The sequence below is a fragment of the Phacochoerus africanus genome, chromosome 1 (genome assembly GCF_016906955.1).
Source record: "Phacochoerus africanus isolate WHEZ1 chromosome 1, ROS_Pafr_v1, whole genome shotgun sequence".
In the NCBI taxonomy this organism is placed as follows: domain Eukaryota; kingdom Metazoa; phylum Chordata; class Mammalia; order Artiodactyla; family Suidae; genus Phacochoerus; species Phacochoerus africanus.
The window spans coordinates 113352277-114505709 of record NC_062544.1 but is presented as its reverse complement, the minus strand read 5'-3'; the positions used below and the strand labels follow the sequence as shown (position 1 = coordinate 114505709).

Genomic DNA, 1153433 nt, shown 5'->3' with positions numbered 1-1153433 from the left:
CTACGTTGTTCATTTTCCTTTTATATTTATTTATTTATTTTTGTCTTTTTAGGGCCATACCTGCAGCATATGGAAGTTCCTGGGCTAGGGGTCAAATCAGTGCTACAGTTGCCACACTACGCCACAGCCACCGCAATGTGGGATCCTAGGTACATCTGCCACCTACACCACAGCTCACAGCAATGCTGGATCCTTAACCCACTGAGCAAGGCCAGGGATCGAACCCGCATCCTCATGGATCCTAGTCAGATTCATTTCTGCTGCTCCACAATGGGAACTCCTGTTTTTTTATTTTGAATTTGTTATTGTTGGGCTTTTTTCTTCCCTTCCTCTTTTGCTCTCCTGTGCTTTGATGCCTGTCTTTAGTGTTGTATTTGAATTGTGAATTGCTTTTTCTTTTATATAAGTGTGTCTATTGTAGTTCTTGGGTTTATTTCCATGAGGTTTGGACATCTGCTCAGCTCTCATAGTGGGGAATAGACCCCTTCTGGAAAGTTGCCCTCCTGGAAGCAAACAGGAGCTGACCCTAAATTTGTGCTAGCCTCCTTAGGATAGGAGGGCAGGGAACTGCCCCTCCTTCCCTCCAGCATATGCTGTTCAAAACATGGCCCAATTCTAAGAAGTCCACAGGCACCAGTGGGAAAAGGAAAGTCTGCTTCCAAGATGCTTAAACTACTCTTGGTGCCACAGCTCCTGGGTCACTACACCACGTGCGTGTGGTGAGGGGAGGGTAAGTCTAGACACCAGTTCATATCTGTTCAGTTCACATCAAACATCCCAACATCATGGTTGAAGCTTGCCCTTCTGGGAAGTCCCCTTCACTTTGTGGTTCTGGGGCTGGACATGTGCACACAGGGAAGACAGCTCGAAACAGGCCTCATGGGTTCAGGCCTGGCACCTGGGGGCCCAGGGATGAGACAGAGACAGCAGGAGGAGAAATGGGCTTGACGAGGGGCAGACGTGCCATTGGGTGTCCACAGGGAGAAAGTCTGGTGGGGGGTGTTAAACTCTGGCCTGACTGACAGAGTCCAAAGCAAAGTTGGGGGTGGGGGCAGAGGTCCCAGGATCACAGATTAGGGGAGCTAATATAGCCTGGATGATCAGAAGAGGCCTTCTTGAGTGTGACACCTGAGCTGGGATATTCCAGAAGGCAGGCAAAGGGTGAGGGCAGAAAATGTCCAGGCTGAGGGAACAGTGTATGCAAAGGCCTGGAGGGATGTGAAAGAGGGGTACAGCCCACAGAGCTCAAACACACCCCACCCACAGCTCCCCTCCTGAGACCCGCTCACCCCCAGGAACCTACACCTGTTCTGGGGCCTTCACCCAGCACCTCAGGGAGACCCTGGTGAGTGGGGCACCTCTCCAAGGGGCTGCAGGTATGGAAGGGTCTGATCCTTGAAGGGCAGGAAAGGACACATTCCTGAGGAGGAGGAATGTCTTTGATCCCAAGGTCTCACCCGAGGCACCAGGTCCCCTCTCCCAGTATCCTTGAGGGAGGCTCACAGTTGCAGAGCCAGAGCAAGGCAAGTTCTTGTTATGCTCTGGGCCTTGTTAGTCAGAGGGTTGTGTGTCTATCCACAGCCCCCTCCCCCAACACCCAAGGGCAGCTCTGCTGTGATCCACTTTATGCATGTGTCCAGCTGTTCAAGACTGGAGGCAGGGCTCCCACTCGGGAACCAAGGCTTTGGGGCTCTCCTTCACCCAGGGTGATGGGAGCCCAGGACTATGCTGGGGTCTCATACAGCCAGGTTAATTTTCTTCCACCCCTTTGCTTCCACTGTCACCCCCCACCCCATATGCTCTCCCTTCTCCTGTACACAGCCAAATCCTGCCACTTTTTGTGTCCCTGCAGGAGGATGCCCCCCCACCTCCAAGGGAGTTTTCTCAATTCCACACATCCTCACAAGTCTTCTCCAGGGTGGATGCACACCTAGAGGAGTTGACTTGGAGGCGGAGAGAGACTAAGGAGATACCATGAGCTAATGTGAGGGGTGGTGGGCCTCCTTCTCTCTGCCAGGGAGGTGCTTCCTTACGCAGAGGATGGAGACTGGGGGCACAGTGGAGGGTCCCAGCTCAGTTGAGCCCCCACTAGTGAGAGCAGTGCCCAGCTCAATCTCTGTGAAGGAATGACTCACTGGCCAGCAGCTTCCCTCCCCTGTGGGTCTGCTCAGGTCTCTCTCCATCCCTGACAACCAGCACCTGGACTGCCACCAAGGGCCTGGCTTCAGAGAAGCACCCGCCCAGCTGAGAAATTTGTGGTGGGCTGGCTGGGCCCTGTCCAGACCAGCACACTCCCACATGGGAAAAACAGAGGCCCGGAGAGGGCCGTAAAACGCGGCAGCAAGTGGCAGGGCAGCATCCTCATCTGGGCCCCTCACTTTCCATGTTTCCTAGAATCCCTGGGAAGTAAGTGTTGCCCAGCAACCCTAGGACACGGCCAGAGACCTGATTCTCCTATCACCTTTCTAGGCATCGAATCTCGGGAGGTCTTGCTGTAGTGCTGCGGTCTTGTGGGAAGAGAACCCCGCTCCTTTGCGACACAGTCCTGAAGCCCGGGATGAAACCCTTCAGGTAGACTATCCTTCGCATGGACAGTGAGAGCGGGGGGAGATGGGCGCGAGGACTGCCCAAGGGCCCCTCTTCGAGCCTTCCAGTCAGCGGAAAGCTCAAATCCCGCCGGTTCCAGAAGTCCCCCCTTCGGCAGATCTCAAGCACCACCATCCCTCACCTCTGACCCTGGCTCCCTTCCGCACGGTGTAGAGACAGGGTGGCTGTGAGCTGATCAGCCTCGGGCTGAGTGGGAGAGGTAAGCTCCAAGGAGGTGGGGGCACTCCGTCGGGCAGGGAACGGACCCGATGGATCCAAGGACCCAGCCGCGAGCTCCTTCCCGCGGTAGGCAACGCTGGCTCCTTAGGGAAAGTGCGGCAGGCCCTGCGCACGCGCGCCGCTCGAGTAGAGCCGCTTTGTTCCAGCGCTACCTGCAGCTCCATTCACCTCCTTAACCACATCAGCCTGCGAGCCAAGACACAGCGCTCGCTGAGATCCCGCCCACTTCCCGCGCTGGGTGGAACTTTCCACTGGCCCCACCTCCCTCCTTCACCCTCCGCCGCCGTCTTCTTCGGCTGCAATTGGCCATCTGCATGGCGCACTCCCGCCTACCACGAAAGTTGATTGGTACGTTGGGGAGGAGGGGGAGGAGAGTGCGCCCCCTCCCTCCAGCGCCTGAGGAAAAGTCACGTGATGCTTCACTCGGAGCCTGTCACCACCCGCTTGTAAAGCTTCTCTTAAAGAGCCCAATCTCTTCCCAGAGCTAGTCCTTTCTAGGATTTCTCCATCCCTACCCTCGGAGGGCGGCAAGGCCTTGGGACGTCCTACTCCGCCAGTCGCCCATGTGCTGATTCCTCATCAGTCCTGCTGGGGTGAGACACAGGTTTCTGAGCCTGGGGCCCTCCTTAGGACCCGAAACGGTGACCGCCTAAGCACAAAAGGCCTGGCACATAGTAGGAGTTCAGTTTCCATCTGTTGAATGAACTCTCTGAGAGAATCAGTGAAGGAGGTGGACAGGAGGAGGGGACTTTGGCTCAGTTTGGTCGTCCCTTCCTTCTGCCCCATCCGCGGGGAAATTCTGCTTCAGTGAACATAGGGAGGGGATGCCACGCGCAGAACCCCCGCAGGGTAGCCCTTCAGGTTAGGGCACGGAAGAGCTGGTAGCGCGGGCACTGGGGACCTGGGAGACGTCTTGGCCGAGTCTCCAGGCGAGTCATAGCTAGTTCGGGGCAAGGCGGCGCTGAGGTGTGGTGCAGGTCTCCGGGCGCACGGGACAGCTCCCGAGCCCGCGTACCCCTTGGGGAGGGGCGATGGAGGTGCGGCGCCTTTAAGCCCGGGCTCTGGCCCCGCGGCCCCGCCCTCCGGAGGACGCCACGGCGCGCGGCCGCCGGAGCCGCCGTTTAATTGGGGCTGTCAGGCCGCGGCGCGCGCGGAGGGCCGGGCGGGACGGAGGCCGGGAGGCCGGGGCGGCAGGCGTGCAGCTCGGAGGGAGGCGGGCGCCCGGAGACGCGGCTGGAGCCCGCGCGGCCGGGCCGCTGTCCCAGGGCAGGGCTGCCCGGCCCCGGCCCCGGGCCGCCCGCGCTCCCCATGAAAAACCAGCTCCGCGGCCCCCCAGCGCGGGCGCACATGTCGGCCTCGGGGGCGTCGGCGGCTGGGGGCACCGGGGCAGGGTCGGAGCCCGGTGCGGGGTCCGGGTCTAGCGCGGGCACGGGGGTAGGCGCGGCGACGGGCGCGGGGGCCATGCCCTGCAAGAGCGCCGAGTGGCTGCAGGAGGAGCTGGAGGCGCGCGGCGGCGCGTCCCTGCTGCTGCTCGACTGCCGGCCGCACGAGCTCTTCGAGTCGTCGCACATAGAGACGGCCATCAACCTGGCCATCCCGGGCCTCATGCTGCGCCGCCTGCGCAAGGGCAACCTGCCCATCCGCTCCATCATTCCCAACCACGCAGACAAGGAGCGCTTCGCTACGCGCTGCAAGGCGGCCACCGTGCTGCTCTACGACGAGGCCACGGCAGAGTGGCAGCCAGAGCCCGGCGCTCCCGCTTCGGTGCTTGGCCTTCTCTTGCAAAAGCTGCGCGACGACGGCTGCCAGGCCTACTACCTCCAAGGTAAGGGCAGCATCGAGACCTTGTCCGGGATTGAGGCTTTCCCGCGGCTCCCGGGTGCCCTGGCGAAAAACTGCTTTCTTGCCCTGCGCCTCGCCTGCCTGGCCGGCGCCACGTCGCCCACCGCCCGCATCCTACCCTCACGAGCCCCGCGGGTTTAGGCTGGCGCAGGGGCCTCCTCTCCACCCTTTTCTGGGCACGTTTCGGGTGGGCTTAACAGACCCTTCCCTGCCTGGGCTTTCCTTTTTTTCTGTTGTTAAGGCCGTGGGCGCTCCCAGATTCCCCTTGAGCCCCTCAAAGGAGGGAGGACCCCGCCAGGACACCCAAGTCTAGCTCTTCTGGTATAAAATGCGTGTCCCTGGAAGGCCAGCGTTAAGACCGGAGCCTTTCACAACTATGCCCACCCCCGCCAGGGCTTGGGGATCGTTCTGGTTGGGGGGACCTCGCGCATCCCCGCATTGGTCTCACCACTTGGAGAGCACCGCTTCTTGGAGGTGCTTGGGGCAGGGCTGTGAGCAGTGTCCCTTGCCCTAGCTCTAGTCTTCCGGGACCCCTAAGTCCTTAGCCTGCCGCCCCAGAGATTGTGGAAGGGGGAGGCAGCACTGAGAGGCGAGTGGCTGCAGCCGGTGTTTCCAATTAACATTCCAAAATGGCCTCTTGCTGGCAGCGGGGAGGGCAGGCAGGAGGGGAGAAGAGGCCTGCGGCACCCTCGGGCGCAGGGCCCATGCTTAGCTGCAAGGCGCTCCCCATTTCTTGTCCCTGTAAAGCCCCCAGCAGCCTCCCCCTCTGTGGGTCCAAGGCTTTGGGGTAGGAGCTTGTGTTCTAAGGGGGGGTTCTAGAGAGGTGAGGCTGGGACCCCTTTTATGAGCCTGTCCCTGCTGGGGGACAGAGCTAGCCTAAACCTTCATTCTACTCTCTCCGACTGGTTGAGAGTCTGGGGCAAGTACTGGATTCCCAGTCTGGGGGGCCCAGGCGCTCTCTGCCTCTGGCTGACCCAGATGCAGTTCTGGCCCCTGCGATCTCATCAGTAAGAGTGGTTTGCAGACCCACAGGTGCTGGTCTGAGATAGTCTGCTTTCCTTTACCACTTAGCAGTTACTGAGCACTCATGGGGGCCAGGTATGCAGGGGAGCTATGGAAGAGGAATGAACTGGAGTCTGTCCTCAGGTGCCCTAAAGCTGGTGGTATAGATGGGGCCCTGAAGCCTTATGGATAAGGGTAGGGAGCTTGGGCATGTTGCTTCACTGCCTGGGGCCTCAGTTTTCCCATCTGTGAAGTGGGTCAGAGGACAGATGTGGGAAAAAAACAGGAGAAGGTACACGTGTAAATACTTAGCACCATCCTCGTCATCCACTGTTGGTATTCTGGTGCTTGCCATGGGGAGCCCTGGCCATTGTTTGGTCTGGGGGCACTAGGCAGTGGCATCATCAGTCTCACCCAGGGCCTGTCTCACCTTGGCAACAGGTGGTTTCAACAAGTTCCAAACAGAGTACTCAGAGCACTGCGAGACCAATGTGGACAGCTCATCCTCGCCAAGCGGCTCGCCACCCACCTCAGTGCTGGGCCTGGGGGGCCTACGCATCAGCTCTGACTGCTCGGATGGTGAGTCGGACCGAGAGCTGCCCAGTAGTGCCACCGAGTCAGATGGCAGCCCTGTGCCATCCAGCCAACCGGCCTTCCCCGTCCAAATCCTGCCCTACCTCTACCTCGGCTGCGCCAAGGACTCCACCAATCTGGATGTGCTCGGCAAGTACGGCATCAAGTATATCCTCAACGTCACGCCCAACCTGCCCAATGCTTTTGAGCACGGGGGCGAGTTCACCTACAAGCAGATCCCCATCTCTGACCACTGGAGCCAGAACCTCTCCCAGTTCTTCCCCGAGGCCATCAGCTTCATCGGTAAGTGCTGCTGTGCTGTGGGCTGGCTGGGTGGGCATGCGCACTGAGGTGTGTATGAGACTGGCTGTCGCTTGCCCCTGGTTAGGTACCTCTGGGCCTGTTGAGGCCTGTGTGTGTCCTGCATGTGCCAGCATGTACCCATGGGTGTACCTATGCCCGCTGTGAGTCACCAGGGCCTGAGCAGTCCTGAGCCCCGCTCCCTGTGGTTTCAGCACCTTGTGGGCTCTGCTGTCCAGCTTGGGTTTTTCTGGCTGTGCTGTTTGGGGCTCAGCAAGCTGAAACATTCCAGCTCTCGGTTCTCCCATGGGTCTCGCTTGCTCTGCGTCACGCCTGAGCACACGTGTCTTTAAGATGGGGCTGTCATGGTGCTTCTTTGGGCTTTACTGTGTACCTGAGGGGGCTAACCAGTGGCCTGGGACCAAAGGCCTATCCAGAGTTGGCAGCTGTTAGAATGTGGTGACCCAAAGGGCCTCAGCAGTGCCTCAGATGCTCCCGGCAGTCTGTGGGGCTTGCTTGGCACATAGGGGTATCCAAATAGTGCTGGGGGAGGCTGCGGAAGGCAGTGTGTTCCTGCTGCCTGGCTTAGCTCCCTCCGCGCCCCCTGCATCCGCAACCTCCGCTGACTCGGCTGTACAAGGCGCCATATCTCTGACCCCCCATCCTGCTTCCTCCTTGGCCAGCCGGAGGCTGTTAGGCTGCAGGTCCTCTTTCCTGGACTCAGCTCTCACCCAGGTCTCAGGGAAGGGACACAAGATCAGGGGGACTGTAAACCTTGGGCTCTTGGAACCTGGTGACCCAGTGTTCTGCCCAGCCTCCAGTGGCAGGGAAGGGGTGGCCCGGGCAGTCCTCTCCCGCCAGCGGCTGTGTCCAGTGGAGGGCGTTTTTGTGTCAGCTGGGCTGGTCTAGCTTTAATAACAGGAAGTGGGAGGCTTCCCCGCCTCATCCGCTTACTGGGAACCAAAACTAGGTGCCTGGCTGGGAGGAAGGAAGGAAGCTGAGGGCTGGGGGAGGGGCTGTGACGGGGGCTATCCAGAGCTCCCTAATTCTGCTCAAGAGGACATGGCCAAGAGCACTCTGGGTGCTGCCTCAGCATTCGTGCTCTTCCCAGAGAGGGAGTGGAGAGGGGGCCTCAGATTCCCCTGGGCTGAGGCTGGTTCGTAGGTGACTTTTATCTTCCTTGAAGGCCACTGTACCCCTGGGGAGGAGGACAGAACAGGGTGTAGAGGTGGGGGAAATAGTATTCCCCACTTGACAAGTGAAGGAATTGAGGCCTGAGCATCCCAAAGGACTCAGTGGGGCAGGATCAAGTACAGCCTCCCAGGCTCAGCCACACCCTTAAAGGGATAAAAACAAAACCAGCAGACATCTTCCACTACAGCCACCCAGGTTCTGCCAACCCGCCCTCCCCTCCACCCTTCCCATGTTCCCCAAGTGCCGCCTCTGCCTGACACAGTAGGAGCTTAATAAATACTGACTGACCAAATGACCAGCGGTTTTACTTGGGATCACCCGGGAATGGGTTAGGGGGCCAGGTCTTCCCCATATCTTGATGTGTCATTACTAGAGGGTTGTCTCTACCACTCCCTTCTCCTGCCCCAAACCTCAAGGTCAGGCAACATGGTTCCGCATGAACCCGCAACATCTGCCTCTTCCCGTGCTAGTTTTGCTCCTAGTGGGTCCCCAAGTCTAGATTAAGCACTACTACATGCATAGCCCTGGTAACCTTCATGTGGGGTGAGGAAGGGAAGCCCTGCCAGGCCAGAGGCAGTGAGGGCCAGACAAACAATTTGTGAACCTGTGCATCATCTTGTAGGGGTGCAGTGATTAAGTGCCAGCTGTGTGCTTAGCTATCAGGGGTCAGGGCCTAGCTATCAGTGGGCAGGGACCTTGAGGGCCCCAGGGCTACCTCTTGTTAATCTGTGACCCTGGCACAGCTTCAGCACCGGAGGAGTGATTACAGAACTGAGTTGGTCATTTGGTCAGTCAGTATTTATTAAGCTCCTACTGTGTCAGGCAGAGGAGTTGGCGGCACTTGGGGAACATGGGAAGGGTGGAGGGGAGGGCGGGTTGGCAGAACCTGGGTGGCTGTAGTGGAAGATGTCACTGGCACATGGGTTGGGTATAGTCTAGTAAGTGGGCTGGTTTGGTCCCAGTCCCTGGCTATTCAGGAGCAAAGGTTAAGGCCCGGGGACTGTCTGGGCACAGGGTTGAACTGAGTGCAGGGCCAGGCCCCTTGTGGAGGAGCCTTCGTGTGGCCTTAGGCTCATTGCTTTGTGTCTGTTTCCTCGCTTATAAAACCAGCTTGGTAGCCATGGTGCAGGTGACCTGCGAAGATGCAGGTGCCACCCGCAGCACAACGTAGCACAGTTACAGCAGTAAGACTAGCAGTGGCCAGTGTTTGTGGAACCCTCACCTGGCTCAGGTCTTCCTAAGAGCACTGTGAATAAGCAGGGCCAGCTGATAGATGAGAAACTGAGGTACGGGGATGTCCAGTGACTTGGAGCTAATGCGTGCTGGAGCCACAGTCCCCATCTTGACCTCTGCCCCAAGTTGCTGTCCCACCTGCCTGGGACTTCACTAGATCCCATCAGAGTGAGGCGTCCCCAGCCAGTCACCATGCCACCTTTGGTGCCGCAGCCTCACCTGTGGTGGCTCCTCGGAGGAGCTGCCTCCCTGACCCCTGCCTGTGTGTTTCAGATGAGGCCCGCTCCAAGAAGTGTGGTGTCCTGGTTCACTGCCTGGCAGGCATCAGCCGCTCAGTGACCGTCACGGTGGCCTACCTGATGCAGAAGATGAACCTGTCACTCAATGACGCCTATGACTTCGTCAAGAGGAAAAAGTCCAACATCTCACCCAACTTCAACTTTATGGGACAGCTGCTGGACTTTGAGCGGACGCTGGGGCTGAGCAGCCCGTGTGACAACCACACCCCCAGCGAGCAGCTCTACTTCTCCACGCCCACCAACCACAACTTGTTCCCACTCAACACGCTTGAGTCCACGTGAGGCTGGGGGCACAGGGGCAGGGAGCCAGGCCCTCCACAGGGCCTGCCAGGAGGGCCCACACCTGTTGCCTCTGGCCTGGGGAACCCGGACATCTCCTGTGCCCAGAGGCCCGAGCTGATGGGTGGCTGAGCTTCCCTCATGATCCGGGGAGGGGGCAGCCCACAGCAAGGCCTCCCCTGGCAGGACTTTCTGGACGGGCCCTCGGCTCTCAGGCACAGGGCTTTGGGAGTCCAGCTGGGGCTCGTTCCTGTCCCAGGACACTCCTTTCTGCTGACAGCCCAGACAGTTTGGCTCTGTTTTTAAAGACGCATCCATGGACTTGAGATTACCTTTTACTTTTGGCAGGTAAATCCGAGCTCCCTGGAGCACAGAGAGTGTTCAAGCTCTTCTTGATTTTTCTTTTTTTAATGAAAAGTGTTATTTTCAGGCTCCATGCAACAGTGGATTGTATAAACCAGTATTTCATCCCTTTCTTGATCCTACTGAGAGAGAGAAGTGTTCTCAGTTTTGTTTTTCTATTTCCAAAAGCAATTCTTGGGTTTTTGTTTTTAATGGAAAAGACAAACCCCGTGTTGATCTTGACCAAATGCGTTTTGCACACGTGTGAAGCCTCCGTTTCTGCAGTGGCCCTTCTTAAAGAGGTGGCTCTGCTCTCCCTGCGTCGGACTCCCAGTCGTGCCCTCACCTCCCACCTTGGCCCAGCCCGACTTGGCACTGCACTTACCTGCAATGACTGCCGCAAGTTGTGAGTGGCGGGCTGGACGGGTGGCCTTTGCATTCTCTGCCCTCTCGTGGTCCCTGCAGATGGCCTGAGGCAGGAGATGGGGGCCAGCATGGTCCTGCTGGAGGTGGGGCCACGGGAGACTGCCAAGCAGTAGCATTAGCCCTCTGGGTTCAGCCTCGAAGCAGGCCTGGGCCCTGGGCCCTTTTCTATACGTACCCACTACTTCTGTCTCTTTCTCTGTTTGTAGCTGAGAGTGGAGGCCCCGCGGCTGGGGCAGTGTAGGTGGTGGGGCCCAGCCCTGCCTCCCAAGTCTCCTCCTTACCCTGGCCGTTGCATTGGTTCAGCTGCCACTCCCAGCCCCCTTGTCCCTTGGAAGCCTGCCCTGTGCTCATCTTGTCCACACCTCCTACTGAGAAACTTGCAGCCATTTCAATCCCAGGGCAGGGGGATGGCGAGGATGGACAAGGAAAGGGTTGTGAGGCTCTGTCCACCCCCTACCCTTTGTCCACAGAACAAAGCCACGGATTCCGTTAGCCGCCTCCAGTTCTGTTCCTTCTCCAGCCTCTGTTCTCCCAGGTGTCAGGACTGCATGGGGGCCCGGGAGGGGTGAGGGGGTTGGCTGGGGTCCCTGAGCGAGCCAGCACTCAGCGTGTGAGCGAGGCCACGGAAACTCCGCCCCCACCGCATCTTACCTCACAGGGGTGGCTTTCAGGGATTCTTTAAGGCAGCAGATGAAAATCTTGCCACAGCCGAGAAATTGACAAAAAGCTTCCATGCTGTACATGGTTCTCTTTCTCTCTCTTTTTTATCTTTGAAAAGAAAAACCCAGAAAGATGCATCAGATTTGTGTAAATGAGGGTATGCCAAAAGGGTGGCCAGTTTTGCTTTATGATCTTATGAAGGAAAATTTGTGACCCTACATATATATACACATACATACATATATATATATCCCGAACCAGCAACGGGACTTTGTTTATATTGCAAATAAATATTATTTTTTCTTTAAAATGAGCTGTGTTTGATAAGGGCCTGGGGTGGGGTTGGGGGTGGCGAGGGGGGACACCTTGGCCAGTATCCCAGCACCTGCTTTGTGAGAGGCAATGGCCTTGTCCTGCCTGGAGCCTGCTGGGCGCTTGCTTTGACTGTCAGAGGTGCCCACAGCTGGGTCTCTGAGGAAGGAGGGTGCAGACATTTCCCCAGCCCTTCAGGCACAGGCAGGGGCACCAGGGCTTTCTCTGGGTTTTGGCTCTCTGGTTGACAGATTGAGGCTTGGAGACGGCTTTTTTTTTTCTTTTTTCTTTTTTTTGGCTGCTCCACAGCAAATGGATTTCCCAAGCCAGGTATCAGATCCAAGCCCCAGTTGCCCCCTAAGCCGCAATTGTGGCAACACCGGATCTTTAACCCACTGTGGCGGGCCGGGGATTGAACAAGTGTCCCAGTGCTCCCAAAATGCCTCTGATCCCACTGTGCCACAGTGGGAACTCCAAGCCTTGGAGAGGTTTTTGTGGACTAAGGTCCACAACTGAGCCACTGCTCACCCAGAATCGCTCAGGGCTGTCCAACTTGGACGCTGCCCAGACTGTCCAAGCGCTCCAGGTTCCTAAGCCAGGCCCCCCCGCAGCCCCTGGGTCCTGACCCTTTCTCTTGCTACTCTTGTGAGTAGGATGGGGGTTTATCCATCTCACTCCCTCCCCACTGTCCCTGGATGCCTGTAAAAACTGAAACGTGGTCAGGGAGCATGTTGAACCTGCTTTGCTGCTCAGGAGCCAGGGGGCCTCAGGTCCCTCAGCCTCCCTCAGCCTCAGTATTTATTTCTGTAAAGTGGGGCCAATCATACCCAGATACACAGTGATTTTCATGTTCAGGCATGATGAGCGCCTTATGTTCATTTCCTGGCCTGGGCCTACAGAAAAGAATTGGCCATGTCCGGCTTCTCCAGACAGGTAAGCATCAGCCCTCCATGCAGGCCCCTCTGGAGGCCTGAGACCAGGCCCTGGGTGGGAGCAGGGAGCAGGGAAAGGGCCTTGAGAAGACCTTGGCCTGGGGAGGGAGGTCCCCTGTGGGCTGCAGCAGTCCCACGTTCCAGATGAGGGAAAGGGAGTTCCGCTGGGGCTCGGGTCTGCCTCACCTCTGGCTGCACTGAGGGAGCCCCAGTCAGGAACTTAGGGCTGACTCATTTCCCCATTTCTGCCTCTCCGCCGGCTTTAACGCTTCTGCTGGGACCAGCACTGGGCTGGCCCTGGGTGGCAGGTAGGCAGGCAAGGGCTGGAAGAATGAGAGCAACTCAGCCCCTTCCCCAGGACTCTTCCCTTTTGGGCTGTCCAGGCTGTACCATCTCTGTCCCTGCCCCATCACTCCCCGTGAGCTACGTCTGACCACAATAGTCACACCTTCACACACATGATGAGTGCTACAGGGCAGCTTCTGTGGGCAAAGAGACATAGGTTTGTATCCCAGCTGTGTGGCTGCCAGCTCCTCAGCCCTCTCACTCAGCCTTCCCATCTTTAGAATGGGGGAACACTGCAGTGCAGCCAGTAGGCTTGTGGGAGGGGGAGGAGGGGGGTTCTCGCAGCGTCGGCAAAGGAGTGGGAGCTGCTTTTGCTATTGGGCTCCCTCAGGGCCCTGGTCCTTCTGTGCCAGGGGCGGGCAAGGGGGTGGGGGCCTGAGCAGAGACTGGACCTTTGTTCCCTCTCTATGCCAGGGCTGGGGAAACCCGCGGGTGCTGGGCTGGGGGCTGGGCCCTTGACAGGCCAAGTAAGTGCCTGGCAGTGCCAGCGTGCCCAAGCACAGGATGGGGGGTGGGAGAAGCAGTTTTGCCTCCTGAGCCAGCTCCTCCAACTTAGACTGAGGGGCTTTACCTCCTCTGCAACCTTAGGCCAGGTGGCCTCTCTGACCCTCAATATGTAGAAACTCTCACCTCAGTACCATGCCCAGCTGAAGTTCCCTTCAGCTTCCTTCTAGTGGGGCACAGAGGGACAGGTCATGGCTGAGTGTCTGGGGCCTCAGGTCTTTGCTCTGACCTTGGCCTAGGCCATGCTTACTCTAGACTACGGTCACCATCCTGGGTCCCAGGCTCCTGTCCCATGGTACCTTACTCTGAGCTCCTGTTATTCCACTGTTTAGGCCATGCCATCCACCTATGGGCCCTGTCCATCCCAGGCCATCTCTGGCTGAGGCCTTAGATGCCAGTGTCCCTGGTGCTTGAGAACACCAGGCTCTCGGGGCTGCATCTGCTTCATCTCTATGCCCTCAGTCCCATCTCTCTCCTCCAGATCCCCTTTTGCCTCCCTTTGGGTCCCTGTTTCTGTTGCCATCTCAGCCTAGGCCTCGGGAACCTCCTCACCCACTTCTTAGCATTCTCATGGGAGGAGGATCTGAGCCACTCCCTCCCTCACACTTTCATCCAGCAGCCACTTCCTGTGCGGACTGGGCCATCCCAGGAGTGGGAACATGCCTGAGGGAAGTTCAGTGATGTCAGGCTGAGTGGCAGGGTAATGGGGCCCTTGACTTGTCCTCTGATAAATGAATCAGGTACAACAGTGGGAGTGACTAAGGCTGGACACGAGAATGAACATGTAGCTCTGTGGAAGAGCCACCTTGAAGGGGGTCTGACAAGGAGACCACAAAAGAAATGAACATTTCCCTAGGGTGGTCCCGCCCTGGGCCTCAGGGAGGGGGAGCAGCCCTCAGGAGAAAGGCCACCCCCACCCCCCTTCCCAGTCTGCAAACAAACATAGTCATCTCTCATGAATGGGACAGGGTGGGGGCAGGCAGCAAGCCTGTGCTGGAACCTGCCCCCTCCCTGCTGCCGCCATTGCCTGGCACACACAGGCCTGCTTCCGGACACTATGTCTGCAGTGGGCAGGCCCTCTGCATGAGAATGGAGGAGGCCGGGAACCCTGGTACCCACACCCAAACCCTTAACAGAAGCCAGAGAGCCTGATACAGGAGCCGGGTGTCTCTAGAGGAAGCACGCTCACACATTAACCTCTGGGACCCCCAGAGGCCTGACTAGCATTGGGCCTGTCTGGGTTCTGATTTCTGATCCTTTTCTGATACTTGTTCTGGGTCCTACCCAGACACAGTCCTCTTGCCTCCTCACAGAGAGCTTCTGGGATTGGTCCCATCTGACTTTTGATAGCCAGCAGAACCTGAGAGCCCAGGGAGGGCTCAGAATTGTCCTGATGCCCCCAACCCCACACAGACAGCGAAAGCAAGGCTCACCCAGAGCAGAGGCAAGGCCTCCCCACTCTGCTGCCCTGAGTCTTTTCACCTAGGTCCTGCCTCCTGCATCGGGCTAAGAGCCTTCTCCCCCTGGCCCTGTGAAGGATCTGATACAGACACATGTGCACACACCCTGCCCCCTCATTTCTCAGACAGGACAAGCCCAAGCAGGTCTCACAGTGACGGAGGAGCCGCCTGCCTCTGACTACAGCCTCCTCTCATCAGGGCGCGGCCCAGTGAGGTCATCTCTTCCTAGGCAAGGCCATTAAAGACCATCATTAGCAACTCTCCGGAGGTAAGATGAGGCCTTAGCCCATTGTCTCTGCCTGGGCCAGATGAGCCCTGACAGGTGACAGGGGATTCCAGTCCAGGCCAAACCCTCTTTGCTCAGGCAGCCAGCCCCCTTCCCAGGGCTGCTCCACTGCACACCTCCAGCGTGCATCGTCTACTCCCTGCCCCATGCCCACACCTCCTCTTCTGGCCCCAGGGCCCTTCCACTTCTGCTGCAGGCAAAGGAGAAGCAGTAGCCCCTTCTGCAGGGGTGGGCAGGGGGAAGCGGGGTGCAGAGAAGCCCCTAAAGTGCTTTAAGGCCAGGGCTGGAAGGGTCTGGTTGCCACTGGAAAGATCCCCTAGTTTCTGAGTAGAGAACAAGTGGAGGGGCAAGTGTTTAGGACACCGAGGAGGCTGAGATGGTCAGGGGGGGGGCTGGGGCCTGGACCATTGTGGCAGGGAGGAGAGGCAGGGACAAGGTCACATCTTCAGGACCAGCAGGACTTGACCCTCAAGGGAGGCAGGACCAAGGAGGGTCCTGGCTTATCTGACCATGTCCATGGCCTGAATGCCAGTCACCATGCTATGTAGAAGGCTGGATCTTAGCCGGACTATGCATGGGTCCAGGATGGAAAACTGGCCACTAGAATCTGAGTCTCTCCTCACCTGCCCCCACCTCTCACTGTGAACCCACATGCTGATCACCCAGAGAGAAGGAGCAGTCACCAGGATCCTCCCTCATACTGGAGACTTTCCCAGCAGAGCACACCCCTGGCCCCTCTTGAACCCTCAGTTTTCTTATCTATACAATGGGAATAAGAATTTTGGATCTCTCTCTTTTTTGGCTATGCCCGTAGCATATAAAAATTCTCTGGCCAGGGATCAAACCTGAGCCACAGCAGCAACCCAAGCTGCTGCAGTGCTAGATCATTAACCTGCTGCGCCACAATACCCAAGACACGGAAACAGCCTAAATGTCCCTCAACAGAGGAATGGATAAAGATGATGGGGTACATATATACAATGGAATACTACTCAGCCATAAAAAAGAATGAAATAATGCCATTTGCAGCAACATGGATGGACCTAGAGACTATCATACTAAATGAAATCAAAGACAAGTATCATAAGATCACTAATATGTGGAATCTAATAAAAATGATACAACTTGTTCACAAAACAGAAACAGACTCAAAGATTTTGAAATCAAACTTACGGTAACCAAAGTGGAAATGCTGAGCGGAGAGATGAATTAGGAGATTGGGATTAACATATATGCACTATTGTATATAAGATAGATCAGTAACAAGGATCTACTGCATAGCACAGAGAATGCAACACTGTGTAATAACCTATATGGGAAAAAATCTGAATGGAATAGACATATATGTACATACAACTGGTTTACTTTTTACACCTGAAACTAACACAAGATACTCCAATTAAAAAAAATATGGCTCTAAGAGGAGAAAGCAGGCTGAAGGGTCTTCCTCTCCAAAGGGCCCTGGGAGTATGAACCAGGGGTAACATTAACTGTGACCACCCCCACCGTGGGGCACCTCCCAGAGCCAGCCACTGCCAATTTCTGTGTAATTCATGGACAAGCCTCCTCCCTGATCCAGTCTTCAGGTTCTCTGTTTACACAGGTGATGGATGAGAATAATGAACTAGGTAGGGGACCTGGCCCCCAGACTCAGAACTCAGGGATTATGGCCCAGTCCCTAGGTTCCACCCCAAGGGCTGGACAGCCTGGCATCAGGAGCAGCCTAGGAGTCAGTGCCCAGAGCTGAGGGGCCTTGGCTGGGGTGGGATGCTTGGGCAGCGTGCCTGGTTGGGGCGGGGTGGTCCATGCCTAGCCCCACTCTGCCCCAGCAAAACGCTTTGCTGCAGCCCCTTGAGGACATTTGCTCTTTCTATCTACCTGCTCAGGGGACTCCCTGCAGTGTCCTCTGTCCCAAGGCTCAGAGAAATTTAGAGTGCTGCCAGGTAAGAGGGCCCCTGGGTGAGCACTGGCTCTTGGTCACAGTTCCATGGTCCACAGCTCCCTGCTCCTTGCCTGCGTATGGGGATGGCTGATGATTGATCTGAGGTGTCTTCCAAGGGTCATCAGGAAGGGCCTTGCTCTCTGGCTGCTCCCCCTGCCCCATTCTCCTTTGCTGTTTCCTGCATTGCCCAAAGACACTCCTCACTAGCCCCCCCCACCCCAATTCCCAAGTCCTGTCTGTCCTCAGCACCATACCTCCGTGAGCTGTCTCTGTCCTCCACTCGCATGGCTACAAACCTGGGCTTGCCAGTAGCTGCTTCTCTTCCCCCCAATGGAGCCCAGCCTAGGGGCTTGGGCTGGTGCTCCTGGTGGAGGAGGAGCAGGAACAAAGGCTGGGCTCAGCTTTTCCTCATACCCCCTGGAGCCAGGCCCCTGCAGCCCTCTCCTCTACCTCCCCCTGGTTGCAAGGTTATCCCACTTCATTGTCCCATTGGCACCTCTGGGCCAGGACCGTGGGTGCAGTGTTTTCTGCATCTCAGATTCTTTCCCTGGGCTTCATGCCCAGAAGTGGCATTTCCAGGGCAAACACCTGTGCTCTATTTTTTCCAATTGGTTTCCAAAGGAAAGCAGGATCGTTTGTCTGTAAGTTCGACTATTATTGTGGCTGATTTACAGAAGCCATGTATCCGCAGTGCCAGGCACCCAGCAAAGTGGTGAGGGCAGAATCATTCCTCAGCTGCAGCCCCTGCTTGGGGTCCCGCTGCTCCAGCTGCCCTCATGACAGTTCTGCCTGGGAGTTGTGCTGGTATCTGATCTGGTGGCAGCTCTAATTGCAGTAACATTAATAATAATAACACATAAGCATGACCTTTGCTTGGGGCCAATGTGTCCCTCTGGTTTTACATGATAAACTCATTCAATCCTCCCTGTAGTCCTTGGAGGGAGGTGCTGATTATCCCCAATGGGCAGATGAGGAAGCCAAGCTGGGAAGGGTCCATACTGGGGTCTGCTTGCACATCTGGCTGCTAAGGAATCCCTGCTTTTGTAAAAAGGGAAGAACAAATCTGACTCCATGGTGAATCTGTTTCTTTTCCCTTAACCTTTGATTCTATGGTTTTTGCTACAAGTTAAGAATGTTGCCTGTAGCCTGAAAAAACACAGGATAGCCCCTTCTCAAGGCTCCGGCTTTAAAGGTATAACACTTTTCTACATACAGAGATAAAAAGTTGCAGAACAGAGAAAAACATTGGTCTTGCTGGAAGTTTAAAGGAACACAGTGACCTGACCTACCTGGACAGCTGCAAGAACAAAAGATTGTGATACCAAGAAGTTTGCAAATGCCAAACACAACCCCTGTCCTCTAAGTATAAAAGAAGTCTGAATTCTAGCTCTGGCAAGGTGCTTCCCTGAGACACTAGTCCACCATCTTCTCTGTCCACTGGCTTTCAGAATAAAGTCGCTATTGCTTGCCCCAACAATTCATCTCAATTTATTGGACTGTCACGCAGTGTAGCAGTATAGGCTTGGACTCAGTAACACTCTCAACTATTGCAGGTGCGAGAGGTCCACAGGGGCTTTGACTGCTCCTAATCCCAACACCACCTGAGCTTCCACCGATACCAACCCCAGGAAAGCAGCATCTTGGGGATGGGGGCCTGTAGCTCCCTTTCTGAAGGGATTGCAAGGCATCTGTGGGCTCCCCGGGAGGGCGGGGCAGGAGAGGCAAAGGAAGAGAGCTGGCATCACCTCGAGCAGCTTGGGACGGAGTGCTGAGTCAGGACTGTGCCAGAGTGCACAGGTTGGAGGGGGCAGAGACTCAGGGGCAGCCAATTCTAACAGGTAAGGTGGGCTGGGAGGGTTCCCAGAGAAGGGGCCATCTTGTAAAGATGAAGTTTCCACTGCTCCTGACTCCAGGCCTTTGTACCCGTGATTTCCTTCCTTTAACTATCTGTATTGCCCATGGCTCCCTTCAACGGGCTATCTCTGTCTACTCTTTCTCTGAGCTTGGCTCAAATGCCTCTTCCTCCAGGAAGCCTTCCCAACCTCCTCCCCCAGCTGAGGTTCTGGTGCCTCCTCTGGTTCCCATGGCCTGTTGTGCAGCCCCACCCCCTGGGGGCCTGGCTGGCCAAGGTGCTACGTCCAGCTGGGCATCATCGGCCCTCTGACCACTATCTGGGACACCTCTGGGAACTTGCCCTGCTCTGGATGTCAGGCCTGTGTGGCCTGCACACACACAAATGTTGCATGTGCCCAGTGCACATGCCTCCCTGTGTGTCCTCACGCGTTCAGGCATTGCTGATTCTGCGCCTGCCTTTGGAGATGCTGAGGAGGGGGACTGGGCACCCTGGCACCACTGAAAGGACCTCTTGCCTCTGCGGCCCCTGTTCTCACTGCTTCTGTGCCCACCATGGTTGCCTGCCCTCCCCTCTGGTTCCAGGCAGAGCTCCTGTTTATAAATATCTGCCACTGCGACAGCTAAGTGGAGGGGTCTGGAGGCCACGCTAATTGATTAATTAAACCCTCTCGGTTAATTAGCTCCATCCCTCCAGGGAAAAAAGTCTAGAGCTGGAGCCAGAGCCTCCTCTGGGCTGGGGGAGGGTTTAATTAGCCTAGGTCAGGCTGAGCCTGATGCCAGCTGCTGGGGGCAGCGGAGAGCCTGGGAGGAAAGCAATTCAGGGCACCGGAGCCAGCCGGGCCACCTGGGGTGGGGAGAGGGGGGCTCCAGCTTCAGCCTGAACCAGCCATTCCTGATCACCCTGCCCAGCCTGCAGGCTTTTCACCTGAGCCCCAGAGGCTGGGGCAGTTGGACCAGGAGGAGGAGGGGAGAGGTGAACCCAGAGGGGCAGGATCTGTGGGAGCAAAGAAGTGGAGGCTGGCCTCGGGACGATAAAAGCGACTTTACTTGGTTAACGCTCCCATACAGGGGCTGAGGAAGGCTCCAGTCTCTAGAAAGGGCCTCTCACCTGTGCTGCTCCAGCACAGTGAAGGTCTTGAATGCCAGCACAAGAGATGGAACTTTCTCTGGATGGTGAGGACATGACAGGTTTGAGGCCCAAGAGGGACCTGATCAGGTTTGGGTTTTGGAAAGATCTTGGGGAGGGGGAACTGCTCAGGGAGGAATGGATTAGAGGGACAGGAAGGGGGTGGGAGCTGGCAAAGTCGGAGGGGCCTTTAGGGGCCCAGAGAGGGTGGGGTCCATCAGGTGTGGGGACAAATGCGGAGTTCTAGCCAGGGTGTAGCAGACCAACTAGTGCCGTGTGGCCCACCCAGTGCCCTTTTCTGGGCCACTTTCCCCTCACCTGCAAGGCTGGGGGAGGGGTTCCCTGAGGGCACAGCCATGTGATGTGAAGTCACCACTGTTTCCGTGTCCCAGGACAAAGCACCTGCTCTACCTCCAAGCTCTCCTGGCACTTAGGCATCCTTACGTATGCAAAGAGCAGAACCCAGCCCCAACAGTGATCTGTAACATCATGACTACAGACCTGAGGAGGGAGGGGGACACCTTCGGGAAGACGCCTGTATACCCTGTGCTCGGCTGGCCCCAGGGAGGGAGCTGACCACGGGTAGGAGGCCGGGAGCCCAGGACACTCTGACTGCCACAGCAGTAGGCCGGGCTGCAGCCTTGGCAGGAAGCCGACCCTGGGCCGGTCCTCCAGCTCCCTGAGTGGCTGCCCAAGTGGGAACAATGACCCTTTCACGTCACGCCTCCTCCAGTCACAGCAACTTTGGCGCCGCAGGACAAAGGGGCCGTTTCATCATTGTTGGCCTGGATCAACAGCCTGCCCGCCCTCCGCCTGAGCCCTGCTGCCCCCACCTAGCCCAGGCCTGGGGCAGGGAGGCCGACTGCCCAGCCTGGCCAGAACCTGGCACCTTCTCCCCATCTGGCTCAGCCACATCCTTCCTGGAGACTCTCCTTGCCTTCCTTACCTTTCCCCTTTGGGCTCAGTCAGAGCTGGGGCAGAACCATGCTATTGGGACCTATGAGGACACAAGGCTCTTCCCCAAGCCGTCCCCTCCTGAGTCTGGGTCTCCCTCTCTCTGTGAGAGGTCTCCGAGGCTCCATCCCCATCTGTCACCCTGACTCTGAGGGCTGAAACTTTCTGCTTGTGCCCCTGCCCTCAACCAGTGCTGGCCCTCACTGAGTGCACAGAGGGGCAAGAAGCCCCTGGCCCACAGGGTGGGAAAGCAGAGGAGGTCTCTTGGTCTGAGTGCTCACTAAGGCCCTGCTTAACCTCTGCTCCCTGTGACCTTTTGTGGTGTGAGCTAATTCCAAGGCCACCTTGCTCATTCTTGGGCTGGTCTCACGTCCATGAGCACCTGGCTATATATGTACCTATATAAACACTTGGGCCAGGGCTCTCTCCAGGGCAGGTTCTCCCCACTCACAGCCCTGCCTCCTGCCTCCTTTGGTTAGGGACTGGGAATTGGAGCCCTGAGACTCCAGGCTTCCTCTTTATCCATTTGGCCAAGGTTGGCTTCCTAAGAGGGAGAGAGGTGGGGCCTCGGGGAAGAGGTTCCTGTCTGAGAAATCAAGACAGAACCCACACTTCCTACCCCCTGGGTCAGAGCTGTGTCAGGGAGCAGCCCGACAATCCAGACATAAGGGGCCCAAGGCAGGGCTGTGGGACAGGGTGGGGGCCTTGTGGCGGGTGCCCGCAGCCTTGGGCCTGTGGGCAGCCCTGATGTTGGTAACTCACCCCCAGTGGGGTGCAGGGAGATTCCAGCTGCTGGGTGCCAGCAGAGGGTGAGGATGCAGACAGTTCATCCAGGGGGCTTGGGGTCACCCCTGGGCACATCTGCATGACATAAACCATTTAAGCAGCCAGCTCTTGAGAAGGCCCCACACTCTGGGCCTGGATCACCCCTTCTGCTCAAGGAGGACACAGGCTCTTTCTCCAGAACCCCCAGTGGGCCAAATTGGGAGGGTCCTGATGCTGGGGTGGGGCAAAGCCAGGGGCATATGTGTACTACAGATTTCCCCATTTCACAGATGAAAAACCCTAAGGCTCAGAGGGTGAAGTGGTCAGTCTAAGCCACAGAGCAGATGAGCAGGAAAACACAGCCTCAACAACTGGGGAGGAGGGAGCCAGAATTTGGGGCTAGTCGCTGCTGGCGCCTGGTCTCCGGGTGACCTGCCTGGGTGCTGGGCAACAGGCTGGCTGTTGAGGGCAGACATAGTGTGTATGGCTGCAGGGAACGTGCAGGGCCAGGCCTGCACCCTGGTTCCTACAGCTGCCCTGCCCTGCCTGGCCTGGCGGCACTGCACACACACTGCCCATTTGCCCTGCCTCACTTCCTCTGACTAAGACTAAAGAATCACCCCTTCAGGGGACTGGAGCCTGGCACCCGTCAGCAGGAAATGCCTGGCCCAGCCCTCTCCAGAGCCTGCCTGCCCTGCACCACCACCCCTCCTCAGCCCCAGTCTGGAGTCCTAGGAATATGTGGGGGTGGGGCCACTGCCTTGGGTAGAAGGTGTCAGGCTCAGCCTGGGAGTGGAGGCAGGTGCTGTCCCACCCAAACCTAGTCAAGGGCCCTTTCCGCCCCAGCAGCCCATCTTGTTGACCTCCAGCCTCAGACCCCCTGGCGCCTTAGGCCTCTCCCAACCCCCTCAAGCCCAGGACTCTGGGTGGGGATGGGGTGGGGATTAAGGGCTGAGCTCCTGCTATAACTCTAGCTGCAGAAGACCAAGACCTGGGCTCTGAGCACAGTTTGAGCCTCCTTCCATTCTAGAAAGCCTCTGAACCATTTCCCTCCAGGGACCAGAGAGGCTGAGGCTGTCTCAAGATGCCTGAGGACAGAAGTGGAAGCCTGGCCTGAGGATGCGGGGAGCTTCCCCCTCTAGGATCCCCACCCAGATAATTTGCTACAGACACCATCAGGGTGAGGTGGGGGTCTGCAGATGGGGCTTTAAGCAACTTATGGCTACAGGTGGGGTCACAGCTCTAACACAGCCCTCAGTCTCCAGGCTGTTCCCCAGGCTGGGGACCCAGCCGCAGTCAGCACCTGCCCAAGCTAGGTCTGGACTAAGCAGAACAGACAACTGAGACCTGAGGGAGAAGCACAGCTGCCCAAGAGGTCCTCAGCAAGGCCTGGAGGCTGAGGCTCTGGATTCTGGCTGCAGCTCTGGCCCCTAAGGGCTGTGGACCTGTAGCTATGTCCCTAAGCTCTCTAGACCTCTCCTCTCCTGCATACTGGCTGGACTTCACTGAGGGCTGCTCCCACTTCAGACACCCAAAGTTCTTGTATAATACCTGCCAGACCAGACACGGCATGGTCTATTTGCCAACAAGCCCCCAAATGGCCACCTCATCTGTCTCAGTGGTTCTGGGAGGGGACCCACTCTGTTCCCAGCCTCTCACCTCCCACACAGGGTCACTCTGAGAGTATTTTCCCTCAGCCCCAAGACTTCCAAGATCCTCTTACTGCATAGGTGTGTGCCCCAATGCTGCCCTGGGCTTGGTGAGCGGCTCCCAGCCTTGGGATCCAGGGCCAGCTCTGCTTGGAGCTGGGCCTCAGCTGCTACCTCTACACAGTGCATCTGTGCTCTTCTCGGGGGCTGCGGCCAGGCTCAGAGATGTCTTGTGAAAAATAGCTCTGGAAACAGCTAAGTCAGATGGGGATCACATATGGCCATGTCCCAGCGGCAGGAGCTCTGTAGCCAAGCTGAGAGTCTGGCTTTGCAGACTGGCTTGTAGTTCTACCTCGGAAGTGACCCTTCACTTCTCTGAGCCTCACTCAGTGGGGATAATAAACTCCCCAGGTGTGGGAGTGACTTGTCTGAGCCACCAGGCTCTGGAGAGAAGAGAAGCAGCTGTTATTGGGTTTGGCTGATGGTGGCAGGGGAGGGGGCGAGGGCAAGAGCTGGCCCTGGGCTGCGGCTGGATTCCCAGGGCCTCGCCTCACTGGGGAAAGGTCCCCAGGGATGCACCTTTAGGTTCTGCCCACGTAGCCACACTGCGGGGTATGCGCCAGCCAGAGGACCAAGGGGATAGACATGATTAAAAGTGGTGGACACAGTCTGGTGACCCTACAGGTGGGTGGGAGGGGCAGAGTACTGGGTCACTCTGCCCTGGGCCTGGTCTCAGGAAACAGAAGGCAGAGAGAGGGGAGGTGTCAAGGCCTCAGGAGGGTGGTCGTAGGCCCCTCTCCTCTGACAGCAGGACTGAACTCTGCTACCTGAGCCTGAACTCTAGGCTGGGAGAAGTCCTAGGGCTTCAGCTGGCAGCCAGCAGTCTCAGCCATGCTCTGCCTCCCAGGAGAATTCTGCCTCCTGAGTATCTGGGGTCAGCAGTGACCCCTGACCAAAGATGAAAACTTGACACAAGCTCTCCAAACTCCTCTATCAGGTTCTCATTTTACTGGGAGCACGGAAACTGAGGCCCAGAGATGTTCGGTAACTTGGGGTTGGGGGTGGGGCTGCCCCACACCCCATCCCATGCCTGGGAAGGAAGGATGGAATCAGGGTGCTTCATTCTGGGGTCAGGCCCAGTCCCAGGGAGGCTTCGGGCAAGGCTACCCAAGGCCTGGCTACACTGGCTCTCCTTTCTGTCTCCAGCCAGCTGCCTCCCACCTGGGCTGGCATTGCCTCTTCCCGGAAGCTACCTCTGCCCACACTGACTTAAGTGTCTTTGCTGTGCCCACCAGCCCCTAGCCACTGCCGTGAGGGCTTGTCTACCTACAGGGGCCCCTGTGAGACTGCAGGAGGGCAGGGCTGGCTTGCCTACACCTGAGTCCCCTCAGAAGGAAGGTTGAGGCTCGACATGCAAGTGAGGCTTATGCTAGTGAGTCCTTCAATCATGGGGGTCGGGGAGGATGAGGGGGCTTTGTCCCAAGTCACAGGTATAACAGCTTCCAGGTCACAGGTATAACTGTCTCACAACTTGCCAAGGGTGTGGACCTGGTGACACTTTCAGAAGGCCATTTGCCAGCTTGTGTCAAAGGGCCTAAAAATATAACCTTTAACCCAACAGTCCTGTTTCTGAGAATTTGCCCTAAGAAAATCACCTCTTGAAGGAAAGTGGAAGCAGTTGGCTTCCAACTTGCCCTATGGTCTTAGTTTTCCCAACTGTACAACAAAGGGCTGCAAAAACATGGCCATCATACCTCATCTGTCCCATGTTCCACCCATGGCAGACACGGCCAGCTGATCACAGAATACTTCAGGGGGCCTAAATCCTGTGTTTTCTAATGTGCTCCAGATGACCCCTACCCATTGGGCAGAACCCCCCTCTTATTTGCAGGATAGTCCCTCTAGTACCCTTTAGCTGGGATGCCCTGTGAGGTCTGGAAGCAACTGGGGGACTCAGTAAACCAAGCCCTCTCTGGGGCTAGCTCTGAAAGCCACTGAGAAGAAAAAACTGTCCTTCCAGAAGCTGCTTCTCTCATGTCTGGGGTCAGGGGTGTCAGGGCACAATGTATAGAAGACAACCTTGTTCTCTGACCCTAAAGTCACCCACCCTTGGCTCATATAGTCCCAAAAACTGGTGTCCAACCTCCTCCAGTGAGATTGTCCTCCTTGCACATGAAGCACAAAGGGTGCTTCCCATTGTGCTCAGGCCACTGTGTGGGCCTCTGTCCCCAGTCCATGCCCCTTTCCTGTCCTCCCTCCCTTCTGTCTGGGACTCAGGCCTTCTCTCTCCCCGACCACGGGGCTCTCAGAACACCTCCTTCAGGGAGTTGATTCAGGTTTCACCCCTGAGATTCCTACACCCTGTTATAGTTCCAAGTGAAGGTCATTATGCGACAAGAGGCAAAGGGGCAGGACACAAACTAAATAAATGAAGACAGGGCTCAGCTGTTGGGATGAGATAAAGACTGGCTGCAAGCAGCAAAAACCAAGATGGCTTTGAGAATAGACCAGTTATTAACCTTTAGCTCATTATACCTTCACTGTTATACTCAAGAGTCAGTCCCCCTTACACCACGACATTTCCAAGATGGATCATAAAAGGACCAAAAGTCTTTTTGAAATATTCTTGCTATTTCACCTTTCCTTGAAATAGCAAGAATATTCCTCCCACTCATGAGTATGAACTTACTTAGCCCATAAAAATCTACCACCCATGCCCCAGGGCTGCTATCACTTTCTGAAATTGTCCACATTCTGCCTTTGGAGTGTGTATCCCTCTAAGTAAACTCACCTTCACTTTTTTTCTGGCTCACTCTTGAATTCTTTCCTGCCCAAAGCCAAGGACCCTCACTTGACAATCTGTCCTAAGGATTCTTTCAGGTACCCTGAAGTGACATTTCCCTCTTCTGCAACATCTTTTGTGGTGACCATGAAGGGACCTCAAATGGCATAATCTCAATACACTTACTGGGCTTTGGCTCCCCTTCTCTACGGAGGGTGGCCAGGATGGAGGGTCCTGGGCCATCAAGACCAAGTAGCCCCTTAGATGAGAGCTGATACTGTTCATGGGATCTGGCAGAGACCAGCTCTCTGGCCATGAAGGAGCTTGCCAAGCCTGAGGCTTTTCTCCACTAGCTCGCTCTGCTTCTCCTTTCCCACCTTTTGTTCTATCACTCAGAACAAAGAAGATCCATGAGACAACCAGCCAGACTTCCAAAATAAGACCACAGCTAATAATTGGTGATTTGATTGGGTGAGTTTCCCCTTCGTGTCTCCTCAAGCCTGATTCCTTTTTCCTACTTGTTCCCCTTCTCAGTCCAATTCCACAACCCAGAACTATGTCAGAGGGCCCAAATACAGGAGTCCTCTGCTAAATCTGTGGCTCAGCCTTCCATAAGTGCTTCCTGTGGCTAACAGACTTATGAGCAGAAGTCCCGGGCTGGCACTTACCTCTTAGGGGTTATGGTCTGCTATTTATTTAATAATTCCATCACCCTGGATTTCCCCCTCTACCTCCTCTCAATCCCTAACTTCTTAGACTGGCTTACTGGTCCTTGGGTCCCCATTCCAACTTTACCAACAGCCTCTGTTTCACAGCTGAACAGAGGTATCCCTCTTTAGCCTCTCCCTCAGGTAAAGACCTACTATTACCCTGAGTTCCAAGCTAATTTTCATCCCACTGGATGTTTGATTTAACACTGTTATGCTAAATATCATAAGGGTCACATCCTGAAGGGAACTTTTTCCTGGCATTATTGTCATCATGTCACCTTGTGGTGCTCCAGCCCTATCCTTCAGCTCTATTGCCTTCTTTTCTTCTTTTGCAAGGTGATAAAGATCATTCACCAAGACAATTCAGGGCTAAGGTCTCTTCCCTCCCTCTCTGAAGGATTTGGGCCTTGGCACTCTGGAGGCTTTTTCCCCTCCTGGTTCTTATTCCTCTCATTAACCCAGGGGACCTCCTCAGACTCCCTGAGCAGGCAGACTTTGGGTGTTCACTGCTGCCTTTGCCAAACAAACCCTTTAAGGCAAGACAGCCACAGCCCCAGTTTTCCCTGATTAATTAAATACTTCTGCTGAATCCTTACGCTGGAGCCAAAGGCCATCAAAGATCAGACCAATTATACTATCTCTTTAACTGCCATCAGAACTTAAATCTGGGGAGAAGGAGAAAAGATGGCAGAGTAGAAGGACTCAAGGTCACCTCCTCTCACGAAAATGCCAAAATCATAACTAACCCATGAACAACCATTGACCAAAAAAAAAAAAAAAAAAAAGACAGGAAACTCTCAAAAAATATATTCTATGTCTAAAGACAAAATGCCACAACAAAACGGTAGGAAGGGTGCTTTTGTGATATACGCAAATCCCATCCCTGCTGGGTGGGCAGCTCACAAACTGGAAAATAACTATATTGCAGAGGTTCTCCCATAGGAGTGAGAGTTTCAAACCCCACATCAGTTTCCCCAGTCTGGTGGTGGTGGGGTATCTGGTATCAGGAGGAGAAGACCCAGAGCATTTGGCTTTGAAGGCCAGTGGGGCTTGAGTGCAAGAGCTTCGCAGGGCTGGAAGAAACAGACTCCATTCCTGAAGGGCACAAACAAATTTTCACGTGCACTGGGTCCTAGGGCAAAGCTGTGACTCCACAAGAATCTGGGCGAGACCTACCTGTATGTCTTGGAGAGCCTCCTGGGGAGGCAGGGGTTAGCTATGGCTCATTGCAGGGGCAGAAACTGGAGGCAGAGGGCCCAGGGAATAATCACTGGTGTGAGCTCCCCCAGAGGTCACCATTTTGGAAACAAGACCTGGGCCCACCCAAGAGCCTGCAGTCCCAGTGCTGCAGGCCAAACAACCAACACAGTGGGAACACCAGATAGGCCACCTAAAGTCATCCTGGGCACACAGCCCCACCCATCAGCAAATAAGCTACCTAACGTCAACCTGGGCACACAGCTGCCTCTAAACACACCCCCTGACAACCGCCCCACCCAGCAGAGGATCAAGACCCAGCTGCATCCTGGATCAACTTCGCCCACCAGGAGGCAGACACCTGAAGCAAGAGGGGCTACAACTTTGCAGCCTGGGAAAAGGAGACCACAAACACAGAAAGTTAGACAAAATGAGATGGCAGAGAAATATGTTCCAGACCAAGGAACAAGACAATACTCCAGAAGAACAACTAAGTGATGTGGAGAGAGGCAAACTACCTGGAAAAGAATTCAGAGTAATGAAAGTAAAGGTGATCCAAGATCTCTGGGGAAAAAATTGAGGCACAGAATGAGAAATAGCAAGAAATTTTACCAAAGAGCTTGGAGATTTGAAGAACAAAGATTAAGAATACAATAACTGAAATGAAAAAATATATTACAAGGAATAAATAGCAGAATACATGAGGCATGAGAATGAATAAATGAGCTGGAAGACAGATTGGTAGAAATCACTGCCACAGAACAGAATTTTTTTAAAAAAAGAAAAAATAAATAAGGACAGTCTAAGAAACCTCAGGGACAACATCAAATGCACTAACATTTGCATTATAGGGGCCCAAGAAGGAGAAGAGAGAGAAAAGGGGTCAGAGAAAATATTTGAACAGATAAGAGCCTAAAACTTACCTAACATGGGAAAAGAAACATTCAAGTACAGGAAGTGCAGAGAGTCCCATACAAGATAAACTAAAGGAAGAAAATGCTGAGACACATCTTATTCAAACTGACCAAAATTAAAGACAAAGAAAATATTAAAAGCAACAGGGAAAAGCAACAAATAACATAAACGGGAATCCCCATAAGGTTACCAGCTTATATTTCAGCAGAAACTTTGCAGGAAAGGAGGGAGCGGCATGATTGATTTTCAGTGATAAATGGGAAAAACCAAAACCAAGAATACTCTACCCAGCAAGGCTCTTGTTCAGGTTTGATGGAGAAATCAAAAAATTATCAGACAAACAAAATCTAAGAAAATTCAGCATCACCAAACCAGACTTACAACCTAATGCTAAAAGAAATTCTCTAGGCAGAAAAGAAAAAGCCACAAATAGAAACAAGAAAGTTTTAAACAGGAAAGCTCACTGGTAAAGGCAAACATACAGCAAATGTAGGAAATCATCCACACACAAACATGATATCAAAGACAGCAGTCGTGAGAAGAGCAGAGTACAAATGCAGGATATTGGAAAGGCATTTGAAATTAAGAGATCAGCAACTTAAAACAATCATACACACACCATACACACACACACGAACACACACACACACACTGCTATATGAAAACCTCATGGTAAACACAAACCAAAAAATCTACAACAGATATGTTACATACACAAAAAAGAAAAAGCAATCCAAACACAGCACTAAAGATAGTCACCAAACCATAAGAGAAGAGAACATAAGAGAAAGGAAGAAAAAAGACCTCCAAAAACAAATCCAAAATAATTAACAAAATAGCAATAAATATACATATTGAATCATTAAAAAGGTTAGAAATAACAAATGCTGGAAAGTGTGCAGAGAAAAGGGAAACCTCTTACACTGTTGGTGTGAATGTAAGTTGGAACTTTTTACACACACACACACACATATGTATGTTCCATATATATATATTGTTATGGAAAACAATATGGGGGTTCCTCAGAAAACTAAAAATAGATTTACCATGTGATCCAGCAATCCCAATTCTGGGAATATATACAGACAAAACTATGATTCAAAAAGATACATGCACCCCCTATGTTCATAGCAACACTATTCACAATAGCCAAGATGTGGAAGCAACCTATATGTTCACTCTCAGAGAAATGGATAAACAAGATGGAGTACATATATACAATGGAATATCACTTAGCCATAAAAAAGAAAGAAATAATGCCATTTGCAGCAACATGGATAGACCTAAAAATTATCATGGTAAGTAAATTAAGTCAGAGAAAGACAAATATCATATGATATCACTAATATGTGGAATCTAATTAAAAAATGATACCAAAGAACATATTTACAAAACCAAAAAAGACAAATATTTTGAAACAAAACTTATGGTTTGTAATCCATTTCATTTTGGTAACTAATGATTACCAAAGGAGAAATGCTGGGTGGAGGGATAAATTAAGAAATTAGGACTAATATACACACACTACTATATATAAAATAGGTAAGCATCAAGGACCTACTGGATAGCACAGGCAAATCTACTCAATAATCTGTAATAACGTTTCTAGGAAAAGAATGTGAAAAAGAATGCATATATGTATGTGTATAAATAATTTACTTTGTTGTACACTGGAAACTACACAATATTGTAAGTCAACGATACAATAAAATTAAAAAAAACTCAATTGAAAATAAGGCAGTAGATCTAAATAGGCATTTCTCTAAAGAAGACATACAGATGTCTGAAAAACACATGAAAAGATGCTCAACATCACTAATTATTAGAGAAATGCAAATCAAAAGTACAGTGAGGTATCATCAGACATCAGTTAGAATGGCCATCACCAAAAAGTCTACAAACAATAAATGCTGGAAAGGGTGCAGAGAAAAGGGAACCCTCCTACACTGCTGGTGGGAATGTGAATTGCTACAACCACTTAGGAGAAAAGTATTGAAGTTCCCTCAAAAAACTAAATTTAGAACTACCATATGATCCAGCAATCCTACTCTTGGGCATTTTTCAGGAGAAAACTGTAACTCAAAAGATACATGCACCCCAATGTTCACTGCAGCACTATTTACAATAGCCAAGACATGGAAGAAACCTAAATGTCCACTGACAGATGAATGAACTAAGAAGATGTGGTATATATATACAACAGAATACTTACTCAGCCATAAAAAAGAAGGAAATGATGCCATTGTCAGTAACAAAGATGAAACTAAAGATTATCATACTAAGTGAAATAAGTCAGAAAGAGAAAGACAAATACCATATGATGTCACTTATATGTGGAATCTAAAATATGGCACAAATGAACCTATCTACAGAAAAGAAACAAACTCATGGGCATAGAGAACACACTTGTGGTTGCCAAGGGGGAGAGGAAGGGAGTGGGATGGACTGGGAGTTTGGGGTTAGTAGATGTAGACTATTACATTTCGAATGGATAGGCAATCAAGTCCTAATGCATAGCAGAGGGAACTATGTCCAATCCCTTGTGACAGAACATAACAGAAGATAATATGAGAAAACGAATGTATATATACATGTAACCAAGTCACTTTGCTATATAGCAGAAATTGACAGAACATTGTAAATCAGCTATCATTTAAAAAACATTTTTAAGAGAAAAAAATTTAAAAGAATGAAATAGTGTCATTTTCAGCAACATGGATGGACCTAGAAACTATCATACTAAGTGAAGTTAGACAGTGAAAGATAAACATCGTGTGATGTCATCTTTATGTGGAATCTAAAAAAAAAAAAAGGATATAAATGAACTTTTATGCAGATCAGAAACAGACCCACAGACTTTGAAAAACTTATGGTTACCAAAGGGACAGGTTGGGGGGTGGGAGGGATGTACTAATGGTCTGGGATTGGCATATGCACACTGTGGTGTATGCAATGATTGCCCAATGGGGACCTGTTGTATAGCACAGAGAACTCTACCCAGTATTCTGTGATAATCCATGTAGGAAGAGATTCTGAGAGAGAATGGATATGTGTATAGTATGACTGGGTCAATTTGTTGTATAGCAGAAATTATCACAACCTTGTAAATTATCTACACTTCAATAAAACTTAAAAAGGGGAAAATGAATATTACTCACCCATAAAAAAGAAAGAAAGAATGCCATGTGCAGCAACATAGATGAACCTAGAGATTATCATGGTATGTGATGTAAGGGAAAGACAAATATATGATATCACTAATATATGGAATCCAAAAAAATTAAACAAAAGAACCAACTAAAAGATTATGAAATTAAACTTACAGTTACCATAAGGGAAATATTGAGGAAAGGTATAAATTAGGAGGTTACAATGAATATATATGCACTACTATATATAAAATAGATAAGTATCAAGCACCTACTGTATAGCACAGGAAAATCTACTCATTATTCTGTAACAACCTTTATGGAAAAAGAGTCTGAAAAAGAATGTGTATATACATATTCACAAATGATTCATGTTGCTGTACCCCTGAAACTAACACAACATTGTAAGTCAACTCTACTCCAACAAAATTATTTAAAAAGAAAAAAAAGCAACCCAATCAAAAAATGGGCAGAAAATCTAAACAGACATTTCATCAAAGAAGACATGCAGATGGACAAAGAGCATGTGAAAAGATGCTCAACATCACTAATTACTAAAGAAATCCAAATTAAAACTGCAACGAAGTACCACATTAAACCAGTCAGAATGACCATCATCAAAAAGTCTACAAAAAAATAATTGCTGGAGTTCCCATCGTGGCTCAGTGGTTAGCAAAACTGACTAGGAACCATCAGGTTGCAGGTTCAATCCCTGGCCTTGCTCAGTGGGTTAAGGATCCGGCGTTGCTGTGAGCTGTGGTATAGGTTGCAGATGTGGCTCGGATCCTGCTTGCTGTGGCTCTGGCGTAGGCCCCGTGGCTACAGCTCTGATTTGACCCCTAGCCTGGGAACCTTCACATGCCGCTGGAGCAGCCCAAGAAATGGCAAAAAGATAAAAATATATAAAATAATTGCTGGAGAAGATGCAGAGAAAAAGGAACTACCCTACACTGTAAATTGCTACAATTACTATGGAGAACAGTATGGAGGTTCCTCAAAAAACTAAATTTAGAACTACCATATGATCCAAAAATCCCACTCCTGGGTATTTATCTGGAACAAAACATAATTCAAAAAAAATGCATGCACCCCAATATCCACAGCAGCACTATTTGCAATAGCAAACATATGGAACTAATCTAAATGTCCATTGACAGAGGAATGGACTAAGAAGATGTGGTACATATATACAACAGAATACTACTCAGACATAAAAAAGAATGAAGTAATGCCATTTGCAGCAACATTGATGGAACTAGATATTATTATATGGTAAGTAAATTAAGTCATGGAAATACATGATATGACTAATATGTGGAATTCAATAAAAAATGATACAAACAAACATATTTATAAAGCAGAAACAGAATCAAAGATTTCAAAACCAAACTTATGGTTACCAAAGTGAAACACTGGGTGAAGAGATAAATTAGGAGGTTGGGATTAACATATACACACTATTATATATAAATAAAAATAAATAAATAAATAAACAAATAAATAAAATAAAAGTAACAGGACATATTGTATAGCACAGTGAAATCTATTCAATATTCTGTAATAACCTATGTGGGGAAAGAATCTGAAAAAGAATGAATATATATGTAGAACAATCTTTATTTTATAAAAATTTATCACAATATTGAAAATCAACTACACACTGAGAAAATTTTTAAAGTTGAAGAAAAAAAAGAAAAGATACATGCACCCACAATGTTCATTGCAGCACTATGTATGATAGCCCAAACATGGAAGCAACCTAAATGTCCTGTCCATCAACAGGAATGGATAGAGAAAATATGGTACCTGTATGCAATGGAATATTACTCAGTCATAATAAAGAAAGAAATAATGCTCTTTGCAGCAACATAGATGGATCAAGAGATTAGCATGGTAAGTGAAGCAAGCCAGAGAAAGACAAGTATCACATGATATCACTTATATGTGAAATCCTAAATTTGGCACAAGTGAACCTATCTACAAAACAGAAACAGACTCACAAACCTAGAGAAGAGACTTGTGGTTGTCAAGGGGGAGTGGGGTAGACTGGTAATTTGGAGTTAGTAGATGCAAACTATTACACTTAGAATGGATAAGCAACAAGGTCCTGCTATAGAGCACAGAGAACTATATACAATCATTTGGGAAACGAATATACAAAAGGAACATATATATATATATATATGTATATATATATATATATGTATGATTTGAGTCATTTTGCTGTACAGTAGAAATTGGCACAACATTGTAAATCAACTATACATTAATTTAAATATTGATACTAGAGAACATATTTACCAATAAGAAACAGACTCAAAGATTTTGCAACCAACTTGTGATTATGAAAGCAGAAATGTTGGGGGAAGGGATAAATTAGGAGGCTGGGATTAACATATACCCACTACTATATATAAAATAGTAACAAGGACCTATTGTATAGCACAGGGAAATCTACTCAATATTCTGTAGTAACCTATGGGAAAAGAATCTGAATAAGAAGGGCTATGTGTACCTGTATAAATTATCCAGTTTGCTATACACCTGAAAGTAACACAATATTGTTAGCCAATTATAGTCCAATAAAAATTTTAAAAAAAAGGATCTGGTATTGCCACAGCAATGGCATAGATGGCAACTGTGGCTCAAATCTGATCCCTGGCCCAGGAATTCCACATGTGCTCCAAAGCAGCTGCAAAAAAACCAATAATAATAAGATAAATAAATAAATCAAAACAATAAAAAAATGGTCAGTAGGGCATTCCCATTGTGGCTCAGCAGAAACAAATCTGACTAGTATCCATGAGGACACAGGTTCGATCCTTGGACTTGCTCAGTGTGTTAAGGATCTGGTATTGCCATGAGCTGTGGTATAGGTCAAAGACGTGCCTTGGATCCTGCATTGCTGTGGCTGTGGTGTAGGCCAGTGGCTGGCCACAGCTCTGATTCAACCCCTAGTCCAAGAACCTCCACATGCCATGGGCATGGCCCTAAAAAGAAAAAAAAAAAAAAGAAGAAGAAGAAAAATAGAAAAAAATGGGCAGTAGATCTAAACAGACTTTTTTCCAAAGAAGACATACAGATGGCTAAAGAGCTATGAAAAGATGTTGATCATCACTAATTGTGAGAAAATGGAAAATCAAAACTACCATGAGGTCACAACAGTCAGAATTGCCATCACCAAATAGTCTAAAAATAACAAATGCTGGAGAAGGTGTGGAGAAAAGGGAACCCTCTTATACTGTTGCTGGGAATGTAAACTGGTGCAGCCACTAAGGAAAACAGTATGGAGGTTCCTCAGAAAACTAAATACAGAACTACCATTTGATCCAGCAATCCAATCCTTGGCATGTATTGAGAAACCTTATATTCAAAAAGGTTTATTTGGAGTTCCCGTCATGGCTCAGTGGTTAACAAATCCGACTAGAAACCATGAGGTTGTGGGTTTGATCCCTGGCCTCACTCAGTGGGTTAAGGATCCGGCGTTGCCATGAGCTGTGGTGTAAGTTGCAGACACGTCCCAGATCCTGCATTACTGTGGCTCTAGCATAGGCCAGCGGCTACAGCTCCAATTAGACCCCTAGCTGGGAACCTCCACATGCTGTAGAAGCGGCCCTAGAAATGGCAAAAAGACCAAAAAAAAAAAAAAAGGTTAATTCAAAAAGATAGATGCAGATTAAGATGGCAGAGTAGAAGGACTGGAGGTCACCTTCTCTCATAAAAGCAACAAAATCACAACCAACTGCTGAGCAACTTTCAACAAAATAGACTGCAAACTATCAAAAAAAAATATCGTACTCCAGAAGACAATGAGGAGGCCACAGTGAGATGGCAGGAGGGGTGATTATGCAATATAAGCAATCCCATACCCACTGGGTGGGTGGCCCATAGACTAGAAAATAATTGTACCACAGAGGCTCATCCCTGGGAGTGAGAGTTCTAAAACCACATCAGGTATCCACACCTGGGGATCTGGCATTGGCAAAAGGAGCCCCTGGAGCATTTGGCGTTGAGGACCAACAGAGCTTGTGCACAGGAGTTCCAAAGGGCTGGGGTAAATGGAGACTCCACTCTTTAAAGATGCATGTGCACTGGGTCCCAGGGCAAAGCAGAGATTCCATAGGAATCTGGGTCTGAACTGATTGTGGTTCTTGGAGGATCTCCTGGGAAAAACAGGGGGTGACTGTGGCTTATTGTGGGAGAAGGACATTGGAGGCAAAGGTCTTGGGAATAATCATCAGGGTGAACTCCTCTAGAGGTGGCCATTTTGGTAACTGAAAACCAAACATCTACAATAGATATACACACAAATAAGAAAAAAAATCCAAATACAACACTAAAGATAGTCATCAAACCACAAGAGAATAGAACAAGAGAGAAGAAGGGAAGAAAAAAGATCAACAAAACAAAGCCAAAACAGTTAATAAAGTGTCAATTGGAACATATGTATCAATAATTACCTTAAAGGTAAATAGACACAACAATCCAAAACCTACGGGATGCAGCAAAAGCAGTTTGAAGAGGAAGTTTATAGCAATAGAAGCCTACTGCAGGAAAAAGAAAAAGCTCAAATAAACAACCTAACTTTACAATTAAAGCAACTAGCGAGAGAACAGACAAAACCCAAAGTTAGCAGAAGGAAAGAAATCATAAAGATCAGAGCAGAAATAAATGAAAGAGAAATAAAGAAAACCATCAAAAAGATCAATGAGGCGTTCTCGTCGTGGCACAGCAGAAACAAATCTGACTAGGAACCATGAGGTTGTGGGTTCGATCTCTGGCCTCACTTAGTGGGTTAAGAATCTGGCATTGCTGTGAGCTGTGGTGTAGGTCACAGATGTGGCTTGGATCTGGCATTGCTGTGGCTGTGGTGTAGGCTGGCAGCTACAGCTCTGATTGGACCCCTAGCCTGGGAACCTCCATATGCTGTGGGTGCAGCCCTCAAAAGACAAAAAGACAAAAAGACAAAAAAAAAAAAGATCAATGAAAGTAAAATTGGGTCTTTGAAAAAAGATCAATGAAAATAAAGGCTGGGTCTTTGAAAAGATCAACAAAATTGATAAGCCCTTAGCCAGACTCGTCAAGAGAAAAAGACAGGAATGAGGGTCATAAGAGACTACCACAGACTACTACAAGCAACTATATGCCAATAAAATGGACAACCTAGAGGAAATGGACAAATTCTTAGAAAAGTACAATCTTCCAAGACTGAACGAAGATGAAATAGAAAAGATGAATGGACTAATCGCAAGTAGTGAAATTGAAACTGTGATTGAGAAACTTCCAACAAACAAAAGTCCAGGACCAGATGGCTTCACAGGTGAATTCTACCAAACATAGAAAGAAGAACTTATACTCATAGTTCTTAATCTTTTCCAAAAGGTTGAAGAAGGAACACTCCCAAAGAATTCGATGAAGTCACCATCACCCTAATATCATAACCAAAGATACTACCAAAACAGAAAATTACAGGCCAGTATCTTGAAGAATATAGAAAAAAATTTTACCCAAGTGAATCCAACAACATATTAAAAAAAGATCATACAGGAGTTCCCATCGTGGCGCAGTGGTTAATGAATCTGACTAAGAACCATGAGGTTGTGGGTTCAATCCCTGGCCTTGCTCAGTGGGTTAAGGATCCAGCGTTGCCGTGAGCTGTGGTGTAGGTTGCAGACGGCTCGGATCCCACATTGATGTGGCTCTGGTGTAGGCTGGTGGCTACAGCTCCGATTCGACCCCTAGTCTGGGAACCTCCATATGCCGTGGGAGTGGCCCAAGAAATGGCAAAAAAAAAAAAAAAAAAAAAAAAGATCACACACCATGGCCAAGTGGGATTCTTCCCAAGTTCACAAGGATGGTTCAACATACACAAATCAATCAATGTCATACACCACGTTAATAAAAGAAAAGTTGAAAACCACATGATCATCTCAATAGATGCACAACAAGCATCTGACAAAATCCAACTTCCATTCATGATAAAAACTCTCACCGAAGTGGGTATAAAGGAATATACCATACTTTTATTCAACATAGTATTGGAAGTCCTAGCCACAGCAATCAGCCAAACAAAAGAAACAAAAGGTATCCAAATTGGAAGAGAAGAGGTAAAATTGTCATGACATTTTAAAAGGTATTTGTTTCCACTGTGCCATGATGGGAACTCCTATATTCCTTTTCTAATATTTCCCTGTTAATATACAGAAATGCAACCAATTTCTGAATGTTAATCTTGTAACTGATACTTTGCTGAATTCGTTGATGAGTTCAAGTAGTTTTTGTGTGTAGTCCTTAGGGTTTTCTAAATAGAGTATCATGTCATCAGCATAGAGCTGTGGTGTAGGTTGCAGATGTGGCTTGGATCTGGCATTGCTGTGGCTGTTGCATAGGCCAGCAGCTAATTTGACTCTTATTTGACTCCTATCCAGCTCCAATTTGACTCCTAGCCTGGGAACCTCCATATCCTGTGGGTGTGGCCCTAAAAAAAAATAAAAAGAAAAAAAATTGTGCCCCCCCCAAAATTAAATACCTAGGAACAAACCTGACCAAGAAGGTGAAAGACTTACATGCTGAGAATTATAAAACATTAATCAAGGAAATTAAAGAGGATTCAAAGATATGGAAGAATTAATATTGTTAAAATGGCCATACTACCCAAAGCAATTTACAGATTCAATGTGATCCCTATCAAATTACCCAAGATATTTTTCACAGAACTAGAACAAAAAACCTAAAATTTTATAAGGAACCATAAAAAGACCTAGAATTGCCAAAACAATCCTGAGGAACAAAAACCAAGCAGGAGGCATAACTCCCAGACTTCAGACAATACTACAAAGTTGCAGTCATCAAGATAGTGTGGTACTGGTACGAAAACAGACATACAGACCAATGGAACAAAAGAGAGAACATAGAAATAAACCCAGACACCTATAGTCAATTAATCTTCAACAGAAGGCAAGAATATGCAATGTGAAAAAAGTCTCTTCAGTAAGTGGTGCTGGAAAAATTGCACAGCTTCATATAAATCAATGAATCTAGAACAAACCCACACCATGCACAAAAATAAACTCTAAATGGCTTAAAGACTTAAATGTAAAAGACACCATAAAACTCCTAGAAGAGAATGTAGGCAAAACATTCTCTGACATCAACCACACAAATGTTTTCCTAGGTCAGTCTCACCAAGCAATAGAAATAAGAACAAAAATAAACCAATGGGACCTAATCAAACTTACAAGCTTTTGCACAGCAAAGGAAACCATTAAAAAAAAAAAAAGACAACCTACAGAATGGGAGAAAATAGTTTCAAATGATGCAACTGACAAGGGCTTAATCTCCAAAATACACAAACAACTCATACAACTCAAAAGCAAAACAAACAAAACAAAAAAACAAAAACACAGGAGTTCCCATTGTGATGCAGTGGAAATGAATCCAGCCAGTAGTATCCATGAGGATGTGCGTTCGATCCTTCACCTCGCTCAGTGGGTCAGGGATCAATCGTTGCCTTGAGCTATTATATAGGTCACAGACATGGCTTGGATCCCACATTACTGTGGTGTAGGCTGGCAGTTGTAGAACCAATTAGACCCCTAGCCTGGGAACTTTCATATGCCATAGTGTGTCCCCAAAAAGCAAGCAAGCAAGCAAGCAAACAAACCCAATTGAAAAATGGGCAGCAGACCTAAACAGACATTTCTCCAAAGAAGACATACAGATAGCCAACAGGCACATGAAAAAATATGCAACAGTGCTAATTGCTAGAGAAATGCAAATCAAAAATACAATGAGGTACCACTTCACACAGGTTAGAATGGCCATCATTAGAAAGTCTACAAATAACAAATGCTGGAGAGGGTGTAGAGAAAAGGGAACCCTCTTACACTGTTGGTGGGAAAGTAAATTGGTACAACCACTATGGAAAACAGTACGGATGTGACTCAGAAAACTAAGTAGAAAACTACCATATGACCCAGCAATCCCATTCCTGGGCATATACCTGGACAAAACTTTCATTGAAAGAGATACATGCACCCCTATGTTCATTGCAGCACTATTCACAATAGCCAAGGCATGGCAACGACCTATGTCTAATCCATTGACAGAGGAGTAGGTAAAGAAAATGTGGTACATATATACAATGGAATACTACTCAGCCATAAAAAAGAACAACATAATGCCATTTGCAGCAACATGAATGGAACTAGAGACTCTCATACAAAGTGAAATAAGTTAGAAAAAGAAAGACAAATACCATATGATGTCACTTATACATGGAATCTAATATATGGGACAAATGAACCTATCTACAGAAAATAAACAAACTCATGGACATGAAGAACAGACTTATGGTTGCCAAGGGGGAGAGGGAGGGAGTGGGATGGACTGGGAGTTTGGGGGTAGTAGATGCAAACTATTACATTTGAAGTGGATAAGCAATGAGGCCCTGCTTTATGGAACTGTATCTAATCACTTGTGATGGAATATGATAGAGGATAAAGTGAGAAAAAGAATGTATATATATATGTGTGTGTGTGTGTGTGTGTGTGTGTGTGTGAATAAAAGGGTCACTTTATTGTACAGCAGAAATTTACAAAACATTGTAAATCAACTATAACAAAAAATTTAAAAAATAAAAAATGAAAGGAATCCAAATTGCAAAGGAAGAAGTAAAACTATCACTGTTTGCAGATTATGTGACACTATACCTAGAAAATCCTAAAGACACTACCACAAAACTGTTAGAGCTTATCAATGAATTTGGCAAAGTCACAGGATATAAAATTAATACACAGAAATCAACTGCATCTCTATATACTAACAATGAAAGGTCAAAAAGAGAAATTAGGGAAACAATTCCATTTACCATCACATAAAAAGAATAAAATACTTAGGAACGAACTTACCTAAAGAGACAAAAGACCTGTATTTTGAAAACTATAAGACACTCATGAAAGAAATCAAAGATGAGGAGTTCCCATCATGGCTCAGTGGTTAGCAAACCTGACTAACATCCATGAGGACATGGGTTCAATCCCTGGTGTTGCTCAGTGGGTTAAGGATCCTGTGTTGCTGTGGCTGTGGTATAGGCCGGTGGCTACAGCTCCAATTGGACCTTTAGCCTGGGAGCCTCCATACGCCATGGGTGCGGCCCTAAAAAGACAGAAAAACAAAATAAATAAATAAATAAATAAAAGATGACACAAACAGATGAAAAGACATACGATGCTCTTGGATTGGAAGAAACAATATTATCAAAATGACTATACTACCCAAGGCAATCCACAGATTCAATGTAATCCCGGTCAAATTACCAAGGACATTTTTCACAGAACTTGAACAAAATACCTTAAAGTTTGTTTGGAAGCACAAAAGACCCAGAATAGCCAAAGCCATCCTGAGAAAGAAAAATGGAGCTGGAGGAATCAGGGTCCCTGACTTAAGACTATACTACAAAGCTACAGTCATCAAATCTGTATGATACTGGCACAAAGACAGAAATATAGATCAGTGTATCAGGATAGAAAGCCCAGAATTAAACCTACGCACCTACAGTCTACTAATCTAGGACAAAAGAGGCAAGAATATACAGATACAGTGGACAGAAGACAGTCCCTTCAATAAGTGGTGCTGGGAATATTGGACAGCTACACGTAAAAGAATGAAATTAGAACACTCCCTAACACCATATACAAAAATAAACTCAAAATGAATTAAAGGGCTAAATATAAGACTAGTTACTGGAGTTCCCATCATGGCACAGCAGAAACAAATCTGACTAGGAACCATGAGGTTGTGGGTTTGATCCCTGACCTTGCTCAGTGGGTTAAGGATCCGGCGTTGCCATGAGCTGTGGTGTAGGTCACAGATGCGGCTTGGATCTGGCATGGCTGTGGCTCTGGTGTAGGCCGGCAGCAACAGCTCTGATTCGACCCCTAGCCTTGGAACCTCCATATGCCACAGATGCTGCCCTAAAGAGACAAAAGACAAAAGACAAAAAAAAAAAAAAAAAAAGACTGGTTACTATAAAACTCTTAGAGGAAAACATAGGCCAAACACTCTTCAACATAAACCACAGCAATATCTTCTCAGTTCCACCTCCTAGAGTAATGACAATAAAAACAAAAATCAAGAAATGGGACCTAACTAAACTTAGAAGTTGCTGCACAGCAAAGGAAACCCTCAACAAAACAAAAAGACAACCCACAGAATGGGAGAAAATCTTTGCAAATGAAGCAACTGACAAGGGATTAACCTCCAAAATTCATAAACACCTCCTGCAGCTCAATACCAAAAAAACAAACAACCCCATCAAAAAATGGGCAGAAGATCTAAATAGAAAATCCTCCAAAGAAGACATACAGATGGTCAAAAAACACATGAAAACATGTTCAACATCACTAATTATTAGACAAATGCAAATCAAAACTACTATGAGGAGTTCCCGTCGTGGCACAGTGGTTAACGAATCCAACTAGGAACCATGAGGTTGCGGGTTTGGTCCCTGCCCTTGCTCAGTGGGTTAAGGGTCCAGTGTTGCTGTGAGCTGTGGTGTAGGCCGGTGGCTACAGCTCCGATTCGACCCCTAGCCTGGGAACCTCCATATGCCGCGGGAGAGGCCCAAGAAATAGCAAAAAGACAAAAAAAAAAAAAAAACCTACTATGAGATACCACTTTATACCAGCCAGTATGGCCATCATCAAAAAAATCTACAAACAACAGGGAGTTCCTGTCGTGGCGCAGTGGTTAACGAATCTGACTAGGAACCATGAGGTTGCAGGTTCGATCCCTGCCCTTGCTCAGTGGGTTAACGATCCGGTGTTGCTGTGAGCTGTGGTGTAGGTCGCAGATGTGGCTCGGATCCTGTGTTGCTGTGGCTCTGGCGTAGGCTGGCAGCTACAGCTCCGATTTGACCCCTAGCCTGGGAACCTCCACATGCCACTGGAGCAGCCCAAGAAATGGCAAAAAGACAAAAAACAAATCTACAAACAACAAATGCTGGAGAGGGTGTAGAGAAAAGGGAACGCTATTACATTGTTGGTGGGAATGCAAATTGGTAAAACCACTATGGAAAACAGTATGGAGGTTCCTCAAAAAACTAAATAGAGAATTACCATTTGACCCAGCAGTCCTACTCCTGGGCATCTATCCAGAGAAAACTTGAAAAGATATATGTACCCCGTGTTCATTGCAGCACTATATACAATAGCCAAGACATGGAAGCAACCTAAATGTCCATTGACAGAGAAGTGGATAAAGAAGAGATGGTACATGTATACAATGGAATATTACTCAGCCATAAAAAGGAACGAAATAATGGTATTTGTAGCAGTATAGATAGACCCAGAAATTATCATGCTAAGTGAAATCAGTGAGACACAAATGTCATATGCTATCACCTATATGTGGGATCTAAAAAAAGGATACAATGAATTTCTTTGCAGAGCAGATACTGACTCACAGACTTTGAAAGACTTAGGGTTACCGAACGAGACAGGGTTGTGGGGAGTGATGGGCTGGGGGTTTGGGATGGAAATGTAAAATCAGGTTGTGAGGATGGTTGTACAACTATAAATGTAATAAAATTCATTGAGTTAAAAAAAAAAAGATAGATGCACACCAAATTTCACCACAGCACTGTTTACAATACCAAGACATGGAAGCAACCTAAAAGTACATCAATAGAGGAATGGGTAGATAACAATGGAATATTACTCAGCCATAAAAAAGAATGAAATAAAGCCATTTGCAGCAACATGGATGCAACTAGAGATTATCATTCAAAGTAAGTCACAAGACAAATATCATATGATAACACTAATATGTAAAATCTAATAGAAATGATTCAGAAGAATATATTTACAGGAGTTCCCATCACGGTGCAGTGGAAACAAATCCGACTAGGAACCACGAGGTTGTGGGTTTGATCCCTGGCCTCGCTCAGTGGGTTAAGGATCTAGCATTGCTGTGAGCTGTGGTGAAGGCTGGAGGCGTGGCTTGGGTCCTGTGTTGCTGTAGCTGTGGCCTGGACCAGCAGCTGTAGCTCCAATTCGACCCCCTAGCATGGGAACCTCTATATGCTGTGGGTATAGTCCTAAAAAGCAAAAAACAAAAAAAAAAAGATAATATATTTACAAAACAGACACAGACACAAAGCTTTCAAAACTAAACTTACAGTTACCAATGGGGAAACATTTGGAGGGTGGGATAAATTAGTAGGTTAATATACATACAAACTATAGTATATAAAAATATATATAAAACAGTAACAAGGACCAGTAAGGCACAGGGAAATATTCTCAATACTCTGTAATAACCTTTATGGGAAAATTATCTGAAAAAGAATGGCTATGTCTATGTATAGAATTGAATCACTTCGTTGCACAACTGAAATGATAACAATATTGTAAATCAACTACACTTCAAGAAAACTTTTGGAGTTCCCATTGTGGCTCAGCAGGTTAAGTACCCCGATGTCTCTGTGAGGATTCAGGTTTGATCCCTGGACTGGTTCAGCCAGTTAAGGATCCAGCATGGCCGTAAGCTGTGGCATAGGTCACAGATGCGGCTCAGATCTGGTGTTGCCGTGGCTGTGGCATGGGCCACAGCTGCAGTTCTGATTCAACAGCTGGTCTGGGAACTTCCATATACAGCAAGCAAAACTGTAAAAAGAAAAAAATTAAAAAGAGAGAAAAGATACATGCACCCCAATGTTCACTGCAGCACTATTTACAATAGCCACAACATGGAAGCAACCTAAATGTCCACCCACAGAGAAATGGGTTGTGGTACATGTATATAATGGAATATTACTCAGCCATAAAAAATAGATAATGCCATTGCTAGCAACAGGGTTGGACCTAGAAATGATCACAGTAAGTGAAGTCAGAGAAAGACAAATATATGATATCACTCATATGTGGAATCTAATAAGAAATTATACAAGAGAACATATTCGTACCAGAGAAACAGACTCAAAGTTTTTGAAACCAAACTTATGGTTACCAAAGGGAAAATGTTGGAGGGAGGAATAAATTAAAAGGGCAGGATGAACATATACACACTATTATATATAAAATAGATAAGTATGAAATATCTACTATATAGCACAGGGAAATTTACTCAATACTCTGTATTAACTTTTATGGGAAAAGAATCTGAAAAAGAATGGATATGTGTGTTTATGTATAAATGATTCACATTGCTGCATGCCTGAAACTAACACAACATGGTAAGTCAAGTCTACTCCAATTAAATTGTCAAAAATAAAGAAAAAACCAAAAAAAAAAAAAAAAGGGAGTTCCCGTCGTGGCACAGTGGTTAACGAATCCGACTAGGAACCATGAGGTTGCGGGTTCGATCCCTGCCCTTGCTCAGTGCGTTAACGATCCGGCGTTGCCGTGAGCTGTGGTGTAGGTTGCAGACGCGGCTCGGATCCTGCGTTGCTGTGGCTCTGGCGTAGGCTGGCGGCTACAGCTCCGATTCAACCCCTAGCCTGGGAACCTCCATATGCCTTGGGAGCGGCCCAAAGAAATAGCAAAAAAAAAAAAGAAAAAGAAAAAAAAACCAACTTAATCAAAAAATGGGCAGTAGATATAAACAGACATTTCTCCAAAGAAGATGTACAGATGGCCAATAAGCCCATGAAAAGATGCTCAAAATCGCTAGTTATAAGAGAAATCCAAAACAAAACTGCAATGAGTTGTCCCCTCACACCAGTCAGAATGGCCATCACACCTAAGTCAGCCAAAAATAACTTCTGGAGAGAGTGTAGAGAAAAGGGAGCCCTCCTACACTTTTCGGGGAATATAAACTGCCATAACTACTTTGGAGAACAGTATGAAGTTTCCTCAAAAAACTAAATATAAAAGTTTACATGTGGCTCAATGGGTTAAGTATCCAGCATTGTCACTGCAGTGGCTTGGGTTGCTGCTGTGGTGTAGGTTCGACCCCTGGCCCAGGAAATTCTGCATGCCATGGGTGTGGCCAAAAAAATATTTAAAAAAAGAACAGAAAAAGAAAAACTAGTAGTTCCTGTTGTGCTGTAGTGGGTTAAGGACCTGGTGTTATATCCACAGTGGCACGGGTTCGATCCCCAGCCTGGCTCACTAAGTTAAGGATCTGGTGTTGTCACTGCTGTGCGTGAGTTTGATCCCTTGCCCAGGAACTTTCACCTTCCATGGGCACATCCAAAAAAAAAAAAATGTTATCAAGGACCTACTGGATAGCACAGAGAAATCTACTCAATAGTCTGTAATAACCTATATAGGAATAGTCTGGAAAAAATGGATATGTTTATGTGTATAACTGCATCACTTTGTTGTACAGCAGAAATTATCATGTTGTAAATCAACTATACTTTAAGAAAACCTTAAAAATAAAAAAGAAAGAAGGAGTTCCTGTAGTGGCTCAGCAGAAACAAATCTGACTAGGAACCATAAGGTTGCAGGTTCAATCCCTGGCCATATTCAGTGGGTTAAAGATCTGGCATTGCCATGAGCTGTGGTGTAGGTCTCAGACGTGGCTTGAATCTGGCGTTGCTATGGCTGTGGCTTGGGCTGGCAGCTACAGCTCTAATTGGACCCCTAGCCTGGGAACTTCCATATGCCACAGGTAAGGCCCTAAAAAGCAAAAACAAAACCAAACCAGAACAACAACAACAAAAGAATGCAAAAAAATTAAAAAGTAAAAAAGAAAGAAAAGATACATGCACCCCAATGTTCTTTGCAGTACTATTTAAAATAGCCAAGATATGGAAGCAGTCTAAATATCCATCATCAGAGGAATGGATAAAGAAGATGTGGTGTATATATACAATTTATTATTACTCAGCCATAAAAAAGAAAGAAAAAATGCCATTTGCAACAACATGGATAGACCTAGAGATTATCACATGGAGTGAAATAAGTCAAAGACAAATATAATATGAGATCACTTATATGTGAATCTTATTTACAAAACAGAAACAAACTCAGACTTTGAAAACAAACTTACAGGTACCAAAGTGAAAAGGTGGGGGAAGAAGGGATGGATTGGGAGTTTAGGACTTGCGTATATACACTATTGTATATAGAATGGATGATCAATAGGGATCTGCTGCTGGAGTTCTCATTGTGGCTTAGCAGGTTAAGAACCCAACATAGCACCTGAGAGGATGTGGATTCAATCCCTAGCCTCACTCATGGGTTAAGGATCTGGCATTGCCACAAGCTGCAGCACAGGTCATAGATATGGTGACCAGTGTTGCTGTGGCTATGGCATAGGCTGGCAGCTGCAGCTTTGATTCGATCCCTAGCCTGGGAACTTCCATATGCTGCAGCTGTGGCCATGAAATAAAACAAGATAAAATAACAAAAAACAAAACCAGGGACCTGCTGTATAGCAGAGGAAACTCTACTCAAATATCCTGTGATTATCTATACAGGACATATGTCTGGTTTTCCATGGAATGGTATGTATATACGTATAACCAAATGACTTTGCTGTACAGCAGAAATTAACACATTTTAAAATCAACTATACCTCAATTTAAAATTTTAAAAATGAAAACAGAAAGAACTTAATTCTACAACACCTCCTTGAGAGGGTCCATCCACTGAAGTCCCTAGCTGTGCACTCCCTTCTTACATTTTGGGGCTATCAGGGATACTTGGAAAGCCCCAGAAGAGATAACTACCATTTGGCCAGGGTCCACTGTTCCCCTGTCTCATCATAACATCTTAACCTAAAAATGGGACAACTGCAAGCACCCTTAAGGACGCCCTGTTAGGACACATATTAGTTAACTGGGGTATATTTAGACAGAATGACTTAAAAAAAATAATTTTCTTTTGTAATACTGCACGGCCCCAATACAATCTAAGGGACCAAGAGATCTGGCCAGAAAACAGGTCAATGAATTATAACACCATTTGCAGCTGGAACTATTTTGTAAAAGGGAAGGTAAATAGGGGAAGTCCCATACATCCAAATGTTCATGACCCTATTCCAAGATCCAGATCTAATAAACTCCTGGCTCACACCCTTCAAAGTGCCTTCTTCTCCCACAGGAGCCTGACATTTTAGATGATACCCTAGAAGTCCACCTCCTTGAGGTCCACAACCAACAAATCCTAGCCACCCCACCACACAATTCTGAGGGGGGACAGTCTTCCAGACCATCAACCCCTAGTTCCCTTCCTGGCTGCTAGAAATCCTGCCACCTTATCCGTCCACCTTGTCCTGTATCCTCCATCACTGGAGGTGAGTCCTGCCAATACTACATGAACGGGGGTCTCTACCAACCTCCCAATACCAAACTCTGTCCTTAAGGGAAGTGCTAGATGGTGACGCAGGAACAATCAGAGTCCTTTTCCTAGGGCTGACCTAGGTACTTGCAAAGAGAAATCTGGTTTTTCTGAGGACCCCAGTTGGTTTGTAGAGGAGTTCACCAAGCTGACAATGTCCTATAAACTTCCTTGGAGGGACTTAGAGGTCCTACTTTCTACTTTCTCACTTTTGAAGAGAAAAGCAAGAGCCTTGGTGCAGCCTGGGCATGTGACAATGAACTGGCAACCCAAAATTGAGGACATATAATATGCCTTATGGGAGGGGATGCAATCTTCAACCAAACCCCACTGGGACTACCAATAGGGAGTCACAGGGCTCCAACACGGGAACCACATGATAACTTGCCTCACAGAAGGCAAGAAAAGGTTGTTAAGCCTGTTAATTATGATGAAGCCACAGAGCTCCCATTGTGGCTCAGCAGTAATGAATTCGACTATTATCTATGAGGACATGGACAAGGATGTCCGCTCTCGCCACTACTCTTCAACATAGTTTTGGAAGTCCTAGCCACAGCAATCAGAGAAGTAAAAGAGAAAAAAGGAATCCAAATTGGAAAGGAAGAAGTAAAACTATCACTATTTGCAGATGACAAGATACTATACCTAGAGAACCCTAAAGACTTGACCAGAAAACTGTTAGAGCTCATCCATGAATTTGGCAAAGTCGCAGAATACAAAAATAATACACAGAAATCGACAGCATTTCTATATACTAACAATGAAAGATAAGAAAGAGAAATTAGAGAAGCATTCCCATTTACCATAGCATCCAAAAGAATAAAATACCTAGGAGTAAACCTACCTAAAGAGACAAAAGACCTGTACTCTGAAAACTATAAGACACTGATGAGAGAAATCAAAGATGACACAAATAGATGGAAAGACATACCATGCTCTTGGATTGGAAGGATCAACATTATCAAAATGACTATACTACCCAAGGCAATCTACAGATTCAATGCAATCCCTATCAAATTACCAAGGACATTTTTCACAGAACTTGAACAAAATATTTTAAAATATGTTTGGAAGCACAAAAGACCCCAAATAGCCAAAGATATCCTGAAAAAGAAAAATGGAGCTGGAGGAATCAGGGTCCCTGACTTCAGACTTTACTACAAAGCAACAATCATCAAAACCATATGGTAGTGGCACAAAGAAATATAGATCAGTGGAGTACCCATTGTGGCATAGTGGTTAACGAATCTGACTAGGAACCATGATGTTGTGGGTTCGATCCCTGGCCTTGCTCAGTGGGTTAAGGATCTGGTGTTGCCATGGGCTGTGGTGTAGGCCACAGATGTGGCTCAGATCCTGCATTGCCGTGGCTCTGGTGAAGGCCGGCGGCTGCAGCTCCAATTCGACCCCTAGCCTGGGAACCTCCATATGCCACGGGAGTGGCCCAAGAAATGGCAAAAAGACAAAAAAAAAAAAAAAAGAAAAGAAAAGAAAAAGAAAAAGAAATATAGATCAGTGGAATAGGATAGAAAGCCCAGAATTAAACCCATGCACCTATAGCCAACTAATCTATGGCAAAGGAGGCAAGAATATGCAATGGAGAAAGGATAGCTTGTTCAATAAGTGGTGCTGGGAAAACTGGACAGCCACATGGAAAAGAATGAAATTAGAACACTCCCTAACACCATACACAAAAATAAACTCAAAATGAATTAAAGACCTAAATATAAGACCAGACACTATAAAACTCTTAGAGGAAAACATAGGCCAAACACTCTCTGACATAAATGACAGCAACATCTTCTCAGATCCACCTCTTAGAGTAATGACAGTAAAAACAATAATAAACAAATGGAACCTAATCAAACTTAAAAGTTTCTGCACAGCAAAGGAAACCCTCAACAAAATGAAAAGACAACCCACAGAATGGGAGAAAATCTTTGCAAATGAATCGACTGACAAGGGATTAATCTCCAAAATTTATAAACACCTCCTACTGCTCAATACCAAAAAAACAAACAACCCCATCAAAAAATGGGCAGAAGCTCTAAACAGACAGTTCTCCAAAGAAGACATACATATGGCTGAGACACACATGAAAAGATGTTCAACATCACTCATTATTAGAGAAATGCAAATCAAAACCACTATGAGGTACCATAGAATGGCCACCATCAAGACGTCTATAAACAATAAGTGCTGGAGAGGGTGTGGAGGAAAAGGAACCCTATTACACTGTTGGTGGGATTGTAAATTGGTGCAACCACTGTGGAAACAGTATGGAAATTCCTCAGAAAACTAAAAATAGAACTCCTATTTGATCCAGCAATCCCACTCCTGGGCATCTATCCAGAGAAAACCATGACTCAAAAAGACACATGTACTTCGATGTTCATTGCAGCACTATTTTCAATAGCCAAGACATGGAAACAACCTAAATGTCCATCGACAGAGGACTGGATCAAGAAGAGGTGGTACATATACACAATGGAATATTACTCAGCCATTAAAAGGAACGAAATACCGGCATTTTTAGCAACATGGATGGACCTAGAAATTATCATGCTAAGTGAAGTCAGCCATACAATGAGACACCGACATCAAATGCTTTCACTGACATGTGGAATCTGAAAAAAGACAGACTGAACTTCTTTGCAGAACAGATGCTGACTCACACACATTGAAAAACTTTTTGTCTCTGGAGGAGACAGTTTGGGGGATGGGAGGATATGCTTGGGTTGTGGGATGGAAATCCTGTGAAATTGGATTGTGATGATCATTATACAACTACAGATGTGATAAATTCATTGAATAAAAAAAATGGTTGTTAAGCCTGTTAATTATGATGAAGTCACAGAGCTCCCATTGTGGCTCAGCAGTACTGAATCTGACCAGTATCTATGAGGACATGGGTTTGATCCCTGGCCTCACTCAGTGGGTTAAGAATCTGGTGTTGCCATGAGCTGTGGTGTAGGTCGCAGATGCGTCTTGGAACTGGCATTGCTGTGGCTGTGGTGTAGTCCAGCAGCTACAGCTCCAATTCAACCCCTAGTCTGGGAATTTCTATATGCCATGAGTGAGACCCTAAAGAGACAAAAAAGAAAAAAAATTGTGATGAAGTCAGAGAAGTAACAAAGGGAAACAATGAGAATCCAGCCCTCTTTCAGGGCTGCTTGGTAATGGCTTTTAGAAAATATACCAGTATTAACTCAATACCCACAAAGGGCAAGTCCTAGTAAATACCTTTTTTTTTTTTTTTTTGGCTATTTTATGGAGGGTCCCAGGCTAGGGGTCTAATCGGAGCTGTATCTGCCAGCCTATGCCACAGCCACAGCAACGCGGGATCCAAGCTGTGCCTGCCACCTACACCACAGCTCATGGCAACGCCGGATCCTTAATCCACTGAGCAAGGCCAGGGATCAAACCCACATCCTCATGGATCCTAGTCAGGTTCATTAACTGCTAAGCCACGAAGGGAACTCCAGTAAGTACCCATTTTATCACTTAATCTGCCCCAGACATTAGAAGAAGTTACAGAAGGCAATTATGGGCTCCCAAAGCCCCATGGATCAGCTCATGGACTTGGCCTTTGGAGGGTTTAACAACAGAGATAGGGCTGAGGAAGCAAAAAGTCTTCAGGGACAAAAAAAAAAAAAGGCGCAATTATTGGCAGCAGCCTGAGTCCCAGCACCACCTCAAGGTTACCCCACCCTTGTGAAAGCCCACGGTGGGGGCAGGATCTAGAAAATATGTTATCTTGCCTCAACGAGAATGGACCTGTTTTAAATGCAACCAGGAGGGCCACAGGATGGATGAAACTTCCCACATGGGAAAAGTCCACTGAGACTCTGCCTGACAAGCAAATAAGAGTGCCACTGGAAGCAGGACTGTCCACAGTCCTGAATAGGACTTGGGGCTCCCAAACCAAGAGTGGCCCAGAGGACCATAGACTGGTAGGGCCTGGGACACTCCATGGCTCCCAAAGGACACTTGGTCATTTCCCTGAAGGAGCTTTGGGTAACCCCGGAGGTGGCAGGTAGGAAAATTATTTTTTTATTAGATCCCCTATACTGCTAATTTCCCAGACCTTGTTCTCCCAGTCCTGTATATAACAGACTGATGGATGGCCCAAAGCCAAGAGGTTTACAAACGCCCACGCTTGCCAACTTCAACTGCTTACCAGGAAGTTTCACCTTTGCACACCAGTTCCATGCCTTAGTGCCCTCAGTGTCCCCTTGTTGGGAAGGAATTTACTCACTAAATTTCAGACAATAGTTCAATTTGGAGGCCCCCCCACCAAGAGAAGGCACCCACCAGGAGAAACGACTGCCCTTGGGCCATGGGAACCTGCCCGAGTCACAAATCAGAGGAGTTCTCCTTCCACCCCATCTTGTTTCTCAAGTAAACCCCTCTGTCTGGGACACAGGTTCCTAGCAGAGCAACTGATGTGCCCCCAGTTCAGATTTCACTGAAACCCAATGCTGATTACCTGTGGAGAAAATAGTATCACTTGAGGCCCAAGGCCCCAAGAGGTAGCCAGCCTTTAACAACCTCTTTCTTAAAATATGGGCTGTTACAACCCTGCCAATCTCCAGGTAATACCCCCATTCTGCTCATAAAACAGCAAACTGGAGAATAGAAATTTTTCAGGACCTGAGGAAAGCCAATGAGGCAGTGGTCCTCCTGAGCCATATACCATACTGACCCAAATTCTGGAAAATGCAAACTGGTTCACGGTGCTAGACCTAAAGGATGCCTTCTTTTGCATTCTCCTGCACCCAGACTTCCAATAGCTCTTTGCCTCTGAGTGGACAGATCCACACACTTGTAAAACTTCCCAGCTAACCTGGATGGTGCTCCCTCAAGGCTTCAGGGATGGCCCCCACTCATCTGGAAAAGCATTAGCAAAGGAATTAAGAGAATTATAGTTGGTTGGTGGGTCTCTCCTACAGTGTCTGGATGAGCTCCTAACTTCCAGTCCCACTAGGGAAGCCTCAGAATAAAAACACCATTCAGGTCTTTAACTTCCTAGGGCTCCTCACACACCCCAGATTTCCACCCAAATAGGTTAAGTACCTGGGATATGCGCTAACTTCTGGGATGAGGACTCAAGCCCAGGACTGAAAGGAAGCCACTGTAACCCTCCAACTCCCCCGCTCCAGACTAAGGAGGCAACTGAAGGCCTTTCTATGATAGCAGGATTTTGTACACTCTGGATACCTGGAATCAGGCTCATAGCAAAGCCTCTCTTGAGGTCCTAAAAGGAGGCCCACAACTGGGATGAAAACTGCCAAGAGGCACTCCAAATTCTAGGACAAAAATTAGGAACCGCTCTTGTGTTAAGTCTCCCAAACTTAGGAAAACCCTCTACTCTATAGAATTGAGAGACAAGGGGTAGCCCTGGGTGTCCTCACCCTGAACACATCAACCCTTAGTGACCCCAGTGGTGAGGGCTGCAGGGCTGCACAAGTGTCCACCATGGGGCAATAATGAGTCTGGCTCCCAGGCCAGGAAAGGGATCTCCTTGCTCTTTCCTCTTCCTCCTCCTCCTCTTGCTCTGCCCTGTCTCTATAGTTCTATAGTCTTATAGAACGCAGGCCTGAGTTCTCCTCTCAGCTCCCAAAGGTGGCACTGTCTTTTCTGATAGAATCACTGTGAGGACTCAGTAGGTGGTGGACAGATGTATTCCGGGCAAGGAAATACCCAGACCAGTGGGTACAGCCCCAAGAGAGCCTGACCAACTCCAGGGGTTAATGGACAGGAAACATCATTTTTTATACTCATGTGTTTGCTCATTTTTTACTTATTCATTTGTTCAGAAATATTTCTCAAGCCCCACCCAGTGCCAAGGTAGGGTGGTGGGTCAGCAGAGCAGCCTGGGGGGTTCTGACAATTTGGGGTGTCAGCCTTTAGCTGGGCAGAGGGATCCCAGGGCTGTCCTCTGCCCAGAGGGTTTGTTCTGGCCTCTGCCGGGTACCCAAGACCTCTCTGGGCAGAAAATGCTCTGGACATGTTTCTGAGAGCCCTGCCTTCAAACCCTACTTGAGCCATTTCCTGGAGGTTCAGCCTTGGGCTGGTGCCCTCACCTCTCTAGGCATTGCCTTTCTCTGGAAAAAGAGGACAAGGCAATGCCTGGTCCCCATGGGACAGGGGACAAGACAGAGGCCATGCAGGCAGCACCTGGGACATAGCAAGTGCTGCGTGACACAGCACCAGGTGGATTTCCCCTCCTACCCTGCATAGGAAGGAGGCTGAGGGCACGGTCAGGACCTGGGCTGGCTCCCTCTGACAAGGGAAGCCCAAAGCCCACTCCCCCGGGACTCTGTTTTCCCATCTGTGAATAGGCAAGGCAGAATCACAGGGGGCTGTCCATGACACAGAAATGTACTCCACGCCCCACTAAAGCTCAGCTGTCCCCAGAGGACATCTGGTTTTTCCATGAGGTAAGACAGCTAGATGTCCTGGCCAGCAGGCATGGGGTGGCTGGGGTTGGGGGAGGCATGGGCCCTTCCATGCCCTCTGATTGACCCTAGGTTATCTCCTCCAGACAGCTACTTCCGCCAACTCTGCCCTCTGGCTACTGCTTATCTCCCTGATAAATGGCCCCACTGTCCTGACAGCGGAAGACCTGTCTGTGTCCTTCAGAGCCCTCCCTGCTCTGGCAGGGCACGGCTGAATGAGGACTTGGGCCTCAGCACGTCAGCATGGCAGCCAATGATCCCAGGCCACTGACCCAAGAGTCTTAGGTGGGACTCAGGTGGGATGGGGATTCTGGTCCCAGGGAGGCTGGCTGTCTCACTGCCAGTTGTCTTTCTAGTTAAGGCTCTTGGGACTCTTGTCTAAAATGGGAGAAAGGCTGTGCCTTGGGGAGTTTGAGAGGATGACAAGGCCCTGTTCTCATAGGATGCTCACCATTTTCTCCCAGAGCCCCCCAGCTCCTGCATATTCCCCACCTGACTTGAACAAACACAGCAAAACATCCTAACCACCACCTGGTAGCAGAGAGGGGCTGCTTTGAGTCATGACCTGAACTTGACCCTAAAGTGATCCTTGGCGGAAGCTGGGTGGGGGCTGGATCCCATGTACAGGCCATGGAGTGGGTCCAGTGGAAGGGATGGGAGAAAGCAGGGAAGGCAGTAAGCCTATCTCTGTGGGGTCCTTTGGTCCATTCCAGCTCTAACAGCTGATTGAACACTGGCCCCAGGGAGCAGGGGTGATTGGCCCAGGCCACCAGCAGAATGACTAGAGTCTAAAGGGCTCTATGGATTTGGTCGGTCTGTGGCTCTATGCAGACAGAGCTGGGCTCAGAGATCTCACATCCCTCAGAAGGAAAAAAAAAAATCTTCCCTTCCCTTTGGTCCAGGGCTGAGGGTCAGGTCCATTGATCCTGCTTTTCCTCCTGGCTTCAGCCTGATGCCAGTGTGGGCAAAGGCAGACCGTCTGTCCACTGCCAGATCCTCAGTGCTCAGCCAAGCCCTGGCACATAGTTGCCACTGAAGAAATGTCTGTTGATGAGTGAATCTTGGCTCCACATGAATCTTTGATATCCTAGGTTCTTGCATCCAAATATAATGTTTCATTGAAAAAAAAAATTCTGCACTCATTTGGTGCTGAGGTGGCTCCTAACACATGGCCAGTGATATTGCTGTTACTGTTAACTTCAGGGCTGCCCCAAACCAGCCACTGCCTGGAGACTTTTGGGTGGGCTCAGGTGGTTGCATTTTAGGGGCCAATGTAACCATTTTTGCAACATCCTCAGTATGTGAGTATGAGCATGAATTTAAATCTTACTAGCTGATGTTTGTGCCTGAACTTAAATGTCTATTAATGGAAACACTGTGGTTTTTACATTATTGGTACAATCACTATGGTAAGTAGTATGGAGGTAACTCAGAAAACTAAACATATAACTACCATATGACCCAGCAATCCTACTCTTGGGATCCAGACAAAACTTTCCTTGAAAAAGACACATGCACCTTTATGTTCATTGCAGCACTATTCACAACAGCAAAGGCATGGAAACAACTGGAAACCATGTAAATGTCCATTGACAGATGAATGGATTAAGAAGATGTGGTATAGATACACAACGGAAGGCTACTCAGCCATAAAAAAAAAAAAAAACAAAATGATGCCATTTGCAGCAACATGGATGGAACCAGAGACTCTCATACTAAGTAAAGTAAGTCAGAAAGAGAAAGACAAATACCATATGATATCACTTATATCTGGAATCTAATATACAGCACACACACACACAAAAAAACCTTTTCACAGAAAAGAAACGCATGGACTTGGAAAACAGACTTGTGGTTGCCAAGGCGGAGGGAGTGGGGTGGACTGCGAATCTGAGGTTAATAGATGCAAACTATTGCCTTTGGAACGGATGAGCAACGAGATGCTGGTGTACAGCATCGGGAACTATATCTAGTCACTTATAATGGAGCATGATGGAGGATAATGTGAGAAAAAGAATGTATGTATGTATGTGTGACTGGGTAACTTTGCTGTAGAGTAGAAAATTGACAGAACACTGTAAACCAGCTATAATGGAAAAAATAAAAATAATTTTAAAAAAGAAACACTATTTTTTACATTAATTCACTCATCATTCAACATATATTGACTAAGCTCATGCTCTCAGCTCATCTGGGATAAGATGATGGGATCCAGTAGTGGCCAAGACAAACCTGGCCTGCTGTGTGTATTGGGGACAGACATCAGTGGAATAGCACACAATTAAAGACTAGATTAAGGTTCTGTGAGTGCTGAGGAGCAGTGTAGGGGTCTATGGGGACAGGTACCAGGGGCCTGTCATGATCTAGAGGCTGGGAAAGCTGCCCAGGGAGCAGGCCAGGAAGCTGACTCTCAAGAGTAAGTAGGCGTTAGCAAGTAAAAAGGAAGAGGACATTTTCCAGACAGGGAGAACAACCTGGGCAAAAGCCAGTTGGCCAAAAAGACCATTAAACCCTGATTATCTATTGCGGTTGAGTGGAGAAGGGAGCTGAGTTCCAGGGAGGAGCTGGACCAGAGTATACATGGCCTCTAGGGGACCAGGAATGTGGAGCCATGGCAGGTTAAGCAGAAGGAGCAGGGAGCCAGAAGTGACTTTGAGATGTCCCTCTCTAGCTGCTGAGTAGAAATAGGTTACATAGGATTTCACTCCCCAAAGTCTGGAGTTGATCTTGATGAGATGGCCAGGGATGCAGATTTTTTATTGCTCTCTGTCATCTCCTCCATGCCTGTCCAGATCATAGGCTCTCAGAGGCAGGGCCAGGTCTGTGTCTAACTCATTTCTGAGGGCCCAGCAGCCATCACAGGGCCAGACATACAGCAAGAGTTCAACAGAAGCCTGCCAAGCAAGGGCACACACTGACCTGGGCTCCACCCATCTCTGCCCAGGGAACTGTCCACCAGGCCCTACTTCTACCCACTGACTCGTGTCCTCAGCCGAGCAGGGCTGGGCCCTGCAGGACATGCTGGACAACAGGCTGGGCATCCAGGAAGCAGACTCTGTGCCTTTCCACATGCTCCCACGCTGGCTGCCAGCCGGGGAAGCTACAGCCCGGAAGCCCTCCCAGCCATCAGGCTCAGAATTGCAGGCACCACCTAGAGGGGCCATATCAGATCCAGTGCCAAGCAGCCTGCAGAAGCCCAGGGTTCCACCCTCGGAGTCCACCCTGGCCCCAGACTCACCTCAGGCAGCTAAGGTAAAGGCAAGAGGTCCAGGGCGGGCTAGAGATTAGGATGCAGAGAACCTTGGGCATAGGGGGAGGAGCACCTCCTACTCAGGGAGAACTGCCCACCAGCTACAACTGGGCCAATTCACCACAGGCAGCCAGCCAGGAAGCAGTGAGCTGTCGGTCTCAGGAGGTGTGCAAGCAAGACAGAAGCTGGAGAATTAAAAAAAAAACAGAAGCCGGAGAACTCCAAGGCTCTCTCCACCACCCTGCTGTAAGAATCCCCCACCAAGAATTCTCTCTGCACCAAGCCCCCAAAGCCACCACTTTCTGCTTGTGGGGGACAATCACTGCGGCTGTGTGGCCTCACTGTCCCTCCCTCCCCACCTTACCTGCCTCTTCTGTGACACAAGAGTGGGCAAACTTGGGAGGTGCTTTTCTTTCATTCTCTGCTGTTGGCACCACACAATAATTGCATTTATTCTCAACATCCATAATAATTTTCTCTTAAAACAAAAACATGAGAAGTCCCAAACCCATTGGCAAAAACATGGGAAGGCACCTTAATTTCAGCACAGAGGACTACCATCAGGCTGTCACATTTTCCTGAGGTAAACTGGATGTTTCTCCAAAGGTCTAAGGCTGTCTGGAAGGGCTCTGAGGGAGGCCAATGAGGGAGGCCCCTGCCTCTGCCTCCACACCCTTTTATACCTACCAGGAACCCTCAGAGTGGGGCCATGGGTCCTGCTCTGCTTCTGTTTCTACACACGTGCACTCACACACATACACAAACACACGCAATCCTCCTCCACTCCCCAGATCACAGGCCTCCTCTTCAGTTGTAAACACTCCTCATGAAATCCAGTCCCCCAGCATGGCTGACAAGGTCCCTGGATCTGAACAACCAGGGCCTCCACCCACTTCTTGATGCCCCTCTCTCACTCCGAGTTCCCAGCCTTTGCACTTGATGTTCTTTCCTCCCTGAACTCTTTGCCCCTCTCTTCCCCTGGCTAAGGGCAAAGGCATCCTCTGGGACTCAGCTTATACACCCCTTCCTCCAGGAAGCTCTCCCTGAGCTCATCAGGGGTTCCCATGGCCACTTGTACACCCCCTGACACATGCTTGCTTATTCTGACATGCACCTTCCTGGTTACATGTCTTTCACTTCCATCACTACCCAGTATCTCAGGGCCCAGTACAATGCCTGGCACAGAAAACTTGCCCAGCAAGAGTGTGATGGAAGAATGAAGGACCCCCAAAATGCCCTCAGAACTCTTAGCTGGCCTTGACTAGATGTTCTGGTTCCAAGCTCATCATCAAACCCCAGGAGGACACAGCCTTGCCCTGAGCCTGGTCACAGTTCCGGGATCTGGTGATCCCCGCACCCTAGGGTGGGAGGGTGTGTGTGCCCAGAATTCTTCCCTAACGTGGTCCTGTTATTTAGGGGTGGACTCGCCGAGAACTCTCCATGAGCAGGAAGCAGGAAGGAGAGCTGGGTCTCTGTTCTCCCACCCAGTCCCCAAATTGGAGGCCATGCAGCCTGTAATTTGGAAGGCTAATTTGGTCTGGGGTTGGAAGGGAGCTCTGTGTGTGCTGAATGATGCCATACTCTTCCAGGGGAGGAAGTGCCCTCTCCCTTTGCTCTCAGGCACAGGCCCTGCTGCTCCAGTGCACCCCCTGAGACCTGGGCTGAGACCCCTAGAGCATTCGGTGGCCAGCCCTCACCCGGAGGAGAGGGAGAGAGGGGGAAAACCCTGGGGTCTGGTCTCCTTGGCCCCTGACTTCCCAGACAGTGGTTACCTTGGGCCAGACATGACAAAGACCCAGTGAAGGGTCCCCAAGGACCAGGGTCCCAAGAGCCCCAGCTAAGTGTTCAGGAGAAACACTGTAGAAATGAGCACTGTGAGGACCTGGCCCAGAAACCCAGCAACTCCCCAGCAACCCCTCACTCCTTCTTCTCCCTGAACCCAGCCACGGAGTTACTTACCGTCCCTCCAATGTGATGGTCCATCATGCCATTTCCAGCCTTTGAACCCCTTTCACCTCCTCCCTCATGAAGCTCTCTGTGACTACCAGGGTGGATCAAGAGCCACTTCCAGGTTCCCGCAGCACTGTACTTCCCACTTCATGGCACTGGGTGGTCTGCCCCATAGGTGCCTAGTTGCCTCCCCACCAGAATATGAGCCTGAAGCTCACGCCATGGTGCAGTGGGTTAAGGATCTGACTGCAGTGTCTTGGGTTATTGGCAGAAGTATGGGTTTAATCCCCTCCGGCCTGGTGCAGAGAGTTAAAGGATCTGGATTTGCTGCAGCTGAAGTATAGGTCACAGCTGTGGCTCGGATTCATTCTCTGGCCCAGGAATTTCTATGTGCTGCAGGTGTGGCCATAAAATTAAAAAAAAAAAAGAATATGGGTTCAGTTAAGAGTGGGGCCTGGTGATTGGTGATGGTGACCTTGGTGGCCCGGAGCTCTGCCCAGGATCTGGCTCAGCAGAGTTGGTACAACAGGACAGGCTGAGAGGCTGTTCCACTCACAGCTGTGTGGCCTTAGGCCGGGAGTGCCACCTCTCTAGGCATCTGTTTGCTTGTCTATGGAATGGGCACACAGCAAAATTTCAGTATTTGATGAACACATGAATGAATAAGAAGCTGGTCTAGAGGGTCTGCAATCCCTGTGAATCAAACCCTCTAGAGTTTCTCTCCTCATTCAAGCCACAAGGCTCTCTGCCCAGGTATGTGCCAGCAGGGATGGCCACTGGCCTTGGGATGAGGTAGACAGAAGCTCTGGGAATGGTCAGGGCAGGCAGGAGCTACAGCGGAGCTGAGAAGCTGGGACCTTGATGGGGTGATGGGTGACAGAGCCTTGGAGGGAGGGCATAAAGACCTCAGGATGACAGGTGGAGTGTCCATCCCTGAACATTCCTGGTGTGCGAGAACCCCAGCCTGCCTGGGGGCAGCACGCCGTCCCCAACTTCCCCACACCCCAGCAGCTTCTCCTGAAACCTGCTCGGCTCTAACCGTCTGTCACCGGGGCTGGTGATTCACACGCTCCGTTCCTCTTTCCTCTTCCTGACTAATTATAGCTCCTGCGTGTTTTTCCCCCTGGAAAAAATGTCTTCTTAAAAAAATATATCCCCAAGCCAGCAGTGGTTAACTTGGTGAGCAGTGTGCAATTCAGATGTACTCTGAGGACGGGAGGGTTCCTGGTGTGGGGAGATGTCTTCTGTCCGAAAGAGGAAGGGACAGGCGTGGGACTCAGGGTGGCTATGGGACACTTCACGTAGCAGAAGCTCTGCCCACCCCCCACTCCACCTGTTATGACTCTGGGGACCCTGAGGAATTGCAGTCACAGTAACAGTAATGGGGACTCTATGGAGCACTGTGTGCTGGGCACAGTGCCAACTGTTCACTACGTGCATTGACATCTCTCCTCCGACACCTGCTGAAGTAGGCCCTGCTGGCCCCACTCTGGACAAGAGGATGTGAGCTCAGAACCCTCCTGGGGTCACACAACCATCTGTGGTGGGGTCAAATGTGAAGCCTGGGGCACCAGGAGTTGTGGCAGGTAGGGACCAGGGCCAGTGGCCTGAGAAGAGGGAGGCCCAGGGCCATTAGCCCCTCCAGGCACATGGCCCTCTGGCCTGTCTCTCCCTCCCCCAGCTTCTGGGAATCCAGCAGTTCCTCTGGAACTGGGCCAGAGTTGAGACCACAAGTGTTGTCTGAGCTCTTCGTGGGGCCCAGTGAGTACACGTCAGAGCAGATGTCTGAGCAGGCGCCCTGGCCAGGTGGGGAGGGGAGGCACTGCTGGGACCTGGTTCTAGAGCAACAGAGACAGAGAGGCCGAGATATGGGAGACCAGGTCAGGGAGCCAGACAGAGATAGAGAGAGGGGCAGAGATGGAAACAAACAGAGAGACAGGGTCAGGTCTGAGTCAGAACCCAAACGACCAAGATAACCCCAGAGAGAAGAGACAGAGACACAGGGCAGGGGACTGAGGCCCAGACTGAGCAGCAGGGACAGCTGCAAAGGGAGAGGACCCCAGACCTGGCATGGCCAAGGGGCTAGATCAGCCAGAGAACCAGAGGCCTGGGGACTAGGAAAGAGTTGGGAGGGAGGGAGTGTTGAAAAAATGGTGAGGAAAGAGATGGAGGCCCAAGACCGCATGAGGTCAGGCTCTGCTGGCAGGGAAGGGTGGCTGTGGACACTCCAGGCCTGGTGTAGGAGTTGGGAGCATGAGGCCTCCTCATTTCTGTCAATCCAGGAAGACTGCCTGGGAGGTGGCTCCAGAGGGGGTGAGCACATGGGCATTAGGAGAGCTGAGGTGCATGGATCAAATGAGCAGGGTGGAGGTGGGAGGGGGGCATCCCAAGAGGGCTCCCCTGGAACCACCTCTCTGAAGCTAGCCTGTGCTCCCCTCTCCACCAATGCCAAGGCCAAGACCCGCTCCAAGGGCTGAGGAAAATCCAGGCAGAGCTAGGCCTCTACTTTTCTCCTGGGGAGGAGTTTGTGTGGTCAGCCTGAGGCCAGAGGCCTCCTGCCTTGTCCAGCAGAGCCACCAGCCTCCCAGCAGGGAACAAGGAGGGAGGCAGGTTCAGTGCTTCCCCCTGAGTCCAGCATATGGGCAGCCTTCCCTGGTGTCAGGCTGGGACAACACCCCACACCCCATTCCCCACCAGCCATTAGGAAATACACCCCCTCTACAGCCCCCAAGGCTAGGGGTCTGTCCCACTGACTTCTCAGGCAGGGCCAGGAATCTCTCAACTTAGGACAGGACTGTGCTTCCTTCCCCTGACCTTCAAGGCAGGGCCTGTGCTCCCCTCAGACCCTCCAGGCTAAGGGAGGACCCCTTCCCCAGGCCCCTCATCCCACTTTGCCTTGGCAGCCCAAGAGGTGTCGACAGCCTTGCTAACCACAGGCAGGCTGGCCCTGGCTCCAGCCATCACCTCCCCCCAAGTCCTCTGGACACCTGACACGGCTGCTGCCTGCCCTGGATCAGGGCCCAGTACCCAGGGCCTGTAAGCCAGGCAGCTGTCGCGATTTCCGGCTCAGGGGGCCTCCAGGGCTAACACCTCTTAGCCACTTTCTCATTTGGACTCTCCCGGCCAAGTCTGGGCTTATCTGGGGTCGGTGTCTGGATCCTGGCGCATCTGTCATGGGAGGGGAGGGAGTCACAGCAGGGAGCAGGTGGCCTTGAGTGGCCTTGAGCCCAGAAGACCAGCACAGGCTCCCAGGATATGCCCTTGAGCCTTAGGGATGAGGGAGGAAGTGGCTGCCAACCCCTGGGAGGGGGTGTTCACCAAGGCAGGAGGAAGGTGTCCCTGTAGGCCTCTCATTATTGGTCCAGCCACCCACGAGGGCTGGGGACACTATGGCGATCAGGGCATTTTGATGGAGACACCTGGTTTATGGATCCCTGAGATAAACCAAGAAACCTCCTTTTATAATGACATAACAGGGTAGGGTTTAGAGTCTGACAAACCAGGTCTCTTCAGCTCAGGCTCTGGAGACATGACCAAGCCTCAGTTTCTTCATCCATAAAATGGTGCTTCCAGTAACTCCTTTCTCAAAGAATGCTGTGAACAATTGAGATTTCACACATGAAACTGAAACATGAACGGCTCTGCTTTAGCAGCTCAGGTCCCACCAGAGGCTCCAAATTCCTCCCCAGAACCCCCTCAGGGCCCCTCCCCATAGGGGGAGATAGGCAGCTCTCAGACCCTAGCCCCAGTGCAGCCTGGGCAGACCAAGCTGAGGTCTGAGGGGAAAGACAAGGCCTGGGTGGGGATAAGGAGCTAGGAGAGCCGGGTGGTGGTCCCCTCCTGGGTGGGACTGCTGGCCAGCCCACAGTCCCTTACCTCAGGCCTCTGAACCACAGGGATTGGACTGGCTGAGCACCTCAGTCACCCTCTGCACCCCCACCCTGGCTCCAGCCTCCTTCCAGGCCAGCTTGGCCTTTGGCCCCAGCTCCTCTGACAAGAAGAGAGGGAGGACACTGGGCCACCCTCATCTCAGACCATTTTTAGCCCCCAAGGAACTCGGCGTCCTCCCAGCAAGGGTGCGTGGGTCGTAGCTGGGTATTAATAGCTCAGTTGGAGGAGGTGACTGGGACTTTCGCAGCCAAACCCTGGAGGCCTTGCATCCTGGGCGGGCTGGGCAACCCTCTCCTCGTCCACACATCCTCCACTGGCTCTCGTGCATTCCTGTCCCCCAGGTCTTCTCTCACCTCCCTGCAGCCCTCACCCTCTTACACCTGCTGGTTCCCCTCCTGGCTGAATCTCCCTGTGCTCCCCTTGGGGAGGAGGAGACCTCCTGGGTCAGGGCCCCAGCGGTGGGTGAATGGCTGAGACTGGTCCATGACCAGGCCCCGTGGGAGATGAAAACAGAGAGGCCTGTGATAAGGCTTCCTCCTTGGCACCCTTCTCTGCCTGCTGGCCTCTCATTCCTGCTTGCCTCCTCCACCCCAACTCCCCCACCAGCTGCTGTGTGGGCTCATCCCCAAATCTCTGGTCATGCTGGGCCCAGAACAGAGAAGAGGCAGGAAAACTCAGCTGGCAGAATGGAGGCCTGGAAAATGTGCCCAGGACGATGCTGCCTGCACATGGCTCAGGTGGGACAGCAGATGCCTGAAGAGGCTGCAGGACCGCCTCTCGGGGCAGTCTGGGAAGTGAGAGGACCCTGGGCAGTGACTGGGGACCTAGGGCCTCGCCACAATTCTTCTTCTGAGACCCCCTCCAGAAAGATCAGCACACAGCTGATGTTAACCTCTGACCTCTGACCCTACCTCAGCCTGAGTCCTGACCTTGATCCCAGAGAGCCTGGCTCATCAGGTTCTGAGTCATGGCCCCTGCCCTCTGAACCCTGACTCTAAGCCAAGACTGGACCTCTGACCATTGGACAAGACTGAAGCTCAACCCTCTGATCTCTGACCTCAGCTCCAGTTTAAGTCTAAGCCCTTAAGCTCAAGTTGAATGTGGGCCACCACCCTCTGGTTCCCACTCCAGACTGAGTATTCAAGCCAGTTCCAGGCTTAGCAAGGACTGGTCCCTTCTTGCCTTTCTGAGCCTCAGTCCTGAGCTTATCCAGTCTCCTAGCTCTCTACTCAGCCTGGAAGAGGCCCTGAGTGCTCCTCACAATCACTCAGCCACCCCCACCCCAAGTTTTGAAGCAAGCTGACACAAGGAGCACATCACACTAGGCGATTTATGACTTGGACGAGCAGAGGCCTGAAACATATGCTATTTCTGGGCTGGATCTTGTTGTTTGGACCAGGGGGAAGCACAGCCCACAGCAGAGGGAAGGGAAACACAGATGGGCAGACGGGCCCTCGTGTTCCCAGACATCACATGGTGGGGCACAGGGGCCTCAGGTGACCTGGGGCTGGGGCCATGCTCTTCTGGGGAAGATAAGCAGATGTGCCCATTCTGACCTGGAGGAAACAAATCATGAAAAATGGGACACTCTCCCCAACTCCTGCACATCGTTTTCTTTCTAGCTGCAGATCCCATACTCCCAGCAGCTCAGAGTGGAAACTGGGTCCAAGTCCCATCTCTTCTCTCCACAGACTGTGAGCCCTGGGGCAGGTCGCTTAGCCCTGGCCTCCAACAACGTCAGCAGCCTCATCTGTAAAATGGGGATGTGACGCTACTTCCTCGTGGGGTTCTATGAGGACAACCAGAATCTCGGCGGCAAAGGCCCTGTGCATGCCTGGCACATGTCAAGAGCTCACTATAGAGGAGCTCCTAAGATTTTATCAAATATCAAAGCCTAGCTGTTCCATTTGGAGGGTCAGTAGCCTCCCCCTTCCATTCCCACCGCAGGATTCCTGGGGGACACAGTTTGGAAACCCTTGACCTAGATTCTGGGCTGGCAGTAGGACCAAAAGTAGCATTAGCTGACGATTACAGGAGCCGGAACAGCATGGAATTTGTCAGCGTGGAATTAGGTCACAGAATTCTTAAAACAGAGGAGCCACAGAAGCCAAAAAAACTCAACATCTGAAGGCACAGTGATCTCCTGGGCCAAGAGTGGTGCAGGCCAACCAAGAAAGGATGGATTCCTGGCCTTGGACAGCAGACTAGGGCACCATCACATGCCCGTGGGCTTTTCCTACATGTCCTGGAGCATCCAGAGAGGTGGAGGGCTTCCAGCTCCACCACCATCTCCAAAGCCCCACATTTCCTGGAGATTTCCTGCTTTCCCACTATCACTCTGCTCAGGTGACTGGAAGGCCAGCTGCTCCTGGGCCTCCCTTCCCAGCCAGATTACCTCTCTGACCCCTCCCAGGAGCCCTTGGGGGCAAATCCCAGGGGCCATCCCTGCTGCCACCAGAGGCCCTGCAGAGGCTTCGGACACACTGGTGACCTTAGGCCTAACCTTTTCTCAAGAGCAAAGTGAAGGAGCTGGCCCTGTGGGAAGAAGGTGAGCACCGCACAGTGGGGACCCACTGCACCAGGCGTTTCATGTCCATCACCTCTGATTCAGGAAACAGAGCTGGACGGGGGAGTGACATGCCCAAGGCCATGCAGCTGGGAAATGGCAGGGGGAGGATTTGGCCTAAAGCTGCTGCCCTGAGAGGAGAGGCAAGAAGTGAAGTCCCAGGAGTGGACAGGCTATCCCTCTGTGCACAGCAGCAGAGACCTACAGCCAGTACAGTCTGCTCCCTGATCTCTGGGGGCTCCCAGCCTCCACCATGACCAGCTGAGCCCCCACCCCTGGTGCCATTCCCACTCGACCTTTCCAGGTGGCTAATGAGGGCCCCGGCACCACTCAGTAATTGGCTTCATTAGGCGGCTGGGGCTGCCCAGGGGATGGGGTGGCGGATGCTGGGCCCCATGGGGACAGGCCAGACAGCCTCCCGTTAATTACCTGAAAAATCAGACAATTAGGCCTCCTGCCACCCGCCTGCCCATGTCCTGCTGGCCCCTAATTACTGACGGCTGCTAAGCAGACCGGGAGTGACCTGGATTTGGACCGAGGACCAGCCACTGCCATCTCTCCCATCCCCCACTCTGCATCTATCACAGGCTACAGACACAGAGAGCTGGGAAGAGAGTTCTCTCAGGGATCTTCCTCTGGTCCCCCTTCCCCACCCATTATGTCTCCTGCTGAGGGCAGCTCTGGAAGAGAAGAGATGGATGCCGGGAGCCCCAGTGGTACTCAGGGAAGACGGGTGGGCTGCTAGGGAAAGGGTAGACCCAGAAAGGGGGGTCCAAGAGGTGTGGGGGCTGATGAAGTGGCTGACCTCCCCCTGGGCCTGGCTCCTCAGGGGAAAAAAATGCTGAACTGTGTTCAGGAGTAGGTTGGAGCAGAGACGATGAAGCTGAGAGCTTTCCTGTGAGCCTGGCCCTGTGAGCCTGCAGGGAGACCTGGGCCTGCCCTTGGGGAGACCCCTTCACTCAGAAAGAGAGATGGACCTAGATGAAGCATGACCAGGGTACAGCTTGTGCTGTTGGGAGAGGTGTGAGGGAGGGGCTTGGCCTGGCTGAGGTGGTCCTGGAAGGCCTCCCAGAGGTGATGACCTTTAGGCTGAGCTGCATGAGGGGTGCACTACTCCTGGCAGAGCACATTTGAGGGCTTAGAGGTGTGTCCTTTTCTATTGGAAGCAGTGATAGACAAAGAGGCAGGGAACCTCCTCAGCAAGTATCTACCATGCACCAGGCCACTGGGTGAAGGCGGCTAGACTGGCCCTGCCCCAGGAGGGCTGAGCAAGGGAGCTGGGACGGAGGGGTGGGGATGCAGGCACAAGGAAGACAGATATGACCCCAGGACTCACACAACTTACAGTCTTGCAAGGCATGTTTTGTTCCTGTTCTTTTTGCTATTGTTTTGCTTTTTAGGGCCACACCCAAGGCATATAGAAGTTCCCAGGCTAGGAGTTCAATCGGAGCTACAGCTGCCAGCCTACGCCACAGCCACAGCAATGCCAGATCCGAGCCGCATCTTTGACCTATATACCACAGCTCATGACAATGCCGGGTCCTTAACCCACTGAGTGAGGCCAGGGATCAAACTCATGTCCTTGTGGATCCTAGTCGAGTTCGTTACTGCTGAGCCACGATGGGAGATCCTTGCTCCTGTTCTTATGTCATGTGGTAGGTTACCAGTGTCCATTACATGATATGTGGCTGGCTGGCTGGATGGAGGGAAGGATGGACAGACAGAGGGACGGATGGCAGACTGAGTCCCCCAGGTGAAGATGAAGAGCCTGAGACAAAGCAGACCTGTTACTTCCCATCTTCTGCACCTTCCTCTTCTATTAATGTAGCAAAAGAGCCCTGGGCCAGAAAGAGGAGGGATCTTTCCAAGCACTCTGCACTTCTCTCCATTGCATTTTATCTCCCCAGCTGGCTCTGGCTCTCCTAGACGAAGGGTACCCTGTCCCATCTACCAACCTGGCACTCCAAGCTAATTTGACCTTTGCCTGCTGATAAATGAGAGAATAACCTTGTGACATTCAGCTTGGGGAGATTGAGGGAGGACAGTGGCCCAGGGGTTGGGATTCCTTCTGGATGAATGTGATGGAGTATCAGTGAGAGGAGGCAGGGAGGGGAGCTCAGCCTCCAGAGCTCACCCACTTGGGTGGTCAAGTAATGGTGTTTATTCCTCATTTATCTCTTTAAATATAATGTAAAGGAATATCTGTGACAGTGCAGAGTAATATAATGGACACTGGTAACCTACTGTACAACACAAGAAAGGACGGAAGTGTGCCTCACGAGACTGTAAGTACCATGAGGCTTGGGGTTCACACCTGTCTAGTGCCTGCATCCCTGCCCCCCAGCACTACGAATAGCGCCTGGCACCCCATGGCAATAGTCATTCATCCATAGAATCTCCTTGTGCGTGCCATTCCTATCCGACTCCTGCCTCCCCCAGTGTCAAGAATCTCATTGTGGAGCAGCAGAAGTGAATCCAACTAGGAACCATGAGGTGTTGGGTTTGATCCCTGGCCTTGCTCAGTGGGTTAAGGATCCGACCTTGCCATGAGCTGTGGTGTAGGTCACGACGTGGCTAGGATCTAGCATGACTGTGGCTGTGGTAGGCCAGCCGCTACAGCTCCGATTCGACCCCTAGCCTGGAAACCTCCGTAACTTATGGGTGCAGTCCTTAAAAAGACCAATAAATAAATAAATAAATAAATAAAAAGAATCTCGGTTTATCACTTTTGGCTTTTTGCAAATAATTCTATCATCTACATGCAAACACCTAAAACAATACTGCTTAGTTTTACTTTCAGGGGGGCTTTAGAAAAATGGCTTTGAACTGAATGTAGTTCCCCGCAATCTGTGTTCTTCACTCATCGTTATGGTTTAGGACTCACCCATGTTGCCGTGGGAGTTGATTTCTTGATTCTCCTGTTACTGGATATATGTGTTGCTCTTAGCTTCTCCTTAGGAAGAGTGCTGCTAAAAACAACCCCAGGGTGGGGGAGATTCTGTTATCTTTATTGTTATCACTTGTCTGGTTCCCATGCCAACAGAGTTCACGCTCCTTCTTCTCCCCTACCTGCGTGCACACACAGGCACGTCCCTGGCACACTGGTGCCTCAGAACAAGGCTCCCTGTGACCTGAGCCAACCCTGGAAGGGCAGGGGTGGGTAGGTCTGGGTGGGGGCAGCTGCAGCAACTCCATAAGTCTTATATCTGGATCTATACCCATGCATCCCACCTTGAGGCAACCTCATAAGTGCATGTGATTCTATGTTTAGAACAGGATGAAAAAGAAAAACAGACTCTGTAGTCAGACAGTCCTGGGTTCAAAGGTCCAGTTCATCACGCACAAGCTCAATGGCTTCTTCCTTCTGAGCCTCCATGTTTCCTCATGTGTAAAGTGGGAGTAACCTTAAGACTGCCCTCACAAAACATTATAGAGAGCCTGTGAGTGCTCAGCAGCAGGCAGGGGTAGCTGACATTGTCGCCACTGCTGTTTTCCCTACTCCTGTTTCAGCTTCTTTTACTTTTAATTTAAGGGCCTTTCAAGGGCATCTAACCACAACCCCTAAGGATGAGGAAGCTGAGGCACAGAGAAGGAAGGGCTCCCACCCAGGGCCCTGTTGTTCCCAGCCCATTCCCTGCTGCAGAGCTGATTGTTCCCCCACCAATCAGTGTGTGCAAGGGGCAGCTTTGTCGTCCCCTCTCACCAGGGTACCCTGGACCTCCCCTTGAGCCTCTTGTGTTCCCTCTCCCACTCTGTCCTGGCTCTGGGGTATGAAGGTGGGGATGGCAGAGAGTGCAGCACCAGGAGGCCACCAGGGCCAGCAGCTTACTTGCCTGGGTCCCACAGTTATCTCCCTTGTCCCATGGACACCCAGAGCCCCCACCCTCCCTTCCTTTGTGCAGAGAAATGGAGATCCTGCCTGGCTTAAGTCCTCCTAGGCCCTGACACAGCCTCCATCCTGCTCTCAGGGGTAATCACCACATGGTCTCTCAGCCCTGTAAAAAGGGGGTGACAGGGACCCTTATCCTGCCTCTCCAGATAGAGCAGGTGGGGTTGGGAGAGGAGCCATTGGTGTGCCCAGGAGTCAAATGCTTAATTTTGCCATTGCACCCAGTTTTCTGATGAGGAGCTGGGGCCCCTGTGTCACACTGCAGGGAAGGAGAGCCGGGACAAGGAGCCCAGATCTGCGCCCCCTGCTGTCACTGCTTGCACTTAACACCACTGAGCTGTGCGTGGGGGTCTCCTTCAAACACAAACACAGACTTCCTGCTGGAAGGAGCCCATGATTACCACCCAGCCAGGCTGGTCTCTGCCACCGTGAAAGGCCAGGGATCAGGACGAGCCGTCACCCCCAGCTCTGCTCCAGAAGCACTGACCTCTGGGAGAAGGCCTGGAGAGAAATGGGTGAGAAAGGGCCGGTTCCCTTTAACATCCCACACCCCCTCCCACCTTGCCAACACCCGCTTTCCTCCATCTCCTCCCAGGGAACCCCCTGTGGCTGCCGCTGCAACATTCCCTACAGGCCCCGCCCCCGCAGCCCCCAGGCCCCGCCTCCGCGCCAGTAATTCGAGCTATTTTTAGCCAAGCCGCATCCTCCAAGAGATTCAAGTCAAGGGGAAGCCACCCCCGCGCCTCCAGGAGCTGCTTGCAGAAAAAAGATCGATTAAAACCAGTGCTTCCAGGGCTCTTGCCAGAAAGGCAGCCAGCGCTGAGACAGGCGGAGCCAGGACGCTGGGCCTCTCACTCCCGGTGTCAGGGACGGGATGTTAGGAGTGGCCAGGGTCCCCCACATGCCCCTCACTGCCCCCACTTAGCAGCTGTTCTGAGCGCGCCTTCTCAGGGCACAGTCCCCGTCATCGCTGCCGGCAGTGAGGAGGCCTTCCCTGGAGCCATCTGCACTCTCCCATCCCCCACTCTGGGCACCGGGCCTTACCGGTGGACAGCTCTGGTGTTTCCAGAGGAGATACGGTGGCAGGGACGGAGGGACCCAGGTTTCACGTGCCTGGCCTTCTGGCTGGTTCAGTCCTTGTCCAGGGGGCTATCAGATGGGACAGAGACTGTGGGCCAGGTCCAGTAAGCACTTGGCATGGAAGGGTCCCTGGAGCCACACCACAACCTCTAGCGTAGTAGGTGGTACCCTCATCTCCATCTCACAGGCCAGGTCACAGAGCCACAGGAGGACAGTCTGCTCAAGGTCACACAGCTGCTGAGTGTTAAGGCAGCATCTGGGTCACACCCTACAGCCTTCACCAGTGGACAATGACTGCCTGAGAATGTGACGACCAACTACTGAACAAGTGTTGGGGGGGACACAGGAAAGAAAGGCTGACAATGTTGTACTGGGGGGGTTGCCGTATTAGGACCCACCTGCTGTGGGTGCCACAGCACTCTCTCCCAGAGGCTTGCTCCTCAGGTGGCCCTCTTTTTCCCAAGGTGTCATCAGTGTGAGTCTCAGGCAGCATCCAAGTCCAGAAGAACTTCCAGGAGTGGCCTGGAAGGAGTGGGTGGAGAAAGACCTGGGTGATCCTGGCCTAGTCACTTTACCTTCCTGAGCCTCAATTTCCTCATCTGCAACATGGGATTAACAAAAGAAGCCACTCTACAACGGTAGTGAGGACCAGTGACAGCTGACTCAGAGCTCCTAGCTCTGGGCTCTAGCAGGATGCTCCCTCCCCCCACACACACCCCCACCCCCTGCCCTGGATTTAGGACCGCCCTCACTGCTGGGAGGTGAGGATGCTCACTGTGAACCAGGCATCTGAGGCTTTGGGGCACAGTGACAGCTTGGGGAGGCCCTGATCAGCCTCCAGAACCTGAGAGCCATAGGGAGCAAATGCCAGCTTGTGCCCATTCGGCCCACTGTATCCTCCCACCTCTGCCTGACTTCCCATGGCCTGCCTTCAATCCCCAGCAGCATCCCTCCTCTCCCAGGAAGGCTTCATAGTTCCTCCTCCAAACTCCAGAGGCTCCTGCCTAGATGGACACCTCTCTGTTCTGCCTCTTGGGATGCTGTACCTGCAGCTTCCTCCTGCCCCAGGCCCTCAGGCTCTGCACATAGTAGATGCTCAGTAGCCCTCACCCAGCAGACAGAAGGGATCCAAGCTTAGGGCCTCATAGGGCCCATCCTCCAATGTCCAGTGTGTGCCAATGTCCAATGTCTGTTTGTTCCATCACAGAGACTCTCCCCCAGCCTATGTGGCTGATCCCATTTTATATGGGACAAGGGTGGCAGGAGGGCAAAGGGCAGCCCTTGAGGAGTTGAGTGATTTGCCCAGGGACCCATGTGGAAAGTGTGACACTTGGGCCAAAGCCTGTTGTCTAGGGCCACAAGCCCATCATGCTCACTCAGTAAGACCTTTAGGTCCCTAGCTCTCCTAACTGTGCCCTTCTTCAGATCCCCAGCTCCTCTCTGCTCTTTCTGGTGTCCCTTGTTCTATGAGGGCAAGGGCAGGCCCAGAGCCTTACCCAAACCCCACCTGCATGGGGTGCAGCTCTGCTGTGCCTCATTGCCCAGTTGTTAGGATGCCCCCAACTCCCTGGTTCTGACCACTCTGGCTCCCTGCCCGACTTTGCCACATACTCTTTGTGTGTCCTTGACAAGTCCCTTTTCCTCTCCAGACCTCAGTTTCCCCACCCACAGGCTTGGAGAGGGGAACCAGGTGATCTTCAAGACCCCTGCCCCAGTGCTGTTTTTCTCAGTTCTGCCAGGGGCTCTTGGGTCGCTGCCTGTGTCTTCTGGGAGAGGGTAGGGACTCAGAGTTGGGAGCTTGAAATCTTAGGGAGGCGACAGTCCCCTTGTTCATTCAGAAGAATTCTTACAAAGGTGACTTCACCTTGCTTTCTCCTTGCTTCAAGAATCCTGAGGCGAGGGTAGTCCTGGGATCCAGCCCCTGGGGCCATAATCGGGCCAAGAAAGGAGACCTCGCCTACCCCAGCATCTCTTTAGCCCAGGCTAGGAAGGCAGATAGGTGAGAGGGGAACCCAGGCAAGATGGGGCTAAAGGAGAAAGGGGAGCTGAAGGCGCCACAGCTGCCACGGCAATGACATTGCTGGCTCTACTGGAGGCTGCTTAAGGGGAGGAAAGGGGTCCCTCCCATTCCTCTGCTTCATTCTTCCTTTTCAGATGCTCTTTTTTTTCACCTCAGAGACAGAGGTGAGAGTTGGAGGAGCCCTTTAGAGGTGTAGTCCTGCCCTGTCTAGCCCCCTCACACACCCACCTACACCATTCCTCCCTTCCTGGTGGGTCAGTCATCGGTGCTGCCCAGCGTCTCCTCCTTCACACCCCGCCAGTCCTTGCTGCCTGAGGCCCAGGCCCGCAGACCCCAGCTCCACCCCCAGCTGGCAGAAGTCTGCCCTCCTCCCAGGGACACTGCCACCACCACCACACCCATTTCTAGGAGGGGCCAGTGGGTCTGAATGGAGGCAGGGCCAGCACAGAGGATGCCCCCACTCTGGGCATCTGTTAGCCATAGAAGCCAGGAGCTTCTCCCAGGTCACAGGACTCCTTCCATGACCTCCTTGGGCACACACCATCACATGCTCCTCTGGTCCTGGGGGGGCATCTGGACCACAGTAGCTCTTCATTTGGCTGTGGGACTTTGAGCAGGTCATGCCCAAGGACTTCCTCTCCCCAACTGCAAAACAGGGTGATGAGAACCCCAGCACCTCCCAAAGCTGCTGTGCAGTCTCAGGATGCCCAGCAAGGCCCAGGAGGCTTCCTGCCTGCTCAGCACTCCCTCTACTGCCTGTCCCTCCACTGTCCCAAGTGAGGAGACCGAGGCTCAGGAGGCGAAGTCACTCTACTGGGTGAGCAGCAGTTAGAACTTCAATCGAAGCCTGTCTAATGTCAAAACCCGTTCCTTTAACCTCAACAGACATAGTCTCCAGTAACTCTGACGCGAACCAGCAGGGGCTGTGCCCAGGGACACCTGCAGGTTCCACTTTCTCTGCCCTGATCCTCCTCCAGGGGAAGACACCCTACAGCACCATTACAAGGAGCCTGAAGCCAGGGGAGACTCAGCCCACCCAGAGAACCTGCCAAGGATGGGCAGACAGGGGCTTGGTCCATAGGTAGGGGGAGGGGTGAAGTGGGGGCCAGAAGCAGGGCTGTGAGAGGTCTGGGAGTCTCAAAAGGCTTCTTCCCAAAGGAGAGGAGCTCCAGCCAGACTGCAGCAGCACCACCCCATCCATAGTCCCATGCTGCCCCCATGTGGATGATGGGCTCATATTCCTGGTGGGGACACTGCATCACTTCTGGACCAGAAGCCCCCAGAGGGAAAAATCAGTGGCCTGGGCCTGTGAAAGCGTCCCCAAGGGTGAGAGCAATGCACTGCACCTCCAAGCCTCTGTAGGACCTGTCTCCCTTCCCGAGAGATCCTGGGCCCCAACCTGGCATTGCACACTGGCTATCGCCTTTCTTTCTCCCAGGAGTTTCTAATTCTAGACTCTCAGAGAGAACTTTGGAGTTGTATTTTCCAGCTCTCCATCCCATATTTCAACTTCTACCTCCAGTAATTCCTCACATCTGAGAGCTTGCTACCTCTGGGTGCAGTCCATAGTTTGGAGGATATTTTGATTGCACAAATGACCCTCATCCGTGGAGCTGGTTTTTGCCTCCCTCAGTCATAGCTCTATCTTCTGGGGCCACAAGACCCAGATGGCTTCTCACTTGCAGATTTCTAAGCAGAGCCAAAACTAAACCTCCTGCTCAGGTGCCTCTTCTTTGTCCCTCTCCCTCCCCATCTTCTCTCCCACAGATAAAATAACCTATTATTGTGTTTTGTTTTGTTTTTGTTTTTGCTTTATGGGCTGCACATGTGGCATATGGAAGTTCCCAGGCTAGGGGTCAAATCAGAGCTATAGCTGCCGGCCTACACCACAGCCACAGCAATGAAGGATCCGAGCTTCATCTGCAACCTACACCACAGCTCACAGCAACGCCAGATCCTTAACCCAGTGAGGCCAGGGCTCAAACCTGCAACCTCATGGATACTAGCTGGGTTTGTTACTGCTAAGCCAAGTCAGGAATTCTTCACAGCCCCTTTTATCTGGGCACACTGGTAGTCCCTGTCCCTCTGAAATTTCAGGACAGAGGGGACCCAGCACCCCTGAGACTGTCACTTCCCTCCATCCTGGACCTTCCTTGGAGCCTGTCCTCATTTTCAGCATTCACTTGACACTAACCTTCTTTCTCTAAGCCATGTCTGCCTCCCCAGAGGTCTTGTGGGGAGAAAAGAATGACTGGGATGAACAATGAATTTGCACCTAATGTATACTCAGCACAGTGTAATTATCCAGTTTAACTGATAAAGGAAATTGAAGATGATTCAAAGAAATGGAAAACTAAACCATGCTCTTAGGAAGAATTAATGTGGTTAAAATGGCCATACCACCCAAAGCAACCTGCAGATTTAATGTGATCCCTATCAAATTAGCCATGACATTTTTCACAGAACCAGAAAAAATAATCCTAAAATTTATATGAAACCATAAAAGAATTGCCAAAGCAATTCTGAAGAAAAAGAATAATGCATGAGCATAACCCTCCCAGGTTTCAGATAATACCACAAAACTACAGTAATCAACACAGCATGGTGTTGGCACAAAAACAGACATATGAATCAATGGAACAGAATAGGAAGCCCAGAAATAAACCCACACACCTGTGGTCAATTAATCTTCAACAAAGGAGGTAAGAATATACAATGGAGAAAACAGTCTCTTCAGCAAGTGGTCTGGGAAAGCTGGACAGTCTCATGTAAATCAATGAAGTTAGAACACTCCTTCACAGCATACACAAAAACAAACTCAAAATGGCTTAAAGACTTAAATATAAGACAAGATACCATAAAATCCCTAGGAGAGATCATAGGCAGAACATTTTTTGACATAAATCGTAGCAATGTTTTCTTAGGTCAGTTTCCCAAGACAATAGAAATAAAATTAAAAATAAACAAATGGGACCTAATCAAACTTATGAGCTTTTGCACAGCAAAGAAAACCTCAGAGAAAGTAAAAGACAAGCTATGGGTTGGGAGAAAATGTGTGCAAATGATGCAACTGACAAGGGCACGGTTTCCAAAATACACAAACAGCTCATACAACTCAGTAACAACACCAAAAACAAAACAACCCAATCAAAAAATGGACAGAAAGGGAGTTCCTTTTGTGGCTCAGAGGGTTATGAACCATACTAGTATCCATGAGGATGCGGGTTTGATCCCTGGCCTTGCTCTGTGGGTTAAAGGATCCAGTGTTGCCAAAAGCTGTGGTATAGATTGCAGATGCAGCTGAGATCTGGTGTTGCTGTGGCTGTGGCTGAGGCCAATAGCTGCAGCTCTGAATTAACCCCTGGCCTGGGAACTTCCAAATGCCACAGGTGTGGCCCTAAAAAGAAAAGAAAAATTATCAAAAAGTTCTCACTGAAGCTCAGCGGGTTAAGAATCTGACCAGTATCCATGAGGATGAGAGTTTGATCCCTGGCCCCACTCAGTGAGTTAAGGATCCAGCATTGCTGTAAGCTGTGGTGTAGGTCGCAGACGTGGCTCGGATCCAGTGTTGCTGTGGCTGCGGTGTAGGCCGGAAGCTGCAGCTCCAACTCAACCCCTAGCCTGGGAACTTCCATATGCTGTGGGTGGGGCCCCAAAAACAAAAACAAAAAATCCAGTTTAAGCCCATTAGAAAATTACTATTTTTATCTTCAGATTATACTTAGCACTGAGGCTTAGAGAGCAGAGGTCTGGACCAAGCAGAAGAGCTGACTTTTATCTCTGTGACAACACCTGATCCTTAACCCACTGCACCACAAGGGAATTCCCTTTATTTTTTTAATGTTAGAAACTTCTTTGACATCTGGTGGTATTTACTGACCTCTTCTCAGAATAAGAATTTTAAATGAATAAAATAAAATAGAATTACAAAGAATTTTTTTCCTTTTTATGGCCACATCTGCAGCATATATAAGTTCCTTGGCCAGGGATTTAACACACGCCTCCATAGCAACCCAAGCTGCTACAGTTGGATCCTTAACGCACTGCACCACAGTGGAAACTCCTTTGTGAAAGGGAAAGATATCTACGAATTATGACTGAATGAATAAAATCAGGTTACAGAAGACCCTGTAAAAGCTCTTTATACGTTTTTGAAAAAAAAGAGAGAGAGAGGTGGGAGAAGAAAGGAAGGAAGGAAGGGAGGAGGGAAGAAGAGGGACGGAGAGAAAGACAGAGGGAAGGAGGAGGGAAGGAAAGAGAAGAAAGAGAAAGAAAGGTGGTGGGAAAACTATCTCTCTTTATACAGAGGCCTGGCCCTACCATATTCCTCACTTTGAAAAGCATGGCAGGCCAAGGGCTGCAGACCATGGTCCCCTTTAGCCCCCCGAATGGTCCCCTCAAATAATGACCAAAGTTCCTCATTCTTGTCAGTGCCTCTTCCCTTGCTTGACAGCCAGGATTGCACCCTGGGCCTGTCCCCACAGCAGCTGCAATGGTACCGCACGGCCACATCCATCTCTGAATCTGCCTCCCTGTCAGACTATGGCTGTCTGCTCACTGCTTACTCTGTCACTGTTAAAACAACCTGACAACATCAAGTCCTCAGCAGGTGTCACTGCTCACTTTTTAGGAGCTGTGAGAGCTACTGCCTAGTTGGAAGGCCATACAATGGGGCAGCCTAGTTCTTGAAAGCTGGGGCAGCTGTTATGTTTTTCTGGGGTCCCTTACTCTGCTTGCTTCCCTTTCTCTAGGTGCATCAGTCAAAACTTCTCCTCCTTGTCCCAACTTCTGGCTCCACTCCCTGGAGCCTCATGCCACTTCCACCTCCTACAGTCCTCCCCCTGTTCCCAGCACCCCTCAGACACTTTGCTCCTGCAGAGACAACTTTCTTTTTGCCCTCAATTACTTCTTTGTTGACACTAGGTCACCCTGGGAGCATCTGAGCCTGCTTTTCATTCTCAGCACTCACACCTGCCTAATTTCTTTCCTTCATCTCAGCAATGTTTAATTAAGGAGCACCTGTGTGTCCTGCCTCTGCATCCTCCTTTTCCCTTCACTCTCCAACTCTGCAAAATGCTTCTGGCCCTCCAAGAACTTGCTGCCAAGGAATGTCCATTCAGTAAATGTTTATTAAGCTACTGTTTTACATCAAATGCAGCGTCCAGGCAATGGGAAAATGAAGGTAACCAAACCAGTCCTGAACTCATGGTGCTTGAGCCAATGAACACATACACAAGTAAATTTAAAAAACCCAAAAAACAGGAGTTCCCATTGTGGCTCAGGGGAAACGAATCTGAGTAGCATCCATGAGGATGCAGGTTCGGTCTCTGGCCTTGTTCAGTGGGTTAAGGATCCAGCTATAGGCTGCAGTACAGGTCACAGACATAGCTCGAATACGGCATTGCTATGGCTGTGGTATAGGCAGGCAGCTACAGCTCCGATTCAACCCCTAGCCTGGGAACCACCATATACCGAAGGTGTGCCCCTAAAAAAGAGGAAAAACAAACAAACAAAAACCCATGAGTAGGATCAAAATGGCAGAGTAAGATGGAGCATTCACCCCCTCCTACAAACACATTGAAAAAAAAAATCTACATGTAGAATGACTGACACAGAATATCTACTGAATGCTGGCAGAAGACCTTGAACCTCCAAAAATGGCAAGAAACCCTCTATATAACTGGGTAGAACAAAGAAACAGAGAGAGAGAGAGAGAAGGAATCAGACAGGACTAGCACTCCTGAGAGGGAGCTATCAAAGAGGAAAGGAACCCACACCCCTGGGAAGCCACCTAACTGACAGGGAGATCAGATAAGACAGAGGGACCTGAAGGCCTCAGAGAAAAGTGCAGCAGTTGGACTGAGGAGGGCAAAGCAGAGAAAGGGCCACACAGACCTTCAGTACCAGCTCCTAAGACACCACAGCCTGAGATGTTCAGAAGGGGGCTGGGCACTGAGACTCAGGCTCTGGAGGTCAGTTCCGGGAAGAGAACTAGGGTTGGCTGTGTGGAGTCAGCTTGAGGGGTTAGGAAGCGGTGCACCAAGGGCTGAGGGTGGAGCGCCACAGCCAAAGAAACCCATGAGGAGGTCTGGGCCTGCAGGAGAAGCAAGCTGCCATTGTTTGGGAGTATAAGAGGAAGAGGGGTGGACTGTCATAGGAATATCTTTTTCTGTGAATGCATGGACTCTTGGAGGGCAGAGCTACAGGCAGCAAGGTGCCTCTTGCACCAGCTGCAGGGGCAGTACCTCCTGCATGGTCTAAGCATGACAGCGTGCCTCTTGTGTGGTTTACAGGCGGTCAGAGCAAACTCAGACTCCAGAGGTGGACATGGCCTGTCACCACTAGGGTTCCATGAACAACAACCACCTATGGCCCCAATCACCTCAGAGTTTGGCACAGAGGAGGGCACTGCAACCAAGCACCACCTGTTAATGCTCTCACTTCTATGGGAACACACATTCCCTGCCACTGCCACTACCAAATGCTCTGGGTGCTGCCAACACCTGCCTGAGGATCACTGCAACTTCCCAGGGCCCTGCAACTAGAAGCAGCCTGTGCCATCTTTCCATGGGTCCTTGCCACTGTCAAGGGTCCAGCAACCAGGCACTGGCTACTATCCCTGCCCATTGCCCCCATCTCCCTAGAAGCATGTACATCACCCTATCAAGGGGATGACAGCCTGCACACAAGAGGAATGAGACAGCAAGCATTCAAAAAAGCAGCCCTGGAGTTGCTGTCATGGTTCAGTGGTAATGAACCCAACTAGTATTCATGAGGAGGCAGGTTCTCTCCCTGGCCTCGCTCAGTGGGTTAAGGATTCAGCATTGCCATGAGCTGTGGTGTAAGTCACAGATGAGGCTTGGGTCTGCACTGCTGTGGCTGTGGCTGGCAGCTGTAACTCTGATTTGATCTCTAGCCTTGGAACTTCCATATGCCATGGGTGTAGCCCTAAAAAGATAAAAAAAAATAAATAAAAATAAGCACAGCCCTCATGCCCAAAATAAATAGTAAGCCCTCACAAAATACCCAGGGGCGTGCTTGCATATAAACAGCCCCCCAAGACTACAGTAGTAGTTTTCCCTAAACTTACAAAATAAGAAAAATATAAGCAAAATGAAGAATCTCAGGAACCATTCCCAGTTAAAAAATAGGAGAATTCACCTGAAGGAGCAAACAATGAAACAGGCATCTTCAGTCTAACAGACACTGCTTTCAAAATGGAGATAGTGAAATATTAAAGGAATTGAGTGAATATGAAAGAATTAAGAGCGGATATGAACAGTAATGAAGATTCCTTTAGAAAGGAACCAAAAAATATGAGGAGTCAAGAAGAATTAGAAAATTCATTTGCAGAGATGCAAGCTGAGTTAAAGGCACTGAAGAGCAGAATGAATAATGCAGAGGAATGCATTAGTGACTTGGAAGACAGAATAATGGAAATCACTCAATTAGGACAGCAGACAGAAAACCAAATGAAAAATCATGAAAGCGGAGTTCCGGTCGTGGCGCAGTGGTTAACGAATAGGACTAAGAACCATGAGGTTGCGGGTTCAGTCCCTGCCCTTGCTCAGTGGGTTAACGATCCGGCGTTGCCGTGAGCTGTGGTGTAGGTTGCAGACGCGGCTTGGATCCCGCGTTGCTGTGGCTCTGGCGTAGGCCAGTGGCTACAGCTCCGATTCGACCCCTAGCCTGGGAACCTCCATATGCCTCGGGAGCCCAAGAAATAGCAACAACAACAACAACAAAAGACAAAAAAAAAAGAAAAAAGAGAAATCATGAAAGCAATATAAGAGATTTATGGGATAATATGAAGTGGGCCTATCTATACACAATAGGGATTCATGAAGGAGAAGAAAAAGAAAAGGAGATTGAAAGTATATTTGAAGAAATTATAGCTGAAAACGTTCCAAATCTAAAGGAAACAGGTATCAAGACCCAGGAGGCACAGAGGGCCCCAAACAAGTTGAACCCAAAAAGGCCCACACCAAGACACATTATAATAAAAATGGCAAAACGTAAGATAAAGAGAGGATTCTAAAGGCAGCAAGAGAAAAACAAAATGTTAATTATAAAGGAACTCCCATAAAGCTATCAGCTGATTTCTCTACAGAAACTATAGGCCAGAAGAGAGTGGCAAGATATATTCAAAGCTCTAAAAGGGAAAAATGTGCAGCCTAGAATACTCTACCCAGCAAGAATATCGTTTAAAATACAAGGAGAAATAAAGATTTTCTCCAACAAACAAATACTGAAAGAGTACAGCAATACTAAACCCATTCTAAAAGAAATACTGAAAGGGCTCCTCTATTTTTTTCTTTTTCTTTTTTTTCTTTTTAGGGCTGCACTCTAGGCATGTGGAAGTTCCCAGGCTAGGGGTTGAATCAGAGCTACAGATGCGGGCCTACGCCACAGCCACAGCAAGGCAGGATCCAAGCCACACCTGTGACCTACACCATAGCTCACAGCAATGCTGGATCCCCAATCCACTAAGCAAGGCCAAGGATCAAACCTGCATCCTCATGGATACTAGTTGGATTAATTTCCACTGAATCACAATGGGGACTCCCAGAAAGGGCTCCTCTAAGTAAAAAAGAAGTAAGAAGAAATAGGATGGCGGAAATCACAATTGGAAAGTAATCACGTAAATAAGCCAGAATATAGATCTAAAAGAGAGAAAAAAAAAAAAAAAGCTACTGTAAAAGCGACAATAAACAGAAGTAACAGCAAAAGGATAAACATGAAGATGTTAAAAAAGGACATTAATATCATGAAATGTGGGGACGGAAAATAAGAAAATCTAGACTTTTTTTTTTTTTAGAATGGGTTTGAGCCTATATGACTATCAGGATAAAGCAAGAAGATATAGGAAGGGGTTAACATACTTGAAAAACAGGGAAACCACAAATCAAAACCAGATAATACATTCACAAAAACTAAAAAGAAGAGGACACAAGCATAAAATAAAAGGAAAACATCCAACAACAAAAAAAGAAAGGAATAAAGGAAAAACACAGAATCAACTGGAAAACAAAGTTTAAAATGGCATAAATACATATTTATCAATAATTACTTTAAACGTCAATGGATTGAATGCTCCAATCAAAAGACAGAGGAGAGAGTTCCCATTGTGGCGCAGCAGAAACCAATCCGACTAGGAACCATGAGGTTGCGGGTTCAATCCCTGGCCTTGCTCAGTGGGTTAAGGATCCGGTGTTGCCATGAGCTGTGGTGTAGGTCACAGATGCGGCTCAGATCTGGCACTGCTGTGGCTCCGATTAGACTTCGCCCGGGAACCTCCATGTGCCGCAGGTGTGTCTCTAAAAAGCAAAAAAAAAAAAAAAGGAAAAAAAAAGAAAAAAGAAAGACAGAGTAGCAGACTGGATAAAAAAACAAGAGCCTACAATATGCTGCCTATAAGAGATGCACCTTAGGGCAAAAGACACATACAAATTGAAAGTGAGTGGGTGGAAAAAGATATTTCATGCAAATGGAAAAGACAGGAAAGCAGGAGTTGCAATACTCACATTAGAAAAAATAGACTTTAAAATGAAGGCCATAAAAAAAGACAAAGGACACTATTTAGTGATAAAAGGATCAATTCAAAGAACAGATGTTACACTCATCAATATAGAAGCACCCTATACATACAACAAATACCAACAAACATAAAAGGAGAAATTGATGGGAATACAATAATAGTAAGAGACTTCAACACCCACTCACATTAGTAGACAGATCCTGTGGACAGAAAGGCGGAGTTCCTGTCATGGCTCAGTGATAATGAGCACCTAGTATCCATGAGGATGAAGGTTCAATCCCTGGCCTCTCTCAGTGGGTTAAGGATCTGGCATTGCCATGAGCTGTGGTATAGGTCACAGATGTGGCTCAGATCCCGTGTTGCTGTGGCTGTGGCTGTGGCTGGCAGCTGCAGCTCCAATTCAACCCCTAGCCTAGGAACTTCCATATGCTGTGGGTGCGGCTCTAAAAAGACAAACAAACAAAAAAAGAAAAAAGAAAAGAAAAGAAAGAAAAGAAAATCAATAGGCAACATAGATCCCAAATGACACAATAGAAAAGTTAGACCTAAATGATATTTTCAGGACATTATATCCAAAAAGATCAGAATACACATTCTTTTCAAGTGCAAATGAAACATTCCCAAGGATTAACACACATAATGGGGCACAAAACTAACCTGAAGAAATTTAAGAGCATAGAATTTATTTCAAGTATCTTCTCTGTCCACAACAGCATGAAACTAGAAATCAACCACAGGAAAAGATATGATAAAAAAAAAAAGTCTATATGGAGACTAAACAACATGCTAATAAAAAACCAATGGGGTGCTCACTTTGGCAGCACATATACTAAAACTGGAATGATACAGAGAAAATTAGCATGGCCCCTGCACAAGGATGACATGCAAATTTGTGAAATGTTCCATATTTTTAAACAGTATGGAAATACCTCAGAAAACTAAATATAGAACTACCTTATGACCCAGCAATCCCACTCCTGGGTATATATCCAGACAAAACTTTCAGTGAAAAAGATACATATACCTGTATGTTCATCACAGCACTATTCACAATAGCCAATACATAGAAACAAACTAAATACCCACTGAGAGATGAATGGATTAGGAAGATGTGGTACACATACAATGGAATACTACTCAGCCATTAAAAAGGGCAAAATAATGCCATTTGCAGCAACATGGATGAAACTAGTGACTCTCATACTGAGTGAAGTAAGTCAGAAAGAGAAAGACAGCCCCCATATGATATCACTTATATAAGGAGCTTAAAATATGACACAAATGATCTATCTACAAAACAAAAATGATCATGGACATGTAGGACAGGCTCATGCTTGCCAGGGAGGAGGGGGAGAGGGTGGGATGGATTGGGAGTCTGGTGTTAGTAGATGAAAACTGTTGCATTTGGAGTGGACTGGCAATGAGATCCTGTTGTAGAGCAAAGGGAACTATATATCTAATCACATGATGGAACATGATGGCGGATAATGTGAGAAAAAGAATGTATATATATTTATATTTGGGTCACTTTGCTGTACAGTGACAGAAGACTAAATCAATCATAATAAAAAAAATTTTTATTTATTATTTTGTCTTTTGAGGGCCGCACCCGTGGCATATGGAGGTTCCCAGACTAGGGATCTAATCAGAGCTGTAGGCACTGGCCTATGCCAGAGCCACAGCAACACCACATCCGAGCTGCGTCTATGACCTACACCACAGCTCAAGGCAATGACGGACCCTTTAACCCACTGGGCGAGGCCAGGGATTGAACCTGCAACCTCATGGTTCCTAGTTGGATTCATTAACCACTGAGCCACGACAGGAATTCCCCCTAAAATTTTTTTAAGTAAAAAAAAAAACAAAAAAAAACAATGGGTCAATGAGGAAATCAAAAGGGAAATTCAAAAATACCTTGAGACAAATGATAATGAAAACACAACCATTCAAAATCTATGGGATGCTAGCCAAGACATGGAAACAACCTAAATGTCCATCAACATGGAGGAGTGGATAGAGAAGATGTGGTACATACACACAGCGGAATGTTACTCAGCCATTAAAAGGAAAGAAATAACGGCATTTGCAGCAACATGGATGGACCTAGAAATTATCATGCTAAGTGAAGTCAGTCATGCTAAGTGAAGTCCAATGTCAAATGCTATCACTTATATGTGGAATCTAGGAAAAGGACGCAACGAACTTTGCAGAACAGATACTGACTCACAGACTGAAAAACGTATGGTTTCCAAATGACATGTTGTGGGGTAGGGGGATGCACTGAGGGTTTGCTATGGAAATGCTGTAAAATTTGGTTGTGATAATTGTTGTATACCTATAAATGTAATAAAATTCATTAAGTAATTTAAAAAAACCCAAAATCTATGGCATGCAGCAAAAGCAGTTCTTAGAGGGAAGTTCACAGAGATACAGGCTTTCCTCAAAAAAGAAGAAAAATCTCAAGTCAACAATTTAAACTACCACCTAAAGGAGTTCCTGTAGTGGCTCAGTGGGTAATGAATCCGACTAGGAACCATGAAGTTCGATCCTCAAGCTCAGTGGGTTAAGGATCCAGCATTGCCGTGAGCTGTAGTGTAAGTCACAGACGAAGCTCAGATCCTGCCTTGCTGTGGCTGTGGCGTAGGCCAGTGGCTACAGCTCCAATTAGACCCCTAGCCTGGGAACCTCCATGTGCCGCAGGTGCGGCCCTAGAAAAGACAAAAAGACTAAATAAATAAATAAATAAACTACCACCTAAAAAAATTAGAAAAAGAACAAACAAACCTAAAGTCAGCAGAAGGAAGGAAATCATAAAGATCAGAGAGGAAATCAATAAAATAGAGATTTCAAAAAATAATAGAAAAAAATCAGGAGTTCCCATCAGTGGCGCAACAGAAATGAATCCAACTGTAAACCATGAGGTTGCAGGTTCGATCCCTGGCCTCACTCAGTGGGTTAAGGATCTGGCATTGCTGTGACCTGTGGTGTAGGTCGCAGAGGCAGCTTGGATCTGGTGTTGCTGTGGCTGTGGTGTAGGCTGGCAGGTGTAGCTCCAATTTGACCCCTAGCCTGGGAACTTCCATATGTCACAGTTGTGGCCCTAAAAAGAAAAAAAGAATTACCCAGAAGTTCCCATTGAGGTTCAGCAGGTTAAGAATCTGACCAGTATCCATGAGGATGAGGGTTTGATCCCTGGCCTCACTCAGTGGGTTAAGGATCCAGCGTTGCTGTGAGTTGTGGCATAGGTCACAAATGTGCCTCAGATCTGATGTTGCTGTGGCTGTGGTATAGGCCAGCAGCTGTACCCCTGATTTGACCCCTAGCCTGGGAACCTGCACATACCACTTGTGTGGCCCTAAAAAGACAAAATAAAAAATAAAAAACAAAAACAAAAGACAACCTACAAATGGGAGAAAATAGTTTCCAAAGATGCAACCAACAAGGACCTAATCTCCAAAATATACAAACAACTCATACAACTCAGCAGCAGAAAAACAACCCAACTGAATAATGGGCAGCAGACCTAAACAGACATTTCTCCAAAGAAGACATACAGATAGCCAACAGGCACATGCAAATATATGCAACATTGCTAATTATTAGAGAAATGCAAATCAAAACTACAATGAGGTACCACTTCACACAGGTTAGAACGGCCATCATTAGTAAGTCTACAAATAACAAATGCTGGAAAGGGTGTGGAGAAAAGGGAATCCTCCTACACAGTGTGGGAATGTAAATTGGTACAACCACTATGCAAAACAGTATGGGGGTATCTCAATAAACTAAACAGAAAACTACCACATGACCCAGCAATCCCATTCCTGGGCATATATCCGGCCAAAACCTTCATTGAAAGAGATACATGCACCATTATGTTCATTGCAGCACTATTCACAATAGCCAAGACATGGCAACAACCTACATAAATGTCCATCGAGGAATCCCCTTCCTGGCTCAGCGAACCCGACTAGGATCCATGAGGATGTGGGTTTGATCCCTGGCCTCACTCAGTGGGTTAAGGATCCAGTGTTGCTGTGGTGTAGGTCGCAGACTCAGCTTGGATCCAGTGTTGCTGCGGCTGTGGTGCAGGCCAGCAACTGCAGCTCCAATTCGACCCCTAGCCTGGGAACTTCCATGTGCTCTAGGTGCAGCTCTAAAACGCAAAAATAAATAAATACATAAATGTCCATTAACAGATGAATGGATTAAGAAGATATGGTACATACACACAATGGAATACTACTCAGCCACAAAAAAGAATAAAATAATGCCACTTGTAGCAACATGGATGGAACTAGAGACTCATACTAAATGAAGTAAGTCAGAAAGAGGAATACAAATTCCATATGATATCATTTATATCTGGAATCTAATAAATCACACAAATGAACTGTCTACAGAAAAGAAACAAACTTATGGACATGGAGAACAGACTTGTGGTTGTCAAGTATGGGGAGGGAGTGGGATGGACTGGGCGTTTGGGGTTAGTAGATGCAAACCATTGCCTTTGGAATGGATAAGCAATGAGATCCTCCTGTATAGCACAAGAAACTATATCTAATCACTTGTGATGGAATGTGATGCAGAAAAAGAATGTATATATATATGTATAACTTTGCTGTACAGTAGAAATTGACAGAACAGTGTAAATCAACTCTAATTTAAAAAATTCAGGGCGTTCCTGTCGTGGCGCAGTGGTTAACGAATCCGACTAGGAACCATGAGGTTGCGGGTTCAGTCCCTGCCCTTGCTCAGTGGGTTAACGATCCGGCGTTGCCGTGAGCTGTGGTGTAGGTTGCAGACGCGGCTCGGATCCCGCGTTGCTGTGGCTCTGGCGTAGGCCGGTGGCTACAGTTCCGATTCAACCCCTAGCCTGGGAACCTCCATATGCCGCGGGAGCGGCCCAAGAAATAGCAACAATAACAACAACAACAAAAAGACAAAAAAAAAATTCAAAAAAACCCACAAACATAACTAGAGTCTAGGAAAGTTCTATGAAGGAAGCAAACAGAATGAGAGGACAAAGAGTAACTGGAGAGATGCAGCAGAGGGTCTCTACTTTATTTTTTAATTTTTATTTTTGTCTTTTTTGCCATTTCTTGGGCTTCTCCCGTGGCATATGGAGGTTCCCAGGTTAGAGGTCTAATCGGAGCTGTAGCCACCTGCCTATGCCAGAGCCACAGCGGAATCCGAACTGCATCTGTGACCTACACCACAGTTCACCGCAACGCCAGATCCTTAACCCACTGAGCAAGGCAAGGGATCGAACCTGAAACCTCATGGTTCCCAGTTGGATCTGTTAACCACTCAGCCACGATGGGAACTCTGAGGGTCTCTACTTTAGATAGGGCAGCCTAGAGAGGCCTCTCCAAGCAAGCACACCATCCAAAGAGCAAGGAGAAGGTGGTTCAGGAGGAACAGAAAGCAAGTACAAAGGCCCTGAAGTAGGAACAGGTATTTGTGCTTGGCAGCAAAGAAAGAGGTCCATGGGTTTGCAGAGAAGTAAATGATAAGGAGAACACTGCCAAGGTTAGAGGCAGTAAAGAATTTATTTGCAGTGCAAAGGGAAGCCTTTGCAGACTTTAAGTGACCAGATCTGATTTGTATCTTAAAAAGTACCCTCAGGGCCCCACTGCTCTGTGGAAAATGTATGGGTAAGAGGTGAAGAGGGCAATAGAGTTATTAGGAGGCAACGTTTACTCATCTTGGATGTCAACAGGCATATCACATTTAATGCATCTTAAAAGAAACATCTAGGAGGGGGTGGGAATGAAAAAATTAAAAAGAAAATAAACAGAAATATCTCCATCATTGGCGCCCTCAAAACAAAGCAACAAGACACCTGCCCCTTCCCCACTCTCCCCTATTTCTGTAAACAGCACTATCATTCATCTACTTATTCAAGCCCAAAACTTAGAGCTACACTGGCCTTCTTCCTCTTCCTCATCTTTTGCATCCCAAGCCCAGTCTAATCTCTTTCCTTATCCACTGCTAAATCCCCACTGCCTCCGCACCCGCCTCGACTCCAGGGGCCATTACTGCCCTGTGATGTGTTGCACCAGACTCCCCACAACTCTCCCTCCTCTCCTCTGCTCCCTACAGTCCATTCTCCACACAGTACCCTGAGTTGCTTTTTTCTTTTTTTGGCTGCACCCACGGCATGCGGAAGTTCCCAGGCCAGGGCTCGAACCCACGCCACAGCAGGGACCTGGACCACAGCAGTGACAACGCCGGACCTTTACACCCTGAGCCACCAGAGAATTCCGCCAGAGGTGCTTTCTAAGAATACAAATCTCCTAGCACTCCCCTCCTAACATGTATTCCTCAGCGACTTTCTTTGCGTTCAGGACATTTAATGAGACCTGGGACCCAAGTCCAGGAAGAAAAGAAGGAAAAAGGAGAGGGGCGGGTAAAACCTGAAGGAGCGAGGCCAACGCCGAAGCACCGCCTTCGCATCAGACTTGTACCCTGCCGAGTTTAGGAACCTATTTTCACGGCGCCGGGGGAAGCTTTTTCAGTAGTACCTTCCTGCCGCGACGACCCTATTTCCCGTGCTGCATCGCGGCCTTTCTTTCTCTTCCGGCCCCAGGCGCTTCGGGATCGGCCGAGCCGGGTGAGCACTAGGCGCACGGTATCCAAAGCCATCCTTGATTCCCGGTTGGCGGCGGGGCGCGAGGCCTAGGGGAGGGCAGGGAGACTCTCTGCATGGCTGTGGGGAGCAGAGGCCGCGGGGCAGGGGTGGTGCTCGTGGATTCTTAAGGGGAGAATGAGAGGGAGAGAACTCGGATTTGGGAAAGCGCCACCTTTGGCGGCGCGGGGAGCGGGGGGCAGCGTTGGTTTCAGTCGGGGTGGCTCCTGGCGTTGGGTCGTGGAGAATGAATCGAGGCGGGTGGAGGCCGCAAATGCAAGGCATCTGTGCTGCAGCCGGATTCTAGCTTCTGGCCACACGTTCTAGATCAGGGCGGCAGAGGTAGGCCCGGCCTAGCGACCCCCTGCTCTGATCTCGGCTCTCCTCCTTTAGGTGCAGACATGGCGAAGTCCAAGAACCACACCACGCATAATCAGTGTAAGTTCTCCTGGCCCAGCCTTCATCCAATGCTCCATATCCTGGCAAGGATTAGGGAGATCGGGCAGGGAAAGTGGGTACATTTCTACTGTGGCTTGGGGTTGTAGGTTTGAAAGCCAGGGATCTACTTGAGATGACTACAGTGCTTTGCATTCATTCATAAGGGTTTTTTTAAATAGATCTAAAGTAATAGGGAGTGAGAGTCTCCCAGGCTTGCCAGCTGGGGTAGTGGTCTTATTGGGGGAAATCTATTTTGTTGACCTAATGCTTTACTTCTCCACAGCCCGAAAATGGCACAGAAACGGCATCAAGAAACCCCGATCACAACGATATGAATCTCTTAAGGGGGTGAGTTTGTGCTCGGAATCACACAGAAGTGTGTCTGTCTGGCTCCATTTGCACAGTCAGGATCTTTCATGTAGGCTTTGCTGGCTTCAGCCCCTGCCTGAGTGCTATTATTATTAAGTGTCCTTTATCTTACTTGGCCTACCAAAGCCCACAATTTTTCTCTGCCTAGCCAGCTTTTGCCTGGACTTCATGCTCTGCCAGGCCCATAGTAAAGCTTTGCCTGACCTTTACTGGGCCAGGGTATAACCCCCTAGGCAAGTGTAACCTGCCTTCTGAGGGCAGGTTGTCTTATCTCCCTGGCTTAAGAGCTTTTCAAGGGAAGGGATGCCCTTGCCTGTGTGTACCCAGTACCTTGTAAGTTTTACATTGCTCATTGACCAGCCATATGACCTTGATCTGATCCAGTGTAGGTCAGTGCAGTGGTTTGCAGTGTCCCTTCCCATGCTAGGGATTTCTCAGGATTAGCATAGAAGACTGAGGCTGTAGGGTGGGAGCAGAAAGATTGAGCCCTGGTCCTGGTTTGTTGTCTCCCCTGTACCCTTGGTCTCTGGTTCTGCCTTGTTTTGCTGTGAATCTCTTCTATTAACTTTGGTGCTTAATAGTTTTCGGGGGGGGGGGGTTGGTCCTGAGGGGGTTTCCGAAAAAACTCAGCAAAAATCCTGCTGTAGGAATTTGTTTTTTGCTTCTGTATGTGCATTTGAGCTCTGCTGGGCTCTGGGCATGTAGCTCTGAAAAATGTGCTCTGTGTATGGCTTTTGGGTTGGTGGTACATGTTTCTCTGCAGGTAGTTTCTAAGGCACAGTATTGCTGCATTTAAGGTTAACTTGATGCTGTCTAAGCTCCCAGTAGACTTTGGCAGTAGGCCTCAGTCGGAGCCTGAATGATTTGGAGGCCCCTACATGCTGTACTTAACCCACCTGTACCTTTCCCATCTTCCAGGTGGACCCCAAGTTCCTGCGGAATATGCGCTTTGCTAAGAAGCACAACAAGAAGGGCCTAAAGAAGATGCAGGCCAACAACGCCAAGGCCATGAGTGCACGTGCTGAAGCTATCAAGGCTCTTGTAAAACCCAAGGAGGTCAAGCCTAACATCCCAAAGGGTGGTAGCCGCAAGCTCAGTCGACTTGCGTACATTGCTCACCCCAAACTTGGGAAACGTGCTCGTGCTCGCATCGCCAAGGGCCTCAGGTTCTGCCGGCCAAAGTCCCAGGCCAAGGCTCAGTCCAAGGCCAAGGCCACAGCTGGAGGTACAGCTGCAGCTCCAGTTCCTCCAGCCTCGGCTCCCAAAGGTGCCCAGGCCCCCACAAAAGCTCCACAATAGAGGTGTTTATCTGCCAATGTGAGGACAGAAGGACTGGTGTGATCCCTGGGCTGCTGTCTATATGGGGCTGGTGTCCTGTGTTTGTACAAATAAACCTCCCTCAGGATCTGTCAGTCAGCCTCTGCCTGTGATCTCAGGGCTAGAACTTGGGTTCAGGTGGGGTTGGTCCCTTCGTTTTGTGTGGGAATAGATTTTAGCCTTCCCTGGATGATGGTGTGTGGCAAATAGGGCCCTGGAGTGCAAGGGGACCTAGTAGATGAGAAGAGTCACGGAGGCAAAGCTTGTTAGACAGGGCAGGCTGATGAGTACAGGGAGGAACCCCATACATCCTTGTCAGGTCCTGAAGCTGACCTGGTGTGCCTGGCCAGCATCACTGCTCTAGATTGTATAGTCCCCCAATTATAGGGGGCCTGGGGAGATGCAGTGGTGGCACTGCTTTACTTGCATGACTGCTTGATTCTTCTGTGCTCCACAGATGAGCTGCTTCACCTTCACTGTCTTAATCTTCAGAGCAGCAAGTGAAGTACTGTTGCTCATCACACTAAATCCTCAAAACCAGTCTTGAGCATGGTATAATCCACCCTTGGGTCCTGGGGAGGCTCAAAAAGTTGCTCTTAATTATGCTGGGGCAGCAGGTATAACCCATGGTGTATGTATGGTCCTCATCTCTGAAGTATGAGTCAAGTCTACCTTTGAACTCCTATTCCATAAACATCTTGCTGTTAGTACTTCAGAAGTGGGCCCTGTCCACACAGACTTTATTGTTGGGCAGGAGGGAAGAGGGGTCCTTAGCACTGGAAAGCGCTGGAGCTCAGCTTTCACTGGGCAGTGCGGGCACGCTGGCCAAGGCAGACAGCAGCTGAGTGTATATGTCAACTCCACGAAGAAACACGGCCTCATGCAGCCGCTCATCATGGTCATGGAGCAGCACTGGTGTGTGGTTCATGGGTGAGAAGCCCAGAGCCGGAACCCCCGCCTGCGGGGGTAAGGGGGAGCTGTTGGGGAAGGCCAGCACCCAGGACCACCCCAGCGCCCACCCTAGTGCAAATAGCTCACCGCACGAATATAGCGGCCATCAGTGGAAGCAGGGCAGATCTCTAGCTCTAGGGCAAGTTTCCTGCAGAGGGAATACCGACCATGGTGTGTGTGGAGGCAGGGAGGGGAGAGGCAAAGGAAAGGTAGAAGGGGGGAGAGGAGGGCTGGCCAGTATGCTCACATATCCTTGAAGACCCCACTAAATGCTGCCCACCAGGGGTCTGAGTCATCAGTAGATGTCACTTGTGTCTCCGTCCACTTCTGCAGGGAGAAGGATGACAGGGTCAGGACAGGGCCTGGGTGTCTTGCCCTAGTTTTCATAGGTGGTCTCTTACTAACACCATGCACATGTGCATGCGCGCACAAACACACACACACACACATACCTACCCAGACCTCCAGCTGCCCAGCCCAGTGACAGACCCTCAAAAGCCACACATCTGGGATCTTCTGCCCTCCATTAACTTCCCATCCCTTCCTTAGAGCCTAGCCCAAGTGGCCCTTCCGCAGGATGGTGCTCCCAGATCTCTCAAAAGTGGTCAAATACCCAAATTACAAGCTCTCACAGTAGAAGGTCAACCCTTTCCTGGACCACATGCATTCATATTACATAAAAGTAATATATACCCTTGATTCATGTCTATTCCTTCCTTCATGCTATAAGGACTATGAGGGCAAGAACTCATCTAATTTCACTCCCTAGTATTCCCCAGCACCAACAGCAGCCTCTACAACTAATGCTTGTTGGTGAATAAAACATGTCTCTCACAGCCAAAGAAATGCCTGGACGCACGTAGGCACAGCAAGCGTACACTCCTACAGTGCCACACTCAGCAAGCCCAGGCTCCCCAGCTTTCACAGCTTTCCCAACATAAATCCCCAGTCCATACCTGAACAAACTCAAAGGTGACCCCCTCGCCAGCTGCCTGGCACCAACTCTGCAGCTGCTCCTCGAAAGCCTGCAAGAAGGGAGATAAGCTCACCTTTCAGGCTCTCCCTGAGCCTCTAGGACAGAGCTGGGGACCCAGGCCCCCTCCTCCAAACCCAGGTGGAGGTGGCACCTTCAGGTCCACATCTGGTGCTATGCGGAAGTCAAAGCAGGCACTCATAGTGGCAGGAACCACGTTATAGGCCACGCCACCCTCTAGCATAGTCAGGTTCACGGAGGTCACAGCCCCCGGCTTCAGCTGGTTTGACTGCAGCCTGGGGGCAGCAGCATCAAGGGGAAAGAGCAAAAAAGAAGGTGGCTGAGCCTCCCTCCTCTTTTACATTGCCTCCCAGAGCCCCACACCCTTTCCCAGGCTGCCTCACCTCTGCTTCTCCTTCTCCCGAAAAGCCAGGATAGAGTTGATGACCTTGTGCTAGGAGTGTGACACTGCATGTGAGAATGGCCCCAGGACAGAGAACTCCGCAACTTCCTCCCCATGAACCACATACCAGCTTCTCTGCTGCTGTGTCCTCAATGAAGCGCGAGCCATGCCCTGGCTTCCCAGTGCTCGTGACCCTTAGCCCTGGGAAATGCAGAGGGAAGGGGGAGTCTTCAGCATTTGGAGGATTGGAAAAGCGACCAGTCCTGGGGTGAACCTAGGTCTTCCCTTCATTCCTCTGGCAGGCTCTGCCCACCACCACCCCCAGAACACATGATGTACAGCTGGTATCTGCCCATGGTTAGGGCCTCCCTTAGAAGCTCAGGAAAGAGGTGTCTATGTAGGAAGGGGCTGGGAGGCAGAGGCCCTGGGTTCAAGGCCTACTCAGGCCCCTATCTGCTGGAACCCTTGGCAGGCCCTCTCTCCCTTCTGGCCTAGTTTCTCATCTGCACAATGACCACTCTACCAAGGGCATACTCACACCAGGGGCTCCGCTCACTGTAAAAGACAGTGAAGGCATCAGTGGGGCTGGCTAGGCCTGAGGAGGGAAAGCGGGTTCAGAGGGTGGAGCGGCCCAGCCACTACTGGCTACCTCCTTATCCCCTGCTGCCACTCAGTGGCCTGCCAACCTGCTCACCTTCATCCAGGGCAAAGCCAGCCCTTAGGGCCTGGAACTCGGGCCGCTTCACAAAGAGCTCCATGCCTTGGTGACCTCCAACCTCCTCATCTATAAAAGCAGCAGGGATGTGAGATGAGGCGGGTACCCCTAACACACTCTCCCCATCTGTGAAGGTGCCCCTCCTCAAGCTACTCCTACCTGGCACAAAGGTCATGTGGATGGTTCTGGGGAAATGGTGGCCCTCAACCTTCAGCCTCCTCACAGCCTCCAGGTACCTGAGGGGCAGTGAGAGGGTATAGGCTAGGTGCTGGGGGAGCCATCAGTGCTTGAGCAAGTAGGCTGGAGCCTTGGGTCCTGCTCTGCCACAGCCTAGCAGGTGACTCCAGAAAGTCTCTGTCCTTGTGTCCTGGCAATGGTCATGCTAAGAATTCCCACTCAAGGTAAGAGGTCAAGATGTTCCTCGGCCTTGAGGTTCTCCAATCGTACCTGGGTCCTGGGTCAATCCAACAGGCCAGTGGGGAAACTGGGAATGAAGGAAACTCACTGGATGCTGACACACTTCATGTCCTGGGCGCCCCTGCCATAGATGTAGCCATCTGCATCCTTGAAGCCCTCAAAGGGGTCATGACTCCAATGCTCCTGGGGGCAGGGGCAGGGCCAGGAAGAGGGACCCAAGCCCCAAATGTAGTCATTAATCCACTCTGCTCAACTGTGGCCCTGCTTGGGAGCAGGTGCCTTAGGAGCCCACCACAGGCTGAAGAGGACAATCGATAGCCACCCCTCTCTCTGCCTTCCAACCTCCACCACCCCCTCTCCCCCATGCCACCCCTGGCGTGGAATGGCTAATGGACAGAGGCTACTTGAGTGGAGTAAAATCCTATGAGGTTGAAAGTCCAGCACCATGGGCTCCCTGGAGTCAAATGAGAGGGGTCTGCATCACCTTTGTCCCCAAGGGCTGTTCCATCCCTGCCACACACACACCTTGAAGACAGGCACCACATCTGTGTGGGAGTTGAGCAAGATGGAGGAGAGTGTGGGGTTGGTGCCCGGCCAGGTCAGCACGGTCACCACATGGCCAGGTACCACCTGGAGAGGGCCAGGAGGAGAGGTGGTCAGTGCAGGGTGAGGAGCTGCCCAGGGCCCGACTCCGCTCTCCACGCAGGGCCGCAGGCTCACCTCCACTTTCTGACAGCCCAGGCCCAGCTGGCGGGCTCTCTCCTCAAGGAAGGCCACAGCAGCCCCTGGGGACACAGAGAGCCTCACTGCTTCTTCTGTCTCCCCACACCTCCCAGGCATAACTGGTGGAACATCCAGAGAGAGGAGCAGACCCCTGCCTCAACACAATTCCACATCCCTCAGAGACATTTGCATTCTGTCCCCAAGGAAGAAGACATTTTTGGCCAGTGACCCTTTGTGGAAGGCCAGATGGGAAGTCCAGGGTGAAAAGCAGGTGTCATCGTCACCTTCCTTAAAGATGGGGAAATTAGCTCAGAGACATGAGGCTCACACTGCCTCCCAGCTGGTAAATCACAGACCAGGGGATAGGGATCGGGCCCAGGTACACAGTTCCCAGCCATCAAGCTTGATTCCTTAAGGGCCATGGCCTCTGTTCAGCCCCAGTAGGCCTCATGGAGCCTCTTCTTCCCTCGCTGCCCCAGTCTCCCCTCCTCCACCCCAAGTCCTGGAGATTGAGGTGAAGCTGTTCCTTATTTAACCATCAGGAGTAACTTTTGGAGCAGCACAGCCTCCAGGGAAACTCCCTCCACAGCCAGGAGGGGCTGCTGAGCAGTCTGTTGACCTAGGGAATGGCTAGAGAGGTGGGGAGACGCCATTCGAGGCTGCAGATCTAGCTCAGGTGGGTGATAGAGGTTGACTCCTGGTTTAGAGCACAGTCCCCGCCCCTGAGGCCCCACCACAGGCCGCGTTCTCACCGTAGTCGGGCTCAGGCTGGACGGTGCGGATGCGCAGGTACTGACGGAAGAGCGTCACGGATGGGTGCTCGCCCTCGCGACCCTTGCTGGCCATGGCGCTGCCCTGCCGTGGTGAGGTGGGGGCAAAGCGAGCGGCTACTTACCCTGCTCCGCCGCTGAGGCCAATGGACTCCATCTGCACGCAGCCCCTCCCCAGAGAGGTACCCCGATCGTCCCACAGGGAGAGGACACCCTGTCTCGAAGCCCCACCCGCCGTCATAGAGCTCCCATTCTTTTTCTGGAGCTGTGCTGGCCACTTTCAAAACACATTTCCTTATTTAATCCCCTAAAGAGCTCCATGAAGTTCGTGTCTCTGCCCACGATACAGGGGTAAAAGCTAAGAGGTTCAGAGACAGCTAGAGAGTAGCTGAGCCAGGTTTGGACCCAGATATTGACTCCCCCCCCCGCCCCCCTCAAAAAAAATTATCCGGGTAGCCTGGATTTCAATCTAGGGAACCCCTCTACCGCTGTCCAGGGCGCCGCACCTCGCTCTCTTCCGATCTCGAACCCGCGCTTGCCTCTCAGCACCCGCCTGGGGACTCTCGGTGGAATTCGGGGTCTTTTAAGGTCTTAGGCTCAGAATTGCCCAGGTCCGCCCACCACGTGGCCGGACTCGAATAGCGGGGCGGGACCGAAGACTGCGAATCAGGGCCGCTCTAGTAGCTAAGGCCCACTCAGCGCGGGCGTCTCTGCCCGCCCCAGTTTCCAGCCTGGGCCAGTTACCCGAGGATCAGACTCAGGAGCCCGCCCCTGTGGCAGTTGCCACCCCCGCCAGCTCCGCCTCGCCCTCCCCCCGCAGGCTCATTCCGGCCCAACAGGCCCCGCCCTTGGCCCTAGGCAGCTGGTTTCGTCCCCTGCTACTTCCCGATAGTGCCCGAAGGGAGGAGGGCCGGCACTGACCCGAAACTTTGCAGCTGCCCTCTTGCTCTAGGGGTGCAGCCCTGCAAAGTCGTGCTGGGGCTGGCCAAAAACTCCTTTCCGCGAGTTTCTACCTCGCCCCTCTTCACGCCTCAGCAACTCAGGGGCCGCCTCCCTGACTGCCTCTGCCCCCCTGTGTGGAGAGGCGGTGGATTATTGGTTAATATCTGTGAGCTTTATGGGGCTGGCCCGTGTACCCGCAGGATTCTGTCCCTGGCAGGGCACAGAGCAGACAGCAAGCCAGGAATGAAGGATAAATGGGCATGTATATGATTGTGCTACTGTGTGGGCAAATCTAAGTGTGTATCAGTGGGGGACTGTATATGACAATGTGAGATGGTGATTGGCTGTGACAGAGGATGGCACCGTGAGAGGATGTAATCGTGACATTGTGTGACAGAATGGGAGGTGGGAAACTGCACAAAAGCAAACATGTGGCACATTCTTGGTTGACCCTGGGCCAGGCTCTCTGGCACTTCTGCAGCCACCAGAGAGGGAAGATAAGAGGCACAGGTGTCCCACTGGCCACTCACAGTTATAATGTGTCCAGCTGCCCTTTGTACATTTCCAGAGGCTGAATCAGCTTGGGGAGGGGTGCGTTGAAGACTTCAACCTCTGGGCACAGAGGAGGCAGGCTGGGAGGGGAGGGTAAGGGCTCATCCAGCCCTCCTGGGGTTTAAGTCTAGGCTGCTGACCTATACATTCCTAGGCGCAAGCAAGCTTGGTGGTTCAAAAACAATCTATTTTGGGGGCCCAGGGCAGGCTACCCCAAAATGTGTCTCAATGGCATTTTTTTATGGCTGCACCCACAGCATATGGAAGTTAGTTCCTGGGCCAGGGACTGAACCTGTGCCGCCACAGAGACAACAGCAGATCCTTAACCCACTGTGCCACAGTGTGAACTCCCTCAAGAGCACGTTGATTATTTTGAATTAAAGTTACTTAGGAAATGTCCAATGCAAGAGGCACATTCTGACCCTCCTTTCTGTCTCCCTGAAAGCAGGGAATAAATCTCTCATGCAAAAGTTATACTTCTTTCATGTGGAGTGTACCTTATTAATCCAGAGATAGGGAATTCAGGCTAAGCCTGTTTGCACAAATCTTTTTTATTCACCCTTTTTTTGGCCGCACCTGTGGCAGGCCAAGGATCTAAGCCTAGGCCAGGGATTGAATCTGAGCTGGAGCTGTGACCTATGCCACAGCTGCAGCAACGGTGGTTCTTTAACCCACTGCACAGGGCAGGGGATAAAACCAGCGCCTCCCTGGAGGCAAGCTGGATCATTAACCCACTGCACCACACTGCAAACTCCAAACCCCTTGTTACTTTACCACCTTCAAGCCCAAACTGTTTATATTCTTTACTAATCGAGCATCCAAAATACAAGTTTTCAGGAGTTCCTGCTGTGGCACAGTGGGTTAAGAATATGCAGTGGCTTGGGTTGCTGTGGCGGTGTGGGTTCGATCCCAGGCTCAGGGCAGTGGGTTAAAGGATCCAGAGTTGTTGCAGCTGGGGGTAGGTCACAGCTTTGGCTTGGAGTCAATCGCTAGTCCCAGGAACTTCCACTTGCTACAAGTGCAACCAAACCAAACCAAACCAAAACAGGAGTTCCTGTTGTGGCACAGCGGAAACAAATCCGACTAGGAACCATGAGGTTGTGGGTTTGATCCCTGGCCTCGTTGAGGGGGTTAAAGATGTGGTGTTGCTGTGAGCTGTGGTGTAGGTTGCCAACACGGCTCGGATCCTGCGTTGCTGTGGCTGTGGTGTAGGCCAGCAGCTGTAGCTCTTATTGAACCCCCAGCCTGGGATCCTCCATATGCTGCGAGTACGGCCCTAAAAAGCAAAACAGAAGTTTCTTTGTTCTGTCGAGCCCTCACAAATTTATTGTTTCTTTGTCTAACAAGTATAAAAGCTGGCTGCTCTGTCCACTTCGTAGGTCTCATCTCTATAAGACCTTGCACTAGGTTAAAATTTGCTTCTCTTCCTCCTGTTAATCTGTTTTGTGTAATTTTTTTTTTTTTTTGGCCACCATATGGAGTTCCTGGGCCAGGGGCCAGGGATCAGATCCAAGCCGCAGTTGTGACCTATACCACAGGTGTAGCACTGCTTGATCCCTTAACCCATTGTGCCGGGCTGGGGATTGAACCCGCCTTCTGGTGCTGCAGAGGTGCCACTGATCCCCTTGTACCATGGCAGGAACTCCTGTTTTGTGTTAATTTTATCGCTAGTCTAGCGGAAAGAATTCAGGAGGGGTACCGGAAGAAACACCACCCCCACCCCTACACTATGTTACTTTTTAAACCACATTCCCCACACTATGCTACTTTTTAAACCACATTCCCTGTCCCCACCTTTACACATCATGCTCACTGGCCATAGGTTCTGCATTCCTGGCTCACTCAGCTCAGCTGCCAAACCCTGGATTTTCCACCAGTCCCAGTGGTCAGTCACCACTCCTGTGTGATCAAGTGCTCTGCTTATCCAGACTTATTTCATTCCATCCTAAAACCACTTTCCTGAGCTAGGTGTTACCATCATGCCCATTTTACAGATGAGGAAACTCAGTTACAGAGTGGTAACGGTGGCCGTCTATGAGCAGCAGCCCATGTCCTTAGCCTTCCCAAGCTGCTGAAAAGCACTCCCTCCAGCTCTCAGCCCCAAGGCAGTCCCAGACTTGCCCTTAGCTCCCACCCCACCTGCAACAACATCAGGAAATAGGATCTATCATTCCCAAGGCATAACAAAAATTTTTGTTTTCTTTTTTATTGTGCCTCTGAGATGAAATGAGAGGTCCTGACTGGGCCTGGTCCTCTGGCTGCTGCCCTCCAATTCTAGGGACTGCCTCCCTGGTGAGGACTGGTTCAGACCCTCCAAGCTTAGGCCAAGCCTGGGCCTGGGCAGTGGGTAAGCTCAAGGCAGATGGTCAAGAAAGGCAAGGAGGACGAGGTGGAAGTCTTGTGGCTTGTGGAGGTAGCAGGCATGGCCTGCGTTGCGCAGCTTCACCACAGAGTGGTTAGGCAGGTGGCGGAGCTGCTGCAGTGACTCCTGAGCCAGGATGCGGTCCAGCTCCCCGTACAAGATGAGAGTCGGGGTCTGCAGGGCAAGGCAAGGGGCTGTGATCCTAGGGCCTGATGCAGACTGACCCTCAAGCCCCTCCTTAGGACATCTTCCCCAAACTCCCCATCTCTTCCATCTACATCAAGGATGGGACCATGCATCCTCCAGGTAAGACCCGAGTCCCTTTCCCTCTGTGCCTCAACCAGGGACAGGAAGCCAGGACGTTGGAGACCCTCCTCCCAGTACCTTCACAGCCCAGAACTGTTCCTGGGTGTAATTCTGGGTGGAGGCAGGTGCAATGGGCACGAATCCATGCAGCTGGTGGTGGCCTCGCATCAGGAAGGGCAGAGCATAGCGCCCACTCAGGGAAGGGCTCACCAGCACGGCATTCTGCACCTCCAGGTTCCGTAACACTCGCTCCAGCAGCTCTGCCCGCCCCGCCTCTGTGCTTGCCTCCTTTGAAGGTGCCGAATTCCCAAAACCTGGGAACAGCAGAAAGCACCCACTGAAAGAGGCTGGGAAAGAGGTCATGATTTCCTGCCCACCACAGTGGGGGAAAAGAGATGGGGAACAGTGGCATATAGCATCTGCTACCCCAAACTTCCCAGGTATTTTTTTTGTAATGTTTTGTGATAGAGCTGCTAGAAGAACATCTTTCATTCATTATGTTGTCAAAACTAAAAAGACTGATAATACAAAGAAAGAAAAAAGAAAAGAAAAAATAAAAAGACTGATAATGCACAATGTTAGGGAAGATGTGGAGAAACAGACACTTTCATACAGGACCGATTGGAGGATAAGTCCATACAGCATTTTTGAAGGGTAACATAATATTTGTTGCAAAATGTGAGGCGTTCCCACTGTGATGCAACAGGATCAATGGTGTCTCTGCAGTGCCAGGACGCAGGTTTGATCCCTGGTCCAGCAAAGTGGGCTAAAGGATACAGCACTGCTACAGTTGTGGCACAGGTCGCAACCACAGCTTGGCTGGGGAATTCCATATGCTGAGGGGCGGCCAAAAAAGACAAAAAAAATTTTTTTGATATGTGTCCAATTGTCCTTGATGTCTACCCTACAGAAATTATTGCCTACAAGGCCAAAGATGCTTCAGCTTCCTAACTTGAGGATTTCAGCTGATACCGAAAACTCTAAATCAGCCTACACAGCCCCAGTAGAGGAATGACCAGATAAAACCTGTCCATCCTTCTGATGGCACACACTATGGCGAGGGAGGGTCCTAGTGCCTGTCGTGATCCATGAGATATGGTAGAGGAGAAGAAAACTGGGTTGTAAATAGATGTGCTGAGAAGGCAGGACACCAGTTATGTTTAAAACCTCCACCACACAACCCCGTATATAATGTTTGTCTAGGTATGTAAACACCCAAGGAGGGACTGGCACCCCAAAACAGCTTAGACTCATGAGAAAAAGAGAAACACAGCTTGGGTCTCTGAGGGCTGCACTCTTGGGTTTTTGTTTGTTTTTCTTTTTGGGTTCCCCCAAGGCATATGGAGTTCCCGGGCCAGGGATCAGAACCAAGCCACGGTTGTGACTTACACTACAACCACAGCAACGTCAGATCCACTGTGCCAGGCTGGGGATAGACCTTGAGTCCTGGTGCTACAGAGACACGGCTGATCCTGCTGCACCACAGTGGGAACTCCTGTTTGATTTTTTTTTTAATGACAAGAATAATAGCATAAATCATTTCTAAGGTTGAAAAAAACAAAAACTACTTAGTTTGACATCCAAGGTACAGTGAGACCTCCTCATGCAATTGCTTGTGAAGCAGGTCACACTTCTAACTGCTCTGGGACATGCAACAATCCACACTGTAGTTTTTGAGGTAGAAAATAAAAACAGATCTTTTTTGTGTTGTGACTTTCCACTGCCAGTCCACACATTGGGGTCTGGATGTTCCCCAGCCACACCTTAGGGCCTTCCGACCCCTCCAGCTCCCCTCTTTGGGATGCTGCCCCCTTGTCCCTGCTACATATTACCTTCCTAGACCCAGAGGTGGTGGGTCTCACCTGGGAGGTCAAGGGCCACGGCCCGGTAGCCCCTCTGCGCCAGCAGTTGCAGCGTGCCCAGCTGCTCCCACGTGTGGGAGTTAAAGGCCTTTCCATGGAGCAGCACCACATCCACCCTGTAGGCACACAGGGGAGTGTGTGTCCTGAGGGTCTGGGAGTGGCCCACCATTCTTTCTTCCTAGGCTTCTCTCACTGCCCTCCCAGGTCCTGAGCACCCTGAGATAAGCTGGCGGGGTCCCACACAGGGGCTCTCCTTGGGCCTAGTCTTTTCACTACACCCTGGGGTCAGCACCCACCTGCGGGCCCGGTGGAGGGGGAGCACCTCGCGGTAAAAAAGGGGGGAGTCGCCAGGGGTGAGACCAGCCAGGATCGTGATATTGGGTTCTCCCCAGAGCCAGGAGGTCTGCTCAGATGGTCCTGGAAGCCCCACATACAGTAGCAGCATAAGCAGCAGGCCCAGGCCCAGCAGGGCTACCTGGGAGCGGCTCATGGAGGACTGTACCACAGTCTGGAGGAGGAGAGGAAAAGGAGAAGAGGGTAGGACTGAGCCCCCAGAAGGCCACCTGGATCTCTTCCTCAAATCCCACCCCGGAGCTCCCAGCAGAGGAACAACTCAGCCCTTGTCCTTTCCCCCGCTCTGGGCAAGGGTCTGAGGGTTCACACTCAACCATTCCAGGGCAAGGGCTCAGATACTCCACAGTGTGAGGAGCATCTGAGATGTCCTCCCAGCATCATTGACCACCATCATCCTCATGCCAGCTAAAACCACTTCCATCCACCAGGTGCTTCTGACAGCCAGGCTCTGTGCTTGGCCTGTCACATGTAATGACTCTTGAATCCATAAAGGAATGCTAGGGAGCAGATATGATTATAGGTCTCTTAGAGATAAGGAAACTGAAGCTCAGAGAGGTAAATTCTCTTGCCCAAAGTGTAGAGTAGCAGGTAGGGGAACTGGGACTTGAGCCCAGAGCAGGGATCCTAACCACCAGGCCACACTCAGTTTGCTAAGGAGGAAACCAGGGCTGAGAGGTGACAAATGAACTGGTGGACAGAGTGGTGAGGGTCATCAAAGATGAAAGATGTCAAAGGGTAAAGTGATGTCTCACTGACAGCCTGTTTGGAAAAATGGTTCTTTTTATCACATTGCACATACTAATGCTAAAATCAGAATCTGTTTTACCATTGATAGCAATATTTAATGCTCTACCCCAGCTGATATCAAGTGGGAGGAGAACTCATGGAGAATATCCTTGATGGAGGAAATGCCTAGGCATAAGGGAGGATGGGGCTAGGGAAGGGCATGGCACACCTAGAAATGAAAAGGGTGGCATGGAGGCTGGAGAGACAACTGCCCCCTACTCCCAACTTCACACCAAATGGCCTCTTTCATGGACTCTTCAAGTCTGGTTCCTTTGCCAGCCCAGGAGACAGCCCTCAGGAACCAGAACCCAGACAGAGCAGTTAGCCCTGCCTTTGAGACTCTCCTCTGCCAACTCCTCTATTTTTTTTGGGGGGGGGTGAACCTGTGGCACATGGAAGTTCCCAGGCTAGGGGTTGAATCAGAGATGCAAGCCTATGCCACACCACAGCAACATGGGATTCGAGCCATATCTGTGGCCTATACACAGCTTGCAGCAATGCCAGATCCTTAACCCACTGAGCAAGGCCAGGGATCGAACCCCCATCCTCATGGATACTAGTCGGGTTCTTAACCGGCTGGGCCACAATGGGAACTCTCTGCTCTGCCAATCCCTGGCTGTATGCCTGCCTTGTCAATAAAATGGGAGAGATAACTTCAAGGGTACCCTCACAAACTTCCTGTAAGATTTCAAAAATAGAGTGGACTTCACCAGGAGCTGTCCTGTCATCATTTCTTGAATCTAGAATGAATAGGCTTGCCTTGTTCCCAGAAGCTTTGGGGATGTCTCCCACGCCGATCCCCCTTCCAGGGTCAGGTGGTGACTGGGCAGTGGCAGCCCCTCTGGGGCTGATGGAGAACCAGAGCTGAAAGGAGGAAGAGCTGGGTCCTCTCTTCCTTCTGATCCACAACCAGCCTCCGTTGCACACCTCCAACGCAGCACCCTAGGTTCCTATCAGGCAAAGCATTCTTGTTGCACCTCTCCTTTGATGGGCCTGGGACACAGGGCACCTTGCTGGGTAAGAACAAATGGGTAGGACTTTGGCCATTGTTATGGCAAACCAGGCAGCTGTGCTTCAAACAACTGTACATTACAGAAATGAGGGAGAGGAGAGAGGAGTTGTACCCGAGCTAGGTCCTTGGCATACAGGTCAACGACACACAGGTGTACACAGGTGCACACAGAGTCTCATCCCCAGAGTCTTTTCCTTTGTACAAGCTATTCTCTGCACATACACACAGCCTCCTTGCGTACGCATGGGCCTGTGCACAACTGATACCTTGAAATACACACCTTTAAAACCATGCACACAGGCAGATATCGAAACGCTGACAGACACACTGATGTTTTCAAAATCACATACAGACTCTCATATTTCAAGCACACAGCCACACACACAACCCTAAAACTACACACACACACACACACACGAAGCACACATGCACAAGCAGACGGACACCTAAACACAGCCCTCAGAAATACATACACCCTTAAAATCACACACACACATAAACACACACAGTAGACATACACAGACAGAAGCAGGCAAACAGACCGACACTCCCTTCCGCCTCTCAACCAACACAGGCACACAGGAACAATGACACACACCACACCGACACACATGTACACTCAGACCCTCAAGTACCGATGATGACAAACAAGCATACTCGTCGCCTCAGCACGGACCCTCCCGCAGGACTCTGCCCCGGCGCCCTGGGGCGGAGCAAGGATGGCCGGCTCTCGGACAACCTGCTGACCTCACGCACAACCCCTCCTTCGGCGGGAGGACACTCACCGGGCCGACCGGGTTGACCCGGCCAGCCACCGCGGGGCGGGCTCCGCCCAGGAGCAACCAGCAGCCAAAGAGGGCCGCGACCAACGCGCTGCCTCCGCCGTTCTGCGGGCTGCTTCGGGCTCTAGGAGGCGGAGAGCCTCGGCGCGCTTGCGCAGTCCGCAGTCTCAGCTCCCGCGCCTGCTAACTGCGCTGGAGAGGACCCCGGGAGCGGCGTTCCAAAGCACGCAGGCCTGCTCTCCCTCCCCCGCCCGGATTTCCCGTATTGTTTCAGGCCTAATTGAGAGCCTGGGGAGAGCCCCCCGCCCCCGGCTTCTTCCCACCAGCGTATCTCCACCCTTGCTCAGTTTTTGGTTTGGGTTGTCTTAAGGACTTTAATGGCAGGTCAAGCCTTAGAACAGTGTGTGTCTGGCGCGGAGGCCTCACTGTTTAACTGCAAGATATTAGTATTGTAATGCAGCAGCCCCAGGTCTCGGCCCAACCTCACTTCCCTGACCCCTACTCGCCCTTGGTCGGTGGCCTCTTGGCTCCTTCACGAATCTATATGTCACCTCTCTTGGTTGGTGACGTGTGACCAACATTTGACCTGTCCCTTGCCTGTGCGGGAACAGGGAGGCTGCAACAAGCAGGATTCACTTCTTATTAGCACTCTGTGAGGTAGGCAACATCACAGCCATTCTACAGGCAAGGAAACACGCTTGAAGGCGTTGGGCAAACAATCAGGGCTGGACATTGGCAAAGCTTTGCATTCAAACCTGCTGGGCCTCAACTGTGTGCCAGACAGATAACTCGGCCTGGGCGGCCAAGGCTGGGGATGAGGGGTCGGGGAAGAAGGGGTGTGGGAGCAGCAGGCATGAGACCTCAAAGTAATCCTCCTTCCCAAGTCACACCGTATGAATGTGGGGCAGGTCGCTGCTTGGGGTACATGGGGCCAAGGGGCTTGGGGAAACTGAGAGCCCCTTGAGAAGACAGATGAGTCCAGCAGCACCCACCAGCCCTGCGACGTCTCGCAACACCAGCGGGCGCCCGGGAGCACCGCCCCGCCTCCGCCCTCGGGCGAGCCACATCCCCGCTGCTTTACGCCAGCCCCTTTCCCGCTCCCCCGCCCTGGGCCCCAGTCGCCGCCTGCACTCGCCGGCCTCATATCTGCGCGAGCCCACGCATTTCCCCAGGTACCTGACCTACACCCCGACCCTCTCCTCCTCCCTCCTTAGAGCCCATCCCCACCTACCCGAAGTTCCTCCCCTCTCCAGGTCTGCCCCCACCCCTTATTGCCTGCGCCCTACCAGATCCTGCGAGCCCGAATCGAGGGGACAGAGCAAACCGTGGTGGCGCCGGTGACCGCGCCCCTGGCCGCGGCGTCAGTGCGTTGGACCCAGCAGGCCGCGCTCTGAGCACCCCGCGTCCTTCGCAGGCCGGAACTCCAAAGTCTTTCCCAGCTCAGCGCCCCGGTTTCCGCCCCCGGAAAATAGCTTTTTTTTTTTTTTTTAACTCCAATCCCGATCCTATTCAGCCTTCGGGGCTTACTCAAGACCTCTAACAGTGCCTGGAAGAGGAAGAGAGTGATATGCAAAATAGTCAGCTACTTACTGCTGATACACTTACTATGCTTACCGTGTGCTAAGCAGGCGCTGGAGGAGTGTTTTACATGCCTGACCTCATTTAATTAGGTAGTGGCAGTGGCAGAAATAACACCTATGTCTTCCTTCCCCCAAAGCATGTTCTAGAGTTCTGGGAGCCTCCTGGAGGCCTCCTTGCTGCTACAGGAGGGACCCCTGCCTTCTCTGTGGCAGCCTCCTTACTTCACCTGGGTAGAGTGTTCTGTGGCTTCTCATCAGCCTGGCCTTGAACCACAGGCACTTCACCAGCTGCAGGTATGGCGGGCGTGGAGCAGCACGAGGGCACCATCCAGGTGCAGGGCCAAAGCCTCTTCTTCCGAGAGGCTCGGCCTGGCAGTGGGCAGGCCGCCCGCTTCTCTGTGCTGCTGTTGCATGGCATACGCTTCTCCTCTGAGACCTGGCAAAACCTGGGCACGCTGCACAGGCTGGCCGAGGCTGGCTACCGGGCTGTGGCCATTGACCTGCCAGGTACCTCCAGTCAGGGACAGGCTTGTGGAAAGGGGTTGTGGGGGGCCTCACTGGGGACTGAGGGCTGGGGGCTGGGGGACTGGGAGGACCTAGCCAGGCTGACCTCTTAGCTTGATAGGGCACAGTGCACACTACAAGGGCCTTTGAGCTTCTCTAGTCTTCATCTGGATATGGTATGGACCCTGCCCAGCTGCTTTTAACAGTTGCCTAGGGCAGGGTCTCAGTGTCTCTGAGCCTCTGTTTCCTCATCTGTAAAGGGAGATAGTCACACTCATTCTGGGGATTGGCTCTAGTGAGAATGAAATGAGATTATCCATGTGAGTATGTGGCCAGTACCTGACACATAATCATTGGTGCTCAGCCAATTGAAAGTAAAATATTTTGAAAGAGTCATAACCTTAGGCTCTGTGTGAAAGGGGCAGCATGACCAACCTGCTCTCCTCACTGGCCATGGCTGGTATGGTGTCAGTGCCCAAGGGCCGACCAGCAGGCCGGACAGGATTGGTTCTGACAGTGGGTTGGGCTGAACTTCAAGGCCTTAGCAGAAGGCAGGGACCGAGTAATTGGAGGGGAGGTTTGTGTGCAGAGCCAGCCCCTCATCCACTGCCCTGGAGGCATCTACCCTGCCAGCCCTGGGACAGGTGCCTCTGAAGTTAACTCACTTAACTTTCCTAACAATCTCAAATGGCAGATATTTTTGTTATCTCCTTTTAACAGATGGGGAAACTGAACAGTGGAGAAAGGGCTGAGGGGACTTTCCCAAAGTCACATAGATATTAAGTGGAGAATTGGGATGGGGATCAAGCCATGTTGGGCTTTAGAGCCTGACTCTTTGAGGACACTGGACTGCTGGGGGAAATGGGCACAAACATGGAGGTAAATACCTTATGCCTGCCACAGATATGACATATCGAAGCTGCTGCAGGAATAACTACAGCATGCAAAATTTTATGTTGCAGGCACCTGGCACAGAGATTGACCTAGGAGGACTTCCTGGAGGAAGGGACCCTCTCTCCCTTGTTCTCCCACTCACCACCTCTGTCTCTCCCACACTTCAATCCCTGCAGGTCTGGGGCGCTCCAAGGAAGCAACCCCTGCCCCTATTGGGGAGCTGGTCCCCAGCAGTTTCCTGGCAGCTGTGGTGGATGTCTTGGACCTGGGCCCCCCAGTTGTGGTCAGCCCATCGTTGAGTGGCATGTACTCCCTGCTCTTCCTCACTGCCCCAGACTCCCAGCTCCGAGGCTATGTGCCAGTGGCCCCCATCTGCACTGACAAAATCAATGCTGTCGACTATGCCAGAGTGAAGGTACCTCTGTGAGGGAGTCAGAGATGCTCCTGCCAGGAGCAAAGGAGGGTCCCTTCCAGGGCCCTGGGGACTGGGTAGCCAAGGGATAGCTTCTGGGAGGAGCTGAACCACCAATCTTTGCCCTTTGGGTGTACTTGGCAGCAGATTACTGGGCCAAGCCCCGTGCTAGACTGTGTGCTGGGCTAGATGCAACTTCATGCCTCCCCACCACCCCTGGGTCAACCTGTCTCTCTCCCTCACTTGTGGTGACCCCAGGGAGAGACAAATGATGCGGAGGGCTGGAGCAGATCTCTAGGAAGCTGGGCTGGTGTGGCAGCTCCCCTGTTGATTCTGCCTCCCTTTCCTTTCTCTAGACCTCGGTTCTTATTGTATATGGAGACCAGGACCCCATGGGTCAGACCAGCTTTGAGCACCTGAAGCAGCTGCCCAATCACCGGGTGTTGGTCATGGAGGGGGCAGGGCACCCCTGTTACCTTGACAAACCTGAGCAGTGGCACACAGGGCTGCTGGATTTTCTGAAAGAGCTGGCATGAGGCTCAGCCCTGCGGATGGGGGTGGGCCACTTGCCTGCCTTGGGCTCTCTCTTGCTCATTCTCTCTCCTTCCCTCCGTGGGCTCCTGCTCTTCATGCACATACAACAGGTGTGTCTATCTGGGTTCTTGTCTTCTAGGGTCTGTCTTATCCTCTTCTTTCTCTTTCAGTGACAGACTGAAAAAGTGAAGTCAAGCAAAAAAAAAAAGTCAGTAATCAAGGGACATAATCTGGTGGAGGGTAATTAATTCATTAGATGACCTCCTATAGGCTTCTCCCAGCCTCCCCCCACCTCCCACCTCCTCCTTTGGCTTCCCTGCTGGGCACACACACACCCCTATCTCCACCCCTTAGACCATAGATACATACATGCCCACATTCATGCTTACACATTAGAACCGTCTATGTTCCCAAATATGATCCATCACTTGAGGCAACCACACAGGTACATGCAGCTCTGAGCTGACACTAACACACACACAGCCACTTTGCACTGCATACACAAACACACGCATGCTCTGCCCCCGCACAAAGACTTGCACAGGCACATGCTGCTCTCCCCAACCATGCAGCACCCCATGTCTAGGAAGATGGGGACCCCATGGTCCAGCCCTTTCAGGAGACTCTCTGCCAGGTTTAGGGTGCCACCAGCTCTGAACTTCATTCACCCACAGGTTGCAGGAATGACCCCAAAAGGGAAGGACCACCCCTTCGACCCTCAGATTTCCAGCCTCCTTCTGGGTATTCCACAGCTTCCCAGGTTATTAGGCCTGGGTTTTTCTCAGCCAAGCTAGATTCCTGCTCTGAGGTTTGGGGGATGGGGAGACAGAGTGGAGGTCTGCGAAATAAAGTGATGCAATTAGACCCCGAAGGCTCCCGCTGTCTCCAGAGCGTCGCCCCTCCCCCGCCCCTTGGGACCGCCACCGTGTGCCCCTCCCCCATCCTGGCGGGACCAGATGGTCCCCCTGCCCTTTGTCCACCGGGCCAGATGGAGGGGAAGGGAGATTGGATTCCCCTCCCCACCCACACACACACACCCACTTGCCAAGAGACTCAACTGTAGGGGGAGGTGGAGGTCAGTGGGACTTGGCTGAGCCGATTACGGAGAAGAGGGGGAGGTAGATTTGCACCCCTGGGAACGCGGTGGCCAAGGGTGCGTTGCGGGAAGGAGAGAGCCTGGGAACCGCCCAGCTCCTCCCCCTACTCTTACCGCTTCCCTAGTCGAGTAGTCAACCGGGCCGTGTCCCTTGCGACCCTAGCCCCAAAAGATATTCTGAGGGTAGCTTTGGGGAAACCACGGGGCGGGTGCACAGGGTCACACCGTTCTCAGGGCCCTCCTCCAGCTGGTTCGGTAACCTGTCCTGAACGGACGAGGGCCGGGCCTCGAGGAAGCTGTGGGGTGCGGGGCTTCGTGGGCGAGAGACCCGCGCGGGGATGGATGGTGTAGAAGCAAGGAGCGCCAGGAACCGGGCCCCGCGGAGGGTCGAAACCCGAGCTCCGAGGGACCCGAGCCGGAGAGGGGCAGCGCGGGGGTTGGCTGCAGGGCCGAGGCCGAGATGGGGGTGCCGAGGGTTCGGCCCAGGCGCCGGGCGGGCAGCCCAGGCCGGAAGGAGAGTCCGGCGGAGAGCGGAGGGACTGGGAACTGGGCGCAGCGCGCAGGAGCAGGGAGGATCGCGGCTGGAACCGCGCTTCAGGCCAGATCCCCCCCTCGCCCCCCACTCCTCGAGGCTGGAGGAGCCGCCGGGGGAGGGTCGCCTCAGCCCTCCCGGAAGCGGCCGCCGCTCCGAGCGCACGGCGGCGCGCGGGGCGGGGCGGGCGGCTGCGGCACTGGGGCGGCTGGGGCGGGCCCGCCGCGCTGTAATCGGATCCGGGGAGGGGGCGGGGAGGGGCCGGGCCGGGCGGGCCGGGGGTGGGGGGGGGCGCGGAGCCGGGCTCCGGGCCGGCCGGGCTCCGCGCCTGTCAAACCCCTCATTGTTCGCAGCTGATGTCACTCGCAGTTGTGAGCGGCCGCCTCTCCCGGGGACAATGTGGGACTGAGCGGCCCAGCCGCCGCGCCGCCGCCGCCGCAGGACAGCCCCAGCGAGGTAGGGCGCGGGCCGGGCGGGGCACTGAGGTCCGCGAAGTTTGGGGGTTCGGTCGGGGGCGGGGAGCCCGCGCCCAAGTCTACAGGCCGGGGTCCCGGGTTTGGGAGGTTGGGAGACTGAGAGGAACACGTTCCCTGTCCCACATGCGTCCAGGCTTGCACAGGTGGGGGGCGCTGGTCTGCCAGAGGAGCCCCCAGTACCAGGGAGGGGCTTCCTGGACTTGAGACCCCAGATTTGAGGCCCTCATCCCACCTGCTGTTTCTGTCCTTTGGACCTGCTCTTCTCTCGACCAACTGCCCTGGGTTCTGGTTCTTCTCCATCTCTGTCCCCATCTGCCATTCCCCTGCAGTTGCTGGCTCTGCACACACCCCTTCCCATTCTCTGCAGTCCTTGGGGAAGCCAGATACAGACCTCCAAGCCAGGGGTGTGTGGAGATGACAGCTGGGGGCTCAGAGTGTTCCCTCGTGTCCCATGGCTCTTCAGCCCCTCAGCTCTGACCTAGCTTCTTAGCTGGAGTCTTGGGAGCTTGGGGGGTGGGGGGGGCTCTTGCTACTCACTTCAGCCTGGCCCTGGAGCCTGCCTGGCCAGGAGAGGGAGGTGCCTGCCTCCTCACTCCCCTATCCCAGGCCCGCCATCTTGGGACCTGTGGCACCCAGTGCCCCGCCCGGCTCCAGCACCCTGGGGAGTGGTCTTCAAGGGGATGTGCCCAGGGCCAGGTGCATTCTCTCCTCCTAGAAGGTGGGCTTAGTCCCGACCAAGCCCAGGATGATGGTCTTCATGCTGGACCAACAAAGCATGTATCCTCAGGGGCCCTTCTTCCCCTACAAAGAGCTTTTAGATCCCAGGGGCTCCCAAGGACCTTAAAACCAGCCTTCACTCTTTGCTGGGGTTACCCTCACTGCTTCAGAGCCAGTACCTGGGACCCTATCCTTTTCCCATCTGAAGGTCCCCTGGCCCCTCCGGGCCCTAGAACCCCCTCAACCTCCAAGGCGCCCCCATCCCTGCCCCCACCCCCCAGCCTTCATCAGCATGCAGGCTCAGGCTGCCCAAACACAAGGGGATTGTTCTTCTTGCATGCTCAGGGTGGGGGGCTGGGAGCAGGCGGCCCACACACCCTGGCAGGCCCAGGCCACAGGGAGGCTGGCTCTGCCCCACCCTGTGTCCCCAGACAGGCTCTGTCCACCCTCCCTACTCCCATCACTACCCTCTTCTAGTCTCTCATCACCATTGCCTAGTGGTGCTGACCTCTTGAGGAAAGAGCTGAGCCCACACAGGTGGACTCCAGGGTTCCTGCCTCTCCTGTAGCCTTACAAACAAGTCCCTTCTTTTCTGGACCTCAGGTTCCCCTCTGGTGAGGCCCTTCCAGCTGAAACAGCCTGAGCCTGACTATGCCACACCACAGCTCTTCCTCCAGCCTGCCCCTCATGGGGAAACCCACTCTGGGCTCCAAGAAGTCTCAAAGCACAAAGCAAATGCCCCACCTCAGTGATATGCCCTGGGAGCCCTGAGACCCAGAGAAGCAGCAGGAACAGGAGCTGGGGGTATCGAAGAATAAGAACCGGGAATTTTGTCCACGCAGATCCTGACTCTTCCATGTGGCTGATTCCCCGTGCTCTGGGTCTTCTGACCCCACCCTTACTGCTTCTCTAGGATCCTTAGCCCCATCTCTGGTCTCTAATGCCTCTAGGCCCTGTGAGCCCCTTCTTCTCCCTGCACACTGAGCCTGGTTGGGGCTTCTGCCCTCCTTGAATTCTGTGAGGTGGAAAGACAGGCTCAGAAATGCCAAGTTGGGGCTCCTCTGAGTTGTAGGCATCTTCCTGGGGCAGAAAGACCTGAGTGATTACATCTGATTTGGAAGGTTGGGGAGGGCTTCACAGAGAAGGTGGATTTGGATAGAGTGAGGAGGATGGGCATTTCAGCCTGGGCAAAGGCCCAGAGGCCTGGAGGTGCTAGGCGTGTTTTGCAGTCTGGTGTGTATGTGGTGGTGGGGGGGAATGGGGTGGAGATGAGACAAGAGAAGTTGGTAGCAGTCAGATCACAAAAGGTCTTGGGTGTCTGTCTATGGAGATGAGGCTTTATTCCTTGGCCACTAAGGAGCCAAGGATGGCTGTTGAGTGGCAGAGTGACCCAATATCCAGCAGAGAATGGAAATTAGAGACCCTTCTCAATTTGGGTGAGACACTGAGGGGATGGGTACCAGTAGGTGGGGCTGTACCATGAAGTTGTACCTTTCTCCTGGAGTCCAGTCTGGGCCTGGGCCTGCCTTGGTTTCCCTTGGCTGTGAGCACTCATGGGGGGTTGCCTAATGATGCTCTAAGGAGATTGTAGCATTTCTGGTACCAGCCAGCTTGTCAAAGCTTCCCTTCTCTGCCTTGCACTGAGTCTACAGGACAGTTCTAGGTCAAGAAACCAGGAGCTGGAGCTCGAGGACCCCAGGCTGCTCCCCTGCAGGCCCCTCCTCCTCCAACTCTCCCATGAAGTAGATATCAATGGCCATCCCAGGAGGCTGTAAGGCTGAGAGGCTGGGCGCATGGATCTGAAGATGCTGGGGCAGTTCTTATGGAGGCCTTGCTAATCAGGAAGGGTGAGCATGCCCAGAGAAGAGGATGGGCAAGGGAGTCAGGATCCCTCAGTGCTGATCTCCAGGCCCAGTTGTCCACCCCCACCCCTGCCACACCCTGCTTCGCCTCGCCTGATGCCCCAAGTCATTCCCCAGCATCACTGGGTGTGGCCAGCATGGCTGCTTTTGGAGTAAGAGAAGGAGACTGTTAGGTTAGGGGCTAGAGAGGAATGTTGGGGGATATGAGGTGGGGGATGAACTTGGAGACTGGAACCTCCTCTCTTTTCCCAGCCCAGGTTGGTCTACAAGCCCTAGTTGGTCTAGACACTCTGGCTAGCAGAGCAGAGGGAATCCCCCGAGGGGCGGGTCAGTCCACTGAGTTGCCTGGCCCCAGGAGCCCTCCCCTCCCCCGGATTGTTCTTGCTCCAGAACAAAGCCAGGGTGGACACTTGATCCCTGCATGTGGGGGGGAGCTGGCTAAGCCCCCGGCCCTTTGATTGGGCAGCTGTCATGAGAGAGAGACAGCTGAGGGGGAGGGGCAGGAAGGGGCAGCCGCCATCGCTTACACAGCTGTCACCCCCACCTCCGCCCCCTCCAGCCGGAGTGGCAGGAAGCCAGGGACAGAAGGAGTGGGCGCTGAATGTGGTAGGGGGTCTAGAGAGCAGGAGGGAACGCCTGAGGTCAGAGGCTTGGTCTAAGCTTGGTATGTTCTGCCAGGGAGCCCTGCTGACCAGAGGGGGCTGGGCACCCCCAGAGGTGAGCTGGAGGTCAGTGAGGCTTGATGCGTGGCTGCCATGTGGGTGGCCCAGCAGGGACCCAGGCAGCACCCACCCCCCAGGCTGGAGCAGCAAATAACTCCCTAGAGCCCCCATGAAGGCAGAAGGGGGGCCAGTATGCCTAGTAGGGCTGCTTGTTTTTAGGAGTCCTAGGAGAATAATTAGGGAGACCTGTATTGTTCTCCCCTGAAAGCAGGAAAGAACTTGAGGGTCCCTCAGAACAAGGACACAGAGAGACCAGCCACTCTTCGACCCCTCACCCTCCTGCAAACACACACATATAGCACAGCTGGGCAAACTGAGGTCCAGGTCAGGTGCAGGCCTGGCCAAGGTCACCCACTGAATTCGGGGCAGTGGGGTTCTGCTGTAGACCTGTGTATCTTTTTCAGGGCAGGAGCCCTAGTTCTGGCCACATCCCAACCATTCTGACCTATTTTCCTAGGAGCCTTTGCCAGAAGAGGTCATGTGGAAATGATATGGGGACAAAGTTAGGTCTCCCACTGGTTATCACCCGAAAGGGGTCCCAGAGTCCCAGAAAATTTTAGAGCTTAAGACGTGGCTCAGGACAAAGTTGTCAGTCCTCTCCAAACACAACCCATGTCTACTGTCTACTGGTCTTCTGGCCAGATGCGGGTCTCAGAGACTACTAAAGCCTGTTCCTCATCTGTGAAGAGCCTCCCCACTGCCTGGGAAGAGACAGACAGACCCAGACAGGACAGCAGAAAGGGAAGGTAGACAGGGCTTTGCACTAGCAGGAAGGACCCTGCTCATCCCACCAGGCCCCACCTTTCTGGATAGTTACAGACCTTCTCTAGGCACAGGCTCCCCTTCAGTTTGGTAAATTCAACTGTTCAGATAACCAATGTGTCCCCAGCACCTTCTCCAGCCTGGCTCTGGCCTGAGCTCTGGGAACACAAGGAGAAGGCGGCAGCCTTGGCTCCTGCTCTAAGGGGCTCCCAGGCTGGCCAGGGCAATAGAAACCAAGCACGTCATCACAAATGTTTTGCTGGGGGAAGTGGTGGCAGCCAGGGGAATGTTAGCAAGGGCAGCCAGCATGAGGCTGGCCAGGATGCCCACAGAGCACCGTCCCTGCATCCACTGCTGACCTCTGACCTCTGGAAAGCCTATGCGCAGAACTGGAGCCGGAGGGAGGAGCAGGTGTGGGGGAGGCAACAGTTACTGCATATTTGGGGGGTCAGGGATGTCGCCTCCGTAGTACAGATGAAGAAATAGAGGTCTCAGGCCATACAGTGGCTTGCTCAGGCTTCCTGAGAAAGCCAGGCTAGGAGCCCCACCCCTCCTACTTACTCTTTACCCAAGCTCAGCTAGCAAGGGGTGGGGGTGGGGGGCTTCAGCGGAGGGCATTGGACAGAGCTCCATATCCTGACCCTTGGGCGTGCTCTTGGCTCATATTTGGCACCAGTTGGTTCTCTCCCTGTTTTCCTGCTCGGGTTCTGTCCCCCAGTGAGCTCCCCATCAAGGCTGAGCTTTGGCAGAAGACAGCCTCTGGGGGAGGGGGATTTCCAAGCAGGATTAAGGTTCAGGATTAAGTCGGGGCATGAAAAGGGGTCGGGTGGGGAGGGCTGGCGGCTGGGCTAATCCCAGAAGCTAATCTCTGGCTCCTCCTGCCTCCACTGGTTAAGGGCCTCGACATTCCCCAGCCCCCCAATCCATTTCTTACCCATCACCCAGTCCCAAGGAGAAGCAGTCCCTCCATCTTCTGGGTGAGGACCTTGAGACCCAGAGTCCAAGTGACTTGTTTCTGGTACAGTAGAAAGTGCTCCAGGCTGGGAACTCGCTCAGCCTGGACACCTCCAACCTCCTCAGCACACAGGAGAGGGCTCGGAAAACCACTCGCTGAGCAGGCTTCTGGTCCCCCGACACCCCACCCCCAGTGCTGAATGAACCTGCTCACAGCTGTCTGCAGCAACCTCTGCTTTAGTGACCTCTAGTGGACAGGCACAGCCCACCCTCCTGGAGCCTCACTGCCTTCATTCCACCCACCTTTCAAGACCTCCCTTGGCTCCCTCTCCAGTTGCTCCTCCAGGCTCTAGCCAGCGGGGACTCTGGCTCCCGGACTTGAGTGTCTCTTGTTTGAAGTAACCTTTCAACCTTAACCCAACTTCCAGGCCCAATTCACAAGGGTCCCTTCTTTCCAAGAGGTAGGGAGGAGGTGCCCTCTCTCTGGACTCCCATAGGTCTGGTTAATTCTTTCTTCTGACGCCCAAGGGGAAGGGAAGGCTACTTACAGAGACTGGGTGCCTATCACATACGTGCCCATCTTACTTTCATTCTCATAACTATGGGGGTGGGAGTTGGTATCCCCTTCTTACACATAGGGAAGCTGAGGCGCAGATGGGTTAAATATGCTGGCAAGACTTACACAGCTAGTGAGTGGCACACAGCACACTGTCAGCATGACACTTGAGACTTGGGGTCCATGCTGTCTCCCTGCCCTGGGAGTTTGGCTAGTTTGGCTCCGGGGCCCTGATGTAAGGACAGGGCACCCGAAAGAGAGCTAGGCTCTTCTGTAACCCCTCTTCCTCCTCCCCTGCAGAGCCAGCCAGGCTACAGCGTGGACGCATTCCCAGGCCTTGGCCCCAGCCCCGCCTGACAGAATGAGTGGCTCAGATGCGGGGCTGGAGGAGGAGCCAGAGCTCAGCATCACCCTGACGCTGCGGATGCTGATGCACGGGAAGGTGAGGGGGGGCTTCGCGGTGGCTCAGGAGGGGGCGGAGGACGGGTGAGGCAGCAGCTCGCCAGGCCAGAGGGAGTTTGACCTTGCATGTCCTGTCCGCTGTGGAGTCCCTTCCCTGAGTCATGGAAAGGGCAGGGCCTGGGGTGCTGACACCCTGCTGACTCCGCTCTTGTTTTGTTTGCAGGAGGTGGGCAGCATAATTGGGAAGGTAGGTGCCTTGTTCTGTTCTGTGTGACCCCTTCAATCTGAGACCTCAGTCCAGGAAAGAAGGCATCGACAGCCTGGCCTAAGCCATTCTCTATTTTGTCCCGTGCAGAAAGGAGAGACTGTAAAGCGAATCCGAGAACAGGTGAGCATGGGGCTTGGAAGAGGAGCCCAGGGCACCTGGTTTGGAGGGGAGGGGAGATCCCTGCCCCACCTTGTCCCTGAATCCACCATCTGGGATGACCAGTGAGTGCCCCTAGAAGGTAGCCATTTCTAGCCTTGCCTGGGGCCTGGTGAAGGGTGGGGATAGGCAGGTTTCTGGCTAGGAAGAGAAGGAGGCCCTCTGCCCAGCACTCATCCTGTACCTGCAGAGCAGTGCCCGGATCACCATCTCTGAGGGCTCCTGTCCGGAGCGCATCACCACCATCACCGGGTCTACAGCAGCAGTCTTCCATGCAGTCTCCATGATCGCCTTCAAGCTGGATGAGGTCTGTGGTTGGCTGGGGTGGGAGACCAGGGTGGTTCCCCCAGAGGAACAGGACTCCAACTTCACAAAGTGGCTATGATGGGAGGGAAGGCCAAGCTCAGGACAGGATTCACTCATTGGAGTGGGACAGGAGAGGGCTTCCCTGCTTCATCCCCCAGCAGGAAGGTGCTCCAGGGCTTGGGAAACAGTGGAGGTGGGCACGGCCAACCCACAGTCTTCCTGCGCAGGACCTCTGTGCTGCTCCTGCAAATGGGGGCAATGTCTCCAGGCCTCCAGTGACCCTGCGCCTTGTCATCCCTGCAAGCCAGTGTGGCTCACTGATTGGGAAGGCTGGCACTAAGATCAAGGAGATCCGAGAGGTGAGGGAGAGGGGACACCACTCCCGGGGTGTCTTACCCTCTGTATCAACGGGGGACCTGGGCTTATGGCTTCCTATCCCCCCTGGGTACCTCTGAGCCTGGGCACTCTACTCGGGGTTATGGGAGAAGACAGAAGTGGCCCCCATTCTCTGCTTACAGACAACGGGTGCCCAGGTGCAGGTGGCAGGAGACCTGCTCCCCAACTCCACAGAGCGTGCAGTCACTGTGTCTGGGGTGCCTGATGCCATCATCCTGTGTGTGCGCCAGATCTGTGCTGTTATCCTGGAGGTGCTGCCCTCGGGCAGGGAGGGAGGGAAGAGGAGGGGCCCTGGGTATGTGACACCAGGAGGGTGTAGGGCGGGCCTGCAGGGTTGGATGAGGAGCTCCAGGATGTCAGACTACTGGGATGGCCTCGAGGACGTAGGGCCCTTAGGGAGGTCAGGGGGGCCCGAGAGGGTCCTGACAGAGTCTCCTCATTTGTGCTTTACAGTCCCCGCCCAAAGGAGCCACTATCCCATATCATCCAAGCCTCTCCTTAGGTACTGTCCTTCTCTCCACCAACCAGGTAAGGGGGAGCAGCAGGAGGAGTGAGACCTGTTACTCAAGAAGGGGAGGGGGATGAAAGAAGGAATTGGGGGGGGTCCAGGGTTAGGTGGGTGGAGAGGGTTGACTCCCCCCAAAACTGCCCTGACCTGTCATAATAAGCCCCCTTTACCCACTTTGTCTCCATAGGGCTTCTCCGTCCAGGGTCAGTATGGGGCTGTGACCCCAGCCGAGGTGAGTGACTGAAGCCCAAGGCACCTCTCTCCACACTGAGCCTGCTTTGACTCCTAACCCCTCTTCTTGGCACAGGTTACCAAGCTCCAGCAGCTCTCGGGCCACGCAGTCCCCTTCGCCTCACCCAGCATGGTGCCAGGTGAGCAGCCTTTTCTGAAGGAAGCAGGGATAGATCCCAATCGGCCAGGCAGCCCCTCTGGGAAGGTCATGGGGAGGCAGGAAAGGCCTGGACTCATAGCCAATTCCTCTTCTCCACCCAGCAGGACTGGATCCTGGTACACAGACCAGCTCACAGGAGTTCTTGGTTCCCAATGACGTGAGAAGAGGATGGGGTGGTTTCATGGTGGGTAGGAGGGCCCAGGGGTCTGGACTTCACCTAAGGTTGAATTATGCCCTCTCCCCAGCTGATTGGCTGCGTGATCGGACGCCAGGGCAGCAAGATCAGTGAGATCCGGCAGATGTCAGGGGCACACATCAAGATCGGGAACCAAGCAGAGGGCGCTGGTGAGCGGCACGTGACCATCACTGGTTCGCCAGTCTCCATCGCCCTGGCCCAGTACCTCATCACTGCCTGGTGAGTGGGGTGGGGGTATCACAGGTCACGGGGCTTATGTGCCTGAGAAAGGCACTGGTTGGGTGGGGAGAGCTGACCTGCCTTCTCCTGGGCCTGTCCTCTGCCTCCCCTGACCCTGCCACACTCCCTTCCCCTTATATCTGTCCCTCTTGTCCTCTTTCTCCATCCCTGTCTCTTTTCCCTGGCTCTTCGGCCTCCCCATTTCTCCCCTCACTCTGTGCTATTTCTGCCTGTCCTTTCTTCCCATCCCCATACTTCCAACCTTTCCCATCTTCTCCCCAAACACATTCACACCATGTCATTGTTCTCAATTCCTATTCTCCATCTAATCTCACCTCTGAAATTTGTCCTCATTGTCATTTCTCACACCCCCCCTTCTCCTTCATCTCCCCCCTCTATCCCTCTTTCCAGTCTAGAAACGGCCAAGTCTACCTCTGGGGGGACACCCAGCTCGGCCCCCACAGACCTGCCTGCCCCCTTCTCGCCACCCCTGACGGCCCTGCCCACAGCTCCCCCAGGCCTGCTGGGCACGCCCTATGCCATCTCCCTCTCCAACTTCATCGGCCTCAAGCCTGTACCCTTCTTGGCTCTACCACCTGCCTCCCCAGGGCCGCCGCCGGGCTTGGCGGCCTACACTGCCAAGATGGCAGCGGCCAATGGGAGCAAGAAAGCTGAGCGGCAGAAATTCTCCCCCTACTGAGGCCAACTGAGGCACAGGCATGGGGGCAGGCAGGACCGCCAGCAGGGGGCTGCCTCTGCGCCCTACCTGCCCAAGGAGACTCCACCCCAGGGGGTCCCAAATGCCGCTAAGGCCCAGACGCATGGATACACCCCCCACCCTGCCCCGGTCTGTGGGAGTTCCTACTCTCAGAACGGGGATGGTTTCTGGCCCAGGGTTCTGGCAGCTGCGGCAGCCCCAGAGTAGGGGGCTCCACCCCCTCCAGCTGTGCTTGGATGCAGGGAGCATCCTTAGTGCCCCCACTTTGGGGGGGGGGTCACTCACGTACTCCCCATCCCTTAGGGCTTCCCTGCCTGCTGCCCCCCTGTGGGGATCAGCGAGGAGGCCAGGGGGTGGCGGGGGCTGTGCTTCTCTCCCCAGCTCCCTGCAGATTCCTGCTGCTTCCACTGATACCCTTTTGACTGGAATGGACTGGCTGGGCTTGGCAGAGGGTGACCCAAAGAGGCACTGCCGGGCAGCTGGGGGTGTGGCATGGGGGCAGGGGCTGAGTTTTCAGCAGCAGACACTCTGTACAGTTTTTTCAATCCCTGTTTTTGAATAAATATTCTCAGAGACCAGAAAGCTGTGAAACACTGTGGGTGTTGGCAAAACCTCCAGAAAATGGGCGCAGCCAAGGCCCCAGAGGAACCCCGTCTGTGACTCCGTCAGTCCCAGCTGGGCCTCAGCCCCTTCCACATGCCAGTTCTAGGGCTTCAGAGCCCTTTGGAGGTCACGTTGTCCAGTCTTCTGCCTCTGCCACCAAACTGATCCAGTTGTTTTCTGGGCATTTTAGAAGCTGAGAGAGGAGTTCCAGTAGTTTTGTCCAGACGCTCCTCAGTGCAGATGTCAGGGAGGTCTTTCTGAAGCTCTCTCCACTGGTTCCTCATGCTGTGGCTGTAACTTAGACCCTGCCCTGCTTGGCCCATCCCTTTGGCTGTGAGCCCTTGGAACCCTCTTCTCTGTGATCCTGCCACCTCCGCTCCTTCCTTGGCCCCAGGGACCCTTCTTGAGTGTCCAGATCGCCCAAGCTGGGGGAGTCCTTAGAGATGGTTCAGGGTACAGATGGGAACACTGAGGCCTGGGAAAGGATAGGTCTGTGCACAAGACCATGCAGAGTTGGGCCTAGAACTCAGGATTCCTAGCTCCCAGTAGCCTCTGGGCCTCACTAGGCTGCAGGGGCCCTTTCTCTCATTGCAGAGCCAGAAGTTCAGACAGGGCACCTGCCACAAGCTGTGCAGGAGGTAGGATCGGCCCATTCTGGTACCACCCTGCTTTGTCTAGGCCCCACTCACCTTGGGAGACATTTCTCAGGTGGCCTCTGGCATGCTCAGGCTCTCTTCTCCTGCCAAATCCCGGGCTTGTTCCCGCGCCTCAGAAGGGCCCAGGGCAGGGCCCTCGGGAGGTCCCTGGAGATGCTGCAGGAGGGCCCGCGGGTGCCAGGCCCGCGACGTGCAAGCCCGCGGGGGCCGAGGCAGCGCCCGACGGGCGAGGCGGCCCAGCGTCCGGCGCACAGGGCGCTGCAGCAGGCCGTACAGGAAGGGGTGAGCCGCGAAGGCCGAGTAGGCAACCCAGGTGACGGCCGCCTCAGCTGCTGCGGCTCGTGCAGCGGGCGCCAGGCACGCACAGCCGTAAGGCAGCCAGCAGGCTGCGAACTGGCCCACAGCCAGCGTCGGGGCCAGGGCTGCTTTGCCCCAGGGCAGGCGAGGCCGGAGGGGCGGCAAAATGGAGAGGCGGCTGTCCAGAGAGTCGGAGCGCGGCCGGGACCCGCGCGCGGGCCTCGGGGGCCGTAGGGCAGCGCGGCGCGCCACGAGGAAGATGCCGCCATAGGCGCCGAGCAACAGGAGGGCGGGTAGTGCGAAGGCCAGCACCGCCCAGAGCGGCCGGAAAGGCCCGAGGCCCCCGGCCAGGACCGAGCAGCGAGCTGGGGCAGGGGGCGGTGCGGGCGGCGGCCCCAGCAGGGAAAGCGCGCCCAGCAGTCCCGCAGCTGCCCACACAGCGGTGAGCACGAGGGTGGGCGGAGGCCGCGCGCCAGGCCGCAGCGGGTGCACTATGAGGCGGTAGCGCGCCAGGCCGAGCGCGGCCACGCCGAGCGTGCAGGCGGGTAGTAGCGCCGCCGAGAGGAAGCGCGCGGCGCGGCAGGGCGCGGGGCCCAGGCGTACGCGGCCCAGCCCCGGCGGTGGAGCGGCCAGCAGGCCCAGCGGCATGATGGAGGCGGCAGCCAGCAGGTCCACGATGCACAGGTGCACCAGGTAGAGTGCGTCGCGCAGTCCCGGTGTGCGCAGCACCACGACCAGCAACGCTCCGTTGCCCAGCAGCGCTGCTGCCTCCACAACACTCGCCAGGATCAACGCTATCGAGGCTGCGACTTCGGGGGCGTTCAGCCCTGTGGCGTTGGCCATTCGTGCACTCTGGCTTCACCCTGTGCTGGGATGCAGAGAGCAAATGGAGCCCGCCCCCCCATTCCCATCACCCATCCCTTGCTCCTCTGGCCTCTCACCTCACAGGCTGCCCAGGGGCTGGCTCGGACGCCCAGGCTGCCATCCTCTTTGGGGCTTGGCAGGCCCCATGTAAGGGTGCAGGGCTGGGACAGCGGCTCTCTCCTCTGCCCCAGCAACTCAGCCCCTGCTGGAGATGGTACTGGCTGTCACTCTGATGTTGCCCTTTGGAGACACACAGAGCTGGCAAGGAAGGGGCAGGGCCTGGCACCGGCCCCCTGGGTCCTAGCAGCTGCCAGCTGGAGGCTGTGCTGTGGAAGTGCTGGGGGTGCCTCTGGAGGGGGTCCAGAGCAGGCACAGGCTGGGGTCTAAACTGAGGACGTTGGAGTGTGGGCTTTGGCATCAGCCAGACCGTGTTCTGCCCATCCCAGATGTGGGAAGTAGCCTCCCCTGTGCTCTCTTCTGCCATCCCCATTAGTGGAGGTAATCAGATCATTCAGCCTTTATATGGAATGGAAACTGAGGTACCAGTGAGACAAGCACTGGAGCAGGGAGACTCCTAGGTACACACTGGTCCCCAGGAAGGCTAGTTCTCTCAGAAAGAGGAGGCTAGATCAAGTGAGGAGAAAAGCACAGGACCTGGCACATAGCAGGTGCTCAGCTGGTGTTAGCTTAGCACAGAACAGGTGCTTCATGACCATGCGTGAAATTAATGAGAGGAGGCCTTAAGGGGCAACTGCTCTTTGGTTTTGTTTTTGCTGTTAACAAGTCTCATTCTGCTAAGAACACCTAGAGTTCTCATTAGGAAGAAGAGAAACTCTCGGGATGTGTGGTTTGGGTGAGCAAGACCCCCACCTTCCATATTCCTGATTAGGCATAAAACCCAGTCCTAGCCAGGCAGTGTATGGCCTCCTCCCTCAAGGTACTGGCTCAGGGAAAGCCATGGGACTCCAGTGGGGCATATGCTCCCCAGGTGGTCACTCAGTCCCATGCCATAACCCCAACTTCCATTTGTGAAGTTCTCCCTTTCCCCTCAACTCCAGACTTGGGTATTCAGATCACTTCTTCAGCATCTCCCCCATACTTTAACTACTGGGCATCTCAAAAGTCCTTTGCCCAACAAGAACCTGACTCTTGACCCCTCCCCAATCTGCCCCTCTCAGAGTCTTCCCCATCATAGTAAATGTCATCTCAGAAATTTTCATTAACACCTCCATTTCCCCCATGTCCCACATCCAGTCCATCAACATACCTGAATCCGGCCATTTCTCACCACCAACCGTGCTCCAGCCATCACCATCTCTTACCTGGACCACTTCTGAGTCCTCCTAACTGGTCTCCTGGCCTCCACTCCTGCACCTCATGCCAATCATTTGTTCGTTTGCCCTTAGGTCCATTCCTCAGTCTTCCCCAGCATTGCTCTGCCTTCTAGGAAAATGTATTTCCCAGGTTCCTCTGACAGTTGATTTGTGGGTATATTCAGCCAATGGAAGTTACCAGTAGAAAAGTGGAGGGTGGCAGGAGGGAAGAAGCTAGAGTATTTTCCCTCTCATGTTCAGCCTGGATCTGCCTCTGTGGAAGACATCCTCTCTCTCCACAGCCCTGGCTCCCTTCAGGCAGCCCCCTCTGAGGTTCTGGTGCCTGCAGGGTGACCCTGACCTCTGGGCACTGGGATTCCACTTCCTTCTGTGATCCTTCCAGCCTAGGGGTGGTAGAAGCTTCCTGCTGTTGCTAATCCTGAGATTGCCTTTGGTAGTTCAATTCTTTTCCTGTATCAAATGCCCCCTGTCTGAAAAATCCTAAAGTGGTTTCTGTTTTGCTGATTGGATGTTGACTGACACCATAGATCCACTCTACATGCGGCTCAAGTGGATCCCTCTAAACACAAATCAGATCAGGTCACACCCCTGCACTCATCCCTTCAAAAGCTTCTCATCATCAGAATGGAATCTCACCTCTTCCGGGCTGAGGTGGTCTTCCCCCCACTTTTTTGACCTTGCCCGCCTCCTCCTTGCCTCTCATACTTCCAGCCATACAGTCATCTTGCTGGTCCTCCCCCATGTCAAACTGGTTTCCACCTCAGTTTCCTTGCATGTGCTGCTTCTTCTGTCAGAATACCCTTCCCTCAGATCTCTCCATTGCTTGCTCCCTAACCTAACTCAGGTCTCTGCCTGAGAGAGGCCTTCAGTGACCATCTTTTCTAAAATTGTCCCACCTCCCATCACTAATCCTTCTCGCCTGCTTTATTTTTCTTCCTGGCACTTTTCTTACCTGATATTACATTTCATATCTAGGCACGTGCTTGTTTAGAGCCTGGTTTACTAGAATATAAGCCCCTTGTCTGTCTTGCTTGTGCCTGTGCCCCCAGAACCCATCACAGGCACACAGTCCAGCATCAGCACGGATTTAGGTGGCAGATGACAGGGCACAGAGCTCCAGGTTTGCTGCTGAAATTCAAAGGACCCCAGTCCAATTCTTTATTATTAAGATGAGCAGAGTGGTGCTCAGAGAGGGAAGGAACGAACATGTTCTAGATCACACAGCCGAGTTGTACCTGCTTCCTATGTCTGTCCACACAGGCCCTACTTCTTGTACTTGACCACAACTTGAATGTGGGCATTTGCCTCCAGGTGAAGTTGAACTCTTGAGGTCTTGGTTCAGAGGAAAGAGAGAGATGGCATTAGCTTTCTCACTGCTCAGTTAGGCCTGCGGGCCTCTGACAGCCCCCAAGTCACCAGGGCCTAGGGGATGGGCTCAGATGGGCCAGTGGGACTAGCAATTGAAAACAGGGACTGGGGAAGCAACAGGGAGGGATGGGGACTATGGTGGGTTGGGGAGTGCATGCTCCCCGCCAAATCTAACAATTGGAATGATTAAAGTAACAAACACTTATTGTTAAATTAACAATTAAAACACTTTAAAAAAGATAAAAAACTTAATATGTTTTTTTTTTTAATTTGCAAAAATAAATGCAGGAGGGATAAACCAGAAATGGTCATGGAGGGAGAGGGCTAGGAGAAAGACACTCTTCTGAGCACACATTTTTGCAAAGACTGGACTTTCTGGAACCAAGTTAATGTTCTACGTTTTGGAAAAAAAAATCAACAAAGATTGAGGAAAAATCCCCCTAAAAGTGAATATAAACAGAAACAAATAAACCTACCTGCATTCTCAATGAATAACAACCACACCAAAGGGAAATAAATAAGTAATCACAGTAACATTTGAACCTGTGTTCAAATTGTTACTTTGACCACTGACCCTCAATTTGAAGGCAAAAAGATACTCTTGGCGCTCCAGTTGTGGCCCAGCGGTAATGAAACTGGCTAGTATCCATAGGACTTGGGTTCAATCCCTGGCCTCGCTCAGTGAGTTAAGGATCTGGCATTGCCGTGAGCTGTGGTGTAGGTTGCAGATGTGGCTCAGATCCTGCGTTGCTGTGGGTGTGGTGCAGGCTAGCAGCTGCAGCTCTGATTTGACCCCTAGCCTGGAACCTCCATATGCCACCGGTGCAGCCCTAAAAAGACAAAAAAAAAAAGATACTCTTGAATTAGATTCAATAAATCTTGAGCTCTGCTTTGTTTTTCACAAGGGTATGGGTGTAGCTATTCTGAAACTTTTTGTGTGAGATTGAGCAAATAAGTAAAAACACTGGTGCTGATGGGAACCAAGGTTCTGACTGTTAGAGAAGGGAGTACAAATATGGATTTGGGAAAGAATGGAAGGACCTTGTGGTGTTGGACTGAAATTGGAGAAACAGATAAAAATAGATGTGTTTATTTACATACACAGATTTCCTAGCCCTCTTTGCTACCAGGACTTAAAAGCCATGACAACTCCAGTACCAAAGAGCATACCTACTGCTCAGATCTTGGATTCTAAATACCATTTCCTGTTGTAGGGAACCAGGGCTCCTTGGATAAATAGTTGATTCTAGGTTTGTGCAAGATGAGCTTGGTACATCATGGGATGCTAGAAAATAAGTGCTTACAAAATGATGTAGACACAGGAGTCAGCCTGAAGGATCTTCTACTGGCCAAGGCTGTGACAATTAGAGGATCAAAATAATAACAGTACTGTATTATAACCCACTGCATTAAATAAGAACTCACAAATCCATACTGCTAATAAGGAAAGAAAGGGGACTATTAATTTGTTTGTTTTTTAAAGGACCACTCTGCAGTATATGGAAGTTCTCAGGCTAGGGTTCAAATAAGAACTATAGCTGCTGGTCTACACCACAGCCACAGCAACACAGGATCCAAGCCGCTTCTGCAACCTACACCACAGCTCACAGCAATGCCAGATCCTTAACCCACTGAGCGAGGCCAGGGATCGAATCTGAATCCTCATGGATCCTAGTTGGGTTCATTACCTCTGAGCCACACCAGGAACTCTGGGACTATTAATAAATCTAGAAGAAATGATGGAATTTGATTACCATCATTTGCAACCATCTTAGCAAAAATTGATTTGAGTACTTGATTTGCTAAAAATCATCATTGGATGTTAAAGCTAGTGGGTGAAAGTTGATAAGGAAGGGGACATTTACTACTCAAAATAGCCCCACACAGATGACGGATTAATTACGAATGGGAGAAATGGTAACTTTCCAGAGGAGAAACCCGGGGGGAGGGGACACACCACCTTAAAACATCAAAGTTAACATCACCAAGAATGGGACATGTTCCTCCTGCCACAGTGCGCTGAGGACACAGCCTTCATGTAATGTTCCTGCCCAAACTGTGATGCCTGAATCTAATAATGGCAAAGCATCAGACAAACCCAAATTGAGAGCTCTTCCATAAAACAACTGGCCTGGGAGTTCCCGTTGTGGCTCAATGGAAATGAACCTGACTAGTATCCATGAAGATGTGGGTTTGATCCCTGGCCTCACTCAGTGGGTTAAGGATCCGGCGTTGCCGTGAGCTGTGGTGTATAGGAAACAGAGGCAGCTCCATTTTGACCCCTAGCCTGTAAATGTCCTTATGCTGCAGATGCAGCCCTAAAAAGCACACACATGCACAAAACAAATAAATAAGATAAAACAACTGGCCTGTACCCTTCAGGAGTGGTGGGCAAAGGCTGAGGAATGCCTTCAGCTTAAAAGAGACAAAAGAGACTTGACAACAAAATGGAGGGTGTGACCCTGCACTGGATCCTGATCTGCTTTCTAGCATCTGCATCCCTCATGAGTGGACAGGGTTACTTGGAGTGATAACGATCATTACTTTCACCACAGCAGAGCTGCACTCCTCACATATATTCTCAGCTCATTTATAATATTCAGCCATAAGACATATATGGTATTTGGAGCCCAGACATGAGGAATGCTTGATTTGCTTTGTCAAGTCTGGGCTTAAGAACAGAATCACCAAGTGGGTCCCCACATGACTAAAAGTCCTGAGTTGATGGGGAGGGTCCCCTTTGAAATTCAATGTTGCAGTGATGGACGTAGATTGACCTGGGGGGGGGTGCATACATGACCCATATCAACCCGTTGTGAGTGGCCGCCCCCTGTAATGGGGCTGCGGTGGGTTGCTGTGGAGAGCTAGGAGACCCAGATCTGATGTAGCTGTGGCACAGACAATCAGAGTCCGGGGTGGGGGTGTGTGAATACAAAGTTTAATGAACTTGCCTGTGCATGCTTGAAGGTTGACCCACCTCAGTGATCATACCTCTTTAGGATGGACAGTCTGGGCCAGGGTGGTCAGCCCAGGTGAATGTGGGACATGCCCACTTTCAGCCTGTACCCCTCTAACTATACAGCCTTGAATAGTAAATAACATTAGTTCACACCATTTACTAGTGTCCCAGTAAATAACATTAGTTCACACCAGTCCCCCTAGGAGGTAAGACGGAGACCCCAGCCATGCTAGGACTAACAAGGATAAGAGGGGGAGGAGTCACTATCTAGAACATAGGAGGGAGATTTGGGGGCAAGAAGGGGTGATGTGGGGGCACCAGGGATGGGAGGAAGATTGAGGATGGTGGTCTAGTTCCCAGCCGGGCCCTGGCCTGGCCTGGCCTGGCAGGGAGTGGGGATGGGGATGGGACACCTCAGAGGCGAATCTCCAGCAGGTAGCGTAGGCGGCACTGGCTCTCCTGGTAGATGAGGTACTCGCTCTGGAAGAAGTTGGAGCTGCTGAACTCCGGGCAGGGCATGGGCCGGCCCTGGGGCACCACGACTCGCTGGCCATCCAGTTCCAGCTCAGTGTCCTGGGATGGATCTGCAGGGCACGGCAAGTGCCACGGATGACCCAAGGGTCACTGGTCCTTGGCTTTACCAGCTAGTCCTATCCTCTATGTTCTCCACTTCTGCCACAGGGAGTGCCTGCTCATTCCCACCTTGCCAGCCTCCAAACCACTGCATCAGCTGGGCCTTCTTCTTCTTCTTCTTCTTTTTTTTTTTTTTTTTTGCTTTTTAGGGCCATACCAATGGCACATGGAAATTCCCAGGCTAGGGACTGAATTGGACCTGCAGCTCCCAGCCTATGCCACAGCCTTAGCAAAGCAGGATCCAAGCTGCATCTGTGACCTACACCACAGCTCATGGCAATGCCAGATCCTTAGCCCCCTGAGTGAGGCTAGGGATTGAACCCGTGTCCTCATGGATACTAGTCAGATCCATAACTGCCGAGCCACAGTGAGAACTCCCCCGCTGGGACTTCTGCCTGGAATCTCCTCCCTCAATTCTCTGCCTGGGAAATTCCCACTCATCTTCCAATGCTCAGTCAATGATACCTCTTCTTTGAAGCTCTCCCGGATGCCCAGGAATGATTTGTTGAATCAGCAAATGTTTGTTGATTGACAAAGGGACAACTGCAGTGAGGAAGCCTGCTACTTTTTGTCCCTCTTCACAACCCCTTCCCTGCTCACCTCCTTCCCGAAAGCATCCTGCTCCATCTCAGCTCCACCTCTATTCTTAGGCCTGTCCAGATTCTTGGGACTCACCAGGCTCTGTGCGGCCTCGGGCAATGACACTGTCAAAGCCAGGGGGTGGATGCTTCAATCCTGGCTCGTCAATGGTGATGTGGTGCTCTTTGCCCAGTGCCACCTCACTCAGGAACATGTAGCCAATGTGATGGTTCCCGCAGGACATGCCAGTAACTGGGGGACACAGGGAGGCTCAGGGTAGGCAGATCTCCCCCCCGCCCCTCGCCTGACTCCCTGGGGCCCTCTCTGCAGCATTGTTATTTCCTGTGGATTTGATGCCCCATCCCAGACAAGTGTCCATTCTTCTTCCATCTTTCCTCCAACCATTTCCCCAGGCTCTTTTCCTGGCAGTGCTCCCTCCCACCTCTCTCCTCCACTCCTTGGCTCCCTGAGGCCAGTCCTCTGCTACCCTCACCAAGGTCAGTAATGACCTCCCAGTGACCACATCTGGGGTAAGGGCTTTTCTTCCTGGCCTGCTCTGCTGATTTTGCCTTTTGAAGGGCATCCTTCACCCCCTACCCTGGGACCCCCTTGCAATGGCTCTCCTGAGACTACCCACCCCTCCTTCTTAGGCTCCTCTGTCCTCCTAGTGGACCCCTTCATCTTGCGTAACCTTTAGCCCCAACTGTTTTTTTTCTCCCCACAACTGCAGCATATGGAAGTTCCTGGGCCAGGAATTGAACCCATGCTGCAGTTGCAGCAATGCTGGATCCTTAACCTGCTGTGCTGCAAGGGAGTCCAGCCCCATCTGCTCTTAGATGAATCCTCCAACCTTGCTTTCCTGGGTGGATGATGGTGGTGGCCTCCAATAATGGGGTCAACCTGGGCTGAGGATCCAGTATGGGGAAGTCATCCCTGGACAGAAACTTGGGGTCATTAGAGACACCCTCAACTCTTTCTTTTTCTTTTCTTCTTCTTTTTTTTTTTTTTTGTCACCCGCAGCGTATGGAATTCTGGGTCAGAGATCAGATCTGAGCCACAGTTGCAACCTAAGCTGCATTTTCGGCAACTCCAGATCCTTAACCCACTGCGCTGGGCCAGGGATCAAATCTGTGTCCTAGTGCTCCCAAGAGCCATCGATCATGTTGTGCCACAGAGGGAACTCCTCAACCCTTTCTCACAAGCTGCTCATCCCACTTCCCACAGTCCTTCTCAAGGGCGCCTGCATGAGAACACACACTTCTGCAGCCTCTGGCCTCTGCTCCCTCATCTTCCAAAGCTGCAGCCAGAGATCCTACTATACACATGTTCAACTATGCTTCCCATCATCTCTGAATAAGGCTCCCTGGATCTTCTGAGACCCCCAGCCTCCGCCCACACCAGGCATTTGCTCTAAGCTTTATTATCAGGAGGTGCTGTCCTGCTGCAGCCTTCTAGTCTTCGTACCAGCCCCCAGCTGTTTTACCTCAAAGGCTCCTCTTTTACCCCCTCCCGGGTCAGGCTGGCACACTTATCCTATCTGTGTCACCTTCTCCAGGAGCTGTCCTCGACCACTAGGGCCTCTTCTGAGTGCCCCCAATCCCCAGCATGACCTGGTAAGCACTCTCGTCAGTGACCCTTCAGAGGTTCCTCTCCTGGATCCACTGCAAGTTGGACATGCACCGGGCCCCATCCTCCTTAGTGCTCCTGTATCCACTCAGGGCGAGGCCCCAAGGGATGCCTTACCATAGCCAGCTGACTTGCTGTTCTCTGAGGCGAAGTAGATGCCCTTTCCAACACGGCCACCAGAATGTGGCATGATGCGGAGCCCGCTGGTGAGGATGGCGGCCACCACAGCCACGTTGGTGCCATGCCACAGTAGCTTCCGATTACTCAGCTTGGAGTGGGCCTGGAACCGATCTTCCTGGAGGGAAGGAGGTGGGAACTGGGAGAGTCATGCCCTGTAAACTCAGGTGCTTCTGTCTGCCATTAGAGGGTACAACCAAGGCCAAGGGCCCTCTGGCCACTGACACTCATGCATACATGCACAAGACGTAGGCCTGGTGGAAACTGGTCAGAGTTGTTCAGCCAACTCACTAAGGAGCTGATAAGCCTACGGGACAAGGTCATGATGGGGCAGGGGGAGGGGGGGGACTCTCCCTCACCTCCCCTCCTCGGTTCACTTTCCAAACATGTTGGAGAGCAGGGCACCTGTAGTTGTTGCCAGTCTGTTCTAAGTAGGTGTATATCACCTGCAGGGAGAGCAGAAGGTGGGTGCCAAGGGCAAGAGCCCTGTGGAAGAACTCCCACTGGTTCCCCCGCACCCCTGAGTCCCAGAGCACTCCTCAGGCCCTGGAAATAAAGGGACAGAAGGCCCAAGCCCACCTTGTACTCAGGCGCCTCTGGATCCAACAGTTGGAGCTGACACTTGAGAAGCTGATAATCTCGGTCCAGTGGGTGTGGCACCTCCTCCACTTTCTTTGTCTCCTCGGGGGCTGCCTGCAGGGTCTGGGCCAGCTCTATGTCCGCGAGCACCTAAGGTGACAGGCACTGGCAGTTGTCTGTCCCCCTGACCTGGGGCCTTCCCCACTCCCTCCCATGTTACTAGGACCATGGCCACCCCACCTGTCTGTCCATCTGCTCAGCCCCACCCCATCTATCTGTTTAGCCTTCTCCTCCCCTGTCCTTCAGCCTGCCCAATGCAGTCCATCTATCTGTCCCCCATCTCCCTTGCTCAGTCTGTCTATCTGGTACCCCCACTGCCTGCCCACCTGCCCACCCTCACCAGCAGCATGTCCTTCTTGGCCTGCAGAAGCTCAGGGGAATTGATGGGCAGAGGCCGGTTGCGGCCAAAGTTGTGGGGAATGACGGTGTAAAAGTGGGAGGACAGCTCCTCCAGGCTGAGGCCACTGTGTGCAGGGGCTTTCAGGGCCACCTCCAGCGCCTCCAAGGCCTCAAAGCCCCGGGCAATCTGCTGCTTGCTCAACTTTCCCAAGGGCATCTTCTTCACATCTAGAGGGATGTAGAGATTCAAAACACAGCCCTGCCACCCCTGGGCCCCTGCTACCCTGCCTGGCCCCTCCCCCCTCACCGAGGTTCATGAGGGTCATGGCATTCTTGAACATGTCCTTGCTGAAGATGTTGGTGATGAGCTTCTGTGTGGCTGCATCCAGGGAGCAGGGCTGCACCTGCTGAACCACAGTCCTCACTGGGCCTCCGTCTACCTAGGGGTAGAGGGCACGTGTGGGCAGGAGCGGCTGGGCAGGGCACCCGCACCTGAAGCGTGGCCTGGCATTTGACAGAGACTAGCCAGACTGAGGCCAGAGCTGGGAGGCTTGTGCCTGAGGCTGCATGGCTGGGCAGTGGCAGAGCCCAATCAGCTGGGTCTTGCTGTTTAGCCCCACCCTTGGCCCAGGCCCTCCCTCTCTCCCTGGCCACTTCACCTTCACCACGGCTTCCTGGACCTTGTCCTCTCTCTGTACATCAATAAGTGTGTACTTGCCCGGGTGGGCCACAAAGTATTCCCTCTCTGCCCAGCTGTTCTTAGTCTTGTCCCGAAATTTCTTCTCAAAGTCTTTCTTTGCATCCTCCAGTGACACGAAGTGGCTGAGCTTCGACTGGCCCACCTCTCCCTGCAAGTAACAGCTTTCAGGGGTGTGCCCACCCCAGTGCCCACCGTCAGTATTTGCTGGCCTCTGTTGTGCAGGCCCTGTGGACAACAGAGGTAGGGAGGGGGCAGCTGTGGCCTTTGGGCCTGAGTAAGCTGTAGAGACCCCAGGGGGCAAGGGGTGTGCACTGAGCATGGAGAGGTGTGGAGGAGGCAGGCACAGGTTGGGCGGGTGGCACTCACCACACGGCCCCAGCGGTTCCAGCAGATGAAGCGGTCACCCTCTTCCAGCAGCTGGATGATGTAGAACTTGTTGTTGTTACTCCCGATGTTGGTCTGGTTCAGGGTGCAGTCGTAGTCTTCATGCACCTGTGGCCCAAGAGGGTGTTGTGTGTGGGGGTGTCAAGCTGGCTTAGGTCACCTTCGAGTGGGATGGGGTACCTGGCTGCATGCTGACAGGAGTCAGACTACACTGGGGTGTCAGAAGACGTCTTATCTAAGAACATTGCCTTAGTGTGGTAGCGGAAGGCTTGAGAAGCTCAAGGGCCTGCCCTGGGGTCTGAAGAGTAGACATGACCCATCTAGATCTGATGGGATATAGCCTTTCAGAGCCTTGAGTTACATGGCCAGAACCAAGCAGGAGGGGAGAGGTCTGAATATATTTGTACGCAGGAGAGAGGAGGTGCCGGGACTGGCCAGGAACCACAGCTTACCTTGGTCCCGGGGTTGTGGCTGAGTGGGCACAGGGGGTCCACTTGGATGATGAGCTTCTCTGTGGGTGCAGCTCTGAGGGCCTCAGCAGTGGAGCGGAAACTGTCCTCCTCTTCTGCCCCCTGCCTCCCCTTCTTCTTCTCAGGGCCCTCACGTTGCACCCCAGGCTTGCGCTTTGGAGCCATGGCTATTCCGGGACACAGAGAGGGCCCTCAGTCCTCTGCGGCCTTTGCACCCCACCTAGCTGGAATAGCACCAGCTTGCCCCACCCTGAGTTTGCCCTTTGGTGACCTCCCACTGCTTGCCCCCGCCCCCTGTGCCTCAATTTCCCCACTCCCAGATCCAACCAAAACCAGCTCTCTGCACCCTAGAAACGCCCCTTTTTCCAGTCACAGAGACCAGGGCAGTCCTGTGACCAGACTGGGCAGTCTGGTCAAGGAAGAGGAGCTCTCCATCCTCTCTAGCTCTCCCGTGTGTCCTGAGGTGAAAGGAAAGTGAAACAAGAATCTCCCCACTCCAACCTTTGGGCTCCTCCCCCCCTCCTCCCCCAGCACTCTGTTCCTCCCCCCTCTCAGCTAACTTGGGCCTGGCAGGGTTGCTGGGCTGAGTCATCCAGCTATGGAGGAGAGTGGGCAGTGGCTCCTGGGGGCAGCACTCCTGAGGCCAGATCTGTCCCTCCAGAGCTTGGAACGTAGTGGTGCAGAAACCCTCCCCAGCAGGCTCAAGAGTTCTGAGGTACCAGTCAGTGCTGGACCATGGGTTCGAACTGCCAGAGAGCAAGAGCCAGTCACATTTAACCTGCCCTGCCCTGCCCTGGGGAAGGCTGTGGGCAGGGCCATAGGGCACTCACCTAAGAGAAGCAGGGACCTGGGAAAGGTGGCTGCCACTGGGTGGGTACCTCCCAGACAGTGCTGGTCCTAGCAACCCTCTGTAAGCTTTAGTGAAGCAGAGAAAGAACTTGGGATGAGTAGGATTCCAGCTATTTGGCCCCCGGTCGGGTGAGTCAGAGGCTGGGCAGGACGAGGGCAGCCTGTCCCATGGATGGGTGGACACTTGATCAGACACAGCCAAGGCCCAGGGGTCTGGTGCGCCCTTAGCGCTGCTCATCTGGCCTGAGGCAGGCAATATGTCTCCACCGGTTGTCTACGGGCCTTGGGCCCAGGTGCAGTCACTGCTTCTCTCACCCCGGAGCTACCTGTATCCCTCCCCCCCCCGCCCGGTTATTTAGTGCCAGACTGGTTCACCCTGGTACCCGCCCCTGACAGGGAGGAGTCACACTCCAGGGAAAGGAACCCCGTATCTCTGGCGCCTCCTACTGTCCAAGAGGTGCAAACACTGAGAAGGCGTCTGGGTCCGACCACTCCTTAGACGTCAGCCAGCAGCAGGGCGCACGCGCCATAGCCTTGGGCCGGAAACGCCAAGGAGAGGTTTGCTTCCTACAGGAGCCTGGAGTGGGAGCCTATAGGAGCCCTAGGAGGCGTGGCCATAGGAGTTCATCCAATGGGAGCTTGGAGGCGTGACAGAACCAATCGAAGGACCCAGCGGAGCCGTGGGAGGCGGGGCCCACCGAGCGGTGGTAGCCTATCCGCGTGTGGAGTCTTGCGGACGCCCGGGTTTAGCCGCCACGTGAGTTCCTCGGTGTTAGCTGCAAGGCACAGTGGGCGGCATGTCGGCGACCGTGGCGGCTCGAAAGCGGAGAAAGTCAGCCTCAGGAGCCGGGGCTGGTGCGGGGGCCGGCAAGCGGCGGCGAAAGGTGGGCGTGGCGCTTTGGCGGGCCGAGGTCAATCCCGCTACAGGGACCATCATCCCATCCTGGGGACCCGGTGGGACCCCACCTGGAGTCAGCTTCGTTCCTCATTCCGTGCGCCAGATACTGAAAAGCCTTTCCCAGTGGCTCTTGAGGGACCGTAAGGGCCCTTGGTCAGTGCCAGGGTGGTCGGGACCCCTGACCAAAGAAAGTATTAAATAATTCCTAGGGCGACTCTTCTGGGGACAAGGGCAAGTTCAAGAGTGGCGGCAAGATGAATGAGGAAATATCCAGTGACTCGGAAAATGAAAGGTGAGTTTTTTCCCACCTAGTGGAAAGAAACACTGGCGTCCATGGTGTATGGAAGGAGTACTCAGAAAGTAATGGCAGAGCTGAGTCTAGAACCCAAGACTCTGGCTCTTGTTTCTCTGATCTTGGCTCTTTGCTCCAGTTTCTGACCCTGAGAACTCTCATCTTCCCTGCAGGGTCTCTGTGTGGGGAGGATTTTCAGTCCCAATGAGAGACCAATGAGATATTCCTGGCTCATGGCAGGGAGCTGAATTCCAGGCAAAGAAAGAGTGATGCAAGAAATGCTTGCTAACTCTTCATTCTGCTCTCCCACAACTTCACAATTACTGAGAGTTTCCCCCTAACTCTCAACATATGCCATGTGCTGGCTTCACTGTTGAGGGAACAGAGATGAGAAGGCAGGTGAAGACAGAATCTGTTGTGAGGGATGTGTATCTTAGAGCTGTGTGTTCTGGGAACAGAGGAGGGGATGTTTAAGATCTGGAGAGATGAGGAGTCGTCCCTCATGGAGAGGTAGGGAAGGCATTCAGGGATCAGAGAAAAGTCTGGGGTTAAGCGGGCCAAATGGGAGCTGAAGAAGATAGAAGGGCAGGTGGTGGCTGAACCCAGAGTGTGGAGAGCTTTGAGTCGCTCCTTTATTCTGCAGGTGACTGGAATGGAGCATGTTGTAGAGTTCAAAGGGAGCTTGCAAAGTGTCAGGCCTGACTCTGTGGAATGGAAACTGTCATACCAGGTAATCTTGGTGCCTTCCTTAAGAGTCAGCTTTAGAAATTCTCCTTCTAAAATTGGGTACATGGGAGTTCCTGTCATGGCTCAGCAGGTTAAGAGCCCAACATAGTCTCCGTGAGGATGCAAGTTTGATCCCTGGCCTCAATCAGTGGGTTAAACATCTGGTATTGCTGCAAGCTGTGGCGTAGGTCCCAGATTCAGCTTGGTTTAGTGGCTATGGAGTAGGCCAGCGGCTGCAGCTACAATTTGAACCCTAGCCCAGGAACTTCCATATGCTGCAGCCAGGTGTGGCCCTAAAAAGACAAAAAAATTGGGTACATGTTGGCCTTAACTTGCTTACAGAAGAATTTAGTATACTTTTTGTAGTCCTAATGTTACTGGGATGAGTGTGTGCCCAGCCCTGTGCTAAGCACTTTTAAATATTTTAAAAATGTGTTGTGAAATGTATTAGCTACAGAAGAGTTAATGAAATGTAATTGTACCATAGAGAGTAATGATGAAATGATGAACCTCTGTGCACCCACCAGAGCTATACCTTTTTTTTTGTCTTTTTGCCATTTTCTTGGGCCGCTCCCGTGACATATGGAGGTTCCCAGGCTAGGGGCCTAATTGGAGCTGTAGCCGCTGGCCTACACCACAGCCACGTCAACATGGGATCCGAGCCGTGTCTTCGACCTACACCAGAGCTCATGGCAACGCTGGATCCTTAACCCACTGAGCAAGGCCAGGGATCGAACCCGCAACCTCATGGTTCCTAGTCAGATTCGTTAACCACTGTGCCACAACAGGAACTCCCAGAGCTATACTTTTTGCAGAAACTTAGAAGCCCTAGCTGCCAATCCAGACTAGAATTAATCATCTCTTTGGTTTCCTTTCTTTTTCTTTTTTTTTCATTTTCTCATTCAGGTATAATTTATATACGGTAATCTTCACCTTTTTTAGTGTACAGTTCTGTGAGTTGTGACAGACGCATATAGTCAAGTGACTGCCACCACTATGAAGAGTTTACCACCCTCCAAAAATTCTCCTCTGCTCCTGTGTAGTCAGTTTCTCCCCATCTCCCAGCCCCTGGTAACTGCTCTCCTTAGAGTTTTGCCTTTTTTAGAATGTCATATAAGTGAAATCATAACAGTGTATATATTTCCCTTGGTTTTCTTTCTTTCTTTCTTTCTTTTTTGTCTTTTTGCCATTTCTTTGGCCGCTCCCGTGGCATATGGAGGTTCCCAGGCTAGGGGTCTAATCGGAGCTGTAGCCACTGCGCTACGCCAAAACCACAGCAACGCGGGATCCGAGCCACGTCTCAACCTACACCACAGCTCACAGCAACGTCGGATCCTTAACCCACTGAGCAAGGCCAGAGATCGAACCTGCAACCTCATGGTTCCTAGTCGGATTCGTTAACCACTGAGCCACGACGGGAACTCCTCCCTTGGTTTTCTTTAGAGTTCTGTCTCCCATGTGTGAACCCCTAAACAATGATTGATTAATTTGGGTAAACTGAGTAGAAGTTCTGACCTTGGCGTATAAGGGAAAGGCAGCACCACTTCTGTTGGCTGATGACTTGCTAGGTGCTAGGTGCTAAATCTGTTTCAGTGGCATGGTCAGGACCTGGCTTCCTTGTGAGTTTCCAAGGTTCCTTCTGGGGAAGTTGTGGCAAGGTCATGAATAAGTCTGGAGAACAGCACAAAGTCAAGCCAAGACCACTTAAGCTTCACCAGGCATCCCATCCTCAGGGCAGAGGGGAGCCATGGCAGTGAGGATGGGGTGATGATAGTCCAAACATGTCTTCCTCCTGGTTCCTTGCATTGGATCTGGGCTGGCTACTCCCCTGTGTTTTGGGGTGGTTGTTCTGAGATGTACTTTTTGTGTTTTCCAGGTTGGATCTTCTCTTTCCTATCTCCTATGCCTTCCTTATTCTTAGTGTACTTTGTTATTTAGGGATCAGATCTGCCATTCTTAAAAGGAGGAGAAAGGACCAATTCTATGGCACTTTGTACATCTGAAAATATCACCACTCATCATAGATAGTTTAACTGGCATGCCCCTCCAAGATTTAGCATTTTGGGATGAATTTTATGTATGTGGCTCTTCTGTTTCCTGCTGTCTGAAGTCATTTTGATTCCTGGCCCTTTGTACATGACCTGATTTTTCTTGCAAGCCCATAGAACATCTTTTCCCCTCCAGAGTTGAGAGATTTCACAGTGACCTCTTTGGGCTTGGGGTCTGTTTTCACCATTATCTTGGGCCTTGGGTGGGCCCTTTCAGTTTGGTAAATCACATCTTTCAATTTTCTGCATGGGCAACCATTGGCCGGAGGCTGTCAGGGATGGGGACAGGTGAGTGGCCAGAGGAGCTGGCTGAGCCCCTTCAAACCCAGCCCCCTCCTGCCCACAGCATAGCTCCCAGGAAGACTGAGGAGGAGGAGGAGGAGGAAGAGTTGGAAGAGACTGCGCAGGAGAAGAAGTTGCGCTTGGCCAAGCTTTATCTTGAGCAGCTCAAGCAGCAAGGTGAGCTTGTGGCCTTGGGCAGGTGAGGAGTAGAGCCTGTGCCTGAGTCTGCCTGCTGTGGCCCTAGACACCTGGTGGGTGACTGATGCAGGTGCCCAGTGGGTTGCTGGGGCTGCTAGTGCTGGCTGCCCTGTGGGAATGTGGGCAAGAGCTCTGATGGGCCTCCTGGGATGGGCCAGGCCTTTAGGGGGTTTTAGACTGATCTGATAAGGGCAGGGGATGGGCAGAAGGAGACCAACCAGCCCTCCTTTCCCTTTGCCTGAGGGGGCTGAACTTTCATGGTACACAGCCCAAGTGTTGAGGGGCCAGGACTGAGGTAGTGGGTGGGGATGGGAAGGGAAAAGTGGGGTCTTGGTCTAGGTTTACTTGGCCTGATTTGTCATACACAGAGGAGGAGAAGGCTGAGGCCCGTGAATTTGAGGAGGACCAGGTGGCGGGAAAACTGAAGGAGGACGTGGTGAGTGTGGAGGTGGGTGGTGGGAGGAAAGGGATGGGGCGGGTTCTGCTCCTGGGATCTCATCCATCTCCTCTCCGTGCAGCTCGAGCAGAGGGGCAGGCTGCAGAAGTCGGTGGCAAAGGAGGTGAGTGGCAGGGCACTTTGGCTTCAGATTAGAGAATCACCTGGGTTGTTGGGCAGATGGCCTGACTGGGAGTCAGGCTGAGGGGTTTTTGCTGTGGAATGTGGCTGTACTTGGGCATACAGGGTTAAGTAAGGGTTTGGTTCTTGCAACCCTGGGTCCCCTTCTTCTTCTCTGGGTAAGGTGGTGGGAAAGGATGGCATGGGAAAGGATGGCGTGTGTGGAGGGGGCCTTCCTGCCCCCAGTTGCAATGACCCCGCTCCTGCTTGCCTAGATCCAGGCCCCAGCCCCAGCTGACATCCGAATCTTACGGGGCCACCAGCTTTCCATCACATGTTTGGTTATCACCCCTGACGACCTGGCCATCTTTTCTGCCGCCAAAGACTGCACCATTATTAAGTGTGAGTGCCTGGGTGGGGTGCAGCCCCCAGGGGTCATTGTAGAGAGCTGGTCTGGAGAGGAGAGAATAATCAGGGCAGAGTTAGATCTGATAGGGGAAGTTTCTGGAGGCAGGCTTGCTCCCTAAGGGGTGTCTTCTGGGTGACAGTGAAAGCTGCCCAGGAATGGAGCTTCTGAGCTCCCTGTCACTGTCATCAGAGATGATGAAGGAGAAGCAATGTGATTTAATGGGAATTGATGTTGCAGGTGGCCACCTGGGCTGGAGGACACTTGAGGCTCTGCACAGTCCTCTTGGGTTCCCTGGCTTGGCCTGCTGAGTGCTGTCCTTATCCACCCACAGTAGTAGAAGCCAGAACTCGCACCATCAGTCCCAAAGCCTTTTCGCGTTCCTTCTCTTCTGGTTTCATGGCTGCCCTTTGGAAGTATTGTCACCACTGAACAGATGAGGAAACTGAGATGACTTGTCCAGGGGCTCAACAGTAGCTGAGCCAGATCTTCTGACCTGAGGCCAGGACTTTTTCCATAGCCCCATGCTGCCCTTGAGGGGGCTTGCCATTGCAGTCCTACCCCCTAGTCCAGTAGTGTCTCTCCTCCCCCTTGGTGTCAGGGAGCGTGGAGAGTGGACGGAAGCTTCATGTCATCCCTCGAGCCAAGAAGGGTGCTGAGGGGCAGCCCCCCGGCCACAGCAGCCACATCCTTTGCATGGCCATCTCTTCTGATGGCAAGTACCTGGTAAGGCAGGGTTGGCCCCGAGGGTGGGTGAGAAGTCAGGGCACCCAGTGAGTGCCTGTGGCCATTGTCTTCATCCCCAAAGGCCTCAGGTGACCGCAGCAAGCTCATTCTCATCTGGGAGGCGCAGAGCTGCCAGCACCTGTACACCTTCACGGGACACCGGGACGCCGTGTCGGTGAGGAGCTGGGCCTCCTTCGTGGACATTTCTTGAGCACCTGAGTGGGCCAGGCATGGTGCTGGGCTCTGGGGGCTGGGGTGAATGAGGCAGAGGGTCCCAGGCGTCAGGGAACCTGCCCTTTGGTATAAAGGACAGAAACAAGATGAAGTGATAGGGGAGAGCTGGCGGAGACCGAGTGGGCTGGCTTAGGGAGAGGGAGGCTTCTGAGAAGTCTGCAACTGCTCGGGGGCAGGCAAGTGTGCCCTGGCTCTACGTAGAACCCCCACAGAGCACTGGCAAGGGGGGCTGGCGCCCTGTGCCATGTGACTTGTTTTTCAGGACATCCTCCCTGGGCCTGACCTGTCTCGCCCGCGCGCCAGGTCTGCTCTTGTCCTCTTTCCATGCACCCTTAGGGGCTGGCGTTCCGTAGAGGCACCCACCAGCTCTACAGCACGTCCCATGACCGCTCCGTGAAGGTGTGGAATGTGGCAGAGAACTCCTACGTGGAGACACTGTGAGTGTGCGTGGGGAGAGGGCACGCAACGTACCTGTGCTCGTACATGGGTAAGTCCATTCTCCCTCTGTCTCCTGCTCCAGCTTCGGGCACCAGGATGCTGTGGCTGCACTGGATGCCCTGAGCAGGGAGTGCTGCGTGACAGCGGGGGGCCGGGACGGGACTGTGCGTGTGTGGAAGATCCCTGAGGAGTCTCAGCTTGTCTTCTACGGCCACCAGTAAGGCAGCCTGTTGCACCAGGTGGGGGCTGCCAGGGCTGAGGGTGAGGCTAGGTCATGTCCCTCATGGCTCCTTTCTCTAGGGGCTCCATCGACAGCATCCAGCTCATCAACGAGGAGCACATGGTGTCAGGTGCCGATGATGGGTAAGAGCTGCCTTTGGGATGTCTCCCGCTGCTGCCTTGGACCTGCCTCAGAGGATCCCCTCTGCTCAGAAGCTGTTGTAACTCCTCTCCATAGATGACACTGAGGCAGAGAGCTCAGGTGACCTTATCTGCCCTGCTTCCTGTCCACAGCTCTGTGGCCTTGTGGGGCCTCTCCAAGAAGCGGCCGCTTGCCCTGCAGCGTGAGGCCCATGGGCTGCGGGGGGAGCAGGGCTTGGAGCAGCCCTTCTGGGTGTTGTCAGTGGCGGCCCTGCTCAATACAGACCTCATAGCCACAGGTGGGTGCCCGGTGCGGCAGAGAGGAGGGGGATCACATGGGGGGGCTGGTGAGGGGTTGCTCACTATTTCCCTGCATCCCAGGCTCCCACAACAACTCTGTGCGGCTCTGGCAGTGCGGGGAGGGCTTCCGGCAGCTTGACCTTCTCTGTGACATCCCCTTGGTGAGTGAGGTTTGGATACCCAGCCTGTCTTTACTACACTCCCCAAGGCCCCTTGCAGTCTTCCTGCCAGAAGGGCAACTCCTCAGAGCAGGGCCAACTATGACTTCTTTTTGTAGCCTCAGCTCCTAGCATAGGGCCTGCAGGACCCCTCCCTTCCTCCTCTTCCTTCTGCTCCTCCTCCACTCCCCTTCCTGCCCTAGGCCTTGCCCTGGGTACTGGGGTACAAGGCAGGAAACAGTGTGGGCAAAGGCATGAAGGGCTGGCGCTGAGATCACTTCTACATGGCTGCTGCCAGATTGAATGCCAGGCTAGAGTGTGTGGCCTTGGGGCAACCTAGGGCAGAGTGGCAGGATCTGTCATTGACATTTAGTGACAGTGCAGGGCTTGAGTCAGCAGTGCTGGTCAGGGGGTCTCCAGGGCCAGGAGCCAGGCCACACTTGGCATACTGTCTCCTTAATTCCCACAGCCTCACCACAAGGCTCACACTCTACCTCCTTCAGCTCATAGATGTGGAGGCTGAGACCCTGATGGGTAGAGGGCTGGCCCAGGTGGCAGGAGGCAGGGCAGGGATTTAACCCAGGCTGGGCCTTTGTGTTCCTGGAGCTGTGGTTTTGGTGTGGGGTGTCTGTTCCCACATATTACTGCATTGTCCTTCTCTTCTCAGGTGGGCTTTATCAATAGTCTCAAGTTCTCCAGTGCTGGGGACTTCCTGGTGGCCGGGGTGGGGCAGGAGCACAGGTATGAGGCACCCCTGGAGGGTGGGCAGGTGACACTGGCTGGGTGGGAATGGAGGTGGATACAGGGTGGGGCTGGGCCTGAACTCAGCTGCTTCTCTCACCCCTGCAGGCTTGGCCGGTGGTGGCGGATCAAAGAGGCCCGGAACTCTGTCTGCATCATCCCTCTCCACAGGGCCCCCAGGCCCCCGGCTGCTGGCTCCTGACACTCTCATCCTCTTTATTTAACTTCTTCCCAGGCCATCCCCTGCCTTTGTATTAAAAGCCTCCTCTTTTGGGCCCTGTCTCCTCCAACTTTTTGGGTGGGGAGGGCAGGGGATGGTTTGGTAAAGGCCCGGGGGCTTTATATCCTGTCCTGGGAACTTGAGCCTGGAGTCCTCAACCAGCTTCTGGCTCCTGGACCCTGAGCATCCTCTGTGACCAGCCTCCCACTTGCTGCTCTGGGCTGGTGGGGGTCAGAAGTTGTGGCTGTCCAGTTGAGTGTGAGGGCTGACTGTGGGGTCTGAGAACTGAAATGAATTAGGCAGCTAGGCCTACAAGGCAGGCTGACCTGTTGTACCCAGGCCAGAGCAGGAAGCTTTAGGAGTCAGACTGCCTTGAGGTGGAGGCTGGGGTGGAGGTGGGATCCAACTTTGCTCACTGTTTGGCGACTAGGGTCAGAGTTGGGAATAGCTCTGCCCTTTGGTCCAGGTGGCAGCCAGGCTGCAGGACTCCTCCCAAGTAAACATGTCAAAGGAATGTTCATTCTGATTTCACCACTTGGATGATTTGCTCCTGCCATGGGGTGAAGTAAAAAGGGCGGAAAGACGGACTGGAGGGCAGAAGTGCAGTGCAGTCTCCTCTCCTCAGTGGAAAGTGAGCAGAGGATGTTAAGGGCTCAGCTCTAACTTTTCCCTTCATGCCTTGTGTCCAACAGCTGAGCCTGTGGTTCTGAGGGGCAGTGAGCATGGTCCCCTCCGGGGAGGAAGCTACAGGTGTCCCCTGCTCTTTAGGCCTCTTCCTTAGACATGCTTGCTCCTGCCTTCATTCTCTTGGGCCAGAAAGGTCAGGTTCAGATTGAACCCCTGAAAATCCTATTATGGATCAGAGGGTGTTGCTAGAATTCACTCCTACATGTCCTGCCTTAAACTGAACTCAGTGACAGCATAAGCATACTTCCTGCATAGCGCTGCAAGTAACAAGGAAATGCCTCTTAACACACGAACCCCTTTTCTATGAGCACATTCCCAGGAAGAAATGAAAGTTTGAAAATAAATGTGCTTGGCATAAAAATATAGATACGTGGAATAGGATAGAAAGCCCAAAATTAGTTGACCATAGGTGCCTGGGTTTAATCTATGAGAAAGGATGCAAGGATATATAATGGGGAAAAGATAGAGAGTCTCTTCAATAACTGGTGTGGGGAGTTCCCATTGTGGTGCAGCAGAAATGAATCTGACTAGTATCCATGAAGATGTGGGTTCAGATTCCCTGGCCTTGCTCAGTGGGTTAAGGATCTGGCATTGCTGTGAGCTGTGGTATAGGTCACAGATGTGGCTCTTATCCTGCATTGCTTTGGCTGTGGTGTAGGCTGGCAGCTGTAGCTCTGATTCGACCCCTAGCTTGGGAACTTCCATATGCTATGGGTGTGGCCCTAAAAAGCAAACACACACACACACAAACCAAACTGCTCTTAGGAAAACTGGACAGCTACCTATAAAATAATGAAATTAGAACACTAACACCATACACAAAAATAAAATGGATTAAAGACCTAAACATAAGTCCAGATACTATAAAACTTTTAGAGGAAAACATAAGCAGAACACTCTTTGGTATAAATTGCAGCAGTATCTTTTTGGACCCACCTCCCAGAGTAATGAAAATTAAAAAAAAAAAAAAAAAAAGGGACCTAATTAAAAGCTTTTGCACAGTAAAGGAAACCATTGAAAAAAAAAATTGAAAAGACAACCCATGGAATGGGAGAACATTTCTGCAGAGGAAGTGACCAATAAGAGATTAATCTCCAAAATATGCAAATATCTCATACAGCTTTATGTATATATAAAAGCCCAATCAAAAGATGGTCACAAGATCTAGGGAGTTCCTGCTGTGGTGCAGCAGGTTAAGGAACTGGCATTATCTCTGTGGTGGTGTGGGTTCAGTTCCTGGCCCAGTGCCCTAGGTGAAGGATCCGGCGCTGCAGCTGTGTTGTAGGTCACAGCTGTGGTTTGGATTTGATCCATGGCTGGGAAACTCCCACATGCTGCAGATGTGGCCAAAAAAGAAAGACAAAAAACGATCTAAATAGACATTTCTCCAAAGAAGACAGATGGCCAAAAATGCACATGAAAGGATGCTCAACATTATTATTTTTTGGCCGCACCCATGGTATGCAGAAGTTCCCAGGCCAGGGATTGAACCTGTGTCATAGCAGCCATGTGAGCCACTGCAGCAATAAGTGCCACTTTCTTAACCCACTGAGCCACCGGGAATTCCTCAATATCACTAATTATTAGAGAGATGCAAATCAGAACTAGAATGAGGTGTCACTTTACACCAGTCAGAATCTGTCCCCCCAACTCTGATGTCTTCATCAGAGTTGATCACTGCTGATTTTTGTGGATATCTTCCTAATTTCAACCACCTTTTAAAATAATGCCTTTACAAGACAATGTATATAAATATATGCTTATATTGAGTTCACATTGATTTTATGAACTTGCTGATCTTGCTAAATGCTTTTTTTTTTCTTTTTGCCTTTTCTAGGGCATATGGAGATTCCCAGGCTAGGGGTCTAATCAGAGCTGTAGCCACTGGCCTATGCCAGAACCACAGCAACGTGGGATCCGAGCCATGTCTGCAACCTACACCACAGCTCACAGCAACACCAGATCCTTAACCCACTGAGAAAGGTCAGGGATCGAACCTGCAACCTCATGGTTCCTAGTCGGATTCATTAACCACTGAGCCATGACGGGAACTCCCAGATCTTGCTAAATTTTGTATACTCTTCTATATCGGTACATAGCACACTAATTCCTTCTAATTGTATTTAGCTTACCATTATTTAAATGAATTGAAATCCATCACACTAAGTGAAGTAAGCCAGAAAGAGAAAAATAAATACTATATGATATCAATTATATTTGGAATCTAAAATATGACATATGTAAATGGATATTTCTCCAAGACACAAAGATGCTCCCCCAAACACATGAAAAAAGGCTAAGCATCACTAATTATTAGAGAAATGCAAATCAAAACCACAATGAGGTATCACCTTACACCAGTCAGAATGGCCATCATCAAAAAGTCTACAAACAACAAATACTGGAGAAGGCATGGAAAAACAGGAATACTCCTACACTGTTGGTGGGAATGTAAATTGGTACAACCACTATAGGAAACAGACTACCATAAAAACTAAAAAACTATATACAGAACTACAATATGGTCCAGAAATATCACTTCTGGGCATCTGTCCTTAGAAAATCATAATTCAAAAAGATACATGCCCTGCAATGTTCATTGCAGCACTATATACAATAGCCAAGACATGGAAGCAACCTAAGTGTCCACTGACAGAAGAATAAATAAAGAAGACGTGGTACATATATATAATGGGATATTAGCCATAAAAAGAAATAATACCATTTGCAGGAACATGGATATACCTAGAGATTATCATACTAAGTGAAGTAAGTCAGGTGGAGAGAGACAAATACTAAATGAGATCACTAATATGTGGACTCTAATTAAAAAAGATAGGAAGGAGTTTATTCATAAAACAGAAATAGACTCAGATGTTGAAATCAAACTTATGGTTACCAAAGGGGAAATGTTGGGGGTAGGGATAAATTAGGTTGGGATTAACATATACACACTACTATATAAAAAATATATATATAAAATAGTAACAAGGACCTACTCTAATAGCACACGGAAATCTACTCAATACTTTGTAATAATCTATATGAGACAAGAATCTGAAAAAGAATGGATATATGTATATGTATAACTGATTCATTTTGCTGGAAACCTGAAACTAACACAACATTGTAAGTCAACCATATGCTAATAAATTTTTTTAAAAAAGAAAAAAGAAAAGAAATGCTCTTGGAATTGAGATTTAAAATAATTCCTCTTATGGTTTCTATTCTCAGTCTTGGTCAGTTGAGACCTGCTGTAGGTGGGTTCTTCCTTCCTTCCTCCCTCCTTCCCTTCCATGCAATCTGAAGCCATGAGAGTTGAAAGCAGAGAAGTAGTGTGATTTGGTTCAAAATATAAAGGAAAAACAACCCTCTGACTGCGATGTGGATAGGTAATTAGATGTAGAGGTTTGGGGGAAGAAGGGAGGCCAGTTAGAAAGCTATAGTAAGAGTGGGTAAGAGGTCATGGTAGTGTGAGAGGGGCAGCAGCAAGAAGTGGGGAGACAGCTGTGCTGGGGATGTGTTTGGAGGTGAAGCCAATGGATCTGGCTGATGGGTTGATTGTGGGATGAGATAAAGGTGGCAGCATAGCGGACAGTGGTGACATTTACCAAGATGAGGAAGACCAGGCAGAGAAGGAGCATGATGAAGAGGATCAGGAGTTTAGTTTGCAGTATCTAGTAGACATAGGGAAGGTGAGTAGCCAATGAGCTCACTGCTCTATGTTTTATAACATGAAGCCATGTGATTATGGGGTGCAGAATTATACCTCCCACCCCGGGGTGGGTTTGGGACACTTACCCAGCCAATTGGAGTATCAAATAGCTGGTATGCAGAGAGACTGGCTGCTAGCTGTTCTCAGCTTGCTCCCCCACCCCTTCTCTTCTAATCCACCATTTCTCTGGCTTATTTTTCTCTGCCTCAGGCTTTCCCCTTTTCCTCCCCTTTCCTATATTTTCCTGGTTTGTTCATCTGGTCGCAGTCCAGTTCTAAATGCTGAACCCCACCTTCCTCACAGCAGAGCTTCCTCAATCCCACCCCAGTCACTTCCTGTCCATCTACCCCCTCTACTGGGGGCACTGGGCACAGGGAAAGAGCACCGATAGGACCTGTCATAGGAATGGAGGGAAGGGTCTCAGGACCTGAGGACTTTGTGGGGTCTCCTTAGAGAAGCAGTCTGGCCCTGTTTTGCTCTATCTCATTCATTCATTCAATAAGTACTTATTTAGTATGTGCTATGTGCTGGCACTGTTTAGTATCTGGGGAAACAAATAAGGAAAATGCTGACCCTGTTCATTAGAGCTGGAGGAGGAAAGAGATAGGCTGGCCCAAAGGTGACTGCATAGGATCAGGTAAAAATCAAAATGGAGAGCTATAAGAGGGGCCATGGGCTTTTCCAGAGTATAGATCCACCAAGTCAATGCCTGGAGTCATGCTGGGAGGGCAGCTGTGCCAGAGTCTGCATGCAGGGCTCATGTTCCTGGGGGTGAGGGTGCAGCTTTTGTAGAAGAAATGGCCCAGGGAGGGACTGATAGGGAAGGCCTGTCTTCCCATAGGCCACTCCCAACAGACCTGCTTTTCTTCCCCTGCAGGCTGTGGGGCTGGGAACACATTTAGAGGGCTGACCCCATTGAGACCCTCACTGGCTCCTCCTTTCTTCTCTCCTTCCCACTCCTCCCTGAAGGGATCTACTGAGAGCCTCTGCAGTGAAAGTCTAGTAGAGGTGGCAGAGAATAGTAGGAAAGGAAGGGAGAAGGAAGCTCATCCCCACTGTGCTTGCCCCAGGCCCCTTGCCCTCAAAGACTTCCTTTGGTTGGTGTCACCTCTCTGCTCCTTGGCACCTGGGACAGCTTCTCCCTGCCCACCAGGTTGAATCTGAGCAGGTCCCGGCGGGGTTACCACATTCAGTGACATCCCTATCCCTGGACTCTTTCCTGCCTGAGTCTCCCTGCACCATGGGACCCAGCGCTTTGTTTACTTGGGCTCCATATGTGGGATCGTTCCTGTGCCCTTAGAATGCAGGTACCTTAATTTTTCCCATCACTCCTCAAATGCACATGGATCCAAGTACGAGGAGCACGTGTTTAGTGGCCATTTGTATATCTTCTTTTATGAAGTATTGGTTTAAGCCTTTTGTCCACTTTTAGTGCATTGTTTGTCTTTATTACTGAGTTGTAGAAGTTCTGATATTCTGGATAAGTGTTCTTTGTCAGATATATGTACTGTAAATGTTATTTTCCCCAGCCTGTGACTTTTAAAAATGCAGTCTTTTGATTAAGAGATGGTTTTAATTTGGATGAAGTCCAGTCTATCAATATTTTATATTTAGTGCTCTCTCTGTTCTAAGAAATCTTTGTCAATTCCAAGGTCACAAAATAATTCTCATGGGTTTTCTCCTAGAAGCTTTATAGGTTTAGCTTCAGTTTTTGTTTAGGTCTATGATCCCCCTTGGATTAATTTTATTTGGTCTATGATATTATTTAGGGATCAAGATTCTTTTTTTTCCATTGAAAAATATATTTCTTTTCTGCATTGAATTATCTTGGTACATTAAAAAAACTCAATAGACTGTGTAAATGTGTCTATTGCTGGCTTCTCTATTCTGTTTCATTGATTTGTTTGTCTCTTCTTACACTAACACCACCTGTCCTGGTTACTGTAACTTCATAGCTTTTGAGACAGTAAGTCTTTTTTTTTTTTTTGCTTTTCCTGGCTGCACCCATGGCATATGGAAGTTCCTGGGCTAGGGGTCGAACTAGAGCTGCAGCTGCTGACCTGTACCACGGCCACGGTAACACCAGATCTGAGCTGCATCTGTGACCTACACCACAGCTCATGGCAACACCGGATCCTTAACCCACTGAGGGAGGCCAGGGATTGAACCCACATCCTAATGTATACTATTTGGGTTCATTACGACTGAACTGCAATGGGAACTCCTGAGATAGTAAGTCCTGAAATCAGGTAATGTAAATCCTTCAATTTGCACTTTTATATCAAGAATTTCCCAACTGTTCATACAGCTGATTCTTGTATATTGACCTTGAATCTTTCAGTTTTAGGGGTGCTTTTAATTTTTATCTTTAAATAGATTTTTTGGAATGTAACTCACATGCCATATAATTCGCCCCCTTAAAGCACAAAATTCAATAGTTGTTAGGACATTCATAGATATATGCACACAATACCATGGGTATCTTGTAGGCTTGCTCAATTTTCTTATTGGTTCTACTAGTTTTGGGGTAGATTGGGGGTGCTTGTATGCAGTTGCAGGATCTGGAGGTGAGCAATCCTCAGTGGCTTGTAGCTGGGCTTCCCAGTGGAGTTGGCAAGGTGGTAAGTAGGCTCTGTATCCCTTTGATGTGTTTAGGGCCCTACCGACTTTTCCCCCAGCCCTTCCCCACCTCTTAGTCATGCTGCTAACCTCAGTGTTTTGGGAGGAGTGAGAAGTGCACACCTCAGTGACCCCTGAGGCTGTGGCTCAGGGGGTCAGATGACCCAGTAGGGCTTCAGAGGACAGGAACAAGCAGAGGTGGGGAGGGCCTCACCTAGAGTCTTCTGCCTGATTCAGAGCTACGAATAGAGCTAAGAACTTCCATAGTGACTGCCCTTTCCTTACATGTCTAATTGTGCCCTTGAGCCCAGCAGAGGCAGAAGACAGGGGAGCATGTGAACCCATTGGAGCCTGAGATGGGGGCTCTAGCTGGTCCTGGGGGCCTCACAGAGTTCCCTAGGTATTATAGGGATGGGTCAGCAATTCAATTCTTCTTTCCTAAGGTAATCATTGGTAATAGTTTGGCATATACACCTTTCTCTGCCTTTATACATATAATTATATATATATGTATATAAATATATATATTTTTTGGCTGCATTTGCAGCATGGGGAAGTTCCTGGGCAAGGGACTGAACCTGTGCCACAGCAGCAACCCAAGCCACGGCAGTGACAACACCAGATCCTTAACCCACTGAATCATAAGAGAACTTCTTATAATTATGTACCTTGATGGTTTTATTTACATCAATGTGATCATAATGATATTCAACTTTTCTACCTACGTATGTCTTGGATACACTTTCTCATCAGTACATATACATCAAATTAATTATTTTCAACAGTTATGTTGTATTCTATAGTATGAATGGACTGTAAACCATAGAACACCCAATTTCACCACTGGGAATATTGCCCATGACTGAATATCTTTATATACCTTTGTACCACTGGAGCCACTATTTCTGGTGTCTTGTTTTGGAGCCAGGGATTTGGCCATTTCCAGCAGAAAAGAATGGATAGCGCTTTTCCTTGGAGGGGGCTCAACTATTGGGAGCCATCCTGGTGCTTGAGTCATAACTGCCCTTATGACATCACAGGTCTCCCTCCTCTACTCTTTCTTCCCATGCCATGGCTAGAGGAAAACAGACCTGAGGGGATTTGCACCATCTACACCCAATCCATGTGGGACCAATGGTGAGTAAGAGAGAGACTGGCATACTAAGATTTTTAGGGATGTCCCCATAGTTCTTTTGGAATGAGGGGATCTTCTGACACATCTGAATACTCTGGGAAGCCCTGGAAGCTGGGGATGTGTGGATACTGAATGGAGAGGGAGGGAGAGCAGCCTCATGCTTGCCTTTCCTCTAATTGCTGATTGCAGGAGGAGGGCCAGCCTACAACAATTAAAGAACACACTAAAAAAGAGCCTCAGCAGAATGAGGGGCTAACTGCTTTATCGTCGGCATCATCACCAACCGTAAAAAAGGAGGAGGTAGGAAGAACCCTGACTTGGATGTCTCTGGTCCTTTTGTCCTAATGCTTGTGGTTACTGACTTCTGTACATTCCAGAGCTAAGAAGAAGACTAAACTCATTCTTGTCTGTCCTCTTTCCCTATTTCTTTTTTAGGCTAAACAAGAGAATATAGTTGCGACCAAGAGAGTAGATGATGCTCATAAGAAACCCAGACTGGTATGGTCCCCTACTCAGATGACACAGGGCTGGGGCTGGGAATACGGGAGCTGTGTCTGTGGGATGGATTGGCCAACATATCGGAAGCTGGGCTTAATGCTGTGTATTTGAGCATGTATACATTTGCTTGCTAATTAAGACTTAATGTTTGGAAGTCAAGAGAAGTGATGATGGGGAAGAGATAAGAGAGGAAGAACTTTATGGGGTGGGGAAACTTAATACCATGATATAGAGGAAGAGAGCAGGTTGTGGATTGGAGGTGGAGTCAAGGATGAAAGGGCAGGATTAGCAAAGGATTTTTCAGTGGGTTGGGGTCTGAAGGGAAGGGTCATGGTCTTGGTCAAGGGGGCAGACTCAGATGGAAAATGGTAACCCTTTGATTATGGTATTCTTGCCCTAGGCTGACCAAGTTGACCCATGTAAAAGTGGGTAGCCAGGACAGATACACTTCCATCTTACAGATGGGAACTCTTGAGATTTAAAGGTCAATGTGATGTATCCATTGTCCATTAACAAGAAGAGGGGCAGAGACAGGACACCTACCTGGTCTTATGGTTCCAGTCAGTGCTTGCCCAGTGCTCCTGAGGTCCAGAAGAAGGGGTGATTGTTGATAGGGCATCAGGGTCCTTTCCTGGCTCACCCGGGGCTGCAGTGGGTAGGAAATGTTCTCTAAATGTCTCCTCTTTTTTTCTTGCTAGATGCCAAGAATCCAAAATAGGTTTCCCATCACTAATCCAGAAGTGGTAAAGATCCAGGCCTGGTGGCGGGGCACCCTGGTGCGCAGGACACTGCTGCATGCAGCACTCAGAGTGTGGATCATTCAGGGCTGGTGGAGGGAGAAGCTGATGAAGCTGGAAGAGAACAGGCGGCGGGCTGTCCTGGAGACCTTCACACGGAAGGAATGGGCAGCAGTCAGGCTGCAGTCCTGGGTCCGCATGTGGCGCATCCGTCGGCGCTACTGTCGCTTGCTCAATGCAGCCCGCATCATCCAGGCCTACTGGAGGTGCCACTCCTGCGTTTCCCGGGGTTTCATTAAGGGCCACTACAGAGTCACAGCCAACCAGCTGCATCTTGAACTTGAGATCTTGCTGGGCTCAGGGCCTTGCATTGTGACTGAGTGTATTCCCCTTCCAATAAAGCAGTGAAGTGGTCTTTCCCCAGCTTCTCTCTGCCATCAGCTCCAGGAGGTTGGGGCCGATGATAGCAAATACTTAGCATCTCATATGCTAACTCTGAGGAATTTGCAGGTGTTGTCTGAGCCCCTGAGGAGGAGAAGGATTCTGAGTCCTCATCCAGACTCTGATTGATCAGCAATATCTGACATAGGCACGAAAGCTGAGGGTACAAATCTGCCACGTCACTAACTCAGGGAGCATAGTTCACATCTGGTCTATAGAGATGGTGCTTCTCCCCAGGGTTGTGTACAATGGAAGCGAGGGCGCAGGTGAGGTTGTGGTGATGCGATGGCAGCACATTTGCCAGGAATTCACTTACCTGGGTCTAGCTGCTCAGGGCCTATTCTCCCGCCTCCATAATTGAGAGGAGCCCATCCACTTCACACTCTTGATACTGGCTCCTGGTGGTTCATAAACTGACCTCTGAACACGGAGGGCAAGAAAAGACAGAAGAGGGCAGACTACAGTAGATTTAGTAAATAAGGGAACTTACAAGCCTTGTCTTGGGTGCCTCTGTTGAGTAGATCTCAGTACTTGATCTCCAGAATCTGGAAAGTTTATATAAGTGCCTTAATGGGGTTCAGCCACGTATACCATCCAGATGATCTCAAAAACACATCCTTGAAAATGCCTCCCAGTGTGGGAATGGTAGGAAGACCGTACCTTCCAAGGACAGGGGAGGGGGTGAGGGGCCTCCAATTGCCTGGGTCCAGCTTGTGGGTCAACTGGTGGTCACGATCTTTCAGTGACCTTGTCCTCTAACAGCTCCCTGAATACCTGGAGGCTGTATCTTCATACTTGTCCTTCAAGCCAGAATCTGAGCCTCAAACTGAAAATGGTTAGAGTGCACAGGCCCTGTCCTTCTGCTTCAAACTCTGTCCCTCACTCTCTGGCCCCAAATGGAGACTAGGCTTATTCTCCCTCAGATCTCGTGAGTGTGGGGTTGGGGAAAGAAGGCATTGTGCTGCTAGCCGAACCCTTTAGTGAGCTTTAGGCCCTAGGTTATCACAGACCCAGAGCTGAGAAGGTATCAGCTGTGTCTCCTTCACCCTCTCCTCAGGCCCAGTCTCTTTAAGAACAGGTTCAGGTGGAGCTGAGACCTCTGACAATCCCTTCCTATGAAGAGCTGCCATGTGGGTGAGACTGGGGCCTAGGTGATAGCAAAGGCCAATTAAGAGGTCAAGTTGGGCTGTTCTTATGCCCATCTCAGCACTGCTGTTCCATGGTCTCCTGCAAAGAGAGGAGGCTGAGGTTCTGAGTTATTCCTTCTGCAAGCTTAGAAGCCCTATGCCCAGCCCAGCTCCATCTGCTCTGTCCTGGAAAGCTGGTTCTTCAGCTCTCATTGCCCAGAGGTCTCATGGTCCACCTCTCTGCTCTGCACTGTGGCTTGAGCTCAGTGGGGCTTGAGCTGTCTTTCCTGCTTTGTCCCTCTGTGTCCTGTCCATTCGGTCCCACTCAGGTCCTGGTCTCTCACTCTTTCTCTGAAGGATTTCTGTCTCTTCCTTGCCTCCCTTTCTCTCATGATCAGTGTCTCCCGTAAAAAGCAAGGACTTTGGGGTGAGACAAAGCTAGGTCACATCGACCCTGGCTCCCCCACTCACAGCTGTGTGGCCGAGGACACATCATTTTCCCTCTCTGAGCCCCAGTTTCCTGAGCTGTGAAGTGGGGCTGATGATCCTCACCTTTCAGTATAAATGTCAGGTATAAAAATTCAGCCTCAGCAACATAAGGAAAGAAGGGTCACACCCACTAACCTTAAAAACTGGCAGCTAGGGTAAAACAGCAAATTCTGAGGTGGAGTGGAGCAGCCCAGTACAACACTGAGGTGTGCTCACCATTATTGCGGTGCTGCTGGTCCCAGGCCCTCTCAGTGGACAGAGCTAGGAAATGTTTGTGCATATATACAAGCACACTGTATCTTTCTTTTCTTTCTTTCTCTCTTTCTCTTTCTTTCTTTCTTTCCTTTCTCTCTCTCTCTCTCTCTCTCTTTCTTTCTTTCTATCATCTATCTATCTTGCTAAGTCAGAGTCTATGATGTTGGGTCCATCATAAACTACCTCTACTCTCTACCTTCATGACCACTCAGGAACCATTGTGCAAGTACCAGAGTGGGTGACAGAGAATGGCTGGCATCAACAAGCCAAGTCTGGGCTAGAAGCAGGTAGATGGACATATGGGAGTTGTGCACAAAGAGTGAAATTCTTTGTATCACATGTTAACACCCATCACTAGGGAACACTCACTACAGAACAGGCACTAAACAGTGAAGTAGACAAAATGACTTGGCTAGGTGATGAAACAGCTTGAAATCTATACACAAAAGGATGAATCTCAATCTAATCCTCAAATTACTTTATACAGAAATTAATTCAAAATGGATCACAGATATAAATGTAAATTAAACAACTATAAAATTTTAGGAGATACCATAGGAGAAAATCTTTATTACCTGGTATTGGGCACTTTGCCCAATAAAACTATAATTCATAGAAGAAAAAACTGATGAATTGGATTTCATCAAAAGTCATTAATCTTATTTAATATTTTTTGCTCCGTGGAAGATAATGCTAAGAGACTGAAAAAACATAATGGGAGAAAAGAGTTGCAAATCACATATCTGACAAAGACTTTGTATTCATAATATATAAAGAACTCTCAAAACTCATCAGTAATGAAATACAAAGACGTGGGTTTCCCACTGTGGTCTAGTGGGTTAAGAACATAAATGCATGGCTTGGGTTGCTCTGGAGATGCAGGTTCAATCCTTGGCTCAGTGCAGTGGGGTAAAAGGATCTGGTGTTGCTGCAGCTGTGGCATAGATGTGGCTCAGATACAATCCCTGGCCTCAGGAACTTTCATAGGTGCAGGTGTGGCTGTAAAATTAAAAAAAAAGACCAATTAAAAAATGACCAGACACTTGGACTGAAACCTAATTGAAGAGGATATACAGATGCTATAAAGCATATGAAAATACATTGGACATCATCATCCATGAGAGAAGTAAGGTTGGCAAACTTTTTCTCTAAAGGGCCAGATAGTAAATAGTTTAGGCTTTATGGGCTAAGAGGCAAAACTGATGATACTATATGTAGGTAGCTACATGACAAGAGAGAAAATTTTTCACAACGTTCGTATTAATGAAATTCAGAATATAATAATAATTGAATACATTTTTTTGTAATACAGATCTAATTACAAATAAGAATACAGATCTAAATACTAATAAGAATAATGTGACTTGGAGTTTCCTGGTGGCCTGGCAGTTAAGGATTCAGTGTTGTCACTGCTATGGCAAGGGTTCAGTCTCTGGCCTGGAAACTTCCACATGCCAGTGTGGGCAAAAATAATGCTTCTTTTTTAGTGAGAGGGGAATAAAGTTTAGCCCAATCAAGAAGAAGAAAGTTAGTATTTTCTACCATCAAAATTAATTGCAAATGTTGATCTGTTAATGCTTGTCTGTAATGAAAATTTACATATCTCATCTCTGAAAATGTCTTTTCGTTCATACACGTACTGTGTGAAATACCTGATGCTGCCAAATACTGATATAAATTCCTGAGCACAGGATTATAATTGAGACACTAGTCTCATCACTTGGAAGGTATCTGTAGACTTCTACAAGATTATTTTCTTGATATTTACCTTTGAGCATGTCATTACATTACAGATTAATTACCTCTAATTGAAATTCAGGTAGTTGCTCCTTAATTGCTTAAATAAAAACATTTAGAAATATGGAAACTCCTCTTGCATGAAAGTCTGAAAATTGCTCACTGCTGTAACTAGTTTGAACTCAGAGAGTATATCCACTGCAAATCTGTGTGAGAATGGTGATCTTGCTTCTTGTTTTAACTTTCGACAGCTGAGGAAGCATGTAAGGTAGCTTGACATTACTTTTGATTTATAATTACTTGTCAAAATGACTTTATTTCAGTATTAGTTTCCCATAAAAGCATTGTTCTGCTCTTAATTTCAGTTTTAATTAATTAAAAAAACGAAACCTGTTGCAAAAGCTTATTTCCAATGCTATTCAGTGTTTGATAATAATATATATTCTTACTTTGTAGGGCCGCATCTGCAGCATATGGAAGTTCCCAGGCTAGGGGTTGAATCACAGCTATAGCTGCCAGCCTATGCCATAGTCACAGCAACGTGGGGTCTGAGCCACGTCTGTGACCTATACCATAGCTCATGGCAAAGCCGGATCCCCGGCCCACTGAGTGAGGCCAGGGATCGAACTCACATCCTCATGGACATGACTTGGATTCATTTCTGCTGCACTGCAATGGAAACTCCCTGATAATAATAGTTTTTAAGGCAGTTTTCCTCATTCAGAAAAATTTCAATCTTGACCCTGAGCTTAAAATTCCTCAATAAAGTTTTATCATTGCTAAGCTATGGAACTGCTCTGCAGTTGGTAAGTCAGAGTATTTGGCTTCTATTTCTGACCACACTTCATGGAACTGATGATGGTTAAGTCAATAATGGCAAGTGAAATTTATCATTAACATTACTGGTTCAGTAACAAGATAAACTCAGATATTTTCCACAAAGTACCTACTGATGCATAATACCATGAGTAACCAAAGGCTTTAAGCACTTTTTATTTTCACAAACTTTGTAAGTTTGTTCAACTAAACTCCTTTTGTCCCATACCACACATATTTTCACCACTATCATTTTTATCACATCTTAGTAGATTCCACTTCAGTTTGTACTGAATTAATTTTTTCTCAATTTCTTCAACAAATATTCTCAACTGTATTTGTTTCATGCAGACTTCATAGGACTTAATTCTTCAGTCATTTCAAATTCAGCATGCACCCTCTGGTGAACAAAGCTGAACGGTATTAGTAACATCTGCTAGCTCATTAAGAGCCAAGGAAAGCCACTTGAAAATGGATTTCAAATGGTTGCCCTGCCTTTAATCGACTTTTGATTCTTTTCCACATGTCTTCAACTCTTCGAGCAGCCCTTCTCATTGAAAGGCTAATAGTTAAGTTTATTTTCTCTGGACACTTTTTTTTTTCAGCAGCTGCAATTAAACATGATTTCATTAACTTATCATTGGTAAACATCTTTTCTTGTTTACCTAACACATAAGCAATTTGGGAAATTACTTTGCTTGCAGAATTATTTTCATTTTTTGGAAGAAATTCTGCTGTGATAGTTCATTTAAAATTTCTAAATTTTGTGATCATTACTTTCTTGTGAGTTAGGAATATTGTGCATTGGTTGTATGATAATAAAGTTGTATAATATTGTATTCTTTTAGCACAGCTATAGTGTCATAGCATAATGAACACAATGCTTTGCCAGTTTCTTAAAAGTATTATAAAGTCCACTTTCCTCCTTTTTAAAAATTGTTTTGACATGACGGATATGCACTGGTAATAAAAAATAAGTCACAGTACAGCAACACATGTGGCACCCAAAACACCGTTTAGTTATAACTCTGCCACCATGATTTGTGGTGTGTTGTGCAGCAGTGGGAAGTGATGAATGCCACATATGGTCTTTGTCACAACTACTCTGCTCTGTCATTGTAGTGCATTGTGGCTACAGCCAACATATCAACCAATAAATATAGCTGTGTTACAATAAAACTATATTTATCAACATTGAAATGTGAATTTTATATAATTTTCATGTGTTGTATTATTCTTTCAAGTTTTTGTGAACCACTGAAAAATGTAAAAAACATTCTTTGCAGGAAGTACAAAAACAAACAGTGGGCTGGATTTGGCCCACAGGCCATAGTTTGCCAACTCAAGTCCTAAATCGATGAGCATTACATGGTGCTGAGTCCCTAAGAGGTAGAAGGTATGTGTCTCAGAACCAATATGTGGAAATGGTAGTGCACCTGTGACTACTCCTTCTCCTTATGTGTTTGGATATTTGTGCTTTCTGACCCTGCAACTTCAGGCTCCATCTCACTGGAGGTTCTAGTTTCTAGAGAGGGAGGGCAGTCATCAGGGGTCATGGTAAAACTTAAAGCTACAGCTGTGACCTGGTCACTTCAGACTCCCTTCGCCACGAGACAAGCAGTTGATAGAGTCACCACCTTGGCAGGGATAATTAATCCTGATCATGAGGAGAAGGTTCAGGGACTGCTGCTACACTATGGGGGCAGGGAAGACTATGAATGCTGCTTGGGTGATTCCCTGGAAGATCTCTTGGTGCTTTGCTGCCCAGGTGTAATGGTAAGTGAACACAATCATGACCTGAGAAGTACATGATAACCAGAGGACCAGATTCCTCAGGGATGAGGGTCTGAATCACTGCTCCACTTCAGGAAAACTTCCTTGGCCAGGATAGATGCTAGTCAAAAGTGAAGGGAGGAGTTCCCATCATGGCTCAGTGGAAATGAGTCTGAATAGAATCCATGAGGACGCAGGTTCAATCCCTGGCCTTGCTCAGTGGGTTAAGGAGCCAGCATTGCTGTGAGCTATGGTGCAAGTCGAAGATGTGGCTCAGATCTAGCATTGCTGTGGCTGTGGGGTAGGCCGGCAGCTGTAGCTCTGATTCGACCCCTAGCCTGGGAACCTCCTTATACCTTGGGTGCAGTCCTAAAAGACAAAACAAAACAAAACGAAAAAAACAGTGAGGGGAACCTAGAAAGAATGGTAGAGGAAGGGGAGAGGAGTGTGAGTAATGGCTTCAAAATGAACTATAGCATGAGGGACTGAAGTTTGTCCCTCTGACCCTTCTAAGTTTTCCCAGGAGATAAGACCAACCAGAATCTCAAAGAAGTTTTTTGTTTGTTTGTTTGTTTGTTTGTTTGTTTTAGGGCTGCATCTGAGGCATAAACAAGTTCCCAGGCTAGGGGTTGAATCAGAGCTGCAGCTGCCAGCCTACCCCACAGCCACAGCAATGCCAGATCCGAGCCACATATGCAAATTAGACCACGGCTCATGGCAGCGCCGGATCCTTAACCCACTGAGAGAGGCCAGGGACTGAACCTGCCTCCTCATGGATACTAGTCAGGTTTGTTTCTGCTGAGCCACGATGGGAATTCCTCAAAGAAGCTATTTTTAAATGGTAGAAACTTGCTATGGGAAGAAAGTATATGAATGACAGGAAGGCGTGGGCTGTAGTGAATCTGTGAATGTAGAGAATCCTCCCTTCTTACCTAATGACTCATCCCCCAGTGTTGCCACAGCTATAGTGTAGGTTGAAGCTGAGCATCAGATTCACTCCCTGGCCCGAGAATTTCCATATGCCATGGGTTTGGCCCTAAAAAAAAAAAAACAAAAAAAACCCCAACAAAACTCCAAAAGTAGAACTACCATATGATCTAGCAATCCTACTCCTGGGCATCTATCCAGAGAAAACTATAATTCAGAAAGATACATTCACTGTAATATTTATTGCAGCACTATTTACCATAGCCAAGACATGGAAGCAACCTAAATGTCCATCAATAGAAGAGATATATATATCAAATATACATACACACAATGGAATATTACTCAGCCATAAAAAGAATGAAATAATGCCATTTGCCAAAATATGGGTGGACCTAGAGATTATCATATTAAGTGAAGTAAATCAAACGTTGTATGATATCACTCATATGTGGAATCTAAAAAAAGGATACAAGTGACCTTATCTGCAGAACAGAAACAGAATCATAGACTTTGAAAATAAACCTATGGTTACAGGATGTGGGGGGGGCTGTAGACTGGGGTTTGGGACTGGCATATGCACACTGAGGTATATGGAATGACTGGCCAATGGGGATCTGCTATATTGCACAGGGAATTCTACCCAGTATTCTGTGATAATATATATGGGAAAACAATTTGAAGAAGAAAGGATGTGTGGATGTGCATAACTGAATCACTTTGTTGTACAGCAGAAATTATCACAAGCTTCTAAATCAACTATACTTCAATAAAGCTTTAAAAAATGGAAAAAAATGGAGTTCCCGTCATGGCTCAGTGGAAACAAATCTGACTAGCATCCATGAGGATGTAGGTTCGATCCCTGGCCTCGCTCAGTGGGTTAAGGATCCGGCATTGCCATGAGCTGTGGTGTACCTTGAAGACTCGGCTCAGATCCCACGTTGCTGTGGCTGTGGTGTAGGCCAGAGGCTACAGCTCCAATTCAACCCCTATCCTGGGAACCTCCATATGTCTTGGATGCAGTCCTAAAAAGACAAAATACAAAAAAAATTAAAAATGGAAAAAAATAACACAAATGAACTTATCTATGAAACAGAAACAGACTCATAGACAGAGAGAACAGACTGGTGGTTGCCAAGAGGGGATAGGTAGATGGGGGAGAGATGGACTGGGAGTTTGGGATTGGCAAATGCCAACTATTGTATATGGAATGAATAAACAACAAGGTCTTACTGTGTAGCACAGAGAACTATACTCTAAATCCTGTGATAAACCATAATGGAAAAAGAATATTAAAAAAGAATGTACATATATGTATAACTGAATCATTTTGCTATGCAGAAATTAGCAAACATTGTAAATCAACTATACTTCAAAAAACTAAATTAAAAAAATCAGTTGAAATCCCTTTAATGAATACCAGCCAGGATATAATGAGTATCAGCATACACCTTTGTGTCAATGGATTAGTATTTGGGATATTCCTCTTTGTAGCCAGAATCCTGGCCATTTAGGAAGGAAAGAAAGGATAGGTCCTCTAGGTTTTCCTTAGAAGGGGCTCAGCTGTTGGGAGCTATCCTGGTGCCTGAGTCATAGGTGCCCTTATGACATCATGGCTCTCTCCTGACTCTTCTCTTCTTGATAGAGGAGGGGCTACAAGAGAACAGACCTGAGAGCGATGGAAACATCTAGCCCCTAACCATGGGTAATTTAGTAGAGTGTGTACTGAGGAGATTTGACTATCCACCCCAGGTCCTGGGCATTTAATATTTTGTAAGAGACAGATTTACCCAAGCTTTCTGGAAGGTAGTACTTTCCCACAGTTACTTCAGGATGGGATCCCTTCTCTGTGTTTCAGATCCTAGGAAAGTCCAGGAAGCCTAGTGTGTGGATGACTTGGTACTCAGTAGTGGGGAGAGTGCCCTTACTTTCATGTTTTTCTCTCTAAACTCTGATAAGGACAGAAAATCTTCCAAACTATCATCTAAGATAACCATGAAGTTGCATTGATAGAACAGAGCTTGAAGGAGCAAAGGAGAGAAGAGGGACTCCACCCCCAACACCCTGCCCACACCACTATCACTGCCCTCCTACCCTTCCATGGGTAGGAGGATCCAGGCTGCACTGTGTTGGGGTGAGCCTTGACTTGTGACATCTCTGACTTTTGTGGTCCAGTGGAGTGATGCAAAGGTCTGTGACTGTGTAATTTATTGTCCAAAGGGAGATGCTTCAGTGAGTGAAAGGGCCACTAATCAGCATTACACCAGGACAACAGGCGTAAACCCAGGGTATGCCAGGCAAACTGGGATGAATGGCCACCAAACACAGAGCAGAAAATGAACAGGGACTGACTCCTCTTTAGTTGTCCTTTCACTATTACCTTTTTAGGCTGAGAGAGGTGAATCTAGCTAAAGTGTGTGCATTGTGCCAAGGAGGAGGGCAAAGGGTGTGAACCCAGAAAACACAGAGTTGAGAGCTACAAAGTGGGGATTGTAACGCAATCCTCTTTGTGATGCAAAGCAAAGGTAGAGGAAGACTGGGTCATGTGTGTGTGTGTGTGTGTGTACACATGCATGTATTGGTATATGTGTTAAATGGTGTTAAGTTCTTCATAAAGTGTGTGAGGTGGAGGACTCAATATTTTGATGAGGCAGAGGGGAGATGGCAGGTAGGTTTAACCTGATGTCAAAGTGAGAGGGCAGGGGTAACAAAAGATATCATTTCTCTACCAGATGAGAGGGTTCTGAAGGGAAGAGACATGGATCTCAGGTAAGTGGTCAGGTCCGGGTGAAACATGTATCCCTTTTACCTCTAGACAGAGTGTCCTTGCTCTGATGGTCACCTAGGTCCATTAAAACTGGGTGAGCTTCCAAGTACAAGTGTACCTCCTTTCTACAGAAGGAGATTCTAAAGACCCAGAAGGCAAGACGATGTTCATCAGAGAGTGGCAGAAGCAGGACACTTACTTGGTCTTTGAGGTCCTGCTGCTGTCCACACTGCTCTCCTAAATGTCAGAGAAAGGGGCCACTTCCTGCCACACCTTAGGGCCGAGATGTATGCATTTCTTAAGTGTCTCCTGTTTTCTCTTGCAAGGCCCCAAAGCGAGAGTTGCAATATCAGCAGAACAAAAGGCAGCTGTGTTCATCCAAGCTTGGTGGCGGGGCACCCTGGTGCGCCGGACGCTGCTGCATGCAGCTCTCAGAGCATGTATCATTCAGTGCTGGTGGAAACAGAAACTGGCAAAGCTGCTGGAGAAGAGGCGGCGGATGTCCCTAGAGTCCTACGCGCGACAAGAATGGGCAGTTGTTAAGCTACAATCCTGGGTCCGTATGTGGTGCATCCGCCTCCGTTACTGCCGTTTGCTCCATGCTGTCCGCATTATCCAGGTTTACTGGCGCTGGCATAGTTGCCATACCCGTGGCTTTATACAGGGCCATTACGACCTCAAAGAAAACCAACTGAATCTTCAACTTGAAATCTCTTTGGGCTCACAAGCTTGCAGAGTACAACAATGCATACCCCTTCCAATAAAGGAATGACCAGGTCTGCTATATCTGTGTCCCCTGATCTCTTTATCAGACATACTTCAAGGTCACTGAGCTAATGATGGTAAATACCTGGCATCTCATAAATCTGCCCTAAAGAAGTGGCAGGGGTTGCCTGGGGCACAGAGTGGAGGGTTCTGAGTCTAGTGCCGGATGAGCAGGGCCTCTGATCGAATAGCGATGTCTGCTATGGGCAGGAAAGTTGAGGTTGTAGGATTGCCAAGACTGCCAACTTCAGGGAGACTCCTTCACAGTGGAGTCTGTGTAAATTATGCCCCCGGATAGTTGTGCAACATGGAGGCCTATGTCATCTTTTGCTTTTTCCCCGAGTCTTTAAAAAATACTATTAAAAACTGTGGTAAATATACATAACACAAAATGTACCCTTTTAACCATTTTTGAGTAAACAGCTTTAGTAACAATGATATTCACATTGCTGTGCAACTATCACCACCATCCATCTCCAGAATTTTATCTTGGAAAACTGAAACTCTGTACTCATTGAACAATACTTCTTCATTCTCCCCTTCCCCAGCCTCTGGCAACCACTATTCTACTTTATGTCTCTCTGAATTCTATTACTCCAAATGCTTTTTATGAATTGAATCATACAATATTTGTCCTTTTGTGACCGGCTTATTTCACTTGGCATAAAGTCTTCAAGATTCAGTTGTTTTAGTGTCTCTCTCTCTCTTTCTCTTTTTTTTTTAAGGCTGCACCTGCAGCATATGGAAGTTCCCAGGGTAGGGGTCAAATCGGAGCTGCAGTTCCTGGCCTATACCACAGCCATAGCAACTTAGGATCTGAGCTGTGTCTGTGGCAGCTCATGGCATCGCCAGATCCTTAACCCACTGAAGTCAGGGATTGAATCTGCACACTCATGGAGACTAGTCGGGTTCATTTCTGCTGAGTCACAATGGGAACTCATAGAGTCTTTTTATACTAAGTCTTGTCTTTCACAGGTACAGCTTCTATTGATTTACTCTTTTCCTTTGAATGGGCCATATCTTCCCCTTTCTTTGTATGCCTTGTAATTTTGTTGTTGTTGAAAACAGGATATTTGAATCTTATAATGTGGTTATTTTAGAGAACAGGTTTTCACCCTTTCCCTAATTTTATTGTTTTTGTTGTTGGTGATGGTTTGTTGTAGAGTATCTTTGTGCTGGGGATCAGTATAAGACATAAACTTAAGGTCTTCTCTAGTCTTTCCTGAGCCTGTTCCCCAGGATGTACACATGACTTTTTTTTTTTTTTTTTGCTTTTTAGGGCCACATTTGCTGCACAGCCACACCCTACACCACAGCTACAGCAACATAGGATCCAAACTGCATCTGCGACCTATGCTACAGCTCACGCCAATACCAGACTCCTAACCCACTGAGTGAGGCCAGGATTGAACATGCTTCCTCATGGATCCTTGTCGGGTTCATTGCTCCTGAGCCATGATGGGAACTCCCACGATGACTTTTTTTAATTCCCCTAAATATGTGGTTGCTTTGCAGCATGCAGAAATTCCTTGTGGAAGTGGCCAGGGATTGAATCCATGCCACAGCAGTGACCCGAGGCATAGCACAGATGATGCCAGATCCTTAATCTGCTGAGTCACTAGGGAACGCCTATAAGTGGTTGCTTTTGAGTGTCCTGGTCCTTAAGTGTCTGGCTCCCAAAAAGTGAAAAAGAGAAAAGGGGAGGAGGAAGAAAAGGTTTCATCTCTTTAAATCCCCTAGAAGTCACAGCTGGAGCAGAAAGGTATTGCAACAATTGTGGTTGGGAATGCAACAATGGCCCCTGCCTCTGTTTCTGCACCTCCATGGTCACAAGCAGCCATCAGCAATCCAAGCACAGATCCCTGATATTTGAAGGACAAATTATTTATTGCTAACCTTGGATTCTGTAAGCTGTGCATAAATTTCTCCAGAATGCATTTATAGCTGCCTGCTATAGTGCTGGAGGCTAAGGTATCAGAGATGGATAGCCAGTACTGTGCTAAGAGCTGAAATTGACCAAAATTAACCACAATTTACTGCCTAAGCTCCTGGAAGTTATGCCTTCAAATAGACCCTAAATACTCTGCAAATAAATTGTTTGAACTAATAAACCAATTCAGTAAATTTGCAGGATACCCAACACTAAAAAAAATCAGTTGCATTTCTATATACTAAAAATAACCTGGGAGTTCCCTTCATGACTCAGCAGTTAATGAACCTGACTAGTATTCATGAGGATGAGGGTTTGATCCCTGGCCTCGCTTGGTGGGTTAAGGATCTGGTGTTGCTGCAAGCTTCAGTGTAGGTCACAGACACAGACACAGCTCAAGTCCCGTGTTGCTGTGGCTATGGCGTAGGCCAGTAGCTGCAGCTCCGATTTGACTCCTAGCCTGGGGACTTCCATATGCAGCAGGTGTGGCCTTGAAAAAATAAACAATAAAATACTTAGGAATAAATTTAACCAAGGAGGTGAAAGATCTATACATTGAAAAGTAAAGAAATGGAAGAAAATACAAATAAATGAAAAGATATTCCATGTTCAGGATTCATAAGAGTTAATATTGTTAAAATATCCTTACCACCCAAAGCAATCTATAGATTCAGTGCAATCCTTATCATAATTCCAATGGCATTTTTCACAGAAATAGATTAAAAAATCCTAAAATTTATATCTAGCCATAAAAGACCCTGAGTAGCTAAAGTATTCTTGAGGAAAAAGAACAAAGCTGGAGGCATCACATCTTATGATTTCAAATTATATTACAAAACTATAATAGTCATAACATTATGGTACTGGCATAAAAACACATAGACCATTGGGACAGAATGGAGAGCCCAGTAATAAACACATACACCTATGTATGGTGAAGTAACATTTGAAAAGGGAGCCAAGAACATTCAATTAGTAAAGGATGATCTTCAATAAATGGTGGGAAAACTGGATATCCACATGCAAAAGAATGAAACTGGATTCTTTTCTTTTTTTCTTTTTATAGGCAAGAAATAGATTTACTAAGATAGGATGCTTGTGAGAGATGCAAGCAGGAAGGCAAGGAGGCTCTGCTGGATTCTTTTCTTACACTGTATATAAAAATCAACTCAGAGTGGATCAAAGACTTAAGTGTAAGATGAAACCAAAAAACTCCTAGGAGAAACCAGGGAAAAACTGCTTGACATTGGTCTTGGCAGTGATTTTTTTTTTTTTTTCTGTATATGACATCAAAAGCACAGGCAATGAAGGCAAAAGGGGAGGAGAAGGGGAAAGTAAGTTGACACCATCTTGTGCCAGAATTGGAAGCTTCCACTCTTAGGTTTTTAACCAAGTAAAGGGCAAAACTTAGGTTCACACAAAAAACTACATAAATATACATAACAAATTAATTTGTAACCACTCCAAACTAGAAACAACTCCAAGATGCTTCAATTGGTAAAAACTCCTGGTAATATCCATACAATGGAATACCACTCAGCAATGAAAACAAATGGATACCCACAACACCACAGAGAAGTCTCAGATACATTATGCTAAATGAAAGAATCCACCCAGACTTAAAAGGCTACCATTATTCCTTTTATATGGTGTTCTGGAAAAGGGAAAATAGGCATAGAGTACAGATCAGTGATTTCTGGGATCTGGTGGTAGAGTAGTGGGTGACCACAAACGAGCATAGGGGAATTCTGCTTTAGGTATCTTGAAGCTCAGTTATTAGGCACATATATACTCCATAGTATTAAAGAATTATTGTCAATGTTTAAGTATATAATATTGAGGTTATATTTTTACAAAGGTCCCATCTATTAAAGATGTAAAAGTATTTATAGATTAAGTAGTATGATTTTTGTTATTTGTCTTTAAAAATATGTATTTCTATAAGAAAGGAGTAGCTAATTATGTAATCTGATGTACAGAGGCTGCTTAAGGTAAGAACAGAGAAACAACCATTGGATTTGGCCAGTTGGAATACTGATGATGTTGATCAGGGCAGTCCTTTTTTTTTTTTTTTTTTTGTCTTTTTGCTATTTCTTTGGGCCGCTCCCGCGGCATATGGAGGTTCCCAGGCTAGGGGTCAAATCGGAGCTGTAGCCACCGGCCTACACCAGAGCCACAGCAACGCAGGATCCGAGCCGCGTCTGCAACCTACACCACAGCTCACAGCAACGCTGGATCGTTAACCCACTGAGCAAGGGCAGGGATAGAACCTGCAACCTCTTGGTTCCTAGTCGGATTCGTTAACCACTGCGCCACGACGGGAACTCCAGGGCAGTCTTAAGTGGAGTGAGAAGAATAGTGGGCTAATGGGAATGAGTTAAAGAGAAAATAATACGAACAGAAGTGGAAACAGTGACAGCATGTTTTACTATGAGGAGAAACAGAGAGCTGGAAAAGAAATTAAGATTGCGGAGTTCCCGTCGTGGCGCAGTGGTTAACGAATCTGACTAGGAACCATGAGGTTTCGGGTTTGGTCCCTGCCCTTGCTCAGTGGGTTAACGATCCGGCGTTGCCGTGAGCTGTGGTGTAGGTTGCAGACACGGCTCAGATCCTGCGTTGCTGTGGCTCTGGCGTAGGCCGGTGGCTACAGCTCCAATTCAACCCCTAGCCTGGGAACCTCCATATGCCACGGGAGCGGCCCAAGAAATAGCAATAACAACAACAAAAAGACAAAAAAAAAAAAAAGATTGCGTTTTTTGGAGTTTTGGCTGTGGCACAATGGGATTGTCTCTGGAATGCGGGGACACAGATTCGATCTCTGGCCCAGCACAGTAGGTGAAGGGTCTGGTTGCATGATTAGAGTATGCTCCAAGTATGTTGCAACTGTGGATTGGATCTGATCCCTAGCCTGGGAACTCCATATGCATTCTAAACAAGTTTATCCAACCAAATCCAACAACATATAAAAAAGATCATATAAGACAACCAAGTGAGATTCATTCCAAGTTCACAGGGATGGTTCAACATAAGCAAATCAATCAATGTAATGCACCACATTAACAAAAGAAAAGTTAAAAAAAATCATCTCAATAAATGCAGAAAAAGCATTTGACAAATCCAACATCCATTCATGATAAAACTCTTACCAAGGTGGGTATGTATGGAACATATCTCAACATAATAAAAGCCACTTACGACAAACTCACAGGCAATATAGTACTCAACAAAGAAAAGCTGAAAGCCTTCCTACTAAAAAATCTGGAATAGGACAAGGCTGCCCACTCTCACCACTTTTATTCAACGTAGTATTGGAAGTCCTAGCCACAGCAATCAGACAAACAAAAGAATTATCCAAATTGGAAGAGAAGAGGTAAAATTGTTACTCTATGCATATGACATGATACTATATATAGAAAACCCTAAGGACTCCACACAAAAACTACTTGAACTGATCAACAAATTCAGCCAAGTAGCAGGATACAAGATTAACATTCAAAAATCACTTGCATTTCTGTATACTAGCAGGGAATTATTAGAAAGGGAATATAAAAATAATACCTTTTAAAGGATTTGGCATTGCTGTGAGCTGTGGTGTGGGTTGCAAATGCAGCTTGGATCCTGTTTTGCTGTGGCTATGGCATAGGCCAGCAGCTGCAGCTCCAATTCGACCCCTAACCTGGGAACTTTCATATGATACGGGTATGGCCCTAAAAAGCAAATAAATAGTAAGAATAATATCTTTTAAAATCACACCCCCCAAAATTAAAAACCTAGGGACAAACCTGACCAAGGAGGTGAATGACTTACCTGCTGAGAACTATAAAACATCAATCAAGGAAATTAAAGAGGATTCAAAGAAATGGAAAGATATCCCATGCTCCTGGATTGGAAGAATTAATATTGTTAAAATGGTCATACAACCCAAAGCAATCTACAGATTTAATTCAATCCCTATTAAATTACCTATTTTGACATTTTTCACAGAACTAGAACAAATAATACAAAAATTTATATGGAACCATAAAAGACCCAGACTTGCCAAGGAATTCTGAGGGAAAAAACAAAGCAGGAAGCATAACCCTCCCAGACTTTAGACAATATTACAAAGCTACAATAATCAAGACAGTGTGGTACAGTGTCAAAACAGACATACAGACCAATGGAACAGAATAGAGTGCCCAGAAATAAACTGAGACACCATGGTTAATCAATCTTTGACAAAGGAGGCAAAAATACAAAATGGGAAAAAGAGTCTCTTCAGCAAGTGGTGCTGGAAAAACTGCACAGCTGCATGTAAAGCAATGAAATTAGAACATACCCCCATGCTATGCACAAAAATAAGCTCAAAATGGCTTAAAGACTTAAACATAATACATGATACCATAAAACTCCTAGAAGAGAACATAGGCAAAACATTCTCTGACATCAACCACACAATTTTTTTTTTAGATCAGTCTCTCAAAGCAATAGCAGTAAAAACAAAAATAAACTAATGGGACCTAATCAAACTTACAAGCTTTTGCACAGTAAAGAAAACCATAAAAAAAAGAAAATAAAACCTATGGAATGGGAGAAAATAGTTTCAAATGATGCAACTGAAAAGGGCTTAATCTCCAAAATATACAAACTCATACAATTCAACAACAAAAAAGCCAAACAACCCAAGTGAAAGATGGGCGGAAGACCTAAATGAACGTATATGAAAATATAGGGATGTCCAGCAGGCACATTGAAAAAATATTCAACATCACTAATTACTAGAGAAATGCAAAATCAAAACTACAATGAGGTACTACTGAACATCAGTCACAATTGTTATGATTAGTAAGTCTACAAATAACAAATGCTGGAGAGGACGTGGACAAAAGTGAACCCTTCTACACTGGTGGTGCGAATGTAAATTGGTACAACCACTATGGAAAACAGTATGGAGGTATCTCAGAAAACTGAATATAGAACTACCGTATGATCTAGCAATCCCACTCCTGGGCACATATCTGGACAAAATTGCAATTTAAAAAGATACATGCGGAGTTCCTGTCATGGCTCAGTGGTTGACAAATCCGACTAGGAACCATGAGGTTGCGGGTTCGATCCCTGGCCTTGCTCAGTGGGTTAAGGATCCGGTGTTGCCGTGAGCTGTGGTGTAGGTCACAGACGCGGCTCAGATCCTGTGTTGCTGTGGCTCTGGCATAGGCTGGTGGCTACAGCTCCGGTTCGACCCCTAGCCTGGGAACCTCCATATGCCGCAGGAGTGGCCCTCAAAAGGCAAAATGACCAAAAAAAAAAAAAAAGATACATGCACTTGTATGCACTATTCACAATAGCCAAGACGTGGAAACAATTGAAATGTCCATTGATAGATGACTAGATTAGGAAGGTGTGGTACATATATACAATGGAATACTACCCAGCCATAAAAAAATGCCATTTGCAGCAACATGGATGCAACTAGAGATTCTCATACTGAGTGAAGTGAGTCAGAAAGAGAAAGTCAAATACAATATGATATCATTTATATGTGGAATCTATAATATGGAATAAAGAACCTATCTACAGAACAGAAACAGACTCAGACATAGAGAACAGACTTGTGGTTGCCAAGGGGGAGTGGGGAGGGAATGGGAGGGACTGGGAGTTTGGGGTTAGTAGACGGAAACTATTACATTTAGAGTGGATGGGCAATGAGGTCCTACTGTACAGCAGAGGTAACTGTGTCCAGTCTCTTGGGACTGAACATGATGTGGGATGATACGAAGAAAAAATGTCTATGTATGTATGACTGGGTCACTTTGATGTATAGAAATTGGCCCAACATTGTAAATCAACTATAATTTAAAAAACAAAAAAATTTTAAAAGCCTAAAAAAGTTACATTTACACTGAAAAAAAATTGATAATTTGGATAGTGGGGTTAAAGATGCAGGATCAAATACCTTGAGATGGCAGCAGGATAGTGGAGGGGGCATTATCCTTTGATCAGATCAAAGACTTCATTAATTTCAGCTGAGGGAAGGTAACAAGTGTGGTCCAGGTGGAGCTGGGATGGAGAATAGGGTGGTAGGGAGACAGAGATCCAGTCGGCTCCCATTTCTTCAGTTAATGGTGATATACATCAACATTATGTAGGTCAAAAGAAGTGTTATTGGACATTTGAAGAAGGGATGGTATGAATTATTCAACTCAGGAAAAAGAAATGCAGGAGTTCCTGCTATGGTGCAACAGGATTAGCGGCATCTCTGTAGTACCAGGATGCAGGTTCAGTCGCTGGCCCGGGAACACCATATGCCACGGGGAACCAAAAAAGAAAAAAGAAATGCAAACACACTAGAGAAATTTATTGGAAAACTTGACCAGTGGAGTCACGTCTGCAGTCATGAATAGGAACTGAGACCATGCATTGTGGTTGTTTTTCTCTAGCTATGCTCACTCTTCTGCAGGCACAGAGCAGCAGATGATAGAGTTCATCCCAAACACATTTGCAGAGAGAGAGCCAAGGGAAGTCCAGTTATGCAGGGGAGAGATTACAATAATTAAGTATAGAATCTGAACCAGGTAAGGAAAGATATAGGGGCTTGTCATGGATGATGGCTGTAAAAAGTTGGTAGGGTCAAAAGATTGGAAGACCTTATCACATTAAAGAAATATTCTATTAGGGATATTTGAAAGGTGAACTGGAAGGCGAGAGTAAAGTAAAAAGAGAATGGAACTCTAGAAAAAGCAAATTGGGCAATAGTACAATTACTGGTAATGGTGAGGTCTAGAGCCACACTATTCAATGGAATAGCCACTAGCTATATGTGGCTATTTAAACCTAAATTAATTTAAATTAAATAAATTTAAAAATTCAAAAAAAATTTAATAGCTGCACCTACAGCATATGAAAGTTTCCAGCCCAGGCGCTGAATCTGAGCCACAATAGGGATCTACAGCAGGAACTCCTAAAATTCAATTCTTTAGTTGCAGCAGGCACATTTCAAGTGCTCTACAACCATGTGCGGCTAGTGGCTATCACACTGGATGGCACTGATGCAGAACATTTCCATCATCACAGAAATTTCCGTAAAGCAGCACTGCTTTAGTACAACCATGGGTGTGAGAATGGAGACAAGAGTAGGGGTGGGGTAATGTTGGAGGGAGCCTGTTTGCTGCACAGCCCTCAGGGAGAGGAGTTCTAGTAAAAGACTTGTGGAGATGGAGTTGAAGTGCCATGTCCCCAGAGTCATCACCTGCTCATCAACATCTCAGTCACACTATCACTAAGGCCAGCCCCTGTCTTTCACCTGGGGCTGCACTGCACTGCTCCCAGGAGAGTCAGCCACATGTTGGCCTTTACATGAGGTAATTGCCAAAGATACCTTGTCTGAGGCATCTGAGGCCCCAGTCAATCCCTAGCCACAGGCAGACAGAGAAGCGCCTGAGCTCGTTCTCATGTGCAGAGGTACCCAGAGTCTTCAGGAAGATGCAGCTCACCTGTCTCTCAGATCCCCAGTGAGGAGAAAGGAATGGGGTTGGGGATGGGAACTGGGACTTCTGGCTCTGTTATATATCAGGGTAGACTAGGATCTCAATTTCTGTTTTGACAACTTAATAGCATGTGGCATTGTCAGTCCAGAACGGGGAACATAGACACAAGGGGAAAAACCTCACTGAAGTTCTTTCCCAGGGAGAAGATGAAGCAGGATGACTTCAGTCCCAAAATTTCCATTCACTGAGGGGAGATCATGAGACATACCTGATCCGGTTAGACCTTTACTGGGGACAGGAAACATAGTGCCCCTCCATGCCATCCCTTAGGGGTTAATGATCTCAATGTGAAACTGCAGGTGAGTGGCTGTGACTACACAGTGGCCTCGGAGGAGGGCACAGGTCTGGCAGTTGTGGCATTGCCAGTGGCACTGGATGATGTAGATGGCGTTGAGCACCTGGCAGTATCGCCAGTGGACTCGCCACATACGGACCAATGACTGGAGCTTGACCAGTGCCCTCTCTGTGTGTGCGTAGGAGATCAGGGCTTCCCTCCGCTTCTTCTGCAGCAGCCTTTGGAGGGTCAGTCTCCACCAGCACTGAATGATCCAGGCCCTGAGGGCTGCATGCAACAAAGTCCGGCGTACCAGGGTGCCACGCCACCAGGCCTGGATCTTCTTGGCTGCTTTTATTCTTTTTTCTAAATTTTCCTAGGCAGAGATAAGAGAGACCACTCAGGAAACTTCCTGCCACCAACTTCTCAGATATTCCTGGAAATGGCCTGGATTCTCCTAACAGTCAGCCCTTTTTTGAAGACTTTGGGGGAGTTAGGACACTGACTAAGAGGCAGAAGTCCTGGGTGGTGAGTCCGTCCCTGCCAACATGGACACATCACCTGATACTCAGAGTCACAGCACCCTCCTCTTGACTATCTCATAGGTGCATGGATCAGGGGGAAAGCCACTAGTAATTAACAGGGTGTCTGAGGAATGAGAGGGACTTTGCGAGTCACACTCTACCTCTTCAGCACTTACTGTATTTGGGAGGTTTGGCTTCATAACTCTTTTGCTTGGTATTCTCTGCTAATTCAAGTCCCATTGGCTGATTTCTTCCTGCCCCTACAGGGTATTTCAATGTGGCCGTGGGTTTTTAACATCCTCATCACATATTCTACTTCCAAGCTTTCCATACTAAACTAGATTCTATTTTCTTTTTCTTTTTCTTTTTTTTTTGTCTTTTTGCTATTTCTTGGGCCGCTTCGGCAGCATATGGAGGTTCCCAGGCTAGGGGTCTAATCGGAGCTGTAGCCACCGGCCTACGCCAGAGCCACAGCAACTCGGGATCCAAGCCGTGTCTGCAACCTACACCACAGCTCACGGCAATGCTGGATCGGTAACCCACTGAGCAAGGCCAGGGATAGAACCTGCAACCTCATGGTTCCTAGTCAGATTCGTTAACCACTGCGCCACAACGGGAACACCTAGATTCTATTTTCTAACTTCAGTCCTCACATTCTCATCCCCCAGCTCATGTATTTCTTGAGGGTTTTCATTCTCTCTATTCATTCTTCATGTCACAGTCAATAAACCCAGACCCAGGGGGCCCGTGCTGAGAAGGTACTGGAGGAAAAATGAGCCAATATTGAGTTGATTCCTGATCATTTAAACTCTGGATCCATAAGAGGCACCGTCCCACACCCTCACGACACAGACATAGGTGTTCTGGATATCTGTTAACTATATGGAGATTTAACCTACCTTTTTTTCCCGCTTCTGCTTCTCCTTCTTCTTCTTCTTCAAGGCAGTTATTTCTTCGGTGTCCTCAATTACAATTAAAATTACATTGCCTTCTGTCTGTCATCAGAATAAGACCGGAAATGAATGGATGAGCTAAGACTGCTGTTTCTCTCTATAGCTTTGCACAAAGAAACCCACTGCCTCAGCTGGCTTCCCCTCTTTTCCCCAAACCTGTGGAATCCAGGGTGATTCACCCCACCCTGAGCCTGCCTAGTAGAACTGGTCACATCTCTTACACAAAATCGAATCCCCATGGCTTGTCTCTAGATGGTTTTTTAGCCTTGATTTCTCTACTTCCCAAGGTCTGGCATGAGTAATATGAGGGGGGAACTATGAGTTAACAATTGCTTTATGACATGAGGATTGGATATCTGCCACATAAGTTGAGTCTTCCTCAGAAACAAGCTTCATGGGAACGTGTACCACCTGCTTCCTCCCCTTCTCTCAGAGAGGTACCAGAGCTCAGAGTGGGAAGACAGAGCACTTGAGTGCCATTCCGTACCAAGGCTCTCCTCCGGCGAGGCCCATCCCCATTCTTTCTCACTATCAGTCACACGGGAGGGTGGGAGGTGACCACAGCAGTGTATCTCTGTACAGCTCTCTATGGTCTCGGTGGACTAAACACTTCCTGTCTTCCTTTAACTCAGGTTTCAGAACCTCAGTGCCCTGCAGGAATCTAGAAAGCAGTAAAATAAAGATAAAAATAAAAATTTAACATTAATTAAGTAGAAAACAAAAATGAGGGGTGGAAGGTAAATTTAAAACGCAATATTTTCCGAGTTACCTTCAAATTATTGCCTCTGTGCTGGGTCTCAGAGCATGTGAGGTTTTTGTGAACCTTTGAAGAACAGTCACTGTTTCCTATGGCCCTCCAGCTTTCCCCTCCCCCACATAAGCCCCACTGGCCTTCAAAGCCAGAAATTCTGGGGGCTCGCCATCCCAGTGCAGGATCCCCAGGCTGAGGAGCCCAATGTCGAGCTCAGACCCCTCACTCCTTGGGGAGAACCTCTCAATTCTTATCATCCTTTTGTCTGTGAGTCATCACCCTGGGGTGTGGGTCTTGACTGTGCTGTGTCTCCACTCCTCCCACCTATCTCATTGTGGTTCTTTCTTTAGGTTATCTTTTTTGCTAGTCTTTAGGTCATCCTCATAGATGGTTGCTTTGAAAATAGTTGTGATTTTAGTGTGACTGTTGGGAGGAGTTAAGCTCAGGGTCTTCCTGCTCTACCAGCTTGTCCACACCTTCAGATTAGCATTTCTTGATGTTTCTTGCCTGAGTTATTCATTACTATGATTGTTTCTAACCACTGAATTTCTAATACCATTATTTTTTCTACATGTATTAGTTGCTTTCTATTGTAAGGAAGACATTTCTCTTCTCATTAATTTTTCATTTACTAATTTATGTCAGTGTGAACTGATGGGTTCCTATTTAATTCAAAGGTTATAATCTGCTGTCATCAGAATAATTTTGGTGCTCAAACTGACCTCAATTTGGCCACTGGGAGACCTTCAGGCAGGCTTCTGTGTTCTTTGACATATCCCCTTCACCTTTGATTATTTCTTTCACCAAGATACTATTGACTTGTGAGAGAATAGGGGATATATATTGGTCTTTGCCCCCAGACCCTGGCACAGAACTCCTGAAACCCTTGTAATTCTTTTTTGGGGGGTGGGGTTGTGAATAATATTTAGTCATTTTTGTTTACAACTGAAACTCTGGGAATTCAAAATTAACATCCTTGCCTGTGAGCTTCTTATAGACTCCAGAAAATATTTCAACCTTGTGTTCCACATTGTTCTGATGCTTTATCCACATGAACCTCTAGGAGACAGCTGCCATCTAGTTGAACACGAATTCTCGTGCTCAGTCTCACTTGGGGAAACCAAATTCTCTGGGATCATATCATGCATGGCAGTCAGAGTGAGGCTCCTGGGAGGCTTTTGCTTGTTATTATTATTTCTTTTGTATGACTTTTCCAAGTTGGCTTAGGCAGAATTCTCTTCTGAGTGATAAAGACAGCGTGCTTCCCACTGAACTTCTTCTCCAACTCACGCACTAGCCAGACCTTGATTTTCTAGAAAGATTTCAGTTGAGGCATGGGAACAAAGATTATAATAGCTTTCTGACTACCATCAACTTCAGTTTTCTTGGTGGCTGTATTGTTCAGCTCCTGTAGCTGGGCCTTGAGGTCTAAGTTCCTCTCCAGCTCCAGGAGGGCCTGGGAGATGCTGGACTCAAACGCAGGAGGGAAGATTCGAACCATAGTAAAGCCACAAATACAGGGCCTGGATAGAATTGCGTATTAATTCATTACCTAAATATTTATAGAAATATCAAAAAGACAACCACAATCCAATTGACATTTTTTTCAAAACTTGAGTAGACTTTTCTCCAGAGAGATATACAAATGACCAAAAGGCACATAAAGTTGCCCAATACCCTTCATCATTAGAGAAATGCAAAACAAACCATGAGATACCACTTCACACCCACTATGACGGCTAGAATTTTCACAAATGGAATATAACAGTATTAGCAAGGACACAGAAATGTTTGAACTCTGTACATTGCTAGTGGAAATGTAAAAGCGTGTAGCTGCTACTCATATTGGCATTATTCTCAATTGCCAAAAGGTGCAAACAATTTAAATGTCTATCAGTTGATGAGCAGATAAATAAAGTGTGAATTATTTGGACAAAGGAAATACACTATAAAAAGTAATGAAGTACTGAGGCATGCTACAATGTGGATGAGACTTGAAAACATCATGTTAAGTGAAAGAAACCAGACACAAAATATTGCATGATTCCATTTACATAAAAACCCAAACTAGATAAATCTATTGAGACAATGCAGCCAGTGGCTGGAGAAGCAGATACTGGGAAGTGATTGCTTTATGGGTATGAAGTTTTTGTTTGGGACGATAAAAATATTTTATAACTCAATCTTGGAGTTTCCATCATGGCTCAGTGAAAACGAATCTTGACTAGCATCCGTGACAATGCAGGTTCGATCCCTGGCCTTGCTCAGTGGGTTAAGGATACGGTTTTGCTATGAGCTGTGGTGTAGGTCGCAGACACAGCTCAGATCTGGCATTGCTGTGGCTGTAGCATAGGCCAGTGGCTGTAGCTCTGATTTGACCCCTAGCCTGAGAACCTCCATATGCCACGGGTACAGCCTTGAAAAAAACAAAAAACAAAACAAAAAAACTACATAATTGTGAATGCACTAAATGACACTGAATTATTACTCATGTTAATAGTTAATATTACATGATGAGGAGTTCTGTGGTGACTCAGTAGGTTAGGGATCTGGCTCAGGTTGCTGCTATGGGGCAGGTTCGATCCCAGGACTGGGAACTTCTGTATGTTGTGGGCACAACCCAAAAATATTACGTGATTAATCTAAAATGGTTATGTGAATTTAACTTCTATTATAAGCCCTGTATATACATATTTTATGTCACTTTATGTGATGTCCAGGGACAGCCACAAGAGAATAGGAGAGGGCACAGTAAACAAGGTTTATCATACTTACAGATCCTAGAGAAGAGGTCGCGTCATTCCCCCCAACCCGCCCCGCCCCCTGACCACCCCGTGGCACATGGAGCTCCCAGGCCAGGGATCAGATCCAAGCCATAGCTGCGAACTAAGCCACAGCTGTGGAATGCCAGATCCCTAACCTACTGTGCCAGTATGGGGATTGAACCCATGTCCCAGCACTCCAAGATGCTGCTGATACCGTGTGGCAGAGTGTGATCTCCAGATCTCCTCATGTCACACAGGGTCACAAGGGAAGCATCAGATTTGGGCAAGTGGCAGAAGACAGGGGTGAGAAAAGAAGTTTTGCCATGGTCTTTCTTGGAATGGGAAAGGCAAGGCAGTTTAGCATTGGCTAGTTTGAGTAACTTGGGCGGGCTCTAAATTATAGGGCTGTCCCCCAGATGCCCAGTTCTGGGATGAGTGAGGCCCAGGAATACTGCCCTCTGGGGTGTACAGGCCTGAGAGAGCAGGTAAGGCTCTGGATTGGTTAGTTTGCACATCAAAGGCCGGCTCCAGGCTGAGTGCTTTGCCATCTCAAAGACTTGGCCAGCACCGGGAGGGGGAGTCTACCCGAGCCAGCAAGGGGTTTTTAAAAATGATGTCAAAATGTCACAACATACAGACAATAAAAATGTACAGACAAAAGCATACCGAGAGGGAGCGAGAACCCGCTGTTCTAGGTCCTGGGAACACAGCACTGAACCCAGAGTCCCTCCTCTCCTGAAGCTCACCTCTCCTGGGGGAACAGAAAACAGAAAAGGGGGTAAGATAACCACTACGGGGATGAGGACTGAAGCTGGAAAGCAGAGCCAGGAGCCAGAGCACACAGAAGGGGGCGGCGGGAAAAGCTGTTTCATTTGGGTGGTCAAACCAAAGAAGGCCTCCTTGGAAGGAACAGAGAGCAGAGACAAACCTGAATGGAGCGAGAGCTCTACTTGCAAGAAGACAATCCAAGGAGAGGAGGCAGCAAGGGCAGAGAGCTGAGATGGGAGGCTGCTGGTCTATTTGATATTAGCAGAGCTGCCAGGGAGGACCCTGACAGGGTGAGATGGCCAAGGCCAGACCGTGCAGGCTTATGTAGACCCCGGAGGGAGGGCTTGGGAATGGTTCTAAATTGAATGAGAAGCCACTGAACGACTAAGAGCACCAGATGGCACAGGGCTCCACGCTGTGCGGCTATAAGGGGCGGGGGGCACCATAAACACAGACCTCGCTATAAAGCAGTTTCCCTGGTGCTGGCTGACTCGGTGGCCCTGCAATGCCATCTCGCCTCCCCACGGCAGACATTACTAATCAAGCACAGACTCTGCTGATCTAGCACCTGGCTCCTAAAATCCTCCTCCACATGGGACTGCAGACAACTCCTGCCGCTCCCACAGAGCTGACCTGTGAGAAGCCCAATATCTGCCACCATATACCTTGACCTTTTGCCGAGACAAGGACCTCGTGGAGCTTGTCTGACAGAGTGTTGGAGTGCCTGTCATGACTCAGTGTTGGAGTCGACCTGGTCAATTCTTTATTGGGAAGGGGATGCAGTCTGTAATCCGACAGACCTGTGACCCCAGAAAGATCTCAAGCTCAAGTCTTAGCTGGCTTGCTGTGATTTCATAGCTGCCCCTGAAAAAGCCACGGGTATGGCAATTATGCCAGCGCCAGTAGACCTGGATGATGCGGGCAGCATTAAGCAAACGGCAGTAACGAAGGTGGACACGCCACATGCGGACCCAAGACTGGAGTCTGACTGCTGCCCAGTTTTGCCGGGCATAACACTCCAGTGCAGCCCGCCGTCTCTTCTCCAGCAGCTCTGCCAGCTTCTGCTTCCACCAGTACTGAATGATACTCGCTCTTAGTGCAGCATGCAGCAGCGTCCTACGAACCAAGGTGCCCCGCCACCAGGCCTGGATCTTTACTGCTTTCAAGTGATTGTCAGGGGGTGGCTTTTTCACTGGGGGTGGGGGCTGCAAGGAAAAAGAAGGGTCACTCAGGAAACATTCGCAACCCTTCTCAGCCCTGGCGTGAGTCAGGAAAGGGGTCCTGACCCTTTGTCAACAATGGCCCCTTTCTCAGAACTTCCTCAGCACTGGGCAGGCCACAGGCTAGAGCAAAAAGACCAGACGAGGGGTCTCTACCACTCTTCATGAGCAGACACATCACGTTGACCTCCGAGTCTCAGGATCCTCATCTGTGACATGAGGTGCACCTGCCCTAGCTGTCACCTGGTTACTTGGACCTGGGTGGCCAGTCTAGAACAAGAACATCACGATCTGTGGGTCAGAGGATTACAATGTTCCACTTGGGCCTGACCACCTACCTGGGATGCACAGCCCTCCCTGCAGACCTCGCCCGCAGGCTGAAGAAGGCTCAGGCTTTGCCCTCTTTTCATGCTTGACTCCAGCTCCAATGCACCACCTGCTGGCTCCCTCCAGCACGTCATAGTGTTAGAAGTGTGCCTTCTCTACACAGTTTGGAGTCTTTCTCCGGTATTCCTCACTCTCACCTGTTTGGCTCCTCACACCTTGAACTTCAGTTAACACCCACACACATGCACTCACGGAAACACACACACACACACACACTTCGCACACAATTCCAGACTTGGGTTTCCCTGTACTTGACTATGCATCCCCAAAACAGCCCTCACCACCCACTCCTCAAACCAGTGGCATGCTTTGATTCCCACTTGTCAGAGTTCCTTCTCCCTACAACCACGTCTCCATGTCTCACTCACACCCACCTTTTCAGACCACGAAGGAACTAGGACAACAGGACAACCAAAGATGAGTCCATTCCTATTCGTTCCAGCTGTGGATAGGACAACCACTCATCCTGGTTGGCCTGGGACATTCTTAGTTTATGATTGTTGTTCCTAAGCATTAATTTTCATAGCACTACCTTTCACTCACAGATGTATCCCGCTTTGGATGACAAAAATCCCTGACCATCCCATGCCATGGGCCACAGAGAAGACAAGCCATCACTCCCATGTGACTGTGATTGGACATGTTGCAGGTTAGGGTCCCCTCAACTCTTAGGGTCTCCATTGACCTACCTTTGGCCGAAGATGTAACATATATTTCCATCTTTCTCTGGCAGTGCGTCAATAAACTTCTGTAATCAGAGTTTAGAGGGGAAAGTTGGGTAGGTTTATCTCTGTAAACTCTGTGCCAAGTCTAACACATGTTCTACCTCCTGCTGTGCCCAGAGAACCAAGATATAGGACTAGCGTCTTATTTATTTATTTATTTATTTTTGTCTTTTGTCCTTTTAGGGCTGCACCCATGGCATATGGAGGTTCCCAGGCTAGGGGTCTAATCAGAGCTGTTGCTGCTGCCCTATGCCACAGCCACAGTAATGCCAGATCCGAGCCACATCTGTGACCTACACCACAGCTCACGGCAATGCCAGATCCTTAACCCACTGAGCAAGGCCAGGGATCAAGCCTGCAACCTTATGGTTCTTAATCAGATTCATTTCCACTGCACCACAACAGGAACTCCACTAGCATCTTTAAATAACTATGGAAACCCACCTTCCCTACCTGCAACTTTGGGCAGACTGGTTCTTTCTTATACAACATCGAATGCCCATGACTTGGAAATAGCTTGTTCAAATCCCCTAAGGTCTGTGATCCCTTAAATTTCCCATACTTGGGAGGTAGTGGTTCCATCACTCTCAGGTCTGTACTCTTTCTTAAGATCTGTACGAGTTGTATACATCAGTAGTTCATATCTTTTTATTGCTGAGCAGTATACCATGGTATGTATGTACTACAATTCACTTAGCCAATTCATTTAGCCATTCATCTATTTGGGTTGTTTCCAAATTTTTGGCTACTATCCAACTATGAAATTTTTTATAAAGTTTTTGTTTGAACGTATGTTCTCAATTCTCTTGGGTATATATCTAGAAGTACTCCTGTAGTTCTATAGTTAACTTTCTGAGACCACCAAATTCTTCCACAGTAGTTACCCCATTTTACATTTCCATGCAGTCTTCATACTCTGCTACATTGTAGATATTGCTGTGTTGCACAGATGAAGCCAAAGGCAACTTCCTGATGGACTGATGTGGGAGGGAAGGAATGGAGGTAAGTAAAAGGGAATATTCAGGGAGGAATTTGAATTAAATAGATTGGGTCAATGGTCAAGGGAAGTAATTTTGGTCATTTTTGCCAACAATCTCTCTCATTGAATCCCCTTGATGAGTATCATTTCTGCAGAGTTGGGGGTAAGGGAAGCTCAGCTGGAGTTGCGTTTAGGACAGAATGAGAGATCTGGAAGGGGAGACAGTGACAACGTATTTGCTATGAGGAGATTTGTAAAAACTGGAATAGGAGATAGTCAAGGATGGACTATTTAATTTTGGGGACACTTTGTATGTCAATGGGAATGATTTGATGAAAAGGTAGATACTGATTTAGAGAAAGAAATGAAATTACAGGATGATGCTATTGCAAAGGCAAGAAGTGAGAGTGAGTAAAAGAAAAAGCTCCAGAAGAGCAAAGTGGAGGGTGTGGCCTCAGATGGGGCAAAGACAATTCATTTCAACCAAGGAAGGCCAAAGGTATGCAAATGATGCTGAGATGAAGGCCAAGATGATAGGGAGACGGGGGTCCAGTCTGCTGCCATTTCCTCAGTTAACTGCGTGGTAACATCATCATTTGAAGTTAAGAGGAAATGAGAAGGAACTGCCCATTTGAAAAGAGAGGAAGGAATGTGAAATCTTCAGGTCAAGAAGCAAAATAACAGAGAAATATCTTGAGAAGTTTATCCACCTGTTGTCCTGAATATACACCTAAACCATGCAATATGGTGATTTGTTTTTCTTCAGGGAAGTTCAGCTCCTCTGGTCCAAGATGTGAAGTGTTGTGTTCATCCAAAGGTGGAGAGAGAGAGGGCAAATGGTGGTAAAACTGTAAGAGAATGCTCAACAGACAGTGGAATCTAAGCTGGGGACAAGGGGTGACAGCACGATGGGTAATAAGATATTGGTAAGATCAAGAAATTCCCATTGTGGCACAATGGGATTGGTGATGTTGGGGAGCACTGGGACATAGGTTTGATCCCTGGCCTGACACAATGGGTTAAGGATCTGGCGTTCCTGCAGCTGCAGCTTAGGTTGCAGCTACAGCTTAGGTTGCAGCTGCAGCTTAGGTAGCAACTGCAGCTCGGATCTGATCTCTGGCCTAGGAACTCCATATGCTATAAGGTCGCCAAAAAAGAAAAAATATATATATTGGTAAGGTCAATTTCCCTGAAGTCCTTAGGACCGAAGCAATATTTTTTTAATAGTAATTTTTATTTTTTCCATTGTAGCTGATTTACAGTGTTCTGTCAATTTTCTGCTGCACAGCAAGGTGACCCAATCACACATGCATGTATACATTCTTTTTTCTCACATTATCATGCTCCATCACAAGTGACCAGACATAGTTCCCGGTGCTACACAGCAGGATCCCATTGCTTATCCATTCCAAAGGCAATAGTTTGCATCTACTAACCCCAAACTCCCAGTCCATCCCACTCCCTCCCCCTCCCCCTTGACAACCACAAGTCTGTTCTCCAAGTCCATAAGTTTGTTTCTTTTCTGTGGACAGGTTCATTTGTGCGATTTATTAGATTCCAGATATAAGTGATATCATATGGTATTTGTCTTTCTCTACCTGACTTACTTCACTTAGTATGAGAGTTTCTAGTTCCATCCATGTTGCTGCAAATGGCATTATTTTGTTCTTTTTTATGGCTGAATGGTATTCCATTGTGTATATATACTACATCTTCTTAATCCAATCATCTGTCGATGGACATTTAGGTTGTTTCCATGTCTTGGCTGTTGTGAATAATGTGAAGCAACATTTAGATTAATGCCTAAGAAGCAATGGCTCTAAGACAGGGGTTGACAAACTTTTTCCGTAAAGGGCCAGATAGTATCTTAGGTTTGATGTCTGTACAGTCTCTGTAACAATCACTAAACTGCAGGCCATAGTTTTCTGACCTCTGCTCTAAAGGATAGAAGGCAGAAGACAGAGATTGGGGTGATTGACATTAATATCATTGCTGTGATCAGTTTTGAGTGATGACAGATGTCAACGAATAGGACCTATGGGGCCTTCCTGGGACAGACCTCTCGCCTCCATGCCCTCTGCCTGCCTCTTGTAAAAAAAAAAAAAAACATTAGCTGGAGAATAAATTTAATCAGAAAATGCGGGGATAAAAAATGCAAAAACAAATGCAAACAAGACAAAATAACAATGGTTTAGCCATTAAACAAAGTCAGGGACATTTACTTCCTCCTCAAGGGCTATAGATAATATTCTGAGCCATATCCTTTGAGATGTTTTACTGAAACACCCACCAGGTGGAAGAAATTAACTGTATTCTGCCCATAAGCATATAGACCCCAGACTGGTAGGAACCAAAGTGTTGATGATGTTGACTCCCAGCTTCTCACCACCAACCAATCAAAAGACTGTAAATGATCACATACCCTATAACGTTCTTCTCAGCACATAGCCCCTTCCTCTTTCCCCTATTTTGTCTTCAAACAGAACCCAAAGAATGGCGTTTGGGTTTGGGGACATAAGACCACCTTCTCCCCAGGACTGCAAACTTCCTCAATAAAGCTATCTTTCCTTTTACCCAGCATCTGTCTCTCAGTATTGGATTCTTCTTTTTTTTTTTTTTGGCTACGCCCCCCCACAAAATGTCCTGAGCCACTGAAGTGAAAACACTGGCTCCTTAATCCCCTGTGCCACAAGGGAACTCCTCAGTATTGGATTTTTAAATGATGAGCAGATGAACTTAAGTTTATTATTTTTTATTTTATTTTATTTTTATTTTTATTTTTTTGCTATTTCTTGGGCCGCTCTCACGGCATATGGAGGTTCCCAGGCTAGGGGTTGAATCAGAGCTGCAGCCAGCCACTGGCCTACACCAGAGCCACAGCAACGCTGGATCCGAGCCGGGTCTGCAACTTACACCAGAGCTCACGGCAACGCTGGATTGTTAACCCACTGAGCAAGGGCAGGGACCGAACCCACAACCTCATGGTTCCTAGTCGGATTCATTAACCACCACGCCATGACGGGAACTCCAGAACTTAAGTTTAATAACACAAGTGCTAGGGCAATGCCACCACATGTGGTGAGCATTTGGTACCACTAAGATAAGTACAGATATTTAGAGCAAGCATTTACAAATGTTTAAAGCAAATTGAAATAGTAATTTTATGTATGTTCTAATAATTAAAAACAAGCCTTATATTTTGCATGCTTTTTCCATTTATTTTGTTTTATAAAATAATTGGTCTGTGATGGATTGGACATTAAAAAAAAAAATGGTCCCTCCCCACAGACAGCTTCAGAAGCAGTGGTCTACAGTGCAATCATGGGAGTGGATGACTAAGCTAGGATGGAAGTCAAAATCACTGGAGATGAGAGACTAGCAGCTTGGGGCCATCATCCAGTCAATGTTGAAGTCATTAAGAATCACATCATACATAGGGTAGAGGATGTAACTGGGAGCCCTATTTGTGTTCACCACCCTGGAGAAGCTGGCCCTGAGGAGGGAGGATGGAAGCAGACCTGAGGTTCCTTAAGATTATGTTATCTACTATTTCCCAAAGAAAATAGCATCCAAGTTAGCATGAAGCTTGCAAAACCTTGTATCCAGTCATCACTAAGGCCAGCCTTCTGTGCTTTCTCTGGGATGCTCTGCTCCCTGGAGAGCCAGCCAAGTGCCTGACTTCTGTTTGAGGCTTGCCAAATAGAAAGCCAATGGGCACAACTCCAGCTGGTTCCTGATGGCAGGCTGAGAGAGGTGTAGCATGGCCTCACTTTCCTAAGAGGAGGTACTCAGAGTCTTCAGGAATATAAAGCCCAGCACCTCCCAGTTGCAAGTTTAGAAGACCGGTGCCAGGGCTGTAGAATGGGACAACTGGCTCTGCATATATGGGGACAGCCTCAGGCAGCAGCTTCTGATTTGGACAGAGTCACTGGCATATGGCCTCTGTGGGTCCAGAATGGGAGCCATAGGCACTGAGAGGTAGGAATGGGGGTAGGAGGGAGAGGTACCTATATGTACTTTTTTTTCTTTTTTGGCCACCCCATGGCATAAGGAGTTCCTGAGCCAGGGGTCAGATCTGAGCCGCAGTTGCAACCTAAGCCACAGCTGCAGAAATCTTTAAACCACATTGCCGGGCTGAGGATCAAACCTGTGTCTCAGCACTACCGAGATGCTGCTGATTCCATTGTGCCACAGTGGAAAATCTAGAGGTACCTATATTGAAATGTTTCCCCCAGTAGAAGAGAAGGGGGAGACCTGAATCCTTGGTTCCCATCGCGTGGAAGTCACTGAAACGCACAAAACCTGGTCAGACATTTATTGGGGTGGTGGAGCCAGTTCTCCACCCTATAGCACTCTTAGACTGATAGGATTTCAATATGGAACTCTGGCTGGTTGTAAGTGCCTCCATATTGGGCCGGTGAAACATCACTGGTCTGGAAGGTGAAGCAGCTCTTTGGAGCTTGAAGTATGCAGATAGCATTGCATACTTGGCAGTAACGTTGAAGGCACTGCCACATGCGAACCCACGACTGGAGCTTGACTGCTGCCTGCTCCTGGATTACATAGATCTTCAATGAGTTCTGCCGTCGCTTATCCAACTGCCTCCATGTGACTGTTCTCCACCAGTATTGAATCATCCAGGCCCTGAGGGCAGCAGCCAACAGGGTCCTACGCACCAAGGTGCCACGCCACCAGGCCTGGATCTTCCCAGCTGCCTTCATTCTTGCTCTTTGGCGTTGTTTTGCAAGAAGCAACTAACCAAGCAAAGCAGAGGACTCCCAGTGAATCTGTCACCATAAACCACAGCTCTGATGTCTGCCACAAAGGACCTCTGATCTTCTCTCTTAAAGGTCAGCCTTTCCCTTGGTGGTTCTGAGGACCTAGGAGACCTGTTTGGGGTTTTGGCTCTACTTCTGTCTTGCTGTGGCCATGAACACATCTGCTCACCCTGAGTCACAGTGTTTTTGTCTATAAAACGGGGATACTCTTGCCCTGTGGTCTTCACAGGTTCATGGAATCACTGGAAACACTTTCTGATCCACAAGACCTGACAGGGGTGTGAGCCACCAGAGGGTCCTCAGGATGAACCTCTGTGTATATAGTTTGCATCTCAGTCCAAATTCCAGTCTGTGATGCTGCCTCTGGATGCCTAGGACCATGTCACAGCCCCTGGGGGACTCCCCACCTCACTGCTTTTGACTTCTACACTACTACCCTTCTGGACCTTCTCTGGCTCCCCAGTTCCCACTGTGCTGGGTCCCACTTTCCACCTGGCCTGTCGGCATCCTGATTTCTTGATTATCTACTGTCGCTCTCCATCCTTATCATAGTTCACCCAGAACAGGGAGGGAATTTACAAGGACAGGAGGCAACATGAACTGACTCCTGTGAGACCAGAGATGGAGTCTTAACTTCCAGGGATTATGGGGTCGGAGGGCCAGTGATGTGTTCCTCTCATGCTCCCACGTACCTTCTGCCTCTCTCTCTCTGGAGCATCATCATCTGGTTGAGACTTCTGCAATAAGAATGCAGGGAGAAATCACGAGTGAGGACCAGCCTCTGTGCAAAGTCTCCATAACCCCTGGTCTTTCCCTGGGTCCCTTAAAGTCACCTGGTGCTTCCCTCTGCCATGAGGCAACTTCCCACCCCCGGGGGAGGGAGTGCCTAAGTCTTACACAGCATTTACTGCCCATGGTTTTGGGGACAGTGGTCAGGTGTTCACATCCCCCTCTGGTCGCTGCTCCATTGGCCCTGGCAGAGGCAGGAAGGATGGTAGATGAGGAGATAGCCATGATGTCACAAGGGCAACTATGACCCAGGAATCATGTTGCCTTCTCCAGGCTCAGAGTTGTTGGATAAAGTGGAAACATCTGCCCACTTCCCTCCTGCCAGGGATGGACCAGGGTCTTTGGTAGAACCATAGGCCCCGAGAGTCTGTCTTTTCCCAAAGATGATCTCTGATCTGGTTCTCCTACAAGACCCTCCTGTTCTCAGCCACTGTGTGCAGCAGCTCACAGGGTGCAGAGGGAGGTGTGTGGGCCCAGCTGTTCCCCATGTCCTTCTGCTTTTTCTGCCATAGGCCCTTCTTCAGTGGGTGAGAAAGTTTCCTTTAATAGAGATCAGTAGGTGAGGGTGAGCAGAAGGTGCCAAGGAAGGGTCGAGATGGATGTACCTCAGCCAACTTCTGCTCCCTCCTTCCAGCTGCTGAAACCCTGTCCTTCTGTAGCTGTTTGGTTGCACTTAGCAAGCCAATATATACTCCTTATAACAAAATAAGCCCTTTCATCCTATGTATGAAAGAGTTGGCTGGAGGAATTTACCAAACATGAGTCAATATCTGGGAGATAGCGTCCTCTTTCCCCCCACTGTAGACTCCTCTGGTAGTGGCAATGGTCATCTAGTTCTCCAGGCTCACTTCAAAATCCAGCTGTCACCTGGCTGTCCCCACTGCTATTTTCCAGTGATGTTCATTTTCTCTTTATAGACTCTCCATGGAGCTCCCTCCAGATCTCAAGAATATGCTGACACTGACATGGCTTTTTTTTTTTTTTTTTTTTGGTTACACCCACAGCATATGGAAGTTCTTGGGCCAGGGATTGAATCCAAGCTGCAGCTGTGACCTACGCCACAATTGTGGCAATGCCAGCTTTACAATTCACTGCACCACAGTGGGAACGCGGACGTGGCCTCCTCATTATCTATCAACTTCCCACCAAATATGAGGATATTTTCAATTTAGGTCTGATCATGAGCGTTTATGTTATGCTAACTACTACTGAAAACCATGACATGTGAACACTTCGATTCCCTTCCTTTCCCCACACAGCTTCACAGAAGCTCTTATTATTAAACTATTTAAAAATACCTGTAATTTGGGAATTCCCTTGTGGTGCAGCAGGTTAAGTATCTAGCATTGTCACCACAGTGGCACAGGTTGGATCCCTGGCCTAGGAACTTCTGTAAGTTGCAGGAGCAGCTCCCTCCCCTTCAAAAAAAATCTCTAATTTGATAACGGTGACTCTGTATGTACTCATGACCCAGCACAACCTGTCTTTCTCCTCTGAATTCATTTCTAAATGACCTCCAATTATTCCTGGCAGCAGTCAATTGCTTTGAGGAGCAGCTGTGGGAGGTCTTCTCCAGGGATGCATAGGGGATGGCTGGCTGAGTCATAGCAGGTGGCTCCTCTATACCACCAAATCCTGACAAACTGCCTCCACTGTAGCAGCCCCAGTCTAACCTCTGAAAATCACATACTAATTTTTCTCAAACTGAAAGATGTAAAGTGTTATCCCCTTGTGGTTTTTACTTTGCATTTCTCTCACTAGAGACTTGAGCAGAGTAGGCTTAAGGGTGCTCCAATCTTGACATAGACCCTGTGTGAACTTGGCCTTTCACCTTCTTTCTGTTTCCTTCAGGGTAAAGTGAAGAGAAGGCACTGCTCTTCCATCATGGAGCTTCTGTGAGGACTCATGCAGGGAAAGTCCTTGGAACACCATGGAGTCGTAGTATTGCTCTACCTCTTTTACCTTGCATGATTATTGCATCTTGGCTATTTGGCATCTCTGTGTAACTGCCTGGTCCTGTCCTTGGCCTATTTTTCTATTGGATTTCCAGCACTCTCTTGTATGACTTCCTTAGATAATCCTCTGCTGGACAGAAATGTTCCAAATATCCTTTTCTAGGCATCATCTGCCTGTTAACTTTTCCCATGGTGTCTTACATTGCACAGATATCTGTTCATTCATTTTCCCCTTTATAACTGTGCTTCCCCATCTAATCTGATAGATTTTTATTTATGTTTTACGCTGAGGTCTTTGACAAGTAATAGGAACATGATCCTGCACACCGTTTCTCCCTCTTTCTGGGACTAAGTTCCTCATTTTGATAGTGCACATCCTCCCTTAGTTTCCTAAAAAAAGAAGTATGTACCTAAGTTGTAATCTGAAAGTGACTTTATTCTTTTTTTTTTTTTTTGGTCTTTTTGCCATTTCTTGGGCCACTCCCGTGGCATATGGAGGTTCCCAGGCTAGGGGTCGAATTGGAGCTGTAGCCGCTGGCCTACACCAGAGCCACAGCAACACAGGATCCAAGCCAAGTCTGCAACCTACACCACAGCTCCCGGCAATGCCGGATCCTTAACCCACTGAGCAAGGCCAGGAATCATGGTTCCTAGTCGGATTCGTTAACCACTGAGCCACGACGGGAACTCCAGAAAGTGACTTTATTCTACACTCAAGGTGCTTCTGTTGTGGTTCAGCAGGTTAAGAACCCAAGGATGCAGGTTAAGGGTGGGCTCCAATCTTGACACAGACTTTGTCTTTCATCCTCCTTGAGGATGCAGGTTCGATCCCTGGCTTCACTCAGTGGGTTAAGGATCCGGTGTTGCTGCAGGCTGCAGTATAAGTGGCAGTTGTAGGTCAGATACAGCATTGCTGTGGCTGTGGTGTAGGCCTGCAGCTCTGATTCGACCCCTAGCCTGGGAGTTTCCATATGTCGCAGGTTCGGCTGTAAAAAGGAAAAAAACAAAACAAACCTTTTTACATTCAAATGTGATGGATGGTTTTGCGTAGTACAGAATCCTAGATTGAAAATAATTTTACTCAGAATTTTGGGGGCTTTGTTATACTGTCTTCTAGAAGTCATGCTGCTATGATTCTTTTGCCCATGGGATATGACTTATTTTTCCTTTTTTTTTTTTTTTTTTTTGTGTGTGTGTGTGTGTGTCTTTTTGCCTTTTCTAGGAACACTCCCATGGCATATGGAGGTTCCCAGGCTAGAAGGTCTAATTGGAGCTGTAGCCAGATCCTTAACCCACTGAGTGAGGCCAGGGATCAAATGCGTAACCTCATGGTTCCTAGTTGGATTTGTTAACCACTGAGCCACGACGGTAACTCCTATTTTTCCTTTTTGGAAGCTTTAAGATCTTCTCTTTATCCTAGATGTTATGTTATTGTTTCAGTAAATACTTATGTAATGAGTAGTTACAATTCATAATTAAGTATTACTTATGAGTTCATGATTCTATCCAGGTCTTAGGTTTGTGGCTTCATCATGATTCAAATCCTGCTCCTTAGAAACAACTGTCTTCCCATCTCTGATGATGCTCTCAGCTAACCTTCCCAGGTAACAGACATGCTGTTCTCAACTTCTCCAAGATTTTTTTTTCTTGTTCATTGTGTTGGATGCTTGATTAGCCTTTTAGTTTAGAAATTCATGTTATCCAACCCTGGAAAACTTTATTGTATTAGATTTTTAAGAAAATAATTTCTATCCTTCAATTTTCTAAATTTAATACTTAAAGAAATCCTACTAGATCATAGATTAGTCCTCTAATTTTTAAATATTTTCTACATTATTTTCAAATTCTACCTTATTTGTTCTATTTTGGAAGTTTTCTACTTTTTAAAGAGTCTTAACTTTCAAGAGCTCTTTCCTCCAAATATTTTTTTATTACTCAATGAATTTATTACATTTATAGTTGTACAATGATCATCACAATCCAATGTCATAGGATTTCCATCCCACAACCCCAGCCCATCCCCCCCCAACAGTTTCTTTGGAAACCATAAGTTTTTCAAAATCTGTGAATCAGCATCTGTTCTGCAAAGGAGTTCATTCTGTCTTTTTTTCAGATTCCACATGTCAGTGAAAACATTTGATGTTGGTATCTCATTGTCTGACTGACTTCACTTAGCATGATAATTTCTAGGTCCATCCGTGTTGCTAAAAATGCCAGTATTTCGTTCCTTTTAATGGCTGTGTAATATTCCATTGTGAATAAAATTCCAATGCAATACATCTTCTTGACCACTCCTCTGTCAATGGACATTTAGGTTGTTTCCGTGTCTTGGCTATTGAAAATAGTGCTACAATGAACACTGGAGTGCATGTGTCTTTGCGCGTCATGGTTTTCTCTAGAGATGCGCCCAGGAGTGGGATTGCTGGATCAAATGGGAGTTCTATTTTTAGTTTTCTGAGGAATCTCCATACTGTTTTCCACAGTGGTTGCACCAATTTACAATCCCACCAACAGTGTCATAGGGTTCCTTTTCCTCCACACCCTCTCCAGCACTTATTGTTTATAGACGTCTTGATGGTGGCCATTCTGGCTGGTGTAAGGTGGTATCTCATAGTGGTTTTGATTTGCATTTCTCTAATGATGAGTGATGTTGAACATCTTTTCATGTGTGTCTCAGCAATCCGTATGTCTTCTTTGGAGAACTGTTTAGAGCTTCTGCCCATTTTTTGATGGGGTTGTTTGTTTTTTTGGTATCAAGCGGTAAGAGGCGTTTATAAATTTTGGAAATTAATCCCTTGTCAGTCGATTCATTTGCAAAGATTTTCTCCCATTCTGTGGGTTGTCTTTTCATTTTGTTGAGGGTTTCCTTTTGAGCTTGATTAGGTCCCATTTGTTTATTATTGTTTTTACTGTCATTACTCTAAGAGGTGGGTCTGAGAAGATGTTGCTGTCATTTATGTTGGAGAGTGTTTGGCCTATGTTTTCCTCTAAGAGTTTTATAGTGTCTGGTCTTATATTTAGGTCTTTAATTCATTTTGAGTTTATTTTTGTGTATGGTGTTAGGGAGTGTTCTAATTTCATTCTTTTCCATGTGGCTGTCCAGTTTTGCCAGCACCACTTATTGAACAGGCTGTCTTTTCTCCATTGTATATTCTTGCCTCCTTTGTCATAAATTAGTTGGCTGTAGGTGCGTGGGTTTAATTCTGGGCTTTCTATCCTATTCCACTGATCTATATTTCTGTCTTTGTGCCAGTATCATATGGTTTTCAGGATTGTTGGTTTGTAGTATAGTCTGAAGTCTGGGAGCCTGATTCCTCCAGCTCCATTTTTCTTTTTCAGGATATCTTTGGCTATTCTGGGTCTTCTGTGCTTCCAAACAAACTTTAAAATATATTGTTCCGGAGACCATAGACAGTTTGGGGGTTGGGGGATGTGCTTTGGTTGTGGGATGGAAATCCTGTGAAGCTGGATTGTGATGATCATTATACAACTACAGATGTGATAAATTCATTTGAGTAATAAAAAAAAAAGAACATAGCTTGAGAAAAAAAAATATATTGTTCGAGTTCTGTGAAAAATGTCCTTGGTAATTTGATAGGGATTGCATTGAATCTGTAGATTGTCTTGGGTAGTATAGTCATTTTGATAATGTTGATTCTTCCAATCCAAGAGCATGGTATGTCTTTCCATCTATTTGTGTCATCTTTGATTTCTTTTATCAGTGTCTTATAGTTTTCAGAGTACAGGTCTTTTGTCTCTTTAGGTAGGTTTACTTCTATGGATTTTATTCTTTTGGATGCGATGATAAACGGAATTGCTCTCCTAATTTCTCTTTCTGATCTTTCATTGTTAGTATATGGAAATGCCATCAATTTCTGTGTATTAATTTTGTATCCTGCAACTTTGCCAAATTCATGGATGAGCTCTAACAGTTTTCTGGTCAAGTCTTTAGGATTCTCTAGGTATAGTATCATGTCATCTGCAAATAGTGATAGTTTTACTTCTTCCTTTCTAATTTGGATTCCTTTTTTCTCTTTTACTTCTCTGACGACCATGGCTAGGACTTCCAAAACTATGTTGAAGAGTAGTGGTGTCTTGTTTCTGATCTCAGCGGGAATTCTTTCAGCTTTTCACCATTGAGAATGATGTTAGCTGTGGGTTTGTCATATATGGCCTTTATTATGTTGAGGTAGGTTCCCTCTATGCCCACTTTCTGAAGGGTTTTTATCAGAAATGGGTGTTGGATTTTGTCAATGGCTTTTTCTGTGTCTATTGAGAGGATCATGTGGTTTTTATTCTTCAGTTGGTTAATGTGGTGTATCACACTGATGGATTTGTGGCTATTGAAGAACACTTGCATCCCTGGGATAGATCCCACTTGATCATGATGTACAATCCTTTTAATGTATCGTTGGATGTGGTTTGCTAGAATTTGGTTGAGGATTTTTGCATTGATGTTCATCAGTGAAACTGGCCTGTAGTTTTCTTTTCTTGTGGTATCTGTGTCTGGTTTTGGTATCAAGGTGATGGTGGCCTCACAGAATGAGTTTGGGAGTTTCCCTTCCTCTGCAATTTTTTGAAATGGTTTCAGAAGGATAGATGTTAGCTCTCTCTAAATGTTTGACTGAATTCGCCTGTGAAGCCATCTGGTCCTGGACTTTTGTTTGTTGGAGGTTTTTTAATCACAGTTTCAATTTTGATTCTTGTGATTGGTCCATTCATCTTATCTATTTCATCTTGGTTTAGTCTTGGAAGATTGTACCTTTCTAAGAATTTGTCCATTTCTTCTAGGTTTTCTGTTTTATTGGCGTATAGTTGCATATTGTAGTCTCTCATGATCCTTTGTATTTTTGTGATGTCTGTTGTTACTCCTTTTTCATTTCTAGTTTTATTGATTTGAGTCCTCTTTCTTTTTTTCTTGAAACGTCTGGCTAAGGGTTTATCAATTTTCTTGATCTTTTCAAAGAACCAGCTTTTCGTTTCACTGATCTCTTCTATGGTTTTCTTCATTTCTATTTCATTGATTTCTGCTCTGATCTTTACGATTTCTTTCCTTCTACTAACTTTAGGTCTTGTCTGTTCTCTCTCTAGCTGCTTTAGATGTACAGTTAGCTTGTTTATTTGAGCTTTTTCTTGTTTCCCGAGGTGGGCTTGTATTGCTATAAACTTTCCTCTTAGAACGGCTTTTGCTGCATCCCATAGGTTTTGGAGTGTCATATCTTTGTTGTCATTTGCTTCTAGGTATTTTTATTTTTTATTTTTTTGCTTCTTCTTTTTTTTTTTTTTTTTTTTTTTGCTTCTAGGTATTTTTAAATTTCCTCTTTGATTTCTTCAGTGGTCCATTGGTTGTTTAGTAGCATGTTGTTTAGTCTCCACGTGTTTGTGTTTTTTGCAGTTTTTTTCTTGTTGTTGATTTCTAGTGGTATAGCGTTGTGGTTGGAAAAGATGCTTGATATGACTTCAGGTTTCCTAAAGTTACCGAGGTTTGGTTTGTAGCCCAGGTTGTGATCAATCTTAGGGAATGCTGCATGTGCACTTGAGGAGAAAGTGTATTCTGTTGCTTTTGGATGGAATGTCCTATAAGTCTCTATTAAGTCCATCTGGTCTAATGCTTCATTCAGGGCCTGTGTTTCCTTATTGATTTCCTGTCTGGATGATCTGTCCTTTGCTGTAAGTGGGGTGTTAAAGCCCCCCACTATGATTGTGTTATTGTTGATTTGTCCTTTTAAGGTTGTTAGCAGTTGCCTTATATATTGTGGTGAACCCATGTTGGGTGCGTAGATATTTAAAATTGTTATATGTTCTTCTTGGATTGATCCTTTGATCATTATGTAGTGACCTTCCTTGTCCCTTAAAATATTCTTTTTTTTTTTTTTTTTGACTTTTTGCTATTTCTTGGGCCACTCTCGCGGCATATGGAGGTTCCCAGGCTAGGGGTTGAATCGGAGCTGTAGCCACCGGCCTACGCCAGAGCCACAGCAACTCGGGATCCGAGCCGCATCTGCAACCTACACCACAGCTCATGGCAACGCCGGATCGTTAACCCACTGAGCAAGGGCAGAGACCGAACCCGCAACCTCATGGTTCCTAGTCGGATTCGTTAACCACTGCGCCACAACGGGAACTCCCCCTTAAAATATTCTTCATTTTAAAGTCCATCTTGTCTGATATGAGTATTGCTACTCCAGCTTTCTTTTGATTCCCGTTCACATGGAATATTTTCTTCCATCCTCTCACTTTCAATTTGTATGTGTCCCTCGAAGTGAAGTGGGTCTCTTGAAGACAGCATATATGTGGATCTTGTTTTTGTATCCATTCAGCCAGTCTATGTCTTTTGGTTGGGGTGTTTAGTCCATTAACACTTAAGGTAATTATTGATATGTATGTTCTTATTGCCGTTTTATTAATTGCTTTGGATTTGTTTTTGTTGCTCTTTTTTCTTCCCTTCTTCTCTTGTTCTCTCCTCTTCTAGCTTGTTGACTATCTTTAGTGTTGTACTTGCACTGATTTTTCTTATTTGTTTGTGTATCAACTGTAGATTTTTGGTTTGCAGTTATTCTGAAGTTTTGATATGAGTCTCTATATATATATGAGAGATCATTTTAAGTTGTTGATCTCCTAATTGCAAGTCAACCTCCAGTGTCCTGCATTTGTACCCACGTCTTCTCATGATTTCTGATTTTGGTGGTATAATTGTGTGTGGATGATTTTGTATCTTTACTGTATATATACCTTTATTGGTGAGCCTTGTCATTTGTGGTATTTTTGTTTCCTGTTGCTGCTTTTTCTTTTCTGCCTAGAGAAGTTCCTTTAGTATTTGTTGTAAGGCTGGTTTAGTATTGCTGAATTCTCTTAGCTTTTGCTTATCTGTGAAGCTTTTGATTTCTCCTTCACCTTGCTGGGTAGAGTAATCTTGGTTGGAGGTTTTTTCCTTTCATCACTTAAGTGTATCATGCCACTCCCTTCTGGCCTGCAGTGTTTCTGCTGAAAAATCTGCTGATAGCTTTATCGGGGTTCCCTCGTATGTTATTTGTTCCTTTTCCTTAGCTGCTTTCAAGATTTTCTCTTTGTCTTTAATTTTGGTCAGTTTGATTAATATGTGTCTTGGGGTGTTCCTCCTTGGGTTTATTTTATATGGTACTTGTTGCACTTCCCAGATTTGAGTGAGTGGTTCCTTTCCCATGTTAGGGAAGTTTTCGGCTATTAGCTCTTCTGAGTATCTTTTCTGTCCCTTTCTCTCTCTCTTCTCCTTCTGGCACCCCTATAATACGGATGTTGGTGTGTTTAACATTGTCCCAGAGTTCTCTGAGACTCTCTTCATTTGTTTCCAAACTTTTTTCTCTTTTCTGTTCCACATCCATAATTTCTACTAATCTGTCCTCCACCTCACTTATTCGTTCTTCTGCCTCCTGTATTCAGCTATTGGCTGCTTCTTGTGAATTTTTTAGTTGTTACTGTATTTTGCATCTCTTCTTAAGTTTTACATCTTGTATCTCCTTGGTCAGTGTTTCCTGTGTTATCCATCTTTGCCTCCAGTTTATTTCCAATGTCTTGCATCATCTTCAGCATCAACAGTCTAAAGTCTTTTTCCTGGAGGCTGAGAATCTCCTGATCACTTAGCTGATTTTCTGGGGATTTTTCTTTGTCCCTCATCTGAGTTATAGTTCTCTGCCTTTTCCTTTGTATAGGTTTTTGGTGTGGTGACCTTTTTACAGATACTAGAGTTGTAGCCTCTCTTACTTCTGATGTCTGCCCCCCTGTGGCTGAAGTCGGTATGGGGGCTTGCTGCAGGCTTCCTGATGAGAGGGACTGATGCCTGCCCACTGGTGGGTGGAGCTGATCCTGATCCCTCTGGTGGGCGGGGCTTTGTCTCTGGATCGGTTTAGAGGTGGGGCTGTGTGCCTGGGGGGTCTTTAGGCAGCCTGTTTACTAATGGGCGGGGCTTTGATCCCACCTGGATTGTTGTTTGCCCTGGGGCTTCTCAGCACTGACTGATGGGTGGGGCCAGATTTTCCCAAAATGGCCACCTCCAGAGAAAGGCACACTGCTGAATATTCCCCAGAGCTTTGCCCCCAGTGTCCTTCCCCCACAACAAGCCACATTCACCCCTGTTTTCCCAGGAGGTCCTCCAAGAACTGCAGTTAGGTTTGACCCAGATTCCTATGGCGACTTTGCTTTGCCCTGGGACTTAGTGCACGTGAAAGTCTGTGTGTACCTTTTAAGAATGGGGTCTCCGTTTCCCCCAGTCCCATGGAGCTCCTGTGCACAAGCCCCACTGGCCCTCAATGCCAGATGCTCTGGGGGATCTTTCTCCCAGTGCCAGATCCCCACATGTGGGAGTCTGATGTGGGGTTCAGAACTCTCACTCCTGTAGGTGAGTCTCCATGAACCAGTTAGTTTCCAGTCTGTGGGGCCTCCCACCCAGGAGGTATGGGGTTGCTTATATCATGAAATTGCCCCTCCTACCTCTGGATGTGGCCTCCTCTTTGTCTTCTGGAGTAGGATATCTTTTTGAAGGTTTCTGGTCCATTTGGTTGAAGGATGCTCAGCCTTTAGTTGTGAATTTTGTTGTTTTTAGGAGAGAAGTTGAGCTCCAGTCCTTCTATTCTGCCATCTTACTCCCATCTCCCAAATATTCTTTTCTCTAATGGCACGCTATTCTTGTTTCATTTATTTATCATCTCTTATCAGTCTAGAATATTAGTTATAGTTGTTAGCTTTTTTTCTTTTAACTTTTCCCATCTGTTCCCAGTATTGCCTCTATTTCTTTAAGCCTTTTATTGTTTTTGCTTTTGGCTCAAACTTTCACGTTAGAAGCTTTATGTAAATGTTAAGAATTTATGTTAATATTGCCTATTTATGTGTAAGAGGAGAACTATAATGTCAAAAGGAAGCTCAGCATGCATAATTTACTTTACAGATGCCATTTTAGTATAGGCTAATAAGGCAGAGTTGAATTTTGCTTCAAACATCAGTATTGACTTGTTTTATTCTTTGGATCTTGTGGTATATTGCTTTAGTAGCCTTGTATTCACAACTTTTGCCACAGGATTTTGAAGTTTCTTTCCATAAGGGAACAAAATCTATCTTCCTATGCCTTGGGTTTGGCTGTGTGACTTGCTTTGGCCAGTAGAATAGGTGGAATGAGGACATACAAGTTTGGCTTTGGCTTTGAAAGGCTTCACCCATTTATGTTTGCCCTCTTGTTCTTCTGCCATTGCCATGAGACAAGAAAATGCCCAGGAAGACTGTTGGTATGAGGAAGAAGATGAGAAATGTTAGAGAACCACTGACTGAAACCACCCACTTTGGCCAGGCACAATAATAACTGCTTAAATGAGTTATCTCACAAAAGGAGATCCCAATAAGGAACACAGTGCTGCTGCCAAAAATAAACTGGGAGATGATGTTTCTACTGGTTCAGTGGGTTAAGAATCCCACTGCAGCTACTTGGGTCACTGTGCAGGTGTGGGTTCAATTCTTGGCCTGGAGCAGTGGATTAAAGGATCCAGCATTGCCACAGCTGGGGTGTAGGTGACAGCTGTGGCTCAGATTCAATCCTTGGTCAGAGAACTTACATATGCTGCAGGTGTGGCCATAAAATTAAAACCACCTCCAAAAACAGACTAACTGGGAAAATTCAGGAGGGTCCAAAAGTAAGAAGGAGATGCCAGCCAATATGTTCTAACAACTTCCCCCAAACCCTCACACTGGAATCCATCTTGGCTGAGAGATATGCATGCCTCTAGGAAGGACCCTGAGTCAGATCAAAATGTGAGCACAGGGAACCCTATTACACTGTTGGTGGGAATGTAAATTGGTGCAACCACTGTGGAAAACAGTATGAAGATTCCTCAGAAAACTAAAAACAGAATTACCATTTGATCTGGCATTCCCACTCCTGGACATCTATCCAGAGAAAACCATGACTCAAAAAGACACATGTACTCCAATGTTCATTGCAGCACTATATACAAGAGCCAAGACATGGAAACAACCTAAATGTCCATTGACAGAGGAGTGGATCAAGAAGATGTGGTGTGTATACACAATGGAATATCACTCAGCCAGTAAAAGGAAATAAGTAACGGCATTTTTAGCAACATGGATGGACCTAGAAATTATCATGCTAAGTGAAGTCAGTCAGAGAGACACTAACATCAAATGCTATCGCTTACATGTGGAATATATAAAAAAAAAAAGGACACAATGAATTTTGTAGAACAGATACTGACTCACAGACTTTGAAAAACTTAGTTTCCAAATGAGACAGGTTGGGGGGTGGGAGGATATGCTGAGGGTTTGGGATGGAAATGCTATAAAATTTGGTTGTGATGACTGTTGTACAACTATAAATGTAATAAAATTCATTGAGTAATAAAAAATAAAAATGCTAAAAGAAAAAAAATTTAAAAATAAAGTGACTATTTAAAAAATAATATTGTACTGGCATAGTACCAAAATAATAATAGTAATAATAATAATAATAATAATAATAATAAATATGGGCACAAGCAAGGTGATTGGCTAGAGGAAATTAACCTCATTACCACAAAACCTGAGACTGCAAGCCATGTGGTAGAGTAGTTCTCCTGGGTTTCCTTACCCTGCTGTTCTCCACCTGCATGTTCCTTCACAATAGTCTTTTGCTTTGTCAGTGTGCATGTCTCCTTGGGCAATTCATTTCTGACTGTTAGATAAGAGCCCATTTTTGGGCCCTGGGCCCTGGAAGGGCTCCTCCTTCAGGTAACAGAAACAGAGCTTTCCTAGTCAGGCCACCCCCACTGAACACAGCTGAAGTCACCATGCTTATTGTTGCATGCATTGAGGCTTGTGGCAGATTGTTATTCAGCATTTGTGTAGAAATAATGGGCTGATTCCCCAGAGAAGAATCCCACAACCTTGAATGAGAGTAGAAAAATGAAACTTGGAGTTCCCTTCGCACAGCAGAAACGAATCTGACTAGCATCCATGAGGATGCAGGTTCAATCCCGGGTCTCACTCAGTGGGTTAAGGATCTGGTGTTGCTATGAGCTGTGGTGTAGGTCACAGACATGGCTCAGATCTGGCATTGCTATGACTGTGGCATAGGCCAATGGCTACAGCTTCAATTTGACCCCTAAACTGGGAACTTCCGTATGCCACGAGTGTGGCCCTAAAAACAAGACAAAATGAAAAACAAAACTTGAGGCCATTTCAGAAGATGAGAGCAGATGTGAAATATGGGGTAGTTAGTTTTTATGAACTGGGTGATTTCGTAGGCTAACAAGAGGATTGTTCCAACTATTTTAGAGGAGTGGGAATTCCCAGGAATTGAGCTATCACCCACTTTTTGGTCTTTTATGGTCAGCCTGAGAACTGTCACGGCACCTGTCATTTAGCATGCTACTACGTTACAGTGAGCATATGAGTCTCAAGGTCCACTAGAAGTCAAATCTTGCCGTCATTTTGGGCATAACTAGTTCTAACCAGTTTGTGTCCTATCTTCAAAAGCTATATTACTTTTGAAGGTTGTGCCCTGCCCTTTTCCCTCCTATCTCAGGATAACCTCTGAGCTCTGCCCCCTAACAAAAATGAGCAATCTTCCCATGAAGAGATCCTATTGTGGGCATTGGACCTAAGAGAGAGAAATAGGGCAGTGTTTTTCAGACTTCAGCATACATCCCAGTCATGTGGGGGGTCCCATTAAAGCAGATTGCTGGGCCTCAGCCAACATTTCTAATTCAGTATTATGTTCTCAAGAAAGAATATTTCGCTACAGTTTTATGAAATTCCACTATGCAAATCAGTGGGGTAGAGTTTTACTATGTGGTGGAGCTGAGCTGGCACAGAGGGCTGGAGGTCTCACTGTCCAGACTACACACTTCTAATAAATCCCTCCATTTTAGCATGGCACTCACCTCTGCCTTCAGCCATGCCTGAAATCCCTGAGTCCAGATGCTCTTTGCTTTAAATTATCCAGAAAATAAACCTCTCTCTCATTAGGGTGAATGAGGGGCTACTGCATGTTATACATGAAGGAGGGGAATGGAGTGAAGATGGAATTCCAACAAATCCTTAAATGTTTAATCCTCACCTTAGTTTCTTTCTTTTTTTTTTTTTTTGTCTCTTTGTCTTTATAGGGCCGCACTTATGGCATATGGAGGTTCCCAAGCTAGGGGTCTAATCAGAGCTACAGCTGCCAGCCTATGCCAGAGCTACAGCAACGCTAGATCCAAGCTGCATCTGCGACCTACACCACAGCTCACGGCAACACCGGATCCTCAACCCACTGAGCAAGGCCAGGGATCGAACCCACAACCTCATGGTTCCTAGTGAGATTTGTTAACCACTGAGCCATGGCAGGAACTCCCTCACCTTAGATTCTTAATAGCTAGTGCGTTAATTCCACACTAGTTTGTAATGTATTTTAATGTGACTGATCACTTCCCAGCCTTTTTCAAAATTGTATTAATTGTGGATATTTATTCTTCAATATGATTTTTTTTTGTCTGTTTGCTAATTTCCCAAAAACTCCTGATGAGGTTTTTAATGGGAATTAAATTTAATTTACAGATTAACTGAGTGATAACGGATGACTTTACAATGTTAAGCCATTTTATCAGTGACTTTATAGTATTTTTCCTATTTATTTGGGTCTTCTTTTATGTCCTTTTGAGCTATGGACAAAAGCCGCATATTTAACTTCAAAGATGTGCCCATAAAGAGAAAAGTAGCATGCCTTTCATGTTCTCTTTTGTCCTTGCAAGTGAGACTGCGGATATAATTACTGATCTTGAGCTGCCATTTTAGATCATGAAGTGACTTTGGGAAGAGAGGCCACAGGTATCAGAGTAACAAGAAGGATGGGGCCAGAATTTCTTACTCTGCAGGACCATACCAGGCCCAGAACACCTGTTTCTGAACTTCTGTGGGAAAGAGAAATAAACCTCCATTTGTTCATACCACCGTTACTTTGGTTCTGCTTTCACTTACAGCCACCACATAGTAAAACTCTACCCCACTGATTTGCATAGTGGAATTTCATAAAACTGTAGCGAAATATTATTTCTTGAGAACATAATACTGAATTAGAAATGTTGGCTGAGGCCCAGCAATCTGCTTTAATGGGACCCCCCACATGACTGGGATGTATGCTGAAGTCTGAAAAACACTGCCCTATTTCTCTCTCTTAGGTCCAATGCCCACAATAGGATCTCTTCATGGGAAGATTGCTCATTTTTGTTAGGGGGCAGAGCTCAGAGGTTATCCTGAGATAGGAGGGAAAAGGGCAGGGCACAACCTTCAAAAGTAATATAGCTTTTGAAGATAGGACACAAACTGGTTAGAACTAGTTATGCCCAAAATGACGGCAAGATTTGACTTCTAGTGGACCTTGAGACTCATATGCTCACTGTAACGTAGTAGCATGCTAAATGACAGGTGCCGTGACAGTTCTCAGGCTGACCATAAAAGACCAAAAAGTGGGTGATAGCTCAATTCCTGGGAATTCCCACTCCTCTAAAATAGTTGGAACAATCCTCTTGTTAGCCTACGAAATCACCCAGTTCATAAAAACTAACTACCCCATATTTCACATCTGCTCTCATCTTCTGAAATGGCCTGCATTCTGCCTGTGGAGTGTTTTTTCCAGGGATGCTTTTACCTTTTGAAATGCACCACATTCTCTCTATGGAATGTGTATCTCTGCTTTTACTTTACTTCAGCTTGCTCTTGAATTCTTTCCTACATTCAGAAAGCCAAGGATCCTCACTTGGAACCCTCCTGAGACTGGGACATGACCACCCTCTTGTACCCCATTGTCCTGCAACATCTTTACAAAGGATACTAATAAATCTAATTCTCACCTATCACTTTGGCTCTCGCCGAATTCCTTCTGTGCTGAGACTTGAAGAACTTGAACTTCATTAAATCCTGAGACATGTTGTGCAGCTTCAGTTGGAAGACTGAGGGTTCAGGTCCCATTTGAGAGTGGTGGTTTCAATCCTGGAGTGAAGGCTGCCACACACATGCTTTGCATAAGTGGAGTAGAGGGCAAGAGAAGGGCCTGGCAGGTTCATCTATTCCTCAGCAGTTGTTTTATAAATGGCTGATGATTAACCATGGCTTCCTCCTGCTAACTTAAACTGGGCAAATATAAAACTCCACATTTGGCTTACAGGTGACCAATTCATGGTCAGATTCACACTCAGATCAGTCTAATTCTATATGATTAGCTGATTGATGCATTAATCCAGAGCACTTTCCTTTTTCACCTCACAACACAGTCTTATAAGAATGTTGTGGTTTTGGGAGTTCCTGCTGTGGCGCAGCAGAAATGAATTAGACTAGTATCCATGAGGATGCTGGTTCGACCCCTGGCCTCGCTCAGTGGGTGGGGGATCCGGTGCTGCTGTGGCTGTGGCTGTGGCATAGGCCTGAAGCTGTAGCTCTGATTCAACCCCTAGCCTGGGAATCTCCATATGCCCCAGGTGAGGCTCTAAAAAGCAAAAAACAAAACAAAACAAAAAAAAGCAAAAAGCATGTTTCGGTCTTCTGGGTGTATTAAATGAGGGAAAATTCCATGTTTATTGTCGAGAATGTCCTAGGCATACCTTCTGCCAAGTTTCTCATTCAAAAACCAATTTTTGAAAACTTCTTCCTGAAAAGCAACTTATATATAATTCAATCTCCTTTAAGGGTTTATTATCTGCTGAGTTCTCCTGCTCTTTTGTTGTCTGTCATAGCAAAACGACTTTAGAGAAAATGGAGGTTTACTGATTCACAACAACAAGAATTTCCATAGTATAGTGGGAGGTAGCTTCAGACACTTCTGGATCCAGAAGCCCAAAGGAATCTCTAGGACTTAGGCCCTCTCTTTCCATCTTTTGGCCCTACTTCCCTCTGTGCTGGCTCCATTCTCAGCAAGTTATTTCCATGAGGTGTCCCCCAAAAGCTCTGGTTTCATAATTCTTTTTTTTGTTGTTGTCTTTTTTTTAGGGCCACACTAGGGGCTCCCAGGTTAGGAGTCAAATCAGAGCTGTAGCTGCTGGCCTAGGCTACAGGCAGAGCAACGCCAGATCCAAAATGTGTCTGCAACCTACACCACAGCTCACAGCAATGCCAGATCCTTAACCCACTGAGTGAGGCCAGGGAATGAACCTGCATCCTCATGGATACTAGGTAGATTTGCTTCCATTGAGCCATGATGGGAACTCCTGAATCATTACTCTTTTATTTTTTCTTTTAGGGCCATACCTGTGGCATATGGAAGCTTCTGGGCCAGGGTGGAATCAGAGCCACAGCTGCTGGCCTATGCCACAGGCACAGCACCACCAGATCCAAGGCCACATCTGCAGCCTACGACACAGCTTGCGGCAATGCTGGAACCTCAACCCACTGAGAGATCAAATCCACATCTCGATGGAGACTATGTCAGGTTCTTAACCCGCTGAACCACGATGGGAACTCCTGAATTGTTACTCTTATGTTAATGGTTAATATTACATGATTATGGGATTAGTTCCCTGGAGGCTCAGTGAGTTAAGGATCTGGCATTGTCACTGCTGAGGCTCAGGTTGCTTCATGGCAAGGGTTTGATGCCAGGAACTGGGAATTTCTGCATAGTGTGAGCACAGCCCCCAAAATATTATGTGATTAATCTAAAATGGTTATGTGAATTTCACATCAATTATACCCCATCTCTCTATATATTTTATGTCCTTTGATGTGCTGTTCAGGGGGAGCCACAAGAGAACAGGAGAGGCACAGGAGACAAGCATCATACTTACAAGATCTTAGAGAAGAGGTCACCTCATACCACACAGGGTCACAAGGGAAGCATCAGATTTGGGCAAGTGGCAGAAGACAGGGGTGAGAAAAGAAGTTTTGCCATGGTCTTTCTTGGAATGGGAAAGGCAAGGCAGTTTAGCATTGGCTAGTTTGAGTAACTTGGGCGGGCTCTAAATTATAGGGCTGTCCCCCAGATGCCCAGTTCTGGGATGAGTGAGGCCCAGGAATACTGCCCTCTGGGGTGTACAGGCCTGAGAGAGCAGGTAAGGCTCTGGATTGGTTAGTTTGCACATCAAAGGCCGGCTCCAGGCTGAGTGCTTTGCCATCTCAAAGACTTGGCCAGCACCGGGAGGGGGAGTCTACCCGAGCCAGCAAGGGGTTTTTAAAAATGATGTCAAAATGTCACAACATACAGACAATAAAAATGTACAGACAAAAGCATACCGAGAGGGAGCGAGAACCCGCTGTTCTAGGTCCTGGGAACACAGCACTGAACCCAGAGTCCCTCCTCTCCTGAAGCTCACCTCTCCTGGGGGAACAGAAAACAGAAAAGGGGGTAAGATAACCACTACGGGGATGAGGACTGAAGCTGGAAAGCAGAGCCAGGAGCCAGAGCACACAGAAGGGGGCGGCGGGAAAAGCTGTTTCATTTGGGTGGTCAAACCAAAGAAGGCCTCCTTGGAAGGAACAGAGAGCAGAGACAAACCTGAATGGAGCGAGAGCTCTACTTGCAAGAAGACAATCCAAGGAGAGGAGGCAGCAAGGGCAGAGAGCTGAGATGGGAGGCTGCTGGTCTATTTGATATTAGCAGAGCTGCCAGGGAGGACCCTGACAGGGTGAGATGGCCAAGGCCAGACCGTGCAGGCTTATGTAGACCCCGGAGGGAGGGCTTGGGAATGGTTCTAAATTGAATGAGAAGCCACTGAACGACTAAGAGCACCAGATGGCACAGGGCTCCACGCTGTGCGGCTATAAGGGGCGGGGGGCACCATAAACACAGACCTCGCTATAAAGCAGTTTCCCTGGTGCTGGCTGACTCGGTGGCCCTGCAATGCCATCTCGCCTCCCCACGGCAGACATTACTAATCAAGCACAGACTCTGCTGATCTAGCACCTGGCTCCTAAAATCCTCCTCCACATGGGACTGCAGACAACTCCTGCCGCTCCCACAGAGCTGACCTGTGAGAAGCCCAATATCTGCCACCATATACCTTGACCTTTTGCCGAGACAAGGACCTCGTGGAGCTTGTCTGACAGAGTGTTGGAGTGCCTGTCATGACTCAGTGTTGGAGTCGACCTGGTCAATTCTTTATTGGGAAGGGGATGCAGTCTGTAATCCGACAGACCTGTGACCCCAGAAAGATCTCAAGCTCAAGTCTTAGCTGGCTTGCTGTGATTTCATAGCTGCCCCTGAAAAAGCCACGGGTATGGCAATTATGCCAGCGCCAGTAGACCTGGATGATGCGGGCAGCATTAAGCAAACGGCAGTAACGAAGGTGGACACGCCACATGCGGACCCAAGACTGGAGTCTGACTGCTGCCCAGTTTTGCCGGGCATAATACTCCAGTGCAGCCCGCCGTCTCTTCTCCAGCAGCTCTGCCAGCTTCTGCTTCCACCAGTACTGAATGATACTCGCTCTTAGTGCAGCATGCAGCAGCGTCCTACGAACCAAGGTGCCCCGCCACCAGGCCTGGATCTTTACTGCTTTCAAGTGATTGTCAGGGGGTGGCTTTTTCACTGGGGGTGGGGGCTGCAAGGAAAAAGAAGGGTCACTCAGGAAACATTCGCAACCCTTCTCAGCCCTGGCGTGAGTCAGGAAAGGGGTCCTGACCCTTTGTCAACAATGGCCCCTTTCTCAGAACTTCCTCAGCACTGGGCAGGCCACAGGCTAGAGCAAAAAGACCAGACGAGGGGTCTCTACCACTCTTCATGAGCAGACACATCACGTTGACCTCCGAGTCTCAGGATCCTCATCTGTGACATGAGGTGCACCTGCCCTAGCTGTCACCTGGTTACTTGGACCTGGGTGGCCAGTCTAGAACAAGAACATCACGATCTGTGGGTCAGAGGATTACAATGTTCCACTTGGGCCTGACCACCTACCTGGGATGCACAGCCCTCCCTGCAGACCTCGCCCGCAGGCTGAAGAAGGCTCAGGCTTTGCCCTCTTTTCATGCTTGACTCCAGCTCCAATGCACCACCTGCTGGCTCCCTCCAGCACGTCATAGTGTTAGAAGTGTGCCTTCTCTACACAGTTTGGAGTCTTTCTCCGGTATTCCTCACTCTCACCTGTTTGGCTCCTCACACCTTGAACTTCAGTTAACACCCACACACATGCACTCACGGAAACACACACACACACACACACTTCGCACACAATTCCAGACTTGGGTTTCCCTGTACTTGACTATGCATCCCCAAAACAGCCCTCACCACCCACTCCTCAAACCAGTGGCATGTTTTGATTCCCACTTGTCAGAGTTCCTTCTCCCTACAACCACGTCTCCATGTCTCACTCACACCCACCTTTTCAGACCACGAAGGAACTAGGACAACAGGACAACCAAAGATGAGTCCATTTCTATTCGTTCCAGCTGTGGATAGGACAACCACTCATCCTGGTTGGCCTGGGACATTCTTAGTTTATGATTGTTGTTCCTAAGCATTAATTTTCATAGCACTACCTTTCACTCACAGATGTATCCCGCTTTGGATGACAAAAATCCCTGACCATCCCATGCCATGGGCCACAGAGAAGAAAAGCCATCACTCCCAGGTGACTGTGATTGGACATGTTGCAGGTTGGGTTCCCCCCAATGGACCTACCTTTGGTGGCTTTGGTGGAGGTGGTGGAGGTGTTGGAGGTGGTGTTGGTGGCCTTTGTTTCTTCTCTTTCTTCTCCTTTTCTTTCTCTCTTATTAGTGTGGTTTCATCTTCATCTTCTATTACGATTTGACATACGTGGCCATCTTTCTGTAATCAGAGTTTAGAGGGGAAAAGTATGGGTAGGTTGTTCTCTCTAAACTCTGTGCTGAGTCTACCACATGCTTAACTCCCTGCCTTGCCTGCAGACCCTAAATATGGGACTGGCATCCTTAATTAACTGTGGAATCCCACCTTCCCTGCCTGAATGTTTGGGTAGATTGGTTCTTTCTTACACAGCATCGAATGCCCATGACTTGGAAATAGCTTGTTCAAATCCCCTCAGGTCTGTGATCCCCTATATTTCCCATAGTTAAGAGGTAGATGTCCCCATTGCTCTCAGGTCTGTCCTCTTCCAGCCACAGCTCTGGCAGGAGGACGGGAGGAGGGAAGAGAGAAATGATGTCATAAGGGCACCTATGACACCAGGATGGTTCCCAACCATGGAGTCCTTTTTGGAGAAAATGTGGAAGTCCTGTCCATTCTTTCTGTTATAATTGACCAAAATTTTGTTAAAATGGCAGGATACTGAAATGACTGGTTCACTGGCACAATATTGTATAAAGTTTGTCATTTCAGGCTGGTGGTTAAAAAGCATAAATTTTAGATAATTTATTTTAAAAATTTGTATTAAAGTATAGTTGATTTATAATGTTCTATTGATTTCTGCTGTACAGCAAAGTGACCCAGTCATACACACATTTACATTATTTTTCTCATATTATCTTCCATCATTTTAATTTGAGATAATATAAATAAACTCATCAATAGGGAATTCAATTTCATGGATTTAAGTTTGATCAAACAATGGAAACAAGAATTAGAAAGAATGAGTTTGGAGCTAAATCTCAAACAAGTGCTTCACAAAAGAACTACAAATGGCTAAGAAGCTCATGAAATGATGCCCAGCATCATTAGTCATGACAGAAATAAAATTAGAATCACCATGAGATATTTTCTAGACATCCTAAAGAATGGCTAAAAAAAAGTACTGACAACATTAGGGAGTTCCTGCTGTGCTGCAGCGGGTTACAAATCTGAATGCAGTGGCTTGGTTCATTGCGGAGACATGGGTTTGAACCTCAGTCTCATGCAGTGGGTTAAAGCATCCTGTGTTGCTGCAGCTTCAACTGCAGCTCAGATTCGATGCCTGGCCCAGGGACTCCCAAATGCTGCAAGTGTGGACTTAACAAGAAATAATGACAACATTATACACTGCTGTTGTGAACATATCAAATTGTAGAAATACTTTGAAAAATGGTTTGGCAGTTTCTAATAAAGTTAAGCATATCTCTACCCTATAACTCAGCAATTCTACTCCTAATATTTACATAAGAGAAACAGAAACATCTCTCTTCAAAAGATTTGTGCATGAATGTCCACAGTAAATTTATTCAAATTGGTCAAAATTGGAAACAACCGAAATGTTCAACAAAGTTGACTAGACAATGCAATTGTAGTATACTCATATAATGAAATAATACACAGTAAAAAAAATGAACAAATTACTGAAACAAAATAACATAAGTGAATCTTGAAAACATGCTATATCAAAGAAGTCACAGAGGCACAACACTGTAAAGCAACTATATTTAAAAGTTTTTTTAAATATAAAAGGTTGACAAATAACAAATGCTAGAGCTGGTGTGGACAAAAGGGAACCCTCCCACACTGTTGGTGGGAATGTAAATTGGTACACTCACTATGGAAAGCAGTATGGAGTTTCCTCAGAAAACTGAATATAGAACTACCATATGATCCAGCAACCCCACTCCTGGGCATATATCCAAACAAAACTTCCACTCAAAAGATACACACCCTATATTCATTGCAGCACTATTCACAATAGCCAAGACATGGCAACAACCTAAATGTCCATCGACAGATGAATGGATTAGGAAGATGTGGTAATATATACAATGGAATACTACTCAGCCATAAAAAGGACAAAATAATGCCTTTTGCAGCAACATGGATGCAACTAGAGATTCTCATACTAGGCGAAGTAAGTCAGAAAGAGAAAAACAAATACCATATGATATTACTTATATGTGGGATCTAAAATATGGCAAAAACAATCCTATCTACAAAACAGAGACAGATCATGATCATGGAGAGCAGACTTGTATTTGCCAAGGGGAAGGGGCGAGGGAGAGGGATAGATGGGGAGTTTGGGGTTGGTGGATGCAAACTGTTACTATGGGAATGGATGGGGAATGGAGTTCTACTGTACAGCACAGGGAACAGTGTATGACTGCGTCACTTTGCTGTACAAGAGAAATTAAAGAAACATTATAAATCAATTGTACTTTAATTAAGAAATACAACCCCCCAAACAACAAAGAAGCCAGACATAAAAGACTACTTATAGGATGATTCCATTTATACAAAATTTTGAAACAAGCAAAATTAAACTATAGGTTAAATGGTTCAGAACAGAGGTTGTATCTAGAGTAGAGGTATAAGATATATTGCTTGCAAACAACACGAAGATATTAAAGAGAAATAGGCTGTATCTTGTTTTGGGTGGTGCTTACTGGGGAATGTAGAATTGTGAAAACTCACCTAGATCATCTATTAAGAAGTACGTAATAAGACCACAAAGAATGAGTTCGTTCTCTATGTACTGACATGGAAGGTGTAAATAATACAAACTGAAGAACAATATGGTCCTTATCTACATAGTATCTATATGTATGTGTCATAAAGGCAGTATTTTAAAAAGGAGAGGCTTAGGGAGTTACACACTATAAAAATATAACAACAATCATCTTTGGCGATAGTGTACTAGGGGATACAGAGTAAACTCCTTCACTGTGGCTGGGTCCCCTGTGTCTAGTCCATCTGCCAGATACCTCAGTTATTAACTTCCTGGGAGAGTCAAACCTACAGAGGTCAGAAAATCTACGAAGCCCCCAGGACCATCCTGGGCACTCATCTCAGACTCTAGTGGCCTCAAGCACTCCCCTGTGGTCATCATCACCTGAGAGTTTCAAGGTCACAGTTAGTAGATGCAGGAGGGTTAGCTGAGCAAGCAGAGCCCACCTCTGCCCACTTCTGGCTTCAGAAGACCCATGTGGAGCCACGAGGTCAATGCTGAGCAGAGAGACCCCTGACCAAGGTTTGGGGGTTATTAAGGGGCCCTGATTCACTCTTAGAATCACAGTTCCAAGGGCCACTGAGGAGCATATTCAGAGTGTGGAGGGTGAGTATGGGAGAGGCCAGTATGGGCTATGGGGAGCATGCAGAGAAGTGGAGGCTGCCATTTGAGGCTTAGGGTGTCAGTGGTAGGTTAATGGAATGAAAGTAGTGAAGATTTAAGTTGGAGGATGGGGGAAGTGGTGGGTACATTGCATGGGACAGGGAAGGCATGGGAACCATCTGAAAATAAAGATGTTGAGCTTCCATTTCTGGATTTCTGAGTTTAGATCATGGCCCAACAATTTTGACTATAGCATTACATTTCAATTCCTTCAAGTAGAAATCTAAAATGTATTTTGGTCAGCTTTTCCAGTTATTCCTAGTTAAAGGATTAATCCTAATTACTTAGCACACCATTATCAGAGGTGGGGGTTCTCTCCCCACTATATTTTTTTCTACCACTTCATATTTAATTTCTCATCTCCTTTTGTGAAAAAAAATTCAGGTGTGTCTGCTGTTGCGGATTGTTTGGCCATACCATGGCATGCAGAAATTCCCAGGCCAAGGATCCAACCCAGGCTTAAGCAGTGACAGCATCAGATCTTTAACCCGCTATACCACAAGGGATCTCCATGTGCTCAAATATTTTAATCCATTTTCCCATGGACGTTTTCTGAGTTTTCTTTGTGTTCATGTCTCCTTGAGGTTTGGGGTGAAAACACTGAAGCAGATTTTAGCCAGTGACTAAGAATTTCCTCTGCACATAGTATGTCTCTATTTTGTTAAATAAAAAATGTAAACTTAGTTTCTTCTTAATCTTCCCTTCTATTCTCTCCCTTTCTTTTCTGAACATTTCAGTCTGAAAGGCATCAGGCCGGGCAATGCAACACAGGTGTAGCTGGGGGACTTGAGAAGAGAGCTCCCATAGCACAGAGGAGGGCATGGATCCCAAGAGGATGAGGAAGGTGTTGGCAGAAAAGGTCTACCAAGCATGGGACACAGACAGGGTTAGGAAGAGTCCATATAGGGATCCAAAGTCAGCCCTGTAGTGTGCATCATACCCAGCAGATAAGGAGGGCATCCACACACAGGATGGCCTGACATTCTGCACATTTATTAATGGTATTATTTTCTCTTTTTTTGCACTAAGACTTTGAAATCTGGTGTATATACTACATTTATAGCACTTCTCAATTAGGACTAGTCACATTTCTAAGTGTCAATAGTTGCATGTGGTTACTGGCTACCACATTAAACAGAGCAACCTTAGGGAAAACAATATGTACCCTTAACTTATCAAAGTATAATATAAATTTAGTACTTTTATCTCTTCTAAGACAAGGACTTAAGAACATTTTAACTTGGGTTAATTCTCTTCCCAGGTTAAATAATTACTGTTTTGCACAGTCCACATTTAGATTTCCCTAGTATTTTCTATTTTCAGTGGTCTTGCGTCTCTGCTGGCCATCTAGGCTCATTTTCCTTCTGCCTAAAGAATACTTTTAAGTATTTATTTTAGTGTTGGTTTTCTGGCAATCAATTTTCTGTTTTTTCCTTAAAAGCTCTGTATTTTCCTCATATTGAATGATGGTTTCAACAGGTAGATCAGCAGTTATTATTTATTTTCTTTCAATACTTTAATAACATAATTTTACTGTCTTTATTCCAATCTTCTGTTAAGGACTCAGCTAAGAAGTCAAATTTTTTTTTTTTTTTCTTTTTAGGGACGCATCTGCAGCACATGGAAGTGCCTGGAGTCTGGGGTCAAATCAAAGCTGCAGCTGCCAGCCTATGCTACAGCCACAGCAACGCTGAATCCCTGAATTCGAGCTGCATCTGCACTCTAGGCCACAGCTTGCAGCAATGTCAGATCCTTCACCCACTGTTCGAGGCCAGGGATTGAACCCGAATCCTCACAGATAAAATGTTAGGTTCTTAATCTGCTGAGCCACAATGGGAAGGAACTTCTGTTACTTTTTTTTGTTTGTTTTGGTTTGGGGTTTTTTTTTTTTTTTTTTTTTTTGGCTTCACTGGTGGCATGCAGAAGTTCCCAGATCAGGGATCAAACCCACACCACAGCAGTGACAATGCAGGATCCTTAACTCACTGAGCAGTGAGAAAATTCCTAATTGCTGCTTTTTTGAAGTAATCTTGTTCTCTCATTTTTTTCTTTTTAGGGCCACACCCTTAGCATACGGAAGTTCCTAGGCTAGGGGTCAAATCAGAGCTGTGTGGCAGGTCTGATTTGCAGCAATGTCAGATCCTTCACCCACTGCAATGCCAGATCCAAGCCACAACTGTGATCTATGCCATAGCTTGTGGCAACTCCTGATCCTTAACCCATTGAGAGAGGCCAGGGATTGAACCCACATCCTCATGGATACTAGTCAGGTCTTAGCTCACTGAATCACAATGGGAACTCCTTGTTCTCTATCTTTTTGAGAGTTTCTCTTGGTCTTTGGCTTTCACCAGCCTTACAAGTATGTGCCTATGTATGGCTCTCTTTTTAATTTTTCATACCCGAGCTTCTTGAAAATCATGATTCTCTATCTTTTCTCAGTTTTGGAAAGTTCTCAGCTGCTATCTCGACATATGCGGCTTTTGCCTCATTCTCTATCCTCTTCTTCTGGGATGAGAATCTAATTATATAGCTGACCTTTTCACTGTATTCCCAGTGTCTCCAATACTCTCTTTTGTATTTCTTTATGTCCTCTGTGCTTTATTGTATATATTTTCTCTTGATCTATTTTTTTTAGTTTATTAATTCTTTCTTCCTTCTTGTATTATCTTTTGTTAAACTCACCCACTGAATTTCTAATTAGTTGTTGTGTTTTTCTGTTCTAAAATTCTTTCCATAGCCAATGTAATACTCAGTGGTGAAAAGCTAAAAGCTTTCCTACTAAATCTGAAATAAGACAAGGATGCCCATTCTCACTATTTCTCTTCAACATAGTATTAGAAGTCCTAGCCACAGCAGTCAGACAAAAGAAATAAAATGTATTCAAATTGGTAGGGAAGATGGAGTTCCCACTGTGGCACAATGGGATCAATGGTATCTCTGCAGCACAAGGTTGCAGGGTTGATCTCTGGGTTAAAGGATCTGGCATTGCCACAGCTGCAGTGTAGGTTGCAACTGTGGCTCAGATCTGATCCCTGGCCTGGGAATTCCACATGCCAAGAGGCAGCCAAAAAAAAAAAAAAAAAGGCAGAGAAGAGTGTAAAATTGTCATTATATGCAGATGGCATGATATTACATATAGAAAACCTAGACTCCATACAAAAACTACTAGAACTGATTAACAAATTCAGCCAAGTAGCAGGATACAAAGACAACATATGAAAATCTGTTCTATTTCTTTTTGCAAACAATGAAATATCAGAAAGGGAATGTAAACAAATAATCCCTTTTACAATTTCACAAAAAATAAAATAAAATACCTTAGGGATAAACCTTACCAAGGAGGTGATACTTATATGCTGAGAATTACAAAACACTAATAAAGGAAATTGCAGATTATTCAAAGAAATGGAAAAATATCCCATGCTCTTGGATTGAAGAATTGATACTGCTAAAATGGCCGTACTACTCAAAGAAAACTACAGATTTAATGTGATCTCTATCAAATTAATCATGACATTTTTCATAGAACTAGAAGAAATAATCCTAAAATTTGTATGGAACCATGAAAGACCCAGAATTGCCAAAGGAATCCTGAGGAAAAAAAACAAAGCAGGAAGTTCTGGGAGGAACCCTCCCAAACTTTAAACAATACTACAAAGCTGTAGTAATCAAAATAGTGTGTTACTAGAACAGAAATAGACATACAGATCAGTGAAACAGAATAGAAAGTCCAGAAATAAACCCACACACCTATGGACAATTAATCTTAGATTCTTTTCTGCTGCACCACAACTGGAACTCTGAAATGCAACTGATTCTTGTCTTCAATTTTGAGTCCCACTACCTTGCTGAATTCATTTATTAAAACAGTATTTTAGTGGAACAAAAAGAAACTCGACTACTGATATTTTTCCTGCCTCTAGAGGGAGCTCCTGATCAGCCAAAATACAATACCAAGGAAAATGCTTTTAGAAAAAGTTTTACACACTTTCTTCTTTTTTTGTCTTTTTAGGGCTGCACCCACGGTATATGGGGGTTTCCAAGCTAGGGGTCGAATAGGAGCTGTAGCCGATGGCCTATACCACAGCCACAGCAATGCCAGATCTTTAACTCTTTGAGTAAGGCCAGGGATCGAACCTGAGTCCTTATGGACACCAGTCAGATTCGTTTCTGCTGAGCCACAATAGGAACTCCTTGGAATATGTTTTGAAACTTTTTTTCTTCATGTGCTTTTGCTATGAAAAGGAAAGTGGTTTACCCATAAAAAACTCTCATAGATTAACACTTAAAACTTTGGAAATATAATTTATTCATCTATTTGTCAGTTACTTATTCCCCAGTACTGTATTGATTTTGGATCCATTTGTTAAAAATATTCAAATGTAATACCTTCTGATTTGTCTGTAGAATAGCTGACTGTCATTAGCAAATACTAGGAGTTTTTATTTTACTTTTTAAATAAATGTGATTTTCTCCCCATGTTTTTTGTGCAACATTTTACTTTTTTAAATTTATTTTTGGAGTTCCCATCGTGGCTCAGTAGAAAGGAATCTTACTAGCATCCATGAGGATGCAGTTTCAATCCCTGGCCTCTCTCAGTGGGTTAAGGATACAGCGTTGCCGTGAGCTGTGTCGAAGACGTGGCTCAGATCCTGTGTTGCTGTGGCTGTGGTGTAGGCTGGCAGCTGTAGCTCTGATTCAACTCCTAGTCTGAGAACTTTCATATGATTCGAGTGCGGCAAAAAAAAAAGACAAAAAGTAATTTTTATTTTTTAATTAATTTTTTTGGTTATTTTAGGGCTGCACCTGCAGCATATGAAAGTTCCCAGGCTAGGGATCAAATCAGAGCTTTAGCTGCCAGCCTATGCCACAGCCACAGCAATGCTAGATCCGAGCCACATCTGCATCTACACCACAGCTCACGACAACACCGGATCCTTAACCCACAGAATGAGGCCAGGGATCAAACATGCATCCTCATGGATCGTAGTTGGGTTTGTTACCACTGAGCCACAATGGGAATTCCAAAATATAGACTTTTTAGACTTAAATATAAGACATCTGACACCATAAAACTCTTAGAATAGAACATAGGCAAAACATTCACTGACATAAACCATACCAATGTTTTCTTAAGTCAATCTCCCAATGCAATAGAAACAAAAACACAAATAAACAAATGGGACCTAATCAAATTTACAAGTTTTGCACAGCAAAGGAAACCATAAACAAAATAAGAAGACTGGGAGAAAATATTTGCAAATAATGTGACTGACAAGGGATTAATTTCCAAAATGTATGAACTGCTCATACAACTCACTAACAAAAAAAGACAACCTAATCAAAAATGGGCAGAAGACCGAAAGGGACATTTCTCCAAAGACAACATAGAGATGTCCAGAGGTACGTGATAAGGTGCTCAACATCACTATTAGATAAATGCTAATGAAAACTATGATGAGGTACCACCTCACATTGGTCAGAATGGCCATAATTAAAAAGTACAAATAACAAATGCTGGAGAGGATGTGGAGAAAAGAGAACCCTCTTAGACTGTTGGTGGGAATGTAAATTGGTACAACCACTATGGAAAATACTATGAAGGTTCCTCAGAAAACTAAAAATAGAGTTGCCATATGATTCTGCAATCCCACTCCTGGACATATATACAGGCAAAACTATAATTCAGAAAGATACATGCACCCCTGTGTTCACAGCAGCAAGACATGGAAGCAAACTAAATGTCCATCAACAGATGAATGGGATAAAGAAGATGGGGTAAATGCATATACAATGGGATACCACCAAACCATAAAAAAGACTGAAATAATGCCATTGCAGCAACATGGATGGACCTAGAGATGATCACATTAAGTGAAATAAATCAGAAAGAGAAAGACAAATACCATATGATATCACGTATATGTGCAATTTGAAATATGACAGATGAACTTATCTATGAAACAGAAACAGACTCACTGACATAAAGAACAGACAAAGGGGGTAAGGGAAAGGATTAGGAATTTGGGATTAGCAGAGGCAAACTATTACATATAGGATGGATAAACAACAAGGTCCTACTGTGTAGAACAGAGAACTAAATTCAACATCCTCTGATAAACCAAAATGGAAAAGAATATGAACAAGAATGTGAATCACTGAATCACTTCCTGTACAGTAGAAGTGAACACAATATTGTAAATCAACTACCCAAAAATTTTTTAAAATTAAAGGAAATACAGACTTTTAAAAGCTAGATTTCAATAAAATCTTTGCATAATTGTTGGATACAATTGGAAAGTATGTGGAATTAGGAGGCAGAACCAAAAATGCTAACTTCTCTCCAAGCTGTAGGTCTTTGTGAGAGCCTTTTCCAGTTTTAGCAACCATTACAATCAACATCAGAGGGAACTGAGCTTAAACTCCAGACCAGCAGATCACTGTAGTACAAAAGGTTAAACCAGGAATCACCCCAAATTAAAAAAAAAAAAAAAGAAAAACAATCACCCAAGGAAAGGGTGGGAACAGACAGTTCATAGAAAAACAAACAGTGGGAAAAGAATTCTGAACATATGCAAAGATGGTCAACTCACATGTTAAAAAAAAAAAGATGATAACAGGTCCTTTGACTAGTAAGTGTGAATAGAAATAGGCAGTATCTTATGTTGTTGGTTAGAACGTAAATTGGCAAAATGTCTATGAATAACAATTTGACAAAATCCATCAAAACTAAAAATGCACAGACCCCATGATTCAGCAATTCTACTCTGGGAATTTTTTTCTACAGCAATACTCCCAAAAGTTAGCATCCACTTGACATTAAAATCAGATTGGGTCTGCAGGAGAAAATTATAGACATTCTGGGCTTGTGAACCCAGGTGCAAATATTAACAAGCTGAATCCAATCATGAGTTCAAATAGGATTTAAATGAGTAGAATTTATCCCATGAATTCAAGTGTACTGATCATTGTCCTTAACTACAAACAACACAAGCTGATTCATATTTGTTTGAGCAGAAAATAAAAGTTCTAAAACAATATTTATTAGCTCACCAGATTTTCAGGAAGCCTGAAGATTAGGGTCAGAAATAGAACAAAGCAAAACTACATATCCAGAACCATAGAAAACATCAAACCCTAGAACCAGCCTGATGAAGACTCCACCATAGGCACAAAAGATACTCTCCCGGTTCTCTGGATCCCAAGCTGCAAGTTGAAAATTCCTAGTGGGGAGTTCCCATCGTGTCACAGCAGAAACGAATCTGACTAGGAACCATGAGGTTGAGGGTTTGATCCCAGGCCTTGCTCAGTGGGTTAAAGATCTGGTGTTGCCATGAGCTGTGGTGTAGGTCAGATCCTGGTTGTTGTGGCTGTGGCATAGGCCAGCAGCTGTAGCTCCAATTTGACCCCTAGCCTGGGAACCTTCATATGCCGTGAGTGAGGCCCTAAAGAGCTGAAAAAAAAAAAAAAGAAAATCCCTAGTGGGATTGGCTAAACCTGTCACTTGTTTGCCCAGCAGCCAGGGAAGCTGGGAAAGCAAGAAATTGGCAGTTACAGCTCTGTAATTAGAGGCAAGCTGTCTCCCACCAAGACAGATAAGAAGGGTAGTCCTTAAACACAGGGAAGGGGCCTAGGTGCCAGGTAGTCTTAAATATGGCCAAGGCCCACCATTGTGAGGAAATTTCCACAGTAAAAAAATTTACTGGTGTAATTCACAATATTAACAGATCAAAGAGGAAAACAGGTAATCCTCTCTACATCTGAAAACGAAAAGCATTTTTTTTTGTCTTTTTGCTATTTCTTGGGCCGCTCCCACGGCATGTGGAGATTCCTAGGCAGAAAAGCATTTTTTTTTAGGGCTGTACTTGCAGTATATGTAACTCCCCAGGCTAGGGGTCGAACCAGAGCTACAGCTGCCAGCCTATACCACAGCCAAAGGGCACAGCAACTCGGGATCTGAGCTGGGTCTGTGACCTACATGACAGCTTAGGGCAAAGCCAGATCCTTAATCCATTGAGCGAGGCCAGGGATTGAAACCACATCCTCGAGTATCCTAGTTGGGTTCGGTAACTGCTGAGCCACAAAGGGAACTCCAAGAAAAGCATTTAATAAAATTCCTGATTAAAAAAAATAGCAAACAGGAGTTCCTGTCGTGGCTCAGTGGTTAATGCATCCGACTAGGAACCACGAGGTTGCAGGTTCGATCCCTGGCTTCCATCAGTGGGTTAAGGATCTGGTGCTGCCGTGAGCTGTGGTGTAGGTTGCAGACGTGGCTCGGATCTGGTGTTGCTGTGGCTGTGGTGTAGGCCAGCAGCTACAGCTCCGATTAGACCCCTAGCCTGGGAACCTCCATGTGCCATAGGTGCAGCCCTCAAAAGACAAAAAGACTAAAAAAAAAGAAAAAAATAAATAAACTAAGCAAAGTTGCAACATACAAGACAAATGTTTTTATTTCTATACAAAATCATTTGTATTTCTATACAATAGCAATGGAAAATTTAATAATGAAATTAAGAAAATAATTCTGGGAGTTCCCGTCGTGGCGCAGTGGTTAACGAATCCGACTAGGAACCATGAGGTTGCAGGTTCGGTCCCTGCCTTTGCTCAGTGGGTTAATGATCCGGCGTTGCCGTGAGCTGTGGTGTAGGTTGCAGACGCGGCTCGGATCCCGCGTTGCTGTGGCTCTGGCATAGGCCAGTGGCTACAGCTCCGATTCAACCCCTAGCCTGGGAACCTCCATATGCTGTGGGAGTGGCCCAAGAAATAGCGACAACAACAACAACAACAACAAAAGACAAAAGACAAATAATAATAATAATAATAATTCTATTTATAGTAGTATCAAAAAGAATAAATTACTTAGGAAAATAATTAACCAAGCAGGTTGGACGCTTAAAACTATAAAAAATTAATGGAATAAATTAAAGGAGACCTAAATATAAGGAAAGATACTCTGTGTTTATGGGTCATAAGACTTAATACTCCCAAACTGATTTACAGATTCAATGGAATCCTATCAAAATTCCCTCCACTTTGTTGTTGTTGTTGCAGAAATGGATAAGCTAATCTTGACATAGATATGGAATTGCAAGGGTCCCAGGATAGCCAAAACGATCTTTAAAAAATTAAAGTTGGAGGACTCAAACATCTTGATTTCAAAACTTACTACAAAACTACAGTTATTAAGACAGTGTACTGGCATAAGGATAAACATATAAATCAGTGGATTAAAACTGAGAGGCTGGAAATAAATCTATATATCTATGTTCAACTGATTTTCAACAAGAGTACTAAGACTTGGGGAAAAGAATAATTTCTTCAATAAATGGTGCTGGGAAGCTAGATAGGCCTATGCAAAAGAATGAAGGTAGACTCTTAACCTCACAATATATACAAATACTAACTCATAACCGACTAAAGTCCTAAATGTAAGAGATAAAACTACAAAACTCTTAGAATAAAAAACACAAGTGTAAATCCTTATAACCTTGGGCTTGGCAATGGATTCTTAGCTATGATGCCAAAGCACAAGGAACAGAAGAAAAATAAATAAATTGGACTTCATCAAAATATAAAACTTTTGTGCAAAGAATATTACAAAAAAAAGTGAAGACAACTTGCAGAATGGGAGAAAATATTTTCAGATCATATATCTGATAAGGATCTATTATCCAGAATGTATAAAAGACTCTTTTAACAGCAAAAAAGACAAATGAGCCAATTAAAAAGTAGGAAATGGGGAGTCCCTGCCATGAGGCAAAGTGTTAATGATCCAGCTTGTCTTTGTGGAGGCACTGGTTTTCTCCCCGCCCTGGCAGTAGGTTAAGAATCCAGCGTTGCTGTGGCTGTGGTGTACACTGCAGCTCCAACTCAGATTTGATCTCTGGCCTGGGAATTTCCATATGTGGGTGCAGCCAAAAAAGGAAAAAGGAAAAAAAGTAGAAAATGCACTTGAATAGACATTTCTCCAAAGAAAGATATACAAATGCCCAAAAAGCACATGAAAAGATGCTCAACATCATTACTCTTAGGGATATGCAAATCATAACCACAATAAGATACCACTTCACACTAGGATGGCTATAATAAAAAATAAGTGGAAAATAACAGAATGGAGAAGATTGGTAGGAATGTAAAATGGTATAGCTGCTATGGAAAATAGTTTAGTAGTTCCTCAAAAAATGAAACGCATAATTACCAGGTAACCCAGCAATTCCACTCCTAGGTATATACCTAAAAGAATTAAAAACAGGTGTTCAAACAAATACCTGTACAAAAATGCTCATAACAGTACTATTCACAATAACCAAAGCGTGAAAACAATTCAACTATTTGTCAACTTATAAACAAATAGATAGTGGTATATATCTATACAATGGAGTATTATTTAGCCATGAAAAGGAATAAAGTATTGATACATTCCACAATATGGATGAACCCTGAAAACATGCTAAGTGAAAGAAGATAGACACAAAAGGCCATATAGTATATGATTCTATTTCCATGAAATGTTCCAAGTAGACAAGTCCATAGAGACTAAAAGCAGATTCACAGTTGCCAGGGTGCGGGATGAAGGAAAGATAATGGGAAGTGACAACTTAATGGGTACAAGGTTTCTAATTTTGGGATGATGAAACTATAATTAAAATTAGATGAAATTAGAAACTGGGATGAATAGCAATGGTTGTACAACATTGTGAATGTACTAAAAGCAAGTGAATTGTATGCTTTAAAATGGTTCAAATGGTCAATTTTATGTTATATGATTTTACCTCAATTAACTTAAAAAGATACACAGAAACACAAAGTTTTATATTTCTTTAGGTAGATGATGGTATTGTGTCTATAAATGCATAGCTAAATGTCCAGGATACCCTCCAAGCTGGGAACAGTAATAATGGATGGCAGGAAATACTGATAATCAAGGGAAACTTTAAAAAAGTATATGAATTAAAAATAAATTATTTACGGGTTCCCATGGTGGCTCAGTGGTGGCAAACCTGACTGGTATCCACAAGGTCATGGGTTCAATCCCTGGCCTCACTCAGTTGGTTGAGGATCTGGCATTGCCAGGAGCTGTGGTGTAGGACACAGACACAGCTCGGATCTGGTGCTGCTGTGGCTGTGGTGTAGGCTGGCAGCTGCAGCTCTGAGTTAACCCCTAGCCTGTGAACTTCCATGTACCATGGGTAGGGTCCTAAAAATAAATAAATTAATTAATTAAACAATAATAGAAAATAATCTGACAAAGAATATAAATAGACACATAGACAGATAACTGAATCACTCTGCTATACACCAGAAATGAACATTGTAAATCGACTATACTTCAATTAAAAAATAAATAATTTTTAATAAAAAATTTAAAAGTCTGTGCACAGTATAAGGTCTAAAGAATAGCCCTGGGGTGAGTTTCAAGGAAAATTTATTTTCTATCTTATACGTCTCTGCTTTATCTGAAATTTTAGAAACAGACAAACTATATTTATAAATGGAGAGAAAAGATTAAGCAAGAAGAGAAGCAGAAGCTGGAGATGGGGGGCAGTGAGGAAATAGAGACCAAGGTGCATGGTCTGTGAACACTTTGTAGGACCTGGAAAGTGCATCTTTCCCTTTGGCCTCATCTGCTGCCACTTTGTGAATAACTGCAAAAGTGTGAACATAAAAGAGGCTGGTAGGTTTTTCCAGGGACTTTTAAGAAGGATACAAAGCCAGGATAGTCTAGCCACAAACAGCCAGTCCAAAGTAGGGTAGGGGAAGGATCCACAAGTTACAGTGGGATCTAGTGTTTTGACCATGGCAATCCAGCCTGGATGGATCGAGCCTCAGAGTGCTGGCCACAACCACAGCCCCCTTCTAAGTGATCCCTTCTGCAGAATTGAGCAGATTGGGTTGGAGGTAGATGCCTGTCGCCAGGATCAATAATTTAATGCAGTGATAGAGGCCTTTTCAGATAGCTAATACTAGCTTTCTGCTCACCCAGACTGACAGACATTAAAAGAAGCAATAGCATCTATTCTTGGGGACCTTTTAACGTGATGCAAAGAGGCTGCTTGCTTGACCATAGGGTCAGACCCTAGAAGACACGCCAAAGGACAGTGCCATGGCAATTAGTACAAGTGATGGTATGAGGCCTGGAACACACGTAAAAGAGAGCCACAGTGCCTGGCCCCACAAACAGTGGGCACCCAACAAGCCCTCATGCAGAAAAATAAGCAATAACATGCCTGCTAAAGCCAGAGCCAGAACGGCCTTCCAAATCCCAAAGGACTCACAGAATCTCTGCATCATCTGCCTCTGCAGTTCCAGTCCTAACTCTGAATCCTAGAAACTCTCTGTGAGTTCCCAGGAGCCCAGGCCACACAGTTGCATTCTTACAGTACAGGAGGACAGATTCAGGTTTTGGGAGATCTGAAGCTTATATAATTTAGAAGGCCTACTTTAAGAAAAAGAATACAAAATTACAGACTTAAAATTGGGTTTGGGAATATTTCAGACAAGAAATTGCAACAAATTACACATTTTTAAAAGTTGGCAAATACCACAAACATAACAATGTATAAATTAGTTAGCTGACCTATCTCTATATTTCCTACATTTTTTTTGCTGTATAACCTTTGATTACTTCAATTTTACAATATTATTTTCTATAGAAACCTGTTTATTATTGAAACTCGAGATGCATAAAAGATGATTTTTCACGCCAACATACACACTGTTCGTAGCAGTTCTGATTGGTTCCCTACGATCACAGGAATTCTGATAAATTCTATTTCACAAAATTTATACCAAAAAATGAAAAAAGTTTGGAATGTTTATAACTGTCCCACTGCATTATCAAATATATTTCTGACAAGACAGACCTTCAGTTTTAATCAGGCATCAATAAGAACAGAATCTTCCACTTATGGTTTTACATGCCTGATAACAGTATGAATTTTCTAGACAGCTTTTGTCTCCATACCTTTCAAACCTAACTTTCCCTCCCCTACCCATATACTTCTGGTGCCAGGCACTGTAGGGCATGCTGATATCACCAGAGCAGCACTTCTGTCCCCACATCTTTATACTTCGACACAGGTGAATTGATGTGGTAAGTGGTAGGAGAACACCTGGAAACCATTTCTAGCAGAATGTCTATGGAGAATTTAACCACGTCAATCCATCCCATTAACTGACGCTAAGTATATCCCAACACAACTTCTCCTTAGTCACAGTCCAAAAGAAACTGCAGCCTTTCCACAGCACCCAACAACAAAAGAGTCACCAGGGTGGGGGTGGTCAAAGAGGGGGAGACAGAGGTCCTCTCCAATTTCAGCCCAAATATCTTGCTTTAATAAATTTTACAAAAAACATGCTAGCCCATGAACATACTGCTCAGGTCTCTCTCAAAGGCTCTGACACTTAAACCTGCAGGAATCCACACTGGTGATGAGCATTCCTAAGCTAAATTCCTTACTTGAAGGAAAGCCGCGTGAATCTTGCTCTTCACTGCCACCAGCAGGAACAGAAATAAGTGACTGGAAGGTGTAGAAAGAGCAAGACTTAATGATACCAGTCAGAGAAATAAACTGAAAGCAAGAGATAACAGCAGGGCCCCCAAAACAATGAGAATCAATAAATAAGGTAGTCACTGGTCAAACCATAAGGAGATACAGGCAAAATAAGAGGAAAAAGAGATGTGGCTGAAAAATGTAGAGGGACAGGGCCTGATGAAGGGAGACTTGGGTGCAGGTGGGCGGAGTCTAATGATGGGGGTGCCTAACAGTTGAGGGCGGGGCTAAAGACCAGGGTGGCCTAACTGATAGATGACTGGACTCTAAAGACCAGGGTCATGGACACACAAAATGTGAGTGAGGCCCACACAGGGGAGATCTGCCCAGCGGACAATGAGGAGTGTCTAAAGGTGAGTAGGGGTTTGGAAATAAGATGGACGGGGACCAGAAATGAGAGGCCAGGGCTACCTGGGCCAGGCCCCTTTTCCTCCCAGCACCAGAGGTGGGGTTAGGAATGGGAGGGTACCCCACTGAGCATCTCCATGTTCTTCCTTCCCCGATCAGTTAGAGAAGGCAGCCATAAAGATTCAGTCATGGTGGCGTGGCAACATGGTACGCCGGACGTTACTGCATGCAGCACTCAGGGCCTGGGTCATCCAGTGCTGGTGGAGGTCGATGCAGGCCAAGATGCTGGAGCAAAGACGGCGCCTGGCACTAAGACTCTACACCTGCCAGGAGTGGGCAGTGGTGAAGGTGCAGGCACAGGTTCGAATGTGGCAGGCCCGCAGACGGTTTCTCCAGGCACGCCAAGCAGCCTGCATCATCCAGTCTCACTGGCGCTGGCATGCCAGCCAAACCCGAGGCCTGATCCGGGGCCGCTATGAGGTCAGAGCCAGCCGGCTGGAGCTGGACATCGAAATCCTCATGACATAGGGTGCTGGCAGAGCCAAGGAGACTGGATCTCTCTTCCAATAAAGACATTTACTGACCTTGGTCTTGCCCTTTGGAAACTAGACCCAGAGAAAAGAGATCAGCCTGTTATCTTCCTGCCTTCCATCCAAAAAAAAAAAAAAAAAGACTTCCTGGCGTAGTCTAAAACCTGTCCCGGAACAACCCACACTAGGCCCTTGCTCCTAATGCATACCTGACCAATCCTGTACCCCAAAGAAACTCCAGGGCCCAGGTCAGGCTCTGACACCTCAGCCAGCCTGACCCTAGCTCTCTGCACAAGCAGAGATAGGCATTGGGCTTTATTTTTCTATAGCCCCTGTCCAGGCATCTCTGTTCAGGGTAGGACACCAGAGAGTCTGGCTACAGTCAGAGCCAGCTGGGAAGGCCAGGCTTCCACAGGCCTAGGATTGGCAGGGCCCTCAGGGTGAATGCAGACCTTGGCACAGAGCCAGGAGGAACAGGGTGCCTCAGCTGAGCAACAGCAGGACAGGAGCTGTGCCTCAATGGGGGACAGCCAGACAGAGCCAGTCCCTGGGGAAGGCCAGGGCAGGAGCTGAGATGCTGCAGCTGTGCCTTCTGCCTTCCTCCCTGGGGGCTGAGAGACAAGGCTTCCTTCCCCTCTGCTGGCCACTTCCTGGAAGAAACAAGCATGGGATTGGGGAGGGGAGAGAGAGCCTAGGGATTGGTGTGGGTAAATAAGCGGAGAAGGACTAGGAGTGGGCAGGGGGGAGGGCTGTCCCTCTGCTATGGCAGGTCATTGGCTTGGGGATGCAGCCCTAAATCCAACCACATCCTCAGAAGCAGCTGTGCCAGCCTTCCCTCAAGATCCCCTCTCTCCCTCAGCCCTTCCACAAGCTTCCACACCCTCTGCTGGGCCTGCCTCAAGTGAGTGCTGATGGGTCTCTGCTTTGCTGAGTCTTAGTATTTATGGCTTGGCCATCTCTGTACATGATCTCTCATAGTCTCTGCTTTGTCATCCATGCCCAAGGTCCCCTACTGTCTTTGAATCTGCATCCCAGAAGTCTGAGGTCCATGATCCTCCCCAGGATTTTGTGATGGGTAGCCTTGCACAAGGGATGGGAGGCCCAGCTGGGAAGGTATAAAGAAGTCAGTGTATATGTATGTGTAACTGGGTCAACATGCTGTACAGTAGAAAAAAATGTATTGGGGAAATAACTATTAAAAAATAATAATACAGAAAAAAATTATCAATGTCTATTTGATGCAGATTAAAAAAAAAAGTCAGAGGTCTTCATGGGCCTCGCACCCTCACCCCAGGCCCCCTTGTGTGTGTGTGTGGTGTGTGTGTGTGTGTGTGTGTGTGTGTGTGTGGTGTGTGTGTTTGGGATTCTGGGCAAGGTGTTTCCGGAACAGCTGTGACAGATGTGAGGATTCAGGGTTTAGTTGGACAGCTATCACCTCCAGTAGCTGAAGGTGATAAGGATGCAGCTGGGGACCTCACTCTTCCAAGATACCCCTTTTAGGAGCTTTGGGCACAGCTATCTCCTCTCTGGCAGCAATAAGCGGTAGGAAACTCATTAGGTTGGCAAGATGAACACAATGTGAATTCTACATGACTAGCATGGTAGTCACCCAGCCCTGCAGTGAGAGGTGTTTAAGACCTATGCTGCCAAGAGCTTAACTCTCTGATTCACAACCTACACTGAGCATTGGAATCCCCTAAAACATACACAAAATGCTGATACCTGACCTCCCCGCCACCCCTGCCATATTCCCTTTAATTGGGTTGGGGAGAGGCCTGGGCATTGAAATTCAGTGTGCAGCCAGAATTTGGAAACCAGTGAGTTAAGCCCTTTCCAGCCTAGGTTATACACCCCCTCACTCAGCCTGTGTGGTCCCAGCTAGAGATGGTTATGAAGAATTCCAAGCTGAATACTCAGTGTGTTCAAGGTTGTCAAGGCTTTCTGCTCTCTGATGAGCTAAGAATGTGAGGTAAAACAGAGTTCTAGAGGCAGAGCTACTGTGGGTCAAAAACTTTTGAAATCAGGAAGACACAGCCCCTCCTGAGAGCTGGGGCCTGAGATGGGGAGAGGCCATTAAAGGAAAGTAGGCTGGGACCCCTGTCTCAGGTAGATAGGATCCCAAGAAGATGGCACCACACAGGTGTGAGTAATGGAAACTCTGGGGCTAGCCCAAGAAGGCCAAGTTTCATCCAAAGTCTTCACCACCTCCTGCAAGAGTCCCTTCAAAGGTCAGGGGTCTTGAGAAGCTATGGATGGTCTATCTCTGTAGGAGTTGGGCAGCAGAGAACCCCAGGAAAAGGAAGTAAATGAGGCATAGGATGGAAGTCAAGAGAGAAGCTCCTTTTAGTAGTAAGGTCTGTGGTTAGTGTTTCCTAGACTGGTGGAGCCATCCTTCCCTCCTCAGCAGGGAAGAGGCCACAGGTGGGACTACTGAGAGACAGACCTCTCAGAACCTCACAGACCCTCCCTTCTCTTTCCCACCATCACTGAGAATTGAGCTGCTTAAGGAACCCTCCCTGAGAACTCAATGAAACACTAGATGTGAGGATGGGAGGAGTACGCTTGCAGCTTTGGGGCAGGCGTGGGCCTAAGAGCACTCTGGAGGACTTGGGATCCCTGCTCTGGCTCTTCTCCCAGGTGACAAGGTGGCCCCAAAAGCTAAGTGGCCCAGCCTGATCAACCAAGAAATATCCACCAAAGCAAGCAAACAACAAAAACCCAAAAGAAATATACTGAACTTCACACTGGCCCAGCCTCCTAAGCCCCTAAGAAGGTAGCTCGATAAGTTAAGGCCTATCTCCTATAGGTACCCTCCAGCTCTGGAAAATGATTCTCAGGTGACGTCTAGCCTCCAGGATGCCCACCCCTTGCTCTAAAGCCCCTCACCTGATGTATCACCAACCTCTCTGATCCCACTGCTCCTGGGTCTCCATCCTGCCTTATTTTCTGCCTTTCTCTGTCCCACATGTCAAACTCAAAATAAGATGCCCCTCAGCCACTCCTATGCTTGCCTGGAAGCTTTAGTGAGCTGACCAACATCCCATTGATCATTCACACACATCCATACACATTACTGGAGTGCATTGGTTCTAACCCTGCTGCCCTCCGCCCCCCGCCCCCACTCCCATCTTGCCAGGTGGATGTGGATGTTGCTGGGTGTAAAGAGGTCTTTGTTCAGCTTTTTTTCTAAAAATCAAGTTTGTTCAAATCCACCACAAGTAAGTAGTCTGGAAGCAGGCACCTATTATGTAAAAGAATTAGAATGAGATGAAAAATTATTTTCTGAGTACTTCCAAGCTGGGCTTTCATATCAAATGCACAAAGAACTTAGAGTATGATCCTAAAGAGAGTGACCACAGATTCTGACAGTGAGAAGGGGTGGGGCACAGGACAGGTAGAGAAAGTTCCAGCCTCACAGGAAGAGATAAAAGCCCATTCGTGGCCCTTAGACAGAAGAACATGAGGGGGCTTAGGTACTGCTGCAGGTTGCTGCCAGATCCTGCCCTCAGCCCCTCCCTTCATGTCATGCCAGTAGGCATAGGGGAATCTGAGAACATAACCCAGGGAGGCCACATGATTCAGAGGTAAAAACTAGTAAAAGCCAGGGAAGGTACCAAAGCAGTGGGTCTGAGGGCTGCCCCCACTGAACCCCATATATTCCCTATGGGGCTGGGAAAGTAGCCAAGAGTTCCTAGACCCCAAGATGGGGGAGGCAAGATGTGCAAAAGGACTAGTGGTCCCAAAGAGGCCCAGGACAGAGATAAGAAGCCACAGACTGTGGGGACCTCCCCTGCCAAGGCCAAGGCAGGGGCCATGGGCATCACAGAAGGTAGAATTAAGTCTGTGGGTGGGGGACACAGTAGGGTCATCTACTGGGGGTGGGCTGAAGACAACATGGTTTCCAAGACAGCAGGCAAGACCAAGCCAGGATGGGAAAGTGGCAGGTATCAATGAAAGATGACTGGCTATGAGTTGATAATTGCTGAAGCTGTATGACAACAATGCTAATTTTGGATATGTTTGAACATGTCCACAATAAGAACAGAAAAAATAATTTTAGTATAAATAAGAGAAGAATAGAAATTATTTATATAGCTTCCATAACCATTAGGAATTGTACTGGGCTCTTAGGAACAGAAATCTGAAAACCAGTGGCGTAAACAAAAGCCATAGAAAGGGAATGAGAAGCCCAGCATTGGGAAGGCCAAGGTAAGGTTTGATTTCAAGAGGTCTCACCTTCTCTGTTTCCATACTGCATCCCTGGGATGGGACTGGTTCTCTTACTCTAGGCTGACTCCTAGAGTTCTGGCCATTATTCTACATTTCAGGAGAGAAGAGGGAGAACAAAAAGAGAAACCCTTATGCCAGCTGACTTTATTTCTTTTAAAGGCCTTTTCTAGAAGGCCCATTCACCCAGCCCCCTCCATTTATACCTCATTGGCTAGAATTGCCACCAGACCCTCCCTGCTACAAGGACACCTATTGTCACCAAGTGTGTCCAGAGACTAGATTCTATTGTGATACAAACTTTCATATCTCAATGGCTTAACTGAAATGTATTTCTCACTCACACAAATCTGCTGGGCTCCAGGCAACACTCCTTGCTGTGTCCTTCCATGGCTTTGCTCAGCCTTCCACCTTGGTCCACTCTTACACCACTTCCACGTGGATGTGAGCTCCTGGGATTGCATTCCTCAGAGGAGGGGAAAGAAGGGCTGGAGAGGAGAGCAACAGTGTTGCAGTCTTCCACTTAGAAAGTGTCATACTTCACTTCTGCTCTTATTTTATTGTCCCAACAACCATGCAGCTGGTTTACCTTCAAGAAGGAAAACACAATCTTGCAACATGCCTGAAAGGAGAGGGGAATGAGAATATTGGTGAACAAATCAATGTGCCCCACCTTAGCGTTCTGTTTACAAGACAGAAGAGAGGGTGCAACCAGCAGCCTCAGCCAGGACTCCTAAAACATTAGAGGAAAAACATGAAGAAGAAATCTCAATCAATTCAAAAGCAACATGAGATAGAAAAAATTAATAAGAAATCACGGTAGAGGAATTCCCATCGTGGCACAGTGGAAATGAATCCGACTATGAACCATGGGGTTGCGGGTTTGATCCTTGGCCTTGCTCAGTGGGTTAAGGATCTGGGGTTGCTGTGAGCTGTTGGTGTAGGTCGCAGATGCGGCTTGGATCTGGCGTTGCTGTGGCTATGGCATAGGCTGGCAGCTATAGCTCCGATTAGACCCCTAGCCTGGGAACCTCATATGCTGCTGGTGTGGCCTTAAAAGGACAAAAGACACACACACACACACACACACACACACACACACACAAATCATGGTAGAAAACCCAAAGATGGCAATAAGTATGTATTAAACAGAAATGGGTAAAATTGATCCATTAATAGAATCTCACATTAGGTTTTTTAAAAATATCCAACAGTATGTTGTTTATAATGGACACATCTACAATAAAAGAAAGCTGGAGCCTGAAACTAAAACAAGAGAAAAAGATAAAGCAGGAGAGAACTTCCAGCTGTTTAAAAACACATTTACTCTCCTCTCTCCTAAGATCTAAGAAAAATGAAAAGAAAGCAATGAACTTTACCAAAAAAGCTTGCAATTGTGAACAGGATGAAATAAGGGCCATCAGAGGATAAGGGAGGACCACAGTTCTGGAAAAGGGAGAGTAGGAGGAGAGTGGTAGCAGATAAAGCCGGAAGGAGGAAGCTGAAGAATAAATGCTCAGAGGGGCAAAAGGATGAAGGACCAGAACTCAGATGTAGGCATCTGACTCCAGGGCCCAGGCTCTTAACCATTCTCCTAACTGCCTCTTCAGGTGACTTGTGGCTGTAAGAAAGTCCTGGTAGAATGACAGAATGGAGTGCTTAAAGAAAACACACACACACATTCCTACATTTAAAGGGTAAAATGAGTACTGAGGGCAATGGGCAGTCTTTGCCACCAGGAAGTTCTGCAAAATGTAAAAGAGCAGATCATTCCAAGTAATATAAACTATTTCAAGGTACAGAAAGAACAGAAAGTTACCCAGCTTCTTTATAGTGCTGGCATAGCGTTGATAACAAAACCAGACAAGTATTCTGAGAATCTAATGTATAACATGGTGACTATAGCTGATAACTGTATTATATAAACTGAAATCTGCTGGGAGTATAACTTAAATGTTCTCATCATATGCAGACATAGATATATAAATATGTTCATTAACTAGATGGCAAGGATCTTTCATAATGTATTTACATGTCAAATTATCAACATGTACAACTTTGCCAATTGCACTTTAATAAAGTAAAAAAAAAAAAAACACCTCTTAAAAAAAATCTAGACAGGAGTTTCTTAGCAGCATAGTGGTTAAGGACCCAGCATTGTCACTGTGGTGGCGTGGTTCATTCCCTTTCCTGGGAACTTCCACATGCCATGGGCATGGCCAAAAAAACAAAAAAAAAAACAAGCAAACCCAAACTAGACACGTGTATTATAAGAGAGGTAAATTAAGACCAGTGCCTAAATAAATACAGATATTAAAACCCTACATAGAATATTAGCAAATTATAAGCATCAGTATTTAAATATATATACATAATGACAAAATAGGGGTTTCCCCAAGAAAGCAATGATGATTCAACACTAAAAGATCCATCGTTGTAACTGATTAATTCAATGAAGAAAAATTCATGATTAAAATTAAGCACTTCTTCTCATTAAAAAAAATTACTAGTAAAAGGTACAGAAAAGAACCCATACCAAGAATCCAAAGAATAAAAAAAATAAGGATCTCAAACAACTCAACAGCATAAAAACCAAATAACTCGATTTAAAAATGGACGAAGGACTTGATAGACATTTTTTAAAAAAAAACATACAAATGGTCAACAAGGACAAGAAAAAGTACTCAGCAGTGCCAGTCATCAGGGAAATGCAAATCAAAACCACAATGAGGTATCATCTCAAACCTATCAGAATGCCTACTATCAAAAACACAAGAAATTATAAGGTGAGGATGTGGAAAAGAGGGAGCCCTTGCACACTGTTGGTGGGAAGGTAAACTGGTATAGCCACAATGGAAAACAATATGCAGTTTCTGCAAAATATTAAAAATAGAACTACCATGTGATCCAGAAATCCCACTTGTGGATATATTTGGGAAAGAAATAAAATCATCATCTCAAAGAGATATCGGCACCCCCATATTCATTGCGGCATTGTTCACACTAGCCTAGACATGGAGGCAACCAAAGTGTTCACTGACAGATGAATAGACAAAGATAATATTGTGTTGGCTATTCTGAGTGTTTTGACTCTCTATGCAAACTTATAATAAATTTGTAGATATTAACAAAACAACTTCCTGGGATTTTTCTTGGAATTGGGTTGAATCTCTAGACCAAATTGGGAAGAGGTAACCTCTTGACAATATTGTGTTTTTCTATTCATACACAAGGAATATCTCTCCATTTATTCAGTTCTGATTTTATATCTTCATTAGAGTTTTATAGTTTTCCTCATATAGATCTTTGGTAAGATTTACATTGCTTTTCATCTGGGTGGATGCTGTGTAAATGGTAATGTTCCTTTAATGTCAAATGCCCCTTTTAAAATTGCTTTTATGGGAGTTCCTGTCATGGCTCAGTGGTTAATGAACCCTACTGGCATCCATGAGGACACAGGTTTGATCCCTGGCCTCGCTCAATGGGTTAAGGATCTGGCGTGGCTGTGGCTGTGGCATAGGCTGATGGAAGCTCCGTATGCTGCAGGTGCGGCCCTAAAAAGACACACACAAAAAATAGCTTTTAAGTAGGAAAGCAATTACTTTTGCATTTTAACTTTGTATCTTCAACCTTCCTATAATTGTTTAGTTCTAAGAGCTTTTGCATTCACTCTTTCAGATTTTCTACATAGATGATGTCATCTGAGAACAAAACAGTTTTATTTTTTCCTTCCCAGTTTGTATACCTTTTCTTGTCTCATTGTATCAGCTAAATATGTTGAAAAGCAGTGATCTCGGTCCTGATATTAGCAGAAAAGCTTTGAGTTTGATTAAGTATGTTGTTAGATGTGGGTTCTTTTGTAGCTGTTCTTTGTCTAGCCGAAGAAGTTCCCCTCCATTCTTACCTTGCTGAGGGTTTTTAATCATGAATACTGGGTTTCGTCAAACTATTTTCCACATCTTGATATGATCATGTGTTTTTTTCCTTATCCTGTTGAACTATACAAATGGATTTTAAAATTTGAACCAGGCTTGCATAGCTGAAATACATCGCACTTAATTGTGATGTATAATTACTTTTATACTTTGTAAGATTTGATTTACTAATGTTTTGTTGAGGATTTTTATATCTACATTTGGGAGAAATGTTGATCTATAATTTTCCTTTCTTGTAATGTCTTTATATGGCTTTGGCATTAGGATAATGCTGGCCTCATAGAATGAGTTATGAAGTATTTAATCCATTTCCATCTTCTAGAAGAAACTGTAGAGAACTGATATAATTTCTTTAAGTGTTTGGTAGACTTCTCCAGTGAACCCATTTGAGCCTAATGCTTTATATTTTGGAAAGTTATTAATCATTGATTCAGTTTGGTTAATAGATATGGACCTACTCAGATTGTCCATTTCTTCCTCTTTGTATTTTGGCAGATTGGGTCTTTTAAGGAGTTCGTTTGTTTCATCCAAGTTCAAATTTGCCAGCTTAGAGTTGTTCAATGTATTCTTTTACTGTGTTTTTAATGACCAAGGTATCTATAATGATGACATTAGTTAATGTGCTATGTGACATTAGTTTGGGGCAATTATTAGACATTATTGCTTCAAATATGCTTCTGTTCCTTCTCCTTCTGGCATTCCCATTAGGCATATCTTACATCTTTTGTAGTTGTCCACCATTTTTGAATTTTTTTTCAGACTCTTCCTCTTTGCTTTTTAGTTTGAGAAGTCTTTTGTCATTTCCTAAGCTCTGAAACTTTCCTCAGCCATGTCCAGTCTACTAATGAATCCATCACAGGTATTCTTCATTTCTGTTAAAACTTTAAAAATCTCTAGCATTTCTTTTTTCATTCTTTTTTAGAATTTTCATCTGTTTTCATTACCCATCTGTTTTTGGATGTCGCCTACTTTTTCCATTAAAACTAATATCATATTAATAATATATTTTTAAAAATTCTTGGCCTGATAATTCCAACATTCCTGCCATATCTGACTCTGGTTCTGATACTCATTTAGTCTCTTCAAGCTGTTTTTTGTTGTTGTTTTTGAGTGGCTCGTTTTATGTTTTTGCCTTCTCATATGCATTGTAATTTTTTGCTGAAAGATGGATATGATGTATTAGGTAAAAGGAGTTGTAGTGAACAGAACTTTAGTAATGTAGTAGAAAGGTGTGGAGGGAGGTAAAGCATTCTATAGTTCTGTGACTATATCCCAGTCTTTTGGTGATGCTCTGCCACTAGAAAGTAAATTTCACGAGTGCTTCTCGGTTTTCTTCCTCCTTGCTTAGAACAGATTGGGTGGGGGGACTGGGGTTGTGAATTTTTCTTCAAAGCATTAGTATGTAGTGGTAAAAAAAAAAAAAAAAAGCATAGATAGTAATATAAAGCATGTAGTAGGCAGAGCCAACCAGAATTAAATATTTCTCTTTCCCCTTGTGATGTAATGCTAGCAGCTTAGGGTCTGGTAAAACAGTTTCTCCTGAGGGCAGGCCTTGTTAAGGGGAAGAGAATGTTCTTGCATACCTCAGAATGATTTATTTCCCCTCCCCCTGTCAGAGCACAAGGGTATATTCCTCCGATAGTCACTGTGAGGACCTGGTGGGGCTTATGGAGATTAAACTCACAAAATGTGAGGGCCCCTCTATGGCTAGGACTTTCTGGTATTTTTATCTCTCATGCTTGTCCACACTGAACTGCCAGCAATCCCTCAATTATACTTCAGGTTTTCCTACCCTCACACTAATTCCCATGGAGGTTTCTTCTCTGGTAATTTGTGATTCTCTGTATCCACCTATCTGTATCTCCAATTTGAGGGGCAATGGTTTGCCCTGTGACCTCATTTCTCTGACAGAGTAAGAAGAGTTGCTGATTTTTTAGTTTGTTCAGTTTTTGCTTGTTGCTGGATGGAGTGAAGACTTTTAAAATCCTTACATGATGAACTGGAAACCATAAATCCTATTATTCATTTTTATTCCAGTTACTGTATTTTTTCATTTCTATAAGTTTTATTTGGTTTGTTTCTAAATTTGCCTGATTATTATGTATAATTTCTTGTTTTCCGATGAATTTTTTTTGGTCTTTCACTTATTTCAAAATATTGCATATAGGAAGTTCCTGTTGTGGCTCAGAGGGCTACAAACCCAGCTAGTATCCATGAGGATGTGGGTTCAATCCCTGGCCTCACTCAGTGGGTTAAGGATCCAGCATTGCCATGAATTGTGGTATAGGTCACAGACGTGGCTCAGATCTCATATTGCTGTGGCTGTGGTATAGGCCAACAGCTGTAGCTCTGATTTGACCCTTAGCCTGGGAACTTCTATATGCTGCAGGCATGGCCCTAAAATAACAACAACAGCAAAAAATTGCATATAGTTACTTTTATTTCTGGGCTTGGCAGTATCAGCATCTTAAGCCCTTGTAGATCTATTCCTGCTAGTTCTCACTCTCATGGTGCCTTCTTTCCTTGCATGTTTAGTAGGGTTTAAAAAATGTGATCTGCTCATTTTATTTGTGAGAATTACTTGATTCCTGGGATTAATATAATGAATAATCCTCCAGAGAGGACTTTGTGTCTTTTCTCAGATGCTTGGGCACACAATTAGTCCAGAAGGACTGCAAACTAAAATCTAGCTTGCGTGTTTTTGGATAATCTATGTAGTGTGAATTTTGGCTGAAAACCTGTAAGAGAAATGCCTTTGGTTATAAATCCCCAGGAACTATTTTTCCTCCTCTATACAGTACCAAAAAAAAATCTGTTTTCTGCCATGTTCAAGGGTTGCAGGGGGGGGACACTATTTGGGGGTCCCAGATATAAGGGAGAGGACTTTATACCTTGGGTATGTCTTCTTGTCTCTTGACCCCTGTGCTGTTATGGCAACCAGAGCTCAAAAATCACCTGGTTTGGCAAATGACCTCAAGACAAAAAGGCAACTGTACAACCCCAGTTACCTCTCTGAATTTCCGTCTTGATTTGGTTTTGAGTCTCAGTGTTCTTTTCCATCTTTCTATAACATTAACGCTTTTAAAATAAAGTTTTTATCTGGGGACAGCAGCTGCAGTGAAACTAATCAACCCATAATAAGTGCTCAGTAAATAAAACTTTGCTGAGAAGCAATGTGACAACACACGAAAAATAAATAAAGTTTTAAAATTTTTATTCAACATTTTAACTTGTTTTCAGCATGGAGATTGATCAGGATTCCTAGGTCACTAGATTGCTGGAAACCTAATAGCCTAACATAATTTTCAAACCAAATTTGGCCAGGTCCATAACCCTTTTTAATAGACATATCTTAGTCCACAGACCCTATGGATAGAAATATCCCACAGTATCTATACTCTGTGCTATATATTTCTCATGTTGATCAGAGCCCATAAAATCTGACCCATTATGAGATAGTATAGCACAAAAAAAAAACCCCTCTGCTTAATAAGGAAGATCTGGACCTGTGTGATACCCATGAGTTAGAATTTCACTGTAAATATAGAGCAAATAATTGAACAACATTTGCTGCAGCTTCACATGTCTTAGATTCCATCAGATAGAGGGCAAAACATGAACATTCTGAGAAAATCAAAGCTAAGAAATAGAGAAGGTCCATAAAGAGAAGATGAGGATACTACTGAGTTGATAGGAGGAGAAGGTAACAGAGGAAGAAAAACCTGCAGGAGCCCAAGAGGTCAGGTCCACAAAGTTCCAAGTTCTAGAGAAGTGCCCCATCCAGTTCAAGTCTCTGGAATGCTGATCTTTCTATGATTCCACTACTTTGATCTCCAGAACATATCCACTTTCTCCTTGATACTGAAATGATTCCCTGTCATGCATACTAGCTTTTGAGACACTCCTCGAAACTGATGGAAATAGTAAAAATCTCCTACGACTATTTCATCAAAACCATGATGTAATATCATGGTAGATCCATAGTTGAGCACATAAAAGTCCAGGAGAACTTGGTCAGCAAAGAAGTCCTTACAGGACTGTCCCTCTACCTGAACTAGCTGAGTTGCATATGCTCTTGCACAGTCTCCCTCCCTCTGGAAGGCAATGGAAACACTATCCATAAGGTGATTAGTTAAGCAAGTAGAAGTCTTGGGTCCTGCTACCATACCAAAGGGACTAATAACCCAGGTCTTGAGGTATATGCTATATGAACACTGTAAGTCTGACATATCCCCTATGTCGCTATTTTTTATTCCAAGTTATGCAAAAGAGAGTTAATAGGAGGCCTAAAAATACTATCAGATTTTTAGAGTGTTCCCTCAATTCCCCAATTGCTAAGGTCATTTACTACATCTAAACTGTACAAGCAATGTAGTTTATGCTGAATATTTGCTTTCCTTATGGGACTATGAAATTTTGGTACATGCGATCCAGAAGGTACCTATGTGACTGAACCTCAATAAAAGCCCTAGGCTCCTCCAGTTTTCCTCCCTGACATATGTGTTGTCACAAGTCATAGGTGAAGGAATTAAGCACTTCCTGTGTAACTTTAATAGGAGAGTACTTAGAAGCCTGCATCTGGTTTCCTCTAGACTTCACCTACTTTATCTCTTTCCTTTGCTGATTTTGTCTGTATCATTTTATGGGAATAAATCTTAGCCACAGGTACCTCTATATGTGGAATCCTATGAGTCCTAGGGAATCACTAAATCTGAGAATGCCCTTGGGGACCCCTGATGTAGCAAACAAAAAGTCATGAATTTACTGTACAGAAATAAGGACTCAGAGATACTGGTAGCAAAAGAAGAAGAAAGGAACAGATGTAAGTTGTGAAACCTAGAGCAAGAGAGGAGAGGAAAGTCTTGAGCCTGAGAGAGGAAATGTGGCACCAATATCTCTGCTCTCCTAAGTAGGTGATATCAGGGGGGATTATAGATGGACTACGAGAGGAGAGGCCGTTGCTGTGGATGGGATTCAAAAACCCTGTATTTTTTTGGGGGGGGGGGCACTCCTGCAGCATGTGAAGGTTCCCAGGCTAGGGGTCCAATCGGAGCTGTAGCCACCAGCCTACGCCAGAGACACAGCAACATGGGATCCGAGCCACATCGGCAACCTATACCACAGCTCATGGCAACGCCAGATCCTTAACCCACTGAGCAAGGGCAGGGATCGAACCCGCAACCTCATGGTTCCTAGTCAGATTCTTTAACCACTGAGCCATGATGGGAACTCCAAAGACCCTGTATTTTTATCCTGAGTTCTGCTCTGTCTCTGATGGAAATGAAGTGGACAGATGTTACACCCTGCTCCTTGGCCCTTGCTATAGAAGATACGTCTGTGTGGTATGTATGTCACAGTTATGATTATGATCTTGTAACTCACCTCTCCCTCCCTTCCCACCAGTGCCAGGACTTTCAGCAACCACACGAGTGTTGGCTGTCATCCAGAGGCCAGATCCACTCTGGTGGTTTCCACAAGACTTGGGGTATCATGTGCTTTCTTAAGTCCTGAGATAGGATAGGAAGCCACAAGGACTAAAAAGCCATATCTTCTACTCATCTATGTAATAATAACAGAAAAGTGGCCAATGTATTAGAATAGAAAACACTGAAGACATAGTCCTACGACAGCAGAAGTAGGTAAGTGTATTTATTGAAATAGAAGCAAAAGATACATGGAAGCTCCACAGAGATAAATAGGACCTTAGCCATTTTTCTTTTTAGGGCTGCACCTGTGGCATATGAAAGTTCCCAGGTTAGGGGTCGAATTGGAGCTATAGCTACCAGCCTACGCCACAGCCACAGCAACATGGGATCTGAGCCATGTCTGCGACCTACAGCACAGCTCACAGCAATGTTGGATCCTCAACCCACTGAGCAAGGCCAGGGATCGAACCTGCATCCTCATGGATCCTAGTTAGGTTCTTTACCACTCAGCTATAATGGAAACTCCAGATCTTAGCTATTTAAATATGAATGCTTGATATCCCAGGGCAGAGAATTTGGTCTTTTTGTTGGATCCAGAGTCTTCCATATCTAGAGCTCAATACTGTTCTCTTGCTCCCTCTCATCCTTCCCTTTCCAGACTAGGGGGAAGGTTGTTTCTGGATGAGAGATGGAGAATGAATGGTAGGAAGAAGAATCAGCAAAGTGTGAACAAGGAATGGGAGAGAAGGATAAGACCAGGGATTAGAAGGAGCTGTATATGGAAGATCTGGTAAGAGAATAAGAGCTAAAGGGTAAGAATCAAGAAAAGAGAAGTTGGGGAAAAAAATAACAAAGGCCCAAAGTCTCCTGGGTGAATAGGTAGCAGCACATAGGAAGCCACAGGGCTTGGGCTAGGACCAGCAGGGTTAGCCTTAAAAGAGAAGGAGGGTCACTACATGGATAGAATCCAGAGGGAAGGGATTTGACCTAAAATCATGAAGGTGGGCAGAAGGAAATTCCTTTAACTCATATGGTGTCCTCCAGCTCTATCATGCAAAAGGTAGAAAGAACAGGAAGCCAAAACTCAAAGAAAAAGGTGATATGCCCTTGAGGGAGAAAGGTTACCATTTGGGTATCCTGGTTCAAAGTCAGTTTCCTGTTAACACCCCTATACTCTGAGGAGGGGCTGACTGTTAAAGAATCTAGGCTGCTCCAGAGAGACCCTGGAGCTAAGACGGATGGCAAGAAATTCTCTCTCTGATAGAAAAGGGCACAAAGAGAGCAAGAATATCCAGGAAGGTACGGGCCCAGTGAGGAAGTACCCTGATGTGCTGGATATTGCTGCATATGGCCCCTAGAGAAATACAAATCAAAATCATGATGAGACATCACCCCACATCTGTTAGAATAGCTATTATCAAAAACACAAGATGACAAATTATGGCAAATATTTAAAGAAAAGGGAACCCTCGTGTGCTATTGGTGGAAATATAAATTGGTGCAGCCACTATGGAAAACACTATGAAGTTTCCTCAAAAAATTAAAAGTAGAATTACCATTTGATCTACAAATCCCACTTCTAGGTATATAATCTAAATTGAAGCCAGGATCTCAAAAAGCTATCTGCACTCTCATATTCATTGGAGCTTTATTCACAACACTGAGATATGGACAAAGCCTAAATATTCATCAACAAATGAATGGATAAAGAAAATGTGATATATATTAGGAAGATGTGTGTAGTTCTCACTCTGTCACAGTGGGTTAAGAATCTGGCATTTTCTATGTGGTGGTATGGGTTTGATCCCCGGCCCCGTGAAGTGGGTTAAGGATCTGGTGTTGCTGCAGCTGTGGCTCAAATTTGATCCCTAGCCAGGGAAATTCTATATGCTGCCAGTGAGGCCAAAAAGAAAAAAAAAGAAAATATGTGCACACATATATGCATTCTTTGTAACATTATTATTCAGGCATAAAAAAGAGTGAAATCCTGCCAGTTTGCAACAACATGGATGGACCTGGAACACATTATGCCAGGTTAAATATGCAAGGCACAGAAGGATACTGAATGACCCCACCTTTATGGGGAATCTAAAATAGTCAAATTCAGAGTTCCCATCATGGCACAGAGGAAACGAATCAGACTAGGAATCATGAGGTTGCGGGTTCAATCCCTGGCCTCGCTCAGTGGGTTAAGGGTCTGGCATTGCCATGAGCTGTTGTACAGGTCGCAGACTTGGTTTGGATCTGGTGTTGCTATGTCTGTGGTGTAGGCCAGGAGCTGTGTCTCCTATTCAGCCCTAGCCTGGGAACCTCCATATGCCACTAGTGCAGCCCTAAAAAGAAAAAAGAAAAAAAAGAAGAAGAAGAAAAAAATAGTCAAACTCATGGAGAGTAGAATAATGATTCCCAAGGCTGGGAGGAGGGGGAAATGGATAAGTGTCTGAGTAAACTCCAGAGGTATACTGTACAGCATAGAGCCTATAATTAACAATAGTGTATTGTATACTTAAAACTTGCTAGGAAAGTAATTCTTATGTTAAGGGCTCTTACCACAGAAGAAAAAATTATTTAATAAATAAAGGGATGGGAGGAATCTTTTGGATCTGATGGACATGTTTATGACCTTGATTTTGGTGATCTTATGGGAGTATACTTATCTCCAAATTCATCAAGTTGTATATATTAAATATGTACAGCTTTCTGTATATCAATCATGCCTCAATATGGTGGTTTTTAAAAGAATTTTAAGAGAATACTAGGAACAATTGTATCCCAATGAAATGTATAACATGCATGAAATGGGCAAATTCCCTAAGACATACAAATTATGAAAAGTGACCCAAGAAGAAATAGAAAATCTGAATAGACCTATAAGAGGTTGAATCACTAATCAAAAATTTCTCAACAAGAAAAGTTTAGGATCAAGTGGCTTTGCTATTGAATTCTAAACAAACAGTTAAAGAAGAATTAATATCAATCCTATTCAAACTCTTTCAGAAAAGAGGAGAGAGAACATTTCTTTAATCTTCTATGAGGCCAGTACTATCCTCATATCAAAGCCAGAAAGGTATACTACAAGAAAAGAAAACTGCATATCAATATCTCTTATGAATACAGAGGTAAAATCCTCACCAAAATAATAAAATTTAAATATTAATATAGTATATTAGAAGGACTACACACCATGACCAAGTGGGATTTATTCTGAGAATTTAAGGTTCAACATACAAAACCCACACAAAGTAATACAGCACATTAATAGAACAAAGGGGAAAATCACATGATCCTCTCAAATGATGTGATGAAAGCTTCTGACAAAATCCAACAACATTTCAGGATAAAAACACTCAGAAAACAAAAAATGAAAGATCCTCAACACAATAAAGAGCACTTATGAGAAAAACCCAGCTAACGTTTTCACTCAAAGATAAAAGACTAATAGTGTTCCCCTCCAAGATTAGGAATAAGACAGGAATACCCACTTTCACTGTTTTTCAACACTGTACTGAAGTTCTAACCAACAATTAGGTAAGAAAAAAAGAAATTAAGACCATCTAAATTGGGGGAGTTCCCATTGCAGCTCAGCAGGTTACAAACCCAACTAGTATCCATGAGGATGCAGGTTTGATACTGGCCTCCTTCAGTGGGTTAAGGATCTGGTGTTGCTCTGCCCTGTGGTGTATGTACGTCACAGATGTGGCTCAGATTCCATGTTGCTGTGGCTGTGGCATAGGATGTCAGTTGTAGCTCCAATTTGACCCCTAGCCTGGGAACTTCCATATGTCACAGGTGCGGCTCTAAAAAAAAAGCGGAAAAAGAAAAAAAAAAAAAAGAGCACCTAAATTGGAAAGAGTAGAGTTATCTCTGTTCACAGATGACATGATCCTACCTCTCTCTGTTCACAGATGACATGCTTCTCTGAGTATCCCAAATCATCTTTAAAAAACTATCAGAGCTAGGAGTTCCCATCGTGGCGCAGTAGTTAACGAATCCGACTAGGAACCATGAGGTTGCGGGTTCAGTCCCTGCCCTTGCTCAGTGGGTTAACGATCCGGAGTTGCCGTGAGCTGTGGTGTAGGTTGCAGACGCGGCTCGGATCCTGCGTTGCTGTGGCTCTGGTGTAGGCCAGTGGCTGCAGCTCCAATTCGACCCCTAGCCTGGGAACCTCCATGTGCCGCGGGAGCGGCCCAAGAAATAGCAACAACAACAACAACAATAACAACAACAACAACAACAAAGACAAAAAAAAACCTATCAGAGCTAATAAATGAATTCAGCAAAGCTGCAGATACAAGATCAACACACAAAAACCAGCCATGGTATTATACATAAGCGATGGACAATCTGAAAAGAAAATAAAGACAACAATTCCACAATTCACAATAGTATCAAAAAGAATAACAATAAATTCACTCAGGGAAGGGAAAGGCTTGTACATGGAAACTACAAAATGTTGCTGAAAGAAATTATAGAAGGCTCAAATAAATGGTTAAATACCTTGTGTTCACGAGTTTGAGGACTTAATAATTTTTGCTAAGATGGCAATACAGTTAGCTCAACCTATCCACAGAATACAAATCCACAGATATGGAGGTGGACTATACTTTGCCATTTTATATAAAAGACTTGAGCATCTCTGGATTTTAGTATCCACAGGAGGTCTTGGAACCAATCCCCTGCAAATACCAAGGGACAACTGTACTCCACAAAGTGGTCTACAAACCCATTGCAATTCCTACCAAAACTCCAATGGTCTTATTCACAGAAATGAAAACACAGATTTTCAAATTCTTTTGGAATTGCAATGAACCCTGAATAGCCAAAACAGTCTTGAAAAAATAAGAACAAATGTGGAGGGCTCACATATTCCAATTTCAAAATTTACTACAAAACTACTGTAATAAAAACAGTAGTACTGACATAAGGATAGACATGGTGCAGGGACACCTGGATATCCATATGCAAAAAATTAAGTTGGATTCCTACCACCAAATATAAAAATTAAAATGGATCAATGACCTAAAGAAATAACAACAACAACAAAAAAAACAGTTGTCCCCGCCCTGGGTGGGCCAGCAAGCGAGGGAGTACGAGTGCATTCTCCCTCCTGCCATGCCCCACCCAGCCACTGTTGCCTCAAGCTGGACTGTGCACCTGAGAAGATGCGCCTCAAGAACCAGGGTTGCATTAGAGATAGGATTAAGATGGCTGAATAGAAGGACTGGAGCTCAACTTCTCTCCTAAAAACAAAATTCACAACTAAAGGCTGAGCATCCTTCAACCAAATGGACCAGAAACCTTCAAAAAGATATCCTACCCCAGAAGACAAAGAGGAGGCCACATCCAGAGGTAGGAGGGGCAATTTCATGATATAAGCAACCCCATACCTCCTGGGTGGGAGGCCCCACAGACTGGAAACTAACTGGTTCATGGAGACTCACCTACAGGAGTGAGAGTTCTGAACCCCACATCAGACTCCCACATGTGGGGATCTGGCACTGGGAGAAAGATCCCCCAGAGCATCTGGCATTGAGGGCCAGTGGGGCTTGTGCACAGGAGCTCCATGGGACTGGGGGAAACGGAGACCCCATTCTTAAAAGGTACACACAGACTTTCACGTGCACTAAGTCCCAGGGCAAAGCAAAGTCGCCATAGGAATCTGGGTCAAACCTAACTGCAGTTCTTGGAGGACCTCCTGGGAAAACAGGGGTGAATGTGGCTTGTTGTGGGGGAAGGACACTGGGGGCAAAGCTCTGGGGAATATTCAGCAGTGTGCCTTTCTCTGGAGGTGGCCATTTTGGGAAAATCTGGCCCCACCCATCAGTCAGTGCTGAGAAGCCCCAGGGCAAACAACAATCCAGGTGGGATCAAAGCCCCGCCCATTAGTAAACAGGCTGCCTAAAGACCCCCCAGGCACACAGCCCCACCTCTAAACCGATCCAGAGACAAAGCCCCGCCCACCAGAGGGATCAGGATCAGCTCCACCCACCAGTGGGCAGGCATCAGTCCCTCTCATCAGGAAGCCTGCAGCAAGCCCCCATACCGACTTCAGCCACAGGGGGGCAGACATCAGAAGTAAGAGAGGCTACAACTCTAGTATCTGTAAAAAGGTCACCACACCAAAAACCTATACAAAGGAAAAGGCAGAGAACTATAACTCAGATGAGGGACAAAGAAAAATCCCCAGAAAATCAGCTAAGTGATCAGGAGATTCTCAGCCTCCAGGAAAAAGACTTTAGACTGTTGATGCTGAAGATGATGCAAGACATTGGAAATAAACTGGAGGCAAAGATGGATAACACAGGAAACACTGACCAAGGAGATACAAGATGTAAAACTTAAGAAGAGATGCAAAATACAGTAACAACTAAAAAATTCACAAGAAGCAGCCAATAGCTGAATACAGGAGGCAGAAGAACGAATAAGTGAGGTGGAGGACAGATTAGTAGAAATTATGGATGTGGAACAGAAAAGAGAAAAAAGTTTGGAAACAAATGAAGAGAGTCTCAGAGAACTCTGGGACAATGTTAAACACACCAACATCCGTATTATAGGGGTGCCAGAAGGAGAAGAGAGAGAGAAAGGGACAGAAAAGATACTCAGAAGAGCTAATAGCCGAAAACTTCCCTAACATGGGAAAGGAACCACTCACTCAAATCTGGGAAGTGCAACAAGTACCATATAAAATAAACCCAAGGAGGAACACCCCAAGACACATATTAATCAAACTGACCAAAATTAAAGACAAAGAGAAAATCTTGAAAGCAGCTAAGGAAAAGGAACAAATAACATACGAGGGAACCCCGATAAAGCTATCAGCAGATTTTTCAGCAGAAACACTGCAGGCCAGAAGGGAGTGGCATGATACACTTAAGTGATGAAAGGAAAAAACCTCCAACCAAGATTACTCTACCCAGCAAGGTGAAGGAGAAATCAAAAGCTTCACAGATAAGCAAAAGCTAAGAGAATTCAGCAATACTAAACCAGCCTTACAACAAATACTAAAGGAACTTCTCTAGGCAGAAAAGAAAAAGCAGCAACAGGAAACAAAAATACCACAAATGACAAGGCTCACCAATAAAGGTATATATACAGTAAAGATACAAAATCATCCACACACAATTATACCACCAAAATCAGAAATCATGAGAAGACGTGGGTACAAATGCAGGACACTGGAGGTTGACTTGCAATTAGGAGATCAACAACTTAAAATGATCTCTCATATATATATAGAGACTCATATCAAAACTTCAGAATAACTGCAAACCAAAAATCTACAGTTGATACACAAACAAATAAGAAAAATCAGTGCAAGTACAACACTAAAGATAGTCAACAAGCTAGAAGAGGAGAGAACAAGAGAAGAAGGGAAGAAAAAAGAGCAACAAAAACAAATCCAAAGCAATTAATAAAACGGCAATAAGAACATACATATCAATAATTACCTTAAGTGTTAATGGACTAAACACCCCAACCAAAAGACATAGACTGGCTGAATGGATACAAAAACAAGATCCACATATATGCTGTCTTCAAGAGACCCACTTCACTTCGAGGGACACATACAAATTGAAAGTGAGAGGATGGAAGAAAATATTCCATGTGAACGGGAATCAAAAGAAAGCTGGAGTAGCAATACTCATATCAGACAAGATGGACTTTAAAATGAAGAATATTTTAAGGGGGAGTTCCCGTTGTGGCGCAGTGGTTAACGAATCCGACTAGGAACCATGAGGTTGCGGGTTCGGTCTCTGCCCTTGCTCAGTGGGTTAACGATCCGGCGTTGCCATGAGCTGTGGTGTAGGTTGCAGATGCGGCTCGGATCCCGAGTTGCTGTGGCTCTGGCGTAGGCCAGTGGCTACAGCTCCGATTCAACCCCTAGCCTGGGAACCTCCATATGCCGCGAGAGTGGCCCAAGAAATAGCAAAAAGTCAAAAAAAAAAAAAAAAGAATATTTTAAGGGACAAGGAAGGTCACTACATAATGATCAAAGGATCAATCCAAGAAGAACATATAACAATTTTAAATATCTACGCACCCAACATGGGTTCACCACAATATATAAGGCAACTGCTAACAACCTTAAAAGGACAAATCAACAATAACACAATCATAGTGGGGGGCTTTAACACCCCACTTACAGCAAAGGACAGATCATCCAGACAGGAAATCAATAAGGAAACACAGGCCCTGAATGAAGCATTAGACCAGATGGACTTAATAGAGACTTATAGGACATTCCATCCAAAAGCAACAGAATACACTTTCTCCTCAAGTGCACATGCAGCATTCCCTAAGATTGATCACATCCTGGGCTACAAACCAAACCTCGGTAACTTTAGGAAACCTGAAGTCATATCAAGCATCTTTTCCAACCACAACGCTATACCACTAGAAATCAACAACAAGAAAAAAACTGCAAAAAACACAAACACGTGGAGACTAAACAACATGCTACTAAACAACCAATGGACCACTGAAGAAATCAAAGAGGAAATTTAAAAATACCTAGAAGCAAAAAAAAAAAAAAAAAGAAGAAGAAGCAAAAAAATAAAAAATAAAAATACCTAGAAGCAAATGACAACAAAGATATGACACTCCAAAACCTATGGGATGCAGCAAAAGCCGTTCTAAGAGGAAAGTTTATAGCAATACAAGCCCACCTCGGGAAACAAGAAAAAGCTCAAATAAACAAGCTAACTGTACATCTAAAGCAGCTAGAGAGAGAACAGACAAGACCTAAAGTTAGTAGAAGGAAAGAAATCGTAAAGATCAGAGCAGAAATCAATGAAATAGAAATGAAGAAAACCATAGAAGAGATCAGTGAAACGAAAAGCTGGTTCTTTGAAAAGATCAAGAAAATTGATAAACCCTTAGCCAGACGTTTCAAGAAAAAAAGAAAGAGGACTCAAATCAATAAAACTAGAAATGAAAAAGGAGTAACAACAGACATCACAAAAATACAAAGGATCATGAGAGACTACAATATGCAACTATACGCCAATAAAACAGAAAACCTAGAAGAAATGGACAAATTCTTAGAAAGGTACAATCTTCCAAGACTAAACCAAGATGAAATAGATAAGATGAACGGACCAATCACAAGAATCAAAATTGAAACTGTGATTAAAAAACCTCCAACAGGAGTTCCCGTCATGGCGCAGTGGTTAACGAATCCGACTAGGAACCATGAGGTTGCGGGTTCGGTCCCTGCCCTTGCTCAGTGGGTTAACGATCCAGCGTTGCCGTGAGCTGTGGTGTAGGTTGCAGACGCGGCTCGGATCCCGCGTTGCTGTGGCTCTGGCATAGGCCAGTGGCTACAGCTCCGATTCAACCCCTAGCCTGGGAACCTCCATATGCTGCGGGAGCGGCCCAAGAAATAGCAACAACAACAACAACAAAAGACAAAAGACAAAAAAAAAAAAAAACCTCCAACAAACAAAAGTCCAGGACCAGATGGCTTCACAGGCGAATTCCGTCAAACATTTAGAGAGAGCTAACATCTATCCTTCTGAAACCATTTCAAAAAATTGCAGAGGAAGGGAAACTCCCAAACTCATTCTGTGAGGCCACCATCACCTTGATACCAAAACCAGACACAGATACCACAAGAAAAGAAAACTACAGGCCAGTTTCACTGATGAACATCAATGCAAAAATCCTCAACCAAATTCTAGCAAACCACATCCAACGATACATTAAAAGGATTGTACATCATGATCAAGTGGGATCTATCCCAGGGATGCAAGTGTTCTTCAATAGCCACAAATCCATCAGTGTGATACACCACATTAACCAACTGAAGAATAAAAACCACATGATCCTCTCAATAGACACAGAAAAAGCCGTTGACAAAATCCAACACCCATTTCTGATAAAAACCCTTCAGAAAGTGGGCATAGAGGGAACCTACCTCAACATAATAAAGGCCATACATGACAAACCCACAGCTAACATCATTCTCAATGGTGAAAAGCTGAAAGAATTCCCGCTGAGATCAGGAACAAGACACCACTAGTCTTTTTTTTTTTTTTTTTTTTACGCCAGAGCCACAGCAACGTGGGATCCGAGCCGCGTCTGTGACCTACACCACAGCTCACGGCAACGCCAGATCGTTAACCCACTGAGCAAGGGCAGGGACCGAACCCGCAACCTCATGGTTCCTAGTCGGATTCGTTAACCACTGCGTCACGACGGGAACTCCAACACCACTACTCTTCAACATAGTTTTGGAAGTCCTAGCCACAGCAATCAGAGAAGTAAAAGAGAAAAAAGGAATCCAAATTGGAAAGGAAGAAGTAAAACTATCACTATTTGCAGATGACATGATACTATACCTAGAGAATCCTAAAGACTTGACCAGAAAACTGTTAGAGCTCATCCATGAATTTGGCAACGTTGCAGGATAGAAAATTAATACACAGAAATTGATGGCATTTCCATATACTAACAATGAAAGATCAGAAAGAGAAATTAGGGAAGCATTCCCATTTACCATGGCATCTGAGAGAATAAAATCCGTAGAAGTAAACCTACCTAAGAGACAAAAGACCTGTACTCTGAAAACTATAAGACACTGATAAAAGAAATCAAAGATGACACAAATAGATGGAAAGATATACCATGCTCGTGGATTGGAAGAGTTAATATTACCAAAATGACTATGCTACCTAAGGCAATATACAGATTCAATGCAATCCCTATCAAAGTACCAAGGACATTTTTCATAGAACTTGAACAAAATATTTTAAAGTTTGTTTGGAAGCACAGAAGACCCAGAATAGCCAAAGACATCCTGAAAAAGAAAAATGGAGCTGGAGGAATCAGGCTCCTGGACTTCAGACTATACTACAAAGCAACATTCCTGGAAACCATATGGTACTGGCACAAAGACAGAAATATAGATCAGTGGAACAGGATAGAAAGCCCAGAATTAAACCCACGCACTTACAGGCAACTAATCTATGACAAAGGAGGCAAGAATATACAATGGAGAAAGGACAGCTTTTTCAATAAGTGGTGCTGGCAAAACTGGATGGCCACATGGAACACTCCCTAACACCATACACAAAAATAAACTCCAATGGATTAAAGACCTAAATATAAGACCAGACACTATAAAACTCTTAGAGGAAAACATAGGCCAAATACTCTCCAAGATAAATGACAGCAACATCTTCTCAGATCCACCTGTTAGAGTATTTATGGTAAAAATAAAAATAAACAAATGGGACCTAATTGAGCTTAAAAGTTTCTGCACAGCAAAGGAAACCCTCAACAGAACAAAAAGACAACCCACAGAATGGGAGAAAATCTTTGCAAATGAATCGACTGACAAGGGATTAATTTCCAAAATTTATAAACGCCTCTTACTGCTTGATACCAAAAAAAAAAAAACCAAACAACTCCATCAAAAAATGTGCAGAAGATCTAAACAGACAGTTCTCCAAAGAAGACATATGGGTGGCCAAAAAAACACATGAAAAGATGTTCAACATCACTCATCATTAGAGAAATGCAAATCAAAACCACTATGAGGTACCACCTTACACCAGCCAGAATGGCCATCATCAAAAAGTCTACAAACAATAAGTGCTGGAGAGGGTGTAGAGAAAAAGGAACTCTATGACACTGTTGGTGGGATTGTAAATTGGTGCAACCACTGTGGAAAACAGTATCCTCAGAAAACTAAAAAGAGAACTCCCATTTGATCCAGCAATCCCACTCCTGGGCATCTATCCAGAGAAAACCATGACGCGCAAAGACACATGCACTCCAATGTTCATTACAGCACTATTTTCACTAGCCAAAACATGGAAACAACCTAAATGTCCATCGACAGAGGACTGGATCAAGAAGAGGTGGTACACATACACCATGGAATATTACTCAGCCATTAAAAGGAATGAAATGCCGGCATTTTTAGCAACACAGATGGACCTAGAAATTATCATGCTAAGTGAAGTCAGTCAGACAATGAGATACCAACATCAAATGCTTTCACTGACATGTGGAATCTGAAAAAAGGACAGACTGAACTTCTTTGCAGAAGAGATGCTGACTCACACACATTGAAAAACTTTTGGTCTCCAGAGGAGGCAGTTTGGGGGGTGGGGGATGGGCTTGGGTTATGGGATGGAAATCCTGTGAAATTGGATTGTTATGATCATTATACAACTACAGATGTGATAAATTCATTTGAGTATAATAAAAATATAAAATAAAATAAAAAATAGAAAAAAATAACAATAAAAAATTTTTAAAAATTTAAAAAATAAAAACTAAAACCATAAAACTCTTGTAAGAAGACAAAGGGGTAAATCTTTATGAGCTTGGATTTGGTGATGGATTCTTAGATATGATACCAAAAACATGAGCAAAAAAGAATAAACAGATAAATTACTTCATTAAAATTAAAAACCTTTGGAGGAGTTCCCATTGTAGCTTAGTAGGTTAAGAACCTGACTAGTATTCATGAGGATGCGGGTTTGATCCCTGGCCTTGCTCAGTAGGTTAAGGATCTGGCATTGCCACAAGTTGCAGCATAGGTCACAGATGCAGCTTGGATCCTGCATTGCCATACCTGTGGTATACGCTGGCAGCTGCAGCTCCAATTTGACCCTTAGTCCAGAAGCTTCCATATACTGTAGGTGCAGCCCTAAAAAGAAAAAAAAAAGAAAAAAACCTTTGGAGTTCCCACCGTGTGTCACAGTGGGTTAAGAATCCAGTTGTAGTGGCTCAGGTTGCTTTGGAGGCATGGGTTCAATCCCTGGCCTGGGAACTTCTATATGTTACAGGTGCACCCATAAAAAAATTTTTAAAATTTTGTGTAGCGAAGGTCATTGTCAGGAAGGCAAAAATAAAACTTGCAAATACAAAATATTTGCAGAACATATATCTGATAAGGATCTAGTATCCAGAATATATAAAGGACTCTTATAACTCAACAACAGAAATGCAAACAAGCCAATTTTAAAAAGGGCAAATGACTTGAATAGACATTTCTCCTAAGAAGTTATGCAAATGGCCAACAGGCATATGAAAAGATGCTCAATACCATTACTCATTAGAGAAATGCAAATCAAAACTACAATGACATACCACTTCACACCCATTAGGAAGACAATTAAAAACAGAACAAGTGGAGTTTCCATGGTGGAAACAAATCCGACTAGGACCCATGAGGTTGGGGTTCAATCCCTGGCCTTGCTCGGTGGGTTAAGGATCCCACGTTGCCGTGAGCTGTGGTGTAGATTGCAGATGAGGCTCGGATCTGGTATTGCTGTGGCTGTGGTGTAGGCCAGCGGCTACAGCTCCAATTAGACCCCTAGCCTGGGAACTTCCATGTGCCACAGGTGTGGCCCTAGAAGAACAAAAAGATAAAAAAACAAAAAACAAAAAAAAACAGAATAAGTATTGGAGAGAATGTGAAGAATTTCAAAATCTCATATGTTGCTAGTGGGAATGTAAAAATGATTCAGCTGTGGTTCCTCAAAATATTAAACATAGAATTTCATATGATTCAGCATTTTCAATCCTAGGCACAAAATCCACAGGAATTGAGAGCAGGTATTCAAATAAATACTTGTAATGAATATTTACATAAGCACTATTTGTGATAAACAAAAGTAGAAAAAAAGCCAGATGTTCATCAGTGGATGAACAGATAAGCAAAATGTGGTATATACATATAATGGAATATCATTCAGCCACGAAAAGGAATTTTTTGGAGGTGATGAACATTTTTTTAAAATTTTTTTTATTTTTTGTCTTTTTGTCTTTTAGGGCTGCACCCATGGCATATGAAGGTTCCCAGGCTAGGGGTCCAATCAGAGCTGTAGCCGCTAGCCGACACCACAGCCACAGCAATACCAGATCCAAGCTGTGTCAGTGACCTTACACCACAGCTCACAGCAATGCCGGATCTTAACCCACTGAGCAAGGCCAGGGATCAAACCCATGTCCTCATGCATGTTAGTTGGGTTTGTTAACTGCTGAGCCATGACGGGAACTCCCCCGCATGATTCCATTTATATGCATTATCCAGGATAGGTAAATCAATAGAGATATAAAGCAGATTGACAAGTGGTTTTGCCAGGGGCTGGAGGCGGGAGAAATGGGTAGTAACTGCTTAATGGGTACAGAGATTTTTTTGGAGGTGATGAAAATGTTTTAGAACTACATAGAAGTGCTGGTTGTGCAACATTATGAATTTACTAAATGTCATTGAGTTGTTCACTTTAAAATGAGTTTATGTTATATTAATTTTGCTTTTTTTCAATAAACTCTTATATTTCCAATACAATTTATCATCCAAAAGAAAATATAACCCTCCCTTCCCCACCACCTCCACCCAAGGTTTGACATAAAAAAGTAGACCAAAATAATAGGAGAAAACTTTCACAAACCTTGAGTAAGCATAGAATTTCTGGACAGGACACAAAAAGCACTAACCACTAAAAAAAAACTAATAAATCGTACTTCACCCAAATTTAAGTCTTTATTCATTTATAGAGCAAGATAATTAAAAGAAAAGCTACAAAGTAGGGAAAAGATTCACAATACATTTACCTGATAAAGGACTCACCATAAATATATAAAAAATTTTAACAAATCAATATTAAAAAATAACCCAATAAAAAGTGGGCAAAAATCTTGAACAAATAACTTCAAAAAAGGAGATACATGAATGCCAAAAAAGTACCTGAGGAGATGTTTAGTATACTAAGTTGCTAGAGAAATACAAATTAAAACCACAATAAGATACCATTAGACACCCAGTAAGAGTTAAAGGACTGACAGGTGTCAAGGAGGTGGAGTATCTGGAACTCTCTTTTTTTTTTTGTCTTTTGTCTTTTTGTTGTTGTTGTTGTTGTCATTGCTATTTCTTGGGCCGCTCCCGCAGCATATGGAGGTTCCCAGGCTAGGGGTTGAATCAGAGCTGTAGCCACCGGCCTATGCCAGAGCCACAGCAACGCGGGATCCGAGCCGCATCTGCAACCTACACCACAGCTCACGGCAACGCCGGATCGTTAACCCACTGAGCAAGGGCAGGGACTGAACCCGCAACCTCATGGTTCCTAGTCGGATTCGTTAACCACTGCGCCACAATGGGAACTCCTGGAACTCTCATTTATCACTGTAAAATGATACAATTACCATTTGGAATTTCTAATAAAGACTTAAAAAAAAAAAACCCAAAACTGACCATATGACTCAACCATTCTACTCTTAGGAATTCTCTAGAGTGGAATGAAGTGTTCATAGTGTATAGAATACATATGAATGCATCTCTATATATAGACACACACATACATACAAACACACATATATACATACACACATATATGTTTTTAAAAACTGTACTCAATCCAAAATATACAACAACAGGAGAATGGATTACCAAATTATGATGTATTTGTACAATGGAATATTACTCAGCAATAAAAAAGTACAAAGATCTTAGAGTTCCCACTGTGGTGCAGTGGGTTAAGAATATGACTCTAGCAGCTCAGATTGCTGCAGAGGAGCAGGTTCCATCCCCAGCCCTGCACAGGGGGTTAAAGGATCCAGCATTGCTGCAGCTGTGGCATAGGTTGCACCTGTGGCTTGGATTCAATTCCTGGATGGGGAACTTCCATATGCTGTAGGTGCAGCCATAAAAAAAATCTAGTTCTCACAGCAAAATGAACATGATGGTAAACAGACTGAAAGAAAAAAATTCAGACACAAGAGTGTATATGGTATGATTCCATTTATATAAAGTTCCAGAACAGGGAAAACTAGTCTAGGATGATCAAAATTAGAACAATAGTTGTCTCTGGGAGAAGGTGGTAGTTACTGGAAAGGGGCTTGAGGGAACTTTCAGGAGTAATGGGAAATCTAGATTTGGGTGATGTTTACATTGGTGTACACAGTCATCAAAATCCATAGACTTGTACCCTTAAAAATCCATGTATTTTATATATGTAAAACACTTATCAATATTTGTTTCAAAATCAGACAGGTGTCAGACTTCTCTACAGCAACGCTCAAAGCAGGAAGACAATAGAGAATTGTCCACCAAATTCTGAAGGAAAGAGTGTGGACCATGAGGAAGGTGGTCAAAAGGTACAAACTTCCAGTTATAAGATAATTAAGAACTAGGGATATAACATACACATGATGACTAGAGTTGACATTGCTGTATGATATATATGACAGTTGTTAAGACAGTAAATCCTAAGAGTTCTCATCACAAGGAAACATTTTTTTCTTTTTATTGTGTCTATATGAGATGACGGATGTTAACTAAACCTACTGCAGTAATCATTTCACAATATATGTAAGTCAAACCATTATGCTGTACACCTCAAACTTATACAGTGATGTATATCAAGTATATCTCAATAAAGCTGGAGAAGAAAGATAAAATTTTATTTTATTTTTAATTTTTTTAAATTTTTTTAAATTTTTATTTTTTTGTCTTTTTAGGGCCGCACCTGCAGCAAATGGAGGTTCCCAGGCTAGGGGTCCAATCAGAGCTATAGCCACTGGCCTACACCACAGCCATAGCATTGCCAGATCTGAGCCGTGTCTGCAACCTACACCACAGCTCACAGCAATGCCAGATCCTTAACCCACTAAGCGAGATCACGGACAGAACCTGATTCCTCATGGATACTAGTCAGATTCGTTTCTGCTGAGCCATGACAGGAACTCCATTTTTTTTTTTTTTTTTTTTTAAAGAGGAGCCCATGGAGTTCCCATCATGGCTCAGCAGTAACGAACCCAACTAGAATCCATGAGGACGTGGGTTCGAGCCCCGGCCTTGCTTAGTGGGTTAAGGATCCAGTGTTGCCATGATCTCTGGTGTAGGTCAAAGATGCGGCTTGGATCCTGCATTGCCGTGGCTGTGGTATAGTCAGGCAGCTGCAGCTCTGATTTGACCCCCAGCCTGGGAACTTCCATATGCTGCAGGTGCAGCCCTAAAAAGACAAAAAGACCAAAAAAAAAAAGGAGTCTGTTGGTTCACAAATCGGCCCTAAACACAGAGGGTAAGGATAGACCTAAGAAAGACACGGATCATTCCATTTTAGGAGGTGGCAGGTTTAATAAGCAAGGGACCTTACTTGCAAGGTGGGCAGCTGCAGACAAGGAGACCTTTGCACCCACTGGCCAGAATCTGAAAAGTATATACAGAGGCCTTAACAGGGTTTAGTCACTTATACCATGCAGAGGTAGTCAACAAACTCTGTCAAGGCTGCATCCTTGAAATGGCTCCCACTGTGGAAATAACAGGCAGAACATGCATTCCAAAGACAGGGAGGGGGTGAGGAGCCTCCAGTTACCCAGGTCCAGCTCAAGGGTCAAATAGCATCACGCCTTCTGGATGACCTCCTCCAATAGAGCTCAAGGAGACTCGACAACTAAATATAATGCAGTGTCCTGGATGTGATCCTGGAACAAGAAAGGGATACCTGGAAATCTGATTAAACTATGGATTTTAGTTAATAATAATAATATATATGAGTATTTGTCCATTAGTTGTAAAAATTGTACTATTTGTTACTAATTTACTAATGTAAATTGTTAGTAGTAGAGAAATCTGAATGTGGAGCATGTGGGAATCTCTGTACTATCATGACAATTTTCCCATACATTCAAAAACTTATTAAAATAATAATAAAGACAAAATAATATAAAATTTAAAAAATTTTGTGTGGGTCTCAAAATATTAAAACTAATCTTTATACAAGTGAAAAGTCAGGAGGCAAACACTCCGATCACTAACCTGGGTGATGGTTATAAGGTCTGTTCACTTTATGAGAAAGTTTATGAGATTTACCTCTGAACTGGGTGCATTTTTTAATAAAAATGTACTTCACATCTGTATAATGGGTATATTAATAAAATGTACCTAATATATCTATAGGGCAGAATGAAATAACCTATGCACAACATGCTCAATAACATATATATAATAATAAATTCTAGAACACAATAAATGCTCAGTAAATGTTGTATATTTTTATAATTAAAAGGATTAAGAATATCCTTAATTTACATTTTAAAAATCCTGCAGGAGGAGAGAGGAAAAAAATGAGGAGCATATACGAAAAATACAACCAAATTATTTACATTCTTTTAGTGGTCATTCTTAATTTTTTAAAAACGTATATAAGCTCATCTACCAATATAAAATCTAAACCTAAAATGTAATGCTTTTCTTTCATTTCACACTTAAGGTTCTCATTGAACATTTCTCCTTATTTTGTTATGTTTATCCATTTTGACCTCTTTTTACAAGTTTATTTTTGTGAATTATGAAAGCATTGTTTCATAATCAATTTTTTTTTGTCTTTTTAGGGCCGTACCCGTGGCACATGGAGGTTCCCAGGCTAGGGGGTCTAATCAGAGCTGCGGCTGCTGGCCCATACCACAGCCACAGCAACGCCACGTCCAAGGTGCATCTGCAACCTACACCACAGATCATGGCAACGCTGGATCCTTAACCCACTGAGCAGGGCCAGGATACCAACCCATGTCCTCATGGATACTAATTGGGTTCATTTTCACTGAGCCACAAAGGGAAATCCCAGTATTTAAATATAAGAATACATCTTTTTTAAAAAGGTAGAAGTTGATAATTCTAAAAGGTAGCTAATGGATTCATTCATTCACACTTTTTTATATATAAAATTTTTAATAATAAAAAGGGGAAAGTAATCATTGGAACCCTGGGGATCTTTTTATTAAGAATAAAGTATATTAAAATTTAGTAAAAATAGAGTTCCCATTGTGACTCATCAGATTAAGAACCCAATATAGTGTCCATGAGGACACAGGTGTGATCCTTGGCCTCATGCAGTGGGCTAAGGATCTGGTGTTGCTGCAAGTTGCAGCATAGGGCACAGATGCTGCTCAGATCCAGTGTTGCTGTTGCTGTAGCTGTGGCATAGCCTTTGGCTGCAGCTCCAATTTGACCCTCAGCCCAGGAACTTTCATATGCCACAGGTGTGGCCATAAAAAAAAAATGGTAAAAATATTTGGTGATAATCTATATGGAAAAAGAATCTGAAAAAGAATGGATGTATATATATGTACAACTTAATCAATTTGTTGTACAGCAGAAATTATCACACCATTGCAAACCAACTATACTTTGATAAAACGTTGAAAATGAAAAATAAAATAAAATTTGGTAAAAATAAACTAGGGAGTTCCCTGGTGGTCTAATGGTTAGGATTCAGTGCTTTCACTGTTGAGGCCTAAGTTCACTCCCAGTCTGGGAACTGAGATCCCACATGAAATCTCTGCATACCACAGCCAAAAAAACCCCACCACCAACAACAAAAAACAAGAAAAATTAGTAAAATAAACAAATAAAACCTAGTCTTTGAAATCTTTCATTGGGGGGAGTAGCCAAGATGGCAAAGTAGGAAGACCCTGAGCTCATGGGCATACCGAAATTACAACTATTTACAGAGAAACTACTGATGAGAAAAACCAGAAGACTAGAAGAAAAGATATACAGCCAAAGATATAAAGAAGGAACCACAATGAGATAGGTAGGAGGGACAGAGATGTGGAATGGTCAAGACCCATATCCCTAGAAGGGCAATCCATAAACAGGAGGACAACTATAATTTTAGAGGTTCTGCCCAAGAAGAGAGTTATATAAGCCTCTCATTGGACTCTCTGACCCAGGAGTCAATTGCATCTCTACACACTTACAACGAATTATCAGAAAGGGAAATTTAAAAAATCAAGAAAACAGTCCCATTTACAATTACATCAAAAAGAATAAAATACTTAGGAATAAATCTTAACTAAGGAGGTAAAAGATCTGTGCTTGGAAAACTAAAAGAGGCTATTAAATGAACTGAGGTTGATCCAAACAGATGGAAAGATGTATCGTGTTCATCAATTGGAAGAATTAACACTGTTAACATGACCCAAAGCAATATACAGATTCAATATAATCCCTATCAATATGCTAATGGAATTCTTCATAGAAATAGAACAAATAATTTTAAAATTTGTATGGATCTGGGCATATATCTGGAGAAAACCATAAATCAAAAAGATAATGCATTCCAATGTTCACTGCAGCACTATTTACAATAGCTAAGACATAGAAGCAACCTAAATGTCCATCAGAAGAGAAAAAGATAAAGAAGATGTGATACATATATACAATGGAAAGTTACCCAGCCTTAAAAAAGAATGAAATACTGCCATTTGCAACAACATGGATGGACTTGGAGATTACCATACTGAATGAAGTAAGTCAGACAGAGAGAGACAAATATTATATGGTATTACTTATATGTGGAATCTAATAAAAATGACACAGAAAGAACTTAATTATAAAACAAACTCATTTCAGAACCAATCTTATGGAGTTCCCATCGTGGCTCAGCAGAAATGAATCTGACTAGCATCCATGAGGATGCAGGTTCAATCCCTGGCCTTGCTCAGTGGATTAAGGATCTGGCATTGCCATGAGCTGTGGTGTAGGTCGCAGATGCAGCTGGGATCTGGCATTGCAGTGGCTGTGGTGTAGGCCAGTGGCTACAGCTCCGATTGGACCCCTAGCCTGGGAACCTCCATATGCCACAGGTGCGACCCTAAAAAGAAAAAAAAATCTTCTGGTTACCAAAGGGGAAATCCTAGCAGGGAGGGAGGAATGGGGCAGATGAAAATAACATATACACACTACTGTAAAAAAAATAATTAACAAGAACCTACTGCATAGCACAGGGAAATCTACTCAATAATTTATAACAACCTATATGGGGAAAAGAATATATTTTATGTGGAAACACAAAAGTCCCTAAATGTCCAAAACAATCCTGAGAAAGAACAGAGCTGGAGGTATCACGGTCTCTGATTTGAAACTATACTACAAAACTACAGTCATCAAAACAATATGGTACTGGCACAAAAACATACACATAGATCAAAGGAACAGAACAGACAGTGAGCCCAGAAATGAACTCACACTTACATGGGTTCATTATGAATAATTATATGGGTAATTAATCTATGACAAAGATGGTAATGGGGAAAAGACATCCTCTTCAATAAATAGTGCTGGGAAAACTGGATAGCTACTTGAAGAGAATCAAACTGGACTACTCCCTCATACCATGCAAAAAAAAAAATTCAAAATGGATTAAAGATGTAAATTTAAGACATGAAACCATAAACTTGTAAAAGAAAACATAGGCTGTAAGCTCTTTGACATTGGTCTTAATATTTTTTTGGATGTGTCTCCTCAGGCAAGGGAAATAACAACCACAAAATAAGCAAATGGGACTACACAAATGAAAAAGCTTTTGCACAGCAAAGAAAACTATTAACAAAATGAAAAGGCCACCTACTGAATGAGAGAAGATAATTGCAAACAATATATCTGAAAAGGGTTAATATTCAAAATATACAAAGAATTCATATAACTTAACATTAAAAAAACCCAATTAAAAAATGGGCAGAGGATCTAAATAGACATTTTTCCAAAGAAGACATACAGATGGCCAATAGGCACCCGAAGATGCTCAACATCGTTCATATATATATATATATATATATATATATATATATATATATCACTCAGCCATAAAAAAGAACAAAATCTTGCCATCTGCAACAGCATGGATGAACCTAGCCTGTATTATACTAAGTGAAATAAATCAGACAGAAAAAGATGAATACTGTACAATTCCACAAATAGGCGAAATCCAAAAAACAAATGAACAAACACAACAAAATTGAAACATAGCTACAGATACAGAGAACAACAGATAGTTCCCAGAGGAGAGGAAATAGGAGAGGAAAGAAATAGGTGAGGGAAATTAACACAAATAAACTCTGGTTGCAAAATAAATGAGTCACCTGTAGGAAATGTACAGTATGGGGAATATGGTCAATAACTATGTAATATCTTTGTATGGTGATATACTGTAACTAGACTTATCATGGTGATCATTTTGAGATATATAGAAATACAAAATCCCTGTTGTATAGCAGAAACTAACACAGTGTTGTAGGTCAATTATATTTCTAAAACAAACAAACTCAAAGAAAAAGAGATGATTTGTGGTAATAAGAAGTAGAAGATAAAGGGGGACAGGGTACTTAATTTCCCAGTTTTAAGGTATTAAATAAGCACTAGAGATGTAATATACAACACAGGATGTAATATACTACACAAGATATAATTAATATTGCCATATGTTATATGTGAAAGTTAAAAGAATAAGTCTTAAAGAGGTCTCATCATAAGAAAAATCTTTTCTATTTAATTTTATATTTGTATGAGATGACGGATGGTCACTAAACTTATTGATAATCATTTCATGATGTATATAAGTCAAATCATTGTGCTGTACACCTTAAACTTTTACAGTGCTGTATGTCAATTATACCTCAATAAAACTGGAATAAAAAACCTAATCTTTGTAATCACAAACATGGAAAGAGGGGGAAGGGGCATTGTCATATATAAAAGAACTCAAAGGGACCATGAGCTTTTCAGGGAAAATAAAAACTAGTTAAGAAAACTAGTCTCTTCAATAAGTGGTGCTTGGAAAACTGGACAGCTACATGCAAAAGAATGAAATTAGAACAAATGATGAAACTGACAAGTGCCTAATCTCTAAAATACACAAACAACTTATACAACTCAACAGCAAAAAAGCCAACAACCCAATGGAAAAATGGGCAAAAGACCTGAAGAGACACTTCTCCAAGGAAGATATACAGATGGCCAACAAGCACTTGAAACAATGCTCAACATCACCAATTATTAGAGAAATGCAAATCAAAACTACCATGAGATACCACCTCACACCAGTCGGAATGGCCATCATTAATAAGTCCACAAATGACAAATGCTGGAGGGGGTGTGGAGAAAAGGGAACCCTCCTGCACTGTTGGTGGGAATGTAAGCTGGTACAACCACTATGGAGAACAGTATGGAGGTACCTTAGAAATCTATACATAGAACTACCATATGACCCAGCAATCCCACTCTTGGGCATATATCTAGATAAAACTTTCCTTAAAAAAGACACATGCACCCGCATGTTCATTGCAGCTCTATTCACAATAGCCAAGACATGGAATCAACACAAATGTCCATCACAGATGATTGGATTAGGAAGATGTGGTATATTTACAGAATGGAATACTACTCAGCCATAAAAAAGAACAAAATAATGTCATTTGCAACAACATGGATGGAACTAGAGACTCTCATACTAAGTGAAGTAAGTCAGAAAGAGAAAGACAAATACCATATGATATCACTTATGTCTGGAATCTAATATATGGCACAAAGGAACCTTTCTACAAAAAAGTAAATCATGGACTTGGAGAAAAGACTTGTGGTTGCCAAGGGGGAGGGGGAGGGAGTGGGATGGACTGGGAGCTTGGGGTTAATAGATAGAGACTATTGCCTTCAGAATGGATTAGCAATGAGATCCTGCTGTGTAGCGCTGGGAATTATGTCCAGTCACTTATGATGGAGCATGATAATGTGAGAAAAAAGAATGTATACATGTATGTGTAACTGGGTAACCATCCTCTACAGTAGAAATAAATAAATAAATAAAAGCTTAAAAAAAAAAGAACATTCTCTAACACCATACCCAAAAATAAACTCAAAATGGATTGAAGACCTAAATGTAAGACCAGATACTACAAACCTCTTAAACACAGGCTGAACACTCTCTGACATAAGCCACAGCAATATCTTCTCAGATCCACCTCCTAGAGTAATGACAATAAAAGCAAAAGTAAATAAATGGGACCTAATTAAACTTAAAAGTTTTTGCACAGCACAGGAAACCATAAACAAAACAAAAAGACAACACACAGAATGGGAGAAAATATTTGCAAATGAAGCAACTGACAAGGGATTAATTTCTAAAATATACAAACATCTCCTATAGCTCAATATCAACAAAACAAACAACCCAATCAAAAAATGGGCGGGAGATCTTAATAAACATTTCTCCAAAGATATATGTATGGCAAAAAAATTCATGAAAAGATGTTCAATATCACTATTAGAGAAATGCAAATCAAAATTACTGTGAGGTACCACCTTATACCAGCCAGAATGGCCATCATCAAAAAGTCTACAAATATGGAGTTCCCATCGTGGCTCAGCGGTTAGCGAATCCAACTAGCATCCATGAGGACACTGGTTCAATCCCTGGCCTTGCTCAGTGGGTTAAGGATCCGGTGTTGCCATGAGCTGTGGTGTAGAACACAGACACGGCATGGATTCCCCAGTGCTGTTGCTGTGGTGTAGGTCAGCAGCTGTAGCTCTGACTGGACCCCTAGGCTGGGAACCATATGCCGCAGGTGTGGCCCTAAAAAAGACCAAAAAAAAAAAAAAGTCTACAAATAATAAATGCTGGAGAGGGTGTGGGGAAAAGGGAACTCTCTTGTGGTAGGGGCCCTCCCAGAACAAAGGGAAGACAATGTGCACAATCAGTGTCTGTGCATGCATGAGCAACTTTGTGGCACTATGACATAATCTGTATCCATGCGCAACTTTGTAGCATAGACCATCCAATCAGAATTTACAGAATGTATGTTACCTTATAAGGGGGACAAAGGAAAAAAAATAATGGAGAGTATATTAGACAGCGCCCTGCTGTATTTGGGGCTCAGCCTTTGGATATGAATCCGCTGAGCCAGTGCTGACATGAATAAACACTGCTTTCTGGTAAAAAGCCTCAGTGTCTTGTCTCCCTGTATGAGAATCCCGTGCAATTTCTTGGGGGTTCATCTGGGATACAGTGATGGTGATTTCACTTCCCTTGTCACTGGGGTTTGAGCCCTGGGATGCTGGAAGAGGTGACCTTGCCTGGTGCCCAATGGACTGATTGATCTTTAGGGGACTAGACCTCCTGACATGCCTGGGCAAGGACCCCAGGAGCACAACAGAACCCAGTAAGGCCCAAGAACCAGCCAAGGGAGCCCCGTCCATCAGACTGGTAAGAACTCGGGTTCAATTTGGTAAGCCTACCCCTAAGAGGCAGAAGGGGAGCGTGATCACCTCCCTGAGTCACCTGAGTAGTCTCATGGGAGACAAAACCCCAACAATAAGATGCTGGGTGGTGGGTTGGAAACATTGTATGAATGTGAGTGAATGAAAGGGATGATGGGAGAGTTCCGACTCAACCAGACAGGCTGAAGCAAGTGTTGAGTCCTGATCTGTGGTTCTGTGGCGATCCTCATATGGCTTACAGTGGCCCTCTTCAGAGAGGTCCTGATGTTGGGGTTTATATAGTTCTACCAATGCTAAGAGGTGCCTGAAATACCTCCCCTGCAAGAGCGGCCAGAGACAGATGAAGTGATTGTTTACTGCTTCCCTTTCCCTTCTTGTATGACTGTCATCTTTTGGGGGGAGGAAATGGGTGGAAAACAGAACAAACACACTCCCTCAGAGTGTATGATAAAAATTTTCAAGAGGGGATATTCAGGAGATTATGGTATTAAGTTGACTCCCAGAAAACTCTGAACGATTTGTGAGCTATATTGGCCTTCATTTGGGGTGGGTTGGCACTCTGAGGGGTCACTAGATAAAGAACTAGTTAGTAAGGTGTTTAGAGTCATCATGGGGAACCCAGGGCACCCTAACCAATTCCCTTGGATTGACTGCTGGCAGGACATAGTCCTCTATCGGCCACCTTGGCTAAAAGCCTATCTAAGAAAAACCCATAAAATTATGTTGGCTCAAATGATGGCTTCCTCAAAATGCCGACCAGAACCCAAGAAACCCATTTTATCTGGGGAACCAGAGGAAGTACCCTCCACTGCCTCCTGCACTTCCAATAGCCACGGCCATGCTGGAGACTGCTGCATCCACTGAGAGCACCCCCTCCCTGATTCACCCATGATGCCACCAGTCACTGCTTCTCCCAAGCCTCCAGTGATAACCCCATATACTCTGGCCCCAAGGTAACTGGAAAATCAGGCCAGCCGGGGTAGCCCCTCTCCACCACAGTACCACGGGGCCCTGCAGATGCCACTGAGAAAGACCAGAGAGCCTGTTTATTTTGATCAAGAAGGCCAAATTCAAGGAGGCCAGTGTGTTTTTGTATACCAACCCTTCACCACCACTGGCCTAAATTGGAAAAATCATACCCCCTCCTACATAGAGAAGCCTCAGGTGATGATTAATCAAATGCAATCCATCATCCAGACCCACAAGCCCACCTGGACTGACTGCCATCAGCTTCTTCGGACTCTGTTTAACACTGACAAATGGCACTCAGGCATCTCTAAAATGGCTAGAGGAAAATGCCCCGGTGCAAACATTAGATGCCCAGGCTTACACCCCAGACCATTTCCCTGGGGAGGACCCCCAATGGGACCCTAATGTTGATGGGGGACTTCCACAACCTACATGCTACCATGAGGCTCTCCTAAGTGACATGAAACAAAGTGGGAAAAGGGCCATGAACATGAGCAAAACCTCAGAGGTATTCCAGGGGCCCAATGAGAGCCCAAGCTAATGCTATGAGAGGCTATGTGAGGCATTCTGCCTTTATACCCCCTTTGACCCAGGAGCAGCTGAAAACCAGTGGATGGTCAATGCAGCCTTCATGAGCGAGGCACAAGGGGACATCTAATGCAAGCTCCAGAAGTTGGAGGGCTTTGCAGGCATGAATGCTAGTTAGTTTCTAGAGATAGCAACCAAAATGTTTGTCAGCTGTGACCAGGAGGCACTAAATGCTGAAAACAAAAAAATGCAAAAAAAAAGGAGAGCCTACGGGTCACTGCCTTGGTGAAGCAAATGGAAGGTGCCCCACAGGGCCAGAGCTGGGGCCGAGGCTGAGGCCAGAAAGGGGGGCAAAGAGGAGGACGATCTCACCCAGGGCCAAAACTGGGACAGAACCAATGTCGCCAGAAAGGCCATTGGAAAAATGAGTGCCCCTCAATTGTCAGATGATTCCCAATCAGGCCCCAAGCAGAGGGAAAGAGGCCAAGTGGTCTGGGGTGATGTCAGCCAGCCCAGCAGCCATGTGGGGCTCCTGAAAGTGACTTTATAGGGCTGGCCACTATGGGAGACTATGAGGAGGACTAGGACCAACCAAGCTCTATTTTGCTAGGTCCCCAAGAGCCTATGGTCCGAATGAATATGGGGGCTATTCCATTGACTTCATGGTAGATACTGGGGCAGAACACTCAGTGATAACTCAACCTGTGTGCCCACTCTCGCAGAGGCAAGCCACCATCGTAGGGGCCATAGGCAACCAAACATGGCACCTCTTCCTGCTGCCTAGATGATGTGCTTTGGGGGGACATGAAGTCATTCACAAATTTCCATACCTCCCTGACTGTCCTGTGACTTTGATGGGTCAGGACTTATTGGGAAAGCTACAGGCCCAGATAACATTCAACTCCCATGGCCAAACAGCCATGACCCTATAGGGGCAGGATTCATTCCACAAAAGCAATATTTCATCCCTCGTAAAGCCCAGATGGGAATTCAAAGGCACCTAGAAAGGCTCCAAAGTATGGAATTCTCTGGCCTTGCTGCAAAGTTTCAAGGAAGAAAGCCCAAATCTGTCAAGAAAAAGTCAAATATCTTGGTTTTCACCTATCTGAGGGGCAACATCAACTCAACCCAGAAAGAAAACAGGCTGTCTGCTCAATCCTAGTTCCATCCACCTGATGCCAGGTTCAAGAATTCCTTGGGGCCACAGGTTTCTGTAGAATCTGGATACCCAACTTCTCCATTTTGGCAAATCCCCTTTATGAGGCCACAAAGGGGGGAGAGAATGAGAACCTCTGTTGTGGGGATGAGTGCAACAAAAGGCCTTTGAAGAAATTAAGTGGGCCCACACCAATGCACCTGGCCTAAGGCTCCTGGATGTGGCCAAGCCCTTCTTGTATGTGCATGAACACACTGGTGTCACAGTAGTGGTCTTAACTCAAGTGTTGGGGTCATGGCATAGCCCAGTGGCATACCTTTCCAAGTAACTTGACTCTGTTGCCCAAGGATGGCCACCCTGCCTGCGAGTGCTTGCAGTCACAGCTCTCTTAGTGTCAGAAGCTGATAAACTGACTAAGGGACAAGAATTAACAGTCTGAGTGCCACACTTGATACTAACATTAATGGAGTATAAGGGACAATACTGGCTAATTCCTGGATGGTCAAATATCAGGGGATGCTATGCAAAAACCTGCACATATGCCTAAAGGTAGTGAGGAACCTAAATCCTGCAACCCTACTACCTGTCGGGCCAGGCCAGGCCAGCCAGATCATGATTGTGTTAAAGTCATGGATGAGGTATTTTCCAGCCGACCAGATTTAAGAGACTAGCCCCTCAAAGACCCAGATGCTGAATACTTCACCAACGGTAACAATTTTGTAAAAGAGGGAGAATGCCTTGCTGTGTATTCCGTGGTGAACTTACATTCCACCACTGAAGCAAAAACTCTACCAAAAGGGACTTCGCGCAAAAGGCAGAGTTCATCGTGCTAAGGTGAGCCCTCCAACTGGCAGCAGGAATACATGTCAATATATATTCTGACTCCAAATATGCCTTCACCACCTTCCATGTACATGGGGCTTTATATAAAGAAAAGGGCCTAATCAACTCAGGAGGAAAGGACATGAAATATGGCAAAGAAATTCTTGAAATCTTGGACACTGTGTGGGCCCCTGGAAAGGTGGCAGTCATACACTGTTGGGGACTTCAAGGGGGAAACACCACAGTCACTCAGGGAAACCATAAAGCAGGCCAAGAAGCAACACCTGCAGCCTCCAAGGGGACAATAGAACCAGCGGCTCTGACTGCCACAGTGTTCCCTAGTCCATTGGCAGAATGGGACCCTAACTACTCATGACATGAAAATACCTGGTTTAAAACTGAAAATGGAATCTACCTCCCAAGGAGATGAGGGAAATCTGAAGACAGCGGAATAGCAATTCCTGAGGTGCTAGTCCCAGCCTTTGTCAAACAATTTCACCAGGAGACTCACATTGGCTGAATGGCTCTCAAGACCACATTGGGCTGATACTCCTACATCCCTCAGCTTTCCAGCATAGCCCAGGTAGTATGGGAACAATGTGAAATGCATGCCCAAAATAACCTGCATCAGGGACCTAGAGCCACCCCTGGAATATAGAGTGTTGGAGGGGCCCTGATTGAAAATATGGTTGTGGACTTCACTGAGCTTCCCAGAGTCTGAGGCTACAAATATCTGCTAGACTTTGTATGTACATTCTCAGGCTGAGTAGAGGCCTTCCATACTCATACAGAAAAGGCACATGAAGTTGCCTGATTTCTCCTAAAGGAAAACATTCCCTGATTTGGGATACCAATCACCATTGGATTGGAGAATGGACCAGCATCTGTGGCTGAGATGGTGCAATTGGTGGCAAAGGGGTTAAAGATCACCTGGAAGTTACACATGGCCTATCTGTCCCAAAGCTCCGGGGAGGTGGAACAGATGAATTGGACTCTGAAACTGCAATTAAGCAAACTGTGCCAGGAGATTCACTTACACTGGGACCAGCTCTTGCCAATAGCCTTGCTAAGAATTAGGTCCAGTCCCAGTAAGTGAACAGAGTTTTCCCCTTATGAAATCCTCTATGGGCAGCCCCCTCCTCTCATTAAGGGTATAAGGGGGGGTGGTACCTAAAGGAATTAGGAAATCTCACCCTAAGGCAACAGAAGAAGCAGGTGCTATGTTCCACCCTGGCCACCATCCTTCAGTGGGTTAGGGAATGGTTACCTGTAAGCCTAACCACAGACACCAACCCCTTCAAACCAGGGGATGCTGTATGGGTAAAAGAATGGAATATCCAGCCATTAAAACATCTTTGGAGGGGCCCATTTAATGTAATTTTATCCACCCCTACTGCAGTAAAGGTGGCAGAAGTGGCTCCTTGGATTCACCGCAGCAGAGTAAAACCGGCTTCCCAAGGCTGGGAATACACTTCTGAACCATCAACACCATGTAAGCTGACCATCCAGAGGATACAGACTGCAACCCCAGAGACCCTTGAGGACTGCAGCACTGCTTTAGTCACTTCAGAAGCTGACTAATCTGCGCATGGCAGAAGCTTGAGGGATCCGCTACCTGACGGGATAAATAGACTGTTTTTGTTTCCCATTTCGGTTCTCTTACTGTGATGCAATGCCACTACTTACACCTGTTATTGTGATCCCTGCCCTGATCTTTGCCACAGGGTTGTCAAAGACTGCTCCAGCCAGATGGAAATGTGACAAAAGGCCTGGGATGAGGTCGACGTGGACATTGAATGGCGGGCCCTAGGTGGACTATACTGGATGTGTGAGAGAGCAGCCTATACTGTACTTTCCCCAAACTGGTCAGGATCTTATGTGTTGGGGTTGATCCGCTCATCTTTCTTCTTGCTCTCACTCACCAAAGGGGAACATTTGGGAGTCCAAGTGTATGAAGACTGGGAGACCCAGAGAAAACAGTATGCCCTACAAACTGGCAACTGAAAAGATGACAAATGGCCCCCTTAATGTATATCCATTACTATGGTCCAGCCACCTAGGCAAAGGACGGGTCTTATGGATACTGTACTCCACTCTACATGTTAAACTGCATCTACAGGCTGTTGTTAAAAAATTTGTTTGGGGATGGTTTTCAACTTTCAGGGGATTTGAAGCCCTCATAGGTGTTGTGTTTTTAATTTGGGGGGCTTGCTTGATCCTACCCTGTCTAGCCCCCCAGTTATGAGGTCTCTCTCCAGCCTCATTGAGGCCATGGTCAAAGAAAAACAGCACACATGTGATGATGCTATGGAAATACAAATCCCTAAACTAAGATGATGCTCTTTGAACCCAAAGCAGGGGGTCTGAGCATCAAAGAGGGGTATGTGGTAGGGGCCCTCCCAGAACAAAGGGAAGACAATGTGCACAATCAGCCATTGCACGTGCATGAGCAACTTTGTGGCAGTATGACATAATCTGTATCCATGTGCAACTTTGTAGCATAGACCATCCAATTAGAATTTACAGAATGTATGTTACCTTATAAGGGGGACAAAGGGACCAAAGTGAAAAAGAAAAAAAATAACAGCGAGTATATAAGACAGCACCCTGCTGCATTTGGGGCTCAGCCTTTGGATATGAATCTGCTGAGCCAGTGCTGACATGAATAAACACTGCTTCCTGGCAAAAAGCCCCGGTGTCCTGTCTCCCTGTATGAGAATCCTGCAACACTCTTACACTGTTGGTGGGAACGTACATTGGTGCAACCACTATGGAAAACAATATGGAGATTCCTCAAAGAACTAAAAATAGAACTACCATACAACCCAGCAATCTCATTCCTGGGCACCTATTCAGAGAAAACCATAATTTGAAAGGATACATGCACCCCAATGTTCATTGTAGCACTATTTCTGATAATCAAGACAAGGAAGCAACCTAAATGTCCATCAAAAGAGGAATGGATAAAGATAAGGTACAATGACACAAAGGAATATTACTCAGTCATAAAAAATGAAATAATGCCATTTGCAGCAACATGGACGGACCTAGAAACTATCATACTAAATTAAGTTAGTCAGACAAACAAACATCATATGATATCACCTATATGTGGAATCTGAAAAAAAGGATACAAATGAACTTATTTGCAGAACAGAAATAGAGTCACAGACTTTGCAAAACTTATGGTTACCAAAGGGGACAGGTGGGGAGTGGGAGGGATGGACTGGGGCTTTGGGATTGGCATATGTACACTGAGGTATATGCAATGATTGGCCACTAGGGACCTGCTGTATAGCACAGAGAACTTTACCCAGTATTCTGTGATAATCTATGTGGGAAAATAATCAGAGAGAATGGATGTGTGTATATCTATGACTGGGTCACTTTGCTGAACAGCAGAAATTATCACAGCCTTGCAAATTAATTATACTTCAATAAAACTTTTTTAAAAAAGAAAATTCCAACAGCTAAAAGTAAATCAAAACTTAAAATTGAGTAATGAAAAACCTGATATAAAAGGACTGGTGGTGACTCGTGTACATATTAGATATAGGATGAATGTTAAATAAGTAAATTAATGCTACAAAACAGGAATTTAAACACAATGAAAATCGACAGTGTAAACTAACTAATTCTCTAATTAGAAGTTTAATGCAGTATAAAACCACTAATTAATTAATGTGCAATGTTCTCCAGATACTGACTCACAGACTTTGAAAAACTTATGGTTTCCAAATGAGGTTGGGAGGTACGAGGGGTTGCACTGAGGGTTTCGGATGAAAATGCTATAAAATTTGGTTGTGATGATTATTGTAGAACTATAAATGTAATAAAATTCATTGAGCAATAAAAAAATAAAGTAAAAAAATAAAGGTATAGAGAGATGGTTCACAAAAAAGAGAAAACTTTTGAAAAGATAAAAGTCTCATTTACAATAAAAGAAATGTAAACTAAAAAAAAATGAGCAACATTCTCAATTTATCTACAAGGAATTAATGTGGGAGTTCCCTGGTAGCTCAGCAAGTAAAGGATCTGGTGTTGTGGTTGCTGTGGTACAGGTTCAATTCCTGGCCCAAGAACTTCCACATGCTGCTGGCTAAGCCAAAAATCAAAACCATCAAGGAATCAATCGTTAGCCAATATGGTTTATAATAAAAATGTGGTTAATAAAAAAAAATCACAATGCTTCAAGACCACCAGGGTGAGTTTCAAATTGAGACAAAGAAGCTATCCAAGTGCCAAGTTTATTTCACTTGAGGAAAGGATCCAGAATAGGGACCCCAATGTCCCAGGGCTCTGTGAGACTCAGACACAGCCTCTCAGGCCATGAAGCTTGAGGGGTGGGAACCAATAATGTGTGTGAGGACCACCGCAGCACAGAGAAGCTGCAGCACCTGGGCTCCCTCTGCTGAAATGCCTTGCCAGCCACCTAGCATCAGTGGGTGTCAGCCTCACTCCCATCTTTGGGTTGGCAGTGCATCAGTGGCAGATTAGAGGGTCAGCAACCCCTGCACCAGGTGCAGTGTGTTTCAGGAAGGGCTAGCCCACCCTCCTCCTCTTCATGTAGCAAGTAGGCTGACCACGGGTCAAACTCTCCTCCAATTCTGAGACTAAAGGAATGTTTACCTCTAAATGTCACTGTTTCTTTTCTTAAATGTACAGAGATCTTTCAGGGGGGAAATATTCAGGCATCTTGCAGTGGTGAAGAAATATGCGAAATTCAAGAGTCACTTCAGATTCATCTTCTTCAATTAGAATCAAGTAAAATTAAATCTTCACTAAAAAAATAAACATATGGCATGATCCCATTTTTATGAAAGTATTTCTATCTCTCATTCTATCTGTAAAAAATGCATAGAAATATGTCTAGGATGCTGTACCAGAAATGTTAATGATGGTTATATTTGAATGATGAAACAAAGTAATACTTTTATTTTCTTTCTGTACTTTTCTGCTTATGGGGAGCATATACCATTTTCAGAGAAAGAATAACGTCAATTTTCTTTAAAAAACAAAAAACAAACAAACCAAAAAATGACATATTGCCAAGAGTCCTCAGGTTTTACTTTGAAGCTTCCATGTTCTACTTTCTTCCTCTTGCTCCCTCCACACCAAGTCTCTACCTTTCCCCCCAAACCCACCCTTTTCACTTGAACTCCCCACCTCTGTCCTTCCCCTGCTTCCCCCAGTTCTACCCCCTCTCCCCCAGACTGAGAACACCTCATGTTTCCTGCTGATAGCCCACAGAGGTGGGAATGGTAAGCACCCTTCCTTTTTTAGCAGGAGGCTGAAGTGGATACATGTTTTCAGAGCTGTTGAGACATTCAGTGACCCCTTTTCCCTTCCACCTCCCATAACACCCCACACCAGGAGAGGAGGTGAGAACAGCCAGGGTGTGGGGTGGGAGGAATGGAGAGAGAGCTCTGGCCTGACTAGTCCTGGGGTAAGGTTCCCCCATACCTTCTGCCACGTGGAAGAACTTGAATCTTCTTCCTGGCTCTGTGTCATCCCCTCAGGTAAATTTTTTGTCCCCCACACCTTTACTCAATACATCGCCAACCTCTTGGGTTGCGACATCCTCTCAAGGGTGTGCTTCTGCAGAGGGCCCCCTGCCCTCCACTCCACGCCAGGCGGCGCAGTGAGCCGAGCGGCCTGAACCATCCTGACTCACACTTCGTGGGGCCCATCCAGGCAGGCGGAGGGCTACCTGCAATTTGCCACAGAAATCTGCAGCCAGAGGATGAGTGGGTCAGGGAACGGACTAGAAAGAGGACGGGTCTGCCCACTCACCTCGAGGCAACTTCCACGCTGCGTTTTTAGGCCACAGTTAAAAGCATAACCCGGTGCCCTTCCCGCCCACCCTTATAGGTTTAGTATTGGTCCACCTACGCCCGACTATCCTTGTCCCGCCTCTGCATCCCTATGTCATTCTTACTTTCCACTCTTACTTTGTTGCCTTTCTTCACTGGAAATGGGGGAGAAGAAACCTGCCAGGCATTTTCCAACCGCCCGGCTAGGTCCTCCACCCCTCACTGCACAGGGCACATCAGGAACTTTCCAGCTATCCTCACAGGCAGCTAGGGACCCCCAACCATAGGAACCCTGCCCTCTAGGTTTGCCTAGGAAATAAAAAACGCAGCCTTACTTCGACAGTAAGAGTTGCCGCCGCCGCCGTGCTGCAGTCTCTTCGTGAGCTCCCTTGCACCACAAGCGGCCTGAGTGTTGAAGGACCGGTCCCGCGCCGCGCGGTGGGGGCCCACGGTGGTGGGACCTCGACCCCACCGCCATCATTCACCGCCGGGTCGCCATGTCTGGCCGCCAGTCCACAGGGAGCCCCGCGTCTGCCCCGCCCCCACGGCCGCTTTGCCCTTTGGGGCGGGGCCACTCACGCGCGTTGGGATGCGCACGCACGTGGCCAACCTCCGGGGTATAAGCTCCCCACTCTCCTCTGACCCTTCTGTAAAGTTGTGTTCACCGCACCGCTTGCCTCCCTGGAGTTCCACGATTGGGAGTGTCCTCGCAGGGCCGTCTGTATGAAAAGCCCTCTCTAGTGGCACCCCTACAGGAACACAAGCCCCGGAGAGCAGACCCAAGCCCCAACGTCCTTTCACCTTCTTCGCCCTTCACCTGCCTATAAATCTCTTTACCTTGGATTGGATACCAGATATGCAAGCAGAGTTTCTTTACCCCCTTCAGAAAGTAGTAGGCAGGCCTCAAGGAATTATCAGGGTCCATGTCCCCCCTTTTTTTTAAAGACCCCAGGTGCAGCATATGGATTTTCCCAGGCTAGGGGTCAATCAGAGCTGTAGCCGATGGGCTACACCACAGCTACAGCAATGCCAGATCCCAGCTGCCATCTGTGACCTACACCACAGCTCGAGCAATGTGGGATCCTTAACCCACTGAGCAGGGCGAGGGTTTGAAACCGCATCCTCATGGATACTAGTTGGGTTCCTTTCCCCTGAGCCACAAGGGAAACTCCCACATCCCTTTTTCTTTGACCTCAACTTGCTTGGGGCAGAGTCTGCGAGGACCCTAGCCAGTTCACTGAAGAATTCCAGGAACTGGAGTTCCCATCGTGGCACATCAGAAACAAATCCCACTAGGAACCCTGAGGTTGCCGGTAGGATTTCTGGCCTTGCTCAGTGGGTTAAGGATCCTGCATTGCCCTGAGCTTCGGTGTAGGTCGCAGATGCAGCTCCAATCTAGAGTTGCTGTGGTTCTGGCGAAGGCCGGCAACAACAGTTCCAATTAGACCCCTAGTCTGGGAACCTCTCTAAGCCCTGGGTATGGCCCTGACCTTACCTGGCAGAAACTAAATATTATCCTTTCTCACAACTGCGCCACTGAGGAAAAGACCTGTATTTGGGCAGACTCAAATATATGCTGATGGATTACACATTCCCCAACCTCATCAATACCCTGTGGGCATAACGGTAGTGCCTCTAATGGATCCCAATTGGGGCTATCAGCCATGTGAGCCTGGTTTCACTAGAAGGGAATACATCATCCTTTGCCTCATTGAAGGGATGAAATGATGCATAATTAAAGCTGTTAATTATAATAAGGTTAAAGAGATCACCCAAGGCCAAGATGAAAATCCAGGCCTATTTCAGATTGGTAGATGACCTCAGAAAGTATTCAAATTTAGATGCAAACAACTTTCAAGGGACACACAGTATTTGTAACCCACTTCATTAGTCAATCAATCCTTGACATCTGTCAGAAGCGTCAATGCTTGCCTTGGGGCCCCAAGCCCCTCTCAATCTTCTTATTGATATGGCCCTCAATGTCTTTAGAAACCAGGATGAGGAAGAAAGGAACAGCTTGACTTAAGAAAGGAAGAGTGGCAAGTCAGGCTTTTATCAGCCATCATGATCATCTCCTGGTCACCTCCAAAGGACTCCCAGAAGACTCCCACTGGGAAAGGGGGCCTGTTTTAGCTGTAGGAGTCCCAAACACTGAAGCAAGTAATGCCTACGAAACAGATCCCAGCTTCCACCCAAGATACCATGTCCATTTTGTAAGAAGATGGGCCACTGGAGGATGGAATGCCCCCAACTCCTAAGGGAGCAAGGAAATTCCCCTACACCAGTCATGGCAATGGTTGATTGACTGGACCCAGAACCTTTCAAGGCTCCTGAGAAGACATTCATCATCACATGGGAGGAACCTCAGGTGACCACTGATGTGGAAGAAGAACTGCTTTTCAGTTGCAAGGGGATCAGAGCCATGTCTTGGTCTGACCAGTGGCTGGGAGGGTGGGCAAATGTTCCTTGGATCCAATTCGGCAGAAAGACCCAGAAAGGGTCACTCTGGAAGCAGGGACCAGCACTACAGTTCCCATGGGGCATAGCGCCTGGACACTGGGCGGGGGGCATCCAGGTCTGGGTCATTCAAGGCCGGGGATCCAGAGCAGAGACACACCAGTAGAGGTGCAAAAATTAGCAAATGAAAATAAGATGTCCAGGGAGTTCCTATCGTGGCTCAGCGGAACAGGAACAGGAACTCCCAGTTCTCTGTCTTCATTTTTTAAATTATTAACTCAAATTTGCACAGCCTTACCAGCCTATAGATGCAAATGAATCCACTTAAAAATAGCAAATGTTGGAGTTCCCGTCATAGCGCAGTGGTTAATGAATCCGACTAGGAACCATGAGGTTGCAGGTTCTATCCCTGGCCTTGCTCAGTGGGTTAAGGATACAGCATTGCCGTGAGCTGTGGTATAGATAGGTTGCAGATGCGGCTCAGATCCTGTGTTGCTGTGGCTCTGGCGTAGGCTGGCGGCTCCAGCTCTGATTCGCCCCCCTGGGAACCTCCATATGCCACAGCAGCGGCCCAAGAAATGGCAAAAGACAAAAATAAAAAATAAAAAGCAGGACCTTGTCCCTCTGAGATATCACATCTGAGACCTCCTCAGCCCCAGTCAGGTTCTTGTGCTTCTGTTGTGGTTGGTGCCCACTGCCCCCTAAGTTGCCTGGCTCAGCCCTGTAGCCAAGCCTGTGCCTCAGCGCCCTCTGCTGGTGAGCCAAAGACTGCAAACACAGGTGCTGCCCTAGGGTGCTGAGGCACCACAATCCCATGGCTGGCAGAGCTCCTCCAGGGATGGGAGAAAGGCCTTCCTCTCCCACTTCTCACCAGAGCTGACAGCAGACAGCCTCTCCAACTGCCCAGCCTCTTCTCACCTCCTCTTTCTTCATGCATTTTCTGGCTTTGTTCACCCATGCGTGCAGGCAATGCTCTAGCTGGTGCCTCCTCTTGGTCCCTTCTACCCCTAATGTTCAGCTGGGTTCAGCTGATCAACAGCTCTTCCTAGTGCCAGGCAAGCCAGCCTGTGGAAAGCCCACAGTTCCCAAGGATCACAGTCAGCTGCCCCTCCTGCCCCATCACCCACATCATCCAGGTCCTCCCCTAGACTGCCAGATGATCTTGTGTCCATTTAAACTTCCACCCATCACCCAAGTAGTGCCTTGGCCAATCTGAAGTAGCTCCTTTCAAGGAAGGATGGCTTATTAATTTTCTGTCCCTCCTCCAGTCGTGACTGGGTCTATTTTGTGGCCACAGGGTCCTAGCATAGACACAGAGCAGAGTGAATAAAACTGGCAAAATGAAGGTTGAAAGACTGTGGCAGGGGTGAGTGACCTCCCTGGATTAGAGACAAAGAGTAATTTTTTTTAAAATAAAGACACTTTATTTACAGATAATACAAAATAAACCACAGGACAAACTACTCTGCAGGGGGATGGATGGCCCCCATGATTACCCCCTCCCCATCCCAGAATAACTTATATAAAAAATTTTAAAGGCCCTAGAAGGAGGGAGGGGCACGGCTGGAAGCACCTTTACTGATTGGGGATGGGGGCCTGCAGTCCTCAGCCACACTGTTCCAGGGCAGAGTAGACCCTGGCTTGCTCCCTTCTGAGTCCCAGGCCTGGCAAGGTGGGAACACAGCTGCAAGGGCAGTTGGTGGTCATTAGAGGATCCCAGGCCAAGGACCCTGACCTCTGATCCTGAAGGGCTGGAGTAAGTAGGTTGGTAAGTGGCAATGGGGACAGGCATAGGGATGGCGTTATTGCAGTGCTCCAGCCATCTTCCTCCTGGCCCTGGACATGGGTCTGCACCAGGTTCTGGGGAGCAGCCATGTCAGGGCAGGACTGTGGGGATCCTCAAAGCGACGATGTTGTTGAGTCCACCACCTCTCGGCCATTGCAAACAGTGGGGACAAACTGGGAGCCAGACCCTAGGGAAAGGAAGTTGGAGGTTGGGGCCAGCCCCAAGTTCCCTTATACTGGGGGTGCAGCTCACCACCACCAGCCCATCTACTCCTTTCACCTCATCCAGGGCACTCCATCCCCAGCCAAGGAATCTCAGCAATACCTCAGGAACCCAGGGAGCAGACCCCATACTGAGGAGCTGAGATGGGGAGAAGGGGGCACAGATGGAGAGGGGTGCTTAGGGCAGAGAGATTCTGACCTTGGCCAAGGCTGGAGCTGGCTCTGGCAGCTGCACTGCCAAAGCGACTGGTGGGTGCACGGTGGCTAACCACGTTCTTCTGTGGCTGGAAGAGGATGATGTGCAGCTTGGGTGCGAAGAGACAACCAAGCACCACGGAGCCACTGAGGCTGACTGACACACACATGGTGGTGGTCTGTACCTGTGATGGGAGAGGTCAAGATGAGTCCATCCCAAAGGCCTGGGCCTGGCCCTAGGAACCCTGCCCGGGCAGTGGGGTAGGGAGTAGGGGAGGCCAAAAGCATCCAACATTGGACCTTGGTCTGTTTGCCAAGCCCCAAAGGATTTTTAGGAAGGTTGGTCACAGTCCCAGCATCAGCCCCAGTGCAGCATCTTCCCAGGAAGAACTCAGTTCTAGCTGTGGGGGTGAGCATGCAGGGGGGCATGGATGCATAGGAGTGCATGTGCAGGTGTGTGTGTATGTGTGAGGGGTACAGGTGTAGAGTACATGTGTGTGAGCGCACATGTATCTGTGTGGCACTATGTATGCAGGGGGTGGAGAGAGTGTGCAAATGTGCGTGCAAGTATAGGATACATGTACAGGGATGTGTGTAGCTGGGAAGGTGTGGATATATACCAAGCATGCCAGCATGTGCATGTGTGTGAGTGGATGGATACGCATTTGTGCGTCTGCATGCATGTGTGCAGGTATGTGTGAATGTGTGCCTGCATGTGTGGGAACTGTGTGTGTACCTCCAGAGTGAGTCCTGAGCAACTTATGATTGGCATGCAAATGCAAATCATATGCAAGTGCAGGCTGAGTCAGTGCAGATTCCCTCCCCAGCTCTGGCCTCCACCACCCAGGCAGGTGGTCCAGCAGGTGCAAGAGCAGCCAAGCCCAGCCGTCCCTGGCCCCCAGCACTGCCCACCATACCTCCATCCTGAGGGAAAGGGCCTTTGCAGGGGCTCTTGCCTCGATTTTCCTGCTCCTTTAATTGTTAAGATTGTCAGTTCAGACCCTGCTCTATATTCCCAAGCTGAGTGAACTTAGGCAAGGGATTGAACCTCCCTGAGTCTCCGATTCTTCATCTGTAAAACGGGGAGAGCCATGGAGTTTACTCCTGAGTCATGAGGATTAACAAAGATTATCTTCTTAGTATTCAGAGCTCAGCTAACCTGTTACCTTCTCAGAGAGGCCTTCTCCAACCACCCCATCTAAAGCAGCCATTGCCCCTAGAAGCTGAGGAGACCCATTGAGCACTCAGTGCCAGTTGGGATTTTGCTTAGAAGTCACCAACTAGGGTAGTTTTCACCTGCTTTGACCTTTCTGAACCCTAACCCCAGATTCTCCCCCTTCTCTGCTTCACCTTTCCTGCTCACTCTAGTTTCATTTCTCAACCCTAGGGTTGCAAAGCTCTGAGGGCACCATGCCATACTGCACAGCTCCAAAGGGCATCAGAGCATGGTACCCTCTGGGGCCGCTGGCTCGATAGCCCTGCGATTCTCATTCCTGCTTCCCTCTCACTTCTGCCTACCTTTCCACTGTGTATGCCTCCCCACCTCAACTCAGGGATAGGGGTACAATGCAGACCCTCCACTCCAATCAGCATGTTTTGGCTGTCCTCTGCTACCTCCTCCACCCTATCTATTCCAACCTTCCTATGTTGTAGAGTCCAGTTCAAGGACTCCTCTTCCAAGAAGCCCTCCCCGACTCCCTACACACACACACACACACACACACACACACACACACACACACACACACACACGCACCGTTACCACCACCACCACCACCACCTACACACTTTCCTCTTCTGTATTCTCACTGGGACCTTTGTCAACCTAAACCAGTCAGCAGCTCTTTGGTCAATCACCCTGCTGGTGCAGGAATTCCACAAGAGCAGAGACTAGGTCACCTCTTCTGCAACCAGCTCCTCAGTGGAGCAGGGTAGAGCCTCTGCTCATTTGGACTTATTTCCACACCTCCACCTCCTCCAGGGTTAGGAGATGATCTCTGAGCCCTAAAATCTCTTCTCAGCTCTAATTCTTCCACCTCCATAGCCATTTCCCCAGGCCCCACTCAGTTTTTCCACCTTCCTCTGGGATCCAGTCCCAACTGGGCCACCACAAGCTGTGTGCCTTGGGTGAGCACTAAACCTGTTGAAGCCTCAAAGTTATAAGAAGATTAAATGATACCAGGAAACAGAGGGTCCTGTGTCTGGCTCTGCCCTCCTTCCCCGCCTCCTTGCTGGTAGCTCACCCGGTAGTCACTGGAGGTGACATAGAAGATGGGCAGAAAGGCCAGCCAGATGATGCAGGTGGTGTACATGGTGAAGCCAATGAACTTGGCCTCATTGAAGTTCTCTGGGCACTTGCGAGTCTTGAAGGCGTAGAGCGTGCAGAGCGCAATGAGGAGTACATTATAGGCCAGTGAGCCCAACATGCTAGCATCTCGGTGGTTACAGCGCAATGTCACCACCTCCCGCCGCTCAGGGGCTGTCTCCTTGCCTGTGCCTGGTGCCTCCACTACTAGCCAGGTGGCCACGATGAGCAGCTGGCCTGAGATAAGGGCTAGGCAGATGGCCACCTGAGAGGCAGGGCTGATGAAGCGTGGCCTCTGGGCTCCCTCTCGGGCCCCACCAAAGATACGTGCAATGCGGTTGGTCTTGGTGAGCAGGGCTGAGTAGCAGACTGAGAATGCAGTGCCCAAACCTAGGCGGCGTAGGGTGCACACTGCTGTGGATGGCTTGGCAATGAAGACGAAGGTCATGCAGTAGCAGAGGAAGACGCCACCCAGCAGGATGTAGCAGAGCTCCCGGCCGGAGGCTTTGACCACTGGGGTGGCATTGTGCCGCACGAAGACACCCAGCACAAAGAGGGTGGCCAGGGCACCCAGGCAGGCAATGGTGACAGGTCCCAAGGCCCAGGCATCACCCCAGTGGATATACTCCTGCGGCAGCTCGAAGCAGCCGGTCAGGCTGGCATTGGGCCAGTAGCCCAGGCCACAGTCAGCACAGGTGAACTCATCCAGCCTGTACTCGTAGGGCTGGCAGGGGATGCAGAGCCAGCAGCAGACCTCCCCAGGCTGCACGCTCTTCACCTCATTCTGGAGGCAGGGCTCACTGCAGCGAGAGGCAGGCAGGGGCCCAGCTGAGGGTGAGGCCCATGGGATGAGGCTGGTATCCAAGGTTAGGCCTTCTGCCCAGTAGCCCACCTTCTGGTAGCGATAGCGCCCACTGCCGGCCCGCAGGTAGGTGAAGATGTTGTAGCGACCAATGCCATCACCAAAGCGGTCGAAGCGGACCTCACTGTGTGTGTCAGCTGGGCGGAATGGGGCTGCGGTAGGGGAGGAAAGGAAGAGAGGGTTATTGATGGGTCATCCTAAAGTGACCTCAACCCCCACCTAACATGGAACCCAAACCCCAGAGCTGAGGCCAGTCTTCATTCTTCTGATCCTCACCCTAGCACTAAAGCCAGCCTAACCCCAGCTGTTTTACTTCATGAGAGGCTACAACAAACCTCAACCCAAAGCTCCAACTAGAATCCCAATCTTAAAATCCAGGCCCACAAACCTAAGGCCCACAACAGCCCCCAACTAGGACTCCCCAAACCCAGCTTTAGATGCTCCAACCCAGTTCCCAGACACACCACAGCCCTTTCCCCAAACTTAACATTGAGACACCCCCAAAACTGAACTTGACTTCAGGTCTAGTCCTGGTCCCACTTAATCCTATCAATGACAACTCCAGCTCCAGCCCTTCATCAATCCTAACACTGATCCCAGTACGAGCTGAATCCTAATCTCAGCAGTCACCTGGAACCACTGATGTTTAGAATGTGCTTGGCAGGCAGCTCACAGATTACTGCCCACTTCTATGCACCTGTGAACCTCACTTCTCCCAGCCAGACTCAGGAGGCAGGACCCCCATCCTCTCATTTCCCACTGAGAAATGGAGTTCAAGTTAGTGGATGATGTGCTTAAGGCCCCATGGTGAATGCTACAGCGCCTGCTCTTTCTACCCAGCCTCAAAATCCTCAAGAACATGAACCCTACCATAAATTTCACCTAGCCCAGTGGGCTAATTTTATCCTTGCTCTAATGTCAACTCAACCAGATCCAAATGCAACACTAACCCCACCCTGATTCTCCCAAAACACTGAATGTCAATCTTATTGGAATTACTATTGGTCTTATTCCTGGGCCAGTGCTCTAAGCTTTGTCAGCCCTGGCTCCCTCTCCCACTGTTCCCACAGCGATTCTTCCCGAAACACGGCGATGATTCTGAGGCCTTTATTTTCCTTGAAGCTGGAACTTTTATTAAAATAACTTTTGAGAGTTCCCATTCTGGCTCAGCACATTATGAACACAACTAGTATAGGATAGTTTCGATACCTGGCTTCACTCAGTGGGTTAAGGATATAGCATTGCCATGAGCTGTGGTATAAGTCACAGATGTGGCTCGGATCCCGCGTTGCTGTGGCTGAGGTGTAGGCTGGCAGCTGCAGCTCTGATTCAATCCCTAGCCTGGGAACTTCCATATGCCATACATGCAGCCCTAAAAATACAAAAAAAAAAAAAAACCCACAAAAAAAAGAAAAAAAACCTTTTGGTTTGAAGAGACTGTGGCCACCTTGAGTGGAAAATCAAGATTTGGAATAGAAATTTTCCTAGGAAATAGTGTCATCCTGATGTACCTTTATTCTGACTCTCACTGATATTTTGCTGCCTGACAATGGATTTGAGGTCTCCCAATCCCTATTCCCTGTGAGATAAAGAGACAAGAGATTGAGGGTAAAGTCCAAACAGGAACCAAAGACCCTCACAGCACAGGATCAGGTCAAAAATCTACTCTCTGGAAGGATCTCAGAAGGTGGACCCTCAGTCCTGGCTCCTTTTGGTCCTCTCTACCTAGCTGTTCTTGTCATGGGTAAGTTCCTTACTTGCTGTTGGCTATGCTTTGTTAGCCACATACTAGAACCTGAGGGCCTGCTCCTTCTCACCCCCTGAGAGCCAGCAGCCTGATGGACATTGGCTAGCACTTACCATCGAATTTGACGTTGAGCACGAAGTCTTTGTAGAGGCGGCGCCCATTGACAGGCCGCATTGCATCACAGAGGTGGGTGGTATTGGGGCAGAGGGCACGATGCATATTGTGCAGTGCATGGGCCATGGCATACACTGCATTGACCACAAACATGATCTTTGACTCTTGCTCAAAGGGCACAGCTTTCAGGGAGTGGGCTGCACAGTCTCGCTGCCGGAAGCTGCAGCGGAACCTCTGCTCCCAGAACTCGCGGAACCAGGGGTTCCGACTGTTGTTCCAGGGGTCCAGACTCCGGAAGTAGGAGGCAAAGTCACTAATGGGGTAGGAAGCCAGCTCTATGGTGATGGCGCCTTCAGCAGCACCCTCGCTGCCTGCCACCACACTCTCCAGGGCCCCCCAGCCATCACTGGCTACCCAGGTGAAGCTGGCATTGAGGCGTCGGGTGGCAGCAAGGAGCTCACGGGCATCCTCAGAACGGGTGAACAAGACAGCCACTCGGGCACTGGGCTTCTGCAGCAGAGATCGTACCACTCCCTCAAAGGCCGCACGGCTCATGGCTCGGCCCACCTTCTCCGAGGTGGCCACACAGATGTTGCGGGCACGGGCCTCTAGCTCAAAGGCTTCGATGCCTGTTTCACCATAGTCACCCTCAGATGCCACAGTGGACACATAGGTCCAGTTGAAGAAGCGGAGAATCTCAGCCATGGCTTTGGCTTGGAAGAAGTCAGGGGGCACTGTACGGGCGAAGTAGTCATAGCGGGACTTGTCACTCAGCTTGGCACTGGTGGAGGCATAGCTGATCTGGGGGATCTGAAATAGGCGCAGGAGGTTGGCCACCTGGGGAAGGGGTAGAGAGGGCAAAGATAGAGACCAAGTCAAATGCCAGAGACAGATATGTTCCCCACAGCTATCAGACCTCAGGATCAAGTGCCTGTATAGCTCTGAGGCATCTGTCTCCCAAAAGGCCTATATCCTGCCTTGCTGTGTCTTCCTCCAGGGGACAGGAATTTTTCTATCCCTTCCCAAGGGCTGAGAAAGAGAAGACCCAGGGCAGAGGCAACAGGGTCCAGTGCCATACTTGAACCTCTCTACTGTCTCACTTCAGACACATGGCAGTAGCAAAAGGAGAGAACTAAGGGAAGGCCCTAGTCCTGGGTTGAGAGAGGTTGGCAACTGGCTGCTCAGGCAGGAGGCACTAGATGGCATCTTGGATGCTCAGGACTCTTAAGTTCTCCACTTGTTTCTGACAGGTAACCCTTCCCGAGTCAATCCCAATGGGACGATGGAGAAAGAAGGAAAAGTCTCCCCCAGGAAGGAAGACCCAGATTTGAGGGCTCCATAGCCCTGAAGCCCAAGAATTGGATTCCTGAGCCTGAAATAAATGAGGCTTCCTGCCTGGCAGCCCATCTCCCACCCACACCCCTGGGACCTGCCCTTAAGAGTGGGGTCCAGCCAAGGATGCAGTGGGATGGTGAGTTAGGTGACAGAGAAGACCCAGGTTCCATAAGAGGGAGTTAGATCCCGTATTTGCCACTGGGACATGAGCTCTCCCTCTGACAATGCCAATGCTGTCTCTGTACTTCCCGTGCCCCTGGGCAAGTTAGCAAACCTCCCTGAGCCTTAGGTTCTCATTCCTGCCTAACAAGGTTGCTGAGCAAATAAAAATAATGATGCATGTGAAACCACAGTGCCTGGCATCTGGAAGATGATAGGGATTTGGGCAAAAGAAAAGGGGCAGGAATGTGGAGGAATCATTAACAGGTATGTACAGCCTAAGGATAAAGGGCTGAGCCTTGTTTTGACCCAGACAAGCAAAAAGAAGATTGATGCTGAGGTGTGGGCCCTGGTGCGGGAGACGGCAGCTTGGGGTCAGAGGAAGATAACTGGGTTCCTGGAGATGAATGCATGGGGCCCTGAAGAGAATAGTGGAGGTGGTGTGCTGGGAAAGCAACCCAGATGCCTCTGAAGACATCAGTAGGTGGAAGGCTGCCTACCCATCCCTGCTCCCAATCCAGGGCTGTGAATGTAGGTGCTGCCACAGTCACACCTGTCCAAGCTACTACTGACCACCTCCAGTAGCTGGGACAACAGGATTGGTAATGAAGTCCCTGAAATAGGGGGATGAGCAGGACTCCCCCACCCTAGGCCAGAAGCTGCCTCCATGGTTCAGACTCCTGCTTCCTTTCTCCTAAACAAGCATTCCTGGTCGGGGGTCCTCGCCCTGCTTCTGATGACAATGCCCTCTGCTGACCTCCAAAAAGAAGCTGAGGCCCCAGACAAGGCCCTCCTTGCAACCCCTAACCCTGATCCCAGTTCTGGCAATACCTTCCAGCAGCCTATGCTGGGCACCAGGCAGGTTAAGTGTCCGGGCAAGAGGAGGGACCCAGTCAGGAGCAGAGAAGATCCCACCTGGGTTAAAGCAGCCAGGCATGCCAAGAGACATTAGCTGATACCTTCTCTGCTGCCCCCTTGTGAGAGAGCAGGAAGGAGAGCCTGGTCCCCTCCCCTTCTCACCTCTTTAGATCTTGCACCCCTTTAAGACCTTTGGGTATCTTCCCTCTCATCTCCACACACATCTTGCTTTTCTTCCTTCTGGGCCCCCCACCCATTTCTCTTCTCTGTGCTGCTTTTGGCTTCCATCTTCCACTCCTTTCCAATCCATGGAGAAATGAACTGACAGTCCCAGAGGCCCTTGGCAGAGAGCCCTAGGGTCATGTCTCTACTTTATGAGCACCTTAACTTGTGGTTTGCCTCTCTCCAAGCCTCAGTTTCCTCATCTATAAAAAGGCTTAACAACAGTAATAGCTAATACTGATTACGTCCTTATGACTGGTCAGGCCACCTGATACATGCTTTGCGTATATTACCTCATTAAATTTCTACCACGCCCCAAGAGTGATAAATACCATGAGACCCATTTTATAAGGATGAAACTGAGACACAGAAGCAACAAATAGTGCCCAGAGTCACACAGTAAGTGAGGGAGCCAGGATTCAAACCTGGAGTTCTGACTCAAAAGGCGTATTAAGCTTCTTAGGGCTGTTTAACATCAGGTGTGTGGGGGTTGGGGTTGGGGGTGGTAGGAGTGGTGGTGATGTTTGTGTGTGTGTTGGAAGTGAGATGTTTTCCTTCCACAAAAATCTCTATAAATTGACCTCAAATATGTCATAGGAGCACTTTCTTAGTCTCTATAAAAAGCTACTCAAAGGAAATTTCCAGTCCTTCTTCCAATCCATCATAGTTCAGAGTCCCTAATCAGCAGGAATTCCAGGCCCCCACCTCTGGCCTCCCTCCCCAACCCCCAATTAAACAGCCCCCACATACCTGGATGGAGACATCACTGTAGGAGCCGCCAATGACACCAGTGATGGCAGTGGGAGCATCACCATGGGTGGCATAAGAGCCGTCGGGGCAAATGTGGCGTGAGCCATCGGCACCACGGCTGAGTGAGGCACGCACGAAGTCAAGTGCCTGCTCCAGAGCATGTGTGTCCTTGGAGCAACTGTCGAGTATGTGTGCCCCCAGGCGCACACCTGGCAGTAGGCTCGGGTCTCGGTTGATACGATCTAGTGCAAAAAGCATGGCCTCTAGGCGCTGGATGCCACGATGTTCATTGACAGGACCACACTCCTCTGCCAGGCTGCCCTTCTGATGTACAGGAAACAGCCCACCCAGAACCAGGTCCCCCTCCAGGGTCAGCACCTTCTTGGCTGGGCCCTCAGCCACAGCACCCCACAGCAGCAGGAGAGCCAGGAGCCCAAGCAGTGATCCCATGGCCCCAAAGGGGATGGATGGGTCCAGCAGACCTGGGTCTCCAGGAGATGAAGGTAGAAGCAGCAAAGGCAAAGAGTATTGGAAAAGGACCAGGAAAGGACAGACAGGAAGAGGATGAGGAGAGACCCAGCTCCTGCAGAGAAAGAAAGACAAACAGGTAGGGGAGAAGTGGAACCCGAGGGTGGCTACCCCTTCTGACTCTGCCTCCCCTAAACTCCTTTCCCTGGAGCTAAGGAGCCATGGAGAGGTGGTTTTCCTAATTAGACTAAACTCCTGGGACATAGCCTTGGGCCTGTCTCACAGGCCTGCTCTGATCTGGGACTGGAGATGGGCTCTGTGCCCATCCCAAATTTAGCAGAGGAGTTCCCATCATGGCGCAGTGGTTAACGAATCCGACTAGGAACCATGAGGTTGCGGGTTCGATCCCTGCCCTTGCTCAGTGGGTTAACGATCCGGCGTTGCCGTGAGCTGTGGTGTAGGTTGCAGACGCAGCTCGGATCCCGCGTTGCTGTGGCTCTGGCGTAGGCCGGTGGCTACAGCTCTGATTGGACCCCTAGCCTGGGAACCTCCATATGCCATGGGAGCAGCCCAAGAAATAGCAAAAAAAAAAGACAAAAACAAAACAAAACAAAACAAAAACCAAATTTAGCAGAGATGCAGGGCTGCAGAGAGTAGAGGCCCAAAGAGAAAACAGGAGACTTAGAAGAATGTCCAACACCCTGCACAAACCTCCTGGGACCCCAAAGTCAACAGCTTTGCAGCAGGTCACAGTGACAAACTTAGGGGTCCAGTTCCCACCCTGAGCCTTAGGTTTCCAAAGAGGAGCTATTGCTGGTGGAGAACCCACCAGGGAAGAGGGAAGGAAGACCCTCTAAAGGGTAGTTAGTCTCCGACCACTAGGGAAACTGGAGCCCTGGTGAGCACCCAAGGGGGGGGGGTCTTGGCCTCTGGTTCTTAAAAAGCCATCCCCAGAGCTCCATGACTGAGGAAGTTAGGCCTTGGAAGTTAAGCAAGGTAGAGAGGCTGGACCCAGGGAGGGACAGTGAAGTGGCCACAGATCCTAAAATCAATAGGGAAAGTAGATGTGACTGTATGTGTGTATCATGGGTTGGGGGCAGTTCGTCTGGTCAAGATTACAAAACAGCTCAAGGTGAGACTTTTTGGACATTTTAGCTCTATGTTGAATGACGTTTGAGACTTTTTGCTTTTGTTTTCTCCTCAGCTCAGAATCAAGCAGAGAAAAATCACCATCTCTAGTCTCCCCATCCTCAACCTCAGGGCCCTGTTTACCCTGGTCCTGGCCCTCAGAGACCCTGTCTCCCTTTCCCACTCTGCACCTCATCATTTGTGCTCCAGCTGCCCTCCCAGGCACCCATCTCACATAGGATCTCAAAATCACACAGGCTTGGGAAGGCTAGGAGAGGGAAACTGAGCCTGAAGAAGGGCAGAACTAGTTCAAGGACCCCAGGTCCTGTCCACAGAGACTGGGCTCTTCATTTTGCCCCCTCAACTCCCCAGGGTTAATCTCCCACTGGGACCAGGCCAGGCCAGGGGGACTGTGATCCTGTGGATACCCAGAAAGAAGCAGCTCAAGCAGACAAACAGGAGAGAGGCAAGCATGAAGACCAACACAGGGACCCAGATGGGGGCTGAGGCCCAAACAGGTCAAGACCATGAGCTTCCCACGGGGGCACCTAGGACCAGAGCTCTAACAGGGATGGAACCCTAAAGGGGGAGAGCATCCTGAAAGAGGGCAGCTGGGGGCCTGGACCACAAAATTCCGGGAGGGAGCGATGGAGCCTGAGAGGCTGAGACAAAGACAGAGGCACAGATAGAAACACTGACCAAAGGACGGAGGGGCAGAAGGAATGAGGGAGCTAGATGCAGGGTGTGCGTTCTTTGGGGAAGAAAAGCGGAACACGGGGGGCTCTCTTCCCGCTTTTCGCAGCTCCTGGTGAGCACCGTCTGGACGCTCTAGCTAGCCCCTGAGCTCGAGGGCCCCAGGGACTCCCGGACGTGGGGTCAGGATCGATAAGGTCTGCAGCGGCTGCGGCACCACCCGGCTTATCCTACCTTGCGCACCTGGCTCTGGCACGGCGAGAAACGGAGAGGAGCCGGGGGCGCGGGTTTCCAGCTCCCGATAGCTCCCTCGCTCGCTTGCTGGCTCCGCGGCTCTGTGCTCTATGCCGCCCGCTCAACTGGCGCTTTCAATCGCAGCCCGCCCCGCCCCCGGCCCCGGCCCGCCCCCAGCCCCTCCTCCATTCCTCCTCCAGATCTCCCGCGCCCAACCTGGCCTCCGCCTCCTTTCGGACTCCTTCAGCGTCCCCTCTACTTCAGGACCACCAGCCCGGAGCTGTCCACCGCGTGGTGCTGAATCTCTGAGTGCTTGCGCTCTGGGCTGGAGCAGGTGCCTTTTGGCCCCCTCTGCCCAAGTCAGACTGCGTCCCAGAGAGCAGCGGGCATAGGGCAAGGGGCTGGGAAGGTCATTGAGCCCCGGAGATGCACACAGTGCTATGGGCTCCCATCTCTGAGAGCAGCTGAGTTGGTTCTAGAGTTGTGGGCTGTGACTGGAGGTAAGTAAAGGGGCACGTGGGAGACAGGTGGATGGCCTGTCCTCACATCCATTCTGCAAACCCATGCACTGCAGTCAGTCCACATGCCAGGCCTGGCGTGAGGGCATGTGTCTTCAGCACCAAGTGAAAGCTAGGGCCTGAGTCACTAGGAGGAAAAAATGGGGTGGGGAGGGTGAGGTCCGAGGAGGGTGGGACCTTTTCTTCCTTCCTGCAGATGACCTTTAAAGATATTACTCCCCCACCCCCCACAAACAAAGCAGTGACTTTCCCCCACACCTCCACTAACCTCCAGTCTCATGTGCAAAGGAAAAGAGACAGCAACATGGGGAGGGGGGGCCTATAGGACCAGGGGTAACGGTCAACCCTGAGGGACAAGCTGGGCTGGCAGGGGGATCTGGGAGGGAAGGGGGCTGGGGAAGAGGCTCCTGAAACTGGCTGCTGCGTAGGAGGGAATGAGAGCTGGAGCCTAAGCAGAGGGAGGACAGCTCTGAGGAGATGTTCTTGACTCTTTTTCCCTTCTGTTGCAGGGTGGGGAAGGATGCCCCTGGGGAGGTAGTGGTGGGTAATCTGCAATACCAGACTGTGCTGAAGGATTTGGGGAAGGAGCCTGCACCCAGAATTAGTCCCAGAGCCATAGCACACAAACACGAAGTGCTAAGGGGCACAGCATCTCTACACATGTTCCCCTGGTGCAGGCCTTTCTTCCACAGGTGTCAGTAGAGGCAAGGCTAGCTCAGACACATGAGCAAGTGAGCACACACTAAGCCCAGGTCCCTCTGGTACACACACCTACATGTGAGTTTGGTCACTGGGGAAGGGGAGCACGGAGGGTTGTCACCAAGGAAGGTCAGACTTTTCCTCTGGACACAGAAGCCTAATGCCCTACTGCTTTGGAAAGAGCACAGCTGTGAAACAGACCAACACATCGAACCCCAACAAACTCAAACTCCATCACTAATAGGAGGCAAGGTGGCAGCAGGATGAGGGTTCAGAGCTGTCAGACAGGGCTGGTGAGACAGACATGCCGTCTTCAGGCTCCTGGTGCTCTCACCCACTCTGGCAGCTACAGAGCAACTTCTCCCTGGGGTAAGCGAGTGATGGGCTGGGTCCCTGGAGCAGAGGGGTTGAGAGCAGTAAGGTGCTGAGGTGAGGGGAGCTGCACAACAATCCCAGTCCACTCACCAAGGCAGCCTCACAAGAGACATGGGGCTTTCAATGCAGCGCAAGCCTGAGTGGCCCATTACTTGGCCTGCAGCAAATGAGTTGCAGTCCAGAGGCGGCACACAGATGTGTAGTTACATACCCAGCTATGCAGCCAGCACTTCTAGCTGTGCACACAAAGACAGACACCCAGTCTTACATGCAGAGCTATACATGTGAACAAGGCCATACAAACAGCAGAATGCAAAACCACACACACAGCTGTACACATGGACACATATGTAGCTGTACATATAGACATGTCCACAGACTTAAAGCTTTACACATGGACACAGAAAAACAGCTTTACACATGAACCACAACCACACACATAAAGCTGTACACAAATACATAGCTACACACAGATAGCTATATTTGGACAAAGCCCCCAGAGCGACCCTTCCAGGTAGCCAGCCTCACATCCCTATAATACAACCATATACAGTTAGACACTAGGCACAGCAACACGTGCACACAGCCACAAAGCTGTCTACACGAGTAGTCATGCCCAGCCACCATCACACCCTGATGCCCACTTGGGCACAGCCTCACTGAGGATCACCATCACCTGACCCATCCGTGGTTACATACAAATTATCGAAGGCATGTGCACATGCACATGCACACATGCAGGCACTGGCAGGCAGAGCGGAGACATCCTCACCAGCTGAGCAGATACCAGTGTGAGCTCATGCACACTCTAGCCACAGACACAAAAGCATCCCTTGGAAGCAAAGGCAGGCCATGAGCTCCCCACTCCTGAGCCTGGGAGGGCACCCCATGCTAGTTTTCAGACCCCTTGTCCTGATCTGCCTGCTCTCCAGCCCGGAGGAAGCCTCTGTGGCTGTTGCAATGAGGAGCAGCTGTCAATCCGGGTCTCAGAGCAGGGAGTGAATGGCCTCCAATTCCCCCTACCTCATCACACCCCAGGGTACCTGGCCAAGTTCCCTCCTCTCCTCAGGTTGAGGATGCTCCTGCCTACTCCTGGCCTAGCTGCACAGGGCTCCCCAAGTTGGAACAACTGTGTAGTACAAATCCAGTGAAACAAAGAAAATCATTTGCTTTATTCTGGGTCCTGGAAGCTTCAACATGAATCTGAAAAAGAGATGTAACAAGGGTAGCACCCTGTGTTCAGGGGCTGAGTGCAGACAACAGTCCCGGCTCCTTTGGCTCTGGTAGCCGAGAGGGCAGTGAGGAGAAGGCTTAGCTAAAGGCCCAGGGTGGCAGAATTCAGGCCTCCCTGAGACCCCTGGCCCCAGCCTGAGCCCAGGATGTGGAGGAGGAAGAGGGCTCAAGAGTCTGCTCAGTTCCTTAGCAATGCACCATAGGAAGGCGCAGGCTGCAGGTTACTCCTCGCCCTTCTCAGGAGTACTGGGCTCCCGGGGCCACTTGGAAGCCCCCAGGGGCTCGGCATCAGGACTCAGCTTTGGCTCCCCTAAGGGTCCCTCACCCTCCAAGTCCAGCTCCTCGAAGGATGAGCCACTGGCGCCTGACTCGCTGTAACTATGCTCACTGTGGGTGTCACCGTCGTCCCAGCCACGGCTGCTCACCCCAGGGGACAGTGTGGCCGCTGAAGTCTCCCGGCTGCCAGGACCCACTTCCAGGCTTACAGAACTTGAGTCACTCATGGTATCAGCTCCTGGATCAGGAAGAGGAAGCACAGGTTAGTTAGGACCCCCACCTTCTCCTCCAGGGAGAGGATTGAGGCTCTACCACCAGCCCAGCAAGTCAGCATACACAGTGCGCTCATGAATAATAAAGCTACTCATGGCTCAAGAGGCTCATTTTGGCTGCTCTCTGCCCTCTGCCCTGACTGGGGCTGCACTGACAGGGCAGAGGGAGAGAACAGGGAGGGAGGGCAGCCTGCAATGCACTCCTCTCCCTACCCTCAGCTTCCTGCACTTCCACAAAGCCTGCTGCCCGCTGGTCCCCAACAGTCCATTAAGGACCACTCAGCCCCAAGATAAGGAGCTGAGGGAAGAACAAGGAGACCCAAATAGAGTCCCCTCCTCCACTCCCCATTCCAGGCTTGGAGAGAGGTTTTTCCTAGGCCAGATGTAGAACACTCCCCATAAGGCTCAAAGATAGAAGGGACCGGGAGGCCCACTCTCCTGTCCCTCTCACCCTATGTAGGGCTCCCCAAGGAGTGCCCACATCCAGGGAATTGGCTGGCCCCTGCCTCTGGCCCACACCAAACCGCAATCTGAGGAGGAAACCGGGGGAGGAGTAGGATGGAGAAGTCCTGAGAAATCCTCAACCAGTTGAGTGGGAGGAGGGTGCTGGGACTTTAAATACTTTAAGGGCTTTCTTCCTCTATGCCTGGATCACCCCAGAGGAGCCCTTACCCACCCCCAACCATCAGCAGCTGGAGAGCCCTGAGACCCCTCCCAACCTACTCCTCCTACCCCTAATGTCTTTCAGGCAGGTTCATCTGCCTTGTTCGGAAGCAGCCCCTCAATTCATCCCCCAACCCTGCAGATCAGAGGCACTGACAGCAGTTGGGGGTGGCAAGGAGGGACAAAGAGCTCAGGCCCAATGTGTGCAGGAATCCAGATTGAGAGAAGGGGATGTGCCTCCCTTCCTGTGTGAGGGGGATGGGGGCAGCCATCAAACATCACATAAGGTGAGGGGTGGGCCAGCTTCCTCAGATCCTGTCTCCATGGTGATGAAGCCCTGAGCTCGGCACAGCTGGGGACTGCTTGGCATTTGGACTTGGCCTGGAACTTTCATTGAGCCTCAGCTGGGGCCCAGAGTGAGGGTGGGGGGGTTTGGGGTCTGCTCCCCCAACCCCTATGGACCCAAGAAGATGAACTCTGGGCCCTTCTGGCAGAGGTGAGATGAGCCCTGCAAGTGCCAGGCTGCTGGCCTGGGGCCCTCTTCTTGCTGGAGCCTCAGTCTTGGCTTCTAGGCTGGAGGTATTCAACAGTGAACCAGGACTACTGCCTGAGTTATGGGTGGTTCCCTGTAATCCAGGGACAGGACTCCAGCCCTACTTTCTCTCCTTAAATGATGACTGGTGCTCCAGAGGCTGCAGGCTTGAAAGGAGCAAAGGAAAGGGGTAATTGCTCCCTGGCCCCATTAAGTTCTATCCACCCTCCCACCCAAGAGCTCTCTTGGGACCCAGGTATGGGAACCTGCCTACTTGCCAGCTGGCTTCCTCCTCCCTCTCCCAGTTCCCAGCTAGGAGTGATAAAAGGAAGGAGCCCAAGGGTGTCCCTTCAGGCGAGGGCCTAGCGTGCTGGAATGAAGATAGTCCCTGGACACATGCAGACACTTCTGGCAAAGGCAGGGAAGTGGCAAACCTCCAGCCCCACCAAGGTCTGCATAGGAGGAAGTCTCAGAGTCCTGGGCCTGTGTTCCAGGGCAGAAGAGGCCAGGCAAGGCAGGGTGGCACCTAAGTCCCCAAGGCTGCTGGGGTAGAGAATGATGCTGCCACCTTCATTCAGTGGCAGTCCATCCCTCCTCCACTGCTCACAGCCAGTGCAAGGAGATCAAATATTCATCACCTCTCTGGAGCTAAATAATACATCAATGTAATAACAGGCACAAGGCAGCTAATCACCCCCTTTCACCTCCCTGCCCAAGCGGGGGCCACAGCAGGGAGGCAGGCAGGACAGGACAAGCCTTGGGCAGCCAGGCGCTCACCACACACTTCTGTGCAAGCAGCATGCACCTGGCAGGCAGACACCCACAGTCCACCCCAGGTGTCAAGGGGGCAGAGGTGGGCCCTGTCAGAGGTGGGCAGACCCCTCGGCCCACACTCCAGGGAGTGGGCGGGCAGGCTGGTGGGGAGGACAGGCCGAGAAGCTGATGGCGTGGGAGCTAGGCTGCAGCCAGCTGTATCTGGTGCCAAGCAGTCCTTCAACACCCCTGGCAGGTGGTGTTTTGAAGGGGAACTGGGTGGGTGGGCCAAGGAGGGGGAAGCAGGCAGCAGAAAGAGGTTGAAAGAAGGTCAAGGCACTCCCCTTCCTGCCCTGGGGACTGCCTGGCCTGCTGACCTTGTGCCATGTGCTGTGTCCACAGTAGGGGCACTGAAGAGTGTCTGCCAGGCACTGTCAGGCGGGTGGGAGCAGTGCCCCATGGAGGTAATTAAGTGGCAGATGAAGTTAACTGTGTTGGACATGGCCCCTAGGGAGTGAAGACTGCCTTTCAGTACCCGCCCCCCGCCCTTGCCAACACATGTCTCTCAGGGTGACCTTGGCTGTTGAAGATTGGATGCACAAAGGGAGTCTCCTAAAACAGGAGGTGAAGAGTTACTCTCCTCCCAGCCCTGTACCACTCCCACAAGTCATGGACCTCCAGAGTCACAAGCTCTGGCTAAGCCTTGAACCCTCTAGGACCAGCTGGAATGTTACCAGCAGGTCCCCTTGTCCCTGGGGACAGCCCAGGGTCACAAAAGGTCATGGTAGGTGGGTGGGCTGAGAGCAAGCCAGCAACCTGCTGGCCTGGACCTGGGCTATGAAGGCCGGCTCTGACGGAAGGGCAGGGCACTGACCTCCTGGCTCCCTGGCTCCCCTCTGCATGCTCTCTGGTTCCTCACTGGCAGGAAGAAAGCAGCTGGCTCTGGGCTCGGCCTCATATTAAGGAACACCTTGTTCCCCTTCTTACCGTCTAGATCCAGTGCCAATCTCACTTCCTGATGAGCCCCACCCAAGTGACACCTTTCCTAAGCAGCCTCAGCCCCCTCCCACAAGCATCCAGCTGTCTGTGATCTATTTCCAAGGGTACTCCTGCTGCATCTAAACAGCATCTGAGGAGGGTCTTTGTGCTGCCAGGGGAAACATGTGTGAATCCACACCCACATGGATCAGATCGGCGTGTCTAGAAACAGGCAACTCTGCCTACAGGTAGGTGGGTCCCTTCCATATCTGCCGAGTTTTGCTTGGATGCCCACAGTAAAACTGAGCCAGATCCCCACCCTCATTCCCCAACCCTCCATACCTGTGCTATCCACCTGGGTGTCGCTGGCCTCCACAGGCCCCCGGCTTCTCCGCTCTGTCTCCTTCACCTCAGGCACATAGAAGTCTCCCTGCCGTGCCAGCGGGCATATGAAGTAGATCTGGTCTTGCTGGTAGATCTCTAGCCGGGGGTGGGCACACAGCTTCCGCTCCTTGTCAGAATGTGAAGAAAGGTGGAATGAACCCTGGGCAGCCTCTGACCCATCTGTCCCTGAGTGGCTCCAGAAACTGTCCATTCTTATTCCCTGCCAGGGAACTGGCCGGCTCAGCCTCCTGCCCCAATCTCCCCCAAGCTCCAAATCCCTGCTGAGGGAGGGATACATTCAGCATCCTAAAGGCAGGGACCCACACTCCAAGGGGCAGTGGTCTGAGGACCTGGGAGTCCTAGGACAGGTGTTAAAAGAACCCAGGAGTCTAGGACTTCTAATTTTGAGAACAAAAAGCTAGTCCAGAAAGCAGTGGTCTCATAGAACCCACAATCCATGGCCCCAAGCACCCAAGCCAAGTCAAGGTCTGACCTGCCAGACTTTTCATCTCAGGATCCCCAGGACCTGACCTCCTCTCTGCACTGGACAATGCTGACTGAGCCACCAATATCAGTAGAGACCAGTGCTTCTTGATCTCTATTCCCTGCCCTTGCAGACATGTTACTGACAAATCTTGGACAGGAGCTCCAGGCTAGCTAGACCCCTCTCCTACTCCCATCCCCCTACTGGTTCAGGTCTATGCCAACCTCCGAGACAATCAGATGTGGTTGGTTCTCACATCTTCTCACACCCGGAGCCAGAGTTTCAGTGAAAGGGGAGGAGGCAGACCCTAGGCTGGAGAAGCAGACAGGACAAATAGGTCTAACAGTGAAGATTGCCCGACTTCCTGGTGGGCTGAATTGTCAGCTCACAGGGTCCAAAGCAGAGACAGGCATACTTCTCCCCTCTGCCTGGACATAGAACACAGAGCTCCACACCCCCTAGCATGTGTGGAAAGGGCACAGATACACACCAGAGCTGCCCTGAGACAGTGAAAACAACCAGAAGAGGGGTCAAATGCATCTTGCTCCTGAGCCTGCCCCCCCTCCTGCAATGGAGCACAGTTATCCACTAAGATGACTACAAGGCCTCTGCTCTGTCACTGCTCACCCGCCAACCTTCACAACACGGCTATTTATAGCACCCGCCTGGCTCTCACCATGAGCTCTGAAATGAGCCTTCCACTTAGCAGTAATGAGAGACTTATTGCCTGGTGGGGAGAAGCCACTCCAGGACTCCACTTGTCCGCCTGCCTGGCCAAGCATAGAGTTGAGGAACCCCCCTCCAACTGAAGCAAATGAAGAGAGGTAAAAATGAGCTCCTGGGAGAGAGAGGGAGGGAAGGTTTATCCAGCCAAGGCCCTCAGCCAGCTGCATGGGGGGTGGATGTCCTGGCCCAAGGTCTAGCCTCTGACTCCACAGGTGACCCAGGGAAGGCCTTTTGTCCTAAGTCTTTGTGTGCTCAAACACAGAGTGGGACACCCTAGCCCTGATACCTCCAGGGGCAGTAAAGGAAAATCATTAAAAATTTTTTTTTATTGTGGTATAGTTGATTTACAACATTGTTGTAGTTGGAAAGTCATTTTTTTCCCCTTTTTTTTGGCCACCCTGAGGCATATGGAGTTTCCAGGCCAGGGGTCAGAGCCGAGTCTCAGTCATGACTCAAGCTGCAGCTGCAGCAACACCAGATCCTCAGCCCACTGTGCTGGGCCAGGAATTGAACCCACGTCTCAGTGCTCCCGAGATGCCACCGATCCTGTTACGCCACGGCTGTTAACTCCAGAAAGTCATTATTTTTAATAGTTTGAGTCTGACCTTTTTCACCAACCTGGATGCTCTTCAGGCCATCTCATGAGTTCATGCATCCAGCTCCTCCCATCTCTGAACACACCAATGGCTGCCTCTATGTTTCTACCTGCCCACACGCTCACCCCCAATCTGGTCTTTAGGAGGTGGGTAAACAAGAACACGACTCCAGGAATGAGGAACCACTAGGCTCTGGGGCCCCTCTAATGTCAGCACTTGAGGGTAAGCATATGCCAAACCTGAGCCCCACTCAGTGAATTGTGTCACATCACTAAGGCTGGGGTCAGAGAGGATCCCTAAAGAAGGTCTAGGTCCTTCCCTGACTGTGAGAGGAAAGAAAAGGCCCTCTGAAACCAATCAGGGCATGGCCTTCACCAGCATACCATGCTCTTGGCATTCAAAGGATACAAAAGGAAGCCGATGAGTGGCCATCAGCTACCTGGAGGCCCATCTCTCAAAGGCTAGCTGGTTTTTGAGAATGCCTCCAGGAACCAGAGACTATGCCTACCCCCAAATTCCAGGTACAATGGGGCCATACCCCAACCCTCACCAACACTCAAGCCACCTGCCTAGCTTTCCTTCTGGAAGTAACAGGGATGATAAGAGGGTGCAGTGCCCTTTCCACTCTCTCCTCTAGGCCAGGCATCAGGGTGGGTAGGACCAGGCAGTCACCCTTGCCACCTGCTTTGCCAGCCCCCTCATTGGCAGGCGGGAGGCTGTACTGTGGCTGCTCTGCGCATCTGCCTCCTCCAGAGAGCCCAGCTCTGAAGTTGCCTGGCTGTGGACAGCCCCGTTGCCATGGAAACTACATCCTCTATCCTTGCCATCGCCTTCATCTCAAAGCCATCCGGGAGAACAGAGGAACAGGAGAGAGAGAGGAGGGATAGAAAACTGTGGCCTGGGGCTACCCAGCCCTTCCTTCCTTGCTCGGCCCTCCCTCCTCACAGCACCCCACTCAAGGAGTGCCAGCTGCCCAAGCCTGTCCCCAGGCCCCTGGAGGGGCAGCCTCATACCCAAGGCCAGCCCAGTCCTATCCCCGTCATCTGGAGAAGCCCTGGCCCTCCCTGCTGGAGAGAGGAATAGAGCTAATTAAAATCTCATTGACAGCTCAGCCCCAAATCATTTTAACACATGACGGATCCTGTCAAAATTCAGACTCAGGGGCAGAGATGGGGCAGGAAGAAGGCAAAAGCAGAAACTTACAACCCAGGCCCATTATGTAGGGTAAGGGCTCATAACTGTCCCTGTAGCCTTTCCTTGAGCCCTCTCCCCATGCTCTTACCACTTACCAAAGATAAGTCCAGTGGGGGCTTGGATGGAGGGTAGGGGCAGGACTAGCCACATGCCCTGTCCCTAAGTAATGAGGCAGAGAGGACAAATGCTTTCCCTCCCGGCCAGGTGTAGCCTCTGAGGGAAGAGAGCATAGCCATGGGCCAGCTCTCAGATCCTTGCTGCATAGCAGGAGCTGTGGACCAAGCAGCATGTTGATGAGCTACTAAATATTGGAAAATCATCAGAGGAAGGCAAGGCCAGCTGCCTCTCCCTCAGCAAGCTCCAGGGAGCCCTTGGAGAACAGACTGCCAAGGACACCAGGGTAAAGCCACAATGGGCTGGTACTTCTGGGGAAAGGGGCCTCAAGTCCTCCCAGCCCTGGGCATATCCCCTCCTATAGCCCAGAGAGCCAGAGGCTTGAAGAAGCATCACCAGGACAGGGCAATCTGCTCTGGCCACTGAAGCCACTGGCTAACTGATAAAGCCACAAGCCAGGGCAGCTCACTCCCACATACGGAATCAAGGGAATCACAAAGCCCTGCTCCAAGATGGGACAGATGCAGATGTCTATAATTCTCCCTACCTGACAGGAAGATGTCAGCTAATCATGCCAATCATCCCTACCTGACAGGAAGATGTCAGCTAATCATGCCAGACACTGGATTCTGTTGTTCCAGTCCCTCAGACACACCCCCAAGGCTTCCCTTGCACTCAGATGGTCCACAGTCAGAAACAAGAGGGACATGGGAAACTACCCATAATGCAGGGTTTCCAGGAGACCTCAGTCACCAGCACATCCCCCACCACCCCTGCACCAACAGCAGCCCATTCCCCTCTCCTCCAGAGGTGCTGGCAAACAGGAAAGGAGCAGCACACACACCTTTCCCACCTCAAGTTGAGCTCCTGTCCTGGAGCAAACATGTGGCCCATGCAACTCAGGGCTCCTGCAAAGGGGCTGGATTAGCAGCTGGGCCAAGGTTTCCCCAGAGGACCCACAATGCCCCACTGGGGGGTTCTTACTGAATTGGGGAGCAGGGGGAGGAGGGAAGAAAGAAAGAGGACCTGAACTATCCTCATTTGCAGTTCTGCCCTCAGAGCATCAACCTGTGCCCTGGCCTGGGCTAGGGGTGGAGAAGGTGTGGTGTGCTAAAGAGGTCAGGCACAGGGATATTCTGAAGGTGGATCCCTATTCCCAGGCTGCTGAGAGCCTGGGTTTGCTTGGAGCTAGGTGGCTCAAATCCCTCAAAGCACAAAGCAATGGGTGCAGGCCAAAGACTGGGTCACATATCTTCTACACAAGCTCTAGGCCCAAAAAGGGATAAGAGGAGTTCCCGTTGTGGCACAGTGGAAATGAATCTGACTAGTATCCAGGAGGATGCGGGTTTGAACCCTGGCCTTGATCAGTGGGTTAAGGATCCAGCGATGCTGTGAGCTGTGGTGTAGGTCGCAGACACAGTTCAGATTCCAAGTTGCTGTGGCTGTGCCGTAGGTTGGCAGCTACAGCTCCAATTTGACCCCTAGCCTGGGAACCTCCATATGCCCCCAGTAGGGCCCTAAAAAAGCAAAAGGGATGAGGTCTGCTCCATCGATCTCCACCCCATCCTGGCCCTTTACTTCCAATTCACTCAGGGCCCTGGGCCTTTCTGTTCACTCAGAGTGGCCCACTCCTATCTATCCCTCCATGCCATGCTGGACAGTCACACAGCCAGCAAACAGCTGTTGTATCCCACCCGAGGTGGTGGCATCTCTTCACTGGGTGAAGTGAGGCATGCTCATTTTTAATTACATAGACACTGAAGTGTACCCGCCTGCAAACAGCAGTCCCTGCGAGTGGGGGCTCAGACCCTGGAAGCCCCTTAGGCAGTCAGTCTGCGCTGCATGTGCAAAGTGATGGGGGAGGCACAGCAGGGGCTATGGCTGGAATGTAGCACATTATTATTATTCTGCCCAGGAACTTCCATCAACTTCCCTCTCTCTAGCCCCTTTTTATCCCCAATGGGCCTCCCAACAACCTCTGTCCCAGAAGCCACACCTGTCTGTGGGGTGGGAAGAGACAGCTCTGGAGACCTTGCAGTGCCAGCAAGGACAGCCTGCAGAAGGGTTGGTGAACACCCTCCCCCCTTGGAACAAGAGGGCCCAGAGCTCTGAAAATTAGAGGCAAAGAAGACAAGGAATGAGATGGGGCTGCCAGGGACAGGACAGAGGGGGCAGGAAGTGGCACAGAGAGCTCCAGGCAGGAGCCTAGAGCTTTGGCCTAGCTATTGACAAATGGGTGGCTTCTCCCTGTATCTCAATCTCTCCAACTATAAAATAAAGAGATTGGAATAGATGAAAGTAACAACTGGGAAAGATAAATGCAAACCCCATTACTTAAAGACAAGACAATTGTACGCTTGAAAAACCCAAAAAGAATCAATGGAGAAACTACCATGAACATTAAGCTCACAAAATTAACAAAAGTACAGCTGATTTTTCTGTGCACTAGTCAGCTAGTTAGAAGAAATAATAAAAGCAAGAGAGGAAGGCCCTCTTGAGGTGGAGTCTAGCCCAAGATGGTATCGGGAGTTCCCTTCTAAATGGCAGAGGAGTCAGGCCTAGGCGGGAGCCTGGGGAAGACTGCATAAAGGGGAAGGTGTGAGAGTGAGGCAGGGAGGCGGGGTGCTGTGCCTGGCACCCCAGCCTGCTGTGCCTGCTGCTGCCACTGCCTGAAGACTTTTCATTTTCACCTCAGAGCCGGCAGCTTGCAACACAATTTACACCTCTGCTCATATTCCTGCACACCAAGGCCCTGGCTTCCTGGGCAGCCCATGAGGAGGGCCTCTGCAGCAATGAGACTAGGGTAGGTTAGGGCACTGAAAAGCAAGGGAGGGCGGTTCTCTCTAAGCAGGCACAGGGGACCCAGGCCTTTATTTTTATTTATTTTTATTTTTTTTTGTCTTTTTGCTATTTCTTTGGGCCGCTTCCGCGGCATATGGAGGTTCCCAGGCTAGGGGTCTAATCGGAGCTGTAGCCACTGGCCTACGCCAGAGGCACAGCAACGCGGGATCCGAGCTGCGTCTGCAACCTACACCACAGCTCACGGCAACACCGGATCGTTAACCCACTGAGCAAGGGCAGGGACCGAACCCGCAACCTCATGGTTCCTAGTCGGATTCGTTAACCACTGCGCCACGACGGGAACTCCGACCCAGGCCTTTAAACACCCCGGTACTTGGGTAGACCAGGAAGCCCCTCACCCACAGCCATACCCGGGCTTTCCCCAGGGCCCAAGTGGCCAATACTCAAACCCAGCTCAGCTCTGCTCTGGCCTTTTGGGCCATCATGAAGCAGCACCAGAAGGTTGGTGAGTGTGGGGGTGAGTACCCCTCTTGGGAGTTCTGGGGTTCACACCTTGGATCGTACCACTCTCATTTCCAAATATGGAAGAGGAGCCACAGCTTCCCAGATGCTGCTGCTGCCATGGCAGGCTCCACAGCCTACCCCTCTCCAGGATCCTGCCGCTGTCTGCAGCATCTGTACAGTCAAGGACCTTGACTCCAGTACGGCTCACAAACCGACAAAAATGTTGCTGATTGATTATGCAGCAGCAGGAAGGCTGCTTGGTGCAGATGGAGCCATGAAGCCAAACACTTGGCAGCCAGAGGAATCAGAAAGTGCCAGAGGGAAGGACAGGTGGGCAAGTGGGGACAGAGAGGTAGAGGAAAGAGAGACGGTAGGGGAGGAGAAGAACACTCTGAATTTCTCATCTCTGACTGGCACCTCCACTCGCCCTTCAGGGAAGACCTTCCCTCTGGAGCCTTAGGTTTCCCATCTGCCTAAGAGGACAGGCGGCCTCTGCTTAACTGAGGGCTCTAAGCTGTTCTGCTCTGGAGGGATCTCTCTCCTTAGAATCTCTCCTTCTTCCTTGTTCCTGGAATCCCAAGCTCTCTGGAGAAGAGCAAAAGAATTATTCCTTGGTAAGGCCCATCTGCCTGGAGAAGAAGGCTCTCGGGATTGGTGACAGCCCAAGCCCACAGCACCATCCAGACAAGCCTCAGCCTCCAGGGTCCTGCAGGGCTGCCAAGCTACCATATCTGAGCTGGTATTTCAAGAGTGGTGGCTCCCACGCCCGCCCCAGCAAAGGCTGGCTTTGTGTTTCATTCTGGGGGTAGGGGAGCGGGAAGGGGTGAAACCAGAGAGGCTGAGGAATGGGCTCCAGGGCCCAGGCCAGCAGAAAGGAGAGGCTTAGCCTCCTGTGTGGGTCCCCTCACACCTCAACATCCAGTGGCAACTTCCTAGGGGGAGTCAGGGTATGCGTGCATTTCTGTTAGCTTGAAGTTTGACTGTGGCCTCAGGCTCTCCCTCTCCATGTCCCAGTACTCAAGTCTCCATGTCCCAGCATCCAAAGCCAGCCTGGATGCTGTTACTCATCTGTTCCCACACATCAGTGGGTCCTGAGAGCCTGCAGGACCCAGCCTCATCTCTTGGGCCCAAATTCTTGCTCTTCCCCTATACTCCAGCCACAATGGACACACAAGCTATGCCCAAGTCAATGCTTCTGTCTGACTTGCTTCCTACCTGGAAAACACTACCCATCCTTCAAGGGTCAGCCCAAACTCCACCCCCTGCAAAGGTTGCTTTGCCTTTCCCAGTGAATCCATCTCTCCCCTCCTCGCCTCACTCACTCTAGGCATGGCTAAGCCCTGTGGCTGGGAGAGATGATGGGAGCAAACAGCTCTGGGAAGAAAGACTTCAGGTCCTGGTGCTGCTGAGAGCACCCTCCTTCCTGGGCTGGGGCAGGCCAGTTATCAGGTAGCAACACTGGCAGGTGGGCTGGCCCTGGAGCCCCAGTGAATGAAACCTGGGAATGGAGCTGCCTGCATCTCACTGAGGATGAGGGCATGAAGCCCAATAAGCACATGCAGCAGCTGCTTCCTATGCCTGGAACAGCTGCCAAGGTCTTCCTTAATGAGTGCCTGCTGGGCAAATGGTCAGCCAGGATCTTTCTGCCCTTTGCTTCTTGTTCCCCCAGTAGCCTCTCAGATTGACAGCCTTAGCCCTTGACTCTGCCTACCAAGGCTAGAAACAGAGGGTCAGGCGGGTGTTGGGTCCCAGTGCTATAGTCCCAGGCCGACTCTGCGCACTATCCTCAGGGCACTCCAAGTTCATGACAAGTCTTCAGCCTCTTGGGCCCAGCCCCACTCATGGACAGGCTGGAGTAGAAACAGGCATGTAGCCACCAATGATCCTCAGCCCAGGGGACCTAGTCTGGAATCAGCCACTGCTTCATGCCTTGACCTTGGGTAACCTTCCCTCCCCAGGCCTCCATGTCCCTGTTGGTAAAACAATGGGGATGTTGGCTTTAATTAGGACCCCATGCCTGCCTCCTGGATGGTTCCCCCAGGACCCAAACAATGCCACACAAAAGAGGCCCCAGAAAATAACTGCTAAGCGACTGAGTTGAGATACCAGGAGGGCCACCCTTATTAAAAATAATCCTCACGAACTCTCCCACATAGCTCAGTAAAGGTGATGGGCAGGGAGAGAGATGACCCCAAATTTCATATCCCACTGGGGCTTCCTTACCTGGATTCCCACTGCCAGGGCCATGCTGCTCCCTACTGGTGTTCTGGCCTCAGTGTGGACTCAACCCACCCCACCACTGATTCCCTCAAAGTCACGGGGACAGGTTAAGGGGAAATAAACATGGGAGATTCTGAGTCATTAGATGGGACCCACACTCTGACCACATTACTGGGAGCCTCCTCCCTGCCCACAACTCAACAAGCTGACCCACTTTTCAGGCACCCCACTGAGGCCCCTGCTCCTTAGTTTCCAGCTGGCTGTTTCCCCCCAGTCAGCCTATCACCCCCCCCCCCCCACTTGGAAGTTCATTCCAGAGATGTTCACCCTAACCCTCCCCAGGGCTTCCTCCAGGTCCAGCTTCCAGCTCCCCAAGAAACAACTGCCTCTTCTGGGAATCCCCAGCCCCTGCCTACACAAGGGATGAGTCCTGGCGCCTTCCTGATCCACTCACACTGCAACTGCCACAGTATCCTTGGGATCTGGAACACACATGCAGCTGGCTGGGATGGAGGAGGCATCTGCCCAATTGTGGACCGCTCTTGGGACAGAGCTTTTCAAACCCGTGAAGTCTCAAATATTCTCCTCCAAACAAAAGCTCACAAGGTCCTCTGATCTGAAAACCCCAAGGCAGAGCTATTCCATTCCAAGCAGGTAAAGGTCTGAGTGCAGGCCCCTACGTCTGGCTGCCAGCCAGGAGGGCACCACAGCACAGCTCCTAGGCTCCTGCTCCAGATCAGTCTGAGAACTAAGATCTGGGCTCCCTGCCCATGACTGTCTCTGGTAGGACTATCCCATCAACCCAGTTGTTCCAAAACTCTCCCACTGGCTCACTATAACCTGCCCTGCCTACCACTCCTCTCCAGTTCTATGAAGAAAGAGCCATTACCCGACTTCCAGGGCCTGCCTGGATTTCCCAGCCAACCAGCCTCCGCACAGGCAATGCTGTCTCCCTAAACTCAGGAGAAGCCCAAACATCACAAGGATCCTCCCATGAAAGTGGGAGGAAAGCACAGGCCCTGAGGAAAGGGGTTTCTGGAAAAGATCACAGATCTTACTGGGAAGAAGTCAGGCACCAAGGGCTTGGCTAGCCTGTCTAACACTTAGTGACCTTGCCAATTGCACAGACATGAGCCAAGTACAGACCTCAGGGACTTCACATACAATCCTACTCATGGGGCCCCAGACCTCACACTCACCTCTGGTCTGTTCCATGTGCCTCAAGCCTTCCCTGGAGATCATTAAGACTGGTCCTGCTCTGTGGTGAATTGAGAGGCCTTTGCCTGTTGCCCTGGGTTGACATCTGAGCTCTACCTCCTCTGCAGCCTTGCAATTTCAAAGAAGCTCATTTCCTTCTTGTGGCTGCCAGAAGAAACTCCTTCCTGGGGCTCAGGGTGGGTCTCCTCCTGCCCTGGAGTCTAACTCCTTAGACTCTGGTGGAGTGGCCTGGCAAAACTGGGGTACTTCCACATAGACTAATAGTCACATAGAACCCAGGAACTCCTCACACACATGCTGGCCCAGAGTGCTCAGCCTAGGGGCCCCAGTGGTTTATGTGGAGGAGTAAAGTCAGAGTACCAGCCCCTACAGCTTAGTGTGCCTGGCTACCAAGCTGGGGAAGCCTGGCCAGAGAGCCAGGAGCTGCCACACAGACGACAAACCCAGGATCCAGCCATCCTTCCAGAACCCCCACAGAGGCCTGACAAATGCTTCTCTTCGGTTCCTCAGAGAGACCACTCCCTCCCCTAGGACTCTTGCTGTCCCATCAGACCAATCCTGTCCCAGGCTCAGACACATGTGCAACTGTCAGAACAGTAGCTGCTATCCATCTCCCTCATCCAAAGCTCTGAGATCACTCCCCTCCACCCCTTGCTGAAGCCTCTGGGGAGGCAGGTGAGCCTGCCAAGCCCTCCCTCCCCTCCCCTCGGCTGCTGGCCTCTCTCATCCCTCCTGAAATAGAAAGTCCATGGGCTGCTAATCACTGTGTCTGAAGCAACTCCACAGCAGACCCACCTTCAGATCTAGAGGTGAGCGAGTAAGGTGGAGAAAAAGCCCTTGCGCACATGTACGTAACGTGTGTTTCCCCCCACACACACACGATTAAAGGCAGTCAGAAGCACCCAGAGTCTCATTAGCAGCTGCTTTTCTCTAGGCCCAGGGCAATGGGGAAGAGAGCAGGTGTGAGAGTGAGCCTCATATTCTCTTCTCTCTGTTTCCTATGCTGAGACAGGCACAGGGCCACCCCACGTCCACTGCAGGCTAAGACCAACAACAGAACCAACACATTCCTCGTCTTTCACCTGGTTCTGTTTCCTAGGATGAAAGATCAGGCTAAGCATAGAGGCAGAGGTAACCTCCACCCACGGAAACCAGCAGAGCATCTCGGCTATGCCTCCTCTGTGGGCAGCCTGGCACCTCTCTCATTCTCCCAGCTGCTGGTCAAGCCCACACAGCATGCCTCACAGGCATCCTTGAGAAGCCCCTTGCTCTGCCCTCACCCATGGCTTCCTCATCTCAGGCAGGAGAGAGGATGGTACACCCCCTGCTCTAGCCCCAACCCCAGGAAAATCAAGCCCAGAGCACAGCTGACAGGCTCCCACAGGAGGAGGAGGTAGGAGGAAGAGCTTTCATCAAAGAGGTGACGTCAAACCAGGCAACTTGTGAAGCTGTCAGGGGCCGGGAAATTTGGACAAAGGTATCTAAAAATAAATCCCTGAAGCCAAGAAAAGGCTTTGGTGGCTGGGTTGCTCGCCACCACACCACATGCCACGTGTCCCGTTCTGAGGTCTGGAACCCAGAAAGTCTCTTTCTGGGGTGCTCCTCCAGACTGGCCCTTGAAGCTGAGGATAGCACAGACAGGACTGGAGACACCACACACCAGCCCTTCCTTGGATGACATGCTCAGCAGACTGAGGGCACTGATGTCTCCCTTCCTGCCCTCACTATCAACTAGCTCTCCTGCTTCCTGCCTCACCCTGCCCTTAGTCTCCAGACCAACACCACCCTCAGCACCCTTCTGGATCCACCCTCCAGCTCACAAAGAAAATCCTCTGCCATTCCCCCCATGCCCCTGCCCTACCACGACAGCCCTCCTGTTTCTTCCCTTCTTCTTCCTGCCCATGCAGGCCATAGCTGGTGACTCAGAGCTCCATTTATTCATTCCCCAGCCCTGACACCAGACTCTTATACCTCCTTAACCAGGACATCTCTGGGCTCCCATTTCCATCACCAAGGCCCTGTCCCTTTTCCCAAGATGCTTTGGAGAGTAAGCTGCAGGTTCTTCCAAAACTGCTAAGTTCATATTCCTGCCAACTTTTTTCTCCCATCCCCTGACCCCAGCCACACCTGGCCTTTCAGGAAAAATACTGTCAATAGGCTTACTGTCATCCTCCAGCCCAATCCTCTCTCAACTCTAGACCACACACACCACTGCCAACTCAGTTGTCGCTCATCAAGCAGATCCTCTAACACAGCCCACAGAGCTTGTTGCCCCCACCACCCCGCCCCAAACCAGTACCCCCCTTCAGCCCTCCACACCTCAGTGGAAAGCACCACTACACACTCTCACACCTGCCCCGGCCAGAGGGGACCTAAACCTGTGACTCCTCCTACTCTTTTCCCTTCCCACCATCCAACACATCCACAAATCCATCAGTTCTACCTCCAAAACAAATTGTTAACTCTCTGCCCTTGCCTGCATCTCTACCACCACTGCCCCCGCTCAAGATGCTGCCATGCACAGCAGGATTCATGACAGCCTCTAAGCACTTGCACCCCGCCCCCATGAGCCATGATCCAGTCCCATCTGCCCAGGGACGGCATAACCCATCTTGCACAGGCATGGCTTGGATCCTGGCACTCTCCTGGCTGGAACTCTGCAGTAACTTCCCATTGTCTTTACATCAAACCCATGCTCCTCACTCCGGCTCTGCCTAGAACATTCTTACCCCCCTCCAAGGACTCTTTTAGGATTCCGAGAGGTTACCTCCTCCAAGAGGCTGTTTCTGACCACTCTGTCCAACCGGTTCCCTACCTTTTCTCACCCTCTTCTTTTCTAGCACGCATTGGATTTTTTGTCTGAGATTATAAACTATCTCCACCACCTCACTAGAAATGCCTATTTCATGCACCAATATCTCAAATCATGTCCAGCATAGCACTTGGCACAGGCGTTCAATAAATCTAAGCTGATATTAGATTATATGTTTAAATTTTCTATTGTTCTAATACTTATCTGCCTTTCTATAGTTGAAAAAGCTGTGTTAAAATCTGCCATCATGATAACTTTGTCAATTTCTCTTTATAGTTTTACCAATCTGATATATGTATTACTTATACACTTACATTCTCTATTTTCTTAGATGTATCAAAACTTAGAGTGGTTATATCTTCCTGGTGAATTAGAATGTTTATGTTATGTAGTGAAAATAAATAAATAAATACAAGCTGAATAAATGAATAAACATCTGCTTCCAATCCCAAATTGAGGTCATTTCCCTAGCACCCAAGTGTACAAAATGTTTTAGAGGAGGAGGAATTTACAACAGGGAAAGTCTGTCTCAGGGCCCTTGTTCTGCAGGCCTGTAGCAGGATGGGGACAGGGTGGCCTGGAGTCGGGGCTGAGCATTAACGGTGTCTCTGGTCTGAGTCAGAGCTGAACTGACAAGGCTAGGTTGCTGAACAAATTCCCCATGCTCCTGGGAGATGCTTGGGGGCCATGAGGTCTTGGGTGTATGGAAGAAATACGGACAGCCTCTGCCCATCTTCCTAGCTCCATAGGTACCTGCTATACTAGGTGCTGCCCTCCCCAAACCACTCCCCCACTTCCGGGCTAGGCAGTCTGCCCCAGCTCCCACCCAAAGGACTAGCTGCTCCTGATACACAAACCAGACTTGTGTCTCACCTTGATGTAGGCATCCAGGGCAGGATGGACACGGCGGGTAGCCAGCCAGATGGACAGGGTGGTGGTGTAGGGGAAAGTGGCTGTCACCACATGGCTGGGTGTCGGGAAGGAGAATATCTTGAAGCCAAATTTCTGATACAGTCGGATGAGCTCTGGGGAGGGTGACTCCTCACCTTCACTCAGAATGCTGCCCACCGCACAGCGGCATTTCTCAGGGGGCACCTGGGGAGGCAGAGCAGGAGTGTCAGGGTTGGGCATAGACCTCTTGCTTCCTGGCTTCTGTGCCAGCTTGGGCCTCAAGAGAACCACCAGCTGCACAGAGCCACACAGCCCCAGGCGCTATTATGGAGATGATCATTTTCCTGCTGAAATCCATCCATGGCCTCAGCCTGTGGCATCCCTGCTGCAGGACTCATCCATCCCTTCATGAATTCCTCCATGGCACAGGCCAGGCCTCTGCTGGCTTGTGGAACAGCCACAGGAAGTGCTAGTCAGGAATCAGAATCACAGTGAACACTGGACTGCTGAAGAAACACTGTAAGATCCTCTCCCCCAGGCTCTTAGGCAGGGCCAGCCACCATCACTTGGGCCTCCAGACCTCCTCTCCAACCCACACCCCATCCAAACCTTGCCCCACTTCCCAAGCCCCTTCTTGGCTGAGACTACCAGTTCCCCTCCAAGGCCCTCTGGGCTCCTAGTACCTACACTTCACTGCACTCTGCTTTCCTCCCTAGCTTCCCTCCCTCCCCTGACTCCCACAAACCCCAGCCAGGTAGAGGCTCCTATGTGAGTCTCCAACACTTAATAGGCCTGACTCCAGGCCTGCAAGGTCCAGCACTTTCTTCTCCTCTGGGCACCAAGGGGCTCCAGTTTATCTTACCTCTGAATCTGTACCACGCCCTGGGGTATCCGATTCTAAATCCAAGAGACTTACCACAGACCTTATTTTCTTCATCCCAGGTTTTTCTTGATCTAAAGGCCCTACTCAGGCCCCACTGACCCCTCAATTTAAATTCTTTCCACCTCCACTTGCTTCTCTCCTCAGCCTACCTCCCCAGCACTATAAAGTTATTTTTACCTATCTTGGCCCTCCCAGTGGCCCTTTCCAAACCCTGTCAACAACCCCCTAGAGGATTCTCAGCTCTGCTCTGCCTCTCTACTTTGGCCAATTCAGCCTTGTTCTTGGAGTCTCACTTTGCCTGAAACTTGGGCAAATGGCCACTTCTGCCTAGTCCATGGAGGTCACCCCCTGATCTCTGCTGCTCTGGTGCTTTTCCTAGTCCTTTGAACCCTATGTCATTAAGCACAGTTCAGGCAATATGGTATAGTGGTCAGATCACAACTTCCGGAGAGAGGCAGGCCTGGATGTGAATCTTGAGTCTTGTGTTCTAGATGAGCCCCTTGGTTTCCCGAAGCCCCAGTTCCTTTACAGCAATTTACAGAATTGTATTAAATGAGATGCTGCACATGAGGGCTTAGCATGATCCAGCAAGCGCTCCATAATTGTTGTCAGTTATTAGTAGCTATGACACAGTCCAAACAAGTAACCACTGGCCCAGAATGCCCATCTACCCAAACCTCTAACATGCAGCTCCTCCCAGGCCATCCTTCAGGTCCAAACACCCTCTAGGAGAGCTATCAGGGTGGCTCAGTAGCACCCTCCACATACCCCAACACTGTAAACTTTTGCTCACAGAAAGTCTAGCTGGCAGCCTCACTTCTCTCAGCCAGACACTTCCCACCCTACCCAGAGGCATTGGAAGAGATTGCTGCAATACCAAATCTTGTCTCTAGATGGTGCAACTATCCCATTCACACCCAAGTTTTGAGAAAGGCCAGAAAGGCAGGAGGCCCCCTGCTGACAGACCAAGAGACAGTGCCTTAGAGCAAAGTCCATCTTCTGGTTCCTAATTCTAGTGACCTATGTTATATATAAGAAACATCCAATACAGGTTAAATAGAGAAACGGGTGGGCCACTTGATAAGCTCCTCCCCAACCCCTGGCTTGCTGGGGTATGAGTTGCAGGGTTTCATCACTTCAGCAGCCCTCATGGAACTCCCAGCTTCACATCCTCAGTCCCCTAAAGGCACCAGAACACCTGTGATCATCCTGCTTGGAACCTCTCAATGGATCCCAACTGACCTCTAAGATGAAACTCCCGAGTCCAGCATGCAAAACTGTCTGCCCACACAACACTGCCTGGATTTGTCCATACACTCACCTGGCATTTCTTTTCTGCATCCCCAGGCCTAAGTAGGGGTCAGGACCCAGGTAGGCAAGCACCGACTAAAGCATCCACATCACAGAGGAAGAGACAAATCCAGGCACTGGCCAAGAGGCCTTGCCAGCCTTCTCTCCCCTCACACCTCCTAAACATGCCCACACGGAACTATTTGCAGCTCCCCAAACATGCCATATCCTCTCATGCTTCCTCCCTTTGCATAGGCGACTTCCTCTGCCTGGAATGTCCTCCTAACCCTACTCCAGAGTCTCTTCTGCCTGGGAAACCATCCTTCAATAGCCCCTCCTTTCTAATTTCAAAATGCCCATCAAAGGGAGCAGGTCTTACACTACACTGTAAATGGTGATCTCTCCACCACTCCAGGCCTCCAGGCAGAAAGGGCCAGGATCCTGTGCACACGAAAGGTTCTTCAGCGATAGTATATGCAAGCATGCATACACATGCACACATGGGTCTGCACCATGAGCAAACCTCCTCTCCCTCCATCTTGAAAAAGGAAGAATTCCTGTCACGGGGGAGGAAAGCAGCTAATAAGAAGACAGAGCTCCTGAGATCCTAGAGGGGTAGGGGGTGGGGGCACAGGTACTTCCTGCCTGCCTGAATAAGTTTTCAGTTTTACAAGTGAGGATACTTCCTGCCCCCTCCCCTGTCCAAATGGCTAAGGGGTAGCCTAGGAGGTCACCTAGTAAGCCCACCTCCTGCTAAGCAGCCCCATACCAAGCAGAAGCAGGGAGGCAGTTAAACCAGGCACCAGCAACAAAGAGATGAGAGAGGCTCTAAGAAAAACTGGTAAGTGGCAAGGTGGGTCTCAGAGCAGGGGAAGGCTTTCCTGGGCTCCTATGAGGAGGAACAGCCTACCTCCAGTGGAACAGCCCACTGAGGCTGTCAAGGGCCCAGAAGGTAGGAGTGTCCTGATGGTTAGAAACTCCACCCATGCATGCCTCTTGGCTCATTAAATGTCTTTATTTGGGTCTGACCATAGGAGATCAGCAAGGGCCTCCAGTTCTAACTGCCTTCTCCCCTTCCTCTCTATATCAGTCCTTTCTCTGGGCATCTAAGCCCAGAACAAGAGCTGGACGAGAACTAGCCCCAGAAAGGAACCACACCAGGGAGACAAACCAGTGGCCAGACCTAGCACCAATTTGGGTAAGGCAGGCCCATTCAGAATCCACCCTCAGAGTAAAAGTGCTAGGAAAGAATACCAGAGCATCTCCTTCAGGCTGTGGTGCCTCTTGAGTCTGAGCATTGTGAGAAGACAGTAGTTCTGCTTAGAACCTACAATCCCTGGCTAGCCTACCCAGTCCAAAGCTGCCCAAGGTAATGAAAGAAGTGGGAGCAAGGCCCTTCACTTGCACTGGTGCCCCCCAGCAGGACAAAGCAGCCACAGCTCATTCACCCATCTGTGTGCTACAGGTCAACACAAGCCCCACAGGTCCAACTTCCTTGAGCAGCTGGGACCCAGACACACAGCGGGGCTGGCACTAGTCAGGACATGGGTGAGGGTGACTGAGACAGCTGGGCTAGAGGACAGGACTCGCACTTCAGGCTTGAGGGGAGGGGAGTCAGTAGGATGTCAGCCTCCAAAGAGGGTCCAGGGGCTTTCTGAGAGCTACCACCCAGAAGTCTTTCAGGGCCTTCCTCTTTTCATGCCCAAGATAATCCTAACAACAACATCTGGAATCTGACAAGGTGCTCTACCACTGGCCTCAGGTGTTGCCTTCCATGCACCAGCTCATTAACTCCAAAAGGCACTGTTCCTGAGACCCAGAAAGCAAAGCTCTTCAGCCAAGGTCACCCAGCAAAGCAGTGTTGGAATCAGGATTCAAACCTAGGCAGACCAGCTTCAGAGCTGCACCACACAACCCACAGCCAACCCAGGAGCCCAAGAAATAGGCCTTGACTAGGAAATGCCTGCACAATGGCTTATCTCCACACTGCACCTCTTCACATGGCCCAGGCAACATGGAGGAGGCTAGAAGGGGGAAGGCCGAGAGTGCTAAGCACCTATTAGGAGTTAAGTACTTGACCTTATCATTATTATCTAGTTCCCTGAAAAACAAAAACCCTGAATCAGGGGTTCTCAGGCCAAGTGACTTTCTCAGTGTCACACACTAGTCAGCAGCAGAGCCTTTATTCAAACCCAGGACAAATCAAAAGCCCCTTTTCCTCCCACATCTTACCCTTTCTCCTTTCCAAAGGCAGCTCTGTTGGGCAGAGAAGGCCTCACCTTTCCACAGCTACCTTGTAGTTAACCTGCTACAAGCAAAAGCCTGGACTCCATCTGGCAGAAAATCATCATGGGGTACCTGGGGTTTGGGACAGCCTGGGCCTTCAGGAATTAGCCACTCAGCCCATATTCCCATCACCCTTGTTGAGGGCTCAATCCTGGGAAATCCTACTCCCTCACCCTACCCCTTCCCTGGATCCACACGACCCCACTGCCTCCAGGGAGAGTATGGGGTGCCAACCTCACACACTGAAGGAGAAGTATGGCACAGGCCAAAGACAGAAAACTCTTCCTGGGTTCAACCTCTGCTGACTTGGTGACCCCAGGCCAACTCTCAGTGGACTAGGGGAAAAAACAAAGCTTCTATGTGGTCTAGCTTACTAAAGGCAGATTCTAAGCACCACCAGTTGCCTGCTGCCCCCCCCCCCCCACTCCTAAGCCTCAGTCAGGTAAACTGAACAGGCTGCCACACCACATGCCTCAGCCAAGCAGGCAGATGGGTGTTACTTAAGCTCCAAACACAGCAGAGGAGGCAGTGGCAGCAGAGGGGGTAGCAGGAGGCAGAGGGCCAGGCTGGCAGACAGGTCAGGCCCATGGGCACAGTGACGGCAGCCCAGCTACAAGGGCCTGTTCACAGGCCAGAACTGGTCAGGGTCAAATGAGGCACTCAGGGTCCTCTCCAGCTCCTTCCTAAGACCCTAGGCTCCCAGAGAGACCAGGCCCCAACCCCCCCAGATATACGTTAAGTGTGAGTGTGTGTGCGTGTGCACGTGCACACACAGGAAGGCACCCACTGAGGGAGGCAGGTGGAGAGGTGGGGACAGATCCTTGACTGACTCTGGAACTCACCCCCCTCCTTGGTACTTAGAAGAGGAAATGGTCATACTCCATGAATGCTGCACCCTGGAGAGGAGAGGGACACCTCTGGCAAAGTCTGTCAACTTCCTGCCACATGGTCCTTCCTTTCCACCAAGGCCTTGAGGGAGAGAGAAAGAAATCTTCCTTCCTGCCCCACAAGAACCACTTGCCCAGATCTTACAGGATCCTCCCATACAGAACTCCGGAATATAGGGCTGGCTGGCTAACTGACCTACATAACATATATATGTATCTTTAAGATACATGTGCTCAAGCAGCATCTCATAGGAAAGGGAGGGTCCACAGCAACCACTACAACCTTGCCCCAGTAGTGCCTTTTCCTGTGTCACTTCCTGGGCCCAGAGCCAGACCAGGTGAGCCTCATCAGGCTTTTCTCAAGAGCCAGCCTCTCTCTGTCCAGCTGAGGCCTGAAAGGGGCATGGCTTGGGACCTGTCAGTCCATACTTTATACGGGTAGGCAGCACCCACAGCAGGTGGCCACCTCTCACTTGGTCACCCACTGCCCGACTCACAGAGCCTGAAATAGCCTCACTTCCTCCAACACTCAGAGAAGCAGGTTCTGGCTCCTGTTGTGCTGTGTTGAGGAGAGTGGAGTAGGGATGGGACGCTCGACAGCTTAGCCTATATCTTGTCCCGTCCTTCTGTGAACCACAATATGCAAGGCCCCATGCTGGGCACTGCTATGGGAGATGGCTAGCAAGTAGAAGGCTTGGCTTCTTGGCTATGCTCAGGACCAGATGAGGCCTGTCCCTCAGGCTTCCCTGACAGCTCCCTGGGCCCCACTGAGAGGTCCTGAGGGCTGGGCCCCTTGGTCTCCACAGTGCACCAGTGCTCAGGGCAGAATTGCACAGACCAGGTGCTCAAATATTTGTTACATGAAAATAAAAAAGCAGGAGTAAATCGTGTGAGATAGTACCGCAACTCCTGCTAACTGTTCCTTGGTCTTCTCCAAGGAACAGTGTGAACCCAGAGTCTGTGATAGCCATAAGCAGCTGAAGCCTGGGGGTCCAGGGTTCCCTAAACTTTTTAGGATCTCTGCCCAGCTCCCAGAGTAGGTGGGGAGTAAACATTCCTGAGCCATACCAGGTGTCAGGGTGTGACCCAGCTCTGAAAAAGGACACAGGTTTCTTCCAAAGTGATCCATGACTGGAATGGACAAAATCAGAATGGCATCTCTGACCTATCTGTTCATCCCCTTTGTCACCCAGATAGTCACAGCCAGGCCAAAGGTCTAGGCCTGGGTTACGAGTGCCCGGCTTAACAACCCCTTATCACACTCAATTATTAGCATGAGGGTTTTTTCCCAACTATTTTTTTGTAGTTACACTTCTGTTGAGGGCCAGGTACTGGTAAATGCCTCACCTATGTCACTTAACTCCTGCCAGTTTACTTATGAGCAAGTATTTTAACATTACTCTGCAGATGAGGAAATGGAGGCTCAGAGAGGGTTTGTGATATGCCCAAGATCACATAGCAGACAGTGGTGAGACAATCAGAACCCAGGATTGTTGACCTGAAGGCTGTACTCTCAGGCCATGGGCCCCCAGACTAGTACCCAAGTCAAGCTATTCCCAGCCAACCCTGGACACCCAAGACCCACCTGAGAGGGCCTACCACACCTCCAGGAGAGCTATACAGTGGGCTGCTTGGAGGTGGCTGGGCCAGGTCATGGAGAGAATTCCCCATGCTAAGATTCTTCTGTCTCACTCTTCCCTGGGCTAGCCTCCAGCATATACCCCAAGACACCCCACTGTCTTGGTCTTTTCCCATCCTGGAATTAGCACCTCCAATCCAAGAAGCAACATACTGCTTCTAGAACAGGAAAGGCAACTGAGAGCCAACTGTCAGGACCCTCATCCCTCTTGCAGAGAGTTCCAATTGGGTTGGGTATAGGAGAAGAGGCAGGGGTCGAGGAGCATATAGGAGGGGCAGGACTTACACAATAGACCCTTGCAAGGGTGGGGGTCTAGCATCTGGGCTAGGATCTTCCCACAGTGCTCTTGATTCTCACTTAGTGACTGCCATCTCCCAGCCATGTGACTTTGAAACCGCAATGTCTACTCTTCCCTCAACCAGGCTGGGTCACTTCTCACCCAGGCCCAGTCCAATCTCCCCAAAGACCCCCTGCCTCATCTCTTTCCCTCCTCCAGGTGCCATCCAGTTAGCTTCCTAAATTATGGATGGCAAATGATGCAGTACCTTTTCTCCCAACCTGCTATAGCTCCCACCAGCTGACCCAGCAAACCCTTCTAAACCTTTCTCCACTGGCCATACTTCCCCTGCAATCCCATGTCTGCAGGGCCGTGCCATTGTGGTTCCCTAAGCCAGGAGGCCCTTCCCAGCAGAGCAAAATTCTACTCATGACAGAAGATTTCCTCTCTGAGCCTCCCCATTAGACTTGAGGCACACTCCCAAAACCCACAGCTCAAAGCTCTGTGTGCACTGAGCATAGTGCCTTGTTGGCGACTCATTTGTATAGGACTGACTTGCCAAACACAGTAAGCTTCCTGAGGGCAGGGCCAGGTCTGTTCATCTCCAGAGTGCAGGCGCCAAACAGAACCTGGCACAAGAGAGGGAGTTTGCACATCTTTGTTCCAACTGAGTACTCCAGTGAGGCCTGGGCAGCAGACAGTGTGCAAGCTACAGGCCTTGCCCATTTGAGCTCTCCAGGCAAGGAAACCAGAGATGGGGATTTCCAATGCCTAGTTTGCCAAGGCTCAGAACTGAGGCTGAAGAACCCTTGGCAGGGCTGCCAACCCATGCAGCTGTGGGCAGCATGGCCACATTGGTGAGTCTTGACTCACCATAGGCTGTAAGTACAGTCATACGCCCACAGAGTGCCAGTGATGCCGGGTTAGTCTCTGACCCCAGCATCTTGGACATTCTGGACAGCTCACCTGGCTCCACTTGCCCTCCAGGCCCTCTCCCAACCAGGCACTTGATGTCCAAAGAAATGCCACATCACTGGGCTGGGGGCCACCAAAATGGACGGTGAGATGGGATTCCACCTTCTTTCAGCAAGAGAAGTAAAAGAGAAAAGGCACAGAAATATGACCCCACAGAGAGGGCAGCATCTGAATGGCCTGGTCTTAGAGTGCTGGCCTCAAACGAGGCTGGAAGAGGGAGGGACAGCAAGAAGAGAAAGCAACAAACTAAAGCCCCAACAGAGGCAAGGGACTCTGAGTGGTGTGGCCCCCCCGCACTCAAAAATCCACAGATAGCCATCAGCCAAGGGCACCAGACCTGGGCAAGTAGAAAGCCAGCAAGCCTATGGATGCCTGGATCAGAAGTCCAGACTAAATCTGTAAGGAGTTTTAAGCTCAGAGTGGAGGTGGTCTGCATAGCCAGCTCAAAGATTTTCCCATCTCTTCCTCAGAAACCAAAACACCCCTTGCACAACAAGCCCTGGCCCACATCTGCCCATGGGACAGAACCCCAACCAGGGTACAGGAGGCTCCTTACCATGTGGGGGTTGTCATAGTAGACAGCAATGGAGCGGAGCTTGGGGGAGACACTGCAGCTCTCCGTGAAAAGCCGCCCAGTCTCACTGTAGGGGCCCATGTGGAACTTGTAGGCCATGGTGACGTTGCGGATGGGAGGTGAGCCAGCACTCACTGCCACCCCAGCCAGCAGCCCTGAGTACCCGGCAAAGGCCAGCAGTGTCAGCAGCAGCAGCAGAGTCAGGGCACCAATCAGGCCCAGGAGAAGGAGGTCCGACATGGCTCTGTGCCCCGCACGCCGTACCACAAGGCAGCTGCAAAGGAGACAGAAGAGAGGAAAGGCTGGTAGCCTGCTCTGACCAACGTGCCCACCTGCTCGCCAGCCAGTTCTGGCCCAACCTTGGCCCTGCCTTGGGTGCTCTGACCCAGGTAAGGGAGGAGCCAAGGGTGTTTACACATAGACTGACCTAGAAGGGAGCTACAAAAGATGATTGAAGTCACAAGCTTCTTTATTTCTTAATCACAATTGTTGAGGCTCTCAGAGTAGCTCCATCGGCTGGCAACTTTAGTCACACCTGGGGAAACTGAGTCAGAGAGAGGCACAGGAGTGAGTCAGCCAAGGACATACTCCTAGCCCTGACCAGCCTCTCCTGATGGGCCAAATGTCAGCCAGCCTGCATTTTCTCCACATTGCCTCTCCCTTACCGCCAAGTGAGCCACACTGCCTGCCCAGCACCCCCAACCCTCATGGGCCACTGAGAGTAAGGACAGGCAAGTACAGGGTCCAAACACTTAACACTTATTTATTTATTTGTCTTTTTAGGGCCGCACCCGTGGCATATGGAGGTTCCCAGGCTAGGGGTCTGATCGGAGCTGTAGCTGCCGGCCTACGCCACAGCCATAGCAACACCAGATACGAGCCATGTCTGTGAACTACACCACAGATCATGGCAACGCCAGATCCTTAACCCACTGAGTGAGGCCAGGGATCGAACGCATAACCTCATGGTTCCTAGTCAGATTAGTTTCCACTGTGCCATGACAGGAACTCCAGAACACTTATTTAAAAACAGGGAAACTATGAGGAACAAGACTTTAGGGGGGAAACACGCCACAGGAAGAAACACTCATAGGAAACTCTCCTTTGTTAACCATATCTGGCCCTTGGTATATTGCTATCCAACAAGCTCACCCATTCAGAATGCAAGGAGAGACCAGAACAAAATATCCTAATTAGGCAGAACAAGTCCAGCACTACACTTTCCAGACTTGCAATGAGCTATCAGTGCTAACAAGCTTTATCCCACTTTTCAAGCACATAGATTAGAAACTACATGGAGGGGAGTTCCCATTGTGGCTCAGTGGAAACAAATCTGACTGGTATCCATGAGGATGCGGGTCCAATCCCTGGCCTCGCTCAATGGGTTAAGGATCTGGTGTTGCCATGATTTGTGGTGTAGGCCACAGATGCCGCTTGGATCCCGCATTGCTGTGGCTGTGGCTGTGGCATAGGCTGGCAGCCACAGCTCCAATTCAACCCCTAGCCTGGGAACCTCCATGTGCCCCAAGTGTGGTCCGGAAAAAGAAAAAGGAAAAAAACCCAAAAAACAGCATTGAGGAGGAGGAAAAGACTGCTAGAAGTGGAGACACAACAGGGAGGAATGAGAGCATTTCATCCCATGGGGGCGGGGGGGCCACATATGGGGTTCACTTGCTGCCTGATCCCTCCTCCCCAATATCTCTGGGTGTTTTTTGTTTTTGTTTTTTGTTTTTTCTAGGGCCACACCTGTGGCACATGGAGGTTCCCAGGCTAGGGGTCTAATCGGAGCTGTAGCTTCCAGCCTATGCCACAGCCACAGCAATGAGGGATCCAAGCTGCATCTGTGACCTACACCACAACTCACTGCACCGCCGGATCCTTGACCCACTGAGCGAGGCCAGGGATCAAACCTGTGTCCTCATGGATGCTAGTCAGATTGTTTCCACTAAGCCACGACGGGAACTTCCATTTCTGGGTGTTTGGAATTTAGTTTTGCCGGTTTGAATCTTTCCATCTGACCTCTTGTACTAGGTAGTTCAAGAAAGGCAATCTGGGGTGGGGGGGAGTGGGGTGTCTTTTTTCCTTGTGTATGTCACTTATCTGCCAACTCTCCTTCTTCCTCACTGGCCTTTCCCCATTCCTTTTGTTAAGCAATAGAGACACTTGCTTCAGAGTGTGTGTGTGGGGCGGGGGGCGGCGGGGGGGGGAATAGAAGCAGAGAAGCTATCCAAGAGCAGGTTTAGGGACACAACACATAGGTTGGTGTGTGAGCTACTCAAGGTAGACCCCTCAGCCCTCCATGAAACTTGGGGGCAGAAGGCTCACCCTCTTATACAGAGGGCTTAACATGAGTTGCCCAAGTCACACCACAGAGAAGACTATTTAAAGAGGAATGGAAGCACTTGACCCACTGGAGAAACATTCCTACCCCAAGTATTTAAAATTTAAAAGGTTTAGGAGCTGAAAGTCTACATTTAGCCTATGGAATAATTTGTTCCCTGTGGGTTCTGAGTATCAACATTTTTTTGCTGAAAAATTGTCTTTGAAGCCAATGTGCCCACAAGTGTTTGTCTCACAAAAAGGCAAATTCTAAATCTCTGGCATCATGATGTTAAGGTGCCTCACATTGGTTTTCTCACTCTTCTGTTTTCCTGTCCCACAGTTGTGCTTTTGTTGGACACATCCTCTGTCTACTCATCTTGCCTCCAGTTAGTTTTACTCCTGTTTCCTTTGATAATAAATCTTTCACTGAGTACTTACTATATGCCAAGCCCTGTCTAAATCTTAAAACACAGCTACTTCATTAAGCCTCAGAACCAAGTAGGTATTGGAGTTCCCGTTGTGGCTCAGGGGTAACGAACCCAACTAGTATCCATGAGGAAGAGGGTTCAATCCCTGGCCTTGCTCAATGAGTTAAGGATCTTGCATTGCCATGAGCTGTGGCGTAGGTTGCAGATGCAGCTCGGATCCAGCGCTGCTGTGGCTGTGGTGTAGGCCAGCAGCTACAGCTCCAATTTGACCCGTGCCTGGGAACTTCCATATGCCCTGAGTGCAGCCCTAAAAAGACAAACAAAAAAATCCCAAGTAGGAATGGATCAGAAGACAAGTGATTAGAGATTTGCCCAAGGTCACAAAGGTACTAAAGAGAACCACTTGGATAAAATGATAAAATGCAGGCAATAGGGATCCAGGTAGTCTGATTCCAGGTCCCCATGTCCACTTTCTCTCTCCTCCCTGGTAAGAGGGCTTCCAGAGAAGCCCAAGCATTTCATCCATGCTGGACATCTCTGAATCCAAGGCTCTCAGATGGAAGCTCTCAGCATCTAAGTCTTCCACTTGTCTTGGGAGTGAGTGACCAGCTCTCACTCTGACCTAACCCCTACCCTCTCAGATGCACACTCCTTGTTTCCTCAAAAAAGCTTATTTCCCACCTTTTTCTTCCTTTCACCTAAACCGCTCAGAAAAGAAGAGAAATGTACTTGGGGGCCCAAAGAGCTTCAGTTAGGGGGAGCCAGGGCAATGGAAATTTCCCCATACTCAAGAGAAAGGGCAGAAAGGCTGGGTAAGCTCACCTCTAAAGCCAGGCTCAATTTTAGCAACTCATGGCATCCAGCGCAGCAGGGACCAAATGCTTCGAGTGCTCCAGGGCTGGGGGCAGAAAGAAAATAACCACTGAGCCAAAACCCTGCCCTGACTGGTATCTTCTCAGGGAAGACTCACAGGAGCCTCTACAAGAACTCTCTCCTCACCACAAGGTTGAACCTCCATCAAGTCCTCGGATCCCTCTGGGAAATCAAAAGCCAAACTCCGCCTCACAAATGGTCAGCTCTTCACTAGAGCCCTGCTCATGCCCCTATTCTTGGAGAGCCCTCTTCCTGGAAGGCTCCAGCCACCGATCCTGGCCTGATACAGCCCCTACCGCTGCCCCTAGGCAGGCCTTGACCCTTCTCGGGCCTCAGTTTCTCCTAGGGTCAGAGGCACTAGATAAGCGTCTGGGAGGGCTGCCAGCGTTGGCTTCCTGAGGTCGCTCACGAGCGCCGTGGCTGTCGGCCCGGTCCTTAAAGGGCCCGCCGCAGGCAAAACTTCGGTGTCTGCCCGGAGCAGGAATACTTGGGGTCCGAGAGGCCTCGCGGGGTGGAAGGGTCGCCGCGTCCACTCTTTACTCTGGGCTTCCAGACCCCGCTCACCCTCGCCTCACCTATTTACCCAGCCCTCTTCTTTTCAGCCACAACTTCTGGAGGCCCCAGGCACCTCCGCAACTTATAGGAAGCTAAAGTTTACAACACCGCGGTGAGCCACAGCCTAGGGAGAAGGGGGCGGAGTTAAAGCGCGGTTCTGGCCTTCGTCATCGAGCCCCCTACCCCCTCGCCCGCCCCCAGCTCCCCAGCCTCTGGGCCTGCCCTGCACCCGAAGCTAAGATGGAGAGCAGCCGGGGATAGTAGGCTGGTCCAAGGTCGCGTTTGGGCCCTTGGACCCGACCAGGGCCAGCTGTGGGAGAGACGAGATGCAAAGAAATGCTGGGCCGCAAGGATCACGGTGGGGACACGGAAGGCCCTGAGCTCGCGCCCAGGCGGAGGTGCCAGGCCCTGGGCGCGCGTGGAGCCGCCCGGGCGGGGATACCTCCCCCGCCCGGCCCTCACCTCAGCGGCCCTCAGCCTCGGAAGCCGATTCGCGCACGCGGCTCGGGGCTGCGTCGCGGAGCCTGCGCGCCCGCCGCGCACGCTCGCTCCGCCCCTTCTCGAGGCAGAACGTGGCCGTGGGCGCGTGCGCGCGGGACCCAAAGGGCGGAGGCCTGCCGCGCCCCGTATCCGTGGCGACAAACACGCGCCTTGGCCTGGGGCCGTCAGGAGCCGAGCTCACCGGGTACCTTCCTGCTTCCCACAAACTACTGGGTTGCAGAGGATGAAGTCAACAGCCCCTTAGCTTCTGGGTTGTGGAGAGCACCACGACTGTCCGACCCTAAGCAGTGAAAGGGGGTAAGTCGGCCTGGAGGCCCGTGGTAGAGAGCCAGTCTGGTCCCGAAAAGTGGCACCTCAGAGGACCGTTTGAATTAGTTTGGGAAGCGCAGCATAGCAGTAGAAGTCTGGCATTCGTACCACCCTAATTACTGCCATTTTCTCTCACTGAGGCTTCGCAACAGACCTGGGAACCGAGCAAGGCAGGTCCACTTGCTCCCGTCTTACATCTGAGGCTTAGGGAATCTCCAGACAACGCAAATATCAGCTTCCTGCCTCCAGCGGTCCATCCCTGTGCTCTGGGATTTTTAGGGGGGTGAGGAGGAGGCGGGGAAGAGGGAGTTGGGGGTGATCATTCACCCATCCAGCATTAATCGAGCACAGCTCCTTGCTAAGAAGGTCTGAGGACGCCAAGTGAACAAAACCAAGGCCCAGCCTTCCTGGAACCAACTGGGGGACGCCCGCCTTCCACGCTCCTCCCTCAGTGCCCTAGACGCGGCTGGGCTAGGCTAGTCTGCTGTTCCAGTTTAACACATTCTAGGTAACCCCCAAGTCAATTGTTTGTTCCTTGAAGACAGGTTCAATCTTCAGCTTGTATTACTGAGGATCAACAAACAACAAAGCACTCTCTTAGGGCCCCAAACATAAAATCTCGCCCTCCTGAGAGGCCGATCTTACAGTAGAAAGAGTGGGGGAGGGGACAACTACGCTCATAAGTTTCGCCACAAGATGGTATGGGCCAAAAGCTACCTTGGTGCTCCTCACACGGAGGATTGATGTTTGGGAGGTGAATCTTCTTTTTATGGATCCCCCTACTGTACTAGCAAAGGACAGACTGGCCACAAAGCGGCAGTTGTAGCTGGTTGCCTTTCCTTCTGCTTCGCATTATTCTCTCCATAGGCAGGGAAAATTGAACTTCATCCATAGGGTTCTAGACCAACCAGAAGAATGGGTAGCTGACCCCTCAGAGGCACTCAGAGCTGGGCTGGAGGTTTGGCAGCTGTTTTGCTGATGAATATCAGGAACATGACCAAATCCTTTAGGTGCTTCAGGCAAGTGAACTATGCACTTGTGTCATTCCCTGAGACAAGGAAGGGCCAGTGCTTTCAGAGACAGACAGCCTCTGCTTCTCAGAAGCTGAAGATGATCAGCTTCATCCAGGAAACTGTTGTCTGGAGCTACCCTTTCCAAATTTTTTTTTCCTTCTTTTTTTAGGGCCCCACCCATGGCATATGGAGGTTCCCAGGCTAGGGGTCAAATCAAAACTACAGCTGCCAGCCTACACCACAGCCACAGCAACGCCGGATCCTTAACCCACTGAGGGAGGCCAGGGATTGAACTCACGTCCTCATGGATACTAGTCAGGTTCGTTAACGCTGAGCCACGACAGGACCTCCCATACCCTTTCCTCATCTGGTTCTCTGCTTACTTCCTTTAGCTTGGTTAGGGAACTCCATAGCCTCAATCTGAGTTCTAAATGTGCCTTAGGAGCTTTAGCACCTCTGTAGTGTTAAAATAGCTGGCCTGGGAGTTCCCGTCATGGCGCAGTGGTCAACGAATCCGACTAGGAACCATGAGGTTGCGGGTTCGGTCCCTGCCCTTGCTCAGTGGGTTAACGATCCGGCGTTGCCGTGAGCTGTGGTGTAGGTTGCAGACGCGGCTCGGATCCCGCGTTGCTGTGGCTCTGGCGTAGGCCGGTGGCTACAGCTCCGATTCGACCCCTAGCCTGGGAACCTCCATATGCCGAGGGAGCGGCCCAAGAAATAGCAACAACAACAACAAAGACAAAAGCCAAAAAAAAAAAAAAAAAAAAAAAATAGCTGGCCTGTGACTGGGGCTGTAGGCCAGTGGCTTCCCAGGCTTTATTTCAGGCAGCTGCCAACAAGCACTGCCACCTCCTGCCCGCTTGGGAGGACCCCTGCATGGCCTCTGCTAGCCACCAGGCAATAGCCCAGGCACTTTGCTCTCCCCCTTGTATCAAGTCTGAGCAGAGCTGACCACCTAGCCATCTGCATCACTCATGCAGTCTTCAGTCCTATATCCAAATAGCACATATTCTCCTCTCATGAGCCTAGACTTGGTCTTTGCCTCCTCCTGACTTCCCCTGACAAAAGAACTCCCACAGAAGCTCTTTAGTTCTCCCTTAGTACATTTCCAGAGAATGTTTCCCCCAGGCTCCTCCCCTTAAAAGGACCAAACTTGGGTAACTAAAGCATAGACCATCCCCTCCTTCCTCTACCTCTTCATGTTCCAAAGCCCTCATTAGTTCTCTTTGAGGCACTGGTTAGATCTTCTAACTCAGGTGACAAATGGAGAAAGCACAGGTAGTGTAAGATGCTCTGCAAACCCTGCCACCAGCCATCTCCCACCCTCTGAAGGCACTGATGCTGTGCCCAATCCCTGGGTACTCACAGCCTAGTTAGGGCTGCCCCTGCAGAACCTGCCATGACTGAGGGATGAGCTAGCTTCAGGCTACTCTGAGTCAGCCTCACTGTTCCCTCTAAAGCCAGGAAATGTAGTCCTCTTCAGGCAGGCAAAGGCAAAAAAGTGAACCCCACTGCATAAAAAGCCTGCCAGCAATCTGCCTTCTGTTCCCACCCCCTACCCCCACAGGTACCATCCCAGCACCCACTATGCTCTAAATTATATTCCTTTTACCACCACCCAGCCAAACAGCTGTTCAGACAGTTCCTTGATCAAACAACACTGCCTTCTTCAGTTTAAATTTTATTTTACAAAAAGAGAAATAAAGAAAACTGATAGGCAGTTATACTGACTTACAATTGTTCTGTTTGCTTTTTTAAAAAAGTGACATGAAACACAAGTAAAAATAAATACGTCATAGAAACAGCCAGTTGCCCAGTCTCTGGGGCAGGAGCACCTGCCCTGCTGAGAGAGGAGGGAAGCCCATGATCACACCAGCAGCTGGAGCACCCAGCTACAGATGCTCCTCAAAGCCAGGCGCAGGTCCCAAGCCTCAGGGGGCGTCCTGAGGAAAGAAGACGGAAAACCAAAGCCAGGTGCCAGGTCCCTGGGGCCACCTCATCTCCCCCCACTCCTCCTGGCAACAGCGTGGCCTTAGTGGTTATCCATTGCAACCCCCTCAACCCACCTGGACCCCCTTCCCCTGACCCCTCTGGAGAGGGTACAGGAAAAAAAACAGTCTTGGGCAGGCTGAGGGGATTCTTCCCATGAGTCCCCAGCCCACCCTGAGTAACACAACCAGATAAGTCAGTTTACACCACGTGCACATAAGAATACCTGTGCACACATACACTGCCACACACATACACTGCCGCACACACACACACACACACACACACATACCCACACACACACAAAACCTGGGCTGAGCTCTCTTCCAGGGGAGGACGGTCCTGGGTCAGGTCACAGTATGAGGTCCCCTCTCTTCTGAATATTATCCCAGTAGTGGTAACAGAGAGTACCTAAATCTCCCCCAGCCCCAGGCACTAGACTCTGCAGCCTTCCTAGCCACCTCTTCCCAGTGCACTAGATTACTGTATCAAATAGACCCTCAAGAGAGAAAAGGAGTAGACTCAGGTCCCTGAAGAGCAAAGAAGTTGGATACTGCCTGCTCAGGAAGTTCATCGTAAGTCAGGTATTCATTAAAGGCCTAGGACCAAGCCAGTGGCACAGAACAGACATTAAGGGTTACGGCAGAATACATAGGGCAAAGAGTCAGTAGGAGGGGAGTCTGAAGGTGAGTGAAGAGCACAGTATTCTCAGACAGACCTCAAGGTGTGGATTTCTTGGGAACAGTCAGCAGAGGGCCAGAAAGTCTCCTGGGGGTCCACTGGGGGAAGGAGCTCTTCTCTCAGGAATTTTGGTGGGTGAAGAGCTACTGAGTTGGGTGCAGAGGAGGCAATGGCTCAGAAAGGAGAAGCTGGTCTTCTGTGGAATCATAGGGAACCGGGAAGCTTGAGGGGGTCATGGCCAGGAACAATGGGGACAAGGAATGTAAAGCCCCAGAAGAACTTCCCCATGGGTTGAGAACTTAGTTCCAGAGCAATGCCAGGCATTAACAGACTGAAGCAGAGAGCCTTGCTCTGCTAACAGCTTTGGGAGTGACAGTCCCACCCAGACTGCTGAAATTTGGTTGACTGTTTCAACCTATCAGCAAACTGTTACCCCAACTATTTGCTTCATTCCCTGGAGTGGGAAATTTTCATATTGTGAATCACAAGTATATAGAGATTCCATGCACTAGTTCCTAGGGAAGAGAGTTCCAAAGACCAGAGTTATCCTTAAATCAGAAGATGCTTAAGATTCTATCTTAAGAAGCAGAACTCAAGGGAGGGGGAGAGAATTTTGCAGATATTTAATCTGAAGAAACAGCTCTGAATCCAACATGGTCACTTACCTTCTCACATAAATGGCTAATTTATCTCTGTCGAATTTTTATCTACAAAGATACTGAGAAAAGGAAATCAAGCATTACTACAAATGATAATCCTGAATCATTAAATACTTTCCTAGGCTGAGAATTTAGGCTAATCCAGCTCTTGAAAACATTCTGTGTAAGACAACAGTGAAGGAAAATACCTAGGCCTAATCTTTTGCCCTCTTTCATATCACCATCCTTTCCTTACTCAGGCCTGTGTGTTTGGTGGAAGGCAGCACCAAGTGTTTCTGATGAAAAAAACTATAGAACATGGTTCTTAGGTTCTCAGACATTTTCTGCTTTCCTCACATATATGCTCATGTTCGGTGTGCATGCACGCTTACCTACCAGCACACAAAAACAGAGAGCAGAAAGGTCAGAGAAATGTTTCCAGGTTCATTAAAACAAACAACCCCCAAACAAACCATGGAACCAGTAGAATCTAATTTTCCATGATCCAACCCTTACCCCCTTACATAAGCTGTACATATTGTCTAGCCAGATCAGACTCACAAAACTATGGCCTCTCCTGAATTGAAGCAAGACCAGCCCAAGGAACCAGTGGGTAGAGAACAAGCACAAGTTGCCTCTCAGAACACCCATTCATTTCCTGATACCTTCAGAAGGCCACCCCTCCAGTGACTGGTTTCAGTTCCTTGCTGGGATAGTTTTTGGATTCTCAGAGCCTGCTACTGTGAATTCCTAGAGGTGAACACAGAAATACCTCTCCTTCCCTAAACACACACACACACACACACTCTCTCTCTCTCTCTCTCTCTCTCGGATCCCAGTGCTCTGGGGCCTTAGAAGCATCAGTGGTAGCCCAGGTTGTGAGTGGGCTCTGCAAATTGGAGATCCAGGCTAGCTTACTCCTATTGCACCAGCCTCAACCTGAAAGCCCACTCCAACTTAATCCATTTACCATTCATTCTTGGGATGCATCTGAAAGAGAAAGCACTGGTTGGAACTGCTTTTTTAAATTATTAAAATAATTTGCATAGCTAAATTGTAGATCTAAGGCTTCTATGAGTAGGAGAGTTAAGTGTTTGACAGGGTGCTTATGAAAACAGAAAGCAAGCTCCTTAAGTTCCACTTTTGGTGTAAGTGAATAGCACGCACACACACGCACACACACAGACACAGACACACACACACACACCAGCCATATCCTTGTCTCTTCTTTGGGGATAATACCCCAGATTGCTCTAAGGCCCTCCAACCATGGAAATGGCTGGTCAGAAGAGTTGAAGAAGCAGCTACTACAAGGGGTGAGCTGGCTAACCTGTCTCCAAGGGCTGGAAAGAGGCAGGTGTAACAGCTGCCCAGTGAAGAGGGACCCATGGGTAGGTGGTAAAGCTCTAAAGTCAGACAGAGTTTGTTCATCATAAAGAACTGCCCAGCAAGGTCTCAGTAGTGGGGGAACCAATAGGAAGACAGCCATTGTTTATGCTTAAAGACTAGATGCCCCTCTGTGCCCAGCACTGGCAACAAGAAAGGGGAGACCCAGAATGATTGATATATTCTTTTTAGATGATTTAAGGCCTACAGAGGAATGCCTCCTCCACATTCCTTCAAAAAGAAGAATGGAGGGAGGAGACACCAGACCCACATTGATTATCTGACAGGCTGAGGAGGCCAAGACATTTCCCAGCAGGAAATCAAAAGTCTGTTTCCTCAACCCAGCGCCACCTATACATAGCTTCACTATTCAGCATACAGAGACTGCCTCCAAGTTTATCCCAGGAGGACACAGCTCCAAATTTGGGGTTGCTTACCTCCCAATTGCAAATCCATGATCCTAAGTTCTGATAACTGTGGAATGCGTCTCACCCCTACTAACTATCCAGTCACAGGATTTCCTGATCATCCTGAGAGGCCATTTCCTGAAAACATAGTTGTTTAGTGTAAACCTTTGTCAAGACTAACTCTCATTCCTTGGTCAATTCATCATCTACCCAGGATTTATTCACCAGCAGCTATGGGGTGTGAGATATCTTAACATTTCTCTTCCCATCTCCTACCCTCCTTACCCTAACCTCCCCTCCCACCCACCCCCCAAAAAGAACTAAAACACATGAAGAGTCCAAATAATAAATAATTGCCCATAAGAAATAAATTAACATGGAGCTCTCTAATGGGGAAGGAAAGGAAAGAAAAGCCACCAGAACAGGCAGCTTGAACTCAGTTCCATCCTTGTGAAGAATGTCTTTTCTGGCCACAACTCCATGACCTTTCATTCACACACCACAGTGCTTCTCCCAGCTTCTGCACACAGATAATCTCATGCCCTGGAAAGGGAGATCTGCTTAGAGACAGCCACTGAGGAAAGAGACAGAGCTTGGTAATGCCCATTTTCTCTCATAATTTCCCCCAATTCTAAAACAAATGTGGCTCTGAAAACCAGGGACTTGGGTTAGCTGGGCCTTTTCTTCACCCAACTAGAAGGAAACTTGTGGTTTCCATGGCTCTTCTCCTGGGCTCACCCTGGTGTTTATGCTAATAGTTGCCATGAACCACCACACTCTGATTTCCATTTTACAAAAGATAAATTCATTTCTTAGTTTCCCCCTTAGTCCCTCCCTCCCTCCCTTCCCACCCACCTTCACCCCTGATCTGTTACATACACATACATACATACATAAACACACACACGCACAAACACACATACCTGGTCTGCTTCTTTCCCACCCCCTAAAAAGATTCCACTTCACATGGAATCTCAGTCTGCCCACCCTTCTTCTCTTCCCCACCCCTCCCTCCCTTCCCCTCTCCAGGCCAAGCTAAGTCACCCAGTAAGGCAGTTCTCTTGGGAGAGAATGTTCCCACAGACAGAAATGGGATGTGAGCTTCTACACTCAGATGGGCAAGCAAGCAAGCAGACAGTATTAGCAAGGCAGGCAGGAAGAGAGGCAGGCTGCCCTGCCCCTCCATTCCTGTTTTAGGTCCCTGATTTCCCACTATTGCTGCTCTGTTGGATTTTTTTTTTTTTCCTCTTTCATTAAACAGCAACAGAGCCCTGCTACCTATGGTCAACCACCCCTCTTTGTTCTCCTCCTTTTCCCTCCTGCCAAGTGCGCCATTCTCAGAAAGCCCAGATTGCTGCCTTCCATCTTGGTGGGCAACCTGCTGGGGGCCCTGAGTGAGGTGGAGAGGGGCTCCCCAGCTATTTCCCAGTGACCTCTATCACATCATCGTCCTTATCCTCATCTTCATTGGAGCTAAACCCCACCTCAGCAACCTCATGAGAGTCAAAAGGAGGCACCTGGGACCGGAGAAGGCCGCCAGCTGGGTAGCCTGCATGTGGGGACATGTAGCCTGGGTAGACAGACATGCCCCGTGAAAGGTTGCTGGACAAGACAGGGGAAGGAAAAGGCGCAAACATCCTCGGCTCGGACAGGAGTGGCTGTGAGAATGGGAGTGAGTAGCTGGGTAGTATCCCTGGTACAGAGGGGTTGAGCATGAAGGAGGGGTTGCTGGCAGTGACTGAGGTAGCCGTGGAAGAGGAACTGACGGGGCCTGCTGGCACCAGAGGGTCAGTAGTCACTGGAAATACCAGGCGGGCATCTGCCAGCAAATTGGACAGCTGGTAGTAGGAGGGGGTAGTGCCCATAAACAGGGTGTTCTCCCCAGCCTGGGAGGTGAAGGGTGGGGTGAGGTTATGGTTTAAGGAGACGGGTGGCATGGCAAACCCGCCAGAAACTGGATACCCGTGTTCATACGGCTGCACGGGGGCTGGCAGATGGCCCTTCCTGGACCGCCGGCGGGTTGACTCCTGGGCAGCAGGTGGTGTGGCCAACTTTCGTTTGTGGCCCCTTAAGTCCAACACTGGGTGCCTGTCACCACAGGGCTGGCCAGTCCCCAAGAGGGAACTATTGAGGCAATGACCCCCATGTCGAGGCTCAGTCCCAAGAGCTGTCCCAGGAACAGTACTGCTGTCCACAAGTTGAGCCGGGGGGCCAGGCAGGGTGGCATTGGAGCTTGGGGAGCTCTGACGGGATTCCCGGGCAGCAGCCACATCTGCATACTGCTGGAGCTCACTGATGATTTCCGGGCTGTCTGGAGAGACGGGCCTGGCCAGCCCCTCAGGGTCGGGGGCTTTGGGTGATGAGGCACTGTGTCTGCCGTTGCTTGTGGACTCGAGAGAAGGCCCCTGGGAACCTGAAACAAAATGTAGGTAACTGAGAACCAGAATGGCCAGGGAGAAAAGGAGGGTATAAGAAAAGATTTCATTTAGAAAAATCGTATTCTATGGTCCCCTCAAATTTAAATAGTTTGATGTGCAAACATCACCAATCAACTTTTTTCAGTCAAAGAAAGAAGTCCTCTGATCTAGGAAGCAAATCTATCCATGGAAAGACACGTAACTTCTCTGTAGCTCAGTTCCCTATGAAACTCCACCAAAGTGAATCCTATAAAATGGATATGAAATGCTAAAAGATCATTCTTTTTCTTTGTTTTATTTCTATTTAGGCATGTACCTGTGGCATATGGAAGTTCCCAGGCTAGAGGTCGAATCGGAGCTGCAGCTGTCGGCACATGCCACAGTTACAGCAACGCTGGATCTGAGCCGCAAGCGATCCACGGCACAGCTTGCAGCAACACCAGATCCTTAACCCACTGAGTAAGGCCAGGGATCAAACCTGCATCCTCATAGATACTAGTCGGGTTCCTAACCCACTGAGCCAGAATGGGAACTCCATAAAAGATCATTCTTTTGGTCAAACTCTTTCTGGGGGCAAAGATAGCCAGTGACCATGATGGGAAAAAAAGAGGAAAATGAAGTTTAAAAAGCAGTCCATCCCTGGTTAAAAACAAAATAAAATCTATGGCTATGAAAGATGATTAGGAATTGGGAAATCTGAATATGGCCTGGATAGCAGGAAATATTATAGAATTGTTACTTTTTTTAGTATGATAATGATGTTGTGACTGGGAGGAGGAGAATGTCCTTAATGTTAGCAAATGTGTGCTAAAATATTTAGGAAATAGGAAGGGAAAGAAAAAGTTCATAAGAATGATGAGCATCACTGGATCTAGGTGCAGGGTATGTGACTGCTCACAGTGATGTTCTTTCAGTTTGTCTGCATGTCTGATAATTTCCATCATAAAAGCTGAGAATAGGAGTTCCCGTTGTGGCTCAGTGGTTAATGAATCCAACTAAGAATCATGAGGTTGCGTGTTCAATCCCTGGCCTTGCTCAGTGGGTTGAGGATCCAGTGTTGCCGTGGGCTGTGGTGTAGGTTGCAGACGTGGCTCGGATCCCACGTTGCTGTGGCTGTGGCGTAGGACAGCAGCTGTAGCTCCGATTCGACTCCTAGCCTGGGAACCTCCATATGCCACGGGTGTGGCCCTAGAAAAGGCAAAAAGACAAAAAAAAAAAAAAGCTGAGAATAAGAGCAGTCCAGCTCTCATACCTCAAGGTGGGAAGATAAATGAGAACAACTCTCATAGAGGGGAATTTTGTAAGAGTTCCTAACACTGTTAATGTTCCACACCTATTCTCTTTGACCTGGCAATCCAACTTTCTAGGAATTTATCCCATAGATACACATGTATGACTGTGAACCAGTCCTATAATGGTAGAGTAAAACAATCTAAATGTCCAGAGATAAGAGACTCAGTAATGCACTGTGTTAAACATATCCAACAGCATCTCGTACAAACCTTCTCTGGAATATTTAAAGAAAGGATAAGCAACAAGCACTGAGATATACTAGTGAATAAAGAAAAGAGCAAACTATATTAAAATTAGCACTTGTTTTAAAAGTACAAATATATATATACACACACACACAATTTAAAAAAATATATATAAAATATACAGGCACACACATGCACATACATGATCTTGTACCATATATATGTATAGGATATCTATTAAAAACAAACAAAAAAAACCCCAAGAGTAGCACCTCCAGGAAGGAACAATGGATAGCTGGAAGTATGAGGGAGGAAAAATTTAAGTTTTCACTTTACCCTCTTTTGTACCCTTTGATTGTGAACCACGTACACATTATCTACTCAACAAATAATTACAAGCCAAACCAAATTAAAAAAAAAAAAAAAAGTGGAGTTCCTGTCCTGGTGCAGGTCACAGACAAGGCTTGGATCTGGCATTACTGTGGCTGTGGTGTAGGATGGCAGCTGTAGCTCCCATTCCACCCCTAGCCTGGGAACTCCCACATGCCGCAAGTGTGCAGCCCTAAAAAGAAAAAAAAAAGTAAAAGTAGAAGCCACTATACCTGAGGCAGCCATCCGACCATCCTCAGGGGCTTTTGGTTTGCCAGTTGCCCGGACAGCAAAGATTCTTCCATCACTCGTGCGGATATATGTTCCTAAGAGGAAACATGAGGAAGGCTCTTAGGAGCAGACATGCAATACACCTAACTCTGGGAAACACCAGGTCTAGGCCCTGTGGGCTCAGAAACAGCTATAAAATTAAATCTCATATCTTCTCTCAATACCCCTGAAATGAGCAGTGGGGCGGCTGAGTTGTGAACCCAATATTACTCATTTATTTCACAAATACCGACTGCATTACTACCATCTAACCAGACACTGTTCTAGATACTGAAGTACACAAGAAAGAAAAGGGACCTGTCTCGTGGAGCTTAACTCTGGAAGGGAAGACAGACAATTATACTAGAAAATATCAGAAAAGGTTAAATGCAATGGAAGAAACAAACAGGGTGCTCTGTGAAAGAGAGTAAGTGCCAACTCTCTGTGAAAGAGAAATGCCAATAAGGCCTTTTCTTCTGGCCTCGGTCCTCCTCTTGATCTGGGAGGAAGGAGCCTTACTTACTGCCTCAATACCCTCCCTCGGTAGGAATGATTCAAGATGGGCTTCTTCTTCTTTTTTTTTTTTTTTTTTTTAAAGCTTTTTGGGGCAGCACTTGTGGCATATGTGAATTCCCAAGCTAGGCATCAAAGCTGCTGGCCTACGCCACAACCCCGCAGCAATGATAGATCCGAGCCAAGTCTGCATCCTACATCACAGCTCACAGCAACAATTAAGCGAGGCCAGGGATCGAACCCGCATCCTCACAGATCCTAGTCTGGTTCATTAACCACTGAGCCACGATGGGAACTCCCAAGATGGGCACTCTATTCCCACACAACACTAGTCAAACTTCTCTTGGTCTTGGGCATGTCTTTTGATCTATTTCTTGGTGTCATGGCTACCTCTAGGTCAGAGGTCGACAAACTTTTTCTTCAAGGGTCAGTTAGTAAATATTTTTGGCTTTGTGAGCCATAAAGTCTCTGTTGCAACTACTCAACTCTGTTGCTATAGCCTGACAGCTGGGTGTGGCTGTACTCCAAAGATATTTATTATGGACACTGAAATGTAAATTTCATGTAGTTTTCACAGGTCACAAAATACTATTCTTTTTTTTTTTTTTTTCAACCAATTGAAAATGGTTGAAAATATGGGAGTTCCCTTTGTGGCTTGGGGGTGAAGAGCCCTGCTTTTCTCTTCCTACCCCCTAACTCTCACTCTGTTTTAAATTTACCATTAAAGAGTGAGCCTGTGAAACTCTAGCCACCCTACTTTTGGTCCCTAATAAAGACAGAGATCCAGCTTCGCACACCCTCTCTCTACCCACAACCTTCCTGTGTGCCCCCACTATAGGACCTGTGGGTAATCAACCTTGTTTTTCAAAAGTTCTCTGATGGTTGTTGCTGGGGTGCGTCTTGCAGTCATAATAAAAACCATGAGGACTGGTCCAGCTACAACACTGGCTCTGGGGAAATGTCTCTGGGAAATGTACAAGCAGTAAAGGACCCGATGAATGTCCCAGGCATTCTTGGCCAGTATTATCGATAGGCTGAGACCAACAGAAAACCATTTGTCTATCCAAATCCACCCCAAGATTCTCCATAAAAACAATGGCAAAATATAGAAATGCAGGGACCCTAATGCCTTTCTTTTAAGTCACTGACAATATCCTTTGGGCCCATTTCAACTCGGCTAAGCTCCTAGAAATGTCATTTTTCTCATTTCTTCTGCATGTGACACTCTTATAGCATGATTCCTATCCCCTCTCTATCGCAAGTCATATGTATTTGTTCTGTTTGCTAGTCCACCACTCTCAACCCAAGTTAGGGGATGAGCCCCTTGGTCAGGCTCTCACCTTTTGTTCCACGGATGATGTGGATGCTTTCACCAGCATTAATTCTTGCCTGTACATCTGTGGAGCTGTTGAGTCCAGGAATAACAATATCTAGTGAAGACACAGACCTCAGATTTAGATTACATGGGGCCTGACTGAAGAAGGAAAAGAAGACGCAAAGTCCACATTCCTAAAGTGTCTCCCTAAGTGGTTTTCCTAAAGGGTCTCAGTGGAGTAGAGGTCACAACCAAGGAAGGTGAAGCAAGCAGGATCTCTCACAACTGTCTAAACAAAAAACACTGTGAACACAAGAAACTTTTTAGAAATGTGATCATCTTTCTGATCAATTTTTCCTGATTTAATTTAAAAAATAAAGAGTTTTTTGTTTAGAAAGTTTTAATTCAAATAGTTTTTTTTCCTCCTTTTTTCTTCTGTAAACTATTTGCATGTATCTGCTCCATTTCACTTTAGGCTCCAAAAGAGACCTCATTTTCTTCCTTGCTGACATTACTCCACACCTAAGTAAAGAATGAAGAGTATTTTCCTTTTTTTTTTTTTTTAGGGCCGCACCCACGGCATATGGAGGTTCCCAGGCTAGGGGTCAAATCAGAGCTACAGGTGCCGGCCACAGCCACAGCCACAGCCACGTCAGATCCGAGCCATGTCTGTGACCTACACCACAGCTAACGGCAACACCGGATCTCCAACCCACTGAGTGAGGCCAGGGATTGAACCCTCATCCTCATGGATACAAGTTGGATTCGTTTCCTCTGCACCGCAATGGGAAATCCAGGAACTTCTGTGTTGTTAAGACATTTCATTAGAATGAAAATCCTTTAAGACTGCTGCCTTCTCTGTTTTTACCTGGAGTGCCAATGTTATATGGCCTAGAATGCAAACATTGTTTAATAAATACTTCCTGAATGAGCAAATAAATTTTTATTTATTTATTTAGTTTAGTTTATTTTTGGTCTTTTTAGGGCCACACCTGTGGCACATGGAGGTTCCCAGGCTAGGGGTCTAATCAGACCTGCTGCTGCTGGCCTGCGCCAAAGCCACAGCAACACCAGATCTGAGCCGCGTCTGCAACCCACACCATAGTTCACGGCAATGTCAGATCCTTAACCCACTGATCGAGGCCAGGGATCGAACCCACCACCTCATGGTTCCTAGTTGGATTCGTTTCCGCTGCACTGCGATGGGAACTCCTGCAAAGTAATTTTTAAACGGACCAGCAGCCCTGGAAGAGAACCCAGGAGCTCCCAACCTGTTGTGGTGACCACCTTCTGCACAAGGACTCCCGCGCGTTGCAGGTAGTTGATTGGGAAGTTCATAGCTGGATTTGTGCTGGAGGCAGCGCTTACACTGCCTCCCAGTGGGACATGCCGGGGCATCATGGGGATGGGGGTGGACTGTACAGGACGAACACTGGCCACAGGCTTCTCGTCACTCTTCAGTGTCGGCTGCCTAGGAGAGAAAGACAAGCACTCTGAGAGAGTTTGCCAGAACAGCCCAACTTACCTTTCTGCAAAGACTGCTGAGCCCTTCCAGACTTCCCCATCCTATAGCCTCATGCTGCTAAAAGAAGGATCAGAAGAACCTGCACTGTATGGTAAATTCAAAAGGAGACTAGGAGTTCCCATCGTGGCTCAGTGGAAACGAATCTGACTAGCATCCATGAGGACTCAGGTTCGATCCCTGGCTTCGCCAGAGGGTTAAGGATCTGGCATTGCTGTGAGTTATGGTATAGGTCGCAAATGCAGCTTGGATCTGGCGTTGCTGTGGCTGTGGTGTAGACTGGCAGCTACAGCTCCGATTTGACCCCTAGTCTGGGAATCTCCATATGCCACGGTGCAGCCCTAAAAAACAAACAAACAAAAACAGAAACAAAACCCCCCTGAAAACAAAAGGAGACTAGAGGCAGGGCTGAGGCAGAGAGGAGACAGACAGTGAGGCATAAAGCCTCTCAGAGTCTAAGAAGAATCAGATGCCAGTGGAACAGTATCTTTTTGGAAATGTGAGGTGACATTTGCTCCTCTAGAATTTGGACTGTACGTCTATATACATTAGGAATTCATCCTTGGAAGCTAGGAGGCAAAGATGCAATAAGGGGGGAAAATTCTTCAGAATATGCTGCATACCAATTTGAAGACGAATGGATGAAATTTTCCCACTTACTCAAGGAAAAAGGGCCATGTGATGCCACATGTTCTGGTGATCTTAAGGCCATCTGCCCAACTTTAACCATCATTACTCTCTGAAATCTCAAGTTTCAAAAAGTAATGCATACGCCTCTCTCTCCTCTACATTACTTTTCATTGGGCTTCTCCTCAGGCCAGTCCCCAAAGTGCCCCTCTAGTCACAGCCACCACAAAAGCACCAGCAGGCAAAATGCTGTGCACAGAAGTTGGTCTTCTAAATGGTACATGGCCATGGCCAGACTGAGTACCAGTCATGCAAATCTTACTACCCAATATGCATGCCAAAATGTTATCCCATGGTCAAACGACAAATTCTGCACTCTTTACCTTCCTTTCAACTGAATGTTGGCACCTTGAGAAAGCCACTCCTGATTTAAGGTTTCTGAAATTAAGTCCCTGTCTGTAAGCTTTCTGATGTCTGCATCTTTGGTCTTTAGTCCTAGGAAACAGACCCTCCTGGATTGGTATGTTCTTTCTCATCTGACTGAAGAATGGCACATAAAAGACACACTTGTACACCACTCTGCTGTCAGAGTAGGTCTGCATGACTCCTCAATCACACTGTTCTCAGGTTGCTGTAAGGTCCCTTTTGGGAAACCCCTGGGGCCCTGTGAATGCCCACATTCCTAGTCAGGCCAGACTGCACAGTAAGCTCACCAGGGTCTGGGGAGGCATTTCTTTAATATCTGCTCATGGTAGCTTTGCAGAAGATGGGGGCCCTGCTTAGATGTCAACAGGACTCTTCTTTGTTTTGTTTGTTTGCCGCACCCACAACATGTAGAACTTCCCGGGCCAGGGATCAAACCCACACCACAGCAGTGACCTGAGCCACTGCAGTGATGACATCGGATCCTTAACCCGATATGCCAAGAGGGGCCAGGGATCAAACCCACACCACAGCAGTGACCTGAGCCACTGCAGTGATGACATCGGATCCTTAACCCGATATGCCAAGAGGGAGATAAGGCGTTAGAAGGGTAACAGGAATCTAGCTGAAGCCCTATACTCCAAAGGTGCTAAGGCTAGGAATTTGGGTGGGAAGCCCCCCTCCATGTACCCAGACAGGATAAGAAATCAGCAGGATCACGGGATGGCTCATCAAATGCTGTGAGAGGCTGATGCCTCCCACAGGGCCTGAAAAGGAGCTCACATCTCCTCACAGCCCAGCCCATTTGTCGCATCTTCCCCCTATAAGGCTTTTCTCCCACTGGGTTCATAATTAGTTCATTCTTGTGTTATAAGGAAAAGCCCAGAAAAGAGAAAAAAGGGGTGGAGGACAAGAGAGGAAAACATTCTCAGGCAACAATATCTTGAAAAATGACACAGAAATAAAGTCTGAAGTCTTTGAAAGATAGTAATTTTCTACTTGAAAGCATCTTATAAAAAGTAGCAAATTTACTCAGCAAAAATTAGTCTTATACAAAATCGTACATGGCTTCAGTTCCTTTAGAAGCTCATTTGGCAAGTTTTTTTTTTTTTTTGAAAACATGAAATCTTCAAAAGAAAAAAATCTTAAATCTGCCCCTCTCAAATAAAATAATTTTCCTTCATTCAAGATAATCAAACAATGTAAAAATGCAAACTAGGCAATCAGGAAGCTGATCTGATAACGGCTATGAAGTAATTTGTCTTGTCATGAAAAAAAAAAAAAGAAGCATAGACAATTATTTTGTAATTTCCTACAAAGAGCCTCTCTCCCTGCTTAGCAATTGGCTTTCATCTTGAAAGTTGTACTCAAGAAAAAGATTTCTTGCTCAGGAATATGGCACAGACACGGAATGAAATCCCCTGAGGAACAGCAGCATTCCCTGAGTACAATTTAAATTCCCTGAGTACAATTTAAGACCCATGGAAGAGCTGGCCTTCCCTCGTGAACTTCCATAAGCAAAGTCTAGGACTAAGGGGCTACAGATAGGAGAGAGCTGAGTGGGAGAGCTGTGCATCTGTGTTATGAGAAGTTGCACCTCCTTGGAAGTCCTGAAGGACTCTCCCGAGTCACAAGACCAACAGCTCACTCTTCTAACCAGAGCCCCTTACAGCACCCAGGGCTGCTGAACTGCTTCAGCATGTCATCCAAGAGCAGAACCTGTCAGTTCACAGCAGCCAAAGAACAAGCTGCAGGCTCTCCCTTTGTTTAAAAAAGGAACCAGTTGAAAGGTTTAGGCCTGGCCCAGCAGCAGACCTTTCTCTCCTTCTCCCTTTTCAGTGACTCACCAGTTCCTCTGACTGAAGGCGGGGATGCTGGTCAGGCTCTGGTCACTGGCAGGGTAATACTGTGCATATGATGGGCGGGTGTAGGGGACTGATGTACGTTTGTCTTCCTCGTAGCTTTTCTTTGCTGCTTTTTTCTCAGCCTTGGTCAGCTTGTGATCCTTTCGGTTAAGGAGCAATGACTCATGCTCAAAAGGCTCCTGGGGACACAGGAGGACATTGATTTAATTACCAGTCTTTATGGCAATGTGACTGATACACAGTATGCCTTACTTTAAAACCAAGAAAGGGCTGGCTTTCTCCAGCATTTAGTAAAGAGCCTCCTCACAGACACAGAGGCAAGTTTATTGTCTTTCGGTCAAGAGTATAAATTTACAACTCTAATCTACCACCAGCTTTAGACAGCCTAAGTCTGCATGCCATATCAAAAGAATGGGAGAGGAATTCCTGTTGTGGCTCAGGGAGTTAAGAATTCCTGTTGTGGAGTTCCTGTCGTGGTGCAGTGGTTAACGAATCCGACTAGGAACCATGAGGTTGCGGGTTCGATCCCTGCCCTTGCTCAGTGGGTTAACAATCCGGTGTTGCCGTGAGCTGTGGTGTAGGTCACAGACGCAGCTCGGATCCTGCGTTGCTGTGGCTCTGGCGTAGGCTGGCAGCTACAGCTCCGATTAGACCCCTAGCCTGGGAAACTCCATATGCCAAGGGAGCGGCCCAAGAAATGGCAAAAAGACATAAAAAAAAAAAGAATTCCTGTTGTGTCTCTGTGAGGATGTGGGTTCGACCCCTGGCCTCACTCAGTGGGTTAAGGATCCAACATTGCCACTAGCTGTAGCGTAGGTCACAGATTCGGCTGGGATCCAGCATTGCTGTGGCTGTGGTGTAGGCCAGCAGCTGCAGCTCTGATTCGACCCCTAGCCCAGGAACTTCCATATGCCACAAGCACGGCCGTTTAAAAAAAAAAAAAAAAGGATGGGAGAGTTCAGAGAATTAACAAACTACATTTTTAGAACTTCTCCCCTCTCTTTCTGCTAGGAAAACTCACAATGGCCAAATTATTCTCGTGGCTGAGCTCAGCACTCCTATGGACAAGACTATGATAGGGATGGGTGGTTGGGAGAGGGGAGGGGGACTGTATGGGGCACGGAAAAGAAATCGTTGAATTCAAATCACCTGCATGAAACAAAATTTTGGATAAAGGAAACAAGCTTGCCCAGCAACCCTTCCTCAGTAGAGAGTGCAGTCCTGGATGCATGCATAGGAGGGTCTTACCTTGGTGATGAGGTGAGGGTACTTCAGACAGGCAAGTTGCAGGACTGGTTCCTTGATCCCCTTTATGTTCAAGGACGCTTGGGGAGCTGGCTCCTTCTCAACAAAGTGCAGTAGGTTCTCCACCTCTTTCCGAGTAAAGTTCAGCATCGGATTGAGATCATCCACCACCCGATCTAGAAGGGAGAAGACATGGATGAAGTCAGTTCATGGCAAAGAAGACTATAAAAGCACAGCTACAAAGATTGGCAGAGAGGAGAGAGGTTGTGGGTGGCATACTTGTCACTAATAAACCACCTCAGGCTACCCTATATTTAAAAGTCCAAGACCAGGTCTGAGGCCCTCATGAAACAAAAATATCTTAAGAGAAAGCTGCATAACCAGCTAAGCTCTTATCAGTAAACCCATCTTCAACAATTTGAGGTAAATTCACTCTTAAGCAATTGTTTGAATCAGAATGAAATGGAAGGAACTGCTGGCTTTCTATGAGTGAAGGCCTGCCTGTGTTCCCATTTCCTGTCCCTCTCCTCCACCCTTGAAACAATAAGAATGGTAGCCTGTATAAATGTGCCTCTTCTGAGCCTGGAAAATGGCCTACCTGACATGCCCTGCTTGGAAATCTGACGGTCATAGATCTTCTTTTCAAGGGTGAAATCAGCCACAAGGCGATAGATGTGACAGGGCTTTTTCTGGCCATAACGGTATACCCGACATACTGCCTGAGCATCATGGCAAGGGTTCCAGGAAGCATCAAACACCACCACTCGGTTGGCACCAATCAGATTTACACCCAAGCATCCAGCTCTTTAAAACACAAGCCAATAATTACACAACTTTTAATTTTAAAGATGGTTCTCAAAATCGGTTTTACCCTCTGACTCCTACCACAATATTATTCTCTTTATCCTAAGCAAAACATACTGGAAGATTCTGCTGATGAACAACACATTGCTCAAGCACTAAAAAGTATGCCCTGAAAGTTCAACATGGAAATGCCTACCACCTCAGAAAGAAAATCCACTCTCCACCCCTCTGCAATGAATGATGTCACTTGGTGAGGGGACATGCATACTGATGTTTCTGATGTGTTTAGTCAAACATCTTAGGAGAATGGCTGGTTCATACCCTATTCAAGGGCATTTTGCTGGCAGGAGAAAGCACAGCCTTCAAGGTGCTTGGCACAAGACAAATAATGCCATCAGCCTTTTATAGCGGGGGGAAAAAAAGGTAGCACTTTCTACTTTTGTTTCTTTTTTTTGGCCATGTCCATGGCATGCAGAAGTTCCCAGTCCAGGGACTGAATTGCACCACAGCAGTGACAATGCCAGATCCTTAACCCACATGGCCACCAGGGAACTCCCACACTTGCTACTTTTTAAAGCACTTTCACATTCATCACATAGTCTAAGCCTCAAAACAGTCCTGAGAGAAAAGCTAATTATGACCATTGCGAATGAAATTCTCACAGAAATTCATGACACTATCATAACTGCCCTTCTAATACAACTTCCTTTTGGGGTCCCCTCTCTGACCTCAAAGACACAAACCTAAGGAGATCTCTTCTGATAGAATTTGGATGAGCCTTTGTAGCACCTTCCCAGGTAGCCATATGCCCTGAACACAGCCCTCTGATCTCCCTCCCCTCTCAGGATCCACTCACCTTGTGGAGAGAAGGAACAGCCAGGTGGTGAGGTTGCTGGGATCATTGAACTGATTAATGAGGCGTTCCCTCTCAAAAGCAGGGGTGCTACCATCTAGTCCTAGGACAAAAAGAAAAACACAAGAAATGAACAGATAAGGGCAGGGGTACACAGCAAAATCGCTGGGAAAATGTGTTTTAAAAACAAAACAAACACAAAACAGCGCTCAGATTCCACACCCTGAACATTCCGTGGGTACCTACCATGAGACCCAGGCATCTATAATTTTAAAATACCCCCAGGTGATTCATTTGTGCAACAAAGACTATAAACTGTGTTCTTCTCTTTAGTATCTTGGGTCAATTCTAAGGCCAGGGTTCCTAGACCTCAGAGTGCATAAGAATCACCCTTGTTAAGGAAGCTTGGTAAACACTTGCTCAAGAAGATTCTTCTCAGTCCTATGAATACTAGTGAGTACTAAAGGACCAAAAGTTTCATGTTTTGATGTGGATGATGTTCCTCCACCAGGAATCTGCATTGTTAACAAGCTCCTAAGGCTAAGAAGTTGCTAGAAGGAGACATAAAAGAAATAGATCTGGAGCAGTGAGATGGGGCATATGAGTGAAAAGAGGGAAGCTCAAAAGAGAAAAAATAAGCTTCAGCTGAGAAGCATGTATAAAGGAGAAGGGACTACATTTGTTACCTGGAGTAAAGCAGAGAAAAGGGTAAAGCTAAGGGTATGAAATACCCCATGGAGAAATGAACTACCATGGTAGGAAGCATTAGTTTAATTGTCTGGTATTAGAGGCCCAATCAATCAGTACCCCAACCTACCTTTCCAACCTGAGTTCCCACAATTTCTGAGCACAGCTCAGCATTGACTCACTGGGCAAGCCTATAGCCAACAAAGGGCTCCAGGCTACATCCTGTACTGGGATCTCGTCAGCACCCTCTCAATCTCTATTTCTCTAAATCCTTCCCTTAGACCAGGGCTTCTCAACAAGGGTGATTTCCCTACCCCTCTACCCCACAAGGAACACTTGGCAATATCTGGAGACATTTTGGGTTATTCTAACTGTGTGGATGCTACTGCCATCTAGTGTGTAGAACTCAGGGATCCCGCAATGCATAGGATAGCCCCCTACAACAAGCAATTATCTGGCCCAAATATCTATATCTAGTCAATATCAATATTTGAGAAGTAATGTAAGTACCTAATATCAACATTTCTTTTTTTCTCACTGCCACCACTGTAAGGAGACTTTTTATACATTTTTTCCCCCATTTATCATGCCTCCCATAAAATTTTAATACCACAGATATACTATGTATTTATTTACTGTATGCACATTTGTGCTTTAATCCTTTTAAAAAGTTAAGTTTTTTTCATATCCTCAAGAACTGATTTTGACCCCTTAAGGACACTTACCTCCCCCACTGAGAATACATGATCTAGGCTTGTGTTCACTTTGCTCCTTCTGCCTAGAATAATCTTCAAACCACACTAGCTCTGTATATTAAAATTCTCCCCATCTCTGCAAGACTAGTGCACGTTCCACCTCATTTAGGAAGTCTTCTCCAATTGTCCTCACCATGGAGAATCAGTGCTACTTTGAATCTGTCCTTGAGTTGCTGCATTTCAGATGATGACAAGGCATATGACTTCTACATCTCTGTACTCCCCCATCTGGTCTAAGCTCCCCAGCCCCAGTATAATGCTTCACACACAGCAGCTTGATCTCAGAATCTCTGCTCCTTAGCTAATCACATATTCTTATGGATTTGATAGAGAAAGGAGTAGAAAAGAGAAAGAGAGCAAGGGAAAGGAAACCCATAGGCAGACCTTGCTAAGGTTTCAGGAATAAAGACGCAATGAACTCACGGAAGTAGCTGACGTTTCGAACCCACTTCTGTACTCCTTGACCCTCAGCACCAGGTAGACAGGGCACTTCTCGTTTCCCTAGGAACTCCTCGATTAGAGCCAAGGTGGAAAGGCTCTGGCTGAAAGGGACACATTTCGTTCAGAAGGCTCCCAGACCCCAGGGAATTCTGTCCCCCAATAGGCCCACCCCAATAGGCTCCATTCTGACAGCAGGAGCTCCAATACCCTAATCCTCAAATGGTAACCCCACGAAGAACCACTAAGGGTATTCTCCCTAGCTCATGAGAGAGTAGAATCATCCACATCCACACACTTATCACCACCACCCCACCAAAAAATTCTCTAACCTACTACTTTTTTTTTTTGTCTTTTGTCTTTTATCTTTTTAGGGCCACACCTGGCACTTGGAGGTTCCTAGGCTAGGAGTCTAATCAGAGCTGTAGCTGCCAGCCCATGCCACAGCCACAGCAATGCCAGATCCGAGCCGAGTCTGCGACCCACACCACAGCTCACAGCAATGCCGGATCCTCAACCCACTGAGTGAGGCCAGGGATCAAGCCAGCCACCTCATGGCTCCTAGTCGGATTTGTTTCCTCTGCACCATGATGGGAACTCCCTCCTACTACTTCTTCAATTGAAAAATTCTGGGATTTAGCTCAGTGTATAGTAACAAATAGCATCTGCATTAAAAGCCAACACTGCATGAGTACATATCAGAGCTAATTATAGGCTGTAGGCAATATTATGGATCTTACTAAGGAGAAAGGTCACTCAGCTGCTTCCAGGTTATGCGGAGAGCCAGTCCATAAACCAATGGAACACTAGACTCTCCCAAGTTAGAATCACTGCTTTCCTCTCCAAGTATGTCACACATGGAAACCCTCACTCTGAGACTCCCAAGCCAGCCTCCTGTCACTTAGCTCTCACTGGCACGTAATCTAGTCAGAACAAAGGAGAAGCGAACTATTTTATGTCTGTTTCGCTGAAGAGTGAGGCCTTGATGGGACTTAAAGCTCTGACGAGACTGAGAATGTGACTCTGAAACAAATCACATCACTTACTTGGCCTTCTATAAAAAGCTTTAAAAAAAAAAAATTGCTGGGGAGGCACAGCAGCAGATTAGACCAGGAGTCAGCAAATGCTTTCTATAAAGGGTCAGATAGATAGTAAATATTTTAAGCTTTGCAGACCACACACAGTCTCTGCCACATGTGCTTCTTTTAAGAAACCAAAAATCAACTAAACGAACAAACAAATAAACAAAAAAACTCTTTTAAAATGTAAAAACTACCTCTCAGGCTGTACAAAAAGAGGCCACAGGCTGTTCAAAATTTGGCCTGGGTCACAATTAGAAGAATTAGACTATGATTTCCGATGTTAGCCTAGGTTTTCAAACTGTTCCCTGAGAGAAACTGCATTGGACAAAGAAAGAAACTCTGAGAAAGATGAAACACAAGAAGGTCCTCATAAGAAGCACTGGTTGCAGAAGCATGGAGAGAGAAAAGGGGGCTGGGGTGACCCAGATGGTCTCACTCCGTGGGGACTGTGTCACCCTTTACCAAAGACACACACTCGGGAATTTCTCTTCCTACCTGAACACGAGGATCTTGTCACCAAGCTTCACACTTTCCTCAATCAGGTGGAAAAGCAGTACCATCTTGGGAGAGTTCTCCAAGACACCTGTCTGATAATTAGTCAAAAGGTCCTTGGCCTGTAGGGGAGAAATGAAGCGGCTTGGAACAGGTCCATGGTCAGATCACTAGAAATACAATTCTCTCCCTCCAAGGCAGCAGTTCACAGGCAACCTTTATAGTTCCCTCCAAAGACCTTGGCAGGATACTGCACTGAGCACACGCCACCCACTCCCCACTAAGGCTTTTGCACCATCCTCTCTTAGCAGTGATTTATGGCCACAGAAGGACCAGCTTGACTCACCCACTCGTATGTGACAATGTTGTTGCCTCGCTCCTGGAAAGGGTTAAAGCCGACCCCCTGTAGGAACTTGGTATTTGTCGCCTCTCCCACTGCAGAGGCCAAGGTACTATCCTCTCCCTTGCTTTTTGTTCCCTGTGATGGGCAGCGGGCACTTGTTCCTGCTGAACCAAGCTCTTCCACGTCTAAGTCCTGCTCATTAGCCAAACTCTCCTTCTGAAGGGCTTCATACAGCACATCGGGGTGATTCCAGATCTGAAGTTCAAGTTAAAGGAGAAGTAGCACAGGGCAGAGAACAATCTAAGGGTGTCTTAGGGAGTTTGGAACCATGCATTTGTTCAAACACTCATCTTCCACAACACACACTGTCATATCAAAAATTAAAATCTCCCCAAAACCCTCATAGCCAAAGAGCCTATATACATCACTTTTCAATAACCAACTCTGACTGCCACAATACATGAATGGGAGAATTCACACCATGCCAGTATATTTGGTACACAACCAGAAAGGCTGTGTTGCAACCCTAGCATTCTTATTTATTGATTTATTTTTTTAAAAGATTTATTCATTTTACTTTTTGGCCTCTGACTCAGAAGACTTTTTTTTTTTTTTTTTTTTTAAATCTCTTTAGTGCAGTATATGGAGGTTCCCAGGCTAGGGTCCAATCGGAGCTTCAGCTCGCTGCAGCACAGGATCCTTAACTCTGAGTGAGGCCAGGGATTGAACCTACATCCTCATTGATCCTAGTCAGGTTTGCTACCACTGAGTCACAACAGGAACTCTGCATTCTTATTTAAAGAGGAACCAGAACATTACTATTTCTCCCTATGGCTACAGCCAACTACTGTATGAAACTATGAAACAGACCAACCTCCCTATGGACAAATATATCTAATTTATAGATGATCAGTTATAAGTCATTTCATGGACTATTCCTGGCAGGAGTTGAGAATTGCAGGGGAAAGGGGTAAGGGGTGGAGGGAGGTATACGCTGGCACTACAGCATCTTCACAGATTATGTCTGCTTTAGCTCCCTGGACCTCATCTAGGACTGTGGCTATAAAAGAAATATTTTGAAACCCCATCTATGCCCAGATTTATTAAAGCAGTAATCAGTCAGGAATAATATCCAACAGGTTGGCTGAGAGCTGTCAAAGAAACAGGTCCCTTGAGAGGCAACAAACAGCATCTGGCCAAGGACACATGAGGGTTCATTAACTTGCTCATGAGGCTTAGTGTTAAAGATACTCCAGCCTTCCTATCCCCTAACCAGTTCAAGCACTATCAGAATGAAAGAGATCTTGATCTGATTAAATATAGAATCAAATGTAAGGTACCCCTAATAACTTTTCTAAGCTATATATTTCTTGAATTCTAATTACACTGTCAAAAACTCTGCCCCACAATGTTCTTCCATCACTCCATTTATCAAATAAAAAAAATTAGCAAAGAATTCTCTTATGGCTCAGTGAGTTAAGGATCCGATGCTGTCACTGCAGCAGCTTGGGTCACTGCTGTGACACAGGTTTGATCCCTGGCCTGGGAATTTCCATATGCCATGGGCTCAGCCAAAAACAAACAAAAATCAGTGTAAAGGGAAGTGATTTCTCAAGTTTCCTATAATGAGTTGTGCAGCTGAGTTGCACAATTGCAAGGGGCACCATTCATATTATAATCTATGAGTGGCACTCTCAGGAATGACCTCAAGAGTCCCCAGTGCAGTGAACTGAGGGGGCCCCTCTCACTTTATTTTCTTTTATCAGGTACTCCCAACAGAAATAACTCCCTCGGGATCACGTGCATCCTTGGTCTGTATCTCAGTATTCCCCAAGGCTTCAACACACCTTGCAGCACACACAGAAGGCCTTGAGGGGGTTCAACCCCAGCCAGCCACTGCTACCACAGTCGCGGAAGCGGTCCATGAACTGCGTATATAAATCGCGCTGGATCTTGGAGAGTCGCACCAGGATCACATTTTCTTCCTTGGCAGGGAGATGAATCTTCAGCACAGTGTGGCCTCTCCTACAAAGATACAAATCAGAATTGACAAGGCAGTGTGGCCAGGAGGGGTCAGTGCAGGATAAAAACAGAACCCTGCATTTCTGCTATACCTCCTTCTTTAGGATCTCGACATTCACAGCAGCCTTGCAATAATGAAGATTGGTTCAGCAACAACCAAGAAACTCATTCAAGATAAAAATTAAGGCAAAGAGCCAGTGATCCGCCCCAAATCACTAAATGGGAGATGAGGACCAGGGGAACTCCAGATGCTTACCCTGATCCAGGACTGCTTCTCTGAGCTTTCTGCACACGTGCCCCATTAACAAAGAAAAACAAGGGGATGCTTTAGACTAGCCTAATCTTCTAAGATGCTGAAGCTGGCGAGGCCATACCCCATAGAACTACCACTTTATTCTTTCACTCAAGTCATTAGAATGGTAGCTGTCTCCTGCTTCTCTTAACAAGTGAGGCAGGTATCCCTAGTAACTTCAAAGATTAACTTCTGGGAGAAGCAATTCTGGGCCAAACTTTCAGAGAGTGAAGTACTGCATATCCACCATTTGCAAGCTATCCAGAAAAAGGGAAGTTTTACTATAGCCCTACTAGAAAGCCCCCTACCCCAACTCATTGTAACAACTATTCCCCTTCAAGAAAAGCCTTTGTATGCCAGTTTCATCAGGGAGCTCCAAGGATTCAGAAAACCGAGCTTGGAGGCTGGCTCACCTCTGCACAAAGCCCTCCAGGAGGCTGTGCAGGACGTGACTCCGGTACCGCATGAGGCGGACATCCTGAGGTGTGCTGTCGATACATTGTCCATTCAGGATGGGGCGCTCAAACATGTTGCTGAACTCTTGCCGGGTCCCAAGGAAGTCTGGGCGCACAAAGTCCACCATGCACCAGTACTCGATGAGGTTGTTCTGCAGGGGGTACCCGGTCAGCACCACCCGGCGGCGAGAGCGAATGTTCTTCAGGGCCTGTGAGGTGCTGGCCTGGCAGTTTTTGATGCGGTGTCCCTCGTCACAGATCACCACATCAGGACCAGGACGGCATAAGGCCTTCTCAAACTCTAGGGAGGGAAGAGGATCCGGAGTAAGAGGGTGAGAGGGCCTGCTCTTAGTCAACAATATGAGAAGTAGGGGTGCACCCTGGAGGAGACAGAAGAAATGAAGGAAGCAGGAAAGCAAGAGTCAGCCCCCATTGGTGAAAGGGAGCCAGCCATCCAAGCACCTGCGCATCTGTGTGACATGTTAACCTGGCCTGTTGACTCTTGTGGTAAATATCCCTTTTCCCTCTTTCCTTTCTTTCTTTTTTCTCCCTTTAGGCTAAGAGTAAAACTGGATTCCTAGGGCTTACACTAACTAGGCAGCAGGGAGTGTGAGTTTACGGAGAACCAGCCTAAGACTAAAAATTAGTTTGGGAGTTCCCATCATGGCGCAGCGGAAACGAGTCCGACTGGGAACCATGAGGTTGTGGGTTGAATCCCTGGCCTCGCTCAGTGCGTTAAGGATCTGGCATTGCAATGAGCTGTGGTATAGGCTGCTGTGGCTGTGGCTGTGGTGTAGGCTGGCAGCTGCAGCTCTGATTCAATCCCTAGCCCAGGAACCTTCACATGCCGCAGGTGCAGACCTTAAAAAAAAAAAACCCACATGAGTTTGGATGATATGGATGGGAATAATCCACACACTTCTATCTGCTCTTACCATTGTCTTGGCACCCTCTGAGGGCTGGCTGGAGGGAACTAGCTAAAGGACAAGGTCTTCCTGGAGTTACTCATTGCTAAAAGACAAATTCATCTCAGCTCTAACACAGAAGCAAATCTAGAATAAACATAATATCATAGGAGAAGAGACCTATAAAATGAAAAAGTCTCTGAGCCCTAAAAAAACTTTCTTCTCCAGATAGACAAAAGCCCCTTAGAAAAGGGAAAGAATAAGAACTATGAGAAGAATGGCTTTCACGAAAAAAAAAAGAAAAAAGAAAACAAAAGAAAACTGGGATAAATTCTTCTTTTATAAATTCACAAACAATATTATTACTACTCTGTATATTAGTGATTTAAAAACTTCATAAATATTTCTTAATGCTATTTCAGAATATCTCCGGGAACTGGTAAATGGAGAAATTACTCTGTTCTGTGAAAGGCACAGGGGAGTCTTTCCCAAGCTGGTCTGAGATCTGGCCTCACCAGAATTCCACTGCCTACAGAGAAAGCAGTACCTTCTGAGAGTCAGTGTAGGTCATCCCATCCATCTCAGGGACCAGGATTTCTGGTTCCTGACAATACAACTCACATTAATAATGCTTCTTGGAGTTCCCGTCATAGGTCAGCGGTTAGAGAACCCGACCAGCATACTTGAGGACGCAGGTTCAATCTCTGGCCTCTCTTAGTGGGTTAAGGATCTGGCATTGCCGTGAGTTGTGGTGTAGGTTGCAGACGAAGCTTGGATCCTGTGTTGCTGTGGCTGTGGTGTAGGCTGGTGGCTACAGTTCTAATTGGACTCCTAGCCTGGAAACCTCCATATGCCGTGGGAGCAGCCCTAAAAAGACAATAATAATAATAATAATAATAATGCTTCCCATTTGACTAGGTGCTACAGCAGACACTATTTCTTTACCCCTGAATCACCCCTGGGAGGACCCAGAGAGGCTGCCTACCTCTCCGAAACTCCTGCTGCCGATCTTCCTCATCCAAATCAATGATAACTGGGTGAGAACGTTTCTTGGTTTTCTTCGGTCTACTTGTGGTAAAGGATTTCTTCAGGGTGAGGAGTCTGTACATTTCATACCCCATCAGCAGCACCCCGCCCTCTGACACCCAATCAGCCATCACTTTAGCACGAGCTGCCATTGTCCTGCAAGAGTGAACAGAAAGAAAATATTATTTCCCCTGCTTCTCGGAAATGATCTCTACAATCACAGCTATGTTGATGTACATTCGGAAGTCCTGATTGCTAAAGACTTCAGGTCGCAGCATCACATGCCTGGCCAGCTGCCCGAGGACTTTTCGACTATCCTAGAAATACAAATTGCACTGGGGATGAACTAGGTCACTGATGATGGTTAAAGAGCAAAAAACAGAAATTCAATGGCACAAGGCAAGCAAAAGTGACAACTCCCTTGGATATACATGTATGACTACAACATTACATTTGAGGGAGGATTTCGTTATTCCCATAATAAATACAAAGTAGTAAAAGCAAGGGCAGTATTTTGCACTCCACCAGCCCAGGCCCTGGTGAGTAAAGAAACAAGGATACATGGTAAAGGAAAAAGAACAATAGAGACCAGATGACACTGAGCACAGTCCTTCTACTCCTAAGCAACTTGTGGCCTTGCTGTATTTCATTAACTGCATATGGAATAACAGGCCTGAAATCTAGGAAAGAAGAGCAGGTGATCAGCTACCTGTGGGGCCACTCAGCCACCTGTGGGGCCTTTTCCTTTTCTAAGGGGATTTTGTCTATATGGAGTCTCCTCATTTTGATGTGTGTGACCAAACATCAAACAAAGACAGGCTCTTCAAAAAAGAAAACCTACCTTCTCAATTACACATATCAGTGAGAGGAAAGGGTAACATGGCTAACTGGCCTGGATCAAGAAAAAGCTTTAGATTTTTGGAAATCAGGTGGAATTTAGAGAATGGAAATATAAATAATTTTATTTAAATCTGAAATGAAAAAAAGGTTTGCACCTTTCAATGCTTGGAAGTTGTACTGTTTAAAGTCAACTATAGGTTGGTACTTAAGAGACTGATGACTAGGTTTCTAAGAAAAGATAAACATAAAACGTGACAAGTTAGAAGATGGAAAGTTTCATTTTTATTATATTACTATATACATGGGAAAATGTGACCATGCACAAAGATTTTTCAGGATATGAAAGCATTTTCAAGCAGAACACAAGAAATTTCCCAGGCTACCTAATTCTGACTTTACCGAAAAACAAGGTAGAGAAAAAATGACTAGCAAGAAGAAAGAGAAGGACACATCAAGAAACCAAAAGGAATCTGGGAAGACAAGGCACATACCCAGACAGACTGCCCTGACATCTAGATCTTGGAAAGAAGTCTAAAAAGAAAGGGACATAGAAGAGAGGGCAGGCCACCTACTTGTGCTCATCATTCAAGATGTGAACTTTAAAGAACCGAGGCTGGATTTCTTCAGGCTTGTTGTCAGCTGGAAGGGCTTCAGGAGCTGGGAGCCACATGTTGAACTCTGCCAGCCAATTCTGAAGAGTATTAACCTGTCAGAAAGTCAAGTCCAAAAAGAGAGTCTTAGAGGACAAGCTCAGAGCTGAGTTCATCAAGCTTTTTAGCACCCAGTAAGGCATTACTCCGAGAGCTTTGCAGAGGGATGACTAAGCAGTGCCTTCCCAAATTCTTACCGGCACAATGGCAAGGACAGTTTTGGCTGGCGTGTGGCGGAAGAGGACGTCGATGAAAGAGATCACTTGTAAAGTTTTCCCCAAACCCATGCTGTGGGCCAGGATACAGCCAAAGCCACTACTGGTCTTAAACCTCTCCAGGGACTCAACCAGGTTATCATATAGGAACCGGATCCCACCAATCTGACAGGGAACAAAGAGACAGTTATCTTTGGCTGGGAAAGACCAGAAGTCTAGTTTTACTTACTCTGGAATTAGCCAAAATTAAATAATTGAGCAGATACTATACCAGAGAGCTGGTGTAGATGGCTACAGAAGTTTCCCTGTCCCCTGACTAGTTTACTGGCCAGTGACATGCTTCTTGGAGAAAACACAGAAAAGCATTCACCTAGTACAGCTGCCCATCTGAGGTGAGAATCTTCAGTACGAAATTCCTGACAGGATCTTTCACTCAGCCTTGGCCTGAGGCTTACCTCAAGGCAGCCCATTCCACAGGGAGCAGTTCTTATTGGTAGAGTTCTTATGCTGAGTCAGCCTTAGCCTTCATGGCTCTTTCACTCACTGGTCCTGGTTCTAGGTTCTGGGTCAACACAAAGTACTCTGATCCCTTCTATCAGAAAGTCCCCTCTCTCCTGGAGCCACGACTTCTTAAAGTGCTGCTCTCCAGGGAACATCTCAATCAATCTTGCAGATCTCATAGGAGGCTCAAGATTATAAACCAAGAGATCAGCACGTTCTACATGATAGGGCAAACTGGAGGCTTGTCCCTTCCCATCCATCAGGAATCCTGAAGCATCAACTGCTAGGAGGAAGAATCAGGCCTTTCCAATAGCTATTGCCAGTACCAAACAAGTACTTTACAAGCTGTGATGCTAACAACCACCAGCAGGTAATGTCCACAGCAAGAAAGCTGAAAGAAGACAAAGAGGAGAGTCTAGGTTTACTGTACCTGATGAGGTTTCACTGCCCGTGCCAACTGTGGGGCCAGGAAGACGTTCTCCTCCTCCGGAGGGTGGTTCAGGTTGACGAGGACCCGTCCCAGAGCATCGCGCTGATTTAAGACATCATTCACATGGGTGCCACCCTTCTCCTCTTCCTCATCCTCCTCACTGACAGACTCACTGCTGTCCACGATGTGTAGAGTGTCCTCCTCTCCAGAGCTCAGTTCAATCACCTCTGAGACAGCCAACAAAACAACACAAAAACCAAAACTCAGGGAGAAGACATAATTTACTGCCAGTTTTTGAAGCAAGAGGGCATGGAAACAAATTTAGAACTTGTTATCACTTACTAAAAAAATTTTTTTTTCTTTCTAGGGCTACATGTGTGGCATTCAGAAGCTCCCAGGCTAGGGGTCGAATCCGAGCTACAGCTGCCTGCCTACACTACAGCCACAGCAACTCAGGATCCAAGCTGCATCTGCGACCTACACTGCACCCATTGAGCAAGGCCAAGGATCGAACTCACATCCCCTGGATACTAATCAGGTTCTTAACCCACTGAGCCACAATGGGAACTCCAAAATTTTGATTTTTATTATTTTTCACTTCCAACATCAAGTTAAGATAAAGGGAAAACATATTTACCAAAAGTCAAAGAAATTTTCCAGAGTCAGACCATGACCACAAAGTGAATGAAGATGGACTGAGCTCTTTTCTTTTCAAAGGTATAGCCAATCTCTCATGGTGAACACTGGGAAAGGAAGAAGGAGGGGAACCTCTGGCTTGATCTTACCATCTCGACTGCTTTTTTCATCCTCACTGCCACTGCTACTGTCCAAACAAATGACCTCTTGGGTCAAGACCCGGGGAGGCAATTGGGGACCATCACTTGCTCTTAGGACAATTTCCTCTAGGGAGAAAAAAGATAGAAGGGAATGTCAAAACCACATTTAGCTCAAACATATTTTCCAAAATGATGTGCCATCCTTCTTTGTGGTTCTCAGGGGAACTATCCCCTGAGGAGAGAAGTAGAAAACATCTCAAAAACCCCAGACCTCTTTCCAAATTCCCTTTTCTCTACTGGCTCTTACATCCTACTAAAAAAGGAACCCGTGGACTAGAAAAGGTCCTAATCCCTTGATATTTTAAGATCCAAAGTTATGGGGGGGAAATCTAAATAAGAGCAATTTGAGGAGGTACTTCTTTACCTATCTTAACATTTTATTTATTTATTTATTTATTTAATTTTGTTTCTTTGCCTTTTCCAGGGCAGCTCCCGCTGCATATGGAGGTTCGCAGGCTAGGGGTCTAATTGGAGCTGTAGCCATCAGCCTACACCAGAGCCACAGCAACACAGGATCCGAGCTGCATCTGCGACCCACACCACAGCTCATGGCAATGCTGGATCCTTAACCCACTGGGAAAGGCCATGGATTGAACCCGCAACCTCATGGTTCCTGGTCGGATTCGTTAACCACTGTGCCACGACAGGAACTCCCCATCTTAACGTTTTAAATGAGATCCTTCTAAAAACTGAACGACTTGAAAGGATTCTTGAGAGGCCATGGTCTTATTCCAGATCTGTCCTTGACCACTGTGGGTACTGAGGGCCTCAGCTCCCTGTAGCACAGGGTTATTCCTGCCATGTCCACTGCTTACCGGGAAGAAACTCCAGGGGAACGGTGGGAATGGGGGCTGCGTAATCCTTCCTCTGCTGCTCCAGGCGTTTCCTCCTTTCCAATTCTTCCTGTTGTGCCGCTTTGGTAACTGGCTCCAATTGATCCTCCCGGAGCAGCTTTCTAAACATTAAAATAAGACAGAACACTTGGGTTCACTTGAGATTTGGGCGATATAATGTCAAGCAGAAGACAGAAACCATCATTGCTGAGCTCAGAGAGCTGAAGTTGGAGGAGAAACCACATCACTCCCACTACATCCATGCAATGGGCAAGGTAAAGTTCCACAGTGGGAACTCCTTCATCTTTACCATTAATTGGGGCACCCAGCTTACACTTTTCTTCTAAAGAAACAGGACTCTCCTCCTCAAACCAGTCCTTCTGCTACTGACAACCCGCATTGAAGATAATGCTTCTAATTCCTCCCTTCTCCTCTTCCCCAGAGCACAGCTCACCGTATGTTTCTCCGCATGTGGGAGGGCTTCTGAGCTCTCTTCTTTTTGGGGTCCTCGGAGGCTAGGCTCTTGCCTTGGTGGCGCCTAAGCTGCTCTGAAGGCTCAGACTGAGATGAGGTAGTTGAAGTGCACCGCGGTGGCCGCTGCCCATCTTCCCCCAGCTGGGCACACTCAGTGCCACACATGTCTTCCAGGGATGGGTCTGAAAAGACAAGGGGAAAGAGGTGTCAGGGACCAAACTTTACTAGAGGAAATGTGGGTTTTGATGCCAGACTTGAAAGGGTTCAAATCTCAACACAGTAACTTACTAGCTGGAGATCTAATAAGGCAAGTTACATCTCTCTGAACCTCAATGGATGTATCTATAAAATGAGGACAGCAATGCCCGCACTTCAGAGCTGTTGTGAGGACTAAATAGTGTGCATGCTTAGAACCAAGCCTGGTTCTAAGTAGGCTCACAAGAAAGGAAAGCCATCACTCCTGATATAATTTAGTGCTATAATCAGAGTGAGGAAGTGTCATGGCCTCAGACTACTCAGAAAGGGACAACTTGGTTCCAAATGCAGCTCACACTCACTTGCGTAACTCTAAGCAAGTCTCTTCTGCCAACAGGGAGAACACTCCTCCCTTTAGTGTTTAACATGCTCACTCACTCAACTTACCATTTAAGGAGAGCTTACAACATGCATCCTTGATGCTTCAAGGAATATTTATAAGACTCTTTCCTTCGAGGAGTTTGTTTTCTAGATATAAAAGACAAGATGGGCTAAATACTACAGGAGGGGCAGGCCAACTGACCAAAAGAACTTAAAAGTTTAAAATATCATTTTTTAGCCAGAGGTAATTAGCTAAACCAAGAATAATTACGTTAGGGCCACAGGAATATGAAATGTACTGCTTCGTGGGATGATCACACAAGGAATTACATGGGAGGTAAACTGTGAGAACTTAAAAGATGAACAAAATGTCTAAAGGTTTTTCTTTTGGGACAGGAGGAAAAAGGGAAAAGATTCCTGGCAGAGGGAGTGCCATCATGATATCAACCACCAGCAAGGACTGGGGTTGGGGTAGGAAAGTCCATATACACATGCTTCAACTTCATGTGCTGAGTAGCATTCTGTTTGCTGTTTGGGCAGGCTTTGAAAGCACACAGACCTGTCCCCAAGTTCACTAGAGCCTCCCAGATACAAGTACTACACAACCAAAAGGTCTTTCCCAAAGGTAAGAGAAAAACTAGAACAGAAATGGCGAAATTGAGGTGCTCTGGTCAGTGTCACTTGATCCTCAGGAAGGAAGGACTCAGGAAGATTGGTGTTTTTGTGGAATTATTTTTGTGTGTTATTTTGGATTTATCAGTTTTCCACTAAAGTCTTTTTTCTCTTATAGGATCCTATCCAGGATATCATATTGCATTTAGCTTTCATGTTTTTTCTGTCTTCCCTAGATCGTGGCAATTCCAGTGTCTTTTGTGACATTGATACATTTTTGAAGAGTACTGGCCAGGTGTTTTGAAGACCGTCCCCCAATCTTGATAACTGGATTAGGGTATGGTTTTTAGGAAAAAAATACCACAGAGGTGAGGCACCTTTCTCATCACATCTTATCAGGGTACACGGTATCAACATGATTTGTTACTGGTGACATTAACCTTGAAATGATGTCTGCAATATCTCTCCACTATAAAATTACTATCTTCCCTTTCTGTATTTTATTCACAAGAGGCCGACCACTAAGCCTGGCGCACATTCAGGGAGAAGAGAATTAAGTTCCATTTCCTAGAAGGAGAGACACCGAAGAATTTCTGGATATATGTTAAAACCACATACAAAAAAATGTTTGGGGGAGAGGGTACTTTGATGCTTGGAGAATGCTTAAAAGTTTCATCTACTAATTTCAACATTCATCAGTGGGTTTTACCTAGAGTAATTATTACTGTGGTGTTCTAATGGTGGTTTTCTATTTCTTTCTTTTGCTTCCACATTTAATTATCTGAAATTTTTCTGTAAGGGAGAGTTGTCCCTTCTTTCTCATTTATATAGTCAACATTTTAAAAAAATACCAGTATAGAGTCAGGAAGAAACATTCAACCCTGTAGACTTTGGTAAAGGGAGACCAGGGCTACCACAGACCTCAGTGAATGAACCAGTAAGCTGATACTACCAAGCTGAAAGAAAAACGTATCACAGATCATCATCCTATGCACTCAACCACCAAAAAAAATACCAAAGGGTCATCTCATCACTGAGAACATGACTGTCGCAGATATTCTGTTATTGCTCACCTTCCATGGCTTGGTGTAGCCCCTCCCGCCCCTATTACCATTCTGGGTTCCTTGTGGTCTCTTTCATATTGATGCTAGATTCTAGAACAGCATGGAGTTGGAAACTAGTGTCTCAAGAGGTAACAGAGCTTAGGGGTTCAGTACAGACACGGAAGTCAGATTGTGCGGTGTGAAAGTCAGTTCTGCCCTTATAACCTTTCTGTTCCTCAATTATAAAATAACATTTGTAGTGTTATTCCTCAACCTGAGAGGGTTGTGGTAGTGATTACATGAGATAGGCTAAATAAAGCATAGGATGATGCCTGACACATAGTAAATGATATGAAAAACAGCTGCTACTTTTACTGTGACTACCACTATTCCAGTTACAAAGAATGGGTTTGGTTTCTTCTTTCTTACAATAACTACAAGGTGAGTTTTTTCTCCCCTCATTCTAAATATGATAAACTGAAACCTTAAAAGGTTAAAAACGTTTACCTATGGGTATATAGGAAATAAGCAGGAAAACAGGAGCAGACAGTTAAAAAGCTTTGTAGTCAGGCAATCTTGGTGTTGAATCCCGGCTCTGTCACTTACTAGTTCTATGTTCATGGGTTCCACTTCTCTGAGCCATAGTTTCCACATTTGTAAAATGAGGATGTAAACAGCTCTCTCATGGAAAATGTTATTCTTTAAACCCTGGTTGGCCGAACTCCATACTCCCAACCACATTCAACAGTCCAGGAGCACACAAAGCTGTGGGGCTTGGTCAGCCATATTGGGTAGCAGTATTGATTTGTGTGGAGAACCTGAACTTCAATTATATATCAGAATCAAAGATCAGAATTAAGATTTCAGGAGTTCCTGCTGTTGCACAGTGGGTTAAGAACCCTACTTCAGTGGCTCAGGTTCAATCACCGGCCCAGCGCAGTGGATTGAGAACCCTACCTCAGTAGCTCAGATTCAATCACTGGCCTGGGAACTTCCATATACCATGGGTGTAGCCACGAGAAGAGAAAAGAAAAGAAAAGAAAAGGAGAGAAGAGAGAAGAGAAAAAAAGAGAAGAAAAGGGAGAAGCAGAAATGACCAATGTGAACTGCATTTTATTTTTACAAAATGAATGTTCCTTATACACACACACTCCACATTCTAAACCTTTTCACTTGAGACTGCCACAAATTAACCACTTTTTCTTCTCCTGTCCTCCGCTTTTAGTTTAGCCTAACATACATTCAGGTATTCACTATGTACCAGGTCCTGTGCCAAGGCACAATGGAATGGTCCATATGGGAAAACACGTATACAATGGAGTGCCTAATAGCTATAACACTTGGGGAAAGGACATCTAATCCAGCCTTCCCTATTGCTGGTTTTGGGGAAAGGTGAAACTAACACCTTAGGCATTCTGCTAGGTGCCTAACAGAATGAGTAGACAGCAGATACTAAAGGAAGAAAAGAACGTTCCTATCATGGCACAGCAGAAACGAATCTGACTAGGGACTATGAGGTTGAGGGTTCCATCCCTGGCCTCACTCAGTGGGTTACTGATCCAGTGTTGCTGTGGCTGTGGTGTAGGCTGGCCACTGTAGCTCTGATTCGACCCCTAGCCTGGGAACCTCCATATGCTGCAGGTGCGGCCCTAAAAGCAAAAAAAAAAAAAAAAAAAGAAAGAAAGAAAAAGAAAAGAAAGAACATTCTAAACAGAGGAACATAAGCAAAAGTATCTGTTAGACTCTAAACAAGGTGGAATGATTAGGAAAGCACATGTAGTTCAATACTGACTAAAACAAATTAAGCAAACAGCAGCAGGAGTGCCCTTCCAACCCAACAACCACTGCCCAGTCTCTTTCCAGGAGACTGTTGTCCAAGGAAAAGTTAAGTGCAGACTCAAGATTCTGGCACAGACGTCAACCCCTGTTCTAAGAAGGACTACTTCCAAAGGCCTTTTCTTCCTAGCATTCTATGTCCCATTGCCTAGAGTTTAGTGGAGGGGGGAAGCTAAGCTGTCCATTGTACAAGCTGGGGGTCCAATGTAAAAGAGTGGGAACGCATGCACACACACTCAAAAATGAATGTCCAGGTTGATTTGCTTTCCTGCAGCAGCACTGGAAGCATCTTCCTGGCCCTTACATTAGAACCCAGTAAAAGTTTTAGGTATAACCTTTACTTTTTGAAGAGCAAAGGGGATAAGGCCAAGGAAGGCACCAAAGAAAGTTCCTGATAGGACGCTGTAATATCATTAACACGAACAAGAGACTGAAACATCACAATCCTCTCACAATTATAAAAGATCCCCTAAAGGCAACAGAGTCCAGGGCGGCAAGTGGGCACTGAGAATGCAATATGAGCCTTAGCTCGTGGACGTATTTCACCTGCTGAGAAAGCAAGGTGCCACTGCTCCTGTGTCCAGCCAAACATGAGGAACAGAATGGAAGCTCCAAAGTGGAACTGCAAGTCTTACTAGCTATCCTCCCACATTCACTACCCGCCTTAAACAATACTCTTCCATTTCCATTTGAAGCACTACAGGAAGAAAAGCTTAGGAGTTCCCGTTGGGTGAAGTGGAAACAATCCAACTAGGTACCCTGAGGTTGGGTGTTTGATCCCTGACCTCGCTCAGTGGGTTAAGGATCCGGTGTTGCCATGAGCTATGGTGTAGGTCACAGATGCAGCTCGGGCCTGGCGTTGCTGTGGCTGTGGCATAGGCTGGCAGCTACAGCTCTGATTCCACCCTAGCTTGGGAACTTCCATATGCCGCGGGTGCAGCCCTAAAAAGACAAAAAGACCAAAAAAAGAGAAAAGCTCGGCAACTCTTAGTTTTCTTAAAGACCATCATTCCTTCAGGTCTCCCATCCCTCCAAAGAGCTAATACTCCCATGCCATTGTCACAGAGTATTACTGACACCTTCCTCCTAACTCAGAGCCATGACTTCTTCCCTCCTAAAAAGGGAGGCCATCAAACTACTCCTCCCAAAGGAACAGGTGGTTAGACAGCAGACTCCATAAGAGGGGAGGTATGATCCACTGCTAATTTGGCCACTTCCACCAACAACTGCAGCTGACCTACACAGCAACTTGGGGCTGGATGGGCACACTTCAATCTGGTATTTTGCTAGGTCTTCTGACCTGGTTCTGATAATGACCTCTGATGTTCTCCTGGCCTTAAGGCCTTCTATTGTCTTTCTATTTCACAAGCATGCATGCATTTATTGATTGATTGATTGATTGACTGATTGTCTTTTGTCCTTTTAGGGCCGAAAGTGCAGCATATAGAGGTTCCCAGGCTAGGAGTTGAATCGGAGCTGTAGCTGCCAGCCTACATCAGAGCCACAGCAACACCAGATTTGGCTGCATCTGCGACCTACACCACAGCTCACAGCAACACCGGATCCTTAACCCAGTGAGCGAGGCCAGGGATCAAACCAGAAACCTCATGGTTCCTAGTCAGATTCGTTTCCACTGCACCACGACAAGAACTCCTCACAAGCAAATTTTTTTGGTAACCACTTGGAGGAACAGCTGGAGGCAAGGTTAGAAAGTAGGCAGACAGGACCGAAAAGTATAGAGGGCAGGCTATGAATGTCAAGTCAAAGGCTTTGAACTCGATCTGTTGGACAGTAAGAACTTGTTGACAACTATTTATTTCTTCCAGTTTCTACCTTGCAGAGTGGGCTGTTCCTGGGAAGAGGAAGAACAGAACCTGACAGTCTTTCAATGTCACAAATTCAATATCAAATATTCCAGCTTGTGAAGTCTGGATGTGAACTTCTGTCTGGCATGGGTTGAATATAGCCAAGCACAGCAGCAATTTTTAAAGGATCAGACATAGCAAATACAATTCTCATGAAAAGTGAGTTCAGACACAGGTTTCCCCTTTCCTATATACAGGACACAAGTCTAAACTAGCTCCTTACAACTTAGCATTCTTTGAATGAATCCTTAGTTTCTGTGTTCAACAACTACTTTGCTTATTAAAGGGGCTATGGATGTGCTAATATTTAAAGTATGTTGTCATGTAAGTTAGTGTTTTACAAGTGCTTCCTTACTGTTTCTTGTTGCTTATGGTGAAGTTTCTGGTTTTTACATAATGTTGTATGATACATACCACATCTTAAACTATTCTTAATAAAATTATTTCAAAATTAATAGACAATTTTCCCTAAATCAAAATATAACTTTTCACTGTGCTTTTTTTTTGTGTGTGTGTGTGTGTCTTTTTGCCATTTCTTGGGCCGCTCCTGAGGCATATGGAGGTTCCCAGACTAGGGGTCGGATCGGAGCTGCAGCTGCAGGCCTACGCCAGAGCCACAGAAACTTGGGATCCGAGCCACGTCTGCAACCCACACCACAGCTCACGGCAACACCAGATCCTCAACCAACTGAGCAGGGCCAGGGATCGGACCCACAATCTCATGGTTCCCAGTCGGATTCACTAACTGCTGCTCCACGATGGGAACTCCTCACTGTGCTCTTTTGTACCTTCTGAATATTGAACCATGTGAATTTACAACCTAACCGAAACAATTAATTTAACTTCAAAAAATAGCCCATCCCCAAATTTTAGAATATAAAACAACTGAGGAAAAAATATAAAAGATTCAAGAAGGAGGTAGAGACATGTGCTTTGACAAAGGAAAAGTGTTATCCGCATGTTTTAATTCAGTGACCATTACCACCCAAGCTCAGGATCATGGAGTCAGATCTGGTGACAAATACTTCTGAACTTTCTCCTTCATGGAAACCAGCTGTGAGCAGTAATCACCAGAGTTATATAAACACCAACAAACACTGACATAAGCTTCGAGGAATGAGTTACAAACACAACAAATATGATAGGCAGATGAGGAGCTTTGAAAAAAAAAACCCTACATTTCATTCATTAGACAGTGTAAAGTACAAAGGGTCCAGGGTCCTTTCCTCCAGCTATTCCATCTTTTCCTGCTCAATCACATCTGAATAAACAAAGATCGATGGACTTCAAGTCTTACCAGGTATCTCCTGATATCACGTGATAGGATATATACACCACAACCTATGATGTGTGTGTGTCAAAACACTGAACATGAATCTGAGCACACCTTGATATCTCACTCACAGTTTGCAAAAATACAGGGACAAAGGACCTCATTAAACTTGATAAATAAGACCACGGTGATGCAAGTAGCAAAATCTAGAAATGTGCAAAACCCAGAACAAGTGAGTATTTTTCTTCTATGAATGAGTTGCAAAGAAAAAAGAAAACAAAAGAGAGGTAGGTTAAGAGTTCCCACTATGGGAGTTCCTGTCGTGGTGTGGCGGAAATGAATCTGGACTAGGAACCATGAGGTTGCAGGTTTGATCCTAGGCCTTGCTCAGTGGGTTAACAATCCAGCATTGCTTGCTATGAGGTGTTGCTATGAGCTGTTTGTTGTATAGGTCTCAGAAAAGAGTTCCCACCGTGGTGCAATGGGATCAGTGGCATCTTGGGAGCACAGGGACGAAGGTTCGATCCGTGGCCTGGCACAGTGGATTAAAGATCCAGCATTTCTGCATCTGTAGCTTAGGTCACAATTGTGACTGGGATCTGATCCCTGGCCGAGGAACTCCAAATGCCTTGGGGTGGCCAAAAATGAAAAAAAAAAAAAAAAAAAGGAAATAGGTTCTACCATAGCTTATATTTTTAAAATTATTTATTTATAATTATTACTTCTTCTTATTTAAAAGCTTATATATTAGAAAGATTTAAAAGACAAATCAACTAAAGGTGGACATAGTAGGTATTTTAATAAATTAACATAAAAATAATTTAAGATAATCAGGGATTATCTGCATATTTATAATATCAGGAATTACTGTTTTTAAAAATTTAGGTGTGTGGAGTTCTTGTCATGGCTCAGCGGAAATGCATCTGACTAGTATCCATGAGGACGCAGGTTTGATCCCTGGCCTCGCTCAGCGGGTTAAGGATCTGGTGTTGCTGTGAGCTGTGGATGTAGGTAACAGACATGGGCTCGAATTCTGCGTTGCTATGGCTGTGGCGTAGGCCAGGGGCTACAGCTGATTCAATCCCTAGCCTGGGAACCTCCATGATGTCACGGGGTGCGGCCCCAAAAATACAAAAGACAAAAATAAATAAATAAATGAATAAAATAAAAATTTAGGTGTGATAATAGCATGGTGTTTATTTTGCTTTGTTGTTTTTTAGGTACTTTACATGTTAGGCAATACAGTAGATACACTCTGAAGTTTTTACAGATAAATTTGTACAATGTTAAGGAACTAGCACATCCAAATAACCTAAGGCCGGAAAAACAGATGAAACAAGACTAGCCCTGTATTCATAGCAATCGAAAAGAGCACTGGGACACAGTTCATTTTACCATTTTTAAACACTATGGCTCTAATTTTTTTTATTATGTTTGATATTTCTTTTTTTTTTTTGTCCTTTTTTTTAGGGCCATACCTGAGGCATTATGGAGGTTCCCAGGCTAGGGGTCAAATCGGAGCTATAGCCACTGGCCTACGCCATAGCCAAAGCCACAGCCACACCAGATCTGAGCCTTGTCCTACATCACGGTTTGTGGCAACACTGGATCCTTAACTCACTGAGCAGGGCCAGGGATCAAACCCACATCCTCATGGACACTAGTCAGGTTCATTTCCACTGAGCCACAAGGGGAATTCCATATATATATTTTTAGGTTGGCTTGGTGCTTCTGCTTCCAGCTGAAATGGAATAGCTTGCAGCAAACCAAAGCTTGCACCAAGAACACCTAGAAATGTTTTAGTAAATTTAAACAAACTACCAACAACAATAAAACCTTTTGAAGGAATTGAAAAGATGCTGAGACAACCAGGAATTGAAGGACTAAGATTCCAGACAAGGTGAATAAACTATAGTGGCTAAAATTAATAGACTGGCAATACCAAGTGATGACAAGGATATGGGGCACCTGGAACTCTCATGCACTATTGACAGGAGTGTGAAGTGGTACAATCATGTTGAAAAACACTTTGGCAGTTTCTTATAAAGTTAAACATATACCTACCACATGACCCAATAATTCACTTACTGGTATTGTATCTAAAAGAAATGAAAACATATCTCTAATTAAAAAAAAATTGGAAGTTTCCATTGTGGCTCAGTGGTAACAAGCCCCACTAGTATCTATGAGGATGTGGGTTTAATCTCTGGCCTCACTCAGTGGGTTAAGGATCCCTCATTGCTGTGGCTGTGGTGTAGGCTGGCAACTGTTCCAATTCAACCCCTAGCCAGGGAATTTTCACATGCCACAGGTGTGGCCCTAAGAAGCAAATAAAAAATCAACTTTATAGGAATGTTCAAAGAAGCCTTCTTCATAAGGTTAAATGTCCATTAACATATGATGGACATATAAATAAGGGGTAATATATTCATGCAACTGGAATACTACTCAGTAATATAAAAGGAACAAACTATGGACACATGCAACAACAAATGAATCTCATAGACATTATGCCAAGCAAGAGGCCAAATCAAAACAATATGTTATGCATAATTTTATTTATATAAAATTCTGTAACAGGCCAAGTTAACCTATAATGACAGAAATCAGTTTAGTGGTTGCCTGGAAAATTGACTACAAAGTGGTATGAGAGATATTTTTGCTGTCTTGATCAGGATGGTGATAACAGGGTATATAGATAGGTCAAGAGTCATTGATCTGTACAGGTAGCATATTTTAATTTCACTGTACATAAATTATATAATAAATAAATCCTTTTTTGCTAAGGGCCACATGTGTGGCCTATACAAGTTCCCAGGTTAGAGGTAGAATTGGAGCTGCAGCTGCCAGTCTACACCAAAGCCACAGCAATACCAAATCTGAGCCTTGTCTTTGACCTACACCAGAGCTCCTAGCAATGCTGGATCCTTAACCCACTGAGCAAGGCCAGGACTCGAACCTGCATCCTCATGGATACTAGGCAGATTGTTTCTGCTAAGCCGCAATGGGAACTCCCATAAAACTGATTTTTAAAATTGTGTGATATTGCTAAAGTTATTCTTAAAGAAAAATTCATAGTCTTAAATTAATATGTCAAAAAATAACTGAGAGTGAAAATCATAAAACTTCTCAAAAAATTAAGAACAGGAGGAGTTCCCAATGTGGCTCAGTGGTAACAAACCCAACTAGTATCCTTAAGGACATAGGTTCAATCCCTGGCCATGCTCAGTGGGTTAAGGATCTGGCGTGGCAGGGAGCTGTGACGTAGGTTGAAGATGCAGCTTGGATCCCGTGATGCTATGGCTGTGGTGTAGGCCACCAGCTGCGGCTTGATTAGACCCCTAGCCTGGGAATCTATATGCTGCACATGCAGCCCTAAAAAGATGAAAAAAAAAAAAAAAAACCAGAAAACTAAACCCAAAGAAAGGAGTAAGACAAAGAGATACCACCTCACACCATTAAAAATGACCATCATTAAAAAGTCTACAAATAACAAACACTGGCAAAGGCGAGGCGAAAAGGGAGTTCACATACACTGTTGGTAGGCATGTAAACTGGTGCAGCTACTATGGAAAATAGTATGGAGGTTCCTCAAAAAAAATAAAAATAGAGTTGCCATATGATCTAGCAATGTAGCTCCTGGATATGTATCTGGACAAACCTATAATTTGAAAAGCTACATGCATCCCTATGCTCATAGAAGCTCTATTTTACAATAGCAAAGACATGGAAACAACCTAAAGGTCCACTGACAGATAAATGGATAAAGAAGACATGGTGTGAATCTTCTCAGAATATTACTCAGACATGAAAAAGAATGAAATAATGCCATTTGCAGCAACATGGATGAACTAGAGATTATCATACTAAGTCAAGTCAGACAAAAATAAATACCATGTGATATCACTTATGTGTGGAATCTAAAGCATGACATAATTGAACTTTTCTGGGAAACAGAAACAGACTCACAGACATACAGAACAGATTTGTGGTTGACAAGGGAGATAAGTGAACATGGGAGGTTTGGATTAGGAATTTGGGTGCAGATGCAAACTATTATACATGGATAAACAAGGTCCTACTGTAAGCACAGGAACTATATTTAATAACCTGTAATAAACCATGATGAAAAAGAGCTGCAGAAAGAGCTGTAGCTCCAATTTGACCCCTAGCCTGGGAACTGCCATATGCCACGGGTGTGGCTCTAAAAAGCTGAAAAAAACAAAAACAAAAAAAACTCATGCAAACCAAAATGTGATTCACCTCCAAAATAATCGTGGAAGCCAGTTTGAGGGGGAAAAAAATTCTCATCATAGTTGCTCCTTGGGAAGAAATAAATCTTCATAGCACTAATACTAAAAGGTACCAGTGGATTCTAAATTAAACATATCTTTTAAAATGAGATCTGAGAGCAAGGGGACCAATATCACTCTAGCTCGTGAAATAACCTAAGACATGAAAAAAAGAAATGGCCAGCCTTTCCACTTAGCTCTCGAGGGGGAGGGGAACAAGGGCAAATTGTAAAAGATACCAAGACTGCATAGGAGTTCTCAATCTCAGCAACGCTGGCATTGGGCCTGGAAAATCCTTTATTATAGGATGTTTAGCAGCATTTCCCACCCTGTAGCTACTAGATTCTAGTAGCGTCTTCCCAATTGTGACAACCAAAAATGTCTCTATAAACATTGCCAAATGTCTCCTTGGGGGCAAAATCACTCCCTGTAGAGAACCAGTGCTTTTAGCACAATTAAGGCCGAAAAACAAACAAATGAAAAAAAAAAAGTCATTTGTAAGCCCATCTGAAATTCTAGCCCTGTGCTGCAGAGAGATTTAATTTTAACTCTGCTCAGCATGATGGTAAAGATTTTTGGCCAACCACAGGCAAGAATTACCAAGTTCTCAGCAAATCAGCCACACAAGCAGGAACTTCTGAGCAAAGGTAGAAAGACAAAAGTTGATACCTTGAAGGATTCTAGTTTAATTTCTGAATAAGATTGAAAGACTTATGAAAAAATGTAAAGCAAGTGCTTGGCTCTACTAAAACCTTAAAGACAAAGTAATGTCTAGAATAATTTCACAAAATCAAAATTTTAAAAATCCAAGCATTCCCTTGTGGCTCAGTAGGATTGGGCGTTGTCACTGCAGCAGTTCAAGCTGTTGTTGTGGCTCAGGTTTGATCCCTGGGCCAGAAACTTCTACATGTCACAGGCGCTGCCAAAAAAAAAAAAAAAATTATTTAGAAGTTCCCATGTGGCACAGCAGGCTAAGGATAAGTGCTGCAGCTATGGGGCAGGCCACAACTGCAGCATGGGTCTGATCTCTGACCCAGGAACTGTCACATGGCAGGTTTGCAGCCAAAAAAATTTTTTTAATTTAAATTAAACCCAAAGATGCTGATGAAAACCGTATTCCAATCTTTAAAATACGCCTCTCCTATATCCTGTTGCTTTTTCACTTATGAAAAAGACTATCAAACAATTGGAAAGACTGCTTAAACTGACTACAATGAAATTACAGATTTTTTTTAAAAAAAGAACAATGTGGGGAGTTCCCGTCGTGGCGCAGTGGTTAACGAATCCGACTAGGAACCATGAGGTTGCGGGTTCGGTCCCTGCCCTTGCTCAGTGGGTTAAGGATCCGGCGTTGCCGTAAGCTGTGGGGTAGGTTGCAGACGTGGCTCGGATCCTGCATTCTTGTGGCTCTGGTGTAGGCCAGTGGCTACAGCTCCGATTCGACCCCTAGCCTGGGAACCTCCATATGCCGCGGGAGCGGCCCAAAGAAATAGCAAAAAGACAAAAAAAAAAAAAAGAACAATGTGAATAATGTTAAGAGATAAACTGCAGCCTAGATACTATTAACAATATAGATAACAAAGGATTAGTATATCTAGAATATAATGCTGACAAATATGAATAACTAAATATGAAAAACAACATGACCACAAATAGCAAAACTGACATTATTACTTCAGAAATTTGAGCTGGTTTTTGAAGTATTTCCCCATTTTTTCCAATCACTTGACTTTATTATTCCATCAGCCATGAGAAAAAACCCACTGATGTCCTTAACCCATGTATTTATGTCAAACATTAAGGCTGAATCACCTACTCAGCTTGATTTTCCCCATTCCTTCCATCCCCCAGAATTTCATAAGCAACTCCAAAGCTAGTCAGCACCACACATTAAGGAAGAGAAACTCTACTGCTGCCCAGGGAACAGAAGGTGGAGAGAGACAACTCCTCTCTGGAGATGGCTGCAGTCCTTCGAGGAGCAACACACCACTAAGGCACCTGGTGACCACGGCATCTAGCAATCTGTAGCCACTTTCCAGCAGGGACATCCCTTTCTTCCAAACTCCACCCAAGGCCTCAAGCAACAATAGGCTGGTCACTCTTTCCTCAAGAATTCTCCAAGACTCTCTCCATTCTCTAGGAACTTTTTTTTTTTTTTTTAAAGAAATGGGCTAGGCATAAAAAAGAATGAAAATTTGCCATTTGCAAAAACATATATGGACCTGGAGGGTATGATGCTTGGTGAAATAAGATAGAAAAAAGACAACTATCACGTTTTATCACTTATATGTGGAATCTAAAAAATATGCTAGTGAATATAACAAAAAAGAAGCGGACCCACAGATACAGAGAACAAAATTGTGGCTACTAGTGAGGAGAAGGAAGGGGGGAGGGGAAGATAGGGGGAGGGATTAAGAGGTACAAACTGTTATGGATTAAATAAGCTACAAGGATATATTATACAGCACAGTGAATAAAAACAATATTTTATAGTAACTATAACCAATGACATTTTTAAATCACTATGCTGTACACGTGAAACTAATATAATATTGTAAATCAAGAAAGTCTCCTTAAAAAAAAAAGGAGTTCCCTCTGTGGCGCAATGGGATCAGTAGTGTCTTGGGAGCACTGGGATGTGGGTTCGATCCCTGGCCTGGCACAGTGGGTTAAGGATCCAGCATTGCCACAGCTGTGGCTTAGGTTGCAACTGCAGCTCAGATCTGATCCCTGGCCCGGGAAATCCATATGCCGTGGGACGGCCAAAAAGAAATAGGCTAGGTGCTGTACAGCAGAAATTGGCACAACATTGTAAATCCAATATACAAGGAAGGAAGGGAGGGAGGAAGGAAGTGGCTAGGGATATGAATGGGAAAACAAAGGTAACAAAATGGTTTCTTGCTTGTTTCCCAAAGCATGAGTGATCCAAATATGGGAAAAATAAAAATAGAATTAAAGACGCAATCAAATTATTCCTGGAAACTTCAGAATCACTAAAGGGCCAGTGCTTCCTCCACCTGCCATTTAGCACTGCAGGGAATAAAGTGATTCTGGATGCTGCAGCTGCTTGATGTTATATAACATCAGAGAGAGGTTCTAGGGCTCGAGCTGGTTTAAGGGCCATGTCAATCCACGCTGGGTTTCCTTCTTGAGGGCTCCAACTGGCAGCCTCTCTCAAGGAGGCTAGAAGGCATCTCCAGTGAACCTAAGGGCTTAGAATTAACAGGATCCCTGTACCAGAAAACTCAAAATTTTAAAAAAGGAATGATGAGACCAAACCTGCTTGCAGCTTCTAGGGAAGCTTTCTTCCCTCTGGAGCTCAGGCAGGTAAAGCCCCACTCCCCCTCTGGAAATCCATTTTAAATGGTTGCAGAAGCACAGAATAATACACGGATCTTCCCATTAACATGTAAACTCCACTGAGGTCTCATACAAGGGTGTCCACAACAAACAAGAGGAACCAAGGAGGGCACAAGTACTGTTCCTTTTAAGAGGGAATGGTCAAAGAGAACACCCAACAGCTCATTCTACCGCTTTTCTTTGAGAGAGGGCCCGGGTACACCCGTTAAGGTGATAATCCTCCAAAATGTATTATTATTGTTGAATCTATTAACCTAAGAAAGCAGAAAACAGTAAAACTATGAATAAATAGTACGAATAAGCAAAAGGTTATGCTAGTAAGCTCTGTGGAGGAGGGAATAGAGACTCAATATAACTCAGTTTATTTTTCCATTCTACTGATGAACACTTTGAAGCGCTGAGGCTATTAATCACAACACACACACACACACACACTTTCTAGAAGGATTCAGTAAGTTGAGAAAAGGGGTACGGCACAAGTAGTTGTGAACAAAGGGGTTTCACAAGCATAGCATCAGACCTCATAGCAGACATCATGCTGTGAAAGCACAGGAGGCAAGAGGGAAGATATCTTTACAAAGTCCCCCGATTTTTTTTTTTGTCTTTTGTCTTTTTTAGGGCTGCACCACAGCTCACCACAGCTCACAGCAATGTTGGATCCTCAACCCACTGATCGAGGCCAGGAATTGAACCTGCAACCTCATGGTTCCTAGTAGGATTAGTTTCCACTGCACCACGATGGGAACACCTAAAATCCCCAAATTAGACAATACTACTCGGGCAAAAAATTTCTTTCACTAAAAGCGTTCAAATAGGAGTTCCCGTCATGGCTCAGTGGTTAACGAATCCAACTAGGAACCATGAGGTTTTGGGTTCGATCCCTGGCCTTGCTCAGTGGGTTAGGGATCCGGTGTTGCCGTGAGCTGTGGTGTAGGTTGCAGATGTGGCTGGATCCTGTGTTGCTGTAGCTGTGGCATAGGCCAGTGGCTACAGCTCCGATTGGACCCCTAGCCTGGGAACCTCCACATGCCGCTGGAGCAGCCCACCCAAGAAATGGCAGAAAGACCAAAAAAAAAAAAAAAAAAAGGCATTCAAATATAACTGAAACATTTAAATGATACCTTCAGATTGTTGATGATAAGAATTTCTGATTTGAGAACAGATAACAGGTAGGTTGAGAAGCAGATGCTGTGGCGGGCAGGGCTCAATTATCAGTTCCCATACCCCAGAAAGCATCATTTAAAGTCATGCCCTGGCAAAATAATAAACTATGGCATGTCACTGACTTCCTGAACTGTTTCATTAACTTAAAATTTAAATGTTAACTCTAGGAACGCAAAAGGCTGGAGAGTCAACTGTGGCCAGACAAAAGCAATGTAAAGCCCTCTTTAACTGACCATATTAGAAATAAAACAACGAGTCTTTTCCTTAGGGCCACAGAAAACACAAAGAAAATATGCATCTATCTGGGAGCACATGGCAGCTTTGGTTCCCGATTTTTTTTTTTTTTTTTTGCTTTTTAGGGGTGCACTTGCGGAGTATGAAGTTCTCAGGCTACGGGTTGAATCAGAGCTACAGCTGTGGGTCTACGCCACAGCCACAGAAACTCGGGATCCAAGCTGCATCTACGACCTACACCACAGCTCACAGCAACAACGGATCCTTAACCCACTGAGGCCAGGGATCAAATCTGCGTCTTCATGAATCCTAGTCCATAGATCTCAGGTTTGTTAACCATTGAGCATGAAGGGAACTCCTGTCTCCTGTTTAAAAGATTGGTTGATAGTTCAAGGGGATACATGCACCCCAATGTTCACTGAAGCACTGTTTACAGTAGCCATGACATGGAGGCAACCTCAATGTCCACTGACAGAGGATTGGATAAAGAAGATGTGGTGCGGAGTTCCGGTCGTGGCTCAGTGGTTAAGAACCCGACGAGGATCCATGAGGATGTAGGTTCAATCCCTGGCCTCGCTCAGGGGGTTAAGGATCTGGTGTTGCCTCGAGCTGTGGTGTAGGTCATAGATCCCCTCGGATCCCGTGTTGCTCAGAGTGCAGCGTAGGCCAGCATCTACAGCTCCAACTTGACCCCTAGCCTGGGAACCTCCATATGCTGCTAAGGGTAGACAAAAGACAAAAAAAAAAAAAAAGAGAGAGAAAGAGAGAGAAGAAGAGGTGGTGCATATATACAATAGAATATACTTGGCCATAAAGGGGAATGAAATGATGCCATTTGCAACTTGGATGGACCTAGAGATTGTCATGCTGGGTAGCATGGGTCAGATGGAGAGAGATGGATATCATGTGAGATCACTAGTATGTAGAGTCTAATAAAAAGTGATGCAGAAGAACTTGTTCACAGGGCAAAGGTAGACTCAAAGATTTCAAGGCCAGACTTGTGTTTACCATAGGGGAAACACTGGGGGAAGGGGTGGATTGATAGGTTGGGACTGGCATATGCACAATACTAAATACAAAAATCAATTGTGACAGAGACCTGCTGTGTAGCTCATAGAGGTCTGTTCAGTGCTCTGTGAATCTGAATCTGAAAAAGAATGGAATATATTATGTATGGGTACGGCTGATTAACTTTGCTGTGCACGTGAAACTAACAAAACAAAATTTAAGTCACCTAAAGTTCAACAAAATTATAAAAAAGGAATGGCTAGAGGAAGTTCCTTGGTGGTCTAGCGGTTAGGATTTTGTGCTTTCACTGCTGTGGCCCAGGTTAAATCCCTGGTCTGGGAACTGAGATTCCACATCAAGCCACTGCAAGCTGCTGCCAAAAACACACACACACACACACACACACACACACACACACACACACAACTGAATGACTTTGCTATATACCTGAAACAGTGTAAATCAACTATACTTCAATTAAAAAACAAAACAAACAAAAGAGTGGCTAGAACATAAGCATAAAATCTCTAAACTGTAAGAGCATTCAGCAGTGGCTCTCCCAGGACCTTACACCCCACAGGGTAGCAACTCCATAGACCTCTACCATATATGGTCACCATTAAGGAAAAAAAACCTGTCAACCTTGCCTTCTCTCCTCTCCTCACGTTCAATCACAAATTCTGTGCTTGAAGAAGATACCTAAATATCCCACTCTCCTTCTCTACGCTACTGTACTACCTGGCCTGGCTTCCAGCATGAGCCTCCACAGGTCTCCCTGCCTTCTGATTACTCCTCCTCAAATCCATGGTGCAGAGGAGTTAAGTTTTCTGAATCTTGATCACGCCACAGTCTCCACCACCCATAATCTTCTAAAATACTTTAAAACTGTCCATTCTGCCCTTAGGATAAAATCTAAAATGCTTAAGGCCTTTTCTGATTGCTAGTGTGCAGTCTTCCCTCTGACCACCAAGTACTTCCCTCCAACCACCTTCATCCACACACCCTCTACCCCTTGCTTTCTAGCCTCAAAGGCACTGTGCCCTCAGGGTCTCTGGGCCTTGGCTGAATTGCTGTGTTTTGATTTTAACGATTTAATTCTAACCCATACTCTCTCTCCTTGTTTAAATTTTATTAAAGAATAGTTGACATACAATGTTGTGTTAGCTTCAGGTGTACAGCAAAGTGAATCAGTTATATATAAACATATCCATTCTTTTTCAGATTCTTTTTTTTTTTTTGTCTTTTTGCGATTTCTTGGGCCGCTCCCACGGCACATGGAGGTTCCCAGGCTAGGGGTCTAATCAGAGCTGTAGCCACCGGCCTACACCAGAGCCACAGCAACGTGGGATATGAGCCACGTCTGCAACCTACACCACAGCTCACAGCAATGCCGAATCCTTAACCCACTGAGCAAGGTCAGGGACCAAACCCACAACCTCATGGTTCCTAGTCGGATTCGTTAACGACTGAGCCACGACGGGAACTCCTCTTTTTCAGATTCTTTTCCCACATAACTCATACTCTCTTTGGGGGGGGGGGGGAGTCTCCGCTTAAAGATTAGCCTCCAGAAAGCCTTCTCTAGGTTTCTGCCTTTTTATTTCAGCATATGCCCAACTGCTCAGCTGCAGTGCCTGTCAATATAGCTGTGGACAGAAAGTTAATAGCTGCTGCTCTCTCTCTTGGTATGCTGTTTATGGAGCTTCATTCAAACCTGGCACATCCTGCTTCTGTATTCTAAATTGGACCAAAGATTATTTGGACTTCAGAAGATGACTCAAAAAATACTGAAAGAACTTCCCTTCAGGGGAGTTCCCGTCGTGGCGCAGTGGTTCACGAATCCAACTAGGAACCATGAGGTTGCGGGTTCGGTCCCTGCCCTTGCTCAGTGGGTTAACGATCCGGCGTTGCCATGAGCTGTGGTGTAGGTTGCAGACGCAGCTCGGATCCTGCGTTGCTCTGGCTCTGGCGTAGGCTGGTGGCTACAGCTCTGATTAGACCCCTAGCCTGGGAACCTCCATATGCCGAGGGAGCGGCCCAAAGAAATAGCAAAAAGACAAAAAAAAAAAAAAAAAAGAACTTCCCTTCAGGATGGGTTCCTGGGTAACTCTGAAGTCAAGGCAGGCACAGCAACTGGGGAATAGCTACAGTCCCAGCATAGATCAGTGGTGAGCCCTGCAAGATATGGACCCTTCTCCATCAGCAGTCATGCCAAAGTCTACCTAAAATTGCTCCAGTCACTCACTAGCTCTGCTCCCAGAAGCACTGGGGCTCAGCCCACCAGCAATGCGTGTTATCCTTCAGCTAGATTTATTTGTGTTACAAATATTACTTATTCAGTACTTGAAACAGCCCTATTAAGTAGCAATACTACAAATATTCCCAATGGTGAGAAAAACTGCCTCACAAAGTTATAAACAGTAAAGACAGGATTTGAACCCAGGAAGTTGATCTGGTTCCAGAGTTCACGCTCTTAGTCACCATACTACACAATCTCCCATCCATCCACATTTCCCTGAAAGTTATAAGGGAAGAAGACAGAGTTTACAGACAGAACCACATATGTACTGTGCTTTGGTTTACAACAAAGGGTAAAACAAAAATGTAATGCAAAAAGAAAAAAAAAACATAATGCAGAATACTAAATCAATTAGGTAATCGTACTGGGAGAGGTGGGGGATGAAACTTGACCCCTCACCAAACAGAAATCAATTCCAGATGGATCCTAAACCTAAATGTGAAGGTAAAACATTAAAGCTTCTAAAAGATAACAGGAGGTTATCTTCATGACCTTGGAGTAAACAATTATTTCTTAAAGCACAAAAAGCACTAAACATAAAAGAGAAAAAGTTTTAATTTTGGACTTCATTAAAATCTAAACATCGATGGACCATCAAAAATATAATTTTATGTAATTGTAATGTATACATGTAAGGATAACCTGACCCCCTTGCTGTACAGTGGGAAAATAAAATTAAAAAAATAAAATTAAAAAAAATAAATAAATAAAAGTAACATGTCTGGCAAGGGAAAAATAAATAAATAAATAAATAAAATGATTTGACATATTAAAAAAAGTATATATATATAATTTTAAAAAGACTATAAAATTGCCAAAAATACACAATTAAGGAGTGACAAATCAAGCAATATACATGAGAAAGATGTGTGTGTCCAAAAGACTTATGTCCAGATGTAAAAAACTTCTATAAATCAATAAGAAATTTGTGGAAGAAAGAAAAATGGTCAAAAACATGCGTTCAGGCACTCCGCAAAGTGAAAATGATCATAAGCCTGGAAAAGAGCTCAACATCTGAAGTAATCAGGGAAATGCAAATTAAAACCACAATCAGATGCTCCCACCCATTGGACTCGTGGGAAGGAATATTAAAGATCCTACAAAGTCACTCTGAACAACTGGGTCAATATCTGACATGCTTTCTTCTTTTTTTTTTTTTTTTTCATAGCAATTACTCCTTCCCCATAAACCTTTTGTCTCTACTTAGTAGAGGTTTTGCTACATATGAGATACTTTTTTTTTTTTTGTCTTTTTAGGGCCTCACACAGGGCATGTGGAGGTTCCCAGGCTAGGGGTTGAATTGGAGCTGTAGCTGTCAGCTTACATCACAGCCATTGCAATGCAGGATCCAAGCTGCATCTGCGACCTACACCACAGCTCACGACAACGCTGGATCCTTAACCTACTGAGTGAGGCCAGGGATCAAATAGGCATCCTCATGGATACTAGTTGGGTTCATTAACCCCTGAGCCACGACGGGAACCCCCTGACATGCTTTCTTGATGCAGGTTTACAAAACAATCTTCTTCTTCCAGCACACCCAAACTCTCTGCCCCTTTGGTCTCTAAGCCTAGCACACAAAAAACAAGGATAGGAATGAGTACCAAAATCAGCACTACTTCATTTCTAGCAAGGAGGTCACCCATAAACTCTGACACAGGCTATTCTGGAAAATCAGCCCAACAACAGATATTCAAGTTGTCTCAGGAAAAGGTGATACAAATTTATGGGGACAAGGAAAAGGAAAATAGAAATACAGAATAAAAAGGTCTGGAGTTCCCGTCGTGGCTCAGTGGTTAACAAATCCAACTAGGAACCATGAGGTTGTGGGTTCGATCCCTGGCCTTGCTCAGTGGGTTAACGATCCAGCGTTGCTGTGAGCTGTGGTGTAGGTCGAAGATGCGGCTCAGATCTGGCATTGCTGTGGCTGTGGTGTAGGCCAGCAGTTACAGCTCCGATTAGACCCCTAGCCTGGGAACCTCCATATGCCACAGGAGTGGCCCCAGAAAAGGCAAAACGACAAAAAAAAAAAAAAAAAGAATAAAAAGATCTGGCTTGAACCTATAATTGAAGGAATGCTGCTGGTCATCTAAGTTGAGAACAACAAAACAGTGAAAGGCAGTAGAATGCTATTAACACTGTCTTAGTGCATTCAGTCACATGGTCACAAGGCTGATTCATAACCCTTTTCTTTGTGTTGGCAATTCCTTTTTAATCCTAAAAACATGCCCATTCTTCCCTGTCTCCATCTAGAACAAGAGAACAACAGATCTAGAATTCAGGTTGCAGACTTTTCATTTTGTGGAAGAGAATCCAAAGGCTCAGTAAGGACTTGCCCAAGACCACAAAAGTTTAGATGAGGATAGTTGCCTTGCTTGAGGGGTGTTTCTCTCTCTATCATACACTGAAGTGCTGAGTCAAAGGCTTTGCCAGGTCACAGTTACAGCTTGGCTTTAGCTAGTATGGCCTGTCCCCAACCTCTCCTGCATCATCAATTTCTCCCTATCAGTCCCACTAGCAAGAAGTTAAATAGATAAAACCTGTTCTCCACCCATTCCTGTCTGATCCTCTATCACTGCACTAGAACTGATCATCAAAGGCATCACAGACCCCCACAATGCTAAATTCAACGATTGATTCTTAGTTTTCATACTATCAGGACTACTGGTAACCTTCAACTAACACAGTTGATCACTTCCTCCTTGAAACAATTTTTTTTTTTTTCTATCTGGCTTCCATAGCACTTTTCTCTATGGAAGTAGTCATTTCTTCTCAGTCTGTTTCTCAGTGGTCATTTCTGCTCAGTTCTCTTCCCTAGATCATCCTTATTCCCTCCCTAATTCTGATTCCCAGTGCTTAGTTGCTCAAACCACTTTTCTTTTACTTCTCTTATTCCTGGAATAATTTCATCCTGTCCTTTGATTTAAGTATCATTCACACACAGACATAGCCTTCTTTTCAATCTCCAAAGCAAAGGTTCTCCTCTGAACTTCAAATCAATAGATCAACTGCCCTCTGGACATCTCAATTTGGAGATATAAGACATGTCAAATTTAACACGTTTCAAAAACTTAACTCCTGTCTATCCCCAGTCTGTACCTATCCCCTAACCTAATCTCCCCAAAATTAGAAAATGGCATCTTCAATGCTCAATAAAAACCTTGGAATCTGGGAGTCCCTAGGTGGCATAGCAGGTTAAGGATCCAGCATTGTCACTGTTGTTCCCTGGCCCAAAACTTCCACATGCCCCCCGCCCCCCACTCCCCAAAAGCAAACCTTGAAATCCATCCTTACTGGCCCTCTTACTCAGACACAGTCTATATCCACTTCATCAAAAAATTCTATTGGCTCTGTCTTCAAAACATATCCAGAAGCCAACTACTTCTTTTTTTTTTTTTTTTTTTTTTTTGCTATTTCTTTGGGCTGCTCCCGCGGCATATGGAGGTTCCCAGGCTAGGGGTCGAATCGGAGCTGTAGCCACCAGCCTACGCCAGAGCCACAGCAACGCGGGATCCGAGCCGCGTCTGCAACCTACACCACAGCTCACGGCAACGCCGGATCGTTAACCCACTGAGCAAGGCCAGGGACCAAACCTGCAACCTCATGGTTCCTGGTCGGATTCGTGAACCACTGCGCCACGACGGGAACTCCGGAAGCCAACTACTTCTACCACTTCTTTCAATCCACCAACCCTCCTGCCTAGAATTTTTCAATATCCTCCTAATTGTTCTGTCTGCTTTTGCCCTTATCTCCCTCACCGCCTATTCCTTACGTATCAGGCAGAGTGATCTTTTAAAACCTAAAGCAGATTGTGCCATTCCTCTGTTCAAACCCTCCAGTGGCTCCCATGTCACAGAAAAGGCCCCACACAGTCAGACCCCATGGCCTCTCTTCTACTACCCTCATCCTGGTACACTCTGCTTTAGCTACCCTGGCTCCTTGCTGTTCTCGCCACACACCAAGAAAGCTCCTGCCTTTGGCTCTTTGCTCTTGCTATCCTATCTGCCTGAGACACTCTTTCCCTGGACAACCACCAGGCTAGCTCCCTTATTTCCTCCACGATTCAACTCAAAAGTCACCTAATCAGGAGTTCCCGTGGTGGCGCAGTGGTTAACGAATCCAACTAGGAACAATGAGGTTGCGGGTTCGATCCCTGCCCTTGCTCAGTGAGTTAATGATCTGGCGTTGCTGTGATCTGTGGTGTAGGTTGCAGACGCGGCTCGGATCCCGTGTTGCTGTGCCTCTGGAGTAGGCCGGCAGCTACAGCTCTGATTCGACCCCTAGCCTGGGAACCTCCATATGCCGCAGGAGTGGCCCAAGAAATAGCAAAAAGACAAAAAACAAAACAAAACAAACAAACAAAAAAAGTCACCTAATCAAAGTGAAGTCTTTCTTGACCATTCCACATAAAAAGTATCATCCCACACTCATACTTTACCCAGTTCCCCTTTCTTCATAGCACTTAACAATTTCTTACATACTGTTTATGTACTTATTTATCATCTGTCTCTACCCACTGAAATGAAAATCCCATGAGGAGAGGCATTTTTACTCTTTGCTATATTCCTAATGCCGTGACAATGTCTAGCAAAAGAGTAGATTCTTAGTAAATATTATTGAATGATTGAATGCATCCCTTTCCCTTACCACTCTCAAACACTGGTATTGCTTCCCTGATGCTCTATGCTCTCTTTGAGACCTGCCATTCTGTTAGGCACTAATACTCACTGGGCTACAGAGCTTTTTAAGCAACTTTGACTCAGAATAGATTCTATTAGGTACCTTTCTAATAAGACCTTGATTTGAACAATGCATGAGACAAAGTATACTTCTGATAGTCTTCAGAAGTAAATAAACACTGGTCTGTGGACTTGATAATAGTCACTTGGATTCATAGACAGATGAATAATCTAATTTACTGGATGTTAATGGTCATATAAAGGGAGGTCTCTGGCAAAACATAACCATGTTCTATTCTTAGTTCTATCTGATTCCATCATCCCTCATGATTTGAATAGCCAATAGAGATGACAGAACCATAATCCAAGCAAAATAAAAGCACATATCAATACAAAGGTTTATACATAAATGTTCATAGTGGCTTTATTTGTAATAACAACAACAATGATATAGTACTCAGTAGTTGTGAACACATATACAGCCCAGATCTTGCTTTCTAAATACCATTCCCCTCTAAAAGAAACAAGGACTCCTTGGAGAAAAGGTCAGTTCCAAGGCTGAAACAGAGAAAATACAAACTAAGTCTGAAACATATGTTGTGCCAGGAAAAAAAAAGGAAGTCCCACCCTACAAATTGTAGGGGTCATGTCAAAGGAATACAAAGTCAGCTGGAAAGGGCTCTCAATAGCCAAATCTGGGACAATTTTTAAATGTTTTTTTGTTTGTTTTTTGTCTTTTTGTCTTTTTAGGGCTGCACCACAGCATATAGATGTTCCCAGCTAGGGGTGGAATCAGAGCTATAGCCACCAACCTACACCACAGCCACAGCAACTCCAGATCTGAGCCGCATCTGCAACCTACAACACAGCTCACAGCAACGCTGGATCCTTAACCCACTGAGCAAGGCCAGGGATTGAACCTGCATCTGCATGGATACTAGTCTGATTTGTTTCCACCGAGCCATGATAGGAACTCCAAGAATTTCTTTTTTATGTTTTAAATTTTCATAAGATTTTTAAAGGTTGCTTTCCATTTATAGTTATTAAAAAATATTGGCCACATCCCCCATGTTGTACAATACATCCTTGAGCCTATCTCACAACCAATAGTTTGTACCTCCCACTTTCCCACCCCATATTGCCCCTCCCTCCACTGGTAACCACTAATTTGTTCTTTATACTGAGTCTGCTTCTTTTTTGTTATATTCATTAGTTTGTTGTATATTTTGGACTTCACATATAAGTGACATCATACAGTATTTGCATTTCTCTGACTTATTCACTTAGCCTAATGCCCTCCAAGTCCATCCATGTTGCTGCAATAGCAAAATTTCATTCTTTTTTTTTTTTTTTTTTTCCCCCTGCTTTTGAGGGTCACACCCACAGCATATGGAGGTTTCCAGGCTAGGGGTCAAATTGGAGTTACAGCCAACTGTCACATCTTCGACCTACACCACAGCTCACAGCACCACTGGATCCTTAACCCACTGAGCAAGGCCAGGGATCGAACCTGTGTCCTCGTGGATACTAGTCGGGTTTGTTAACCGCTGAGCCACGACGGGAACTCCCATTTCATTCTTTTTTATACCTGAGTAGCATTCAACTCTGTGTGTGTGTGTGTGTGTGTGTGTGTGTGTACACACCATTCTTCTTTATCCACTCATCAGTTGCTGGATGCTTAGGTTATTTCTGTGTCTTGGCAATTGTAAATAATGCTGCTATGAACATTGGGGTGCATGTATCTTTTCTAATCATTGTTTTTGTTTTCTTTTTGGATATTCTAGGGGTGGAATTGTTGAGTCATGGCAGTTCTAGTTTTAGAAAAGTCCATACTGTTTTCCTATTTATTTATTTATTCTTTTTCAGCCACACCCCTGGCATATGCAAGCTCCTGGGCCAGATGCCAAATCTGAGCTACAGCAACAACCTATGAGGCAGTTGCAGCAACACCAGATCCTTAATCCTGCACTGCGCTGGGGATCACACCTGAACCTCTGCAGTAACCCAAGCCACTACATTCAGATCCTTAACCCACTGTGCCACAGCAGGAGCTCCTGCTGCACCAATTTACATTCCCACCAATCCCACATCCTCTTCAATATTTGTTATTTGTATACTTAAAAAAAAAAAAAAAAAAAAAAACTTAGGAGTTCCTGCTTTGGCTTAGCAGGTTAAGAAATCGATTAGTATCCATGAGGATGTGGGTTCAATCCCTAGCCTTGCTCAGTAAGTAAAGGGTTCAGTGCTGCCACAAACTGCAGCATAGGTTGCAGATGTGGTTCAGATCTAGTGTTGTCATGGCTGTGGTGTGGGCCTGCAGCTGCAGCTCTGATTTGATCCCTAGCCTGGGAACTTCCATATATCTCAAGTGCAGGCCTAAAAAGAAAAAAAATTAATTTTTTTATAAATGTTATTTGTGTACTTTTTGATGATAGCCATTCCGACAGGTATGAGGTGATATTTCACTGTGGTTTTAATTTGCTTTCCCTAATGATTAGCAATATTGAGCATATTTTCATGTGCCTCTTGGTCATCTGCATTTCCTCTCTGGAAAAATGTCTATTCAGTTCTTTTTTCTTTCTTTCTTTCTTATTAAATGGCCACACTCATGGCATATGGAAGTTCCAGGTCACGGACTAAATCTGAGCCACCGCTGCGACCTACACCACAGCTGCAGCAACACCAGATCCTTTAAATCACTGTGCCAGGCCAGGATTCGAACCTGCACTTCTGCAGCACCCTGAGGTGCTGCAGTTGGATTCTTAATCCACTGTGCCACAGTGGGAACTCCTCTTCTAGCTTTTAATCTTTTTTTATGTTACCTTATATGAGCTGTTTATATATGTTGGATATCAATCCCTTATTGGTCATATTATTTGCAAATATTTTCTATTCAGCAGGTTGTCTTTTCATTTTGTCAGTGGTTTCCTTTGTTGTACAGAAACTTTTAAGTTTAATTAGTCCCATTTGTTTATTTTTTGCTTTTATTTCCTTTACTTTAGGAGATGGATCCAAAAAAATATTACTTCCCAAATCTGGGACATTTTGAGCATCAAAACAAATAATAGGAATGGATTCTATCACAAGAATTTTTTAAGAGAATCTAAGACCCTACTGATTAAAAAAAGAAGAAGTAAGGGGGGGAGGGAAAGCTCATTTTTACCCCCCAAATGTAAATAAACATAGAAGAAATACAAAATTGGGGGGGGGGGAGATCATCGTTTTGCAGCCACCTTTTTAATAACTGAGTCAGGCAAGAATGATAAATGGAAGCTGAAAACAGTGTGAAAGACTGGAAGCAATGGATATTCCCATAGTTTTAGGTTCACAGCAAAATTAAGAGAAAGGTGCAAAGATTTCCCATATACCCCTTGCCTCTACACATGCACAGCCTCTTCCATTATCAACCTTCCCCACCGGAGTGGTACCTTTGTTATAATGAATGAACCTACACTGACACATTATTATCATCCAGAGTCCACAGTTTACATCAGGGCTCACTCTTGGTATTGTACATTCTATGGGTTTGGACAAAGGTATAATGACATGTATTCATAATTATAGTACCATCCAGAGAAGTTTCACTACCCTAAAATCCTCTGTGCTCTACCAATTCACCTCTCCTTCCCTCTCTGGTAATAACTTATCTTTTTACTTTTATTTTTTAAAAATAAAAACAGAGGCGTTCCTGTCCTGGTGCAGCGGAAATGAATCTGACTAGGAACCATGAGGTTGAGAGTTTGATACCTGGGTTAAGGATCCGGTGTTGCCATGAGCTGTGGTGTAGGTCGAAGACGTGGCTTGGATGTGGCCTTGCTGTGGCTGTGGTGTAGGCTGGCAGCTGTAGCTCCGATTAGACCCCTTGCCTGGGAACCTCCATATGCCACAGGCGCGGCCCTAAAATGCAAAAAATAAAAATACAAAATACAAAAATAAATAATAAATAAAAATTTAAAAAAAAAGAAACTTAGAAAAGTAAAAATAAATGAAACACCATTGAATTACAAAACAATTCTGATTTTGAAAATTTTTAAATGACATCTGCAAAAAAGATACAGCATGAGATTCCAGTTTCATAAAAATATACATTTCAATAGCAAGATAACTAGAAAAACAAAATATCAACACTCTTGCTATTTTTGGCTGATAGAATCAGGGGTAATTTTTACATTCTTTATAATGTTTTGTATTTCCAAAATTTATTTAATAAGCACATAAGGAATTCTTTCATGGGCTAATGGTTAGGATTTGGCACTTTCACTGCTGTAGCCCAGGCTCAATTGCTGGCCTGGGAATTGAGACCCCATTCAAGCTGCTGCACACCATGACCAAAAAACAAACAAACAAAAATGCATACTATTCATAATCAGAAAGTTATTTTAAATGGTAAAGTAAACAAGCAGTTCGGCATTACAGATTTTGAAATACTATCCAAACTCCAGACATACTCTCAAATGAAGGATCTAGGACATTAGGCAATCACAGTGTTCATAACATATATTTAAAACTATTCTTAGACGAGGAAGACATCTAGGCTCAAAATACAGATGTCTAATGTGACCAAAAAACCATAATAAATGGTGACAACTACAATCTCCATAACCTATGCTGTCTTGTGAAGGTCCTTGGGGGCTTTCACAGGAGGGAGGGCACACTGGCTAAGATTCCCATTAGACTGCTGATTCTACTCCTCCCAGATGCAATTCTTCATAAAACAAAAGCCACCCATTCTGCCTCTGGAGGCTCCCCTACACTTATTCCACTTCCAATGGCTTAGAGAGCATATCTTCTCCTGCAGACTGCTGCTACTTACTGGTATGTTAGAATTCACAGAGAAAGTCTGAAATAGCAGCTGTCAGAACTCAGGCAAATAAACCCAGGGTTCCAGATATACCTCAAACTGCCACCACTGGCCTCATATTACATGTTCAAGCCCCTGTCTGTCTTATCCCAGACTACTCTGCCCTTTGCTCTCTGAGCTCCAGCCACCACGGAAGGGCTCAACCTTCTTGATTCCAAACAAGCAAAGCTGTTCCCACCCCAGGGCCCTGCCTAGAACACTTTACCCCTAATTCTTTATACTGCAAGCTAATGAAAGGGGGTCAGAGAAATAACAAAAGCCAAACTCCCTACAGGAAAATAAGAGATCCAGGGATTAGGAAGGAGACCAGCTTTCCTTACCCAGTAGTCCAAGGGAAGACGCTGCCTAGAGCCAAAATTGACATCTAGGAAGCTAGCTTTCTGTCAACAGGATGGCTATAAAGCAGGATCCAAAAGGGAAAAAGCATGCCATATATCTAGCTGCAATTCTAGGATCCTAGTATCCTGATAATCCATGTAAAATAGACAAGAAAAAAATGAAAAAAAAAAAGGAGGTCTATTTGTTCTAAAGAGATGTGCCCATCAGGTCAGTGTCCAAATCTTAATTAACTTAAACCAGGGTTTCTTATACTTTTCCACTGAGGAGTCCTTAATTCCCTCAGAAAATGTTCTTATCACTTCAGGGCTCATAGGGCACCATCCAAAGCATTCAAACTCTACTCTGAAATTTATTTAAAGAAAATCTTATTTTGTCTTAAAAATTCATGTGAGCTCTGATTTCTTATGTCTTAATTTTCATTACAAAAAAAAATTTTTTTAATCCTTACTAAAGTATGGAACCCCCAAAGCCCTGATACTACTCCACCAATTTTCCAATAAAGCTGACACTCTAACAAGTGTCATGTTTGTCTTGAAGCTTCATAAACTCCCAGTACCCCTACGACAAGCTAAGGAACTAAGTTTGGAAATAAAACCCTTTGGTAAACAATTATTCTCAGAATAACCAGTAAGTTGTTTAAGTCTGTAGTTTCTGACTGGGGCTTCAGTTTGTTTTACAGTAAAATTTCTTTAGAAAAACTCTATTCCTTTTTTTAAAAAAAAAAAAAAAAACAACTCTATTCTTGTCTTAGCTGAACAAGGCTGTCTACAATGGCCAAACAGCTTGGATGAACAGAGAACTCTCAGAAGAAAAGTGCGGTGGGCCCAGTACCCCTGCTGGAGAACCAGGAAAATATCAGTGAAACCAACACAGGTAATGAAGTAAAAAATACCAGAGGAAAAGAAGTGGGGCATCTGGTTTTTCCTTGCAAATACTCCCTAAGAAAAACGGTAGCCTAAAAGAAGCAGTGGAGGTGAGGGGGTGGGGGAAATCTCATTATTAACTAAGATTATTATTGTACACCTAGAGAACAACTGAAATTTTTGGAGTGAAACCAGGAATTGAATTCATTAATCCAGATTAATGTTAATAAGAAGCACATGAAGTTCTGGTGTTCCCATTGTGGCTCGGCGGAAACGAATCTGACTAGTATCCAAGAGGCCTTGATCAGTGGGTTAAGGATCTGGCATTGCTGTGAGCTATGGTGTAGGTTGAAGATGCAGCTCGGATCTGGTGTGCTGTGGCTGTGGCATAGGTCTGCAGCTGTAGCTCCGATTCGACCCCTAGCCTGAGAACTTCCATATGACATGGGTATGGCCTTAAAAAAACAAAAACAAAAAACAAAAAAAAAGGAAAAAAAGAAACACATGGAATTCTTGTTTAACAAACATATTAAATTCTAAGAATTTCCCTCACCCCCAACCTTTAGTGTTTATTTAGGCCCAGGTTTCCATTTTTCTCCCATGTCTCCTTGCTGCAAGGGGATAAGAAAAAAACCTTGGGGAAATGATGTTAGAATTTTTGCCATTTTTAGAGACAGACAGACCAACCCTTGGAAACATCCCTTGGTCTAGACACTCTAGCACCTACAGTTGCCAAGAACATGAAAGAAAGAATCTACTGTAGGCTTAAAGAGTGAATGACACTAAGAAAAACAAATATATCAATGAACAAGCAAGATACAAGAAAATCTTTCTGCAAACATGAAAACATAAGACGCTGTGACATGCTGCAGCCAGGCCATACTTTCACATTCATTGGAACATACATTTAAAAGTAACTGAAAACAACATTTAAAAGTAACTGAAAACAACCTTTTTTTTTGTAAAGGCTAGATTATTCTACAAGTTCTCTTCATCTAAATGTTCTCTTTGAAGCAAAAATTAAGACCTGATGCTGAGCTAAAAGAAAATAATAAGCCAATTTAAAAAAAAAGAAAAAAAAACGAAAAGAAACATTAGGAGTTCCCACCATGACTCAGCAGAAACAAATCTGACTAGGAACCATGAGGTTGCGGGTTCGATCCCTGGCCTCACACAATGGGTTAAGGATCTGGCGTTGCCATGAGCTGTGGTGTAGGTCGCAGACGAGGCTCAGATCTGGCGTTGCTGTGGCTGTGGTGTAGGCTGGTGGCTATACCTCCGATTAGACCTCTAGCCTGGGAATCTCCATGTGCCATAGGTGCAGCCCTAAAAAGACAAAAAAAAAAAAAATGCATAGGGAAAGCCAATTTCCAGAGATACAAAGTTTTGCTTTGTTTTGCCGCACTAGAGGCATATGAAAGTTCCTGGGCCAGGGATTGAATCTGAGCCACAGCTGTGACCTACACCACAGCTGTGGCAATGCCAGACCCTTAATCCACTGCACTAGACCAGGATTTGAACCCACATCTCAGCAGCAGCCTAAGCCATTGCAGAGACTATGCCAGATCCTTAACGTACTGTGCCACAGTGGAATCTCCCAGAGACGCCATGTTTTGAACCTCTGCCTCGAATAATAACAGACCGCAAAGGGGCTGATATCCAACTTTCCCCACCATTCCAAAAGAATACAGAAAAGAAAAGCAGGGGAATGAAACACCAATCCAAAATGTTTCACAGCGGAGTTGCCATTGTGGCTCAGCAGTAATGAACCCGAGTGGTATCCATGAGAACATGTGTTGGATCCTTGGCCTCACTCAGTGGGTTAAGGATCCAGCACTGCCATGAGCTGTGGCATAGGTCTCAGATGTGGCTCAGAACTGACACTGCTGTGTCTGTGGCTCAGGCCAGCGGCTGCAGCTCTAATTTGACCCAAAGCCCGGGAATTTCCATATGTGGCCCTTAAAAAAAAAAAAGACAAAATGTTTGACAACATGCCAGGGATCCCCTAACATGGTATAAACAAAAAGCACTATTTTCTTCCTAATTTTTTGAAAACAAAGTCATGGTCCCCAAAGCCAAAGCCTCCATGTCCTATCACAGACAATTCTCAGACTCGTATCTCACAAGTCAATCAGTATCAAAAGGAAACAATAACCCAACTTAATGCAGCAAAGCTAAAAACATCTTAAACTCCCCATCCACTCCCTATTCTGTTTTTTCCACCTTTGCAAAGGTTTCATCACCTTCCCAGGCTTTACCAATTATACCTTCAACCTACCCCACATATCCAATAAGTCATCAAGTCCTATAAATTCTACTGCAACAAATCTATTTATTCCTCCTGTTCAGATCAACTGACTCAAACAGTTCAAATCTTAATTAACCCTTCCCATTATGCTCTACCACAGACCTAACTGGTCTCCCCTAGCTACAGGCCATCTCTGCTGTACACTGCTAGAATAACATTCCTAAAATACAAGGCCTAATGAATGCTAAGTAAAAACCTCCATCAATTTCATGTTGCCTATAAAACAAATTCTAAACTCCTTTATGATCTGACCACAGGCTACTAGTCTAGCTCACTCTGGTCACCCTCCCAATGTGTTCACTTCTACATCAAGCAAGAGAGCGCATCATTCTCTAGCATATGCCATACTTCCATTCTACTTTGTCTTTATTCATGCAATTAGTTCTACCTGTCCTCTCATCCCTGCTCAATATCACCAAACAACTTCTTCCCTCAAAAAACAAATTAAGAAGGAAAGCAAACAAGAGTTCCCATCGGGCGCAGCAGAAACGAATCCGACTGGGAACCATGAGGTTGAGGGTTCGATCCCTGGCCTCGCTCAGTGGGTTAAGGATCCGGCATTGCTGTGAGCTGTGGTGTAGGTCACAGAAGTGGCTCAGATCTGGCATTGCTGTGGCTCTGGCACAGGCCGGGGGCAACAGCTCTGATTAGACCCCCAGCCTGGGAACCTCCATATGCCATGGGTGTGGCCCTCAAAAGACAAAAGACAAAAAAGAAAGCAAACAGATCACAAGCAAGGGAACAATATGAATCTATGGTCTCAGAAGCAGCATGGATTTGAAAAAGGAGCACCACCTTGGAAACCAAAGGCCAAGCTTTGCCACTTTCTTATTAAATTACATTGAGTAAGGCATTTTGCTTTCTGAGCCTTAGTTTTCTCATCTGTAAAATGCATCTGCCCTACCTAACACATAGGATTACTAACATAATCAAGTAAGGCAAAGCATTTCAAAATGCTTGTAATGGGGGAGTTCTCTTGTGGCACAGCGGGTTAAGGATCCAGTATTGTCACTGCAGTGGTTTGGGTTGCTACTATGGTGCAAATTTGATGCCTGACCTGGGAACTTCCACATGCCGCAGGTGTGGCCACAAAAAAACATGCTTGTGAGGGGACAGAGATAAAGAAGTACTTAAAGGAAAATGTATGGCTTTAAATGCTATAGGGAAAAAAGGCTAAAATAGGCTAAGCATATTCTTAAGAAGTTTGAAAGTAATACAAAAGAGATCAAAAAGTAGAATATTATAAAGTAGAAATTACAAAGAAAACAAACATGGCAGTCCGCTCGTGGCATAGCAGGTTAAGGATCTGGCACTGTCACGGCAGCAGCTCAGGTCACTGCTGTGGTGTGGGTTTGATCCCTGGCCCAGGAGCTTCCATATGCCAGGGGCGTGGCCCAAAAAAGAGTTCCCACTGTGACAAAGTGGGTTAAGAACCTGACCGCAGCAGCATGGGTCACTGCAGAGGTACAAGTTCGATACCTGGCCCAGCGCAGGGTTAAAGGATCTGGTGTTGAGGCAGCTGTGGCTCAGATTCAATTCCTGGCCCAGGAACTTCTGTATTTTTATGTGTGGCCATAAAAAAAAATTTTTTTAAAGAAAACAAACACAAAATAGGGAATCACCAAGGCCAAAAGACATTTATTTGAAAAGTTTAATAAGATTGTTCAGATGGGAGTTCCCGCTCTGGCTCAGTGGTAAACAAATCTGACTAGGAACCATGAAGTTTCGGGTTCGATCCCTGGCCTCACTCAGTAGGTTAAGTATCTGGCATTGCCTTGAGCTGTGGTGTAGGTTGCAGATGCAGCTCGGATCTGGCATTGCTGTGGCTCTGGCGTAGGCGGGTAGCTACGGCTCCGACTGGACCCCTAGCCTGGGTACCTCCATATGCCGCAAATGCAGCCCTAAAAAGCAAAAAAAAAAAAGATTGTTCAGATGTTTGTGTAAACTATAAGGAAGCACTATACAAGTGAAGTAATGTTATCCAATAGAGATAAAACTTCAAATAGAAAGTTTCCTTTTTGAAAAGGTATGTCAACCTCAGCACTACTAATAACATTTTGGGCCAGATAAATGTGTATAGGAGGAAGTTGTCCTATGCAAAGTAAGATGTTTGGCAGGATCGTTGGTTTCTACCCACAGGATGCCAGAAGCAATTGTCCCCACTCCACTTCCCAGGAGTCATGACAACCAAAAATGTCTTCAGACGTTGTAAATTATCCGCTGGGAAGCAAAATCATCCCAGGTTGAGAACCACTATTCTAAGAAAACAAAAGGGGCACATCACACTGTATCAGCTAAGACTAGACTATTCATAGCTATTCCTAATTTTAGAATAGCTGGCTCCTCTACCATCACAACTGTGAGAAAACCAGCAGGCCAAGGCAGCAAAGGCAAGACTGAAGACATAGGCAGGACTTGGACGTTTGAGCAAAACTGCAGAGAGTGTTCAAGATAAGAGGACCAAGAAAGCTGTAAGAACTGAATCAGTGGCAGAGTTGCCATAAGTAACAGAAGTATCACCTTTATTTCAGGGGGGCAAAGGTGGGGAGGTAGTGTAGAATCTAACACTAGAGTGAAATATAATAATGGTATTTAAATCAAATTCTAAGAGGTTGGACACCCTAAGAGAGCAAGAGAAGGAGGCAGTACCTATGGGAAACTTTTTTTTAGCACTCTGAAATTCACAAGCAATAAAAATAAATCATTTCAAATTTTTAAAAAGTTATTTCATCAAGGACTGTATAAATATCTTTTTAAAAAACTCCAATTGTGGAGTTCCCGTGGTGGTGCAGTGGTTAACGAATCCGACTAGGAACCATGAGGTTGCGGATTCAATCCCTGGCCTTGCTCAACGGGTTAAGGATCCGGCGTTGCCGTGAGCTGTGGTGTAGGTTGCAGACACAGCTCGGATCCCAAGTTGCTATGGCTCTGGCGTAGGCTGGTGGCTACAGCTCCAATTAGACCCCTGGCCTGGGAACCTCCATATGCCGCGGGAAGCGGCCATAGAAAAGGCAAAAAGACAAAAAAAAAAAAAAACCCTCCAATTGTATATAGCTATACTATTCTGAGACCAATCACAATTAAATTCTTGCCACCCACTTCTAAAAACCTGACAAGGAGGAGTTCTATTGTGGCTCAGTTCTAACGAACCTGACTAGTATCCATGAGGATGCAGGATGGATCCCTGGCCTTGCTCAGTGGGTGAAGGATCTAGTGTTGCTGTGAGCTGTGGTGTAGGCTGCAGACACAGCTTGGATCCTGTGTTGCTGTGGCTATGGCATAGGCCAGCAACTCTGATTCGACCCCTAGCCTGGGAATGTCCATATGCTGCATGTGTGGCCCTAAAAAGTAAATAAATAAACAAATAAAAAATAAAAATGTAACAAGGAGCAAAGGATTATAAGAAGCCAAGAGGGAAGACAGTGTGTATATATCCATCATACTCACCAGCAGCATCTAAAACTCAATCTAAACTTGATGAGAGTTCTAGGGGAGTCTGAAAACCTAGGGACTCTAATGCCATCTTAAGAACCATGAGAGGCAAACAAGACAGTCTGATGGTATACCCTTACATCATTATTTCCACTCATTCTACTTTATCGACAGGAACTACAGAACTAGCTGTGGGGAGATTCCAAGTGAACAGGGTAGCAGTGGATAATAAAAGATAATGTCAGAGGGGAAAAAGTGTCAGCGGTGAACTGGAAATGCAGTAGAGACTTCTAGACAGTATAAATGACAGAAAATTTATTATTGAACCATATGGCGGCTGTTACGATGAATAAGAACTGAAGATAGTAACATCAGCAAGAAAGAAGACAGATGTTCATTCTCTTACGATCTGGAGAATGGTAGGAGCACGTCTTCCTAGGTTACCAGCAGATCCAAGCAAGTATGATCTACTACAATGTTCAGGTATAAAATTTTTATAAAAAGACAAAAATTAGAGTTCCCTGGTAGCTTAGCAGTTTAAGAATTTGGCTTTGTCACCCCTATTGGCTCAGGTTCAATCAAACTTCTGTCTGCTATTGGTACAGCCAAACAACAACAACAAAAGACAAAAATTTTATTCCTAAGTCAACAGAAAGCTTACAAACAACTAAATCCTATCCTGTGAAAGGCTAGAATTAAGTGAGAAGCTCTGTGGCTGGCCAGATGACATAACACTGGACAAAAGATGAAAAAAAAAAGTCCAATGACACGTCAACAAGTAGGAGTAAAGGAAGAGTGAGCCAAGCAAACCAAATAGGAGTCCAGAAGAGGTCTAACAGCTATAGAAGGGCAGTTCTCTTCCAGTAGGAGCAATTTATAGTCACTGGAACTGGCTGGAAGGCAGAGCAGCACTGCAGAAGAGGCAATAAGATTTCTGGAGTTGTGAACCTATCTAAGAATCTCTACCTAGATAATTTCCTCATGTCCACCGAAGCAGAATTATGAATGTAATTTAGGAAACTCACAGACCACTCACAGTTACCCCCAGACCTACCTCTGGCCACCTGATGGGTCCATAACCACACATAAAGACTCACCACAGGGGCTCTGCCACTAACTGCCTCCACAACTTAAACAAGTATATGCTCCACTCTCAAATCTGTGGACCTAACTCTGCACATCATCAAAGACGAGCTGAATGCTAAAGACAGGCTTATGTAGAGGAACAGCAATCCACTTCCTGGAGAAGAGTATATGAGTTCACTGTTGCTATGTTCCCAGTATTTGCCTTCTCACGATGGATCACGTAAGAAATCCAACTGCAAACACCAAGCCCTCTCACCAAAAATTCTATTAGAAGAAAGATAAGGCAACCTCTGTCACTCACTGGAGTTACTCACCATCCAGCAGGTCTTCCTCATCATCCCTGCCATGCTCCTCCACTGCCACCTCCTCCTCCTCCTCCTCCTCCTCTTCCGCATCCTCCAGCTCCACGTCTGGGTCCAGGTCTGGATCGCTCCCTGAGGCGGATTCGTCTGACATGGCTCCCAGAGGTCCTCAGTGGACATTACCGTCTCATGGTCCACAGCAGAGGTCCTAGGAAGAGGACAAAAGACATTAGAATCATTCAAAGATTCACTTAGAAGCATGAAGTTTTCAAAGAGAAAATATCAAGGATGAATTTTATGAAGCTTTTCTAAGCAGGTCAGCTAACCAAACCCAAATTCAATCTTTTCCACAAGTGTGCTGGTCCTAGACATATTTTGGTGACTCTGCCCAGCTCAAGTTTCTCTTAGCTACTTGTATGGTCACTTTAAGAAATTTTCTTGACCAAACACACTATACACCTCAGAATTACCATTTGTTCATTCCTTCATGCATGTTTCCTGAGTACCAACTAACACTCCCCCTCTCTACATAAATCCTGCCCTAGAGGCTTGCTGTTGGGTCAATAAACCAAAGAAGGCAAATTACTTTGCCTAGTAGGTCATATGACTATTATACAAATACAATAATATTTATATTTCTATAATTATATATATACATATACATATATATATATATATATAATCACAGGCTTTGGGGGCACAGTAGGAAGCAGAAAAAAGCATGCTAGAGGGTGCTAGGAGACTGGTGTGTGCCACAAGGAGCTACTCTTTTATATGGGGGCAGGGGGAGCAGAGACCAAAAGCAAGAGGGAGCCAAACAGACATCATTTGGAAGGACTGTGTCAATGCAGAGTAAGTAGCAAAGGTGGCCCTGGAGTGGAAGTAATTGGGAGTGCTCAGGGAAAAAGGAGTGGACCCTGACGTGGAGCACTACAAGGAAAATGGTCTATTCTCCAATCAACTAAATAAAGGGCTTCTAGGCAACTGACTGCTCATCACACTGTCATACCTCCCAAGCATGTAGGAAGAAGTCTCAGGCCTCAGGTTCCTTGTGGCTCAGAATCTGCCCTGCCCTTTGCCAACATCTCTGCTCTCAGGCTCTGCCCTACCTCTTGGCCCACTTTCAGCTCCATTTCTTCCAAGGAGCCTTTGTCAACTGCCCTAGTCTTCTGGGATCCTATTCCCTCTTCTGAATGCCAGTAGCCATGCTGACCAAGCTGATCTTCACTGAAGGCTTCCTATGACCGACTAGGCAAAGTGGTTTGCCTACTTTGGTTTCTCACCTCCTGACCCAACAGAGGGCCCTAGGCAGGGATTTAGCTGGGAATTGTTTCTTTGTATCCTGGAGCTAGAAGCATGTCCTATTCAAATCATTAATTCAATCACATTTACTCCCTCTCTTGCTAACCTGCTCTATTATGTCTACTCTGTGTCAGGCACTACACACATCTGTCTCTCTTCCTCTCCACTTTACTATCAGCAAGATCATTTCTTCTTGAGAGGAAAGAAAAAATAAGATAAAGCTAGATGGACTGCTCTATAATAAAGCAAATATAACAAAATATTAACATTTAGATTCACCAATTCTTTCAATTTTTTGGTATATTTCATATTTTTTTTTACAATAAAATGTAGAGGAAGGGGGCAAAGATAAATAATCTTTAAGACAAGTTGCTATCAATAACCACATCAAGAATCAGGTCATGGAATGGATAAGCAATGAGATCCTGCTGTGTAGCACTGGGAACTATATCTAGTCACTTATGATGGAGTATGATAATGTGAGAAAAAAGAATGTATGTATGTATGTGTGGCTGGATCACTTTTCTGTACAGTAGAAAATTGACAGAACACTGTAAACCAGCTATAATGGGAAAAAAATCATTAAAAAAAAAAAAAAAAAGAAGAACCAGGTCATCCTAAAATTCCTCCCATTTCTCCCCCACCCAAAAAAAAAACCAGGGAAACCCAAGTCTCTAATTATTCAACACAAATACTATTCCAGAATTGAAATATCTTATTAAGGTCTAAACACAATTTGAAACAGAACTTCTATGTTCTCTCAAACAGAAACAGAAACAAAACAAAGCACTCTGGATCCTTTAGAGTTTTGGAAAACTAGAATTTAAGACTGCTTGGTTAAAAACCCACAACGATTATGAATGTGTCCTGATGGGTCATATACTCAGCCTCTCAAGGCAACTAAATCAAAGAACAACTGTGAAATGATTTAGTAACAAAATTTAAATCTGTGCATTAATAATACACTTCCAAAAACATTTACAAAGGTCATTAAGGTACAGGGAAGAAAAGTGATCCTCAAATACACATTCATATACCTAAAGCTGAGCAACCATTCACTGACAAAGCAGATTGCAAATCTCTGAGGGAATCCTACTGATGGGGATCAAGTAGGATAGTTAAGCAGGTAGTTGTCCAAGTCCTAATAGAGGATCATAGATAGAGAGGGAAACCTAGGAAATTTTGGGAGACCACTATAAGTTAATAATCCCTCAAGAAAGCCATCAGAATGAAGCAGGCTTGCTTAACTATAAAACCATAAATAAAAGCATGAGATATGCCTCAAGTCATTAAGTGATAGATAAAAAAAGGCCTGCAATCAAGTTCAGCAAGATAATGATCCTTAGGACTACGGACTGGAATTTAAAGGAAAGATAACATTCCAAAGTAGGAGACCCTCATTATACAGAAACCTGAGGGGATTCAACATATTTTGGCATATGCTACCATCCTTCTGCTGATCTGAATAAGCATCATGACAATTCTAGTTTGACCTCAAAGGGTCAAATACTCTCTTACTGGATGTGAAGGAGGAGCTAATGATATGAGTCTGAACGTCTACTCCATACAAAGGAAGAGGAAGAAGGAATCCACTTTCCTTGAATTTATAAAAATGTAGCCAACCTACTCCCCAGGGCAGAGTTTCTTTGCTTGCCATCTGTATCTCTCACAAGCATCCTAACTTAATAAATCTATTTCTTGCCTAACACTGTGTCTCTCGCTGGATTCCTTCTGCACTGAGACACAAAGAACCTGAACCTCAGTAAGTCCAGACACCAGGTGAATGATTCTAATTAAAAAACCATGGGGGAGTTCCCGTCGTGGCACAGTGGTTAACATATCCGACTAGGAACCATGAGGTTGCGGGTTCGGTCCCTGCCCTTGCTCAGTGGGTTAAGGATCCAGCGTTGCTGTGAGCTGTGGTATAGGTTGCAGACATGGCTTGGATCCCGCCTTGCTGTGGCTCTGGCGTAGGCCAGTGACTACAGCTCCCATTCGACCCCTAGCCTGGGAACCTCCATATGCCGCAGGAGTGGCGCTGGAAAAGGCAAAAAGACAAAAACAAAACAAAAAACAACAACAACAAAAAAACCATGGGAGTTCCCATTGTGGCACAGCGGAAATGGATCTGACTAGGAACCATGAGGTTGTGGGTTTGATCCCTGGCCTCACTCAGTGGGTTAAGGATCTGGTGTTGCCATGAGCTGTGGTGTAGGTCTCTGACACAGCTCAGATCCTGTGTTGCTGTGGCTGTGGTGTAAGCTGGCAGCTGTAATTCTGATTCAATCCCTAGCCTGGGAACCTCCATATGCTGCCGGTATGACCCTGAAAAGCAAAAAAAAAAAAAAAAAACCCACCACAGGTTCAAGTTCCAATCTGGCTTTTGGCTGGGTTGAGTCAGAGGTGTTTTTGGTTTCATTATGCTTTTAGTTCATTAGGTTTTAGAAAGAAAGTAGTAACACAATTAAATATTAGCAGGTTTAGAAGTGAAATTTATTTCTAAACATTAGTATAATGATCATTAATCAGCAACTACTCTGTATTTGGAAGTCAGTGTTCACAATCAGCAAAATCCCAGTTTATCCTAGACTGCTTGAAACAACTATTTTATTTACAGTGTGCTTGGCAGACTATGAAGTGGCTTTTTTTTTTCTTTTTGGTCTTTTTAGAGCTGTACCTGCGGTATATGGAAGTTCCCAGGCTAGGGGTCGAATCAAAGCTGTAGCTGCTGGCCTACACCACAGACACAGCAACACCAGATCCGAGCCACGTCTACACCACAGCCCACGGCAACACTGGATCCTTAACCCACTGAGTGAGGCCATTGGACTAGAACCCAAGTCCTCATGGATACTAGTCGAGTTCGTAACTGCTGAGCCAAATGGGAACTCCCTGAAGTGGCTTTTAGGAACAATTTTTAATTAGCAAGTACATTTACATAAATGAATGCCAATCATTTTAGAGAAGAAATTGTGTGGTGGTGGAAGAATAGCAATCACTTAGATGTAAGCAATTAACAACAAAAGTCCTCCTGTCAATTCCCAGTTAACAGACATCTTCAAAACAAATTCAGACAGGCAGAAGCAAATATAACTTATACATTTAAGAATCATACATATTATTAGAATATGAAAGACAGTGGTCCAGGGAGCTCCCATTGTGGTGCAGCAGAAACAAATTTGACTAGTATCCATGAGAACGTGGGTTCGATCCCTGGCCTCGATCAGTGGGTAGGGGATCCAGCACTGCCATGAGCTGTCATGTAGGCTGCAGGCACGGCTAGGATCCTGCATTGCTATGGCTCTGGTGTAGCCCAGCGGATAAAGCTCTGATTTGACACCTTGCCTGAGAACTTCCATATGCTGTGAGTGCGGCCCTAAAAAAAAAAAAAAGATAAAAAACAAACAAAAACAGAGTACAGGAGTTCCCGTCGTCGTGGCGCAGTGGTTAACAAATCCGACTAGGAACCATAACGTTGTGGATTCGGTCCCTGCCCTTGCTCAGTGGGTTAACGATCCGGCGTTGCCGTGAGCTGTGGTGTAGGTCGCAGACGCGGCTCGGATCCCGCGTTGCTATGGCTCTGGTGTAGGCTGGTGGCTACAGCTCCGACTGGACCCCTGGCCTGGGAATCTCCATATGCCACAGGAGCGGCCCAAGAAATAGCAAAAAGACAAAAAAAAAAAAAAAAAAAACAGAGTACACTTTAAAATAGTACATAGACCAGATGCCCATAATAGAGAAGAAACTGGAAAGTGGTTGATTTCTTAAGTCCCATCAAATATTGTTTTTCTCTTTTCCTCTCTTCTAGGAGCCACTAAATTTCTTTACAGAGATAACAAAATGAAATTTTTTCTCAGCTCTTTAGAACCATATTAACTACATAAAGGGCAGGTTTTGCTGCTACTGATCACCTTCGAAAAAGCCACAAGTGGAAAAATGGCAGGGGAAAAGCTGATCTTGGGGGGCAGCAGCACAGTCAATTATACTTGGTCTTTGAGGGGCTCCACCCCACCCCCATAGACACTTCCATATGGGCACAGCCTCCCAGAAGGGAAGGCAACCCTGCTTCAAGAAATCAGCTCTTAGTAGAACTGTTAGACGGACATGAGAAAAACATGGATAAGGAAAAAAAATGCACCTCCTCATTTGTTCTTCATCCCATGTGAAACACTGCTTCAACCTCCAGTTAAGAGAAGCCCTGCCTCTAAGACACAGAGAAATGAGGAGAGTGACTATGGATGTGCTGCACCTTAAGAGGGAACTCTATTTCTACAAAGCAAATTCTGGGAATCAAATTCTATTTTAATGAAACTGGAGAACTAGCTATTTAAAGGAATTCCAAAGAGAACCACTCTGAAAGGCAAATATTCAATCCGTAAGTAAGGTGTTAATGTCTATATTTTAATATATTGGTTTTGCTAAAAAGAGGTTGTAATTATGAAGAAACACACAGCCAATCCCAAGCTGATCCCCTCACGGCAATCTTAAGAGTAAAGGAAAAGATTCTTCTGCCCTGCTGAATTCAAAGACAATGACACCTGTCTGTAGTGTGTTGTCTGGCCAAGAATCAACAGAACTAATCATGCTGGACATACCCTGGTGGGGATATACAGGGGGAAATAAACACACAGAGACACATACAAACATACACACATACAAAGCCTTTGTTCACAAAGCAGACCATGTGTGGAGAGTTCACCCTGAAATCAAAAAAAAGCAAGCACATACTGCTCACCAATGCAGGGCATGTGGTACAATTTCAGAGATGCCCTTGTGCACCTTAGCAGCATCCTGATCCCATCTTTGAAATAAAATAATTCATCCCAAATTGCCATGTTCTCATTAATTTTGGCGACCTTGAATAATATTAAATTTACTCAAATGATCTCAAAGAAATCCAACAGTGAGTGGCATGCACACCTTTTGTCCATTAAGAACATAACAGGTTGTTCCCATTGCAGTACAGCAGAAACGAATTTGACTAGTATCCATGAGGATGCAGGTTTGATACCTGGCCTTGATCAGGGGGTCAAGGATCTGGCATTGCTGTGAGCTGTGGTGTAGGTCACAGACGTGGCTGGGATCCTGAGTTTCTGTGGCTGTGGTGTAGGCCAGCAGCTGCAGCTCCTATTCGACCCCTAGCCTGGGAACTTCCATATGCCAAGGGTGTGGCCCTAAAAAGAAAAAAAAGAATATTAAAAAACCACTGAAGTTCTTTTGTGAAGCAGCAGGTTAAGGATACAGCATTGTCATTGCAGTGGCTTGGGTTGCTGCTGTGCCATGGGTTTGATTCCTAGCTGGAAAATTTCCACATGCCTTTGGTGTGGCCAAAAAAAAAAAGTTTTATAAATAAAATTGTGCATTTATGCTAATTTACAAGGGGAGGAATGTTTTAAGAGCAAGAAAACATTCAGCCCAAAACTAAGCAACACCTCTTCAAAGAAACCCATTAGTCAAATAATTTACATAATTCAAAGAGGAAAAAAAAGTTCAGTTCATATGTACTACTCACTGGGTACCCACAAGATTCTTCGAGTCTGCTGTGAGAGATTGACTGTGGATCTCTAAAGTAATTTCATCTTCCCAATGCAAGATAAAGACCTGACTGTGTACTTCAAACTTCCATGTAGCCCAAATGCCTTTTGATTGTCTTTCAGTTACTTAATACATTTAATACACATGAAGCAGCCACATAGCTAAACTGACAGAGCTCAAAATATTTTATCTGGAAATCTAATGAGAATTTTGGGAATTAGGAACTTGAGAAAAGGAAGGAAGGGTGAACCAACACATTCAAGACTCCAAGGAGCAGGGCTACAAGAGATAACTCTCCCAAAAGGCAATGCAGTGAGGCCAGGCCCAGAAACCCAGTACCGCAGAGGCACTGGAGCCACATTTAAAGAAATCAGTCAAGAAACCTAAATTCTAGTTACAGCTCTATGGGAAGCTAGCTACATCGCCTTCAGCATATCAGGTCTCCCTCAGCTTCCTCCGGATTTCATCTTCACAATCCCTTCCAAATTCTTTTTTTTTTCTTATTACTTTTTTGCTTTTAGAAGCTGAATCTACAGCATGGAAGTTCCCAGGCTAGGGGTCAAATTGGAGCTGCAGCTGCAGCTATGCCACAGCCACAGTAACTCAGGATCCAAGCCACATCTGTGACCTACATCACAGCTCACGGCAATGCTGGATCCTTAACCCACTAAACAAGGCCAGGGATCGAACACTCATCCTCATGGTTACTAGTTGGATTCATTTCCACTGTGCCACAATGGGAACTCCCCTCTTCCAGATTCTAGACAGCAGTTCTTAAAAGGTGATCAGGAATACCTGGGGGTCCTCAAGACCCTTTTCTTTATCCTTTTTCAGCTGCACCACGGCATATGAGAGTTCCAGGCCAGAGATCAAATCTGAGCTGATCAAATCTGAGCTGCAGCAGCAGCCCAGCTCCCAATGCAGAGAAAATGCCTGATCCTTAACCCACTGCACAATAGCAGGGACTCAAGACCCTTCTGAGGGAGCAAAAAGTCAAAATCACGCATGGGTTAAGAGCCATTCAAAGTGCAAGATAGACCAATGGATTTTAATGTAAGAGAAACAAAAAGTTCCTGGATATTCTATCAAAATCTATATAACAATTAACCTTGAAGAAACTATCACTAGAGTTTTGGTATAGTACCAAAGAATACCCACACTTATCTGAAAAGGATGTTAAAACACTCCTCCCTTTTCTAATTATATTCTTCATGTACTTCAACAATATGTCAATAACAAAACAATGTCACAAGAGACTAAATGCAGAACCAGATCTGAGAATCCAGCTGTCTCTACTTAACTCATTTTCAAATTTTCAAATGTATAAAGCAATTCTACTCTTCCAATTTTTTTGTTTTGGAAAATATATTTATTTTTCATTTAAAAAGTTATTTATGTTAACATAATTATTTTATTATTTTTAATGAATTAATATCTTTATTTCTCAGTTTTAATTTCTTTTTTTTTTTGTCTTTTGTCTTTGTCGCTATTTCTTGGGCCGCTCCCGCGGCATATGGAGGTTCCCAGGCTAGGGGTTGAATCGGAGCTGTAGCCACTGGCCTACGCCAGAGCCACAGCAACACGGGATCCGAGCCGCGTCTGCAACCTACACCACAGCTCACGGCAACGCCGGATCGTTAACCCACTGAGCAAGGCCAGGGACCAAACCTGCAACCTCATGGTTCCTAGTCGGATTCGTTAACCACTGCGCCACGACGGGAACTCCTTTTTTTTTTTTTTTTGTCTTTTGTCTTTGTTGTTGTTGTTGTTGTTTCAGTTTTAATTTCTAATGCAGCAAATATTGACCAATATATCCCATACACGCAAAGCTCTTTGGAGTCTTCAATAATTTTTAATAGTATAAAAGGATCCTAAGACCAAAAAGTTTGAGAATTGCTATCCTAAGATAACAAGACTCTAAGATCTGTGGCCCTTCCCCCCAGATTTTCAGATATCACAAAGAAAGAAAACTTGGCATTTTAAAAATGTAGCAAGCAGAGGACTGCATTACATGGTCATCATAAAACATTTGAACAGTTCCATACTACATTCAAATTTTAAAAACTACAAATTTAAGCTGATACATAAATGATATACACACAGGTTATTTTATAAATGTAAATAACCATCAAGGGCAAACTTTCTCAATGACTGAAGTTAAAACTACATTTGCAAAGTCAAATTTTCACTTTTACCACTGAATTTCTGCTATCCACATTGCCTTTAAAATGGCCAAGGGCTGAAGTTCCTTCTGTACCCCACCTCCCTCACCCTCAAAAAATTCCTCTGGCTTAGGCCCTTCATCCAAGAGGTCACTGAGTAGTAGTACATCCCTGCAGAGTCAGTCCCAGGAGTTTTGAATAAGTAGGAGTAAAGCTCTAGAAGGCCACTGCTGAGGGGAACAAATGAAAGATTCATTTCATTCCCATGGAGTCAGCTGAAAAAAAAAAAAAAAAAGGAGGGAGTGAGGGAGTAAAGGAGAGGATGGGAGGGGAAAGGGGAGAGACAGGGAGGAGAGAGAGAGAGAACAAACAATTGAGCTAGGAAGACTTGAGCTTAAGCAGGGATGACAGCTTTGGCTATAAGAAGCCTGTGTGACATAGCCACTGCTCCCCAGAGATCTGGGCTCTGAAAAAAATCGCCCCCCACCACTCGCCCCACACCTCACATAATGTTAAAACAAATCTATGTAATCTGAAGATGGTTTAAAAAAAAAAAAAAAAGAAGCATCCTTGAATCTCTAAATACAGAAGATAAGGCAAGAATAAAAGCAAATCTGGCTAAAAAAAAATGTTACCATTCAAACTGTGAACCCTGTATCTCTTTCCACACAGCTCTAAATTCTTAAAATGGGGATTACAGAGATAAGGGCCCACTTTACATGGATGGACCACTTTCCCTAAGCTTCCTAGAGGCTAAGCCAGCTCTGAGTCCAGATCAGCCTAAAGGCAGGTCAGGCTTATCACTAGATGGTGAGAGTGAAGAGGCTTGGAGAGAAGCCAAATCGGGCTCAGCTTGCCATCCCTCTTACTCCCCCACCATGATCATCTTCATTCCTCTTACCAATCTCTTCTTCAAATCCTCTAAGCTCCTCCCTCCACTAGGAGTTCTATCTACCATGAAGCCATGGAGCTCAGTCTGGGTGCCTGCAAACCCAGAAGGGATGATTTATCCTTCATAGCCCTGGAAATATTCAGCATGAACTTTTGTAAAGACTTTTCTGTATCTAGTTAACCTACCCACCAGACACAATCCTGAAAAGCTCTATGTAAGTAACATTTCAACAAATCAAAGCTTTTAAAAATAAAACTATAGCAGGGTCCCCTTACATAAATCCTTCTATAATACAAATAGCCACGGATATTCTGAGATGATGCTGATCACTTTAGATTTTCAATAATCATTTCTTCTAAAATAGCTATACCTACATAGTATAAAGGTTATATACTATGATTTTTCCTGAATTGTTATTTACTATAAATAAAAGTTCTAATGGATACTATTTTACAATATATACTCATATATACTTGTACTTCTATGGTTACTCAAGTTCTTCTTTTGGCTTTGTCAGTCACTCAGGCACTCTGTGCCCCTTAGCTCCTTAACAACATAGGTAAGCTCTTCTGGCTCTGCTTCTCACAATTCTAAAATGAATGGTAATGCTAGTTGGGGTAGAGCCCTTATGGTACCTGTGGTACAATACAAAAATATATTTGGTCTTTGCCCCTGGTCCCTGGCACAGAGCTCCCCAAACCCTTGGAATTGTCTAAGTAATAGGACTGTCTTTTAGTTATTCAAATCAAGCCCCTATTGACCAGACCTGAATTCATGTTAATGAAGTGAATTAGGGTGGAGTCCCCAGAAAGCCTCAAAATGGGACTGGTCACCAGTAAGACCAAATGACTAGAAGCTTGGAACTTTCAGGCCTACCCACCAAGCTCCAAGATACAGGCAGGAAGCTGGAGATTAAACTCTATAAATAAAAAGTCCTGAACCTTGAATTTCAGAGGGCTTTGGGGTCAATGAACACATCAAGGTGCAGGGAGGGTGGCACCTGGAAAGGGCTTTGAAGCTCCACAACAACCCCCCACCCCATACTTTGCTCTATGCATCTCTTCCATTTGGCTGCTCTTGAGTTGTATCCTTTAAAATATACCAGTAAAGTAGATCTTGCTGTGGAGCAGTGGGTAAAGAATCCAACTGCAGTGGCTTGGGTCACTGTGGAGGCACAAGTTACATCCCCAGCCCAGTGAAATGAGTTAAGGATCCAGCATTGCTACAGCTATGGCATAGGCTGAGGCTGCAGCTGGGATTTAATCCCTGGCCCAGGAACTTCCATCCAACAGGTGCGGCCAAAAATAAATAAATACAATAAATAAAATAAGCCAATAAATATAAGTATGTTCCTAAGTTCTTTAAGTCATTCTTACAAATATTTGAGCCTCAAGAGAGGCTCATGTGAATCTCTGATTTATAGTCAGTTAGTCAGAAGTATAGGTAGTCAAGGATTCAAGATGGGCATCTGAAGGAGGGACAGTCTTGTGACATTCAGTCCTTTTTTTGTTGTTGTTGTTGTTGTTAGGGCTGTACTTGTGGCATATGGAAGTTGCCAGGCTAGTGGTCAATTCAGAGCCGCAGCTGCCAGCCTACGCCACAGCCATAACAACACCATATCCGAGATGCATCTGAGACCTATGCAACAGCTGGAGGCAACACAGGATCCTCAACCTACTGAGCGAGGCCAGGGATCGAACCTGCATCCTCATGTATACTAGTTGAATTCTTAACCCCCTGAGCCACAATGGGAACTCCGGGACTGTGGCCTTATCCTGTAGAGTCTGCACTAACTCTGAGTAATCAGTATCAGAAATGAGTTGCTGGGAGTTCCCGTTGTGGTGCAGTGGTTAACGAATCCGACTAGGAACCATGAGGTTGCGGGTTCGGTCCCTGCCCTTGCTCAGTGGGTTAACGATCCGGCGTTGCCGTGAGCTGTGGTGTAGGTTGCAGACGCGGCTTGGATCCTGCGTTGCTGTGGCTCTGGTGTAGGCTGGCGGCTACAGTTCCGACTCAACCCCTAGCCTGGGAACCTCCATATGCCACCGGAGCGGCCAAAGAAATAGCAAAAAGACAAAAAAAAAAAAAAGAGAAAGAAAGAAATGAGTTGCTGGACACCCAGTTAATATCTACAGAATCAGATAATTGGTTATTGAAGCTGGAAAACATCCCAGTGCCCACAAGGATTTAAATGACAAATCGGAGTTCCCATCGTGGCACAGTGGTTAACGAATCAGACTAGGAACCATGAGGTTGCAGGTTCAATCCCTGGAGTTGCTCAATGGGTTAAGGATCTGGCGTTGCCGTAAGCTGTGGTGTAAGTTGCAGATGCGGCTCAGATCCCAAGTTGCTGTGGCTCTGGAGTAGGCCGGTGGCTGCAGCTCAAATTAGACCCCTAGCCCAGGAACCTCCATATGCCATGGGAGTGGCCCTAGAAAAGGCAAAAAGAAAAAAAAAGAAAAAAAAAGAATTAAAAAAAATGATAAATCACAGGAAAAACTTACATCTGCAAAGTACAAAGGAAAGTATAAAGCTCAATTATTTCTTGACTTCTTATATAGAAAAATAAATTGTGGCATTTATTTCAATGCAGCTGGTACCTGTACCTTTTTTTTTTTTTGGTTGCTCCTATGGCATGTGGAAGTTCCCAGGCCAGGGACTGAAACTATGACACAGCTACGACCTGAGCAACTGCTGTGACAATACCGGATCTTTAATCTGCTGCGTCACAAGGGAACTCTGTACCTGTACCTTTAAACTACCAAATGTCACATTTCCAGCTGACTTATATTAGTAATTAAATGACATATGGATTTGTTAAGTGGGAATCCATAGTGGGTTCACCCCCTTAAATCACAAAAGAAGAAAACAACCACAAATAAACCAAATCTGTTTCCAACACTGCTTTCCATATTTTCAGTGGATAATAAAAAATGATTATGGAATTAGACAAAAAAAAAACAACAACAGCAGAACCAAGAAGTATCATTCAGTGATCTAAGCAATTCAAAATACATATAGAGTCTAACCATCATCTATTAGATACTGCCCCTCCCTTAGCTAACACACCCCCTTAGATGACCAAACCTATTAATAGCTGCTAAAATGTGGAAGAAGTGAATTACATTAAGGAGTTCCGTTCAAACACAATCCCCAAAATCTTTTTTTTTTTTACACCATAAATGTAAGATAATTCTCTAAGAACTATTTTAGATTAGAGGAGACTGAATTCAATGTGGTTTGAGGTTAGTAGGTGCAAACTATAGCATCTGGAGTGGATAACCAATAAGATCCTGCTGTATAGCACAGGGAACTATATCTAATCATTTGTGATGGAAGATAATATGAGAAAAAGAATGTACATACATATATAACTGGGTCACTGTGCTATACAGCAGAAATTGACAAAACATTGTAAATCAACTATAATAAAAAAATAATAAAAATAAATAAACTCAATGCGGGATCCTGATTAGATCCTGGACCTGGGGAAGATAACAGCTATAAAAGCCAGTGCTGAGGACAATAGCTGATACACCTGAATATGGACTATGGATTGGCTAATAGTATTGTACCAATTATTATTTTCTGATTTTGAGAACTGTTCTGTGGTTATATAAGAAAATGTCTTTAGGAAAAATATAATCAAGTATTTAGAAGTTAAAAATAAATAACCTTCTGAAAGACAGTTAACAAAGAGAATAGGAGTTCCCGTCGTGGCGCAGTGGTTAACGAATCCGACTAGGAACCATGAGGTTGCGGGTTCGGTCTCTGCCCTTGCTCAGTGGGTTAACGATCCGGCATTGCCATGAGCTGTGGTGTAGGTTGCAGACGTGGCTCGGATCCTGCATTGCTGTGGCTCTGGCGTAGGCCGGTGGCTACAGCTCCGATTTGACCCCTAGCCTGGGAACCTCCATATGCCGCGGAAGCGGCCCAAAGAAATAGCAAAAAGACAAAAAAAAAAAAAAGAGAATAAAATCATCTATTCCTGGTTCTCCAAAGGTTTAAACACTTGAGTACAAAAATATCTTATGTCATCCAGCATTGCTGTGAGCTGTGGTGTAGGTTGCAGACGCGGCTCGGATCCCATGTTGCTGTGGCTGTGGTGTAGGCTGGCAGCTACAGCTCTGATTAGAACCCTAGCCTGCGAACCTCCATATGACGTGGGAGTGGCCCTAGAAAAGGCAAATAAATAAATAATAAAGAAAAAAAAATCTTACGTCAAAGTACAAATTTGAAAAATTATCTAGCTTACTTTTCTCTTTAGGTAATTAATAACATTAGTAATAAACTTCCTTTCCTTTAAGACACAATAACTTAGGGTTAAAAGGCTAATTAAGCCTCCCAGCATCCCCATGCACAGCTTGTCCTCTTGCCAGGGATAGGCTTCCCTCTCTCTTCCCCTGAGCCCAGCAGGAATTGGAACAATCTCTGAAACAAATCTCCCTTGGGTTCCCTCTGGAAGGCTCTAGGTCTGATCAATGTCATAAACAAACAGCACCTCACAGGCAGGTACAAATTGGACTCACTAGCTTGCCCTCCCTGTTTGTGTAGATGTGGCCCAGTTCTGAGCAGAATTCTAAGAAGACTTAAGTACTCTATCTAGGTTATGTATTTCACTGTTACTTTATGGCCAAGGTTATTCAACCTGTGCCCAGATGTTAGTTTTTTTTTGTTTTGTTTTGTTTTGTTTTTTCTTTCAGTGCCATACCTGTAGCATATTCCTAGGCTAGGGGTCAAATCAGAGCTGCAGCTGCCAGCCTACACCACGGCCACAGCAATGCCAGATCTATGTAGTGTCTGTGACCTACACCACAGTTCATGGCAATGGGGGATCCTTAACCCACTAAGTAGGGCCAGGGATCGAACCCACATCCTCATGGACTGGTCGGCTTCATTACCACAGACCACAAGAGGAACTTTCCTTAGGATCTTATACACATACACACAGACACACACACACTCTCTCTCTCTCAAACTGTAGAAATAAGGAGTTTAAGATTCATATCACTGAGCCAATCAGAGTTAACTTGAGTAAACTTGTGCTATACTTCCCCCTAGTCTAACACTGAACATAAATACTGCAGAAAACAGTGACATAAGAACATTAGCAAAGATAAGTAGGAAAGCAAGTGTGTGCATGACCTAAAGCCAATATAGTAAAGTAGAAAAAAGTTTCTTCTTTCAAATGAATACTCCTATAATGTCTCTTGGGGAAAGCATATGGAGTCTGGATGTTACTAAGGCTACAGATTTTACAAGTAAAAAGAGGACCTGCAGGAGAACCTCCTTTTCATAAGCAGAAAATAATAGATGCAAACCCTTGGGAAGAAGGGCCATCTGTCAAAGACTGGAACATGGCCTGTGGTGTATATGCATACACAGCCGTGTACCTCCCATTACTCTTCAGATAAAAGTTGCTATTCCATGAAGACAAGGTCAAACTTCAGTATATCAAAGGAGACGTGATATAATGAAGAGACCAAAATAGTATACACAGGGACATTATGGGCAGGAGATATTGTCATGATAGTGGGGATGAAGGGAGAAGGCTGAGATGAACTAAAAGCTCGAGGAAATATTTTAAAGAAAAAAGTGGCTAACAGTTATCTGAAGAAAGAATGGTCAAAGGGAAAGGCAGAAAGGCTAGAAACTTTTTCGGTCCCAAACTTAGGTACCTTCTATGATAAAGACACTGTGCCAGGCACTGTGGGGGTGATATAATAAATTTATGCCCCAATGAAAAAAACTCAGATGTAGAGCAAGAAGCCATAAGACTATCTGACTCCAAAATGAAAACAACAAAAATTCATTTTTGGACACCAAAGAAGCCTGTACCACTTGAATAAATAACAAATACCTAACCAAATCTAATCATAAGTTAAAATTATATCCCAAAAACGAAAATGAAAAATGACATTACTATCCCACCAGGAAATGTACAATGAATCTTCCTCCTCTAATTATACTAAACATTTGCCCTAAACACATCTACACTCTCTCACATGGCCCCTTGGTACCCAGAGATACTCATTCACCCTAATTCAACTAATGGTACAGTTTGGGGCTGCATGGTTTCTCTCTAACCAGGCTAAGGCTGTACCCTAGATTTAAATCCCAAACCTCTACCTCATCAGCACTCACATGCCAACAGCTGGCAACCAACCATCCAAGAATAATCTAGTAGATTAAGAGTGAAGAATAAAAGTGGAACACCTAGAGACAGCTGTCAAGTCTCAAGGACAAAGACTCCAGGCCTGCATTTAGGAAAGAGGGCTAATAAAGTTCCAATCTTCTGGCCATTCAGTCAACAAGAAGACATTAAATATTCATGTGACCTAGTCTCAAGTGGACATTGCCCCAGCACTGTAGCCAAAACAAAAATGTCCCCAAAAGGGAAGGGGAGTGAGTGGCAGAAAAAGGACAGGATGAGGAGCTAATCCTTCCCCGCCTCCTCACCACAGCATACAAGAATGAGGATGCAACTCACTATTATGTAACAGTGAAGCTGAACAAAAGGCCCAGCTGAGTCAATGGTGGCATCTGCAGAGCATTATAAACCCAGGGTTAGAGGCCATGCTAATAGATAAACTACTGAACACCCACATCACAGCTATTTCCAGAATCTCCTCATCATCCCTCCTATTAACTAAAAACAGAAAATACTGGCTTCCATAACCAAAAACATTCTGACAGGTGGGCCTCTTCACATTCAAATGTCTCTGTTTTACGACAGTTCTGCTCTTGATGAAGTTCATATCACTGTTATTTTATTTGTAAATCTGTTTTAACCACATCTGTGGCACATGGAAGTTCCCAGGCCAGGGGTGGAATCTGAGCCACAACTACCATCTACACCACAGCTGTGGCAACAATGGATCCTTAACCCACTGCACTGGCAGGGGATCAAACCCCATGCCGCCACAGAGATAATGCCAGATCATTAACACAACCACACCACAGTGGGAACTTCTCATTAAGTTATTTTTGCACCAGCTTGGATATGACATAGTAGGCAGGCCTCTACTTAAGATTTTTGACTTGGAGTTCCCATTGTGGCTCCGTGGTAAAACGAATCCAACTAGAAACCATGAGGTTGCGGGTTCAATCCCTGGCCTCGCTCAGTGGGTTAAGGATCCAGCGTTGCCATGAGCTGTAGTGTAGGTCATAGACACAGCTTGGATCTGGCAGTGCTATGGCTGTGGTGTAGGTCGACAGCAACAGCTCTGATTAGACCCCTAGCCTGGGAACCTCCATATGCCATTGGTGTGGCCCTAAAAAGACAAAAGACAAAAAGAAAAAAGAAAGAAAGAAAGAAACCAACAAGATAGAACCACAGTGCACAAAGTACATCTAATGAGTTGCACAAGGACTTCTTGCTTGGCCTCTTGGCAAGGGGGGAGACCCTGAAAATCACCTAAAAATATGCGTAAAATTATAATAAGCATCCATTTAAAATGTAGTTATTTTCCCTCTCTAGCTCTCTCGCTCCCTCTCTCTCTCTCTCTCTCTCTCTCTCTCTCTCTCTCTCTCTCTCACACACACACACACACACACACACACACAAAGTAATAGGAATCCCCAAGGATCAAGAATGAAAGGTAAACTGAAAACACAGATATTCTCGAGGGCTGACACTACAGCAGTCCTGGGAAAGAGGAAGGTGCCAATCTTACATGAAGGGATAGTGGCGGTGGGAATAAAAGACAATGCTTTGTGCTCAAGGAAGCTAAAAAGAAGGGGCTACGACCTCTACATAAAGCCTGGACCCTGAAGAATTATACTCTCATTAAAGAGTGATCTAGAAAAAGATCTAACTACCAACACAGAAGAGAACATAAAATCTGTGTCAATCTAGATCAAAGGAAAAAAGAAAGGTCTGTAATCAGGAGTCTGCCCTCAAACCAATTTGAGGTTCCAATATACACTTACCTACATGGCCCAAGAAACTAACCCAAACTAAAGCGGTCCCAAGCAAGTTATACATCTTAGTTGCCTAGAAGCAAATATAAAACATGTCTGAGAAGTTCCCACTGTGGCACAATTGGATTTGGCAGAGTCTCTGCAGTGCCAGGTTGCAGGCTCAATCCCTGGCCCGGCAGCACAGTGGCTTAAAAGGATCCTGCATGGCTGCAACCACAGTATAGGTCAAAACTGCAGCTTGGATCTGATCCCTGGCCCAGGAACTCCATATGCTGTGAGGTGGCCAAAAAAGAAAAAAAAAATCTCTTAAGATATAATTCAACCTTAACCACATAAGATTCCAACAGATAAAGCCTTACTGAAGACTAGCTCACAATTCAAAAGTACAAACACGGGAGTTCCCGTCGTGGCGCAGTGGTTAACGAATCCGACTAGGAACCATGAGGTTGCGGGTTTGGTCCCTGCCCTTGCTCAGTGGGTTAACGATCGGTGTTGCCGTGAGCTGTGGTGTAGGTTGCAGACGCGGCTCGGATCCTGCGTTGCTGTGGCTCTGGCGTAGGCCGGTGGCTACAGCTCCGATTCGACCCCTAGCCTGGGAACCTCCATATGCCGTGGGAGCGGCCCAAAAAATAGCAAAAAAAAAAAGTACAAACACAAAAAAGATTAATCATACAAAAAGTGCAAGAGCCAAGGTCAGACTCCTAAAAATCTACCTATACTGTGAAGGAAGAATATCCTTACAGGATGCAACATCAAGGCTCTCCTCTGCTTGTTAGCCTGTGCTAGACAAGGGGACTACTCTTGGGGAGGCTGGTCACCTCAGTAGTGCTGTTGCCTCAAGGCCTCCTTTCCTAAAAACAAGAGAAGTGGGGCCCATGGGCACTCGTGTTAAGCAACCCTATAAACACAAGGTCTGAATCTCAACAGAAAATAATCTGAGAAAATGAGGAGGTTCAATCTTTATATATGTTCATGAAGCTAAATTCTGGCAACCTGTAGGCTTCCCAAAGCATTTGAGACTGGCAACTAGACTGAATAGTGTACTGGAGTGAAAAGCACTTTTTGTTCTCATCTCTAGATACTGCCCACAGTGTCTCTGTTATCATCAACAAAATGGGAAGAAAAAAGCTTTCCTCATTTGGATTTGGATGTGTAAAAAAGGAATCAAACACATGATCTTCAAATGAAAGATGTTTCTTGGAGTTCCTGCCATGGCTCAGCAGAAACAAATCTGACTAGCATCCATGAGGACGCAGGTTCTATCCCTGGCCTCGCTCAGTGGGTTAAGGATCTGCATTGCCCTAAACTGTGGTGTAGGTCGCAGACGAGGCTCAGATCCTGAGTTGCTGTGGCTGTGGTATAGGCCAGTGGCTACAGCTCCAATTTGATCCCTAGCCTGGGAACCTCCATATGCCGCAGGCAAAGCCCTAAAAATACCAAAAAAAAAAAAAGAAAGAAAAGAAAAGAAAGCTTATATCTATACAATGCATTAACAACTGGGATAAAGATGCTAAAGCCAGCTGACTTAAAACCCTGAAAAACCCGAAGTTCCCGTCGTGGCGCAGTGGTTAACGAATCTGACTAAGAACCATGAGGTTGAAGGTTTGATCCCTGCCCTTGCTCAGTGGGTTAACGATCCGACGTTGCCGTGAGCTGTGGTGTAGGTCGCAGACGTGGCTCGGATCCTGCGTTGCTGTGGCTGTGGTGTAGGCCAGTCGCTACAGCTCCGATTGGACCCCTAACCTGGGAACCTCCATATGCCGCAGGAGCGGCCCAAGAAATGGCAAAAAGACAAAAAATAAAATAAAATAAAAACCCTGAAAAACCCATTAGTAGCTGAATTAAATAATTAATTTTGCTTTCCAAAGGTTTTCTCTTGGGCTGCCTCTAAATAACAAGAAGTAGGAAGTTCCCACTGTGGCGCAGTGGAAACGAATCCTACTAGTATCCATGAGGATGCAGGTTCAATTCCTAACCTTGTTCAGTGGGTCAGGGATCTGGCGTTGCCATGAACTGTGGTGTAGGTTTGCAGACGTGGCTCAGATCCGGCATTGCTATGGCTGTGGCTGGCAGCTATAGCTCCGATTTGACCCTAGCCTGGGAATTTCCATATGCAGCGGGTGCAGCCTTAAAAAGCAAAAATAAATGAACAAATGATAGGAAGTAACCAATTTTTAAGGAAGATTTGAAAATAACCACAGCATGTTTAGAGAATTATATGAGAGGAACTTCAGTGAAAGAAAAAGGACTATGATTTGCAAAGGACAAACTGATACTCTCCCATCTAGTAACTAATCCTCCCACCTGGGCCTTTTCCAATGTCAGAGAAAGTCAATACTTACATTTATCTGTAGACTTAAAATCAGTTAAAACTTACTAAAGGTACTAGTGAATGCTTGCACACAGAAAAAAAGTTAAAAAGCAATAAAACCTTCTCAGCAAAATGATGAAGCAAATGCTAAGGTATTCTACATTCAAACTGCTGATTCTGGGGGTTTTCAATAAACACATGGGGTGTGGGTGGGGGGTCTAATGTGTGAAAACAACTTACAAACCAAGAGGTTTTTTACTAAAATGCACATTCTCTGTATTCACCTTAACATAAAGAGGCTCTGAGATCTTGAATCAGGCTGTTCTATTCAACAGCACAAGTGACAATGACTGAGAACCAACACTTAGAAAGCTCATTCACTATATGAAACCAAAGCCATTATCTAAGGATTCAGTCTCCTAGGATAGTCTCACTATCCTTCAAAGATAATGAATAGCAATACAGGTCCAATTTTTAAAGGGATGGAAAAGATGGTTTCATAAAGATATTTCTAATACACCCAAGTGCCAAAATTGGAAAAACACCATGCTGTATTTTTTTTTAACAATTTCCTCATGTCAGAAATCAACACCTACCTACTCCAAGTTATTAAATTTGACAAAACAGCTCGCCACTCTCGAAGCTTTGGTCTTCTCTAGAATGCCTCTTTTTAGAGTCACACCTTCAAAAATTCTCCTCAGCTAAACAAAATTTATTAAACAACTACCAACTACCAGGGACAAATATAGGTCAGGTCAGATCAAGCATTAAGAGGAATAAGCCCCAAAGTGAGTTTTGAAGAAAAAGTTGGACAGAGTTAGATAATGGCAGGGGTGGGAGATCTGGAGATGACTAGAGAAGAGGAAGGAAGAATTCAAAGATAGAGAACTCTGTCAACAATAATTGAGAGCTAAGAAAGAGCAGAATGTGTTTCAAGAAATCCAAGAAGATTATTATTAGTGCATACAGTAGGAAGTATGGAGGAAGAGCAGAAAATGAGCCTGGAAAGGCATCAGGACCAAGATCATGAAACACCCTGAATATGCTAAGGAGATTGGATTTTATCCTACAAGGAAGATCAAAATGACAAGATCAAATCTGTCTTTTATAAGGATCACTCTGCACCACAGAATATTGGATAAAAGCATAGGTACATGCCATTTCAAACTGAAATCCCAACTCATTTTTCACTGTGACCTTGATTTGAGCAAGTATATCTCTCTGGGCCAGAGTTTACTCACTCATAAAACAGAAGTACCCCTACTTTCAAGAATTATTAAGACAATGAGGTAGTGAATGAATATAAATGTAAAGTGTACTACAAAGTTACACGACTCAGTATTCAGCACATTTTAAATATTCAAAACATAGTCTGGAAGAAATATTTGCTAGAAGAAATGTGTAGGGTGGAATAAGAAGAGGCAGGAAATAGCCAGTTAAAAAGCCAAAGGAAAGACCAGATTTGAGAACTATTTAGGAGGTAAAATAAACAGGGCTAATGGAGTACTGTTTTTCAAGCTTCGGTGAAAGAGTAAAAGACACACAAGGCTTCTCTTCCAGATTTCCCTAACCAGGATCTATGATGATGCTGTCACCTCCTCCTCAGACACCAGCCCAGACTACAGACAGATGTCATGACACATTCCGGCTTTTATTATCAACACTGCTGAAGAGGCAGCAGGTATATCATAGAGTGGGTACTCTTAGGTATCAAAGAGACCCCAGTTAATGGGCACCACTTAACTGAAGAAATTACTTACCTTCTCCTCATTTTGGGTAATGATACCTACACTTCAGGTACTGTGAGCATTCTTGCAGTATATGACCTGGCAACATATAAAGACTCAATAACTTAACACAAAGAAATCCTACATAGATGTGAAGCTTATTTTACAGTGTCTCTCATTAAATCACAGCTCCAGCCAACTTGGAAGCCCTGGTAGCTGAGACCATCCAGTGCAAGTCAGTGTTAGTTCTCATATATGCAACCCATGCCCTTAAGGGAGAGCTTGTTTTTATTTCCAAAAAATGTGTATTATCTTCCACCATAATATGTAATATCTGGTTTCTAAACAAATAAAACTGGTTTCAGAGAGCTCATCTCTGGAAACAGCAGCTGGGATACTGTAGTTTTACCCAAAAGTTAAGTAAAAATTGGCCCCAAGCCCAAAAAACAGGCATTCTTTCCAGACAAAACTGGATAAACTAAGTCTACAAACTATGAGTGGATAAAACAGTATCCACTCCATGTCACAGTGTCAAAATAACCCACTCTAAAAGGCCAACCCATAGTAAAGAAAGGAAGGAAGGCTCTGGAATTTATCAGTAAGATCTGAGGCAGTCAAGTGAGGCAAAAGTTACCAAATGTAAGACACCAAAGTTACTAATGAAAAGCATCTATTCACGTTAAGATTCAAGATTCCGGAGTTTCCATCGTGGCGCAGGGGTTAACGAATCCGACTAGGAACCATGAGGTTGCGGGTTCGGTCCCTGGCCTTGTTCAGTGGGTTAAGGATCTGGCATTGCCATGAGCTGTGGTGTAGGTTGCAGACGCAGCTGGGATCCCACGTTGTTGTGGCTCTGGTATAGGCCAGTGGCTACAGCTCCGATTAGACTCCTAGCCTGGGAACCTTACATGCCGTGGGAGCGGCCCTAGAAAAGGCAAAAATAGATTTAACTTTATAATTGTAAAATCAGTATTTTATATACATATTCTCTCTCTAGAGTCAAACCATCAGTGAATAAATCCTGTTTAGCCTCATCCCCTATTAGCAGCATCATACTTTTCAGGCTATGACTACGCCATCTGTAGCCACAACCAGACAACAGCAGGGCAAACTCTCATACTGCCAACAAAAGTTCTCTGGGTATCTACTACAAGGACCCTATCTTAGAAGTTCCCATCGTGATACAGCAGAAACAAATCTGACTAGGAACCATGAGGTTTCGGTTTCGATCCCTGGCCTCTCTCGGTGGGTTAAGGATCCGGTGTTACCATGACCTACCTGTGTAGGTCGCAGACATGGCTCAGATTCAGCATTGATGTAGCTGTGATGCAGGACTGTGGCTGTAGCTCTGATTGGACCCCTAGCCTGGGAACCTCCATATGCCACAGGTGCTGCCATAAAAAGCAAAAAAAAAAAAAAAAAAAAAAAGGACCCCATCTTAGCCAGGGCTCACATGAGGGCCAAATGCAGCATATGAAAAAAGACCATCCACAATTAAAGTCACCCTTGTTTTCAATTATCCACAAGTACAGCATCATTTTATGCATGTATTCCTATAGATATACACAACAAAAATTCCAAAGCAGTATAGTTCTCAGAAATTAAACCCCTCAGAGTTTCCGTTGTGGCTCAGCGGTTAATGAACCTGACTAGCATCCATGAGAATGCTGGTTCGATCCTTGGCCTCACTCAGTAAGTTAAGGATCCGGCATTGCCATGAGCTGTGGTGTAGGTCGAAGACATGGCTTGGATCCCAAGTTGCTGTAGGTGTGGTGTACACCGGTTCGATCCCTGACCTCACTCAGTGGGTTAAGGGTCCGGTGTCACTATGAGCTATGGTATAGGTAGCAGACATGGCTCAGATCCAGCAATGATATGGCTGTGATGCAGGACTGTGGCTGTAGCTCTGATTCGACCCCTAGCCTGGGAACCTCCATATGTTGCAGGTGTGGCCCTAAAAAGACAGAAAAAAGAAAGAAAAAGAAATTAAACCCCTCATGTGTCTTTCTGCTTGGATCAGTCCAGCAATTCCTCACTGGCCCTCAAATTTTGGCCCCCACCACCCTTTCCCTGTCCCCAGGTGAATACTTAACAACTCATTGCTACACCACCCAAACAATCTCTCTTCTGCCAATGGTCAAGAATTCTTTAAACGTATTGGTTTTGTCAATCATATTAACCATATCAACACTGACTGCACCCAATGACTGGGTATTCACTCGATGAGTAAAATGGTGAAGTAAAAATTACTTCACTATTTAAATAATTATTTCTGTCTTTTTCTTACTTTTGCAAAATGTTTGACTGAATTTAAGCAAGGTAATATGTTTGATATAATTCCATTACATAATTAGAGCACCTTTGTACTGGGAGTACAAAAAGGGAATCCTGTGTTGTTGGGCTTAGTTACCAATCTAGTTAAGGACACAGGTAAGACTACATTTATTAAATGCCAAATGAATGACAGACCCCCCAAATACACTGGAGTTCAGAGAAAAAAGCAATAGAGTCCTAGGATTATATTCTATTGGAAGGCCTCCTGGAGGAGACAGACCTTTAGACAATCCCTGAAGCAAGGCAGAATTAATTAGACAAGTGAGGAGGCAAGGAGAAGACATTCCACACAGTAAACATGGCCTGGATCTGAGGAACACTGAAAAGGCAGAAAGTATCAGGTTTTCTGGAAAGGGACGTAAAATGATTCACCAATAAATACTGATTAACTTTGGAGTGGATAAGCAATGAGATCCAGCTGTATAGCACTGGGAACTATATCTGGTCACTTATGATGGAGCATGATAACGTGGGGAAAAAAGAATGTACACATGTATGTGTAACTGGGTCACCTTGCTGTACAGTAGAAAACTGACAGAATACTGTAAGCCAGCTATAGTGGAAAAAATAAAAATCACCATTAAAAAAAATACTGATTAAGCATCTACTATTGACAAGTACTGGTAGATACTGAAGATACACAGATGAGGGAACCCTGGTCACAGAGTAATGATTGGAGCCCTCTAGGAATCAACCAGTCAAATGACACAGATATGTAAACATATATACCTTGAGCAACTTGATAAGTGCAATTTATGACTAAAGGTCTTCTTTTATCAACTGATAACTTGATAAACAAAATGCAGCATATCCAAATGTTATCCAACAAAAGGGAATAAAATACTGACACATGCTACAACATGAGTAAACCTTGAAAACATGCTAAGTGCAACAGCCAGTCACAGAAGGCCACATATTGTTTGATTCCATTTATCGGAAATGCCCAGAACAGGCAAATCCATAGAAATAGAAAGCAGATTAGTAGGAAGTAGGAGAAAGGGAGAATGGGGAGTAACTGTTTAATGAGAACAAGTTGGGGTTTTTTTGTATTAAAGAAACATGGGATTTCCTGTGGTGGTTTAGCAGGTTAAGAATCTAACAAAGTGTCCATGAGGACGGGGGTTAGGATCTGAGGTTGCCTCTCTCAGTGGGTTAAGGATCTGAGGTTGCCATGAGGTGTGGTGTATGTAGCTCATAGACTCAGCTTGGATCCTGCATTGCTGTGGCTGTGGTGTAGGCCAGCAGCTGCAGCTCCAATTCGACCCCTAGGGTGGGAATTTCCATATGCTGCAGGTCAGATGTAAAAAGAAAAATAAAAAAAGAAAGAAAAAAATGTTTTGGAATTATATAGTGGTGATGGTTGCATAATCTTGTGAATATACTAAAAAGCACTGACTAGAACACTTAAAAATTGTGAAAATTTATAGTATGTGAATTATATTTTGAAAGAAAGACAGACAGCAAAGGATCTAGAGGACAGAGAAGAAAATAAATTTGCCTGGGAAGGCTTGTGAAGGCTTTCCAGAGGAGGCAACAGATCTGAATGTCAAAAGACAAACAAAGCTTTCCTTAAGAAGAGACAGATAAAGTCATTCAGGGAGAGGGAATGACATATGCAGAAGTACAGTTCCAAAGGATTAGACTTTTGGGAGAGTAAATGTGGAGATTGCAAGAGGTGAGAAGTAGACAGGCCAGATCTTGATACAGCAGGGTCCTGAGGAACTTGCTAAGGTGTCTCCCTTTGTCCTACACAAGGATTGGCAAATATGTGGCACTTGGTACCTTCGTGTCTGCACCTCTGGCGGACACAACTATTATGCCATTGAGCCCTTCACTACTGAGCTCAGAAGTGGACTCAGTATCTAACTCCATGCAATCCTCCCCAGAGTCCATTTGCCTCAGTGGTAGCCACTAAAGGATTTCAGGCAGGGAAGTGGCATCATCTGAATTCCTCAAATTTTTGTTTTTTTTCTGGATCCACCTGCAGCATGAGGAAATTCCCAGGCTAGGGAGCAAAACTGTGCCACATTGCTGCAGCAATGCCAGATCCTTAATCCACTGTGCTATAAAGAAACTTCCTGAATTCCCAATTTTAAAAGAACACTCCATAGCTCTGTGGAAGCAAGGAGATTAGGAGATTAGGTAGGAAGCTTTTTTAACAGTTTGAACAAAAGGTGAGGAGACCCTGAACTATGGAGAAAGGAGAAAAAAGGAAACATTAGAGACTAAGGAGGTAAAAAGAAACAGTAAAAAAGGAGTTCCCAATTTAGCAAAGTAGGATACAAGATTAATATTCAGAAATTGATTGCCTTTCTGTACACTAACAATGAAATATTAGAAAAGAAATATTTTTTAAATGTCTTTTAAAATTGCACACTAAAAAATTAAATACTTAGGAATAAACCTAACCAAGGAGGTGAAAGACTTACACATTGAGAACTATAAAACTTAAGGAAACTAAAGAGGATTCAAGAAATGGAAAGATATCCCATGCTCCTGGACTTGAAGAATTAATATTATTAAAATGGCCATACTACCCAAAGCAATCTACAGATTTTATGCAATCCCTATGAAATTATCCATGACATGTTTCATAGAATTAGAACAAATAATCCAAAAATTTATATGGAATCATAAAATACCTAGAATTGCCAAAGCAATCCAGTGGGGGGGAAATAATCAAAGCAGGAGGTATAACTCTCCCACACTTCAGACAATATTACAAAGCTACAGTAATTAAGACAGTGTGGTACTGGTACAAAAACAGACATACAGACCAATGGAACAGAATAGAGAGCCCAGAAATAAAGCCAGATACCTACAGTCAATTGATTTTTGACAAAGGAGGTAAGCATATAAAATAAGGAAAAGAGTCTCTTCAGCAAGTGGTGCTGGGAAAACTGGACAGCTGCATGTAAATCAATGAAACTAGAACACACCCTCACACCATACACAAAAATAAACTCTAAAATGGCTTAAAGACTTTTTTTTTTTTTTTGCGTTTTAGGGCCACACCTGTGGCATATACAAGTTCCCAGGCTAGGGGTCAAGTCAGAGCTACAGCTGATGGCCTATGCCACAGCAATGAAGGATCCAGGCCAAGTCTACATCCTACACCACAGCTCATGGCAAAGCCAGATCCCTGACCCACTGAGTGAGGCCAGGGATCGAACCTGCATCCTCATGTATACTAGTCAGATTTGTTTCCTCTGGCCCACAGTGGGAACTCCCTAAACTGCCTAAAGACTTAAACACAAGATATGACACCATAAAATTGCTAGAAGAGAACATAGTGCAAAACATTTTCTGAAATAAACCATCAGATGTTTTCTTAGCTCAGTCTCTGAAGGAAATAGAAATAAAAACAAAATTAAACAAATGGGATCTAAAGAAACTTATAAGCTTTTGCACAGCAAAGGAAACCATAAAAAATTAAAAAAGAAAAAAGACAACCTACAGAATGGGAGAAAATAATTGCAAATGATGCAACCAATAAGAGCTTAATCTCCATAATATACAAATAACCCATACAACTCAACAAACAAATGAACGAACAACCCAATCAAAAAATGAGCAGAAGACCTAGATATTTCTCCAAAGAAGACATATAGATGGCCAGCAGGCACATGAAAAAATATTCAACATCACTAATTATTAGAGAACTGCAAATCAAAACTACAATGAGGAACAACTTCACACCAGTAAGGATGGCTATCATTAATAAGTCTACAAATAACAAATGCTGGAGAGGTTATGGAAAAAAGGGAACCATCCTACACTGTTAGGAATGTAAATTGGTACAGCCACCATGGAAAACAGTATGGAGGTTCCTCAGAAAAATGAATATAAAACTACCATATGGGTAGATTTTTGACTTGGAGTTCCCATTGTGGCTCCATGGTGAAACGAATCCGACTAGGAACCATGAGTTGCGGGTTCAATCCCTGGTCTTGCTCAGTGGGTTAGGGATCCAGCATTGCCGTGAGCTGTGGTGTAGGTTGCAGACGTGGCTCGGATCCCCGAGTTGCTGTGGCTCTGGCATAGGCCAGTGGCTACAGCTCTGATTAGACCCCTAGCCTGGGAACCTCCATATGCCACAGGAGCAGCTCAAGAAAAGGCAAAAGGACAAAAAAAAAAAATCAGTGAAATAGTAACAAAGAAAACCATAGAAAGATCAATGAAATGAAAAGCTGGTTCTTTGAAAAGATCAACAAAATTGATAAACCCTTAGCCAGAATTAACAAGAAAAAAAAGAGGACTCAAATTAATAAAATTAGAAATGAAAAAGGAGAAGTTACAATGGACATCACAGAAATACCAAGGATCACAAGAGACTACTACCTGCAACTATATGTCAATAAAACGGAAAACCTAGAAGAAATGGACAAATTCTTAGAAAAGTACAATCTTCCAAGACTAAACCAAGATGAAATAGAAAAGATGAATGGCCCAATTATAAGCACTGAAATTGAAACTGTGATTAAAAAACTTCCAACACCTAGAAATTATCATGCTAAATGAAGTCAGTCAGACAATGAGACACCAACATCATATGCTATCATTTGCATGTGGAATCTAAAAAAAGGACACAATGAACTTCTTTGTAGAACAGATACTGACTCACAGACTTTGAAAAACTTACGTTTTCCAAATGAGACAGGTTGGAGGGTGGGGGGGATGCACAGGGGGTTGGGAATGGAAATTCTATAAAATTTGGTTGTGATGATCATTGTACAACTACAAATGTAATAAAATTCATTAAAAAAAAAAAAAAAAACTTCCAACAAACAAAAGTCCAGAACCAGATGGCTTCACAGGCGAATTCTATCAAACATTTAAAGAAGAGTTAACACCTATCCTTCTGAAACTCTTTCAAAAAATTGCAGAGGAAGGAACACTCCCAAACTCATTCTATGAGGCTACCATCACCCTGATACCAAAACCAGACAAAGATACTACAAAAAAAGAAAATTACAGGCCAATATCACTGATGAACATAGATGCAAAAGTCCTCAACAGGGTCCCGGAATTTTTGCATGCCTGTTCTGTCATCTCTTTCTCAGCATAGCCCAGCCCCACCATGGCAGACGCCTTCATGGGCACCTGGAAGCTACTAGACAGCAAGAATTTCCATGACTACATGAAGTCAATTGTTGTGGGCTTTGCCACCAGGCAGGTGGCCAACATGACCAAGCCTACCACAATTATCAAAGTGAATGGGGACACAATTACCATAAAAACACAAAGCACCTTCAAGAGCACAGAGATCAGCTCAAGCCTAGAGTGGAGTTTGATGAGACAACAGCAGATGACAGGAAGGTCAAGTCTATTGTGACAATGGATGGAGGCAAACTTGTCCATGTGTAGAAGTGGAATGGGTAAGAGACAACACTTGTTTGGGAACTAGCTGATGGGAAACTCATCCTGACACTCACCCAAGGCAGTGCAGTTTGCACTCACACTTATGAGAAAGGGGCATGACCTGCCCATCCCTTCTTCAACTGCTCCTGCCAACTGGCTACCCCTGGACTAAGCACCAGATTGCCTCATTTTTTCCTCTGGCATTTTGTAAAAATCCACTTTGGGGATATTCTCCTGGAGTCAGGTGGCACCAGTCCGCCTATAGTTCTGGTTCTTGTTGTATATGTTTGTTTTTTTTAACTGCATCCAAAGGGTGCTCTGAGGTCAATAAAATAGCCAAGGCCAAAAACAAACAAACAAACAAACAAACTCCAACAAAATACTAGCAAACCTAATCCAACAATACATTAAAAGGATTGTACATCATGGTCAAGTGGGATTTATCCCAGGGATGCAAGGATTCTTCAATATCCACAAATCAATCAGTATGATACACTACATTAACAAACTGAAGAATAAAAACCATGCAATCCTCTCAACAGATGCAGAAAAAACTTTTGAAAAAATCGAACTCCCATTTCTAATAAAAACCCTCAAAGAAAGAAAGTGGGCATAGAGGGAACCTACCTCAACATAATAAAGTACAGATACGACAGACCTACAGCTAACATCATTCTCTCTTTTTTTTTTTATTTCTCTAATACATTATTTTTTTTTTCTACTTACAGCATGGTGACCCAGTTACACAGGCATGTATACACTCTTTTTTCTCACATTATCATGCTCCATCATAAGTGACCAGACATAGTTCCCAGTGCTACACAGCAGGATCTCATTGCTAATCTATTCCAAAGGAAATAGCCTGCATCTATTAACCTCAAGCTCCCAATCCATCCCAGTCCCTCCCCACCCCTTGGCAACCACAAGTCTACTCTCCAAGTCCATGACTTTCTTTTCTGTGGAAACATTCATTTGTGCCATACATTAGATTTCAGATATAAGTGATATCATGTGGTATCTGTCTTTCTCTTGCTGACTTACTTCACTCAGTATGAGAGCCTCTAGTTCCATCCATGTTGCTGCAAAAGGCATTATTTTGTTCTTTTTTATGGCTGAGTAGAATTCCATTGTGTATATACACTAATATCATTCTCAATGGTGAAAAGCTGAAGGTATTCCTGCTGAGATCAGGAACAAGACAAGGATGTCCCCTCTCGCCACTACTATTCAACATAGTTTTGGAAGTCCTAGCCACGGCAATCAGAGGGAAAAAAAAAGAAATAAAAGGAATCCAAATTGGAAAGGAAGAAGTAAAACTATCATTATTTGCAGATGACTTGATACTATATCTAGAAAATCCTAAAGACACTACCAGAGAACTGTAAGAGCTCGTCAATGAATCTGGCAAAGTCACAGGATACAAAATTAATACAGAGATATCAACTGCATTTCTATATACTAACAATGAAAGCTCAGAAAGAGAAATTAGGGAAACAATCCCATTTACCATCAAATTAAAAAGAATAAATACTTAGGAAAAAACCTACCTAAACAGACAAAAGACCTGTACTCTGAAAACTATAAGACACTGATGAAATCAAAGATGACAAAAACAGATAGAAAGACATACCATGCTCTTGGATTATAAGAATCAATATTATCAAAATGACTATACTACCCAAGGCAATATACAGATTCAATGCAATCCCTATCAAATTACCAAGGACATTTTTCACAGAACTAGAACAAACTATCTTAAAGTTTGTTTGGAAGCACAAAAGACCCAGAATAGCCAGAGCCATCTGAAGAAAGAAAAACAGAGCTGGAGGAATCAGGTTCCCTGGCTTCAGACTATACTACAAAGCTACAGTCATCAAATTGTATGGTACTGACACAAAGAGGGAAACATGGATCAGTGGAACAGGATAGAAAGCCCAGAACTAAACCCACGCACCTACAGTCAACTAATCTATGACAAAGGAGGCAAGAATATACAATAGAGAAAAGACAGACCCTTCAACAAGTGGTGATGGGAAAACCGAACAGCTTCATGTAAAAGAACAAAATTAGAACACTTGCTAACACCTTACACAAAAATAAACTCAAAATGGATTAAAGACCTAAATATAAGACCAGATACTATAAAACTCTTAGAGGAAAACATAGGCGAAATACTCTCTGACATAAACAGCAGCAATATCTTCTCAGATCTACCTCCTAGAGTAATGACAATAAAAACAAAAATTAAAAAATGAGACTTAAAAGTTTCTGCACAGCAAAGGAAACCCTAAACAAAACAAAAAGACAACCCACAGAATGGGAGGAAATATTTGCAAATGAAGCAACTGACAAGGGATTAATCTCCAAAATTTATAAACAACTTCTGCAGCTCAATACCAAAAAAAGCAAACAACCCTATCAAAAAAAGGGCAGAAGATCTAAACAGACAATTCTCCAAAGAAGAAATAGATGGCCAAAAAACACATGAAAAGATGTTCAACATCCTACGTTAAACAGTAGGTATGAGAACCAGGATTTTTACATTAAAAATCAAGTCGTGGAGTTCCCGTTGTGGCTCAGTGGTTAACGACTCCGACTAGGAACCATGAGGTTGCGGGTTCGATCCCTGGCCTTGCTCAGTGGGTTAAGGATCCAGTGTTGCAGTGAGCTGTGGTGTAGGTCGAAGGTGTGGCTTGGATCTGGCATTGCTGTGGCTCTGGCATTGTCTGGCAGCTGTAGCTCCAATTCAGCCCCTAGCCTGAGAACTTCCGTATGCTGCTGGTGTGGCCCTAGAAAAGACAAAAAAAAAAAAATCAAGTCTTGGAGTTCCCTTCATGGCTCAAATGGTAACGAACCCATGAGGACACAGGTTTGATCCCTGGCCTCACTCAGTGGGTTAAGAATCTGGTGTTGCTGCAGCTGTGCTGTAGGCCAGCGGCTACAGCTCTGATTTGACCCCTAGCCTGGGACCTTCCGTAGACCAGGAGTGCAAGCCAAAAAAGCAAATAAATAAATAAATAAATAAGAAAAGAAAAAACTGGGGAAATATTAGTCATTATTGAAACTGAGTGATGAGTGTATGGGGTTCATATACTATACTCCCTGCTGTTGTATTATATTTGAAATTTTCCATAATAAAAAGTCCACTCAAAGAGTTCCCTGGGTGGTGCAGCAGGTTAAGGATCCAGCATTGTTACTGCTGTGACTTAAGTTGCAGCTATGGCACAGGTTCAATCCCTAGCCCCAGAACCGGATGCCACAAATGTGGCAAAAAAAAAAAAAAAAAAAAATTCCACTCATGCAGCTTCCCTCCCTGCACAGATGATGGGGAATGGGGAATTAGTCAATACAAGGGAGAACAAACATCAAGAAAAAAAAAATCTTTGTTCAGGCAACAAAGAATTCACCTCAGATGTAGAGTTCAGGAGAAAAACAGGACCAGAAGCCAGATCGAAAAGGATTAAGAGATACAGATTTTTTTTTTTTTTTTTCTTTTTAGAGCTACATCCACAGCATGTGGAGGTTCCCAGCCAGGCCAGGGGTCTAATCGGAGTTACACCTGCTGGCCTGCACCATAGCCACAGCAAGCCAGATCTGAGCTGTGTCTGTGACCTACACCACAGCTCACGACAACACCAGATCCTTGACCCACTGAGCGAGGCCAGGGATGGAACCCACAACCTCATGGTTCCTAGTCGGATTCGTTAACCACTGAGCCAGGAACTCCAAGACTTGATTTTTAATGTAAAAATGTGGAGAAAAGAGAGGGCTAGGGTAGCAGGAGAGGCCAAGAGCTAAGCAAAGTTACTATAGTTCTACATTGTATATAGGTAAAAACAAAAAGGGGAAGGATGGAGGACAGAAGGTGCTAGAAAGAGATAACTGAGTAATCAATTAACTGGTCAATCTATATATGAAGCAAAAACATGAAAAGATGCCGATCCCCCTCAATAAGGAAATGTAAATAAAAATTAGTTAACTAGGAATTTCCATTGTGACTCAATGGGTTAAGGAACCACTGCTGTCTCTGTAAGGATGCAGGTTCAATTGCTGGCCTCACTCAGTGGTTAAGGATCCAGTGCTGCTGCAACCTGCAGCATAGGTCACAGATGTGCCTTGGATCTGGTGTTGCCATGGCTGTAGCACAGGCCGCAGCTACAGCTCCGATTCAACCCCTGGCTCAAGAACTTCCATATGCTAGAGATGTGGCCATTAAAAAAAAAAAAAAATTAGTTAACTAGGTTTCAATTGTCAAAGATTAAAGTTATTGATAATGTTCAGTGTTAGAGGAGAAATATAAATTGAAATAATCTCTTGAAAGTTATGTGGTAAATGCTAGTAAAATTTTAAATATGCATAACCTTTGATGCATAAATTCCACTTCTAAGAATATATCCTAAGACATATACAAAGAACAGAAAGATGTATACAATGTATATAAAGAGGTACACAAAGATATATACACAAGGATGCTTGTAATTGCAAAGAAACAGAAACAAATGTCTCTCACCAGGGGACTAGGAAAATTGATACAAATATATCTTACCTGTAACTACTTAAAAAGATACAATAGGAGTTCCCACTGTGGTGCAACAGGATGGACAGCATCTCTGCAGCCCCGAGATGCAGGTTCAATCGCCAGCACAGTGCAGTGAGTTTAAGGATCCATCACTGCCAGAACTGTGGTGTGGGGTGCAGCTGTGGCTTGGATTCAATCAATCCCTGGCCTGGGAACTTCCATGTGCCATGGCTGCAACCATAATATAAATAAATAAATAAAAAGATATGTGTCCTAAACATGGGGAAATGCCCAAGGTAAAAGCATTAATTGAAGAAAAAAAGCAAATTATAGAAAAGTAGATATACTGTGATTCTATTTCCATAAAAAAAGAGGAATTACTTTATCTCACAGACACACGGAAACACAAATACATACCTATTAGCATACACTGTGCAAAAAAGTGTGGCTAAATATAAACCAGATTCATAATGGTGGTTAACATTGAGACAGGGGATTATGGATTCCTCTCCTTATTTAAAAATGCCTAAATTTTACCTCATATGTTAACTGCATAATCAGAAGGGAAAAAAAAAAAGTCAAGGACTTTCCAAAAACAAGAATGATGAAAGTGTCATGACAGGAAAGGGGAAAAAATCAGGAGCACAAGTCCTAAACTGAGGTCACAGGTCAAGGATAAGGGAGATGGACAGCAGGTCTAAGGCCTGAGGGAAAAGTGAGCCTTGGTAAACATACAAGCAGCTGCTGTGGGAACTGGGACCCTGAGAATGCAACCCAAGAGCACCTGGAGAGGCAGAGAGAGCAGAACACAAGTGAGGCAGTGGGAAGTGCTAACAACAAAAGCAGTCCATTTTCCTGACTCCCCAGCAACACTGGGCAATCTAGAGGCAGCAAAAGAAGCAAGGAAAGAGAATTGTGTTGGCAACTCGCAGAGCAGATAAAATGCAAAGTCAAGCAGGTTGTCAGACCTGAGGAGGGCAGCACTGAAACTGTGAACCATGGCAAACCAGATCCAAATTAAGGTAGGAGGTGGATCAAACAGTGAAAAAGAGAAAGATGGAGAGATGGGATGGAGGAGACAGACTGGAAAGCACAATGAGAACAAAGAGCCAAAACTCAATCCAGAAATGCACCTAGAGGATTCTTTCCCAAACTCCCCTTTTGTTCCCAATTTCTATACATTATCATACTAGGAGGAAGACCACAATTTGCATCACTGGCCTCAAGTGCAAAAAGATCTCCCACCTAGTTCTGGGTGTTTTTCATGACCACTAGGGATCTGTGAGGAAAGTGAGGGCTCCATTTGGTTCCCCTCACATCCAGCCCTTCCAGTGTTACTAGGCTGCTCTACTACTACCTTCTTTATGGGTATGGATATCCTCTACTGGCCAGAGGCCTGTAGTAGGGATGACTGTCACCCCAAACTGAAGCCCTAACACTATTCCCTGGGAACATTAAAAAGGGTCCTAGGAGTTCCCGTCATGGCACAGTGGTTAACAAATCTGACTAGGAACCATGAGGTTGTGGGTTCGGTCCCTGGCCTCGCTCAGTGGGTTAAGGATCTGGCGTTGCCATGAGCTGTGGTGTAGGTGGCAGACACGGCTCGGATCCCACGTTGCTGTGGCTCTGGCGTAGGCTGGTGGCTACAGCTCCGATTCGCCCCCTAGCCTGGGAACCTCCATATGCCTCGGGAGCGACCCAAAGAAATAGCAAAAAGACCAAAAAAATAAAAAATAAAAAATAATTTAAATAAAATAAAAAAAATAAAAATAAAATAAATAAATAAAAAGGGTCCTAAACTTAGAAAACCTAGCATCAAGTCCCAGCTTTTCTTACTGGCTTTGTGCACTTGAAAGCAAGTCACTTCACCTCTTGGCCTCTGCTTCTTCATCTATAAAATGGGGATATCTGCCACATAGGGCTGTTGGGAGGATGCAGTAAATGCATACGAAAGTGTTTTATAAACTATAATATCATAATATGTGAAGTATACTATAGTAAAGCAAACATTTTTCAATTCTACCTATATATGACTTTCATCAATGGTACTATCAAACCATGAATGGATGCTAGAACATTCAATGAGCCTATGCTGGCTGAAACTGTCCCTGTTTTTACTGCTTTTAACCTATAGCATAACAGCTTCTTTTCAAGATTTCAACACTGCGAAGTTCCTGTCATGGCTCAGTGATTAACGAATCTGACTAGGATCCATGAGGATGCCAGTTTGATCCCTGGCCTCGCTCAGTGGGTTAAAGATCCAGCATTGCTTCGAGCTGTGGTGTAGGTCACAGATTTGGCTCAGATTCCTCATTGCTGTGGGTGTGGCGTAGGCCCGCAGATACAGCTCTGATTCGACCCCTAGCCTGGGAACCTTCATATGCTGCGGGTGAGGCCCTAAAAAGCAAAAAAAAAAAAAAAAAAAAAAAAAATTTAACACTGCTCACAAAGTCTTCAATTTAACAGTTGGTTGCCACATTTAAAGTGCTTTACACTTTGTCTCAGTTTTCTGTCTTATTTCACATCAATTTTTATCTTTAATCTAACTACAGTTAACTTTTCATGCTTTCCTTTTCTGTAGTCATCTGCATGAAAGAATAACTGCATTATGTAGGTTTCAATAAAGTTCCTCACACCTGGCCAGTGGGATTGCTATGTGATCTGAACAACCATGAAAATTAAATCAAAGTAATTTAGACAGTATATTCTCAAGTTATTTTACCGCTAAGAAGAACCAAGAGGGTAACTAAATGAATTGGCACAATTCCATTACTTCTAGGGTGATAATTCAGAACACACAGCTTCCCAACAAAGAATATATCAGTTTCAGTGTTAGTGCAGAATTAGGCTGAACAAAGAACTAATATACATAATTTCATAATCACTGAGTTCAAATTCCTAAATTAAGTTTGGGCAAATGATCTTAATATCCTGAATATGGTGACAATGAGCTCAGCTGGGTCTTCAAAAGGTCCATCAGCTGACAAAAGTCACAACATTCTAGTATTAAATCCATTACCCATTCCCAGGAGTTCCTATTGTGGCTCAGTAGTAACAGATCCGACTAGTATCCATGAGCACACGGGTTGTATCCACCGCCTCGATCAATGGGTTAAGGATATGGAGTTGCCATGAGCTGTGATGTAGGGTGCAGATGTGGCTTGAATCCTGTGTTGCTGTGGCTGTGATTCAACTCCTAGAGCTACAGCTCTGATTCAACTCCTAGACTGGGAACTTCCATATGCCATGGGTGCAGCCCTAAAGAGACAAAAAATAAAAAATAAAAAAGCCGTTACCAGAGTTCCCATCATGGCTCAATGGTTAACGAATCTGACTAGGAGCCATGAGGTTGCAGGTTCGATCCTTGGCCTTGCTCAGTGGGTTAAGGATCCGGCATTGCTGTGAGCTGTGGTGTAGGTCACAGACATGGCTCGGATCTGGCATTGCTGTGGCTGTGGTGTTGGCTGGCAGCTACAGCTCCAATTAGACCCCTAGCCTGGGAACCTCCATATGCCACGGGAGCAGCCCTAAAAAGGCAAAAAGACAAAAAAAAAATTTTTTTAATTAAAAAATAAAAAGCCATTACTCACTCCTAGCCTGGAGAGTGATTGTCCGGGGACTTTATAGCCCAAATTGACTGCTCACTGGTTTTCATACATGAGGACAAAGTGCTCAGAGCAGTAAATGGCCAATGGAAGGTCTAGATAATACCCACAAAGAATGGTCACATTCTCTTTCAAAGAAAACGTTTTCCAGACCCAAAGAAACCAAGTAATAGCTCCCCAGCATTGGGGAGTTCCCATCGTGGTGCAGCAGAAACGAATCCAACTAGGAACCACGAGATTGTGGGTTCGATCCCTGGCCTTGCTCAGTGGGTTAAGGATCTGGTGTTGTGGATGTGGCTGTGGCATAGGCCAGGGCTACAGCTCCAATTCAACCCCTAACCTGGGAACCTCCATATGCCATGGGTGCAGCCCTAAAAAGCAAATTGTAAGAAAAAAAACAGCTCCCCAGCATTAAAACCATGAATCGTATGGAATAAGCAACACGTTTTCACAGCAAAACTGAATGCCATTTTTAGTAACCTGGAATTACAAAGGCAGAGGCACTCCAGCTAGGATCGGTTGCAGTCATGAAGTCAGAACACTCATCACACCACCAGCTCCACAAGGAATGATTTCATGTCACTTCATATGCAAAGATCATTCACTTGTTCACTCAATATTTACTGAATAGCTACTCCTATGTCAGAAATGATTAGGTAATGGGATATAAAGTTAAACAACCCAAGGTCCTGCCCTCAAGTAGGTCACAATGTAGGCACTGAAAACACAAAAAAATAATCCAAAGAGTACAGTGAATATGAAAGAAGCTTTCACAGATTGCAACGGACATACAAAGGAAAGGCAATCAGCTAAAACTGGAAAGAATTCAGGAAGACTTTTAAGTGATGGTGGTGCCTGAATTCCTAGTAAATTCAAGCCTAAGAGTCAAACGAGCACTAGAATGGGGAAGAAAATTAGCAGAAGGAATAGCTAGAGCATGCTAGGATCTTCAAAGAACTCACTATACAGCCTCAAGTGACAGGAATAGTGGCAGAAGGGAGATTAGAAAAGAAGATACCAGAGTTCCCATAGCTCAGCGGAAACTAATCTTACTAGTATCCATAAGGACACAGGTTTGATCCCTGGCCTCACTCAGTTGGTTAAGGATCCAGCATTGCCATGACCTGTAGTGTAGGTAGCAGCTATAGCTCCGATTCAACCCCTAGCCCGGGAACTTCCATATGCTGTGGGTGTGGCCCTAAAAAGACAAAAAGAAAAGAAAAGATACCAAAGAGGCCAAGTCATAAAGGTCCTTGTGAGATGCTGAAGTAGAGATATACCAGGATCTAGATGTTCATGTATTTTGAGGCCAGAGGAATATTACTTTTTTTTTTTTTTTTTTTGCCATGCCCAGAACATGAGGAAGTTCCCAGGTCAGGCAGGGACTGAACCCATGCCACAGCAGGGACCTGAGGCACAGCAGCAACAATGCTGGATCTTTAACCCACTAGGCCACCAGGGAACTCTTTTTTTTTTTTTTTTTTTTAAATGGCCACAACTGCAGCATATGGAAGTTCTCAGACCAGGGATTGAATCCGAGCAGCTGCTGTGACCTATGCCAGAAGTGCAGCAACAATGGATTCTTTAACCTACTATGCTGGACCAGGGATCAAATCTGCCCACACCTCTGTATCAACCTGAGACACTGCAGTCAGATTCTTCATCTGCTACACCACAGCAAGAACTCCAATATTATACTTTTACCTGGAGTTAATAACCACCCAGAATGAAGGGGGGATTTGACTAAGACTAGAAGAGATTTAGGGCCAGTTATTTTGAATCATTTCTGTCTGGCTCATACTTATTTTCTCTTGACTTTTTTTTTTCCCCTCTCACAGGGAAAAAATAAAACTGAACAATTCTATAACAAAGCCTGTGAACCTTCTGTTCATCAGAAACATTTCTGAACAGAGTGCTAGATTCTATCAAACTAGCCCAAATTAGAGAAAGATGACAAATCTCTCCAGCATCTGGAGCCTTGCAGGCAAAAAGACTAAAGTCAGGTATCTGATGCCAACAGAAAAAAAACTAGAGAAATATCCTCATCAGGGGCCACACAATACATGATGCTGCCTAGCATACTCTAGCAGTGTCACTGGGAATGCCCACTGTTCCCAAAACAAAGACATACCAAACAGTTACCTCCTGGCTTCCCCATAGAAACTGCCAGGAAAAAAAAAACCTACCAGTGCCAGGAGTCACCTTGGACTTTATAATGTGGACTCCTGCCCACCAGTCCTGGGTAGACTACCTCAACAATACTCTCACCTGTCCATTGTGCCAAAAGGTACACACAGAAGGCTGCCTTCTTTACAAGTCAAGGAAACTGAACCTCTCATCCATGAATAGCAGCCAGCCACACTCCTATTACTGATACTACTGAGAAAAGTACACTCTAGGAGTTCCCGTCGTGGCACAGTGGTTAACGAATCCGACTAGGAACCACGAGGTTGCAGGTTCAATCCCTGGCCTTGCTCAGTGGGTTAACCGTGAGCTGTGGTGTAGGTTGCAGATGCAGCTCAGATCCCACATTGCTGTGGCTCTGGCGTAGGCCGGTGGCTACAGCTCCGATTCAACCCCAGCCTGGGAAATTCCATATGCCACAGAAGCGGCCCTAGAAATTGCAAAAAGAAAAAAAAAAAAAAAAAGAAAGAAAAGAAAAGTACACTCTACATAATGATATACACTACTACTAACAGCAAGCACTAACCACCCATGAAGCACTAGGTCTTCATCACCAGTCCCCACTACAACCTGTAAAAGTTGTATTAGCTCCATTTTACACACACAAAAAAAATTGAAAAACAAGGTGCAGAGAGGTTAACAGCTTATGCAGGTCAAAAAGCAAGCAAGACGTAGCAATGGGATGACTCCAAAGAAATCAAACACTCTAAGACTTCTTTCCAGGAGTTTCTGAGGTGGCTCCATCTGGCTAAAAGGTGGTCGAAAACATTTTTCAGCAATCACCTTGCCTTCAAAGCAACAATTAAAGCTGTTTTTATTTTATTTGATCAAGTGACTTTCCAGATGGATACTAAGAGATACTTCAAATAATTTATTTATTAGCTAAATGCCTTGATTTTAAATTTCTTCCTTTATTTCTGGCCAAAATAGAGAGAGAGAGAGCAAAGGCAAGAATTTCATTTAACTAGATCAGAATGGAGTTTAACAATTAAAGAAAAAAAAGCATTCAAATATAATCTATGCAGTAAAAATTAAGAGGCAAGGAATTTCAAATAGACTGAGTCTTACCTTAATTTTATTCTTCCTATTCTAGCAGACAGCACTCCAAGCCATCAGCAGACACTCCCATCTTACACACAGTGAACCAGACAAAAGGAGTAAGCAACACCTTCATGCTCCCAAAACCACAGTGGAAAGGAAAGGCTTCCTGGGGAACCTAAGCACATATATAGTATTTGTGAAACACAGCTTACCAAGACACACACAGAAACAAAGTGTTTACCTTGGGGTGTGTCTACAGGCATAAACAGATGTGTTTAAATAAACTAATGCAAAAGCAAGCACATACCATTATGAATTTTACCCATGGAAATATATATGAAGATAATCAATTGTCACTAGTCAAAATCAATACTTTATAAAAACTTTATTGAACGGTTTTACAGATTAAAAGTTTGATATGCCTGAATCACTTCTTCCTTCATAGACCTATAGCCATTTCTAAAATATGAACCACTACTATTAAAACGTGAAAAGTATCACCACTGTGGCGGTGCCCAATACAGTGCCTGGCATAAGTCAATAGATATTGGTTTATGAAAGAATAAAGTATTTAAGATAAAAAAATTAAAAGAAAGAGACAGAGAGACATACAGAGAGAAAGAATACAGTTTAAGGGAAATGTGTAATTTCTTAATGATTAAGGGAAAAACCAATCCCCAGAACTATCAGTACAACAGAGAGAAATGGCCAGTATTACCCTCATATCTAATCTAAAAACTTATACTCTATACTTCAATGAAGCAACACACTTCCTAATGCTCTAAACAAACTCGAAATGTGCAATGATTCGGACACTTTTTTTTTTCATATAGGGTTTGATATCTCATCTACAGAGACCACACCAACTTTTGCCTGAATACTGAACACAGATCTCTGGTGCATAGCTCAGGTGTTTGGAGTTTGCACACTGCGTTTTAATGATACAGACGCATCCAGTGTACATATCAAATTCAGTGAAGATAGACAACACTTCCAGTGAAGATAATGTCCTGGGAGATTTGAAATAAAAGTCACTAAGATTTAACAGATTCAATGTAATGACTTCATGGTAGTAGGAGAAAATGAAGCTTCATGGATATAGGGATATAATTAGTTTTTAACAACATAAACTGTTAGAGTTTTCACATTAAACAATGACACAGAAATTAGTGAAAAGAGGCTTAAAGTAATTTAATTTATGAGAAATGGATTGAAAATCCCTAGAATCTACATATATTATGGTGTCTAGGTTTATCTAACATCATAAACAATAGCCATAATGCTGAAAAGAAAGTATAAGTCACAATTCAGAAACAAAGGAGAAAAAAAAAATGAACAGAGAAAGGCTTTGGATCCAAATACCACAAAGAAATTCTTTACTTAAAATACTGTCAATTGCAGCTATCATTCTGACTTGGAGTGAGAAGAAATGGTCCACACTGTCTTCCTCTCAGGAACAAATTCATTTCAGCCCCAAACACCCCTTCCAGCTCCATCTACCTTAGTGCCCAGCCACCAACACAGTCAGCCACATCCACTAGCAAGCGACAGGAATTCTAGCAGATCTGAGTCACCCCTCCCCCGCAGTAAGAGGTCATTTTCTATCAGGAAGCCCACTCTGCAAAGGTCCCTTGTTCGACTCACAGGCTGCCATCGCCATGGCCCTTAAAAAACTAATTCTCCAACCTCAGTAGCCTACCAACCCTTCTCTATACTCTCCAATTCACAATTCTGGCTTCACCCTAAGTGACACCCTGTAACAAGTTCCCTGCCGGAGAACCACTCAAAGCCAGGAGCATCAGGACCCTAGAGAATCCAGCTCTTTGCTCAACTCCCCTGTGCCCAACTGAGCTCCTGCCTTTCCAGGAAATAATCACCGGTTACCTCAGAGAAGCTAAACATTCAATACCCTACCCTTCTCCCCAGCCAGACCCCGGTCTGCCAAGTTCACAGACCTGCGCGGGGCGGGGGAGGGCGGACAGACGCATCTCCATTCGCCTTAGGGACCAGGCACACTGAAGCCCCTAGAATTCCAAACGCAACCCCCGCCCCCCCGCATCCACCAGCTACGGTCAGCCTCCAGGGCGTCTGCATCAGGCGCCAAGAGCGCACGCCACTAAAGTTAAGTCTTCGTGCCCCAGTGACTCCCTTTCCCGGCTACAAAAACCCTGAATACCAAAGCCAACAAGGCCCCGGGTAGAGGCCAAGACCCCTGCCAAGCCTCAGGCCACTGTTGCTTCCCAGGTCGGATCCAGTGCCCCAAGGCCCGGGCCACCGGGACCAGCTTGCTACCCCAGGCCGCTGAGCGCCAGGAGCCCGGGCCGCTTCCCCACTCGGCCCCCATTGTTGCGGGTCCCGGCGGCCCAAGCAGGGAGCCAGGGGCAGGCAGCAGCACTCACCTCCCGCGCCGCTGCTCCGGGCCGCGCCGGGCCGGGCAGGGCCGACTGGCCTAGCGTTCCGCTGTGCCCGCCTTTGCAGTGCCTGCAGCAGCGGCGGCGGGGTTGGAGGAAAGCAGCTGGCCAGGCCCGGGCGCCACGGGCTGGCTCTAGCTGAGCGTCGGTCTTCTCCGGCGGCGGCGCTCGCAGCCTCCGCTGGCGGTCCGCGCCAGAAAGCGTCCCCTTCCCGGCCCGCGCGCCCGGCCGCCCGGACGGGAACACGCGCCGCCGACAGGAAAGTTCCGCTGAGAGGCTAGCGGAGGCCGCTGTTCCCGGTACCGGATGGACCGCAATTCCTCCCTCAACAGAGCTGTCTATGCTAGAGATAACTTTTTCAGGAGTGAATGAGGCGCGGAAATTCCAGGCCAGAAACCTGAGAATGATTTTAGTGGTGGATCCGACAGGATAAGTTTGCACCCCCCTATCCACCAGAGAGGCACGCTAGCTGATCAGTGCTTCAGTTGAGCCTCGGTTCCTCTTCATTCCTTACTTGGGGATAACTTCAGAGGCTTGTTAGGATCGAATAGATGATCAAAGTACCTGGCGGGGAGATAAGGGGCTCAACATTAGGGGTCGGGCACTGCTGATGCTGCCAATGATGACTGCTACTACTGGTATCGCCTCCTACAGAGGTTGGACACAGCCCTCAGTGACGGCTGAAATTGATGCGCACTTTGTAACTCTAAGTTTTCCCCCCTCCACCCCCACCTCCCTTCAGGTTTCCTGTTGACTGAAGCTGGAAAAGAAGCAAGGACAAGAAACGGATTTCTTGATCACTGACACTCAGAGGGAGGTTAATGATGCAAGTTCTCCTCCCTCAAGGTTGGAATTACTGCCTTGTGGGCTCCAGTTTAGAAGATTGAATTGTGTCAGCTCTCTCTACTACAGTCCTGGGTTCCTCCTCATCCCCCTCCTCTCTCCCTCCTGCTAGAACATCGATGAAACGAAAAAATTCTGAAAGCAGGTTTCGTTTTCCTCACAAAATCAACAGGATAAAAATTCTTTCTCCTTCCCACTCCCTTTTTCTTCTGGTCCTTCACACCTCTAGATATATGACAGTTATTTTCGGAGCAAATTAGGTTATAAAAATAAAAGTGTCTCTTCCAAACTATCGATGAGAATTTAGATGTGCATAAGGTGCTCTAAAAGTATAAGCTTTCACATGTCCTCAAATTATCCATTTTTACTTAGCCCCTTGGCTTCTGAGATGCAAGAAATTTTACTTTGATACACTTCTCCCTTGTCTGAAGAGACTTTCTAGAAAGCTTCTGATATCAGTCATTTGGACTTAAACCTCGTCACTGTGTCACACGTATAAATGCCTGGATTTCCATTTAGACTATCCTGTGGAAGTAAGGAAAGAGCTCCTTACTGGCTGATGGCATTTTGGTAACCATCTGGAAACAGCAGACTCATAGTTAGAAAGCAGCATGCTGAAAACCTCTGGAGGCTCTCTGTTCCCTCAAATAGGGGGACTTCATCCTATGATCTTGAAGGACCTGGTGCTTCAAAAACTGATTCACTTTTCTCAAAATCCTGAGGTCAGGTGTTCCCATCATGACTCAGCGGTTAGTGAATCCCATTAGCATCCATGAGGATGTGAGTTCAATCCCTGGCCTCACTCAGTGAGTTAAGGATCCAGCATTGCCATGAGCTGTGGTGTAGATTGCAGACACAGCTCAGATCCCAAGTTGCTGTGGCTGTGGCATAGGCTGGCGGCTATAGCTCCAATTGGACCCCTAGCCTGGAAACCTCCATATGCCTCAAGTGCGGCCCTAAAAAGACAAAAAGACCAAAAAATAAAAAATAAAATAAGTAAAAATCATTGCAATTCTCACTTAAAATAAAAATAAATAAATAAATAAATAATCCTGAAGTCACATCAGCACTCCCACCCCTCCCTGCTCCAAGCCTTGCATTTTCCCCAATTGGCCTCTTGGCTCGGACTACCCCTGTGACACATAGAGCAGATTTGGTCTCAAGTGTTGAAGCAGGTTCAGGCGAAAGCCCTGAAGATGACCAAAGAGAGGAAAAAGAGACAAGTTAAGATGGGCAAAAACTTGAGAGTTTTATTTATCTCCCACTCCTCTCCTAAAAGACACAATGTACAACCATTGAAGACACTCACATTTACCATTGTCCCCTGTCACTGACATTGGAGCAACAAGGGCTAAGGCTGGCTCCCCTGGTGATGAAAGCCCCTTCCACTCCCTCCTCTCAAGATGCCGTTGCCCTTCTGTGACATCACTGCTTCCTTGCCCTCTGGGAGCTTCCCTAACAACTTAGATGATGTTACTTTCTCACAGCCACCTTTGGGGATGATGCTACCCCTAACTCACCTGCCGGAAAATGCATTATGTTAGGGAGGAATCCTTAGGGTGAGTAACATGCATAGCTTCCTTCAAGCGAAGTTTAAAAATATGGGGTCTTCCTGCTGGATTACGTAAGACTCAGTGACTTGTTAATCAGAAACTAGAACTAGAGTTCCCATTGTGACTCAGTGGTAATGAACCTGACTAGTATCCATGAGGATTCAGGTTTGATCCCTGGCCTTGTTCATTGGGTTAAGGATATGGCATTGCCATGAGCTGTCGTGTAGGTCGCAGACCCGGCTTGGATCCTGCATTGCTGTGGCTGTGGTGTAGGCCGTCAGCTGCAGCTCTGATTCAAGCCCTAACTGGGAACTTCCATATGCTGCACATGTGGCCCCAAAAAGCAAAACAAACAAACAAACAAAACAAACAACAATAATAAAAAATCCCTGGAACTAGGCCTTCTTCGTCATTATGAACTTATACCAGGGAAAACACCCTCGTCCTTTCACCTGTTTCACCTCATTCCATGAAAGCCAGCTCAGTCTTTTTTCCACCATCCACACTCCCAACCCACCCCCACTTCCAGATGCCAAAGCCATGATACTCTGAACCAGATTCCAAGGTGACAGTTGTTTTCTTTAATAACCATCCTATTCTTAAGATAGTTTATAACTTTCTGCTTGTATATAACTGGTCTTATACTAGATTGTAATCTCTTGAAGGTTTAAAAAAAAATCCACCCCAATGTCTAATGAGGTCCTGGCAAAATTGCTGCACCATAAAATTCTTTGTTCAGGAGTGTCTGCTGTGACCCGACACAGCAGGATCAGCTGTGTCTCTGCAGCACAAGGATGCAGGTTCAATCCCCAGCCCAGAACGATGGGTTAAAGGATCTGGTGTTGCCACAGCTTTGTCATAGGTTGCAACTGTGGCTCATATCTGATCCCTGGCCCAGGAACGTCACATGCCATGGTGCAGCCAAAAAAGAAAAAATAATTCCTCATTCAGCAATTTCACTGTACCAGGCACTGTGCTAGATGCTTGGGAATATGAACAAGACATGCCAAGCATAAATATAAACATTTTACAGCTATTAACATATTCGACCCTCACATCGACATTGTGAAATATGTACAAGTATCATCTCATTTCAAAGATGGAAAAACTTGAATTCCCATCACGGCTCAGCAGAAATGAATCTGACTAGTATCCATGAGGATTTGGGTTCAATCCCTAGCCTTGCTCAGTGGGTTAAGGATCTGGCGTTGCCCTAAGCTGTGGTGTAGGTTGCCATTGAGGCTTGGATCTAGCATTGCTGAGGCTGTAGTGCAGGCCAGCAGCTACAGCTCCAATTAGACCCCTAGCCTGGGAACTTCCACATGCCGTGGATACAGCCCTAAAAAGCAAGAAAAAAAAAAAGATTGAAAAACTGGAGTTCCTCGATGGCTCAGTGGGTTAAGGATCTGGCATTGTCACTTCTTTGACTCAGATCACTGCTGTGGCTCAGTTCACTGCCATAGTGAGAGTTTGATCCCTGGCCCAGGAACATCTGGGACATAAGAAGGTGGTGGTGTTTGAGTATAGGAAACTCATAACCATGTACTGAAGTGAATGAAAATTTATACTCCAAGTTAAGCTTGGAGGATTCTAGTAAAGTGTAACTAATAAAAATCTGTCCCATGTGGATCTTCATTCAGACATTTGTGGCCCCAAACTATATTTCAGATGCTAATCTGGCACTAAGAGAATACAGGTCTCTACCTTAAAGCAGCTTTTCTTCTAAAAGAGAAGACAAACAGTATGAAATAATTTCAAATTCTAATAAGTGCTGAAAAGAACATAAAACCAGAGACCTGCATAGGAGAGAGGCTATTGGGAGAGGGAAGCATTGGGTAAGACCACCTTGATGAGGTGACCTCTGAGCTGAAATCCTAATGCTAGGAATGCTAGAGAGAAGCATGAGATGGCTCAAGGAAGAGAATCCTAGGCAGAAGAACCAAAGCTCAGGAAAGAATGGGTGGGGTGAGACCCTCCAGAAGACTGCCCTGGAGGGTGGAGACATACCTGGTAGCTCTGCTCCTGATTTCATGGTCATAAAGGAATCACTTTCAGGGCTTGTTCTGGGAGAGTATGAAAGATATTACTGGTCAACTCTTAGGGACACAGCATAGATTACTTGGTACCTGATAAATGACCATGTACATTTGCCAAGTCAATAGATGTCATAGAAAAAGTGGCCTTTAAAATGTCCCACAGGGAGTTCCCGTAGTGGCACAGTGGTTGACGAATCCAACTAGGAACCATGAGGTGGGTTCGATCCCTGCCCTTGCTCAGTGGGTTGATGATCCAGCGTTGCCATGAGCTGTGGTGTAGGTCGCAGACGCGGCTCGGATCCCGCATTGCTGTGGCTCTGGCGTAGGCCGGTGGCTACAGCTCTGATTTGACCCCTAGCCTGGGAACCTCCATATGCCGCAGGAGCGGCCCAAGAAATAGCAAAAAAGGAAAAAAAGATAAAAAAATAATAATAAATAAAATAAAATGTCCCAGAGAGGAGTTCCCTGGTGGCCTAGTGGTAAAGGATTTGACATTGTCACTGCTGTGGCTGGTATTGGATCCCAGGCCCAGGAATTTCTGCATGCCATGGGCGCAGCCAAAAAAAAAAAAAAATTTAAGAAGAGGAAACACTTGCTAGCTCACTCTATGAGGCCAGCATTACCCTGATACCAAAGGCAGATAAAATCCTATAAGAAAACATAGCACTACCACTTATGAACATTGATGTAGGAGTTCCCATCGTGGCGCAGTGGTTAACGAATCCGACTAGGAACCATGAGGTTGGGGGTTCGGTAACTGGCCTTGCTCAGTAGGTTAAAGGATCCGGCATTGCCATGAGCTGTGGTGTAGGTTGCAGATGCGGCTCAGATCCCGAGTTGCTGTGGCTCTGGCGTAGGCCGGTGGCTATAGCTCCAATTCGACCCCTAGCCTGGGAGGTGGCTATAGCTCCAATTCGACCCCTAGCCTGGGAACCTCCATATGCCGCGGGAGCGGCCTTAGAAAAGGCAAAAAGACAAAAAAAGAAAAAAATTGATGTAAAAATCCTCAACAAGATACCAGCAAACTAAATTTAGCATCATATTAAAAAGATTATACACTACAACAAAGTACAATTTATTTCTGGAATGTAAGGATGTTTCATCATACTAAAGTCAATCAAAGAGTTCCCATTGTGGCTCAGCAGATTAAGAACCTGATTAGTATCCATGAGGAGGCAGGTTTGATCCCTGCCCTTGCTCAGTGGGTTAAGGATCTGGTGTTGCCACAAGGTGCAGCATAGGTCACAGATGATGCAGCTCAGATCTGGCGTTGCTGTGGCTGTGGTGTAGGCCCACAGATGCAGCTCCAATTCGACCCCTAGCCTGGGAACTTCCATGTGCGGCGGGTATAGCCCTGGAAAAAGGCAGAAAGATTAAAAAAAAAGAAAATGATATGCCATATTAACAGAATAAAGGGAGAAAACACAGAACCATCTAAAGTGATGCAGAAAAGGTATTTGACAAAATTCAATACATTTTCATGATAAAAACGCTCAACAGGGAGTTCCCATCGTGGCTCAGTGGTTAACGAATCCAACTAGGAACCATGAGTTGCGGGTTTGATCCCTGGCCTCATTGAGTGGGTTAGGGATCCGGTGCTGCTGTGAGCTGTGGTGTAGGTCACAGACATGGCTCAGATCTGGTGTTGGTATGGCTGTGGCTGTGGCCGGTGGCACAGCTCTGATTAGACCCCTAGCCTGGGAACCTCCATATGCCACAGGTTCAGCCCTAGAAAAAGGCAAAAAAAGACACAAAAAATGCTCAACAAACTATGATCAGAAGGAAGGAGTTCCCGTCGTGGCGCAGTGGTTAACGAATCCGACTAGGAACCATGAGGTCAAGGGTTCGAGAAATAGCAAGAAAGACAAAAAAAAAAAAAGAAGGAAAATACTTCAACATAATAAAAGCCATAAACGAAAAACCTATAGTAAGAATCATTATATTTAATGGTGAAAATCTGAAAGCTTTTCCTATAACATCAAGAATAAGTCAGTGATGCCTGATTTTGCCACTTCAGTACAGAATTTATAACCAGATCAATTAGGCAGGAAAAAGAGACTAAGTTACCCAAATTGGCAAGGAAGAGTAAAATAATCTCTGTTTGCATATGGTAGGAACTTATATGTAGAAAACACTAAAGATTCCACACAAAAAATTCTTGGAATCGATAAATGAATTCAGCAAACTAGACAGATACAAACTCAATACACAATTGCGTATTTTTCTAGATTACCAGTGAAATAAACAGAACAACAAATGCTGGCAAGGATGTGGAAAAATTGGAATCCTTGTCCTTTGTTGGTGGGAATGTAAAATGATACTGTTGCCATGGATAACAGTGTGTCAGTTGCTAAATAAAAAATAAAAATTGAGTTATCATATGATCCAGCAACTCTACTGCTGAGTCTATACACAAAAGAACTGAAAGCAGATATTTACACACCCATGTTCATAGTGGCATTATTAACATAGCTAATATGTGGAAGCTACCCAAGTGTCCATCAACAGATAAATGGATAGGGAGTTCCTGTCATGGCTCAGTGGTTAACGAATCCTACTAGGAACCATGAGGTTGTGGGTTCGATCCCTGGCCTTGCAGTGGATTAAGGATCTGTCTGGCATTGCTGCAAGCTGTGGTGTAGGTTGCAGACTTGGCTCGGATCCCATGTTGCTGTGGCTCTGGTGTAGGCCTGCAGCTACAGCTCCCTAGCCTGGGAATCTCCATATGCCGTAGGAGCAGCCCTAGAAAAGGCGAAAAGACAAAAACAAAAAACAAAACAAAAACAGCAGATAAATGGATAAACAAAGTATGGTATATACATGTAATGGAAAACTACTCAATTTTACAAAGTAAGGAAATTCTGACATATGCTACTATATGAATGAACCTTGAGAACATTATGCTATGTGAAATAAGCCAGTCACAGATAGACAAATACTGTATGATTACACTTAAATGGGGTATCTAAAGTAGTCAAATTCATAGAACAGAAAGTAGAATTGTGGTTGCCAGGGGCTGGGGGGAGGGGAGAATGGGCAGTTATTGTTTAATGGGTACAGAGTTCTAGTTTTACAATATGAAAAGACTTATGGTTATGGAGATGGATGTAGTGATAGTTACACATTACAAATGTATTTAATACCACTGAACTATACACTTAAAATGGATGGTAAATTTTATGTTGTTTATACTTTATCACAATTTTAAAATGGAAAAAAAGATTTAAGAACCACTAGGATTCAGAAAAAAATGTTTCATAGTTGGATGTGGGGCTTATAAACACATTGGGGAACTCAATATTGTTTAAGAGCAAAGTAATACCTTTTTCTCATCTTTTTCTTTCTTTCTTTCTTTTTAGTGCTGCTTCTGCAGAATATGGAAGTTCCCAGGCTAGGGGTGCAATCAGAGCTGTAGCTGCCAGCCTACGCCCCAGCCACAGCAACACCAGATCCAAGCTGTGTCTGTGACCTACCCACAACTCACAGCAATGCCAGATCCTTAACCCACTGACTGAGGCCAGGGATAGAACCTGCATCCTCATTGTTACTAGTTGGGTTCATACTCCGTTGAACCACGAGGGGAACTCCAACATCTTTTTCTTATAAAAAGCATTCGTTTCCTTTGTAAGCATATCTGGGAGTTAAGAAACATAAATTTATCCTTTAAAGAGCTACGTATCAGCTGTCCTGGATTCTCTGATTCTCTGATCCCTTAAGCAGAATTTGGGGGGCCCAGAACATGTTCATTGTAGACTTTGTGGCTTTGTATGACTGTGTGTCTCTCCTAAGAGCCTATGAAAATGAGGAAGGACTCTGTTTTCTACCCACACATGATGCTCAATGGATGAAGGAAGCAATGAGCGAGCAGCAGGAGAGAGATGACCTGCAGTTCTAAGGAGGCTGGGAGAAATCACAGTTCAGGTTCTTCCAGTGGTTTCCTTCATCTATTTCTCCTCCCTCCTTTGCAGCCTATTCCCCAGACTACCTGCAGGAGGCCTTCCCAGATTGGGCCAGCTACCACACTGAAGGATTGCTCTGTCTCCTTATCTCCCTCTCACCTGGAGGAAGAGGCCAAGGGGGTTCACAAAGGGATACTTGAGCTGCCAAAAAAGGGTATAGTAGGCCAGGGGAGGGAGGAGGGGAAATCAGGCTTCCTGCTCCAGCACCTCCAAACCAGGTCCTCAAAAGAGAGGTGCATCCTTCCTTATCCCTCCCCAGGGCAGGTGTCCCAACACCTGGTGGAGGCCACTGGGCTGTTCTAGCCCTTCTGGGAAGAAGATGTGGTCCTCCAAGGTGGTTGCTGGTGGGGAGGGTGGAATGCCACAGGCCAAGCAGTCCCTGGTGTGTTGGCTGAGTGCTCACCTCCTACACCTCCATTCCCAATGGAGGAGAGAATGGGGGCTCTGGACTTAGTCAATAAGCAATAAGCTGAGCACCCTTGCACAAGTTAGTCAACTTCTCTGAGCCATAGCTTTCTCATCTGTCAAAGTGGAACATGATACCTACCTCATAGGACTGACGTGGGAAGACTGTGTAGGGCTGAGCACAGGACCTCGCAAAAAGTAGGCCCTCAGGAATCTAGATGGAATGAAGAGCTTCAGCCCTAACAGAGGTAGTAACTGTCCCCAAAGGCCTGGCTGTAGCATCACCAATTAAACCATGTGGCTGAGCTAGCAACAAAGTCTCTGGTGCCTCAGCATCCTGAGATAAAGGGCTAGTTCTCACAATCTTCCTCTCATGAGGAAGCACCTGAGGGGGAACTATGGGACACAGGTGGCTTTAGAATAAAACACAAAAGCCAACTCATATTGAGCAATCATTGAAGTCAAGCTAAGCCCTTTATATCCATTAGATCATATAATCTTTGCAAATACTATCGAGAGGGTACTATTCTTTGCATTCGTCAGTTTGTTTGTTTGTTTTTGCCACACTCATGGCATATGGAACTTCCCAGGCTAGGGGTTGAATTGGGACTGCAGCTGCCAGCCTATGCCACAGCCATGGCAACATCAGATCTGAGCCACGTCTGCCACCTACACTGCAGCTCATGGCAATGCCAGATCCTTAACCCACTGAGCTAGGTCTGGGATTGAGCCACATCCTCATGGATACTGGTCGGGTTTGCTATCCCAGAGTCGTAACAGGAACTCCAGGCATTTATCAGTTTTATTTTTTTTAATGTATTTGTTTGCTTATAAGTAGGCTATTTTTTTTGTCTTTTGTCTTTTTTTGTTGTTGCTATTTCTTGGGCTGCTCCCGCGGCATATGGAGGTTCCCAGGCTAGGGGTCAAATCGGAGCTGTAGCTGCCGGCCTACGCCAGAGCCACAGCAACGCGGGATCTGAGCCGCGTCTGCAACCTACACCACAGCTCATGGCAACGCCGGATCGTTAACCCACTGAGCAAGGGCAGGGACCGAACCTGCAACCTCATGGTTCTTAGTCGGATTCGTTAACCACTGCGCCACGATGGGAACTCCTAAGTAGGCTATTTTTAGAGCAGTTTTAGGTTCATAGCAAAACTGAGCAGACAGCAGAGTTCCCCCAAATGCCTTTCCCCTGCATGGACAGCCTCCCCCAGTATTGAATCCCTCACCACAGAGTTACTTTTTTCACAATCAATGAAACTACTTGACACATTGGTGCCACCTGGAGTCTATAGGTAACCCTGGTGGTTTACATTAGGGTTTGCTCTTGCTGATTGTCCATTCTACAGGTTTTGACAAATGTATAATAACATGCATAGTTTTACTTTTTGATACCAATTTTATTTTTTATTTTTTCATTTTTTGTCTTTTTAGGGCCGCACCCGCAGCATATGGAAATTCCCAGGCTAGGGGTCAAATCAGAGCTACAACTGCCAGCCTACTCCACAGCCACAGAAACACCGGGTCGCTGACCCACTGAGCAAGGCCAGGAATCCAACCTGCATCCTAATGGATACTAGGCAGGTTCGTTTCTGCTGTGCCATGATGGGAACTCCCCTATTTTTTCATTTTTTAAAGTTTTATTGTGTGTAGCTGATTTACAATGTTTTGTACCAATTTTATTTTTATCAAAGTAGTACATGCTCAGTGGCTTCAAAGTAAGAGTTCAAAAAAGGCTTAAATGGAAAACTGACTATGCCTCTTTCCTGCCCTCTACCTCAGGCCCAGGCCCCATGGGCTGGGGTGAATCCTTTCTATACACCCAGTGGGGGTCACACAGTTGGCACCAAGGTAATGAACCTACTTCTCTGGATTAGGAAAGTGAGAAGGGACTGGAGACAAGGAACACACTAGGGCCAAGTGGCCAGACAGGCTGAGCACACCCAAGGGTCAACCAGGAATCTTAAATAAAACATTCTAACAGATATTTTAAAAATCCGTGCTTGCTTCATTAGAAGACCCGGAGTATTCATTTTCAGAGTTGGATGAGGGGAGCTAAAACCCTATGCAAAGTGGCCTAATGGAAGGAGATTCTGGTTCTGGCTGGCTGCATGGGCTTCAAAAATTTCCCCCCTCTGGACTTTGAAGTTTTTGTGCAAAAAACCAAGCGGTTGAACAGGTGATCACTTGGGCTGCCTGTGCTGACAGACTGAGTTAGAGCTGTTGCTGCTGCTAACAGCCCCATCTCTGGAGCTCTTCCTGTGAGCTGGCTGTTTTCTTGCAACACCGTCAAAATAAGTAATATTTTGTTCATGCTCTCCTTCCCTGGTGGCTTGTTCCCCGAGGCTTCTGTCCTGCTTTTCCTGCAATAAGCGTTCTAGTGTGTGTGTGTGGCATGTGGGTGGGTTTGTAGGTAGGTGGGTAAGAGGGGGGCCCATGGCTTCCAGTAACAGTAGGGCCCCCAGCATTTCAAGCCTCTAGGCCCCACCTCAGAGTGAAGACCATTACCACCCCCATCCTGTTTAATGCTAATCTCTCCTCCTAGGCTGCTGGTTTTCTTTCTCTGCCTTGGCTGTGAATTAGTCACCTAGGGAGATTTAGAAAGAAAGGTTGGCTGTGCCCCACCTGCAGAGATACTGCTTGAATTTTTCTGGAAGAGGGTCCTAGCACTGGTTGGGCATAAGAGCGCCACAGGTGATTCAGATGCGCAGCCGTATCTGGGCTGGGAACCTCACCTTAGGCTGTCAGCTTAGTGAGGATCCTTACTTGTTCCCTCACCACACCTGGCCCCAGGGAGTGTCTGCTCTTTGCCCTGCTTCCCTAGCCAAAAAGGCCGAGCAGCCTTTGTTCTCAGACGCAATGTAGCTGCCTTTCTCTGTGATAAATGCCACAGCATCATTACTCTGCTTTCCTGAATTTATTGTCCTCCTTGGAGTAGCCAAGGCCACAACGCTTCTCACGGATTCTTTGGAAGAAAACCCCTGAAATCCAGACTTGCCCTAGCTTGTGTGGTCGGAAGCCCACCTTGCCTCTGTCCTCTCTGCTCTGCATCTTCAGGGAAAAAAAATAGGGAAGACTGGGTTTGTCCTCCACCTAGGCTGCACTGGCCATTTTTCAGCTCCTAGGTGAGGCTATCAGCCCCACCAAATCAAATATGTCCTGTATTCAAAAAAGGACACGGACAGTACTTATGAAAGTCTTAGAAGAGAGTCGAGCAAAGCTGAATGTTATCTGAAAGAAGAGAGTCTCCTGTTTCCTACCTAATGAACTTAGGTACAGAAAGGTGCCTGATATTCTCCTGACTTAGGACCCATATGTAGACTTCAGGCCACAGAGCCTTGGGTACTGATTTTAGAGACTGCAAAAGAGAAGAATGACTAGGGGCAGAGGGCCAGGTAAGAGGTGGGCTGGGGACACCCTGGCAGTTGTAAATAAGCTGAGTTGGAACCAGGAACTGGAAGTGATAGTGGGGAAGGCACTCAGGGCAGGGCTCTGAAATGGCAGCTAAATTTGGCATTCCTTGGCTTCTTTTCATCCTCCATAAAGCCTGGAGTTTGAAGTCATATATATTGATGGCAGGGCAAACCTAGTAGCCATTGTGGCCTTGGCTACTCAAAGGAAGACAACCTGCAAGGTCTGGAAGCCATTTGGCATGTGGTTTTCAAACTGAGTTTCTTGGAACCCTAGGAGGTTCCTTAGACTTGGTAGGGACTTTGCCACACTATGTCTCAGAGCTCTCAACATCGTCCCTTTTTCTACTTAAAGAACAAGTGTATATAATTTCACAAAGGGGAAAAAAAAAAGAGGTAAAATAAGGCTATCAAAATGTGAAAACCATACATCTAGTAAATTTAAGAGCTGATGGATAGGGAAACTTGCCCAGTCACGGTTTAGTCCCTAACCCCTCAGACCAGGTCTTACCCCCACAGCACCCCACTGGCTTCACAGATCAGACAGGAGGTTCTCTCTGGAGGCATGGCTCGAATGCAACAACAAAAATGGCTAAGAGAGGGGCTGTGTGGGGAAGAGGCACTCTCAAAAGAATGAGTGACCCCAAAACCCAGGCTTGTAGACACTAAGAGGCAGCGTGAAGCTGCCTTGGCTCAACTGTCAAAAGCCCTCAAGGTTCTAGTCTGTTTTTACCTTCAGGGAAATGTAGGCCTTGGACCGGGAGGTGGGACTCCTAGATCCCAGGCTGCTCCATCATTTCCCAGGACACTAGCCATCTCTTTAAGGGAGGCGGCTGGGCACGGTCACTCAGTCCCTAGATGATGGGCCCTTTGAGGACAGGACATGTCATCACTATGTATGCTGCAACCTCTTAAGTCCAAGGGACTCAGGTATAGGGCTCAGCACAGGAATCCCTAACTTTATTGAAAACAATTGTGTTCATTTGTTTTTAGAACAGGGCTTCCATTAAGTGGCTCTCCTTGTCCTCTACATACAAACTGTGATCTCGGACAACAGTGGCTGACTTTCCACACTTCATGGAGTGAAGGTTTCTCCTCCCTCCCGTTTTCTCCCCTGGACTGGCTCCTCTGGCAGTGGGAATCTCTATACTCTGGAGAGAGTGAATGCTGGGCACTTCCATTTCTTCTCCTGATATTCTTCTTCCTCCGAGCAGTCCAACAGCTGAAGGTACCCCAAGGCCATCAGGGCTGTTTATCAATGGCAACTGAATCTGGCCACATGCATTTGTCCAAGAAGCAGGTGGAATGTTCAATAAATAGATGATTATGGATGGATTTCTTGGAGAGAAAGATCTGGTTCCCAGCTCAGAGGTCTTAACCTTTCTTTGCTGTGGAACAACAAGGACATCAGGGATTCAGATCTTTATATATACTCAGTTGGGGCAAGGCCCCCCTTTCCCCCTCTGCCTGGTCTGGAGGGACAGAGCCATAGCCAAAGACCACAGCCCAGGCCCTAGCTGTTCTCAACTGGCAATGACCAGGGCCTGAGAAACTGTCTTCTTCCCCAGGTCTCCAACAGCTCCCCTCTTCCCTACAACATCAATCCCTCCAGAGCCCTCTCCAGAGTCCAAAGGCCACTTTTTTTTTTGTCTTTTTGCTATTTCTTTGGGCCGCTCCCGAGCCATATGGAGGTTCCCAGGCTAGGGGTTGAATTGGAGCTGTAGCCGCCAGCCTACGCCAGAGCCATAGCAACACGGGATCCGAGCCGCATCTGCAACCTACACCACAACTCACGGCAACGCCGGACCCTTAACCTACTGAGCAAGGGCAGGGACCGAACCCGCAACCTCATGGTTCCTAGTTGGATTCGTTAACCACTGCGCCACGACGGGAACTCCCAAAGGCCACTTCTGAAGTCTTCCATTTCCCCCAAGTCGTGCTCACAAGTCCCTTAGTTGTCCTGGTCCCTGGTCTAGTAGGGGTGTGGGGGGTGTGGTCAGCCAGCTTTGTGACTTCACAAAAGGCTATCTGACAAGTTTGAGCCTGGTGAAGCAGGAGCTGGGCAGAGCCCCACCCCGCACTCAGGAACATCATGTGACTTTTCATGGAGAGACACCCCTACCTCTGAGGGAATGAAGAGGAATTGCCTCATGGTAAGAGCCCAGGACACCCTCTGCCTTTAGAAACACCTCCCCTTGATGACTCTGCTTCCCAGGCCTGAGTACTTCTGGCTATATTTCTTCAGGGCCCAGGCCCATCTCAGTCAGGTTTGGGGGTGGGGAAGGAAGTGATGTCTTCAAGTGATGGTGGTGGGTCTTTGACCTCTGAATTGGGGGGTCAGATAAGCCTCCTCCCATTAAACGAGTTCATTCTTCTCCAGGTCTTTCAAAGTGAAAGAACTGATAGGCTGGGAAGCTTTATCTGACCTGACCATTTTTTTGCGGGGCGGGGCACACCTGAGGCATATGGACGTTTCCAGGCTGGGGGTCTAATCAGACCTACAGCTGCTGGCCTACACCACAGCCACAGCAACGCAGGACCCCAGCCACCTCTGTGACCTACACCACAGCTCACGGCAAATGCCAGGTCTTTAACCCACTGAGCAAGGCCAGGGATCGAACCTGAGTCCTCATGGTTCCTAGTCAGATTTGATTCCGCTGCACCATGGTGGGAACTCCCTGACCTGATTCTTCATCAGGGTCTGTCCCAGCAGCATCCAGAGTATCTTCAGGTGGGTTAGGACAGAAAGCCCTGAATCCTGGGGAAAATATTTTGACTACAAACAGGCATTGTCAAAATCCAAGGGCTTCTCTCTCCAGTGCTAAACCCACTGTTGTTTCCTCCTGGAAGGATTTATGATTTTAGAAATCTGATGCAAAAGAGGCTGAAGATGCTTTCTTATTATCTTTCCTGCACCTGTTCCCCAACCTCTAACTCTTGGCTGGTGCATAGCTTCTGGGAAGGGCAGGGCCCAAGGAGCCAGCAAGGATGATAACTGGCAGTCAGACTCTAGGATCTGATAGGTCCTGGGTATAGCTGGAGAGAAGAGTTTGGCCCTTTTCATGTTCCAGCTCCTGTTTTTGCTGGGCAGGTCCATTGTGAGGGTGGCCCATCTCTGCCATCCCCACTGGCCTCTACTTTCATTGTGATATCCCCATCCTGTCAGAGGACCCCAGGGAAGAAGTGAGGGTGCTTTGGGCAAGAGTTCCAGATGTAGCCCTCATCTCAACTAGGAGGCAGGGTTGACAGGCTGGTTTAGGGTAGGTGACATGTTTGGCTTCCCATCCAAGGGGCTCCTCAGCCTTGACTGCTCTCACCCTTGATGGATGATAGCTTTTGCAAGCATTATGTGGCCTAGGAGCAGATCCTCTTTTCTTTTTTTTTTTTTTGAGTTTGAGGAGGATGTCAAGACCTTTTAATGAAGGAAAGAATAGTTTTTCAACAAATGATACTAGAACAATTGAGTAGACACATACAAAGCAATGAATTTGGATCTCTACCTCACACCATGTATAAAATTTAATTCAAAGCGAATTAAAGAGCTAAATGTAAGAGCTAGAACTATAAAACTCTTAAAAGAAAAAAATGCATGTATTTTTTCTTCTTTGCCTCAGCAGTTATATCCCAGGAATTTATTCTAAGTATATAAATAAATATCTGTGAAAATATTTGTCTGCATGCATGAGATTACAATGAGGTGCAAAATCGAAAGCAACAAATATTTAAAAACATTTGATAATTTGAAGTAATTCAAATAACTTAAATACATAAATATTTAACAATAAATAGAATGTTATATTTTATATATCATCAATATGTATATTATATAAATTAAATATGATATAAAATATGAAAAATAATTATCTCTAAAAGATGTGATATGCTGTAATTCTTTTTTTTTTGTCTTTTTTTAAGGCTGCATCTGCAGCATATGGATGTTCCCAGGTTAGGGGTCCAATTGAAGCTGCAGCTGCCAGCCTATACCACAGCCACAGCAACCCTGGATCCAAGCCACGTCTGCGATGTACACCACGGCTTAAGGCAAGGCCAGATCCTTAATCCACTGAGCGAGGCTGGGGATCAAACCCGCAGCCTCACGGTTCCTAGTCAGATTCGTTTCTGCTGTGCCACAATAGGAGCTCCTATAGTTCATTTTTAAATTACGTTATAGAAGATTGTTTAGTGACATGAAAAATAACACTGTATTAACTGAATAAATAGATCATAAATAATATACAAGATACAGTCTTAAATATATCTTCAGAGTCTCTTTTTTAAATATATGTTCACATATCCAGGTATATAGGTAGGTAGGTAGATAGAATCATCAAAATATTTAGAAGTGATTTTCTCTAGATAGTGAGATTACCTATGATTTTTGTACAAAATTGACTTCCATCCTGGGAACCTCCATATGCCACAGGTGTGGCCCTCTCAATGTGGCCTCCTCTTTGTCTTCTGGAGTAGGATATCTTTTTGAAGGTTTCTGGTCCATTTGGTTGAAGATTGCTCAGCCTTTAGTTGTGTGAATTTTGTTGTTTCTAGGAGAGAAGTTGAGCTCCAGTCTCCCCCTTTTTTTAAGATTTTTATTTTTTTCTATTATAGTTGGTTTACAATGTTCTGTAATTTCTGCTGTACAGCAAAGTGACCTGGTCATATATGTGTGTGTGTATATATATATTCTTTTTCTCACATTATCCTCTATCATGTTCCATCACAAGTAACTAGACATAGTTCCCTGTGCTACCCAGCAGGATCTCATCACTTAGCCACTGGGAGCAGATCCTCTTAAATCTACTCATTTTTCAGTTCTGTGCTGGGACAGAGAGTGGATAGATGATCCCTAAGAGTAGTTACTTCCCAGTGTATCTGAAAATGTGCCCTAGGGGTTTTCTGTTTAAGGAGCTTGTTTTTCATTTTGATGAGGAAAGCTTGAGCTCTTTCAGCTGGCAGTAGAACTGGGGGCAAATAGAAATCAACCAGGGCTGAGGTCATCCTGAAGAAAGGCAACAGGGACAGTCAGGGACCAAGAATGATCGCAATAGGAACAGCTATCACCTAGCTAGCACCTCCCGCCTGCCAGGCCCCAAGCTAAGCACTTGAGATGCATGATCATGCTTAGTCTTCACAACTGCTAGAGAGGAGGTGTTATTTATCCCATTTTCCAGCTGGAGAAACTGAAGCTTGAAAAATAAATTAGGCCACCCCAGTTGGTAAATGGGAGCACCAGTGTTAGGATGCAGGTCTGTTTACCTCCAAAGCTAGACTCAACTGTGGCCAATCTCCTTCTGCAAACACTTGCCAATAAAGAGGAAAATGTTTTCTCAGCCCTGCCCATCAGCGACAGGGTTAAAGAGAGAAGGGGGGAAGGGGGGAATTTGAGCCTGATATTACCCAGATCAGCTCTTGGAAAAGGGATCCTTGATTGCTTGGCTTCTCTAATCTTTAATGAGACCCACTGGGAGGCAGCTGTTCTGATTTACTTCTATTATTCAGATGATTTAAGTGAGGCCCTGGGAACCACAAAGGGGAGTCCTTGAAGTCTGGCTGAGCAGTGGTTCTGAGGTGGATCTGCTAGATAAAATATAGACTGTCCAGTGCAGTTTTTTAAAAAAGCATTTTTATTAGTATCTTCTGCACACACTTTATTTTATTTATTTATTTTTGGCTGCACTTGCAGCATGTGGAAGTTCCTGGCCCAGGGATCAAATCTGAGCCACAGCAGTAACAGTGACAATGCCAGGTCCTTAGCCACTAGGCCACCGGGGAATTCCTCCAGTTCAGTTTTAATTTCAGATAATAATTTTGAAAAGTCTAGGTATGTCACATATATTGCCTGGGGCTCCTCATGGATGGGATCCTGGTGTGTGGGAGTGGGGGTGAGATTAGGGGGGTTGCTGTTTCACTTCCCACTTGAGTCTCAGGCCCCTCTATGAAGCTGGGCCACAGGAATAGGAAGGGGACTGATTCCTGGGGACTGCAGTGTCTATGGCTACAGGACAAGGTGGAGCCTCCATTTCTCCCTCTGTGAAACATAGAATAGTGGACATGGATGTAATTACACAGGGGTAGTTGCTTTGCACATCACTTGAGCAAGTGCTCCAGCTTTCTAGGGGGCTAGAGGGGCTCCTAGGAAGGGGGAGGGTACCAAGTGAATGATTAGAATTCCATCTTTTTTTTTTGAGAATTCCTCTTTGTCCAGGTTGGGGGTCCCCAGAATCTGGAAGCCCCGAGCCTCTTTGGTGGCTCCTGTGACCCTGGACACTTGCGGTAGCAGTCTTGTTCAGCCAACAGTAGAGTGATAGTGGGTGTGGGACAGAAGGAGACACAGGAGTTATGGCACCACCAGAGTGGGGATGGGCTGATGGTAGCACCTGGGTAAGATGAGCCTGGAAGTAAGTGATCAGAGAGAAGTGGCAGAAAAGTGATGAGAGGAGTTGATGCAGAGGGGAAGAGCATCCTGAAGCCTGGGGACTTGGTGCCCCAGAGTATGGGCAGGAGTGGGGAATGAGGGCAGGATGGAACATTCCTAAACCTGTAGACCTTGGTGCTTGGGCCAGGACCGGGCCACTCCTGCCCTTCCTCTGTGACTGGGCAGCCCTCAGGCAAGACTTCTTGCCCATTTGGATATTGGATGCTTCTTTTTGAGGCATACCACAGGGAAAGATGGACACAGGCAGAACAGAGAGAGAGAGAGTCCAGAAATGGTCTTCCAAAGAGGCCAAGGAATATTTTTCCAATGACTCAGGCATGATGTGCCAGACCAAGCTGGGTGTGTGGGCCTGATTTATCTGGAGCTTTGTGTTTGCACATACTTAGATGTCAAAGTGTTGGCTGTGAGGAGTGGTGCCAATGTACAGGAGTGCATGCTTGTATCTCTGACACATATGCCTGGCCTGTGAAATGTATCAATGAGCATGCTTAAAATGTATGTACATCTCCGATAACCTGAGTGCAGTCTCTTCCTCTTCCTGGGGCAGGAGCCTGGGAGTACCTGCAGGTATGTGGCTCTGTGAGTGCCTGTGTGTGTGTGTGTGTGTGTGTGTGTTGGGAGAGGTAGGAGGGCTACAGGCATTATAGAACAGAGATTCTGGAAGGAGAGGTTGCTGGACAGGGCCTGTGTAGCTAGCTCCTGTTCTACTTCCCCAGCCTCCTGGGCCCTGGCTCCTCCATAGGCCCTCTGGGATACCCTTTATTCCCATCATTTACCCAGGGTCCCAGGCTGATTTTCTGAAGGGGAACAGTGCCATCAGGTGGCAGGTTGGGGATGTGCCAGGAACAGGAGAGCTGGACGCTGGGTTCCCACGAGGGCTCTCTTCCTTTCAGGATTTCAGTCAGTGGGGAAGTCACAACCACACTGGCTACATCAAGGACAGAGGGAAAGTTTCTAAGTCCTAAATGCTCCATCCTCATGCATTTTGGGTTCAGAGCCCAGGGAGGCATGGCAGGAAAGTCAGCTGAAGGAGTGCTAGAGGATTGATGTAGGAAGTTATTGTCCAAGCTCTCTGCACCCATGAACCTGGGCCCCATTCCTTGGGCCACAGTCTGGGCTCAGATTTCTCATTTGTATAGGCGGCTAACTGTACTACCCTGTGGGGTCCTAGCGGCCATTACTGAGATCAGCAAAGTTCCAGAACCACAGAGACAGAGAGTTACGAGGCATGAAAGAGGTGCAGAGAGACAGAGGTGCAGAGAGAAGACACACTTCTATAGCACTGCCACCCGTCATTGTAGAATTTTGTGCCTGAGTAGCTGCTTCAAGTTACACACTGAAGTGAAGGAGGGAAGTCTCTTTCTGGAAAGAGGGCAATGGGCTCTGGTGGGAAACAGAATCAAGAGACCCACCATCTAGGCTCTGGCTAGTTTCTTACTAGCTATAGAACATGAGCATGGCAGCAGGCTCGCTATGTTCCATGTTCCTCATGTGAGAGTGCTGACTGTGAGAATTCTGTAAAAATGCACAGAAACTTGTTCAGGAACTCCCAGAAATAAAGCCTTGGTAGGATCTTGTCCAGGAGAGATTCTGCTTACCCATGGAGCTACATTTATCTTTCATGCCTCCAAAAAAGAAATCCAGTGTCAGAGTTAGGGGTCGCTCTGGTTCTGCGGCTAACTGGTTGTGTGATGTTAGTCATGTCACTCAGTATGACCTGGTCTCTCTTCTCCCACCTGTAAAATAAAGGAATTAAATTAGATGGCTTCTGAGGTCAGCCCTGTCTTAATCTATGTCTTTGGTTTTTTTTCCTTTTCTCTGCCTCACATATAATACCTAGGATGAATATTTATTGATCCTACAGGCAAGGTCTTGAACAGAAAGACAAAGAAAAAAACAGAGCCTTCTGTTAAATGAGTGCTGGCATTTCACATATACTTTGGGAAATACTCTTAGATCCTGGTATATTCTAGGTATAATGGGGCAAATGAGAGAATAAAGCAAAGGCCCTTGTCACACAGGACCGAATAAGATACTGAGAGGCTATTTAGCAATTAGAGCCTAAGTTTGGGAGGATCGGTTCTTTCACTTCACGCTTCCGGTTTCCTGAGTAACCAATGAGTATGTAGCAGTTCGCGTTTACGCTAAAAACTACACTTCCCAGAAGCCAATGCGCGGGGGCAAAGTGCTCGAACGCCAATCAAGATTAGCGGGCCCCTCCCATAGAGGCGGAACTCCATTTCCCAGGCGGCTCTGGGGCTCGTCGATATTCCTCCGCTCACCCTGGCCTTCTCCTCCCGCCTTCTGCCAGGGAGCCTCGCGCCAAGTCGGGAGAGGCGCGCGCGGGCGCGCGCGTGCGCGGGGTACGTAGCACGCGAGTGACGCATAATATGTGGGCCGCTCTGGAGCCGTGGTCGCACTGTGTGTGAGTGAGGGAGAGTGAGTGCGGGACCTGAGGCTGTGTGTGTGTGAACTGTGGCCACTGGCGGGGTCAGGGGGGTGCGGCGGAGCCGCCTGGGAAGGTGAGTAGGGAAAGGAGGGAGACGGCTCTTTGGGAGCGGCGCGAGGAGACAGGGCGCCGGGCCAGGAGGGCGGGAGAGTGGGCGCCGGACTGGGGGAGGGGCGGCACCTGCCTGGGCCGCCGGCGGAGAGGGGGCGGGCCAAGCCTCGGGGGAGGCTTGGTCTTCGGCCTGACAGGACTTTCTCTCCTCCCGATTCTTGGCTCAGGGGCGGGGCTTTCACGTTCTTGCTCCAGCCCGCAGAAGAAACTTCCCTAGAGTAACTCTTCAGCCCAGAGTAGGGGGCAAGGCTGTGCCCGCCCCTACCTGGAGGAGGGGCGCCTCTTATTTCCCTCATCACCTTTCACCTTCCAGTCCCCCCAGTCTTCCTCCGTACGGACTGGGGGCCTCCATCTTCCTGCTGTACGGCCCCCCCCCTTTCCTATACTGTCTCCGCCTCCAGCCACCTGGGAGGGCTTTCCCCTTCCTCGGCCTCTTGCCGCCTCCCCCGGCACTAGCTGGGCACCCTAATGGGTCGAGGGGGGCGGAGCTCTCCTGGCACTCCTCCCACTCCCATGGTGGAAGGGAGGGGTGGAATGAGATGTGTGTGGGTCCTGCAGCTTGGAGCCAAACCTTGGAGTACCCGCCAAGTTTCTCAGGAGCCTGTTTCTGGGGGTTATAGTCGTTTTTAACTGGGTGTCAGGCGTTTGGCTTAACTCTCTCTTGCTAGACGGTTTTGGTCTCACTTCCTCTTATTGCATGTTAGTACTCTGGTTTTGCTTGTGTTGAAGTAGTTTTGGAGTGTTTGTAGTAGTTCTTTTTGAGTCCCAGCTGACTTGTCCTTGTCTATGTCACGTTGGCCTCAATTTTTCTTACGCTGTCTTTTCAATGAAGGATTTTAATTAGCCTACGTGTTTTAATGATTATTAGCAGCATCTTCGTGTTCTAAAAGCTTTTTAATGTACAGAGTGAGAGGTTCATTGGCATTGTTGTTCTGTAATTTTCTTGTCCAAGTTTACTGGAGTTTACTTTTAAGGATTATGTGAACTTGTATAGTTACACTCTTTAGAAATCAATTTGTATTTTTTCTACTTGATGCTGTCAAGATTTGGCCTTTGTGTGTAACAGTTATTGTCCATTTTCCAGTGATAGTGTATTTTTGGATGTGAGATATTAGATACAGAATTTGGGAGCTAGAATGGAAATCCTTTTATGTTCAAAATCTCTTGAGTAATTGCTGAGCACAGTGTTTTACTATTCTGTCTGTTGTCCAGTAGTATGAAACACATGTTTGAAGTGATCGAAGTTGGTTTGTTACCAGTTTTCTTAAATTTCTGTTATGGTCATAAAAAGTAATAGAGTATTGTTATACATGTTCTTATATGTTATAGACGTAATTAGGTAAATTTTACTCGAAGCTCCAAACTTGGGGTTTTTTTTCCCAGTTTTTTTTTTTTTCCTCAAATAAGGAAGAAGGTGTACAGACATTTTAACCTTATGGGATTTTACCCTTATGGGATCTATCCTTAATGAGTACTTTTTTTTAGGCTCTGGGATAGTTTCTGCAGAACAGTCCATTCAGTATTGTGTATTAGAGGTTCACACATTTTTTGGTTTAATTTAAAAGTTACAGAAGATAACAAAATAGTGGAAAAATGGTGAATCTAGAGTAATAACAGTGAAAAAAATCTTTCTCCTACCCTTATCCCTTAGAAAGTCGGTTACCTGCCACAAAAATAATAGTTATTATCTGTTTTTTTAAAAAAATTTTTAATTTAAAAAATTTTTGACTGATCGTGTGGAAGTTCCTGGGCCAGGGATCAAACCTGTGCCACACAGTGATCTGAGCTGCTGCAGTGAGAGTGATAATGCTCCACTGCGCCACAAGGGAATGCCTATTATCTGTTTCTTATGAATTTTTCCAGGACACACACACAGACTTTTCTCACTTGACAACATTTTGAGAGTTGGTCCAAATTAGGAAAGAAGTTCCTGTTGTGGCACAGCAGAAATCAACCCAACTGGCCTCACTTGGTGGGTTAAGGATCTGGCATTCTCATGAGCTGTGGTGTAGGTCACAGACACTGCTCACATAACGCCTAGCCAGCATATGCCCAGGTGAGCCCTGAAAAGCAGACAAAACAAAACACAAATCAGGAAAGGAAATCCGTCTTAGTTTTTTTTCTTCTTTTTAATTAAAAAAAATTCGGAGTTCCTGTCGTGGCGCAGTGGTTCACGAATCCGACTAGGAACCATGAGGTTGCGGGTTCTATCCCTGCCCTTGCTCAGTGGGTTAACGATCCGGCGTTGCCGTGAGCTGTGGTGTAGGTTGCAGACGCAGCTCGGATCCCGCGTTGCTGTGGCTCTGGTGTAGGCCGGTGGCTACAGCTCTGATTGGACCCCTAGCCTGGGAATCTCCATATGCCGTGGGAGCGGCCCAAGAAATAGCAAAAAGACCCCCCCCCAAAAAAAAATTCGGGCATATTAAAAAGTTGAAAGAATAGTAAAATGAATACTTGTTTATCCATCTAGATTCAACAGTTATTATTAATATTTTGCCATATTTTCTCTTATAGGTGGATATGACGTACATTTATTTTTGTGGAACCATTTGAAATAAATTTGCAGACACAGCACTCGTAAATACTTTGGCAGACATCCTTTAGGATAAGGACTTTCTACATATTTTTTGTGGAAATTTATGCTATTCCATTTTATGGACAGTCTTATTTAATCCTCATGACAACCATTTCCATTTTACAGATAAGGAAATTGAGATTTGGAGAAGTTAAATAACTTGACCAAGATCTCACAGGTATGTTGGCAGAGCTGGGATTTGAATGCTTGAAACCCCTTTCTACCAAGTACCAATCGATTGGTCTTGGGGACCTCTCTGAGCCCCTTTCCTTGTCTGTAAAAACAGGGGCATATTGGTTATGGAAATTCAGAATAATGTCAGTAAATTACCTAAACAAGTGTTTATCTTATACTAATTTTCACAATTCGATAACTATTGTGTCACTGTTGGATAGGCCATAAATTCTGCATACCACTAAAACAACTCACTTTGAAACATGGTGAGTTGAGCAATGTATCTTCACTATCTTGTCCATAACAAGATGACTGCACCTTTTGCCTTTTGTTAGTAGTCTGTCATAGATAGTAAAATGAATTATTGGTATTATTATTTTTGTCTGTTTATATTTCCCTGGGCACGTGATTATTCTCAAAGTTATAATTATTCTTAGGCATAGTTAATTGGAAATTTTGAAAATAATACCAAAATCACATGTGTGTGTCTAAATTGAACTGTAAAATATTACTATTTTAATGCCCTTGAATTGATCTTTTTTAGACATAGTATTTTCTTTAAACTTTGCCTTTATGTGTTCTACTAGGCTGATTGCTTAAGTTAACCAAGAGGCATTCTCTCCTGGACCATTTTTCCCATATTAAAAAAAATGTGTGAGTTCCTTTGTGGCACAGCAGGTGAAGGATCTGGCATCGTCACTGCTGTGGCTCTGGTTGCCACTGTGACTTGTGTTGGATCCCTGGCCCAGGAATTTCTGCATGCCGCAGGAGTGGCCAAAATTTTTTTTAAAATTTCCATATGATAAATTAACCCCTTTAAGGTGCATAATTCAGCTGGATTTATTAGATTAACAGTGTTGTACAACCATCACCTCTTTTAGTTCCAAGACATTTTCATCACTCCAAAAGGAAACCCTATGGCTATTAATCACTCACTTCTTATTTCCCCCTCACACATACCTCTTGGCAATCACTAGGCAGCTTTCTGTATATGGATTTATCTATTCTGGGTGTTTTGTGTAAGACTAAATAGAATCATATGATATGTGACCTTTTGTATCTTTTTTTAAAGCCTAGCATATTCTTTTAAAAGTTCATCCATGGGAAGTTCCTATCGTGGCTCAGTGGAAACAAATCTGACTGGTATCTGTGAGGACGCAGGTTTGATCCCTGGCCTCGCTCAGTGGGTGAAGGATCTGGCGTTGCCATGAGCTGTGGTGTAGGTTGCAGACACAGCTTGGATCCTGCATTACTGTGGCTGTGGTGTAGGCCAGCGATTACTGCTCCAATTCTACCCCTGGCCTGGGAGCCTCCATATGCCAGGGGTACAGCCCTAAAAAGACAAAAAAAAAAAAAAAAAAAGGTTTATCCATGGTTGTAATGTACCTTCTTCCTTTTTTTTTTTTTTTTTTTGGTCTTTTTGCCATTTCATGGGCCGCTTCCGTGGCATATGGAGGTTCCCAGGCTAGGGGTCGAATTGGAGCTTTAGACGCTGGCCTACGCCAGAGCCACAGCAATGCAGAATCCAAGCTGCACCTGTGACCTACACCACAACTCACCGTGTCGCCAGATCCTTGACCCACTGAGCGAGGCCAGGGATCAAACCTGTGTCCTCATGGATGCTAGTCAGATTTGTTAACAACTGAGCCACGATGGGAACTCCCTGTACCGCCTTTCTTTATATGACTGAATACTATTGCATTGTATGAATATAACCACATTTTGTTTATCCATTCATCTCTTGGTGAACCTTTGGGGTTGTTTCTACATTTTGGCTCTTGTGAATATGCTTTGAATATGTGTGTACAAGTGTTTGACTATCTCTTTTCCGTTTTTTGGGGCATATACCTTCGAGTAGAAGTGCTGGGTCATATGATAAATTTTTTTTTAACTTTTTGAGGAGCCATAAAATATTTTTATATACTGCTATACCATTTTACATTCCTATCAAAAGTGTGCCTTCCAGTTTTTTCCACATCCTTGCCAATGCTTGTTATTTTCTGATTTTTTTGGTTTTGGTCATCCTAGTAGGTATGATTGTGGTTTTGATTTTCATTTCCCTAATGGTTAATGATGTTGAATACCTTTTATTTACTTATTTTTCCTTTGCCTGTGGCATGTAAAAGTTCCAGGCCAGGGATCTAACCTGTGTCACAGCAGTGACCCGAGCAGATCTTTAATCTTCTGTACCACAGGGGAACTCCTGATGTTTGAATATGTTTTCATGTACTTGTTGGCAATTTGTATATTTTCTTTGGAGAAATGTTTATTCAAGTTCCTTGCAAATTTTTTTTTTCTTTTTTGGCTACCCCAGGCATATGGTGTTCCCACACCATGGATCAGATCCAAGCTGCAGTTGCAATCTAAGCTGCAGCTGCAGCGGTGCTGGATCCTTAACCCACTGTGTTGAGGATTGAACCTGCATTCCAGCATTGCCAAAATGCCACCAATCCCATTGTGCCACAGTGGGAGCTCCACTTTGCCCGTTTTTGAATCAGTTTTTTTTTTTGTTGAGTTGTGTGAGTTCTTCATATATTATGGATACTAAATCCTTACCAGATACATGATTTGCAAATATTTTCTCCTATTCTTTGGGTTTGTGTTTTCACTTTCTTGTTAATGTACTTTCATGCACAAAAGTTTAAATGATAAAGTCCAGTTTATTCTTTTGTTGCTTTTGCTGTTGATGTTAAATGAAAATCCCTTGCCAATTTCAAGGTCATGAAGATTTACCCTATGTTTGCCTCTAAAAGTTTTACAGTTTTGAGCTCTTACGTTTAAGTCTTTGACCCATTTTGATTTAATTTTTGTATGTGATGTGAGGCAAGGATCCAACTTCATTCTTTTGTATGAGAATATACAGTTGTCTCAGCACAACTAATTGAAAGACCATTAGTCTTTCTAGTAATGGTCTAATGGTCTTTCAACAAATCCTTTCCCTATTGACTGGTCTTGGCCCACTTGTTGAATATCAGTTGACCATAAATATGAGATTTAATTTCTGGACTCAATTCTGTTGGATTGGTATGTATGTCTTCTCATGCTAGTACCACAGTGTTTTGATTATTGTACTTTGTAGTCTTGAAATCGTAAGTATTCTCTAACTTTCTTCTTTTTCAAGATTGTTTAGGTTATTTCTTTTTCAAGATTGTTTTTGTCGGAGTTCCCGTCATGGCTCAGTGGTTAACGAATCCGACTAGGAACCATGATCCCTAGCCTTGCTCAGTGGGTTAAGGATCTGGCATTGCCATGAGCTGTGGTGTAGGTTGCAGACTCGGCTCGGATCCTGCGTTGCTGTGGCTATAGCTCTGATTTGACCCCTAGCCTGGGAACCTCCATATGTCTCAGGAGTGGCCCAAGAAATGGCAAAAAGACAAAAAAGTAAAAAGATTGTTTTTATCATTTGTTTACAGTTACATTTAAATTTTAGGATTGATGTTTCCATTAATTCAAAAAAAGTCACTAGGATTTTGGTAGGGATTGTATTGATGGTTGACCACTTTGGAAAGTTTTGCCTTTTTTTTTTCCACACCCGTAGCATCTTGAAGTTCCAGGGCCAGGGATTGAATCTGAGCTGCAGCTGAGACCTATGCCACAGCTGCAGCAATGCTTGATTCTTTTTTTTTTTTAATTAATGAATTTTATTACATTTATAGGTGTACAACAATCACAACCAAATAGCAATGCTGGATTCTTAACCCACTGTTCCAGGCCAGGGGTAGAACCAGTGCTGCAACAGAGACAAGCCAGATCATTAACCCATTGTGCCACAGTGGGAACTCCGAGTATTGCCATCTTTACAAAACGGAGCAGAAGAGAACTTCCTCAGTGTGGTAAAAGGCATTAAAAAAAAAACACCACACACACACACACACACACACACACACACACCCAAAGCTAATGATATACTCAGTGGTGAAGGACTGAAAGCTTTCTCCCTAAAATCAGAAACAAGATAAGGAAGCTTGCTTGTTTTCTTAAGACTTAAGTCTTCCAATCCATGAACACATAATGTCTTTTCATTTATTTTAGGGCCTCTAATTTATTGTCAGTGTTTTGTAGTTTTCAAAACTTGTGCCTTTTTTGGGATAAATTGATTCCTTAATATTTTATTCTTTTTAGTGCTATTTTAAGTGAAATTGTTTTCTTCATTTCTTGTTGGATTATTCATTGCTAGTGTATAGCAATACAACTAATTTTTGTGCGTTAATCTTGTGTCCCGTAACTTTGCTAATTTATTAACTCCAATAGTTTTTTTTTTTTTAATAGTTTTTTTAGGAGTTAGGATAGGGTCATATCTTTTTTTTTTTTTTTTTTGTCTTTTTGCTATTTCTTGGGCTGCTCCTGCGGCATATGGAAGTTCCCAGGCTAGGGGTCAAATCGGAGCTGTAGCCACCGGCCTACGCCAGAGCCATAGCATCACGAGATCCGAGCCACATCTGCAACCTACACCACAGCTCACGGCAACGCCGGATCGTTAACCCACTGAGCAAGGGCAGGGACCGAACCTGCAACCTCATGGTTCCTAGTCGGATTCGTTAACCACTGCACCATGATGGGAACTCTGGGTCATATCATTTTTGAGTAATGATAATTTTACTTCTTCCTTTCCAACTTGGGTGCTTTTTATTTTTCTTGTCTAATTGCTTCGGCTAGAACTCTAGTACAGTGTTTAAGTGGTGAAACTATGGATCCTTTTCTCGTTTCTGATTTTAGGGGGAAGCTTTCAGTGTCTTACCACTGAGGGTAATGTTGGCTGTGGGTTTTTTAAAATGCCCTTTACCATATTGAGGAAGTTCTCTTTTGTTTCCATTTTATTGAATGTTTTTATTCCAAAAGGATGTTGGATTTTGTCAGATGCTTTTATGTCAAATGATCATTTTTTTCTTTCATTCTATTAGTGTGTTATGATACTTTAATTGATTTTCATATGTCTTACTGACCTTGTATTCCTGGGATAAATCCCACCTGGTCATGGTATATAATCCTCTTAATATGCTGCTGTATTCATCTTGCTAGTATTTTTTTGAGGATTTTTGCATCTATTTTCATAAGAGATATTGGTCTGTAGTTTTCTTGGGATGTCTTTATCTGTCTTTGGTTATCAAGGTGATGTGGGCTTCATGGAGTAAATTAGGAAGTGTCCCTCTGCTTCAGTTTTTTGGAAAAATTTGAGGATTGGTGTTAATTCTTTAAATGTTTGGTAGTATTCACTAGTAAAGCCACCATCTCTCTCTTGCACTTCTAGGATGTGTCTTAAGAAATTAGTTCTGGTGTTAACATATGTTACTGCTTTGCCCAGTTTCTACATCTTTTACTTTAGCATAAAAGTTTACTGTGGAGAAAAGTTGGTTAAAGTATTGCCCCATTCTATCCCCTGGCTAATACTCTTCAAGATTGTCAAGGTCATGAAAGGTAAGGAAAGACTCAAAAACTTTCACAGACCAGATAATGCGAGGGAGACATGACAACTAAATGTAATGTAGTATCCTGGATGAGATCTTGGGACAGAAAAAGGACATGAATGGGAAAACTGCTGAAGTACGAATCAAGTCTGGGGTTCAGTTAATGATAATGTACCACTTTTCATTTTCTTAATTTTGACGCTATGTAAAATAAGATGATCACATTGGGGAACCTAAACTGACTGAGGGATATATGGGATTCTCTCTACCGTCTTTGAAACTATAAATCTGTAATTACTCCAAATAAACTTATTTGTTGAAATACGTATATAGTTAGTAGATTGCAGTGAAAAATACATCCTGGATTTTCTCAAGTTAAGGTCAGAAGTCCATATTAGTTGGTCACAGTATTTCCTTTTTGTGATGTTGGCTGAAAAGACTGAAAATGGGTGTTCTTTGTAGAAAAGAAGCTTTTTTTGAGGGGGGGCATGCTTGTGGCATGTAGAAATTCCTGGGCCAGGGATTGAACCTGAGCCACAGCAGTGAGTCAAGCTGCTGCAGTGACAGTGCTGGATCCTTAACCCACTGTGCCATGAGGAAAATTTGAAAAAAGCCTTTTAATTTCATATTTGTTTTGGAAATACTTGTTCTCCTTTGGATTTAGGAGTAGCCTTGGTGACATGAATCACTGTCTCCTATTACAGTTAACGTCAACTTGGGAGTTCCCATCATGGCATAGTAGAAACGAATCCAACTAGGAACCAGGAGATTGTGGGTTTGATCCCTGGCCTTGCTCAGTGGGTTAAGGATCTGGCGTTGCTGTGAGCTATGGTGTAGGTCGCAGACGCAGCTCAGATCCTGTGTTGCTGTGGCTGTGGCATAGGCTGGCAGCTGTAGCTCCGATTAGACTCCTAGCCTGGGAACCTCCATGTGCTGAGGGTGTGGCCCTAAAAAACAAACAAAATAAAGCAAAAAGCAAAAAAAACCCCCAAAAAACAAACAAACCCCCCCAAAACTCAACTGTGTTAAAACAAAAATATTTAAAATTTAGAGAGTAGATGGCAATATCTTTTATAGATATATTTCCTTTTGGTCTTTTTTTTTTGGCCACACCCAGGGCACATGGAAGTTGTCGGGCCAGGAATTGAATTAGAGCTGCAGCTGTGACCTATAGATCCTTAATCTACTGCACCAGGCCGCGGAGGGAACCTCTGCTGAGAGACAATGCTGGGTCCTTAACCCACTGTGCCACAGCGAGGAGAACTCTTTTGGTATTATGGTAGTATCTTTAGAGGAGTGAACAATGATGCTAGATCAGCTAGTATTGCTTTTCTGGAGTAAAACTTTTTTTTTCTTTTTTGGCAATCCCAAGGCATATGGAGTTCCCAGCTCAGGGATCAGATCCAAACCGCAGCTGTGACCTGAGCCATAGCTGCAGCAATGCTATATCCTTAACCCATCATGCCAGGGATTGAACCTGTGTCCTAGTGCTCCAGAGATACCTCCAATCCTGTTGTGCCACAGTGGGCACTCTTGAAGTGAAACTTTTTATAGAACCGTTGCTATTTCTATGAAAATGCACATTTTGCATGACAAGATCTGATGTTTTGATCCTAAGACTCTGGCAAAGAAGTTGATCTATAAACCATCTAAACATTTGGGTTTCAATTAACCCTTTTGGAGTCCCTTATCAACCTCTCTTCCCCATGTGGTGCCTCATGTGGCTCCTTCAGAGCCTGTCTCAGCTACCTGTCCTAGTATACTCCTGGGCTGATCATTCAACCCAGTAACTTTTTCTGCCTTTCTCCGACCTCTAATCCTCATTCCAGGAGATCAGGTCTGAGATTAGAAAGCCTGAAGGAAAAATGGGTTTATAATATTTCTTCTGAACTTTTATGTTGGTAATGATATCCACTTCATTTCTTGATCGTTTGTTAAGGATTAACAGGAATATGGAGTTCCTGCTATGGTGCACTGGAAACGAATGACTAGGAACCATGAGGTTGCGGGTTTGATCCCAGGGCTTACTCGGTGGATTAAGGATATGGTGTTGCCGTGAGTTGTGGTGTAGGTCACAGACCAGCTCGGATCCCATGTTGCTGTGGCTGTGGTGTAGGCAGGCTCAGATCCTGTGTTGCATAGGCCGGCAGCTGTAGCTCCGATTAGACCCCTCGCCTGGAAATCTCCATGTGCTGTGGGTGTGGCCCTAAAAAGCGGGGGGAGAAAATTAACAGGAATATGTTGCTTATCTTTATATAATTTTTCTGCAAAGACTTACAAGAGCAAAATATTTCTGGGAGTAGTTTTTGCTACATCCTGTATTAAAAAAATATTCTCAGAGATCTAGACTTGGAATTATTGTAGTATGGTGTGTAGGTACAGGTTGCTGAGCGTTTCTGTGAAACCTTTCTTTTTTTGTTGTTGTCTTTTTGCCATTTCTGGGCCACTCCTGCGGCATATGGAAGTTCCCAGGCTAGGGGTTGAATTGGAGCTGTAGCTGCCGGCCTACGCCAGAGCCACAGCCACGTGGAATCCGAGCCTCGTCTGCAACCTACACCACAGCTCATGGCAATGCCGGATCCTTAACCCACTGAGCAAGGCCAGGGATGGAACCTGCAACCTCATGGTTCCTAGTCAGATTCGTTAACCACTGAGCCACGACGGGAACTCCCTGTGAAACCTTTCTTAAGCACTGAAGTGACATAAGTGAAGAAGCAATTTCCTTAGGACACAGCTTGCTAATGGATGCACAAAAATTGAGATAAAGCATAGATGCTCACAGACACAGTTCAGAGCTTTGGTAGCTTGATGCTGAATGTAGTTCTGGTGAAAGGATCTTGGTGGTGACCCTGTCACTTCTTGGGTGCACACTGCCTTTTTTTTTTTTTTTTTTTTTTGGCTTCAGTGGGCAGCAGCTTGATGTGGGGTCTCAATTCCCAGGCCAGGGATCAAACTCAGGCCGCAGCAGTGCAAGTGCCAAATCCTAACCACTAGACCACCAGGGAACGCCCCCCACTGCCTTTATAATAGCTCACTGCAAAACAAACATTGAATGCTTTTTTTTTTTTTTGGCCTCCCTGTGGCATATGCAGTTCCTGGGCCCGGGATTGAATCTGAGCTGGAGCTGTGAACTACACCACAGCTATGGCAATACTGTATCCTTAACTCACTGCACTGGGCTGGGGATCGAACCTGTGTCTCTTCAGCTGCAGAGACACTGTTCATCCTGTTGTGCCACAGTGGAAATTCCTGAGTGCTATTTTTTACTTTTCATAAGAGTGAAAACCCTCTGGATTTCTTTGGGTTAGCAAAAACAGGTAGTAATATAGGTCTTTCATAAAAATCAAGTGGCATAAGGTGAATTTCTGAAAACCAGGGGTACCTGATCCTAGGAAGGTTAAGAGTTATGATTTTGATCCAGTTCCAGTCTCATTTGATAGTTGAACAAACTGAGGTTGAGAGAGGTGAAAAGACTTGTTGGTCATAACTTGATGAGTATCCAGGATCCCAATCCCAGATTTCCTACTGTACCATAAATTACCTACAGGGTCCAAAGATTAAATTTCGCTTGCTTTAATTATTTCCCTTGCTTGCTCATCCTTTTTTCCTCCCTCCTCACTTTTCCTTTTCTAGGAAGTACATCACATTTATTTGCCTGAGTTGATTTGTTTTGTTTTTTTCCTTAGGCCAAGCCATGTCTACAGTAGCGGTACATGTGGACTCCAAAGCTGAGCTCACTACCCTGCTGGAGCAGTGGGAAAAGGAACATGGCAGTGGGCAGGACATGGTACCTATCCTTACCAGGTATGAACAGTTAAGTTTGTTTTTGTTTTTTTTTTTTAGCAAAAATTGGAGAATGATAGAGAACAGTCTTATTTTGTGAATTCTAAATCCATTTTTTCCCCCCTTGTTACAACCAGTCTTTACCTCTGTACTTCTTGAATTCTTTTAAAATTTCTTCCCTTCTCACGCCCTTTTGTCTTCCTTCTCCTTCCTGGGTTCTTCTCCCTGCCAGTGTTTTAGCCCTGAGGTTTTGTTTGTGGTTCTCGTCTCTCTTCACCCTAAATACTCTACCTAGATAGTTTTTTCTCTGTCCATGATTTTAAAAATTATTCTCATATTTTCTTTTTTTTTTTTTTTGCTTTTTAGGGCTGCACCCTTGGCATATGGTTGGCATATGGAGGTTCCCAGGCTGGGGGTCTAATTGGAGCTACAGCTGCCAGCCTACACCACAGCCACAGCAGGGCGGGATCCAAGCTGCGTCTGTGACCTAAACCACAGTTCAAGGCAATGCTGGATCCTTAACCCACTGAGCAAGGCCAGAGATTGAACCTGCAACCTCATGGTTCCTAGCTGGATTTGTTTCCACTGTGCCATGATAGGAACTCCTCAAATTTCTATTTCTAATTTAGATCACTCTTTTTAAAAAATTTCAGACCTGTTTCTTAGCTGCTTGCTATACTCATTTTTCCCTGGTTAGTTTACTGACACCTAAACATACTGTGTCTAAAATAGAGCTTATCTTCATCCTACCTTCTTCTTCTTCACTCACCGCTTGTGCTTTAGTATTCCCTACCTTGGTGTAAATGGTTTTAAATTAAAAACTGAAAACCAGTCTCCCTAGTGTATTCCTCTACTAGGAGGATTTCTGCTTCCTCTTCCCTATTCTCATTCTCACTTCCTTCATTAGGTATTGATTATGTCTTGACTGGCTCATTAGGCAGTGTGCATTATCCCTCTCTCTCCATTTACCATCTTCTAATACATCATCCTCTTTGCTGAAAGATTCATTTGTCTCATACACAAATCTGATTGTTATATCTCAGCTAATAATTCTTCCCTGGCTCTCTTTTCCTACAGAATGAAATGTAAACTTTTTAGAGTGGCCTATGAGGCCGTTTATGATTTGACCTCTGCTTCCTTTTTTTGCCTTGTAGTGTCATTCTCCTTAATGAGGAATGGAACCTTATTTTCCAATGCCTCTGTGCCTATATACTTGCTCTTTCTTTGGCCTAAAATGCCTTTCCTTGGTATATCTGCCTGGCAAACTCTAGTCCTTTCAAGAAGCAGTTCAAGAATCATGTCTATAAAACCTTCTCTGTCTTTGACATCCCAGTAGGTTTGGGCTCTCCTTTCCCCCCTTTAAAAAATATTCCTTTTATTCATATGTAAATATTAAATATTTGCCCTTCATTTTAATGACCATATTGTACTATAGTTTTTTTTATATATTTGCCTCCTCACTAAATTGTAAGTTAGGTGGTTTTTTTTTTTTTTTTTGTCTTTTTGCTATTTCTTTGGGCCGCTCCCGCGGCATATGGAGGTTCCCAGGCTAGGGGTCGAATCGGAGCTGTAGCCACCGGGCTACGCCAGAGCCACAGCAACGCAGGATCCGAGCTGTGTCTGCGACCTACACCATAGCTCACGGCAACGCTGGATCGTTAACCCACTGAGCAAGGGCAGGGACCGAACCCGCAACCTCATGGTTCCTAGTTGGATTCATTAACCACTGCGCCACGATGGGAACTCCGAGGTGGTTTCTTTTTTATCTTTTTTTAAGGGCCGCACTTGTGGCATGTGGAAGTTCCCAGCCCAGTGGTTGAGTCAGTGCTGGAGCTGCTGGCCTATGCCACAGCCACAACAATGCCAGATCTGAGCCATATCTGTGACCCACACCACAGCTCGCTGCAACGCCGGATCCTTAACCCACTGAGTTGGGCCAGAGATCAAACCCAGGTCCTCATGGATGCTAGTTGGGTTTATTACCACTGAGCCACAACAGGAACTCCAGTTGTAATCTTTTTGAAAGCAGGTACCTCTCCTTTTTATTGGTGTCATCTCAGACATTGACTAGCCCAGTGACGTAATTTTATTGAACTTGCTGAATGTGTTGAGGAGAGAATGTGATAAAGGCTGGAGAGCAATGCCCATGGTTTTTCTTTTCCTTTTTTTAAAAGTTTTTCTAAGGTTTTTTAAAATTCCCACATGGTTTTTCTAAGCAAGAAGCACTGGAACGTGGGGCTCTTAACATCTAATCTTTGATATCGTAGCAGTGAAAAAAACCTTGTTTATGGAGTGATCTATTCTTTAGGGATAGAAAGAATTATGATCAAGGAGTTCTATTGTGGCTCAGTGATAATGAACCCGACTAGGACTCAAGGTTTGATCCCTGGCCTTGCTCAGTGGGTTAAGGATCTGGTGTTGCTGTGAGCTATGGTGTGGGTTGCAGACACGGCACAGATCTCATGTGCCCCCCTTTCCCCCCCTTTAAAAAATATGATGAGAGCTGTGATGTAGGCGGGCAACTACAGCTCTGATTTGACCCCTAGTCTGAGAACTTCTGTGTGCTAAGGGTGCAGCCCTAAAAAAAAAAGAACTATGATCTTATGAAAGGAGGGATAAATGCTTTGTTTATAACTGTTCTTGATACATGGGGGACATGTGAAAGTACAGTTTTTTTAGGGAAAGGTTTATTGCTGACTAGTGGAAAGTAGATTTTCATTTGTAGAGGTATTAGAGATTAAGAACTACTAATCACAAGCTGCTTGAAATGTAGCCACAGTGAATTAAAGAATCATAAGTGTTCAGTTAACACGTGGATTATTGATTCATGTGGATTATTGATTGATGTAACTTTGAAAGAGGAGAGTCATAAGTGGGTTGATAATGTTAGTTGTAGATTCCCTTAATCACTCAAAAAATATTGAGCTTGTACACTAAAAATACTTAATTTTTAGGATTATTTCACATCCATTATCGTATTTGACCCTGAACTTTGTTATTATGCTATGATATTCAGCAGTGCAAAGCCTAAAATAGAGGGGCCCTGTCTTCAAGGAGATAACTTTCTGGAAGGCAACTAACAGATACAAAACACTGTGTAGTAGTGTAAAATAGTGTATAGTGAAGTGCTAGATAGTGCAGTATGGTTTGTAAATGTTATAGGGGTTAGGAGAATGTAAGTGATTTGAATAATTGAGTTTCTTCTGTTCACTCAACAAATGTTTGAGGACTTTTTGTGGACCAGAACTGTAGGAGACACTTCTCTGAACTTCAGCTTCTGCTTTTGTCACTGAAAATATCACAGAGCTGTTGTTAAAAGCTAGCCATCCTTAGAGCTGCTTGCAAAAGATGGAACAGCCAGGTAGTGGAAAGCCAAGGCTAGAACACTAGGTTTTAACTCCGGTTCCAATGGGCTTGTTCCTTGGAACAGGGATTTGAAATTTGGTAGAATATGACTTGATGAAAAGTGAAGAAACAGAGTTTTTAGGAATAGTGAAAATGGGACTGAAAAAGACATCCACGGGAGAATGAACTGGGGCCTGTTTTTGTGGCAGTGAGGAAATGAGCCCTGCCAGAGTGATAGCCTTATATTTGATTGTCATTATAATAGATTAAATCAGTCTTGCTTATTAGGGTACTCAAAAAATGATTTTTCTCTTTCTTTCTTTTTTTTTTCATTTTTTTTGTCTTTTGTCTTTTTTGTTGTTGTTGTTGTTGTTGCTATTTCTTGGGCCGCTCCAGCGGCCTATGGAGGTTCCCAGGCTAGGGGTTGAATTGGAGCTGTAGCCACCGGCCTACGCCAGAGCCACAGCAACTCGGGATCCGAGCCGCGTCTGCGACCTACACCACAGCTCACGGCAACGCCGGATCATTAACCCACTGAGCAAGGGCAGGGACTGAACCCACAACCTCATGGTTCCTAGTCAGATTCATTAACCACTGCGCCACGACGGGAACTCCTTTCTTTTTTTCATTTTTGACCGGTCTCCGTATGCTGGGCATACGGAGTTCCCAGGCCAGGGGTGAGAGCCAAGCTATAGTTGCCACCTAAGCTGCACTTGCAGCAATGCTAGATCCTTAACCCACTGTGCCAGGCCAGGGACTGAACCTGTGTAACATTCCCAAGACATGGCCAGTCCCGTTGTGCCACAATAGGAACTCCAAAAAATGATTTTTCTTATCTCACAAAATATGTGAATAAAAAACAATTATCACAAAAAAGAATGATATAATGCCATTTGCAGCAATATGGGTGGACCTGGAGATTTTCATAAGTGATGTAAGCCAGAGAAAGACAGATATCATATAATATTGCTTATATGTGGAACCTAATAAAAAATGATGCAAATGAACTTATTTACACAATAGAAATAGAGCTACAGACATAGAAAACAAACTTATGGTTACTAAGGGAGAGGAGGGTTAAATTAAGAGTTTGGGATTAACACGTACACACTACTATATATAAAGTAGATAACCAACAAGGATCTACTGTATAGCACAGGGAACCATGTTCAATATTTTGTAATAACTGGTAAGGGAAAAGAGTCTTACACATACATACCCTTTATATATGTATGACTAAATCACTTTACTGTATGGTTGACACCAACATAACATTATAAATCAACTATACTTAAAAAAAACCAAAACAACAGGAGTTCCCATTGTGGCTTAGTAGGTCAAGGACCTAATGTTGCCTCTGTGAGGATGTGGATTCGAGCCCTAGCCTCTCTGGGTTAAAGGATCTGGTGTTGCTGCAGCATAGGTTGCAGAAGTGGCTCAGATCTGGTGTTGCCATGGCTGTGGTATAGGCTGGCAGCTGCAGCTTCAATTTGACCCCTAGCCTGGGAAATTCCATATGCTGCAGGTGTGGCCTGAAAAAAAAAAAGTTGGAGATGAATTGTGTCAGGTCAAGCATGGGAAAAGGCCGTTGCAAGTAGACCAGGAAGGTGGTGTGGACAAGGGTAGAAATGGTTGAGATTTAAAGAAATGATTGAAGTCAGGAGATATTTTGTAGGTAGAGCTAATAGGAATTACCGTGGGAGATGAAGAGAAAAGGAATATTTTAACGATGACTCCTAGATTTTTTTGCCTTCTGAGGGGATGAAAGTGCTATTTTTTAAGACAGTTGGAGAGAAGAGTGAATTTGGAAGTGGAAATTGTTTTATGAAATCTTTATGTTTGTCAGGAAAATGAGCTTATTCTGATATTTTGCTTTCATTTTGTACCTTGACCATTGAATTGACTGTTGTAAGTGGTGATACTCTTTTTTGCTAAACTTGTCTGGAATTGACTCTATCTTCCATTTGTGCTAGGATGTCTGAATTGATTGAAAAAGAAACTGAAGAATATCGTAAGGGGGATCCAGACCCATTTGATGATCGACATCCTGGTGAGACCTGTGTTAAGTCTGGTTCTAACTTTCTCAAAAAAGAAAACTGCTTTATATAAGGAGTATTTTTCAATTAGAATAGCATCTTTTATGCTGAGACCTTTTGTTTGTTAAAACATTGCCCATGGTGGGGGCAAGTGAGAAAAAAATAAATTCCTGGAAAAATGGAAGTATTTTAAATATTTACCAATCAAATAGAAGATAACTAACTAAAAGGAACTAAATTATTATAAACATGCCTTCTTGACTCAGTTCCTATGATTACAAAGATTTAATGAGAGAAAAATGTGTTCTTCCTTTCTGACTTTTAAACTAAAAGATGTGCCGTTATCTTTCTAACAACAATACTTATCTTTTTACTAATGGGGAAATGTGGTTGAGAATGCATTCAGAGCCTTGCTTTTAGTTACGAGATTGATACTTGGAACCTTGAATAATAAACAGACTTTTTGTGCAGGTTTGGTCTCTGGCCCCACCCATTGGGTTGGGGGATTTGGCACTGGCGTACCTGCAGTGTAGGTCAGCAGCTGCTGCTCAGATTCAGTCCCTAGCCTGGAAACTTCCATATGTTTCTAGTGCAACCATAAGAGTAAAACAAAAACAAAACTTCTTGATGTCTGCTTTAGTATCGCAACAGCTGAATTATGCCATCTCATATTAATGTTTTTATTTTGGCATGGAATTACCTATAATATAGAACTATGTGGGACTTGAGACTGCCATTTATGTTCTTTCTAGGAGAAATTACCAGTGGGCCAAGCTTAGGTCATATGGGCTCACACTACATATAAACTTTTTTCTCTCTTTTTCTTTCTTTTTTGCCTCGTCCATGGCTTGTAGAAGTTCCTGGGCAAGGGATCGAATCCACGCCACAGTAGTGACCCGAGCCACTGCAGTGACAATGCCAGATCCTTAACCTACTGTACCACAAGGGAACTCTCATAAAAACTTTCTCTTTATAAAGCCAGAAGCAGTGCTTTGTGGAGGGAAAAGTCTGAGATATTGTATGTGGAAAGATGGAATGGTGGGACTTATAAAAATGAGACTATTATATATCTACCAGAATGTTCCAAGGTTTATTTCTATTTCTTAATCTTTTATTCCCAAATGCAAGTAAGCTAGGCATTTCAGATTCAGTGTCCAATTGTTTATGTGACATTACCTGCTGCTCTTGTCCTAAATATCCCTACTTGTTTTTTTTGCTTTTTAGGGCTGCACCCACAGCTTATGGAGATTCCCAGGCTAGGGATCCAGTCGGAGCTACAGCTTCTGGACTATGCCAAAGCCATAGCAACGCAGGATCCAAGCCACGTCTGTGACCTACACCACAGGTCACGGCAATGCCGGATCCCTAACCCACTGAGCAATGCCAGGGATCAAACCTGCAACCTCATGGTTTTTAGTCAGATTCATTTCCATTGCACCACGATGGGAACTCCATAGATATCCCTTCTTGTGACTTCGAGAATTATTCACCTGTTTAACTCATGTCATCAGTGAGGCAATCAGAGCATGAGGAAGTACGAAAGTGAAAAGAAATTAAGTTAATTCATGAGATTATGGAAAGAATTAAAAAGAGGTGATCATGCTTAGTGACATTGCCTTGGAAAGGATGAAATGATAACCAGAAAGAAAGAGAATGCTATGTCTTTTTTTTTTTTTGGCTTTTTAGGGCCACACCTGTGGCATATGGAGGTTCCCTGGCTAGGGGTCTAATCGGAGCTACATCTGCCGGCCACCACCACAGCAATGCCAGATCCAAGCCGCTTCTGTGACCTACACCGCAGCTCACAGCAATGCTGGATCCTTAACCCACTGAGCAAGGCCAGGGATCAAACCTGCAACCTCATGGTTTCTGGTCAGATTCATTTCTGCTGGGCCATGACGGAAACTCCTGATATTTCTTTTTTTAGTAGAAATTTAAAGCCAATTTTTTCCTCCCTACCTCTTATTTTAAGCAATGTTTGTCATTGGGCCTAATTTTTATTAATAAAAATAAGGATCTGCATGTCATCTTTTATAAACAGAGAAAAGTAATTAGAGTCTTTTTTTAAGGGCTGCAACTATGGCACATGGCAGTTTTCCAGGTTAGGGGTTGAATTGGAGCTACAACTGCCGGCCTATGCCATAGCCACAGTAACACAGGATCCAAGCTGCATCTGCAACCTACGCTACAGCTTACGGCAATGCCGGACCCCACAACCCACTGAGTGAGGCCAGAGGTTGAACCTCTGTCCTCATGGATACTAGCAGATTCGTTTCTGATGGGCCACAATGGGGACTCCTCTACATTTGTTTTTAAGATGCCATTCTCTAATTTCTGTTTTTGTGAATTTGGCATATTAATTACAGCTTGGAAAAAACTTTATATTAGCAGCTTAAATCTTTTCTTTATCCTAAATTGTATCTTTTGACTAAATTTGCCACTCCAAAGGGAAAATTAAATAAAATAATGATGTCTGTTTTAAAAGCAAACTAATAGTTTTTCCAACAATTACCTAAATCTTTTAGGCTCTGTGTTGACTAGATTCCTGGCCTCCTTTCTTTCTGGGAGCTCCAGAAGTTAAGATGGCCAAGGATATGTTATCTTTAGACTTGGTGATTGCTTGGTAGGATGCCCTCCTCCCCTAAACCTGGTGTGTCATTACAGGTTTGAAGACACATTTCTGCTGCTGTTGGCGTTATAGTTGAGAGATTGGGCTTGGAGCCTGTCTTCTCCAGGCCACCCAACAAAAGAAGCCGTGCTTCCTTCCTTTATCTGGAAAGTCAGGGGTTTTCCTTCTTTTAGGCTCCTTTATGATTCTTTTGTAGACCTTATATACTCTCTTAGTGATGCTCGTCTGGGTCTAGTGCCCATTTATTTAGTTCAGCATTAACATAGGCAATATACTGGGAGATGGGAAGGTTAGAGAGCAGTGTCTCAAATTTTTTATTGTCACTTAATTTTAAAAAATATTTCTTGGGAAATCTAAAGGGTCATCAAAAAGGGTCTTTTCTTTGTTTCTTTTAATTTCTGCTGGCCTTTTAGTGGTACTTAGAACAACCCAGGTGCCTTTCCAGAGATCTAAGTTGCTTGACTGGGATAACGAACTCATTCCTTTGTTCCTCCCCTCTTTTGGTAGGTCGAGCTGATCCAGAGTGTATGCTGGGCCACTTGCTGAGAATACTCTTCAAGAATGATGATTTCATGAATGCAGTAGGTTTACTTCTTTCTTTCCTCTAGAGATTACCATCAGCAGATACTGTACCATTATTGTTTTTTTATAAATAGTTTGCTTTCTTCTGAGGTCTTGACAAAGTTGGGAATATACTGGGTAGATTTTTTAATTTAGTATTGGTTTGATGAAATAAGAGTAATCATAGACTTCTTTATTACCAAAGTCTTGGTGAGGCCAAGTTGTTTTCTCTTTGTTGTGTGTTTTGTTGAGTATTGCTGAGGGTTCCCAAGGCATTTGTGGACATTTCGAGTTTGGAAATATAGGCGTCCTCTAGGGTTCTGAATAGAAAAATAAGAGTGATGTGTGCAGCATGATTCTGCAGTGACACTATGGGTGTGTGTACTGGGCATGTGGAGGGAGAGGAAGGTGCCTTATTTAATGTAGGTCTGTTGAGGAGTAAATGAGGGGCGAAGAAAAGGTATGTATTACTCACAGCTCCTGAACATAGTAATTGTTCAATAACTTGTCGCTTTTAGGCTTGTTTTTGGAGGCAGAATAGCATGATGCGTGAGAGCATGGGCTTTGGGATCGATGTTTTGAGTTTAAGTGCAAATGTCCACTGTTCATTGACATTTTGATCTTTAGGCAACTTAAGCCTCTCCAAACTTTATATTCTCTAAGCCTTATTATTTTTCTAATCAATAAAATAGGAATGATAGTTCTTACCTTAAAATGTTTTAAAAATGTTTTTATAATCCCTGAATAAAATTAAGCATGAAAAAAATCTGCTTACTTTAGAACCTGGCACATGGGGGCTCAGTAATTATTAACTATTATTATCTGTATTATATTAACACCCAGTTTTATTTCTCTATCTCTGATATCTCTTCTCTGATTCAGATCACTTCCAATTGCCTTCTAGACATTACCACATGGATATTTCCCACAGGCACCTTGAATTCTCTGTATCCAGTTTGCCCCACAATCTCTTTCTCTTATTCTTTAGCTCAGTAATAGTGTCCTTTCCTAGGCAGCTAGATATTATCCTCTATTCCTCCAAGCACTCTTATTCTGTGAACTTATTGTTCTCTCCCCCTTAACCATCACAAATCCCTCCACTTCTTCCTGTCCTTGTTGCCAGACCTTAGTTTAGCCACTACTGCAGTACTCTCTTAATTGGTTTCTCTTTTGTGTTTTTCTCCAGCCCATTCTTTACTTTATAGCTAAGAAATCTTCATAAAATGCAAAAAGTGATCATGGCACTCTCTTGCTTAAAATCCGTTGGTAGTTTCCCACTGCCATGAAGATAAGTGTTAAATTTCTTACTTGGTTTATAAACTCAGTCTGTTATGGCCTTTGTTGTCTCAATTTTCAGTTCTTTGCCTTTAATCCTCCTCTCCGGCCCTCTGCTCCTCAGCTATTTATTCCTACTTGTCCTTTATGTTCTCATTGGAATCCCTTCCTCTCTAAAGCTTTCTGTGATTCCTTTGCAGGGTTGTAGGGCCTTCTGCAGGCTTCTTTTGCATCCTGTACTTATGGTATTTGTTTTCCCAGCTGTCACCTATGTTGCATTATGAACCCTTTGATGGTGGGACTGTGTCTTATTCCCTGTTGTATACTTAGCAATAACACAGTGCCACTTAGAGATCTAGTAAATATTTGATGAGTGCTAGAAGGAAAGTTTTATTAATACATTTATATATATAAAATATAAAATTCAAGTTTTTCAGTAGCCGTTGTCAAGAATGAGGTGGAAAGAGGTGAGAGGAGGCTTATCTTGGTCTACTTTATCCTTCTGAAATGTGTATATGAGAATGGGGAGTAAATTCTTTGTGATGCCTCTTGAGCTTTAATTTCTGTCATTGCTAAATTGTTTTGGGGGATTTGACTTTGAAATTGTGGAAGAAATTATATGTGGTGTTATCATGGCTCAGCAGGATCAGATCATACCTATAATAAAGGTTTAATAAGTAATGTTAGGTATAGCCTTCTTTAATCCCTTCATGCAAGTGATAGGACTGTATTAAGGATTTATTAGACTTCATTAATTTAATTGGGTTGAATTTCAGATGAAAAGTATTCCTTCTTTACAGCTGGTGAATGCATATGTGATGACAAGCCGAGAGCCCCCTTTAAACACTGCAGCTTGCAGACTCCTACTGGACATCATGCCAGGCCTGGAAACTGCTGTTGTCTTTCAAGAAAAGGTACTTACTAATAAGAAAAGTCATTATTTTATTTTTTAATTGAATGGTGATCTGTTTGATTTTTGTTAAAATAATTGTTACAGTTTTTCTTTTTCTTTTTTTGCCTCTCCTAGAGCCGCTCCCGTGGCATATGGAGGTTCCCAGGCTAGGGGTCTAACCGGAGCTGTAGCCACCAGCCTACGCCACAGCCAGAGCCATGCGGGATCCAAGTCGTGTCTGCAAACTAGACCACAGCTCATGGCAACACCAGATCCTTAACTCACTGAGCGAGGCCTGGGATGGAACCCGAAACCTCATGGTTCCTAGTCGGATTTATTAACCACTGTGCCATGATGGGAACTCCTGTAGTTTTTTCTTAGTGCATTAGTAATCAATATTATAGAAATTTAAGAAATTAAGGAGTTCCAGTTGTGGCTCAGTGGTAAATGAACCCGACTAGCATCCATGAGTATGTGGGTTTGATCCGTAGCCTCTCTTAGTGAGTTAAGGATCTGGCGTTGCCGTGAGCTGTGGTATAGATCACAGACGCGGCTCGGATCCTGTGTTGCTGTGGCTCTGGCCTAGGCTGGCGGCTATAGCTCTGATTAGATCCCTAGCCTGGGAACCTCCATGCTGTGGGTGCAACCCTAAAAAGACAAAAAAAAGAAAGAAATCGAGACAAAGTATAAGGAAAATACTTGACAGTTTTAATGAATACTTGCTGCTAGTGTGCTTTAGTATTTTTTAAAGACTTAAGATCATAGGTTTTTTGAATGGATTTATGATCTTATCCAAATTCTTGTTCTTAATGGTGAGTAGTTTTCCCCAGTGATAACGGATTTTCGACTCTGAGGAAGCCTGTCGTGTTCTTAACGGTACTTACTATTAATTTAGTTAATATTTGAAGACCTATTCAGTGTTGTGTTTTATGCTATGTGCTGGGAAATACTTTGTTAGCAAGATAGGACTTTGCATTTATATATATGTTTGGAAGGGCAGACACAAATAAACTGATAATTTCAAGTAAGGATAAGTGCTGTGCAGACCAGATAATCGTAATTTGATAGTGACTGTGTGTATACTTCAACTGTCAGAAACTGGTTGCTCTTTTTTTAGAAGTAATATAGATATTTTGCTTTCTAGCAATAAGAATTTGCAATGTGAATTGGGTATGCCACAAAGCTTTCTTTGTTTTTAAAGATACTAAAAATTTAATCTTCCGAAACAATATGGAAGTCTCAGTATAGGTAAATGTACAAACCAAATGAAAGATCTGGAAACAGGTTTTCTTAACTTTTAAGACAACTTTATTAGAGAATTTTACCACAGTGTATTTTAGAGGATAACATGGTAATTATTGCTCTAGTTTGAAGTACTATTTTAAAACTAGATTTAAAAATCTCCAACTAGTTACAACTGTGGGAGACCAAAAAAAAAAAAAAATCTTCTTGTCAAAAATGTTTTAATAGGGGGAGTTCCCGTCATGGTGCAGTGGTTAACGAATCCGACTAGGAACTCTGAGGTTGCAGGTTCGGTCCCTGCCCTTGCTCAGTGGGTTAACGATCCGGCATTGCTGTGAGCTGTGGTGTAGGTTGCAGACGCGGCTCAGAACCCACGTTGCTGTGGCTCTGGCGTAGGCTGGCAGCTACAGCTCCGATTCGACCCTTAGCCTGGGAACCTCCATATGCCCCGGGAGCGGCCCAAGAAATGGCAAAAAGACAAAAAACAAAAAAAAGTTTTAATAGGGGAGTTCCTGTTGTGCCACAGTGGGTTAAGAATCTGACTGCAACAGCTTGGGTTGCTGTGGAGGCACAGGTTTGACCTCTACCCCCGGCACAATGGGTTAAGGGTCCGTTGTTGGTGCAGCTGTGGCTGCCTGAAGGGTAAAGACCTTCAGATTCAGTTCCATATGCTGGGGGTACAGCCATTAAAAAAAAAAAAAAAGAAAGTTTTAATATGAATTCTTTTGAAAATCAGGATGAAAATTAAGCATTTATAGTAGTATAGTTTGTATATGTAAGACTTATAGAAGATTATAGATGACTTTACTGTGCTTTGTGAAAGTTCCCTGCTTGTAATTGTAGGAAAATCATCTCTGGTTCTTCATAGTTTCATTTTTCTTTTTTTCTTTTTTGCCTGCACTCGCAGCATATGGAAATTCCTGTGCTAGGGACCGAATCTGAGCCACAGCTGCCACCTACACCTCAGCTGTGGCAGTGCCAGATTCTTAACCCACTGCACTGATTTGGGGATCGAATCTTTGCCTCTGCAGTGACCCAAGACACTATAGTTGGATTAACCCACTGCACCACAGCAGCAACTCTCATATGGTTTCATTGGATTATAGAATAAAGTGACTACGCTTTGGATGTTGGAAACATGAAAGGATGTTTCGAATAATCTTTCTTCAAGAACAGTTTGTTTTGTAATAACTGATTTTTGTTAAGTTGGGAGAAGTGAATCATTCACAGATAATTTAAAGAAATGAATTATTCTGTATTAGGTTGGAAATAACATTGCCTTGAATCTGGTGTCCTGTAGTGCAGCTTACAAACCTCTTTGACTTTATGAGACTTTACCATTGGATTGCATGATGGTCTTTACCTTTCAGAAATATCCCATGCACATTTTTTGGTATGAATCAGTGTTTTACTTCTTTAAGAAACATTTAATTAGAACATGTACATTAACGAATCAGAAATCATTTTTTGGAGTTCCCTTCATGGCTCAGCAGTGAACAAATCTGACTAGGGAGTTCCCGTCGTGGCGCAGTGGTTAATGAATCCGACTAGGAACCATGAGGTTGCGGGTTTGATCCCTGCCCTTGCTCAGTGGGTTAACGATCCGGCGTTGCCATGAGCTGTGGTGTAGGTCTCAGACGCGGCTCGGATCCTCCGTTGCTGTGGCTCTGGCGTAGGCCGGTGGCTATAGCTCCAATTCGACCCCTAGCCTGGGAACCTCCATATGCCGCCGGAGCGGCCCAAGGAATAGCAAAACAAACAAACAAACAAAAAAACCCAAATCTGACTAGCATCCATGAGGCTGCAGGTTTGACCCTGGCCTTGCTTAGTAGGTTAAGGATCCAGTGTTGCCTTGAGCTGTGGTGTAGGTCACAGACGCGACTTGGATCCTGCATGGCTATGGCTGTGGCATAGGCTAACATCTATAGCTCCATTTTGACCTCTAGGCTGGGAACCTCCACATGCTGAGGCTGTGGCCCTAAAAAAAAAAAAAGAAAAAAGAAAGAAATTTTTTTTTTTTTTTTTGGACCACCATGCAGCATATGGAGTTCCCAGGCCAGGGATTAGATCCAAGCCACAGTTGTGACCTATGCTGCAGCTGTGGCAATGCCGGATCCTTAACTCTGAACTGGGCTGGGGCTCAAACCTGTGTGCCAGCACTTGTAAGACACTGCTGATCCTGTTGCACCACAGCAGGAACTCCAGAAATAATTTTTTTTTTTTTGTCGTTTTTGTCTTTCGAGGGCCACACCTGTGGCATGTGGATGTTCCCAGGCTAGGGGTCAAAATGGAGCTATAGATGCTAGCCTGTGCCATAGCAACACCAGATCCGAACCGCAACCAACCTCATGGTTCCTAGTTGGATTCGTTTCCGCTGCGCCACAACGGGAATTCCCAGAAGTAATTTTTTTAAGACATATTGGTGTTTCACAAAACTACAATTAAGACTTATTACTTTAGAAGTTCCCACTGTGGTGCAGTGGTTTTAAGGATCTGTTGTTAACACAGCTGTGGCATATACTGCAGCTGCGGCTCAGATTCAATCCCTGGCCCAGGAACTACTTCTCTATGCTGCAGGTGCAGCCAAAAAGGAAGAAAAATAAGTGTCTACTTTAGAGCAGTGTTTCTTAAACTTTGTGAACCATAGTTACACATTTTAATTTTATTTTTACATTGCAGCCTGGTCCATACATTGTATGTGTGAAAGAAAGTTTTGTTTCTTTCTTTCTTTTTTAATGGCCACACCTGTGGCATATGGAAGTTCCCAGGCTAGGGGTTGAATTGGAACTGCTGTAGCTGCCTGCCTATGCCACAGCCACGCCAGATCCTTAACCCACTGAGTGAGGCCAGGGATGGAACCCACATCCTCCTGGATACTAGCTGGGTTCTTATCCCGCTGAGTCACATTGTTTACCCTTTGTGCAAAACGTTCTTTTTTTTTTTTTAGGGCCGCACCTGTGGCATATGGAGGTTCCCAGGAGACAAGGGGTCTAACTGGAGCTGTAGCTGCTGGCCTTCACTGCAGCCACCGCGACGATGGATCCCTAACCCATTGATCAAGGCCAGGAATCGAATTCGCGATTTCCTCATGGTCACTAGTTGGATTCATTTCCACTGTGCCACAATGGGGACTCCTGTGCGATACATTCTTATATTTCCTATAAAATTGCACTTTTATTTCAGCACTAGTTGTAAGTTACTAGACTCTGTTCTAGCTGCTGTTTTAAAAAATACCTGGCTTGTACTTTCAGAGTTGTTGAAATAGCTTTAAAATTTTATTTATTTAGTCTTTCTTTCTTTTTTTTTTTTTAGGGCTGTACCCACAGCATACCGAAGTTCCCAGGCTAGCGGTCTAATTGGAGCTTTAGCTGCTGACCTACACCACAGCCACAGCAATATCAGATCCGAGCCGAACCTATACTGCAGTTCACAGTAATGCTGGAACCCTAACCCACTGCGTGAGGCCAGGGATCAAACTCACATCTTCATGGATACTAGTTGGGGTTCATTACTGCTGAGCCAAAACAGGAACTTCCTAAAGTTTATTTATTTCTTTTTTTTCTTTCTTTTTTTTTGCTTTTTTAGGGCCACATCTGAGGCATATGAAATTCCCAGGCTAGGGGTCGAATTGGAGCTACACCTGCCGGCCACAGCTACAGTAACCCAGGATCTAAGCCTCATCTGAGACCTTCACCACAGCTCACAGTGCCGGATCCTTAACTCCCACTGAGTGAGGCCAGGGGTTGAACCTGCATCCTCATGGATACTAGTCAGGTTTGTTAACCAGCTCCGATTTGACGTCTAGCCTGGGAACCTCCATATGCCACGGGTGAGGCCCTATTAAGACAAAAAAAAAATTATTTGGCTGTATTGTTTCTTCATTATATTAAGTGTGTTATAGAACTGGGTACTTTCATATTGTTTATGTACCAGACTTTTCATACTGTTTAGTTTGTCAGTATTTGCTCTTAATCCAGTTAGATCACGACCTTTAGGGACTTAATGCTTTTTTTTTTTAAACTCAATGAATTTTATTATATTTATAGTTGTACAGCCATCATCACAACCCAATTTTACATTTCCATCCCACACCCCCAGCCCATCATTTCCCACCAACCTGTCTCCTTTGGTAACCATAATTTTTCTTTTCTTTTCCTTTTTTTAAAATTACTCAATGAATTTATTACATTTATAGTTGTACAATGATCATCACAATCCAGTTTTATAGGATTTCCATCCCACAACCCCAGCGCATTCCCCCACCCCCCAAACTGTCTCCTTTGGAGACCATAAGTTTTTCAAAGTCCGTGAGTCAGTTTCTGTTCTGCAAATAAGTTCATAAGTTCAGTGTATCCTTCTTTTAGATTCCACATATAAGTGATAACATGTGATGTCCGTGTTTCGTTGTCTTAATTTCATTTAGCACGATGATTTCTAGGTCCATCCATTATTTCATCCTTTTTATGGCTGAGTAATAATGTTCCACTGTGTATATGTACCACATCTTCTTTATTCACTCCTCTGTTGATGGACATTTAGGTTGTTTCCATGTTTGGCTATTGTATATAGTGCTGCAGTGAACATTGGGGCACATGTAACTTTTTGAGTCGTGGTTTTCTCTGTATAGATTCCCAGGGTTGGGATTTCTGGATCAAATGGTAATTCTGTCTTTAGTTTTTCTGAGGAATCGTCATACTGTATTTCATAGTTGTTGCACCAGTTTACATTCCCACCAACAGTGTAAGAGGATTCCTTTTTCTCCATACCCCGTCCAGCATTTATTGTTTATAGACTTTTTGGTGATAGCTGTTCTGGCTGCTGTAAGGTGGTTCTTCATAGTAGGTTTTTTCTTTTTGCTTTTTAGGGCAGCACCCTCGGCATATGGAAGTTCCCAGGCGAGGGGTTGAATCGGAACTACAGCTGCTGGTCTACACCATAGCCACAGCAATGTGGGATCCGAGCCATGTGTGCGACCTACACTACAGCTCACAGCAACTCTGGATCCTTAACCCACTGAGGAAGGCCAGGGATTGAACCCACCACCTCATGGTTCCTAGTCGGATTCATTTCTGCTGTGCCACAACGGGAACGCCCCTAATAGTTTTGATTTGCATTTCTCTGATACTTAGTGATGTTGAACATCTTTTCACATGTTTTTTGGCCATTTGTATGTCTTCTTTGGAGAATTGTGTTTAGATCTTCTGCCCATTTTTTGATAGGTTTGTTCGTTTTTTTGGTATTGAGCTGCAGGAAGTGTCGATAAATTTTGGAAATTCCTTGTCAGTTGCTTCATTTGCAAATATTTTCTCCCATTCTGTGGGTTGTCTTTTCGTGTTGTTTAGGGTTTCCTTTGCGTGCAAAACCTTTTAAGTTTAGTTAGGTCCTATTTTTTTTGTTTGTTTTTTTTTTTGTTTTTATTGTCATTACTCTAGGAGGTAGATCTGAGAAGATAATTGCTGTGGTTTATGTCGGGGAGTGTTTGGCCTTTGTTTTCCTCTAAGAGTTTTATGGTATCTGGTCTTATATTTAGGTCTTTAATCCATTTTGAGTTTATTTTTGTATATGGTTTAGGGAATGTTCTAATTTCATTCTTTTACATGTAGCTGTCCAGTTTTCCAAGCATCACTTACTGACGAGACTGTCTTTTTTACATTGTATATTCATGCTTTCTTTATCATAGATTAGTTGACCATAGGTATGTGGGTTTAATTCTGGGCTTTCTATCCTGTTTCACTGATCTATATTTCTTTTTTTGGTACCAGTACCATACTGTTTTGATAACTGTAGCTTTGTAGTATAGTCTGAAGCCAGGGAGCCCGATTCCTCTGGTTCCATTTCTCTTTCTCAGGATGACTTTGACTATTCTGGGTCTTTTGCACTTCCAAACAAACTTTAAAATATTTTTTTCAAGTTCTGTGAAAAATGCCATTGTTAATTTGATAGGGATTGCATTGAAACTGTGGATTGCCTTTGGTAGTTAGTATAGTCATTTTGACAATAGCAAGTCTTCAATCCAAGAGCATGGTATATCTTTCCATTGGTTTGTGTCATCTTTGATTTCTTTGATCAGCATCTTACAGTTTTCAGAGTACAGGTCTTTTGTCTCTAGGTAGGTTTATTCCTAGGTATTTTATTTATTCTTTTTTTTTTGAGGTGGGGGTTTTATGGCCACACCTGCTATATGTGGAAGTTCTCAGGCCAGGGGTCGGATTGGAGCTGTAGCTGCTGGTCTGTGCCACAGCCACAGCAACATCAGATTCCAGCCAAGTCTGCAACCTATACCACAGCTCATGGCAACGCTGGATTCTTAACCCACTGGGCGAGGCCAGGGATCAAACCCGCAACCTCATGGTTCCTAGTCAGATTTGTTTCCGCTGTGCCACAATGGGAATTCCCCAGAAAATGCCTTTTAAATGATTGGGTGTGTTCCTTTTCAGGTTTTTCTTTACGCGTTTATAGAAATGCAACTGATTTGTGTGTATTGATTTTGTATCCTACAATGTTGGTGAATTCATTTATTCTAATTTTTTGGGGGGGGGTATGTGTGGCATCTTTGTGTATTAGATCATGTCGTCTGTGAACAGATAATTTCATTTCTTCATTCCAATATAGATAACTTTACTTCTTTTTCTTTTTTTCTTTCTTTTTCTTTTTCTTTCTTTTTTTTTTTTTTTTTTTCTTTACGGCCACACCTGTGCCATTTGGAAGATCCTGGGCTAGGGGTCAAATCAGAGCTGCGGCTGAGGCCTTTGCCCCAGCCACAGCAGCAATGGATCCATCTGTGACCTATGCCACAATTTGTGGCAACGCCAGATTCTTAACCCACTGAGAAAGGCCAGGAGTTGAACCTGAATACTCACAGAATATGTGTCAGTCCCTTAACTTGCTGAGCTGCAACGGGAAATCCTGGGAAATCCTAGTTTGTTTGTTTGTTCCTCCCTCCCTCCCCTCCTCCCATTCTTCCTTCCTTTACCGGTAGTCTGTTGAATAGAAGTGGTAAAAGCAGGCATCTTTGTCTTGTTCTTATTCTTAGAGGAAAGCCTCTCAATCTTTCACTGTTGAGTATAATGTTAGCTGCACGTTTTTCATAACCATCTTTTGTTATGTTGAGGAAGTTTCCTTCTATTCCTAGATTATTAAGTGTTTTTTAATTAAAGGATAAAAACCCAAAAGTAAAATTCTTTTTGCATCAGTTGATACAGTCGTGTGGCTTTCTACTAATTCACGGAAGTTAATTTCACACTAATTCTATTAATTTTGTGTGTTACATAGATTGATTTTTTGTTTTTTCTCTTTTTAGGGCCGCACCCATGGCATATGGAAGTTCCCAGGCTAGGGGTCTAATTGGAGCTACAGCTGCCAGCCTACACCACAGCCACAGCAACATAGGATCCGAGCTGCACCCGTGACTTACACCACAGCTCATGGCAATGCCAGATTCTTAACCCACTGAGTGAGGCCGGGGATAGAACCCACAACCTCATGGTTCCTAGTCGGATTAGTTTCTACTATGCCACAATGGAACTCCTATAGATTGATTTTTGTATTTTGGACCATATTTGCATTCCTGGGTAAATCCACCTGATTGTGGTGTATAATTCTTTTACTGTGCTTCTGAATTCAGTTTGCTAATATTTGGTTGAGAATTTTTGCATCAGTATTCATAAGGAATATGTAGTTTTCTGGTACTGTCTTTATATGGCTTGGTATCAGGGTAATGCTGGCTTCATAGAATTAGTGAGGAAGTGTTCCTTTCACATTAATTTTTTTGGAAGAGTTTGAGAAGGATTGGCATTTATTTTTTTTTTCTTTCATTTTTAAAAGTTTTATTGAAGTGTAAGTGATTCACAGTGTTGTGGTAATTTCTGCTGTACAATAAAGTGGTTGTTACACACATAAACACATCCATTCTTTTTCAGATTATTTTCTCATACATATTATCATAGAATATTAGATTATCACAGAGTATTGGGTAGAGTTCTGTGTGCTATACAGCAAGTCCCTATTGGCCAGTCCCTTCACATACCACAGTGTTCATATGCTAGTCCCAAACCCTCAGTCCACCCCCACCCCCCACCTGTCCAAAGGTTGGTGACTGTAAAGTTGCTTTCAAAGTCTGTGAGTCTGTTTCTGTTCTGCAAATAAGTTCATTTGTATCTTTTTTTTTTTAAGATTGGATTGGCATTAATTCTTTAAATGTTTTGTAGAATTCACCAGTGAAATAGTCTGGTCCTAGGTTTTTCTTTGATTTTTTTTTTTTTTGTCTTTTTGGTATTTCTTTGGGCCGCTCCCGCCGCATATGGAGGTTCCCAGGCTAGGGGTCAAATCGGAGCTGTAGCCACCGGCCTACGCCAGAGCCACAGCAATGCAGGATCCGAGCCGCGTCTGCAACCTACACCACAGCTCACGGCAATGCCGGATCGCTAACCCACTGAGCAAGGGCAGGGACCGAACCCGCAACCTCATGGTTCCTAGTTGGATTCGTTAACCACTGCGCCACGACAGGAACTCCTGATTTTTTTTTTTTTTTTGCAGCATATGGAAGTTCCCAGGCTAGGAGTTGAATTGGAGCTAGAGCTGCTGGCCTGTGCCACAGCCATAGCAATGTGGGATCTGAGCTGAGTCTGCGACCTATCCCACAGCTCACAGCTACGTGGGATCCTTAACCCACTGAGCAGGGCCAGGGATCGAACCCGTATCCTCATAGATACCAGTCGGATTCATTTCTGCTGTGCCGTGATGGGAACTGCAGTTTTCTGTTTTGGGAGGTCCCCTGTGCCCCATATTAAATAGATTGTATTTATTTATTTATGGTTTGTTTGTTTATTTTTTTCTTTGGCTGCCCCACGGCGTATGGGATTCTTGGGACAGAGATAAGATCCGAGCCACATTTGTAACCTACGCTGCAGCTGCAGCAATGTGGGATCCTTAATCCACTGTGCTGGCCAAGTATTAAACCTGTGCCTCCGTGCTCCAGAGGTGCTGCTGATCCCATTCTGCCATAGCAGGAACTCATATTTATTTATTTTTATTTTTAAAAATTTTTTTTAATTTTGTTGTTGTTGTTGCTATTTCTTGGGCCGCTCCCGCGGCAAATGGAGGTTCCCAGGCTAAGGGTCGAATCGGAGCTGTAGCCACCGGCCTACGCTAGAGCCATAGCAACGGAGGATCCGAGCTGCGTCTGCGACCTACACCACAGCTCATGGCAACGCCGGATCGTTAACCCACTGAGCAAGGGCAGGGACCGAACCCGCAACCCCATGGTTCCTAGTCGGATTCGTTAACCACTGCACCACGACGGGAACTCCATATTTATTTATTTTTAAATTGAAGCATATTTGATTTATAATGTGTTAATTTCTGCTCTATAGCAGAGTGATTCAGTTATATATATAAATGTATATGTGTTCTTTATATTCTTTTCCATTATGGTGCATCACTGGATATTGAATATAGTTCCTTGTGCTATATGGTAGGACCTTGTTATTTTTCCGTTCTATTTATAATTGTTTGCATCTGTGAATCTCAAACTATCATTCCCTTCCTCTCCCATTACCTCTTCCTCTTGGCAACCACGTCTCTTCTCTACATCTGTGAGTCTGATTCTGTATCATAGAAAAGTTCATTTGTGTCGTATTTTAAATTTCACATTTTTAATCTTTTTTTATTTTATTTTTTTTATTTTTGTCTTTTTAGAGCTGCACCTGCGGCATATGGGGGTTCCCAGGTTAGGCGTTGAATTGAAGCTCTAGCTGCCAGCCTGCACAGCAACTTGGGGTCTGAGCTGCACCTTCGACCTACACTATAGCTAACACAATGCCGGATCCTTTACCCACTGAGCGAGGCCAGGGATTGAACTCGCAACCTCATGTTCCTAGTCGGATTCGTTAACCACTGTGCCATGACGGGAACACCTTTTTTTTTTCTTTTTAGAATGGCACCCATGGTTCCCAGGCTAGAGGGTTGTAGCAGAGCTGCAGCTGCTGGCCTACACCATGGCCATAGGAATGCAGGATCTGAGCCTTGTCTGCAACTTACACTGCAGCTCACTGCAATGTTGGATCCCTGACCCACTAAGCAAGAGCAGGGATTGAACCTGCAATCCTCATGGATATTAGTCAGATTTGTTTAAGCTTCACCACAATGGGAACTCCTAGGAGGTTTTTGATAACTGATTCAGTCTCCTTATTCGTTATTTGTCTACTCACTTTTTCTCTTTATGAGTCACTTTTGGTAGATTGTGTTTCTAGGGATTTGTCCTTTTAATCTGAGGATCGCAGTTTGTTGGTGTATGGTTGTTTATAGTGTTCTCTTTTTTGGTCTTTTTAGGGCCGCACCCGCAGCATATGGAAGTTCCCAGGCTAGGGGTTGAGTCGGAGCTGCAGCTGCCAGCCTACACCACATCTCATGGCAACACCAGGTCCTTAACCCACTGAGTGGGGCCAGAGATCCTGTGTCCTCATGGATACTAGTCGGATTCGTTACCTGTGTCCTCATGGATACTAGTTGGATTCGTTACCGCTGAGCTACAACAGGGACTCCTATGGTGTTCTCTTGAAATTCTTTTTTTTTCTTTGCCTGTCACATTAAAGTTTATTATGAAAACAGGTTGGTGTGGGGACAAGGGGACAGACAAGGACGTTTAAACTGGTGAAGTAGTGCGGCTTCTTCACATTGATGCCATACTCGCTGAGGGCAAGGGTCAAGTCCTCCATGGTTAGAGTGTACTTGTGGTCCTTGCTCTTGCTTCGGGAGTTGCCAGAGGCTGTGCCCTTCATTTTGCAGTGCTGTAGGGCATCGTTGGCAATATCTGAGATGAATTTCTGGGCAGCTAGGGAGACGAGCCGAATTATGCGTGGGTCCGAGGCCTCAAAACCACCGAGGTTCAAGTAGTTACCAGTAAGTGCATCAGGGATGGTAGGCCTGTAATCCCTCAGCTGCATCATGAAGTCAAGCAAAGGCGTGCTGGACACCACTGGCTTCACGTCTTCATTGGCCACGCTTGGCAGCATGAATACCCTGTTAGACATGGCCCCCTCCAGGGGTGCCACGCAGCCCACTGACTCCAGAGCCCGCCCACGCTACCACGGGTTCCATGCCCTCTGCTGCAGCTCTGGCCCCAGGCCCTTCAGCTGTCCCATTGGGGCTGGCCTTATTCTCTAAAGCAGTGCCAACGGGCAGCGTGGTGGGGGCTGAGACTGCGGCCTCTGGGCCTGGAGCTGAGGTGGTGGAGGCCGGTGCTGCCTTGGGGGAGCTGCTGCAGCTCATCCAGCTGGTGGGAGAGGCGGCAGATCTTGAAATTCTTTTTATTTCTGTACAATTGGTTGTAATATTCCCCCTTTCATTTATTTTTTGGTGTTTTTTTTAGGACTGTACCTGAGGCATATGAAGGTTCCCAGGCTAGATGTTGAATTGGAGCTGGAGCTGCAGGCATACAACACAGCACCACTGCATCCAAGCCACATCTCTGACCTACACTGCACCTGTGGCAATACTGGATCTTTAACCCATTGAGCGAGGCCAGGGATTGAACCCACATCCTCACGGACATTATGTCGGGTTCTTAACCTACTGAAGCACAATGGGAACTCCCAAAGCATGTAACATTTAACAGAAGGTTTACAAGAAAATTATTAAAATTTAGTAATGTAGGTACCCTTTGGGGAAGGAGGAGGCAAGTGGTACAGGTAGGGATACATAGGATGTTTCTGTTTCTTTTTTCTTTTTGGCCACACCCACAGCATGCAGAAATTTCTCGGCCAGGGGTTGAACCTGCAGCCACAGCTGTGACCTGAGTCACAGCAGTGACAACACGAGATGCTTAACCCACCATGCCACCAGAAACTCTTCTGTTTCTTAAACTCAGTGGTAAATCACATGGGTGATTTTTGTTTTCTTTGCACCGTACCTGTGTATTTTACTTCATTAAAAATAAAAGTGGAATATGTGAAGTTAAATACTTGTTTTTTTATGATATTAAAATTTATTGGGGCACTATTTAAAAAAAAAAGTTTAAAACATTCCGAGGGTCAGGTTGATGAGAAAAGATCTAATAAACACTGAATTAGAAGTAAATCTCTCAGTCACATGCATTTCTTCTCCCCACCATTAAAATACTTGTTTGGTAGAAGACTTCTCAGAGCCCTGATAATGTTAATTGTGCATTTTAACTTCAAAGAGGGATGTATAAGTTTTAGTGCTCCTCACTTGCTTATGGGCCCTTTGAGGGTCTTAGTAGCTAAAGTAGGACTATATTATGTGATTGTTGATCTTTAGCTTGAGTTTTAATGGATAAGTAGAAGTTTGTTTCACAGATGCACAGGTATTTTATTTAACTAAACCACCTATGTTGCACATTTAGTTTACTTTGATTTTTTAGTCTTATGAGCATTGTTGAAATATTAAAAATTTTTTTTTACAAGGTTGAAGTCTTTGCTTTTATCTTTAATTATGAATTTTTTTCTGAATTGTACTATTTCATTTCCTTTACTATAGGAAGGAATTGTTGAGAATCTTTTCAAATGGGCCCGAGAGGCTGATCAGCCATTGAGGACGTATTCTACTGGTCTGTTAGGAGGTGCTATGGAAAATCAAGACATTGCCGCTAACTATAGGGATGAAAATTCACAGCTGGTAAGGACCATATTAGATTTTTTTTTTTGCCTAAGATATTCACATGTTCTTTCTTGCTACCTGAACTTAGTGCTGTACCTGTAGCACATGGAATTTCCTAGGCTAGGGTTTGATTGGATCTACAGCTGCTGGCCTATGCCACAGCCAGAGCAGCACCAGATCTGAGCTGCATATGCAACTTACACTACAGCTCATGGCAATGCTGGATCCTTAACCCACTGAGCAAGGCCAGAGATTGAACCCGCATCCTCATGGATACTAGTCAGATTTGTTTCCGCTGAGCCTCAGTGGGAACTCCAAGATTACTTTTAGTAAGAGTTTTGATTTTACTTCTTTCTTAACTTGGAAATAGCTGTATTTCATCTTGTCAAGAGTCATGATAGTTTGTATTAGATAAATAGTAACCATTCCCTTGTCCTTCTCAACATTTGGACTATGAAAAATTTCAAACATATATCAAAATAGAATTTTATGTTGACCACCTGTATACACACCACTTAAATTGATGTGACCATTTTATCATACTTATATTTTGTGATATATCCATCCATCTATTCGCCCCTTTCTATCCATCCACCATTTTTTTTTTTTTTTTAATGCAGGTTAAAGTAGACTTAATCATTCTCTCTCTCTCTCTTTTTTTTTTTTGTCTTTGTTGTTGTTGTTGCTATTTCTTGGGCCGCTCCCGCGGCATATGGAGGTTCCCAGGCTAGGGGTCAAATCGGAGCTGTAGCCCCTAGCCTACGCCAGAGCCACAGCAATGCGGGATCCGAGCTGCGTCTGCAACCTACACCACAGCTCATGGCAATGCCGGATCGTTAACCCACTGAGCAAGGGCAGGGACCAAACCCGCAACCTCATGGTTCCTAGTCGGATTCGTTAACCACTGCGCCACGACGGGAACTCCCATTCTCTCTTTTTAAAACTAAGCATGATATGAAGTTCCCAGTGTGGCACAGTGGGTTAAGGATATGGCATTGCCTCAGCTATTGTCTCATTGATGGCTCCCTGGCATTGGTGGCTTTGCTCTCTGGCCTGGGAACTTCCATATTCTATGGTTGCAGTCAAAAAACAAACGAACAACCAAAAAACTAAGTATGTAGTACAGTTTAAGGTGGGCCCAAAAAATGAGTGCTTAAAGGAAAAAGTAAAGCATAAGTGGTCAACTTGAAAAATAGTTTATGTAATAATGTGTAATGTAGCTGACAATATCTAACAAAATACAACTTGTCACAGATAAAAGGTTGAGAAACCTTCATGTTTGATTTTCAAAGACACCTTAAAAATTGTGATGGAGTTCCTGTTGTGGCTCAGCTAGTTAAGAAACCTGACTAGTATCCATGAGAATGCAGGTTCGATCACTGGCCTCTCTCAGCGTGTTAAGGGACTAATGTTTCCGCAGGCTGTGGCATAGCCCATCAGCTGCTGCACCAATTCAACTCCTAGCCTGGGAATTTCCATATGCCACAGGTGCAGCCCTAAAAAGAAAAATTGTGAATATTTAGTATCTGCCTCTTCAGGTATAATGATCCAGCCCAGCTTGATTCAGACAGATGTGTTGTGAATTATGTGTTTTATATGTAAATCAGTTTGGGTTCTCTGGGAAACGTTATGGGGAATGAGACTTTTAGCATTGCTTATTTCATCAAGCTGTAGGAATCAAGTTGACTTGTTTATCAAATCTTTGCTATTACCAGCCATTGAAATAACTGTATGAGTATCCAGTTCTCCTTAAGTAGAAGTATGAGTTGTTTATTAAGACTCACTTAAATTAAAATGTAGGAGTTCCTGTTGTGGCTCAGTGGAAATGAACCTAGCTGGTAACCATGAGGACGAGTGTCTGATCCCTGGCCTTGCTCAGAGGGCTAAGGATCCAGTGTTGCTGGAGCTGTGTAGGTTGCAGCTGCAGCTTGGATCCTGAGTTGCTCTGGCTGTGGTGTAGGCCAGCAGCTGCGGCTCTCATTTGACCTCTAGCATGGAAACTTCCATATGCTGCAGTGTGGTCCTAAAAAAAGCAAAAAAAAAAAAAAAACCTCAAAAAACAAACAAACAAAAAATACAGAGGAGACAACCACTTTTATTCCAATATCTGTTGATAGGTGGCAATAGTGCTTCGAAGACTGAGGGAGCTGCAGCTTCAGGAAGTGGCTTTGAGGCAAGAAAGCAAGCGTCCTAGCCCACGCAAGCTCTCCTCTGAACCCCTTTTGCCTCTGGATGAAGAAGCTGTGGATATGGACTATGGTGACATGGCTGTAGATGTAGTGGATGGTGAACAAGAGGAAGCCTCTGGAGATATGGAGATCTCCTTTCATCTTGATTCAGGCCACAAGACCAGTAGCAGAGTGAACTCAGCAACCAAACCTGAGGAAGGAGGATTGAGGAAAAACAAGTCAGCAAAACAGGGTGACAGAGAGAGTTTTAGGAAAGCCAAGCAAAAGTTAGGTTTCTCATCATCTGATCCAGATCGCATGTTTATTGAGCTGTCTAATAGCAGCTGGTCAGAAATGTCCCCTTGGGTGATTGGCACCAATTATACCCTTTATCCTATGACTCCTGCTATCGAGCAGCGACTTATTCTCCAGTATTTGACCCCCTTAGGAGAATATCAGGAGGTAAGCTTACTGGGAAGAATATTGTTCAAACTTTGGGACTACTTTGTTTATTTTGGGGGTGTTTTATGGTAGCGTTTTATAAATTGGTGTGTTTTTATTCTAATACAGAAAAGTCTTTGCCTCAAACTAGTAAAGCTTTTTGCAGGTCATTTCTAATAAGGCCTTTTTGACCGAAGAGTGTTTGTACATTTATCTTCATAAAGGAGAGGGGAAGAGGCATCTCATTTCTTTGATTTTCTGTTCTCATAATGGAATAGGAAATATGTGAAAATAAATCCAAATGTTAAGACTTGTTTTTGGTATTGATTTCAGTTACTTCCCATATTTATGCAACTTGGATCACGAGAGTTGATGATGTTCTATATCGATTTGAAACAGACTAATGATGTCCTGCTTACATTTGAAGCACTCAAGGTAAAGTTCTTAAAAATATTAGGTCACTGAACCTTTTACTGACATGGACATACCTATGCATTTTGGTATATAGCATCTCTGGTTTTTATTGTTCAGGGCGTTTCTATTGCTGGATGTATCAAAATAGTAACAAACGAGAATTTCTTATTTAGAAGAGATGAGGGTTACCAAGAGCCTCATCACATCCAGGGGTCGGATTAAATGTTAAGGGAGAAAGGTGGATCTAGATCTGGGAGTGGCCTCAGTTATTACTGGATAGGCATGGAAAACTAAGTGTATAGTACCTTGTGTCATACTGTCTTTTAAATATTCTTTTTGTCTCAACATTTTAAAAAAGTTCTTAACTGTATACATATTTTATGATGTCAGATTATCTAGGATGAACAAAATATAAACCAGAAAATGAGTAGGAAACAAAGGTATACCCACATTCAGTAAAAGTAGATGATTTTCTAGGTTGCAGAGGTGCTAAGTATGGGAGGGCAGGTAAGTCTAGTCCACCATGTCCATTACTATTCATAGTAATTAAGGTAATCTGAAGGGAGAAAAATTGAATGAATAACATTGTGGCTATTATAGTTTTACCCAACAGGTAGCTAAATAAACACAGTAGCATTTTATGGTGTTTGCAGTATTAGACAAATTAAAGCCTCTGCTCTTTATCATTTGGTTGAGACAGACATGTGAGCTTGTGATTTTAGATATTATAGATGTTGTCAAAAAAGTATAGGACACAAAGAAAGAAATGATATGTCCTGCCTGAGAAATAGTAGCTTCTGGACAAGACCTCTGAAAAAAGAGATGATCTCTCTGGCTCTTTAAAGTTAGAGTTTCATTCCTGACATTCCAGAGCTATGCTGTGCAGTAGAACTTTCTGTGATTATGGAAAATATTCTTTGTGCTATTCAATACAGTGGCTACTAGCCATATGTAATCACTTAAAATATAGCTAATATCACTGAGGCACTGAATTTGTGACTAATTTTAATTAAATTAGCCACATGTGGCTAGTGACTACTGCACTGGATAGTGTAGTTCCAGAGAATATTGAAATTAAATAGAAATAGACCCCAGAAATTTTATTTTTTTAAATTTTTTATTTTTTTTGTCTTTTTGCCTTTTCTAGGGCTACTCCTGTGGCATATGGAGGTTCCCAGGCTAGGGGTCTAATCGGAGCTGTAGCCGCTGACCTACGCCACAGCCACAGAAACTCAGGATCCGAACCGCGTCTGTGACCTACACCACAGCTCATGGCAGTGCCAGATCCTTAACCCACTGAGCAAGGCCAGGGATCGAACCCGCAACCTCATAGTTCCTAGTCGGATTCGTTAACCACTGAGCCACAGCAGAAACTCCTGGACCCCAGGAATTTATTGGGGTAGCGTGTGTCTTTGTATGTGGGATGCAGAATGTGTGTGAGTATAAAATGTGTAAACTGATGATTGAACAGTGGGATGAAACTGGAAGTTTTTTGGTTTGTTGTGTTTTTGTTTTGTTTTCCTTAAGCAAGTATTGTTTTTACTTCTGTTGTAGGACAATGGTTGTCTATTTCAGAAGAGTCCTTGTATTTAGCAACTTGATATTTTGTGAAGAAATATTTGTTCTAGACTGTTCCACTGTGACATGTGTTTTCTTTGTTTAGCATCTAGCATCTCTCCTGCTCCATAACAAGTTTGCTACAGAATTTGTTGCGCATGGTGGAGTACAGAAATTACTGGAAATTCCTCGTCCTTCTATGGCTGCAACTGGTGTGTCCATGTGCTTGTACTACCTGTCCTACAACCAGGATGCCATGGAAAGAGTAAGTCCAGTCCCTTCAAATGTATGGAAATAGGATAGCATGAGGAACACTCTTACACAGTCACGGGACAGCCTTTGGATAAGAAAAAATGAATAGTTGGATTAAGTTTTAAAGAAGCAAGGAGCATGAATGTCTGATTTTTACAAAGCATTCTAAAAATGTAAAATTTTTTAGGAGAAGTCCAAAATGTAAAAATTTTTAAAAAAGGTCCTTTTTGTTTTTTTGAGTCTCTGAAAAAGAAAAATTCAAGATGGATTGGGGTCAGGGAACTTTTTTAGTTTTTGCCATTTCTTTTGCATTAGAATTATTTTCAGGTTCCTTTCAGATATCCCTCAGTGGAGTTATATTTTGCATTTTTGTGTCAGTCTGTTATAAAAACAACAGATGATAACGAGATGATGGGTTGTATATGTTAACAAATAGCTTGGTGGAGATAGTAAAATCATTCCAGTTGTTCTCAGAGCTCCAGAGGTTCCCCATCTGGTTCTTCTGTTTTTCTAGTTGAGACTTAGTGACTAAAAAAAAAATGTAAGTGGGTTGTACATTTGAAAAGACATGGGTCCCTAGATACCACTAGCAAAGTTCTTGTCATTTCTGTGCCTGTAATATTTTTCTAAAGTTCTGTGTGGTGGAGTAAAGTTGGTAATTTCTTTTTTTCTTTTTTTTTTGTTTGCTTTTTAGGGCCACACCCATGGCACATGGAGGTTCCCAAGCTAGGGGTCGAATCAGAGCTACAGCTGCCAGCCTACACCACAGCTACAGCAACGTCAGATCCGAGCCATGTCTGTGACCTACACCACAGCTCGTGACAATGCCAGATCGAGGTCAGGGATGGAACCCCCAACCTCATGGCTCCTAGTCAGATTTATTTCCACTGTGCCATGATGGGAACTCCTGAAGTTGGTAAATTCTTCTTGAGCCATGTCTGTATTTATCTTTACATGTTTATTAATAAGGTAATATTTTGATTTTAATTTTTTTTTTACCCCTTGAGATCAGTATTATGCAAGGATGTGTAGTCTTTTGAGAATAGTAACCTAACTTGTGTATGTATATACAAAAATAATTGTGGTTAAGATGAAAAAACCTGGGCAGTGCTTCATAATTCATAGTCTGACCTACAGGAGACAAAAAAATGTGTGTGACAGTGCGTGAATGGATACTTAGTAGACTTTAGTATCAGAAGGTTCAATCACATTTATCCTCCTGGGGAAGTCCCTTAATTTTCTGAGCCACTTCCTCATCAGTTAAGTGGAAATCCTAATACTTACTTAACAAAACGTTGTGAGCATTAAAGGATGTAAATATTTGCAAAATTTCATTCAGTATAGGTTTAATGTAAATATTTCTCTAAATTTAGGTTATTTTTAGGCTTGGAATAGATTGTTAGAAAATTTTATTTGTAACTTAAGCTTTAAACTCAGAATCAGTTGTCCAGGGGTGATTATTGTATTCTGCAAAGACATCTAACTACACTGGTGAACTTTTCATCCCCTTTGAAGGTTCCTTTCCCCGAAATTTTAAAAAATTATTTTTATTTTTTTCAGGTTTGCATGCATCCCCACAATGTTCTGTCTGATGTGGTGAACTATACCTTGTGGTTAATGGAATGTTCTCATGCCTCAGGATGCTGCCATGCTACCATGTTTTTCTCAATCTGCTTCTCCTTTCGGGCTGTGTTGGAACTCTTTGACCGCTATGATGGTCTCCGTCGTCTCGTGAACTTGGTGAGATCCTTCAGTGGCTTCTCTTTGTGCGAAGTAGGGATATTCCTTCAGACCCACCGACTGGAGGAATTTTGCTGTCATTTTTATGGATGAAGTATTTTTTTCCTCCTTCATTCACAAGTTTCTCTTCTTCTTAAGTGGTTAGAAGACTGTGCCTTTGTACTTTCTTTTTATTTTCTTTTTATTGAAGTATAGTTGATATATAATGTTCTGACATTTTCTGCTGTACAACATAGTGACCCTGTTGTACATATATATGTACATTCTTTTTCTCATATTAGGACTGTGCCATTGTAGACTTGCCTTGGATATAGTTATCTAAAGTGGAACAGGAGTTCCCCTCGTGGCGCAGTGGTTAACGAATCCGACTAAGAACCATGAGGTTGCGGGTTCGGTCCCTGCCCTTGCTCAGTGGGTTAGCGATCCGGCGTTGCCGTGAGCTGTGGTGTAGGTTGCAGACGCGGCTTGGATCCCACGTTGCTGTGGCTCTGGCGTAGGCCGGTGGCTACAGCTCCGATTCAACCCCTAGCCTGGGAACCTCCATATGCCGTGGGAGCGGCCCAAGAGATAGCAACAACAGCAACAACAACAACAAAAAAAAGACAACAAAAAAAAGACAAAAATAAAGTGGAACAGCTTAATCTTTCTAAAAGCTATAGTTTGTGCCTCTGTGTATTTCAACATGATTGAAAGCTATGCAGCTTTTCAATAGATTTAATGTTTTAGTTTCATATGGCTGCTCTCAGCATGTATAGACCGATGTACTTTAATTTTTATCATACTTTAATTTTTATCAGTATTCTTGGGCATAAAAGTTTACTGAGATCTTTCTTCTTTTCCTTTTCCTTTTTGTTGTTCCTCCTTTTTTGGCCCGTTCTTTTGCCTCTTTCCCTATAGATCAGTACTTTGGAGATTCTAAATTTGGAAGATCAGGGTGCACTTCTGAGTGATGATGAAATATTTGCTAGCCGCCAAACTGGGAAACATACCTGCATGGCCTTGCGCAAGTACTTTGAGGCTCACCTGGCCATTAAATTAGAACAAGTGAAGCAGTCACTTCAGAGGACTGAGGGTGGCATTCTTGTTCATCCTCAACCCCCATACAAGGTGAGAGAAGCTTATTTTAAAAGGGAATGTTGTTAACACTCTGTAATATCTAGGGCCTGAAATGCACATTCATTATCAGTGGAGTCTAAACATGTGAGATGTACATTGTTGAATTATATTTGCACTGTTTGGAGGCAGAATACTTGAAAATGAATGTACCAAGAAATTACTTTCTCTCAGTTTTAAGTTGCTACTTCTCTGGGATACCGGAACTAAAAGATGAACTGAGATGTGTGTAAAAGGGCTTGCTTTTTTGGAAAAGTGCTAGCTATCCTACCTTCTATGTGAAAATCTTTTCTGAAAGAATCCATCTTTAATTCCACTTTACTGTCATTTCTGAACTTAATTGGTATGTTTTGGAACAAAGATTAGTATCTGCACAGTTCCTGCTGTGGTGCAATGGCTGTAGCTTATAGCTCTGGCTCAGATTTGATTCTTAGCCCGGGAACTCCATGTGCCATGGGGCAGCCAAAAATGAAGAAAACTCAAATTGAATAGAAACCATTTTGTGTGATGCATCTTAAGCTGTGAAATATATGCACCAATTATTTGAACATTGTGTTATTTTTTAAGCAAAAAGTATTACAAGTCTAGTTTTTAAATAAAAGATTAAACATTATTTTTATATATTCATTTTTTCATATGTGGGCTATGGACTGAAGAATTGTAGGATTTGAAAACAGTTATTGGAGTTCCCATCGTGGCTCAACAGTTATGAACCTGAGTAGTATCCATGAGGACATGTGTTTGATCCCTGGCCTCGCTAATTTGGGTTAAGAATCCTGCATTGCCGTGAGCTGTGGTATAGGTCACAGATGTGGCTTGTATCCCTCCTTGCTCTGGCTGTGGTGAGGCTGGCAGCTACAGCTCTGATTTGACCCCTAGCCTGGCAACTTCCATATGCCTCAGGTGTAGCCCTAAACAAAACAAAAGAAAGAAAATTCTTAAAATTATTTAGCTTTATTATTAAAACCTGTTGGGGAGTTGCTGTCATGGCACAGCGGAAACTAATCTGACTAGGAACCATGAGGTTGTGGGTTTGATCCCTGGCCTCGCTCAGTGGGTTTAGGATCTGGCGTTGTCGTGAGCTGTGGTGTAGGTCACAGATGTGGCTTGGATCCTGCATTGCTGTGGCTGTGGTGTAGGCTGGTGGCTACAGTTCCAACTGAACCCCTAGCCTGGGAACCTGCATATGCCATGGGTGTGGCCCTTAAAAAAAAAAGTAAAAGTTGGCCATTGAGCTGTGCTGGGGAAGATAAGGCAGATTGATAAAATTCTTTAATAATAATATACTTTAATAATATATATCTCTCCTTTTAGGCATGTTCGTATACTCATGAACAGATTGTGGAAATGATGGAGTTTTTGATAGAATATGGCCCAGCACAGCTGTATTGGGAACCAGCTGAAGTCTTCCTCAAACTTTCTTGTGTCCAACTCTTACTGCAGCTTATTTCTATTGCCTGCAATTGGAAGACCTATTATGCAAGGTGGGACCTGAGAAAGGTTTCAAATGAAGTTAGATTCTGCTTTTTGCTAAAGTTAATGTTGGTTTTCACATAGTGTAACAAATCTTTGTTGAATGAAATTTTGGGCTTGAATCTGAGAAACTAGATTAAGCGTCTTCATATCATTTGTAATTTAGAGAGTAGTTGGTCTTGGCTTTAATAAATACTGCACAATAGGCAGAGATCAACATCTGTACTCTTAGAAAATGTTATGTAAGATTATATATTTTAGCTGCAGAGGTGGGGTTGAAGTCCTATCTTGAGACTGGCGTCCAGTATTCTTTGGTGTTTAGACTTTAAATGTCTCTAGTGCTTGACAGCTATATGTAATATTTATCTTATCTACATGTAAAACTGTATTTTTTGCTCTTATGATTTTCACCATTCTGTTAAAAACAGAGCAAAGCAGGACAAGGCTCAGAAGAAACAGTTAATGCAGTCAGGAGATTGAGGACGATGTAAAAAGGATTAAAACTGTATTTTGGAAAAGATGGAGTCTGAAGGGAAGATAGTAATGAAGTTTAAAACCAGTGGTTCTTGACCTCCGTTCCTTATCCATCCGTTCCTTTATCCACTACCATAAAAACAAGAGGGTCTTGTTTAGGGTACATATAACTTATTTGCTAAGTCCCAGGTTATCAAATCTATGAGAATACTTTGGAGTGGCCATTTTCAAACTTTCTGGTCTCAGGATCCCTTTACTGTATTAAAAATTATTAGAACCCCCAAAAGCTTTTGTTTTTATATTAGATCCATTAATATTTAATGTATTAGAAATTAAAACAAAATGTAAAAATATTTATGAATTATTTAAAAATCTGAACTCATTGCTTATTAGCATTTTTTTTTTTTTGGTCTTTTAGGGCCATACTTGCGGCATTTGGAGGTTCCCAGGCTAGGGGTTGAATTGGAGCTGTAGCCACTGGCCTGCGCCACAGCCACAGCAACGTCACAGATCTGAGCCGTGTCTGAGACCTACACCATAGGTCACGGCAATGCTGATCCTTAATCCACTGAGTGAGGCCAGGGATTGAACCCGAATTTTCATGGATCCTAGTCGGGTTTGTTAACCACTGAGCCACAACGGGCACTCCCTTATTAACATTTTTTAATGAAAAGTTTCTCTAAATAACCAGATGATTTCAGCAAGTTTTTAAAATATCTGGCTTAAAATCTCATATCTCTTTCTGTATTCAATCTTTTGTAACATCACACATGATACAGGCTCTGGAAGGGTCTCCTATACACTCATGAGAGAATGAGAGTGAGAAAGAAAAATAACATCTTAGTGTTATTATGAAAATAGACTTTAGGAGTTCCCCTTGTGGTACAATGGGATTGTCAGCATCTCTGAATTGCCAGGACACAAGTTCGATCCCCAGCCTGTCACAGTGGGTTAAAGGATCCGGTGTTGCTACAGCTGTGGTTCAGATCTGGGAACTCCATATGTTGCAGGACTGTCAAAAATGAAAAAAGTGTCCTTTTTTTTTTTTTTTTTTGGGCCACACACACCCATGCATGCAGAAGTTCTTGGGGCAGGGATTGAATCTGAGCTACAGCTGTGACAGTGCCAAATACCAACTGTTAGGCCACCAGGGAACTCCTACAAGCTTATTTTTAAAAATAAAATTAGGAGTTCCTGTCATGGCGCAGTGGTTAACGAATCCAACTAGGAACCATGAGGTTGCGGGTTCGGTCCCTGCCCTTGCTCAGTGGGTTGACGATCCGGCATTGCTGTGAGCTGTGGTGTAGGTTGCAGATGCGGCTCGGATCCAGCGTTGCTGTGGCTCTGGCGTAGGCTGGCAGCTACAGCTCCGATTCGACCCTTAGCCTGGGAACCTCCATGTGCCGCGGGAGCGGCCCAAGAAATAGCAAAAAGACAAAAAAAAAAAAAATTAAGGAGTTTTCCTGTGGCACAGCAGGTTAAGGATCCAGGGTTGTCATTGCAGCAGTTGGGGTCGCTGCTGTGTGTCAGGTTCGATCGCTGGCCTGGGAATTTCCACATGCCTTGAGTGTGACTCCCCCCCGCCCCCGCAAATCAAATACTTGTTTTCCTTAGAATATATAGAACCTTAGAAATGAAAAATATTTTTAGCCACTGTTAATTTCAGTTGTCTTTTTTTCATAATGTATATAAATATACATAATTGAGATTATAGTATTTAATCAGATTCATCTTTTAAATGAAATAGCTCAAAATACATCAAGGTACAGAGAATGATACAACAACTGCTCCATACCCAGGGTTGGCATATTTCTGTATTTGCTTCTTTTTCAGTTCCTTTCCTTTTTCTGCCTCCCTAGAGTGACTGGTCTTCTGAATTTGGTGTATGTTCTCTCCATTGATGTTATGCTATACATACATGTAGGTGTGTAAATAATAATATAGTATTTCATATGTTTTAAAGTTATATAAATATTATCCTATATGTGTCTTTTGCAACTTGCTTTTTTCACCCTTATTTTTATTTATTTTAAAATATAAATTTTAGGCATACAGTCACTTTTTTTTTGGCTGCTCCACGGCATATGGAGTTCTCCGGTCAGGGATCAGATCTAAGCTGCAGTTTTAACCTATGCCACAGCTGCAGCAATGCCAGATCCTTAAACTCCTCTTTCAGGCTGGGGATTGAACCTGCGTTCCAGTGCTCCTAAGCTGCTGCCCATTCCGTTACACCATAGCCATTGTTATATGTTTATTTGTGTTGATATTTACCTGAACTTTTGTGTTTCTGTACTATAGTTTATTCTCCCATTGATGGATATTTGGTGTCTATTTTTTTTTTCCCCATCAAATGAATGGTATCAGGAACCTCTTTTTGGAATCTCTTGAATATATAATGTGTATGGTCTGGGTTATAGTGTGTCCATGTTTCGTATTCGGTAGATGCTGCCAGATTGCTTGGAAAATGCTCATACTATTTTCTTCCTCCAGCAGCAGTCTATGAGTGTTTTCATTTTTATACCTTTTTGCCAATACTTGGTGTTGTTGGATTTAAAATTTTATATCTTATTTTTTTATTTCATTAATGTATTTTGAATCTTTTTTTTTGTTTTTTTGAGTTCTTTGAAAATAATTGTCATTAGCTGCAAAGTAGTTCATCATATGAGTGTACCATAATTTAACACATGTGATCCTATTGTTTTGTGTTAAGTTTTCTTAATTCTTTTGCTATTTTACATGATATAGTAATGGATATCTTAATATATAAATATTTGTTTGTACTTCTGATTATTTCCTTAATAGGAAAGATTCCTAGAGGTGAAATTCTGGGCCAAAGGCTATAAGCATTTTAAGAACTTTGTTTCATATTTCTAGATAATATTCTAAAAAGAATATGCTAGGGATCAGATCTGAGCTGCACCTGTGGCAGTGCTGGATCCTTAAACCCACTGTGCCGGGCTGGGGATTGAACCTGCATCCCAGCACACCCAAGATGCTGCTGATCCCGTTGCGCCACAGTGGGAGTTCCTATCTTTTGTTATCTTAGCAGTTTGATAAGTTAAAATTTCATCCCTATGTTTTTTGAATAATGTCATGGTGATTTACAGATCCTCTCTTGATGCCATGGCTAGGGACAGGGCCATATAGGTAGTAGTTCTGATCCATTTTCTGTCTCTCTGTCTCTGTTTTGACTGTTGCTGTTTCTTGTGGCTGTATCCTAGCTTCCCTTAGATTAATTCTTCTCTCTATCCAGGAATGACACTGTGCGCTTTGCTTTGGATGTCCTGGCTATTCTCACTGTTGTGCCAAAAATTCAGCTCCAGTTGGCAGAATCAGTGGATGTACTGGATGAGGCTGGTTCCACTGTCTCCACTGTAGGTAGGTTGTACCTGCCATTTTTATTATTGCGTGGTCTGGATTTGTTTCTTTTGCCATTCTGGTTGTAGTTACTCGACCTAATTTTGCAGTCTTAGAAGGTATTGTAGAGGAGGGTACCTCATAAGTCATGTCATCAGTTGCTTATAAGGCAGTCATGTTATTAGTGAACTCAGGTTTTCTGGGTGGTTAGGCATTTCTACTGTAATGGTACATGTGCATTCCTGAAAACCTTGTACTCTGTAGTGTTGTGCTAAAAATAGGATTTATGAGAAAAATGGGTTGGGTAGACAGTAAAAAAAAAACTTAAGCAGCTCTGTAACCTGAGCCCTAACAAAATTAGTAATTGGCAAACAGTTCGAAATGGATAGAAGCTATTATATACAAAAACAAAAGGTAAATACACTTTGTTTGAAAATGGCTTTTATTAAGAGCAGGGCTGATGAGAGCTGCTGCCAAGATGAGCATGGAAAGAAGTGTGACTGGCTGTGGGTCCTAGTGTGCACCACACTGGGGAGAAAGTCCAAGGCATAGCTACTTGTTTTTAACTTTCTTCATATATAGAAGAAAGGATTCCTGCTGCCACTACAGCAGCCAGGCTGAAGGCTTTTTGGTTTTCTTTGAAGGTTTTTATTTATTCCCACTAATTTTGCTCTCCTTACCTAGGAAAAATTATACATGAACCTTGGTAACTTCCACATATTACTGACATCATTCTGTTATTTAACAACAGCATATGAGATACTGCATCATAAAGATAAATTGTAGTAGAACTTAACTGCATTTTATACAAACTATTGCTTGTACTTAAAAAAAAAAAGTGCGGTAGTTTTAAGTGGAACAAAATGAATAGAACTCCAAATTTTGACACTTGAATAACCATTCAAGTTGGCCATTTTTTTATGAGGAATAATGTAATATGTTTCGAATTTTTTTTCCTTGATAGGTATCAGCATTATTTTGGGAGTGGCAGAGGGTGAGTTCTTTATTCATGATGCTGAAATTCAGAAGTCAGCACTTCAAATTATCATCAATTGTGTATGTGGTCCGGATAACAGAATTTCTAGTATTGGCAAATTTATATCTGGAACTCCTCGGAGAAAGTTGCCTCAGACTCCCAAAAGCAGCGAGCACACTCTGGCCAAGATGTGGAATGTGGTCCAGTCCAACAATGGCATCAAGGTGCTTCTGTCCTTATTGTCCATCAAGATGCCCATCACAGATGCAGACCAGATCCGGGCCTTGGCCTGCAAGGCCCTAGTGGGCCTGTCTCGCAGTAGCACCGTCCGGCAGATCATCAGCAAACTGCCCCTGTTCAGCAGCTGCCAAATCCAGCAACTGATGAAAGAGCCTGTGCTGCAGGACAAGCGCAGTGACCATGTCAAGTTTTGCAAGTATGCTGCTGAGCTCATTGAACGGGTGTCAGGAAAGCCACTTCTCATTGGCACCGATGTGTCCCTGGCACGACTGCAGAAAGCAGATGTTGTTGCCCAGTCAAGGATCTCCTTTCCTGAGAAAGAGCTGCTTCTGCTGATACGCAACCATCTCATTTCTAAAGGGCTTGGGGAGACAGCAACCGTGCTGACTAAAGAGGCTGACCTGCCCATGACTGCTGCCTCCCATTCTTCTGCCTTTACCCCCGTCACTGCTGCTGCTTCTCCTGTTTCCCTTCCCCGTACACCTCGCATCGCCAATGGCATTGCAACTCGACTGGGCAGCCATGCTGCTGTGGGTGCCTCTGCCCCTTCTGCCCCCCCTGCTCATCCTCAACCACGGGCCCCCCAGGGCTCGCTAGCTCTGCCTGGCCCATCTTATGTAGGCAACTCCCCTTTGATTGGTAGGATCAGTTTTATCAGAGAGAGGCCATCACCCTGTAATGGCAGGAAAATCAGAGTGTTGCGGCAGAAATCGGACCATGGCGCCTACAGCCAAAGCCCAGCCATAAAAAAACAGTTGGACAGACATCTTCCTTCCCCACCTACGCTGGACAGTATCATCACAGAATATCTTAGAGAGCAGCATGCTCGATGCAAGAACCCAGTTGCCACCTGCCCACCTTTCTCTCTCTTTACTCCTCACCAGTGTCCTGAGCCAAAACAGAGGCGGCAAGCGCCAATAAACTTTACCTCAAGGCTAAACCGCAGGGCATCATTTCCAAAGTATGGAGGGGTGGATGGCGGATGCTTTGATAGGCACCTTATCTTTAGCAGGTAAGGAGAGGTTATCTCACTCCTTGGAAACTGGAATGATTTTTCTATTTATTTATTTCATTTTTTCAGGGCCACTTCATATGGAAGTTCCCAGGCTAGGGGTTGAATTGGAGCTCTAGCAGCCAGCCTACACCATAGCCATAGCAACGCAGGATCTGAACTGCGTCTGGGACCTACCCCACAACTCACAGCAATGCTGAATTCCCTACCCACTGAGTGAGGCCAGGGGTCGAACCTCCATCCCCGTGGGTACTAGTCAGGTTCATTTCTGCTCTGCCATAATGGGAACTCCTGATTTCTCTATTTAAATCAAAGTATGTGGGCAATATCAGCATAGAGTAATTAGTCCAGAAAACCATTTGTTGGCCTGAAATACTAGGAATTAACACTTTGTGTGAATACATGAGCAAAGTGACTGTTCCCTTTATCAACAATAGGTTCCTTTTGTTACTATTGGCAATATATTTATAAGACACTCAGTGTTCTTGTTCTAACTAGTATGTCTTCTAGAGCTCATGTAACACTCTGTCCCTAACTAGGCTCCCAAATTTGTTTTTGTCTTCATCCAAGTTGTCTCCTATTTTGATTCTTTACAAATATTACACAAAGGTTACAGGATCTCAGATTTTGGTGTTTTTTTTTTGCTTTTTAGGGACACACCTGAGGCATATGGAAGTTCCCAGGCTAGGGGTCAAATCAGAGCTACAGCTGCCTATCTACGCCACAGCCAGAGAAACATCCACACCTGAGCCTTGTTTGTGATCTACACCACAGCTCACAGCAATGTCAGATCCTTTAACTCACTCACTGGGGCCAGGGATCAAACCTGTGTCCTCATAGATACTAGTTGGGTTCATTTCCACTGAGCCACAGTAGGAACTCTGGAATCTCCGATTTTAAACATGGGAATTTTTGTTATTATTAAAATTTTTAAGTAGGTACTTTTCTCTCATTTAAAATGAAGATGAACCACTGAAGGTCACTATGATATTTTGGAAGAACATTTGAAACATAAATGCTGTTTTTCCTCTGTCCTTCTAACAAAGTTTTATTTTTCTGAGTCCTTGCATGCTTTTTGTCTCTGATTCTCTCTCGTTTTTTTTTTGTTGTTGTTGTTGTTGTTGTTTTTTGCTTAGGTTCCGTCCTATTTCAGTGTTCCGGGAAGCCAATGAGGATGAGAGTGGCTTCACCTGCTGTGCATTCTCAGCACGGGAGCGGTTCCTAATGCTTGGCACCTGCACTGGGCAGTTGAAGCTGTATAATGTGTTTAGTGGACAGGAGGAGGCCAGCTATAACTGTCACAACTCAGCTATCACACACCTTGAACCTTCCAGGGTAAATGTCCCTTCCTAGATTTTTCTCCATCATTCTTCTAGGATAGGTTGGTGAACTATAGGCATGTGAGCTGGCTCATTGTCTGTATTTGTACATGAAGTTTTATTGGAACACAGCCATGCTCATATATTTATGTATTGTCAAGGCTGCTTCTGTGCTGTAGTGGCAAAGTTGAGTCCTATAGTTGCATACAGCACAGATGATATGGGCTGCAAAACCTGAAGTATTTACTATGTGCCCCTTATGTTTGCCAACCCTTGTTCGAAGATCTGAAGATATATAAAGTACTGTGATTTTTATGAAAACAATTGTGACATGATTCCAGTGGTGAGTCATTGCATATTAGTACTAGTCCGTGGGTGAAATTGATGCCTTTGCTGTTTCTAAAATTCAGGACTGTTAAAATGACAAGGATAGGATTTCCCATCATGGTACAATGGTACAAATTTGACTAGGAACCACGAGGTTGTGGGTTTGATCCCTCGCCTCGCTCAGTGGGTTAAGGATCTGGCATTGCCATGAGCTGTGGTGTAGGTCGCAGACTTGGCTCGGATCTGGCATTGCTGGGGCTCTGGCATAGGCTGGCAGCTACAGCCCCGATTAGACGCCTTGCCTGGGAACCTCCATGTGCCACGAGTGCAGCCCTAAAAGGACAAAGACAAAAGCCAAAAAAAAAAAAAAAAAGATGACTAGAATGGTTTTTTCTCTTTGAAAAAGAGAAACCTTTAAGAATCCTTAGCTAAAAAATATAAGTTGTTTTCAGTTGACTGATGTTTCAAGTGAGGGAGATGGAGAAGTATGGCCAAATATTAGGAAAGGAGGAATCATCTTTGACATTTTTCCAAGTTTTTCCCCCTACCCTTGTAACTGTTATATTTTATGTTGCTAGTTCAGGAGCATTTAATATTCTCTTAAATTTAGTTATTCTTTAGGACATAAGAGGTGCATGTTAACCTAAATCCTAGCAGCTTCTGACCATTTCTTTGTTCCTAAGAGTTTTCCTATTTTTTAAATAATCCAACAATGTATTTTATGCCTGTATTTTAGAATGCTAATGGCAGATGGCATTTATATAAATATGTGATTACTCACCTTGGGCCTCCATCTCCTTTTAGGACGGGTCCTTGCTGCTGACATCTGCTACTTGGAGCCAGCCTCTTTCTGCACTTTGGGGAATGAAATCAGTATTTGATATGAAGTATGTATCTACTTTTATAACCTAGTCTGTTTTACAGTTTACCCCCTTCATCTGATTCTTTGACTCAGAGTCTTTTGGGAGAAAGAGGAATGCTATAAGTTATATTGCTGACCTCTCTCTTCATCATTTTCTGTGGCACATGTTTAATAAGATTTTCCTCTTTTCTTTTTTTTCTTTTTTTCTTTCTTTTTTTTTTTTTTTTTTTTTTTTTGCTTTTTAGAGCTACTTTTCTTAATTCCTGGATATTCTTACCAGGTATATACATCCCATCACACAACAGACTCTTCACTAGTCCCAAATGATAACTGTATTTTCTCATGTTTACATTTTTAAGTTGCAATCTTTGCCGAAGCATATTTCAAAGGCACATCTACACAGCCATTTCTTTAAGTAGTGCTCATTAATTATTTTGGATCTGCTTGGACAAACTGATGGAGGGAACTTTATTTTGAAATTTAAGCATACAATGTTTTTCTCTTTGAGAGGTGAGAATCTTTAGGATAATATAGTCATGCAGGAGGCTGAGGGTCATTTGATTTTCTGTCAGTTGAGTATGTCTTGAAGGTCAGTTACATCAGTACTTCTGTTGTTTGTAGGCATTCCTTTACAGAAGATCACTATGTTGAGTTCAGTAAGCACTCTCAGGATCGGGTCATAGGCACAAAAGGAGACATTGCCCATGTAAGTACTTAAGAATCTATTGCTTTCAAACTGATTTGCCTTTTTGTTCATACTGAAATTTTCTGGACTGAATGTGAGAACTTAAGTCCCATGGGTGATGAGAAATTACTCGGTGATACTCTTTCCAGATAGAATCTAGAAGTGTAATGAAGCTATATGGGAAAAATGTGAAGAGATTGAACATGAACTTAATCTGGCAATTTGAGAACAATTTCATTAGCACAGCAGATATTTTCAAACACTAAGTTTTTGATGGAAAAAATCTTTGCCTTTAAGGAATCTCATTGGGGAGATAGTAAATGAAGCAGATAATATGGTACATCAGGCGGTAAGTCGTGCTAGAGAAAAGAAATCAGGGTAAGATGTAGGAAGTGCTTGGTGGGGTTTGGGGGACTTCTTTCTTATCTAGGATAAGTCAGTGTCACTGGGTAATGTTTAAGCAGCATCTTGAAGGACATACGGGCATCATGCAGATATCTGGGGAAAATGATGTAAGACAGGGAATGGCAAGGGAAAATCCCTTACTTGGGAGGTGGGAGGGAAAAGAGGGAGGGGTAAGAGTTGAAGTCAGCTGTGGGGAGTGGGGAGGACATATTATGTAGTATTGTTTAAGATCTTTGGCTTTTCCTCTGAGATGAAGACACTGGAAGGTAAGCAAGGAGGCATATGACTGGATGTCAAATTCTTAAAGTGTGAGTCTGGTTTCTGTGAGAGAAGCTAGAGCAGGCTTTCCAGTTAGGAGGGTGCTGTGCCAGCTAACATGTGAGAGCTGCATTGGGGCTGGGTGCATGTGTGCATGACGAAGGCAATGGGTTGTGATGTGGCTGGGCCCTGGGGTTTTGGATACATGAAGTTTGTGATTCTGTTAGATGTTCAAGTAGGGAATGGGCATTTGAATATACAGATTGGGGGTTCAGGAGAAAAGTCTGGGATGGGACATAATAAATATAGGAGTTATTCACTTGTCTATAATATGAACCATTAAGGAGGCTAGAGAAGAGAAGTGTGAGGACAGAGTTCCTGGCATGTGCCAGTATTTAAAAATTTCCATGTAAAGAGGAACTTGGGAAGGAGAACAGAGAGAGTGGCTAGTTAGGTAGCAGGAGACCCCAGGAAGAAGAAGGCAAAGGAAGACTTTGAGGAAGGATTGATCTCCTGGGTCAGAAACTGCTGCCGGGTTACATAAGATTCAACAGTTGAGAGATGACCTTTGACTTAACTATTTGGAGGTTATTGTTAACCATGTTAGGAGCTAATTCTGTGCACTGGGATGAAAATCCAATTAGAGTAGGTTCATGAGAGAACAGGAGAAGTGGAGAGACCCTGAGTCTAAATGTCTTTTGAAGTGTTTTGCTGAAAAACAAAGCAGAGAAGTAGGGGTAGTAGCTTGAGGTGGGGGAATATGGTTTGGTAAAGGGAGAGTTTCTCCCAAACTAAACGTTCAAATAGTAGTACATATAACTACCACCTAGATTCATCAGTTTAGTATTTTACCATATTTTCTTTCAGTATAAATGTGTGTTTCTGAATCATTGAAAGTGAGTTGGAGACATTGTGACATTTGGTCCCTCAGTCTTATAGCATGTATATCCTACAAATAATGACATTTTATTACATAATCGCACTCTTATCAAATATAAGAAAATTTATAGTAATTCCCAAATATCATTTTTCCCAATTGTTCCTGATGTGTTTGGTTTCAAATGTTTTGGGTATTTTTTTAACCAGGATCCAGCCAAGATTCACATAATTGCATTTGGTTGTTATGTCTTAGTAATGTTTTAAAGCCAAGAACCATTTCTCCAGTTTTCATGACATTGACTTTTGAAGCGACCAGGCTAGTTGTCTTGTCCCGTGATCTGGATTTGTTTGATTGTTTCCTTCTGGTGTCCCCTCATTTGTTCCTCTATTAAAGGAGGATTTTTTAAAAAAAGATTGGAAATATTGTAGCATGTCTTCTAAGCTGATGAGAAAGATCTGGTCTTTAACATGGCTTGGATATTGTAGACTTTGGGACTCTTAGTGTTGTAGAGCTAAAATAGTGTACTGGGAGATTTAAAGGAGAAAAAGATATTCCAAAAAGTAAACCTGTAAGAGTATTCAATGGGTAATGTGGATTAATCCATATGGAGAATTCTATTTCAGTCTTAGAAAACATTTTCTATTTCTTGAAAGGGGGATGGGGAAGAAAGGATTTTCTTATCCCTATTGCATTCTTACTTTTCATTTTCTTAACTTGCGGGAAAGAGACTTTTCAAACCTTGAATGGGAACCAGAGCACATAAACTTTGCTAGGATGGCTGTGGTCTTCCTATTTTCCAGTTAATTTACAATGTTAGGGCTTTTATAATTTCAATGGGCTTTGGAAAATATGGGATAGATATTTTACACAGTTTCTGTTTGAATTTGTCAGAGGCTGGATTGGTCTGATTTTTCTCTTCCCACCCCTTCTTCTCTAAAGATTTATGATATTCAGACTGGCAACAAGCTGTTGACTCTGTTTAACCCAGATCTCGCCAACAACTACAAGAGGAACTGTGCCACCTTTAACCCTACAGATGATCTTGTCTTAAATGATGGCGTCCTCTGGGATGTCCGCTCTGCACAGGCCATCCACAAGTTTGACAAATTCAACATGAACATCAGTGGTGTTTTCCATCCGAATGGTCTGGAAGTCATCATTAATACTGAGATTGTATCCTTTATATCCATGTCTTACTTGCCATTTGTTAGCTAGTTTGTAATGCAGAAATAGTTTATCTTTCTACCAATACCTGGCTGAAATACCCACATAGCTAATAACCTGTTGCCTTTCCTTTGGTTGGAAGTGCTAGTGAATCTCCAGTGGATTCTTATCAGTATTGGTAATTATGACTTTTACTAGTGTATTTTCTTTGTATTAGGAAGATTGACCAGATTACTGCTTCCTACTTCCCCAAGTGTCAAATTGAATTTTATATATCTTTAGAAAGATTTTTTTTTTTTTTTTTTTGCTTAGAGCTGCACCTGTGGCTTATCGAGGTTCCCAGGCTGGGGTGCATTTGGAGCTACAGCTGCCGGTCTATACCACAGCCACAGCAATGCAGGATCCTTAACACACTGAGCAAGGTCAGAAATGGAACCTGCGTCCTCATGGATACTATTTGGGTTTGTTAATCATGAGCCATGATGGGAACTCCACTTAGTAAGTTTTGGGTAAAAGTTTTCCTTGACCACCCTCCTCCTAGTGGGACCTTCGTACTTTTCATCTTTTACACACAGTTCCTGCTCTGGATCAGTGTCGGGTGGTATTTAACCACACGGGGACAGTGATGTATGGAGGTAATCAACTTTTTCCTTTTCATTATTCTTTCTATTCTTTCTCTCTTCTCTCCCTACTCACTTAATTTGATACTTCCTGTTTAGAAATATCTCTCAAATGTGAATTGGAAAACATTTCAAAGTTGTAACATGAAAGATAAAATAATGGTTAAAAATAGTGACAAAATTTGTTGATAAGAATAATGTTGATTGAGAGTAAAAGATCACTGGCTTTTAAAGTAATGGGTAAATCTTGTATAGAAATAAATTTCCTGCAGTATTTTCCATGTGTAGCATTATGAACTTAAAAATCTTTGCATTTTTTTGTCTTGTGATTTTCTAAGCCTTTGTCTATGACAGTCGTTGGGAGCTAGATGAGAAGTTGAGGATATTGTTTGGATATGCAGGGAGGATGCTTTGAGAGGAACTAACTAGATGCACAGTGAATTTACTACAGGGAAGCTCACTAGAGTCTTGATTGTCCATTAATATTTTCTGCAGTTGTGAATAAAAGATGTTTCTGATTCTTTTTTTTTAAAATTTTATTTTATATTTTGCTTTTTAGGGCCACACTGCGGCATATGGAAATTCCCAGGCTAGGAGTCAAATTGGATCCACAGCTGCCGGCCTATGCCACAGCCACAGCAACGCCAGATCTGAGCCACGTCTGCAATCTACACTGCAGCTCACAGCAATGCCAGATCCTTAACCCACTGAGTGGGGCCAGAGATTGAACCCCTGTCCTCATGGATACTGGTGGGGTTTGTTTCCACTCAGCCACGATGGGAACTCCGGATGTTTCTGATTCTAATAGTGTTTTGCTCCCCTGCCCCATTTCCCCTCTCTCTCCCAACCAGCTATGTTGCAGGCAGATGATGAAGATGACTTAATGGAAGAGAGAATGAAAAGCCCTTTTGGATCATCTTTCAGAACATTTAATGCAACTGACTACAAACCTATAGGTAAGTGTGAAGGGGCAGGCATTGATTTTGTCATGTATTGGTGTTTCTTATTTAAGATCCTCCATTTTTCTGAGAGAGTTACAATTTTTTATTGAAAAGCAGAGGAATTATAGAAATATTAATGAACAGTCACCTCGAATTCCCTTAACAGAAAGGCTGGTCTTAAGATCACAGAAGTAGGAATTCTTGCTGTGGCACAGTGGGTTAAGGATCCCTTGTCTCTGCAGCAGTGCAGGTTCAATCCCTGGCCTGGCACAGTGGGTTAAGGATGCAGCTCAGATTTGATTCATGGCCTGGGAACTGTGGGTGTGGCCGAAAAAGAAAAGAAAACAAAACACAGCAGTAGCCCAGTGCTGAATCTCATCACATTCTGTTTTACAGCAACCATTGATGTGAAACGGAACATCTTTGACCTGTGTACAGACACCAAAGACTGCTATCTTGCTGTCATTGAGGTAAAGGGAGCTAGCAGAAACTCTACTGCTTTATTCTGATATTTAAGATCACTTTCAACTTACACTCATTTATAATCAAGCATTTCCTCTGAAATAACATAAGTTCTAAAGATTATGCATTCCCGGTAGTAGATTATGATAACATACTCATTTGTCGGGATGATGTACAGTATAGAGAAGTAGTAGGAAAATCCTTACACAGAACAATTTGGAGAGTCCCATCCCCTATTATCCTGGGCTCACACTGTCATCCCTTTCTTAGAAGAGTCTGGATCTCGCACCACAGGATCCTTGGAACAGATTTGTTTAGAGATGGTGGTCTCCTCCTTAATGCCCAGCCCTTCTCACCCTGTTTTTCTTTTTCTCTGTGTCTTAGGCATAATATTTTTATAGTTCTAGAATTTTGGGTATCACAAGCTTTGATAGTTACAGGGTCAAGATTGCATGAGTGCCAGTCATAGCTGAGGTGTGGGTGTGAGCCTTCTGAAAACTAACTGCTCCTTGTGGACTGACTGGGTTTTCTATTTCAGAACCAAGGCAGCATGGATTCTCTGAACATGGACACGGTATGCAGGCTTTATGAAGTGGGCAGGCAGCGTCTGGCAGAGGATGAGGATGAAGAGGAAGACCAGGTCAGTGGTCTTTGAAATTTATTTCTGCTGAAAAATGTTTTATAGATTATGCTCTTCTGGTTTTTGCTGTAGGTAGTGTTTTTTGCGTTTTTCGTGGGTTTTTTTTTTTTTTTTTAAATATTTTTGCTATAGGAGTGTTTGCTATCTATTGGCATATTCTGAAGGCCTGTCATGTGTCTTTGATCACTGAAAGTCAGAAGAAAGCAGATTTTTGTTATTGCAAGATTTTTATCAGTACCTGATGGTCCAGTGAGTTCCATTTATAAATGAATTTGCAGGTCAGCAACCTCTGATTTTGTTTTAGAGATTTCCTCGAACTTACCCTCAGAGCCAGTGCTCTTGCTTCAGGATAAGCAAGCCGCCATTTACCCAATGGGGAATCAATGAAAAATAGTGTCAATGAAAAATAGAAAAGTCACTCTGCTGAGATGGATCATAGAAATGGCTTAATCTTTATAAAGTTCTGGTTTGCATTTTCTCAGTTTTATGGCAGTCTATTTTCAGAGTAATAGAATGGAGTTTATAGATGAAGAGAAGATACTGATGCTTTTGAGAAATTAAATATTTCTAAACTGTAGGTAGATGATGTATTCCACAGAGTTTTGCCTTTTCCTTTTTCATAGGGGATTTTAATTTATGGTCATGTTATGCTAGGTGCTTATCTGTGTGGTGTGTCAGTTGGTGTCAGTTGATGTCACGTTATGAAGAGTTTCAGCAGATCTTTCCTGTCTACTAGGCTCATATCACATTCTCTTTGCAAGCATACACTCTCTAGGCCTGATTATGTAGACAAATCTGAGAAATACTTATTGCTGAGTAGTACAGAGTTGAAAATGAATGACTAGGTTTTTACTTTCTTGTTGTAGATAATGAAACAGTTAAAGTTTCTTTTTTCTAGATCTTGGGTTCATTTCTACTTTTTCTTCCACGATGGTATTGCTTGGTCTTGGTGCTTTGTCTCCTCTTTAAGGGCACAAATACGCTCTGGGTGAGGGCAGAGGCCACCATAGGATAAGAGGAAGCATAGTTTCTTCTGTTTGTGCTGCCATTGCTCTGTCATCTTCACCCCTCCCTTGTTGGTAAGTCATGCCCATTGGTTAGGGCTAATGGAATAGCATCCTTCTCCAGCAGCTTGTACCTAAGATTTAAAATAATTTTTACGAGCAATCTTTTTTTTTTTTTTTTTTTAGGGCTGCACCCGAAGCATATGGAGGTTCTCAGGCTAAGGGTCCAGTGGGAACTGCAGCTGCTGGCCTATGCCACAGCCACAGCAACGCAGGATCCAAGCCACATCTGCCACCTACACCACAGCTCATGGCAGTGCTGGATCCTTAACTCACTGAGCAAGGCCAGGGATCAAACCTGCATCCTCATGGATGCTAGTCAGATTTGTTTCCACTAAGCCATAATAGGAACTCCCTTTTTTTGTTTTTTAATTGAGGTATAGGTGTGTTAGTTGGAGGTATACAGTTGAGTGATTGAGTGATATACATACTCTTTTTCAGATTCTTTCCATTATGGTTTATTATAAGATATTGAATATAGTTCCCTGTGCTCTACAGTAGGTCTTTGTTGTTGATCTGTTTTACATATAGTAGTGTGTTTCTTTTAATCCCAGACTCCTAATTTATCTCTTCCTCTTCCTTCCCCTTTGGTAACCATAATTTTTTTTTTCTGTTTTGTGGATAAGTTCATTTGTATCATTTTTTTAGATTCCATATATAAGTGAAATGATATGATATAGGATATTTGTCTTTCTCTGACTTCACTTAGTATGATAATCTAAGTCCATTTATGTTGCTGCAGTTGGCATTATTTCATTTTTCTGGCTGAGTAATATTCCATTTTTGTGTACACATACATACACACCCCACATCTTCTTTCTCCATTTATCTGTTGATGGACAGTTAGGTTGCTTCTATTCTTGACTATTGTAAATAGTGCAGCTTTGAATGAACACTGGGGTGCATTTATCTTTTTGAATTAGAGTTTTTATCTTTTCTAGATAATATGCCCAAGAATGGGATTGCTGGTTCATATGGTAACTCTGTTTTTACTTTTTAAAGGAACTGCCATACTCTTCTCCATACTCGCTGCATCAATTTACATTACCACCAACAGTTTAGGAGAGAGTTCCTTTTCTCCACACCCTCTCCAACATGTATTTGTAGACTTTTTGATGATAGCATTCTGACTGGTATGAAGTATCATCATTGCAGTTGCAATTTGCATTTCTCTAATAATTAGTGATGTTGAGTATCTTTTCATGAGCCTGTTGGCCACCTGTATGTATTCTTTGGAGAAATGTCTATGTAGGTCTTCTACCTGTTTTTCGATTGGGTTTGTGTTTTTTTTGATAACTGAGCTGTATGAGGTATTCGTGTATTTTGGAAATTAAGCTCTCGTTGGTTGCATCATTTGCAAATATTTTCTCCCATTCTGTAGTTTGTCTTTTAATTTTGTTTATCGTTTCCTTTGCTGTGTAAAAGCTTATAAGTTTGATTAGGTCTTGTATAATGCCTTTCTTTATCTGTGAAGGTCTGAAGGTGCTTTGTCTACAATTAATACAGCTACCCCTGGCTTTTTTTTTTTTTTTTTTTTTGGTCTGTATCTGAAGCATGTGAAAGTTCTTGGGCCTGGGATGGAACCTGTGCCACAGCAGTACCCCAAGCCGCTGCAGTGACAATGCTGGATCCTTAACCCACTGCACCACAAGAAAACTCCTTGCCCTGGCTTTCTTTTGAGTCATGTTAACATAATATAGATTTCTGTGTCCGTTTATTTTTAAATTATATGTGTCTTTGTAGTGAGTTTCTTGTAGACAACATAGAGTTGGGTCCTTAACCCATTTTACTACAAGGGAACTCCTGCTTTTTGTAGTTTTAATTGAGTATTTTTACTTGTTTATTAGCATATTAGTTACACTTTTTTTTTAACTTTCTTGTGTGGTTGCACCAGAGGTTGCAATATACATTTGCAAGTAATCCAAATTCACTTTCAAACAGCACTTACTTCTTCATGAGTGGTGCAAGTACCTTATAACAAAATAAGTAGTCCTAAATTCTTTCCTTTTGCTCCTTGTTATATTGCTATCATTCATTCTACTTACATATAAAAGTGTACATAATTGACTACATTGGTATTATTATTTTGAACAAAGATCAGTTAAGAATAAGATGTTTATTCTGTCTTCACTTATTCCTTCTCCAGTGATTTTCCTGAATATAGATTAGAGTGGTTTTTTATTTTTCTTTTTATGGTTGTACCTGTGGCATATGGAAATTCCCAGGCTAGGGTTTGAATCAGAGGTGCAGCTGTGGGCTATACCACAGCCACGGAAACACTGGATCCAAGCTGCATCTTGACCAAGGCTGTAGCTTGTGGCAACACCAGATCCTTAACCCACTGATCAAGGCCGGAGATTGAACCTGCATCCTCACAGAGTTAGACTCCAGAGTTTCTAGCTAACCTTGATTATTTTCTTTCTCTCTGAAGAATTCCTTTTAACATTTCTTGCAAAAAAAGTTTACTGGCAACAAATTCAGTTTCTATTTGTTTGAAAAAGTACTTCTCCTTCACTTTTGAAGGATATTTTCACAGGTATGGAATTATGTAGGTTGGTGGTTTTGGTCTCTAAACATTTCAAATGTTCTACTACATGTCCTCTTGCTTTCATGGTTTTTGAGGAGATGAGGGATGTAATTTTTTTCTTTGTTCCTCTATACGTAAGGTGTTTTTTTCCCCTCCTGCTTCTTTCAGGATTTTTCCTTTATTTTTGATTTTCTGTAGTTTGAAAATGATTAGATTCAGGAGTTTGCAGGGCATTTACCTGCTCATTGTTCTCAGAGCTTCCTGGATCTATGGTTTGGTATATGACATTAATTTGGAGGGCAATTTTCAGTCATATTATTTCAAATACTTCTTCTGTTCCTTATTTTCTTTTAGAATTCCCATTATGTGTATGTTATGCCTTTTGTAGTTACCCCACTGTTATTGGATATTCTACTGTGTTTTTTAGTCTTTGTTCTCTTTGTTTTTAGTTTTGATGGTATCTATTGAGATACCTTCATGCTCAGAGATTCTTTCCTTAGCAGTATGCATCCATGAATAAAGCTCATCAAAGGCATTCTTCTTTTCTGGCCATAGTATTTTTGATTGCTGGCATTTCGTTTTGGTTCTTTGTTAGAATTTCCATCTCTCTGCTTCTCTTGTCCATCTTTTCTTGCATGCTGTCTACTTTATCCTTTAGAAAGCCCTTTGCATCTTTTGTTTTGTTTTGTTTTGTTTTTTTGCTATTTCTTGGGCCACTCCCGTGGCATATGGAGGTTCCCAGGCTAGGGGTCGAATCGGAGCTGTAGCCCCCAGCCTACGCCAGAGCCACAGCAATGCGGGATCTGAGCCGCGTCTGCAACCTACACCACAGCTCACAGCAACGCCAGATCGTTAACCCACTGAGCAAGGGCAGGGACCGAACCCGCAACCTCATGGTTCCTAGTTGGATTCGTTAACCACTGCGCCACGACGGGAACTTCCCTTCGCATCTTAATCGTAGATATTTTAAATTCTCGGTCTCTTAATCCAGTCTATCTGATTCTGGTTCTGATGCTTGCTTTTGTCTCTGCATATTGTATTTTTCCCTCTTAGTATGTCTTGTGATTTTTCTTGATAACCAGACATGATGTGCTGGATAAAAGGAACTATTGTAGGTCTTTAGTAATGTGGTAAGATGTGGGGAAAGGGGAAGCATTTTATAGTCCTATAACCAGGTCTCAGTCTTGTAATGAGTCTGTACCTCTGTACTGTGAACTTCACACATGGTTTTCCAATTTTTCCACTCCCTTTTGGTGGTACTGGATGGTTAGAGTGGGCCTGAGTTGGATATTTCCCTTCCCACAGGTCAGTTAGGCTCTGATAAAATCCCAGCAGATCAGGCTCTGGTCAGATAGTTTCTCCTAAGGGCAGTCCTTGTTAAGAAAAACAGTGTGTTTTGCTGTATTTCACAGTGTTACCTTTCCCCTGCCAGAAGCACAAGGGGGTTTTTCTCCATTATTCATCATGAGAACCAGGGAAAACAAAAGTGTGGGGACCCTGATGACTGGGTCCCCCAGAAGTTTTTTCTCTTAAACTTTCCTCAGAATTGTCTCCAGCCAGTGGTCAGTGAGAGTTCAAGTTTTCCTACCTTGGCACTGATTTCTATGGAGTTTTGTGTTTCAGGGTTTATGCTCTGGCAGGGTTCAGTCCTCTGCATTTGCATGTTGGTCTCTCCAATTTTGGGGGTAGTGGTTTGCTGTCACCTCACCTCTTTGTCAAATCTAAGAGGAGTTAACTGATTTTTTTTGGTTTGTTCAGTGAGTTCTAACTTCTTACATGCCTGGAAACCAGCGGTACCATAAGTTTTTAAACTCTATATGTATGATAAAGGACAGTTAGGCTCCTGAGTTTAAGCCACTTTACCAGATGTAGCCAGGAAATCCCTGTTATAGAAAGGATTTCCTTTAATGATTTCCAGCTGCATGGCCTGTAGGGGCCTCAGTGATTTCCTTAGTTTCATGGATGAGAGGAATCCACAGTGTATAAACCTCATGTGAGTTAGGAGGTATGGGTAAAAGAGAGAGGTCTTCATATGGATACTTGAGATCTTTGACTTATTTGCGACATGGATCTTCATGTTTTCTCTTTTTCTTTCTTTTTTCCTTGTCTTTTTTAGGGCTGCACCAGTGGCATATGGAGGTTCCCAGGCTGGGGGTCTAATTGGAGCTACAGCTGCCAGCCTACACCACAGCCACAGCAGGGCGGGATCCAAGCTGCGTCTGTGACCTAAACCACAGTTCAAGGCAATGCTGGATCCTTAACCCACTGAGCAAGGCCAGGGATTGAACCTGCATCCTCATGGATGCTAGTCAGATTCATTTCCACTGAGCCACGATAGGAACTCCTCTTCATGTTTTCTTGAGTGCTGTGCTATTTAATTTGTACATGTTGCTAGTATTTCTTGATACCAGAGTTTGCAAGTGGTATTAGATCCTCCAGACATCGTGTGGTTGCTTTGAGTCAGTTTCTTTCTTTCTTTTTTTTTTTTTTGCTATTTCTTGGGCCGCTCACGTGGCATATGGAGGTTCCCAGGCTAGGGGTCGAATCGGAGCTGTAGCCACCGGCCTACGCCAGAGCCACAGCAACTCGGGATCCGAGCCGCGTCTGCAACCTACACCACAGCTCGCGGCAACGCTGGATCGTTAACCCACTGAGCAAGGGCAGGGAGACTGAACCCGCAACCTCATGGTTCCTAGTTGGATTCATTAACCACTGCGCCACGACGGGAACTCCCAGTTTCTTAATAAGGTCTGTTCTTTTATTCTTGTGGCCTTTTGTTTCCTTAGACACCACCTTCCCTTCATGCATACTCTTTGCCACTTTAGCTGTCATGATTCAAGATGTAATTTATCTGTGAGTAGATATAGAAGGTGATGTCATACTGTTTATTGGTATATCATAGGGTGGTTGTAGACTGTCCTGTCCTCCATGGGTTTATGCATCACTACCCCTCTTATATTGATCCCTACAAGATGTCAGTTTTGTCTCAAGCTTCAAGTTCAAGCATGTTGAAGCAAAAAGTGGGTTTATTTAAACTTACTTATCAACTCCATTATACTTACTCTCCCATATCCTTCCAATTTATAGCACAGTGGGCAACAGTCTTCTCTGGGAACTGTAGCCAGGTCTATTTGATACCAGTGTCTATCTTTAAGGAGGAAGTCAAGAAAAGAAAAGCTAGATATTTTGGATCCTGGAGGGCTATTCTTGGGGTTGGCTTCATTCTTCTTGCTGGTGTGGAATGATGGATGAGAACTGAATCTTGGGTGACTGGCTGTGGAAGCAAGAGACCACCATAAAGGAACACCTTAAGTGTTCCTTTCTTCTGAGCCTACCCACTCCAGGCAGGCTTGGGTCAGGGAAGAGACTGATTTATTCATCTTCTGGGTTTTGTTTAACTTTAGTTTTGAGAGGTTAAGGGATAAAGATACTAGAGAGAGGGGTATGGTGGTTTTTAGGACTTCTGATTGGTGCAGGAAGGAAAAATAGAGGTTGAGCATAGACAGCCAAGGTCAAGAGGGGCAGATTCAGGAGGGCCCTAATGAGTGGCCTGAGGGCTCAGTCTGTGGAAGAACCTGAAAGCTTTCTAGCTGGGAGACGACTGGGTGTCTGTGTAAGTGTGCAATGTGGGTGACTTATCGTTGTTTCTGGATTTCTTAGGATAAAGGCACATTGTACTACGTACTGATATCGTTGTCCTTAAGCATCAGCTGGTACATTTCATGTTTGAAGGACATCCATTAAAGAACTGTTTTTACCCTTAAGCCCTAGACATTTTGATTTTTGAGTTAGGGATGTTTCAGTGGGATAATACTATATCTGTTTAAACTGACTTCATTCGTAACCTTAATTCTGTTGATTTGCATGTCCTCCTAGTATCTTGCAGTAGTGTTTTCCTATATTTACTGGCTCTATCAGATTTCTTCCCTCTATCTCTTCCTGGTAGCCACTTGATTTTTTTGTTTGTTTCACCTGACTTTAAAACTGGATACTTCATTTTCATGTGAATTGTTTGCTATTCAAAGTTTTGTCCTAGTCCAGATATCTGCTCTCAGGTCTTCTCAGATGTCCCAGGTATGACATGGCTCAGGGATGCAGGCACCTGGGGCTAACACCTTTGAATTTGCCTGTTCATCTTAGCAATATAAACTTAGAGGCCTAAATAGTCAGCTGTGATCTGATAAGGTAGTCCAACATAAAATGCCTGTATAAATGGTTTTCATTGGTTGCTTAAAAAAACTTTGTTGAGATATAATTTACATACCATAAAAATGGTTGTCTTTTACCATTATATTTAAATAAGCTTGGAGATTAACAAGAAGGGGTAAACTGTACCACTGCATTGTTGAATGAAAACATATACAATGTATTTGACAGCTATAAATATTTGATTTCTGAGGCTACTAATCTGCTAGCCTTCAGGCATTTGATGAAAGCAGAGATAAGCCACTCACTTATCAAAGCTCATACTATCCATTGGAATTTGGTATCTGTGTTGTTTTTAAAAATCCAGTCAACTTTAAGGAAAATATAAAACTAAAGATTAGCAAGTGATTATTGTTCCTATTTTGAAGATCCATTATATTTCAACTAATTATAGTTAATCTTAAATTTCTTTAAAAAAACAAAAACAAAAAAACCAAGGGAATAATGCTTTCTTTTCTCCACTCCGTTTTGGAATCTGGGACACACTGTGTGCTGTGCTTCCTGTGTGTTCTCCACTGCCTAGAAGCGGATGGTAAGAGTCTTTACTGATTACACACCTGCTGTAAGCTTGGTCATGATTCCTGAAAAGCCTTTTCTCCCTTCTAAAAATTTAAAATATATGTGAGTTAGATTGTGCTGGTGAGAAGAAAAAAACACAAGCATTTATGATCCTGAAATGAATCTATAGCTTTTGAGGATAGTTAGCACCAGGAACAAGTTTTCAGGAGGAGAAGCAGGAGTTTAAATTTTGCACATATAACATGTTGAAGTGTTAAGACAGTTGGCTTAGGTATTGCATTTTTAAAAAAGCTATCGTAGTTTTTAGAGTAACTGTTTTTAAAGTATGACCAGAGGTTTGGCTTTCTAAGAGACTTATATTTTTGAAGGCAGTACAGGCTGAAAGCTATTTCTCTTGAAAAACAGACATGTATTCAGGAAGAATTTTGAATGGCCTAGAAACTAATTTTAAAAACTCAATTTAAGTCTCAGAGAGGAAGACAGTTTGATGTTGGGGGGGAATGTCAGTAATACCTGTGCAGGAATACCTTGGAGATATTGCAGATTCAGTTCCAGACTCTATCGAATTTTCTTTTTCTTTCTTTTTAGGGCTGCACCTGCAGTATATGGAGGTTCCCAGGCAAGGGATCCAATTGGCTGTACAGCTGCTGGCCTACACCACAGCCACAGCAACACAGGATCTGAGCCGCAGCTCATGGCAACGTCAGAGCCTTAACCCACTGAGCAAAGCCAGGGATCGAACCCACAACCTCATGATTCCTAGTTGGATTCGTTTCTGCTGCGACATGATGGGAACTCCAGACTCTACTGCATTAAAGCGAGTATTACAGTATAGTGAGTGAGTCACATGAATTTTTTTGGTTTCCCAGGGCTTTTTATATAAAAGTTATATTTACACTGTACTGTAGTCCACTAGGTGTGCATTATGGCTGAAAAACAGTATACATACCTTAATTAAAATATACATTATTGCTGAAAATACTAACCATCATCTCTGCCTTCAGTGACTTACAGTAGTAATATCCAAGATCACCAATTATAGATCATCATAACAAATAATAATGGAAAAGTTTGAAATTTGGAGAGTTACAAAATGTGATGTGAGATATGAAGTGAGCAAATGCTGTTTGAAAAATGCTGATAGACTTGCTCAATGCAAGGTTGCCTCAGACCTTCAATTTGTAAAAAATGCAATATCTGCAAAGTGTAATTGCAATAAAACAAGGTATGCCTGCATTCACCTTTTTGGCTCTGTCATTAGGAGTCTTTGCATAGGGTACATTATTACAGAAAAGTAGAACTTTAGAACCAGAAGGTACTTTACAGGTCATCTTGTGCAGTGGTTTTTCATTATGGTGCACTCCACAATTTCTGGGGAACCTTTCTAAAAATCCTCCTGTGGAAGCTTCATTTGTGAAGACTGGTTCTGTCAGCCTGGGGCTTTGGCCTGTGTATTTTGGAAAACATTCCCAGATGATTCTGATGGTCATACCTGAGTAGGAACCACTGATGAAAATCACCTTATTTAATGAGAAATTGGGATTTAGAGAAGTTGGCATTAATTGGATGTTCAGTAAATAGTCAGTGCTTCTGTTGTAGTTCCGTGATACGGGCAGCATTATGGAGCTCCTGGGTTTTTTGGTCTGTGCAGGGATAAGACCACAGAGAGTTGGAGAGACAGGAGGGAGAATGTAGTACATGAGTGCAAGGAGAAGGGAGTACGGGGCACCCCAGAACTGTGGGAGGTGGTAGTTAACTGGGTGTGAGGCTGTAAAAGTGGCAGAAATGGAATGTGCTTGAGATTTCACTTGGTAACTTGGGGAGGTGTAGGAAACGTGTTCGGTCTAGGGGTGCTTGGAGTTCAGTTTTTGTTAATTTTTTGGCTGTGTCCCCTACATGAGAAAGTTTCCCGGCCAGGGATTGAACCTGTGCCACAGCTGTAACCAGAGTCACAGCAGTGACAACACTGAATTCTTAACCTGCTGAGCCATGAGGGAACTCTGGAGTTCAGTTTAGAATTAAGGGATTTTAAGTTTCTGTGGTACAGATGAGTAGAGCAATCTAATGAGAGTTCAGGATTTACGAATTGGAGGAAATATGAAGACATTTTTTTTTTAGCTGCATCTGTGGCATGTGGAACTTGGGGGCCAAGGATCAAACCCACGCCACGGCATCGATCTGAGTTGCTGCAGTGACAACACCAGATCCTTAATCTGCTGCACCATGAGGGAAATCCTAGAAATAAATTTGAAGTTGTAAGAACATCTGTGCCTAGGAGATCTTGCAGGTTATTATTAGATAAAGGTTAGCAGCCCTGGAGTTCCTTTTGTGGCTCAACGGTGACAAACTTGACTAGTATCTGTTAGGACAAGGGTTTGATCCCTGGCCTCGCTCAGTGGGTTGGGGATCCAGCATTGCTGTGGCTGTGCTGTAGGCCAGCAGCTGTAGCTCTGATTCAGCCGCTAGCCTGGAAACTTCTGTATGCCACCAGTACAGCCCTAAAAAACAAAAGATCAGCCTGGTGTGGAGGCCAGGATTGGTTAGTGTCAGTCACTATAGAGAAGCCCTGTGGTTGGCCATTCAGGACTTCATGTTCCTTTAGAAAGATTACAGTTATTGTAATAGGAAGAACAGACTAATTGACCACTTAGTATATGCTGGGCACTTTCCAAAGAGCTCGTATGCATACTTGCATATACATTTTTTCCCCCTTTAAAGCCTAACAACAACCTTATGAGGCTAAGTAAGTCCCTCCATAGCCAGTCATAGTGTCAGTAGAGTTTGGATATTGTGGAGGCATCCTGGCTCCAGAGCACATACCATTAACTGCTACACTGTAGAGTGCTATAGGCAGAAGCCAGACTGTCAGGTATTAGAGGAAGAGAAGATAGAGTGAGTGGATGAATGAGCAAGTGGCAGCTGAGGACCCAGAGGCCAGGAAGAGAGTTCATGTCACCTTTTCCTTTTTTTTAATAAAAAAAAAAAAATTATGGCCACACCCATGGCATAAGGAAGTTCCTGGGCCAGGAATTGTATCTGAGCCACAGCTGCCACAGCTCTGGTTACGTCTTATCATTTAACCCACTCCATTGGGCCAGGGATCAAACCTGCACGTCTGCAGCGACCTGAGCCACTGCAGTCGGGTTCCTAACCCATTGTGTCATGGCAGGAACCTTTTTCAGAAGTCTACTGATAGAAGGAGTTGGAAGCCTGTGTAGATTGAGAAGTTGTTAGGTTTGGGAAAGCTGAATCTCTTCAGAGAAGGTGAGAAGCCTAGTGGAGACTATAAACTATAGCAGTACTTCTGCTACAAGATTAAGTAAAGACAGGGTTTGTAAGCTCCTGGAAGAATTTGGAATGGTATCTGTAGTTGAAAGCTTAGACCCTGATTGACCTATTTTCTATGATTGTTCTTGACTTGGGACCTTTTTCTTAGTTCTCCCTGATCAGCTAAGCTTTGATGTTTTTAGAAATGAAGAGTGATCTTCCTTAAATTTGCTTGCCAACAGATGCCTGTTTTGACTCTTAAACCTTTTATATACCCCCTCAAGCATGGGCCTTTAAAATTATACTATCCTGAAATACTAAAAATGTATGTGCATTGTCCAAGTTCACACAGCATGAGGTTGGCAGAGCCAGGATTACAACCCAGGCTTGTTAGCTCCCAAAGCCTAGGCATTTTATCCTATTCTTTACTCTGAAAACAATGAGTGTGCATATCAATAACTATGTCTTAAATTAACTTCAGAATCAAAAATAAAAAGTTAACACTATCTTCAATTTTAAATGTACTTATTCTGTCTCCTAGAGGCATAAGAAACAAAGTGCTCACTTTCTAATGTACTTGTTTTTAACTGTGGTAATTTATTATGACTCCCTTCTCCTTTCCCAGTTACTTATATGAGCTGATGTGCTTGTAGGGGCCAGAAACTTGTCTGTGTCTCAGTGTGTTGTTATTACCTCCAAGTTTTCTCAGTTCCTTTCCAGTGGCAGTTGCTTAGTAGCCATCCGTGTGGAGGTGGTATGTGGCAAGGCTGTGGAACAGTGGTCTCAGGTCGTATGGGTGTGTATTCACACATTTGTGCAAACTCTAGGAGGGACCGTACACGTTCTTGTACAGGCATTAGGATTACTAGGTATTTAAAGGGGTCAAGTTTTTCCCGTATAGCTGCCAGAAATTTTTGAAAAGTATTAATCGGTGGGTTGAACAACATATCAAAGTCTAAATGGCGGTCACAAAATTATCAAAAGTTTGTAAAGCAGAGTTGTTCTGTTGATTGTGAACCTGATTTACATTACAGCTGATGAGCTAGTAGCTGAATAAGCACAGAGTATCTGGTTTTTAAGTGATTGGAATGCATCAGCTTTCAAAAATGTTTTTAAAATATTTTTCCTGCTTATGTAGGGCTTAGTCTGTGTTGACTTTTATTAGGCTGATGTGTTAAATGGATTTTATATTTTATTATTGCAGGAATTAGAATCCTTTTGCTACTCGCAATGCTGACAGTTGATGTTTGAGCAAGAGGATTAGTGACTGAATGTTGGTCACATTTGGGACCACCTGTCATCCTTATCAAAGCAAAGAGGTGTCTTTGTGTCCATTCTTGCTTAAAGGGAAACAATTTGGATCTTACTGCAAAATTGAAGTCTGGCAGATGCCAAAATGTATAATTTGCAAAGCCCAGGGCACCTTGAACCAAGTATTAGTTTTCTGGTAGTCTTCCTGCCTTTGGGAAGTTTTCTTAAGAATGGAAGAATGGACAATTTCTCTAGCATACTGTGTGTGTGCATGACTTGTAACAGGAAATGTGAGCATCTCTTAGTATTCTATATGGTAAAAGTATTTTGTTGGACATTCAGACCATTGGATGCTGTGGTAACACTGTTAGAGGTTTACACACATCTGTGGTTACAAGAGCAAGGTCAAAAATTTGAAGGGCTTAGGACTTAGCAGCTGTGTTCTTCCTGTTTTCCTAAGCATTGCTTTATTAGAATCCAGGTAGAAGCTTGTTGTTCGAGTGCCTCAACTGACTTCATTAGTTTGGTTGATGCAGGAGGGAAAGAGAGAAGAGCCCCTTTTTAGTTACGAACATTGAGTATTGATGGCAGAGACCACTGTGAATCAAGTTGTCCATTTCCTTGGATAAGGGCTGCATGGCCAGTAATGACTTCACAGAGTGACTAGTGATACTTGTCTGAGGGGTGCTCAAGTGTCTTGGGGACATGTATGTGCCCATCTTAGCCTTCATTGGCACATCTAGCTGACCCATGAAGTTGGCTAACCTAGTTAGTAGCCTTTACCTACTGACTGTCTCCTCCTTTGTCCTTTGGGAAGGAGGGAGAGACTTCGTATGTGGCCCTCATGGGCTGGGTCTCTATGTTAGTTCTAATGGACCTCATGCTCTCTTACTAGGAAGAGGAAGAACAGGAAGAAGAAGATGATGATGAAGATGACGACGACACTGATGACCTAGATGAGCTTGACACTGACCAGTTGCTGGAGGCGGAGTTGGAGGAGGATGACAACAACGAAAACGCAGGGGAGGATGGGGACAATGACTTTTCTCCCTCTGATGAGGAGCTAGCAAACCTGCTAGAGGAGGGAGAGGACGGGGAGGATGAAGACTCCGATGCAGATGAGGAAGTGGAACTGATCCTGGGGGACAGTAAGTCTAGGGCTGACCATGGGGCTAAACCTTGGTACCCAGGGAAAGGTTCCTTCCCTGTGCTAGCCTAGCCCAGAGGACAAGCCACACCAGGGTTCTGACTCCTCGAGGAAAAGCAGTTTCATATTTCTGATCCTGTGCACACTTTCATGACGACTAGATAACCAAGTGGCTGTTATCTCTTTAAAGGAGGTTGGCAGACTTCCATAAGGGCTGGACTATAAGTAATTTTGGCTTTGTGGGCCATATGGTCTCTCTTGCATCTACTCAGCTCTGCTGTTGTAGTGTGTGAGCAGCCAGAGACAAGATATAAATGAATGATGTGGCTGTGTTCAAATACAACTTTATTTACAAAGATAGGTAGTGGGGCTTGGTTTGGCCCATGGGCTGTATGTAGTTTGTTGACCCCTGCTTCAGAGGATTAACCTTGGAATGGAAGGCCAAAGTGTAGCTCTCCTGAGGGGCAGGCTGGGTATCGTTGGATGCAGCTGCTCATGGAGGTGCTGTACCTGCTCCTTTCTAAGTTATAAAGAAATAAAAGCCCTTTTGTGGGTTGGAGCCCTTTTGCATTTGCTTTTGCCTAGTCCTTAAAGACCCGGGGACAAATCTTTCTCCTGTTGTGTAAACTCCCCCTCCCCCTTTTTTTTTCCTTTTTCTTTTCCTTATTTCAAGTTATAAAGAACAAGTTCGAGTTTTTCTGGTACTTTCCCAGTAGGACAGTTTTTGAAGTCCATCGTCCCCTGCTTATACTGAGATCCTTAGTAAATCAGATAATGGTTCTAAGAGACAGTGAGCTCTGCAGCTGTACTCTGCATGTTTTAAGAGGACATACTGGGCAGCATCACTGTCACACCTGTCACTGTTGACAGACTCATGCTTACTCTGGCCCTGGTTCTTCCTAGTGCTGCCCTGCCTGACTGGGGAGCAATCCCTGTGATATCCAGCCATTTTTCATGTATTTAATAACCTGGCCAGCATTCTCACAGCCGTGGTAGGTATTATGCCTAATAGTGTAGCCAGTGTGGCCATTAAAATTTTAATTAAAAATTCACTTCATTTTCATGTCCACACTTCAAGTGCACTACTACCACATTGAATAGCACAGATATAGAGCATTTACATTGTTACAGAAATGTCTATTGTGCCTAGGCCCAACAAATGCCAAGCCTCTTCAGAGTAGATGCCTGGTTTTCATAACCACTGGTGTTGGTGGTAGGGAACAGCAGTGGGGTGGGGAGAGGGAGTGTGTTGTGTGGTAGGAGAGGGGAGGGGAGGTGGCGGCAGGTATTAAAGCATATGGGGTGAAAGATTCTCCTGTTCCAGTGACATGAAACCATTTTCTTTGGGATAAATCTCATACATGCTTCTAGCCCTCAAGATTGAAGGCAGTTTGGCTTAGGGGAGACTGTCCTTCTTTTGTAAGTCCTCTTGCCACTGTTGTATTTTGAGGAAGCTCTGTGGGGCTGGGAGGGAGTGCCTCATGTCTGCCCATCTGCTGTTTGCCAACTTCCATTTTTTTGTACTTGGAGGTTGAGGTGATTCAGTGAAGGAGGACTGGCCTTGTCCCTGGCCATGGTCAGAGAGCCAGGTAAGAGGGACTGAGGGGCAAGGGACACATGACAATATTGATGGGAACAGAAGGGAAAGTTTTGGAACTCCCGCTGTGGTGCAGTGGGATCGGCAGTGTCTTGAGAGCACCGGGATGCGGGTTCAATCTCCAGCGCAGCACAGTGGGTTAAGGATCTGGCGTTAGCACAGCCGTGCCCTGGTCTGTGGCTGCAGCTTGGATCTGATCCCTGACCTGGGAGCTCCATATGCCTCAGAGTGTCCCCCTTCCCCACCAAAAGGGAAAGTTTTACTGAACTTTTTTGTCATCTGTAACATGTGGTGCACAAGTTCTGTTTTCCTCCAATTATAGTAAGGTAGGTTGGGGGGCAGCTGGTACCTCTGACCTAAAAGGATTGCTGATTTTTCCATTTTCAGTTTGAATATAAATTAAATTTGTATTTGGCCTGTAAAATTCCTGCTTCTTTTATTAGTCTTTGACTCTTTAAGAAATTTCTTCAAGCTTAAGGGGTAATCTAGAAAACCCTCATTCTGTCAGCAATGAGGATGTGCCTTTAACTTAGTTGGGAATATTTATAAAAATTTGTGAAAAATGCCCTTGTAGATGACAATTTGAGGACATGTCAGTTTGGGCTCTAGAATTGAGGAGGCGATGTAGAAGTGGCATGTGCAGTGTGTACCCCATTGCTCCGTTTTAGAGAGACTGATGGTATAGCCTGCAACAGAGCAGAGGGAGCACTCTCTATACCCTTGGTTTGCTGATACTTTGCTTCACACTCATCATCGAGAGCATTAGCTCCTAACCTTTTGAGGCTTAAGAAGCTCTTTTAAGATATGATGAAAGCCATTGTGATGGATAGAAAACCACACCCCCATACCCCCCACATAACCTTGCCATAGAGACCCAGTGACTGATTTCAGATGCAGAAGCCCAGCCCTAGGAAGAGAAACACCTTCATTCTGAGGTCTTCATGTTTCTCTTTTCTGGTCAGTTCTGCTTCCCACCCGCCACCCTCCAAGCCTGTATGTTGTGGAGCAACAGGTTAAACGTGGCAGGGATTGACTGTAACTTCAACCGCCTTTGCCCTCAGGGCTTTCCAGAGGGAAAGGTGCCAGCCAGGGTCTGGGGTTGGGTATCTTCAACACTTGGAGGATGAGAAAAGGCTAAAGAAGGTAGAGAAAGGAGTCCTGCCACCTGACCACCAGGAGGGGAGTCAGTGCCTGACCCCTGAAGGTTCTCCCCCAAACTCTGTGCCTGACAGTTACTTGCTTAGATTGTGATATCCTCCTCTTACTGCATTTACAGTCCTCTTTAGATGTGATGCCAAGTTGTTAAGCCTTTTAATTCTTAGTAGCTCTACAGCTGATGGCTAGACAGATCTCAGGCAGGTGGGTCTGGCATTGTTGGTTCATAGATCACATGAGCACCAGGGGGATTCTGATTCCCCATCCCCTTCCCTGCAGACACTTCCGCCTGGGATTTTCAGCAAGATAGTGATGAGGCTTAGTTTGTGGTTTGGCTGTGTCAGGTATTAGTTTGATCTCCATCCTGCTTTCCTCCCTTCACTCCTCATCAGTTGTCTGGCCGTACTTGTGCCCTCTTAGACCCAGGAATACTGATTTTTTCAACCTTCTCTTTTGCTTACTTTCAGGACTTTGTTTAATCACAGCCACGCTTTTCTTGGTTTTACGTTATCCACTTCAGTTCTCCTCCTAAAAGAGATTGTAGTGAATGAAGGTTTGGAAACTTGCAGTTCTTCCTCAGCTTTCCCCCAGAGTTGAGTCTCTCCGATATTTGGGAAAGGGCAGATGAGGGATTCTTTGGAACCTGTCAATCCCTTTCCACATGGGGACCCCAGAGCCTGTTGGCATTTGCAGGGCTCCAGCTAAGGATCTGTTGTCCTACTGCCCTGGGGACCTTGTTAAAATTGTTTCACAGCTTCCTGAGCTGTGAATGGTCAAAATGGGCACTAAGACCTGACTTATATCCTCCCTCGGCAAAGACTAGGTACTGTTTCTCCAGTTTTGATCAGCCAGGCATGGTTTATCCACCTCATTTTGAGGGTTCTGTTATCCACTCTTGAGGGATCATTCCAGAGTTGTTCATGTGGTCTTTTCATTGCCTGGAGGGCACATGGTTGAGCAAAGGGCTCCTCGTGCCAGAGGCACCATGCCTGCCACCTTCTGGAGTTGTCAGAGCCACTTCCTCCTAGCTGGGAGTTCTCAGGTACTCCTTCTCTGGTTTTGCTGCAAGCTGGCTTGTACCTTTTGGGGACTTTGTTGCCTGTAGATTATATTCAGAAATTGCAGAGGAATGAATCCTAGGCTATCTCTGCTTTTCTGAGAACAAAATGGCTGAGGAGTTTAAGAGAAATCTCATCCTCGCTTGGGTTCAGCCTGCCTTTTTAGCGGTCCTGGGGGTCACATAGGCCTTTGCCCACCCCGAAGGACTCCAGAGGCCATAGGACTATGTAGGCTCACTCATTGCTCCCAGCAACCCTGCCCTTTTGCAGCCACTCAAAGCGCCATGGGCAAAAGCTTCAGAGAGGGCTTGCCTGGTTCCTTTTGGGCCATTCAGGTAGGAGGAAGACCCTCTAGGAAGCAGACAGCCCCGCTTCCAGGCCCTTTAAGAGGTAAGCCAGCAAGAGGTCCCAGAGGTAACCACCACTGCCAAAACAGTATATTCTCCAGAGCCAGCTCCAAGAAGTTAATTGATGTGTTTTCTTATTTCTGGAAACTGCTAATTACCCTTGCTCACACATAAATGTATGTGCATGCAGGTGCTTTCTTCCTGAAAGCTTCTTCTAAGCCTAGTGCATAACCTAGTCTCTCCCTTTTCTTACCTTTCAGCTGACACCTCTGACAACTCTGATCTGGAAGATGACATCATCTTATCTCTAAACGAGTGAGGAGCCACATGGAAGAGATTCTTAGCAGGCGAGAAAATAAGTCAAATGAATTCAGAACATCTTCCCTTCCCTTTCTCCCAGGGCTCTTATAAGGAACTGCATGCCCTGCTTTCAGAGGATTATGGCTTAGAGAGTCTCACTGGAATCTGAAGGTCCTTCTAAAAACAATAACAACCACAAAAAAAAAGACAACAGGGGTTAGGCCCTATTCTGCTTTCCCTTTCTCCTAGGATGGACGTATCTTTCCTCAAGGGAAAAAAACAAAACAAAACATGTCTCTGGGGTTATTTCACAATATATTTTCTTTGTATAATGTTCTTTACTTAAAGAACAAGAAATAGTTTTTTATAAAACTTAAAAAGAAAAAAAAAAGGCATTTATAACTGAGGGTATGAACTTATATCCACCAGGTCTCTTGTCCCGGCACTTCATTTTCTATGGAAGAAAATGATGTCTAAAGAACAATATAGAGGCATTTTTACATACGTATTTAAATGAAAAGGAAAATCGTGGTTTCTTAAATTGATAAGGATTAAGAATATTTTATTATAAATATAATATATGATTTTTTAACCCATTTTGTTGCCTCATATGCTGTCGAGTTAATTTGTTTTCCTTCATGCCAGAGGTGGGGGGAGGAAGACACTGCTTGTTTGCTGAGTAAATGCCTAGGTTCACCCACCTTCATGGTTTGGGGGCAGCAAGGTCATTGTGGATATTGGTTTTGTGGAGTTGAGGGAACTTAGGATATAAGTTCACTCCCTCTATTTTTCTTTGTGATTCAGTTTTTCAAAAATCTGTTCTTCTTCCCTTTCTCCCCAATGTGGAAATTACAAATCAAAGGCCTTTTTCTTTAATGTAAAGTGTATTTATTTAAAAAAAATACAAAATAAACTACAAGTCTGTCTTCGTTTGTTTATGGCCTTTCCCTCTTCTTTTTTTTTTTTTTTTTTTACCAAAGTAGGGTCTGTCCCTTTCCTTTCAGCTCTAGCCAGGCAACAAAGAAGACGCCTTCCAAGAGAGGCAGTCCAGGATGGGAGGAGAACACCGTCTGCCCAAATAAAGCACTCTGAGGAGAAAAGCAGCTTAGGCACAGTGTCCAGCCCTGGACTGCCTCCTGCCCCCAGAGGACTGGGCGGGGGGCGTAGGGGTCACTCAGGGCACTGTCCACTGGCCACACCTCTCTTTCCTAGGTTCTGAAGCAAGAAGGCAGCTCCAGAGTAGAGATTTGGTGGAGCTGGAGAGTTAGGGGTCCTGGGATGTTTTGGAGTAGTGAGCTGGCAAAGCTAAGGAGTGAAAGCATTTTGGCCATCCCCATAGTTGGGTGACTCTCGTGACCTTTTTTAAGGGAGTACAACAGTAGACCCAGGCAGTTCTTCAGTTTTGGTGGTTTAGGGGCATCTGGGGCTTGGTCAGGCTGGGTTTGCAGGTCTTTCACAGGCCTCTAAAACTGGCCTGTGATTAAACTGTGCTACCAACAGGAAAAGTACCGGGTGCTCTTACCTTTTCACTCACCCTGCCCCACTCCACCCCCTTCTAGGAGACCCTAGTCTCTCTCTTCCTTTGGGTTCACAGGGTTTCTATCCTAGAGTTATTTATAGCTTAAGAGACTTTTCCCCCTTTACTGAGAAAAGTGGACAAATGTGAAGTAAACAAGCAAGACAAGACAGCTAAAACTCACCAGGGGCCGGTAAAGCCCTGCTGGGCTTCGGAGCACCATACAGGTCATCACACACATGAAGTAGGCCCGTGTCACACAGGCACCTCTTGGTCCTCTACAGAGCAGAGGTCTCAGCTCTTACATTGCTTCATGCCTCAGCTTAAACACGTTGCTAACACCTAACCCGTGGAATATCTGACTGCTGATACACTAGAAGAAAACAGGTTAAAGTCAAGCAGTACTAAAAGCATTGTATTCTAATTATTAACTCAAGCAAGCCACTGTCTCCCTGAACTCTGCCAGCTGCTCCTGGGAGCACTGCAGGTCTCTCAGGTGGAGATGGGGACCTCTAATAGGAAGCAGAATCCTGGTTGACTTGACAACACACCCTTAGGGAAGTGCCCGAAGAGGTTACGGAAACATCAGCCCTTTCTTACTCTGCCAGGGCTCAGAATCTGAGTCACTGAGGAAGAAACATGTAGAACAGTAGCAAACCACCAGTGGGACAAATTTTGCCTTTAAGCCACATCTCAGCTAGGACCTGAACCCCCGGAGGCGGCACTGGATGCCTGCAGCCACATCATTCTCTCTCAGGGGCAGCAGCACCATCACCCAACCAGGGCCTTGACCACGTGACCTACCCTTGCTAGTGCTGGCCAAGGCTGTTCTGAGAGACGGTTACAGAATCTGCTGTGTCTTAAGAGCAGAAGGAAAGAGTTGAGAAGAGGGTCCAGGGAAGAGGAGGACAGTCAGACAGCGGGGTGTGGTTCTTCACCAAAACAGTCATTCATTCTGGGGCTTGAGAGCACCTGTCCCTGAAGAACGGTGAATAAAGCAAGGGTGTAAGTGTCTTCTCCAACCAGGTTACCCAGCAGGTTTCTGTCTAGACAGGCTGGGAGGCATAGTACTCTGGGGCCCAAGCACACACTCTATAAAGGAAGAGCCCAGAAAAGTTTGGGGCTTAAACAGAGCTTGGCAGCTCTGGCCGGTGACCCAGACATTTGGTAGTGTGCCTTCACCTCTGCCTCATCTGCTCTATACAAGATGAGGCCCACTCCTGCTTCTGGTGGTGCCAATGCCTGGAATGGTGCAGCTGTGGCTTGTGCCTTGCACTGCTTTGCTCAGATACCTGGCAGTGGTGACCAAAGCTCAAGTACAAACAGGCAAGCACATCTAACACTTCCCTGTGTTAAATGTTCTGTTAGGAACATGCTTGTTCTCTCATGAGCACCAGCTGAAGCCCAAGGAGTACTTCCCAGGCCCCTTCCTTTAACTGCTACAATTATTAAGGTCTGGAAAAGTCACCTCTTTCATTGTCCTGTGGAAAGGCACATATTCTCCATGAATGCACACTGAGGCCCTGCCTCTACCTTACAAACTCTCAAAACATCCCAGCTGTCACCCGTGCTGCCTCGTGCCAGCCAGGGTAGTGGACCAGACCCAGAGAGAGGACGGCAGGACCAACAGAACCCAGAGCTCCTGGTCACTTGGGACTCATTTCCTTTACTGGAGCTCCTGTTCTCCTTCAACCTTGACTGTGAACAAGTTGGAACATCTTTTGGAACATCTCAACTGCCACAAACATTCTGGAAAATGGTGTTTGAGCTATGTTCTCTTGTGACGATTGTTGTGTGACTGATTTCCCTCTCTGGTCCCTGACACTGCTGGCTTCATTGGCCAATGCTGGTCATACCCTCAGCAGAGACAAGTGGCCAAAGAACGTAAGACTTCTCTGAAACCATTTCTCCCTCCCAGCTTGAGGATGCCTCCACATTCCTCCCCAGCTCAGCCTGAATGGCTTTGAGCTCTGGCACTGCCCAACACCTCGGCAACTGTGACACTTCCCCACAGAAGCACCTATCTTCCAGGGGTCCCCACCTCCTCAGTATCAGGGCAAGAGGCCAAGGCATACGTTCCCATCTTGAACCTGGCAAAGTTATGACAGTTAACAAGAGTATTTTCCTATAGCCCACAGGACTCCCTCAAAAACTCTTCAGGCCAGCGATTCAGTGTTCCTCACAAAGCTCCAGTGACTGGGCAGAAGCCCAGTCCATTGACACATCAGCCCCAAACAGCTGAAGGAAAAACCAGAATTCACAAACACCAGGAAAAGTTCAAGAATTAACCCATGAAAGCTGCTGCCTACTCTCCATTCCAGCAAGTGGCTTCCAATGTGCCTGGGAGTCCGAGGCAGCTGTCTCCAATTGGGTATCCCCGGGCTGCTGCATTAAGGCTAGAAGGGAGGCTGAACAAGAGAAAGAGGTGGCACAGATCCATGGCACCCAAGACCCCTTGGCATTAATATTGCACTGCTCCTCCCATGACAAGACCATGCAACTGCTTAAAGACTACCTGCTTTCAAAAAAGCCTAAAGATGGGTGCTTTGTAGCTACAGCTCAAACTGATGGATACACACACATTGTTTAGGACAGGAAAACAAAAGCTAAAAACTACCACAGCTGCAGGCTACCCTTCAGACTCAAACCCTTCCCGTGCATGAGCTCTGCGCTGGTTGGCATGGCCTGGGTACAAAATGAAACCCATCTGCTCTCGGCCAAGATAAAAAACAAATGCAGATGTAGTCCAGCGCCCAAAGAGCTGAGGGGCTGAGAGCCACCAGTGCAGCAGGACTGAGATATACACCAGTGGTGGAAAGATGATGAAGGGCCTTTGTGTGCATGGAGCAGGGAAGTTTTCCATTCTTTGGGGGGAAAAACAAAACAAAACAAAACCAAACCCTGTGATTAAACCAGGATTCTGAGCAGAATTAAAAATCCATCCTCTGACAAAGTATTTACTGACAACTTTCCATACAGTTAGTCAAAAAATAATACAGAACACAGCAGACAGTATTTCATACACTAGAAACCAACATGACAGGAGTCCCTTCTCATCACTGTAAAAAAAGGAAAAAACCCCCAAACCTAAGAACTTAGTTCTGGCGGAGGACAGGACTTTGGTCCCCTACCAAACCAACTGAAATAACCCAGCAGAGAATTCAAACCAAGGGGTAAGATGGGAAAGAGGGAGGGGGATCAGATTTTAAAATAACTGCTTTTGTGACACAAATGAGTGGAAAAGACAGGTTTGGGCTAGGCTGTGTCTCTTACTATAACTATCACCATGTGTTCTTCTTCTAGCTTGCCCAATGTCCTCAGTGCTGACTGGAGGTACTGCTGTGAAAAGTCGCAAGGCGGGAAGGCATAGAGCATGCCTGTGCTGTCTCTGCCTTTGGACCCACCTACTGGCAGGCTGATCACCCCTGCAGCCTGCTTCTGTTTCAAGTAGGAGACCAGGTTCCTGAGAAGCCGCCTCTGTAGGCCTGGCTCCACTGTGGGCATCCCCTCAGTGCCAGGCCCACTGGGGGTCGCCTGGGTGGCTAGGAGCACTGCGTAGCCATTGGGGCTCCCCTGCTTGATGCGTCGTGTGACCTCATCGAGCTTGGGCTGGTCCAGTCGAAGGCGCTGGGCAATCTTCAGCTGGGTCAGCTTACTCCCAGAAGTGTGGTCTTTGAGGAGACCGCTGATAACCCCCTGGTCCCCCTCTAGGATGTGCATAGATGTTGGGAAGCAGCTGTTTTTCAACACTAGAAGCCCATTCCAACCCAGCTGCAGTGTCTGGGCGTACTCTGAAAGATTCTTGAGCTTTTTGGTCTCATGTTTTGGCTCTTCCAGAGGCTTGGTTTCAGCCTCAGTGGTCCGATGATTGCGCTCGCTCTCTCGTGTCTTCTTCCCGTGGGAAGAGTCTGGAGCCTCATGGTGGTGGTGGTGGCTCCGCTCCTCAGCCCCATGTCTGCTGTTGCTGAGGGAGTTGCCGCTCAATTCCTTGGTCCCTTCACTGGAGTGATTTTCCTTGCGGCTGCGCTCAGGGGTACGGTCAGAGCCTCGGTCAGCCTGCTGCCCACCACCCTTGGTCCTGCTCCGTTCCTCATAAGGGGAGTGGGTGGTCCTCCCTCGATCACTGGAAAGGCTTCTCCGTTTCCGCCTCTCCTCCCAGGGCTTGGGCAGGCCCCGGTCACCATCTCCTCCCCAGCGTTCGCCACTCCGGCTGCGCACTGAGCGGCTGTACCCTTCGAGGCTGTTCCGGCGGTCAGAACTTTTACTGGGGCTGGTCCAGTCCCCTTCCAAGAAGGTCCGGTCTCGGTCCGAGTACAGGAGGTGTGGGGGGGTCCTATCCCGCACCCGCAGGTCGGCATCCAGGTTTCGGTGACGGGTATATCCATCAGGGAGAAGTTCGTAATGCACAGGGAGGGGTGAGGGCTGGTACTGCTGGGGATACCGAGTCTCCTCTGCTTTGGCAAAATCCACCCGCAGCCTGCGGTCTGGACCACCCAAGGGAAAGCCCCTCATTTTAGCACAGGCGGCCTGCGCTGCGTCCAAGCTCTCGTACTGGATGTAAGCAAAGCTATCTCCTTTGACGTGATCGATGGTCCGTATGCTCCCAAAGCGGTCAAACTCCCGGGCCAGAGCCGCCAGTGAGGTGTTGGGTCCCAGGCCACCCACCCAGAGGCGAGTAGTGGGGTTCGCCTTGCCGTAGCCTATCTTAATGGGGTTGCGGCCGATCACCCGACCTGACATGGCCACCTTAGCCCTATGGGCCATATCCAGGTTCTGGAACTTGAGAAAGGCATACGCACCGCCCTGACCACGGGCGGGTCTCTTGATGACCACCTCCTCAATGATGCCATACTTCTCAAAAGCCCGTCTCAGCTCCACCTCTGACACGCTGTGGTCCAGGTTACCGATGAAGAGGTTTCGCGTGGCCCGCTGGTCGTCCTCAGGCATCAGGTCCTCCTCGCACACGGCCGGGTAGCCGTAGGGGCGTCCGCGGTCGTCGTACAACCCGTAGTAGTCCAGGGCCCGCTCCCGGGATAGTCCTACGGCGGCGGCGGCGGCAGCATCCAGGGCAAAGGCTGCGGCGGCGTGGCGGGCGCGGGGCTCTCGCAGTGGTGGGGCAGCAACCGGTGACAGCGAACGCTGCTTGTACTGGTAGCCGCCGTGCAGCGGGAGGTAGCCGAGTGGATCGGCCGGCGCGGGCGGCCCCGGGGGCGGTGTGGAGGCGGCGGCGCTACTGCTGCTGCTTCGCCGGCTGCTCCCGCCGCCGCCGCCGCCGCCGCGCAGGTACACGGGTTCCACCTTGAGCGGACGGTCGTAGAGCAGCAGCTGGCGGGCCAGGGCGTGCTGTCGGGCCTCGCGTGCGTCCTGTGGGTGCCGGAAGTTCACGTAGGCCACGCGGCCCAGCTCAGGCGTGTGCGACAAGCGCAGGCTGATCTCGCCGAAGCGCTTGAACTGGTGGAAGAGCCGGTCCTCGAGATGCTCGGCGGGCAGCGCGGGACTCAAGCTGCTGATGAGCAGCGTCTTATACTCGGGTGCGGCCGCGGATGAGCCGGGACCCGCGGGCTCGGACCCGGGCGGCGGGGGAGGTGGCGGCAGCGGAGACGCGCGGGGCGAAGCGCCTGAAGCGCCCGGATCCCCCGAGGCCTTGCCGCCGCGTCCCCCGCCGCCGGCGCCCGAGCCCGAAGCGCGGCCGCTGCTCGCACGATGATTCGCGTCCCCGGCGCCGCGGCCGTCGCGATGCCCCCCGCCGCCCCCGCTACCGCGGGGTTTCTCGCGGGCCCGCGTTGGAACGGGGTGCTTGGTGCCGCCCGAGGCCTTGTGCGCCGCCCGCCGCCCGCCCGCCTCTGCCTCCCGTTCGCGCTCCCGCGGTCGCTTGGCCGATGATGACGAGCCGCGCCCGCCTGGGCTCGAGTCTCGCTCGCTCTGCCTCTTCATGGCGCCGGCGCGGCGGGCGGGCGGGCGGCCCGCGGGCCTCTCACAGCGGCGGCGGCGGCGGCGGCGGCCGAGGAGGCAGCGCCCCCGGCGCCGCCATCTTGGACAAAAGGACTCGGCGCGGCGGTGGCGGCGGGGCGGGGCGGGAGCGGCGCTCAGGGGCCGGGCGTCGCGTTATCTGGCTGCGCCGCTCGCACCACGTGACTCTGAGGCGGGCGGGGCAAGAGCTGCGCCGGGTGTGCGTCATTGGGATGCGCCGCCCCGTGCCACGTGATCCTCGTTGCAAGCCAGCGAGCTTGTCTAGGCAGTGAGCTCTGGCGCCACCGCGTGCCCGGAGTTCTATAGAAATCATAGTCGTGTCGAGAGCACTGCTGCACCTAGGCCTCTGGCTCCGGGCTGGGCGGCCAGGGTAGCCGGATGGAAGCGGGAGTAGCGGCCTCTTTACGTGATAGTCCCAATTCCAAGACTAGGTTTGCGTGACTCCCATACCTCGCCCGGGTCTCCTGACCGTCGTCCGGGATGGGCAACCCTGAGGACCAAAGCATGCCGCCCCCTAGGACCCACGCCCCGTATCTTGAGCATCCCCTGCGTTCAGGCACACCTACAGCAGGCCTCTGAAAGGCCATATGAGGAGAATGGCCACGCATGCAGAAGCCCTAGGCACGGAAAGCTGAGACATGCCGGCGGTTTCCCGAGTGGCACCAGGCTCCTTGGTGCCATGGGGCCCCACCCTCTGCCCTGGGCGTTCGAGCAGAAAGAGAGCTGTAAGGGCAGGGCCACGGAAACAATGGCGGAGAATAAACCCAGGGTTTACCCAGCTTGCCATGCTTACCTTTCACTGGCCAGCGTCCTCCTATCCACTTCCAAGATGGCGAGATGACTGGGAATATTTTCCCGAGGAGAGGGGAGGGAGAATCCTGCTCAGCATCCATGCCCCTTGGGGAAGCGTTCATTCTGCAGGGTTGCTGGAGGGTTCGCAGAACCTGACCCAACTTCAGCCACAGAAACTATGGAGTGAGCAAAACGCACCATGGTTCTTCCCTCCTCCCACAGAGAAAGCAACTCCCGGAGCAACTGAGGCAGGTCCAAGAGTTAATGTTTCCGAAGAAACACCTGTAACATTTCTGAAACGCCTCCTGAAATCTGCTTCCAGGAGTTAACCCCTTCCTAGACAGAGACACTTGTAGCTCAGCCCGAGGGTAGCAGTTAATTGGCCTGTTTTCCGTTTGGTGTGGTCTGGAGGATATGGAACACAGACCTAGGGTGCTAAGCTGAGACAGCTCCACCTCGTAGGAGTTCTGGCTCCAGCCATGGACCTTCCTTGGCACCTTTCAGGGCCTCAGGATGCTCTATGCTTGTTAGATTTAACATCTCATCTACTTCATCTAAATCTGGAAGACCTGGCCTGAGAAATGGCTCAAACTTTTTGCTTTCCTCAGACATGTTGCTGCAAGGGCGGAAAATGCGGTCCTGCTGTTGACAAGCAGCAATGGATGCCACAGCAGGCTGAGAGGCACTTTATGTAGGCAAACTGAATTTAGAAATTGCACAATTGTGACCCCAGGCCAGGGCAATTCCTTGGAAAGCACTGCTTCTTAGGCCTTTCCTCCAGGTGGTCCTGAGGTGCGAGAACAGGGGTCTCAGAGGTGAATCATGGCTCACATTGACAACTGGGTTTCCTAAGCACCATCCTCAAAGGAAGCAACTAAAAAGCCCGTCTTGGGGACACTCTGGAACAAACTCTCAGGACCCCTGAGTGTTATGCTTATCTTGGGTAAACAAAGGTAAAAAGCAGCCTCTCATTGGCTCTTTGTACAGTCCAACTCTGCCAGACTTGCAAAATCCCAAATGGGGCTGACACCAGACCAAACTCAGATGAACAAGTAGATGGCCACATCTGGCCAGTGACTGGTAGAGGTAGCCAGGCGATGAGCATCTTTAGAAATGCGATGGTGCTGAACATACAGTTTTTGAAATCATCATCACAGAAAACCACACTCAACATCCCTCAGCTGAGCCCATATATCAGCTCCTCTCAAGAGGATGACAGTCCCTGCTGGGTGGGGTATCAAGCTGAACCTCTTCCCCAGCACTCCCTCCAGTCCTGCACAACCCCACATGCCTCAATCCCCTGTCCCACCCTCGTATCTAACTGATGGTTGAGGGACTAATGTGAATGCATCTGAAAACTCTTTGTACACTGGAAAGCACAAACCGGTGAAATCTTCACTATGGGTAAAACCCTATTTCAGTATTCTCTTTAATTCTTCAAGGACAGCTATAAATTTTCTTCCTTTAATAAAAAAATTCCAGACACACTTGGAAGTCCTAGAGTAAACCCGCAACAGAACAAAGTGAATCCCCTCCAAGGGGGCGCTGTAGACTCAGCATCATCAGGAAAGCTCCTCCAGGCTTCACACCTGACTTTGTCAGAAGCCCACCTAAAAAATAAATTACAAAAAGGCTGTTTGGGGAAGACACAGATGAACTGTTTTTCCCCTCAGGTGCAGCAGGGATTGGGCAGACTACAAATCAGTCCGTGAACTGGCTGCCTTGGGGGCATATTTTGGCATCAGTTCATTAATCTTCCGGATGTAGTCAGACTTTTCTGCACAGCCTTTGCACGTCTCCCCCCAGTCGTCTAGGATCTTCTTTAGCTCTTTAACTCGGAGCTTCTTCAGGTCCACTGTGCTCAGGTCGATCTGCTTGTCTAGAGGAGAGAGCAAGGAGAATAACCAGCTGGGTGGGAGCAACTATGGACTCTAATAGTCCTCTGCAGTGAAAACATCCCATCAAACAAGTGGCCCTACTTGTCCCATGGGGAGAGACACTTGCCAACACATCCAGGTGTGTGTGTCAGTGCCCACTGCCCCCACTTCACTAGGAAAGTGGGTCTCACGGTGGCAATGTCTACCACAAACATGCAGTGTTGACCAGGGACCGAGGCCACATGGTCCTGACAAGAGGAACTTTACAAGAGGAATGGGACTTCCACTTGAAGTGCCTTTTAAATAGTAGAGCTCACATCACTATAGAATGAAAGCTCCAGGGTGACAGCACAGATAGATCCCCTAGCCCCAATGTCCCAGCACAGACCCTGGTCAGGCCCTTGAGTTAGCTTACTCCCCATGGGATGTGGTGGGCCATCAGCACTGAACCAGGATCTCTCTCAGAAGACCAGTAATCCTTGACCCAAGGGGGCAAGGGGAAAACACAGCCCTTGGACAATGAGTTCACAATCAGTATGCAGGTGCTGTTTAGTCAATTTTTATTTTGGCAATGCCTGCACTCGGAGAACTTTCCAGGCCAGTGATAAACCTGTGCCACAGCAGCGACCCAAGCCACAAAAGTGACAATGCCAGATCCTTAACCTACTGATCCACCAGAGAATTCTTGTTGGCGCTGTTTAAATTTTACGAAAATGACAACTATTCTTGGCCCTGACTCCTTTCTGAAGTCCAAGAGTGTTTTTCCCACAAGAGACTTATTCAGCAAAAGAGATGCCTTGCACCCATAATCTTGCGCTTGCCTGTTGAGAAACAGCCTTTTTTTTTTCTTTTGTCCTCTTTGGTCTTTTTGCCTTTAATAGGTGCTCCCACGGCATATGGAGGTTCCCAGGCTAGGGGTCTAATCGGAGCTGTAGCTGCTGGCCTACGCCAGAGCCACAGCAACAAGGGATCCAAGCCGCGTCTGCAACCTACACCACAGCTCACGGCAACGCCGGATCCTTAACCCACTGAGCAAGGGCAGGGATCGAACCTGCAACCTCATGGTTCCTAGTCGGATTTGTTAACCACTGAGCCACCGCGAGAACTCCATAGAAACAGCCTTTCTTTTCAAAGCAATAAAGATCACTGGCCTGCAGAGCTTGCACCCTGTTAAAGCCAAGCCAGACCACATCCCTTCTCTGCTCAAAAATGAACATTCCCATCTTTCCTCAAACTAAAAGCCAAATTCTGGCAATCTGCAAGGCCCCCTGTGACTTGCCCACCCATGAGTCATGCCACTGGCTGCCTTTACATTGCCTGTTTACTCTGCCTGAAGTGCTCTTCCATTAATTGTGTCCTTAGTAAATTCCTCACCTCCTTCAAAGTTTGCTGAAATGTCACCTCCTCAATGAGGCCTATTCTGACCTCCACCCACCATGATGAATGATCAAATACATGCAACTCCTCACCCCCATTAAGCACAACCCACCATGCCATATATCTCACTCAAAAAGGCTCTAGTTTATCATGTGCCTCCCCAAACTAGAAAGTAAACTTCATTAATTTTACTGCAGAGTGGGGTGCAGTGTTAGTTAAATAAGGCCACACTCACCATACTTTAGCTCACAGATCTGGCTGTCCTTCTTTTTGAGCTTCTCACAGATCTTCTCCACAGGGATGTGGTGGGCCAGGGGCTTCGACACCTCATTGATGATCTTGGTGGCTGCATCATCTGTGGCCCCAATGTAGTAGCACTGCAGCAAGAAAGGACAATGGCCTTCAGGAGGTGCCGCTCCAGAGCTGTCTCCTCCAACATACTGACATCCTAAAAAATCTTTCTCTGCCAGGGCCTCATTTTCCCATGCCCCGCCTGGACTGGCAGTCAGATTCAGCCAGGCTCTTAACACATGCTTAGTCCCAGAGCTGACAAGACACTAGAGGAATTGAAAAGTCACCGGGATTCAAACCTTTAAATAGAAAAGACAAACCAGAGACTGCCAGGGGAGTCAAAGCTACAAAGGCCATCTCTTCGTTAGGGCTTCTGTCCTCGATTCAGCTGTGGCCTACCCTGTGCACACTTTGTTATCTTCTGTCCTCATGCATGCTCAATATAGCTCTGGCCTCTGGGCACTCATACTGGTTGTTCCCTCTGCCTGGGATGCTCTTCCTTTACCTCAATGGTGACCCTTTCTCAGAAGAATTCTTGATTATTGCCTAAATCAGCACCTACCCTCTCTACTGTACCATCCTGGCCCATTTTCTTCATGACACTCATCCCACCACATCATCTGCCTGTCATTTCTCTCCCCGGATACTCCCAGTGCCCACCACACAGTAGGTGTTTAACCAATACTAAGAGGATAACATCACAACTGCAGAATACAGAAAGCACTTCAGTCCTATCTTAGTTCCCTGACAGAACAGGTGACCTGAACAGGCAGGTGGGCAGGGCCTTTTACTGAAAGGCTTGTGAAAGGAAAGGTTCAACACTGGCCAGGGCCAGCTACTCACCAACCGATTCTCTTTGCCTCTGGCTTCACGGCAGAACTTTGTAAGTTCTTTTTCAATAGAGGCTGGTGAGAATGTGACATCTCTGTCTTTGAGGTCCTGGTAAAATCTTCCCAGGTAAGAAATACAAACTGGAAAAGAGAAGGAAGGAAGATGATCAGCAATCATGGAGTTGCACCCCAATCCACCAGGAAGGAACTCCATCCGCAATTTTAATAGGTGACACGGAGAGAGGAGTTTTTCCATCACCGGATTTTCTCAGGTGCCCACAGGTAGAAAAAACCGCGCTCCAGTTGCTGAGTCCCCTGGCACACCTGGAGCATGCAAGGAAAGAGCATCACCCAAAGACCCACAAAAGGGCTCCTCCTCGCTCTTTCCATAAAGTTTATGCAGAGACTGAACACGTGTCCTTGAGATGGACCCTCTGTGACCTCGCAATTGGACAATTCGAGGCCCAAGAGAAAAAAAGATCCGAATGCTGCTCATTTCCAAATACAACGCCGAATCCCGAGGTGCGGCTTCGTAACCAGACCAGGCGCGGTGCCCACTGCCCGGCCTCAGGACTCCCGACCCGGGCCAGGGCCGCTCCTGGGCGCCTCTGCCCAGTGATGGGAAAGGACCACAACTCCGGCATTATTTAAATTTCTAGCCAAGTTTTCTGTATGATTTAGTCCCAACTTTTTTCTCATCGAACCAATGTTTTTTAGGCCCAGGAAATGTTTTCTAGGCCCGGCATCGGCCCTCCCGGGGCACCCCCGCCCGTTTCTGCCCCAGCATCCTGGCCGCTCGGTGGTTTGGTTGGAGTCAGCGCCGCCGCCAGGCCGGCCACGGCGCGCGGATCCCGACCCCGCCGCACCTTCACAGTCGCCCGGCCGCAGGGCCCGGCTTGCTGGCAGCACGCTCAGAGCCAGCGCCACTGCCAGCCCGTGCGTGGCCCACATTCTCCACCACCCGCCGCCGCCTCCACCGCCGCCGCGCGACTGAACCGCGCCCGCTGCGCGGCGCTGTCTCCAAGTCCCGGCCGCGCGCCGTAGCTCCCTATTGGCGGGCGGCCCCCGCACCCTCCCACACACCGCGCCCCCATTGGTCCACGCGCCTCGGAGCCCAGACGGGCCGCTCCACGCTGCCCTTCTCCATTGGCTGGTGGCGTCGCCCGCCCTCGGCCCTAGACAGTTGTCGGCCGCTGATTGAACCAGGGAGGCCCGCCGGAAGCGGCTGCGTCAGCGGCGGAAGCGGTTCGGACCGCCATCTTGGTTAGGGGCAGCGGCTGTGGCGGAGGGGCGGGGGGCGGAGGGCGGAGGGCGGAGGGCTAGGGTGGCGTTTGGTTGTTGCCCCGCGCCTGTTGAACTGCCCTACAGACTCGCTGTTCTAGGCCCGGCGCCCGCCCAAAAAACCCTACGGACCTCCCTCCCGGGCCTCAACTCGTGACGCTGGTCAGGGGTTCTGGGGTCAGACGCAACCCAGCCGGGCGGGGAGGGCGGTCGGCTCGGAAGAGGTTTCTTTTTTCGTAGACGATCACGTGGGCAGGGGAACCAGTCTTCGGGGAGCGCCTGCGAGGCCCGCTGACCGCATCCAAGTTGTCCTAGCCGCTCAGGCTCCTATCTCCTGGTCCAGGGGTGGCCGTAGCCCGCCTCGGACGGCCGACAGGAGGACCCCGGCCGGGGTAGACGGACTCTGGGCCGTCCTGGAACTGAGAGAGGCGCCCTGGTCAGGGCTTGTTGCTTGCCTTTGGTCAGGTGCGTCCAGTCTCACAGTGGGGAGGCCTGGGGCTTCGGAGGTTTGTCCCCGACTCTGGAGAGTCTCCCCCTTTCCTCACTAGCTCCGGAGCCTTGCCCGAGGAGGCTGGCTCGCCTCCTCCAGCTTCCCAGCCGACCGCTCAGGAGGGGCCCTGGCTGCCGAGGGCGCTTCCTTAGGAGGGGTCTGTGGGTCGGCGGACAAGCAGTGGAGGTGGTTTTCTCTTTGCTTCCCCTATATTTTGGTGCAGGGATGGGCCACCTGTCCTTGAAGGCACGACGTGGGAAAGGTTGTTTCTGTGCTCAGGGCAGAAAAGAGATTTCTATGGGACTAAGTGGGGCTTGGAGCCCAGCGACAAGGGTTGGTGGGGGGCACTTGCGCTGCTCCCATTCAGTGAATTCAGTGGGTCAGTATCAGGTATTCATCTTTAATTCACATCACAGCAGTCAAGGGAGTAGGGGAAGGGGGGAAATCAAGTGGCAGATATTTACATCTAAAATTCACATTACTTGTTAGATTTAGAACATGCTACCACAATATATACAGTAAAATACCTTTTGGGACACTAGCACAAAAAATTTTTTTTTTCTTTTAACTTTGCTTTCTGGTACAGGTTAAGACCATTTTAAAGTCACTTCTTTTAAACATAAATACACAAAAGAAATGGTTAGAAGTTTTCTTATTTTAAATAAGCACAGAATGCCAGAGGTTAAAAACACATTTATAGGGCTGAATACCAATAGGACATCACACTCTATACATTTTTTGCTCAAATTCCTGTACAAATACACAGCATTCAAATAGATATTTACAAATAAGCTTGAAAGAATGAAAGTCAGTATTTCACGATCTTCAAAGGATTCTCATATCTGGCTTCCACTTCCCCTCAGACTGGCTGATTTGGATATGTCCTTTCTATCCAATTAAGGAAAATAGGGAAAACACAAACCTGGATTTGGATATGTCCTTTCTATCCAATTAAGGAAAACAGGGAAAACACAAACCTGGCTCAACCTACATAAGCCAAGGCCAAACAAAGCCACGCTCTGCTCTCTACCCTCCTATGCCACCAGGTGAAGAAGTGGCTGTTCCTATGTGATGACTGTCTTGTCCAGGGATTGAGGTTCAGAAGTGCCCTAAAATCTAGAGATGCCATCCTACCTAAGAAATTCACAGCTAATCCCAACTGTCACACTTTTGTGAACACTAGATGGTCCAGGCCTGCCAGGACTAACCCACTCTGCCTGGAGTCTCCCTTAAAGTATAAGAAAGGATCTACACTGGTGATAGATATCTCCAGACATCCTGAAGGTAATGTGGTCCTCCCCCAGCCCCATCTTTCCTCCTTACTTGCTGGCAAGCTACATTTGTTTACATGTGAAAAACACCCTAACCATAGAGGTCAGATGGGCCAACAAAAGAGGAGCTAGGGGAGAACACACGTGCTCAACTAGGAGAAGGCAGTCTTGCGACCGTCAAAGTCATGAACTCAAGCAAATGAAAGAAATGTTTTGTAGACTTTTTGTTTTTTAAGTAACTTAGAAGCACCCTGGTAAAACACTATTACCACCTTACCCTATCCCCCTAAATAATAAACCAAGAGGAAAATCAGTGTTCTGACCTGAGTTTCCTATAAAGATACCACTGCCTTCTGCCCAAAAGACTGGGGAGGCTTAAGCAACTGCCTTCCTGCCCACCCTGACCCTGAGTGGCAGTCCCCATGGGCCTGGAACTGGAGTCCAGCACTTGGCCACTGGGAGAGGATAATTCAATCTGTGTGGCTCTCCTAAAAGAAGAAGCTCCCTCCCACTCTTTTCACCCTGGAGCTTGCTGAACCTGACCAGGAGTCCTCAGGCCTTCCTTAGAAGCCTGGCTGGGCAGACAACCCCACTGCTTGGAGGTAGTGCTGAAAATCCCTGATGCAGGAGCTGGGTGACAGGCACTCTGGCCACTTCTGAAAACCCCGAGGATTTCCGGCTCCTGCTATACCTCAGCCTCATCCTTATGCCAGCTTGTCTCAACCCATGGCTGCCCAGGCCCGGGGGAGAAAGGTAGCTACGGTAGTCCCTCTGTCTCCACGCTCCCATTCAAGCCCGAGAAGGCAGGAGATAACCACTGCGGATCCTTTCACCAAGGGCACGGGGTGCTGCTGCAGGGCATGGGGTATATTCAGGAGGGGAGCAAATGGTCAGAAATAAAAACGATGGAGGGGAAAGTCCAAGGTAGAGTAGGAGGCAGGGCTGGCCAATGGAAGCCTGGCGGTATGCCCTGGGCATGCAGTTAAGCCAGGTCACATGACTGAGCCGGTAGGTTGGCCCAGCCAGCCCCCCAGTCGCATACTCCTGGATGGAAGAGTGGGCAGGTGGGCAGGCATTTGTGCAAAATGGCTTGTAGCCCCCTTGTCCACCCGTGACGTAGTCCACGTGGTCCTTGCAATCCCTGAATATAATAGCCATGAGCTCTTCTGTCCACGCACCAAAAGAAGAGGTTGCTAGTGCAATTCCCATCCTTCTGTGCATCTCTACCCTGGAAGGAGGGCCTGGGCTCCTACCCCCGGGGCCCTGCAAAGCTGCAAAGCAATTCTGTCTGTGCACTATCTCCATATAGCTCCACGTGGTCTGGAACTGCAGGAGAAAGAAAGCATCTACTGCACAAAGGAAAAAGGGGAACCCATAGAAATGGAAATGTATAAAATGAAATAAAAAGAGAAGCCACAACCCTTCATGCTGCTGTGGCCTCTGCACATGGCAACACACGAGTTCACGGCAGTAGAATGTAGACTTGGGATGGTTCTCTCCTGAGTGCCAGGCCTCTCTGGCTCCCTGCAGGGGGACTTGCTTTTCAGACCTGGAGTGTTTGGACAAGCTGCTCATGGAGGGTGGTGTCCCAGTTGCTTCCCTGCACCTCACTGTTCCCCTCGGCCGTGCTCCCAGGCCATTCGAGCCTGCTCTTCCTTGGTGCTCCCGGGAGGCAGCGAGGCCTTGCGGTGCAGGCCCCGAGGCCTCTCAGCCTCCTCACGCAGCAGCACCCCCTCGTCGTGCTCCACGGCCGGCAGGCGGGGGTGGTAGGGCTTGGGTGGCAGCGCAGGAGGGTCCATGGGGTCCTGAGGGATGACACATCCTGGTGCTGAGTGACTTCGGCATGGCTGAGCCTTGACAGAGTCCAGGACGGCGGACTCAGAGAGGCTGTAGTGGACAGGGAGGTAGGGCGGCTCAAGGTCTTCGTCAGCATTCCAGGCCTGGCTTGGCATGGAGTCCATGGTGTCGGTACGAGGAGGAGCTTCCGAGGAGTGCCCAAAGTTACTCTCACTTAAGGAAGACACACCGCTGCTGGCACTGCCAGACAGCGTAGAGTTGCTGCCATCCAGGCCCGACTGGGGGCTTGTGGGGGAGGCTGGGATAGGGTGGAGAGGAGACTGCAAAAAAAAAAAAAGGTAGAAATGTTAGCATCCCGCTTTCCAGACAGGCTAACTGGCCCAGCATGTGAAGAGAAGACCAATTAAGTCTGCTTATTAATGAATTTTAAAGTAACCCTCATCAACAGCATGTTTCTTATTTTGTCATCAGCAGCCTCTGGCTCCTCCCTGCCCCCAGCAAGCCAATGGAGCTCCAGAATCACCTGCATTTCTGTGGACCAACAAAGGCCCCATCTTGGCTGCTGGGCATTTGTGCTCCCTGAAGGCATGTCCCGGTGAGGCACTGACAGAAGGGCTGGGTCATCAGGCCAGCTCGGGAGGGTAGGAAGAACCCTAATGGGCCATGGACCAAATGAGTGCATTGTGCTGCTAAAAATCTGTAGCAGTCTTTTCCAATTTGCAGAAAAATTAATGGGCTTTTCATAAAGGTTTGGTACCTGATGCTTCTTGCTTTGACTGGACTCCAGTTTAAAGTGGTCTATGATCTACCAGAGGAATGTTTCTTTAGCTTTTGAACTGTGGTGTGTTGCTGTCTTGTGGTGCCACAGAGAAGCCCTGGCTTCTTACTGCTCACTGGGCACATACTCCCCATACCGTGTGTTGCTGTCTCCAGGACCCTCTGACCCCCTGCCCCCATCACATCTGTTGCAGGACACACTGGTCATGTGCATCCCTAGTGTGGCTCTGCCTGGCTAGGTTCTCCGGGACAGGAGCAGGGGAAGCAGACCTCAGGGGTGATTCCAGCAGTTGAGAGGACTCACCTCCCAGGCTGGTGGGGATGCGGTACATTACCTTGCGCAGGGTCCGGGCTGGGAGGGCTGGGGGTGTGTCACCCAGGGGGTGGTGGAAGGCGTCAAAGTGTAGGGAGTAATGACCTGCAAGGGAAAAGAACCAGAGCCTCAGCTGGGGCCCCTCCTGGGTTGCATGTCAGCATATCTTGCCAGGCCAACTGGACAGATGTGAGTCTCCTGCGACCCCTCAGCATTGAAGGCCACAGGCCAACCTCTCTTTTCACCAAAGTTCTCCAAAACACAGGCTGTTGAAATCAAGGCACCCACGCCACACAGGAGGTCAAGAAGGTCAAGTGCATCAGAACCTGTGGAACAACAAGCTGCAGATGGTGGCAGGTCTCTGCCTGCTGCTAGGCGATGGCAGGCTGGTGACTTCCAGCCTACTGGTGGGCTTGGCATAGTTCCATTGTCTTCAGCCTCCTTGGTTGGAAAGGCCTTACTGAGCTCACCTGCTCCACTTGGAAACCTCACTGACCCCAAAGCCCAGTGGGATCTTTCTACAGGTGGGATGTTTTTCCTTGCCAAAATCAGCCCATCTTCTCAGCCTTGAGGGCTGCTGCCCTTGCCCCTGAACAGAATTTGAGACCAAGGACTATCTGGGGGACCCGCTGGAGGTCTTCTTACCATGCAGCAGGCTTCGGGGAGGCACTGGGGGGGCCATGATGCACCCCGTGTGGGCAGACAGGAAGGGCTGGGCCTCTCGGGCTCCGCTATCCAGGCTCCAGCTGCTGGGGGCTGCTGGCACCGCTGAAGGGTGAAAACAGATGGCATGCAGGGAGGTTACTTCTTGAGCCACCCTCTGGGAGAAGCCCATCCTACAGCCTATGGCTTCTCCAGGTGAGGAATGCTCAGGTGCTCAGATGTGTGGGAGTGGCGCGCCAGCTCCTGGACAAAAAACACTGGCCAAGCAAGACACTGTGGCCCACAAGGGAGAGTGGCCAGGGACAGAAACCACTGGAGAGGATGGCAACAGAGTGAACTGATGTCTGATGAGTTCTCAGGATGAGGAAACCTGAGAAAGAACGTCAAGCAAGGAGAATGTCTCCAGCCTCCAGGACTTGCCAGGAGGGGAAGAGGGAAGTCAAACAGGCCGATGAGACTGAGAGGGGAGAGGGGAAGAGAGAAGGAGGAAGGGGAGAGAGAGACACACACAGGGAGGGAGAGAGGGAGACCAAGGCACCATGGAGCTTCTTACCAAAGTCAAGAGTCAGGGCTCTCCCTCAGCCCTGGCCCAATGGGAAAAGCTGGGAGCAGGACGGGTGGGCAGCAGAGACTGCCTCCTTCCACAGTTGGTGCATGGCAGGGAGTGGACAGAAATCTCCCCTAAATTAGCTCCACAAAGGGCCACCGGTAAAGTACAAGCTTTGCCCATCTCTGTTGCTTCTGTGCCCACTGGCTAGGTTTGGGATGGGTTTTCTAGGCAAGGACTAGAATTCACTGTGCTTGCTGGAGGGAAAGAGTCATGGCCCAGGTCCAGCAGGACCCAATGTTTCAGAGAGGAGGGAGGCCTTGTGGAGGCCATGGGTGCCCTCGCACATGTAGAGAGGCCCGGTTCCTGGCACCCACATGCTACGAATGCGGGGTAAGGTAGGCCCTGGACAAAGGGAAACATAGGGTGTCCATCCACCTATGGTAAGAAGGGGGTCCAGTGCCAGAATACTGCTCTCTCAGCAGCGACAGCTGGGGTAAGTGATTTTGTAGGAGGGGAGAGGAGAGGAGGAATGGCTAGACTTTGGGGTCCGAGGGTGCCACTCTGTAGGAGCATCAGGGAGCGTGTGTATGCTGTTGGTCGATTCCTCCTCAAGAACAAATACCACCGATAAGAAGGCAGGCACAATTTCCTTTTTGGGTTCTCAGCATCAAGAGAGAAATGCCCTACCCACTGGCTTGGCTCTGAGGCAATCAGAGCTAAAGAGAGCCTGAGGAGGGTGGGGTTCAGGTTCTTCCCTCTCCAGGAACTGAGTGGGCAATGCAGGGCCTAATGGAAGGCCCTGAAAGGGAAGGAGCTGGAGCGTAGCCTTTGAGGAGAATGTGGCCAGGAGGGGTTCGGACCCCCAAGGTCCAGGGATAACATGGTGATGTCCACCCTTGTCCTCCTTGCTGGGCAAGAAATGCCTTGGGCTTGTAGCAGAACACCGGGTAGAACTCGACCACCTCAACGATTTCGGTTCTGAGGAGGATGGCTCAGTCTCAGGGGATGGCTGATAGCTGGTGGTAGGAGGGAGGGCTTGATAGTTATTGGGCAGATAGGCACTTAGCAATGGACTGAAGGGAGGAAAGAATTCTGACTCTGGTGAGTACCAGGTAGATTCCACCAGAAGGCCTCCTCAGAGGCCTGAGCCACTCTAAGAACAGGATAGGCCTTTATATCATGTAGGCTCTCCCTATGATGCAGCATGAGCTTCCTGGTCCACAGCACTGAGGCTCCGTCTTCCCAAAGAGAAAAAATTCCATCTCCATAAAAAGCTCCTGAATCCCAGGGAATAAGAAGCTTGAAGCTTCCCCAAAGGGGTTCTGACAAGATCTTACATGCACATCTAGGCCTTGGAAGAACTATAGGGCTACAAATGTTTACTCATAAGGGCCCAAAAGAACTTGTGGGCAGGAACACTATGGGGGAAGGAAGCTGGCAAGGCTGAAATCGCTTACAAAGGGTGCCTGCCTGAGTCCCTCCATGTGAACCAGAAACCACCAAGCTCACCCTGTGGCCTGCGGTGGTGACCAGCGAGACCAGTGGACCTTTGCCATGCAGCACAAGGGCAGCAGGGCTGGTAGAAAACCCAAGATGCAGTGTCCTGCACTAGGAGAAGAGGGGGAAATCCCCACTGTGTCCTGGCCATTTTCTCTCTCTGCTACAGGCCACCACTGACCTGAGGTCCTCAGTGCAGAGCCCACAGCCTCGAGGGCAGGCTTGCCTGGTCTGGGAGTCACTGCCCAGCAAAGAGAGATAGGAGTGAGGAGTGAGTCTTTGTGGGACTAATGACCCTGAAGAGTAATAAATGATGCACAGTTCCTGCCCTGGAGGATCCAGGTAGAGGCTTAGGGAGTTATTACTTGGGCCTATGTGTTCCCTCTAGGCGAATGTCTAGTTTGCTACCCACTAAGTGCTGGCTTTATGGCTTGAATGTTCTTGCTTTGGGCTCAGCTTTTGTTCTGAGAGGAGACAACCCTCTTTCCTTCCCACACTTAGAGGATGGGCATATCCAGCTTCTTGCTGCAGCTTGTTCTGAGGCCTGAAGCTCTTCTGGGTCCAGTTGGTGTAAGGTGCTGGTCTGGCCACCAGCACCCATTTGAGCTCTGAGCCCATCTGTGTCTTGGCTAGATCTGAGATGACTCCACAATTCAGAGAAAGAAAAGCCACTGTGGATTCTGGCCCTTGAGGCTAAAAGGGCACTCTGTTTTGGGGCACAGGTGCAGATGGCCAGAAAGCTGCATGTTTTGGGGATGTGCAGCCCTGAGGCTAGGAAGGCACCTTCAGCCAGAATCTCCATGCCCTTTGTGCTTGAGCACCCAGTGCAGACGCCTACCAGACACCAAGGTCATGGACCCAGTGTCTGGTCTCCTTAAAGAGGACATAAAGGCACATCCTCCATGATGAGCAAGGGAGGAACAATGATAGTGGGGACAGCAGGCACACTTGGTGAGGAGGTGCAATGACAACATGACAACAGCTTTGAAAGGACATGTTCTGATGGGACAGCAGGTTGTATTGTTGGGGACTAAGTATTCCCTAAACTCTAACAGATGGGGAGAGGCGAGGCGCTGATATGGGGCCACATTCTGTGTAGCAGGGAGACCTAGCATAGTCCTGGCACAGGAGAGTTACAATTAACTCAGGTCTCCATGTCCGGGGCCTTGGACTGGGGTCACATGGGCCAAGCCTGGTTCTTCCATCAGTTTGCAGGAGCAGAACACAGGGTAAAACTCCACTCTCTAAACAGTCTCATCTTAAGGACTGCCCAGACTCACAGTATAGCTGATGGGCTTGCATGTAGAAAATGGACTCGCAGTAGCTGTGGGCAGGAGCGACTACAGGAGGACTCAGCTTTCTCAGGGTACCCAGGGCTTCCCTTGGACAGGACTGTCTCTGGGAAATTCACTTTGCCATGGCCTGTCCTTCCCATTATTCTTGGGGGCTTGCTTGGTCATAGGCCTGTTCTGAGCAACTAGGAAAGGTCCATGTGGGCCCAAGTTGAGAGGGACCAAAGGGGCCACAGGGCCTGCTGAATTTATGGGGCTGGTTGGGAGTGGTTGCCCACCATTTGCACACAGCAGCCTGAGTTTCCATAAAGGTGGGCTCAGGGCAGGTGGTAGCTGGGGCTTCTCTGAGGGTGGGTCCTGGGGACAGAAAGATACAAACAAACAGGATCCAAACCTTAGCATCAAGCCAGACATGGGTTAAACAGTGAACACAGGAACTGGTCAGGACTCTGAACTGATAGACTGGCCTGGGTGTTAAGAGTGTGGCTCAGCCTTATCCAGCTGGTGCTCAGGGACAAGAGTCAGACATTCAGGATGGGGATAAACATGGGAGGAGGCCATCTGGGAGGGAGAATAATACCTTTTTCAGCCACTGACAGATTGGGATCACTGCAGGGTTTGCAGGCTCCGACCACTTGCTGGAACAGGGCCCGCTGGAAGTTTGGCAGCTGAGGGAAGGAGAAAAACATCAAAGAGTGAAAACGACCAGTTATACTTTGTGGGGGGCAGTGTGGTGGGCCACAGGAGCCAGGACATTCCAGGATCAGATGGGAAAATCAAAGCAGTGGTACAGCTCACGCTTGAGATGTGTTGAGAACTTCAGGCCAGCTGGAAAGCTGTCCATGCTATCTGGCTCTGAGTCCTGCCATGTGCATCCACCCTCCAGTGTCTGGCTGGGCTCCAGGCTGTCTTGTCATGGCCAAGAAAAAGGCCACAGGCACCTGAGGATATGTAACTGCATCCTTCTGTCCTACCCAGGAGACCCACTGATTGAAAGGATTTAGGGACCCCTTTCACCCCTGAGCACAGGAAGGTTTGGCCTCCCACTGAGAATAGGGGAAGGGGCAGTACTCAGGCCTGAAGTCACAGATGGGAGCCACTGTTGTGATGGGCAGCTGCCAAGTTGACCTGCTCCTTCCACCTGGCAGGGCTGACCAGGCCCAGGGAGGTACTGCTGAGAACGTCCTGGCATTCTGGGACTAGTAACAATTGTTTGGAGGTAGCTTTCATGGACTCTGCTAAAAAGGCAGGGCAAAGTGGACAGGGGAAGGGGTTAATCCCTGCAGCTTCCTGTTCAAGGGCCCCATACAGGATATTTGGAGAGCTATGTAAATGGCGTGGGGAGCAGTCCCAGTGGGTAGATGGGGGCTTCAGGTGGATGGATGGATGAAAGAGGCAGAGTCTGCCCCAATGAGGATGTCCCTCACACATACAGGAAGGCTATTTTCCAGGTCCACATCCACAACTGCCTTTTGGAGACAGGAAAGAACCAATGTGCTCAGACTGTTTACAGATGAGGAGTCCAGGAGGCTTATCCAGAAGGACAAACAGCCACACAAACAATGGTCGTTCTAACCCGGCCACCACTCTACCCAAGGCTTGTACTCCTTCTGGACTCTGGTCCTCAGATTCACTGCAGTTCTCATTAGGGAGCCCAGCAGCCTCCTGAGGGTCTCATGGCAGAATGAGGGAGGCATGAAGGAAACGCAGAGAGCCTAGCAAGTGCAATGATGGAAGCCCAGACCAACACACTTGCAGCAGAGAACAGTCAGTGGGCTGGGTCTATTACCTGTCCGTTCTCCAGGATGGCTGCTGGATACATGGCACTGCTTGGGCGATCCCGGTGTGTGGGCAGCAGCAACATCATTTCCCGAGCATGGCGGTACTTATCTGGCAGAGAGGGAGAGCCTGTAACCAAGTGAGAACAATCACGCACAGATGACAAGCCACAGATGGAGGGTCCAGAGGGCAAGCATCCTTACGGCTAGGGAACCAGGATAGATGCTCCCTTGCAGTTGGGGTGAGGATGAGCTCAGCAAGCACAGGAGGAATGAAGCAGAGCCTGGTGCTTAGATGGTGGTGGGGGCTGCGCCTGGCATCCCAGCCAAGGCAGACCTACTACAGATGAGGTCGCAGACCCACTGACAGCTCCCTTACCATGCTCAGAGGCGAGGAGAGTTGGGGTTTGGAGCTGGGGCCCTAGGGGCCCTCTGCATCCAGCACTCTTGGGATATGGGTGTGGCCTGGATGCTGGACTCTCTCAGGAGGCCCAGGCAGGGGCCTAGGCCAGCTTGCAATGGAGCCATTACACAGAAACAAGACACACTCAGATAACAGCAGCACAGTTCTTACTTGACACTCTGTGTCTCCCCACACTTACCTTCTCCAGACACCATTGGCCCTATTCCCAGCTGGCCCCTACCGCCTTTTCCCAGATTCCAGCCCTCAGTGCCTGGCCTCTGCCTTTGGGCTGTCCGGCTGCAGACCCAGCCAGCTTGGCTGGGGGCCCAAGACCCTGCACAGAGGGGGCTCTCCAGGGCTTTTCACTCTAAGACTTGCCCATCAGTGAACTTGGAGGTCATGGAGCTGGTCTGGGAGTTGTGGAGCTTTAACCCAGGCTCTTTAGTTGACTTGCTCTATGTTCTTCTCTTGTGAGGCCTCTGTGGTGACCTCCTCTGGTCTGAGGGGGCTGTTATAGAGGCCAGACCATGCCCGATGTGGTGTGGCTCAGTGCCCATCAATGCAGGCCATAGCTGCAGACCCAGGAACCTGTTAACCAATGGACCTCAAGGGGGCTTTCCACACAAGTACTGAGAATAAACTTGTAGGCCTTCCTTGGGAATATGTAATTTAGAAGGCCCTCCAAATGGGCATCATTCATTGTGTCAGATACCAGCTTGTTCATGACAAACTAGTGGGGTCTTCTGGACTCCTCATGGGAGGGTCACCCTGATGCCCCCTACTTGTCCACTGGCAACCTGGAAGCCTCTGGCTGGTTCAGGTGGTTGAAACCCCTCTCTGTGGTATTCTCTTAGTGATGTTGGGGAGCTGAGACTAGGTCATGGGCTCCATCTGAGAGGTGAACCTGCAGCTCTTGAGGCTCTGTGTCCATATAACCAGGGTCTCTGAGCATTCCTGGGAGTGTGCTGTCCAGGCACTGTCAGGGTACAACTAAAAAAAGGTCTTTTGCAGCCAGCTTGCCTCAGGAGTTCTTGAGAAATTCCTCTTGTATCCATTTTAGTCCAAAAAGATGAGGCTTAAATATGCTGAAGAAGGCATATGTTAAAAACTAGTAATGCAATTAATATTTAGGCAAACTTCTTCCACAGCTGGTCTGCTTGTAGAAACTCAGGGCTAGCCTTAAGACCTAGTGTAAAAACTGTCCTTCATTCACAGGGAATGAGTAGAGTGTGCTTTTTTGAGAAATCAGGCCTGAATTGCTACTATTTTGGGATATTTACTGATTTTAGTATTTTATTTTAGAACGTGTGCTCTGAGGCAACCTCAAAAAGATGGCTTTGTACAGAAAAAAGGAAAAATGCTTCTAACACCACTGCTTTCTATAGTGCTTTCCCAGTGAGAAACTGAATGCTCCCTGAGTCTTGCTGGCCCCAGCTCTGGACAGGGCTACTCCCCACTGAGTGTGCACAGAGACACAGCCCCCTTACACCAACTTAGTTACATCTAACTGCTATCTAATACACGTCCCGCACCAGGCATGCCGCTGGAACATGGTGTACTGCCTTGCTCAGCTTGGCCATGGTCCTTGACCTCATGGAGCTCACAGTCTGGCTCATGAGGCCAACCCCAGATCTGTGCACTCAAAATCCTGATAAACGTTGCAGGGGCTAGGATGGAAGGAGAGCAGCCTGTAGGCCCCAGAGGCTGTGCTGAGGATTTGTATCCATGTTATGGAGGCCCCTCTGGTGCCAAAATAAAAGGATACTCTGTGCTACCACTAGATTTTCTAATTGTACCATCTTACTTGCTTCCCACTGCTGTCTTCCCTGGACAGGAAAGAGTGGTGGCTACTCCTCAAGAAATCATTTAAACACCACAAGAGCTTTTGTATCACGAGACTTTTGAACTATTTGAGTTGTAGTCCGGTAAACCCCATGGAGGCTAAGTCCCAGCATAACTGAGTTCAAGGAGGATCAATCAAAACCTCCAGGTTTCCTAGTACAACTCAGCCTTTTGACCACCAGGGGGCGCTGCTGACTAAACGAGCGTTTAGGCGGTGCTTTGCAGGCCTCTAACGTTGGTTTCCAAAGCAAGAACCACAGCAGTGTCAATGGGTACAGCAAGGAAGGCTATTGGTGTCATGACCACTCTTAGGAGTGGGGGAAGTGACTCCAATGCTAAGGACTCTCCAGAATGCTTTCTCCATGAAAACCTTCCCCTTCCCTATAACATCAGGCATAAACCTCAGAGTGGGCCATTCTGGTCCTTCTGTGCATAGGCCATCTACCACTGCTTCTACCACATTTACCTAAAAACATGTCTTCTTCTATGACACTAGGTCACAGTCTTTATCACCTCTCACATGTAGGACTGAGCCATGTTGGGCCCAAGGTTTTCTCCAGATAGGCCTGCACATGGATTGTATGGGTGCTGTAGCCTACAAGTGACTTCCTGCTCTTTCTTTATATATATAAAAAATAGGTTCCCAGGAGGACGGAGACAGAACCTCCACCCCCCAAATGTGACTGATCACCTTGGAGATCTGCTGTGGACATGGGTATAGCCTAGCACAAGATCTACAACCTTTCCTGGATTGTGGAGGCTCAAGATGGACAGCAAGAAACGATGGCCTGCAGAAAACAACTGCCTGCATAGATTAACCACCTACAAGGATTAACTGCCCTCTGTCATAGGACTCCACTTCCTACTCCTCCCTTGACCTTCCCTTCTTCCTTCTTCATCGGTCCTGCCATGAACTCCAACCACAGATTCCTGCCACAGATCCTTTATAAGCCTAGCACCTCCTCACAGTCAGAGCTGGGGACATCTTGAGCTCACCCCGGCCCCCTCTGAGGCCTCAACAAATCTCTCTTGCTTTACCAACTTGGCCTTGTGCGTTCCTCCCTCGGCAAACCTAACAATATATATTCTTTTTCTCCTGCTCTTTCTTAATAGCCTCTGCCCTTATTGCCATTCCCTGCTTGGGACCAGTTTTATTTAACCATTTTGTTTACTTCTGTACTTAGAGGAAGGGGACTTCTATCAGCCTTTCACTAAATGACATTCTGGAGTTTGGCCATTATGATAGCTTATCTCCAGAGATAGCAACCATCAGTGCTTTCCTTCCCACCACACATGTCACTCCTCACATCATGAGGTGGAGGCTTATTTCCCACTCTGGTATCTGGGTTGGGGTTAGTGACTCAATTAATCACCAGAATGTGGCAAAAGGGATATTCTGGAACTTCCAAGGCTGGGTAATAAGAAGCCTTGTAGCTTGTGCCTGGTGTCTTGGAATGCTTGTTCTGGGGAAAATCAGCTGCATGTTGTGAGAGCCTCAAAGTATAGAGAGAGGTCATATGTAGGGACTCAGGTTGACAGCCCCAGCTGAGCTCCTGGCTGAGGGGCACTATCAACTGCCAGTCGTGTTTGGGTGAGCAATCTTTTGGATGTCCAACCTAGTTGAGTTTTTAGATGATGACAGCTCCTGGTGACATCTGACTTCAAGCTCATGAGATACTGCAAGTGAAAATTGCTCAGTGAGCTCTGTTAACTACAGAACCAGGTAAGATGATAAATTGTTGTTTTACGCCACTAAATTTTGGTGGCTGGGTTATTATGCAGCAGTTGATAACCAAGCCACGTGAAAAAATGAGGGATTACTTCCAAACAAGGAGAACATAATTTCTCTCTATTCAACTGTGATAATGCAAGAGCCATTCAGACTTCACTGAGTACTTGTAAAAGCTTGATGATTGAATAGATCAGTGAGTGGTTAGCTGGAAGGACAAAGGTGGTACCAGCCAGCCTGTGAGGTTCCCGATGGTGTCTTTGCTCTCTCCAGTGCACTGAGTACTAGGCACAGCCTAGAGGAAGTGTCTGAGCAATATCAAAGTGGAAGTGAGTTAAAAAGTCTGTCCTTTGCGGCCTCTGTTTTTAATCAACAATCATGGTTCAGAGATCTGACTTCAGCAGGAATACCCAGATAAAGACTTAGATACGGCTGAGTATCTTAAGAGAGTGTTCACATTAGGGAAAAAGAACCACATAAGAGATGAGATTACAAAATCTGTTTCTGCAACTCTATTCAGGAGCATTTAACTTAAGACACTGCAAATGCTCACCTCCAATATAGCATTCATGGCTGCCTTCTCAGGGTTTCCTTCCTTTTTATTCCCAAAGCCATCTTTCAATGTGCCTTCTTTATAACACAAATCAATGTTCCTTCTCTGTTTGCAGCCCTCAGACATCAACAAATCTTCAACATGTACCCATCAGTTGGTTCATTTTTCTTCTCTAACACTAGACACTCCTGCTTCCAAATGCTGGATCCCCTTTTCTGAGTGCCTTAGTCCATGTTAGGAAGGCAGTCACGGAAATGTAATAGGCATCAGACTCAGGGCTGGTGAGTGTAAAGACTTGTACTCCACATTCAACTTGGCCACAAACTGGCTGGATGGCCTTAAGTCCCTTTCACTTAACCCATTTCCTCCACAGGAAAGGAGGGGTTGGGCTGGATGCTTCACGTTGAAGTCTCTAACTGTGCCTTATCCCCCTTCTGTTGTCTGCTGAGGTTTTTCCCAGTTGGCCACTGCATCTCTCTCTCTACCACTCCTACTATGGGGGTCTTTCAGGTCTGTGTGCTTTGTTTCTTTCTTTTTTCTTTTCTCTCTTTTTTTTTTTTTTTTTTTGCTATTTCTTTGGGCCGCTCCCATGGCATATGGAGGTTCCCAGGTTAGGGGTCGAATCGGAGCTGTAGCCCCCGGCCTACGCCAGAGCCACAGCAACGCGGGATCCGAGCCGTGTCTGCAACCTACACCACAGCTCACGGCAACACTGGATCGTTAACCCACTGAGCAAGGGCAGGGACCGAACCCGCAACCTCATGGTTCCTAGTTGGATTTGTTAACCACTGCGCCACAACGGGAACTCCATGTTTCTTTTTTCTTTTTATGGCCACACTTGTGGCATATGGAAGTTCCCGGCCTAGGGTCGAACTGGAGCTCTAACTGCCGGCCTACACCACAGCTGCAACAATACTGGATCCCACCACATCTGTGACCTATGATGCAGCTTGCAGCAATGCCGGATCCTTAAGCCACTGAGCAAGGCCAGGAATCGAACCCGAATCCTCAGGGACACTATGTTGGGTTCTTAACCTGCTGAGCCACAATGGGAACTCCAGGTTTGCATGCTTTGGAGAAAGAGATTTTTCCCCTTAGTCACCCTCCATGTCATACATTTGTGCTATTTCTCTTTATCTTCATAATAATGGGAAGAACAAAGAGAATCCATCCCTCTGAAGCCTGCAAGCAACAGCCAGTGACTAGCTGGTAAACTCACCACCCTTTTCTGCTACTATCCTGCACAGCCAAGCCTGGGAGACACTAGATCTTTGCCACCATAGCTAATTTCCACTCTAATGCAAATGTTTTTTATCTAAAAGGACAGAGAATCAAATTACACTGCAGGAACTAGAATCAGAATGTGAATAAGATGCTGGCTCTCAGAGAACAATATTTATCTAACTGAATAAGAAATCAAGCAATAATTGGCAAAGTAAATAGCTTTTTACAGAGCCATCTCTCCTGATTAAGCCTTTCCCAACTGAACAAGTTTTTTTTTTTGGTTGTTGTTCTTTTAGAATAATATCTTCCAGGGTTCATTTTAGTCTTCAAATTTAATTTTCATACTTTTGCATCATGTTTGGTTACTTAAGACAAAACTCACTTGTGCTTTAATTTTGAGCTTTATTCTTACAATACTTCAATGGAGAAAAACCTGAGCTTTCTACTAGGCTGTGTGTCCTCTTACTGAAGTGGAGATGCAATGGCTAGCTACCTCAGTGGCAGCATAAGTGCAACCACTGCTCAGAGCAGGATGTGAAGTCAGTCAGAGGGAAAAAGATGTAGAGGGAGGAACCCTCGAGTCCTTAGTGCTGAAAGTACAGGTGATCATTCTCTAAGTCACAGGGCCACTCACTTTCAAAGATATAACCACAGGTGAGAGGAGGACAAGCAGGGCTCATGAGGCCCTCTCCTCTCCCTTCTGCAAGCAGCGCCCTGCCGTCCTTACCTCGGGCACTGGAAGGGGCAGAGGTAATCATCTGGGATGGTGCTGAGTGAGTGGAACTCAGGCTGGAGGAAGAAGGGCTTGCCTGGGACGAGGATAGAACAGAGACGTTGGTGACTGAGCCCTGGTACCTGGGGTTGGGATACGCGAGCTGCAAAGGGAGAAAAATCAGCAGGATAGAGGTCTGAATGGCCAGGACTGTAGGACTGGCCCAGAGTTGGCTTCTTCATGCTGTGAAGTGCCCAGACCCAGTATCTGATGCTGTACCCTGGCTCTGATGGAGGCCAGGCTGATGGCCAGCACTAAGGATCACCCATACCCCCCCAAGGAGCAGGGCTGCTAGGTAGGTTCTAGTGATGGTGCCCATGAAGGAAGCAGGACTCAGCCATCAGGAATGCCAAGCAGGAGCGCAACTTGGCAGAGGAGCTTTCCCACGGGATCTCTAAGAACAGAGGACTTAAGCTTAGATTTCCTGGAAATAAGGCCTGGAAAGTGCAACATAGGATGGCTGGAGGGAAGGGAAGGCAGTTTTGCCAGATCTTGGTATTCTGAATTCAGGATCTAGAGAGCTAGGTAGGGGTGCCAGCCCTCAGATGAGATCAGCCAGCAGAGAGGTGAGTCCTCCAGGTCCAGTGCCTGGCCCATTCGCTTGGACAGCTCTGGTACCTGCATATGGTGGTATAGGTCCTCAGTAGCCTCGCCCATGGAACTGTCACCCAGCATCACCACATTTCCCGCTTCACTAGATGCGTGCGAGGAGAGAGAGGATGATGAATGGCGACCGGTACCCATCAAATTCATGGGGCTGCAAACAAGAGTGGGATATGGGGAGGAGTCAGTTTCTGGAGTGGAGAAACCTTGCTAGGTGGTGGGGGGAGAGTCGTCATGGGGTAGGGGGTGAAACAGTCATCCCCGGGCCTCAGCCATCACTGGTTTTGAAAGTTCAATAGCCAATGCTCATACCCATCTGAGACCTGGAGCAGTCCTGAACCCCCACCCTGCTGCTCAGGGGCCCCTGGTCTGGGAGGGCCAACAACAGCCTGGCACAGACTCTATCTAGAGTTAAATGGTTTAAGGCTTCTCACTCTGATGACATCAGAAGTTTTTCAGGAGGAATGAAAGAGACAGGCTGAATCAGGTCAAGGATCCCTGGTCCCCCTTGCTATGGGTTATTAATCTGAGCCAGTGTCCACCTCCTGCTAGGATCTGCATCCAGGTCAGGGTGTCCTCCTGGTTTTGGGGAGCTATCAAAACAGCTGATTCTGAGCCCTCTGTTGGCCTCCTTCCATTCCTGCGGCCCCAGGCTTGCCAACAGTTCTCTTCTTTCAATTCTAGGCAGCCCCCCATTCATTTGTCCTTCTCCTTTGCTGAGTGCACACTCTGTGCTGACTTGCTATTTATTCTGGAAAATAAACTCAAGTGAGGGCTACTCCCCTAGCCTGGCCTTCCTGCCCTTGAGACTCAGAGGCTCCCCATGGAAGCCCTGGCCATCAGGACTCGAGTGCAGAGCAGGCACTCCATGACGTCCACATCACCATGCTGTTCTCTTCCTTAAAAATCAACTGGTGATCCTCATTCCCCTTGGGATCAAGTCCAAAGGCCTGAATGAGCAGAGCCCATCCAGAGCTGGTCCTGGCCCCTCCCATGCCCTGGGATCCTGCACTCCAGTCACTTGGCTCTACCTGTAGTGCCCATCAGACTGGCTTGTTCATATCTTGAGGCATCTGTACATGTTAGTCACTCTGCCTGGATCTTGCTCTGTCACCTTCCTAACCCCAATTCTCTTCTGCCTAGCAAACTGCTACTCATCCTTCAAGACTTACCCCAAATGCCCCCTGCTCCATGCTCCCACTATACCATGTATCCTCTGTTACCCAGGATGACTGGAGGCAGAGTGTGGATCCTATGGCAGGAGTTGTGTGTTTGCTGTGCACATGGGTAAGAGGGTATGTGAGTATACATAAGCACTATTTTGGATTTCCTTGCTTTGATCCTTGACTTACCTCTGTGGAGGGGACCCCCCTCAGCCCTAGGGCCATACCTGTGCCGGTGGGTCATCTTGATGTTCTCAGGGCTCATGGGGCTATGGGATGCTAGGACATTTCCCCGTGGGGTGCTGGTGCCTGAACATGCAGGGCTTAGCTTGTCCAAACCTGGAAACTCCTGTTGAGAAATGAATGCCACTTTATCAGAGTAAAGAATAAACAAGCAATGAAGGGTTGAGAGGGAAGAGCAGGCTGATGGTAGGAGTGTAAAAGGAAAAAAAAAAGAATCAGATACTGTTGGCTGTACCTAAACTACTGGCTTCTTTGGCGCAGTGACCCTTTCACGACTAAAGCACCCACCTAATCACACTGCAGCCTAGACCGGAGGCTGTGAGGCCTAGGTCGACCCCCTAAGACAACGTATCTGGAGTAGGCTGAGCCTGGTCTGAGTTCATAAGAGTATGTTAACAGGCTTTCTCACTATAGAAAAAGTAGAACAAGAGCTGGAAAACAGGAGAGGAAGAGCTGATTATCAGCTAGCAGTCAGTGTGCACCTCTTACATAAGGAGTGGAGTTGGGTTTTACTGAATTGCTAAATGGCCCAGCTCTTAAGTGACCTGGGTTGTCTGTGACACAGTCTGTGGAGAGACCAGACATAAAATACTGATGCAAGAAATTGAAAAACAGCACAGTTCTATTTTAGCATAATTAAATTAAGTATGCAGACATCTTGGTAGAAACTCTGGATGCCAAATTCTCCTGGGTGATGGCACAATGGTTTGTGTCCCTATTTGTGACTCTGAGGAAACAAAGCACAAGTATCCAGGTTTCTTAAAGTCTCTGGGCCCTAAGCCCACGGGGGATGTTTCTGAGCTTGGCCTGAAGAAGCAGGAGGTTTTCCACCCCCTTTTCCAAAGCATGCAGAAGGCTGAAACGTGCTTCTGCAGCTGGAGAGAATACCTCCATGTGTACCCTGGAGACTATGACGTATGTGGGCGAGCATTTTGTGCTTTTTTCCTGCAGTGACCTGAAAGTCTGCAGGGTAGAGAGCTCCCCATCCCCTACAATGGCCAGGCTCTCGCTGGTCACCTGCTGTGCCCAGGAAGTTTGTGCATGGAGAAACCAGCCAAGCTGGCAGGAGACACAGTGGAGTGAGAGGTAATGGAATGCTCATCAGATTCAGATGCAAGTTTATTTATTTTTTTTTTGATCTTTTTAGGGCCACACCCTCGGCATATGGAGGTTCCCAGACTAGGGGTCGAATCAGAACTATATCCACTTGCCTATACCACAGCCACAGCAACACGGGATCCGAGCGTGTCTGTGACCTACACCACAGCTAAGGACCAGGGATCAAAACCGCATCCTCATGGATGCTAGTCAGATTGGTTTCCCCTGAGCCATGTCAGGAACTCCCCCAGATGCAAGTTTTTACTAAACGGACAGCCTAATTTTAAGGGGGAAAATATAAAAAACTATCTATGCATATTTCACTTTGAATTATTATGGGAGAATTATTACAGCAAGGAGAAACTTTAGGCTTTATGGGCTTTCCTTTGGAAAAATGTGCCTACTTCTCAAACTACAGACAATCTTCTTTTTATCTTTTTACATCTCATGCTGTCAATACCTGTGCAAAAACAGGCTGAGACCTGCACTGGCTGGGGCCTGGAGGGACTGAGATCATCAGAATATCCAGCATCTAAGAACAAGGTAAGTCAGCCTAAACAGGTCAGGCCCACTGAGTCTGAGTGGTCCAGCCTCCCCAGGGCCTCTGTGGCCTGTGGTCATCCCTGAAGGGGCCTCCTTATCCATGATGGCCTTGCCCAACATCAAACTCAGCTCTACTTCCCTTGCCGCCCTGTCACTTCTACCTAGTAGGCCTGGGTAATGAGAAGAGGGTGGCAGGTAATTGAGCCCACACCCCTTGAGATCTAGCAGCCAGCCTATTTTTAGCAGGTAGGTGTCTCTAGAAAACAGGTGGAGTCAGCCCTCCAAGTGAAATGTGATAAGGTTGAAAATGGGGTAAGTGTGTGTAAATAGGGGCTTAGGACCACCCGAACTCTACTCTCAGCCAGTCAGCATTCCCTGTAAGACCTCTGGAGAGAAATTAGTCCTCGAATATGGTCCTTGCTTCTGCTTGTGAGCAGCAGTCCTTGGGTCAAACTCTGCCATGGAGATCTAGGAGTCAGGTCAGAGTCAGGGAGACCTTCTGCGGCCTGGGCCAGCCCCAGAAGCTGCCTGACCCCTCTAAGAGAAGCCAATACAAAAGTACTGCCCACCCTTGGCTTTCTCAGATGTGAGCCTGGATCACCAGACATGATGGAAGACAAGGGAGGGAGAGAAGGCAGGGAGTTACAGGGGAAGGGTAAAGAGAGGGAGAGAGAGAGAGAAAGAGGGAGGAGAGGGAAGGAAGACTGGGAGGGAGTGAGCAGGAGGAGGGAGATGGGGAGAGAAGGCTGGCTCAGGCTGTGCCTTACCTCTGCAGGTTATTGGGATGAAAATTGTCTCCAAAGAGATGCCTGCATGTGGGCCATATATCTTAGCTCTTTTCCTCCTCACATGAAAACCTTTCTTTACCAGCGCAGTGCATTGAAAAAAATATTTTCTGTCCTTGAATCTGACTCCTCCTCAGGAAGGGAGTGAATAAGGGGACCCTGGGCATCCTTCTCCTTGGATAGAGCACCTGCCCCTGCCCCTTGCTCCTCTGTAGTGGGAACAGCTTTTCCTTCACACTCACCTCCCCACTTTACACCCCTTTTTTTTGCTTGCTGCTAGGTCTGGAGGAAGTAACGCCAGGTTATACTGTAGCAGGGCCAGGACAGGGATCAGCTTACATGATAGAGACTGGCCCGCATCATCTGGAACTGATCAATCAGCTTCTTATGCAGAGGGCGCATTTCTGGGTGCACGAACTTCTCATGAACTGCCAGCCCGACTCCAAGGACATGGACCTATTAGGGTGACAGACAAGGCCACTCTATTTGCCAGGGAACCGGCTTTGGCAACTGCAGCCATCCTGTAGTTCCTCACCTTTCCCTCCTAGACACTGGCCTCCAACCTCTGCAAGACATACCTGCTCTTGCATGAGCTCTTTGAGCTGGGTGATCTTCTCAGCATCTGCTGGGTGCTTGGTGATGTAATCTTTATCAAAGAAGGCCTGTGAAAGGAAAGGCCAAGTCAGGGGCTTCTCCTGACTCTTCTACTTAGAGTCTGAAGGTGCCACTGGGCTGCCTCCTTACAGGTAAACATAACAATGTACCTCTAGCTCAGCCTGCTTGGACCTCCCTGCCATCACACATGTGTTTTTTGTGAATAAGAAGGACTGAAGGTGGTCAAGTCATCTAAACCTGAATGCTGGTCCCAGTCCCTCATGGAGCCAGGATGGTCTAGGGAGGGCAGATAGGGCCAGTGGCCAGGGTGAGGGGGCTACTCTCTTAGGCCACGACTCACTTCTTGTGAAGGCCTGGGCTCTAGGGCTCCTCTTAGAGGGCCCTTAACATCTGTTCATAATCAGATGGATTAGTGATCTGTCAGAGTTCAGAGAAAAGAAAGGAAGAAAAGGCCTCACCCGAGAGCTGGGCCATGGAAACAGGGAGTGGTGGGTAACTTAAAACCTCATTGCAGGACCATTCTCATTCAGCTGAAGCACAGCCAGGAGAGGGCTTGTTGGGAAGGTTGCCCTCAGAGGCTGGAGTCTCAGGAAGGGGCACCTGAGAACCACCTTCCCAGCCAGAGCATGCTCTAGGGCCCCAGCTCACCTCTTGGTAGCGTGCAATGCCTCCATTGACAGCTGCGTCAATGACGCCATTCAGGCACATGCTGAGAAGGTTGATGTTGCCATGGACTTGCTTGTGTTGATACTGGCTGATCAGGGCCCGCAGCTCCTGGTTCTTATTCTCAACCACTTGGATGGCATTCTCCAGAGGGCTCACCTCCACCTGGGGGCACACAGCACATGGTGTCATCCCAGGCACATGACAATTCCCCCTGTCACAGTCGTGAAAGTGGGGATCAGTGACCTGAGATGCTGATTTCCTGCCCTGTTCCTCTGGACTTAAGACTCCCTGAGCCCCTTCTAATTTCCTCTTCTGATTCGTAGGCACTTAGAATTACAGTAAATAGAGAAGGGCACCAGTTCTGAAGTCAGACATCTCTGGCTTCTTGAATTTCAGAGAATAAATTTCTGCATTCATACATTGGGAGAACAAAAATACCTGCTACCTAGGGGGTGCTGTGAAGATTAAAGGAGAGAAGGAAAGGTGCATAAAGCCTCCAGCACAGGCTGGCCAGTGGCAGCCTAGGACATGCAGGCAGCAGAAGCGTGCTGTCTCTCTCTCTCTCCAGTCCTTAGAGAAAGGTCCCCAAAGCAAAGGCTGAGGCAGCAGCTGGGAAGATCAGCCTCATCTGAAACGTGTCTCACCAGTTCCCTTCTCTCCACTTCAAACCAGCGAGAGATGCCAGGCAAGCTGTGGGTCAGGGTCAGTGTGGTCCGCTCGATCCACAGGCTCTGCAGGGAGAGGGTACAGGCAAGTTCAGATCATTAGGCAATGTTTCCCATGCCCCGCCTGCCTGAAGGAGACACTCATGAGTTCCCAAGAAAGGGGAACTTGCCCCAGCCTCACTATAAGCACTGCCCCCTTGCTCCCCTAGATTTGTTCACCTTGAATTCATTCTCTTTGTCCTTGGGGCCTTTGTGAAAAGGCCTGTCGTACCGGAACTTCCTCACATTGTTGACACGGTAGAAGCTCTTGACGCGATCCGGGACCCTGTCCATCTGCAGGACATCCACGTAATCTGGAATGGGCGTCACTGCATAGATCTGCAAGTCTGGGCAGGAAGTGAAGGGGAAACCCAGACTTGAAAGAAAGATGGACCTGGGTGGCTGAGCCTTGTCATCCTCCCAAAGGAGAGAAGAACACCACAGCCCCTGTTCTACAGGGGCAGCAGCAGCACTTCAAGAGGCATATCAGACCAAAATAGACCAAAGCTCCCTGTCTGCCCATCCCTGCTCCAGCAGTGAGTCTCCCGAGTGCTCAGCCAAGTGAGCTGTCAACAGCTTGGCATTCTCCAGGGTCCCTTTAAGAAATAAGGGCAAGGGGTCAGGAGACTGCAGGAGTCCACCCCACAGGAATGAAAAAGTTGTAAGGGCCTGGGCCTGTCCACTGTAAGTAAGCTGTATTTACTGAAAAATGACCTTTTAATAAAATTCTCTTTAGGGTCTTTGTGGAGATAGAACACATGGGGGTCCACCTGCCCTCCCCACTCTGGAACAAGCTTGCCACAGTCGTGGTAACTGTCAAGAGGTCTCCAAGGAAGCTGGGTGTGGGGATGGAGGGGCAGGCCAGTGTTTGCATTCAGACTTCCAAGTACCACCAGGACCAAGGGCACTCCCCATCTTCTTCCCTCCTCCCTCCACCCCCATCCCAATTCTGTGCCTCAGTTCTCCTGACAAAGGCTTGGGGTAACAACAGATGCATGCGGGAGTGGAGAAGGGCACAGAAGTGGAGTAACTCTGTGGCAAGAGTCCATAGTGATTGCTGCTGGCTGCCATGGCAGACCCTTCACAGGGCAGGGGAGGGACTGAGGTGCTGGAAGCAGCCAACTGGAGGGATAAAGGTCCCCCTGGATCCCTGCTGATGACACGGCTAGGGGCATGCCAGGGCTTCTTCTGTGAGGCACAAGTGCCCTGCGAAGTGTGGGCCAGTGAGGAGGACACATTCAGGTTTAGGACTTCAGGATAACCTAGCCCGTACGTCCAACAACATAACAGAGTGGCAGGTGACTGGGTGGGCCACACTCTCCAGGGACCCAGCTCTCCTTCCCCTACCAAGTGTCAAAAGATACACTGGGCATCACACTGCAGGATAGCATCGTCAGGGTGGTTGGGGTGCTGCATGGCGACGGCCTGTGGGAACTCGCTGAGCATCCTCTGCTGGAAGGCCTCTAGCCTCTCGTAGTCATGGCCACGGCACACGTATTCTTTGTTCTGCCACAAACAGGAGAGCATATTCTATGCCTTGCATGCAGCCCCCACCCCCATGCCTCCTCATCTCAGACCCATCCTAGGAGCCCCTGGGCAGGCATGGGGCATAGCATTCAGTCTCTGCCCTAAGGGAAATGATGGGCAAGAAGGGTGAGGGGCAGAAGGAGGGAGAGCTGCACTGTGGGACGGCCCAGGGCAGGAGGCAGGGCACGAGCTGCAGGAAGCTCATGGGAGGGAGGGCTCCTTACTCACAGAGGCAAGATGCCAGGGCAGGTGGGATTTTGGAAACAGCCATACCCGAAAAGAGTCCTGAAAGGTCTCCCTGGGTTACTGTAGTAGAGAAGACTCGTAGGCAATCTATGTGGGTACAGTGACAACCAGGGCAACCAGCCAAGGCAGGAAAAGGCACAGCTGGAAAGAAGGTGCTCGTGGAGAACTGGTGAGAGCCTGTAGGTGTGTGCCAAGGACTAGTGCTATGGGTGCCACTCAATAATTTTAAAAAGGGGGTGATCAGGTGTGTGCTTTTGTATAATCACGTCCATCAGCTGGGAGAATCAGTCTAAACATTGTCCAGTGTCCAGGGGCTATTAATTGACCCCTCTGGCAGCAATTCCTTTGCAACTGTGTCAGCAGAAGATCATTCTGACTGCACTTTTTTTTTTGTCTTTTTGCCATTTCTTGGGCCGCTCCCGTGGCATATGGAGGTTCCCAGGCTAGGGGTCTGATCAGAGTTGTAGCCACCGGCCTATGCCAGAGCCACAGCAACGCCAGATCTGAGCCACATCTGCGACCTGCACCACAGCTCACGGCAATGCCGGATCCCTAACCCACTAAGCAAGGCCAGGGATCGAACCCACAACCTCATGGTTCCTAGTCAGATTTGTTAACCACTGAGCCACAGCGGGAACTCCCCTGACTGCACATTTCTTAAAACCTCATGTTCTGTTTGGTACAGGCTAGGTCTCAGGTGGAAGGTATGAAAGGCACCCTCAACCCTCCTGCTCTGCCTACCTCACAGCTGGTCAAGAGTGAGTGGCTGGAGGAGGCTCTTCTGAAACCCTCTGGTTACATCTGTCTGCCTGCCTACCTGCCTCACCAGATTCACTTTGACAAATGGTGTCAGGCACTGGCAGCCCCTCTTGGCATGTGTTCAGAGGAACAGAGAGAGAGGTCCCACAGGGCCAGCCCTACCTTTCCCAGTATAGGGAACATCACAGGCCAGGCTGTAGATGACCTCAGCCTTTATAGAACAGTATTTCTGCCCATTTTTCACTTCTCCTACTATAGGTGAACACATGTTCAGATGGATGAGAACGAAAGGGCAACACTGGAAGGGAAGTCAAGGTCAGGAGGAGCAAGGAAAGAGACATTTCTAAGTCCCTTGCTTGAAAAGCAGAAATGACAAAGAAGGTAATTGTGACAAATTGGCCTTTTCATATCCACTCACAATGTACAATTGTCACTAGTGTCTGTTCATGGATCAAATGAAGAGAAACAGAAATTCTCTCAAGAAGAGAGGGCTGGATGTTTTCCTGTTTCCATGCAGATTAGTAGATAATCACATTTGTGAAGCAAGGCAGGCAGATGGTCCAGAGAAATCAAGCTGACAGAGCTAAAGTAATAGATGGCCTATGTGTTCAGGGAAGGTGAAAGAGTAGCCTAGCCTTCTGGGGAAGGCCCAGCAGGAGGGAGGCACATAATGTTGACCTTGAGGCTTGCTGTTGGTTTCAAGTTTGCTCAGGAGAGAGCGCCAGCATCCCCACATAAGACAGATCTGGCTGCCACTGCTTTACACTTCGTTCTTGCCATTTCCAAGGTAAACGGCTACCTCCGCTGAACTTATTCCAGTTGCCAGAGATGAACTCTGCAGCTGAGGGAAGGGAAGGCCAGACCAGGCAGATTTTGTCCTCATGAAACATAGCTCCTCGTGTGGGGATGAGAATGGACTGACTGAAGGCTGACATATCCTAACACCTCTTGTTATTTTTCTTGTTACTGGCATCCTTAAAACCACATTTGAACATTTAAACTGTCACCTGTGAACATTTCATGAATGGCTCAAGGTCAAGTTCTATGCTAGGTCCTACTTTTCAAAAAGCTCTGAAAGCCCCAAGACAATAATGTCCCCTGTGACATGGGCATAAGGGTGGGAAGCAGGTGGAACCACGATGGAGACTTCTTGTTTGGCAGGGAGAGAAATGGGGGACATGAGAGCCAGATTTTATAATACCCAAAATGATGATGTTTTGGAATAAAATCTGGTTGATGATGTTCAAATTGTGGGACTAGGAGTTCCCACTGTGGCACAGTGGAAATGAATCCAACTAGGAACCACGAGGTTGCGGGTTCAATCCCTGGCCTCACTCAGTGGCTTAAGGATCCGGTGTTGCCGTGAGCTGTGGTGTTGGTTGCAGACATGGCTCAGATCCCGAGTTGCTGCGGCTGTGGTGTAGGCCAGCAGCTGTAGCTCCAATTAGACCTCTAGCCTGGGAACCTCCATATGCTGCAGGTACAGCCCCAAAAAGACAAAAAAAAATTTTTTTTTAAAAAGAGAATTGTGGGACTAAGCAAGGAGAGTAAAACAGCAATAAAGCATAATTTGCAAAGATAAAATGAAAAGGAAATAAGTTACAGGGCCAGACTCATTAGCTCATCAAAGGACTTTCTAGAGATGCTTTTGGCTTCTATTTCTTATACTATTCCTTCTTCCTCTTCTGTTGACCTCTACCACTACTGCTGTTGTAGGATCTGTGCTAGGCGGGTAACAAATATACCACTTCTGAAATGCCTGGGCTGAAGGGTCCCTAGAGAGTGAAGGAGGTCCAGTCTCCTGAGGAGATCCTCTGCTCATTCACATTCTGCTACCAGAAACACTCTCATGGAATGGAATTGAAGCCTTCTGGGGATCAACATTAGGCAGAGTGTGCTTGCTGTCCCTGTCACTATTACTAATTCCTACAGAAATCATTTTTCTTTTTGGCCTAGAATGATTACTGCCCAGGAAATGTGCAAGTTGACCTGTGTTACATCTGAAATGGGGTCAGCCTGGACTCTGTTGCTTAGCAGACTGGCTTTTTTTTAAGGAGCCATTAGTCCAACTGACCTTCAATAAGATAGCAAGCTTATTTTTCCTCACTGGCTAAAGCAATTTCTCCAATAACTCAGGATCCCAGATACATCAAAGGAATCCTATGAACTTTCCCAGCTGCTTCTTGAGACTCATGGACACTGAACCTTAGAAAGATACTGGAACTGGGGACAATCAGAGCTAGTCTCAGGTCTCAAATGCAGTCCTAGGACACTTCCATCAGCACAGTTTCATTCAGGTCATCTAAGAACACTGAATACCTATGGGCTACAGACTACAAGCCCAGGGTGAGTCCTCCTGAGCCTGTGGGTAGTGCTGAATAAAGGCAAAAAAAATCGCAAATGTTCAACTGGTGTCAGCATATCTGTGCTCAGTCATTCCTTCCACTCTGTTTATATCCCAGCTCAACCTTTCCAGCAATGGAGAAAAATGGCTATCATGATCAGAGAACTGGCCGCCTAGGAAAGGCTTTCCACAGCCAAATCCAATGTTTGGCAGCTCCTACAAACCCTGGGAGCACAGGGGACTATCCTCTGAGTTCTCTCATATCCCCTGTTCTCCATGCTGGCTGCAAAGCCTACAGTTCAGCCAGGGGGAAGAACGATCCTCTTAAATGCCAAACACCAAGAGGTCAGCATACTGTTGAAGTCAGGGCTGTACTGATATCCAGTCTGGCTGAAAATAATCACAACGGAGGATTCCAGGCACTGGAAACAGAAGTGGAAATGTTCCTAAACATAGCTATGGGACATTCTCAGAGCCTGGTCATTTTCTGCAGGAACTTGGGTTGATTTGGTAAGAAAACCACCCTCATGTATTCTAGGTAGCAAAAAAACAGTATAACTGAAAAAAACAGAGTCTAAAGTTGGTAGCTGGTCCAGTGCCAAATGCCCTTTCGGTCCTCCAAAAAGTACTATTCAGTAGAACAGGGAAGAATTAAAAAAAAAAAAAAGGTTTATACATAAATTCTGTATAAAACATGATAGAAGTTTTTATGACTACCTGAGTGGACTCACCCGAAGGAAGAAAGGAAACTTCCTGCCATAGAAGCCAACACGAAAGAACTCAGGCTCCAGGCGCTGTTGCTCCATGATGTTGTCATAGTAGCTGGCCTCCATTTTCTGTGAACGAAAAAGGCAGTTGCCTTCAGGTTGGCTTGACTGCTAGTGGTGTCCAAAGCAAGTTCTCCCAGGCCTAAGTACTGTCTTTTAGAAAGAGAACATGGTGACTCAGTCTAGATAGAAAGAGAGCTCCTGGCCGTGATCAACCTCTCCCCATGGAGCTGCCTGTTGGAGAGGAAGCCCTCCCTCTCCATTGCCATTTGATGGTGCAGCAGGGATAGGCTTGCTCTCTGCAGCTCTAAGAGGCTGCTCAGTGTGTCCTTCCCTGGAAGTGGACCCCACCCCACAGAGATTTATGCTTCCTGGACTTTCATAGGCACACATTTAACATGGACTTATTTTTCTGTCCAGGGATTTCTGGTTTTGACTAACACACACTATACCAGTTGACCCCTGACTACTGTTACTTATAGGTGGCTAACAGCAATTCTCAGCACCATTTTCCACCAGTCCAACTGCATTGCTTTTGTCCATTTTATCATCTGACAGAAGATGCTAACAGAGTGAGAGTGAGGAAGGCTTAGTTACCAGCATCACTAGTACTGGTCCCAATTTGGGAGATTTTAAAATTTATTTTTTTGGCCACGCTCACAGCATGCAGAACCTGCCAGTGACTGAAGCTGAGCCACAGCAGTAACAATGCTGAATCCTTTTTTTATGTTCTGGCTGCCCTGTGGCATATGGAGTTCCTGGGCCAGGGATCAGATCTGCGCCACAGTTGCAACCTACGCTCCAGCTGTGGCAGTGCTGGATCCTTTAACCCACTGTGCTGGCTCATGGACTGAACCTGTGTCCTGGTGCTGCAGAGATACCAGTGATCTTGTGCCATAGCAGGATTTCCACAATGCTCCTTAAACCCTAGGCCACCAGGGAACTCCAGATTATAAACTTTAAAAGTTGAACTATGCCATGATGTCTGGCACTACTAAGGTCAATAAGTTTTTTAGTCCTGGCAGACCTGGTTTCACATTCAGAAAAACTCACTGAAATTTGACTGGGAAGACAGCTCTAACACACTCAGTCAAGCCAGACTGGCAGGGAGCTGAAGCCTTCAAAGGCCAGCTAAAAAGCTATCACTGGAGAGCAATATCTAGTAGACAGGCCCAAACCCTGATCAGGATCAGGGAATCCAGCAGAGCTAGCCATGCTGACAAGGGCACATAAGGAGGAGGAACTGAGATGCCTGGCTTCTCTTTGCCAATAACCTAAGCAGCTGTTATGATTCAAAATCCAGCACCAGCAAATGGAAAAATTTTAGGTGGAGACCTTCAAAGTCCATTTACTTAATTTTGCATCCAAAAGGGGAATAAGAACTTCCCTTTCTTGGGTATTTGGAAGTGACCACAAGCCAAAGCAGAGAAAGATCTTATCATGTTTACCAATGAAGCATCCCTGAACAAAATCATTTCAGGAAAAGCTTCTTCATAAAGTCAAGATGCCACCTCCTCCCTGAAACCCTCATCCTATCCTGTGTATGCTGCTTCTCCCTTCCTTGAGCACCAGTGGCTCTAGGGGTGTGAATCATAATTTGTCAGGTGTGTGTTGTGGTTCCCCAGCCAGAATGCAAGCATCTCCAGGGCAGGAACCCTGGCCTCTGCTTCTTCTATACTGTCCACAGCACTAAGCCAAAGGCTGTACCCACAGTAAATGTTCCCTTAGAAGCTCGTGCCAGGAAAGTGCTAGCACCTCCAGTCAGGTTTAGGCAAGGGGAAGGGGAAAAGCTTACCCGAATCCAGCTGAGGCTCTGATAATCGTAGAGGCTCTCATACTGACAGGCCAGCTCCCTGCACAGTGGGATCCCAAACTCCCAACTCTGCGTCAGAAATAGAACATGGCTTTAGCACTTTATGCATCCTAGGGACAGCCCAAGCCCATATCAAACACATCAGAGGGCATAATCAAAGGCCTCCTACAACTCATATGTCACAAAGAACATATGTTCAAATCCAATTTGTGGAGAACACACAGCACTGTGGCTTTCTGGCTCAAGGCATGGCTTTCAGGTTTCTACTCAAATGTTTGCACCTGCAAGAGGCCTTTCCCTGACTACCTTATCAGGGACAGGCACTACCTCATCCATTCTTCTTCATTACTCTGAAGTTATCTTATTTTGAAAAAGTATTTACTTAAAAAAATTGAAGTATAGTTGATTTACAATGTTGTGTCAGTTTCAAGTGTAAAGTGATTGTTACATATATGTGAATCTTTCTCAGGTTGTAGGTTATTATTATTTTTTTTTGTCTTTTTGCTATTTCTTTGGGCCACTCCCACGGCATATGGAGGTTCCCAGGCTAGGGGTCGAATTGGAGTTGTAGCCACCAGCCTATACCACAGCCACAGCAACGCGGGATCCGAGCCGCGTCTGCAACCTACACCACAGCTCACGGCAACACCGGATCGTTAACCCACTGAGCAAGGGCAGGGACCAAACCTACAACCTCATGGTTTTTAGTCGGATTCGTTCACCACTGCGCCACGACGGGAACTCCAGGTTGTAGGTTATTACAAGCTATTGAATACAGTTCCCTGTGCTATATAGTAAGTCCTTGTTATCTGTTTTATGTAAAGTTCTGTGTACCTGTTAATCCCAGGCTCCTAATTTATTTCTCCTCCTCCTTTTCCCCTTTGTTAACCATAAATTTGTTTTCTATGTTTGTGAGTCTTTTTCTATTTGGTAAATAAGTTCATTTGTATCATTTTTTAAAGATTCCACATATAAGTGATATCATATTTGTCTTTCTGTGTCTGACTTACTTCACTTAGTATGATAATCTCTAGGTCCATCCATGTTGCTATAAATGACAATATTTCATTCTTTTTTTATTTTTATGGCTGAGTAATATTCCATTGTGGGGTGTGTGTGTGCGCGCGTGCGTGTCTATCTCACATATTCTTTGTCCATTTATCTGTTGATGGACAATTAAGTTGTTTCTATGTCTTCTTGGCTATTGTAAATAGCACTTCTACAAACATAGGGGTACATGTATCTTTTTGAATTATAGTTTTGTCCAGATAGATGTCCATATGATCCAGGAGAGGGACTGGATTTAGTTCTGAGGAAACTCCATACTGCTTTCCATAATGGTTGTACCAATTTACATTCCCACCAATAATGCAGGAGGATTTCTTTTTCTCCACACCATCTCCAGCATTTATTATTTGTAGACTTTTTGATGATGGCCATTCTGTGAGGTGACTGTATTTTTGATTTGTATTTCTCTAATGCTGGGCACTGACGTTGAGCATCTTTTCATGTGCCTATTGGCCACCTGTATGTCTTCTTGGGAGAAATGTCTATTTAGGTCCTTTGATCATTTTTTGATTGTTTGCTTTTTTGATATTGAATTGTTTGAGATATTAGTATGTTTTGGAGATTAAGCCCTTGTTGGTCTCATTGTTTGCAAATATTTTCTTCCATTTCATAGGTTGTCTTTTTATTTTGTTAATGGTTTCCTTTGCTGTGCAAAAGCTTGTAAGTTTGTTTAGGTCCCATTTGTTTATTTTTGCTTTTATTTCTTTCACATTGGGAGACTGATCCAAGAAAATATTGCTGTAATTTATGTCAGAGAATGTTCTGTCTATATTCTCTTCTAGGAGTTTTATGGTGTCGTGTCTTACATTTAGGCCTTTAATCAATTTTGAGTATATTTTTGCATATGGTGTGAAGGAGTATTCTAACTTCATTGACTCACATGCAACTGTTCAGCTTTCTCAATACCACTTGCGGAAGAAACTGTGTTTCTGCCTTTGTATATTCTTACCTTCTTTGTCAAAGATTAGTTGACCGTAGCTGTGGGTTTATTTCTGGGCTAAAAGTATTTACTTTTATGTTGTATTAGTTTCAATTAGATGATAAGCTGCATGAGGGCAGGGACCCTGTTTATATCCTGTACTTCAGAGCCTAGAACAGAGCCAGGGATGAGCAGGTACTCAAAAAGGTTTATTTAATGATTTAATAAAGGAACAATGGCTTTTAAATTAAGATCATTTAGGCTTAGGAACAAACATGGAAACTAAGCAGGAAGTGGCTACCCAAGGACTTGGTAATAGGCCTGGCAATTTCTTTTACAGAAATATTCAAATCTGAGAGTAGGTTTCAGATAATCCTTGACTTATCAGGTCTTAGGTTGGTTCTTTGGTGTGGCTACTATTATGGTGACAGGCCCATCTAACAGGTGCCTGAGGAGGGCTGCAGCGGTTTTCACTAAGGGGCAATATTGTCTATTTCCTCCTTTTTAATATAGTGCTTTTTCTCTTGGTGAGATTGGGAACCATATGTGTACTTGATATTTCAGTCAGGCTTTTCTCAACTTTTAAGTATTAATTAAAATTTTTTACTAGAGAACAATTTTAAGCATATATAAACATAGAAGTCTAAACCTCTAGGTACTCATCACCAGCCTCAACAATGATTACCTCATGACCAGTCCTGTATTAGTCACATCTCATCCACTTATTCCTCCTCATATTTCTGGAAGCAAATCTCAGACATCATAAAATTTTACCCATAGATATTTCAATACGAATGTTTAATAAGCACTATATTTTTTTAAAAAAGGTTTGAAATAGGATCAGGGAGGACAACATTTCATTTGGGACTGTGTTTCTTAAAAAGAGCATGGTATTTTTATCCTTTTAAGAAAGTAATGCCAGCTTTCATTCTTCTTCAAAGTCGGTGTTTAATGTCCCAGGACTGGTTCTGGTGGTCCTCCTTTCTGGTTTTCATTTGTTGGGGGTTTTAGTTCTGCAGGAGAGCTCAAAGATACTGTTATGCATATTCCCTGAAGAGGAACCAGGACTCTACACAAAGGCTACACACTATTGTTTCTTGACTGTTCCTCCCTGGTCTCTGCCTCCCCTCCCATCCCTGAAAGCTTGCATCTACCCTCATCCTTATCTGTGGCCCTATTTTCTACTCCCAAACTATAAAACCACTTCCTAATCTGTCAAGAGAAGGTACAATTTTTAGGGCATTAGCCTGCTGTGGCCTCCTTTGCCTGGTAAAGCAATAAAGCTATTTTCCCCTCCTTCACCCAAAAAAGAAAGAGAAAGAAAGAAAGAAAAGAAAGATAGAGAAAAAATAATGCCATATGGGCTGAACTATAGGATCAATTAAAAATACCAAGACAAACCAAAGAGAATTTTAAATAGACCCTGACTCCTTGCTCCAATACAATGCCTCTGCCTCAGTGAGCTAGAGAGTCTCTTGTACCCCCATATCACAGCTTCTAAGTACACAACATGCCTGTCCTCTCTCTAGCTCTAAGTGCTGTTTGGGCAGGTTTCAGTGAAGGGCCCACAATAGGGTCTGCCTGGCAGGCAGTTCTGGGGGTGCTGGCGCAGCAATGCTCTATGTGCAGACTGCTGGCCAGTCTTCCAGGAGTGCCCCCTGGGGAAATGCTCATCGAGGTAACGAGGGCCCCATGTGGAGCTAAAGGCGCTATGCCTGCAGACGGCAGTTCCCACTTTCCTATTAGGAGAGTAAAGCAGTTCCACTCTCCTATTAGGACCAATGCTTATCTGCCTTGCTGGCATCTCTGCCCTACTTTTGTAGCTCTGCTGCTCCAAGCCCACCCCCAGTCCCCAAGAGCAAGGACCAAGAGATTTAAAATACTCTGTCAGCTTTGAGGGTTGTGCTGGATTACTGGTGGGTCTGGGTGCTTTGAGAGCTACCTCTGAACACAGATAGGGAATGTGCTACAGGTGCAATGCATCCCCATCCACATTTCTTCTCTTGGTTTCCTTCCTTGTGGCAGGAGGCAAAACTAGCTCTAAAATGCTTTACCAGTGTCTGAAATCCAATCACTTCTACCAGCTTGGGCAGATGTGTGTTTATCCATCCTTGTTGCCCCCTCGACAGGGATGGCACAAAATCTGAAATGACTTGGCTCACTCTAATCAAACTGGAAAGGAAGGCAAAAGCTAGGGACTCCAGACTGGCAGTCTTTGTACTTTTGTTTACACACAACATATCAGAAGCAACAGACTTACCATTCCTTTAAAGGAGTGTGAGCAATAGTAACCATCAGGCAGTGGAGCCTGAGCCCACCCTCACAGACAAGTTAGTTCAGTTCTGATGGTTTGTATGCCAGATAAATAGGAGTCAGAGGCCTCTGTCCAGCTTCCCTTCCTGTCTACGCCGTATGCTCCCGTCTTCACACCTTCCCTTATTTTTTCAATCCCCACTATGCCACACCCTTCGGAGAGTCCCTCTCTCTTTGTCTGGCCTGGGAGAGCTGACCCTCTGTGACCCACAGTCCAATTTATCATGGAGCAGATTCCTAGGTTAACCACTTCACCACTGGAGAGAATGACTCAGGGTTTGGCTATGACCATGAGTTGAACTTCTGATTCAGTCCTTCTGGATACTCAGGAAAGAAACATGGGAAAAAGGAGATTGGGCTGTCTGTATAAGGCAGGTAACAGAGAGGCTAGGAGTATGTGGAAGAAAAGTGGCTGGTGAGGCAGGGTATGCTGGAAGTGCTGAGGTCTAGGACTCACTATCTGCCCCTCCCTTGCACTCTTCTTCTTTTCTGCCCTCCTCTTGCTGCCAAGGTAGCTTTCTTCCTGGCCCCAAGAACCCTACAGGAGCACTTTCCCTGCATCGGTCAGGTTTTGTTTTTCTTGTGCCATTAAAAACAAAAAAACCAAAAAAAAAAAAAACAAAACCCAAAAAACAACCCCCCCCCCACCAAAACCCTGAATGCTTTCAAGAAAACTGTTTAGCCCAATCCATTCCTTCTATCAGGTATGGAGGAACAGAAACGGAAAAGCTGGACTTTTTGTATGAGGCCAAGAGAATGAATCTGATAAATACCCCTCTGAGGATGAGCTCGGAGCCTCCCAGTCCTTCCTTTCCTGCTCATCTATAATAATCAGGCAGGTTTTACATTACAATCTCTTGTCCATACTAAGCTTTAAACCTGCTTTTCTTAACAGTACTGTAGTGTGGGAAGAAAAAGCAGACCATTAATGCTCACATGTCCCACTGGTAGGCTCAGTCAGATTAGCATAACTCTGCTCTGTACTCTGTGCTCATGAAAAGAAAAGATAGCTAGTACAATAAAAACACTCATACACACTCACACCATGCTTATCTCATTCCCTTGGCGCTGGGAGGGCTTGCTGGGTATATGGGTAAGTGGCAGTTCTAGGTGGGCTGGGTGCCAGACAGTTAGGCCCAAAAGCATAATGCCATGGGCCCTAAGCCCACCCATGGACCAGCAGGGAGAGGAGCTTTGGGCTGGCACTGTGGATCAGTCAAGTGTGCTGGCTGAGAAGCATGGGTCTTCTTTCTGGGCTAGGTTACAAAGGGATCCTGAGGTTCTGGACAAATTCTTCTTTACAAGTGCTATCTCTACATGGGTGAATGGTTTTGACAAACAGTGAAGTCACCTATGTTGTATAAAACTGATGAATATTTTCTGATTTATGGGCAAAAGTTATTAATGTTTAAATCTTTATTTTTTTATGATGAAAAAACTCATTAAAACCTCAATTTCCACGTGCCAGCCTGACCTTCTTCTAGATTGTGGTTTGTTGGAACTGGGTGTGGCCCCTTGTGGCAGCTGAGCCACAGGTCTCAGTCATCTGAGGTCGCCACCACGGCGACCTGCTCTGTATAGGTACCCTAGGAATTCCCAAACATGCTGTGACCTCTGGGGGCAGTGGGGCATGGGTTTAGCTGTTAGCTGGGCTTGGATGCCCAGAGCTGTTGCTAGTGGCAGAAGCCTAGGTTCAGGGTTTTGACCTAATTCCTGCTCTGGGCACTCAGCCCTGTGGCCTGAGGGCTGAGTCCAACTGACCTGGACTCCAGGGCCCAGGCTCAGCCTGGTTCCATGTTCCTTTGTTGAAGCATTGACCGAGCGTCTATTTCCACACTGTGTGATATCAGTGGACCTGTCCACCTTTCAAAATTATTTGGGGCCACCAGCAAGGTCTGGAGGCTTCATGGAAAAGGACTGCAAACAGATGGCATAAGGAAGGACAAAAAGGTGGTGAGGGTATAGAGCATGGACATGGGAAGACAACCAGCAAGTGTAGAATCAAAGGGGATCTGTGTGTTTCCAAAGGCTGCTGGGCAACTGCAGTCACTCAGGAAGTGGGACAGTGGCCACCCATGGCTCTGGAAGAATCTCTTGCCAGGGCTGTGATGGAGGCCAGTGGTGCCCAAAGTTGCTGGTACTTATATCCAGGAGGTGCCTAAATCACAAAGTTGAGAATGTTCAAAAAGACCCCACAGCATGTCTATTTTTATTTAACTCTTCAAATAATTGTCATAATGTAAATAAAAACATATATATATATATATATATATATATATATATATATATATATATAAATTTCCATTCAAGTCCCAGGTACAGCCACTGCTGTTCCTGAATGATCCTATTTCAGCTTTTTAAGACACGCTCAAGGCTGAGTGATGAGAGAACAGCTTCAACAAATTATACAACCTCAGCCTTTCCAGTGTATGGGCCACACCCAAGAATAGGTAGTCAAAGAGTCCTACAAGGAGCTCTCCCAGAGACGGGAGTAGAAGGCTGGGAAGCCCCTAAGTAAGTCTGAACCAGTGCTGACAACACCTGCTAATCCCACAGAATCAAGTTTGATAAAGAATAACTGCAATGAGAGGAGCCCAGACTACATTGTGAGGAAGGGAAGCCCACAACAAGAACATGTACCCATAAGAGGCCATCTAGGCCTCCTTTGGCTGTGGTTAAAATCCATTCATTTTTAAAGCTCACATTTTCTATGACAGATTAGAAAGCTACAATAATGTAAGTAAATCTAATAAGTACAAGCAGGGGGCCCAGAAGCCCTTGCTGTAGGAGCTTTAGCATTTATAGATGTACAAAGCTGGTATGTGGGGTTGTCTCTTAACACCCCCAATCTGGAATAGGCTTCCAAGCTAAAGAATTAACTTGTCATTTTTTTCCCCTGAGAAAATCATGCTGCCCCCAGATCTAATGCACACACATGGGCATCCACCCCCTTACCACCCTCTGCAGCAGTTGCTATCCCTACAGTGTTAAGATGCCACATATTACAGCAGAAGATGAAGGGCTCAAAGCCTTGCCTAATAGCACCTACCTTGCCTTTGTTGAAGTAGTGGATGATCTTGCGGCACAGTCCCTCTTTCCGCTGCCACTCTGTTTGGGATGGGTAGTGAAGGAATTCCCGTAGCGGCCGTTCCTCCCACTGCAGCAGCTCACAGTAGAGAAGCAGAGTGAATGCAGCCTCTGTGGGGACAGGCAATGTGGAGGTCCGGGGCTTTCCTTCGGGGTCCAGGGGAAGCCAGGTACCAGGGAGCAGGCTAAGCAGCATGCCAGGGCAAGGTATGTGCAGCCCAGGTCAGGGATGCTGGATACCAAAGCTGAGCTATCTGCTGATAGATAGAGGGGCTATCCATCCAGCCAAGAGCCCTTGGCCACAGCATGAAGGAACCAAAGATACTAGTAGATACCTCTGTCTCTCAGCCTGGTCACTCGCTCTGGGCTCTCGATAAAGTATGGTCCAACTACCTGAGAGTCTGTGCACAGGCTACTCTGCTCTGGGACACACTGACATGTCAGAGAGAGTTCTTGGGTTCTTTTTTGCTCAGTTGACTTTTTTTGTCCAACTGTCTCAGAACTGGCTGTGAGGGGTGAGCACTGACCAAGGCTTTTCTCAGCCCTCCCAAAGGCAGACTCAATGCCTTCGGCTCCATTTTCTGACTTCAGCATGGCCTTTCTCCTCATCTCAAGCATTTCTAAAAGGGCTAGAGAGGAGGAAAGTGCATGGGGATAACTGTGTGATGAGCTTCATTTCTGGAAGAACTTATAGTTGATGTTGGGCCCAGGGCAGAGGCCTGGTGACACCTCCCATACTTGTTAGAGAGGGCTTATAAATCAACCGCAGCTAAATGCTGGGGCTTCCTGAATCCCAGGGAGTGAATCACACTGAATTATGCTGCTGCTAGGGTCCTCATCACACGGTCTGCTCTTTGATGTTCTATCTGCTTATTTTTAGTGGACAGCTCCTACTGGCAAGCTAATTAGTTCTAGCTTCTGCCTGGCCTTCAAGGCCCTATTCAAATCTGTTCCCCATGACTATGAAGAATCTCTTTGCTAATTATTTTGTGACCTACTTCCAATTTTAGCCAGGCTTATTTGCCTGCAGCCACTTCCCAAGCTCCTCCTTATCTCTGCCTCTCTGACTATGCCCTGGCCACCAGACCCTCCTGCCCAGGGATACACATGCCTCTGCACTGGAGCTGGGAAGCCCCTGCTCTCTAGGGACAAGCCCATGAGGCCCTCAAGGCCTCCCTTTGAAACTTAGAAATCATGTGAAATCTTTTTCCCTCCCAATATTCTTTTTCTGATGTTAATCTGAGGCTACCAGAGGGAAGGCTCTTCCTCTTCCTCTGTCCAAATTCCTGACCTAGCTTCTTGATCATGGCTCACTTCTCTAGGAGTTTAGTAAAATCCTTTACTAATATATGGAATTTTTCAAAGTCTATCACTTCACTGCCCTCTCAAAGGCTTGTTGGAATCATTTCAGATTTAATTCTTGCCAAGCTCTGTGGTCAGGAAAGGTGGCATCTCACAGAGTGTGATCGATATGCTGAAATGCTATTAAATTTGTTCTTTTGGAGTTCCTGTTGTGGCACAGCGAAAATGAATCCTACTAGTAATCATGAGGTTGTGGGTTCGATTCCTGGCCTTGCTCAGTGGGCTGAGGATCCAGCATTGCCGTCAGATAGCTGTGGTGTAGGCAGGCAGCTGTAGCTCCCATTCGACCCCTGGCCTTGGAACATCCATATGCCATGGGTGTGGTCCTAAAAAGCAAAAAAAAAAAAAAAAAAATTAAAAGATTGCTCTTTTATAAAAGGTCTTAGTAGTGGATTAAATTGTAGGTATAATGAAAAGGCCCCTGTCTGGCCTTTCAGGAAGTCAGAGCATTCATACTCTCCCTTGAGGCCTCAGAAGGGGTGCAAGGAGAGTGGAACAGCCTCAGGCAGCAGAGGATCTGGCAGGAAGGCACAAGTGCAAGTTCCGCCTGCTCTGTCTCCACCATGTGTTACAAAGTACCAGAAGGAAAGGATGAGGTGAGGGGGCATTATGGGTCTAACCCTCTGCTAAGATCTGGCAGGCCCAGCCTATGAGTGTCCACCCAGTCTGTCCTCATGGGGAGGTGTGGCTCTACCTTTCCACTTACCTGTGTAGTTTTCAGCCTGCAAATGCATGTCACAAAGCTTATGGATGTAGCGGATATACATCTCTTCTTTGTTAATCTCGGATTTGTAAAAGTTCTGTAAGAGGGAAGGAAATATATATATGAAGATGAGAGAGGTTGTACCTGTGGAGGCCATATCTGAACTCCAGGCTAATGGCCAAAACCCTGGGTGTGCTGGACATGAGGGAGAGAACAGGTTGTGGAGGCAGCCAGCACCAAAACAGAGGAAGGACCAGCTAGAAGGCACATTTGCTGGCAGATCAGCAGGAGCCTTGAGTGGTGAGAAAGAGGAAGAGTACCAGGCCAGACCGGAAGTTAGAGAATGTCAGGGTTGGTAGGACCTTGCCAAGAGGCCAGGCTATAACTTTCAAAGAGAAGCTCACTTATTCCTTTCCCAAGTGGGAATGTAAGTGATGAGGTGCAGGTCTCCAAGATACCAGTAACAGGGCTGATGTCCTGACTCAAACCCTTGGACTGTAGCCATGTACTGTAGAAAGGACAAGCCAATCACAGTGCAGGACAGAAGCCATTCTACGAAGAGGACAGGAGGAAGAGCTCATGTTCTCTCACCATCAGGTTAACAGTGCAGCCAATCTTCTTATTCTCCGTCTCCTCTCCTTTCATGCAATCCCTGAAAGGGAGAGCACAGATGAATGTCCCGTGGCATAAAGTGGTGCCTCTGGGACAACACAAAGACCTCCAGTGTCACTGACGCATTAGTATGTCCAAACTCCAGGCCAGTATGCTCTCCAACAGAAACCTCTTCTACAGATAAGACTGTGATCCTCTAGGTTCACAGATGAGACCCTCTAGGCTTTGGCCCACTCCTAAGGTTCAAAGGTTTCTGTTAACTGGACTCTTTGTTCTGGTAGCAGAGTGTAGAGCCCAGCTGCTATATCAGGGCATTAAGTAGCACCTACCAATGTCTTCAGCTCAAAAGATTAAAATTTTTGAGTATTAAAAGATTAAATCCTCAAGTCCCCAAAAGGAGAGTTACAGAGCTTTCCTTAAAGGGCAGGTTTCATTTTTGCAGGACAATGTTTAATAGAGGCCAAGACACTCCATTCCAGAAACCTACCTTCAGGACCCTATGACCACAGCAACCATGCCAGGGCTGCCATATTCATCATCTCATTGGCTTTTCTCTCTATGGACTCCTTCCTGTGCAATAGATTTTGGAATCCCCTCTAATTAGGAGCAGAGGGTTTGGAGGGTTTTTTTTTTTTTTTTTTGTCTTTTTGCCTTTTCTACGGCCGCTCCCACGGCATATGGAGGTTCGCAGGCTAGGGGTCTAATCAGAGCTATAGCCGCCGGCCTATGCCAGAGCTACAGCAACGCTAGATCCGAGCTGCATCTGCGACCTACACCTACAGCTCACGGCAACGCTGGATCCTTAACCCACTAAGCGAGGTCAGGAATCAAACTCGCAACCTCATGGTTCTTAGTTAACTACTCGCCACAACGGGAACTCCTGGAGCTTATTTTTTGATTTAGAGCTTGCTTCAGCCAGGGCTGAGCTGCATTCACACTGAGCAGGACTGGGTATAGGAGGGGTAATGGCAGGCCTGTCAGACACAGAACAATGAGAACACTGAGAACAGATCCTTGCCAATGGAGGGAGGGGACTGGTCAAAACCAAGCCCCTGTGGGAAAGAGCAGAGGCCTAGCCTAAGGAGATGAAAGAGAATGGGAAGCAGGATTTCCTGTCATGGCTCAGCAGTAACGAACGCAACTAGTATCCATGAGGATGCAGGTTCGATCCCTGGCCTCGCTCAGTGAATTAAGGATGTGGTGTTGCTGTGAGCTGTGATGTAGGCTGGCAATTTGACCCCAGCCTGGGAACTTCAGTATGCCGAATATGTGTCACTAAACAAAAATTAAAGAAAGAGGGAGAGAGAGAAAAAGAGAAAGAGAACCAGACTGGTGAATCCAGCAAGAAGTCTCCTGTATACACAGCCAGCCAGAGTCCCAGATGGTCCCCTTTGGTGTCTGCATGACTTATAGCACAGAGAAGACTACTACTGCTTGGGGCTGGGTTTCCTCTCTCACTCTTCCTCATTCCTTAGCACTTTCCTCTAAACTCTCAAAAGGCACTGTAAGCTACCACCTGAACTCTTCTGAGAGAATAACTAAGGCTACAACGGTAGTAGCATCATTGTTACTTCTAGGCTAATTCAAAAGCCATGATATGACTGAGAAAGCAGGCTTTCATGAAAAAACTGATTTCACATGAACTCTCAGACTGAACACATCATAAAGATCTCTGAGCTCAAAGGCTGCCTCCTCTAATCTGCTCATGGCTAGGACCAAGGGGCAGAAATAAACAGACTTTACACAAAGAATGGAGTCATAGAAAAGCAGGGTCTTTATTTCCCGGAAAAACAACTGAAAGTCCTCCTGGGTCACATTTCTGTACCAGATGGTATTTCCTTGCCCATCTGCCATATGGCTCTTAGGAAGTTCTGCACTAAAGACAGTTGTTCCCTGCGTCACTCGGAGATAGGCTTTTTCTTCGCCTCTGCGATGCCCATTCCTCTGAGCCTTGACCATTCTGGATAAAAAGCCAGATGGCTACATGTCCCTGGGATGTCTCCTGGGTACATGTGCCCACGTATCAGGGGGTAAGCCTAAGGAAGTCCTGGCCTGCCTCTGGGAGAAAGTTTCTCCCTCTCTCTCCTTGACCTTCAGGAGATTCCTAATAACTGGTGACAGCACACAGCACTAGAACAGAACTACCTCTCATGGCCACATGGTCTCAGTTTCAAGGTCAGGGGATCCTCTTACTGTGGAGAGCATTCTGACCAGAGAAGAGGTCAGTTAGGTTCCTGAGAAGATACCTGTAGTCAAGAAGGCGTTCCATGAGGCGGGTAACTGAGGTTACAAAGGAAATGCCGGTTTCACGCCATGTTTCCTGTTCAACCTTCTCCAGCAGGCTATTGGTGGAAGCAAAGATAATACACATTTCATGAGCCTTTCTTGGGCACCAGAGTGAGATCCCAGAGTTTGTGGGGCCTGTGATGGATCTGGAGACGGCAGACTTACCACACTGCAGTCTTACCTGGGGTAGGGCCCAAACAGCTGGGTTCTACTCCATGCAGCAGAAAGCAAAGACAAAGCAATTACTGAACTGGCAGCAACAAATGAACAGTTTTCCATTCGCCTGTACAAGTTCCTAAGGATGCCATTGAACTAAGGGAGGGGTTTCAAAGCACCAGACCCTTTAGGTGTATACACTGTGAGATCTGTCCTGAAGAAGCAGCTGAGTAAGAGTCCATTGAGGGATAGACCTGGCTTTGCCAATTGGCTGGCTACCTCTATCACTGCTTAGAACCATCCTCAGAAAACATACTAACCAAGCTTTTCATGTTAACCAAGGAAAGATTCCAACCAGTCTTTAGGGCCCAGCATGAGGGACAGTGAATGACTCTAGGAGCTACATCTAGTCATCTCCACTGCATGGGATACTCCTATGCAAAATGTGCCAGAGCCAAGAGCTAAATGCCCAGATCCTTTTCTCACTTGCCAGCTCATGCTTCTGTTACCTCAGAGCAGCCTCTGACTTCTCCAAAGAGCCTGGCTTCTGAGATCTTCTGCCCTCCCACAGATCTCTCCTAGGGGATGATGACCTGGACTCTTTCTGTTTGTTATAGTGATGAACTCAAGTCTGGGTCTCACTCTTGATTCCTTTGCATAATGTCCCTAGCTCCCTAAGGTCATAAAAGTCACCTGGAATGGAAGGGCCAGTGAGGGGTCCAGCACTGGGACTCACTACAGCCTGACTACTGTTAATACTGCTATGATGACAACTGTCTTCCTTACATAGCACATCTCATTTGAGCTGAGCCTTCTGGGAAAGTGAGGGTTTCCCATGTGACCCATGTGACTAGAGAGGAAAGGCAGGATCATTGGCTCTCACCTCTGAGTTGTGTGGATAGAGCCACTGTGTTAGCATTTCCCAAACTGTGTTCTACAGAGCTCTGCTGTCCTGGAGGACAGAGAGGTACTCTGCGAGCAAGCATGGAAACGCTGATCACTACACCCTCCTTTTGGAGATTTTTCACATCTTTTTGCATATGAAAGGCTTTGAGAAATCCTGTAATACAGAGGCCTATTCAATTTTGCTTAACTGAGGGCTTTTAGGGCTGCATCTGTGACATATGTTCCCAGACTAGGGGTCAAATTGGAGCTGTAGTTGCTGACCTATGCCACAGTCACAGCAACTTGGGATCCGAGCCACTCATGGCAATGCCAGATCCTTAACCCACTGAGCGAGGCCAGGGATCAAACCCACGTCATCATATATACTAGTCAGGTTTGTTACTGCTGAGCCATGATGGGAACTGCTTAACTGAGTGTTTTCTAAACTGGTAAGCCCAAGATGAACTCCCCCCACCTCAGCTCCCTGCATATACCTACAAACATCTTCCTCAAAGTACAAACTGGAAAATGCTGCTCCATGGTTATCAGTGCTTTTCAGTTTCTTAGACAAGATTTAGAAGAGTTTATGAAACACTATTTGGTCAGGTAATTACTAATAGCAAGTAATTATTATTGTTCTTGGCTACACCTGTGGCATGCAGGAGTTCCTGGACCAGGGACTGAACCTGTGCCACAGCAGTGACAACACCAGATCCTTAACCATTTAGCCACCAGAGAACTCCTGCAAGTTATTTTTGTGCTTTTTCTTCCATAGTGAAATCATCTGTTAGTGGCTTAGGAAGATATTTCTCTGCCTTATTTCCACAATTAGAAACATATTCAGTTAAAAGAGAAATACTAAAGGATGGATTCATTTTCACAAATTACAATTATTTAAATTTCAAGTAAATTCATATTTTATTGAACAAAGTAGGCAGGGTATAGCAGAAAGATATCCCCTTTTGGAAACTGGAACATCTGGGCTGTACTCCTAGAGCTGCTTCTTACTGGCTATGCAACTGAGGGCATGCTACCACTTCTCTGAGCTCAGTTTCATCACTTCTATTCATCCAGATACTATCCGCCTTCCCCACCTCACAGGTGATTTTGAGGATTAAATAAGAAATATCAACACATTTTGTACATCCTAAAGTTCTAGGCAAATATACAGTATTATTCTTAGAAAATATGTTATAAGCTTATTTTCAAAATGGCACTAAAAGAAAATCTCAAAGCTAGAAATAATGAGTGAGATGGGAAAGGGCTCTAACGTTGTAAATGTCTTAAAATTTTATCTTTTTAGGAAGATAAAATACACAGCTTTACTCTCTATCTGGGAAGACCATGGTTCTCCTGAGTCCCTACTTTGGATTTAGCCCTGTGACAAGTCCTGTAAGGTCTCTTGGCCCCCATCAACTCAAGACACAAGCCACAACTGGTTGACCTGGGACTGTTGATGTCAGTCAGTACAACCCTGCTTTACAAAAGGTGAAAATCTAACTGTACAAAGCTAACTGTTTCAAGATAACTGTACAATCTTACAAGGCAGAGATTTATTTTTTTCCTTCAGAAATGCCAGCAATGAACCCTCATTAAGTCCTCACCAGCTATTTGCCCAACTGGATACAGTGTATCCTATGAAGACATATGATGATCCTTTCCTATCAGCAAACCTAGGGGCTCAGAGTTATCACCCGTCTCTATACCTTCAGTCAACTATGGCAATCCCTGAGAGAGCCTGCTGTCAGGATGCCACTTTCTTGTTGACAGAAGGCAAGCACGGCTACCACTAGGAAAAACCCAGGTCTCTCCTGATGCCCACCCTCTGAGGCCTGCCTGGCATAGGTTACTCCCCTAACCTTCATTAGCCCACTTCACCCTCTCCCCCAACGTAGGGTGCCTGGGGCTGAAGCAGCTTACAGCAGTCCGAAGAGCTCCCTGTAACTCTCGTCGCCCTTCCCTTCAGACACCATGCTGTCCAGCTTGTCAATCAGCTCGGCCTCCACCTAGAGGGAAGCAGATATTCTGTAAATCACAGGAAGGGTGGGAAATTCAGCCTCCGTGATAGGTGGGGATGGTAATAGGTGATATTTTGTCCTTGCACCAAATAAATCCTAGAGAAGGTAGGGTCTCATCTGTAGCATCAAGAAAGCACCTTGCCTCCCCAAATCAGGAAGGGCTCCCACTCTAGCGGCTGAAATAAGGGCTGGAGCTTACAAATCTCAGATACTCTTTTCCCAATCTAAGGGGAAAAGGCAAGGATTCCCTGGAGAGAAAAGTGTTTTGGATCCAAAAGAGAGCTTCGTCAGGTGTTTTTTTTTTTTCTTTCTTAAAAAAAAAAAGTTCATTCAAAAGAATATGTATGTATAAAATACATTTGGTTAGAACTTTACCCTCTAGTCAGCCAGTCACAAAAGAAGCTTGCTGGGGGGTTGGTCCTTACTGTAATGTCTGACATTAGTCTGGGCTAAGGGAGATGCGTTTCCTTTAGGACAAAAGCCTCCATTCTTTGTCCTCATAGGACTGAAAGCCCTTGGAACTGTTGCCCCTGTTGCTGCCTCATTATTGGGGCCTCCTGCACTTGTTATTGGATTCCTAAACCATGAGGAGCAATACTGCATTCATTCCCACCCCACTAATCTGCAAGGCGTTCAACAGTGCTTAGCTACTTTTCTAATAGGCCTCATTGCATTTACTCTGAGGTGGGAAACTAGTTGTAAGTGATGTGAGATAAAATCTTTTAAACCCTTCATTAGTCTTTAAAATATGGTATTGTGGTATTATTTGTATAGATATTTTATGTAAATAAAAAAATGGCATGGCTACAGTTACTAATATGCTATAACAAAAGCACTTTCTCACTCCACATAGGACCAGAGTAATAAAGTAATAAAAGAATATATATTTTTTGTCTTTTCTCTTTTTAGGGCCACACCCATGGCATATGGAGGTTTCCAGGCTAGGGGTCAAATCAGAGTTAAAGCTGCTGCCTACGCCACAGCCACAGCAACGCCGGATCCGAGCCACGTCTGCGACCTACACCACAGCTCACGGCAACGCCGGATCCTTAACCCATTTGGTGGGGCCAACGATTGAACCCACAACCTCATGGTTCCTAGTCGATTTGTTTCCACTGTGCCATGACGGGAACTCCAATAAAAGAATAATTTAATTAGGAAATTCATCGAAGGCAATTATAGTTTCTGAAATCCTGTCAGCAGAAAATGAGAATGGATGAATAAATATGGCCCTTTTATAGTGGTATGCTGTGGTCAGGATGGAGACTGCTGTGCTTTTATGTTTGGCCTGATGAGTCAGCTACTTGAATATACATTTCAGAATAAATACAAAGTCTGATCTCAGGGGTTCTTAGGGATCAAGGCCATCTGGTTTTCTCTATGTGCAGAAAAGGCACCGGCAGGGACTTGCCTGGGGTCATGTAAAGTCAGGTAGGGAATCTCTCTTCACACATACAGGTATAGGTTGTGCTTTCTAGAACAAGGCAAAGCTGGGAAGGGGACCTGGAGCAGCAGAAGAGTAAAACTGCAAATACGGGTGCAGCAGTTTCCTGAAGTTCTCAAAATGGGTCCCTGGGCCAGTGGCACCAGTCGCTAGAGATCTTGTTAGAAATGAAAATTCTTGGGCTCCATAGATCAAAAACTCAGGGGTTAACCTGTGGTTTAAGAAGATTCCAGTTCTTTTTTATTTAAATTACAATGAATTTATTGATAACTGAATTGAAAAATATGGCCTAATCATTAATAGACCTAGTCTTAATATCCTAACTTAGTATTTGTTAATATTTTTTCAAAATTTGTTTTTGGTTTTTAATTTTTTTGTATTTTCATTTAAAAAAAAATTTTAAATTTTAGTTGATTTACAATGTTGTGTCAATTTCTGCTGTACAACATGGTGGTTCACTTATACATACATACATATACATTATTTTTCAGATTCTTTTCCCATATCAGGTTGTTCTGATGCCTATTCAAGTATTAAATTTCTGTATTAGGCAAAGGTACTGTTGATGGAAGGATTTAGGGACGTTATTTCCTCACCCCCGTGCAGTGCTGATAAAAGAAGATACTGGAGTTCCTGTCGTGGCGCAGTGGTTAATGAATCCGACTAGGAACCATGAGATTGCAGATTTGATCCCTGGCCTTGCTCAGTGGATTAAGAATCCGTTACTGCCGTGAGCTCATAGTTCCTAGTTGGATTCGTTAACTACTGATCCATGACAGGAACTCTGGTCCACTGATTTTTGACAAAGAATATAGTCTTTTCAACAAACGATGCTGGACATCCACATGTAAAAAGGAAAATTAAAAAGCCTTGACCCATACTTCACATCTTATACAAACATTACCTCAAAATAGATCATTGATCTAAATGTAAAATTTTAAAACTTCTAGAAGAAACATAGGAGAAAAAATTTTATGGTCCTGAGTTAGGTAAAGAGTTCTCAGATATGATCCCCAAAGCATGATCCCATAAGAAAAGTAATGATCAATTAGACCGCATGAAAATTAAAAACTTCCGGAGTTCCCGTTGTGGCAGAGTGGAAACAAATCTGACTAGGAACCATGAGGTTGCGGGTTTGATCCCTGGCCTTGCTCAGTGGGTTAAGGATCCAGCGTTGCCATGCGCTGTGGTGTAGGTTGCAGATGTGTCTCAGATCCCATGTTGCTGTGCTGCTGGCATAGGCTGGCAGCTATAGCTCTGATTAGACTCCTAGCCTGGGAACATTCATACACCATGGGTGCAGCCATAGAAAAGACAAAAAGACAAAAAGACAAAAAAAAAAGAATCTGGCATTGCTGTGAGCTGTGGTGTAGGTCTCACATGTGGCTCAGATGTGGCGTTGCTGTGGCTGTGGCGCAGTCTGGCAACTGTAGCTCTGATTCAACCCCTAGCCTGGGATCCTCCATATGCCACAGGTCTGGGCCTAAAAAGACAAAAGATTAAAAAAAAAAGAAAGAAAATTAAAAACTTCTGTTCTATGAAAGATAACTGTTTAGTAAATAAAAAGACAAGCTAAAGACTGGGAGAAAATATGAGTAAATCATATATAAAGGACTTATATCCAGAATATACAAAGAACCCTAAAAACTTAATAAGAAGATAAAAATGAACACAAATCCTGAATAAATTTATTTTACCAAAGGTATAAAGATGGTAAATAAGCACATTAAAAGATATTCAGCATCATTAGTCATTAGGGAAGTGGAAATTAAAACCCCAGTGATATACAACTATATACCTGTTAGAATGGCTAAAATAAACAGAGAGATAATATCAAATTCTGATGAGTATATGGATCAAATGGAACTTTCATACGCTGTATGGACTTCAAAATGGCATAGTTGCTTTGGAAAACAGTTTTAGATAGTTTCTTATTTATTTATTTATTGTGCTTTTTAGGGCCACACCTGCAGCAGACAGAGGTTCCCAGGCTAGGGGTCTAATCAGAGTTACAGCTGCCAGCCTACACCATAGCCACAGCAACTCGGGATCTGAGCCACATCTGAGACCTACATCACAGCTCACGGCAACACCAGATCCTTAACCCACTGAGTGAGGCAGGGATCGAACCTGCAACTTCATGGTTCCTAGTCGGATTAATTTCCGCAGCACCACAACAGGAACTCTAAGATAGCTTCCTATAAAGTTAAATATACATTTATTACATATTCAACAATCCTATCCCTAGGTATTTATCTAAGAAAAGTGAAAGTTTATATGTTTTTTACTGTATAAACTTTACCATTTGAAGAACATTTGGATTATTCATAATCACCAAGAGGTGTATATAATCCAAATATTCTTCAAATGGTGAATGAATAAATCGCAATGGAATACTACTCAGCAATATAAAAACTAATATATTTAACAACATGGATGAAGTTCTCAATAGCATTATGCTAACTGAAAGTTTTCAGTCTCAAAAGGCTATGGTCTACATGATTCCATTTACACGACATTCTGGAAAAGGTACACCTACAGTGTAGTGATGGAGAATAGATCAATGGTTGCCATAGGTTAAATGTAGGGGAAGGGTTAGACTACAAAGGAGCAGCAAGATGGAATTTTTGGGAATTAAAAAAAAAATCTTGACTATGGTAGTGGTTATATGACTTTATATGTTTGCCAAAATTTATACAACTGTAAATCCCAAAAAGTGAATTTTACTCTTTGTAAATTTAAAAATAAATAAATAAAAATTAAAAAATTATTGTTTGCCTTGTCCCTTCCTCACTCTTATAGTCATTCACTCTAAGAGCACTGGTTCATCCCAGAATCACAGGACTGAAAAGCTTAGTGGAAAACTGGTACAGTCTCCAAGCCAATATAGAAATTTTCCCTAGAGGCCTCTAGGGAGCTTCTGTTTGAGAAGCACTAGGAAAGAGGAACTCCCCATCTCCCAAAGCAGGCCAGCTTACAGAGGACAGTTTTTGTTGTTAGCAAGTTATTTCTTTTATTAGCTAAAATTGGCTTTTTTACCACTGACACCTACTGTTCCTAGTTCTATTCCCTGGAGCTATAGATGAAATGATGGGATCCATCTTCTCCATCGTAGGGTGACAGAAGAACTGCACAGAAGGACAGCCTGAAGCCACTCAGTCAGAAGCCAAGGGCTTACATCTTATGGACCCACCCATCCGTGCAGGGGTCCATGAAATTTTAGGTTGTGAAAAGTCATATGGTCTGGGGTCTAGCCCTAGAAATGCCTAGACACCTTAGGAGTCCTCCAGAGAGGAAAGATAAAACGTTCGCACAACTTCCTCCTGAATAAAGCTGGGAGGTTACAGTCTCGGTCATTCTTTCCTTGCTTAGAAAGTTCCTTTCACATGATGTCCAATGCCTTTCCTCTGTTTCTTTTCTGGCCTCTAACTTCAGGAAGAAAATTCAAAATTAATTCTGGCCAGGAAGTTAGCGGAACCCTTGAACAGGACTCAAGATGGCCAAGGTACAGTCCATTCTCACTGGAACTATAGCCTGAGCATCTGGATCACATGCCTGGGCAAAAGGGGGTTCATTCCAGGGGAAAGCACCCTTAATGTTGCCCAGTGTTGTCTTACCTGTTTGAAGTTGCCATTTTTCCTTTGCTCCCAGTCCATCATGTCATGAAAGATGGGAATCATGATATTTCGCACTTCTGGCTGTGGGACCAGTGTCACACCCAGAAAAGGACCAATCATTCCCGGAATAAAGTGGATCTTATGTTCACCTGAACAACAAAACGCAACAGATATTAGTTTATACTTGCTTTGCTCATTCCACAGAAGCTTCCCAAGTAGGGCCACAGCACATGATTTGACCTTCACTGGAAGCATCTGAGAACATAGCAAGCCCTCCTTATGGATTTCTGAGATATATCCTTCTCTTGGCCTTTTAGGGTTTAGGGATTAAACTGGCCCAGTCCAGTTAAAACAAATGTTCAACAGGTACAAATTTTCCAAAGAATTTACTGGGAATTTCCACAAACTATCTGAAAATAATTCTAAGGTCAAGGAACAAAGTTCACTCCTCTAGACAGAGTAAGATTTCTGAGTACCCTGTAATAGATGCAGATAGTCTGTTCACAGCATTTATTTAGCAAGAAAAATTCACCTAGTTCTACTTAAACACAATGTACTATCCTTTGGGTTTCTTCCCCGTAGCCCAGAGGCATTTAAATGATGAAGATGTTCAGTCCTGGGCCCAGCCACCAGAGGTCTGAAGCCATGGGCCTCTTCACTGCCTATACTCAAGTAAGCCCAAGAGGTCCCCTCCTGAATTAGCAGGAACCTTGATAGACTGGCTAAGAGACTCTGTGTGTGTACAACCCACCTCTACCCTTTCTCTTCACATTGCATTTTTGATGGTAGCACTACATTTACTCAGACAAGCTTGGCTCATCCTTCAGTTTTCTTAATGAGATCTTTCTGTGGGTAGTGAGTGGTGTGACTACCCTGCCATCTGAGGCATGTTCCCGAAGCCAGGATCAGTTTTGAGGACAATAGGCAGGACTTTTCTCTTCCTTGTAATGATAAAACAGAGTGAACCACCTTCCAGAGCTCTGCTTTCAGTGCTTCAGAGACTAAAGAGACAAACTGTGGGCCTGTGTAATGATTGTTACAGCCAAATAAAATCAGTTCTTGAGAACAGGAAACATCATTTCCATCAAAAACAATAATCAGGAATGGCTTTATCAGGGGAATTTGACATCTTTTTTGATTTCTTCCATGTGGAAAGCCTATCTAAAGAACAAATGTTAGCCCTGAGGCAGTTTCTGCATATTCCAATCTTGGTATTTGGTACACTTGCCAGTCGCAAACTAGAAAGTTCCTGGGAATTTCAGAGTCATCTTCAATGTTAAAGTCTATACTTGAACTGTTTTGGATGCAGGGAGTAAGGGTACTGAAGCTAGAAAACCTTTTGGGGGAAATGAATCCCCACTCCTGGATCCCTGCCCTAGTGCTGCCAGGAATGCCTTGCACTTTGCTTGCTGCCTCTAGGGTCGGTGAATAATGGGATGTTAATGGGGAACTATAAGATTTTATGGCCATCATTCCTAAGATTTCAGATTCTTAGCTTAGTTGAAAGCAGACTTCCCTGGGAAGAACTACAGTGGCTTCTCTAGCATCCTGACAGTCTACTAAGAAGCCTACAGGACCAAAGAATGGCCCACCTAGTCACTAGGGCAATCCAAGGATTTTACCAAAAATTCTGACAATTTAAGATCCAAAGCAGTAGATATTAGAGAAGCTGTAAAGAGAAGCTGTTGAAAGACAGGAGACTCAAATTGATCTCACCTAGGGGCTGTAATTTCCTTCTTACACACAACTGGCAGCAGGAACCTGGTCTGGAAGCCTGCATACTAGAGACTCAAAAAGTGTTTTAATCTTTATTAAAATGAATAGCTGCCCTTGCTCATGTGCTGAGTATCTCCAAGATCGATGCTTTTCGGCCTGTAACATCTGGGACATGATGAGCACAGAGGATCTTATAAGTTCTCGAAGTAGTAAAAACTACTGGAGCCTCATCTTTTTCTCCTGTTGACTTTAGTTTTAAAAAATGAGATTGTGGGAGTTCCCGTTGTGGCGCAGTGGTTAACGAATCCGACTAGGAACCATGAGGTTGCGGGTTCGGTCCCTGCCCTTGCTCAGTGGGTTAATGATCCGGCGTTGCTGTGAGCTGCGGTGTAGGTTGCAGACGCAGCTCGGATCCCGCATTGCTGTGGCTCTGGCGTAGGCCGGTGGCTACAGCTCTGATTCGACCCCTAGCCTGGGAACCTCCATATGCCGCAGGAGCGGCCCAAGAAATAGCAAAAAAGACAAAAAAAAAAAAGAGATTGTGCATATGTATTCCTGGGGTCTCTTTCTCAGCTTAACTCTCACTGCCAAGGGCTTTGTGTACTTGTGCTACACTATACCATCCATCTGAGGTGTTATGTTAAAGATATGTAAAAATCTCTTGGGTCTGAATTAATACTCATAAAACCTGGGGGAAGTTATTAGTCTTGCCACTTTTTTTTTTCATTTGCCTATGCAGTATGTGTAGGGGAAAAATATGGAGAAAAGACCTACCCAAATTCTGCCACATGCTGAACAGTTCATAAGCCATCATAACACGCATGTCCCCATACCTGGGAACAGAGCACAGGAAGCAGCTATTAGTGGGAGAAGGTTCAGGAAGACAAAGCTACAAATCTAAGGAGGCCAGTATTTCAGCAATGTTCCTAACGCTTCCCCAAGCATTAAGTCATCTGGCTCTCAGCTGAACTCTTACACTTGGCTCCTTGGGAAGCTACCCCAGTGAGAACTTTGTGGACTTCTGAAGGAGCCTCTCATGGAATCATAACCCCATCTGGGCACATCTTGGGAAGATGAATAAGAGACATATGTCTTACTTATCTAGAATCTTCTTCCTCTTGGCTGAAGTGATGATTTCTAGCTGAAGGCTTGGCTGGTTTATGAACAGAACTGCCAGGCTAAAATAAGAATTCCACACCTAGAGAGACAGAGAAAGAAGAAACATATGACAGCCTGATTCCTTAACCTTGCAAGGAGAGACTCTAAATATATGCATGGAGCACAGAATTCATTTCACAACATTAAGATCTTGATTTTTAAAAATGTCTTTGCAAATAGGACTTTCCCCTCCTTTCTTGACTTCTCTGAAACCAAGAGTGTTGATTCTGGACTAGAAAACATACTCATGGATGTCTGGTTCCCAATACCTCCAACGGGGGTCTCCTAGGTCATACTCTAATCACTATCAAGCTTGGAAACTATTTGATACTACGAACATATTAAGAAAAAGCCCCTACGCGTTCCCCTTGTGGCTTAGCGGGTTAAGGACCTGACGTAGTCTCTGTGAAGATGTGGGTTTGATCCCTGGCCTCACTCAGTGGGTTAAGCAGCCTACTGTAGGTCGCAGATGCAGCTTGGATCCAGTGTTGCTGTGGCTGTGGTGTAGTTGGCAGCTGCAGCTGCCAATTCAACCCCTAGCCTGAGAACTTCCATATGCTGCAGATGTGGCCATAAAAAAAACAAAAACAAAAGAAAGCCCCTAGCCACCTAGCAGAAACCTAGCTGAATCCTTCTCAAATTCCTGACCTGCAAAATGGTAAGCAAAATAAAGTAGTTGTTTTAAATAAAACAAAAATAGTGAGCTTGGACCTACTGTATAGCACAGGGTAATCTACTCAATATCCTGTAATAACCTATATGGGAAACAAATCTGAAAAAGAATGGATTTATGCATAGTGACTCATTTTGTTATACACCTGAAACTGAAACAGCCTTGTAAATCAACTATATGTCAGTAAAAAATTTTTTAAAAAAGAATGAAAAGATATATAATAAAAATGAACAGTGAGATTGGTTTTGGCTTTCTAGGGTTATTACAAAGATAGTGATGGATTTCAGGAGCTCCTACCTTAAAGTCGAAGTCTGTCTCTGTGAAATTCTTGTGTAGTGCAGAAGATAGGTACTGGACAGTAGTGACTATAATACTGCAGTAAGGGAACAAGGCGTTGGCAGAGTTAAAAGACTAACAGTGGCATCCGATAGCTTAGCATCAGTGGTTTATGGCTCCTGTACAAACTTCTTAAGCACAACTAGCTCTCATGTAAGAAACAACTTTAAAGGAAAGAGATAGATGGCACCAACCCCATAAAAAAACACCCATCCTGGAGAAACGCCCCATAGTTGGCAGAGAAGTACAGAATATCAGTATGTTCTAGACTTAGCTCTGCCATCACCTGGCCTTGGTACCACTTCTCTCTGGGCCCTAGTTTCCCTGCCTATAAAAGGAGGAGAGTGGGGTTTGATGAATCTTCAAGGTTTCTTCCAGTTCAAAGAGTGATTCTAGCATTTTGGGGATCCTGGATAATGAACATATATCGTGACCACCAGAGGACTTAGAGTATCATTCTATTATTTTACTTGATAATAGAAGTTTATAGTTATTAAATCTCTACTTTTGTCACATGCTATTGTTTTCATCTATAAGTCATTTGATTTCACCTTTGATCTAGAATATCACTTTAGATTTTAGCCTGGGCATATTTAAGGGGCTGACTTGCTAGAACTGAGGGCACAAGATAAGGGAGAGAGGAAGTGACGTGGGATAGGCAGGTAATGGTTTGACTAGAGAGGGTATTGGATGCCTGGCAAAGGAGCTAATGTCCAACAACGGCACCTAACCTCTGGTGAAGAAGAAGGCCAAGGCAAAATTGGTGCATTAGAGAGACTAGTCACCAGCAAACAAATTTGAAAAGTAAAAGCCTTGAAAGAAGAAGCTGCTCCTATAGAATGGGCTGGAAAGCCTGAAGTGGTCTGAGTAGAGCAAAGAGATAGAGACAAGAGGGGATCAAATGGCAAATCCACTGTTTGAGGAAATACCTGTGCAACTCCGTTTATAACCATTTTTCTATTCTGTATAAAATGTGTGCAGTTTTGAAAAAAGAAAAAAAGAGTGCTACGAAAAGTATAAAGTGAAAAGACCATGCTGATACCTTGCTAATACATTTAACATAAATAATTCCACTACATTCTGTATAATTCCAACATAAAAGGCAGATGAGTGGGTGGAGGCAGTAGGCTAGCGAGTGGAGGGAGACCAGACAAGCAAGCCCCTTACCACCCAAATTACTTGTCTGGTTTGCCAGTCAGAAGCACAGGGTAGAAATACGAATGGGGCAGACAATTTGAGGTCAGCCCTAGAGTGAATTATGGGGCCAGAGTCAGAAGTGGTCAGAGTCCCACAGCCAGGTCTCCAGTAGGTAATTACCACTAGCTACGGGAGGTAAGCAATGTCTGGCAGACAACACAAAACAAATCAAGAGGAGAAATCAGGATACTGCATGAAACTACAGAGCAACAGAGGCCAATGAACAGGCCCTCCTCAAGGAGGAACCCTTTTCTAGGTATTCTATTTCACATTCTTTACATATCCTTTTCTATCCTTATCATGACATCATTTGCCAGGCACTCAGACTCCATTTTTGAACTATCTTTGACTCTTTCTTCTCCTTGAACTTTGGTAAATGGCCAAGTCCTACTGATTGTACCTCCAAACATTTTCACATTTACCCTCTGCTCTCTGTCCCGATGGCCTTGACCTTGATTTCTGTCTTGCTTCTTCTCTTACATATACATACACTCTCTCTAAGAACAGCTCTGTGGATGCTGGTGAAGTACCCTTCCACACTTACTTGCTTGTAAGAAGTCTCATCACCATCCAGTCCCGAGGAAAGACACTCATCTTCATCAGGTTCCGGAACACACAGAAAATCTTCAGCAGGAATTCCTGATCCAAGAGGAAAATCTGATGTGAGATGCCACCTCTACCACTGTGGCATACATTTCCTCAACAGGGCTCTCCTGACCTCTAGATCATGAGGATGGGTGAGACCAGTGGGTAAGACACTGGTTACCCTCATGATTTGCTTTTCTTTTAAGAGGGTTATCTGAGAGTGAGTTGTGGGAACTCTCACAGGCCACATGGGAACAGTACCAAACTGGACAGAAGAGATGCAGCTATATAATCCACTCAGCCCAGAGCCTAAAGACCAAAGCACAGGAGGTCCAGCAGAAATGGTATCCAACTGAGTCCATGGGTCTTAATCTTTGGGGCATGTACCTTGAACACTTGATCATTAAGGACTTGCTTTATTGGATGTTAAGCACACACTGACAGGTGAGGCACTTTAGGGAATGGCAGAGTAAGTACCTTCAAAAAATGTGCTCTTCTATGATAGCAATGAGAACAGCGGCAAAGACCGGTAATCAAAGGCTTGCAATGATCCAAGGAGTGTTATTCAAGAAAAATGGTTGAATTTCAGTACCTTCAAACTATCCTTGAAAACAAGCAGCTCTAGAACCACAATAGTGGTGAAAGCCAACAGCCTAGCAGTCACCAGAAAAGACAAGACGGTTTTGGAGTGCCCCCAAAGTGCCATCCCAAGAGAACTGTTACTGTTTGATTTATTTGGCAGTGACCTGGGAAAGCCCCATTCAGAGGGCTTAGCTGACCTGACTCAGAGTTCACTGAGAGAGAAGAGCCTTATCCCTAGAGCATTTGTTGAAAAAAAAATCAGCTATAACAATTCAACATTCCATTTGTGTGAAGCAAACATAACAACTGGGGCAAACAAGAGAATGGCCAAAACATTTAAAAGAAAAATCTGAGTGATGAGATATCCACATGGGGATTTGAAAAGCTCTGACATATTCCTAGGGATTTATAAGGCCACATATGTGTGCAGGGCTGTACGCATTCCCAGGAAAGACCTAGGAAGCCTAATCTCTCACTTCTGGCTGACTTTGAGGCTCTATGCAAGCAAGAAGTAAAGGTTAAGGCAGCAATGTAAACTGCCTGAAGCACTGAAGGCAAGCCCCAACACCACAGAGACACTTAGCAAAGTGTGGAAGACTTGTTGATTTAAGGCATTTAAGGAAATCTCTGTCTAGTTATTAGCTAATCATGAATGAAGACTTCAGTGGCTGCACAAAACAAAAATATGCAGACATGAAAGAATCAGTCCAGGAAAGACACTAAAGCAAACAAACATGTATCAACAACAAGAGCAAAATAGTAACAAACCCTAGAGATGTGGTAAGGGGAAGGGAATCTGATTTCCAGAGTTGCCACATTGTTTAAATTGTCCAATTTCAAGAAAAGGAATTATAAGATGTGAAATAAAACAGGAAAGTATGGCCCATATGTAAGAAAAAAGAAGTAAACAGAAACACCTGGGATAGCTCAAATAGGGGACTTACTAGGGGACTTTAAATCAGCAGTTATAAATATGTTCAAAGAATTAAAGGAAGCCAAGCCTAAAGAATTAGGTATAAGAATAATATACTACCAAATGGAGAATAAGATAGATATTATTTAAAAATCATCAAATAGAAATTGTAGAGTTGTACCATAACTGAAATGAAAATTTCACTAGAGGGGCTCAACAGCAGATTTGAACTGGGAAAAGAAAGAATTAGTGAATTTAAAGATAGATCAATTGAGATTATACTGAGGAACAGGAAGAAAAAATGAAGGAAAATGAACATAGCATCAGAGACCCATGGGACACCATCATGTGTGCAAATATACAAATAATAGAAATGTCAGAGAGGAAATATCGTCCAAAAAATAATTAGGAAATATTTGAAGAAATATTATCCAAAACAAAATCCCAAATTCGATGGAAAAACTCTTCAATCTACACATCCAAGCAGCTCAATAAATTCCAAATAAGATAAAATCACAGAGACCTACATATAGACACATCATAGTTAAACTGTCAAATGCTAAAAACAAGGAGAGAATCTTAAAAACGACAAGAGGAAACATGTCCAAACAATTCTCAATAAGACAGGCGACTTATCAGTAGACACAATGGAGGCCAGAGGCAGTGAGGTGAGATGATATAATCAAGGTACTGAAAAAATGTCAACCAACCATCTTAAGTCTAGGAAAACTATCATTCAAAAATTAAGAAGAAATTAAGACATTCTAAGATTTAAAAAGCAAGAGAATTTGTTACTAGTAGACTTGCCCTACAAGAAATAGTAAAGCAAATCTCCCAGAGTTAAATAAAAGAAAGGGAATAACAAAAATTAGGGCGGAAATAAATTAAATAGAAAAGAGGAAAATGGAGAAAAACACGAAACCAAAAGTTGGTTCTTTGAAAAGAGCAACACAATCGACAAACCTTTAGCTAGTCTGACCAAGAAAAAAAGAAAGAAGACTCAAATTACTAAAATTAGGGATGAAGGAGGGGATATCATTACCAATGTTATAGAAATAGAAAGTACTATAAGAGACTACTATGAACAAATGCGTGCCAACAAATTACATAATATATAAATTATATATTATATACCTAGATTAAATGGACAAATTATTAAAGAATTTGTAAAAACTTATAAAAATCTAGATGAAATGGACAAATTCTTAAAAAGATACAAACTACCAAAATTCATCCATTCCTTTCATAAATGAACAGATCAAATTAATAATTTAAAAACTTCAAAGAAAAGCACAGGACCAGATGGCTTCACTGATGAATTTTACCAAATGTTTAAGTTAGAATTAATAACAATACTTGTATTTTTTGTTTAATAGCTATACCCACGGCATATGGAAGTTCCTGGGCCAGAGATTGAAACCGAGCAGCAGTTATGATCTAAGCCACAGGTGCAGCAATACTAGATCCTTTAACTCACTGTGCCAGGCTGGGGATCAAACCCACACACCTCCACAGGGATCTGAGCTGCTACAGTCGGATTCTTAACTGTATTAACTGTTTACAAATCTCCTTTGGGGAAATGTCTATTAAAATCCTTTGCCCAGGAGTTCCCTTGTGGTGCAACAGGTTAAGGATCTGGTGTTGCACTGTGGTGGCTTGGGTCAGGGCTGTGACACGGGTTTGATCCCTGACCTAACAACTTCCACATGCAGCAGGTGCAGCACCCCCAGAAAATCCTTTGCCCATTATAAAATTGGGTTCTTTGACTTTTTATTGTTGATTTTTAAGAGTTCTTTATATTTTTGAGGTAAAAGTCCTTTATTAGATACATGATTTACCAATATTTTCTTTCATTTTGTGGTTTGTCTTCAGCTTTTCTGATAGTGTGCTTTGGATTACAGAAGTTTGCAATTTTTTTTTTTTTGTCTTTTTAGGGCCACACCTTCAGCATTTGGAAGTTCCCAGGCTGTGGGTCGATTCTAAGAGGTAGCTTCCGTCCTATGCCACAGCCACAGCAATGCGAGATCCAAGCTGTATCTGCAACCTACACCACAGCTCTTGGCAACGCCAGATCTCCAACCAACTGAGCGAGGCCAGAGATCAAACTCATGTCCTCATGGATACTAGTCAGGTTCGTTAACCACTGAGCCACAATGGGAACTCCCAGAAGTTTTTAATTTTGATAGAGTGTAACTTCCTTATTTTTTCTTTTGTTGTCTGTACTTCTGGTGTCTTACTTCTTAAATCACTGCTAAACCCAAGGATATAAAGATAGATTCCTATGTTCCCTTCTAAGAGTTTTATGGTTTAGCTCTACATAGGTCTATGATCCCTTCAGAGTTGATTTTTTTATATGGTTTGAGGAAAGATACAATTTCATTCTTTTGCATGAAGATATCAAGTTATCCCAGAACAATTCGTTGAAAAGACTCTTCTTTCCTCATTGAACTGTCTTGGCACCTTTACAGAGTATCAATTGACTGTAAATATAAAGGTTTATTTCTGGATGCTCAATTCAATTCCATTAGTTTTTATGTCTATCTTTATGCCAGTACCAATCTTGACTACTGTTATTTTAAGTTTTGAAACTGGAAGGTGCCAATCCTCCAATTGTATTTCATTTTTTCAAGGCCATTTGGCTATTCCAAATTCCTTATATTTCCATATGAACTATGGATCAGATTACCACTTTTTGTAAAAAAACTGCTAGAACTTTGATAGGTTGTTTCAAACCTGTAGATCATTTTGGGAAGTTATCACCATCTTAATATTAGGTATTCCAATCCATGAACATGGAGTGTCTTTCCTTTAATTTAGGCCTTCTTTATTTCTTTCCCTAATTATTATTACTATTTTTTGCTTTTTAGGGCCTCACCCATGGCATATGGAAGTTCCCAGGCTAGGTGTCTAATCAGAGCAATGCCAGATCCTTAATCCACTGAGCAGGGGCCAGGGATCGAACCCACATCTTCATGGATCCTAGTTGGGTTCATTAACTGCTAAGCCACAAAGGGAATTCCCTCTATTTTATTTATTTGATACTATTGAAAATGTAACTATTTCCTTAATTTCATTTTTGGGCATTCACTGCTAGTGTAAAGAAATTTAATGGATTTTTGTATATTGACTGTATATCCTCCAACTCTGCTCAATTTGTTTATTACTTACTTTCTTTTTTTGTCTTTTTGCCATTTCTTGGGCCACTCCCACAGCATATGGAGATTTCCAGGCTAGCGGTCGAATTGGAGCTGTTGCTGCAGGCCTACACCAGAGCCACAGCAACAAGGGATCTGAGCTGCATCTGCAACCTACACCACAGCTCACAGCAACGCCAGATCCTTAACCCACTGAGCAAGGCCAGGGATGGAACCTGCAACCTCATGGTTCCTAGTCGGATTCGTTAACCACTGAGCCATGATGGGAACTCCATTTATTAATTCTTATAGTGTTTTTTGTGACCGCCTTAGGATTTTCTGCATACAAAATCATATCCTTTGAGGACAGAGTTTTATTTCTTTCTTTCCAATCTGGATGCCTTTTATTTCACTTTTGTGCCTAACTGCCCTAGCTAGGTCCTCTAATACAATGAATATAATTGGCTAGAATAGACATGTTTCTCTTGTTCTTGATCTTAAGAAGAAAACATTCAGTCTTTTTTTTTTTTTTAGGGCTGCACCTGTGGTATATGGAGGTTCCCAGACTAGGGGTCCAATAAGAGATGTAGCCACCAGCCTACACCAGAGCCACAGCAATGCCAGATCCGAGCTGCGTCTGTGACCTACACCACAGATCACAGAAATGCTGGATCCTTAACCAATTGAGTGAGGCCAGGGATTGAACCCGCAACCTCAGGGTTCCTAGTCAGATTCGTTTCCGCTGTGCCTCGAAGGGAACTCTCAGTCTTTTGTTATTACGTATAATGTTAGCTGTGGGTTTTTCAAAGATGTCCTTTATTGGTTTAAAGAAGTGTCCTCCTATTTTTAGTTTGTTGTATGATTTTATCATGAAAGCTTGGTGGATTTCTTTTTGTATTTTTTTTAATTTAAGTATAGTTGATTTACAATTTTGTGCCAATTTCTGCTGCACAGCAAAGTAACTCAGTTATACATAGATATACATTCTTTTTAAAAAAATATTATTTTCCATCATGATCTAGCACAGGAGATTGAATATAATTCCCTGTGCTATACAGTAGAACCTTATTGTTTATCCATTCTAATTTAAGAGTTTGCATCAATTAATCCCAAACTCCCAGTCTATCTCATTCTCTCCCTACTTCCACTTGGCAACCACAAGTCTATTCTCCATGTCTGTAAGTCTGTTTCCTGTTTTGTAGATAGGTTCATTTGTGCCATATTTTAGATTCCACATACAAGTGATATTGCATGGTATTTGCTCTTCTCTTTCCTGCTTCACTTAGTATGATAATTTCTAGTTGCATCCATGTTGTTGCAAACGGCATAATTTCATTTTTTACAGCTAAATAGTATTCCACTGTATATGCACCAAATCTTCTTAATCCATTCATATGTTGATAGACATTTAAGTTGTTTCCATGTCTTGGTTACTGTGAATAGCTGCTGCAATAAACATGGCGGGTGCATGTATCTTTTTGAACTATAATTTTGTCTAAATATAGATAATGGCATATAAATTTTTTAATATGTTTCTGGATTCAGCATGCTAGTATTCTGCTGAAGATTTTTCCATTTCTATTCATAGGAACATTGGTTTTTCTTGTGATGTATTTGTCTGGTTTTTGTATCAGGATAATAGTGACGTCATAAACCTAGCTGGAAAGCTGCTCTTCTATTTTTGTGGAGGAGTTTGTGAAGAGCTGGTATTAAGTCTTTAAGTTTGGTATAATTCACCGATTTAGCCATCTGGTCTTGGCTTTTCTTCCCAAAAGGGAAGTCTTAAATTATTAACTTGATCTTGTTACTTGTGAAAGCATTTTAAGGTGGATAATCAATGAGATAATGAATTATATAATTTAAAAGTGTGAATTCTGGGGAGTTCCTGTTGTGGCTCAGCAGCAACAAACCTAACTAGTATCCACAAGGATGTGGGTTCAATCCCTGGCCTTGCTCAGTGGGTTAAGAATCTGGCATTGCTGTGAGCTGTGGTTTTAAGCTACAGACAAGGCTTGGGTCTGGCATGGCTGTGGCTGTGGCTTTGGTGGGCAGCTATAGGTCTGATTTGACCCCTAGCCTGGGAACTTCCACATGCTGAGGTACAGCCCTAAAAAGACACACACACACAAAAAGTGACTTCTGGAGCTCCCTGGTGGCTCAGTGGGTTAAGTAAGGGTCTGGTGTCACCACTGCAGCTTGGCTCATTGCTGTGGCGCAGGTTTTATCCCTGGCCCCAGAACTGCTACATGATGTGGTCAAGGCCAAAAAAAGAATTTTTTTAATGTGAATTTTATGGTGTGCAAATTATATCTCAATAAATGTTGTCATAAAAAAGAACATATGTACAGAATTCTATATTTAGTACAATGGATTGAACATGTCCCTTCATTTATGTTTTTCCTCAAATCCCCTAAAAATGACAGTCAAGCAACAGAAATACATATGCCTGCAGAGACAAAGAAAACAGGGGAAGAGAATACAGTAATCAAGAGGTTAATAAATTTTGAAAGCTTTCATGGTAAGTCACATAGTATATTTGAGAAAGCTATATCCTAGATCCTTTGGTGGTGACAGCAATAAAAATTTCAGAAACTGTAGGCGTTGCCAGGCACCTCTGTGGGAATGGGGATGAGAGCTAAAACCAGGAAAATTGGCTTATTGTCTCCCCAGTATCCCCTCTGCCATGTCACATCACTAGGTGACCAGCCTTTCCCCACCCTGTTGGAAGTCTAATGCCTGTTCTCTGGAGTAGCTGATGACTGAGGATGTCTTTAAGAATACAGCAACAGGGAATTCCCGTTGTAGCACAGTGGAAATGAATCTGACTAGTACACATGAGGATTTGGGTTCAATCCCTGGCCTCGCTCAGTGGGTGGGTGATCTGGCGTTGCTGTGAGCTGTGGTGTAAGGTCACAGATGTGGCTTGGATCCCGTGTTGCTGTGGCTGTGGTGTAGGCCGGCAGCTGTAGCTCCGATTTGACACCTAGCCTGAAACTTCCATATGCTGTGAGTGTGGCCCTAAAAAGAAGGGAAAGAAAAAAAAAGCAAAAAAAAAAAAAGAATACAGCAAGAGTTGAGGGCTGAGGTGCCAAAATGACAACAGGCATTGAGAGAAAGTTTACCTCCTGAATTCCCAGCCCTTTTTTGCTATCTGCTTCCTCGAATATTGACTGGCTACTCCATCCCTAGATGGGGTAAAGCATTCTACTCCAAGGAAATAGACAAATCCAAGAGAACAGGCCAACAAATACAGAAATTAGAGGACACACTTACCAAATGGCCAGACCCTCTTCAGTCATCTACAGGAAAGCCTGCTAGAGACAAGCCCTGTACACACACCTTTAGCACCAAAGGACATAGATGGCATGTCCTTAGACTGGCATCTAGGAGTCTCTACGTATAAGAGGAAAGTCTCTAACATGAGAGAGAGGGCAAGTCTCTAGGGAAAAGAAGTGACCTGACAGTATCTGACAAATCTGATGATGAAGAAAGTTGAAAAAGGCATATTATAGAAATGATAGAAGGAATAGGAAATCCTAGACAGGTTTGAAAACCAAAAGAAAACAAAAAACAAGCAAGAACAAGAGGCAATTAATTCCAGGAAAACCAAAAGCTTTATAAGAAAAGAAGTGTAATAGTTTCTGCTGTGGTGCAGTGGGTTAAGAATCTGACTGCAGCAGCCTGGGTTGCTGTGGAGGTGTGGGTTAAGGATCGGCATTGCCACAGCTGTGGCACAGGCTGCAGCTTTGGCTTGGATTCAATCCCTGGCCTGGGAACTTTCATATGCCATGGGTGTGGCTAAATAAATAAATAAATAAGTGTAATAGTACAGATCTTGGCTAACCAAATGAAGAGTTGATGACCAATTTAAACAAAAATTATGCAAACTCTATTTGAAGAATGAGAAGAACATGTATGTCTAAGAGAAATGATTCAGGAAAATCCGCCACATTTTCTGTAAGAATAAAATAGATAATAACTAAAAATTTAAAAAAAATTATATGGCAGTAGAAGCTACTGAAGAAGAATAGCAAGAATAGCACTTGAAAAATAGCAAGAGTTCAAAGTGGCTGCCTTTAGGGAGAAGTGATTAGACATGGGTCAGGTTAAGCCAAGGAGCCAATTTTATGTTACACACTTTGTAAAGTGCTGTGGCTTTTAAAATTATTTATACACATTTCTGTGAAAAAACAAACACTTAATTAAAAAGTAAGAGAACAATGCTAGCCTGATTCTGGTTGAGGATCAGCACAAGAGCTCCGGGCTCTGGCTAACTTTCAGGTTACTTCAAGGACTGTTAAGTTCATCCCTTCAAGAAGACAAGCTGACCTCACTGCAATGAGTTAATGATAACAATCTGCAGAGACTCATGTTTGTGGAAAGGCAGGCAGGATCGGATGCCAGAAAGTGACATGTGACACATTAACTGATACAATATGATTAATAAAATGAAAAACAGTATAGTGCACTACTATGAAATGCAAGTGACTTGACTCTGGATAGAGGCAGAACATAGATCTTTTATCTGGGGAGGAACTGAATAGCATGTTCTAATGCAAAGCTCTAGCAGTCTGTCAGTAGTTGATAACATTTAAAGCTTGGGAACATTTTTTGGTTATCTGGATCACAGTCCCATTTCTCTACACTATCTGCCCCTCAGTGCTCTGGATCCAGAGTCTGGCAGCCAGTGCCCATTTTTGCTCTCTATAGGTATCTTCCAGAAATACATTTCACTGAAGAAAAGCTGTCATCATTATCATTACTATAGTTTTTAAACAGTGAAGCTTGTTTCATGGGAAATTTATAATAGACTATAGAGTTCATAAGAAAGGGAGGAATCCTGGTTTGCTGACAACCAGTATGGCCCAGAGTAGCCTCTCACAGAGGTACGTGGTCATGAGGCAGCTATCAGTCAGAGAAAACTTGCCAATGTTACTGGGGTCTGGCTATATGGGAATATTACCAACTTTCATCTTCTGGAAGCTGTCCAGTCAGCTCTAAAGCGGGGCTGGTAAGTCTTACATCCTTGGCAGCACTGGCCACTTGTACTCACTCCCTGGCAGGCGGAAAACTCCTGGGAAGTCTTAGCTGCATGCTTCCTTTCCTAGAGGAAAGTTCAGTGCTTTTATGCCTACCTTGAGTTCATCTTTGCTCTGGAAGTTGTCCAGGAGGTGCTGGTAGTGAGTGTCACACATCTGGCGGAGCAGTGAGAGAAGGCAGGACACATACTCGCCCTGGGAACCAACCCCAAAAAACACTTAGTAAAGCCAATCACAAGAGCTGTGTTCCCCCAATCCACAGAGGGTAAGGAGAGAAGGAAGGGTCTGAGATGGCCCCAATGATCATGAAAGGGAAGGTGACAGAGCTGGCTCTGAAAATGCATTTTCTCTTCTGCTAAGGGGGGGCCTGGAGGGCTTGGGAGTTTTAGTAAGACCTTTGCAGCATGAGGTTAGTTGAAAAACCTTAACCCGTAACAAAGTAGTAAAGCCAAGGAAGACAGATATTCTAGTTTTTTTTCCTCCAAAAGCTTTGGCTACATAGTCCTTGGACACTATATGTTGCCAGGGTACCACACTGAAGTCTGGAGCGGCTCTTGGGAACAAGATGCTCAGTCTTCTCTGAACAGAATTTGGACTCTGCCTAACCTGCTGGGCTGGAATAGCCCTTCTACAAGGATCTCCTTGGGTAACTCCCAGAGCTTACATGTGATTACTGGACCTGGCAGATGGAACACATGATGAATATAACTCTCTGGAAAGCAGAGGAGTCAAAACTGACCTTTAAGAGCAGATGAGCTATGGGCTTTAAGACAAGTAAAATTTAAAGATAAAAAAATCAGTCTTTAAAATTTATTCAAGTTCCAACTAGGGTACATGGGCAAAAACTCCACCTTAAGGACTCCGAAGACTTTCATCATCTCATGGAAATTTTTGGCATGGGGCAGCTGCACATGGCTTCCTCTCTGAAGGTTGCCTTCTCAGAAGGGATGGAGGAAAATTACTTCATTTGGACAATTTTCAATTTTTTTTTTGTCTTTTTGCCTTTTCTAGGGCCACTCCTGGGGCATATGGAAGTTCGCAGGCTAGGGGTCCAGTCAGAGCTGTAGCCACCAGCCTACGCCAGAGCCATAGCAACGTGGGATCCAAGCCGCGTCCGCGACCTGCGCCACAGCTCATGGCAATGCCAGATCCTTAATCCACTGAGCGAGGCCAGGGATCGAACCCTCAACCTCATGGTTCCCAGTTGGATTCGTTAAGCACTGTGCCACGATGGGAACTCCCAAATGTTTTTAAACTCATGGGAATTTGACAACAGTTTTTAAGTCTCTCAAGTCCTTTTTAGACCCATGAAATTATTGTTTATGTAAAATATGTTCATATAAATGAACCTCATGTACATTTTCGTTTTACCTGAAAATATGGGCATAAGCCATAATTTACAGATTTGTTGTATCACATGAATTAATGCACATAAAACATTTAAATAAAAAGCTCAGAGGAGTTCCCATTGTGGCTCAGCAGTTAACAAACCTGATTACTATCCATGAGGATGTGGGTTCGGTCTCTGGCTTTGTTCAGTGGGTTAAGGATCTGGTGTTGCCATGAGCTGCGGTGTAGGTCACAGACGTGACTTGGATCCCACATTGCTGTGGCTGTGGCACAAGCCAGCAGCTGTAGCTCTGATTTGACCCCTAGCCTGAAAACCTCCATATGCTGCAGGTGCATCCCTAAAAAGACCAAAAAAACCAAACAAACAAACAAAAAAACTTCGGGAGTTCCAGCCGTGGCTCAGCAGTTAGTGAACCCGACTAACATCCATAAGGACGCAGGTTTGATCCCTGGCCTCGCTCAGTGGGTTAAGGATCTGGTGTTGCCGTGAGCTGTGGTGTAGGACACAGACGCAACTCGGATCCCGTGTTGCTGTGGCTGTGGTGTAGGCCGTCAGCTGTAGCTCCGATTGGACCCCCAGCCTGGGAACCTCCATATGCCGTGGGTATGGCCCTAAAAGACAAAAAGACCAAATATAAATAAACAGATAAATAGTTCAGTACATAAAGAAGTGCTCATTAAAACGTTATCATCTTCATTAAATCCATATAAAATTAATCATTTCTTTAGTGCTGCTAATGAGTTAATATTTGTAAAGTACATAACATAGAGTTACCCACAGCCGGCACTGTGTCATTGTTGGTTAGAAGAATGTGTTACCAAAACATGCCAGGGTGCATATGTTTTTATCTACAGTGATAGTGCCCTCAATAGGAGTTCCTAATGAAGAAGACATTCTTTCCAAGCCCAACGCCCCAGAACACTTAGTGCTTTCTGTTCTCCCTAACATTCTTGGCTTGCTCCCATAAAAGATTTTCTACAAAAGTATTTCGGTAATCTTCCACCTGCCAACTGGAACAGTTCACGCAATCTGTTTATCATGTTCAACATTAGGGCTAAGAAGTCCACTCTGTATAGAAGTGGGGGTCCTGGGGGTGTTTCTCTGTTCCTCCTGAGAGGCTTTCTCTTCTAATTAGATCATGGGAGATCACTCTCCAGTAATGTCAGTGCAATTCTACCTCATCACATTTTCCCTGATGCTAGACGTTTAGATATAGACACTACAGACAAAAACAACTAATTTGTAGATACAAGCAAACTCTGAGAAAATAACTGTTGTGTTCATTTATGAGAGCCTGCTCCTAGAAGGAACAGTTTATATTTTTCACTTTAAACCTCTGCTTTATTTCACATTATAAAAAAATGACTTGGTGCAAAGGCAAAGCCGGTGGAGACAATGTGCAGGAAAATAGGACAGGCAGCATCCCTGGATCTGCCCTTAAGTAGATTTCTGTGAATATGAACCTAAAGCTTTCAGAGTGGAGATGGAGTTCAATTTGAGAAGGAAAAAGGGCAGCATGCTGACAACCATGCAGGAAGGGAAGCTGAGATGAAGGTAGTGTGATGGTGAGATGAGGGTTGGTGTGAAGGAGCCCCAGGTTAGAAAAGAAAGCAAGAAAACCTGAATGTTAGTTACTAACAGTGATCTCCGCTGTGCACTGCGGGCACCGCTGCCCTCTTACCGCCTCCTGAGCGTGCGATTTGCTCATGATGGTGAGCAGAGTCTGTAAGAGCACGTCCAAGAGGCTCTCCACCATCATTTCTACCTCCTCCATGACATCTGCCTCCTGGAGTGGGCAGTGAGAGAGCACACCGTTAGCACCAGGTCGGCTGACGTACAGCTGGCAGTACTCACTAAGTCAGCCATGTCAGGAGTGGTCTTCAGACTTAATTCTCAATACTGAGCTCCAAGCTTCCCTGGCATGCAGTGTTAAGGAACCTGAAACAATGGCTCTTAGAGGAGGTGGGGTACACCTGCTCCTGTTTCTCTGGTTTGGTAGCTGGGGCCTTACCCTAACCCAGCACCACCCTGACACCCATGGCTCTGAACCTTAGGCAGATATATTAATTTCAATATACAAGGCAAAGTGAAGGTCCTAAGTTAAACATTTTCTTTGATTTTCCTAGAAAGTCAGGAGCAGGTACAAGGCTAACACTTTGAGAAAATGGTCAAGTATTCACATCACATGGTGTGGTGGCAGTTATCTTCACCATTGTTAATGCACACAGAGGTATCTCAGTTTTTTGAGGACCTTTTCTCCTTGAGTGATTTCAATCTTTGCCAGCTGTGCTTGCTGCCCAGATATGCCACTTCTAGCTCCTTGGCATTTGTGCTCATGTTCCCTGGTCTACCAGGACTCTGGTTTCAGTGTTTCTCTTGCAGGTAGCCTCACAAAAAACAACAGAGCACTCCTCCTCACTAAAGGCTGCTTCCCAGCCACAAGGTTCTGAATTTAGAAAGGGCCTCTGCTATCCTTTTATAGACCTTTCACATGCAGTCTCAAACCCTATAGCCTGATTTTCATTACCTCACAAAGAGATTCCCATTGCCCCTTCTCCTGTCTCTTTATATTATTACGGGCCCAAATGTCCATCCCTCTATCAACCCACCATTTACTAAGCATTTACCATGTGCCAGTCACTGTCTGAGAAGCTGAATATACAAAGGTGAACAAGAAAGGTAATATCTCTGCTCTCATGGAGCTTACCTTTCATCTACCTCCCTACTCATCCATTCAATATAGTTATACTGAGTTTTTTTCCACATGAAAAAATCTGAGAAGCTCTTGAGACTAAAGTCTTCTTTCTTATCTGTTGAACCGATCATAACTTACCTGTGATGCCTCTTTGAGTATCTATAAGCAACTAATTGTACCTGACTCTCTAGTCCCTAACAAATACAACCAGATCATTTCTTTCAGATTTTTACCTGTTACTATTCCTCTTCCATTCCTCCCCTTCACTTTCTTTTCCCCTTCAATTTCTCTCCTTCCTTTAGCAATAAGCCTCCCATCCCCTCCAGTCTGACCCTCTGCTACTTGTACACCTTATGTGCCTGATGTTGCTTCACTAAGGCCTGGTGGGAAGGAGAGCTGCCAGGCCTTGCCTGGAGTCAAAAGCAAACAATAGAGCCACTACAACTATCACAGTCACCCTGCCAAGCTGGGTCCCCATCACCAGATGGTACTTTAAGTCTAAATACCAGAGCACCCTATTGAGTCCTCATATTCAGCTCAAGCAAAGGACACACTTTCTTTTCAGCACTTTTGCTCTATCTTCATGGATAACCTAAATTCGTATGTTCTTATCATTTGGCGACTGGCCTTCATTTTAAACGCACTTGAAATTTTATTCTCCAAAAATCCTATTTTAACTTCATAAGATGATGTAATAAAAAACTCATTCTTGCTTTTAATTTCTTTATATTTTCTCATAGTTTCCAAATTGTAAGAAATAAGCATTTCTTCTATTATCATAAATGTATAAAATAAATCTAATTAAAATACATCCATACTCTTATCCATGCCTGATGCATGTCCTTCCTTCTTCCCTACCGCCCTTCCCTCCTACCACGGATCGCTTCCAAAAAATAAAAATAAAGAGGAAAGAAAATAGGCAAAAGCATTCCTGGTTGAAACCTGACCCCTGAAGTACAATTCCACCATCCCATGAAGCTCAGAACTCATGCGGGCAATATTCATCTCTCGTATCTGATCTCATCTGGCATGGTACAAAAATGCCATATGGGTGGAATCAAGCTGCCAGGAAGCTGACAGAAAAGTCTGAATGAGCAAGCTGCCTCTCAGCCTGGGCCTGCCTCCCTGTACTTGTGCCTGAGTATCCTCAGAACACTCCCAGGGACACAGAATTAATATCTTTTGATAGGAACAGAGCATGCTCAAGATTGGGCTTGCTGGTACTACAGATAACTATATTCCTGGGTGTATTTATGGTAGTACAATTTTTTAAAATAACAGGACTGTGTTGTGCTGAGAAGCTTGCTGAGCACAAGCAGGCAGGCCTCCATTCACTTGAGCACCTTCCTGTCACTGATACAAGCTTCTCTGACTGCAAAGTGTACAAAGGGATCTTTGTTGGTCTGACTCTGGCTAAAGTAACACAAGACCGGCACAGAGCTGGGAGTGGTGGGTGGAGTGGGTCAAGGACCACTACCAGAGAGCTGGTCTTGACGATGGAGAAGATGCTGCCAAGAATCCCTGAGCAGATCAGCAGCTCTTTCTGCTGCCTCAGGTGAAGGTGAATATGATGGAGAACCACAGGAAGCAGGATGCGGCGGGATTCTGGGAGAGAAAACACAAAGGTGAAGAAGCCCTTGAGAGAAGAACTAGCTATCTTTGGATGCCAGTGGCATTGTGGGATGCAGCTGGTCTCAGAGAAGGTGGGGTCGTGAATGCAGCCAAGCTGGCAGTTAACCCCTTCCCTTATGTAGGCCTAAGAGCCCAATTCCTGGACACTGTAAGACATTCCACAGCATTATCCTTCCACCTCTCTTTTCTTCTTTTGCATTTCAGGCATAAAAAATTTATAGTATTTTGTGCAAGAAGAATGTTAAGAGACTGCTTCCAGGGAGTTCCCGTCGTGGCGCAGTGGTTAACAAATCCAACTAGGAACCATGAGGTTGCGGGTTCGGTCCCTGCCCTTGCTCAGTGGGTTAATGATCCGGCGTTGCCGTGAGCTATGGTGTAGGTCGCAGACACAGCTCGGATCCCGCGTTGCTGTGGCTCTGGTGTAGGTCTGTGGCTACAGCTCCGATTCGACCCCTAGCCTGGGAACCTCCATATGCCGTGGGAGCGGCCCAAGAAATAGCAACAACAACAACAACAACAACAAAAAAAAAAGACAAAAAAAAAGAGAGACTGCTTCCAAAAGAAATCTCTTTATTGACTAGACTCCAAATTAAAAGTACAGATTAAAGTGAAAATTCCATTTAAATGACACACTTAGTTTTATGAACTACACTGACTGAACTTGAAGACTTGACCTGGATTATAAATGGTCCCTCTTCACGATGCCCCGGATGGTGGCCTGGCACTTTCACTCCCATAAACATTTACTTTGCATCAGCCCTCAGGTCTGCCTCCTTTTCCCCCTCAGGCTTGTTGAGATCCATAGCAATGACAGGAACAGAAACAGGATTTTTGTCTTGTCATAAGCTTTTGATAATTAGCTAAATCTCACTGCCATACTTTCAAATATTTTTCTTTTCTTTTCTCCTCAGTAGTACCCGAATAGCATTTTCATCAGGAGGGGACTATATTTAGAACCTTGAATTCAGAAAGGCTAACTCTTACTTCAAGTTCCTTTATTAACTCACTCTAAGACCTCAGGCAGGATGCTGCTTCCTGTGGGCTTGATTTCCCCCATTTGTAGAATGAGGTGCTAATGGCCTTTTCTGCATTTACTTCATAGGTGTGGTGAGAAGACAAAGTAAAATACAAGTGTTTCTGGTGTCCCGCACTCCTATGTGGTCAATGACCATGTGATACAAATATTTCATACTTGGCCAGCATAATTTAGTCAGACTACCTGTAACACAAAGAAGCCATGACATTTTGGATTAATTGTTCATATTTGACCATATTTAAGTATTCCATATGAAATTCAGAATGAAAATCTTTTTCAGCAGAAGAAAAATTACATGACATACAAGAGATTTTGGGACTGCCTTACTCAGAATATGTTCAAATAAAATGAAATGACATCTCTTCTATGTTTAAAAGGATGCTTGGATAAAAGAAGTTTATACTGTATTTTGTAGATCAACAGAAAAGGATTTGTAACAACCAATAGCTGCCTGCAGACAAAAGAGTAGTTTGTTACTGGAACCTGCCGAAGAAGAGACCAAACTAATATGTTCTGAGAATATAAGTGCTGGTTATATGACACCACTGGTAAAAATCCTCCTGCTTCAGGGAAGATACTGCAATTCAGGCATTTAGTGAAAGTGAGATGCAAAGGAACATTTGGTGGTTGTTTATTATCTGAAAATCCAATTACTTAGTTTCAGCCACATAAAGTTTAGGCATAATTTTTCTAAAGTGATTATGGGAAGCAGCAAATACATATAAAAATATTAGAAATAGGAGTTCCCGTCGTGGCTCAGTGGTTAACGAATCTGACTAGGAACCACGAGGTTGCGGGTTTGATCCCTGGTCTTGCTCAGTGGGTTAAGGACACAGCGTTGCTGTGAGCTGTGGTGTAGGTTGCAGACTTGGCTCAGATCTGGCATTGCTGTGGCTCTGGTGTAGGCTGGCAGCTACAGCTCTGATTAGACCCCTAGCCTGGGAACCTCCATATGCTGCGGGAGCAGCCTAGAAAAGTTAAAAAAGACCAAAAAAAAAAAAAAGAAATAAAATATGTCAATGAGGGCAATCTGCTGATGGCCTTCCTATACATTCAGAAAGCATCTGCTTTAAGCAGTGCTCAAAGCTTGAGTGTGTGCAGTGTCCTTAGTGACAGTGTGTCCAAACCATTGGTTTTATTTTCAACCCAGGAAGTAACAAAGAGAGAAGTGTTTACCATAAACAGTTACTAGTGGAGAAGAGCTGAATTTCTTGGTGGTAGCTTTACTACCAGCAATACCTTACACAGGCAAAGTAAAGTTAAAAGGACTGTTTATTTAGTATTGGCAAATGTGTGTAGCCCTGGGCTGAGAAACCATTGTTCTTATACTTCGAAAGCCAAACTTGAAAAATTTTACTACCAAAAAATTCCCAGTTATAAAAATTGTAATAATAATTGTTTTGCTAGTATTTCAGATTTATTCCTATGCTCTAGAAATTTATTCCTTGATCATGATACTCCACTAAAAGGATCAGGCTCGAGTTGATCTTAACATTTTGACCATGTTCAATGTGATTTCAGGTATGAACCCAAAGGTGCTTTCTGAAAAACAGTCTGGGCTGCTAATGGTATTTGTTAGGCCATCCTGACCTCTTCTGGAGTGTAAAGGGTTTCCTCTCCATGTCTTTGTCTAATCTTTATAGACTACTTCAAAGAGAGCAAAAGAAATCTGACTGGTGAGGCAAGGAATCAAGACAGCACAATGGCTTCTCAGGGCCCCCTTTCAGGGTCTTTTTTATTTCCTTGGCTTATTTTATCCCTTTGGGCTAGACCTTTCTCTGTTGTGCCCCCTCCTTTCCCTCTGCTTTCTCATCCTGCTGGGCCTATGGCAGGCCCCATTCTTGGCAGCTGGCTAGACTTGTGGGCCTGAAGGTTGCTCTGCAGGCCATCCCACGTGGGTCCGTGGGAGAAAACTGAGTGAGGCAGTAGACTATGTTTTGGCTGCATTTCCTAACAGAGTTTATAAAAAAATTCTGCATTTTTTAAGGGCCATTGGCTTCTTACAGGATGGTTGATAAAACTGATCTTTTGATTATAACTTGGTCAACATCCTAGTAAGTAGGAAGGTGAGTCTGACTCTCATTCCAATTTGATTTACCTGAGAAAGAAAACAGGCGGCTGTCTACAGTTCTGGCAATGGACTGCAGCTTCACCACATCCATGGACTGCCCAATGTGCACAGTGCTGGGCATGCTTCCAAGAGTCCCTCTCACAAACTCCGCTACCTCCTGCACGGTGAACATTTGCAGCAGCTCATCAAAGATGGTTGGGAAAGAATTAAGGAGTGCAGCCTGCAGAAGTAAGTGAAACTCTAGTTAGCTCATGGTTAGGTATGTGTCTATTTTACAAGCTTAGACAATGACACATGGTGGTAAGAGGCTGAGAAGTCATTGCAGCACCCCCACCTCAAGGGGGCTCTTTTCTGGCCTTTGACTTGACCCATCCCTGCAGCACTCTTAGGGCATGGAGCAGGAAGAAGCAAAAGGAAACCAAAACAAGAAAATTTACTGGGCCCCAGGCCACTTGAAGCTTTCAGAACTTGCCAAGGTATTTGCTGGCAAGAGAAGGGGACATATAAAGAAATTAACTCTATGGCTTAATATCCACAGCTGTTTTTGCTCATCAAATGGATTTACATTTTTTGTTTGTCTCTATGATCAAGCTCCTGATTTCTAATTTTGGACCGAAGTTCAAGCCAGGAACCTCTCAGGTAAAGTATGGCAGAGAAAACTGAGCACCATCAAGCAGCACTTGCTGAACTCCATGCACAGTCCCGCAGCCAGCAAACCAGCTCTGAGAACTAGACCATTTCCCCAGAGTAGTGACATTTATCTGAAACCATGAAATCTGAAGACTGTAAATTATTTCTTTCACATGTGATGCATGGCAGTCTCAGGTATGAATCCAAAAAGATGGAGAATATGTGGATTTAGTTAGTCAGGAACTCTTAAGGACTGCTGATAATGTTGGTATAGAGTTCAGTGATCTAAATGGCCTGGACAAGGGGAGAGTCTGTGTGTTTGGAGACTTCTCTCCTAGGACTTTGTCTCTGGTAGACCCATGAAGCGGCCTCTTAAGGAAAAGCTGAGCCTTTTGGAGGCAGAGTAGTTGAGGAAAAAGAGAATGGATTTGGAACTGGACAGACCTGAGTTTAAATCTCAGCTTTACCACTTACCTGCTTCATAGCCTTGAATGAGTTACTGCCTAATCCTCATTTTTCTCATCTATAAAACGGGGATGATGCTATTACTTATCTCCTGGTATTGGTATGAGGAAAGTTTAGGTATGTAAAGTTAGTTCCCAGTGGAGTGCCTGGCACATGATAGGGCTTCAAGAAATGCTGGTTTTTGATTGTCTTTCTTATCCAAATGAAGCAGTCTGAAGGAGGCTTTCCCTATTTCTCAGTCCTCTTACACCATTAACCCAAGATTTATAAAGGGAAATGGAGTGTCACCTTGAGACTGGAAAGTGAGAGTATGCTCTTAAGTGGTGGGTAGGAGAGCAGGGAGGCTGTTTCTCCTGATTGCTTCATCAGGCAATAAGACACTGGCCTCAAGTAAGTGAAAATTTATGCCATGGGAAAACAGGTCTGTCGTACATGTTCTATGTTTAGGCCAGGCCCAAGTACAGAATTTTTATAAATTCTACCTACAGATAACTCCCTGGAATATCAAGGAGACTGTTTTCTAGTAATTAGAATCGGCACAAAAACATATCATAAGCAGCTAGATACAAAAGACAAAAGGGGGAAAATCAGGTATTTCATAATCAACAACAAAGCGTAACTGATTCGCTCTTTTAAATGGTGACATTTCCTATACATATGCACCAGGACAGAAGGACACTTGCACCCTAACATCTCCTAAAGGTCAGAATCGAAGCCATAAAGTCTGACTGAAGAGCATACTTGCTGAGACTTCTGAAACTCATGAAACATGAGCCTGGCACCAAAGAAGCAGGTCTGATTCTGACTCAGGTCTAAGTTGAGACTAGATCTGAACTTTTTATCCTCATGTGTAGGAACATTCCATTGAGTACAGGGCATTGCTGAGTTCTCAGAAAGCATATATGTCTTGCTCTGCTAGCTCCCTCTGAGCTCCATGTATCTCCACAGGCTGAGGGAGGAGTAGGTGTCCTGGGCCCTTTTTGGCAGAACAGATAGGGTGAGGGAGAGGAAGGGAGGACAAGACGAGTTGCTTGGGGTATATAGGTGGGGAGACCATGCATGGAAGGAGCCTTTCTTATAAAGATACCTGGTAACCATGATGTATTCTATTCTTTCATAGAGGCTACCTCTCAGTTGAGCACTTGTTCTCTGAGCCAACTGTCCCGGTGCCTGGGCAACTGGCATGAAGGGGCAACATAGCAGCAAGTGGAAAACAAAAAAAGAAGACTATTCTAGTCTTAAAGAAGATATTTAAACATATATTTGCACTAAAGACAGACTTGGCAGTGACTGAATGAATGGACATGAGAGAGGCTGTCTGGTCTTTACTGACAGGTTTTGATGTAGTAACTGGCTTCAAAAAATCAAAGAAGTACAATTTATTATAAAATTCTGACATTTATATACATGAGAAAATAACCCCCTTGTGACTGGGGTAATAAACACTCTCCCTGATCCTTTCTAGGGTAAGGTTATATGGAAAAAGTAACTGATTAGCTGATCAGACTTGTTTTCTGTTTTTTCTTTTTCTTTTTAGGGCTGCACCTGCATCATACGGAAGTTTCCAGGCTAGGGGTAGAACTGGAGGTGCAGCTGCCAGCCCACGCCACAGCCACAGCAATGCCAGATGAAAGCTGCATCTGCAACCTGCACTGCAACTTGCGGCAACTCTGGATCCTTAACCCACTGAGCAAGGCCAGAGATCAAACCTGCCTCCTCAAGGACACTATGATGGGTTCTTAACCCACTTAGCCACAATGGGAACTCCTAACCAAACTTTTGTTTGTTTGTTTGTTTCTTTAGGACTACACCTGCAGCATATGGAAGTTCCCTGGCTGGGGGTCGAATTGGAGCTATAGCCTCTGGCCTACACCACAGCCACGGCAACACCAGATCTAAGCTGAATCTGCAGCCAATACCACAGCTCACAGCAATGCCCAATCCTTTAACCCACCGAGCAAGGCCTCAGATCAAACCCATGTCTTCATGGATACTAGTCAGGTTCATTACTACTGAGCCACAAGGGGAGCTCTTAACCAGACATTTTTAATATATGGAAACAAATTTCCTTCCCACATTGTTATTTCTAATAGAATCTAATCCTAATTCTTACCCAAAGTTTTCCAGTTATTTCTGCTGTTTTTCAGCCTATTTCAGTCTTAGCTGCTAGAATGGACCAATATTAATCTAAGGCTTTTAAAATTAATACAATTAGCAGAAAATAAAAATTCTCTATACATTCTGAATATGCTCTATAAAAAAAGATGTTTAGGAACAACTAATAGTATGATAGCTAAATATATTTGATCAAAAGAGGGCAAAGTTGTGCTTCTTCTCCACCACAAAGCCACTGGGGTGTTTTATATTTGGAAGCTGGGGCATAGATGGCTTTGAAGTAAAAGAAGTGTTTTATTCAATTAGGAATTTCCTTATAAATCACCCCTTACCCAACACATAGGAGCCTGGCAGGGCTTCTTTGACTCTGGGAGCCAGAGGACAAAGAAACCACTTGTTAAGACAGATAAGAATCCAGCAGCCAAACTTCCATGCAACTCACAGACCTGAGTGAAAAGGAGTGTTTCTGAGTTTCTGCTGTCCAGGCTGAGCACAAACCGGATGGACTGGAAAAGTTCTTGGATGCTGGAACGGAACTGCTCCTCTTCCATCCCACAGGTGGCACGTGAGTACAGGATCCTTGACTGCACAATGAACTTGAAAAGGTACTCCAAGGCCTGGAGGTGTGGGAGAAAAAGGGATAGAGAGGTGTTAAGATACCAAGGAACTAATGAAAGAGGGAATGGAGAGTAGGGTACCACCAAAATCAGAAGATGGATAATTCCAACTATTGGAGACAAGCAGTTTAATTTTTTAAAATCTTTTCTCCAAAGTCCAAATGGTCACTAAGCAACAACAGTCCCTAATGAGAAAAATCAAATTATTTTGTGAGCTTCTGAAAGTGTATAAACAGACTATTATGGAAGTAGTTGAATTCAAGAAGAAACAAAAGAAAATAAATTTATCTCATTTTTCTCAGGTCTAGAAATAAAAGGTTACAAAGGCAATGATGTAAGAACATTTCTTAAATTTATTCCAAGAAACAAGAGCCTTTAAGGAGTCTTCTGCATCTTTGAGAAAGAGCTGGTGACTGACACAGGGCCAGCTTTCTCACGAGGGTTCAAGTCTGGAGAAAACTTGCCCCTAGTTGCATAGCAGCTAGTAGACCTGACATACCCACTCTCCATCCTCTTCCAGACCAGGACACTTGCCATAAACGGTTCATGAACAACACAGAAGACAAAGCTCCGGCAATGTGTTCTGGGAGCAGAATCTAATTCTGAGGAGTCTCTGCAGCTTGGCTCATGCTTATGAACAGAGTAATTCTCTTTTAAAAAGAATTTAAGATCCAGGACTATATTTTCTAATCAAAGAAAGGCTAAAGATTTCCCAGACACTGGAAAGGGAGAGACATTGAACATTTGAGGAGAAACTTATATCCAAGGATGAAAAAAGTGGAACTCAGTTACTTGAAATATGTAACAGGAAACAATTCCTGAGCCACTCTGCATAATCTAGCCATCTGTCAGATTTAGCAAAGCAAAATGTATGCATGTACATGTGTGTCTATGTGTGCATACGTGTACACAAATGCATCCCACATTAAACTCAGCACTGGAAAGTGGCTAGTTCAGAAAAATGTATGTTACAAGGCTTGTACCAGAGGATTCTACAGAATAAGTTACAGTGTATGGCCTCATCTCCATAAATGATACAGTCTCTGTTGCAGTAGCCTTTAATGCTTGGTCTGTAGAGAACCTGGAAAGTCTCTGCTATATAGTCTAATTTTTAAAAGGAAAATATTTTCTTCAGCATCAGTTTTTTTTTTTTTTCCTTCAGTTTGAAACAAGAGATGTAATGAATGGCTTGAAACATCCATTAGTTTCAGAGTGAGAGGCAGAACTGGACAGCAAAGTTGCTTGTACTTCCTGGGAATGAAGGATCAGTTCCTCCAGTAAGTCCTAAAATATAAAATTTTACAGAGGAAAGCACAAGGCTGTTGTCAAAGATGGCCCTGTGAAAACCTGGATGATGGTAAGGAAAAAAGCCAACTTCCAGTCATCCATCACCATCTGACTTCCCCTTTCTCGACTGCCTTTGGTTTTCACCATCAGCAACAGCGTGGCTGGACCAGGTGATGCCGGCCACCTGTGACAGATGCAACTAGGGATGAAGTGGAGGACAGAAGAATGGGGTAAAAGGTCAGGGTGGATCCTGTGGAAGTTGTTCAAAGTTTACAGGTGTTCCAACCCTGAGTGGAGATGATGGAACACTCAACTGTGGCTGAAAGAGTTGCTCTGTCTTTTCCTACTTGGATTAATAAACCTGAAAGGAAAAGAGAGCCTAAAAGTTGTAACAACCTTTCTATCACCAAGGAGATAATTGTACTTTCTCTCTCCCTGCTAAGGATCTGATACAGCTCGGCAGTGAAAAGTGTGCTGTGTTTCTGGAACACCTTGTCAAAAGCCATCCTCAAACCCACCAAAGAGGGTCATTCACATAGGAATAAATAATATAACCAAGTACGAAAATAAAAACACTCCTTATTTTCATCTTCTTTAGTGGCAGAACTTTGGAAAAATCATGACTGTTTTTATTTTTTTCTTTTTATGGCCGCATTTGCACTGCAGCTGCGGCACTCCTGGATGCTTTAACCCGCTGTGCCGGGCTGGGGATCGAAACTCAAACCTCTGCAGCCACCTGAGCTGCTGCAGTCGAATTCTTAGCCCAATGTGCCACAGCAAGAACTCCAAAGGTCATGACTCTGACAGTGAAAGGAAGAGATGGTATATTAGTGGCTAGCTATACTGAATTAAGAGCAATAAAGAAGAGGAGGTTTCCTGGTCTATAGATTATATCAGAACTAGAGGTCCCATGCCAGAAGCATATGCATCTTGTAAAGAAGGATGAAACAGGATCAGATAGAGACAAGTTTGGTCGAGAGGTCTTATAAACTGAAATTTGATGAAGAAGGGGACATTTCCTAAAAAACCTTTGGTCTAGATTCATTAGTATTAGATGTCATTCAGATAACTTTGAAATGATAAGAACAAGTATAAAAGTACCCCCAGAAAAGTGCTCCTCCCAGTAGAACTCTTCCTTTTCCCCACCCAAACCTGATCTTCTCCAGAATTTTGTACCTCTGCAAGTAACCTTGCCATCAACCCAGCTCATCTAGCCAGAACCTTGAAACCAGCTTCAGGTCTTCCTTTCTGTCACCTCCCACATCCAACCTAACATTTAAAAGGCCCAGCTTTGGTCACATCAGCCATTTTACAGTTGCTTAAAAACCCCAGCTCTTTCCCATCCAGGCTTTTTTTTTTGTCTTTTTTTTTTTGGCATTTCTTGGGCTGCTCACGCGGTATATGGGGGTTCCCAGGCAAGGGGTCTAATTGGAGCTGTAGCCACCAGCCTATGCCAGAGGCACAGCAACGCAGGATCCGAGCTGTGTCTGCAACCTACACCACAGCTCACGGCAACGCTGGATCGTTAACCTGCTGAGCAAGGGCAGGGATAGAACCCGCAACCTCATGGTTCCTAGTCGGATTCGTTAACCACTGCGCCACGACGGGAACTCCCCATCCAGGCTTTTAAACATGCTGTTTCCTCAGTCTAGTATGCATGTCCCCCAGGTCTTAACACTATTTCAGCTCAGATGTCATTCCTCAGAGAAGTGTTCCCTGCACTTTTGGGCTCCCCTCCCCCCAGTCTATTCCAAGATCTTGTTTATTTCCTTCATAGCACACATCAATTTTCTTCTCACTGACTTTGTGTAAATGCCTGTTTGGCATGTTTATTGTCTGTCTTTTCCCCACTTGAGTGGAAGTTCTACGAAGACCTAGGCTTTTCTGCTTCGGCCCCTGCTGAATCCCGTGGTTAACACAGTATCTGACACAGGGCAGGTATCAAGCAATATTGACTGAATGACTGAATGAACAATTCTTAGAAGAAAACTTCTGAGATGCCTTCTTCAGTAACCTTAAGCAATTAATTTATGGACTCAAGGAATCTTTTGCATTTAATTTGACTCATATCTCCTAAAATAATGGGCAGGGCACCTCACGGGTGCTGGTGTTCAGAGAAGAACAGAACCCAGGCCCTGCCTTCACATCATACTCAGAACCCTGCTCTACATTTCTGTTTGGGTCTGATTCCACTCAGGACACAGGGGATATGCTCTTCAAGGGGAGAGGTCAATCTTACTCCTCTTTGCATCTTAGCACCCACGATGTGCTGAATGCTCAGCAGACATGTATTGCGTGAAGGAGGACAAAAATGAGACTTGTGGTCTTAGATTTTTCACACAGTGTGCAGAGAAGAGGCAGCGGAAATAGGACTTATGATCTGATTTTGCCTCTTTAATATGATAGTTGGGGGAACATATGTTTCACATGTGACCATGTGGACAAGAATAACAAGATCATAGGCCCAGTAATACTTAGAGTAGATGATGGGATATTAAAAGAGGACAGAGAAAAAGCACAACTACTTTGCTTCCATTCTACTTATAGAAGAACTAGAAAGGATAAGAAACACATGGTTGGAGTTTCTGTCATGTCTCAGTGGTTAAAGAACCCAACTAGTATCCTTTAGGATGTGGGTTCGATCTCTTGCCTTGCTCAGTAGGTTAAGGATCCGGTGCTGCTGTGAGCTGTGGTATAGGTCACAGACATGGCTCAGATCCCGTGTCGCTGTGGCTGTGGTGTAGGCCAACCCCTGTAGCTCTGATTTGACCCCTAGCCTGGGAACCTCCATATGCCATGGGTGTGGCCTTAAAAAGACAAAAGACAAAAGACAAAAAAAAAAAGAAAGAAAGAAAAAGAAAAGAAACACATGGTTAAAAAGCAACTGAAAAAAAAAAAACCTAAAAAAAAAAAAAGTAACCCAAGAACAAGAAAAGATGGGGACAAAAGAAAAGAAAGCATGAATTTGCTTTAATTGAGTTTCCAGCAGATACAACTGTTTTTTCTCTCTCTTTTTTTTTGTCTTTTTTTTTGTTGTTGTTGTTGTTGTTGTTGTTGCTATTTCTTGGGCCGCTCCCACGGCATATGGAGGTTCCCAGGCTAGGGGTTGAATTGGAGCTGTAGCCACCGGCCTACGCCAGAGCCACAGCAATGCGGGATCCGAGCCACGTCTGCAACCTACACCACAGCTCACAGCAACGCCGGATCGTTAACCCACTGAGAAAGGGCAGGGACCGAACCCGCAACCTCATGGTTCCTAGTCAGATTCATTAACCACTGCGCCACGACGGGAACTCCCACAACTGTTTTCTTAAAACAGCTATCTGTGGAACTGTTGAGCAAAAAAGAGATCAACATTCTCACAGGTGGTTCTCTACAGCAGAAGCAGTAGCCATGAAAAGAAGTTACCAGAAAATGTAGTTAGCATACACGAGGCAGGTCTCTGTAAACTGGAGCTGTCCAGCAATGCAAAGAGCCCCATGTCATGGTTTTAAGATCATCTTCTCAACATACATACATACAGTGCATTCACTAAAAGTATTGGAAGATCTTATTTCTAGTCAATGTTGCCACCAACATTGGCTTAGAAGGAGATATGACACTTTAGCCAGTGGAAGCAAAGACTGACACTGTTGGTAAAAACCAGGCAGGGAGGATGGCTATGAATCAGATGCGTATCATGCCTCCCTCCTACTTTAAGATAAAATTACCAGGAATAAGGACCTTTCAGGGCAAAATCAAAGTGAGGAAAGGGGAGGTATGTGGATCAAGGTGGTCATTTCCTGAATGCAGAGCAGTGTACACCATGAGGTTACTTGCACTCACAGAGTTCTACAGGGGTGGGCCCTTTCTGTACAAGTAAGCTCAGTACGTTACCCGCATGGCTTCCTGAATGTGGTCTTGCCGAATCAGTTCTGCTGAGCAGTCCATGTACCACTTCAGACATCGGATTAGCTCCCTGGAAAAGAAAACAATTCCAGAAACCTCGCTTTAATCCAAAAGCAATGCAGCCTGAAATATTGTCTTGAATTAGCCACACAGGAAATAGTATCCTGCTGAGGAACCAGAATGGAGTGAGGATTCCTTTCAGCTGTGGAATCTTAAGATCAGTGAGACCAGACAATACTCCCTGTCCAGAAAGAGTTGCACATTTCAATTAGCAATTACAATCACTCTTTCCTATTCTCCCAGACACACATTTCTTCTGATTACAAGAAAGTTTTCCCAAAGTCTTAGGCTGGGTGTATGTTTTTGTTTTGTTTAAAACTGCTAAGTCTCAGAGTTCCCTCGTGGCTCAGTGGATTATGCATTTGGCATCGTCACTGCTGTGGCTCTGATCACTGCTGTGGTGTGGGCTCAGTCCCTGACCTAGGAACTCCCATATGCCATGAGTGTGGAAAAAAAAAAATCTGCTGAGTTTCCAGTACATAAAATAGTGACTAGTAAATAGTAGACTCTGAATAAAGGTGTATTGTCCCGTGTGCCCCTCTTTGCTATCCCAACTGATCCTGTTTCCTCAGGACCAAGTCATCTGAGTGGAATGGGATTACAGAGTCAGAAGGCCTGCATGTTTATAGCGCAAAACAGGACAGAAGTCAAGAGTGCAGGCCCTTGTCAGAGGACTAGTTTCACATCTGGGTCCTATCAGTTTCTATCACTGTATCCTTTGGCAAGTTGTTTGAGTCCTCTATCTCCATCCTCTTCATTTAGAACATACAGGAAACAATAATACATATCAAAATTATTGTGAATTATACTTAGATGACACATTTAAAATACATAGCACAGTGCCTGCTATCCAAAGTGACATCAAAGTATCAGAGTTCCAGTGATTCCACAGTCTTGCCGCATTCTGGTTTTACGTTTTCAAACCAAACATAGCTTGGGCTCATTCCATAGAAAACATGGTGATTTTTAGAACTGCTTTAATGGTTTAGATGACTTGTGTTTCTCATGTTTCTATTCATATCATCTCTTTTATTGACTGTCTTTTTATTTTTTTTAAACATTTATTTATGGGTGCTGTATTTAGCTATCTACATGTTTCTCTTTGAAAAAGCATGACCTATTTTTAGCAGCTCTTTTCTTCATTTCTTAGAAGAAAAAGTAAGACAACTACATAATAAACTATAGTTTGAAATGTCCACAGAAAGCCCACAGGTAACATCATACTCAATGGTAAAAGACTAAAAGCTTTTCCTCTAAGATCAGAAACAAGGTAAGGATGTCTGCTTTTGCTACTTCTATTTAGTACATTAGTACTAAAAGAGCAATTGGTCAAGAAAAAGCAATATATATATAGAAAAGCCAAGTGTCCACAAAAACCCTGTTAGAACTAATAAATGAATTCAGCAACACTGCAGAATATAAAATCAACATATATAAATCATTTGCTTTTCTATATACTAATAATTGAGCAATCAAAAAAGGAAATGAAGAGAACAATCCATATATGGTAGCATCAAAAAAGAATAAAATACTTAGGAATAAACTTAACCAAGGGGGTTAAAGACTTATACTTTGAAAACTAACAAATATTGCTGAAATTAAAGCAGATACTAGTAAATGGGAAGACATGGATTAGAAGACTTAATATGGTTGTCAATACCACCCAAAGTGATCTACAAATTCAATGCAATTTCTATCAAAATCCCAATGACATTTTTGCAGAAATAGAAAAATTCATCCTAAAGTTCATATGGAATCTGCAGGGATCCCAAATAGCCAAAACAATCTTGAAAAAGAAGAACAAAGTTAAAAGCACTTGCACTTCCTGAAAACTTAACCACAAAGTTACAAAGAGAAACTTAGATTATAAAGAGTAATCAAAACAGTGTGATACTAGCAAAAAGACAGATATATATATACATATACATATATATACATATACATATATATATATATACACACACATATATATATATATACACACATATATACACATCAATAGAATAAAATAGCCCCAAAATAAACCCTTGCAAATATGGTTAAATGATTTTTAACAGAGATGCCAAGACCATTAAATGGGGAAGAACAGTCTTTTTCCAGAAACTGCATGGGAAAACTAAATATCTACATATAAAAAAATAAAATTGGATTTTTATGTTATACAATAAACAAAGATTAATTCAAAACGGATCAAAGACCTAAATGTAAGAGTTAAAACTATAAAACTCTTATATGAAAACATAAGAGAAAAGCTTCATGACACTGAATTAAGCAATCATTTCTTGGACATGATATCGAAACACAGGCTACAAAAGAAAAATTGGAATAAGTTCAATTATATAAAAACTGAAGACTTCTTTGCATCAAAGGACACAATCAAAAGACTAAAATGGCAATGGGAGAAAATATATGCAAATCATATCCCTAATAAGGGGGTAGTAGTCAGAATACATAAAGAACTCCTATAGCTAAAGAACAACAACGAAAAAAACAACCTGATTGAAAAATGGGCAAAGGACCTGAATAGATTTTTCTCCAAAGAAGATATATAAATGGTCAATAAGCACATGAAGAGGTACTCAACATCACTAATCATTAGGGAAATCCTAATCAAAACCACAAGATACCACTACATGCCCATTAGAAAGGCTAGGATAAAAAAGGTCCCAGGAAGTCTTGTTGTGGCTCAGCAGGTTAAGAACTCGACATAGTGTCTGGAAATATTCAGGTTTGATCTGGTCTCTCTCAGTGGGTTAAGGATCCAGTGTTGCCACAAGCTGTGGTGTATGTTGCAGATGCAGCTCGGATCCCATGTTGCTGTGGCTGTGGCATAGGCCTGCAGCTGCAGCTCTGATTCAACCCCTAGCCTGGGAACTTCCATATGCTGCAGGTGCAGCCATGAAAAGAAAAAATAAAATGAAAAAAATAAATAAAAAGGTCCCAAATACAAAAAAAAACCCCAGAAAGTAACAAGTATTGGTGAGAGTGTAGAGATACTGGAACCCTTGTGCAGTGCTGGCGGGAATGTTAAATGGTGTGGCCACTATGGAAAACAGCATAGTGGTTTCTCAAAAAATTAAAAATAAAATTACCATATACCAAAAATAGAATGATCTGGCCATTTCATTTCTGGGTATATAACCCAAAGAACTGAAAGCAGGATCTTAAAAAGATATTTGTACTCTCATGTTCATAGCAGATTCACAATAGCTAAAAGGTAGATAAATGTAGAAAAGTATTCATTGACAGATGACTAGATAAACAAAATGTGGTACCTATTACTGGTAATATTGGTAAATAATGGAACATTATTAAACCTTTAAAAGGAAGGAAATTCTGACACATGCTATCATATGGCTAAACTCTAAGGACATTGTGGTAAGTGAAATAAACCAGTCACAAAGAGACAAATATTGTATGATTCAATTTACATGAAGTGCCTAGATGAGCAAATTCATACGCAAGAGGTATAACTGTGATTGCACAATGGCTAGGTGTGGGAGTGGAGTGAGAAGTTATTGGTTAATGGGTACAGAGTTTCAGTTTTACAAAACGAAGAGTTCTGGAGATGAATGGTGGTATTATACAAAAATGTGGATATATGTAATGTCACTGCACTGTACACTTAAAAATGGTTAAGATTGGGAGTTTCCATTGTGGATCAGTGGGTTACAAACCCAACTAGTATCCATGAGGATGTGGGTTCGATCCCTGGCCTTGCTTAGTGGGTTAAGGACCCAGCATTGCCGTGAGCTGTAGGTAGGCTGCAGATGCAGCTCAAATCCCATGTTGCTGCAGCTGTGATGTAGGCTGGTGGCTGCAGCTCCAATTGGATCCCTAACCTGGGAACTTCCATATGCTGCAAGTGTGGCCCTAAAAAGCAAAAAAAAAAAAAAAAAAAAAAATTAAGATCATACATTTCATACTGTGTATTTTATGTATTTTACAATGTTTAGTTTTTAAAAAGTTGGCTAAATGAATGGTGGTTGTGGTTGCCACTGAACTTTTAAAAGCCTGTCTTTCTAGTCAAACGCAAGTCCTAATGATGATGCCAAATGCAACTTACTTGTATGCCAGGGCTCCAGCAAAGTGCTTCTGGATGTACGTGTCCATCACAGGCCGGAAGTGGAAATATTTGATGTCTCGGAGCAGGTTGATGATGAATACCTGGGACAGATGGAGGACAGTAGAATTCTTTGGGGTCCTCAAACCTACCCCCAGCAGGAATCAGAATTCTTGATTCTTCAAGGAATGGCAAACCGTCAGTGTTTTCTCTACTGTTCCCACTAAATGAAAGATTTCCATTCTGTATCTGTTTTTTCTGTTATGTTTGTTCTCTTTCTAACATCCCTGGTCTGCCACTGCAAACTTTGGACTGATTTGTCTATACCAGTGTTACTCTGAGCTTCTCTCTTTACGATAACACCAGGTGGTACACTATGGATCAGGGGAAGGCAAAACAACAACAACAAAAAAAACAACTTGTGTAGGTTGCATAAATATGAAAGTGTCTCAAAAACTTGGAAAAGAGAGAGGAAAAAAAGATTATCCTTTGAGCCAAATCAGCCTATGAAAGGCTGTGCCCTTCAGAAATGGGGCTGGCTGGCCAGGGAAACAAGGAAGAGGGAAAGTCAGAGAAACAAACTTTATAAGTGCCATTCTAACTCTTGCCTCTGCTTCTCATCTATCAGGTAGATTTGGAGTATCTGGTTCTCTCTGAATACATAGCCCTCCTCTGGCACTGGCTATATTAAACAAAATGCACTAAACATTCAAATGACAACAAATAACACATGCTGGAGAGGGAGTGGAGAAAAGGGTATCCTCCTACACTGTTGGTGGGAATGTAAATTGATATGACCATTATAGAAAACAGTATGGAGGTACCTAAGAAAACTAAATATAGAACTACCATCCGACCCAGCAATCCCACTCTTAGGCATATATCCAGAAAAAGCTTTCCTTGAAAAAGATACATGAACCCGTATGTTCATTGTAGGACTATTCACAATAGCCAAGAAGATGGAAACAACCTAAATGTCAATTGACAGATGAATGGATTAAGAAGAAGTGGTATATAATCACAATGGAATACTACTGAGCCATGAAAAAGAACAAAACAATGCCTTTTGCAGCAACATGGATGGAACTAGAGACTCTCATACTAAGTGAAATAAGTCAGAAAGAGAAAGACAAAGACCATATGATATCATTTATACCTGGAATCTAATATATGGCACATATGAACCTTCCCACAGAAAAGAAACACATGGACTTGGAGAATAGACTTGTGGTTGCCAAGGGGGAGGGGGAGGGAGTGGGGTGGACTGAGAGTCTGGGGTTAATAGATGCAAACTAATGTATTTGGAGTGGATAAGCAATGAGATCCTGCTGTATATGTATAGCACAGGGAACTATATCTAGTCGCTTATAATGGAGCATGATGGAGGATGACGTGAGAAAAAAGAATTTTTTTCTAAATATTTGGGTCACTTTGCTGTACAGTGGAAACTGACAGAACTGGGTCACTTTGCTGTACAGTAGAAACTGACAGAACACTGTAAACCAAGTATAATGCAAAAAATAAAAATCATTAAAGAAAATATTCAAATCACTGTCCATTCTCATTAAGCAACTGTCTGAGACTCTGATTCTAAGACAACCTCAGAGAGAGCAAAAGTGTGATGCTCAGATAAGCACAAGAAGGTCTCTGCTTTTCATGGTGGTTGAATCCTACTTTGTAAGTGGAAAAATGGGTCATCTTGTTTCCTATATCAGTCTCTGTGCTTTTTGTTGGTGTACGTCCCTATTTCAGGAGCTAGGCTAGGCAACTGTGGTAAGACTGAGTATCAGAACTTCAAAGTTGAGGTCCAGACCTCACCATAATGAATTCTTCAAATATCATCTTATAGGGATCTGCCTCACTCTAATAAGTTGTTTTCCTTAGATTTTAAAAAATGTTATAGGAATAATCAATAATAATTAAATAATAATTAAAATAATCATAATAATAGGAATAATGATAATTAAAATAATTTAAAATCAGGAAGGGTGAGACTTACCAAAGACTGAAAGACCAACAGGCCATATTTCTCTGTATTATCATCCAAAATCACGAAGAGTGTATCTAAGATATCCTGCAGAAACTGCAACAGCAAAAAATCAAACTTAAATACACCAATGAATTTATCTCCTACTAACAAAGTCAAAGATCTCCTAACATTTCAAATTACCACTGAATAGTAGCCTAGTACCTCACCTCCACCTAGCCAAGAGACAACCAGGTGAACTTGGGGAGTCTGCTTATAGCCCAAAGGGTCCTGAAAGAGACCTAGAGAGGCTAAGTGCTAAACTTCTAAGGAAAGATCAATTACCTAAAAAAAGTAGGACATCCATGCAGAACAGTAATCTTGAAATAAAGACAATCTAAGTGATTCTGATGCCAAATCCATTTGGAGAAAAAGAGATTAATTTCCTGGGACTTTGTCCTCCTCCCCGATTCAGCAGTCCTTTATTCTTTACCATGGCCTAACTCTAGAGGACATCTGCCTGAGGGTGTGCAAGCAAGGCCTTACCCACAGAAACTATTTTTTGGTCTAAAAATTATTGTCCCAGGAGAAGGGAGAAATGCAGTTGATAAGGGCTGTCAAAAAGGGTCAAAGATCTACAAGCACCATTTTTTTTTTTTAGCATGTATTTTTTTCTAAGATGTAAAAACCAAGGGAGAGAATAATACTTATGGATGCTCCCAGTCTTTAAAAATCAAACCTAATATTCTGCTGGTCAAAATGCAATTTACTGATACAATGTTTACAACGTATTTCAAAACAATACAAAGTGAGAGGCATGGATGGGGGGTGATGGGCAGGACTGTCCATGGGTTGATGATAATCAGAGATGATTGATAAGTATATGTAAGGTTATTTATACTATTCTGTCTACTTTTTTGGTATGTTTGAAATCTTCCAACAAAAAGTAAAAAAAACCAAACAAACCCCAAAACAAAATGCTACTAGCATTTTCTTTTTACATTCTCTTCTGGCTGGCTTGAGACAAGTATTGCTGCTAAAATGAGAAATGCTGGTAGGATGTTCTCTTGTCAGGAATGCAGCACCTCAGCCTTAAAACAATCAGACCTCCTTTTCTTTTCACTGGGTGGGGGATGGGTTGGGGCCTGCATTCAGATTCAGAACAAGGGCAGGAATTTACGGACGGCCCTTCTGCTGATTTGAATACACACCTTACCAGATAGTAAGGAGGAGCTATTACTCCCAGAAAGGAAGAAGCAGGCTTTTCCAACCCCACCTCCCCTTGGATGATAAAACTGTAGCCCACTGGATCCCTGGAGCCGAGCTTCCTTGCCTGCCTGCTGCATCTCTCACAAGCATCCTATTCTAATAAATCTATTTCTTGCCTATCACTTTGTCTTTTTGCTGAATTCCTCCTGTGCGGAGGCATGAAGAACCTAAACCTCGTTGAGTCCAGACACTGGGTGAGTGATTTTAATTTAAAACCATGGGTTCAAAGTCCCAAACTGGGTTTAGGCTGGGTTCGAGTCCCAGCACATGGGTTCAAGTCCCCACCTATGTTCTGGCTAGGTACAGGCCATTAGTACTGTCGGTTTCAAATGGAGCTGTAGAATGAAAGTTTAGGCAGTGCATCTGTGCTGATAGATTTGATACTCGGAATGACAGAGCTAAGAATGCTCACTGATAGATAGGTTGCCTTCTGGGGATTAGACTGAATCTATTTTACATTCCATTGCTCTTGCTGATCACCAAAAGCACCTCCATTTTCCTCAACTAAGTTCAGTCCATTGGGCTTTCACCACCAGGAAGTGCCTGGGGTTTTTCTCGAGGTAAAGTTAGATGAGCAAACATCTGATTTCTACATAGTGCAGAGAAGCTCTGTGGAAAACAACTGGGGTTGTCTAATGGGTTCCTGCCATTAGACAGGAAATGTCACCAAAAGTACTTATTAAAAACCAACTGAGTAGGGAAGGGTCCCTTAGTATGAGATACTGGGCAAAATCAGCAGTTATAGTTAATGGAGAATACTCAGAGTTCCTCCAGATAGTCAAGAGAGTAGAACCAGAAAGAATCAGGCTGGGTCTGTAGTAAAGGGTTACAAAATAAGGGAAATGAGAAAGAGACCAGAGTAAGGGAGAGGACCTAAAGGCTTGCAGGTGGCACCAAGCACTGAGATTGTTTCTGAGAGGGTGCTTTTGCCATGGTCTTTTAATTACCATTTTGCTTAAATATAGTTAAATTTAAATACAGTTTCTAAAAGGTAATAAACCTACTTTTAAAAAGAAGCTAACTAAAAAAAAGAAAAAAAAAGACCTTTATTTCTACTCACCTAATTACATACTTCGAAAAAATTGTCTTAGAGGCTTATCAAGGCAGAAATCAAGGGGAAGTAAGGCCTTCTGCCCAGATTCTTGCTCAGATAGCATGTGTGAATTACTTGAAGCCATACCTTAACAATTTCCTCCCCGCTGACATGCCGCAACCGCCCTAGGATATCCATGATCCGGTCTGGAAAGGCCTTCCATTTCAGCAGAGCAAGGAGGTCCACTAGAAGGCAAGCCCAGAAGATGGTAAACCCTAGCTATGTCATGGACAAGCCAGACTCTCCCTGCCAAGGACAGATGGCATCTAGAGGGACAGAAATAGTCACGAGCAGTATAACACCCTCTTGAGTGCTGAGATCAAGGCTAACGACACAACTGTAAAATCTGAATGTGTACTTAGGAGCTGCTAAAACCATGGAAAACCTCCAAGGCTGCTACAACCAAGTAATTCCTTCAACTTTGAATGAAAAGAATCCCTTCACTGTGGCATGAAAAAGAAATAGTATCTGTCTCTCCTAACATATATTAGCAACATGAATCAGCAACTGAGGACAAGGGAGGGCAGCACCCTGCAGGCACCATCACCTACCGTTCTGGGTGAGTTTGGTGGAGGAGAGCTGTGTGGAAATGAAGAAAGACTCTTTGGTGCTGCGCTGGAAGATGAGGCTGGAGGGAATGTTAGGGCAACCATTGTAGTCCTCTTTGCAGCAGGGCAGGCCCAGGTACAGAGCATGGTTGTTAAATGTGCTATTCTCATCACACTGTAGGCAAAAGTAGAGAACATAGACTGTTTCTTGAACCATGCCATGTGTAAAAGTCAGGTTCCAGGGGATTCTGAGTTGATGTTGGCTCTCATCTTCCTGAGGCTGGACCTTGGGCTTCAGGTCCTCTTAGAAGAGTGCTTTCTAAGTACTTTAAAAGAACTTTTCATTTCTCTCTCAGAGAGTGGCTCACATCCTTTTAAGGAGAACATGGCAGGGCACATGGCCCCTGGGGTGCAGGCAATCTTGAGTGCCAGCTATGCCATGAGAGCTGACAGAACCACAATCGCAAATAGCAGCTATCCTAATGTACCAGCTAAGGCCACAATGACACAGAGGGTCTGGTAATAGATTTCCATTGCTAGTGGAGTAGGAGATGGGAAACAAAGGCCCTGCAAGCATGACTTGTGCGAAGAAGCCTACCTCATTTGGAAGGCAAAAGCCTGCCCACAGCTGTCCTACGGTTTCTACAAGCACACCACCCTGGATCCTCTAGCTCGCTCAGTGAAAACCACCTAACTGAGAACAATGTGTTGAAGTGGCCTCAGCGGGGTGAGAGACAGGTGGGCTCCCTACCTTGTAGACATAGAGCTCATGGATATCATCTGAGAGGGTGGTACCATCATCCCGCATCAGTGGTGAGAATGCAAAGCCAAAGAGTTTCTTCTCTCCTTTGTCCTTTGCTGCAATAAGAGCCAAGCATTAGTTATTTCGCCCTGCACTTTCCTTTTTAACAAAAATTCCCTTTTTGCTTACCACCTACTACAATCTTTACTTCTTTGTCCCTTACTTTGTTCATTAATTAGGTAGCAACCTGATGGCAAGAATGATGAGAAATGTATTAGACTGGGTTTCCATTTATATCCCAAGGTACTTAGGCTATGACCCAAATAGAAATGAAAATTATTAGTCTTGGCAAACTGGGGCTCTTTAAGAAGCAGTTTAATACACACAAAGGAACACCCTCAAAGAGGAGTGACACTGGCAATTATCCAGTGTCCAGGTCAGACACTAGGAAAGGCTAATACCAGATCCCATGTTTCTGAATCATGAAAACAAAGAACAGCCTTTGATGACATTCCTGCTCTGAGTACACAACTCCTTATTTTCTTGACCCAGTAGTAAGAACCCTCTTAATTCTGTTGCATAGAGGAAAGAGTTATATTCATATCCTCAAAGAAATGTGGAGAAAAATCTCACTCACTGGAACAGTGTCTGAACTCGAAGCGCAGGTGGGAGCCCCGGAACCGGTCAATGGGGATGGGCAATTTGATAATTTCTCCCCAGCGAGGACTATTACTATGGTAGAGGACAAAGGAGTGGTAGGAACTCCTATTAGGCTCTCCTGAGCCCAAGCTGATGCAATCCTGGAAGAGAGAAGCAAAATGAGATGCCATCTTCCTGGAAGGATCCCTTGGATTTCTGTCACTAGGACACTTCATTTTCTCCTTGGTGCAGGTCTCAGTTTCCCACCATGCCAAATCTATAAGATGAGAAAATTCACTTGACTTCAGTTCAATACTTTTGGAAACAACTGTGTAGATGGTATAAGGAATCAGTAATCACAATGCTCCCTGTTTTCCTTGGGGCAGAAGTACCACGTATATTGCTCAATAAACTTGAAGGGAAGCTCAGTGAATCAAGTTGACTCAGGAAGCTACCTGAATCACTAAGGGAGGTTCTGCATCTTCATTGGGAAAGGAAAAAATGAGCTTATAGGAGAAGTCAATCAGACTGGCAATTTCCAGATGAGAAAAACTATTCAATGATAAAGTGGAGTGAGCTTGTTTTCTAATCTTCAGCCCTACGTTGCAATGGCATTTTAAGTTGGCTGACTGTCCTTGGATATAAACAAGGTATACCAAACCTAACTAGATCCTAGTTTGCAAATATTGCTCTGAAGATGTAGTCCCATGCCCCTTTTCTGGAGGACAGGAATCTGTGAGCCATACAATCAGGAGCAGCTCCCTGTCCACCCAGGGTGGTATGAACAGCTGACAGCTCTTCTGACCTCAGCATTATTCATGCAAACAACACACATGCCTTAGTCCTTGAGCTGGATTTGTTTTTCGTTTTTCCTTTGTCTTTTTAGGGCCGCACATGAGACATATGGAAGTTCCCAGGCTAGGAGTCGAAATGGAACTGCAGCTGCCAGCCTACATGCCCAAACGCCAGAACTGAGCCATGTCTGCAACCCACACCACGGCTCATGGCAACACCGGATCCTCAACCCGCTGAATGACGCCAGGGATCAAACTTACATCCTTATGGATACTAGTAGGGAATGTTACTGCTGTGCCACAACAGGAACTCACACAAATCTTTGTTTATACCACCATTTCAACATTACCCTCCATTTATTTCTAGCTTTGGGAGATGGTTTTGACTCATTTTACCTTTTTCCTTCTGCAAAATGTGGATGATCATTCTTGTTCTACCTACCTCAGAAAGCTGTTGACAACACAGAGAAGCAAGGTTTGTAAAAGACTGATTTGCCTTCTACCAACTGACATGCAAATGATGCCGTTTTATGTGCCAAAGACTTTACCATGACATAATTCAGGGAATAACTGACATAATGACATTAGAAAAACAGCACTCTGGGTCTTCTTTTTTCTTTTAGGTCTGCACCCATGGCATATGGAGGTTCCCAGGCTAGAGGTTGAATCGGAGCTACAGCTGCTGGCCTACACTACAGCCACTGGCCTACACTACAGCCACAGCAACGCAAGATCCGAGCTGTGCTTGTGACCTATACCGCAGCTCATAGCAACACCAGGTCCCCGACCCACTGAAAGAGACCAGGGATTGAACCCGCATCCTCATGGATTCTAGTTGGACAATACAAAGGGAACTCTCCTGGGTCTTCTTTTTACTTTTTATTTATGTATTTATTTATTTATTTATTTTAGGGCCACACCTGAGGCATGTGGAAGTTTCCAGGCTAGGAGTCGAACTGAAGCTGCGGCTGGGACCCATGCCACAGCTTGTGGCAACACCAGTTCCTTAACCCACTAAGTGAGGCCAGGGATCAAATCTGCATCCTTGAGACTATGTAAGATTTTAACCTGCTGAGCCACAAAAGGAACTCCCAGGTTTTTTTTTTTTTAATGAAGAGGGACAGAAGATCCTTGTCCTGCATTGGCTGGAAATCATCTTTTAGGACCCCAGTGTGCTGCTCCTTGTCACATAACTTGGTATTAGCAGATGAGTACCTAAGTCCTACCCTTTACTCATGAGCAAATATCATTTTCTGTATTAGCTCAAGGAACAAAAAGAGTGGGATCTAGTAACATTTATCAAAAGTAGGCAGCTTAACAGTAGATAGCTGGCTGAAAAAGTAACATGTAGGACAGAACTAGAGGGAGTATATCTAAATTGGAGCAGGAAGGATTCAGGTCAGACACTAGGAAGAATTTCGAAAAAGGCTACATGAAACTGGAAGTCATTATCAGAGCACACTGTAAGGCTTCCTTGAAGAAAGGCTAAGGCAGAGAAGAATGCATATGGGGTGATTTGAGTTTAGTTCTTCCTGAGAAGAATGGGTCTCTGGACAAAGTCTATGGAAGCGCTAAAATTAGTACAGGATTAGCCTCCATTTCAAATTGACTGGCATGTCTTACCTTTAAGATTTCTCCATCTGCGTAAAGCACATACATGGTCACTTCAATATTCTTCTGTACACTCTTTCCTCCTCTCTCGAAATCCCCCTTCTCCAGGGTTAGGTACAGGTCATTGCGGATATCACCTGTGTGGAAAGAAATGTCACATCCTCATGACTGCAGAGGCCACTCTGCCCCATTTGCATGGAGGACAAGGGTAGCATTTGAATCTTCCAGGGTTCAGCTGGGTGCTCAGGGCATTCCAAGCTTGGTTAATAACAATGGACATTCCACCAGTATAAGTATAAGCACTTAGGTTGGTTAGTCAGGTGCTCTCTAATTCTAAATACTAAAGCTGTTTACCACAGCTTGTCTAGGGTGGGAAAAGGCAGACTCCAGGTGACTGCTCAGTCTCTCTCCCCTCCAGAGGAATAGCTGTAATCTAAGCCTTCCAAAGAGGAAAGATTTTAGAATCAACAGGAATAACAATTACTTCAATCATGTCTACATCTTAAATACTAATCCTTCCTCCTTTCTCTAAAAAAAAAAACCTAGTCATTTTTTTTTCTTTTCTAGATTTTTTTTTCTTTTTTTTTTGTAACCCTCAACCTTCCTGAGTCTGACTAGAGGATATACTACCTCTTCCTTCTGGAGGCTTACCTCCAAATCCCAGTCCCTGCTGGAGAGCCAGGCAGAGGTCACTGGACTGTCAGGTTTTCTTTTTGTTGTAAGTGCTCTGGGAACAGATGATCCTCCAGAAGCACAGGTGCTAAAGCACTGGAGCAACAATCTATTGTGCTCCTGCTGCTTCCCTGGGCTTTGACTCCAGCCCACATAGCCCATATCTGCTGCTTGAGACTAGGCAGGAGTAGCTCAAACTGCAATGACCCAAGTCTTAACTGCCCTTTTTAGGGGGGATGGAATGGTCTATTCAGGTATAAAAAGAGTCTATTTAGGCTGCTCTAAGCTTCTAAATCTATAAAAAGACCAATTTTATTTACACGTTCTAAAGAAGGGCTTTTGAATTTCAAGAAAAAAATAGTGAAGCCTGTGGGAAAGAAAATCTTCAAAGGAAGAAAAGGACAATGAAAACAGGTAAGGCCAAAGTGAAGATGTGTTAGCAGCCTGAAGAAATCAATTGAAAGTTAGTGGAACAATTAAATTGCAAAGCAAGCCAATCCAGAAGCCAGAAATTCTTTCTGCTTCAGTTTTTAGAAAAACTGGTGCATCTAAATCTGTTCATCACTTAGGCTCACAATGACACCAAGAGGTTTTGTTCTTGGTTAGCAAGGCAGCTTTCTGGTTTGGTTAGACACATGATGATGGCCTCTTATCTGCACTGTTTACCTCTCTAATTGTGGAAGTGTCTAAGCGTCTCTTACACATGAAAGAGAGAAAAATCAAGACTGGCTTTTCAGGTCTTCATGACCAGACCTTCCATTTTTCAGGTTGCCTTCCTACCCTAGGAGTGCAATCATGTTTATTTGGTCACATAATAGTCTCAAAATACTTTGGCCCAACTGAGAAAGAGCAGTCCATGAGAAGCAATTAATTATTCTCTGACAGTGCAGAGAACTTTCTCTAAGGTGTGAAAGCAATTTCCCCAAATAGACCTGAGGCTACCATGACGGGAAGAGGAAAATGTGTTCTGAAAATCACACACAAATGCAATTGCAGGGTGGGAGGGACAGACTTCAAGGTATCCATCCTTGCAGTCCACACAGACTTTCCTCCTGGGTTGAGTAGAATCTAGAGTCTCTATTTTGAATTTTGATGAGCTTGGAACTTTAATCTGCCTCTTCCTGACATCCCTGTTTGGGCCCTCCTAACATGTCATTAAAATAGCACTCAGGCATGCAGGTAGGGTGGGGAAGGCTGGCAGAAGGAGAAGGAAAACTCAAATCCATCAGTTTGCTACTGTCAGGACAGAGGCTGAATGAAATCAACCCTGACAATAAAATACAAAAATAACTGGGAACTTTACTGTGGGTCATTTGTCATTATACTGGAATACAGAGTTGGTTATATCTTGAATTTTTAACCACTGAAACAGACATATCAGAGCTTTCTTCTGATAAAAGCCTTTTAGTTACACATTAGTTTTTCTAGGGAATTTATTCAATTTCTAGGATGATTTGGCATAAGATGAATAGTCTAGAGATTCTCTGATTTTACCGTCTAAAGAACTGATGTTTAGTTTAAAATTTCTGTAGTTGAGGGGAGTTCCCGTCGTGGCGCAGTGGTTAACGAACCCGACTAGGAACCATGAGGTTGCGGGTTCGGTCCCTGCCCTTGTTCAGTGGGTTAGCGATCCGGCGTTGCCGTGAGCTGTGGTGTAGGTTGCAGACGTGGCTCGGATCCCGCGATGCTGTGGCTCTGGCGTAGGCCGGTGGCTACAGCTCTGATTCGACCCCTAGCCTGGGAACCTCCATATGCCGCGGGAGCGGCCCAAAGAAATAGCAAAAAGACAAAAAATAAATAAATAAATAAAATTTCTGTAGTTGAAACCAGCTTTTTGGAGTTTCCGTTGTGGCTCAGTGGTTAACGAATCTGATAGGAGCCATGAGGTTGTGGGTTCGATCCCTGGCCTTGCTCAGTGGGTTAAGGATCCAGCGTTGCTGTGAGCTGTGGTGTAGGTCGCAGACGCAGCTTGGATCTGGCATTGCTGTGGCTGTGGTATAGGCCGGCAGCTACAGCTCCAATTGGACCCCTAGTCTGGGAATTTCCATATATCGAGGGTATGGCCCTAGGAAAAAAAAAAGACAAAAGACAACCCCCCCCCCAAAAAAAACCAGCATTCTCTGAAAGTTATTCTCAAGATAACCCACATTACTTTTAAAAGTAGCTATTGGCTACCAGCAATAGTATTCTAGCTTGTACAAACATTTTTGAAGTTTCTGTGACTCTATACAAAAGTTAACCATATTAGGAGTTCCTGCTGTGGCGCAATGGGTTAAGAACCTAGCTGTATGGCTCAGGTCACTGTGGAGGTTTAGGTTTGATCCCTGGCTAGGCGCAGTGGGTTAAAGGATCTTGTGTTGCTGCAGCTGCAGAGTAGGTCACAGTTGTGAGTTAGATTCAGTCCTTGGCCCGGGAACTTCCATATGCTGTAGGTGCAGCCCCCCCACCCCCACCCCCCACACACAGAGTTAACCATATTAAGTATGTCCTTAAACGAAACATTTCAAACTTTTTCTAGCAATATATGATATAAAACACTAACAAGATGGGGCATTGTCTTGGAGATTGATAATGAAAGAATTTGGTCTGTTTTGGTTTTATAGAAAGAAGTCATAGTTTCTGGGCAGCTCCTTCAGGGCATTTTAAACCAAAATGCCAGTTTCAAGCAGAAGGACCGATGTAGATATTCCTACAGCTTTCACTCTTTAAATTTTTTTCTATTTAAACAGAATGCCTTTGGTGATCAACTAGCTGAGAAAATTTATTAATACAAACAATTGTATCCTTTAAGTTAAAGACTGAGCAGCTTCTTTTTCGTTTGTTTGTTTTGGTTTTGTTCATTTTTTTCTTGTTCAGCTGCTCTTTATTTAGAGAAAAGACCTGCCTAGACCAGGGCTGTTCTCAGTCAGAAGCAGTATTAGGCTGCCTTATGGGTTGCAATTTTACAAATTATGTCTTCAATTTTGAGAACAGCACTTTGCAATAGTTAATATTGCTGGGCCTTCTTGTCAGTAATTCTCTGGGGGATCATTTAAACTGAGTCCTCCGCTAATTCTCATGGAACCAGAAGAAAGAAATGTGAAAAGCTCTAGGACCCAGTGATCCAGGCCTGCCTTACAGAGAGCCTGCCGGGGTCCCTGCTCTTTAGCTATCCTTATTTTATGTTACACGTTCACAGAGTCTACAAGTGGAATCATGCCTTTGGGTTAAGGTACTGTCTCCAGGAGACTCATGTAAACTTTAGCACCAACTGCCAGGAAATACTACTAGGACAGGGATGAGCATAGGCACGTTACAGTAGGATAGAAAAGGGAAGGCCTGAACAGTGATTGTTGTGGTTAATTTTTAGACCACTGCCTGGCTGCCTGTATATATATATAATTATATATCTATTATATGTAATAGATAATATGTAATACTGTATATATGTAAATACACACACACACACACACACATATATATAGGCTCTATTTAAATCACATAGGAAGCTTATTAAAACTGGATTTCTAACATTCATCCCTTGAGGTCCCAGTGGGTCTTGGGTGAGGTATGTGTACTTGGTTAAGTATCCTCTGCTTCCTAAGGTTGGTAGAGCCTTACATCTCTGAATGTTTGGTGCTTGGCTGATGTGCAACAGAGGTTCCTGAATGGAAAGATGAATGAATGAGGTTGTTCTTACAAGAGAACTTCAGAGTAAATAATCTTTGTCCTTTTTACAATTTAACACAGCAGCCAGTGATAGCTGTAGGTATGGCTGCATGTCAGAGAACTAGGGACTTAAGAGTAGGCAAAGGTTGGCAAATTTTTTTCTGTAAGAGGCCAGATAGTAAGTATTTTAGGCTCTGTGAGACACATAGGTTTCTGTCACATGTTCTTTGTTTTCACAACTTTTTTTTTTTTTTTTTTTATTTTACAGCCACACCCATGGCATACAAAAATTCCTGGGCCAGAATTGAATTTGAGCCACAGTTGTAACCTCCTTTGCAGTTGTGTCAATGCTGGATCCTTTTAACCCACTGTGCTGGGCTAGGGATCAAACCTGTGCTTCTGCAGCAACCCTGAGCTGTTGCAGTCTGATTCTTCTTTTTTTTTTTTTTCTGTCTTTTTGTCTTTTCTAGGGCTGCACCCACGACACACAGAGGTTCCCAGGCTAGGGGTCTAATCGGAGCTGTAGCCGCTGGCCTACGCCAGAGCCACAGCAATGCCAGATCCAAGCCGCAACTGCAACCTACACCACAGCTCATGGCAACGCCAGATCCTTAACCCACTGAGTGAGGCCAGGTATCAAACTCACAACCTCATGGTTCCTAGTTGGATTTGTTAACCACTGAGCCACAAAGGGAACTCCTGCAGTCAGATTCTTAACCTACTGTGCCATGGTGAGAACTCCTCACAACCCTTTTAAAATGTAAAAACTATTCTTAGCTGGCAGGCAGTAAAAAAAAAAGAAACAGGCTGCTGGTTGGATTTGGTCTGTGGGCTCTAGTTTGCTTATACATGGATTGGAATGTCCAAAGGTCAAGAACGGGATCACTGCAATGCTACTACACATCAAAAATCAAGATTTCTATGTGTCTACAACAAATGGCTACTGGGAAAGAACAAGGCAATGAACCTGAGGCCATCTTATTATATCAGGAATTGGCCTGAAACATTTCAGGGTCCTAAGGGAGTGAAAGGTCTTAGAAGGAAACAGTGCTTTTCAGCTACCAGTCATTTTAGGGGCTGGGGAGCACCATGACATAGCTGCATCCAGTGGTGTGAGATGTGCATGCCTCAGTAGCCAGGTCTGGTCCTTGGAAGACCTGCATTCTAGTATGACTTTGGAGAAACAGCTCACATGTTTGCAGGTCTCTTCTGAGAGCAGTGTCAGAATCTCTTAGGTCCAGCTCAGGCACCTATAAGTAAGAGAATCTCTTACCAGACACTCCATTTTTACCTGGAGTTTTGGGGCCACATAGCTCCAGTCTGTGTGGAATGCTATCCCAGAAGAAATGGACTAGGACAGCCTACATAGATTTGGGCACTAAGTCTTATTTGGATTCTTTATTATATTCATGTTCCTTCTTATAAATTACGCCACATACGAGGAGGTTCTGGGTTCAAGGATAATAGTATTAAATACTATATTATTTAGATCTTTTCTAATTCTAGATAGGATTAGGAAGAGCTTCTGTGGATAGTGCTTTCTTTCCCTTAAGACCACATAAAACTAGACCTAACTTTCTCCCAGCAGACACAGCAGCCTGCTTGGGATGGTGCCAATTCTATCTCTTGGCAGAATGGGAGTCTCCTGACAGCATTCCTGGAGATAAGGAGCTATTAACTGCCACTCAATATAGGCAGTTTCAGACACATGACCAATGTTTTATGTTGTGGTAGTTCTTATTCTGAAGAAGAGACTGAGAAAAGGCTCTTGGGAGGATTTCTTTAGAGTACCCAGGAAAGACAGGTTCTTTATTTTTCTAACCATGTCTTCAGTGTCACACTTCTACTGGTTTCTAGTGCTACAAAGTCAGTGATCTCTGCTCCAACAGGATGACAGGAATGGACATAGTGTGAGATCACTGTATATGGTTATTCCTTTTTTGGATCATGGATGTGATGATCTTCCAACTCACTGTGGGGACTAGATGTGATTATTCCTAGACCATCCTTTAGAGATACCGCCATGGCTTCATCTGACACTCAGATTGACCACACTCCTATGAATTGTGGTAAATACTTTTATCACTCTCTTGAGGAGAGCTCTCTTTTAAAGGTCATATCTCTGTGTTTGCCCTTTGTAGGGCAAAGAGATGTGTCCAGAGAACTGCAAAGAGAAGCTTTCTGCCTTTCTGATTCTTTGTAGCTTGGGATAAACACTACTCATTTTCTTTTTTTTTTTTTTTGGCTTTTTGCTATTTCTTGAGCTGCTCCCGCTGCATATGGAGGTTCCCAGGCTAGGGGTCTAATTGGAGCCGTAGCCACCAGCCTACGCCAGAGCCACAGCAACGCAGGATCTGAGCCACGTCTGCAACCTACACCACAGCTCACGGCAATGCCAGATCGTTAACCCACTGAGCAAGGGCAGGGACCGAACCTGCAACCTCATGGTTCCTAGTCAGATTCGTTAACCACTGCACCACGACGGGAACTCCTCATTTTCTTTTGAATGGGAGTAGCTGATCTGTCTCATAAAAATCCTTTCCTGTATGTATTCACATAGGGCTTTTAAAGGTTTTCTAAACATTCTGACATGTCCTTAGTTTTCTCTGATGTTAATGAATACCCAAAGTAATACACCGTCTCAAGGCTGGGCTGGTAGATTCTCTAATGTCTTGTCAGTTATTCCAAAAGGTGAGGCTGATGAAGGATTAATAATGTACATGACACCCCAACCCAGTATTGCAACATTCCATGAAACAAATGAGGATGGAAATAAAGCAGGCAAAAGCAAACAGGATACACAAAAGCAAGAACTTACACCCAACTATCTTCATCTCTGCACCAGAAAGAAAGGGGCGAGAATGAGGGGACAGCACAGAGAAAAACAAGAACAATTAAGACAAACAGGAAAAGAGAAAAAAACATCACTTGCAGGTCAGTGATGAAGCATGCACTTTTTATCAGGGGTCAAAGCAAAGGACAGAGTGTATTTTTGAGCACAAGGACAAGACTCAGGGGCCCCCTAGAGAAATGCCATGCCTGCATAGCTGCCTTCTAAGGGTCAAGTCAAGGCAACCTAGAGAGGAACCTAAGAGGAGCTTGTGTCAGGTATGACTCAGGGAAGGACAAAGCATCCCTAAAGCAGAGTACTCTCTAGGACTTAGTTCTCAAAGGGGATCCTAAACCAAAAGTATCATCATCACTTAAGAGCCTGTGAGGAATACAAATTCTTGGGTCCTACCCCCAACCTACTGCATCGTCTTGGGGTGGGTTAACAATCTTTTTTTCTAAGCCCTGCAGGTGATTCTGATACATACTAAAGTTAGAGAACTACTGCTTTAGGAAAAACTTAGCCATCATTTAGAAGCTACTAAATCAAAGGGCAGATTTCTTGTAATAGGACAGAAGCTCATTTAACTAATATGAAACTTGGCTCATGTTGCCCACAGTAAATTATAATCTTAAAAATTCAAGTCTTAGAAAACAAGTTAAAATGTTTATTTCTGACAGGGCCATGACAGAGCTCTGTATTTCTACTGACTTCAGGGAACAGACTTTCCAGGAAAGCTAAGAATTAGGTACCTACACAGAAGTGGTAGCATTATCTTTGCTGGCTAAGGTGTGGTCTGGAGAAAAGTACAGCCTGTGCTTGAGCAAGAGGTTTTAGATCATTTCTTTCAGTTTACAGGCTTTTGGCTGAGTTTTCTTTAAATTTTTATTTTGGCTAATGCTGACAAAGTGAGTTACAGAAAATAATGTTAACTTCAACTTGTTCACCTGAAACACCTGTCTTGCTCCAGGCTTTCTGTCCATTTTCTTAAAAAAAAAAAATCTAAGAAATGAGTAAAAGTATGCTAAGGGTTATTAGCTTCTGCACTGAACTAAAATGAGTTTGGAGGGAAGAAGGACGTACCCAGAGAGATATGGTGCTAAAACAATAGAAAGCTTTAAAGTGCTCAGTTTCAAAATTAAGCTTAAATTCCCATATTTGCTTATTCTATAATTTCTGATGGCATTTCCTGGACTGATGTGCCTTCTCTGGGACCTCCCAGAACACCAGCAATGGCAGTCTTGCCTCTTGCTCACTACCACAGGTCATAAGCACAGCTGGATGGTTGTGTAGGTAGGGCCTCAGCTGTGGCAAAGAGTTGGACATCTCCTGTTCCATGGCAGCACATGGTGTATATGTGCACACTCATGGAAAGCAATGACTTTAAAAAAGGCTATGTCAGGTACTGGTGTGGTTAGAACCTGTCTGAACTCTGTAACTCTGAGCTGTATGCTTTTTCAATATGCATTGACAAACACTTTTCTGGGCCATCTGACAAAAAGGACCTCTCCAAATGAATGTCTAGTGGTTACTGCCAAAGAGTGGTAATTTAAAAATAAGAATCACTCTAATTTTTCCATTTACTCTAATTTCTCGGACTTAAAGACTGGAAATGGTCACAGTTACTGACATAATTTATTTCCTTGCTCATTTCCAATATGTTCATGTGTCAAGAAGCTGCAACTTGTTGTAACTTGGTCACACCAGGACCATGTGGCCTGAGGGACTGCTGCAGCCCAGGCACAATATTCCCACAGCTGAAGAGTGGACCAGCTGCAGGTGGAGGGGTGACCTCACTGAAGGACTTCTTTCAACAGACATGGATAAGTTGACCACAATTTAAAACACTGTTGCACACTTTTCCTGATGCTCTAGCAGGAATTGTAGGGCCAGCCCTATCACCTTGCCAAAGGATGACAAACCTACTCTGATAATATCTTGGGGAGGGTTAAGGAGGCTGTCAGTTGTTAGCACATAGTCCTGAGAGTGGCAAAAACCTGTGCTCCCTATTTTTTTCTGTGCCAAGAAATTCTTTCCTCAGCAGGAGGAAGGGTAAACAAGGGGACAGATGCATAAAGGACTGCTTCCTGCCCATGAATCAATCTTTACTTTCAGCTCTAGCACTCAGTACTTCAAGTACTGCAACCCACCGAGCAGCACACTTACAGCACCAGCCTGGACATGCCAGGAGTGTCCATCTTTCTGCCTTGTGGGGCAAATCACATGACAACCCTTACCTGTCTAAGGGAGGGAAACCCTCCTTGACCTCAGCTTGCCTTATCAATGCCTGATACTACTTATTTCCGCAGTCATATCTAACATACCCAGAAAGAAGTCCTTTATAAACCTGTGTGCCAACGATACTAAGAGATGTAGAGTATGCCACAAAAAGATCTCTTTCCATAGATGAAGTCTGGACACTATAACTCTTGAAATTAAAGTTTACTTAAAACTTTTTGGAGTTCCCCTTGTGGCTCAGCGGAAATGAATCCGACTAGTATCCATGAGGATACTGGCCTCACTCAGTGGATTAATGATCCAGCATTGCCATGAACTGTGGTGTAGGTCACAGATGTGGCTTGGATCTGGTGTTGCTATGGCTGTGTTATAGGCTAGCAGCTGTAGCTCCGATTCTACCCCTAGCCCAGGAACTTCCATATGCTGTGGGTGTGGCCCTAAAAAGCAAAACAAACAAACAAACAAATAAAAAGCCAAAAAACCCCCAACAATTCTTTTTGACTTAAGTTTGCTCATTTCTAGTCTCTGCTCACTTTTTTTTTTTTTTTTGATTCTCTGTGTGAAGGCTAATAGGAAGGAAGTGTCCAAATCTTAGACAAAACAAATTCTTAAAAGGAAGGATTTTAAGTACATCTTTTAGAATACATAACTCCACATCATGAGCCTGGATATCTAAATTTTAAAAGATCAACATATCCATTTTAGTAAACACCAATTCTTTCTTCAAAGATATACTGCCAAGAGGTCAGGGACTACGCCTGGGCTCTTCTTTTCATGATTACCAGGGTCACAGAGGGCTGAGGAACATTGTCGGGATGGGATGGGAAAAATCTCCCGTGGAGGACATCACCTTCACAACAGCCAAGGTGGGGACCCTTCATAAGCATGAAGTCTCTGCATTTACAGATAAATATGGAATCGACTGAATTGCCTATGATTCCCATCCAAAAGACCCTCCTGTGCACATGAGCAAGAGACAAAGGCTGTTCATAATGGCTTACTCTGCATTCACAAAGTCTATGGGGAGAGAATGAAGGTGACAGAAAACAAGTCTGGCCATAATGTGGGAAAAGCTGGAAGCCAGCTGGAATCCATCACACGGTCCTTCTCTATGATCAGGCCACACTCTCCACTGGGTATGTGCTGGAAAATAATTCCAACAAGACAATTTTTAGAGTCCCCCCAAAATAGGTGATATTTAGAGTGGTTCAATCTAGCCTATCTTGTCTCTTTTAAACAAAGGTAAACTCACTTCTCCTATAATTCATCCAGACAACCAGCTATTTGCTTGCTTTACTTTCCCTTTTCTTGTTCTCATCTCTTGTTATCAGACCACCTCCATCCATAAGAGCCATGCCTCTACCCTTCCCTCACTTCCTACAGTATCCTTGGCTTTGATGGTCTGCTTCTCCAGCTCTGCCTGTATCCACCTTACTAGGAAGCATGAACTTGAGACTGAGCTGCTGGAACCACACTTGAGGGTCAATGGATTCCCACTTTCTTCCCTGGCTCTTCATCAGGCCAGGGGACATAGATGAAGGGGGTTAGACAATTCCTGAGAAAATGGCCAAGTAGTACCATTCATAGTGCCTAATTTATACCATTTTCCTGACCCATTATGTTATTTACATTATGACTCATTTTTTCTGATACAAATATATCTGCTATTTCTATGTTAATTGGGATTCATTGATACTACTGCCACTATTTTCCTTAAAGAGGACATTCTTATGATGGGATTCTCTTCTAAGAAACATAATGGAAGAGAAGAGCGTAAAAAGGCAACCCTATCATGAGTTCTATGGTGACTCCCGCCCTCCAGTCAGGAATCAGACCACAAAAGCTCATCAGCTAGATTGTTGCACTGCACTGGAGAATGTATGTGGGAGCATCTGGAAAAAAACAAATGCCAGTTAAGAACCAAAGGAGCCACTGGCTGCAGACTGAAGTCAGCAACGTGACTTTGGCTGCAGAGTCTTTTAAGGGCTTCAGGGCTCCTCCACAGCATAGTCCACCAACTGCTCACAAGAACACAGGACTCCATTCTCCTAATCCTTCTCTCACCCCAGCCCCTGAAATTTTGCCTACCTGGCATGATGACATCAGGAAATCCCAATTTTCTTGTAATTGCCAATCCCCTACTAAATATCATGGGATTTTCTCTCCTAATATGTTCCATGTCTCCACGAAGAAGCTGCAGAGAAATGATAAGACCTGCAAACACAAAAGCATTTATTTAGAAAGGCTAAAAAGATTATACGCTAATTTGAATAGTTAGGTTGTATAAGAAAATTCCATTTTTGATGTCCTCCAAGAGTTGGATGCCTACTATTATGTTAAGTATATGTTCTTTCTTCAGAACTGGGGAAAAAAAAACACACACGAATTTTTCAACAAGTAATTTATTTCTCCTTTTTCCAAGTTTAGAAATTCTTATGATTCCCTCAGACAGTTCCTTCTTGAACAAGCCTTTCTCTTCTCCCCCAGCCAGCTCCAGTGGGTTCACCTTTACAGGCTCTGGGACTAGGACACAAAAGCAAGTGTCAGCAAGATGCACTCTCGTCAACCTGGAAACATGGGAGCTGAGCAGAAGACGAATATCTAGAAATGAGGAAAGGTGTTTTGATAATTATGGTGATTAAAGAGTGGAGGCAAGAATGGAGACAGTAACAAGTAGAGGTGTAGAATAAGAATGGTCTGGGAGGACTTCCTTTGTGGTTCAGTGGGTTAAGGATTCAGTGTTGTCACTGCTGTGGCTTGGGTGCAATCCCTGGGCCTGGAAACTTCTCCATGCCATGAGTGTGGCAAAAAAAAAAAAAAAAAAAAAAAAAGGTCTGGGAATGGAGAAGGGAGAGGGGAAGGAGAAGTAACAGAGAACTCAGAAGAGTCACACATACTGTATCTAGCAAAGTATTCTTGTAACTAGGAATATGTACCCTCACTGCTGGGTCAGGGGAGGAAATAGAGTTCTACTGCAGCCTAGGCAGAACATCAAGATGATCTCATTGCTTCAGATAAGCTCATCCCCCCAAGAAACTCTGGGATTATGCATATGAAGTCCCAGGTGTCATTAATACCAGGATCAAGGGGCCCTGACACACAGACATACGGTATTTCAGTTGATGTTCTGGTTAGATAATCAGTGTTTGGGATTTGGCCACCCTAAGGTAATTTTTTATAGCCTATTTACTTGATGGACTCAATTACTAGTTTATGACACTGAAAAGCTGGGACCCAGAACCCAGACCACAATGATTTCTGCAGAAGAAAGCAGTTTGGGAGGTACTCACCCCTCTCCTACAACCTCAGCTCATTTATCCACAGTATCTTTACACAGCTATCATTAAAACTCATCCTCTGGATAAGTAGAAATTCACTGAATTAGGAGGTGGTTTAGCTTGGAGCAGATAGCTAAGGATGAGACAGTTTCCAGAATTTGAGATGATGGTGGAGGGCAAAGGAAACAAACAAACAAACAAACAAACAAAAAAAAACAAAAAAAACCCCAGTGGGTATACTCTTATCATTCTGCATTGGCAAGGATTTATTCAAATACCCAGTGATTGCATTTCATCTTATTTTCTGAGTAACCAAATTAGCTTAGATATGCAGAGGACAACCTGTGAGGATGTAGACCCAAGGTACTGGGAGAGTCACATCTAGCTTTTGAGCCACTCAAGCAGATTCTGAGTAGCTGCTCTCCACCTCTAAACATGACAAATAAGATGGCTTTGGTTTATGCAAGAGAGCAAATGAAAAGGCACATGAAGAATCTAATATACGGCACAAATGAACCTTTCCACAAAAAGAAACTCATGGACATGGAGAACAGACTTGTGGTTGCCAAGGTGGAAGGGGAGGGAGTGGGATGGACTGGGAATTTGGGGTTAATTAATGCAAACAAATGCATTTGGAGTAGATTAGCAATGAGATCCTGCTGTATAGCACAGGGAATTCTATCTATCTAGTCACTTGTGATGGAACATGATGGAGAATAATGTCAGAAAAAATATATATAGATATACATATGAATGACTGGGTCACTTTGCCGTACAGTAGAAATTAACAGAACACTGTAAATCAACTAAATGAAATAAAAATCATAAAATAAAAAAGAAATCAAAGAAAAAAAAAAGAATGAAAGAAAACTACCAATGGCATTATTTCACTCTTTCTATGGCTTAGTAGTATTCCATTGCATATATGTACCACATCTTAATCCATTCATCTGTCAGTGGACATTTAGGGTGTTTCCATGTCTTGGATATTGTGAATAGTGCTGCAATGAACATGGGGTGCATCTTTTTCAGTGAAAGCTTTGTCCAGATATATGCCTAGGAGGGGGATTGCTGGATCATATAGTAGTTCTATATTTAGTTTCCTGAGGAATCTCCATACTGTTTTCCACAGTGGTTGTACCAATTTACATTCCCACCAATGGTGCCGGAGGGTTCCCTTTTCTCCAAGCCCTCTCCAGCATTTGTTATTTGTTGACTTGTTAATGATGGCCATTTTGCCCAGTGTGAAGTGACACCTCACTGCAGTTTTGATTTGCATTTCTCTAGTAATTAGTAATGTTGAGCATTTTTTCACATGTCTACTGGCTACCTGTATGTCTTCTTTGGAGAAATTTCTATTTAGGTCTTGTGCCCATTTTTTAATTGAGTTGTTTTTTTTATTGTTGAGTTGTATGAGTTGTTTATATATTTTGGAGATGACACCTTGTTGGTTGCATAATTTGCAACTACTTTTTCCTATTCCATAGGTTGTCTTTCATTATTTTTAATGGATTCTTTGCTCAGTAAAAGCTTGTGAGTTTAAGTCCCACTTGTTTGTTTTCGTTTTTATTTCTACTGCCTCGGGAGGCTGAACTAAGAAAATATTTGTAAGGTTTATGTCAGAGAATGTTTTGCCTATGTTCTCTTCTAGAAGTTTTATGGTGTCATGTCTTATGTTTAAGTCTTTAAGCCTTTTTTTAAAATTATTGATTTTATTATATTTTTTGTCTTTTCTAGGGCTGCACCCGCGGCATATGGAGGTTCCCAGACTAGGGGTCGAATCGGAGCTGTAGCTGCCAGCCTAACACCACAGCCACAGCAACGAGGGATCCGAGCTGTGTCTGCGACCTACACCACAGCTCACTGCAACACTGGATCCTTAACCCACTAAGCAAGGCCAGGGATTGAACCCACAACCTCATGGTTCCCAGTCAGATTTGTTAACCACTGCACCACGACGGGAACTCTGTCTTTAAGCCTTTTTGAGTTTATTTTTGTGCATGGTGTAAGATGTCTTCTTGTTTCATTGATAGTAAATTAATTTTTAAAATAAAGATCTATCTTTGTTTTTGTTTTTTGTTTTTTGTTTGGCTGTGTCCACTGCATGTGGAAGTTTCCAGGAATGAACCTGTGCCACAGCAGTAGTGCTGCAGTGACAATGCCAGATCTTTAATCTGCTGCACCACAAGGGAACAATATACTTTTAATTAAGGAGACTAATAAAGACTTGAACTACTCCTTGAGCAATCTATGAAATTCTCTGATGCGAAGACCCTGGAGTCCAGCAGTGAAAAACCCATGCTCAGAAGCTTGATAACAGAGTGGAAAGGCCAGTGGCCTGGAGTATGGAAACCTGGGCTCCCTTGTTCAGCCACTAAATCATTTCATTGAGTTTCAGTTTCTTCTTTTATTTAATGAGGGAGCTGAAAGACACAATTTCCGAGATCCCAACCAGCTTCCAAGTTAAGCCTTGCCAAGAAGCAGTCAGACACACACTTCAAAGAAAAGCAGTCTATTTCTCCTCCTGGCTTTCCCAAAAGTGCATGAAGACTTCCTCTCACTAGGGCCATCCTAACTGAGGCTCTGTGAAGTCTATGGTGCCCCTCGCACAGAGGGAGAGTTGCTTTTATAACACTGTTTAAATGGCTAGTGTCTGTGAGTTCTCAACAAAAATCACAGACACTGAAGACAGCATGGTCCCTTGCTCACTCTGTGAAGTGAAACAAAATTCAGCATTTTAACCTGGTGAGGTGATGCTAGAAACTGCTCTTCAGTTGTTTCTTTTAATGTATTATTACCACCACCTCTCTTTAAAAATGTTCTCCATATTTTAATCATATCATGTCCCAATAACTTGTAGACAAGGGGAGCTCTTAATAAATCATATAAGTAAATAAAGCAAAGAATAGTATAAAAATTGGTATAAGCAGTTTTCCAAATTGTTAGTAACTTCTAAATATTTTAAAAGCAAGATTTGTCTCTTGGTTTAGTCTAGCTTTAGTGAGGAATATAGACTCCCTTCCCCTTCTAGCACACTGCATGTAGCTCCTTGGCACTCAGGCATATACCTAAGGGAAAACAATTTTTAAATTGACTATAATTTAAAAAATTTTATTATAGTTGATTTACAATGTTCTGTCAGTTTCTGCCGTAGAGCAAAGTGGCCCAGTTTAAATCAACTATAATTTTTAAAAAAAGAAAAACAAAACAAAAACCCATGAGAGAGGCCCCAAGGAATCCCATGCTAAACCACAGTGAATTTTAGAGAATTCAAGTATTGACCCAGCTGAGGGTCTCAAACTTTGTAGTCTCTGGTTTGGAGCTGACTCTCTTAGTTAAATATCTGCTAACCTTGATAGAGGAAAAAAAAGTTCTTAACAACTTTGGGAACTCCATGCCATGCAGTGGCTTTATACTGTCATTTAAGGCCAACTTTTTTTTTTTTTTTTTTTTTAGCCGCACCCATGGCATATGGAAGTTTCTGGGCCAGGGGTTGAATTTCAGCCCCAGCTGAGACCTATACCACAGCTGTGGCAATGCTGGATCATTAACCCACCATGCCAGGTTGGAGATTAAACCTGTGCCACTGCAGAGCCAATGCTGGATCCTTAGCCTGCTGCACCACAGCAGACGGACACTCCCTAAGGCAAACTTTTAATTCACAAACAGTTCTATGAAAGTTAAAACAAAGAAGGCTATATAAAAGGTGTTATGAAATAATTTAGAGGTAAACATTATCTAGAGAAACATAAATTTGATAGCTATCTTCAAGGGTATACAAATGCTTTCACTTTTATTTATTATATATGTATATATATGTAATATATAAATGTTTACATATTTATATATGTAATATATGTTAATATTTATTGAGGTATAGTTGATGTACAATATAAGTCTCAGGTTACAACATAATGGTTCACAATTTTAAAGGTTATATTCCATTTATAGTTATTATAAAATATTGGCTATATTCTCTGTGGGGTACAATATATTCTGTAGCTCACAATAATTTGTACCTCTTAATTCCCTACCCCTATCTTCCCCCTCCCTGCTTCTTTCCCTCCACTGGCAACCAAAGTTTGTTCTCTCTATATGTGAATCTTCCTTTTTTGTTATATTCACTAGCTTTACTTTTTAGATTCCACATATAAGTGATATACAGAATCTGTCTTTCTTTAACATAGCATAATACCCTTCAAGTTCATCTATGTTGTTGCAAATGGTAAAATTTCATTCTTTTTTATGGCTGAGTAGTATTCCATTGTGTGTTGTATATACATATACATCTTCTTCCTTCATTCATCTGTTGAGGGATGCTTCTAAATCTTGACAATATAAACACGGGGGTGCATGCATCTTTTCTTTCTTTTTTGGCCACACCTGCAGCATATGGAAGTTCTTAGGTCAGGGATCAAATACAAGCTGGAGCTGTGACATACACCACAGCTGCAGCAATGTTGGATCCTTAACCCAACTGCAGGGGATTAAACAGAGACATGCTGGATCATTAACCTACTACGCCACAGCAGGCGCTCCACCTTGCTTCTTTTCAAATTAGTGTTTTCATTTTTTGGGAGTAGAACTGCTGATAGTTCTATATGCAGTTTTTTGAGAAACCTCCATACTGCTATCCACAGTGGTTGCACAATTTACATTCTCACCAATAGTGTATGAAGGTTCCATTTTTTGCCACATCCTTGACAACATTTACTATTTGTGTCCTTTTTTTTTTTTTTTTTTGTCTTTTTAGTGCCACACCCGAGGCATACAGAGGTTCCCAGGCTAGGGATCAAATTGGAGCTGTAGCCGCTGGCCTATGTCACAGCCACAGCAATACAAGATCCAAGCTGTGTCTGCAACCTACACCACAGCTCATGGTAATGCTGAATCCTCAACCCACTGAGTGAGGCCAGGGATTGAACCTTTAGTCTTCATGGATCCTAGTCAGATTTGTTTTCCACTGCGCCACGATGGGAACTCCTATTTGTGTCCTTTTTGATGACAGCCATTCTGACAGATGTGAGGTGATATCACACTGTGGTTTTAATTTGCATTTGTCTGATGATGAATGGCACTGAGAATCTTTTCATGTGGCTGTTGGCTATCTGTACATCTTTGGAAAAATGTCTATTCAGGTCTCATAGACTTTTAAATAGTGCTTCAAATTTAACCGAGCAATCAATATTCAGTTTAGAATTAATAGTAGACTGACACCAAGATTTAGACAGAAATTAAAGAGAGTTTCAAAAGAAAAAGAGGGGAAAAGCAAAGAAGTTGAGCTAAGACAAAAGCTGCTTTGAAATAAAGATTTTCTATTTTAATTCTAGAATGATTGATCCTGGCAGACCAATCATTGATTCTCATTAGTGTCAGGCTTTCTTGGTAATGCTAACACTGAACAGGATTAGAAAATGTGTCTTTTTGGGGGGGGTCTGGGTGTATACTCATATTATTATTTTTTTGGCTGTGCCTGTGGCATGTGGAAGTTCCCAGGTCAGGGATCTAACCCACATGACAGCTGTGAAGATGTGGGATCCTTAACCTGCTGTGCCATAAGAGAACTCCTGGGTGTGTAATCTTTGTTCAGGAAAACATAGATTTTACAATGTGGCAAACCATTTAACACTTTTGTTTACCCTGGATTCAAACTGGAACTCAAGTTACCTATCAAAGCATATGGAATCACCATGGAAAAAGCACAAAGTACATTTTGGTAAGAAGTAATTAAGGAAGGTCTCAAATAATCACAAAAAGAAACAGAAACTGCCTGGGCATCTCTGCATCTCTGCAGAAGAGATGTCTACAGGGAACTGAACTTTACATTGATCAGCATGAATCAAGTGAGGCATGTATGATCAGCAACTGAAAATGCAACATAAAGTTTTCTAGCCAGAGAAATGAGTTACCGTGACTGGCACTGGGGGCAGAGTACTTGGCGCTGGACTTGCGGATGATATTCTCATGAATCTGGGACCACTCACTCTCGTTGTTGCACCTGCAACAGAAGGACAGGTATTATGATTTTCAAGAATTTTAAGCATCTAGTCTAATGCTCAATGTATTAACACTAAGTTTGAAGGGAAACTTCGAATTCACTTTCCTAAAGAAATGTGATTTATATTTTAAAAATTAAAATATAAATTATAAAATTTATATTTTACTAAATCAGACAAGGCTCACTTTCTGGTAAGGCATACAGAAGATTCATGTTGGGGGAAAGAGTAGAAACTCTAAAATGAATCTCTGCAAATATTTTAAGTGGCAAAATATACTATTCTCTTAAATAGCACTTTCCCACGTGCCAAGTTTTTTTTTTTTTTAAGTCCCTTACACATTTATAAATAGGTGCTAAAGGAAAGTTACTGATAGAGGAACTCTTTGATAAGCTCTGGTGTTTGGAAATGTCTTTGCCTTGCACTGACTTTATACTGTCATTTAACTGTCACTATAATGGCCCCAGAGGAAAACTGTGCCAAGCTCAGGGCAATGTGGATATTTACCTGTGGCTATATTTCAGCCAGACCAAGAGAAGAAGAAAAACTGGGGAGAATAGTGGGCTTGGTTCACTGTGAAATCCTATGTAGTCAAGGGGAAGGATAGCTTAGTAAAGAAGGCTGGCTTCTAAATATGTAAGAATAAATTTCTTTCCTAGGGATATCAGGACTGAGAGATAAGAGAGAATGGAGGAACAACACTGCACCTCTGTTAATTTCTGATATTTTAGAATCTTCCCCTCTAAAAGACAATTTCAAGAAAGCTGCAGCTATGTAAATACTCGGTTTGGCTTAGGAACAGAGACTAGGAAGGAATTCCTCATCCTAATGTAGACACCTTGATGAAACAATTAAATTAGATTAAGGTCATCTCTTGAAAATTCCATATGATACCTGGAGTCTCCACAGCCTTGGCCCCTGCCTTCCCTTGTGGGATAGGGAGGACCACTGACCTCAGAAAACAGCCCATGCATAAAGGAAAACCCACAGGATCTTTCCATGGTTACTCAAAAGTGTGCAGTTTGGCAAAGCCACTTTCAAAGGAGACTCCAGCAAGAATTACACCATGTACCATCTAGCAGTGTGAATCACAACAGGTTTCTATTCAGAGGTAAAGGATGTTGGTCACTAGATTAATATCCTTAATCAGTGGCTCTTTGGATTCCTTAGTCAGTATAAATAGCTTAACTTACTCAGAGATGGTACAAAGAATTGTCAAAGACAAGGTTCTCACAGTTCAGAGCTGTAAGGATAACTTCTGCTCAGAGAATTCCTTCCAAGGAAAGGAAGGGGGAAAGAGCTCTTTAAAATGATCACTTGTGATTAGCAACTCGGTTGGAAATCAAAAGTGAGAAATCCTGGCAGCAGCACATCCAGCTCCTTCCGTCTGACATGCACATTGTCTCATCTCCTCCAACCAGTCAGTGTAACAGAGAAGTACCCAGCTGGTGAGGATTCAAAGACTTATCTTGCTGTCAGACCACTGTCACTTTCTAGGTTTACAAAATCAGTAGTTATTTTCTTTAACAGAAATCTGACTAGAGGTTGTCATAAACAGCAAACTCTCCCCACTTCAAAAAAGAGTCTTGACTAATGCACAAGTATAATGAATACAGACAATAGTATTATACTATAATGATGCAATGCTTAATTGGCAATCTTATATAAATGTATCAAAGTAATATGATGATTATCTCAAATATATATAAAATACACACACAGACACAGAAACCCTATGCATAAATTAAAAAAAAAAAAGACAAAAAAGACGAGTCTTGACAATTAACTCCCTCCCTCCAATAGGTGGTATAATTTCAGTATTTCTTCAATAAAACACTCACTTGTTCTTTGGCAGTGGAGCTGGTTTTTATCAACCTTATCAATAGTGACAATGTGTATTATTTCACTGACATGTACCCTTCCACCCAACACATACAGTTCAGGTGCCAGACACCTGATGGCTTGTCCCTCATCTGCTCCCTTTGCACAAGCCTTAAATAATAGTGGCCTTCACGGATCTGCCCTCAGCCCACTTCCCTCTTACTGTATAAGCTTTCTCAGCACTTTCACCTGCTCCCATGCTTCCAACCACCTCCAAAAGCTGCCAAGCCCCAAAGCAGTGTCTCCAGCCCAGACTCACTCCTAAGCTCCTAACCTGCATGGCCATAAGAAAGCTGATCATTTCCTATCCACCTGACTGCTCTCAGAGACTCTGAGTGGAACCCACTATTTCACTAAACCAGAACTCTTCGAGCTGTTATCAAATCCTGCAGATTTTGCTATCTCAAAATCTGTCACATCTGACCTCTCCTCTTCATGGCCTTGGTTCAGCCATTATCATTTTTCTTCTGGACCAATGTAATGGTGATTACACCAATGGCAACTGGCCTTTCAATTATCTCCCTTTCCAGAATACTAAGGGAGCTACTCAAATCAGCTGAACCTAAGTAGATATGGTATCATTAGCATATTTTAACCAATCACTAGGATATTTTATAAGGAAAAATTATAAATGTAAGCATTTATTAACCAAATGAGCTGTGATTATAATGAAGCATGATTATGTTATATCCAATCAAATTAATATTTAGAGCATGATTACTGATGTTGATAGTTTGTTCCCAATCATAAAATGCATGAGGGATTATAATCTAAAAGAAGCCTATGTATGTCTGTGGTACATTTTCCCCACAGATGAGATAACCAGCATATGCAATGAAGTAGTACTTCAACTACATGTTCAAAAATTTTTATTCAATGGAGTTCCTGTCATGGCTCAGTGGAAATGAATCTGACTAGGATACATGAGGATGCAAGTTTGATCCTTGGCCTAGCTCGGTGGGTTAAGGATCTGGTGTAGCCATGAGCTATGGTGTAGGCTGCAGACAGGGCTGGGACCTGGCATTACTATGGCTGTGGTGTAGGCCGGCAGTTATGGCTCTGATTCGACCCCTAGCCTGGAAGCCTCCATATGGCTCGGGTGCGGCCCTGAAAAGAAAAAAAAAAAAAAAAGGAAAAGAAACAAAATTTTTAGTCAAGGTTTAACACAGAGGGATAAGAGGTTTTTGGTTTTCTATATGATCCAAAAGAGTTTTTTGGTTTTCTATATGATGCATGACAAAGTATCAGAGCAGATGTGCAGGTTCTGCTCAACAAAGAGTATTTGGAATACTGTTCTTATTCACTCATGTACCAGAGCACAATTTATCATTTGCCTCTTCCCTACTACTTCCTTATCTTCTTGATCTTGTGTTTCTCATGGGTATTCATCCAATTTTATTCTCATCTTTCCCCAAGGTGGGCAACTCAAGAAAGTATTCGAGAAGTTTTAAAGGGCTGTTTGTAAGACCTTTAAGTTGGCATTTTTAGAAGGATGCCTATTATAGGTAGGTAATGATTGGGGGTATTCTCCCATATTTTATTTCACTTAATTCTCATAATCCTGTAAGGCAGGTATTATCATGTTCATTTTACAGATGAGGGGAGTGAGGTGAATCTGTAGTTTAAACAGGTCTGTTTTGTTCCAAAAGCAGGGCCAGGTTGGGAGAGCAGATAGAAAGAAGCTGCTGAGTACTGTGATGCTGCAAACCTTACTCCTGCACCAGGCTTCAGGGTACTTGTCTCCCTGACCTTAGTCAAAATTCCCATTCTGTCCACCGTCTTCTAATTGCCACTGAAACAGGAGGGAAGGAGGTAGGACACAACTTTTAAAGAATGACATAACCATTGACAATATGCCAAAAACTGGTTAGAACCAACTAGGTCCAAGGTAACAGAAGATTTGACTTCCAGTAGACCTTGAACTTCATTATATACTCATTATAACACATTAGCATACTAAATGACATGCCCTCAGGCACCATGACAGTTCCAAGGCCAAGCATAAGAAGCCAAAAAGTGGGCAGTGGCCCAATTCTCAGAAATCTCTGCCGCTCCACCAAAACAGTCAAAATAATCCTTCCACTCTAGCCTATGAAATTACCAGTCCATAAAAACCAACTACCCCATATTTAAGGGCCACTCTCTCACCTTTTGAGGTGGACCATATTCTTTCTATGGAATGTGTATCTTACAGGCAGCTCCCATCTTCTGAGATGGCCCATACTCTATCTCTCTTCTCTCAATAAATCTACGTCTTACCTATCACTTTGCCTCCTGCTGAATTCCTTCTACATTAAGACATAAAGTACCAGACCTTGAGTAAGTCCTGAGACCAGGTGTGTGATTTTAATAAAATGACCATGGGTTCAAGTCTCAATATGGGTTTTTCTGGGTTTAAGTCCCTTTCCAATATTCAGAGCATCACTAGTTATAACAGCCAAGACATGGAAGCAACCTTAATGTCCACTGACGGAGGAATGGATAAAGCAGATGTGGTACAAAAATAATGGAATATTACTCAGCCATAAAAAAAGAACGAAATAATATCATTTGTAGTAATATGGATGAACCTAGAGATTATCATACTAAGTGAAGTAAATCAGACAAAGACAAATAGCATATGATATCATTTATATGTGGAATCTTAAAAAAATGATATGAAAGAACTTACAAAACAGAAATAGGCTCAAAGATTTTGAAACCAAATGTATTGTTATCAAATGGGAAGGAGGGAGAGGGATAAATTTGGAGTTTGGGATTAACAGAAATAGACTATCATAATAAAAAATAGATAAAAAACAAGGACATATTATATAGCACAGGGAAGTATATTTGATACCTTGTAATAACCTATGATGAAAGAATCTGAAAAAGAATAGATATATATATATATATATATATACATAACTGAATTGCTTTGCTAGATACACAAAACACTGTAAATCAACTATACTTTAATAAAATAACAAAAATTTAAAACAAAAAATATTTTGATATTAAAATTATTCTTTCTCTTTGGGTGTGACTTGCTTTTTTTTTGACTTTTATTTGGTTGAAAGTCCTAATAAGCTAGAATGTAGGTAACAATCTGCAGATATAGGAAAAGTATGCATGCTGACAATTCGTTCACGCAGTAAAAGAAGAGAGAGGCATGGAGAAGGACACATTTCTAAAAATGGCCCAGCTGAACAGTCTCTAAGACCAACCTGACACAAATCAACCAATCTGATTCATTCTGGATGTTTCCTCATGTACCATAAGAAAATGCCTTTTCATTTACAACAAATTTAAACTATTTCTTATAACTTACATGTTTATTTTAATAAGTCAATTAAAAAGGAAGACAAACATACCTATTTTTATTCTGCTTCCCAGGTGATGAAAAGGCTTCTATGAGTAACACTTCTACCCCTTCAATACTTTCCTGGGAAAAAGAGTAACTTCTTTGGCCAGTGCTTCTAGAAGAAGGATGGGGTATGACTATCTCAGATAGGCCTCCTCTCTCTTTTGGGAGCAACCTGTTTGCAGAAAGCATACTATCTCTGCACTGAAAGGCTTCATGTTGACTGCTACTTTTAAATATTAAAAGCCACAAGTGAAAAGCAACAAATAATATACAAGGGAATCTTCATAAGGGTAATAGCTGATTTTTTAGCAGAAACTCTGCCAGCTAGAAGGGAGTGGCAAGATATATTTAAGGTGATGAAGGGGAGGAAACTAAAACCAAGAATACTCTACCCATCAAGCTTCTCATTCAGATTTGACAGAGAGATCAAAAGCTTTTCAGAGAAGCAAAAGCTAACAGAATTTAGCACCTCCAAACAGGCTTTATGACAACCACTAAAGGATCTTGTCTAGGCAGAAAAGAAAAGGCCACAATCAGAAACAAGAAAAGTACAAATGAGAAAGCTCATTGGTAAAGGCAAACATAATATATATATATAAAAGTAGGAAATCACCCATTGGCAAATATGTCAAAACTAGCAAGCATGAGAAGAGGAGAAGGCAAATGCAGAATACTGAAAATGCATTTGAAATTAAGAAACAAGCAACCAAAACCAATTCTTCTTGATATATGAAAATCTAATAGAGGAGTTCCCATCATGGCTCAATGGTAATGAACTTGACTAGGATTCATGAGGATGTGGCTTCGACCCCTGGCCTTGCTCAGTGGGTTAAGGATCTGGCATTGCCGTGAGTTGTGGTGTAGGTTGCAGGTGTGGCTCAGATCCAGTATTGCTGTGGCTGTAGTACAGGCTGGCAGCTGCAGCTCTGATGTGATCCCTAGCCTAGGAGCTTCCATATGCCATGGGTATGGCCCTAAAAAGCAGAAAAAAAAAAAAATCTAATGGGAACCTCAAACCAAAAAACTGCAATAGACACAAACATAAAAAAGAAAAGCAAATCAAATACAACACTAAAGACAGTCAGAAAATCACAAGAAGGAAATAAAAGAGAGAGTGAAGAAAAAAAGACCTAAAATAACAAATCCAAAAAAATTTAAAAATGGCAATAAGTTAATACATATCCATAATTACAGTGAATGTAAGTGAACTACATGTTCCAACCAAAAGACACAGACTGGCTAAATGGATACAAAAACAAGATCTATATATATGGTGTGTACAATGACACATACAGACTGAAAAGTGAGGGCATGGAAGAAGGTATTATATGTAAATGGAAATCAAAGGAAAGCTGGAGTAGTAATACTCATATCAGACAAAATAGACCTTAAAATAAAGACTGTTACAAGAGTCATAGAAGGACACTACATAATGATCAAAGGATCAATCCAAGAAGAAGATATAACAACTGTAAATATATATGCACCTAACATAGGAGCACTGCAGTATATAAGGCAACTGCTAACAGCCATGAAAGGAAAAATCGATAATAGTGGGGGGCTTTAACACCCTACTTACATCAATGGACAGATCAACAAGAGAGAAAATCAACAAGGAAACAAAGGCTTTAAATGACACCATAGACCAGATAGATTTAACTGATACTTATAGAACATTCTATCCCAAAGCAGCAGAATATAATTCTTCTTAAGGGCATGGGAAACATTCTCCAGGATAGATCATACCTTGGGCCACAGACCAAACCTTGGCAAAATTTAAAAAACTGAAACCATACAAAGCATTTTCTCTGACCACAATGCTATGAGACGAGAAATCAACTACCAGAGGGGGGAAAAAAAATATCAAAGAACACAAACTCCTGGAAGCTAAACAATATGCTACTAAATGACCAACGGATCACTGAAGAAATCAAAGAGAAAATTAAGAGATACTTACAGACAAATGACAACAAATACAATAATCCAAAATCTATGGGACACAGCAAAAGTAGTTCTGAGAAGGAAGTCTATAGAAATACAATATTAAGGAGTTCCTGTTGTGGCTTAGCAGTAATGAACCTGACTAATATCAATGAGGACATGAGTTCAATCCCGGGCCTTGCTCAGTGGGCTAAGGATCCGGTGTTGCCATGATCTGTGGTATAGGTTACAGATACAGCTTGGATCCAGCATCACTATGGCTGTGGTATAGGCTGGCAGCTGCAACTCTGATTTGACCTCTAGCCTGGAAACTTCCGTATGCCACGGGTGTAGCCCTAAAAAAGCAAAACAAAACAAAACAAAACCAACCAACCAACCAAATGACAACAACAACAACAAAATACTACCTTACAAAACAAGAAAAAAATCTCAAATAAATGACCTAAACTTAACCAGAAACATCTAGAAAAGGAAGAAAAAACAAAGCCCAAAATTAGTAGAAGGAAAGAAATCATAAAGACCAGAGCAGAAATCAATAAAATTGAAACAAAGAAAACAACAGAGAAGAGCAAAGAAACCAAAAGTTGGTTCTTTGAAAAGATCAACAAAATTGATAAACCTTTAGCCAGACTCATCAAGAAAAAAAAGGGAAGTGGGGGGGCTCAAATCAGTAAAATTAGAAATGGAAAAGAAGTTACAACTAATAGCACATAAATACAAAGGACCATGAGAGTCTACTATGAGCAACTATATGCCAATATAACTGACAACCTGGAAGAAATGGACTGATTCTTACAAAGGTACAACCTGACAAGACTGAACTAAGAAGAGATAGAAAATATGAAAGACCAATCACAAGTACTGAAATTGAAACTGTGATTAAAAAACTTCCAAAAAAACAGGTATTCCCACTGGGTCCCAAGAGGAATGGTGGTGTCTCTGCAGCCCCAGGGCACAGATTTGATCCCTGGCCCAGCACAGTGGGTTAAAGGAGCTGGCGTTACCACAGCTGTGGTGTAGGTTGAAATTGTAGCTTGTATGTAATCCCTGGCTTATGAACTCCATATGCATGCCATGGGATGGCCAAAAAGGAAAAAAGAAAAGAAACACTTCCAAAAAACAAAAGTTCAGGAACTGATGGCTTCACAGGCAAATCCTATCAAACATTCAGAGAAAAGTTAAAACCTACTCTTCTGAAACTCTTCCAAAAAACTTCAGAGGAAGGATCACTCCCAAGCTCAGTCTATCACCTTGATACCAAAATCAGAAAAAGATACCACAAAAAAAGAAAATTATAGGCCAATATCACTGATGAACATAGATACAAAAATCCTCAACAAAATATTAGCAAACCAAATCCAACCACATATTAAAAGGATCACTATGATTAAGTGGGATTTATCCCAGGGATCCAAGGATTCTTCAATATCCATACATCATTCAGTGTGACACACCACATCAACAACTAAAGAATACAAACTGGAGGAGTTCTCGTCATGGCTCAGCAGTTAATGAAACTAACTAGCATCCATGAGTACACAGGTTCGATCCCTGGCCTTGCTTAGTGGGTTAAGGATCTGGTGTTGCTGTGAGCTGTAGTGTAGGTCACAGACACGACTCTGATCTTGTGTGGCTGTGGCTGTGGTGTGGGCTGGTAGCTGCAGCTCTGATTTGATCCTTAGCTTGGGAATCTCCATATGCCAAGGGTGCAGTCCTGAAAGAAAAAAAAAAAAAAAAAGAAAAAAAAAAGAACACAAACCATATGATCACCTCAATAGATGAAGAAGCTTCTGACACAATTCAATGCCAACTTCTGATAAAAACTCTTCAGAAAGCAGGCATAGAGGGAACCTTTCTCGACATCATAAAGGCCTATAATGACAAACCCACAGCTAACATAATTCTCAATGGCGAAAAATGGAAAGCATTTCTGCTAAGATCAAGAACAGGGATGTCTACTTTCACCACTATTACTCAATATAGTTTTGGAAGTGCCAGTCACAGCAATAAGAGAAGAAAAATAAATAAAAGGAATCCAAATTGGAAAGGAAGAAGTAAAACTATCTCTGTTTGCAGATGATATACTTTATACAGAAAACCCTACAAGATGCTACCAGAAAAATGCTACAGCTCATCAACAAATTTGGTAAAGTTTCAGGATACAAAATTAATACACAGAATTCTACTGCATTTCCATATCATAACAATAAAAGATCAGAAAGAGAAATTAGGGAAACTATCCCATTTACCAGTGCATCAAAAAGAATAAAATACCTAGGAATAAACATAGCTAAAGAGACAAAAGACCTGTACTCTGATAATTATAAGGTATCGATGAAAGAAATCAAAGATGACACAAACAGATGGAAAGATATAACATGCTCTTGGACTGAAAGAATCAATACTGTCAAAATGATACTACCCAAGGCAATCTACAGATTTGATGCAATCTCTATCATATTACTGACATTCTTCACAGTGCTAGAACAAGACATTTAAAAATTTGTATGGAAACACAAAAGACCCTGAATAGCCAAAGCAATATTGAAAAAGAAAAACAGAACTGCAAAATTCAGGCTCCCTGACTTCAGAATATACTACAAAGCTACAGTCATCAAAACAGTAGGGTACTGGGACTAAAAACAAAAGCATAGATTAGTCGAGCAGGATAGAAAGCCCAGAAATAAATCTAAGTGCCTTTGGCCAACTAATCTACAACAAAGGAAGCATGAACACACAGTGGAGGAAAGACAGTCTCTTCAATAAGTGGTGCCAGGAAAACCAGACAGTTACATGTAAAAGAATGAAAAGAGAACATTCTCTAACACCATACACAGAAATAAACTCGAAATGGATTAAAGACTTAAATACAAGGCCAGATACTGAAAACCCCCTAGAGGGAAAGATAGGCAGAACACTCTTTGATATAAATCATAGCAATATCTAGTTATATCCACCTTCTAGAATAGATATAATAGAAACAAAAATAAACAAACAGACCTAATTAAAGTAAAATGCTTTTGCACAGCAAAGGAAACCATAAAAAAAAAACCCACAAAAAACAAAAAGACAACCTATAGAATGGGAGAAGTTCCTTGCAAATGATGCAACCGACTTTTGGGCTTCATCTCCAAAATATACAAACAACCCATACAACTCAACAACAACAACAAAAAAACAATTAACCCAATTGAAAAACAGGCAGAAGCCCTAAATAGACATTTCTCCAAAGAAGACATATGGATGTCCAAAAGGCACATGAAAAGATGCTTAACATTACTAATTACTAGAGAAATGCAAATCAAAACTACAATGAGGTACCACCTCACACTGGTCAGAATGGCCATCATTAATCAGTCTATAAATAACAAATGATGGAGAGTGTGTGAAGACAAGGAAACCCTCCTACACTGTTAGTGGGGATGTAAATTGGTACAACCACTATGGAAAACAGTATGGAGGTTCCTCAGAAAACTAAATATGGAACTACCATATGAGCCAGCAAATCCTACTCCTGGGCATATACTGGACAAAACTACAACTCAAAAAGATACATGCACCCCAATGTTCATAGCAGCACTATTCATGATAGCCAAGACATGGAAAAAACCTAAATGTCCATCGACACATGAATGGATTAAGAAGATGTGTATATATAAAGCGGAATACTACTCAGCCACAAAAAGAACAAATTAATGCCATTTGCAGCAACATGGATGCAACCGGACATTCTCATATTAAGTGAAGTATGTCAGAAAGAGAAAAACAAATACCATATGATATCACTTATATCTGGAATCTAAAATATGGCACAAATGAACCTATCCACAGAACAGAAACAGACTCTCAGACAAAGAGAACAGACTTGTGGATGCCAAGGGGGAGAGGGAAGGGAGTGAGATGGGTTGGGAATTTGGGGTTGGTAGATGCAAACTATTACATGTGGAATGGATAAGCAATGAGGTCCTACTGTATAGCACAGGGAACTATATATATCTCATCTCTTAGGATAGAACATGATGGATGATAATAGGAGAAAAACAATGTATATATATGTACGCCTGGGCCACTTTACTGTACAGCAAAAATTGATGTAACACTGTAAATCAACTACACTTTAATAAAAAACAAAATAGAAAAAAAGTATCTTCAAGGCAGCATATTTTAGCAGAATTGGTTCAGCTTCATGGAATCCTCAGCCAACCTAGGAAAGCAAGGACAAGCTTCCCCAGTCTGCAATACATTCTTTCACCACACAGATGGTTATGAAGCCATCACTCCGCATGTTCCACTAATGAAGGACACATAAACCTCATCTCACTCCTGCCGTTCCAGTCCATGTGGGGGCACATGGATCAGTATCTCCTACTAGCCCCTGCTGCCTCTCATGCCTGTGGATGGGTGGGCCTGTGCAGCCTGGTTCCTCCTCTTCCCAGTTTCTTGGGAGCCACACATTTACAGGGGACACAAGACCCCTTCATAGGGAGCCCTGTCTACAGAGGGATGTGGGGAGGGGGATGACACCTGCTGTGAGCTGTCAGATTCCTTCTCCAGGATCTAATCCATACTCTACATTCTAATCCATCTTTAATAAAGACGCTATCTCACCCCTCCCAGCCAAAAAAAGAGGAACTTTGCAATAACCAGGAGTCACTGCCCCTCCCCCAAAAGACAAAAAAACTCCTTTGAGATGGCAATGCATTATGTCATTATTTGGGTATAACTAATTTTCTGAATCACCAGTTGTCTCATTTACTTTTCTACCTCTCTCTCGTTTGATTCACTAGTTCAAATGAGTTCTTTTTTTCTGTCTCTCTTACATTACCTTCTTCCTTATCCCGCTCTCCAATTTTGTAGATAAAGAAACTAAAGTTCAGGGAATTAGGGTGGTTTTTCCAAATTTCACAGCTTCTATCATCTCATGCCTTTTTTTTTTTTTGCCTTTTTGCCATTTTCTTGGGCCGCTCCCGCGGCACATGGAGGTTCCCAGGCTAGGGGTCAAATCAGAGCCGTAGCCGCCGGCCTACACCACAGCCACAGCCACGCCGGATCCGAGCTGCATCTGCAACCTACACCATAGCTCATGGCAATGCCGGATCCTTAACCCACTGAGCAAGGCCAGGGATCGAACCCACAACCTTGTGGTTCCTAGTCAGATTCGTTAACCACTGAGCCACAACGAGAACTCCGTATCATCTCATATATTGAATCTATCTAATAGATGAAAGTATTACCTATTTGTTTTTTAAAAAACAGGGTGGAATCATACATACTACTGATATACTTTTAAGTCAGCTAATATAGTTGTTATATAAAGGCAACTTTATGTTGGTCTATGTGTAGAGCCACTGAACTCTCATGTAACTCTCCCTAGAGCAGCAGAAGAGAAAAGGAAAGAAAGAGACCCTGTGGTAGAGAATAAGTGGGACCTTATGTGCCAATACTAGGTCCATGTTATAGACCCCTGTTGTGAGCCTCTCACCTCTGCATGAACAAGGAGTCATCCTAAGCTGACTTTCTTTATTCTGGCTCATTATTTAATGTGTTCTGCTTTGCAGCAGCACCAACAACACATAAAACTCAGTTAGGCACTGAGGTTAGAGATAGTGGGCACTAGAAGTCACAATAGAACAGTGTCATGGGCATAGACCTACTGGATTTGAGTCTCCCTTGTACAGACTGAGAAGACATTTGGTGCAGATGCCAAAACAACATGGGTCTGAATGGTGATAATGGACCCAGCAGATAATAATCTTGGGTAGATGATGATCCACTGAAAATTGTGAAAGCCTAGGCTAGGAGAGAGAGAAATATGAGCTATTTCCTAACCTGACTTACTAGCGAGAACCAGAAATGTTTGTTTAGAGTTACTACATATAAAGACTTCAGCCTTCTTTAATCTATACCAAAAGAAGAGAAGCCCAATGGCCCTTTACTCGCTTACCCTTTAAGAATGAGTTTCCACTTAGGGATGGCTCCTAAACAGGTACCCTCAACTTCCCATAGATAAGGTGGTGACAAAACAAAGAACCCAAAGGCAGTGTTCTGAGGAAATGCCTGTGTCTATTCCAAATATAAGGAGAGATACCCTTCTAATCACCACTCACAGAAGAGGTTGCCATTTTATATTTCCATCCTCACAAAGCCTTTAGTGTTACAGGGCATTCTCTGAATCCCTTTATTTTGAACATCACAGCACTGTTTGGATAAGTTACTTTATCCTGAAATATCCTCAATCAATGTAAGTTTTAGATGCTTATAAAGTTTATCTGGCAAAATTGGTTAAACATTCTTTCAAAGAGCAAAACTACACAGGTTTAGTAATTATCCTTGGAGATGACCTCCAAATTGAAGTGTTGGATATTACCGTAAAACTCACCTTAAAAGCAGCATAGTAAGTAGTTGTATCCTTAAGGTCACATACATAGGGCTTACAGTACAAGTGAAAATAACAACAACAACAAAAAAATCAAGTATCCAAGTGTTCAGCAAATATGTAATTGGGCCCCAAGATGAATTTCCATTGAAAGCATCATCAAGGTTTCCAAGAGTGATATATCAAAACCAACCTGATGGGAGGGAAAATAATGTACCTTGGAAAACCATATCAGATGACTCAGAAAATGGCTTTAGTGATGCAAAGACCATTTGCCATGGTCACACATAAAGAAATTGAATAAAATCATCGCATTAAATTGGAGAGTGGGAACTCTATTCAATATTCTGTGATAACCTATATGGGAAAAGAATCTTAAAAAGAATGGATATGTATATATGTCTAACTGAATCACCTATGGTATAAAAGAAATTAACACATTTTAAATCAATTATACTTCAATAAAAATTTTTTATTTATTTTTTAGTCTTTTTGCCTTTTCCAGGGCCACTCCCATGGCATATGGAGGTTGCCAGGCTAGGGGTCGAATCGGAGGTGAGGCCGCCGGCCTATGCCAGAGCCACAACAACTCGGGATCCAAGCTGCGTCTGCAACCTAGACCACAGCTCACAGCAATGCTGGATCCTTAACCCACTGAGCAAAGCCAGGGATCAAACCTACAACCTCGTGGTTCCTAGTCGGATTCATTAACCACTGAGCCACGATGGGAACTCCTAAAATTTTTTTAAATGAAAAAAATTTTTAAAAATTGAGAGTGGGGTAGTTCCCATCATGGCTCATCATGCTGTGAGCTGTGGTGTAGGTCGCAGACACGGCTCGGATTCCACACTGCTGTGGCTGTGATGTAAGCCAGTGGCTACAGCTCCGATTCGACCCCTGGCCTGGAAACCTCCATATGCCCCGGATGAGGCCCTAAAAAGACAAAAGACAAAAAAAAAATTGTGAATAGGGAAGAAGCAATATTTCTTAATTTTACATAATATGTGATTGAGTATATAATGTGTAATATATATTTTATATAATATGATTTAACATAACTAAAACAATACATGTATTTAAGTAGTTATCTATCTATTTCATTTAGGTCAGCCTAAAAATGTTTGGACTTTCTTCATTGTGAAGTTGGAGAGCTGTCATCACATATTCAGAGACATCCTGTATGGTCACATGCACTATTTATGGACACCCGCCACCCTACCCTAATACTAGCTTTAGCTCCTTGACATTCCTCTCCTTTTATATCCTAGGCTTCAGATTCAGCCAAGCTTTGTGTCTGCTTATGACCTTTGACCCTCTGGCCAAGAGGAAACATCCGATATTTATATCAGAATGAACTTCACGTAGTGGTTATTCATTTATTATTTTTAGGGCTTCTGGATCATTAAAAAGCAGCCTAGTTTTGGGAATTCCCGTTGCAGCGCAGCAGTAATGAGCCTGACTAGTATGAGGACACGGGTTTGATCCCTGGCCTTAATCAGTGGGTTAAGGATCCAGCATTGCTGTGAGCTGTGGTGTAGGTCACAGACACAGCTCAGATCTGGCTTTGTTGAGGCTGAGGCGTAGGCCAGCAGCTGCAACTCTGATTTAACCTTCTCTATGCTGTGGGTGAGGCCCTACAAAAGACAAAAAAAAAAAAAAAAAGCAACGTAGTTTTTACACCTCAACTACTTGTTGAGATTTTTCTTAAAAGGATGTGATACCTTCCCAACAAACATGATATTAAACATCTATAAAGCTGGAGCAGTAATCATGGCAAGTAACAAAGAAGGACTTGAGGCTGACTCTGAATAATAAAAAAAAGGATGAGAATGTCAACAACTAATGAGATATCTTGCCAATTCAGTGATTAAAACTATACAAGAGGTGTTTTGTTTCTGTTTCTTTTTTTTTTTTTTTGTCTTTTGTCTTTTTAGGGCTGCACCTGTGGCATATGGAAGTTCCTAAGCTAGGGGTCAAATCAGAGCTATAGCTGCCGGCCTACGCCACAGCCACAGCAAGCTGTGTTTGTTGGGAAGGTATCACATCCTTTTAAGAAAAATCTCCAAGCTGTGTCTGCAACCTACACCACAGCTCATGGCAATGCCAGATCCTTAACCCACTCAGTGAGGCCAGGGATCAAACCCTCAACCTCATGGTCACTAGTCGGGTTCGTTAACCACTGAGCCATGACGGGAACTCCAAGAGGTTTTTAAATTCTTGCAAAATTCTATCCTAGCAAGGGTGAAACCACTATCAATAGCTATTAGTCAAACCTTTAAGCTTCCAATTCAATCAACAAATATGTCTTCTAAAACTTATTGGAAAATATTACTTCTCCTGAGGGCTGAATTCACTGTGTTGATGTAGATTTAAAACACTAACCCTAGAGGAATTCCATTACCATGCACAAAATCAATTTTATCAAGATGCAGCTGGAAGTGTCTTTGAGAGTCTGTTAATATTGTCAAGTGGAAAAAATTATCCTACATTTAAACTGTATAAGTCCTTCAAAAAATTGTTTTAAACTATCTTCTCTGTAAAAAAATCTTTCTTGGGAATTTCTGAACTGATATATTAAGCACGGCTCAGAGGAAAGAGCTAAGAAAAAGCTATACACAGATCCCACTTGCAAAGTGACATGTTGGTAACTGAAAGCTGTTGTTTCAGAAGCAATTAGGCCAATTAAGCTTGACAGCATGATTTCAAGAGATGCTGTGCAAGCCCCTATCCAAAACGAGAATTTGTAATGGAACAAGGAACAGCTGATAAATGCACAGATGCAACTTTGGAGTGCTATCTATAAACCCCTTGCCCTTGGAAAAGACAGTGGAGTGAGATGATAATGATGGTGATTCTAAATTTCTGTTTAATCCTTTTCAGAGGGAGGAAGTTGTATCAAGAAGCAGGTCCCAGCACCCACCAATGAAGAGATGTGGTATATGGAGAAAGACTACGCCTGATGCATGCAAGGAAGAGAAAACCTGCCAAAATTTTCTTTGTAAGTTATTATTTCAAAGGAAGATCTCCACACAAGTCTAAACGAAACAGAACTTAAGGCAAAATAGGTAATAAGGAGATATGGGCTTTTATTTTGAAATTAATAAAATGTGGTTGATTATACAAAGGCCCAAATTAAGCAAAACTGTGAATTAAGTTCACTTCGTGCCTGAATGAGATAGAAAAGATAATATAGAAAAATACCCACAAATACTATGGTGAAGACATATAAACTTGGTGATTGACAGTATTAGATTTAATTTGCAAAACAGTATTGGGTTAAAACTAAAAGATTTATAAAAATATTTTTCATAGTTAAAAATACACTTGCTTTAAAAACTCACTAAATTCACCACTGATCATGATTTCAGCTCTGTGATTCATGCCAAAATCTTTATAAACAAAGACAGACAACATTCCTGCATTTGGTGTTATTTTTTTCTCTCTCTTTCTTTCTTCTATTGCTTAACAAGAGTCAGGAGGAGATGCACTGCTTCTCAAAGGCAGAGCCCTTGGCTGATGAACACAAAAAAATAACGCCATGCTTGGGTGGGTAGTTACAGATCTGTGGTGGCAGAAATGAAGAGTAAATCTCAGCTCCTCAGAAAAAGTGAGGGCAACCTTTTTTCCAAGAGGGCAACCTGACTCATGATCATTTTCTGAAGCAATTTACACCAGTAGCCAGCTCGGTTACAACAGCTGGTGGGCAAGTATTAGACAGAGATGACTCTTTTATAGCCAAAACACAAAAAATTAGATTATGAGTTTTCCTGTAAATACATAATAAAGTTGGTTGGTCCTGGATAGAAAAGGAAATGTGTACTTTCAGAATTTTACTTCAGGATAGAAAGTTCCAAGTTCAGCTGCTTTAGAATTGACTGGAAAGCTTATTAAAAATACAGTTGCTTGGGTCCACCCCAAACCTTAGATGGAAAAATCTTAGCATTTTAAAAAAACTCCCTATCCTACGTATTCTGATGATTTTGTGTCTTGCAAAGCTTGAGGACTGCTGCTCTCAAGGGCAGTGCTGGTATGTTTTATGTTGCAAATCATTAATATTTCTGATGTCAGTTACTCACGTGTAAACCTTAAGAACAAAATCCTTTTCTTCCTTCAATTCTGTGAGTGACTGCAGGACATCCAGGACACTTAGGACAGCACATCCATATGGTCTTCGGTAGTGCAGGTGAGCAGGGCCCTTCTTTGAGTCATTTAGAAGCATTCGGCCTGGGGCACAGCAGAAAACACCCGTCAGACAGAACTCTTTGTCCCTCTACAGGATCACTGAATTGTCATCCAAGGATGCCAGAACTACAGGCATTTTAGAGACTGTTTAAATTGGAAGATGAAGGGAGCCATCTAAGGATGCAAGGATACTTATGTGGAGGAATGCCAAACAAGACTTTGGCCAGGGCTCTTCCCCTGTACCACATTCAATTAATCATTTATGCTACCCACCTCAACACCAACAGTACATTTATTAATCATATGATATAAAACAGTGGTTTCATGAATTTCTTAGAAAAACCAGCACGCTAATAGATTTAAACTTCTTTGGTATATTTAGGATGCATCATTTAGTATCTTAGTTGCCAGATAAAAACTATGTATGCACAGATAAGGAGGACAATGTACAATTCTTCTAACCAAATTCTGCTGCCAAAGCTGCTCATGAACCACTGTGGGAGTGAGAATAGTCTCAGAAAGTAAATGGGAGCTTACTTGCCCTGCTTATCAAGGCTATGCCTACAGTGGCAACAGGACTTGAAATGTAAAACTGGAACCTCAACAAATGTTTTATCAAGTACAGCTAAATAGTTACTTTGTTGGCAAAGGATTAAATATATTCTTTGATAAAAATGTCCAAGAGATGCCAGAAAACCAAACCTATGAAGAAAGACTTGATTAGTCAAAGGCCCCCAAATTATTTCATAAACTTGAAATAAGACTGGGGAAAACCAGGAAGCAAAAAATCACTATTTTCATTTTGGGTGGGGTAGACATGAGATACCACCTATCTTCTGCAGTAATGATAGTAACTCTGACTTTGTGGAAAATAGCACAGTTACACACTTTTGGATACAAAACACAGCAAAAGCCATTCACTACTTGTTAAGCTGGCAACCCTAGCAACCTGTTATAAGTTCTCTGAGGCAGAGGGCTGGTTCAGAGGCTGAGAAATAGGTGGAGAGAATGTAAAAAAAATAACGACTTGAAATAAAGAATATTGGTCCAAAAACAAATCAGGAGCAGGAAATTTTCAGTGGGAAAAAAAAATCCTTTCATTTACACCAAATTCAGCTATTACATAAGCTGAGCTTAGGGCAGAGCTCTAATATAAGCCAGATTCTTATCTCGAGACCTGAAGTAACAGGGAAGAGCTAGGGAGAAGACAAGGGTCATACATAATGGATGCTTATCCCAAGTTGGGCTGGTCTTAGTTGTGTAAATGGATAAAATTGATCATACCTATTCGTATCACATGGGCAACTATATATAAGTCTCTCTTCATATCTTTGCTGCTCAGATCCTAAGAGAAGAGAACAAGTAAGTAAATTAAGGCAAAAAATAATTATAATTTTTTCATTTCAAACCTCATAATGTTTTGCTTTTGTTTCAGTATTATAAGTGGGGGAAGGGTAATATTAAAGCACATATAAATTTAGTGTTATAAGATTCCTGCACTGAAAGTGTGGATATCTTATATGCCTTCGGAAGTTTATTTTATTGACAATTTTTTTCTAGCCCTTATTTAGACCACCAAACAAATACCTACAAATGTTCTCATATTAGAAATCTTCATGACATTGCCTTATCCATGTTTATTCTAAAATCATATAAAACATCTTATAACAAAAGAATTTTTTTTTTTTTTTTGCTTTTTAGGGCCACACCAGTGGCATATGGAAGTTCCCAGGCTAGGGGTTGAATCGGAGCTGTAGCCTCCGACCTACGCCACAGCCACAGCCATGTGGGATCTGAGCCGCACCTGCAACCTACACCACAGCTCATGGCGATGCCGGATCCTTAACCCACTGAGCAAGGCCAGGGATCGAACCCGCAACCTCATGGTTCCTAGTCAGATTCGTTAACCACTGAGCCACAATGGGAACTCCAACAAAAGAAATTTTTAATGCACAAAAAAATGGTAAAACACCAAAAGGCTCACTAATGACTGAAATTCTGAAAGTTTATTCTCTACTAATTTTACATTTACTCTATTGTCCAAAAATGATTATTACACATTAGATATGTTCTCTAGAAAAGAGATTAATATAGTTTTAGTGAAACCTCAATAATTAGATCACCCATTTCTAAATTTAAATACGTATCATTGTGCTGAAGCTATAAAGCTGAAAATTGTTTTACCTAGAAAATTTTAATGGATTCCTTTAAGTAAACAAATCTGATCCAGAATCAGAAACTTTAAAAACTAGAGTTATAAAAATAATTTCATACACTAAATTATTTGTTTAGAACATATTTTGAAATGTTTATGGGTATATATTTACACTTTATTTAACACATTATACTTTAATAAAACTCCCTTTAATATGTATTCTGTTTCAGACTTTTTGTCAGGTCATCAACTTGCTGTTCACTCCACTGTTCTGAATGATGACTATTGGAGTAATCACCATCTTTAATGAGACAGGTTCCTGTGATTTCTCTTTTGTTTCCAGGAAAAGGTCCCTCAGTTCCATTTCCCTCCCATCTTTCATCTTTTTATTAGTCCCCCTTTTCAATAAAGCAGGAAAAGGGACAATCAAAGTGTACTCATGATTAGGAATGAGCTTTGGATCCAGAATCCCCATGTTTGCTTTATGTTTATATCCTGTAGCAGGATTAGGGCTAGGGTGAAGCAAGCAAGGCACTTAAAGTACAAAATCCAAGGAGTTCTCATTCTCAGGATCCTGTGCTTTGCTTGCTTTACCATAATCCCAGCTTTGCCTTCTAGAGCGGTCCTGAACATGTGAAAGAAAAGGAGACATCAAAAAGTAATGTGTAATGGTGAAATTGAAGCTTTTAGATTCTAGGTGGTTATAATATTTTGTCAAATCTTTAATGGAATAATAAAATGTATTGACAATGAAATGCTTTACAAAACAATTTCACATAGGAGTTCCCGTTGTGGCACAGTGTAAATGAATCTGACTAGAAACCATGAGATTGTAGGTTCAATCCTTGGCCTTGCTCGGTGGGCTAAGGATCCGGCACTGCTGTCAGCTGTGGTGTAGGTCACAGACATAGCTCAGATCTGGTATTGCTATGGCTGTGGTGTAGGCTGGCAGCTGTAGCTCTGAATCAACCCCTAGCCTAGGAACCTCCCTATGCTGCAGGTGTGGCCCTAAAATGCAAAAAAAAAAAAAAAAAGCAATTTCACATAAATAGTTTTTCTTTTATTTTTTGGCCGCATCTGCAACATATGGAAGTTTCCAGGCCAGGGATTAAATCCAAGCTGCAGCTGTGACCTATTCCATAGCTGTAACAATGCCAGATCCTTAATCCAATGTGCCACCATGGGAATTCCCACATAAATTGTTATCTGTGTAATCATAAAGATATATTTTTGCATGAAAGTTGTCTTTTGATATTGAAAAAGGATGTTTCAGACTCCATTTCAACAAATCCTTCAGTTTAAAATGATATACTCAAATAGCAATGTATTTTGACACATATTAAGATGGCCACTAAATAACAAACAAATTAAAAAACAGATTACCATTTTTATGTAATTTGGGGGACTGAAACAGGTTTATTACTGAAGGATATAAAAATGTTTGACACACTTCAAAGTGAAATGGTTCCTTCTATATAGCTTGGATTGTGTTAATCCAAACTATCAAATAACGAGTATAATTATAAATCCCAATATACCTATAGAATTCAAACCAGTTACCAAAGCTGACCAAACACTAGCCAAATGGGTTGTGCGCAAGAGCATGGGACCTCTCCCTTGGCTCTGTTTAAGTGAATAAAAGGAAGAAGCCTAAATATAATTTATGACATTTTCTAAGCGGCTGGGTAGGGGCTTTTTTTTTTTTTTTTTTTTGACTTTTTAGGGTTGCACCTGCGGCATATGGAAATTCTCAGGCTGGGGGTCAAATAGGAGCTGCAGCTGCTGCTGGCCTTTGTCACAGCCACAGCAACGCCAGATCCAAGCTGCGTCTGTGACCTACACCACAGCTCATGGCAACACTGGATCCTAAACCCACTGAGTGAGGCCAGGGATCGAACCCACATCCTCATGGATACTAGTTGGGTTCCTAACCCAATGAGGCACAATGGGAACTCTGGGGCTCTTTCTGACCATGTTGCACATGGTACCCAGAACTTTCTGTGGCATTTATTTGAAGTCAATAAAAATAAGGGAATAATAAGCATAAGAAAATATTTTAAGTCAAAATATAATTTGTAAGTTTTACATAATTCCAATGTCAAAGTTCAATGTAAAAGCTATCTTATTAAATATAAGAGCATGGTGAAACACCCTTATCATAGAGTTATTAAACCTACACTCTCTAAGACTAAGTACTAAGTATGACCATCCATGTCACAAGACCTGTAAAACTAAGATGGGAAGAGAGGTAACTCACCCATCATTCATCTGGTGAGCAGGGTTTGAATCCAGATTTACTCAATGGATCATACCCTCTAATCCTACATAATTAGGAAGCTGGTTCCCAACTACCTGCTGGGTAGAGAGGATAGTGATTCAGGGATCAGCATCTGTTCAGTTACTGATGTGCCATTTGAAACAGCGAAAAGTCATTTCACTTCCCTGTGCCTGGACTGACTTTTTTTTGTAGAGATAATGGGATTTACAAATATAAAATACAGCCAACTTATTCATTCTTATGCTATAGAAAAGAAGACAATATTTTAACAAATGATGTTATTATACTAATAATCAAGTTCATTCTTAATTCCAAGAAATCACTACCTAAAATTCTATTTTGAAATGTGAAAGAGTATAAATAAATGTGAAACATATAATGCCAAAACAATGAAGGAGAAAAAAAAAACACAAGTTCATTTTCTGAGTTAGTCACTCAAATATAAGAGAAAATAAACATACATTCATTTATTTATGTCACAAATTATTGAGACCTTAGTATTTGCTAGGCACTGTGTGTGAGGCACAGGACATCTAATAAACAGTTGCTGGACATCTAATAAGCAGTTAAGACACAGATATGTTCTCTCATGCACATATACACAGCCATTGCTGATCATGAAAAGCATCAAAATCCTCACTGTATTAGATGTTCACATAAATATGAAACACTTCCTTTTTTGACAAAATTCTTCCTGCACAGAAAGCTCTGAAATTTAACACAGTCAGGAAAAAAACAACCTTTACCAAGAACAGGACTGTGAACAGATAATGTGACTGTAATGTGGCTCTGAAGTCAGCTTGAATAACCCTGCAAGACCACTCCATTTGTACCCTCTTCTTGATGCTAAGGTAAGCTAACAGGGTGACACTGACCACAGCTATGGCTGCATTTTCCTTGCATTTACTCTAAAACTCTGTAACACATATGTCAATCTGGAAAATTCCTTTGGCCCAGAGGAGGAACTCAAGTCTTAAGTAATTAGAAATCAGGTTCCACCAAAATTATTATTTCATATAGCTTTTATTATTTCATAAAGCTTTAAGCAAAACATGAAAATCCTGCTAAGGACAATGTTGTTCAAAAATCTTGTGGGCTTTGAAAAAAATTCCTCAAATCGTCTTTAGGATCTTTACAAAAAATTCAGGGCTGTACTGCAAAGAGAATTATAAAAGTGGGTATTTTTAGCAGCCTTGTGTCTTCCCACTGTGGCAGAATAAGAGCACATCATAAGTGTTATGTGCCTCTCAGATTTATAAAGCTGGAGCTACAGCTTAGGCCTCTGGGCCCATACAGATAATTAAAATGCAGCTAAATGAAAATTTTGATTTACGGTAATTACATTCAAATATCATCATAATTAAGTTCATTTTTCAAGAGACAAGGACTGCACTCATCATATTCAAGGATAGCACACACAGAGCTCTGTTCCCACAATGCCAAAGAACAAGGAATCAATGATTTCTTTTGCTGCTTTAACCAAATAATATCAGAGAACCAGGTCTAGAAAAGTCTCCTAAGGTCACTGGGACATTCTACACCGATAGGTTTCTCATCTCATTCTATCCTGTTTCAGGAAGGTGGCCCCAGAGAACCAGCTCACTGTTCAGGCACTCAGAGGCCTTCAGAAGCTCTCCCCCAATATACTAACCTAACCCCATTACCTCAATTTGGACTCTTTTCTTGGTCCTTCTCATACTGAAGAAATAGCATTGATCTTTCCAGACTAAACCATCTCAAATCCCTTCACTGTCTCCACGGGTCTGCTTTTCATGCTTTCACTTTCTGCATTATCTCCTAAGCTTTGAATGCTGAGCTCAAAGATGTACAAAATTTCATTCTAGCTCAGCTAGATTTGTAAATTTTTCTGTACTTCTGGAGCATTTTTAATAAAAGTTACCCCTGTAAAAGAGGCTTATGACTCTGCAGTAACATCATTTGAAGTTCTGATAACATAAAGTTGTAGTAAATGAACAAAAAAGTCAGGTAAACAAATTCAATTTTATCTTTCAGAGAAAGTCACATATTAGAGCCCTAGATAAACCACATTTGTGTTTAAGAGGCACACCATAAGCCTTGAGATACCTGACTGTCACATGTCAATCAAAAACCACACACAAGGGTAGTGGCACTATGACACTATCATACTTCCCTGCACTCAACAGGTTTTGATGTATCTCAGTATCACTGAAACAGAGAAAAGAATCCACAGCAGTCAAAGTTGGTTTAAAACAGTGACACGATCTTGTTTTTCTCTTCAGCAAATAAACTCAAATGCAGCCGGGCAGTTAAGTTTTACAACTGGGTAAAAAAAATTTAGTAAATCAGAAGTTCCCGTTGTGGCGCAGTGGTTAACGAATCCGACTAGGAACCATGAGGTTGTGGGTTCGGTCCCTGCCCTTGCTCAGTGGGTTAACGATCTGGCGTTGCCGTGAGCTGTGGTGTAGGTTGCAGACGCGGCTCGGATCCCGCGTTGCTGTGGCTCTGGCGTAGGCCAGTGGCTACAGCTCCAATTCAACCCCTAGCCTGGGAACCTCCATATGCCGCGGGAGCGGCCCAAGAAATAGCAACAACAACAACAACAACAAAAGACAAAAAAAAAAAAATTTAGTAAATCAGAATCAACTTTAAGGGTATACAAGGCAATGTGGTATTGTGAGGGTGAGCACTTTCCAATAAACAGGTTACTAAGATTTTGATGAGTCCGTGATCTTGAAGACCAAGAATAATAGCTTGGTTATTCAGGAAAAATGAAAGTATGGATCGTGTCACAAAGGGATTCTCTGTTTAATGTTTGAAAAAAGGAGGACTATTTAGTTTGTCTCTCTTTATGTGAACTCACTAAAAAACTACAAAGCTATAAATTTGGTAGATGCCTTTAGAGAAACTGTACTTAGACATTAGAGAAATTCCCAGTGGCCCTGAATAAGAATAATAAGAAAGACCTTTTCTCAGATTTTAAGTATCTATTAAATAACTTTTAGAATGTACACTAGTAAAAGGTATTTGATTGTGTTTCTTTAATAAAAAATTCAATTAAAACAGAAGTTAATTTCAGTTTTCTTAAATATTTCATTAAAACCTGAGAGAAACATAAATCAAGTTCTATTCTCCACAGTGCATGGGGAAATAAGAATAAATGCTTGTTTCCAGAGCAACAATATCTACATAGCAGGGTCCTAGTTAGAGTCAACAGCAGAGAAGGGAAAGAGAATTTGCACATACTGTAAAAAGGGCACACATTCGTTCTATCTTCTCTGGGTTCCTTGGCCCACCATTCTTGTTCAGTCTCACCAGAAACCGCTCACTGAAATGTAGGAGAAAGAGACAGAAATGTAAGGGACTGCATGCTCCAGAACAAATAAAAAGGCCATTTACAGAGTAAGCCTAAACACTTCCGGGACAGCTCACAGTGACCAGCAAGGCCAAAAGCACATGTCTAGGGGCAGGAAACTATTTTCTTGCCAAGCAACATGCAACAGAGACTACAAAACTGCTTGATAGGTGTTGCTATTTACTTGCCAGTTATGGCTCTCATGCCCCTAAAGGTGTGTGCTCCCTGAGGGCAGCAATGAGGGTTATGTATTCTATTTTTCCCAAATACCCCTCAAAGCTCTGTGCATAACAGTAAGCTCATAAGAAGCATATTTTTTTTATGTGAACATTCAGATCATCATAAAAATATTCATGATACTAGGTCCAAAAGAGTCTACATTACCCAGTTTACATCTTCCCATATAACTTTTGAGAATCATTTTACGGCTAAGAAAAAAATGTTACAGGGACTTGCAAAAACTTGGGTAAAAAGTCAAAAAGAAATAATGTACGGTAACTAAAGCTCTAATTGCATTTAATAGAGACATTAAAATATTTTATTCCTGGAGTTCCTGTCATGGCTCAGCAGAAACAAATCTGACTAGTAATCATGAGGATGCAGGTTTGATCCCTGGGCCTCGCTCAGCAGATTAAGGATTCAGCATTGCCATGAGCTATGGCATAGGTTGCAGATGCAGCTCCGATCTGGCATTGCTGTGGCTATGGTATAGGCTAATAACTGCAGCTCCAGTTCGACCCCTAGCCTGGGAATCTCCATATGCTGCAGGTGTGGCCCTAAAAAGACAAAAAAAAAAATTTTTTTTTTATGCTTCAAATAAAGGTTAATTATTGAAGGAAATTATTGGACTGAAAAATGTTAGAAAAAGTGTTTTCAATATCTGGAGAAGTGTCTCCTTGCTCTCTTATCTCCTTCCTGCCCCTGCCTAGGATTTCATTCCCATCTCTTCATCCCAAGGTTCTCTACCAACCATAACAGGAAAACTGAGCCATGGCAAACACAAGGTATGTGATTCTAAAAGTAATTTACTTCTTCTGTGCCCAGAGTCATGTATTCATTACATATATGAGATATCAGTAAAAGGGCAATACTAAAATATTGTAATAGGATTACAAAATATGGTATATTTTAAAAAAAATTTTATTTCGGAGTTCCCGTAGTGGCTCAGTGGTTAACGAATCCGACTAGGAACCATGAGGTTGTGGGTTCGATCCCTGGCCTTGCTCAGTGGGTTAAGGATCCGGTGTTGCCGTGAGCTGTGGTGTAGGTTGCAGACACAGCTCGGATCCCATGTTGCTGTGGCTCTGGCGTAGGCCGGTGCCTACAGCTCTGATTAGACCCCTAGCCTGGGAACCTCCATATGCCGCAGAAGCGGCCCTAGAAAAGGCAAAAAGACAAAAAAAAATTTATTGCCCCAATATGTTATTTTTTTCCTATTGTACAACATGGTGACCCAGGTACACATACATGTATACATTCTTTTTCTCACATTATCATGCTCCATCATAAGTGACTAGACATAGTTCCCAGTGCTACACAGCAGGATCTCATTGCTAATCCATTCCAAAGGCAACAGCCTGCATCTATTAAATATGGTATAATATTAATTGCACAGGTTGCTTAATTTGTTCACATATTCATTTGTTCATTTAGTCGACATACAGTTATTAAATTCTCTGTGCTAAATATAGGAATACAAATGTGAACACAACGTATACAAGACACTTTTCTTTCTAGAGCTTAACTTGGGAGGCACTTAAAAGTACAGAAATGAAGCTCATAAAAGATCTAGGTCAGATATAAATTTGAGGGTCTTCAGCCAGGGGGATTAGATGGGAACAAGAAGAGAATATGCACAGAATAAGGAGAAAAAAAGGGGCTTTGGTCAGAATCCCAAGGAGCATTTATATTTAAGAAATAAGTAAAGGAAGAACAACGAGCAAAGTAGACATATAAGGACAAACAGAAAAACAGAAGAAAAATAAGGATGGTGGAATTCTATATTAGTTAAGGGGAAAAAGTGTCTGAAAGAGGAAGGATGGATCAATGAGGCCCAAGGGCACTGAGAATCATGTGAAACGATAACAAAACAGTGTGTGCTGGATGTTAGAGATCATCAGTGATTTTGGCAAGAACCCTTCTGATAACTGATGAAGAGGCCAGTGTGAGAAGCAAAAAATAAGCAGAAACTGTGAGTCTAAACTACTCTTTGAAGAGGTGAAAGTGATGAACTTTTACTTAAATGGGCATGTTGAGTTGAGGGAGGTCTTTGTTTAAAGATAGGGTAAACCATATGTATATATTCAATTTATTTTCAATGAAAGAATCAAAATTCAGTAACAGTGCACAGTAGTTTCAACAAATGGTGCTGAATAATCCATATTAAAAAAAACTGAACTTTGATCTTTGCCTATAAGAAATTAACTTCAATTGATCATAGACCTAAACATAAGAGCTAAAACTATAAAACTATAAGAATACACACCAGAAAAATGAGACAAATACCTTTGCATCTTGTTCACATTTGTATTTCCATATTGAGCACACAGTAGAAAAATCTTTGTGATCTAGGATTTTTAAGCAAATATGACGAATTACAACAAAATGGTAAATTGGGCTTTATCAAAATTAAAACCATTATCTCTTCAAAAGACATTGCTAAGAAATGAAAAGACAAGCTATAGACTAGAAGAAAATATTTATAAACACTCACCTAAGAAAGGACTGTATTGAAAACATAAAATCTCAGAACTCAATACGAAGTAACAACTCAAAAAGTGGATAAAAAAGGAGTTCCTGTCGTAGCGCAGTGGAAACAAATTTGACTAGGAACCATGAGGTTGTGGGTTCCAATCCCTGGCATTGCTCAGCGGGTTAAGGATCCGGCATTGCCACAAGCTGTGGTGCAGGTCACAGACACAGCTCTGATACAGCATTGTTGTAGGTGTGGCATAGGCCGGCAGCTACAGCTCTGATTCGACCCCTAGCCTGGGAACCTCCATGTGGCACAGGTGCAGCCCTAAAAAGACAAAAGACCAAAAAAAAAAAAAAAAAAAGAAAAAAAAAGGACAAAGATCTGAACAGATCTTTCACCAAAAAAATATAGGTGTGGCAACTAAGCTCTAGAAAACATCACTAGTAACTAGAGAAACATACTACACACCTACTAGAATTGCTAAAATTAAAGACTGAATATACCACAGATGGGCAAGAATATAGAGCAACTAGAACTCTAATAAACTGTTGAGGAGATTGTAAAATGGTACAGCCACTTTGGGAAAGAGTCTGATAGTTTCTTAAAAAGTTAAACATACTATATGACCCAACAATTCTACTCCTAGGTATTAACTCAGGAGATATGAAAACGTATGTCTACACAATGACCTGTATGTGAATTTTTATAGCAGTTTTATATATAATAGCTAGAAACTATAAAGAATCCAAATATTCATCAGGAGATGAACAGACAGTCTATACAATGGTATATCCATACAGTGGACTATTACTTCACAATAAAAGAAGCAAACTTTTATAATAATATGGATGGATCTCAAAAGCATTATGCTAAGTAAAAGAAGTCAATCACAAAAGGCCATATACTGTTATGTCTCCATTAATATTACATTCTATAAAATGTAAAACTATAGGGACAGAAATCAAATCGGGAGTTGCCAGAACTGAGGAAGAAGGGAAGGGATTAACTGCAAAGGTGCATTAGACAATTTTCTGGGGGTGATGAAATGTCTTATATCTTGACTATCAGGTAGTTTCAAACTATAGATTTGTGAAAACTCATCAAACTATGCTTTAAAAAGGGTGAATTTTACCATATGTAAATTACTGTTCAATAAACCTGACTTCAAAAAAAAGATGGGATATACCTAAGAACATTTACATCTAATGGGACAAACGCTAGTAAAAGGGGAGATATTAAAGACAGAAGAGAGAGGAAAAAAAATTGGTAAAGGAAAAAAAGGTTCTCACTTTCTCAGGAACTGCAAGAATCCAGGAGAGAGTGAAGGAAGAAACAACATGTGTAGATACAAATAAGTTTGAGGTTTTAATATTGCAAAGTTGAGGCTCATCAGAGAAACAGGAAATCAGAAAATAATAGTAAAGTTTAGGAGAATAAAAGACATCCAAAACCATCAGGAAAAATTCTCAAGACCATATAAAATACAATGTAACAAGGAAAAGTAGAAATGGTGGTTGTCACATGGTAAAATGGTAAGTGGTAAAAAGGACATTCAGTTGAGTCAACTTTTTCTCTAAAGTATAATATTTTTTCTTTTTTCTTTTTATAGCCACATCTGTGGCTAGGGTCAAGTCAGAGCTGCAACTAAGGCCTACACCACAGGCAGCACAACACTGGATCTGAGCTGCATCTGTGACTCAGGCAGCCTGCAGCAATGCAAGGCCAGGGAGCAAACCCACATCCTTACAGAGGCAACGTCAGGTCTTTAACCCACTGAGCCACAATAGAAACTCCATAATCTTTTTTCTAAATTTTATTTAAAAAAAATAAATAATATATAAATTTTATTTTTTAAAAGTATAGTTAATTTACAACTTTCTGTTATATAGAAAAATGACCCAGGCATATATATATATATACACACACACACACATTCTTTTTCTCATATTATCTTCCATTATGTTCTATCCCAAGAGACTGGATATAGTTCTGTTTGCTACAGAGTAGGACCTCATTTCTTATTCATTCTACACGTAATAGTTTGCATCTACCAACCCCAAATTCGCAGTCCATCTCCCTCCCTCCCCCATCTCCCTTGGCAACCACAAGTCTGTTCTCTATGAGTCTGTTTCTGTTTCTGTGGATAAGTTCATTTGTGCCATATTTTAGATTCCACATATAAGTGATATCATATGGTGTTTGTCTTTCTCTTTCTGACTTATTTCACTTAGCATGATAATCTCTAGTTGCATCCATGTTGCTGCAAATGGCATTAATTCATTCTTCTTTATGCTGAGTAGTATTCCGTTTATGGTGAGTAGTATTCTGTTTTAGTCCATAAAAATAAATGACTTTGTTTTTCATTATATCTGGCTTACAGTGTTCTGTCAATTTTCTACTGTACAGCATGGTGACCCAGTTACATATACATGTACAGATTATTTTTTCTCACATTATCATGCTCCACCATAAGTGACTAGATATAGTTCCAAGGGCTACACAGCAGGATCTCATTGCTAATCCATTCCAAAGGCAATAGTCTGTTTCTATTAACCCCAAGTTCCCAATCCATCCCGCTCCCTCCCACTCCTCCTTGGCAACCACAAATCTATTCTCCAAGTCCATGATTTTCTTTCCTGTGGAAATGAACCCCATCTTTTAAATCCATTCATCTGTCAATAGACATTTAGGTTGTTGCAAAACCAAACAACAACAAACTTTTTCATGGCTTACTCTTTTTTTTTGTCTTTTTTTAGCTATTTCTTGGGCCGCTCCCGCGGCATATGGAGGTTCCCAGGCTAGGGGTCTAATTGGAGCTGTAGCCACCGGCCTACGCCAGAGCCACAGCAACGCGGGATCCGAGCTGCATCTGCAACCTATACCACAGCTCATGGCAACGCCGGATCGTTAACCCACTGAGCAAGGGCAGGGACTGAACCCGCAACCTCATGGTTCCTAGTCGGATTCGTTAACCACTGCGCCACGACGGGAACTCCTCATGGCTTACTCTTGCTTTCAGATAAAATAACAATCAGATCTCTAAGCCCTCCAAGGCCTTGTGTAGAACATTTGGCATATCTATGTAGTCCCATCTCACACGAGCCTTTCTTACTACTCTCCACACACTGTTCTTCTAGACACAAAGGTCTTGAACAAGCCAAGCTCATTCTTGACTTAGGACCTCTGCACTGCCTGGAATACTGTTCTCTCAGCCCAAGTGGCTCATTAAAATGCCAGTTTCCCAAAGAAGCCAATACTGATGATGTTAGCAAAAGCAGTACCCCTTCTATTATCCCCCCTCCTTTATTGCACTTGGCATAAACTAATTATTTTCATTTGTTTACTATCTTTTTCTTATATGAGAGAATAAACTCCTTAATAACAGGGACCTTTGTTCACTGATGTATCTCAAGTACTTTCAAGAGGCTAACCTACAACAGATGCTCAATAAATGTTGAATGAAAGAAAGTGGACATTCCTTGAAGAATTGCTGTGTTGGAAGGAAGCTTGTTGACAAAGGTCATCATAAATTGGATGAGTAGCATCACCATCGCACTATGCAGAAACACTGATAAGCCAAGAGGGAACAAACAAAATGGTCAGGACAAACCAACCTTCTAACTTGGCAGATAAAGACTGAGAAAAACCAAGCATGTTATAGCAGTCAGAATCTCCCAGCTACCCACTAAAATCCATGTTCTCTGTTTCTTTTGAGGCAGCCAGAGAGACTATATTTCTTAGCCTCTCTTGCAGTTGGGTGTGGCCATATAATGAGTTCTAGACACTGAAATGTGGATAGAAGTGACATGTGTCACTTCTCAACTTAGCCCTAAACACTACTAGCATGTTTGCCTTTATGCTTTTTCTCCTTTCAGATGCCTGGAGTGGAGATGACCCTCAGAGCATCCTTTGGGCAAGAACAGAGTATTTATAAGTCTGAATCACTGAATGATTGTATGGATGAGGGCCACACTACTTAAATGCAAATTCACCCACCCAGTGTCATTATACAAGCAAGAAATACATTTTTGTGTTTGAATTGTTACCACTTTTCTGTTAGGACAGCTGATATATTCTAACATGTATACATGCTTATAATAAGCACTCAATTAGTTAACTTGATAGATGAAAATAAAAACAATTTACAAAGTTTATGTCTTTTCAAGAGAATTTATCATTACTGCTATTCTCTTCTTTGGAAGGAAGAAATAACCTAACTGCTCTCACTCTCACACTACCACTCTCTGTGAATCTCTTAAGCAGAGACATCCTCCAAGCAGGCTGCCATTTTGAGCTCCTGGTTAGCCATGGAGAGGGGTGCTATTCGAAGGGATTATACCAAGTTCTGATCCAAAGATAAAAGGGTAGATAAAGCAAACTCCAGGGTGCAGAGTGTTGCTGACCTTATCAGAACCTAAAACTTCTCTTTTTCCTCAATAGTAAAAGGAGGCCCCTAAGATAGTTTTCCCAGTGCCTCATTTTTCCTAGAACGTTTCAAACTCTTGTTTCATCTGGCCTTCTTCACAAATTTGTGAAGCTCAAAAAAACTGTTTTTTCATTTCAAAGGATTCTGGATATACATCAAATTATTTCCTGTTTTGCTGGCTTCACCAATCGATATGATAAATAAAGGCTGCTTTCTGCTAACATTCAAACTATGTGAAGGCAAATACCTATCCAATGTTTACAAATTTGTCAAAAGTGTTTTGCAAAAAGTGGTCAGTACTGTTGGGAAAAATGCATTAAGCACAGATTATGATAGATTTCTACCCTACAGGACTTCTCAGAGGCTGAAAATTTTATGTGTTTAAGTAGCAATGGGACAGGTGACTTTTGACCCCACAACCCACCTTTGCATAAGGCAATATAATCTGTACAAATACAGCTTGATAAATGCTGAGCGAATCTACCCGCAACTAGAGGTGTAACAACTCCTCATATTTCCCCATAAAGTGTGAAAGGAACTGTGGCAAAAAGGGTAAAATTTATGAAATTTTACAAACATCTGCACCTCTATATCAGAGGAACAGATCATTTTCCTCCTAAATATTCTGGGTGAGAAAACGCTAATTTTCTCAATAGGAAAAAAAGAGATGGTTAATCTCTTATTCTACAATAAGCAATGTTATGAGAACTGCTCTACATTTACTTGTCTTTATGATAAGCTATGCAGGAACAGTATATTACATTAATTTCATATTATTGAGCAAGTCCTTACAAATGAAATCTATAATTTGAATCTTTGACAAGTCTAATTGTGTCTTAATTTTAAGATCACTTGCTTTTATGAGAGTTCTAATTCCTGGGTGGCAATGCATTTCATACACTTCTCCATTGATGGTAATTCACGCATCCCTACAGCAAACGTTTGGTGACCAAAGAGCTGCTAGTCTGTGCCAGGTGATGAGGCAGAGGCTATCTTTAATCCTCAGTGAGGTTATTTCCTGGAGACTTTGCTTTGGAAATGTAAGCATGCTCCTCAAATAAATTTAGAGGAATTCTCCCAACTCTTTCAATTTAAACTTCATGTTTCTCATTTGGGCCTCTGCGGTGATGGATGCCAACCATGTAGCATCTCTCTCATGATAACCTCCAAGGTCCCTGAAAGCTGCAAGTAGCCCCAAGGCCGTACTATACTGTACAATCCAATGGATTAGGAAATCTCTAATATTTCCTCAAAGACGCATTTTCCAATTCAGATACTTGGTTTTATTTCTCAAGATTTCCCACCTCATTCTAAATCACAGAGAGTAGAAATACATAAAGGGATTTCATAAAGGCAAATCAGTACTGTGGTTTTTGAATTTATTTTTAGTATCAACTTTTCCCTTCTTTTCAATAAAACCACACATGATTCACCAACATACGAAAAATGAAAAAATAGGGCTACTTAGGTCGAGTCAAAGGCAAGGAGAAGGGTCAAGAGCAAGAATCGTCCCTACTTAGGCCTCTTTCCTAACTACCACCTGTTGCTGAGACACATCAGGGCTTCAAAGAACATTTTTATGACTCCTAGTAGAGTTCAAGAGTTCTTTCCACCCTTTCTTCCTCCTTTCCACTCTTTCAACAAGCATACATGAACTCTTACCATGTTCCAAAAACTCAACTAAATGCTGGGAATGTAGAAATGAAATGGTTCCTATCCCCAAGGTTCTGAGTCCACTGGAAGAGAGATGCACATAAAATAAAAAGTGTAATTACAGTGTGAAAATGCTATAATTAATTGCACAGAAATAGGCTGACAAGCTCCACTGGATGAGGACAGGTTACCTAAATGAAATATTGGGACACATTCTTAGACAACTGCTAGGCTTTTGGAGTTTGGTAAGGGGTAATTAGAGATGAAGAAAAATGGATTCCAGAAGAAGAGTGTGCAAGTGCAGATCCTCTTAAGTATGAGGCAACTTGATGGTGGAGAACCTCAGGTCATGAGGTAAGAGGGCACTGGAGAGTGGGGAATGGTCAAAGGTGTCGTATAATATAGAGTGGACAAACCCATGGTGTGAATTACATGTGAGGCTTCTCTCAGCTTGGCAGGTAACCAGGAGTACCTGCTAGGTTATTAAAAGTGCAGATTCTTGTGCCCCATCCAAGATCTTCTGGATAAGAATCTCTAGAGGAGAGGACTCCTGGAGTAAGTCCAAGAATCTATATTTTTTAAAAGGTCTCAGTTGGTTTTTAGGATTAGCAAATTTGGAAAACCTCATTATGGGTCTTAGAGAAGCTCTGAAACTCCAACTATGAGAAGCAATGTTGATCTCCTAAGTTTTTAGAATGATCACTTGGGTTACAGTGTGGAAGGTAGGTTGGTAACATAGGAAATACTCCAAGGACAAAGCAGAGCAGCCCCAGCAAGCTATGATGCAGTTTTGGGACTGAAGAGAGGTGAATGGATGCGAGATATATTTAGGGGACAGAGCTGACCAGATTTAGCAGTTAACTGAATGTGGTAGTGTCAGCCAGAGAAGATAAAAAGAGGAGGATATAAAGTTCAGATGTGCATGCTGAATTTGAGGTCTCTCTGGGATATGTAGGTGACAAAACCAGGCAGGTGAAAGCCCAAGTCTGAAGCTCGGGGGAAAGATGTGGTTGGGAAATACAGCCCTGGTACTCATCAGCTTGCTACAGCAGCACCAACAGCAGCCACTTCATGAGTGTCTCTTGTGTACCAGGCATTCTTCGAAGTGTTTCTTCTCTTGCCTAAAGGAGTTGAATTCTCATAACAGGTATTTTACCTCTGAAGAAACTGAGAATCAAAGTTTCCGACTTGAGATCAAAAAGTAGAGAGTGGTAAAGTTAGAATTCAAATCTGAAGCTGTCTGACATCAAAGTCCATGCTTTCTCAGTATTTTATCTTATGAAATGAGTATTGAAAAACTAGTATGTGTTGGAAGAGGGGAGAGGAATCTCTGGGCAAATACACCTGGGAAATGCTGCAAATCACATCCTGCCCTAGAGATACACAGTGTGTCTGTGTCACACAGGTTCCCAGAGATGCTACATGAATGAAACCTAGCCAGCCCCAGGATCCCTATTATGCACATGGGGCACCAAACTTTTCTGGTAGAAAGTCTATACCAAGCCCCATTCCACATCTGCTACTGGCACCGAGTCTGTATGAAGTTCATAGTTCTTGGGAGTTCCTTTTGTGGCTCAGTGGTTAACAAACCCAACTAGGATCCATGAGGATGTGGGTTCGATCCCTGGCCTCGTTCACTGGGTTAAGGATCTAGCATTGCCGTGAGCTATGGTGTAGGTCTAAGACTTGGCTTGGATCTGCCGTTGCTGTGGCTGTGGCGTAGGCCAGCAGCCGTGGCTCCATTCGACTCTAGCCTAGGAACCTCCAAGGGTGTGGCCTTAAAAAAAAAAGAAGAAGAAGAAGAAGTTCATGGTATTCTCACCCAGAAGACTGATATTGGTCAGGGTGTGTGTGTGGTGGGGGCAATACTTTATCTAATTTGGAACAAGCAGAGATTCTTGGATGACAACCAATCCCAGAAAGCAGATTCTTTTCTTTTACTCTAAAGCAAAAGAGACATGTGAGTAAATCTGTTATCACATATTCTCAAAGTTATAACAGCATTTGTGTAATTACACAGCCCCTACGGGGTCTTTAGAAATCATGCATTTCTCATGAAAATGAACTAAATGGTAACTTAATGATCAGTTACGTGGGGAGCTAAAAACAGTTGTTTTTTACTGTAATGATTTATGCTTTCACTCCAGAATCAAGCTTCCAATTCTAACCATAAAAAGCATGTAAATGAATAAACAGGGGTGAAGCGAGGGCGAGAATCTGCTGGCAGGACAGCACAATGCTGAGTCAGATCATCTTTGCCATCTGAGGAAGGTACATCTCCTCCTTGTGGGGAAGAGGTGGCAGGGAGATTGACCCTGATTTCTACGTGATTTGCTAATCATGCCTTTGGGGACTCAAGAAATGTCACGCTTTTACATTTCTCAGCTGAAGGTCAAGCAGTCTGAAGTATTATAGGAAAGTAATCATGCTAGCCCTCGATGTCAAAAAATGTTAGAACAGCAGCTACTTCTTTGTATTCAGGAACATCTCTGTCTGGCGTAAAAAAAATGTACCCTTCGTAGACGGATTCTCTGCAACTTCTGAACAGTAACTCACTGAATAAATACATAATCCTGAAAGTAATGCTGAACAAATCAATCAATAAATGAGGGTTGAAAAAAACAGTTTAACTAAGAATATTTTCACCAAGTGTATAGAAATCTACCTTTTAATTTATCTGACTGTACTTAGATAAATATAAGACCATGCACTATCACAGAAAAATAAAGCATTTAAGATCAAATCACGGATAATATGATTTAATGTTTTCCTATTTATTTGTTACAATGTGTTTTCAATTTATTTACTGTGCAAATTGGAAACATTTAAACAAAATGCTAAAATGTGCTTACTTAAGGCCTCATTTAAAAACTCTGTCTTGGTAATGACAATAAAGTAAAATAAATTTCTTTTATGAACAATCACACTCAAGATATTATGATCATAACATTCCCTAACGGATATTCTAGTAACTGGAAAAAGACAACCTCAAAAATTCACTGCTTCCCCAACAGAATCTGATTGCAAGTAAAACAAACTTTGAATGAGCAAACATCACTGTCTCTTGGGATTTAATTGCTGAAAATTTCCACAGTCTTCACAGTTAGGCTTTGGAATTTCTACATAACAGAATGCAAATGAAACAAACATGCACCAAGATTGTGAACAGGATGGTGGCAATTACCAACAAGTGTATCATACTTTTACAGAGTTTATTAGCACTCTCATACAGTACTTTATGTGATCAATAAGAACTTGGCAGGAATACTCCAAGTTTTCATGGAAAGAGTTATCTCTTGACCTTTTTTTTAAAATCCATGTTTAAAATTACAGTTAATTTATAATGTTCTGTTAGCCTAAAGTGTACAGTAAGTGATTTAGTTATAAACATATACTTATCTTTTTTCACATTTTTTCCATCATAGGTTATTATAAGACATTGCATACACTTACTTCCCTGTGCTATACATTAGATCCTTGTTTACTTGTTTATCTTTTTTTTTCTTTTTTGGCCACCCCATGGCATATGGAGTTTCCAGGCCAGGGATTAGAAGTGAGCCTGCACTTGTGACTTATGTCATAGCAATGGCAATGCTGGATCCTTAATCCACTGTGCCAGGCTAGGGACTGAACCTGTGTCCCAGTGCTCTAGGGATGAAGCTGATCCCATTGGGCTACAATGGGAACCCCTTGTTTACCTATTTTATACATGGTAGTGTGTATATGTTAATCACAAATTCCTTATTTAACTCCCTCTACTCCTGTCTATCCACTCTGGTAATCGTAAGTTTGTTTTCTATGTCTGTGAGTCTATTTCTGTTTCATAAATAAGTTCATGTACATCATTTTAAAAGATTGTACAATTAGGTGATATCGTATGATATTTGTCTTTCAATGACTTACTTCACTTAATATGATAAATTCTAGGTCCATCCATTTTGCTGCAAATGGCATTGTTTCATGCTATTTTATGGCTGAGTAATATTACATTGTGTAGATATATCACATCTTTTTTGGTTTGTTAGATTTTCTTTTTTACCCTTTTTACAGCCACACCTGCAACACAAAGAAGTTCCCAGGATAGGTGCTGAATCGGAGCTGTAGTTGAGGCCTATGTCACAGTCATGGCAACACCAGATCTGAGCTGCATCTGCAACCTAGACCACAGCTTGCAGCAACACTGGTTTCTTAACCCCTTGAGAAAGGCCAGGGAGTGAACTTGCATCCTCACAGAGACAACACTGGGTCTTTAACCCACTGAGCCACAATGGGAATTCCTGTTTGTTAGTTTTTTAATTAAGTATAGTTGATTTACAATGCTGTGTTAGTTACAAGTGTACAGCAAAGTGATTCAGTTATATATATATATATTCACGTGTATATATTTTTCAGATTCTTTTCCCTTAAATATTATTACAAACTGTTGAATATAGTTCTCTGCTATATAATAGGTCCTTTTTGGTTATCTATTTTATATGTAGTAGTGTGTTTATGTTAACTCCTAATTTATCTCCCTCCACTTCTGGCTATCTTTGGTAACTGTAAGTTTGTTTTCTATGTCTACGGGTCTATTTCCATTTTGTATATAAGTTCATTTGTATCATTTATTAAGATACCATATATAAATGATATCATATGATATCTATCTTCCTCTTTCTGCCTTACTTCACTCAGTACGATAATCTCTAGGTCCACCCATATTGTTGCAAAGGCATTATTTCATTCTATTTTATGACTATATGTATATATACCACACCTTCTTTATCTATCCATTTGTTGATGGGTTGCTTCCATATCTTGGCTATTGTAAACAGTGCTGTAATGAACACTGGGGTGAATGTATCTTTTCAAATTATGGTTTTCTCCAGATAGATACCCAGGAATGGGACTGCTGGATCAGCTCTATTTTTAGTTTTTAAAGGAATCTACATACTGGTTCCATACTGTTCTCCGTAGTGGCTGTAGAAATTTACATTCACCAGTAGTTCGTTTTTTCTACACCCTTTACAGCATTTGCTGTTTGTAAACTTTTTTTAACAATTTTTTTTTTATTTTTTCCATTATAGCTGATTTACAGTGTTCTGTCAATTTTCTGCTGCACAGCAAGGTGACCCAGCCACATATACATATACACATTCTTTTTTCTCACATTACCATGCTCCATCACAAGTGACCATAGTTCCCAGTGCTACACAGCAGGATCCCATTGCTTATCCATTCCAAAGGCAATAGTTTGTATCTATTAACCCTGAATTCCCAGTCCCTCCCTCTCCCTCCTCCTCCCTCTTGGCAACCACAAGTCTGTTCTTCATATCCATAATTTTCTTTTCTGTGGAAAGGTTCATCTGTGCCCTATATTAGATTCCAGATATTGATGATGGCCATTCTGACAAGTGAGAGATGATAACTCATTGCAGTTCTGATTTGCATTTCTCTAATAAAAACAGCAATGCTGAGCATCTTTTCATGTGCACTTCACCCATCTGTATGTCTTTTTTGGAGAAATGTCAATTTAGATTTTCCGCCCATGTTTGACTAGATTGTTTGGTTTTTTGATATTGAGCTGCATGAGTTGACTGTATATTTTGGAGCTTAATCCTATGTTAGTTGCTTCATTTGCAAAAATGTTTTCCCATTCTGTGGGTTGTCTTTTCATTTTGTTTATGGTCTCCTTTGCTGTACAAAACCTTTAGGTTTAATTAGGTCATATTTGCTTATTTTTGCTTTTATTTTCATTACTCTGAGAGGTGGAACTGAGAAGATATTGCTGCGGTTTATGTTAGAGAATACTCAGCTTATGTTTTCCTCTAGGAGTTTTATACTATCTGGTCTTATATTTAGGTCTTTAATTCACTTTGGATTTATTGTTGTGTATGGTGTTAGAGAATGTTCTAATTTCATTCTTTTACATGTAGCTTTACAGTTTTCCCCAGCACTACTCATTGAAGATGCCTTCTTTTCCCCATTGTATATTCTTGCCTCCTTTGTGGTAGTTTAGTTGATCATAGGTGCTTTAGTTTATTTCTAAACTATCTATCCTAATCCATCGGTCTCTAGGTTGTTTTTGTGCCATATTCATATTGTCTTGATGACTGTAGCTTTGTAGTATAGTTTGAAGTCATGGAGCCTGATTCTTCCAGCTCCATTTTTCTTTCTCAGGATTGCTTTGGCTATTCAGGGTCTCTTGTGTTTCCATACAAATTTAAATTTTTTGTTCTAGTTCTGTGAAAAATGCCAATGGTAATTTGACAGGGATTGTGTTGAATCTGTAGATTGACTTGGGTAGTATAGTCATTTTGACAATATTGATTCTTCCAATTCAAGACCATAGTATATCTTTCCATCTGTTTGTGCATCTTCTATTTCTTTCAACAGTGTCTTACAGTTTTCAGAGTACAAGTCTTTCACCTTCTTAGGTAGATTTATTCCTAGATATTTTATTCTTTTTGATGCAATGGTAAATGGGATTATTTCCTTAACTTCTCTTTCTGATCTTTTGTCATTAGTATATAGAAATGTGAGAGATTTCTGTGTATTAATTTTGTATTCTGCAACTTTACTGAATTCATTAATGAGTTCTAACAGTTTTCTGGTAGCATCTTTAGGATTTTCTATGTATAGTATCATGCCATCTTCAAAAAGTGAGTAGTTTTATTTCTTCTTTTCCAATTTGGATTCCTTTTATTTCTTTTTCTTATCTGATTGCCTTAGTTGGGACTTCCAAAACTATGTTGACAAAAAATGGCATGAGTGGACATTCTTGTCTTGTTCCTGATCTTAGTGGAAATTCTTTCAGCTTTTCATTGTTGAGAATGATGTTAGCTGTGGGCTTAATGCATGTAACCTTTATTATATTGAGGTAGGTTTCATCTATGCACACTTTCTAGAGGTTTTTTTTGTTGTTTTTTGTTTTGTTTTTTTTTGTCTTTTTGCCTTTTCTTGGGCTGCTGCAGCACGTGGAGGTTCCCAGGCTAGGGGTTTAATCAGAGCTGTAGCTGCTGGCCTACGCCAGAGCCACAGCAATGCGGGATCCGAGCCACGTCTGTGACCTACACCACAGCTCATGGCAACACCAGATCCTTAACCCTGGCAAGGCCAGGGATCGAACCCGCAACCTCACAGTTCCTAGTCGGATTCATTAACCACTGAGCCACAACGGGAACTCTGAGGTGTTTTTTTTTTTTTTAAATCAGAAATGGGTGCTGGATTTTGTCAAAAGCTTTTTTTGCATCTATTGAGATGATCATATTGTTTTTATTCTTCAATTTGTTAATGTGAAGTATCATACTGATTGATTTGTGGATACTGAAGAATCCTTGCATCCATGGGATAAGTCCCACATCCATGGTGTATGATCCTTTTAATGTATTGTTGAGTTTGGTTTGATGGTATTTGGTCGAGGATTTCTGTATCTATGTTCATCAGTGATATTGGCCTGTAGTTTTCATTTTTTGGTAGTATCTTGGTCTGATTTTGGTATAAGGGTTATGGTGGCCTCAAAGAATGAACTTGGGAGTGTTCCTTCCTCTGCAGTTTTTTGGAAGAGTTTCAGAACAACAGGCATTAACTCTTCTGTAAATGTTTGGTAGAATTCACCTGGTAAGCCTGGTCTTGGACTTTTATTTGCTGGGAGTTTGTTAATCATATATTCAATTTCAAGACTCGTGATTGGCCTGTTGATATTTTCTATTTCTTCCTGATTCAGTCGTGGGAGACTGTACCTTTCTAAGAATTTCTTCTAGGTTGTCTATTTTATTTGTACATAGTTGCCTGCAGTAGTTCCTATGGTCCTTTGTATTTCTGTGGTGTCAGTTGTAACTTCTTTTTAATTTTTAATTTCATTGATTTGGGCCCTCTTCCCTTTTTTCTTGATGGGTCTGGGTAAATGTTTATCATTTTGTTTATCTTTTCAAGTAACTAGCTTTTAGTTTCATTGATCTTTTCTATTGTTTTCTCCCTATTTCATTTATTTCTGCTCTGTTATTTACAATTTCTTTCCTTCTAGAAATGCTGGGTTTTGTTTATCCTTCTTTTTTCTAATTGCTTCAGGTATAAGGTGAGGTTCTTTGAGATTTTTCATCTTTCTTGAGGTAGGCTCATCTCTCTACAAATTTCCCTCTGAGAATGGCATTTGCTGCGTCCCAGAGGTTTCGACTGTCATGTTTTCAATTTCATTTGTTGCTAAGTATTTTTTGATTTCTTCCATGACCCATTGGTTGTTTAGTAGCATATAGTTAAAGGTCCTCATGTCCGTGCTTTTTTGCAGTTTTTTTTTTTATTCTCTCGTACATGATTTTCAGCCTCATAGCACTGTGGTCAGAAAAGATGTTTGATATGAGTTCAACTTTCTTAAATTTTCTGAGGCTTGTTTTGTGGCCCAAGATATGATCTATCCTGGAGAATGTTCCAGGTGTACTTGAAAATAATGTGTATTCTGATGATTTTGGATGGAATGATCTATAAATGTCAATTAGGTCCATCTGGGCTAATGTCATTTAAGGCCTGTGTTTCCTTATCAATTTTTTTTTTTTGGTCTGGATAATCTGTTCATTGATGTAAGTGGGGTGTTAAAGTTCCCACTACTACTGAGTTATTGTTAATTTCCCCTTTTATGTCTGTTAACATTTGCCTTATGTATTCAGGTGCTCCTATGTGGGAGGCAGTTATATTTACAATGGTTATATTTTCTTCCTATATCGATCCCTTTATCATTACATAACATCCTTCTTTGTCCCTTTTGACAATCTTTATTTTAAAGTCTATTTTGTATGATATAAGTATTGCTAATCTGGCTTTATTTTGATTTCCATTTACATAGAACATCTTTTTCCATCCCCTCACTTTCAGTCTCTATGTGTCACTAGATCAAAAGTGAGTCTCTTGTAGGCATTATATATATGGGCCGTGTTTTGTATCCATTCAGTGGGTGTGTATCTTTTTTTTTTTTTTTGTCTTTTTTTCTAGGGCTGCACCTGTGGCATATGGAGGTTCCCGGGCTAGGGGTCTAATTGGAGCTGTAGCCGCCAGCCTACACCACAGCTACAGTAATGTGGAATCCAAGCCACATCTGTGACCTACACCACAGCTCAAGGCAGTGTCGGATCCTTAACCCACTGAGTGAGGTCAGGGATCAAACCCACGACCTCATGGTTCCTAGTGGGATTCGTCAACCACTGAGCCATGATGGGAACGCTGGTCTGTATCTTTTAGTTGGAGCATTTAGTTGGTTTCAATATGATAATTATCAATATGTATGTTTCTATTGTCATTTTATTAACTGTTTTGGATTTTTTTAAGGTCTTTCCCCCCCCCATCTTCTTTTGTTCTCTTCTTTTGTGATTTAATGACTATTTTTAGTGTTATGTTTGGATTCCTTTTTCTTTTTTGTGCATATTATCTGTTGTATATTTTGTTTTGCAGTTACCATGAAGTTTTTATAATGTAGTCTATTTATACAAATGCTTAAGTTGATGATCTCTTTTTTTTAAGTTTATGATCTCTTAATTTTAGATGAATTTTATTTTATTTTTTTGGCACAACTGTGGCAGGTGGAAGTTCTCAGGCCAGGGACTGAACCTGTGCCACAGCTGCAGCAATACCAGATCATTAATCTGCTGAACCACATAGGGACTTCCTCAGATGCATTTTATTTTACTTTCTTTTCTTTTTATTGCCATGCCTGCAGCATATAGAAGTTCCCAGGCTGGGGTCAAATCGAAGCTTCAGTTGCAGGCCTATGCCACAGCCATGGCAACAGTCGATCTGAGCCACATCTATGACCTACTCCACAGCTTGTGGTTAAATCCTTAACCCACTGAGTGAGGCCAGGAATTTAACCTGCATCCCCACGGACACCATGTTGGGTTCCTAAGCCACTGAGCCATGATGGGAACTCCTCAGATGCATTTTAGATACACTATACTGGAGTTCCCATCGTGGTGCAGTGGTTAACGAATCTGACTAGGAACCATGAGGTTGCAGGTTTGATCCCTGGCCTTGCTCAGTGGGTTAAGGATCCGGCGTTGCTGTGAGCTGTGGCGTAGGTTGCGGATGCGGCTCGGATCCCAAGTCACTGTGGCTCTGAGGTAGGCCTGCGGCTACAGCTCTGATTAGACCCCTAGCCTTGGAACCTCCATGTGCTACAGGAAGCGGCCCTAGAAAAGTCAAAAAAAGAAAAAGAAAAAAAAAAAAAGATACTCTATACTTATATTCTTCTCCCTCATTATTACTGGTTTTGATACCATATTTTACATCTATTTTTTTTGTGTATCCCTTAACTGCTTCTTGTGGGTACAGACAATTTTACTACTTTTGTCTTTTAACCTCCCTATTAGCTCACGTGAAGATGATTTCCTACCTACTGTATGTTTGCTTTTAGCAGTGAACTTCTCCATTTTGTAATTTAATTTTCCTATTTTTAATTGTTGTCTTTTCTTTTCCCCCAGATAAGTTCCTTAAGTATTTGTTGAAAAGGCTGGTTTGGTGGTGCTGAATTCTTTTAGCTTTTGCTTGTCTCTAAAGCTTTTGAATTCTCCTTCAAATCTGAATGAGAGTCTTGCTGGGTAGAGTATTCATGGTTGTAGGTTCTTCTCTTTCATCACTTTAAGTATATCATGCCATTCCCTTCTGGCTTGTAGAGTTTCTGCTGAAAAATTGGCTAATAGCCTTATGGGAGTCCCTTTGTATGTTACGTGTTGCCTTTCCATTGTTGTTTTAATATTCCCTTTAATTTTTGTCATTTTGATTACAATGTGTCTCAGTGTGTTACTCTGCAGGTTAGTCCTATATGGGATTCTCTGCATTTCCTGACTTGGGTGACTGTTTTCCTTTCCTAGGCTAGGGAAGTTTTCATTGATTATCTTTTCAAGTATTTTCTCAGGCCCTTTCTTCTCCTTTTGGGGCTGCTTTAATATGAATGAATATAAGTGGGCTTGATGTCCCAGAGTCTCTTAAACTGTCCTCATTTCTTTTAATTTTTTTTTTCTGTTCTGTGGCAGTAACTTCTGCTACTCTGTTTTCCAGCTCACTGATCTATTCTTTTGCCCCATTTAGCCTACTATTTATTTCTTTCAGTGTATTTTTCATTTCAGTTATCACATTCTTCAATTCTGTTTGGCTGTTCTTTATATTTTCAAATTCTTTGTTAAAAACTTCTAACTTCTTGCTTTGTGCATGTATTCTCCTCCTGAGTTTTTTGATCATCTTTATGATCATTACTCTGAACTCTTTCTTGGGGAGACTGCCTATCTTCAAGTCACTCTGTTGTTCTTTTGGGGTTTTACCTTGTTCCTTCTTCTGAAAGGTATTCCTCTGTTACCTCATTGTGTCTAAATTTCTATTTGTATTTTTCTGTATTTGGTAGGTTAGTTAAGTTTCTTGATCTTGGAGAAGTGGCCCTCTGTAGGACATGTCCTATCCAGTCAAGGAGTGCACTCTCCTCTGTCACCTAAGGTCCAGGAGCTAGCTGGTCCCAGGGTAGTGTCAGGTCTGCATTTGCAAATTTGCTGTGAGACTGTAGTTTTCTTGCTTCTGGTGTCTGCTCTGATGGGTGAGGCTCACTTAGAGGCTTGTTTAGGCTTCCAAGTGGGAGGGGCTGGTGCCTCTTCTCTGGTAGATGGAGATGGGTCTTGGCCCTTTGTTGGTCAGGGCCATGTCTCGGGTGGCTGTGGGCCCAGGAAGTCTTTAGACAACCCATCTACTAATGGGTGGGGATGTGTCCCCACCCAGTTAGTTGTTTAGCTTGAGGTACCACAGCACTGGATCCTACAGGCTGTTAGTGGGGCTAGGCATTGTTGCTAATGACCCAAGCAAGATGTCAGCCTCCAAGAGAGTTCATGCAGATGAATACTTCTTGACATATCTGCCACTAGTGTCTATGTTCCCAGGGTGAGCCACAGCTGCCCTCTGCCTCTCCAGGAAACCCTCCAAGACCAGTAGGTAGTTCTGGCCCAGGCTCCTATCAAATTACTGCTTTACTCTGGTCCTGGTGCACATGAGCTATTGTTTCTGCCCTTTTAATAGCCAGGTTATTTATTTATTTTGTTTGTTTTTGGCCATGTCCATGTCATGAAGAAGTTTCAAGTCAGGGATTAAACCCAGGCCATATCAGTGACAATGGTGAATCCTTAACCACTAGGCTACTAGGAAATTTCTGTGTGTGCCCTTTAAGAGTGAAATCTGTATTTCCCTGTATCCGAAGAAACTCCTGCAGTCAAGCCCCAATGGTCTTCAAAGCCAAATGCTTTGCGGCAGTGGGGAAGGTCCTCTTCCTAGTGCTGGACCCCCAGGCTGGGGGCCTCACATGGAGCTCAAAACTCTCACTTCTGTGGGAGAACTTCTGTAATATTTATTCTCCAGTTTGTGGGATGCCCACCCAGGGGGTATAAGATTTGATTATATCACGTCTGCCTCTCCTACTGGTCTTGTTGTGTCATCTTTACGTCTTTTGTTGTAGAAGATCTTTTTGGCAGGTTTCAGACTTTTTCATTGATGGTTATCTATAGATGGTTGGGATTGTGGTGCATTCAAGCGAGAAGGTGAGATTGAAGTCCTTCTACTCCACCATATTGGCTGCTCTCATTCTATCCCGATCTTATTTCCCTTTTCCCTTATTACCCATCTTTATATTGATAATCTTTTTTCCCAAGATTTCCAGTTCTTTGTTCATGATCTGAACATTATTGTTCTTTTAAATTTCATTCCTTTACTCACTACACACATTTTTCTCTGTTTAGCAAGATATAGGGTAAGAGGAATATATATTCAGAGATGAAAGAAAAATCATAGTATTTGTCTAATGTTTTTCTTGGTCTGCCCCCCCCCCCCCCCCCGTACACACCTCTTCTACAGATTTGGCCTGTTGTAACTACGTAAAGGTATCAGAACATACATTATTTATACTCATTAACTTGTTCCTGTCACTGTTTCTGCTACTTATTCTGTGCTATTTAACAGGTCATGAGGGAGTCCTGATGGAAAGAGCAGAGCTTATAGAAGCCAAAATAAATATACATAGAAGAAACAGAAAAATCTTGATTGTTTCCTGAATGGAAGCTAGAAAACTTGGCCAATCTGCAAGCCAAGTAAATATTTATCTGTAAGACATTTTACTAGATATTTTCTAGATGTTATTAAAGTATAAGGCTCAGAAGCTCAGGAATAATCTCAGGAAACAACAGCAAATAAATACTTCCTAAGTACTAAAACTCTGAAAGAAGTATTTAAGAGTCTCATGCTCTACCAACTGAGCTAGCCGGGGAGGTTCAACGAAGTATTTAAGAACTAATTTTTTTTAACTTTAAGATGTAAGAACAATGTCCACTGTACTATGTTAAATTCTTTTTTACTTTCCCTTAATACTGAAAATTTATAACATTATTTTAAAAACAATATTACAGTAACATAGCTAATAAGGTATAGAGACATGACTTCAATTTAAGTCTGGATTCTTCAAAGGCTGCACTAATTTCTGTAGTCAACTGTCTTCCATGATATATATTTAAATAGTGAAAATAAGATTTAATAGTGATCAAAATAAATAAACCAATTTAAAAATAGTACATGCCTCTAAACATTATATACCTAACAGTGTGCACAAATGGATATATCTGAGACTACAGGACTTTCTCCTTAAGTTTACTCTTTTGCTTCATATCTTTCCCTCTTCTTGATATCTTGTGCACATAGACTAAGTCTACCATTTCTGCCATAGCCCTGCACAATTCGTTTGCCAGATCACTTAGTCCACCAGGTTCTATGCTGTGCCATACAATATGGTAGCCGCCAGCCATGTGTAGTTACCTATATTTAAATTAAATTTAATAAAATTAGACACTCAGTCACACTAGCCACATTTCAAGTGCTAAATAGCCACATGGAACTTGTGGCTACCATGGATACCATAATGTTTTACCATATATAGAACATTTACATCATCCTAGAAAGCTCTCCTGGATAGCACAGCTCTATAGGGCCGGGGGAGGGGGTGGTCATTGAGATAAAGGACTTTGTATTACTGCATAGCATCACTGTCCCAAAGCACAAACTTATAATTCTGTCAACATTAGGGTCAAGATACACAGGTGGCTTGAGGAAAGGTGTTTAGAGGACCAGATCTAAGAATGACATTCTTTGGGGCAGGCATTTCTGGTCTCTAAAGCTTAGAAATGGACATGTAAGAGCAAAGTGGCCTTCTGAAAACATAGCAATCAAAGCATAGATGAAGTCTACACACATGAGCTGGACCAAAATTTTGTGACCCAGGAGTATAGGGTCCAAGTAAGGCAGTCTGGGATGTCAATGACCAGGGATCTGGAACAAGAATCTAGGAAATCAGATAGAATATGCCAGTGAGCAAGTCCCATGTGGTCTACCTGGCCCCTTCTGAACTTTTTGTTCAGCGTGCGGTGGGCTTGAAACCCAGATGTGTGCATAGAGTAATCTGCTCTTCCTGTGCTTAGGGCTGGGGAAGATTGACAGATATTTGTGCAGATGTGAAATGAGGATTTAGAAGTTTATGAGTACTCTAATCAGTATACAAGTTGCACACTATTTTTATGTAAATACAGTCTCTTCTCTGCATTTAGAATGCTTTAGCAGTTGGCATAAATTCACTGCACATGTTAAGAAAGGCTTAGTCATCTCTGGCCTTCCGGCCAAGGTACTAAAGGGTAATCTACAACATAAGTATAGTCAAGACTATGCCTTTCCCATGGTACCTATTTCCTATAGATTGAGGGTCCATAAGTAAATGAGCATTTTCTGATGCCCAGGCCTTTTGGGAATATGTCCAGTAGTCATTCATCTCTAGGAAAGCTGACCTCCAGGCCAGCCTATCTACCACCCCCAGATACATCACCTGTAAACATGGCTTGAACTATATGACTTCCTTTCTTAAAGGCAGTGTTTCACCTCTGCAGATAAAGCCCATAAGCTTCCACTTAGTACTCCAGGCCCTGTAGCATCTTTTCTCTCCCTGCCTTTCTAGGTTCCCCTACTTCCATCAACATCCCTTGTTTCAAGTGAGATGGGCCTGCTTGCCTTTCCCTAAAAGTACTCCTCTTTACCTGCTATGTCCTGTTTCTCTACTTCTCTCTGCTGCTCAAACCCTGCCTATCCTTTGATGCCTAGCTCAGATAAATGTGCAGTGCCATGAAGGTTTCTGTGACCTATCATTCAGAAGTGACCTGCTGCTCCTCTAATAATTTATGGCAGTGACTAACAGGTTAGCATTAGAGCTGGCTGTATACATATGTAACACCTTCTCTGTGCAAAAAAAGAGTTAACATAGCAGCCCAAGGCTGCTATCCTTAGAAAGCTCTCTGGCAAAGTTGGCCTTTGGCTGGCATCTGGGAACTTGGCTTTTGGAGTGTTCCCAACAGTTAAGGGTGGCCCACTGTGCCTACACTATTTGTGTGAACAATATGGTTTATGTCGAACGTTGCTTCCTTTCTGGAAAGTTTGTATGAGCTAAGCAGAGGGTGTCTATGTGAGAGGCCTCAGTAAATGTTGTTTACAGGGTCTCTAATGGGCTTCCTAGGGAAGAAACACTGCACACATGTTGCTAAATTTTCACTGTTGGAAGAGTCTGCTCTTCACGTGTGACCCCCTCAAGTGAAGGAGAGACTATAAGGAAGCCCGCACACGGATCCCTTCAGACTCTACCTGCGTCCCTCCTTATGAGCCACCTGAGTATCCTTACTTCATTGCTGTAATAAATCTCAGCTATGAGTACAAGTATATGTTGAGTCCCATGAGTCCTTCTAGCGAATGAACACTAGGGGTGACCCTGGGGATCTCCAACACATCCTTTAAGTCCAGTGTCCTTGTCTGTAAAGCAGCAGAGGTTGTATCTCCTATATAGTTGCAACTCTCAGAGAATCAAGCACAAAGGTTTACAGTTTCTAGAGACTTAACTTATAATAACTTTACACAGACTACACAATTGAGACAGCAAGGTATCTGATGGCAAAATGAGAAATAATAAAGGGGCAGTTTTCCCCAAAGAAGACTCCTATTTATATACACACACAGCTTCTTCTTGATTTAAAGGCTCTCATGTGCTTCACAGCAATAAATGGGCCACAGGGCTCTGATGACTTCTTAGCTTGATGGAATCTCTCTGCTATCCTGCAACTCAAGCAAAGCTAACAGAAATCCTGTCACTTCATGTCCCAGGGGAGGCTGCTTGCCAGATGCTCAGCAAAAGCAGAGCCTCTGTGGTGGGAACAGTCTTTTCAGTGGCAACAGACTGCATCTGCCCTTCCTGTCTTCCAGAAACCCATCAAAAGCATACAAAAACACTGATGTTTGGACTCAGGAGCAAAGTTTCAACACTTATAATAACAATGATAATTGTGAATATTCATTGATATCTACTATCTGCCAGGGCCTGATCTAGGGACTTGACCTGTATTATCATCTTGATGAGGCAGACACTATTTTATAGTTGAGTAAATGGAAGCACAGAAGGGTTAAGCAGCCTAGTTTATTTGGCAACACTAACCATGGTAAGACAAGTAGGCTCTAGCAGGAGTGTGAGTTTAGGGAATTTAGACCGAGCTTAGGACAGACCTCAAAGGTCAAGTCCAGGAATCCTCAAAGGTCAAGTCCAGGAATCCTCAAAGGTCAAGTCCAGGAATCCCAGAATTACAGGGCTGAGGCTGGCGAATTCAAGCAGGGCTGGTATGTGGTGAAGGGTGGTGAAGCCAGAGACAGATTGTGGCTGACCACACCCTGGGGAGGAGCAGAGTGTGGAGCCAGAATAGGTAGATGGGATGAGGTGGACGCTACAGCATAGATCACCTGACAACAAAGGGACCATTCCCAGAGGGAGTCTTTTGTGCCTTAAAGGAGAGTTCTCAACCTGGGGTCTGACAGATTTTAGAAGCTCTGTGTATACTCAGAAGGAGGATGAAAAGAGGGCACATATGTGTCTGCAAGCACATGCAATCTTCCAAAAAGAGTATCAAAAGATCTTCAGCTACTTCTCCCTGGTTTACTTTTGTGTCTTTACATACCCATCAATCTTGCAGGCCCATCTCAGATGCTAGGATGCTCTTCTAGGCAGTGGGAAGCTGACTGTAAGCTTATTCCTCTACTTCCTTTATTGCCACCCCCCCCCTTTTTTTTGGCTTTAGGGCTGCACTCGCAGCACATGGAGGTTCCCAGGCTAGGGATCGAATCAGAGCTACAGCTGATGGCCTCCGCCAAAGCCAGAGCAATGAAGGATCTGAACTGCATCTGCGACCTATACCACAGCTAAGGGCAATGTTGGATCCCTGAACCACTGAGCGAGGCCAGGGATCGAACCAGCATCCTCATGGATGCCAGTCAGACTCGTTTCCACTGTGCCACAACAGGAACTCCTATTGCCACACTTTTTGACTTTTGACCCTAAACAAATGCCACTAATCAATAAAGATTAAACCAGGCTGTTCCTCTGAAGCCATTCATATAGCGCTCAGCCTTATCAGTGTGAGCCGTAGCATATCACACAAACTTCTTGGAATGGAAGTAAAATGACATTTCAGTGCAAAATATAAGGCAAACTAAGTCAAACAGCTAATATTTCAGGGTTTCTAAAGCAGATAAATGTTTAATACTGATCTCGGAAATGTTTTTCCTCATTTTTTTTTTCTTAAATTTGTGCTCCTGATGTGCTTCCAGTGATACAACATTCTGGCATCAAGAATATGTATCTTAGGGGATTGCTGATAGGGAAATTTGCCTCATATTTTTAGGAAGGAATATTGAGCTGTCACAAAATACAGATCCCTGGGCTGCTAGAATCTATGACTACGACCATTAGGTCCTCTTAAAAGTTTCTGATATCTATTTCTTGCTGATCCTGCAACATGCTTGGATATTCTCTCATGAATTCCTGCGGCAAGAGAGCATAATGGAATAAAAGCAGGGTGCAGATCAGGACTTGAATCCTGGACTGGAAATTAGCAATCTATTTGACTTCAGAGTTGATATAGGGACTAACTTAAGTGACATATATGAACTCCTGGCATGGGGCTTGGCACATCACATGCACTCACATACTCCTCTTCCTTTGTATCCCTTATTTCCCACAGAGACTGATCCAAACCTTTACCTTTCCCCCTAAGTCTCAAAAGAAAATAAAAATCACTGGATATGAAGGTCTTCTAAACTTATCACAGCCTAATACAACTTATTTAAGATTTCAAGCATTACTATCCCTCCTCCCCAGTCCCTGCAGGACCGTTCCCCATCGAAGTCTCTTCTATCTTCATGCTCCCCTCTAAAGCCTCCTTAGCCCTCTGCGTGAGCCCAGTGATTTACCTGGGGTCCAGTGGGATCTGAGTGTCCCATTACTGGGAAAGTCTGTCTAACTTAGAGTTGAAGGGGTGTTGTGAGCAGCTCTGGAGTCTGGGGGGATTAGTGATTGTGGAGTATATGGATATATGTTTGAAAAGCTCAAGTTTCAGTGATGTAAAGCTTCTAGCAATAGTATTTGGGGCCCAATAAAAATGCAACATGGGGTATTTTAGAGATTAATGGTTAAGGAAGTTTTATGAGTTCAGAAAGTGAAGAGGATTAGTTGGGGGGTATGTGTGTCAATCACTGGGGTCCTGAGAGGTTCAGTGATTTAATAACCTGAGGAATCAGTGCCATCTCTTTAGACGGATCTTCCTTATGCACCTTAATTTTTAAAGTGCCATGTCCTATTTCTATGATTCTTAATTGTTTCATTTTCTTCGAAGTACTTATATCTTCCTGGTTTTATATTATATATTTATTTATTGTCTGTTTCCTCCTCTAGAATGTAAACTGTAAGAGGGGAGGGATTTTCTCTGTCTTGTTTTGTGCTGATTCCCCAGCACCTGGAACTGTATCTTACACATGGTGGTTATAAAATCTGTGTTGAATAAATTGACAAAAGGAACATTATAACCTCAAATCTATCTATAAAAAGTAAATAATTTTTAAATCAGTACTGTAACTATATTACTAAAAAGTTGTTTCTAACACCCTCCTACTGCCTTCTGCACACAGTAGCTCTACCCAAAATCTGACAGATTCCTTAAACTCAGCTGTCCCAGGCAATAACATTCCCAGCACATTGTAATGTGTGAAGTGGCTTGGGCATTGGGAACTTTAGTTCTAATGTGTAGTCAACTTTAAGAGCCACAGATTTAAAACAAGTTCTCTTAAACTTGTCCATTCCTTTTGTATTCACTCCTGAACATACACTCTACAGTCACTTCAAAAGGCAATTAGAACTAAATCTGGAAAAGGTGGATCATCAAGGAGGATAACATTTTTGTCCAATATACAAAGGATGACTATAAGACTTGTTTACCTGTGAAACTTACATGCCAACTTTGCTTTCATTTTTCTAGATGCTGAAATGTCTCTCCTCTGTTCTGTTCCCTCTATGAACATCTCACCCACTAGACTCTACAGACCCATCTCAGACCAGGATCTTGTTCTTGGGCCTCCTTCATTATTATTTTAATGCGTCTGCTAGGTGTAGCTCTCCATTCTGTGTTGAGGTACTGAAATATTTCTATTTTCCATTAAAAGCCCTTGAAAGAAAAAGCTGTTTTTCAGGTGTTTAGGTTCAAAACTTAAAGGCAACAATCAGGTACATATTTAACAGAGAGTTTTACAACTTTGATTTGAAGAGCCCATATAAAGTATAATATGGGAGTTCCCATTGTGGCTTCACAATAAGGAACCTGACTAGTATCCATGAGGATGCGGGTTCAAACCCTGGCCTTGCTCAGTTGGTTAAGGATCTGGCGCTGCCATGAGCTGTGCTGTAGGTCCCAGATGCAGCTCAGATCTGGTGTTGCTGTGGCTCTGGTGTAGGCCGGCAGCTATAGCTCCAATTCAGCCCCTAGCCTGGGAACCTCCATATGCCATGGGTGGGGCCCTGAAAAGACAATAAATAAATAAATGTAGTATAAAATGGCTTTTGGGGGAAGATGCTAAGAGTGTTAATTAAATGAATTCAAGATAAACAACTAGCAGGACCTACTTCCTCATAAGTTTCTGCTCTAAATGTGTTCAGAGGGAAAGCCACTTGGAATGTTCCCTCAGAAAGCAGCAGTCACATCTCTAGATGCCATATTAAGATAAAGTACATTTATGGAGGAGTGGTGTGACAAAATATTCTCCAGTTTTCTACTGAAGAACTCATTTTTTTAAAGGCCCTATTTATATTTTGAATTCGAAATTCTAAATTTCCATTTCCTCTCATACCATTTGTCTAATAAGTCACAACTGTAGATCTTTTTGGTTCCCACGCACTGTTAAGGATCAAATCAGTCTCAGAGCATCCCATCTGTGCTATTTCTCTACTATATCTTCTCTGCCTTTATGCCTGATTTCTAGTTACCCTAATAACAGTTACACATCTTATTCCATGGACACCAAACTGAGTTTTGGGTATGTAGGCTATCAGTTTCCAGTTCTCACTCATGAGTATCAATTGTTTAATTTTAAACAGCACATAACACATCCTTCAAAACACAATCTTGAGGCACCAACAGATCTGCTGACAGGATCTAGTACCTAGCATTTTTCCACTTCCACGTAAGGATTCAAAGATTTCATTTTTAAAATCATGCTCTCTCTTGAGATGATCACTAATAACTTCAGATCTCAATCCACGCAGATATTTTACATTGCTTTGTGAAGGCAGAGGAAATAATCCCTAGTTTGGGAGGAAATGTCTCTGGTACTGAAAGAAACACTTCCAATCACTACAAGTTTTATCTCTGAGAATATAGACTCAGAGATCCTTCAAGCCTGTGACTCTAAGTACAGCAGTCACAGGTCTTAGAATTAAGGTGTTTCTTTAAGCATCTGATTTCCAGAGAAACACGAACTAGTTAAAAATCCCTCCTGCTTAAATATCTTTTAACAACAATAAAGTTTGTTTTTGTTTTTTTTTTAAGAGACACAAATACAGCAAACTTCTATCCTGTATTTTCTTTCATTTCTTCGTATTTTCCTTCATCTACTACTCTGGAACATCTTAAGCTGTGCTTTGCAAATCTCAGATTCAGAATCATGAAAAAAAAAAAAAGTTAGTTTGTGTTGGTATCAGAGTTTCCGAGAGCAGCAAGAACAAGGGAACTTCAATGGCCTCAGAAAAAGCCCTAGATGGAATTTGTATCTGAAGAGTACAAGTCCCTTGCACAGAAAAGTCTGCGCACCTCTCTGGAAGAAAGGGGTGTTAGCCTATTGTCAATTCACTGAATCATGGAACTTCCACTCCCTCACCTTTAAATGCTTCCTGACAGCTTATTTCCCAAAGCTTTATTCATTGCCTGGCTCAAAGAGGATTCACAGAATACTCAGGGCTATGGAATTTTGTCTTACAGAGGTCTCCTTAAGTTGTAGTAAGACCCCAAATTATCTTATTTATGTATGTACCAGTTGTGTTTCTCTGAGGGTAAGGAGTCTCTTGATCACAACACGCATAAAACAGGTATTAGGTCAGACATTCTTTGGCTAAACCCAGGCTGTACATTTTGAGAAGGAAGCTGACAGAGATTGTTTCCCTGACCAACCTCCAGTAAGGCTCCTCTGAGTTTTTCAACTAGGCCTCAAGTTTTAGACTCCCATGTCCTTTGCATTGTCTAATTTTAACAAGAATCCTGCTATGTTGGTTTAGCCAGAATCCCCCATCTTCATTATCTGACCTCCCTTGATAACAATCAGACTTCTTACTCCCCATCACCTGAGGGTGATGTCTGATTACCCTAGCCTGCCTTCAGCACGAATCTTGTTAAGTTGGTCTAGCCAGATCCCTCCAACACCTATAGTTAGTTTCTTTTTAGTAATTTTCCACCCACTGACTCCTAAAGCGCTCTTTGGCTATAAATCCCAACTTTCTCTTGTTGTCCTCTTGGTTGAGCCCAATCTTCTCCACTTCAAGACCTATTGTAGAGGACCTTATACCTATTATAGAGGCCCTTTTACCTATTGCAATGGTCCTGAATAAAGTCTGCCTATCTTAAATAAGTGTCTGAGAAATTTTTTTCTTTAAGCCCTTAGTGGAGATCAGTGGATATCCCAACCTGGCCCCTGACATCTCTGGTAGACATTCTTTACTGTTTTTTAGCAGACTGTAATCTGCAATATCTGTATTTGAGAATACAAAAGCAGTGAAATGATCTGTTGGATAAGGATGTCTGTAAGAATCCTTTGAGAACTGTCTTCTGCTGACTAGCATCTAGTGGGAGTCCATCAGCTCAAGGCATGGAGCCCAGTGGATGCTTGGGATAGAGGATGGATGACTAACTTGCTTGACTTTGTCCTACAGGTGGGAGTAGAAATGGGGGAGAGGAAAGAATGCCTTTAATATGAATTTAGCCAGATTCTACACAAAGCATTTCTGCCACTACTTATTGCCTGAAGTCCATGAGTCTACTATTACTTTATTTACAAAGGATGTTCCTTCTACCACAAGTTGTTTTTTTTCTCTGCTGTCTTGATGGTTTTGACCTCTACTGTCTATAATTTTCTATGTAAGAAAGACTAATTAAATTTAATTAGGTTTTAAATGATACCTGAAATCATACTCTCTTAGTATGGATGTACCATGAACATATACTTTAGAATATGAAGGAAAAAACCAAAAACAATTCTAGGAATGCCCATTATTGGGTAGATTTTAGAATTTCATTTATCTATTGACTTTTTAGCTACACCTCTTTGCATTATTTCACAATTCTTAACTTTTCACAGTCAATTTAGAATATTTTCCCATTTTGTAAAAAATACCTTGCAACTGCAGAGGTTAAATTTCCACTACCCCCATCTTTTCTGTTATACTTGTCATGTACCCTGCATATACATACCTTAGAACACCCTCAAGAAAATGATATTTTTGTTTTATACTGTCTTTTTTTTTTGTCTTTTTGTCTTTTCCAGGGCTGCACCCACAGTATATGGAGGTTCCCCGGCTAGGGGTCGAATCGGAGCTGCAGCCGCCGGCCTATGCCACAGCCACAGCAACGAGGAATCAGAGCCCCGTCTGTGACCTACACCACAGCTCACGGCAATGCCGGATCCTGAACCCACTGAGTGAGGCCAGGGATTGAACCTGCAACCTCATCGTTCCTAGTTGGATTCGTTAACCAGTGAGCCACAATGGGAACTCCAGTCAGTCTTTTTTTTTTTTTTTTTAATGAAGATATAGTCTTTTATGTTTACCCACATATTCACTTTTCCAATGCTCTTCACTTGTTCCTGAAGACCTGAGTTCCCTTCTGATTCTTTTTCATAGCCTGGAGAACTTCTGCTGGTAAGTCCTAAAGTGCAATTCTGCAGGTGACAAATTCTCTTAGGTTTCTTTTATCTGAAAATGCCTTTATTTCATCTTCACTCTTGACAGATCTTTTTCACTAAATACATCCTTTTGTGTTTGTTCTTCAATTCTTTAAAGATGTTTTCCAGGCCCATGATTACTTGAATTGTTGTTCCCATGTACGCAATGTGTCTTTTTTTTTTTAACTTTTTTTTTGGTCTTTTTGCCATTTCTTGGGCCGCTCCCGCGGCATATGGAGGTTCCCAGGCTAGGGGTCCAATCAGAGCTGTAGCCACCGGCCTACACCAGAGCCACAGCAACGCGGGATCCGAGCCGCGTCTGCAACCTACACCACAGCTCACGGCAACGCCGGATCTTTAACCCACTGAGAAGGGCAGGGACCGAACCTGCAACCTCATGGTTCCTAGTCGGATTTGTTAACCACTGTGCCACGATGGGAACTCCCAATGTGTCTTTTTTTAAATTTAACTTTATTTTTTGCTGCACTTGCAGCACGCAGAACTTTCTGGGCCAGGGATTGAGCCTGCATCACAGCAACGACAATGCCAGATCCTAAACCACTAGACCACAAGTGAACTCTGTAATGTGTCATTTTTAACTAGCCGCTTTTAAGATTTGCAGTTGGACTATGACATGTAATAGTTATCCTGCTTCTTGAACCTGTAAATTTATGTCTTTCACAAAATTTGGGAAGCTATTTGCCATTATTTCTTTAAACTTTTTTATGCCCATTCTTTTTCACTTCTCCTTCTGAAATTCTAATATGGGCCTTTTGAAATTGTTGCCCTAAGGCTTTGTTGTTTATTTTATTTTGCTTCAATATTCTTCTCTCTTTTCTTTAGATTGGATAATTTGCATTAGTCTTCAAATTCACAGATTTTCCTCTGCTATCATTTTATGGTTTGATTGATCTCTTCCAGCGATATTTTTATTCCAGATAGTCTTATTACAGATATTGTATTTTTCAGTTTTAAAATTTCCATTTGGTATTACAAAGTATTTTCTATTTTTCTGTTGAGATTTTTACTTTTCATTCACTGAACATATTGTAAAAGCTGCTTTAAAATCTTTGATAATTTCAACACTTGAATTATCTCAGGATTGACTTCTGCTAATTGCCTTTTCCCCTGAGACAAGGTCATATTTTCCATGTTCTTTGTATGTCTCATAATTTTGGGTTGTATCTTGGACATCATAATTGTTACGTTTCAGAGACTCTGGATTTCTCATATTCTTCTGAAGAGGGCCAGTTATAGTATTTTTGATTTAATACGGAATTAACTTTATTACACTTAATCTGTAATCTGTTTCTGCTGTGACTGATGTCAGGTCAAATCTCAATTTTCCTTTAGTCTTTGTTCTTAGTTGCTTTGAGTTTGTCTTGCTTATGTGTGATACAGGGATCAGCTATTGACATGGGCATAGCTGATATACAAAATTTGGGATTCTTCATCTCCTGTTCTCTCCTCAGGATTCCCTTCAAGCCCCAAGCTCCATCTCTTAGTTCGTCAGGCTAAAAATATGGCAGGATTTCTATTGGAGTTTCAGCTAGCCCATGCTATGATGAGATTATAGCTCTGACCAAAACCACAAAAACAGGAAACATTTTGTGTTGGTTCCTTTCTCCAAGTTTTTTACTCTCCTCCAAAATCTGTTGCTTTTTTTTTTTTTTTGTCTTTTTGCCATTTCTTGGGCCGCTCCCGCGGCATATGGAGGTTCCCAGGCTAGGGGTCAAATCGGAGCTGTAGCTGCCAGCCTACACCAGAGCCACAGCAATGCGGGATCCGAGCCGCGTCTGCGACCTACACCACAGCTCATGGCAACGCCGGATCGTTAACCCACTGAGCAAAGGCAGGGACCGAACCCGCAACCTCATGGTTCCTAGTCGGATTCGTTAACCACTGTGCCACGACGGGAACTCCCCAAAATCTGTTGCTTTTGTTCATTCTGCAGAACTCATAACATGGTTGTTTTTTGGATTTTAGCCACTGTTAATAGTTAAGTGCTAGAGAGCTGGCCTGTTAGGAGGTCATGCCACCATACCAGAAATAAAAACAGCATAGTTATACCTCAAAACAGCCCCAATCCAAGCCACCATCACCTTTTATCTGGCTTACTTAAAAGGCCTTCCTTATTTATCTTTAAGTGATCAGGGGTGAGAAGGTTGGCTGTAATGTCATTCTTTGGCTCCACCTCATTAATTTGGAAGTCATTTGAGATCCAAGGTTGAGAAGACGTAGAAAAGAGATCTCTCCCTTGGAAGACAGCCCCATAGTATGTTCACCTTCTCAGTAAAGCCTACCCTGAACACCTTATTCAAAACAGTAAATTCTTCATATTCTCTTTTCTATTCTATAATATTTATCCCTACAAATGTACTACATAATTTATTTATTTATTGACTGACTCCCCCTACCAGAATATAAACTTCAGAAGGGCAGGAATTTTTGTGTGTTTTCTTCAATACCTAGAGTCTAAACCAGTGAAAGCACACAATAGGTGAAAAATAAGTATTTGACTATACCAATCCACTGTAACTTCTACCTCTGATATCCCTTAATTTTCCACGTTCCTCTATAGGCAGAGGATTTTTCTGAACTAATGTCAGAAGCATTACTCATTCTATTCTACTTTTCACCGTGTGTCATGGTCTAGACTAAGAAGAAGGCAAATTTCTTGTAAACAAAGAGCTTCTTAAAGAAACCTGACAATTTCTTTTACTAGTTTTTTCCAGACTCTGAAGGACATTATATTAAAAAATTTATCCAGCCTGATATTTAGACTCAGAACATGATGAGAGATGGCATACAGAGAAGAACAATTTCTGACCTTATTCTCAGATGGAAAAAAGATACAGAATTCACTGTAGGCCAAGATACATATCTAAAATCAACATTTTACTGTGTCTATCTCTAAGCAGATTTTCACTGTAATGTTTCTGAGCAAGATCTGATACCTTGGGCATGTGTGCAGAAACATATTGGGTTATCTGGCCACTGGTATAAAATATATTTAGCTTTAAACTGTATTTGCATCCATTCTGTCTACATTTTCAGCTCTGTGTTAAATAAGAAAATATATTCTTATAAGAGAAAATTTGTAAGACAATAAATTATAAATAGTTTCACTTAAATATCAATGCATTGGCTTCTCCATCCATAGGGTACAGGTTGCTGGCTTTCTTTGTGCGAGAGAGCGAGCCAATACTCAATTTCCCTAGATTGCTGCAATTTCCAGGGAAGATATGCATAGTGACAATGAAAGCAGGGTAGAAAAAGAAAGTAATGATGACAGTCACCAGAGCCAGAGTACTAGCTCCTCTTATTCTTGCCGGGAGTCAACAGAAAATCCTTGGGGGAATGCTCAGTAGTGATCTAGAGTATATGTTCCTGAACAAGATGAAACAGGTTAGAATGGAAGGACCAAGACTGATGTGCAGGTCCTTCACTGGTGCTGGAGCTCCCACAGAAAAGCTCTAGTTGCATTGTAAGACATGACCTATTTTGCAGAGAAAAGCAAAACTGATTTAATAAACAAAGTTCTCAGTCATGATTTTAAAAGAAAATTTCTCTCCAAGGGTACTTGAGATTTTCAGAGGCATATTTTTCTCATTTGGGTACATAGCCTGACTCTCAGGCAGAGCCCTCTACTTCAATTCAGAAGCAGCTGATTTTCAAGAAAAAGTTTATTCTACACAAGTATATTTTGAATGCTGAGCAAACTCCAGGAGAATAAGAAATGAAGCTTTTTAGTTTGCTCTGCACAGCATCCATGAAAAGATGACTAACAGAAGGGCTTTTACATGATACTCAAGAGAGGTTAAGTTTATGAGGGCAACTTTGCATTCCAAAGACCTAAGAGAAAAATCTGGCATACCGAAGACTACAGACTCCTCAGGGAAAGCCAGTTGAGTGATAAAATCAATCACTGGCACCCTGAGGCTTTAGTGTGCTCTGCTAAATTTGCGGAGGGCCAGTAAGAGAATCAGGCATATTAATAGGCACACCGGTAATATAGAGAACCTAAGTTGGTTACACACTAACATTCCTGTGAATAAGGAGATTTATGTAATAGAGAAGATAATTGTATCCATACAGTATAGTGATTTTTAATAAGGTTATGTTATATGGCACAGGGGACTATAAAATAGAGAGATTATGTGGGTGAGCTTGACCTAGTCCCATTAGTCCTTTAAAAGCATACAGCAAGAAAAGCAGGTGGGGTTTTAGGAGCTAAGAGCAGTTCTCAACTGACAGCCAGCAAGGAAACTGGAACCTCAGTCCTGTAAGAAACTGAATCCTGCCAGTGACAACCAATGAATGAAACTGGGAGCTAGATTACAATGCAGCCAAGCTAACACCTTGACTTTAGCTCTGTGATATCCTAAACAAGTAACCCAATAATGCCGTCTAGCCTAAAGAACTATGACCTAAAAATGGGAAATTTTTTAATCCATTCAATTTGTTGTAATTTGTTGTGCAAATATAGAAAGCTAACTCAGTCCTCTCACTTCTTTTCACCTCAATCTTTTCAAAGGTCACACTATTATTTATTGAATAATCTCTCTTAGGAACATTTAAACTGTCTTAAAATATTTGTTATTACAAATATTACATTCTTATTCATAGGAGCACAAGTTTATTGGTATTAATTTCTTGACAGTATATGTACACAATTTAAAAAGCGGTTCTATGGTTTTGGTTCTATGATACCAAAAGCACAAGCAACAAAAGAAAAATCAGATTTGGTGAGCTTCCTCAAAATTAAGAACTGTTGTAAATCAAAGAACATTAACAATAAAGTGAAAAGAAAACCTACAGGAAGGGAAAACTATCTGCAAATCATATCTCTGAAAAGGGATTATTATCTAGGAAATACAAAGACTTTTGTGACTCAAACAAAAAGACAAATAATCCAATTAAAATGGGCAAAGCACTTGACTACACTTTTCTCCAAGGAATATATATAAATGATCAACAAACACATGAAAAGATACTCACATCATTAGTCATCATGAAAATGCAAATCAAATTACAATGGGGGGGAAAAAACCAGAAAAAAGCAAGCATTGATAAGGATGTGCAGAAACTGGAACCCTTATATGTTGCTGGCAGGAATGTAAAATGGTTCATCTGCTGTGGAAAATAGTCTGGTGGTTCCTCAAAAGCTAAACATAGAATTATTGTACAATTCAGCAGTTCCACTCCTAGATCTATACCTGAAGGAATAGAAGACAGGCACTCAAACAAGTGCACATATATACATGTTCATAGTAGCACTTATTCACTACAGCCTAAAATAGTACAACTGTCTACCAATAAACCAATGGATTAAAAAAAAATTGTGGCTTGTCTATACAATGAAATATTATTCAGCCATATAAAGAAATTAGGTACTGATGCATACTACAACATGCATAAATCTTACAAACATTATGATAAGTGAAATGATCCAGGTGTAAAAGGTCACACATTATATCATTCTGTTTATGTGAAATATATAGAACAGATAAATCCACAGAGATGGAATGAAGACTAGTAGCTACCAGGGGCTGGGGGTAGGGGTGGGGTGGGGAGGAGAATAAGGAAGAACTGTTTATCAGGTTCAGGGCTTCTTTTTTGGGGTGACAATATGTTTTGGAACCAAATAGAAGTGGTGGTAGCTGAATAACATGTGAATGTAGTAAATGTCATTCAACTGTTCACTTTAAAATGGTTAGTTTTATGTTATGTGAACCTTACTTGAATTAAAAAATATGTTCCATATAATTTTTAATATTTATAGTTTGTCATTTCTTGATTACTCTTGCTACTGGTATGTCTATTTTTTTAAAGTCTCTTTTTAAAAAGAATCAGTTTTTATTTTATTAATACTCTATTGTTTATTCTTTAAGTTTTATTGCTTTTTCTTTAAGTTCTATTATTATTTTATTTCCTTTCTTCTACTTTCTTTAGGCTTACTTTTTTTTCTAGCATCCTAAGCTGAACAGTTAATTCATTTATTTTTATTTGGGGTGAGGAGTTTGCCAATGACCTGGTTTGCTGACAACTGGAGAGGATGCTTAGCAAAACTGAGGGGCACGGCACATGGAAACAACTTAAATGTCCATTGACAGATGAATGGATAAAGAAGGTGTAGTATCACACACACACACACAAGCACACACACAAAAATGGAATATTATTTGGTCATAAAAAAGAATGAAATAACGCCTTATGCAGCAACATGGATTGAACTAGAGATTATCATGCTTAAATGAATTAAGTCTTACAAGAAAAGACAAATATATGATATCTCTTGTATGTGGAACTTAAATAAGCTTATTTACAAAACAGAAATAGACTCACAGGCATAACAAACCTGTTACTAAAGGGGAAGGGAATGGAGAGGGATAAATTAGGAGGTCAGGTTAACAGATACACACTATTATATATAAAACAGATAAGCAATAATGATCTACTGTATAACACAGGTAACCATATCCAGTATCTTTGAAAAAACTATAATAAATACTATAATACATATAGATTGTTTTTATATGTAATATATTTTTCAGATTCTTTTCCATTATAGTTTTAAAAATATATACATATACATATATGAAATATATACATACATACATATATATAACTGAATCACTTTGCTGTATACCTGAAACATTATGAATCAACTATACTTCATTAAAAAAAATTGAGGAGCATAGGAAGGCATCCATTTGCTGACAAAGTCTCAGACAAATATTTGGGCCCACAAAGGCCCGTATTTGGAAGCAGTTAAAGAAACAGCTATACCATGGCTCTTCCATAAGCGTACTCTTGTTGTCAGTGGCAGTCCTTGACAGTATTTAAGTTCACATCTGACTATAAATTGGGTTATTTTCTTCTATGAATACCTTTATTTTTTAAACTTAAAATGTAATTGAATCTATTTGCAACAGGGTTTCAAAAACTCAAATAATTTAAAAGTTTTTACGTTGTTGCTGTTGGTAGAACCTTCTTTAATTAAGACAACCATAAGCCATCAGTGGGCTTCATGTCTTTTCCCAACTCATACTGTACTTGTTAAGAAAAAAGCATTTTGGCTCAATTTAGATGTTAAAAATTTACCATCACCATGGAATGAGGTGGTGGAAACGAGGCCAAGTTCTATTTAACAATTTTGGCTTCTTCATCCTCTGACAATTGTCACAAGAGTACATTTCTCTCAAAGAGGAATCTTGTGAAAGCAAAGGGAATAAACAGCCTGGTATTTGAGTCTTGTCTTTGGTCAATGATGAAAAATTATCAGCCATTATCTCTTAGAGTACATTTTCTCCCCTTTTTTTCTTTTCTCTTTGTTTGAATTTTCTTTTATTTTTTCTTTTTATAGCCGCACCTGTGGCATATGGAAAATCCCAGGCTAGGGATCAAATCAAAGCTGCAGCTACAGGCCTACTTTGCAGCCACACCAACACTGGATCTGAGCTACATCTGTTACCTATACCACAGCTTGTTGGCAATGCCTGATCCTTAACCCTCTGAGTAAGGCCAACCATAGAACCTGCATCCTCATGGACACTGTGTCGGGTTCTTAATCTGCTGAGCCACAATGACAACTCTTTGTGATTTTAATTAAACGTTTATTACCTTCTCTCATTCTATTCTCCATGTCCCTTAGTACTTTCATATTTTTCATCTCTTTTTTATCTCTTTGCAACATTCTGGACAGTTATACTCATTTATTCAACAAATATTTATTGAGCACTTACTAGGTGACAAGTACTGTTCCAGGCACTTGAGTACCTTGAGAACAAAATACATGCCTCTCTGCCCAGGAAGAGACAAAATGAGGAAACAGACAGTAAGTGATAAGCACAATAAATGACTACATTATGTAAAACATAGAAGGTGATAAATGGCATTTTAAAAAAAGGGAGTAATGTAATTTCTTCTTTATATATATATATATATATATATATATATATTTTTTTTTATTTTGTTGTTGTTGTTGCTGCTATTTCTTGGGCTGCTCCCGTGGCATATGGAGGTTCCCAGGCTAGGGGGCGAATCGGAGCTGTAGCCACCAGCCTACGCCAGAGCCACAGCAACGCGGGATCCGAGCCGCGTCTGCAACCTACACCACAGCTCACGGCAACGCCGGATCCTTAACCCACTGAGCAAGGCCAGGGACCGAACCCGCAACCTCATGGTTCCTAGTCAGATTCGTTAACCACTGCGCCACAACGGGAACTCCCTGTTTTTTTTTTAACTTAAAAAAAGATAATTTTACTTGCCTGTAATAAGGTCACTGATTATCTCAGAAAATTTTGTTTCAGAGCATGAGGAAAATCTGCATAATGTTTGTCAAACTGGTTATGTGATTACATAGAAAATACATATTCATTTTACTAAGTCTTGCACTTGTATTAGGTGTAACACTTCCTAGGAAAATTCACATATTCCCACATTTCTTTTTTTTAAACCACTTTATTGAGGCATGACTGACATATGAAAAGCTGTGTATATTTAATGTATACAACTGGATGAGTTTGGAGATAAATATACACACCCATGAAACCATCACCACAGTCTAAGCCATTAACATAGTCATCATCTCCAAAAGATTCCATTCTTTCTATTTGTTATTCTTATTTATTTATAGTATTAGATAAGAACACTTTACAAAAGATCTACCTTCTTGGCAAATTTTTAAGTATACAATACAGTATTGTTAATTGTAGGCATCATGCTGTATAGTAGATATCTAGAATTCATTTACCTTGTATAACTGAAAATTTGTACCCTTTAACTAATACCTCCCCATTTTCCCCTCTCCCCAGGTTCCAGCAACCACCATTTTACTCTCTCTGCCTTTGAATCTGACTATTTTAGATTCCACATATAAGTGATATCATGTAGTATTTGTCCTTCTAAGATTGGCTTTTTTCATTGAGCACAAAGTTCTCCAAGTTCATCCATCTTGTTGCAAATGGCAGGAGCTCTCTCTTTTTAAAGGCTAAATAATATTCCATTATATGTATATGCTATATTTTATTTATCCATTCATTCACTGATAGTGAGGTTACTTCCTTGTTTGGCTATTAGAAATAATGCTGCAATGAACATGAGAGTGCAGCTATCTCTTTGAAATCCTGATTTCAATTCCTTTGGATAAATATTTAGAAGTGGGCTTCTATTTTTTGAGGAACATCCATACTGTTTTCCATAATGGTTGCATCAATTTACATTCCAACAGAATATAGGAGTTCCCTTTTCTCCACAACCTGCCCAACATTAATCTTTTCTTTTTAATTTGATAAATGTGACATTTTGATAAACTTGTGTACAGTATATTACTTGGATACATCTATATATTTTAATATATCTACTATTGAAGCAATATTTATCACATTACATCATTATAGAGTAATATTATTGTCTTTTATTAACTATACTGTGTGTTACATCTCTACGGCTTATTTACCACTTGTTATAAGTTTGTACCTTTAAACATAATCAATCTTATCCCCTACCCCTGCTCCTCCATCTCCTGGTAATCACCATTTTACCCTGTTTTTTTTTTCCCCCACAGGTTTGACTTTTATAGATTCCACATATAAGTGATATAATACTCTCTCTGACTTAACTCATTTAGCATAATGGTGCTCAGGATCCATCTAACGTTACTGAACATGGCAGGATATTCTCCTTTCTCATGGCTGAATAGTATTCCATTGTATACATATAACACATCTTTTTAAATCTATTCATTTATTGATAGGCATCTGGGTTGTTTCCATACCTTGAATACTGTGAATAATGCTGTGATAAACATGAGTATGTATATATCTTGTCAAAATCCTACTTTCATTTCCTTTAGATATATATCAAGAAGTGAAACTGCTGGATATGGTAAATCTATTTTTAATTTTTGAGGAAACTTTACATTGTTTTCAATAGTGGTTGGATTAATTTACATTCTTGCCAATAGCTATTAGGGTTTCATTTTTTTTTTCTTTTTGGCCACACCCACAACATATGGAAATTCCCAGGCCAGGGATCAAATCCAAGCTATATTTGTGACCTACACCACAGCTGCAGCCACACCAGATCCTTTCTCAATGTGTATTCTTGACACCTTTGTAACAAATCAGTATGTTTGTGGGTTTATTTCTGGGCTCTATATTCTGTTCCATAGGTCTATGTGTCTGTTATTATGCCAGTACTATGCTGGTTTGATTAATGTAGCTCTGTACTATTTTTTTTTTTTGCTTTTTAGGGCTGCACCTGTGGCATATGAAAGTCCCCAGGCTAGGGGTTGGATCAGAGCTACCGGCCAACACCACAGCTCACAGCAATGCTGGATCCCTGACCCACTTAGTAAGGCTAGGGATTGAACCCCTATCCTCATGGATACTAGTCAGATTCATTTCCACTGTGCCACAACATGAACTCCTCTGTACTACATTTTGAAATAAAAAGTGTGATGCCTCCAGTTTTGTTCAATTATTTCTTCTCCTTTACTTACACTTTTTCCCCAAGTTTAAATGAACTCATGTGACAGCACAATGCACATTAGGTACATAAAGTGTTTTCTTAACTCACCACAAGGATATCCAGGAAATAGCAGGTGCAAAGAAAGGCCCTAAAGTAGGAACATGTACTATGTTTTCAAGGGCATAGCATGGAGTAAATTAGAGCTGAAAGTAGAATGACTGTAAAGTAGAGTTATCAAGGGAGGAATGACAGGAAATTAAATTACAGAGGTAGGAGTTCCCATCATGGCTCAGTGGTTAACAAATCTGACTAGGAACCATGAGGTTGCGGGTTCGATCCCTGGCCTTGCTCAGTGGATTAAGGATCTGGTGTTGCCGTGAGCTATGGTGTAGGTCGCGGAGGTGGCTCAGATCCTGCATTGCTGTGGCTCTGGCATAGGCCATCGGCTACAGCTCTGATTAGACCCCTATCCTGGGAACCTCCATATGCTGCAGGAACGGCCTTAGAAAAGGCAAAAAGACAAAAAAGAAAAAAATAAATAAAAAATAAAAAATTACAGAGGTAATGAGGTTGGGACCAGATCTTATAGGGCAAGATGTCCTATCTTTTCTAATCTTACTCCTAGTCTCCCTTATCCTGAGGTCTTATCAATTCATGTCTGCAACAGCTTCTAACTCATCTCATCCATTTTCCAGTTTAACTTATATAATGCTACTGTGATAACTGGAAAACACCACCTTCAACATGTCATTCCCCTGTGCTCAAGGATTCAGAGGAGTTATCAAATACATCAAGTCTAAATTAGTCTATAGGATTTTTAGGACTACCCTTATTTACTCTTGTCTCTAGTGATTTTTTTCTGATCATTTACTGAGCTCTTTCTTTGTTCAAGGAGCTGTGACCAAAGATGGGTAAGAAACAGGTTCAAGACGTGGAGTTTGCTGTCAACATAAACTTTCTTCCTAGCTCTGAGAGCCTTTTCCAATTTCTTGCATACATGCATTGACGTCTTTATATTTCTAACTCAAGATTTTGCTATTTTGCCCTTGAATATCTTCTCTTCTTGAACTTCCAACATAGTCCAAAATTCTTCTATGGTTATAAGGCCCTGCATAATCTAGTCCCTCACTATCTCTTCTTGTGATCACCTCTTGTGATATCCTTTTCATCCCTCACTCTGTATAGTCCAGTGACATCGACTACCTCTCAGTTCTCTGAATGTACTAAGTTTTTCCCTGTGTCTAGACCTTCTTCTGCCTAGATCACATTATCCACTCCTTTTGCTTACTCACACTTTAAGCCTTTGTTTGAGTGACCTGAGAACTTCCTTCCCTCACTCCAATCTATACAAGGTTTCACAGCACCTTGTAAGATCATGTGTTTAATGGGTTATTACAAAGAGTTGCTCTCTCTACTAGATCATGAGCTCCAGGAAGAGGAGTAGAACTGTCTCTAGCTCACTGCAGTATCCTGGCTACTCTTTAATCCATCTAATTTCATTTTCTCCAAGAGTGCTCGAGATCTTCTAAGTTTCTCAATGACCCTTTTCTTCCCTGACTTGTTTTGTTTTTTAATAAAATAGTTCTTCAAATGTTGAATTCAAAACCCTGGTGACAATGATCCAGCTCACCATGACAGGAAAAACCATCTCTCCTAGTGTATCATTGCAGAGCTGATTGTATTTCCTTCCCAAACCATACAATTTAATCCTAAATAAAGCCTGAAATGTACTTGGGCAGAAAAAACATATAAAACAAACAGCATTTGGACAGGACTTCTTTTTTTTTGCTTAAAAAGTTCTATAAAACTTTCTGTCTTAACAGGTTGTATTTTGCTTGTTTGTTTTGCCCCGACTCCTTATTGTGTTAAAGTCTTGCCACATGTCAATAAGCCATCTGCCCATCTTACTTTTCCACTCAGCTTGTCTGGCACTTAAAATTGGGAATAACATGTTTCATATATTTTAAGAATCCTATAATGCTCTGGTCAGACTTCAGTGGCAGGGACATTTCTTTTTAATCTCTAAATCACTAGCAGTTATTGCAGGAGCCCACAACCAAGAAACCCTCAGTAAATGTTTGCTAAACTGTTCAATTAAATGTAAATTGGTTGATTCACAGGTGACTGATTGGTACTTATTTGGTAGATAGACTTATTTACTCATTCATTCAATAACTATTTATGTAATGCTCTAACATTAAGCTAAGTCCTATGCTTAGCACTGGGGAGAAAATGGAACAAAAGACACACAAGGAATCTCCCATTTCAGTAGGGGAAATCTACATGTGTATTACCATGTATCTACATGTATTACTATATAATATCTAGTAATGGGATAATGCTTTGTACAGGTATCATCATGCACACAATGAAGTCCCAGGATTGGTTCTATTCATGAATATTGAGGAAGGTTTTATAAAGTTGAGTTGTAAAGAATGGACAGAAGTTTACCAAGCCAACAAAGGTAGAGAGGAACAAAAGAGAGAGGCATGTTTACCAGTAAGTCATCAAGAGTAAAACAAGACGCATGAAATAAGGTTAGAGAAACAGCCAGAATTATATCACACTGTAATTTTTATACCATGCTACATAACAACTGCTTTTAGTCTAAGTGAGAGATGCAGTTTTAAGAGAGATATATGGTGATGGTGTGAAAGAGAACTCAGGGTAGGAAGACAGATTCAGGGAGTATATGTTTAGGGAGAAATGTGAAGGATCTGAGATGTCAGTGAGGATAAAGTGAGGGTAGTGATTTGATTGATATTAGGAGACAGAAGTTAACAGGAGACAGTGATTCACTGGGAAGTGAAGAAGATATAGAGGGAGGAGCCTAAGAGGACTCCTAAGTTTCTGATGGGGATCTCTGAGCAAATGGTAATGCTTTCACCTGACTTAAGGAGTACAGAAAGAAGTATACATGTGAGGAGAGAAAATTAATGCAGTTTAGAAATGTTAATGGATATCTGAAGGACATCCAAGGGCTTATGTCTGGTAGGAAAAAGGAAATGAGGACCTGAAGCTCAGGGGAGAGTTCTTAATTAGAGATTTAGATTTCAAGGCCAAATATTTATGATTCTGTTTCAAATGAGAAAATGTCACAAAATAGCACTACCAAGGCCCTGCCAGCTGCTGCTTCTGCCCTCAAGCAGATCATCTAATACTCATCAGTCAACATATATCAGAATGCACTACGTGGGTTTGCAATTTGTCATTCACTTTAGCCCCTCTAGGTCTGCCTGTGGTATCAGCAATGATACTTGGGGTCTTCTCTTGAGCTTGCTCCCCTACTCACATGTGTTCTTTGGCACAGAGGTGAGAGTGTCCAGGCAATACTGAACACTGGATTAGCACCATTTCATTGGAGACTAGACTAGAAATATTTGATTGGAAAGAGTCACTTAAAGAGTTACCTAGAAAAGAAACAAACTGACTGCTCTGTGTAAACACTCTTTGGACCTGATGTAATACATCCATAACTTTTTGTGACTTCTGACAACTACTTTTAGAAAGTAATATATGACCAATTTAATAACTAATCATAATGAAAGCATAATTATCTGATAATTCCAGGTCAGAGATCATCCAACTACATAAATCCTAATGGAAAGAAGAACATTAACTGATTAAACCTAGATCTAAAATTCTACTTATGGAGTTCCTGTCGTGGTGTAGTGGAAATGAATCCGACTAGGAACCGTAAGGTTTCAGGTTTGATCCCTGGCCTCACTCAGTGGGTTAAGGATCTGGCATTACCGTGGCTCTGGTGAAGGCCGGCAGCTGTAGCTCCGATTAGACCCCTAGCCTGGGAACCTCCATATGCTGCGAGTGTGGCCCTAAAAAGCAAATAAGTAAATAATAAAATAAAATAAAATTCTATTTGTTATTAGCTCATTCTCTTTGTTTTGGCCATGCCCATGGAATGTGGAGGTTTCTGGGTCAGGGATCAAACCCACACCACAGCAGTGACCCAAGCCACTGCTACGACAATGCCAGATCCTTAAACTGCTGCACCATAAGAGAACTCCTATTAGTTCATTCTTTTTTTATTTCTTTTTCTTTTTTGGCTGTCCCATGACATGTGGAGTTCCCAGGCCATAGATCAGATCCAAGCTGCAGTTGCAACCTACAATGCAGCTGAAGCAATGGTGGATCTTTTAACCCACTGTGCTGGGCCAGGGATCAAATCTGCTTCTTGGCACTGCAGAGATGCTGCTTGCTGATTCCATTGCACCACAGTAGGAACTCCTTAGTTCATTTTTAAAACTAAAGAAACTAGGTATTTTCAACTAAGAATATTATCATTTTATTATGTGAATGTGAAGGTGGCATAATTCTCTAATACTCAGGGATTTTTAATTGACCTAAGCATTTCTAGCACTCTATACAATTTTTACTTCACATTTCTCTCTCTTTTTTTTGTCTTTTGTCTTTTTAGGGTCGCACCTGCAGCATATAGAGGGTTCCCAGGCTAGGGGTTGAATCAGAGCAACAAATGCCGGCCTACGCCACAGCCATAGCAACTCAGGCTCTGAGTTGCGTCTGCGACCTACACCACAGCTCACGGCAATGCCAGATCCTTGACGCATTGAGTAGGGCCAGAGATTGAACCCAGGTCCTCATGGATACTAGTCAGGTCCGTTAACCACTGAGCCATGACAGGCACTCCATACATTTCTTCTTTTAAAATGTTTTACTGTTTCTCGAGACTAAATTATAAACAATAAGTCCAAGAGAAAACAACTGCATAGACTGATGATCCTGCATAGATTATAAACCAAAGCAGTAGGGTGCCTCTACTGCACTTGGATCTTCTCTATGCAGTAAGTATGATAAGGAATGTACTGGGCAAGGTACTGTGTGTGGTGCTAGGGTCACAAAGAAGACACAGTTCCTGGCACTCAAAGATTTTGATAAAGTAGTGTGCTCTGGTTTTCAAACTGCAACCTACTGACTTTCAGTGGCTCCACAGGGTAGCAGGTGGAGGCAGGGATATTCTGAGATTCCTGTTATTTCCCTTTTCCTTCAACATTGGAGTAGCTCTATTTTAACTGTTCTATATATTAGACTGTCTTATAAAATTTAGCCTGAAGAAAGGATTCTGCCACACACAAAAATTAGTAATAAAGTTTACAAATCTCTGGTCTAGTGGAAAAACAAGAGCAGCCAGAATCTATATACATGTAGCCCTGGCCTATGGTCCTGCCTGAGTGCAGCAACTGTAGTTATCATCACCACATCAGCTTTCCTAGAAGCACATACTGGGAGCCATTGGCAGCAGGGAAAACCCACATACCGTCATCAACGGGTGCATTTTATTCCTATGCCAAAGTGAAGCACAGTGTTTTAAATTTTTTTGGTGGGGGGGCAGGACAGTCAAGATCAGAGGACTGTGGAACATGCAAATTAACTGCCTTTCTTTTTTACTCTGTTAAAACTTCCATTTTTAATTTTCTCACATAAGCATGCAATTGGAAAAGTAGAACAGCTGTTTTCAAATCTTAAATAAAACAATAATCCATAAAGCACTCAACACAAAAAGTTCCCAAGCAATATAAAGCATATCCCAAGATTTATTTTCTTTCTGCCCCACCTAGAAGATAACCACAGGGAAATGTTGGTGTTTTCTAAAATTCCAAGTTGGCCACAAAGGTCGACTCATCCCTTCAGAACCTTGCTGACATCCAGAGGAAAAGAAGCCTAGAGTGTCTCCTTGATTTCTCCCCATCTTTCAAGGGGAAAAGCACAGCTGCATTTGTTCATGCTTAAGTGTCTCATTGCTCTGCTAAAATATCTGATCTACTGCATGTCAGCCCCATTCTGTGGCTTCTACTCCAATCCAAGGCAAAGAGGAATGATGGAGTCAGGCCAACTTTCCCTTTTTCCCAGAAGATACCCAGAAGATTCCTTTTACAGGGCTAGATTGACAATGAGGGCTAAGGCTGCCCTCAGAGAGGAAAACATTAGTGTATTTCCCTGTGAACTCTCTCTCCACGTGCAGGAAAGCAGAGCCCAGGGTTTACTAAATTCAAGATTAGGGTCTTTGCTAAATTTTCTTTGTTCTATACTTTTCCTGTGTATTTTCTCTGGCATTGAATAGATGCATCATTTTCTCTCCTGAGATGGTGATGGCCAAGACTGAGGTTAAGCTTCCATGTGGAAACAGGCACAAGATACAAAAAAAGCTGCACATGATTTCAGGCAAAACTCTCAGCTAAATATAACAAGTTTACTTTGTCTTGTTTAGCCTATGTGCATCTATCTTCTCTCAAGTCCAGGACATATCTTAATACCGAGTCTCAACCTCACCAGAGCTTCTAATTACTTTTACCTGATCTGCTTGCCTTCTCTCATATCATATAAGGAAAAGAAGACATCAGTATCTTCCCCAATGGTATTGTAGGTGAAGCTCTTCAGGCTGAGGAAGAAGTGATGTGGCACTGGTATCCGACATGCTTCCCCATGACGTGGGCGCATCGTATCTACCTAATGAGAAAGGGGAAAAAAAAAAACAACAGCGATTATATTTCAGTCATTCATTATATTTATCATAAATAAACTTAAAACAAAATGACTAACTCCTTGTGCTGCGGAAGGGGACCATTTAAGAGAAAGATTGAAAGTATTTTTGGAGTTCCCATTGTGGCTCAGTGGTTAACGAATCCGACTAGGAACCATGAGGTTGCGGGTTCAATCCCAGACCTCGCTCAGTGGGTTAAGGATCTGGCGTTGCCATGAGCTGTGGTGTAGGTCACAGACGCGGCTCAGATCCTGCATTGGTGTGGCTCTGGTGTAGGCCGGCAGCTACAGCTCTGATTAGACTCCTAGCCTGGGAACCTCCATATGCTGCAGATGCAGCCCTAGAAAAGACAAAAAACAAAAGAAATAAATAAACAAACAAGGAGGGGGAAGAAAACTCTGTCTGCTCAGATTTGGTATTTCTTGGGTAAATGATTAGTAGGGCTCAAAAAATTTTTTTTAAAAAGTATTTTCTTTGCTAACAACAGGTGGTTGCATCAATATGTTTAGTTTGAGGTAGGCAAATGTACAGCTGGGAAAAGTGAATAAAGTGAAGGCAATATGGGAACAATAATTCCAACTTATGAGTGAACTCAAGATCTCCATCAGGTCACAAACATCTAAATTCTCCAGAGAACCACTTTCAAAGTTATTTCTCAGAGATGCTGCCATGACCCTGATGCACTTTATTTACAAAGTTAAATGGCAATAGTTACCATTCTAAATACCATTTTTATTTTCTCAGACTGATTGATTTAGTCTCACAGTGTTTTTTGTTTCAACTGTGATTGTGTAAATTTGCACAGAGAAGTGGAGACTAGCCAAGTCAGCTTGGAGGTCAGGGATCCTTAGAACACAATCAAGAAGTCAGTAGTTTAAAAAAAAAAAAGATTACAAAAGAAATGAAGTACTCAGTGATGTCTGTCATTTCCTGGTGCTTCCCTGTTTTACAAGTGCTTAAGAGAAAGAACTGAAGGAAAATGCTGGGATGTCTTAAGTTGCTTACCTGGGATGTGCTCTGTTGTACACTCTGCCGGCTAGATAAATGCTATGGAAAGAAAGAGAGAAAAACTCACTCGATTGGGAAGAAAACTAAATTTTATTAAGCACTTTGTATATTCTAGGCATTCTGATATGTACTTTACATATGAGATCTCATTTAATTCTAATAACTTTGTTAGACAAATGTTATTTGTATTTGACAGAGATAATTAAGTCTAAGTGTAAGGAAGTGAGATGCTGAAGGTCCCACATAGCAAGAAAGTGGTAAACTCTGGATTCAAACATAGGCCATTTAGCTTAGAGCACTGGCCAAGTCACAAGCAGGTGCTTGCTAGTGGATTTTTGCTTTGCTACTGTCATCTCCACATGCTGTTATCACATCCTGCATCCTGCACTGTGTGATGCAGGCTCTCTATACTGGAGAAGGTATAGCCTTACAAGGGGCTCCCTCCCAAACGTCTCTCCATGCTGTTCCTTTGCTGCTGGCTAAAGTCAAAAGAAGCAGATTCCAATGCCAGGTACACACAGAAAGGGTGTGAAACTTTGGACAAATTGCTTACTCCCACCAAGAGACATTTTCTTCAACTATAAAACTGAAAAAATTTTACTGTCTTCTTCACAAGGTTATTGTGAGGTTCAAATCACATGAGAAGCAGCATGACAATAGTAGTTAGGGACCTAAAAGCAGAAGTCAAGCCACCTTGTTTTATATATTGACTCCCACTTTCCTCATCTGTAAAGTAAGAATAACATTTTGCACTGAACCTCACAGGGTTTTGTGCAGATTAACACAGCATAGTACCCACTGTAAGTGGTTGATCACTGTCATCTATAACTAGTATTCTTATTATTATTGGTATTCTTCCTTATAATTAGTTACATAAAAGGTGGTCACATTTAGAAAGAAACCCTGGCCAAGAAGAAAGGTCAGTTCACAAATATTCAGTCCCTGCTCTTGGTAGATTCAACAATGAGAGTTTCTATCCTGCTTCCTTTTGGCCCCTAGAGTTTGTGAGACAGTAGGTGAACTGTTCCATGTCACATGGCTAAAAATGGTTGCTGAACAGAATGATTTCATTCCTTAAAAAAAACACACATTTAGCCCTAAATAAAACTGAAGTATAGTTGAATATTATTTTAAATGCATCTCATTAGATATATTTGCTAGTTAATATATTTGCTAATATTAAATTAATATTCATGTGCATTATTAACCATATTAGCTAATTGTATTGACCATTAATGTTCATCCGTGGGACTATATAGTCCCATAATTCATATTCAACATAATAAAAAGAGATCTCCACCAGGTGGGGAAATCATCACAAAGAATGCTTATGTAAGAAAGAAAATTTTACATATAAAATAGGTTATAAAAAAACTTTTAAAATCAGGCTTTCAAAAAAAAAAACTTTCTATGGTTTACTAACCTATATCCCACTGGGGAAGTTACTGGCTTAAAACTCTTTTCATTTTTTTTATTTTTAGAGGCCACACAAAGTCATTTTTCTCAAGTAAATTCACTGACTCTTAAAAATGTCTACTAATCTTAAACATAAATGTTCAATTTAACTATATATGGGAGTTTACAGCTAATTTCAGGGCAAAACATCCTGGTTGACAATAACAAACAACATTCTAGACTTCAGAGGCATCAAATTTGGAAAGAACTTTCAACCTAAACTGAAAACACCCCACATAGGTAGCCATAGAACTGCATCAGAACTGGCATTTTGGAACATCTTTCATGGCACTATAAGGAAAAACTCTTGTCAGGCAGCCTTCAGGTGGCCAGTTGGTACTTTCCTCTTTAATGCCATTATCACCTGAATTAGAGCTATAATGTACTGTGTTCCTATGTTTGCTACCCAACTCTAGACTTTTCCCTCCCAGGGAACAAAGTACCTATCTTAATCATCTTCAAATTGTAAACATTTAGCAACGTACATCAAAAATGTAAATTAATTAAGAAATGCACGTACTACATTATTGCCTCTGCTAAATTTTACCCCACAGAGAGGTCATTTTTAATCCTTTGAAGTCTCTAGTCCATTTAGTTTAAAAAGGTCTATCCATATGGGAAAAAAACTGTGGTAGCTTTAGACATGCCATTCAACTGAATAACAATTAATTGCTTGTTATTTATGTTGGGAATTGTGTTAGGTACTGTGAGTCTTAACAGGAAATTAAGACTTACCTGGTCAGGATCCTATGAAATGATGTTTGGGGAGTTCCTGTTGTGGCTCAGCAGTAACAAACCCGACTAGGATACATGAGGATGCAGGTTTGATCTCTGGCCTCGCTCAGTGGGTTAAGGATCCAGCGTTGCCACAAGATGTGGTGTAGTCACAGACGTGGCTCAGATTTGGTGTTGCTATGGCTGTGGCATGGGCTGGCGGCTACAGTTCCAATTCAACCCCTAGCCTGGGAACTTCCATATGCCGAAGGTGTAGCCCTAGAAAGCAGTAATAATAATAATAATGATGATGATGATGATGATGATGATGAAGCTTGTTAGAAAATAATCTAATCAACTGATTTAAATCCAGAAATAGAAGCATAAACATTGATCTACTAAAAACATTACTTGTATGCCTGAGTTACTTTGCTGTACAGCAGCAATTGGCACAACATTGTAAATCAACTATGCTTTAATAAAAGACATTAATTAAATGTTATATAACACTAAATAAAGGATTGCAATAAATTATCAGTCCTCTGTTCCACCTGTCCTCTTCCCAGAGATAAATAATTTCAAGTCTTTACCATTTTTTCCTAGAATTTATCAAATATTTTGAAATATCACATATATACTGCTCCTTTTTAAAATCCAATTTGAGATTTATCTATTGGCTTCTTATTATGGTATCTGAGGATTTCTGCAGTTGTTCATATCCATTTCCCTTCATCTATCTTCCTGATAGCTCACAAGTTTGAATAAAACTTGTTTATAGTACTGTAACTTTTTTTTTGGCTACACCCCTGGCATATGGAAATTCCTGGGCCAGATATCAAACTTGTGCCACAGCAGCAAGCTGAGCCACTGCAGTAACAACACCAGATTCCTAACCCTCTGCACCACAAGAGAATTCCTAAAGTGTTATAACTTTTAAACATAGTTTGCTGAGCCAAGTAGTGTATTTCTTTAAACTTCCTTCTTTCTACTACTTTCTGATTTTGTATTGGAGATACAGTTTTATGTGAATTATAAGGTCTTTTCCTATACCCTCCAACAGCTCTACAAAATACCTTTCAGTAGCATATCCCTCCTGGCTTCCCTTCAGCTTTAACCTAGACTTTCACTCTCCAGGACTTTCATACTATCATCCTGAGCCTTTCCACTGATGTTAACCTAATAATTCTCTGCCCCTCTCATCTGAGTCAGAATTCCTTTCCTGGACAGTACAAATCAGCGTCTTTTCATTTACTCCTTCATTTTAAGGAATCAATTTATTTCTCAGTTATTTCCTGAAAAAAGATCAAAGAAAAATGCTTGATTTGATTTTAGATTCTGAGTTACCAAAATTCTCTGTAGTCTACTTTCCTACTTGATGGATAATGTGGTTGAGTAAATATAGAATTTGAGATGAATTTTATTTTCTTTCAGAATTTTAAAGACAACTGTTTATTATTTTCTAGTTTTCAATATTGATATTAGGAAGACAAATGCTATTCTTACAACAAATACTTTAGTAGATGATCTATTTTTCTCTCTGGAAGCTTTCAGCTTTCACGAGCTGAAATGTCACCACTGAGTGATAAATACTTGTTGGGCTTTTTCAATCTGGATACTCATATCTATGTTCTGGGAAAAATTTTTTAAAGCTTTATTGAGATATACTTGGCATATAACATTGTATAAATTTAAGGTGTACAATGTGATGATCAGATATATGTACAAATTACAAAATGAATACCACAATAAGGTTAGTTGATACATTCTTCACCTAACATAATCACCTTTTTGTTCTTGTTATCAGTATGGTGAGAAAACTCAAGATTTACTCCTTTCATAACTTTCAAGTATGTAATACTTTATTATTAACAACAATCACCATTCTATACACTAGGTCCCCAGAATATAATGCTCTTATAACTGGAAATTTGTATCCTTGACCAATATCTCATTTCCCCAACTCCCCAGCCTCTGGCAACCATCAATCTACTCTGTTTGAGTTCAGCATTTTTAGACTCCATATGTGAGATCATAAAGTATTTGTCATTCTCTGTCTGACTTATTTCACCTAACATAATATTCTCAAGGTTCATCCATGTCTCAAATGTCAGGATTTCCTTCTTTATTATGGCTGAATGGTAACTCCATAGTACATACACATCACATTTTCGTGTGTGTGTGTGTGTGTGTGTGAGAGAGAGAGTGAGAGAGAGAGAGAATGTATTCATTCATCATGTATTTATTTGGTCTATCATACATTAGGTTCTGTGTTAAAAAGAAAACAAAACATCAGATTTCTGTGCCAACTTTCATTCTTTTTTTAATTCATCATTTTATTTTCTTAATTTCTTTTTTTAAAAATTAGAGTATAGCTGATTTACAGTGTTGCAATGATTTCTGCTGTACAGCATAGTGACCCAGTCATACAAACACTATGCATTCTTTTTCTCATGTTTTTCTCTTCCATCATGGTCTATCCCAAGAGACTGGATACAGTTCCCTGCTCTATATAGCAGCACATCATTGCTTATCCATTCTAAATATAATAGTTGGCAAGTACCAACCCCAAATTCCCAGTCCATCCTACTCCCTCCCCCTACCCCTTTGAGAGCCACAAGACTGTTCTCTATGTCCCTGCATTTGTTTGTTTTGCAGATAGATTCATTTGTGCCATATTTTATTTTATTTGGTCTGATTTTTAAAATTTTTTTAAATATTTTAATTTTTTTATATTACAGTTGATTTACAATGTTCTGTCAATTTCTACTATACAGCAAAGTGAGCAGACAGACACACACACACATATATACATTCTTTTTTTCACATTATCCTCCATCATGTTCCATCTATATCCAAGTGTCTGGATATAGCTTCCTGTGCTATACAGCAAGATCTCATTGCTTATCCACTCCAAAGGCAACAGTTTGCATCTACTAACCCCAAACTCCCAGTTCATCCTACTTCCCCCGCCTTCCCCTCAGCAACCACAAGTCTGTTCTCCAAACCTATGAATTTATTTTCTGTAGATAGGCTCATTTGCTATATGTTAGATTTGGCTGTTGCAAATGTGTTGTAATGAACATAGGGGTGCATGTATCTTTTTGTGGTTTTTTGGGGTCTTTTTTAAAATTACTGAATGAATTTATTACATCTATAGTTGTACAATGATCATCACAATCCAATTTTATAGCATTTCTACCCCACAACCCCAGCGCATCCCCCAACCCCCCAAACTGTCTCCTTTGGAAACCATAAGTTTTTCAAAGTCTGTGAGTCAGTATCTGTTCTGCAAAGAAGTTCAGTCTGTCCTTTTTTTCAGATTCCACATGTCAGTGAAAGCATTTGATGTTGGTGTCTCACTGTCTGACTAACTTCACTTAGCATGATAATTTCTAAGTCCATCCATGTTGCAAAAAATGCTGGTATTTCATTCCTTTTAATGGCTGAGTAATATTCCATTGTGTATATGTACCACCTCTTCTTGATCTAGTCCTCTGTCGATGGACATTTAGGTTGTTTCCATGTCTTGGCTATTGTAAATAGTGCTGCAATGAACATCAGGGTACATGTGTCTTTGCGAGTCATGGTTTTCTTTGAATAGATGCCCAGGAGTGGGATTCCTGGATCAAATGAGAGTTCTCTTTTTAGTTTTCTGAGGAATCTCCATACTGTTTTCCACTGCAGTTGCACCAATTTACAATCCCACCAACAGTGTACTAGGGTTCCTTTTTCTCCACACCCTCTCCAACACTTACTGTTTATAGACTTTTTGATGATGGCCATTCTGGCTGGTGTAAGGTGGTACCTCATAGTGGTTTTGATTTGCATTTCTCTAATGATGAGTGATGTTGAACATCCTTACATGTGTTTTTTGGCCATCTGCATGTATTCTTTGGGGAATTGTCTGTTTAGACTTTCTGCCCATTTTTTGATGGGGTTGTTTGTTTTTTTGGTACGGAGCTGCAGAAGGTGTTTGTAAATTTTGGTGATTACTCCCTTGTCAGTCAATTCATTTGCAAAGATTTTCCATTCTTTGGGTTGTCTTTTTGTGTTGTTTAGGGTTTCCTTTGCTGTGCAGAAATTTTTAAGTTTAATTAGGTCCCATGTGTGGGTTTTTTTGTTTTTTGTTTTTTGTTTTTTTACTGTCATTACCCTAAGAGATGGATCTGAGAAGATGTGGCTGTTGTTTATGTCAGAGAGTGTTGGGCCTATGTTCTCCTCTAAGAGTTTTATAGTGCCTGGTCTTATATCTAGGTCTTTAATCCATTTGGAGTTTATTTTTGTGTATGGTGTTAGGGAATGCCCTAATTTCATTCTTTTCCATGTGGCTGTCCAGTATTCCCAGCCCCACTTATTGAAGGCTCTGTCTTTTCTCCATTGTATATTCTTGCCTCCTTTGTCATAGATTAGTTGACTAGGTGTGTGGGTTTAATTCTGGGCTTTCCATCCTGTTCCACTCATCTATATTTCTATCTTTGTGCCAGTACCATATGGATTTGATGACTGCAGCTTTGTAGTAAAGTCTGAAGTCAGAGAGCCTGATTCCTCCAGCTCCATTTTTCTTTTTCAAGATGTCTTTGCCTATTCTGGGTCTTTTGCGCTTCCAAACAAACTTTAAAATATATTGTTCGACTTCTGTGAAAAATGTCCTTGGTAATTTGATAGGGATTGCATTGAATCTGTAGATTGCCTTGGGTAGTGTAGTCATTTTGATAATACTGACTCTTCCAATCCACGAGCATGGTATATCTTTCCATCTACTTGTGTCATCTTTGGTTTCACCAGTGTCTTATAGTTTTCAGAGTACAGGTCTTTTGTCTCTTTAGGTAGGTTTATTCCTAGGTATTTTATACTTTTGGATGCGATGGTAAACGGGATTGCTTCCCTAATTTCTCTTTCTGATCTTTCATTGTTAGTATAGTGTGTATCTGTTTGAATTATAGTTTTTTTTTGGATATATGCCCAGGATATGTGCCAGAAGTACTGCTGGATAATATGGTAGTTATGTATTTAGTTTTCTGAGGCACCTCCATACTATTTTACACAGTGGTTGTACAAATTTATATTCCCACCAACAGTGAAGGAGGGTTTCCTTTTCTTCACATCCTCTCTAGAGTTTGTTATTTGTAGACTTGTTTTTTGTTTTTGTTTTTTGATAGGCAAGAAATAGATTTATTAAGGTATGATGCTTGTGAGAGGTGCAAGTGGGTAGGCATGGAAGCTCTGCCATTTGTAGACTTGTTAATGATGGCCATTCTGACAAGTATGAGGAGGTACCTCACTGTAGTTTTGATTTGAATTTCTCTGATAATTAGTGATGTTGAGCCTTTTTTCATGTGCCTACTGGCCATCTGTATGTTTTCTTTGGAGAAATGTCTATTTAGGTTTTCTGTCCATTTTTCAATTTTTTTTTTTTTTTTATTGTTGTTGAGTTGTATCAGTTGCTGGTATATTCTGGCCTATGTCAGTTGCATTCTTTGCAAAGATTTTCTCCCATTCTGTGGGTTGTCCTTTCATTGTTTAATGGTTTCCTTTGCTGTTCAAAAACCTTAGCATTTAATTAGGTTCCATTGGTTTTTGTTTTTATTTTCATTATTCGAGGGGATGGATCAAACAAAATGTTACTGTGATTAAGTTAAAAAGGCTCTGCCTATTTTTTTCCTCTAAGAGTTGTATAGTACCTGGCCTTACATTTAGGCCTTTAGTCCATTTTGAATTTATGTTTTTGTATGGTGTTAGAGAATATTCTAATTTCATTCTTTTACATATAGCTGTTCAGTTTTCCCAACACTATTTACTGAAGAGACTATCTTTCCTCCACTGTATGTTCTTGCCTCTTTTGTCATAGATTAGGTGACCATAGGTGCTTCTGGGCTTTCTACCCTGTTCCATTGATCTGTGTTTGTTTTTGTGCCAGCACCAATACTGATTCTCCCAATCCAAGAGCATGGTATATCTCTTCATCTGTTTGTGTCATCTTTGATTTCTTTCACAAGCGACTTATAGTTTTCAAAATACAGACCTTCTGTCTCTTTAGATGGGTTTATTCCTATGTATTTTATTCTTTTGATGTGATGGTAAATTGGATAGTTTTCCTAATTTCTCTTTCTGATATTTCATTGTAAGCATACAGAAATGCAATCGATGTCTGTGTATTAATTTTGTGTCCTACAACTTCACTCTTAACAGTTTTATGGTAGTGTCTTTAGGATTTATTGATGAACTCAACGGTTTTCTGGTAGTGTCTTTAGGATTGTCTAGGTATAATATCACGTCATATGCAAACACACAACACATTTTCTTTACCCATTTATCCATCAATGGACACTTAGGTTGTTTCTGGGTCTTGGCTATTGTGAATAATGCTTCAATTAACATGGGAGTACAGCTGTAACAGAGCAGGACCCTGAGGGGCTCCTGGGCACAAAAGCCTTTCTGTATCCCCCATTTCCTATTTTTAGGAAATGGGCTGACTTCAGCCTTCATAGCCTTCCCTGAGTTCCAGGGGTCAGGTTCAAACAGTTGCTGATCACGGAAGGAAGGGAATGCAAAGACAAGGGAGGAACAGTCAAGAAACAATAGTATAGACTTGGGGCAGGGTCCTGGCTCCCTCTCAAGGGATACACATAATGATGTAGGTATCTTATACACCTAAGAGAAAAGTTATATTCCTTATGTTTCTTTTAGATATGATTATTTTAAAATTGAACAGCTTAGAGTCCTTCCTTGTCCTCCCTGGCTTAATTGCACCCTAAACACAATCACCCCATAAGCTAAAGATTAGGGACCCTGAACACAACTGCCTTTGGGTTAAAGATTATTAGCACATGATATTCTTTAGGAACTTTGCTAGTTTGTTCTAATCCCTGATCAATGTCCTTTTTGCAAGTATTGTTATTCTAGGCAATAATCCAGAAGACCACAGTCATGATCATGCAGAGATCTCCTTATGTGAGCTTTGATGACTAAGAATCTCCCTAAGAAAGAAGAATGCATATTTACCCTAAACCCTGATTCTTATCCAGAATCTCATCTTTCTCCTTTTTACTATAAAATTCCCCAAAGTTCTTCCTAATGGCCGGGGGGGGGGGGGGCACAGTCTTTAAAGCATCAGCCTACTGTGGCCTCCTTTGTCTGGCAAAGCAATAAAAGTTATCTTTTTCTCCTTCACCCCAAACCCTGTCTCCATGTTTCCATTTGACACTGGTGGACCAAGGCTTAGTTTTGGCAACACAACTATCTCTCTGAGATCTTGATTTCAATTCCTTTGGATATATACCCAGAAGTGGGCTTGCTCAATCATATGTTAGTTCTTTTTTTTTTTTTTTTTTGAGGAACCTTCATACTGTTTTTCATAGTGGCTATACAAATTTACATTTCCACCACAAGAGTTTTCTTTTCTCTACATCCTTGACAGCATTCATTTGATGACAGACAAATAAGTGTGAGGTAATACCTAACAGGTGTGAGGTAATATCTCATTGCGTTTTTTGTTTTTTGTTTTTTTTTCTTTTTATGGCCATAGCTGTGGCATATGGAAGTTCCCGGGGTAGGGGTCAAATCAGAGCTGGAGCTGCTGGCCCATGCCACAGCCATAGTCATGCTGGATTCAAGCCACATCTGTGACCTATGCCACAGCATGTGGCAATGCTAGATCCTTAACCCACTGAGCAAGGCCAGGGATTGAACCCACATCCTCATGGACACTACGTTAGGTTCTTAACCTGCTAAGCCACAACAGGAACTCCTCACTGTGGTTTTGATTTGCATTTGATAATTAGTGACAGCAAATACCGTTTTATGTATATATGTATTATCCAGAAAAAAGTCAGATCTTTTGCCTATTAATTTATTTTGGCAACCCTGTGACATTTGGATGTTCTGGGCCAGGGGTCAGATGCAACTACAGTTGCAACCTATACTGCAGCTGTGGCAACGATCCTTTAACCCACTGTGCCAGCTCAGAGATCAAACCTGCATCCTGTTGCCGTAGAGACATTGCAAATTCCATTGCACTAAAGTGGGAAATCCTTTTGCCCATTTAAAAACCCAGATTACTTTTTTTTTGGCTATTGAGTTTTAAGAGTTCCTTATGTATTTTGGATATTAACTTTATTATATATATTATATATTACATATATCATACATATTTTTAAAATATATATTTAAAATACATATTTAATATTTAAAAAATATATAGTTTGTGAATATTTTCTCCTATTCTGCAGGCAGAATTTTCATTTTGTTGATTGCATATTTTGCTTTACAGAAGCTTTTTTTATGATACAGTCCCACTTGCTAATTTCTGCTCTTGTTTTTGTGTTCTTGATTTCATACCAAAAGATCATTGCCAACACCAAGGTCAAGCAGGTTTTCTCATATGTTTCCTTATATGAGATTTATGGTTTCAGGTCTAACATTTAAGTCCTTAATTCATTTGGAATTAATTTTTGAGTGTGCTGTAAGACAGGAGTACAATTTCATTCTTACGCATAAGAATATCCAGTTTTCCTAACATTTATCAAAGAGACCATTCTTTCCCCATTGAATATTATTGGCTCCCTTGTTAAAATACTACTTGACTATATATATGTGGGTTTATTTCTGGGATCTTGATTCTGTTCTACTGGTCCATGAGTCTATTTTATTCCAGTACCATGATGTTTTAAGTTACTGCAAATGTGTAATACAGTTTGAAATTAGGAAGTGTGATGCCTCTAAACTTTGTTCTTTCTCAAGATTGCTTTTGCTATTCAGGGTCTGATGTGGTTCCATACAAATGTTAGGATTGGTCATGCTATTTCTGTGGAAAACCCCACTGGAATTTTGCACCGAATCTGTAGATGACTTTCAGTAGTATGGCTATTATAACAATATTAATTCTTCCAATTCTTCACCATGGGAGAATTTTCCATTTATTTTTGTCTTCTTTAATTTCTTTCACCAATGTCTTATAGTTCTCACTACATACCTTTCACTCCTTGGTTAAATTTCTAAGTATTTTCTCTTTTTTTGCCACACTCGCAGCAGGCAGAAATTCCTGGACCAGGGATCAAACCTGCACCACAGCAGTGACCTGAGCCGCTCCAGTGACAACACTGGATCCTTAACATGAGAATTCCTAAGTATTTTATTATATTTGATGCTATTGTGAATGGGATTGTTTGCTTTGTTTTCAGGTAGTTGATAGTGTATTCTGATCTTTGCAAATGATTTATGTATGTTGATTTCATATTCTGAAACTTTACTGAATTTATGAATTCTAACAGTTTTTTGGTATCGCCTTATACATAGATTTTCCATATGTAAGATCACGGCATCTGCAAATAGTGACAGTTTACCTCTTTTTTTCTCATTTGAATGGATTTTCTTTCTTTTTCTTGCCTAGTAGCTCTGGTTACAACTTCTAGTACTATGTTGAATAGGAATGGTGGGAGTGGGCACTCTGGTCTTGTTTTTGATATTAGAAGAAAAGTTTTCAACCTTTCATTGAATACGATGTTAGCTGTGCACTGGTCATATATGGCTTCATAAGGTGTTCTTCTTCTATGATCTCTTTATTACAAGTTTTTATCATAAAAAGATGTTTAAATTTTGCCAGTTGCTCTTTCTGCACATATTTGAGATGATCACATAATTTTAAAATTCAGGTATAGTTGATTTACAATGTTGTGTTAGTTTCAGGTATATAGCAAAGTGATTCAATTATACATACATACATAAGCCTTCTTCAGACTCTTTTCCATTATAGATTATTAATCATATTATTTTTATTCTTTATTTTGTCAATGTGGCATATTACTTTGATTTGCAGATGCTGAGCCATTCCTTCATCCTTGAAATAAATCTGACTTGATTACTGTTGAATTTGGTTTGTTAGCATTTCACTGAAAATTTCTGTATCTATATTTCTCTGGGATACTGGCCTTCTTTTCTGTAGTATCCTTATCTAGCTTTGGTATCAGGGTAATGATGGTTTTTGTTTTTAGCATTCACTCTTCTAAAACATTTGATAAAATTTAGTAATGAAGCCTTGTGGTCCTGAGCTTTTCCTTGTTGGGAAGTTTTAATTTACTGATTCAATCTATTTACCCATTACTGTCTGTTCAGTTTTCCCATTTCTTCATAATTTAGTCTTAGTAGGTTTCATGTTTCTATCTAGGTTGTCCAATTTGTTGGTGTACATTTATTCATAGCAGTCTCTTATGGTCGTTTGTATTTGTGTTGTATTATCTATAATGTGCCTTCTTTCATTTATAATTTATTTAACTGAGTCTTCTTTTTTTTCTCACTAATTCTAGCTAAAAGTTTGCCAGTTTATCTTTTAAAAAAAAAAAAACTTAGTTTCGCTGATCTTTTCTACTGCTTTTCTATTATTTCATTTATTCTCATTCTGATCTTTGTTATCTCCTCTCTTCTGCTAACTTTGGGATAAGTTTGTTCTTTTCCTAGTTCTTTGAAGTATAAGGTTCGGTTATTTGAGATCTTTCTTTTTTCTTTTTTGCTTTTTAGGACCACCCCTGTGGCATGTGGAAGTTCGCAGGCAAGGGGATGAATTGAAGCAATAGCTACCAGTCTACACCACAGCCACTGAAATTCAGGATCTGAGCCGAGGCTGAGACCTACACCACAGCTCATGGCAACGCCAGATCCTTAACCCACTGAGCAAGGCCAGGGATTGAAACAGATTCTCATGGATCCTAGTCAGGTTCGCTAACCACAGATCCACAAATGGAACTCCCCATCTTTCTTTATTCTTAACGTAGGCATTCATCACTATAAACTTTCCTTCTGCTTTTGCTGAATCCCTAAGTTTTATTTATTTATTTATTTATTTACTTACTTACTTACTTACTTACTTACGGGCTGCACCTGTGGCGTATGGAAGTTCCTGGGCGAGGAGTTGAATCAAAGCTGCAGCTGCTGGCTTATGCCCCAGCCACAGCAACACCAGACCTGAGTTGCATCTGCAACCTATGCTACGGCTTGTGGCAATGCCAGGTCCTTAACTCGCTGAGGCCAGGGATTGAACCCACAACCTCACAGACACTATGCTGAATTTTAAACTCACTGAGCCACAATAGGAACTCCCATACCTAAGTTTTAGTATGTGGTGTTTCCATTTTTGCTAATCCCAGGATATATATTTAAAATTTCCCTCCTGACTTCTTGACCCACTGGTTGATCAGGCGTATGTTGCTTAACTGTCACATATTTATAAATTTTCCAGTTTTTCTTCCTGTTATTGATTTCTAGTTTCAAATCATTATAGTCAGAAAAGATATTACCTATGATTTCAAACCTCTTATATTTGTTAAGACTTATTTTGTGGCCTAATATATAAATCCATCCTGAAGACTGTTTCAGGTACTCTTGAGACAAATGTGTACTCTGCTTTTATTGGACAGAATATTTTGAATATATCTGTTAGGTCCATTTGGTACTAGGTACAGTTCAAGTCCAATACGTCCTCATTGATTTTATGTCTGAAAGATCTATCACTTGTTGAAAGTGGGGTATAGAGCACATCTAATATTGTTGTATTGTTGTCTATTTCTCACTTCAGTTCTGTTAACATTTGCTCTCTATTCTTAGGTGCTCTGAAGTTGAGTATGTATATATTTATAGTTATCATATACTCTTTATGAACTGACTCCTCTATCATTATAAAATCACCTCTTTTGTTTCTTGCTACAGTTTTTTTTATTAAAATCTATTTTGTGTGATATAAAAATAGACACCACTGCTATTTGTTTCCATCTGAGATTATCTTCTTATATTCCTTTGCTTTCAGCCTATTAGTAATGAAGCCAGTCCTCAAAACTAAAATAAGTCTGTTTTAAGTAGAATATTCTTGGATCTTTTTAAAATATCCATTCAGCCACCCCATGTCTTTTGGTTGAGAATTTATCCACTTATATTTAAAGTAATTATTGATAGGTAATAATTTACTATTGCACTTTAGGAGTTCCTGTTGTGGCACAGCAGAAACAAATCCAACTAGTATCTATGGGGATGCAGGTTTGATTCCTGGCCTTGCTCAGTGGGTTGGGGATCCAGTGTTGCCATGAGCTGTGGTATAGGTTGCAGATGAAGCTCAGATCCCACGTGGCTGTGGCTGTGGCTGTGGCTGTGGTACAGGACAGCAGCTGTAGTTCACATTCAACCCCTGCCTGGGAACTTCCATATGCTGGGGGTGCGGTCCTAAAAAACAACAACAACAACAAATTGCTATTTTAAAAATTGTTTTCTAGGAATTCCTGCTGTGGCACAATAGGTTAATGATTCAGCTCAACTCAGTGGAAGTGCCGGTACGATCCCCAGCCTGGTGCAGTGGGTTAAGGATCTGGCATTTCTGCAGCTGTGCCATAGGTCATAGTTCTGGCTTGGATTCCATCTCTGGCCTAGGAACTTTCATATACTGTGGGTGAAGCCAAAAATTTTTTAAAATTGTTTTCTAGCTCTTTTCGTAGTTCTTTTGATCCTTTTCTCCTCTCTTGCTATCTTTCTTTGTGAACTGATGACTTTCCTTAGTGGTGTGCTTTGATTCCTTTTTCTTTATCTTGCATGTTTCTACTGCAGGATTTTGCTTCCTGGTCATACAAGACTTACAAAAACATTTTACAGCTATAGATATTACAACTTAACTTCAATCCCACATAAAATCTCTATCATTTCACTCAATTTCCACTACTTTATATTTCTGATGTCACAATTTACATTTTCTGTATTGTGTATCCATTATATTATATCCATAATTATTTAAAATTTTTCTGTCCTTTAACCTTTATACTCAAGTTATATACTACCACATTACAGTACTGGGGCATTCTAAATTCTTAATTTGACTAAAGACTTTATCATGGTGTTTTATATCTTCATATGCTTTCATACCATAATTAGCATCATTTCATTTCAGCTTGAAGAACTGAAACTTTCAGCATTTCTTACATGGCAGATACAGCAGTGATGAATTGCTTCAGCTTTTGTTTGCCAGGGAAAGCCTTCATATGTCCTCCATTTCTTAAGGACAACTTTACTGGGTAAAGTATTCTTGGTTGGTAGCTTTTTTCTTTTGGCCCTTTGAATGTATCATCCCACTTTCTCCTAGCCTGCAAAGTGTGTTAGGAAATCTAATCATAACTGTATGAGGGTTTCTAATAAGTGACAAATGTCTTTTTTCTCACCACTTTCAAGATTCTCTGTTTTTGATTATTTTTTTCTCTCTCTTTTTTTAAAAAATTGTATTTGATTTACAATGTTGTGTTAGTTTCAGGTATACAGCAAAGTGATTTAGTTATGCATACATAACATATGTGTGTGTGTATAGACTCTGTTCCATTATAGGTTATTCTAAGATGTTAAATATAGTTCCCTGTGCTATATAGTGTGTCCTTGTTTATTTTATATATAGTACTGTGTATCTGCTAATTCCAAACTTCTACCTTATCCCCCTCTTTTCTCCTTTGGTAACCATAAGTTTGTTTTCTATGTCTGTGAGTCTACTTTAGTTTTATAAGTTCATTTGTATCATTTTTTTAGATTCCACATATATCATATGATATTTGTCTTTTCTGTTTTTAATGTTTGATAGTTTTATTATAATATCTCAGAGAAAATCTCTGTGGGTTGAAATTGTTTGGGGACCTATGACCTTCAAGAACTTGATGTCCAAATCTCTCCCCAGATTTGGTAAGTTCTCAAGCAATATTGCTTCAAAAAAGCTTTCTGCCCCTTTTGCTTCTCTTCTCTTCTCTTCCCAGTTCTCTAATAATTTGTAGAATCCATCTCTCAAAAGTATTCTTTAAATACCACAGGGTTTCTTCATCTTTTTTACTTTCTTCTCCTTTGACTGGACAATTTTGGTTCATCTGTCTTTTTGGTTTTTTGGCCATGCCCATGACATGCAGAAGTTCCAGGGCCAGGGATCAAACCTGTGCCACAACAGTAACCCAAACCACAGCAGTAACAATGCCAGATCCTTAACCCCCTGAGCCGCTAGGGAATTCTAATTGATTCATGTGTCTTTAAGTTCATTGATTTTTTTTTTTTCCCTGCTTGGTCTAGTCTAATATTGAAGCTCTCTACTGAATTCTTCAGTTCAGTCACTGTATTTTCAGTTCCAAAATTTATGTTTGGTTCTTTTTTACATTTCCATTTTTTTTTGGTTGAATTTCTTGTTTTGTTCTTGTATTGTTTTTCTGATTGTGTTGAATTGTTTATTGATGTTCTCTTGTACTTCTCAGAGCACCTTTAGAACAATTATTTTGAATTCTTTGTCAGGTGATCTGTGTATCTCCATTTCTCTGGGGCCAGTTACTGAAAATTTACTGTGTTCCTTTTGTGGTATCATGTTTCCCTGATTCTTTGTGATCCCTGTAGTCTTTGCGTTGGATTGACTCCTGTAAGAAAAGACCTTCATCTAGGGGTAGGAGCATGCTAGAGCTGTGACTCTGGGTCTAATGGTGCAGGGTACCCAGGGCAGGGCACTGGCAGCTCTGGGGCCCAGAGCACATGTCTCGTTGGCTGAGGCTACATGGGTCCACAACATCAACAAATATGTGATCCCTGGAGAAAGCTGTGGAGAGTCTACTATGGCTGCAAGGTATGCTGGGGTCCTCAGTGGTTTTCTCGATCCAGTGGCTAGAGACGATGGCAGGCATCAGTGGTGGCCAGAGCCAGTGGTGTGGCTTCAGGGTCCAGCTTCAGGTGCCTGTGTAGTGGTAGGGGGTAGCTGCAGATACAAGTAATAGCAAGGGCTGGTGCCAAGTGCTGATGCATTAGCAACTGCAGGGGTCCTGGCTGTCAGCACACATTCATGAAGTTGTAGAGGCTAACCCTGAGTACAATGTGTGGTAGTGGAGGCAGGGATAGGAGTTGGGCTGGCCATGTATAGGTGCACAGCTATAGGGACTAGCTTTAGGTGACATAGGGTTAAAGGCCAGCAACAAAAGTCAAGGCTAGATCTGGGCCACAAGCAGCTGTGGGGGCCCTGACTACTGGCGTTTACTCCTGTAGCTACATGGGCTCCCTGCAAGTGTATGCATGGCAATGAGGGCCAGTGTTGGGTATCAGGTTGGTGGCGTGGAGATGCACAGCTGCAAGGGCTATTTGTGAGCACATGCATAGACTGGTGTCTTAACATGTGCACAACCACAGAGGCTAAGGCTTTTGTTTGTTGCATATTTCATGCTATGGCAAGTGATATGGAAGGAGCAGGTGGCTGGCATCTATGAATGTAAATACCTGTGGGGTGAAAACCTAAATGGCAAAATCTGCAGGCGTTCTCTGGTGGCTGTGCTGGTCTTTGGTTTCTTCACTGGGAAAATATGCTGGGGTCCTCTGTGGATCAGTCTGCTGAGGTTCATGATGAGATCCCCAGTGATAAAAGCTGAGGGGGTCTGCAGTGTCCACAGGGTTGTTGAGGTCCTTAGCTGCTGTGATCATACGCAAAGCAGGCTACTGGGAGCCGTGGATGCTCCCAACAGATGGTTGATACTGGTAGCCCCTGCCCTACTTCCTTGTTCCAGTTTTCCCTAGATGTCTCAGTCTTTATACCAAGTTTATTCCAGTTATTGCATTTGTAATTTTCTAGAGCTCCTTATATTGTTCCACTCTGCTTTCTGGACATTTCCTCATTTCTTTTTAAAGATAGCAATCACCATTTTCTTCCGCTGAGTTCTTTTTTCAAAATTTCTTTTTTATGTATATCTCTGAGTCTCTAATGTTCACATGGGAGGTTTTCTCCGATGTCTACTGATGCTTGGCTGTCCTGAAGTGCCATGTAGGATCTGGGTCTCACTGGGTTTCAGATCATTGGGTTTCACTGCATGCAAGTTTGTGGAAAGGAGTGCTCATCTTACCTAACGCCTTTTAATACTGTATATATTCTGACGACATTCAAAATTGTTATATCTGAACTTCCCTTCTGAAATCCAGACTTTCAACATCTCAGTTTGGAAGTTTAAAAGGCATCTAAACCTTGAAAAGAAAAGTTAAAACTATTGATCCCCACTGCTCTATTTCCAAACCTGCTTCTTCCACAATGTTTCCTTTTCTACCTTTAACCAGGTCAAAGTTAGGCAGGTCAAGACACAGTAGTCATTCTTCTCTGCCTTTCTCTCTCTCTTTTTTTTTGTAAACACACATAACTGTTCTACCAGCAACCCTGAATGGACCTACCTCCAACACATATTCAGAATCCAACAACTTATCACTTCCTCTGTTTCAACTCTACCTAGCCCAAGATACTGAAATCACAATCTTTTGCTTGAATGATCATTCCCTGCTTCCATTCTTACCCCAAGCCAGTCCTTCTGCACACATCAGCTGGAGTTCTCCCTTTTAAAATGGAAGCCAAATCATGTAATTTCCCTGCTCAAATGCCTTTACAGGTCTTCTGTCACACTTAAAATAAAATGCAAAGTCCTTACCAAAAATCATATCCTTGAAGCCACCATTCTGAGGAGAGTTCTCAGCTTCAGGCTTTCATTCTTCCTTCATGTTCATGATTTTTACTTATAACATCTATATTCTCTGTTGCATTTATTCTCCATTCCTATTGCTATCTAGTCATTATTTCTTGTCCAAATCACTTCTGTGGTCTTTTTCCTTTCTGATTCCAGTCTTCTGCATTTTATACTCTATAATGACAGTCAGCTTCCCCCCCACCCCCCAGAGTCAGCATTTTAAAACTAATATTTGATTATGCCATTCCATGGCTCTATCAGACTAGCAGTTCTATCAATCTGGGACTTACAAAGTTCTTCATGATCTGGCTCTTCCCTTCTTCTTGTCCTTATTTCCCAATTGCTAACACATACTTACATGCCAAAGTTACGAAATATCTTACAGTTTTTTTGGAATTATGACTTCGCTATGCTCTGTGCCTTTCTGAAATATCTTTCCTTTTTGCTTGTCTTCCTGGTGAATCACTGTTCAACCCTCTAGGCTCTGAAAGCTTTCACTGATTTTTCCCAGCCCTAGGAAATCAGTCACCCCCTCTAATAGCATCAGTGTAGACCTTAACTATGACATGCAGCACATATATGACAACTACTTGTTTGTGGTCTGTTTGATCCCACTAGAGTAGTTTCTAAACATGGGGATCATGTATGGGCTTCAGAGGCAAGCATCAATTCCTTAAAATTGAGTGTAAAATTTTATATGCAAAATCATACTTGCATCATCCTTGGGAGAAATTTGATGTGATCCTTCATAATCTTAAAGGAATTAGGAACCAATATTCTAGATGGTAATATTCTTTTTTTTTGCTTTTTAGGGCTGCACCTGCATCACATAGAGATTCCCAGGCTAGGGTCCAATCGGAGCTACAGCTGCCAGCCTGCACCGCAGTCATAACAATGCCAGATCCGAGCCGCATCTGCAATCTACACCATTGCGCATGACAACGCGGATCCTTAACCCACTGAGTGAGGCCAGGGATCGAACCTGCAACCTCATGGTTCCTAGTCGGATTCATTTCCTCTGCACCACAATGGGAACTCCCTAGATGGTAATATTCTTGAAGGAAGGAATAAGTCATTCATCTGTAATTTCAGTATCTTACACCTATCACTGTGTGCAGAGCATAGTTAAGGCAATTGAACACAAATGCTTTTGCATGCTTGTAAATATAAATAAACTAATATATAGAAGAAATTGATATGCTATTTGTCTATTATTCAGGCAAATTTCCTATGGTCCCTGACTAGGCGACACAGTTTGTATCCCCTATGTTCCCCCAAATACTATATTTTCTTAAAGAGAAATTAGTAATTCTTTCTAAAACTTGTAATTCTCATTTATATTCCTCAAATATATATTCCTCAAAGGGAGGTTTTACCCAGTCCTTTTAGTCTAAGCTTACTGGTCACCTAAGGTTTCTGATGTTTATTTGTTTTACTGTAAAATTTTGTACCTTTAGTTACTTCTTCTCTTTAAGCCCTGTAAAATGTAATCCTGGTTATCAGTGAACTCAATATACTTTTTTTTTTTTTTTTTTTTTTTTAAACGGCTGCCTCTGTGGCATGTGGAAGGGTCTGGCCCAGGGACTGAATCCAAGATACGGTTGCAACCTATGCCAAAGCTGTGGCAATGATGGATTCTTTAAACCACTGCACCAGGCTGAGGATCAAACCCATGCTTCGACAGCGACTCGAGCCACTACAGTAATATTAACTCAATAATAACCAACATGGAGTTCCTGTCATGGTGCAGCAGAAATGAATCTGACTAGGAACCATGAGGTTGTGGGTTCAATCCCTGGCCTCACTCAGTGGATTAAGGATCCGGCGTTGCCATGAGCTGTGGTGTACATCGCAGATGTGGATCGGATTCTGTGTTGCTATGGCTGTGGTGTACGCCGGCAGCTACAGCTCTGACTGGACCTCTAGCCTGGGAACCTCCATATGCCATGCGTATGGCCCTGAAAAGACAAAAAAAAAGAAAAAGAAAAAAGAAAATAACGAACAGACAGCTAAAGGATTTATCAGTTTCTATATCTCTTAGAAATACTGGTACACTGATAAATAACAAGGTCCTAATGCATAGCATAGGGACTTATATTCAATAACTTATAATAAACTATAATAAAAAGAATCTGAAAAAGAACATGTACACATATGTATACAGTATATATACATGTGTGAGTATAACTGAATCACTCTGCTTTACATTAGAAACTAACACAATACTGTAAATCAACTATATTTCAATAAAAAATTTTAAAAGAAATATTGTTACATTATTTCCAGGGTTACCAATCATTACATTAACTAATAATTTGCTCTTTTCATCTTCAACTCCTTGTCTTCCTAAGAGGTAGTAAGAGACAGGATTTTAGTAGTTTCTGCTGGCTGAAGGAGCTCTGTTACTAGCAAAACCAACTGAGAAATGGCCCCTAGACATTACACATCCAACACAGAAATTCCACTTACAGAACAAGTATAATAGGTACTGTCCAGATAAGGTAACACATTAAAACAATGACAAAGGAATAATTTTAGCAATATTGTTTCATAGCGTAATTAGGGATAATAAAGGAGACAAAAATGAAGTGTGCAGGAACAAGCTACCCTGTGTTATATTTCTTACCATTTTATAGAGATCTGAAACACTAATCTGGTCCGAATCCACTACTTCAAAGTCCTTTCGAGGCACCAGGTCCAGGCCCAAATGCCTAGTAAAGAGAAAGACCATATTGAGCATGCCATGTCCTCAGATTACTAATCTTTCTTTATGTGCCTAGGAATCCATGCCGCCCATGACCTTGTGGACAGAGGTTCAGAGCCTGCCCCAGCAGGGATATGCCTTTGCTCTGTAACCTAATTATGTTTACCTTTAGGTAAATAAATGAGGTTAGGAATTTGAAGACTATGACAATTTTAGTAATCAAGCAGTTCCCCCTGTGACAGTAAAAACGATTCAGTCAGTATTACATTTATAACAGATTAAAGAAATCTTTCATTAAGGATAGGTTTTCTTTGGTCATTAATAAGTCATGTTTATTTTTCTATTTCCCCCTATTTTACAAGTATGCTCAAGACTTAGCCATGCATTACTTTCATTAGGATTAAAAAATTATTCATGGTCCAAGTAGATTTGTAACTCAAAGTCAAACACATAAAAATCACCTCCTAAAGGTATTAAACTCAAAAATATATATATATATATGTTTGCATTGAGTTTTATCTAATTTTCTATTTAATTAATACTGACACTGGGTTATAATAAAGACTTCACCACACATTAGCCAATATCTTAAGACCATATACATGGAATTTTAACCAGGGAGTGCTGCTACCAAAGAAAATAATACTTAAAAATCTGGTATAACTTGGGCAGGAAGGAATAAGTGAGGATGACTAATGGTTGACTGGGAGGCAGTATGAGAGAGTGGAAATAACTCTGAATGGGTAAAACTCTTGGGTTCAAATATGGTACATAATTTATATTCAGTACATGTTAGCACCTTTCTCACTGTCAGGAACAGTTCTAAACTTGGAGTCCAATGAAATTAGGGGGTTGTGGAGCCCTGTAATTACTTTAAAAAGTATGTGCATGTGTTCATGTGTACGTATCTTCTCTGAGGAGACGGCCTAGAACTCTCATCAGGGTTTCTTTCTTTTTTTTTTTTTGTCTTTCTGCCTTTTCTTGGGCTGCTCCCGCGGCATATGGAGGTTCCCAGGCTAGGGGTCCAATCGGAGCTGTAGCCACCGGCCTACGCCAGAGCCACAGCAACGCAGGGATCCGAGTCATGTCTGCAACCTACACCACAGCTCATGGCAACGCCGGATCGTTAACCCACTGAGCAAGGGCAGGGACCGAACCCTCAACCTCATGGTTCCTAGTCGGATTCGTTAACCACTGCGCCACGACGGGAACTCCTCATCAGGGTTTCAAGAGCTGCTATGTGACCACCCTACTCCAAAACAAATGTTATTGTACCAATAAATTATCGTACCAGGAAAAATATTCCATTGATGATAGAAGAAGTATATACATATTTTTCACTTCACCTATATTATAAACTACATTTAGAATATGCTAGTAAAACTAATTCTGTAGGCTCTTTCTGTGCATAAAATTCCCATGTATTTAAAGATATGTGTACATCCAAAGTGCAGATTTATTTATAATTTACACCCTATTTATATGGAAAGATATGAAGAGGCTAAAGAAACTGTAATGAGATTGTTTAAAAAATGGGAAATCAAACCTATATGAAGATGGTATAAGCAAGCACACTAATTACATAGACTATTATGATTACTATGAATAAGAATTAAAATTTAGATGTGTACTTTTCTAGCAGATAAGAAAAAAGGAGAAACCATTTTTCTATTAAAAGATAAAAACTCATATCTTCCTATTATCTACTATTATAACTTGTATTATTATATAATAGAGAAATACACATTTTTAAAAAGGAATAATTTTTTGGTACTAAAAGCTAAAAAGAAAAACCTCATAGTTTTGCATGATGAGAAGATCAGTAATACACTGTTGGCCTTAACTAAAATAGTCTACAACTTAACGGTAAAACCATACCATCAAATACTATTACTGAAGATAATGCACTTAAATCTCTAAGATATTTTATTTCTTGTCTTCATAGATCAAAGAAGACACCATTTAACTACCTCTTACCAATTATTCTTAATTTCTCTGAAATAACTTCAGGCCTCTGGCTTCTAATACCTATAGCATGTAAAAGCAGTAGTGTTGTCATGGAGAGCAAGACAGAGCTGAAGCATACCATTCCTACCTCTTTAGTTTTTTTTTTTAAATGGCTGTACCCATGGCATATGGAAGTTCCACGACCAGGGATTGAATCTGAGCTATAGCTGGACCTAAGCCATGCCTGTGGCAATGCCAGATCCTTTAACCCACTGTGCTGGGCCAGGATGGAACCCATGACTCCCCAGTCAGATTCTTTTTTTTTTTTTTAGGGCCACACCTGCAGCATATGGAAGTTCCCATGCTTGGGGTGAAATTGGATCTACAGCTGCCGGCTTATGCCACAGCCACAACAATGCCAGATCTGAGCTATGTCTGCAACCTACACCACAGCCCATGGCAACATCAGATCCTTAACGCAATGAGTGAGGCTGGGGATCAAACCCCATCCTCATGGATACTAGGTGGGTTCACTAGCACTGAGCCACAAAGGGAACTCCCTGCAGTCGGATTCTTAACCCACTGTGCCATAGCAGGAGTTCTCACCTCTCTTGTTTTAAAAAGCAATTTATACTTAAAAGATAATTTTGCAGTTGTAATCTTGAATATTGAGAATACTTTTACACACATATAAAAAAACAGTGGAAAAGATCACAAAAATGATATCTGCATCTGTATAAGGATAGTAGAATTATACAATTGCTCAATTTAAAACACTTTACACACTTTCTGTATCATACTATTGAAATTTCTTCAAATACAAAAATGAAGAGATAAAATTTTAGGCCTATTCTTTAACCACTGATAGTCATAAAATACATGAAAAAGACTGTACAAATAATCTAATCAAAATAGATGTTTTTAATACAACAGCTTAAGAAAAATTCAGATAGATCTAAGTGAACAGAGCTGGGGTTGAGTGCATGTGCACCACACTCAGTGACAGGGTTTGTGTGGAGACTGGCATCTATTATGCAAACTCTTTCTTGCATATTACACCCTTTTCTTGTTTGTCCATTCATTTATCCACCAATGTACCCATCCACTCACCCAAAGACACTTTCTGAAGAGCTATCATGTACCACCAATCATGCTGGATACAGGAAATACAGCAGTTTTTTTTTTCTTTTTCTTTTTAGGGCCACATCTGTGGCATATGAAATTCCCAGGCTAGGGGTCAAATCAGAGCTGCAGCTGCCCACCTACACCACAGACACAGCAACACAGGATCCGAGCCACATCTGCATCCTATGCTGCAGCTTACGGCAACATTAGATCCTTAGCCCAATGAGTGAGGCCAGGGATCAAACCCGTATTCTCACAGATACTGTCAGGTTCTTAACACTCTGAGCCACTAGAGGAATTCCTACAGCAGTTTCTGAGTCAAGCAATTCATCATGTTAATTCTCCCCTGAGAACAAAATGATTTCCCTCTTCTAGAAGTCACTAGAATAAAATACCCTTTTAGTTTTTTTATTTCATTATACTAGGAAATAAGAAAATGATTAACAGGTGATTTAATAAAACCAGAGACTGATTTCCTTCTATTAAGATCATCTTCAATGGGAGAAAAATAGTTTCCAAAAGCTAAACTGAAAGACTGTCCTCACTGGAAGAAGGCAGAGATGCTGCACGGTGAGAAACAACACATGTGCACAACAAATTTCACCCCATAAAAGACGTTCCTGGCTATTTCCCCTTATGGTGTCTAAGAATAGTGACCAGCTAAGTGCATGGAATAGTCAACTTAGTTTTTTCTCTATTTTCATAGAAAAGGGAGGCAGTGCAGCAGAGTAGTTAGAAGCATGGGCTCTGATGTCAGATTGCCTAGTTTGTACCTTTGTTCTCCCACCAAGTCACACTGTCTTCTCTGCTATCATAGGCTGTTGGAAGGATTAATCCATGTAAAGCACTCAGTATACTGCCAAGCACTGTGAATTGCTTTTGCTGTTATAATTATCATTGTGTTACATCGTTAGCAAAAATATGGCTTAAAGTACAAGAACTGCGATTAAAGAGAATAGTGTCTGAAAAAAGACTGAAACAGATGGACACAAGCAGGAGGCATACAACCAAGTATGTATCTACATACAGATGTAGTATAAAGCTGAGTCTTCAAAAGTCTTACTAATTGTTTAGGTGAAGAGTCTTCGCAAAATATTTAGTCTTTTCTCACCACTTGTCACTAATCACTCATTCCAATAATTCAATAAATATTTATTAGCACCTATTATGTGCTAGAATCATGCTGAACTTAGGGACAAAGCAGTAAAATAAGAGACATATTTGCTCTTACATTATTTTAGGTACACTTCTCTAAAGGCCTTTAATCTCAATATCAAATTATTTGAATTTTACAAGTTTTTTTTAATGTCCCACAGCCTTTTGACCTTTTTAGGGCCGCACCCCAGGCCAGGGGTCGAATCAGAGCTGTAGCTGCTGGGCCTATGCCACAGCCACAGCAATGCCAGATCTAAGCCACGTTTGTGACCTACACAACAGCTCATGGCAACGCAAGATCCTTAACACACTGAACAAGGCCAGGGATCAAACCTCCATCCTCATGGATACTAGTTGGGTTCATTACCACTGAGACACAATGGTAACTCCCTATTCTATTTTCTATTGTATCTCCTTCTGGGTTTCTACATCTGAAGCAGAAAACAAAAAAAAACCTTGAAGTTAACTAATTACATACAACGGATGTTTTAAGACATTTAGGACTTAGTTCTCCACCGGAAACAGTTGAGAAAGGCTACAGGTATTAAATTTCCTGTGGGCAGTGCCTTTTTCTATTACCTATAGTAAGGGCACAGAGATGTAACTATACTAATGAAATCACGGTATATTTATATTTATATAATAATAAAATACAATAAATAAGTAATAATAGCTACCTTTTACCGAACATATACCTAGAATAGGCATTTTACATATATCCTCTCAAAGTATTATGGGAAGTACACAGTATCGGACTCATTTTATTTTTATTAAAAAATTTTTTTTTGGCCACACACATGGCATGCAAAAGTTCCCAGGCCAGGGATCAAACACTCACTACAGCAATGACCTGAGCCATAGCAGTGAAGCAGTGACAATGCCAGATCCTTAACCTGCTGAGTCATCAGGGAATTCCTAAATCCATTTTATATTTGAGGAGACTGAGGCCCAAAGAGGTTAACCAGATAGCCTATTAAGGGAGTAGAGTTGAGGTTGTCTCAAGCTGTCTTACTCTGAATCCATGACATTTCCTTTATTCCTGTTGCCTTTCTATTAACCATAAAGTTAAGTACTGATGGCTATAAGTGACTATAATCAATTCGGTCATACCAGTTTTTTTAACTATTTAATTTTATGGATTACTGTTGATTTACAATGTTGTATTAGTTTCAGGTATACAGCAAAGTGAATCAGTGATACATATAATTATATCCATTCCTTTTTCTCATATAGGTTATTACAAATGACTGAGTAGATTTTTCTGTGCTATACAGTAGGTTCTCATTAATTATCTATTTTATACAAGAGTGTGTATATGTTATTCCCTCCCTCCCAATTCTTCTCTTGCCTCCCTCCCCTGATGGTTTTACTTATGGTAACCATAAGATTGGTTTTGAAAACTGTGAGTTTACTTCTGTTTTTTAAATAAGTTCTTTTGTATCATTTCTATTAGATTACACATATAAATGGTTATCATATGCTATTTGTCTTTATCCTACTTACTTCACTCAGGATGATAATCTCTAAGACCATCCATGTTGCTGCAAATAGAATTATTTTGTTCTTTTTTATGGCTGAGTAATATTTCATTGTATATAGGTACCACATCTTCTCTATACATTCCTCTGTTGATGGACATTTAGGTTGCTTCCATGTCTTGGCTATTGTAAATGTTGCTGCAGTGAATATTGGGACACACATATCTTTCAAATATGATCTTCTTCAGATATATGCCCAGGAGTGGGATTGCTGGATGACATGATGGTTCTATATTTAGTTTTTTAAGGAACCGTCATACTGTCCTCCATAGTGGCTGTACCAATTTATATTCCCACCAACAGTGTAGAAGGGTTCCCTCTTCTCCACACTTTCTCCAACCTTAACTGTTCATAGACTTTTTGATGATGGCCATTTTGACTGGTGTGAAGTGATACTCCATTGTAGCTTTGACTTTTATGTCTCTAATAATTAGTGATGTTGAGCATCTTTTCATGTACTTTTTGGCCCTCTGTATGTCTTCTTTGGAGATACATCTGTTTAGCTTTTCTGTCCATTATTGATTTTTTTTTTGTCTTTTTACCATTTCTTGGGCTGCTCCTGTGGCACATGGAGGTTCCCAGGCTAGGGGTAGAATCGGAGCTATAGCCGCCAGCCTATGCCAGAGCCACAGCAATGCAGGATCCGAGCTGCGTCTGCAACCTACACCACAGCTCATGGCAATGCCGGATCCTTAACCCACTGAGCAAGGCCAGGGATCGAACCCGCAACCTCATGGTTTCTAGTAGGATTAGTTAACCACTGAGCCACAATGGGAACTCCTGATTTTTTTTTTTAATATAAAGCTCCATGAGATGTTTGTATATTTTGGATATTAATCACTTGTTGGTTGATTTGTTTACAAAATTTTTCTTCCATTCTGTGGGTTGTCTTTTCATTGTTTAATGGTTTCCTTTGCTGTGCAAAAGCCTTTGCATTTAATTAGATCCCACTGTTTTTTACTTTTATTGTCATTACACCAGAAAGTGGATCATCAAAATATTGCTATGATTTATGTCAAAGAATATTGTACCTATGTTTTCCTCTAGTTTTATAATACCCAGCTTTGCATTTAGGTATTTAATCCATTTTGAACTTATGTTTGTATATGGTGTTAGAGATGTTCTAACTTCATTTTTTTACAAGTAACTGTCCAATTTTCCCAGCATTACTTATTGAAGAGACTGTCTTTCCTCCACTTTATGTTCTTGCCTCCTTCATCATAGATTAGCTGACCACAGGTGCTTGGGTTTATTTCCGGACTTTCTATCCTGTTCCATTGATCTATGTCTGTTTTTGTGTCAGTATCATGCTGTTCTGATGACTGTAGCTTTGTAGTGTAATCTGCAGTCAGTCTGATTCTTCCAGTTCTATTCTTCTTTTTAAATATTGCTTTGGCTAGTTGGGGTCTTTTTTGTTTTCAACAAATTTGAAAATATTTTCTTCTAGTTCTGTGAAGAGGGTCATTGGTAACTTCACAGGGATTGCACTGAATCTGTAGATTGCCTTGGGAAGTAGAGTCATTTTGACAATATTGATTCTTCCAATCCAAGAGCATGGTATATCTTTCCATTTGCTTCTGTCATCTTTGATTTATTTCCTTTTTTTTTTCTTTTTCTGGGGGGGGGGGGGGCAGCTACCCAGTGGCATTTGGAGTTCCTGGGTCATGGATCAGATCTGAGTGGCAGCTGCAACCTATGCCACAGTTGCAGCAATGTCAGATCCTTTAACCCACTCTGCTGGGCTGGGGATTGAACCTATGCCCTGGCACTTCAGAGAAGGTACTGATCCCATTGTGCCTCAGTGGGAACTCCCACCTTTTATTTCTCATCAGCATCTTATAGTTTTCACAGTACAGGTCTTTTGTCTCTTTAGGTATGTTTATTCCCAAATATTTTATTCTCTTTCATGTAATGGTAAATGGGATTGTTTCCCTAATTTCTCTTTCTGATCTTTCATGTTAGTATATAGAATTGTGGAGTTCCCACTGTGGCTCAGTGGTTAATAAACCCAACTAGCATCCATAAGGATGCGGGTTCGATCCCTTGCCTCGCTCAGTGGGTTAAGGATCCAGTGTTGCCATGAACTACGGTGTAAGTCGCAGACACTGCTCATATCCCGTGTCACTGTGGCTCTGGCATAAACTGGCAGCTACAGCTCTGACTGGACCCCTAGCTTGGGATCCTCTGTGTGCTGCAGGTGCAACCCTAAAAAGACAAAAAAAAAAAAGGTATAAAGAATTGAGACATCTCTGTATTAATTTTGTATCCTTCAACTTTACCAAATTCATTGATGAGCACAATGGTTCTCTGGTAGCATCTTTAGGATTTTCTACATATAGTATCATGTCATCTACAAACAGTGATAGTTTTGCTTCTTTTCCCATTTGGCTTCCTTTTATTTCTTTTTCTTCCTAATTGCCTTGGCATGGACTTCCAAAACTATGTTGAAGAACAGTGGTGAAAGTGGACATCCTTGTCTTGTCCCTGATCTTAGTAGAAATGCTTTCAGCTTTTCACCATTGACAATGGCGTTAGATGTGGGTTTATCATATATGGCTTTTGTTATATTGAGGTAGGTTCCCTCTATGCCCACTTTCTGGAGGGTTTTTATTAGAAATGGGTACTGAATTTTGTCAAGAGCTTTTTCTTCATCTATTGAGAGGATCTTATGGTTTTATTCTTCAGTTTGCAGATATTGAAGAATCCTTGGATCCCTGGGATAAATGATCATGGTATATGATCCTTTTACTATGTAGTTGGATTTGGTTTGCTAATATTTTGTTGAGTATTTTTGAATCTATGTTCATCAGTGACACTGGCCTGTAATTTTCTTTTTTTTTTATGGTATCAGGGTGATAGTGGCCTCATAGAATGAGTTTGGAGTGATCCTTACTCTGTAATTTTTTGGAAGAGTTTCAGCAGAATAGGTGTTAATTATTCTCTGCATGTTTGATAAAATATGCCTGTGAAGCCATCTGGTCCTAGACTTTCCTTTGCTAGGAGTTTTTTAATCACAGTTTCAATTTCAATACTTGTGATTGGTCTGTTCATCTTTTTTATTTCTTCCTGGTTTAGTCTTGGAAGATTGTACCTTTCTAAGAACCATTTCTTCTAGGTTATAATTTGGTCATAGTATTTTGAGGAATGATTTTGTCAATATATCAACCCAGAGGGAAATAAACATAGAATGATGAATGAGTAGCCACCAAGCATAAGAAAAATCCACCTTGTTACTTAGATACATTCACGTAGTGCCTATCAAGTGCACGCACTGTGCTAAGTGCAGGGTATGCTGATGAGCCAAACAGATACACAAAGAATATGTGTGTGTGTGCGTATGTCAGTCATTTGAACATGCTAACTTGATAGAAGAATTCTGACACATGCATACTTTAAACATAATTATCCCAGATTTATTAAGTATGGCAAAATACTGATTGGTGGGCATACACTTTATATCAGAAAAATTTAAGAAAGCACTAGAAGCTTCTGCTAATATCAATTTCCTGAAGCTGGAAAACATCACTATGCCCTTAAAGAGAAAGTACTGAGCCATAAAACTTTCTAAGTCCTTGCTAAAAATCTACTCAGAGGAAACTTGCTGGGGTAGAGGGTAGGGTGACAGTATTTTCTGCATACTACAACCCAAACTGCTGCTTGTGTTGCTTCCTCCAAGAGCAATTTCCTTGGTGAGGAACATAAATAGGTGGGAATAAAGAGATATGGGTGGGTTGGCATCTTTGAAAATCGGAGAAGGTAGAGGAGAGGCAAGGGAGGGAAACTATATATACACCATAGCCACAGCAGCTACATATACATACATATGTACATATGTGTATATATATACATATATACATATATATATATATATATATATATATATGGAGAGAGAGAAGGGTGAGGGAGAGAGAATAAAATAACTAGAAATTGGAGTTCCCTGATAGCCTAGAAGTCAAGGATCTGGCATTGTCATTACTGTGGCATAGTTCAATCCCTGGCCTGGAACTTCCACATGTCATGGGCACCCCCCACACACACCAAAAAAAAAAAAAAAATAGAAATTATAATCTATTGGTGACTGGTCTTAAACGATAAGACTTCACAATAAAAATGCATACATTTTTTCATTTGATACTTGAAATATCATTCTAATTCAACAATTTTATAAAATGTTTATATTTTACTCAAATCTGTACTTTCTACCTAAAGAAGAAATACAAAAATGATATAAATTATTCTAAGAGTAAAATATTTCTGACTTAGGTATTTTTCTAAGAAAAGGATCAGTTAGGCTGAGTCAGTCCTGGGTTAATGCAATTTTAACTCAGGAATGCTATGCTTACTGTAGTAATGATACTAAAGACTGAAAAGAAACTTTTGTCAATATCTTTATGGAAGATATCAAACATATCAAATTAACACATTAAAATTACATTGCTAGACAAATTCTTTTAAAATTCCCCTGGGAAGGATATAATTAACTGACTTTTCCTTTGAATAGATTTCTTGAGCAGAGATAATGGCCAGTTAATTTGAAGACAATCTTGTTTTATGCCCTTCCTGTATTTTAAAACACAGTATTACAAACGCTGATTTCTACCTAATACAATTTTAACAATTTTCACTTATGAAATGAGTGCGCACATAGGTGAAGAGGCCAACAAATACAAGTCATGTGAATTTAATGCTTGAATCTTCAAATTTTTGGCCAAATAATAATTCCTAATCTCAGGAAACAAAATTGTTATGTAGATGTGGAGCACTCTGCATTCAATTTAAACTCTAAATAAAAGAGTAAAGTACCAGCTTAATTTCTATTCTTGAAAGTTCTAAATCAATGTTAAAGCAGATATATCTATATCTACACCTATATAATGGGAATTATAGTGTAGATAATACAACAAGGGTAAAATAATCCATAGATTAGAAATACTGACAATTATTTGCTTGGTTTTAAGATTCACACTTAAAGATAACTGTAGAGGGAGTTCCCATTGTGGCTCAATGGTAACAAACTTGACTGGTATCCATGAGGATGCGGGTTTGATCCCTGGCCTTGCTCAGTGGGTTAAGGATCTGGCACTGCTACAAGCTGTGGTGTAGGTTGCAGACATAGCCTGGATCTGGTGCTGCTGTGGCTATGGCGTGGGCTGGCAGCTGTAGCTCCCATGTGACCGCTGGCCTGGGAACTTCCATATATTGCAGGTGTGGCCCTACGAAGCAGAAAAAAAAAAAAAGATAATCATAGAGATGGTAAGGTCCTGATTATACTATATGGGCTTTGGGATCAGTTCTGGGTATAAACACCAGTTCTACCACTCACTATGCAACAATGGAAAAAGTGCTTCTGAACCTCACTTTCCTCTTCAGGTAAAACAGAACTCTTGGAAGAGCATAATAGCATTTAATTACAACAGTGCATGTAAGTTAGACCATCCACTTGACACAGTGCTATAGGTAGATGTACTCAATAAACTATTTTTTTTTTCCTTTTTATGGCCAGGGCCAGAATTGGAGCTGAAGCTGCAGCTTACCCCACAACCACAGCAATACTGGATCTGAGCTGTATCTGTGACCTATGCTGCAATCTACAGCAATGCCAGATCCCTAATCCACTAAGCCAGGCCAGGGATCGAAACTGCATCCTCACAGAGACAACACTGGGTCCTTAAGCCTCTGAGCCACAAAGGGAACTCCTCAATAAACTATTAATAGCTGCTATTAATAGTTTCTGAAAAGGCAGAGCTATAATGCTTAAGGGTCTAAAGAAAAATGCATAAAGTTTAAAATTATATGATTACTATTTAATTACATCAATTACAATGTAAAAATACATTCAGCAAACATTGTGCACCTACCACATGCCAAAGTATGCCAAGCTTCAATATTTTATGGCATTTATAAAAGTGTGGTGGAACAGGAGTTCCCGTCATGGTGCAGTGGTTAACAAATCCGACTAGAAACCATGAGGTTGCAGGTTCAGTCCCTGCCCTTGCTCAGTGGGTTAAGGATCCGGAGTTGCCGTGAGCTGTGGTGTAGGTCGCAGATGCAGCTCGGATCCTGCATTGTTTATTAAAATGAATATTTAAATAGTCCCCCCTAACAAGCATGTACACACTTTGATGAGAAAAAGTTATTAATGAAGGTGGGATAGCTCTGTAATTTACAGACATGTATTTATAATGGTCTCTACCTTTTCCAAATATAATTTGAACTTGTTTCCAAGCTATCATCTTTAAGTTTCAGACCTGACAAACAAAATCTGACTGGTCTGTTTTCCAAGTTTTGTCATAAAGAGGTATTGATATTTCTGAAGCATTTCACTTGTTCATGTACTGGTATTTATAGCTACAGTTAACTGCAGCATAATGATTTATACAACTGTTAGTGTCATTAGTTCAAGTGCAACAATCTGGCACATAATGTTATATTTGCAAATTACTACTATTTAGCTTTTTAAAATATATGCAATATCATTTTATAACATAGTACTATGGGGCTGAGGAGACAGGATCAATAGCTATGATGTTAACATCTTGCATTTTGCTAAGATTTTTATTGCCTAAAGTTAGATTTTGAGAACACTGTCTGATCTGTGATACACCTGGATCCATGTTACATCCTACAAGGAGTGTGTGATGTGTGCCAACCAATCCTAATAACAGTAAAGAGAGGATGTAATTTAATAAAACAAGGATATGACGTTGTCACTTCAAAAGGCCACAAATAACCAATTTAGGGTTGGACTTTTTTCTTTTCCACTGAACAGCACCCCTCTGGGTTGGATCCACTGTTTAATACATTTCCTGATAATACTCTTCTACTTCTGCAAGGACACATTCTTCTTTTAAGAAAGAAGCCATGAAAGGTAACTTCTACATTCTTGAATACTTTTTTGGGGGGGGGGGGCTGCACAAGGGGCCTATAGAAGTTCCTAGGCTAGAGGTATAACAGGAGCTCCAACTGCCAGCCACAGCCACAGTAATGCAGGATCTGAGACGGGTCTGAGAACTACACCACAGCTCATAACAACACCAGATCCTTAACGAGGCCAGGGATCGAACCCACATCTCATGGATAGTAGTCAGGTTCATAATCTGCTGAGGCACAACAGGAACCTTCTGCATCCTCGAATACTTTATTTATTTTTATTCATTTATTTATTTATTTTTGTCTCTTCTAGGGCTGCACCTGTGGCATATGGAGGTTCCCAGGCTAGGGGTCTAATCAGAGCTGTAGGCTCTGGCTTACACCAAAGCCATAGCAACGTGAGATACAGCTGCGTCTGTGACCTACACCACAGCTCACGGCAACACCAGATCCCTTAACCCACTCAGTGAGGCCAGGGATTGAACCCGCAACCTCATGGTTCCTAGCTGGATTTGTTAACTACTGGGCCACGACAGGAACTCCCCTCAAATATTTTAAAATGGTTTATTTGGCCCTTGCTTGATTATACAGTTTGGTTGTTTATAAACTTCTGGTGCTGGCAAATAATTTCCCAATGGAATTTTGAAGACATAACTTCATTATATTCAAGGATCTAGTGTTAGTGCTAAAACTTTTGGGGTGTGAATCTTACTCTTTTGTAAGAAGATCTATATTTCTGATAACCTTTTAGGATCTTCTCGTCATGCTGAAATATCTGAACTGCCTCGCTCTGAGTTTTGGTTTTTCTTCCCCCTCATTACACTAGGTATTTTATGGGTTCTTTCAATCTTAAGTCACCTGCTCTTTGGCTCTGAGAAATTCTCTTCTATCATTTCCTTAGAATTTCCTCCTTATTGCCTTTATTTTTTTTCCTTGAAATTACAATGATTGATGTTGGAACCTCTGGACTGAACCTCTGTATTGTTCTTCTTTCTACAACCATTTCCCATCTTTCTGTTTTATTTTCCTAGAGATAACATAAAATTATCTTACTGCTCTCTTCCTGAACTCTCTTTTGAAATAATATTCTCCATTCCTTTTTCATAGCATTTTAAAATACATAATGAATCTTCTTGATTCTCTTTGAGGATATTCAGAGATTCTTTTTTAAAGCTCTTTACTAATCTCTAGTTCTCTCTAGCATCAGATATTTTGGTCTCTCTCTCTCTCTCTCTTTCCTGCAAAAGAATTTCTTCAAATGCCTGATTAATACTCGAATGTCCACTCAAATTTAAGGAATGTACCTAGAGATTATCATAATGAGTGAAGTAAGACAGAGCAAGACAAATATCATATGATATCAATTATATGTTGAATCTAATAAAAATGATACAAAACTTACTTTTAAAAACAGAAACAAACTCAAAGATTTTTAAAATCAATCTTATGGTTACCATAGGTGAACCACTGGGGTGAGGGAAGAACTGGGAGGGTGGGAATAACATATACACACTACTGTATGATCCAACAATCCCACTCCTAGGCATATATCCAGACAAAACTTTCACTGAAAAAGATATGTGCACTATATATTCATTGCAGCACTTTTTACAGTAGTCAAGACCTAATAACCTAAATATCCATCAACTAGATAAATGGATTAAGAAGATGTGATACATACATACAATGGAATAATACTTGGCCATGAAAAATGACAAAATAATGCCATTTGCACAACATGGATGGAACTAGAGTCTCTCACACTGAGTGAAGTAACTCAGAAAGAGAATGACAGATACCATATGATATCACTTATATGTGGAGTCTAAAATATGGCACAAATGATCTATTTAAAAACAGAAACAGATCATGGACATGGAGGACAGACTTGTATTTGCCAGGGGGAGGAAGAGGGAGTGGGATGGATTGGGAGTTTGGGGTTAGCAGATGTAAACTACTGCATTTGGTGTGGATAAGCAGTGAGATCCTGTTGTATAGTCAGGGAACTTTATGTTTGTGATGGAACATGATGGAGGATAATGTGATAAAAGAATATACACACACACACACACACACATATATAAAACTGGGTCACTCTGCTGTGCAGCAGAAATTTACAGAACATTGTAAGTCAACTATAATAAAAAATTAAAATTAAAAAATACTGTATAAAATAGATGATTAATGAAAACCCACCGTATGGCACAAGAAAATCTACTAATAACCTACATGGGAAAAAAAATAATGTGTATATTTGTATGTATGACTGAGTCATTTTGCTGTACACCTGAAACTAATACAACATTATAAATCAACTATACTCCAATAAAATTGAATTTTATTTCATTATTATTATTTTTTGTGTGTGTGTCTTTTTTGCCATTTCTTAGGCCGCTCCTGTGGCATATGGAGATTCCCAGGCTAGGGGTTGAATTGGAGCTGTAGCCGCGGGCCTATGCCAGAGCCACAGCAACACTGGATCTGAACCGTGTCTGCAACCTACACCACAGCTCATGGCAACGCCAGATCCTTAACCCACTGAGCAAGGCCAGGGATTGAACCCGCAACCTCATGGTACCTAGTTGGATTCGCTAACCACTGAGCCACGACGGGAACTCCAATAAAATTGAATTTTAAAAAAAGGCACTAGAAGCATGCAGTTTTCAGTACATGGGTGGATGGCTAGCAATCTTCTCTTTCTGGTAAGTGAAAGGGATCTGGTCATTGTACTTTGAAACCCTTAAATGCCTTAATAGGGAGGACTTTGCAATAAAGTATCAGTTCAAACTTTGTTGCCCAGTTTCCTGAGAAGCAGTTGGTCTCTGTTTATCTGAAGGAGAAATGCCTGACTGCCAGGCTTTCTGCTGGTGGTGGTAAATTATTACTTTACATACTTTTGAGCTCACATCCCCCTTTGTTTAAGGCTCCAGGGCACACTATCTTTCTTTCATGATTGTTGCAGCTGCAGGGCAGACCAGTTCCTTCATTAAGCTAAAGTTTCCTCCTTCTATTACTGGCTTTTTCTGTCAAGATTCCTCCATCTACTTTTCGGCTTCTGGAGGTGGGTTCATACATCTTATTTATTGCTGGGCTCCTCCCATTCTTCTTTTTTAAAAATCATTACAATGATGTCTTGAGGGGGAGAGGAGCTAAAGAGATGTTCTAAAATATACTCAAGGTATATGCATATCTTAAATGGCAAGCAATCTGGTCACTTCAAAGTTCAATGGATCTGATTTTAAGAGGAGACAAAAGCACTTGAGAATTACATCAATTATTAAATCTAGGAAGAAATAAAATCTGAACACTACCTTTTGTAGCTTCCCATGCCAAAGTCTTAGAATTTTTAACTTGTATGGCAATAGCAAATAATCATACCCACTGCATAAATACAGAGCTACTACTGAACAATGACAAATTAGTTAAGACATTCTGAAGTACAAATATAGACAGTTCCCCTTTGTAGCATATGCTTATGGAGATTCATTGTGTGGTTACAAAATGTAAAGGACCCAAGATTCACATGAAATAAAGAGCTTTCTGATTACTGAGGTCTAGAGTCAAGGAATTTGAGCTGGAAGGAACCCCAGAGGTTAATGTAGTCCAATTATTTAATTTTCTGTAATTGAAAATAGAGGCTAAGGATAGATGCTGAGAGAGTTCAGTGAGTAGAACCAGTGAGTGTTCTTTGCTATAAACTAAAAGAAACCACTCATTATAAAAATGTTCAAAGCTGGGTGGAAAATACACTATCTTTTAATCCCTAAAGATAAACTTTGATCAGGTACAAACTCCATGAGGACTGAGTTATCATAAATGAAACTGAGAGATGCCCAAATGATTCATACTTACTCATTGCCCCAGTCCAGGCGCACGGTGATGTGCCGCTTAACCTCCCGCACCTGATCCTGAGTCAGGTGACCAGACAGGAGCTGCCTTCGAAGGTCAATAAGTTCATTCATCACATGGCGCAGCTTGTAGAAAAGATCTACTTTATGTTTCTGAAAGGGCATTTTTGGTGTTGGGTGAAATAAAAAAGGGATATGGAAAGGGAATGAAAAAAGAAAGAGAAATAGTTAAACTATGAAAAGTGCTCATTTCTCTGAACCTCTAAAAATGGCAATATAAAGAGAGGCTTTCTTATGAATCTTAAAGTCCTTAGTTTCTATTGTCTAAAAATCTCTATAAAGTGATATCTAAAACATAATTGATCTGACTCTTGCAAAGTACCATTGGATCTCTACTCCCATCCTGGACTATTCATTTTCCAGTAAGTTACTTAAAGAACAAAAAGTAACACAGAAGCCTAGAGAGGTTTTCTCTAACAGAAGTTACCATACATGTAACAAGGGAGATTCAACCGAACATCCAGCAACATCTCTGGTTTCTCCAGGAGGTACTTAAACTGGGGGAGGGAGACAAAGAAGCTCTTGCCCTATTTTGAAGGAACAAAGTTTTCAATATAAAACTACAGTCTCTGGAGTGAGATTCATTTCGGGTTTCCAGGCCTCGTCTAGCTTTAATTAGCTTTTTAAAACAGTATGTGTCCCTTGTGTCAGAGATTTCTACTCCTTTCAGCTCAATTAAAGTGTAACCTTCATAAGAGGTAAGTGGAAACATCGTAACAAACTTAATTATGGACATCATAGTGGTTTTAACCTTACAAGAAAAAAAAGCAAATGCCATGACAGTAGATGATTAACAAAAAGGTTTACTAGAGGATTTAAGGAAAAAAAAAATTTACTTAAGTTTCAAAACTGAAGTCCTACTTGCTCACAAATGAAATCCTGATATTGGAATTTTTTGGTTTCTGTGTCCATTCTAGAAAAGCATAATTATATATAATAATTAATCCAAGAATGTAACTAATCTATAAGGATGCTTTTAAAGATAAATTGGTCTTTACCATAATGTTAGTAAAGTCTCTATCTGGGATTTTCACTAAGAAAACACTTGCCAAAATAAGCTGGATTCAAATGGCTGTAAATAAAATTAACTATAAAGTAAATTATAAACCAGTAGAATCTGCTAATGTTTTTAAATTGCCCTTATCTTCTGATTAAAAATTTTGGAACATCATACTTTGTAGAAACCATCTAATGGAGATACAGGACAAGATGGTGGAGTAGAAAGACTCGAGCTCACCTCCTCTCATGAAAACACCCAAATCACAACTAACTAACTAAACAACCATCAACAAAACAGACTGGAAGCTACCAAAGAATATATTCTACACTGAAATACAAAGGAGACAACACAATGAGATGGTAAGAGGAGTGCTTTGGCAGTACAAGCAATCCCATACATGCTGAGTGGGAAATTCACAAAGTGGAAAATGACTATATCACATAGGCTCTACCACAGGAGTCAAAGTCTACCTCACACCAGGCAGTCTGGCATTGGGAAGAGGAGCCCCTCGAGCATTTGTCACTGAAGGCCAGAGGGGTTTGAGTGTAGGAGCTCCACAGGACTGGAGGAAACAGAGACTCCACTCTTCTTGGGTGCACACAGGGTTTCACATGCACTGGGTCCGAGGGCAAAGCAGGGACTCCATAAGAATCTGGGCCAGTCCTACTGTGTGGATCTTGGAGAGTCTTCTGGGGAGGCAGGGGTCCCAGGTAATAATCATTGGCATAGGCTCCCCTGGAGGCTACCATTTTGGAAAAATCAGGCCCCGCCCCAACAGCGTGCCTACACAAGTGCTAAGAAGCCCCAGGGCAAACAGCATACAAATAGGGTAGAAACACAGCCCCACCCATCAGCAGACAGGCTATCTAAAGTCCTCTCAGGCACACAGCCACATCTCATCACACCCAGAGACAAAGTCCCGCCCAACAGAAGGACAAGACTCAGCACCACCTACCAGTGGGCAGGTACTAGTCACTGCCATCAGGAAACCAGCCACAAGCCCCTGTATCAACTTCACCCACAAGGAGGCAGACAACAGAAGCATGAGAAGCTACAATACTGCAGCCTACAGAATGGAAACTATGCAGAAAGCTATATGAAATTAAAAGGCAGAGAAATATGAAATAGATGAAGGAGCAAGACAAAATGCTAGGAAAACAGCTACATGAAATGGAGATAAGCAACCTACATGAAAGACTTTAGAGTAAGAGAGTAAGGATGATCCAAGATCTTGGGAAAAAAACTGGAGGCAAAGATCAAGAAATTACAAGAAACACTGAACAAAGAAAGAGAAGATTTAAAGAACAAATAAAGGTGAACAACACAATAACCAAAATGAAATTCATGAGAAGGAATCAATAGCAGAATATAGGGGGAGAAGAACAAATAAGTGATGTGGAAGACAGACTGATGGAAATCAAAGCAGAACAGAATAAAGAAAAAAGAATGAAAAGAAATGAGGACAGTATAAGAGAACTCTGGGACAATATTAAATACACCAACATTTGCATTATAAGGGAATAAGAAAGAGAAGATAGAGAGAAAGGGCCAGAGAAAATATGTGAAGAAATAAGAGCCAAAAACTTCCTTAATATGGGACACGAATCACTCACTCAAATCCAGGAAAAACCAGTCCCTTTAGAAATTATATAATGAAGAAATAGATTTTTAAAGGTCCACCTTAAAGAGAAATTATTTTTAACTAAAAGACCTTAGGATCATGCATTCCAACTACATTCAAGCTATTCCTTCTTCATTAAATAAACATATGAAGAAAATTTAAGCACCTTGATGGTACATGATGCTGGCAAATGGGCAGAATTCAAATTCTTCTTCTTTTTTCTTTTTAGAGCTGCACCTGCAGCATATAGAAGTTCTCAGCTAGGAGTCAAATTGGAGCTGCAGCTGCTGGCCTACACCACAGCCATAGCAATGCCAGATCTGAGCCAAGTCTGCAACCTACACCACAGTTCACAGCATTGCTGGATCCTTAACCCAGTGAGTGGGGCCAGGGACTGAACCCACATCCTCAAGGAGACTAGCTGGGTTCTTAACCCACTGAGCCATAGCAAGAACCCCTAAACTCAAATTCTTGCCAGCTCAAAACCAATAAAGCCTAAGCAAATTGCATCTGGAAAACTGAGATCTTGAAGTAACAAGGGCAATGTGGTATTCGCTTCCAGCACATGAATTCTTTTTGATAAATCAGGGCAACCTAAGTGTAAAATAGAAGGTTAGAATTATTATTTACCTATCAGGCCATACTCAACAATCCACTACACACATATACAACATTTGTTCATTCACTCAATTAACAATGCTTATGGAGCATCTGCTGAGTGCTATCAGTTTGTTGTGATCACAAGTCTCTACTCTTATGGTGCTTTCAGTCTAGAGAGGAGAGACAGACCATAGGCAAATATATAATGATAATGATAAATTAGAAGGAAAATTAGAGCAGAACAGGGACAAGTGGGTGGCCAAAGGTGGGCTGGCTGGAGAAGTTACTGCTTCAGGCAGAATGGTCAGGGAAAGCCTTAGAGAGCTGAATTTTAGGTAGAAACCTGAATGAAATAAGGTGACAGCATTTAGGGAAAACTGGGGAAGTTTTAGAGCATATGAAACAGCAAGAGAAAATGCCCTGATGTGGAACTGGACTTGGTAAGTTCACAGAGAATAATGAGGTTGATGCACCTGGAACAAAGTGAACAAGGTGGGGAATGGTGATGATGCAGTCAGAGAGGAAACAAGAACCAGATTAGGGAAGGCCTTTGTAAATCATGTTAAGGGTACTAGCTTTTAGTACTAGCATGATGAGAAGCCACTGGAGGCATGTAGCAAAAGTGTGATATGATATGACCTAAGTCTTGAAAACATTACTTGGAGTGCTCTGTTGAGAATATATCATGAAAAGGCAAAGAGGACCATGAGAGTTCCAGTTAGGAAGCTATTTATTGCAAAAATCCACAGGAAGATGACAGACAAAGATAAGAATAGTAAAGGTATAATTTTTAGAGTTTAGAATTTTGACATGTTTTATAGTTAAAGCTGTCAAGATCTGCTGCTAGTTTAGGTACGAGATATGAATGGAGTCAAGGATCATTCTTTTTCCTAGCCTGAGGAACATATGTGGAAGAGGGAAACAATGCTCAATTTGGACATGCTAAGTTTGATGTCAAGTTTCAACATTTAGAGGTCAGGAAAGTGAGGAAACTCTTGCAGAGGAAATTAAGAAGTAAACGGTGAGGTAAGAGGAAAATCAAGAGAGTATTATTGAAAACAGGGCTTAAGGATTTTGTTAAATGCACTGAGAGGTTAAATAAAATATAGCCATCACTGACCACTGAGGAAATTGTTGAAATCAGTTCAAGAGTAATGGGGTGAGTTCACCCTGTGGCTCATTGGGTTAAGAACCCAACTAGTATCCATGAGGATGTGGGTTTGATCCTTGGCCTTGCTCAGTGGGTCAAGGTTCTAGCACTGCCACAAGCTGCAGCGTAGGTTGCAGATGTGGCTTGGATCTGGCATTGCTGTGGCTGTGTGTAGGCTGGCAGTTGCAGCTCCAATTTGACCCCTCGCCTGGGAACTTCCATATGTTGCAATTATGACCCTAAAAGGCAAAAAAAAAAAAGGGAATTGAGACAGAGCATAGACAATTCTTTTGGAGAACTTTCAGTAATTGGAAGCAGAGAAAAGGAGTAGCAAAATGGGATTGTGCAATCAAAGGAGGGTTTTTTAAAAATGACACAATTTTATGCTATTTGTCTATTGAAGGTAATAACCTAGAAGCAGTAAAAACTTGATGAACAGGTGTTAAACCCTTGAGTAGCCAAGAAGAGATGGGTCCCAGGTTAAAAGGGAAGGTTTCACTTAGGCTGGATACCTTATTGTCACAGAGAGGAAAGGCACAGAAATGAGTAATGATAGAGATAGTTGGGAAATTTGGTGACAGAATTATATTTTTCCTCTGGAGGTTTTATTCTCAAGGAAATAAAAAGCATGGTCAGCTGCGAGTGACTAGAGTGGGAGTGGGTGTTAGAGGTTTGAGAATAGAGGAAAAGATTTAAAAGTTTCATAGAGAATAGTAAAACAAATCATCAGGAAAAAGTTCATATGTCAGATAGGTTTGAGATTTGTGAAACTTAATTAAAAGTGAAGTTTTATGGGTTTTAGCTATGTATAATGAAGCGTATTGATGATGAAACATCACATACATGCATATATATGTGTGTGTGTGCACCAATATATGCACATACATAACATACACTTACATACAATATCTATATGACAAACGTGCACACACATACAAACAATACCAATGAAAGAATATGCTAATATGCTCTTTTCTTTTTAGGGCAACACCTGCAGCATATGGAAATTCCCTGCCAAGGGATGAATTAGAGCCACAGCTGCAGCAACGAGAGATTCAAGCCACATCTGTGACCTACACCACAGCTTGTGGCAGTGTCAGAGCCTTAACTCAATGTGCGAGGCCAGGGATAAAACCTGCATCCTCATGGATACTAGTTGGGTTCTTAACCTGCTGAGCCACAATGGGAACTCCCTAATATACATTTTTAAGGCATTACATAGTTATTTTTTTAATTAAGAGTTTCTAACAGGAGTTCCTGCTGTGGTGCAACAGGACTTGCAGCCTCTTGGAAGTGCTGGGACATGGGTTTAATCCCCAGCCTGGCACAGTAGGTTAAGAAGGATCCAGGATTGCTGCAGCTGCGGCTTAGGTCGTGACTATAGCATGGATCTCATCCCTGGCCTGGGAGCTCTATATGCCAAGGGGAGGCCAAAAGTGAGAAGAAAAAAAAAATTGTATTTTCCAAACAGGACAATATTTCCCATTCCAAGAGTTCTTTTGCAAAAATGTGTATCTGAGACTTCCTTGGTATGAACTAGAGCCTATTTCTTTACACCTGTAAATCTGGGCAAGGCCACGAGACTGCTCTAACCAACCAAATGAGATAGCAGTGAGCTAGGCTAGTTCTAAGAAAAGCCCTTAACTAACCTGGCAGCTATTTGGAAAGTATATTGAAGAATCAGTAGAAACCATAAATTTAGAATAATTAAACTACTTTTCAAGCACATGCCAGGTAGAATTTGCTTCATTATCATGAAAGAATCCCTGGAACTCTGCAGAAAATACCTGATTTTAAAATTATTATTATTATTGTTGTTGTTGTTTTTTAATGGTTATTTCCCCAATACAATTTTTTTTTTCCTACTGTACAGCATGGTGACCCAGTTACACATACATGTACACATTCTATTTTCACACATTATCATGCTCCATCATAAGTGACTAGACATAGTTCCCAGTGTTACATAGCAGGATCTCATTGCTATAAAAATTATTTAAAGTGGAGTTCCTGTTGTGGTGCAGGGGAAACGAATTCAACTAGTAACCATGAGGTTGCAAGTTCGATCCCTGGCCTCATTCAGTGGGTTAAGGATCTGGCGTTGCCGTGAGCTGTGGTAGTTCACAGATGTGGCTCAGATCCTGCGTTGCTGTGGCTTTGGCGTAGGCTGGCAGCTGGAGCTGCAATTCAACCCCTAGCCTGGGAACTTCCATATGCAGCAGGTGCGGCCCTAAAAGGGGAAAAAAAAAAAAAAATTTAAACTGCCTGTAACCCAGTGTTGAAAGAGAGATTGTGCTGCAATGATGTTTCTGAGTCATAAATGGGCTATAGAGTATTCATCATAAAACATGCTACCTTTATTTTTAAATTACATATGCACAAATATTGGTTAATATATGCTAGTATAAGATTATAAAAATCTAATTGAAATTACATCAAAAGTACTGCTCTCATCAAAGAGAACAAATGTGCTGCCATGAGTACTAAAAACTTTAGGTCAAAATCAATTTAATGGAAATTAAACATAGCATCTAAAAGTTCAAGTTGTTAAGGGAAGATTCCTAGATCTCTAATTACTTCCATATTTTTGGATATTCTTTTATTTATCTATAGGTAGGTGGCTTTATTTACTCATTTTATTTCTTGTTAGAAGATGAATCATTAAGAACCTAAGTTTATTCAAACTTCTCCAGTATTTCTTTAATTGCTATTAATAATCAAGTCTCTTACTATGAAGTAAACTCTAATCCTATTTAAAATGCTTATATACCAAAGCTCTAGGACTCATCCTAGTATAATATAAAAATATCTAAACTGCAGTACTTGCAACTTTAATGACATTTCTGCCAAAAATATCTTGAAGACCAAGAATTTAAACTTTCATTTTACGTTGTTTAATGACTTAGTTGGACAAGGCTTGAAGTTGATTTCAAAAGAGAAATTTCTGTCAAACAGAATATTTAAATCCAAGCTATTTCACACTGATCTTTAAGTACATATCTGCCAGAAGTAAGAATGCAAAGAAGTAATGTGGAAATTGTTTTTTAACTCCTCACTAATATAGAGGTGTGTCTCTATAATTTATTTGCTTGACATACTTACTTACTCCTTCACTTCTCAGAGGCCAGGATGTCTTTCTCACTTCATTCTTGACCCAAACACAGCCTCCCTTATAGACTTGTTGATAACCAAAATAACACCGCTTACTGTTTCAACCCTCTTTCACAATACAAATATTTTCAGAAGAGTTAAGATTTAAAAGTCTTTGTTTATTATGGTTACCAAAGGGGAAACTGTTGGTGGCAGAGATAAATTAAGGGATGAGATTAACATAAATACACTAATATATAAAAAGTAGATAACTAGGAGTTCCCATTGTGGCTCAGCAGTTAATGAACCTGACTAGTATCCATGAGGCTACAGATTAGATCCCTGGCCTCGCTCAGTGGATTAAAGATCTGGCATTGCTGTGAGCTGTGGTCTAGGTCACAGATGTGGCTTGGACCCCGTGTTGCTGTGGCTGCAGCATAGGCCAGCGGCTATAGCTCCGATTTGACCTCTAGCTTGGAAACCTCCATAGGAAGCAGGCATGGCCCTAAAAAGACAAAAATAAATAAATAAATAAAAAGTAGATAACCAACAAGGATCTACTATATACACAGAAAAATCTACTCAATATTTTGTAATAACCTATATAGGAAAAAAGAATGGATATATGTATATTTATGTGTGTGTATACATATACATGATTCACTTTGCCTGAAACTAATATAACATTGTAAGTCAACTAGTTTCCAATAAAATTTTTTTAAGAAGTCTTAGTTTAAATAAGCTGATCATATTCTTTCCTTAGAGCAGATAAAAATCTTAATAAGAAGAGAACAAGTTAACTGAAAGGTAAGGAGAATACTAGTGACATTCAGCTGCTAATGTCAAGGGCACCCATTCACAATTCTGAAAAGGATGAACTTATCTAACAGTGAGCTGTGGACAGCTGAGGTGTTCTCAGGCTCACAGCCCTTCTACACAAGACTGAACAAAGCTCTACTTAAAGGCAGCATTTAATTGGTCTCCCCTAGATACCTCTTTAGATAAAGAGACCAATAAGAAACCAGCTACAATTACCACCTCCTCCAAATGTTGAAGTTGAAAGCTGTAAAGAAGATAACCTGGCTGAAAACTAAGGCCTCGTGACAGGGTAAGGAAAAGGTGAAGCAGGGAGAGAGAAAGGAAATTAGTAAGAATTCAGAAGAAAGATTCAGGAATTGGAGGTCAGGAACCTCTGAAAATGGACATATGTGAGTGTGGGTGTAGCAGGTCTGGCATGCGAGCTTGGGTATGGAAACAGAAGAATTGGTTAAAAGTCTTTTAAAAGGATTTAAGACCATCAGATCATTACCCCTATTCTATTTTCCAGGGTTTTTTTTTTTTTTTTTTCCCCCATGTGATAGTTTTACTTCCTGCAAAGGTTAAAACAGAATCTAAACCACTGCAGGGCACCAAACAGAGCTGATGATGTTACAACAGGGAAATTAAGACATGGACTATGTACTAAATTATGCCCTGGGTGCTCTTCCCTCACCAAGCTTCCAAAGTATTGACGACCAGGCTTATGTCTTCCTAGGAAGGAGAATGGAGGTCTCCTCACTGAGAAAATTTAGCCAGGGGAAAAGACCTAGAAATACTGACAGTTGCTCTCATAGTCCCATGAAAAGCCAGGTCCTCTTCTGATGACTCTAGTAAAACTGCAATAAGCAGGACCCTATGGGGCCTTCCCGGAACAGACCCCCCCACCCACATCCTCCGCCTGCCTTTTGTATACAGAAGAATTTTAGTCAAAGAATAAATTTAATCAGAGAAGTTGAAAAATGCACAAAGAAAGGAAAATAGTCAAGCAAGACAAAACAATAATAGTTTACCCATTTGACAAGGTCAAGGACATTTAGTTCTTCCTCAAGGACTACAGATAATATTCTGATTCATGTCTTTTGAGCTGTTTTGCAGATATTGAAACCACCACCAGATGGAAGAAGTTAACTGTATGCTACCCACAAGCATGAAGACCTCAGACCAGGTGGAACCAGAAGGTTGATGACACTGACCCTCAATTACCTCACTGCCAACCAATGAGAAGAATGTCCACCGTTGATCATGCCCTGCTCCTTAAACACTATGATTCCTCACTACCCCATCCAGAAGGGGACACAGTTTTGAGGGCATTAACCTGCTGTGGCCCACTCTGCCTGGCAAAGCAATAAAGCCATTCTTGTCTTCATCCAAAGTTCTGTCTCCATATTTCATTTGGCACTGCTGCACAGACACAAGTTTCAGCAACAATATCTGCTAGTTAGTAAGTACAAGAGCCATTCACAGAGCTTCCTGTCAAAAATTTAATGCCTCATTCATAAATATGAATGGAAAAGAATACCATATAATGAAGAAAGCTTTAAACATGAAGGAAAAAGATTAAAACAATTGGAAAAATGGAAATTAGGAGAAACAGAGACAATTCCAGGAATAAAAGAATATTCCAAAGAAACAATAATTAACATTCTTGAAGAGCACAGAGATTACAGTAAATCCCTGAAAAAAGAAAGGGATACAACAAGACAGGATAAAAAGATCCGGAGCTCAAAAGAACTTTTGGAAGACTGCTGTAATTAAAAACAAAATCCAGGGAGTTCCCATCATGGCTGAGCAGTAATGAACCCGACTAGGATCCATGAGGATGCAAGTTCAATTCCTGGCCCTGATCAGTGGGTTTGGATCTGGTGTTGCTATGAGCTGTGGTGTAGGTCACAAATGGGGCTTGGATTCCGAGTTGCTGTGGCTGTGGTGTAGGCTAGCAGCTGCAGCTCCAATTTGACCCCTAGCCTGGGAAACTCCATATGCTGCTGGTATGGCCCTCGGAAAAAAACTTAGAAGTGAAGGAAATCAGTTTCTAGGATGATTGAATTCACTAAACAGCCAGTATAATTCAAATACAAGGGAAAAAAAGGACAACTAAGACACATCACTGTAAAACTACAGAACACTGGGGACAAAGAGATGATTCTAACATCTTTCATGGAAAACAATGTGTCAACAAAAGACTCAGGAAAAAGAATGACACTGGACTTCTCAACAACATTGGAAGCTAGAATATAATGAAGCAATGCTGTAAAACTTTTGTACTTTATTTGTAATTAAGAATTTTCTACCAAGCCAAACTATCAATCCAGGTAAGGGCAGTCTAAAGACATTTCAAGCATGTAAAATCTCAAAAAAAAAAAAAAAAAAAATTCTCCTACACCTTTTTCTCAGGAAGCTATGATGGAAATACTTCATCAAATGAGGAAGTAAACCAAGAACTAAGGTGACACTGCTTTAAAACAGAAGACAAAGGGACCTGGCTTGGGAGCAAAGAAAATTCTTAGGCCTGATTAACACAGGAGGCTGGAGGGCTCCAAACAAGATATCTCTGGGGAAAAAAAATTAAGAACTCATAAAATACTTAAAATTTTTTGAACATACTCAAAGGAGATTTTCATTTCTGCCAGAAGGCGAGGAGGAGGAAAACAAAGGGGAAAAAACAAATAAAAAGAGAAACAACTGTTAACATAAAAAAAAAAAACTAAATTACACAAGAAAGAAAATGGAACTTTAACTCACTATATGGCTCAGATGTAAAAGTACTTACATAGCCATGGTAGCAACTGCCATACTAGCTTAACCAAAAAAACGGTGATATAACTATTTTGGGAAATACTTGAGGAGGGAAAGAATATACATGCATGGAGAAAAACATACAGAGCTTAAATTCTTATCTCCTATAATAAGAAATCACTAAATGATATCCAAAATAGAAAAAAATTAAATATGCATTAAAATAGTATTATTTAGAAATATGAAATATTAGAAGAAATAGCTAAAAGAACTGAATAAAATAAGTATGACATGGAAATCAGCAATGGGAAGAGACAGAGCCATGAACTACTATTTTTGATTAAAGGCCTAGTTATTTTAATAGATTATTTAAAAATCCATATCTATACATTTCTTTGATTTAAAAAAAAATTATATTAGAATAATTCTCCTGTGGCACAATGGGTTAAGGAATCTGGTGTTGTCAGTGCAGCAGCAGCCTGGGTCACTGCTATAGTGCAGGTTCTATCCATGGCCTGGGAACTTCTGCATGCTGCAGGCGCAGCAAAAAAAAAAAAGAAAAGAAAGAAAGAAAGAAAAGAAAAAAATAGCCTATACCATAAAAAGGCCAACTGATTGTCTCTGGGTCACAAAGTTAAGTGGAGTCTCAATCCAGCCTTCACTGCTATTTATTACTTTAAATATTAACAAATGAAAGCAGCCAAACTTGCATAAGTACAATGATTCCCTTGTCAGAATCAACACAAAAGCTAGATCATTTATATGTCTCATTCCCAGAGTGAATCAAAAATAAAACACATTCCACAGAAGAAAAATGCCCTGGAGAAAAAAGCTTTGTCTCTTGACTACAGCAGAGCATCTATCTATTCACAGTGTCTACACTCTGGTGATAGTATATACAGGGTAGAAATGATAGCTGCTACCGTGCCAAGCAAGTTCCTTCAGAATATGAGTCACCCAGCTTCAGCAAAGAGTGAAAAAGCCAGAAGGCATACATTTGCCTCCAAGTTATCTAGAGATGCTTCACTTCATTAACAGTTCTTTTATGCAAAGCCGTAATTTCAAGGGCATAAAGGGACTGTGCTGTGCCACCCCTGCCTGCTCTAGTCTTACCTATTGACTCTGTCTTACCTACTCAAGCAAACAAAACGGCTGGGAACTTTAAACAAAAACACAAATTACTTCACCCACCACCCTCTGCTTACAATCTATATTTATCACCATTAAAAACACTCTATTTGTGAAATTTATCCAGACCACCTTCTGCCTTCCTACTACCAACCCTTGCTCTAGACTTTCCTAATTCTTTAATGTACAGAAGTATTGCATAGAGGATAAAGGTATTGGTTCTGGAGTCAGAATGTGTGGTTTTCTATCTTAACTCTGTGAACTGTGGTGCCTTGGGCAAATTTACCAATCTCTATGACTTTGATTGCCTTTCAACAATAATAATTACAACAAAAAGAGCATCTATCTAGGGTTATTATAGGGGTTAACTGTGCCTGGAACCTAGCAGGTGCTCTTAAGTATAGGTATTGCCATCCTACATTCCTTGCCCCCTGTCTGCTCTGGACCCGGCATCTAGATGTGCTTCTTAAACCATGACCATGGCACCCCTGTCAGGGTACCATGTTTGGCTTTGGCCTTTGACTATTACTATGTGCACATCTCTAATAATAATCCTTTTCAACTTCCTACTGGTAACCACTGCTTTTTTTTTTTTTTTTTTCAGGAGGAGAAAGATCATTATTTTAATGCTCACTATATTTGAGGAACTTTGCACACATTACCTCATTGTCATAAAGTCTTATGAGGTTTTATTTCTGATATACAGATGAGAAGACTGAAACATAAGATCAGGAAGTTAGGAAGTGGTAGGGCCAAGATGAATATCTGACTCTGTCTGGCTTCACAGTCCATATTCTATCCAGGTAACCATGGTGTTGACTTGTATCCTTTTCTTCTTTCATATTTTAACTGCCTATATATGTATCCCTTAAAGGTATCCTCACCAACATGTGTTATTTGTGTTCTTTTTGATGACAGCCATTCAGACACATGTGAGGTGATGGTTCATTGTGGTTTGATTTTTCTCTAATAATCCACATATCTTCTTTGGAAAAATATCTCTTTGGGTCTTTTGCCCATTTTTTAATCAGACTGGGTTCTTTTTGATGTTATATGAGTTATTTATATATTTTCAATAGAAACAACTTCACACCAGTCCAAATGGCTATTTTTGATAGAAACAACCTCACACCAGTCAAAATGATAAATGCCGGAGAAAAGGTATGAAGAAAATGGAACCCTAGTACACAGCAGCATTATTTAAAGTAGCCATGACATGGAAGCAACCTAAGTGTCCATCGACAAGTGAATGGATAAAGAAGATGTAGTGTATATGAGTATATGTGTATACACACACTGGAATATTACTTGGCCATAACAGAAAAAATTCTGCATATGCAACAACAGGGATTAACTTGGAGGGTATTATCCTTCATGAAGTAAGTTAGGGAAAGACAAATACTGCATATCACTTATATGTGGACTCAAAAAAATAAAAAAATACTTTTCTGTTTACAACAAAACAGAAACAGACTCATAGATATCAAGAACAAACGAGTGGTAACCAGCAGGTAGAGGGAAGTAGAGAAGGGCAAGATAGAAGTAGGGTATTAAGAAGTACAGATTACTGGAAATTACATAAGTAAGCTACAAAGATATATTGTACAACATAAGAAATACAGGCAATATTTTATAATAACTTTAAATGGAGTATAACCTATAAAAATACTGAATTATGTTGTTCACCTGAAACTCATACAATACTATAAATCAACTATACTTCAACAAAAAAGATATAAAAATTATAAGGAATTTCTACATATCAACAAGAAAAATATAAAACCCAAATGAAAAACAGACAAATGATATGAGTAGTAATTAACAAAAAGGGACATTCTAAAAAGAAATACATAAAGCAATGGTCATTAATATCACCACTTGAAAAAAGCAAAGGAAAATGACATTAAAATGCCACTTTTATATCCAAAAGAATGGTAAAAAATCATGAGAGTACAGCCCAATCAGCAATTTGGGGGAGTAATCTGGTGAAGTTAAATAGGCATATACTCTACAATGTAGCCACCCCACTCCCAGTGATATTCCAAAGAAATTCTCACACAGATCCCTGAGGAAATTTATGAGTTGTTTATCACAGTACTATTTATAACAGCAAGAAGTTGGAGGCAAGCTAGGAGCAACGACAGAAAATTATAAACTAGATGTACAAATAGCAATATTATATAGATGAAATATAAACTCCAATTACTTTTGCATAAATTAAAAACATATAGAAAATATTTGGGGAATAACAACATATTCAAGAACATATATTAAATATATTGGAATAAGTGCTCACAGCAGTGGTGATGGGAGAATAGGAGTAGGGATAGAGAATAAACAGAAAAATAAAGTAAGAGAGGATCCTGAAATGAATGATGACTTATAGTGTGTGATGAACAAGGGAGTATAAATATCTCAACCCTTCCTTGAGCTCCAAAAGAAAATATAATAAAGAAAACAATACGCCAAGTTATCACTCTACAATGAAATATATTAAGAGAAGAAATATATTAATATATTAATATATTGGCACTGGCCTTACCAACATTGTACCTAAAGAGTCAAAATGTCAGAAGGCTGCACACCCAGGGTGAACTCTAACAAGGGGAAACGGGTGTGTCACATGGATAGTCAAAGGATATTCAACAGATGGTCTGACAGTCTGCTGCATGCATCTCCATAATGTAAAGAAGCAGGCTCTCTCTCTCTGCTGTATAAATGCCTCTTCTTCTATAGATAGACTGGGCTTTATGAAATCTCCACTGTCTCTGATAATTCTGAACAGATGATTTCTCCTGCAGCACCTGGCCTTTACCTACTTCTAGCTCAAATCTTACATTCCATTTTTCAGCTGAATCCTGAAAAATCAATTCTCTCCTGCCTAGATTCTGGAAGCCTGCCTGACCCAAGGCATATACACCGCAGCTTATCAGGATGGGTGTACCCCTGAGATAGAAAGGGTAGAGTCAACCTAACAAGATTCCCTTTTCCCTATAAAGTATCTGGATGGGTACTACTAACATCTGACTCTACGATTCTATTTTTTCTCTATGTTTCGAGTATTTACAGATCACTCAGCAGCTGACACATTTTAGTTTCTAAAAATTCTGGTAGGCTGCATTCCTTTTCTAAGATAATTTCAACTTTGCTGTGAACAACTATATGTTGCCTTGTTCACTAATTCCCAAAGGGAAAACTCATTTCCTTATTTCCAAAGTTCTCAGGGATGATAACCTTATTTTTACCTTCCTTTACTGATGTGAAGGCCAGATACAGCATTTGATTTAGATCTGGCATCTGAACTGCCTCTTATGGAACTTCCCTAGAGTCAATGACTTGCCTAGTGCAATGAGTTTCTCCCCAGTTTAAGCCTTTTCTCTTAATCATACATATCCATTTCTAATGGGACCCTTGACTCTGATTAGCATTTGTTAAGCTTATGGCAACCTAAATTCATAGTTCAAGGGTCATGGACAGAAAATCAATAATTCCCATTTAGTTGAATGTCTGAAATTGGGACCAGGAATTTGTAAGATAAAATGATATTAATTGTCATGAAGTTGTCATTTTAATTATACTTCCATTAGGTAGGAAGCAATACAAGAGATAATAATAAGCTCTGAATTATTACTATCAGTATTGGTCCTTATTTTAACAACACAATCAATCTATTTGCATCTTAGAGAAAGAAATCATGTCATGTTATGATTATCCATAAAAAGTAAGTTAAATTCATGATCAGTATCACTTTCAAATACAACAGAGAATAAACAAAATCTATTTTGGAATTATACCAGGGTACAGTTATTTCAAGGCACAAATTCAAAGAACTGGCATATGCAAAGGAATGGTACTAGAAATGCTCTTAATTCTATATTTAAAAGAAGTCTTTTCTTCCTGCATTAAGAGCTATTGTCAAAGACTAGAACAGTGACTAATACCCTAACCTGTTATCACTATACTCTATAATTAACAATGAATCAACTATGCCCAACTTCTTAACTCCCCTCAGATTTGATCAGAGAAACAAAAGTTCAAGAGATCTATGCTAAGCTACTCTTCCTTTCCACATTCAAAATAATACTACTTCTCTTTGGTATTCTTATGGTATTTTTCCACTTACCTAGACCAATTGCCTTTCCTTATAAATATTCAGTCTTAGAAATGATTGACTTACATAGTTGGTACAATGCTATTGCTTTGAACAAGTTCATCAATGGTTAAGGACAAGGAATAGTAACAAAAAGCCCCTGTCTTGCTACTATGGAGAACAGTAAGGAGATTTCTGAAAAAACTAACATAATTACCATATGATCCAACAATCCCACTCCTGGGCATCTATCTGGAAAAGATGAAAACTCTAATTTGAAAATATGCATGTACCCTGATGTTGATAGCAGCACTAACTACAAGAGCCAAGATACAGCAGCAAACTAAGTGTCGATCAACAGATGAATGGATAAAAAAGATGTGGTATGTACACACACACACACACACACACACACACACACAATGGAATATTACTCAGCATAAAAAAGAATGAAGTAACACCACTTGAAGCAACATGGACGGACCTAGAGATTTATCATATGAAGTGAAATAAGTCATACAAAGACAAATATCATATGATATCACTTTTTTGTGGAATCTTAAAAAAATGATACAAATGCATCTATTTATAAAACAGAAAGAGATTCACAGACATAGAAAACAAATTTATGGTTACTAAATAGGGAAAGAGGGAAGGGATAAATTAGGAATTTGAAATTAACAGATACACACTATTATACATAACACAAATAAATAATAAGGGCCTACTATACAGCATCGGGAACTATATTCATCATTTTCTAATAACTTATAATGGAAAAGAATCTATAAAAGAATATATATATTCTTATATTTTTATTTTTTATTAAAATACAGTTGATTTACAACATTGTACCAGTTCCTGCTGTACAGCAAAGAACATATATAGTATATTAAAAAAGGATATATACACACATATATAACTGAATAACTTTGCTATACACATGAAACACTGTAAATCAACTCTACTTCAATTTATTTATTTATTTATTTTTGTTGCCCCACAACATATGGAGTTCCCAAGCCAGCTGTCAGACCTGAGCCAGAGTAGTGACCAATGCACAGCTGCAGCAATACACAGATCCTTAACCCACTGCACCAGGTCAGAGATTGAACCCGTATCCCTGCTGCTGCACAGACACTGTCAATCCCACTGCGCCACAGTATATGAAGTCCCATATACTTCAATGTTTTAAAAAGCAAATAAATAAAGAAATAAAATTAACTACCTCTTATAAAAAAAAAAGCCAGTGTCATTTACATGATAAGGTAATGTCTTAGTCCTGCTGGGCTACTATAACAAAATACCATAAACTGTGTGGTATCATATGAAACAATAGTAATTTACCTCTCACAGCTTTAAAGGCTGGAAGTCCAAGATCAGGGTACCAGCCTGGTCAGGTTCTAGTGAAGGCCTTCTTTCAGGATGCAGACTGTGGACCTCTCACTGTGTCCTCACATAGTGGAGGGGCTAGGGTTTCTTTGGGGTATCTTTTATAAGATCATTAATTCCATTCATGAGGCCTCTACCCTCACAACCTATGCACCTTCCAAATCACTTTTTGGAAGGATATATACATTTAGACGATAGCACATAATGATCTAGCTTAACATTTACATGACAGATTCATCTGATGCCGCTAAAATCATTCCTAATTTGTAAATTGTCTTTAAGGAAGAAATCCAGATTCCTTTCCAACATGTTTATAAGGGCTGAGACTCTTGTCAGTTTCTGCTTACCGCTGAATTCTAAGGTTTAATATAGTTCCTTTAAATATACAATAAATATATGATAAATGAATAAAAGAATGAGACAAAGAAAAAACTTTACTAATGACCCATAGACATGACACTACCAATAAATCTTTTTCTCTAGGTTCTGGGAAGTATTTTAACAAAATTAATCAAAAAAAATAAGTCCTATCACTAGACTGCAAAGTTCACAAAGCCAGGCATTGTGTCTATTTCATTTACTGCTGTATTTCTACAACCTATAACAAAGTATGGCATGTAATAGGTGATTAATATTTCTGGAATGAAGGAATGAATGAAAAGCTCACAATGTCTTTACCTTATGAAGGAAACAATAAAGAAAAAGAACAAGGAAATGATTATCACAAAATTCAAGATAATGATCATTTTATAAAGGGGCTTTTAAAGTTCTGGCAACATTCTACTAGCTAATATGAGTGTTTAGCTGTTTGCATTATATTTGTCTGCACAGCTGTTTGCATTATACTTTTTTGGCAAATTGCACATACATGATTTATATACATTTCTGTATGTATAATACACTGTGTAATTGAAAAAGAAAAGAACATTCCCCAAGTCTTACAGGTCATCAAAAACACAAATGCATGTTCTGCTAAAATTTTTTCACCTGGTCTTGACTTCAAACAAATCTAAACTAAGGTGAAAAAAGAAGCAAATCTTGCTATGAAAAAACTAAGGGCACAAAGTCCTATTGGACATAACGTAATGTTTGTCTTTCTATCTTTTTAAATACATTAAGCTAGCAATTCTAAAAGGTACTTTTAAGTATTCTAAAAGGTACTTAAATAAAATGTAAACCAAATGTTATGTATGAGTTACATGGCAGAGTTACAGGTATGAGACTTAAAGCATAAGAGAAACTACTCAAAGGTAGAAATGTTCACTCATTTATATTAGTCACTTCTAAGATGGCTGGGCAAGGAATATTTTGGTCTCCACATTTAGAATTAGTTTACAAGAAAGTGAAATTTTGCAAAAGGTTCACTATATTATAAATACAGGTTCTACAGATCATAGCTCTAATTATTCCAATCTCTCAAGAAAAGAAAGCTATTGGAATTCCAATTTCCAAAAAGAGGAGTAATTATCTAACAAACCAATCCTCCCACAAACAACAGCTATCACTCTGGGTGAAATACTACAATCCAATTACCTGAATGTTCTGGAGACTGAAGGCAAGCAAGCATATTTTGCAAGAGGGTCAAATGTGGAGAAAGGGGTTAACATGAAGTAAGCAACACCCTCCCTCTATCTTTTTAAAGATTTTTTTCCCTAAGGGAGGCTGAAGTCTTCATAGCCACTAAAACTTTGACAAGAAGCCAGTTATCCTTCTGGCTGAAGCAAACAGAAAATTTTCCTGGGCAACCACGGAACTAATGAGGGGAGAGAAAACAGTGAAAACAAAAAGCTTGCTAAACTCTGAATTATGTGTTTAAATGCGGACCAAGTCTCTGGCTGAACCCTGGACCATGCCTGCACAGGGAAAACTAAAAGCAGCTTGCATCTGTGACTTAGAGAACTGAACCAAGATCTGAGCCACTATTTGCCAAAGGCATAACAGTGTGTAGTTCTGGACTAGCCAAAATAACTGAATGCTAAATCAAAAACAACACTGTTAGAAGCAATATAAGGGAATACAGATTTTCCACAACATAACATTCACAAAGTCTAGGACACAAAGGAAAAGTTCTTGATATAAATCTGATGAGGCAGAAAAATGTTTCAAGCGAAAAGCCAATCAACAGATGCTAATCCTGAGGTAATCCTAAAATATTGAGATTATCAAACACATACTTTAAAGGAGTTATTATAACTACATTCAGTGAGATAAAGTGCAATGTGCCCTTAATAAATGACAAAATAAGAAATCTCAACAGAAAAATAAAAATATTAAAACATAACCATTTGGAAATTTTATTACAGCAAACACAATATGAAAAAATTTTAAATTTCACAGAATAAGCTTAATGGTACAGTAAAAAATGACAGAGTCAGTAAACTTGATGGTAAATCAACAGAATTAATCTAATCTGAAAAGAAAAAAATTAAATTGAACAACAACAAAAAAATAAGTAGAGCCTCACAGAGAGAACTGTGGAACAATTTCAAAAGTTCAATCATAATAGAGAAAAGCAAGAATAAGATAGGAAAAATAATGGCAAAAACTTTCCAGTGTTGGTGAAGGACATAACATCAGAAATAAGCTCAGTAAAACTGCAAACAAACTAAAGGAATTCACGTGCAGATATAGCTTAGCCAAACTGCATTCAGAGAAAAACAGTAAATTATGTCCAGCAGAATGATTCATGTTTCTACTTTTTGTCACAAATTATGAGGCTGGATCACAATGAAATAATATTTAATACACCAGAAAAAGTCAACCCAGAATTCCATAACCAGAAAAATATCATTCGAAAACTGAAGATGAAATAAAAACATTTTAAGAAAAAGGAAAACTGAGACTACACTGTCACTGAACTCACACTACCAGAAATACTGAAGAAAATTTATACTGAAGGAAAAAAACACCAAAGGAATCTCCTGGATGTCCAAAAATAAATAAATTGGAAATAGTAAATATATAAGTAAATATTAAAGACTATTTTGTTCTTAATTTCTTTAAAGTATGATTGATTAAAGAAAAAATAATACTGTCTTGAGTGAGTCTTATATAGAGAAAAGCAATACAGATAACAACTATAACAATTCAAATAACTATAATGTCAGTGAGCATGTTTTGTAAATACACCTAATACAGTTGAAAGATAGTTATTTTTATTGTGAAGTAGAACAATACCAATTCTGTATAATATGAAAGGCTATAAATGTATAATTCCTAGAGAAATATCCAAATAAAGCAAAGTATAATTAAAAGTCAATACAAAAATTATAATGGATCTCTTAAAAGTATTCAAATAACTCCAAAAGATGTGGGAGAGAGAAAAAAGAAGAAAAAACAAACAAAAAAATAACATATATTAAAAACAAACATATCAATGATTACATTAAATTCAATAGAATAAACACAAATTTTAAAAGATAATAAAAGGCATATAATATCATAATGGATAAAATTCAAGACCCAACTAAATACTACGTACAAGAAATATATTTTATGAATTCCCTTTGCAGCTCAGCAGGTTAGGGACCCAATGTTGTCTCTGTGAGGATGTGGGTTTGATCCCTGGCCTCACTCAATGGGTTAAGGATCTGGTGTTGCCGCAAGTTGCAGTGTAGGTTGCAGAAGTGGCTCAGATCTGCTGTTACCATTGCTGCAGTATCGGCCACAGCTGCAACTCAGATTTGACCCCTGGCTTGGAAACTTCTATACGCTGCAAGTACAGCCATAAAAAGAAAACAAACAAACAAAAAAAAGAAATATTTTAAATACAAGGACACAGAGAGGTTAAAGGCAAATGGAAGAAAAAATGTCAGGCAAACAGCATAAAACATAAGATAAACTTTAAGACAAGAACACTATTATCAAAATTAATAGAACTGGACACTTTAAATGGATATATTTTATGTAAATTATTCCTCAATACTTTTTAAAAAAGTAACACAGTAGCAGTAAGCACTTATAGAAATAGTGTTATTTAGGAATTGGGGGTACTAACATGAAACATGGCTTGAGAGACTAAAAACGTATAATGACTAAAACTCTTAAAAGCAATTTTCTCTTTGTCACAATTACAATCTAGTTTGGGACTCCAACTAACTCTCCCAAAATAAACTCTGGAAAGACTATTGAAGTGAGAAGTGAAGATTCCAGGAACACACAAATACAAGGGGAGGGGGAAGGGAAAAAGGAAAGGCAGGAGAATGGAAAGAGGGAGAACACCTTGAGAAACACTTGAGGACAATGAAGACTATCTTAAACCAATGTGTGTGTGTGAAGGGTGGGTGCTGTAGCATGGGGCACCATTTTCAACAATGCTTTGTCCTTACCAAACATTGAGAACACTATTGCTAGTTCTTTCACTTATAAAGTCAGTAGCAACAATTATGGTTGCCATTTCAGTAGGATAAAATCAAGAAAAAGGACAAACTTTCCTGGGCAAAGTACTGATGAAAATAAGTGCTGGCACTCCCCAGCACTCCTCTTCTCACTCCTCTTTCCTCTCATTCTCCAGGCCAATGGATTAAAACATAAAACAACTTCTTTCCAATGTTGCTTTTCCCTAAGAGTTTAAAGGTCAGAGGTTCCCTGGAAAAGTAATACAAACTAGAATGATCAATATGGTTTTGTGGTTATTGTACACTACTTCCTAAGATTCATCCCTTAAAACTGAAAGACAGATAGGCATGAAAGCCTAGATTTCGGTTCTAATTCAGACCAAGATATATTTCCAAAAGAGAGGAAGATCGGGTGGTGGTGGGGGGGAGGCCAAAAGGACGTAAATAAAGCATTTAACAAACAAAAAAGGTAAATAAAGACATATCAAATTCAAAAGTATGGGAACGTCTGTTTCATAATGATGATGGAGGAGCTGGCAGTAGCCCAATGCTTCCGTGAGTACAGATTAAAAAAAAGCTGTAAAAAAAGTACAAAGTAATTTTTTTTCTTTTTAAAGCTTTATTGAAGTACAGTTGATTCACAAGGTTATGATAATTTCTGCTGTACAAAGAAAATCTTTTTAAAGTTGCTGTTTTCAAGACAGCCAGGCCTTCAAGGCCAAGATTGAGCCAAAAAGGAAAACTCAGTGAGGTAAACTCAACATTCTGTATGCCACTTTCAGACATTTAATTGTTCTTGAGGTAGAAAGAAAGGCTATTTGCTGTACAGCAGAAATCGACAGAACAATATAAATCAACTATAATTTAAAAATTAAAAAAAAAAGAAATAGGCTAAGAAGCCAGATAAAAAATGGTCACCAAGAAGCAGAGACTCCAAAAGAGAGCTTCTGTCAGTCACTTAGGACCTGGAGATAAAAACTGGGATATACATGACTGAGCTGCCAGAACTTAAAGAACTAAAGTTTAAAAGAAAAGAACAGCTCATTGAGGGGTACAGAATACTGTTCAAGCTACTTTTCCTCTTCATACATTTTCTTATTCTTAAAATTCTTATTCTTCAGTGTTTAAAAAGACCAACAGAAAGCAAGCTAAAAGAACACAAATTTTAGCAGAGTTTTGGAGACAAAACTTGACAAAGAGGTGAGGCCACAGTAAACAACCTCATTACTCAAACTGTAACCACCAGAGACCATATTCTAGAAAGGCATATGAATCAGAGGTAGACCATACCTTACTAGGACTGTAAAAATCATTATAATTAATAATTTTAATGAATTCATTAAATACACAGCCAATCTACCAAAATCACAGAGTTTATATACCTTAACAAAAACTGGAAAATAAACAGTTTAAAATTATTAATTTATAAGAGCAACAATAAACATAAATTTATAAAGAATAAAGCTAGTAAAATAATAAGCAAGACCTATAAGGTGAAAACTCCAAAACATTGATAAGAAAAATTAAAGAAGACCTACATAAATGGAAAAGGTAAAGACCATGTTCATTGAATGGAAAACCTAATACTGTTAAAATATCAATTCTCCCAGAAATTATATACAGGTTCAAAAATAATCTCAAAGTCCCAGAAGAGATCTTATAAGGGAGAGGAAGGTGAACTAAAGTATTTTTAAATTTAAAAACACTCATTTAAAAATATATGTAGAACTGTTGGTAGGAATGTAAATTAGTGCAACCATTATGGAAAACAGTATGGAGATTCCTCAAAAAACTAAAAATACAGCTATCATTTGATCTCACAATCCCACTCCTGGGCATGTGTCTCAAAAAGACAAAAACTAATTAAAAAAGATACATGCAACCCAATGTTCACAGCAGCACTATTTACGATAGCCAAGACATGAAAAAAACTAAGTGTCCATCAACAGATGAAAGCATAAAGTGTGTGTGTGCGCGCACGCGTGTGTTTGTATATACACAATGAAATATTACTTGGCTACAGAGAAGAACTGCCACTTGCAACAGTATGGATGGACCTGGAGAATATCACAATAAGCAAAGCAAGACAAATGCTATATATCACTTACATGAGGCATGTAAAAAATAACACAAATGAATCTATTTACAAAACTGAAACAAACTCAGAGAAAACAAAATTACTGTTACCAAAGGGGAAAGGGAGGGGAGGGACAAACTAGGAGTATGATATACACTACTGTATATAGAACAGATAAGCAATGAGGGTTCACTGTGTAACACAGGGAACAATATCCCATATACTATGATAATCTATAATGGAAAATAATCTGAAAAAATAATATAGGGAGTTCCTATTGTGGCTCAGTGGGTTAAGGACCTGATGTTGCCTCTATGAGGATGCAGGTTCAAGATCCCTGGCCTCTCTCAGTGGGTTAAGAGTTTGGCACTGCTGCAAGCTGCAGCATAGGTTGCAAATGAGGCGTGGATCACGTATTACCATGGCTGTGGTGTGGGTCTCAGGTGAAGCTCTAATTCAACCCCTAGCCTGGGAACTTGCAAACCACAGGTGCAGCCATTAAAAAAGAAAAAGAAAAATACATACATACACATAACTGAATCACTCTGCTGTACACCTGAGACACATAATATTATAAAATCAACTATGCTTCAATAAAAATAAAAATAATAAATAAATAAAAATTTAGGTAGAAATGTAAATGACCGAGAACATCTAAGAAAATCTCTTACAATTTCTTCGAATCTTAAAAAAATCTAGAGAATTTATACTACCAAATATCAAGTATAAATCTACATTAATTAAGATGTGTTAGGAGTTCCCATTGTGGCTCTGCAGTAACGAACCCGAGTAGTAGCCATGAGAACATGGGTTCGATCTCTGGCCTTGCTCAGTGGATTAAAGGATCCAGCATTGCTGTGAGCTGTGGTGTAGGTTGCAGATGTGGCTTGGATGCCACATTGCCGTGGCTGTGGTGTAGGCCTGCAGCTACAGCTCCAATTCAACTCCTAGCCTGGGAACTTCCACAGGCTGTGAGTGCGGCCCTAAAAAAGACACACACAAAGAGGTATGTTGAGTTGGTACAAGAATAAGTAAAACAATAGGATAAATAGAATTTGTTAATAGACTCACATATACATGGTCACTAGATTTATAACAAAAGTAACAATGCAGAAAAATGGGAAAAGTATTTCTTTCCAATATGCAATGTTCAGTCAACTGATCAAGTGACCCCATATTCCCATGAGCAAAATTCAATTATAGATATATCTTAGATCTACATGTGAAAGAAAGCTTCTAGATGATAACATAATCATAAATTTCTGGAAAAGAACAATTTCTTAAACAGGACAAAGTACAAAAGTAAGAGTAGTAAATTGCATTATGCTGAAGATAATAATGTCTATTCATCAGAAGACACCATTAAGAGATTAAAAACACAAACTATAGTGTAGGATAATATGTTTCTATTATTATATACAACAAAAGATTTTCATGGGAAAAAAAAGTGTCTACAAATCAATAAAAACTTTTTAACTTAATAGAAAGATAACAGAACAGAAACTTTGCAACAAACAATGATATCCAAATGGTTGGTTGGTTATCTTATGAAAAGGCCAGGGATCAAACCTGCAACCTCATGGTTCTTAGTTCGATTCGTTTCTGCTGCACCATGACAGGAACTCCCCATCCAGGAAAAATTATATTGCAACTTATGTATACTGTGCAAAAGCCTTTGACACTTTCAAGATAATATACTATATAATCCTGAAAAACAACTCGGAATTTACCTATCAACTCATATTCCACCCAATTTAATTCCAAATCATCATTATCCAGTCTTTCTTGTAGGCTCCATTCTATTATATATATTTCCTTTAGTGTCTTGGATAATAAGGGTATTTGGGAGATTAAAGTATTGTCTATTATTTCCTGGGATATTTAAGACATTCATGAGAAGGGATCACAGGTATTTAAGTAATTCTAGTCCTCTACCACTGTCTCTCTCCTCTTCATACCTCTACCTTCAAAAATTATCTGGGTTTCAAAGAAGACATATGGATATGGTCATTAGGCACATGAAAAGACGCTCAACATTGCTAATTATTAGAGAAATGCAAATCAAAACTACAGCGAGGTATCACCTCACACTGGTTAGAATGGCCATCATTAACAAGTCAACAAATAACAAATGCTGGAGAGGGTGTGGGGAAAAGGAAACTCTTCTACACTGTTGGTGGGAATATAAGTTGGTACAACCACTATGGAAAACAGAATGGGGGTTCCTCAGAAAACTAAATACAGAACTACCATATGATCTAGCAATCCCACTCCTGGGCATGTATTTCGACAAAACTAGGATTCAAAAAGATACATGCAACCCTATGTTCATAGTAGCACTACTCACAATAGTCAAGACATGGAAACAACCAAAATGCCCACTGACAGATGAACAGATTAAGAAGATATGGTACATACAATACAATGGAATAGTACTCAGCCATAAAAAGAATGAAATAATGCCATTTGCAGCAGCATGGACACAGCTAGAGATTATCATACTAAGTAAATCAGAAAGAGAAAGACAATTTATATGTGGAATCTAAAATATGACACACATGACTCTTGTCTACAAAACAGAAACAGACTCATAGACATAGAGAATGGATTTATGGGTTGCTAAGGGGGAGGGACATTTAGAAATGACAAGGTGCTACTGTACATCACAGGGAACTAGATCCAATCCCCTGGGATATGTAGGTAAAATTGAGTCACGTTTCTGTAGAACAAAAACCGGCACAACTTTGTAAATCAATTATACTTAAAAAAACTTTTATTATCTGAGTTTCATAAATTATAAAATTTCTCAAAGGAATAAAGTTACCAGAACAATCTCTTTTTTCATGAAGGGACTAGGAAATAGATGATGCAGGTTAGAGTCTCTTATCAAGTCTTCCAAGAAGGTCATTTGAAGTTCAGTCCTGAGCAGCATGACTTTGGTGGAAAGGATTAGAAAGTGGTTGGTGTGACTACTAAGGAAACAAATGCTCTGAAAGAATCAATTGCTGTATTATGCCATATGTCCTATGTTCAGTAAGAGGCCAGGGTGCCAATTTATGAAGAACACAAGTGCAGAAAACTAACTTCTCAACTTAAGAACATTAACAATTCTCTCCACTGTGTGTCTATTCCTAGAATATCTCTCAACGTGGCTAAAGCAAAAGTAATTTCATCATGTGAGGAGTAAACACAAATTTTTAAGTTTGGAGATGTAAGCCTTACCCAGCCTTTAAAAGTGCACAAGCATTATAAGTTCAGAGATAGAACTATGGTACAAAGTGGTATGAAAAGACTCCCGAGCTTTATTAGAGTAAAGTAAAATATCTCCTTGAGGTGAGGAAAAAGTTTTAAGAGAGTCTAGAAAAGCTAGAGATGAAGGGAAAAAAATCCATAATTTTAAAAAGATACTTGCATGGATCAAAAATGATAGAAAAGGAGTTCCTGTTGTGGCACAGTGGAAATGAATCCAACTAGGAACCATGAGGTTACAGGTTTGATCCCTGGCCTCACTCAGTGGGTTAAGGATCCGGCATTGCCGTGAGCTGTGGTGTACGGCACAGATGTGGCTTGGATCTGGCGTTGCTGTGGCTCTGGCATAGGCTGGCAGCAATGGCTCCGATTAGACCCCCCAGCCTGGGAATCTCCATATGTCTTGGGTGCAGCCCTAGAAAAGATGAAAGAAAGAATGAAAGAAAGAATGAAAGAAAGAACGAATGAAAGGAAGAAAGGAAGGAAGAAAGGAAGAAAGAAAGGAAGGAAGGAAGAAAGGAAGGAAGGAAGGAAGGAAGGAAGGAAGAAAAGAAAATGATAGAAAGATTTTAGCTTTCCCAAGAACAAATGATGAAATAAACTAGTGATTAAATAATAAGGAACAGGAAGGAAGGAAAAAGGAAAAATGTATAAACCTCCTATTAAATTTCAGACATTGCTAAGCTCTTAGGAAATAATACTCTTATAATCTTCACCATAAACCTGGGAACCAGATATTGTTACACTCTCCACCACCTGACAGATGAAAAAATCTAAGTTTTATTATTATTATTTTATTTATTTATTTATTTATTTTTTGTCTTTTTGCCTTTTCTGGGGCCGCCTCCACGGTATATGGAGGTTCCCAGGCTAGGGGTCTAATCGGAGCTATAGCCACCGGCCTACACAGAGCCACAGCAATTCAGGATCCGAGACACGTCTATAACCTACACCACAGCTCATGGCAATGCCGGATCCTTAACCCACTGAGCAAGGCCAGGGATCGAACCCGCAACCTCATGGTTCCTAGTCGGATTCGTGAACCACTGCGCCACAACGGGAACTCCTTTTTATTATTATTATTATTATTTTTGCCTAGATGAAAAATCTAAGTTTTAGAAGAGCTAAATGATTCACCCAGGGTCACTGCTTAGATGCAACAGAGGCAAGACACAGAGTTCATATGAGTTTCTTAGTGCATAGAATCATTATAGCAGCACTGTGAGATATTATATCATCCTCCTGTAATGTTAAGGAACTGTTAGGGAGAGAGAAAGTGAATTTCTTCATCAATTGCATGTTGACTAAATCATTATACCCATTATCACACATTTACCGAACACTTACTATACCCCAAACCCTATGGTAAACACTGGTCCAGAAGGGTTGACAAGGCCAGAAGAATGTACAGAAAGTTCCAATACACTCAAAGTGATATTAGAGGAAGGTAGCTACAAAACTGGGCACTTAACCCTGGGAAGGTTTCTCTCAAGTGGGTATATCAGAGCAAGGATTAACCAAATGAAGAAAACAATCAAAGGGGTGTGGGAGAACTGGCAACCTCAGGGAACTGGAGTCTTTTGGAAAGGTTTAGAGCAGTGAATTTTTAAGGGGAGATGGGAAAAGATAAAGCTAGGGAGAGGAGTGCCAAATCATGAAAGGCTTCTATACCATGTTAAAGAGCATGGATGGGTTGCATCCTGAAGATGATAGCAAGTCATTAAAGGCATTTAATCAGAAAACAATATGATCATATTTACGATTTATGAAGTGACTCTGGAAGTACTATGAAGAATAATGGGTATACCAGTTGCGGTAAGTGGAGTATGTGAGAGTGAATGAGTTTAGAGCAGGAAAACTAGTTAGGAAGCTTTTGCAGAAGTCCGGGTAAGAAAAGATGATGGTAGAGCTGGAGAGGAAGTGACAGATTTGTGAAGTATTTAGGAAATAGAATTGATGAGACTTGATTGTTGAAAGGGATGAAGTAAAAGGAGGAGGCTGTGATGACTCCCAGGTTTCTTCAGGAAGAGTCTAAGGGGATTAGATTCAGAGTACAGGAGGAGAATTTTAAACATTGAATTGAAGTATCTATGTAATTCAGTAGAGGAATGCAGTGGGTACTGGCTATAAGAATCAGAAATTCATGTCAGGGTGGGGAAAAAAATGTAATTGTAATGTATGCATGTAAGGATAACTTGATCCCCTTGCTGTATAGTGGGAAAATAAAAATAAATAAATAAATAAATAAATAAAAAGAAATTCATGCCATAAGTCTGCAATGGTGCTAAAAATACAGAAATTGGAGTTCCCATCATGGCTCAGCGGAAACTAATCTGACTAGTATGCATGAGAGTGCAGGTGTGATCCCTGGCCTTGCTCAGTGGGTTAAGGGTCTGGCATTGCTATGGTTGTGGTGTAGGCCAGTGGCTACAGCTCTGATTCGACCCCTAGCCTGGGAAACGCCATATGCTCCAGGGATGGCCCTAAAAAGACAAAAATTTTAAAAAAAATACAGAAATTTTCAGTTTGTGGCTGTGGAGTATATGTATGAGAACAATGAGCGAGATTATACAGACAAATAAGAAAACATAGTGAAAAACATTTAAGGGGATGACAGAAAAACAGGAACCTATAAAATAAGACTCTTGTATAACAGTATTTTACATATCCAGATATAGTATTAGTACTCAAATTCTTCATATTTTTAACCTCAGTTAGCATAATGTACATACTATGAGTAGATGACATATGAAGAATGTGAGAAAAGGCTATCATACAACCTCGATTTTTTACAGGATTCCCAATCCAGAATATTCTAATATTTTATACTACTTTTGCAATAAAATAACAGAATGTCCATGCAATTCCAATATTTATTCCCTTATAGGTCATCTAAAGACAGCACACAAATTCTGTTAGATCATGCACTTCTTTTTTTTTTTTTTTTTAAATACTGAAAGTAAGAAACTGGAATATACAGCAAGATTGCAGGTCCTGGACTGGGGTCCACAGAGACAGGTGGTTTGTCTTTTGGATGATGGCAGTGGAAGTGCAAGGAGCCATCTTTTTGAGTGCTCTGGGCCTGTCATCACAGAAGCCTCTCAAAAAGAGCACCCTGCAGGCCCCCCTTCCTCGATACTGACTGCAGAGTACAGCTTTGCTTTCTGTTAGACTCAATTTACTCTGTGACTACTTCTGGATGTTCACTCTTCAGCAAGTATTGACAAAGAAGTTAAGATCCAGTCTACTATTTATCAGTCAGAAGCACCTCTAAGATCCAATTAGCATTAATGTTTCTAAGCAACAGCAGTTAAAAAAGGTACAATGCACTATTAAAACTTCAATATATTCCTTATTATAGCTTAAGAAATAGAGGGAAATTTTAAGTATAAAAGGAGGCATAAATAATATAAAAATTCTAATTATAGAAATTAAAAAAATCTCCAAATCATATTTATATCAAGAGTAAATTGGCATTCCCTTTGTGGTTCAGTGGGTCAAGAATCCGACTAGTATCCACAAGGTTGCAGATCTAATCCCTGGCCTCGCTCAGTGGGTTAAGGATCTGACATTGCAGCAAGCTGCAGTGTAGGTCTCAGATGTGGCTTGGATCTGGTGTTGCTGTGGCTGTGGCATAGGCCAGCAGCTACAGCTTTGATTCAACCCCTAACCTCGGAACTTCATATGCTGCTGGCCCTAAAAAGAAAAAATAGGGGGGAAAAAAAAGAATGCATCAATATAGTATCACCATGTAATACTCTTACTAGCAATAAATTCAAAAATTTTTCTTAGAAAAACTTATTTAGTGATATTGCATGTGGATAACCAATTGCATATTAGGTTGACTATGAAACTGCCCATTTTATAGGTCCAAAATAATTACATACCAGTAATTTTATATGACTTAAGAGTCAAAATATAAGCTTGTCCCAGAAATACTAACAAAGGCATACATTAATTCATCAAAAATTTATTGAAGACCCACAATGTGCCATGTGCCATTTTGGTTACTGGGATAGCAGCAACGCACAAAACACAATTTTTAAAAATACCTTCTTTCATGAAGCTTATGTTATAATAAACAGTAGAGAGAAAAATAATAAAATTATGTAAGTAAAATATATAGTATCTTAGAGGTAATAAATGCTGGAGAAAAAGATTGGGGGAACAAGGAGTGTGAGATGGAACATTTTTAATTTTAAATACAGTGGCCAGGAGACTGTGACAGGCACAGAATCATGAAGGATGAGACAGAGTTACCTGTGAAGGAAGTCATCTCTCTTATTTGAATGAGGTAGTGAAGGCTTTTTAAAGTTAGAGTTAACTCCATCTCTGCAAGGCATTGTTGTTAAATGAAATATGAAACGTCAAAAAAAATGGGCCTAAATGATTAATATGAGAGCTTAAAAATAAAAAGACCACGAAAGTCTATACCATTTAAGTGAGCTATATCTTTAGAGCAAGTCATTGTGATCATCACCATTCTGTATTTCCACAAAACATGACAACTTATTGAGAGATGGTGCAGGAGGTATATGCTTTACTATTTTACCTACTGGTCATTATAGAAATGGGTAACACAAAACAGAATTCCTTCCTTCAGGAAGCTTTCATTATAGAAGAAAGGGGAAAAATAGTTTAAATAAGTAAAATATATAGTATCTTAGAGATTGATTAATCTTCTCCTAAGCCCTGTTTTCATAAACATGAGTGGAATCACAATTTCAGGTACACTTGTGGAAAGTAACATAATGTCTTTTCTATCAAACGAAATCTTGGTTACTCCATTTTGCTCTGGTTTCGGAGGAAATGCCCCTGTGACCCCCTTCCAGTTTACCTCTTTCCCCAGCAACAATTTGTTTCAATTAGCCAACCGGGAAGAATGTGCGCCCTGACCTGATCAATGGGAAGGGGACAGGTAAATCACCTGCATTAGGGATAAAAAGGGGAGGGTCCTTTGTTCAGTACGCTCCCTTTTTGGAGTACCTGCGCCCTTCTGCAGAAGTAAAGAGCCTTGTCGAGATTTCTCCTTGTCCACGTGTCTCACTTTCTGACACTGGCGACCCAAGCCAGAGTTATCTTAATTTCTAACATACACATGGCAGGAGAAGACTTAACCATTTTAGTTACCTATTTCTGCATCACAAAATACCCCACAATTTAGAGGTTAGAAACTATAAATACGATCTCACAGTTTTTATGGATCAGGAATTTGGGAGTGGCTTAGGTGAATAGCTATGGCTCAGGGTCTCTCATGAGGGTACAAGCAACATGTTGGCCAGGGCTGAGGTCATCTCAAGACCAGACCGAAGTAAAATCTGCTTCCAAACTCAATCACATGGGCCTCTCTGTAGTCTATCTTGAAATACGGCAGTTACCTTCCCTCAGAGTGGGAGCAATTCAAGAAACAGAGACAGATAGGAAGAATGACAGAGAGAACCCAAGATGGAAATCCCAGTCTTTTAAAAATCTAATCTCAGAAATAAAATCCCATATCATTTCTGCTGTATTCTAGTCATTAGAAGCAAGTCAATAAGTATAGCCCATGGACAAATAGAGGGGATTTCACTGGGGGTGGGGTGGCTATTTAGAAGCTATCTACAACTATCTTTACATATTTAAAATTTCTTGATTCTTAGGAAGGTATGCTGTTTTTAGGATCAATTACTAAGAAGTAAGGCTACCACACATAATTCTTAGAGTGAATGTATGCCATTCATTTGGAGTTTTGTGAATTGCTCTGTTAAATGGTAAACTCTATAAACTTGCCTTTTGATGTTTTAAGATTTCACCAATATAGTAATATACAAGGAAATGTACAATTTAGCGATCTAGACTTTCATTTATAAATAAAATCTGCTTCCTATGCTTTGTTATATGGCTGTATGCTCCAACTAATTTACAGTCTACAAAATAATGTATTGTCCAGTTTGGACACATCATTTTTGCTAAAATGTTGCCAGAGCTGCTCCACCTCTTTGCTCAAAACCCACCAACTCCCACCTTTAGCATGAGTGTCCTTGCTCAAAACCTGCCAACTCCTACCTTAAGCAGGAGTTAATTTAAATCTTTAAGATAAAGGATCCAGAAATAAAAGAGGAAGTTAAAAACAAACAAAAATAGATGGAATCAGATAGTAATTAATCTGACCTGACGGACCTTAAGTATCATTATATGCTGATTTTCCTACATTAGCATATTAAATGACACATCTACTGTGACCTGACCAGATACTAAGGACCAAAAAAGACAAAAATGGGGTGGGACCCCACCCCCCTGAAAAAAGCCCTGCCCCTTTCCAGTAGACGAATGTATATGCCTCTCCATCATTAGCCTCACTCCTACTCCCTTTGTCTTTATTCTTTAAAATTAAATTTCTCTCACCTCTTGTGGGTGAGAAGTTGATCTGAGAACTTAGTTCCTGTTTCTCCATTCTTTGGCCACTGAATAAAGCTTGTGCTGTGTGGGTCTCAGGTGCTTGAACCAGGTGGGAAAAAGAACCCTCCCTCACCAAAGCAAAGAGCCTTGGCCAGGCCTGGGTTTGAGATGGTCCATACAACACACTTTGGTAACAAAAAGACAGACTAGCAACTCTTTAAGAAAGGAGAAAAGCCTCTAAACTCTATTTGAGGTTTTCTTCCCATCTTCTCTTTGCCTTACTATTTTTTTTTTAATGAATCAGTAGAAAAATTTATACTGAAAAAAAGAGAGTTGTGAAGAGACACTGACGATCTGAAACATTATTTTATGCTCAGAACAAATATTCAGTGTACCTCCTTATGTTTCTAGACCCTATGCCCTGTGCCTGAGGGGCAAGCCCTTTATCATATTTCATGAATCAGTGCAAGTCAGGGTAAATTTAATAACACTCTTCAGAATGAACAATCACAATCATTTTTCTAACAATCACATACATTTATCCATATTTAACAAACCAGTTATTTCTTCAAAAATACCTTGAGATTGCAAGGGTTAAACATAGCTTAAGAAAAACTATCATATCAAGTGGAAATGCAATTTGCCCTAGGTCATTAAATGGGTCAGAGGGGAGTTACAGGCTTTCTATTCCTTATGCTAGTAAGACAGAATATTAACTCAGGTAGTCAGTGTAGGAACATGGGCTCCATACATTCTTTTGTTATGGATATTAATTAACATTTGTGGTTTAAGGGCTCCAGGGAGTAATACCTCAACAGGCCTTGTTTTATTATAGGAAATGAGCATTCCCCACAGGCTTTGTTTACTATAGGAAATGCGAATCTCTGGCCCACTCCTCAACTGACAGAAAAGGAATGACAGGAATGGTGACTTAATCTAAGAAGAGAAAAGGCCAAAAAGCCCATAAAACTTACAGGACATTTCCAACCCTAAAATCCCTATTGGACAAGGACTGATATAGGTAACTGGGCAGGGCCAGTGGGAGAAAACCACATTTTTCTGGACCCCACGTTGGTACCCTCCCCACCTTTAAGAAATAAAAATCCCTATAAGACAATAAAGAAGGAGGCTCTTCTCCCCTCTCCCAGCAGCCCTGGGAGCTATTTGCTTTCTTTTAATAAAGACTTTGCTTGCTTGCTTCTTGTGTGTTTGCAGAGTTCATTCTTCAACTGCTGTGAACAAGAACCGGATTCTGGTATCACTAGTACTAGTAGTCTTCAACTGATTTCAGAAGGAGACAGAATAGGAATGTGACCAGATACACTAAGAAAGGGAAAATTCCATTTTTCCATTCCTAATGATCCAGCCCACAGGATGAGTGACCAATAGTTGTCACTTCTAGTTATGGCACTATGTGACCCTTCACCATACACCCTCTCCATATGGTGAAAAGTAATTCCAAGACATTGAGACCACTGAGACATTTTGGCTTTAAATCATGTATCACACTTCATTTTGTAACAACTTTGTCATTCTATCAATTCAATTCAGCCACTTAGTAAGCGTCTATTCTGTTGTAAGGGTTAGGGGATACAAATGGGAATCACAGTGGTCCTCAGCCTCAGGAAGAAACTTATTATTTGACTAGGTCAAGGAATGTATACAAAAATGAGAAAGGAGTGAAACAACTATATATCCAAATGGAAAAAAAGAAAAGACCAAATTGTATACCCTATGTTAAAATTAATTAAAAATGGATTATAAATAGAAACAAAACTATTAAAACTTTTAGAAAAAAAATAGGAGAAAAACCTTATTACCTGTGCATAGGCAAAAAATTCAGAATCATGACGTCAAAAGCATAATCCACAAAAGAAAATATGAATAAATAAGACGATCAAAATTAAAAAACTTTTGTTCTGTGAAGATACTCATGAGAAAATGAAAAGACAAACTACAGATAAGGAGAAAATATCTGCAAATCAGGTATTTTACAAAGGATGTTCTCATATCCAGAATATATAAAGAACTCTCAAATCTCAATTTATTTTTTATTTTATTTATTAGTTTTGTCTTTTCAGGGCCGCACCTGCGGCGTATGGAGGTTCCCAGGCTAGGGGTCTAATTGGAGCTGTAGTTGCCAGCCTATACCACAGCCACAGCAACATCAGATCCAAGCCACGTCTGCGACCTATACCACAGCTCACAGCAAGGCTGGATCCTTAATCCACTGAGTGAGGCCAGGGTTCAAACCCACAACCTCACGGTTCCTAGTTGGATCAAATCTCAATTTAAATTAAAAAATGGAAAAATGACTTGAAAGATACTCAATCGAAAAGGATACACAAATGGCAGATAATGAAAAGATGTTCAATTCATTAGCCAGTAGTAAAATGTAAATTAAAACATGATGAGATACTTTTATACACTATTAGAATAGTGAAACTACACTGACAATACTAAGTACTGGTGAGAATACAGTGCAACTGGAACTTTCATGTAATACTGGTGGGAATGTAAAATGTTACAACTTTTGAAAATAATCTAGGAGTTCCCATCGTGGTACAGTGGTTAATGAATCCGACTAGGAACAATGAGGTTGCAGGTTCGATCCCTGGCCTTGCTCAGTGGGTTAAGGATCTGGTGTTGCCGTGAGCTGTGGTGTAGGTCACAGACGTGGCTCGGATCCTGCGTTGCTGTGGCTCTGGCATAGGCCGGCAACTACGGCTCTGATTAGACCCCTAGCCTGGGAACCTCCATATGCCGCTGGAACGGCTCAAGAAAAGGCAAAAAGACAAAAAATAAAAATAAAATAAAAAATGAAAATAATCTAGAGTCTTATAAAGTTAAACATGCACTTACCATATGATCTAGAAATTCCACTCCTAGACATTTAGCCAAGAGAAATGAAATATCTACATTGTGTGTATGTATATATACATAATTATATCGTGTGTGTGTGTGTATGATATCCATGACTAGAGAGTGAGGGTTCTCCAGAGAAACAAAACCAACAGGATGAGCATGTATCTATATACATACAGAGATTTATTATAAGAAACTGGTTTCAAACAATTACGGAGTTTAAAAAGTCCCAGGATCTGCAGTCAGGAGCCTGCAGGAGACCCAGGAGAACAGATGGTATAGTCCCAATCCCAAAGCAGGAAAAGACCAACATCCCAGCTCAAGTAGTCAGGAAACGGAGTTCCTTATCCAAACAAATTCAACAGAACAAAAGGAGGGTCAGCCTTTTGTTCTAGTCAGGCCTGCAACTCATTAGATGATGGCCACCCACATTATGGAGGGCAATCAGCTTTCAGTCTACAAATCTAAATGTTAATCTCTTTCAAAATACCCTTAGAGAATAGTGTATGACCAAAATCTGGCATCCTGTGGCACAGTGGAGCTTATAGGTAAAATTAACCATCACAACCACTTTATTTTTAGCGAAAAACTGGGAAAAATCCAAATGTTTACCAACAAGTAAACAAATTATATATATCTATCCAATTAAATACTGATCAGGATAAACAGATATGAACTGTATGACATTAGAAAATGACAAAGTAAGCAGCTCCAACACTTGTTTCCTCACAGAAACATTGAAAAAATAAGCAGAAACTGTCAGAATCAACATTTTCAGAACTCTGTAAAATACTCAAAGGTTTATAGAAAACAATCAAATGTTGAATCAAGAAAAAGGCAACTTAAAAACAGTATGAAGGAGTTCCTGCTGTGGTGCAGTGGGTTAAGAATCCAACTGCAGGTTAAGAATCTGCTGGTGCAGGGGTAGGGGTAGGCATTTGATCCCTGGAGAGTACTGTTGCTCAAATTCAGTTACTGGCCCTGGAACTTCCATGTGGTGGGTGCAGCCATTAAAAAAAAAAATGTATGGGAATTCCCATCGTGGTACAATGGAAGCAAATCTGACTAGGAACCATGAGGTTGCGGGTTCGATCCCTGGCCTCGCTCAGTGGGTTAAGGATCTGGTATTGTCGTGAGCTGCAGTAGAGGTCACAGATGTGGCTTGGATCCTGCACTGCTGTAGCTATGGTGTAGGCTGGCAGTTGTGTAGCTCTGATTAAACCCCTAGCCTGGGAAATTTTGTGGTGTCTTTATTTACCCTTACCCCAGAACCTTCTCAGTATGGCACAGTTCTAAAGTAGCAGCAGTGTTAGTAGACTGTGCACCCAATAAGGGAAAAAGTCACTGAAGGTAATCCACACAGTACTATAATAACAAAGAGCCAGGAGACCTACTTTTGTTGGACTGCTGGGGAAAGCTTCTCAGGTGAAGCAAAATTAAGTAGAGACCAAAGGATGAAGAGGAGTCAGAAGGTGAAGAACCAGGGGATAAACATAAAAACCCGAAACAGCAAAGATTCCAGGTGGTAAACAGTTTAGTACTTTGGTAAATATGACAGTGGAATAGAGATGCAGGCAGGGATTATGGTCAGGAGTTAGCATTTATTCTAACTGCAATGGGAACCTCTGAAAGGCTGGCCATAGAAGGGACACAATGGTCCCATGTATTTTAAAGAGATGATGATTCCTATGGTGTGGAGAGAGGAACAAAAGTAACAGAAAATTTAAATGCCACACATATCCCATTTCCTCCCTGTTTTTTGTATTTTGTTTTTTAATGTAGGCCAGTGTTTTACCCCAAGAATCTAATCAGTAAATACAGATGGAAAGAAACTGAGAGACTTGAGATACATTATGAACACAGAAATAATGGGGTTTATTGAAGGGTTATATATGCAGAAAATAAGGAAGAAAAAGGAACCACCGATATTAAAACAAAAAACTAGGATAAAAAGTTTCTTGGAAGAAAGTGAATTTTTTTTTTCTTTTTAACTTTATCAAAGGACTGAATACACAATATATCTTAATTTCCTACTGAAGACTTTATGGTTTTTCCCATCTTCTACAATTACCAATGATGGTGCCAGAAACACTCTTATACTGATATCTTAGTGGTTGAGGAGAGGCATATCTGTGCCATAGAGTCTCAGAAGCAGAACTGCTATGTGGAAAGATGCGCACATTTAAAAGACTGACGGATGTTGGCAAATCGTACTCCAAAATGGTTATATTTACGTTAACATCAAATACTAAGTACTCTCCATCTTTTGAGTTTTATCAATCTGATCAGTAAAAGTCCATACCTCCTCTTAATTTGTATTTATTTCTATGTATGGTTAGAAATATTTTCATATATTTATTGATAGTTTATAATTCTTTCTAATGAAATGTCTATGTAAAGAACTTGCTTACTGCAGTTTAAAAGAATACCATCAACACTGTTACTTAGTACTGATTTTGTTTCTGCTTGAAATTTTGCCAGGAACTTTAAAATCATTCCACTATACAATCCTTCTCCAGACAGGAAGCTGGGAGTGGGGGTGGGGTGCTTTTTTTTTTTAAGTTATTTTTTAAAGTTAATTGCTCTGATACAGAAAAAACAGTCAAAAAACATTTGCATTTATAGATTAAGACAATGACAAAATGTTGAAACATGACGCAAACTAATAGTGTGGGCATAAATGTTTGTGAGTATGCATGTACAAAAATGATCACTGCGAAAATTAGCTGAAGGTCCCTGAGGCAACATGGGACTGGGGGAAACAGAGACCCCATTCTTAAAAGGCACACACAGACTTTCACATGCACTGGGTCCCAGGGCAAAGCAAAGTCTCCACGGGAATCTGGGTCAAACCTGAGAGTGCAGTTCTTGGAGGACATCCTGGGAAAACAGGGGTGAACGTGGGTTGTTGTGAGGGAAGGACATTGAGAGCAAAGCTCTGGGGGATATTCAGCAGCATGCCTTTCTCTGGAGGTGGCCATTTTGGGAAAATCTGGCCCCACCCGTCAGTCAGCACTGAGAAGCCCCAGGGCAAACAACAATCCAGGTGGGATCACGGCCCCACCCCTCAGGCACACAGGTGCCTCTAATCTCACCCAGAGACAAAGCCCCACCCACCAGAGGGATAAGAATCAGCTCCACCCACCAGTGGGTAGGCATCAGCACCTCCCATCAGGAAGCCTACAGCAAGCCCCTGTACCAACTTCAGCCACAAGGGGGGCAGACATCAGAAGTAAGAGAGGCTACAACTCTATTATTGTGAACAGGTCACCACACCAAAAACCTATAAAAATGAAAAGACAGAGAACTACAACTCAGATGAGGGAGAAAGGGAAAACCCCAGAAAATCAGCTAAGTGATGAGGAGAGTCTCAGCCTCCAGGAAAAAGGCTTGAGACTATTGATGCTGAAGATGATGCAAGACACTGGAAATAAACTGGAGGCAAAGATGGATAACTTACAGGAAACACTGAGCAAAGAGATACAACATATAAAACTTAAACAAGAAGAGATGCAAAATGCAATCACGGAAATAAAAATTCACTAGAAGCAGCTAACAGCAGAATACAGGAGGCAGAAGAACGAATAAGCAAGGTGGAGGACAGATTAGTAGAAATTACACATGCGGAACAGAAAAGAGAAAAAAGATTGAAAAATAAATGAAGAGAGTCGCAGAGAAATCTGTGACAACGTTAAACGCACCAACATCCTTATTACAGGGGAGCCAGAAGGAGAAGAGAGAGAGAAGGGGACAGAAAAAATATTCCAAGAGATAATAGCCAAAAACTTCCCTAACATGGGAAAGGAATCACTCACTCAAATCCAGGAAGCACAATGAGTACCATATAAAATAAACCCAAGGAGGAATACACCACGGCACATATTACTCAAACTGACCAAAATTAAAGCCAGAGAAAACCTTGAAGGCAGCTAGGGAAAAGAAACAAATAACATACAAGGGAACCCCAATAAGGCCATCGGCGGATATTTCAGCAGAAACTCTGCAGGCCAGGAGGGAGTGGCATGATATACTTAACGTGAAGAAAGGGAAAAAACCTCCAACCAAGATTACTCTACCCAGCAAGGCTCTCATTCAGATTTGAAGGAGAAAGCAAAAGCTTCACAGGTAAGCAAAAGCTGAGAGAATTCAGCAACACCAAACCAGCCTTACAACAAATACTAAAGGAACTTCTCTAGGCAGAAAAGAAAAGGCTACAACCAGAAACAAAAATTCCACAAATGACAAGGCTCACCAGTAAAGGTATATATACAGTAACGATATGAAATCATCCATGCGCAATTATACCACCAAAGTCAGAAATCACGAGAAGAGGTGGGTACAAATGCAGGACAGTGGAGATGAACTTGCAATTAAGAGACCAACAACTTAAAACAATCTCACATACATATAGACTCTTAAATCAAAACTTCAGAATAACTGCAAACCAAAAATCTACAGCTGATACACAAACAAAGAAAAAATCAACTCAAGTGCATGACTAAAGATAGTCATCAAACCAGAAGAGGAGAGAACAAGAGAAGAAGGGAAGAAAAAAGAGCTGCAAAAACAAATCCAAAACAGTTCATAAAATGGCAAGGAGAACATACATATCAATAATTACCTTAAATGCTAATGGACTAAACGCCTCAACCAAAAGACATAGACTGGCTGAATGGATACAAAAACAAGACCCATCTACATGGTGTCTTCAAGAGACCCACTTCACTTCTAGGGACACATACAAATCGAAAGTGAGAGGATGGAAGAAAATATTCCATGCAAACGGGGATCAAAAGGAAGCTGGAGTAGCAATACCCATAACAGACAAAATAGACTTTAAACCGAAGAATATTTTAAGGGACAAAGAAGGTCATTACATAATGATCAAAGGATCAATCCAAGAAGAAGATGTAGCACTTTTACATATCCACGCACCCAACGTAGGTTCACCACAATATATAAGGCAACTGCTAACAACCTTAAAAGGACAAATTGACAGTAACACAATAACAGCGGGGGACTTGAACACCCCACTTACAGCCATGGACAGATCACCCAGACAGAAAATCAATAAGGAAACACAGGCCCTGAATGAAGAAGCATTAAACCAGGTGGACTTAATAGAGATTTATAGGACATTCCATCCAAAAGCAACAGAATACACATTCTTCTCAAGTGCACATGGAACAGTCCCTAAGACTGTTCACCTCCTGGGCTGCAAATCCAACCTCGGTAACTTTAGGAGAACTGAAATCATGTCAAGCATCTTTTCCAACCACAACGCTATACGAAGGGAAATCAACGACAAGAAAAAAAAAATGCAAAAAAACACAAACACATGGAGACTAAACAACATGCTACCAAACAACCAAGGGATCACTGAAGAAATCAAAGAGGAAATTAAAAAATACCTAGAAGCAAGTGACAACAAAGATACGACACTCCAAAACCCATGGGATGCGGCAAAAGCCGTTCTAAGAGGAAAGTTTGTAGCAATACAAGCCCACCTCAGGAAACAAGAAAAAGCTCAAACAAACAACCTAACTTTACATCTAAAGCAGCTCGAGAGAGAAGAACAGACAAGACCTAACGTTAGTAGAAGGAAAGAAATCATAAAGATCAGAGCAGAAATCAATGAAATAGAAACAAAGAAAACCATAGAAAAGATCAATGAAACGAAAAGCTGGTTCTTTGAAAAGATCAACAAAATCGATAAACCCCTAGCCAGACTTACCAAGCAAAAAAGAGAGAGGACTCAAATCAATAAAATTAGAAATGAAAAAGGAGAAGTAACAACGGACATCACAGAAATACAAAGGATCATAAGAGACTGCTATATGCAACTATACGCCGATAAAACGGAAAAGCTAGAAGAAATGGACAAATTCTTAGAAAAGCACAATCTTCCAAGACTAAACCAAGATGAAATAGAAAAGATGAATGGACCCATCACAAGAACTGAAATTGAAACTGTGATTAAAAAACGTCCAACAAACAAAAGTCCAGGACCAGATGGCTTCACAGGCGAATTCGGTCAAACATTTAGAGAAGAGCTAACAGCTCTCCTTATGAACCTATTTCAAAAAACTGCAGAGGAAGGGATACGCCCAAACTCATCCTATGAGGCCACCATCACCCTGGTACCCAAACCAGACAAAGATTCCACAGAAAAAGAAAGCTACAGGCCCGTTTCGCTGATGAACATTGATGCAAAAAATCCTCAACAAAATACTAGCAGACCGCATCCAATGATACATTAAAAGGATTGTACATCATGATCAAGTGGGATTTATCCCAGGGATGCAAGGGCTCTTCAATATCCACAAATCAATCCGTGCAATACACCACATTAACAAACTTAAGAATAAAAACCACATGATCCTCTCGATAGACGCGGGAAAAGCCTTTGACAAAATCCAGCCCCCATTTCTGATAAAAACCCTTCAGAAAGTGGGCAGAGCGGGGAACCTACCTCAACATAATAAAGGCCATATGTGGCAGACCCCCAGCAAACATCATCCTCAATGGTGAAAAGCTGAAAGAATTCCCGCTGAGATCAGGAACAAGAAAGACAAGGATGTCCTCTCTCACCACTACTCTTCAACATAGTTTTGGAAGTCCTAGCCACAGCAATCAGCGAAGTAAAAGAAATAAAAGGAATCCAAACTGGAAAGGAAGAAGCAAAACTACCACTAGTTGCAGATGACATGATACTATACCTAGAGACTCCTAAAGACTCTACCAGAGAACTGCTAGAGCTCATCCACGAGTTTGGCAAAGTCGCGGGATACAAAATTAATACACAGAAGTCAACGGCATTTCTATACACTAGTAATGAAAGAGCAGAAAGGGGAGCAATCAGGGAAGCAATCCCACTTACCATCCCATCCAAAAGAATAAAATACCTGGGAGTAAACCTACCTAAAGAGACAAAAGACCTGTATTCTGAAAACTATAAGACACTGGTGAAAGAAACCAAAGACAACACAAACAGATGGAAAGATAAACCACACTCTTGGATTGGAAGAATCAACATTATCAAAATGACTATACTACCTAAGGCAGTGTACAGATTCAGTGCCATCCCTATCAAAGTACCAAGGACATTTTTCACAGAACTCACACAAACTATCTTAAAGTTTGCTTGGAAGCACAAAAGACCCAGAATAGCCAAAGACATCCTGAAAAAGAAAAATGGAGCTGGAGGAATCAGGCTCCCGGACTTCGGACTATACTACAAAGCTACAGTCATCAAAACCGCATGGTACTGGCGCAAAGACAGAAATATAGATCAGTGGAACAGGATCGAAAGCCCAGAATTAAACCCACGCACCTACAGCCAACTAATCTATGACAAAGGAGGCAAGAACATACAATGGAGAAAGGACAGCTTGTTCAATAAGTGGGGCTGGGAAAACTGGACAGCCACATGGAAAAGAATGAAATTAGAACACTCCCTCACACCACACACAAAAATAAACTCCAAATGGATTAAAGACCTAGATATAAGACCAGGCACTATGAAACTCTTAGAGGGAAGCACAGGCCAAACACTCTCGGACATAAACCACAGCAGCATCTTCTCAGATCCACCTCCTAGAGTATTGACAATAAAAACAAAAATAAACAAATGGGAACCTAATCAAACTTCAGAGTTTCTGCACAGCAAAGGAAACCCTAAACAACACGAAAAGACAACCCACAGAATGGGAGAAAATCTTTGCAAGTGAAGCAACTGACAAGGGATTAATCTCAAAATTTACAAACACCTTCTGAAGCTCCATGCCCAAAAAAGCAAACAACCCCATCAAAAAATGGGCAGAAGATCTAAACAGACAGTTCCCCAAAGGAAGACATACAGATGGCCGAAAAACACATGAAAAGATGTTCCACATCACTCATCATTAGAGAAGTGCAAATCAAAACCACGACGAGGTACCACCTTACACCAGCCAGAATGGCCACCATCAAAAAGTCTACAAACAGTAAAAGCTGGAGAGGGGGGTGGAGAAAAAGGAACCCTAGTACACTGTTGGTGGCATGGTAAATTGGTGCAACCACTGTGGAAAACAGTATGCTGATTCCTCAGAAAACTAAAAAGAGAACTCTCATTTAATCCAGGAATCCCACTCCTGGGCATCTATTCAAAGAAAACCATGACTCGCAAAGACACGTGTACCCTGATGTTCATTGCAGCACTATTTACAATAGCCAAGACATGGAAACAACCTAAATGTCCATCGACAGAGGACTAGATCAAGAAGAGGTGGTACATATACACAATGGAATATTACTCAGCCATTAAAAGGAATGAAATACCAGCATTTTTTGCAACATGGATGGACCTAGAAATTATCATGCTAAGTGAAGTCAGCCATACGATGAGACACCAACATCGAATGCTTTCACTGACATGTGGAATCTGAAAAAAGGACAGACTGAACTTCTTTTCAGAACAGATGCTGACTCAGAGACATTGAAAAACTTATGGTCTCTGAAGGAGACAGTTTGGGGAGTAGGGGGAAGTGTTTGGGTTGTGAGATGGAAATCCTGTGAAATCAGATTTTGATGATCATTACACAACTACAGATGTGATAAATTCATTTGAGTAATTAAAAAAATAATAAAAAACCGAATGTTTAAATTAAGTTTCAGGCTGATATTTTTACATTCTCACTCCTCAAACTTACGTAGGAGGTAGTTGGGCTCCTGGGCTGAAAACAGCTGGGAATTATTAGGCCAAATAAATTGGGCCTTGTTTCTCTTTGACACCTCAAGGAAAAAGGTAATGCCAGGAGCTGAGCTCTGCTGGAGTAGAAAGATAAGATGAACACATCAATCACTCCTGGGGTCAAGGAGTCCTCCCCAAATACACATGGGCAGTAATATTCCTAGGGGTCCAAAAGGGAAGGGGCACCAGGCCATAGCAAGTCTTGATACTGTCCTGGCACCCTTGGCTCTGGAATCCATTTTTGCCAAAAGATGTGCAAGCATCGGGGAAGGACCTGTGTCCAGTCAAGTATGAGAAATAAAATAATTGACTAAAAGTAAACAAAGACCCGGAAGAACTGTGCTATATAAGTGATTTAAATCACCTCTCTGGTGTGCTCCTCACTCAGGGGGACTCCAGACCCACCCTCCTCTTTAGGGTGTGTATTACTTCTTTGCCTCTGACTTAAATAAACTACTTCTCTGTGTGCTCTCCCACATGTTGTACTGTGCCTCTAACAATAAACTTTATACCTGTTTTCACAGTCTATGCTTCCTTGAAACAGTCTTGCTTTCAACAGGGGGCAAGAATCAGGGCAATTCTACTTTTAGCCTCTACCCAGTCTAGTGGCTAGGATTCCTGGTTTTCAACCAGGCTGCCTGGTTCAATTCCTGAGCAGGGAATTAAGATCTCGCTCCAAGCCATCACTCACTGCTGTCTCCCTGAGATCAAAACCTTGACTTATACAATTTTACAAGCTGTATATTAGAAATATTTCCAGTAACTATGCATCATTAGTAAAATAAGTTACTTATAAAGATACCTACATTGGCATTGATATATAAAACTACTGCTTTTAATGGACATTACATGTGGTTTCAACATCCTGCATTGGTCTTACAAACAGGAATTCAATAATAATAAATGAGAGAACAAATATCTAAACAAATTTATGCCCCATGTTTGTTCTATTTATAGAATCAGTGTATGACATTATGAGACTGTCAAGTTTCTCTAGTTTAGAATACTTCTTTCCTATTAGCTCTTACCTTCCTGCAATCTTTCCATCTTTTCAATGTATTTTTCTTTTCCTGACCATCCTTCCTGAACTAATCCTGAAAGGTAGAGAGATTGGTTCATTACTAACTTTCAAGATCCATAGCACTCACTGTCTGTACTCATTAGGGAATAGGTATCATTTTTTATTGCCCTTTATCAGCTTCTTTTTGTGAATCTTTCCTAAATTCCATAAGTACTTGGAAGTCTAGAACCATATTTTATACTTAAGCGTGTTCTCTACACTCTATCCTATCCCTTTCCCTTAACTGCAAAATGCAGCCTTAGAGTAGAAATTCATCAAATGCAGGCTCATCACAAAATTTTTGCTGCAAACCTAACAATCTGCTTCCTGCTGCTGCTTCATGGCCATTGATGGCTTAGCCATCCTATTTGCTTCATTGAATCCTAAAAATATGTACTTTACATCTCTTAACTGTACATTCCATGCTTTAGCTCTTTGGTAGTTTCTTTGGTAATCTGGTGTCCGCCTTTGCAGCTATGTGAATGACAAACAGCACTTCAGTGCACCAATGACATTTCAGAGTCTTATTGCTAAGCACCGTGCTTCCTCATTAAATAGTAAATAAGTTTTGTGGGTGGCACTGATTTAACAGCTAAAAAAAATTCCTACCTGAATTTGCTTAAAGTGATTAAAACTAAAAGCGGTCACTCCTCTGCCAGACAATTAAAGATTAGCTTCTTTATTACAGATGTCAGAAGTAATTTAAGTCAGCTGACTTTTCCAAATTAATCACCTGAAGAAATATACTTCTATTGAGAACATTTTTAAAGTGACAATAACAATTGTGAACATCGATACAAAATGCTATATAAAAAATAATACTAACAATGAGAATCCAAACCTTTTTGCTGTCAAAGGAATATAGTTACTTATCTCCTACAGAATGCCTGATCTTTCACAACACACTTAAGACATCATCACAATTTTAAAAATCATACTTTGTTTAATAAAATATCAAAAATATTGTTGCATTCTCATCTTTAGTCTCTATGTATGCTACACAATAATTATAATAGGTAATACCTATTGATCACTCAGAGGGCTCCAGGCACTGTTCTAAGTGCTCTTTAGTTATTATGCAATTGAACCCTCACACAAGGTTTATGAACCCTCAACAAGGTCATGCTTTCCCCTTGGGTAACCTTGAGCCTTTCCATGGCTCTAAACATTACAGAATAATGACTGCATAACCTCATTCTCCAATCTCCCATTCTCTTTGGAAATCCATACCCCCATTTCCATTCAGGTGTGGATATTTCCTCCTAGATATCCAGAAATAAACTTATCTTCTATTTTCCTACTTTCTTCCTCATCTTCAGATATAAACACACTTGCTTCTAAAAGTGTGCCCCCATCTTATACTTTATGCCTTAGCTAACACAACTACTGCCCACTGGATCTCTGAAAGAAAATAGCACAGGTTTGAAATCACATTGCTCATGTTTGAAATCTTATCTCCATCACACAATAACTGTGTGGAATAAGCAAAGTAAGTAATCCCTCTGCCAGCATTTTCTTTACTAAAAACCTGAGAATATTAATAATACCTATCTCATATGATAATTATGAGGAATAAAAGAGAATATGCTCAAGTTTAACAAGTGTCCAATATATTAGTAACTACTTCATAAATTTACATGTAAAATATTTTATTCTAATTCTGACTTCCCCCTTTCCCTTAACAACCATATATAGTTAGTTACTAGATCTCACTAATTTTATTTCTTAAAGTTTTCTTGTATGCAACCCCTGTATCCTCTGCCATTTTCTGGCTTAGGCTCACACTATTTCTCATCTTCACTGGTTCCTCAGCCTTGCCACTCCACTTCACCATCAATGTTGCAAGGCAGATATAATTATATTCTTGCATTGCTTTAAAAAAATTTGCCACTCCCTGCAGCCTGAAAGAAGGAAGGAAGGAAGGAAGGAAGGAAGGAAGGAAGGAAGGAAGGAAGGAAGGAAAGAAAGAAAGAAAGAAAGAAAGAAAGAAAGAAAGAAAGAAAGAAAGAAAGAAAGAAAGAAAGAAAGAAAAAGAAAAGAGAAAAGAAAAGAAAAGAAAGCAACTTTAGGAGTTCCCATTGTGGTGCAGCGGTTAACAAATCTGACTAGGAACCATGAGGTTGCTGGTTCGATCCCTGGCCTTGCTCAGTGGGTTAAGGATCCGGCGTTGCCATGAGCTGTGGTGTAGGTCACAGACGTGGCTCGGATCCTGCGTTGCTGCGGCTCTGGCCTAAGCCTGTGGCTGCAGCTCCGATTAGACCCCTAGCCTGGGAACCTCCATATGCCATAGGAAGCTGCCCTAGAAAAAGGCAACTTTATAACCTGGAACCTCCACCAAGGCCCTAGGGCTGAGGTAGTACAGATCAGATTCTCCAGGACCTAGTCAACAACATTAAAGATGTGGATGTTTTTTCTGAAAGTTATTCAGAAATTCAGTTATTCAGTTATTCAAGTTAGGGGAAGCCATTAAAATTTTTTAAGCAGGGCCATGGCATGATCAAATCAATTTTAAAAAATCATTTTGGCTATGGTTTAAAGAACAGAATGTAGGAGTCTAAAAACTAAGGTGTAGATTCTATTAGAATTGTACTAGTAAGATATGGTAAATCAGGATGGAAGAAATGGAGGTGGAAAGATTAAAGAAATATTTAAAAATAACATAGAGAACAAGGTGATGGATTTGTCATGTGCATGAATAAGCTGATATGCACTGGGGAAAGACCAAACTGCAAGAGTAGAGGAGGCTGGGAGAGCCATGTTTTGGAAGTGCCAGGTTTCAGGTGCTTTGAGATGATCCAAGAGAGATGATAAGTAGGAATATTTCCATTTTCAGTTATTTAAGACCAAATTATTTAAATCTTTTTGCTAAAAATATCAAAAATTTCTACATAAAATATTTCAAAAACTTAGTTTCTTAAAGGCATCAGAGGGCCAACAACATGGTAAGGAATTATTAAGCCAAATTTAGAAAGAAAGCTGTGCACAGCAAAGGAAACCAAAAAGAAAACAAAAAGACAACTTACAGAATGGGAGAAAATAGTTTCAAATGATGCAATGGACAAGGGCTTCATCTCTAGGATATACAAGCAATTTATACAACTCAACAGCAAAAAAGCCAACCACCCAATGGAAAAATGGACAAAAGACCTGAATAGACCATTGTCCAAGGAAGATATACAGATGGCCAACAAGCACATGAAAAAATGCTCAGCATCTCTGATAATTAGAGAAATGCAAATCAAAACTACCATGAGATACCACCTCACAGCAGTCAGAATGGCCATCATTAATAAGTCCACAAATGGAGTTCCTGTCATGGCTCAGTGGCTAATGAATCCAACTAAGAACCATGAGGTTGCGGGTTTGATCCCTGGCCTTGCTCAGTGGGTTAAGGATCTGGCGTTGCTCTGAGCTGTGGTGTAGGTTGCAGACGTGGCTCGGATCCTGTGTTGCTGTGGCTGTGGCGTAGGCTGGTGGCTATAGCTCTGATTAGACCCCTAGCCTGGGAACCTCTATATGCCACGGGTACAGCCCTAGAAAAGGCAGAAAAACAAAACAAAACAAAACAAAAAGTCCACAAATAACAAGTGCTGGAGGGAGTGTGGAGAAAAGGGAACCCTCCTGCACTGTTGGTGAGAATGTAAACTGGTACAACTACTACGGAAAACAGTATGGAGATACTTTAGAAATCTATACATAGAACTTCCATATGACCCCGCAATCCCCTCTTGGGCATCTATCCGGACAAAACTTTCCTTAAAAAAAACACATGCACCCGCATGTTCACTGCAGCACTATTCACAATAGCCAAGACATGGAAACAACCCAAATGTCCATCAACAGATGATTGGATTAGGAAGATGTGGTATATATACACAGAGCAATACTACTCAGCCATAAAAAAGAATGACATAATGCCATTTGCAGCAACATGGATGGAACTAGAGACTCTCATACTGAGTGAAATAAGTCAGAGAGAGAAAGACAAATACCATACGATATCACTTATAACTGGAATCTAATATACAGCACAAATGAACATTTTCACAGAAAAGAAAATCATGGACTTGGAGAATAGGCTTGTGGCTGCCTGGGGGGGTGGGGGGGGAGGGAAGGATCGGGAGCTTGGGGTTAATGGATGTAAACTATTGCCTTTGGAATGGATTTACAATGACATCCCGCTGTGTAGCATTGAGAACTATGTCTAGATACTTACATCGCAACACAACAATGGGAAGAAAAAGTAGGTATACATGTATGTGTAACTTGGTCCAAGCAAATTTATTTATTTATTTATTTTTTATTTATTTTTTTTGGCTTTTGTCTTTTTGTTGTTGTTGCTATTTCTTGGGCCGCTCCCGCGGCATATGGAGGTTCCCAGGCTAGGGGTTGAATCGGAGCTGTAGCCACCGGCCTAAGCCAGAGCCACAGCAACGCAGGATCCGAGCAGCGTCTGCAACCTACACTACAGCTCACGGCAACGCTGGATCGTTAACCCACTGAGCAAGGGCAGGGACTGAACCCGCAACCATGACAGCTCACGGCAACGCTGGATCGTTAACCCACTGAGCAAGGGCAGGGACTGAACCCGCAACCTCATGGTTCCTAGTCGGATTCGTTAACCACTGCGCCACGATGGGAACTCCCCGGTCCAAGCAAATTTAGAAAGAAAGCAAAAACTCAGAGAAAGAAGCTAAACAACCAAAACTGCTTTTTCCCTAAGGGCAATTACTAATCTAGGCACAACCACAGTTTGACAGCCTTTTTGGTTTGGGGTAGGGGGAACAGATGTGAGAGCTCACCCAAGAAAATAATCTAATAGAAGGTACTTGTGATAGGGATGGAGTAGACACAGGTAGTTTTAGAAGTCCTGATAAAGGACCATATTTAAAGAGGGAAACTTAGGGAACATTGGGAGATCTCTGTAAGTAATTAATTGCTCAAAAAAGCCATTAGAACAAGGCAGGTTTGCTTCATTAGTGGAGCCTTAAGAATTGCCTCAGGTCATTGGGTGGAAGATGGGATTAGGCCTGCATTCTGATTCAGACCAAGGGCAAGAGTTTGAGGACCACCCTTCTGTGGACTTGAATACACCTTGCCAGATAGTAAGGAGGAGCTACTACGCCCAGAAAGGAAGAGGTGGGCTTTTCCAACCTCCACTCCCCTTGGATGATAAAAACTGTGGCCCACCAGATCCTCATGGCAGAGCTTCCCTGCTTTCCCGCTTGCATCTCTCACAAGCGTCCCATATTAATAAATCTATTTCTTGCCTATCACTTTGTCTCTCGCTGAATTCCTTCTGCACGGAGACATGAAGAAACTGAACCTCAGTGAGTCCAGACACAGGCTGAGTGATTCTAATTTAAAACCTTGAGTTCAAGTCCCAATCTGGGTGAGGGCTGGGTTCGAGTCCCGGCATGTGGGTTCAAGTCCCAATCTGGGTTTTAGCCAGGTTTAAGTCCCGGCACATGGGTTCAAGTTCCAATCTGTGTTCTGGCTAGGTTCAGGCCATCAATACTGTCAGTTTCACTTCCACGTTAAACTAGACCTCAAAAGGTTATACTATGGATACAGAAGTAAATCATATTACCCTACAGGCCTAAGATGATGGTCTAGTGCTAAAGAGATGGAGTAGGGAACTAGATGATGGTCTAGTGCTAAAGAGATGGAGTAGGGAGTAGCTAAAGGCTGGAGCTACCCCTGAAATTCCTTTCAATGAATTTGATGTTCAATGTGCATCACTGGTGTAGTCCAGAAAAGTTCAATTTTAGTTTTGTTGAAAGTGGTTCCAAACTGGTATCCATAGATCTAGCAGAAATAAATGCAAATTCTCTACAGAGAAAGGCTCTTTTATCCCAGGTCTCGAGATATCACCACAAATAAAATTTAAAAACAATGAACAAAGACTTGAGGTAGTCTAGAACCAGAAGCAGAACATCGAACATCAGACAAAGACTTCAAAGACTTGAGTTATCAGATATTATAAAACAACTAAGCTTATTATATTCTGAGGTGGAAAGTAGGCAGCTGTATATATATGGATCTGAATGTGTCAGGGAAGAAGCTGAGGCCAGGAATACAGATCTAGTAGACACTGGTACATAGATACTAAAGCTGTGGATATGACCTCAGAAGAGACTGAGTAGAAGAAAAGGGAGACAGGACTGAGCCCGGAGGAATTCTGATATTTAAAGCCATTGGAATTAGTAGAACCACTGTGAATCCAGAACCAACCTCAAAACTTCCAATCTTTTTGAGACCCGAGCATTTTAGATTTTGTTGGGCTCCTTATAATAAACTTCTTTACTTAAAATAATAACTGAGATAGTCTATTCGTGACAAATAGAAAACCTAAATAGAATGATGAACTTCTAATTTTTTTCCCTTTATGTATCAAGGATTATGCCATAAAAATCATCTGCAAGCTTCTGAATACTGAAGCTTCCATGTACTTTTTCACGTTCTTGTGTCATGTTCCTTCTGCTTGGACAACTACCCCTGTTCTCTCCACAAGTCAGATTCTACTAATTATTTATGAGAGTTCACAGTTTGGGTTCTTTTAGTATCCTTCTTTATCATTCACAGTTAAATCCTCCTACCTCGCTCTTTCCCAGACCCTTTCCTCATACTTTTTCACACAGCTTTTATCACATAGCACTATTAGCTGCTTCCTGGTCCATCTAGTAAGAGTGTGGGCTTCCTAAGAGCAAGGACTATGTGTAAGTTATCTGAAAAGAGTGAATGCTCAAATGTTGGATAAACATGTAGTGTGCTTACTAGTTGTAAATAGCAATATAACAGAAAATTTCCAGATAACAATAACATTAATTCCATTTATAAAAGTTTTCAATTTTCATTCATACTTTTCCTTAAATTACCATTTTCTTTCCTTCTTCACTGAATAAAATATGATCACATGAACATTCAGACTAAATTACATATTCATACCAATGATGTGTATAGTTCAGTAAATGTCTTACATTGATGGTCATGAGTATGAAAACAATAGTATGTCTCACCTAAATATAAGCTTCTGGTTAATATAAGCCTGTGAAAAAACTCATTGTTCTTTTCTAAGTTCTGAATATGAGTTAAAACTATAAATGAATGATGTTATTCCTAGACAAGCAAGATAATAAAAACCACTTTGAAAAAGCTCAGTTTTGAAACATTAAGTCTTTGGTTTACTTACTTAGAAAAGCAAATTTAACAGCAAGCTTGAAAACAAGGTATTTCTTCTATTTAACTTTAACCATCATAAAAATTATTTTAAACATAAGACTCTAAGCATTCTCCTGGCTTATTCTTGCACAAACAAACCCAATGTGAGTTTGCTTAAAATTATTTTTTCACCAGCAAGAGCGAGCAGGGTAAAAGAAACAGAGGTGGCAAAAGGGGCATTAGACTTAGACACAAATGTTGGATTCACAACATACTCACTATGTGGCCTTGGAGAAAGACTTCTCCTCTGAAGCCACATTTCTTTTTTTTTTTTTTGTCTTTTTTGCTATTTCTTGGGCCGCTCCCGCGGCACATGGAGGTTCCCAGGCTAGGGGTTGAATCGGAGCTGCAGCCACCGGCCTACGCCAGAGCCACAGCAACGCGGGATCCGAGCCGCGTCTGCAACCTACACCACAGCTCACGGCAATGCCAGATCGTTAACCCACTGAGCAAGGGCAGGGACCGAACCCGCAACCTCATGGTTCCTAGTTGGATTCGTTAACCACTGCGTCACAACGGGAACTCCTGAAGCCACATTTCTTTTATCTGTAAAATTTTCTTACTAAAATTAAATAAAATAATGTAATCAGCAACACTTAACAAACTAGTATTCTTTAAATTGTCACAAAATCTATTTAGAGAGTTGGGATCAGCAACTACTTTAAATTATACCAGAACAGACATAACAGAGTAGATTGTATGGAGTAAAGTATTGCTTTACCAAATAAAATTTGTTTCAGTACAGCTATAGATATGTCCATATATATACAAATATATATGTATGCATACATATACACAAACATATATATATATATATATATATATATATATATATATATGGTGGGCTGGGTTGCAATGTAAAATATACTTCTTACAGTGGGTGCATGCAAAAAAATTTCAAAGTCGGGGAGTACCCACTGTGGCACAGCGGAAACAAATCCAACTAGTATCCATGAGGATGCAGGTTTGATCCCTGGCCTGTCTCAGTGGGTTAAGGATCTGGCATTGCCGTGAGCTGTGGCAGAGTTTTGCAGATGCAACTCAGATCTGACATTGCTGTGGCTATGGTGTAGACACAGTTATGTGTCTACAGCTCCAATTCAACCCTTCATCCAGGAGGGAACTTCCATATGCTGTGGGTGTGGCCCTAAAAAAGGAAACAAAAAAATTTCCAAGTCACTGCTGTAAACCATAAGGTATGTTAGTGATCAAAGGTGACTCTGAACAGGTTATCTAACTTTTTGTGATTCAGTATCCTACTGTATAAAATGAAATGATTATGCCTCCTCATAAGACTGTAGTATTGATTAAATTAGATCAGGTAAGTAGTACATGGTAATTTTAAAATATGACTACCAGTTGTGATTATTAACATATTAAAGTAAACTAAATTTTAAAAGATTAGGAATGTGGAGTTCTCACTGTGGCACAACAGGATTGGCAGTGTCTCTGCAGCGCCAGGAATCAGGTTTGCTGCCCAGCCCAGCACAATAGGTTAGGGGATCTGGAGTAGATGCAGCTGTGGAGTAGCTCACAACTGCAGCTTGGATCTGCTCCCGGGCCCATAAACTACATATGCCATGTGGTGGCCAAAAAAAGAAAGAAAAAGATCAGGGATAAGCTCTAGAATACATTATTTTTAATGAAAAGAATTTCTAAACATTAATCAATGTAAAAAGAAATACGTGTTACAGATTTAATTTATCAATCCCATTCACATGTGTTCAAAAAGCAGAAAATCAGTATTTTGATACTGTAAGGAAACAAAAGTAATTAAAAATGCACAGAACTCTTATCATGTGGCCTTATGGGAAGAAATCACAAATATAAGAGAGGCAATCTTTGCTAAAACATTATGATTTCCATGGAAGAAAAAGATGAAACCCCAAGACCTAAGAATGGACTGGAGATTGCAGAATGTTGCCTGGAGAAGGACGAAGTTACATGATTGCTTGGCAATGAGTTCCAGGCTCTAGTACCTTAGGACCACAGCAGTGTGCTGCTCTTAGAAATGATACTTTTCTCATAAATCAAAATGTTATGCTTGAACAACTTTAGGATCTTTTTGTAACACCCATTCTTGTAAGATATAATAAGCCTGAGCTTATTAGACTGATGACATGTAGAGTTCTATGTAAATGTATATTGTTTTTATTCTACATGATTTAATGTGCTTGAAAAATATTTTAGTGCTATTCTTTTAAAATATGAAATATGTCTGATGTAAGGCAGAAAGAAATCTACATTTTCAATACAGAAAATCCAAACAAATACGGTTTATTCAAAACACTCAGAAAGGGAGAAGGACTGAGCTCACCTTCTCTCAGGAAAACAATAAACTACAACCAACTGCTGAACCACTTTCAACAAAATAGACTGGAAACTATCAAAAAAGATGTCCTACTCCAAAAGACAAAGAGGGGGTCACATTCAGAAGGTAGGAGGAGAAATTACATGATATAAGCAACCCCATACCAGACATGTGAGTGCCCCCACAGACTGGAAAGTAATTATACCACAGAGGCTCACCCACTGGTGTGAAAGTTCCAAACCCCACAACAGGTTCCCATGCACGGGAATTTGGCATTGGGAGAAGAAGCCCCCAGAACATCTGGCGTTGAGGGCAAGAAGGGATTATGCACAGGAGCTCCCTGGAACTGGGGGAACTCCTGAAAGGCACAAATATGCTTTCATGTGCACTGGGTCTCAGTGCAAAGCAGAGACTTCATATAAATCTGGGTCAGACCTGCCTGAGGTTCTTGGAGGATCTCCTGGGACAACAGGGAGTGATGGTGGCTCATTGTGGGGAAAGGACCTTGGAGGCAAAAGTCTCGGGCATAATCATCCATGTGAACTCCTCTAGAGGTGGCCATTTTGGGAAAATCTAGCCCCTCCCATCAGAGCTGAGAAGCCCCAGGCCAAACAACAATCTGTGGGAGCACAGCTTTACCCATCAGCAAACATGCTGCCTAAAGATCCCCCCAACACGAGGCACACAGCCACCTCCAATAAAACCCAGGGACAGAGCCCCACCCACCAGAAGAATAGGAATCAGCTCCACCTACCAGTGGGCAGGCACCATTCCTTCCCACCAGGAAGCCTGCAGTAAGCCCCCATACCAATTTCAGCCACAGGGGGGAAGCCATGAGAAAGCAAGAGTGGCTACAGCCTTATTGTACGCATAAAGGAGACCATATTAAAAATCTATACAAAATGATAAGGCAGATAATTATGACTCAAATAAAGGTACAAGAAAAAAAAAACAAAGAAAGACAGATAAGTGATCTGGAGATTGCCAACCTCCCTGAAAAAGACTTTAGACTAATTATAGTAAAGACAATTCAAGATCTTGGAAACAAACTGGAGGAAAAGATTGATAAATTACAAGAAACACTGAACAAAGAAGATTTAAAGAGCAAACAAGCAGAGACGTAAAACACAAAAACTGAAATGAAAAATTCACTAGAAGGAACCAAAAGCAAAATACAGGAGACAGAAGAATGAATAAGTGAGGTGGAAGGCAGACTGGTGGAAATCACTGACATGTAACAGAAAAAAATAAAAAAAGATTGAAAAAAAATGAAGACAGTCTAAGAGAACTCTGGAAAAACTTTAAATGCACCAAAATATGTATTACAGGGGTTCCAGAAGGAGAAGAGAGAGAAAGGTCCAAAGAAAATATCTGAAGAGATAAAAGCCAAAAATTTCCCTAACATGGCAAAGAAATCACTCAAATCCAGGAAGAACAAGTACCATACAAAATAAACCCAAGGAGGAACACCCCAGACACATTAGTCAGACATACCAAATAAAGACCAAGAGAAAATATTGAAAGCAGCAGGAAAAAGAAACAAACAGCATACAAGGGAACCCTGAAAAGGTTATTAGCTGATTTTTCACCAGAAACCCTGCAGGCCAGGAGTGGCAGGATATACCTAAAGTGATGAAAGGAAAAAGTCTTCAACCAAGATTACTCTACTCAGCAAGGCACTCCTTCAGATTTGAAGTAGAAATCAAAAGCTTTACAGACAAGCAAAAGCTAAGAGAATTCAGCACCACTAAACCAGCTTAACACACATACTAAAGGAACTTCTCTAGATGGAAAAGAAATGGCCACAACTGGAAACAAAAATATTACAAATGACAAGACTCATCAGTAAAGGCATACATAGAGTAAAGGTAGAAAATTATCCATCTACAAATAGCAGAAATTGTGAGAAGAGGAGGGTACAAATGTAGGATACTGGAAATGCATTTGCAATTAAGAGACCAGCAACTTAAAAACTATCGTGTGTGTGTGTGTGTGTGTGTGTGTGTATGCATATATATTCCTATCAAAACTTCATGGTATCTGCAAACTAAAAATCTACAACAGATGGACACACAAATAAGAAAAATCAATACAAACAAAACACTAAATATACTCATCAAACCACAAGAAAACAAGAGAAAAAAGGAAGAAGAAAGACCAGCAAAAACAAATCTGAAACAATTAATAAAGTGGCAATAAGAACATACATACCAACAATTACCTTAAATGTAAATGGACTAAATACCCCAAGTGAAACATAAATTGGCTGAATGAATACAAAAAAAGACATACATACATATATAGAGATATATATATAACATATATCTATATATGGCTGAATGAATGCAAAAAAGACACACATACATACATAGATATAGATATATATAACATATACATATGTTGTCATCAAGAGATCCACTTTGGTACTAGGGACACATACAAATTGAAAATGAGAAGATGGAAGAAAATATTCCATGGAAATGGAAATCAAAAGCAACAGGGACTAGAATACTTATATCAAACAAAACAGACCTTAAAGAATATTATAAGAAAAAAAGGACATTACATAATGATCAAAGTATAAGTTCAAGAAGATATAACTAAAGTAAATATTTATGCACCCAACACAGGATCACCTCAATACATAAGGTAACTGCTAACAACCTTAAAAGGAGAAAATGACAATAACACAATAATAGTGGGGGACTTGAATATTCTACTTACAGCAATGGACAGATCATCCAGGGAGGGAAAAAAAACAACAAAATAAGAAACACAGGCCTTAAAGGATGCATTAGAGCAGATGAACTTACTAAATATTTATAGAATATTCTACCCAAAACCAGCAGAATACACAATCTTCTCAAACACACATGGAACATTCTATAGGACTGACTACATTCTAGGCCATAAATCAAGACTCAGTAAATTTAAGAAAACTCAAATTATATCAAGCACCTTTTCTGACCACAACACTTTAAGACTAGAAATCAATAGCAAGAAAAAAAATGCAAAAAATACTAGCACGTGGAGACAAAACAATATGCTATAAAATGACCAATGGATCACTGAAGAAATCAAAGAGGAAATTAAACAATACCTAGAAAAAATGACAACAAAGACACAACAATCCAAAACCTATGGGATACAGCAGAAGCAGATCTAAGAGGGAAGTTTATAGCAACACAAGCCTACCTAGTGAAACAAAGAAAATCTCAAACAAACAACCTAACTTTCCATCTCGAGCAAACAGAGAAAGAAGAATAGTCAAAACCCAAAGTTAGCAGAAGGAAAAAAATCAAAGTTCAGAGTAGCAAAAAATGAAATAGAAACAAAGAAAACCAAAGAAAAGATCAATGAAACCTAAAGCTGGTAATTTAAAAAGATCAACAAAACTGATAAATCCTTAGCAAGACTCATCAAGAAAAAAGAGAGAAGACGCAAATCAATAAAATTAGAAATGAAAAAGAAGTTACAACTGACATAACAAGTAGAAAGGATCGTAAGAGACTACTTACTACAAGCAAACCTATGCCAATAAAATGCACAATCTCAAAGAAATGGACAAATTCTTAGAAACATACAATCTTCCAAGAATAAACCAAGAAGAAATAGAAAATATGGGATTTTCCATCGTGGCTCAGCAGAAATGAACCTGACTAGCATCCATGAGGATGCAGGTTTGATCCCTGGCCTTGCTCAGGGTTAAGGATGTGCCATTGCTGTGAGCTGCAGTGTAGCTCACAGACTCGGGTCAGATATGATGTTGCTGTGGCACGGTCCAGTGGCTACAGCTCTGATTCGACCCCTAGCCTTGGAACCTCCATATGCCATGGGTATAGCCCTAAGAAGGAAGGAAGGAAGGAAGGAAGGAAGGATAGAAGGAGAAAGAAAGAAAAGAAAGAAAGAAAGAAAAAGAAAGAAAAGATGAGGGGATCAATCACAAGTACTGAGGTTAAAACTGTGATCAAAAACGTCCAAAAAAAAGGTTCCAGGACCAAATGGCATCAGAGACAAATTCTATCAAAAGTTTAGAGAAGAGTTAATACCTATCCTTCTGAAAATCTACCAAAAAATTGCAGAAGCAGGGACACTCCCAAACTCATTCTGTGAGGACACTATCACCCTGATACCAAAACCAAACAAATATACCCCCCAAAAAGAAAACTACAGCCAGTATCTCTAATGAACTTAGATGCAAAAATTCTCAACAAAATACCAGTAAACCAAATCCAGCAATACATTAAAAGAATCATATGCCATGATCAAGTGGGATTTATCCCAGGGATGCAAGGATTTTTCAGTATCTGCAAATCAATCAGTGTGAATAACCACATTAACAAACTGAAGAATAAAACCATATGATCTTTTCAATAGATACAGAAAAGGCTTTTGACAAAATCCAACATTCACTTCTGATTAAAAAAAAAACCCTCCAGAAAGTATGCATAGAGGGAACCTACCTCAACATAATAAAGGTCATATATGAAAAACCCAAAGCTAACATCATTCTCAAAGGTAAAAAGCTGAACGCATTTCCACTATGATCAGGAACAAGACAAGGATGTCCACTCTCACCACTACTATTCAACATAGTTTTGGAAGTCCTAGCCAAGGCAATCAGAGAAGAAAAAAAAAAAATAAGAGGAATCCTAGAGTTCCCAGCGTGGCTCAATGGAAACAAATCCGACTAGCATCCTTGAGGATGCGGATTCCATCCTTAGCCTCACTCAGTGGGCCAGGGATCCATCATTGCCATAAGCTATGATATAGGTCACAGACGTGGCTCAGATCCCATGTTGCTGTGGCTGTGGTGTAGTCCCACAGCTGTAGCTTGAATTCGACCCCTAGCCTGGGAATGTCTAGGTGCGTGGGAGCAGCCATAAAAACCAAGTAAATAAATAAATAAAAAGAATCCAAACTGGAAAGGAAGAAGTAAAACTACCACTGTTTGCTGATGACATGATACCATACCTAGAAAATCCTAAAGACACTACCAGAGAACTGTGAGACCTGACCTATTTGGTAAGGATGCAGAATAGAAAATTAGTACACAGAAATCTACTGCTTTTCTATATACTAACAACAAAAGAACAGAAAAAGTAATTAGGGAAACAATCCCATTTACCATCACATCAGAAAGAATAAAATACTTAGGAATAAACCTACCAAAAGAGACAAAATACCTATATTCTGAAAATTATTAAGACAATGATGAAAGAAATCAAAAGTGACACAAATGGATGAAAAGGTATACCAGGCTCTTGGATTGGAAGAATCAATATTGTCAAAATGACTATACTACATAAGGCAATCTACAGAGTCAATGCAATTCCTATCAAATGTCCAATGGCATTTTTCACAGAACTAGAACAACATATTTTAAGTTTGGGAGCGCAAAAGACCCAGGATAGACAGAGCAATCTTAAGAAAGAAAAATGGAGCTAGAGGAATCAGGGTCCATGTCTTCAGACTATACTACAAAGCTAAGTCATCAAAACAGTATGATACTGGCACAGGAACAGAAATAGAGATGAGTGGAACAAGATTTAAAGCTCTGAAATAAACCCAAGCACCTATGGTCAACTAATCTATGACAAAGGAGGCAAATATATACAATGTAAGAATACGTGGTGCTGGGAAAACTGGACAGCTACATGTAAAAGAAGGAAATTAGAACATTCCCTAACCCTATACACAAAAATAAACCCAAAAGGAATTAAAGATCTAAATATAAAACCAGATACTATAAAACTCTTAAAGGGAAATATAATCCAAGTCTCTGACACAAACCACAGCAATATCTTCTCAAATTCATTACACCTCCCAGAGTAATGACAATAAAAACAAAAATAAACAAATGGAACCTAATCAAATTTAAAAGATTTTACACAGCAAAGGAAACCTTAAACAAAAGGAAAAGAAACCTAGAGAATGGGAAAAATATTTGTGAGTGAAGCTACTGATAAGGGATTAATCTCCAAAATACATACACACTTGCTCCATCTGAATACCAAAACAAACAAACAAAAACCACTCAAAAATGAGCAGAATTTTTAAAAGGTATTGTATGTTTATATTCATTGTCTGATATGCCATTGTTAGTATACAGAAATGCAACCATTTTCTGAATGTTAATCTTGTACCCTGCTACTTTGCTGAATTAATTGATCAGTTCACATAGTTTCTGTGTGAAGTCCTTTGGGTTTTCTCAATATATACCAGGATGTCATCTGCTTAGAATGACAATTTTACCCCTTCTCTTCCAGTTTGGATACCTTTTATTTCTTTTGTCTGACTGCTGTGGTTGGAACTTCCAATATTATGTTGAATAAAAGTGGTGAGATTGGGCATTCTTGTCTTGTTCCAGATTTGCATGGGAAGACTTTCAGCTTTTCTCCATTGAGTATTCATTCTATTGGCTATGGCTTCATCATAAATGGCTTTGATTATGTTAAGGCAAGTATGTTCCAGCTATACCCACTTTGCTAAGAGTTCTTATCAAAATGGATAGTGGATTTTGTCAAATGCATTTTCTGCATCTATTGAGATGATCATGTGGTTTTGACTTTTGTTAATACAGTGTATGATGTTGATTGATTTGCATATGTTGAACTGTCCTAGTGAACTTGGGATGAATCCCACTTGGTCATGGCGTACGATCTTTTTTATATGTTGTTGGTTTCAGTTGGCTAAAATTTTATTGAGAATTTTTGTATCCATATTCATGAAAATTATTGGCCCATAATTTTCTTTTTGGGCAGTATCTTTGGTTTTGTATTAGGATGATAGTGTCTTCAGAGACTATCTTTGGGAGTATTCCTTCTTCTTTGCCTTTTGGGAAAGTTTAAGAAGAATGGGTATAAGTTTTTCTTTGTATGTTTGGTAGAATTCACCTGTGAAGCCATCTTGGTCCTGGACTTTTGTTTTTAGGGAGTGTTTTTTATTACATATTCAACTTCATTTCTAGTGATCAGACTATTCAACTGATCTATTTGTTCTTGATTCAGTTTTGTGGGCTGTATGTCTCTAGAAAGTTGTCCATTTCTTCTAGGTTGTCAAATTTGTTGGCATATAATGGTTCATAGTATTCTCTTGTGGGTTTTTGTTTTTTGTTTTTGTTTTTGTATTTCTGCAGTATCCATTGAGATTTCTTTCTCATTTTTCATTTTGTTTACTTGAGTTCTTTCTCTCCTCTTCTTGGTGAGTCTAGCCAGAGGTTTGAAGTTTTGTTTATCCTTTCAGAACCTGATTTTACTGATTGCTCTATTGTTTTTTGAATCTCTGTTTTAGTGCATTCATCACTGATCTTCATGATTTCCTTCCTTTTGTTGACTTTAGGTTTTATTTTTCTTTTTCTAATTCTTTTAGGTGATAGGTTGTTGATTTGAGATTTTTCTTCTTTTCTGAGGAAGGCCTGTATCACTGTGAACTTCCCTCCAAAAACTGCTTTTGCAGTATCCCATAGATTTTGAATGGTTGCATTTTCATTACCATTTGTCTCGAGATATTCTTTTAATTTCCCTCTTGATTTCCTCATAGCATGTTCTTTAGTCTCATTTCTAAACAGTTTTTCTAGTAGTCAGTCCTTTCTCATTTCTTTTCCTGTGGGTGACTTCTAGTTTCATGCCATTATGGTCAGAGAAGATGCTTGAAATAATTTCTTTACACTTAAATTTGCTGAGGTTAGTTTTGTGCCCTAGTATGTGGTCAATCCTTGAGAATGTTCCATGTGCACTTGAAAAGAATGTATAGTCTGATTTTTTAATGTAATTTCCTGAAAATATCAATTAAGTCTAACTATTCTATTGTGTCATTTAGGATCCCTTTTCCCTTAGTGACTTTGTCTAGAGGATTTGTTCATTGATATGAGTGGGTGTTAAAGTCTTTTATTATTATTATATTCCCATCAATATCTCCTTTTATGTCTGTTAGTACTTGGTTGCTCCTATATTAGTGCATATATATTGACAAGTATAATATCCTCTTCTTAAATTAATCCTTTTATCATATTCAATACCTTTTAAAATCATACCCCCCAAAATTAAATACCTATGAATAAACCTGACCAAGGAGCTGAAAGACTTATACGCTAAGAACTATAAAACATTAATGAAAGAAATTAAAGAGGATTAAAAAAAATGGAAAGATATTCCATGCTCCTAGATGGAAGAATTAGTGTTGTTAAAATGGCCATACTATACAAAGTAATCTACAGATTCAATGCAATCCCTATCAAATTACCCATGACATGTTTCACAGAACTAGAACAAACAATCCAAAAATTTATATGGAAACTTAAAAGACCCAGAACTGACAAAGCAATCCTGAAGGAACAAAAACAAGCAGGAGGCAAAACTCTTGCAGACTTCAGACAATATTACAAAGCTACAGTCATTAAGACAGTGTGGTACTAGCACAAAAACAGACATACAGACCAATGGGACAGAATAGAGAATTCAGAAATAAACCCAGACACTTGTGGTCAATTAATCTTTGACAAAGGAGGCAAGAATACAAAATAGGAAAAAGTCTTGGAGATCCCATCATGGCTCAGTGGTTAATGAATGCAACTAGGAACGATGAGGTCGTGGGTTTGGTCCCCGGCCTTGCTCAGTGGGTTAAGGATCAGGCATTGCCGTGAGCTGTGGTGTAGGTTGCATATGTGGTTCGGATCTCAACTTGCTGTGGCTCTGGCATAGGCTGGCAGCTACAGCTCTGATTTGATCCCTAGCCTGGAAACCTCCACATGCTGTGGGAGCAGCCCAAGAAATGGCAAAAAAATAATAATAATAAATAAATAATAATAATAATAAATAAAAATTAAAAATAAAAAAATAAAATAGGAAAAAGTCTCTTCAGCCAGTGGTGCTCATAAAACTGGACAGCTGCAGGTAAATCAATGAAACTAGAACACACCCTCACACCATGCACAAAAATAAACTCTAAATGGCTTAAAGACTTACATATAAGACAAGACATCATAAAACTCATAGAAGACAATGTAAGTAAAACATTCTCTGACATCAACCATACAAATGTTTTCTTAGTTTAGTCTCCCAAGGCAATAGAAATAAAAACAAAAATAAACTAGTGGAACCTAATCAAATGTACAAGCTTTTGCACAACTAAGGAAACCGTTAAAAAAAAAAAAAAGACACCTATGGAATTGTAGAAAACAGTTTAAAATGATCCAACTGACAACGGCCTATTCTCCAAAATACACAAACAACTCACACAACTCAAGAGCAAAAAAACCAACAACCCAGTTGAAAAACAGGCAGAAGACCTGAACAGACATTTATCCAAAGAAGACATATGGATGGCCAGCAGGCACATGAAAAATTGCTTAACATCACTAATTATTAGAGAAATGCACATGAAAACCACAATGAGGTACCACCTCATACCAGTCAGAATGGCTATCATTAATAAGTCTACAAATAACAAATTGTGGATAGGGTGTGGAGAAAAGGAAACCCTCCTGCACTGTTGGTGGCAATGTAAATTGGTACAACCACTACAGAAAACAGTATGGAGGTACCTCAGGAAGGAAAATAGAGAACTATCGTATAAACCAGCAATCCCACTCCTAAGCATATATCTGGACAAAGCTTTCACCAAAAAAGATACATGCACCCATATGTTCATTGCAGCACTATTCGCAATAGCCAAGACATGAGTATAATCTAAATGTCCATCAACAGATGAATGGATTAAGAAGATGTGGTACATACACACAAATGGAATACCACTCAGCCATAAAAAGAACAAAATAATGCAATTTGCAGCAACATAGTTGAAACTAGAGTCTCTCATAGAGAGTTAAGTCAGTCAGAAAGAGAAAGACAAATAGCATATGATATCACACATATCTGGAATCTAATATATGGCACAAACGAGCCTATCTACAGAAAAGAAACAAACTCATGAACTTGGAGAAGAGATGTGTAGTTGCCAAGGGGGGAGGGAGAGGGAGGGAGTTTGGTGTTAGTAGATGCAAACTACTGCATCCTGAGTGGATAAGCAATGAGATCCTGCTGTATAGCACAGGGAACTATATCTAATCATTAGGGACAGAACATGATGGAGGATAATGTGAGAAAAAGAGTGGCTATATCTATGTGTATAACTGAGTCACTTTATTGTACAGCAGAAATTGACAGAACATTGTAAATCAATTATAATAAAAAATTTTAAATAAAAGATAAAAAATAAATTAAAAAATAAATAAAAAGACAGAAAAAACAGAAAAGATACCACAGTGTTCTTTACAGCACTACTTAGAATAGCCAAGACATGGAAGCATCCTAAGTGTCCATCAACAAAGGAATGGATAAAGAATATGTGGTACATATACACAATAGACTATTACTCAGCCATAAAAAAGAATGAAATAATGCCATTTGCAGCAACTTGAATGGACTTAATGATTATCATACTATGTGGAGCAAATCAGGCAGAGACAATTATCATGTGATATCACATATGTGGAATCTAATAAAAATGGTACAAATGAACTTATTTAAGAAACAGAAACAAACTCAAAGATTTTGAAATCAAATTTACATCCCCTAGCTTCAAGTGACTCTGGAAAGATGAATACCTTAGCTATACATAATGCCAACCTAAACTGTTCTGGCTCTTTCAGTAAGAAACAGACTATCTGGCAACCGCATAGCCACAAGGTGTCTCCCAAAATATTCTTTCAGATTTTAAACAGACCTGAAATGGAATACAATAAAAGTTATCCTCGGTTGAGAAAAAGAAAAAAAAAAGCAGCCTTAAGTCATTAAAATACTGATTTACAACATATTTTGAGAGAGAGCCCTTTAAAATCATCATTTTGTTATATACAAAATATATTTTTAAGTGTAACAAGAAAAAGGGCTTGCCAGTTCTAAAGGCTGAATTTTTTAGAGTAAGATAGGTTAACGGTCTAGGATATATTTGAAAAAAAAAAATGTAGAACTAGAGCAGGTAGAATACTTGCTTTAGGAACAGATACCTATAATAATATCATTTTTATTAAATAACAAGCATTCAACCAAGCACTTAAAATGTGTCAGGAACTGTTCTAAGCTTTTTATATCCTTTAAACAACTGAGTAACCCTAGGAAGCAGATACCATTATAATCTCCTAGGTGGAAGCTAAGAGGCACCAAATCACACAGCTAGTTGAATTGTGGCGTCAAAAGAATTTGAACTCAGGAAACAGTCCGTCTCCAGAGCCTATACATTTAGTCTCTCTCCTGAATTTCTCTTAATACGATAACATACAATAATGTTAGCACACATCTTCTTAATGTTTGGCAAATCAACATTCTTGAGACAAACACAAAAATGAATTTTGTACCTTCTGTTTTTTAGATGGAACCACAAAATGACATGTTACTTTCCATTTTCAGACTTAATCTTCCAAAGATTAGAAAACACTATTCAGCAGAATTCAGAGATGTCTTACTTCTAGTAAAATCTAGAAATTATTCACTTTTAGGATTTCTGAAAAAAAATTTAGACTCATAGCAATACAAAGTAGAACTGTTGTAAAGCACATCATCTTCAGTAACTACGTTCTAGAAGAAATGTGTTTAATAGCTTCCTAATAACATGAAAATATTGCTGCACTAAGCTATAGTCCATCACAAAGGAAAAAAGTAAACTACAGAATAAACTTCATCATAGATAGTCACTTAAATAAAAGTGAGTTTTGAATAGGAAAGCAAAATTTCGAATAATAGGTCACCCTACATTTTTACAAAAATATATGGTTAAAATTACTTAGCTACAATTATAAAACAATCATTTTATAGTTATTCTCGTGAGGGAAAACGCACAAGTTCAAAAATTAATGCAAGTACACATGCTTTTTCTATTTATAGTGTAATCTTAACAGACACTGTAACTGAATATTAAACCCTATTATGGAAAATGTAAGCAATAAGTTTTTTTGAAGATGATTTCTTAGATGTTAGAAAATTCTCTTTTTCTCATGGTTGTGATATCTTTTAAAGTGAAGGATAGTTCTGGGTAATAAATTTCTTTTTTTCTTCCTTTATCAATAATTGGCCTCAATTGGCAAACAGAGATAGGTATCTTCTGTACATGATTTCTAATGTGCCTTTGTGGGTTTTTTTAAATTTTATTTTATTTTATTTATTCTTTTAGGTCTTTTGTCTTTTTAGGGCTGCACATGCAGCATATGGAGATTCCCAGGTTAGGGGTCAAATCAGAGCTGAAGCCGCCAGCCTACGCCACAGCAACTCAGGATCTGAGTCGCATCTGCAACCTACACCAGGTCTGACAGCAACGCTGGATCCTTTACCCACTGAGCAAGGCCAGGGATTGAACCCGCATCCTCATGGATGCTAGTCAGGTTTGTTAACTGCTGAGCCATGAACAGGAACTGGTTTTTGTTTTTGTTTTTTTTAAAGTACTGTAGCATATCTATTTAAAATTTGACAATCTTGTTTTTTACTAAAATGAGTAATGATGTCATTGTTTTCCACAAATGATGGTTCTCAGACTATCTTTTCACATCAAAATAAGATTACTGGGAGTTCCTGTTGTGCTTTGGAGAAGGAGAAACAATCTGACTAATATCTATGAGGATGTGGGTTTGATCCCTGGACTTGCTCAGTGGGTCAGAGATCCAGCATTGCCATGAGCTGTGGTGTCGATAGCAGACGCAGCTCAGATTGTGAGTTGCTGTGGCTGTGGCATAGGCCAGCAGTTGTTCTGACTCGACCCCTAGCCTGAGAACTTCCATGTGCAGTGAGTGCGGCCCTAAAAAGCAAAGAAAAAAAAGATTACTTTAACAAAGAGATTATAGTTTTAACACTTCAGAAGGACAAAAGGTTTTTCTATCCTGGCTTAAATATATACATACTCTTATCCAAACACCCCATATACAACTGAAGTCCACTTCATTGAGTCTATTTCTTTTTTGCTGTTGTTTTCAATGAATTTATTATTTGTTGTTGTACAATGATCATCACAATCCAATTTTATATATTTTATATATCTATTTCTTTATGTATATATTCTTAAGTGATATATTGTTATCATTATAAACATAACCTACATCAGAAAACAGACATCAATTATGTACACCTGAGGACACATCATTCATATCAAAAACAGAATAATGCAATTAACACTGATTGATTACTTGAGGTTTTATATGCAATTTTATTTAATCTCTAACAACCCTTTGAAATTGTTTTTTGTTCTATAAATGGGTATTATAAAGCAGACCTAGTTCCTGCTGTGGCATGGTGGGTTAAGGATCCAGTGCTGTCTCTGCAGTGGTGCAGGTTCAATCCCAGGCCTGGTGCAGTGGGTTAAGGATCTGGCATTGCCTCATCTGTGGCACAGGTTGCAGTTGCAGCTTGGATTCCATCCCTGGCCTGAAACTTTCATATGCCATGAGTGCAGCCAAAAAAAGAAAAACTAAAAAGCAAAATAACAAGCCTAACATAACAGGTGAAAAACCCAGATTCGAGCCCAGATCCACTTTTCCTAGAATTTAACATAAACTTGCTGATACTACAATAAAAGCTAAACATAGCAAATTAGTATAATCTCTTATCCTAAGCTCTTGTATACACATATCATTCATTCACTTAACACATGCTATTATTTTACAATATCCTTATTTTATTTTATTTTATTTTTTGTCTTTTGTCTTTTTGTTGTTGTTGTTGTTGTTGCTATTTCTTGGGCCGCTCCCACGGCATATGGAGGTTCCCAGGCTAGGGGTTGAATCGGAGCTGTAGCCACCAGCCTAAGCCAGAGCCACAGCAACGCGGGATCCGAGCCACGTCTGCAACCTACACCACAGCTCACGGCAACGCCGGATCGTTAACCCACTGAGCAAGGGCAGGGACTGAACCCGCAACCTCATGGTTCCTAGTCGGATTCGTTAACCACTGCGCCACGACGGGAACTCCAAAATATCCTTATTTTTTGATGAAAGCTTTTATTTTTTCCTAACAAAATAATTTAAAATTTTGAAAAAAAAAAAGAAAATAAGACATCTAACAATTTAACCCCTCCATTAATCTCCATGAATACCATGGTAAATTTTCTTATTTCCCTCAAATATGTTTTCAGGATATAAAATTGTACTATATACAACTGCGCATAAATTCACTTTAGTATGTAACACACTATTTATTTATTTATTTACTTATTTATTTTAGGGCTGCACCCAAGGCATATAGAACTTCCCAGGCTAGGGGTCAAATTGGTGCTTCAGCTGCCACCCTATACCACAGGCACAGCATCACCAGATCTGAACCATGTCTATGACGTACACTGCAGCTCACAGCAATGGCACATCCTTAACCCACTGAGCAGGGCCAGGGATCAAACCTGCTTCCTCATGGATACTAGTCAGGTTCATTACCACTGAGCTACAATGAGAACTCTTACTTAAATTTTTCTAACAGTTCTTTAGATGTAGGTGTTAACTCATCTGTCTTCATTAGACCACAGCTGGCACATTAAGGAAAGTAAATTTACGCTAGTTATTACAAATAATGCTTTAAATGAGATATTTATGAGATTAAAATTCACCTCACTTTTATATTAAATATTATCTTAAAACCCTTTATCTAACATTAAATATTATGTAACAACCCTTTGAAATCATTTTTTGTTCTACAAATGGGTATTATACTAAATGGGTATTATTACAATTAGAATACCAGGGTCTGAAGAATCTGAAGACTCTTTCCAAACTATTTTTCAAATATGCCAACAAAAACTTGAAATCCATCAGCAAAGTATGGAGGCATTCATTTCAGCAAAAATTGAATGACAGAGGATAATTTCTACTTTCTTACTTGTTAATTGGAAGGTGAATTTATTATCTCATTGACTTAATTTGCATATCTTTGATTATCAGTAAAACTGAATATTTCCCTAATGTAATGCGTATGAATGGCTTGTTTTATCTTTTGCTGATTATTGACAGTGTTTTTCTGGTTTTCTTATTGACTGTTCCATACTCTATACAGATATTAATCTTCATAGTCACATATGTAAAGAATTGTTTCTCATATTTTACTTTTATTTATATTATTTTCCTTTTGTTTTCAAAATTAGATAAATTAGACTTTAGACACTGTTAACCTAGATTCATTCTGGCTCTTAAGTATACTTCTTAAAAAACAGGCAAGTAATTAACTGCTTCTTAGAAAAGTTGGATCAAGAAAATAACTAAAAGGTTTGAAATTAAGTAGGGCAAACAAAGGGAGAATGTTTAGCTCTCTGATTTTAATAATGTAACAGATTTTTATTCTACTAGAAAGAGTCATTTGGAGACTTGTATTCTTTTTTTTTTTTTTCTTTCTACAGCTGCAAGTTCCTGGGCCAGGGGTCGAATCAGAGCTGCAGCTTTGGCCTACACCACAGTCACAGCAACACCAGATCCTAGCCCATCTGTGACCTATGTGGCAGCTTATGGCAAGGCAGGATCCTTAACCCACTGAGCCAGGTCAGGGATCAAACTTGCATCCTCACAAAGACAACATCAGGTTCTTAACCCACTGAGCCAAAAAAGAAATCCCTACTCATTTGTTTTTAATTCAATTTGGCACATATCTGACTTCTTACCTACATAAATGAGTGAGAACAATCATTTGGCACTTCTAATATTAACAATAGGTTAAAAAGAACCAGAAACACTATGAATTGTTAAAATGGCAAAGGAGGGCAATATTTCATTTATCAAAAAGTGAATTTTAAAACTGATGGCAATCCAAACTTTGGCTATAAAGTACTGAAATTATTTTTTATAGCAGTCCTCTTTCCAATACAGGTTTTTTTCATATCTCTGGAAAATTGGTAAAGCAAACATGTAAGCCTCAAAGCACACCTAAAAGCTTTTTCAAAAGTTAAATGCTCTAAACTATTGCATCGAATAGTAGCTCTAATTTATCTAGAACATTTCTGAGTAAGATGAGCTGCTATAAAAGAAGATATCATATTTACATGATTTTAATTTTTAGGTACAACATATGTACCCTCACAAATGTACATCAAGTTTACAAAACATAGTAAAGGAAAACTTAAGATGATTCTAATGTTCTTACCAGCAATTTCATTATTTTTTCATGTTTTTCCTAAAATTCACTTCTTTACATATACAATAAAGTGTTAGTGAAGGCATCATTTCACTATTTCTCAAATAAAGTTGGCAAAAGAAGGAAAATACCATTAGAACTTTACATGAAAATAATTTTCATGGTTGCTGTAGCAAAGGTTTTTAGCGGTCCCTCAGTATTCATTCTCCACTTTTTATATAGCATCAAATTCCTAATACTTAGATAGTACATGGCCATCTTGAATAAAGACTCAGCCTCTATTTCAGCTAGAGATTAAATAGTGTGTGACTGAGTTCTGACCAATAGGAAGTAGGCAGGAACTGTTCTGAGCAACTAGCAAGAAGTGTCCATGAAATGTAAGAGCATGACTTTTTTTCTTTCCTACGGCTGGAGTGCAGATATGTTACCTAAAGCTAGCTGTTTTAGGCTACAAAGCTGAAGTACTGTAATAAAGAAGAAAGAGCATGAGTACAGAATGAACCTGAATTCTTGATGATTGCAGAGCTGCCATACCAAATCCAGACTGTGCCAACTTGAAAAAGAAATAAAGGTCATTTTAAGTCACTATTGTTTTATATTTTTTGGAGGGGGTATATCTTCATTCTGATCAGTGTAACTTCCATATCAGAACATGACAATGAGTAACTAGTAAAATCACAATAAATTGTATGTGAGATGTATTAAAAGAATTTAATTCAAAAGATAAAATACTGTCATTATTAAGAGCCCTGGAGTCTAATGAACTTAGATTTGGGCTCTGGCTGAACATTTACTACTTTACTATGTAACTTTACATAGTACAAATGTAACTTTGGGCACATTCCAAATCCTAAGGATCAGTTTCTAATCAGTACTATAAGAAGAAGAAGAATTGTAGCAATAATTAAAATGAGATAATGGGAGTTCCCTCGTAGCCTAGCAATTAAGGATTCAGCGTTGTCACTGCTATGGCTCTAGTCTGATCCCAAGTCAAGCAACTTCCAGATATCGTGGGTGCAGCCAAGAAAACTGACAATTAAAAAATAAAATGAGATAGTTTATATAAAACATGAAGCAGGCACAAGGTAAGCATTCAAAATGTTACTGTTATCATCATTACTATGAAATTATTATTTATCATTCATTATTTTTTTCTGAGTTAACACAGTAATTATTTGAACTTGATCACTCTCCAACGAAGCATGAGTCAAAAGGTGCTGCTGAGTAAGGTAACTTTTCATAACTGTTTTCTTGATGGAACCCAAAGAAAAGTTAAGGTGATTAATAGAACATGTGTAAACCAGGTAGAGTTCCTATTTCATAGGCTTAACATGATTTAAGAATAATACCAACTTGTTTATTAAGTATCAGTGATTGCACTCAATGTTACACTGAAAAAGTGTTAACATTTACATTTTTTTTAAATCCAAATGTCCTTATCATTTGGTATTTTCAGTATTTTTTATTTCAGCCATTCTAACAGGTGTGTAGTAGTATCTCACTGTAGCATTACTTTTCTTTACCCTAATGTCTAATTATATGAAAAATCTTTTCATGTTCTTATTGACTCACAATATATTTGCATTGATGAAGTGTTTATTCAAATCTTTTGCCCATTTTCTAAATAAATTGTTAGAAATTACTTTTAGAATTATTGTTCAGTTTAGAATATTCCTTATATATTCTACATACAAGCCTTTGGCAGATATGTGATTCAAAATTATTTTCTTCTAGTCTATGACATATTTTCATCTTAAGAGGGAGGGGGAAGCAACAACTTTTTGTTTTGATGAAGACCAATTTATTAACATTTTATTTTATAGGCTATTCCTTAGTGCCATGCTTAAAATTGCAGGTCATAAAAATTTTCTCAAAAAATTTTTAATGTTTTACATTTAGGTATATGATCCATTGAATTTGCTTCTGAATATCCAACTGCTTCACCTATGCATTTAATTTTTTAACTTTTATTGATATATAATTAATTTCCAATGTTGTGATAATTTCTGCTGTGCAACAAAGTGATTCAGTTATACATGTACACACATCCATTCTCTACTGGAAGTTTTTCCCACATAGATTATCACAGAATACTGGGCAGAGTTCTCTGTCCTATACAGCATTCCATATACCTCAGCGAGTACATGTCAATCCCAACTCCCCAGTCCATCCCTCCCTCCCTAAACTGTCCCCTTACGGTAACCATAAATTTTTCAAAGTCTGTGAGTCTGTTTATGTTCTGCAAATAAGTTCATTTGTATGCTTTTTTCAGATTCCACATATAAGTGGTATCATGATGTTTGTCTTTCATTAACTTCATTTCGTATGATAATCTCTAGGTCCATCCATGTTGCTACAAATGGCATTATTTCATTCTATTTATGCCTGAATGATATACCATTGTATACATGTACTTCTTTATCCATTCCTCTGTCAGTGAACATTTAGGTTGCCTCCATGTCTTATTCTGATGCAAAGAACACTTGGGTGCATGTATCATTTTGAATGATGGTTTTCTCTGGATATGTCTAGGAGCAGGATTCCTGGATTATACTGTAATTCTATTTTTAGTTTTTTGAAGAACCTCTATACTGTTTTCTGTGGTGGTTGTATCAATTTACATTTCCACCAACAGCATAGGAGGGTGCCCTTTTCTCTGCACCCTCTCCAGAAGTTACTGTTTGTAGACTTTTGATGATGGCCATTTTAGCTGGTGTAAGGTAGTAATCTCATTGTAGTTTTGATTTGCATTTCTCTAATAATTAGTGATGTTGAGGATCTTTTCTTAGGTTTTTTGCCATCTTTATGTCTTCTCTGGAGAAACATCTATTTAGGTCTTCTACCCATTTTTTGCTTGGATTGTTTTATGATATTAAGCTGCACGAGTTTTTGGCATATTTTGGAGATTAATCCCTTGTCAGTCACATCATTTGCAAAGATTTTCTCCAATTCTGTGCCTTTTTGTTTTGTTTATGGTTGCCTTTAAGTCTAATTAGGTCCCATTTGTTTATTTCTTCTTTTATTTTCATTATTCTAGGAGGCGGATCTGAGAAGACAGTGCTGCAATTTATGTCAGAGAGTGTTTGGCCTATGTTTTCCTCTAAGAGTTTTATAGTATCTACTCTTAAATTTAACTTTAATCCCTTCTGAGTTTATTTTTGTGTATAGTGTTAGAGAGTGTTCTAATTTCATTATTTTACATGTAGCTGTCCAATTTTCCCAGCACTACTTACTTGAAGAGACTGTCTTTTCTCCATTGTATATTCTAGCCGCCTCTATCATGGGATAGTTGACCAGAGGTATATCTGGGCTTTCTATCCTGTTCCACTCATCTATATTTCTGTTTTTGTGCCAGTACCATGCTGTTTGGTGGCTTTGCAGTATAATCTGAAGCCAAAGTGCCTAATTCCTCCAGGTCCATTCTTCTTTCTCAGGATTGCTTTTGCTAGCCAGAATTTTTGTATTTCCATAAAAATTTAAAAAATTTTGTTCTAGTTGTGTGAAAAATGCCATTGGTAATTTGATGGGGAATGTGTTGAATCTGTAGATTGCCTTGGGTAGAATAGTAATTTTGACAGTACTGATTCTTCCAATCCAAGAGCATGGTATATCTTGCCATTTGTTTGCGTCATCTTTTATTTTATTCATAAGTGTCTTCCAATTTTCAGAGTACAGGTCTTTTGTCTCTTTTGATAGGTTTATTCTTTTTGATGAGATGTTAAATGGGAATGGTTCCCCTAGTTTCTCCTTGTGATATTCTATTGTTAGTATACAGAAATGCAATTGATTTCTGTGTATTAATTTCATACCCTGCAACTTTACCAAATTCACTGATAAGTTCTAAGAGTTTTCTGGTAATGTCTTTAGGATTTTCCAGGTACAATATCATATCATCTGCAAAGAGTGATAGTTTTACTTCTTTCTTCCCAATCTGGATTTCTCTTATTTCTTTTTCTTCTCTGGTTGCCTTGGCTAGGACTTCCAAAACTATGTTGAGCAGAAGTGGCGAGAGCAGACCTCCTTGTCTTGTTCCTGATCCTAGAGGAAATGCTTTCAGCTTTTCACCATTGAGAATGATGATAGCTGTGGGTTTACCATATATGACCTTTATTATGTTGGGTAGATTCCTTCTATACCCATTTTCTGGAAGGGTTTTATCAGAAATAGGTGTTGGACTTTGTCAAAAGCTTTTTCTGCACCTATTGAGAGGATCATATGGTTTTATTCCACAATTTGTTAATGTGGTATATCACACTGATTTGTGGACATTGAAAAATACTTGCATCCTTGGGATAAATCCCACTTGAGCATGGTATATTGTCCTTTCAATGCATACTGGATTTGGTTTGCTAGACTTTTGTTGAGGATTTTTACATCTAAGTTCATCAGTGATACTGATGAGTAATTTTCTCTTTCCATGGTATCTTTGTCTAGGTTTGGTATCACAGTGATGGTGGCATCAGAGTTTGGGAGTGTTCCTTCCTCTGCAATTTTCTGGTAGAGTTTCAGAAGGATAGGTATTAACTCTTACCTAAATGTTTGACGGAATTGACCTGTGAGGCCATCTCATCCTGGAATTTGTTTATTAAAAAGTCCCTTTCCTTCCTTCTTTCTCTCTTTCTCTCTCTTTCTCTCTCTTTCTTTCCTTCCTTTTTTTCCTTCCTTCCTTCCTTCCTTCCTCCTTCCCTCCCTCTCTCTCTCTCTCTTTCTTTCTTTCTTTCTTTCTTTCATGGCATATGGAAGTTCCCAGGTTAGGAGTCTAATCAGAGCTACAGCCACTGGCCTACACCACAGCAACAGGAAATCCAAGCAGCGTCTGTGACCTACATTGCAGCTCAGGGCAATGCCGGATCCCTAACCCACTGAGCAAGGCCAGGGATTGAACCCACATCCTCATAGATCCTGGCTGGTTTCATTAACCACTGAGCCAGGAAGGGAACTCCTAGTTTATTCAAAGTTTTTAAATCACAATTTCAATTTCAGTACTTGTGATTGGTCTATTCACCTTTTCTATTTCTTTCTGGTTTAGTCTTAAAAGATTGTACCTTTCTAAGAATTTGTCCATTTCTACTAGATTGTCCATTTTATTGGCATATAGTGGCTTGTAGTAGTTTCTCATGATCCTTTGTATTTCTGTGATGTCTGTTGTAACTTTTCCTTTTTCATTTTTAATTTTATTGATTTGAGTGCTCTTTTTTTCTTGATGAGCCTAGCTAAAGGTTTATCAATTTTGCTGACCTTTTCAAAGAACGAGCTTTTACTTTCACTGATCTTTTCTATGGCTTTCCCTGTTTGGATTTCATTTATTTCTGCTCTTATTTTATGATTTCTTACCTTCTACTAACTTCGGGTTTTGTTTGTTCTTCCTTCTCTAGTTGCTTGAGATGTAAAGTTAGGTTGTTTGAGATTTTCCCTGCTTCCAGAGGTAGGCTTGTAGTGTTATAAACTTCCCTTTTAGATCTGCTTTTGCTGCATCCCATAAGTTTTGAATCTTTGTGTCTTTGTTGTCATTTGTTTCTAAGTACTTTTTTTTTTGTCTTTTTTGTTGTTGTTGTTGCTATTTCTTGGGCCGCTCCCGCGGCATATGGAGGTTCCCAGGCTAGGGGTCGAATCAGAGCTGTAGCCACTGGCCTACGCCAGAGCCACAGCAACGCGGGATCCGAGCCACGTCTGCAACCTACACCACAGCTCACGGCAACGCCGGATCGTTAACCCACTGAGCAAGGGCAGGGACCGAACCCACAACCTCATGGTCTCATGGTTCCTAGTCGGATTCGTTAACCACTGCGCCACGACGGGAACTCCTCTAAGTACTTTTTAATCTCCTCTTTTTCACTGATATATTGGCTGTTTAGCAGCTTACTGGTAAGTCTCCATGTGTTTGTGTTTTTTGCACCTTTTTTTCTTGTCACTGATTTCCTTTCTTACAGCATGATGATTGGAAAAGATGCTTGATAAGATTTCAATGTTATTAAATTTACTGAGGCTTGATTTGTGGCCCAAAATGTGTTCTATCCTAGAAAATGTTCTGTGTACACTTAAGAAGAATGAGTATTTTGCTGCTTTTGGATAGAATATTCTATAAATATCTATTAAACCCATCTGCTCTAATGCATCATTTAAGGCCTATGTTTCCTTAATGATTTTGTCTGATCTGTCTACTGCTCTAATACCTACCCCACTATTATTGTGTTATTATTGATTTCTCCTTTCAAGGCTGTTAGCAGTTGCTTACATATTGAAGTGCTCATATAATGGGTGCATACATATTTACAATTGTTCTATCTTCTTGGATTGATCCTTTGATCATTATGTAATGCTCTTCTATGTCTCTTATAAACATCTTTATTTAAAAGTCTGTTTTGTGTTGCTATTCCAGCTCTCTTTTGATTTTCATTTGCATGGAACATCTTCTTTCATCCTCTCTCTTCCAGTTTGCATGTGTCCCTAAAAACTGAAGTGAGTCTCTTGCAGTCCCCATATATATATATGGGTCTTGTTTTTGTAATCAGTCAGTCTATATCTTTTGGTTGGAGCAATTAGTCCATTTACATTTAAGGCAATTATTGAAAAACATGTTCTTACTGCCATTTTATTAATTGTCTTGGATTTGGCTTTGTTAGTCTTTGTTCTTCCCTTCTACTGTTCTCTTCTCTTATGGTTTGATGACTATCTTTAGTGTTGTGTTTGGATTGATTTTTCTTATTTGTGTATCGACTGTAGATTTTTAGTTTTCAGGTACCAAATATATATATATATATATACACACACACACAGAGAAGATTGTTTTAAATTGCTGGTCTCTTAACTGCAAATGCATCTCCAATATCCCACATTGGTACCCTCCTCTTCTCACAATTTCTGCTTTTGGTAGCATATTTGTGTGTGGATGATTTCCTACCTTTAGTCTTTGTATGCCTTTACTGGTGAGTCTTGTCATTTATAATATTTCTGTTTCCAGTTGTGGCCTTTTCTTTTCCACCTAGGAAAGTTCCTTTATTATTTGCTGTAAATCTGGTTTACTGGTACTGAATTCCCTTAGCTTTTGCTTGTCTATAAAGCTTTTTTTAGGGTCACACCCAAGGCATAGGGAAGTTCCCGGACTAAGGGTCAAATTGGAGTTACAGCTGCCAGCCAATGCCACAGCCACAGCAATGCTGGATCTGAGCTGAGTATGTGACTTACGCCACAGCTCAGGGCAATGCCAAGTCACTGATCCTCTGAGCAAGGCCAGGGATCAAACCTGCATCCTCATGGATACTAGCTGGCTTTGTTTCTCCACTGCACCACAATGGGAACTCCCTTGTCTGTAAAGCTTTTGATTTCTCCTTCAAATCTGAATGAGACCATTGCTGGGTAGAGTATTCTTGGTTAGAGGCTTTTCCCTTTCATCACCTTAAGTATATCCTGCCACTCCCTTCTGGCCTGCAGGATTTCTGCTGAAAAAAAATCAGCTGACAACCTTACTGGAGTTTCCTTCTATGCTATTTGTTGCTTTTCCCTAGCTGCTTTCAGTATTTTCTCTTTGTCTTTCATTTTGGTCAGTTTGATTAATAGGTGTCTCGGGGTGTTCCTCAGGGTGATTCTATATGGCATTCATTATGCTTCCTGGATTTGAGCGAGTGACTCCTTTGCCATGTTAGAGAAGTTTCCCATTATTATCTCTTCAAATATTTTATTTGGTCCTTTCTCTATGTCTTCTCCTGACACCCCTATAATGCAAATATTGGTCCATTTAAGGTTGTCCTAGAGTTCTCTTAGACTGTCCTCATTTCTTTTCATTCTTTTTTTATTCTTTTCTGCATCAGTGATTTCCACCAGTCTGTCTTCCACCTCGTTTATTTGTTCTTCTACCTTCTGTATTCTGCTATTGGTTCCTTCTAGTGAATATTTTCAGTTATTGTATTTTGCATCTCTATTTGTTTGTTCTTTAAATATTCTCTTTCTTCATTCATTGTTTCTTTTAATTTATCAATTTGTGCCTCCAGTTTTTTTCCAAGACCTTGGCTCATCTTTACCATCATTACTCTGAAGTCTTTTTCATGTAGGTTGCTTATCTCCACTTCACTTAACTGTTCTTCTGGGGTTTAGTTCCTTTATCTGCTTCATATTACTCTGACTGTTCACTTTGTATCATTTTTGGGTGGTCTCCTCTTCACAGGCTACAGGGTTGTAATCTCTCTTGCTTTTGGTGTCTACCCCTTGTGGGTGAACTTGATACAGATGCTTGTGACAGGTTTCCTCATGAGACGGACTGGTGCCTGTCCACTGGTAGGTAGAGCTCAGTCTTCTCCCTCTGGTGGGTGGGGCTCTACCTCTGGGTGTTATTCAAATCAGCTATGTGCATGGGAGGACTTTAAACAGCCTGTCTGCTGGTGGGTCACGCTGTGTTTCCCACCCTGTTTCTTATTTGGCCTGTGGCTTCTCAGCACTAATTGGTAGGGCCTGATTTTTCCAAAATGTCAGCCTCTGGGGAAGCTCAAGCTGCTGATTATTCCTGGGACATCCACCTCCAATGTCCTGTCCCCATAGAAAGCCACAGCTGTTCCTTGCTTTCCCAGGAGACCTGCCAAGAACTGCAGGTAGTCTGACCCAGATTTTTATGGAGTTCCTGCTTTGTTCTGGGATCTACTGCACATGAAACCCTATGTCTGCCCTCCAAGAATGGAGTCTCTGTTCCCCTACACCTGTGGAGCTCCTGCACACAAGCCCTGATGGCCTTCAATGCCAAATGTTTCAGGGGCTCCTCCTCCCAATGCCAGACTCCCAGGCTGGGGAACCTGATGAGGGGTTTCAAACTCTCCTGTGGAAAAGCCTCTATGATATAATTATTTTTCAGTCTGTGGGTTGCCCACTCAAGTATGGGATTGCTTATATCATGGAAACACCCTCTCCCATCTCAATGTGGCTTTTTCTTTGTCTTTGGGTGTAGGATATCTGTTTTGCTAGTGTCTGGTCAATGTTGTTGATAGTTGGTCAGGAGTTAGTTGTCATTTTTATGTTTTCATGAGAGAAAGTGAGTCAAACTCTCCATTTGTTGAAAAGAACATCTTTCCTTCATTTAATTGCTTTTGCATCTTTGCTATACAGTAGTTTCTCTTTAATCATCTATTTTATACAGTAGTGTGTATGTGTTATTCCTACCCTTCCAATTCTTCCCTCCCCCCAGTGGTTTCACCTATGGTAACCATAAGACTGGTTTTGAAATCTGTGAGTTTTTTTGTTTCTTAAATAAGTTATTTTATGTCACTTTTTATTAGATTCCACGTGTAAGTGATATATTGTATTTGTCTTTCTCTTTCTGACCTACTTCACTTAGAATGATCTTCTCTAGGTCCATCCATGTTGCTGCAAATGGCATTATTCTGCTCTTTTTATGGCTGCATAATATTCCATTATATATATGTACTACACCTTCTTTATCCATTCCTCTGTCAGATGGACATTTTAGTTTCTTCAGACAGAATGTCCATCATCAAGAAGTCTACAGAAGTTCCCGTCGTGGCGCAGTGGTTAATGAATCCGACTAGGAACCATGAGGTTGTGGGTTTGATCCCTGGCCTTGCTCAGTGGGTTAAGGATCTGGCATTTCCGTGAGCTGTGGTGTAGGTCACAGATGTGGCTTGGATCCCGCATTGCTGTGGCTCTGGCATAGGCCAGTGGCTACAGCTCCGATTAGATCCCTAGCCTGGGAACCTCCATATGTGGTGGGTGCAGCCTTGGAAAAGACAAAAAAAAAAAAGTCTACAAACAACAAATGCTGGAGACAATGTGGAGAAAAACAAACCCTCCCATACTGTTGGTGGGAATGTAAATTGCTGTAACAAATATGGAGCACAGTATGGAAAGTCCTTAAAAAACTAAATATAGAACTATCATATTCTAGCAATCCCACTTCTAGGCACATATCCAGACAAAACTATAATTCAAAAAGATATATGCAACCCAAAGTTCACTTCAGCACTATTCACAATAGCCAAGACATGGAAAAAATCCAAATGTCCATCAGCAGAGGAATGGATTAAGATGTGGTACATATATATAATGGAACACTACTCAGCCATAAAAAGAACAAAATAATACCATTTTCAGTAACATGGATGCAACTGGAGATTCTTCATAGTAAGTAAAGTAAGTCAGAAAGAGAAAGACAAATACCATATGATATCATTTATATGTGGAATCTAAATATGGCATAAATGAATCTATCTACAAAACAGAAACAGACTCAGGGACACAGAGAACAGACTTGCGGGTGCCGAGGGGGGATGGGGAGGGATTGGAATGGATGGGGAGTTTGGGATTAGTGGTTGCAAACTATTACATTTAGAATGCATAAGCAATGAGGTCCTACTGTTAGTACAGGGAATTATATCCAATCTCTTAGGAAGGACCATGAAGAAAGATAATATAAGAAATGAAATGAATACATATATGGATGACTGAGTCTCTTTGCTGTACAGCAGAAATTGGCACAATAGGATCAGTGGCGTCTCTGCAGCACTGGGACACAGGTTTGATCCTCAGCTTGGCAGAGTGATTTAGAGGTCTGGAATTGCCACAGCTGCAGCTCAGATCTGATCTCTGGCCTGGAATTCATATGCTGCAGGTAGCCCACAAGAAAAAAAAATGTAAAAAAAAAAAAAAGAAAGAAAATGAAATGATACAGGCACTCCAATGTTCACTGCAGCACTATTTACAATAGCCAAGACTTGTAAAGCCGTTATTTCTTCAAATATTTTTTAAGCTCCACATTCTGTCCTCTGTACCTAATACTCTGGTGACTCAAATGTTGTATCTTTTTTTATTGTGTCAGGTCTCTAAGTTCACTATTTCAGTTTCTCTCCATTGTTCAAACTGAGTAACTGCTATTGATCCATTTGAAGTTTACTCATTCTTTGCTCTGTCTTTTTTCCATTCTGCTATTTAGCCTATCCAGTAATTTTAAGTTTCTGGTTATTGTATTTTCCAGTTCTAAAATTTTCATTTGATTCTTTATATTTTCTACTTATTTGCTGCAGATTCTTTTTTTTTTTTTTTTCCTTTTTATGGCTGCACTAACAGCACATGGAAGTCCCCAGGCTAGGGGCTGAATCAGAGCTGCAGCAACAGTCTACACCACAGCCACAGCAACACCATACCCATGCCACATCTGTGACCTACGCCGTATCGTTAAACCACTGAGCAAGGCCAAGGATCGAATCTCTATCTTCATGGAGACTATGTCAGGTCCTTAACCCACTGAGCCACAATGATTATACCTACAGATTCCTACATTTTCACTTGTTTCAGGAATCTTTGTATTATCTCACCAGAGCAATTTTACAAACACTGCTTTAAAATCCTTGCTGATGATTCCAACCTTTGTGTCACTTCAAAGTTAGCACCTATTGACTGTCTTTTCTCATTAGAGTTGAGTTTTTCCTGACTTTTTTAATATGACAAGTAATTTTGGGCTATAGGCTAGATATTTTAAGTACTATACCATACTATAATTCATATTTAAATCTTTTATTTTAGTGTATGATCAACCTGTTTAGATTCAGAATGCAATCCCAGGCTCACTTTTGTGGGCAGTGATTTAAATGTCAATTTAGTTTATAATGTCTCTAAGTACTCTTTAAGGGTTTTGTCCATTTGCGTGTTACCTAGATGACAAAACTACACTCGCATTATCTTCAGCATGGGCTTAAGTGGGAAGAAGCACTGCTTCATTTCAGCAGAGCAAGCGTGGAAAACAGTAATGTGACAGAGAAAGTAGTTGGGGAAGTTAGAGTATTGCAAATGGAGTGGAGATCAAGAGCTCAACCACGAGCTCTTCTATGGAGGAATACTTCTTCCTTAATTCAAAGCATAGAAGAAAGTTGATTTTTGCCTTAGAACTCTATAGGTTAAGGACACCACCTTGTTAATACTGAATAGTTGAAAGCCAGGGTCTCACCCAGAGGCTCTGCTGAAGAAAGTCTTCATCTTGTAACATCTAGTGGAGTGGAAGATAGAGTCCTCCCTATAGGCTCTGCTGAGGAAGGGCACTGCCTCATTACTGAAGCAGGAAGGAGAAGTCAGAGTTTGACCCACAAGTTCCACTGGAGAGGGACATCTCCTTGCTATTGCAGGTGGGAGGGAAGGGCATGTATGTAAAACAAAGCTCTGGTCATGGATTCCACTGTGTAATGCCTGCTGGAGTGAGAAGGAGTGTAGATTTTATTGCAATGTTCTCTTAAAGAATGAACGGTGTAGGTTAAAATGTTTCTGTCTTGCTGGGCCATCCTTTGGCTAGAGGTAACAGGTTTTCCTTGGTGCTATTTTTTGGTCTTCATTCATTAGCATTTCCAGGCTGTAGGCTTCTCTGGAGCCCAGGCCAAAACATATGAAACGCAAGAAAAAACAATTGGGGAACTCATTCAATCACTGAGTCTGAAGGTTCTCAGTCAGTTCATCTTCTTTTTCCTAACTTTCAGAGTATTCTGGTAGGGCATTTATTGGGTTTTATCTAGGATTTTTCTTGTGATTAGTAGGAGGAGTAAAACACAACGTGTTTACTCTATCCTGTTCAGAACCCAAACCCTGTCACTTATTTTCAGTCTAGATTTTTTGTGTCCTATCATCCACTACTCTCAAAGTTTCCAGAGGATATGAACTGAGATTCTATTAATCTATTCATTGTTGACTTGGCCAAAAGTATCGCATAATACAAATCCTTTAAGCTGTAAGAAAGTGTTCCTATAGCTTCTTGGCCTTTATCTACCACTATGTTCACTATGTAACTCTGAGGTTTGTTCATTAATTATTTAGCACCTGTTTCACGAAAGCTTCTAGGGATACTGAAATGAGGAAGACAGCTAAAATCCTTGGTGTTATGGAACTTACATTCTACTAACTGGAATAGGGTGAAGGGAACTACAGGTATATGAATAATGTGTTCTCTTTTTTTTTAGAACTGCACCCACAGCATATGGAAGTTTCCAGGCTAGGGATGGAATCCAAGCCACAGCTGCCACCTATTCCACAGCTGTGGCAATGCTGGATCCTTAACCCATTACACCAGATCAGGAATCAAACCAATGCCTCCATAGTGACCAGAGCTGCTGTAATTGGATCCTTAACCCACTGTGCCACAAAAGGAACTCCTAACATATTCTCTTGAGGTTGGACAAAACTCAAGTCTACCATGTTCAATTAATACTGGAAACATATTTTGAAAAACTACAAATATTCAGAAATATAAAAATCTGTGATTGGACTAAGGACAATAATTTTTTTCACTTGGTACAATGGAATTTTCATGATCCAGTAAACTAGTTGTCAACCACTTACCACATAGAGTTGTTTCCACAGACTGGCCCATTCTTGTAGAGTTGCTGTAACTTCAGTCACAATAGAATCTTCAAGCGGAACCACAGTTTCATACTGCCTAGAACCAGAGCCACAACAAACAGCCACATTATCTTTGATAAAATACCAGAATATTGTCTATTGCCCTTTTCAACAAATGTGACTCAAATTTAGAGAGGACGGAGAGAAGATGGCAGAGTAGTAGGATGTGAGGCTCAACTACTCCCACAAATACACCAAAAATACATCTATATTTGGAACTATTCATACAGATAATTTGCGAAAAACTGACAAAAGATCTCAGTATTATGACAGAGCACAAAAAACTTCACAAAACCAGATAGGACAAAAGAAAGAAGAAATAAGAAAGAGACACAAAAGGAAGAGAGAAGGGACCTGTACCCCTAGGAGGTAGCTAGAAAGAGGAAAAGCTTCTGCACCCTGGGAAGTTCCCCCACCAGCAAGGATATTGGTCAAAATGGAGGGGGAACTGTAGACAATTGGTGTGAAGCAGTTAAAATGGAAATAATCCTCCACAAATGGTCAGTGCTATAGGCAACTGTATACAGTTGCTGGCAGGTGTCAGGAGCTAAAAAATTTTTGGCCTTAGAGATCAGACTCAAAGAGGGTGCTGGGGCTGGCTACATGGGAAAAAACCAGATTTGGCCATGTGGAAACAGCCTGAAGGGACTAGAGTATAGGGTGACTGCAAATTGAGGGCATGTAAGCAGAGACAATCCAGTCAAGCTTAAGGATAGATGCCATTGGTTTGGGGGTGCTAGAAGGAAGGGGCAGGATCCACCACTAGAGCATTGTTCCCTGTGTGCACACTTTCTCAAGATGTGGGACACTGTCTGCTTCAGCTTGGAGAGCCAACTGGTAGCAGTGGCCATCTAGCATCAGCTGGTATGCAGCCCCACCCTTAGGGCTGCAGAGTCTTTAAAGCAGATAGAGTAACCTTCAGGGGGAATAAGACAAGCTCCCAGCTCCTGGTGGTCCCCATGCTAGTGGCACCCAACCTGCACCAGAAGAGTCACTGGTCATGGTGCCCATTCCCCAGGAAGGAAGTAATCTGCCCAACCCAGAGAAAACACAAGTGCCATGGTTTGTGGCTCTGCGGAGCCTCCCTGCTGGTGGCGCCAGTTTCAAAAGAGCTTAGAGAGGACCACTAGTGCCCGTTCCCCATGGAAGCTGTAAACAGCCTGACCAAGAAAAGCACAGGCTCCTGCAGGAGCTCAAAATAGTGGCACCTGATCTGTACCCAAAAGAGATGCGGGCTGCCCAGCTGGAGAAAAGCACAAGTTACAAGGTCCCTGTCAGTGGCCCTGCAAAGTGGCACACGTTCCACACCAAGGGAACTGGGGGAGGCCCATTAATCCACAATCTGATCCGCAGTGGCCATAGAGAGCACCCCTACCAGCCGCCAGGGAGGGGTAGGGACCACCAGAAGTACATTCCTGCAGCTACAGAGAGAGTCTATTAGCAAGAGCTAGGCAGAACCTCCCCCAACCCTTTGAGCATTAGAGAGAGATCCCTAGACCAGCCAAGCAAGGGGAGTAATGGCAGAACAGCAGTGCCTGGCCCTACAGCTACAGAGAGCAGTCCCTATAACATTCCTGGCAAAGGGAGGGATGGCAGAAGCAAGTGCTGACATTGCAACCTACAGGAAATAGTCCTGAAAGCTACCTGGTAGCAGGTAGGGTTGCATGAGACACTGCTACCCCCATGTGCTACAAAAGCAATCCTGTGAACTGTGAATCACTGCCACCTGCCTCACAGACTCCATTCCTAGCAGTCACCCAGCTCCAAGAGAGGGACTGTGACACTGCTGCTCCCAAAACATGCTATGGATACACGTGAACCACTACCACCTCTGAAGATTCCATGACTGGGCACCTGATACTGCATCTACATTCCTACTGCCAAGGGGATGATAAACAGAAAGGCAGATATTATGAAACGACAAAGAGATGGCTTTCAGACAAAGGAACAAGACAAAAACACACACACAAAAAAAAAACCACCACTAAATGATGAAGAGACAGGCAATCTACCTGAAAAAGAATTCATAGTGATGATATGAATGACCCAAGATCTTGGAAAAATAATGGAGACACAGATTGGGAACTTAAAAGAAATGTTTAACAAAGAGCTAGAGGATTTAAACAGCAAAATTAATAGCACAATATATGAAATGAAAAATACTCTAAAAGGCACCAATAGCAGGACAGAGGCAGAAGAATGAATAAGTGAGGTAGAAGACAGAGTGGCTGAAATCACTGCCACAGAAAAGAATTAAAAAAAGAGAATGAAAAGAGTCTCCTCTCTGAGGAGAGTTTAAGAGACCTCTAGGACAATATTAAACATACTAACATTCACATCATAGGGATTCCAGAAAAAGAAGAGAAAGAGAAACAGCTCAAGAAAATATTTGAAGAGATTATAGTCGAAAATTTCCCTAATATGGGAAAGGAAACACTCACTCCAGTTGAGGAAGCACAGAGAATCCCATACAAAATAAACACAAGGAGGAGGCCGATCAAGATGATGGAAGAGTGGAATTCCCGTCGTGGCGCAGTGGTTAACAAATCCAACTAGGAACCATGAGGTTGCGGGTTCGGTCCCTGCCCTTGCTCAGTGGGTTAACGAACGATCCGGCGTTGCCGTGAGCTGTGGTGTAGGTTGCAGACATGGCTCGGATCCAGCGTTGCTGTGGCTTTGGCATAGGCAGGCGGCTACAACTCTAATTCGACCCCTAGCCTGGGAACCTCCATATGCTGCGTGAGCGGCCCAAGAAATAGCAAAAAGACCAAAAAAAAAATTTTTTTTAAATAATAATAAAAAAAAGATGATGGAAGAGTAACATCTCGATCACATTCTCCCACAAACACATCAAAAAAACACATCTACATGTAAAACAACTTGCACAGAACATCTAGTGAATGCTGGCAGTAGAACTTAAACCTCCAAAAAGGGGATGAAACTCTTGACATAACTGAGTAGAACAAAAGAAAAAGAGAGAGAGAAGGAATCAGGACAGGACAAGCATTCCTAAGAGGGAGCTGTGAAAGAGAAAAGGAATCCACCCTCTGAGAAGCCACCTAATCCACCGGGAGATCAGCTGAGACAGAGGAATCTCAAAGTCTCCAAGAAAAGCACAGCAACTGGACTGAGGAGGGCAAAGTAGTGTGAGAGTTGCAAAGATCATCTGAACCATAGTCCTGGACACCACAGCCTGAGATGCTTGGGCAGGGGCTGGGCCCTGAGACTTAGGCTCTGGAGGTCAGTTCTGGGGAGAGGACTGGGGTTTGCTGTGCGGGGACAGCCTGAGGGGCTAAGGAGAGGTGTGCCACGGGCAGGGGAGGTGTGTGCTACAGGCTGGGGAGTGGAAAGCCATGGCAGAGGGAACCCGGGAGAAGGTCTGGGCCTACAGGAGAAGCAAGGCACCATTGTTGGGGAGGGCAAGAGGAGAAGGAGCGGACTGCCATAGAAATCTCCCCATGCACATGCGTGGGCTCTCAGAGGGCAGAGCAGCTCTGACAAAGGGCTACAGGAGACTGGGTGCTTCTTATGTGGGCTGTGGGTGGCCAGGAACCTCTTGTGTGGGCTGGGAGCAACAGGGGGCTAAATGCGACATGGTACCTCTTGCATGATCTATAGGTGGCAGGGACAAACTGTGGAGCTCTTCTTGGAGGCCGGAGGGAGGCATGACCTGCCACCATTGGGAGTGGGCTCTGCCTGCAGCCCCAGTCACTTCAGCAATTGGCAAAAAAAAAAAAAAAAAAAAAAGGCACTGCAACCAAGCACCACACGTTGTTGCTCTCATGCCCCTGGGAACACACCCGCCCTGCAGCTGCCACTGCCAAATGCTCTGGGTGGCACCCAGATGCTTGATCACTGTCCCTTCCCCAAACCCTACAACTAGGAGCAACTGGTGCAGCACCTCCTGCATGGGTTTGGTGGGACAGGGTGCTTCCTGCACAGTCTGCAGGTGGCAGGTGCAAACCACAGCAGTTATCACTGACTCCAAAAGTGGGCATGGCCTGACACCACTAGGAGTCCATAAACAGGCACCACCTGCAGCCCCCATTACCTCAAGGGCACCACAGAGAAGGGCACTGTGACTGAACACCACCTGTTGTTGCTCTCAAACCCCTGGAAGCACACCAGCCCAGTTGTTACCACTGCCCAAATGCTCTGGGCAGTGCCCACATGCTTGACCTCTGTGACTTCCCAGGATCCTGCAACTAGAAGCAGCCAGTATAGCACCTCCTATGTGGGCTAAGTGAGATGGGAGGCTTCCTGTGTGGTCTGCATGTGGCAGGAGCAAACCACCACAGTTATCACTGACTCCAGAGGTGGGTGTGGCCTGCTACCACTAGGGGTCCCTGAACAGGCACCACTTGTGGCTCCAATCACCTCAGAGGAGGGTATGCAATTGAACACTACCTGTTGTTGCTTTCACTCCCCTGGGAACTCACACACACCACACACTGCTGCTGCCACTGCCAAATGCTTTGGGCACCTTGTCAATCTGCATGAGGCTCATTACCACTTCCCAGGACCCTACAACTAGAAGTAGCCAGCAGGTCCTTGCTGCTGTTAAGAGTCCACAACCAGGCACTGACTACTAGCCCTACTCATTGCCTCCTTCTCCCCAGAAACACACTCAGCACCCTGGGAATAACAGCCTGCTCACACCAAAGAAAGAGACAACAAATGTTCAAACTCCCATGTCAAAAATAAATAGTAACCTCCCACAAAATAAAAGGGGGTGCACTTGCATAGGAGTAGCCCCCCAAGACTACAGTATGGCTTCCCTAAACACAAAGAAAAAGAAAAACATAAGCAAGATGAAGAAGTTCAAAGACAACTCCCAGTTAAAGGAATGAGAGAATTCACCTGAAGTAGTAAACGATGAAACAGACCTCTGCAGTCTGACAGGCATTGAGTTCAAAAGGGAGATAGTGAAAATACTGAAGGAATTAAAGCTGAATATCAATGAATTAAAAGTGGAGATAAAAAGTAATTCATATTTCTTTTAAAAAGAACTATAAAATATAAGAAGGAATATAGAAAAATTAGAAAATTAATTTCAAGAGATGCAAACTGAGCTAGAGGCACTAAAGAGGAGAATGAATAATGAAGAAGAACGAATTAATGACTTGGAAGACAGAATAATGGAAATCACCCAATCAGGAGAGCAGACAGAAAACCAAATGAAAAAACATGAAAGCAATATAAAAGATGCAGGGGATAATATAAAGCAAGCCAATCTACACATAATAGGAATTCCAGAAGAAGAAGAAAAGGAAAAGGGGATTGAAAATGTATTTGAAGAAATTATGTCTGAAAACTCCTAATCTAGGGAGTGCCCATTTTGCTGCAGTGGTTAACAAATCCAACTAGGAACCATGAGGTTGCGGGTTCGCTTCCTGGCCTTGCTCAGTGGGTTAAGATTCCGGCACTGCCGTGAGCTGTGGTGTAGGTTGCAGACGTGGCTTGGATCCTGGGTTGCTGTGGCTCTGACATAGGCCAGCGGCTGCAGCTCCGACTGGACCCCTAGCCTGGGAACCTCCATATGCCACGGGAATGGCCCAAGAAATGGCAAAAAAGACTAAATAAGTAAATAAATGAAAACTCCAAATCTAAAGGAAACTAATACCAAGATACAGTAAGCACAGAGGGACCCAAACAAGTTGAAGCCAAACAGGCACACAACAAGACATATTATAATAAAAATGGCAAAAGTTAAAGAAGATTCTAAAGGCAGCAAGAGAAAATCTAAGTATTAATTATAAGGGAACCCCCATAAGGCTATCAGCTTATAGGCCAGAAGGGAGAGGCAAGATATATTTAAAGTTCTGAAAGGAAAAAATCTGCAGCCTAGAATACTCTACCCAGCAAAGACATCATTTCAAATAGAAGGGGAATAAAGAATTTCTCCAACAAACAAAAGCTAAAGGAGTACAGCAATACTAAACCCATTCCAAAGAAATACTAAAAGGGCTTCTCTAAATAAAAAAGTAAGAAGAAACAGGATGGAGGAAACCACAATTGGAAAGCAATCACTTAAATAAGCCAGCATATAGATCTAAAAGAGAGGGAGAAAAAAAAACTACTGCAAAAGCGATGATAAATACAAGGAACAGCAAAATGATACACATGAAAATGTTAAAAAAGGAATACAAAATTACAGGATGTAGGTAAGGAAAATAAGAAAATATAGATACATTTTCTTTTTAACAATGTCTTTGAGCCTATATGACTATCAGGCTAAAGCAAGCAGATACAGGAAGGGGTTAACATACTTAAACAACAGGGCAACTACAAATCAAAACCAAACATTGCATTCACAAAAACTGAAAAGAAAAGTACTCAAGCACAAAATAATGCAAACCATCCAATGAAAAAAAGAAAGGAAAAAAGGAGAAACATAGAATCAATTGGAAAACAAGATTTAAAATAGCAATAAATACATATTTATCAAAAATTACCTTAAATGTCAATGGACTGAATGCTGCTATCAAAAGATGCAGAGTGGCAGATTGGATAAAAAAGTAAAAACTTACAATCTGTTGTCTACAAGAGACTCACCTTGGGGCAAAGGACACATATAGATTGAAAGTGAGGGAGTGGGAAAAAAAATATTTCATGCCAATGGAAAAGACAGAAAAGCAGGAGATGCATAATCATATCAGACAAAATAGACTCTAAAATGAAGGCCATGAAGAGAGACAAAAAAAGAACACTATTTAATGGTGAAAGGATCCATTCAAGAAGAGGATATTACAAACGTCAATATATATGCCCTTAATACAGGAGTACACAGGTACCTGCAACAAATACTAAGAGACATAAAAGGAGAAACTGATGGGAATACGATCATACTAGGAGACTTTAACACCACACTCACATCAATGGATAGATCCTCTACACAGAAAATCAATAACACAACAGAGATCCTAAATGACGCAATAGAAAAATTAAACTTAATCAAAATTTTCAGGACATTACATCCAAAAAAATCAAAATATACATTCTTCTCAAGTGCAGATGGAACATTCTGAAGGATCAATCACATACTGGAGCACAGGTTAATTTAAGTGTATAGAAATTATTTCAAGTATCTTCTCTGACCACAATGCTATGAAACTAGAAATCAACCACAGGAAAAGAAATGAGAAAAAACTAACTACATGGAGACTAAACAACATGCTACTAAAAAACCAATGGGTCAATAAGGAAATCAAAAAGGAAATTAAAAAATACCTCAAGACAAATGATAATGAAGACACAACCACTCAAAATCTATGGGATGCTGCAAAAGCAGTGCTCACAGGGAAATTCATAGCAATATAGGCATTCTTCAAAAAAGAAGTAAAATCTCAAATTCACAACTTGACCCATCACCTAAATGAATTAGAAAAAGAAGAACAAATGAAACCTAAAGACACAGAAGGAAGGAAATCATAAAGATCAGAGAGGAAATCAATACAATAGAGATTCAAAAAACAATAGAAAAAAATCAATAAAACCAAGAGCTGGTTCTTTGAAAAGGTAAACAAAATTGACAAACCTCTGACCAGACTCATCAAGAAGAGAGGAGAAAAAACCTAAACAAACAAATTTAGAAATGAAAAAGGAGAAATCACAATGGATACTACAGAAATACAAAAATCATAAGAGAATAAAAAAGAACAATTGTATGTCAACAAATTTGACAACCTAAAAGAACTGGACAACTTTCTAGAGACTTATAGACTGCCAAAACTGAATCAAGAAGAAATAGATCTGGAGTTCCCATCGTGGCTCAGCAGACAATGAACCCAACTAGGAACCATGAGGTTTCAGGTTCAATGACAGGCCTTGCTCAGTGGGTTAAGGATCCAGTGTTGCATGAACTATGGTGTAGGTCACAGACACAGCTCAGATCCTGCATTGCTGTGGCTGTGATGTAGACTGGCAGCTGTAGCTCTGATTCGACCCTGAGCCTGGGAACTTCAATATGCTATGGCTTTGGCCCTTAAAAAAAAAAAAAAGAAGAAGAAGAAGATCAACTGAACAGACTGATAAATAGAAATGAAACTGAATATGTAATAACTGAACAGACTGATAAATAGAAATGAAACTGAATATGTAATAAAAATACTCCCTATACACAAAAGTCCAAGACCAGATGGCTTCACAAGTGAATTCTACCAGACATACAAAGAGGAAATTATACCCACACTCCTTAAACTTTTCCAAAAGGCTGAAGAAGAAGGAACACTCCCAAAGACATTCCATGATGCCACCATCACCCTAATGCCAAAAGCAGACAAAGATACTACCAAAAAAGAAAATTGTAGGCCAATATCTCTGATGAATATAGACGCAAAAATCTGCAACAAAATTTTAGCCAACCAAATCCAACAACATATAAAAAAGATCATACACCATGACCAAGTGGGATTCATCCCAGGTTCACAAGGATGGTTCAACATACATATATCAATTGACAACATACACCACAATAACAAAAGAAAAGTCAAAAACCACAGGATCATCTCAATAGATACAGAAAATGCACTTGACAAAGTCCAACATCCATTCATGATAAAAACTCTTACCAAAGTGTGTATAGAGGGACCATAACTTAATACAATAAACGCCATTACGACAAACCCACAGCAAATATAATACTCATGGAGAAAAGCTGAGTCTTCCCACTTAAGTCTGGAAAAAGACAAGGATGCCCACTCTCATCACTGTTATTCAACATAGTATTGGAAGTTCTAGCCATAGCAATCAGACAAACAAAAGAAATAAAAGGTATCCAAATTGGATAAGAGGTAAAATTGTCACTGTATACAGATGACATGATACTACATGCAGAAAACCCTAAGGACTCAAGCCAAAAACTACTTGAACTGATCAACAAATTCAGCAAAGTAGCAGAATATAAGATTAACATTCAGAAATCAGTCACATTTCTGTATACTAAAAATAAAATATTAGAAAAGGAATACAGAAATACAGTATCTTTTAAAATTGCACCCAAAAAAAATCAAATACCTGGGAATAAACCTGACTAAGGAGGTTAAAGACTTATATACTGAGAACTATAAAAGATTAATGAAGGAAATTAAAGAGGATTCAGTGAAATGTAGATATTCCATGTTCCTGGGTTGGAAAAATTAATATTGTAAAAATGCCATACTATCCAAAGCAATCTACAGATTCAATGTGATCCCTATCAAATTACCCATGACATTTTTCCCAGAACTAGAACAAAAAATCCAAACCATAAAAGACCCAGAATTGTCAAAGAAATCCTGAGAAACAAAAACCAAATAGGAGGCATAACTCTCCCATACTTCAGGCAATAATACAGAGCCACAATAATCAAGATAGTGTGGTACTGGTACCAAAACAGACACAGAGACCAATGAAACAGAATAAAGAACCCAGAAATAAACCCAGACATCTAGCGTCAATTAGCCATTGACAAAAGATGCAAGAATACAAAATGGGGAAAAGACAGTCTTTTCAGTAAGTGGGGCTGGAAAAACTGGACAGCCACATGTCAATCAATGAAACTGGAACACACAATCATACCATGCACAAAAATAAACTCAAAATGGCTTAAAGATTTAAACGTGCTACAAGACACCATCAAACACCTAGAAGAGAACATAGGCAAAACATTATCTGATATCAACCATACATATTTTTCTCAGGTCAGTCTCCCAAAGTAACAAAAATAAAGGCAAACATAAACTAATGAGACCTAATCAAACCAACAAGCTTTTGCACAACACAGGAAACCATTAAAAAAAATAAAAGACAACCTACTGAATGGGAGAAAATAGTTTCAAATGATTCAACTGACAAGGGCTGAAACTCTAAAATGTACAAACAACTTATACAACTCAACAGCAAAAATGCCAACAGCCCAACTGAAAAATGGGCAAAAGACTTGAACAGTTTTCCAGATAAGATATACAGATGGCCAACAAACACATGAAAAAATGCTCAGCATCACTGATTATGAGAGAAATGCAGATCAAAACTACAAAACTACTATCACCTCACACCTGTCAGAATGGCCATCATTAATAAGTCCACAAATAACAAATTCTGGAGAGGGTGTGGAGAAAAGGGAACCCTCCTGCACTGTTGGTGGGAATATAAATTGGTACAACCACTATGGAAAACAGTATGGAGGAACCTTATAAAGCTATATAAAACTACCATATGACCTAGTAATTCCACTCTTGGGCATGTATCCAGACAAAACTTTCCTTGAAAAAGACACATGCACCCGCATGTTCACTGTAGCACTATTCACAATAGCCAGGACATGGAAACAACCTAAATGTCCATCAACAGATGACTGGATTAAGACGATGTGGTATATATATACAATGGAACACTGCTTGGCCATAAAAAAGAACAAAATAATGCCTTTTGCAGCAACATGGATGGAACTAGAGACTCTCATACTAAGTGAAGAAAGTCAAAAAGAAAAAGAAAAACACCATATGATATCACTTATATCTGGAATCTAATATATGGCACAAATGAACCTTTCCACAGAAAAGAAGATCATGGACATGGAGAATAGACTTGTGGTTGCCAAGGGAGAGGGGAAGGAGTGGGATGGACTTGGAATTTGCAGTTAAAAGATGGAAACTATTGCTTTGCAATGGATAAGCAATGGAATCCTGCTGTATAGCACTGGAAACTATGTCTGCTCACTTGTAATGGAGCATTATAATGTGAGAAAAAAGAATGTACATGTGTATGTGTGACTGGGTCACCTTGCTGTGCAGTAGAAAATTGACAGAACACTGTAAATCAGGTATAATGAAAAAAATAAAAATCAGAGTTTCTGTTGTGGTGCAGCGGAAACAAACCCAACTAGGAAATATGAGGTGGGTTCAATCCCTGCCCTTGCTCAGTGGGTTAAGGATCCATCGTTGCTATGAGCTGTGGTGTAGGTTGCAGATGTGGCTCAGATCTGGTGTTGCTGTGGCTCTGGCATAGGCCAGCAGCAAAAGCTCTGATTAGACCCCTAGCCTGGGAACCTCCATATTCTGCGAGTACAGCCCTAAAAAAACAGAAAACACAAAATTAAAAAAAAAATCATTATAAAAAAATAAAAATCAGAAATATAAAATTAAAAAAAATAAACACAAGGAGAAACACAGCAAGACACATACTAATTGAAATGATCAAAATTAAAAACAAAGAAAAAATATTAAAAGCCACAAAGAAAAAGCAGCAAATCACATACAAGGGAACCCCATAAGGATAACAGCTGATTTTGCAGCAGAAACTCTACAAGTCAGAAAGGAGTGGCAAGATACATTTGAGGTGATAAAGAGGAGGAACCTAGAAACAAGAATATCCTACCCAGCAAAGCACACTTTCAGCAATGATGGAGAAATCAAAAGTTTTACAGAGAAGCAAAAACTAAGATAATTCAGCACCTCCAAACAAGGTCTACATCAACTACTAAAGGAACTTCTCCAAGTGGAAAAGGAAAAGCAATAATTAGAAACAAGAATATTACAAATGAAAAAGCTCACTGGTAAAGGCAAAGATAACATAAAATTTGGAAATCACCCACTGACAAATATGACATAAAAACTAGCAAGTATGAGAAGAGAGGATAAATACAGAACATTGGAAATGCATCTGAAATTAAGAGACCAGCAACCAGAAACAATTCTGCACATATAGATGGTTAAGAAAATGACAATAAGTACATACCTATCCATAATTACATTGGATGTAAATGGATTAAATACTTCAACTAAAAGACATAGACTGAATGGATACAAAAACAATGCCCATATATATGCTGCTTATAAGAGTCACACTTCAGATCTAAGGACATATACACACTTAAAGTTAGGGAATGGAAGAAAACATTACACACACAAAAAAATTACAAAAAAGCAGGAGTAGCAATACTCACACCAGACAAAACAGATTTTAAAATAAAGAAGGTCACAAGAGAAAAAAAGGATATTACATAATGATTAAAGGATCAATATAAGGTGAAGATAGATATCATAATTTTAAACGTGTATGAACCCAACATAGGAGTACCACAATATATGTGGCAAATAATAATAGACATAAAAGGAGAAACTGACATTAACACAATAATATTGGAGGACTTTAAAACCCCACTTACAGCAATGGACATATCAAACAGAAAGAAAATCAACAAGGAAATATAGGCCTTAAATGATGCACTAGACCAAAAAGATATTAACATATTAAAATATTATTTTAATTGATATCTGTAGAACTTTTTACCCCAAATCAGCAAAATATACCTTCTTCTCAAGTGGACATGGAACATTCTCCCAGACAGATCACATCTTGGGGCCACATGTCAAACCTTGGTAAAATGTTTAGAAATTGAAATCACTTCAAGCATTTTCTCTGATCACAATGCTATGAGACTAGAAATCAACACAGGAAAAACAAACACACACACAAACATAAACTCCTGTAATCTAAGCAATACGCTACAAAACAACCAATGGATCACTGAAAATCAAAGAGAAATTAACAGATACTTAAATAACAATAAAGACACAACAATTTAAAACCTATAGGAGAGGAGATGGGATTAAGACAGTGGAATAGAGGGACTGGAGCTCAACTTCTCTCCTAAAAACAACAAAATTCACAACTAAAGACTGAGCATTCTTCAACCAAATGGATATCAACCAAATCAAACCTTAAGATATCCTACCGCAGAAGACAAAGAGAAGGCCACATCAAGAGGTAGGAGGGGCAACTGCACGATATAAACAACCCCATACCTCCCAGGTGGGAAGCCCCACAGACTGGAAACTAACTGGTTCACAGAGACTCACCTACAGGAGTGAGAGTTTTGAGCCTCACATCAAACTCCCATGTGCGGGGATCTGGCACTAGGAGAAAGAGCCCCTGGAGCATCTGGCATTGAACGCCAGTGGGGCTTGTGCACAGGAGCTCCATGGGACTGGGGAAAACAGAGACCCCATTCTTAAAAGGCACACACAGACTTTCACATGCACTGGGTCCCAGGGCAAAGCAAAGTCTCCACGGGAATCTGGGTCAAACCTGAGAGTGCAGTTCTTGGAGGACATCCTGGGAAAACAGGGGTGAACGTGGGTTGTTGTGAGGGAAGGACATTGAGAGCAAAGCTCTGGGGGATATTCAGCAGCATGCCTTTCTCTGGAGGTGGCCATTTTGGGAAAATCTGGCCCCACCCGTCAGTCAGCACTGAGAAGCCCCAGGGCAAACAACAATCCAGGTGGGATCACGGCCCCACCCCTCAGGCACACAGGTGCCTCTAATCTCACCCAGAGACAAAGCCCCACCCACCAGAGGGATAAGAATCAGCTCCACCCACCAGTGGGTAGGCATCAGCACCTCCCATCAGGAAGCCTACAGCAAGCCCCTGTACCAACTTCAGCCACAAGGGGGGCAGACATCAGAAGTAAGAGAGGCTACAACTCTATTATTGTGAACAGGTCACCACACCAAAAACCTATAAAAATGAAAAGACAGAGAACTACAACTCAGATGAGGGAGAAAGGGAAAACCCCAGAAAATCAGCTAAGTGATGAGGAGAGTCTCAGCCTCCAGGAAAAAGGCTTGAGACTATTGATGCTGAAGATGATGCAAGACACTGGAAATAAACTGGAGGCAAAGATGGATAACTTACAGGAAACACTGAGCAAAGAGATACAACATATAAAACTTAAACAAGAAGAGATGCAAAATGCAATCACGGAAATAAAAAATTCACTAGAAGCAGCTAACAGCAGAATACAGGAGGCAGAAGAACGAATAAGCAAGGTGGAGGACAGATTAGTAGAAATTACACATGCGGAACAGAAAAGAGAAAAAAGATTGAAAATAAATGAAGAGAGTCGCAGAGAAATCTGTGACAACGTTAAACGCACCAACATCCTTATTACAGGGGAGCCAGAAGGAGAAGAGAGAGAGAAGGGGACAGAAAAAATATTCCAAGAGATAATAGCCAAAAACTTCCCTAACATGGGAAAGGAATCACTCACTCAAATCCAGGAAGCACAATGAGTACCATATAAAATAAACCCAAGGAGGAATACACCACGGCACATATTACTCAAACTGACCAAAATTAAAGCCAGAGAAAACCTTGAAGGCAGCTAGGGAAAAGAAACAAATAACATACAAGGGAACCCCAATAAGGCCATCGGCGGATATTTCAGCAGAAACTCTGCAGGCCAGGAGGGAGTGGCATGATATACTTAACGTGAAGAAAGGGAAAAAACCTCCAACCAAGATTACTCTACCCAGCAAGGCTCTCATTCAGATTTGAAGGAGAAAGCAAAAGCTTCACAGGTAAGCAAAAGCTGAGAGAATTCAGCAACACCAAACCAGCCTTACAACAAATACTAAAGGAACTTCTCTAGGCAGAAAAGAAAAGGCTACAACCAGAAACAAAAATTCCACAAATGACAAGGCTCACCAGTAAAGGTATATATACAGTAACGATATGAAATCATCCATGCGCAATTATACCACCAAAGTCAGAAATCACGAGAAGAGGTGGGTACAAATGCAGGACAGTGGAGATGAACTTGCAATTAAGAGACCAACAACTTAAAACAATCTCACATACATATAGACTCTTAAATCAAAACTTCAGAATAACTGCAAACCAAAAATCTACAGCTGATACACAAACAAAGAAAAATCAACTCAAGTGCATGACTAAAGATAGTCATCAAACCAGAAGAGGAGAGAACAAGAGAAGAAGGGAAGAAAAAAGAGCTGCAAAAACAAATCCAAAACAGTTCATAAAATGGCAAGGAGAACATACATATCAATAATTACCTTAAATGCTAATGGACTAAACGCCTCAACCAAAAGACATAGACTGGCTGAATGGATACAAAAACAAGACCCATCTACATGGTGTCTTCAAGAGACCCACTTCACTTCTAGGGACACATACAAATCGAAAGTGAGAGGATGGAAGAAAATATTCCATGCAAACGGGGATCAAAAGAAAGCTGGAGTAGCAATACCCATAACAGACAAAATAGACTTTAAACCGAAGAATATTTTAAGGGACAAAGAAGGTCATTACATAATGATCAAAGGATCAATCCAAGAAGAAGATGTAGCACTTTACATATCCACGCACCCAACGTAGGTTCACCACAATATATAAGGCAACTGCCAACAACCTTAAAAGGACAAATTGACAGTAACACAACAATAGCGGGGGACTTGAACACCCCACTTACAGCCATGGACAGATCACCCAGACAGAAAATCAATAAGGAAACACAGGCCCTGAATGAAGAAGCATTAAACCAGGTGGACTTAATAGAGATTTATAGGACATTCCATCCAAAAGCAACAGAATACACATTCTTCTCAAGTGCACATGGAACAGTCCCTAAGACTGTTCACCTCCTGGGCTGCAAATCCAACCTCGGTAACTTTAGGAGAACTGAAATCATGTCAAGCATCTTTTCCAACCACAACGCTATATGAAGGGAAATCAACGACAAGAAAAAAAAAATGCAAAAAACACAAACACATGGAGACTAAACAACATGCTACCAAACAACCAAGGGATCACTGAAGAAATCAAAGAGGAAATTAAAAATACCTAGAAGCAAGTGACAACAAAGATACGACACTCCAAAACCCATGGGATGCGGCAAAAGCCGTTCTAAGAGGAAAGTTTGTAGCAATACAAGCCCACCTCAGGAAACAAGAAAAAGCTCAAACAAACAACCTAACTTTACATCTAAAGCAGCTCGAGAGAGAAGAACAGACAAGACCTAACGTTAGTAGAAGGAAAGAAATCATAAAGATCAGAGCAGAAATCAATGAAATAGAAACAAAGAAAACCATAGAAAAGATCAATGAAACGAAAAGCTGGTTCTTTGAAAAGATCAACAAAATCGATAAACCCCTAGCCAGACTTACCAAGCAAAAAAGAGAGAGGACTCAAATCAATAAAATTAGAAATGAAAAAGGAGAAGTAACAACGGACATCACAGAAATACAAAGGATCATAAGAGACTGCTATATGCAACTATACGCCGATAAAACGGAAAAGCTAGAAGAAATGGACAAATTCTTAGAAAAGCACAATCTTCCAAGACTAAACCAAGATGAAATAGAAAAGATGAATGGACCCATCACAAGAACTGAAATTGAAACTGTGATTAAAAAACGTCCAACAAACAAAAGTCCAGGACCAGATGGCTTCACAGGCGAATTCGGTCAAACATTTAGAGAAGAGCTAACAGCTCTCCTTATGAACCTATTCAAAAAACTGCAGAGGAAGGGATACGCCCAAACTCATCCTATGAGGCCACCATCACCCTGGTACCCAAACCAGACAAAGATTCCACAGAAAAAGAAAGCTACAGGCCGTTTCGCTGATGAACATTGATGCAAAAAATCCTCAACAAAATACTAGCAGACCGCATCCAATGATACATTAAAAGGATTGTACATCATGATCAAGTGGGATTTATCCCAGGGATGCAAGGGCTCTTCAATATCCACAAATCAATCCGTGCAATACACCACATTAACAAACTTAAGAATAAAAACCACATGATCCTCTCGATAGACGCGGGAAAAGCCTTTGACAAAATCCAGCCCCCATTTCTGATAAAAACCCTTCAGAAAGTGGGCAGAGCGGGAACCTACCTCAACATAATAAAGGCCATATGTGGCAGACCCCCAGCAAACATCATCCTCAATGGTGAAAAGCTGAAAGAATTCCCGCTGAGATCAGGAACAAGAAAGACAAGGATGTCCTCTCTCACCACTACTCTTCAACATAGTTTTGGAAGTCCTAGCCACAGCAATCAGCGAAGTAAAAGAAATAAAAGGAATCCAAACTGGAAAGGAAGAAGCAAAACTACCACTAGTTGCAGATGACATGATACTATACCTAGAGACTCCTAAAGACTCTACCAGAGAACTGCTAGAGCTCATCCACGAGTTTGGCAAAGTCGCGGGATACAAAATTAATACACAGAAGTCAACGGCATTTCTATACACTAGTAATGAAAGAGCAGAAAGGGGAGCAATCAGGGAAGCAATCCCACTTACCATCCCATCCAAAAGAATAAAATACCTGGGAGTAAACCTACCTAAAGAGACAAAAGACCTGTACTCTGAAAACTATAAGACACTGGTGAAAGAAACCAAAGACAACACAAACAGATGGAAAGATAAACCACACTCTTGGATTGGAAGAATCAACATTATCAAAATGACTATACTACCTAAGGCAGTGTACAGATTCAGTGCCATCCCTATCAAAGTACCAAGGACATTTTTCACAGAACTCACACAAACTATCTTAAAGTTTGCTTGGAAGCACAAAAGACCCAGAATAGCCAAAGACATCCTGAAAAAGAAAAATGGAGCTGGAGGAATCAGGCTCCCGGACTTCAGACTATACTACAAAGCTACAGTCATCAAAACCGCATGGTACTGGCGCAAAGACAGAAATATAGATCAGTGGAACAGGATCGAAAGCCCAGAATTAAACCCACGCACCTACAGCCAACTAATCTATGACAAAGGAGGCAAGAACATACAATGGAGAAAGGACAGCTTGTTCAATAAGTGGGGCTGGGAAAACTGGACAGCCACATGGAAAAGAATGAAATTAGAACACTCCCTCACACCACACACAAAAATAAACTCCAAATGGATTAAAGACCTAGATATAAGACCAGGCACTATGAAACTCTTAGAGGGAAGCACAGGCCAAACACTCTCGGACATAAACCACAGCAGCATCTTCTCAGATCCACCTCCTAGAGTATTGACAATAAAAACAAAAATAAACAAATGGGACCTAATCAAACTTCAGAGTTTCTGCACAGCAAAGGAAACCCTAAACAACACGAAAAGACAACCCACAGAATGGGAGAAAATCTTTGCAAGTGAAGCAACTGACAAGGGATTAATCTCAAAATTTACAAACACCTTCTGAAGCTCCATGCCCAAAAAAGCAAACAACCCCATCAAAAAATGGGCAGAAGATCTAAACAGACAGTTCCCCAAAGGAAGACATACAGATGGCCGAAAAACACATGAAAAGATGTTCCACATCACTCATCATTAGAGAAGTGCAAATCAAAACCACGACGAGGTACCACCTTACACCAGCCAGAATGGCCACCATCAAAAAGTCTACAAACAGTAAAAGCTGGAGAGGGGGGTGGAGAAAAAGGAACCCTAGTACACTGTTGGTGGCATGGTAAATTGGTGCAACCACTGTGGAAAACAGTATGCTGATTCCTCAGAAAACTAAAAAGAGAATTCCCATTTGATCCAGCAATCCCACTCCTAGACATCTACCCAGAGAAAACCATGACTCGCAAAGACACATGTACTTCAGTGTTCATTGCAGCACTATTTACAATAGCCAAGACATGGAAACAACCTAAATGTCCATTGACAGAGGACTGGATCAAGAAGAGGTGGTACATATACACAATGGAATATTACTCAGCCATTAAAAGGAAAGAAATACCCACATTTTTAGCAACATGGATGGACCTAGAAATTATCAAGCTGGAGTTCCCGTAGTGGTACAGTGGTTAACGAATCCGACTAGGAACCCTGAGGTTGCGGGTTCGGTCCCTGCCCTTGCTCAGTGGGTTAACGATCCGGCGTTGCTGTGAGCTGTGGTGTAGGTTGCAGACGTGGCTCGGATCCTGCATTGCTGTGGCTCTGGCGTAGGCTGGTGGCTACAGCTCCGATTAGACCCCTAGCCTGGGAACCTCCATATGCCGCGGTAGCGGCCCAAGAAATAGCAAAAAAGACAAAAAAAAAAAAAGAAAAAGAAATTATCATGCTACGTCCAGTCAGCCATACAATGCGACACCAACATCAAATGCTTTCACTGACATGTGGAATCTGAAAAAAGGACAGACTGAACTTCTTTTCGGAACAGATAGTGACTCACAGACTTAGAAAAACTTATGGCCTCTGGAGGAGACAGTTTGGGGGGTGGGTGGATGGGCTTGGTTATGGGATGGAAATCCTGTGAAACTGGATTGTGATGATCATTATACAGCTACATATGTCATAAATTCATTTGAGTATAAAAAAAAAGATACATGCACCCCTATATTCATTACAGCACTATTCACAATAGCTAAGACATAGGTATAATCTAAATGTCCATCAACAGGTGAATGGATTAAGATGTGGTACATATACAAAATGGAATACTACTCAGCCATAAAAAAAGATAAAATAATGCCATTTGCAGCAAGATGGATGGAACTAGACTCTCTTACTAAGTGAAATTAGTCAGAAAGAGAAAGGCAAACACCATATGATATTATTACTCATATGTAGAGTCTAAAATATGACACAAATGATCTATCTACAAAACAGAAACGGTTCATGGACATGGAGAGCAGACTTCTGTTTGCCAGGGGGGATGTGGGATATAGGGGGAGTGACAGGTTTTTGGGGTTGGTAGATGCAAACAGTTACATTTAGAATAGATGAATGATGGGGTCCTGCTGTATAGTACAGGGAACTGTATTCTGTCTCTTGGGTAAGAACCTGGTGGGCAATGAAAAAAAAAAAATTGGGTGTGTATGGGTGGCTGGGTCATACCGCTGTACAGCAGAAAGTGAATTAACATTGCAAATCAACTATACTTCAACAAAAATAAAAAAATTTTAAATCATGCAAATATAAAGACAGGTACATACAACTGAATAAAATTATTTTGCAGGGATGTACTGCAGTCATATAACTGAACCAAAAGTAAAAAACACAAGTTCTGCTATATCAATACTCAATTTTACTTTCAGAAGTACTATCTTTAAAGACAGTTTTTAACTTTTAAAGACAGTTTTGAAACATTTTTCTCTAAGGAAAGACCATAGCACTGCCCAAGCCCTGCTTAGATTAATTTTTAAAAATAATTTGTGTCCTTTACATGTATCAATAGTACAAATTAGCTCATGCTCTGATGGAAATAGGTTGGGTGAGACATTGGATTCTGAAAACTGCTCAAAGCTCTTCCTTGTATTAGTGGAACGTTTTCTTAGAAACTAGTTTCCACTGAGGAATTCTGGATGTTGTTTTCTTAGAAACTAGTTTCCACTGAGGAATTCTGGATGTTGTAGAGAAATTCTGATCCTGGAAAAAGAAAGGTACTGGCTTTTCTTCAATTGCCTTGTAAGCAATACTCATTATGGTGCCAGTCTCTGTGCTAATCACCAAAGATTTATCAGTGAACAAAAATGGACAGGGTCCCTATCTTCGGAGAGCTCTTATTTTCATAGGGAATTAGACAAATAATCACAACAAATAGATACAGACAGTGAAGAATCTAGGAAAGAAATTAAAGTGTACAATAAGAGATTTTAGCTAGGGGATACAACTTGAGAGGATCAGTGAAGTCTTTTCTGAAGAAATGGCAACATCCAAAAGATGTAAAAGGGTCATGACAGGAAAAGTGTGTTGTGAAGGAGAACCAAGTGTGGTGGCACCTGCAGAGAAACGTTATACAAAAAGTCGCTGAGGTGGAAAAGAATTTCACATATCTAAGAACTTTAAGGCTGCTATGACTGAGAAGCTATTATGCACCTTTCCAAATGACACTAAAGATATCAGATCTTCATACATGTAAAATGAATGAGAAGATATTGAAAGTTGAGGCCTAACTTGACAATATTTTTATAATGTCTATGCCAATTGAGAGGGCTAATGAAATATTTTCTGAGACCAAAGATGTCATATTCTGATATGCTGACATGTATGGAACATATAATTTGATTTGTTAGCCAAAGACATCATCCATTTGGAAATAGCAAAGGAAAACTTATTTCACAATTTAGCATTATCATTTCTTTACACAGCAAGAGACATGACAAATAACTACTGTGTTCAAAGGTGACTTAGTGTAATAATATTGAGCATCAATGAATATATGCTACTTGATTATGTCTTGTATGGCTTTCTTTTTTATTTTGTGTGATTTATTCAAGCAGATAAAAGGAATCATCTTGGAATGATGCCAGAGTACTATCCATATTCATCAAATTTATAAGCTGATTCTTCAGTGCAAGGATAAGAGATTTAAACTTGACATTATGGAAATAGACATGGGAGATATTATAAGAGTGTTTTGTTCAGTAAGATTAATGCAGAAATGTATGGGATAAGAGTTCCCGTCGTGGTGCAGTGGTTAACAAATCTGACTAGGAACCATGAGGTTGCGGGTTTGATCCCTGGCCTTGCTCAGTGGGTTAAGGATCCGGCGTTGGCGTGAGCTGTGGTGTAGGTTGCAGACACGGCTCAGATCCCGAGTTGCTGTGGCCCTGGCATAGGCCGGCGGCTACAGCTCTGATTAGACCCCTAGCCTGGGAACCTCCATATGCTGCAGGTGCAGCCTTGGAAAAGGCAAAAAGATAAAAAAAAAAAAGAAAAAGAAAAGAAAGAAATTTATAGGATAAACTAAAAATTTCTTGAAAAAAGTTTCATCCACTAGGTCTTCAGCTACTTTAATCATTGAGTCTATGGAAAACTTACATCGCTCCTATTTTAAAGTTCTAAAACTTCAGACTTACCTCATTTTATACTCACCCAAACCTAAATTAATACTAATTTTTATAGATTATAATACACAATCAAATCTTGAAAATTCCTAAAATTCAGGTACAGTGTTACTTACAAACACATTGTTCCATAGACCAAGTAGCATATAGTCAGAACACTAAGAAAAATAACCAAATGAAGTGAAGTAGTGAGCAGATTTTCAAAGGAATTCTAGGTTCATACAGAGTAAAGAGTTTGTTAGAAATGCAATTTGGGGAGTTCCCGTCGTGGCGCAGTGGTTAACGAATCCGACTAGGAACCATGAGGTTGCGGGTTCGGTCCCTGCCCTTGCTCAGTGGGTTAACGATCCGGCGTTGCCGTGAGCTGTGGTGTAGGTTGCAGACGCGGCTCGGATCCCGCGTTGCTGTGGCTCTGGCGTAGGCTGGTGGCTACAGCTCCGATTCAACCCCTAGCCTGGGAACCTCCATATGCTGCGGGAGCGGCCCAAAGAAATAGCAAAAAAAAAAAAAAAGTTGACTACATTTAGGGAGTTCCCGTCGTGGCGCAGTGGTTAACAAATCCGACTAGGAACCATGAGGTTGCGGGTTCGGTCCCTGCCCTTGCTCAGTGGGTTGGCGATCTGGCGTTGCCGTGAGCTGTGGTGTAGGTTGCAGACATGGCTCGGATCCCGCGTTGCTGTGGCTCTGGCGTAGGCCGGTGGCTACAGCTCCAATTCAACCCCTGGCCTGGGAACCTCCATATGCCGCAGGAGCGGCCCAAGAAATAGCAACAACAACAACAAAAAAAAAAAAAAAAAAAAAAAAAAGACAAAAGAAATGCAATTTGGTAGTAAGAAGAGAGGATCCTTTAATTCTCAATGTATACTGCACAGAAATGTAGCTGAGAGCATGAACTTTAGGGTAAGATAACTTGGCCTTAATTCCTATTTTCCCTCCTTCCTCATTATGCTACTTTGGCAAACATATATGAACTCATATAAGCCTTGTCCACTTCATGTGAAATAAGTGAATAATCCCATCTTCTAATCTGCGATTCTCAAGTGTGATAAGACGAGTATATAATGTCAAACATAAAACCTAGTAGTATATAGGATATTTAATAAATAATAGCTATTGTTGACTCTTAATCTTTTCATTACTTACAAATTGCCAAAGCATATCTAACAAAAATAATGGCAAGGTGACTTAGATTTTGTAATGTACTATAATAATATATTTCACAAAGACTTCTTGTCCAAATAGCTCTATAAGTTCATGCTTTGATGTATTTTTTCACCTCTCAATACTCAGCAGAGAAAATACAAAATGGAAAACCAAATACATTTCTGAACTCCAGAATAAAATTAACATCTCAATATAGTAGCAAGAGAACAGAAACAATGAACTAGGATGAAATCACAGGACTTCTATTTTAGGCGCTGGAGTCAAAGCTAGAAGAGACACCTAGGAGTTTAGATGTATAGGGAGGAGAGGGACAAAAAGTGCTCCAAGTGAGAAGAGGATGAAGGCTTGGTTCACTACTTAAAGTTCCTTGAAAGAAGGTCAACATTGAAGCACAGCAAAAACTACTACTGAACCTCACTTAAAATCCTGGCTTTTGGAAACCAGGGCTAAACAGATTGGGACCTAAAGAGACCTTTAGTTTATTCTTCCCTCAGCCAAAGGTCAATATCTGCCAAAAGCCCAACATCACTGTGGGAAAGGAGATCTAAAAAGCTATTGTATCACATAGCTCCACATTGGGGCCTTGGAAGCAAGTAGACTATACAAGCACTACAGATGTGTTCAGAGGGAGAAGAAGAGGGGGAAAACAAAATCTCCCACTTCTGAAAACCAAAATTCTAAAACCCTAAGGAATGAATCTAATGTTCAAAAACTCAAAAATCAAACAAATTCTTCTCAGAATTTTATAAGTCTGATAAACACTTTTTTTTTTTTTTGGTCTTTTCTAGGCCACACCCGTGGCATATGGAGGTTCCCAGGCTAGGGGTCCAGTTGGAGCTGCAGCCTCCAGCCTACGCCAGAGCCACAGCAATGCAGGATCAGAGCTGCGTCTATGACCTACACCACAGCTCTTGGCAACGCTGGATCCTTAATGCACTGAGTGAGGTCAGGGATCAAACCCACAACCTCATGGTTCCTAGCGGACTTGTTAATCACTGAGCCACGACGGGAACACCTGATAAACATTTAAAATTTTTTACAGTGTTCAGAGAAATGAGTAACTTCCATTTAAAAAAGGAAAAGTATGAAATAAAAGCAAACAAAAATAAAACAAGAGCCAATGGATATTCAGAATAACCAACTAGGAATTTTGCAAATAAAAAATACTATCAAAATGTCCACTGACAGCCAAATGGAATAATGAAATGTGATAGAAATAAAAACATATAAAGGAATATTATTTGATCTTTAAAAGGAATGACATTTTGATACATGCTACAACATTGATGACCTTTGAAAACACGACACTAAGTGAAATAAAACAGACATAAAAGGAAAAATACTACATGATTTCATTTATAAACAGAAACTAGGAAAGAGGTTACAAGAGGCTGGGAGAAAGGGGGAATGGGGAGTTATTGTTTAAGGGGTACAGAGTTTCTGTCTGGGATGAGGAAAAAGTTCTGGAGTTGAATACTGATAAAGGTTGCACAACATTGTGAATGTACTTAATGCCACTGGATTGTATACTTAAAAATGGTTAAAATGCTAAACTTTATGTTACGCATATTTTACAATTTTTTAATGACAAAAATATTAGCAGTAAGTAAACAAAACCTTCAACACAAAGGATACATGCCAGACAGAATTACAAAGAAAATCAGTAGCAAGTTGTACGAAAGAGTACTTAAGAGACACATGCTGAGGTGAAAAAATTCCAAACTTCTAACAGAACCCCCCCCCAAAAAAACAGTGGCAGTGTTGGAATGATTTTCTTTGCCTTAGCTGTCCTACATTGTAAATCCCATTCTGTATTTGAAGATAAACCCTAATGTAGAGACAGAGCTGCCTTCCACTACACAAGTAGAAAATGACAGACACTTGACTTCTCAGACTCCTTATGACTATAGTGCAGGTGCACGACCTGAGTATAATCATCCCAGATTTAAAATAGAAAACCAATTATCCAAAACAATGGAGACTATACTGACACCAACTTGTTGGAAGGTACGGTCAGTTTCCAGAGGCAGAAGTCCTAGAGGAGCATCCAGTTTTGAGTAGGTGAGGGAGGGAGAAGAGGCAGAATTAAGCACAGAAGTCAGGGTGTATCTCATTGAGATGATTTGAAAAAGACCTGAAGGAAGTAAAACAGAGTTAACTAGGCACAGTATTTAAGTATAGGACATAGTGTGAGAAAAAATTTTAAGGCAGGAACATACCTGATACATTTGAATAAAAGCAAGAAAGCCAGTGTAACTGAAGTAGACTGAGAAAAAGGGACAGTACAAGAAGCCACAGGAGTGACAGGAAGCCACATCATAAAATTTTGGAAGCTTTTGCAAGACTTTGGTTTTTACTTTGAATGAAATGAGGGCCACTGGAGGTTTTTAAGCACAGGAGTAACAAGATCTAACTTGTATTTTTAAAAAACCATTCTGGCAGCTGTGTTGAAAATGAATTGTAGGAGGGCCTGAACAGAAGTAAGGAAAGCAGTTAGAAGCCACTGCAGTAAAACAGGCAAGAAAGCATAATATAAAAACTCCCCACTTTTCATTCCATGTAAAGCTGTGACAATTCAGGACACAAGCTTTTCTTCCTCTAAGCTGTCTAATGCTATAAGAAGCACAACTCTATTCCATAGCCCTTGAGATGCTCATGCAATTTTGTACTGTTCTTTGATAGGTGACCTTCAATAACTTTTCCAATATTTCTTTTATTTTCAATATTTCTTTTATTTTTCAATATTTCTTTTATTTTTTGTCTTTCTCTCTTTTCTGGGGCCACACCCGTGGCATATGGAGGTTCCCAGGCTAGGGGTCTAATCGGACCTGTAGCCGCCGGCCTACGCCAGAACCACAGCAATGCAAGATCCGAGCCGAGTCTGTGACCTACACCACAGCTCACAGCCAACACTGGATCGTTAACCCACTGAGCAAGGACAGGAATCGAACCCGTAACCTCATGGTTCCTAGTCAGATTCATTAACCACTAAGCTACGACGGGAACGCCTCCAATATTTCTTTATTACATCATTATTGAATTGCTTTTTATACTCTCTCTTTATATATCCAATTCAAGGCACCAGATCCTCAACCTCATGTGGTGATGATAATAACAAAGTTCCCAGAACACATTCAACAGAAATTCATATACTTGTAATCAGAGTCTAACATTGTCTTCTTGGCTCTATCCTGGGGGAAAAGCCTGAGGTCGAATTTGAGAAAAGTTTAATAAATAGACTAACAATGAGGTCAATTTTTTAAAAGGCAAGTATAAAAGGATAACGTGGCTCGCATCATCAAAAGCAACAGACTTTCTATGTACTACTAACCTACTGTTTCTCCCTTTAACCATATTCCAAACAAAGAGTTAAATAAATCTAGCAGATATAGATGGATGGATGAGACACTCTGACACACACAATAATATTTAACTGAAAGAATAATTTCTAGTCAAGAAACCAGGGCTGCAAAAAGCTGAATGCTTACTCTACTGATGTTTTGTTTAAGAGTTCAGAGAAATCTTCTCTTCCATCTTCAGTATTCAAATAGCCAAAAGCCAAACTCTAGTATTGATCCTGACCATTGCTGAATTACAAGGTCAGCTGAATTTATAGCCTTCTAAAAAAATTAAGATAAAAAGCAGGCTACTAAATTAGAAAAAATGGTAGAGATAGTAGAGATGCTCGCTAACTCAGAAGATCCTAAATTTCGCTCCTACTAAACTTCCTTTGCACTAGAAAAAGTCCCTGCTTCTCTGCTGCTGAGGGTGTTACTGCCCTGCTTGAAGTCTTTAAGACTGGATCATCCAAATGAATTGTCCTGCAGAGAAAGTCAAATTTTCTTATGCCCTCTACCAACTGCCCCCAGTGTTCCATTGATTCACTCTCTTCCTTAGCCAGCCCAAAATGAATTTAGTGTAAGGGATATAGCAGCTATTCATAAGCTCAGCTCCATGGACTTTCACTCATCAAAGCTGATCTGGTACTACAACCACTAAGTAGTGACCAGAAGTAGTAAGATTATGATACAGTAACCTTACTTCAAGTGGATTAGCCAACATCATTAGGTAAATTCATAACGATGGACTCTAATGATCATGAAAGGGATGGGATTTGAATTTCCTTTCTATGCCTTCTTCATTTCTGGCAATGGACCTTCAGTAGACTACTGAATACCTTATTTGCCATCAAGTTAATGTGTTTATTAAAACTACAATATGAGGAAGGAACTCACTTTAATAAAAGAGGTAAAATAAGGAACTGATACAGGATTGAATGCTATTACTAATACCTAATGCTATTACTAATCACCCAGAGCACTGGACTGGACAGAGCAATAGAGAGAACTATGAAAGATTTCATTATACCACCTTTTAAAAGATGTGGGGCACTATCCACATAACATGTTAAATGTTCTGAACCAGCAACCAATATAGTTATGTTAATCCCAAAAGCAGAATACATGGATCAAACAAATAACAAATGCTGGAGAGGGTATGGAAAAAAGGGAACCCTCCAGCACTGATGGTGGGAACGTAAACTGGTACAATCACTATGGAAACAGTACCTCAGAAAACTATATCTAGAACTACCGTATGACCCAGCAATCCCACTCTTGGCCATGTATCCAGACAAAACTTTCCTTGAAAAAGACACATGCACCCACATGTTCACTATTCACAATAGCCAAGACATGGAAACAACCTAAATGTCCATCGACAGATGACTGGATTAAGAAGATGTGGTATTGATACACAATAGAATATTACCCTGCCATAAAAAGGACAAAATGCCATTTGCAGCAATATGGATGGAACTAGAGACTCTCATACTGAATGAAGTCAGAAAGAGAAAGACAAATACCATGATATCACTTATATCTGGAATCTAATATACAGCACAAATGAACCTTTCCACAGAAAAAAAAATCATGGACATGGAGAACAGACTTGTGGTTGCCAAGGGGGAGGGAGTGGGATGGATTGGGAATTTGGAGTTAACAGATGCAAACCATTGCCTTTAGAATGGATAAGCAATGATATCCTGCTGTATAGCACTGGGAACTATATCTAGTCACTTATGATGGAGCATGATAATGTGAGAAAAAAGAATGTATACATGTATGGGTAACTGGGTCACCTTGCTGAACAGTAGAAAATTGGCAGAACACTGTAAACCAGCTATAATGGAAAAAATAAAAATCATTATAAAATTTAAAAAAAAGAATACATGGGTCAAGAAAGAGTTAGTGATAAAAAGGGCACTTCTTACTCTCAAACATAATGACCTACTTGCAAAATTTTAGCTTCCCATCTTTGAGGACTCAGACTCTGCTAATATTAAGTCCAATGGAAGCATGAATATGCCAGATGAGAACATTAATCAATTATACTACATCTGAGATTACCATGAAGCCCTTTCAGGTTTAGGCTCTTCCCGGCACTGAGCAAACAGAAAAAAAGAAAAAAAAAAAAAAAAAAGGAGTTTTGGTATCGTCTGGAATGTTTGATTTTTTTTCTAGTTTGCAAAAAGAAACAGGTTTATCACTATACAAAAGAAGTGAGAAAAAGTAATAGATACAACCAAAGGAAACCTCAAGGAGCATCCTAATACTGCCATGCTCTGTGGTAAAAGAGAACTAGAAGACTAGAGCATCTCTAAACATACAGAACTACCAAGGGCTCAAATAGCATCAGGTGAGGAACTAGCTAAAGCAAAGAGATCATGAAGTGAGTAGTAAATAGGGGAAGTTACTGATAAAACCTGCAACCAGGTAGAGAAACATGTCTATAATACCTACTATATATTATTCTTTGCTGTGTAATATATATTTATAAATTTTACTTCATTGATATCTTCCCTCTTCCTTTCCTACTTATTCTTAAAGGGTGTGATGATGAGGTATAATTTATACTATATTCTATAAATTGCAGAAGAGCAAAAGAGAAACATTACAAACATTTTCCATTTCACTAGAAAGGAGAATATTCTAGAGATAATCAAGTTGGAAACAGACACTAAGGATATAAAACCTTAGGAGTTCCTGTCGTGGTTCAGTGGTTAATGAACCTGACTAGTTATCAATGAGGATGCGGGTTTGATCCCTGGCCTCGATGAGTGGGTTAAGGATACAGCATTGCCATGAGCTGTGGTGTAGTTGGCAGATACAGTCGGATCCAGTGTCGCTGTGGCTGTGGCATAGGCCAGCAGCTGCAGCTCTGATTTGACCCTTAGCCTGGGAACCTCCATATGCCATGGGTGCAGCCTTAAAAAGACAAAAGACACACACAAAAAAAAACCTTACATAATACAGCTGAAGTATTATATAGAGGGAATTCTATAATCTTCAATTCTTGTATTTAAAAAGACTAAAAATAAATCACTAAAGTACCCAACCTAAAAACTGACATTTCAAATTTTTTAAAAATTAAAAAACTCAGATGTCAACAACCAAAAAATTAAAATAGAAAATATTATTTATAAAAAGTGACAAAGACATAAATGAAATGTAAAATGATATAAAAGAGTAAAGATCAGCAATGTGAAAAGGCTACTAGCTCTTTGGAAAATCAAAACAAAAAAAACCTCAGAAAGGACTGATGATGTGAAAATGAATTTTTAAAAGCACAAGAATATTAGTACAGGAGTTCCTGTTGTGGCTCAGTGGAAACAAATCCGACTAGAAACCATGAGGTTGCGGGTTTGATCCCTGGCCTCACGCAGTGGGTTGGGGATCCGGCGTTGCCATGAGCTGGGTGCAGGTTGCAGATGTGGCTTGGATCTGGCATTGCTGTAGCTGTGGTGTAGGCCAGCGGCCACAGCTCCAATTAGACCCCTAGCCTGGGAACCCCCATATGCCACGGGTACGGCCCTAAAAAGACAGGAAAAAAAAGAATATTGGTACAAAAATCAGGAAATAACCATAAACTGCCATCAAGATTTTAAAATATCCAAGGAAACTCCACAAAAAAACTTCATGAGGAGTTCCTGTCATGGCATAGCAGAAACAAATCCAACCAGGAACTATGAGGTTGTGGGTTCAATCCCTGGCCTCACTCAGTGGGTTAAGGATCTGGCATTGCCGTGAGCTGTGATATAGGTCACATATGCAGTTTGGATCCTGTGTTGCTATGGCGGTGGCGTAGCTCCAATTAGACCCTTAGCCTGGGAACCTCCATGTGCCGTGGGCGCAGCACGAAAAAGCGAAAAAAAAAAAAAAACCCAAAAAACTTCATGACAAAAAACATGGAAAAACACATGCAGGAATTCCCGTTGTGGCTTGGTGGTTAACGAACCTGACTAGCAACCATGAAGACAGAGGTTCAGTCCCTGGCCTTGCTCAGTGGATTAAGGATCTGGTGTTGCCATGAGCTGTGGTATAGGTTGCAGGTAGGGCTCAGATCCCGCATTGCTATGGCTGTGGTCAAGGCCAGTGGCTATAGCTCCAATTCGACCCCTAGTCTGGGAACTTCCATGTACCATGGGTGAAGCCCTAAAAAGACCAAAAAAAAAAAAGGTGCAAAAATTTCCTAGAAAACATAAGCAAATATTAACAAAAATATTAACAAAGTTAACTAAGAAGAAATAGAACGTCTAAATAACCCCTAGAAAGCAAATTAGTAATCAAGCTTTTCTCCTTCACTAATCCAAACTCCTCATGAAGTTTTTTTGTGGAGTTTCCAAGATTAAGTAAATCTTTCCATATTTTCAATATTAACCTTTCATCAAATATGATTTGAAAATATTTCTCCCATTCCACTGACTTTCATTTTGCTAACTACTACCATTGCCTTGCAGAAAAAAAATCATATCCAAAAAATCATGGCCAAGAAAAAAGTCAAGGAAATTTTCCCATCAGTTTTTTTCCTAGGAGTTTTCCATTTCAGGTCTTAGGTTTAGTCTTTAATCTATTCTGTGTTGATTTTTGTATATGATGCAAAAATAGATTTGTTTTATTTTTTTCACATGTATATATCCAGTTTTTTCAACACTATTTATTAAAAAAGACTATTTTTCACATGGTATATTCCCGGTGACTTTGCTAAAGACTACAGACCAAAAATATATGGATTTATATCTGGGCTCTAGATTCTGTTCCATTGCTCTATGTGTCTATTTATATTTTGATCGTTATAGTTTTGGAACATGTTTTGAAGTCAGAAGTGTGATGTGTCAGTTTTGATCTTCCTTCTCAAGATTGCTTTGGCTATGTGCAGTGTGATTTTAAAAGGTATTGTATTTAACAACAAAAAATCAATTCAAGAAGAGAATGTTACACTTGCCAATATGTATGCCCCTAATGTAGGAGCAACCAGTACATAAAACAAATACTAACAGACATAAGGGAAGAAATTGATGACAATACAGTAAAAGTAGGAGACTTTAACATTCCACTCACATCAATGGACAGATCCTCTACACAGAAAATCAATAAGGCAACATGGATCCTAAATTAACATTTAACTTAATTAACAATTTCTGGACACTATTCAAAAAAAAATCAGAACAAATATTCTTTTCAGGTGCATGTGGAACATTCTCAAGGACTGACCACATACTGGGGCAAAAGCTAGCCTCGACAAGTTTAAGAGCATAGACATTATTTCACAAATCTTCTCTGATCACAGTGGCATGAAATTAGAAATCAACCACAGGAAAAGAAATGAGAAAAAACTGACTACATGGAGACTAAACAACATGCTACTAAAAAAACCCATGGGTCAATGAGGAAATCAGGAAGGAAAATTAAAAAGTACCTTGAGACAAATGATAATGAAAACACAACCATTCAAAATATACGGGATGCTGCAAAAGTACTTCTTAAGACGGAAGTTCACAGTGATACAGGCCTTCCTCAGAAAAGAAAAAAATCTCAAATCAACAACTTAACCTACCACCTAAAAGAATTAGAGAAAGAACAAACAAAACCGAAAGTCAGCAGGAAGGAAATCATAAAGATCAGAGAGCAGGAGTTCCTGCTGTGCATCAGTAGCAATGAACCCAACTGGTAACCATGAGGAGGCGGGCTCCATCCCTGGCCCTGGTTAAGGATCCAGCATTGACGTGAACTGTGGTTATAGGTGGCAGACATGGCTCAGATCTCACATTGCTGTGGCTATGGTGTAGGCTGGCAACCACAGCTCCAATCTGACCCCTAGCCTAAAAACTTCCATACGCTGAAGGTTTAGCCCTAAAAGATTAGGGGGGAAAAAAAAGGATCAAAAAAGAAATCACTAAAAAAGAGATTCAAAAAACAACAGAAAAAAAAATCAGTAAAACCAAGAGCTGATTCTTTGAAAGGATAAACAAAACTGACAAACCTCTGGCCAGACTCACCAAGAAGAGGAGAGAAAGAACTCAAGTAAACAAAATGAAAAATGAAAAAGAAATCTCAATGGATACTGCAGAAATACAAAAAATTTAAAAAAAAAACCCACAGGAGAATACCATAAACCATTATATGCCAACAAATTTGACAACCTAGAAGAAATGGACAACTTTCTACAGACATACAGCCTGCAAAAACTACATCAAGAAAATACATCAACTGAACAGACTGATCACTAGAAATGAAATTATGTCATAAAAAAAATGCCCTATAAACAAAAGTCCAGGATGAAATGGCTTCACAGGAGAATTCTACCAAATATACAAAAAAGAACTTATACCCATCCTTCTTAAACTTTTCCAAAAGGCTGAAGAAGGAACACTCCCAAAGACATTCTATGAAGCCACCATCATCCTAATACCAAAACCAGACAAAGATACTACCCAAAAAGAAAATTACAGGCCAATATTTTTCATGAACATGGATGCAAAAATTCTCAATAAAATTTTAGCCAACTGAATCCAACAACATATAAAAAAGATCATACACTATGACCAAGTGGGATTCATCCCAAGTTCTCTAGGACAGTTCAACATATGCAAATCAATCAATGGTCATATACCACATTAACAAAATAAAAGTCAAAACCACATTATCATCTCAATATATGCAGAAAATGCATCTGACAAAGGCCAATATCCACTCGTGATAAAAACTCTTACCAAGGGGGTGTAGAAGGAACATATCTTAGCATAATAACAGCCATCTATGACAAACTCACAGCAAATATAATACTCAATGGAGAAAAGCTGAAAGCCTTCCTGCTCAAATCTGGAACAAGAAAAGGATGCCGACTCTCATCACTTTTATTCAACACAGCATTGGAAGTCCTAGCCATAGTAATCAGACAAACAAAAGAAACAAAAGGTATCCAAAGAAGAGGTGAAACTGTCACTCTAGGCAGATGACATGATACTATATGAGAAAACACTAAGGACTCCACACAAAAACTACTGGAATTGATCAATGAATTCAGCAAAGTAGCAGGATACAAGATTAACATTCAGAAATCAGCTGCATTTCTCTATACTAACAATGAAATATTAGAAAAGGAAAGAAAAATATCATTTTAAATCCCAACCCCCCAAAATTAAATACCTTGGAATAAACCTAAGTAAAAAACATGTGCTGGAGTTCCTGTCCTGGCACAGCAGAAACGAATCCAACTAGGAACCATGAGGTCCTTGCTCAGTGGGTTAAGGATCCAGCGTTGTTGTGAGCTGTGGTGTAGGTCGCAGACGTGGCTCAGATCCTACATTGCTATGGCTGTGATGTAAGCTGGCAGCCACAGCTCCAATTCAACCCCTAGCCTGGGAACTTCTATATGCCACGAATACAACCCTAAAAAGACAAAAAGATGAAGGAAAAAAAAAGACATTTGCTGAGAACTATAAAACATTAATGAAGGAAATTAAAGAGGATGAATCAAAGAAATGGAAATATTCCATGCTCCTGGGTTAGAAGAATTAACATCATTAAAATCGCCATACTACCCAAAGCAATCTACAGATTCAATGTGATCCCTATCAAATTACCCATGATACATTTCACAGAACTACAACAAACAATCCAAAAATTTATATGGAACCATAAAAGACCCAGAATTGACAAAGCAATGCTGAGGGAACAAAACCAAGGAGGAGACATAACTCTCCCAGACTTCAGGCAATATTACAAAGCCACAGTCATCAAAACAGTGTGGTACTGGTTCAAAAACAGACCTATAGACCAATGAAACAAAATAGAGAACCCAGAAATAAACCCAGACACCTATGGTCAATTAATCTTCAACAAATGAGGCAAGAATATAAAATGGAAAAAGGACAATCTCTTCAGCCAGCAGTGCTGGCAAAAGTGGACAGTTCCATGTAAATAAATGAAACAAGAAAACACTCTCACACTATGCACAAAAAAACCTCAAAATGGTTTATAGACTTAAACGCAAGACAAGACCCCATCAAACTCCTGGAAGAGAACATAGGCAAAACCTTCTCTGACATGAACCACACAATGTTTTCTTACATCAGTCACCCAAGCAATAGAAATAAAAACAAAAATAAACCAATGGAACCTAATCAACCTTACAAGCTTTTGCATATCAAAGGAAACCATAAAAAAAAAGAAACAGGAGTTCCCGTTGTGGCGCAGTGGTTAACGAATCCGACTAGGAACCATGAGGTTGAGGGTTCAGTCCCTGCCCTTACTCAGTGGGTTAACAATCCGGCGTTGCCATGAGCTGTGGTGTAGGTTGCAGACACGGCTCAGATCCCGCGTTGCTGTGGCTCTGGCGTAGGCCGGTGGCTACAGCTCTGATTCGACCCCTAGCCTGGGAACCTCCATATGCCGCAGGAGCGGCCCAAGAAATGGCAAAAAAAAAAAAAAAAAAAGAAAAAAGAAAAGAAAAGAAACAAAAAAACCTATGGAATACAAAAAAATACTTTCAAACAATGCAATCAACAAGGGCTTAATCTCTGAAATATACAAACAACTTACACAACTCAATAGCAAAAAAACCAAAACAACAATGTAATTGAAAAATGGGCTGAAGACCTGAATAAACATTTTTCCAAAGAAGATACACAGATGGTCAACAGGTATATGAAAAAATGCTCAATATCACTAACTATTAGAGAAATCCAAGTCAAAACTAAAATAGGTACCACCTCACACCAGTCAGAATGGCCATCATTAATAAGTCCACAAATAACAAATTCTGAAGATGGTGTGGAAAAAAGGGTACCCACCTATGCTGTTGGTAGGAATGTAAATTGGTACAACCATTAGGGAAAACAGTATGGCAATACCTCAGAAAACTAAATATAGACCTACCATATGATCCAGCAATTCCACTCCTGGGCATATATCCAGACAAAACTTCCATTTAAAAAGATACTTGCACACCTATGTTCACTGCAGCACTACTTACAATAACCAAGACATGGAAACGACCTAAATGTCCATCAACAGATGAATAGATTAAGATGTGGTATATATACACAATGGAATACTACCTAGCCATAAAAAGAACAAAATACTGCCATTTGCAACAATATAGATGGAACTAGAGACTCTCACAGTGAGTTAAGTAAGTCAGAAAGAGTAAGACAAATAGCATATGATATCATATACAGCTGGAATCTAAATATATGGCACAAATGAACCTATCTACAGAAAGAAAACAAATTCATGTACATGGAGAACAGACTTGTGTTTGCCAAGGGGGATGGGAAGAGGGGTAGTGGGGCGGACTGGGAGTTTGGGGTTAGTAGATGTCAACTATTGCATTTGGAATTGCTAAGAAATGAGATTCTCCTGTATAGCACAGGGAACTATCTAGTCACTTGTAATGGAACATGATGGAGGATAATCTGAGAAAAAGAATGTATATATAGGGAGTTCCTGTCATGGCACAGCGGAAACTCTGACCAGTATCCATGAGGATATAGGTTTGATCCCTGGTCTCGTTCAGTGGGTTGGAGACCTGGCATTGCCGTGAGCTGTGATGTAGGTCGCAGACATGGTTCAGATCCCACATTGCTGTGGCTGTGGCATAAGCTGGCAGCTATAGCTCTGATTTGACCCCTAGCCTGATAACTTCCATATGCCCTAAAAAGCAAAACAGAATGTGTGTGTGTGTGTATATATATATATATATATATATACACACATATATGTATGTATATATATGACTGGGTCTCTTTTCCGTACAATAGAAACTGACAGTACATTATAAATAAACTACAATAAAAATATTTTTTAAACAAGAAAACATAAAGACAAACCATACAGAATTAAAGAATACAATGAATGAGATGAAAAATACACTAGAAAGAATCAACAGAAGACTAAATGAGGCAGAAGAACAGATCAATGAGCTGGAAAACAGAGGAGTGGAAGTCACACCTGATCAGCAGGAGAAAAATAAGAATTAAAAGAGAGAACAGTTTAAGAGACCTTTGGGACAACATCAAGTATGCTAATATTCGTATTATAGTGGTAACGGATGAGGAAGAGAGAGAGAGGCCTGAGAAAATATTTGAAGACAGAATAACTAAAAACTTCCTTATCCTGGGGAAGGAAAGAGTCACCCGAAGAAGAGCAGAGAATCTCATAGACGACTAACCCAAAGAGGAATACACCAAAATACATTATAATCAAAATGATAAAAAATTAAATATAAAGAGAATATTAACCTACAGAATGGCAGAAAATCTTTGCAAATGAAGCAACTGACAAGGGATTACTCTCCAAAATATACAAACATCTCATACAGCTCAATATCAAAAAAACAACCCAATCAAAAAAATGGTAAAAAGATCTCAATAGATATTTCTTCAAAGCAGAGAGATGGCTAAAGACCACATGAAAAGATGTTCAACACCACTAATTATTAGAGAAATGCAAATGAAAAACTACAATGAGGTTTCACCTTGCATCACTCAGAATGGCCATCATCAAAAAAGTCTACAAATAATAAATGCTACAGAAGGTATGAAGAAAAAGGAACTCACCTACACTCTTGGTGGAAATGTAAATTAATATAACCACGATGGTGAACAGTATGGAGCTTCCTTAAAAAACTAAACACAGAATTACCATATTATCCAGTAATCACACTCCTGCATTTATCTGGAGAAAATCCTAATCTGAAAAGATACGTGCACCCCAATGTTCACTGTAGCACTATCTACCACAGCCAAGACATGGAAGCAACCTAAATGTCCATCAACAGAGGAATCGATATTTTAAAATGTTTATACACACACACACACACACACACACATAGAATGGAGTATTACTCAACCATAAGAAAGACTAAAATAATGCCATCTGCAGAAACCTGGATGGACCTAGAGATTATCATATTAAGTGAAGTAAGTCAGAGAGTGAAAGACAAGTATCATATGAATCACTGTCAGGTTCTCAGTAGGATGTAAACAGACCCCCCTCATGCCCCCAATGTGGCTGTTCACTTTGGAGACCTGCTGTGGACATGGGTATAGCCCAGTACAAGATCTACACCCTTTCCTGGAACGTGGAGGCTCAAGTTGATGGCAAGAAACAATGGCCTGCAAAAAACAACTGCCTACATAGATTAACCACCTACAAGGATTAACTGCCCTCTGTCATGGGACTCGATGCCCTATCCCTCCCTTGACCTTCCCCTTCTCCTCCTTCATTGTTGCTGCCACAGATTCCCACCACAGATCCTTTATAATCCTCGCACCTCCTCACAGTTGGGGCTGGCATCATCCTGAGCTCAGTCCATCCCTCTCTGATGACTTAATAAATCTCTCTTGCTTTCCAACTTGGCCTTGTGAACTTCCTTGGCAAAACTAACAATCACTTTTATGTGGAATCTAATAAAAAATGATACAAAAGAACTTAGTTACAAAAGAGAAACCTACCAACAGACTTAGAAAACAAACCTATGTCTACCAAAGGGGAAATATAGGGTAGAGAAATAAATTAGCAGGATGGGACTGACATATACACAATACTATGTATAAAACAGATAAGTAACAAGGACATACTGTGTAACACAGGGAAATCTACTCAATATTCTATAATGACTTAAAGATTCAAAAGAATCTGAAAAAGAATGTACATATATGTACATGTACAATTAAATCACCATACTGTACACCTACCATGAACAGGTTATTGCAAATCAACCATACTCTAATAGAAAATAAAAATGATTAAATGATACAAATTCACTTATTTACAAAACAGAAATAGACTCACAGACACAAAAAAAACCTATGTTACTAAAGGGGACAGTGGCAAGGGGAGATAAATTAGGAGTTAGGGAATAACATATACACGTTACCAAATATAAAACAGGTTAAATAAACAAGAAGGTCCTACTGTATACCACAGGGAATTATACTATCTTGTGATAAACTATAATGGAAATGAATCATATATAAATAAACTGAATCACTTTGCTGTACAAGTGAAAACTAACAACACTGTTAAAGAACCATACTTCAATAAAAATAAAATATTGATCCCCTTAAAAAAATAAGATAATGACATATGGAAACAGAAACAATTTTACTTCTTCCCTTCCTATTTGAATGCTTTTTATTTTTTCTTTTTTGATTCCTCTGTCTTGGAATTCCAGTACTATGTTAAACAGACCTGGTGAGAGTAGCATTCCCTTGTATTATTCCCGACCACTGATTATGAGGGTTAACTATGAGCTTGAGGGTTAAATATGGTCTTTATTAAGGTTAAGTATATTCCCTTTATACCTAATTTTTTTCTTTTTAGAGCTGCAACTATGGCATATGGAAGTTCCCAGGCTAGGGGTCGGATCAGAGCTGCAGCTGCCAACCTACACCAGAGCCACAGTCACAGCCACAGCAATGCCAGATCTGATTCACATTTGTGACCTACACCGCAGCTTGCAGCAATGCCAGATCCTTAACCCACTGAGCAAGGCCAAGGATCAAACCCACATCCTCATGGATACTAACTAGGTTCTTAACCCACTGAGACACAATGGAAACTCTTTTTTATACCTAATTTATTGAGAGTATTTAAATATGAAGGCATGTTGAGTTTTGCAAATGTTTTTCTGCTATTGAGATAATCATGATTTTATCATTCATTCTCTTAATATGATGTATGACATTTATTGATTTGTGTATGTTAAACCATCCTTTCATGCCAGGAATAAGTTCCACTCGATCACAGCCAATTTTTTTAATGTACTGTTGAATTTGGTTTGCCAGGATTTGTTTAGGAATCTGCAACTATGCTCATCGGAGATACTGGCCTATAGATCTTTTCATGTAGTGTTGTTGTGCAGCTTTGTTATTAGGATAAGGCTGGCCTTGTAAAATGAGTCTGGAAGTATTTCCTCCTCTACAACCTTTTAGAAGAGTTTGAGGATTGGTTGTTTTGTTGTTGTTGTTGTTTTGCCTTTTCTAAGGCTGTTCCCGAGGCATATGGAGGTTCCCAGGCTAGGGGTCTAACCGGAGCTGTAGCCACTGGCCTACGCCAGAGCCACAGCAACAAAGGATCCAAGCCACATCTGCGACCTACACCACAGCTCACAGGAATACCGGATCCTTAACCCACGAAGCAAGGCCAGGGATTGAACCCACAACTTCATGGTTCCTAGTTAGATTCGTTAACCAGATTCACGACAGGAACTCCGGTATTGATTCTTTAAATGTTTGGTAAAAGTCTCCAGAAAGGTCATCAGGTCCTGGGCTTTTCTTTACTGGGCATTTTTAATAATTGGTTCAATCTTCTTACCCATTATTTCTCTGTTCAGATTTCTATTTCTTCATGATACATTCTTGTATGTTTCTAGGAACATATGCTTTTCTGGGTTCTCCAGTTTGTTGGTGGCTATTCTTATGACCCTTCGTAATTTTTGTGGTATCAGCCATAATGTCTTTTCTTTAATTTCTGCTTTTATTCAAGTCTTCCCTTTTTTCTTAGGCTAGCTAAAGATTTGTCAATTTTGTTGAACTTTTCAAAAACGAATGCTTAGTTTTGTTAATCATTTATATTGTTTTTCCAGCCTATTTCATATTTCTACTTTGTTATTTCCTTCCTTCTGATAACTCTAGGTTTAATTTCTCTTCTTTTTCTAATTTCTTAAGGGGTAAAATTAAGTTTTGAAGATTTTTTTCTTAAAGCTATCATAGAACTTTTTCTGCATCCCTTAAGTTTGTATATGTTTCCATTTTCATTTATCTCAAGATATTGCTTATATTTTTTTCCTTTGACATTGGTTAATTTTTACATATCTGTGAATTCTCCAATTTTCCTCTTACTGATTTCTAGTTTCATATCATCAAGGTTGGAAAAGATATTGGATATGTTCTTGAGTTTTTTAAGACTTATTCTGTGGCCTAACATATGAACTATCCTGGAGAATGTCCTTTGTGTGCTTCAAAAAAATGCATATCTTGCTGTTGAATGGATAAATCTATATTTTTATGTTAGGTCTATTTGGTCTAAGGTCTAGATAAAGTCCAGTGTTTCCTTATTGAATTTCTGCTGTATGATCTATCATTTGTTAAAAGTGTGGTATTGAAGACATCTAATATTATTGTATTGATATCAATTTCTCCCTTGAGTTCTGTTAATATTTGCTATCTTTATGTACTCTGATGTTGGGTGACATATATTTACATTGTTTTTCTCTTGATGAGTTGACCTCTTTATCATTATATAATCACCTTGTTTGTCCTTACAGTTTTTGACTAAATCTATTTTGTCTGATATAGGAACTGCTACCATTGCTGTCTTTTGGTTTCCATTTGCCTAGAATATTTTTGCTATCTATGTTTATTCTTAAAAGTGTAGTGAGTCCCTTAAAGGCAGCATAAAGGGGATCTTGTTTTTTATCCATCAGCCACCTTATGTCCTTTGAATTGAGAATTTACTCCATATACATTTAAAGTAATTATTGATAGGTGATGACTAATAAAGTATCTTATTAATCCTTTTCTGGCTCTTTTGTAGTTCTGTTGTTACTTTCTTATTCTCTTGTTGCCTTCCTTTGTGATCTGATGAATTTCTCTAGTGGTATGCTTTCTTTTCTCTTTATCTTCTATGTTTCTATTAGTCTACACTGTTATTCCCCTCTACTACATTTTATGCTTTTGATGTCAAAATTTACATTTTTTTTATTTGGTCTTTTGGTCTTTTCTAGAGCGGCCCCCACAGCATATAGAGGTTCCCAGGCTAGGGGTCTAATTGGAGCTGTAGCCGCCAGCCTACACTGCAGCCACAGCAACACGGGATCTGAGCTGAGTTTGCAACCTACACCACAGCTCACAGCAATGCCGGACCCTTAACCCACTGAGTGAGGCCAGGGATCAAACCTGCAACCTCATGGTTCCTAGTAGGATTCGTTAACCACTGAGCCACAACGGGAACTCCCAAAATTTACATCTTTTTGAGGGGGGCACTCCTGAGGCACGTGGACGTTCCCAGGCCAGGGATCAAACCCATGCCACAGCAGCAATCCAAGCCACTGCAGTGACGACACTGGATCTTTAACCTGCTGCATCACAGGAGAACTTCACAATTTACATTTTTATATTGTGCATCCATTAACAAATTGTTGTCACAATCATTATTTTATTTATTTATTTATTTTTGTCTTTTCTAGGGCTGCACCCTCGGCATATGGAGGTTCCCAGGCTAGGGGTCTAATTGGAGCTGTAGTCGCCGGCCTACACCACAACCACAGCAACGCCAGATCCGAGCTGTGTCTGCAACCTACACCACAGCTCACGGCAACGCCAGATCCTTAACCCACTGAGCGAGGCCAGGGATCAAACCTGCAACCTCATGGTTCCTAGTCAGATTTGTTAACCACTGAGCCACGATGGGAACTCCACAATCATTATTTTTAATACTTTTTTCTTTTTATATTTACACTAGAGTTAAGTGTTTGACACACCATTACAATATTAGGGTATTCTGAACTTGATCATATACTTACCTTTACCAGTGTTTCATACTTTTATATGTCTTCATGCTCTTAATTAGCATCATTTCATTTTAGCTTGAAGAAAATCCTTTAGCATTCTTTGTAAGGCAGGTCTAGTAGATCTGCTGTTATGAACCACTTCAACTTTTGTTTTTCTGGGAAACTCTTTTATCTCTCCCTCCTATCTGAAAGACAATTTTGCCAAGTACTCCTGGTTGGTAGTTTCTTCTTTCAGTACTATGAATGTATTCCCCCTTTCTGGGGGCTTATTAGGTTTCTGCTGTGAAATCACTGGAGTTTCCCTTGTGGAATTTCCCTTGTGACTATCTTACCACTTTGGAAATTCTCTTGTTTTCAATTTTGACAAATTTGATGTACTGTGTCTTGGAGAAGTCTTTTCTAAACTGAACCTATTTAGGGACCTTTGTGCTTCACATACCTGTATGTCCATATTTTCCTCAAATTTGGAAGTTTTCAGCCACTTCTATAAATTAGTTTTCTACCCCTTTCTCTCTCACTTTGTCTCCTTTTGTAACTATCATAAGGCATTTATTAGTTCTCTTGACGTTAGCCCATATATCTCATGGGCTTTCTTTATTCCTTTTCATTTGTTTATTTTCTCTTCAAACTGTGTATTTTCAAAGGACCTTTGAGTTCACAGATTCCTCCTTCTGTTTAAGTCTACTGTCTTTTCAACTGCAGAATTTGGGGTTTTTTTTTCCTATGATGTCTATCTCTTTGTTGAACTTCTCATGTTTTTATATATCTTCTCCTGATTTTACGATTTATCCATGTTCTCTTGTAGCCACTAAGATTCCTTAAAACAATTGTTTAATTCCTTTCCAGGCAAATCATAGATCTCAATTTCTTAGAGGATCGTTAATGGAAAATTAACATGTTCCTTGGTGGAGTCATGAATTTCCTTGATTTCTCTTATCCTTTGAAGTCTTGCATTGCTGTCTTTTATTCTAAGAAGCAGTCACGTCTTCCAGACTTTACTGACTGGCTTCAGGAGAGAAACTACTAACAATGCCAGGTATAAATCCCAAGTCTCTCTCAGACCTCCACATCTCCTGTTCCTTTTTAAAGGGGAATTCTCAAGATTGTATGCCTTCTCTCGATCTCACTAAGCCAGGCCAGGTGCTGACTGATAATTTCTCATTAATTATTCCTAGGGCAGTGGCCTGCAATGCTCAAATTCTTCAGCTTCTCCTGATTCTACAGAGCCTGTCTTGCATTCTGTGCACAACTGTGAGCCATTTGCAATAGCTCACATCTCACCCTCCATGAGAGTGTGCATAGTAATCCAGCTACAGGGAGGGTGGGTGAGGTGTGCAGAACATTTGGGATATCTGTGTGATACTTGGCAGAGTCTGATGAAGATACTCCCAGTGGCTCATAAGCAGCTCCTTGATGGAGTCCACAAAGTGATTAGTTGGATCCATGGACCTCTGCTGGTATCAGAGCCCTGACTGTTGTAACCCCAGTTCTCCTCCCTGATTCCAGCCTCTCCCTACCACTCAACTATGCTGATCACCACAGTATTCTGGGTAAAGCGAGGAGTGAGCCTCTGGGGCAGCATCCCACATGGCTAGGGAAGCCAGATGCTCAGACGCAAAGCTCTTACTTTCCCCCAAGGGAGAAACTGCAGGCCAAAGAGGTCTCTCTTGGTGCTGAGCTATGCCATCTTTGCAGAGGGATAATATAGGTAAAGTGAAACTGTTCTTCTTACCCCCTTCAATCTATCTATTCTCATTTTTTTGTTTGTTTTAACAATGTGCTTCTTTACTGGACACCCAGACTTCCACAATGGTAATATTGTCTATGGGAGGTTGTCAAAATCGAAAATTCTGTGAGGAAATGATGGTAGAAAACTCCTGTTTCACTGTCCCACTTGTCACTCTCCAGGCCCATACACTTTTACAAGCAACTTTTATCAAATCCTTAAAGAAAGATTAATCTCTACATTAATATTTTCAAAGTCTAGAAATAAAATAAGTTACTTGCTTCTTTCAAAAAGCTAGAATAGTCTTTGTATCAAAGGATATTATAAGAAAAGAAAATCACAAATTTCATGTGTATATAATCAAGAATATTAATGAAAATAATAGAAAAAAATGCAACACCATACTAAAAATAACATATTATGACCATGAAGGGTATATGCTAAGATAGAGCATTTTTAGAGTAGGATTACTGATATCTAACATCCCTGAGTTACCTCTACAAATCAATGTTATTTTCCTACTTTCCTAAAAATATGTATTTTAAATGAATGCTGATTTAATTAAATGCCTTTTGCATCTATTATATCTCCTTAATATATTAAATCTACTGGATGCACACAACCCTACCTCTGCCACTCTCCTAATAATGTGAATTACAAGAGGAACAACATAAAGCTTGAAAATAGTGTAAAACTTCAGAAGTGTCATCCTGAAGAGACCATGCATTAAGTCTTGCTATCCAGATTCACAGAGCTACCTCAGCTACTATCCTTTCTGAAAACTAGTATCTTAGCTTTTCCTTTCACTCTGGAAGGATCTTTCCAATAAAAAGAAAAAAAATGTGTTTTTATTTCTAGGTCATCTAGTCTTTACTATTTAGTATAAACATGAATCAAGATTATGCTCTCTGTTTCATCATCAGAAACCTACTAGTTAGTATAGTATAAAATCATTAAAGACTCTAATTTACTCATTTACCCATCATGTTTATTAAGTGCCTACTCTCTGTCAGGTACTAGGCTAAAGATAAGGACACAGATACTAACTGGAGTATAATGGGGCACAAAGAAAGAGGTGATGTACATCCCTTGATAGATTTTCAACCAACTATAAAATCATTTAACCTTGTTAGCATTTTGCCTATATATCCATAGGTATGTAATGGGAAATTATCATATGCTTCACAGAAATCAAGACACAATATATCCATTGTGCTGGCTGACTTGGTCAAGGTGAACACATGACGATTCTTATCAAACAACACATTCTTTCCTAAATGTTAAAAAATCATCTGTTCAAGTTGAAGTACTTTTCAAACATTAAACTAATACTTCTGAATTATTTTTAATAATTTAAAATAATTCAAAACATTATTAACAAAATAGATACTTAGGTAGGGAACTAACTTGTTATCTTCATCTGAGTAAAAAGAATTTGAACTTTAACCCAGGTTTAAAACAGTCTTAGAGTAGTTCCCACTGTGGTGCAGCGGGTTAAGAATCCTACTGCAGTGGCTTAGGTCATTGCAGAAGTGCAGGTTCAATCCCTGGCCCAGCGCAGTGGATTAAAGGATCCAGCATTGCTGCAGCTGTGGCTCAGATCCAATCCCTGACCCAGGAACTTCCATATGCTGTGGGCGTGGCCATAAAATTTAAAAAGAAAAAGGTCCAGAGAGCATGTGTATATGTATATATATACTTCTCTCTACCTTAAGAAAACACTCACAAATTACGGCTTTCCCATCATCAAGTTAGTTTTGCCTGTTTTATTCTTATTTGTGAAAATAAGTTTTGTTACATAACTATATTTGTTTCAAAATATTAAAAATATTAAGCAAAAATAAACAATATATCTGACGTACTACATATCTATTTTTAATAAACACTATTATATATCCAATTCTTGTATAGTTTTGCTGTGAAAAAATAAAGAAATGAGTTCAAGAAGTTGTTAGCTGATGAAAATTATCTAGTAAACTTGAAAACTCAGAAGAAATTACTCTAAGAGGGGATTTCTAAGAAATCAGTATATTCATGTTCATCTCTAACAAAGACAAAAATTATTTCAGAAAACAAACTTAAAGTTAAGAATATAAGTACCGGGGAAAAGAAGTGTTATACATTAACTAATATTTAAATTGGTGCTGCTCTCCTGTGTTCTTTATAGCACACATATGCCCTGATACGCATCCTCTCACACATATTTACCCCCACTTGAAATAAAGGCTTGTTAAACCTAAGAGTAAAGAGACATCATTCAGAAAATAATATAAATATGAATAATTCCTTCAACAGAACATAAGAGGAGTACCTGTAATACCTAGCACCTCCCTCCTAAAATTTATTCTGTTATAATTTGACCCTAAATTTATAAGATTCTTTTCTGAAGTAAAAGGTATGTTTTTCAAGTGAACTGAAATTTGGCTAGTGAACAGTGAAACTGACTCCTGAAACTAGAGAAATTAGTTATTCTTAATTTAAATCATCCCCTTAATTTTCCACAATTTAAAAATAAAAAATCTTATAAGCCTTTCATAATATAATGCTGTTACATAAACATGCCAAAGATACCTCCTATACCTTGGCCCCTATATTGTTTACTTTTTCACAGCAATCAAGCACCATTTGCTCAGAACTGTAACTAGTGCCAAATTTTCACACATTCAATTGCTTTTAACATAACCCAAATAAGTTTTCTAGCCATGAAGAGCCTGCCTCTTTTACATACTTAATGACACTAAATTTGATGTCTGCAAGCTATAGTTAAGGCAAACCCTAGGAGTTATAAAAAGACTACAAGCTGCTGCTGTCCTGTGGTGCTCTATGAACCAGAGACTTCCATCTTGCAACTGAGTGACATGTTCTAGAAACATGAATCCCCTCTCTGGTACCCCTCTCCTCAAAGAGTTCAAGTACCCTCTTCCCTTTCTGGTTGTGGTCCTACACTGATGTCTCTGGAAGGTCTCCAGCTGTGAAGGACTTTCCTTTGCAATTTGTCAGACCTCTGCCTAAACAAAGTTCATTGTGTACTACCATCATCTCACAGTCATGTCTTTTTTCTTTATCAGCCCTGAAATTCTCTAATTTTACTACAAATGTATTAACTTTTTCAGTCAAACTTGAAAAAAGTAGCAATAATACTTGAATCATTTTCAGAATGAGAAAACCCAGATGTCAAGAAGAACTTCACGGAAATTTTAAAAGTTCCCATAAAAATATTTCCACAGATAGATTATTCAAGGAATTTAAAATAGGAAAAGAAAAAAAAAAAAACCATGGACTTCAGAACAAAGGGCACAAGTTTTTTTCAAGAAGCAGATGATATACCCTATGAAGCACTGAGAGCACAGAATCATGCTCCTAATAAGTGTGACATGAAGAAGGCACATGACAGAAACACAATACATGTTTTCTGACCAAGAGGCCTTAAACTCCTGGCTAAAATTTGCTAAGGTAGAGCCCCAAGTCCTAGTCCTGCTGATGTAACTAAACACTGGGAAGATATCCATGAGATATTTGACCATTTTAATCCACAACACCACCTATCCAAAATGCTTAAGCTGAATATAATCATGAGGAAGCACGTAAATACAAACTGAAAGACATTTCGCTAAATGACTGGCCGAGGTACTTCAACAAAGTCAATGCCATGAAAAGAAAAGAGAAAACTAAGGCTGGAGAATTGTTCTAAATTAAAAGAGATTATGATGTGACAATGATGAATTAAGTATTTAATTACTGATTGGATCCTGAATCACATCCCACCTCACCCCCGCCCCCCAAAAAGCCAATCAAACAAAAACTGCTTATAGCAGTTCTTTATAAGAACATTTATGGGGAGTTCCCGTCGTGGCGCAGTGGTTAACGAATCCGACTAGGAACCATGAGGTTGAGGGTTCGGTCCCTGCCCTTGCTCAGTGGGTTAACAATCCGGCGTTGCCGTGAGCTGTGGTGTAGGTTGCAGACGCGGCTCGGATCCCGCGTTGCTGTGGCTCTGGTGTAGGCTGGCGGCCACAGCTCCGATTCAACCCCTAGCCTGGGAACCTCCATATGCCGCGGGATCGGCCCAAGAAACAGCAAAAAGACAAAAAAAAAAAAAAAGAACATTTATGGGACAGTATGTTAGGACATTTGAATGTGGACTATATTTTTTATAGTACTATAAACATTACATTTCCTGAGTGTAATAATTATATTGCGATTATGTTAGAGAATGTGTTTTTCTTAAAATACATGTACTAAAATATTTATCAGTGAAGTATTAGGATGCCTAAAACTACTGCCATATATAAAAGCAGGCTGGGGAGAAAACACAAGCACAACACTGCAAAATGTTGGTAATTAGTGAATCTAGGGAAAGAAATATGGGTTTTATTTACATTATTCTTGTAACGTGTCTGTAAATTTTAAGTATTTCAAAATAAAAAATAGATTAGAAGAGTCAGATGATTTTTAAAGGATTACATGGAATTATTTGAAAATCAAGTATGTTGTCATCTGCCATTAAGTTATGGTTATGAGGGTCATAACCTGAGTCTTACACTGTATTCTACCTTCTCTCTCATTCTCTCTCAAAAAAAATCTTCACATCAGGCTTTCATTCCTACCACTCTACCCAAATTGCTCTTAATAATATCTTCATCTTACTGAACTTCATCGGCACCAGACATATTTGATTAGTCCATCCTCTAAATATTTTCTTTGCTTGGTCTCCAAGACACTTTCGTTTCATTTCTCCACCTACCCCGCTGGCCATATATTTTCAAATTCTTTTGACTGTTTCACATCTTCCTCCTATCTTTAAACACTAAATTTTCCCAGTATTCTCTCTTCATCTCACTTCTTCACTTATAATAACTCTTTTACTGTTCTAATCCAGCCTTATAGCTTCAAAAACCATTTAAATGCTGATGTCTTCCAAATTTATGTCTCTAGCTTCAAATTCTCCCCAGAACTCCATATTCATATAAATGCCTACTTGAAATTTCCACTTGAATACCTAAGAGTTATTTCAAATTAATATATCTAAAATTGAACTCTTTTATTTCATCTCCCCCCCAATATATCCCTTCCCAAACTTCTACATCTCAGTGAATGGTAATTACATCCTTAAAGTTATCAAGACCCAAAACCCTGGAAGTATCTTCAGTTCTTCTTTTGTCCATCTGCTATCATCAAATACTGTCAGCTCTAGCTTCAAAGTACATACTTTACCATTTCTAACCACCCCAGTAAACAGTGAGTCCATGCTATCACGATGTCTTCCATGGACCACTGTAATCTTCTATCATGTATCCCTGCTTCTGCCCTTGCTCATTGATAGTTCTAATATAAACAAAAGCCCAAAATAATCCTTTTAAAATTAAATAAGAACATGTCCCTTCTCTTTCCAAAGGTATTTCCTGGATTCCTGGCTCATCCAAAAAAACTAAGATCCCTGACATGGTCTAAAAGGACTGACAAGTATTCATCCCCTTGCTGTAGCTTCTGCCCAATTTCAACTCCCATTAGCCCCATTTCTCACCAAAGTGTTATAATCAGGGGTATTATTTCTGTATTTTGAGGTTAGCCACTGACATTTAGAAAAAATATATTCTACTAGTGTTCTTTGAAATAAATACTTTCCTGATCTTGGTCTAAATCCTACTTCCTTTTCCTTTCCCCACACAACTTCCCTCCAGTCTTCATGCTTTTGGCAGTTCTTACTTATAAACTTGAGGTGGAAGATTATTTGTTGCAAAGGTTCACTAATACTAGATTTTTACTTTTTTTCCTCTATATCCTTGTGTCTTTTGATGTTTTATAAAAGGAGAAGGGTTAATAGTAAGAAATATGCTAGCCATGCATTCATAACAGAATCTTCTCAGTTATACTCTTACAATGCTAACAAACTCTTCCTTGGAAAGCATAACAGTCATTTAACTAATAACTTTCATCTCCAAACCTATCCTTCTAAACATTGATTTTGAGGCTAGGCTATGAAGTTTGTTTCACAAACAAGCTCCTTTGTTAGCTGGAGACATAAGAAAGATATTGGGAAAAGGAAGAAAGTGTGTTTCTAGCTGTTCCTGCAAACAATTTCCCCACCAGAGAAAACTGGATTTAGTCTCCAGCTACTTTTGGCATTTCCAGAAACAACCTCACTGCCCTTCTTCATACATACCTATAGCAGCCATATGATATCCCCTCCTCAGATGTATGACCTCCAGTGTCTCAAGTTCCATCTTCCAAGTTTCTGGGTTCTGGTACTTTTTCAGCCTACTTATTCACCTTTGGTATTCCCAGAATGCTTTACTACAGTGATTACTTCAGCTTATATCAGTACTTTCTTTTTTCTTTCACTCTTTAAATATATGTCTAAAATTTCCTGTATTAAATTCTACTTTGTAAAGTGACTCAGAAGTTTCTCTTTTCCTGACTAAACCCTAACTTAATATTAGGATATTCTGATGCTAACTCAACCTCTGGTCAAAAACAATATTTCTAGTACCAAAGGCTATCATCGTTTACCCTAGATTTTATATTTTAAAATGATGAATTTTTAAAAATAAAATCACAGTCTTATAATAACACGTTAATTTTAAAAATAAGACATGATAGTAAAGAATTTTTTAAAAATCACCATAATCAGAATTGCAAAAACAAATTTTAACATCTTTAGACGTTACATCTTCTCTCTCTTCTATTCAGAGATTGCTTTTGTTTTGCAAATTTGTGATCAAATTATACATCCATTTTGTACACTGTCTTTTTATCCTTAAGGTATGCCTTTACCGTTTTCTCAACTTCTACTTCCAAAAAGAAAAGATTTTAAAAGTCTCCCTCAGTTTGACATACAGAAACACAATGACAGATTTATCACTCACTCCTATCCTATTAGGGACTATTCTCAAAATAGCATATCATTTTAAAAAAACATGCTACATGCATAACTGCTTTTATAAAAGTCATAACAACTCAAATTATCATTCCAATACACAAGAAAAGAGATTAAAGCTGTATTTCTTAAGATAAAATTATGTCCTCAGAATTATATATGATAAAGTACATTTTTGCAGGAAAACATGTCAATAACACTTATACTATGAACCAGAGAGAAAAAAAGCCTTCCTCTGCAACCGATAAAAATTGTAAATAAATTTAGTAAATCCAACTACTCACCCTCTATTACTGACAATTGCTTTTTTCAAATGAATGTAATTTGCAGGAAAGATCCCCTATACAAAAGAAAAGATTTCCCATTAGAAAAAGTAATTTGTGATTAACATTTCATGAAGACTAAAACAGCAGTCAGATTTCATCATGCAAATACTCTATCAACACTACAGATCTCCTAATGTAGTAATCACTTTACACATTAATTAATTAAGAATGCAAAGTTTCACAAACTATATGTGACAGGAATTTCATTCTCACTTGTACTTAGTCTATTCTCATGGAATAAAATAACTATGATGTTAAGCAACCACCAAAAAAAATTTTTTTTAAGTTTTCGAAATATTCCATCAAATCACTCTTAGGATACAGACTGATGTACAGAGCTTGGCATGTATCTACAAAACCAGTATCACTGCCTAGCCAACAATTTATAGATTATCCAGCTCTGAGCTAGAGAAAACATTCTCAGGCTCCGGGTAACATTTGTATTCACTACAAGCAGGTTAATTTGGGAGCCTCTATAAATATTTCTTCTTTTACTCTTTCTAGTTTCCACTTGATATCTGCCACAATTTGATTTCAATTCCCAAGGGATAAAAATATATTTTCTGTTTTACAAAACAAGTTTTACAGAGTTTCCATCATAGCTCAGGGGAAACAAATCTGCAAATCTGACTAGTACCCATGAGGATGCAGGTTCAGTCCCTAGCCTTGCTCAGTGGTTAATGATCTGGCATTGCCATGAGCTGTGGTATAGGTCACAGATGAGGCTCAGATCTGGCATTGTTGTGGCTGTGGTGCAGGCTGGTAGCTACAGCTCCAATTCGACCCCTAGTCTGGGAACCTCCACATGCCGCAGGTGTGGCCCTAAGGAGACAAAAAATAATAATAATAATAATAAAACCAGGTTGTACAATCAATGTTTCACTCCTTTTCCTGATGTATAAAACCCCCTTCAAATAAAACACAAATGGCCTATTTTTTAATACTCTTTGGCCCATACCACTATCAATAATAAACTCAATCTACACCACACAGGTCCATCAGCAGCTGGACTACAATAATGCATTTTATAGTTTTCAGTGTACAGCTCTTTCACCTCCTTGGTTAAATTTATTCCTAAGTATTTGATTGTTTTTGACACTATCATGAATGAGATTGTTTCCTTTATTTCTTTTTCAGAGATTTCATTGTTAGTGCACAGAAACACAAATTACTTGTGTTAATTTTATATCCTGAAATTTTACTGAATTTACTAATTTTAAACGTTTTTTGGTGGAATCTTTAGGATTTTCTACATATAATATCCTATCATATCATCTGCAAACAAGTGACATTTTACTTTTTCTTTACTGATACTAATGCCTTTTATTTCCTTTTCTTACCTAACTGTTCTGGCTAGGGCTTCCTATACTATGTTAAACAGGAGTGGTGAGAATGGACACCCTTGTCTTGTTCCTCACCTTAGAGAAGAAATTTTCAACCTTTCGCCATTGAGTATGACGTTAGCTGTGGGCTTATCATATATGGCCCTTATTAGGTTGAGTTATATTCCTTCTAAACCCAACTTGTTGAGAGTTTTATTCATATAAGGATGCTATATTTTGTAAGTTTTTTTCATATATTGGCATAATCATATGACTTAACTTTCATTACAGTGATGTGGTGTATCACACTCATTGATTTGTAAATGATGGACCATCCTTGTATCCTTAGATAAATCCCATTTACTTATGGTGTATGACCCTTTTAATGTGCTATTATATTGGGAATGCTAATATTTTGTTGAGACTTTTTACACCTATATTCATCATGGATATTGGCCTGTAGTTTCCTTTTCCTACAGTATCCTTTATCTGGCTTTGGTATCAGAATAATGCTGGCCTCATGAAATAAATCTGATAGTGTTCTCTCCCCTTCAATTTTTAGAATAGTGTGAGAATGCCTGGTGTTAATTTTTCTTTAAAGTTTAGTAGAATGCATCAGTGAAATCATCTGGCCCTGGGTTTTTCTTAGTTGGGAGGTTTTTAATTACTAATTCAATCATCTTACTCATTACTGGACTATTCAGATTTCTGTTTCTTCCTGATTCATTGTTGGCAGGTTGCATGTTTCTAAGAATTTATCCATTTCTTCTAGTTTGTCCAGTCTGTTAGCACATAATTGTCATAATAGTCTCATAATCCTTTGTATTTCTGTGATTTTTTTCTATCTTTCTTTTTTTTTTCTTTTTTCTTTTTAGGGCTGCACCTATGGCATATGGAGATTCCCAGGCTAGGGGTCCAATCGGAGCTACAGCTGGCAGCCTATGCCACAGCCAAAGCAGTGCAAGATCCGAGCCAAGTCTGAAACCTACACCACAGCTCACGGCAACGCCAGATCCTTAACCCACTGAGCAAGGCCAGGGATCTAACACACAACCTCATGGTTCCTAGTTGGATTCGTTTCTGCTGCACCACAATGGGAACTCCTCTGTGATATCATTTTTATCGCACCCTCTTTCAATTCTCATTTGAGTCTTTTCCTTAGTCAGTTGTGTTTATCTTTGAAAAATGCCAGCTCTTATTCACTGATCTTTTCTATTTGGAAAGGGGTCTCTTTTTCATTTATTTCAGTTATGATCCTTGTTACTTCCTCACCTCTGCTAAATTCAGACATAGACTCTTTTTTCCACTTCCTTGTTTATTTGACATCTGTCTTTATTCTTATTGTACACAGTTATCACTATGAACTTCCCCCTCTTGAAACTGCTTTTGTAGCCATCCCACAGTTTTAGTGTACTGGGTTTCTGTTTCTACTTGTATCAAGATATTTTTTATCTCTTCTTTGGCCCACTGGTGGTTTTGAATGTGTTCTTTAATTTGCACATATTTGTGAATTTTCCAGTTTTCCTGATATCATTGATTCTAGTTTCATACCATTGTAGTCAGAAAAGATGCATGGTATTACTTCAATCTTCTTAAATTAGCTCAACCTTATTATATGAACTATGCTGAAGAATGTGTCATTTACAATTGAGAAGAATGTGTACTCTGCTGCTAACAGATGGAATGTTCTGCATATGTCTTTTGGTACATCTGGTCTAAAATGTAGTTCAAGTCATATGTTTCCTTATTAATTTTCTATCTGGATGATCTATCCATTGCTTAAAATGGGGTACTGAAGGCCCCTACTATTATTGTACTGTTATCAACTTCTCCTTTCAAATCTATTAGTATTTACCTAATACAGTTAGGGGCTCCATTTTGGCTGTACATACATTTATGATTGGTGTATCTTCTTGATGAGCTGGCCCCTTTATCATTATATAATGACCATCTTTGTCTCTTTGGCTTAAAGAGTTAATTTTTGGCTTAAAGTCTACCTGTCTGATAGAAATACAGCTACTTGGGCTCTATATTAGTTTCCTCTCACATGAAATACCTTTTTCCATACCTTAATTTTCAACCTACATGTACACTTAGGCTAAGTAAGTTTCTTGTAGGAAACATGTAATTAGGTCTTTTTTCTTTTCTTTTTTTTTAAGAACATCCAGTCACTCTAGGCTTTTTGATTGGAGAATTCAATCCATTTACATTTAGAGTATTTTTTCCTTTTTTATTGAAATATAGCTGATTTCCAATGTTGTGTTAATTTGTTACACAGCAAAGTGATTCAGTTGTACATATATATATATATATATATATATATATATATATATACTCTTTTCTATGTAGAATAACTATTGATAGGCAAAGACTTACTAATGCCACCTTATTGTTTTCTGTTTTATAGTTCCTTTGTTCCTTTCTTCCTCTCTTGCTGCCTTCCTTTTGAATTGATGATTTTCCATAGTTGTATGCTTTAATTTCCATAACTTTATCTTTTGTAAATCTATTGCAGGCTTTTCCTTTGTGTTGCCATAGTGCTTACATAAAATATCTTATAGACAAGTCTATTTTATGCAGATAACAACTTAACTTTGATCACATATAAAAACTCTACCCTTTTACTCCTTCTTGTTTTTATGGTTACAATTCACCTATATTTATTGTGTATTTTTTAATTACTATAGCTATAGTTATTCTTTAATACTCTTGTCTTTGAATACTAGAGTTAACACACCATCCTATTACAGTATGAGAGTAGTCTGAATTTGACTATATACTTAGCTTTATCAGTATTTTATATTTCCATCTTTTCATGTTACTAATTATCATCCTTTCATTTCAGCTTTAAGAAGACCTTTCTGCACTGCCTGTAAGGCAGCTTTCATTTAACTGGGAAAGTTTATATCTCTCCTTCATTTCTTAGGAACAGCTTTACTGGGTAAAGTATTCTTAGTTGCCAGTTTTTTTTTTCTTCTGGCACTTCTATCATCCCACTCTCCTTTGCCCTGAAAAGATTTCTGCTAAGAAACCCACTGATAGCCTAACTGAGGATTCCCTTGTAAGTTACAAGCTTTTTTCTCTTGTTGGTTTTGAGATGTCTGTATTTGACTTCAACAGTTTTGTTATAATGTGTCTTGGAGAGGATTTCTTTATGTTGACTTAGTTTGGTAACCAATGACATTCATGAACTTGGATATCCAAATCTCTCCCTACATTTGAAAAGTTCTCAGCCATTATTTCTCTAAATAAACTTTCTTACTCCTTCTCCTTCTCTTCTCCTTCTGGAAGCATGACAATTAGCTAATTTATCCTTTTGATTGTTTCCATAGATCATGAAGTCTTTCTTTGTTCTTTTGTATCCTTTTTCCTTTGTTCTCCTATAACTGGATAATTTCAATGTTGCTATCTTCAATCTCAGGAATTCCTTTGCTTTATCAAGTCTGCTGTTTATGCTTCTACTGCACTTTTCATTTCATTCATTAAATTCTTCATCTCCATAATTTACATTTGATTCTTCTCTATGATTTCTAGCTCTGTTAAATTTCTCATTTTTAAAAATGTATTGTCTTCCTGATTTCACCAAATTGTCTTCCTGTGTTTCCTTATAGTTCACTGAATTTCCTTAAAACAGCTATTTTGAATTCTCACTGGGTAAATCACAGATCTCTATGTCTTTGGATTCAGTTACTGGAAACTGTTAAGATCCTTTGATGTAATCAAATTTCCTTAATTTTTCATGTTTCTTGGGAATTTTCTGTTGCCATCTTGACATATGAGGTAGCAGTCACCTCCCTCAGTCTTTACTAACTGCATTACCCTCCACCAGTCCTCATAGTGAAGCTGCAGATTTCTCAGGCCTTCTACAGATACACCTGCCCAATGCCTCTTGCTCTCCTTTGTGGCAAAATTCTTCACCCGATATGTTTTCTATTGATTCTGCAATGCAGTAGGCTAAGTACCGATAGCCTCTGTGCTTTTCCAATTATGGTGCTGTAACTTACATTTAAGGTTTCTCTGCACTACATATTTGGGCCTGCTTTCTGTGTGTGCTCACTAGCAGTCTTCCAAAGCTCACTCTTGCTGCCACCTCAAAGAGTCTGCAAAGTGAGCTAGCCACAACAGGAGGGCGTATGTGGGTGAGACATATAGAGCACTTAGAGGTGACCATGGGCCAGGTAGGGGAACCCATGAAAAAAAGCTTTATCAGTAGTTAATGGCTGGGCTTCTTTACGGAGTCTGCCACACAGTTAGTTAAGATCCATGTCCTTTAATGTCCTCTAAGAATCCTATTTGCCACTTTCCCAACTCTTCCTACCTCCTAGTGATGGAGCTCCCTATTTAGCACTCTAGATAGGGTGAGAGAGAAAAGAGCTTCTTTGGCAGCATCTACAGAGCTGAGGGAGCCAGAAGCTCACTTATACACCCTCTCTTTCTCCAACACAAGCAATCACAGGCCTAGGAAGATTTCCCTTGGCCTTAATCTATGCCACCTTATGGGAGGGTTAAGTCAAACTCTTCCTCATATATACTCAATCTGTCCATACTCTTATTTTTTCACTCTAACAGAGTGCTGGATCTTCCCATTTAGAAACATGGTCTTCCACAAAGGCTCTCTTGTCCATGGATGATTGTCTAAGTCAATGTTCTCCAGAGGTCCCCAGACTTAGTCCAGAGGGGAGGGAGATGACTGACATCTCACTTCAGGGTCCACAAATGGGACTGAGATCTGTCTGCCTATTACTCGATTCACAAGTGGGTGAGACTTCTCCTGGATACCTTGGCAGATGACACTGCCATATCTACCAAATAAGTACTTCTGTTTGTGGGTGCATGGAAAAAATTTGTTGTTGTGGGTGAGGACACTAGGGACATCTTATGCTACCATGATGCTGACACCAGTATTGTATTTTATACATTTATGCATAATAAAAGGTAACCTATACCAACAGGAAATCTAACATGGAAAAATACTGCACTTAAAATAGGATGAAACACACAACCACATATAACCAAACTTAAATGATGACAACTGGTCATCTATAAGGGAATAATTAATAATAAGTTTAAAACACTCAGAATTAGCATATACTTTTAAGAAGATGGAAAAGATATATTTTTACTATTTCTCCTGCTAATAAGTGCAATGTAAAACTCTACAGATATGGACTAATCATACACAAAACGTACATGTATATACATATATGTCATATATAACATGCACTCATGTCATATATAAACTGGACATAAAAATATTTTTTAAATTGGAAGAGAGAGAAGAAAGAATATTAACTGGGGTTGAAATGCAAGAAACACTACAGTAGTGAATTTCCTAGATTTTCTTTTGTCTTAGGTATCCACCGCTTGAAGCTAAAAAAGCTAGAAATCGGGCAACACAAAAAGGCACAACTTTAAAAAGACCCCCCAAAAGTCTGCTCTCTCTAATTTAAGGACCCAAAGGATCCACCTATCAAAACAAATTGACTTTTCAATAACAACTACCATATTATTCACAATCACCACCAAAAACAAACAAACAAAAACAAAAACAAACAAACAAAAAGCAATGGACTGATCCCACCCACGCAAAAAAGGTCAATTGGAAAGATTAGACTTTCACCTTCATCAGGCTGTAATGAGGCACCCAAACCTTGCACTGGTGTAGTATCAAAGAAAACCAAGTAGGGAACCAAGACTTTTTATGCCAGTGGTCAAAAACAAGTCCCAAAAATTCAGTTTTAGCAGAGACTACTTGGGGCACATGAACTTCCACCCCTAACGTGCATTAATCAGACACGCTCCATCACTCTGATGTGGTGGTATCAGAGGAGGCCTAGGAGAGAGTTAAGACTCTCACTATCACTCAGCAATAACAAGACCACCACCCTCCACTTAGTGTCATTGGGGACCACATAGCAAGCACTAAGGAGACACTACAATGCCTTCCAGCCAGTGAATAATCAGTGGAGGAAGCCGGAATTCCACACATGGGAAACCAGGAAGTCTTCCCTCTTTGGTTTCAACAGAGGCTAAGTGGGAAACATGGGCTTCAAACCTCCTTGGCAATAATGAGGTAAAACCTTTCTTTCCCCTGCAGAAGTACTATCACAAAAATCCAGCTAAAATTGAAGGTTTAAATAAAATGCAGAACCTCATAATGTAATACCCAAAGGTCTAGGTTTCAAAGGGCATCAAAGGGACATGAATAATACAAGCCACTGACTCCATCATGAAGTCTGCCTATGAGCCAATGGATATGCCTCACCTACAGATCTTTGCAACTGGCCCAAGAGTATCCCCAGTGCTCTGCACATCTTCCACACACACTCCAACTGTGGCCAGGTCTCTGTATGTACCACCAAGGACAGAGACAAGTGCAAGCCTGATAGATAGCTTTTAAGCACATGCAGAAAGCTACTCAACTCTTCAAAACTAGGAGAAAGCACACAAACTTAAGCATGCGGCATCACCCTAGGTGAAGCAAACAAGAAGCTGTGACCAGCCTAATAGAAATAATATCTTTTCTAACAATAATATGAAACCAGAAAAAAAAAATAATAGGAAGAAAACTGGAATATAAACAAATATGTGAAAACGAAATCACACCATGCTGAACAACCAATCTGTCAAGGGAGAAATCAAAAAAGAAACCAAAAAAATATCTTGAAATAAGTAAAAAAACAGAAATACAACATACCAAAATTGACAGGATGCAGAAAAAGGATTTCTAAGATGACAGTTTACAGTAATAAATGCCTACATTAAGAGGAAAATAAAAACCTCAAAAAACAACCTAACTTTGTAACTAAAAAACAGAAGAAATTAAGCCTAAAATTAATACAAATAAGGATACAATATGAGAAGAGAATAGATGATAATAAACACTAAAAAAGGAAACAATGAAAGAAATGAAAACATAGTTTCTGAAAAATAAATGGAATTTTAAAACCTTTAGCTAGACTAATAAAAAAGAGTCAAGTAAATGAAAAAAAAAAATGAAAGAGGAGACACTACAACTGATAAAATAGAAAGGATCTTAAGAGACTACTCTGAACAATCCTACACCCACAAATTTGATGACCTAGAAGAAAAGGATAAATTCCTAGAAACATATAACCTACCAAGATTGAATCGTGAAGACAGAGAAAATGCTGAATGAATCAATTACAAATAAGGACACTAAATCAGTATTTTAAAACCTCTCAACAAAAAGTTTAGTACTAGATTGTTTCACTTTTGAGTTCTACAAAGATTTAAACAACAATTGATAGCAGTCCTTCTAAGAATCTGCCAAAAAAAAAAAACAAACCACTGAATAAAAGGGAATAATCCCAACTCATTTTGCCTAGCCAATATTGCCTTGATACCAAAGTCAGACAAGGATATCACAAAACAGAAAATGTCAATATTCTGATAAACACAGATGCAAAAAATTCTCAACAAAATATAAGCAAATCAATTTCAACACCACATTAAAATAATCAGACACTGTTATTTAAATAGTGGGATTTACCAGCCAAATGTAAGGACAGTTCCACATACACAAACCAATAAGTGTGATACACGATATTAACCAAATAAAGGAAAAATCATATGACCATTCAATAAATGAAGAAAAAGCATTTGACAAATTAGATATCCTTTTATGATTAAAAAAATTCTAAACAAACCAGGTATATATGGAATGGACATCAAGATAATAAAGGCCACTAATGAGAAGCCAGCAGCAATCACCATACTCAATGATAAAAAGCTGTAAAGCTTTAGCTCTAAGATAGGAATAAGATAAGGATGCAAGAACTTACTATGTCTATTCAACACAGTACTAGAAGTCCTACCAGAGCAATTAGTCAATAAAGAAATAAAAGGCATCCAAAATGGAAATAAAGAAGTAAAGTTCTCTATGTTTCCATATGACATTTTCTTACATAGAGTTTTGGGTGGGTTTTTTTGGGTTGTTTTTTTTTTTTTTTTGTCTTTTTGAGAGCCAAACCCTTGACATATGGCGGTTCCCAGGCCAGGGGTCAAATCGGAGCTCTAGCTACAAGCCTATGGCACAGCCACAGTAATGCCAGAGCCACAACTGCGACGCACACCACAGCTCATGGAAACGCTGAATCCCCAACCCACTGAGGGAGGCCAGGGATCTAACCCACACCCTCATGGACACTAGTCAGATTCACTTCAGCTGAGCCGTGATGGGAACTCCACGTTCTTATATATAGTAAACTATAAAGCCTATACCAAAAAATTTTTAAATAAAGAAATTCAGTAAAATTTCATGATACAAAATTAATATACAAAAAAATAGGTTCTATCCATTATGCTAACAATAAAACACTGGAAAGAGAAATTAAAAAGATGATCTCTTTTACAAGAGCATCAAAAAGAATAAAATGTTTAGTAACAAATTTAACCACCTAGGTGAAAGATCCATACACTGAAAACTATAACATACCAAGAAAAGAAATTGAAGATGACACAAATAAACAGAAACATATCGCATGTTCACAGACAGAAAGATTAACATTGTTAGAATGTCCATACTACTCAAAGAAATCTACAGATTCACAACAGTCTCTATCATAATTTCAATGGCCTTTTTCACATAATTAAAAGAAACAATCCTAAAATTGATGTGGAACCATAAAGACCCCTAATAACTAAAGCAATCTTTAGAAAAAAGAATAAAGCTGGAGGCATCCCATTTCTGATTTCAAAAATATATAATAAAGCCATAGCAATCAAAACAAGCACTGGGAGTTCCCGTCGTGGCACAGTGGTTAACGAATCCGACTAGGAACCATGAGGTTGTTGGTTCGGTCCCTGCCCTTGCTCGGTGGGTTAACGATCCGGCGTTGCCGTGAGCTGTGGTGTAGGTTACAGACGCGGCTCGGATCCCGCGTTGCTGTGGCTCTGGCGTAGGCCGGTGGCTACAGCTCCGATTCAACCCCTAGCCTGGGAACCTCCATATGCCGCAGGAGTGGCCCAAAGAAATGGCAAAAAGACAAAAAAAAAAAAGAGTAATATCCAAATATATCTAGAAACTCCTATAACTAGTAGCAAAAAATAATAGTGATAACAATAATAATAACCTAATTTTATAGTAGGCAAAGAAACTAAATAGACATTTCTTTGAAGACATACAAATGTTATTCTAATGTACAATCCTTTATCTTGAAGATGGATATGACTGTACCTTCCACTGTAACTGGTGGAACAGTTCTCAGAGCTTTATGAGAGTCTGTTTTCCAGGTTATAATTTTCAATTGGGCAGAATAAAATTCCTTTTCTCCCTTAACTTAATTTTTAATGGAATTTTTGTCAACAGGGATTAAGTAAAGAGCTCTTACATTTGAAACCTAATGCACAATCCATGAAAAGGAAAAATGAAAAGTTATACTTCATCAAAATTAAATATTTTTCTCTATGAAATGCCCTATCAAAAGCAAAAATAGACATGGAGTTCCCTGGTGGCTCAATGGGTTTAAGATCCAGCATTGTCACTGCTGTGTCTCTGGTTACTACTGTAGTATGGGTTCAATCCCTGGCCCAGGAATTTCCGCATGCCACAGGCATGGCCAAAAAATAATTTTTTTAAGGGGATAAAAGGACAATATACAGATGGAGACAAAATTTTTCAATACACATGTGATACAGAACTAGTATCTAGAATATATAAAGAACTCTCAAAACAACAGTTCAATCAAAAAGTCAAATTAGAAAACAGGCAAAACACAGAATGAGATGATTCACTGAAGACCATAAACAGATGGCAAAGAGAAGTGTGAAAAGATGTTCCACTCCATTAGCCATTTGGAAAATGCAAATTAAAATACCACTAAACCTATTAGAATAAGTAAAATAGAAAACAGTAACAAATAGTGTTTTATCAAATGCTGGCAAGAATGCAAAAAGCATCACTGTAAGTAGGAATTTAATGCTACCATCTCTAGAAAATGGTCTGGAAGATTCTTTGAAAACTAAAATATTATGTAACTACTACATAAGACAACAAGTACATCTGGGCCATTTATTTACACCAGAAAAATAAAAACATTTCTTTTCTTCACAAAACTTCAAAAACTTGTATACAAATGTTTATAACAATTTTAATATTCTATAGCCCAAACATGGAAATAACTCTGATATCCTATGAAGTGTGAGTGGTTACTGCACAGCTACCCCAGGTAAAATGGTGGCTTCTGACTTTGAAGTGAGAGGACAGGATTAAGATGGCAGAATAGAAGGACTGGAGCTCAACTTCTCTCCTAAAAACAACAAAATTCACAACTAAAGACTGAGCATTCTTCAACCAAATGGATATCAACCAAATCAAACCTTAAGATATCCTACCGCAGAAGACAAAGAGAAGGCCACATCAAGAGGTAGGAGGGGCAACTGCACGATATAAACAACCCCATACCTCCCAGGTGGGAAGCCCCACAGACTGGAAACTAACTGGTTCACAGAGACTCACCTACAGGAGTGAGAGTTTTGAGCCTCACATCAAACTCCCATGTGCGGGGATCTGGCACTAGGAGAAAGAGCCCCTGGAGCATCTGGCATTGAACGCCAGTGGGGCTTGTGCACAGGAGCTCCATGGGACTGGGGAAAACAGAGACCCCATTCTTAAAAGGCACACACAGACTTTCACATGCACTGGGTCCCAGGGCAAAGCAAAGTCTCCACGGGAATCTGGGTCAAACCTGAGAGTGCAGTTCTTGGAGGACATCCTGGGAAAACAGGGGTGAACGTGGGTTGTTGTGAGGGAAGGACATTGAGAGCAAAGCTCTGGGGGATATTCAGCAGCATGCCTTTCTCTGGAGGTGGCCATTTTGGGAAAATCTGGCCCCACCCGTCAGTCAGCACTGAGAAGCCCCAGGGCAAACAACAATCCAGGTGGGATCACGGCCCCACCCCTCAGGCACACAGGTGCCTCTAATCTCACCCAGAGACAAAGCCCCACCCACCAGAGGGATAAGAATCAGCTCCACCCACCAGTGGGTAGGCATCAGCACCTCCCATCAGGAAGCCTACAGCAAGCCCCTGTACCAACTTCAGCCACAAGGGGGGCAGACATCAGAAGTAAGAGAGGCTACAACTCTATTATTGTGAACAGGTCACCACACCAAAAACCTATAAAAATGAAAAGACAGAGAACTACAACTCAGATGAGGGAGAAAGGGAAAAACCCCAGAAAATCAGCTAAGTGATGAGGAGAGTCTCAGCCTCCAGGAAAAAGGGCTTGAGACTATTGATGCTGAAGATGATGCAAGACACGGAAATAAACTGGAGGCAAAGATGGATAACTTACAGGAAACACTGAGCAAAGAGATACAAACATATAAAACTTAAACAAGAAGAGATGCAAAATGCAATCACGGAAATAAAAAATTCACTAGAAGCAGCTAACAGCAGAATACAGGAGGCAGAAGAACGAATAAGCAAGGTGGAGGACAGATTAGTAGAAATTACACATGCGGAACAGAAAAGAGAAAAAAGATTGAAAATAAATGAAGAGAGTCGCAGAGAAATCTGTGACAACGTTAAACGCACCAACATCCTTATTACAGGGGAGCCAGAAGGAGAAGAGAGAGAGAAGGGGACAGAAAAAATATTCCAAGAGATAATAGCCAAAAACTTCCCTAACATGGGAAAGGAATCACTCACTCAAATCCAGGAAGCACAATGAGTACCATATAAAATAAACCCAAGGAGGAATACACCACGGCACATATTACTCAAACTGACCAAAATTAAAGCCAGAGAAAACCTTGAAGGCAGCTAGGGAAAAGAAACAAATAACATACAAGGGAACCCCAATAAGGCCTCGGCGGATATTTCAGCAGAAACTCTGCAGGCCAGGAGGGAGTGGCATGATATACTTAACGTGAAGAAAGGGAAAAAACCTCCAACCAAGATTACTCTTACCCAGCAGGCTCTCATTCAGATTTGAAGGAGAAAGCAAAAGCTTCACAGGTAAGCAAAAGCTGAGAGAATTCAGCAACACCAAACCAGCCTTACAACAAATACTAAAGGAACTTCTCTAGGCAGAAAAGAAAAGGCTACAACCAGAAACAAAAATTCCACAAATGACAAGGCTCACCAGTAAAGGTATATATACAGTAACGATATGAAATCATCCATGCGCAATTATACCACCAAAGTCAGAAATCACGAGAGAGAGGTGGGTACAAATGCAGGACAGTGGAGATGAACTTGCAATTAAGAGACCAACAACTTAAAACAATCTCACATACATATAGACTCTTAAATCAAAACTTCAGAATAACTGCAAACCAAAAATCTACAGCTGATACACAAACAAAGAAAAATCAACTCAAGTGCATGACTAAAGATAGTCATCAAACCAGAAGAGGAGAGAACAAGAGAAGAGGGAAGAAAAAGAGCTGCAAAAACAAATCCAAAACAGTTCATAAAATGGCAAGGAGAACATACATATCAATAATTACCTTAAATGCTAATGGACTAAACGCCTCAACCAAAAGACATAGACTGGCTGAATGGATACAAAAACAAGACCCATCTACATGGTGTCTTCAAGAGACCCACTTCACTTCTAGGGACACATACAAATCGAAAGTGAGAGGATGGAAGAAAATATTCCATGCAAACGGGGATCAAAAGAAAGCTGGAGTAGCAATACCATAACAGACAAAATAGACTTTAAACCGAAGAATATTTTAAGGGACAAAGAAGGTCATTACATAATGATCAAAGGATCAATCCAAGAAGAAGATGTAGCACTTTTACATATCCACGCACCCAACGTAGGTTCACCACAATATATAAGGCAACTGCCAACAACCTTAAAAGGACAAATTGACAGTAACACAACAATAGCGGGGGACTTGAACACCCCACTTACAGCCATGGACAGATCACCCCAGACAGAAAATCAATAAGGAAACACAGGCCCTGAATGAAGAAGCATTAAACCAGGTGGACTTAATAGAGATTTATAGGACATTCCATCCAAAAGCAACAGAATACACATTCTTCTCAAGTGCACATGGAACAGTCCCTAAGACTGTTCACCTCCTGGGCTGCAAATCCAACCTCGGTAACTTTAGGAGAACTGAAATCATGTCAAGCATCTTTTCCAACCACAACGCTATACGAAGGGAAATCAACGACAAGAAAAAAAAAATGCAAAAAAACACAAACACATGGAGACTAAACAACATGCTACCAAACAACCAAGGGATCACTGAAGAAATCAAAGAGGAAATTAAAAAATACCTAGAAGCAAGTGACAACAAAGATACGACACTCCAAAACCCATGGGATGCGGCAAAAGCCGTTCTAAGAGGAAAGTTTGTAGCAATACAAGCCCACCTCAGGAAACAAGAAAAAGCTCAAACAAACAACCTAACTTTACATCTAAAGCAGCTCGAGAGAGAAGAACAGACAAGACCTAACGTTAGTAGAAGGAAAGAAATCATAAAGATCAGAGCAGAAATCAATGAAATAGAAACAAGAAAACCATAGAAAAGATCAATGAAACGAAAAGCTGGTTCTTTGAAAAGATCAACAAAATCGATAAACCCCTAGCCAGACTTACCAAGCAAAAAAGAGAGAGGACTCAAATCAATAAAATTAGAAATGAAAAAGGAGAAGTAACAACGGACATCACAGAAATACAAAGGATCATAAGAGACTGCTATATGCAACTATACGCCGATAAAACGGAAAAGCTAGAAGAAATGGACAAATTCTTAGAAAAGCACAATCTTCCAAGACTAAACCAAGATGAAATAGAAAAGATGAATGGACCCATCACAAGAACTGAAATTGAAACTGTGATTAAAAAACGTCCAACAAACAAAAGTCCAGGACCAGATGGCTTCACAGGCGAATTCGGTCAAACATTTAGAGAAGAGCTAACAGCTCTCCTTATGAACCTATTTCAAAAAACTGCAGAGGAAGGGATACGCCCAAACTCATCCTATGAGGCCACCATCACCCCTGGTACCCAAACCAGACAAAGATTCCACAGAAAAAGAAAGCTACAGGCCCGTTTCGCTGATGAACATTGATGCAAAAATCCTCAACAAAATACTAGCAGACCGCATCCAATGATACATTAAAAGGATTGTACATCATGATCAAGTGGGATTTATCCCAGGGATGCAAGGGCTCTTCAATATCCACAAATCAATCCGTGCAATACACCACATTAACAAACTTAAGAATAAAAACCACATGATCCTCTCGATAGACGCGGGGAAAAGCCTTTGACAAAATCCAGCCCCCATTTCTGATAAAAACCCTTCAGAAAGTGGGCAGAGCGGGAACCTACCTCAACATAATAAAGGCCATATGTGGCAGACCCCCAGCAAACATCATCCTCAATGGTGAAAAGCTGAAAGAATTCCCGCTGAGATCAGGAACAAGAAAGACAAGGATGTCCTCTCTCACCACTACTCTTCAACATAGTTTTGGAAGTCCTAGCCACAGCAATCAGCGAAGTAAAAGAAATAAAAGGAATCCAAACTGGAAAGGAAGAAGCAAAACTACCACTAGTTGCAGATGACATGATACTATACCTAGAGACTCCTAAAGACTCTACCAGAGAACTGCTAGAGCTCATCCACGAGTTTGGCAAAGTCGCGGGATACAAAATTAATACACAGAAGTCAATGGCATTTCTATACACTAGTAATGAAAGAGCAGAAAGGGGAGCAATCAGGGAAGCAATCCCACTTACCATCCCATCCAAAAGAATAAAATACCTGGGAGTAAACCTACCTAAAGAGACAAAAGACCTGTACTCTGAAAACTGGGCATGTAATTGGGCAAAACTTTCCTTGAAAAAGATACATGCACCCATATGTTCACTGTAGCACTATTCACAATAACCAAGACATGGAAATGACCTAAATGTCCATCAACAGATGACTGGATTAAGAAGATGTGGTATATATACACCATGGAATACTGCTCAGCCATAAAAAAGAACAAAATAATGCCTTTTGCAGCAACATGGATGGAACTAGAGACACTCATACTAAGTGAACTCAGAAAGAAAAAGACAAATACCATATGATACCACTTATATCTGAAATCTAATATATGGCACAAATGAACCTTTCCACAGAAAAGAAACTCATGGACTTGGAGAACAGACTTATGGTTGCCAAGGGAGAGGGAGTGGGATGAACTGGAAGTCTGGGGTTAAGAAATGCTAACTATTGCATTTAGAATGGATAAGCAATGAGATCCTGCTGTATAGCACAGGAAACTATATTTAGTCACTTGTTATGGAACATGATGGAGGATAATTTTAGAAAAAGAATGCATGTGTGTGTGGGTGTGTGTGTGAGTGACTGGTCACTTTGCTGTATAGCAGAAAACTGACAGAACACTGTAAACCAGCTATAATGGAAAAAATAAAAATAATTTTTTTAAAAAAGGCAAAACCTTTCAGCTAGCTATATACATACACACATACACACACACACACACACACACACACACACACACACTCACACAAGGAAATAACACCTGAAAATGTTTTAAAACTAAAGACACCAGGGGAAAAATTACCTATGAGCAGTAGTTCTTAACCACGGGCAATTTTACCACCACCACTCCACCCACTTCCCAACTTCCAGCCCCAGGACTTCTGTCAATGTCTAAAGACAGTTTTCATTGTCACAATTTGAGAGGGGATTTTAGTGAGCAGAGATCATATATGCTGATAAACTTCTTGTAATGCACAAGACCACAAAGAATTATGTGGCCAAAATGTCAAGAGTGCCAAGGATAAGATGCCCCAGCTACAAGTAATTAAAATCTGAAGACATTGTCTTCTTATAATCAGTACTTTCAACTAACAAAATGAGTGACTTCATTGGCAAACTGACGATTAGAACACTGAAATTTTTCATTTTTTAATAAAAAGAATGGAGTTCCCGTCGTGGCGCAGCAGAAGAGAATCTGACTGGGAACCATGAGATTGTGGGTTCGATCCCTGGCTTCGTTCAGTGGATTAAGGATCCAGTGTTGCTGTGAGCTGTGGTGTAGGTCACAGATGCGGCTGGGATCCTGGGTCGCTGTGGCTGTGGTGTAGGTCAGCAGCAGTTGTAGCTCTGATTTGACCCCTAGCCTGGAAACCTCCATATGGTGTGAGTGCAGCTCTTTTAAAAAAAAAAAGGCAAAAAATAAAAATAATATGTGATAATTTTGGTATTTTCTATATAAGAAAAAGCATAATACATTAAATACTATGCTACATAAAATTTATATAAAAACTGATAATATTATAGAAAAAAGTAAAGCAGAAAAACTTGCAAATGCATTACTAGAGAAGAATGTTGCTACATGTATTATAACTACCAACTAAAATATATTTTGTTTTATCAAATTATGATTAATTGGTAATAGAATAAGCACATATCTAATATATAAAATTAGTATCTGGCATGTAAAAGTTTTATTTAAATTCATATTTTAACAGTAACATCATGATCAGAGACATCTCTAATGAAACATTCTTTAAAAGTTTTTTCCATTTTAGAAATAAATTTGTCTAACTAATCACATGACTCCACAGGACTAGACCTATGAAAAAATCAATTTACATTCTATCAACTATTTGAAGGAAAAAATATTAAATGTTCTAAATAGGTTTTTTTCAAAATAAGCTTTGCAGCTATCACCATACATGCATTTTTCATCCTTTTCAAAAAACTCAATTTAATACTGCTGAGACAAGAATAGAGTTTGATACAGTTGTGTAAAGAAAAGAATGAGTGTGGTTACTGTTAAGGATTGAAAGATGGATAAGAACTGTTTATTAAACACACATTCTAGGCAGCTTTCTACATTAGAAAAGTTAACAATAAACTTTTCATTACCTTTACACTAGGCTTCTTTGTTGAAACTCCTCTATACCAACCTAAAACAAAGCATACAAGAAATATTAAGATCATATGGTTGTCATTTTCTATAAAAGATATTAGTATTTTTAGGAAAATAAATAAATGCAAAACTTTCTAATAGGTTTTAGGCACTTAGTATGTCTTTATCAAGAGTCGTTTACCCCCAAAGAAACAATCTTACAATAAATACAACATTTGCAATTTTCATCAAAAGGCACATACTGTGGGAAAAAAATAAAATAATAAAAAAAAAAAGAAATAGGGATTTTGGTTTTCCTCCCTGTTTTCTGGCATAGAGCTCCTAAAACTCTTGGAATTTCCTGAGTGATAGTGGTGATAGGAGCATCTTTTGCTATTCATGATAAGACCATTTCAACCATCCTTGAGTTTATGATAATAAGGTAGTTCCTGGAGGATGGGGGCTGGTTGCCAGGGGATCCAGACAATGTGATTAGAGAGCTGGAGCTCTCAGACCCCATCCCCAGGCTTCCAGGGGTGGATGGTGCTGGAGATGGACTTAATCACCACAGGCCAATGATTTAGTCAAGCATTCCCATGTGACGGAGTCTCCATAAATATTCTAAACTGTGGAGTTCAGAGTTTCCAGGATGGTGAGGTACTGAGAGGATGATGGATCCAGAGAAAACATGAAGGCTCCGTTGCTCACCCCTCCACCCCTCAAACCATGCCCTGTGTAACTCTCCCTTCTTGCTGTTCCTGAGTTATATCCTTTGTAATAAACTAATAAACATGAAAAAAAGGCACAAAATCCCTTTCATCTGAATAAAACGAAGTAAAATTAGAAAAGGAGTTCCCACCATGGCACAGCAATTTAAAGATCCAGCATCAGCTCTGTGGGGGTGCAGGTTGGAACCCCAGCCTGGTGCATTGGGTTAAGCATCCAGTGTTGCCGCGGCTGTGGTACAGGTCACAGCTGTGGCTCAGATTCCACCCCTCACCCAAGAACTTCCATACACCACAGGTGCAGATGTTAAAAAAAAAAACCAAAAAAAAAAGATTAGAAAGACTTCAGAGGACATGCATTCAACTCCTTGAAAATTCCCATGTGAAATCATTAGAGGTTAGAAAAATGCCAAAATCAGACAGCTTTTTTTTTTTTCTTTTTTGGCCACCCCACATGGCATATGGAGTTCCCTGGCCACAGCTGTGACCCAAGCTGCAGGTTTGGCAACACCAGATCCTTAACCCATGTAACTTGTGTCCCGGCACTCCCAAGAGGCCACTGATCCCATTGTGCCACAGCAAGAACCCCTCATACAGCTTTTTCAGTGGCTGATAAGGGGTACAGCCCAGACTTTCTATTTCCTGGTCTCACTGAATGCGCTACACGAAACTATGCTCATTTTTTGGCTTTCTAGCTGCTAAAGTTGACATCGGTTCTACATTTATTCCCTCTCAGCATTCATATACAGCAATAACATTACAAGATTCAATTACATAATAAAAAAATTTTCATAGAAAGGAAACTTTATTGCCAAACTTTCTCAAATCCAATGTATTATTTTCAGAGTTTTGCTATAGTTTCTCTACTTGGGTTTAAGAGGAAACACCAATGAGTTGAAGAAGAAGCCAAGAATCATATTTAAAGGAGGAATATGAAAAAAAAGAGCTATTTGTTGATATAGCTTACTGTTCTTAATTCCAAATGAAATTGAGGGTTGTTGCATGTATTAATCTTTAAGTCCCACAATAAAGCTATGAGGAAAAGAATCAACTTTTTCACCCTGAAATCATAACAAACAGGAAAAGAAGAAATGCCCTTATTTCTGTTTAGTACAACAGCTGAGATCATAAATTTGAATAACACTTGAGGGTCTCAATATCTTTTTTTGTCCTTTTTTTAGGGTCACACCAAAGGCATATAAAAGTTCCCAGGCTAAGGGTTAAATAAGAACCTAGCCACAAGCCTACACCACAGCAATGACAGATCTCAGCTGCATCTGCAAACCTATGCCACAGCTTGCAGCAATGCAAATCTTTAACCCAATGAGCAAGGCCAGGGATTGAACCTGCATCTTCATGGACACTAGTCAGGTTCTTAAACTGCTAAGCCACAATCGGAATTCCAATATCTTCATTTTTTTCAAAGTAATAACCTTACCAATGTGGCACTTCACTATAATAGAGAAGGATATCAGCAGGTAGGGCAGAGTAAGGGTTGCCTAAAAAAATTATCTGCAATAAAATCAGTAATAATACTAGCAAAAACTAGAAAAATCAACTTCATTAGAACTCTAAAAGTAAACTAAAGACTTGAAATGATCCAGAGTTATTATCCAAGGGATAATAAGAAGTGTTTGCTAATGGATATGGAATTTTCTATGAAATGTTCTAAAATTGGACAATGGTGATGACTGCACAACTCTAAATATACCAAAAAATGGTCAACTGTACATTTTACAGGAGGTGAATTTTATGGTATGTGAACTCAACAAATCTGTTATAAAAGGAAAAAAGACAGGGTAGCACTAGGTCTGAAAAATTTGAAAATTACTACTTAGAGAATTTCCTGTACATATGCACTAGGAGACACTTACAGGAATGCTTTGTTGTCTCTAACATATTACATATGAAAGTACTAGTTCTACTCCCATACTCTCTCGTATTTGATATATCCTTGAGGCTACCTTGTTAAATCCTATGAAAGGTCATTTTAAACCTAACTGCAATGCCACTCATGTCAATCTCTGAATCTCTCTTATACTACTCAAAGAAAATTATTAGGTTTCTAAATAATCAAATGTTTCAGTAAAACTGATATTTTCATTCAAATGACTACATATCACTTACCTATGTTTTTTTAAATGACAGTAGAGAATAAGTGGGATGAATTTACATGAAGATTAAGCACCACCTCAAGATTTCAGGTAAGTACTTGAGATCAAGATAACATGTTTACAAAGATCAGCAATTTTTCTCAAGTAAACTCTCACAATACTGTTTATCAAAAAGCTGTGTCCTTATGAATGGAATATACATATTAAACTGTAATATAAACTCTCGCTTCTTGTTGGGAAGTAGAAGAACAGAAGAGAAGAAGATTTAGACCAGTTCTGAACACCAAGTATTTCAAAAACACATTATCATCTTCATGTGATACCACCATTGTGACAGCCATGAGAGCTGTGCTCAATGAATTTCAGCCATCATACCTTTTCTTAAAACAAAACCTCTGCTACAAATTTTGCCAAATGATCCTACTCCATGAAAAATTCAAAACTGAAGATAATGAACAAAGAAGAAAAACTCATTCTTTTACTGTCTTTTACATATAGAACAATAAAAGTTCATAACTTCTCAGATGAAGAATCAAAGAACTCAAATATTTCCAACATCAAGAATCAACAGGAGTTCCCACTGTGGTGCAGTGGGTTAAGAATCTTAGTGCACATTCACAATAGCCAAGACATGGAAACAACCAATGTCCATCAAGAGATGAATGGATTAAGAAGATGTGGTACATATACATAATAGAATACTTCTCAGCCATAAAAAAGAACAAAATAATGCCATTTGCAGCAACATGGATGGAACTAGAGACTCTCATACTAAGTGAAGTAAGTCAGAAAGAGAAAGACAAATACCATACTTATTTATGGAATCACTTATATATGGAATCATATACATCGAATCACATATATGGAAACTAATACACTTATGTATGGAATCTAATACATGGCACAAATGAAGCTTTCCACAGAAAAGAAACTCATGGACTTGGAGAAATGATTTGTGGTTGCCGGGGGAAAGGAGAGGGACTGGGATGGACTGGGAGTCTGGGGCTGATAGATGCAAACTATTGTATTTGGAGTGGATAAGCAATGAGGTCATGCTGTATAGCACAGGGAACTATATCTAGCACCTTGTGATGGAACACGACAAAGGATAATGTGAGAAAAAGAAAAAAATATATATAAGACTGAGTCATTTTGCAATACAGCAGAAATTCAGAGAACACTGTAAATCAATTATAATGGAAAAAAATAAAAATCATAAAATGAAAATTAAAAAAAGAACCTGAGTGCAGTGGCTCAGGTCACTGAGGAGGTGTGGGTTCAATCCCCGGCCTGGTGCAGTGGGTTAAAGGATCCAGCATTGCTGCAGTTGCAGCATTGTTGGAACCTTTATTATGCTAAGGTAGATTCCTTCTATGCCCACTTTCTGGAGGGTTTTTATCAGAAATGGGAGTTAGATTTTGTCAAATTTTTTTCTGCATCTATTTAGAGGATTATATGATTTTTATTCTTCAGTCTGTTAATGTGGTGTATCATAGTGATTGATTTGCAGAAACTGAAAAATCCTTGCATCCCCAGGATAAATCCCACTTGATGATGGTATATGATCCTTTAAATGTATTGCTGGATTAGGTTTGCTAATATTTTGTTGAGGATTTCTGCATCTATGTTCATTAGTGATACTGGCCTGTAATTTTCTTTTTTTGTGGTATCTTTGCCTGGTTTTGGTATCAGGGTGATGGTGTCCTCAGACAATGAGTTTGGGACTGTTCCTTCCTCTGCAATTTTTGGGAAGAGTTTCAGAAAAACAGATGTTAACTCTTCTCTAAATCTTCATTTGTTTGCTTAAAGGGCTGCACCTGAGGCATATGGAAGTTCCCAGGCTAGGGGTGGAATTGGAGCTACAGCTGCTGACCTATGCCACAGCCACAGCAACACAGGATCCAAGCTGCTTCTGTGACCTAGGCCACAGCTCACAGCGATCCTGGATCCCTGACCCACTGAGCAAGACCAGGGATCGAACCTGCATCCTCATGGCTACTAGCTGGATTTGTTTCCATTGCCCCACAATGGGAATTCCCTGTTTATTTTTTCAAAACCCTTTGACACAGAGGCATGAAACATGCCTGCATTAAGCACAGAAACACAGAGCTTTTTACAGTATGTAAATGAACTGCCTGTCTCTCCAACTGACTCCCAGGAGCCACTGCAAACTGTCACCACCCCCAGAAAGATAACATGGTCTTGTTAATGATTTCCATGGAATCCTGAATCTCATCCTCTGTGATCACAAGTTGAAGTGCAAAACTGATACTGTCATGGGCTGGACTGGCCAAAAGTCCATTACTTCAAAGTCACAGACACACCTTCCAAGCATCATAATCTTTGGTTTCTCTAATATAGTGTTTAATAACCTTTTTCCTTTTTTAGTAGTTACAATATCAGCAAGTAGCTTCATGAGTTCATTTCTCAAGATGGCACTCGTCTTGTCTGCATTTTCAGCAAGGTTTTCTTCTACCAAAACCTGAAGGGCTGCAATGGCCACTTGACAGCCTAGTAGACTGTTACTATATGGTGAACCATGTTCCCATGGTTTAGTGGTGAGCATTACTTCATCATTACACAACACTGTAGATGTAGGGTATAAACCACCAGAAAGTGCCTTTCCTAGAAGGATTGCATAAGGTCTACATTTTTGTGACCAACAGCCACCATCTACCATTTCTGGCCAATCCTGTCTTTATTTCATCACCAATAAACAGAACTTGGTGCTGCATGCAGAGCTCTCGCATAGCTATTAGGTGGCCTGGATCCAGAACAACAATGCCTGCTTCACCCTGAACATTTGGATCCTGAGCTGCACGTGCAAGAGCAGGCAGATTATTCTATGGAATGATGTCAAAACGTGGCATAAATAGTCCAAAACCATCATAACTGGTAGGATGTGGGGAACTGGAGATAGCAGACAATGTTCTACCCCAAAGTTTCTACCTGCAAAACTAATCTTTGCTATGTATTTCAGGATATCCTTAATGGTATATCCTCATCTATGAGCAAGTTTTACAAACAGTCTCTCCAGTCTCCAACCCTGTATTATTAATACAAAGGACCTTGTGGTAGTTGAAAAGTTTAGTAACATACTCTAAACTTTGATTTCTCCAAAGCACATTTTTGTAGAAAGCCCTAGATGTTAAGGTCAATTGGTCTTTCTGACTTTTCAGAGTATTCACAATCTTTGGAGGACAATGCCTTTGGTTCAAAGCACTGTAAGCACTCCAGATGTCAAAATATTTTCTGCCTTCTACATCCCATACATAAATACCTTTCCCTCTCTCCAAGGCTACAGGTAAAGGATGGAGGCTGTGGGCACCATATTTAGACTCCTATTCAAAGATGTAATCATAGGAGTTCCTGTCGTGGCACAGTGGTTAATGAATCTGACTAGGAACCATGAGGTTGCAGGTTCGATCCCTGCCCTTGCTCAGTGGGTTAAGGATCCAGAGTTGCCATGAGCTGTGGTGTAGGTCGCAGGTGTGGCTTGGATCCCGCGCTGCTGTGGCTCTGGTGTAGGCCGGCGGCTGCAGCTCCGATTAGACCCCTAGCATGGAAACCTCCATGTGCCGCAGGAGCTGCCCTAGAAAAGGCAAAAAGACAAAAAAAAAAAAAGGTGTAATCATAGGATAGCAGGCCATGAACTGTTTTCTTAGTTGCAACAGATATAACAGCAGCCACTAAAGACTGAACTCCATGACAAAGGACAGCAGTGGTCTGCAAATGTGCTGGTTTGGAAAACATGAAGTCCTTCAAATAGGAAAACCCCTACCCTGGCAGCACCTTAGAAACCAACTCAGGACAGGTGGCATCAACAAAGAAAAAAATTTCTAATTAAGATGTAATATTAAATCCTATTTTACACTGAAATCACTAGGGATTTTAAGAGCTATTCAAAGCATAGTCTATTTAAGCAATGCTTCCACAAAGGAGATGGAAGAAATACAGAAAATAGATTTTTTTTTTCCCACTGTACAGCAAGGGGGTCAGGTTATCCTTACATGTATACATTACAATTATATTTTTCCCCCAGCCTTTCTTCTGTTGTAACATGAGTATCTAGACAAAGTTCTCAATGCTATTCAGCAGGATCTCCTTGTAAATCTATTCTAAGTTGTGTCTGATAAGCCCAAGCTCCCGATCCCTCCCACTCCCTCTCTCTCCCATCAGGCAGCCACAAGTCTCTTCTCCAAGTCCATGATTTTCTTTTCTGTGGAGATGTTCATTTGTGCTGGATATTAGATTCCAGTTATAAGTGATATCATATGGTATTTGTCTTTGTCTTTCTGGCTCATTTCACTCAGTATGAGATTCTCTAGCTCCATCCATGTTGCTGCAAATGGCATTATGTCATTCTTTTTTATGGCTGAGTAGGATTCCATTGTGTATACATACCACATCTTCCGAATCCAATCATCTGTTGATGGACATTTAGGTTGTTTCCATGTCCTGGCTATTGTGAATAGTGCTGCAATGAACATGCGGGTGCACGTGTCTCTTTTAAGTAGAGTTTTGTCCCGATAGATGCCCAAGAGTGGGATTGCGGGGTCATATGGAAGTTCTATGTATAGATTTCTAAGGTATCTCCAAACTGTTCTCCATAGTGGCTGTACCAGTTTACATTCCCACCAACAGTGCAGGAGGGTTCCCTTTTCTCCACAGCCCCTCCAGCACTTGTTATTTGTGGATTTATTAATGAGGGCCATTCTGACTGGTGTGAGGTGATATCTCATGGTAGTTTTGATTTGCATTTCTCTTATAACCAGCGATGTTGAGCATTTTTTCATGTGTTTTCTGGCCATCTGTGTATCTTCTTTGGAGAAATGTCTATTCAGGTCTTTTGCCCATTTTTCCATTGATTGATTGGCTTTTTTGCTGTTGGGTTGTATAAGTTGCTTATATATTCTAGAGATTAAGCCCTTGTCAGTTGCATCATTTGAAACTCAGAAAATAAATTTTTAAATAAATATAATGTTAGACCAACGAGTAAGAAGCAAATTATAGATTTTAGAAAGATAGCTATTGATTTACTATACTTCCAAAGATAATAAAACGCAGAGAAACATTACATAACGTTTAAAATAATGTGCGTAAAACAGAACCGAGAACACTAGATAACTGTCACAGAATTATGAAAGTAGCACATTAGTGTGTATGTGTGCTTACTGTCACTAAGTAAGTACTCACTGAGTATTCAACAAAATGAATAAAATGAAATACATATAAGGGTTTACATCTGTCAACTTAACTCTGCATTGTTTATATCTTATATGATTGGAGTATACATAAACTTGCTGATTCCTCCAGCTCCATTTTTCTTTTTCAGGATGTCTTTGGCTATTCTGGGTCTTTTGTGCTTCCAAGCAAACTTTAAGATAGTTTGTGTGAGTTCTGTGAAAAATGTCCTTGGTACTTTGATAGGGATGGCACTGAATCTGTACACTGCCTTAGGTAGTAGTATAGTCATTTTGATAATATTAACAACTCTTCCAATGCGAGAGCATGGTACGTCTTTCCATCTCCTTGTGTCATCTTTGGTTTCTTTCACCAGTGTCTTATAGTTTTCAGAGTACAGGTCTTTTGTCTCTTTAGGTAGGTTTATTCCTAGGTATTTTATTCTTTTGGATGGGATGGTAAATGGGATTGTTTCCCTAATTTCTTTTTCTGATTCTTCATTGTTGGTATATAGAAATGCAGTCGATTTCTGTGTATTAATTTTGTATCCTGCAACTTTGCCAAATTCGTGGATGAGCTCTAGCAGTTCTCTGGTAGAGTCTTTAGGAGTCTCTAGGTATCGTATCATGTCATCTGCAAATAGTGATAGTTTTGCTTCTTCCTTTCCAATTTGGATTCCTTTTATTTCTTTTACTTCGCTGATTGCTGTGGCTAGGACTTCCAAAACTATGTTGAAGAGTAGTGGCGAGGGCGGACATCCTTGTTGTGTTTCTGATCTCAGTAGGAATTCTTTCAGCTTTTCACCATTGAGGATGATGTTAGCTCTGGGTTTGTCATATATGGCAATTTTTTAAAAGCTGTATTTTTTACAATTTAATTTTATTAAAATTTAAAATTTTCATGTTTAATTTCCATGTAATCTTTAGAAATCCAATTAACTTTCATGTCTTGCTCAAATAATTGACAATACTTGCTAACCAACTACATAAGGGATTGGCAAACTACAACTCATGGGCCATTTATGACCCACTGCCTGTTTTTGTAATAAAATTTTACTGGAACATAGTTATGCAATCATTTAAATATTATCAATGTTTTGTGTTAACAATGTCAGAATTGAGTGGTTGCAAAAGACAATATAAGGACAGCAAAGACTGAAATATTTAGTATCTGGCCCTTTACAGAAAAGTTTGTTGAACATGAGAATAGTATATAATTTAATAAGGCAGAGTTTTAAAATGTTTTTACTAACTTTTGAAAGGCAAAAATCATGATTTTTTTTAAAAAAGAAACTTTTTAAAATTTAACATCATTAGGTTAGAAAAGCAAACAGTAAAAACAGTAAAAAGGAAATACAAAGTAAGAGGAAAAGTTGTTTGGGAAAATTTTTTAGATCCTGTATGTAAATATACAAAGATTAATCTGAAAACTACAATTATTTATACATATACACAAAAAAACAGTAGTCACCCTGTGCCATGCTCTGTGCTAGGCATTTTCATATCTATAACCACAAATACTGTTAAATATGCATCATCATTTAGATTGTGAAATATCCTTGCCAATGAAAGTAAGGCTATAGTATCAAAAAAAGCTACAGTAGTACCGCTACAATTGCTACTGACAGAGAAGCTGCAGAACAGAGTTAGCAGTGTTAACCCAAAAGAATGAAGCCTCTATATAATTCAGGCCATGTGACAGTTAACAATCAGCAGTCCTTTACAAAGATTCTGGGTGTAAACCAATCAAGCAAGATCAAAAGCACCAAATGAAGTCCAAAAAAGTACACTTCAGTAAGAAGTCTCAGACTTTTTATTTCAAAGGTATAACATATTCTTCACTCTCTGACAAAAGGGAACAAATGGAAATGTATTTATCCCCGCTTCCACACCAGGGCTAACAGCTGCTTAGAAAGTAGAGACAGGCAGACAACAAGCACAATTTCTCTTTCATTCAATATCATGACTACCAACAGTTTTTTAAAAATCATCATTATGAAGGAGAGATTTGCATGTAGAACCTCTTTACAAATCATTTAAGTAATCAACTGTAAAATCAAGGACCAAAACAAAGATCTATAATCTCCTAAAATACTAATATTTTTCTTTGGTTTATCAGTAAAAATATGCACAACACATACAATTCTTTATCCTTTTTCTAAAGGATATATGTAACTAACTGGCAGGAAAGAAAGCATCAACCACTTACACACACAAATAAAGAAATTTATAGGTAATTCAGCCCAAATGGGAGAACATAATTATTCAAAAACTCTACATTCAAAATGCTCTTTCTATTATTTTCACTGAAAATCATTAAAGAATAACCCTGTATATTTATCTGCATAAAAAATAATTTAATGCTATTTAAAAATCTTCATTTATGAGCAGTAAATATGAAAGATAATAATTGGCAATAAATAAATGTACATTAAAAAATTGAAAACCTTTACTTCCAAATGATTAGTCAATTTGGAGAACCATAAACAAGTCCATTTTTTTATTTTATTTTATTTTATTTTATTTTTTGGTCTTTTTAGGGCCACACCCATGGCACATGGAAGTTCCCAGGCTAGGGGTTGAATCAGAGCTGTATCTGCTGCCCTACACCACAGCCACAGCAACGCAGGATCCAAGCTGTGTCTGTGATCTACATCACAGCTAACAGCAACAGCAGATCCTTAACCCACTGAGCGAGACCAGGGATTGAACCTACATCCGCATGGATACTAGTCAGGTTTGTTACCACTGAGCCACAACGGGAACTCCCATAAACAAATTTTAATAATACTGCCACTGATTAAGATATTTTTTAAACTCTTAGAATTCAAATATATATATAATTAATTTAGTATCTTCCAGTTCTAGCCCTGACAAATCACACTGCTTTAGACAAATATAAACCTGAACAAAATATGTAAAATAATTATGTCAGCACAATGGTGAGCAACTACTGCAGACAGGTTTGAAGCACTATAATCCTTGAGAAAAGAGAATCACATCAAAACGAGTTCTTCATTCACCCGAATTTTTCCCAGAGGATATCCCAGCAAAAATGAGAGTCCCACTGAGATAAGGAGAAAAAGGTTGAAACTGAGTGCTTCCCATTACACTCTCCACTCTCAGGCTTGCCCAATTCCTAAAGTGGTAATTCGGGGTAAGGTTCAAAGAAACCCAGCAGAAAGCAAGAGCTGAGAAGCTAAAAAGCTGAGCAGGGCCACATTACCTTTAGAGGAACAATAACAATATTCACAATGACTTCAAAAAGAAATGGTGTAAATCAAATGTTCATGAAGTAAATCTTTAAAATGCCAACAGAAAATATTAACCTAGAATTCTACATCCAAGGAAAAGGGCTTTCAAAAATGATGATAAATTAAGGCGCTCCCACTGTGGTGCAATGGGATCAGTGGCATCTTGGGAGTGCTGGGTTGTAGGTTCAATACCCGGCCCCGCACAGTGGGTTGGGGATCTGACAATGCTGCAGCTTCAGCTTAGTTCACGGCTGTGGCTCAGATCTGGTCCCTAGCCCTGGAGCTCCCTAGGCCTTGGAAGAGCCAGGGGGGGAAAAAAAGTGATAAATTAAAAGATGGAGTCACATAAACAGAAGCTGAATCAAAGTGCAGCAAACCTAAAGCTATATTAGAGGAGTTCCTGTTGTGGCTCAGCGTGATGAGGCCAACTAGCGTCCATAGGGTTTCAGGTGTGATCCCTGGCTTCGCTCACTGGGTTAGGAATACGGCATTGCCAAGAGTTGCAGTGTAGGTTGTGGATGCTGCTCGGATCCCATGTTGCTGTGAGTGTGGCATGGGCCAGCAGCTGCAGCTCTGATTCAACCCTAGCCTTGGAACTTCCACATGCTACAGGTGCCAGCCCTAAAAAGCAAAATGAATGAAGGAAGGTAGGAAGTAGGAAGGAAGGAAGGAAGAATGAATGAATGAATGAATGAATGAAAGAGAAAAGAAAGATTACTAAAAGGAGTATTTACGGCAAAAAGAAAAAAAGAAAAAAAATTCCAGGTGGAACCATAAAAAAGCAGAAAGAAAAAGCACTGGAAAGGGAAAGAATGTGGGAAAACAAATGAATAGAGACAGAAGCAAGATATATGACAACAGTGGTACAAAAGGTAAGAGAGGGGTAAACACAAGTAAACACAAGTAAACACAAGTAAAGTTCATTCATTGTTGGAAGTAGTAAAAGTAAAAATCTAAGGTAGACTCTAACAAGTAAAGGATACATATTTTAAACACCAAGGTAACTACCAAAGGACAAATGAAATACTTCAAAACCAACAAGCTAATAGAGAAAAATAAAGTTTTAAAATGCTAGGTGTAAAATAAAGGCTATAAGGAAAGACAAAGAAGGACACTATTTAATGATAAAAAGGATCCACTCAAGAAGATATTACAATTGTCGATATATATGCCCCTAATATAGGAGAAACCAAGTATATACAACAAATGCTAACACCCATAAATGGAGAAATTGATGGAATACAATAACAGTAGAGACTTTAAAACCCATTTACATCAATGGACAGGTCCTCTAGACAGAAAATCAATAGAGTAAAAGAGATCCTAAATGACACAATAGAAAAGTTATACTCAATTGTCATTTTTTAGGATATTACATCCAAAAAAATCAGAAAATTCTCAAGACTGGCCACATACTAGGGTACAAAACTAACCTCAACAAATTTAAGACTACAGAACTTATTCCAAGTATTTTCTCTGACCACAATGGCATGAAATTAGAAGTCAACCACAGGAAAAGAAATGAGAAAAAACTGACTACATGGAGACTAAACAACATGCTACTAGAAAACAATGGTCAATGAGGAAATCAAAAGGGAAATTCAAAAAATTCCTAGAGAAAAATGATAATGAAAACACAACCTTTCAAATCTATGGGATGCTACAAAAGCAGTTCTTTGAGAAAAGTTCACAGCAATACAGGCCTTCCTCAGAAAAGAAGAAAAATCTCAAATCAACAACTTAAGCTACCACCTAAAAGAATTAGAAAAAGAACAAACAAAATCTAAGTTAGCAGAAGGAAGGAAATCATAAAGATCAGAGGAAAAAGCACTAAAATAGAGATTTTTTAAAAAATAGAAAAAAAAATAGTAAAACCAAGAGCTAGTTCTTTGAAAGGGTAAACAAACTTGACAAACCTCTGGCCAGACTCTCCGAGAAGAGGACAGAAAGAATGCAAATAAAAATGAAAAAGGAGAACTCTTAACGGATACTACAGAAATACAAAAAACCATAAGAAAATACAATGAACAATTATATGTGAACAAATTTGACAACCTAGAAGAAATGGACAACTTTCTAGAGACATATAGCCTGCCAAAACTGAATCAAGAACAAATAGATCAATTGAATAGACCATTCACTAGAAACGTAATTAAATATGTAATTTAAAACACTCCCTGGTTTGGTCCCTGGTCCAAAAGTGCAGGACCAGATGACTTCACAGGGGAATTCTACCAAACATGCAAAGAAGAATTTATACCCATCCTTCTTAAGCTTTTCCAAAAGGCTGAAGAAGGTAAACTTCCAAAGACATTCTATAAAGCCACAATCATCCTTACACCAAAACCAAAAATAAAATAACTACCCAAAAATAAAATTATAGGCCAATATCTTTGATGAATATAGATGCTGGAAAAGAACGTATACATGTATGTGTGACTGGGTCACCTTGCCGTAGAGTAGAAAATTGACAGAACACTGTAAACCAGCTATAATGGAAAAAATAACAATCATTATAGATGCAAAATTCTCAACAAAATTTTATCCAACTGAATACAACAACATATAAAAAAGATCATACACCATGACCAAGTGGGATTCATCCCAAGTTCACTAGAATGGTTCAACACATGCGAATCAATCATCATACACCACAATAACAAAAGTCAAAAACCACATGATCATCTCAATAGATGCAGAAAAAGCATTTGACAATAGCCAACATCCATTCACGATGAAAACTCTTAGCACAGTGGGTAGAGATGGAACATACATTAACATAGTCAAAGCCATTTATGACAAATTTATAGCCAGTACAATTCTCAACGGAGAAAAGCTGAAAGCCTTCCTGCTCAAATCAGGAATAAGACAAGAATGCCCACTCTCACCACTTTGATTCATAGTCTTGGAAGTCCTAGCCACAGCAATCATACCAACAAAAGAAATAAAAGTTATTCAAATTGGAAGAGAAGAGGCAAAATTGTCACTATATATACTATACAAAATTATACTATATATGGAAAACCTCAAGAACTCCACACAAAAAGTACTTGAACTGATCAATGAATTCAGAAAAGTAGCAGGACACAAGATTAACATTCAAAAGTCAGTTGCATTTCTGTATGCAATATTATAAAGGAATATAAAAATACCTTTTAAAAACAGCATCAAAAAAATTAAATACCTAGGAATAAACCTAAGGAGGTGAAAGACTTAGATGCTGAGAACTATAAAACATTAATAAAGGAAATTAGGGAGGATTCAAAAAAATAGAAAGATATTCCATCCTTCTGGACCAGAAGAATTAACATCATTAAAATGCCCAAACTACCCAAAGTAATCTACAGATTCAACGTGATCCTATCAAATTACCCAGGACATGCTTCACAGAACTACAACAAACAATCCAAAAATTTATATGGAACCATAAAAGACCCAGAACTGACAAAGCAATCCTGAAGGAACAAACACAGTCAGGAGACATAACTTTCCCAGACTTCAGACAATAATTACAAAGCTACAGTCATCAAGAGTGTGGTACTGACACAAAAGCAAACATATGGGCCAATGGAACAGAATAGAAAACCCAGAAATAAACCCAGACACCTATGGTCAATTTAATCTTCAACAAAGGAGGCAAGAATACAAAATGAGAAAAAGGCAGTCTCTTCCGCCAGTGGTGCTGGCAAAACTGGACAGCTGCATATATTGTAAATCAATGAAACTAGAACATACCCTCACACCATGCACAAAAAGAAACTCAAAATGGCTTAAAGACTTAAAATTAAGACAAGACACCAAAAAGAACACAGGCAAAACATTCCCTGAGATCAACCATACAAATGTTTGCTTAGGTAAGTCCCCCAAAGCAATAGAAATAAAAACAAAAATAAACCAATGGCACCTAATCAAACTTAAAAGCTTTTGCATAGCAAAGGAAATCATAAAAAAAAAGACAACCTACAGTAGGATAAAAGAGTTTCAAATGATCCAACCAACAAGGGCCTAATCTCCAAAATATACAAAAAACTCATATAATTCATCAGCAAAAAAACCAACAACCCAATCGAAAAATGGGCAGAAGACTGAACATTTATCCAAAGAAGACATATGGATGGCCAACAGGCACATGAAAAAAATGTTCAACATCACTAATTATTAGAGAATTCAAATCAAAACTACTATGAGATACCACCTTACACTAGTCAGAACGGCCATCATTAACAAGTCCACAAATAAATGCTGGAAAGAGCGTGGAGAAAAGGGCGCCATCCTTCACTGTTGGTGGGAATGTAAATTGGTACAACCACTATGGAAAACAGTATGGAGGTTCCTCAGAAAACTAAATATAGAACTACCATATGACCCAGCAATCCCACTCCTGGGCGTATATCCAGACAAAGCTTTCACAGAAAAAGACACATGTACCCATGTGTTCATTGCAGCACTATTCACAATAGCCAAGACATGGAAACAACTTAAGTGTCCATCAACAGATGAATGGAGTAAGAAGATGTGGTATACACAATGGAATACTACTCAGCCATAAAAAAGAACAAAATAATGCCATTTCTGCCACATGGATGAAACCAGACACTCTCATACTGAGTGAAGTAAGTCAGAAAGAGAAAGGCAAATACTATACGATATCACTTATAGCTGGAATCTAATATATGGCACAAATGAACCTATCTACAGAAAAGAAAAAAAACTCATGCACCTGGAGAATAGACTTGTGGTTACCAAGGGGGTGGGGGAGGGAGTGGGATGCACGGGGAGTTTGGGGTTAGTAGACGCAAACTATTGCATTTGGAGTGAATAAGCAACAAGATCCTGCTGTACAGCACAGGGATCTGTATCTAGTGACTTGTGATGGAACATGATGGAAGATAATGTGAAAAAAAGAATTATGTATATGTATAACTGGGTCACTCTGCTGCACAGAAGAAACTGACAGAACACTGTAAATCAACTGTAATAAAAAATTAAAAATAAAATAAAATAAAATGCTAGGTTAACTTAAGAAGAAAAGATAAGAAATAAAGCACAAAGACCAAGATGAAGACTTAAACCTAACAGATCAATAATTAAATCAAGTGCAAATGGATTAAATAATCCACATTTTCAGACTAAACAAAAATAAATCCCCCATTATACGCTATTTACATACTCCTCACACACACACACACTTAAACATAACAATGCATAAAATTTAAACGTAAAAGAATAGGTAACTTTCTTTGACCCTGGAATAATGAAATGGCAGGCACTGACTCTCTCCACATAGCTTCCAAAGGACATAGAGTTCCAAAAAAGAACAACTAAAGCCATATAATCTATACCTTCTACATTACTAAGTGTCAGAAAATACTATGGACTTCAAATTACACTTACGTAGAGAAAAATTCCAAATTAATCAGAGCTAACTCTAGAGCTCTTGCTCCTACTTTTCAGCTCTTCAGTACCACATGTCCAAAGGGTGCCTCCTACTTACCCATTTTCCCTCCAGATCCAACACTTTTAAATTTTACTGAAGCACAGGTAATTTACAATACTGGTGTAATTTCTGCTGTACAACAAAATGATTCAGTTATACACATATATATTCATTCTGTTTCAGATTCTTTTACCATAAAGATTATCACAGAATATTGGGTAGAGTTCCCTGTGCAATACAGCACTACACACTGAGGTAAATGGAATGACTGGTTAGTGGACCTACTGTATAAAACCACTTTTCTACAATTACTATTTCTTTTTTACATAGACCATCTGGATTACTGTCTGTCTTCTACATACAGGCTTACAGTGGTAGAAGGAGTATTTTCATCTGATACAGGAAAGAGCGTATGGAAAATAAGAGGAATTTGGTCAAAACAAATCAAGTACATGTAAAAAAATCTGAGGCAAGCTCAACTGGTCACCCTGTCCTCAGATTTAAAAACTGTATGATGGGAGTTCCCGTCATGGTGCAGCGGAAATGAAGCCAACTAGGAACCATGAGGTTGCAGGTTTGATCCCTGGCCTTGCTCAGTGGGTTAAGGATCTGGCATTGCTGTGAGCTGTGGTGTAGGTCACAGACGCGACTCGGATCCTGCGTAGCTGTGGCTGTGGTATAGGCTAGCAGCTACGGCTCCTATTAAACCCCTAGCCTGGGAACCTCCATATGCCACAGGTGTGGCCCTAAAATAAAGACAAATAAAAAAATAAAAATAAAAGCTGTATGATGGCAGCAAGGAGCATAATGATGACAGCCTTCAGTATGTCTGGTTTTCTACCTCCCTCAAGTCTCACAGGTGTAATTTGTCCTGCTTACTTTCTACATCTGGTACTCACTTGTCATCCCTATTATTACCCTTTACACTCATCCTGGGAATTACCTTCAAGAGTTGATCAAGTGCTGGATGCTCCTGTTTCTTGAATTCCATGTCTTCTTATTGCTTAATTTAGTTCTTTTAGAAGAACACATTCCCTGGTAGCTTCTTGAGAAAAGTTACATGAAAGGAAAACTGAGACCTGTGCATGTCATAAAATATATGTAGTATATCTTCATACTCAATTCATAATTTGGCTGAGTTACAAAACTCTAGATTAGAAATCACTTTCTGTCACCATTTTGAAGATACTTTTCTACTATCTCCAAGCTTCTATAGTTAAAATTTAATCTTACTACATACACTATGGTCTTTCCTATCTTTGAATGATTGTTGAATCTTGTGAAATATTTTGAAATTTCACAGTGATATGGGTCTGTTTTCATTTGTGTTAGGTACTTGCTGAGTCATTTCAATCTGGTAACCCACATCTTTCCAATTTGGAACACCCTCCTGAATTATTTCATAGTTTATTTCTATCCTTTAGTTTCTTTCTTCTATGTTTCTCAATTTCCATCAGATGTTACACCTCTTAAAGCTGGCCTGCAGTTTTTCTTATCTTCTCTAATTCCCTATGATTTGTATTTTTCTCTACTTTCCAAGAAATTTCCTCAACTTTATCTTCCAATCCTTCTACTAAGATTTTTCAGTTTCATGATGCTCTATCATGTTTTTCAAATTCTTAGAGCTCTTTTCTATTGTCTGAATATTCCTTTTTCATAGTATTCTGTTCTTATTTCATGGATGCTCTGTCTTCCTTTATCTCTCAGAGTGATAGTAATGATAAACTTTTTCCACCCTGTAGTCTCTTTCCTCAAGGTGATTTTCCTTTTTCTTTTGTTTGGGGGGATGGGGGATCATCTTTCATATTAGAGACATCCTCAATTACCTCGTATCCTTGGTTGTCTGCTCATATTTTAAAAGAAACTGAATTAAAAGTTAACTGGAAACTCTAAATGCATGTGTGAAGCTTACTGATCCTCTGATTCAATGTATGGAAATCTGGACACCATATGCCGTGGAAATCCTGATATCAGGGTAGCCACTGAAGTCCAGTCAACAGACAGAAACCACAGAAGTCTTTTAAATAGGAAAAAATTTAAATAAAGAGTCATTAAACAAATAACCAAGACATGGAAGCAACCTAAATGTCCACTGACAGACGAATGGATAAAGCAGATGTGGTGTGTACATGTATATACGATGGAATACTACTCAGCCATAAAAACAAATGAAATAGGAAGTTCCCTCATGGCACAGGATTCAGCATTGCTGCAGCTGTGGCACAAGTCATAACTGTAGCACAAGTTTTATCCCTAGCCCAAGGACTTCCACATGCTATGGATGCAGCCAAAAAAAAGAAAAAAGAATGAAATAGAGCCATTTGCAGCAACATGGATGGACCTAGAGATTATTATACTAAATCAGACAGGGAAAGGCAAATATCATTCATATGTGGAATCTAAAATATGATGCAAATGAACTTAATCACAAGACAAACATTCACAGACATAGAAAACGAATTTATGTACCAAAGGGGGAAGTGGGAGGGATAAATTAAGAGTTTAGGATTAGCAGATACAAATTATTATATATAAAATAGATAAACAAGGTCCTACTGCACAGCACAGAGAACTATATTCAATATCTTGTAATAACCTATAATGGAAAAGAATATGAAAAAGAACACACATACACGTACGTATAACTGAATCACTCTGCTATACACCAGAAACCAACACAACACTGTAAATCAACTATACTTCAAAAGAGAACACTAGGATATATCTGAAGTATAGCAACTACAAAAAGCTACTGCCACTCTTAAGGCTAAGGGAAAAAAGTAAATTAAGACAAAAAGCTTAGTAACTGAAAAAAGGAGTCACAAAAGGCTAAGAAACAGATCTCTCAGGAAACAGTGGGCTACTGCAAAACATGCTAACTAACCATTGCTGCAGTGACAACTGCTGAAAGCCATTCACCAGAACCAAGACCAACGGCTGCCATAAGGAATACTGCAAGGACCAACCGGTTTCAGGGCAGTTTGCCACTGGGATAAAATAAAAACAGGAAGAATCAACTCTATACTTCAACCTCCAGCCTAGTGGTCTCCCTACAGTGCCCTGTTATTGGCAGAGCCTAACACAGATTCAGCTGGCAAAGAAGAAATGTGGTTTCTAGAGTCTCTAGCTCCAGCACCATAGGAAGGGCTAAGAGGGTCAGGTTTGGAACTTAGAGGCAATAATAAGTCAATAATTGGCACTGTTAGCATCTTTAGCTTTCTCATCTGGCCCTGTTCAGATTGTGAAAGTCTCCTAATCTCCTGTTTGGAAGGTAAATGTCTGAATGCCATGATTTTAAAGGCCAAATGGAACATGAAAGCTAGAAGTTTCCATAAAATATTCAGTAGGTATGCTGTGACTTAATCCCCAGTTTTCAAAACAGAACCTATTTCCTACAAAAATCTGAAGTCTCTCCCAATCCTTGGGTGCTCTATTTATCCTTTATCTTTTAATAAATCTCAAAACTTCTACCAGATGAAGGAGCAGCAGCCACCAAATGAGTTGGAATAAGGAAGAAGACTTATAATTTCATCATTTCCAATGGTATCCAGTGCTATAAATTCCTATGCCTTTTTTAAGTTCCTGTGTGTAAGGTAGGTTCCCAGATATTCCTACCACATGCTTGGAATTCAGGTATCTTGGGTCTGTCAAGTCACAGTTTTCACTTTCTGAATTGCTTGATAACTTTCTTTGTCCTTGTAAGCATATCACATTTTTCTGGAAATCATATTTTTAAATCCCTGTATTCTCATTTCTGCAGTGTTTCAGAAAAAAGTAAAACCAAATGTGGATAGTCAGTATTCCATGGTAACCCAAAAGCTCCCACATTCTTTTCAACATAGTAAAAAATTTTCATACTTTCAGAGTTTGTAAACTTACTCTAAGAGGCATTCCAAATATTTTTTAAAAGTTCAATATTATTAGATTAATTACATAATCTGCCAAGATTCCTATTACTCTAATGATTATATTCATCTAGATGTACATAACATTTGTTTTTAAACAGTTAGTTAATATATGGTCACATTTAATACTAAACAAGATCAAAAGGAGGATAAAGATATGATACAAAGACATGTATTCTTTCTGAGTCCTAGTAGTAGCACTCGAATCAACTGTGATGGAAAAATTATGAGGAACACTAGCCAAAGAACATTCATTTTAATATAAACTGTGATTTTCCTGCTAGAAGCTTAAAGAGGAATTTTATTTATCCACCTAAAATTTCCATGAAAAAATAGGTATCTTGCATATCTTATAAAAGGGGAACATAAGGAATTATAAGGTCATACTCACTGTCATAAACAATATACAATAGGCCTAGAGATAGAACTCTGATTTCCTATGTTCTACTTTATTATCCTCTCCACAAAACCAATGATGTATCCTGATGAAACTAGTGAGGAGGCAGGATGGGACAATACAAAGAGGAGAGATAGCAGTTTGAGATGCCTGGGGCCATTTATCAAAGGCCATGTGAGACTTAGATTATCAACATCATTCTGAATGCCTGACAAATTTGGTTCCAAATACATACACAAAACTACAAAAATAATTTTTTAAAGTTTTATTGAAGTATAGTTAATTTACAAGGTTGTGATAATTTCTGCTATACAACATAGGTGACCCAGTCATATATATCAAAAACAAAAAAAATTATGTCCTTCATCTGCCAGAAACAGGCCACCTTCAAGACTGAGGGGAGGCAAACATCTATCTATATTAAACTTCAAGCCCTGAGGCTTATTTTCTATGACCCACAGTCTGTTGCTATAAACAAATTCTCACATAATATTCCATGAATGAAAATTTTCCTGGTAACCAGAAAACCATGAGTTAAAACTACCTTGATTGTTCAAATACCCAAAAATGTAAAATACATCTGTTAGGTGTTCAATTATTCATTTATTAATCTACCAGAAGAAATAGCAAGCCCCACAAAACCCAACAGATTAGAAACACAGCTCAAGAAATGTGGTTTTTCCAAAGCTAGAGTCTCAATGAATGCTAAACAGCTTAATACTCAGGGTAGACAGGCAGAAGCATCTTTCCGCCACATACTCTCTATGTTCCCTTCAACCTCTTGATCTTCAGTTTCTCTAAAATAAACATAAAGGTAATAATGTTTCATATTTTGACGATTAACTGAAATAATACATTATAATATCTACTACTATTACCTAGAATATGGCAGGTAGAGAGCAAATGTTATTATAAATCTCTTTACTTTTAAACATTAACTTGTAAGAATAATGGAAAATCAGCCAAAGGCACTTAAAAGTAATACTGTTAGGTGCTTAGAACTATATTATACAAATGTACATTAAGTACTATGATTTGAAATTTTGCTACACTTTTCATACATAAAATCATTTCCTAAAAGTTCCCACCTAGAAGTGGAACAGTGGATTAAGAATCCAACTGCAGCTGCTTGTGTGGCTCTAGAGGTGCGGATTTGATCCCCAACCCTGCAAAGTGGGTTAAAGGATCTGGTGTTGTTACAGCTGCAGCACAGGTCACAGCTGTGGATCAGATTCAATCCCTGGCCTGGGAACTTCCATATGCCACTACTGCAGCCATAAAAATAAACAAAATCCTTTCCTAAAGTTAACAAAAAAGGAGTTCTTTGTGGCTCGGTGGGTTAAGGACCAAACTTTTTCTCTGTGAGGATGCTGATTTGATCCCTGGCCTTGCTCAGTGGGTAAATGGTCCAGTATTGCTGTGGCATAGACCTCGGTTGCAGCTCTGATTCAGCCCCTAGCCTGGGAACCTCCATATGCCACAGGCACAGCCATAAAAAGACAAAAGACAAAAAATCTGACTTCAGCAGTTAGGTCACTGCAGAGGCACAGGTTCAATCCCTGTCACAGCACAGTGAGTTAAAGGACCCCACATTGCAGCAGCTGTAGCATGGGTTGCAGCTGCCACTCAGCTTCAATCCCTGGCCCAAGAACTTCCACATACTGTAGATGTGGCCATAAAATTAAAAAAAAAAAATAAATGATGAAGTTGGGCCCTATGAGGGTTAATACTATGTGTCAACATGACTGAGCCCACAGAGTGACCAGGTAACTGGTTAAACATTATTCTGGGTATGTCTGTAAGAGTGTTTCTGAATCAGTTAACATCTGAGCAGGTAGACTGAGTAAAGCAGACTGTCTCCCCCAGGTGAGCCTCATTCAATCCATTGAAGATATGAAAAGAACAGAGGCAGAGTAAGAGCAATTTCACTCCCTCCACCCAACTGTCTTCAAGCTGAGACACTAGTTTTCTCCTGCCTTCAGACTTGGACTCAGATCAGACTAAAACTCACATCCTCAACTCCTCTGGTTCTCAGACCTTCAAATTCTAACTGAAGACATACCATTGGCTCTCCTAGGTCTCCAGCTTGCTAACTGCAGATGCTGGGATTTCTCAGCCTCTATAACCACATGAACCAATTTTTTATAATAAATCCATATATAATTTTACATATAATAAGTTAATATATATATTGTTTCTCTGGAAAACCTAGACTAATATAAACTATATAAGCATTTATCCTTTGCCAAATTTCTTCATGTTAGGCTTTGTTAATAGAGGGCTAATAATGAGACAGTGCAAGTCCATAGCAGGAAGAAGGAGCTTCCATTCTTGGTTCTAGTGTGTTGCTGTCTTATGTCAGAACCCTATCCTGTGGAATATCATGCTAGAGCCCCAGTGATACTTACCTCAGCCACCTACACAGACTAGCTGTGGCTCATATTCTCTGGCAAGTTTCTTCACCACAGACAGGCTACATGTTTCTATGGCAGTTGTGTCTTTTCCAAAAGGATGTGAATTTAAGCCTTGAGGCAAGGATGCATTCTTTTTTTTTAGGATATAATTATTTCCATTTTTTAAAGTTTTACTGAAGTATAGTTGTCTTAGAATATTGTGCTAATTTCTGCTATGCAACAAAGTGATTGAGTTATACATGTACATACATCCATTCTCTTTCAGAACCTTTTCCCACATAGATTATTACAGAATATTGGGTAGAGTTCTCTGTGCTATACAGCAGATCCCTATTGGCCAGTCACTCTATATACTTTGGTGTACATATACCAATCCCAAACCCCCAATCCATCCTTTCCCACCCTCTCCTTTCCGCTTTGATAACCATAAGTTTGTTTTCCAAGTCTGTGAGAATGTTTCTGTTCTGCACATAAGTTCATTTGTATCCTTTTTTTAAGATTCCACATATAAGTGATATCACATGATGTTTGTCTTTCACTGTCTAATTTCACTTAGTATGACAGTCTCTAGGTCCAGACATGTTGCTGCAAATGGCATTATTTCATTCCTTTTTGTGGCTGAGTAATATTCCACTGTGTATATATACCACATCTTCTTTATCCATTCCTCTGTTGATGGATGTTTAGGTTGCTTCCATGTCTTGGTTATTGTGAACAGTGCTGTAATGAACTGTAATACATGTGGTGCATATATCTTACCAAATTATGGTTTTCTCCAGATAGACGCCCAGGAATGGGATTCCTGTATTATATGGTACTTCTATGGGGAAGTATTCTTTTAAATTCTTAAGTTTCCTTGCTTATCAGCTTTTCCTCAGCCCTAAAAGTAACAAATCATTTGTACATTTGCTAGTTTTATATCCCTTCAAATCTTCTCATACCCTTTCTAGTAGTTAACCACTTTTTACTAGTTAACAATTATGTATGTATATTAAATATTCCCTAAGCAAATTATTAGTGTGATTTCAGTCACCTGAATGGATTGTGAATGATACAATATACTTTTGATATTTTTATTCTATTAGATTAATAATTAACTTATTTATTTTTATTAATGCTGACAGTGAGCCACTAAATAGAATTGGTAACCTCATAATGATTTAATGAGAATAGTTTTAAAAAATACTTAAGGTATAAACTTGGGAGTTAAGGTCAGAGGATATGTGAAAATCTAAAGTGACAAGATATCAGCAGTACATAAGGTCTCACTAAATATATCTACACATTTGGTCTTCTCAAACTAATGTGTGAAACTGTTCACTGGTTTTAACTTGCTATTCCTTGACTCTAGCAAGACTCAGCACTTATGTAAAACCAATGACCATATTTTTTTCACTTTTCTATTCATCTGTTATTTATTCTTACAGATTTATAAGAGTTCTTTTATATTCTGGTTGCTTATCCTCATCAGCCGAATTATCACCGCAAAATTTTTTTCTACTCTGTGATTTGACTTTCATCCTTTTTAAATATTAATATACTTCACTGATGCATAATTATATACAGTGAAATACAAACCATGATTATATAGTTCTGAGTTCTAACAAATGTAACACTCATGTAACATATTTCATTAAGACCAGAACTTTTTGATTACCCTAAAAGTTCCCTCATGCCTCTTTCCAGAAAATCTTCTCCCAGAGGCAATCACTATTCTGATTTGCATCACCTCAGATTTGGAGCCTTATTTGTTCTTGAATTTCATATAAACATAATCATCCATAATGTAATCTTTTATATCTGGCTCTTTGTTCAGAATTATTATTTTCAGATTTACCCATGCGGCTGCATCTTTATATTTACACACACACACACACATTTATTTATTTATTTATTTATTTATTTTTGCTTTTTAGGGCCACACCCGCAGCATATGGAGGTTCCCAGGCTAGGGGGTCTAATCAGAGCTAAAGCTGCCAGCCTACGCCACAGCCACAGCCATCACCAGATCCAAGCCATGTGTGCAACCTACACCACAGCTCACGGCAATGCTTAATCCACTGAGCGAGGCCAGGGATCAAACATGCAACCTCATGGTTCTTAGATTCATTTCTGCTGAGTCATGACAGGAACTCCCATTTTTGTCTATATTTACAATGATCTTCTTGGGTTTTTTACAAATTGTGCCAATTTCAGCTGTACACCAAAGTGACCCAATAATACACAGACATACACATACACACACGCATTCCTTTTCTTACATTATGTTCTACCACCGTCTATCCCAAGAGATTGGATATAGTTCCCCATGCTATACAGTAGGACATTATTGCTTATCCATGTTAAATGTAATAGTTTGCACGGATCTTCTGTTTTTAAGTAATTCTTTTCTGAGATGTAACATTCGTAAGTATGCAAAGCACTAACCTACATCTAAAGAATTTTTACAGAGTATGTACCTATATTCCCACCACTCAGTAAATATTAGCAGCATCCCAATAGCCACTCATGTCTCTTCCAGTCACTAACACACACACACACACACACATACACACACACACACTGTGCCTGCTGTAGCTAGGACTTCCAACACCATGTTGAGGAACAGTGGTGAGATTGGACGCTTCATCCTATTCCTGTTCTTAGAGGAAATGCTTTCAGCTTTTCACCCTTGAGTGAGATGTTGGCTATGGATTCGTCATACATGACCTTTATTACGTTAAGGTAGGTTTCCTCTGCATCCACCTTGTTGACAGTTTTTAAAATCATAAACGGATGTCGAATTTGTCAAATCCATTTTCTTTATCTACTGAAATGAAATTATTTTTATTCCTCAATTTGATAATGTTGAATATCTTGTTGATTGATTTACAGATATTAAACCACACTTGCATCCCTGAACTAAATCCCACTTAATCATGGTATTGTATTTTAATGTACTGTCAATTTGATTTGATAACATTTTGTTGAAGATTTCTTCATTTATACTCATCAGTGATACTGGTCTATAACTGTGTGTGTGTGTGCGTGTGTGTGTGTGATGTCTTTAGTTTTCTCATCAGGATGATGCTGACCATAGAACAAGATCAGAAGAGTTCCTTCCTCACTGATTTTTTTTTTTTTTGAATAGTTTGAAAACTGTTAACTATTCGCTAAATGTTTGGTAGAATTCACCTGTGAGGCCGTTTGGTCCTGCACTTTTGTTCAACTGGAAGTTTTTTTTAATTACTGATTTAATTTCATTACTGGTAATTGGTATGTTCATATTTTCTATTTCTTTCTGATTCAGTCTTAGGAATTTCTACATTTCTTGGAATTTATCAATTTCTTCTATCTTGTCTATTTTATTAGTGTGTAACTTGTTCATACTAATCACTTACTATCTTTTGAATTTCTGCGGAATCAGCTATAACTTCACTTTTATACCTAAATTTCTTAGGCCTACTATATTTTCTTGATGAATTTAGATGGAGTTTATCAATTATACATACATTTTCAAAGGACTAACTTCTAGTTTCACTGATCTTTTCTATTTGTGTTTAGTCTCTGTTTCAGTTACCTCCATTCTCACCTATTATTTTCTTTATTCTATTAACTTGGGGATATGTTTTTTTCATCTTCTAGTTACTTTAAACATATATTTTGTTTGAGATTTTCCTTGTATCTTGAAGTAGGCCTATATACTTTATATTTTAATTTTTGTATTGCTCAAATGAATTTATCACATCTGTAGTTGTATAATGATCATCACAATCCAACTTCACAGGATTTCCATCCCACAACCCAAACACTTCCCCCCACCCCAAAACTGTCTCCTCCAGAGGCCATAAGTTTTTCAATGTCTCTGAGTCAGCATCTGTTCTGAAAAGAAGTTCAGTCTGTCCTTTATTCAGATTCCACATGTCAGTGAAAGCATTCGATGTTGGTATCTCATTGTCTGACTGACTTCACTTAGCATGATAATTTCTAGGTCCATCCGTGTTGCTAAAAATGCCGGCATTTCATTCCTTTTAATGGCTGAGTGTTGCAAGACATGTTTCCTTGAAAACTCCATCTTGTCCTTCTTTACTTTATCCCATCTTCTTGACTTACTTTATCCCATCTTCCTGCTTTGAAAAACAGTCACAGTGCTGGTAAATGACTTAAGCTTAAGAACAAACACCTAAAGGCATAAGTGACTTAAGCTTAAGAACTGTTATGTGCCTAGAGGTCAGAGTAAGAGCTTAACCCTTTACCACCTAAGTGGCTTTCTAAATAGTAAAAGAACTTATATAATAGCAAAAAAACCCTGTATCATCCACCCATAGCCACTCCTCACTTGATCTCATCTAAAGAGCACAATAAAAGCAGTGTGGATTCTGAGGGCGCTCTTGCTCCCTGAAACCTTGAGTTCCCTGGCTCCCACCTCGACTTAAGATAAATGTCTCTGTGTCTTGTTTTGTGTTAACTATTTTTCCTTAAGTTCCACAGCACCCGTTCTTCAGCCCCATCCTGCTGAGCTGGCCCCGGCAGCTGAGTAATATTCCATTGTGTATATGTACCACCTCTTCTTGATCTAGTCCTCTGTCGATGGACATTTAGGTTGTTTCCATGTCTTGGCTATTGTAAATAGTGCTGCAATGAACACTGAAGTACATGTGTCTTTGCGAGTCATGGTTTTCTCTGGGTAGATGTCTAGGAGTGGGATTGCTGGATCAAATGGGAGTTCTCTTTTTAGTTTTCTGAGGAATCAGCATACTGTTTTCCACAATTTACCATGCCACCAACAGTGTACTAGGGTTCCTTTTTCTCCACCCCCCTCTCCAGCTTTTACTGTTTGTAGACTTTTTGATGGTGGCCATTCTGGCTGGTGTAAGGTGGTACCTCGTCGTGGTTTTGATTTGCACTTCTCTAATGATGAGTGATGTGGAACATCTTTTCATGTGTTTTTCGGCCATCTGTATGTCTTCCTTTGGGGAACTGTCTGTTTAGATCTTCTGCCCATTTTTTGATGGGGTTGTTTGCTTTTTTGGGCATGGAGCTTCAGAAGGTGTTTGTAAATTTTGAGATTAATCCCTTGTCAGTTGCTTCACTTGCAAAGATTTTCTCCCATTCTGTGGGTTGTCTTTTCGTGTTGTTTAGGGTTTCCTTTGCTGTGCAGAAACTCTGAAGTTTGATTAGGTCCCATTTGTTTATTTTTGTTTTTATTGTCAATACTCTAGGAGGTGGATCTGAGAAGATGCTGCTGTGGTTTATGTCCGAGAGTGTTTGGCCTGTGCTTCCCTCTAAGAGTTTCATAGTGCCTGGTCTTATATCTAGGTCTTTAATCCATTTGGAGTTTATTTTTGTGTGTGGTGTGAGGGAGTGTTCTAATTTCATTCTTTTCCATGTGGCTGTCCAGTTTTCCCAGCCCCACTTATTGAACAAGCTGTCCTTTCTCCATTGTATGTTCTTGCCTCCTTTGTCATAGATTAGTTGGCTGTAGGTGCGTGGGTTTAATTCTGGGCTTTCGATCCTGTTCCACTGATCTATATTTCTGTCTTTGCGCCAGTACCATGCGGTTTTGATGACTGTAGCTTTGTAGTATAGTCCGAAGTCCAGGAGCCTGATTCCTCCAGCTCCATTTTTCTTTTTCAGGATGTCTTTGGCTATTCTGGGTCTTTTGTGCTTCCAAGCAAACTTTAAGATAGTTTGTGTGAGTTCTGTGAAAAATGTCCTTGGTACTTTGATAGGGATGGCACTGAATCTGTACACTGCCTTAGGTAGTATAGTCATTTTGATAATGTTGATATCTTCCAATCCAAGAGTGTGGTTTAGTCTTTCCATCTGTTTGTGTTGTCTTTGGTTTCTTTCACCAGTGTCTTATAGTTTTCAGAATACAGGTCTTTTGTCTCTTTAGGTAGGTTTATTCCTAGGTATTTTATTCTTTTGGATGGGATGGTAAGTGGGATTGCTTCCCTGATTGCTCCCCTTTCTGCTCTTTCATTACTAGTGTATAGAAATGCCGTTGACTTCTGTGTATTAATTTTGTATCCCGCGACTTTGCCAAACTCGTGGATGAGCTCTAGCAGTTCTCTGGTAGAGTCTTTAGGAGTCTCTAGGTATAGTATCATGTCATCTGCAACTAGTGGTAGTTTTGCTTCTTCCTTTCCAGTTTGGATTCCTTTTATTTCTTTTACTTCGCTGATTGCTGTGGCTAGGACTTCCAAAACTATGTTGAAGAGTAGTGGTGAGAGAGGACATCCTTGTCTTTCTTGTTCCTGATCTCAGCGGGAATTCTTTCAGCTTTTCACCATTGAGGATGATGTTTGCTGGGGGTCTGCCACATATGGCCTTTATTATGTTGAGGTAGGTTCCCGCTCTGCCCACTTTCTGAAGGGTTTTTATCAGAAATGGGGGCTGGATTTTGTCAAAGGCTTTTCCCGCGTCTATCGAGAGGATCATGTGGTTTTTATTCTTAAGTTTGTTAATGTGGTGTATTGCACGGATTGATTTGTGGATATTGAAGAGCCCTTGCATCCCTGGGATAAATCCCACTTGATCATGATGTACAATCCTTTTAATGTATCATTGGATGCGGTCTGCTAGTATTTTGTTGAGGATTTTTTGCATCAATGTTCATCAGCGAAACGGGCCTGTAGCTTTCTTTTTCTGTGGAATCTTTGTCTGGTTTGGGTACCAGGGTGATGGTGGCCTCATAGGATGAGTTTGGGCGTATCCCTTCCTCTGCAGTTTTTTGAAATAGGTTCATAAGGAGAGCTGTTAGCTCTTCTCTAAATGTTTGACCGAATTCGCCTGTGAAGCCATCTGGTCCTGGACTTTTGTTTGTTGGACGTTTTTTAATCACAGTTTCAATTTCAGTTCTTGTGATGGGTCCATTCATCTTTTCTATTTCATCTTGGTTTAGTCTTGGAAGATTGTGCTTTTCTAAGAATTTGTCCATTTCTTCTAGCTTTTCCGTTTTATCGGCGTATAGTTGCATATAGCAGTCTCTTATGATCCTTTGTATTTCTGTGATGTCCGTTGTTACTTCTCCTTTTTCATTTCTAATTTTATTGATTTGAGTCCTCTCTCTTTTTTGCTTGGTAAGTCTGGCTAGGGGTTTATCGATTTTGTTGATCTTTTCAAAGAACCAGCTTTTCGTTTCATTGATCTTTTCTATGGTTTTCTTTGTTTCTATTTCATTGATTTCTGCTCTGATCTTTATGATTTCTTTCCTTCTACTAACGTTAGGTCTTGTCTGTTCTTCTCTCTCGAGCTGCTTTAGATGTAAAGTTAGGTTGTTTGTTTGAGCTTTTTCTTGTTTCCTGAGGTGGGCTTGTATTGCTACAAACTTTCCTCTTAGAACGGCTTTTGCCGCATCCCATGGGTTTTGGAGTGTCGTATCTTTGTTGTCACTTGCTTCTAGGTATTTTTTAATTTCCTCTTTGATTTCTTCAGTGATCCCTTGGTTGTTTGGTAGCATGTTGTTTAGTCTCCATGTGTTTGTGTTTTTTGCATTTTTTTTTTCTTGTCGTTGATTTCCCTTCGTATAGCGTTGTGGTTGGAAAAGATGCTTGACATGATTTCAGTTCTCCTAAAGTTACCGAGGTTGGATTTGCAGCCCAGGAGGTGAACAGTCTTAGGGACTGTTCCATGTGCACTTGAGAAGAATGTGTATTCTGTTGCTTTTGGATGGAATGTCCTATAAATCTCTATTAAGTCCACCTGGTTTAATGCTTCTTCATTCAGGGCCTGTGTTTCCTTATTGATTTTCTGTCTGGGTGATCTGTCCATGGCTGTAAGTGGGGTGTTCAAGTCCCCCGCTATTGTTGTGTTACTGTCAATTTGTCCTTTTAAGGTTGTTGGCAGTTGCCTTATATATTGTGGTGAACCTACGTTGGGTGCGTGGATATGTAAAAGTGCTACATCTTCTTCTTGGATTGATCCTTTGATCATTATGTAATGACCTTCTTTGTCCCTTAAAATATTCTTCGGTTTAAAGTCTATTTTGTCTGTTATGGGTATTGCTACTCCAGCTTTCTTTTGATCCCCGTTTGCATGGAATATTTTCTTCCATCCTCTCACTTTCGATTTGTATGTGTCCCTAGAAGTGAAGTGGGTCTCTTGAAGACACCATGTAGATGGGTCTTGTTTTTGTATCCATTCAGCCAGTCTATGTCTTTTGGTTGAGGCGTTTAGTCCATTAGCATTTAAGGTAATTATTGATATGTATGTTCTCCTTGCCATTTTATGAACTGTTTTGGATTTGTTTTTGCAGCTCTTTTTTCTTCCCTTCTTCTCTTGTTCTCTCCTCTTCTGGTTTGATGACTATCTTTAGTCATGCACTTGAGTTGATTTTTCTTTGTTTGTGTATCAGCTGTAGATTTTTGGTTTGCAGTTATTCTGAAGTTTTGATTTAAGAGTCTATATGTATGTGAGATTGTTTTAAGTTGTTGGTCTCTTAATTGCAAGTTCATCTCCACTGTCCTGCATTTGTACCCACCTCTTCTCGTGATTTCTGACTTTGGTGGTATAATTGCGCATGGATGATTTCATATCGTTACTGTATATATACCTTTACTGGTGAGCCTTGTCATTTGTGGAATTTTTGTTTCTGGTTGTAGCCTTTTCTTTTCTGCCTAGAGAAGTTCCTTTAGTATTTGTTGTAAGGCTGGTTTGGTGTTGCTGAATTCTCTCAGCTTTTGCTTACCTGTGAAGCTTTTGCTTTCTCCTTCAAATCTGAATGAGAGCCTTGCTGGGTAGAGTAATCTTGGTTGGAGGTTTTTTCCCTTTCTTCACGTTAAGTATATCATGCCACTCCCTCCTGGCCTGCAGAGTTTCTGCTGAAATATCCGCCGATGGCCTTATTGGGGTTCCCTTGTATGTTATTTGTTTCTTTTCCCTAGCTGCCTTCAAGGTTTTCTCTGGCTTTAATTTTGGTCAGTTTGAGTAATATGTGCCGTGGTGTATTCCTCCTTGGGTTTATTTTATATGGTACTCATTGTGCTTCCTGGATTTGAGTGAGTGATTCCTTTCCCATGTTAGGGAAGTTTTTGGCTATTATCTCTTGGAATATTTTTCTGTCCCCTTCTCTCTCTCTTCTCCTTCTGGCTCCCCTGTAATAAGGATGTTGGTGCGTTTAACGTTGTCACAGATTTCTCTGCGACTCTCTTCATTTATTTTCAATCTTTTTTCTCTTTTCTGTTCCGCATGTGTAATTTCTACTAATCTGTCCTCCACCTTGCTTATTCGTTCTTCTGCCTCCTGTATTCTGCTGTTAGCTGCTTCTAGTGAATTTTTTATTTCCGTGATTGCATTTTGCATCTCTTCTTGTTTAAGTTTTATATGTTGTATCTCTTTGCTCAGTGTTTCCTGTAAGTTATCCATCTTTGCCTCCAGTTTATTTCCAGTGTCTTGCATCATCTTCAGCATCAATAGTCTCAAGCCTTTTTCCTGGAGGCTGAGACTCTCCTCATCACTTAGCTGATTTTCTGGGGTTTTCCCTTTCTCCCTCATCTGAGTTGTAGTTCTCTGTCTTTTCATTTTTATAGGTTTTTGGTGTGGTGACCTGTTCACAATAATAGAGTTGTAGCCTCTCTTACTTCTGATGTCTGCCCCCCTTGTGGCTGAAGTTGGTACAGGGGGCTTGCTGTAGGCTTCCTGATGGGAGGTGCTGATGCCTACCCACTGGTGGGTGGAGCTGATTCTTATCCCTCTGGTGGGTGGGGCTTTGTCTCTGGGTGAGATTAGAGGCACCTGTGTGCCTGAGGGGTGGGGCCGTGATCCCACCTGGATTGTTGTTTGCCCTGGGGCTTCTCAGTGCTGACTGACGGGTGGGGCCAGATTTTCCCAAAATGGCCACCTCCAGAGAAAGGCATGCTGCTGAATATCCCCCAGAGCTTTGCTCTCAATGTCCTTCCCTCACAACAACCCACGTTCACCCCTGTTTTCCCAGGATGTCCTCCAAGAACTGCACTCTCAGGTTTGACCCAGATTCCCGTGGAGACTTTGCTTTGCCCTGGGACCCAGTGCATGTGAAAGTCTGTGTGTGCCTTTTAAGAATGGGGTCTCTGTTTTCCCCAGTCCCATGGAGCTCCTGTGCACAAGCCCCACTGGCGTTCAATGCCAGATGCTCCAGGGGCTCTTTCTCCTAGTGCCAGATCCCCGCACATGGGAGTTTGATGTGAGGCTCAAAACTCTCACTCCTGTAGGTGAGTCTCTGTGAACCAGTTAGTTTCCAGTCTGTGGGGCTTCCCACCTGGGAGGTATGGGGTTGTTTATATCATGCAGTTGCCCCTCCTACCTCTTGATGTGGCCTTCTCTTTGTCTTCTGCGGTAGGATATCTTAAGGTTTGATTTGGTTGATATCCATTTGGTTGAAGAATGCTCAGTCTTTAGTTGTGAATTTTGTTGTTTTTAGGAGAGAAGTTGAGCTCCAGTCCTTCTATTCTGCCATCTTAATCCCATCTCAGGCCTATATACTTTGAACGTCCCTATCAGAACTGCTTTATCTTCATCCCACAGATTTTGTTCTTTTTTTAATTAAAGTATAGCTGTTTTACAATGTTGTGCTGGACAGAAAAGTGACCCAGTCATACATATCTATTTTTTTTCTCATATTATCATCCATCATGTTCTATCCCAAGAGATTTGATATAGTTGACTGTGAATTCCACAGATTTTGGATCACCTTGTTTCCATTTTCATTTGTCTCCAGGTGTTTTTTTATTTCCTCTTTCACTTTTCAATGACCCATTGATTGTTTAGCAGCATGCTGTACCCTCCATATGTTTGTAGGGGTTCTTTTTTTCACTTTTCTTCTTCTAATTCCTAATTTCAGACCAATGAAGTCAGGACAGATGCATGATGTGATTTCAGTCTTCTGAAACTTATTGGGACTTGTTTTGTGGCCTAACATATCTATCCAAGAAAATGTTCCATGTGCACTTGAAAAGAATGTGTACTCTGCTGCTTTTGGATACAAAATTATATATCTCATTAGATAGATAGATAGATAGATAGACAGACAGACAGACAGACAGACAGGGTCCACGTCACTCTAATGTGTCATTTAAGACCAGTGTTTCCTTGTCGATTTTCTATCTGGGTGATCTATACACTGATATTGAGTATTAAATCCCTCTATTATTTTATTGCTATTTATTTATCCCTTTATTTATGCTAATATTTTTTTAATATATTTAAGTGCTCCTAAGCTGGGTGCACAAATGTTTGCAAAAGTTATATCATCTTGGTGGATTGACCACTTTATTACTATGCAATATCTTTGTCTTTTGTTACAGTCTATTTTTTTTCCCTTTAGCTACCACTGTAGCACACAGAAGTTCCAAAGCAAGATATAAAACATGTGTCATAGCAGTGGCCTGAGCCACATCAGTAAGAATATTAAATCCTTAAACCACTGAGCCACACAGGAAGTCCCAGTCTTTGTTTTAAAGTCTATTTTGTCTGATGTGAATAATGCTATTCTAGCTTTTTTCTTTCCCATTTGCATGGAATATCTTCTTCTATCCCTTCACTTTCACTTTCTATGTCTATAGCTCTGTAATGATCTTGTAGGAAGCATACAGTTGAATCTCGGGTTTTTTGGGGTTTTTTTTTTTTTGGTCTTTTTAGGTCTGTACCCATGGCATATGGAGGTTCCCAGGCTAGGGGTCCATTTGGAGCTGTAACCACTGCCCTACACCCAGAGCCACAGCAACACAGGATCTGAGCTGGGTCTGTGACCTACACCACAGCTCAGGGCAACGCTGGATCCTTAACCCACTGAGCGAGGCCGGGGATCAAAGCTGCATCCTCATGGATGCTAGCTGGGTTCATTAACCTCTGAGCCACAACGGGAACTCCTGAATCTCAGTGTTTTTAATCTATTCATTTACCCTACATCTTTTGACTGGAGCATTCAGTCCATTTATATTTAAAGTGACTGCTGACAGGTGTGCACTAATGACACTTTGTTCACTGTTTCCTGGTTGTTTATGTAACCCTTCTTTATTCCTGTCCTCTTCTCTTGGTTTCTTCTTTTGTGGTTTGACAAATGCCTTTCCTGTTATATTTGAACTCCTTTCTCTCTTTTTTTTTTTTTTGTGAGTGTGTGGGGTTTTCTTTGTGAGTGTGTGTGTGTGTGTGTGTGTGTATGTGTGTATCCATTGTAGGTTTCTGGTTTGTGGTTACTTTGGACTCATATGTAACAACCTGTACATACAACAGTCTATTTTAAGCTGATATTTGCTGAAGTTCAAAGGCATTCTAAAGTACATTTTATGTTTTTTAATTTCATATTTTACTGCAGTTATAGGTAAGTGTACTAATTTTGTCTTTTTACATTTATACCAGCTTTTCAAATGACTTAGGCACTACCTTTACTATATACATTTGCCTTTACTAATGAGACTTTTTCTTTCAAATATTTTTTTCTCAGCTGTGACCTTCCCCTTTCAACTTGAAAAAAAAAAAAGATGCTTTAGGAGAGAATGAGTTCCCATTATGGCACAGGAAAAACAAATCCGACTAGGAACCATGAGGTTGCAGATTCGATCCCTGGCCTCTCTCGTGCATTAAGGATTTGGCATTGCCATGAGCTGTGGTGTAGGTCTCAGATGCGGCTCGAATCTGATGTTGCTGTGGCTGTGGCATAGGCCAGCAGCTATAGCTTCAATTAGACCCCTAGCCTGGGAACCTCCACATGCTGTTAGCGTGGGCCTAAAAAGCAAAAAAAAAAAAAAAAAATTAAAAATGGTCGCTCAGTGGGCTAAAGATCCAGTGTTGTCAACGTTATGGCTTGGGTCACTGCTATGAAACAGGTTCCAACCGATCTGGGAACTTCTGTATGCCACTGGCGGAGCAGCCAAAAAATACAAATAAAAATAGAGCTATCATATGATCCAGCAATCCCACTCCTCAGCATATATCCAAAAAAAATGAAAACCGTAATTTGAAAAGATACACACACTCCAATGTTCACTGCAGCACTATTTACAATAGACAAGACCTGAAAACAACCCAAGTTCCCATCAACAGACTCCTGGCTTAAGAAGATGTGGTATACAATAAGGGGTTAATATCGAACATACATAAACAGCTCATACAACTCAACATCAAGATAAATAAACAACCTGAATTTTAAAAACAGGCAGAAGAGAAGAGACATTCTGCAAAGAGGAAACACATATGGCTAACAGGATCACGAAAAAATGTTCAACATCACTAGTCATGAGGGAAATGCAAATCGAAACCACAATGACAAAGTTCCCACTGTGATGCAGTGGGTTAAGGATTCAGTGTTGCCACAGCTATGGTGTAGGTCACAGCTGCAGCTCAGATTCAGACTCTGGCCCAGGAACTCCATATGCCATGGGTGTGACAAAAAAAAAAAAAAACATAATTAAGTATCAGCTAACATCCACCAGAATGCCTATCATCAAAAAGAACATAAAATAAAATTTATTTTAAAAAAAAGAACATAAATAACAAATGCTGGCAAGGATATAGAGAAAATGGAACCCCCCTACATGGTTGGTAGCAATGTAAATTGGTATAGCTTCTGAGGAAAATAGTATGGAGGTTTCTCAAAAAAATAGAAAGAGAACTACCATATGACCCACCAAATCACTCCCTGAAATTTATCTGAAAAAAAAAAAAAAAACACTAATTCAAAAAGACACATGTGCCCAATGTTCACAGTAGCATTACTACAATTGTCAAGATATGGAAGCAACCTAAATGTCCAGCAGATTAATGGGAAAAAAAGATGTGGTATATATAAATATATACATGTAATACTACTTAGCCATAAAAAGAATGAAATTTTTGCCATTTGCAGCAATATCAATAGACTTGGAGTGCATTACATGCAAAGTGAAATAAGTCGGACAAAAAAGACAAATCTTGTATGATATCACTTTATATGTGGAATCTAAAAAAATACAACAAACTAGTGAGTATAACAAAAAAAAACAGACTCACAAGATATAAAGAACAAACTAATAGTTCCAGTGGGGAGAGGGAAGGGATAAGGAAGTAAGAGGTACAAACTCTTAGGAATAAAATAAGCTATAAAGATACACTGTATAAGACTGGGAAAATAGCATTACTTTACAATAACTATAAATGGAGTAGAGCCTCTAAAATTAGGAATAATGTCAACTAATATTGCATGGCAACTATACTTTCATTAATTAATTAAATACAGAAAATGACTCTAACTACAAGTGTTTACAAATAGAATTAGTACCTACATAGGATGGCCAGTACAATCAAGGTAAAATTACTTCAGGAAGAATATCAAGGCAATGCACTTGGCACCTGTTTTAATGGAGTACCACAACAAATATGGGATCACATTAGAATACTGATCAACGTCAGTTAGATGAAGAATGGTACTGGCTAGTTAAAAGTCATCACTGCACTGACAGTTTTCCTAACTAAAAACCAGAAGAAATTCAAAACTTTGAGAGCATATTTTAAGGTGGATCACTAAAGAGAAAGAAAGGAAAAGAAAAGAAAGGAAAGGAAAGGAAAGGAAAGGAAAGGAAAGGAAAGGAAAGGAAAGGAAAGGAAAGGAAAGGAAAGGAAAAAAGAAAAGAAAAGAAAAGAAAGAAAAGAAAGAAAAGAAAAGAAAAGAAAAGAAAAGAAAAGAAAAGCCAACTATCATTTTGTCTTTGAGGATTCTGCTCTACATTACTGAAGCCAGCCGAGGCATTGGTGGTTCAGTGGTAGAATTCTCACCTCCCTACATTACTGAAGCCAATTAAAGCATCTTACATAACTGCTCTAATGAAACATGGCAAAAAGTAAAAGAAAAATAAAATCCTACATGAATGAAATGGAACAGATATGCATAAAGAGGTAATTCATTTCCACTTTTCTATGATGACTGCTTCTTTCCCAGTGATTATTACAGAATTGTGCAACTTTAAAGGCACTCAGTCTTTAAGAAATTTCTGGTTTATTTTTGTGCATGGTGTGAGGGTGTGTTCTAGTTTTACTGATTTACATGCAGCTGTCCAGTTTTCCCAGTACCACTAGCTGAAGACACTGCCTTTTCCCCATTTTATATTCTTGCCTCCTTTGTCAAAGATTAATTGACCACAGGAGTCTGGGTTTATTTCTGGGTTCTCTATTCTGTTGCATTGGTCTGTCTGTCTGTTTTAGTACCAGTACCAAAGTGTCTTAATGACTGTAGCTTTGTATACTGTCTGAAGTATGGGAGAGTTATGCCTCCTGCTGGGTTTTTATTCTTCAGGGTTGTTTTAGTGATTCTGGGTCTTTATGGTTTCATATAAATTTTTGGATTGTCTTGTAGTTCTGTGAAAAATGTCATGGGTGATTTGATAGGGATTGAATTGAATCTGTAGATTGCTTTGGGTAGTTTGGCACAAATGAACCTATCTACAGAAAAGAAACAAACTCATAGACTTGGAGAACAGGCTTGTGGTTGCCAAAGTAGAGGGAGTGCGACGGACTGGAAGTTTGGGGTTAGGAGATGCAAACTACTGCATTTGAGTGGATAAGCAATCAGATCCTGCTGTATAGCACAGGGAATTATATCTAGTCAATTGTGAGGGAACATGACGGAAGATAATGCAAGAAAAAGAACATATGTATGTATGTATGTTGACTGTGCAGAGATGCAAATGAGTTAAATGCACTAAAGAGCAGAATGAATAATGCAGAGAAACGAACTGGTGACTTGGAAGACAGAATAATGGAAATCACTCAGTCAGGACAGCAAACAGAAAACCAAATGAAAAAAGCATGAAAGCAATATAAGAAATCTATGGGATAATAAAAGTGGGCCAATCCACACATAGTAGGGATTCCAGAAGGAAAAGAAAAAGGAGATTGAAAATATATTTGAAGAAACTACGCCTGAAAACTTTCCAAATCTAAAGGAAAGTGATATCAAGATACAGGAAGCACAGAGGGCCCCAAACAAGTTGAACCCAAACAGCCCCACACCAAGATATAATAAAAATGGGAAAAGTGAAAGAGAAAGAGAGGAGTCTAAAGGTAGCAAAAGAAAAACAAAGCATTAATTATAAGGGAATTATAAGTGCCTATAAGGCACTCAGCTTATTTCTCTACAGAAACACTACAGGCCAGAAGAAAGTAGCAAGATATATTCAAAGTTCTAAAAGGAAAAAATTTGTGGAATGGTTCATTTGTGCCTTATATTATATTCCAAATATAAGTGATATCATATGGTATTTGTCTTTCTCTTTCTGACTTACTTCACTTGGCAATGTGAGTCTCTGGTTCCATCCATGTGAAGTACGTCAAAGAAAGACATTATATGACAACACATATATAGAATCTTTAAAAAATTACACAAATGAACTTATTTACAAAACAGAAATGGATTCACAGACTTTGAAAACAAACTTACAGTTATAAAAGGGGAAAGGGGTGGTGGGGACATACTGGGGGTTTGAGATTGGCATATGCACACTGTGGTATATGAAGTGGATGGTCAATGGGGACCTGCTATATAGCACAGAGGACTCTATTCAATATTCTGTGATAGCCTATATAGGAAAACAACCTGAAAAAGAATGGATATGTGCCTATGTGTGTATACTAATCATGTATAAGAAATACTCTGTTGTATAGCAGAAATTCTCACAACACTGTAAATCAACTATACTTCAATAAAAATTTTTTTAATTTTTTTAAAAAGGGAAAAAAAATTGCAGCCTACTCTACCCAGCAAGAATTTCATTTAAAATAGAAGGAGAAATAAAGAATTTCTCCAACAAACAAAAACTAAAAGAGTACAGCAATATTAAACCCATTCTAAAAGAAATACTAAAAGAGCGTCTCTAAATAAAAAAGAAGTAAGAAGAAATAGGATGGAGAAAATCACAACTGGAAAGCAATCACTTAAATAAGCCAGTACACAGATCTAAAAGAAAAAAAAAAAAAAAAAACCTAAGGTAAAAGTGATGATAAACACAAGAAACAACAAAAGCACAAACATGAAGATATTAAAAAAGGACTTCAAAGTCATAAAATGTGGGGAAGGAAAGTAAGAAAATCTAGACTTTTTTTTAAGAATGGGTTTGAGCCTGTATGACTATCAGGCTAAAGCAAGCAGATATAGGAAGGGGTTAGCATACTTGAAAAACGGGAAACACAAGTCAAAACCAAACATTACATTCACAAAAACTAAAAAGGACACAAGCATAAAATAAAAGGAAAGCATCCAACCAAAGAAAGGAACAAAGGGGAAACATAGAATTAACTGGAAAACAAGACTTAAAATGGCAATAAATACATATTTATCAATAATTACCTTAAGGGAGTTCCCGTCGTGGCACAGTGGTTAATGAACCTGACTAGGAACCATGAGGTTGCAGGTTCAATCCCTGCCCTTGCTCAGTGGGTTAAGGATCTGGCGTTGCCGTGAGCTGTGGTGCAGGTTGCAGACACAGCTCGGACCCCATGTTGCTGTGGCTCTGGCGTAGGCTGGCAGCTACAGCTCTGATTAGACCCCTAGCCTGGGAACCTCCATATGCCGTGGGAGCGGCCCAAGAAATGGCAAAAAGACCAAAAAAAATAATAATTACCTTAAATGTGAGTGGACTGAATGCTCCAATCAAAAGACATAGGGTGACAGACTGGATAAAAAAAATCAAGAGCCTACAATATGTTCCCTACAAGAGTCTTACCTCAGGGCAAAAGACACATATAAACTGAAAGTGAGGGGATAGGAAAAGAGATTTCATGCCAATGGAAAAGACAGGAAAGCAGGAGTTGCAATATACATATCAGACAAAATATACTTTAACATGAAGGCCATGAGGAAAAACAAAGAAGGACACTATTTAATGATAAAAGGATCCATTTGGAGTTCCCGTAATGGCTCAGTGGTTAAGAAATCTAACTAGGAACCATGAGGTTGCGGGTTCAATCCCTGGCCTCGCTCAGTGGGTTAAGGATCCAGCATTGCTGTGAGCTGTGGTGTTGGTCGCTGACATGGCTCGGATTCCACATTGCTGTGGCTCTGGTATAGGCTGGCAGCTACAGCTCCAATTAGACCCCTAGCCTGGGAACCTCCATATGCCATGGGTGCGGCCCTAGAAAAAAAAGACAAAAAAATTTTTTTAATAAAAAATAAAAGGATCCATTCAAGAAGAGGATATTACAATCATCAATATATATTCCCCTAGTATAGGAGCACCCAGATACATACAACAAATACCAACAGACGTAAAAGGAGAAATTGATGGGAACACAATAATAGTAGGATACTTTAACAACTCACTCACATCAGTGGACAGATCCTCTAGAAAGAAAATCAATAAGGCAACAGAGATCCTAAATGACACAATAGAAAATTTAGACTTAATCGACATTTTTAGGATATTACATCCAAAAAAATCAGATATATATTCTTTTCATGTGCACATGGAACATTCTCAAGGACTGACCACATACTGGGGCACAAAACTAACCTCAACAAATTTAAGACTACAGAACTTATTTCAAATATCTTCTCTGACCAAAATGGCATGAAATTAGAAGTCAATCACAGGAAAAGAAATAAGAAAAATTAAACTACACGGAGACTAAAAAACATGCTACTAAAAAAGCAATGGGTCAATGAGGAAATCAAAAAGGAAATTAAAAAATAACTGGAGACAAATGGTAATGAAGACACAACCATTCAAAAGCTATGGGATGCTGCAAAAGCAGTCTTGGAGAAAAGTTCACAGCAATACACACTTTCCTCAGAAAAGAAGAAAAATTTCAAATAGACAACATAAAACCCACCACCTATATGAATTAGAAAAAGAAGAATAAACAAAACCCAAAATCAACAGAGGGAAGGAAATCATAAAAATCAGAGGGAAAATCACTAAAATAGAAATTCAAAAAAACAATAGAGAAAAAAAATCAGTAAAACCAAGAGCTGGTTCTTTGAAAGGGTAAAAAAAAAATTGACAAACCTCTGGCCAGATTCACCAGGAAGAGGAAAGAAAAATGCCAAATAAACAAATAAGAAACGAAAAAGGAGGAATCTCAACAGATACCACAGAAATACAAACAACTGTAAGAGAATATTATGAACAATTATATGCCAACAAATTTTACACCCTAGAAGAAATGGACAACTTTCTGGAGACTTACAGCCTGTCAAAACTGAATCAAGAAGAAGCAGATCAACTGAACAGACTGATAAATAGAAATGAAATTGAATATGTAATAAAAAACACTCCCTACACACAAAAGTCCAGGATCAGATGGCTTCACAGGCGAATTCCACCAGACATACAAAGAGGAAATTATACCCACACTCCTTAAACTTTTCCAAAAGGCTGAAAAAGAAGGAACACTCCCAAAGACATTCCATGATGCCACCATCACCCTAATGCCAAAAGCAGACAAAGATACTACCAAAAAAGAAAATTGTAGGCCAATATCTCTGATGAATATAGATGCAAAAATCTGCAACAAAATTTCAGCCAACCAAATCCAACAAGATATAAAAAGATCATACACCACGACCAAGTGGGATTCATCCCAGGTTCACGAGGATGGTTCAACATACATATATCAATTGACAACATACACCACAATAACAAAAGAAAAGCCAAAAACCACAGGATCATCTCAATAGATACAGAAAATGCACTTGACAAAGTCCAACATCCATTCATGATAAAAACTCTTACCAAAGTGGGTATAGAGGGACCATACCTTAATATAATAAAAGTCATTACAACAAACCCACAGCAAATATAATACTCATGGAGAAAAGCTGAAAGTTTTTCCACTAAAATCAGGAACAAGACAAGGATGCCCACTGTCATCACTTTTATTCAACATAATATTGGAAGTCCTAGACACAGCAATTAGACCAACAAAAGAAACAAAAGGTATCCAAACTGGAAGAGAAGAGGTAAAATTATTACTCGATGCAGATCACATGATACTATATGAAGAAAACCCTAAGGACTCCACACAAAAATTACTTGAACTGATCAATGAATTCAGCAAAGTAGCAGGATACAAGATTAACATTTAGAAATCAGTTGTTTTTCTGTATACTAAGAATGAAGTATTAGAAAAGGAACATAAAAATACAACACCTTTTAAAATCACACCCAAAAAATTAAATACCTAGGAATAAACCTGACTAAAGAGGTAAAAGACTTATATGCTGTGAACTATAAAACATTAATGAAGGAAATTAAAGAGAATTCAAAGAAATGGAAAGATATTCCATGTTCCTGGGTTGGAAAAATTAATATTGTAAAAATGCCATACTACCCAAAGCAATCTACAGATTCAATGCAATCCCTATCAAATTACCCATGACATTTTTCACAGAACTAGAACAAACAATCCAAAAATTTATATAGAACAATAAAAGACTCAGAAGTGCCAAAGCAATCCTGAGAAACAAAAATGAAGCAGGAGGCAAAACTCTCCCAGACTTCAGGCAATATTACAAAGCCACAGCAATCAAGACGGTGTGGTACGGTACCAAAACAGCCACATAGACCAATGGAAGAGAATAAAGAACACAGAAATAAACCCAAACATCTACGATCAAATTAGCCTTGAATAAAGGAGGCAAGGAAAAGACAGTCTTTTCAGCAAATGGTGCTGTGAAAACTGGACAGCCACATGTAAATCAATGAGACTGGAACATACCCTCATACCATGCACAAAAATAAACTCAAAATGGCTTAAAGACTTACATGTAAGACAAGACACCATCAGACGCCTAGAAGAGAACATAGGCAAAACAGTTGCTGACATCAACCTCACAAATGTTTTCTCAGGTCAGTCTCCCAAAACAACAGAAATAAAGGCAAAAATAAACCAATGGGACCTAATCAAACTGACAAGCTTTTGCATAGCAAAGGAAACCGTTAAAAAAAAAATAAAAGACAACCTACTGAATGGGATAAAATAGTTTCAAATGATGCACCCGACAAGGGCTTAATCTCTAAAATATATAAACAGGAGTTCCCATCGTGGCGCAGTGGTTAACGAATCCGACTAGGAACCATGAGGTTGCGGGTTCGGTCCCTGCCCTTGCTCAGTGGGTTAACGATCCGGCGTTGCCGTGAGCTGTGGTGTAGGTTGCAGACGCGGCTCGGATCCCGCGTTGCTGTGGCTCTGGCGTAGGCCGGTGGCTACAGCTCCAATTAGACCCCTAGCCTGGGAACCTCCATATGCCTCAGGAGCGGCCGAAGAAATAGCAACGACAACAGCAAAAAAGACAAAAAATAAATAAATAAATAAATAAATAAAATAAAATAAAATAAAATATATAAACAACTTACACAACTCAACAGCAAAAAAAACCAACAACCCAATGGAAAAACTGGCAAAAGACCTGAACAGACATTTCTCCAGAAAGATATACAGATGGCCAACAAGTACATGAAAAAATGCTCAGCATCACTGATTATTAGAGAAATGCAGATCAAAACTACTATGAGGTACCACCTCACACCTGTCAGAATGGCCATCATTAATAAGTCCACAAATAACAAATTCTGGAGAGGGTGTGGAGAAAAGGGAACCCTCCTGCACTGTTGGTGGGAACATAAACTGGTACAACCACTATGGAAAACAGTATGGAGGTACCTAAGAAAACTAGATATAGAACTACTATATGACCCAGCAATCCCACTCCTGGGCACATATCCAGACAAAACTTTCCTTGAAAAAGACACATGCACCTGCATGTTCACTGCAGCACTATTCACAATAGCCAGGACATGGAAACAACCTAAATGTCCATCAAAAGATGACTGGATTAAGACGATGTGGTATATATATACAATGGAACACTGCTTGGCCATAAAAAAGAACAAAATAATGCCTTTTGCAGCAACATGGATGGAACTAGAGACTCTCATACTAAGTGAAGTAAGTCAGAAAGAGAATGACAAATACCATATGATATCACATATCTAGAATTTAATATATGGCACAAATGAACCCTTCCACAGAAAAGAAACTCATGGACTTGGAAAACAGACTTGTGGGTGCCAAGGGGGAGGGAGTGGGATGGACTGGGAGTCTGGGGTTAATAGATGCAACTACTGCATTTGAAGTGGAAAAGCAATGAGACCCTCTGTATAGCACAGGGAACTATATCTAGTCACTTGTGATGGAACATGATGGAGGATAATGTGAGAAAAAGAATGTGTGTGTGTGTGTGTGTGTGTGTGGGTGTGGGTGTGGGTGTGGGTGTGTGTGGGGGTGTGTGTGGCTGGGTCACTTTGCTGTATAGTAGAAAATTGAGGAGTTCCCGTCGTGGCGCAGTGGTTAACGAATCCGACTGGGAGCCATGAGGTTACAGGTTCGGTCCCTGCCCTTGCTCAGTGGGTTAAGGATCCGGCATTGCAATGAGCTGTGGTGTAGGTTGCAGACGCGCTCGGATCCCGCGTTGCTGTGGCTCTGGCGTAGGCCGGGGGCTACAGCTCCGATTAGACCCCTAGCCTGGGAACCTCCATATGCCGAGGGAGCGGCCCAAGAAATAGCAAAAAAAACCAAAAAAAAAAATTTGACAGAACACTGTAAATCAACCATAATGAAAAAAATAAAAATCATAAAGTAAAAAATTTAAAAGTGTTTAAAAATATATGTATGACTGGGTTACTCTGGTGTACAGCAGAAATTGACAGACCACTGTAAATCAACTATAACAGAAAAAAATAAAAGTCTTTTTTTAATAAAAAGCATTTAGGTATTTATTTATGTTAAATTCTCTTTAGAGCCAGTAAGACAAGAGTTACATATTTCTTCAGATGTTTATTAAATCTTCCCAAACCCATCTGAAATCTCCATTAATTAAAATTCTTATTAAGTATTAAAAAAAATGTGGTATGTGTGTGTGGCTGGGGCTACTCTGGGCCAAAGCAAGAATGCAGTTCGACGGTTACTAAAACAAGAGTGCTCACTGACATCTCTGACCTCAGAGAGGGCTTCAGCAGTTCCCTGTTTGTCTGGCAGAAGCTCTAGGGTTAATAAATGGATTTCCTTCCTGTAGAGTCTAGGTACCCTTTAAATTGCTATTTTTTGACTATGTCCCAGGGTAAGCAAGCCTGTGGTCAGGCCGCTCAGCTACATCCGTCACTACTTTAGGTCACCAGGAATGGAGTTCCCATGGATACCATATCTCCATCTTTCCTACCCATTTCTACCTAGTCCTATGTGCAGTACCTGTTCTATCACCCTCAGGTCTTCTTCAGGAGGAACTGCTGTATATGTAGGTGTAGATTAGGTGTGTCCAGAGAAGAGGTGAGCTAAGGTTCTTCCTATGCCATTTTGCCCTCCCTTGTCTTATTTTTTATTTGTAGTAGTTCTTTATATATCCTGAATACAAGTCCTTTATCAAATGTATCTTTTACTCTGTGACTTGTCTCTTCCCTCTCCTTAACGATATCTTTTGAACAACAGATCTTTATTTTAATAAAGTACAACTTATCAATAAAAAAATCTTTGTATATGTGTACAATGGAATATTAGCCAAAAAAAGAATGAAATAATGTCATTTGCGGCAACATGGACAGTTCTAGAGATTACCATACTAAGTGAAGTAAACCAGACAAAGAAAGACAAATATCCCTTGATATGGCTTATATGTGAAATCTAAGAAAAGGATACAGGAGTTCCTGTCGTGGCTCAGTGGTTAACAAACCCGACTGCTAAACATGGGACACGGGTTTGATTCCAGGACTCACTCAGGGAGCTAGGGATCCAGCATTGCCATGGGCTGTGGTATGGGTCACAGATGCAGCTTGGATCCTGCGTTGCTATGGCTGTAGCATACACCAGTAGCTACAGTTCACATTCAACCCTTAGCCTGGGAACCTGCATGTGCCATGGGTGTGGCCCTAAAAAGACAAAAAGACAAAAATAAATAAATTTAAAAAGGATATGAATGAATTTATTTATAAGCAGAAAGAGACTCAGAGACTTCAAAAACAAACTCATGGTTACCAAAGAGGAAGGAGGAGAGATAAATTAGGGGATTGGGATTAAAATATACATACTATTATATATATAAAAATAGATAACCAACAAGGACCTACTGTACAGCATAGGGAACTATATATACTCAATATCTTGTAATAAGCATTAATAATGGAAGAGAATATAAAAGAAGAATGTGTGTGTGTGTGTGTGTGAATCACTTTACTGTACACCTAAAACTAACAAAACACTGTAAATCAACTATATTTCAATAAAAATTTTTTAAAAAGAAAAGGAATTGATGATTGATCTTTGAGGTCTATCTGTTGCCTATGGTTTTGCAGCTGACTATTCCAAGACAATAAAGGGATAGTCTAGGAGTTCCCATTGTGGCACAGCGGAAACTAATAGGACTAGGAACCGTGAGGCTGTGGGTTCAATCCCTGGCCTCGTTCAGTGGGCTAAGGATCTGGTGTTGCTGTGAGCTGTGGTGTAGGTCGAAGACGTGGCTCGAATCCTACACTGCTGTGGCTGTGGTGTACGCCGGCAGCTGTAGCTCTGATTAGACCCCTAGCCTGGGAACCTCCATATGCCTCAGGTGTGGCCCTAAAAAAGCAAAAAAAAAAAAAAAAAAGGTACTCTATAGGGAAAAAAAAAAAGATTTTTGTCTACCCCTAGGTCAAAAAGTTATTTCCCTATGCTTCCTTCAAAGTGCATTATTACTGTATATTTCCCATTTATATCTACAATCCATCTGGAACTGAGTTTCAAGTATATGCTGTGAAATAGGGTTCAAGATTCACTGATTTCAATACTGACTCAAAACCACTTATTGATGAGGCCATCATTTTTTCATTCCAATTGGCAAAGCATCACCTATTGCAAAGGATATCATTTCCCTAATGCACTGCAAATCACCTTTTTCATATATCACTACTTGATATAAACATAATAATCTGTTTCTAGACCCTCTATTTTTATTTTTTTTAATTTATTAAAGTATAGTTGATTTACAGTGTATTAATTTCTGCTGTACAGCCAAGTGACTCTCTCTCTATATATATATATGTATATATATGCATATATATATATATATAAAATCAGATAGGTGTTCTTTTTCATATTTTTCCATGGCAGTTTATCACAGGGTATTAAATATATCTCCCTGGGCTCTACACTAGGACCTTGTTGTACCAATTCACTCTTTTTTTTTTCCCACTGTACAGCACGGGGATCAAGTTATCCTTACATGTATACATTTTTTTCCCACCCTTTGTTCTGTTGCAACATGAGTATCTAGACAAAGTTCTCAATGCTATTCAGCAGGATCTCCTTGTAAATCTATTCTAAGTTGTGGCTGATAAGCCCAAGCTCCCGATCCCTCCCACTCCCTCTCTCTCCCATCAGGCAGCCACAAGTCTCTTCTCCAAGTCCATGATTTTCTTTTCTGTGGAGATGTTCATTTGTGCTGGATATTAGATTCCAGTTATAAGTGATATCATATGGTATTTGTCTTTGTCTTTCTGGCTCATTTCACTCAGTATGAGATTCTCTAGCTCCATCCATGTTGCTGCAAATGGCATTATGTCATTCTTTTTTATGGCTGAGTAGGATTCCATTGTGTATACATACCACATCTTCCGAATCCAATCATCTGTCGATGGACATTTAGGTTGTTTCCATGTCCTGGCTATTGTGAATAGTGCTGCAATGAACATGCGGGTGCATGTGTCTCTTTTAAGTAGAGTTTTGTCCCGATAGATGCCCAAGAGTGGGATTGCGGGGTCATATGGAAGTTCTATGTATAGATTTCTAAGGTATCTCCAAACTGTTCTCCATAGTGGCTGTACCAGTTTACATTCCCACCAATAGTGCAGGAGGGTACCCTTTTCTCCATAGCCCCTCCAGCAGTTGTTATTTGTGGACTTATTAATGAGGGCCATTCTGACTGGTGTGAGGTGGTATCTCATGGTAGTTATGATTTGCATTTCTCTTATAATCAGTGATGTTGAGCATTTTTTCATGTGTTTTCTGGCCATCTGTATATCTTCCTTGGAGAACAGTCTATTCAGGTCTTTTGCCCATTTTTCCATTGATTGATTGGCTTTTTTGCTGTTGGGTTGTATAAGTTGCTTATATATTCTAGAGATTAAGCCCTTGTCCGTTGCATCGTTTGAAACTATTTTCTCCCATTCTGTAAGTTGTCTTTTTGTTTTCTTTTGGGTTTGCTTTGCTGTGCAAAAGCTTTTCAGTTTGATTAGGTCCCATTGTTTTATTTTTGCTCTAATTTCTATTGCTTTGGGAGACTGACCTGAGAAAATATTCATGACGTTGATGTCCGAGAGTGTTTTGCCTATGTTCTCTTCTAGGAGTTTGATGGTGTCCTGTCTTATATTTAAGTCTTTCGGCCATTTTGAGTTTATTTTTGTGCATGGTGTTAGGGTGTGTTCTAATTTCATTGCCTTGCATGCTTTGTACAGGTTTCCCAGCAATGCTTGCTGAATAGACTTTCTTTTTCCCATTTGATGTTCTTGCCTCCCTTATCAAAGATTAATTGACCATAGGTGTCAGGGTTTATTTCCGTGTTCTCTATTCTGTTCCATTGGTCTGTCTGTCTGTTTTGATATCAGTACCACACTGTTTTGATGACTGTGGCTTTGTAATATTTCTTGAAGTCTGGGAAAGTTATGCCTCCTGCTTGGTTTGTTTCTCAGGATTGCTTTGGCAATTCTGGGTCTTTATTTTTATTTTTTTATTTTTTTATTTTATTTTATTTTATTTTTTACTTTATTTTATATTTTATTTTATTTTATTTTATTTTATTTATTTATTTTTTGCTTTTTAGGGCCACACTTGCAGCATATGGAGGTTCCCAGGCTAGGAGTCTAATCAGAACTACAGCTGCCAGCCTATACCATAGCCACAGCAACGCAGGATCTGAGCTGAATCTTTGACCTACACCACATCTCACACCAATGCCAGGTCCTCAACCCACTGAGCGAGGCCAGGGATCAAACCTACAACCTCATGGTTCCTAGTCAGATTTGTTTCCGTTGCGCCACGATGGGAACTCCAACAGTCTCATTTTTAGATCTCAATGAGAAACCTTGCAATATTTCACAACTGAGTATGATGTCTTCCATAGGCTTTTGGTAAACATCCTTTATCAGAGTAAGAAAATTCCCTTCTATTCTCATTTTGCTAAGAGTTTTTATCATGAAATGGTTTTATTTTCACTTCAGTTTTAGGAAAATTATTGAAATGAGTGCAGCCCTTAGAGCTCCTTTTCCAGAAAAGTAAACTCTCAAACTTATATGGGTTCAGACTTCCCACTGTGGTGGAAGAGAATTGGCAGCCATCTTTGCAGTGCCAGGACAAGAATCTGGCCTTGCCACAGCTGTGTCATAGATCACAACTGTGGCTCAGATCTGATCCCTGACCCAGAAACACCATATACCATGTGGTAGCCAAAAAAGGAAAAGAAAACATAAACAAAGAAACAAAATTTATATGGTTCCTGGGTCATGGTAGGTTGCACTTACTCCCATACCCATCTGAAGAGTACCCAATGGGATCAGAGCTCTACTCCCACATACACCATCTCCATGCATACAGAGCATGGACATATATTTCTCGTTTATATCTACAATCCATCTGGAATTGAGTTTGGAGTATACGCTGTGAAATATTCTGTTATACTTTTTTTTTTTTTTTTGTCTTTTTAGGGCTGAACCTGCGGCATATGGAAGTTCCCAGGCTAGGGGTCCAATCAGAGCTACAGCTGCCAGCCTACTCCACAGCCACAGCAACATAGGATTTGAGCTGTGTCTGTGACCTACACCTCAGATCACAGCAATGCCAGATCCTTAACCCAATGAGTGAGGTCAGGGATCCAACCCACAACCTCATGGTTCCTAATCAGATTCATTTCCACTGTGCCATGATGGGAACTCCTCTGTTATACATTTTGAGATGGCTTCTAGTCATGTTGAACTGCTAGCCTAGCCAAGTCATTTCCCTTGGTATCAGTTTTGTTTTTGTCAATGCACTCATTTTGTGTGATCTCTCCATAACTGTATTTTCCCATATCTTGTTGATCTGAATGCATAATTTTTAAAAATGTGCTATTTTTCAGTAATACATAAATACTATAGCAGAAATATCAAAAAATGTCAAGGAACAGGTAGGTAGGCCAAACTTCATTTCACCATATTTACTGCCCTGTTTTAATTATGACTGATTATGTTCAGCCAATAAGACAGAAACATACAAATGAACTAATTACAATTCAATTCTATTCAAATGCAGTTTACCAGGAGTTAAAGATTATCTATTTGATTGCAGGAAATCAAAAATAATCATATGACACAGTATGTAACAACCATGTCCTGGCAGCCAACAACAGTTACTTAACTGTTGCTATCAGATTAGAGCCAAAATAGCTCATACCTTTATACTAAACATAGATTAGGAATGATTTTATGGCAGTATATCATAATGTGACAAATCATGGTTTCAAAGTGATTGCTTATAACCTAGTACTACAAAATAAATGTATATAATATTGCTAAAAATGATCACTGTTTGTGTGTTAAAATTTATAGGGCCATACTTACCTTCACATTTTTCAAGAATCTGGACTGTTTCTCCTATTTCTAAGACCAACCCTTGAGGGACAGATCCTCGAAAGCTGCATATCACTAGAAAAACAAGCATAAACACATCAATTAACATTTAAGGTACTGAAACAGAGTCAGTGTCACTGAAATTAAGCACTGAATTTTCTTAAATATATACTCTCCCTTCCAATTCATTTTTCAAATACCTAAGTCCCTATCAATTTAATCTATGGTTTAGAACACTTAAAGTACATTTGGAGAAAATCACTATTACTTAGTGGTGTATGCATGCGTGCATATGTGTGAAAACATTTCTATAAACAGCCTCTCTCTCCCCTTCAACATGACTTATGTTCACATGTTCTTTTGGTCAAGTATGTATCAATTAAGAAAAAATGTTAACTCATGATTAAAGAAATACAAATCAAAACCGCTACGAGGTACCACCTTACACCAGCCAGAATGGCCACCATCAAAAAGTCTACAAACAGTAAATACTGGAGAGGGGGTGGAGAAAAAGGAACCCTAGTACACTGTTGGTGGCATTGTAAACTGATGCAACCACTGTGGAAAACAGTATGCTGATTCCTCAGAAAACTAAAAAGAGAACTCCCATTTGATCCAGCAATCTCGCTCCTGGACATCCGTCCAGAGAAAACCATGACTCTGATGTTCATTGCAGCACTCTTTGCAATAGACAAGGCATGATCCACCAACAGAGGACTGGATCAAGAAGAGGTGGTACATATACACAATGGAATATGACTCAGCCATTAAAAGGAATGAAATACCCGCATTTTTAGCAACTGGATGGACCTAGAAATTATCATGCTAAGTGAAGTCAGCCATACAATGAGACACCAATATCAAATGCTTTCACTGACATGTGGAATCTGAAAAAAGGACAGACTGAACTTCTTTTCAGAACGGATGCTGACTCACAGACATTGAACTTATGGTCTCCAGAGGAAACAGTTTTGGGGTGGGGGGAAGTGTTTGGGTTGTGGGATGGAAATCCTGTGAAGTTGGATTGTGATTATCATTATACAACTACAGATGTGATAAATTCATTGAGTAATAAGAAAATAAAAATAAAATTAAAATAATTTTAAAAAATAAAAAATGTTAAATAAAATGGATAAAAAAAAAGAAAAGAAAAAATGGGAGATCCTGTTGTGGCTCAGCAGAAACAAAACCGAGTAGTATCCATGAGGATGCAGGTTTGATCCCTGGCCCCACTCAGCGGATTAAGAATCTGGCATTGCCATGAGCTGTGGTGTAGGTCACAGATGCGGCCTGAATCTGGGGTTGCTGTGGCTACGGCGAAGGCTGGCAAGTGTGGCTCCGATTTGATCCTTAGCCTGGGAACTTCCATATGCTGCAGGTGCAGCCCTAAAAAGGAAAAAGAAAAAGAAAAAAAATGAAAAAGGAAAAACTGAACACTGGAAGCTTCTTATCTACTATACACAGACAAACAGATATTTTTAAAAGGATCACCAAATAAAATATGATTATGCTCAACAAAATCTCCATAATAAAAATAAGGATTAATGAGATACAAAGCAAATGTACCACAGAGAAAATTTACAGATACTCATCAAAATCCCATGTATATTTATTTTTAGAAAACTGATAAATCAATTCCAAAATTTACATAATACAAAGAACCAAGAATAGCCTTGTCAGTCTTAAAAGACATACACTATCATACACCAAGCCTTAGAGTCTAAAATTGGTGATTTGAAAACACTAACATTGATAGACACCAAGGCAAGACTGATCAAAAAAAAAAAAGAGGAGTTCCTGTCGTGGCACAGTGGTTAATGAATCTGACTAGGAACCATGAGGTTGCTGGTTCGGTCCCTGCCTTTGCTCAGTGGGTTAATGATCCGGCATTGCAATGAGCTGTGGTGTAGGTTGCAGACGCGGCTTGGGTCCCAAGTTGCTGTGGCTCTGGCATGGGCTGGCAGCTACAGTTCCAATTCGACCCCTAGCCTGGGAACCTCCATATGCCGCAGGAGGGGCCCAATAAATAGCAAAAAGGCAAAAAATAAAATAAAAAAAAAGAGAGAAAAGGTACAAATTATCAGTATCAGCAATAAAAACATCAAATAATGAACAAAGAAACATTAGATTAAATTTTATAACAAAAATCTTTAATTTTAAAATAGATGAATAAATCTGTAGAAAGATAAACTTACAAAAACTTACAGAGGAGTTCCCGTTGTGGCTCAGCAGAAACAAATCTGACTAGTATCCATGTGGATGCAGGTTTGATCCCCAGTCTCACTCAGTGGGTTAAGGATTCGGCGTCCCCATGAGCTGTGGTATAAGTTGCAGATGCAAGTGGGATCTGCCATGGCTGTGGCTGTGGCACAGGCCAGTGGCCACAGCTCTGATTCAACCCCTAGCCTGGGAATCTACATATGCCATGGGTGGGGCCCTAAAAAGACCCAAAAAAAAAAAAAACCTGACAGAGAAGTTAAAAATTTGAATAGTCTTATATCTATTAAAGAAAAGTGAATCTGTAATTAAAGTTTTCCCACAAATGAAATACCAGGTCCTGATTACTCTACAAGTAAATTTGTGCAAATATTTTAGGAAGAAATACTAATCATAAATAAATTCCTTCAGAGAACAGGGAAGAGAATTCATTTTGAACTCAATATGAAAATAAAAGCTGACAAGGAAATTATAAGAAAGGAAAGTTACAGGCCAATCTCTCATGATTATAGATATAAAAATCTCGTTTAAAAAAATAAAGTCAAATCAAACTCTATATAAAAAGAATCATGGCCAACTTGAATTTATTCCAGAATGCAAGATTGGCTTAATGCTTTAAAAAAAATCAATAAAGGGATAAATTGTATGATCTCTATAAATGCAAAAGAGGCATTTGGTAAAATTCAATGTCCACTCATGACTATGATTCTTAAAAAATAAGAACAGAAGGAAACTTCCTTAATATGATAAAGGTTATGTACAATGTGTCTATGGCAATGATTATACATATTGGTGAAATATTCAGCATTTTATGACTAGGGTTAGGAACAAGAAGATGTCCACCCTGTGCAAATAAAGCAAAAAAAGAAATAAAATGTATAATGATTAGAAACAAAGAAATAAAAGCGTTGTCACCTGCAGGCCTGATTATATTTAAAACAATCAAAAAGAACCTAGATATAAATCAATACATAAAATATGTGAATGTGTAGCAAGGTCACTAAACAGAAGGTGAATTTTTTTAATCTATATAGGCACAAACAATTAGAAAATGAAGTGTTTTAGAAATACACAATTTACAACAGCATCAAAAAATGTCAAGTAACTATACATAAATCTAAGAGACATATGGAAGAATTCTTCCATATGTAGATATACTAAAAGTCCAATAAATGAAGGTTATATCATATTAATTAAATCCAAGACTCAACAGTGTAAAAATATAGACTCCCTCCCAATTCATCATTACATTCCACGCAATCTCAACCAAAATTCCAACAGACATTTTGTGGAAATCAATAAACTGAATAAACAATGTGTAAGAAAATGCAAAAGACGGGAGTTCCCATTGTGGCTCAGCAGAAATGAATCTGACTAGCTCCCATGAGGATGCAGGTTTGATCCCTGGCCTCACTCAGTGGGTTAAGGATCCGGCATTGCCACGAACTGTGGTGTAGGTCACAGATGTGGCTTGGATCCCACGTTACTGTAGCTGTGGTGTAGACCAGCAGCTACAGCTCTGATTCGACCCCTAGCCTAGGAACCTCCATATGCCACTAGTGCAGCCCTAAAAAGACACACACACAAAAATGCAAAAGATGAAGTAGAGGAACATATATAATACCTGTTATCAGCCTTCCCATTGTTTAAAAAAAAAAAGCCCAAGATGTAAAACTGTTTGTGTGTGTATAGCATGCATCTATTTGCATGTACACATATATGAGTACATATTTACACTCTACCGAAGACATTAAATTTGCTTATTGGTTACCACAGACAATGCTGGGTCCTCAAAAATTCATGTGTTGCAACCTAATCCCCAATGTGATAGTATTTGGAAGTGGAGGCTTTGGGAGCTGATTATGCCATGAAAATGGATTCTTCCTGTATAGGATTAATGCTTAATAAATTAAGACCCTAGAGGGACCCCTCACCCCTTTCACCATGCAAGTCAGCAGTCTGGAACTGATGGGGGCCTTCATCCAAACCTGACAATGCTATCACCCTGATCTCAGACTTTTCATCCTCCAGAGCTGTGAGAAATGTCTATTATTTAAGCCATCCAGTCTATAGTTTTGTTACAGCAGCTTGAACTGGACTAAGACATTGGTAATCAGTATGCTCTTACTAGAGTATCGGGTTATATGTATTAATACCTACAGCATTATCAATCATCTGCAAATATTTTAAATTCCAAATGCAAAATCAAATTCTGAACAAACACAAACAACAAAGCAATTATACCAACTTCTATCATTTAATGCCATATAGATTCAGAAATGTTAAGAAACGGCAAATACTCTTGAGCATCCTTCATTAAGTACCAAGTGAGGGGAAAAATGGTCTTCCCTGGGATTTACTGGGTTGAACCTCTCATCATAACAGAGAAAAAATCATGTTCCAGTATATTTCAAGTCAATGCAAGAGCAGCTGTCTACAAATGCTTAGGTCAAAAGTATGGAATCTCCAAACTTACAGTTACCAAAGGGGAAACATCAGAGGGGAGAAATGAATTAGGAGTTTGGGATTAACATATGCACAATAGTACATATAAAAGACATAGGACTTCCTGTTGTGGTGCAGAGGAAACAAATCTGACTAGGAAGACTGAGGTTTTGGGTTCGATTCCTGGCCTCCCTCAGTGGGTTAAGGATCTGGCATTGCTGTGAGCTGTGGTGTAGGTCGCAGACGCAGCTCAGACCCTACATCGCTATGGCTGTGGCGTAGGCTGGCAGCTGCAGCTCTGACTTGACCCCTAGTCTTGGCACCTCCATATGCCGTGGGGGCAGCCTAAAAAGCAAAAAAAAAAAAAGACATGACAAAGCCCTACTGTATAGCAGGGAATTCTATTCAATATTCTGTAATAGCATATATGGGGAAGAATTTGAAAAACAATGGATACATGTATATATATAAATGAATCACTTTGCTGTACATCTGAAAGTAACACAATATTGTAAATCAATTATATGCCAATAAAATTTGTTTAAAAGTATGTAATCTCTGATCCATGGCTTATAGTAAAACTACAATATCCGCAAATCAATGTGATACACCACATTAACAAACTGAAGAATAAAAACCATACGATCCTGTCAATAGATGCAGAGAAAGCTTTTGATAAAATCCAACACCCATGTCTAATAACCCTCCAGAAAATGGGCACTGAAGGAATCTACCTCAACATGGTGAAGTCCATACATGACAAACCCAGATCTGATATCATTCTCAATGGCGAAAAGCTGAAAGAATTCCTGTTGAGATCAGGAACAAGACCTGCTCTCGCCACTTCTGTTCAACATAGTTTTGAAAGTCCTAGCCACAGCAATCAGAGAAGAAAAAGGAAATAAAAGGAATCCAAATTGCAAAGTAAGAAATAAAACTATCACTTTTTGCAGATGCATGTTACTATACCTATAAAAAGACACTACCAGAAAACTGTTAGAGCTCATTTGTGGAGTACAAAATTAATACACAGAAATCAACTGCATTTCTATCCACTAACACTGGAAGATCAGAGAAACTAGAGAAACAATCCCATTTACTGTCACATCAAAAAGAATAAAATACCTAGGAATAAAACTACCTAAACAGACAAAAGGCTTGTACTCAGACAGCTATAAGATGCTGATGAATTAAATCAAAGACGACACAAACAGATGGAAAGATATACCATGCTCTCGGATTGGACGAATCAATATTGGCAAAATGACTATACTACTCAAGGCAATTTACAGATTTGATGCAATCCCTATCAAATTACCAATGGCATTCTTCACAGAACTAAAACAAAATATTTTAAAATGTGTTTGAAAATACAAAAGGCCCCAAATAGTCAAAGCACCTGAGAAAGAAAAATGGAGCTGGAAGAATCAGGCTCTTTGGCTTCTGACTATGCTACAAAGCTACAGTCATCAAAACACTATGGTACTGGCACAGGAAGAGAAATATAGATCAATAGAACAGGATAGAAAGCCCAGAAATAAACCCAAGCACCTATGGTCAATTAATCTATGACAAAGGAGGCAATAATATACAATAGCTAAAAGACAGTCTCTTCAATAACTAATGCTGGGAAAACTGGACAGCTACATACAAAGGAATGAAATTAGAACATTCTCTAACACCATACACAAAAATAAACTCAAAATGGATTAAAGACCTAAATGTAAGACTAGATACTATAAAACACTTAGAGGAAAACATAGGCAGAACACTCTCTGACATAAACTGCAGCCATATCTTCTCAGAACCACCTCCCAGAGAAACGACAGTAAAAACAAAAATAAACCAGTGAGACCTAATTAAACTTAAGAGTTTTGGTGCAGCAAAGGAAACCACAAACAAAACAAAAAGACAACCCTCAGAACAAGAGAAAATACTTGCAAATGAAACAACCGACAGGGTATTAATCTCCAAAATATACAAACATCTCATATAGCTCAATATCAAAAAAACCAACAACCCAACAAAAAAATGGCTAGAAGATCTAAACAGACATTTCTCTGAAGAAGACATATACATTGCTAAAAAATCCATGAAAAGGTGCTCAACATCACTAATTATCAGAGAAATACAAATTGACACTACTATGAGCCACCACCTTACACCAGCCAGAATGGCCATAATTTAAAAATCTACAAACAACAAATTCTGGAGAGGGTGTAGAGAAAAGGGAACCCTCTTACACTGTTGGTGGGAATGTGTGTTGGTTCAACCACTACAGAAAACAGTATAGAGCTTCCTCAAAAAACTAAAAATAGAACTACTTGGAGTTCCCGTCGTGGTGCAGTGGTTAATGAATCTGACTAGGAACCATGAGGTTGCTGGTTCGGTCCCTGCCCTTGCTCAGTGGGTTAAGGATCCGGCATTGCCATGAGCCATGGTGTAGGTCGCAGATGCAGTTCAGATTCCACATTGCTGTGGCTGTGGTGTAGGCCAGTGGCTACAACTCCAATTCGACCCCAAGCCTGGGAACCTCCATATGCCCCAGGAGCGGCTCAAGAAAAGACAAAAAATAAAATAAAAAATAAATAAAAATACAACTACCATATAATTCAACAAGCCCACTGCTGGGCATCTATCCAGAGAAAACTGTAATTCGAAAAGATATGTGTACCCCAATGTTCACTGCAGCACTATTTACAACAGTCAAGGCATGGAAGCAACCTAAACGTCCATCAACAGAGGAATGGATAAAGAAGATGTGGTACATATATACAATGGAATATTACTCAGCCACAAAAAAAGAATGGAATAATGTCCTTTGCAGCAACATGAATGGACACAGAAAATACCATTTACTAAGTGAAGTTAGACAGTGACAGAAAAACATCGTATGATATCACCTCTATGAGGAATCTAAGGAGAAAAAAAAAAGGATTCAAATGAACTTATTTGCAGAACAGAAACAGACTCACAGATTCTGAAGAACTGAGTAACCCAAGGAGATGGTGGGGGGTGGGAGGGATAGACTGGGGATTTGGGATTGGCATATGCAGACTGAGGTATATGGAATGACTGGCCAATGACGACCTGCTGTAGAACACAAAGAACTCTACCTAGTGTTCTGTGATAATCCACTTTAAGAAATTACCAAAAAAAAGGCAACTTAAATACAAAGAATGTAGAAGAAAGGGAGAAAAAAAAGACCTATAATAAATAAAATTTTAGAAGTTCAAAAAATAGGAAAATAAATATATGAAACCAAAATTTTCATCCAGTTTTTGCAAAGACTAATAACTTGATAAACCCTAAGCCAAAGTGACTCAAACAAACAAACAAAAATGTTTAGTCTCTCACTGGGCTTTTGTGCTTAGTGGGGAGATGGGGCCACCTCCAGGGCTCCCAGCCTGGCTCTTCCAGGACTCGGGTCTGGGCTGCTGACAAAACCCCACAGCCATGTGTTAAAGGGTTTTCCTCTCAAGAGTTTAGAGAAGAGCACCAGTCACCTCAGACTGACTCATGGGGACATGAAGCCTTTTTCCTGTCCTGAAAGACAAAACCAGGAATAACTAGGTGAAATTAAATTACAGGCCATCTTTTCAGAGGAATAACCTGCCATAAATAAAAAACACAAGACAATTCACATCCTAGTGTAGAACCAACCTCAGGATACATTAGGTTGAAAGAAAACAAAACGCAGCAAACTATGTGTGGATATGTGATTGTTTGCGGGTGTGGTGTTTTTTAAAAGATCCACAAGGGTAAAGATGCCCATGAGGTTATACAGACAGAGAATACCTCCTGAAGGACTAAGAAACTAATAAGACTATGAAACTTCATTCATACTGGTGAATGCCCTGTCTGAATGCAATAGAAATGGAAAGATGGGGAACAGCAATGAAAGGGAAAATGTTTTGTAAATATTTAAATGTACGACTTAAAGAAAAAGCTCTTTATAAGATTATCACATAATAAACAAAGAAAGCAATTTTTTTTAAAAAATAGTAGGCTTGGAGTTCCCATGTGGCTCAGCGGGTTAAGGAGTCAGCATTGTCACTGCAATGGCTCAGGTCACTTCTGTGGCACGAGTTCAATCCCTAGCCTTGGGTGCAATCAAAAAAAAAGGGGGGGGGGGCTCTCTCTGCTGGAACCACAATTTTTTTTTCTTTTTAGGGCTGCACCTGCAACATATGGAAGTTCCCAGGCTAGGGGTCAAATACAAAATCAGAGCTGCAGCTGCCAGTCTATGCTCCAGCTACAGCAAAAGCAGATTCAAGGCACATCTGCAACCTACACTGCAGCTTGCAGCAACACCAGATCCTTAACCCACTGAGCGAGGCCAGGGATCAAACCTGCATCCTCATGGATACTATTTGGATTCTTAATCTACTGAGCCACAGTGGGACTCCCTGGAACCACAATTTTTAATAAAGATTAATGAGATTCAATTTGTGAGGATAAAATTTTCAGGGTCAGTACTGTAGTACTGGCTGCAAAGATTGCAAATCCATGTGACAATCTGAGCTCTCCTGAAAGCTAGATAAAATGTTTTTGTTTCTGTTTTTGAGGGGACGAAGGAAGCACAGGGTTTAGCCTGGCAAACAGAAGGCACTCAAGACCTATTTGTTGAATGAATGAGTAAATACTTTTCTATCACAAGCACATATATTCTCAGTGGGTTCTTTTGTTGGTACATCTTCCAATGTTTTTAGGATTATTATCATGAAAAACAGTTGCAGCAATGAATTAGAATTTGAAGCAAGTTTTGCCTTAAAATCATTCAGAAATGTCTTCTCAATGCTTAAAAAATAAAAGTAGTAGAAGAAAAAAAAATTTCTACAAAAAGACTTCCACAAGAATGTTCATAGAAGCTTTATTCACAGTAGCCCATAACTGGAAACCAACTGTTTATCAAAAAGAGAACAGATAAAATACGTAATATTCATATAATGCAAAACCACTTTAAAATAAAAATAAAGATTAATTGATACAAGTAACACATTGGGTGAATACCACAATCTTTATGTTGAGCAAAGTAAGGTGTAAAAACATACACACTACATAATTCCATTTACAAAGAGATTTTAAAAAGGTTAAATTAATTGGGTAAATAAAATCAGAATACCAGTTGCCTCCACAGGAACAAGGACTAATTGGGTAAGCACAGAAAGAATGTGCTGGAAAGACAGAAATAGTGTTTGGGAGTGGGTTACATAACTGCGTACTTTAATCAAAATTACACGATTTACTGCAACCTCTGCAATTTAATATATGTGAATTTTGCCTCAAGATGTATCAAGGACTAATATAATATCCAAACTATAAAATTATTAAATAAAGGAATAAACTTTTATGACCTTAAACAATGATTTCTTATATATATCAAAATCATAAGCAACAAAAGAAAGAGTAAATAAACTGGACTTCATCAAACTTGAAAATTTTTGTGCTACAAAGGACAATCTAAGAAGAAGACAACCCATGACAGGGGAGAAAATATTTTCAAATCATGTATTTTATAAGGGATTCACATCCAGAATTTATTTAAAAAAAAAAAAACTTTAACTCAAAAATAAATAACCCAATTTAGAAATGGACAAAAGATCTGATAAAGGATATTTCTTTAAAGAAGGTAAACTAAAAGCTAATAATAAGCACATGAAAAGATGCTCAACATCATCTTTTTTAACATTCATGAAATGCTAATAAAAACCATTAAATACCACTTTATATCCACTAGGATGGCTATAATGTGAAGACTGGATTCCTGGCCCAGGAACTTCCATAAGCTGTGGGGGCAGCCATTTATATGGGGAATATAAAATGGTACAGCTACTGTGATAAACAGTTTGGCAGTTCCTCAAAAAGTCAATATAATATCATATGATATAATTATCATGTGATTCAGCATTTCTACTCCTGGGTATACACCCCAAGAGAACCGAAAGCATGTTTACACAAATGTTGACAACCAATTCACAAAAGCCGAAAAGTGAAAATGATTCATATTAGCCATCAATTGATGAATAAAATGTGTATATCTATACTGTGAAATATTACTTGTCCATAAAAATAATGAAGTGCTGATACATGCTATGACATAAAATGAACCTTGATGGGAGTTCCTGTCATGCCACAGTGGAAATGAATCTGACTAGGAACCACAGGGTTGCAGGTTTGATCCCTGCCCTCGCTTAGTGGGTTAAGGATCCAGTGTTGCCATGAATGCAGTGTAGGTTGCAGATGCAACTCGAATCTGGCATTGCTATGGCTGTGGCGTAGGCCAGTGACTACAGCACTGATTCAACCCCTAGCCTGGGAACCTCCATATGCCAAGGATACAGCCCTAAAAAGCAAAAAATAAATAAAATAAAATGAACCTTGAAAACCTATGCTAAGTTAAAGAAGCCAGACACAAAAGGCCACATGTCATATGATTCCATTTATATGAAATCTCCAGAACAGGCAAATACATGGGCATTGAAAGTAGATTCACGATTGCTAGATCCTGGGGAAGGGAGAGTGACTGCTATTGGGAAAAGGGATTCATTTTAGAGTGATAAAAATGTTCTAGAATTAGATGGTGGCGGTGGTTATATAGCCTTTTGAATATATTAAAACCTCTGAATTGTACATGTTTTTTAAATGGCAAAGGAACACAAGTGGTTGTCCTTGACTCCTGATAAGTCAACAGATGTAAGTAATACTGCTCAGTTATATTCAAGGAATCAATGTCATGTCTGAAGTGATGAACAAGCTGAGACCACACCAAATGAGTACAATCTGAGGTGGAATCTACTAATATGTATTATTATTAACAGTGGTAAAAATTTACATGCAGCAGAAAAGACTTAGTTGGATAAATTTATAAAGCTTCTGAAGATATAAGATGTATAAAACCTTATTCATTATATTATTCATCAGAAAGTACCTTGGTAGAAATTAATGACTCTATCATGTGTTGATTCATTCAACAATGAATTTTCATGAGAAACAGAAGCTGAATATTCTGACTTGTTCAACTGCACAGAAGAGAGCTTAGTAGTGGTCAAGTTTTACTGCAATTTTCCGAGCTCAGAACTGTGACTGAAATTTTTCCGAATCAGAACTTCCCTCAACCACTATTATCAAATAATAAATGGCTTTGGAAGTTAGCTTTAGCTTCAGTCTTGATAATATTTCTTAATTAACACATGTTAAAGTCATGCTTATTTGTGAAACCTACAATATAGACATTTTGACAACCTGAACTACAACTAATGTTGAACTCCTTTATATCCTTCCTATATGAGGTTATCCTTCCTATATGAGTTAAAATAAGAGGCAAGATCTCCAATCTCACTCAAATTTGCAGCACATACATTTTGTGCTCAAAGTATAGATCCTGAGGAGTGTTTTAAACCTTAATGCAGCTATAATAAAGACCATATATGACAAAACCAGAGCTAACATCATCCTCAATGATAAAAAGCTGAAAGAATTCCCACTGAGATCAGGAACACAACAAGGATGTCCGCCCTCGCCACTACTGTTCAACATGGTTTTGGAAGTCCTAGCCACAGCAATCAGCGAAGTAAAAGAAATAAAAGGAATCCAAATTGGAAAGGAAGAAGCAAAACTACCACTAGTTGCAGATGACATGATACTATACCTAGAGACTCCTAAAGACTCTACCAGAAAACTGCTAGAGCTCATCCATGAGTTTGGCAAAATCACAGGATACAAAATTAATACACAGAAATCGACTGCATTTCTATATACTAACAACGAAAGAGCAGAAAGAGAAATTAGGGAAACAATCCCATTTACCATCCCATCCAAAAGAATAAAATACCTAGGAATAAACCTACCTAAAGAGACAAAAGACCTGTACTCTGAAAACTATAAGACACTGGTGAAAGAAACCAAAGACAACACAAACAGATGGAAAGATAAACCACACTCTTGGATTGGAAGAATCAACATTATCAAAATGACTATACTACCTAAGGCAATGTACAGATTCAGTGCCATCCCTATCAAAGTACCAAGGACATTTTTCACAGAACTCACACAAACTATCTTAAAGTTTGCTTGGAAGCACAAAAGACCCAGAATAGCCAAAGACATCCTGAAAAAGAAAAATGGAGCTGGAGAATCAGGCTCCCGGGCTTCAGACTATACTACACAGCTACAGTCATCAAAACCTCATGGTACTGGCTCAAAAATAGAAATATACACCAGTGGAACAGGACGGAAAGCCCAGAATTAAACCCATGTACCTACAATCAACTAATCTATGACAAAGGAGGCAAGAATATACAATGGAGAAAGGACAGACCCTTCAATAAGCGGGGCTGGAAAAACCGGACAGCCATATGGAAAACAATGAAATTAGAACACTTTCTCACACCATACACAAAAATAAACTCAAAATGGATTAAAGACCTAGATATAAGACCAGATACTATAAAACTCTTAGGGAAAAACACAGGCCAAACACTCTCGGACATAAACCACAGCAGCATCTTCTCAGATCCACCTCCTAGAGTAATGACAAAACAAAAATAAACCAGAGTTCCCATCGTGGCGCAGCAGAAACGAATGCAACTAGGAACCATGAGGTTGCAGGTTCGATCCCTGGCCTTGTTCAGTAGGTTAAGGAGCCGGTGTTGCCGTGAGCTGTGGTGTAGGTTGCAGTCTTGGCTCAGATCTGGTCTCTGTGGCTTTGGTGTAGGCTGGCAACAACAGCTCCGATTTGACCCCTAGCCTGGGAACCTCCATATGCCGCGGGAGCAGCCCTAAAAAGACAAAAAAAAAAATTTTAAGTTAAAAATAAATAAATAAATAAACCAATGGGACCTGATTAAACTTAAAAGTTTCTGCACAGCAAAGAAAACCCTAAACAAAATGAAAAGACAACCCACAGAATGGGAGGAAATCTTTGCAAGTGAAGCAACTGACAAGGGATTAATCTCAAAATTTACAAACACCTTCTGAAGCTCCATGCCCAAAAAAGCAAACAACCCCATCAAAAAATGGGCAGAAGATCTAAACAGACAGTTCCCCAAAGAAGACATACAGATGGCCGAAAAACACATGAAAAGATGTTCAACATCACTCATTGTTAGAGAAATGCAAATCAAAACCACGACGAGGTACCACCTTACACCAGCCAGAATGGCCACCATCAAAAAGTCTACAAACAGTAAATACTGGAGAGGGGGTGGAGAAAAAGGAACCCTAGTACACTGTTGGTGGGATTGTAAATTGGTGCAACCACTGTGGAAACAGTATGCTGATTCCTAGAAAACATAAAAAGAGAACTCCCATTTGATCCAGCAATCCCACTCCTGGACATCTATCCAGAGAAAACCATGACTCGCAAAGACACATGTACTCTGATGTTCATCGCAGCACTATTTGCAATAGCCAAGACATGGAAACAACCTAAATGGCCATCGACAGAGAACTGAATCAAGAAGAGGTGGTACATATACACAATGGAATATTACTCAGCCATGAAAAGGAAAGAAATACCAGCATTTTTACCAACATGGATGGACCTAGAAATATCATCAGGCTAAGTGAAGTCAGTCAGACAGTCAGATACCAACATCAAATGTGATCACATGTGGAATCTAATAAAAGGACACAATGAACTTCTTTGCAGAACAGATACTGACTCACAGACTTTGAAAAACTTATGGTTTCCAAATGAGACAGGTTGGGGAGTGTGGGGATGTGCTGGGTCTTTGGGATGGAAATGATATAAAATTGGGTTCTCATGATTGTTGTACAGCTATAAATGTAATAAAATTCATTGAGTAACCAAAAAAAACCTTAATGCAACTCTAAATTTCCTACTTCAAAACTCATTTAACAATGCAAATGAGGAACTTCTACCTAACCATCAGTTGGAAATTTTTTAAGCTGCAATGTAATGACATGGGAAGTGGCAAATAATAAGAGAAGATCCTAATAAATTCCATAAATGCCTTCCAAATGATGAATATTTTCAAATTAAAATATTCACCTATGGACTGACATCAGTATTTGGTAATACCTATGTGCTATAAAAGGTATTTTTATAAAGATGAAATACATAAAGTCTCACTACAGATCAGCATTAACAGATGAAGATGTGCAGGCGATTTTGATCCAAGAAACATTAACAGTGAATATCAATTAAGCAATATGTTAATCCAAAAAAAAATTCCCTTCTTCTCATTAGATGTGTATTCCAAAAAAGTGCTCTATTATATTTGGAATTTCATCAATTTTAAAATGAGTGGAAATTTGTTTCCTCTCTTATTGTATAAGTACCTATACAATATCCTCAACTTTGCCTCATGGACCATAATGTTTCAAGTATTTACTATCCCGTTCTCTATGCAAAGTATTTGCCAACTCCCAGTCTAAAGCAAGAATAGCATCAATATACTGTGTATTTGTAGTATTTTGAAGTAAAATGCACTTTTTAAAAAGTAAAAAGAAGTAGCATTAAATATAGTCGGAAGGAATTTGTAGTGCTGTAGGTCATGACACTACATGGAAAATAATTTATTTGTTCACTGACTCCATTTTATGATAATTGAGTAGGTGTTCACCTCTTCATTTGAATACTTTAAAACTACACAACATATTCTTCTTGAAAAGAATTTACAAAGCTTCTCATGAATTATCATATTTTCCATTTGACAATTTCCCTATGAGGCAGGAAGGAAAAGTAAAAAAGAAACACTCTTATGGGTACTGGATACTTATCCAAAACCACCAAAATATAAGAATGAGCATGTGTGTTCATTATGCCATTGCACATCTTATTAACTGGTGCTATTTCATGATATAATAATCTCAAAATGTAAAAGGACTACTATGAATTTCACTTAACATTTATTTATATAAGCTGTAATACCTATGCATTCATTGCCCCAAAACTGCTTATTAAAACTCAACTCTTTTGGAGTTCACTGGTGGCCTGGCAGTTGAGGATTTGATGATGTCACAGCTGTGGCTGTGGTTGTGGTTGTTATGGTTCAGATTTAATCCCTGGACCTGGAACTTCTGTGTACCATGGGCACAGTCAAATAAAAAAAAGTCAGGGAATTCCCATCATGGCTCCGTGGTTAACGAACCTGACTAGTATCCACGAGGACACAGGTTCGATCCCTGGCCTTGCTCAGTGGGTTAAGGATCAGGCGTTGTGGTGTACGTCACAGACACAGCTCAGATCCCGAATTGCTATAGCCGTGGCATGGGCCAGCAGCTGTAGCTCCAATTAGACCCCTAGCCTGGGAACCACCATATGCCATGGGTGCGGCCCTAAAAAGACAAAAAAATTAAAATTAAAAAAATCAGTTCTTTTGAGCTCCTACAACAATCATGTTATACATCCAAGAATGCATGAAAAAGTCACCTAAAGTGGTTTTTTTCCCTTCTTAAAAACACTTTTAATGCAACAAATGAATCACATTATCACTTTAGTACTATTTTTGAAACACACAAAAATATTATCATTCCCTTATATATTTTATGCCTTTTTCTCCTTATTTGTAGGTTAAAAGAAAATATCAAAATAGTCTGCATTTGAAGCATTATTGCATGGTATTTTAATTAATCCAAAAATGATTACATTAAATGAGACGCCATCTCAACAATAGTCATTTTTAATTATCCATGCCAATGAATGGGAAAAGAAAAAAATGTGGCTCAAACAAAAATAATTTGTTTTGCTTTTCAATACATGGTCTCTTAGAGCAGATTTGTCTTAATTACATTTTGCTTGGACCAATAATGAAATTAATTTGCATTCCTTGAGCTGAATGAGGGAGTGACACACCCTGGGAGTAAATGGATAGCAAAATATGGCTTAAGGCACACAAAATTTGGCCATGAATAATGCCAAAGTAATCCACATCTCTTTCCTAACTGATAATTAACTATTATTTTAGCAGTAGTTCATGCAAAGTGAGTGAAGCATTGCAATACCAAATAAAAGTTAGACTGTATATTACTTAAGGGATAACAGGAAACCAGACAAAGGCCAGTGTTTACAATGGATTTAGAATATAATTTACTATAGAGCTAGGCTCCAAAGAAAATACTGTCTCTATGCCACCTAAGTGCATCTGGAATAATCAAGTTTACAGAAATCGACCAAGACTTTTATCTGATTTCTCACTAGAAAGTAAATATACCAACTTAACTATAATTTGTTTTAAGACAGACTTCCCTAACTTTCTTTTTAAGATATTTACTGGGTGATTCTTCTAGACCAACAACATGGTATATTTTTTGCTCTCTGCAGATGACACAATTTAATACACAGAAAATTTTAAAGACAATACCAGGAACTACTAGACCTCATCAATGAATTTGGTCAAGATGAAGAATACAAAAATCAATATTGTCAAAATGACCATACTACCCAAGGCAATCCACAGATTCAATGCAATTCCTATTAAATTATCAATGGCATTTTTCATAGAACTAGAACAAAAAATGTTTAAATTTGTACAGAAACACAAAAGACCTCAACTATCCAAAACAATGTTGAGAGAGAATAATGGAGCTGGAGGAATCACGCTCCCTAACTTCAGACTATACCCCAAAGCTACAGTCATCAAAACAGTACTGGCACAAACACAGACTCTAGACCAATGGAACAGGATAGAAAAACCAGAAATAAACCCACAGACTTAAAGTCAATTAATCCATGACAAAGGAGGTAAGATTATACAGCAGAGAAAAGACAGTCTCTTCAATAAATGGTACTGCCAAAACTGGATAGCTAAGTGTAAAAGAATGAAATTAGAACATTCTCTAAACCACATACAAAATAAACTCAAAATGGAATAAAGATCTAAATGTGATACCAGAAGACTATAAAACTCCTAGAGGAAAAGAGAGACAGAACACTTTCTGACTTAAGTTGCAGCAATAACTTTTTGGATCCACCTCCTAATGAAAATAAAAACAAAAGTAAAAAAAAAATGGGACCTATTAAACTTAAAAGCTTTTTCAGGGCAAAAGAAACTGTAAATGAAACAAAAAGACAACCCACATAATGGAAAAAAAATTTGCAAATAAAGCAACCAACAAGAGACTAATCTCCAAAACACACAAACAACTCATGCAGCTCAATATCAAAAAAAAACAAAAAAAACACAAATAATCTAGTCAAATATGGGCAGTAGATCTAAAGAGAATTTCTCCAAAAAAAACACATACAGATGGGCAAAAGGCACATGAAAAGATGTTCAACATTGCTAATTATTAGAGAAATCCTAAATCAAAATTACAATGAGGTATCACCTCACACCAGTCAGAATGGCCATCATCACAAAGCCTACAAATAGGTGGTGCAGCAGGTTAAGGATCCAGCATAATCACTGCAGTGGCCAGGGTCACTGCTGTGGTGGAGGTTCAATCCCTGGTCCAGGGATATATATAAATTCCATATACCATGGGCACAGACAAAAACAAAACAAAACAAAAAAACTCTACAAATAAAAAATGCTAGTGGCATTCCCATTGTGGCTCAGTGGTAACGAACCCAACTAGTATCCCTGAGGATGCATGTTCAATCCCTGGCCTTGTTCAGTGGGTTGAGGATCTGGTGCGGCCATAAGCTCTGGTGTAGGTCGCAGATGCGGCTTAGATCCAGCATTGTTTTGGCTATGGCATAGGCCAGCAGCTGCAGCTCTGATTCGACCCCTAGCCTGGGAACTTCCATATGCCACAGGTGTGGTCCCAAAAAGCAAAAAAAAAAAAAACACAACACATGTGACCCCTCCCACATTGCTGGTGGGATGTAAAGTGGTGCAACCACTATGGAAAACATTATGGAGGTTCCTCAGAAAATTAAATATAGAACTACCATATGACCCAGCAATCCCACTCTTGGGGCATATATCCAGACAAAAATCTCACAGGAAAAGATACATGCACCCATATGTTCATCAAAATAGCCAAGACATGGAAACAACCTAAACGTCCATCGACAGATGAATGGATTAGGACGATAAACATATATACAATGGAATACTACTCGGCCATTAAAAAGGACAAAATAATGCCATTTGTAGCAACATGGATGGAACCAGATACTCTGATACTGAGTGAAGTAAGTCGGAAAGAGAAAGACAGACACCATATATCACTTACATGTGGAATCTAAAATATGGCACAAATGATCTGTCTACAAAACAGAAAAGATCAGCGTTCCCATAATGGCTCAGTGGTTAACGAACCCAACTAGCATCCGTGAGGACGCAGGTTCGATCCCTGGCCTTGGTCGGTGGGTTAAGGATCTGGCGCTGCCATGGCCTGTGGTGTAGGTCTCAAATGCAGCTCAGATCCTGCGTTGCTGTGGCTCTGGTGTAGGCTGGCAGCTACAGCAACAATTCAACTCCTAGCCTGGGAACCTCTGTATGCTGCAGGTGCGGCCCTAAAAGACAAAAAGAAAAAGAAAAAACAGAAAAGATCATGGACATGTAGGACAGACTCATGTTTGCCTGGGGGGAGGGAGAGGGAGTGGGATGGATTGGGAGTCTGGGATTAGTAGATGAAAACTGCAGCATTTGGAGTAGACAGGCAATGAGATCTTGCTGTATAGCACAGGGAACTATATATCTAATCATTTGTGATGGAACATGATGAAGGATAATGTAAGCAAAAGAATACATATATATATATATATATATATATATATATGATATATATGACTGGTCATTGTGCTGTACAACAGAAATTGACATAACATTGTAAATCAATCATAATAAAAATGTTTTAAAAATTACTAGGAAAAAGAAAACCGTATGTGACAAGCCCACAGCTAACATCATATTCAATGGTGAAAAGCTGAAAGCAGAAACTCTAAGATTAGGAACAAGACAAGGATGCCCAATCTTAATGTTTTTATTCAACACATGTTAGAATTTCTAGCCAGAAAAATTAGGTACGAAAATAAATAAAAGGCATATAAATCAGAAAGGAAAATGTGTCTATTTGCAGGTGACATGATATTCTTTTTTTTTTTTTTTTTGCTGCACCAGTGGCATATGGAAGTTCCCAGGCTAGGGGTTGAATCAGAGCTGCAGCACCAGCCTACACCACAGCCACAGCAATGCCAGATCTGAGCTGCATTTGTGAACTATACTGCAGTTTGTGGCAATGCTGGATCCTTAACCCACTGAGCAAGGCCACGGATCAAACCCCACATTCTTAGGTATCCTATGTCAGGTTCTTAACCCACGGAGCCACAATGGGAACTCCCATGACATGATATCCTAAATAAGCAAACCCTAAAGACTCCACCAAGAGACTATCAGAATAAACAAATTCAGTAAATTTGCAGGATACAAAATCAATTCACAAATATTAGTTGTATTTCTATGCACTAATAACTACCAGATGGAGAAATCAAGAAAGTCTCACTTTACACATGAAACTAACATAATGTTACATGTCAATTATATCACAATAAAAAAGAAAAGATTTAATCCCATTTATAAATGCATCAAAAAGAATAAAATAACTAGGAATAAATTCAACTAAGAAAGTGAAAGACCTGGCCACTGAAAACTATAACACACTGATTAAAGAAATTGAAGAAGACAAGGAATAAATGAATAACTGAATAAAATAGAGAGTTATTACATGCTTATGGATTGGGAGAATTATTATTGTTCAAATGCCCATACTATTCAAAGATATCTACAGATTCAATGCAATTCACATCAAAGTTCCAACTGCATTTTTCACAAAAGTAGAACAAACAATCCTTAAATTTGTATGGAACCACAAAATACCCCCACATAGACAAAGCAATCTTTAAAAAGAAGAAAAAAACTGGACAAATCATGTTTTCTGATTTCAAGTTACACTGCAAAACTAAAATGATCAAAACAGCATGGTACTGGAGTTCCCACTGTGGTGCAGTGGGTTAAGGATCCAGCATTATCTCTGAAGCAGTATGGGTCACTACTGAGGTGTGTGTTCAATCCATGGCCCGGTGCTGTGGGTTAAGGGTTTAGTGTTGCTGCAACTACGTGACACAGGTTTCAGCTACAGCTCAGATTTGATTTGATTCCTGGCCTGGGAATTTCCATATGCCAAGGGTACAGGGGTGGTGGAGGGAAGGGGGAGGCAGGACAGCCAATATGGTACTGACACAAAAACAAACACATAGAGGAGTTCCCATTGTGGCTCGGCGGTAATGAACCCAACCAGTATCCATGAGGACACAGATTCGATCCCCGGCCTTGCTCACAGGGCTAAGGATTTGGCATTGCCATGAGCTGCAGTGTAGGCTGCAGATGCAGCTCAGATCCAGTATTGCTATGGCTGTGGTGTAGAATGGCAGCTGAAGCTTCAATACAACTCCTACCCTGGGAACTTCCATATGCCACAGGTGCAGCCCTAAAAAGCAAAAAGAAAAAAAAAAAAGAACACCATAGACAAATGGAACAGAATAGCAAGTATAAAAATAAACTGACATATATATGGTGAATTAATTTACAACAAAGGAGCCAAGAATAAACAATGGGGAAAAGACAGTTTCCTTAATAAATGGTATTGGGAAAACTAGACAGCCACAGGCAAAAGAAACTAGATCCCTATCTTATACCATACTCAAAAATTAACTCCAAATAGATTAAAGACTTGAACGTAAGACCTGAAACTATAAAACACCTAAATGAAAAGATACAGAGTGAGCTCCTTGACTTAAGTTTTGGCAGTAATTTTTTGGACTTGACAGCAAAAGCAAAGGCACCAAGATCAAAAATAAACAAATGAAGGCTACATCAAACTAAAGCTTCTGCACAGTAAAGGAAATCATCAACAACTTGAAAAAACAGCCTATCAAACGGAAGAAAATATTTGGAAATCACATATCTGATAAGTGGCTAATATCCAAAATAGAGAAAACTAACACATCTCAATAGCTATATATATATATTTTTTTTAAAGGAGCAGAGCTTCTGAATAAGTATTTTTCCAAGGAAGACATAGAAATGGCCAATAGATAGATTAGAAAGTGCTTAACATCACATCACTAATCAGGGAAATGCAAATCAAAACCACAATAAGATATCACCTCACACCCACCAGAATTGCTGTAATCAAAAAGGCTTTAAAATAACAAGTTTTGGCAAAGATGTAGAGAAAGTGCAATGCCTTGTGCACTGGTGGTAGACATGTAAAATGATGCAGATGCTATGGAAAACAATATGGCAGTTTCTCAAAAAATTAAAAATTATCTTATGATCCAGCAATTTCATTTTGTATATTTCCGAAAGAACTGAAAACATTCACACAAAAACTTGCACACAAATGTTCATGGCACAATTATTCATGATAGCCAAAAAAAGTAGAAAGAATTCAAATACCCCATCAACTGATGAAAAGATAAAAATGTGGAATAAACACACAATGGAATATTACCAGCCACAAAAAGAAATGAAGTACTGATACATGCTACAACATGGATGAATCTTGAAAACATCATGCTCAGTGAAAAAAGTGAGACATAGAAGGCCACATACTGCATGAATCCATTTATATGAAATGCCAGTGTGAGGGAGAGGGAATGCAAAGTGACTATAAATAGGTATAGGGTTTCTTCTGGGGGAATAGGTCCTGGAACATTAAACAGTGCTGATGAATGCAAAACTCTATAAATATACTAAAAAAAGTCAATTGTACACTAAAGGATAAGATTATATGGCATGTGCATTATCCCTCAATAAAGGTTTTTTTTTTTTTTTTTCCTGCACTTGCAGCATATAAAAGTTCCCAAGCCAGGGATCTAATCCAAGCCACAGCTGTGACCTATGCCACAGCTGGGGCAATACTAGATCCTTAACCTGCCATGCCATACCAGGGATCAAACCTAAGTTGCTGCATAGACAATGCTGGATCCTTAACCTGCTGTACCACAACAGGAACTCCAAAAAGCTATTTTTTAAAAGACAAAAACAGAAAGGAAAACAGTAATGCAAACAATGATGACTATCACGAAAGAAAACTAACTGCAGGAAACAAGGGAATTCTATACAACTGACTTTACCTCACAAAAAGTAAAAATAGCACACACTTTAGGACCTAAAACCAAATACAGTCAATTATCAGAGCAAAGCCGATGAAAGCATGAGTCTCTAAAGTCAGAGGAAATCCTCACAGGTGAACTTTAAAAGCATTAGGACAATTTGAGAATTATAACTAGAATGACTGATTATATCATATGAAGTCAATAAAAATCCATGAGTCTGTAATGATACCAAAAGAAGAAAAAAAGAAAAACGGCAAAACAATAAGTCAGAAACAACCCCGTAAAAAAAAAGCAGTCAATAACATTAAGGGTGGGCTAAAAAAAAAAATAGCATACATCATGCAGAGAAAAAAGACAAACTGAAATATTTAAAGTAGAGATTCTTAACCTCATTGAGTCCAAAAATGAGCTTCAAGAAGTCCATAAGTATTTTGTTAAGCCTGGTTAACTTTTATTTTTGAGTATTCTAAAGAGATAACATTCATCAGATTCCCAAGATGGAATTTGAAACTCAGCCCCCTGAAAAAAAAAAAAACACCATTAAAGATGGCAGCTGGCTTTGGCATAGGCTGGCAGCTGCAGCTCTGATTTGATGCCTGACCTGGGAGCTTCCATATGCCGCAGAAACAGCCCTAAAAAGAAAAGGAAAAAAAAGAAAAAAAAAAATAAAAAGAGAGACGGCAGCTGTAAAATACAAATGATACAAAAATTTTTATTTAAAATGTTTAAAAAGCAAAACCAGAATTTGGTTTCTCAACTCCATGCTCTGGGACAAAGGTAGATTTGTTCTAACTTACCGGCCACAGAAAGGTTATGCATCTTCCCAGTAGAGTTAATGGTTGAAGATACAGACTCCAAAACCAGAATGCCTGAGACTGAATCTTGGCTCTGCCACTTACTGGTTGTGTGACACTGGGCAAGACACTTAGCCCTCCTGTGTCTCAGTTTCCTCATCTTTAAAAATGGAGATGATAATAATATATACTTAATAATGATAACGATATATACTTAATAGGATTGTGGTGACGATTAGAGTTAATACACAAAGGGCTTACCACAGTACCTGGTACAAAGTACTATGTGTTTGAAATTATTATTCCACTGTTTATTTTTTTAAAGTATGTACATTCATATGTAAATACACACAAAGGAGTTCCCACTGTGGCGCAGTGGAAATGAATCTGACTAGTATCCATGAGGACACAGGTTCGATCCCTGAACTCACACAGTGGGTTAAGGATCTGGCATTGCCATGAGCTGTGATGCAGGTCACAGATGTGGCTCGGATCTGGCGTTGCTATGGCTGTGGCATTCGACAGTTGCTACGGCTCTGATTCGAACCCTACCATGGGAACCTCCATATGCCACAGGTAAGGCCCTTAAAAAAAAAAAAAGACAAAAAATAAATACACATGGAAAGAATGTGGAATAGCAAATAATTTACAGAAGTCACCCAAGCTGGGTGAGGGGAGAGGGGGATACTCGTGGGGGAAATGAGTTAAGAAGAGGCTTTACGAGTATTACTTTCACAGGTTTTATTTTTTAAATAATGATTTTTTTTCCATTATAGCTGGTTTACAGTGTTGACAGTTTTCTGCTGTACAGCAAGGTGACCCAATCACACACGTACATTCCTTTTTCTCACATTATCATGCTCCATCATAAGTGACTAGACATAGTTCCCAGTGCTACACAGCAGGATCTCATTGCTTATCCATTCCAAAATGCCATAGTTTGCATCTATTAACGCCAAATTCCCAGTCGATCCCACTCCCTCCTCCTCCCCCTTGGCAACCACAAGTCTGTTCTCCAAGTCCATGAGTTTCTTTTCTGTGGAAAGGTTCATTTGTGCCATATATTAGATTCCAGATATAAGCGATATCATATGGTATTTGTCTTTCTCTTTCTGACTTACTTCACTTAGTATGAGAGCCTCTACTTCTATCCATGTTGCTGCAAAAGGCATTATTTTGTTCTTTTTTATGACTGAGCAGTATTCCATTGTGTATATATACCACATCGTCTTAATCCAGTCATCTGTTGATGGACATTTAGGTTGTTTCCATGTCTTGGCTGTTGTGAATAGTGCTGCAATGAACACGCGGGTGCATGTGTCTTTTTCAAGGAAAGTTTTGTCCGGATATGTGCCCAGGAGTGGGATTGCTGGGTCATGTGGTTAGCTTTCTTAGGTACCTCCATACTGTTTTCCATAGTGGTTGTACCAATTTATATTCCCACCAACAGTGCAGGAGGGTTCCCTTTTCTCCACACCCTCTCCAGAATTTGTTATTTGTGGACTTATTAATGATGGCCATTCTGACAGGTGTGAGGTGATAGTAGTTTTGTAGTTTTGATCTGCATTTCTCTCATAATCAGTGATGCTGAGCATTTTTTCATGTACTTGTTGGCCATCTGTATATCTTTCTTTGGAGAAATGTCTGTTCAGGTCTTTTGCTGGTTTTTCCATTGGGTTGTTGGTTTTTTTGCTGTTGAGTTATGTAAGTTGTTTGTATATTTTAGAGATTAAGCCCTTGTCGGGTGCATTGTTTGAAACTATTTTGTCCCATTCGGTAAGTTGTCTTTTATTTTTTTAACGGTTTCCTTTGCTGTGCAAAAGCTTGTCAGTTTTGATTAGGTCCCATTGGTTTATTTTTGCCTTTATTTCTGTTGCTTTGGGAGACAGACCTGAGAAAACATTTGTAAGGTTGATGTCAGCGACTGTTTTGCCTATGTTCTCTTCTAGGCGTCTGATGGTGTCTTGTCTTACATGTAAGTCTTTAAGCCATTTTGAGTTTATTTTTGTGCATGGTGTGAGGGTGTGTCCAGTTTACTTTCATAGTTTTTTAAAAGCTATAAAAAATTTTTAAAATTTAGTACACTGTATTTGCCTCTACATGTATAAGCAAGCTGCATCTGAATAAGCATTTCACAATGTCTCTAAAGTTGTATTCTTTTCAGTAAACTCTAGTAATACATAATATCATAAAATCAATACTAAAATTTACTTTCCTCTATGTGAAATAAACCACTATTTCTAGATCTTTCAATACAAACATTAGTCAACAGAACAGAATTTGGAGTCTCTACTTTTAGATGAAAAACAGCTGCTTATAAATTAAAGCCTATTGGGTTACCTTTTTGCATTTCTAGATAAGACCACTTCAAGTTAGAGACTATTTTTTAAAATGTTTCAAACACACTATAGGCAAAGAGAAAATTTTAAAGGGGTGAAGATGCTTTAATGCAAGAGATAAACTAGATATCCCAACTGAGTCCCGGATGAGTGTCGGTCATGAGATGGGGCGGGGAGCATGTAATGACTGGTGAGTTAGGAGAAGAATAAAGATTTCAGGAGTTCCCATCATGGCACAGTGGAAATGAATCTGACTAGGAACCATGAGGTTGTTGGTTTGATCCCTGGCCTCGCTCAGTAGGTTAAGGATCCAGTGTTTCCGTGAGCTGTGGTGTAGGTCGCAGATGCCGCTCAGATCTGGTGTTGCTGTGGCTGTGGTATAGGCCGGCGGCTACAGCCTCCATTAGACCCCTGGCCTGGGAACCTCCATATACTGCAGGTGCGACCCTAAAAAAAAAAAAAAAAAATTCAAAGAGGTGGTTTGTTTGCAGAGTGAGAAATGGGGGAGCTAAGAGTAGGGCATGAAGGATAGATGGAAGAGGATAGCAAAGAGTCTGTCTCCCATCTTAACCAAAGAGACTGTGAATTATTATGGAGAACTAAAGACAGAGGAGTTCAAGGAGCTTCTCTCTAAGAACTAAGAGGCAGTGGACACAGCAGTTCTTGCACTGTTTTAGAGTGCAAGGGTCAAAAATCACAGTTACAAAGTCAGTTTTGAGAATTCTTAGTAATTTTCAAAAATTATATGACTTAGAAAAAGAACATTAACATGCAGCAGTCAAGTTTAGTTTCAGAACCTGTTTCTGTCATTTACCTAATTAAAATAAAGAATTTAAAAGAAAATGCAGCCCCAGGTATCAGTTCCATTTGCTTTATGAGCTAATAAAATATAAAGGCTATTTCCTCCGTCAACAATTTATTTCCAACTTAAAATCTCCAAATATCACAGAAAAAGTATTCTCATATGTATCAAAGTCAATAAGGTTATTTATGAAGCAATAATGCCTACTACAACACAATATTTTCTTACTGAAATTATATATAAATTCTGATCTCATGTGAGGAAGGACAAGTACACTATATTCATTTTATTTTACTGCAGAGGCAAAGAGAAGGTAGTTAAGGGATCTGTTCATAATCATTATAGGTTTTCCATGTCAGGAAAAGTAGTGCCTAGTTGCTCTGAAAATAAATTCCATTATTCTTTTATCTGTTTTTTTCTGAATCTAAAATCTTGTATGCTCCCCATTTCCATTACTAAAATTGTATTTTCCCTTGACCTAAATGTTTCATTGGCTCCCCACTGCCCACAGAATAAAAACTAAACTCTTCATTCTGACGTTTGAGGCTCTTCACACTCTCAGTCAAACCTACCTTCCCAATCTTCTCCTAATAACCCAAGACTTGGTCTATTCACATGGTCTATTCTCCAAAACACCTCACACAAGTCTCCAGTTCCTACCTCACTGATTCCTACTGCCTCGATCTCCTCTCTTGCTTCCTCTTCATTCACAAAAATCTTATTCACAGATCAAGCCTCCGTTCTTTCACCCTTAGAAATATTTCCCCCAGGTTCTGAAGTACTGTGACATTCTACTTCTACCACATGTTTGACATTAACTGTAGCTTTGTGTGCACGGTGTACATGTTCATCAAGTATTCTTATCTGCCTGCTGTTCTGTGTGCCCATCATTCCTAATCCTCACTTTTTACAGAATTTTTTCCACTCCATGTGGTTTCAGTGGGGCTGTCAGTCAGACTCCCACAACTACAAGTGGGCATGTGAAGTAGACTGGGCCATACCATTCATTCCCTGAAGTCTTCACAAAAGGAACTGGCTCTTCCCTATTCTATCATGAACTATAAAGATGTAACCGCAGAGCTGCCAATAGCTACATTCCTCAGTAATTAAAACAGTAATTTTTTAAAAGTTAATGACTATTAAAAAAAAAAAGAGTTCAATATATAGGCATATGCCAAAATAGGTGTTCTGATGTCTTGAGGCCCTGATCCCAGTCTCCTGAGGCCAGGTCCTTTCATGCCTTTTTTGGCTATATAAATTCTCCCTTCTGCTATAGTTAGAGACTTTCTGGTGGGGAGACTGATTTCTATTCATTATAATTGAAAGAGTCCTCAAGAATAAGTGTATTTTTCAGTGTTAGTAGATTGGATTCCGAACAGGACCCTTCTGCCATAAAGAATGTTATTAGGAAAAGTAGACGTCAATGTTACTTTTCTAATTTTAATGACTATATTGTAATTGTCTCAGAGAATGTCCTTATTTATAGGAAACACAAAAGTATTTCAGCATTCAGGGGTGGGAGCATCAGGATAACTTATTTTCAAAGGGCTTGGGGGAGAAGTAGTTTGTTATACTTGACATGTTTGGTAACTCTAAGATTGCTTCAAAGTAAGAAAAAAGTATACAATAAAAAATAACTTTTCTCATCAAAAAAAAAAAAAAGAGTAGGACTAGTCCTGTTTTCTCCATTAAACCCTCCATATAGTAGGCATCCAGTAAGTATTTTTAGACTGATTCCTATCTTCTGGTAGTTTTATCCAAGATTCAGTTACATAGTAGGAAAAAAACCTTGTTCATGGAATCAGGATCTGAATTCAAGACCCAAACAGCTAAACTGTGTGGCTTTGAGCTTGTTACCACATATTTCTGACCTTGGTGATCCCACTTGAAAAATAAGAATGTTGTGTTACATTATGGTCTCTCCTAGTTATAAAATTCCACAAATATATAATTTTTAGCTAAAAATTATTTTCTACTAGCACTGTTTCAATGAATATCTTCTAAAATACAACTTCCCTGGAGTTGCTGTCGTGGCGCAGTAGTTAACGAATCTGACTAGGAACCATGAGCTTGCAGGTTCTATCTCTGGCCTTGCTCAGTGGGTTAAGGATCCAGCATTGCCGTGAGCTGTGGTGCAGGTTGCAGACGCAGCTCAGATCCTGCATTGCTGTGGTTCTGGCATAGGCCGGCGGGTACAGCTCCAATTAGACCCCTAGCCTGGGAATCCCCATATGCCGTGGGAGCGGCCCTAGGAAAGGAAAAAATAAAATACAACTTCCCAAATCTAATTTTCAAAATCATCTGGATTAAAGGTCTTCAAAGTAGATAGACTTGTACCTTCTTCCTTCATTGTTCCCCAGAGCCTAGTATACATATCAAATCTTCAATAAATGTCTAGTGAATCAATAAGAGAATCTAATAATGCATCTTAACTTTTCAGTTAGACTTACATTTTTACCTTCATGTTATGACCCTTTTTTTTTTTTTTAAATTATCTCAAAAAAACTTGCCCTGCCACTCTCAGCACAAAACAAAGTTTAACTTTCTTTTGCCTCTTGTGGTCCCTGTAGCAAACTATATTTGATACTATTTTGCAAATTCTGTGTTTTGGGGGCTGAATTGTTCAACAGTTCTGTCAGTGTATATCTTCATTTAAATACGTTTGAAATAAATGCTTTTACCAATCTCCAACCACTACAACTGCATGAGTTCCTTTCTCCCAGTTTAGTAGTTTATTTTAAACTATATGGTCTCTATAATGTCAACAATTAGAGGATATCCAGCTAGAACATCCTTAAGTGAAAGTACATGTAAGAACCACTCTAACATACTGATTCAAGGAGATTAGACTGACTTTTAAAAACCCATCTTGCAGTTTCTGTCGTGGCGCAGCAGAAACGAATCCAACTAGGAACCATGAGGCTATGGGTTTGATCCCTGGCCTTGCTCAGTGGGTTAAGGATCTGGCGTTGTCGTGAGCTGTGGTGTAGGTCACAGCCTTGGCTCGGATCCTGCATTGCTGTGGCTGTGGTGTAGGACAGCAGCTGTAGCTCCGATTGAGACCCTAGCCTGGGAACCTATGTATGCCACTGGTGCAGCCCTAAAAAGCAAAAAATAAATAAAAAATAAAAATAAAAACTCATATTGAAGTTCACTTTCAAATCATTTTCATTTCACTAGGAAAGTCTGGAAGGAACCATAAAATAAATATCTCTAGGTGGTGAGATTTGGGCTAAGTAGTTTGTTTTTTCTTTTTACAGCCACACCTGCAGCATATGGAAGTTCCCAGGCTACCAGTCAAACTGGAGCTGCAGCCGAGGCCTAAGCCACAGCAACACTGGATCCTTAACCCACTTAGTGAGGCCATGAATCAGAAAGTTCTTTTACCAGGTCTAAATTTCTCATGAAGAAACTGAATCTCATTCCAAAGGAAAGCAAAGAAGTCACTTTGATTTTTCATGCAGCTGATTACCTAGTTTCCCTTGAACAAGTTCAACTTAGCTCTAGCTTAAAAATGTATGGCTGGAGAAAGAAGCAAACAGTAAAGAATGACTGGCAAATAGGAAAAGGAAAAGAATGATACTCAAAGTAGCTACAGAGAAAAGAAATGAACAAATATAAAAAGAATACCAACACAAAACAAAAATTCCATTTCGAGTCAATGATAGTGAGCCGAAGAATCTCACACATCCCTGTCACCACCTCCACTACCAAATTGCCCAAGAGCATCACAGCTAGATGAGAAAAGAAACAAACAAGAGAACCACTAACTGGAATTAGTTATTTTCCTAAGGATTCAGGAAAGAAGCAAACAAGTGTCACTGAATTAATGTCATAATTACTTGTTTGAATTAACAATATCAAATAGTCAGAAAGTTCAAATAAACAAATGATGCCCAAGAAGTTCAAATGGTAGTACAGGACACTTTATTTTCATAATGCTTGAGAATTTATTCCACTCAAGTATGTATCAATTTTAAAATTTTTGAATATGCAAGCCTTTGGAGGAAATAATGCTCTATACCAGCCAGGGAGCAGAGAAACAAATACCCTACTGTCCTGACAATAATCTCTAACAATGAACTTTACAGAAGTAGAAGATTAACTAAATTGTACTTCCTAATATAGTACCTAATGGAACCACAGTCATTAAAAGAATAACATTCCAGACATAAGAAAATGTTCATAGTATAACAGATTTAAAAGACTGTATGACAATATAAACAGTGCAGTTCTAAATTTATTTTATTTATTTATTTATTATTATTATTTTTTTTTTTGTCTTTTGTCCTTTTTAGGGCCACACCCGCAGCATATGGAGGTTCCCAGGCTAAGGGTCTAATCGGAGCTGTAGCCGCTGGCCTACGCCAGAGCCACAGCAATGCCAGATTTGAGCCACGTCTTCGACCTACACCACAGCACCCAGCAATGCCCACTGAGTGAGGCCAGGGAACCAACCCGCAACCACATGATTCCTAGTCGGATTCATTTCTGCTGTGCCACGGCAGGAACTCCCTAAGTTTATTTTAAATGCCTACAACAGAATAAAAGACTGGAAAGATATACCAGTATGCTGAGAGGGGTTATGTCTGGGTAACAAAAATATCACCCTTATTTTCTTTTTTGTGTGCATTTTTATATTTACTGACATTTCTATAATGAATATGTATCTCATGTAATCAACATACTGAATCCACAACACAGACAAGAATATAATATATTTTAGAAAAGATTCCAACCAAAAAAACATTTTCTTGGTGTTTTTAAAGGTTTAACTTTTTGAGTTATATGGAAAAGTCACTCATCCAAAACACAGCTTCCCCAAAGGTATCAAATGAAAGAGGTATTTTGGGGGTAAGTTCAAACTGTATCCCAATTACCTGCTACAAGTTTTGTGAATCACTATTGTGATAACTGTGAAACTCTAGATGAGATGGATTCATACTGCACTCCTACAGCTCCTACCCAAAAATCAGTGATCTAAACTCAGCCATAGGCAGTAAACCTTCCTAACAGGCTCAAGAAAGAGAAAGGTGAAGGGGGAAAAAAAGCATATTTACAATGTCACAAATTTCTAACAACTAATATTATTAGATTTACAGCCCACCTTTTAAAATACTATCAGGATTAACAAAACAAAATTAAACTCTTCACTAGGTTGGACTCTAAATTAAGCAATTATTGATCACTCACTATGTGCTAGGCCTAGGGTTACAAACAGGAAGACAAAATTCCTTGTTCCTGAGAAGCCCAATCTCCTAAGGCAGAGACATGCAATTAAACATGATCTAAAGGGGTAAGTGCCATACTAGAGCTTGGTACCTACAAGCTGCTGTGGGAGCAAGAATCAGTGCTTATTATCAGGCAAAGCTGGGAATGGCATCAAAGAGATGACATTTCAGCTTTTTTTATTTTTATTTTTATTTTATTTTTATTTATTTATTTTTTTTGTCTTTTTTTTTTTTTTGCTATTTCTTTGGGCTGCTTCCGTGGCATATGGAGGTTCCCAGGCTAGGGGTCGAATCGGAGCTGTAGCCACCGGCCTACGCCAGAGCCACAGCAACGCAGGATCCGAGCCACGCCTGCAACCTACACCACAGCTCACGGCAACGCCGGATCATTAACCCACTGGGCAAGGGCAGGGACCGAACCCGCAACCTCATGGTTCCTAGTCGGATTCGTCAACCACTGCGCCATGACGGGAACTCCCCATTTCAGCTTTTTAAGATGGCATTCCCCAGGCACAGAAAGATAGTCATCGCATTCCTGTCATATTATAACAACCAAGCAAAGGTAGGAAAGTTTTAGGTCTGTCTGGAAAAGAGTGAGTTGTCCAGCATTTCTAGAGTGTAGGGAATGTGGAGAGAACATCAGAGACAAAACTCAAGAAAAGTTTCACGCCACCTTTCCTCCTGTACATGAAAGTGAAAGATCTTTTTGATGCTAATATATGTTTACTACTCCCCACCAGTTAAAAGTAAGACTACGCAGACTGCTTAGCAGCATCTTTCCTCCTTGGCCACAGATCACATCTGGCCAGGAACCTACCCTAACTCCAAACACTGTCAGGTTCAAAGAGGTGGCAAAGCTAGCACCATCAATAAGTTATCCAGATAATTTGCATTCAAAACAAGACAGAGCAAAATCTATTCCTTTATAAACTGGACACTTCCCTCTAGGGAATACATTTTTTTCCTATTCTAGAGAATCCAGAAATAAACCCAGACACCTACAGTCAATTAATCTTCGACAAAGGAGGCAAGAATATAAAATGGGAAAAGACAGTCAAAATTTTCAGCAAGTGGGGCTGGAAAAACTGGACAGCCACATGTAAATCAATGAGACTGGAACATACCCTCATACCATGCACAAAAATAAACTCAAAATGGCTTAAAGACTTACATGTAAGACAAGACACCATCAGACGCCTAGAAGAGAACATAGGCAAAACAGTCGCTGACATCAACCTTACAAATGTTTTCTCAGGTCTGTCTCCCAAAGCAACAGAAATAAAGGCAAAAATAAACCAATGGGACCTAATCAAAACTGACAAGCTTTTGCACAGCAAAGGAAACCGTTAAAAAAATAAAAGACAACTTACCGAATGGGACAAAATAGTTTCAAACAATGCACCCGACAAGGGCTTAATCTCTAAAATATACAAACAACTTACACAACTCAACAGCAAAAAAACCAACAACCCAATGGAAAAACCAGCAAAAGACCTGAACAGACATTTCTCCAAAGAAAGATATACAGATGGCCAACAAGTACATGAAAAAATGCTCAGCATCACTGATTATGAGAGAAATGCAGATCAAAACTACAAAACTACTATCACCTCACACCTGTCAGAATGGCCATCATTAATAAGTCCACAAATAACAAATTCTGGAGAGGGTGTGGAGAAAAGGGAACCCTCCTGCACTGTTGGTGGGAATATAAATTGGTACAACCACTATGGAAAACAGTATGGAGGTACCTAAGAAAGCTAACCACATGACCCAGCAATCCCACTCCTGGGCACATATCCGGACAAAACTTTCCTTGAAAAAGACACATGCACCCGCGTGTTCATTGCAGCACTATTCACAACAGCCAAGACATGGAAACAACCTAAATGTCCATCAACAGATGACTGGATTAAGACGATGTGGTATATATACACAATGGAATACTGCTCAGTCATAAAAAAGAACAAAATAATGCCTTTTGCAGCAACATGGATAGAAGTAGAGGCTCTCATACTAAGTGAAGTAAGTCAGAAAGAGAAAGACAAATACCATATGATATCGCTTATATCTGGAATCTAATATATGGCACAAATGAACCTTTCCACAGAAAAGAAACTCATGGACTTGGAGAACAGACTTGTGGTTGCCAAGGGGGAGGAGGAGGGAGTGGGATCGACTGGGAATTTGGCGTTAATAGATGCAAACTATGGCATTTTGGAATGGATAAGCAATGAGATCCTGCTGTGTAGCACTGGGAACTATGTCTAGTCACTTATGATGGAGCATGATAATGTGAGAAAAAGGAATGTACGTGTGTGATTGGGTCACCTTGCTGTACAGCAGAAAACTGTCAACACTGTAAACCAGCTATAATGGAAAAAAGAAAAATCATTATAAAAAAGAAAAATTTTGCAAAATAGGCAAAAAAAAAATAGAATGGATAAGCAATGAGGTCCTACTGTACAGCACAGAGAACTCTACCCAGTCTCTTGGGAAAGACCATGATGGAATATAATATAAGAAAAGGAATGTATATGTATGTAAGACTGGGTTACTTTGCTGTACAGCAGAAATTGGTACAACATTGTAAATCAAACATACTTTTACAAAGTGTTTTTAAAAAAGGGATAAAAGGAGTTCCCGTCGTGGCGCAGTGGTTAACGAATCCGACTAGGAACCATGAGGTTGCGGGTTCGGTCCCTGCCCTTGCTCAGTGGGTTAACGATCCGGCGTTGCCGTGAGCTGTGGTGTAGGTTGCAGACGCGGCTCGGATCCCGCATTGCTGTGGCTCTGGCATAGGCCGGTGGCGCCAGCTCCGATTCAACCCCTAGCCTGGGAACCTCCATATGCTGCGGGAGCGGCCCAAGAAATAGCTAAAAAGACAAAAAATAAAAAAGGGATAAAAAAAAATTTTTCCAGAGTTCTGATTATGGCACAGTGGTTATTGAATCTGACTAGGAACCATGAGATTGAGGGTTTGATCCCTGGCCTTGCTCAGTGGGTTAAGGATCTGGCATTGCCGTGAGCTGTGGTGTAGGTCTCAGACGCAGCTTGGACCTGGCGTTGCTGTGGCTGTGGCACAGGCCAGTGGCTTTAGCTCCAATTCGACCTCCATATGCCTTTGGTGTAAAGACATAAAAAAGACAAAAAAAAAAAAACCCTCAAGCTACAAAAAGACTTGACAAGTTGTACTGATGAGCCAAATACAGAGAGCCCACCTTACAACTTAGGACTAACAGGAGCAAGCAAAAATGTTTCCTTTCAATGAAATATAATTAAAATAAATGTAAAATCTTTTTAAAGTGAAACTAATTTTTCACCTTTATGTTTACTGTCAATAGGACAAGTTCAGGATGGAGAAGATCTAGCTTGACCTCAGTTCATACGAAATAAAATCTAGAGTTTAGCTGTTATAAATTCAGTATGAGGGAGTTACCATTGTGGCTCAGCAGTAATGAACCAGACTAGTATCCATGAGGATGCTGGTTCAAGCCCTGGCTTCACTCAGTGGGTTAACGATCCAGTGTTGCCGTGAGCTGTGGTGTAGACATGACTCGGATCCAGTTTTGCTGTGGCTGTGCTGCAGGCCGGCAGCTGTAGCTCGCAACTTCCATATGCTACAGATGCAGCTCTAAAAAGCAAAAAACTTAAATAAATTAATTAATCCAGTATGAGTATTAGTGTGAAATGGTAGCCCCAAAGTCTCCAAATATCAGGCTTTATATCATGTTAACAAAAAAAAAAAAATCCAATTCAATGCTACAAACACATGCATAAAACTTTCTACATGCCTGGTACTGATTTATGTATGTCAAGAACACAAAGATACATGTGACTCTTGAACAACATGTGTTTGAACTGTCCAGATCCATTTATACACTAGTTTTCTTAATAAATATAGTACCTATATCTTCACTTTGGAGTTCTGTAATTTAACTTGAAGTTTGCGGAAAAGTCTGTATTTGATTAGAGATCACGAATGTGAAATCAAAAGAACTAGGGTTGAGTCCCGATTCCATCCAAATTGTTTCAGCTTCCAGCCTTGGTTGAGTCAACTATCAATTCCTTTGTTTTCGAGGCAGAAATGGCAGAGCACAGATTTTCTGACTGAAAGGTTGGCACCCCAACCCTCTGCATTGTTCAAGGCTCAACTGTAAATATGGCACGATTCCTACTTGGATAAGTTTGTAGCCTAAAGCAGAGTTTTTAAACCATGAATCACAGAGTTAATTGAGTGATTTGCCACCAGTATTCTTAAAGAAATAGAAACGAATAGAAAACCTCAAAGTATATTATAGAAAGTACTATATCATAAAAACTTTAACTTTTTCAGTGTGTGTATACATACACAAATAAGAGATAATAATTTCAAACATATTTTGTCTTTTTAGGGCAGCACTCACAGCATATGGAGGTTCCTAGGCTAGGGGTCCAATTGGAGCTACAGGCACCAGCCTACACCAGAGGCACAGCAACCTGAGATCCAAGCCACGTCTGCAACCTACACCACAGCTCATGGCAACACTAGATCCTTAAACCACTGAGTGAAGCCAGGGATCAAACCCATGTCCTCATGGATGCTAGTTGGGTTCACCAACCACTGAGCCATGACAGGAACTTCTCAGAACATATTTCTTACTGTAGGTCATAGTCAAAAGTTCGAAGGGCATTAATCTAATAGAAGAAGATATAATAAATATACCACTATTATGATACAAAGTATCATAAAACTTAAAATCTATCTAGTTGGAGAAAGATAGGGGCATGGTCAAGGGTCTAGAAAAAGATTTAAAAAGATAATAATATATGACAGGAGCCTTAACAGAGAGGAAAGAATCTGAGAGATAAAGACAGAGTCGGGATGGGGTGGAAAGTACCCCAAGTAGCAAGAATAATATAAACAAAGACATAATGTGTCAAATAACAAGAAGTGTTTAATACGTGGCAAATAGTACTGGCACATGGCAGCACCAGTATAATTAAATCCAGACAAAGGACTTGGAGAAAGTTCAGTTTGACTAAAGTGTAAAGTACAAGCAGGTTAGAGGATGAAGCTAAAAAAGCAAATTTGAACCATAACATGGAAGTGCTGGGCAAACAGTAGATACTTAATGAACGTTAGCTATTTCACTGGCCTTACTTAGCTCAGGAGCCTTAAGTCATGTTATTTCTAACATCCCCTACAATTCTAAAAAAAAACTTTTTGGCAACGCCCATGGCATATGGAAGTTCCTGGGCCAGGGACTGAACCTGCACCACAGCAGTGACCCAAGTCACTACAGTGACAACAAAGGATCCTTAATCTGTTGCACCTCAAGAGAATTCCTAAAATTTTATGAATTATAGAAGGGCTGTGATGTAAGTTATGTATATGTAGACACTGCAGCTTGCAGCAATGCCAGATCTTTAACCCACTAAGTGAGGCCACAAATCGAACCCACATCCTCAGTGAACTCCCAAGAAAGTTTCATAACACAAACTATTAAAAATTAAAATTCAGGGAGTTCCAGTTGTGGCTCAGCCGTAGCAAAACCCACTACTATCCATGAGAATGCAGGTTCAATCCCTGGCCCCACTCAGTGGGTTAAGGATCCGGTGTTAGGAGACGGGATTAAGATGGTGGAATAGAAGGACTGGAGCTCAACTCCTCCCATAAAAACAACAAAAATACAACCAAATGCCAAGCAACCTTCAACCAAATGGACTGGAAACTTTCAAAAAGATCCTACTCCAGAAGACAAAGAAGAGGCCACATCAAGAGGTAGGAGGGGTGACTAGACCATATAAGCAAGCCCAAACCTTCTGGGTTGGGAGCCCAAAGAACTGGAAAGTAACTGTATCACAGAGACTCACCCACAGGAGTGAGAGATCTGAGCCCCATGTCAAATCCCCATGCCTGGGGATCTGGCACTGGGAGAAAGAGCCCCCAGAGCATCTGGCCCTGAAGGCCAGGGGGCTTGTGCACAGGAGCTCCACAGGACTGGGGGAAATGGAGACCACATTCTTGAAAGGTGCACACAGACTTCCACATGCACTGGGTCCCAGGGCAAAGCAAAGTCTACATAGGAATCTGGGTCAAACCTGAGTGCAGTTCTTAAAAGACCTCCTGGCTTTTTGTGGGGGAAGAGCATTGGATGCAAAGCTATTGGGAACAGTCATCAGCATGCGTTTCTTGGGAGGTGGCCATTTTGGGAAAATCTGGCCCCACCCATCAGCAATGAGAAGCCCCAGGCCAAACAATAATCCAGGTGGGATCACTGCCAAACCCATCAGGAAACAGGCTGCCTAAAGACCCCCCAGGCACACAGCTGCCTCTAACCTCACCCAGAGACAAAGCCCCATCCACAGGTGGAATAGGAATCAGCTCCACCTACCAGTGGGCAGGCACCAGTCCCTCCCATCAGGAAGTCTAGAGTAAGCACCCATACCAAATTCAGCCACAAGGGGGGGGGGGCAGACATCAGAAGTAAGAGAGGCTACAACTCTATTATTGTGAACAGGTCACCACACCAAAAACCTATAAAAATGAAAAGACAGAGAACTACAACTCAGATGAGGGAGAAAGGGAAAACCCCAGAAAAACAGCTAAGTGATCAGGAGATTCTCAGCCTCCAGGAAAAAGACTTTAGACTGTTGATGCTGAAGATGATGCAAGACACTGAAAATAAACTGGAGGCAAAGATGGATAACTTACAGGAAACACTGAGCAAAGAAATACAACATATAAAACTTAAACAAGAAGAGATGCAAAATGCAATCACGGAAATAAAAAATTCACTAGAAGCAGCTAGCAGCAGAATACAGGAGGCAGAAGAATGAATAAGCAAGGTGGAGGAGAGACTAGTGGAAATCACTGATGCATAACAGAAAAGAGAAAAAAAATTGAAAATAAATGAAGAGAGTCTCAGAGAAATCTGTGACAATGTTAAACGCACCAACATCCATATTATAGGGGTGCCAGAAGGAGAAGAGAGAGAGAAGGGGACAGAAAAAATATTCCAAGAGATAATAGCTGAAAACATCCCTAACATGGGAAAGGAATCACTCACTCAAATCCAGGAAGCACAATGAGTACCATATAAAATAAACCCAAGGAGGAATACACCACGGCACATATTACTCAAACTGACCAAAATTAAAGACAAAGAGAAAACCTTGAAGGCAGCTAGGGAAAAGAAACAACATACAAGGGAACCCAAATAAGGTCACAAGCAGATTTTTCAGCAGAAACTCTGCAGGCCAGAAGGGAGTGGCATGATATACTTAACGTGATGAAAGGAAAAAACCTCCAACCAAGATTACTTTACCCAGCAAGGCTCTCATTCAGATTTGAAGGAGAAAGCAAAAGCTTCACAGGTAAGCAAAAGCTAAGAGAATTCAGCAACACTAAACCAGCCTTACAACAAATATTAAAGGAACTTCTCTAGGCAGAAAAGACTACAACCAGAAACAAAAATTCCACAAATGACAAGGCTCACCAGTAAAGGTATATATACAGTAACGATATGAAATCATCCATGAACATATACGCTACCAAAATCAGAAATTATGAGAAGAGGAGGGTATGAATGCAGGATACTAGAGATGCACTTGCAATTAAGAGACCAACAACTTAAAACAATCTTGTGTGTGTGTGTGTGTATATATATATATGTATATATATATAGACTCTTAAATCAAAACTTCAGGGCAACTGCGAACCAAAAATCTACAATTGATAAACGCACAAATAAGAAAAATCAACTCAAATACAACAATAATCATCAAACCACAAGAGAAGAGAACAAGAGACGGGAAGAAAAAAGAGCTGCAAAAACAAATCCAAAACAGTTCATAAAATGGCAAGGAGAACATACATATCAATAATTACCTTAAATGCTAATGGACTAAACGCCTCAACCAAAAGACATAGACTGGCTGAATGGATACAAAAACAAGACCCATCTACATGGTGTCTTCAAGAGACCCACTTCACTTCTAGGGACACATACAAATCGAAAGTGAGAGGATGGAAGGAAATATTCCATGCAAACGGGGATCAAAAGAAAGCTGGAGTAGCAATACCCATAACAGACAAAATAGACTTTAAACCGAAGAATATTTTAAGGGACAAAGAAGGTCATTACATAATGATCAAAGGATCAATCCAAGAAGAAGATGTAGCACTTTTACATATCCACGCACCCAACGTAGGTTCACCACAATATATAAGGCAACTGCCAACAACCTTAAAAGGACAAATTGACAGTAACACAACAATAGCGGGGGACTTGAACACCCCACTTACAGCCATGGACAGATCACCCAGACAGAAAATCAATAAGGAAACACAGGCCCTGAATGAAGAAGCATTAAACCAGGTGGACTTAATAGAGATTTATAGGACATTCCATCCAAAAGCAACAGAATACACATTCTTCTCAAGTGCACATGGAACAGTCCCTAAGACTGTTCACCTCCTGGGCTGCAAATCCAACCTCGGTAACTTTAGGAGAACTGAAATCATGTCAAGCATCTTTTCCAACCACAACGCTATACGAAGGGAAATCAACGACAAGAAAAAAAAAATGCAAAAAACACAAACACATGGAGACTAAACAACATGCTACCAAACAACCAAGGGATCACTGAAGAAATCAAAGAGGAAATTAAAAAATACCTAGAAGCAAGTGACAACAAAGATACGACACTCCAAAACCCATGGGATGCGGCAAAAGCCGTTCTAAGAGGAAAGTTTGTAGCAATACAAGCCCACCTCAGGAAACAAGAAAAAGCTCAAACAAACAACCTAACTTGGAGCTCCCCTATGGCACAGCAGAAATGAATCCGACTAAGAACCACCGACTAAGAACCATAAGGTTGCGGGTTCGATCCCTGGCCTTGCTCAGCAGGTTAAAGATCCAGGCTTGCTGTGAGCTGTGGCATAGGTCACAGACACGGCTCATATCCTGCATTGCTGTGGCTCTGGCATAGGCCAGCAGCTGTAGCTCCAATTAGACCCCTAGCCTGGGAACCTCCATATGCCACGGCTGTGGCCCTAGAAAAGACAAAAAGACCAAAAAAAAAAAAAAACCTAACTTTACATCTAAAGCAGCTAGAGAGAGAACAGACAAGACCTAAAGTTAGTAGAAGGAAAGAAATCATAAAGATCAGAGCAGAAATCAATAAAATAGAAACAGAGAAAACCATAGAAAAGGTCAATGAAGCGAAAAGCCAGTTCTTCGAAAAGATCAACAAAATTGATAAACCCTTAGCCAGATTTACCAAGAAAAAAAAGAGAGGACTCAAATCAATAAAAGTAGAAATGAAAATGGAGAAGTAAAAATGGACATCACAGAAATACAAAGGATCATAAAAGACTACAATATGCGGAGTTCCCATCATGACACAGTGGTTAACGAATCCAACTAGGAACCATGAGGTTGCAGGTTCGATTCCTGGCCTTGCTCAGTGGGTTAATGATCTGGTGTTGCCATGAGCTGTGGTGTGGGTCACAGACGCGGCTCAGATCCCACATTGCTGTGGCTCTGGCATAGGCTAGTGGCTACAGCTCTGATTAGACCCCTAGCCTGGGAACCTCCATATGCAGCAGGAACAGCTCAAGAAAAGGCAAAAAAAAGACCAAACAAAAACGAGAGAGAGAGACTACAATATGCAACTATATGCCAATAAAATGGAAAACCTAGAAGAAATGGACAAATTCTTAGAAAAGTACAATCTTCCAAGACTAAACCAAGATGAAATAGAAAAGATGAATGGGAGTTCCCGTCGTAGTGCAGTGGTTAACGAATCTGACTAGGAACCCTGAGGTTGCGGGTTCGGTCCCTGCCCTTGCTCAGTGGGTTAACAATCCGGTGTTGCCATGAGCTGTGGTGTAGGTTGCAGATGCAGCTCGGATCCCGCGTTGCTGTGGCTCTGGCATAGGCCAGGGTCTGTGGCTCTGATTCATCCCCTCGCCTGGGAACCTCCATATGCCACGGGAGCAGCCCAAAGAAATAGCAAAAAGACAAAAAAAAAAAAAAAAAGGATGAATGGACCCATCACAAGAACTGAAATTGAAACTATGATTACAAAACTTCCAACAAACAAAAGTCCAGGACCAGATGACTTCACAGGCGAATTCGGTCCAACATTTAGAGAAGAGCTAATAGCTCTCCTTCTGAAACTACTTCAAAAAATTGTAGATGAAGGGATACTTCCAAACTCATTCTGAGGCCACCATCACTTATACCAAAACGAGACAAAGATACTGCAGAAAAAGAAAATTACAGGCCAGTTTAACTGATGAACATTGATGCAAAAATCCTCAACAAAATACTAGCAAACTGCATCCAATGATACATTAAAAGGATTGTACATCATGATCAAGTGGGGATTTGTCCCAGGGATGCAAGGATTCTTCAATACCCGCAAATCAATCAGTGCAACACACCACATTAACAAACTGAAGAATAAAAAACCATGTGATCCTCTCAATAGATGCAAAAAAAAGCCTTTGACAAAATCCAACACCCATTTCTGATTAAAAAACCCTTCAGAAAGTGGGCATAGAGGGAACCTAACTTCAACATGATAAAGGCCATATATGATAAACCCAGAGCTAACATCATCCTCAATGATAAAAAGCTGAAAGAATTCCCACTGAGATCAGGAACACAACAAGGATGTCCGCCCTCGCCACTACTGTTCAACATGGTTTTGGAAGTCCTAGCCACAGCAATCAGAGAAATCCAAATTAGAAAGGAAGAAGCAAAACTACCACTAGTTGCAGATGACATGATACTATACCTAGAGACTCCTAAAGACTCTACCAGAAAACTGCTAGAGCTCATCCATGAGTTTGGCAAAATCACAGGATACAAAATTAATACACAGAAATCGACTGCATTTCTATATACTAACAACGAAAGAGCAGAAAGAGAAATTAGGGAAACAATCCCATTTACCATCCCATCCAAAAGAATAAAATACCTAGGAATAAACCTACCTAAAGAGACAAAAGACCTGTACTCTGAAAACTATAAGACACTGGTGAAAGAAACCAAAGACAACACAAACAGATGGAAAGATAAACCACACTCTTGGATTGGAAGAATCAACATTATCAAAATGACTATACTACCTAAGGCAATGTACAGATTCAGTGCCATCCCTATCAAAGTACCAAGGACATTTTTCACAGAACTCACACAAACTATCTTAAAGTTTGCTTGGAAGCACAAAAGACCCAGAATAGCCAAAGACATCCTGAAAAAGAAAAATGGAGCTGGAGAATCAGGCTCCCGGGCTTCAGACTATACTACACAGCTACAGTCATCAAAACCTCATGGTACTGGCTCAAAAATAGAAATATACACCAGTGGAACAGGACGGAAAGCCCAGAATTAAACCCATGTACCTACAATCAACTAATCTATGACAAAGGAGGCAAGAATATACAATGGAGAAAGGACAGACCCTTCAATAAGCGGGGCTGGAAAAACTGGACAGCCAAAGGCCTCTTGGTTTAAGAAGGAACTCAAAAAATGCTTGCTGAATTCAACTTCTTTTGTCCCTACCAACGATGTCTTTAAAAGAGGGCAATAGTATCAACATACTCCTCAGGGCTGTTTAAAATCTGCCTTCTGAATTGTCATGCTTTGAATCTGTACTCATCATTAATGGAAATCACATATTCAGAAGCAGAACAATAATAACTATTATGTAGTCCTTTAAACATGTCTACTATAGAAATAAAATTCCTTAAATATAACTATACAATTTGAAATTTGAAGTCTGTCAAGAAGGGCTTATTTTCTGAGCCAGAGACATACACTACTGAAAAATTCCTTTCAGAGGCAACACAGTGTAAATAAAGAAGCTATGGACTAGAATCCCAAATAGGTTCAAATCTCAAACTGGCACTTGATGGGCTAAAGTACCTTAAATAAGTCACTTAATTTCTTTCTGCTAAAATTTCTTTCTGATCTGTTTTTTTAAAAAGGGATGGGGGAGAGGTGGTATCACGGTCTAATAAAGCTCAAGCAGAATCATGATGTGGAAGTTATCTGTAAACACTAAACCCCTGATGATAAAACATCAAGCACATCCCACATCAGAATAAAAGAAAGCCCTAGGTATATGACATCTTCTCTACCCCTAGTGGATGCCTTTACCTCTAAAAGATATAGGACGCTGTCAGAACCTTCAAAGGCTAGGATTCCCTAACAGAATAAGTAACTAAAGTACCCAATCCCTAACACTGTTTCACTGAGTTGTAGCCTATTTACCAACAAATTTACTGAAATTTTGTGAATACTGGTTCTTTCAGATATGGTTCCCATGGATATATTCCCTTCCCACCTTCAGATGCTTCTGCACTACAGGACCATTACAAGGTAAATTTCTTTTAATGATTTATGCCTTTTTTAATGCTTTTTTTTCTACCTAGAGAAAATCAAGCTGAAGGAAATCAGTTAAAAGGAAGGCAGAAAGGAGTTCCCATCATGGCTCAGTGGTTAATGAACCTGACTAGGATCCATAAGGACATGGGTTCACCCCCTGGCCTTGCTCAGTGGGTTAAAGATCTGGCACTGGAGTGAGCTGTGGTGTGGGTAGCAGATGTGGCTCAGACCCCATGTTGCTGTGGCTGTGGCGTGGGCTGGCAGCTGCAGCTCCAATTCAAACCCTGGCCAGGGAGCCCCCATGTGCCACGGGTGTGGCCCTAAAAAGACGCACACAAAAAAAAGTAAGGCAGAAGATGTGCATTGTTTTTAAATTAGAAAAAATAATAAATATGACTTTATAAGACTAAAATATATTCTGGTTGGTAATGAGGAAATTTTTTTATGGTCCGCTAAGTGAGGATTGGAAAACAATAAGCAATAAATTCTCTAAATTATTACAAAATTTACCTCAGGACAGCAGAATAAACAAGATGGTCTTATGAAGCAGTTTCCATTTCTAAGATGCCAACTGAATACACATGTGCTCAAACCTCTGCTGCTATGCTAAGAGTTTAATTACAAACTTTTTTTTTGTCAATGGTGTTTGCTGCTGCTGCTGCTGCTGCTGCTGGAGAATGGGAAAAGTATTTTCTTGGTCTTTGATTTCTATATTTAGTAGTTTGGGTGCAATTAATATGGGAAAAGACAGGTGTTTCACAAAAATAGTTGGATTTTTCTCACCTAATGCACTTTAGAATAGGAAGCTTCTTAACAAATGGGACCTAATCAAACTTATAAGCTTTTGTACAACAAAGGAAACCATAAAAAAAAAGACAGCCTATAGAATGGGAGAAAATAGTTGCAAATGATGCAAGAAACAAGGGCTTAATCTCCAAAATATACAAATAACTCCTACAACTCAACAACAAAAAAACAAACAACTCAATCAAAAAATGGGCAGAAGACCTAAACAGACATTTCTACAAAGAAGACATGGGGATGGCTAGTAGGCACATGAAAAGATGCTCAACATTGCTAATTATTAGAGAAATGGAAATCAAAACTACAATGAGGTACCACTTCACACCAGTCAAAATGGCCACCATGGAGAGGAATCAAAATGGTGGAGGAGTAAGATGTGGTGCTCACCTTCTACCACAAACACATCAAAAAAAAAAAAAAAAAAAAACCCATCTACATGTAGAATGATTCTCACAAAACATCTACTGAACGCTGGAAGAAGACCTTAAACATCCAAAAAGAGCAAGTCCACATGACTGGGTAGAACGAAAGGAAAAAATAGAGAAAAGGAATCAGGATGAGACCAGCAATCCTGAGAGGGAGCTGTGAAACAAGAAAGGAACCCACAGCCTGGGAAGCCACCTAACTGATGGGGAAATCAGCTGAAACAGATGGACCTCAAAGTCTTGGAGAAAAGTGCAGCAGCTGGACTGAGGAGGGCAAAGCAGAGAGAGAGGCATACAGGTCCCAGACACCACAGCCTGAAACACTCAGATGGGGGTTGGGCACTGAGACTCAGGCTCCAGTGAACAGGAAAAATATAAGCAAAATGAAGAAGCTCAGGAATTATTCCCAGTTAAAAGAACAACAGAATTCATCTGAAGGAGCAAACAATGAAATAGACGTCTGTGGTCTAACAGACACAAAGTTCAAAAAGGAGAAAGTGAAAATACTGAAGTAATTAAGAGCAAAAATGAAGGAATTAAAAGCAGATATGAACAGTAATGCAGATTACTGTAGAAAAGAACTAGAAAATATAAGGAAGAGCCAAGAAAAATTATAAAATTAATTTGCAGAGACTCAAACTCAGTTAAAGGCACTGAGGAGCAGAATGAATACTGCAGAAGAACGAATTAGTGACTTGGAAGACAGAATAATGGAAATCACCCAATCAGGACAGCAGACAGAAAACAAAATGGAAGAACATGAAAGCTGGAGTTCCCGTCATGGCTCATTGGTTAACGAATCTGACTAGGAAGCATGAGGTTGTGGGTCCGAGCCCTGGCCTCACTCAGTGGGTTAAGGATCCAGCATTGCCGTGAGCTGTGCTGTAGTAAAGAGGAGTCTAAGAGTTCCCGTCCTAGCTCAGCAGAAACGAATCTGACTAGCATCCATGAGGACACAGGTTCAACCCCTGGCCTTGCGCAGCAGGTTAAGGATCCCATGTTGCTGGGGTGTACGCCAGCAGCTACAGCTCCAGTTCAACCCCTACCCTGGGAACCTCTATAGGCCACAGGTGTGGCCCTAAAAAGAGAGAGAGAGAGAGAGAAGTCCAAAGGCAGCAAGAGAAAAACCAAGATTAATTATAAGGCCCCATAAGGCCATCAGCTTATTTCTCTACAGAAACACTACAGGCCAGGAGACTCTTTGTGGCTCAGTGGTTAATGAGCCTGATTAGCATCCATGAGGATGCAGGTTCTATTCCTGGCCTCACTCAGTGGGTTAAGGACGCAGCCTTGCCATGAGCTGTGGTGTAGGTCACAGATGCGGCTTGGATCTGGCATTGCTGTGGCTATAGCGTAGGCCAGCAGCTATAGCTCTGATTAAAGCCCTGGCCTGGGAACTTCCATGCATGTGGCCCAAAAAATCAAAGGAAGGAGGGAAGGAAGGAAGGAAGGGAGGGAGGGAGGAAGGAAGGAAGGAAGGAAGGGAGGGAGGGAGGAAGGGAGGGAGAAAGACAGACTACAGGCCAGAAGAGAGTGGCAAGATATATTCAAAGTTCTAAAAGGGAAAAATCTGCAGCCTAGAATACCCTCTCCAGTAAGAATATCATTTAAAATAGAAGAAGAAATAAAAGAATTTCTCGAACAAACAAAAACTAAAAGAGTACAGCAATATTAAACCTATTCTGAAAGAATTACTGAGAGGGCTTCTCTAAATAAAAAAAGAAGCAAGAAGAAATAGGAAGGAGAAAATCATACCTAGAAAACAATCAAATAAGTCAATATACAGATTTAAAAGAAAAAAAAGCCTAATGTAAAAGCGATGATAAACACAAGGAAGAGCAAAAGCACAAACATTAAGATGTTAAAAAAGGACATCAAAATTGTAAAATGTAGGGAAGGAAAATAAGAAAATCTAGACTTTTTTAAGAATGGGTTTGAGCCTATATGACTATCAGGCTAAAGCAAGACAGACAAGGTTAACATACTTGAAAAACAGGGCAATCATAAATCAAAACTAAACAATACATTCACTAAAGCTAAAAAGAAAAGGACACAAGCATAAAACAAAAGGAAATAATGCAACCAAAAAAGAAAATAACAAAAAAGAAACAATGAATCAACTAGAAAATAAGGTTTAAAATGTCAATAAATACATGTTTATCAATACTTACCTTAAGTGTCAATGGACTGAATGCTCCAATCAAAAGACACAGTGGCAGACTGGATAAAAAAACAGCCTACAATATGTTGCCTACAAGAGATTCACCTTAGGGCAAAGGACACCTATAAATTGAAAGTGAGGGGATGTAAAAAGATATTTCATGGGAACCTAAAACACAGGAAAGCAGGAGCTTCTTAAAACTTTTCCAAAAGGCTGAAGAAGAAGGAACACTCCCAAAGACATTCTATGAAGCCACCATCACCCTAATACCAAAAGCAAAGATACTACCAAAAAAGAAAATTATAGGCCAATATCTCTGATGACTAAAGACGCAAAAATTCACAAAAAATTTTTAGCCAACCGAATCCAACAACATATGAAAAAGATCATAAACCACGACCAAGTGGGATTCATCCCAAGTTCACTAGAATGGTTCAACATAGGCAAATCCATCAACATCATACACCACAGTAACAAAAGAAAAGCCAAAAACCACATGATCATCTCAATAGATGCAGAAAAAGCATTTGACAGATCCAACATCCATTCGTGATTAAAAAAAAAAAAAAAAAACTCCTACCAAAATGGGTATATCAGAGTTACCATCATGGCACCAAATAAACAAATCCAACTAGGAACCGTGAGGTTGCGGGTTTGATCCCCAGCCTTGCTCAGTGGGTTAAGGATCTGGCGTTGCCGTGAGCTGTGGTATAGATTGCAGACATGGCTCAGATCCTGTGTTGCTGTGCCTGTGGCGTGGGCTGGTGGCTACTTGTCCAATTAGACCCCCAGCCTGGAAACTTCCATATGCTACAAATGAGGCCCTAAAAAGCAAAAAAAAAGGGGGGGTTATAGAAGGAACATACATTATGTTAATCAAAGCCATTCATGACAAAGCCACAGCCAACAGATACTCAGCAGAGAAAAACTGAAAGCCTTCCTGCTCAAATCTGAAACAAGGAGTACCCTTTGTGGCTCAGCGATTAACAAACCCAACTAGCATACATAAGGAAGTGGGTTTGATCCATGGTCTCCCATAGAGAGTTAAGGATCCAGCCCTTACACAGTTGCAGCGAGCTGTGGTGTAGGTCACAGACGTGGCTCAGATCCAGCATTGCTGTGGCTGTGGCATAGGCCAGTGACTACAGCTCTGATTGGACCCTTAGCCTAGGAACCTCCATATGCCTCGGATACAGCCCTAAAAAGACAAAAAAAAAAAAATCTGGAACAAGACAAGGATGTCTACTCTCACCACTTCTATTTAACATAATATTGGAAGTCCTAGACACAGCAATCAGACCAACAAAAGAAACAAAAGGTATCCAAACTGGAAGAGAAGAGGTAAAATTATTACTCGATGCAGATCACATGATACTATATGAAGAAAACCCTAAGGACTCCACACAAAAATTACTTGAACTGATCAATGAATTCAGCAAAGTAGCAGGATACAAGATTAACATTCAGAAGTTGCTTGTATTTCCGATGCTAACAATGAAATATTAGAAAAGGAATATAAAACCAATACCTCTTAAAAGTGTACCAAAAAATTAAGTATCTAGGAATAAACCCAAGAAGGTGAAATATTTATGCTGAGAACTATAAAACATTAATGAAGGAAATTAAAGAGGATTCAAAGAAATGGAAATATTCCATGCTCCTGGCTTAGAAGAACTAATATCATTAAAATGGCCATACCACCCAAAGCAATCTAGGATTCAATGCGATACCTATCAAATTACCCATAACATGTTTCACACAACTAGAACAAACAATCCAAAAATTTATATGGAACCATAAAAGACCCAGAATTGACAAAGAAATCCTGAGGGAACAAACACAAGCAGGAAGCATAACTCTCCCAGACTTCAGACAATATTACAAAGCTACATTCATCAAGACAGCATGGCACTGGTACAAAAACATATATATAGACCAATGAAACAGAATAGAAAACCCAGAAATAAACCCAGACACCTATGGTCAATTAATCTTCAACAAAGGAGGCAAGAATATAAAATGGGAAAAGGACAGTCTCTTCAGCCAGTGGTGCTGGGAAATCTGGACAGCTGCATGTAAATCAATGAAACTAGAACACACTCTCACACTATGCACAAAAAGAAACTCAAAATGGCTTACAGACCTAAGACAAGACACCATCAAACTCCTGCAAGAGAACATAAGCAAAACATTCTCTGAACTGCACAAATGCTTTCTTATATCAGTCTCCCAAAGCAATAGAAATAAAAGCAAAAATAAACCAACAGGACCTAATAAAACTTACAAGCTTTTGAATAGCAAAGGAAACCATAAAAAAAAAATAGACTGAGTTCCCTGGTGGCTAAGTAGGTTAGGAATCCAGCATTGTGACTGCTGTAGCTCTGCTTGCTGAGGTGGCTCAGGTCCAAACCTTTGCCTGGGAGCTTCCACATGCTGGGGAAGTAGTCAAAACAAACCTATATATACAGAAGAAAAAAAAAAAGACAACCTACAGGATGGGAGAAAATAGTTTCAACGGATGCAACTGACAAGGGCTTAATCTCTAAAATATACAAACAATTTATACAACTCAACAGCAAAAAATCCAACAACATTTCTGAAAAATGGACAGAAGACCTGAATAAACACCTCTCCAAAGACGATACACAGATGGCCAACAGGCACATGAAAATATGTTCAACATCACTAATTATTAGAGAAATGCAAATCAAAACTACAATGAGATATCACCTCACACCAGTCAAAATGGCCATCATTAACAAGTATACAAATAACAAATGCTGGAGAGGATGTGGAGAAGAGGGTACCCTCCTTAACTGTTGGTTGGAAGGTAAACTGGTACAACCACTATGGAAATCAGTATCAAAGTTCCTCAGAAAACTAAATATAGAACTACCATATGACCCAGTAATCCCACTCTTGGGCATATATCTAGACAAAACTTTCATTGAAAGAGATACATGCACCCCTAGGTTCATTGCAGCACTATTCACAATGGCCAAGACATGGAAACATCCTAAATGTCCACTGACAGATAAATAGATTAAGAAGATGTGATGTATATACACAATGGAATACTACTCAGCCATAGAAGAGAACAAAACAATGCCATCTGCAACAACACGGATGCAACCAGAGACTCTCATACTAAAGGAAGTTAAGTCAGAAAGAGAAAGACAAATAGCATATGATATCACTTATATCTGGAATCTGAATACAGCACAAATGAAACTATCTACAGAAAAGAAATAAACTCATGGACTTGGAGAACAGACGTAGTTGCTGAGGAGGGGGAAGGAGTGAGGTGGACTGGGATTTGGGGGTTAGTAGATGTAAACTATTGCATTTGGAGTGGATAAGCAATGAGATCCTACTGTATAGGACGGAACTATATCCAGTCACTTGTGATGGAACATGATGGAGGATAATGTGAGAAAAAGAATACATATGTGTACATATAGATAGATATATGACTGGGTCACTTTGCTGTACAAAGAAAACATTTCTGTCAGAAATTGACAGAACACTGTAAATCAACTCTAATTTAAAAAATACAGAAGAAGGAGTTCCCGTCGTGGCGCAGTGGTGAACGAATCCAACTAGGAACCATGAAGTTGCGGGTTCGGTCCCTGCCCTTTCTCAGTGGGTTAACGATCCGGCGTTGCCGTGAGCTGTGGTGTAGGTTGCAGACGCGGCTCGGATCCCGCGTTGCTGTGGCTCTGGCGTAGGCCGGTGGCTACAGCTCCGATTCAACCCCTAGCCTGGGAACCTCCATATGCCGTGGGAGCGGCCCAAGAAATAGCAACAGCAACAACAATAACAACAACAAAAAGACAAAAAAAAAAAGAATATGTGATATATACACACAAACAGAATACTACCCAGCCATAAAAAAAGAACAAAACAATGCCATTTGCAGCAACACAGATGCAACCAGAGATTCTCATACTAAAGGAAGTAAGTCAGAAAGAGAAAAACAAATACCATGTGGTCACTTATATGTGGAATCTAAAACGTGGCACAAATGAACCTATCTACAAGACAGAAACAGACTCACAGACATAGAGAACAGACTTGTGGTTGTCGGGGGGAGGGGGATGGACTGAGAGTTTGTAATAGATGCAAACTATTATATTTAAAATGTATAAGCAATGAGATCCTGCTGTATAGCACAGGGAACTATACCCAATCTCCTGGGACAGACCATGATGGAAAATAACTTTAAAATGTGTATGTGTCTATCACTTTACCATATAGAAGAAATTGGGACAACACTGTAAATCAACTATAATAAAAAATAAAAATAAAATAGAATAGGAAGCTTCTTTAAAAGGTAAAATAAAGAATAGAAAGATGCAGGACTTTCCAAGCATTTGAAAGGGCAACAGAAAGGAAAGAGAATCTCTAAGAGGGAAAGAGACATAGAGAATCAGAACATTGGCTAAAAGGGTTCAGCAAAGAACAGCTTCATGTAATACTAGAAGATGTAAACAGAGTCAAATACATCACAAAATATTGCCCACTGCCAAGATGAAAATTAAGAGGAATATTCAATTGGTGAAGGACAAAAAAAGACTAACAGCCTCTGAGATCCAACTTCATCATCTGTACAATGAAGATAACATGAGGACTGCTCTGGAAATCTGCATGGTGCAATGTAAGAAAGAACCCCCAGCACTGGCCCATCATCAATCTTTAAAAAAAGGGTAGTTTCCTCCTCCCTCCAAACTCAATCACAGAATATTACAATGGAAAGGGAAGCTCAGATATCGCCTAGTCCTAAGTGAATAAATCAAACATTTGAAAATGCTATAACCTGTACAGAATTGTTATATCATAAAATTTTTAAGGCATTAAGGAAAAACCTTACCAATGTCAAATATATATGAATAGCTGCAGTGGAAAAAAACTCCTTCTCTCACCAACATCCAGAAATTTATCCAAATTGGTGTGAAAAAGGTATAACTTTTCCCCCCTCTGCCAGCAGAGATAGAAATCTGTGCTCCAAGTTGGGCATAAAAATCTTAGTTGAAACTCAAAACATTTTCCCACAGGAATAATGATAATGATTGGATTTCCGGGTAGCAAAAAAACAATGCAGCTAACATCCCATTTTTAATTGACTATTTTCTCACCATAAGTATAATATTTAGGCTACTTTATAGACTGAACTGGCTTTTATGAAAATGTCAGTTAAAGTATAACCCTGACATTCTTATGAAAAAAAATGTATTCTGAATTTTGACCAATCTATAAAGGAACTTTTTAGACCGCAGCTGAGGAAGGGACAGCAGGAGAAAGCTGTGAGAAAAGTAGGAAGAGAGTCTGTTTGGTAGAAAAGGTAAATAAATTACACTAAATCACAGCTGCTAATGTCTTCAGAGTAACTCTCTCATTTAACAAGCATGTAAGTCCTGCTCTGGGCCCAACACTGTATCCCTCCACAGGAAAAATATATATATATATACATATATATATATATATGACTAAACCCACAGTCTAAGGAATGCAAAAATTTTATTCCATCTTCCTGAATAAATCATACACCAAATCCTAGAGCTCTGAGGTTCACATAGGCCTATCTTGATTACCCTGCATTGCCTTCTTCTCAGAACTAACACACCTGAGGAAATGCCTAGTGTTATTATTACACTAACTACAGCGCTAAGGGGAAAAGAAGAAATTAACATTTATGAAGCACTTGGTATGCTCTCATTTGATTTTCACAACCCTGCAGGTACATAATATCCCCAATTTACACATAAGAAAATGGTGTTAAATAGCGTGCCCACAACACCAGCAAAGAGAAGCCAGGGCTCAGAAATCTGTCAACTCCACCACTCAGAGGTTCCTACCTGGAAGGAAAGATATTATGAACTAGGTGCCGCTGGACAACTGACCACTTTCACATCAATTTTTTGTTATTGTAATTAAGCAGGTCTGAGCAAGTTATGGAAAAGATAAACCATCAAATCTTCACTTCACAGAATGTATTTAGGGAATGGTCTAAGCCAAAGGGTAAAATGTCCCCAGAAGTACATCCCGGCTCTTCACATCCTTTCCCAATTGCATCTCAACAGAGACTTCTAGCACTGCCCTTAAAGAGGACAGCTAACTAAAAACTTTAGAAAGTTACCTTTCAAAACAAGATTTTCTACCAGCACAGATCTCTCTACAGGTCCTTAGATTTAAATAAACTCAACTTCCACTTAATTTGCCTGATAGTATTCCTAAACCTTTGCTACCACTGACAGTTTAAAAAGTTATTTGGTAGAGAACTGTAAACTAAACTTTAAGCTGCAGTAAAATGGGAAACAAAAGTCTATGTTTGGACAAATCCCCCTTCTATAATTTTCCATTAAAACTTGGGGGAAAAAACCTGTACACTCATTTTTCTGTTTCTAACTGAATAAGATGACAGGTGACTTACAATAATGCAATGTGGCTGAACTCCTCCATCATGCAATCACCACAAAACATTCAATCCCTTAAATTACTGAATATTCTTTTTAAAGAAGTTGAATATTATAAGCATTATTTAGCATCTAGCGTTCAACATTTGTAACAAAAAAAGGATTCTAAGAGGAATAATGGTCTCATTTAAAAACAGGTTCGTTTGTTTCTTAAAACCGTTACTACGATATAATAAACATTAGGACATGTGCAAAAACACTTCCTACTGTAACAATTATTATTTCTAATACTGAAGGCAAAACAAATTAAAACGGATCAAACGCCGCCAAATCAAATGTCTGCAAAATTCTGAACTGGGAAAATGATGTCAATGAATTTTATCCCCCCCTTTTTTTTTTTTTTTTAAACCTAAGGTTCTTGTCCAAGAATAAAGTCATCGGGTTCCTCAACTGAGATGCGGAAAACTCATTAAAACTGAGGTTTGGAAACGGACTGTCAGAATTGGGATTCTTAGGTAAAACTGTCCTCCGCCCCACACCAGAAACCTCCGGCGGCCGCTGGGGCCCTGCCCGTCCCTCCTGCGGGCCACACCTGCCGAGGGCGCGCAGCCAGCGCCCCCTGCCGCCCTCCCGGAGCCCAGAGACCCACTCCCACCCCCGCGACCTGCACCCGCGCCGCCCCCACCCCGCGCACGCCTCGCACCGAGGCCGCGCAGCCTCCGGGCAGGGGCGGGGGGCGCGCGGGCGCGGACTGAGGCGAGGCCGGCACTGAGCCGAGAGCACAGGCGCGTCACCCAAATCCCCGCCACGAGCAGGCCAAAGCCTCACCTACCTACGCCGTATTTCTCTTCCTCCGTGGGGGTCCACATGGCAGAGACGGGCGCGGCCCCGCGGGAGCGGCGGCCGGGCGACAGTGCGGCGAGGACGGCCGCGGGCCCGGCTGTGGCGCACCGCGAGCCGAGGCGGGGGCGGTCAGGCGGCGCGGAGCAGTGGGCGGCGCATCCCTCGCAGGCCGTCCGGGATGCCTCTGCCGCCACGTCCTGACCGCGAGGTTCTGCAGGCGTCTTAGTACCAGGCGGCGCGGGCGAGGGCTCGCCACCTGTCCGTCCCTGCCGCTCCCGCGCCGCCACTCCGTTCCTCACAGCTTCGCTGCTCGGCTCCCGGCGCCGCCGCGGTTCGGCTCGCCTCAGCGGGCTCGCAAGACGCCCGCGCATGCGCTGCTCCCCGGCGCGCGGGGGCTTGCGCTGCCCGGGCTCGCGCCGCCCGAGCCCGCGCGCGAGCCCACGCGCCGCAACCGCCGCGCGCCAGCGGAGGGAAATCCGCGAGAGGCGATTGGATGGCCTCTCGGGGCTCAGAACTGGTTCTGGTGGCCTCAGGATCCTGGGCCGCCGCGGCTAGCGCTGGAGGAGGCGGGGCTGCGCAGGTGGGACGCCCTCGGCCCCCCACGGGCCTCGATGTTCAATGCCTCTTGCCAGGCACGCCGAGATGGCCGGTCGTAGAGGGGAGAGCCGGGAAGAGAGGGAACGATACCATTTTAAGACCCATCCCGCTGTCACCCACAGCTCTGTCATGACCCCTTCCCTGGAAGGGTTCTGGCAGCCATGGTGCGCATCTCCTGAACCCGCAGGGTGGGATCGTTGCGGGAGAACCAGGTAGGGCGTTCCGGTGCCCCTTGCTCTTAGGTCTCTGGGAATCCTCCTAGGCCAAAGCCGCTGGCGCCTCCTTGGTTCTTGTTTCCCCTAGTTGGCTTGCATGGTAAATGCTTGGGGCCAGAAGGATCACAGCAGCCTTCTTAGTAAGAAAGCACTTCCTCACTGCGGGGTGAGGTGGGGGGCAGGGGGTAGGTGTTCCTGCCCTAGAAACTACCTCTGCTACACCTAGGTCTCTGCCTTCCAGGCCATCCTGAGTTTTTGGTTCATTCCGGAAACTTATCTGCTTTCTCTCCTCCCTTAAAATTCACTCACTCTTAGGCCTGCAAATATCACCTTGTGACCGTAAGTCAACCACTTATCAAAAACCAAGAAAGTCGGAGTTCCCGTTGTGGCTCAGCGGGTTAAGGACCGTTGTTTCAGTGAGAATGCGGCTTGGATCAGATGGCCTCGCTTAGTAGATTAAGGATCCCACCTATGCTGCAGCATAGGTTCCAAATGCTGCTTGGACCTGGTGTTGCCTCAGCTGCAGCTCCAATTCAACCTCTAGCCAGGGAACTTCCATATGCCAGCGGTAAGAAAACAAAAACCACCAGGAAAGTCCTGACAACTGCAGGACTTCTTTCCACTTAGAGTCTGGATTGCATGGTGTTCCTAGCCCTAATCCAGGCAGATCTGTACATCTCCGTGACCAGCACTACCAAATCAAAACCCTGGTGTCATCCCTCACTAACACTCTTGGACACCTCCACTCTTCAAAGCCCAGCTAAGGGCTTCATCTCCAGAAAACCTTCCCTGATCCTGCAGCTAGTGTACTTTTGCCTAGGATTCAAGTTATGTGTGTTTGTGTCTTATTTTTTTCCCCTAAGACTGTCAGCTCCCAAAAGGCAACCTGCAAGCTAAAGCCACCTTTGGTCCATCAGTACCCAGCCCAGCACCTGACTTGTTGAATAGGAAGCAAGATTAATATATGGACATCTCGGTAATCAACAGATCTTGTTGATTCTTCATTCACAATGTCCCTTATGATTGGTAACTCTTCCCAGGCCTGACTGTGCTCACCTCGATTATTGCCACAGACTCCCATTTCCTGACCTGTAGACTCCTCCTCCCACCAACGAAGGCTGCCCACTTCTGCCCCTGGAAAATGTTCTGTAAATCATGGAGTTTCTCAATAGCTAGATACTTTCTCTCTCTCTCTCTCTCTCTCTCTCTCTCTCTCTCTCTCTCTCTCTCTCTCTCTTTTTTTTTTAGGGCCGCACCTGCCGCATATGGAGATTCCCAGGCTAGGGGTCAAATCAGAGCTGTAACTACCAGCCACAGCCACAGCAACGCCAGATCCAAACCATGTCTGTGAACTACACCAGGGCTCACAGCAACACCGGATCCTTAACCCACTGAGCAAAGCCAGGGATCAAACCTGCAACCCCATGGTTCCTAGCCAGATTCATTTCTGAGATACATTTTTTTTTTGATCCAAGAGCATAATAAAAGGGATATCCTTATTTATGTAGCTAACTGTCCCAAGAAGATAAACCCCTGCCCAATGGCCACCATGGAATGTTTACCACAGAATAAAGCCACATTCCCACAAAGCTTTCTCCAGGGAGCTATCCCAGGCCTGGATAAGAGAGAGTCCAAGTTATACAGACCTTCTAAACAACCTTTAAAGGCTCTTGTTTCATGCTCTAGTTCCACCCCATTGACTGATGTATGTGATGATGTCTCAGAGCCCCAGGACTGGTTTCCACAGTTTACTCTCTTGTTCCCTGTCTGAATCCATTTTAGATTATGGCTTCCCTAGATGAAGACAATTCCAATCCATGACTGCACACTTCAACTCAGTGGTGGGAGGGCATTAATCCCAATTGGGGAAGGGAGAAGAAAGAGGGCTGAGATAAGAAAGAGGGCGTCTAAGTCCAAGACTCTTAGAGTCTTGCTGTTTGCACTAAATTTAGATCGTTGTCTTAAATTGAAGCAAAAGGTTACAGAACATGTTATGGAAAATCAGCCTTCAGCAGGACTATGCACCTGCTCTCCTATACCCACAACATCCGCTTTGAGCCCTTCCTCATGTTCTCAGTCCATTCTCACCCCATACAAACACAACACTCCTAGCATGTGAACTGATTTCCTGCTTGCCTCTGAAAATCAGGACCCTCAGCTCCCTGCCCTCCCTCCTTTTCCACCCACACTTGCATGTTTTCACCACCACCCCAGTGGCACTCAGGATCCCCAGGAACCTACTGCACCGGTGTTGCTCCCTGTACCCCATTTTACCCTCTTCTGCTTCACAATCTCCTCTGTGGTCCCAGGAACACCTGCCCTGTTGGTACTCTCATCCCCCATTCCCTTTCTCTCCTCCTCTCTCTATCTAACTTCAAAGGAGAATTATCCAGTTCAGACCCTTTATTTCAACACAATTCATTTGATTCTCAGGCCCCCTAAGGTCTTGTTTCTGACTGTGTCACCTCCTGGAAACTACACTCCCAGAAGTCCCCAGGGCCATCCCAACTCCAGACACAAGCATATGCTATTCTCTGACTCTTTCTGGGCCTGTGTATATAATATCCCTCAGCTTATATACTCTCTTCTCTTGAACTCATCACATCCTCACCCTCCAAAGGCCACTTTCCCCAAGAAAGCTTCCCCAACGTCCCTTGGCTGAAGGGGATTTTGCTCTCCCACAAGGGTTTTCCAGTAGCACTTATTCATCCCACTCTCCTCCAAGATACATCAAATGTGTCCACTTTGCACGTTGACAAACATATGTTCCCTTCTTCAGTGGTAAAGACTGCTCTTCACTTATTTTTACCCCACATAGAGGCTAACATAGGGCCTATCACCTAACAGGAATTCAGCATATACTCTTGGGTGAATGATCTGCCTGTATTCTGAGAGCATAATGAAATAGGTTGGAAAAGAAAATTGAGAAATTTACTTCAGCAAGTCACAAATCTCCAAGTTCTGAAACCCCAGTTAATTAGAGTAAATTTCTTTGATATAGACACACTGGCTTTAATTAAAAATTCATTGAGACGTGTTACAAAGTAGCTATATAAAAGATCATCATGGGGAGCAATTTCCTTAAGAAATAAAGAAGTCTGCAAACAGTTTGACTTACCATGGCACTATTATTTTGGGGTTGAACTCATTGAACCTCAGATACTAAATTGCATCATAATAAATAAGTGAAGAAGGAGTCAAGTTTCAGCAGGATATTCTTTAAGACTGGTGGCTATATTGGAGTTCCCGTCGCGGCGCAGTGGTTAACGAATCCAACTAGGAACCATGAGGTTGTGGGTTCGATCCCTGGCCTTGCTCAGTGGGTTAACGATCCAGCATTGCCGTGAGCTGTGGTGTAGGTTGCAGACACGGCTCGGATCCCGCGTTGCTGTGGCTCTGGTGTAGGCCGGTGGCTTCAGCTCCAATTCGACCCCTAGCCTGGGAACCTCCATATGCCATGGGAGCGGCCCAAGAAATAGCAAAAAGACAAAAAAAAAATAATAATTAAAAAAAAAAGACTGGTGGCTATAAAAAGTAGCCCATAACCAAACAGATTTTGTAGTAACATACAAGAAATGTAGAGACAGCATCATCTTTTTCTCTTAAATGGAACTTAATCAACAATCTTTTTAACATAAGCTAACTGCATAATGAGAAATCCCCATCACCTTTGGCAAATGAGACTGGGCCTCTACAAAGCCAACGAGCTACACTTTGTATCTTCTCTCCTTGCTTTCTGCTGCCTGGAGAATCAAACAGCAGCCTTTAAGGAGCCAGCCAGTCTGATGACTCAGCTCATAAAACAATGTGTGGCCACAAAGATGAAGTTTATCCAGGAGCATCCTGGAGGCTCTTGCTACTGAAGTCAGCAAGCAATAGGCAAGTGGTACACGATACTCACTCTCCTGAGAGTTTCTGGCCATGGTGCCAGAGCAGCACTTACTCCCCTCTCCCAGCAGTTGATTTCATCTGGTGCTCTGTCCAAGCAGAATGATGGAAAAACTTCAGAGAAACGTAGTGAGTATAGAGACAAGTCCAGGCGACACTGAAGGTGGTGACATTCTGCCTTCTCCTGATCCAGAAGTGCCTGCATCTAGAGTTTATGCCCATCTGCAGCCCAGGGGCAGGTAAATAGTAAGCTTGGAACACGTGTTATCCAACTAATCTCTGCTGTGCTGGGTTCGCCTAGGAGTGGGTCTGCTCTGGTTAATAAAGCATCTACAGAGCAGGTTTCCTTCATGGCAGAAAGACACCCAAGCTAGTCTCACTGCACCACCACCCCTTATGTTCCCCTAAAGCAACATCTTTTAGGAAACCTCCTCTCAGGTGGTAACAATGGAATAAAGGGCTAACAGTAGGTTAACACAGAGATGCCTGACAAAGTTCGGGTCCTTTTAAGTGACTAAGAAGATATTTTTAGTATTTTCCTTTAAATTTTGTTGCATCTGAATATCTTTGCAGTGGGGCAGGAATAGGGAAGAGTGTGAAAAAGAGACAGATTAAGCAGTGTAATATTTCATTATTTTCCCTAAAATGACAAACTTTAACCATCTGTTTGTATTTTACCAACCCATTCAAAACATTATTAAAATGCAGATTCCTTGCAGTTAGCCAGGGTCTTTCAAATGAGAAGTGACCAAGAGATCCAGTGTTGTCACTGCTGTGGCTCTGGTTACAGCTGTGGCTCGGGTTTGATCCCTGGCCCAGAAATTTCCACATGCTGATTTCAACCACTAGAGTCTGATGGGGCACTTTATGGCTGGCCGTAGCTATCAAGGTCTACCGTGAGAAGCACCCCTGGACATGTCACAGGCTCCTCAGCACCTTCTTCCTACCCACCCAGGACTGTGAGCTACCTGGAGACAGTGTCATTTTTTTCCCTTTGGCTTCTTCAGTACCCAACACACAGGACAGGATCTGCACATAGTAGATACTCAGCAAATATTACTTGAATGAATGCATTAGTGAATAAGTGCTTTTTTCCCAAAGTTTTTGTCTTTGTTTCAATATGGTTTTTGTTTATTGTTTGTGTCTGGCCAGGAAAGTGAAAGGAGATAGAAGCAAAAACAAGATACCACCTGGAAGGAGGGGCAAGTTGACAAAAGCTTGGCATCACTTAGTTCACCTTTCCCTTTGGGGGAAATAACTGTGCCCTTGAATTTCTACACTAAGTCACCAAGGAGGAATTGAAATTAAAAACCTTGGAGAGTAATTAGCAACAAAACGTTCTAATGTCAAGAAGTGAATTTTATGGGACCATATTTGTAATATTAATTGGGCCTCTGCGTAGCCAAAGGGTGAAATTATTACTCCAACACAAATAGGCCCAAAAGAGAAAAACAGCCCAAAATAGCACTGATATTGCAAATCAGGACAGAGGTAATTTCTCTACACATAAAAAGCAACCAATTGCAATGCCTTCATCATTTCACTTGAGTTAAGTGCAAAACAAAGCCTGTTTGTTTGCTGGAGCACCACCACCCTCCCAAATCTCTGAATGGCTCTGGGGCTGGGGCTAGAAAGGGAACTTAGACTTTGTTCCCCCCAGATCCTCATATTTTCACCTCAAAGTACGGGAAATTTTAATCATTCGTCTACCAAATATTTGTTGAGCACCTATTATGGACCAGGTCCGGAGAAGATGTTCGATCTTTCCCATCAGAGTTTAAACATCTAGTTGGGGGGAAGAAATATTGAACCAATTATCACACAAGCAAATCTCTAATTAGAGACATAAGTACTAGGACAGATGACTACAGTGTACAAAGGGAGCATCCACCAAGGGGCCTGGCCTAGTTTAAGTCAGGGAAGACTTCCTGGAGGAACTGGTGTTTAAACTAGAACCTGACAATGCAGACAAATCAGCCAAGTAAAGAAGGAAAGAATGTGCTCTAGGCAGAGCGAGCAGCACTGGGGGAGGCAGGTCAGGTGGAAAAGGAGCTGGATGTCTCAGAAGAATGGAAAGGCCAGTGTCACTGGATGTGATGAGTGAGCAAGCAGGTAAGTGGAGAGTAGGGAGAGCTGTGGCTCAAGTGGGAGGCAGGGCCAGGTCTTGGGACCTTGCTGGGTCCCATGATATTGGGGCACAAACCATTGCCAGGCCTGGGGTCAGAAGCAGAGATGAAAGACGTAAGAACAGGCCCCTCAAGGAGATCTTAGGTCTGTTGGGGGGGAACCTAGGCAAAAGCCCACCCCCTTGAATGCGAATCTTCTGAGTACCCAACAAAGGCTGCCCAGAACCACTCCCCACCCAGGACCACTCCAGGCTTCCCTCTCTTCTTTGAGCCATTCCTCCCTTGATTTTCAAGGTGGCACACCTGAGTGAAGACTCAACACTCATCTCCCAGGCTCAGAGGGGAAGAGCAACTTACCTCCTACACAGCCAACTCTCTAGAGTCCAGGAGGGGTCCTGGGCCCCACTGTTTCAACTGCAACCTCAACACTCTGCTTGTCCCCTGCAGCCTTGCCCATGCTGAGGGTCTGGGGAAGGAACATCACCAAGAATGCCAAGAAACAACTGGCCCTGAATCCGACCAGGGACCACTGCTAATCTCTTTCTTGAGGAACATTTAGAAAAGGATGAAGAAAAAAAAGGAACTCTCTCCTGAGAGCACACCTTGAATGTGTACTCAGAATGTGCAAGAACTTGACCCAGGAAACAGCAAAACCAATACCCACTCTGTTGCCACTGAGGAAGAACAATTGTAAGAAATGGAGACTATTTTATTCTCCAATTAGCATTGAAGGTGATGGATCAGAACTTATAATACACAGTCATGAATTATGGAATCATCGTAGAAGGGACTCTGACCTGGAAACCTGCCATGACAAGGGCCATGGCAATTTTTCGCGAGAACTCGTCACCAGGTGGCCCTGCCTTGAAACTACAACCCACATTCAGCCTGCCCTGACTCCAGCTCCAACCTGTCACTCAAGGCTGCTGTCAGCCCTTGAGTTTTTGAAGTTGTAAACAACCAAGCAACAGCAAATAGAGTTTGAAGGCTCTGGGTTAACATCCAGCTTCAGATAATTCCCAGCAGGGTGACCCCAAGCAAGTAGTTCAACACTCTCTGACCTCATTTTGCTCCTCTGTCAAGTGGGAATGTTAAAGACTTCTGTATCAGGGATGTTTATGAGGATAATGCGTGGGAAGCTCTCAACATGGAGCCTACCAGAGGGTAACTGTTCACTCCACATTGGAACCTTGCTCCTACCCCATCAGCTCAGAAATCCTGGGACTCCTTGCATTTGGGGAACCTGCTTCTCCTGCAAGCCAGCCTGAAAGAGCTGATTCGGTCACCCCCATCCTGCTGGGCTGGCCTCCCTCATCCGCCTCTCACCAGCCAGCACTTAGCTGAGCACCAGCCCCTTCTGTCTGTTTAACACCAAAAGGTATTGATTTCCCTGAGCTATTTCCATGACGCAACAACCTTGAGAACCACATATCCTATCAGTTCTCCTCCATGACCATCATATTCCCTGCTCATAGCGAGTTCCCCTAGAGCCACAGGGTCCTCAGCTGCCAAGGCTAAGGTCTATTTCATTTTGCACTCATTTAAAGGTCAAACATGAATTTCTCCCCATTATTGTACTGTGTCTTGTCACACAGACTCTCTCTGTTTCATGCATTAGTCACAGTCTTGCTATCAAATTAAATATTCCTCAGTGGTTATTTTTAGAGAAGACTTTTTCTAACTCTACGTGGTGCAATGATGTGTGTGCACCCACAGCTCTGGAATCCAAGCATTACCAGGTGGGCTCCAAATTGTGTGAGGCTCAAATTCCTCTAGAAAACAGAAACCAGTGGAGCAGTGGTTTGTAACCTGGCTCTGTTCATGGAATCCCTGCCGAGCTGAAAATAATTAATCCCCGAGACCTTGGATGATCCAATCATTCATCAGTCAGTCCAGAAAAGGCCCAAAGAAGACTCTTAGCACATTTGTGAGTTAAGCAAAGCAAGTCGGTGCTATCCCAGCTGCTGGTTTGGCTCTCTCCTCATTCCTACTCCAAGGACACCAAAAGTAGTTGTGTCCCCACGCCTTGCACCCGAATGGAAACCTGCCCTCAGGAAAGGCCCTGTTACCCTCTTCACTGAGGCCTGAATGAATGACAGTGGTTACACTCCCACCCACTCCCATAGAGTCTCCATCTACCCAGGCCAGCTTTGAGAAAGAAATGAGGGAGTTCCCGTCGTGGCGCAGTGGTTAACGAATCCGACTTGGAACCATGAGGTTGTGGGTTCAATCCCTGGCCTTGCTCAGTGGGTTAACCATCCGGCGGCGTTGCCATGAGCTGTGGTGTAGGTTGCAGACGCGGCTCGGATCCCACGTTGCTGTGGCTCTGGCGTAGGCCGGTGGCTACAGCTCCAATTCGACACCTAGCCTGGGAACCTCCATATGCCGCTGGAGCGGCCCAAGAAATAGCCAAAAAAAAAAAAAAAAAAAAAAAAAAAGAGAGAGAGAGAGAGAGAGAGAAAGAAATGAGGCCCTCAGAACAGAATTTCAAATTCAGCTGGGATGTGTGTACATGAGGAGGAAGAACATGCTAAACCAGTCCTCTTTGGAGTTCCCTGGTGGCCTAATGGTTAAGTATTTGGCATTGTCACTGCTGTGGCTCAGTATCAGTCCCTGGCCCAGGAACTTCCTCATGCTGCAGGTGGAGCCAAAGAAAAAAAAAATTTTTTTAATTTTAAATAAAAGTAAGTTCTCATCACTCACTTGAAGGTGCAGGGAAGATACAAAGTTATGCATACTTAGCCTTAAGGAACTCATGGCAGAGTTGAAGCAACAAAATCCAAGGAAAGTGATTGGAAAGTAATTCAAGACAGGATTCAGCACTTCTCCCTGGGGAATGTACCATGGAGGAAGGGGTGGATTTCTCACTTCCTTCCCATGCTCCCTTCTATGTGCTGGTCCCCACTGGCTGTGATATCCCAGTCCTCATGCATCCAGGGCAAGTGAGATTGGGGAACAGGGAAGAGATGAGCCTAATGCTGGGCTCAGTTCACAGGCCCATTTGTGCTCACAACAAGCTGCTTCCTCCTCCCAGCCTCCATCAGTGAGGAAAGTGACATTTTGACTTCCATCTGTGTTTTTATTTCTCAGCTTCATCAGAAGTTGGATGGGGACAAGAAACTCCTTATTGAGGACTCTCTCAAGGAGTCCCTATAGGTTATAGATTCTACAGACATTCAGAAGTGGGGGTAGGACAGTGCCAAGCAGGTGAGAAAAACCCAGGAAGGCTTGGCTGAGGATGCAAGATCACAGAGGATGAGTCTGATTGAACATGGCTCAGGAGTAAAGGGGCATGCTTTTTGGTTTTTGTTTTGCTTTTTAGGGCCGCACCTGCAGCATATGGAGGTTCCCAGGCTAGGGGTCAAATCAGAGCTTCAGCTGCCAGCCTACACCACAGCCACAGCAACGCTGGATCCTTAACCCACTGAGCGAGGCCAGGGATCAAGCCCGCATCCTCATGAATACTAGTCAGATTTGTTTCCGCTGCACCACAGCAGGAACTCCCAAGGGGGGTGTTCTTGATGGAGGTTTCACTAACCAACGCACAGAGCAAAGAAGAAGCAAAGACATGTAGAAAGCAGTAACTAGGCCAGTGTGAGTAGAGCCCGAGATTTCTTTGGGAGAGGTGGCAAGTGGCTGAAAGCAGATGACAGTATTCCTAGCAATCAGTAGAGACTTGATTGGCCAGTTGGTCAAGGCATGTTTCCCAAAGGGTCTGCAAGGTGTAGGGCAAGTGGTCAGGGGCAGAGTTGATGATGGCTTAGAGAAAAATCTATGGAGCAGACAGAGAAGCTGTTGTGACTATTCCATGGTTCCCTGATGTCAGGATGTGAATCTGGCCTGAAGAAGTGGCACTGAAAACTTGGCAGCAGGAACTATGTGAGACCCTCAGGAGGAAGAATGTGACTGTGAAAACCGTTTTTTCTGGTGGGGGGCGGCGGGGGGGGGGCGGGGGGAGCGGGCAGGGAGGACAGTCCAGGAAGACACAAAGGATTGCTGCAGTGGGTAAAGACGGCTGTGGCCGGTCCTGGAGAGCCATTCAGAGAGAACACTTGGAAAAGTACAAGTGTGGGTCACTTGATAGGATCTGCTCCCTTCTGTGAGGGGAATTAGAACCAGTAAAGTGAACATATGGGAAAATGAGCATCTTCTCTAACTATCAAAGAAAGACAGCTTGAAGCTACAGTGAGACCCTGTCTTTGGCCCATCAAATAAAAAGAAAAATTTTAATGACAGTGTGTAGGCAGTTAGGAATATGAGAGTAGGCTGCCTCATGCAGTGTTTCTCAGTAGGGTGGGTCTAGCTGACCCCCCATCAGCAATATGGCAAGTGGATATCACAAACCCCCAAAGCTTAGTTCTGTGAAAATGGATCAAAGGAAAGCTCCACACACAGAGATAATACAATGCAATACTGTCAATAAATATTAGAAGTAACCCAAATGACCACCGGTAGGGGATGAACTAACTGAACATGGGGTGTTACTGCATATAATTTTATGCAACCAGTAACAACAACAAAAGCTATATATCAACATGGAGGATGTCTATTATGTAACATTCAGTGAAAAATAATCAGGCCCAAAACTCTGTTCACAGCATGGTTATAATTATGCAAGAACAATTGCATGTAGAAACAAACCAGAGTGAAATATAGCAAGAAATTAACCTTTCCCTCTTTTCTGCAATTTCCGGATGCATATGTGTTGCTCTTGTCACAAACTTACCTGTCTAAAGCAGGGTAGCTTTCTCAGGAAAATAAGGAGTAGGGGCAGGCCATGGGGCTGGGCAGCACTGCACTCTGGAGTCTACCCTCTTACCCTCCCTCCCTGGAGCTCATCCCTCTTGATGATGAGCTTGGAGGATTTTTTTTTCTTTTTTCTTTTCTTTTCTTTTCTTTTCTTTTCTTTTCTTTTCTTTTCTTTTCTTTTCGGGCCACACCTGCAGCACATGGAAGTTCCCAGGCTAGGGTCAAATCAGAGCTGCAGCTGCTGGCCACAGCCACAGCAACACGGGATCCAAGCTGTGTCTGTGACCTACACCACAACTCACGGCAACACCAGATCCTTAACCCGCTGAGTGGGGCCAGGGATAGAATCTGCATCCTCATGGATACTAGTCAGGTTCATGATCCACTGAGCCACAGTAGGAACTCCAAGGAGGATTTCTTGAAGCTGGACTCCAGATAGCCAGCCAGGGATGTCTTTGGCCTGGACTCCTGTGCCTGTCTCGTCCTCTCCTCTCATCCTAGCCTGGCTCATTTACTCATCCACCCTGGCTGGCCCAGGCTGGAACTTCCAGAGCACAGGGCCCACTTTTCTCTATCTGCATGGCCAGTGAGGACTTTGATCCCTCAGCATATGCCAATAGCCCCTCAAGGCTACTCACTGGGTGCTTGGAGAAAGGCTGCCATTCCCCTTCCCCGAACTCACTGCCTCCACTTCCATATCTATAGCTCCCACCTCTCTAGCTGGACTTCCAGTCCTATTACTCCACTGAAATTCCTGTGTTGAGGTCACCAAGGATGTCTATGATAGAATATCTTATGGGTGGTTCTCTGTCCTTGTCCTGTTTTTCCTACTCAGCAGCATCCCACACAGTGACCATCCCTTTCTTGGAAACTGCTTCAAGAGATAGCCAAGAAGCTAAACTCTTTTGGTTTTCCTCATACTTCACCGTTCCCTCTCAGTCTACTTTCCTGGCTCCTTCATATCTCCCCAACCTCTAGCCCAGGATTAAATCTCCTTTTCATCCTTCTCCACATTCTCCCCTCTCTTGTCTGGTTTGCAGCTTTGGATTCCACCTAAATCATAGCACTTCCCAAAAGCTATGCCTCAAGCTCCATCATTCCAGCTGCCCTCCTGAGACCTTGAATGTCTAACAGTATCTTGAAATCAAAGTGGCCAGAGCTGTACCCTCACCCCCAAGCTCCTCATCTCAAAAAGAGAGCATCTCCATCCCTTCAGCAGCTCAAGGCAACCCCTAGTGTCATTCCTGCTTCCCCTCTCCTTCCCCCACACCCATGCCACAGTGAATTCTGTGACTCCAACTCCAAATACATCCAGATCTCCCATAGTCCCAGGCTAAACCACCCCTCTCTCTCACTTTGAATTCTGCAGCCTCCTTGTCAGTGTCGCTGCTTCCCCTTTTGCCCTTCCAATTCTTTGCAGGCAGCCAGAGAAATTTTTTTTAGTGTAAATCACAGCATGGTATCCGTGCACTCAATAGATTGGCCTTCCAAGAAACAAAGCTTCAGCTATTTAACTCTGTCTTACTCTGCTCTCACCACTGCCATTCTACATTGTATTAAAAGCCTCATAAAGATTGTAAAGGAAGAAGTAAAGCTCTCTTTATTCACAGATAACATTGTTGTGAATGTAGAAAACGACTAGAGCTAATGAGAAAATTTAGCAATGTCACAGAATACAGATTAATATATAAAAATCAACTGTACTTTCATAAATTCTTCATAAAATGGTAATAAACTTTGGAAATTAAAAAAATTTTTAATTCTATTTACAATTGAATCCAAAACCTAAAAATGCTAGGTAGCAATTAATGTAATGCTAGATACACAAGACTATAAACTATTGTTAAGAAAAATTTAAGACCTAAAGAAATAGGAGGATAGGCCATGTTGATGGATTGAATGTAATCAAGACAGTATGGTATTGGCAAATATATAGACAATCAATGAAAGAATACAGTCCAGAACTGTATACAAGCAACTGATTTTTGATGAGTGCCATAGCAGTTCTGTGGGGAAAGAAATATTTATTTTTCTTTAAGAATGCTGCTATAAAATTTGGTTGTGATGATTGTTGTACAACTATAAATGTAATAAAATTCATTGAGTAATTAAAAAATTTTTTTAAATAAAATAGTTTAGTAAGAAAAAAGAAAAAAAGAATGCTGCTCTCTAGATAGCCATATGGAAAAGTATAAATCCCAATCCTGAGCTCTCACCATATTCAGAAATCAATTACAGATGGCTCATGGCCCCAAATGTAAAAGCTAAAATTATACATATTCTAAGAAAGGAAAAAAAATTGAAGAATGTCTTTGTGACTTTGGGAGAAGTAAAAATTTCTTAAAGAGGACATAGAAAACACTAATCATAAAAGTAAACAATGACAGGCAGTTGCCCGTGGTGCAGCACGTTAAGTATTTGGTATTATCACTGCTGTGGCACAGGTTCAATCCCTGGCCCCTGGAACCTCTGCATGCATGGGCGCGGCCAAAAAGAGAGAAAAAATGTAAACAATGATAAGCTGAATTTCAAAAAAATTAAAAACTGTGCATCAAAAGCACCACTAAGAAAATGAGTAGGCTATATGGGGAAAGAATCTCAGAAACAATGGATATATGTATACGTCTGACTGAGTCACTTTTCTGTACACTTGAAACTAACACAACATTGTAAACAAGTATACGCCAATACAAAATAAAAATTAAACTAAAGAAAAAAAATGGATACATAAGCTATATTGTAGGAGAAAACATTCCCAACTCATATCCTTTGACAAAGGATACATAGCCAGAATATATAAAGAATTCCCATAACTCAATAATAAAAAAGGCAAACAACCTAATATTTGAAAATACTTAGCTAAAGACTTGAACAGATATGTCAATGGCCAATAATCACATGAAAAATTCATTCTCCAATATCATTATTCATCAGGAAAATGCAAACTAAAACTGCAATGAAATAACGCTACATGTCCATCAGAATAAGCTAAGATAAAAAAGACTGATAATGCCAAATGCTGATGAGGATGTGGAGTAACTAGAAGTCTCATAAATTACTGATTGGAATGTAAAACGATACAACCACTTTTGAAATCTGGCAGTTTCTCAAAAAGTTAAACATATAGGTAATGTATATCCAGAAATTTCACTACATATTTATTAGGCATTTCAGTCTTATGTATTTACCCCAAAGAAATGAAAGCATATATCCACACAAAGACTTGTACATGAATGTTCTTAGCAGCTTTTTTCTTAATAGCCCCAAACTGGAACCAAATAACCACTAAATTGTGGTATAGACATAAAGAACAACAAAAAGGAAAGAATTACTACTATAAAAATATGGATGAATCTCAAAAGCAAAAAAGTCAGACATAAAAAACTATCTACCTCCATCCTGTACCACTTTGTTTATATAAACTTCCAGAATAGGTAAAACTTATCTGTGATGGTAGATATCAGATTAGCATTCTGTGATTATTGGGGACTTTCTAAGGTGATGGAAAGTTCCCATATCCTGACTGGGATCCTGGTTACATAGGTATACACATTAGTTTTAAATTATCTAATTTTACATGTAAGATTTTACTTTATATAAATTATACCAAAGAATCAAACTTTGGAAGCTACTTCTTTGACTGTAGCAGTGGCCAACTGATAAACCTATGGGCTGTTCTTAAAGCCCATCACAGACCCAGTGTTGTTCCTTATGGAAACCAAGATGTGGACTCAGATGCAACATGGATGTGGTCTGGAGGGGTTGGATAAATCAGGCCTGGGAGTATAGTACATGTGTTTGACTTGATTCATTCATCAGGTCCAAGCCAGGCCTTAACAACTGGACTCAGAATCTCACCCCTGGAGAGCAGGAGTAGGTATAAATCTGTGCTTGGGCAGATAAACCAAAACTGCCAAGGCGTGAGGCTGGAACAGGGCGCTGAAGGCTTTCTCTTCTGGGTTTAGGACCCAGGTGGTACCCTCAGGGTTTGTTTTGTGCTTGGGAGGTAGCCCTTGGCCTTCACCAAATCTGAAGCTTTCTTATCCCTGTCAACTGGACCTGGAGGCAGAGGATGGCAGACTGACTCCCCGACACTCAAGACCTGAGGAATGACTCAAGTTCAGGAATGCATGCATGGCCTTCGGAAAAAAGGAATCCATCTCCTGCTTCCTCCATGTGTTCTCTCCTTCCTCCAGGCTGGATGCTGGCCGCCCAACATTGTTTTCTTAAAATTTGAGTATTAGAAAGTCTTCTGAAAAAAAAAAAAAATGCAGTTCCCGTCGTGGCGCAGTGGTGAACGAATCCAACTAGGAACCATGAGGTTGCAGGTTCGATCCCTGGCCTTGCTCAATGGGTTAAGGATCCGGCGTTGCCGTGAGCTGTGGTGTAGGTTGCAGACGTGGCTCGGATCCCGCGTTGCTGTGGCTCTGGCATAGGCCTGTGGCTACAGCTCCGATTCGACCCCTAGCCTGGGAACCTCCATATGCCGCGGGAGCGGCCCAAGAAATGGCGAAAAGACAAAAAAAAAAAGAAAAGAAAAGAAAAAAGAAAGTCTTCTGGCTAAATAGAAGACCACCTTTAAGGTCTGCACTGCAAAAGGCCTTGGCAGGGGATAGGAGCCCCTGGCCTCCTGGCTGCCCTAACCCTCTCTGTCAAATCAGATGCTACTCCCCTCCAGCTCCCACTCCTCTCTTCATTCTATAAATGGTCCAGGGCCCCCACTCCCTCCAGCCGAGTTACAGTATCTCAAATCTTGAAGCAGCAGCTCTGAATCCTCTTGTGAAACCTGTGAGCATCGTCATCGTCATTTTATAGCAAGGAAACTGAGATTCCAAAGAGAAGAAGAAACTTGTCCAAGATCATGCACAGCAGCCCACCTCAGAGATCCATGTGTTTCCTCACACTAAAACTCCTTCTCTATACCAGGGGAGAGCAGCAGCCACAATCCTTGAGGGACTAAACTTCAACCTTCTGCAGAACCTGGAATAAGCAGTGCCAGATCTAGGACCATGACATCCAAGGGGATAAGTCTGGAAGATCCTGTGGGGAGAGATGGCCTATGTTTTTGAGCTCTTTTCTAGACAAAGAGAGAATCCTGAGGATTTCCTAAGTGGCAAGGGAAGCCATGGTAGCCATTGGTGCTGCATCCACTGAATAAAAGACCAATAGGGGTAGACAGCTGGGGCCGAGATCCCCAAACTGAGTTATATAGGAGCACCACTCAAGCAGTCTGTAGTAAATGTAGGTGCCATCCAGGGTGAGGCAGGTTTTCAAGATGGAAGGCCCAGGAAATTTCTGACAGGGCTGGGGTGGGGGTCTAGGTTGGGTTGTGGATCCTAAACAGACCTGGTCCATCAGGGAGGTCTCGGGTGGGAGACAGGTAGGCGGGCACTTGCCCCTTAGGCGTGCTGCCAGGGTTAGATGAACTGAGGGTTCTAGCATCCATCTGGCAATAATGGGAGTTTCCCTTCCTCCTTCCACAAGACAGGAAATCTCAGGGCAGGAGCAACCTGCAGGGCTGGCAGCATGAGAGCTGCTCAGTCAGTTGCCTGGACAACTGACCTGAGGCTCTTTTAAGAATGTTCCAGTGCAGGCTTATTGAGGGGAAGACTCTAACCAAGGGTAGGTGTGATCCAGGGACTGATGGTGACTTGCATGGGAGTCACTCTGAGCTGTCCCTGAGCATCCAGCCACAGTCCCAGTCACCCTTGCAGAGGGACGCTTGCCCTGGGGCCATGCCACTTGAGTTTGGGAGAGAGTGTCAGATGAGTTCCTGCCCTCCAGCTTCATCATTCCCAGCATCCAGATGAAGCTGCTCCAGACCTCTCAGCTTGTCACCTCCCTTCAGCCCAAGAGTCTAATGCCTCCCCAATGCCTCTAGGGCAGAGTCCACACTAGCCTGGCATTTATTATCCCACCCTAGGTAGGGCGCTTGAGGCTTAAGAGAGGTCCTGTCCCCTGCCTCTGCCCTTCCCCAGTCACACCCCGCATCCCCTGCCCCCAGATGCCACAAGACCATTCCCAGGGCCATAGTGTGCCCTCTCCGCTCTGATCTTCCAAAAGTCCCATCTTTCTTCCAAGTCCCAAGGCCAAGCAAAGCCTCTACTCTCCTCTCATGACTTCATAGCCCTGCTTCTGTGGTGACATCCTGGTCTTCACACAGAAGGAGCCTAAGGGAGAAGTCAAGTCTCCAGCCAGATAGTGGGGACTCCACATCCAACAGGCCATGGCTTCCAACATGTCTACAGCTGCAGCCCCTCCCCAGCCTCAGGGCACAGCCAGGAAATCCCTTGTGTGTGTCCAGCTTTCAGGTAGCCCCCAGTCCTCAGAGTAGCAGAGAGGGGGACATCAGCAGCCAGGATCCAGAGATCTCAGACTCGAAGCCCCCTTGGGCTCCAGCAGACCTGCCCACGGCACAGATGGGGCCTGCAATCCCCACCTTTCACGCCTCCTGGCTCTCTACACCCTCACAGCCCAGCGCCCTCAGCACCAGCCTCCCTGCACACCCACCCTTCTCTCTGCACCACAGCCAGAGTCCCTCACACCATTCCCAGTGCCAAGCATGAACACGCCCCTCACCCAAAGGCCTCTAGAAAGGAAACTCAAGGAAGCCTAATTATGAGCCATGGAGGGCCCAGGTGCAATTACTGATAAAGTCCTATTTAGGAACAAGCAAAAAATGGAAAACAGCCCTGCCGAAGGTGAGCCAAAAGGACCTGAAAGGGAACTCTGGACAAACTGGCAGACAGGAAGCCTGCACAGCCAGAGCAGACAGTCTAGGCTGAGAGGCTGGCTTGTGGGCCTCTATTTCCTCATTTATAAAACAGGAATTAAATGCAATATGGCACTTTCCAGCTCTGACCTTCTCAGATTGTATCTATTCATCGATTCCAGCTCCCAAAGCCATGTCTGAAGCACACCTGTGTTGATTTTCCACTCTCCCAGGATCTACCCCCATCCTCGGAGGGCTGAGTTGGCCAGTCCGAGAGGAACACATAGAGAGGAGAAAGTACAGGGGCCCAAGAGTCACCACTTTTCCCGCCAGGTAACTGGACTCTGAGGAGGAAACATCGGAAGTGCTGAAGCTGGAACCCACAAGCTCTTCTAGGTCCCCCCAGTCCTGATGCCCTCCTCCCCATCCCCAAATTTAGGGCTACCTCCAGGGATCCTTCTTTTGTTCACAGCTTCATTACTACACTTGTATGACCTTGGACATCAGCTGACCTCTGACCACCTTCCTCCCAGAGGGCAGAACCGGATTGCCTGGCACTCTCCCAAACCTCTTCCCATCCACTGCATCCTTGCCTCCTGCAGGCAACCCTTTCAGCTTCTTTTGGGCAGGGAATCGTCCACAGAATTTGCTCTCTGAGAAGATTCACCTGACTGCCAGAGTAACAGAAGAAAACGTTGTAAGGTATGGCCCTGAAGAGCAGGCGTGGTGGGGGCGGGGGGCAGGGGGGGGTGCCTATGCTAGGAAGAACACCTTGGGGACCACTCATCCCTTGGCAGTGCTCCCAGCCTGGCCTGCATTGACTCATGGGCTGGAGAGAGGAGAGCCTTGTCTCTTGCTGACTGAGATTACGGTACCTGGTCATTGCTGATAATCTCTGCACACCCCACACCACAGGATCACCCACCCAGGCATTCACATAATTGCAGTAAGATTAAAACCCATTCAGAGGAGCTTGCTAAGAGGAACTGATCCCTTCTCTCCTGGGCCCCGAGAGCAGGGCCCTATCTCTATAGAATATATCTCCAGAGGTGAATTGCTTCTTTTTTTTTTTTTTTTTTTTTTGTCTTTTTGCCATTTCTTGGGCCGCTCCCGAGGCATATGGAGGTTCCCAGGCAAGGGGTCGAATCGGAGCCATAGCCGCCAGCCTATGCCAGAGACACAGCAACGCGGGATCCGAGCCGGGTCTGCAACCTACACCACAGCTCACGGCAACGCCGGCTCGTTAACCCACTGAGCAAGGGCAGGGATAGAACTCGCAAACTTCATGGTTCCTAGTCGGATTCATTAACCACTGCGCCACGATGGGAACTCCATGTGAATTGCTTCTTATTGCACCTTCTTCGTGTGGAAAGAGATAGAGCTACTGGCTTTGCTAATGTTAACAGCCCCAGCAAGCTTTGCATCCACAGTTTAGTGAGTTCAATTTATTACTAACAATTAGATATCAAAGCCATCTCAGGGGCTACTGTTGTAGAGTCAAGGGCCAGGTGAGGGTTGAGTTATCTCTGGGCCCAGCTGCCCTGAGCCCTGGGCAAGCTTTCCTGTTCTGGGTTGTCAGTGACAGAGCCTACAGAAGGCTCAATTTCCTGGAGCCCCATAAGGCTATCCCCACACTCACTTCTGTCCAAAGGAAGCTAGACCAGCACTCTCCAGGCCTACTGCACTCATTTTTACTCTTCAGATACCTGAAGGTCTTTTCAGCCTCAGGGCCTTGGCACTTGCTATTCTCTCTGCCTGAATTACCCTTCTTCCTGCTTTTCTTAGGGCATATTCTTCTTATTCATCCTCAGCTGAGTTCCCCTTCTCAGAGACCTTCCCTGATCCTCCTGTCCCTGTCTGTTACCCCACTTTGGCTATGGACTCTGTCAATAAAGGAATTCCAGCTGCTTAGGTTGTCCCATCCAATAGTCCAGGGAGATTTGCCCATAGTGGACACTCTAGGCCAGCCCATCCCCTCATCTGGCTGGTGTGGTTACCAGCCCTGTGTCCCACAGCCCCTGGATGCCCTCGTGACCTTGTGAGGAGGAGTTCTCTGGACCTGCCTGGGCTGCCTCTTCTGCCTCACTGCCTCCTCCAGCAACCCTGGCCAGCTCTGCTACACAGTCCACTAGGTCCTGGCCTGACAGGTACCTCCACAGAGAGAGAGGTCCCCAGGGCAGATGAACGGCTCACTCAGACAGGGGCTCTCACTGCAGCTTTTCTCAGGAAGACAGCCTTCTTTCTGAAGGCTTTTAGCCTGCAATGCAACCCTCCCAATACATCATCAAATCCTACAATCTCTTGTGTGAGGTGACAGTTTCCAGGACCTATGATACGCTGAAAGCTCTTCAGGGCATCATAATTTACCCTTCACAGTTTCACAGTCTCACAATCCAGGTGTCACTCTTCACATGTTCTAATGAGGAGATGGGCTCAGAGAAGTTAAGAGATTTTGTCCATGGTCACAGAGCAGAGCTGGAAGGGGCCCCAGGCTATGTGACACAGCTCAACCTGCATCTCAAATGCAGGGAAATGCCCTGACCTTAAACCATGCCGAGAGGTGCTCCAGGTTCAGAAGTCAGAGAGCAAGGGCCCATCCTCTAGCAGCCAGGGACGCAGTAGAAAAGGACGCGGGGAAGGGAGGAACAGGTCTGTGACACCACCAGCCAGGCCAGGTCAGGGAAGGGGTCAGGCAGGGTTGGGAGTTTGGGCAGGGACAATATTTCTGTTTGGGAAGAGATCACAGAGCTCCATGCTTCTGGGTTCAGACCCCTGCCTTGCTACTCACCACTTGTAAGAAACTGGGCACCATATCCCAGGGCCACACAAGCCTTAGTGACTTCATCTGCAAGGTGGGCATAACCCTTGCCAAGGAAATCTATTTGAAGGACAGAAATGTAAAGGAGGGCTGGAGCAGAGCTAAGTAGCCCAGCCCCTCACTCACCAGACCTTTCCTCAGTGGGTCCTGAGCAGCCCAGGCGCAGAGACATGGCCCAAGCGTCAAGGTCCCATCAACTGGAAACGAGGCTGCACTAGGAAGGTTCTCTACCCTGGGGCCTACTCCAGAGGGTGGCCGAGGGCCGACACGGCTGGCAGGTGACGGGCTTGTCAGTCTCCCTGGCTTGCTCTGAACATAGCTGAAGCCTGGACGGGGAGCTGCAGATGGGGACATGATCTGCTTTAACCACACAGCCCCAGCAGTAGGGGCAGGTTTTGGGGGGATGAGGTAGACCACCCAGTGCCTCCCCAATCTCTCTTTACCTCAACTTTCTCTCAGTTCCCCACCAGAAAGAGGAAAGCAACCCTGCCTAAGAAAGCCACAATCACCCCCATCATCTTTGCTTTCCTTGTTAGCACTCAGTTGCAACCCATCAGATAGTGTAGGCAGCTCTTCTCTGCCTGTCCCCGTGGGGTCTGGACCTTCTGAGGACAGCAGGAGAAAAGACAATCTTGAAGACACTCTTCCATATCAGAGTCCAGTCATGGACCTTAGCAAGCTATTTGGTTACACTGAGCCTTGATTTCCCAACTACAAAAGGGGGTCATACTGAAAGATTTGAGATAAATTATGTGTCCAATACTCCATAAACCTTTTTAAAGCATATCAATTCTTGTTCAAATTAAATCTCAGGAGAAAATCCAATACACAAAAGAGCTCTTTGGGAAACAGAGGCCACATCCTAAGGCTCCAGGGAATCCAGTGTGAAAAGATCTGACTCTGGAGCCACCTGAAGAGGCCATACCAGCGAAAGGAGGTGGACAGATTGTCTGACAAACTAGCATCAAGAGCTGGTTGTATCTCTGGGGAGGCAGATGTGGATATAGGGGGGAGGGAACACATCCTCCACCCATGAGATTGGCCTGGGAGCATGTAGAGAAAAGCTGCCACCAGATAGCCACTGTCTCATCCCCAAGACCCCCACCCTGACTTCCTACAGGAGATGGGATGAGAAAAGGAGAGACCTCCTTGCCATGGCTGCCTCTCATTCATTAAACAGACCTGTCCTCTGTTCCTTGCCTGGCACATCCCATTCCTGCCTCCTCATGTTGCCTCGCCCTGTACCTTCCAGCTGCAATGCCCTTTTCCCAGGTCTTTGTCTATGAATTTGCCCTTCAAAGTCATGTGTCACCACCTCTGAGAAGCCCTCTATGATTGTCTCCAGCCAAAAGTAGCATTCCTTCCTCTGCCCTCCTCTGGCTAAGAGATTGAGGGCTCAGTTTCTCCATCTGTGAGATGGGAAGTGTGAGGACTAAATCAATGATCCAGGCAAAGCCCCCGCATGGTCCTGGCATACGATAGGCCCTCAGTAAATGGTAACTGTTTGTTATGATGTTGTAGTCCCCACCTACACCTAGGCAGGACCACAGCTCCCTCAGGCTCCAGCAAACAGCAGGCATCTACTGAATACTCACCAGGTGACCAGCAGGTGGCCCCACACCCCAATTAACCTGCCCTGACCAGCTCCTCTGAGCGCCAGGAAACTGGCTCCCTTGAGTCACCAGCTGCCTTCTCCTGGTCAGGGAAAACAGAGAGGGTAGAGCTGGCAGAGTCCCAATAGTGAGTGTGTCACCTAGCAGATACTTGAGCCACATTGGTGACCAAGGCCTTTGGGCTTGGCCACCTGTCCCCTTCTCCACAGCAGCCCTGCCCCACCTTTGTGAGGATTACTCCCATGTAAGAGATAAGAAAATGGAGGCCTAGCAAAGTACATGAGCTCCTGAGTCCACACAACCCACCACCCAGTGAGTGGCAGCATGTCAACCACGGGTGCTGAGAAGATCTGACCCTGATTAATCAATGTCTCATTTTACTGGTGGGGAACCTCAAAAAGCGGAACAGCCTTGCCAGATGCTTCATATAAACCAGAGCTGAGATCTCCTGGCTCTAAACTAAATAACCCCACCCTACCCCACACACAGGGTGGGAGGTGAGCTTCCCAGACCCTTCCCCGCTTGCTGGCCTCAATTCCAAGGGGTAAACATTCTGGCTGTGCAGAAGGACAAAGGGGGAGATTTTAACCTGCTTGGTTTGGGGGGAAGCTATGAGAACCCTCTGGGGATGCAAAGGCTGAGCCCAAGCCAGCCAGGTCCAGAGACAGCAACCCAGGACCTGTAGAGAGAGGGAGTTTTAGGCAGTCCTGGAAGCATCAAGACCCCTGCAGAGGTTGCAGCAAGCTGCATCTTGAGGCTCAATTCTGATGCTGCAGTGGAGGGGCTGAATCGAGGGCTGGCGTGGAATAGCAATGAGCCGGGCCACTGGAAGCTGGCCAGCACCAGGTTTGCAAGACAGAGAACTCCGCTGTCAGCTGGGTCACGGGGAGCATCACTGGGAGGAAGCATCACACACGCGCACACACACACACACACACTCATGCATGCATGCACACACACGTGAATACACCTCTTATGGACTCTTTACTGAAAGTTCCCAGGGAAGCCACATGAAGCCCATGCAAATGTGTGTGTTGGAATAGGCTCATGTGAATGACCGTGTGGCCCCTTGGCTTCTCAGCTCACCTGAATACCAACTAATTGTCAGGATTTGTTCCCATTTCACAGACAGCTACATCGAGGCCCAGAGAGCGTGACTTGGCTGGGCATCCAGCCTTCCAATTCTGGCTTGTGAGAGTTGTACCTGATGCCAAGGCCCTGAGCTGTGCATGTCACTGGGCCAGGCTCCTACGGGGCTCTTGCAAGAGGTCACAAAGATGTGGGAGACATGGCGGCAATCTTGCCACCCCCTCCTCTGCTAACCACCTCTACTACAACCCTCCCCACCTAGTCACAGGAAGGGGCATGCCCTCTGCAACACCAATGGGCCAGGTATGGCTAATAAGAATCCTTCCCTCGGACTGGCATGCAGATAGCTGAGCAGATGCCTCCCTGCTGGGACTGCTCAAGCTCTGGTCTTGCATGCAGAGAAGGAAGTACAGGAGGAAGATCAAGCCCAGCCCCCAGGAGAAGCACAGCCAGGCAGAGCTGAGGGGTACAGAGTCCCTCTGTCTCTAAGGCCCTGACCCCCGCGGTTCTGCCTTCAACCCCACAATTTATTGGGCACCCTCCCCAGACACTGGAGCATAAATTCCCTCTTGGCCTTAAACTGCCCAATGACACTTCCTTCTCAAGTCAGTTCCTTCTTTCATAAACCATATCAAGCCCATGATTCAACGTGGTCCTGTGTGATATTTTGTCCTTCTCGCTCATGTGTATCAACTCCCCAAGGTGAGATTCTAGCCACAGATTTCACTGCTGCCTTCCTTGCACTCAGCACAGGGTCTCAGGCAGTGGGCCCTCTGTAGCCCAGCAAGAGTTGGTCTCTGCAGCTCTGGGACCAGAGACTCTATCTGCCTTTGCATCTGGCCAGCATTTTATCGAACAGAGTACATGATGAGGGTTGGTCTAAACCACAGGCTCTGTGAGGCCCTCAGGAATCATCTGGAGAGCCCAGGAACCCTTTAGAAATGTAGCCATGCTCCTTGAAGCCCAGCTGGAACCAAGGTCCAAGAAGCCCAAATGATGCTGTTCTGGAGAGCAGGCCCTTGGGAATGAGACCCCATGGGTGGAGAAAGTCTGACTCTCTGGGTGGAAAGTCCCAGAGGTAGGTTTGGGGCTGGACTGCTTTTCCCTTGAACAATTTCAGGTACTTCTCTCCTTCCTGTCAGCAAGGATGCTGGGACAGCAAATGGGTGGGGGGCACAAGCCATGCACCAGGCACCCCACTAAGTACTCCACACATCATCTGCCCAGATCCTCCAGAGGACTTCCCCACAGTTGAGGAAACTGAGGCAGGAAAGCTTGAAGACTTGTCCCAGGTCGCCAGGCTAGGAAGCAGCACTCAGCCCCGGTGTGCTCTCCTGCCCCTGCCTTCCAACAGCACCGCGCCCTCCCCCACAGCCTGAGGGGAAGGGAGGTGGGGGGGGGGGTGCACCGCTGTGGTTACCGGTGCCATTGCCTGAGAAGCTCTTGGTAAACCGGAAGGACGGGAGCTGGGAATCTGCCACAGTTGGGGGGCCCCCTCCAGCCTGCCCGCAAGCGCTCCCGTGGCTGAGGGTGCTCTGTCGCTGGAGTAGTCAAAAGACAGTCTCCAGCGTCCCGCCCTCCCCTCCCCGACATTCTTGCTGCCAAATGAAATCTGGCAGCTTCTGAAAATAGCTCAGCGCTGCAGCAGGCGCTCTGCCCGCCCTTCAGCAGGCTGGCACACAGCTGGGGGTGGCCACTGTGGGCAGACGCTGGTACGCACTGGGCCAGGGATGGGTGTCACACACACAGGGCACTGGGGTGGCATAGAACCAACCTTTCCATGCCTGGTGAGGCCAAGGTGGCCCTGGAGTGAGGCTGGCATGTTTACCAAGCCTGAGGCACCCTCTCCGGCAGGAATGAAATCGCTGGTGGGTGTGAGCACGTGCCCTTGGGCCACTTTTGTCCACTCATGTAGACAAAGAGAAACCCCGGAACCAAGGGAAAATGCCAAACTATTTTTATTAATACCTGTATGTAAAACCCAGCATTGTTGTCCTGTCTGATGTGGCCTAGGGTTTCCCAGCCAGTGCAAGAAGGGTCAGGAATCAGGAACCAGGCTAGGGTATCAGGCACTTGCCAGGCCTAGATCAGGCATTCAGCACCCTGAGGCTGTCTGGGCAGTGTGGGGTGGATGAGCCTGGACCAGCATGGAAGGGGCCCTCTGCTCTGACTGAGGCCAAAATTAGGACCAGACCCTCGAAGGATCACACAGCAGCTCTCCGCTGCCTTGCGTCAGATCTGGGGTATAGAAAGAGACCCCTGATTAACAGGGGGCCTCTTGGCCCTGCCCCCAATCATCCACTCTCACAAAAGTGCACCAAGAGACAACCCTGGTTATCAACCAGGACAGAAGAGTGGATGAACTGTTAAGAAGAGGCTTTCCTGCCTGGGATCTGGTGAGCAGGTGGGGGCAGGGTAACCGTACTGGCTTGTGTCACAGTGACATTTTCCAAAGTAAAAAACAGTTAAAAAATACCTCCCACCCTGTTGAGATGAGAGGCCACTCTTTGGGTAGAAGGCAGTAACAGGACGTCTGGGCCCAGGGACTCTGTGGAAGGAGAATTCCCAGGGCCCTGTGCAATGGGGTTGCAGCAAGTCAGGGCTGGACCACTCTGGGCAGCTGGCAGACTGGCTCTGCGGCCTCGGGGAAACCAAAGAAGGGTGAGCCTGAGAGGGGCAAGCAGCACGAAGGAGAGAAGCCTCCCCAAGAAGGCAGGCAGACCCTCAATTGCCCCTTCTCCCTCCCTTGCTTACTCACTCAGCATTCAGAGACAGCAATTCGGTCCCTGGTCACCATGACAACCAGCAGCCGGATGTCTTTCCCAAGGCCAGGCCCATCTGCCCACCCTACAGGGAGCTGTTTCCATGGAAGGAGGGAAGCCCAGCCACAACTCCCAGTGGCCTAGAAGTCTAAGGCCATGCCCAGGGCAGGACAGAGCCACAGTTCATTCAGGCTCTGGTCAAAGGCACTGCAGCGGTAGCTGGTGGCTCCCTACCCCCAGGCTTTGACCCTTCTCTAGGGCCTGAACCTAAGCAGGGACTCTGAAGGATGGAGGTCACGTTCCCTTATCCTGAAGTTCCGAGTGACAGATTAAAACACATCAAAATAATCCTTCTGTTAAAAAAAATGACTCTGGGCCCTCTGGGGGTCCAGTGTGTCCTCCAGGATGAGAGGCCTGGCCCCTCCAAGGCCACATGAGCTACTGGTTGTTGCAGCCCTGTGAGGCTGAGGAGCTGCCTGCCTGCTTCTTCCTCCGCTTGTTGAGGAGCCGGTTGTTCGAGGTCTTCAGGTCCTTGATCTTCACCTGGTCATAGTCCACCCGCATGGTTGCCAGGGCACTGGTCATTTCCTCCTGGGGACGGATGTTGGGGGAGGACAGATGTACTGACCCCAAGAAATGTCACCCTCCTACCTGGGTAGCCTCTTAATAATGTCAGTGATGGCAGGGACCACCTTTGCTGCCCAAGTGCCCCCTGTGTACCCAGCACTGGACCCATCCCTTTGCCTCACGAAATCCTCGCTCTAATCCATTGTGGTGGACACTGAGCTCATTTGCTAAGGCAAAGAAAGGATAATGACTCCTTCGGATCACAACAAGGGTAAGTAGGACAGGGCCTTGGACCAATGTCACTTGTTCAGAACCACAAAGCCTGCAAGGGGATGCCATCTTGCTGGTGCCTGAAGATTGTGCCCTGGTTGCCCTGGGCTCCAAGCTGCTGCTTCATATGCTCAAATCTGGCCTCTGCTAAGTCTGAAACCAGGCTGATCACCCTCCCAAATGCTGCAGACTATAAGAAGGATGATGGCCAAAACTTGGGGCCAAAGCCCCTTCACGGAGCCCCTGGCTCAAACCCCTCTTCACTTAGGGAGAGAGCCAGAAGCACAGCCTGAATGGAGCAGTGCAGCCCAAAGCTCCAAGTGCCGTAGTCAGGCCACTGGTGCACTCAATGACACAATGGCAGAGGGGGCCGAAGACCCAGGTTCAGGGTAATCATCACTCTGGAGTCCCTTTCTGCAAAACCATGTTACCTACAGAGAGCCTGAGGGATAGTCCACCCACCTTGACTTCATCCCAGTGGTCTTTGTCCTCCTGCAGCACTCGGGCCGTGTAGAGTGGAGTCTGCGGCACCACCATTGATTGCTGGAAGGAGCCCCAAGTCCATAGATGAGACCCTGCAGGCACCGGGGACAGCATGGGCTGTCCCATCCCACCCACTTCCTTCCAATCTCAGATGGGGAAACTGAGGCTCAGGGAGATGAAGGAGCCTGATGGGAGCAGTGGCAAAGGCAGGTTGTAGGTGGGGCACTACCACACATCTGTGGCCCACACCAGGGCCTCCAGAGCTGTCACCCCTCCTGGCAGCCCTGCTCAAGCTCGTCACCCTGCCCGCCTGAGGTCGAAGAGGCGCTCACGTTGATCCAGGGATGGTTCATGAATTGTGAGATGGTCAGCCTCTCCGTGGGGTCTGTCTTCAGCAGGAGGCGGATCAGCTGCTTAGCTAGAGAAGACAGGGGAGTGGCCGGGCTGCAGAGTTCCTCAGAGCCAGGCCCCCCTCCCATAAACCACCAGCTCTGCATGTGCTCCCAAATTCCTGGCCCATTGAAAAAGCGAGCTAATAACCGTTTCTTGTCATAAGGCACTATGTGTTCAGGGTAATTTGTTAAGCAGCAATTAAAACTGATATTTCTATCAGTTTTCTAAACAAGGGCAGACTTGTTTGTGGTTCCCAAAGGGAAAGTATGAATGAAAGACAGGAGGTAGAGGAGGTTTTGAGGAGGCAGGTTTTGAGCAGAAATACAGAAACTGAGGTTCAAAAAGGTTACGTGACTTGCCTAGGATCACACAGCGGGGATGTGGACGAGCTAAGATCTGAACAGAGGTCAGTCCGCTACCAAAGTGGTCTCCTCCAGAAGGAAGGCTGATGGGGTCCGGTGGAGCAAACTAGGGCAGAGATTTACTCACCATCCTCAGAGACCGCTGACCACTCAGGATTAGGGAAGCCATACTGGCCCAGGCGGATCCTCCTCTTCATCCCTGGGGAGATGGCCTGGCCCGTGTTGGAGTAGAAGGGCGGGAAGCCGCACAGGCTGAGGGAGGGTAGAGGTCATTTGGCACAGGTGTTGGGGCAGCACCAGGGCCGACCCATCCTCCTCCCCAGGCAGCCAGACACCATGGCAGTAATACTAGCCCTCTGAGGGAAGAGCATCTGCCCTTAGCACGGGCAGGCCTTCAGGGAACCTGAAGAAGGGTATGCCTGGACCAGAAGGGAAGGGCAGCCAGCTTGAAGGCTGACCTGCTTGGGCACCTAACCAAGGATGGGGAAGCAGAAGTGGTACTGAGGGTACATCGGGAGGTACAGGAGATGGAGGCAGTTATACTCACAGGATATACATGATGACGCCCAGGGACCACATGTCACATGATTTGTCATACTTCTCTGGACCCAGGACCTCAGGAGCTAACAGGGCAGAGGGTATAGGAGGGCTCTTAGTCTCAAGGGTCTTGGAGCCCTGGCAGGAGCCTAAAACCTAGGCAAGGTGGAGAGCAGGTTCCCTGGGCTGGGGGGGCGGGGCACAGCAGATTGGTGTCTGGCACCTTCTGGGAAGGAAGCATGTGTGTGAAGATGGGGGAGGAAAGACAGCTCCCAGAAAAAATAAACCTGCTTTTAGGCTGGGATATAAGAAATGATAGCCTCCTAACTACTCTGGGCCAGTCTCAGCCTTGGTGAGGGAGAAGAGAGCAGGGAGATCTGGGGTTTGGTGGAGTGGGTCCTGCCATAGGTGAGAGAGCCTCAGCCCACCAGCTGCCCTATGTTCCTTGCCTCTTGAACATACAGCCTAGGTCATGGGCAAGGAGGGCCCAGGGCCAAGGCTCTGGGTTCCACCGTTAGCATGGCTACCATCCCGGGGGGCCCTGGTCTTCCTATCTGTGCAATGAGATGGATAGGCTGGAAGATTTCTGTCAAAATACTGCAAAACATGTCCTGGTAAACAGAGTGCCATTCTAGCTGTCTCAGGGGGCTTCCTACCCCTTAAACTCTTGGAAGGCCTATCTTGGTGGAGAAGAGCTCTCTGTAAAACAAGTCATCACCCTGCTCTCCGGGAAGGGGCACTTTCAGTGGCAGTTTCTCCAGATCTGGGGGCTACCCGCTCACAGAGAAAGGGGGAGCTTTACCAGGTAGCATGAGTATGTGTACAACCCCAGGTCCCATCTGTGCCCTGGCCTAAGGGACCCTCTCCCACAAGGCAGATGGCTGGCACCCTGCATCCCTCTAATGTAGGAGGAAACACCTGCCCACTTTCTGAATATGACTCCCAGGAAGATAAAAACTGGAGAAAAACAACCGCGGTTGGGCTCCGTCCCAAGCTGATGGCAGCCTTTTATCACGTATATATTTAGAGCCGCTGTGATGTCATTCAGCTCACAGGCCACAGCCAGAATTTTCCTGGATCTATTTTCAAAAGCAGAAGCTGAAGTTTGGGAGAATATTTTTGCAGCCTCCGGCCTCCCAGTCACCGCCTCCACGCAGACAGAATCCTCCCCTCCCTCCTCACTGAGCTTTAACTCTTTGGCTTCTGCACCCCACCAGGTGCCCCAAACCACAGCAGGGTCAGGGGTGGAGGCTTGGGAGGTGTGAACCATGTCGCAAGGACTCACCCACATAATAGGGAGTGTAGCACGGAGTCTGCAGGGCATTTTGAGTGGTCTCTTTGGCAAAGCCAAAGTCAGTGAGCTTGAGCACCGCATCTTTCTCCTTGGACGTGTAGAGCAGGTTTTCCGGCTGGGCCGGGAAGAGAAAATATTGGTCTGGAGTTAGGCAGGAAGTGGGGGCAGGGTCCCAGGGTGATCTTCAGCCAGATTTCCTCCCTGCCCCCCTCATCCAGATTGATGGAGAAGGATCCCAGTCCATCCCACTAAAAAGACCTGGGTTTTGACCACGACCAATGTGGGCCAAATATAGAGGAGACTAAGGTACCTTAGTCGCAGAGGGGAAACTGAGGCAGGTGTTCAACCAAGCCTGTGGATGACCTAAGAGCCACAGATGGCCCAGGGGAACTGGGCCTGGAACAGGAACTTCTGGGCCTGAGTTGGTGATGCTGCCATTAGATGCCAAAACAAAGGTTCTAGGGGAAGATGGTGCTCATGAGCCAATGCTGCCAAGCACACATCCTGAGGTTGCTCAAGGAGCTTAGGCCCCAGGAGCTGCATAGGGGCCATCCTTCCTGGTTGTAGAGCCCAGGGGCCCTGAGAAATGAAGCCAGTGGAGAAATCTGCATGGAGGAGGCTGCCCTGAAGCTGGTTTTTACTGAATGGGTAGGACTGAGGCCAGTGGAGAGGAGTAGCAGAGCTGAGATAGAAGGACTGGGTGTTAGGTAGAGCTCCAGTTTGGAGCCAGTGAAAGCTATTTCTCAGGTTCTATTTGAGATGATCCAGCCTTGGACTGGGATTAAAAACAAGGAAGCAGTGGAGTTTCCTGGTGGCCTAGCAGTTAAGGATTTGGTGTTGTCACTGCTGTGTCTGGGGTTCACTCCCTGGCCTGAGAACTTCTGCATGTTGAGGGTATGGCCAGGAAACAAAAACAAAAATGGGAAAGCAGTTTTAGTCCATACAAAGAAGTCTCCTCTGCAGAAGGCTTTTCATCCCTTGAGGGGAAAAATGGAAGCCAGGGCCAAAATAAAGCAAGGGTTCAGAAGGTGAGACTGTTGTAGCTCCACATGAATCCAAAATCAAAGGATAACTGTCTGGGTTGGGGATACTCAGCCAGAGGAAGAACCTGATGGGGCAGCCGGGTCCTCAGGTCTCTCCTGCCCAGTCTCAGGAGGAAATAAGCTGGGCTAGGGGCTCATGCTCTAGACATGGGGCTGAGGGCCCAAGGGTTGCTGATTATGCTCTGATGGTGGCTAGCATACGCATGTGTGTGCATGTGTGTATGTGAGGTCACTTCGGTTTGCATTTCATCCACCTGATCCTGATCACCCCTAAGATCCAGGTGGCCCTGGATAGGAAATCTGGAGTGCCCATGCACTGGAAGGGCAAGCAGGTCCTGCAGCTGGGATTGCATCTGCTCCTTCCCCTCGAGCCCAGCAAATGGCTTCTTTCCCTCAATATGCTTGCATTAGAGGGCTCAACCTATTGAAACTATGCTCTTACTTCTCAGAAGCCCCAACAGCATCAGGCAGCCCCTGCCTGAAACCGGCACATTGTGTATCCTCAAAAATCCTTGCTCAATGAAAGAATCCCAGTGCAGCAACGGCACAGCCTTGAACAACACACTTAATCTCTCCCTGAGCCTCAGTCTTCTCATCTGTAAGATTGGCAATAGCACCCATCTCACAGGCTGGGTGAGGATTAAACGAGATGCTAATCAGGACCTACTGGTTTGGGGTAGGAACTCAGTTATTTTTACGGCTACTGGGATTAGACACTGTTTGAAGGAAACAAGGAGACCCATCTGGCTAAAGCAGAATGGATATACTGGAACCATGGGAGAAAAGGTTGAGAAGAGTAATCTGGCTTGGCTGAGGGTGGGGGTTGGGGGCAGAGGCCTTGAATGCCAACCAAGAAACTTGGCCTCCATCTAGTGGATGCTGGGACCACTGGGGGCTGTGGATGGTACCCTCTCCCTCGTCCCCCAACCTGAGTCCTGGAGCCTCACCTTGACATCTCGGTGGGCAATGTTCCGGCTGTGCAGAAATTGGATGGCAGTGCCAATATCCCGCATGATCTCTGCAGCTTCTGCAGACACAGAGAAAGGAGTCAGTGACGTCAGTCAAGGTTCAGGCAGCCTAGAGAGCCCCACGCCCTTATCATACCTCCTGGGAAAGCACAAGATGATGACAGCACTCCTGCCACCCGAGACCTCCATCCCATACCCATACCCTGATCATGCCTTCAGCTTCCTCTGGGGATGCCCTCAGCTCACCTGGGCCTCCTTCTGCAGGCCTGAGCTACCTCTCCCCAGCTCAGCTGCTGGTTGGCACCGAGAGGCACTGAAGCCTCCATCCCAAGGCCATGGAGAGTTCATCCCTGACAATGCGTCACAGACTCACAGAACCCCTTGGGGAAACTGAGGCACAGAGAGGAGCAGTCTTGCCCAGCATCACACAGAAACTCTGTCTGATCCATCTCAGCCCAAGTTCCCAGTCCAGCTGCATGTACATACCTCTCTCAGTGAAAGCCTGGTCACCGCGCTCCTGAATCCTGCTAAACAACTCACCACCTTCCATGCTGTAAAAGAAAGTGATGGGGAGTTCCCGTCGTGGCGCAGTGGTTAACGAATCCGACTAGGAACCATGAGGTTGCGGGTTCGGTCCCTGCCCTTGCTCAGTGGGTTAACGATCCGGTGTTGCCGTGAGCTGTGGTGTAGGTTGCAGACGCGGCTCGGATCCCGCGTTGCTGTGGCTCTGGCGTAGGCCGGTGGCTACAGCCCTGATTCAACCCCTAGCCTGGGAACCTCCATATGCCACGGGAGTGGCCCAAGAAATAGCAACAACAACAACAACAATAACAAAAAAAAAAGGCAAAAAAAAAAGAAAGTGATGGGGAGGGGGAGAATCAGGTGTAAGCCTGCCCCTGCCCTGGGCCTCCAGCCCTGCTTCTCTTCGCCTGGGAATGGTCACTGTCAGTCTCCTTGTGCCTTGCAGAGCCTAGTGTATGGTGGGCTGTTGGCTTGGGTAGGTTGAACTGCATTCTGAGAACTAGGGGAGGATGGTGGGTGCAAATCTTCACCACAAAGCACCTGAGTTCCCAGTGGCCCTGCCCCTACCTGGCAGTCCCAGCCTCATCCAAGTTTCCCCAAATGAGGAATGAGATGTCAAGTATCTTCATCATGATCACTGTTTTCTAAGCCCCACTGTGTGCTGTGCCCCAGGCAAATCCTTCGTGGGTACTGCTGTGTGATCCTGGGCTAATCCCTTCATCTCTCTGTGCCTTGGCCTCCTCTTTTGTAAAACAGATACTATAGCATCAACCTCAAGGAGTTGTGAAGACTGAATCAGCAATACACATGGAGCACTTAGAATCAATAGGCTGAATGCTCCATTAAGATCTTCTTCCACATTTTGCATGAGTTACAGCAATTCAGAGAGGTTAGCAGCTGCCCAAGGTCACACAGCTAATGGGTGGCAGGTCCAGGACCTGAACCTCAGATGTGACTCAAGAGCTGCTGCACTGTGGGATGAAGGAAAGGGGAACATGAAAGGCAGACAGGGAGGAGCTGGAGGCCAAGACACAGGGCTCAGGGTCTGAGGAAGTTTAGGGCTGAACCACAGCATTAGAGGGAGAAACCCAGGGTGGCCAGTGGCTCCTAGTTCTACGTCCTGATCACCCAGCATCTGGTGGGGCCCTACACCCAGGTGGGACGGAGAAAGCTGAGGGTTTGTGTATGTCCCATTCTTTCCCAAATCTGCCCCCGACCCACATTCAGGGCTTGGCGGCCTTCTCTGACAGCTCTTCCTCCCAGAGTAGAAATCGCACCCAGGGAAGCCATATAGGAACCCCTGTGGTTTCCTTCCCACACTTGTAGGAATGCCCTTGTGGCCAGCTACACAGACCCACTCCCACCAGGAGCCGGGGTACCTCCTGGCTGCTATCTAAAGAATAGAGAGGGTCTCCAAGGAATGGCTGGAGCCCGGGGGCCACGGGGGTACTGAGGCAGCATACCATTCCATGACGATGAGGAGACAGCGTTTGTTGTGATGCATGTTCTCATACACATCCAGGATGCTCACAATGTGGGGGCCGCCGGAGGCCTGCCAATGGTGGTCCACCTCCTGCCGGGCCTTGGGGCTGTCGTATAGGAGCTGAGGGTGGGTAGGCACAGAAAGTGTCAGGCCCAAAACCCACTTCCCCAGTAGCCACCTAAATAGTGCCACTACCCTCACTTTGCAGACAAGGACATGTAAATTCAGAGAAGCCTATGACCCTCCTAAGGTCACCCAGCTTGTGAAGGGCAAAATGAGAATCCAGCTTGTCCTGATTTGTGATCCAATGAACCTCTGGACTTGATTGAGGGTCAGCTTCAAGCAGCTTGGTTGGTAGCTCGGGAAGGCCCAGGAGGTGGCTGAAAGCTTGGATGGGCTCAGAGGCCAGAGGTGCCCCTCCCTCCCTTCCTGGGAGCAGCGAGTGAAGTGAAAATTGAGTGGGTTTTATAGTCAAATCACACAGCATCTGTGAGACCCCAGGCCAGGAGTCTCACATCCCCTGAACCTCATTTTTGCTGTGGGATGGCACAAGAGTTGTGGGCCCAGAGGCATAATCTGGGGGCAGAGAGGATCCTGCTTAAGGGAGGGAGGTAACTGCCTGGTGGGGTGAGCTCTGAACTTGGGCCTAAATTCCACCAGTGACTCAGTGTTACCTCAGGCAAACATTCACAGCTCCAAGCCACAGCCCACAACTCCGTAAAATGAAGTAGTAACAGAGTCATCCCCACAGGATGCATCACAGCAAGGCAGGCAGCAGGTAGGCGGGCGGCAGGATCCTTGCTCAGGTTAACTCAGCTCTGGGCTGTGGCTGCCAAACTTAAGGCCAATCACCGGAAATGAGCAAGACCCTGAAGAGGTCCTGCTCAGAGGAGGTGTAGGAGGTGGAGAAGTCAGCCTGCAGGGGGAGGTGGCCCAGAAAGGGGAGAGCAGGGAGAAGCCATGTCCCTTAGGGCTGCTCACATATGCTTCCTACTTGAGCAGGGCTGAGGACCAGGGATGGAACCCAAAATAGCTCAGATCAGCTCCATCTTGCTCAGTACCCACAGGACCCTAGGCCACCTCTGGCCTTGGTTTCACCCTCTGCAGCATGGCTTCCCCTCCTCCAGGGCACTGTGTGGGTAGGCTCAAGGATCAAACTCTCTAGGCACAGATCAACTAGGGCAGAGAGGAAGGTAGTGGGTTCTCACATCTGCTGACCCTTGGCTTTCTATCTCTGAAGCTGTTCGCCTTGACCCTAGCCTGGAATGCAAGGAGCTGGGCAAGCCCCTCCTCCAGCTCCAGGGTCCCTGCTCCACTAACTAGTTCAGAATGGGGTTGTGAAGGGGGCTGGCTGTAGATAGACACTCCCAGCCTCAAAAACATGGATCTCTTGCTCATACTGCCTTTGTCCCCCAGGACACCCCTCTGTTCCCTGCCTTGTGATTTGACTACACAGCTCCTGAGCACCAGCTTCTTACTTAACAGCAGTACTGGGGGCAGAGGTTCAGTCACTTCCACTCAGCACACCAGCTCCCCCCAACTGTGTCCTGAAGTGGCACTAGTCAGCGGTGCCTCAGGCTTTAGCCACAGGACCAAAGATATGCCATCCTCTCTTCCTGCTCTATTCTCTCTGAACCCCTTCACTGCTGGGCCTCCTAACCCTTCTCCCTGACCACCTTCCCTGGCCGGACCTGACTGTGTCTTCTCAGGGGCCCCAGCTCCTTGACGCCTTCCTCACTCTGCCCGACTTCTGGCACCCGACCCCTTTACCAGGTCTCTCTCTTCTTTCCTAAAATCCCAGGATCACTACTGGAATGTTTTCAATGGGGTCCTCAGCCCCACCTTGCTCTCTGGCCTTTCTCTACCTATTTCCCAAGGCCTCTCTTTAAATTCCCAGACATAGGAAGCTCCTGCTGTGGCTTAGTGGGTTAAGAACCTGACATAATGTCCCTGAGGATGAGGTTTGACTCCTGGCCTTGTTCAGTGGGTTAAGGATCCGGCATTACCATGAACTGTGGTGTAAGTCGCAGACCCAGCTCAGAACTGGTGTTGCTGTGGCTGTGTAGCTCCAATTCAACCCCTAACCTGGGAACTTCTGTATGCCGCACATGTGGCCCTAAAAAGCAAAAACAACAAAAACAGTCCTAGTCCTCCAAGTAACAGTATGTCTACCTCCTCTCCTGGCATTCAGGCCTTTCCTTCCTCTTCCAGACCACTTCCTGCTACCCTGACCCCAGAACACTTCAGTTCTGGTCAGAATGATGTATGTTCTGGTCCCAAACAGGTCTCACCCTCTGTCCACTCCATGTGCACTCTCACTCCATCTCATTCCTCCTTTTTGAGGAACCTTCTGGGCTCAGTCAGATGTAGCTCCTCTGGAAAGTTCTCCTAGCACTTCCCCTAATGGGTTTTGTCTCTGCACCTCCCACCAAGCTGGAAGCAGCTTGAAAACAGAGGTAGGTCAGTTTAACCTGGGAGTTCCTGGCTGAGGCCTGGCAGGAAACACTGGGCTCCTAAACAAATAAAGGATGGGATGATGAGCATGGGGCTGGAAGGAGACAGGGGGTATGAGAGGGAAAGGAGAAAGGAGGTGGATGGCTGAGGAAAGACCGAAGAGCCTCATGGCCTGGGCCTGTACCCTGTGCTTTGCTTGGGTGGAGAAGCAGGTGGAGCTGCCCTGAGTTGGAGTCTCTCAATGCCTCCCACCCTGCTCACTCCATATTTAGGAACCCATTTCCTACACAGATTAAAATAGTGCCTAGGCCTATTTTAATTCCTTCCCTAAGTGCCAAGGCCCTGAGAACAGACACAGAGGCAGGGAGAGAGCTGTCTGAAGAAAATGTAATGAATGCCCCCAGGCCTCTCTACAAGGGGATTACAGGGGCCCAAGCCCTGCACCTGGCCCTACCCAGGGCCCGCTGCCAAGAATTCTCCTGGGCTGTCACTCTTGATCTCTTGGGTTGACCTTGAATGTAGGCCCAAACCCCTTAGATCCTCAGTATTCTCATCTTTCTTCCCCAGAGCCAGAGCCTCTTCCAGGAGTCCCCTTAGTCCCAGTGTCATCTCCTCTCAGAAGACTTCCCTGACCACTCCGTCTGAAGAGGACCTCAAAGGTCTCTTATTCTCCTTTCAGCCTTTCTTTTTCTTTTTTTCTATATATGTTTGTCTATTGAAGTATACTCTACATAAAATCAAGTGTACTTTACCTACACAAGTCTCAAGAGTCTGATTCAAGGAATTTTGACAACTGCGCACACCTTGTGACCCATACCCCATCAAGACAAAAACATTGCCAGCTCCCCAGAAAGCGCCCACGTCATCGCCCCTTCTACCTCTCTCCTGTGCAGCACTTGGTCATGACCTACAATTAGCTTGTTCCTTTGATAACTCTTTAAACAAACACACCCATGAGGATATTGCACTTTCAATGTGCCTGGCTCTGTTCTGAGCACTGTAAGTATCACCACCATTACTTAGCTGAGAAATTGAGGCACAGAGAAGGGAAGTGACTGGCCACAGATCAGGTGGCCATTTCCCCAGTCAGGCCAGCATGATGCTGCCTCCCACATCAGACTGTGGGCCCACAAGGGCAGGGCCAGTCTGCCTAGTCACCCATGGGCTCCAGTACCAGCACAGAGCACTGGCTCAGATAATATTTGCGGGCTTAATGAACAAATCTATCAAGTGAAGGTAAAGGGAAGAAACCCTCACAACCCATCATGAAGACAGAATAAGATTAAATTGAGGAGGACTCAAGAAGGCTCAGCAAATGAGACATGACAACATGGCCAAACTTGCTCCCTGCTGTATCTCACACCCCCTCTCTGGTGAACCGGACTTTACCTCCTCTTCTAAGAAGCCCCTCTTGACTACTCCAGCCCACCAGACCATTGCTACAAGAGGGTTCATTATCCTTCATAAAAGGTGTCCCCAAGCAAAAGCCCCATATTCCCAGGCATGGGAATGAGCACAGAGCTGAGAGGGGAGGCCTAGGTTCCCTATTCTCAGGCTGGTCCTTTGTCTCTCTGTGCTTCTGTTTCACCAGGGTTAAGCTGCAGGGCCTGGGTTAGACTAGAGGGACGGGAGCTACACGGAGGACCTCTGATCAGGGGCTCCTTGCAAAGTACCTACCGTGACCCCACCCCAACATCACTGCGTCCAGGGAGCAGCCCCTAGGCCTCCATCAACACCATATCCAAATGCCTGAGCCTGCTGTGGGGGCCACCTGATGTCTTAGTCCTCAGTCACAGCTCGGAAGAAAAGACGGGGTGGCCTTCTGACAACCCAGCAGATCCCCATCCTACATCCCCTGAGCTCCCAGGGCTGCACCAAGCCCAGAGGGTCTGTGATGGCTCCTGGGCAGCTCCACAGCTCCAGCTGGTGCACCACAGGCACCCTACACACCTGGGAGCCTGTGGGGCACCATTTCAGACTCTCCCCTTGGTGGGGGGGGTCTCTCAGCTCTGCCTGAAGTGTGGGCTCCACTGAAGTTAGCCAAGCATAAATTTGAGACATTTTCTTAAAGAAATGACAATGCTCCAGCCTCGGGCTTTGATGGAGTGGTTTCCACCTCTCCCTTCTCCCCCCACTCTCTTTTGCCAAACTCTCACCTACCCCTGGAGCCCAGAGCCGGATGGCTGAGACCCCCGCCAACCCTACCAGATGGTAGACCCCAGCAAAGGTCAAGGGCAGAGGAGTCCATGCCCTACACGGACACCTGCCCCACCCCTCCAGCTCACCAGGTGGAATGGGAGCCTCACAACTGGCCAGGCCTCCTCACTACCTCCACACTGTGTCCCTTCCCACCCAAGCACAGGGTTTACATGTAGGTGGAGGAATTCCCAAGTTCAGGAGCTGGGAGAACAACAGCAGCATTTGACTGTTTGGAAAACAACTTACAGTTTACAAAACACTGTTTTCCCTTATCTCATGGGAATGCACGGTGCCACCCTGTGAGGCAAGCAGGGTGCGGACCATCAGCCCCAATTTACAGACTGAGGAAAAAGAGGCTCCTAAGGATGAAGTCATTGCCCTGGGGCCGCCAGGCTGGAGGATGGTAAGGCTGGACTGGAGGAGAACAGGACTTTCGAGAGAGCATCCAGACAACCCCTCCCTGAGGGGAAGGAGAGGATGGGGTGGCCCCAAGTTGGAGAGCACTGGCCCAAACCACAGCTTGCAAGACTGGGAAAACTTGTTCTGAAATGTGTGCATGGGTGCATGGGTGTGTGCACGAGCAGAGGTATGTGTGGAGGTGTGTGTTTGTGCATGGAAACTTGGGTACACGCACATAAGGGCTGTGTGTATGGGAGTATATGAGTGTAGGCAGTGTGCGGATGGGGGATGTGTGTCAATGCAGGAGCCATGGGTATGTCTGTATCTCTAGACTCTGTGACGTTCATTTTAAACCCCGCAGAATAGGAGCCAGCTATCTGTTTATTCATCCAATATTTTCTATTTCTCTGAAGTGCCCAGCAGAGAACTGGGCATAGAGAGGTGCCCAGGAAAAACTGGGGGTCTTGCTGCCACTTCTCAACCTGTGACAGCCTTGTCTGGGCAGGTGACCAAGCCCCAACCCTCTGCTCAGAACTCCTCTCCCACTGAGGCCCATCTCCACTGCAGGACCCAGTAGCCCATGTTGCCCAGAGCCGTACAAGCACTCTGTCTACCTTCCTGTTCTTCAGACAGAGCTGGGATGTCTGCAGTGACTCTGTTGGGACCAGTCTCCAACACCCTTCTTCAACCACCACCCAACTCAGGGAAGGCCACCTTCCCAGGCCCACATGCCCACCCACACAGCCAGTGTCCACAACCAGCTCACCCCAGGACGGGCTCTTCCCAAGTCAAAGTATTTACATTATCAGTCTCACACACACAGGAGGCCCCAAGGCCCCGGCCTGGACCAGCAGCGTCTCCCACCTCACGCCGACCTCCACACTCCCAGCCAATTAACCTGCAGCCCAGGCCAAGCTGCTCTGCGGCCTCTGCAGGAACACCCAGTCCTTCCGGGGGAAGAGAGCTGGTTTGTAATCTCTCCCAACAGTGAGGCAGCAGCATATTAAGAAATACAAACTGTGGATTTCATGACAGCCTGCAGCCTGAGAAACAACCCTACAACCAAGGGAACCTCCCGAGCCAGGGATCCACTTCCTCTCACTGCCCTGTGGGCCACTGCAAGTCCCGATATTTCCACTTTCTTGGGATTCCAGCTTTGTTCGGCACCACAGGATGGAGAGGAGAGAGGTAGGAAGGACTGCTTTGTCCCCCAACACCTTCTCTCCCACCTCAGGGATCTCATTCCAGCCTCAGGGCTGCATTACTGGGCTGTTGATTACATCACAGCGCACATGCTCAACGCCACTCAGGCAGCAGGACTGAACAGAATGTTATAGGAAAATATAACATTCCAACTAACACATAGGAGGTCCCGTTGTGGTTCAGCGGGTTAAGAACCTGACTGGCATCCATGAGAATGCAGGTTCGATCCCTGGTCTCACACAGTGGGTTAAGGATCCAGTGCTGCCGTGAGCTGTGGTATAGTTTTCACACGTGGCTTGGATCTGGTGTGGCTGTGCCTGTGGCTGTGGTGTAGGCCAGATGCAGTAGCTCCAATTTGACCCTAGCCTGAAATCTTCCATATGCCGCAGGTGCGGCTGTAAAAAGAAGAAAAAGAAAAAGAAACAAACACATAAATAATGTTTGCAACTCATTATTACTTTCACTATGGAGAACCCCAATTCTCTACAGAGAGGGAAATTATGGATGAGAAGAAGCACTTTGAACTTACTAAATCCCATCCTTGATAAGAGTTTTCAACTCAGCCATACCTGAGATCCCTTTTGGCTCCCAGTTCTGTGACTATTTGGGATTATTTTCCCATGTGGACATATCTCCAGTTATGTAAGAGAGACACCACTGTAGTGCAGAATTCATTTTACAACCAGTTGTTGAGACCATCCTGCCTTGGGCTATTAGCACATGGATGGTTTGTTTTTGTTTCTGGCCACACCCACAGCATATGGAAGTTCCCAGGCTAGGATTGAATCAGTGCCACAGCTGTAACCTATACCACAGTTGCAGCAACACCAGATCCTCAACCTGCTGCGCCACAGCAGGAACTCCCAGGGGTTGTTATTAACATACTGCATTCACCTTGGCCCCTGGCCAGCTAGTGGACACTTGCTGATTGCTTTGCCTACTTAGAGCAGAGGCCAGAATCTCCGAATAGGGTGGGATAGACTGACCTCAAGTTCAAGGTTCTACACAGAAATTCCATTCTTAAGGCCTCAGTACCTTCCTTATAAAGCCAGACTCGTCCTCTCCTCACTGACTTCACCCCCTCCCTCCCCTCAAGGACACCCATGCTATTTGGAGAGTTGCTGGCCACAGTTTGAAATTAGAGCCTCAGACACATGCTGTTATTCTCTCACACACTCATTTTCCCAGCTTTGGTAGCTCATTAAGGGAACTAATGAAACCAATTTTGCAGCTATGGATCAGTTGGCTCTGCACCAGATCAGACCTCGCTTCATTAAGCTCCAGCCATATCCTGTCCTCTGTCTCACCCTGTCCATTTACCTCTCCTCCTCAGATGCTGAGTTCCAGGGAGCTCGGCTCATATGACAGTACTGACTCCGAACACCCAGGCCCCAACTGAACGCCCAAGGACTGAGGCAATCAGGTCAGCGTTAGCACACCCTTTGTAACAACTGTCCCTCCCAGGTGCTTGGTCACAGATACCATCTCATTCAGTATTCACCATATCCTGAGAAGAACCAGTATCATCCTTTTTCCTGTGGGGAAACCGTGACTCTAAGAGATTAAGTGACTTGCCCAATGTCACACAGCTGGGTGGTGAGAGTCAAAACTTGGATTCAGAGCTGTTGGCCTCTAGATAGTGGGACGATGCAGGCAGCTGCTTTGCTCCTTTTATAAGTGGAGCTTGGCTCTACATCCCTGAGGCTAGACCAGGCTCTGCCACTTGGTGATTATTACAAACACGGCAGGTGTGCACAGAGCCCTTGCCAGGAACCAGGTACTTTACATCCATTAGCTCTTGCCCTTCAACAATGGCATCATTGACCATCATTTTTAGCTGCATAAACTGAGACTCAGCAAAGTTTAATAGCTTCTCTTGGTCATATACGGGGTTCACACATGGCCACCTCCAAGTCCACGAGCCCTTCGGGAACCAGGATTATTATGCTCATGCCCAGGGAGTCCTGCTCGTTTTACAGATCTCTTCCCCACCCCTGCAAACATTTATTGACCCCACTTAAGGGCCAGGCCTGGAGCTGCAACTGGGAATGCTGCCACAGGCACTCTGTCCTCAAGGATTTGGGGTCTATGGAGGAGTTACGGCCAATTAGGATGCTTGATGAGGATGCAGGCCCTAGAGAACTGGGTCTGGCTCCTTCTCTTCCCTTCTCCTTTCTTTCCAGAACCAGAACCTATCAAAGCAGGGACGATAAGGAAGCCCCTCTCAAGGGAACCCAGGAACAAGGAGGGCCCCCCAAGAACTACTCCCATACCAAGCCCAGCTGGGGTACTTGATGGCCAGGAGTCGGGGTGGAAGTAGCTGACTGGCTAAGAGCCTTGTCAATCACTTCCCACCAGAGTCCTGGGCAGAGTCCTAGGCGAGAAGGGAGTGTTTGGGGCTCCAAGCCCAATGTCTTCTCCAAGCTCTGCCAGCAGGACAGCCAATACACAGTTTGAAACGGCCATGTCTCTGGAACACAAGGCTCCTTCAATTTGCTAAATTTTAGTGGCTTCAGTTTGCTTTCCGATAGCCCTAGAAAACCTGTAAACAAAGGCAGAAGCACCAGGTCTGGGGAAGAATAGAGAGGGATGGGGGAGGGGAAGAATGCTTTCAGAAAGAGGGAGTTACGCTAGATTTCCAGGCAAGGAGGGAGAGCACTAGTGGAAATATGAGTGTCACTTGGGGCAGGCCCGGAGTCACAGTGCCCCAGGCCAGGCACCACATACCATGAAGGACCAGCCACAGGGCTACAGGTCAGACAGACCTGCATCCCAGATGCAGAGGCCAGTCCCATCCTCCTCTTGCCTGTGGCTTTAGGGAGGCCATTTGACCTTTTGGGTCTCATTGGCCCAATCTGGGAAGTGGGGACAGTGACAGTATTTATGTTTCTAGGTGGCCATGAGGATGGAATGAGAACGCATGTACAGCTCAGATCAGTACAGTGCCAAGTACACACTGAGCGGAAGGTTTGCTTGGCTTCAGCATTCTCCTGGGTCTTGCCCTGAGGTGGCCTCACGTGCTCCATCTTCCTGTTTTCTAGAATTTGGGGAAACTCAGGTGCAGCCTCTTGGACCCAGGGACACAGACTCCCTCCAATCCAGCAGGTCTCAGATCCTGAGAGGGGCAGGGCTGGGCTTTGCTAAAGTGGACAAAGAATCAAGAATCTATGGATCCTGTTTTGCTGTGAAAGGCTTAGTGAGGAGGAGCAGACCCTCCAGTATGGGGAGACCATGGCTGATCTCTTGGGAGGGACCCTGGGGCATGGGAAGCAAGGCTGAGAGCTAGAGACCTGAGCCAGCTTTGGCAGACTGAGGAGGGGGGACACCCCCACTCTCCCACGTGGCAGACACCTTTACACCTTCAACTCCTTTGTGCATCCTTTTGAGCAATGTCCCCTTCTGCAAAGTGTGTGGTGACGTTGGGCTGGTCCCCTAACCTCCCTAAGCCCCAGCTCCCCGTCTGTGAAATGGGCATGCAGTTTCCTCACAAATGGCGACAAGGGGAAGGGCAGGCAGGTCTGAGACTCTCAGCACCTGCTTTACAAGCAGGGAAAGCGGCCCAGAAAGAGCTATGACCACCTCCCTCTCCCGGAGGTTACACAGTAAATGTCAGGATCAGAACTACCTCTACCCCAGGCAGGTACCAGACCCCAGCATTCTGCCCCATAGCCTCCCTACAGGGGGCAGAGGAGAGGCCACACAGGCACCCTGTAAGCCCCCTGAATGCATACTCAGAGGGTCCAGCTTCTATTATCCTCTAACTTCATAGAAGAAAAAAGGATTTTTCTCCCAAAATCAGCTACATAATTGATGATATGTTACCCTGGTTCTATTTCTTCTATGACAGTGTAAAAATAAGACATCTTCATTATAAGACTTGAACATTTTTAGAAAACACAAGTGTTTTATTCTAATCTCAAAAATGTCTCTTCGATGGTTCCTCCTCATGAAGAGGCTCCATCTCAGCCACAGAGTCTGTGCCCTCAACTGGCCAGTTGTGCTGCAGTGATGCCTGCAGAGCCTGTGCAGGCCTATAGGACAGGGGCCACCTACGCTCAGCAGGGGTGAGGAAGGCCATGCCCAGGTGACCACCGCTGAGGCACTCAGGTGGCCATGCCTCTGCGCAGCTCTAGAGAGGGGACCCAACACCTTCTAGCTCTCAGAATAATGACAGCTGGTCTCTTTCTCCTGGAGGAGATGTTACAAAGATGACAAAGAAATAAGAATGGGGAGGGGAGCGTTGGGAGGGTGCACACCGCCCCCAGAGGCGTGGTGAGAGACCTTAGGGAAAACTCTGACTCCACCTCCCAGACCCGCTCTTCCTGATGCCAATATCACATCAGCTCTGCATCTTTCCCCTTCCCTTGGCTTCATCCATGTCCCTGCAGCTCCCCACACAGGCCTGGGTGAGTACAAGCAGCCAACTCCTTACTAGGGCTCCTCCCAGGGAAGGCAGGGCAACTCGAATACCTAGGCTTCCAGCCTCCCTTGGCCCCCAGCTCCCCGCCCCCTCCTGCTCCTGTTCAGCTGGAAGGCTCCCAGGCCTCTGACACCCAGCTGGCTCCAGTTTCATGGTCTCTGGAGCCATAGCCCTGAAGAAGGGGAAGCAGAAGACGGAGGAAGGCCTTGCCCTCTGCGAGACCGGAAAGGCGGTCAGCGGTACTGAGGGACACTCCTGTCATGGGAATGGGCTGCAGTGACTCATCCCTACTCTCAGGCTCTCTGGGGTAAGGACACACCCTGGTTTAGGTTCGGGCTGACTCAAAGATTGAGCCATGGAGTGCACCAGTGAGGGGGCTTCAAAACTGAGTCATAACCCCAGAGTGTCTGTCCCCAGCAGAACACATACCCTGCTGGTGGTGTCACCACAACTGACTGTTCCCCTGGCAACACCAGTGCTAGCTTGGCTTAGGAGAGGCATCTTGGGGCACCTCTAGCCAGCCTCCGTGCTGTCTGCCCTCTTGCAAGAGCAGCCCTAGCAGGAGGCAAAGTAGGTCCCACCACCTGCCTGCTTCCCTGGCACTGCCCACAATCACTGCCCACCAAAAGCCAGAAGGCAGACACTTGTCAGGCAGAGGGCCTGCTCATCTTATAGATGGGCAGACTGGCCTGGAAGAGGAGCATAGCTGATCCCACCGAGCCTGGAATACAGGAAAGGATGGCCAAGGGCCACAACTTGACTGCCAGACAGGCCAGGGTTCCAGTCCATCTGGGGCACATCCTGCTATGTGACCCCAACTGAGTTACTGCACCTTTCTGTACCTCAGTCTCTGCATCCATGACATGGGGGTGATAACAACCCACTCTTAGATTCTGCTATTGTGTTCAGCATGTAGGAAGCGCTGAAGGGATAAGTGGGTGCTTTTATCCCCACCCTCCAAGCCCCACCTCCCACCCCCTGTGCTGCTGCTACCAGAGGGCATGGAGAGCACCAGCCAGTCTGTCACCACATCCTGAGAAGGGGGCTTGTTTATGTTGAGGGAACGGTTATGGAACAAGCTATGATCCCTTGGAGAAATGAGACGATGAATGTGGCAGGTCAAGGCCCTGGCCCTTCGCGCTCCTGAAAATAGACTCTGAGCTTCCTGGAGGTTGGGGGTGGGGGGAGGGGTCATGTGGAGGGTACAGGCCAGAGAGCCAGCTGCTCTGCGGTGCTCATCCCAGCTCGCACAGGGAGCACACAGTTCTGCCTCACATCTCAAGCCCTCCCAGCCCCCTTTAGCTGCTTGGAGGCTCTGGCCCCTTCTCTCCCCAACCGCAGCCAGGGAATCCTCGGGAGTCACAGTGCTCTTGGTCTGGTCTTGGACCACTGAGCCATGAAAGGAGATCCACCAGCAGAAGCCACAGCCAAGGCTGCCTTCCCACACTCCACAGGGGACGCCTCAGGTTACAGGTTTAACCCAAATGCTCCTGACGCCACTGCTCAGCTGCCAAGGCAGCCAGCACCTGGTCAAGGCCAGGAGCAGGAGGAAACATTGTAAGTGGCACAGCCAGGTGCACTCCTTCTTGCCCTCCCCTCACCCTACCACAGGGGGTGGGGCAGACTTTCAGAACGACTAGGATGAGTCCTGAGCACTGGACCAGTCCCCATCTGTCCTCCACCTGCCCTCAGCCTACAGGCTGCAGGAAAAGAGGCAGGCAAGCCTAAAACCCATGAGCCAGACAGAGAGTGGCAGGGCCTGAGAGGGGCGAGACAGCCACAGCAGGAGAAACAGAGATAGGAGAGAAAAAAGGAGAGAGACACAGAGGCAGAGAAGACAGAAAGGGAGAAAGCAGCACAAAGAGAAAGCGGCAGAGACAAAGCCTTAGTCTAAAGGAAAAGGCAGCCCTAATCCCAAACACGCAAAAAAAAGGAAAAAAAAAATCAATCTTCTCTGCCTCCAGCCTGTCCAGTGCTGAAAAGGCCTCCTGAGGCTTCCTATTCCCCAATGCAGCCTGGCGCAGCCTGGTATGCCAGCCCTAAATACACCCCCAGGGTTCCCACACAGCAGGATTTTAATCACAATTACACAGGGCCTAATCCACTTAGTTCCAAAAGGGCGGCGGGTGGGGAGGAGTTTCTTTCACACCATTCTTTCCATCCCGGCAAGGGGCTGGCTTCCCCAGGTGCAGGATGAGGGCAAGTGAGTCCTCCTGAAGGCCAATAATGCGCCTCCAAAAAAATGCACCCAGGCTACCCCAAATGAGAGCTCTGCCCTCTGACGGTGTCTGATGGCCTGTGCTGTCTCATAGCAGGAACCCAAGGGCAGTTAGCTACCGAGCCTGAATCCTGCTTCCCACCACATATTCAAACCCAGCCTTCAGCTACACCACAAAGATGATGATTTTGCAAAAAAAAATTCAGAAACTGTTTTTCTAAGGTGACTTTGGGAGAAAGCAGCAGGAAGGATTTCAAGCCCAGAGTCCTGCTCCTCTCTCAACTCCAGGCAGCCTCTCATGTGGAGCCACACAAGACCTGGAATGGGTGGGGGGTGGGCAACAGAACTAAAGTTCTCCTGGGAAAACAGTGGGGCCTGAGGGAGTCCATTGGAGCCATGGTCTCTGTGCCCTGAGAGCAGCAGATCCAGCTAGCCAGGTAGGGTCTGGGGCACAATTTTACAGCACAAATGTGCTGGGAGCGTGCCCTCACCTGGGGACGACCACCATCACCAGCCCATGCCTGGTGGCCATCACCTTGGGCAAATGGCAGCCAGTTGCCAGGCTGGAACCAAAGGAGGCTGGGGGTGGGCGGGGCAGGCTACAGAGCTGGATGCTCCAGAGGCTGCTCTCTCAGAGGGATCTCCTATGATGATGTCCCAGGGTGGCCCTGGGAGAAGATGAGGGACCCAAGTAGGAAAACAGCTTCCCTAAAGGCAAACCTCAACAGACCTCTGCTGTCATGGAGATCAGGCCCTGAAGTGAACAACAGCCCAGGTGATTCAGAAGCCCCCACAGCACCCTTGGCAACAGTGCTCCACAAGGGTCCTAGTGATGCTATGAAAGCAAGCCCTGGGAGAAGGAGGGAAGTTTTTTGCCTACCTAGCGAAAGAGAGCACCCAAGACAGAGGCCTCTGGTGGGACGAGGTATTCATCTGAGTTGTGAGCAAATGAGATTGACGTTACAAAAACATAGTTTCTGAATTTTTTTGCAAAATCATCACCTTTGTGGTGCCGCTGAATGCTGGGTTTGAATATGTGGTGGGAAGCAGGATTCAGGCTCAGTAGCTAACTGTCCCTAGGTTCCTGCTTTGAGACAGCACAGCACATCTGAGTTGTAGAATCACTGCTGACCTTTTTTCCTCATTCTTCAAGCCCTATTTAAGTGCCTCTTCTTCCACCCAGCCCTTTGGTCCTTCCATGACTCCCCAAGGTTTGTCAGGGCCTGGACCCCAGCCCTGCTAAGATCAGCCACATCCTATCAGAACACAAGACTGGGAATGGGGAAGTGGTCCTCCACAGCAGGTGCTGAGCTGTCCAAACCAGGCATGTTGTCATACATACCCTGTGCCCTCCTCTGTCATTTACATCCTTCTCAGACCAGAGGCCGGCACTGAAGCTGGCAATCTCTTCCAGAAAACCTCCCTGACTGCCCAGTCCTGACAGTTTCCTCTCGTCCATCACCAACCTGACTTCCTACTGGTGGTACCCTGGACTCTGCTGGGCTTGGCTTGTCTGAGATTCACAAGGCTTGGCACAAACTATACAACCTTTCTGAGGCAGTTCCAAAGCCACCAGCGCCCTTGTGGGTTCTGTACAGTGAGGAGAGTTGGACAGATATAGACAAATAGCAGCAGCATCACTTGGGGCCCAGTGGAGCCACGGAATACGTTGCCACCATTCTTCCAGGAGCCAACTCTCAGAGACCCTGCCATGCCCCCACAGACTTGCATGGTATGAGGTGACTTAGGTGCTAAGACTCTGGCATCAAACTGCCTAGGCTCACTCATCTTGCCGCTCACCAGCTCTATACCTTGGGCAAGTTGTTCACCTCTCTGAATATCAGTGTCTTCATTCATAAAATGGGAATGACAAGTTAGATAGGATAACATGTACTGAACACTTGGGACAGAGTCTGCCAGAGAGAATGCTCTGGAAAACTGTTAGCTGTTCACGAGAATATTAGAATCCACAACACCAAGGCCTGAAGCCTGGGGAGATGCCATCAGTTCCTGGGTGGGATGGAAAAAAGGTTCTGGAAGTCCCAGCAGAGGGGACCCTGACAGTAGGCCAGGAGCGCAGCTTCTACAGCTGCGATCAAGGCCAGCTGGGCAGGGTGTGAAGCATCTTAAAAGAAGCCACCTTGGCTCCCACCCCCAAAGCCCACTATTTGCATTTCTCAAGGTTTGATGCCTTCCCTAGGCACTCCTGGCAGTTCAGAAGGCCCTACTTGAGTGTGGCAGAGCTTGTGCTCCTCAGATTCTTTCCTTCCAGGAGAGGAGCAGCTTGGGGAGATGCTCAGGTGCAGCAAAACCACTCCCACTGTGCAGGGCCACCAGCCCTCCTCATGCTTCCTGATTCATTGATTCAGTAAACAGGACGCCCCACAGAAGCTGATCTGACTGGTCTGGAGATGGTAGGTGAAGGGGGACCAGCTGCCAAGTGAGAAAGTACTTGGCCTTCCCTGCAGCCCCACCCAGTCTCAAATCCAGCTCCACAGCACCAGCTCCAACAGGCCAGCCCCACCCATGGAACACTGCAGGGATCTCCTGGGCAGGCGAACCCAGCACCTCACCTCTCGGTTCTTTGAAAAAGACAGGAAGAGGAGGGCCTGGAAGCTCCAGGAGGGTTCTAACATTTTTCAGTGGACCCAGAGCCCAGAGAGTAGGGGCAGGAAAGAAGACTTCCACTGCAGACACCCTCAGTCTCAAGGCTTTGTTTTTATTTATCCAAGTGCCACTGTCACTTCTGCCTGTCAGGAGGCCAAGGACCACAAGTAGGCTTGGCAGGAAGTCAGGAGGGGAGGAGATTATGGCCTCTGCAATAATCCCCATCCCAATCAAGCCATGTGACCTCTCCTGGTCCAGGTCCAGGTCCAGGTACTGATTTTCACATATGGGATAAGGTTGGAGGGGCTGGGTAACAGATGAGATGTGATAGTTGATGAGTCTGTATCCAGTGAGAAGTAAAGCTAAAGGGTGGCAGTTAGTTAGGCCTGGAAGGAGTCACAAGCAAGAGGTCAGTAGGAGGCAGTCCCCCATCCCAGATACTTGGCAGGGAGACCTCCAGTTCCTGCCAAAGGGACAGCAGCAAGTGCTAAGGGTGAAGTAGAGAATGGCATGACAGAACTGTGGCAGAAGCTGGCCTTGGGAGAGACCTGCTGAGTGTGAACGAGGCCAGGATGGACCAAGCCAGCGGTCAGGGGCTGAAGGAAAGGGGAAGAGGCCCAGCTCCCCAGAAGGAGGAGCCTACTTTTCAACGGCCCCCAAAGAATAGCAACAGCTACAGGGACATCAACCACAGCTCTTCCTGTTTTTATGAGTGCCAGCTGTGTTCCAAGCTTCAGCTAGGCACTATCTGCCACACTGAGCAACAGGGCCAAGAGGACAGGCATGGAAGAAGGCTAGGACACTAGGCCTGGACCACCAAGAACAGCAGAATCAGCCTGTACATGTCCAGGTTACAAGACAAAGACAGGCCAGACTGGGAACCCGGGATGTAGCTCTGTGGAAGCAGAGAGGCACAGAGCTAGGCTGAACTGGAGTGACTGGCTAGACAGAGGCAGAGACGGCTGAGACCCATTCATGGATTGGCTGAGCTCCTGGGGCCCAGGCCTGCCCATGTGCTGAAGTCCCCTGGTCTTGGATCTCCTGGGCAGGGGGCAGAGGCTATAAGCAGAAAAGTGCCACCTACCTTCCCGAGGCTAGAGCCCTCACTTACAGGTACGATGTGCTAGAGGTTGTACTCATCCCATCTTGGAAGATGGTGAGGACCTGCCTAGCTGCGGAGGGATTTCTAGGCTTGGTCACCGGAGGGGGATGGAGGGTTGGCAAGAACAAGAAGATGCTGGGGTGGGGGTGGGGGGCACATCTAATCCATGTTCTCCTTGAGGACCAACCACAAGGTCCAGAAGGTGCCACACCAGTATCCCTAGACTTGTTCATCCAAAAAGCCTAAAGTTCTAGGCCTGCCCTAGTTTCCAGTCCAGAACAGAGAGCCTTGAAGCCCTAGATTCAAGAAGAGGTGCTTAGGAAGTTGTTGCAGTCAGAAGTCACTTGTCAGACACAGCACCTATGGAGAAGGGCCTGGGTGCAGTCCTGATTAAAGCTGTTGCTGCCTGGGCCCATGAATTCTGGCCTCCCACTCCATTCCTGCCTCACTCACAGCAGCAGGAGTACCACAGGAGCTGGTCAGAGCCCAGCCCTGGCTCACAAGGCCAAAGCCTTGGTTTTACGAAGAGATGCTCTGGCCTCAGTTGGTCCCTTGCCCATCCTGACTGTGCCGGGTGTCCTAGCAGGGGTGAAAGGACGAAGATGATGCTGAGGGAGAGGGTGGAAACCCTCACTTCTCACCTCTTCAGCCCCATCTCCCCTCAGAAGAGCCATCTTTTTCCTGAAGGACTCAGAGAATCCCCTGCCTGGGGCTCCAAAAGGGCCCCCAACCCCACTCCACTGTTGGGTTAGTAAGCAAAGAAGCTGTTCCTAAGACCCAGCCTCACCAGCCCAGCCCTGAGCATCCTCTGGACCCATTCTTGTGGTCTCCAAGATCACCCTGGGGAGATGATCCTCTCTATCAGCCCTAAAACCATTGGGAAAGACACAGGGAGCTGGGCCCAGGTTCCTGCTAGGATACTTGCAGCCTCTGTACCCTAAATAAGTCCTATAGCCTGTCCATGCCACGGCCACCCATCTAGAAGGGAAAGGGCCGCGAGGTCCCAGGAGTGGGAGGTGGAGGGGGCCCAGGGAAAGTGTACCTGGCGAGGGCGTACCTGGCAGTACACCCTGCATCAGGCCCTGTACCAATTATTCTACACACATCATCTCTTCCAAGCTCACGTCAACTCCTTATCTTATAAACCCTTGAGCAGAAACCTGATTTTAAGAGTCCAAGATCATGGAACTGGCAAATGCAGGCCAAAGATGAGAGCTACATCTGTAGGACTCTGCACTTGGGCTCATAATTGCAATGTCTTCTTATCCTTTGCTGTATTCTAACCTCTAGGAGCCACTCTCCTTGCCATGTTCTACCATTCAGGTTGCCATTGGCATGGCTGCAATTAAGTAAATTTCCCAGTGATGACCCCCAGATTCAAGGGATTCTGGGTATGGGGCAGGGTCCTGGGCCCAGAACTCTATATATGACCTAAACCAGAACTACATAGCTAGACCAGCCACCCTCAGGACTCCCTGGATTCCACCTGTATCATTGAGATCTCAGCTAGGCCTACAAGGAGCCTCTGGTGTGATGTGGCTAGCTGGCTGGCTTGCCCTCTGCCCAGGAAACAAGGTGGGTCAGACTTGGATAGGACCTGCCCCTTTCAACATGGGTCTGGTGACTCAGCTGAAGCCCATCAGCAGCTCCTGCTCACAGGTGTGATGGGTGTCATCCTTACCCACCAGTCAGCCCTGGGAGGCTCCCACCCAGGAGCCCAGGCAGGCAGGGGCCACAGGAGAATGCAGCCCCACTTCAAGCTTTCACAGGGACTCATTCTCAGGTAGAAAGAAACTTAGACCCATTCCAGTCAGAAGAGCTTCTCACGGAAGGAGCAGCCAAGCTGAAGGAAGGCCCTCCTTGGGCCCAGTCAGAAACCCAGAGTCAGGAGCCACTCCTTCCCTGCTTCCGGGTACAGCAGGCTGTACGCATACTGACTCCACCCCCTTGCTCCCTGGCACAGGACACCCTCCCTAGGCCTAGCCTCAGTTTCCCCAACTGTAAAGAAGGGAGCCTGTCCTTACCGGGTAGTAAGAGGGCGGAAGAAGATGCTGAGCATAAGAAGCTTAACAGAGGCCCCGAGGCCACAGGTCTCTGCTGCTGGGCCCTCTGGGTCACCCACACGGCAGTGAAGGGTCACTGACCTTCAGGGCACACTTCTGCCCAGTGCGCCGATGGAAACATTCCAGCACCTTGCCGTTCACACCCAAGCCCAGCACCTGCTTGGACAACTGGTAGTCGTCGGTCACTGCGTACTTCTTGGGCTCGCGCCGCCCCCCGAGGGCCGGAGCGCCTGCTAAGCAAGTTCCGCAGGGTACACCTGGCGGGGGCGCAGGGCCCCCCTGATCCTCTGCTGTCTCGACATCCATGGCCCCCGCGGGGCGCTCAGAGGCGGCCCCAGCCTGGCGTGTCCAAGGCCACTTGGGGAAGAAAGGAAGAGTGAGTTCCGCTCAGATTACTTCAATATACCCCAGCCTTGGAGCCCCTGAACCACACTGGGTTTTGGGCCAGGGACAGGGCTGGGAATGCCAAGCAAACTGCTGGAGTGTACGGAGACGCGGCAGGGGGGCGGTGGTCGCGCAGCGGGGCACAGAAGAGTCCCGCCCGGCCACCCATCTAGAGGGGAAAGGGCCGCGAGGTCCCGGGAGTGGGAGGTGGAGGGGGCCCAGGGAAAGTGTACCTGGCGAGGGCGTACCTGGCAGTACACCCGGCTGCAGGGCCGGTAAGAGGTAGGGGCGGCAGTAGCCGGAGCCGGCGGCCGCGGGAGCCCGGAGCCGAGCCGCGCAGCCGTCGGCCCATGTGACCGCCCCCCTCCCCCACGCGTCCCAGACTAGAGGCCGGGCTTGGTCAGCCTTAAAGGGCCAGGAGGCCCTTGGCAGGATTGGGCGGGGCCCGGCGGGGCCCGCCCAGAGCAGCGGCAGAAATAGGGGGCGTGGCTTCTCGAGGGGGGCGGAAACCACCGAGGCTCCGCCAGTGGACCCGTAGACCCCAGCTCTAAAGAGCGAGGTTCCGCGTGGGTTGTTTGAGCCTCGAATTTTACCAGCCACCAAAGAAGTGGCAGCATAGGAAGTCTTGTTTCTCTCGGAGCCTCAGGGAACCCCTTTAGTGGGGTGTTTTCTCTGCACTCTGCCCTGAGACCTTCCAGAATAATTTGTAAAGCTTGCGATTTCCTTAGCGGTGGCCCACCGCCACCTACCTAAAGTACTAATTTTTGCCAACATGCCAAGTGAAATGGAATTTTGTTGTGATTCGCGTCTCTCTAGTTCTGGGCATCTCTTCCCTACCGTCCATCTCCTGCTCATATTCTCTTGGGATTCAGTACCCTAAGACCAGAAATCCTAAATTCCCATTTGGTCAGATGGATCAACTTTTCACCTTATGGTTTGAGCTTATGGTGTTGTGTTTTATTTTTATTTATTTTTGTTTGTTTGTTTGTCTATTTGCTATTTCTTGGGCCGCTTCCGCGGCATATGGAAGTTCCCAGGCTAGGGGTCTAATCGGAGCTGTAGCCACCAGCCTACGCCAGAGCCACAGCAACGCGGGATCCGAGCCGCGTCGGCAACCTACACCACGGCAACGCCGGATCGTTAACCCACTGAGCAAGGGCAGGGACCGAAGCCGCAACCTCATGGTTCCTAGTCGGATTCGTTAACCACTGCGCCACGATGGAAACTCCTGTTGTGTTTTAAAAGTCTTCTTCCACCCCAGTGACAGATATTCTTTATTAGCTGAGTGGTTTTCCCTTCCACATTTAGGTCCCTACTCTGAGCCCATCTTGGATTACATATTTTGAACCTGGTTTCCTATCACAGGCTGTTAACTCTTATGTCACAGATGAGGAAACTGAGGACCCCTGAGAGAAAACAACTTGTCTAGAGCTGCAGAGTGTGTAGCTGTCTCCTTGGACAAATCACTACTCTTGCACATCCCTCTCACCTCTCATCCCAGAACAAGGTGGTTCACCTGGGACAAGAAAGGTGTGATTTGAAGGATCCCTGTGCAGGCCTCTGCTGCCAACTACAGACCCTTGCAGGATTGCAGGAACCGAGGCCTCTGTCCCATCCCTAGGTTATCTTCCCTCCACACCTAAGTATCCAAAGGTACTCTCTGGCCTTGGAATTGGAGCCAGGTGAGTTCCCCGCCCCTAAGCTGCAACACACACAGGCATGTGGATACATGTAGACGGCTTGACTTCAGGTCCAGGCTCTTTGGGGCCACAGCTCCAGGAGAGCAGGCACAGGCTTTGAGCTGGATAGGGAGGTGGGGGGGCCCTCTTTCCTGTCTCCTTGAGGCAACCTTCAAGCTAGCAGGGTTCAGTAAGGTAGAGGCCCTGATGATAATCTCAACTTAAGCACACTGAGCCCTTCTTTTGGATCAGACACTGGGTAGGTGCCCTTTCTGGGCACCCCATGACCTCCTTGGGACTGGAAGAGAGAGAGCAGTACCAAACCAAGGCAGCCTACACCACAGGCACACAAGAGAGACAAGCCCTGAGAGGTCAAGCGACCTGCCTGAGGTCAGTAGCCATTATGGTAGAGCCTCCATCTCAACCCCCAAAGAACAACTCCATGACCCAGTTCTCACCCTCAAACTATGCCCTCCTCTCATATCTACATGTACATGTTCTCACATGTGTTCACATATGCATACACATATGCACAATCACACCTTTACATGTGTACACATGCACAAAGAGACACACAGGCATGCACATACACAAAACACAGACATATTTATGCCTGGCGGGACCCAGGACATCTGTTCTTGAGCCCAACCTGAGTATATGATCCAAGATCTTAGAGCCTTGGAGGAAGCCCTGTGAGACAGAAAGTTCCACAGCTTGGAGGCTTGAGAAGGATTTGCCTTTTCTGATGGAGGTTGAACCAGATGCGCCTAAAGCTGAACAAGATCTCATTCTGGACAGCCAAGACCCAATTCATAAGCAGGGGGCTGGGAACTGAGGGTGGAGGCTGGCTGTTTGTCATAGCCAAGGGCATCTCTGCATGCTGTGGTCTCTGAGTTATCTTATTTTATAAAAATGGAGTTAGATTACAATTGTTCTAACATTTTTGTATTTGTATTTTTAAAACCGGTCCCTTTTTACTGAAAAAAAAAATTTTTTGTCTTTTTGTCTTTTTAGGGCCACACCCACGGCATATGGAGGTTCCCAGGCTAGGGGTCTAATTGGAGCTGTGGTCACCAGCCTACACCACAGCCACAGCACTGCAGGATCTGAGCCTCATCTTCGACCTATACCACAACTCACAGCAACACCCCATCCTTGACCCGCTGAGCAAGGCCAGGGATCAAACTCCCACCTTCGTGGTTCCTAGTGGGATTCATTTCCGCTGCGCCATGATGGGAACTCCCTTTTCACTAAAAATTTTAATTGCATAAACAAAGCTTGCTTATTATAATAAATTCAAGCCATACTGAAATGTATGAAAAGTAAGCAGTGGTGATGCTTCTCCCCTTGCAGTGTCCACATCAAGGCCAGCACTTACTCAAGTACACACATTCCCTACGTAGGTTCATTATAGACGCATGTTTCGCAGTGATCCAGGGAGGTCAGAAAGCATGGTTTCCCCTCACTGCTTATGCTCCTGTAAGTATCTGCCACCTGCACACTGATGGGAGGACACAGTATTAGGATGGTAAGCCAAGGGTTCATGGTGGCACATAGCCCTCCATGAAAGCTCTATGTTCAAGGAGATGAGAGCAGAGACTTTTGGAATGGTTTACAGTGACTAAGTGATCCAGTGAATGCCTGGGCAGGGTAGGGGTGGGAGCAGCTGAACTCTCTCCCTCAATACACACACACACACACACACACACACACACACACACACACACACACGCTCAGATGGACTGTTCTTTAGGGGAAAGGAGAGGCCACACATGTGAGAGTTTAGAAATCAAATGAGCCAGACCTTGAGGAAGGCACTGCTGTGTGTTCTTGTGACCCATCTTGTGACTATTCTGGGTAGGGAGAGGCAGAGAGATCCTGCAGCAAAAATCTCTGGGGTCTAGGGGAGGGATTTTTCTAGAGGGGAGACCTGTGGAGTTGTGGCACATGAAACCATGAGAGGAATTGCCACTGGGTGGCAGTGTGGGTCCAGCAGTTGGGGCAGGAATGATTAATTAGGTGGCTAGAGGGACCTGCAACACCTGGGGCAGACATACACCTGGGGCAAAAGAGAGGGACACCACTGTCCCCAGCAAGCAGGGGAGATGCATAGTGCTGTCAAATTCACAAAGGGTAGTTGGAGGGCAAAACCCTTGGGTCCTCTGGTTTACACACAGAAGCACTGACCTTGGTAGGGGGTGCCTTGAAGGGGATGCCCGTGGTGTTCTGATGCTGACTGGCCTGGAGGCAGGGAGGCTTCACTGAGGACCTGAAAGTTGGATCCTGAAGGATGCCTAGGTGTTGACTTGCCACAGGAGCCTAGAAAGGAAGTAGGGGAAGGGGTAGGGCCTGTAAGATAAGGGGTATGTCTATGGGGGATATCTCTCTGTGGCTCAGTTTCTCACCTGTAAAGAGGAGGCGATATGTAGTAGGGGGCTGAAATGGGGCTGGAAACAGCTGAAAGCATCTGGCACCTACTAAGTCTTCAGTAAAGTAGTGACAGTTAGAAGAAAGGGGTAGAGTCTTGGGGTAGAGAGCTTGGGATTTGTCTCCACAGGGATCTACGTTCAAATTCCAGCTCTCGTACTTGTCAGCTGTGAAGACCCTTTCTCTTCATAGTAAAGTGGGGCAGCAGACAATTCCTACTGGAGAAATGGCACCTTACACAGAGGCCCCATGCTGGCTCTCCAGGTGCTCCAGCCATCAAAGTGGGCAGTGAGGTCACCACAGCCATCCCCATCCCATGCAAGCAGCTTCTGGCTTCCTCAGGAGGGCTGGTAAAACTTCACTAAAGCTCAACTTCCCTTCAGGAAATTTATAGAGAAGTGGGTTCCCTGAAGTCAATTCTCACCTAACCATTATTTGTCATTTTGTCCTTTTCACAGCACCATGCTTTTGGATCCCCTCTGTTTTCCATCCCCTTTGAGGCAAGGCAAGCTCAGCCCTAACTGCCCTGAGGAAAGCCTGGATACTACCATTTAAGCCTCTGGACACTGCCAGAAGTCTGTCATCCCTGCTTGGGGACCTGAAGCTTACCTTCTTTCCAGGGAACCTGGGATTATAAGGTACACATCAGGCAGTGGGAAGGGGGGTGTGGACCCTGCCACTTCTCCAACTCTCTCCTCTGTCCCAAGAGCTTGGAGGAAGTATATGCAGCCCCTATGTTCTTTCAAGATGCTCCCTGGTGAGTCCAGTGAACTGGGAAAAGGTAAAGGATCAGGGGTGGGAGCGTGGGCTTCTGACTTTTTCCCTGGGTCTCAGCACAGAGAGGGCAATACCAGCTGTTGAGGATCAAATGTGTCAAGTGCTCCATGTAGATGGGAGCGGGGGTGTCACTGCTTCAACTCTCTACCCTTATTATCTTACCTTCAGTTTATCTCTGGGTGTTTGGCACTCCGGGTCTCTCTCCCACATTTTTAGGGGGCCCAGCAATGCAGAGACCCTTGTGGACTGTCCTGTGGGGTGACCTGGGGCTCACTATCCTTGCCTTCCTCAGATGGGTAGTCATTTCTTCCCAAATTGGAGGGCCGGCCAGCTTGGGGCCGAGACTGGGTGGCCCTGCCTGGTGCAAAGGTTTTAACGGTGCCTTCTCCCCCAGCTCTCAGTGAAAACTATCTCGCCTGTATCCTTTAGGCTGTGGTGGCCCCAGGCTTGATCCCCGTTGACCGGCTGGGATTTGAGTACTCCCTCGGCACCCCATCCCTCCCCCAATGTTCCTCTCCAAACCACACCCCAAGCTACCCACTTCCCCCAACAGTCTTGGGGATCAAGTGAAGCCCACAGCGGGCGCTCGCAGACCAGACAGACCACGTTGAAGGAGCCGCTGGCTGGGAGGACAGGCCTTTGACCCGGCGCTCGTGCTGCCACTGGTTCTACAGAGAGATAATGGGGCCTGTCACCCACAAAGCAAGTGCCGGAGGGAAATCTGGGCTGGGGTCGGTAGAGCATTAGCACCTCGCTAGCCTTCTTCAACTCGGTCTTTCCCCAAGGTTCTCTAGGTCACACTCAACCTCGCCTGGTCACGTCAGCCTAAAGTCCTAGAGCTGTAATTGGCCCTCCCTGACCACTCGGCTCCGCCTCCTGAACTGCGATTGGTCGTCACGTAGGATCCCTCCCCATTTTCCTGGAAAGTTCTTGGAAATCTATCAAATGTGTTTCCTTTAGTGGCGGTCTTTGGCCCCAGACTAGGGACCAGACGCCTCCGCTCGCACCCCTCCCCCCTCGGCCGCACAGCCGGCGGTTCTAGGAAGACGTCGCTTCCGGGAAGGGCTGGGACACAGAGGACAAAAGATTAGGCTGCTCGCCCCGCCCCGCCTCCCGGCCCGCCCCCCGCTCCCTCTCCGCTGGCCTGAGCTGCCTCCTCTCAGTCCCGGTCCGCCGCCCGTGCGCCTCGGGAGCCTACCTTGTGAGCGCGATCCGCGCCCACTGGCTCCGTTCAGCCGTCGCTGTCCGGCCGAGCCCCAGCTCCGGAGCTGCCGCTGCTGCTGCCGGGACATGGTCCTCTGCGTTCAGGGGTAAGCGCGGCTTTCTGCCCACTCCCAAGTCGGCGCTGGGACGCGGGAGAGTACTGGCCTCGTGCTAGCCACGGAGTTATTAAGGGGGCTTGACGGGTTGAGCTTGATGACCGAGCTCGGAAAGACCTCTGGAGTGACAGCAGGAAATGGTGACAACTTCGTCACTACCTCTACTGGCACTGTGGGTAGAGAAACTGGGGGTCGGCTGAAGACTGGAGAAACACAGGGTGGGCTAAGCTTGGGTTCTGTCTGGAGCAGGTAGAGGCCTCAGGCAGCCCATACCTCTTTCTGGGCCCAGATCGCTGGACACTAGCCTGCTGGCCCAAAGGCCTAGTGGTGACCTTGGGCCAGCCCCTTCCCCTCTCTGGACTGTCATCCACTCTCCTACTACAAGCTTTTCTTGGGTAGCCAGTTAGGCTTTTCTTGGGTAGCCAGCATGAGATCCTTGCCTGTCCCCAGGTCAGTCCCCTAGGGGGTTAGTCCCCAAACCTGTCCCCTAGGTTTGGCCTGGTCCTGCTGAAGGCATTCTCGCAGTGGCCTCACTCCTTCTTTCAGTCCAATCTGGGATCCCAAAGTGAGAAGGACCTTGGCTCCTGCCTCCCTTCTCCAAAGTTCCCAAAGACTTGCACGGGTGGGGTGGGGACTGATAAGACAGAATTTTGGCCTCAGCTGGGTATTCTTGGCACGTTCCTTCCGTCCAGAGCCTCAACCAAGGAGTCTGATGCTCTCCAGACTGATCTGATAGGAGCTCAGAAAGCTCCAGGGAGATGTGAGTAGGTGCTCCACAGCCAGGGAGAGCTGGGTGGCCCAAGGACTGCTGTTATTAAAACTGGCATAGTACCAAGTGAAGAAGGGTGGAAGGTGGGGCAAGGCTGACATGCCCCTTGCTCTGAGCAGTCCTGTTTCCAGGGAGGAGACCTAGAGGGGCTAGGAAGACTGTACATACTTCTATATTTCTCTCTGATTGCCTCCGTCATCTCCCTTCCTCCTCTCTGAATTTTGGGACTCCAGAACACCTTCCCCCCACCCCCACTGCCTTTGTCCTTGGGACCCATCCAATTCCGAGCTCCCATAATTTTTCACTTTGCTCCAGCTGAAGGCCCCTTTGAAACTACAGGGCCAGCATTGGGTGGCAGGGAGCAAGATTTTTAAGACCTGCACACATATAGCCACAGACCAGTTAGTGTCCTCCTGAGGTAGGAAGCAAGGGATTCCCAACGGTAGGTCTGGGTTGTCACCCTTGCTGAGGGGTGATTCCCTCTCAGGGCTGAGTTCGCCCCATTGGCTTATGTTCCCAGGCAGAACCTACAGGCTGGGGTCCACAGCAGGTACATACACATACAGGCCACCCTCACCTGGAACACACTAGCCACCAGCATCACCATGATGATGACAAGGCTGTGGACACAACCCTCCCCAGATACACACTCACCAGGAGCTTGTGGTGACCAATACAGCCATTCACACACCTGGATACACGTCAACCCTGGAGGTTGCCCACACCCACGTGTGCCCTGCTAAGGTGGGCATGTCCACCCCAAGAGGCTCCATCTGACCTGACAGGCTAGCTGCCTACCATACTCCTAGAAGACTCCTGGGCCTGAGCTGAGCTCTGGGTCCCAGTAGACCAGCCATCAGCCAGTCCCCTGGAACTCAACCTCCAGTTCCCCAAGAAGGATTCCAGAGCTCCCAAGGTACAGCTAGAGTGGGGGTAGAAAAGTATTAGCAGGCTGTGGGGTGCCAAGGTCTTATGGCCCCTTCTTAGGAGTGGTCATGGGCCCCCTGACTTATTAAAATCTTCTGAGTCACCTATAACCTACACTGTCAGATCTCGTTCCCCTGCCTGGCTCCTGCTACAAGCTCCTGCCTACCTCTTCCTGCCTCATAAGCAATACCTGGCTGTTTTTGTCCATGCTGTCATCTCTACACTGCTTTCCCCGCTCTTCCTTCCTTTGGCCTGGCAGACTCAGCTCAGGAGCAGGCAGACCCTGACTCCCCCGTGACATTCTTTGCTTTTATGACTTTGAGTTATGAGCTGTCCTTTAGAGCAGGGCCCAGGGTTTCATTGTCTTGGTGTCTTGAGGGCCAGCAAGGGACCAGACCCAGAACTGAGGGCCAAGGATTTATTCTGTGACAAGTGGGAGAGGACCAGCAGCCTCTTCCTAGGGAACCAGCACCTTGCCCCACACTCCCAGGAAGCCCCAGGATTGCCATACCAGGCGGGCTTCCTCTAAAGGGAAGCTGCTCCTCAGACTGAGAATAGGGTGTGGCCAGACCCCTCAATGTCTGGGCTGGTGGGGCCCCTCACCAGATGGGTGGGAAAACTGACATCTAGAGAAGAGCAAAGTTTGCATAAGATCATAGTGCCTGGTAGGGCAGGCTTGTTAGGGTGAGATGTAGAAAGAAGGATGAGTACTTTGCCCTTTGGTGGAAGCTCATATTTATAGGAGGTGGGACTTGTCAGTGCCTTTAGAGGCCATTGTCTACCCCAGACCCTCAGCTGGAAGGAGGGGAGAACAGGATAGGAGTCTGACCTGTTTGGGGAGATTATTCCAGCCTCTAAGCCCTGGCCAGTGTGGACCTACATCCCTCCAATAGATACTCTTACCCCTGGGGAGGTAGCATGTGACCTTGGACATCCTACCATAATCTTGGGGCCTCTTGGAAGACCCCACACAGGTCCATCCCCTTGGTTCAACCAGGACCGTGCCATTTAATCAGCCCACCCCTACCAGGAAGGCACCATCATGAGGCTATGAGTGTGGTGGGGACACCAGCTGGCCACTGTGAGCTACAAATGCCTATAGGGACTGATTTGTATATTCGGTTGGTGCAAAAGAGTATAGTTGGCCCTCTGCATCTGCAGGTGTGAAACCAATGGATACTGAGAGCCCAGTGTATTCATTGTACTATGCCATTCATATTAGGGACTCGAGCATCCACAGATTTTGGTATCCATGAGCCCCCCCGTGGATACCTGAGGGATGACTGTAATTACTGTTTAATAAAGCAGGAGGGTAAAGAAGTCTCTTTCAGAAGAGGGTTCATATGTGGGGGAAGGAATTAAGAGTCCTTTAGTGATGACAAGTGGGAGGTGGGGTTCTGGTCTCACTGATCCTATGGGTGGGCAGAGAGGAAACTGGGGCTTCTAGTGAGATAGACTGGTCAAAGGTCACGTAGCCAGTCTGCAGCAGAGGAGGGTCTTTGGAAATGGGGCGAGCACAAGGCTTCCACTCACTGCCTATCCACCCCCTTCTAGACCTTGTCCTTTGCTGGCTGTGGAGCAGACTGGGCAGCGGCCCCTGTGGGCCCAGTCCCTGGAGCTGCCCGAACTAGCTATGCAGCCTTTGCCTGTTGGGGCCTTCCTGGAGGAGGCAGCAGAGGAGTCCCCAGCCCATCCAGAGAGTGAGCCTAAGGTGCTGGACCCCGAGGAAGATCTACTGTGCATAGCCAAGACCTTCTCCTACCTTCGGGAATCTGGTGAGCCTGAGGAGGGAGGCGGGACATGTCCTGGGAAGTCTGATGGGGGAAGTTTGGCTCTACCAAGTGAGTACCTTGAAAGGCACAGCCCGCCCAGAAGACTCTGATGGAGGAGAGGGAGTACGGCCCTCCCCAGGGAAGTGTGAAAGGCAAGGCTGAGCTCTGCCCTGCCCTGCCGTGGGTTGGTGCCCCAGCTAATTTCCACTGTGACCCGTCTCTTATCCCCCTCTCCACCTGCCTAGGCTGGTATTGGGGTTCCATTACGGCCAGCGAGGCCCGGCAACACCTGCAGAAGATGCCAGAGGGCACATTCCTAGTACGTGACAGCACCCACCCCAGCTACCTGTTCACACTGTCAGTCAAAACCACCCGCGGCCCCACCAACGTGCGCATTGAGTACGCCGACTCCAGCTTCCGCCTGGACTCCAACTGCCTGTCCAGGCCACGCATCCTGGCCTTTCCAGATGTGGTCAGCCTTGTGCAGCACTATGTGGCCTCCTGTGCTGCAGATACCCGAAGTGACAGTCCTGACCCTGCACCCACCCCGGCCCTGCCTTCCCCTAAGGAAGATGCGCCTGGTGACCCAGGCTTGCCTGCAACTGCTGTGCACCTGAAACTGGTGCAGCCTTTTGTGCGCAGAAGCAGTACCCGAAGCCTGCAGCACCTGTGCCGCCTCGTCATCAACCGTCTGGTGGCTGATGTGGACTGCCTGCCACTACCCCGGCGTATGGCTGACTACCTCCGACAGTACCCTTTCCAGCTCTGACCTTGCCTGGCATCTGCCTAGCCTCACCCAGCCAGACCCTGGAGGGGACACTAGCCCGAGCTGGACTTGGGCTCCCACTATGCCTCCTCCAGTCATCCTGGTGCCCCTGTGCATCTGGCAGCTGGACCAGGAAGAGTCAGCAGGAGCCAGGCTGGGGGAAAGGGGCTGAGGCAAGTTTCACATGACTTGAAGGCCAGTGCTCCCAGCTCCCATGTGGCTCCACTGTGGTGGGCCATATGTCAGAAGAGAGGGAGACTGGCAGGACCTCTTTTTACCCTGCAGGCTGGTCTCAGGCCCCCGCTCACCTGCCTGGGCCTCCTGAACTACACAGACTTGGCCGGCCCTGGTTCCTGAGGCAGGCCCCCTCCTTGCAGCCATCCTCTGTTCCAAGAAGGATGACAGCCAGAGAAACTGAGGTTGACAGTGACAGTCCCCTGATGGGGGAGCCAGTCAGGCTGGGGGACCGCACAGTTATATAGTATTTATTTATTTATTCATTCTCCTCGGGTTGGTCTCTGGCTGAGACAACCCCACCTCTCTGCCCTGAGCCTTGAGTGCTCCAGAGACCCCCACCCTGCCCCAGCTTTTCTCGTTCCTCCATTAGAGAGCCCCATCCTGAGATGTGTTTGTTGCTGGACCCAAGGCAGTCCTGGATGTCCTGGCGCTGACCCACACCTGTGATCATATCCATCCTCTTCTGCCCCCAGCCCTGTTTTGGGAGTGTGGACAAATGGACAAGGAAATGGAGCCAAGGCTTTAGCGCCCAGCAAGGCCTGCCACTCACCCTCTTGCAGAGCAGAGCCCCCTGTGCACAGAGCTGGTCTCCCTAAGGCACAGGGCCTGCAGAAGTGCCAGTCTGTGTCAGCAAGGGGCATGCTTGGTTTGAGGGCTGTTGCTCCAGCTCTGCTGGGTCTGCTTCCTTCCCAGGAAGGTGCCTGCATGTGAGAGGGGAAAAAAAAGATACATATCTGATAAAACTTTATAAAATAATTATTACTTAAAAAAAAATTCGGTAGTCTTTTTTTCCCCACTAATTTTTCTGTGATGACAATAAAGTTGTATCTTCCATTTATAGAGCCCTCAGTGGGGCCTCTTTTGAATTCTGCACAATTTGTCCCCTTGTATCTTCTTATCATTAACCTCCACTTTACATCTGGGTCAACAGAGGCCCAGAAACTTACACGGCTGAGCATGACCTGCTAGGGCACCCATTAAAGAGTGGAGGGGACAGGGAGATGCCTTTCTCCACCCATTCCCTCTTGTTCTCTTGGGAGGTGGGATACAGGAGGTGAAGGCCAGTAGGACTGCCTGCAGGGTCATTTTGCCCAGTGGCAGGTGGTAGCGGAGGAGCACCATACCTGAGAGATGTGGAAACAGGAGATGCCAATTAAAGCTTGAGAATGGAGAATACTGGGGAAAGGCTGCTGTGGACTCCTCCTGGGGACAGTGTCTTTTGAGATGAGAAGGCCAACAATCAGAGAAGTCAGGGCCAGTCATTCAGGGAGAAGGTACAGGGCATGCAAAGGCACCAGGGTGTGACTGGGAGGCTCACTTTCCCGATTGCAAGGAGGCCTGGGGAAGGGTCTTTCTGTGCAGTGGGGCAGAACAATTGAGTTGACCACAGTGGCCAATAAGCTGGCAGGGTCTGGCCTTGGATGGGGATGATGGTCCAAGCTGGTTGGGGTTTGGGGATTCTCACCTCTCACCCAAGGTCCTGCCATACTAGAAGTAAGTGGAAGAGCAGTTAAAATGAAAACACACTCTTCATTATCCAATGGTCTGACTTGGGAACACTGTGGCACCTGGACTCCCACTATGCCCTGAAACTTTCTACACCTTTGAGTACTTCACAGGAAAGCTCCCCTGAACCTCATTTGCAGTCTTTTTTAGTCTTATTTAGTTTATTTATTTATTTATGGCCACACCCATGGCATGTGGACGTTACCAGGCCAGGGATCAAACCAGCGCCACAGCATCAACCCCACCCACAGCAGTGCCAGTGCCAGATGCTTAACCCACTGAGCCACCAGGGAACTCCCAGCCTTTACTTTAGAAATAGTTCAAGTCACCCTATTTTCTTAGCCCTTAGATAATTAGAAGTTGCAGATTAGAAGAGGCAAATGCTGGCAGTTGAAGGCAGGAAGGTGTGAAGAGTGACATGTCGATGACAAGGAGGCAGGAAAGGATATAAAGCAAGAACTCTGGAGGCACAGAAACTTGCGGGCATGGAAATAGTTGTGGCAAAGAATGGTGCTGATTTTTGGTGAGTGTGGGAAAGAGGAGGGTGAGGACTGTCTTTACTAGAGTGGTTCCCAGGCCCATGTGTCCTGCCTGGCACCCTCTCCAATGCTGGCTCCAGGGCCCGACAACACACCTCCTCCAGGTCACCATGGCCCTGCCAGGGATGTCTTCAGTTCCTCATTGCTTCACCCTGGATCTCAGCCCCTTTGTAACTCCGAGAATGCTTGAGGTGACCAGTCCATCCGTTCCACCCCCAGATCTGAGTCACCCAGTGTGCAGGTAGTAGACACAGAGGGGCCAAAGGCAGGCTATTCCCCACCTGGTAGCATGGCCCAGACAGAAAACAAGAGGAGGCCCTTCATTGTCTACAGAGGGGAGATGTCTTGGGGTGTCCGTCAGGTACTGTCAATAGACAAGGGCTTTACACCTCAAGTAATACTCACCACAACACTCTAAATATTATCCATACTTCACAGATGAGGAAACTGAGGCCCAGAGAAGGCGAGGGACTAGCTGAGGAGGTGAGGCACAGAGCCGAGCTGACCCCATGGGGTACTAACTACTCATGCGCCCTGGCACTGCTACATGAGGTGGCAAGGATGGCAGATGGGCCAGGGTGGGGGATGGGGGAGCAGGTTTTAGGCGAGTTGTTCTTGGATGCTGTTTTTATCCCCTTGTGTCCCTGCCTGCTAAGGTCTCTAGAGCCATTGGCCTGGCCAACAGGGTCCTATCCCCTTCTCCCTCCCTCGGCCTAAGCCAAGGTCCAGCTCTTGCTTGAGGAGGGGCTACCTGCTACTTCTGACCCCTGCTCTTCTTCTGCTTCAATGTTTTTTTCCTGTTTCCATATCAAGGCAGTAAGTGATACCTCCTTAGAACAGAATCAGTGGAGAGCATGTCACTGGGCCCCAGACCCAAGTCAGAGACCCAGTCTAACAGATGCCAAAAATCCTCTAGTCACTGCAGTTACCCCTAGGTGGTTCTGGGTTGGTGAAAGGAGCACACCTACCGGCACTGGTGGGCTCACAGGACCCTGAACAACATACATACAATAGCTGATGGTAACTCTTTACCGATTAAGTCCTTTACCTGCTCTTTGGGCACCAACTCCATCGAGGCTCTGGAGACACAGCAGGGAACAGTGGACACATTCCTCATCCTTGTGGGGCTCATGGGCTGGTGGGTGAGAGATAATAAAAGTAAACGAATGGGCGCTCACGAGTTTTGAGAGTGGAAGCAAAGCAAGGGGCAGGGAAGAGAGCGGCTTTGCATGTGGGGCACCGGCTGCAGATTGAGAGGATCAGGGAGAGCTCTGGAGCAGGCTTGCACTGAACCTGGACACCTGAGCAAAGAGCAGGAGCTGGCTTCACAGACAACTTAGAGAAAGGATGTCCCAGGTGGAAGGAAATGCCAGTGCAATGGCCCCAAGGCAGGAACAAACCTCGGGTGCCCGGGAGTAAGGATCTGGGAGGGCTGCCTGAGAGGGCTGTGGAGACAGAGAACGGATGGAAAGGGTGAAGGGGGTGCATGGACTGGGTTCTGGTGTGGTGGAGCACCTCTTCAGAGTTTAGCAGGGATATTCTAATTCCTTGATTCTCATTTTTTTTTTTTTTTGTCTTTTGTTGTTGTTGTTGTTGCTATTTCTTGGGCCGCTCCCGCGGCATATGGAGGTTCCCAGGCTAGGGGTTGAATCGGAGCTGTAGCCACCCGCCTACGCCAGAGCCACAGCAACGTGGGATCCGAGCCGCGTCTGCAACCTACACCACAGCTCACGGCAACGCCGGATCGTCAACCCACTGAGCAAGGGCAGGGACCGAACCCGCAACCTCATGGTTCCTAGTCGGATTCGTTAACCACTGCGCCACGACGGGAACTCCCTGATTCTCATTTCTAAGGGGTGAACTTGTCAGTAGGATGGGGAAGGCCCCTTGAGGGCTTGCGGGCCAGAGACCAGAAAGGAGGTTGAAAGGCATGGGATAGGGCAGAGTAGGGTATGGTGGAGAGCAGAGAAGGCAAGGGTTGCAAGTTGGTGATCCTGGGTGGGGTTTGTGCCCCATTAGTTCTCGCTGCAGCCTGGCAAACCAGCAGAGGTTGTCCCCATTTATATAGCAGAAGAGGTAAGACTCAGAAAGAGGTGATGGCTTTTTCAGGGTCCACGCAGCTTGTGAGGGGCAGAGTCGGGATTCAAACCCTGACTCGAGATCTTGTTGGTGTAACTGCCGCTCTGTTCCACCTCCCAGGGGCTGGCGTGCTAAAGCCTTGGCACTCACAAGGTGCTGGGGGCATGAAGAAGGGCTGGGGCAATTCAGGAGGGCTTTTTGGAGGAGAGGGGCAGGGGCATGGGTTGGGACTGGGGGCTGGGTCCTAGAGGATCCTGCCAGGCCACAGGGAGGTGGGGTTGCAGTCTCGTGTCCTTCCTTGGACTCACAACACCCCTCTGGTACAACTCCAGGGCAGAGATGCCACTAGGCCATCCAGGTTTCTCTTGTTGATCAAGGAGAGGTCTTGCTGGGATGCTTCCCTCATGATTACCAAGTGTCCTAACACCCCAAAATCACTGGGGCCCCCTGCAGTCGGGATCAGCTTCTAATCTGCCAACTAAGCAAATCTTCCTGGACCAAGGCCAAACATGAGTCTGAACAGGGCTAGGGGCATGGCTGGGCTGGCTCCACTCTCAGATGGGAACCCTCCTGCCCTGCACAGCTGCCCGGTGAAGCAGAGGGGCAAAGAACTTGAAATAAGCCCTGAACCAGAAGGCGGGAGGATTCTGGGGACTCACAAAGGCCCTCTTCCTTCAGGAGAAGTGGAGTCTGCACAGGCCTGGGTTGTCCTGTCATAACCTGTTAGACCAGTTTTAATATAAAGCAGGTTGGAGCTTTGCCAGAAATTCAACAGCCTCTTCTGGTGAATGTATCCTCCCGACCCCTGATGGCAGGACCTGGCCGCCACCCTCCCATACACACACCGGCCCCAGGTTAGGCAGGATCCACAGCTAGCCGCTGGAGGGGCCAGTCCAATGGTCACTCCGGAGCAGGAGACTGGGGCTCCCACATCTCAGTCTTAAGACAGGAGGTTCCTGGAGGTTGACTCCTGGCTAGCATGTCCCCCCACCCTCTGGTTTTACCCCCTCTCCTCCCAGTCTGGATTATGTGCTAAGCACTTGGTTTTGGGGGGTCTCCCTCAACTTCACTAATCTCAGCAGATTCCTTAGCTATGAAATGGGGAGAGTGACAGCATGTCTCTCAGAGGGGACACAGGGGGCCCAGAAGGATTTATGAGGTGATGCTGAGGGGAGACCGAGAGGGTTCAACTCAGCAGGTGCTACAGCTGTCACTCTAACTATTCCTTGTGCATCATTTTAATTTTGTTTGAGAGCTGGGCTGGGCAGGTGCTGAAGTCCCTTGAGGTCCCCACGGGGGCTGCAGGGGAGCTGGCTGGAACTCCCTGGAGCTCTAAGCAACCCCTCACCCCACCAACTTGGATTTGCCCTCCCAACCCAGTTTTCCATCCTCAGACATCATTTGCCAACCAAGGCCTTGGGTTCTCGTTATGAGGAACAGACCCTTTGTCTGGTCTCTGCATGGGCTGGGGTGGAGACTGGACAAGCCCAGCATCTAGCAACTTCTCTTGCAGCTCTAGTAGAGATTAGGCCATCTGCTACCCTTGCCCACACCTGCAGAATGATTCTCCCTCGGGCTTCTTATTCTTCCAGCCTTCACTGGTCTATGCTCTCAGAGGTGAGTCATAGGTGAGGGAGGTGAGGCAAGTCTGTCTCATTTCAAAGCTGCAGCCTGACACCCAGAGAAGAAAGGGAGCTTGTTCACAGTCACCCAGAGAGGAAGTGGACATATGAGGCTGGAACGCATGGCTTGGAATCCCAGGCCAGGGGCTTGTCCCCCTCACCCTAGAACTCTTGAACTTGAGTCTGATGTCTTCTGGCTTGACAACATGGACAGCTTCATTCAAGTCCCCCCAGACTTCCTCTGTCCAGAGCTGGATTCTTCACTGCCCCCTAGACATGCCTCCACTCTCCCCCATCTTGGAGACAACCCCGACATGCTCTCCCCAGCCTATTGATCTCCACATTTGTCTCCAGCGCCTAAGTCCTTCTCAAGCTGCTCTCCTGCTGCTCCCATGGCTGCATTGTCCAGATCTAACCTTACCATTGCTCACTAACCTGACTGGATCATCCTGATGGCCTTCTCATTGACCCCCTCAGCCCTACCACTGGCTCCAGAGTGAGGGGCTTGCAAACCCACTCTTGTCAGGCCTTCCTCATTTAGTGATACTCATAGGCTCCCCCCATACCTTGCCTGTGCCTTACCCCAGGCTCCAATGCATAGCTTCCCAAATCGCTAAGCCATTCCATTCTTTCCCTCCAAATAGCCCTCCACGCAGTGTCATTCATCCTGAAATGTCCTTCTTCCTCTTACCCTTCAAAGTCCAAATCATATGCTTCTTTTCTGAGAAGTCTTCCTTAACTTTTCCACCATTTATTCATGCCTCTGTTGGGCACCCACTGCACCCTTGGGAATCTCCCTGGAGCTTGAGTTTTCCCAGGTCTCTCCAGCCTGGGGAGGAGAAAACATATTTCCATAAAAGATTCACAACAACCATTCTTTGGCTAAAATTCTCTCTCTCTCTCTCTTTGTCTCACACACACACACACACACACACACAGACATACAGACACACACACACACACACACCATACTTCCCTGAGGATGTCTTTGAAGAGGCAAATTAGCCAAATGAAAAGAACCCAGGTAGGGTTCAAAGTTCAGCCCTTCCAAAAATACCCTGGGATCTCAAACAAATAGTTTAAGGTCTTGGAGTCTCAGTTTCCCTATCTGTCCACCAGAGAGAGTGGTAGTGGCCAACTACAGGGAGGTTAGAAAGTGGCCATGCCTGGCTTTGGGAGAATACAGGGTAAGTAGAAACTGATGCTCACTGTGAACAGGAGGAGATGGGGCAGGCCCAAAGCAGGAGGAGCGTTTTTGTGTGGCCAAAGCTTTATGCTCAATGGAAAGACAGTTGCTTCCATCACTCAGACCTGGTTGAAGCAGGCAGTGCCCCGAGTGTAAGAAATGGCCTCTGAGGGCTGAAGGAACTTTGGGGGGGCATGGCACCCCCAGGCAGTCCTCTAGGACTATTCCACTGCACAGCCCTCACTAGGGAGACCCCACTCTGAGGGGTGGATGGAGGGGGAGTGGAATCCAGCAAATGCTCCTCAGGTATAGCCCTGTTCCAGGGACTCTCCCCACACCCAGCACTGATGCTGATGAGCCAGACTGGCCTTTCCTGTCACCAGACCCAGGCTCCTCCTCCATCAGAGGTGAAGATTTCATTCATAGTCTGGGTTGGGCCAAAGCTTTGTTTTTTCTTCCTTTTTTTTTTTTTTTTTGCTTTTTTAGGGCTGCACCAGGGACATATGGAAGTTCCCAGGCCAGGGGTTGAATCAGAGCTGTAGCTGAGGCCTACACAACAACCACAGCAACATCAGCTCCAAGGTACATCTGTGACCTATGCCACTGTTTGCGGCAATGCCAGATCCTTAACCCCACTGAGTAAGGCCAGGGGTTGAACCCACATCCTCAGGGACACTATACCAGGTCCTTAACCCACGGAGGCACAATGGAAACTCCCAAAGCTTTGTCCTTAAAAGTTCCTCTCACCCCTCAGTCTTCTCCCAAGAAGCACTTCTCCCTCCCCACCCCCTCCAGCTCTACTTCTGAGCAACAGCTCTGTGCATATGTGTGTGTGTGTGTGTGTGTGTGTTGACCTCTCCACTTGGCCAACATTCCTTTGTTTTTCTCAGCTCCTTCGGGTAGATGGCCATGGTAAGAGGAGCTATTAGGAGAGCGGGTTCTCAAGAAGCCTTTTTTCCAAAGCCCAAGGAGACACTGGAAAATGAAGGTTTATCCAGAGGCAGATGGGTTCCCAGGGCAGTGAGAGGAGTGTGGGTAAGAGACAAATAGAGCTCTTAACTCCAGTGTGCATGCCTGTTGGGACTGGCCTCTGGGCATCCTTGCAAGGTCAGTGTTGTCAGCCTGGCATCTAGTGGGCAGGCTGAGCTTAGACAGGCAAAGCTGTGTGACACTGGCCAGGTTGCTCTATATCCCTGAGCCATACATGTCTCAAAGTAGACCAAAGCCCTGGGTTTGCTTTCAGTATGATCAGCTCACGCTCTCTCTATCCCAGAGGTGCCCAGACTGGGTCTCTATAGCCCTTTTTCTCTTCACTCAGAGCCAGCAGGTGGGGGAGGGCTGTGAGCTTTGGGGAAGTAGCACCTGCTCTCAGGACCTTGACAATCACACCCTTGCTCCTCTGGGTCTCAGTGGATGAACTGGGGTGTGCTAGGTTCCAGGAGGATCCCTGGGCCTTGGGGAGGGCAGAGAATTAGAGGGCAGAGAAGGTGTGGCATGGGCACACCCCTACCCCCACCCCGGGTGAGGTGTTTTCATGAGAATCAGCAGCTGTGGCTGGAGGCCTCTTCCCAGGAAGAAAGAGCACAGCGCCTCTTCCAAGAACTCGGAGGAGGCCTGCAGGCAGGGGAGGGGGAGCGGGGGAGTTAATTTTAAACCAAACAGCCTTCAACGCTTCTCAGGAACTGGTTGCTCAATGTGATCTGGCAGGTCCCAGGCGGGTAGGCAGGCCTGGTGCCAGCTCAGAGGGGGTGGGGGTGGCGGACACGCCCCAGGGGGGAGGCCCAGTGACCCTGAGGGAAGTGGGGCCCTGTCCTTGCCCATGAATCAGGGCCTGTCACCCCCAACCCCCACCTACCCAACCTGAGGGCATGGGGTGGGGTAATTTCCTATCAGGCAAAGTGAAATTATAACAAGATTAATAATACAGTGTCATGTCCTTCCAAGGACTGACTGTCCCATGCCCCTTTCCCTGCTTAGAAACTGCCACTCCCATTCCCTGGCCTGTACCTCTGGAGGTTATCTGATAAAAGCCTGCCATTTGCCTATAAGATGGGATCCTTGGGTGGGGGTGGAGGGATGGAGGGTGGAGCATAGCAAGCTGAGCCCAAGTTCTGGACCTGAGGGGTGAGCCTCTTGTGTGTGCTAGGAGGCTCTGAGATGAGGGTTCTCATTGGGCCTACCCCACCCCCATCGCTGACTGGAGTCAAAGCGCCTTCACACACACTGACCTCCTGCCCCCACCTTGGTGTGGCCACCCCCTCACTCTGGCCTCGGCCTCTGAATGTCTGGACCCTACAGAAGCCCCGCCCAGGGCACCCCCTCCTTCACTCCCTCCACCCGCTGCCCAATGAGACTCCAGCAGCCTGGGTAGGGCCAGGCCAATGTTCTAGGAAAGGATCCTGAGCGAACGCTGCCAAGAGCCACAGTTCTTGGAATCAGCGCTGCAGAGCAAAGGGACGATTCCTGGAACCTGCTGGGCACTCCAGGGAGAGAGGCTCAGAGGACATGGCAGTGACCTAGGTGAGGGGGAGGGGATGCAGAGGCCTCAGCTTCCCTCCAGGAAGCACTCCCTGCCTGCAGGTGCCTCCTTAGACTCCCCTATCTCTGCACTGCCTCTGCAGGACCCCTCAAAGAGGACCAGGACAGGCCCAGGTCTGGCACAGCTTTGGCAGTACCCAGTGTTCAGCCCAGGGATAGGCACAGAGTGGACAACTATAGGGAATAAAGGGGTCATGCATGCCTGGGAGGAAGGACAGTGTGTGTGGAGGGGGGCACAGGAGAAAGTGGGATGTTAGGTGCGACTGTGCTGCCCAGGTTGGTGAGCAGCCAGGGGTATGAAGGCCTAAGAGGGATGAGGAGGGAGGGCAAAGCAGGATCAGCAGAGCCAGGCCCTGCTCATTGAGTCCCTTGCTGATGAACAGGCAACGTCTGGCCAGGATTTCTGTCTCTCCTTCAGGCCAGTCTTTTCCTACAGGGTCTTTCCCCTCAGATCTCTATCCCACAGTTGGGTACAGACCCCAGCTCTAGTGTTAAGCCAGCTGGGATGGTCCTAGCACTGATGCCCAGCTGTGGAGTCATGAGCACACATCTGGTCTGTTGGAGCCTCAGTTTCCCTACTTAGAGAATAAAAAGAGAAATTCCTGTCGTGGCTCAGTGATTAGCGAATCCGACTAGGAACCATGAGGTGGCGGATTCAATCCCTGGCCTTGCTCAGTGGGTTAAGAATCTGGAGTTGCCGTGAGCTGTGGTGTAGGCTGGCAGCTGTAGCTCTGATTGGACCCCTAAGCTGGAAACCTCTATATGCCTCAGGTGTGGCCCTAAAAAGACAAAGGCCCCCCCCCAAAAAAAGAGAGAGAGAATTTGAAAAGAGAAGCTACAGGGCCCCCAGGAAGACCATAGTAGTTGTGTGGGACTGGGTTAGGGCCTAATCACACTTTGAGTGTGTGGCCATGAGTGTTCCCCTCACAGGGTCCCAGGGTCAGCGGGGGCCTTGAAGCCTGGCTGATGGGGCAGGGAGAGCATGTCTGGACTATGTAGAGAAAAAGTAAGGGCCTCCCTTTCTGGCTAGGTGACCTTGAGATAGCCTTTTAACCACTTAGGACCTGTTAACCCTCAGAATGGAGAATACCTCCCCAGCCAAGGCTGGACAGAGGTGTGGGCAGGGACTTGCCACTTCCCTCATGCCCTCAGGTTACTCTTTGGCTCTCACAGAGCACAGCTCCAAGCCTGCAACCCACCCACCCATGTGGGTTACAGAGAAGGGGGCCCCTAGCCCATCCTCCAGAGGCCAGTTCTGGGGTGGAGAAAGCTGAGCCTCAATGTCTGGGCGGGGGGCTACGAGGTGGGGCTGTGACAGAGCACAGTCCTTTGACCCCTTGCAGGAGGATGGTGGGGCAGCCTAGGGACATAGTTCACCACTACGCCTTTGCTTTGGGGCGCTGGTTCTCTGGGGCTACCTGAAGCAGCAGGCAGTGGGATTGCTGCATTCTCCGCCACTGAGAGGCCCTGGCACCTGCTCCCAGGTCAGGCTAGCCTACCTGAGCAGATGCTGTGGGAGGACTGGATCTAGAACCACCCAACCTGAGTGGAAAGAGCTTCTGGGTGGCAGTGACTGGGTTTCTAGGGGACACTGGTGCCCTGCTATATATAGGTGGCTCCAGAGCCAGGCTCCCTGTGTGACTTGAGCCAGTCACGAATTTTTATCTTACAGAATTGTGGTGGGGAGTAAATGTGTATACCTGATGATTTTTTCTCCTTGGGGTCTCCTTCATGGTCCCACCACCCCCCTGGCTCCCTCTGGCCATGAACCCATGTAGACACGAGCCCCAGAAGCATTCTTTCTCTGGACCATATTGCAGCAGGAAGAACTATGGACATATCTGCTCTTCCCACTGGAGCACAGGCCCCTGACATTTGCAGCGCTCAAGGCAAAGGGACAAATGAAGGCCCACACCATAGAATCTAAATATTTAAAATTCTAAATCAAGCTACAAACTGCTAACAAAACATGTTATGCCCTCCTACTCAGCAAATAAACCTTCATAACAATAAAAAAAAATCTGTAAACCTATGGTTTTTATGTCTGAAAGCCATACAGAAATATCAGAAAGTCAGACATCAAAGATGACTGAATTTAATGATTATTGCTCATGTCCAGGTGTTTAGTGATGTTAAGTGAATAAAAAGATAAAGACACGGAGTTCCCATCATGGTGCAGCAGAAATGAATCTGACAGGGAACCATGAGGTTGCGGGTTCAATCCCTGGCCTCGCTCAGTGGGTTAAGGATCCGGTGTTGCCGTGAGCTGTGGTGTAGGTCGGCAGCTGTAGCTCTGACTGGACCCCTAGCCTGGGAACCTCCATATGCCATGGGTACGGCCCCAAAAAGACCAAAAAAAAAAGACAAAAAAAAAGATAAAGATATGCCTAATTCATAAGGTATTGTATATATATATATTCTGTAACATTTACTGTTCTTGCTTTTATTCTAGTAAAACTATTGATTATGTTGTTATAATCAAGATTTCTACATAATTACTAATCTATTGGCAGAAATGATTTGAAAGAGTAAAATGGCATATTAGATTCAAAGACCACAAAAATAGAAATTAAATTTAAAATATTTAAAAATTGAACATAATTAAATATATTCCAGGACTTCCCGTCGTGGCTCAGTGGTTGATGAATCCAACTAGGAACCATGAGGTTGAGGGTTCAATCCCTGGCCTCGCTCAGTGGGTTAAGGACCCGGCATTGCCGTGAGCTGTGGTGTAGGTCGCAAACGCAGCTGGGATCCCGCATAGCTGTGGCTGTGGCGTAGGCCAGTGGCTGCAGCTCCGATTAGACCCCTAGCCTAGGAAGCTCCATATGCTGGGGGTGCGGCCCTAGAAAAGACATAAAGACCATATATATATATATATATTCCAAAAAGTTCTTTTTTGTAAGAATCCAGGGAGTTCCCGTCGTGGCACAGTAGTTAACAAATCTGACTAGGAACAATGAGGTTGCGGGTTCGATCCCTGGCCCTGCTCAGTGGGTTAAGGATTTGGTGTTGCCGTGAGCTGTAGTGTGGGCCGCAGACACAGCTTGGATCCCGCGTTGCTGTGGCTCTGGCGTAGGCCAGTGGCTGCAGCTCCAATTAGATCCCTAGCCTGGGAACCTCCGTATGCCGTGGCCCTAGAAAAGGCAAAAAGAAAAAGAAAGAAAGAAAGAATCCAAATTATGAAAATTAAAAGGCAAAATACAAACTATAAGTTACAACAATGAAGCAATGGAAATTTTTAAATCAAAAAGATTGGAAGCTAAAATTTTATTCAACTTTTTGAAAATTTTATGTACAGTTAAATATTCTTATAGAAAGAAACCTTGCCATTTCACATTCAAATCCTCTGTGAACTGTGAAACTGGTTCACAGATTCCCTGCATTTCCCTGGGGCCTGCATGGTGCAATCATGAGTAGGTGCTGGCTGTGTCTCACGTTGTGCCAGTGCTGTCAAATTCCCAGCGATGATTATGCCCACGTGTCCATTTATTCTGAATTGATCATTTGTGTGTTTGTGATATGTTCTAAATAATAGGCTCCAGGAAGATTAGAAGAAAGTGGGGACAGAAAATTTATCATTCCAATAAATGATATGAGAAGGATTTGGGGGAAAAAAATGAAGTCCGATGTTTACCCCACACAGGCAACCATCATTAATTCTAGATGGACAAAACATTTAAACATGAAAAATGAAACCCTAAGAGTCCTTTAGAGCATCTCCCTGGGAGCCACCACAGTATTGATTCAAGGTTAGGAAACTTCTTCCTTCAAGTGTTTCCCCTGGAGTATTTAAAGGACAAGTCTGAAGAAGTGAGAGCCACATCCGAAATCCATTAATGCCCATTCAGTGTCATCTTCCCAGTTTTGGAGGGTTCCCCCCTAAAGGCAGACTCTGAGACAAGGACCCAAACACAAATAGCTTATTTAGAGGCAATGTCAAGAAGCACCAGGAGGGTATTTGGGAGACAATTTTCGCTGGTTGCCTCCCAGTTCTGTACACTTGCCAGTAGAGGCACTGATTGCCCTTGTTTCAAACAATACTTTCAAGGGTGATTATTATAGTGATTAGCCTTATGAGATAGAGATAGTGTCTCCTTCCAGTGAAAAAGGCAGATTTGTTTATTGCCTAGTGTAATAAAGATAATATATGCCTCTGGGGCAAAGGTTGGGCAGGTCAGCTTATAGACCATTGTAAAAGATTTTGGGTTCCCTGAGCTCAGGGTTCTTGTTCTGTCAACCCACTGCATGTACAGGCATCATCTGGCCCTTACTGGATCACTCTGCAGGAACTGGGGCTCAGGAAACTGGTATAAGACAATGCTGATCCTGTCTACTCTGCTACTGTGGGAAATAAACTGACCTTTGTTTCTCAAGCAGGAGTCTTGTATCTTCTGCCAGCATCCTCAGGAATATGGTAACTTGTTAGCTTGCAAGTTGGATGAAATCTCAGAGCCTTCCTGGTTCTTGATACAGAGGAGAGGGAAGGAAAGGAAGCCAAAGCAAGTGTGTTAATTAGTGAGTACCCTCTGTGGGCATGTGAGCTCAGTCCTTGGTTGAGATGATGTACAACACACCTCAGGGTTGTTCTACCCGAAGGTAAAGGAAGCTGGGGTGTGTACACAAAATCCCACCCTTCAGTGGCTCCAGTGGGTGAGCTCCCTGGTCACCTACCAAGCTCACCTTTGGTACAGAGAAAGCCTCAAGCTGAGCACAGCAACCTCTCTATGGGAACTTGAGTGTGGAGGGATATGTTCCATGTGAGCAGGGCCTTATCTGAATACTGCTCATGCCCAGCGCCTGGCACAGTGCCGAACAGGCAGTGATCAAACACATACCACGTGGCCCAAGGATAAGGACCCTGCCTCTGTCCTCCACTTGGCCATGAGTTCCATATGGGCAGTGTCTGTGTTGATTTTTCTTTCACACTCTAGCACCTAGGGTAGGTCTAACAATTCATCTTAGGCTCCCAGTCCAGCATGGAGGGGAGCCCTTGAGGGGATGACCAGGCAAGGATGGGACTCAGAGCCTCATGAGGCAAAGGCAGCCTCTCTGCCTCCTTCCTCAGACCAAGTGGAAGGGAAGAGCTTTGAAAAGGAGCACACAGCTCTGTCTGGGGCCATTTAATGAAAGAGCAGCACTCTCAAAATCTGAGAGTTCTCTACTCTTTGTTTGACCTCCACTCTCCATCCCACCAAACACAGGCCTAGCCTCCAGTTGAAGGGTACTCAGGGTGTAGGGGAATAAACAAAATCTGGAATGGTAAACTCCAAGGGACCAATCTTGCCTAGAGTATAGTGCTCCAGGTCTCTGGGCCTTCAGGGAGGAGCAGAGTTGCAGGCAGGCGGTGAAACCTGGCAGAAGCCTTGTTTCCTTTCCTAATTCTAGGGCCCAGCACAGTTACTGACAGTCTGGAGGGCTGGGCTGGCCCGGGTGTGGTTCCCACCATCTCAGCCTTAAAGGACCTTTCACCCCCAGTCTAGGATTCTAGGAGTCAATTTTATGTTTAGTAGGTGGGTGCACAGTGGGTAGGAGTGAGGGGACGGCGCTGAGAGGCTGGAGGCAGGGGAAAGTTCCAGGAGGTCAGAAACGGCAGAGGAAGTGTTTAGGTAGAATTTGGGAGTCTGGATTTTATTTGAGGAATCAGAGAGAAGGTCTGAGACTGATTGAGAGAGGGCAATGCAGGCAGCTAGGATAGCCCAAGCAAAGATGTAATAGGTAGGAAATCCCTGAGAATGGTTAGTAGGGCTTGGGAGGACCCTGTGGTTGGTCCCCAGGTGGGTTTGCTGGGAGAATCAACCCAGAGTTTCATGCAGCCCGGTCATTGGGAGGGTGGGGGGCAAAAAAGGTCAGGGATGTGGACAGGTGCCCAAGTCTGACTTATTCTCCTTCTAGATCTCCCCCAACTTGCTGTGTGACCCTGGGCAAGTCTCAGGCCCTCTCTGGGCTTCAGTGTTCTTTTCCATGAAATGAGGGCACACTACTCAAGCTCCCATGAGTTCCCATGACTCAGAGACAGTGGTTGGGCCCCCAGGACAGGGTGACACCTCATAAGAACTTCAGTCACCCTTCTCCAAGTTTGGAAAGTAACCTTGGCCCTCAGCAACCTCACAGAGGCCATGCACATGAGGTCCTGACCTGGTTCCCAGAGGCTGGAACTCCACCATCCAAGGGAGGCCCTGTGTGGACACCTAGGACCATGGACATGGACCCACGTGCTCAAGTGCTACACTTGTGCATACGCACGTACCTAAAGGCCTCTGTCAGGGTATGCATGTCTCTATGATGTGCACTGGGATGTGGCCTGGATCACTTGGCTCCCCACTGCTGACCAGAGCAAGCCTTAAGGACCCAGCCACTCATTAAGAGCCTGTCGGGAGGAGTCCATGTCCAAATCCATGAGTTCCTCAAGGACAGGGCCCCATATGAACCACCTTGCCTAGCTTACAGTTGGTGCTCAGTACTTGGAGGTGAACAATGGGCCTGGGGATTGACAGAGAGACAGGACACTAAGGACATTGGTCACCCCTTCTTCAAGCTTGGGAGGTAACTTCAGCCCTCAGCAACTCAGGGCCCCTCACAGATACTGGCAGGAAAAGAGGACTTGTCCCAGATGCCATGTCCTCACATGACTCTAAATTCCACCCCGCCCAGATGGCCCCAGAGGAGGCTGAGGTGCTGGGCTCTTGGCTATGACTCAGCGGAAGGAAGACAGGAAGCGGGGCGGGCGGGGGGGTAGGGGGTGCTGGGGCCTTAGGGTTTTGCTTCTCATTTCTCTCTTTCTGAAGCATATCAGGTTCCCAGAAATGAACGTACAGAAACCTCAGGCTTTCAAGGACACTGGGTTCTCCAGTCCTCCCCACCCCTAGAGATACCACGTAGGGCCCAGGGAAGCTCCTAGTCCCTGTCCCCTGCTGGGGCCTTCTTCCCTGCCCCCAAACCAGGGACTGCAATGTACACACCAGAGCTAGGAGCGGGTCATGGACTCCTGAAACTTTTCAGAAGTACGTGGCCCAGATTTATTTGCTGGGACAGATGCTGGGTGAGAGGAAGCATTGGAACCTCCAGGATAGGAAGGGCTTGGGCAGTCAGGGTGGGCTTCCCAGGAAAGGCAGAGGCAGCCCTCACCAAGAACCTGAGCTAGGACATCCTCTGATGCCCCACATGAGTTCCTTCTCTCTCACCTACCTCCTTTCCCTTCCTCCTTTCCTTTCCTTCCTATCTCTTTCCCTTTCTTTCTTATTTTTAACTATTAAAAAATCTCAATTGTAAAAAGCACACACAGGAGTTCCCATCGTGGCTCAGTGGTTGACGAATCCGACTAGGAACCATGAGGTTGTGGGTTCAATCCCTGGCCTTACTTAGTGGGTTAAGGATCCGGCGTCGCGGTGAGCTGTGGTGTAGGTTGCATTGCTGTGGCTCTGGCGTAGGCTGGTGGCTACAGCTCCGATTAGACCCCTAGCCTGGGAATCTCCATGTGCCATGGGAGCGGCCCTAGAAAAGGCAAAAAGACAAAATAATAATAATAATAATAATAATAATAATAATAAAATAAAAAGCACACAAAGTCTCAAATGGGCACCAAGTTACAATATATTAGAATCCTACCTATATGTCCAAAAAACTGGGTTTGGGCTGAGCTTGGCATAAGGCTTCTCTTGTCCCTGCAAATGAGACCACAAGGTGGCCTTAGGAAACACTGCTACCATTTGTAACCACTTATCTGTGAGAATCACTTGGCGGGGTCACGTGGTCCTGTGCCACCAAAATCAAACACTGAGAAAAACTGGACTCTGAGGCTGACCTAAGACTGCAACTCTCATCCCAATCCCCAGCTCAAATGTCACGGCTCACCACTGTTAGCCTTGATGGACATAATGCTAAGAAAGTGTTGAGAATTTGAACTTATAAAATACATTTACACTTAAATGCTGCTTTTCTCTTTAAAAAAAAAAAAAACATATTTGAGTTCCATGTGAAACTTGGTTTGAAAGAATGAACTCCAAAACTCTAGGGGTCTGGGCAGAGTGACAAGAGCCAGAGGATTTCTATGCAAACAGAGAAAGTGGGGAGCTATGGTCAGTTCTTGAGCTGTGCAATGCCTTCAAGAAGGGTTTAAGGCACCTCCTCCTGGAATCTTTCAGGCCTGGGGACCTGAAACGTTCCCCCTGATGTGGTAGGCTTTATATGACCTTATACTGAGATGGGACTCACTTTCCTTACACACCTGGTGGCTGGGAACCAGAGTCTTGGTGTCTGTCAGTCCCACCCCACATCCGGAGCACATCAGAGACTCCTTCGGCAGCAGCCACTTTCACTGCCCCCTCCTCCCAGGCTCCTCTGCTGTGGGGTGTGAAAGTTTGGCACCCAGGGGCGGCTGGGAGGGGAGGAGGCTCACTCCACATCTGGTGCTTTCCGTTTGACTCACCACTTTCCTCTTTGCCCTGGAAGCACATGTCGGCCCTGGGGGCACCCCAGCTGGGTATCAGGGCCCTGGGCTGCAGTTGGCTTCTGTGGCCTGCTCACTCCCCTTCCAGCTGGGGATGTCAGAGGACTGGGTTCAAACCCTAGCATGGCCACTTCCTGCTTGTGTAATGTGGCCCAGGTTAAGTCTCAGTCTCTTTGTCTGGTGGGTCAAGGAAGGTACCCTTTGTGTACAGTCAGAGGATTTCCAACAAAGTGTGTGGTGCACATGGCACCATTACACACAGAGATGCCAGTTGCTGTTGTTGACAGTGCTCAGGCCTGGGAGGGTGATCTTCCCAACTCCATCTAAAGGGCTATCTCTGGGCTCTGTCCCCACATGGTCACATCTGGATCTCCAGACACCTATGTCCATTGCCCCTGACACTGCCTGTGTAATGTCCAGGGGGCACCTCTCTCTCAAACTCACAGTTTGTCTCTAGTACCCCAGTCTCCAGTTCAGGGTGGCTCAAGGCCCCTGAGGCTCCAGTCAGAGCCCTGGGCCCTATCATAGTCCTGGCCACCTGCTACATCCAATTCCTCAGCAGTGGTTGTAAGTCAGTTCTATTCCAGAAGGCCTGTTGCTATATGCCACTGCTACAGCCATTAGCAGCCTCCAGACCCTGGCCCAGCTGCAGCTTCCTGCCCCAGCCCCATCTTCCTAGCAGCTACAGAGCATATTCTCAATGCTTATTGACCCTGTAATTCATCCTGAGATTCTTAAATTAGGTCCCTGGGACCCAGAAGTGCATTTGGAGCTCATCCAAGGGCACCCACTACTATCACCACTTCACCTATACATCTCTGCCCATGTGCCTTCCAGCATTCAGACTTTTGCCCAGACCACCCTGCGCCAAGGTCCAAGCCTGCGCCATCCCTGACCTGTACCCTTGGCTGCCAGATGTGACAACCAAAGCTTCAGGCCCTGGGTTATTCAGCCTGTGCTGGATTCCTGTTCAGCCAGCATATGAGCAGGTTCATATGCTTTCTCAACTTCAGTTTCCTCATTTGTAAAAAGGGGGGGAGGATCACTGATTCTGCCTTATGGGATGATTTGAGGGTGAATAAAATAATCCCAGAAGCACTTAGTTCAGGGTGCACTATTCAATCTCCATATTTTACAGACTCCTCTGACTGGTGTTATCTTCCCAGAGCCTGGCACATAGTAGGGCTTGGAAGACTGAGGCCCAGGGCTGTGCTGCACAAACCTCAGGAAAAGGGTCCACCAGGGTAGGTACTGGGCTTCTAGAAAGCCTTGTGGGGACAGCCCTAGTAACCCCTGCTCCTGCTCCAAGGATCCACTGGCCCAGGTGGACCTTGGCAGGGGTCAGCCCAGGACCTAGCTATGCTGACCTCTGTGTCTCTGACAGTCAAATGGGCAATGATGGTGGCCTCAACCTCCCTTCCAGTCCAGCAGTGTGACCTTACCTGAATGCACCTGCTGAGCCTTGGTTTCCTTATCATAGAGGTGATTAAAAACTCAGTCTGTGGGGTGGTATGAGGATTAAAATTAATAAATACAAAGAAACTGCATGGGGCCCAGTGCCCAACAGAAGCTCAAGAAATGTTGACAAGAGATGGAGGAGGAGAAAGAAGGGCCAAGGAGGCTGCCCAGATACTTCATTCAGCTGCAAGGTCTGAGGGCAAGCAAGGCCCAAGCAGCTCCATTTTGGGGTTTGTTCTGCTTGCACACATAGCTTGGACTCACACTGACTCCCAGGAACAGAAGAGGGACTTGGCTGCCTCTCCGTACAGGCATAATCCTTCCTAGAAAGCAAGACAGGGTGGGGATCCACAACAGATGAAGGGCTAGGGGTTAGGAAGCTGAAAAGAGACCTGGGTTTGAGGGCTGGGCCCCTGGCCTGCTGAACCTTAATGTTCTCATTTGCTCACAGGGGTCTTTGTGGGTGCTTCAAGCCCAGCAGTCTGCTTCCCTGGGCTCAGTAGGCTGAGATCTTTCCTCTCCATTCCCCTAGATACCTGCCCCAGGAGAGGGCCATAGACCCAGTAAAGCAGGGGACAGTAAGGTGGTATCCCCTGCTCTGAGAGGCAGGCCCTGGGAAGGGGCGCCAGGCCAGGCCTGCCTTCTGTGGGGCAGAGCTGTTATGAGCCCCCTCACCCTCTGCTCCCAGCCATGGCCAGGGCCAGGTGGAGGTCAGCGCAGTCCAGAGCTCCTGGTGAGGCTGAGGCAGGATTGTCTTGCCCCTCTTACTCTGTGAACTGTAAAGTTGGCCTTGCTGGACTACTCCCCAATAGGATGGTGGAGGAAGGTGTCTTGGCAGGGGAGTGGTCCCAGAATTTGAAGCTATTACATATCTGGTTCCTCCTTATGGGGCCAAAGATACCTAAAGGTACTTTGGCAAGATGTGTAACCAGTTCCTTCAGAGCGGGAGGTGAAGGGGAAACCCTGCTCTCCTCACAACTACCCAGATCTGTCGACCTACCCATGGCTGCAGTCGGGCCAATGTGGCTGACATCAGCCGTGAACTAGGCCCAGAGGACTTAGATTCAGAATTCATGTGTTTAGGAGCAACATGAAGAAATACATAAAAGAGCCCATTAAATGACCAAGGGCCCTTGGAAGCAATAGAGGCTGAGAGCACTGTAGCAGGAGTCAGGTCACTGCTATGTGACCTTGAATAAGCGTCTTCCTTCTCTGTTTGGAAAGAGAGAAAATCAGATTGGACATGAGTCTTGATATAATCCAACCCTTCCATTGCAAGCCCTCTTGGCTTCATCCAAATCCTATCAGGGAATTTAGGGTTAAACTGACCTTCAATTCAGGTGTCCACACTGTCCATCCCCCAGATTCTCAGTCTTCAGACCGAGCATGATGCACATCATCCCATGTCTATGCTCCCAGTAGTTCTTCATGTGGCTCCTGAGTTGGGGCTGTGGCTTTAGGAGCCCCAGATCTTGGCCAGGTGGGATAGTGCCTCCAGAGCCACTGAGTATCCCTCCTCTGGAATGAGGTCCTGGTCCCATCCTGGACAGGGATGTAGGGTCAAAGGTTCCAGTTAGCCACTTCAGCTTTGGGGACCATGACACTGAGAATCCCAGGAATGACCCAATTTGTTCCTGCCACACAGCCCAGCTGAGGCCCATAGCAGGAACTAGGCACTGCCTGAGGGCTGGTAGGAGCCAAACCTCCATGGCTTACATGGATGGGTTAGGTCCATTAGCTTGGACTCGGGCACTGCTGTGGCTCATTTCACAGACATGGCGCCTGCTCATCCTCACATGCTCCAGGGGTAGAAGCCAGGACCAGGCTCAGATCCAGGCTCTGAGATCCTCTCCAAGGGGCTGGGTGGCTCCCATGCCCCTGGAGTTGGGCCAGGGAAGCCAGCTTTGCTCTTGCCTCTAGATCCCAATCCATTCCCTACTCGCTCCCAGTGCCCAAGCCAGGCTCTCTAGGCCCACCCTGGGCAGTCTCCTAGTCCTCTCATTCCAAGAAAGGACCAACACTAGGGGGCCTGGGTAGCTCAGGTCTCTAGGCTGTGGAGAGTTCCCCACTCCCATTCCCAGCCCCTCACTGCTCAGAGGAAAAGCGTTCAAGGCAATCTAAGCATGCGCCTCAAATTCTTTCAGTTTCTGCCCATTTCCAAATTCAAATTCCAAAGCCAATTCTGTTTTTAGGTATTTGCTAGAGCAACACTTCACTTTGGGTACCAAAATCTGTATTAGTTTCCTATTGCTGCTATAAAAAAGGATCACAAATTTAGTAGTTTAAAAAAAACACAAATGGGGAGTTCCCATTGTGGCTCGGGGGTTATGAACCCAACTGGTATCCATGAGGATGTAGGTTTGATTCCTGGCCCTGATCAGTGGGTTAAGGATCCGGCGTTGCTGTGAGCTGTGGTGTAGGTCACAGAGGTGGCTCAGATCCCATGTTGCTGGGGCTGTGGTGTAGGCTGGAAGTTACAGCTCCAATTCAACCCCTAGCTTTGGAACTTCCATATGCCACTGGTATGACCCTAAAAAGCAAAAAATAAAATAAAACAACACAAATGTATCACCTTACAGTTCTGGAAGTCAGAAATCCAAAATCAGTTTTACCAAGGTAAAATCAAGGTGTTGGCAAGAAGGCATTCTTTCTTGATCCTCTGGAGGAGGATTTCCTTGTCTTTTCCAGAATCTAAAGGCCACTTGCAACACATGGTCCTTCCTCCAGCAATGGCATCACTTTGACCTCTGCTTCCACCATCACATATCCTTCTCTCTGGCACTCCTGCCTCCCATAAGGACTCTTGTGATTACACTGAGCCCACCTGAATAACCCAGGATAATCTTTCCATTTAAAGATCCTTAATCAAGTCTCCAATATTCCTTTTACTGGGTAAGGTTACATATTCATAGATTGAGGGGATTAGGACATGGGCATCTCTGGGGCCATTATTCTGCCTACCACAGGAGGGGGAAGGTTGCTTTGCCGGTCCTAATCCCCACCCAGACATCCTGTCCCAGGACTGAGGGGTCACTAGAGGGGATCAGGCTGCTGTCTGGCCAACACTCTGGCTGGGGGTTGGCTGGAGCCCAGAGCTCCAGGAAACCTGGCGCCTGCCCCTGCTGCCGCCAAGAACAGCCTGTACTCCGGTGTGGCCACTGTGCAGAGATCAGGTGCCCTTGAGCTCTCGAAGTGGCTATGGCTCAACTTGAACAGCTGCTTGGCTTAGGTGGGAGCCCAGGCCCTCATAGCTTCTTCTCCCTGGTGATCAGAATTTGTGAGCTACAGTCAGGTATGATGTGAACCACATGGGAAATTCCAGTTACATTCTAGAAGACACAAACACTGTTAGCTTATTGGTAGACATTTACTGAGCATGGGGTATACTAGACCCAAGGGGACCCCAGAGAGGTGAGAGAGCCAGGAAAGCTTCCAAATTCATGGGGGCAGAATGGCATTGGCACTGGTAGAAGTGGGCTAGGGGATGGCAGGGAGAACACAGAAGTCAGGGTGGGTGTTGGAAGGAATTTGTATTGGAGTTTGAAGGAGAGGATTATCTGGACTGGAAGTGGTAGGCAAGGGACTCCTGATGAATGCACCACCCAGGCAAAGGGAAGGAGGGGTGTTTGGAGATGGAGAGTTCTGTAGGAAGGCTGGAGTCCAGGGCAGTGGAAAAAAGAATCCAAATGTGGATGTGGAGGGACACGCTGGCCTGCATAAGTTAGAGCAATTCTCAAAGCCCGTCAGCAGGGGAACACTTTGTTCAGATGGATGCTTACTCAGAGCACTGATGGGTTTTGGGAGGGCTCCTTAGGACCCTTCCCACAGCCACCTTCCCCCACCTCTTCAGACCTGAACTCTGCAGGACAGAGACCACACTCAGGTCACACAGAGCCAGCCAAGGGTTTAGGGCAGGGATTGGGAGAAGTAATGGCCAGGGTCCAGGCAGGGATGGGGGAGAGCATAAAGGGTACATTTCAATAAAACAGCTGGATGGGCCCCATGGAGAAAGCCATGGCAAAGTCTCAGTTTCCTTAACTGTCAGAAGAGGGGATGGAATAGCTCTTCCAGAGTATATCCACCAGGACCTCCTACACCTTCTGCCCATGCTCGGGGCTCTGGCTGAAGGAGGCTGGGCAGGCAGCAGGCACATCCCTCAAGACCTCAGGGGCCTGCAGAGTCTGGACTCCCTCATCAACCCCGCATCCTCAGCCCCACATTCTCCTACCGTCTGTCTCCAGGGCTCCATGACACATGCTAAAGGATGCAGCTTGTCTCTGGCTCTGGTCCCAGGTAGGAGGGAGGAGACAGCAGGTAAGACTGGCTTTCTCCGGGCTGGGGCCCCTGGCTGCTCTGGCCTGGACCTCGGGGTGCTCAGGCCCTGGTGAGGAGGGAGAGAGGGACTGAGGGGAGAACTGGCTACCAGGCTACTGGCCTCTTGGTGGCTCCATCTCCAGAGGGCAGGGAGAAGTCAAGAGCTCAGACTGAAGTCCCTGTCTTCCTGCATTTCCAGACTTCCGTGTCTCTGCCTGCCTTGTGCTTGTGCCAAGCATGAGACACATGCATGATGGTACAGAGTGCTCTTTATTCTGCCCTCCAAGGCGGGCAATGAAAACGCTCACAGTGCCCCACGAAAGGTGTAGCTCATGGGCTCTTTGAAATCATCACATTAAGATAAAGTACTTGGTCCCATTCATCAGACTTGGAAGCCAAGGCTGTGAGAGGTGAAGTCATCTGCTCAAGGTCATGGCCTAGTATGGGGCAGATGCCGGGATCTGTACCCAGGCTGATGCAGTCAAGCAGTAGCTGCAAAATTGAGGCTCAGCCCTACCAGTCCACTTGGCCTGAACCTCTTTCCCAGGGGTATCAAGGCACATGGGAAGAACTTCTCCCCAAGGGTAGCTGCTGCTTCAGTGACACTAGCTGCCCCTACACTGTCCTCCCCATCATTATGTTCTCTTGAGAAGCTATATCCACATGCTTAACAAGACTTTTTTACTCAGTAGTGGGCCTGAAGCCAGGAGGATGAGACCACCAGGGAAGCCATCATTGGTTGAGGTGTGGCTGAGGCTGTAAGACAAGGAGGCAACAGACTGCTAGGTCAGGGCAGCTGCCCTGAGATGCTGCAGAAGACAGCAAAAGCCAAAGGACAAAGGTGGGAGGTGGGAAGGGCAATAGTGGTGAGGCAGGCAGAGGTCTGAGAGCACATGGGGGCTCTGAAAGCCCACCCTGTCCCTCCAGGTTCCTTTCGGAGCAGCCATAAGAGGAAGTCCCTGGTTCCTCAAAGGAAGCCAGAGGCAGCCTGAGGTCCATGCAGCTGGGGCAAAGAGCAGGATACAGGGGTTCCTGGGAACTGCAGTGTGGTCTCTGCTAAGGCAAAGGCAACCCCCAGCCATAGCTGGAGAGTCACTTGGGCCAGACATGACTCCAGCAATACAGACTCCCCCAAGGCAGGGACCTAACTTCGCAGTTCCATTTGGCCTCCTCCCATCATGGGACTTCAAGGAGACACATCTTGTCTTGGGGAGTCCTTGCCTGGTAACTGGGCATTGAAATACCAGCTCTACACACTTCGCCTGGCTGAAGGAGAGTAAAGTGATGCTGCCACCTTGTACTGGCTCTGGAGTCAGAAGAGCCAGCTTCTCACAGGGAAGGGAACTGCCCAAGACTCCACTGAAAGACATAGCTCTGAAATCCAGCATCCTGGCTCCACCATAGCATGCTGCCCACCAGACCACACTGCCTCTGGCCACCACTCTACCAGGTCAGGCTCTTGAGAGTGCTAGGTTGAGGAGATGGGAGGGGAATCCAACAGAAGGAGCCAACCTAGTCTGCCATGTTCCCCAGACCCCACCTGATGCAGGCCAATACCAACACCTGCCAACCTGGAGGTTTCCTGTTGCTGTGGACAGAAGGGCTGGGCCTTCAGGCTTCCTCGTAGCAACAAGTCTGCAGACTAGAGCTGGGGTGGAGGTCATAACCTAGTGCCTATTCTGTCTCAGCTTCTCTTTTTTTTTTTTTCAGGCCGCATTTGTGGCATATGGAAGTTCCCAGGCCAGGAGTCGAATCAGAGCTACAGCTGCCAGCCTAACCACAGCAACGCCAGATCTGAGCCGGATCTGTGACCTACGCCATAGCTCACAGCAACGCTGGATCCTTAACCCACTGATCGAGGCCAGGGATTGAACCCATATCCCCATGGATTCTAGTTGGGCTCATTGCTGCTGAGTCACAAAGGGAACTTCCTGTCCCAATTTCTCACTCTCCCCAGCCCCAACCAGGAACAGATGGATTATCAGAAACTCCAAAGCTGACATGACCAGGTGGGGCCTGCCAGCCAGCCCTGCTAGGTCAGAAGGAAGCTCTTACCCCCAAGCACTGCTTAGGGGCAAGAGGTCAGGGTATCCACAAATCACAATAACAAATCATTAAGTCATCACTCACTGTTTTCTTGCCACTTTATTGGCCACATCTCTCAATATTCCCAGAGCAGTTCCACCCACAGAGACCCAGCAACCTTCCCTGGCCACACATTGTGATGGAGCCAGACTGAGAACCTCGGTCCGCTCAGCTCCTGAGCAGGACTGTGGGTGCCCTTGCACTTGGCTCCCCCAGGAAGGATACCCCCACCTTAGCTTCTACCCCTACATTTCCTAGAAATGTAGAGCATGGGGAATCACAGAGCATCTGGGGTTCTGAAGCATCCACCTCCCTCCAAGTAGCATTCCAGGAAGAAGTGTCATTCAGGCACTCTGGCAGGTCGGGGCCTTGGCCAGGCATCCACAAGACAACCATGCTATGGCTCAGACCTCCGGATATGTAGGAACCGGGGCCTAAGGAGACAGGGACAATGGGTCAGTTACTGCCTGGGCCCTGGGGACTGAGCAGGGAGTGGGAATCTCAGAGCTGTGATAGTCTGAGTGGAAGGACCAGTATGGCTGTGAGGGTGGGGGGAAAGTGGAGTCTCACCTCCCACAGAAGTCCCTGCGCACAGCCACAAGATTGAGGGACAGGTCAGGCCGGCTCTGGAGCCAGCTGCCGATGAGCTCTGGGTGTCTTGGGTCCACTTCTAAGAAGATGCTTCTACATGGAGCATAAATGAGTCAATTCAGCTGGGCAGGGCTGGACCTGCACTTCTGGGTTACCTGAGCTGGGAGAGGTGGCAGCAGGATGACAGCCAGGGCAGGCCCAATATACGATGGGAGAGGAGGAGGCTGCTAATGTCAGACCCAGGAGATGCCCCATCCATACCCAGAGTCCTTCAGGAGTCGAGGTGCCAAGGCCAGGATGTGGGTAATGATATCCATGCCCTCCTCCCCACCATCCAGGGCAGTTGGGTCTTCATAGCTGAAGGAAAAAACAGTAGGAGTGAGGGCCTGGGATGGGGTATCTGAAAAGTACAGAGATGCTAAAAGGGCTTCCACAAAGAGGGCTCTGAGGAACTTACATTCTGGGCTGAGAGGAAGGTCTGAGGGGAACCCCAAATGATGGCAACTTCAATCCCCCTATCTCCAAAATGCAGCCTTCCACTGGTCAGTGCTCGGTGTGCTCAGTGAATCTCATTGACTGACAGCGCCTGGGGCATGAGGGTCTCCCCAAAGCAAGGATGGTCCTATTCTTGGCCTAGGGAGGTCTAGAGCTAGCTCTGACCACTCCTGAGAGCCAGGAATGGGGGAGCCAGCACCCCAAACCCAATCGCACTGCCTCATCTGGAGACTCCTGGGCTACCCCTGGTTCTCAGCCTCCTTGAGAGAGGATGGCTCAGTACAAAGTCTGGAGTAGGGGCTTGGTTCCAGCTCTTCTGCTAACCCCTCACATGAGCTTGGAGAAGACACCTTCCCTCTGTGGTCCTCAGTTTTCTGGAAAATGATATACTCATCTGAGTACCTTCTATGTACTGTGCATTGCATCTAATATTTTAGTCATCATTGAGTCCTGCCCAAGGCCCTGCAAAGCTCTACCAGTCCCCTTTCAGAGGCAGGAAGCTGAGGCTCAGGGAGGTTCAGCGGTCTTGAGTGGGAAGGCATAAGCTAAACCCACACAGGTCTGTGGGGTTCCAGAGTGAACCCCTCTTTCAACACCACTGCCCCTTTCAGCCCCCGCAGCCTCCCTGTCCCTCCCTCCCAATGTTTTGGTCCTCAAGGGCAGACCTCTCCCACTAAGCCTTCTCAGGTCTAGCCTCCCTGATCTACCCCACACCTGAGGATCTCAGGGGCCAGCTGCTCCATGTCCCGGTGGAAGACGTAGGGAGGGTTGCTGATGACCAGGTCCACGGGGCTCCAGGGTAGAAGGTGCACCCAGTTCTGCTCTGCAGTCAAAGGGAACACATGGCAGAGAATGGGAGGTAAAGGGTGGCAGCTCCACACACCACCATGTTCCTTGAGTAATCCCTCTCCCCTAGCCACACCTTGGGCCTGTATCTGGACCCAATAACCTAGACTTGCAGATTGGTGCCCAGGGTCCTCAGCCAGCAGCCTGGCTGGGAGTGTATATGCTCTAACATGGCAGTTCTCCCTCCAGAGTGTCCCTGTCCTCTCTCTTCCTGTTGGAAATCTTCTCAATAAGCAAGACTCAGCTCAAATGCCACCTTCGGGAAGCCATGTCTGATTGCCTGGGCAAAGAAAGAGCCTCTGTCCTCTAAGTCCCATGGGCCTTGCCACACTCTGCCTCACAGCTAGCATGGATGGAGTTTATGGAGGGCAGGCCTGGCCTCAGTCAGTCAATCCCTAGTGGCACTGTTTACTGGTCCCTCCCTATGCCCGGTGCTATATGGATCCCACTCCATGGAGGGGGCACATGAAGCTCAAGGATCCTACAGGCAAATGATGGGGCTGGAGCTGGAGTCACAACCCCAAAGTCACTCTGCAAAGGCCGCAGTCAAGTCATGCTATGCCTGAGCCAGGCAGGGCTGGGGGGACACTCAGGTATTTTGGTCCCAAAGGCTTTCTCTTGAGTTTCTGCTTATCTCTTGACAGCAAGCAAGTCCTAACTAAATTTATTAGTTATGGGGGATATGAAAGGCAAGAAAGACCCTGTGGCTGGTCCCTTCATAGGTCAGGTCAGCCCAGGAGGTAACAGGGACTGACCTTTCCTCAACAAGGATTAGTCTGAGATACTCTGTGTTAGAGAGAGACAGAGAGAGAAGCAAAAAGAGACACCGTGTGTGTGTGTGTGTGTGCGTGTGTGCGTGTGTGTGTGTGTGTGTGTGTGTGTGTGTGTGCATGAGTGAAGGCTGGGGAAGCCCTTCCTCCATCTCTGCAGTATGCTCCATTCACCCAGCAGCATCTATACCCAGGATCCCCACCCAGAGAAGATGCATGGAGAAGGTACCTAAGGTCACATCGAGCGGGATGATCCGAATCCTGTCCTGTAACTGAAGCCTGAAGCAACAGGAAAGCAAAGGTGAGCATGGGATGGGGGCGGGGAGATCAGGGAAGGCAGGCTCCTACCCTTGGCTACAAATACTGGGAGAATAAACCCTCCTTAGACTGGCAAGATACAGGTGTCCACTGTCCATCTGTAAACCTGTGGGACCTACGCTAGGCCACCTCCACTGCCTCTTCCTTCGTGGGTATGGACATCGGTGGGTTTGATACCTGGACAGGGGTTGAGATCAGGCCCCCAAATCTGCCTCCCACAACTCTGCCCCCCTACCTCTGGGCATTCTCATGGGTCAGGCAGATGGCAGCTTCTCCCTTGTCCACAGCAATGACTTGGCTCTGTCCCAAGAACAAACAAGGTATGTGGGAGGCAGGGTGCTTGGAGAGGCCAGGCCTGGGACCAGAGCCCTCTTTGAATCCCCTACCAGAAGAGAAGGGAAATACACAGTACTTTTCCCTGTCTGTGATTGGGGGCTGGCCAGATGGAAGGGGAAGGGACTTAGAGGCTGTGACCGTGGTGGGCTGGGGCAGCTCTCTCCTCCCCCTGCTTCATTTCCCCTCAAGCACTTCTAGCAGAGATGGATTGGGGAAGGATCAGCAGGAGGGACGGGGTCAGTTACAGCCTAGAGAGGGTCGGGTGGGGGTATGCACAGGGGGCTCACCTCGGGGAGCTTGCTCAGCAGGCTGAGGGAGATAGCTCCTGATCCACAGCCCACCTCTAGGATGAGGGGGCCGCCATGGGCTCCCACCACATGGGGCCTCTGGGTCACCTCCTCTAGCACCCATTCAACCAGCTCCTGCAAGGAAGAGAGATCTGAATCAGAGTTGGTGCTGACTGGCCCCTGGGGGTCTTGGCACAGAGGTGCAAACACAGGTAGCCCCACGAAGGAGTGGGATAAAGCCAGACTGATCTTGGCATCAGCTGGGGCCATGGGGAGGTCACTGTGCTTCTCCATTTCCCTATCTGTAAACTTGAGCCCAGTTGAAGATAACTCATTGTGGGGCTGGAGAGGTTAAACAGAACCACATTCACGGAGACTGGTACATGGTATGTGTTCAGTAAGGTCCCTGCTAAACCCGTTACAGATATGCTCTTGTTTTGTGCTCACAGCAATGCTAAGAATCATACCTTATGGTCCCCAGATACCCCCTCTGGGCCTGGCCCTGCTTCCAGAGCTTTCCCTGAATTAATCTGTTGGATCATCACAACCAGCCCATAAGGAAAGTGAAGCCAGGGGTCAAGGCCCTGACTAGAGCCCAGCCTATAGCTCACAGTGGCCAAGAATCAGGGATTGATGTGTCCCTAGCTTCCTCAGAGCCTCCCCAGAGAGGTTCCAAGGCCAAACAGACAGAGGGGCAGAAGGAAGGCACAGTCCTACCTGAGCCCCATATTGGAAGGGGGCTGTGGCATACATAGGGCTTGAAGTAAGTGGGTATGATATGGTGGGAGTTGCATAACTGCACTATACCTGCCTTGGTGGCAGAGGGACACTTCCCGATACTGTCACTTTGGAAACAACAGAGTCTCACCCACCCATCTACCACCTGCAGACTGCATGGAAGCCAAAATAGTTTGGAGGTCAGGATGGAGGGCTGCTGTTCAATAGCCAAAATGTTTCTCAACATCAGTAGAGTGGGGGCCCAAGTAGCTAAGCATGGAGCAGGGAAACAGAAGTGCGGTTCCTTCTCAAAGCCGTCCCTTTGGATGAGGGCAGGAGAGGACCCCCTGGAAGCTGAGGACTCTTGGGGTTCCAGGCAGGGCTGGCTCAGGGAATGAGGGGAGGGGTCAGCAAATGGTTGTTTCCCTCATCTGAAAGAGCCTGTTTCCTCCAGGCTCTCTGAACCATGACTTTCCTCACTGTGGATCTAAGAGCTAGGATGGGGTGTGTCTCTCCCACCAGAGAGAAGGCTCCATGATGGAAAGACCAGGGATCTAACCTGTCTGAGTGGGTCCCGCTCAGGCAGAGCTTGGCCCACAGAGGGGTCTCTTGGCTACTTTTTAAGTGCTGGGCAAGCTCTTCCCGTGGCAAGTGGCCTCGGAAAGCTACCCTCTGAGCCTCAGACCTCCAGGTCCCCTCAAGCCCCATTGTCATAGTCAGGCCCCAGTGGAGCAGAAGGCTCCAGATCACTCAGACCCATTTTCTACAGAAGCTCCTCAGTGCTGAGTCCCCAAAAGTATTTCATTTTTCTAGGCTCCCAACCCAGGAGCAAAGCTCAACTTTCCCCAGAGTAGCAAGTTCAAGGCAGGTAGAAGTTGGCCACGGGGTCCAACCTATCCTGTTCCAAGGCCCTTGGGTGCCAAACAAGCCACTGCCTATGGGTAAGACAGCCTGTCTTCAGGCAGAAGGCATCCCCTCACTCACTCCCAGCAGCCCTGTACCAGGCACTACTGGAGAACTGGGGTGCTGGCAACAGGCTGGGCCAGCAGCACTGGGACCAGCACAGAGTGAGCAGTCTAGGGCTGTGGCCAAGAGCCTGCGGTCTCAGTGGTGAGGCCATGTACTGCGTGGTCAGGTAGACAGTTGAGACTTGTAAGGGGCATGAACTTCTCTTGGTTTCCTGGCCACACACAGACCTCCTCTGGCTGGAGAATGACCCCTTAGTCAACCACACTGGCCAGCCGCACCTCACAGACATCCTGACCTCAGAGCACACACCACATGTGTGAACGGCCACCATGGACAGGGTGTGAAGCTGAGAGACTGAGCCATCACTGCCACCAGTACCCCCTTGCCTCCCGCTTCCACTCCAGATCACGAGGGGGATCATCTTGGCTGTGGGCACCTGCTGGAGGGCAGGAGTAGAGACCATTACCAACAAGTTCAGAAACTCTTCCTCACCCGGTAAAGAACCTCTTCAGCCTAAAGCTGGTGGTTCCTTGGGCGAGGCTGAAACTGAGTTGGTCATAGGCCCAGGGCACCTCTTCCAGATGAACCAGAGAAGGATCCAAGAACACAGCGGGGTGGGTGCAGAGGGGTATGTGGGAAGGAGGCAAAGAGCAGGCAGCTATCAGCTCTGCCTGAAGCCACTGCCTCAACAGGCCTCCATACCCCTCAAGAGGCTGGCCCAAGGTCTCAGAAGGACCTGAGTGCTGTGAGCACTCTCATTCAGATTACACACTTAACGGGGAGCCCCAGGAAAGTGGCAGTGCCTCCTTCAAGCTAATCACAGACAGAACACTGAGCCTGCCTCACCTCACCACGCTAGGCAAGAATAGCTCACGCTTCCAGCCTTGGGTTTCCTACTGTACACACCACTAGGCTGGGGACGGAGCCACCTTCCCACCCCCAGGGAAAACCCAGGCCGCATGCCGCCTACAACTCTGCATTTCAGAATTCTGCACCCATCATTAGAAATCACTCTTCAAAGGATGGAGAGAATGCAGGCACCATGGTCCTCCCCTGTACTCATTCTCCCCACTCCCTGCCACAGGCCACGTCCTCTCAAGTTCTTGGTAAGGCACCCCCCAGTGCGGCTTCACATTGGGGTGAACATGGCAAGTTCTGAGAAATGTCTGTACAGTGAGACAAGAACCTGGCCTTGCAACCGCAGCCTCCCTCCTCTCCCCACCCCTTGCAGCAGAGCTGCTCTCTTGGCCTAGACCCACCCAGGAAAGGGAGGGAGGTGCCCACATGGAAGCCGGAAGTTCACACTCAGACATGGTTGATGCCAGGTCAGCTCTGAAGGGACTCAAAGGTCATCATGGTAGCTTCCCTCCCATGCCCTAATCCTTGGCCACCTAGGGGATAATGAGTGACCTCCTAGCCAGAGGTTGCACGTGTGGAGGGGCCACAGGCTGGCCTTTCTAAAGCCTGCAGGCAGCAGGCCACACCCTGCTCTGAGTCTCTGCAGCTGTCCTAGCCCATCCCATCCCAAAAGGGGCAGCCCTGTGTGAGGCAGGAGGCCCTGATCCAGGAGTCAGGATATCCAAGTGCTGTCCCCATGCTCTCTGCCATGGCAGCCCTGTGACTTTAGCAAGGTCTCAGACTCGCCACTGTCCCTGTCCTGACACTGGCCAGTAAGGCAAGGACCTGGTCTCCCAGCCACATGATGTAGGGGGCAAGTGGGGTCAGAGGGTTTCTTGGCTGGTGGAGAGGGCTGGGAAAGTGAGGAGGGGCTCCAGGTCCATGGCTGGGGCAGGTCTGATTGCTCCCAGGAATGTGCGTGCCTTTCTAGAAACACCTCTTCTCGGAACCTGGTGCCTTTTGGCTTGCCCGCCAGCCCCACCCCACCCCCCACCTGCTCTGCTTTCTCTGGCTCCCAGCTCTGCCACTTACAAGGTCAGGGGGAAGCCCAGGAAGGGCCATAGAAAGCATCTTTCCTAGAATAAGGGTGACTCATGTAGAGATAGCATGCTGGGAATACACATTCCCCCATCCTAGTAATTTGAGAGACACGGGCAATTACCTGACTAGATAGTAGATGTAAAAGATAAAAGGACCCTACCAATTCCCTCGTCTGGAGGCCCAACCCTCTCATCATCTGGACCCGGAGGGGGCAGTGACCCATCCGAAGTCACAAAGCCGTACCAGGCCTCCAGATGTCCAACTGGAGCCTTCTCCACCACACCCAGGCCTCCTGAGGAGGAGAGGGGCACTTGTTTCCCATGGTTTGGGTAGGCTATAGGCCTATGAGACAGCTCCTAATGAAATGACAGGTACAGGCTGAACACTTGGTAGACAGCACTAGTTGGGATACTCTGAGCCACTGCTCACCTGGGGGCTGGGGCAGTAGCTGGGAATGTGAGGACAATTAAGGAAACCAGCAGGGACTGCTTTCTTCTTGGCCTCACCTACCCAACCAACCAGGAAGGTCACTGCCTCTAAAGGACAGCAGTCATGGGGTTCCAGCGCCCCCTGGTGGAAGCCTGGGACAAAGACAGGTGCCCTGAATCCCTTTAATCCCCATCCTGCCTAGTCCTGGTGGCACACTTACCTCTGTTTCTGGTCGAGGGATAAACACTGGGGGCACCATCTTCAGACTGAGCCCATGAAAGTCCCACTCACCAAGGATGTACTGCACCGGCATCCTGCAGAGGGGCAGCAGGGTCATCATCAGTGCCAGAGCCTCGACTCACAAGAACATGTCTAGGTTGAGAGATAGCATTTGTGGCCAGGTTTCTGGTAGGGTCACATCTCCTATGCCCGGAACTCCTAGCCAAGGGCTTCCTATTTACTACCATGCCCTCTCTCTCATCACTCCTTCATCCCAACAGCTCCCCAGTCCCTGGATACTTTATTCCTTCCTGACCAGGAACTTGGTGGGGCTGGAGGAATCTGAACCCTGCTCCCCACACAGAAGCCTCAGGTTTGGACCATGGGTGCTCACCTTTGCAATCGGTAGCTACTCAGCTCCTGGATATACCGCAGCTGCCAGCGGGTCAGGGGCTGGGTCAAAAGTCCTGGCCTCAGACCCTGAAACTGCCCCACAGAGAATTTGAGTGGTTGGCTCCCCAGACCCAGGTTCTTTTCTGGACAATGCCAGTGGGCCCAACACTGACCACTTTAGTCACCCCTGAACCCCTAGTTTCTGGCACACACTCTAATAGTTTATTGGGTGTATGAATAAGTATCTCCCTAAGACATTCCTTTGGAAAAATCCCATCACTCTCAGCTCATCACTCTCATGGGAGTAGAAAAGCCTGGATGTTTCTTCCTCAGGGTCCTCCCTCCCCCGCACATCCTGCCCTCTGGACAATACTGCACTTAACTGTTTTGGCTCCAAGGACATGAGCCACGATGTACTCACTGGATTCTCGGGCCTCAGGGATACCCCTTTTCTCAAAGACTGCTGTCCAGTGGCTGATCAACTCTGTGGCACTCAGCAACCCAGTGGGAGTCAGATGTGGTTGCCTCGAGCTGAAGGCACAGCCCTGAATGCCTCCCCTCCACCCCAGGGCAGATATGAGGGCCCTCAGCATTCTGCCCCAAAGTTTCACGTCTCAGTAAAGATTCCTTGACCACTCGCCAAGGTCCCCAAGTCTTGTGATGTCAGCTGCTGAGGATGGTGACTGGCCTCAGCTGGGTGGAGATGGAGAGGTCAAAGGTTCTGGGTCCTCAACATGGGTCTGGTCCTCAGATATGGCTATCCTGGAACAGGGAAGGAGAACCAGGAGAGCAGCTGAGCCTTGTGTGACCCACTCCCCGCTGACCTGTTGCCTTCATTCTCTTGCTCTATCATCACTATGACTCTGTTTTAGAGCCTGACCCACTTATTTGGGTTCTCTTGTCTTGGTCAATGATATTTTCTTCATGTTTTTTGTTAGTCTTGCTAATAAATGGGCTGGTGTGGGTCAGGGCCCAAGCTTGGGGGCTGGACAGATCTATATGACCCAGAGGGTGTGACCCCGGGAAAGCCATTATTTCTTGTCTGCGCTATTTCTTTCTTTTTTTTAAATTGAAGTATAGTTTATTTACGTTGTGTTAATTTCTGCTGTATAGCAGAGTGATTCAGTTATATATACATACATACATATTATTTTTTAAATATTCTTTTCCATTATGGTTTATCATAAAGCACTGAATATAGTTCTCTGTGCTATATATTAGGACCTTGTTGTTTATCTCCTCCCTGTATAATAGTTTACATTTGCTAACCCCAACCTCCCACTCCATCCCTCCCCCAACCCCCTCCCCCTTGGCAACCACAAGTCTGTTCTTCTTGTCCAATAGTCAGTCTCTGTTTCACAGATAGGTTCATTTGTGTCTTTTTTTTTGCTTTTTAGGGCTGCACCTGTGCATGGAAGTTCCCAGGCTAGGGGTCCAATCAGAGCTACAGCTGCTGGCCTAGGCCCAGAGTCACAGCAATGAGGGATCGAGCTGTGTCTGTGACCTAAACCAGAGCTCACAGCAACACCGGATCCTTAACCCACTGAGCAAGGCCAGGGATCAAACCCGCATCCTTATGGATTCTAGTTGGATTCGTTTCTGCTGCGCCACAACGGGAACTCCGATATTACATGCTCTTAACTAATATTACTAGGAGCAAGAGACCATCTTTGCTTGGGAGCTCTGCTTTTGACATTTTACATGTACTGTCCTTGATTTGTATGCTAAAAATCTGCCCCCTCCAAGACACCGAGCTCATCCACAAAATCTCTGCTGTAAAACTCCTGACCAGGAGTTCCTGATGTGGCACAGTGGGTTAGGAATCCAACTAAAGTGGCTCTGGTTGCTGCAGAGGCTTGGGTTTGATCCTCAGCCAGGCACAGTGGGTTAAAGGATCCAGCAGGCCGTAGCTGTGGTGCAGGTTGAAACTAATCAGATTCAATGTCTGGCCCAGGAATTTCCAAATGTCGTGGGTGCAGACATTAAAAAATTAATAATAAATACATATTAAAAAAAAACAAAAACAAAAACCTCCTCCCCAAATCCCCCCTGGTTTGGGACGTTTTGAGGGAATTACTCTGCTGTGTCCCCGTTTGCCCGGAAAAGCAATAAGGCTATTCTTTTCTCCTTCATCCAAAACTCTGCCTCAGAGATTCAATTCAGTGTGGGTGCACAAAGGCTGAGTTTTGGTCACACTCCCAATTTAATCCATAGTCCTAATCATCAGCATAAACTCAGCTAAAAAAGTGATAATTTTTGTTAATTTCATATTTAAGTTATCACAAACAAATTTAACTTAAGGTTTAAAATCAGTAGTCTTCTTTCCTCTTACAGAGATCAAGGTTCAAACTAGCCTTAACTGAATACCTGCTAAGTGCCACATCTTCAGAGACAGAGAGGAAAAGGAGACTCGGAGACGGGAAGCAACCTGCCCAAAGCTAGGAACTGTCCCACTTAAGACACAAGTCCTTCGAACTCCAGGGGCGGCTCTGTCTGCCACAGCGCTGCCACAGGAAAAAGGTGAGGCTTGAAATCAAGGGCGCAGCTGCCCCCTCAGGTCCGCACGAAGAGGTCGCCTCTCCGCAAGTCTGCCTCTTCATTTGTACAACGGGATAAGGGGAGGAGGGTAGGTCGGGAGAGTGTTGCTCATACCTGCCTGAGTTACCACCCTACTCGCCCTCCAGCGTAAAGAAACCACCGCGGGTTCAGCGCCCGGATGTGAGTAACTCGCGGTAAGCGCCCTCCAAGGCTCTGCTTCCGGGGTTGGAGCGGCTGGGAAAGGGCTCGGGTGGACCCCGCAGTCCAGCTGTAGGGTTCCTAGCGCCTCTAGGTTCCACCTCAGAAGCCGAGGCGGGCCAGTGGGGCAGGATTTGAACGCGACGCCCAATACGCCCGCGGGCGCCCCCCGTCAGAAAGTGCTTGGTAGTGTGTAGGGTCGTTCCCCGGGGGCCTGGACCAGCCAGTCTTCCTAAAGGTCATGGCAGGGATATGACTCTGGCCTCAGTAACTGCTCCGAGCTGGCGTTTGGCTACCCATCCGTGCGATGTATAGCCAGCCCAAATGGAGGCGTGTCACCAGCCAGCCCAGGGTTCGAGAATTGGGGCGCGATGCTCACGAGCGTGGTCTAAAGAAGCCGGCGAGAGAGTAGAGGGGCTCGTGGGAGGGTCCCAGCACTGGGGGCGGGTACTAATTTAAGGAGCGGGACTGGGTGTCCAGGACCTGCGGTCCAGGAGGCGCCTGGGCTCAAGGGCTGCTTTTAACCCTCTAGTTCCCGTTTTAGGGTTTGGAGCAGGGAAACTGGAAGTAGGAGACTAGGATTTGAATCCTGACTCGTCTCGAGGCTTTGTCCAGGTGCCCTTCTGTGGGCCTCAGTTGCTTTTATAAAATTCATGGTAGTGTCCTGCAAAATATGGCCTGCCAGTGCCAACCCCTCGCCCCGGAATCTATTGTTACCTACATCACGGTTAACTAAACTACTATTAAACATGCAGTTTCCCTGAACTCCATCCCAGACCCCTGATCCCCATAAACTCCTTTGAAAACCTGAGGATTAGAAAGTATCTGAAGGCTCCTCTCCAGAGGTGTTCGTGGTCCGGATGGAGGGATGTCTGTGGGCTTGCTTGGTTCCAAGTGCCCAATAATACCACTGCAATAATAATTCCAACCCGTCTCCAACTTCTCTGAAGATGAATCATTTCTAGACCAGGGTAGGTGTCCTTTACCAAGAGCCCACACACCAGAGCCCACGTGAACAGGAAACTGAGACAGAGGGAGGAGAACATCTTGCTCTAGGTCGCCAAGCTAATGGAGGGTCGATCCAGAGTTCAATATAGGCTCAAGGATCCTAGTCTAGTGCTCTCCCCAAACCTGCGTCCACCTGCGTTTGGGAAGCGCAAGTCTGTCTTGGCGGAGGTGGAGTCCAGGCTAGCCCGGAGGCCAGAGTTCTGGCCCCTAGAAAGGGCCCGGCCAAGCATCGTCCCCCGCCCAACTCTTGCACAGGCCTCGGGGAGTGAGGAGTGGTCTCCAAGAACCTTGACCCGGCTCCCGCTCCTGCTGGGGGCAGAGCCAGATCCAAGTGACAGGCCAGCGGGCCAATGCAGGGCGGGCTCTGGGCTTAACAGCCAATCCGGGGCAGGGGACTCGGAGCTGGCAGGGAGGAGAGGAGCTGGAACGTCGCAGACCCGCGAGGCTCCTCGCCTCGGCCCCACCCCCGTGGTGGGTCCCAGCCCCGCCTATCCGGGTCCAGGCTGGCACTCTCGGCTGCTGGCGGTGCGACGTTGCAGTCCCAGCCCAAGGGTCGGACCTGCCGCCCCCTACCCTAGGCTTGGGGGTCCCCTCTCCCCCGCCCCCTCCTGCCGATCGCCACCACCCCTAGCCTCTCCTGCTGAGCTCGGCGCCCCAGAGAGGATTAAGTAAGTGCTGAGGTCGCTGCTTCTGTGCAAGAATGGAGGAATCACAGAGTCGCGGAGGTGGGGATGGGGATTGGAACAGGGAGGATTGATGAACTTGGTGGAGAATGAATGGCATGCGGGTTCTTGGAGGTCGTTTTTCCCATCTCTTTCTCCCTGGCTTCCTTCTCTTGCCCTTTGGACCAGAGACAGTCCTGAACAGTGAAGAGCAGGGCCCTTTCTCTCCTTTGGAGGGAGGAATAAATAGAGCCCCAGAGCAAGTGTTAAGGCCCAAGGTCATATCTGGGGTCAGTGGCAGAGCCAAGAAAGAACCTGAGACTCCTGACATGCCCAGCCTAGCTAGAGGAAGAGGATAGAGAGGAATGATGAGCATCTCCCATCCCATGTTTCTGTACCAGCTTTGCCCCTTCCTAAGGGGCCGTCATGGATGTGTGCAGACCTCACACACAGGCATGCACCTGTACAGGGAGGCACCCTGCATATACCCATGAGCTAGTGTGCAGAAGCTAGTCTTGAGCTGTGCGTCCCTCCTCGCCCTAGGCCTGCCCTTCTGCAGTTTGGCTAGAACTTCTTCCCACCCTGCCTTGCCCAGGGCCCTTTGGCCTGGGAAGGCCCAGGTCAAAATCTGGACTGGGCACATCTCCCACCCTCTGCTCCCAAGGGAGGAGGAAAGGGAAAGATAAGACATCTCAAAGTGGGAGCTCCATCCCTGCCCCTGAAGATTGGCTCCACTTGATTTTCTCCTAGTCCCTGGCAGCCCCTAGCACCCCATAGGGGGTCCAGTGACCCAAGAGCTTACAGAGAAACCCCACCAGAGGGCCTGATTTTAGCCTCTCTGTTTCCTTCCTGTCTTCTGGTCTTGCCACACCTGTCCCTGCCATCACTCCAAGCACAAACTGGCCCACATAGTAGGCTGGGTCCCAGGGGCTTCTGTGGCTCCCATTTCCCAACTGAAGTGGCCAGAGGGAGAAGATCTAGCATTTATTGGATGCTTACTGTGGATGAGAGGGTTGTGCTGAGCTAGTGTTTTTCTAGAGACTTGTTCATTCTGATATTTCAGTGATCCTCTGACCCTTTCTGTGGGGGAGGTATTCCTAACACCTCACCTTTGACTCAGAAAAGCTGAGACATAGAGAGGTGGAGTAGCCTGCCTAGGATCATCCAGTTAAGTGGCTGAAACATAATTAAAAGACAAGCCTGTCTGACTCTTGTGCAAAGTGTTTCTCTCCAGGAAAGGAAAAAAACAGCAGTGTTTTTTTCTCCAAGCAGGAGATGAGAGATGTGGGGGGCAGGGACTGAGAAGGTGGAGAGCATGGGGAGTAGGGCCTGGGTCTGGGGAGTGGCTTTCTGTCACACCTCTCCACTGTCTTTCCCATCTTCCAACTATGATCTATGATCATCTTACCCTCAAAGAGGGGGCAGGGCTTCATCTTCATGTCCCCGAATCCACGTGGGACCCATAGATATATAAAGCACACCTGTTGATGTCCATCCGCTGACCTCACCCTTGCCCTCAGACTTTTATTTCCCTTGTGCCTTCAGAAATTAGGGGGGCTTCATCTCACCACAGAATCTCATCCTTAGCCTCATGTTTTATATTTTTTCCCTTTTCAGCACTCAGGGAGGGAGGGAGCTCCCTTTACCCAAGGACGTGGCTGCCTGTGTGAATAGCAGGGGCCACAAGCTGGGACACTCCTGATGTCAGAAGTGAGTGGGCAGGTCGACTGACCACAGGCAGTCTCTGAGTCAAGGCCCTCTCTCAGCATCAGCATGGACTCCAGGATCTCATCTGATAAGGGCTGGTTCAGCAGCCACCCTCCCACTTCTGAGCCTGACCTGGAGCCTGCTACAGATGGGCCAGTTTCTGAGACCACCACCCTCAGCCCAGAAGCTACCAGCTTTAATGACACCAGAATCCCTGACGTGGCTGGTGGCACAGCCGGCGTGGGCACGATGCTTCTGTCCTTTGGGATCATCACAGTGATTGGCCTGGCTGTGGCCATGGTGAGAGCTGGGGCAGGCTGGGGCTGGCCCAGGTGGCCCTCAGTTGGCAGAGGGCAGTCTGTGTTTAAATGTTAGAGAATCTGACTAGAACACAATTGTCTGTTAGTACAATCCTCCGTCCTCTCCTCCTTCAGGGGTTTGTTTATTGGGGTCCAGAGACCAGAGAGGCTGCCTTCAATTGGAAGAACCAGAAAAGGTTTGGAGGAATACATGGTATTTTGAGCTGGGCCATGAAGGCCACCTAGGAGTTGGGGAGGCAAGTGTTCCAAATGGAAGGTCCTGATGGATGAGAGTTTGGAGGTAGGCAGGGGGTTCTGTGAGCAGCAAGCAGGGCAGTGAGGCAAGTGAGTGTGGGGCACAGTAGGAGTAGAGGCCAGAAGGCAGTTGGGATAGATCATGGGCTGCAGAGTCTGGGCATGGCAGGCCTCTGGCAGCATTCACTTATTCATCCACTTGGCGATTATTTACTGGGCACCTACCCTGGATCAAGCCTTTGGGACCCGAGAAACTAGGAAGAAAAGGTCCTGCCCTGTAGTTCTTACAGGGAGTGGGAGATAGATAAAACCAAGGATGCCAAAGAAAGCCAGTGGGAACTGGGAATTGGGTGGAGGGGCCTTCCTAGGCTGAGTGGTCAGGGACAACCGAGGAGGCAGCATTAGAGCTAAGGCCTCATGGTGGAGGACTGGCCTCAGTGTTACAAGAAGCGCAGAGGTGGGCAGACAGCAGGACAGAGGTGAGCTGGGGTGAGGGCTGCAGTTGTTCCCTGAGACTGGATATTATGCTATCAGATCTGGTGTCTGCCTCTGAAGACACGGGCTCTCCCCAGGAAAGGGGGGGGGTACACCTGAGTCCCCCAAGCAGGCCTGGCAATGGTGGCATTCTGCCCACTCACTACCCCACACAGGCTCTGACAGCTGGTCTCAGGTTCAGGAGCATGTTGCTCTGACAAATAGGGCGGTGGATGGCCCATCCATGGCCTGGCTGGAGCTGCTGGTAAACCAGGGTCAACATATGGACTCCACAGGCACCGGATTACTGCCAGGGAACCATTTCTGGCCAGCGGGCAGAGCCAGGATGCAACACACAGCGAGGCCAGGGCCTGAGCTGTCCTCTGGGGCAGGGGTGAAGCAGACTGTCAGTGTTTGGTACCCAAGTGGTAGTTAAGCAGGCTGCGACACCCTAACCTAGCATCTGCCCTTGTCACTCTTGGCCAAAGATTTTGTCCTAGGAACTTGGGAGGACTTCCTTACTCTTCATTCTGGAAGGACATTCGGAGGGCCAGGGTAGATGGCCTTACCACCAATAGCAGAGAGGTAGGGAGGTCATGGGGCAAAGGCAGTGGGGGACAGGAAACAGTTCCTGGGCACCAGGGGGCAGGTCCAAAAATATTACCTGAGTACCGCCTCTTCTCCCCTCATGCCAGCCCTGAGCCGAGCCATGCTGGGTGCAAGGAGAAGCAAATCAGTGCCAGGCTGTGTGCCTCACATAAGAGGAGCAGTGGTGGAGGGCTTCCTGGAAGAGGTGGGGCTGCAGCTGGATGGTGAGGGGTGAATCAGAAAGGCAGGTATGTTGGGGGAGGGTGTTAGTAGTTGGGGCAGAGGGAGCAGCAAGGGCAAGGCACAGAGATTAGAGAAAGGTTCTGGCCTCTCTTGAAGATCCTTTTGTATCCAGGGCCACGGGGCAGGGAGGAGGGTTTGGGGCAGGGCTGAGAGGTGAGGGAGCACAGGGTGCTGGGGCTAGAGCTGCTGCTTCAGGGCAGGCAGGGGCTGGGTCACACTCCTGGCACTCCTCTCACATCTCACCTATAGGAGAGCAAGGGGCCCTCAGTTTCTTTCCACCTTTTGGGTTCCTGCAGGAATGAGCAGCAGGGGGAGCTCTGGGCCAGGCTGGAACAAATCAGATCACAATCTGATGGGACAGAGTATAGGAGTCACAGAGGGTTTGGGACAGATTCTAGGAACATGGCTTTCCCACAGGCCGAGGTGGTCATGTTCCTGATCGTCAAAAGTCACCAATCTAGGGATGAGTGGGCTGGTGGCAGAGTTCCCTGGAGTCCCTGCTCAGGTGGTCGCCCAAGTCTCACCTCCTTCCTCTCTCCTCTGAGTGTACCAGGATTTCCTGCTCCAGCCAGGGGCATGTGGATCTTGGACATTTTCTCAGGCTGCCTAGTCCTTTACCTTCAAGTCTATACAATGTGGGGCGGAGGTGGGGGTTAGGACCCAGGGGCCTTCCTGGCTTCATCTAGCATCTGGGCTCTAGAGTTTGGTTTGGGCTCAAGCCTTCCTCCTCAGCCCCTGTCCACTGAGAGCTATTAGCCTCCCGGGGAAACCCCAGGAACCCAACTCAGGGCTATTGCCAAGCAGAGTCTGGCCACTGACTACCCCCTGCTCTTCTTGCCCATAAATGGGGAGAAATTTTGGCCTGGGAATGGTTGAGAGGAGGGGATTGCTGAAGCCCCCCCACCACACACACACTACTGCTCTGAGGAGTCTGAGGCAGGGGTGAGGCAGAGTGACTGGAGCCAGACTCCGTGTTGGCAGGGGTAGGCCCACCAACCTCCAGGCCATACTTGACTGCCTGGTCTTCCCAGGCTGGGCTGCTCTCTAGCTCTGAGTCCAAGCACTGTCGGCATCTAATAAACATCAAGTGGCAGCACGAAAATAAGAAGTATACGTCCCTGGGATGGAGTCCCTGAGGACATGGAGACCTATAAGTCTCCCATTGATGAGCCTCAGAATGTCCCCTGTCCCAAGGGACTGCTGGATTAAATAGGGCCTCCTTTCCTGGCCATTTGATGCTGCTCCTTCTCTTACAGGTTTTATACATCAGGAAGAAGAAGAGGTAACTCCCCCACTGCCACCCAAGACTGCAGCTTGAGGGCAATGCTGGGCTGGACTCCAGGGTGTGGGGAAGGAGAACTCCCCAGCTTGAGGGCCCCTCTCCCTAGTCAGGGCCTCTTCTGCCCACTCATGGTGACCATTTCCCCTTGGGGAGGGGGGTGCTGAGCCTTTTGCCCTGCTGTTCTGAGCTAACTGCCACTGACTCCCCTTTGCCCACCCTGGGCCCCCGAGGCTGTGGATCGTGCAAGGCCCTGGCTCAAGCAGACCCCAAAACCCCATCTGGTCCCAGGAGTGGTTAACTCTTCCTCCCAGGCCACCCATTCGAGGGGTAGGGCCAGCACTAGAGGTGCAAAAGTGTCTTTCATTGCATCTCAGGGGAAATTTTAGGGCCCTAAACATGGTCATGTCAGCTGGTCAGCAGGCAGGGACTGAAGGCAGGTGGGAGGGGAAGGGCCTGCCCTGCCCCCAGCAGCCTCTGCCCCCACCCCCAGGCTGGAGAAGCTACGCCACCAGCTTATGCCTATGTACAACTTCGACCCCACGGAGGAGCAAGATGAGCTGGAGCAGGAGCTGCTGGAGCATGGGCGGGATGCTGCCTCCATGCAGGCCGCCGCCGCTGTGCAAGCCATGCAGGGCAAGGTGGGCACTGACAAGTCTCCTCAACCCAGCCTGCAGCCTGTTCATGGCTCTTCCACCCCCTCCCCTTTCTCATGCAGTGTCTAGCGTCTGCCATGTGGTCAGCTATTGAGTATATATGGATTTTGTCAGGTTTGTTTAGAAACTGGTAGAATTGTTCTGTGACCACCTATATAGATTCACTGCACAAGGCCAGGCTGGAGCAGCCTCAGGATTCATCATGTCTCTGCCCCTGATAGTCTGGTGATCTTGGAAGCTCCATTGGCCTCTCTGAGCCTCAGTTTTCTCATCTGCAAATGACAATCCTGATTCTGCCCTGGGTCTGCTCACTTAAAACAGACAGAAAGCAAAAGACTGATGGACGAGATTGTCACGAGGCTGAGACACATGGTTCCTGTGCTTCTCAAGATCCCAGTCCTGGATGGGTTGTGACTGGGGTCAGACTCTGGGGCAGTGGCACCTCTAAGATTGGTGGGATCCTAGAAACTGACAGACCCCAGCCATACTCACCTCCCAGGTCCAAAGAGTCAGGTACCTGTGCAGTCAGCCTGCTATAGTCACTGGGCTGTCTGGCCACTTGCTCCCAGTCCCTGAAATTCCCAAGGGCCAGAGCACCAAGAGGAGGCCTGGTCTCCCTCTGACCTATGATGCCCCTTTGCATCCTTCCTTGCCTTCACCCCACAGGTTGGGGAGGGGGGAGGGGGCGGGGGGGGGGGTGTCTGGCCCCACAGAGGCAGAACTGGGAGACTAGACTCGGGAAGAGCCCAGGCTGGGAATTACTACAAGTTTTGTGGCACCTGGATCAGGACACATTCTCTCCCTGGGATATTCAGGAAATTGGCTGAGAACCTTTGTTCACCCAGCCCTTGGGACTACTGACCATTTGACAGTTGTTTCCTGTGCCCTGCCCTTGTGTCAGCCCCTGTGCTGGGGGGTTGGGGCTTGGGGACACAGAGGTGAGCCCCCTCTGCTGGGAGAGGGTGGTACATGCATAATTAATCCAGGCCCTGGGCCTGCAGGGTTAGTGAGGCAGTTGGCTGATATGGACTGGCAGGCTGGCCATGGCTGTGGGGGAGGAGTCATCTGAGCCAGGTCCTATTTCTTGGCTGAGCTTGTGGGTGGGCATTTCAGGCAGAAGGCATAGCTGGTGTCAAGTGCAAGCCGACACAAGAGGGTGGAGGTCACTGGACCAGAATGCATGCCCCAGGTCAAGTCCCTGATACCCCTGATTGTCTCTCTGCAGACCACTCTCCCTTCTCAGGGCCCGATGCAGAGGCCCAGCCGGCTGGTGTTCACTGATGTAGCCAATGCCATCCATGCATGAGTGGCCTGGGGACAGGCCTGGACCTCTTATGAAGATACCTGCCACAGTGCCCACAGAGCTGCCCACTCCAAGATCATTAAGACCTACTCTCAGGACCTGCCCTGCCAAGGCCTCAGCTGTTTTGAGGACCCACCTGCCAACTCTCCAGGCCCTAAGAGAGGCCCCTGGCTGAGTTGGGCATAAGGCCTCTGACATTCCCCGATCTGAGGGCCCTGGCGTGGAGAGCATCCCTCATGTCAGAAAGATGGAGAGCCACTGCTAGCTTCCTTGTGCTCTTCCCAGATCCCTCACATAAGGGTCTGCTCCTCTGATGTGGAGGAAGTGGAGGGAGGCGTGGGATGGGAGGGGAAAGGGGAGGAGGGGGAGTTTACTTCTGTCAGCGAGAGACCTATCTTTGGAATCTGGAGCCTCCTCTAGGGTGGGGAGAGGCAACAACCCAGGTCTGGGGGACAGGGTATGGGGGCACCCTGGGAGAGGCTTGGTGATAGAGCTGAAACTGCCCAGCTGGCAAGGATGCCAAAAGGAGGGATGCTCGTACCCAAGGTCCATCCATATTATAGCGAGTCCGTGAGGTCTTCCAGCACCCCCTCCCTGGCAGCTGGCTGTCTGCTGGGCCCAAGCTTTGATGGGAGCTGAGGGGGAAGGGCAGAGGGGAGCAGGTGTGGAGAAATGCTGTGCTCAGACCTTCTGGAAGGCCTCATGCACTTGTGTGAATGTGCCCACACGCAGATATGTGCCTGTCCCAGCACAGGGGGCAGGATGGAGACTGCTGCATTGGCTCCACTCTCCAAATTGACCCCCACCCCCAGGGGTGTGGAAGAGTGTTGTGTAGACCCTCTTCTCTGCCTTCATTGTTCAGGGACTGAAGGGAGAAGGAAGCAAAGGCAAGGGTCCCATTGTCCACCACATCTCTTCACTGGGCTCTAGAAGCCAAGTATCTTGCTTCTGAAACAGTTCCCTGTCTTGGTACACCACATCTATTTTGGGGATCTGGGGTTGGGGAGAGGTTATTGGTTGAAGGGCAGTGGTCACAGGGCAGTGGTCAGGGGTTGCAGGCTAGTGGAGGAAGTTCTTACTGCCTGACACGGGGTAGGGTTAGCTCCTTGGGAAGCAGACCAAACAGACTTAGTCTGGTGTGTTTTTTGTTTGTTTATTTTTCTGTTTGTTTGTTTGGTTAGTTGGTTTGTTTTGGCTGCACCTGTGGCATGTGTAAGTTCCTGGGCCAGGGATCGAGCCTGCATCACAGCAGCATCCCCAGCTGCTGCAGAGACAATGTTGGATCCTTAACCCCCTGCACCACAAGGGAACTCCAAACCTAGTCTGTCTTTTGATCAGACCACCCACCTACCCATTGTCTACCCACCCCATGCCCCTCAGGAATTCTGCCAGTCTGGGATATCTGAGCAAGGCACTGGGCCAAGCCAGACTCCCAGAGCTGGGCATGCATGCGCACATGAGTCTGCATAGGGCACACCCCTGTGACTAGCCTCACCACCCTTGCTGTCCTCTGCTGGTTGGAGGGGACTCAAGGGCGGCATGTGCAAAACTTCTGTTGGAAAATACCACGTGTCAGGATGTGAGGGCCTAGGAGGCCTGTGTGGGGAAGGTTCTGGATTTA

At 43.8% G+C, this 1153433-nt stretch overlaps 28 protein-coding genes, 4 long non-coding RNA genes, 2 other non-coding genes and 3 pseudogenes across 85 annotated transcripts; 14 read left to right on the top strand and 23 right to left on the bottom strand.

Annotated features, from left to right (window-relative positions):
- The first annotated feature begins 3962 nt into the window (after positions 1-3962).
- DUSP7 (dual specificity phosphatase 7) lies at positions 3963-11286 on the top strand. The gene is made up of 3 exons (XM_047775975.1): positions 3963-4651; positions 6112-6546; positions 9244-11286. The coding sequence occupies exons 1-3, from the start codon at positions 4135-4137 to the stop codon at positions 9549-9551; spliced, it is 1260 nt and encodes a 419-aa protein (XP_047631931.1). The 5' UTR covers positions 3963-4134; the 3' UTR covers positions 9552-11286.
- A 51962-nt stretch (positions 11287-63248) lies between these two features.
- LOC125112228 (uncharacterized) lies at positions 63249-71787 on the bottom strand. The gene is made up of 3 exons (XR_007131040.1): positions 71633-71787; positions 69150-69234; positions 63249-63402 (listed from the first exon to the last, which is right to left on the bottom strand). It is a non-coding gene; the product is annotated as an uncharacterized LOC125112228 (long non-coding RNA).
- An 11810-nt stretch (positions 71788-83597) lies between these two features.
- LOC125114705 (U6 spliceosomal RNA) lies at positions 83598-83704 on the top strand. The gene has a single exon (XR_007131879.1). It is a non-coding gene; the product is annotated as a U6 spliceosomal RNA (small nuclear RNA).
- Positions 83705-89318: 5614 nt separating this feature from the next.
- On the top strand, positions 89319-91642 carry RPL29 (ribosomal protein L29). 2 transcript variants are annotated; one of them, XM_047775951.1, is made up of 4 exons: positions 89319-89408; positions 89817-89861; positions 90145-90209; positions 91149-91642. In XM_047775951.1, the coding sequence occupies exons 2-4, from the start codon at positions 89825-89827 to the stop codon at positions 91527-91529; spliced, it is 483 nt and encodes a 160-aa protein (XP_047631907.1). In that variant the 5' UTR covers positions 89319-89408; positions 89817-89824; the 3' UTR covers positions 91530-91642. The 2 variants fall into 2 exon arrangements, with proteins under 2 accessions (XP_047631907.1, XP_047631916.1); XM_047775960.1 differs by having other exon boundaries at positions 89382-89426.
- A 613-nt stretch (positions 91643-92255) lies between these two features.
- On the bottom strand, positions 92256-97235 carry ACY1 (aminoacylase 1). 2 transcript variants are annotated; one of them, XM_047775845.1, is made up of 15 exons: positions 97006-97232; positions 96482-96584; positions 95727-95791; positions 95532-95636; positions 95095-95189; positions 94749-94825; positions 94569-94658; positions 94413-94469; positions 94002-94075; positions 93876-93925; positions 93626-93767; positions 93455-93523; positions 92746-92825; positions 92586-92646; positions 92256-92505 (listed from the first exon to the last, which is right to left on the bottom strand). In XM_047775845.1, the coding sequence occupies exons 2-15, from the start codon at positions 96573-96575 to the stop codon at positions 92341-92343; spliced, it is 1224 nt and encodes a 407-aa protein (XP_047631801.1). In that variant the 5' UTR covers positions 96576-96584; positions 97006-97232; the 3' UTR covers positions 92256-92340. The 2 variants fall into 2 exon arrangements, with proteins under 2 accessions (XP_047631801.1, XP_047631811.1); XM_047775855.1 differs by lacking the exon at positions 95095-95189 and having other exon boundaries at positions 95491-95636; positions 97006-97235.
- Positions 97236-100174: 2939 nt separating this feature from the next.
- Positions 100175-106871, bottom strand: ABHD14A (abhydrolase domain containing 14A). Of its 7 annotated transcripts, none has more exons than XM_047775881.1 (6): positions 106744-106871; positions 104423-104676; positions 102820-103031; positions 102524-102639; positions 100740-100975; positions 100175-100529 (listed from the first exon to the last, which is right to left on the bottom strand). In XM_047775881.1, exons 3-6 carry the CDS (start codon positions 103011-103013, stop codon positions 100347-100349), a joined length of 729 nt encoding a protein of 242 aa, XP_047631837.1. In that variant the 5' UTR covers positions 103014-103031; positions 104423-104676; positions 106744-106871; the 3' UTR covers positions 100175-100346. The 7 variants fall into 7 exon arrangements, with proteins under 7 accessions (XP_047631837.1, XP_047631881.1, XP_047631826.1 ...); XM_047775925.1 differs by having other exon boundaries at positions 104423-104613; positions 106744-106806; XM_047775870.1 differs by lacking the exon at positions 106744-106871 and adding an exon at positions 105333-106531.
- A 462-nt stretch (positions 106872-107333) lies between these two features.
- On the top strand, positions 107334-110245 carry ABHD14B (abhydrolase domain containing 14B). The gene is made up of 3 exons (XM_047775938.1): positions 107334-107544; positions 108612-108850; positions 109204-110245. The coding sequence occupies exons 1-3, from the start codon at positions 107334-107336 to the stop codon at positions 109381-109383; spliced, it is 630 nt and encodes a 209-aa protein (XP_047631894.1). The 3' UTR covers positions 109384-110245.
- Positions 110246-111279: 1034 nt separating this feature from the next.
- Positions 111280-121200, top strand: PCBP4 (poly(rC) binding protein 4). Of its 3 annotated transcripts, none has more exons than XM_047775724.1 (13): positions 111280-111465; positions 117359-117500; positions 117684-117707; positions 117816-117848; positions 118075-118191; positions 118418-118549; positions 118709-118837; positions 119040-119114; positions 119282-119326; positions 119402-119465; positions 119590-119642; positions 119731-119900; positions 120312-121200. In XM_047775724.1, the coding sequence occupies exons 2-13, from the start codon at positions 117420-117422 to the stop codon at positions 120598-120600; spliced, it is 1212 nt and encodes a 403-aa protein (XP_047631680.1). In that variant the 5' UTR covers positions 111280-111465; positions 117359-117419; the 3' UTR covers positions 120601-121200. The 3 variants fall into 3 exon arrangements, with proteins under 3 accessions (XP_047631680.1, XP_047631671.1, XP_047631689.1); XM_047775715.1 differs by having other exon boundaries at positions 119587-119642; XM_047775733.1 differs by lacking the exon at positions 111280-111465 and having other exon boundaries at positions 117357-117500.
- GPR62 (G protein-coupled receptor 62) lies at positions 117781-127240 on the bottom strand. Of its 9 annotated transcripts, none has more exons than XM_047775831.1 (2): positions 121911-126405; positions 117781-118263 (listed from the first exon to the last, which is right to left on the bottom strand). In XM_047775831.1, the coding sequence occupies exon 1, from the start codon at positions 123015-123017 to the stop codon at positions 121926-121928; it is 1092 nt and encodes a 363-aa protein (XP_047631787.1). In that variant the 5' UTR covers positions 123018-126405; the 3' UTR covers positions 117781-118263; positions 121911-121925. The 9 variants fall into 9 exon arrangements, with proteins under 9 accessions (XP_047631787.1, XP_047631705.1, XP_047631725.1 ...); XM_047775749.1 differs by lacking the exon at positions 117781-118263 and having other exon boundaries at positions 121150-123042; positions 123116-126405; XM_047775769.1 differs by lacking the exon at positions 117781-118263 and adding an exon at positions 127045-127240 and having other exon boundaries at positions 121203-125704.
- Positions 127241-128656: 1416 nt separating this feature from the next.
- On the bottom strand, positions 128657-135258 carry PARP3 (poly(ADP-ribose) polymerase family member 3). Of its 4 annotated transcripts, none has more exons than XM_047775670.1 (11): positions 135077-135257; positions 134229-134413; positions 133759-133884; positions 133352-133540; positions 133000-133132; positions 132694-132920; positions 132294-132443; positions 132074-132160; positions 131655-131832; positions 130008-130163; positions 128657-129283 (listed from the first exon to the last, which is right to left on the bottom strand). In XM_047775670.1, exons 2-11 carry the CDS (start codon positions 134409-134411, stop codon positions 129114-129116), a joined length of 1599 nt encoding a protein of 532 aa, XP_047631626.1. In that variant the 5' UTR covers positions 134412-134413; positions 135077-135257; the 3' UTR covers positions 128657-129113. The 4 variants fall into 4 exon arrangements, with proteins under 4 accessions (XP_047631626.1, XP_047631637.1, XP_047631646.1 ...); XM_047775681.1 differs by lacking the exon at positions 135077-135257 and adding an exon at positions 134626-134722; XM_047775690.1 differs by lacking the exon at positions 133352-133540 and having other exon boundaries at positions 135077-135258.
- A 557-nt stretch (positions 135259-135815) lies between these two features.
- Positions 135816-143732, top strand: RRP9 (ribosomal RNA processing 9, U3 small nucleolar RNA binding protein). Its single transcript, XM_047775702.1, has 15 exons — positions 135816-135979; positions 136203-136285; positions 139406-139518; positions 139908-139975; positions 140058-140099; positions 140371-140497; positions 141103-141227; positions 141310-141402; positions 141798-141898; positions 141982-142116; positions 142200-142262; positions 142413-142558; positions 142641-142720; positions 143385-143458; positions 143567-143732. Exons 1-15 carry the CDS (start codon positions 135893-135895, stop codon positions 143658-143660), a joined length of 1431 nt encoding a protein of 476 aa, XP_047631658.1. The 5' UTR covers positions 135816-135892; the 3' UTR covers positions 143661-143732.
- A 4015-nt stretch (positions 143733-147747) lies between these two features.
- On the top strand, positions 147748-153477 carry LOC125110581 (IQ domain-containing protein F1-like). The gene is made up of 5 exons (XM_047751933.1): positions 147748-147757; positions 147945-148060; positions 152024-152134; positions 152270-152332; positions 153031-153477. The coding sequence occupies exons 1-5, from the start codon at positions 147748-147750 to the stop codon at positions 153475-153477; spliced, it is 747 nt and encodes a 248-aa protein (XP_047607889.1).
- A 253-nt stretch (positions 153478-153730) lies between these two features.
- On the top strand, positions 153731-164173 carry LOC125110575 (IQ domain-containing protein F5). The gene is made up of 2 exons (XM_047751920.1): positions 153731-153776; positions 163728-164173. The coding sequence occupies exons 1-2, from the start codon at positions 153731-153733 to the stop codon at positions 164171-164173; spliced, it is 492 nt and encodes a 163-aa protein (XP_047607876.1).
- A 9715-nt stretch (positions 164174-173888) lies between these two features.
- IQCF2 (IQ motif containing F2) lies at positions 173889-175612 on the bottom strand. Its single transcript, XM_047754459.1, has 3 exons — positions 175595-175612; positions 175320-175415; positions 173889-174272 (listed from the first exon to the last, which is right to left on the bottom strand). The coding sequence occupies exons 1-3, from the start codon at positions 175610-175612 to the stop codon at positions 173889-173891; spliced, it is 498 nt and encodes a 165-aa protein (XP_047610415.1).
- Positions 175613-177063: 1451 nt separating this feature from the next.
- LOC125110570 (40S ribosomal protein S7-like) lies at positions 177064-177625 on the bottom strand (annotated as a pseudogene).
- A 2467-nt stretch (positions 177626-180092) lies between these two features.
- Positions 180093-181338, bottom strand: LOC125110562 (IQ domain-containing protein F5-like). Its single transcript, XM_047751896.1, has 2 exons — positions 181216-181338; positions 180093-180862 (listed from the first exon to the last, which is right to left on the bottom strand). The coding sequence occupies exons 1-2, from the start codon at positions 181336-181338 to the stop codon at positions 180413-180415; spliced, it is 573 nt and encodes a 190-aa protein (XP_047607852.1). The 3' UTR covers positions 180093-180412.
- Positions 181339-187132: 5794 nt separating this feature from the next.
- IQCF3 (IQ motif containing F3) lies at positions 187133-188760 on the bottom strand. The gene is made up of 3 exons (XM_047751883.1): positions 188644-188760; positions 188439-188483; positions 187133-187722 (listed from the first exon to the last, which is right to left on the bottom strand). The coding sequence occupies exons 1-3, from the start codon at positions 188758-188760 to the stop codon at positions 187324-187326; spliced, it is 561 nt and encodes a 186-aa protein (XP_047607839.1). The 3' UTR covers positions 187133-187323.
- Positions 188761-207242: 18482 nt separating this feature from the next.
- Positions 207243-208488, bottom strand: LOC125110549 (IQ domain-containing protein F5-like). Its single transcript, XM_047751870.1, has 2 exons — positions 208366-208488; positions 207243-208012 (listed from the first exon to the last, which is right to left on the bottom strand). Exons 1-2 carry the CDS (start codon positions 208486-208488, stop codon positions 207563-207565), a joined length of 573 nt encoding a protein of 190 aa, XP_047607826.1. The 3' UTR covers positions 207243-207562.
- A 17779-nt stretch (positions 208489-226267) lies between these two features.
- IQCF6 (IQ motif containing F6) lies at positions 226268-226932 on the top strand. Its single transcript, XM_047754446.1, has 2 exons — positions 226268-226295; positions 226507-226932. Exons 1-2 carry the CDS (start codon positions 226281-226283, stop codon positions 226873-226875), a joined length of 384 nt encoding a protein of 127 aa, XP_047610402.1. The 5' UTR covers positions 226268-226280; the 3' UTR covers positions 226876-226932.
- A 4187-nt stretch (positions 226933-231119) lies between these two features.
- On the bottom strand, positions 231120-275283 carry LOC125112207 (uncharacterized). Its single transcript, XR_007131028.1, has 3 exons — positions 275101-275283; positions 231449-231726; positions 231120-231194 (listed from the first exon to the last, which is right to left on the bottom strand). It is a non-coding gene; the product is annotated as an uncharacterized LOC125112207 (long non-coding RNA).
- Positions 275284-278625: 3342 nt separating this feature from the next.
- Positions 278626-288609, bottom strand: GRM2 (glutamate metabotropic receptor 2). Its single transcript, XM_047775650.1, has 5 exons — positions 287777-288609; positions 284452-285289; positions 281668-282743; positions 279429-279609; positions 278626-279195 (listed from the first exon to the last, which is right to left on the bottom strand). Exons 1-5 carry the CDS (start codon positions 288506-288508, stop codon positions 279122-279124), a joined length of 2901 nt encoding a protein of 966 aa, XP_047631606.1. The 5' UTR covers positions 288509-288609; the 3' UTR covers positions 278626-279121.
- Positions 288610-293039: 4430 nt separating this feature from the next.
- TEX264 (testis expressed 264, ER-phagy receptor) lies at positions 293040-324107 on the bottom strand. 5 transcript variants are annotated; one of them, XM_047775627.1, is made up of 7 exons: positions 323995-324107; positions 322927-323002; positions 319782-319898; positions 319337-319628; positions 310526-310747; positions 296941-297109; positions 293040-293638 (listed from the first exon to the last, which is right to left on the bottom strand). In XM_047775627.1, exons 4-7 carry the CDS (start codon positions 319592-319594, stop codon positions 293346-293348), a joined length of 942 nt encoding a protein of 313 aa, XP_047631583.1. In that variant the 5' UTR covers positions 319595-319628; positions 319782-319898; positions 322927-323002; positions 323995-324107; the 3' UTR covers positions 293040-293345. The 5 variants fall into 5 exon arrangements, with proteins under 5 accessions (XP_047631583.1, XP_047631567.1, XP_047631558.1 ...); XM_047775611.1 differs by lacking the exons at positions 319782-319898; positions 323995-324107 and adding exons at positions 323553-323656; positions 323762-323988; XM_047775602.1 differs by lacking the exon at positions 319782-319898.
- Positions 324108-331677: 7570 nt separating this feature from the next.
- RAD54L2 (RAD54 like 2) lies at positions 331678-438348 on the bottom strand. 3 transcript variants are annotated; one of them, XM_047775566.1, is made up of 23 exons: positions 438158-438348; positions 435786-435933; positions 394875-395070; positions 357414-357615; positions 356942-357081; positions 356076-356192; positions 355291-355517; positions 354342-354524; positions 354067-354200; positions 352614-352810; positions 350682-351024; positions 349802-349979; positions 347958-348209; positions 347615-347733; positions 346023-346141; positions 344161-344260; positions 343099-343304; positions 342504-342676; positions 341238-341434; positions 338090-338289; positions 336844-336933; positions 334954-335046; positions 331678-332869 (listed from the first exon to the last, which is right to left on the bottom strand). In XM_047775566.1, the coding sequence occupies exons 3-23, from the start codon at positions 395014-395016 to the stop codon at positions 331875-331877; spliced, it is 4407 nt and encodes a 1468-aa protein (XP_047631522.1). In that variant the 5' UTR covers positions 395017-395070; positions 435786-435933; positions 438158-438348; the 3' UTR covers positions 331678-331874. The 3 variants fall into 3 exon arrangements, with proteins under 3 accessions (XP_047631522.1, XP_047631513.1, XP_047631532.1); XM_047775557.1 differs by lacking the exon at positions 435786-435933; XM_047775576.1 differs by lacking the exons at positions 356076-356192; positions 435786-435933.
- Positions 424129-424535, top strand: LOC125125096 (fatty acid-binding protein, heart-like; annotated as a pseudogene).
- A 20694-nt stretch (positions 438349-459042) lies between the features above and the next one.
- Positions 459043-538344, top strand: DCAF1 (DDB1 and CUL4 associated factor 1). Of its 8 annotated transcripts, XR_007134360.1 has the most exons (26): positions 459197-459331; positions 471210-471327; positions 476625-476701; positions 479824-479897; positions 481953-482066; positions 495782-495919; positions 498019-498531; positions 498844-498945; positions 500588-500746; positions 502294-502473; positions 503371-503580; positions 504901-505070; positions 508787-508911; positions 509855-511118; positions 512255-512453; positions 513569-513651; positions 514248-514332; positions 516794-517027; positions 517560-517653; positions 518490-518594; positions 518976-519049; positions 519580-519681; positions 528002-528010; positions 533411-533663; positions 535193-535251; positions 538080-538344. XR_007134360.1 is itself a non-coding variant. In XM_047775469.1 (25 exons), exons 2-25 carry the CDS (start codon positions 471218-471220, stop codon positions 538136-538138), a joined length of 4533 nt encoding a protein of 1510 aa, XP_047631425.1. In that variant the 5' UTR covers positions 459043-459172; positions 471210-471217; the 3' UTR covers positions 538139-538344. The 8 variants fall into 8 exon arrangements, 6 of the variants coding, with proteins under 6 accessions (XP_047631425.1, XP_047631442.1, XP_047631411.1 ...); XM_047775469.1 differs by lacking the exons at positions 459197-459331; positions 535193-535251 and adding an exon at positions 459043-459172; XM_047775455.1 differs by lacking the exon at positions 535193-535251.
- LOC125125072 (transcription initiation factor TFIID subunit 10-like) lies at positions 493766-494554 on the bottom strand. The gene is given in 2 exon segments (XM_047775531.1): positions 493766-494368; positions 494370-494554. Coding segments are annotated over 2 exon segments (681 nt in total). The 3' UTR covers positions 493766-493872.
- Positions 538345-542565: 4221 nt separating the features above from the next.
- RBM15B (RNA binding motif protein 15B) lies at positions 542566-545693 on the bottom strand. The gene has a single exon (XM_047775517.1). It carries the CDS (start codon positions 545567-545569, stop codon positions 542891-542893), a length of 2679 nt encoding a protein of 892 aa, XP_047631473.1. The 5' UTR covers positions 545570-545693; the 3' UTR covers positions 542566-542890.
- Positions 545694-547847: 2154 nt separating this feature from the next.
- On the bottom strand, positions 547848-551775 carry MANF (mesencephalic astrocyte derived neurotrophic factor). The gene is made up of 4 exons (XM_047775545.1): positions 551639-551775; positions 550786-550913; positions 549887-550028; positions 547848-548276 (listed from the first exon to the last, which is right to left on the bottom strand). The coding sequence occupies exons 1-4, from the start codon at positions 551721-551723 to the stop codon at positions 548092-548094; spliced, it is 540 nt and encodes a 179-aa protein (XP_047631501.1). The 5' UTR covers positions 551724-551775; the 3' UTR covers positions 547848-548091.
- A 329-nt stretch (positions 551776-552104) lies between these two features.
- Positions 552105-556372, top strand: LOC125125029 (uncharacterized). The gene is made up of 2 exons (XR_007134350.1): positions 552105-552518; positions 556083-556372. It is a non-coding gene; the product is annotated as an uncharacterized LOC125125029 (long non-coding RNA).
- DOCK3 (dedicator of cytokinesis 3) lies at positions 552924-1042630 on the bottom strand. Of its 5 annotated transcripts, none has more exons than XM_047775399.1 (53): positions 1042295-1042630; positions 987400-987483; positions 935447-935487; positions 917197-917252; positions 866647-866743; positions 781328-781476; positions 764763-764847; positions 743496-743537; positions 742302-742456; positions 693302-693383; positions 686928-686988; positions 685538-685685; positions 667831-667919; positions 660732-660857; positions 649268-649392; positions 646849-647011; positions 646221-646327; positions 645473-645644; positions 645009-645106; positions 642593-642676; positions 640597-640697; positions 636459-636540; positions 631125-631295; positions 627496-627688; positions 624207-624334; positions 621716-621820; positions 618780-618878; positions 608975-609069; positions 607195-607270; positions 606164-606264; positions 605841-605899; positions 603351-603499; positions 598192-598277; positions 595191-595286; positions 592924-592984; positions 592336-592429; positions 590230-590378; positions 582863-582949; positions 581032-581136; positions 576789-576930; positions 575605-575771; positions 575365-575451; positions 574703-574882; positions 574018-574101; positions 573779-573895; positions 570998-571119; positions 569623-569761; positions 568960-569107; positions 562493-562611; positions 561284-561371; positions 557347-557469; positions 556724-556806; positions 552924-555931 (listed from the first exon to the last, which is right to left on the bottom strand). In XM_047775399.1, the coding sequence occupies exons 1-53, from the start codon at positions 1042329-1042331 to the stop codon at positions 555422-555424; spliced, it is 6147 nt and encodes a 2048-aa protein (XP_047631355.1). In that variant the 5' UTR covers positions 1042332-1042630; the 3' UTR covers positions 552924-555421. The 5 variants fall into 5 exon arrangements, with proteins under 5 accessions (XP_047631355.1, XP_047631364.1, XP_047631373.1 ...); XM_047775408.1 differs by having other exon boundaries at positions 562493-562593; XM_047775417.1 differs by having other exon boundaries at positions 568960-569041.
- LOC125114343 (small nucleolar RNA SNORD22) lies at positions 661083-661195 on the bottom strand. The gene has a single exon (XR_007131766.1). It is a non-coding gene; the product is annotated as a small nucleolar RNA SNORD22 (small nucleolar RNA).
- Positions 940443-942021, bottom strand: LOC125137812 (ornithine aminotransferase, mitochondrial-like; annotated as a pseudogene).
- A 25422-nt stretch (positions 1042631-1068052) lies between the features above and the next one.
- MAPKAPK3 (MAPK activated protein kinase 3) lies at positions 1068053-1096236 on the bottom strand. Of its 3 annotated transcripts, none has more exons than XM_047775353.1 (11): positions 1096094-1096236; positions 1095543-1095818; positions 1076777-1076916; positions 1075278-1075342; positions 1074771-1074850; positions 1072772-1072895; positions 1071497-1071572; positions 1071077-1071201; positions 1070527-1070612; positions 1070174-1070254; positions 1068053-1069465 (listed from the first exon to the last, which is right to left on the bottom strand). In XM_047775353.1, the coding sequence occupies exons 2-11, from the start codon at positions 1095765-1095767 to the stop codon at positions 1069313-1069315; spliced, it is 1155 nt and encodes a 384-aa protein (XP_047631309.1). In that variant the 5' UTR covers positions 1095768-1095818; positions 1096094-1096236; the 3' UTR covers positions 1068053-1069312. The 3 variants fall into 3 exon arrangements, with proteins under 3 accessions (XP_047631309.1, XP_047631319.1, XP_047631330.1); XM_047775363.1 differs by having other exon boundaries at positions 1096079-1096232; XM_047775374.1 differs by lacking the exons at positions 1095543-1095818; positions 1096094-1096236 and adding an exon at positions 1077471-1078729.
- A 5474-nt stretch (positions 1096237-1101710) lies between these two features.
- Positions 1101711-1107358, top strand: CISH (cytokine inducible SH2 containing protein). Its single transcript, XM_047775388.1, has 3 exons — positions 1101711-1102038; positions 1105298-1105518; positions 1105761-1107358. The coding sequence occupies exons 1-3, from the start codon at positions 1102019-1102021 to the stop codon at positions 1106282-1106284; spliced, it is 765 nt and encodes a 254-aa protein (XP_047631344.1). The 5' UTR covers positions 1101711-1102018; the 3' UTR covers positions 1106285-1107358.
- A 939-nt stretch (positions 1107359-1108297) lies between these two features.
- On the bottom strand, positions 1108298-1128129 carry LOC125124982 (uncharacterized). Of its 2 annotated transcripts, XR_007134345.1 has the most exons (4): positions 1127225-1128129; positions 1120352-1120454; positions 1112956-1113093; positions 1108298-1109698 (listed from the first exon to the last, which is right to left on the bottom strand). It is a non-coding gene; the product is annotated as an uncharacterized LOC125124982 (long non-coding RNA). The 2 variants fall into 2 exon arrangements; XR_007134343.1 differs by lacking the exon at positions 1127225-1128129 and having other exon boundaries at positions 1120352-1123197.
- Positions 1128130-1132335: 4206 nt separating this feature from the next.
- Positions 1132336-1143372, bottom strand: HEMK1 (HemK methyltransferase family member 1). 11 transcript variants are annotated; one of them, XM_047775256.1, is made up of 11 exons: positions 1142970-1143360; positions 1140986-1141364; positions 1140604-1140695; positions 1140211-1140304; positions 1135938-1136072; positions 1135550-1135614; positions 1135226-1135275; positions 1134095-1134203; positions 1133147-1133242; positions 1132865-1132978; positions 1132336-1132728 (listed from the first exon to the last, which is right to left on the bottom strand). In XM_047775256.1, exons 2-11 carry the CDS (start codon positions 1141193-1141195, stop codon positions 1132692-1132694), a joined length of 1002 nt encoding a protein of 333 aa, XP_047631212.1. In that variant the 5' UTR covers positions 1141196-1141364; positions 1142970-1143360; the 3' UTR covers positions 1132336-1132691. The 11 variants fall into 11 exon arrangements, 10 of the variants coding, with proteins under 10 accessions (XP_047631212.1, XP_047631206.1, XP_047631259.1 ...); XM_047775250.1 differs by having other exon boundaries at positions 1143255-1143360; XM_047775303.1 differs by lacking the exon at positions 1140986-1141364 and having other exon boundaries at positions 1143255-1143360.
- Positions 1143373-1144760: 1388 nt separating this feature from the next.
- Positions 1144761-1152998, top strand: C1H3orf18 (chromosome 1 C3orf18 homolog). The gene is made up of 5 exons (XM_047775237.1): positions 1144761-1145014; positions 1146626-1147015; positions 1149831-1149856; positions 1150347-1150494; positions 1151735-1152998. Exons 2-5 carry the CDS (start codon positions 1146782-1146784, stop codon positions 1151813-1151815), a joined length of 489 nt encoding a protein of 162 aa, XP_047631193.1. The 5' UTR covers positions 1144761-1145014; positions 1146626-1146781; the 3' UTR covers positions 1151816-1152998.
- Positions 1152999-1153433: the final 435 nt, after the last annotated feature.

What these genes read in the sequence shown, in the direction of transcription:
- LOC125110581 (XM_047751933.1), top strand. An exon ending in ATCTAGTAGACATAGGGAAG is followed by an intron (nt 148,061 to 152,023) that starts GTGAGTAGCCAA and finishes TGCTGATTGCAG; the next exon opens with GAGGAGGGCCAGCCTACAAC. An exon ending in CTCATAAGAAACCCAGACTG is followed by an intron (nt 152,333 to 153,030) that starts GTATGGTCCCCT and finishes TTTTCTTGCTAG; the next exon opens with ATGCCAAGAATCCAAAATAG.
- ABHD14B (XM_047775938.1), top strand. Translation starts at nt 107,334, where the DNA reads ATGGCGGGCGTGGAGCAGCACGAGGGCACCATCCAGGTGCAGGGCCAA. An exon ending in TGTGGCCATTGACCTGCCAG is followed by an intron (nt 107,545 to 108,611) that starts GTACCTCCAGTC and finishes CAATCCCTGCAG; the next exon opens with GTCTGGGGCGCTCCAAGGAA. An exon ending in TCGACTATGCCAGAGTGAAG is followed by an intron (nt 108,851 to 109,203) that starts GTACCTCTGTGA and finishes TCCTTTCTCTAG; the next exon opens with ACCTCGGTTCTTATTGTATA.
- RPL29 (XM_047775951.1), top strand. Translation starts at nt 89,825, where the DNA reads ATGGCGAAGTCCAAGAACCACACCACGCATAATCAGT. An exon ending in CCACACCACGCATAATCAGT is followed by an intron (nt 89,862 to 90,144) that starts GTAAGTTCTCCT and finishes ACTTCTCCACAG; the next exon opens with CCCGAAAATGGCACAGAAAC. An exon ending in GATATGAATCTCTTAAGGGG is followed by an intron (nt 90,210 to 91,148) that starts GTGAGTTTGTGC and finishes CCCATCTTCCAG; the next exon opens with GTGGACCCCAAGTTCCTGCG.
- MAPKAPK3 (XM_047775353.1), bottom strand. Translation starts at nt 1,095,767, where the DNA reads ATGGATGTCGAGACAGCAGAGGATCAGGGGGGCCCTGCGCCCCCGCCA. An exon ending in GGCAGAAGTGTGCCCTGAAG is followed by an intron (nt 1,076,917 to 1,095,542) that starts GTCAGTGACCCT and finishes ACCCACCCTCAG; the next exon opens with CTCCTATACGACAGCCCCAA. An exon ending in CTCCTCATCGTCATGGAATG is followed by an intron (nt 1,075,343 to 1,076,776) that starts GTATGCTGCCTC and finishes TTTCTTTTACAG; the next exon opens with CATGGAAGGTGGTGAGTTGT.
- ACY1 (XM_047775845.1), bottom strand. Translation starts at nt 96,575, where the DNA reads ATGGCCAGCAAGGGTCGCGAGGGCGAGCACCCATCCGTGACGCTCTTC. An exon ending in TGGCTTTGCCCTGGATGAAG is followed by an intron (nt 94,470 to 94,568) that starts GTGAGCAGGTTG and finishes TTCCCTCCTCAG; the next exon opens with GCCTAGCCAGCCCCACTGAT. An exon ending in AGTGGGGTCTTCAAGGATAT is followed by an intron (nt 92,647 to 92,745) that starts GTGAGCATACTG and finishes TTCCCTCTGCAG; the next exon opens with GAAACTTGCCCTAGAGCTAG.
- RAD54L2 (XM_047775566.1), bottom strand. Translation starts at nt 395,016, where the DNA reads ATGTCAGACGAATCCGCCTCAGGGAGCGATCCAGACCTGGACCCAGAC. An exon ending in TGAGGAAGACCTGCTGGATG is followed by an intron (nt 357,616 to 394,874) that starts GTGAGTAACTCC and finishes TTGTCTTTTCAG; the next exon opens with ACCCATCCCTGGAAGACATG. An exon ending in TTCCAAGCAGGGCATGTCAG is followed by an intron (nt 342,677 to 343,098) that starts GTAGGCCATTTT and finishes TCTCCCTTCTAG; the next exon opens with ATCGGGTGGTGGATGATCTC.
- GRM2 (XM_047775650.1), bottom strand. Translation starts at nt 288,508, where the DNA reads ATGTCCCAGGAGTTTAGTCTAATTAGGAAAACCACCTCTCCATGGCTC. An exon ending in TCACCTCCAGTGACTACCGG is followed by an intron (nt 279,610 to 281,667) that starts GTGAGCTACCAG and finishes CTCCCATCACAG; the next exon opens with GTACAGACCACCACCATGTG. An exon ending in CAGCTCCAGCCTTGGCCAAG is followed by an intron (nt 279,196 to 279,428) that starts GTCAGAATCTCT and finishes TCCTTTCCCTAG; the next exon opens with GGTCTGGCTCCCAGTTTGTC.
- DCAF1 (XM_047775469.1), top strand. Translation starts at nt 471,218, where the DNA reads ATGTCTACAGTAGCGGTACATGTGGACTCCAAAGCTGAGCTCACTACC. An exon ending in GGGATGAAAATTCACAGCTG is followed by an intron (nt 495,920 to 498,018) that starts GTAAGGACCATA and finishes ATCTGTTGATAG; the next exon opens with GTGGCAATAGTGCTTCGAAG. An exon ending in AGGCACCTTATCTTTAGCAG is followed by an intron (nt 511,119 to 512,254) that starts GTAAGGAGAGGT and finishes TTTTTTGCTTAG; the next exon opens with GTTCCGTCCTATTTCAGTGT.
- CISH (XM_047775388.1), top strand. Translation starts at nt 1,102,019, where the DNA reads ATGGTCCTCTGCGTTCAGGG. An exon ending in ATGGTCCTCTGCGTTCAGGG is followed by an intron (nt 1,102,039 to 1,105,297) that starts GTAAGCGCGGCT and finishes ACCCCCTTCTAG; the next exon opens with ACCTTGTCCTTTGCTGGCTG. An exon ending in CTCCTACCTTCGGGAATCTG is followed by an intron (nt 1,105,519 to 1,105,760) that starts GTGAGCCTGAGG and finishes CCACCTGCCTAG; the next exon opens with GCTGGTATTGGGGTTCCATT.
- MANF (XM_047775545.1), bottom strand. Translation starts at nt 551,723, where the DNA reads ATGTGGGCCACGCACGGGCTGGCAGTGGCGCTGGCTCTGAGCGTGCTG. An exon ending in GCGGCCGGGCGACTGTGAAG is followed by an intron (nt 550,914 to 551,638) that starts GTGCGGCGGGGT and finishes TCTCTTTTCCAG; the next exon opens with TTTGTATTTCTTACCTGGGA. An exon ending in GATCTGTGAGCTAAAGTATG is followed by an intron (nt 548,277 to 549,886) that starts GTGAGTGTGGCC and finishes TCTCTCCTCTAG; the next exon opens with ACAAGCAGATCGACCTGAGC.
- TEX264 (XM_047775627.1), bottom strand. Translation starts at nt 319,594, where the DNA reads ATGTCGGACCTCCTTCTCCTGGGCCTGATTGGTGCCCTGACTCTGCTG. An exon ending in CCCTGGATGCCTACATCAAG is followed by an intron (nt 297,110 to 310,525) that starts GTGAGACACAAG and finishes CATTCTGACAAG; the next exon opens with GAGCGGAAGCTGTGTGCCCA. An exon ending in CACCCAGGTGGATAGCACAG is followed by an intron (nt 293,639 to 296,940) that starts GTATGGAGGGTT and finishes TTCCTGATCCAG; the next exon opens with GAGCTGATACCATGAGTGAC.
- RRP9 (XM_047775702.1), top strand. Translation starts at nt 135,893, where the DNA reads ATGTCGGCGACCGTGGCGGCTCGAAAGCGGAGAAAGTCAGCCTCAGGA. An exon ending in TGAGCAGCTCAAGCAGCAAG is followed by an intron (nt 139,519 to 139,907) that starts GTGAGCTTGTGG and finishes TGTCATACACAG; the next exon opens with AGGAGGAGAAGGCTGAGGCC. An exon ending in GACACCGGGACGCCGTGTCG is followed by an intron (nt 141,403 to 141,797) that starts GTGAGGAGCTGG and finishes ATGCACCCTTAG; the next exon opens with GGGCTGGCGTTCCGTAGAGG.
- ABHD14A (XM_047775881.1), bottom strand. Translation starts at nt 103,013, where the DNA reads ATGAGCCGCTCCCAGGTAGCCCTGCTGGGCCTGGGCCTGCTGCTTATG. An exon ending in CCCCTCCACCGGGCCCGCAG is followed by an intron (nt 102,640 to 102,819) that starts GTGGGTGCTGAC and finishes GTGTGCCTACAG; the next exon opens with GGTGGATGTGGTGCTGCTCC. An exon ending in CGTGGCCCTTGACCTCCCAG is followed by an intron (nt 100,976 to 102,523) that starts GTGAGACCCACC and finishes TGCTGTTCCCAG; the next exon opens with GTTTTGGGAATTCGGCACCT.
- C1H3orf18 (XM_047775237.1), top strand. Translation starts at nt 1,146,782, where the DNA reads ATGGACTCCAGGATCTCATCTGATAAGGGCTGGTTCAGCAGCCACCCT. An exon ending in TTGGCCTGGCTGTGGCCATG is followed by an intron (nt 1,147,016 to 1,149,830) that starts GTGAGAGCTGGG and finishes CTTCTCTTACAG; the next exon opens with GTTTTATACATCAGGAAGAA. An exon ending in TACATCAGGAAGAAGAAGAG is followed by an intron (nt 1,149,857 to 1,150,346) that starts GTAACTCCCCCA and finishes CCCCACCCCCAG; the next exon opens with GCTGGAGAAGCTACGCCACC.
- HEMK1 (XM_047775256.1), bottom strand. Translation starts at nt 1,141,195, where the DNA reads ATGCTGAGGGCCCTCATATCTGCCCTGGGGTGGAGGGGAGGCATTCAG. An exon ending in ACCCATGAGAATGCCCAGAG is followed by an intron (nt 1,135,276 to 1,135,549) that starts GTAGGGGGGCAG and finishes CTGTTGCTTCAG; the next exon opens with GCTTCAGTTACAGGACAGGA. An exon ending in CTGGCCCCTGAGATCCTCAG is followed by an intron (nt 1,133,243 to 1,134,094) that starts GTGTGGGGTAGA and finishes TTTTTCCTTCAG; the next exon opens with CTATGAAGACCCAACTGCCC.
- DUSP7 (XM_047775975.1), top strand. Translation starts at nt 4,135, where the DNA reads ATGAAAAACCAGCTCCGCGGCCCCCCAGCGCGGGCGCACATGTCGGCC. An exon ending in CCAGGCCTACTACCTCCAAG is followed by an intron (nt 4,652 to 6,111) that starts GTAAGGGCAGCA and finishes CCTTGGCAACAG; the next exon opens with GTGGTTTCAACAAGTTCCAA. An exon ending in CGAGGCCATCAGCTTCATCG is followed by an intron (nt 6,547 to 9,243) that starts GTAAGTGCTGCT and finishes TGTGTGTTTCAG; the next exon opens with ATGAGGCCCGCTCCAAGAAG.
- IQCF2 (XM_047754459.1), bottom strand. An exon ending in AGCAGAAGCGGGAAAAAAAG is followed by an intron (nt 174,273 to 175,319) that starts GTAGGTTAAATC and finishes ATCTCTGCCTAG; the next exon opens with GAAAATTTAGAAAAAAGAAT.
- LOC125110549 (XM_047751870.1), bottom strand. Translation starts at nt 208,488, where the DNA reads ATGACGTGCTGGAGGGAGCCAGCAGGTGGTGCATTGGAGCTGGAGTCA. An exon ending in GGGAGGGCTGTGCATCCCAG is followed by an intron (nt 208,013 to 208,365) that starts GTAGGTGGTCAG and finishes TTTTCCTTGCAG; the next exon opens with CCCCCACCCCCAGTGAAAAA.
- PCBP4 (XM_047775715.1), top strand. Translation starts at nt 117,420, where the DNA reads ATGAGTGGCTCAGATGCGGGGCTGGAGGAGGAGCCAGAGCTCAGCATC. An exon ending in AGATCAAGGAGATCCGAGAG is followed by an intron (nt 118,550 to 118,708) that starts GTGAGGGAGAGG and finishes CTCTGCTTACAG; the next exon opens with ACAACGGGTGCCCAGGTGCA. An exon ending in TCTGTGCTGTTATCCTGGAG is followed by an intron (nt 118,838 to 119,039) that starts GTGCTGCCCTCG and finishes TGTGCTTTACAG; the next exon opens with TCCCCGCCCAAAGGAGCCAC.
- LOC125110562 (XM_047751896.1), bottom strand. Translation starts at nt 181,338, where the DNA reads ATGACGTGCTGGAGGGAGCCAGCAGGTGGTGCATTGGAGCTGGAGTCA. An exon ending in GGGAGGGCTGTGCATCCCAG is followed by an intron (nt 180,863 to 181,215) that starts GTAGGTGGTCAG and finishes TTTTCCTTGCAG; the next exon opens with CCCCCACCCCCAGTGAAAAA.
- DOCK3 (XM_047775399.1), bottom strand. Translation starts at nt 1,042,331, where the DNA reads ATGTGGACCCCCACGGAGGAAGAGAAATACGGCGTAG. An exon ending in CAGCATGTGGCAGAATTTGG is followed by an intron (nt 603,500 to 605,840) that starts GTAGGTCTTTTC and finishes TTTGTTGTTCAG; the next exon opens with GTGAACATAAGATCCACTTT. An exon ending in TGCGGGCCAGTCTCTATCAT is followed by an intron (nt 571,120 to 573,778) that starts GTAAGCTGATCC and finishes ATTTCTCAACAG; the next exon opens with GAGTTTCCAGGTTTGGACAA.
- LOC125110575 (XM_047751920.1), top strand. Translation starts at nt 153,731, where the DNA reads ATGGTGCTTCTCCCCAGGGTTGTGTACAATGGAAGCGAGGGCGCAG. An exon ending in CAATGGAAGCGAGGGCGCAG is followed by an intron (nt 153,777 to 163,727) that starts GTGAGGTTGTGG and finishes TTCTCTTGCAAG; the next exon opens with GCCCCAAAGCGAGAGTTGCA.
- PARP3 (XM_047775670.1), bottom strand. Translation starts at nt 134,411, where the DNA reads ATGGCTCCAAAGCGCAAGCCTGGGGTGCAACGTGAGGGCCCTGAGAAG. An exon ending in TCCAGGAAGCCGTGGTGAAG is followed by an intron (nt 133,133 to 133,351) that starts GTGAAGTGGCCA and finishes CTCTACCCCTAG; the next exon opens with GTAGACGGAGGCCCAGTGAG. An exon ending in CCAAGAAGGACATGCTGCTG is followed by an intron (nt 132,444 to 132,693) that starts GTGAGGGTGGGC and finishes CTGTCACCTTAG; the next exon opens with GTGCTCGCGGACATAGAGCT.
- IQCF3 (XM_047751883.1), bottom strand. Translation starts at nt 188,760, where the DNA reads ATGGCTATCTCCTCATCTACCATCCTTCCTGCCTCTGCCAGGGCCAAT. An exon ending in CCATGGGCAGTAAATGCTGT is followed by an intron (nt 188,484 to 188,643) that starts GTAAGACTTAGG and finishes TTCTTATTGCAG; the next exon opens with AAGTCTCAACCAGATGATGA. An exon ending in CAGAGAGAGAGAGGCAGAAG is followed by an intron (nt 187,723 to 188,438) that starts GTACGTGGGAGC and finishes TTGCTTGGTTAG; the next exon opens with TTGCTTCTTGCAAAACAACG.
- RBM15B (XM_047775517.1), bottom strand. Translation starts at nt 545,569, where the DNA reads ATGAAGAGGCAGAGCGAGCGAGACTCGAGCCCAGGCGGGCGCGGCTCG.
- GPR62 (XM_047775769.1), bottom strand. Translation starts at nt 123,017, where the DNA reads ATGGCCAACGCCACAGGGCTGAACGCCCCCGAAGTCGCAGCCTCGATA.